We start from the raw sequence: 1,153,433 nt of genomic DNA, 5'->3' as shown, positions 1-1,153,433 counted from the left end.
TACGGCTAACCCATGTACATTTGATTGAGGTGCAAGCAGCTGCTACTCCTTCCTTGTGTGCTACAATTGGACAGACATCCAAAGTCAGTGAACCAGTGGCTGAAAAAGTATAATAGTTACTCTACCAACATTACCCAGAAGGAAGAGGAGACCGGTATCAATTTAGCCAATCCAAATGTCCAATCCTTTACATTCAACCATTAATAGTATAGCACACACTGCAGGGTATGCCACAGTCAGAATACTCTAGAAAAGAAAATCAACTAGGCCAAGCACAAATCAGCAAGCAGTAAATACTGTGATGGTTGAGAATGAGTGAGGATTTAATGTGAACTCTGTAACACCACCATTTCCACAATTAACACCTGTCTCGGAAAATGCCGAAAACCATGTTGATCAAAGCACCAGACTCTACATTATTACAATCAGAAAGTGAAACGTTTGTTAGAGACCAATTGATTGAAAATTAACAACGGTCTAGGGTCAAAGCAACTATCAATAAAAATCAAGATTCAACGTGCCAAAATGGATGGGTCGAATTTTGACGTGCAGAACGAGCATACACAAGGCAGCGTATATCTGGATAACATTAACACTGATCACGTTTTTCAATTAGGCTGGCAGTGGAGGTTTTTCTGCAGGCATGTCATAAGCTTTGGTCGGGTTGACTCAAATGTTTTGTATCCTCTTATTGGTTTTCCATCTAATTGCAGCATTTAATTTTAGAAAACAAGTACACTAGGGAAATGGAAACCACATAATTTGGTGCCACCTAGTACTGTTACTTTGTTAGCTGCATCACAAACAAATGGTTTCAGGCCTACTTTTAATTATGTAACATGACCACAGGGTCTAAAATCCATGGACAAAAAGCAGGTAAGATGTCCTTTCTTTAGTTTCACTGGTGGACCTCGTCCTCCAACTGCCTCCCTTAAAACTTATGAATCCATTGACCTCAGAAGGTTCTTTAGCCATGACGTAGGTAAGTGCAGTACTGAAGAACACTATACATCATCTCTTATTAACAAACTAAGTACAACTCATCACTTCATAAACTAAAAAATTTAAAGAACATATAACCAGCTGATAAATAATAAAAAGGACACATAAAATAAGCTTGACATTTGCCAAATATGAATGATCCACTGCGAGTCAGTCTTTCAAATATTGTTTTTTTATGTGCTTGCCTTTTTCCATAGTGCTATTATTGACCCTACTGAAGAAGCTAATTAAGATACAAATCATTTGGAATAACAGCTATATTTGCAATAATTAATGTAAGAACTTTAAGATGAAATGACCCTCATTTAAATGTGATAACTGCACTATGCAGACATAGTTATTAGTATAGGCCACAGAAACGCATCAATGTAAGTTTTCAAATAGAAGTGAACTCAATGGAATTTAAAAGCTTGACTTTAATGTGACATGCTTAGAAATATTTGTCATAACTGCAGAATGTTCCAGTTTAACAAATGTATTAAATTTTGCTAACAAACATATTCTTGTAATAATTATACTTCCTATTTTCCCCATATTTCACATAATGCTTGAATAGAATAGTTGTACATTTTAAAACAGTATTACATGTTCGTGTTAATAAATGTATTACTAAGCTGTCTTTTTGCAAATTGATGTATCGCTTCCTTAGCATAGTTCATTGTTTACACAATGAAACATTTAACATAAGAAGGTTAAACTGTGCTTGATGCCTATGGGAATGGAGGCTTATGAATCGAGAAGCTACATATGTAAGATGTCTGTAACAAACTTTGTGATAAACCTTTGCAAGCTGCATGTTATTTCGTGGGGAAAGGAAGAGCTGAACTCACTTTCAAACGAATGCTGCTGCCTAACTGGATCCAAAGAAGGAAAGGCTGATACAATGTCTACAACATATTTTTGCCTTTTTATAGTGCGTGTTCCCAGTTAGATGAGATTGGATTATTAGGCTTGAAGTTGAGATATAGACCCATTTGTTCTTGTCCTTTTATGACAGTTGTGGCCACAGCTGCTTCTGTTCATCCCTTGCCTTGTTATTGATCCTCATTATTTACAGATCGCTACTGCAACTTTGTTTCATAGCTTGAATTACTGAGACTTGACTTAGTTTCATGAACTACTCTTAATGGGAAGTTTGGCTGAGATGTTGTGCTTTATGCTTTATCTCACTCTTTTCCCTTTGAACTTAAACTCGTCGTGAGTTCTATTAACTCTAAATTCTGGTCTTTTTAGTTAGAATAGGGTATTTGTCCTTTATGGAACTCGCTTGATGCATTAGTTGATGATTTGATATAAACATACCTTTGAGATTTCTGTAAATTTACTTACTTTTATTGACTAATCTGAATAAAAAAAAGCTTACTAATATCTTAATGAGAAATGAACTTTTAAAACTAATTCAAACTCTCGTCATTGACTGAACTTAGAACTGTAATTGTGATTAAGAATAAAATACCCAATGCCGAGAGCTTGAAGAACTGACTAGGTGTGATGGCGAATGCAGTTGCTGTTTTGGAGTTGTGAGTATTAATAGAGTGGTGCGTCATCTATTGTAGTTGTGTTTACTGGTGTATTTTTTAGATGAGAGTAAATGGTTTCATGAATGTTTATTGTTCATACGTAAAAAGATTTAAGTTTCAGACTGGACGCAGCCTGAGATCCTGGGATATTGAGACCAGTGTAGAAAAAACATAAGTAGCCATTTTTTTTTCTTTCTTCTTTTTTGTAGGTTTTTGTGGTCTATAGTGTGAGGTCTAGTGTCAAAAAATATTTTGGACACTATAATTCACACAGAGCCCTGTCTCTCTGGTATGAGGGGCCTCTCATAACAATGTAATGGTATAGTGTGAGGTACCATCACCTACACAATTGAGACAGGCACACTAATGAATTGTTGTGATTGTTCTAATATTGATTGATGTTAGCTGAACCTGATTGAGCAAAGGGTGAAGCTGCATTAATTAGGGTGATTTCACGCTTGTCGAGATTTCGCTTGCAAATGTGAAATTCCTTTTGGTGGTAAAAGTTGGAAGGTGTAAAAACCTTAATGTTGTGCAAGTACAAGAGAAATTGTAAAGGAGGATGAGTTGCTGCAGGGAGTGAGCTCATACGTCATAGTGTTTCGCACTGAGATTGGTTGGTGACGTCAGGGTGCTGCGCTGTGATAGGTCAGTGGTTGTGTGAATATCACATTGGTATTTGTTAAAAGGATTTTGATAAATAAAAACTGTGATAGGATTGGAGTAAAAAATCTGACGTTTACAAAACAGAATCAAAATATTGAATTGTGGTGTTTTAACTTATTATTTTGCGAGAATCATGAAATGCTTTAAAGAATTCAAGAGTTTTGTAAAGGGTGGTGTTACAGTTCCGACACTGGAAGGTGAGGTATGCCTGCAGATTACTTGATAACTGAATTAGGATTACATATATGTTTATGGCTTTGTAAATTGTGCAGTATTACTGAGAAGGAAAGTTCATTACAATTTCCTAAATACTGTACTTTTGAGACTAGAATTATTGAGAAATTGAAAGAGAAATTGTACTAATTAAAACCGCTTCTAGACCCACACAATATGAAGCTTTAAATACATGGGAGAAAGTTGCACTAGATCATGAAAGGGAAAATATCAGAAAAAGACAAAGAGCAATGCGTAATTATGCAGATGCTCATTGGTATAAAGAGTAGAAGAGATTGATGAAAGCCATGGTTAAAAGGACTAGGCTGTATCCAGTTATTTCCAGAGAAAGGAAAGAAGACAAAGACACGGGGGGAATAAGAAAAAGAAAATGATACAGATAGTGATTCACAGGATGATATTTTAGAGGAAATGTTAGCTGCACGACCCCTGCCTTATGCATCTCTGTTAGCACTAGAAATTATGGCACTACATGCAGTACAATAGCTACTGCCCCTGTAGATACTAGCATAGTGAAGGTTGGGAGACCCCGTCAAATACTTCAGATTGCACCATCATATGTTGCGCAACCACAGACTTTAATTCCACCTGTGATAACTACACCTTTTACCAATAGTCTGATGCAAAAACTGCAACCAGCAACTGTGCAGACAGTGCCTAGTCCAGTTGCAAATGCCCCAATAAATGTTATCCTGACTCCAGAGGCCCAAGAAGCTGTAGGAAGTTTACCTACATCAGGATTTATTCAGACTTCACAGATTGTTGATTGGTCCAAGCATTAAGAGATCGGGAAAGGATTGTTTTTACAACATTAATAGAACTGGGGGAAACACATTTGTTTGAAGAATGAATTTTTCCGCCATGGTTTGTAGAAGCTGCAGGGATTAAAAAAGACAAAACACACAACACTGTGCAAAGTGAAAAATAGAGACCAATAAATATTTCTAAGTTGAACTAGAATAAATTATTAGGGGATGTTTAGATTTAGAAAATTTGAATCGAGAGAAAGAATCGATTTACCTGTGTAAAGAAATTACTAGACAAGCAGCAATTACACATGATAAATCGACTGAGTTGTTCGGAAATATGAGGCTCATCTTTCTAAAAGTTATCCTTTGCAGAGGAGGTACAGGGTTCAATTAGATGATGAATCCATTAAAACAATGCGTTCTTCAGAAATGCAGTTGCACATTAAAAAATTAATAAAATGTATTTGTAAATGGAGCGATTTCAAATAATTAGAGAACAAATTGACAAAGCATGAAAAGAAAAAAACCAACCTGAGTTAGCAGGGGGCAATAATGAACAGGATGAGGGAGGAGCTTCAGCTTGTCCACGGAGAGAAATAGTGGGAGGAGTGTATGATTATGTACCTTGGAGTAGAGGTGATCTTGCAGCTTTTACAAACAATTTTCCAAAATTAACAGACAAGCCTGTGCAATGGTACACACATGTTGAGCAATCTTATTTAAAAAAAAAAAATTGTGTGAAGATTTCAAAGGTGTTGTGGATTGATTTTAATATGTTCTTTGATACTGTGGTGGCAAGTGATTTGTGGTCTGTATTTAAGACTGCTGAATAATGGCAACATGAAGAGCCAACAAGAGTGGTAAGCACTAATGTACCATTTCCTGTAGTTATGGAGAAATATGAAGCAGTAATTACTTTCTTGAAAGGCAAAGTGCCTCTGAATTATTTTGATTAGATGAAAATCATAGGAACTACACGAGAGTCAAAGGAATCAGTACAGGAGTACTGTAAGCGGTGTTGCAGGTGTTTCAGCAGCACAGTGGAAGAGAAAATCCTGATGAGTGACATGAGTGGGATTTTTGTATCTCAGTTTGTTATATGGGTGAGACCAGATATCAGTGCACTTATATAACAATGTCTAATCTGCTGGGAGAATAAATCACTTGAGGAGATCCAGAGGTATCCTAAATATTGCAGTGATGAACAAGAGATGAAGCAGAAAAAGATTAAAGAGAAATTCATGTTGCCTCAAACAAAGTTTTCTCAGAACCGTTGTCCGAATTCTTCTTTTGCAGGAAACCAAGGAGGTTTGCAAAGTGTTGTTCCACAAGCAGGATTTCAGGGTAATCCAGGAGGTGTTGGTGTTTTACAATGTAGTGGCAGAGGTGTTCCAATTGATCCATGTTCAGGTATGGATGTTGCAATGCTGAAGAAGATGACCCTTTGTCATATTTGTCAGAGGATCGGGCATTAGAAGAGTGTAGGCTTAATCCTGATGCCATAAATGGGAATGTAGAAATGCAGAGGGGAGTGCAGATGCAAAACATGCTTGTGCAACAGATGTAGATGCCATAACAAAACAAGTTTCATTGATGCCGGATGCCACCAGCCCAAATGATACCACAACACCACAAAATATGGGAAACCAAAGATTTAATTTGAACCAGATGCCAAAAGCAAACTTGAACCTTTTCCAAAATCAAAATACATTCCAGCAATTGCCTGTTTTTGACAATGACTGTTCAGGCTCCAACGTTTCTCAGTGAGGGTGCCTAAGGGAGGAGGAAGATTGCGTGCTTAATGCAGTTTTAGAGGTAGACCAGAGAGGTTCATTCGTAGAAGGTGAGGTAAATGAGGTAAATGGCCACCCTGTATCATTTTTTATTGATACAGGTGCTACCAGATCCGCTCTTAGAACTGTGGAAGTCCCAGACCTACCCCTCTTGGAAAAGTAGATCCAAGTTATAGGAGTTTCAAATAAACAAGTCACAAATCAAGTTACAGAAAAACGTCGGTAAAAATAGGCTAATCTGAGTCAAATCATCCGTTTGTTGTGTGTGATACAAGCCTTTTAAACGTGTTGGGGGAGATGTATTGTGCAAGCTAAATTGCACAATCTATTGTACACTGGATGCTGTTGAATTCCAGACCCAGACTCGTGATGAAGGTGTAGAGTTTAAAATGTCTCAACAAAAGACAGCTGTAGGACTGTTTACATTAATGACAATTGAAGAATTACCCTCTAATTTGAGAAAAACTGTGAATCCAGAAGTGTGGGATCTCAAAGAAAAATATATTGGACTGATTAAAGGTGTACAACCAGTCTGAGTTACCTTAAAGGCAAATGCAGTTTACCCAAGAACACCATTGTACCATCTGACCCCAATGACAATTGCAGGAATAACATCTGCAATAAAAGACATGGGTTAATGTAACTCTCCGATTATGGGTTTGCAGAAACCCAATGGAAAATATAGAATAGTGTAGGACCTTAGGAAAATCAGTGACATTTTCTTCCATTTGTTCTGTGGTATTGAATCAGGCCACAATACTATTCTAAATTGCATGTACTGCAGAATGGATTACTGTCATTGATCTTTGCCAGGCTTTCTTCTCAGTGCCATCGCACGAGGATAGTCAGTTCCTTTTTTCTGTCGTGTTTCAGTAGAGAGTTTTGGCATGGTGCCGAGTCCCACAAGGGTATGCAGAGAGTCTGTCCATTTTCAACCAGATCTTGAAAATGAATCTGAAGTCATTACAGATGCCCTACATATTAGTACTCGTGCAATATATTGATGACCTACTTTTACCATCAGAGACACGTGAAGCATGTAATCAAGATACCATTGTGCTACTGAATCACCTGGCTGAGAACGAACATAAAGGTGCCGATTCCGATACGGTAAAAAAAAATACCGTACGATTCGTATCCGTATATTTTTACGTACGAGTCGTACAAGTACCGTACAAACGGCCAAGTACGATCCGTACGTGAAAAATATCTGCGAATAACGTCGGGAAAAGTCTACGAGAGTGCGCCGGAAATTTTTTACGTCCGAATATCGTCGGGAAAAGTGTACGAGAGTGAGCTGGACATTTGTACGTGCAAATCGTAAAACACAAGTCCGAACGCGCAAGTACGATCCCGACCGTCCGTCCGAATACACAATCGCACGGAAAAAGGCCCGTACGGAGCTAATGCAGTAGCACACATGTACACGGGTAAACCTATGCCCGTGTACGAGCCGTACAGCCCCCCCACCCCCAATTGTGTCAGCACCGTAAACCACCCTGTCCGCACTGTACCCCAGCCCCACAACTGTACGCGCCTTCCCCCCCTGTGCGCGCATCACCCCCGCATGTACGCACCGTACCCCCTGCCCCCACCGCATGCACGCACCGTACCCCAGCACCGCATGTACGCACCGAACCACCTGCCCCCCCAACGCATGTACGCACCATACCCCCTGCCCCTCACCGCATGTACGCACCGTACCCCAGCACCACATGTACGGACCGTACACCAGCACCGCATGTACGCACCGAAGCCCCGCCCTCCCACCGCATGTATGCACCGTACCCCCTGCCCCCCCACCGCATGTATGCACCGTACCCTCTGCCCCTCACCGCATGTACACACCCTACCGCAGCACCGCATGTACACACCGTACCCCAGCACCGCATGTACGCACCGAACCCCCTGCCCCCCACCGCATGTACGCACCGTACCCCCTGCCCCTGACCGCATGTACGCACCGTACCCCAGCACTGCATGTACGCACCGTACCCCAGCACTGCATGTACGCACCGTACCCCAGCATCGCATGTACGGACCGTACACCAGCACCGCATGTACGCACCGAACCCCCGCCCTCCCACCGCATGTACGCACCGTACCCCCTACCCCCCACCGCATGTACGCACCGGACCCGAGCACCGGCTGTACGCACCTTACCCCCTGCCTCCCCCACCGCATGTACGCACCGTACCCCCTGCCCCCCACCGCATGTACGCACCGCACCCCCAATGTACGCACCATCCCCCCTGTACGCGCAGTACCTCTGCATGCACGCGCCATAGCCCAGGTCCGCCCGTGTACGCACCGTACCCCCACCGCATGTACGCGCCGCACTCCAACACCGTACCCCAGCACCCACACCCAGCATCGCGTATGTACGGATCGCACCTACGTGAAAAAGTCTCATACAGAACCAGGACACTGTAAAACAGCACAAGGAGGGTCAATTTGACTCGCACAACACCACCAAACACATCCACACGACAAAATACATCTCAATGACTGACCTGGCACAGCCAAACAGAGGCCCCAAATCACAACCACCTCTTATAACACACCCACCAAAATTCAAACACAGCCACACCCAAAAATGGACCAATAAAAAGGGCCCACACACACAACCCATGAGCCTTTGCAACAGACCCACTGCTGCCAGACCCCACACACAAACAACTCCACATCACTCATACCTTCACTACACCTTCACTCACACACCTTGACACAACCTCCACCACAAACATCCCCCTCTTCACATTCACACACACACACACACACACACACACACACACACACACACACACCCACAACCATCCACACCCACACCCACACCCACACCCCACACCATGCCCACAGACAAGAATCCAAAGTTCACTACGGCGGAGCTGGAGCTCCTTGTCAACGAAGTCATCAGAGTGGAGCCACAGCTGTTTGCAACATTGGTCAGACAGACCAGCATATCTGCAAAATCTGCCATGTGGCAGATGATTGTCGACAAGGTGAATGCTGTTGCGCCCGTCCGAAGGACCAGGCATGAATGCCAAGCCAGGTGGTACGATCTGCGCCGGGCGGTCAAGAGGAAAATGAATGAAGAATATGCCCAGACTAACATCACTGGAGGTGGGCCGCCCCGCAGACCCATACACTACCAACCCTGGGAGGAGAAGGTGATGGCCCTGCTACCGCCGGTGAGAGTACACGGAGTGGAAGGAGTCGCAGAGCCTGGTGAGTACACAAACAACTTACGCAACATGGGGGCAATGGGGTCCACACAACATTTACACCAAATGCACGCAACTTCCCCCAAGCACTCACCACACACAACCACACTCACAAACCACGCTCATGCCACTAACGTCTCCATGCACCCTTCACAAATCAAGGCAAGGCCATGTCCAAGGCTACAACAACCACAAACACAAGACTGGATGTCGGGAGGCTGGGAGGGTGGGCCCCACACAACACATTGTGGAAATGAGACGCAGACAACCATGCCCTCAGCCCATATGGCATATGTACATACCCATGCACAATGCACAGGGACTGGCAAACTACTGACACTGGGCCCTGCTGTATGCAGCACAAGGTCCGCCTGGGACCACTGTACACTCAAACTCCAACTCCACAAGCACAGGTATCTAGCACAGGAACTCACACTCACTGTCATGCCAGCATGCACCATGAGGGGACAGACACATCACCTGGGAGACCCAATGACAACTCACACTACACACGACAGCACGCCCGGTCACACACCCCCCCCCCTAACACAAGCACACACCTCCGGGGCAGGCAATGGATTTACACACTCCCACAATGGACATGTGACACAACTACACCAATCCAGAGCCAAATAAGCATCAGAGCCACCAATCTACAAGTCAAACACTCAGGAGAACATCCCAATATGTCCCCCGCAACATACCCATACCCAAGTGGACATTGAGAGGAATGCTAGGGACAATCAACTACCTGGAGGAACTGTGTCAACTTGAATATGTATGAAACATAGATGTGGCAGGAAACACCATTGACATTGTCTCTCTCTCACACACAGGGCAACGTCGTCGATCTCCCCCCAACACTGGGGGGGAAGAATCACTGTCCCAGGCTCCACGTGAAGACGATCCCACCGGCAGCGACAACTCTCATCACTCCGTGGATGACCCCGACCAACCTGGCCCCTCTGGTGTCCAAGCACCTGCAGCACTTGCGTCAGGTACATCTGTGCCAACCACCACCCCCATTCTTGCCACATCCCAGGACACACCCAGGAGCCCTGCTCGCACTGAACAACAGAGCCAGTCTGACCAGGAGGGACAAGGTTCTCCGGGCACCCAGGAGGAGGCAGGCAACCCTGCAAATGCCATCCCTCAGGGGTCCCGTAGACCCGATGTGCCCACAAGGGCAGGCCAGGCTCAAGTGGGCAGGGGTGGTGGGAGTGGAGGCAGGCGGAGGCGCGAACCTGACCAGCCAGCTCAGGACCCCGGTATGTCACACATACGCAACATCCTGGACTCATACCGGCGTGACACCAGAGGCATCGACCAGGTCGTGTCCAGACTTTCCGGGATGCAGGGGACCCTCGATGAGATTAAGAACCTGCAGGTCGAGCATCATGCCAGTCATCAACAACACCAAGGACGGATGGAGGCAAGACTGGCTGAGCTCCTGGCGGTGCAGAGGGACGTGAGCCAATCACTCCGTCAGATCGCCCAAAGCCTGGCAAACCCTCCCTGTACCACCAGGCGTAGACCTGCACCAGACACAGGGAGGGACGAGGAGGAGGAGGAGGAGGATTCATCTGACGGAGCATCCCTAACATCATCAAGGCCTGCATCTGAGGGTCCCCGGAGGAAGGTGGGTCGTCCACGTAAAAGACCGTGAGAGTCAGCGGACCATCCCCATCTCCCAGGTCACCTGGCCTGGCACCTGGCCCTCTGGCGCAACAGCAGCACCTCACCCAATGACTTTCTCTGCCACATGGACTTGCTGGTCACAGTCTGACCAATGATGACCAACACTGTGGTCTGGACTCTGATGACTCCAACTGACAAGGATGCCATCTCCCCCTGTGAACTTTGGATTCTATTCCCCTGGTAGAGCACCTTAGCACATCTACCAAAAGACTCATCCCAACAAAAATAAAATCTTATTTTTCTGCACATGAGATGTTGCTGTCATTTGGCATTATTCAACAACATATGTGTGTGGAAATGTCTAACTATGCCTGAGTGTTGAACCAACTCCAGCCATCCATACCCTGGGATCAGAGTCTGGTACAGGACACACATGGGTCACAAGGTATCATACAATGTAGGGATGGAGCACAACATTCACCTGTGATGGCCTCTGGCTGCTGAGGGGGTGCTTGCTAAACTGTGCGGAGAGACCTATTTGGGAGATTATCATCAAGGCGTAGGGGTCATGGCTCATGTGGAGGTACCCGGGGAGGGAGTCCCAGGTATGTGTGGCCAGGTGGGAGAACAATGTCCTGTATGCTGGAGTATGGTGGATGTGAAGAACGGTGCCCAGGGCAAGGTTGGATGCACGGAGATGGCACAACGGGATCTAGGATGACAGACGTACAAGGTTGGTGTGGGGTAGGGTTTGTGGACTGCCTCCTGAGTGTGGGTGGAGAGTGTGGAGGTCATCCTGTAGCAGACAGTGATCCATTGCAGCTATCTATGCTGGACGGTGAGGTGGCTGGGGCGCAGGGTGTTGAAGCTGAGGTGTGCAGATGCCCCCTGGAAGTGGACCAGTTTCCTGGGAGTTTGGATGTACTTGCTCCGTAGAGGGCAGGGCAGTATTTGACACGGATGTTGCCATGGACCTTGGGGATGGTCTGTCTTTACTTGGAGTGGATCCATCTGTGGATCAAGTGCATAATGCAGAGGGCGTTGCAGCAAGAGGTACAGATGCTGTGGACTAGCATGGCATATGTGAGCCAGCCAAACATGATGCACACCATCTTGTGTGTGTGGCCACTGGGTGCTTGTGCAGGGCCCGCAGCAGCAGGCGCCATCTCCCTTCAATATGCCACATTTTGCACACAAAGACTAGGATGTCAGAAGAACAACTGCAACAGGCGCGGGTGTAAAGTAAGGATTGTCCAGTGTCACATGGCACACCCAGCGACAATGCATGCACAATCACCAAAGAGCCATTACACCGGATCAGGAAACTGAAGGCCGACCTGCGCACAGGAGACACACCCTCAGCAGCTGTTGATGGCCCATTGTGTGGTCGACCTAGCAAAAAAACATACACGACCATGTACTACATGCCCAATCGGGAGCCTAATCCATGAGCAACTGCATGCATGTCGCTAAACTACACATGGACTCCTATGCATTATCTACAACAAGTATGCCAGATATGCCGCATGCTAAGTGGCAAGAGACCTGCATTGACAGAGATAAGGCACCTTGGAGTGTTACGAACACCTTTATTACTCAGCCTCACACTAATGGAAATGCAACCATTGGAACAGACTCACAGGTCATTTGGCTGAACATGTGTGACCTACACTGGACACCCCCTTCAACACACAGATGTGGTAAATCCTACAGAGATGGCACACACGTGAAGGGGTTGAGCCGAACACCCCTTGCTGCACACGGAGGCTGTCATGGGGATGTCCCACACCATGTCCACCATTAGCATCCCGTATGTTCCTGAGGGACGTTATACACACATTTATGCCTTCATCAGAATCCACAATCCATGACAGATGACTGTCAGGAAGGGTGACTATCAATTCATGGGAGCCATGCAACACGTCATGTGGCCCATGGGGAGTCGACATGTATGCATGGTAACACAACATGCACAGGAGCAGTCCCCACAAATCACAAACACGTACCACCCACAAAACGCCTTGCTGTACTCCTTACCACAAATGAATGTTCACCATGTCTGTGCATGTCACTCTGATCCAGCACACGTTGCAATACTCATGAGGAATAGCAGGACGGCAATGATGACATGAGCAGACGACAGCCGCAGGAACCTGGGGAGGACAGACACACAACAAGTCAGCTAAGAGCTAGTAATCCGCAGACATGTACATGTACTCTACAGGAATGATGCCGTCACCATGCTATTAATGATTTTTGTGTTCCCGCAAAAATGTGTGGATTGACATCATCACTTGAATGACACATCAGAACACACCTCCAAGTCACTCAGCACACAGTCAGCTCGACACACACATTGCAACACATGCCACACAAGGCTCTAAGCGTGCACACTCAGACACAGGGACTCCCCATCATGAGAAGAAGTTGCGGATAAGCTGACTCCGGATGTCCTCATCCTCATCCTCACTTGCCCCGTGCCCAAGCCCTTCATCCTCCACGGGTGGATGATCCTGCTCATCGGGATCCAGGATGAGTGGCACGGCCTTCTCCACTGCCATGTTGTGCAGCATGCAGCACACAAGGAAGATTTTGCAGACCTTCACCGGGGCATATGGGAGGGCGCCGCCGGTTTTGTGGAGGCACCGGAATCTGCTCTTCAGGAGGCCAAACGTCCTCTCAATAACGCGCCTCGTCTGCCCATGGGTGTCGTTGTACCGGTGTTCTGCGGCAGTTCTGGGGTTGCGGAGAGGCGTCATCAGCCATGGCATGTTGGGATAGCCAGAGTCCCCTACATGGAAACATCATGGGCAGAAGTGGGTCAGGAGAAGCAGTAAGATATTGAGATACCCCAAAACACTGGACTAACAGAGTATACTCACCAACAAGACATGCACGTTCGTTGCGCAGCTGCAGCATCATTTCAGGCACCCTGCTACGCCTCATGATGTAGGCATTGTGTGCTGATCCTGGAAAACGGGCACAGACATGGGATATCAGCATGTTAGCAAGACATACCACAAGGGCCTTGATGGAGTGGTAATGCTTGCGGTTACGAACGGCTACCTCCTGTGCCTGTGGTGGTACCAAAGCCACATGTGTCCCATCAATGGCCCCAATGACATGGGGCATCCCTCCCAGGGCATAGAACTCACCCTTGACACCTGTCAACTGCTCACGAGTTGGAAAATGTATCAATTCATCCAGGTGTAACAACATGGCCTCTAACACATCATGCAGGACACAGCTGAACAGGGTCTGGGACATGCCACCTACATCAGCTATGGTCAATTGAAACGTACCCGTGGCAAAGAAATGTAGGGCTGCCATCACCTTCATCTTGGGTGTCAGTGCAGTAGGATACCTGTGTAGCGGTTGGAGGTGTGGTGCCAGCCTTGCGGTCAAGTTGTCAATCAACGGTTGTGAGACGCGGTAGCAGCGTATACAGTCACGTTCCCTCATGGCAGCCAAGTCTGGCATTGGTCGGGGGAGAGGCGGTGCCCTGCAGAAATTTGGAAGGAATAACGAAGATTGAGTACATCACTACACAAATGTCAATGAACAGAGCACATGTCCAACAGCTAATACACATATGCTACATACAGAGTCTGTTCTGTGCAATGCATCCAGGCCACGTATGGCAGCCAGGTGATACTCCTACCAAGAGTCAGCTACACACGTGGGTGCTCAAGGTCAACACGACATGCCATGAAACTAGCTGTGGGCCAGTGTAAGTGAAAAGCCAGACGCATTACAGGAGTGACAGACATCCACATATCAGCATTTGAAGGATGTCATCTCATACAGACAGCTGGCGGGAGTCTAGACGCACAGGTCACATGTAATCTTGAAAAGGACAGACAACACACATTACCATGAAGAGGTACATGTCAAAAGCTGATGAGAGAATGCAGATATTGCCTCATGTCAGGGAGTCATCTTCGAACCATCATGACACATGTAACGTGTGAGTCCACATGTGGCATGGTGTGCGTATATGTGTGTCATGCACATATGCACACAGCCACATGTCGGATGCTGCAACAGCAGATGGATTTGACGGAACACCAACGGAAAGCTCATGGGAACACATGACACACACTTGACATAGTCACATCGTGGAACGCTGGGAGTCACATGTGAGGTGTAATTATCCGTGTACCTGGCATCAGGGGACAGTTGCGGGTGTTGCTGACTGTGCCATACCAGTGATGCAGTGCTTGACACGTGTGTCCTACATGCACACATGTGCAAAGTGTGAATGGGAAGTGTGCCACGTAGTGCCCCATCACACATGACATGTGTAAACAGCTCATCACACATCTATTGTGCCACAACATGAGGAGACATGTGCCACATCACTGCCTGACACACCTAGGCCCTGCACATGAAGGACTGCACTGACAATGACTTGATGTACAGCCTTGTGCGAGTCTGACGCCTCCATTCCTTTCGTGTGCGCCTCCTATCACCAGTGTAAGCTGTGAAAGGCAGTACACACGCTCTGAGGGCGTGTGTAGGGCCCGTACTCACACGTGTACGGGCCGTACCTGTGTGGGGAGTTAAGAATTACAATGGGGACACATGAGGGACAAGTATTAGGGCCTAAATGCATGCAGGTTGTCATGGATACTGAGTTTCACGTTCAAAATTGAACATCATGTGGTCTGGAAAAATCAGTTGGCCACATTTAACAATGTTGCAAAGTGGTTGTTGACTTGACATCATGCTGCAAAGTCGAAAGATGCAAAGGCTGTCTGTCACTGGTGTCTGTTTAAAGGGATTGGAGGAAACGTAGGATGCAAATGAGTCTGACCAATCACTCTGTCCTCCTGTAAATGAAACAGGCCAGCAAGGCAGATATAAGGCAGCCAGAACCCAGGAGAGGGCACTTGCCTGCACAACATGTCAGTCAATACCACTGCTGCTGTATTGTCTCCCTCTGGCACCATGTCAAGGACTGTGGAGAGGGCCCAGCCTTTCACCCAGGAGGAGAACGAGGCCCTGCTGGATGTGATCCTCCCACAGTACCCCATGCTGTATGGTCGACCAGGGGAGCAGGTGAGTGCTGACTCCTGTGCACCTTTCTTGTGTCTGTCACTTCTGGCATTGTGGCCAGGTGTGACAGACATGCAATGTTGGTTGGAGTGGGTCCCAGGGAGGGGGGGGGGGGGCTTATGTCTCTCATGCAGGGCTTGATGTAGTTCATGTGTGCACTCCTCACTTGCATTGTGCTTACTGTGACATTCACTGCATAGTGCATGGCACATTCCACCAGCCTAATCCTCTTGGGCATTCTTGTTCTATTGTCCTGCGGTGATTCAGTGGTCACCCCGGTGTGACAGGTGACTGCACCCACAGATGTGTGTGAGAGTTGAGTGGAGCTATGGTGAGAGTGGTGAGAGTGTCCAAATGATGTGTACGCCCCGTGGACATTGATGTGTGTGAATGTTCCTTGTCATGTGGGTGAGTGTCCATGTGGAGTGTTGCACCACAGCTGAATGGAGGAGGCAACTGCTCAATCCATATGATGTGTGAAGTAAGCCCCGCTGTGTGTCTGACTTGCTGAGGTAGCCCCACACCTGTGACCCCCCCCCCCCCTGGCAAGTGGCACATGTGCAGAGTGAGGTGTGCATCCGCAGTTGGCAATGGCAGGTGATTGATGTGTGCCCGTGTCTGTCTGTGTACTCTGCTGAGGTTTTGTCAGTGGCCTGGGGCATGTGACTGATTTTCGGTGCTGTCCATCAGCCTTCTGTTGCTTGGGATGCACAGTGTGTGCCATGATCAGGGATTGTTTCACACCCCTCATGCCACCTGTGCACTTACTATGCCATGTTGTGCATTGGTGCGCCCACAGTGGAAAAAGTCCCTATGACTAAGGTGCTATTACTTACCAGCATACTATGCCCTGTTCAACAGATCAAAGATGTTCAAATGTGTGTCTCTGTGACATGGTGCAGGTGTAGTGATGTTGTCCCACTTTGTCATCCACACAGGTATCCACCTACCACAAGGGGAAGATCTGGAAGGATGCCGTCAAGGCCGTGCAATCGGTGGAGGGATGGCAGGACATCCGGTGCTGGACCCGGAGGATCGCCCGGGTCATGCTGAAGGAGGAGGAGCCTCGCAAGCATGGCGGGCGCCGGCGCCTGACCCACCAGATGCGGCGTGTCCTGGCGGTGGTCTTCCCTGACCTGGATAGGCGGATACGGGAGTTACAGCAGCAGGAAGGGGGTAGGTACATGTGTGTTTGTTGTGTGTCGCCAGCTTTTTGATCTGATCAGTCGCCTGGATACACTGCCAGGCTATATATGTGCAGTGCATATCCAGTTCCCCAAAGTCAACCTGTGCTGTTCTTCCTCCCTTCCCCTCCTTGACATGTGTTACCTGGTCTGTGTGCCATCACTATTGCACATGGTCATCTAGGCTGCCAGTTTATCAAGGTGCACACTGCTTTCAGCATCATGTGTGGGGGTGGTCTGCCTGTGCCCTGTCCTGTTTAGTCATTTGGGGGTGCTTAAATGTTGGCACTGATGCTGAGTCTCAACATAGGAGTGTGAGGGTTCAAATGAACAGACTTGCAGCATGCATTACCAATGTTGTGGCCTCAGACATGAGGGGGACATATGCTTAGTGCCGGGACGGTTGCTCCTGCGACAGTCAGCTCATTCCAGGACCATGGAGCAGTGTGCACGCTACAGTCCCCTGACACAGCCTGCCCTCCTACTCATGTGTGTCATCCAACACTGTGCACATTCACTGTGGGTATATCATGGCTCTGCCTCTGTGGCATTGTTCCCTGGCCTAGGGTGTATTTTTCACATGTGTGATACATTTGTCCACTGGACAGGGATACACCAGTTTGCTTGTGCATACTCACACTGGGCAGTGCCTGTGTGGCTATTCACAACAATCTGTTGATGTTTGTTTCAGACCAATATGTTTTGCCAGCCCTACAAGGTGATGTCGTGTTAATGAAGCTAGTTTTCAAGCACAGTTATTGTAACCCTGAATAAGAGGTGTCACTTCTTGATCGGTATCAGTCACATTGACTCAGGTATGGGTGGGTGTGTGCGGGAGGGGTGTACATGTTCAACCCTGATGTTTCATTGCCAGTTCTGACTTGTGTGTGATGAGTCGTAGTACACACAGTCATCGTGCAGTGTCCCCGTGATGTTGACCAGTGCTTCATGTTCGTGCGTCATTGCCAGTGTCAGTGTTTGACAATCATGTATCCTGGTTGTACATTTTTGCCACCTGTGTGTGGTTCAGATGCTACACAGTTGTGACTTTGTGTGCTGACATCTGTGGGTACATTCTGGCTTGCCATGAGGGGGAACCCACAGTACAGCTAGGCTTTTTTGCTACACAATTGCAGGCCCATTAGCTTATGCATTGTCCTGGGTGTGGACCTGTGTGCCACTCCAGATGACAGTCAGTAGGTCATATGTGTAGCCAACTGTGTGATCAGGTGACGGATAGCCATGTGACAAATGACATGATTCAAGTTGTTACACAGAGAAAATGTCCATTGGCACTCACTACACCTGTCAACATGTCTCAATGTTTCATATGCGTGACCTTGTTGTTTTGTTGTGAAGGACAATGATGTGCCTGCATGCCAGATGTCTCCCAAGGAAGTGCACAAGACACCACCTTTACACTTTCCAGGGACACGCTGGCACATTTTACAGTAAGGCACAGTTTGAGCAAAACTTGTTTGGAGTTCATACATATACATCTTCCAACAGTGTGCTAGCAATTGGGTTCGTCCTTGGTTGTTGCTGATACCAACTTACGAGTGTCAAGTCATCCAGACCACCCTGGTGCCATGTATATGTACTTACTGATACGCCATTTCTGCCTCACAGTGGCTGTTTTGAATGAGTCTGGCAGCTCCGACAATGACTGTGTACATGTAGTTTGGTGTGCACCACCTTGTGTGACTTCTGCTATACAGACACATGTGTGTTGTGTTCACAGAGTGCCACATTCACACATGCTAGACATGTCCATTATGTAAAGGGTTGTGACTCTCCAGGAGTCACAATGTATTGCTTTGGGGTGTCAAAAGTACTCACAGGTCTCTGAGTGTGGGGACACCTTCTGCATTGGCATGTGGTCTTTGGCCTTCGTTGCAACAATACTGTTTGTTTTACAGTGAACAAGAGGTGGCATGCCTTCATAGTCTCGCTGTGCTCAACTGATCCCAGACACTAGCTTCTCATGATCTTGTGATTTCAAGTTATTTGCTGTTGTGTCCTAATTTTATTTTTATCCAAGTGGCATGGTGGGTCAACCAACCGGGGAGTGGAGGGCTTACATATGTGGGGAGTATCCTAGATGTTACTCATGATGCCTTTCCTGATATGCAGTGTTGCCTATTTTGTTTGGACTCATGTGTCAGATGTATACAGGTGACTGATTTTTTCCTGTCTCTTCACCTTGCCCACAGCATCATCTGAGGACACCGAGGGAGACACCGGCACGGACATCGAGGAGGGATCGAGCAGTGGTGCCACCACTGCTGAGGAGTCGGTGGAATCCAGTGGCACGGAGGGCGAGGGGAGTGAGGCAGAGGACCTGCCCAGTACCAACACAGACTACGAGGCAGTCGGGTCCGAGGCTGAGCTCCCAGAGGGGGCGGAGGCTGCTCCCACAGCTGAAAGCAGCAGTACATCTCTCGCCGCCCCCTCCATTCCCATCACCGCTCTCCCACTTTCTCGGGTCCCTTCTGTCCGTGCTAGGCACCGCACCCCCTACCCCTGTCCCCCCTACTGCCCTCGCTGCCGAGTCTGTGGACATTCAGCGGCAGTTGCAAGTTGGGCAGACATCGATCCTGACTGTCCTCCATGGCCACACCAGACTGCTGACACAGATGGTGTCGTACATGGAGGGCATGTCATCAGCGATGTCTGACCAACGGAGGTTGCTGAGGTCCATGGACTCAACACTGACGGCAGTAGCAAATCACCTGCAGCGCTGCGTCCCCCCCCACCCCTGCCCCATCCACAAGTCCCACAACCATGCCTGTCCCAGTCACACCAAGACATCCACACACACGCACCCCACCAGACAGTAGCAGCACACCACCACATAAGGGCAAGCGCACACCTCCTAACACGCACACTCAGGGGGAAGCAGGCACATCCACTGGGTCTGGGGCACACAGGCAGGCACGCAGCCACAGTCCTCGTCCACATGACTCACTCCCCAGTCCCTCCGATGTCACTCCCCTTGGCTCCCCTGCCCCAGATTCGGAGAAGGAGGCCTACTTTGCTGGGCTGGGCCTCAGCCCCACTAGTTCACCTGGGCGGAAACGGTCAAGGCACTCCACGGGTAGGGGAGTTAAGTCCCCCAGCCTGTCCACCACCTCCCCCAGTAGCGCTGCAACCCATCCCTCCGACCCCCCCCCCCCTCCTTGGGGCCTGTTGTTTCTCCGGGTGCAGGGGAGACGCTTGAAGAACTGGCAGAAGTGTGCAGCGCCGAGCTCGCCTCCACCTTTGGCGCTGCCCCACCCCCTGTGGTGGAGTCGTCCGTCCCTGCACCCACCACACCTACCCTTCCCCCTCCTGTCCCTGCGGTGCCTGGTCCTTCCCCACATGATGCCCCCCCCCCCAGTCGACGACACAGTCTTGTGATGTGCAGGCAAGCTAGGGGAGACGCATGGCCATGAGGCCCCCCCCAAGGACTGATGTAATGGACTGGCCATTGGCCTTTGTGAATAGTCTCGTTTACACATTATTATTTTGCTGCTGAATAAAGCCTTTCCTTTTTTGTTTGGAAAGTCTTGCATTTCAGGTATTGATGTTGATGCTGATGCTACAGGAGTTGGGGTTGTGGGCATTTGTTATGTTTCAGGGACATGTTGTACTCTGCTGCTCATGGGGTGGAACCTGGTATCTGCGTGCCATCACAAGGTCTCTGCAAAGATTCTTTGTCGTGTCTGCTCTTTGTGTTTGGAGACATTGTCCCAAGGAGTGTTCTTTCCTCTGTGTCACCTGGCCTCTCCCCTGCAGAGAGTTGCACAATTGTTGTGTTGCCCTGTGTCTACATATCCTTGGCTGGTGATGGATCCCTTCAACTCTGGCCATGCCTGCTCAGCAATGTGTCCGGCTGCATAGTATGTGCCATCCTTGGTACTCACTGTACTCATGTATAGAGTGTTTTGCCATGCCTTCACGGAGACATTGTCCCTTTTCCGCACAATGCATGTGTGTAATCCCAGCCTAGTACACATATGGTACTTGTCCTGCTGGGTATTTGAACACCTGACTCACAATTGTGGCCTTTGTATCTGTGGGAACTCCACCCGATTCCTTCCCTGACAGACAACATCTTGGTGGCTAGGCCAGCACCTGAACATTCCTATCAGTCCTGGGATGTGCGTGTCAGTGTGTGTTCTCTTTGGCTCTCTTAGTTTATTAGGCAGTGGCATGACTATACAGTCTTGTGGCATGATCTCAGTGTGTGTATTGTGCTGCATCTGCCAGGGGTGGTTATGCATGTGTTATTTGTCCTCACACCCACATGTGGTGTGTCATGCAGTGGGGGAATGACATCCATCCTCCTGGGAGTGGGACACTGCTGTCAGTGATGTGTTGCTATGGCACTATCATCATTGTCCTAAGTTATGGATACGTACATTGACCCATGGAGCTGTGGTCATCTGATAATGATGTACACCCCCCCATATCTCTGTCCACTGCTGGGAGTCCTCTGCACCCACCCCCATGGCTCTGTCCACTGCTGGGAGTCCTCTGCACCCACCCCTCATATGTCTGGGCACTGCTGGGAGTGATAGGCACCCACCCCTCATATGTCTGGGCACTGCTGGGAGTGATAGGCACCCACCCCTCATATGTCTGGGCACTGCTGGGAGTCATAGCCACCCACCCCTCATATGTCTGGGCACTGCTGGGAGTGATAGGCACCCACCCCTCATATGTCTGGACACTGCTGGGAGTGATATGCACCCACCCCTCATATGTCTGGGCACTGCTGGGAGTGATAGGCACCCACCCCTCATATGTCTGGGCACTGCTGGGAGTCATAGGCACCCACCCCTCATATGTCTGGGCACTGCTGGGAGTGATAGGCACCCACCCCTCATATGTCTGGGCACTGCTGGGAGTGATATGCACCCACCCCTCATATGTCTGGGCACTGCTGGGAGTCATAGGCACCCACCCCTCATATGTCTGGGCACTGCTGGGAGTGATAGGCACCCACCCCTCATATGTCTGGGCACTGCTGGGAGTGATAGGCACCCACCACTCATATGTTTGGGCACTGCTGGGAGTCATAGCCACCCACCCCTCGTATGTCTGGGCACTGCTGGGAGTGATAGGCACCCACCCCTCATATGTCTGGGCACTGCTGGGAGTGATAGGCACCCAGCCCTCATATGTCTGGGCACTGCTGGGAGTCATAGCCACCCACCCCTCATATGTCTGGGCACTGCTGGGAGAGATAGGCACCCACCCCTCATATGTCTGGGCACTGCTGGGAGTGATAGGCACCCACCCCTCATATGTCTGGGTACTGCTGGGAGTCATAGCCACCCACCCCTCATATGTCTGGGCACTGCTGGGAGTGATAGGCACCCACCCCTCATATGTCTGGGCGCTGCTGGGAGTGCTATGCACCCACCCCTCATATGTCTGGGCACTGCTGGGAGTCCTCTGCACCCACCCCTCATATGTCTGGGCACTGCTGGGAGTGATAGGCACCCACCCCTCATACATCTGGGCACTGCTGGGAGTGATAGGCACCCACCCACTTGCGCCCTTGCTGTGGTACACTGCTGTCCTGGCCATACACCACCCCCAATTTACAGCTGATGTGCTGCACCAAGCCGTACGCCTGCATCCGTGGCGTGTTACGCCTTGTGTCCATCATGTAATGGGGCTGTAGGGGTACGTGTGTACGGACCGTACCCACGCTCTGGGGGCGTGGGTACGGTCCATACACGCGTACCCCTACATCACCACTACTATGGTGGTACGGACCGTACCCACGCTCTGGGGGCATGGGCACGTGCCGTACCACCATTGTAGTGGTGATGTAGTGGTACGCGTGTACGGACCGTACCCACGCTCTGGGGGCGTGGGTATGTCCCGTAACACCATTATGGTGGTGACGGGTACGCGTCCACGTCCACTTCCGTTGTGGCGGGACGTGGGATTGGTGGACACGTCCCCCGAAGTGACCAGGCCATGGAGATAATTATTGTGCAGGTTGTATTTGTATTTTGTGGGGTGTGGGTTATGTTTCCTGCCCCTTGCACCCCCCCCCTTTGCCACTGGGGGTTGTTCTGACCTTCTGCGGCGTCTGCGGCGGTTTCTGTACACGAGGTGGTAGGCTATGAGGGCCGGGATGACGCGTAGGTTGGGGTCCATCGCTGTCTGTCGCGTACCGGTGCTCCTTGTTCGCGTTGTCCTCAATTTCCCAGCAGTTTTTGGCTCCCGTAAAAAATGCTACGTGCGGAGTGACGTAGGCACAAATCGTACTTGCTGGTCCGTAAAACGCTGCCTGACTCCATCCGGACGTCGCGTCTGCGCCGTCCAGACTCAGATTTGTATGTATTTTTTTGCCGGTCGGTGTTTTTTACGACTCGTACGGAAATGGTGTTTCTGTACGAATCGTACTTGCGAGTTTGTAAGGTGTTTTTCCCGGGTACGAGTCGGACGGCGAAAACGCTCCGTACGACCATTTGTACCCGGGTTTTACCGGATCGGAATCGGCACCAAAGTGTCTCCAGGCAAAATGCAGTACTGTCAAAGAGAAGTTCAATATCTGGGACACATAATCGAGAAAGGTGCTAGAAAGGTGTCGCGAGAGAGTAGAAGCAATTCTTCAGATTAATCCACCTCATACTCAGAAGGAAGTCAGAATCTTTTGGGGAATGGTTGGCTACTGTAGATAGTGGATACCAAACTTTTCCCTAGTGGCAAAACCTTTACTGAGGCTGACACACAGGTATGTGTCTGATCAGTGCCGGCTTTAGCGCTGGTGGAACCTAGTGCAACAATCATTTGTGGCGCCTCCACACCCCATTACCACATCCTCGGATTTGCTCATACCACCAGGCAAAAGTGCCCCTCCTCTCTCCAATCATAAGTTTTTACTCATAACAGCGCCCCCACTGAGGTCCGTGCCCCCCTCCACAGGTCAGCGCTAAGTGCAGCCGCACCAGTCGTACTGCCCTAAATCCAGCCCTGTGTCTGATCCACTTCTTTGGGACAACAATTACTTGAAAGCCTTCCTAGAGCTGAAAGAAAATCTTTGTTGTGCCTCAGCACTAGGAATACCAGATTACAGTAAAGAGTTTACATAGTTTTGCAGTGAGAGGGAGGACGAGGGTGAAGTACTGGGTATTTTAGTCCCAGCGGTGCAGGGGCACACACCCTATGACTTCTGGGGTCACCCTGTTCCAGACCTACAGAAACACAGAGTCTTCTGGGTGAAGTCAAAGATTCATTTATTGGCTGCAGACCAATTACAGGTATCCTAGAAGTACAACAGCGTGTATGTTCTCAGGAGACTGCTGAAAATCATAGGAATGGACTTCATCTTAAATACCCTTTTTCTTGCCTCAAGCATACATTCCTAGGTTTATGATATGGCCATTACAAGTATACATTACAAACGAAAAAGCAGAGTCATGATGACCATCCCACATTCCAGTTCGGCCAGCCCACAATGATTTACACAGTAAGGTTCAGATCCCACATTTGATATCAATAGACCCCCCAATAAACATGAGCATTTCCTGTTTCGGGAAACAAGTCATAAAGCAGGAACAAGCAGGTGTGAAAGAGATTAGCCGGAGGCTTGTGTAGAATGAAAGGGTTTTATGATGGGTCAAGCCCTGATGCTAATCACAGGTGGACGGAGGAAGGGGAGCTCGTGAGACCGGTTTGACCTGGGGCAGCAGAGCCAGCTGCCCAGGTCACAGAGAAGTCAGAGGAGAAGCCCATGTACTGTGAGGCCCGTATTTACTCCATTATAGCCTATGTGAGGGCAATGACAAGATGGCCACTGCTCCCAAAATGGAACCCGCGTAGTGAAGCAGAATAACGTGTACACAGTGCATTCATAGCTAGAACGATATATAAAGCACTTGTACATGCCGCATTTACCATTTGCGGTTTGCTAATACCAAGATAGACAGGGGTAGGGCCCTGTTCCCTACGCGGTAACAAAGATTAAAGTACGACAGACCCTCCTTTTGCCCTTACATAGGCAATCACTATACTCATCTTAATCCGAGTCCAGGTCAATGTTCACGAAGTCATGGAGATGTTGCTGTAGCATCATCCTATTACTTAGTTCATCCCTCGATACAGGTTTCCTTACACTTAAGGTAGCACAGAGGCTACATATCGTAGGAGCACACTGTATACACAGACAGAACAGGAAAAGAATGGCTAAGATCATTCCAATGACCATCAGAACTTTCCAACCCCAGGCAGATATCAATTCCCAGAACCACCCCACCAGTGACCAGTCTCCCTTATCCACGTGTATGGATTCAGATATTTTATGGAGTTTGGAGATGGCTTGATACACTGTTGGAGCATTATCTGGTATGAAAATGCAGCAACTGGATTGGATGACCTTGCATACCCCACCGCGGTCTGCAAGAATAACGTCTAGAACCATGCGGTTCTGTAAAGTCATAAGGCGATCCGCTTGGAGCTCAGCTGTCAGATTACCAAGGGCACCAGCCGTTACATTGACAGTGGATTCAACCACACGAGTCAGCTGTCTCAGGTTCCTACTATTCACCATAGGTCCCCAAAACGGCAGGAAACCCAAAAAGAAGTCTCCCGCTTCCTGACCGGCAGTATCCTCCTTACTAATCACACCTCTCACAACTCTGGTCTTGTGATAGTCAGAGGCAGCAGTAAATGTAGGCGGTAGCAAGTTCGCAATATAACATGTGCCCGAGAAATCAGGGGGCAGCCATGTATATGCTCGGTCATTACAGATGAAATATGTGCCCTTGGCAGCCAAAAACGCAGGGGAAAACTGTGACGGGAAGGTGTACGTTTCAGTACAGTCACTTCTTCCCAGTTGAGCTCTAGGATTCTGACCATTACCATGTAAGCAGAACCGACCCATGTGGGGTACGACCCAGATTGGGGATGAGATTTTTCGCTGTCTTTCTCCCAGACTAATACTATACCCCGTCGCGTTCCATCCTACATAATGTCTCAGCTCTTCTTTGGGAATGGATGAGTATGCATCAATATCCCTACTCATATCGGCAACTCCTTTTATCAAAGCCTTATTATTGGTGATAGGTCTGATGGAACGCGGTTGGCGAGGGGAGTACGTATCTAGAGCATAGAGAAACATGGTCTGGAATGCCCATGACGATCCATTGTAACTATACGGCAGCACCAAATAAGGAATACCCTTGTTAATGGTATGTGGCATTAACCCGCACACCCAGCAATTGGTCGTATTCATTACCAGTTGGTGCTGGTGCAGAAGCTGGATAAACGAGTTATTTACGAACTCCGATCGTCTGGTCTGTTCGTGTTCAGGCAAAGGGTGAAAAGAGTGAGAGGAGGCGGTAGAAAGAGGTATAGGCTGTTCAGTGGGTGTAATGGGCTTTTGAGCGGAGAAAAACACAAATCCTACGATGAACATCATTATGCTACACAGTGTAAAAAGGCACAAAAATACAAAACATTTACTTTTTACAATTCTACACATCCTTGCTTTAAAGTTCATTTCCTCAATCGGTCTCTCCATCTTAAAAAACTCCATCCTCTACTCGGGCCGCTCGCGGCGGATGAGTTTCTTCTGCTAAGGAGTACGCCTGTCAGTCCAGGGAAACGCCCTAGACCAACCAGGACCGTTGACCTAACGTCTTCGGCCTGTACCCCAAAGTCTTGGCACCGCGACCCTGCGGCAGAACCCGGATGGTGGTTCGTAAAACAAAAATCAAGAAAGTCCTTCAGATGGGAGAGCAAAAATGTCAAAAAGGAAATAGTAAGGAAATCTTTATTTGTCCATGGGCCTTGGTCTCAAATTATAACGGAGACGGCCAGGTGCTGTTTGGTCTTGAAACAAAAGTTCAGGCTCAGTGGTGTCCAGTCGATTTGATGGTGGCACAGCTTCCTGCAGAATATTGTCACTCTCTTGGTCTGAAACTGTGCCTCTTAGGCGTGCGTCACTGAATGGTACAAAACGAGGTACAGTGTCTGTCTCAGAGTCGGCGATACCCTCCTTGACCCACTGGTCATATGGCAGAGGCAAGGGGACTACTTTGCAGTGGGTACCATGGATCCAGTGCTTCTTCCCTTTTACTCGCACCGCTGACCTTGTCGACAGGAGTACAAGGTGAGGGCCGATCCAGCGAGGCTCGTCGTTGCTCTTACGCTGGAAATTTCGGATCAGGACCCACGAGCCAGGGTTGATAGGGTGTCCAGGAGGTTCAGAAGCTTGGGGAAGAATATCATGTACCTGTTGGTGCAAAATACGCAGTTTAACAGTCAAATCATACAGGTAATCGAGTAGTACTGGATGCTCAATCTCACTAAACTTTGTAGGCCTCGGTACACCCCATACGTTGGCCGGGCGGCCAAAAACGACCTCGTAAGGGCTAAGTCCCACTCGTGAGTGTATGGTCATTCTGGTGGACAGGAGTGCTAAAGGCAGAGCGTCAGGCCATTTAAGACCGGTGCTCGCCTGAATTTTGGCCAGCTTGAGCTTTAAGGCTCCTTTGTAGCGTTCTACTAATCCAGCTGATTGGGGGTGATTTGCAGCATGGAACTTCTGCTTTATCCCTAGCCCTTCACATACATTCTTCATCACTTTACCCACAAACTCACTTCCATTATCACACCACACCATTCTTGGCATCCCAAACCTAGGGAAAAATTCCTTCACAAGGGCTTTGGCTGTGGATAGGGCAGTGTTATCTTTCAGAGGATAAGCCTCTATCCATTTTGAGAAAGCACAAACAACCACCAGTACATATTTCAGGTTGTTGCATCTTTCCATGTGAATAAAGTCCAGCTGCAAAACTTCGAATGGACATGATGGGGGTGCAAAGTGACCAGCTGGAGTTGGGGTTCCCCTACCAGGGTTGTACTTCAAGCATACCATGCAATTTTTGACCACATTCTCTGCACACTTGGGAATCCCAGCATTCTGCCATACTGGAGCCAACAACTTGCATATACCTTTCGTACGGATATGTGCCATTCCATGTGCCATAGTAACCACTGGAAGCACATATGCATCAGGCAATAACCATCGCTTATGTTCTGTCAGATCAATCCAACAACCATTCTCATCCAACTTACCCATACTTTCTCTCCACTTGCTTAACTCTTTCTCTGTGGCTTCAGCTTGAAGCGACTTCACACTCTCTATTGTGTTTTCACACATTCCCACATCATTAACCCATCTTGCGGGGCCTGCAACATACATTCTAGTCTTCACATTCTGTGCTGTTTCTTTCGCCGTCTCATCAGCAAACGCATTCCCACGTCCAACATCATCTGTGACTTTCCTGTGCGCACTGCATTTCATGATCGCAACTTGCAACGGTAGGGTCAGTGACTCAAGGAGATCATTCACCAACTTGCCATTCTGAATTTTAGCCCCATGCGACGTCAGGAACCCGCGCTCCTTCCACAGTCGCCCAAAATTATGAGCCACGCCAAAGGCGTACTGGCTGTCTGTGTATATATTTACTCTCATTCCTTCAGACAACACGCATGCTCTCGTGAGGGCGATTAATTCTGCTGCTTGGGCCGAATTATGTGGCACTCGTGCAGTTTCCATGACCGTGTGTAAAGTCGTGATAGCATATGCAGCAGTCGTGTCACCATTAGGGAATTTGAAACACGAACCATCCACCCATAAAGTGCCATCACACTCAGTCAGGGGAGTATCTTTTAGATCTACTCTCCCTTTCGTCTCTTCTTCTGTTCTGAACAGACAGTCATGTTGCTCAATCTCATCTGAGTCTGCTGGAATTGGCAACAATGTAGCTGGATTCAGCGTATTGCATCTCTTTATGTGTATGTGATTTGCTAACAGTGTAAGCTCATAACCTGATAATCGCGCACTAGTCAAGTGTTGTGTCTTAGTCCTATTTAATAATGTGTCTACAGCGTGTGGAACCATAACAATCAATGGATTGTCCATTACCAAACCAGCAGATTGTCGGATAGACATTGCTGCAGCAGCTGTCGCTCTCAGACAGCTTGGCAATGCCCTCGCTACAGGGTCCAAGGTTGATGAAAAATATGCGCATGGGCGCGGTCTGTCGCCAAAAGGCTGTGTTAACACTGACAACGCACATCCATCTTTCTCGTGAACATACAATGTAAAAGGTTTGCTGTAGTCAGGAGTGCCCAACACAGGTGCTGAACATAATGCATTACGCAATTCCACAAAACTTTTCTGGCACTCTTCAGACCATGGGATAGGATTCGGTGTGTCTTTGCATGTTAAGGCTACTAAGGGTTTTGCCAGCAAGGAAAAACTTGGTATCCAATGCCTACAGTATGAAGTGATACCCAAGAAAGCACGTACTTCTCTCTGTGTTCTTGGCACACTCAACTGTGCAATGGCTTGAATTCTTTCTGGGGTCAGTTTCCTTCCCTCCTTCGATAAGAGATGACCTAAGTAGGTCACTTCTTGTCGACAATATTGCAGCTTGGAGAGAGACACTTTATGATGGAAAGCAGATAAATGGCGCAACAATGACAATGTGGCTTCTTTACAAATCTTCTCAGTATCCGCGGCAATTAGTAAATCGTCCACGTACTGAATCAGGATAGCGCCACTAGGTAAAACAAGTGCATCAAGCTGCGCTTTCAAAGCTTGACTGTATATGGATGGACTCTCACAGTAGCCCTGGGGAGCGCGTTTGAAGCGGAAGCTTCGGCCTCCCAGACTAAAACCAAAAATGTCTCTGCTCTCTTCTGCAATTGGGATGCTAAAGAAAGCATTCTTTAAATCAATCACTGAAAACCATGCAGCAGAGGCTGGAATCATTGTTAACAAGGCAGTTATATCAGGGACAACCGGAAACTGTGGCACAACAATCTTATTAACCTCTCTAAGATCAATCACAAATCTGTAAACAGGTGGCTGTGAAGGGTCCGTTCGTTTTAAGACAGGTAAAATCGGACTATTGCAAACGTTGCCTCTTGTCTCCTCAATCACACCCTTATTAATCAAGTCGCTGACAATGTCTAACAATGCTTTCTGGCCTTCATTAGAGATTTTGTACTGGGGAATACGTGGCAGTCTGACATTAGCCTTTAAAGTTACCACGTATGGCGGTATCTCCAAGAGGCCCACATCATTGGGACCAGTAGCCCAAAGGGCATCCGGAAGGGATGATAATTCAGGTGGCATTGTATTTTTAGACAAGTACATTGGGGAAATCACTTCCCTACCTAATGTAAGTTGTACTCCTGAAGGAGAACAATACAGTGTAGCATGCAATCTTTTCAACAAATCTAATCCCAGTAAATTCTCACCACAACCTGTTGTTAGGATCAGGGGTGCTTTCAGTTCGCAAGGTCCAACAGAAAGTGACATGGGACTAGAAATCGGGTTCCTAACTGGGGCGCCAGAAAAACCTACTGAAACATTTATATCGCCAGACAAAGGTGCGCCAGGGAGTTTTGAATGCATGATTGAACTCTTTGCAGCACGAGTGTCTAGCAGAAAAGGCTCTGTTACATTTGCTGTAGTTACCTCAACATACGGTCCACTCTGATCCACTGGCACTGAAACAACTCCCTCTCTCTGTCTATGGCTGTCCTAGTAATCATTATTTTCTGCATCGCCGTCCTCTACATAATAATCATTATTATAATACTGGGCCGTATTACTAGTCGCGTTAGCTTGCTGATCAAAGCTATTGATGGTACTTTGAGGCGGCAGAGGACGCGCGTTCTGGGGAGCATTTCCACGCCCTCTGCCTCTAGGAGCTTGCTGACCACCCCTACCTCTTGCTCCATACGCATTACCGTTCCGCTGCATTAATTTAGGGCAACTATATTTATAATGACCTTCCTCTTTGCAGTATGAACATTGGTTGGGACCTACAGGGACACGTGGTTGATAATACCCGTTCATTTGCTGATTGTTCTGAAACTGTTGGGGTTGGTGATAGACACCTTGGGGTTGTCTATAATTATTCTGACCTCCACGTGGCGGATAGGCCTGCTGTAAAAGGACCTTTGTCTTTAATTCCTTCGTTTTCTTTTCTGTTCTATCTTTCTCGTCTTTATCTCTATTTTCATAATACTGTGCAGTGGCCAGTATTTGCGCTGAAGAAGAAACAGCCCAAGAACTTTCTGAATCTTTTAACTTTTTACACAGGTCAGGAAGTAGATTCTGCACAAACTTATCCACAAATAACCGTTGGCCACCCTCAGTACTCATATCCTGCCCACTGTGATCAATAAACGTTTCTTCAAACCTAGTAAAGAAGTCTGACACTGTCTCATCTTTCTTCTGCTTACATGCAGATAACTTGTCCCAATTTACGCGCATCGCAGGCATTATTGTCTTCATATACGTGATGATTCTACCAGGCAGTTCAGCTACTAAAGGTTCTGGTTTCGCGCCACCAGTTTGTCTAGCATCAGCAGCAATAATGTTAGCCCATGTATCCCCTAGTTCTGCATCGTGATCTACATTACGAATTGATCCCCATAGAGGCTGTGGAACAACATTACCAAACAACATGTCTATGTCGGCCAGATTCATAACGCATGACCCTGCCGTCTGTGACAACTCTTTATAATAACCTGCTGGGTTTTTACGGGGATCAGGCAATGACTGCTTAAGCGCTAACACCTCAGATCTTTTCCATGGAACATGCACCCAAACACGCTGGAAATGCGCTGGCACAGCGGCGATACCGGCGTTAGCATCAGCTGCAACTGCTTCCTTCCATACCGGGGGAACTTCTCTCATGGGGTATTGTCGCGCTTTTACCTTTTTCCCCACAAGGACATCTTGTTCAAACAATGACTGTTGACAATCATCATTCCTGAAGGACAATACAACCGCAACTGCTTTATCTACTTCGCGGTCCACAATTATACCAGTTCCAAAATCAAACCTCACTCTACACAATTCCTGCGGGCTCGGATTTTTACCACTATCCTCCAATTCTTCACAGAGAATTTCGCACATTTTCTCAAACACATATCTCTGTTTTGGGGCATCCCATTGATGGAAAACGTTGACAACTGATTCCACATCATACAGTGAAGGGAAAACAATCCATCTACGCGCCATGCTATCTATTACCTTTTTCTCATCGGGGTTAGGCAATTGACTGCGCAGTTGCTTACGCTGTAAACCAGGAGTCGCACCAGATGACTCAAAGAGAGGAGACATTAATGTAGTAACCACATTAGCTAAGCGCTGTCGCGCTGAAGGAGAAGCTGAGGCGAAAACAGGGGGATAAACAGAGGGGAGAAAAGAGGATGTAGAAACAGGTACTGGAGTGGTGCAAGGAAGAGTGTCAGAAGAGGCAGCTGCTGTATTAGGCAAAGTCGCAGGAAGTGCGGGGGCAGTTGGAAGCACAACTGGCGGCCCTTGAGAGGGCTGCGCTACATGGATAAGAGCCGGCTGCAAAGCAGCTGGCGGTTGCGGCAAGGCTTGCAGTATATTCACTGGAGGTGGCATATTCACAAGCTGGGGAGGTGCCGTGGCATTTTGAGCATACGGGGGTGGCGAACTCAACAAATGTGACATCAGGGGATCTTTCTCCTTTTCTTCTAACTCATTCTGCTTAGAATGTGGTAAAGCTGGGTAACATTTGTCAATCCCTAACTTGCGCTGCCTGTGCAATTGCTCACTCATCTGCTCCTCCTCATTGTCTTTGAATTGCACAGCTGCTTGCATTACTGTCATACCTCTCTCTCTTTTATTCTTTTTCGCTAGCTTAATTTCCTTTTGTTTGGCTTCCTTTCGCCATAAGCGGAAAGAGTCAAACATCGCCGGCCGGGCTTTCTTCTTAAACAATTTAATTTCCAAATTATCTAAAATATCGGTATCGAAACTACCATTTTGGGGCCATTTTAAAACACCGTCTTTCCTGGTGTAGTGGATCCATACTTCGTTATATGCAATGGGGCCTACGCCATGTTTTACATAGAGCTCATAAGTTGGAGTTCCAACCGGAGGGACCGGGCATGATTCCTCCAGCTGGAAATCTTTTCCACAACCCAAACAGAATAATCTACCAAATATTCCAGAACCAGGCATCTTTGCTCACTAGTCTAGATCCAAACGTCAAAGGATTATCAATTACGATATTCTCGTGAATACACGAGTCCTCTGGCTTTGGCGTTTGCAAACTCCAAATTACCAAATTACCAAATCAAACGATCCCGAAGGATACCAAAACAAATGGGAGACGCTCCACTTATACTTAACTGAATATTGCTGATCGATGGCGTCACCAGAAGACTCTCTCAATTGTTTCGCTCTCTCAAAACTCGTCAAGGGTCCAAAACAGGTCGATTAATCAGGGCAGCAGTCCTTCGTAGCCGTCGGGACGCGGAGAACCTCGCAGAAAAGACTTTCGGACCACGTCGACATGCAGGGGTCGATGAAGTGGCGGCCTTCCTCCGGAATTTCCACACGAAGCTCCTCACGAACCTCTGGCTTGGACTGGTACCGCTGAAATCGTCCCGAGTTGGGCGCCAAACTGAAGTACTGGGTATTTTAGTCCCAGCGGTGCAGGGGCACACACCCTATGACTTCTGGGTTCACCCTGTTCCAGACCTACAGAAACACAGAGTCTTCTGGGTGAAGTCAAAGATTCATTTATTGGCTGCAGACCAATTACAGGTATCCTAGAAGTACAACAGCGTGTATGTTCTCAGGAGACTGCTGAAAATCATAGGAATGGACTTCATCTTAAATACCCTTTTTCTTGCCTCAAGCATACATTCCTAGGTTTATGATATGGCCATTACAAGTATACATTACAAACGAAAAAGCAGAGTCATGATGACCATCCCACATTCCAGTTCGGCCAGCCCACAATGATTTACACAGTAAGGTTCAGATCCCACATTTGATATCAATAGACCCCCCAATAAACATGAGCATCTCCTGTTTCGGGAAACAAGTCATAAAGCAGGAACAAGCAGGTGTGAAAGAGATTAGCCGGAGGCTTGTGTAGAATGAAAGGGTTTTATGATGGGTCAAGCCCTGATGCTAATCACAGGTGGACGGAGGAAGGGGAGCTCGTGAGACCGGTTTGACCTGGGGCAGCAGAGCCAGCTGCCCAGGTCACAGAGAAGTCAGAGGAGAAGCCCATGTACTGTGAGGCCCGTATTTACTCCATTATAGCCTATGTGAGGGCAATGACAAGATGGCCACTGCTCCCAAAATGGAACCCGCGTAGTGAAGCAGAATAACGTGTACACAGTGCATTCATAGCTAGAACGATATATAAAGCACTTGTACATGCCGCATTTGCCGTTTGCGGTTTGCTAATACCAAGATAGACAGGGGTAGGGCCCTGTTCCCTACGCGGTAACAAAGATTAAAGTACGACAAGGGCTGTGCTCTCTCAGTGCTTACTCAGATGCACAGTGATGCACGAAAACCTGTGGCATACTTCTCAACCACCCATGACCCTGTTGCTGTAGGACGTCCCGGCCGCCTCAAACCGGTTGCCGCAGCGAGCACTAGTCTAGCAAAGCGTGAGTGCTTAGTGATATGATACTCTTTAACTGCAGTTGATCCGCAGGTAATGAGGCAGAATATTGAGACGAAAAATTGGAACTACATGAATATCAAATTGGAAATATCGTGGAGTGGAAATATCGAGTGCAAGAATAGCGTTGTCAGGAATATCGATTTGAAGGTAAGTAATATCGATTTAAAAAATATAGCAGTCATTAATATCATTTGCAAAAACATAGTTGTTTACAATATCGATTTAAAAAACAAAAATTAGTTTTATGTATTTTAGTATATATTTTAAATGCATGTCTTGTAATTTTTTAATACAAGTATTGTTTGTTTTTTAATATATGTGTTAAATTTCTAGTAGTTATTACATTTAAAGTAATTACATTTTGCATCTTTTAGTTCCATAGCGGGTTGTGGATTTATAGGGGAATAGGGTGGGAAATAATTTAATTGTAATAAATTAATGATTATTTTTTATTGAATTATATTTATTTAATTGATATTTATCAGTGTTAATTGTGCTTTTAATTTTTGGGGGTACATTTTATGTGTGGGTTGTGGGGTTTATAGGGGTAAAAGGTGGGAAGTCATTTATTTTTCGATAATAATTAGTTGTTAAAATTAATTGATTATGTTAATTGTGTAATTCTTTAGGTGCGGGTTGTGGGATTAATAGGGGCAAAGGGTGGGAAGTAATTTATTTTTAATTAATTAACTAGTTGATAATTCATAATTAATTCATTGATAATTATGTTAATTGTTTAATTACTTTTGTTGGGGTGTGGGTTTTGGGTTTATAGGAGTCAAGGGTGGGGAGGAAATTAATTTTACTTTATAATCAGTTGTTAAAAACTATTAGTTATTTAATTGAAAATTCATTTTAATTGTGTAATTCATGTTTTTAAAGTTCAATTTTAGGTGCAGGTTGTGGGGATTATAGAGGTAAAGGGTGGGAAGTTAATTTTTATGAATTATAATTTGGTTTTTAATTAATATTTGTTTAATTGATCATTAATTATGTTAATTGTGCAAATACATTTATTTGTTTAACATTTTAGATGGGGGTTCTGGGTTTTGTAGGGGGATGGGGTGGGAAGTAAATCAATTTTAATTTTTTTATTAAAATTAATATTAATTACTAATTTAATAATTAAGTGTGTGGGGGAATATTGTGGGAAGTACATTGATTATATTTAATTAATATTTAATGAAAATTCATTTGTTTGAATATTAATAGTGTAAATACTTTTTTAGGTGCAAGTTGTGAGTTTTGTGGTATTATAGGGTTGGAAGTAACTAAACTAAATGTATGTAATAATGTTTTTATTAATACATTTCTAAATAAAAATTTATTTGTATGAAAATCATATTTGTATTTTATTTATAATATTTGTAGGTATTTGTGTTATGTATTTAACATTATAATATGTTTTTACTTTTTAAAATTTTTATATATATTTTTTCAACTTATTTATATATTTTTTATTTACTTAGTTTCTGAAATATTTTTATTATGTTGAAGATATTTTGTTTGTTTTTTATGTTGAACTGACTGGAGTGGGAATAGTAAATTTTACCACTCCGCTATCCAACACCTTCCCTACTGTTTCATTTACTGGAGGGGGAATAGTAAATTTTACCCCTCCGCAATCCAGCGCTTTCCCGACTGCTGACCTGACTGGAGTGGTAATAGTAAATTTTATCCCTCCGCACTCCAACGCTTTCCCTATTGTTGTACTCACTGGAGTGGGAATAGTGATTTTTTTACCCCTCAGCTATCCATCATTTTCCCTACTGTTGCACTCACTGGAGTGAGAATAGTAAATTTTACCCTTCCACAATCCAACTCTTTCCCTACTGTTGTAGTGACTTGAGTGGGAATAGGAAATTTTAGCCCTCCGCAATCCAACACTTTCTCTACTGTTGCACTGACTGGAGTGGGGATGGTAAATTATACCTCTCCGCAATCCAACACTTTCCCTACTATTGCACGGACTGGCGTTGGAATTGCTTTTTTTTCGTTAAATTTTATTGCTGTGTTAAGTGTGGTGGAAAAGTAAATTGTAGTATTTTGTAATGTTATATTTTTTGTAATTTTATATTTATTGTAGTTAGAATAGTAAATCTTATTTTTGTGTGGTGTAAAATACATTGCTACGGTTTTGTTTTAGGTGGGAGTAAATATGTTTGTTTAGTTGAAAAATGTTTTCTTTTTGTAATTTGTAATAATTTCTTTAATGTTGCAATTTATATAATTATGTGTTTGATTTATTTGTTCAAATATACATTTAATTATATTTTTTTATAAATTAAAAAAAGTTAGTATTTAACTATATGTTTATTTTAATATTTTAAATTATATATATTTTAAATTCAATATTTAATACAACCTAAAGCCTGATTATGAAGGCGGACGGACAGAAGTCTGTCCGCCATCACCCCGGGGATGGGGACCGCCTGCCTATAAGGCGGTGGTCCGACATATGCAATTACAATGCGGCCGGCGGCTGCAAAAGGGATTTTTTCCATTGCGGCAGGTGCTGCTGGCTGCAGCACCCGCCACAAAGGATTAAAAGCAGGTTTTGCTTTTCACTGCACTACGTGACAGGTACCGTGCGGTGCCTGCCACATGGTGCAGGGAAATGTTGGGGGACACCATAAGTGCCCCCAAGTGCCTCTGCACAAGGGGGGGCCCCAGAGGCCATCCCCTGCCATCCTTTCCATGGCGGGTGAACTGCCATGGAAAGGCTGTTGGGGAGCCAGCATCGCAATCTGACCGGCGGTGCCCGCTAGGCATCGCCAGCCTGCATTACATGCTGAGGGCCTCTGCAGCACTGGCGGGCTCAAGGAGCTCATCGGATACGTGGCGGTCGGTGTTTCTGACCACCGCCAGGGTACCACCCGCCATCATAATATGCGGACGGAAAATGGCCTCACAATGGTTATGAACCCGCCACCGACAGCCTGTCGGTGGTGAGTTCAAAGCCATCATAATGATCCTCCTATATTATTTTAAACTATATTTTTGTTTCAATATTTTTGTACTTACATGTTTAAGTACAGGGAGTCGATATTTTTGCATTCTATATTTTTACCTCGTTTTTTTTAACATCTATATTTTTGTGGTCGATATTCTGTCAGTGAACCGGTACCACATCCTGTTGAACTTTTATTGACACGAAGAAAGACCCGATACATGACCCATAATAGGCTTACAAAGCACAAGCAGAAGATTTTGTCTGCACAAAATATTGTGTTAAAAAGATATCCCGTTTTGAATCCATAAATACTGTTACCGATGAATGACTCTGTGATGAAGTTGACCATGATTCCTTAGATGTCACACATTTATGCACAAAGCCTGGACCTGATATTAAGGCTCAACTCCTGAATGAGTCAGATGATGTAATTCTTATGGACAGCTCATGTCTGAGAATCAATGAGGACACCCTGAGAGCAGCTTACACTGTGTGTACGATAAATGATGTAATTGAAGCTTCATGACTTCAAGTGGTTACCTCAACACAAGTTGCAGAATGGATTGCCTTGCTAAAGCATGCAGTTTAACTGCTCAAATGAAAGTGCCTATATTTACAGATAGTCAGTACAACTTTGGCGTTGCCATGATTTTGGGCAATTACGGTCACAAAGAGGTTTCATGACCTCTTCAGAAACCCCATGGGACACAAGTAAGAATTTTGGTGAAGCTCTCCAGTTGCCTGCAGAAATTGCAGTTGTTAAATGTGCGGCCCATCAAAGTGCTAATGGCTACCTTGCCATGGGAAATAGATATGGTGATTCAGTTGCACTGTATTGTGCCCTGCTGGCCTGCACATTTAATGGAACTTTCGCATGTGAGTCTGAGGAGGACACTTCATTTTCTATGTTAATGACCATTACAAATAATTGGGATGAAGCAAGAGAGTACAAGAAAATGTTTCAGAAGCAGGAGATGGATCAGAGCATGTTGTGAGAAAAACACAAATGACATATGGATGTCAGTTGTGGAAGACCAGTGTTACCTGATAGTTTGCTGTTTCCAATAACACAATACTTCCACGGACACACACATTTAGGGAGATATGGCAGGACACGTCTCTTTAGACAAAATTGGTTTAATCCCAGGTTCAGGATGCTTGCAAAAGAAGTATGTCATCGATGTGTGACATATCAACAAATAAATGCTGGGAAAAGGATACATGTTACACTGATTCAGGTAGAAAGATCAGGTGCTCTTTTCAACAGAATGAGATGGACTTCATCAAGATGCTTGTCTGCAAAGGAATGAGATATGACCTGGTCATAGTATGCAGCCGTCTTCTTAAGATACCCAACCAGAAGAAATGACAGTCTCACTGTAGCCAAACTGTTTTTGCGAGAATTGATCCCAAGGTACAGAATGCTGGCTTCTCTAGAATGAGATAGAGGGACCTACTTTATCAATGAGATCCTGAAGATGAGTGCACTGCAGCTATCGACCTGAGGCTTCGTGTATAGCCAAGCAACTCAATGGGTCTATCAAGTCTCTATTAGCTAAAAGTTGTGCTTTAATATCCCTGAAATGGCCAAATGCTTTACTTTTGGTGCTGATGAGTATTTGAAATATCGCTGATAGTAAAACTGGTCTATCATCTCATAAAAGTCTAGTGGGCTGTGCAATGAGGCTACCTGCTGAACCTGAAAATGCACTTGTGAACATCACAGATGATATGATACTCGATTACTGCAAAGGACTGGCTGATGTGGGATGTTCTGTTGCTATTGCCACTAAAGCTCCACATAAAGAACAGTGCCACAGGGGGGCGTGGCCTAGCGGCGAAGCAAAATGGCCGCGTGTTAAAAACTGTCCGACACTCACCCTCTCCCCCCGTATAATTCCGCTCCACTAATCCGCAATCCGGTGTCAGACATGACTACCGACGGCCAAGCGCAACCAAACGAGCCCTCTACCGGCGGAATGAGACCTGCAGAACCGGAGATACGGGCGCGCCGAGTGGCGGCCTGCAGCGGGAGGAGAGCCGGGACCTGGAGTGCTCGGGTACCCCGGGTGGGTGCTTCACTGGGCGGGCCACGGCCGGCGACGGCTCCGGGGAAACATCCGAGGACACGTTCTGGCGCACTGAAGATGCGGCCCACCTAGAGTACCGGGGCCCCCCCCCTTCACCTGCCCCCCCCTTCTGGTGCATTCGGGGTGTTTGGCCTCCGGACTTGATATCGGCAGGAGGATTCAGAGGCCCCCAGGGGAAACCAGAGACAGCAACTAGACTCACCTAGAGCCATCAATAGAGAAGAGGTGAGCCCTGCACGTGCGCAATCTGCTGGGAGTGGATGTGGCTGATTTGGCGCCCCGAGCGCCCGGGAGAATGTCGGCCCGTGTGGAGTCGCCGGAGATCCAGGGGAGGCAGGCGCAGCATGAGCAACGCGGCGGGCTCAACTGGCGCTGTGCGCTTAGGGCGGGGTAGTGCAAGGAAGCGCAGTCGGAAGGAGCGCAACCCCAGGGAGCCCCAAAAGACTACTCATAAGGAGCAATAGCGCAGGCCCACTGGTGACAGCGGTGGATCAACCGGGGGGCAGCAGAGCAGCAGATGAAGGGCAGAGAGCGGAAACCCTGACCAAGAACATGCGCCCTTCGGTGCGAGGGCCCCCCCCCCCGGTGTGGGCAATATCCTGTGACCTCCTGTACGGGTGGCATCTGGGGAACACCGACAGAGAGGTACTATCCTAGGCCAAGAATCCATCGAACAGCTGCTGCCGGACTACCGCACAAACCAATACGCTGCTCCCAGGCACCCTAAGGGAGCCTAGAGAAAAAACGCCAACTGAAAGACCTCAAGACACAGCGGTGGGGGCACCAAAGACCCGAAAAGGAATGTGCAAGCGGGCCTATCAATGCCAGGGATTCGACATACACCTCCCCTACACTCGGGGGCAGCTACCCGCCTGATAGCTATGTCAGGCTCAAGGGGCCCAAAGACCACCCAGAGTAATACATTGGACAAATACACCTGCCCCAGGTCGGCCATGGCCGCGCATCAACCGCCTAAAGCTGGAGAGGACCCGGAAGCAGGAACTACGGAACACACCTTAAAGGATGTGCTGGACGCCATCGGAGGGATCCGAACGTCGCTGAAGCAGAGAATGGACGCGATCTCCTCAGAAGTCATGCTAATCAGGGCAGATTTTGCCACGAACAGGGAGAAAGTCCAGCAATTGGACATCACCACGGCAAGCCTTGTAGATGACACCAACCAGCTTTAGATAGCGATACGTGAACTCCAAACATTTCGGAAATTTGCAGAAGGAAAGCTGGATGACTATGAAGGCCGCACTAGGTGCAACGATGTGCGCATCCTTGGTGTTCCTGAAAGGGCGGAGGGACAAGCGACAGACCTCTTTGTTGAAAGTCTAATCACCAAGCACCTCCAACCCAAAGGCCTGTCTAACATCTTCGTTGTTGAGAGAGCCCATCAGGTGCCGGGGGGGGACCGAGGCCGGGGGTCCCCCGCCCCATATTGGCCAGACTTCTGAACTATAGGGACAAGGACCTAATATTGCAAACAACCAGAGTAGCACCACCAATACGACTGGAAAACTCGGAAATCAGCTTCTTTCCTAACATTACTCAAGTGGTTCAAAAACAGCGTAGATCATTCCTGGGGGTCAAAAACATCTGAGAGACAAAGGCCTCAAGTACGCCATGTTGTTCCCGGCGCGGCTTAGGGTGGAGGCCGGGGGAAAGACCAGGTTCTTCGAGACTCCGGAGGACGCTGTTGAGTGGCTGGATGAATGGAGAAACCCAACAGACCACAGCTCCCAACGAGAATAGGAGGTACCGAGGTTCTACCAACTGACTTTGGGGTTTTCCGGATGCTGGTTGATCCCCCAATTCAGGTTATATCTCAGATATGTTGTACACGAGATATGGGACATACTGTAATACTAGGTAGCCGATTGTCACGGGGTGTTTCTTTTACAATCATTACTGGGAGGGAGGGGAGAGACGGAGGAGAGTGTACCCCCAATTTTCTTCATTTAGTCTAATTTAACGGGCGACAGGCACTCTGCATAGTTGTAATCATGGGCAGTTCTGGGCCCAGAGTGCAGAGGAGCAGGGAGAGGGGAAGTTGGCAGGGGTTTATGTTTAGTTTTATGTTTCCCAGGAATTGTCAAGACATCATGATCCGGCGACACAGACACATAGGTGATACATGAATGTCAATTAATATGCAATGGGATAAAGGGTTCAAATTGATGAGCTGGAAAGTTAATGGTCTGGGGGACAAAGTTAAGAGGACTGTGGTGCTACAGTATATTAAAAAACACGCCCCCGACGTGATACTCCTACAGGAGACGCATCTGGTGGGGAATTCCTGCAAAGCCCTTAACAGGTGGGGATACAGTCTGGTAGCACACTCTGGCTTTACCTCGGGATCGAGAGGAACAGGAATACTACTGAGCAACTCCTTTCCCCTAACAATCAAATCTACGTGGGTAGATGCCGGGGGAGATACGTGGGTTTCACTGACCAATGGGAAGGGAAAGTACTGACTTTCATGTCGGTTTATGTACCGCCAGCCCTCCAGGGACCAGCCTTTAAGGACCTGGCATCTGTCCTGATGACGATCCCAGAGGGACTAAATAGTGGGAGGGGACCTGAATGCAGTAGTAGATGGTACATGCGACAGAAGCCCGCTAAGACAACTTCGCCCATCCAACAGCTGGTTACCAAATTTTCTGGGGGCTTTGGGGTTGCAGGATACATGGCGCTCATTTCACCCAGACACCTCCCAATACACCTTCTATTCGGGTTCCCCACAACACCCAATCCAGAATAGACTACATACTAGTCCCTCCCGACCAATTGCAATACGTAAGAGAGGTCAGGCACATGGCGAGAGTTTTATCTGATCATTCCCCGTTGTGGATGCACCTAGTGGTGAGCCATCACAGAGTGGGAAGGGTGGCCCCCGTCAACCCCTGGTACAGCCGCAACCTGGTAGTCCACAAAGCAGTTCATGCCACCATTGAGCACTACTTTCTAGAAAATGAGAGATCGGTGAGCTCACACCAGACACTGTGGGAAGCCTTTAAGACAGTGGTTAGGGGCCAAGCCCTCTCCCAAATAGTGGGGGTGAGAAAAGAATAGTACAAAAGGGGGTGGTGATGGACGGAGCATCAGAACCAATCAAACACTCACTCCCAGTCAACAGATCTGGGTTTAATCCATCACCGTTCTTTAGCCCACTCTGCCACCCCAGTTCAGACATGGCCATATGCAAATCAGTCTGACCCTGTGCCTCATGGGAACAGTGCAGCCCGAACTGCCAAGCCATGCCTTCCCTGGACCGGAAACAAGCTTCCTAGGACCGGTTTCTGGCATTTCAGCCGTCTTCAGCCAGGCTTGCTTGAATCCAGTGGCAAAGTGAGCAAGGGACTCACGTCTGAGCATACCCTGCCAACTTATGGCGAACAAAGCAGTACAAAAGGGGGTGGTGATGGACGGAGCATCAGAACCAATCAAACACTCACTCCCAGTCAACAGATCTGGGTTTAATCCATCACCGTTCTTTAGCCCACTCTGCCACCCCAGTTCAGACATGGCCATATGCAAATCAGTCTGACCCTGTGCCTCATGGGAACAGTGCAGCCCGAACTGCCAAGCCATGCCTTCCCTGGACCGGAAACAAGCTTCCTAGGACCGGTTTCTGGCATTTCAGCCGTCTTCAGCCAGGCTTGCTTGAATCCAGTGGCAAAGTGAGCAAGGGACTCACGTCTGAGCATACCCTGCCAACTTATGGCGAACAAAGCAGTACAAAAGGGGGTGGTGATGGACGGAGCATCAGAACCAATCAAACACTCACTCCCAGTCAACAGATCTGGGTTTAATCCATCACCGTTCTTTAGCCCACTCTGCCACCCCAGTTCAGACATGGCCATATGCAAATCAGTCTGACCCTGTGCCTCATGGGAACAGTGCAGCCCGAACTGCCAAGCCATGCCTTCCCTGGACCGGAAACAAGCTTCCTAGGACCGGTTTCTGGCATTTCAGCCGTCTTCAGCCAGGCTTGCTTGAATCCAGTGGCAAAGTGAGCAAGGGACTCACGTCTGAGCATACCCTGCCAACTTATGGCGAACAGATCTCTGTACTGGGGTGAATGTATGACATTGTTCTGCATTCTGTCCATCAATTGTTGTTTTTGCATTTGTCACCCCGAGTGGGAAGGGTATGCTCAGACGTGAGTCCCTTGCTCTCCATGCCACTGGAATCAAGCTATCCTGGCTGACGAGGGCTGAAAGCCCGAAACCGGTCCTAGGATGCTTGTTTCCAGTCCAGCGAGGACCTGGCTTGGCAGTTCGGGCTGGACTGTTCCCATGGGGCACAGGGTCAAGACTGATTTGCATATGGCTGGGTTCAAACTGGAATGGCATGATGAGCAAAAAAAACGATGGATTTAGGCCCAGATCTCTGTACTGGGGTGAATGTATGACATTGTTCTGCATTCTGTCCATCAATTGTTGTTTTTGAGAAAAGAATAGTCAAGTAGGAGGAAGCACTAGAGATGGATATCTTCCGTCCAGAAGAGGAGATGGTGGAGCGACCTAACCCAGACACCCGACACGCTTTACAGTTAAAACAAGATAACTATACGGCCCTAGTGACAGATAGGGCCAAAGAACTGGGAAGGGAAACGCTAGGTAGAATCTATGATCAAGGGTATAAAGCTGGGAAGTTAATCGCATGGCTAGACAAACAAAAACTAGCAAATAGATTGGTACCGGAACTAATCGATAAAGACGCTCACATAATCGCAGACCCCCAGAACATCGCAAACGCATTTGCCCTCCACTTCCAGCAGATCTATGCCTCCCACAATCCATACACGACACAAGACTCTATTGACCTCCTAAGTGACATAACACTGCCTAAACTTTCAAAGTCAGAGCTTGAGTATCTGGAGGGGCACTCACACCAGATGAGGTGGCACTGGCAGTCAGAGGACTCAACTCTGGGAAGGCATCGGGACCCAACGGTCTACCGATAGAACTTTATAAACTAGGGACAGACATTCTTGCCCCCCACCTGTGTAACATGTTCAAGGAAAGCAGCCCCCCACCTGTGTAACATGTTCAAGGAAAGCAGGGAGATCGGGGAGCTACCGCAGGACCAAAGAATCACGACCTTAGTGATGATCCACAAAGAAGGTAAAAGCCTGACAGATTGCTCCTCCTATAGACCGATCTCCCTATTGAACGCTGAGCCAAAGATCTTAGCCAAACTTCTTGCTAATCGGCTAATCAAGGTCATCAATAACCTTGCACATCCAGATCAATCTGGCTTCATGCCTCAGGGGAACACAGCGCTAAATCTGCGCAGAATACATGGAGTGATGGGGAGGGCGACCACAATCCAGGAGGAGGCGGTCTTGGCATCTCTGGACACCTCTATGGCGTTTGACATGCTTGAATGGCAATACGTATTTGCAGAAAATGGGTTTTGGGCCCCAATTCATATGGTGGGTGCGACTCTTCTACTCGAAGCCATTAGCCCAGATAGTGGTAAACAATAAAAAATCTGAAGTGTTTGAGCTGGGTAGAGGTACGAGGCAGGGATGCTCACTCTCCCCCCTCCTATTCACCTTGGCTCTGGAACCCCTGGCATCTTGGATAAGGAAGGATCCGGTGATCCGTGGTTTTAGGTGGGCTGAATCCTGGGAGGACCGCATCTCACTGTATGCGGACAACATATTGTTGTTCCTCGCTTCCCCGAAAGACATCTTCGTTAGATACTCGAAGTATACCATAAATTGGCTCAAATCAGTATTGTATCTCCTCAAGGGACCCCTCACAGGCCTCCCTTGGGGCTGCCCGATACAGATCACCGCACAGGGCTTCAAATACCTCGGCATCTATATAACCACTAACTCTGCAGAGAGATTCGCTCAAAACCTGCTCCCACCCTTGCAGAGATTGAAGAGAGACTCCGAGCGCTGGATGAAACTCCCGCTCTCGCTGCTGGGCAGAGCCTCCATATTTAAGATGATGTCCCTACTCCGGTTCCTATATGTCCTCCAAAATTCGTTAGATCTAGTTCCTTCTATTTATTTATTTATTTATAGAGTTTTATATAGCGCGGACTTGACCCTTGGGTATCAGAGCGCTTCACAGTTACATGTGGAACATTTATAATACAGTGCGTATAACAGAATTCATATATATAATATTCCTGTACATGATTTTTATCAAATTCTTTTACAAGGTGTAGTAGTATTTCTATACACATGGTTCTGATGACCTTTCCGAAAGTTCTCCATCAGATACTTGCCCTGTCGACGTTTGGGTGTTAGGTACGATGCTAAGGTGAACAGTCTAGCCTATGGAAGGAACTTGCTCATTAGGAAGATCTTCGCTTCCTTCTTGAATGTTGCTATGTTTGGAATTTTTCTAATGTTTGGGGGGAGTGAGTTCCAGATTCTGGGGGCTGCTCCGCAGAAAGCTCTGTCATACGTTTTCTTCTTCCGAAAGATGGGTGGTTTTAGCAGCAATTCTTTGGCACTCCTACCTGGTCTGCTTCCACCCGAAAGCTCTATTTTCTGCGCTAAGTACATCGGAGATTTGTAGTGGAGCGCTTTGCGTGTGGTACATGCCAGTTTGAATTGAATTCTGGCTTCGTATGGTAACCAGTTTAATGCTTTTAGGTGAGGGGAGATATGATCGAATTTTCTGGATCCAGTAATGAGTCTTGCTGCCGCATTTAGACATGCTTTTAGTGGAGCTGTGGAGATTTTTGAAAGACCTGTTAAAGTTGTACATCCATATTCAATCCTTGAAATAACCAAGGATTGGACTGCCAGTTTGAGGTCCGTTGTGGAGATGAGAGGTTTCATTTTTCTAATATAGTTCAGGTGAAACCGGGCACTTTTTGTCATTGATTTAATGTGGGCTTTCATGTCTAGGTTCTCGTCAAGCGTGATTCCCAGTGATTTTGCAGAATCAACTAGTGTAGGTGTGCAGTTTAATGCTGTGATCAGTTTGGTGCATATCTTCACTTCTGTGGGTTTCTTCAGTGATGATATTAATAGGAATTCAGTTTTTTGTGCATTTAGTTTCAAATGGTTGCTAGATAACCAGTGTAATGATATTTTTAAGGCCTCATTCATTTTCTTTATGTCTTCCAGTGATGTTATCTTGATGTAGATCTGAGTGTCATCTGCGTACATGTGATAAGATATGCATGCGTCTCGGAGGATTTCTGTGAGGGGTTCGACATAAAGGTTGAATAATGATGGGGATAGTGTTGATCCTTGAGGGACTCCAATCGAATTTGGGCATGATGGGGAGAGCGTTTGGTTGACTAGGAATATTTGAGTTCTTTTCTGAAGGAAGGATTCAAACCATTTCAGAACAGTTCCAGGTAGTCCCATCCTGTCTTGAAGCCTGGTTAGCAGTTTTGCGTGGTCTACCGTGTCAAAGGCAGACGACAGGTCAAGAAGTAGTAGGCATGTTTGATTGTGATCTAGGGCCTTCAGCGCATCATCCACTATATGTAAGATTGCTGTTTCCGTACTGTGGCCTGGTCTGAATCCGGATTGGCAGTCGTCCAGCAACTTGAATTTGGCGATGTGGCTGCTCAGTTGATTTTGTACAGATTTCTCAATCAGTTTGGCGAGGATTGGGATATTGGTTACTGGGCGAAAATTATTTGGCTCTGCTGGGTTCGCTGTCGATTTTTTGATGATGGGAGTTACTTGACCTGCTTTGAGGCATTCCGGTAAGATCCCTTGAGATAGTGAGGCATTTATTATCTTTGTCCATACAGGGACGACAATATGATTGATTCTTTTTAAGCATTTAGAGGGGAGGGGGTCATTGTAGTGGTTGTTTGGTTTGATATCCGAGAGAGTTTTGTCAATGGTATTTTGGTCATATAGCTTGAAGGTTGCCCAATGTGCATTGCTTTTCAGTCGATCACAGTCGTTTGTTTTGGTATCATTATTTTGTGTTGGTAATTGACTAGGAAGATTGTCGACTGCCAGCCTGAGCTCTCTTTCTAGCGTGTTGGCCTTGTCAGTGAAGAATGTAGAGAATTCTTCGCAGCTCAGTTGAGTTTTAATGGTTTTGTGTGCAGATTTGGCCAGCTTATTAGATTGTTGTTTTAATATCTCGAATAGTTCCTTGGTCTGTTTTTGGCGCTGTCAAGTTCCGATCTAAAGTATTCCTTCTTGGAGTTGAGTACTTTTTTGTTGTACTCGTTTCTGATCTTTCTGAGTGTTTTAAGCTGGGGGGATGATGGGTGCTGTCTCCATTTCCTTTCAGCAGTCCTCAATTTACGCCTATCTTCATTCAATGTCTCATTAAACCATGGATTTTTATCCTTCTCAGAAATTCTTTTTAGTTTTAGTGGCATGGTGGCGTTGACTTTATTCGTCATTGATTTGGTGTACTGTTCAGTGAGTTCGTTAATGTTCAGCAAGTTGTTATGCAGATCTATTCCCTTCTCACATCTTGCTATTAATAGCTCCATATTAGGGTCTTTGGTGTCCCGGGACCACTTTTTCAGTTTGACAGGCTGCGCAGTCCTGCTCTTTTTTATTGTGGGTATCAGGAAGGTTATGGCATGGTGGTCTGACCAATCACAAGGAGCGATTGATTGGATTGTGATATCTTTCCTCTTTGAGATTACCCAGTCTAAAGTTGCCCCTTTCGAATGGGTTGGTTGATTGCATGCTTGAATAAGGTTTAGATCTGTGAAAAAGTCTTTAAGAGTGTCGATCTGTTTGTCATTTTTGTCATCCCATTGTAAGTTGAAGTCGCCTATGAATAAGTTATTAGTGTGATTGTTGGAGTTAGCTGTGATGATCTCCATTAATTGTTCAATGAACATAGCATTATTGCCTGGTGGGTGGTAAAACGCATGCAGGTTGCATCTTTGATTATCTGCTGCTCTTACCTTGATGCCTAGGTATTCACATGATTCGAGAGGGTCGGACTGAATTTGGTTGATCTCTATGTCTGAGCGGTGTATGCAGGCTATACCACCGCCTGTCTTATTTAGTCTGTCTAAACTCACTATGTTATAGCGAGGGGGCACCAGAACATCCATAAACGGGGAAGAGGATTCCGTAAGCCATGTTTCTGTTAGAATAGTTACATCAATTTCCTGGCTAACTATGAGGGCAGCGATGTCTGAAGCATGTTTTGCTGCGGACCGACAGTTGAGCAGGAGGCATAGTAGTGGTTTCCCTGTATTGTTCATTTCTCGAGTATTGGCAGTTAGCTGGACTTGTTGTAGATTGTTGAGGTTGGGTTTCCTATTCTTAGGCCAGGATTTTCTATTAGCATCAATCGGTACTGATTTAATTTCCTAGCTATTTCAAAGAGATTGAGACCCTACAACGCCGCCTACTATGGAATGGGAAACCACGTATAGTGCTGTTCAAACTGAACCTCACCTGGTATGACGGGGGGATCACTCTCCCTGATCTCAAAAAATATTATTGGGCAGCTTATTTGACAGCCATTAACCATGGCACCTATAGGCAGGCAGGCGACCCGGGCTATGCGATGGATCGATGGTTACTGCCTGGCGGGAACTACAACTGAGCGCTCTATTCGAACACCGGGAGACGCCAACTGGCCAGGCCAACCAAACAATCGGTGCAGGTCGGGAAGGCAACCACCAGAAGCATGGGGTGGGAACATAAGATAACCCTGGCTACGCCACTATGGGATTCGGAACGACTTGGGAACCTCTGGTCCACTAACGGTTTCGACAAATGGGACCTCATAGGCATTTCAAAAGTAGGCGACCTGTGGGTAAAGGGCGAGGTCAAGTCATTCTCCACCCTACAACAAGAATTTGATCTTGCTTCTAAAGAGTACTTCAGATACCTACAAGTCCTCCACGCCTTATACTCCTGTCTCCAAAAGGGGGAGACCCCCCCCTGAAGCCACAGCCCTTGAAGACAGACTCCTAGATGGCTATTTACCAGCAAAGGCCATCTTGCTCACATTCTGGAGACCGTCTGATGAGATTGCGAGAGAAGTGGGAAGGGGATGGCATAATACTAGATGACGAGGACTGGGTGGCAGCGGTGTCTTCGCCACGGTAAGTAGCCATTGCAGCGAAGTTGAGGCTAATACAACTCAAAATCTTGCACCGGGTCTATATCACGGGACCTGGGATGGTACAAATGGGTAGAGCACCTGATGGCAAATGTAGAAGGGGCTGTGGAAACGAAGGCACCTTCCTTCACATACTATGGGAATGCCCACTTGTCCAAAGGTACTGGAAGAAAGTACATGAGGTTTTGGGCAAAGTGTTAAACCATACTCTCCCCTTGGAGGCTAAGAGATGTCTACTGAATGTGTGGGAGGCCACGGACCTGAACAACACACGCATAACCTGGGTTACATTGGGGCTGATGACAGCGAAACGCACTATAGCTCAGAAATGGGGGTCGTCGCAGGCACCAGCAGTGTGTGCATGGAAGAAAGACATGGACTGGTGCATGTTTCGGGAAAAGTATGTTTATGTAGCCAGGGGATGTCCTAAAAAGTGGTCCCGCATTTGGAATGATTGGAATGAGTAGAGAGGAAATCTTTGCACCCCGCCACTGTTACCAGCTCAAGATAAATCACTGTAGACATTGCACGAATCACCAGTAACCAACATATTGTGTATTTTAAAATGTATGAGAACCATGTCAAGATAAGAAATGTGACTATATTGTATTTTTGCCTTGTGATCTTGATTCCCACTGTTAATAAAAAGAATTATAAAATAAAAAAAAAGAACAGTGCCACAAACTCAATCCTGGTAATTGGGTTGCACCCAAGTGCATGGTGGAAGCTCCATCGGAAAAGTTGTTTGAAACCGAGATGGAAAGGCCCCTCACAGATTATGTTAGTAACCAACACTGCTGTTAAATGTGCTGGAGTTCCAAATTGGGTGCATACTTGGGAAACCAAGAAAGTGAGAAATTCTGAAGAAGAAATTGTGCTTTTTGAACCGGAACGAAGGGCATTGGTGATAGCACCATCACCAGCTGAAAGACTACAAAGAGCAGCGATACTGAGATCATGACAGCAGCAACGAAAAAAAAGGGTGAAGATTTGCAGACTGCAAAACCAATCCAAGTGCCCGTTGTTTCACAAAGTGGCTTTGAAGTCTGTAACAAAAGAGAAACAGAGACTGAGCCTCCACTTGGAAACGGTACCCGAAGAGTACAATGGCCACAGAACTGTAATCCAGGAAGAGTGAGAAAGAGCAGATCAATTGATCAGATTCCATCAACTATCCCTGAGGAGACAGAGTGATGAAAGTGATACAGAAAGAGATCAATAAAAACTGAGAAGATTGAGAAGAGCAAGAGCCAGATAGTTGCACCACAAACAAGTCTGAGATGATTGGCCCCAAAAAAACTCGCTTGGCCAAAGGCTTGCGTTCCCCAGAAATACAACAAAGTTAGATACCACATGTAGATAGGCACACTCAACCAATCAGAACACAACCGGCACACCACACATAGTGATCACGCGGTCCGCATGCCAGGCATCTGGACAAATACACACCCCGAGGTCGAGAGCCATCTGTGTCCTTATCAGATGTCCGTGTTTGTTGATTTACAACTTAAATGCTTTTTTGGAATGTAGAAAATTGTTTTATTGTACCTCATGAACTGTATAAATTGCTGGCCAAAATGCTTGTACATCGAGAGATTCTGAGCAGACGCACTCTGCCCAGGCTCTCCCGGCTGCAGCGTTTAATTAAACTAACCTGTTCCTCTTTTGCCAAATGCCTCTTGTCTTTTCATTTATTTAAGGTAAATTCATATCCGAGCAACAACATCACCTGCAACATTGGGAGGTTGTTTGGAAGAATGATAATATTTTTTGACTTGACAGTTGATGTGGTACTGTGCAAGGAGAAACTCTACTCAAATCCCATATGCGGCTGCCACTAGTTTTTATAGCATTATTGAATTTCTCTACTACTTTTTGGGGTTCTGTGTATTTGGACCAAGGCATAACCCAAACAGGTGCCCAGATCCTGACCCAATCCTCTACATTCAAACTGGCCCTACACACTCTTTTCCTTTCATCAAAACTGGTTTTCCTGCCATCCATTTTCTGCAACTGCTGTTCCCTCCAAGCATCTTGTACGTGCACACACGCACGCACGCACGCACACACACACACACACACACACACACACACACACACACACCCCACCCCCCTCCTTTGCTTCAGGTTGTCCAACTGGCCAATAGCCTAGAAAGTAGCCTCCACCCACCAAATACCTCAAATGGTGTCTTATCAGCAGTGGAGTGGAAGTCTGTAAAAGACTTAACACTCTTGAAGGACACACTTCCAAACCAATTAGTTTTCTGTAGCCTGTGGATGCTCTCTTTGAGACAAGGATTGACACGTTCCACCATGTCATTGGTCACAATATTGTAAATAGAACATTTCCTTTGTATAATATGACGGCCTGCCAAAAAAAGTTCCACTTCCCAAGAATAAAATTGAACACCATTATCCGATAGGATACAGTGCAGGAAAACGTCTCCCCCCCTCCCCCCACAAAAAAACAACCCTTTAATAGTCTTATGTCTGAAGAAGATGTGATATAAACCACACATGAAACTTGTGGCCATCTAGAAAACATATCTACAGTCACTATCAAATACGGAGTGCATCCTTCACTTTTCAAAAGTCCGGCTATGTTAACCACAATATTCCTCCAGAAGCCATTGAGCAATTTCCTACACTCTATTGGAGAAAGGCATGTTTTACACACCTTACCACTCTTTTCACACTCAACACACCTCCTGATGGATCTCTCAAACTCCAAGTCAAGATCAGGCCACCCAAAAACTTCACAGTGACGCTCCTGTGTTTTTACGACTCCCCAATGTCCTTCATGGGCAATATCAATCATGCACTATTTTAAACTTTCTGGCACTACCAGTTTTGTGCCATGAATAATAGCCTTTTTTACAAGCTAGTGTAGTGTAGTTCCTATATCCCTGATAGGCTCTGCGCATTGGAATAATATACACTATAGTTTTGACATAGGACTAAGGTCAGTATGTCTCTATCGAGTACATTAAACTTAATTACTTGTGTGTGCCAGCTAACTCAGAGGTCACTAGAAACTTCTTGAATATACAAGAAGGGATTAGTTTCTGGCAACCGCATAAACATGACAACTTTGTTTCCCTTAGAGTCGGAACAATCTCAGAACCGTGGAAACAATAGATAACAGTTTCACTCGTTCAGTCGTGCATGCTTCGTTTCTACAGAGTTACACAGAAATAGATAGACTGGCGTGTCAATAAAAGGGGTTTATTGAACAGTCTTATTTCTCGTGCAAGAGATATGAACTGCTACAATCATAAGACAGAATGCGAAGTAAAATATGTACAGCGTTAGCAGTAAGATAAAATAATACTGCAATAGCATGGTTTGTAGCTATGACAGATATTCATAAAAATACATACATACATAACACAGGCTAAAATGTTAATACTCATCTGATGCTTCTACCTAGTTCTACCCCAGTGTACCTGACCTAAGTGTAGTACGAGGTAAGAAGTAGGTGCTGTTTGTCTATAGTCTAGTTTAGCTATAGTTGCCAAGATGTGCCAAAAGTCCCTCTAGGTTCTAGTCCGCTCCATACCTTAGAATGAGTGAGGTTGGAATCTCTTTCCGAGTTTCGATCTCTAACACCCCGCAAGGGGAGTCAGAAAACACTGGAGCTGGATTCTCTGTGAGGAGGATGACAGCGTCTGGTCAGTGCATCAGGCGGGGAGTTGACTTCCTTCCGAATTTGCCGTGGTGAGCCGCGTCGTGCAAGTAGGCAGCCGAACCGTGGTTTGCCGTGGTAAGTGAAGGTATATTTATACCTTGAAGGTGTTTAGGAATGCCAGTATTGACGTAAAAGTCGGGCAGAAGAACATCATGAATGAACCCCTAAGGAATAGATGTTCATGCATAATAAATGAGTTCTTGGAGAAATCAATATCCAAGCAAGGGGAAGTCCTAAAGGCTTAAGAGTCTGGTTTTCCAAGAACTCGTTGTGACGTAGATGAACGGATGTAGGTGGCCATGCCTGTATTTGGTTAGCATGGATAATGCCTAAATAAGGGTATTATTTCTATGCCTAAATATGGGCAATGCGAATTGTGCCTATATAAGGACATAAATCGGGAAACCTATATACGGTATCTAAATCGACACACAACAACCCCTCCACTTTCGTATGAACGACATTACTAAATCCTAAACATGCTAAACATATCTAAAATATAGCTATATATGGATGGCTAAGAACAGGTCTAAAATACATTTGTAAAATGCATAAAAACTGTTGCCATGCATACAAATGCACTAGTGCTGTACATATTAAAGCAATGTTTAATTCTAAGCATATATTTACATTGAATGCTAAATGAATGAACATACATATATATACACATTATGAAATGGCTCGTAAATACAGAGGAAAAAAGGCCGAAACCATTTCATGCTAAGTTACATAAATCAATTGGCATTGCCAAGGTGACATAGTGTCTCTGAAAGTGTATCAAAGAATTCTGTTCTCTATGAATAGTTCTACTATAACAGATTACTGTGCCATAAAAAGAAAAAAATCAAATATGGAAGAGAAAAAATTAATCATAGGAAAATGTTCCAAGTTTAGTCTTTGTTTTGAAAAATGAAGGGCAAATTCAGAGCCTTCCCGGTACACTGTGTGCTGAATCAAAAGGCAGTGTATGGGGATGGAGAAAACATGACATCTTCTAATCCTGTAGAAAAAAAGTCATCTACCATTGTAGATGAAAGTTGGAATACCTCGTTTAGAAGACTAACCGCACATAGATGAGAAGCATCGCCTTCAGCATTGGTCACATCAGCAATGTTCGTATCGGATGTTACCTGCGTGCCTGTTGTTTCCTCTCGTACCTCAGCAGTAGCAATTTGCATCTGTGAGATCTCAATGAATGCCGTCTTCAGGATTGGTAGCCGCTGGGGACAACACACAGCATGGGCAGTTACCGGGTCCAGCAGAGAATCGATATCCGTAGGCATGACTGATGGGAGTGTTAGACAGATGTCTAGCACGCATTCTTCACCGCAAAGCAGGCAGCGTAGAACAGGTAAGATGCAATCTTGCCAGATTGGTCTGAATGACAGAAACCATGTGGAATTTAATTCTCGTAGACGAGGTAAACCTAAAATTTGGACGATGCGCTCACAACACTTCATTTCCAATAGAGCTCTCTCTATGGTGCTCGGAGTGACGCTGATGACTTGGCTTGCCATATCGGAGCAGTAGGAGCAAAAATAGGATCCCTGCAATGAGTCCCAAAAGTAGCGGCAGTCCGCCAAACACAGAGTGCACGGAGTTGGGAATTATTCCGAGGACTGCTTAAAAAGGTGCTAACAGTCCTGAACACACGGTCTTAAATACATGTACAATACCACTCGTATCAGACATGTTTAAGATACGTTCCAACATTTCTGAGAAATGTATAGGGCAGTTCGTATTCAAAAGGGCTTGTATGTCAGCAGAAGTCCTAGCGACTTGTAGATCATAGGTTTCTTTGGCCAAGATCAGTGGCACAGTTTGTTATAAAAGAATGGCTTTCATTCTGCTTACCGTGAATGGTAATTTTTCCAGTTTTTCAATGCTCAGCACTGTATAGTCTGCTTCCCTTTGTGCCAGTCTGATCTGTTTATCAGTGAGATTGAATTCTGAAAACAGTGATGTACTGTTGATTAAACGCCAAGGCACATAGCCTGAACGCAAGTTTTAGAGCATCCAGTCTAATAGCATTATAGAACGCAATTGAGACTGACCATGTTGCAGCATGATCAAGTCTTGTTCCATGATGTCTATGGCAAAAGACACAATGCTGTCCAATGAATATATCCTGGACGACAGAGTCTACTACAGAGAGAGATTTCTCTAAATTAATAGGATCAATTTCTCGTATTCGTTCTGCAGTCTCTGCTTTGGTAATCTTCCATATTTCATTATAAGCAGCGTAGATACCGGCATATATGAAACGTTTTTGACGCGGTTTTCTTGGACCTAGCAAGAATTCCCTAAGGTCTGCGTCATCTTTAAGTAAAGAGAAGTGTTGTTTTACAACCTGCAGTGTAGCTTTCTGTAGCCAATCAAGGCAGAGTTACCCTGCACTGTATGTTGTTAATACCCCTGGATGCTGTCTTTGAACATAGTGTGGGTCTGGCCTATTGATAGTGAAACCCTGTGTTTTGTTCAGGAATCGATCTTGACAGTTGTTTGTGTCTGTGGGCCAGAGCAACCATTTTTTCCATTCCGGATCTGATCTGTTGTGATGCAAAATATTATGTACGTCGACCTCCCCCCCCGTGTAGTGCTATTACTTGCAGGTATAGGTATGGTCGGTGTGTTCATGTCTTTCATCTTGGCTAACCCAAGGCAAGACGTTTGTTGGACAGTGTCATTCAAAAACATAATTTGCTCAGGGATGATACAGGCTCTAATCAAGGCTTCTACCCCCTGCACTTGCCAATCTTTTGTATCCCAGACAGATTTGGTCTCAATGTTGTCTTTCCAAAAGTCGAAACCCTGTCTAGACAGTTGGGCAATAAAGGCTGCAGAATAAATCTGTTTCGTATTGGTTAACATATTTTTCGTTTCTATCTTGTTCTGGATTTGATAAGTTGAACCCTGAAAAATAAGGAAATTTAATTGCAAACGTTTTTGATCTACCCTTTGGAGGTGTAGGACAATGTTCATATTGGTTATACATAAATACATTTCTAGGTGATGCAGTTTTATGCAAGAAATGATCACCATAGTGGTTATAACAATACATTTGTTCATAGTCTGATGAACCCTCTAAATATTCATGATTTGTGAATACTGCAGACATCTCTAGATCAGACATCATGTTATTAACAGTCTCGAAGTCCCAATCATCAGAAAAGGTACTAGAGGTAATAAAGTCACTTAATGAAATTTTAAATAAGTGTGGAATCTTCAAATGTTCCGACGGGCCAAAACTGTCATATTCAGTTTTGTCCCTAACTATACCATCAGGTATAGGAACAGCTGTGATGTTCACTGCTCACAAGTCTCTTGCTTCACGATGGGATTATTTGTGTGGCTGGAGAAGTAAGTTCACTCTTTTACTTGCTGTGTCCATTTGAATATATCTTCCATTTCTAGAGCTAACCAAAGTAGAAAGAAGAATATTCCCAAAACAATCCATAGTTCAATCCGCGGTGAAACCAGATAAGTCTTTTTCAGTTCTTTGTGCTGGCGTCGTTTCAGGTTCGCTGGGATCCTCAGAAAACGTATCAAAGTTAATGAAATAGCCAGAGGCAGTTCTGTCAATGGTTGGATTGCATCAGGATTCGTTGAAATCGCTGGAACCAGTTGATCACTTGTTACTTCGTTGTAGACAGGTGTATCAGGACGAACCGTTATTTGGGTCTCAAGAGGGACGAGTTCCATAGCTTTGTTGCTTAGTCCTTTATTTCTCACTGTAGAATCTTCAAAGGTGATGAGTCTCTCAGTTTGAACCTCTTGGATTGTAGCTAGCGGAGTGCACCTGCTACATTGTTGGAGTCCACTTGGCCTACTGCTTAGTATCGTCCACATAGTGTGGTTTGATCAGGTCGATGGACACAAATCTTTTCTCCTTTTTACTAGCAAGGGGCGGCAGTAGTACTATTCTCGATCCATGGATTGCTAGGACAGGTGCTGGTTGTCGGTAAGAAGTCCCAATTTCCTTCTTGTCCGCGATCTTTTCTCTGACTAGATCACCAAGCTTTGGGATCCAGACAGGCCTTGCTAGGACGGTTGGTTTTTCCCCAGTGGTGGTTGGCTTCAGGAACACGTTGCTTTGTTTCGATCGTAGTTCATTTAAGTCCTGTAAAACAGCCAAACGATCTTTGATATCAAACTTTTTATTTTCTACCACTGTGCCTTTCATGTCAAGGTCTGGAATCAACATTCTAGTTCCAAATAGGACTTTATATGGAGTGACACCCCCTAGAGAACTTCTTAGCAAATTGTTTAATGAGCGTTGGACCCCATAAAGATGTTTGACCCACCCATCACCCAAACCTAATACCCTAGCTGTTATAGACTGCTTTATGTCCCGGTTTTTTCTTTCCACAACAGAATTTCCCACAGGATGAAATGGAGAAGAATACCGCAATGCTACGCCCAAACTGGCCATGGCTTCTTTGTAAGCTCGAGAGCTAAACGCAGGACCCTGGTCAGAATGTAGTGTGCCAATTGCGTATGTGCCGATAAAGACTCGCAAATCTTTTATAACAGTTCGAGCGTCAGCCGAGCGCTGAGGCCACATCCAAAGAAACCTTGAACACGAATCCACTGCGACCATGATATATTTATAGTTACCATCCCTTTGTAAGGGACTGCAGTGGGCCAGGTAAACACATGCTAATGGTTTATCTGAAATTAACAGGGGCGTCTGCGCAGGACGTTTCACAGTAGAGACTTTCACCTTCTGGCATATTTCGCAGTTCAAAACATAATTCCTGGTCTGTTTCCTAATGCCTGGCCACTAGTATCTCTGTTTTAATAACGATACTGTGGCGGAAACACCTGCATGGGCAGAGGCGATCCCTTCATGTGCTGCTAAAATTAGTCCTAATCTATGTTCCATGTTTGGTATTACCCTATCCCCCACTCCAGGGATTCGAGCAAACGGAACATTGTTCGCATCAATTATATAGGAGTATTTGAGTGGAAACCTTTTAGGTAACGCTGCACCGCTTACTTTGCTTGAAGCATTGACAGCCAGTATTATTTTACTGTCTATTTTCGTTTTTGAACGAGTGATTGCAGCTACGGAAGCTGTTTGCACAGCCCCTTTCGCGGCTTCATCAGCTAATGAATTACCTTCAACTTGAACGCCATCACGTTAATGACTCAGCGTGTGTATCACGTGAATGTTTTGTAATTCGTTTCGCAACTGAACTACTTGTTCCCAAAGCGTTTTATGCTTGATTGTGCCACCTTTTGCATCTTTGAAACCATTTTGAAGCCAATTCTGTAAATATTTATTGTATGATTGAACACAATAAAAAGAATCGCACACTATGAGTGTGGGGAATTCGCGATCCGTATTTTCAAGTGCCATTTTAAATGCTTGTAGTTCAGCTCGCTGAGCTGTACAATCTACTAGAGATTGCGTTTTTGTGACTATTTTTCTAAATTTGCCATCGAGCATACGACCTTTAACGATCGCGCATGCTGCACTATAAGCTTGCTTATCCTCCATAGCGGGTTGTGCAGATCCGTCAGTATAAATGATAAATTCGTACTGTTTAAGAGGGAGAGTTTCAGTAGGCAGAGGAAATTCGTGTTCGTATTGCAGGAATGCTTGTGTTTTTAAATAAGGATAAAAAACATATTCAACATCGGTTGCAGCAAGAGAATTAACGCACTGTATCCATCTTGGATGTAAAGCTTTTGCATTCGGAATACTCGCTTTTGTAACTGCCTCTAAGGCTGGTACAGGGGTTCTGACCATAATGCATTTCCCCTGTGCTAGGGCTCTTTCTTTTGCTACAGCGGTTTGAACTGCTGTCAGAATTTTTTCTGTCGATGTAAATTTCATTTCTGCTTGCGTATACAATGTGAATTGTATACAGTTGGTACTTTTTCACCTTCGTTAAAAGTTAAGTAGGTGAATCCGCATTGACCCGGAATGATTCGGATCACTAAGTTGCATACGTTTACACGTGTTTGTGTTTTGTTGCTAACATGTCAGCTTGAAGTGAACGCAGGATATCTGTGTGTTCCTGTGTCCAATGTGTGACTTTAAAATCAGGTTTGATTAATTCGTAGAGAGGTTTAACCCTTTCTGCATAGTTTAGAATGTATGTTCTTCCAAAATTTAGGAAACCTAGAATCAACTGTAAGTTTTTCATTGTTTTTGGAGTTTGGAGCAGCGCACACTTTTCTAAAAAGTTGGCTGCCAGGCTTTTTCCTTCACTTGATAGTTCATATCCTAGGAAAAGTACATTGAGATGGGCAATTCTCGATTTTTTTTAAATTTTAAATTTTTAACCCTCAGAGGTGAAGCCCAGTATAATGGTATTCACCCTGTTCAAGTGCCTGTTCCGGTCATCGTTTGTCAGATTGATAGCATCGACATATAACAATGCCTTGTCATCATGAATTTGTAGTAACTCTGTTACCCTTGCTGAGAATAACCCTGGACTATTTTTGAATCCCTGAGGGAGACGACAGAATTGACGCTGGGTCCCCATTATTGAGAAAGTTGTCAAATACCTACTTTCAGGTGCTATCTTTTGACAAAAGAAACTGTTAGAAATATCTAATGTAGTTTTATGTTTTTTACGCACAATGTTATTCATTAATGCTGTACTATGTGCATTTTGCACTGCAAATGTTTTACAACAAGAGTTTAGGTGTTTGTAATCCAAAACTAGATGATATGTATTGTCTGGTTTGGAAACAGGAAACACATGATTGTTTGATGAGGTGCATGTTTCAATCACCCCTTGGTATTCAAGTTGATCTAAGATCTCCCTAACCTGTTTTTTAGCTTGTTGCTTAATTGGATACAGCCTTTGTGCAGTTGGTTGATTTTTTAACTGGATCTTATGGTGAGGTGAATCCTCATCCCATCCTACATGATTTTTGTATAATGCTGGGGCTTGGGCCACTGCCCATTTCCTGGCATAGTGATGTCTTCGCCATGAGGGCACTCTCTGACAAATTCTGGTGGCCAGTCCCGTTCTGCTAGAAGTATATCATAACCCTTTGAAAGTCGCTCCCGAAAGAGTGCTTTCACATTTCTTGGTATGTCTCCCTCCATCCAAAGTGTTACTTCATATAACCTTTGTGGCGAACAAACCCTGGTGTCTGCAGTTTCAACTCGAATGTCTTCATTCAGGTCCACTGTCTCCAGAAGTCCCTTCAGGTTCTGGCGAGCTATTGATACTTCTGCTGCGCTGCCCAACATTGTCTGAGCCCATTCTCCATTCTTGAGTTGTGTTCTCAGAATCCTCGGCATGTCTGATCTTCAGACCTGCTAATTTCTTCTTGGAGAATTGAGGTTTTGGTTTGTTTTTCTGAACGTGTTGATCGTCTTTGCACTTCATGCGTTCTTCTTTTTGATCTGACCGTCCTCTTCTTTCGGATGTCTGTGACAATATCTGAAAGGTACGAGAGGAACGTGTATCAGTATCTTGATACCTGTCAGGCTTTCTCAAATTATCCCTATTCCTGAGGTTATACCTCCTTTCAGAGGGCTCCTTTTGAGGAGACCTACCTCGGGATTGAGAATCTTTCTCTTTTGAATGTTGTTTGTTATTTTCCCACTTCTTTTTAGAAGAGGTAGGATTGTTTTTAGTAAAGGCCTTTTCAGGACTTTCAGACAGTTGTGGTTTAACTGTGTAATTCTATTAAATTTTGTATCTGATTAAGTAATTCTACGTCTGACATTGCTTCAATGTCCGGATGAGGTGTGTAGCCGGCTAAAATCGGCCATGTTGCTCCTGGTCTACCTAGTGGACCGAGCCTGGTAATGTGATTGTAATGTTTTTGGGCGCCTTTAAACTAGAGATCATGCTCCTGGTATGTGAGTGGAATTTCAATATCCTCAAAAGGAATATATTCCTCAGGTGGTCCATCTTCTTTGTAGAAGTGAAACATTTTAGTTACTGGATTTGATTCTGGGAATACTATCCATGAATAGAATACCTCTGTCTGGTGAGATTCATGTGCCTCTATCACAAAAACTTCTCTACCACCTCTTGGTGTTAGGCCATGTTTTATAAGTTTTAGAGTGATGGCTCTCCTTAAATTTTGAGCGATGATTTTCACATTTTCATCGGTTTCATTAAAACCTGTATAATCAAAAGCTGCTGCGACATCGTTGAGTACAGCTCCCACCGGTTCCGCTGTTATTATCCTCGTTTAGGGACATTTGTTTCATGAAAATTGCAGAGCAAGTTTCAAGGGAACAAAGATAAGGTGCACAATATTTTGGAACACTGTATCCTTCAACGTTGAACAAACCAAACAGCTAATACATAGGATTTTTGTCCTACTCAGCTATGGTGGATATTATCCCTACCCACTCCAGACGTCTTATGGAGTATTATGAGTAGGAGTCTCTGAGAAAAGCACGACTGAGTTACTTCAGTATCTAGTGTTAAATTAGTGTCTTACCAAACCGTTGGGTGCCATGTAGTGTAGTTCCTATATCCCTGATAGGCTCTGCGCATTGGAATAATATACACTATAGTTTTGACATGGGACTGAGGCCAGTATGTCTCTATTGGTTACATTAAACTTAATTACTTGTGTGTGCCAGCTAACTCAGAGGTCACTAGAAAACTTCTCAAATGATCAAGAAGGGATTAGTTTCTGACAACCGCATAAACATGACAACTTTGTTTCCCTTAGAATCTGGAAGAATCTCAGAATCGTGGAAACAATAGATAACAGTTTCACTCAGTCAATCATGCATGCTTCGTTTCTACAGAGTTTCACAGAAATAGATTGCCGGCGTTTCAATGAAAGGGGTTTATTGAACAGTCTTATTTCTCGTGCAAGAGATATGAACTGCTACAATCGTAAGACAGAATGCGAAGTAAAATATGTACAGCGTTAGCAGTAAGGTAAAATAATACTGCAATAGCATGATTTGTAGCTATGACAGCTATTCATAAAAATACATACATAAATAACACAGGCTAAAATGTTAAAACTCATCTGATGCGTCTAGCTAGTTCTATCCCAGTGTACCTAACCTAAGTGTACTATGAGGTAAGAAGTAGGTTCTGTTTGTCTATAGTCTAGTTTAGCTATAGTTGCCAAGATTTGCCAAAAGTCCCTCTAGGTTCTAGTCTGCTCCATACCTTAGAATGAGTGAGGTAGGAATCTCTTTCCGAGTCTCGATCTCTAACACCCCGCAAGGGGAGTCAGAAAACACTGGAGCTGGATTCTCTGCGAGGAGGATGACAGCGTCTGGTCAGTGCATCAGGCGAGGACTTGACTTCCTTCCGAAATTGCCGTGGCGAGCCGCGTCGTGCAAGTAGGCAGCCGAACCGTGGTTTGCCATGGTAAGTGAAGGTATATTTATACCTTGAAGGTGTTTAGGAATGCCAGTATTGACGTAAAAGTCGGGCAGAAGAATGTCATGAATGAACCCCTAAGGACTAGATGTTCATGCACAATAAATAAGTTCTTGGAGAAATCAATATCCAAGCAAGGGGAAGTCCTAAAGGCTTAAGAGTCTGATTTTCCAAGAACTCGTTGTGACGTAGATGAACGGATGTAGGTGGCCATGCCTGTATTTGGTTAGCATGGATAATGCCTAAATAAGGGTAGGATTTCCATGCCTAAATATGGGCAATGCGAATTGTGCCTATATAAGGACATAAATCGGGAAACCTATATACGGTATCTAAATCGACACACAACACTAGTTCATCTTTGACTTTATAGTAAGAATATAGCGATGGTGAGAGTATCCCCTTGTTGGGTTATCCTTTTTTGTGACCTCCAAAAATCATTGGAGGGTTTTATTACTACTCACCTTTTCCCTACATTCTTCCCCAAATACCAATCTCCTGAATCCACATTTCATCTTCAAGCTTACTCTCATTACAAGATTATTCTGCTACTTTAGCAACAAGTCAGGACAATCAGCAGTACAATTAGTAGAATTCAGCAATACATGTGTTCACCTGAAGCACCACAACCCAATTTTTAAATATGGTATGACAATTAATCTAATTCTTTCTTGCAAAATAGTTTCTTCAATGGTTTATGAAGTGATATATAGGTAAATGACAAACCCCACAGAAGACTTCTAAATTACTTTGCAGCCCAACTCACAGCTAGGGCTTACTTCTTTATAACCAAATAAATAAATTTAGCTCCTCTGAGAATTCTGGAAGACCATGCAATGAGCTGTTCACTATCATCAACATTTTGCAGTACGATTGTCTCAGCCCTTTGCCACTGGCATCAGTAACCACTATTGTCTCCCTTCTGGGCACAAAAACATACACATCAGGTACCTTTTTAAACGCACAAACTCATGATCATACTGTCAGGCCTGCCTGGGGCTCTCTTTTGTGTGCAGCATTGGGCGGTGCGCATGCTCCATTTAAGTCGTGCTTCGCGGCAGGAAGCTGCTTGTTGTTCTTGTTGCTTTGGCTAGTAGTTTCCTTCTGTCGCTTCACGATCCTGCTCATCCCGGTTTCTTCTCGTGTCTTTCGGCATACTGTCGGCTGTTCCCTTGTCGGGTTCTCACGTTCCTGGACTCAGCTTGTCGCATCCTTAGGGGATGTCCATCTTTCAGCAGCACTTCTGCGCCAAAGCACCTGCAACTTCAAAGAAACAAGGGATTTGTATTAAGTCACGTTCTGTTATGGTAAGGAGCTAGTCTTGTGCTTTACATTTTCAGTACTTACCTTAATGAGACTTATTTGATTCATTCTGGACTGCTTCTCTGCTTCTATTCTCATGGTTTATACATGTGGGGGGGCTACAACAGCATCAGTAATTCATGTTTATGATTAATATTGGGGTTACAGTATATCTTAAATTGCTATGTACCTTTGAAGGCTATTCATCTTGATCGTTTTTCCTTTTTGACTAATCTGAGGTGGCATATGACAATGTGCATAAAGTAATCCATTTTTATGTCGCATGGTGTTACCACTTTCTCTTTTACCAACCCTTAGTACTAGCCTTATATCAAGATGCTGTAATAAATGTTATAGGTATGTATTACAAATGCATATTTTCTTAAGGGGGTGCAGTAACTTTCCTTGAATGCCCAATACATGTATTCTTCTCTCTCACCTTAGATACATATGATTTCCCAGTTGACCCAAAACACACTATTTGCAGACAGGAGGTAGACACATACAGGTATTAGGACATTAGGTATTGCATGTAGTTATGTATGAGAAAGAAACACACTCAGAGTAGGATTTCCACTGATGCTTTGTTAATTCTTCCAAACAGGGAGAATCTTAGACGAGTCACGACATTCATGCCTCCACCTGTGCAGTCAGCTGTGGATGTTTGTTTCTTTCCCTCTGCTTGGATCTGACTCTGTTGGGTCATTCTAGGCTGTAGGGTAGTTGGGACCTTGCATCTCGGTCAAATCTCGCTCCCGTGGAAAATCCAGGTGAGAATTCTGACAGAACAGCAAGCCGAAGCAGAGAGGCTGCCTGAACGAGATGGAGAGATGAGATATCACTTTATGCTTGGCAACCTGCAAAAAGAAACAGAAACACTGACACAAAGAGTAGATGAGTTACGTGGGATTGGAGCTGCTGGGCATAGGGGATCAGCTACAGGACAAGCCACAAAAGACAGGGGTGGTACCTTTTCTACTTCCTCTGCTCCTGAACCAGTTAGGGTACAGGTGCCCCCATTATTCAAGTAACTACCCCTTCTACTATTCCATTAGCATCTCCAGAACACTTAAATGAAGACCCCTTAAAGTTACCTGCATTTCTCAATCAGTAGCAATTGCATTTCCTGTGCAAGACCTCTTCCTTTCCCAATGAACAATCAAAGCTAGCTTTTGTGTTATCATATCTATGGGGTACCGAAGCTATATGGTCCATTCCACTAGTGGAATGCAATTATATTTTCACCTTTAATCGGTAAATTGTGAAAGCAAATTGGCCTGATAACAAACGCAATTCCCTGTTTTACCAACGACTGAAAGATTAACTTTAGGACCTATTGGCTCAGGTGGTGGATCCTCCCGACTCCTGTAGTGAGCTGATAGACTTGGTAGTTAAACAAGACCATAATCTATCAAAAACACGACAAGATATAGGACATACTGATGCTAAGATGTACACATATCGGGAAAGAAAACCTGAACTTGGCAAACCCTCAGATGACCCGGAACCTATGCAGATCGGTAGTCTGAAACGACCCTTGAGTGATGAATAACGTCAGAGACGTCGTTATATGAAGCTATATCTATACTGTGGGGAAAAAAGGTATTTTCCAATGTGGTTGTAATCTGAAACCAAAAAGAAGAGGGGAGTCAGGAAACTAAAGGCCCAAAGACCTGTTGACATGAGTACATCATGTTCTTTGTTCATGTTCGCTTGATTTGGGTAGGTTATTCCAAGTGCTAACATGCCTTAATAGATTCAGGGGCCACGGGGAACTTCATGGATATTGATTTGGCGGCCCATTATGGCATACCCAATGTAGTAAAGGATCTGGCTGATGAGTTTAAGACTATAGACGGAAGCGCCTTAAAGTCAGGACCCATAACACGTTCCACAATGGATCTACTGATGCAGATACAAGAGACACATAAAGAGGAGGTGTAATTTGATTTGATTCAGGCCCCTCAATCTCAGCCTATCTTTGGTATCCACTGGTTGGAGAAGCGCAACCCTGATATTAACTGGGCTAAGCATACTCTGTCTTTTTGGTCTAACTTTTGCATTGAGCATTGTTTATCCCCTGCATCTCTGTCTGATTCTTATAGTCAGATAGTTGTGACTACTTCAGATGACACACCCATTTTGCATTGGCTGCCGGCATTATTGGCAGGTGGCACGGCAGGCGGGGGCCACAAGTGGGGGGAACGGTAAAAAAATAAAAATAAAAGCAAAACTTACCTTGCCGCGCCAGTCCCGTATCTCTGCTCCTGCTGTCCTCGTCAGACCGAGGCACAGGAAGGACAGAAAAGGCTCCCCTGACTAATCGCAATGCTGCAATGCAGCATTGTGATTGACTTTGAGCGTCCTGGTTGGACGCTCAACCAGGGAATGAGAGCCTGGACTTGTTCTCCATGGAGGCTGTAATGCAGCCTGCATGGAGAACGGGGAAAGTGTGCATACTGGTTTGAGTGGCCCGAGAGGGCTGACCAAACACTCATTGTGCACATAGGGGTGGGCAAACAACTCCTCCCCTACCGTGCTCCAAGAGCAGAGCAGACCCGCCCACCTGCCCTCCACAAAGGAAACATAAAATGATAATAACTTAAAGTTATTAGCATTTTATCTTTCCTTTACTTCACTGCTCAAAACCAGTGGGGCGACACACCTCTGCCATGGTGGAGGAACTGCCCCACACATTTTGTCTTCCTGTTACCATGATCTCGCTGATGTGTCTGATAAAGATGAAGCCTTTGTCCTTCCACCCTACCAGCCATATGAGTGTCAAATCAACCTACTTTCTTGAGCACAGATCCCCTGCAGTAGGATATATGCCTTTACAAAGAAGGAAAATATACATCTCCGAGAATATCTGGACAAAAGTCTGTGGATAGGTTTTATAAGGTCTTCTCGCTCTCATACCTCTTCTCCATTGTTCTTTGTGCCAAAACAGGTTGGGGAGCTTTGGCCCTGCATAGACTAAAGCATTCTTAATAACGTAAATATTAAGAATCAATATCCCTTGCCTTTGATACAGTCACCACTGGATCAAGTGAAACATGCAAACATATTCATCAAACTGGATTTGAGGGGTGTGCACAATTTGGTACGCATCGGAAAAGGAGACGAATAGAAATCTTGCTTTCATACAAAGGTTTGTTTGCACGAATATTTGGTTATGCCCTTTGGCCCCTGCAGTGCCCCAGCTGCATTTACATTTTTCATTAATGAGACTTTACAAGACTACTTGGATATATGTGCTGTGGCATATATCAACCTGTAACTAGGGTAGTTAGGCCCAGTGGGCCAGGTTCTGGCTGGGCTGTTTATATATGTACCAGGGGAATGGGCCAGGACCTGTTTCGTTTTTGCGCCTTAAATTAGCGCTAGACCAAACTATTTCTTTTATTTAATCTGGTTCTTTATTTATACCTTTGTCTTCAGCTTTTTAAAAAAAAATCTTTGTTGCATATTTGGAACAGAAAAAGACAATAATGTCTATATACAGAAAATACTTGTGTACATATAGTTAACAAAACATTAAACAACAAAATTGTGTTTTAAATACACAATCTAAATGAACATTAATGTGAAAAAATCATAAACCAACATTCCTAATGTCTTAGAAGTCTTATATCAAAATTCTATTTCATATATAGATATTATTTCATGAATTTTCAACACATGTTGTGTGTATCAACGTTTCAATTAAGGGAACATGACAAAGTAAGCAAACACGGGGAAAACATTAGTGTCAAATACATAGGATTTTTTTTCTCTATGTCCTGGCCAATACTTGGATTTTTCTTCCATGCGAAGAGTGGTTTGGGAAACGGGCATTCTAGGTTTTCTAATAGATGCCAATTCTTCAAGATGGTTTGTCTGAATCTGTTAGTGTCAGGGCCAAACGTTGATACACACACTAATCTTTTCCAGGGTCTTTTTCTCTTTTACTTGGAGTAGGCATTCTCTGGGCATGAATCGGGCTCTTTTGGTTGAGTGTTTAAGCAGTCTTTTAGAATAACCTCTCTTTTGCATTACTTTACAAAAGAGCGCAGCATGTTCTTCAAATTCTGACATCATGGAGCAATTCCTCCTAATTCTAAGTAGTTGCCCGTAAGGGAGGTTCTCCTTTAGACTCTTCGGGTGTGCACTTTTGAAGTGTAAAATTGTGTTTATTATCTGTCTCCTTTTTATATAGAGTTGTCCTTAATACCCCTTCCACAGGTGTAACCTCTACATCCAAAAAGGTTAAGTTGGTGGTACTGGATTGCACAGAAACTTTTATATCTGCATGTCTTGCGTTTATCCAATCATGGAAGGACGTCAATTCAGTCTGGCTGCCTTGCCACAGGCACCAGACGTCGTCAATGTACCGTAGCCATTGTGTTATGTTCTTTTTATAGGGGTTGTTGTTGTCAATTAACTTTTCTTCATATTGAGCCATGAAGAGGACCGCCATCTCTGGAGCAAAAGGACATCCCATGGCGGTTCCCGTCACCTGTACATAAAATTGATCCTCAAATTTAAAATAGTTTTTCTTTAATGCCAACTCTGCTAGTTGTACAATGAATGTTGTTGGGACCCTATGGGGTCTCATTCTCTTCTCCAGGTACAGTTGGATCACTTCCAGAGCTTCTTCTTGGGGTAACTGGGTATAGATAGAGGTGACATTGAATGGTACCATTATCTGGGTTTTTTCATTAAATGAGGCTCCTTCAATTTTTGTGATCAAATCTGTCATATCACGTAGATATGGCGGGACTTCAATCAAAAATGGCTTCAGGAAATAATCAACGTATTTTGCAATTGGCTCAAATATTGAATCGCAACCAGAGACTATCGGTCTCTCTGGTGGATTTTTTAGATTTTTGGCACAAAATACAATATTGGAGTCCTTGGAAATATTTTCATCAGGAAGTCATGCTCTTTAGGGCCAAGGTAGCCTTCTTCTAGGCCTGGTTGGACTATTTCTGTGATCTTTGATTTTATGGAAGGCATTGGGTCTTCTTCTAGCGGTCGATACCATGCGGTATTACTTACTTGGTTCATTCCTTCTGCTAGGTACATCTCTCTGGGCCAGAAGACCACCGCGCCCCCCTTATTAACCTTTTACTTTCAGCTCATTTAAAAAGCTTCTGTGAGCTGTAAACACGAAGGTTTCACAGCGTTAAGTAGAAGCTACAGAGTTCAGGTATGCTAAAAGCTTTTTTAATTATACCCATTAGCGAAAAATTGCAGGCTCTATTTGACTAATGGCCTGTCACTCTCTACACAGAGCCTGCTTACGAAATAATATAAAGGCAGAGAAGCCCTGAGTTAAAGCATTCCCGGTTGAGAGAAAAGGTAGGCTTTAAAATTGGCACGGTGCAACCTTGTATTAAATTTTATAAACAAGTTTATGGCAGCAAGGAAATACTCTAAAATATGGCTCCTTCTTTTATACAGATAAAGAAGATTAAACAGATAAAAACACACTAGTGCCCAGGTTTACTAATTGGTGTATATACTTAAAGAGAAAGTAAAGATTTAAGAATACAAAAAAAAGGGAGCTCCTGTGATTTCGGTTTTTTTAAAACATGTTTTCATTCATCCTAATTTCAGAAACCCTCATTGCTGTCAAAAATCAAGAGCCCTGATGAGAGTCCTCATATTCATTATCAGAGACTTGAAACGCGTTGGCTTTTATTATGATTCGTGATATGATATGAACATGGAGGAATTGTGAATTTATTTTTTGTCAGGACATAGAGAAAAAAAACCCCATGTATTTGACACTAATGTTTTCCCCGTGTTTGCTTATTTTGTCATGTTTCCTTAATTGAAACGTTGATACACACAACATTTGTTGAAAATTTATGAAATAATATCCATATATGAAATGGGATTTTGATATAAGACTTCTAAGACATAAGGATGGTTGGTTTATGATTTTTTCACACTAATGTTAATTTAGATTGTGTATTTAAAACACAATTTTGTTGTTTAATGTTTTGTTAACTATATGTACACAAGTATTTTCTGTATATAGACATTATTGTCTTTTTCTGTTCCAAATATGCAACAAAGATTTTTTTTTTTTTAAAGCTGAAGACAAAGGTATAAATAAAGTACCAGATCAAATAAAAGAAATAGTTTGGTCTAGCGCTAATTTAAGACGCAAACACGAAACAGGTCCTGGCCCATTCCCCTGTGGCATATATCAACAACATCCTGATATAGTCTTCCCCAGTACCAGAGCATGAGAAACATGTTGGGGTTATTTTACAGAAATTAAGAGAACACAGCCTGTTTTCAAATTTGTGAAATGTGAATTCCATGTAGCCAAGGTGTCAAGGAGTGGAGACACTATTTGTTGGGTTCGTTACATACCGACACAGTCCTCACAGACCACCGAAATCAAAACTTGCATAAAATAAATTTCTGGTCGCCTACTCTTACTGCTGACACCAAAGAATACATACATAAATGTAGTGTCTGCGCTCAGAGTAAAAGCTCCCTTCAAGCATCCACAGGGCTTTTAAACCTCTGTGGTGCAATCATTGGTCCTTACCAAACAAGACTATGGTAATGCCATTCTCACAGGGATGCCGAAATCTCACATTGCCCCCCCTTAGATCAGTTCTTAACCTGGCAGCCCGGCTCATTTCAGATGTCAAACGATTTGAACACATCATTTTTGCCCTCAAGAGCCTAAACTGGCTTCCCATCGAAGGAAGATGTACTTACAAGACTGCCTGCATCATCCATAGAGCACTTCACTCACACATTCCCAACTACCTTGAAAACAAGCTAATGAAAGCTGGGTCTACCAGATCTTTGAGACGCTCCAACGCTCTTTTACTCATACCTCCCAATCTAAACAAATCAGTAACCAAGTCTCGCTCTTTTCCCGGAAATGCTCCGAGCATTTGGAACTGTTTACCTCGTAACCTTCGATGCAACCTCTCCTTCCCTAACTTCAAAAGAAATCTGAAACAACTCCTCATCAACAAATACCTTAACTCCTAGATTATTGACCTTGATTAATTATCATGTGTACAGATCTAGCCCCGACGACCATAGGCTGTTTATCTGTTCTATGCTGTCTATTAGATCCTCTCAAATTGCTTCTCTTGTTTTTGGTACTGCTTTCATTTTCTTTGTTGTTTAATATTTTCTATTTTGAATTCTCCCCTCATCTGTGTTCACATGTCTGTTTTACTGTATTTTCTGGTCACGATTTTGAAAAGCACTCTGATACCTTTGGGTCTAGCAAGCGCTATATAAAACTTATAAATAAATAAATAAACCCCTTACCCACTCCTCCTGCTCCCTGGCATACCATTCCTTTGGATTTCATTGAAGAACTGCCCGAAACGGTACATGGATAAACTACTATTCTTGTGATTGTGGATCTCCTAACTGAAATGGCCCATTTTGTTCCTATAAAGGGTTTGCCCGCTTCCAATGGTCTTGTTGAAGCAGTTCTACTACATTTAGTCGGCCATCATGGTCTTCCATCTGTTGTTATTTCAGACCAGTTTGTCTCTATATTTTGGAGGGCGTTAGGTGACACTCTTCAAATTTACATCCGTTTGTCCTCTAGCCATCATCCCCAGATAGAAGGTCGAACAGAAAGAGTGAACCAATGTGTGTAATAATACTTAGTGTCAACTATTGCAAGTATTGCATGATGTCTCTGATTGGGATGGGCGGCAGAATTTGTGTATAATAATGTCTTGCACACATTAAGCAACTATACCCCTCTCTTTTGGAATTATGGTTTTCCATCCCGTTTTCTATTGCTTCCTTCCTCCCTCACACCTGGGGTACCTGCTGTTCAAGACTTTGTTGATCAACTTCATGATATACAGCAGGCAGCCCAACAGAATTTGAACCAGGCTAAGGAAGCACACTAGCAACATGCTGACCAGCATCATCGGCCCATGTCTGACTATAAGGTTGGAGACAGTGTATGATTGTCCACTCACTTCATTGCATTGAAAGGGTCTTGCAAATTCAAATCACGCTTCATAGAACCCTATGAGATTGTGAAGAAGGTGAACGCGGTAGCAATGAAGCTCGAATTGCCGGATACATTAAGGATACATCCTGTCTTTTATGTGTTGTTGTTGAAATCAGTCACGGTACTCAGTGGCCTCCTAGACCCTCTGCTGTGTTGATTAATGATGAGTCTGAATTCGAGGTTGAGGCTATTCTGGACTCCAAGAGGATTCGTCGGAAGATGCTTCACCTCATCTAGTGGAAGGGATATGGTCCTGAGGACCAGACTTGGGAACCTGTTAGGCATGTGCACTCCCCTCGTTTGGTGAGGTTGTTCCACTGTGGGTATTCTGACAAGCCTAAACCTTTTGGGGATGCCCTTGGAGGGCTGTACTGTAAGGCCTGCCTGGGGCTGTCCTTCACACTTTACATTTTAAGTACTTACCTTGATGAGACTTATTTGATTCATTCTGACTGCCTTTCTGCTTCTGTTCTCATGGTTTATACCTGTGGGAGTCACAACCGCATCAGTAATTGATATGTTTATGATTAATACTGGGGTTACAGACTTTATGAAATTGCTATGACCTTTGAAGGCTATTCATTTATCTCTTTTTTCCTTTTTGACTAATCTGAGGTGGTACATTTCAGTGTGCATGAAGTAATGCATTTTATGTCATATGGTGTTATCATTTTCTCTTTTACAGTTCCTCAGGACTAGCCTTTTGTTAAGATGCTGCTATAAATGCTGAAGGTATGCTATATTACAAATGCTTATTTGCTTAAGGAGGTTAAGTAACTTTCCTTGAATTTCCAATACATGTATTCTTTTCTCTCATCTTAGATACATAAGATTTCCCAGTTGACCCGACACACACACACATTGCAGATGGAAAAGGGGACATGTACAGGTATTAGGACATTAAGTATTGCATATAGTTATTTATGAGCTAGGAATGCACTCAGAGGAGAATTTCTACTGGTGCTTTGTTAATTCTTCCATACAGGGATAACCTCAGATGAGTCACGACATTCTCAACTCCTCTGTGCAGTCAGCTGTGGACGTTTGTCTCTTCTCTCCCCCTCTTCCCCTCTGTTTGGAACTGGATTTGACTATACTGGTTCATTCTAGACAGTAGGGAAGTTGGGACCTTGCATCTTGGGCGCCTCTGGCTCCCGTGGAAAATCCTGACTAAAGATTCTGACACATACTCATCACTCCAATTAAACTCTGCAACCTTTTCACTGAGCAGTCTCAAATGGCCTGTTTTAGTAGATATGTTAAGAATAAATCTACTAGAAATTCCTAGAAAATATAGAACTTCATCCTTACCCTGTGGGTTTTCAAGTTTTGCTATAGTTTCCAGAAATTCCTTTTTTTGGTCTGACTTCCTTACATGAAATGTTGTGACCCAGGCAAGTAAATTGTTCCTATCCAAACCTGCATTCTTCTTTCATAAGAGTAAAACCTGCTCTCTTCAACCTTTCCAACATTCAGTGTACCCTGATGTTATGTTTATTCAAGCTCCTTCCATAAATTAAGACATCACCCTGGAAACACTTCACTACTTCAATATCTCACACAATATTTAGCTTCAACCTTTAAAATACAGAGAATGCGGTAACAAGAACAATCAGCATCATTACAAAAAATAACATCTAATCGAAGTGTTGAATACAGTGAGGTCTTCTGACCTTTCATGCAGTATAATCTGAAGATACCCAGATGCTAAATCTAAAGTTGTTAAGAACTTACCATCTGCTACCACTGACATCTCCACCAAGTTGAGAAACAAGAATGTGTGCACAATTAATTCTCAATTTAGTCCACTGCGATTGACACACTGCCTAATATACCCACCTGCCCTGCGAGCTAACATAACTGGGGCTAGTCATTCCTGGTACAATTATTCCCTCTTTACACAGTCTTTTCAAATCCATTTTGACTGCTTCTCGCACATTCAAAGGGATATCCATGACTTTAGAAACAACAGGGCACACATCTTGCTTTAATTTAATCTTGTGAGAGTAATTAATCAGACAGTCAAATTTCTCATAAAAAAACAGAAAAATGTTTCATAAACATTAAAGCACCTGGATACCTTTGCAGGTGTTTAGCCACGCTCTATAAATCCTGTTTGATTGATTGATACAAGTTTTCACACCCACTTTCCACCTGATGTATACATATGTGGATACCAGCATTAGGATCTAGGAAAATACCAAAATCTTCCTGATGAGACCAGTCTATAATTTTATCTCCTTTAACAGAAACATATTTTGCTTTCCATCAAACGTCCTCTAAATTCAGAGAGGGCTGCAAAATATCCCAGCATTCTGATTACTTGCCTCCCATATCTTCCAGGTTCGATATCCATCTTCTTCAAGTTGACTGTCCCTTCAAATTGTTTTTGTACACCAATAAAGAAATTAAGTGTAATTTTGAGTATGAATCACATATCATTGACCACAAGAAAACTCTCAGTCTGAAGCACATCTGCCCGTTTTTCACAATTCTTCCCACCAGCTTGCAACACTACCCCCTCACGCACTTCTTTCACATTTTTCTTCATCTTCCCACTATTTTGACAACATTTTGAGAATGGTCTGTCCTTCCACATTTGTTGAAGATTACTTTGACTGCTGAACAGTCTTTCCAATTAGCATAATGTCCAGTTAATCCAAAATGAAAACAACTACCCCTAAATTGGGGACCCGGTTTGATACTAGGTTTGGACCCCACTATGTTCACTCCTACCTTTTCAACTCCACCTCTCAGTTCCTCAACACACCTTAACATATGTTTAGCATACTTGGCTGTGCTTATAACATAACTTAATGTTGGCTCATCTTTCATCAAACGTTCCTCTCTGACCTTGTCCAATTTGCTATGCAAAAAAAATGGATCCCTAATATTCTTTTCCTGAGAGCAGTCATGTATTCCTCAACTGTCTTGTTTTCATTTTGAATGTGCCTCCCAAAATGGAATCTATTTAAAATTGTGCTGACCTTTGTAAGGTAGTGTACATCAACGTTTTTTAGGACTATTTCAAATTCATTAAGACCATAACTCTCCTCTTGCTGTAGTTCAGGTAAATTATCTAATGTTTCCTGCCCGCAGCTTCTAAACAATGTTTCAAGAGTGCTAGCTTCCTTTCTCCACTTAGAACTTAGAATTGCACTAAACACTTATGTATAGTTTAAAAATGTGTTTTTACACGTGTTCCATCGCAGAGTTTGTATCCCTGGATGTGATAAAATAAGGGGTGAGGCGATAAATTTTGCATGGCTGATTCCAGTTTAAACTTGAATGTAAGTAGTACAGAAACCTTCAATACGACAAAAAAGGATACATAGGCATGGGAGCTCACCTTCTACCTCATGCTCATCAATGCAATAGATCTTATTACAAACTAATCCACCAGACAGGAATGGAAACACTGTCCCATAATTAGCAACATTTTCCAGACATCGATTGGGTGTAATTATAGGTAGGAAGGTTTCTTCAATGTCTTTTTTTTTTTTTAAAGGAAGTTTATTTGGTATAAACATAAGATATAATGCAATAAACAAAGATTTACACATGTGCATAGAATGTCATTGTAAAAAAAAAAGGAACGGAAAAGAGAAAGAGGTAAAGAAAGAAAAAAACAGAGGGAGAGAAAGGTAGAAAATAAGAGGGAAACGGGGGGACAGCCATTTTATGCTTGATATACCAAAAAAGCAACAATTATGTATAAAAATTCCTACAAACATTGATATATTCTATGACCATAAAATACATTTTAATTAAAACAGCAATAAGAGTAAATTCAAGGGGGTTTGGGTACTTCTTCAGTGCAGGGATTATGTGGTGGCAGTTTTTTAGCTGAAGTATTTAAGAATTCAGTAACAGGCATCCAAAGAGCCTCTCTTTTACTGGCAAACAAGATTGGGTGTACATAAGCTTTGTCTAATCTATGAACATAGCAAACGCCATACCACCATGCTTGAAAAGATACTGCAGAGGCATCTTTCAATGATTTAGTGATCTGCTGAAACGCGACAGCTATGAGCAAGTCAATATTATGAAAAGAAGGGGACCAAACTTCAGAGACACTACCTAGGAAAATATGTGAAAAAGAAAAAGGAATATGGGAATGACAAATGACGTTAATCTGCCGCCAGACTTGGGTCCAAAAAGTATGGATTGCTGGACAGTCAAAAAGCATATGTTTGAGGTCCGCTGACGGAGCATTACATGACCAACAGGAAGAGGAAGTTTTAGGGTCGATCCTATGTAGTTTAGCTGGAGTGATGAGGAGTCTGTTGTAAATAAAGAATAAAGTTTGAGTACTATTAGCTGCTCTAGAAGATTTCCTTACTTTAGCCAAGATTTTATTCCACAGTTGAATAGGGTAAGATGCACCCAAATCAGATTCCCAACTACACTCAACATCAGATTTATTACAAGAAACCGGAATATCCATTAATTTTTTGTATATTAGGGAAGCTGAAGGAGAATTACTTAAAAATTATGCAGTAATAGGAGTTAAGGGAATAGGAGTATGAGAAGTGGAGAAAGAATTATAAGAGGCCTGAGCAACTGCAGCTAAAGATATATATTTAGAATGAAATGAAGAGGGAAGAGAAAAGTGAGATTGCAATACCGAAAATGGTATACAAATGCCATCTTGAAAAAGCTGGTAAGTCCATTTGAGACCATAGGATAACCATTCTTTCCTAAAAATATATTTATTGTTGAGTTTAATATGCTTACTGTACCAGATTGATGAATTCATAAATTGTGCACGTTCATCTAAAACAGATGAGAAAAGTGGTTGGAACAATTGCCGAGCATTTTTAAGAATAGGGAGAGAAAATGATAAAGGTACATGAGAAAGAAAAATAAATTCTTCGGAGGAGAAAGGATGAAAAAAGGCTCTCTCGATGTCAACCCACAATGGGGAAAGGCGAGAATCAGTCTCACTCTCAGACAATAAGAAGGAGGAATTTCTAAGAAAAGATGAGGAGTGGTAAGAGTAAAAATCCGGAAAGTTAACCCCACCCATGTGTTTAGGTTTTTTAAGCTTACTAAGAGATATCCTAGGAGGTTTATTATGCCACAAAAAGTTTGAAAGAATGTTATATATAGTTTTGTAAAAAGACTTAGGAATATTAATGGGTATATTTGATAGGTAGAACAATATCAGAACAATATCACTGGAAATAGCATCATTTTTATAGAATCTAATCTACCCCACCAGGATAAAAATAAGGGGTGCCAATGAGAAGTAGAAGAACATAAAGTATGTTTGTAATTCTTTCAAGTTTAACCCCTTCAGTGCCCATGACGAGATAGTCTCGTCATGGAGCGCGGTTGCGCTGTGCCCATGACGAGACTATCTCGTCATGAACCCCACTCACTAATGAAACGCCCGGCACAGGGCGTGGAAAGGGCGGGGCACAGAAGGGGTTAAAGCAACAGTATCTTTAATAGAGGAAGTAAACCACATTCCAAGATATTTTATTTTAACTGGGTTCCAATAAAAAGAAGAAGATAAGAAGTCAGCGTGAAAACAAAGTTTGTTCAGAGGATCTCACATTTGTCATCATTGAGTTTGTAATCTGAAACAAGGGCAAAGTCAGTTACTTCTGATACGTAAGCTGGTAAAGAGGATTGTGGACTTGAAATGAATAATAAAATGTCATCTGCTTATGCTGAGAGTTTTAACTGATTAACTCCGTAAGAGAAACCAGTAATGTTCATGTTCGACCTAATTTTTTATTAAAAAAGGCTCTAGGGAAAGGATAAATAAAAGTGGCGATAAAGGACATCCTTGCCAAACTCCTCGAAGAAGGCGGAAAGAAGAAGATACAAGTCCATTAGCAAAAATAAAGGACCTGGGAGAGAAATAAAGTAAAGAGACATAATTAATGAATTTTTGTCCGAAACCAAACCAAGCAAGGGTAGAAAAAATAAAGGACCAACTGACCCTATCAAAGGCTTTTTCAGCATCTAATAGGATTGCTGCTAAGGATTTTTGATACGATTTAGATTTACTTAGAACATTAAAAAGCAATCTAGTATTATCCAATAAATAACGTCCTCTAATGAAACCACATTGTTCTTTTCCAATCAACTGAGGCAAAAAAGAATCTAAACGAAGGGCAAGGATTTTTGCAACGATTTGTAGTCTAAATTAATTAAAGAAATGGGTCTGTAATTCTTACAGAGTGTGTGATCTTTGTTTTCTTTTGGGAGCAGGCAGATCAACGCTTCTTGAAAAGATCCTTCCGATTTTTGAATAGAAATACAAATATGTGAATAACTGATGTAATTTGGGAAGAAAGAAAGGAGAGAAGTGCGAATAGAATTCAATGGTAAACCCATCCGGGCCAGGAGCTTTTCCTTTCTTAATAGCTTGAATAGCAGTAAGAATATCAGTAGTTTGAATATCTTCCTCCAAAGAGGAAAAATCTACATTAACGGATGAAGGTGGAGGAATAGAGGATAGATAATGAGTAATATCAGCTTGCTGAGAAGGAGATTCAGGGGTATAAAGCTTTTGATAAAAATTGGAAAATTCTAAAAGAATATCTTTGTTTTTGTGGACTGTAGTGTTGGTTGAAGTTAAAATAGGTTCAATCTTGTTGCGCTCTTTTTTGATTTTGAGATAATTGGAAAGAAGATTGCCAGCTTTATTTTGCACGCTATAATATTTAGCACTAGACTTAAGTAAGTATAAATTGGCAGATTCAGTAGAGAGTTTGTTAAACTTGGCTTAGATAAGTCCAGTCAAGTCAGAGGGGGCTTTTGTGGAGTAATAAGAGTGCTCTAGTTGTTTAATACGTGAAGTAAGCGAATTCATGACTTGGGCGGATGCTTTCCTCTTCTGGGCTACAAATGAAATAATGAAATCTCTAGACGCAGCTTTGAATGTGTCCCAGATGAGAGGGGGAGAGGTAAGAGGAGATTCATTTTCTAAAAAGAAAATGTCTGCAAATTTCTGGAAAGAAGGAGTAAAGTTAGGATTTAATAGAAGTAAATCTAAGGGAGAGGGAGTAAATCTAAATCTAAGGTTATAGGAGCATGATCTGAAATTAATATAGATGCTATGTCAGAGTGAGAAATATGTTGAGTAAGGGCTTTTGAGATAAATAGATAATCTATACGAGATTGTGAGGAATGAGTATTCTTGGAGAGTGGGGTGACATAGTCTCCAAGAATCAACTCGGGATCTTTGAGATACAGTAGAGGTAAATTGAGTGTGCATGGGAGAGCATCTATCTAGGAAGGGGTCCACAACCATATTACAATCTCCTCTTAATAGTAAGTAATCATCAGTACATAACATCAATTTAGTTAAAATCTGAGGCCAGAAGAGTTTATCTGGGGTGGTGGGTGCATATACATTAAAAATAGTTAGAGGGATTTTATTAACAAGTAACGAAACTGAAACCCATCTGCTTTCAGAATCAGCATCCTAATGCAAAAGTTGAATATCTAAAAGCTTATGACAAAGGATAGCCACACCATTCCGTTTGCCTCAACCAGGTGATGCATTAACGTGACCCACCCATTGACGTTGAAGGTTGGAAATTTCTTTGCTTGTTACGTGAATTTCTTGTAGTAAAACTATATCACCTTTTAATCCAGCAATATGCGATAAAACCCGTTGACGTTTGATGGGAGAACCCGAACCTTTAACATTCCAGGATATAACTTTCAACGACATTTATACAAGCAAAAACTTTGAATAAAACTTAATATGAAATGCAAATAGTAAAATATCATAACACATCATAAATACGTGCCCAATAACAAGAATCCAAGAAGAAAAGTACTATGCAGAGGAGGGATACAAAGTAGGAAGGAATATCATAGTGAAACAAAAAATGAGTAATGATGTAAAGAGAAGGAGAAGACTAGCAAATAAAATGGTGAGAAAGGAACGGATGAGAGGGAGAATGTTGAAACTGTGTGAAAAGAGATGAGAACAAAAGATAGAGAAGTAAGGAGAAAGGAAGAACATAACAGTAGGAAAAAGAACCAGGAGATGAATATATAGTCAAAAAGAAAGACCAAAAGAGGATAGGAGGAAGAAAAAAGAAAAATAAAATAAAAGGACACACCACGAACATACAATGAGAAATGGGGGTGGTGGAGCCACATAAGGAAGACGGTACAGCCACTCGAAAAACTCCAGGACGAGGACGGGGAAAGGAGGTGGACAACTAGACTGGAGAACGGTCACAAAATCAGGGGACCATGGAATCTTACCTAGTGATAAAAAGAAAAAGAATACATTATTATAACCATAAATATACAAAACATATAACAGCTAGATGGAAACGAAGGTCAACAGGTTAAAACAGAACAATCAGATCCAAGGAAAAAGAACTAGTAAAACATCATGTCACATCATCTACAAACAAGTAGACTAGAAAGATTTGAAAGTAGGGGAGAAAAATAGAAAACGACAATATTTAGGCAACAACATTCAAGTCAACGAAGAGCGAGGAATGTCCATATCTTCTTCCCTACAGGTATCCAAAAAGCGCTGTAGTAGAGCAGGATCCTCATAGTTAGTAGTTTTGTTTTTATAAGTCACCTTAAAGAGGCAAGGATGAAACAACCATATCTGACATTCAAATTTCGAAGTGCAGGCCTCATATCTAGAAACTTCTTCCGACGATCTGCTGTTGCTTCTGCATAATCCTGAGAAAAAAACAGGTTAGAACCTTGCCAAGACATTTTATCTTTAAGTTTGGCTGCCTGTAACACCCTAATTAAATCAGTATATTCCAAAAAGTACAAAATAATGTCTCTTGGTTTAGATGATGAGGAAGAGTTTTGCGGGACGCGACCCAGACGGTGTGCTCTTTGGATATTCAAAGGTGGAGAATCGGAAATGTTTAGAAGATTTGGAAGAAAAGACTGAAAGAAGACAAGAGGGTCAGAGCCCTCAAGACCTTCCACAAGGCCATAAATGTGTAGGTTGTTACGCCTGTTTCTATTTTCCAAGTTGCCCACTTGTTTTAGACGTAAGATTTCCTAATGCATGGAAGGTACTTGGTTGACAATCCCTTGAACAGAATCTACTCTATTCTCCAAATGGATAACTTTTTGATTGGTATAGGACCAATTGTCTTCGATACTTTGGAGACAAGCATTGTTTCTGTCATATAAGGTTTGAGAGAACAAATTTCATGCAGAAGTAGTTCCATAGATATAGATGTTGGAGAGCTGGAAGGGAAGGGGGATCTTTATTGACCCGTTTCCCTGTTGCCAATGATGATGCAGAAGGTAGCTTAGAGACTGGTTAAGGCGCAAGGCGCAACTCGCGTAGTAACAGGAGTAGCTCCACTTATGGCAGAGGAAACGGAGTTGGAATCAGTCTCTTCCATGTTATCTTGTAGAATATTGAAAGGATTATAATCAACCAAAGTAGCAGGATCGAGGGAAGAGGTTGCACCACGGGCAACTCGTGCCTTCACCATAAAAAACATACACCAATAATGCTAACACCCTCGTAAAAATGTTGATTTATATCGTTGAGCTGCTTGAAAAAGAGTTGGATGATGCCAAAAAGGGAGAAGTAACTTTTGGATAAAAGTTAAACAAAACAGCGAAAGTCCCAAGACATCAAATTAGGCGGACTAGCTTCATACACTACACAAGCATTGAGCAGAAAACAGCATTCAAAGAAAAGAGTCTCATTTAAAAAGATGGAGCAGTTTCATAAACTATTCACAGTGTAACATCCCAAATTTGCCATATATGGGAATGTCAGCCTGAAAAATAAGGGCACTCTTCCTCAAGAAAAATATCATAAAGTCCAATATTGCTAGTAGAACTCATCACCTTTATGGTAAGACACATGAAGTTACACACTTGAGGCAAAGTTATTATTTCCAGGACTCCAGAAACATAGTCAATGTAGCAAAAATGCCAAAGCAGCCAAAAGAGAGCCAGAAATAAGAAAACGGCAAGGAGGAGCAGTAGCCAGTCATTAAACAAGGGGAGCGCACATTCTTCAGTATTAATGCAACCATCAGGTTTAAAACCAAAAGTCGAGTGATAACTGCGCTCAAACTGCATTCGGCAATGAGTTGAGCTGACTAAAACGAAGTCAGCGTGAAAAGGAAGGCAAAACGCTCAACCCCGATAAACTGGAGCGCCGGAATGAAGACAGGACAGCTTCATTTCAATTTGCTGTCATTGTGGCAGCAAAACATCAAGCTGCGATGTCATAAAATCGCCTGCATTAACAGCACCGCCATGGAGCCTCATGGAGCGGCGTCCATCTTCTCAGGCGCCGAAGCCGCGCCCCGGCCGTTTCTTCAATGTCTAAACCGTACAATTACATTGTATCCATTTGTATTGTGAATGTAACAGCAAGAGCAATTTCAGTTGACAAACTAAACCAGCGAGTGTCACTTCCCTCAATGTATGCTGCAACCCATGTCTATTTGAACCAAAAGGCAGCCCTGCTGGGTGCACGTAACCTAAACTAGGCCAGTGGCTTGTTGCACAAATGACATTAAGTGAAATGTGATGCAAACACTCTCTGTGCTGCGGAAAGGCACGAATCAGCAACTGCCTCTGATGCAGGCAAAGAGTGATATGAAATGAGGCACAACCACTGCTTCTGCTGAAGTGGAGCACCAATCACCAGCTACTGCAACCGCACATAGATGCAGCATATGATCACAATTGTATTGTCTTGTGTATTATAGAGTGCAGGACCCTCATGGTCCCTAACAGAATTGTAGTCTACTGACGTCGGTGATGGGTGTGGTTAATAACATTCTTAATGCAGTATGTTTCAGTTACTGGTTACACTCAGAGAAGTAAAGACGTGTAATACCGAGCTCCGTGTGTGGCACAATTCATTTACATGCTACCTGGCTGAGCAGCATGCAACAACTGGCAAGTAGCTAGTGGATATATAAACCCTGCAACCCGAAGAGTTGAGGGTGTTCTCCCAGAGTGTTTGCCTAGGTCGAGCAAACTGCTCATGCATGCCATGTGTGCTTCAATCGAAGTGAAGAATAAACTGTTGACATTTGTGGAGTCATCTACTTACCAAACATCTAGAGTAAGGACAGCCATCCGACTTCAGCGCCAGGCACAGCAACCCAGGTGCAGGCACGAGGGCTGTGCTTGTGAGGCTTTTGAAACTTGCCAAGCACGAGGGCTGTGCTTGTGAGGCTTTTGAAACTTGCCAAGCCAACAAAAGAGGTCATGAATGGCAGTCAGAATAGTGCAATTTTTCAGCTCTTCCATGGCTGCCGAAGATGGCACCCAATACGGTGCTGCCACCTTGCTAAAATCACCATCCGTTTTTGATGTTGCCAATAAGCAGATTATTGGCGCTAGATGGACTGTCTGGATCGAAGCTTTCAATGATTTCATTGATATGCTGGAAGAAGCTGATGACAAAAAAATCATCAAAAATCTCTCAAATTTAGCAGATGATGGAGTGAAGGAAGTGATAAAGAAAATACCAAGAGGCGAAGAAATTTCATACTGTCAAATTAAAGAAGTGCTGAACATCAAATTCAATCTGATACAGAACATCAACTATAAAAGGTACGTCTTCTATCAAGAGAGACAGAGAGCGGGTGAAAAGATGTAAGATTTTGTTGAAAATCTTGAAATGCTCATCAAACACTGTAAGTTCAATCAGCTCAATGATGAAGAAGCCATTTATTTCAGAGTAATAGATGGTTACCTGTCTGATTCCTTCAGGCGCCCGAATGCTGAGATAAATACTCAGTCTGAAGTATGTGCTCATGGCAGCCAGATCTGGAGAACATGCCGACAAACATGCCACTGACATGGAGGCTGGAGGAGTCCAGAGTGAATCGGTGTTGAGTATGAAAACAAGAAAAATCACAAGGTAGAAGGCCGCAAAGTGATGTCTCGCAAGAATAAGCAGCTGTGTTTTTTTATGTAGATTTTCCTTTCCATATTAAGGTACACGTCTTGTCATTGGGTATATATGTAAAGGCTAAAGGCTGTGGGAAGGAGAACCGTTTTGTAACAGTTTGCAGAGCGAAGGAAAGAGCAAATGAATCACGTCACGAAAACAAAATGGATGCCAGAAGGGTCCAGGAGCATTCCAGTCACGTCCACAGAAGTAACTGACAACATCGGTTAAAGCAAGTAGAAACTGAAAGAGGCCGATTGGCATCTACGTCTTTGTTGAGAGGTTCTTCGACATCACTGTCGAGAAACAGTGAGGAAGATGGGTGAACAATGTCAATGCTGGCCACTGAAAGGCGTGCGCATGTAGACTTGGCTTCATGCAAGGAAGAATACAAGTCGAAAAAGCATCGACAAGTGAAATTATGAAATTCCTTTGGACACTGTCCCAAAATCAAACTGAAGATCAATGGTTGCTACATACCGTTCATTATAGACAGTGGTGCATGGATAAAAATCATGCCAGCCGAAAAGTATAATGAACTGTTTTCGGTGCCCCATCTCACTCCATCGAAAACCAAAGTATATATGTGGGCAGCCTTGACATCACTGCAAAGTCAAGGCTCATTTATGGCGACTATGAGACATAAAAAGACGAAGGTACAATTCCCAATTCATATCTTTCAGGGCACTTCATCGATTGCCTGCCCACTCAGTTTCAGCACTGCTGCTAACGGGACTAATTTCTGTGAATTAGAATAACAATGCTCATCACAACATAGTGAATCAGTTTCCGTCATTGTTTCATGGATTAGGAAAACTTAAGACAATGAAAATGTAGCGCCACATTAATGAGATCATTCATCCTGTTGCTCAACAACATCGTCAAATTGCATTATATCTACAAGAGCCTGTTAAAGAAGAAATTGAGACTTTGCTAAAGCAAGAAATCATTGAGTGCTCTACTGGCCCAACGCCATGGGTGTTGCCAATAGTGGTGGTACCGAAAAAAGACAGTGGAGGGTCTGTGTGAATTTGTGTTGACATGCGTTAAGCAAGCAAGGCAATTGAAAGAAAAGGACACCCAGGTCCGCACATTGCCGTATGATTATCTAATTGGATAGTGCAAAAGTCTTTTTTGCGCCTTGGTCTGAAAAAAGGATATCATCAGCTCGAATTGAAAGAAAATTTCAGGTACATTTCTACCTTTTCAACTCATGCTGGTTTGTTCAGATGCAAAAGATTGAGCTGCCAAACTTTTCCAAGATGTCATTAATCGCATTTTACAGCCTGCCATGCATGCTTTCAATTTTAGTGATGATATATTCATATGTGAGGCCACACGAAAGGAACATCATAGAGCCCTTACATAAGTGTGCCAAATACTTGCTGACGCAGGTCTTACGTTGAATGCTGAAAAGTGTGAGTTTCACAAAACAAGAATAACATTCTTTAGGGTAATTTTCTCGGATGGAGGAATGACACCAGATCCATCCAAGGTTCAGGCTTTGTCATCTACTTCCCCCACCAAAAGATGTAACCATGCTGCTTCTTTTTCTTGGTATGGCCAGGTTCTGTTCCAGGTACATCTGTGACTTTGCCACTATGAGTGCCCCATTGAGAAAGTTAATGAAACTGAATGTTTCATTTCAGTGGTCATTGGAGTGTGATCAAACTTTCAAGACGATTAAGCATGAAATTGAAAATGCTACTGAAATGGCTTACTTTGATCTGAAATTACATACATAGATTGTTGTGGATGACAGCCTAGAGGGATCTGGGTGCAATTCTTGCCCAACATAGTGGACATGCAAATGCATGAAGGCGTAAAAGTAATGCAGCTTAAGCTAGCCGTAGTTTGTCACAGACTGAACAAGCTTACTCACAATCGGAGAAAGAAAGCCTAGCTGTTGTGTGGGCTTGCGAACACTTTCATGTGTGTCTGTATGGGAAACATTTTACGCTAGTTACTGCTAGCCAAGCACTGCATGCTATTTTTCGCAATCCAAATGCCAAAATGTCCCATCACATTGAGAGGTGGGGGCTGCGACTGCAAGAGTATGACTACACCATTATGCACCAGCCAGGAAAAGATCAAAACACTTCCGACTACTTTTCTTGAGTGCACATACAGTGTCAGGGTAATCCGTCTAAAGTGGCCTAGGCCTACGTTAACTTCATTGTGAGATCCATCACTCCTGCAGCTGTGTCTGTGAAGAAAATAAGTGATGCTACCAATGCAGATAGGAATATGCTCATCCTCAAATACATTATTATGCATCAATCATGGAGAACACATGCTCAACCTCTTCATAACGACAGTAAATATCAGCAATTCAAGAATGTGCATGATGAACTATCAGTTACACAAGAAGGGATTGTCTTGTGAGGGTCGAGAATTGTTATTACTGAAAGTTTATGTCAGCAAGTCATTGAAGTGATACATGAGGGACATCATGGAATTGTTGCCACAAACCAAGCCCTCTGGGATCATGTTTCGTTCCCTCATCTTGAGGAACAAGTTGCGAGGGAGCTCCAGGCTTGTTATTTGTGTAATTGTCTATCTCCCAAAACAACACCACATCACTCCACCAACATGTTGGATCTTCCAAAACATGTCTGGGTGAAAATTGCAGTTGACTTCTTTGGACCCCTTGAAAATGGCCACTACCTTATGGTAATCATAGGTGAGTACTTGTGGTTTCCTCTGGTGGAAAACCTTTCGTCAATCAGTCATGATCGAGTCATTGAAAGACTAGAAGGCATATTTGGAACCTGGGGTGTTCTGTCCTTTCTGAACTCTGACAACGGGCACCATTAAAAAAAACTATTGGCATTGTGGAACGTTTTATGAGCAATCTTAAGAAGGTGCTTGAGAGACTTGAGCTCGAGTCAGTTCTTCATTCTACTCTTCGTGCCTATAGGTCTACCCCCATTCTACAAATGGCTACAGCCCGGCCACCCCGATGTTCAAGAGAGCCATGAGTACCAAGCTGCCCCAGTGGACCACTGAAAGAACAATTGATGCCAAGAAAGTTCAACTCACTGATTCGTCTCCCAAGCTCAAAATGAAGACTTATACAGACACTTGTCGATGTGCTCAGGACTTTACGTTTCAGAAAGGGGATCGTGTTCTTGTCAGTCAGAGGCGAAAATGCAAATCTGGTGCTCCATTCGATACCGATCCATTGCAAGTTGTGACTAGTAAGGGACACATGGTGACTGCTTACTGTCCTGGAAAGTCCATTATGAAGGATTCTACAAATTTAAGGCACATGCCTCGAAGTTTGTCGGTTCCAGACATCTGGAGTTAGACTCTGTCATTAGAAGGCCAGGAGAGTCCCTGGACTGTCTCAGTGACCATCTCACCAGTTCCTGCTGCAGTTGTTTCTCCTGTGTCTCCTCAGTCTCACACCACGAGATCTGGAAGTGTGGTTCGAGCGCCTCGACGACTCAATGAGGAACTATAATGTATAAATATTTTTAATATATTTTTTATTTAACAAAGGGCGAGATGTCGTTTCTTGTGTATTATAGAGCATTTGGGACCCCTACAGTCCCTAACGGACTCCGTGGTCTAGCGCCGTAAGTGATTGGGTGTGGTTGATAAAATTCATGACAGAGTATGTTTCAGTTACCAGTTACACTCTGAGAAATAAAGACATGTAATAGGGAGCTCCGTGTGCCATGTAATTCATTTACATGCTTTCTGTCTTAGGGAGGATGCTACAACAACATGCAGGATATATCACAATTCCAGCATGCTTTTCTGTTTTGATGGAACGTACACTATGCTTTTCATGATGTGGCGTCAGATACCTCCACACTCAGCGAGCCTGCGTGAACACGAGGTCTGTTCTTTCGTTGGCCTCATAGCAGGGCATGCGCATAGGCAGCAGTGTACATACGATTCAATACTACTACAAAATAAATAATGAACGCTAGCCAAACTGACTCTTGTGGGCGGACACTTATCTCAATTCTTTATCTCAGCATATCACTAAATCCCAAAGAGGACAGCATATGACCAAAATGATGATCCACTCTCAGAGGTCAGAATGATACTTTCTCTGATTGATTGTCGTGTTGAGGGTACAATTTGACTGCAAAAGCTTGTTGCCAGTGTAAAATCCATGATCACCACACAAGTAGGATGTAAGTTGTCCTTTATTCAGCCTCACCCATGGACACCATTCTCAACTGTCTATCTTAGAACTCAGGGCTCATATGACCTAAGCAAATTGTTTAGCTATCATGTGGATGAATACAGTCAAATTAACAGCAATACCTCTGCAACATGGTGTCTGTTGGGGAGACGTGACCTTCCAGATTTTGGGACCAGCAGACACTGTACAAGGTACCATTATTTAATTTTCATCCTGAAGTAGATTATATATTATCACAAGGACCTCTTGTTGGTGACTAAGATAAAAATACCATGTTATTGGCCACAGTACGCCTGAGTAGTTTAGGCTTCGTAAGAAGTAAAGCCTAACAACAGAGAAAGGCGGAAGTAAAAACAGAGGTAATGTGTCAGTTGGGTTAATCAGACATATATTTGGAACAGGTTAGCAGAGGGATTACACGGAAGTAGTGGTACAAGAATCAATTCGAATAAAAGTAGGTATTAAGGAAAGTGGCATTTAGGAAGTGAGCAGCTTATTTACAAATTCCTTGCACCATCGATACGTCACTTTTAATACGGAAAAAAGTGACATACCAGTGGAGCAAGTGGCTTGTCAATAAGCCCCTAAGTGTCAAACAGATGATCTTTAAAAGACCATTGTATTGAGGTGCAAGTAAGGTGTGGTGGTGGGTAGGTATGTAGCTAAGGTTTCTAATGTACTGTCTGTGTTGTCAAACAGAGTTACTGATACTGATAGGTCCAAATAGAATAGATGCCTCTGGAAGATGTCCTTTACCTTTATGCCCTTCACCTGACATGCTAGGGGATGTTATCTCCAGCTGTATGGAGAGCTTGCCAGATCCTAGATCTACTTCTTTTCTCCCCGAGATTCCCATCATCATGACCACAGTTGCAGAAAGACCAAAGCAGGCACGGGGGAACTCAGAAAAAAACACATTTCTTTGACCCTTCTCGGGCCATTGCCTCTATTTGAAGCTCCTACAGCTCCAGGGAGCACAGTCCCAATTCTATTTTTCCTGAGCATCTTCATCCCACGCTGTTCCACTAGCTTGGTTAGACACCTTCCCAGTGGCAGCAGAAATGTGCCAGGAGTCTCCCACTCTGGAATCCTTTGGAACAGGTCTTGTAGGACTTGAAATCCCATCTTGCAAGAGAATACAGCGAGATTTTGATTTCCCATGACTTTCTAGGAAAGCAGAAAGCCATGTTGGGTCAAAATGTATTTAAATGTTGTCAGACTCTCATTGAACGTGAGATGAGAACTCCTCAGAATCAGGGTGATGCTTAAAGATGTCCACCTCTTGACATCCCCAACTCTAATTAGAAGACCACAGAGAATGAGGGCGATCAAGCGAGGGAAGGGAATTAGGAAAGGAACAGCTGAGAACAGGAAACCTGTAACACAAGAAAGGACACAATGAGAATACGGATAACACATTTCTACTCTCATATAATCTCACTAAGAACAGAGCTATACCTCAGTAAGCAGTTATCTCTTCACACCTTGCCTTTAACTCAAAGAAATAAAGCTGCCATGCCTCCTGGAAAAAACACATATGAAGACAAACACAAGATTAAATGTAATCTTCTTATCTCTTTTCAGACCGTAGACTCTTTTCAGCTTCAGGCTGTCTCTGTGCAACTGCCCTACACCACTTTTTTTTCCAGACAACTGGTGTTCAGAGCAAATGGCCGCAGCTTTTGCCAAATGCCATGATTACTTTTCATGGTGGGCAATCCATCCCCCTCCCAACATTCTTTCTTCTGCCTCACCCCTCAAAAGAGGTGGAGAGACTCCTTCGGATGACCCCAAGTTTTCACATCAATTGCACCAGGGACCATTGGATGGACTATCAGCTTTTTGTGGGGTTCTCTGAGGCAAAGCAGAAAAGAAACTCAAGAAAATCAAGGTGGATAATCCTCTTCATTAACATCCGCCACGCATTGGCCAAGAAGCAGTCTCCGGAAGGACTGAGCACTCATTCCACCAGGGCCAAGGCTGCTACCACTGCGTTGACAGGCAGACTGCTTGTTCTAGACATCTGTCAGGCTGCTACATTGGCATCCATGCATACATTCACAGGGCACTCCTACTATAGATTTTGCTATCTTTATCCTGCAGGACTCTTTTGTTGGCGCCATTCCAGAGACCCTCCTCCAAGCGAGGTACTACTTTGTTATCTATTCTAAAGGAAAGGAATCTGAGGTTAGAAGTATCCATCAGAAGAACAAGTAACATACATTCGGTAGTGCTCTTTCTGGTGGACTCTATCGAACTACTGGTTCCTCATTGCTCTCCCACCTCCCCTTTTCCGTGGAGTTCTCTTTTTCCCCACCCTAAAAGGTCCCAAACCAGGAATCTGCCCAATTGGTCTCTGCGTCTGAGGGCGATCAAGAAATCAAGAAAGAAACTGACTTTGGCGCAAGGAGTAGAGATTATATGTGGCTCCATTCGTCACTCCTGGGCAGAACAAAGTCAACACGAAGTCGCACAATGCCACCTACCAGTGTGCGGGTGCAATGCTGTTTAAGTCTTCTCGATACAGACTGGTGCATTGGGATTTTCTAAAGGCGAAGAATCTACTGTTGGATGGAGTATCCACCAGAAAGACTGTTACCAAAGGTAGATTACGTGTCCATTAGTGCTTTCAAGCACAAAAGAATATTACATTTCATTCTGACCAAGGAAACTTTGTTAACTATTTAGCAAACAATCTGCTGCTGTGAAATTAAGGACAACAGAAGCATCTTGTGCTTTAGTTAGTTAGCTTAGGGATGATACCGAACATTACTGTGGAGCAACAGAGAAAACATGAAACGCTGAAGGTTACTATGAAGGAACAGAGGAAAAAATAATCAGCTATCCTTTTCCCAAAAACGGTGAAAAAGACAAATCTCAAGAGCCAAGGGGCATATTAACAAGGAACAGGGAAAATTAATGCTAAGGGCGCTTAGCGTTAATTTTTTTAACGCCCGCTTTCGCTGGATAATATCGCCTGGTTATCGCGTTATTAACAACGCTAACCGTCTAGGCGATAAAAAATCCAGCGATAGCGGCATTTTGGGAGGTTATCGCTGGTAGTGCAGAGATAAAACTACAAGGATAGGGATATCCTTGTTGATAGCCCATGGTGGATTTAGCCATGTAATCCACCTCCCATTGGATTACATGGCTAAATCTGAAAATTAGCAGACGTAAAAAAGCAGCGTTAACCGTGGTTAGCGCTGCTTTTTTTGTCTCTAACAGGGTTAGCGTGAAGCTTGATAATAGGAGAAATGTCGCTTAGCGACATTTTTCCTATTATTTTGCTCTGGAACGCCCACTTTGCATCTCATTAGAGATGCAAAGGGAAGCGTAGTGAAAAAGGGTGCTAACATGCGATTTTGCATGTTAGCACCCTGTTGTTGATAGGGTGATATTTTTATCTCCGCTTCTTTGTCTTTTAAAGCCAAAAAAGCGGAGATAAAGCCCTTGTTAATATGCCCCCAAGTCTTAACAATGATTGCTGTGTTGTAAATAGTTCATGGCATCTCAGAACAAGTGCATTCTACTGGAATACAAAAAGGTAAAGGGAGTACAGAGGTCGGAATTAAAATATTGTAACTTGTACACCATTTATTGCAAAGTAGCAATTATTCCTCAATGTGTTATAGGGTCTCTAAAGACAAATCATATCCAGTAGATGAATTAAGGGCCAAGATTGATGTTCATCCAACCTGTATGTGGTCCTTCTCCTCCCCTCCCCCTTTCACTTGCATCACCTTCAGCACATGGCACAGCTTTGAACTATAGAGGTGCTGTCAAGGAGTGGGGCTGGTGGAGTCCATGTCGGCTCTGCAGCAATGACTGGCCCAGGTGTACAGGTCAGTGGTTCTTGATGGGGGGAGTTTGAGTAAGGAGGGTAGTAGGCAGGCGTGATCATGTGACCTAGAGTTTTCTGATTGGAGGTGGCAACTTAGTGGGTGGATCAGGGCATTTTGGTTTAAGCTCAGGGACCCTCCATCTCAGTCTCAGGTAGGGTATCCTGAGCTGGAAGCAGGGGTGGAGAAGCCATCTCAATTAAAATATTGGAGGAAGGCCTTAGAGAGAAGAGATATGCAGAGACGTCGTCTTTGTGACCTTGACTCTTAATTGCACCACTGTGCAGTTATAGTGTAAACTGTTTGGCTGGCTCACAGACCTGTAAGAGAACAGCCTTGTGGACATTGTTACTTTTGGGGGGGAAATGTTTCAGGCCACTTCTTCGCTGCATTTGTTTGCTAGCTTGTTTTGCCTGGAAAGTATAGAGCGATGGGATGCCATTTTTACTCCTCTTCAGAGGCGTACCTAGGTCGCCCTCTTGGAATGACGGTCTAGTTACCGCTCACTTCTTACCAATTTAATGGAGACAGCTGTGTGACTGTGAAAACTAAAGTTCCCATCCAAATGAGTGCTATTCCTGATCCTACATTTATATGACTTTTCATTATTGTGCTTTTAACTTGCGCTGCTGCATCTCTTGAACGTTTCTTGGGGGGGGGGGGGGGGGCAGTTTCGGGACACTTCTTAGCTGCATTTCCTTGCTGGGCCGTTTTGCCTGGATAGTATATTTTTCCTGGCAAAATGCCATATTTGCTCCTATAGAGATAGGGACAGAGCTGGAGGTCTCTGGTCCCACCACTTCTAATCAGGCTGTGATTCTAGACCAGTGGGCACCCATGTCAGCAACAGAGTTTTCCACCATCTCAGTGACACTGAAATCTGAATTCCCCCTAGATCCCTTGCCCCTGTCTCAGGGACACTCTAGGCCCCAGTTGAGGAAGGTAAGTAATAGATTGCTGGCCTCCGGGCTGGACCCTGATGCTTGGGAAATGGCCTTAATTGTCCCTTTATTTAAAAAAAACGCTAATGCTGATCATTTGGTTCGCTCCAAGTACAGTCCTATATTGTTACCTCCATTTGTGGTTAAGATCTTAGAAAAGTACTTGAATGGATTGTTAATGGGGAGACTGGTGCAGAGTTAGATGCTGGACATTGTCCAGTCAGGCTTTTGCCTCTACACAGCATGGAAACAGCTGTGCTGGCCGTGGTGGATGGCCTTTGAATGCTGTCGGACCAGGCTGGACCATCTGCTCAGGTTCTCTAAGATCTGTCGGCAGCATTTGATACGGTCTGCCATTGCTTTTTGTTGGACAAGTTACAGGAAGCCTGGATTAAAGAAACTGCCATTGACTGGTGTAGATCCTATGGGACGGGTAGGACATAAGCAGCCTATTTGCCTCATTTCCTCTCTGACTTTAAGGTCTTGCATCAAGGGATGTGTGGTAACCAGGGCTGACACCAGCTCATTTAGAATGTGGGCTTGTCATGCAATAGAATTTTCATGGGACATTCAATATTGAATGTTATTATTTGAAGTGATGAACCAGTGGCCTGCCCTGAGGGTGATGGATGAAATGTCTTTCCTGTACTGAATAACGTAATAAATCTTTCACCTCCATTTCCGGGACTCTTGATCCATGATTTAGCGGTGCAGTTGGTGTCCAGGGAGATGGAGAGTTTTCTTCAAGGGTGTAGAATTAGACACAAAAAAAGTGCCCTCTTTCATACCGAATTCAATGTGATAGTGGAGAGGTTTAATCTAGTGTTAAAAGAATAATCTCATTCACTAAAAACAATCAGCTTAATTGAAAAGATGAAGTATCCAAGAGAGTAGGCGTATACCGATTCATGCCTTACACTACCACAGGTGAATCACTGTTTGTTTTGTTTCGTGGAAGGCGCCCTGCTACTGTGTTAGAACCATCTGGAGTGACCAGGTTCCTGAGAGATGGAAGGAGGAGTGTTTCATCTGAGGAGTGGAAGATGAAGGAGGACAAGAAGATGATAGACAGCAAAACCTGCTTTGATAAGAAACACTCAGTCGAACTGACAGCTGTAGGTGATTGGGTCATGATTAAGAGGCTGGTACGGAAGGAAGTTGGGGGTAAGTTGTCGAAGTCTATGAGGCTTTTAAAAGTGTTCACCAGCGCCATCAGGACTGAAGACCACCGTGTTTGGAATCTCAAGAGAGTGGTGGTATATAAGGGGAAGAATTGGGAGAGTGCTGAGAGGTGCTCTCAGAGGGGTAGGCATGAAAAAAGTAAATGTGTAGACTCTAGTGGCGAATCCAGTGGCAAAGGTGAAAGTAATGGAACATTTTCTATGTCAAGGAAGTCTGGCAGGAAAGTAAGAAGTCCTGCAAATTTGGATGATTATGTTGTTTAATTGTGTACATTCTCACATATATTTTACTTGGAAGTCTGGCAGGAAAGTAAGAAGTCCTGCATATTTGGATGATTATGTTGCTTAATTGTGTACATTCTCACATATATTTTACTTTGTAGTATGATGTGATCTGTTCTGTGTGTATAAGTATAGTCATTTTATGAAACATCTGCTATGTGGGGGTGTACCTTGTTCCTGTGTTGTTTTGTTCCATGTTATTATATGAGAGGGTGGTGTGTGGTAACTAGGGCTGGCACCAGCTCGTTTAGAATATGGGCTTGTCATACCATAGATTTGTAATAGGGGCATTCGATTTGGAATGTTAGTGTTTCAAGTCATGAACAGTTGCCTGCCCTGAGGAGGATGGCTGGGATGGCTTTCCTGTACTGAATAAAGTAATAAACCTTCAACCTCCATTATTGGCTCCTGACCCAAGGTTGAGTGTCAGATCGATAACTTTAACAGAATGCCAAAGGGCTCTGGGCTTAGCCCTACTCTGTTTAATTATGCATCTGCTGTCTTCTGAATCGTATTAATCTTTCGGAGTATAATGCATGAATTATTCCACTCAGAGTATCATCACTGCAGATATGGCTAGCAATGATCCTTTTGATCTTTTCTCACGGATGTATGACGGTGGTCTCTAGTTGGTTGCATCAGACTGCCTTAAACTTTAACTCTGAAAAACAGAGGCTCTGTGGCTACAACATCAGCAGACCCCAAGTATGTCACAGCTCGATATCTGCCCCCCCCCCCTCCTGGATGGTACACCCTGCTCCTTTAAAGGCTGTAAAAAATCAAGGCATCTCTTAATGATGATTTTTTTTTGTCATAGGCATACAAGGGTCATGCGTGTATGCTATGACATAGGTCTGTTTTACGGATTGTGGTCTTGTTAGATCCGGGGGGGGAGGAGGTGGGGTGGTGAGGGGGGTGCACAAAGTGCTGCCATCATACTTGTGGAAGGCTACTGTCTTCACCAGGAGTTAAGCATGGCACAAGCACTGTGGTGGCAGCATACTGTGTAGTGATCAGCAGGAGTGAACAGGTCCTTTTTAATCTGTGTCACTGTAGTGAGGCCTACCAGCCAACTCACCTTTTTAGGTCGAGGGACCGTCCGGTCTGCCGAAGGCAGAACCGGAAGTCCGGAGATCTTATGATTCTTAGAGTGGCTATTTAGCCCGCCTCTCTTTTTGCCTCTCCTCCATTGGCTGGCTTCCTAAACGGAGGCCAGCCATTGGAGGAGAGAGCCGTCCCTCCAAATAGGCTCTGTTTTTTTCAGATTCGGGGGCGTGTTCCGTGCTGTTCTTTCCACTTTTTAACCACGCCCCTTTTTAGGCGTGTTTTTCTCTCCTCCAGCCAATGGCAAGAGGAGAGAAAGAAAAACACGCCCCCGAATCCGAAAACGCCGCTGCGTTTCTCCGAGGCATTCTGCTTGACCTCGGAGAAAGGCGGTGGTTTTCATGGCGACTCCCTCCCCCTGCTGCCTCTCTCTGCTTAGTTCAGTTTCCAGCTGAGTCCTGAGCTAGAGAAAACTGGTCTCTGATTTTGCCCTCGTGCATTAAAAGGTTTCCCCTTGTGCTCCTAAAGCCGCAGTTTTACATTCTTTTGGAACGATCTTGTAACTTTGCAGATGGGACTCTGCGCTACCAATCTTTAGGACTAGCCAGGAGTTTTGCTGCCGTAATGCTTGTACTTGGCCGTAGTATTTTCAATGTCGTCGTTTCCTGGTGGGTAACAGTGGACGACTTTAAGATTCGTTCATTGTACAACCGTTTTCAGAGTTGTGGGTCGGATCGGCAGACAGGCGGAAGTCTGCTTTATAGATTTTATTTTGGGGGTTCTGGCGGGGGTTGGGGGTTAGCGAGAGACTTCATGCAATCATGTTCACAGTCACTTTGCCATTGCAAAACGTCCTTACCAAGCAGCTGAGCGCTTTAACTTCATAAACATAGAAGACAGACCTTCCTCTTAGTTTCTAGTTACAACCAACCAAGGGCGGAAGCTGGGTGACGTTTCTCGGCTTCTTCCGGGTACTGTATGCATGCTTCCCCCAATCACAGGCTGTGCATGTGGTGACGCCGTCCGTACGAAGGGCACTGCGTGTCCGTGAGCAACGGCCTCGGATTATCAGCGCGCGGATTGCAGTCGAGCCGCCACCATGTTCCACTGTAGGACCCTACAAAGGCTGCTTGTCCCAGCTCTGCGCGCTCGAAGTCAGTGCCCCAGACACAGGCACCGCACAGGTGAGAGTAAGGCACATTAATGCTAAGTAGCCTCCGCAAATTGGAATTAGATTTAGGTGACCCTCTATGAATTCATTGCAGGTCCTGCAGACACATTGTTACAAGGACCCTGCACTTCATAAGGTTAATATAGCCGGCTGCAGTACAGGGCCCAAAGAGGTGTCGCGAGAAGCTATTGGTTAGAAGGAGCTTGCAGGTGACACTGGAAGTAGGGGTGCGGGAGGTGCACCCCCCCAAAAAGCCTTATAGGAATGCAGAAGGAGAATGAGCAATAAAAGGTATTGCACAAACTTGTCCCATTTGCTGAGTTCAAGACAGAGACGGAGTTTCATACAATGGATTCTGACAAACTATTTAAGATGGGGATTGGTATCTACTTTTCCTAAATTGCAGAGGGAAAGAAAATTAAGCCCACTTTCAGCCAGCTATAACAGTGGGGGCAAAGTTAAAGCTAGGGTAAAATAAAATCCTATATATTTTGTAACATATCATGCGATGGTATGATATTTGGCATACATAACCACTGCATGTTTAGTTTACCCGTACTGTGTGGAATTTCATGCAACAGGGGGGCAAAAAAATTGAATTTGCTAATATTTTGCTTACCTGGTACATACTGCCAATTCCCGCTGTGCACAGCCTTCAGACATGCACTGTGCTTCCAAGTACCATGCACCATGGGTTAAACTAACGCTTTTTAGTGCTGGTGTCCGCCTCACCGCACTTATGTGCATTAGTCATGCATATTGAGCTCCTAAAACGCTGTCTGTCGGGATCATAAGGCACTTCAAAAGCTTCAGGGGACCGCGTATCCCTAAACTTATCTAAATGTGATTCCAACCCCCATTGTACGTTTTGGCTAAAGCCTGCATAATAGGCAGTGCTGGAAATAAAAAAATTATATTCCGGGAAACCATAAATTGGGGATCAGTTCCTGGCAGCGAAACGGTGGTGGGGTTACAAGGGTTACTCTGTGTGTGTGGCTCTGTGTGTGTGGGTGGCTTTGTGTGTGTGGCTCTGTATGCGGGTGCAAATGCAATAGGTCTCGCATTTGAGAGTGATTAAGCTATTGACATTGTAAATAACAATGCCGTTTCTTTAAATGTTTTAAAAACATAAACAAAAATGTCATGAGCAATGTCAATAGCTCTAACTTTAATAATGCCGAGACCATTGCATTGTAAATGCTTGTTTAATTTGCGCTGCTGTGTGCTTAACTCAACTTTGGCCTACATCAGTTAGATGTAAAGTGCTGCGCAGGAGTGGTGACTCAGGTTGAAGGCTGAGGTCAATCATGTGGTTCCAACTTTTAATTTTGTACTTAAGGTTTTGAAGAAGATCCTTGTCTTCCTTCCTAGGCAGGTCCATCAGGTGGTGAACCAGGCGACTATTCTTAGCTGCTTGTATTACTGTAATTCCCTCTATTTGGAGGCACACAAGGGACTTCTAAGGAAACTGCAAGATATTCAGAATGTGCAGCCAAGATGATATTGGGCCTTCTTCGTTCGTCATCCTCTTCTGAGCCCCTAAAACATCTGCACTGGCTTCCAGTTGAAGAGCAAGTGAAGTTTAAGTCACCATGCCTTGTATAGAAAGAGCTCATGGGACATGCCCGGTCTATCTGTTGTGTTCCTCTGACACACATCTGCTGGTTCTACCACTGGTCACTTGATGCACTGCTGGAGGCAAGGCTTACTCCAGTTACACATCAAAACTGTGGAATGAGTTTCCTTGTCATCTGCTGAAAATTATCTCTCTATTCCAATTCAAGAAAGCTCTGAAAACGTGGCTCTTCGGCATCTAAGGGTCTACATTATACATTTTTTGAGAATAAATATCTCTGTTGTGACAGTAACTTTTAGTCGCTCCACGTTCTGCCTGGAGCCATGTCTTTGTTGGGGGTCTTTTATTTTAGCATCAGCACACCCCTTGAGGTATTGGTCGCACTCTATTAAATAAATAGCATAACAGTGTCATAGGTTGGGCTATTTTAAGCCTCCAACCAAAAATGGTGACACTTGGTGATGCTTAGTGCAGAATCACATGGTGTAAAGATAACAACTGAATTACACAATCAGTTGGGCATGCAAACCACACCTGCCGGACGCCCAGACAATCAGTAGCACAGTAAAGATGCCGTGGGCCCTGGTGTAAGCAAAGAAAATTGGCCCTTTCACTGCTGTAGGAGTGGTAACATACAGCAAATATCAGGGTTCAAGGGCCCCGGTGCCAAGTCTCCTGCTGCACCAATGGTAGCTACGCCCCTGCTGCCAAGAGTATTCCAGGTGAGGTGAGTCTAAGCAGGTGGAATCTGTACAGGCTGCCTCAGGGGAAGACATTGGCCGCCTGCCTCTGGTGCTTTATACAATCAAAATTGTGGAAACTGCTCTGGCATGGTTCTGAACTTAAGAGTTGACGTTTCTGGTAGCTTGGAATTGATGCAGTGGCCGATTTTATGTTTTATAACCCTGACTAATTGTCAGAACCCCGGGGCACGCAGGGGTAACGGGCCCAACTCTGGGGGTTGAGGCCTTTTACTCTAGACCCAACCTACTTGGTCCTGAGCACCTGGACCAAGTATCCCTTCTGCACTTGGCTCTCTGCGTTTGCTATGGTTGAGTAGTCCAAGGCTCCCTCCGGGGGAAATATGAACACAGGTTAGTGACCATGACTAATAACTCAAAGAGCACGCAGCAGTGCCGATAAAATGATGTCCAGTCAAATACTTATTTTTACATTAAAAAGAAGTATTTTATCTCTCACTCTATGCACTCAAAGCACTATTATGACATACATGAACAATAAGACATTCTTCTTGAGGTCAGGGCTCTAGTGTTACACTGACAAATCCCTGTTCCAACCGCTCTTTGTAATGTGGTAGGGGTCATTCCCCATTCACTGGTGCAGCATCCAGGGAATGCTCACTAGTAAGCCTTAAATCAAAGGCCCACTCAGACTTTTAGCAAAGTAGTCAAAAGTATCTTTTGGCACCGCAGCGTTGTTAAGAGTGAGTCCACCCAGGCCCTGTAGGCTTGTAACCAGTCTTACCTGCTCCAGCAGTGAGAAAGCTTGCAGTGTCTCAGCCAGTGCCCCGACAGAGGCTGTTGTGGTCCTGGTGGAGGAGTCGGTAGTATGCAGGAGGCGTAGCAGCACCCTGCACCGGGCTCTCTCTTGAGCATGATGTGGTGATACACTCTCAGCATCCTCCCCAGGTTAAAGGGGCACAATCCTCGAGGCCCGCTGGTGACCCGTGTGTCACAGGAATCACAGTTCTCAGGCGATGGCCCGCTCATCAGTGGCAGCCCATCCTTGCATACGGCATTGCTGTACTCCTACCCTCCAAAGTGCTGGGCCTCACTACACAGTAGTCCGTACCACAGCAGCCCCTCCTGGCATATGAGGTCATCACAACAGGCGCCATGCAGGTATTACTCACCCTGCACAGAAGTCCGCTCACTGCTATCTTCACAGCGTCCCTCTCCTGGCATACGGGGGTCGCCGACTAGAATCTGCACATGGGTGTAGCATCCTCTCCAGGCTGGTACTCATCAATAACTACACCACACACAGAGCTTAGTATTACGTATCGTTATTCTTCTGCGTGTAACTGCAAACCCAACATTCTAAATCAGCCGTAATTGCATTCCTCTCTAACACTTACGTCACACCTCTACAGAGTCCATCAGGAGCCAAAAGGGTTCCGTAATTTCCAACTCGCAAGACACTACATCGCCCCATATATATATATATATACATCCCTTTAATCAATCATTTTTGTGCTTTAATTATTCATCCTGCTCTTATTCTTGGAAACTGGGAACTGTCACCATCAATATCCAGAATCTGCGTTGATGGTGGAGAGGCAACAGCAATCACTGGTGCCAGTATCTCCTTCAACATGTAGATCTGATGAATTGTCAAGAATTCCTGTCATGCGAGGGGAGGAAAACGGTAACCAGCGAAAACGGACTACATCTCCCAGGATGCTTAGCGGTTGAGAGGTTATGTAAACAGGAGAGCTGTTACATAACTCAAGGAAAACACGCCCTTATGTAAACAGGAGAGCTGTTACATAACTCAAGGAAAACACGCCCTTATGTAAACAGGAGAGCTGTTACATAACTCAAGGAAAACACGCCCTATAAAGGGAGGAACCGGGAGGTACAACGCTGTCGGATATTGTGTTTACACCGACGTACCTGCTTAGTGAAGAGCAGTGTTCCGGAGTGGTGCTCCAGTAAGGCAAGAACGGAGGTAGGTCGAGTCGTTACTCCCTGGGCCGTGTCTTGCCCCATCGTCACCTGTGAAGGACCCGGAAGCTCTACCGGATAACCATTGAGCTTCGCTTTTTGACTCGGCTGAGTCAAAGCGCAGTGGCGCTTTTGCTGGTTGGAGTCGTAACTCCCAGCCCGACCAGAGATACAGGGACTGCCAGCTGTAACGCACACCAGGAGGTGTTTGCCGCGTTACAGACTCGGAAGTCCACAGGATCGATCGAGCGGCTGCTCTCGGTTCAGTCTTCTTTGCTTGTGATTGGGGTATCGGTGACGCATCACCAGGAGGTGACTCCGCGTCTCGGTGCAGTCTGAGGAAGAGGTTGAGCGGCTGCTCCCTTCAGGTAGAGACCCCGGCTGGGTGTTTCCCTGACTCCTCGATTCTCCCCAACACTCTTCGTGCCCCTCACAGCCTACCGATTGGCATTGTCGGCCATTTCATTTCTGCCCTCTGTTGGCATATGCCGGGATCGGCGTATATGCAGAGGACGGCTAGGACCATCCGTGCTGTGGGCTGGTAACGTACTTAGCCTGGAGGATTCCAGTGACTATAACCTTTGTTTATTCCTTGTATTATTTTTGCCTTCATTAAAATAACTAAACCTTCACAAGTGGTTGCGTTCTCTTTATCGTGTCTGTTAAACGATCCTGAGACGTTCAGGGCGTTACAAAATATCCGACCGTAATAACACTAACTGTCTCCCGGTCGATAACAGACATGGCAACACTTGATGATGTGCTGGCTGCTTTAGCGACCGTGCAAATTGAATTGGCTGCCTCCAGGCAAGAAACAGCCGATGTAAAAGCCAGACTGGATGCTATCCAATTGGACCCGCTCACGCCCAGCACCTCCCTCACGAACCAGACCCCTGCGGTAGTAGTGGAAATGGCGGTAGCCGTCCCCTTGGCAACACCAGAGAGGTACAGTGGGGATCCTAACACAGTGCAGGTATTCCTCACACAAGTGGCGCTACATTTATCGTGCAAACCAAGGGCGTTCCCCACGAGTCAGGCTCGTGTGGCTTTCCTTATATCCTATTTGGCTGGAAACGCGGCACAATGGGCCGTACCTCTGGTGAGCAGGGACGACCCCATCTTATGTGATTGGGGTGCTTTTCGCGAGGAATTCCTGAAAGTCTTCGACAGAAGGGCTGACTCGTACACGGCGGACCGTGAAATGCTTGAGTTGAGACAGGGATCCAACGACCTGGTGCAGTATCTCAACGCGTTCCGAAGGCTGGTTGCGGAAACCAAGTGGCCTGTTGCTAAACAGACGGCGCTCTTCCATCACGGGCTGTGCGATGAGCTCAAGGACGCCGTGGCTCATATTGACCCACAACCCAAGACATGTGAGGGCCTTATCAACCTGGTATTACGGCTGGAACATAGGCTAAGTGAAAGAAAGGGGGATCATGGGAGAAAAGGAAACTCCCTTCCATCCTATGTGACAGTGGGAAGTCCTGAAACTTCCACCGCATCCAAGGGAGAACCCATGGACATCGGCGCAATACGAGCGAGCCTCACAGCTACGGAGAAAGAGTCACGCCGTAAACAAGGATTGTGCCTATATTGTGGCAAAAAAGGCCACTACGTACGTGAATGCCCTGCCAAACCGAAGACGTCACGTTATCGGGCCAACCGGTCGGTAACAGCCGTGGTGGACGTACCGGCGGAAAACTAGAGGACTCCCAGACCAAAGAAGGGGCATCTCGGAGTCACTCATCCATCCCTTCACTTTCCAACTCGGTCACTAAGGGACAACGACACCTGTTTCTCACGGTGCACGTGGGAGTGCATGACCAGTGGATACCCGTTGTGGCCATGGTGGATTCAGGGGCCACTGGCATGTTTATGGACCACAACGAGGCATGCAGGCTAGGGCTAGTGCTTCTTCCCAAAGCTGTACCCGAAGACGTCTATGCTGTAGACGGAAGGCGATTGGTGACGGGGCCCATCGGGCAGCACACGGGGGTCCTTCCGATGAGATGTGGGAGGAACCATTTGGAACAAATCGATTTTAACATCATCCGAGCGCCCCAATATGGCGTCATATTGGGATTGCCGTGGCTACAGAAACACAACCCCTCTGTGGATTGGCCAACACATCGCATCGAACTGACGTCACCGTATTGCATCCTGCATTGTGGAATAAGAACGGAATCCCTTGACGCAGATGAGAGCGGGAGTCAGACGGTGGCTACAGCGGCAGAAAAAGATGTGGCTCTCCCCCAGGCTTATCACAGTTTTGAGGATGTATTTGATGAGGTGAAGGCGGAAGTGCTACCACCACATAGACAGTTTGACTGCCAGATCGACCTGGTGCCAGGGGCCAGCGTTCCCAGCGGCAGGCTGTATGCCCTGACGGAGCCTGAAAACGTGCATCTCCGGGGGTACCTGGATAAACTCCTCAAGCTAGGATTCATCCGCCCGTCCAAGTCTCCGGCCGCCTCGCCACTCTTCTTCATCCCGAAGGCTAATGGGGAGCTGAGAGCCTGTGTGGACTTTAGGGCATTGAATGCGATAACCGTAAAGAATCGGTACCCCTTGCCTCTCATCAGTGTACTTCTGGAACAGGTCAAGAAAGCTCGTATCTACTCCAAGTTGGATTTGAAAGGGGCATACCATCTGGTGCGCATGAGGGACGGAGACGAGTGGAAGACCGCCTTTAAGACCAGGTTCGGCCTTTTTGAGTACCTCGTCATGCCGTTCGGTCTGTGCAACGCCCCGGCAGCTTTTCAGTACTTTTTGAATGAGGTATTCAGAGAGGAGATGGATATCTACGTGGTCGTATATATCGACGACATCCTCATCTATTCGTCCAGTGTGGAGGAGCAGGTACACCACGTCAAAGCTGTGCTCCAAAAGCTGAGGGAAAACATGCTGTTTTGTAAACTCAGCAAGTGTGACTTCCACGTCACATCCGTGGAATTCCTCGGAGTGATGCTGAGTCCAGAGGGACAGGAGATGGCAGAACGAAAGATCAAGGCGGTGAAAGAATGGCCGGTGCCCCAAAGCGTGAAGGACGTCCAAAGTTTCATTGGCTTCGCCAACTTTTACAGGCGGTTTATAGATGGATTTTCAGGATTGGTGGTCCCAATCACACAGCTACTGAGGAAGTCCAAGGAGTTTGTCTGGTCCCCTGAAGCGAACAAAGCCTTTGAGGCCCTGAAAAGCGCCTTTGGTAAGGCGCCGGTGTTGGCTCACCCCGATCCGGATCTCCCCTACGTGGTGGAAGCGGACGCATCGGATGTGGCGCTGGGGGCTATCTTGTCCCAACGCAACCACGACACAGGGGTGCTTCATCCCGTTGCGTACATGTCCCGCAAACTCAACGACGCCGAACGCAACTACCATATTGCGGAGAAGGAGCTTCTCGCAATCAAGGACGCCTTCACCGAATGGAGGCATTGGTTGATGGGGGCAAGACATGTGGTATCGGTGTACACGGACCATCGGAACCTACAGTTCATGACGGCCACAAGACACCTTTCTCCCAGACAGCTGCGGTGGATGATCTTCTTTGCGGGGTTCAACTTCCGCATCACATATCGGCCGGGGACGGAAAACCGGAAGGCGGACGCCCTGTCCCGTCAATCTGCAGTTAAGGAACCATTGCCTGCGACCGAGCATTCCATCATTTCCCCGAGGATGGTATTGGGGGTTATCCAACCGGATACTTTCCTGAGGGGAATAAAGAGAGGGATCAGGTCATTCGCATGGCGGAGGTGGCTCCTCAGTCACAGAGAATGGCAGCTGAAGGACGGGATACCCCTGAAGGGCAGGTGCCTATTGATACCCACGCCTAGGCTAAGGAAACAAGCATTCATCTGGTGCCATGACTCTCCATGCGCAGGTCATTTGGGCTTTGAAAAAACGGTGGCTAGCATGGGACGGCATTTCTGGTGGCCAACCATGAGAGTGGATGTCAGGAGGTGGGGACAGGAGTGTCCTACGTGTGCTACCATGAAGGCCGACCATGGCCGAACCCAAGGGCTCTTACATCCACTTCCGACCCCGGATAGACCATGGGATAGCATATCACTGGACTTCGTGGTGGGCCTACCGGTAGACCAGGGGATGACGGCAATACTGGTGGTGGTGGATTACTTGACGAAAATGGGGCACTTCATCCCCTGCAAGAGAGTCCCTACGGCCGGGGAATTGGCGTCACTACTCCTAAAGAATGTGGTACGACTGCATGGATTACCTGGGGTGATCGTGTCGGACCGGGGGTCGCAGTTTACTGCGCAATTCTGGAAGACTTGGTGCACTGCGCTGCATGTTAAGACCGCCCTGTCCACCAGCTACCACCCTCAAACGGACGGCCAAACCGAGCGCCTGAACCAAACGCTCAAACAGTATCTGCGATGTTTTGTGGACCAGGGCAGGGAAGAATGGGTCGACTTGCTATGGGTTGCGGAGATAGCCTATAACAACGCCACTCACAGCTCCACACAGGCATCTCCGTTCTATAGCAACTATGGCCAACATCCCAGGTTCTTGCCATTTCTACATCCGTTCAGAGAGGACAGGATTCCCACCACAGCGGACAGGGTGGCACACATAAAAAACACGTTGATGCGCTCAAGGGCTGTCCTAATAGAGGCCAAGAAAAGATACAAGGCTGCGGCAGACAGGAAGAGAAGGCCCGGGCCACTGTACCGCACTGGAGACTACGTCTGGATATCCACAAGAAACATGAGGTTTCGAAAGAACAGTGTGTTCCATCCCAAGTACATGGGCCCCTATCGAATTACCAAGTGTATGGGTCCCGTGAACGTGAAGGTGTGCTTGCCCCAGTCATTGCGGATACACCCTGTCTTTCATGTATCATTGCTCAAACCAGCGCCCTCCAAGCCGTCTGGGACACCTAGGCCGGTATGCGTGGAGTCGGAGGTGGAGTATGAAGTGTCGGGCATACGGGCGTCCAAATGGCGCAGGGGGAAGCTGTGGTACCTGGTTGCATGGAAAGGCTATGGCCCGGAGGAGCAGTCATGGGAACCGGTTGAAGGGGTTCATGCTCCGCGCTTGGTCTCCTTGTTCCATCGGCGTTTTCCTGCCAGCGCTGGACCCGTGGGGAGCCGCTGAGAGGGAGGATGTACTGTCAAGAATTCCTGTCATGCGAGGGGAGGAAAACGGTAACCAGCGAAAACGGACTACATCTCCCAGGATGCTTAGCGGTTGAGAGGTTATGTAAACAGGAGAGCTGTTACATAACTCAAGGAAAACACGCCCTTATGTAAACAGGAGAGCTGTTACATAACTCAAGGAAAACACGCCATTATGTAAACAGGAGAGCTGTTACATAACTCAAGGAAAACACGCCCTATAAAGGGAGGAACCGGGAGGTACAACGCTGTCGGATATTGTGTTTACACCGACGTACCTGCTTAGTGAAGAGCAGTGTTCCGAAGTGGTGCTCCAGTAAGGCAAGAACGGAGGTAGGTCGAGTCGTTACTCCCTGGGCCGTGTCTTGCCCCTTCGTCACCTGTGAAGGACCCGGAAGCTCTACCGGATAACCATTGAGCTTCGCTTTTTGACTCGGCTGAGTCAAAGCGCAGTGGCGCTTTTGCTGGTTGGAGTCGTAACTCCCAGCCCGACCAGAGATACAGGGACTGCCAGCTGTAACGCACACCAGGAGGTGTTTGCCGCGTTACAGACTCGGAAGTCCACAGGATCGATCGAGCGGCTGCTCTCGGTTCAGTCTTCTTTGCTTGTGATTGGGGTATCGGTGACGCATCACCAGGAGGTGACTCCGCGTCCCGGTGCAGTCTGAGGAAGAGGTTGAGCGGCTGCTCCCTTCAGGTAGAGACCCCGGCTGGGTGTTTCCCTGACTCCTCGATTCTCCCCAACACTCTTCGTGCCCCTCACAGCCTACCGATTGGCATTGTCGGCCATTTCATTTCTGCCCTCTGTTGGCATATGCCGGGATCGGCGTATATGCAGAGGACGGCTAGGACCATCCGTGCTGTGGGCTGGTAACGTACTTAGCCTGGAGGATTCCAGTGACTATAACCTTTGTTTATTCCTTGTATTATTTTTGCCTTCATTAAAATAACTAAACCTTCACAAGTGGTTGCGTTCTCATTATCGTGTCTGTTAAACGATCCTGAGACGTTCAGGGCGTTACATGAATGATGATTTAACCACAGAAAGAAGGGTGCTGGGCAGTCACCTGCGTCCCTTGGTAGACACCACTTGAAAAGGTTCTGCATCAAATGGAGCATCAGATTTTCTTTTCCGCATCTAACAGGAGAGAACTCGATCTCCTTCGCATGTCGTCTTTTGTCAGCATATGCTTTCATCTTTTGTTTATAAATCAAGGGGCATATGTATGAAAGGAAAAATTAGTCGCAAACGCTGCGAATCGCTAAAAACTGCGTTTTTCGCAATTCCATATGTATGACACACTTCCACACAAAAAACTAAGAAATCGCTAAATTAGCGATTTCTTAGGCTGCGAAACATTCAAACTGTGATTTTCCTTGCGAATACTTAATTTGCGATTTCTTAGCTTAGCGAAAATCGCAAACAAGAAATCGCAAACTAAGAAATCGCAATGTAAGAAAAAATCGCAAATTGCGATTTCACAAAATTCGCAATTTAAGAAATCGCAATTAACACCAATTGCTTGCAGGTGGTAAACTGGTGCAAGGTACATAAACCACCCCACAATGCAACAGACCCACCCACAATGGCAGCAATGTTCGTGATAGCCAGGAGGCTGCGTATTTGGGCCCTTGCTCAGAGGAGAATGAGACAGGAACGTATATTCAGGCTGCGCATCACTCTGTTCCAGCACACTGAAGAGGACATCTAGGACAAGTACAGACTGCACCCACAGACCATAATGGACCTGATTGAGGAGCTGAAACCCTACTTGGAGCACCCTACACGCAGGACACAAACAATTCCCACACATGTGCAGGTCCTGTGCTCCCTGCACCTCCTGGCGTCAGGGAGGTTTCAACGGGTAATAGCGGAGGTTGGTGAGGTGTCACAGAGTGCACTGTCGCGTTTCTTCCATGCCTTCCTAGATTCAATGCTGCAGAGGCTCTCACATCACATTTACTTCCCCGACACCAATCAGCAGTGGCGGCTGGTGACATTTGAAAGTGGTGAGCCGAAAAATGATTGCCGGACTGCACTATGGCAAGCGAGCGTAGCGAGTAATTCTGAACAACTTAAGGAGGGTTCGGGAGGGTTGAGGCACAGACTCAGCAGCATTCAAAGAAAGATTCACAGGCTGAACAAGTCACAGAATCAGGGCTAGCTGGGTTTATCACTCACAAATGTCAAATCCACCAGTACGATGTCTGTTGTAGTAAACATGCGACTTAGGGTGCGATAAAGGGAGTTTCAGGGGAGTTACGGACAGTACTGGTTACGGATCCTTGCACTAGGTGCTCTCTTGTGCACACGCCGGCAGAGATTGAGAGACTCAAAGACGAGGTGTGAGTGGTGTGTTTTTCATACAAAGGCCTGCGCTAGGCACTCTTCTGCTCACACTCAGGCAGAGATTTAAAACCTTTAACACGTGTTTAGTCTGTTTTTTCAATATCATATTTAATAGGCACGCAATTTTTGGCTACAACTATAGTAGTGTACAATGTGATGCCCTACGCAGCACAGTAGCCACAGCCTTTGATTAATACTCCAGAGTCCTGCCTTGTGTGCCAGAGGCCATCCTGGGCACGATACATGCTATATTTGAACGTACGCCTCTTTGAATGACACGTTTAAACAGAAGTGACACACTAGTATGCAGTGCCTCCTGAAGTGTCGATTCCTTTTCCACTAAATACATCAGCTAAGCCATATCCAAAAGAGCTCTCTGCCTCCCGAAAAAAACTGATGTGGTGTCCCGTCTTTCTGGAGACATTAAATAACAGGCTGCCCTCAAACTACTGCACGGGATCTGCCCAGCAGCCACCTTTTCCTGCTGCTTATGGTGCAATAGAAAAATGAGGACATGCGATAAATAAAAGTTGCCAGACTGTAAAGGTTGACATTTTTTTTTTTTTTTTTGAAAAACCTTTATTACAGTTTCAGAGACATACAAGTATGGGCCTACAACCAACAGGCCGGCCGCTAATGCACACTATAAGCCTAGACACAGCTGAACAACCACATCGATGAAGCAATAAGAGAGCTACTGGAGTGCTAATCAACTCAGCCGGCCGCAGCCGCAGTCCATAGACAAGCAAAGAAAGGTTTCATATTTTTGAAGAAAACGAAAAACATCACACACCCAAGGCAGAGGAGGTTAATGGCAGTAACATGTGCTCCCCGTATCGAAGGGGTAAACAAACCCAGGGAGACAGAGGGGGGGGGGGGCAGGCAGAAGAAACCAAATGCGCATGTCGCAGGAGCATATAGGAATGCGCGGGCTAGGGAGACAGAGCAGCATCCATCTCACGCGTCTGGGGCGGGGCGCAAATACCTCCACGATAGGAGTTCCAGGGACCCCACACCTTAATCCACTTCCCAGGCTTGCCTCTCGCCACATACACCGTTTTCTCTCTGAACATACACCAGTCCATGTGTTCCTTCCACGCTGAGACCGTTGGTGGCCTCTGGGAGCCCCACAATTGTGCAATGTCACGCTTCGCAACCATATAGCCCAGAGTCACCCACTGCGTCTGCATCACATTGTAATCAGTCGGCTCCCAGACATTCAGCAAACATCTCCGTGCCTCCGGCAACAAGGCAACATGCGTGACTTCTTCTAACACGCATGCACTCTACACCAAAACCGTGTCACCTCCGGACACTCCCACAGGATATGGAGGAAAGTCCCCAGTAGTCCACAGCCTCGCTTACACAGACCATCCACCGAATACCCCATACGCATCAAACCAGGCCCTGTGACGTACACTCTATGAAGTATCTTAAGCTGGACGAAACGCAAGCGGGCCGGGATAGCCACCTCTTTCGGGGAGGCCACCGCTGACACCCAATCCTCGTCGTCAAGTTCCAAACCGTCGGCAATCCATGTCTCCCGCAATGAGGTCAGCAAACCCATTCGATCATTGATAAGCTTCTTATAAATCAGCGAAATGGTGCTATCCGGCACATAGCCGTCCAATACTCTGTCTTCGAACGGGGAGGACTCTGGAATAGCCGCCACGTCCGGGAACACGGAACACAAGGCATGATGAACCTGAGCATACCGAAAGTATTCCCTATCGTTCAACTGATATTCAGTTTTCAGCATGTCGAACGTCTTAAATTTCCCTTTCGTCCAGAGATCCCCTACCTTGCTGATACCAATCATATCCCATTTCTCAAAGCCTTTCGTAGTACACAGATAACCCAAACACTGGGAAGCGTACAATGGCGTTGCCCGAGTCAAGCGATCCCTCCACCCCATCGCCGCATTTGCTGCATGCCACACCTGCACCGCGACCCGCGTCGGGCCTGTCAATCGCGCATCAAGGGACCCCGAGTATAGTGCTCGATTATAATCCCCGCTTGGCAATAACAATTTGTCCATCTCAAAAGCCGGGTTCAAAGCAGGCCCATACATCCCGTGGTTGACAGCAGCCAACTGGGAGGCCCAATAATATCGTTTAATGTCAGGGAGAGCGACCCCCCCATCATACCACGGTAGGGTTAGTTTGACAAGAGCAATCCGCGGCCGCCCATCCCAAAACAATCGACGCTGAAGACACTCCACCTCCCGAAAATAGCGGGCCGGCACTACGTCCATAGTGTTCTGTAGGGCGTACAAAAAGCGTGGCAGCGACATCATTTTGAACAACGCCGCCCGGCCGAGCGGCGAGAGCGGCAGCCGCCGCCAACCCGCCACATCCGCCCTTAGGCGCTGAAGGGGGGGGAGAAGATTCCGTTCATACCGGGCCACCGGGTCCAGGGTTATAAAGATTCCCAAATACTTGAACCCCGACTGCGCAACCTGGATAGGGCACCCCCGCGGAAGGGGGGGGCCTCCCCGGAGAGAACGTACACACAAGACTTAGCCCAGTTAATGACCAATCCGGAGTTGCGACCAAAGGAGCTCAACACATCCACCAATACAATGAGCGATTTGCGCGGAGATGCAAGATACAAGAGGATATCGTCCGCATATAGGGAGACACGATCCTCGTATTCCGGCGTCCATCTAAGGCCACGCATCGAGGGGTGCCACCGCAGCCACTCCGCAAGGGGCTCCAAACAAAGCGCAAAGAGAAAAGGCGACAATGGACATCCCTGTCGCGTGCCCCTACCCAAAACAAAGGGAGTCGACACCCGTCCGTTGACCACCACCTGTGCCAGTGGGTTATCATAAAGCAATTTCACCCAACCGATAAACCCCGGGCCAAACCCAAACTTCGCCAATGCTGCCCAAATATACGGCCATTCCAAGGTGTCAAACGCCATGGTAGCGTCCAGGGACGCCAAAATGGCTGGCTCACGGATGAATGGCGCTCTGGCAAGGACGCCATGCAGTCGCCGCAGGTTCAAAGCGGTATTGCGATGGGGTATAAAACCGGATTGATCCTGATGAATCAGGTCGCCCACGACCCGGATCAGGCGATTGGCCAGTACCTTGGCAAGGATTTTGGGCTCCGAGTTCAACAAAGAGATAGGCCTGTAAGAAGTACACCGATCCCGCGGCTTCCCTTCCTTATGGATAACAACAATAGTAGCAAGACGTTGGTCAGGGGGGAGGGAGCCCGCCGCCTGTGCCTCAAGGAACATGTCCCGGAGATACGGCGCAATCTATCAATCCCAGGGTATCCAGAAAGCCCCCCAGCCAGTTCTGGGCCCGAGGGAGGTCCCTAGGGGGGTGTCGATCCTCAACTCCGGAAACCACTGCATTAAAATCCCCCCCCAAGACAAAACCCCCCCCCGGAAGCCCAAGTAGCAGGCGCCCCAAATCAGCAAAGGTGGCCGTCTGCAGGCCCGGCGGCACGTAGACAGTAACCAGCGAAATCAACTTACCCTCCCATCTCCCCACCAGCGCAGTGTAGCGCCCTCTGTCGTCGTGGAGCACCTCATCCACCTCCAACGGGAGAGAGGTCCTAACTAAAATGCCCACTCCCCTCGAACCAGAGGTGAAACCAGAATGGGCCAGAAGGCGATATCCTCGCCTGTTCATGGCATGGAAAGAGTTCCCTATGAGGTGCGTTTCCTGCAGAAACACAATGTCAGGCGAAATACGTTTCAAGAACTGCAGGACCACCCCCCGCTTTATCCTGTCCCCCAGCCCATTCACATTCCATGAAAGAAGTCTCAACCCCTTACCCCCCATCCCTCCCAGCACAAACTATCCCCCTCCCGGAGAGCACAATCATAATAGCACAACAGAAAACATTACCCTGCCTTGTGAAGCAAACAAACAAACCCCAACCCCACCCCATCAACCCCAACGAAACTCCCCCCTCCCTGCACCCCTGCGTGAGCCCAAACAGCCCCCCCAACGTGCAGTGTGCCTGTCGCCCCAATATGAAACTTACTACAAAAAGGACAAGAAAAACCCCAGAAGGAGGAAAGGGCCCCAGCAAGCCCCCCGCAACCTCCAAATTCCAAAGGGCAAAGTGTTACAAACTGGAGTCCAGTGCAGCCACAGGTGCAAAACGTTATCAGTCCGGTCCATAGCCAGGATCCCAGTTCCATTCCTACTCCGTCAAACATTCTCCGCTCTCCGCCATTCGACCTTCCCGACCTCGACCCCTAGGTAGGGCATCCAGCCACTCTCCCACCGCCTCCGGCCGGTCAAAGAAATGTGAGCGACCCTCTAACTCAACCCGCAACCTAGCCGGGAATAGCATCGCATATTTCAGCTCCATGTCTCTCAAGCGCCGTTTGATGGCCAAAAATCCCAACCGTTGCTTTTGAACCGCTTGCGTGAAATCTGGGTAAAAGCTAACATTAGAGTTCTCAAACTTTAATGGCCCAGTCACCCTCGATGCCTGAAGGATAGCATCTCTATCCCGAAAATTAAAAAGTCGGGCAATGATAGGCCGCGGGGGAGCACCCACCTTAGGCGCACCACCTGTAATCCTGTGGGCCCGTTCCACAGCGAAGAACTTGCTCAGCCCCTTGGGTGCTAGATGAGTCACCACTAGATCCTCCACAAAAAGATCCGCAGCAGACTCCTCCGATCGTTCGGGCACCCCGATAATACGGACATTATTCCGCCTGGCCCTGCTTTCGGAATCCTCAAGGCGACGATCAGTCAGGTCACTGGCGAGCTGCAACCTCCGCACCTCCGTCTGCAAAGCGGCCACATCTACAGTTAGGCTCGACGCCGCTTGAGTCAATGAGTCGACCCGGTCATTTGTTTTGGACAGGTCCGCTCTGACCAAAGTCACATCAATCAACACCGAGTCCAATTTATTAGCCAAGGTATCAAATTGCTGGTTCACAGTCGCCTTCATCTCCTCAATGGCCCCCATGACATCCAGCAGAGTCAATTTGGATGATGCGCCCGAGGCCTCCTTGGGCGGCTCAGGCGATTTATGTGATCCACTAGGGGATCCCTTTGGCTGCGCATAGCGGTCCATGTTGTTGGCCTGGGAATAAGCTCCCCTCCGGGTAGACTTGGGTTTCAGCTTGTCGCCGTCCACTCTCGCCGCCATCATCCGCGACCACCAAGGTCAGCACCCTCCAGCACCCGGAGGAAGGCCAGACGACAAGTGCAGGAGATCCGGGCCACCAACTGAAATAGGCCCGTTTACAGTTCGAGAGTCAGGCTATGCACTCCGTCCTCGGCACTACTCACCCAAAGTCCCGACGTCAGTTTCCGCAGATCAACTCGAAACCGAAAGTGAAAGCACGGGGTCCGGGGCAGGCCCAGACTGGCATGCCGCTGTTGTTCACTTCGCACCCGGGCACCTCACCAACTCGAGTTCGGGACCAAGGTCGGAGAAGGCCGCAAACTTCAGACCGCCACCAGTCCGGTTCCCGGAGTCCGATTTCGATTTGGAAAACGAGTGGCACCTTAGCGCAAGATCATAGACAAAAGCCCGTCTAAAAAACCAGGATTATGACAGGATAGACGTGGGAGGTTGCGGAGGCCCTCGGGAGCCACAAGCCTACGCGGCCATCTTGGTTGCACGCTAGGCTCCTCCCCCCAAGGTTGACATTTTTAAACACAGACGAGCAGAGCCTCGAAGACTGTCAATGCTCTAGTGATGACACAGGGGTGGGAGCGATGCTCCCCACAACACGATGTTTATGCTCTCGACCAAAAGGAAGTAAATCAGCCTGACAAAAATGTGTGGTTCTGGGGTTTGACTCAACTAGCCTTCCAGTTGAGATTTATACATCCTCTTCAAACCTGAGTGATCATGCCCGGATGCCGACGGCCCGACACCACAATGAGACAAACAACCATCGCTCCACTGAGCACTTCACCCCCATCATGCCTGTGCTTCGACAGGGCATAAAACTGTTCAACCCCTTCCTTGCTGCGAGGCGCCAAAAATACATCGCAACTCCCCTTGAGAGCGATACTGTACTGTACAAGCTTGAACCTTCCCTCCACGCCTTTCCTTCTATCAATTATTTAACAAGTACAGCGCGCGCTGAGTTACATTAAAGAACACGTTTCTTCTCATGCACTTGGATTTTAAACCTCTTCGCGCAAATGGAGCCTCTTAAGAATGCAAACAGTGCCGTCGCCTGTGGGAGGCTGCACCCACCGAGGGACGGCTCCTTGAGGTAAATTAAACAGACTGGATAAAGTATGCGCACTTGCAGGGGACACGGGGCACAACAACGCTGTAAACAGATGGAGCCTCCTATTAGCAAAGATATTTATGTGAGCGCTGCGAGAGTTCACCTTTTCTTACCAGGCGTCGGTCTGTTTTGAGGGAGGCACGCCTACGTGAACGCGAGGCTGCGGGCATTTTGGGACATCCGGGCCTTCTTAAATCCGGCCGAAATTTTATCTATGCAGACCACAAAATTCATGTATTTCGCGTGACACGCAGATTTCATGACATTTTTTTTTCAATTTGCATTTTGTGAACCCAAATATCAAACACTCGCACACAAGGGACGTCAGTTCCCTTTCGAAACATCTACAGCCACCACATAAGACGCATATATATGTTAATCCAACGAACAGCCTCAACCAGCACCAGTGTATTCACCGTGGACCCCACAAACGACCAGTCTCTGGAGCACGGCTGATTTGCAGCGGGAGACTGCACTATAGAGTAACCGCCTTTCTGGCGGGATACCGCGGCAGTCGCGAGGGGAGAAGAGGGGGTGTTGCGCGGGGGAGGGAGTTTTAAAATAATTCAAATCAATCCTACCTGACCAGGTCTGCGCCGCCGGCCTCGGGTCCGTCCTGGCGCCAACAGTGGAACAGCCGCATCACTGCTGGGAACTAAGTAGCAATTCAAACCCTTCTAAGCCAATCAGAGCAGGCGTAGGGCAATGTTACGCTTTGCCCGCCTGCCCATTAGGAGACCGAGGTTCGCTCTCCTAATGGGCATGCGCCAGCCTGAGCAGGCACCAGTGCGCATGACTGGGCACGGTGCAAAAATTCGCCACCATCCCCACTCATGCGCACTTGTGCTTGTGCTTGCCTGCTGCCTGCCCCTGACAATCATGACTGTCAGTCAACATGACGCCAGACCGGAGACCGCCCACCCCCTTCAGACTCTGAAGGAGGTGGGCGGTCCGACGTCTGACTCATGCTGACTGACAGTCATGATTGTCAATGTCAGTTCTCCCTCGGAGCCGCTGCGGGCTGCGGCTGAACTTCAATAAGAGTTACGGTGCGGGTGCAGGTGCAGGTGCGGGCGCGGGCAGGGGGGCAACGCCCCAACGCCCACAATGGACGCACCGCCACTGCCCAACAGGCATTACAGCAAACAAAACTGGACTTCTACCAGATTGCACGTTTCCCCCACGTCATTGGCTGCATTGACGGGACCCATGTGGCCATCACACCCCCAGCAGCAACTGAATATGTCTACAGGAATTGGAAATGCTACCATTCCCTCAATATACAGATTGTGTGCAACGGTTCAGTGACTAAATATCGAGGGACAAAATATAGACTATACAAAAAATCGACACTAAAATATCGAGGGACAGAATATCGACTCCCTATCTACAAACAGGTAAGTACTAAAATATCGATTCCCAAATATAGACTGTCAAAATATAGTTAGCCAAAATATCGAATTTTTTAAATGTATTAAAAATAATATAAAATTAATTAAATATTAAAAACAATTAAATAAAACATATATAATATAATATAAAATAGCTTAAAATGTAAACATAATATAAGTAATTTAAAAAAAGTCGAGATTTTGTTGGATACTGAGAGTGTAAAAATTACTATTCCCACTCCAGTGAGCGCAACAGTAGGGAAAGCGTTGGATAGCGTAGGGGTAAAAATTACTATTCCCACTCCAGTGAGTGCAACAGTAGGGAAAACGTTGGATAGCGTAGGGGTAAAAATTACTATTCCCACTCCAGAGAGTGCAACAGTAGGGAAAGCGTTGGATAGCGTAGAGGTAAAAATTACTATTCCCACTCCAGTGAGTGCAACAGTAGGGAAAACGTTGGATAGCGTAGGGGTAAAAATTACTATTCTCACTCCAGAGAGTGCAACAGTAGGGAAAGCGTTGGATAGCGTAGGGGTAAAAATTACTATTCCCACTCCAGTGAGTGCAACAGTAGGGAAAACGTTGGATAGCGTAGGGGTAAAAATTACTATTCCCACTCCAGAGAGTGCAACAGTAGGGAAAGCGTTGGATAGCGTAGGGGTAGAAATTACTATTCCCACTCCAGTGAGTGCAACAGTAGGGAAAACGTTGGATAGCGTAGGGGTAAAAATGACTATTCCCACTCCAGAGAGTGCAACAGTAGGGAAAGCGTTGGATAGCGTAGAGGTAAAAATTACTATTCCCACTCCAGTGAGTGCAACAGTAGGAAAAACGTTGGATAGTGTAGGGGTAAAAATTACTATTCCAACTCCAGAGAGTGCAACAGTAGGGAAAGCGTTGGATAGCGTAGAGTTAAAAATTACTATTCCCACTCCAGTGAGTGCAACAGTAGGGAAAGCGTTGGATAGCGTAGAGGTAAAAATTACTATTCCCACTCCAGAGAGTGAAAAAGTAGGGAAAGTAATGATTTAAATTAAATATAAAATGACATTAATTATCAATACTGATAAAAAGTTAATTAAAAATAATTACCAATTAATAACAATTAATTACCATTTAAAAATATTAATTATCAATTGATAAAAATTTAATACCAATTAATAATAATTAATTACCAATTACAAATTAATTATCAATTATCAATACACATAAATAAAAAAATAATTATTTACTTTATTACAATTAATTTACTTCCCACCCAATTCCCCTACAAACCCACAACCCGCTCCTATTAATAACAAATACAATTAACATAATTATCAATTAATCAATTAATATAAATTAATTACCAATTAATAAAAAAAAATTACCAATTAATAATTAATTATCAATTAATGAATTATCAAAACATATAAATATAATTAACATTTAATTAACCATAATTAAATTACTTCCCACCCTATTCCCCTACAAACCCACAACCCGCTCCTATTAATAACAAATACAATTAACATAATTATCAATTAATCAATTAATATAAATTAATTACCAATTAATAAAAATAAATTACCAATTAATAATTAATTATCAAGTAATTAATTATCAAAACATATAAATATAATTAACATTTAATTAACCATAATTAAATTACTTCCCACCCTATTCCCCTATAAACCCACAACCCGCTACGGAATTAAATTACGCAATAATTAAATTACATTACATTCATTTGTTTAAATAAATTAAACATACATTACAACAATAATACATCATTTTAACACATATACTACCATACATAACACAAAAAAAAATCGATATTATGGTAATCTATATTTTAAAATTCGATATTATGGTATTCGATATTTTTAAGGTCTATATTTTGGTAATCTATATTTTTAAGGTCTATATTTTGGTAATCGATATTTTGTACCCCAATTTCGATATTCTGACCTATCTATATTTTGTAGAGTCGATATTCTGTCCACTCTATATTTTAACTTCGATATTCTGGGCAGTAGATATTTTGGAATCGATATTTTGGGTGTTTACCGTGTGCAACGCTAAGTATCTCATCACAGACGTCGTACCCAAATACCCCGGCAGTACACATGACTCTTTCATCTTCAGACACAGTGGAATACACAGACGTCTGAGTGCTGGAGAGTTTGGGGAGGGGTACCTGCTAGGTAAATACATGGCACACATCAATACATCCACTACATCACTTGAGGGGGGGGGACATTGACTTACCTATTGTGTTTGTCCATGCAGGTGACAGTGCCTATGCAGTGAGCGACTTCATCCTGACCCCATATCTGGATCCTGCAAATGCAAGTGAGAGGAGCTACAACAGGGCACACAGATCTACACGCTGAGTCATTGAGCGAACCTTTGGAATCCTGAAGAGCCGCTGCAGGTGCCTGCATAAAAGTGGAGGCACACTGCAATACAGCCCTGAGACCTGCTGTAAAACCATGGCAAGCTGTGCAATGCTACATAACATGGCAATGAGGAAAGGCACCACAATTGACGTGACCGATACAGACACATCGGATGACGAGCGCCCTGCTCCCCCTGCCAGACCTGCAGCAGGAGTTGGGGCAGCTGCTGGGCGCCAGAGACGGACAGAGATCACACAAAACTACTTCTAGGTGAGTAAGGATGAAATGAGACAACAAAGCCTGATGATGTGTCAAGTGTTTAATCACACTTCAGATGAAAGAAACAGTAGCTGTCCCCAGCACATGTTGTGCACACAGTGCAGGTAAGGCACAAGTAATTGTGCAAACAGCATTTTCGGGTTAATGTGCTGGAGCAGTATGATGGTTGAGATTATTGTCTTGATCTGATAGATTGCTTGTATATAGGTTTTTTTTTTTGGATTCATTGATTTATTGATTGATGTTGGTATATGTACTAATACTATATGTTGAGGTCGTCGTATTGAGTTCTATGTAGTGTGTACGGCTTCTGGAACGTGGGGAGCTGGTGACGGTTCCGTAGTAGGGCAGAGGGAAGTGAGTGCTGCTCTCGGGAAAGACGGGATTGTTGGCCCTGTACGTATGCGGGGAAAAACGTGTGACAATTGAAGTTGCGCGTCACATTGTCTGGGTTCAGAATCAGTGACATCGTCGTGTGTTACTATTAGAGACATATTTTCAGTATAAAAGGAGTGTGTATGGTAGCGAAGGATATCTGTGAAACTCTGGTCTTAAGTCCCAGGGATCCGTAAGGTTTGCCGTTAAAGCTTATCGCTGGAGTAGTAATAGGTATTCTCTGAGCTTGTCTGAAGGACTGGGCAGAGGTAAGCGCTGCTTGGTTAACGCGTGTTATAATTCTGTAGTGGGACAGACTGTTCGCTGTTCTCGGGAAAAGCAGGATTCTGTGTGCATGTGCTACATTTTCTGGTGTGAAAGTGCGTGAATGTATGAGCATTTAGTTGATTGTGAGACTCTTTGGAGCAGTCCTAGAGGAAACAGTTAATGGATGCATGTTTGAAGGGCAGAGTAGAGGGATGTGCTACTGTGTCAACGAAAGTAATTATTCCGTGGTAGAGCAGAGGCAAGCGCTGTTCTAGAGAAAAGCGGGATTTCTGTGAAAAAGAATTTTCTTTACTATTCTGTGGTTAGCGAAGCAGACAATGGAGATGTTTATATGTTGTAACTAATAGATTTTGTAGAATCTGAAACGAAGTCTACTGAGAAGGCTTTGTAAAGGAGGGGTAGACGAGTGACAGGAGACAGAGCAGAAGCGTCTGCTGCGACTACTGACGTCATACAGACCGCGCTGTGATTGGGCAGTGGACTAAAACAGTGCTCGCGCTAGGATTGGTGCGTTGGTGTGAGCCGCGCAGGGATTGGAAGGAGTACAGGGTGACGTAGACGCTCCAGGATTGGTACGTTAGTGTGAGTCGCGCTGTTATTGGACAAAAGATCGTACAGTTGCGGAAAGGACTAGAGGGTTGTAGTGAACGCAAAAATTTATTATCAACCGGAGGAAAAGAAAAAGAAATCCTTGTTCGGTAAAATTAAAAGATGGTTCGACAAGGATAAGAATATAATAACTAGAGAAGGTGAATTGCTACCTCCGACAAGAACTCCTGCATCCTTCATGGTTGCGAAATATGGGTATCATACCTGTATATGGTTAGACAACTGGGCTAAGTACACTAAGGATGATGGTGTTTTAGCGTTCCCGGAACATGGTTCATTTAATTTGGCCGTGTTAAGAAATTTACGGGAAAAAATGATGTGTCTAGAGCCTAGACCAAGGCCGACACAGTTCGAGGCGTTGGTGGAATGGGAAGATGAGGTGCATGAGCGAGAAAAGCAGAGGAGTGGAGGCAATTATAGGTATATGTTCGGGAGAAAATATGATCGTGAAACTCATCATGATCGAATGAGGAGATGGCGAGATGCTAGTATGTCAGAGGGATTATATCCTATGAGAACTGTTGAAGAAGCGGAAGGGAGGAAAGGTGCAGAAAAGGTGCCTGATACAGAAGTGAGAAGGTATGGGGCTAATGATTATGAGGATGAGGTCTTGGATGACATGATTTACAAGAGACCACCTCCATATAGACCAGAACCGGAAGAGAGCACGCCAGTTGCTACTCCCATAAGAGATACTTTACGAATTGTTAAAACTGAGGTTGTGACACCTGATCTGAAAAGTGGTAGCTCTTTCACGGAAAGGGAGAGAGAGAGAGAGCGAGAGAGAGAGAATCGAATTGGTGACGAGAAAACAAGAGAATTAGCCAGAACGACATCTGAGCTGACTGAGAAAATTAGAGAGCTGACGAAAAATCTAGAAGCTGTTACAGTGCCTGTAACCATAGGTCCGTTTGTGCCTATTTTTGATAAACAAAGAATGGGTGAAAATGGTTTGACAGTTCCCTATGTAGGAAATGGTTTGGTTGGTTCTTGCACTTTGGAGGAATCAGGAATGAGAACGGGAAAAAATAATTTGAGACAGTCGAGACATGACACATGTAGTGGAGGATCAGAAGTACAGCCTAGTTCAGGATTGAATACTGGTTGTTTGGGAGGAACGATTTTGGAACCACAGAGGATGGCAGAACAAGTGGGTGCAGTGAAAAAGTCTACTGAAATAACAGCTGAAGATTTGAATGATTGGTTGAAAGTTCTTCAAAAGAAGGATAAAGATTCACAGGCAATTGATGTAGCCAGGTTGCGCATAGAATTGGAGGAGCTTATTGCAGGAACAATTCCTACAGAAATATTGAAAAACCATCATGATGGAGAGTTGTTATTTATGTGCAAGAGTATCACCTGGAGGGCTAAGAGTACACATGACAGATTAAAAGCAATAGCGAGTGAACAAGGAGTTGACATGGATAAGGTAAAAGCTTTGCAGAAGCCTTACAGGGTGGATTTCACCGACAAGGACATTGAGAATCTAAATGGTGTTGGCAGAACAGGGCAGATTAAGGAAATGATTGCCTTATTGCGAAAATGGGGTGATGTGGAAAAATGGAAGGATAGGTGGTACAAGAAAAGGGAAGATTCGGTGGACAGGACTTACTCAACTTTTCCCATGAGAGAAAAGGAGAAAACAGTGGATGCTTATCCTATGAGAGAGATTCCTGGAGGAGGATATGTACATGTCCCATGGACTAGACAGGATATTTTGTCATTTACGAATGATTTCCCTCGACTGAGAGAAAAGCCCGTCGAGTGGTATAGGCAGGTAAACAGGTTTGTGAAATTGTCAAAAGTGCTGTGGATTGACCTGAATAGTCTGTTTGATATAATTGTTCCAGCAGACTTGTGGGCAGAGTGTAAAATAGTTGTAGATTGGCCTGCTAAGGAGTATCCAAGAGATCCGAAAACAGGAGCACCAGATCCAGAGGTGATGAAAAAATATGACCAGGTAATTGTGTTCCTGAAAAATAAGGTACCCCCAAAAGAGACAGACTGGGTTAAGATAGATCGAACACATCAGGAAGCAAAAGAATCAGTTCATGCTTTTTACGAAAGGCTGATACTGGCTTTTAAACAGTTTAGTGGAGATGAACACCTGGGTGACAAGGATTTGAGTCATTTTGTATACAGATTTGTATATGGCTTGAGACCTGAAATTAGTGAAAGAATACGTGAGCACACAGTTGATTGGCAGAGTAAAAAGATTGATGAAATCTTGAGACATGCAAAGTACTTCAGTGATGAGATTGAGGCAAAACAGAGAAAGCTGAAAGAAAAAGCAATGTGGGCACAGGTGAAGGTTGCTGAAAGACAAGAAGCACAGATGGTGGAACAAGCAAATAATCCAGGAAATAGACCCAGATATGCAGGAAAAGGGAAGGGGAATCTAGAAGAGGCAAAGAAAAAGTTCCCTTGTCACAACTGTGGACAATTGGGGCATTGGAGATCCGAGTGTACCAATCCACCATTAGTGAGTAATGAGAATAAACCCTTGAATCAACAGGTGCAGAACGAGGGGTGTAATCATCAGCAGCAACAGCAGAAGGTTGTCAGACAGCAGAGCCAAGAGCCAAACCGCCCTTGCCGCAGAATAGAGGGTCCCAAAAGTATAACCAGGACTCAGGATTCTACAATGATGAGCAGGTAAACAAACCGAGACGTTCTAACCTGGTACAGCAGTACTGGTTAAAGAATGAGGGGAGTGAGTCTGAAGGGGACTATTGACGGTGCTGAAGAGAGGAGGAAGAGTGCATACTTGGTGCAACTCTAGAAATAGACCAGGCAGGACCATTTGTAGATGGGAAAATAAATGGGGAAAGTGTTACTTTTTTGGTAGACACAGGAGCGACGAGATCAACTGTCAGGTCAGCAGATATTAGAAATCTTCCTCTCTCGGACGAAGCAATCCAAGTGGTTGGTGTAGCCAATACACAGATTAAGACTCGTCTTACCGAACCAGTAAGGGTAAGAATAGGGACATTTTCAGACATGCACAGGTTTGTAGTCTGTGACACTAGTCCAGTGAACTTGTTAGGTAGGGACCTATTGTGTAAGATGAATTGTACAATTTTGTGTACTCCGGATGGAAGAGCTTTTGAGACACCAGATGAGGATGTTTTGTACAGGATGACTCTGGATAATAGAGAGAGTGAGATTGTTGGAACATATGCTGTGTTTAATCCAGATGATTTGCCTCAGGAGTTGAGACACACAGTAAAAACAGCAGTTTGGGATTTTACAGGAGAAGATGTGGGATTGATGAATAACGTAGATCCAGTGAAGATTTCAGTGAAAGAGGGGATTGTTTATCCTAATATCCCACAGTACAGATTGACACCAGAGATAATTGAGGGAATAACCCCTATAATTGACAAGATGATTCAACAGGGTGTTTTGAGAGAGTTACTGAGTAGCCCGTGTAATTCACCGATAATGGGGCTAAAGAAACCTAATGGAAAGTTCAGGATTGTACAAGATTTGAGAAAAGTTAACAAAATTGTGGTGGCATGTTGTCCCATTGTGCCAAATCCTTCAGTGATTTTGTATCAGATTCCTCATGATGCTGAATGGTACACGGTGATTGATTTGTGTCATGCTTTCTTTTCAATTCCATTGCATCATGACAGCCAGCCGATTTTTGCATTTCGGTTCGGACAGCGTATTTTGGCATGGTGTCGTATCCCACAGGGGTATACAGAGAGTCCTTCGATATTCAATCAGTTGTTGAAAAAATCATTGGAGAGTTTGATCATGCCTGAAAGCTCAGTACTAGTGCAGTACATCGATGACCTACTTGTGGCATCAAAGACACGTGAAGCTTGTGAAGTAGATACCATAGCTTTACTGAATCATCTGGCAGATGGAGGGTTAAAGGTATCTCCAGCCAAATTGCAATTTTGCAAGAAAGAGGTGCATTATCTTGGACATAATATTGAAAAGGGTCTGAGAAAGGTGACCGATGACAGGATCAAAATAATCAGAGGAATGAGAGCCCCAATGACCCAGAGAGAAGTGAGGATGTTTCTGGGGATGGTGGGTTATTGTCGTCTGTGGATAAGTAATTTCTCCCTGATAGCAAAGCCACTGATTAAATTGACTAAGAGTGAGGTGAGAGACCCATTGGAATTGGATGCAGAACAAATGGCAGTTGAAGAGCAGAATGTGTGAAGCCCCTGCTTTGGGAATGCCAGACTATGAGAAAGAGTTTGAGTTGTATTGTAGTGAGAGAAATGGATGTGCACTTTCAGTGTTAATTCAGAAACATGGACAACTGAGAAGGCCAATTGCGTACTTCTCATCAACACTTGATCCCGTAGCTGTGGGTTTGCCAGGTTGCCTGAAAGCAGTAGCTGCTACATGCAGAAGCTTGGAACAGAGTGAGGGCATAATAATGGGATATCCTGTACGGGTATTCGTACCTCATGATGTGGCAATTCTTTTGACGAGAAGCAGAACTCAATATATGTCACATAGTCGGCTGACTAAATATGAGAAAATCATTCTGGGAGCATCAAATGTGACTCTTGAGAGATGTGTGAATGTGAATTCAGCAACTCTGTTGCCAGATGCTGACAATGTGAATGTGGGAGATGATGTTGATCATGATTGTTTGGATGTGCTTGACTACTGCACAAAACCTAGACCAGACATAAGAGATCTGCCATTACCTGAGAGTGATCATGTGCTGTTTGTGGATGGATCATGTCTGAGAACTGATGATGGTGTGCTGAGTGCAGCATATGCGGTGTGCAAGGTTTCAGAAGTTATGGAAGCTTCGTCTTTGAAAGGAGTAAGATCTTCTCAAGTGGCTGAATTGGTGGCATTGACGAAAGCTTGCAAGATTGGGAAGAATCTGAGAGTGACTGTGATGACTGATAGTCAATATGGATTTGGAGTGGTTCATGATTTTGGCCAACTTTGGCTTCAGAGAGGTTTCTTGACGTCGAGTGGGACTCCAATAAAGAATGCTGAAGTGATTGGAAAGTTGCTTGAGGCGATACAGCTGCCTAGAGAATTAGCAGTTGTGAAGTGTGCAGCTCATGGACAAGGAGATGATTTTGTTACTCTTGGTAATCGTTTTGCCAATGACATAGCACAGTATTGTGCAAAGAACAATAATTCGATTAATCGAGGACGAGAAAGGGAGATGTCTTTTTGTTCTGTGATGTTTACTAATGTCCTAGAAACGTGGGATGAAGTGAAACAGTTGCAGGATGAAGCAGGAGATGAGGAAATGAGAGATTGGATTAAGGCAGGTTGTGCCCCAAGAGAGACAGATCATGTTTGGATCTATAGAGATGGAAGACCAGTCATGCCAAATAGCATGTTGTCAACAATGGCAAGAATGTATCATGGTCAGGGACATCTGGGGAGGGACGCAATGATTAGGTCCTTCAAACAAACCTGGTACAATGCAAAGTTCAGGCTAATTGCAGAGAGCATCTGTCAAAGATGTTTGATTTGTCAGCAGTTCAATACTGGAAAGAAGACAGTGGTGAGTCTAGGAACAATTGGCAGAGAAGGAGGTCCTTTTACCAGAATGCAGATAGATTTCATTGAAATGCCCCAAGTGAACAGATTGAGGTATGTTCTAGTGGTAGTCTGTTTGTTCTCAAGATGGGTGGAGGTCTATCCGACTAGAAGAAATGATGGAATAACAGTTGCAAAGTTACTGTTAAGAGAGCTGATTCCTAGGTACGGGGGGTTCCCAGTGACAATTGAGTCAGACAGAGGTGGACACTTCTACAATGAGCTCATGGGTTTAATTTGTGAAGCATTGAGCATACAGCAGAAGCTACATTGTGCATACAGACCAGAGGCTTCTGGTGTGGTTGAACAGATGAACGGCACAATCAAAAACCGAATTGGTAAGATGTGTTTAGCCACTGGAATGAAATGGCCTGATGTCTTGCCTCTAGTGCTTATGACTATTAGGTCTACTCCAGATAGAACCACAGGGTTGAGTCCACATGAAATATTGATGGGACGTGCAATGAGACATGCATTCGTGCCTGTCAACAAGTTGATGACAATAACTGATGACATGATTTTGGATTACTGTACAGGCCTGGCTGACGCAGTTCATTCTGTGTTTCACCAGGTTGGAGAAGACGCTACTACACTTGAGAAGAAGCAAGCCCATGATCTGAGTCCAGGGGACTGGGTGAGGATTAAGGTGCACAGAAGAAGAAATTGCTTGGTTCCAAGGTGGGGAAGGCCAAGACAAGTCATTCTGACTACGACAACTGCAGTGAAGTGTGCTGGTGTGAAAAACTGGGTTCATGCGAGTCATACTTTGAGAGTTCCAAATCCAAAGGATGGGACTGGTAAAGAGTATTTTGAAGAGTCAGATTCCAGTGATGATGCAGAAACTGAACCAGTGAGAAGAAAAAAGAATCCTGAAAGGGGGGGAAGGAGAAAGAGAGTCAGGTGATTCTTTTTCCTTTCCAAGAGAGGCTTCAAGAGAAACATTGAGAGTCTCAGAGGAGAGATCAGATTCTGTAAGAGTGCCTGAAGTTCCAACAAGCAGTGGAGAAGAAAGAAGAGAAAAGAGCAATTCCACAGGGACTACACCTGAATCAGATGAAGAGGTTGAAAATCCACCTGAGATTACTTCTGAAGAAGCAGGGTCAGTAGAAGATAGAGAGGGACAGATTTCGGAAGACCCCCGAGGAGGTGTAGGGAACATTCCTGATGAGCTAGGTAAAGGGACAAGTAGACAGCAAGAAGATTGCGTGTCGGAGACCCGAGGAGGGACAGTAGCAGGGAAATCTCAATCGGTGGGAAAGAAGTCTGTGGAGCAAAAGAGAATTGTTGAAGAACAAGAGGCAAATGAGACAGAATCAGATGAAAGTGAGAATGAGAAATCAGAGGGTCGAGTTCTGAGAAAGAGAACTTGGATCGGAGAAAGAAATAATAAAGAAGTAAGACCAAAGAGAAGTGTAAGAGGAGATCTTTGGCCTAACAGAATAAAGAGGCTAAGGTACAGACTGACACGAGCAAGTGCAAGTTCAAGTTCATCGAAAGCAGAAAAGGTGAACGAGGTGTCCGGTCAGAATCAAGTGAAAGGTAAAAAACAAAAGGTCTCAAAGGAGCCAGAGGAGATCAAGAGAATTAGAAAACCTAACCAGAAGTATAGGTCACCGGAATGGACGTATGTGGCACTATCTGAAGGTGAAGAGACAGAAAGACAAGGAAATCCAGAGGGGACCGTACGAGAAGTGGTTGAGGAGAAAACTGTTGGAATCCTGAAAGTTATCCTGACTGACATTGGAGAAGAGTCGGATGCTCAGGATGTTGTTGAAGATCTGATACAATTTGATGTTGCTGAAGAAGAAGTGAAAAATGATGAAAATCCAAACTGAGTGAACAAAAAAAAGAGTCACTTGGAGAAGAGTGAAAAGAAGAAAATCTGAAAATAGCTGTTTGAAATAATCTAGTGTCCTAGTGTTTCAGTAGTGGAGTAGAAGAGGCTAAGCCAAAAGACACTGCCAAAGTAGTAAAATGGCTAACACAGAAAATAATCAAAGTAGATGTGCCTTCTTGAAAAGATGGTGTAGAATGTGCTGCTGCTGTACAGGATTATTAATGCTACTATGGGGTGTACTAGCTTTATTAGTTACCTTTAGGGTTACAATAGACACTTTTGGAATACATACTGAAAATGTGACTAACATAGAGAAGAATTCACAGAAAGTAGTTCCAACTAGAATTAGTAACATTCACATACATAAAGATAGGTCAATTAATGATTTTTCTAGCAATGTTTTTTCAAAGTTGTTGTACGAATACGTAAAGACAATGGAAGTTAGGGATTGCTACGTCTGTATGCAATTGCCTGCATCTGTTTCAGAAGGTGTTACTTATCACCATTTACCAGCTACGTATGTAGTGTTTTTTATTTGTTGGGGAAAATAGATTATGAGATGTCTAACAAAGATAAAAAATTTTGGCAATTACCTATGGATAAGAAGCTGAATCCAGCTAAAGAAGCTAACATTTTTGGTGAGATTTTTATTGAAGCAGAAGAATTAACATGAGATTACATTTTTAGAAACAATTTAACTTGCAGTTTGAAAGAAGAGGAAAAGGCTTTCCTAGACTTGGTAGAGAAAAGGAGAGTGAGCATGAATGAAAAGGCAGGGAAATTTGAAGTGAGTGAGACAATAAGGGATATTGAGATGGGAAAAGAGTTGAGGAATGGGGCCAGTCCAACTTTGGCTTTAGATGCACCACAGAAGGGTAAACTATGCATTACCAGAAAGAAATCCCAATATGATAATTATTTTGTTGGGACTAGTGAGTGTCATGATACATACTTTATTGCAACAGGATGGGGTTTTAAAGGTGGAGAAGATCCAGTTTTCCCGGGAGTGTATTATATTTGTGGGAATAAGGCTTATTACAGGTTGCCTGACCATTGGTATGGCACGTGTTATGTTGGCCTGGTCTTTCCAAATATTTTTCATATAGATAAGATAGAAGATGTAGAACACATTAATATACTAACACGTTTTAGGAGAGAAACTTGGTCAGAAATTGTAGGTGATATTTTTGGAGCTTTAATTCCAGCAGTGGCAATTTCATTAAATGCATATGGAATTCGGAAACTGTCAACAGTGGTGGATCGCTTATCGACAAGTACCGCTGGAGGGTTTCTTTTGGTAAATACGGAGATGATTGCCGTACGTGCCATGTCTATGCAAAATCGACTTGCCCTTGATATTCTATTGGCCAAGGAGGGTGGAGTCTGTGGAATGCTGAAAGTTCAACATTGTTGCACTTACATTCCTGACGAAAGCAGAGATCTAAAGGTTATATCAAAAATATTACTGATTTGCATGAAGAATTAGTACCACTGGAAGCTGAAAGTATCTGGACTAAAATGGCTAATAAGCTACTTGCTGTTAAGAGTTTTATTGCTAAGATAGGTAGTACCATTATTGGTAAGATATTATTTCCTTTGACATGTGTAATTGTTGCTTTATTGTTGCTTAGATTAGGGTGTTTGTGTTGTAAAAACAGGGGAGGGAAAAAGAGAATAATTAGAGGAAATACTGCAAAGAAACAAAAGAGGTCAAAGAGAGACCCACAAGAAATAGAATTAGAAGAATTGAGGGAGAGTGTTTACTTGGAGTCGAAGAGGGATGATGAAAGAGAATCTGGTGTTTAATGTTGTGTCATAAAAGACATTTCAATTTCTCCTAAAAATGGGGACTACATTTTTTTTTGGGTTGGTTTTTGTGGTGATATATACCACCAAAGGGGGGATTGCTGGAGCAGGGTTTTCTATTGAAAATTTATTGAGATTTAAACTCCAGTTTACGTTATATGTCATGATTAAAATTACTGATTTATAATCATTAATTACTAACTTTGTTAGAAGTCTTGACTAATCAACATTACTAATGAGAGAAATTACACGCGGGAATGCATATATGTTGCTTTATTAACACGTGAACTAAATTGGTGAGCAAATTAATTAAATGGGTGTTGCAAAAGTGCTATTTGTTTCGTGTTTGCGCTTTTAAATAACGTGCTCTAATGCTTCTTTGTGTTGCAGACGGCTAGGTAATTACATACACATAAGGGTATTAGTGGGGATTAACACTGTATAATCATTACGATGTGGTAACGTTGTTTTATGTTTCTTTTAATTAAGATGGTCCGTTTTGGCCTAAACCAAGATGGCCGCTATTTGCAGCCTGTACTCGAGTAATTGAAATGTGACGAGAGGCCTTGCTGAACATGGTTGGAAGTCACCTGACCACAGCCTCTGTCTGGATTAAAAGTTTCCGTGAGGACAGCAGCTCCAGGCTTGCTGCCAATTGCCCTTGGAGAAGAATAAAGCCACAATGAACTCTGATAAACTTACGGTGGCTTCACTATGGTTCCGAGGAAAAGCATTCATGAATGTATCGTTTTCCTAGCTTGAGTTTCCTTCTTCCGTGTTTTTATTTTTGTGATTTTTCTGAGCGGAGGTTTTCTAAAAATGTTGCCAGTCAACATCCTTTCCTGCTCGCTCTGCTCAGCAGCTCAACGGACGTTTAGAGTTTATTTGTTACTTTCAAATTGTTATTTTGCCTATAAATAATATTAGACTAGAGAGGGTCTAAGGCCACTTCTTCCTGAACCTATGCTCGTGAGGATCGACGCTGATTGTGAGGACGGCGACTCGGGAGACTTTACTCAGAGACCTGTCCTGACCCAAATGACACCTAGCTAGAATAGGTAACTATGAGAATAATGATTTTGCTATTGATTGACTTTCTTTGAACTAATTTAGATAAAAGATGACTTTTGTTCGAATTCCAGTGTCGGGTGGTTATTTCTTTGTCATTTATTGAGTTTCGAATGTATTTCCCTATGTTTTAAATCATGACTCAGGACAATTTCTTTAAGGTCGCATTGACCTCGCTTTAGATGCAGATTGGTTTAGAATATCCCCTATATATTCAGTGTGGATAGAGTAATAGAATGAATGTTAGTGTGATGGGCCCTAGCGTATGATGAGTGTATGTGCGTGTGACCGTGGATTTACTCTGTCCGTGGAAGTAGGGAGAATTTATATGCTCTGATCTGCAGCAAATGCACCCGTGTTGCAGTGAGTGTCCCCGCAGATGTTCACCTCCTTCGGTGACGTCCAGGCTGAGTGCCCCCCATGGTGTTCCCTTGGCCTGCACCCTGTCTGCCACTGCGGCGTCTTTCCCCTGGCAAGGTGGGAGTGAGGCTGCTGCGACTTGAGGTGTCCTCACTCTCGGCAGAGGCCATTAGTGCGCTGCCACCAGCATTGGCTGTCTGCAGCTGCTCCACAGCAGTGGTTACCTGTGCAAGCCCTCGGGCAATATCCTGGCAACAATGTGCCATGTCGACCTGCATTGTTACGCTTCTGCGTGTGAGGGTGCTGGTGGTGGTGCAGAGGCGGTTCACGGCCTTTGTGTGAGTGTGTAGGCGTGCATTGGCACGTCGGCCAGCCCTGTCAATGGCAGCTTGGGTGTGCCTCAAAGTGGCACAGAGCTCATGGATTGCCCCTGCCATGTTCTTCTGGTCCTTGTGTATGCGGCATAGCTGCCGATTAATTGACCGCAGTGCTTTGCTTTGCAGGCGCTGTTCATGAAGCATGCTCTGTTCCAGGCCTGAGAACACGGACCCTTCTGCTTCAGTCGCAGTGCTGCTCCTGGGCCTTGATCTGGATGTCTCCTGTGGTCTTATCCTTGCCGTTTGTGTGTCATGACTGGGCGTATGTGACACACCCTGACTCCCCTCTCTCCTGTCGGTGTCATCCCCTGTGGCAGGGAATTCGTCCTCAAATGGAGGCAGTGGGGGCACATGTGTGCGCTTCCTGCGCTGGATTGGCTGCTGCTCTGTGTCATCGCTGGAGTCCGCAGGGTCTGCAGGCTCCTCTCCCTCTGCGCTGTCTTCTTGTGCCATGCCATGTGCTGTGGATGTAAAGGGGACTACATCAATTTGTGTTATTGTCTGCATGTGGCAATCAATAAAGTTACAACTTTTTTTGGCTAACCTCTGACACTGTATCATTCACTTATCCCCAACCCACATGTTGCATTTAATTTCGTTAGTGTCATGGACACACAGTCAGACACAGTACTACGAGTCCCATGATGCATTGCTGGGTGTGCTGTAAGACCTGGCCTGGATTGACATTTTGGGAGTTTACTATGCGCATTTGGGGAAGTGTGCAAGGGATGGGGAGGAGTACAGATTGATTTTGCATGCATCTTACCTTGACTGCTGGATGCAGGGTTGGAGCTGTCTATGTCAGCCACACCACCAACGCTCTCAGGCAGGAGAGTAGACTCCACGAGCTCCTCATGGGGGGTTGGCTGCTCTGCAGTGGATGGTCCTCCTCCAGTCTGATTGGCGTCCTTCAGTCTGGCTGCCACCCTCTCCTTGGACCTCTGGCGCATGTCGTACCACCGCTTGCGCAGCTCTTCGATGGTACGTGTGGTGACTCCCACTGCATCCACCCTACTCTGTATTTCTAGCCAGATTTTCCTCTTACTGGCCTCTGGGACACGCAGTGCCTTCTTGCCGAAGAGGAGCTCATGGCTGCAGACCATCTCCTCAATAAGGACCTCCTGCTCCTTTTCAGAAAACTTATGTTTTCTCTTCCTTTTCTCTGCATCCTTGCCCTGCTGTTGTTTGGTGGAATCCATTGCTGGTTGCACTCTCCTGGGATGCCTCCTCACACTCCCCAAGCAGCCTCTGGGTGTGGCTCAGGTGAGCAGGTGCAGGAAATCACTCCAGTTTCCTGTTTGTGATGTCATCAGGCTGCACCTGGCTTGCAGATTCCCGTTTTTGCGATTTCTTAATTTGCGAATTTCGCTATTAAGAAATCGCAATGCGGGTGTCTGAGAATTATTTGCGATTTTAAGGAATCGCAAATGATTAGCTATTAATTTTTTACATCCCGTTTAGCGAATCTGAATTTGCGAATCGCAAAATATCGCAAATTAGGATTCGCTAAACGGGAGTTTGATACATATGCCCCCAAGTCCTTTACACAAGCTGCGTTCTCGTTTTTCTCTGTCTGATTGGTCCATTGAGGTAACTTGGTTGTCATTGCTCTCCCAAACATCAATGTCGCAGTGCTTTCACCTGTGGTCGAGTGTGGAATGATAAGCTCATAAGGTAGAATTTAGCACAGTTTTTAAATCGAGATTTTCAAGAGTAGCACGCTGCACTGCTTTCTTTACATACTCAAAGCACTCAACAAGTCAGTTGGCCTGTGACCACAGAGGTGTGCTCTTCAAATGTTTTATATTCAGATGTTAGATTTCAATATGGCTGGAACCCTCCATGTCGCAAAGATGTCATCTTGTGGATCAATGGCTTGGTCTTGAGCGGTAGATGAGCTTAATGGAAAACATGAGTATTTGTTCACAATCACCATCAGGTGATGTCCATTGTCAAGTGTACCGAAAAAGTCAATAGCTACTCTCTCTCAGGCATGCTTCAGGAATTCTGACATGTTTTAGGTGTGTTGCATAACGTTTGTAGAAAGGCAGTTGCATAGATGATGGACTTTTAATTCCTTTACAACCCGCTCATCAAGAAATGGAAACCAGATTTTTTGTGGCAATGATTTCACGATGTCCTTCGCGGATCACTTCAATCATTTTCTGCCGCAGATTCGCCAGAATCAGGACTCTCAACACTCGCAGTATAACTCCTTACTGAGTTGTGGACAGTTAATCTTTGACATTTTAGTATTTTTTATATTCACCATCACTTGTGAGAGGTCAAGGGTGTTGGTTCCATGACTGATGTGGAATTATATCTTTCAACTTTAGCATATCACTGTCCTGGCTCATGGCAGTGATAATCTGGGCTAGCAAAATGTCAGCTAGTGTGTTTGATTTTACATCTTGGATGGCGTACCATGACCTTGTGTAGGCACTCTGGAAAAGTAGTCAGCAGGGTTCTGATCTTTCCTTGAATGATGCACAATGTTATAATTGTACTCTTGTAATCGTAGTCCCCATCGTTCAATGCGAGGAGGCATCTTAGTTAGTTAAGCTTGATGATCAGTTACCAGTGTAAAAGGCTTTCCATACAGGAATACATTGAATTATTCACAAGCCGATACCACGGCTAAACTTTCTTTTTCAGGTTGCGAATAAGGACGTTCTGTTTTGGACAAACTTCTACTTGCATATGCCACAATATGCCTTCGAGCATTCGGGTGTCTGCTGTGCTGTGCAAGAATAGTGCCTAACCCGACCGGGCTAATGTCGACAACAACCTCTTTATGGAGCTTCAGATTGAAATATTCAATTTCAGTAGAATTCTCAATGTATGTTTGATTTTCTTAAAACTTTTCTCCCATCATGTGACCAATTAAATGAAATGTTCTTTCTTGTCATTTCTCTCAATGGAGCACTTACAGTAGCAAAGTCTATATATCTGCAAGGAGTGGAAATACCAGGAAATGAGCGCACCATAGAAACATCTTGTGGGGGGGATGAGCACTTTGACAGCGCTTGTAATTTAGCGGAATAGCAATGATATGGCCAAAGAATTTTAGTTTTCTATTGAGGAACTCACATTTATCTGCATTCAAAGTCAAACCTGCATCAGCAAGTAAATGACATACATATGTGAGAGCTTTATCCTGCTCTTTTTGTGTAGCTATGAAAACCAATATGACATTGTTATTATTGAATGCATTCATGACAGGCTGTATGATACGTCAAATGACGTCTTTTGTATCGAAACAGACCAACATGTGTAGAAAAGGTAGTAATGTACCTGTAATTCTCTTCGAGGTCCAACTGATAATAACCTTTATTCAAATCAAGGCGAGAGAAGACCTCTGCACCATTTAATTGCATCATGTCAGCAATGTGTGGACCTGGGTATCGTTCTCGTTCAATAGCCTTGTTTGCTTTACGCATGTCAAAGCATATGTGTACAGCTCCTTCTCTGTCCTTTTTGGGCACGACCACTAGGGTCAAACCCATGGAGTGGGGCCAGTAGGGCACTTAATGATATCATACTTAAGTAACGATTCAAGGTCTTTTTTTAACAGCATCTTGTAAATGAAAAGCAATCTTTCTTTTTCTTTGAGCAACAGGATGGACGTTCTCATTATATGCAGCTTTACTTTCATAGTCTTAAGCTTTCCTAAACTATGAAACAGTGAAGAGAATTGATTTACTATTTTGTGGTGAGCATTCATGTTGTAGTTTACGGAAATCAGTTCCATATGAGCAGCTGTGTTGGAACTGAGTACATAGGCACTTGACGTGATACCTTGAAACAAATGGATGGGTGCTTGCACCTTTGTTTTCTTGTGTTTCATCGTCGCTACAAATGAACCTTGACTTTTTAAGCATGTATACACTTTTGTTTTTGATGGCGTATGTTGCGGTAATGTAGACAATTCATTATTTTTCTTCTCAGGCATGATGTTTATTGCAGCACTACTGTTGATAATGAAAGGTACCGAACAACCATTTACTTTCAGTGTAATCTTCGGACAATGTTTGAATGACTTTGGTGATTTGGCATGTCGACTTATCTTTGACTGACATTTTTCTTCCCATGCAGCCAGTCCCACAGGAGGTAAATATCAACATGACACTGCCATCTTCTTCACTTGACACTGATACAGAAGATCTGTTTGACAATGATTTAGATGAAAATCGACTTTGTTCAGTGAAGATTTCTCTAAACTGATGTCGCTGTTTGGTTTTGTGGTTGCACGTCGAACATTGCTTATGGAACATTCCGGTCAGCCATTTTGTCTTTGCGCTTTGACGCACTTGCTTTTTCCTTTGCTTTGCAAACTGTCACAAAAATATTCTCCTTCCCACAGCTTTTTCATATCTGTCAAATGGTGGGACATTTACCTTTGTGTGGAAACGAACATCCACATCTAAAACACAACTTCTTTTTACGTGTAGACATCACTTTGTATCCTTCAGTCTTTTGCCTAGACTTACTTTTCACAACGCATGACTGATTGATACTGGGCACCTAAGGTCTCCATGTTGGACTTGGCCCTTTTGACAGGTTCACCCCTGCACTTTTTGCATTTATCCTAGCCTTTGTCCCTATGTAGTGTCAGTGGTTTTAGGCCTCTAGGCACTTTAGCACTGTGTCCCAGTGTAAAGTGCGTGCGCTCTGTGTTACCTTTAGTGAGACTGGCCTGCCCTCCCATAGGAATGCATGGGGGATATGTGTGTCCATGGTAATTCCTGATGTGAGAGGAGTGCAGGGTCAAGTTTAGTATGTGAGAACTCGTAAGAATAAATGCTGCGCAATGATGTGCACAGATTTATTATAACTATAGAAGTGCCACTTCTAGAAGTTGGCATTTCTGTGTGCTGTGTGTCTGCCTGCCTGATGTGGAGTGCATGTCTGGCTTGTGATTGACAGGTACTGGATGGTGTGGGGAATTCCAGGAGCCAGGGTGAGTCAGCCCAGTGATGAATAGAGAGATCTGCATGCAGATGGGAGGGAGGAGTTGCACCTGGGACCTGAATAGGACTGTGCCTTCCCTCCACAATGCTGGCCCCGCCCCCTGTGGTGCGTCTGAGCACCTAGCCTCCACCTGACAATGGAGAGAGGATCTGAGCACAACAAAGTGCTCCAAAGCTCCCCCAAACCAGTTGCATCTGGTTTTCCCCCAGCCCTGTGCTGTGTGAACAAAGGAAAATGTGTATAAAAGAAGGGACTGTGACCCCATGAAAGTGTGCTCTGCTGTGCTGGTCCTGACGCTAGGGGCTGCTGCTGCTGGGCTCCAGGAGGAACCGCCACAAGGGACTGCCTCCCTGCTGGAGGGCCCTGTGTGCTGGCCTGCCTGAGCCCAGCCTTGTGCCCCCGAACCTTGCCTTATTGGGAGGAGCGCCTTGTCTTCCATTGCCAAGCAGCGCTTTATTTTTATTTGCTGAAGAGCGCTTGACTGTCCTGAGGAGCGCCTTCATTTTGGGCATCAGCGCTGAGCTGCGATCATTTCCGAGAGAATCCCGATGTAGGGATTCCCCCACTTTTTGCTTTTATAGCGGGAGCCCACCCCGCATTTGTGCCTCTCGAGTGGGTGGCCACCCTACACTTATGCATACTTTGCAGTGGGTGCCCACCCCACTGCTCGTGTGTTTCTATGGGAGCCCACCCCGCATTGCCGCATCAAGAGGAAGTTGCCGGGCCGCTGCCAGCGCGACCCAGAAGTAAGGCGGCTTTGCCTGGTACTGGGCGGAGTTACGGCCGGTATTGGACGCGGAGCTCCCCGCTGTTAGGGAGAGCCTGGCAAGCACAACAGCCATCTGGAAGTGAGGCGGAGGGGGCCCGAGGCACATTGTTGGTGCCTGCCCCCGCCGCATGACAGCCCCGCAGTCCGCAACAAGGAGAAGGCGGAGTCCCGCAGTGCTCCCGGTGAGTGGGGCTCCCAGGCACCGTTGTGCCCATTCTCCTGGTGACTTCACAGCGGCGCCGCAGCGGTGGGCCGCTGCAACGGGGGGGGTATCTTTTAGTAGTAGAGCCCCAGTGGGGGTTCAGAAAGCACCGCAGTACAAGCCCCACATTTGCTCACAGTTGTGCCGCCGTTGCGGGCAACTGCATCACGGGGGCATTTTTCTTTGAGTGATAAAGTCCCAGAGTGGGACTCCCGGGGGCACGCTGAGTGCACGCCCTCATTGCTTGTGGCGCATTGTTTTGGGCGCCAAAGGCACACAGAGTGCCAGGACAGTTTGTTTCGCCCCAGCTGCGCAGCAGTGGGCAGCTGGAACGTTTGGCCCCATTGTTCTCAGAGCCCCAGTAGGGTTCAGTAGGCACAGTGGTGCCAGCCCTATTCTTTTCCTCGGGGGCATTTTCATTTAGAGTCCCAGACAGGGGCTCAAGGGGCACGCTGGTGCCCATGCTCATTGTCACAGCTGCCCAGCACTTAATGGGCAGCTGCAACGTTTAGGTTGTGCCCCTGCGCGCTTTGCTTTCGCTTCTTTGGCAGCCAGCCCTGACACTGCTGCACATAGGGCGTTGGAGCCCTGTGAGAGGCCAGTTGGTCTGGGGACAGTTTTTCATGTGTTGTGCCCCCGCTTGGGGCAACCTGTGTTTATGCTGGTAATTACCTAATGTAATTGAGGATAGGTTTTAAACCTAATGCTACTGTGATAATGCTTAGGTCATTATTGCGCCAGTAATTACTGGTTGTGCCCTACATCTATAATTTGTGCTACAGTTACTATTTGTGCTACATCTACTATTTCTACTAAGTAATAATTCGGACAGTGGTCCATGTGGCCCTGTCAGGTGTATATAATACCCTGTAAATATTGCCCAGTGCCAGTTGGCACAGTGTACATTATGTGATTATCATCTAATGTGTGTATTATAATACAAAGGCTATTTTTATATATAACCTTGTGTGGAGTTCCTTTTGTGGTATACCAGGGGTGTTGTTGCTGTGTGCGTGCGCAAATGCTTTACACATCGCCTCCGGGATAAGCCTGACTGCTCGTGCCAAGCTACCAAGGGGGTGAGCAGGGGTTATCTTTGGCGTGTACCTTCCTTGCCCTGACTAGAGTGGTGGTCTCTGCCTGGCTTTGGCGCAAGCCTTACCCAACCAGATATCTCATTTCTAACACTCCATCTCAGCAGCTTGTTTGTCTGCTCACACTTCAGCTCTGGCATCCATTAACACGCGCTCCAAACTAAGAGTCTCTCTCAGCATTCGTCGTCTGAATGAATCTGACAAGCATCTATCAATAACAATAAGACATATAGCTTCTTCATGATTGAATTCATTGAACTTGCATTGTTTGAGTGTGTCGAGTCTCTCCACAAATTCAGCAATAGTTTCACCAACTTTCTGTTGTTCTTGACTGAAAATGTATCTTTCATAATCAACATTGGGCATTGGATTGAACTTGAGATTCAAAGCTTCTTTAATCTGATGATATGTGACTCCTCTGTCAGTTTGTGGCATTTTCCCTATGACTTCTTTTACACCATCACCAGCAAGATTTTTTAGGTATTTGATAATCTTTTTGTTACCAGCCTCTTCAAGTGCATCAATGAAATCGTCAAATATCTCTATCCACACAATCCATCTATCGCCAATATTTTGATTTTTGGCGGTATCAAAAGGTGGGGGTGGTTTTAGAAATGCAGCAGCATTGTAGAACAGACTAGAACTTACTTTGGTAGGAAGTAGCATTCTTTCTGACGCTATGTGAGGATCGCCGTGGACTTGTTTGTGTAAACTCTGTCTGAGGCCTTGGGACATGCTGGCTTCTGGATCGTCATTGACAATGACTGGAAACATGGCTTCCCATTTAGCTGCCAGATCAAAATTTCACTATTCCGAGAGTCGCTCTCGGCTTTTTATTCCTCAAAGAACTGTGAAGTTGTTCTGAGCCCCACTCAGAAGTTTTGGTGGTTTGATACTTCGAGTATGTACACCTCTGTAAGCACAATCTTCGGCACGTCTCCTTGAGCCGCTTCACAGAGTGCAGCGGTATGATGACTCTCTTTAATGGGTTTGGTAAGTCAATTATTTCTTTTTTTGTAAATGTCGCAATTGATCTCTACCTTGTAGTGCTTCTGTTTTCAGCGTTATTTTGCAATTTCCAATTAGCAATGACTGCTCTTTGAAAACCGGGTTGTATCTGCCTTCAGTGTTAACACTTCGTATAACGTATGACTTGATCTTGCACGGCAGCGCTGTACCTTTATGTATGGCCTGACCAGCAGGTTCTCGGGCAACGATGTGTAGATTCTCTGCAATGCTTTGCTTATCTTCAACTGCTTCACCACGGCTGGAGCTGTGCTTTGACTCCACATGCATTAGCGTCAATTCCGTACTACGACGACGGTGCATGTGGCATGCACAAGCAGTTTACTTGGACCACAACAAACTCCCTGAGAGAGCACTGTTGATCTTTGGGTTACTTATCTCCTATCTCGTCACCATTTGTAGCGTCTTCCCAAGCCTAGGTACCCGCCAATGACTATGCCACACACTGTGCTAAGTATTACATGTCTTTATTCTTCTGCATGTAACTGCGGACCATACATTCTAAATCAGCCTACATTTCATTCCACTCTAACACTAACGTCCCATCTCTACGGAGTCCATCACGAGCCAAAAGGGTTCCGTCATTTCTAACTCACAAGACACTGCAATGGACAACCACTTGATCCATGTAGTAGCCACCTCTTCACACCTCGCACCCGAAGTCCACTTGGTCCGGCTCCTCACTGGACCTCGCTCCTGCCAACGCTCTCCTCGCCCTCACAGGGCACACTGGTCTTGGCAAGCAGGCAGGTGCTGGTCCTCCAGGTTCCAGAGCAGGTGGTCTTGGTTTCCCTAGATGAAGTCCCCCGACCCAGCGGGGATACTAGCAGGACTTGACCCCCAGTCCTGGTCACATGCACAAGTTTTGCAGAGCTTCCCCATCTCAGATAGCCTGTCTGACTGCTTGGCAGATTACACATTTTTGTGGGCTCAACCTCCCCTTCTTATAGTCCATTTCCAGACACCAAATGTGATTTAGAGTCTTTTAAGCTTTATGTCGGGTCCGCTCCTTTTTGAAGTACACCCTTCACTTCTCGTTCTTTCTTATGAAAGGTTGTCTGTCACAGCAAGAAAGACTACAAAGCGGATGGTCCCACAACACAGGCCATGGGACTGCCTAGAGTTCACACCTGAATGTCAGCCACAGTAATAAATGCATCAAAAGGTTATTCCTGTGCTCCCAGTCCTGCACTTTATGATTCCCTTATCAGCCCTAGCTTCCTGAGATCTGTCCATGCCCCTTCCTTCTGATCTCTTTCTGAATCAAAGAGAAACATTTGAAGTGTACAGGAGGAGTCTGTCTCTCCCTTTTCCAGTTCCCCCACTCAGCTCGCAGGAATGCAACAATACACAAATCTGCCTTGGGGGATTCCTCTACTCCTCATGTCTTCACCATGCAGGCCTAGGCTTCCCAAAATGGAACCCATTGTCCTCGATTTAATGCACCATTGCAGGCACACTGATACTCAGTCAACATACACATCACACACAAACCAGTACTGTTACTTCCATGTATTGTGCCACTCCAAGTACACACACAATCTGCATAATCATTCACTCTGCATGCACTACTCAGTATTGTGGCCTTCCTGTATTGTGTCATGGTGTGCTGCTTGCAAACACACATACTGCTAGCACACACATTCACCATGCGTGCGCTGCACAACACTTCACCGTTCCTGTATTGTACTTTTCGCAAGTACACATACACCCAGCACATGCCTTCACTATGCATGCACTGCTCAGCACTATATCTTTCATGTAATGTATTGCATTGTATTGTAATTGCATTTATATAGCGCTTAATGCCCATGGCGAGGCGTTGAAGCACTTTTTCAGCGAGTAGCACTCTACTCTAGAACCCATAATGGATTAATGTTGAATTAGTATAATGAAATATGAAAGTAATTTGAGTGGTGGATGGGTTAGTCAGTTATTTGGATTCAGAAGGATAGCGGAGGGATAGAAGAGGGAAAAAGGTTTGCATTTATATAGCGCTTGTTACCCCTGATGGGGTGTTGAAGCGCTTTTTCTGGCGAGTAGCACGCTACTCTGGAACCCATAAATGTATTTCTTGCTGTTATACATACACCCAGTACACGCACTCACCATGCATGCACTGCAAAAAACACTGGTCAATCCCTGTATTGTACCCTTCCCAGCCACACATACATCCAGCACAGAATCACCACTCCTGCGCAGCACTTTACATCTAACTGATGTAGGCCAAAGTTGAGTTAAGCACACAGCAGCACACTTTTAAAAAGGTGAGTTGGCTGGTAGGCCTCACTACAGTGACACAGATTAAAAAGGACCTGTTCACTCCTGCTGATCACTACACAGTATGCTGCCACCACAGTGCTTGGGTCATGCTTAACTCCTGGTGAAGATAGTAGCCTTTCACAAGTATGATGGCAGCACTTTTTTGTGCCCCCCCCGCCACCCCACCCCCTCCCACCGGATCCAACAAGACCACAATCCGTAAAACAGACCTATGTCATGGCATACACGCATGATCAGTGTTTGCCTATGACAACACAAACAAGCATTTACAATGCAATAGGTCTTACACTGACATTATTTTGAGCTATTGACATTGTAAATGACATTGTGTTTTTCTTTTTTTTTTCTTTTGTAAAACATAAATAAAATGCATTGTAATTTAATATGGCAATTGCTAAAAAAAAGTTTAAATGCAAAACCTATTGCATTTACACTAGTGTACTCACAGTGCTGTGTCTGCCATAACCCCGGTGCATCTCTTTTCTTGGGAGGCGAAATAGATCAAATGTCAGTCGAGTCTTCTGACAAACTATTCTTTTGACATGGAGACTGATTTTTGCGTTCTTCTGTTACTGCAAAGTGCAGTGCTTTAAATGGGCATTTACTGTCCGGGACTAAGTGCTTGCACTTCTTTAATTTAAAAGGGAGAGTACCTGCACTTCTTAGCACTGCTGCAATGCATTTAATAGGAGAGTACCAGTAATTTTTAATAGCAAACAGATATTTTAAACAGTGAGCACCTGGACTTCTATTGGAGATGAGGGAGGGTAGATGAGAAGTGAGGGGGAGAGGGAAAAAGAAGTGGGTGTGGAGAGGTAGAGACGAGGATGAGAAGGAAGAGGCAGTGGAGAGTGAAGAGGATCAGGGTTGGAACGTCAGGAGAGAGATTGGAAAGGAAAGGGGAGGTTTGGGTTTGACGGGATGTGAAGGGGAGACAGAAAGAGGAGCAGGGATATGTTAAAAGATGAGGGAGAGAAAGGATGGGGTGTGGAAATCATGGAGAAAAAGAAGAGGGAATCAAAGGAGAGTGAGGAGCTGGGAAGAGTGGGAAATGGAGAGAGGGTGTGAGGCTTGAAGAGAGGGTGGAGGATGGGGAGATGAGGAGAGACCTGGGTGGGGAGGCTGGATGGAGACAATGGTGGGAGAACGAGGGAAGCACGTGCAAGCATGGCGAGGCGGCTAGTCTGGGTGGAGAGAGGGAAGGATGAGGAGATGAAAAGAGGCAATGAGGTGGGAGGTGGGAAGAGGAGGATGTAGAAGAAGGAGGGAGAGGAAAAAGGAAGGGAGAGTTGAGGAGAGATGGGGACACTGGGAGAAAATGATGGAGGGATTAACAGACCAGTGGGTGGATAGAAAGAGGAAAAGGCACGGCAAGGAAGACGGATGAGAGAGAAGCACCTCTGCGGGCCCAGAGAATGGGCGACGGATGGTGTGGGGTAAGAGAGGAGTGTAAAACAGGAGAGTGGGGAGGTCAGAGGTTGCAAGAGAGCGAGGGCCCAGAAATGTGCTGGGAATATGAAAGAGAAGACATGGGCAAGAGAGAGTTTGAAAGAATGAGAGGAGAAGAGGAGAAGAGGAGAAAGACAGACCTGCAACAAGAGAGGGAAAAGAGAGAGGCGAGGGGGAGAGAAAGAGGGGTAGAAAGAGAAAGGAGGTAGAGAGAGGCGAGGGGAAGAGAGGGAGGAGGAGAGGAATAAGGAAGAACTGCAACAAGAGAGGGAAGAGAGAGAGTTGAAGGGAAGATAGAGAGAGGGGGAGGTAGAGAGAGAGGAGGTAGAGAGAGAGAGAGCGAGGGAAAGAGAGAAAGGAGGAGAGGAGAAAGGGAGGACTGCAACAAGAGAGGGAAGAGAGAGGCAAAGGGAAGAGAGAGAGAGAGAAGAGAGAGGTAGAACGAGAGAGAGAAGGGGAGAGGGGGTGCTGGGAGATGGACGGTAGGACCATAAGACCGAGACCGTCAGTGGGGTGGTGGAAGGGTGTGAGAGGAATGATGGTGCGTGAATCAGAGTTCCTGGAAGCCTTCAGGTTGGCCTGCGCCTTCCCCCACCCACCTCCCCCCCACCGTAGGCATATTCAAAGGCCTGCATCATCTATCCAGCCGTCTCCTGTGACTCCAGGAATGCCCACGCGCCTTGGAGGTGGCTGCTCGCAGCGCTCCGATGATCTAGAGCAAGTCGGGTCCCCTCTTGTGTCCAATACAAACTAGGTCTGTAAAAGTGGAGAAATTGCTCCGCCACACGTAAGAACCTATCGAGGAGTCACACTCCAAGTTCCAGGCAGGTAGAGACCTCTCGTCGCTCACACCCACCCAGACACCATCTCCGATGCCCGGGTTGTCTCCTCCCACCCTCCTCTCTAGTCAGGTACTCACCTGCGGCCACCAGGACACATGCGCTCGGAGAGGACTATAGGTTCACAAGTTGAGCGGTTAGCTCCTTCGTAGCAGCAACAACAAATGCCACTTGCGAGTTCGAGGATTACACATATCCAAACTTCCGGCATCTCGCATCAGAGTGCGCGTCACAGTGCCACGTTACTTGCCTCGCCCAGCCATCTCATTGACAGCCGGAGCTGTGCTGCCTGTTGTGTGCACAGTATTTTATTATTTTATTTTTTATTTTATTTAATGCGTTTATATATATAGCGCGAACATTACCCGAAGGTGTCAGAGCGCTTTATAAAAGAACCAGTTGCGTTACATAAGGACTTTGGATTGCATGAGTTACATAAGAGATACAAACAGAAAAAATTGCAAATGTACAAGTTGTAAAGTCATTCAAGGAAGGGATACAAACAGAAGAAAATTGCAAATGTACAAGTTGTAAAGTCACTCAAGGAAGAGATACAAATGGAAAAACTCAAAATCATATAGGAATGGTAGTAAGTAATAAGGTCTACTACATATACTAGTGGTTAGAGATCTATATATACAAATAGTAAATTCACTCAGGATTACATTTTAACAGTGATAAGGCTTGGACAATTATATATTACATATTTACATATATATATATTTATGAGTTACAGAAGCATGGCTCAGGCATAGGGAAAAAGCAGACAAGGGGAGAGAAATTCAGGGGAGAGAGGAAAGGAATAGGGGAGGTAGAAAGAGAGTGAGGGAGGGATGAGGTAGGGGAGGGGTGATGAGTGATGGGATCAGGGGCATCAGCATTATTCACAAATGATGAGTAGGTCGCCCAGCTAGAGACCGGCTGGACCGGAGGTACGGACCAAGGTCGCTAAGATGGTGGATAGGACATGAGTGTCTTTAGGAGATGGTCCCAAAATGGCGGGGTGCATATGAGTCCTAGTCCAAAAGTTGCACTCAAGGGTGAAAGCGGTGGGTGCCATGTTTAAGGATTATCTCTCCCCTCCCCAGGGTTGCCACGGGTATTTCTGGTAATCCTGGCTCCCCCTTCACTCACCGTTGTGAAGTGCCTCCGGAACACCCCTCACCGCCAAAGCGGCTCCCGAGGGCCACCTGCAGCGTTGCCAATAGTCACGCTCTCAGCTCTCTTTCGATCCCACTGAAAGGACAGTCTGCCTCCAGTCGCCTCGGTTTCCCCGTGGGTTACACTGGAGGCATGCAGCAGATTACAGCTCTCATCCGGCGACCTCGAGAGCCCGCAGCGCCATCTTGAGGAAACTCTGCCGCTCTCAGGTCCCGTCATCCCAAGCCGGAGTTTCCCACAGACGGATGTCCGATTTTGTCCCAATCAGCTGTCAAAGGTGTCAGGACCAGACTGCGGCTCACAGCAGCCACTCCTGTCCGCAGGATAGAGCGGGGGTCAGCAGCATCCCGGTGCACAGTATCGGGAAGCTAAACGGAGAGAGGGGCGTTCTTATCAAACACTCCTGTGCATTCCTTTCCAAACAAGCGAACACTGTAGCCCCAACTTTTTAAGAAAAAAAAGTAGGATGCACATCATTCTCAGACTAAAAACATAGGCTTCTTTGCTCATGTTGAAAGGGCTACGAACTGCTACTTGAATTCTTTGATATGATCTCTCAATTCATTTTCAATAAGGTTTTTCTGCCTCTGTGTCTTTATTATTCCCTTGTTTTGCTATAAAGTAAAAGCGCGCCATGCGCGTTGTGCCTGCCTGCAGCCCTGCCTCCTTTTGGTATGGCCCAGCCGGACTGGATCACAGCTTGTTTATATAACACGCCTCGTGAAGATAAGAAAGTGCTTCACGGCAGCCGTAAACCAAGCCATCCAGTCCGGAGGAGCCGTCCCAAAAGGTGAAAGGGCGGCAACCAAAAAAGCTCATTCCAATGGCAGGCCACCATTTAGCATAAACGGTGACGCCAGCCAATGGAAATGAGGGGCGGGGCTTCAAGCCCCCTTCAGAAAGTCCTCATCCACAATATCTCTTGCCGGCGAGCAGCGCATGCGCGCTGCAATGCCAGGCGAGACCTAAAAATCATCATTAGGGATCCAGACAAGAGTACAGTGGGACACTCAGGACAGGGGTGCACATCCACAACCATGCAGGCAACTTTTCCGTCTAAACACTAATCATATGTAATTCCATGTGCTAATGTGTGGCTTTGCACGTATACAGAAGCCACATTGCGGATAACCAAAGTATAATCATTAGTTTATAGTATATTCAGGTTTAACCAAATGTGCTTCCTTTAAATTGACTTAACTGTGAGTAGGTCTCAACGGTTCAATAAGCTTTCACTGATAAACTTAATGATGATTTTGAAATGTTCTTTTCACATTCTCCTTCTCATTGCAGAAGCAAAATAACGAGCTTAGTTAGAAGAGTAGCTCATTGTTTGCTTTCAGAGAAGGATAGAGCAGATAGCATTAATTGACAATTACCTGTGATTTACACTGTGGGGGCCTGAGAAGCTGCCTCCTGTACCATGCAATCCGCACTGACGATACATCCAAGGTCATGCAGCTGTGTGAGCCTTTGTTTGATGATTGGAACAAGGGGAGTTTACCTGTTCCAAGAAGACCGCACAACTTGATTGGCACCATCCCTGGGGAGTTGGTGGGAAGAAGTTCACAGTGAAACTAAAGCTATTTAATTGTGTGTCTTAGAATAGTTGTTAGAAGATTATGTCCTGAGTTTGCTAAGGAAAGAGCTTTCCCTAACTTTGCTGAGATTTCATATTTCTGGTCCTTGAGTTAGACTCTTGAATGGTTATGCCTTTCTTTGAGCTGAACCTTTATTTGGTTGGCTTTATAGTGACACCTTCTGTTTAGGATTTCCCCACCCTTAGATCCTTTTATTTAGTTTAGGTGAATTTCTTTAAGGAACTGTTACTTTCTCTGCTTTGCATCTTGTACTATCTAAATGATTTATGCTACACTTACATGATTATACACTGTTGGATTGATAAAGCTTTACCGAACTACGCTTAATCTGACAGATGATTAACTGAATGAAAAAAGCCTGTACGTTTGTCCTTTCAAGTTGGCACATCCGACAATGGCAGACTTACTAAAAAGCCAATCCGACAATGTGTAATGCAAAGTATGCTTCAAATTTCAAGTAAAATTTTTAAATTCCTGTATTACAGCTGGGACACCTTGGATGATGCCTGCAACATAGATCTATGTATAAACCCTCAGGTCAGTATTTCGATTTCTAGTACATTATTTCTCTGGTTCATTATAGAGAGATCCGTGTGCACTCAGCTTGGAAACCTTGCAAGACTAACTCTTCCTTTTCTCTTTCCATGGTCAAAGCTACATTTAGGATTTTAGTGTTTTGGGTTATTTAGCAGTAGCGGCTGGCAGGGAATAAGGGTGGAGAGGTGGGGACAAAATTACATTAAAAAAAATACCACTTACCTCTTCAGCTGGCCGAGTCTCTCCTACATTTCTTGGCGAGTCCCGGAACCAGGAAGCACCCAGGCTCCCTATAGCCAATCACAATGCTGCAATGCAGTGTTGTGATTGGTCTGAGCATCGCCATCGTGAATCAGCGCTCAGATGGGGACTGGGGGCCTGGGCATTTTCCCCACCAGGCTATGTAATGCAGCCTGGTGGGGAACATGCAAAGTGCGCATGAATGTTTGGCCAGGCCAAGACGGCCGGTCAAGTAGTCATGCCGACTTGGAGTGTGCGAACTGTGCCTCCCCCTGTGCCTCCAGCCCTGCCCCGCCCTAACCCAGCCCCAAACCTGCACAAAAATGTTTATAATTACTACGGTATTATAATTTAGATTTTCCTGCTCAAAGATTAGTGGGGCGATGCTTCTCCACCTTAGCGGAGGAGCCGTCCCTGGTATTTAGCCTGATCCACTCAAATTCAAATACATTTTTCCTGCTGTACCCCGCATAAAACAGCAGAATACAATGAGTGTTGCTGTGTAATTTATTGTGTGAGGTCAACTTCTGGGAGCTACAACTCAATGGCACTTAGACAATCTTTGTAACAAATATTGCCGCAGTCCTTAGCTATGCAGAAACGACATACAAAGCCAGCTTGCTGAAATGCCAAGGGCCTCCTTTTCAGTCTTTCACTCTCCAGGATTAGCATGATAAACCATCTAGGCTTACTTTTTTTTAAGGACTATTGTATTATTTTAAGAAGTTATAAATATATATTTGGTAACTTCTATGATATGCAGGGGTTGGGTTGTATGAGAAATCGGGGTTGAGATTTATGATTTTACAAGAGTGTGAGGATCGCTAGGGAAGTCCAATCTCTTTACAGCGCTTGGGTCCTGCGGGGTCTGAAAAGGCGGTGAGACTTTATGCACCTTCAGAGTTGCAGAGGAGGCCAGGTGGTGTCAGTTGTCCTGTGGTGGTGCAAGGGGCTGTGATGGGGGGACACAGTTGTGAGTTGCAGCTATAGATGGAAAGTTGCACTGGCCTCAATGATGGGTGCAAACTTACAGGGGAAACAGCTTCTTTTGTGCAGCTTGTGGTCATAGTTTTGTTGATGCTGGATTTTAGATACGGCTTGTTTTGGGTTCTAAGGAGCTCACAAGGCTGATGGGGTACCAAACGGTATGCAAGCTTCTGAGTCAGACACTAGCTCACATTTGCAGGGAAGCATGACCTCGCGGGGTGCCTCTCGCACAATCACAAACTGACCATGCATTAGCGGAGTGTCTGGTCTCGTGATGGGGGTAGCCCAATTTACTGGTGCCTCTAGAAGGATCATACACCAGTTTCTCTAAGTAGAGTGCAGCATCTCACAAAGATTATGGTCACCCCACATGGTGCTTCTCATCAGCTTCCCACCTGCAGTACCTTGATGGACGGATTGCTCAGATTTTCAACTTGGTCGGGCTAGGCTGTCGTCATTCTCAGCCGGACTTAAAAGTAATAAGCAGAGGATGGCAGTACAGGCTGTTGGTGCAAGGCTGAATCTAAGCCCACTAGGTAGTTTGCCCCCTTGTCAGCAAGGTTGACCAGCTTGGCTCTTCTCTGCCCATTTTGGATTTTGTTCTAACCATCCACAGGAATACAACCATGGATTCTGTGGCTGGCCAAGTCCTTTCTCTATATGAGTGTGCAGAACTTAAACAAGTCTAAAGGCAAATGCTAGATAGGTGGAATGGCCTTGCTTGTATTCAGATCAGTAGACAACTGTAATTTCCCAGTGTTCAATTGTGTTCAAAGATCACCCGAAGCTTTTTAGTGGAAGCAATTCTAGCAGACTGCATTATTCTGCATGGTGGCCACACCTCCTTGGCAACTATTTGGTTTTGAAGCTGCTATTTTGGCAATTTTGTGTTCCAGGTGGGATGCACAGCGGGACTAGCCGTAGCATGCATCCGGCAATCCCTGGGTGAGATGATGACCTGGAGGCTGTTTTTTAAATGCCTGGGGCACCGCTGCTTCTCTCTCTAACTCAAAAACATAAATACCAGGACCCTTGTCATGATGCCACTGCGCTACCCATTGCCCCTGCCATCACTGCCACCGAAGGTACCAGCACAACTACATCAGACTCCTACACGTGTGACAGTATTCCACCCCCCCAAAGCTATAAGAATGGATTGGGCAGTGGGTATTGGTAAAATTTTAATGTATATTGAATTAATAAAATGTTGTTGTGCTCATCTCTAAGTTAGACAAACAACACCACGATGTGGCAGACAGTCATAAGTGCAGGTGTTGACAATGAAGTGCTGGTGCTTGTGCTGAGCCCCGGAGACCACCGGCTCAATTTAAACACTGCCTTGATCTTCCTTTTTCCCCAATAGACCTCCTGTCTGAAGCTGTACGCAGAAGTGAAAAAACAGAAACTGCTCGCGTCACATTTTATGTATGAAGTAGCCCTGGCAATTGCTGGAAGCAGGACATCCCAGGAACTCTTGCCTGCCCTGTACTCACCTTCACTGTTCTCCTCACAACTGAACAATATATTTCCTTTTGGGCCATTTTGGACGGCAAACATCATTTCAAGCCTCGCTTTCATTCACTGAGATGAAAAGCGAGAAGTTTAACATGCGCTTTTATTGCCCTGCAGAAGAAATTAAATAACACATAATTAGAAAGAATTCCAAAAACCTCAATAGCAAAAGTATCCCCTCTCCAACACACGGCTCAAAACACCTGTGAGGCAGAGATGACAAACTAATAGGCACTTTTCAAGGCAATATATACGGGCCACTATTCCACCTACCAGCTATAAAAACACACAATGAACGTGCAGATACGTTTACAGTTTGGCCTACCTAAACAAAAACATGTTAGGAAAGGTGCAATTATTAAGCTCTAAATAACACATTAGGTAACCTCATATGGTTGGAAGCACAGAATAGCAGGGCAGACTATCTGTGGCAACAGTCTGTAAAGTCGGTTGTGTCATTGTTACAACTCTTGAAACCTGGGAGTCTCTGTCTGCGACTGCGGATTCCAGAGACTGGCTCAATAAATCTATGAATGTATTATCTATTGATCAAGACAAGAACGATCTTGAAAAAAAACATACATGGTCAGTGATAGTTTCCTATTATCAAAAAGCCCCTCAACCATATCTGAGTATTAATTTTTCGCTACATTTAAAAATGAATGTGATATTATATAGATTAGTATGTTTTTACACCAAGGACTTATTTACACAATGGAAAATGGTTGGCCTACTCAAAGCTGCAGACTGCAGCTATAAGTCTGAGACAATTTTGAGCATCTTTGTGCGTGCCCTCCCTTGGTTATCTCCGAAGGCATCTGCTGAGACCACATGTTATAGCCTTACACATTAGAACTTGCAGACAAGCCCTGATCCAATGTTCGAATGGAGAACACACACAATTGAACTGTAAATTTGACAAATTGATGGAACATGCTGATCTTATGATGCTAAAATACTGTACCGCAACTTCATTTTTTTTGTAAACAAATTTTATTCAGTTACATCAAATCGAGTAGGATCAATACAAAGGGATACAAGAGTCTCATCACGCTGCTGATATTAGTCATCGACAGTCATATTAATGAATATACGTTGCCATTCACGGCTTCTCGCCAGATGTGTCCTTCTTCTCAAAGGGCAACTGTATTCATCCATCTTATCAGAATTCTCAGGAGAACCGTGCTCTATATCCCTATTCCGAGGAATCAACTTCTCAAGTGTCCGTACCAGTCCTCACTCATATCTACCACAACAACCAATGAAATAACAAAGTTCCCCCCCTCCCCCTCCCCCCCTGGTTCTACCCCCCCCCCCCCCCCAGGCATGTCGCTCCATCATCTAGCCCTCAGTGGAGAATAGTATTTAATCATGTAGGACATCTGGCTCCATACTTCAAGTAAGAAGGTATCCACACTGTACCGCAACTTCATAATATGATTTTACTACTTGTCATTGATTAACTTGAATTTTAGTTTATTGAGGCATTTTTTTAATCAAAGTTTTCAACATGCATGTGTTTTGTAATGATTTGAATTAACTGTACAATAAAGAAATAATGTGTCACTGTTCTATATACACTTCCTCTCTCCCTCTGACTTGTCGCAGTATTCTCTCACACTCTGTGATGGAGTTCTTTACCTTTAAATTGGTGGGCCCATATTATCACTTGCTGTTGAATCGAAATTTCAACCTAGGGATAGTCAGCAAATCAATACAATTAGATAACGTGAAGCACTTTAGGCTCCACAAGGAAGACAGATAGTGGGTACGTTTCCAAACCATGAAGGTTTAATAAGGTTACAAATGTATACAATTTAAAACTCATCAGTTTAGTAACAATCAGTAATCAATAAATCAATCAAAAACGTTTTGTAGACAATCAAGTCCATTAAAGTGCCAAGTGCCATAAACAGCAATTAAAAATAGGAATCATTACATCAATATGATAGTGTTATGTTAAAAAATGATCGACAAGAAGGAACTTCACAATCATAATGGTTTAAACAATTCATGAGTCAAAAAATGGTTTAAAACTAATATTCATGTAGCATTTAAAATAGACCTTTTTCAATCGCATATAAAATAGAGCGTTTTCACCCTTAATAAGCTGGACATAGCTAGACTAGTCTGTTCGCTTATTATGATGCGGCCATATAATGTAAGCGCAGTGTTTACACACTAAAAGTAAAGTCTGCAGCAATAAAAACAAGTGTCTCAGCCAGCTGTGCCTATTGTCTCTGCAGTTATTTGTTTTGCTGCAAAGCATCTTTAGGGCCACAAGGTTACCAACAGTGCCAGACATTTTTCTGAATCCAGTTTGATTGAAAGGCAGCATGTTGTTTGTCGCTGCCCATTCTTCAAGATCTTCCAGCAGGAGCGACGCAAAGTATTTGGCCTCAACATCCAGCAGTGAGATATGTCTATAGCTGTCTGGGAGGGACACCTGGCCTTTTTTGTAAATTGGGAGTAGACTCGAACCTTGCCAGGTAGTTGCAATAGATTCTCTAATTATACAGCAGCTGAACAGATTTTCCAGTGTTCTGGAACACAGATTGACGTCATAGTTGTAAATCGAAGTTGGCATGCCATTGGGGCCTGGGGCACCGTCAGCTCGGCTTTTCTAGATTAATGTTGCTATCCTCGTAGCCTTAAAAGTTGTCGTGTATTGGCAAAGTTTTGCATCTATTTCCGCAGAATTCTGTTGTTATCAATAAATGAGTGTATTAAGTACCTATAAAGTTCAAATCAATCTTATTCAGATGCTAAAGGACAAAATGTGTGTAATGTTGCCTCAAACGAATAATTAAGCAAATCGGTTCCGTCATAAACGGTGCACCCTAAATCACCTACTCTTCTCTGCTCAGTCTAAATCAGGGGAAAGGACTGGAAGGTTATGCTGCTTTTTCTGCTACAAAACACGAGCTTAAATCACACATTTCTAACATTGCTACGCCTACACATGGTTCCCCAAAAAAGCCCCAATCAGGTTAAGGCACACAAAATAAGCTAAGCTCATTATTTTTCCAGGATCATTCACAATGAGGCTTACCAGACATTGGAAACACAACCAGGGGCCTAGGGTGCAGAGATGGAAGCATGAATTTCTTAAATGGGCAGCAAGTGAAAGTGTGATTAAGCTACGGCTGGCGCATAGGTTGCAGAAGGAAACGATGTTGGAAACGGCGCGCGCCTGGAAGGCGCTGGTTGAGGCGTTGCGCAGGCCCGATCGAGACCTGGAGGATGAACCGGACCCTCCTTTAGACAGCTGATTATTGGAGACCGTGGGGGGGACATGGGAATTGGAGGGGCTATAGGAGTGGAGAGTAGCTGACAACATAAGGATGGAGGTCGTCCCATAGCGGCTGCATATCCTAGACATAATACCTATAGATCAGACTATATTGGGAAGTGTACACTGCAGCGGAGCACACCGGAGGGTGGGATAGGGGTGGGGAAGGGAAGTAGCTATGTTGTTGAGGTAGAATGAACAGCATGAGTATTATTATGCAGTAATTGTTGATATGCCACGAGAAACTGTAAATGGCTGTCCAGAGTATACTATATGGCACTATGTTTGGAATAGCCGACAACTCTGCAATTATTAGACAGCGGGCAGACATTGACTATGTAATGTATGTCAAAATATGAGGATGTTGTGAGAAAGATGAATGCAAATAAAAAATGTTTAAATTAAAAAAATCATTCACAATGAGGCTTCTGTAAAAGTCCTCCAAACGTACAGTTATCTGCAACATAACAACGTATATTGGAAAGCCTGCACTCTACGGGTGCACCTGTTAAAATTAATCTTGGTCAATGCTTCCCCTGATTTCTTTACCAATTACAAAATTACACATATGAGAGCCCTAGCTCCATATTCAGACAGGTAAACTCCATGATCTGCAGCTTCCTATGGAACATGGTCACCTCCTCATAGCTCTGGCAAAGTCTACATACTTAGGTGGGATTGCGATGGCTGATGTCGAACCATACAACAAAGCATCACACTTACTGATTATTAACGAACGGTGGAATGACATGCAAGGAGAATCAGTATATGAGGCAGAAAAAGAGGCCCTTCAGGGACTCCTGTTTAATTTCTTACTGTATATGGGAGGGAAAGACCTGACACTCCCACCAGCGACTATGTTAGTGGTAAAGGCATGGAACTCTGCCTTGTAACATATGGGCTAGGGCGGTAGACTTATGGCAACTACGGGGCAGAGACCTGCTGCAACAGGTGGTAGCGCCAGAAGGTTTTCTGACAATGGGATCTAGTAGGGATCACAACTCTGGGGAAGGGTTACACTAGAGATTGCCACACTGAAGACAGTCCAAACGCTACATGCTGGATTCAGCCCCCATTGCAGTCAATTTTATCGATATCTGCAATTCCTTCATGCACTGACACCATATATCTCAAGGTTGGAGGATCTCCCTGAGTTCAACCCACTGGAAGGCAAATTGCTTATATGGGGACATGAGAGCGCACAAAGTTACTAAAGTATATTAATCACTGATCCATAATCAACCTGACACCTTCCAAGAACTACGATCAGCCTGGGAAATGGACTTGGGCAAGTTGACAGACGAGAAATGGGATATAGCCAGAGCCTCCCCTCGAGGTGCGGGCATAGCAGCCAGACTCCGCCTCATGAAACTAAAATACCTTCACAGGGTATATCTCACAAGATGCAAGTTGTGGAGAATGGGGAGGATATGGTGGTCGCCTCCCCCTCTGCCATGTGAAAGAAGGAGACCTGCTACATGCAGTGTGGGGCTGCAGTAAATTGAAACCAAACTGGGCAGGAGGAGTCATGACCCGCTTAAGCACTGTCCTGGCTGGGGTGGAGGATCCCACTGGAAACGAAACTTGTAGTTTTGCATACAAGCAACAATCTGGATAGTGACAGATAGAAAATGGCCCTACTCTACCTGGGGTTAACACTAGCTAAAAGAGGCATGGCATGCAGAAGGAAAGACACTGACTCCCCGCCCCCCAGTGGTTAATGAATGCAAAAAGGGACTATACAATTGTATGGGCTTGGAGAAACCTGTGTCTATAGCCTGGGGTTGCACTAGAAAATATACAACAGTTTGGCAGGCATGTGTAGATTACAAGGGTGAATGTTTCGAACCGATAGACTCAACAACTAGAAGGGCAGATGAAGAGATCAGGAGCTTCGGAGGTCACAACCTCTGACCCAGAGGGCTGTCATGTTGATACGATTAGAAGAGAAATGCTAATATGGGGCGTGACTGGAGGGGGGTGTAATCGGGAACAAATTTGATAAACTAATGTTCTCTGGGGCATATTATCAAGGACGGCATTAAAATTATCGCCGGTTTAGCGGCAGAAAACTGCCGCTAAAGTGGCGATAATGGGCTTGATAATATGCCCTTGTGAATTCCCATAAAAGCCCATGTTGACACCAGAACATGGACTTCTATTGGAATTCTCAATGGCATATTATCAAGCCCATTATCGCCGCTTTAGCGGCAGTTTTCTGCCGCTAAACTGGCGATAATTTTTAACGCCATCCTTGATAATATGCTCCCCAGGACCGGCGATAATTATCGCTAAGCGCACTTAGCGCTAGGATAATTATCGCCGGCTAACGTGGATTTTAATCGCTGAGATAGCGTGCTATTAGCAACGCTTATCTCAAAAGCGATAAAAATCCTAGCGCTAACTGCCAAACGTGAGATTATCCCTGGAAACCCAGCGATAATCTCACAAAGATTGGCGTTAGCTTTATGATAGGGCAAGGCAAACTTAGCCATGATATCCACTTTCCATAGGATATCATGGCTAAGTCAGTCCGGAAGCAGGCGAAAGGAAAGTAGCGATAACAGGGGTTATCGCTACTTTTCTTGCCGCTATGCTTCATAGCGTGGGGCTTGATGATAGGAGAAATGTCGCTAAGCGACATTTCTCCAGTCAGGGCAGGGCAGGAACGCCCACTTTGCATCTCATTAGAGATGCAAAGCTGGGCGTTCAGAATTCAGGCGCAAATGCAAGGTTTCACCCAATAGCGTGACCTTGCTGATTAGGCGATAAAATTATCGCCGCTTTTCGGCCAAAAACGGATGCAAAAGTGGCGATAACTTTTTATCGCCTCATTGCTGATATGTCCTTTGGTTTCTTCTTCTTCCTCCTCGAATCAGTCGAGCAGGTTCTTGTCTTTCCTTTCCATCTCTCTCCTGCTCCCTCCTCTGTTTATAACTAGAGTTCTGATAAGTTCATGCACACACTACTGTGTACCAGGGTTCTGTTTTGGGGATTACAATAATGAACGGGTCCGAAAATAGCCGTAAGACTGTCCTGCTATAACCAGGCACAAGGATGAGCCCACAGGTCTGAGGACAGCAGGTGCTTTGGATTAGGTCTGGCTGTCTAGGGAAGACGAATGGTGTCTTCGAATGAGGGAAAGATAAGGTGGTGAGGGTGTCAATGGAGGCTCAGATCAGCAGGTGATGTGTCAGTGGAGGCGCACACAGCAGGTGATGGTGTCAGTGGGGGCTCAGATCAGCAGGTGATGGTGTCAGTGGAGGCGCACACAGCAGGTGATGGTGTCAGTGGAGGCTCAGATGAGCAGGTGATGGTGTCAGTGGAGGCGCACACAGCAGGTGATGGTGTCAGTGGAGGCGCAGATCAGCAGGAGATGGTGTCAGTGGAGGCGCAGATCAGCAGGTGATGGTGTCAGTGGAGGCGCAGATCAGCAGGTGATGGTGTCAGTGGAGGCGCACACAGTACGCGATGTCAGTGGAGGGTCAGATCAGCAGGTGATGGTGTCAGTGGAGGCGCACACAGCAGGTGATGGCGTCAGTGTAGGCTCAGATCAGCAGGTGATGGTGTCAGTGGAGGCGCACACAGCAGGTGATGGTGTCAGTGGAGGCGCAGATCAGCAGGTGATGTGTCAGTGGAGGCGCAGATCAGCAGGAGATGGTGTCAGTGGAGGCGCAGATCAGCAGGTGATGGTGTCAGTGGAGGCACAGATCAGCAGGTGATGGTGTCGATGGAGGCTCAGATCAGCAGGTGATGGTGTCAGTGGAGGCTCGGGTCAGCAGGTGATGGTGTCAGTGGAGACTCAGGTCATGGAGGTGACAGTGTCACAAGGCGCTTATCTCTGAGGGTGATGGTGTCAGTGAAGACTCAGATTTGGGTGATAGTGTTATGGACTGAGTACCAAAGATCTGACAGTCCATGACGTACTCTGACCTTTGCGGAGCTAGAAGGCACACAATATAGTTTGCACACAGACCCCACAGTCAGTGGTTAGCTTGTTTATAGGTGCATTTAATTACTTGCCATGTGCATGGTGTGAACGAATAAGGCCTGAGTACTCTACGTATGTTTAATGAGTGGTTAGGGGACCTGATGTCTGTTAATGTTACCCATGATGATGTGCCAATTACTTTTTTTTTTTTTTAAACAAATTTTATTAGTTCATTGAACAAAATGCAATCAATCCCCGTCCCCCATAGTCCGCCCCCCAGCCAAATCAGGACATCTTGCAAGAACCATCCCAGCACATAAGCTACATCTGTACAGCATTCACCCCAATAATGTCCGTTCTACTAGGTAGTGCATCCACAGGAGTAATCCACCATGAGTGTGCGAGATAGCCAAAATACCCCCCCCCCCATCCCCCAACATCCCCCCAACGAGCCCCTCCTCCCTACCCACCCACCCAAGCATGTCGCCAGTACCTATCAGAAGTACATGTACATCAAAATCGCAGTCATCACCCGTCGAGTCCGCCTCTCGGGAATCCCAACAGAGAGTACCTCAAGAGCAGAGGGGGGAAGCCCTGCAGAGGGCGCTCAAGGAACCGGGGCCCCGTCATCCCCCACCGGATCTCCCCCATCTCCCACAACCGAACATTTGAACAAGTCCAGGAGAGCCATCCATGCCCGGGCCCATTCATGCGATCTTTCATTGTCACTGCGTCGAGCCAAACATAATCTATAAGTCCCCTCACTTCCCGCCCATTTCTCCATTTCCCTAGCCCACCGTAAAAAATTAGGGCCCTGCCGCGCCTTCCAATGAGAAGTAATCTCCCGCTTGGCCAGGACCAGCCCTAGATCAAGAAACCTACTGGTGACCTTAGTCTTTGCTGTATGCGGAAATCCATGTAGCAAGCATACCCCCGGGCCTACCTCCAAGTCCCTCTCAGTCACCGTCAGTAGTACCGTCGCCACTTCCTCCCAAAACCCAGTCACCTGCGGGCAATCCCAGAGCATGTGTAGAAAAGTCGCCCCACTATAACCACATCGGGGGCAAGCATCTGGCCCACCAAAGTACTCAGCTATCTTGTGAGGGGTAAGGTATGCCCTATGAAAGATATAAAACTGGATAAGCTGGAAGCGTGCATTTCGTGTACACTTCCAAGGACGCTCCATGATTTCCTCCCAGCTTTTGTCCGTAAGAGGTGCTCCCAGATCCGCCTCCCACTTAACGCGCAGGGCAGCCAGGGGACGCCGCAGATCGCCAGTAATCCGCCCATAGAGGCAAGTCACCGCCTTATAGACACCCGTCCCCATCACTACATACTGACAGGTAAGTGATGTGTCCGGCTCCATCATCCCCTTCCGCCAGTGCTTCCTGACGGCCGCAGTCAAGGCTGCATGGAATAGGAAGTCCCCCCGCGGGAGATCATGCCGCTCCCTAAAGTCGTCAAAAGGTAACAGGTTACCGTCCTCATACAAGTCTCCCAATGCCATAACTCCCGCCTCCTCCCAGGCCAATAACCGGTTCCAATGATGATGTGCCAATTACATGGCTGGTTACAAGTTTGTCTCACTATGTGAAAGTGGCAGGGTGCCAAGGAATACATTTTTAGGACCCCAGTACCAATGCTAAACCTGAGTCTGAGGGAGTCTGCCCGGATGGTGTCAAGGATTTGGGATGAAGGACACTCATTCTGATGATATGACCAGTCCATGGATTCAGGAGAATGATAGAGAAAGGTTAGCAAGTCAATGTTGTGCTTGGTTCTGGGAGCGTGTCCCAGCTGACAAGGGATTGAGATACAAGACCCTAGCAGTAGTGGCAACCCTGGTTTTGGGTGCCTGCAGGTAGGTGGCGCGAGCTTGGGTTTATAGAATGGATTTTGGCATGTCTAGCGCTAAATGCATCTTGCTCAATAGTTGAGGATGTGCTAAAAGGAACAGGCGATATGGCAGCCCTGAAAATAGTGACGCCTTTGTAGGACACCATAAAAGACTCTTGGCTCACTCCCCCATGTCTAATTCTCGGTGTGACTAGTGATGGTGTGATGATGAAGAAAATGTTGTCTTCCTCTCTCCCACTAAAACCCATCCCCTTGTCTCGGGCTGGTATTCCTATGATTCCTCTGGCTCAAAGTAACTTAACACCATTAGGGAGGTCTAATACTCTGGATCAGAAGGGTCATTTTGAGATGCTCTTCAGTGAGGGAAGTAGCTTCAGGGGAGTTACACCCCACTTATAAATGTATTTTGTAGTAAATAGTTGAGTTCAAGTGCTCTCAGTCGGGTATGGTGAGGTGTCTCTTGGATTTTACGGGGGATTTTTTCGGACACATGCAGACAAAGATACACTCTCTCTCTGAGTTCGGAAGGTCTTTATAATGTTGGTTATTTGGCAAAATATGCACTCCTCTCCCTTTCCACAGCTGCGTTCATGAGCTCAGCCCCCTTCATGCCCTGCTGGCGATATAATGTGTTTGAACATAATAGGATAGTGTGATTGTTGGAACATCTGAAGTTCAACCCCCTCCCCCCAATCTTATTGACCAAGATACACCCCTGCCTTCAGTCTTATTCTCGAAACTGGAGCTCTGGGGAGCATCTGGTGCTAGAGCACATCTGGATGCCCTCATTCTCTCTCACGGGTATGAAGATGTGAATCTGAGCTCAAACATTAAAAGGTTGCTCCAAATCACACACCGGCTGCCTCTTCATTCTCACTGGACTTAATAGCTCTAGGTAGAGTGGCTGCTGACATGCTAACATTTGCCATTGATGCTTTTGGCCCCCAGTCTGGTTCTGGTGGGCAATTCCCGTTTCAGCAAAAAGTACATGATGTGGGGGGAGGCTCCAGCCCAGTATTTTCAATTAAGCGTGCACCATTTGAACAACACAGCAGGCTAATGTCTTTGGGCCCTATCCACAAAGCTACTTACGTGTAGTAAAGCTACGAGTGCGGAATCTCCGCACTGTGCACTGCAGAGAGCGCGCTTTGTGGAGATTCCGCCCCAAGTGCGGAGATTCCACACTCGTAGCTTTACTACACATACAAAGCATTGTGAATCGGGCCCAAAATCTTTGTGTTGGTCTCTCTCAGGTCATACCTTGACCTCTTGGAACTAGTTCCCACCAGAGCTTGTTGGCAATGTGTACTGCAAGCCAGATAGCACACTTGGCTTCATGGTGAACACAAGAGGGAAGGGGGAAAATACATGAGGAGTGTGAAGGAACATGCATAAAGGTGTGACAGCTGTTTCTGATTACCTCTAACCTTAAGGATCCCTCTACAACCTCAAGGCCTGCATACATACAGGAGGCCCTTCAACTTTGGTATCCAAACTCACCTGTAGCCAAATACTCACAAGCACATGCAACACATACATTGGAAATTATGGGGTCCAGTGATGACCTCTTAAATGGATTACCAGGGAATAGCAGTAGGCGCTCTCCATAGCAGACCTCAGGTTGAAATCCCTGCACTGCGCTACTAGAACCAGCTGCCACCAATTGTCCATTGGTCTGTTGTGTCATTCACATTTTACTTCTGCTCAGTCCAGCATTCAGCAAGAGGCAATGGGCCTTCCTGAGCCACTAGCTAACTTCAATTTGAGGGACTGCATGTATCCCTTTCATAAGGAGCACATCTGCGCACAAGGTAGTACCTTTCAGTGCCCGTATTTTTGTTTTTACTTTATTGTTACTTTATTATTGCTTTTGTTTAATAGAGCCTGGTGTGATAGCAGGATGCTTTCTATCAGATGTCAGGACAGGGCACATTCCAGCTTTATCAGCTCCTGTCTCCTGCCAATGCTGTTGTAAATTCCTTTTGAAATGACCTTTGTTTATCTGGCTGCTGCTTTTTCAAACCTTACCAGAAGCTCACGTGAACTCTGAATGAAAGCTCATGAGCATACTCTATCTTTGCAACAATGTCAGCCATTCCTCTTTTCTTTCCTTCCTATTTTCTTCTTTCTTTCTTTCTTTCTTTCTTTCTTTCTTTCTTTCTTTCTTTCTTTCTTTCTTTCTTTCTTTCTTTCTTTCTTTCTTTCTTTCCTTCCTTCTTTCCTTTCTTTGCCTTTCTTTCTTTCTTTCTTTCCATTCTTTCTTTCCTACCTTCTTTACCTTGTTCCTTCCTTCTTTCGTTCCTTCTTTCTCTTTTCTTTCTTCCTTGCATTCCTCTCTTCTCTTTGCTTCTCTTTCTTTCTTTTTTGATTCTTTGTTTCCTTCTCTCCTCTTTCATTATAGCATTCCTTTCTTTCTAGTCTTTTTCTTTCTTTCTTGCCTTCCTGTTTCTTGGTTGCTTTCTTTCTGCTTTAATTTTTGCTTCCATCTCTCATTCTTCGCTTCTTCTTTCTTTCTTGCCTTCCTTGTTCTTTCTCTTGTGCCGTCCTACTTTTTTCTTTCTTTTTTTCTTTTTGTTTTTCCTGCTTCTTTTTTTTTCTCCAAGGCTAGATGCTTGCAGCCAATGCCAGACCAGTTACCGTTTTTAAGTCTGTGTTAGTCAAGATATTTTGATTTTACTAGAATTATGTGTATATTATAGTTACTTACAGTGGTTTTAGTCAGACTTTATCCAGTAGTCTGTGGTTGTGTCATTCATATTTTTCTTCCACACACTCGTGCATGCATCAAGGTGCAATATTTCAGCTCACTTTAGCTGTAGGCTGGCTTCACTATGATTACTGCTTGCTGCCTTTTCAAAAGATCCACACAAAGTAGCTCCCTTTGGTGCCGGGGAGTATTATGGCAATGAGTGCTTTTTTGAGCCTAAAATAATATTTTGGTGCCGATTACGATCCGGTAAAAACCGGGTACGAACCGTCGGACGGAGCATATTCTCCGTCCGACGCGTACCCGGTCGTCAAAATTTACAAACAAGGAATTACAATTCGCACGGGAACACCATTTCCGTACGAATCGTAAAAAAGCCCGACCGAACAAAATAAACCTACAAATGCGATCCGGGAAAGCGCCGACCTGACGTCGGGACGCTCGCAGCCTGCCATTCACGAACCAGGAATTACGATTCGCACCGACGTCATCCCGCACGGTGAATATTTTCCGGCTGCCAAAAACTGCCGGGAAATCAGGACGACGCGAACAAGGACCACCAGTACGCGACGGACAGACAGGACGACGCGAACAAGGAGGACCAGTACGCGACAGGATGACGCGATCAAGGAGTACCAGTACGCGACGGACAGACAGGACGACGCGATCAAGGAGGACCAGTACGCGACGGACAGACAGGACGACGCGAACAAGGAGGACCCGTACGCGACGGACAGACATGGACCCGAACCTACGTGTCATCCCGGCCCTCATAGCAGTCGGCCTCCTCTACAGGTTCGGACGCAGACGCCGCAGAAGGTCAGAATAACTAAGGGAGGGGGGAAAGTTGGGTGGGGTGGGGGTGGCAGGACCAGGGCAGGCCACAAAACCCCCACCAAAGTCACACAGCACACATGCCCAGGACATACCTGACTCCCATGCCCTGGTCACTACGAGGGGGTGGGGGCGTGTCCAGCTAAGCCAGCGACCGCCACAACGGAAGTCCGTCACCACGCGAACCGGCAACACAACCAGACCGGTACGTCCCGTACCCACGCCTGAAGAGCGTGGGTACGAGACGTACCACGCCCACACCCACGTCACCCCAACAATGGCGGGACGGATCGTACCCACGTGCCAAAGGCCTGGGTACGGCCCGCACAAGCATCACATAGCGTGGGGACGGATATGTATGGACCCTACCCCCACCCGCGTACGTATGGAGCGTACCCCCACCCCACCAGTGTAAGTACGACTCGTACCCTCACCCCGTATGCATGGAGCGTACCCCCACCCCAACAGTGTAAGTACGACTCGTACCCTCACCCCGTATGCATGGAGCGTACCCCCACCCCACCAGTGTAAGTACGACACGTACAGGGGTGGGGTTACGACTCGAACGTACTGGGGTGTACTTAGACGGTGGTACGACACGTACAGGGGTGGGGGTACGACTCGAACGTACTGCGGTGTACATACACGGGTGGGGGTTCGACACGTACACGGGTGTACATACGGGGGTGTACATTAACGGGGAGTACGACTCGAACGTAAGGGTGCTGGGGGGAGTGTTTGGCGCGTATGCGGGCACATATCTCCATGGTTGCATTGGGAGTTCGGTGCGGACGGTGTTTTTTCCATACGGTTGTAACATCGGACGCACGGGATGGATCATGATTCCTCGGTCGGACTTGACTTTTCACATTTGTACGGTAAATCGTCCGAGGACGTGTCTGACACATTTTCCGACCCGAGGACGTGTGGGGAATCATTCCCAATGCGGTTCGTATGGACTTTTTACCATGCGAATCGTGATTGCCAGTTCGTACGGCACTTGTACGATTCGTACGGTAAAAAGTCCGGATACGAGTCGCACGGGGAATTTTTTTACCGGATCGTAATCGGCACCTTTCTCTCAAGTCAATGTTTTCAGATTGATGAGGGCCAGAAAGCTTCCTGACCAATAATACTTTGCAAAAATCATAAAAAGACCCAAAAAATTGCCAAAAAGATGGCAGCCAACGCCAGACCGAATTAGCTTTGCCAATGCTTGCTCCACATGTTTGTAAGTACACTACAGCTTGCCTGCAGCCTATTTCCCTCCTACCCAGAAAAAGGTTCTTATTTGGCAACATTTGGGACCAGAGAAATGAGAGATTTAGAAAAACAATTGAAGGAATTTAATTACCACCTTTGAATCGCCTTCAAGTGGAGGATATTTTAAGTAGGAAAAACCTAATATGGCTTAAAAAGGGAACCTCATGCCTCAATCCATTTTGGCCTAAAACAAGAATATCCTGCCTCCATCTGGAGTGTTGTCATGTATGCCGACTAGCTAATGAATACCTCCACTTTCTTTTCCCCCTGACAACAAAGCTATTTGATACTGTGTTGTACAACTCCAAGTAGCTGGTCACAAGATATTTGTTTTAAAAATGCAACCTTACTTTTCTTTTCAGACAGTGACTTAAAGACCATAAGGTCTAACTCCATTTTGAACAGGCCAAGATTCCATGGTCCTCTGTCCTTTTCTTTCACAGAGCCTGTGAAAGTGTCAAGTGACATTGATTAAACACCTGATGCAAACATCAGTCTGGTACAAGTGCCTTGTTGTCTCTATTTCAAGGTCAAACAAGAACAATAGCCAAAACATAGTCTGAATTGTCATATATTCTTAACCTTATTTGTGTATGAGAATGTGTCTTAGACTGGTATCGTGATGCAGTTTGGTTATGCTGACATCCCTACGGTGATGTTGGAAAATCCCATCCTAGATAACATACAGTATAAAAGGCGGTGAGCAGTCTAAATATCGAGTTTTAAATTTCGACCTACAAGTATATCGAGTTGTAAATATCGTAGGTAAAGAATATCGAAGTCAAGAATATCGATGGACAGAATATCGACCCCAAGGTAAGTATTATCGAAGTTAATAATATCGAAGTCATTAATATAGATGTAAGTAATATCGTAATCAAAAATTTCGATGTCAAGAATATCGATATTTTATTAGTGTAATGTATTTTAATATGTATTTTATTTGTATGTTAAAGATTATTGTAATGTATTTTAATACATTTAAAAATAAATGTTTAGAGATTAATAATTATTTAAAATATAATTTAGCGTTTTAGTATTAGAGCGGGTTGTGGGTTTATAGGGGAATAGGGTGGGAAGTAATTTAATTATAATTAATTAATTAATATGTATTGTTTAATTGGTATTTATTATTAATTAATTGTTAATTAATTACTAATTGGTAATTAAATATATTAATTGATCAATTAATTGTTAATTAATTATTAATTGTAAATTAATTTTATTAATTGGTTAATTATATAAGTTATAATTAGTTTAATATTAATATTTATTTATTGGTATTGTTAATTAATTAATTGTTAATTACTAATTAATTGGTGACTTAATTTTATTAAGTGATTAATTGATGATTAAATTAATTATGTGAATTTTTATGTGTAGTGGGTTGTGGGTTTATAGGGGAATAGGGTGGGATGTAATTAAATTCAAATAATTACTGATAATTTGTATTTATTTGTAATTAATACTAATTAATTGTTAATTAATTATTAATTGGTAATTAATTGTTATTAGTACGTTAAATATAGTAAATAGAAATATTTTATTATTTCATGTTATTTGTTGTTATTGCTAATTAATGTATTGTTAATTAATAATTAATTTGTGAATAATTGTAATTTGGTAGTTAATATGTATAAATTTGTAAATAATACGTATATTAATTATAAAGAATGTATTATTAATTGTAAATAATAGATAAACTGATATTTAAATGTATTGTGTATTTTGTATGTGTAGTGTGTTGTGTGTTAAAGGGGGAATAGTGTGGGATGTAATTTAAAGTTATTTATATAAATATTTATTTTAAATAATTGGTATTTAATAATACATATTTTGTAAATTAATTCTTAATATGCTATTTTTTATAACTAATTATTTAATTGGTTATTATGTTTATAGAATCCCTATGCTATCCAGTGCTTTCTCAACTGTTTTACTATCTGGAGTTGGAATAGTAATTTTTAACCCTACGCTATCCAGCGCTTTCCTTACTGTTTCACTTACTGGAGTGGGAATAGTAATTTGTACCCCTACGCTATCCAACGCTTTCCCCACTGTTGCACTCTCTGGAGTTGGAATAGTAATTTTTACCCCTACGCTATCCAGCGCTTTTCCTACTGTTGCACTCTCTGGAGTTGGAATAGTAATTTTTACCCCTACTCTATCCAGCGCTTTCCCTACTGTTTCACTTACTGGAGTGGGAATAGTAATTTTTAACCCTACGCTATCCAGCGCTTTTCCTACTGTTTCTGTCAAGAATTCCTGTCATACGAGGGGAGGAAAACGGTAACCAGCGAAAACGGACTACATCTCCCAGGATGCTTAGCGGTTGAGAGGTTATGTAAACAGGAGAGCTGTTACATAACTCAAGGAAAACACGCCCTTATGTAAACAGGAGAGCTGTTACATAACTCAAGGGAAACACGCCCTTATGTAAACAGGAGAGCTGTTACATAACTCAAGGAAAACACGCCCTTATGTAAACAGGAGAGCTGTTACATAACTCAAGGGAAACACGCCCTTATGTAAACAGGAGAGCTGTTACATAACTCAAGGAAACACGCCCTTATGTAAACAGGAGAGCTGTTACATAACTCAAGGAAAACACGCCCTATAAAGGGAGGAACCGGGAGGTACAACGCTGTCGGATATTGTGTTCACACCGACGTACCTGCTTCGTGAAGAGCAGTGTTCCGGAGTGGTGCTCCAGTAAGGCAAGAACGGAGGTAGGTCGAGCCGTTACTCCCTGGGCCGTGTCTTGCCCCATCGTCACCTGTGAAGGACCCGGAAGCTCTACCGGTCAACCATTGAGCTTCGCTTTTTGACTCGGCTGAGTCCAAGCGCAGTGGCGCTTTTGCTGGTTGGAGTCGTAACTCCCAGCCCGACCAGAGACACAGGGACTGCCAGCTGTAACAGACTCGGAAGTCCACAGGATCGATCGAGCGGCTGCTCTCGGTTCAGTCTTCTTGCTTGTGATTGGGGTATCGGTGACGCATCACCAGGAGGTGACTCCGCGTCCCGGTGCAGTCTGAGGAAGAGGTTGAGCGGCTGCTCCCTTCAGGTAGAGACCCCGGCTGGGTGTTTCCCTGACTCCTCGATTCTCCCCAACACTCTTCGTGCCCCTCACAGCCTACCGATTGGCATTGTCGGCCATTTCATTTCTGCCCTCTGTTGGCATACGCCGGGACCGGCGTATATGCAGAGGACGGTTAGGACCATCCGTGCTGTGGGCTGGTAACGTACTTAGCCTGGAGGATTCCAGTGACTATAACTTTTGTTTATTCTTTGTATTATATTTGCCTTCATTAAAACAACTAACCCTTCACTAGTGGTTGCGTCCTCATTGTCGTGTCTGTTAAACGATCCTGAGACGTTCAGGGCGTTACAGTTTCACTTACTGGAGTGGGAATAGTAATTTGTACCCCTACGCTATCCAGCGTTTTCACTACTGTTGCACTCTCTGGAGTGGGAATAGTAATTTTTACCCCTACACTATCCAACGCTTTCCCTACTGTTGGACTCACTGGAGTGGGAATAGTAATTTTTACTCCTACGCTATCCAACGTTTTCCCTACTATTGCACTCTCTGGAGTTGGAATAGTAATTCTTTTCCCTACGCTATCCAACACTTTCCCTACTGTTGCACTCTCTGGAGTGGGAATAGTAATTTTTACCCTTACGCTATCCAACGCTTTCCCTACTATTGCACTCTCTGGAGTTGGAATAGTAATTTTTACTCCTACGCTATCCAACGCTTTCCCTACTGTTGCACTCTTTGGAGTTGGAATAGTAATTTTTACCCCTACGCTATCCAGCGCTTTCCCTACTGTTTCACTTACTGGAGTGGGAATAGTAATTTGTACCCCTACGCTATCCAACGCTTTCCCTACTGTTGCACTCTCTGGAGTTGGAATAGTAATTTTTACCCCTACGCTATCCAGCGCTTTTCCTACTGTTGCACTCTCTGGAGTTGGAATAGTAATTTTTACCTTTACGCTATCCAACGCTTTCCCTACTATTGCACTCTCTGGAGTTGGAATAGTAATTTTAACCCTACGCTATCCAACGCTTTCCCTACTGTTGCACTCTTTGGAGTTGGAATAGTAATTTTTACCCCTACGCTATCCAACGCTTTCCCTACTGTTGCACTCTTTGGAGTTGGAATAGTAATTTTTACCCCTACGCTATCCAGCGCTTTACCTACTGTTTCACTTAGTGGAGTGGGAATAGTAATTTGTACCCCTACGCTATCCAACGCTTTCCCTACTGTTGCACTCTCTGGAGTTGGAATAGTAATTTTTACCCCTACGCTATCCAGCGCTTTTCCTACTGTTGCACTCTCTGGAGTTGGAATAGTAATTTTTACCTTTACGCTATCCAACGCTTTCCCTACTATTGCACTCTCTGGAGTTGGAATAGTAATTTTAACCCTACGCTATCCAACGCTTTCCCTACTGTTGCACTCTTTGGAGTTGGAATAGTAATTTTTACCCCTACGGTATCCAACATTTTCCTTACTGTTGTTTTTGTTGGAGTTGGACTAGTAGTTTTATTGTGTCTGATATTTCATATGTTTTGTATTATTTTTGCTATTGTAATATATCATTAATAATAAAAATTATTCACATTAAAAATATTGATTATTATTTGCTATATGTAATTATTAAATATTTATTCATGTTATTATTTTATGTGTATAGATGTATTGGTAATTTTTAAAAACATTTAATAATTTATACGTTACAGAAATTATTAGTAAAATTAATTATTAAGTAAATATATATATTATATATTATATGTATATGTTTAATTAAAGTTTTATTAAATTATATATATTAATTATACATTTTAAATATTATACAATATATTTAATTATGTTTATTTAATTTCTAAGTATAATTTGGTTTATTTTACATATATTTTTAAAGTAAAAGAAAAACGATATTTTTAATAACGATATTTTTGACATCGATATTTAATTTTCGATATTTTTGTACTTACCATGTTGTAGATAGGATGTCGATATTCTTGACATCGATATTTTTGTTGCGATATATTTGTAGGTCGATTTTCTGTCTGTCGAAATTATGTCATACAACCATAAAAGGCCTGTCACGACCATTTGTCAGGAGAGGTCCTTTGCCCTAGATTATCGCGTATGATACTGCCAGCACGATCTTGACTGCCAAAGATGGTGCTGCATCACACTTTCTACTGAAAGCTGATATTAAGCCCAAGTCCAGAAGGAGAGGAGCTGATGCAACTATTGAGAAGAACGAAACATGTTTGTTTCCAATCACCACCGTTCCTGGATCACATATTAGGGATTGTTTGTAACCCAAAAGCATTGACGCCCCTTCAACTATGTATTGGGTGGGGTTCTGCGGGGCTACAATAACCTGTCTTTCACATTTAGGCATTGGTGAATTGAACTAAGTTCACTTGTGTCACCCATGGGTGTGAAAACAAACTTTGTAGCGCTGAGTCAAAGACTCAGTTTATGCAACAATAGAAGGTAAGCAACAGCCTCCAGCACTGTCAAGTTTCCCAGGTCCATGTGCGATGTGCTGCTCCACTCTTCGTTTTTTCTATTTGAATTCTGAGACCTCTAGTCCTGATTTATAATGGAGTAAACGAGACCGCAAGTCCCAGAATTCAATAAAAAACCATGGACTAGAGCCAAGATTGTAAAAGATTGTCACTCAATCATGCTGCATGTTTTTTGCATATCTCCAGCTCAGTGCAATTTCTTCTGATTTTGAGGAACTGTCCCACTAGAAGGTTGTTATGAAGTGCATGTGGTTGAAAACTTATAGGATAGTAGAGAATTATGGGCCATTGTTTACTTGTACAGTTCTGAAAAATGCCACCTTCTTTTGGGTATAGCAGCGGGTCTGGAAAAGGAAGCACATCCTTGCTGTATTCACAGGTGAATTTGAGATTGTTGTTTCTGGCGTTTAGCCACTCTGAAAAGGCCTTTAGCGTCATCAGATCACTCTCCCAGATGACCAGGATTTCATCTATGTATCTCTTCTATAATTTGAGGTTCATTTGGAAGGTGTTGTCATCTAGGTAAATGTGGGTGGTCTCAAAACTGTAAGTGTAGAGATTTGGCCTACTTGGAGAAAAAGTACTAACAGTTGAAGTCCCAGTGGACCCCATGATTGAAACACTGTGGGCCATTTTCTGTATCTTTGAGTGTACAATACACTTTAATGTTTGATTAATTAAATCATTACAATCCACATAGAAGAGACAAAGCTTAAAAACATTATTCAAATGGTTTTCACTGGGCTCCTCCCATCATTCTCAATAAAAGTAAGACAGTAAAATTATTAATATAAAGGTTTTCTTCTAGGACAGGGTAACCTTCGCTTAAGTACAACCACATGGTGGCATAGTATGAATGAATACAGTACGATTAAGACACTGGGGGCCATTTTCTGTATCATCTGGCTTACTTTCATGAGTCTGGTATAAAGGTTTTTATAAGTGGTATTCACAGTGTGACTGTAGTTTTTGGTCTGGCGACTGCCCCATGACCTCTGTTGGGGTCCTTATAGGGCAGAAACACGTGCATGCCGATACACCACTTGCCCGTGTACTCTGGGGAACCGGATACGGGATGGGAAGGGACTCTACTGACAGGACTATACAAGTCACTATTCTACCCAGCATACCAATCCCCTAGACATAGGAACGAGACACTGTGAGAATAAACATGATATACTCGTGGGAATCCCCCAAATGGACACATGAAACTAAAAGTCCAACCATATTGAATGTAAAGCCCTGACAAAGTCTGCTGTGACTGGAACAGATAAAGACAAAACATGTGTTGACGAATGGGCGTGTCTGTGTGCTTGGAGACTTTTCTTTTTGTATAGGGCAGAAACATATTGACCTTTACCTTACAGGGAGTATTCTTTCCAAACTCCCTGTCATTCTTCTTTTTTTAATCCTGTCCGCCAGGAGACAGTTTTATTTACACTACCAGCCGCGGTCGGTAGTAGGAGTAACTGCAGGGCGGTGACGTGGGGATGGGGAGGGGCAGGGTGGGGGGTAGTAAACTATGGATTACGGAGGTTTACAGGTAAGTTAACATATAAATTAATAAAACGAATTTCGTTGCATGCACTGCATCCCCAAATGCGATGCAGTGCACGCAACGAAATTCGTTTTATTAATTTATATGTTAACTTACCTGTAAACCTCCGTAATCCATAGTTTACTACCCCCCACCCTGCCCCTCCCCCTCCCCACGTCACCGCCCTGCAGTTACTCCTACTACCGACCGCGGCTGTACACTACCCCTTTCCATTTTTCGTTAAAACGAGATAGCATTCTGCACCTCACTCAAATACCTCTGTTCATCAAATCCAAAACACCTCTGCTCCTCTCCATTGGGAGTCATAGACCACACCAGGCACCTTGCGGTGCAGGTGTGAAGAGGGAACACTGTGATGAAGCATGTTAGCCTTGGGTGAGTCAGGGTTCCAGTACTAAGAAAAGCATTCTCCAACAGACAACAATCCCTGGAGAGGTATTTCTTCCCTGACATGTACCAGATTTACTTCTGTGTGTTTATAATTATTTATTATGAACAGCATATGTAAAAAGCAATTGGCTTTTAAGGATGAATTGTTCTTACACTTTGTTAAAGTCTGCAGATAGGTATTTTGTTAGATGAAACCACAGAGATTAACTTAGAAGGTAAAGGTGTTGATGTTCATTAGCCCCTTTCACAAATCCTGGAGTAGAATATATGCATTGTTATACAGCTTGCTTGACCCTCCTAGGAGGGTGTGATAGGTTTGGATTCCTGCCAGACTCTTGTAAATAATAAAAATAAAAATATGTACATAGATATACATACAGAAGGGTTTGGGGACACACCTTTTTTGTCCCTGGTCTGTCAGTGTGTTTCTTACTCTGGTTTTGTCCTTGTCAGCATACAGCATGGCACAATGGGTCAGACCATTTCAGCCATTTGTTTTTCTTTTTCTACTTTTATTCTTTTAATTTATGTTTCATATGCTTATTGAGTTTGTGTGTTGTGTGTATCTTTTATTGTGGATGGATTAGTTGATGAATTCAAGAATGAATAACTGGGTGGATTATTAGATGCACGAATGCAAAGATGAGTGTGGAGATGTCATAGGTGACTTTAGAATCCTTCCATGAAAGAATGTTGGGGATAGCAGTTCCTGGAAAATGGTGAGGGGAACAACGTTTTTCCCAATGCTGGAGATGTAACATAGGGAATAAAACAAAGGTGGTAGGAAACTTGGAAGAGACTTCACTTATTTCATGGCAACAAGTTCCTGTGAAGGGGGCAGGTACAAGCATCTCCACCCATGAAATATTAAGGCATCAGTATTTTCAGATTGTACTCGTAGGAATTAACAAAAAGGAGTGCCTAAACTTGAACCTTGGAATTGAGACTTTCACTGTGAGTAAACCTTTTTTTTACTGTTTAAAAGGATGACTTTTCCTGCATATTTATTTTATTTTTAAACTTACGAGTGCGACGATTTTTCTGCTGTTGGCGTTGGTAAGCAAATTGTCTTGGAACCACATGCTGGACTCGCGCATATGTTTCATGTGCTGACACTCGCGCAGCTGCTCAACTCATTGCAAATGCACGCGCTGGACTTGTGCGCGTTTAAAATCGTGAGTCCATTCAACACATCCAGAGATCACGTGCGCTGGGCTCACGCTGGACTCGCGCTTGAGGGTGGAGGGAAATAAAGATAGCGCATTCACACATACCACGCGTTGAGGATTGAGAAAAGGAAAAACAAAAAGGAAAAATTGAAAGAAAAGAAAATTGTATTTTTGGAGGGCACTCCTTGTGGAGGTGTTAGCTTTTATCCACCATTGAAGTTAAGCACTGTTAAATATAGCACGTACTTACTCTTCTTCTCAGTCTTCGGATTGGAAACACAACACAGGAAACAGGAAGTACTTGCTGTGTTAACATAGAAAATAGACTATGCTTACTATCAAACCAACATAGAAGAGAATAAGGAAGTGAAAGGCTAGTCTGCCAGCTTCAGTGATTGGCCAGTGGGTTTTTCACGGTGTAGGGCTCCGGTTAACAGTTTTATTTAACTCTTGATTGAGGTTGTAATGCTTCATTGTACTTTGATATTCATTTTCTCTCTCTCTCTTTTGTCTCAAAACAAGAACCCAGCTGTTAGTGAAAATAACCACAATGACATAGAGGACTTGGTTGAGGAGCTTAACCTCACCCCTTACCTTCACTTGTCTTTCAAGTAGTAAAGGTCCCTATGTTAAAATCAAAAACATAGCTATGGGGTCCCATCCCACCAAACTAAAGCTCCAGGAGCTGTTGGCTGGGTATGCTAAGGACCACCCATCTGAAAATGGTGAAGACCAGTCAGATGAGGAAGGAGCGGAAGGGGATGACCTGGTAGCTAAACCCCCTCCACTTCCTAGGGAGAAAAGGCTCCAAGTACCCTTGACTCCAAGAAACAACCTCTCAGTACCTAGATCCCACACAGGTGGATCAGGTACCACTGACAACATTGAGGACTGCCTCAATGAGGAGGACAACCTTTTAGTAAGGCTGACCAAAAGACTGGACTTAGAGACCAGGTTGCTGGCTCTAGAAAGAGAGAGAGCAGAGATGGGCCTAGCACCCATCAATGGTGGCAGCAATTTACTTAATACAGATAAAGAGCAATCTTATGATCCTAAAATCCCCAAAGGGATTGTCCCTAAATATGAAGAAAGTGATGATATCACAAAATGGAGAGGGCTTGTGAAATGAGAAAAGTGAAGATGTAACACTGGGGGGGGGCACTCCTTTGGGAACTGTTCTCTGGTAACTGCAAATACAGACTCCTGACCCTTACAGGAGCAGATGCTGGGTCATATGACCTCATGAAGAGAACTCTGATTGAGGGATTTGGACTCACAACTGAGGAATATAGAATTAGATTCAGGGGGGCTCACAAATCCCAAAGCCAATCCTGGATTTACTTTGTAGACTACTCAGTTAAAAGAATAGATGGTTGGTTAACTGGACACAATGTGCATGATTTCAATGGACTTCACAATCTGTTTATGAAAGAACATATTTTAAGTATTTGCACTAATGAAAAGTTACATCAGCATTTGGTAGCCCTAGGTCTAATTTCTCCGCAAGAATTGGGAAAGAAGGCAGACCACTGGGTCAAGACAAGGGTGACAAAAATAACCACTGGGGGTGACCAAAAGAAAGGGGTTACAAAACCTCCCCAGGGGAAAGGTGGTGAGAATCCCCAAGATAAAAAGCCTGAGTCTGAGGAACTTTGATCCTTTAAAGGCCTGGTGTAACAACTGTAAGAAGTTGGCACACTTAACTGGAGATGCTGCTTGCCCAAACAAGAAGGCCCCTAGTGCTACTACAGCTACTCCTGGGATAGCAAGTCTCCAGATGGGATCAACAGTGTGCCATGAGCAAATCAGGTTGCATACTGAAGCAGTTCTAGTTTCAGAAGGGGAAGTTGAGTTTGCCACTGTAGCTGTATGGCCAATCAACGTAAAAAAGTACTTACAATACCCTTGGGTTAACGGAACTAGGATAGAAGCTATGAGGAATACAGGTGCCAGTGTCATTATGGTGAGAGACACACTGGTTTCCCCTGAGCAATACTTGATTGGTAGAACGTACCCAGTCACCAATGCTGACAGTGTTACCACTAACCATGCAATGGCTATGGTGACATTAGACTGGGGGTGGGGGGGGGTTTACTGGCCTGAAACAGGTAGTGGTCTCTCCAAAGCTACCTACTGCATGTCTGCTTGGCAATGACCTGGAAACCTCAGCATGGGCTGAGGTTGAACTGAAAACCCATGCAGCAATGTGGGATATCCCTGATTTGGCGTGTGTAAAAACAAGAGAACAGAGCAAGAGACAAGGTGAAACAGAAGTGTTGGATCCTGAAAATATGGACCAACCTACCAAGAGAAAAGGTAAGAAGACTGGGGAACAAGCTTCTGTACAGCAAAAAAGGATCAGGACCCCTCTCCTCAGAGAGAGGACTTGGACACCCTAGAGGGAACTGAGCCCATGGAGCTTGACCCTTACTAGTTTGAACTGTTAGGCCCCGGGGGACCCTCTAGGGAAGAGCTGTGACTTGGACAGCAGGACTGTCCAACTCTTGAAAGCCTGAGGCAGCAAGCTGCTGCACAGGAAAAGGGAGATGTCAGTGGTACCCACAGAGTTTATTGGGAAGAGGGACAACTGTACAGTAAGGCCAGAGACCCCAAACCCGGAGCCACTAGGTGAGTGGTAGTGTCTTAGAAGTACAGGGAGCTTCTCCGAACTTTAGCGCATTACATCCCCCTAGCTGGACATCTGGGCCAAACCAAGACTTGGGAGAGGGTAGTTAGCCACTTTCACTGGCCCCAGATGCACCAAACAGTAAAGAAGTTGGTCAGCTCCTGTGTCACCTGTCAGGCCAGTGGCAAGACGGGTGGCCCCTCAAAGGCCCCCTGATACCACTACCTGTGGTGGGGGTTCCCTTCTAAAGGGTAGGTGTGGACATAGTGGGTCCACTTGAACCTCCCACAGCATCAGGGAAGAAATTATTTCTAGTGGTAGTGGATCATGCCACTAGGTACCCTGATGCAAAAACAACCGTTGATGGACAGAATGCAGAACAATGTCATACATTCACCCCAGTACAGAGATCTGGGCCTAAATCCATAATTTTTTTGCTCACCATGCCATTCCAGTTTGAACCCAGCCATATGCAAATCAGTCTTGACCCTGTGCCTCATGGGAACAGTCCAGCCCGAACTGCCAAGCCAGGTCCTCCCTGGACTGGAAACAAGCATCCTAGGACCGGTTTTGGGGTTTCACCCCTCTTCAGCCAGGATAGCTTGTTTCCAGTGGCATGGAGAGCACGGGACCCACGTCTGGGCATATCCCCGTCCCACTCAATTGTGTGTCTTTTACTATGTACCCTGAGGCAATTCCCCTTAGGACTACTACAGCTCCTGCAGTAGCCAAGGCCCTCATTGGTGTCTTCACCAGGGTAGGGTTTCCTAAGGAGGTGGTTTCAGACAGAGGTTCCAACTTCATGCCTGCTTACCTAAAACATATGTGGAAAGAGTGTGGAGTGCAGTCCATGTTTACTACACCCTATCACCCCAAACCAATGGCCTTGTTGAGAGATTCAACAAGACATTGAAAGGCATGATTATGGGGCTCCCTGAAAAACTCAAAAGGAGATAGGATGTCCTCTTACCATGCCTGCTTCTCGCTTACAGAGAGGTGCCACAGAAGGGAGTAGGGTTTTCCCCTATGAACTTCTGTTTGGCCATCCTGTGAGGAAACCACTCTGTCTTGTAAAAGAGGGTTGGGAGAATCCTCTCAAAGAACCCAAACAAGATATTGTGGACTATCTGCTTGGCCTAAGGTCCAGAATGGCTGAGTACATGGAAAAAGCATCCAACAATCTTGAGGCCAGCCAGGAGCTTCAGAAGCAATGTTATGACCATAAAGCTGCACTGGTTGAATTCCAACTTGGGCAAAAGGTGTGGGTTTTAGAGCCAGTGGCAATAAAGGACACTCCAGGACAGATGGAATGGCCCTTACCCTATCTTAGAAAAAAGAGTGAGGTAACCTACCAGGTTGACCTGGGCACAAGCAGGACACCCAAAAGAGATATCCATGTGAACCGCCTGAAGCTCTTTCAAGACAGGGCTGACATCACCATGCTGATAGTGACTGATGAGGATCAGGAGACAGAGAGTGAACCTCTCCCTGACCTCCTCTCATTCAGTCCAAAATATGGGTCAGTGGATAGAGTTGTCTTTTCAGACACCCTCTCTGCCCAACAGCAGACTGATTGCAAGCAAGTCTTGCAGCAGTATGCAAAGATCTTTTCCTTGACCATTGGTCAGACAAACTGGTGTACCCATGATGTGGACACTGGTGACAGTTCACCTGTCAAAAACAAAATATATTGACAGTCTGATCAAGTCAAGGAAATCATCAGAGCTGAAGATGATGGAGTTAGGGGTTATTGAGCCCCTGAGAGCCCCTGGGCCAGCCCAGTGGTTCTAGTCTCCAAGCCTCATCCACAGGGTGGAAAGAGAGAAATGAGGTTCTGTGTGGACTATAGAGGGCTCACCTCTGTCACAAATACAGATGCTCATCCTATCCCAAGAGCAGATGAGTTGATAGACAAATTGGGTACAGCCAAATTTCTAAGTACCCTTGACTTAACTGCAGGGTACTGGCAAAATGGCATGGCCCCAGGAGCAAATGAAAAGACAGCATTGTCCACACCTGACGGGCATTATCAGTTTACAGTTTTGTGAAGAGATATGAGTCCATTGTGGCTCCCTTCTGAGGAAATATGAATTTTGTGATCAGTTATGTCCCCTATCGTAGACCCCAACGGCTCCATGTGCATGCTATAAGTACATGTATGTTCCCTCCAGTTCCAGTTTTGAAGACGCAAATACATGTGCGTCCACCGTCAACATGTCCTCTTTCAGATCCGCCATGAATGGGTCAAATATTCCATTCCTAAGTATGAAAGGCCACCGACTTTATGTGGTTCACTTTCCACATTTTACAGATTCAGGCGAGTAGGCCCTGAATTCTGTCATCAAGCCTTTTCCTGCCTTCTGCCTCTGAAAGCTCCAGTCTGAGCCTGCATCTGTATCCATGAACTTTGCCCTACTCCCTGCGCGGCTAACGGTGCCTGATCCAGCCTGTTGCCTGCCAAAAACTGTATTTCACCTTCAAGATTATCTGCTTCGCTCCTCGTCCGATGCATTCCTGTCTAGTAGTTTAGGTAAACACTCCTCCAGCTACCGTGCAAAGGGCCAGGCCTCGCTGTCCTCATGCAAGTAATTCATAGCCCTGTTACCATGGAATATTCCTACCCCCTCGCATCTCATGTAGACACTTAGACGCTTGTATACGCACTAACAGTCAGTATAGAATAGATTCTATCCTAGAGACCTTTCCTTTTGGATAACACAGTTCTTTAAACATAGGATATTAGATATGATTTGGGATTAGGTTGACATGACCCCCCAGACTTCTGTCTCCACATGTAGAGCTAAATGTCAAGTCCCCTTCACCCTCTAGTTGCACGTCAATCACACGTCATGCGGCTGCGCGCGCATCTCTGCCAAATATTTCTGCTGACATTGCAGGATTCTTTTATGGATCCACCCACTTGTGACATCATGTATAATGACGTTTATTAAATTACGCCCATAAGACCGCCTCTATTAGTTACGTATGCACAGTTTATCTGTATTATCAGCTGTTACGCCTCTTGCATCTGTTTCACTGTAATGCATTTTCTATAAAACTGCTTATCTGTCAATAATGTATGCCCTTCCTTCCTGAACTTTCGTAGTGATGGAATAGAAGCCTGCAATTCGAATTGTATTCCTTTGTATAGGAATAAAGCCTTTTTAGAACCTCTAATACCACGGATTCTGCCTCTTATATTTACTGAGTTATTCTTACTAGACTTTACCGCATAAAAAATAGTACCGGTAATGAAATATTTACCACATAAATTGGCGCCCGAACAGGGACACTTTCTCATCTCACGCGCCGGAGGTGCGTTGCAGGCCTGGTCTCCTGCCACAGCTGAACGGACAAAAACGCGTACCTGCAGGATTTCCTGTATCTCCCTCCGGCCAAGCGGGGGCGACTGAGGCTGCGATCAACACCCAGACGAGGCGGTGAGAAGTGCGAAGTATCCCGACCAGAGCCTAGCTGAGAGAGCAAGATCCGAGGTATACAGAGGCCCACCAGGTTCCGAAGTTCCGAGTCCAATCAAGTCGAGTCCAGTCCGGTCCAGTTTCAGTTCCGTTCCGAGGCCTTCCGTTCCGAGCTACCCGGTGAGCACCATTACCGGGGAGGCATTTAACGTGCACATAGTCTGTGCCGGTCAAGACGGGTTTGGGTACACAAATCCGGTCTGCACTGTTTTAGCAGTGTATCTGTACTGTTTAGCAGTATATATAGTATGTCTTGCATATAAATAAGTATTATCTAATGTCAGTATTATGTCAGTAACTAGTTTTCTATTAGTTATCATCGTTCGTTAAACTGTTAAGTGTTAAATGTTTTAACACGTTCTATATATTGTGGTGTGAATGACTGTTCATTATTGTGTTCCTTGTATAAAGTGTGTTCTAGTAATATAGGTCTAAAAATGCCGCTCTTTTCGAAACTAAGACAGATCAAAACTAGAAAAGGTGTACTCGAAGAAGCTGTTCCCATCCCACCTAGGGACACTCCAGGATATTTTATGTATCATAAGCATGGCCTAGATGCCGTATTATTTCTTGATTTATGGGTGGACTACACCAAGGATTTGCCAGAAAATCAGAGATGGCCCGCAGCGGGGACCTGGGATGCAGATTGCATCATGAGAGTAGAAGAAGAATTATGGAAAAAGAAAGCCAGACAATCACAGAAAGATGCCATTGAATTATGGCGTAAAGAATCATATAGACGTACAGAAAAAGCGCTCAGATAGGAAGAGAAAGGTAGAGAGAATTCAAATAAAACTCGAGAAAATCTATTACTTGAGGAAGGTACCCGAGTAAACTCAGAACAAGTAGATAGACAAAGAAACACTCTTATGAATGGTATGTATCCTCTTCTGGCCGAAGGGTTACCTAAGGCTACCCCGGAAATACCAAAAGACTTAACTCCTCCATTGCTCCCGATAAAAGCACATCCCAAAACACATCCCAAAACAGCAAAGGACGTTTTCCTTTCCTCCTATTTAGATGACGTAGCTCCCGAGTATGCTAATGCCATGCCACACACACCGCTTGCCGATGGTGTTCAACACCAAGAGCATCCGTCTGTATCCCCGCAACTACAAACTCCTACACAAGTTCCCACAGGTCCGTCCGTGTCTACAGTTTTTCCCGCATCTACAATCTCTATCCTACGTCCAACGAATCCTTTCTTGCCCAGCACCTCAGATGGTGCTACAGGAGGTACGACAGACATGTTTGCCACACCGCCGCGAAATAAACAGACCCTTAGAGATTTAGCACTCCAACGTACACCCCAAATAGCGACATCCGACATGTTTAAAGAACAGCTGGTGGATTGTAGATACGATCCCGTGCCAGGTGGACAGGACAAATTGCTCATATCATCACTACGTATACGACGAGCCACATTATATTTAATGACGATACCAGGAATGGGTGAACACCTAGACGAAATATATCGCTTTGTCCAAACAGGGCGAGGTCCAGAAAGTATTAACGAAGCCATGGAATACCAGAAAGTGGATGTACAAAGACAACTACTACGTTTTTTCATAAATTGCGTGATTAGGAATCAAGACAGGCCTGGGGCAGATCACGATACCATGCAAAAACTTGCCAAATGGGGTCAGAACATATCAGAAGAGAAACATGATAGACAGGCGTGTATAATCGCCATGTGTCGAAAGATCCGCAAGGAAGTAGAACGAATACATAAAGAAAGACGAGAAGCAGACAGAGTAGAATCAGAAGAAGAGGAGGAGCAAGACTCAGAACAATTAGAAACGATAGCTTACGTAGGTAGAGGAAGACCCCATAATAATACTAGAGGCTTTAATGACCCGATACGTCCAATACGTCCAGAATATAATAGACATTTTCCAAACCCTATGTTAAATACAAGATCCCCTGAACACCTATTCCAAGCCGCTGATAAATTACTCCGAGATCGAAGGGGGTACCATATGCTCGATTCCATGGACGAACAAGAATTAGCCAGGTCAGCAGTACAATGGGCTGACAGTCCCAGCGAATACAATGATGATGCACTAGCACACACGTTTCTGAATCTTGACCCCTACGAACAGCGTTTAGCTAGTATATACATGATTCAACACCTCCTTATATTATATAAAAGCCAACACTCCGATCCAGGACCCTTACCTGACATATTGACAGAACTACTCACGAATAAATGGAGAGGGTCAGGTACTGATTTAATTAATGAAATTCTAGAATCCCGAAACCAATATTTAGCTTTCGTATGCCCAGAACACGTTCCAGTTCCCATCATGGGAAGAAAAATGTATCACATAGATAGACAGAACCCGTTACGCGAAGTTCACCCAATCAGAGGTGACGGTAATAACTTTACACGCGTGTTTGTGTACACGCCTATAACTAAACTGGAATTATTAGAAATGAAGAAAGTAGTACCCAGCCATGACAAGGACCCAGCAGGTTTCCACCGTGAAATAAAAGACATGTTACTCATGGGAGAGTATACCTACCCCGACATTATGAAAATATTAAAAGTCCTATTACCCGCCGGTGTTTACGAGAAACTCAAAGAAAAGGAATGGGAGGTGGGAGACCAAAAGATAGATTGGACAGCATTAGAAAACGAAGAAAGGGCCCGAGCTGCAGGAGCAGGGCTTGGGGAAAAGACTACAGCACTAGCAGGGCTACTAGTGCAGGTACTGCCACGTTTATTAACTACGAAAAAGGAAGACTGGGGTGCAATCTCAGCCTGTAAACAAAAGCCAGATGAAGACACTAGTGATTTCTATTCCCGATTTGAAAAATGTTTTGGTATAAATAGTGGCATAAAAGCAAGTAGCGAGTCATATCCACATCTGTTTGTGACAAAATTAGTTGAAAATTCTCTGCTACAAGTCAAGAATAGAGTATTGAAATTCGAAAGTACTTGGCAAGGTAATACCCCATCACAAATGTTACAGATGTTACAATATCACCACAATAGAATTAGAGAAGAACAAGAACACGAACAAAGACGTATGAAGGATACAAAAATGAAAATGCTTGTTGCACAGTCAGTTCCAGCTGATGGTCATCAAAGGGGTGATTCCGCAGGTCCTACGAAAGGGACATGCAACTATTGTAAACAACAAGGTCATTATATACACGATTGTCCAGTCCTGAAACATAATATTGCTACAGGTAGAACCCAGGAGAGACCACGTCCACCTAGACAGGATCAGAATCAACAACAAATCCCTCAGCATGCACAACCTAGGTTAGCTCCGCAACAACTAGCTCCGCAACAGGGAGCTCCACAACAGACCGTAGCACCACCACAAGCGCAGCCTATTGCTGCAACACAAGCAACAACACAACAGATGTATCAGTATGCACAAGCAGACTATCCCGATTATCAGCGATATACATGAAATAGCCTAGAGAGGGAAGTTGGCTTACCCCTTATTGAGGTTCCCGTAGACCAAGAGGGACCTTATGTACATAGTGAACTATTAGGGGAAGATAGAAAGTTTTTACTTGATACAGGGGCAAGCAGAACAACTATAAGACGCAGTGAAGTTCCAGGGGCACCCCTCTCAGGCTCACAGAATATTTCCCTTGGATTCTCAGGAAAACCTATAATTAATGACGTAACACAACCTCTTCCACTCACGGTTGGTCCATTGACACGTACTACAGATTTATTGCTTACTAAATCATGTCCAGAAAACTTGTTAGGTATAAAAACATTGAAAGCTCTAGGAGCTATAATATGTTGTTCTCCGGAAGGAGTACGATTATTGTTGCGTGACTTTAAAGGTCACTACGTGTCTAGAGACATGGATCACCGGCTGCAGAATTTACCTACACATTTATGGGCACAAGGTCCCACTGATGTTGGTTGCATGAACATTACACCATATCGTGTCACACTAAAAACAGGAGTAGTACTACCACGAATGCGACAATACAAGTTACCACCAGATGCTGTTGTGGCTTTACTGCAAATAATTGACGAGCTCATTGCACAAGGAGTGGTTGTCGAAACCGACTCCAATGTATGTAATTCCCCGATAATTCCGATTCTTAAAAGAACGGATCCAAAAGCACCACCAGTATATCGATTAGTTATTGATCTGCGCGAATTAAACAAATGTATTGTACCACAATACCCTGTGGTCCCAGATATCTCTTCATTACTAACAGCTATTGACTCAGAAGCAACGTTCTTCACTGTAATTGATCTCAAGAATGCTTTCTTTAGCGTCCCAATAGATCCGGAAAGTCAATATCTGTTCGGATTCAGTTTAAATGGACGAAGTTTTAAATTCACACGCGCACCTCAAGGATTTACAGAAAGCCCCAGCATCTATAGCCAAGCACTGAAACGAGAACTTGACAGTATCCACATGCCAGTTAACACTGCCTTGCTTCAATATGTCGATGATCTGTTGATCACCGCCCGAAGCGAACCTGAATGTGAAACAGCGTCACTGACGGTTTTGAAATTTCTGGCCGACAAGGGGCACAAGGTGTCCCCTTCTAAGCTGCAATTCTGTGTCCAGCGAGTTGTTTACCTTGGGCACTCGCTGTCCAAGGAGGGAAGGCAGCTTACATCCGACCGCATCCAGTTAATTGCTAACATGTCACCACCCAAGACGCAAAAGGAGGTGCGGGCTTTTATAGGTCTCACTTCATACTGTAGGCAGTGGATCCCTCAATATGCATTCCTAGCAAAGCCACTCATCCAGTTGACAACACAGGAGGCAGCCACATCGACTGTCCTCCCTTGGACTCAAGAACATACACACGCCTTTGAAAGCTTAAAGAAAGCTTTATGCCAAGCACCTGTCCTAGCAACACCATGTTACAGTAAACAGTTTACACTCTTTGTTACAGAACGCGAAGGTACTGCCTTGTCAGTACTCACTCAGGAACAAGCAGGATCACACAAACCATGCGCTTATTTCTCTAGTACATTAGATCCAGTAGCTCAGGCTCTTCCTGCGTGCCTGAAATCGGTGGCAGCAACAGCTTTAGCAATCAGACAAAGCGATGCCATAGTGTTAGGACACCAATTGACAGTACAAGTACCACACGCAGTAGAGGTTCTTTTGAACCGCACACAAACGCAACACTTGACTATAGCGAGACTCACTGGTTACGAATTAACATTGTTTCAGCCACACATAGAAATCAGACGTTGTAATACGTTAAATCCTGCCACACTGTTACCAGTAGGCGGAACAGATCCATTGGCACATGATTGTGTCGAAGTCATTACTATCACGACGAAACCCAGACAAGACTTGACAGATATCCCTTTGTCAGATCCAGACTTGACATTGTATGTAGATGGGTCATGTATGAGAACAAGTACAGGAGAGTTAGTGGCCGCTTACGCAGTCACAACAGACACTGAAGTCATTGAAACAAATTGTATTAACACTTTGTCAGCTCAAGCAGCAGAGCTCATCGCTCTGACACAAGCCTGTATTCAAGCCAAGAATAAGAAAGTCAACATATACACAGATTCACGTTATGCATTCGGAGTTGTCCATGACTTCGGCGTACTGTGGCGAGAGAGAGGTTATTTAACTTCTCACGGTGCCCACATCCAACACGGACCCCTCATTCAAGCCCTATTAGACGCGATTCATCTACCTACTGCAATATCGATTATGAAATGCAAAGCCCATACCAAAGTTACCGATATCATTTCTCAGGGTAATGACCTAGCTGACAGAACAGCTAAACAGACTGCTCAGAATCAGACTCACACAACTGACATGACAAAGACAATAGTTCCGACACCAACACATTGCATGACAGTTAAGGATCCCGCCCTTGATGTAATTGACATACAGACACATGCTACACCAGAAGAAATAAAGAAATGGACTGAATTAGGAGGGATCCAAACGGATCAAGGATGGATGACGAAGGAAAAATCTATATGGTTTCTTCCCGACTCCATGGTTCAAGTCATCATTAATACGATACATGGTCCAGCGCACCTAGGAGAAAAAGCTATGCTAGACAGCATTCAACACATTTGGTTCAACAAACACTTGCGAGCAGCAGCTAAACAAAAAGTTCGTACCTGTATGATATGTTGTCAGTTTAATCCAGGTAAAAGCATCCCCGTAGAGCAGGGTGGATTTCAATCTCCCGATCATGCTTTTGAAGTCCTCCAGATGGATTATATCCAGATGGAACGATGTTGAGGATTCAAATATGTTCTCGTAGTTGTCTGTGCTCTTTCCCGTTGGACAGAAGCCTACCCGGTTTCAGATTACACTGCCCCGACTACTGCCAAACAGTTAGTTCGAGAATTCTTCCCACGGTACGGTTTACCACGTGTTGTCTACTCAGATAACGGCCAGCCGTTCTCATCCGAACTAATGAAACACGTTTCCCTTTTGTTAGGCTACCAATGGAAATTTCACTGTGTCCGACATCCCGAGGCAGCAGGTCTCGTGGAACGCCATAACCAAACTCTGAAAATTAGATTGTCCAAAATATGTAGAGAAAAAGGTGTCGATTGGATAGTAGCCTTACCAGTTGCGCTCTTTTACATGAGAATGGTAGCACATTCTCGAACAGGGCTATCCCCGTACGAGGTGATCTTCGGTAGACCACCAAATATGTGGGGGACGCCTATACCTCGCAAAATCACTGATGTTGACTGTAATATGCTGACAGATTACCTGGCTTCCTTGATGTCTGCACTACAATCTTGTCGTTCACAGGTAGCCGCAGCTTTTCCCGATAATACTGAGGTGAAGCCCCATGACGTGGTTCCTGGCGACCTGGTTTTGGTCAGGAATTTTGACCGAAAGACCCAACTGGAGCCTAGATGGACATCGCCAAAATTGGTTCTACTAACTACAAGGACAGCCGTGAAGATTGAGGGACGCAAAGGGTGGTTGCACTCGAGTCATATCAAGAAATTTTATGGACTACCATCTAGTGTGAACGCTCAGCCCTGCATCCCCTCACAGACAGACTCAAAGCTCCCCTTGGCTGAATTAACAAACACGGAACTTTATAAACTAAAATTAAGGTCTAGTAAGTCAGACAATTTGATTGTTTAAGTCCTCTCCAAGGTGAATCGGTTGAATTTGTCTCTGACATGTATCCTCTAGACCGGAATAGAGAAAGAAATCAACAGATGCAGCTTAAAAAGCATGCGTATTGTAAATCACTTCGTAGTCACTGCATAGTAACATTATTAATTTTGTTTTTTCTAAGTCTTCTGATCATCATTGTCAGCATACTATTGCACATGTATTACCCTATTCTTAAGCGTGTTTACAATGTAACTGCAGAACATTCTTTTAGCGAATTACCTCTGCATGAGTTGTCCTATAGATTTGCGCTGCGCAATAACACATTCATTAGTATGTTACATCATTCCCATCAGACCAGCAATGCCACAAATTGTTGGATATGTGGCCGACTCCTCCCTATCAGAACTATAAGGGAGTTTTGCCCCTCTTTCCCTATCCGTTCACACACAATGGCTCCTGTGGAGCATGGTTTAGTTTGATTAATTCCCTAGATTCAAATTCCGCAGTTTATCAAGACAACTGGGTATGGGGAAACCTGAACCTAGTTTTGCTTAAAGTCTGCTACCCTAACAAGGAGGGACTTCCCAAAAGAACAGGAACTGATCTAGAAAATGAAGTATATGGATTAGGTAATTTTACACTTAACCTCATGATCCTGAACGTTGAATCTGAAGCTACACCAATCTTGCCCGCCATGTCAGTATTCCCAGTAAAAGGGGAATTATGTGTAAGAAAGAATGGTTCCATACACATGGGCCATAGTAAATGCACCACTGTAATAAAATTCAGTGATCAAGGCAAGTCTACATTTAGAGCTTCCCGTCATTCCTACTTCATATGTGGCCAGACCGCATATATACGTCTACCTCTAGACTGGGATGGTACCTGTTACATAGCATTCCTTCTACCACCTGTTTTCCTAGCTCCTCCTGATTATCATAGAAATACCCATTTAGTACACAATAGACTGCAGAGAGATCTCCCAATTGTCGATTACACTGAAACAGCATGGGAAAAATACACAGATTTCAATAAAGGTTTCTTTCCCTATATAGGTACAGTCACTAATAGTAAGCTGATACGTAGATTAACCAGAACCCTTGAAGCAGTAGTGAACGAAACTATTTCCGCCTTAGGCAATTTAACAGAAGAGCAGTCTGCTATGCGGATTGTTGTGCTTCAAAATCGTCTTGTCCTTGACGTCATCCTGGCCGATAGGGGCGGAGCTTGTAGGGTCATCGGATCAAGTTGCTGCATTTTCATACCAGAAAATTCGCCGTCAGTATATAAAGCCATAACCCGCCTTCATAAGATTATAAGCCAGATACACCAGAGTCCAGGCACCTGGACTTGGTCCGGTTGGTTCTGGGGCGTGTTGTCAGCCTGGGGATGGAGAATCCTATCCTTCCTAGGTATTGGCTTTCTCCTACTATTCAGTTGCTGCTTATGTCTACAATGTGGGCCAGCGATTTGTGGTCTGTGTGCCACATCGTGTATCCCACATCCAAGTTTTCGTTCAAGATCCCGGAAGAAGAAAGAAGAACAAATGATGCTATATGAACAGATCGATGGATTGATGAAGATCGATATCTCCTGAGGGTCCGTAGGGGACAAGGAGGGAATGAGGAAATATGAATTTTGTGATCAGTTATGTCCCCTATCGTAGACCCCAACGGCTCCATGTGCATGCTATAAGTACATGTATGTTCCCTCCAGTTCCAGTTTTGAAGACGCAAATACATGTGCGTCCACCGTCAACATGTCCTCTTTCAGATCCGCCATGAATGGGTCAAATATTCCATTCCTAAGTATGAAAGGCCACCGACTTTATGTGGTTCACTTTCCACGTTTTACAGATTCAGGCGAGTAGGCCCTGAATTCTGTCATCAAGCCTTTTCCTGCCTTCTGCCTCTGAAAGCTCCAGTCTGAGCCTGCATCTGTATCCATGAACTTTGCCCTACTCCCTGCGCGGCTAACGGTGCCTGATCCAGCCTGTTGCCTGCCAAAAACTGTATTTCACCTTCAAGATTATCTGCTTCGCTCCTCGTCCGATGCATTCCTGTCTAGTAGTTTAGGTAAACACTCCTCCAGCTACCGTGCAAAGGGCCAGGCCTCGCTGTCCTCATGCAAGTAATTCATAGCCCTGTTACCATGGAATATTCCTACCCCCTCGCATCTCATGTAGACACTTAGACGCTTGTACACGCACTAACAGTCAGTATAGAATAGATTCTATCCTAGAGACCTTTCCTTTTGGATAACACAGTTCTTTAAACATAGGATATTAGATATGATTTGGGATTAGGTTGACATGACCCCCCAGACTTCTGTCTCCACATGTAGAGCTAAATGTCAAGTCCCCTTCACCCTCTAGTTGCACGTCAATCACACGTCATGCGGCTGCGCGCGCATCTCTGCCAAATATTTCTGCTGACATTGCAGGATTCTTTTATGGATCCACCCACTTGTGACATCATGTATAATGACGTTTATTAAATTACGCCCATAAGACCGCCTCTATTAGTTACGTATGCACAGTTTATCTGTATTATCAGCTGTTACGCCTCTTGCATCTGTTTCACTGTAATGCATTTTCTATAAAACTGCTTATCTGTCAATAATGTATGCCCTTCCTTCCTGAACTTTCGTAGTGATGGAATAGAAGCCTGCAATTCGAATTGTATTCCTTTGTATAGGAATAAAGCCTTTTTAGAACCTCTAATACCACGGATTCTGCCTCTTATATTTACTGAGTTATTCTTACTAGACTTTACCGCATAAAAAATAGTACCGGTAATGAAATATTTACCACACTTCACAGAACTCACCTCCAAGAAGATGCCCAAAAAGGTAAACTAGACAGTTAGTTGTCAAAAGGCTTTTGACTCCCTGAAAAAGGCTATGTGCTCAGCACCAATTCTCAAAGCTCCAGACTATGCTAAGCAGTTCATTGTGCAGACTGATGTCTCTGAGCTAGGGATAGGAGCGGTCCTATCCCAGACCAATGATTAAGGCCAAGACCAACCTGTGGCTTTTATAATGCCCCAGGGAGCAGCGTTGGAGTGATATTGAGAGGGAGGCCTTTGCTGTGGTTTGGTCCCTGAAGAAGCTGAGTCCATACTTGTTTGGTACTCACTTCCTAGTTCAAACTGAGCACAGACCTCTCAGATGGGTAATGCAAATGAAAGGTGAAAATCCTAAGCTGTTGAGGTGGTCTATCTCCCTACAGGGGATGGACTTTGTAGTGGAACACAGACCCGGGACTGCCCATGCCAATGCAGATGGACTTTCCAGGTTCTTCCACTTAGAAAATGAAGACTCTCTACGGAAAGGTTAGTCTCATCCTCCTCCGTTTGGGAGGGGGGGTATGTGTGAGAAAGTGCATTCTTTCTGCATGGTTGCCCCCACTTTTTGCTGAACTGCTGACGTACTTTGACTGAGTGTACCCTGGTCTCCTGCTAATCAGGTACCCAGGGCCTATGTTCTTTCCCTAAAACTGCATTGAAGCCTAAACCCAATTGGCATCTTTGGCTACAGGTCAGCCCACGTTAAATGGTACCACAGGTACCCAGGGCACTGTGACCAGAGAAGGCCTCTTTTGTGCCACCCTTAGAGTGTCTGTACCATTCCACTCACACACTGCCTTTGAAGGCTGCGTGTTTTGGTGCAGAACAAAGCGAAGAGTTGACATGGCACGCATCTCTGTGTGCCATGCCTGCAACCCACTGTCCTGGCATAGGTCAGTCATCCCTCTAGCTGGGTACACAATACCAGTGGTGAGGGTGCAGGTGCATGAGCCCTGTACTACTACAGTGTCTAAGTCCATTCTTATACATAGTAAGTGCAGTGCTGCCATTAAGAGTATATGATGCTGCACAATAATGGCTACACTGAAAACTGAGAAGTTTGGTATCAAACTTCTCAGCACATTAAACCCACATTGATACCAGTGTGGGATCTAATGAAAAATGCACAAAGAGGAAGAGGGCATCTTAGAGATGCCCCCTGAAAACTAACCTACCACTAGTGTCCAGGCTGTGTGGCTGCTTTCAGCTGCCACCACCAGACATGTTTCTGGACCCCTGGGTCGAGAGACTGCCGCTCTCTGGGGCCTGAAACAATGCACATCCTGGGACGAGGTGCCAAGCCTCCTCCCCCAGGATGGGCAGGGTTCACGAAGGGGAAGCCTCAAAGGCTTGCCCCCTTTGTGAGCTTTCCCAGGCCACCTGCTGCTCTCAGCAACTAGTCCCCACTGGTTCTAACTCCCACTTTGGGCGGGAGAACCGGCAGGAAAAACAAGTGAGGAAGAGAGGTGTGCCCACCTCTGCCAACTCCACCTCTCAGGTGGGGAGGCGAGGTGAAGCACAACTCTCAGTCCACACCATCTTGAAGATGGGGGGACTCAGCCAACCAAGGACAGGCTCATCCCCCCCTCCCACTGGAGGGTGGCATAATAGAGGGTGTACCCACCCCAGGGAAGGGACCCATTGGTCCCTGCCTTTTACCTACCTGTAACACCCCAAAATCTAGTATTTAGGGGCACCCCTGAACCTTGCTTCATCAGACAAGAAGAAACTACAAGAAGAAGAAGAAGACGGACCGAACAGCAGTGCAGGGGCTAACAAGAGGAAGACGCCCAATGACTGAGCCCCAGCCCTACCGGCCTGTCTCCCCCTCAAACCTGCTCCTGCGAAATCCCGGTGTGTCCTGCAGTCAGCAACCTTGAAAACCCCGGAAGACCTGCCTGTCTTCAACTACAAAGACTTTGTCTCCCGTGAGCTAGAGTGGGCAAACACCACAAGGAGGTCACCCCAGCGATCCTGACCCTAGATCCGGCGACCCGTGACCTGCCTCAAGCCTCCAGCTGACGCCTGCAGCCTAAATCCAGAAGGTCCCCCCAACCGCGACCAGGAGCTGGTAAAAAGATGCAACCCCAAAAGGCACCCCTGTACCCGACGCCCCACGGCCTTGTGTGCCCAAACCGACTGTGCCTAACCAACCCCTAACTTCCCAACTTACCTCTCGAAGTGGTGGTCGCACCCAGAAGACCTTCGGCCCCAAGCCTGTAGTGCCTTTGCAAACCGGAGGTTCCCCATTGAAAACAACAGGGCACCCGACGTCGAAACAGCACCCTGCACCCGGCCGCCCTAGTGCCGCTGAGGGTGCACCTTTGGTGCTACTTTGTTTCCCCATTTGCTCTGAGCTAAAGTCCAGGAGCTTTGCTCCCACAACCAAGTAGCCTGCTTGCCAGCAACCACCAACCAGAGGCCCCCTATCCCCCATTGGATAACATTGGGCCTCAGCACTCTGCACCAGGCCGCCCTAGTGCCGCTGAGGGTGTAACTAGAGTGCACCCTTGACCCTGGGGAACTCCTGAGTCTACCCCCAGAACCTTAACTCCCACTACCAAATACTTCCCTCAAAACCGATAACACTATTTTCCTCCATAGGATAACATTGACTGTTTTTCTTGGAAAAGTTTCAAAGTGTGGAGTTTGAAAACCTTAAGAAATTCTTTAAAATTGAACTAACTAACAAAAACAATTTTACTTACCTGTTTGCAGGAAATGTCCCAGAGTAGTATCCATGTATACTACTCTGAGTAAGAAAAGTAATCTCAAAAGTAACTTACCTGTACTTTTACTGAAAAGCCCATTCGAGTCTATGTACTGTATTTCCCAAGTACTGTAATTGTATTGTAATTGCATTTGTGTAGCGCTTACTACCCCTGACGAGGCATTAAAGCGCTTTTTTCGGCGAGTAGCACGCTACTCTGGGAGCCATAGAGGATTAGTGATGAATTAGTATAGTGAAACATGCAAGTACATTTTAAGTGGTGGATAGGTTAGTCAGTTATTTGGATTCAGAAGGACAGCAGAAGGATAAAAGAGGAAAAAAGGTTTGTATTTATATAGCGCTTGTTACCCCTGATGGGATTGTTGAAGCACGTTACTCCGGAAACCTATAAAGGATTAGTGGTGAATTAGTATGGTGAAATATGAAAGTAATTTGAGTGGTGGATATTAGTCAGTTATTTGGAGTGAGAAGGATAGTGGAGGGATAGAATGAGAAGAAAGGTTTGCATTCAATTCATATAGCACCTGTTACCCCTGATGGGTGTTGAAGCGCTGTTCTGGCAAGTAGCACGCTACGTCGGAACCCATAAAGGATTAGTGTTGAATATTAGTATAGTGAAAGCTGAAGTAATTTGAGTGGTGGATATGTTATTCAGTTATTTGGATAGAGAAGGGTAGGTGACGGGATAGAAGACGGAAAGAGGTTTGTATTTATATAGCGCTTGCTACCCCTGATGGGGTTTTGAAGCGCTTTTGTGGCGAGTAGCACGCTACTCTGGAACCCATAAGGATTAGTGTTGAATTAGTATGGTGAAACATGAAATAAATTTGAGTGGTGGATGTGTTAGTCAGTTATTTGGATTGAGAAGGGTTGGGGAGGGGGAGAAAAGGGAAAAAGGTTTGCATTTTTATAGCACTTGTAACCCTAATGGGGTGTTGAAACGCTTTATAGGCGAGTAGCACGCTACTCTGGAACCCATAAAGGATTAGTAGTGAGTTAGTATAGTGGAATATGGAATTTGAGAAGTGAACATGTTAGTCTGTTATTTTGATTGAAAAGGATAGTGGAGGGATAGAAGAGTGAAGGATTTTTTTTTAATTTCTTTTTTTTAGGTCAACGCAGTAAGAGGAGGCTTTTGGATGAGTAAAAAAGGTTTTTGGAGGGGAAGAGTCAGAGGGAAGAGTTTAGAGAGGTTTGTTTTGGGGGATCGTTATAGTAAAAGAGCTGTCAGATGATACAAGGAGGGGTAGAGTAGGAGAGAGTCTAGAAAGGGTTATTTTGGGGATCATAGTAGTGGTATGGGAAAGTATTGCATTTCTCTAAAACCATACTGTAAGTCAAAACAAAGTGCATATACAATTTCAATTCAAACTGTTTACAAACTGCATTACTATTGTAAAGTATTTATTGCTTACCTGTCCCAGGCTTGGTTGGTTCTAGAAAATATAATAACTAAAAGAATATTTTTCATACAAAAATAATTGTTCTGAAGTTCAGTCTTTGAGTGTGTGAATTCATTTGCTGAGTGTGTACAACAAATGCTTAACACTGTCCTCTGATACTGCCTTACTGCTCGACCACACTACCACAAATAGAGAGTGAGGTGCTATCTAACTTTACCTCTGCCTACCTTTGGGGTTCCACTGGACACTGTGCACACTATACCTTATTTTAGTATAGTATATACAGAGCCAGCTTCCTACATGGTTCAGTTTCTCTCCCTTATCCATTCAATAGTTCTTTGTTCAACCACTCTTAAATAATCACTTAATTTGTTGTCCCAGTCCTCCTTGTGCCAGCTACACTAACACTTAAGCATGTACACATTTAATGTAAGAAAGGTGTTGGTGGTAGTGATGGAGCAAGGACTCGTTTATGTGAGACTTGTTCAAATTCAATTCACTCATTTAACTTATTAACATGAAATTATTAATTGTGTGTTATGATTAATCCTTGCACAATACAGTTACATAATTAAGACAGTGAAGGTTGCCTATGTGTTTACTAACCATTAATACGGATAGCAGACTAAAAGTGCAGCTCTAACAGGGAAAACTTTACTGTGCATGCGTCAATTGCATTTACGTAATATGACGTCTAACAGCTTTGGAGGGAAATTCTCGCGCATGAGCAGAATGCACTAACATGGCGTCTTCAAGACCCACATGCCTTGCACCTGCTTTGCTATTTAGAAAACGCTTTATTTACCAAGAGCTAATGCAGGGAAAGTATTAAAGAATAAAGGGGAATAGAGTAGATGTTGGTGGTGTACAGTGAAATCATTTATTTCTTGAATTAATATTATCTCTTTTGACTTTTATTAGTTCGTATCTTGGGCCTTCTTTCCACAAACCGAGTATTTGAATGAAAGCTGTCTGCGCATGTGTGACCTCTACTTCCCCTGACAGAATGATCCCATGATTGGACCACATCCAAGGCCATCGACCGCATAACCCTGGGAAACACGATTGTCAAGAGTGCAGTGGCTGAAGTCATATGAACATTATTGATAGAAATATTTTGATTGTGAATAAACTCGGGTGGGAATAAAATAAAATGAATATTAATAATGGGGTGGGTTTGGGAACAAAGAAAGTGCTATACCATCATGGTGTGATGACCAAACACCCCTTGCCTGTCCAATCAGAAATCGTAATTTTGCGATATTGCAACTTTAGGGGGTGGTACATGAATCCCAAAAGGTATAACTAAGGTAGTTTAGTTAGTTGCGGTGTGCGTAATCCTGAGAGAATGCTGAGAGGGGAGATGCTGTCGGAGTTATTGATGATGCTGAAGCTGTGAGATGCTGAAGAAGATTCGAATAGAGAATTACTTATCTTAAGCAAATAATTAGAAGAAGATCGCAGAAGAATCTCAAGGAGGAAGAGAGTTTCAGAGAGGGGTGCGGCGAGTCGTCGATTCTAGAGAGGTCCACAATCCTGTCCTAATTCCTGTCCTGAAGCCTTTGTCGCCTGATCTTTCCCAAGGGACCCTTACCAGCCCTTTGGCCAGGGGGTTGGTCTTCACACCATCTGTGGTAACAATATGATTCATATATTTCCTGATGTACTACTGTCTCTTTTCTGAGCAACGTCGATCTTTTGAGTTTGTGAGAATAATTGAATTGACTGATTCTTCCTTCCTAATGATTGATGATGTCCGTGGTGTTTGAATGGTTCACTCACATTTAACTTAGATAAAGGTTTTGAAAACTTCCAGAGTCTGTGTTTATTAATGAATTATTTGCAAGAAAGGTTATGTGCATCATCACCATCAACTAGTTCCAACTAATTTGGTTCGTCGACCAAATGGAAAGAACTTATTGATCAGTGATAAACAACAAACCCCAGCGGTTAACCAAGGGAATTTGAGTGTAGGAGTTATTGATGGGCCCAGGTGAATATGTGGTATTGGAGTATCTGTTATTGGTGCGCCGCTCGATCAGTTTTCTGGTAGCAGAGTTATGATTATTATTGACTAGTTTGGTGATGAGTATTGATTATTGATTTATGTTTTAACAAATCCGTTTGCGTCGCATTTTATGTTGTCTGGAAACATGGGTACAGTGACACCTGGAACTCCCGGGAAGGAATAGTGGGTGGTGGAAGTAGCCACACTGCTCTGAGGTTACTCGTATGTTGGAATAGCACTGAAAAGCTATGCAGGGCTGACAATGTTAAAATAGGGACTATTCCGTGTAAAAGGGAGAGTGATTGAAAGCAGAGAGTTCGCTGGTGAAACTTTGGTGTTATATCACCTAGAAAGGGTAACACTGAAGGAGTAGCAGGTTCTTCCGAGCTAGAGTGACAGCTAAAGAGTTCACTGGTGAAACTTTGGTCGTACATAACCTGGAAAGGGCAATAACACCGAAGGAGTAGCAGGTTCTTCTGAGCATGAGTGAAGAGTAAAACGGAAAACTTTACTCACTGAAGAGTGAGCGGAAAGTTTTTACTCGCAGTGTATGAAGGGTAAACAGAAGACTTTACTCTGTGAAGAGTGAGCGGAATGGTTTACTCACAGTGAACAGAAAACTATCCTTTCTTTAGTTTAACAGGCAGAGTAGCGAATGTTTTAATGTTGTTACTAACGAAGAATTTAATGAAAAGAATTGAGGAAAGTCATTGTATTACCTTGTGAAGGGAGGGTCAGTTAGACTGACGTCACAGTGTGCTGCACTGGGATTGGTGGAAACAGCGGGCGTGTATGACAAACGCAGATTGTAAAGGAGGGGTCAGTAGTAAGGACTGATACTGACGTCACATAAGGACGCACTGGGATTGGTCAAACCACAAGTGTGAGCCTGAATTTGATTGATTTGGAAAATAAAAGCTACTTTAGGATTGGACAAAGAAAAATGATATGCAAAATTGGGAAAAGGCTATTGTAGGTGATCGCCCAGATAGGAGATTTTTAGGATTTGCAGAATACAACTTTATACATCGATACTTACCCAAAATGTGTGGGGAGGAGAGAAAAATGTCATTGTTAAAAAGAATCAAGAATTTCTTTAAGAAAGACAAGCCCGTATTGACTAGAGAAGGGATCCTTATTCCCCCGCCAAAAATACCTGCTTCATTCATGATGATGTAGAGAGGTTATCATACCTGTGTATGGTTAGAGAATTGGGTAAATTACACTAAAGGTGATGGAGTCTTAGCTTTCCCAGAATATGGTACATTTAATGGGAGAGTTCTTCAGAATTTTAGAGTGAGATTGAATGGTTTAGAACCAAGACCGAGCTTTAGAGGAATGGGAGACTGGGTCATATGAGAGAGAGAAGAACGGAAGAGGGAGAATGAAGGGATTTTTTCCCAGATATATGAATGGATCACAAGAAGATCAGATGAAACAATGGAGAAGAGCAATGGTATCAGAAGGGTTATATCCACTATTGACAGCTGAAGAACAGACAGGAAGTAAGTGTAGAGAGAAAACAAAGCACATGAATGTGACAGGGTATGGTGAGTCAGAAGATGAACTCTTAGAAGATATCTTAACTAAAAATCCTCCGCTATATCAAGAAGGACTAAATAGAGTAGTCACCCCAAGTGCCCAAGTATTAGGAACTCCTTTAGTTCCGCAAATTTTGCATGATAACTCGACAAATAGAGTACTCCAAGAAAAGGAAATTGAGACTCTGAACAAAAATAGAGAAAAATTGATACAGAAAATAAAACAATTGAATTTGCCCGCATAAACTCTGTCCGTACCTGTAACTATAGGTCCTGTTATACCATTATTCGGGAATAAAGTGAATGTTCAACATTCTCAAACTGTACCTGCCCCAGTGAACAACACCAGAAATGAAATAATAATTGCGGAAGAGCAATCCAGTGAGTGCAGTTCAGTCATTTCATTATTGGATCTCCCTATAGGAGAGCCAGTAATTGGAACGCCAAAAAGAAGTTTACCTGAACATGGGAGGGAAAAAGTGACATTAGCACCTCCAATCACTAAAAGAACAACAGCAGTCACTCCAGAAGATTTGGAAAGGTGGTCACAGGGAATAGAAAGACGTAGTTCAGTCCCAAAGATTTTAGATATTTATACATTGAAAGTGGAGTTAGAAGAAATGATTGCTGGAAATGTGGCATTAGGAAGATTGATTGAAGAATTTTTGTTTGTATGTAGGAGTATTACGCGAAATGCAAAGGTGTATTATGAGAAATTGGTGGAATTGGCTGCAGAAATCGGAATAGACATAAGGAAATCTAAAGCGTTTCAAAAGCCCTATTGAGTGGAATTCACAGACAAGGATTTGGAGAACATGAATGTGTCTGGTAGAAAATTACAAGTAAAAGAATTCATGAACGTTTTGCAGAAGTGGGGAGATATGGATAAATGGAAAACTAGGTGGACAAAAAAGAAAGAGGAAGCAAAGGCTAAGGAAGCGTCAACATCTGATTTCTTAATGAAAGATACAGAAAAAGTAGAGAGTTTGTGTCCCATGAGAGAAGTACCTGGTGGTGGATATGTTCATGTCCCATGGAGCAGACAGGATATTTTGTCATTTACAAATGATTTCCCGAAATTGAGAGAAAAACCCCTAGAGTGGTATAAACAGGTTGAGAGGTTCGTGAAGATGTTAAAGGTTTTGTTGAAGGATCTGGATGGTTTGTTTGACATTGTGGTACCTGCAGATTTGTGGACAGAATGTAAAATTACAGTTGATTGGCCAAGTGAGGAGTATCCAAGAGATGCTAAAACAGGAGCACCCTCAGATGATGTAATGAAAAAGTATCACCAAGTGATTACTTTCTTAAAAGGCGAAATTCCCCCAAAAGAGACAGATTGGGTAAAGATATGCAGGACAACTCAAGAATTTAATGAGTCCGTACATGCCTATTACGAGAAGCTGTTACAGGTTTTCAAGCAGTACAGCGGTTTTGAGGATATTGGTGATAAGGATATGGGACATTTTGTGTATCGGTTTGTGTATGGCTTGAAACCCGGATTAGTCAGATGATTCAACAGCATATGCTTTGCTGGCAGAGCAAAAGAATAGATGATATTTTAAAGTACGCCAAATATTGTGGCGACGATATTGAAGCCAGACATAAAAAGTTAAAAGAGAATATGATGTGGGCACAAGTGAAATTAGCAGAACAGCAGGAATTAAAATTAAATGCAGAAACTGACAAAGGGTTGAACCAGAGTGATCAAGGAATGAATGGTGGTAAATTGAAAGGGCGAATGAATAGAGAGGATGCGAAAAAGAAGTTTCCATGTCACGGTTGCGGAAAGCTTGGACATTGGAGAAATGAGTGTCCGAATATTCAGAATAATAATAGGCCAAATCAAAATTTAAACCCACAGACACGGACTGAAGGGGTTGTGAATCAGCCACCGCAGTTTGTTAATCCACAGTATCAGTTGCCTCCAGCTCCTATGCCAAACTTTGTGAACCATCAAAAGCACAGCACGGACACCGTGGTGTTTTCCAGGAAAAAGTGGTAGGAAAAATTCTGGGATTTCACAATATGTTTAGAAAAAGTTTGACGGTGACTCAGATGATTGACGGTGCCTGAGAGGGGAGGAAGAGGAGTGCGTACTTGGCGCATCCTTGCCGGTAGATCAGTCAGGTTCATTTATTGATGGGAAAGTGGAAGGTAACGATATCACTTTTCTATTAGACACTGGTGCTATCCGTTCCACTGTGAGAACAGCAGACATCTCAAACCTACCCCTCTCGGGAGATAGTATCCAAGTCGTTGGTGTTTCAAACCAACAAATTAAAACCCCACTTACAAGGCCAATGAAGGTGCATATTGGTAACGTCAAAGATATGCATCGATTTGTTGTTTGTGACACTAGTCCTGTAAATTTATTAGGTAGAGACCTGCTGTGCATAATGAACTGCACAATATATTGCACACCGGATGGTGTTGCTTTCAAAACTCCTGATGAAGATAATGTCTCTAAGATAATGTTAGCGAAGCAAGGTACTGAAGTGAATGAGATATTTTCTCTGATGACCTCAAATGATTTACCAGAAGAGTTAAAAACTGCTGTGAACCCAGAGGTGTGGGACTTTACAGGAAAAGAAATTGGATTGATGGCAAATGTAGATCCTGTGAAAGTAACAGTGAAAGAAGGTGCAGTCTATTCAAACACCCGACAATACAAGATGAGTCCAGAAGTCAAAGCAGAAGTTGCTATAGAAATAGAACAAATGATTAAACAAGGCATTTTAAAAGAAAAAATGAGCAGCCCTTGTAATTCGCCCATAATAGGAATTAAAAAGCCTAATGGAAAGTACAGAGTAGTACAGGATTTGCGGAAAATAAATAAAATAGTGGTGTCTTGCTGTCCAGTAGTACCAAACCCTGCAGTGATTTTATATCAGATACCCTGGAATGCAGGCTGATTTACAGTAATTGATTTATGTCATGCCTTTTTCTCTATTCCTTTGCACCCAGATAGTCAGTATCTGTTTGCCTTCAAGTTCGATGACCATATCTTGGCGTGGTGCCGAGTTCCTCAAGGGTATACTGAGATCTTGAAAAAAAGTTTGGAAATATTAGTCATGCCCCGAAAGTCAGTCCTGGTGCAGTATATTGATGACCTACTGGTCGCATCAAGGACTCAAGAGGACTGTGTTACTGGCTCAATTGCATTATTAAATCATTTGGCAGAAGGAGGACACAAAGTATCTCCTGAAAAATTGCAATTTTGTAAACAAGGAGTAAAATACCTACTTCACACCTTAGAAAGGGGAGTCAGAAAAGTAACCACAGAGAAAATAAAAATAATAAAGCAAATGTCCCTACCTCACACTCAAAGAGAAATGAGAATGTTTTTGGGAGTAGTTGGATATTGTAGACAATGGATTATGGGGTTTTCCTTGTCGGTAAAACCATTAATCCAAATGACCCGAAAATGCGCAAATGATCCAATTGTTTGGACTGATGAATGTGTTGAAGCTTTTATGCGATTACAAGACTGTCTGTGTGAGGCCCCTGCTTTAGGCATGCCTGACTATACAAAAGAATATTGCCCTGTTCTGTTGTGAAAGAGAAAATTGTGCACTTTCAGGTTTGACCCAAAGACATGGATCGAGCAGACGTCCAGTAGCCTATTTTTCTGCTACTTTAGACCCTGTAGCTTCAGCTCTAGCTGGCTGCTTAAAGGCAGTTGCTGCTACTTGTATGAGCTTAGAACAAAGTGAACCTATTGTGATGGGACATGCAGTTAAAGTTTTCGTCCCACATTCAGTTGAGATCCTTTTAACCAGAACTCAAACTCAGCACCTTACTCCCAGTCAGATGACTAAGTATGAAAGAGTGATTCTTGGAGCAGAAAAAGTGACAGTAGTGAGATGTACAGCATTAAACCCCGCACCCCTATTTCCAGATCCCACTTGTGAAGAGGTGATGGATGAGATAGATCATGATTGCTTGGATGTGACAGAGCTGTGTACAAAGCCCCGACCTGACATTAGAGAAGAACCCCTGAAAGACCCAGATCACGAGCTATCTGTAGGTGGCTCGTGCTTGAGAATTGAGGGAGGATGACTTAATGCGCCCTATGCAGTTTTTAAAATTTAAGGTGTAATTGAAGCATCCCATTTACCAGGAGTAAAGTCCGCACAAGTAGCTGAATTGATGGCTTTCACTAAAGCATGCACATTTGGGAAAAAGTGGAGGATAACCATATTCACTGACAGTCAATATGGTTTTGGAATTGTGCACGACTATGGCTAGATTTGGCTGCAGAGGGGATTTCTGACTTCTTCAGGATCTCCAATACGGAATGGGAAAATTGTGAAAGAGCAATTTGAAGCAATTCAGTTGCCAAAAAAAGTAGCAGTGGTCAAGTGTGCAGCTCACCAGTCACGAAATTACTATGTGACAACTGGTAACAGATATGCTGACCAAATTGCTAAATATTGTGCAAAAACTAATATCCCACTGAATCGAACAATTGAAACAAGTGAAAACAGATGCCAACTTATATTTTTCTCAGCTCCAGAAACATAAGAAGAGGTAAGGCAGTTACAGGATGAGTTTGAGGTGAGCAAGAAGGAAATCTGGTTAAGGGCAGGTTGCACCAGAAGAGCAGAAGATGAAGTGTGGGTGTACCCTGACGGTAGACCAGTTATGCCGGACTGCTTACTTTCTCCGATGGCCCGATTGTATCATGGTGACACACATATAGGCAGGGATGCCATGATTAGACTTTTCAGACAAAATTGGTATAATCCAAATTTCAGGGTGGTCGCTGAGAGCCTTTGCCAGAGATGCTTCATTTGTCAACAGCAAAACCCAGGCAGAAAAACAGTAGTCAGTTGGGGAAAAATTGGAAAAGCCGAAGGTCCATTTGTGAGACTACAATTAGACTTCATTGAGTTGCCTCCATGCAGAGGATTTAAGTATGTCCTTGTTATAGTGTGCTTGTTTTCATGATGGGTGGAAGCATATCCCACTAGGAGGAATGACAAACTCACAGTCGCTAAGCTACTATTGAGGGAACTTATCCCACATTCCGGTTTCCCAGTAACTTTGGAATCAGATAGAGGAACTCATTTTAACAATGAGGTAATTCGATTAATATGTGAAGCATTCAAAATTGATCAGAAACTGCACTGTGCATATCGCCCAGAGGCTTCTGGAGTGGTTGAACAGATGAATGGTACAATAAAATCAAGAATGGGTAAAGTGTGTGCATCCACATCATTGTCATGGCTAGATGCATTGCCTCTTGTGTTGATGGGACTCCGAAGTATTCCTGATAAGAAAACTGGATTAAGTCCCCATGAAATCATTATGGGAAGGGCAATGTGACAAGCATGGAAATAAATTGATGAGTATAAATGATGATTTGGTATTGGACTATTGCAAATGATTGGCTGACCTAGTGCGTTCTGTCTCTCACCAGGTTGAAGAAGACGCATTTGCCAGGCAGCCAACGCAAGCGCATGATTTGAATCCTGGAGACTGGGTGGTAGTGAAGAAACATGCCAGGAAAACGTGCTTAGCACCGAGGTGGGTTGATCCTCATCAAGTCGTACTGGTTACTAACACTGCAGTAAAGTGTGCAGGATTACCCAACTGGATTCATGCCAGTCCTAACAAACGGGTACCAGCTCCTCCTGAGACTGAACAACTGACTGAGACAGTTGAAGTAGCTGAAGGTTGTGAAGTCGAATAATCTAGGGAATTGGATTCTGCAATAGTAGACTTGGAACAACCAAGCACAAGTCAGGAGGGATGGATACCAGAAATTGATATACCTGAAGTCATTGTCCAAACAAGAAGCAGAACAAAATTAGACAGACAGGACGATAGTAAGGACCAGACAGGTGAAGAAAAACACGCTCAGGAAAAAGAGAACGAAGCAAATCCAGAAACTGAGCAGGAACAGTCAGGGTAAGAAGAACACACTCAGGTAAATGAAACAGAAATTATTTCCAATCCTGAGGAGGGACAGATAGAAGGAGAAGAACACGATTGGGCAGCAACCAAGCAAATTGCAATAAGACCTGATCAGGGCCAGTTAGGAAAAGAACAACACGTTTGGGAAGAAGAAGGACAAGCTGAAAACAGTCCCAATCAGGTCCAGCTAGAAGAAGAAGAAGATGTTCAGGCGGATGAGAAAATAAAACAGAAGACATGAACAGGAACAGATGGAAAGTGAATCAACTGAGACCGAACAAATTGTGCCAAACCTTTGTAATAATAAAAGAACACTGAATAAAGACCAAGAGGGTGAAAGTGCAGTACAAATAAAAAGAGCCAGAAAAGGTGACAACTGGCCAGGAGGAGTGAAAAGACTGTTCTGAGAAGGATAATTGAAAAGCCAGAAAAAGTGAATGAGATCTCAAGTCAGACCCGGACAAGACAAAAGAAAGAGAGAAACTTACGAAGAAGTCCGAGATTGAGAACTCTGAACAATAAGTATCAAGGCCCTGAATGGACCTACATTATATTGGAAGAATTTGAGAATCTGGACATAAGTGAGGAAACTGAAAATCAGAATCCTACACCAGTAAAAGAAAAAGAGTGAGATTTCATTAACTTAAATTTGGAAACATTTTAGGTGCTAAAGTAAGAGGAGAAATTATCCTCTTGGATTAAAATGGCAAGAAACAGAGATGCTGAGCAACCAAAACGAAATTGTGTACAGGGATGTTGTAAAGCATTCATATGTAGTACTATAATAGTGGTACTAATATGGTTATTTTTAACAATAGCGGTTCCATTACTTATGATAACAAACAATAAAAATGACACAAGTACTAATAAGAATACAGCTACATACAAAAGGGATGTGACGGGGCAGGGGACAGGTCAGAAACTGGTACACCTGCAAGTCATTATTGGTCACACGACACTTCTATACCCCCTTGTGTTATCACACAGGCACCCGAGGAACAGCCCCGACTGGACGAATGGGCTCCTTACAATCCCCAGGACTGGAAGCCAGAAATAGGACAACGTGCCTTTAAGACGGAGTTCCCATGGACCAAAACTCCTCCCCCCCCTGGATGACGTCTCAGTCGGCGGGACTTCAAAGAAGAGCGAGACCCGGAAGACGGCGGACGGCGTTTCCCCGGAGGCAGAGAGCGAACTGGAGTGGAGGAGAAAAGCGGAGCGAGAACAGGAGTGGAGGAGAGCGGAGGTGAGCGAACTGGAGTGGAGGCGAAAGGCGGATCGAGAGGAGTGGACGGAAGGAGTACGAATGAACCCCGACGAGACAGCTCCGGGAGCGGAGGACAACAAGCCAGGAGGCCAACGTCTCCGCGAAGCGCCCTGCCACGTTCCCAGGGGAGGAGCGTGGCTGGAGCAGGTACGGGGTAAAGTCGCGGGTTGGGTGGGGAAGGGGAAACCCCAAGAGCTGTGACACCACGAGCCCTGATAGCCTCTGTACTTAGTCGGCACCCCCCGTGTTACAGTAATCAACCCCCCCCTGAGCACCTAGGCACGTCTCGAATATCCAATTTCACGGAGTCCCTCACTCCCGGTCTTTCTTCCCTCGTTGCAGGGCAACCCTCCTAATTACTGGTTTCCTTTATCTTTTTGGGGCATAACGGACGGAGATACCTGGCCGGACCGTCAATACCAGAGACCGCCCTGACAGAAGAGATTAAGCTGAGGTGGCCGTCCAGACAACTCGGACATTACAACTTTTGACGTTTACCTGGCGGAATGTCATAACTGTCCAGACAATTGTGTAATAAAGCCCTCCTAAGATTTACGAGCCTGGTACTGCGTCTCTGTCACCCCGAACCCACTACAGTAGAATTACAAGCAGCAGATGAGACAGATTTCCATCACACAGTGACAGATAATGACACATCATTAAATGTCTTCACAAAGTTATTAATAGAATATGTTGACACAGTGGAAGTTAGTGATTGCTATTTTTGTATGAAATTACCAGCGTCAGTATCAGAGGGGTCACATACCATCACATTCCTTCGACATATGGTATATTATGTAGTGTATTAGCAGGTCTGTTTTATGCAACTGGGAAATTACACTATTATTATTCAAACTTAGATGTAGTATTTTTAGAGCTCCCTATCCGAGGGAACATGAATCCAGTAATTAGTGCCCAGAATGCACAGTTCATGGATGAATTCTTCCTGACGATGAAGTCTATAGATTTACTTGAAGCACATAAACACAATTTAACATGTATATTACGTGAAGAAGAAAAGGTATTTTTGAATTTAGTTGAGAGAATGAAGGCAGTGCTTCCAAAAGAAAGCTGTTGAACAGAAAACTCATGTTCCATCATGGGCTGAAAGGGAGGGAATTTATACCGCTGGCAAGGCTCATGCTGCGATGTCCCTAGACTTTGTAAAGTAAGGGAAGATCTGCATTCATAGATTAAAGACAGATTACAATAACATATTTATTGGTTCCAGTGAATGTGAACATAACTTCCTAATCTTGAGAGGTTGGGGACTAAAAGGGAAAACTGATTCAGTATTTCTGGGAATTGACTATGTGTGTGGTAATAAAGCTTATTATAAGCTACCCGCACAGTGGTATGGAAGCTGTTACCTGGGGATTGTATTTCCGAAAATATATCATATAAAAAGAATCACTGGAAGCAATGAAAACTCTAATGTACTAACACGAACAAAGAGAGCTAGTTTTTCAGAAATTGTAGGTGATATATTTAGTGCAATAATACCTTTAGTGGGAGTCATACTAAATTCACATACAATTTGTCAGTTATCAACAGTAGTTGATTGTCTATCGACTGATACTGCTGGAGGTTTCTTGATGATCAATACAGAAATGGTTGCAATCAGATCAATGGTTTTACAAAATCGTCTTGCACTTGACATTTTATTAGCAAAAGAGGGTGGAGTCTGTGGAATGTTGAAAGTTCAACATTGTTGCACTCACATTCCTGACAAAAGTAAGGAAATTAAAGGGCAGATAAAGGATATTACAAAATTTCATGAAATTTTGAAACCACTGGAGATTGACAGCATGTGGGAGAGACAAACAAAAGGTATAACTTCAATAGGGACTTGGTTTACTAATATAGGGAAAGGTCTATTAGGTCAAAAACTTTTTCCCCTAGTAAGCGTGACAATAATAGCATTAACAATAATGATTTGGTGCAAATGTTGTAGAAGAAGTAGAAAATATGAAGTAAATATGAAAAAGGAAGGAAAAGAAAGAGGGAAATTGATGAGATAGAAATGGAAGAAATGAAAGGCAAATTTTATAAAGACATGAAATATTTTGAAACAATGAGAAAGAAGGGAAAGTGGAAACGGAACTGAAGCTTAGAGAATACTGAAAGTTGGTATCTGTTTTAGGGTGGGTAGTTTATGATGGCATAAGATGGCATCAGAGAAGGGATTGATGGAGCAAGGACTCGTTTATGTGAGACTTGCTCGAATTCAATTCACTTGGTTAACTTATTAACTTATTAACATACAAGTATTAATAGTGTCTTGTGATTAATCCTGCACAATACAGTTACATCATTAAGACCGTGAAGCTTGCCTATGTGTTTACTAACCATTAATACGGATAGCAGACTAAAAGTACAGCTCAAACAGGGAAATCTTTACTGCGCATGCGTCAATTGCATCTACGTAATATGACGTCTAACAGCTTTGGAGGGAAATTCTCGCGCATGAGCAGAATGCACTAACATGGCGTCTTGCACCTGCTTTGCTATTTAGAAAACGCTTTATTTACCAAGAGCTAATGCAGGGAAAGTATTAAAGAATAAAGGGGAATAGAGTAGATGTTGGTGGTGTACAGTGAAATCATTTATTTCTTGAATGAATATTATCTCTTTTGACTTTTATTAGTTCGTATCTTGGGCCTTCTTGCCACAAACCGAGTATTTGAGTGAAAGCTGTCTTCGCATGTGTGACCTCTACTTCCCCTGAAAGAATGATCCCATGATTGGACCACATCCAAGGCCATCGACCGCTTAACCCTGGGAAACACGATTGTCAAGAGTGCAGTGGCTGAAGTCATATGAACATTATTGATAGAAATGTTTCGATTGTGAATAAACTCGGGTGGTAATAAAATAAAATGAATATTAATAATGGGGTGGGTTTGGGAACAAAGAAAGTGCTATACCATCATGGTGTGATGACCAAACTCCCCTTGCCTGTCCAATCAGAAATCGTAATTTTGCGAAATTGCAACTTTAGGGGGTGGTACATGAATCCCAAAAGGTATAACTAAGGTAGTTTAGTTAGTTGGGGTGTGCGTGATCCTGAGAGAATGCTGAGAGGGGAGATGCTGTTGGAGTTATTGATGCCGCTGAAGCTGTGAGATGCTGAAGAGGATTCAAATAGAGAATTACTTATCTTAAGCAAATAATTAGAAGAAGATCACAGAAGAATCTCGTGGAGGAAGAGAGTGTCACAGAGGGGTGCGGCGAGTCGTTGATTCTAGAGAGGTCCACAATCCTGTCCTAATTCCTGTCCTGAAGCCTTTATCGACTGATCTTTCCCAGCAGACCCTTACCAGCCCTTTGGCCAGGAGGTTGGTCTTCACACCATCTGTGGTAACTATATGATTCATATATTTCCTGATGTACTGCTGTCTCTATTCTCTCCTTTACTGAGCAACGTCAATCTTTTGAGTTAGTGAGAATAAATGAATTGATTGATTCTTCCTTCCTAATGATTGATGGTGTCCGTGGTGTATTTGAATGGTTCACTCACATTTAACTTAGATAAAGGTTTTGAAAACTTCCAGATTCTGTGTTTATTAATGAATTATTTGCAAGAAAGGTTATGTGCATCATCACCATCAATTAGTTCCAACTAATTTGGTTAATCGACCAAATGGAAACAATTTATTGATCAGTGATAAACAACAAACCCAGCGGTTAACCAAGGGAATTTGAGTGTAGGAGTTATTGATGGGCCCAGGTAAATATTTGGTATAGGAGTATCTGTTATTGGTGCGCCGCTGGATCAGTAGGGTTGCCACCTGACCAGTGATCAACTAATACCACTGGTATTTTAATGTCCCGGACAGTACAAAAATAAGCGAAATCACCAAAAAGCCAATATTGTTAGCCTTTATCTGCACATACTTCAAATAGCAAATATAAATAGAAGTCATTCTTAACTGTGTTGTAGAGCTGCATTAATGGTCCATCACTAATAATTAAAGTAAACAAAGACCAAACTCTTTCCATCCTTTATCCTTTTCATTCAACCAACAGGCTCTCCGAGTTCTCCCAAACCTCTTTTAATATGAACTCTAAAATAATCCTCTCTAAACTTGTCCCTCCTTTATCCATCCTCTATACTATTCATCAAACTAACAGACTCACATATCTACTACTCCCACCACTCCTGAAAACAATTAATATATTTCCCCTACTAATCAACACTAATCAAACATTGGGTTCCGTAGTAGCATGCTACTCGCCAAAAGGCACTTCATGGCCATGTCAGGGGTAGTAAACTCTATATCAATACAGTTACAAATCCATGACTAATAATTAAAGTAATCCAAGACAAAAAAGTCATGTCACAAAAGAATAAGTATGATTTTGTTTACAGACCTACTTTGAATCAAGTCTAGGCCTTTGCAGACTTTTCAAAGAACAATAAATGGCTGGTATTTTCCTCTTGGAAATGTAGCAACCCTAATTGGTGGATGCATAGTCATACAATGCCGGAAAGGTGTTGGTGAAGTGGAAAATGTGAGGGGTGCAAACTTCCAAAATAACTCATATTGGTAAAGTGGGGGAGGCAATCATATCTCCCCTTCCCTTTCCTAAAAGTCCGTAGTAAGGAAACGGTATTACCTGGTGGATAGTCTACAGCTTCTTAGGTTTTAAGAACTGGGAAAGTTAGGGTGACCAGACGTTTCCCCGGACGGTCACGGTTTTTAGAGCAGTGTCCCAGTGTCCCGACACTTTGCTCCAAATTAAAGAAATGGCCCGGTTTTTGTGCAGTGCCCGGGTTAAACAGAGAAATGTCCCATTTTTTAAGTAGTATCTCGGTGCGCATGCTTACTTCGCGCAGGTGCTGAGACGGTTCTCTATTGGGCTCTTCATCTTTGGCCTCCGGGGTAAAAAAAAGAAATCTTACCGCTACACTGCATTGCCTTCAAAGAGACCCGTTGTAGTTCCTTCACAGTCTCATCATTCCAAAACTGAAGCATTTTCAATGTTATGTACAACTAAGCCAAAGTTATTGCTTATTTAGCTTATGCAGCTAACAACAATTGACAAAGCTAATAGTTCTGGCTTGTTGTATGTGTAATATTACTTGTTGTATTATTAGTCTGGATACAATGACAGAAGCAGCAATTTTCTTTCATGCGGGACACCATGCTAAGCATAAATGTTTTAGCTTATGTGTATTAAGCCATGCCCTTGATTACATCTGCCACACCCCTTTGAGAGACCCCCCCAGTTTTTTCATTCCAATTAAAGCCTGGGTACTTCTGTCATATCACCTGGTCTTTGTACAGTGCTGTATGAGACTTCAATGAGCTCTTTTGTTTGGGGACACTGGGAGGGAAGCGGGTGCATGAATGTTTGAAGGAAGTGTGGGGGGAAGCATTGGGTGTTGTGCATAAGTGGTGATGTGGTCAAGTTATTGCAGCCTCCAAGCCTGCTCAGGTAGTATTTCTACTACATCTGAAGGCCCTGAGTGACGTAGAAGTGGTGAGACGTCTGGGGGTGCAGTTGTCACATGGCTGGGTGAGATACACAGGGTCAAAGGCGAGCTGTGCTTGCTGTGACCTACAACATGTCCGTGCTATAGTACCCTTCTCTGCACTACTCATACTGCCTACCTGGGAGGAAGCTGGGCGCTGGACGGTTCTACCAGATGGCCAGAAATGCTGGCTTGTAATTGGACAGTATCGGCCCCCTGAAAAAAAGGCACTCCCACTGAGAAATCTATCTACGAATCCACGGGATGCCCTAATAAATGGACTTGAGTATGAGGTCAGTGGAACTCTTATAGAGGGGAGATTTGTGCACCGCAACAGACCAGAGAGGACGCTAGTGTTGGTCTGGAGGGTGTATAAAGGGACTATTGTATTGCTGTTGTACTAGGTGCTCTGGGAGGGGTTAAAGCCTGACCACTGTATGAACCACCTTGATTGCAATTGTGTTCTTTATGTAACATGCCTTTTACTTTCAATAAAAATAAAAAAATAAGAAGAAAGAAAAAAGGCACTCCCCAAAATGCACTCGGGAAAAGGTTTTTGAGCACTATGATGTCATGGATTTTATCACAGAAAGGAATGGATGCATACACAGTGCCTAGAGGTGTTTTTAAAGCTGCTCAACATGAGACACTTATGTACGACAGCAGTGTGCACAGAAAGGACATCACTAGTAACATACTGCATCAATTTTAGGGTTATCCTTGTACCTGAGAAATGCCACAGTCCCCCCTCATCTCAGAGGCACAGACAGGCCTATAGTTACAGCCCATCCCACACCTCAGAGGCACAGACAGGCCTTCTCTCATCCCTCCCCTCATCTCTGAGGCACAGATAGGTCTTCTCTCATCCCTCCCCTCATCTCAGAGACACAGACAGACCTACCTCCTCAGCCCTTCCTGCATCATAGTGCCTTTTGTCTCCCTTTCTCTTCCTTCTTCCTCTTCCCCTTCTCAGCTTCTGGCATGGGGCAAGCTTTTTAGTCTTTTTTGAAAGTTAGTAATTTTGAGGCAGTTCTTGGCATTCTTAAAGCAAAAACACCACATCCTAAAATGGACAGGCTGTTAGTTAAAAAATCAATTTCTGTCTCTGTCGCACATCTGAATTGTCGTTTGTAATTCTTCATCTGTGTCTGTGGTGGTGGCTGTCATTTGAGTCCTTTTTCTATGTCTATGACAGCTGTCAAATAGTCCTACTTTTATGCCGACGATTACTGAAAACTGTAGTCCCACTTCTATGTCTATGACCTGTCCCAGTTTTTTGGGGGGAGACTCTGGTCTCCCTAGGGAAAGTAAACACAAGGAGATGATGGAGGAACGCTGAAACTTTTCAGACACTCACCCCCAGTCACAGATCTGGGTTGTATCCATCATAGTTCTTTAGCTCACTTTGCCACCCTAGTTCAGACACAGCTATATGCAAATCAGTCTTGACTCTGTGCCTCATGTGATCAGTCCCGCCTGAACTGCCAAGCCATGTTTTTCCTGGACTGTAAACATGACTGATTTGCAAATAACTGGATCTGAACTGGGGTGACATAGTGAACTAAAGAACATGATGGATTCAACCCAGATCTGGGTGAGTTTCTGAAAAGTTTCAGCGCTCCTCCATCATCTGCTTGGGTTTGCCTGCCACCCTAGCCCTTTATGATGTTGGGAATGTTTGTCACACCAAGAAGTTAAGGCAAACTAAGAGAGGGAAATAAGACTACATGTAGTTTGGGATAAAGATTGATAAAGGGCCAAAAGGAGGCCAAGCGTGGAGCACAACTTTCTCTCTTTAATGCAACTCGGAGGGTACGATACTGATAACGCCAGATTCTTATCTTATCTTTTATCTTATGTCACCGTTCCTAAGTATCCTCGACCAACTGGACCTTTTTATCTGCTAGGAAGTGTAAAGAAGAGAACCCAATGTCCTTTTCACAAATCAATTCGCATCAATCAACTTAGACATGGAAGAAACACTGACTCCAATTTACCATTTAGAAATGCTATTACAAAGCCAAAAATAACTGAACAGAGAAGCACCTCATCACGAGGTTGAAAAGATACATGGGTACTAATACAAAAAGCATTCTATGTACTAGCCTAAATCGATGTAGCATAAAAAGGATCAATAATTCTAGAAAAATTAAACAAACCACAACTGCTCCAATGTCGAAGTCAGTCTTCATCTGTTACATCAAAAGGAAAGAAATCAGTTAGTTCTATCTCTACTCTAACACTAGGGTGACATCCCTGCTTAGCATTTCCCAACCCTGATCAAGAAAAGCTGTCAGCTCGTGAAGACTTCCTAAGAAGTACACTCACGTTGCATAAGTCAATGGTCAAAGCTAAATCTCTCTTCTTAGAATTGATCCCTCTCTTTTCTTCCTAACCGCTCTCTGCTCACATCTGCTCTTCTTTGCCACTCCTCCCTCGGGGCTATGTCTCTAATACAAAATGAACAATCAATAGAACACACCCACAGAACACCTCCTTTGGCTGAACACCTCCGAAAGGTAGTTTTCCAGAAACTTGCACTCCGTCCAATAACGATTGGTACGACCTTGGGTCCCAGGCTTCTTCAGCGAGCTTACAATTATCAGCTTTCCGTGAAACTCTGTAACAAGTCTCCTCCATACCTAACTCCTAAAACAAAGAGCATCAGTCTAACTAACGAAGACGATGTCCTTGCACCTGCAACAGAAAGCATGTGATTCGAAATAACCTTGTTCGTACATGGAAACTGCTGACTGTCTTCTACCGAGAGCGCTCCCAGGGACACACATTTCGAGCCTACATAATTCAGGTAACATAAGAAATGATTAGGCCTTTTGCTGCAAAATGTGAACATCCATTTAGGCCGTACACATCAAAGAGTACACATTTTAAACATTGCATTATTAAGCATTGCATTTCTCCACATTCAGCACAATTAGTCACTTCTACACGTGCAGACTCTATAATGCATGTTTAAATCTAATACATTTTAATTACATGTGAATCAATACACTAGGCATTCTGCAATAAATTACTGCATTTATATGTTGTTTACCATTTTCAACTAACACAAACTAAATTTCTAACATGACATTCACATTATTCATTATTATATTCACATTTCTAATGATTATCGGTTAATATGACTCAGGCGTACATGTGGGTGCGGACTGTCAGTGAATATGATGCACCCCTACAGTTTTCAGAACATCTTAGCGCTCTATCAATACTGATTGGTGTCCTTAGTAGACCTTTCCACGTTCTAAAACGGCCATTAAGTCAACGTATATTCAAACATTAATTACTGATGCTGTGTAAAGTAAAATCCCTGGTAAACAAAGTAGATATTCAACGTTGAAACACCATAATGCAGTATACAAGAAATGTCTTGTTTTGGTCTTTTCACTCCAGCAACTGCTCTCAATGTTCTAGAAGAAAGAAATCTAGAAAACAGGAGTAGCATGCTGATGGAATGGAAGGGACCTTTCAAAAGTAAACACAATATAAGAGTTACACAATATATACAGTAAATATAGTCTATACAGTAAAACAGTTATACACACAAATAAAAGAAATGGTAACATATAATGGCCTTCTGGTGTGTAGAGAGCCATCCGGGCTCTCTCTTACAATGTTGCACTAAAACATGCATACCTACACCCCTCCGGGCGGGCTCGTCCCAAGGGTACAAATAAAGGAGGTCGAAGACCGCTCGGGGTCTTCCGGCCACGAGGAGTAACTGGTGGTCCTGTGTCCATTTATTAGCGCTGCTATTGTTAACTGCGACACAGGCCCCGCTGCGCTACATTGGCGACGAGGCCGGTCGCAACCCACGCGTGCCTTCTGGTTCCTGTGGCCACCTCTGGAGAGCGTGCGGAGCCCACCCGCATTGCCTGCTCCCCCGCTGCTCACCTGATTTTATCGTGGGAGCTTGCGGAGCCCACCCGCATCGCTCCAGCCTGGCCGCCTGTGCTGTGCATCGGACCTGCTTCTGTCTCCGATCGCTTCTGACCCTGAGTAAGTGCGGTGACCTCACCGGCGCTGCAGCGGCCCTACGCTTGAGGCCTCAGCTCCTGCCCTGCCTAGCACCGGCTCCCCCCACCTGCATCGGCCCGTGTGCTGTGAGGCCCTGGGACGGGCTGCCCCCTCTGCTGCCTGAGTACAATAAACGAAAAAACAACAGGAAAAGGGGGAGGTGACTCTTCACTTAAACAAGCATTGGCAGCATCAAAGAGACACTGCAAGTAAACAAGCACTGGCAGCACCAGTCCAAGGGGCAGTGTGGCCTATTCGAGGGCAGCAGGCATGGCCTGCAGGACTACGCCACGTGGGCATCTCTGACCAGGAGAAAGGACAGTGCACCAACCGAAGGGGGCTGTGGTATTTAGGCCCTGCTGCCGCACACTTTCCCCCACGCGCAGAACTGCGCCGCAAAGTCAGCCGCGCCCCTACCTGCAGTCACACGGACCCCGGCACAGTCAGCTAAACAAGGACACAGGCTATAGCACACGCCCCAGAGCTGCACGTTGACACGCAAGCCACGCCCTTGTGCCTACACGCCCCTGCCTGGCCGCAATGAGCAACGCACCAGCCGCAGGCGCGGCCGCCCAGCAAGATGGATGGCGAACTCCAGTCGTTGGTGCCAACCCACCACCACCAATGTTCACCCACACCGCAGTCGCACCGCTAACCCCGTTCAGCGAGGTTTCGGATCCCGCCACTGCTGCGCCAAGATGGAAGGCTTGGGTCGGACGGCTAAATCATTACTTTAAGGGGACCCGGGAAACTGATGGAACTATAAAGCGATCACTCCTTATCTACTACAGAGGAGCAGAGATCTATGACCTGTTCGAGACGCTCCCCAACACAGGGAATGATGACGACTACGAGGCTCAATAGACACTTCGACCCCCAGCTCAACCCCGACTTCGAGAAATTCAAGTTCCGGAGGGCGTGGCAGACCGATACCGAATCGGTCGACATGTTCTACGCGCGGCTACGCCGGCTGGCTAGCACGTGCCCCTTCACAGACCAGCGGGAGGAAATCCGAGATCAGATCATCTTAGGCTGCCGCTCAAAGCTCCCGCGAAAGCTAATTCTCAGACAACCAGGAATCTCGCTGGACGAGATCCTAGTCCTAGCTCGCTCTCATGAACTATCTGACGCCCGGGCAGAAGAGATGGAGGCTGCCTTACACACACCGGTTGCCACTGCGTCGGTGCCTAGGACCCCGCACATCAAAGAAGAAAAGGTGGAGGCCATCCAGAGACGCCCCACATTACCTCACCAGGCACCCAAACCGCCACCAGGTGGGTCGTGTGGATACTGCGGCGAAGACCACCCGGCAACGTCGGTCTGCGGGGCGAAAGGGAAAACGTGCTCCCGCTGCGGAAGGCTAAACCACTATGCCAGAGTGTGCCGCGGCGGGCGCTTCCGGCAACCATCGTCAAGACCCAGAAGCGTGCTGCAGCGGGTTCGCCAGATCTCCCTCGACGACCCACCGCCAGTGCCAGATGACCAGCCACAGGCAGGACGCCCGATATACAAGGACGAAGACGGTGACGTGTTCGTAGTGTCGTGTGTCATCCGGACAGGTTCCCGTCAAAGACCACCTCCCATGTGCTCAGTCTCAGTCGAAGGCACGGAGGTACAAGCCCTCATTGACACCGGTGCATCTGTCAATGTAATGGATTCTGACCAATACGACCGTCTGTCACCGCGACCCCCTCTTGCACCGTCCACGGCGCGAATATACACGCATGGAGGCACTGATCCTCTCCCTCTCCGTGGCGTCATTCAGGCCACCATTGCCAGCGGGAGCTATGCCACCGAGGCACGGTTCCACATCACAGAGGGTAAGAAAGGAACTCTACTCAGCTGCCATACAGCAGAGGACCTAGAACTTGTCTTCTTCGCCAATCAGATCCATGACTCCCATGCGGAGGCAATGCTGAAGGAATTCCCAGCGCTCTTCACCGGCCTTGGGAAGCTCATGGGCAAGAGGTTCAAGCTCCACATCGACCCCTTGGTACGGCCGGTGGCTCTCAGGCACCGGCTGGTGCCCTTCAACTTACGCCCGCAGGTGGAGGAGGAGCTGCGAAAGCTCAAAGAACTAGACGTAATCGAGAAGGTCTCGAGCCCTACTCCCTGGGTGTCCCCGCTGGTCATGTGGTCGTGGCACCCAAGCCCAAACAACCGGGGGCCATCCGACTCTGTGTCGACATGCGACTGCCCAACACCGCAGTAAAGAGGGAACGTCACATCACCCCCACGATGGACGACATCGTGGCGGACCTTAATGGGGCAAAGTGGTTCTCTCAGCTGGACCTGAACGCCGGCTACCACCAGCTGGAACTGGAACCAGAAAGCCGGTATATTACCACCTTTTCAACACATGTTGGCCTCCGGAGGTACAAAAGGCTCAGCTTCGGAGTATCGTCAGCCGCTGAGGTCTTCCAAAATGCCATCCGGGAAGCACTGTCAGGGCTGCAAGGGGTGATCAACCTCAGTGACGATATCCTTGTGTTCTCCACTACGCTCGAGGAACATCACTCTCACCTCCGGGCCACGCTCAAGAGGCTGGTAGACTGTGGGCTGACTCTCCACAAATCCAAGTGCTCATTTTATCAAGAGAGCGTAGAATTCTTTGGGTACACTTTCACCCGCGAGGGACTCCTGGTAGACCCGAAGAAGGCCGAAGCTATCAGGGCGGCAAGCACACCTTGAAGCCCCACCGAAGTGAGGAGTTTCCTCGGCATGGCCACATACTGTGGACGGTTCATCCCCAATCTTGCAGCCATGTCTGAGCCGTTGCGTGCCCTCACGCGCCACGATCACAAGTGGGAGTGGACGGCAGCTGCCAACAAAGCGTTCCAAAACATCAAAACAGGGCTGCTAGACAAGACGGTCATGGCCTACTTCCACCCCAGATGGCGAACCGAACTAGTTGTTGACGCCAGCCCGGTGGGCCTAGGAGCAGTCCTCCTGCAAGAGCACGGCCCGGAAGTATGGAAGCCCGTCGCATATGCCAGCAAAGCTCTCACGGATGCCGAGACCAGGTACGCCCAAATCGAGAGGGAGGCGTTGGCCATCAAATGGGCATGCAAACATTTCTACCTGTATCTGTGCGGACAAGAATTCCATGTTGTGACTGACCACAAACCGTTGCTTCCACTGTTTTCTGGCTCATCTAGGCTAGCACCCCCGAGGATCGAACGTTGGGCGGTGCAGTTACAAGCCTACCATTTATAAGTAATCTACAGTCCCGGGGCCCACAACCCCGCGGATTATCTGTCCCGTCACCCGGAGTCCACGGTGCTATCCGACCCGTCGGTGGATACCTGCAGCACCGAAGCATTCGTCAACATGGTGTCGCAAGGGGCGTGTCCCAAGGCCATGACGCTGGAAGAGATTGGTCGAGCAACTCGAGAGGACACCACTCTCTCTCGAGTTCGAAGAGCACTGGGGAACAATGGATGGGCCCATTTCTACGATGGCGCCCGCGCCCTACGGCAGGAGGTCAGCCATGCTCGCCAACAATTGTGGCACGTCCGAAGCGAACTCAGTGTGGGGGAGGAAGGTGTTGTCTTGAGGGGACACCTGATAGTGGTTCCGGAAAGTCTACAGAAAAGAATCCTTGCGCTGGCACATGTAGGCCATCAAGGAATGACAAAGACCAAAGCCAGGCTGAGCGACAAAGTCTGGTTCCCGGCGATGGACTCCAAGGTAGAGGAGATGGTAAGGCAATGCCATGCCTGTACAATCACCGGAGTGGACCCAGCGCCAGCCCCAGTATCACGAAGAACCAAGTGAGACTCCGTGGGCGCATCTCAGCGTGGATTTTGGGAGTTTTCCAGACAGCCGTCACATGCTGGTCATGGTCGACTCGTTCTCGAAATTCCTATTGTTGAAGTGGTAGCGTCGACAGCGTTCACGCATGTGAAGAGGGTCCTGGACCGAGTTTTCGCAATGATGGGGTTGCCGGAAGAGGTCAAGTCGGACAATGGACTCCACTTCCAGGGGCGAGAGTTCCAGGAATACCTCGAAAGTCTAGCGGTACGCCAAAGGAAGATCACCCCCCTATGGCCCCAAGCAAACGGAGAAGTGGAACGACTAATGAGAACGATTAACCGAGCGCTGCGCATCGCTGTGGAGAACGGAGAAGACGCTGAAGCAGCTCTTGACCAGTTCCTGGGTGCGTACCGCCAGACTCCTCATAGCACCACCAAGTGTGCTCCGGCTCACCTTCTGTTCAAGCGGGCCCCACGGGACAGCATTCCGTCAGATCCGATGTGGGTACCCGTTGAGCGGGATGACGCAGCCATCCAGGCGAGGAGGGAAACAACCAATCGGAATGCCAGCGAGGCCCGAAGGGCCCAAGAGCCGCAGCTGAGAGTGGGAGACCGGGTGGTGATCAAAGACCGACACCCCGGGTGGAAGTTCCGGACCCCCTATGAGCCTGAGGTGTGGACTGTGGTCGCTGTTCAAGAGACCATGGTCACGGCTAAAAGGGGACAACAATCCATCACGAGGAACGTATCTAGCTTCAAGAAGATCTCGGAGGCGGATACGAATCGAGATGTGTCCGGCTATCAAGAACCACCTCTGAACCTCTCTACCCCTGCGTCGCCCAGCGAGAGGGTCACCCAACCGATCACCCCTTCGCAAATCAGTCAGGGACGTGCTGACAATGTCCGGCCAACCAGCCAGAACACCGCCATCGAGTTGGCCGGGAGTGCCCCGTTGGGCACATCCGCGGAGCCCGGTGTCCGGAGGCAGAAGTATGGTCTTCGACCGAATCCAGTCCCGAGTCAGAGGCTGAAGGATTTTGTATATACATCTCCATGAACGGGGAGAACTTGATAGTCCTGAACTGAAAGAAAGGAGGGATGTAGAGAGCCATCCGGGCTCTCTCTTACAATGTTGCACTAAAACACGCATACCTACATCCCTCGGGCGGCTGGTCCCAAGGGTATAAATAAAGGAGGTTCGAAGACGGCTCGGGGTCTTCCGGCCACGAGGAGTAACTATTGGTCCAGTGTCCATTTATTAGCGCTGCTATTGTTAACTGCGACACAGGCCCCGCCACGCTACATGGTGAGTTAGCGCGAACTCGACCCGAAGGTATTGGAGCGCTTTACATGAGCACGTGTAGTGGTGAAGGTACAGGTCACGAAGCATCAGATCTCACAGTTTGGCATTATGAATCGTGTGCTTTATTTTCATTTAACAATTATTGCAAGGAGAGCGCTGGGGAACGTCTGACTCGTTCACAGGCTCGGCGCTTACTATCGGCCTACAAAATGGCCGCCGCGCATCTACGTCATCACGCAAGTGAAGACTAGAGCGCAACTCTACATATCCCCCCTTTTTACGGATAACACAAACAAGAATACTTTTACTTGCGTGCATACTCCCGTCCGTCTTCCATCTCAAAGTCTCTAAACCTCGAAGGTCTCACCACCGTCCTTCCGGTCCGAGTGCATCTCACCGGGGTGCACGTGGCGTGATTGGTACTCTCTTGGGAGATTCTCGCCTCTCCCCCTTCGGTACTTGGGGGAACACCCTTGTTGGGAGATCCACTGTAGTTTTCCAAGAGTTCTGAGGTACCCAGTTCACTACCTTCATGTACTTCTGCATCTCCTCCCATTTCTCTCGGGCTGCCTGTGGTAGTGTTCACCGGGATGGTTTCAGTCCCTTGTGTCCGGGACGGTATCAACTGTACTCTTTCCCCTCCATTCCATTGCATGATCTTGTTGCACTTGGACATACGGTCCTGTGACCACACCTTCCCGTCACTAAGTAGGGCTGACCGGTTATAAACTTCTTCCACCTGCAACAGTGCACTGAATTTACTGTCTCCTTTTTTCCGTAACTTGGCCAGTTTGACTTGAACCCACTCTCCTCGCTCTAGCTCCGTCTCTTTGACATTTTTCCTTTTGTTGTAGTGTTCCGCATATATCCTCTGTGCTTTCTCTAGATTGTGGCGTACTACGGCAGGGGACCACTTGCTCGTGATGGTGCGCTCCTTCCAGGCTACAATATCTTTCGTGAAGGGGTCTCTACCCCTTAGGATCTGGAAGGGGCTGTACCCCGTGCTGGTAGGTGTGATACTATACGCCCATAACATGCTCTTCAGTTCCTTTTCCCAGTCTTTTCCACTAGCAATCGCCGCCTGTACAGACCCCATAATGACTCGGTTAAATCTTTCGGCCAGACCATTTCCTGCAGGGTGGTATATAGACATGTGTTTAATCCTAATGCCATTCCTTACCATGTAGGTGTTCCATTTTTCTGATACAAATTGGGGCCCATTGTCACTTAGGAGAGAGCGTGGAATACCTTCTCTAAGGAAGACAGCCGTTAGGAACTTTAATATTTTGTCCTTATCCATGTCTTCTTGTACATCCTCCTCCGGCCACTTGGAGTACCTATCAACAAGTACCAACACATATTTTTGGATGCCCTGATTGTCCAATATCGGGCCTAGGATGTCTATGGCTAGGTCCTCCCATGGGTTCTCAAATTTCCCTAGGGGTGGTTGCATCAGGCTCAAGGACTTGTCCGCTTTTTGGCATTGGCTACACTCCTGCACATGCCTCTCTATCTGGTTGTCCATCACCGGCCACCAGTACATCTGCTTCGCTCTCATTTTAGTCTTTACGATGCCAAGGTGGCCCTCGTTGATGAAAGTTACAAGGTGAGGGATCAACTTGTTAGGGGGAACTACTTTCTCTCCTCTCCTCAGGAAAATCCCTTGGTCACAAACAGACAACTCTTCTCTTACTTCGAAGAATTTCCTGAGTGTTGCCTCCATGTGCCTCTTTTCCGGCCATCCTCTTATAATACATTGCTTGACTGCTTCTACGTCTGTGTCTGTCTCGTATGCTTCCCTCCACTCTTGCTCGCTTATCACTTGTTCGTGATCTTCCATGAACGCCACCTTAATGTCCTCGGTGCTTCCTCCATGGCTGACGCTCGACTAAGGTAGTCGGCTACTTTGTTCCTTTGTCCTGGGATGTGCTCCACATCATATCGGTAGTCTAACAATTTCAACGTCATCTTCGCGATGCGGGGCGTCGCTGTGGCATGTCCTGATGATGTGAGGACTTTGACCAGGGGCTTGTGGTCCGTCCTCAGCTTGAATCTCGTGCCCCATTGGAACTGACTGAACTTGTCCATGGCCCAGACTACTGCCAGCATTTCTTTTTCTATGACGCTGTACTTTTGCTCTGTGGGAGACAGCGATCTGGATGCGAAGCTGAGGGTAGACAGTTCTCCTCCTTCCGATTCCTGCATAAGGACTGCTCCCAGGCCCCGCTCGCTGGCGTTTGTCGTCAGTACTGATCCGGCTCGTATCCCCTCAGCGGGACAGCTGTACTGATGTCCGTTTTTATCCTCTGGAACTCCTCTTGTGTTTCCTTAGTCCACTCGAATTTGGTCTTGTCCCGTATAAGTTGTCGCAAGTGGTGTGTCTTCGTAGCGAAGTGCTGTACGAATTCGCTATAAAACTCAGCCATGCCTAGGAACGACCTTACTTCCTCCTGGGACTTGGGCGGTGGAGCATCGCATGTCGCCTTGACGTTGGACTGTTTGGGGGTGATGCCTTGGTCACTGATCACATGCCCCAAGTATGTGACTAACGTCATCCCAAACCGGCACTTCTCCCATTCTGCCATGAGTCCGTTGCGTTCCAGCACTTGTAGGACTGTGGACAACTTGGCGTCATGGTCTGCTTTGTCCCGGCCCATTATCAGGATGTCATCTTGAAAATATTGCACTACTTCTACCTTGCGAAATAGTCTGTGCATTAACTTCTGAAATATGGCTGCCGCCGAGGCCAGTCCGAATGGCCTTCTGCGGAACTGGTAGCAACCAAGGGAGTTATGAAGGATGTTAGCTTCCTGAAAGTACGGTGTAGTGCGATCTGGTGGTAGGCGGACGTGAGATCAATTGTGGAGAACCACTTCACTCCTTTGGTTTTTGCTAGCATCTCGTCTATCCTTGGCAAGGGAAACCGTTCTACGATTATACTTTTGTTCAGCTCCCTCAGGTCCACACATAGACGTATTTTCCCATTTAGTTTCATGGTGACCACCAATGGAGCCAACCACTCGGCGCTCGTTATCGGTTCTATGATGCCGTTTTCTTCCAGCCTATGAAGTTCTTGTTGCACCTGTTCTCTGATAGCCAGTGGGATGTTCCTCACCTTGTGACACACTGGTTTGGCATCCATTTTGAGATCGATCCTATGCGTGAATTTTGTTAGTTTTCCCACTTTGCCCCCGAACATGTTGGGAAACTCTGTCTTCAGCATTCCTGCCTCTGGTCGTTGTTCGTCTCCGGTCATTAAGACTTGTGTGATACCACTTGGATTCAACTGTATACCTAAATCTCCTTGGTCTACCCATCCTAGGACCGATGGACCTTTTTTTGCCACATATAATTTGCAACTGGCGTGTCGTTCCTTGAATTCAAACTTCAGGCGGCGGTATCCTACCATCGGGATGGGGTCTCCTGTAAAGGTGACCGGGCGGATGTCTGGAGGCTCCAGATGGCCACCAATGTGGTTCTTTAACTGTTCCTCCCACACGTTGCGTTGTATTATGGTATAGGGGGATCCTGAATCCGCTACCATCTGTATTGGTACTCCTTCAATCACCAGGTCACATTGTGGTTTCTTTGATCGGTTGCAATTTATTCCCAGTACGTGTTCGTCTATGCATAGCACGCTGTCGTCATCATCCTCATTTTCCATTTCTTCCTCCTCCTGTGCGATATATTTGACGGCTATTTTCTTCTGCTTGCGGCGACATACTTTCTCATAATGCCCTATTATTCCGCAAAACATGCATTTGGCTTTGAAGGCCGGGCATCGCTTGTAATACGCTGGGTGTGACAGACGGCCGCACCTGTAGCACATGTTCTTGCCCTCGATGCCTGGTTTCCTCGCCGGAGACGGCCTGGGCGTCCACTTGGTCTGTGTCCTTGTGTCCCCCGCTGCTCCTTTTCCTCTCTCCGGCGGATCTGCTTCCGTGACTTTGTTCACCATGGGCCTCGGGGTAGCCTCCTTTTTCGCTGCTTCTGCGCATCTCTTTGATAACTCCGCCTTTTTCACCATGGCTATCACCTCCTTTAATGTCGCATCGCCGTTGACCCACAACTTGTCCTGTATCGTCGAGTTGGTGGTGTGCATGACTATTTGGTCTTTGATGAACTCATCATGCAAAGTGCCAAATTTACATGTGATGGCTAATTTCCTCAATGCCGCCACGTATTCGTCTATGGACTCTCCTTCTGCCTGCTTTCTTTGTTGGAAGTTATATCTATCAATGGACGTGCATACCGCTGGTCTGTAGTGCTTGTTTAAATCATCTATCGCGTGCTGGAACATGTCATCATCTGCTGCCTGCCTCGGCGTGGGGATCATATTCTAAAATACTCTGATTCCTTCCGGTCCCAGATTGTGCAGTAAAATCCTTTTGCTGGGGAATGCTTCTCCTGCCTCGTCTTCCAGGGCTTCTACATAATTCATGAAGTATTCTCTCCAGTCCTCCCATTTCATCTACGGTTCTCCCGGTTTGGGTAGGAAGGGGATCGGTGTCGTGAGTGAGGATGGTTGGGCGCACATTTCCGCTCTTCCCCTCGGTGACTCGTCTTCTCCCCTTGGACTGCCTGGCGCACTTTGTCTCTGCCGGCGTGGGGGGCTCTGGTGTGCCGCCGCTCTGCCGCCACTACTTTGCTCTGCCTGCTCCGCCAGGGCCTCCCTCTTCCTTTTTTTTCGGCTGGTGCCTAGAGGGTCGCTATTAATCGTGCGCCCCCCCCCCCGTGCCCGTGTCCTGAACAGCCTGTCGCTCCTCGTTTCAGTGGCCTGAGAGGATCCAGCCCTCCCCCGCACTGCCTGCTACGTGGTGTGCTGCCTTGGTTGGTTATGGCTGATGTGTCGCTCCCCCCTTTTTTCTCTGCCATGTGGCTTGGACTCTTGCTGGTGGCTCTGGGTTCGCCCTGTGCGATCATGACGTGTAAGCACCCATTAAGTGGTGCTCAAGGCCCGTGCGTCCCCTCTGTCGCGCTCTCCCTCCTGAGTACCTGTGTGGTCTATTGGGCTGCTTCCCTGGTTCCTGGTGTAACGCCCTGAACGTCTCAGGATCGTTTAACAGACACGATAATGAGAACGCAACCACTTGTGAAGGTTTAGTTATTTTAATGAAGGCAAAAATAATACAAGGAATAAACAAAGGTTATAGTCACTGGAATCCTCCAGGCTAAGTACGTTACCAGCCCACAGCACGGATGGTCCTAGCCGTCCTCTGCATATACGCCGATCCCGGCGTATGCCAACAGAGGGCAGAAATGAAATGGCCGACAATGCCAATCGGTAGGCTGTGAGGGGCACGAAGAGTGTTGGGGAGAATCGAGGAGTCAGGGAAACACCCAGCCGGGGTCTCTACCTGAAGGGAGCAGCCGCTCAACCTCTTCCTCAGACTGCACCGGGACGCGGAGTCACCTCCTGGTGATGGGTCACCGATACCCCAATCACAAGCAAAGAAGACTGAACCGAGAGCAGCCGCTCGATCGATCCTGTGGACTTCCGAGTCTGTAACGCGGCAAACACCTCCTGGTGTGCGTTACAGCTGGCAGTCCCTGTATCTCTGGTCGGGCTGGGAGTTACGACTCCAACCAGCAAAAGCGCCACTGCGCTTTGACTCAGCCGAGTCAAAAAGCGAAGCTCAATGGTTATCCGGTAGAGCTTCCGGGTCCTTCACAGGTGACGATGGGGCAAGACACGGCCCAGGGAGTAACGACTCGACCTACCTCCGTTCTTGCCTTACTGGAGCACCACTCCGGAACACTGCTCTTCACTAAGCAGGTACGTCGGTGTAAACACAATATCCGGCAGCGTTGTACCTCCCGGTTCCTCCCTTTATAGGGCGTGTTTTCCTTGAGTTATGTAACAGCTCTCCTGTTTACATAAGGGCGTGTTTTCCTTGAGTTATGTAATAGCTCTCCTGTTTACATAAGGGCGTGTTTTCCTTGAGTTATGTAACAGCTCTCCTGTTTACATAACCTCTCAACCGCTAAGCATCCTGGGAGATGTAGTCCGTTTTCGCTGGTTACCGTTTTCCTCCCCTCGCATGACAGGAATTCTTGACAGTACATCCTCCCTCTCAGCGGCTCCCCACGGGTCCAGCGCTGGCAGGAAAACGCCGATGGAACAAGGAGACCAAGCGCGGAGCATGAACCCCTTCAGCTGGTTCCCATGACTGCTCCTCCGGGCCATAGCCTTTCCATGCAACCAGGTACCACAGCTTCCCCCTGCGCCATTTGGACGCCCGTATGCCCGACACTTCATACTCCACCTCCGACTCCACGCATACCGGCCTAGGTGTCCCAGACGGCTTGGAGGGCGCTGGTTTGAGCAATGATACATGAAAGACAGGGTGTATCCGCAATGACTGGGGCAAGCACACCTTCACGTTCACGGGACCCATACACTTGGTAATTCGATAGGGGCCCATGTACTTGGGATGGAACACACTGTTCTTTCGAAACCTCATGTTTCTTGTGGATATCCAGACGTAGTCTCCAGTGCGGTACAGTGGCCTGGGCCTTCTCTTCCTGTCTGCCGCAGCCTTGTATCTTCTCTTGGCCTCTATTAGGACAGCCCTTGAGCGCATCAACGTGTCTTTTATGTGTGCCACCCTGTCCGCTGTGGCGGGAATCCTGTCCTCTCTGAACGGATGTAGAAATGGCAAGAACCTGGGATGTTGGCCATAGTTGCTATAGAACGGAGATGCCTGTGTGGAGCTGTGAGTGGCGTTGTTATAGGCTATCTCTGCAACCCATAGCAAGTCGACCCATTCTTCCCTGCCCTGGTCCACAAAACATCGCAGATACTGTTTGAGCGTTTGGTTCAGGCGCTCGGTTTGGCCGTCCGTTTGAGGGTGGTAGCTGGTGGACAGGGCGGTCTTAACATGCAGCGCAGTGCACCAAGTCTTCCAGAATTGCGCAGTAAACTGGGACCCCCGGTCCGACACGATCACCCCAGGTAATCCATGCAGTCGTACCACATTCTTTAGGAGTAGTGACGCCAATTCCCCGGCCGTAGGGACTCTCTTGCAGGGGATGAAGTGCCCCATTTTCGTCAAGTAATCCACCACCACCAGTATTGCTGTCATCCCCTGGTCTACCGGTAGGCCCACCACGAAGTCCAGTGATATGCTATCCCATGGTCTATCCGGGGTCGGAAGTGGATGTAAGAGCCCTTGGGTTCGGCCATGGTCGGCCTTCATGGTAGCACACGTAGGACACTCCTGTCCCCACCTCCTGACATCCACTCTCATGGTTGGCCACCAGAAATGCCGTCCCATGCTAGCCACCGTTTTTTCAAAGCCCAAATGACCTGCGCATGGAGAGTCATGGCACCAGATGAATGCTTGTTTCCTTAGCCTGCATGCCTCGTTGTGGTCCATAAACATGCCAGTGGCCCCTGAATCCACCATGGCCACAACGGGTATCCACTGGTCATGCACTCCCACGTGCACCGTGAGAAACAGGTGTCGTTGTCCCTTAGTGACCGAGTTGGAAAGTGAAGGGATGGATGAGTGACTCCGAGATGCCCCTTCTTTGGTCTGGGAGTCCTCTAGTTTTCCGCCGGTACGTCCACCACGGCTGTTACCGACCGGTTGGCCCGATAACGTGACGTCTTCGGTTTGGCAGGGCATTCACGTACGTAGTGGCCTTTTTTGCCACAATATAGGCACAATCCTTGTTTACGGCGTGACTCTTTCTCCGTGGCTGTGAGGCTCGCTCGTATTGCGCCGATGTCCATGGGTTCTCCCTTGGATGCGGTGGAAGTTTCAGGACTTCCCACTGTCACATAGGATGGAAGGGAGTTTCCTTTTCTCCCATGATCCCCCTTTCTTTCACTTAGCCTATGTTCCAGCCGTAATACCAGGTTGATAAGGCCCTCACATGTCTTGGGTTGTGGGTCAATATGAGCCACGGCGTCCTTGAGCTCATCGCACAGCCCGTGATGGAAGAGCGCCGTCTGTTTAGTAACAGGCCACTTGGTTTCCGCAACCAGCCTTCGGAACGCGTTGAGATACTGCACCAGGTCGTTGGATCCCTGTCTCAACTCAAGCATTTCACGGTCCGCTGTGTACGAGTCAGCCCTTCTGTCGAAGACTTTCAGGAATTCCTCGCGAAAAGCACCCCAATCACATAAGATGGGGTCGTCCCTGCTCACCAGAGGTACGGCCCATTGTGCCGCGTTTCCAGCCAAATAGGATATAAGGAAAGCCACACGAGCCTGACTCGTGGGGAACGCCCTTGGTTTGCACGATAAATGTAGCGCCACTTGTGTGAGGAATACCTGCACTGTGTTAGGATCCCCACTGTACCTCTCTGGTGTTGCCAAGGGGACGGCTACCAGCATTTCCACTACTACCGCAGGGGTCTGGTTCGTGAGGGAGGTGCTGGGCGTGAGCGGGTCCAATTGGATAGCATCCAGTCTGGCTTTTACATCGGCTGTTTCTTGCCTGGAGGCAGCCAATTCAATTTGCACGGTCGCTAAAGCAGCCAGCACATCATCAAGTGTTGCCATGTCTGTTATCGACCGGGAGACAGTTAGTGTTATTAAGGTCGGATATTTTGTAACGCCCTGAACGTCTCAGGATCGTTTAACAGACACGATAATGAGAACGCAACCACTTGTGAAGGTTTAGTTATTTTAATGAAGGCAAAAATAATACAAGGAATAAACAAAGGTTATAGTCACTGGAATCCTCCAGGCTAAGTACGTTACCAGCCCACAGCACGGATGGTCCTAGCCGTCCTCTGCATATACGCCGATCCCGGCGTATGCCAACAGAGGGCAGAAATGAAATGGCCGACAATGCCAATCGGTAGGCTGTGAGGGGCACGAAGAGTGTTGGGGAGAATCGAGGAGTCAGGGAAACACCCAGCCGGGGTCTCTACCTGAAGGGAGCAGCCGCTCAACCTCTTCCTCAGACTGCACCGGGACGCGGAGTCACCTCCTGGTGATGCGTCACCGATACCCCAATCACAAGCAAAGAAGACTGAACCGAGAGCAGCCGCTCGATCGATCCTGTGGACTTCCGAGTCTGTAACGCGGCAAACACCTCCTGGTGTGCGTTACAGCTGGCAGTCCCTGTATCTCTGGTCGGGCTGGGAGTTACGACTCCAACCAGCAAAAGCGCCACTGCGCTTTGACTCAGCCGAGTCAAAAAGCGAAGCTCAATGGTTATCCGGTAGAGCTTCCGGGTCCTTCACAGGTGACGATGGGGCAAGACACGGCCCAGGGAGTAACGACTCGACCTACCTCCGTTCTTGCCTTACTGGAGCACCACTCCGGAACACTGCTCTTCACTAAGCAGGTACGTCGGTGTAAACACAATATCCGACAGCGTTGTACCTCCCGGTTCCTCCCTTTATAGGGCGTGTTTTCCTTGAGTTATGTAACAGCTCTCCTGTTTACATAAGGGCGTGTTTTCCTTGAGTTATGTAACAGCTCTCCTGTTTACATAAGGGCGTGTTTTCCTTGAGTTATGTAACAGCTCTCCTGTTTACATAAGGGCGTGTTTTCCTTGAGTTATGTAATAGCTCTCCTGTTTACATAAGGGCGTGTTTTCCTTGAGTTATGTAACAGCTCTCCTGTTTACATAACCTCTCAACCGCTAAGCATCCTGGGAGAGGTAGTCCGTTTTCGCTGGTTACCGTTTTCCTCCCCTCGCATGACAGGAATTCTTGACACCTGGACACGTGTTCTCAGTGTTCAGGCACTCTTCGGTCTTCCCTGTTTTTTTCGATCCCAGTCCTCGTCGCCATTTGTAGTGGTGAAGGTACAGGGCAGGAAGCATCAGATCTCACGGTTTGGCATTATGAATCGTGTGCTTTATTTCCATTTAACAATTATTATTGCAGGGTGAGTGTCGGGGAACGTCTGACTCGTTCGCAGGCTCGGCGCTTACTATCGGCCTACAAAATGGCCGCCGCGCGTCTACGTCATCACGCAAGTGAAGACTAGAGCGCAACTCTACAGCACGGTATTTACATTACACATTCAGGCACAGGGAGATTAAGTGATTTGCCCAGAATCACAGGATGTGGACGCGACCGAGGCTCGAACTCTGGTTTCAAGCACCAAAGTCTGCAGCGTAGCCGACGGACCACATCCTCTCCCCTAGTTGGTGCTAGCAACGCTCCAAAACGGTCCGCTGTATTTAAATGTGTTTTGAATGTACACAATTTGTTCTTAAATCCGCTGAAAAAAAATAATCACAACATTAAAGTATTTTCATTTCTTTTATACATTGGAATTATTGCAGAAGAAAATATGCAACGTTGTGTAAAATGTAAATCTAATCGATTTTCCGGTACAGTTACATTTTCTCTAGTAAATTGTCTAGCATATCTTGTGCAATGTTAGGAACTTAGCTTCTTTTAGTCTGAGCTTCCTTTCATGAAGAACTACACCATGTCTGACACGTTCTTCGATATTTTTTAAAGCGTGTCTTTCTTTCCTTTCCATTCCCTGATTCCGCCAATCGTAAACAAGCTTCTCGGTTGCCATGGAGCGGTGTGGGCCTCGCGAGGCTGTCATTCAGTCGCGCGGGCCGGAAGTTTTGGTTGTCACGGCTGAGAGCACAGAGTTCTATTAAAGAACTCGTGGAAGAGCTACAGCGAGGTGGATAGGGGGTTTTCTGTGCCGCCGTGGCGGGCCGGGTCCGGCTTCCGGAAGTTAGAAGCATGGACTGCGCGTGACGGGCCGGACCCGGCACGGGACGCGTTCTCAGTAACCGATAGGGGCAATGGGGGCACTGGGTAGCCGAATGCGGCCTCCCCGGGCCCAGGAACAGGAGGCTACTTGTCGGTGTAGGAAGAGAAAGCGGGGTCTGGAGCGACAGTGCCCGTGCGAGAGTGATAGCGAGGACGACGGGGAGCTGCTTGACACCCCGCGGAGGTAAGACCACCTTAGCGTGTTAGCGTCTCCTATATTTTCCGTGCCTTCAGTTACATTTAAACCACTAGTCAACAAGGGATGGGGCCATTATTTTCTCGAAGGATCAGAACTCTGCCAGCCACGACCTCACATCCTCACAGTTCACCGCCTTCCGGAGGTAATACCTGCTGCATACCCACTCCATCCGCTTTTTTCGGAAGGACAAGACACAGTCGCCATGTGATAGTGCTTCCTTGAGGTCAGAATCCCAAACACGACCCCTTACAAGTACATAACACTTCAAACATTAGAATAATGTTCCTAGACCCCCAGGAAACTCCACTGAAGACTTCTAAATTATACATATTAGCGCCCATAAACCCTCTGTCTCTCAATGGTTTGATGTAAACATTTCGATTAATGAAGATATTGACCTGTAGTAAGTGAATGGAGGGCAGTTTGTTCTCGGATATAGATTGACTCCAACAGGCAGTAACAACATACAGTAACATCCCATGACAAGATGTGCCGTCACCCAAGTTGCTTAAGTAATGTCAAGAAAGACACAACATTCTCATTTCCTTTACTAAAAAGTGAACATATTGCAAGTACACAAAGAAGCAGGCCCAGCTCTAAGATTATGGCGGTGGGAGGGCAATTAAGAATCGTGGGCAGCAAATTAAGGTTGATAGGGAACTGGCAAAAAAATCATCAAAGGTTTTTGGAAAAAAAATGTAAACCTCTTTTTGTAGATATCATAAATACACTGTCTTAGTAAGTCTTTACAGACACAGGTATGGCCTGCAATTCCGATTGCTGTGCATGCAGTAACACAGTAGTGTAGAGGTTCTTGATGTATAAACAAACAACTAAGAATTAACACCAAAGATAACACGTATAGACTCATGTTTTCATTATTAACTTAAAGGCTTGACAATAGAGTGATGGGTTTAGCGAGAAATATGTGAACTAGTACTAGAGCTAGCATTCATGGGTGTGTCTAGCTATTGGTAACCATACTGATTTGGGTAGGGGATCTGTAATGAAGCGAGTGAGTCAGTAGTATATAAAAATAAAGTTATTTAAGTGCCTTGCAATGACCCACAAGTGCACAGGAAAACGACGTCCAACTCCAACCGCATCTCCTTAATTCTAAGACCATCACAATTACATCAGTACATTCTATAGGGCATCGATGCATTCCAAATTACATCATAGCAACCATGGAAATAGTAATACAGTTCCATAACTAAACATTGCATGAAACTAAGCTTTATTAACAAAGGGAAGTGCACAAATTACTACATGTCGTTTTTTGTTTTTTTAAAACTAAACCACTAGATGAAAAGATGATTAAAAGTAACTTATTCCAAAATATAATCTTCCAACTTTTTGGGTATCTTGGCAATCCTTTTTTTTGTAAAAATGAATTACCCTCAACAGAAACCCCTTCTTTGACAGACTCGCCCAATAGATCTCCCCCTGGTTCTAAACAGTCAGCATCCAAAATGCTTCCACTGAAGTTTTCACCTTCCAAAGGACTTGCAGTGAAACTTACAGAAAGATCCCATTTTTCACCATTCTCATCAAACCACACACCACCATTCTCCAACCTTTCCTGCTCAAACCAACAACTCCTGCCCAGGCTTGAGAACTATTATAACACTTTTGTTCCACCAGCCTTTGTCTTTTAGTGGGACAGCAGAATCAGTAACTCTTTCCACCATGAACGGCACAGAAAATTTAGAAGAACCTTTGCACTGTAAGGTAGGTTTGATAACACGGTCCCAATCACCAATTTCAACCACCTTACGTTTGACTCTGTGACATGTATCATGGTAAGAATTACCAGTGACACCAGACAAACTTATGTTATCTCTAGCTTTAGCAATGCAACACTCCAAAGTATCACATTCCACGTTTTTTCCAAAGGCAGGTGTCGCAAGCGTCTTACTTTGCCTGCCTTTCCTCAAAAAGTATGGAGACACTCCAGTACTTGTAAGTGGAGCAACATGATCACTCCAAATCTTTTCCCTCAAAAATTAAAATGCGTCCAGTTTGCTCTCCAATGCTGATTGAATCATTTCTTTTATGAATCTATTGGCCCTCTCTACTTGACCATTTGCTTTTCAGAACGGACTCCAAATCTTTTAAGAAAACTTAAAATCCTGGAAGAAACAAATTGCACCCCATTGTCAGACATAAGGACACTGGGTGCTCTTTCAATTTGTAAAATCTTCTCTAAAAACATATAACTTCATCTGTGTTGGGATGTTCAACAAAGGTATAATACATCCACTTGGAAAAATTATTAATAACAACTATCAAAAATCTACTCTCCCTACCCAAACAATCATGGGGTCCTGAAAAATCAATGGAAATTCTCTTCCAAGGTCCCAGAGATACTTCTTAAACAGCTAAAGGCTTAGTAGAAACTTCCCAATGTTTATCAGATCTAACACATTCTTTACAGTTATCCACATACCGTTCAACAACAGCATCCATTCCAGGTCACCAATAATGTAGTTTGAGTAATTTGTCCGAACCGGACATCCCAGGATGCTCAGAATGAGCTAACTCAAGTAGCTTGTTCTTAATAACCTCAGGAGGGACAACTAAACCATGTCTCAACAAAATGTAATTTTCAATGCTAAGCTCAATAAAAACCTCGGCAAAACTCTGTAAAGAATGGTCTGAATTCCTGCTGGGTGGCCAACCACTTAACCACAAACTGTTCGACTTTGGCCAAAACGCTATCCTTGCACTCAAATTCATTCCATTCACTTTCTAAAATGACCGAATTACAAGAACTCAATGCATCCACCATTGCTACAATACATTCATGCTGATCAGTGATCTCCCTCTCTGGCCCTTCATCCGGAGGAAGTCTAGACAAACAATCCGCTGAAAAGTTTTTTCCTCCAGGAATGTGTTTAATTTCAAAATTAAATTCCTGTAACCTCGCAATGAGTCTCACTAACCTAGAAGAAGCATTACCTGATCTTACACCATCCATCATATACATGTAATGTTTTTCTGTTCCACTAATACCTCTAGATGAATGATATAAATCTTTCCTTTCCAAACACCATTTGAGTAAATATCGCCCGAAAACCACTGGCACCGGCATTGACTGTAACATAAGATTTACCATTAGGATCAAATGTATTCAGTCCAGGAGCCCTTGCAATGAGTCTTTTAACCTGAACAAAAGCCTCATCATTTTCTGAGTCCAAACAAATGCTGCTCCCTTTTTAAGAAGTTTCCTTAAAGGTTCTACTAAACCTTTGGACTGCAATAGGTCTCACATTTGCGAGAGTTGGAGCTATTGGCTTTGTAAATGACAGTGCCTTTTACCCATGTGCTTTGGTTTGGAGTAGATGTATGTGGAGTTGGATTTGAATTGTTGCGGAATTGTGTGGGGTGGATGTGTGTAGTGGAATTATGTGACTAGTCACTATGTGGTTTTAAGTGTACCGGAATTATGTGGACTAGGATTGTGTGTTGGGAAGACTGGAATGGCTGGGGCAGTGTTAGTGAAATAGCAAACCCTACGCGACGTACAACTCACTGCTCCTGTAAAAGGCAAAAAGTATGGTACCTTTTTAGTGAAAGTAAAAAACCTCCATGTTACTGCATTGGTTATATTAGAATGGCTGGTACAGTGTCAGTGGCATGGAAAGACCTGCTTGAAGTGCATGACATGTGAAGTTTACATGTATGCAAACAATCTTTCAACCTGTACCGAAAGCTTTAATGTAACTGTTAAACAACTAATTTAGTGAGAGTACGGAAGGTGAAGATACTGCGTGATTGAATGTTCTGTGGAAACACCACTCTACTCAACTTATGTACACCAATGTACTCCACTCTAATATGTGCCCCTACGCTCTACGCAACTTTGTTCCAATGACTTTAGCAAAAGTGTTTTTTGTAATGCCATTTAGTGCTCTCCACAAAGGGTTAATTTTGATCCCTATCTTGACTCACTGATCAGAACTTATAACACAGTTTTTGTTTGATTCCTTGTAGCAATTAATGGATGTCCATCAACCTAAAAAAACTATCAGCTGTTAATTTTGTCAAACGATTATACTTCTGTAGTCCTTTTCTCTCTAATGGAATGGCCAATCCTTCATGACAATGGGTAAATATAATTGAAAAATTCTCTCATTCACCTGTTGCGGAGAACTGTGACAGTTCATTAGTTTTTGGTGACTAATGGGTTTTATAGCCTGCTGCATACATGTAGAAGTTTGTTAGTATGAAAATGAGCAGCATGAAGCATAATCTGAACAGACGTTGGGAACACACTCCAAGAAGCTCATAAAAAAAAAAAAAAAAAAAAAGTATATATTTTTAATGAGCTTCTTGTATATATTGAACTCTGGCTTCACCCATGATAGCTGGGGATTTCACTGCCAGAACATGACCAAACATGGACAGTGGGAGTCTTCTCTAGAGCAAGAAAGTAGCATGTGAATTTTTTAAAAAAAAGAACTGATCTTGGTTCAGTTACTTTCTTTCACAAGAGTGAGCACCTGTCCAGAATTTCCTTGGGACTTGTATTATGGGACTTCAGCTTGTCATTTTTTCTTTAAGGGGCGCCTTTTTGTCCTGAAATTATTACAAGCAGGACCTGCTTTTATGGCACCTCATGCTTCCAACCAGAGGGGTACCGTGAAAGCTAATCCATTAGTGGTGGAAAAGTGTGGGAATATGGATTTGTTGGAGGAAACTTGTTATTGTATTAGTTAAGAAAAGGTCGTTAGTTGCTTGGTGAAGCCCCAACAGCAAAGATGGTGACTCTGGTTACAGTACTACCTGGTCCTCTGTTGTAGCTGCAAGATGCCGGTGACCTGCATAAGTTGATTTGATACTAGGGCGGCCAGGGTTTGCTGGGGCTATGTTCTGACACTGTTTTTTTCGGCACCGGGATAGATGTGCAAGCATCAAAACGTATTTTCAGCATTTGGAAGCTTTGTGTTGCCGGTGCTTTTTGCGCTGCTGTGCTGTGTCCTGTCTGGCTTCCTAAATCTTCTCTTTCCACCAAGTTTTCCACAGCTGCTTCTAGTGCAAATAAATGCCTTCGGTTATGTTTGGTAGCAGACCTTCCCTTCCTGCTGTCTCGGTTTGCACAGCTGTTTATGAACCTTTTGAGACCTACTGAGCTGCACACAGAGAAGGGAAGGAAGTGGGGCACAGGGAGGCTGAACAACACGATTCCTTTGAGTGTGGTTTTATTTTTTTAGTTTGCGTTGTTGCATGCTTTTCTGCTAAGTTGATCTGCGCTCTCTACTTTAGCCCCCATTGTTTGTTCTTAAGTGGCAATTCCATCTGCATCACTAGACTTCTGCTGCTTTGAGTTGGGCTTCTACGGCCCGCCTGCCTTTTCAAGATCTGCAGGAATTTGTTGTTGCACCTTCAAGACATTCACTGTTGTCTTGGACAGTTCAGTGAGTGAGGGAAACTTGTGATGCAGTTACCTGCGCTGTACTGGTCGTAAATGAGTGAAGCCTGCTCTGCACCGGTCTGCCTGTTAACTGTTTTATGTGTGGAGACACTGCTGCTGCCTATATGGCTCCTATTGTTGGTACAAGGAAAGTTTGCCTGACTGATGCTCAAATAGCACTTGTATAGGGCTTCTTACTGAAGCAAGACTTCTCACTAAACAAAAGCCGAAACCAATAGTATCTCCAATACTCCGGTTAAATATATTCCTCAATATTCTTGAGGGAAGAGTGGCCATCGAGAAGACCATATACAACGATCAGAACTTTGCCTTTCCCTAAAGTATATGAAAAGTTAAAAGAATTGTGAAAATGGTATTGCATGACCACAGTTGATCAACTTTGGGACTAAAGTGCTAGTTGGAAGTTTGATCTGAATTCTTTGTTAGGCAGAAATTTGGCCAATCAAGTTATTCTAAGCCTTTATCTTTCTTTTTTTTCAGAAAAAAATTGAAAAGCACGTCCAAATACATTTATCAGACTCTATTTTTGAATGGAGAAAATAGCGATATCAAGATCCATGCTCTGGGGCAGGAGTGGAGCCTGCACAAGATCTATCTATGCCAGGTGAGCCTCTAAGCTAGTTTGTGCTTTCTGATTTTTTTTTTTTTTTTTTTTTTTTTCACCAACCTTCAAGTGAAGAAACATGCTTGTGCTGTGTGCAGAAGTGGCTGAAAATAGCAGCTCTTTAACACACTGGTATGTGTTGATCTTTGCGCACAGACAGTGAAAGAGCGGCCACAGGCTCCATTATACAGAATTGGGGAGATCGCCTTGACTGGCTGGAGTGTTTACAGGCTGGTATTCTAGGAATAAATCAGTTGGGCTTGTAATTACTGGCCACAAATAAGACCAAGATGTCACTCCCTCCGACTCCTCTCTACAAACCTGGCTTCTGACAAGCCTAACATGTAAATTACTTGCATGCTCTCATTCACCACTGGCTTTCAGGTAAAAGGACTGACTGAAACCTCCCAAAGCAACCAAGTCTGCATCATCTTCAGGCTTCCCCAAACTTATTCCCAAGCTGCATAGTTTTTACACGGATATCTTCAGGCCCGATTAAGTGGCTGATTTAGTTTTGTTACAAGTGTTTAAAAGAGGTAAGATATTCTCTCTCCTTGGGTGTCAAATGTATGGTTAGTGGACACCCACAAAGAGTTGTGCCTCATGGTGACAGGCCTGAAATAGGACATTTGGTCTGATTTTGGAGGGTGCTTGTAGGAGCATTAAAGAATGCGGATGAAAGACGAGATTTGCTTGAATACCACCGAGACTTCCTGCTGAAACCTGTGGTGCAAAGGATTGGTGGGAAGTTGGCAGATTGCTGAGGGTGCGTTTTTTTTTTATGGCCTGCATTGGGAGATTGAATACTGACTTTCCAAATCGGCAATTATTCATTTGCTAGCTTGACCGCTATCCTCCAGAGAAATGCCTCCCAGTGATACTTTGGATTTCTTTATACTGAAGCAATTTTCTAGGGTGGAAGACAAAGGTGTACAGCAGGAGTCAATTGTGATCTGGCTGTGGAGGTAGACCAAACCTGGTAAATTGAGGAAGTTTGTAGCATTGCAGGATTTACAAAACATACAATAACATATTGTAGAGAAGATATCCTCAATCAGCACAGCACTGAGTTAGTTCTAAACAGAGGTAGGCATGTATAGCCTTACCAGAAGTGAAGGTCCAAAGTTCTTTGCAGTATTGTGCCAGTGCCATCACGAATCTATGTCAAGTGCCATGTTGAATTTCTGCAAGACCGATGTGCAAGCTGCAAATAGTTTACTCTTTCTGGGGGTTAGGATGGTGCTAACTATACGGCCTCAGAGACCCTTACAGTGATGATACAAAGTTTCCTAAAGAGGGAGTTTTTCCCAGTTGACTCCTCCCCTGCAAAGCATTCAGGCTAAAGATCAAAAGTATGCAAGAGGGCCACGGAATATAAAGGCACAATCGTAGCAGTGGTAAACATTCAATCTGTGTGAGAAAAATCATACAGGAGGATTATTTCCAGTGTGTGGCATCGGTTTGTGCAAACATGTATTTATTTTATCGTTCTACTGCTGTTCCATGCAGACTAGGAGGTAAGAACCTCACCTACTTTTAAAAAGGACTTTATTGGATGAGAGCAAGGTACAATGTTGTTAATTCCTGGAAAACTTTTGGATTCACCATGAGGGATGTCGGCATGTGTTTAAATAAGTTGAAGTGATATGAACCTTCCTTAAAACACTGTGCAAAGTCTTGGAGCTAGAACAGTGGTGGGTTGGGGCTGGTAGGGTGTGAATCAACTGTTTAGCATAAAGGAAAAGCTCCTTTTGTAGCCACATGTGAAAGTAGCAATTGGGTGAAGGCGACAACTAATTTGAAACTCTGGTGTTTTTTTTTTTTTCTTCTTTCTTTTGTTTTTTGTTTTTTATATTCTTTCCCCTTCCATTACTCTGCTCCACCCGCCCCAAAGTTTCTCTCAGGATGATTTAGAGAACTTTACCCGAGATAGATGTAAAATTATATGGGCGATATCATATTAGTTTTCCGCAAGAGCAGTGTGATTTTCGAGATGTTTGATAAAATAAAAATGAATCAAAATGATTGAAACCTTAGATAGGTAAAGTTACGTTAACATCCTGTAGTAGGAATATGCACTAATAGTTTATCTTCTTTTATTCACTCCTTGTTCTTTGCATTGTGCTATTAAAGCAAGTAAGGATTTACAGAGGCCTCTTGTCAAAGTAAATGTTCAGGTTTATGTTTAACCTTTAGTTCTGTGTTTCATCTCCTTTCTGAAATCACTGAATTTAGGCAAAAATGTGAGTTTAAGACTGAGGGAGATGAAGTGGTTTGTTTGTCTTCCAGTTTAGGCACAAAGGTTAATAGAAATTATTACTGTGGTCTGTTGATTTTTACAGTAAAAAAAAAAATCATATCCAGCAGAAAACGATATAACTTCTTTCAGTCGGGCCTATTCCAGGCTGTGATTTTTTTTTTCCAATTGCTTGACATAAGGTGGAATCATGTTCTTTTTTTATTTCTTCCTTCCCCAGTTGTGTAATATAGCACAATCCAATACCCCTAATCATTTGTTGCAGATAGGAGGGAAGGTTCAGTATTTGACTTACTGTGACCAGTGGAATTTACACCTCCTTCACACCAATGATTCGAACCCTATGCGTTTTATAGAAATTTGCAGCATTGTGCTTAGTTGGACAAATGGTGCCAGCAGAACTCTTATGAATAGGTATGCTGTTCTTGCGCCACATCCCATCATATATATATATATATATATATATATATATATATTCTTTTCAGCTGATAAAACATTGGTTGCCTTCCCCAATCTTGACTCATGCGCATAAGTGGACTGTTAGAAATGGGGGCCTCCAGTTGGCAGCGGCTGGCGCCGGTCTCAAATAGTGACCCTTCTTCCTAAGTCAGAGTAAGGGGGCTACACCCTTTGATAACCCCTGCCCAACCCTGTGATAACGTGGCACGAGCAGACAGGCCTATCTCAGAGGCAGTGTGTGAAGCATTTATGACCATACACAATAACGCTGGAAAGACGCTACAAAACGGACACCACAAGCAAGTATAGAAAAATAGTTATCTTCATATAGGTTAAGCATGAAACGGAGAAATGCTCAAAGAACCACAATGCACATGATTAAAGATTCATTCAGCGCGATGGAAGCACTCGTGCGTGCGGGTGGAACGGGCTTAGTTCGAGATCGGGGCCTAGGCGGCCTGGTTATGCACAATGTACCTGGGATATAAAAGGGGGGCACAGCGCACAGCTTCACGGGGAAGGTGCGGGATGACAATTAGACTCTCAGCGGCCACAACTCCTCGGCTGTAGCAGTCCGCGGCGTGCACTCACGCTAATCCTAGGACGGGGTTAGAAGGCGGCGCCCAGTGGCACACACAGAAGATGGCAAGGTTCGTGACGTAGGGGCTAGCGTGGGCGCTCAGCAGCACAGCTCTTCAGCTGCAGAGGCCCGCGATAGTAATAGCGATGGTTTCTGTAGCAAAACAAGGGTGGGCACTCAGCGGCACAGCTCCTCAGCAGCGGCGGCACAAAATAGCGATAGTGCTGATTCTCGTAGTATCCTCGTGGTAGGACAAATGCGGGCACTCGGCGGCACAACTCTGCAGCAGCCCACGCTAGCGACAGCAATAGTTTTCGTGGCAAGGCCAAGGCAGGCACTCAGCGGCACAGCTTCTCAACTGCAGCGGCCCACAATGGCGATATCAATGGTTTTCGTAGCAAGTCAGATGCGGGGACTCAGCGGCACAGCTCCTCAGCTGCAGCGGCCCACAACGGCAACAACAGTGGATTTTGTAGCAAGGCAAAGGCGGGCACTCAGCGGCACAGCTCTTCTGCTGTAGTGGCCCACAATGGCGATAGCAATAGTTTCCGTAACAAGTCAAATGCGGGCACTCAGCAGCACAGCCTCTCAGCTGTAGCGGCCCACAATGGCGATAGCCATAGTTTTCGTAGCAAGTCAAATGCGGGCACTCAGCGGCACAGCCTCTCAGCTGTAGCGGCCCACAATGGCGATAGCCATAGTTTTCGTAGCAAGTCAAATGTGGGCACTCAGCGGCACAGCTCCTCAGCTGCAGCGGCCCACAATGGCGATAGCAATAGTTTCTGTAGCAAGTCAAATGCGGCGTTCCCCACAGTAGGACTAGAGACCCTGGATTTCTCGACAGAGGCCTCACCTGCAAGTAGGATTCCCTTCGGAGGAATCTGAGCTTCTGACGAATTAAGTCTAATGTCCCTGACACTTCGGCAGGAGGCAAGCTCAAATCAGGCCCTTGGGTAGTTGCTTCAGTTGATGGATGAAAGTTTCAAAGTTCTTTTCCTCTTGTTACGCGGACAGAGGTTCGTCTTCGCATCCCGAAGTTACACACCTCTGAGGGGTTTCAGCTCAGATCTTTATACCCCAAAAGTCTTTGTTCTTGAGAAAGTCACAAATCACTCGACCCGGCCAGAACCAGTTTGGTGTCGACTTGGGTCACTTTATTTATGAGGCGGCATCCTCTCTTTCAGGGAGAGGGGGCCCACCATCAGACGCCCAGTGGGAGGTGGAGCCATCATTCACCTTGCCAGGCACAGCCCTGTTCAGATCAAAGGGGTTACCCCTCTCCATACTTCAACGGCAGATTCCTCCACTCGACCCAGGTCGGCCTCAGCCTGTCCTGGCCCTCTAAACCAGACGGGCAATACACATACCAAGAAAACAAACAAAGGTTTAGACAAAAAGATACCCACTTTCCAAAAGCGGTAGTTGCACACTCAGAATATAAAGACAATTACCACTACTAGAAGCACGTTAATATTTGAAGCTCAAGCATACCAAATTCGACTTTCCTAACATGTTCCTTGGCACTACTAAGACTATACTGGTTCATACAGTTTATTTATAATGAGCATTCGCGCTGTAACACTGAATGGCAGTGGCACAGCGCCCAGAGCGTCTTAACGCCAGCAACCACGAAGGAGACAAAAAGTGACAAAAACAGAAGGGAGACGTACGCCAATGGTGCCAGGTCTAACACGCATCCCCTCCAGCTGAAATGTGGGGAGAATTACCCCGCCCCTGGGAGTTCTCATCACTGAGGCGGAAAAATCTGGACAGACGGCCTGCATTGGAGTGTTCTGTACCAGGGCGGTGTTCCACCATAAAGTCCATACCCTGTAGAGAAATGGACCACCGCAACAACTTGGGATTCTCCCCCCTCATCTGCATCAACCACCTGAGGGGCCTATGGTCTGTCTGAACCCGGAAGTGAGTCCCAAACAGGTATGGTCTCGGCTTCTTCAGTGCCCAGACCACAGCAAATGCCTCACGCTCAATTGCACTCCACCTTTGTTCCCGTGGGAGCAACCTTCTGCTAATGAAAGCCACAGGTTGGTCTAGGCCTTCTTCATTGACCTGTGACAGAACTGCCCCCACACCATGCACAGAAGCGTCTGTCTGGACAGCAAATTCCCTTGAAAAGTTGGGCGCCCGAAGTACGGGTGCGGTGCACATAGCAGTCTTCAGGGCATCAAAAGCTTTCTGACAGGTGTCAGTCCAGTTCACAATCTTTGGCTGCTTTTTAGAAGTCCGCTCAGTCAAGGGTGCAACAATGTTGCCATACCCCATGATAAACCTCCTGTAATAACCTGAGAGTCCTAAAAAGGCTCTCACCTGTATCTGGGTCCTTGGGGGCTCCCAAGCCAGGATGGTTTCAATCTTGGGTTGTAGGGCCGCCACCTGGCCGCTCCCCACCTGGTGTCCTAAGTGCACCACAAAACCCTGCCCAATCTGGCACTTGCTTGCCTTGATTGTGAGGCCTGCCTTTCGCAGTGCCATCAACGCTTCCCAGAGGTGGCGCAGGTGGTCCTCCCATGAGGAACTAAACACTGCGATGTCATCCAGGTAGGCGGCACTGAAATCTTCCAGCCCAACCAACACTCTGTTGACCAACCTCTGAAAGGTGGCAGGGGCATTCTACATCCCAAAGGGCATCACCCGGAACTGGTAGTGCCCGTCAGGTGTGGAGAAAGCTCACCTCTCCTTTGCCCACCTCTCCTTTGCCCCATCGGTCAAGGCGATCTGCCAGAACCCAGACGTCAAATAAAACGTGCTGAGGTACCGTGCAGCCCCTAGCCGATCTATGAGCTCATCGGCTCTGGGGATGGGGTGCGCGTCAGTCTTTGTGACTGAATTGAGACCTCGGTAGTCCACGCAGAACCGAAGTTCTGGGGTGGCACCAGGTGCCGCAGCCTTTGGTACCAGGACCACGGGGCTGGACCAAGGGCTGCTAGATGACTCAATGACCCCTAAAGCAAACATTTTGGAGACCTCCTCCTTGATGTACGCTCTGACCCGGTCAGTCACTCGGTAAGCCTTGTGCTTCACAGGAGGACTGTCCCCAGTGTCTACGTCGTGGACGCACCAGTCAGTGACACTAGGCACCAGGGAGAACAGATCACTGAATTGCCCCAATAGTTGGCGACAATCGCTCTGCTGCTCAGGGGTCAGTGTGGTGGAGAGGACCACACCCTCCACTGACCCATCTTTCTCCTCTGTCCACAGGAAGTCCGGAAGAGGCTCACTCTCCTCTTCCGTTCCAGCATCTGTAGCCAGAAGCATGCCCACTTCAGACCTCTCAGAGTGGAGCTTCAGGCGGTTGACATGCAGGACCCGCAGGGGGTTCCTGGGAGACTGCAAGTCCACCATTTAGGTAACAGGACTCTTGCACTCTACCATCTCGAAGGGGCCGGTCCACTTATCCTGGAGCGCACCGGGCTCCACTGGGGCCATGACCCAAATCTTTTGACCAGGCTGAAACTCAATCAGTGGCATTCTGATCGTGCCAGCGTTTCATCTCTTCCTGGCTGGATTCCAGATTTGCTCCAGCAAGTTTTCTGAAACGCTGAGTCTGGTTCCTGAAGGCCAGCATGTAGCTAAATACATCCTGGGGAGGTTTCCTGGGAGATTGCTTGACCAGACTCAGAGGCCCTCTTACCGGGTGACCATAGAGCAGTTCAAAGGGACTGAACTCTTAGGACTTCTGTGGCACCTCACGGTAACCAAACCGCAAGCATGGCATGAGGACGTCCCACTTACTCCTCATGGGCTCCTCTAGGCCCATAATCCTGCCCTTAAGGGTCTGGTTGAATCTCTCAACCAGCCCATTACCTTGGGGGTGGTAAGGAGTTGTGAACTTGTAAGTTACCTCCCACTCCTCCCACAGAGACTTCATATATTTGGAAATGAACTTAGTACCCCTATCGGACACCACCTCTCTGGGGAATCCCACACGGGAGAAAATCCTCATCGGTGCACGTCCCACCACGGGGGCCTTCACTGTCCTGAGGGGGATGGTTTCAGGGTACCGGGTGGCATGGTCCACCAAGACCAGGATGAACCTGTTGCCCATGGCTGTCTTGGGGTCCAGAGGCCCCACAATGTCAATGCTCACTCGTTCGAATGGGTTACTGACAACCGGGAAGGGCTGGAGTGGGGACTTGATCTTCCCCCGCTCTTTCCACTTGCCTGGCAAGTCTCACATGTCCTGCAGTGAGCATCCGAGCTCCTGCGCATCTGGGGCCAATAAAAGTGGGTGACCAGCCTCTCAAAGGTCTTGGTCTGCCCCAGATGTCCGGCCAATGGCACGTCGTGAGCCAACCCCAGTAGGAAGGCTCTGAAACTCTGGGGTACCACCAGCACACGGGCTGACCCAGGCTCAGCAACCTTAGGCTCGCTATAAAGAAGTTCATTCTCCCAATAGATCAGGTGTGACCCTGACTGATCACCTGCTGCCTGGGCTGTGGGCTGTCGCCGCAGTCCCACAAGAGAAAGGCACGTTCTCTGCTGTTCACAAAATTCCTCCCTGGTGGGCCCTCCTTCTTGCTGCCATTTGGTCAGCTCAGGCAGGTCCCCCAGTTCAGCTACTTGTTCCCCTGTAGGTTCCAGGGCATCCCTCTCAAGGTCTGCTCCTTCCTGGACTGTGAGAACCATGGGGGCCGGTTTCCCGCGCCCCCTACCCCTTCTCTTCAAGGCAGGGTCCTGGGCCGTACTTTCAGGCTCCAGGTCCTTCTGAACATCCTTACTGGCTGCCATGGACCGAGTGGTCGCGCATGCCCACTCAGGCAGGCCCAACATTTCCAAATGAGACTTCCTCTCCACCGCAGCTCACGGGAGTTCTCTAAACCGTTGCCCAACAGGCAGTCTACCGGCATGGCGGGCCTCACAGCTACTTGAAGAGTTCCTGAGACACCCCCCCCCTCCCACTCGAAGGGAACTTGAGCCACCTCACACTGGCTCTCCGAGTTGTCTGCTGACACTACTGGGCAGAATGCATGGGGGATAATCTGCTCTTTGGACACCAACCGGGAGCTGACAGCAGTCACCCTAGCTCCTGTGTCCCTCAGAGCCTCCACCCTATGGCCATTGATGGTCACCCACTGCCTGTACTTCTTAGTGTTAGCAGGCAGTGCAGGGTTAGGGACCTTTTCGAAGTCACCTAGCGAGACAAGGGTCAATTCTACGGGCTCCCACCCACTTTGGACGCCCACCTCCTCCCCTCCCAGGGCTACACTGGCAATCTGGCGGGAGGGCGGGGTGAGTGCACGGGGTGGTACATTGGTATCCCTCAGGGGACACTGGGGATCATTATACCGGTGGCCCACTTGACCACACTTAAAGCAAGTAAGAGGCCCCCTTTGAACAGGCCTACCTGTCGGGGGCACCGGCTTATTCTCTGGGGGAGGCTGGGACACCACTCCTTGGTTCCACGGGGAGTTACTTTGGGGCCCTCTCTGGAACTCTCTCTACCTCTATCCCCCCACTTCTCTGCTGGGGACCCTGCCCACCTTTTGGCGAAGTCTCCCACAGGACCCTTGCGAACCCGGGTGCTCACCCAGCGGTCTGCCTCCTCAGCAAGCTTCCTAGGGTTAGTGAGCTTGCTATCAACAAGGTGCTGGCGTAGCTCTGGAAAACAGTTACTAGATAAATGCTCCCATGCAAACAAATCATACAGTTGCTCAAAAGTTTCCCCTTTCCTACCCTTTACCCAGCGATCCATTGCTCTGCAAAAAAAAGACACATATTCAACCCAAGTGGTACCCTCTAACTTCTTACAGGTTCTAAATTTCTGCCTGTACATTTCTGGGGATAACCATAACGCGTCATCAAAGCCTCTTTCATATGGGCATACACCATCCTGCTCTGTTCAGGCAGATCCAACAGGGTATCCCTCCCATCACTCACAAAGAATCCCCACAACCCCGCTCTCCAGTCCTTCTCAGGGACCTGGTGGTACACCATGGCTATCTCATATGAGGCAAACCATTGCCTGATATCCTCACTCTTATGGAAATCCTTGATGACATCTTTGGGTATGTACACTCTACTCTCGGTAGGTACTAAAGGTATGCTGCCACCAGAGGGGGAGATCTCCAAACTCTTAGCCTTGATCTCCAACTCGCTCAATACTCTCTGATGCTCGAGTTTCATTTTTTCAAGTTCAAATGCCAACCTGTTCTTCTCAATATCCAACTTTTTACTCTCTAGGTCCTTCTGACCTTCCAATTTGGCCATCTCCAAACAATGCCTCCTATCTCTCTCTCTGTCCTCCATCTCTTCGGGAGACAGACCCTTTGAGGACACACTAGTACCTGGGTTGGAAAGTGCTTTACCTCCACTAAACCCACTTCCTCATCTTGCTGCCCTCCCGCATCCTCTTACTCATTCCCGGCGGACTCCCTTGCCTCCATCCAGGCCTTAAGGGCCATCTGATATTCCTCCTTCCTAGAGAGACCCGCAACAGGGACGGTGAATCGCTTGCAAAAAGACTTTAGCTGTTTGCCAGTGTAGGTTTCTAACCTGTCTTCCTCAAAGAGGAGATCCTCTGAAGCATTGGATGTCGGCCCTACCTCGTGTAGACATGAGTGGCAATCACAGTCAACAATCTAATTGAACCGAAAAACACGTGCTGGCAATCACAGTCAGCAATAGAACAAAATCAAACCGTACGCGGTTTACTCTTGCCAGTGCACACCTGGCTGGCAATCACAGTCCACAATCTAATAGAACCGAAAAACACCTGGCTGGCAATCACAGTCGGCGATAGAACCGTACCCGGTTTACTCTCGCCAGTAGCACACCTGGCTGGCAATCGCAGTCAGCTACAAAACAAAATCAAACCGCACGCGGTTAACTCTCGCTAGTAGCGTACACAGGTTATTGTATGTGGATCACAAATGTAAGTCCTGATCCCACCGCTGCCACCAATGTTAGAAATGTGGGCCTCCAGTTGGCAGCGGCTGGCGCCGGTGTCAATTAGTGACCCTTCTTCCTAAGTCAGAGTAAGGGGGCTACACCCTTTGATAACCCCTGCTCAACCCTGTGGTAACGTAGCACGAGCAGACAGGCCTATATCCGAGGCAGTGTGTGAAGCATTTATGACCATACACAATAACGCTGGAAAGACGCTACAAAACGGACACCACAAGCAAGTATTGAAATTTTTTTATCTTTATATAGGTTAAGCATGAAACGGAGAAATGCTCAAAGAACCACAATGCACATGATTAGATTCATTCAGGGCGATGGAAGCACTCGTGCGTGCGGGTGGAACAGGCTTAGTTCGAGATCGGGGCCTAGGCGGCCCGGTTATGCACAATGTACCTGGGATATAAAATGGGGGCACAGCGCACAGCTTCACGGGGGAAGGTGCGGGATGACAGGCGGTCTCTCAGCGGCCACAACTCCTCAGCTGTAGCAGTCCGCGGCGTGCGCTCACGCTAATCCTAGGACGGGGTTAGAAGGCGGCACCCAGCGGCACACACAGAAGATGGCAAGGTTAGTGATGTTGGGGCTAGCGTGGGTGCTCAGCGGCACAGCTCTTCAGCTGCAGCGGCCCGCGATAGCGATGGTTTCTGTAGTAAAACAAGGGTGGGCACTCAGCGGCGCAGCTCCTCAGCAGCAGCGGCCCAAAATAGCGATAGTACTGATTCTCGTAGTATCCTCGTGGTAGGACCAATGCGGGCACTCGGCGGCACGACTCCGCAGCGGCCCACACTAGCAACAGCAATAGTTTTCGTGGCAAGGCCAAGGTAGGAACTCAGCGGCACAGCTTCTCAACTGCAGCGGCCCACAATGGCTATAGCAATAGTTTGTGTAGCAAGTCAAATGCGGGCACTCAGCGGGACAGCTCCTCAGCGGCAGTGGGCCACAATGGCGATAGCAATAGTTTGTGCAGCAAGTCAAATGCGGGCACTCAGCGGCACAGCTCCTCCGCTGCAGCGGCCCACAATGGCGATAGCAATAGTTTCTGTAGCAAGTCAAATGCGGCATTCCCCACAGTAGGACTAGAGACCCTGGATTTCTCGACAGAGGCCTCACCTGCAAGTAGGATTCCCTTCAGAGGAATCCGAGCTTCTGACAAATTAGTCTAATGTCCCTCAGACTTCGGTAGGAGGCAAGCTCAAATCAGGCCCTTGGGTAGTTGCTTCAGTAGATGGATGAAAGTTTCAAAGTTCTTTTCCTCTTGTTACGTGGACAGAGGTTCGTCTTCGCATCCCGAAGTTACACACCTCGGAGTGGTTTCAGCTCAGATCTTTATACCCCAAAAGTCTTTGTTCTTGAGAAAGTCACAAATCACTCGACCCGGCCAGAACCAGTTTGGTGTCGACTTGGGTCACTTTATTTATGAGGCGGCATCCTCCCTTTCAGGGAGAGGGGTCCACCATCAGATGCCCAGTGGGAGGTGGAGCCATCATTCACCTTGCCAGGCACAGCCCTGCTCAGATCAAAGGGGTTACCCCTACCCATACTTCAACGGCGGATTCCTCCATTTGACCCAGGTCGGCCTCAGCCTGCCCTGGCCCTCTAAACCAGACGGCCAATACACATACCAAGAAAACACACAGGAAGGTTTAGACAAAAAGATACCCACTTTCCAAAAGCGGTAGTTGCACACTCAGAATATAAAGACAATCACCACTACTAGATGTACCTTCATATTTGAAGCTCAAGCATACCAAATTCGACTTTCCTAACCTGTTCCTTGGCACTACTAAGACTATACTATTTCATACAGTTAATTTATAATAAGGAGCTTTCGTGCTGTGACACTGAATGGCAGTGGCACAGCGACCAGAGCGTCTAACGCCAGCAACCACAAAGGAGTCAAAAAGTGACAAATTGAAGGGAGACCTACGCCAATGGTGCCAGGTCTAACATGGACATTGCACTCAATATTGAATATTGGCTAAGATGCTGCTGCCCTTTGTGTTTTGGGTCCATTCAAACATTGTTGCTGGTCAAAAGTGAATGTCTTCCTGAATAATTGGCAGTGACTGAATCTCATTCTCGTGTTCTATCCACAACCTGTTGTTTTTCTTAGTGTGTTGTCCTAATTGACAAAATGACTACTGTGCTAAAAAGAGGATTTAAGATGTGCCTCACTAATGACATAAGGAAGGCTGTTAGACCTGACATCTTTGTGTTTTCCCCCTGTAGTTTTTGCTTCTTATCTCATGTTTTTGTCTGTGTGCTGCATTTCGGTTTTCATGGTTTTCAAACGCTTGGCACTTTCCCACTGCTGATTGGTGCTAAAGTGCAAGTGCCCCCTGTGTAAATTGTGATTATGATTGGTTATCCATGATTGGCATAGTTGATTTACTGGTAAATCCACGGTAAAGTGTACTGCGTGTGCACAGGGCCTCTAAAGCAAATGTTTTTAGTGGGCCTGCAGCACTGATTGTGCCACCTACGCGAGGCAACCCTGTCTCAGACCAACCACTGCAGTGTCAGTGTGTGTGTAGTTTATAGCGGCCATGTCTACCTGGCAAGTGCACCCACTTGCCAGGACCAAACCTTCCGTTTTATTACATGTAAGGCACCCCTAAGTTAGGCCCAAGGTAGCCCATGGTCAGAGTGCAATGTATGTGAAAGGTAGGACATGTACTGGTGAGTTTTACATGCCTTGAAAGTGAAATACTGCCAATTTCGTTTTTCACTATTGCAAGGACTATCACTCCCATAGGTTATCATTGGAGCTGCCTTGTAACCTCTTACAACTTTTAAATAGGAAGGGATAGAAATTGGGACTTTGGAGTCCCTGAACTCACAATTTAAAAAATACATCTTTTAGTGAAGTTTGTTTTTTAATTACGTGTTTGAAAATGCCACTTTAAAAAAAGCGGACATTTTCTTGCTTTTCCATTCTGTGCCTCTGCCTGCCTGTGGAATACATGTCTCGTTTAGACTGTCAGTTGGGCTGCTTGTGCTTTCACTGTAGACAGTCACATTAGAGTGGTGGGAGGAGTTGTCACTGACACCTGAATTGGACTGTGTCTGTCCTCACACAAAGCTGTCTCCACCCCTTTTGTAGTGTGTCTGGAGCCAGGTCAGGGAACGGCAGGGTCTTGTGCACTACAAGGACTTTCCTTTGAAGTTTGCCTTCTCCAAAGGCAGAAACTGGTATACCGTACTCTAGCTGTGATACCCTAACTTCAGAACACTTCTGAACTAAGAGGAGATTCTGCCAAGACGAGGTGGAGAAGCAGTTAGGAGGGGAACTGCCACTATGCTTATTGCTGTGTTGGGTGACCTGCTGCTTGCTGTTTGTTTCTTGGGCAGTGAAAGGACTGGACTTTGTTTCTGTATCCTGCACGCACTGACGTGAGCTCTGCTGTTCTCGAGGGCGTTTGCTGACGCAATGAGGAGGGGCCGGTGCAGCAGGTTGCGGCCGCTTCGTCCGGCCGCTCTGAGCTCTCTCAAGTTCTTCCCAAAATCGAGTCCGCCCCCTCCACGACTGCTCCAGGCTGCGGGGAGACTCCAACGCCGTGTGTCGAGTGCCCTGAAAAGGAGAGTGGAAATCCCAGCACTGACAAAGCACTGGTGCGTGCTAGAGGTGCAAGTGTGCTAATGCGGCCGCTGTCAGACAGCCGCCGTGGAGAGCGAGCCTCAGGGGGCGCGTGGAGGCAGCCCGGTTCGTCCCGGGTGCAGCAGGCACCTACCCTGTATTACCCTACTTTCCCCACTTGCTAGGAACCCTGCCAGTAATTCAGCTTTTGCTTCAGTGTGGGCCATCACCTCCTGCCACGCGGCCTTGCTAGCAGTTCCCGGAGCCCCAGTAGCAGACTTAGGAATCCCAGCAGCCAAAACATGCCCCTATGAAGGAGGGGGTAGAGTGGATACCTGCCCGCTAGCATTAGCCCTCTAGCCTCCTAGCTCAGGCCCTCAGGTCTTCCACCTGGCCCAACGTCCAACAGCCTTTACATTTCCCTAGCGGGGGCATCTTTTGGGGGACATGGGGGGCCAAGCCCAGCAGCGGGTACTCAGAGGGGAGTCCTCTGATAAGGGTTGAACGTGGCTGAAGAATTTACCCTGCATCTCCCACCGGTAGTTCGAAAGCAGCTGCGCCGGCACCTGTAATACAGAAACCCTGGCCAAAAGACCTACAAGGCCAGGGAAAACATCTGGGGGGGAAAAGGGGGACCCTTATTGGCATCGGGTATTAGCAGCCAAGACTAAGACCAAATACCAAACAACAAGGATGGTCAAAGAGATGTCCGGGCAGAAGCATGGCCAGGAAGGGGCAAACAGACCACGCGAGTGAGTGCCCAGGTACAGCCGAAGGGGGGCAAGAAAGCCCCTCACCTGACCCTCCGGGTACCAGTTATGCATACTTGCACATTCAACCAACAATGAAAATTACAACGGGGCCCAAAATGGAAACTGATAATCATCTAAAGAAGAGTCCATCCAAGACCGGTCCGCCAGTCACGCCCCGTGCCCTCCTCCACGGGGCAAAATCCAAAGCTTTTTCCAAAGAATCATTCACCTTTCACACGCCACCATTAATCTCAAACGCAACCGTACCCTTGAGAAAGGTACGAAGGAATCCACCAGATGCTCCCAACCTTCAAATAGGGCAGCCTCATTGAGCCCAGAGCCGGCCCAGCTTAAACGAGGTGACCTAAGGAGATCAAATTCCCACCTTACACTTCATGAAGTCTGCGTGCCAAACAGACCGGGGCGAGGGAAATACGCACACCATAATAACGCAAGTCCACGCAGGACCTTCAGCAGAGGGACCGGTTACTCAAAGTCCGCCAGTCTCTCCAGTGACACAAGCCTTACAAGGTGAGCAGAATCAACGGAATACACCAGAACTCGCCCAGGGGGCCCTATCACAGGAATTTTTAACAACTTTAGAAGCCCAAATAGATGCACAAATGGAACCCTCTCTATCCCAAACACCAGGGCCAGTCACCACGCATGTTACAACCACTAATTATCACTCGCCGCTCCATCTGTATGAAGAGAGCAATGACCAAGTCAGCTTGGAAAGCCCAGCAGGTCACAACCGGGAAGATTGTTCCTTTTATAGACAAGACACAATAGCCAAACTCTACTCTGGCAGTTACAGAAAATGGAGCTCCAGTTCGGCCGCATTCAGTCGATAGCAACCAGCTAAGTGGTCTTAGGGAACAGGCTAACTATGATCGAACCCAAACTTGATCCGACGGAAGTTGGACAACCTTGTTCTTGCACTCAGCTAATGGAGAAACTGATCTCGCTACCGGAAATTCTGTGAGCCTTTTTAGACCATGTCAAGAAGAATTGTCTACTTGCTAACACTCAAAGGGATAACGGAGAGGCAGCAACTAGTACCCCAATGCCTACAGGGGAACCAGCACACCAGCCTGCATCATTTTGCTGTAACGAATGCACAGACGCAAATGCCCACTCCAACATAACCTTAAGCTCCTACACAAAATCATACTCCTCTGCGAGCTACATCCAGCTTGCTCCTAATGCCCACGTGCCAGTAGAGCCCCCACGATGGTCGAATCTATGAAGGATGATCAACAGGCACAGCAAAACCGACTGAGGGGACTTCAACACTTTGGACCTTACAAGAAATCCTAGTACATCCCAACACATGAAACCAACTGCGGAAAAAAAGTTCACAGGGGAGCACAGCCGCAGCACCCCACTTTAAAAACACGGGAGGACCAGCCATAATCATGTGCCCAAGGCCCCAGCGTTAAGGTACTATAAGGAAGCAGGCCAATCTAGAATGTGAAAGCTTAGCATCCCAAATTCTGCCATCAGGAGAACCTTCACATTGCGGTATTAAAGGGGACGGGCAAACGAAGGCAGAAAACTCCTCAGTCAACCTAATATTCATCCCTCACTACGCCTCTATTGGGCCTGCAGACATTTTGTACAGTGGTAACTTGTTAAAATTATTTCAACACATTCCATCCCTCAAGCATCTAACCACAGCGGAACTGCACTCAATAAAATTTGTCCATGTACCTGGGACAAGGGCTCCTGAATCCACAAGCGCAAACTGGGATTATATAGCCACTAGAGCCGCTATTCTCAAAGAGGCCTCCACTTTCCACAAATGGGGCATAAAACTAGAGCCCACTCGGCCAAGGAAATTTCCACATATCCTAATTGAGGACCCCCAGCTCTCCTCCCAGAGGATGTATACTGAAGGAAGCTTGGGATGCTACCCATGATTTGCTAGTAAGTACATCAGCAGGCCCACAAAGTCCAAGCCTTAGTCATTGATGGCCTAAAAAGCGGCCAGGTGACTTTCTTTCTGATCCTCATAAATTGCTACTTGAACCCCCGGAAAACTTCATAAGCGTACGCCATGGGAATCCTGTGTTCGAACATCAAGACAATCATCAAATCTCATCCTACACATGAAATTGTATTGGTAGGCGTCTTGAAAACTAAATTCTTGGGTCATCGTCACAGTGTCGGACGGAGGAATAGTGAACACGACCAATTAAAAAATCTACTTACCATATTTGGTCTAAAATCGGCAGACTGGACCCCGATGGATGCCAGCCCCACGTTTAAGAAAATTTCCACAATTTATTACATCTTTATGTCCAGCGGCTTAATTAATCATCTTCAGAGTTTCAACATCGTAAATCACACAGAAAGCGATCGCAATCCGCTGGCAATAAATCTGATTTTGAACCACCAGATAGCTGACACAGGCCAGGAGCTAGGCTGCCCCATATAAGATGAACCAATGAACGTGGGAAAGTGAATCAAGTGGCAACCTTACCACTCGCCCCTAGTGGCTAAATGGCTTGATGACGTACATTCTCGACTACAGCATCATCCAGGGGATCTTCTATTAAACTGGGATCTGAGGACCAGATAGTTGGAGCATTTCTCCAGGGCCACGGGGGTCTCTCAAAGCGATTTCAACAACTCCCAAGATACATAAACACACCTTTGCCAGAACAGAGCATTAACCTCACCCGGAAGAACTTGAGAAAGAGAACCCTCATGCTCAAACTTAACCCAATATACAAGCATGGAATGCTCACAAAAAAACCATCTGGTCCCTGTAACGTGCTTAGCAAGAGGAGGAATGGAAAAGGATCTTCTTGTGGAGAAGTGTGGCTCAATGGTTAGAGCGGCAGACCCTGATGCAGAGGTCTGGCCCAGAACCAGGGTTCAATTCCCCGCCCCGGCGGGTCTTGGGCTCAAAAATTCCACGGACCTGATAATTCTCGCCTCGTGCCTATTCCAATCATGGAGTCCCACTCTGCAACTCTGGGCAATAGCTTGCTTAATCTCCACAACGGCCCCCACAACGCTAAAGGATGCCTGGCCTCCACCTTGGGGGTGCCCAGGAGTGGACGCCTCACAGGGAAAGCCAGGATGGGTTCCCCAGCGGTATTCGTACAAGCGCCTTGAGACCCTTGCGGGTGAGTAGCGCGCTATACAAGTATCAATTTACAATTTACATTTTAATGCTCAAAGAAGTATCCTTAGCTCGATTCTGGCAGTATGTGAACACCTTAAAATCTCTCGGACCTCCGAGATCAAACGCGGTCCCGGCACCTGTGTGGGAGAAACATGTGAGAACCCAGTTCCTGGCACAGAATCTCTCCGCTATCATGACCACAGTCTCATTGAATGGAGAAGAACACCAAACCCCTATTCAACCGAAGGAAATTGTAAAACTAATAAAATCTATAAAGTCCTGTAGGGCGCCGGGCCCAAATGGGTTTCCTGCTGGGATTTTCCAATCTGCTCCAGACAGCTGGGCAGCGCTACTTACCCCACTAGTCAACATTTCATACACCCTTGGTAAAACACCTGAAGATTGGAAGGACTAAATACTTTGCACTAATCACAAAAAAGGAGACCGTTTAAATCCAAGCAATTATCGTCTAATAGCCCTGTTAGATCTGGAAGCCAAAGCATATGGACCTATCCTTCTGGAAAATTGGGCAGAACAAAATGAGTTGCTCATTTTCTTCCAAACAGGCTTCCGAGGCGGAGCCGCTACAACCAACAACATAATCGCTTTATTTGCCCTCTGTCACCAAGCCACCCAGGTGGACCCACCGCCACTCTTTTGCTGCTTTGTCGACCTAACAGCAGCCTTTGACAAGGTCGACAGACAACTGCTGTGAAAGAAACTAGCAAATTGGGGCATTCCCTCTTCACTCCTAACCGCCATAATGTCCCTCTACTCGGAAACCTTGGTACAGGTGAAAACAGGCCCCACATCTCTCTAAGCTAAAATCTGTAGGACCGGAGGTCTGAAACAAGGTTGTGTACTTGCTCCTCTCCTTTACAGTCTGAACCCGGCTGACCTGGAAAAAGCTCTCGTCAACAGATGCTTGGCCCGCCCGACTTGTCAATCGATCTCTACATATTCTTCAGTATGCAGATGACCAAGTCATCATGGATCACACCAAAGTGGGCCTACATCGAGCTCTGACCAGCTTACATGAATATAGCACATCTAATTACCTTACCATCAACTCAGTAAAGACCAAGATTATAATAATAGGCAGGAGAAGCGCAAAAAAACTTATTAAATGTACCATAGGCTTCAGGATTATTAATCCAGTGCAGAAATACAAGTACTTGTGGGTCTGGTTCACAGAAACAGAAAAACATCAAATATGTAAGAGCACCCTAGCACACATTAATACAGAATATACATTTATGCCGGAGTGCATAAAGTCCATGACATTTCGATCCCTGTAACTTAATGCTGGCATCATCTTCAGGACAGAGCAAAAGGGTGCCTGAGGCAATTGCCTGTCAAACGAGGTTCTGGGACTCAGTTCTGAGTCAGAAAGGAATGCTAGGTCCAGGTTGATTTAAGAACTAGTGTGATTAAATCGTGTGATGAAGCGTGGGATAGCCCTGCGCAGGTGAATGCAGCCAACTGCAGATTAGTGCAGCCACGGAAAGGTTCTGTGGCAAGGGAGATTATCCTGGGTTAATTTCCAGGAACCAAATCAGCCTGGTGCTGGTGATGGGGTATGAGGATGAACTACGCGATAGGGTCCAGATTTCTGAATGAGAGGGAGGCGGTGTGGCGTACTGAAGGAACCACAGCACCTCCCCGTGTGACCCGCAAGTGTTGCCGAGAACTGCGATGCCTGAAGCCCCCCCCTGAATGGCGATACTGTGAAAGACCTGACACCCTGCACTCAACAGCGTACCTCTATGTGGGGCTGGAGAAATCTGAGGCTGCATTGCGAAATGCTCCAGCAGTATCTAGAGATAGGAACCTAATGGTGGGCAGCACGAGAGGTGCTATCCGGGGTCAGTACTTACCGAAAGCTCACACCATGACGCCGAGAGACCTCAGCGAGCCCGGGACGATACAACCCTATGCACCCCCAGCAGTTGAGGTGGGACACGAAGACAACCGTCGGCTTAACCTGATGGGTGGTGATTGCGGGGGCCATGACTGGACAAGCTGAGTGGTACGGCGACGACAGGGGATTGCTGAAGCTGGGCTTCCCACTTTTCCCCCATTATGCATCTGCTAGACCTTGCGGGGACCCCTTACCCTCAAGGGGCTCTCCTACAACTGAGCAGTTGGCATTGGTGGGTTGAGTCCTGGAGCGTGTGGGCTCAGGAGAACTGCCCCCAAGAGATGCTTACCTATGTGCCTGTAGTGAAACGTAAGAAGCAGACTCCGTGAAACAATGGCAGCCCATTGGGTCAAAAAAGATACCACGCTGAAAGAAATACCCACTAATAGAGATAGGAATACAGAACTGCAACTCCATCTGGAAGATCTTGAGAACAGGTCCCGCAGGTAGAATAGAAGAATCAAGGGAATCTGGCTCCTTGCGGTCTCTGGGAATTTAGAAGACTTTGTGATTTGTCTTTTCCATTATATCTTACCAGAACCTCTGAGAAAGACATTGTACTTGAGCGTCACATCTGACAGGCCATCTGTCTAAAACCTCAGGAATGCCTCGACCTACTGACCTGTCTCCACCAACATTGCCAAAAGGAAGGCATGTCTGTGATGCAGGACTGTAGCTCCATCACTTTTGAGTGAAGGAAGATATGGTTATAACAAGACCCCTCTGCCACCACACTGCAGCGCTGCCAAGCACTTAAGTTGGCCACCACGTTTCTCAGGAAGAAAGGCATCAGATATAAACAGGGGCATCCATTCCGACTAATCTTTGGCTGGAACAATGATACGTACATGATCCGTACCTTGAAGGAGGCCTGATAAATCCTGGGCCTGATATCCCACCAGACGTAGGGAAGTCCACCCCCTGACTCAGACACTAGCAGACAGCAACACCACACTTCATAGAAGAAAACAAACAAACCCACAGCTGCCGAAAACGACAGTGAACGATTGGCCTTGTGAAAGCAGCTTCACCAGCAGGGACCCTCCTCAGACTGAGATTCTCCTTAGTGCGCTGAGACAATCCTGACCACATAGATGATGGCAGCGTGTGTGGTGCTCCCACTGTCTATGATGTTCCTCTCTTGGGATGACTGGGACTCTGCCGCATCCGCTTGCTTGCTCGTTAGCTCAGCGGCACCACGGTAGTGGGGTTCTGCTACCCCATCTCACAACCACTTGTACTTCCAGCCAGTAACATGAATCCCGAATACACACATTTATTGGGCTCCTGAGAGCAGAGCGATTGTTCTCCCCAGTTCAGTCCCCTTTCCACCTGACCACTGCTCAACGGTTTCGCTGGTGCTCCACTGCATCTACAACGAGCTAGACTGCCTGACCTCTGTACAGTGGGCCACTAACAGTTACTACCATCCCCTCTCTCTTGACCCGCCGCTGCCGTCGTGGCCTTGATTAGAGAACCTGACCCTGGAAGTGCATTGCTAACACAGATGGACCAGCTGGGTAGACTTCTCTCCCTGAGACTCTTGGTACATGCAAACAGTTTCATGGTCGCCACCATCTATGCCCCTAATGACTGCCAAGAGGAATTCATATTGAGCGCTGTTTGGCATGTACTGACCACCACAGATGCAGACCTACTTATAGGAAGAGACTTCAACCTGGTCCACGATACATTTTGGGACCGTTCTGCTCGCTGATCAGGGAAAACAGGAACTTATTAATCATCCAGCTTATAGTGGCTGCAGGGTATAAGCCTGGTGGATGTGTGTTGCACCCTGAATTCAGCTGCATAAGACTTCACTCACTCCTCAGCTGTGCATCAAACCAATGCCATCATTGATTACTTTCTGGCGTCCTCCCGCTTGGCAGCGACCACCGCTCACACAGACATTGGTGCAGCGGCGCTCTCAGGCCACTCCCCAATCTCAATCACCCTACGCTCTCCTTGCCCGCAACTGCCACACCGTACTTGGCTTCGTAACCCCAAATTGCTCTTATATAACTCCACTCTCAGAAAAATTTGGGAAACTCTACACGCTTTCCTTAGCATAAATGACATTGCTGATACCTCCATTTTGTTGCTCTGGGACTCTCTTGAAGCTGCCCTAAGAGGCACCTTCATAGCTATCCCTGCAAGATTTGCTAGGTACAGAACGGACAAACGTGCTACCTTAGAGTCGGGTGAAGGAGCTTGAAGACTCACACAAGCGATCGGGCTCCCATAAGATGAGGAGGCATTTAACATTCGCTAGAAAGTAACTCCGAGTGCTAGACGGTGCCAAAGCAGAATACGCTCTCTTTCATGCCAAACTACTATGCTGGAGGCAATAAGACTGAGTGACTGCTTGGCCATCACTTAAGGGCTCGTACACAAAGGCAGAGAATCGCTGAGGTTCAAGGACCACAAGGCAATAGAGTCCACCATGACGCTGACATAGCGCAGGCATTTGAATGCTACTATCCTGATCTCTATTCAGTGGAGCAGCTAAATTACTGATCAGCTGCTACTTATGGGGCTCGTGTGCCCACTGCATTTTTACCCGCTGAAGTCGTTCAGCAGCTGGAACAGGACATAAAAGATTAGGTCCTCATAGTAATAGTACGGCTTCATCTAGATAAAGGGCCCAGGCAAGACTGGTTCCCTTCCCATTTTTAAAAAGTGTTTGCAAAGCAGCTGGTCCCTACCCTTACTTGCCGCTACAAATTCTTTAGCAAACACGGCACCCTTCCAGACCTGATGAGGGCAGCTCCTATCACACTGATCCTTAAGCCTGAGAAAGATCCCACCCTGTGTTTGTCCTACAGGCCCATCTCTCTCTCTCCTTTATGTCAATGCAAAGGTTTTTACGGCTATTCTCGCCGCCCATTTGGGTCCTTACATGCAGGTGTTAGTTAGTCCTAGTTGACAACACTAAACGGGTCCTGCATCTTATAGATAAGGCGAACTGTTCCCAAGCTTCTGCCCTCCTACTGTCAATTGACGCAGAGAAGGAATTCAATTCTGCCCTCCTACTGTCAATTGACGCAGAGAAGGAATTCAATCCTGTCTTCTGGCCCTTTCTTCAGCTGGTACTTGCAAAGGCAGGAATTTGTTACTCGCTTTCAGAAATGGATATGGTGCTGTTATAAACAACCCACAGCGAGGGTCAATGTCCTAACGTCCTGCCCCTTTAATATAGTGAGGGAAACAAGGCAGAGATGCCCCTTACGCCTTTTCTTATTTCCTTTATATATTGAGCCCTTGGCGGAATGAATCCTCACAAACCCCTCAATCACGGGTATTACTATGGGTTGCAAGGAACATAAAATCGCACTATATGTGGATTAGGTCATGATTACACTAACCAGGCCCCTCATCTCCTTGCCTCCACTCCTGCAGGAGCTTGAGACCTTTGGTAGTGTCTCAGGTTTCAAAGTTAACATGCAGAAGTCGCAAGCTCTTAACTTCGCTATCCCCCTGTGTGATGGAATTGAACAGAAATGCCTCTTCCCATTTCCATGGGCGACTCCATGGGTAAAGTACTTGGGCCTCCAAATCCACTCCACCATTGGGAAAATGGCAGAGCGTAATTGTGGTACTCTCTGGCATCTGCCCGCTCTGACTTACAGTCCTGGAAGGGTAGTCCCATCTCTTGGCTGAGTAGGATAGTAGTAGTCAAGTGACCCTTCTTCTAAGGATTCTTTACTTCATGCAAACCCTTCCCTTACAACCACCCCTTCAGGTACTCGCAAATTTGCAACTCCTTATTGATAGTTGTATATGGGATAGTGCGAGGGCATGCATGACCAGGAAACAAGCCTATTTGTCCATAGCTGAGGGAGGTCTAGGTATTCCTCACTTAATGCACTACTATCAAGCAGCACAGTTGTGGTACATGGTAGAGTGCACTGAAAAGCATTGGTGCTTTACAGATCAAGCGATTTGCCGGGATACATATCTGTAAGATCTCATGGTTACCCAAAAAAACACCGTCCACCAGGGATCTGTATCTCTCCTGTTGTGCAAGCCACCATTGGGATGCTGACTGGCAAAATAAACTATGAGACCTTATACGCATGGAAAAGCTGATGGCGTTTCTGGAGCACAAACTCCCACAACTTGATAAAACATAGGGATCCTGTATACCATTTCTTGCACAGAACCTCAGATAATTGACCTGCCCAGCATACATGCTAGTTATTTGCCTTACAGCTCTGAAGAGTGACTCTGCTCAACGAGGTAGTACACACCCTGAACTCCGCTGCCCTTCCTGAGACATTCACAGTGCTGTTGGAGACTGATGCTGCAAGAATCACCAAGCATTTACCCTCCCCCTTTTTTCCTGTTATTCCCCCAGTCTCCAGCGTGTTACTCCTTGAGAACTGGACTTGCACTATTCGGTCCCTGTCACGGAAGTCTTCCCCCCCCCCCTTCACCACCCATCCGTTTCTTCCTTTTTCCTCCTTTCCCACTTTATTTGCCTCTCCATTCCTTATTTACCTCACCGGCCAGTGGATGTTGATAGGCATATGGTTCTGTGCCCTGTTTTTCTTTTCTGAAAACCAGTTAAACAGATTTAAACTTAAACAGGAGATTGGCAGTCATGGCAGAAGACAAGAGCCAATGAGTGATTAACCTGGAATGGTTTAAGACTAAGAATAACACCACAGACAAGAGACTGGGAACCAAGAGTGCATGACATGTATCACAATATGAATTTTAGAGCCCTGAACACAATTTGAAAACTGTTCAAAATCTTCTAATATGTAGATCATGGTCATCAAAAGAAACACCCTGAAAAATAATATCAACAAATATTTTTACCATGAGCTAATAAAGAGAAGTAGAACATTTAGAGCTAGTGTAAGGAAGGGAAGAAAATGTGGTTTTGTCATTTTGCCAGAGCTAATGGTAGCTATAAGAATTAGTAAGCAAATCCTGAAGATTTACATTAGATATAACCACACAGTGAATGCAAAAAATTGCAAATAATGCATAACACAATCCAAAATAATGCTCATTAGAAGTTTTGGAAAAAATAGTTGGGTAAAGACGATGGAAACGAATGAGTGAAAGCATCTATGTGGGCGACTTATATAGCACATTTTTACGAATGTCAAAGAAACCATGAGGGTGGTAAATCGAACTATGAAGGAGAACTGGAACTGCAGTTCAGAGGAAGAAACTTGAGCAGTTCATATAACACTGGCCTTCAGTTACGGCTAAGCAGTCATTTAAAGGCAGCCTCACCCTGGTGGGCACAGTTACTCATAAGTGTGCTGGAAGTCAGAAACATACCTTACCAATAGAAAAGTTGGTGGCACTATGTAACCAGCATTTGCAATGCAATTGGTCTTGCAATTGCGAGAATTTGAGATATCGGTATTGTAAATGACAATGCTAATTATTTATGTTTTGAAAAAAACCTACAATAATAAAAGGCATTGTCATTTACAATACTAATAGGTGAAAGTTTTTAAAATGCAAGAACTATTGCATTGCAAATTAATTCAAACAATTACACCAGTCGAATGGCCCTGTATGTTGTGTTCGGTTGTTGCTGAAATTACAGTAGTTCTGCTACAGCAACAAATTATCTGTTTGTAGGGATAGATGAATGGTTTTTTGCTGCTGTTGCGCTGCCACCACGTTAAGCACTTGTGAACACCTGTGGCTGTGAGTCGATCCTCCAAGGTAACACTAAGCACTGGCAAGTTTTTAACTACCAGAAAACAAAGGTACTAAACTAGAACTGGCATAGGAAAAGAGGTGAGTACCATAGGTATACAACAGTGAAACTTTCAAATTTATGAGAAACCCCAAATTCAGCGAGAGGTCCGCGTGAGATGATAGCAATGACAATGATAGCACCTATAGAAAGAACGTAAAAGCTGCAATGCATAAACTAACTGGCATCATCTACTGCAGAAACAGAATTCTCAAACTCATTGTGGCACATTGATTCATTCAACATGCCTAATCAATAACCACACTACGTTAAATTGTTGCAATGGATCTATCCTGTGTAGACCAAGGAAGGGTATACTTTTCCATCAGCAGTTCAAAAGAATGGACACCCAATAACAATATTTCAGATTGACTGTGTGCAAGTGCCGAGATCATCCCCTCTGCAAGACTAGTTATGGTTGAGTACCTTTGCAGGAAACAGTGAGATCATATGGTAGTGAAATGATGCAAGCAAGGAGATACGGGATTCGGGCAATATTGATGCCATAAATTCCAAAATCTCTTGGATGGGGCGGTTCAGCTGTGTCCGTCTCGTGAAAACTATTATTTTCCTAATTGCCATGTGAAAGTCATTATACAAGAAGCAAACTACGAGTACAAAAACGTTAAGGATAACTGGATTGAAGGGCTTCTCCGGTGCCCTGGTAAACTTCACACCTTTTACTTTAAGGGAGTACCCCTGCTCCACCCATTTCCACATGACACATACCTCTTGTCCTCTGCACACCAAAACATTTCTCTGAGGCCTGGTTTGCCACCATTTTCCTTCCCCTCATCTAATCGGAGCCTAAGTAACATGACGTGCGCAGGGCACTGATTAATAAAAAACCCCCAAAAACTGCATACTATAAATGTCTAGATACAACTCTGAGCCAAAACACACTGTTGCCCAAAAGGAGTCCGTAGCTGTATGTAAACCGAAAGCGCGCCGTGCATAGACCAATAAAAGCGGGTGGCATCTAGCTTTAGTATAGTGAAAAAGTGCTGTGCCGCACACTGGCGTTAAATTAAACAAGTAGTCCCCCCTCCCCCCCCGCCCCCAATTAACAAATAGCACTTACTAGTGTAAGGGAACTGTAATTGGCCAGTGCTCCTCGCGAATAACAGAAATTATGTATCGGAGCGCTAACGAATAAGAACCAAGGAAACAAAAAAATGACGCACAAATTGACCAATTGCAAAAAGCATGCCAGAATGCGAGATTACACTCCATAGAGTACTGACTGCAGGTCTTGCAGACAGCTCATGCGCGCTCATGCTGGACCTAAAAATGGGCCCTAACAATTATCTGCTGTTGTATGTTACTTCGACAGGCAAAATGCTTGTGATTATGCTGCTGAATGAGTTCAATGAATCGTCAACCAACAATAGTATAGTTTCTTTTCAAACCGGATTTAAGAAAGGACATTTCACAGTGCATAGTACTTTCAATAATGCATAATTCAATGTCTTTAGGACTAATAGCCAGCGGAGCATTTAGTCGAGGAACAGCATCCTGCACTGTCATTATGGACTTTGCCAAGGGGTTTAATCATGCAATTAGACCCAGATTACGGATGAATTTGTCAAATATGGGCTCAACCAAAAATCTAGTATACCTTCTGATTCAGTTGCACACCAGCACTTGGGCAAATATCAAACCAATATCACCCAGTGAGAATATAGACAAACTATATTGCCACTCCGGAGTAAGGCATAGTTCCGTCTTACCACCATATTTATTCAACTTCTTCCTAAAAGATTTTCTTAGTATGCGAAACGTCAAAATCCAGGCTTTTTTTTTTTTAGGCAGATTACCTCCTAATTATGGTAGTGGGGCTACAGAGATCAGAAACTGCTTTAGCGTAGTATGTTTAGAGTAACTATCTGACAATCTGTGCCAAATAATAAATAAATGGCCAAACTCTTACATTCGGAAAAACAAAGTTAAAAGATCAGGGTATTGTGATTTAAAACTGTAAAGAGTGCAAGATTACAAATATCTCAGTCTAATTTGTGACAATTATTTTATAGGGAGGCCACTAATTAGGCAAAAAATAAAATCTATCAGTAATGAAAAGATGTGATTGAATATATGGTGGAAGAGAATGAATGCTGTTGGCCAGAGTGTAAAAGCTAAAATGACTCGAATTATACTAGAATGACACCCTTTATATTTTTCTGCATCACTAAAAATGATAAAAGTTTGAAGTCGCATCATAGTGCTAGATTTTGGCCCTTAATAAAGGTATTCTGATGGAGACAATACGCTTTAAAGTTTAAAATTATGGCAACAGAGAGCAGCGAGTAGGCTTAAACTGGCATGTGGACTTTTCATGTTCTATAAGAATCTTCATATCCAAATTGATTTCAGAAGAACTAGCGAAAAATAGATCAGCTGTGTATCACAGTTAAAAAAGGGAATGCGAACAATGGATCGATAAGCTGGCCCTGGGTATGTAGAGCAGACATAAAAACACTTATCCCTATCTAAATTCAATGCAAAAAAACTCAATTATGATTAAAAAAAAAAAAAAAAGCAAGAAGAATGAGATGGTGTTTTGTTTATGATTGATAAAAAAACGGCGTCCATGTATAGGAGTTGTGAAGTTTCTAACAGATTTTTACACTTTGGTTAATTAACTGATTATTCAGGTTAAATGGTTTGTTTTAAATTGAAGATAACCCATTTAAAACACAAAATTCTGCAGTTTGCTCACACAGCCATCAACCGTGATGAAGTTCTTTATCAGTGCTATCTTTTAACGGATTTTTCTGATGTTAAAATTCAGGCCGCAGCTAGTTGTGCAGAGTTCTGAGGCTGCAGAACATTGATTCCCTGTCAGTTCGCTCTCGTTTTTTTCCTTGTTTGCAATGATATCATGCAGCCAGTTAATGGCGCGAAACAACTTTATATAGCTGCTTTATTGTCCGCAGAAGATCCGGTACATCACGCCTGCAGAGCCTTAGAGCCTTAAAAGATCAATAAATAGTGAATGTAGCAAACCTCTGCAGACTGTAAAACATTTCTCTCTTTTGGTTGGCATGAACCATCGCCCAAAATAACGGACACTACACATGTACTTCGATAGCAGAAAAGGCCACTTTATTGGACGAGGTAACTCACATTACTTCAGGCAACTTAATTCCCTAGAACAATTTCACAATTTGGGCCAAAACCATTTTATTATCACTATGCTTAACCAACTGTACATTTTCAAAGCAAAACCAATGTTTACTTTTGCATTTGCGTATTTTGTTTTCAAACCTTTTTCTTCACTTTTCTTTAACGACTTAGCAATAAACGAGGGTTGGGTAAAATCCGCTCCAAATTTACCCTCCCCATCTTGCCTACACAACTATACGCACCTGAGTGAGTACCTGTCCAACTGTGGCGAGACACACCTCCCCAATCCAACCCTCATGATCCCTTCATGTAACTATACCTATTTTTTTTTTTTTTTTTTTTTTTGGGTGGGAGGGTGGGAGAAAACAAACGTCCCCCACCTAACTGCTTCCTAAACGCGCTGCGCCACTCTAGGCTCGCGCCCCTGCCTCCTTAATCAACCTACGCCTCGCGCGCGCGCTAACGCCTACGCCGCCTACGTCACCCTTCGTCCGTATTATTCGGGCGAATGACCCCGGGGGGAGACCGCTCCGCTCTGCTCCCCCCGAGGCCCCCATCGCCCAAAATAACGGACACTACACATGTACTTCGATAGCAGAAAAGGCCACTTTATTGGACGAGGTAACTCACATTACTTCAGGCAACTTAATTCCCTAGAACAATTTCACAATTTGGGCCAAAACCATTTTATTATCACTATGCTTAACCAACTGTACATTTTCAAAGCAAAACCAATGTTTACTTTTGCATTTGCGTATTTTGTTTTCAAACCTTTTTCTTCACTTTTCTTTAACGACTTAGCAATAAACGAGGGTTGGGTAAAATCCGCTCCAAATTTACCCTCCCCATCTTGCCACCCCAGGAAAACCAAAGAGTTTTCCTGGACCCCACCTTCCCAGGAAAACAGACCCCACTTTTTTTTTTTTTTTTTTTAAACATTTCCCCATAAATCCACTGCTAACTCCGTGGCCAAACAATCCCTTACTTCAAGTAAATAATACGCGAGGCCCAATTGTGATAGGTGTACCCCGTCCGAACGAAACAAATGGCCATCCTTGCCTATAATGTCTGAGTGGCCAACATACTTTATGTCCATAGCACTGCAGAATGTTTTCATTGCACGATTCACCTTTTTCCGGGCTTTGTCCACTGCACCCTCGTTTCTTGCATTCCTCCAATGCCGCCTGTAAATAAACTCAGTCCATGCAATTTGTGTACCAAGCCAATTGTTCTTCAAAACAGTTAAATCGAGCTGCATACGCTTTATTAATGACAACCCAGAGAGCGATACAAGGTCATTTTCCCCAAGGTGCAATATTAAGAACGCTGGAGACCCTCTAACACATTTCATGCGTGTAAGAGTAGGAAACAATTCATCCCACCTCATGCCTCCGCGTCCTTTCCATACCAGCTCGTGCCCCTTGCTGGGTATTCCAAGGTTCCTGCCGTAAAGCTGTTGCTCCGCAAATATAGCAGCCCATTTTATAAAGGAGTGGCCTACCAACCACACTTGCTGCTTGCCTGACAGGCCTCGAACATCACCTATATGGAAAAACATAATGAGCAAACAGCCTACACATGCACATCATTTACGAACATAACTGGTGCAGCAACTTGATCTCCACCTGCCTATACGTTTGATGACATCCCAACCCAATCCCAAACGGGCTGCTTCAGTTGCCGCCCCTATTCGAAACGAATGTGTCCCATACTCCCCGGGATTTTCCCCTACCCACAAAAGTGCCTTCCTCAACACAGCCAATACCTGTGATGCCAACAATCTCTTCCCCGTCAAGTGTATGAAAATAAAACCCTTTCTCACCTGTACACAGGTTTGGAAAACTACCCATTCCTGTACTGGGCAACAATTACTGCTGCCACTGCCATGAAGGAAAATCCACACTCCCTTCCCCAACTGGTCGGTTTTCGATTTCCGTAGCCAAATTCTCACTCGATCACCCTCATAGACCACTTCATCCCACCTCAAACCTCCCTGACCTTCCAAACCCAACAATTCGGATACACGGAAAGCCCCAAAAAAGAGCCATATCATACAAATGCGGAATAAAGCCACTTCTTGTTGGCTATAACAACATGCTGGGAGTGCCATCAAAATCTTTTTCAACAACAAAAATGTAATAGGGGCTCGGCCACTCCTCACTCCCACCGACAACCTCCCCAACCCCTTTAACATGCGCTTGACTAAAATACCGGCCACTGGGTCAAAACCCCAATATAACTGGCCAAAAAACGAAATGCCTGCTAACTTTCCCCCAATGGTGGATGGAGACAAACCTTTGTCCACTAAATCCAAAACAAAATCCAACACTACAGATACATTCACCTCATGTAACTGATTTCTAGAAACCAACCGTACATAACTGGCAAAATCCGCCCATGCTCTTCTGTATGCGTTCCTTGTGGATGGTGCCACTGAGCTTTCAATCAGCTGAACTATTCTCCCACGCCTAGCTCCCAAATCCTGCCCGGAATAGGCGTTTTGCTGTCTGCTGCTCCCGGCGCCAATGTTCGAAAACGCTGCCAATCGAACCGGGACAATGCATCAGCAATCACATTATTTGTACCAGGTATATATTTTGCCCTAAACACTATATTTTGCCTTAGGCAAAGCAACATGAATGCACGCAGTAACGTCAACACTCGCACATCCCTGGCCTTTTGGTAGTTGATGAGATTAACCACTGCCATGTTATCTACATTAAAAAGGACAGACCGATTCCGAAACTCCTGCCCCCAAAGTGTTAAGGCCACCAGTAAAGGGAAAAACTCCAAGAAAGTGATACTTCTTCCTTCACTCAACCACTGCGCGGGCCAAGGTTCTGAACACCAACGCCCATCCCAAAAAATGCCAAAACCTTTCGATCCAGCCGCATCTGAATAGATCTGAATCTGCCACTGGTATTGATCATCAATGAACTGCAGGGGGACACCATTGAAGTCATCCAAAAATGACAGCCAAATCTGTAAATCCTTTTTAACCAATCTGGACAACCTCACTCTATGGTGGGGCAGCCATGCGCCCGACAAAGCCATACCTAGAGCCCTAGAAAAAGTCCTGCCCGCCCGCACCACTCTACAAGCAAAGTTCAGGTATCCTAGCAACCTCTGGATTTGCCGGAGCTCGAGCTTATTATGCTCCAGGGCACTGGCCACGCAAGCGCGTATCTCACCCAACTTATCCGCTGGCAATCTAGCCATCATGTCCATTGTGTCAATCTCTATGCCCAAAAAAGTAAGCCTGGTCACTGGCCCTACGGTCTTTTCCTGTGCTAAGGGCACTCCAAAATGATCCGCCATACTCTGAAATCTGTCTAGTGTTTGCTGACATTCCTGCGTACCAGCACGTCCCATAAACAAAAAATCGTCTAAATAATGACATGCCACACCTCTTACCCCACTTGAAGAAAGTACCCAATGCAGAAATGTACTAAACTGTTCAAAAAGTGCACACGACACCGCACATCCCATAGGGAGTACTTTGTCCACATAATAGCATCCGTCAAAACACATCCCAAATAGCTCAAAATCTGTTGGATGGATTGGCAAAAGTCTGAAAGCGGACTTAATGTCACACTTTGCTAGTTCTGTCCTTTCCCCCAGGGAATGAATCGTGTAATGCCTCGTCAACCGACGTGTATGAGACCGCAGTATCCTGTGTCGCAATGTAATCATTGATAGATTGTCCTTCTGGCCAGGATAAGTGCTGTATCATACGATATTCCCCTTTTGCCTTCTTGGGAATGATACCTAAAGGTGAAACAATGAGGTTCTCCAAAGGACAGCATTCAAACGGGCCCGCTACTCTGCCCAGCTCCACTTCCTCTGCCAACTTCTGACCCAAAATGTCATGAAACTCTTCTGCTGATCTTAAGTTATCTGCCCAACGCCGACTACGTGGCCCTTGGTAGCTGATCTTAAAGCCTTCCAAAAAACCCCAATAAAGTTTTGCAGCCGCCCTTCGATCTGGATATTCATTTAACCATGGCACTAAATGTTCCAAACTAATTGGGGTATGCGCCTTTCGGAACCAATGGGACAATTGCCCCCCTACCTCTAGCTGACCCCCCGTGCTCCTGCCCTCTCTGTCCCCCGGAGCCCACCGCCGTACTGAAACACTGGGCGACTGTATGTTTTCCCCCACATTGTGAACATTCGTGGCGAAACCTGCACAGTTGCCTGGAACAAAAGCCTCTATTAAAGTTCCAACAAGCCCCGAACCCTGCTGCCTGCCCTCTACCGACCATTCCCGCCCCTTGAAGGGCGGGACGCCCAAGAAAAGGCCGATAAGCCACAGGTAACCCACTTGCAGTATGTGTCATTGCGGGAGGATTAGCAGATGACATCCATTGGAGCCATAATTCCGAATCTATTTCACCCCAAGGTTTATCCACGCAAACGCTCATCCGGGCTCTAAACTCCTCATCATAATTCAACCATGAGTATCCTCCAAAATTCATCTGCGCTTTACGCACTATGTCCATACATTTTAACAACGATGCCGCCCTCTCAGGATAACGCTCCACATAAATGCTTGCAAAAATAAGGAACGCTGATGTCCAATTATCCACATTACGTGGTACTCTGGGACGCCTGGACAACTCCAATTCCTCCTCCTTAGATCCTTCCGGGGCCTGCACTTCCCTATGCAATAGGCGAAATACATCCACAAAATCGTGGTTCCATATTTTTTGTTTTGTCTTACCAGCTAAATGAGACCCAAGGGGCATCGCTAAACCCATATAAGGAAGCCGCGTCTGCTTAGCCACACTTACTTCTTTCCCTGCGGCACCCAAGCTCTCTTCGTTCTTTTTCCCCCACCCCGGGACTCCCTGAGAGACCCCCACTACACCTTCACATGGACAAGCCCTATTGGGAAAGCCTTCCTGTCGTGACATTTCCATATTCTCCTGTCCTCCTACCCCCTCCACCCCCAAACCCGGCTGAGCCCTTTTTCTCCCCCAAACATCCCACCATTTCACCCTACCTTTAGGCAGCTGTGCCTCTCTATCCCGCAGATCCGCTGGCATACTATGGTGATGAGTCTTCTTTCGCTGTTTCTCCGTCGCCTGCAAATCCGCTCTAGACTGCTGCAACGAGGAAACAGAACATGTTGCCCCCCCTTGTCCCCCCCGTGCCCTTTTTGATCCAAATCCATCCTGGGCCATGTCTTTGACCGCATAGTCCACCAATGAACCCATATCTCCTATACTCCTAAATTCCTCCCTATCCTCTTCCCTCTCATTTTGCTCAACTTGTGCACTACCACTAGGGCGCGCACCATCCCCAACCCCACCATCATAACATCTCCAGTCAACAGGCGGCCCCCGCTCTAAGGGACAACTGCCAACGCCAAAGTCCGCAATTGACTCGCTCCTCATGTCAACATGCTTACCGGAAGCCACTCTAGCTCCCTTCGCCGATGCCAACTGCACCCTCGACGCAGCCGTAGGCCTGGTTCTTCCACTAAACGACGTCTCCTCCGATCTGGATTGCCCCCAGACAGCTGTGCGAAATCTCACCATTGGATGATCTTCCACAGCTGCCTCCCGCTTCTTTTGCACCGGCATCTGTGAATGCGGCACCCACACCCATTGACCGTCATCCGAAACCTCCCCAACTTTATCCTTGCCTTGTAATATACCCGGCCTCTGCCTTGCCTTAGGAAAAATATACTGCATGTCATAACGGCTCATGTGGTCCTGGCCCTTTTGGCGCACTGCCAAAACCGGCGAGTCACCAACCTGGCTAAATGATTCACCATCTTCATCGATATCGCCCTCACCGCCATCCTCCTCCAGCTCTAAGGCCACTCCATCTAGTGGGTCCCTTACAACCTGGCGGTCAACCTCCATAACCGGGCACTCTGCCGGATTGTGGCCTGCCGCCTGCCCACGCCAGGCTATCACTACCGGCTCCCTTGTCTCTTCAAAAACACTCTGCCGGCCCGTAACGCCCCCTGTCCCATCGTGCTCCTCATCCTCCTCGCTGTCAGATGAATAAGCCACCAGACCCACACAATCCCCTGGTCCTAGTATCGGGGGAGCCGGCTGGCACTCCACATATGCTTGCTGGACAAAACGGGGGGGGGCCCGCTCGGTCAGTGTTTCCACCCCCCCAAAAGCCCTCCGTCCTTGCTCCTCCCCGAACTGTGCAGCCCTTGTGACGGCCCCTGCCCACTGCCTTGTGCCAACACACCTGTCGTGCCTGGAAGAAGTCCTGCCCGTTGCAGACTTAGCTCTAGGCAGTGCCCGCCCCCTCCCTATGGCGCTGGGGGGCCTCTCCACAGCTGCTACATAAGGGGCCTCCGAACGCACACTCAAACTTCTCGGACGCCTGCCCCTCCTCCCGCCCATTGTCGCAGGTCGCCTTCCAGCTGACCTGCCCACCCGGCGAACTGGCTCACCTAAACATGCATCCACCGCCGACTTCACCCCCAATGACGCCTTCCGTGGTGTTCCCCTCGGCGCTGTCGACGCAGTGCTCCCAGTGGCCGGGGCTGAACTAGACAGCCAGTCCTCCTTCCCTGCCTCACGCAGCATCTGGAGCGCTGCCTTTAAATCCTCCTCAGAAACCATGAGAAATTATGACGGAAGAAAACGGCAAAACGGGAGCTCTTCTCTGACTAACACCTGAGAAAACAAACGTCCCCCACCTAACTGCTTCCTAAACGCGCTGCGCCACTCTAGGCTCGCGCCCCTGCCTCCTTAATCAACCTACGCCTCGCGCGCGCGCTAACGCCTACGCCGCCTACGTCACCCTTCGTCCGTATTATTCGGGCGAATGACCCCGGGGGGAGACCGCTCCGCTCTGCTCCCCCCGAGGCCCCCATTGTGCTCGTAGTCCCTATGCATTAAAGCTTTGCTCAAAATTGAGATATATTTTAATGAAATCTCATCCACCCAAAATAGACTAATATTCCAATTTTGTTCCACATCAAATGTGGTTTTTGAAAAGTTAGCATTTCTGGTCTTCATTCTATATTTTGGAATTCATTTAGTTTTGTGTGGAGTTGTATCTTAAAACCACTACCATGAGTATTGTGTTGAGATTACACGAGTGGGACCTGACCTAGCCCAGAAAGTTAATGAATTATTCCCTGTTTATCCTCTATAAACTGGGCATGTTTTGCTGTGCATCTTGATTTAGTAGACCTTGCTTGCGGGGAAATTTTATGGCCAGTAAGTTTTGACAACATTCAACATGGTGTTTACCCACCTTGATACATGCCATTGCAAGTCGGAATGAGGTGGGAGTCTGCCTTCATGCCGCTCCACCTTCGGATTGGCAAGTGTTTGCAAAGGGGTCTGAGGGATTGCAAATTGCATGTTTTCTGACTGCAAACCACTTTTGCACATTATCAATCAATGGGGAGGTTGGGGACAGCATCATGTTGACGTTTTAGCAAGCCATCATGTATCCATGTGCCTTAATTATTCTCTTTTTTACCTGCCAACACATTTTGTGTATGTGGATAAGTAGGAGAGGTTGGTTTATCATTTGTTTTTAGTTTCGAAACAGAACCAATTAAACCTTAAAAAAATCTATTCCTTCAACAAATGAACTCGCTGCTTTCATGTGAACAAACACACAAATAAAGGGAAAGAAATAAAAACAGCTAGGCAGCAGCTGTGAAGCTGAAATTGGACAGTGCTCTTTGAGTCAATCAGCTTCTGTATCAAGGTATGCCTTGTACTGGCAGCTACTTCACTTTTTTTCACTGGCTCCCCCTTATTCAACTTTTGATATATATGTAACAGGTTTTCTTCAACAGTCTGAATCTTTCAAGTGCTGGAATATGTAAGCATATATTCAGACCCAAAGCTTTGATTTGAAGTCGGTTTTCAATAACTTGTATCGAAACCATGTCATCCCTGTAGCGTAGTCTAGATAGCAGAGAAAGGCAGAGAAACACCTTTGTTCTTTATGCATTGTCCGCCTCTCAATCACATTCTGTGAAAGAATGCTGTTTTTGTTAGCAAACGTCTAGCCATAAGCTTAGCTTTTAACAAAAGTTCCTTAACCACAAAACCAATAGTTTTTCGGAGGGCATGAAAGCCATTTCTTCATGAATGATGGATAAGTACCTCCAGCTAAACGCTGGAAAGACTGAGATATATGCTCTTTGGTAATGCCAATATACTCTGGTCTGCAGATTGGTGGCCGGCGGATTTGGGCACTGTCACTATCCCTAAGACGGTGTTTAAAAACTTAGGTGTGTATTTAGATCGGACCCTGTCTATGAAGGACCAAGCTGTGGTACCTCTGGGACCTGCTTTCAAATGATGTCTTTTGCATAGAGTATTCCCCTCCTTCCATTACCTGTACGTAAAACCTTGGTTCAGGCACTGGTCATCAGTCGTCTGGACTTCTGCAACGCTCTTTTAGTCGCTGCTAATGAATCATTATTGAATAAACTACAAGTACTACAGAATACGGTGGCGCAGCTTGCTAATAATATGCCTCCTAGAACAGCCTCCCTCCCCCTCCTGCAACAACTACATTGGCTGCCCATTCGCCAGAGAATTAAAGTCAAAATTTGCTGCATTGTACATAAAACCTTAAATGGCAAAGGACCCAGTTACTTAGTTGAGAAATGTATCCCCTACCAGCCGTGCAGGGTCTTATGCTTTGTAAAGAAATGTCTCCTTAACATTTCTCATTGTAAGAAATCCTGCACAGGAGGCAACGCCTTTTCCTATGTTGCCCCTTTGTTATGGAATCAACTGCCCCTTACACTTCGAAGATGTGATCTTTTGATCTTTAGGAAAACTCCTTAAAACTGAACTTTTTGCTGTTTAACTGGCTGCTGGCTCTGCTCTTGTACTGCTCTAGTGCGGAGGTACCCCTTTGGGGTGATTCGGGTGCTTTATATGTTATTAAGTTAACACCAAAAGGAAATCCGCATGATAAGATGAGCAGAGAAGTGGAGTGTTCAAGAGTGGCCAGAGAAAATAATTCTGCTGGTGTAGAGGGACCAGCAGAGCTCTGGGGTGGTCAGGGTGTCTGACCAAAGATCCCCCTGTTGTTCACGAGCAGGCGGAGTCCGATGTTTGGTCTACAGGGATTCAAATCATGGGATACCTTTGGTATCTCCAGGCTGGGAGATGCCCTCTCAGGTATAGTGCTAACATCTTTTGTGGCCTACAGGGAAAGTAACCTACATTGCAGTCACATTTTCAGGTATCTTTAGCTTTGGCATGACCTAGAAGAGCTATTGAACATCCCTATGGCGGCCAAGGTCTGGTTCAACAAGTTGACTGTCCACAACATATCACAAATCTATTGTTTTCAAGCAGTCCGCTCAAGAAGCCTGGGCCACCAGATGGACATTGACTGGAGAGAAACTGTGATTGCTTCACAGTTTAGAATGATCCAACTGCAATATTTGCAGAGAGTATACCACACATGAGAGGTTATGGAAAATGGGGGGTGATATCCTCACCAAGCTGTCTGAGATGTGCTGTTCAAGGTTGGAGGTAGAGCCCATGCCCACTGTTTGGGCATGTGAAAGGTTGTTTCCCTTTTGGGTTTCGGTGCTTACGGGTTTCATACGGGTGTTGGGAGGGTGACTCCCCAGGGGCCCAAAATTCATATTTCTTCACTATACAACTAGCACTGATAGTTACAGAATTCATGCACCTTGATGTGGTTGCAATTGGTGGTGGGCAAGCAAAATGTTTATTGGTTTGAAAAGCATAGAACCCGGCTGTCTTTGGAAGGGTGGAAGAAAATACTGGACCACTGTATGAGTCTAGACTAACTTATTTATGCATCTGGGAATGCCAGCAGACACAAAATAAAATATAGTCTGAGTTGTGTCAATACAAGGGTAGCTATACAGGGATTAACCTAAAACTCTGGATGATAAAATGAGGGCATATAGCTCAGTCTGTATCCACTTGAGAGTCTAGGGGGAAGGAGCTTGAGCAATAACAGCAGAGGTTTAGGGTGCCATTATGTGACAACTAGGTTGTTCTTTTCTGTGGGGCGCAAACTGTTTCATTATCAGATCCAATTATATGTTTGTTGCATTGTTGGTAACGGATGTGTGTGTTATAAAATTGATAAAATGTTTTATTAAAAAATAGAGTGAACATGCTACATTGTCTACTGTGACCAAAAACTGATATTCCCACCATTCACTGCAGTATTCACCATCAAAAGCACTTTATATGTCATGTCAGATCTTCTCAGAGGGGCATTTAACATTTCCATGCGACTGATTTGCATATGACTGGGTCTAATCTGAGGTGGCATGGTGGGCAAAAAAACGATGGGTTTAAGTGCTACCCCAGATGATTGCCAGCGGTTAGACTTATTGCAAGCATCCTCCCAACTCTTTGTGCACTTTACATCAAGACTCTCAACGTCAACACTTGTGTTGAGAAGCATCTCATTCTGTTTTGGCCAATTGTCAATTAAGTCTCCCTTCGGTTGACTAAATTTCTGCCTAAGAGCCTCGCGCCTCAGAAAAATCTCTTCAGGAAGATCTGACAGTCACACTCGTTAGATTTTCACCAAGACAAAGGTCTGTATCTCGTCCATGGAGACGTTTTGCACCAGTCTCAGACAGGTAGATATACAATACTCTCAGCTCTCTACATCCTTACATTAGCCAAAGGTCCATGTAAGACCACTTTTGCTGGTGGGTTTTGGGTTCGGTTTTGGGAGCACTAGAAATGAGGTTCAGCATGCTGCTATTTGGAGTTTGGGTTTAAACCATTTACAAAAAGATGGAGCACTAACCAGGTTTGTTCTGTTAGTATTCAGAATGGAAAGGACGATAATGAAAGGAAAAAAACAATTTTATAATACCCAAACAAAATACATGTTCATCTGGCTTATGCGGACAAGAAAGTGTGCAAGTGGCCATTGAATTATGTACTGCAGTGTTTTCTTCCAAGTGAATTTCAATGTATCAGTTAACATCTGTAGCATTGTAGAGTGTTGAAAGTGGGTAATTACTAATCACAGCAGATGAAAATCAACTGATGTCATGAAAAGTGTAGTTAATCAGAAAACAAAGTCAGAAATACTTTGACAGATCTGTTCACGTGGCAACAGGGCAGACTAGGCTCCTTGGCCCCAATCATGGTGGTTGAGATAGTTTGATTGTGGTGTTCTGGGGTCTGTCCTACTGGTTCTGCAACTGGGCCAAATATAGCTGTTTAAGCACTAGGCTCAGGATATCAAGGCTAATCAGTTGCTAGCTTCTCAGGGTGGTTGGGTGGGAGGTAAAAGCACAGAACTCAACCATGAACCCACAGAAAAAATGAATGAGGTAATATCTGGCCCAGTACTTATATTTATGAAAGGAAAAGCGCATCAATTTTCATAGGTAAGCAACATGCTGCACATTTTAATAGATGTAATCTTCATGGGTGAGAAGTCTACATTCTATCATTGAGGTGCTAGAACCTATTGCCTTCGTGTTCATAGTCTTCCTTCTTGCTAGGGATATGATTGCTGCTTTAACTGTCTCCAACCTTTTCTGCTTTTAGTCAGGATTAGGGTCAGGTGCAGTTAGCTCAAATGTTTTCATGGTTTTAAGTATGCAGCTCAGTTCAGCAATTTAGTTTATCATTCCTTTAGCGATAAACAGCAGTCACTACCAGGCACAGCAGTCACTACCAGGCACAACAGATGATCCAATTTCCCTTCATATCTCTCGTCCCCTGGTTCAGGCTAAGCCCTGCGATTTACCTGCAAGTTGCTCTAGATAAGCCCCAGGGTATGGCGGTTAAAGTTGCACCCTCCTACCCTCACAGAGTTGGTCTCTATGTTGCAGGCCTTTGAAAGTATCATTTCTGTATGGTGTTACAAAACGGATTCCTCAAAGCTGGTTTTCACAGCAGCACTCTACTCCACAGCAGTAGCCCTCTTGGTTGTATGCGAACAGGTGCTCAGCAGAGGTAGTTGCAGGCTTCAGGTTGAATCAGTTTGCATCTATCTCTCCGGGCAGTTGGGCACCTTGACATTGGCGGTGATGCAGTTCTTCACTTCTTGTCTGTGGCAGCAGCATCAGGTGATAAAACCCATAGGCAGCTGCTGGGTGACATGTTTCTAGCACAAACTTGGTAAATGAACTTTGCAGAGAGGTCAGGGAGACCTTTTCACAGTGCGGGTCTCTTAGCACAGTTTTCTTGGGTCATCCGCTTCGTTGCTGGAAAGACACAGGTCTTTCCTCCTGGACAGCCTGCCCTCCTGCATGCTAGGAAACCCAGTGGCTCCTTCAGCAGAAATGTGGAATTCAGGTGATGTCCTCGAAATACTCGGAGACTGGCTGTCAGGCAGACACCTGTCCTGGTTACACAGCAGTTCTTCGTGTATTCTGTGGAGACTGCCTTCCTTAACCAAATCTCTTTGGACAAGAACTAAGTGGGGTGGTTTCCATACCGCTTCTATACACATTTTCCGGAGAGGAAATATGGTCCCATCGGGTCAAGATTTGGGTTGGTGCTCTTTTATGAGTTCTTCTCAGGCTGGTCTCCAGACAATACTTTTTTGTAAGGTAATCCTTTTCACAGCTGGTGGCACTGGAGCTTGCTCCAAGTATGATCAGTCTCAACATGGGCATAATGAAGTCTTGAGTTCTCAGCACCCGGTTCTCATCTGCCTTCCGGAAGTAGTAATCAAAGACAGATGAATGGGCAGCCCTGGTCTAGAAAATTCCTCACCTTGAAAGAACAGAAACTGTAGTCCCAACCCTCACCCCTACCATCTATTAAATGGCATTGTTTGTGAAAAACAAATCGGCATTCCTTTGCTAACAGTCTTCATGAAATAGCTAAAGGTAGCTGTGGCTCCATCCTCTTCAACTAAGTGCCTGGATCTCCACCCTCTAACCTCATGAATGCTAGCAGTACACTTGAACTGTTTGGGAAAACTATCCTCACTTTCCACCTTGTTCAATGCCATAGTTGGGGCATCCAAAATGGATCCAACTGGCTTCATCATTTTGACCCACGTTCATTGTACTTGCACATGCGCATTTCATGCCCCAAGCATATCAGCGCAAGGTGTTTGGTTTGACATAACAGCTTAACTTTACACAGCAGGGGTCAGGTAGGCCACACTCACTCACACAGATAAAAAGGTCTGGCCGCAATAAAGATTCACAAAACATGGCATGCTGCCAGCACTGCTTTATGTGCTGCACCTAGAACAAGAACTATACAAAACAGTGATGGATGGAATGCTTGAAATAAACTCAGCCACTGGTAATCACTTGGTCCGCATCCCAATTTATTTTGCAAACCTACAACGCCTGCTAAATGAACTTTCCTTTTTGTGTACTGTACTTTTGCTGATCTTGTGTATTGCCTCTCATCAGCTTTCTCTTCTATATTTATTTGTGTTTGTGTGGCAGCTGGCCATTTGAGGTGGGCAACACAAGTGCAAATTTCTCTTGTGACTAGCCTAGATAGCGCAGTTGCCATTTACCCTGCTGCCTTTTGCCATTGTCAAGGACATGCCTAGGTCTCTGCACCCACGTTATATTAGAGTGACACCAGGGCCAAAAATAAGTTAGGAAACCTGTTTCACAGGCAGTAAGGCAATTGAAGCAGGGCAACACACCCATTTACCATTAGGGGATAGTGCCACCCCAACGTACTTAGTTGTACGGTATTTTATCAGACCAAATATGCCACCTTGTGGAGTTTTGATGCGACAGATAATGCGTATGTGACGCTAGCCAGCTCTTCAGTTGTCGGCTCTCGACAGCAATTCAAGAATAGTACCAGTGTTTAAGTGTGTAGTCGATGTGCAGGGAGGGCATCGCGACTAAAAGCTGATCGGAATAATAAGAAACATCTGACATGAAGAAAGGACCGCTTAGTTGAGTTCTTGCACATATATCCCTGTTCAGGGAGGTTTGAGTTGACGTGAGAAGGACTCCAAATTTTGTGATTAAATCATGCATGCACAAATGTGAAAATGTGTAACTGTAAATTCCTGCAATTAAAATAGTCGTGCACTCAATCACAATATAAGCAGTAGACAAAGTGTAGTAAACAATAAGACAGGATCAGAAGAGCTTACCTCCTGAACAAAGTAATAAGTGACAGTATCAGCCCGAGTCCCAGAATATCATGGTTCCAATTAAAATTGGGTTCACAGATTATAGCTGGAAACCGAGCAGAGACTACACCGGAAAAGGTTGCCATGAACCTGTCACGAACTGTGGGATACCTCGGAGCTGGTCTGTGTCCTGTTGCTGCTACGCCGACTGGAGGGGAAGTCGCGCTGCCTGCGGAGAGGCCGTTGCGGAGCTTCAGAGGCCGGGACTGCGAGGACCAGGGTGCTCTCTGACAAACTTACTCGGCACACCTGGTGACTCTTCCCGGCCCCGCCCCTTTATCGACCCCTCCCCCTAGTATAAGCCTATCCCCCGAACGCGCCAGCGGAACGCGCCCGGAGCGAAGACCGGGCTAAGAGCGGGCCGTTTGAGGCCGTTCGAGTACGGACGAGGGAGGGCGAGGGAGGGCGTGGGGCACCTCAGCCTGTCTGCATTCCACTACATCCCAGGTGCTGTCGGTGACATTATGACGATGAGAGAAACCAGGAGCAAGAGTGCTATGGCGATGGGAAGGCCAACAGGTACACTGGATACGTACTTTGCTAAAGCTGGGTCCCTTCTTGTGGATGAGATTTCCATTCTTGAAAGACGCATCTCCCAAGAAATAGACTGGGTGAGGAGATCCTCCCTGGGACCCATCGCACACGTTACCACCCCCGTCAAGCCACCAAATCCCATAACCCATCCGGTAGGGGGGGTAGTTGGGCTGCCTGTTCTCCCAGACTCATCTGTTATTAACTGCTCCATTACCTCCTCCACTGACTGTGATAATTCTGAGCATGCAGAGCTTAGTTTACTACCTCTTCCAAACTGCAAGGGCCCCACAGTATACACCACTGCTGAGGTAGTTGCCACTGAGCTGACCACAAGCAATACCAAGGACCTGACCCAGCCCACACAGCGGGAGAAGGAGGGAGCAATCCCGAAAATGGACAAAAGGGCCTATAAAACCAGGGGGGGAAATTCTAAAGCTACTAAAGCCAACTCTAGGGCTAGGGGAACTAAACAGGACATAGCTAGCAAAGGGCCGGTTCCATCCCGTAAACACGAAGCCCTGCACCAACACACCCCGGCAAAAAATCCATCTAGCCAACAAATTGCTGCCGGGATGTATGATAGTATGTTCACTGGTTTACGCACTCTACTGAGGGAATTGCTTAATCCCCTAGAAGACCGTTTGGCCAATATAGAAATCTGCCTAATAGATTTGCGCAGGGGATTACTAGGCTTAGTCTCAGACCAAAGAGCAGGTACGCACGCAGTAGTTGGGCACTCCACAGGGACTCCTAATTTACCTAACCTACCTTTAAATTCTATCACCTCGTCCCCTGCACCTCTGACAGTCACCTCATTGGAAAATGTGCAGCCAGTTTCTTTGTCAAAATCCGTTCCCGCACTACCCAGTAACCACCAATCCGTCACAGGATCTACCAGTAGGCCGAACTCATCCGGTCCGGCCTCTGGTTCTGATCAGGAAAAATCTTTAAACGACGCAAGGAACCCTACAGACAGGCAAGACAGCCAACAAAATTGGCGCAAAGTGATAAATTTGCCTCCTGAGGCTGCTGCCTATTCCGCTGTCTTAAAGGGAGTACCCTCGCTCGAGGGAACCGTGGTGGAACCTTATGACTCTTTACACAACAAGGTCACTAGCTGGCTTAATACTCACAGGCCACTACCACCTAATACTAAGGGAGAAATTCTCATGGTTAGAAGAGTCCCATGGATCGGTCATACCGATAAGAAATGTGTTGGTGACTGCATAATTGTAAACTTTAGGAACCCCAAAATCGTGCCCTATATTTGCAATTGGACTGGGAACACAGGGTCTACATCTATTGAAGTGGTCCACCTGTCATATTTTTATCCTAATATTTATAAGCCAATTTTGAACAATGACATTGGTTGGACCCGGGTTGGACCTGCTGCTGATGGCCGCAGAGCCAGGCCCACCCGTAATGCTCCCAGTACCAACTTTGGTAACTTTTTGCATCCTAATAGATACAGCTGCCTTGAACAGATAGATTGACTTTTTAAGGGTCAGGGGCATGGCGGATGCGAAATAGACATCGCCATTCAAGAATATGGTGCCCCTCGAGGGGAGAATTTGACATCTATTAACCCCCACGGTGAAGAAACCGATCCATCCAAAATCATAACTATCTTGGGCGGCACTAATAACAAGTTAAAATTGCCAGTCCCAACACATCAAAAAGCAGACCCGATGGAACCATCTACTTTGGAAATATCTTTGCCCAGGCTTATGATTCCACCAATGGATGCTGCCCCGCTTAAAAGTGGTGGAAGTGATCCAGACCCGCTTGACGATTCCTTAAAGGTTCTCTCCTGGAATGTCGCTGGCATTGCCAATAAACTTGACACGAGCGACTGGGACTCCCTGATAGCCAATAGCGACATCTGCCTCTTTCAAGAGACATGGGCAAGGGAACCATTATCTAGAGTGGGGTATGCTGTGTTTGAAATAAACGCGATCTGGTCAGGTAGAGGGAGGCCCTCCGGAGTATTGGCGATCTGGGTAGCTAGTCACATTGGGTGTGATGCGGAGAGTTTACCGACGCATTCGCAGGATATTCAGTGTGTCCTACTCAGGTGGCCTAATGCTTCGAGTTTAGCAATAATTAATGTATACTCCCGTCCCACCAAGCTGGCCATGGAATCTCCCACACTTGATGATCTTACTTGCTTTCTGGCCACCCTCCCTAATGACTTTAAGATAGTCTTGGGAGGCGACTTGAACTGCCACTTTGAGCCCTTAGAAGGCCTTAAGGAAGGAGCCCTCGTAGCTGAAGATGACCTCTGGGGTGTTCCGCGTTGCCAATCCCCATATGTTAAAATCTGGTCTCCCTTAGTAGTACAAATTCTGTCCTTAACGCTAAACTTCTCCTTAAGGGCATGCAATGGTCGCAGTACCTCAGATACCCCCTCTGCATGTACTTTTAATAGGGTGAACCACGAATCTAGGTTAGATTATATTTTTGTAGACATTAGTCTCTGGCCCATGATCCAGGACTTCAGAATAATAGCAAGAACGGACAGTGATCATAATGCTCTTGTAATGTATATGGCGCACCCTAAAGGTGCTGCTCGATCACTTGCCGTTGAGCCCAGTACAGATCCTGGGAACTTGCTAATTAGTTCCAATAGACGTAGGATCAAATGGGGGAAACTGGCGAGCTCAGAAGAGTCCCTAAGTAAAATTTTTCGGCTAGCACTCCCGAAGCTAATAGAAACGGACAATCTAATCTCGCAGCCAAGAAACTTGGAATTCAACAAGAAACTAGCCCACATACATGAAGAATTGGTGGCCCTTTTAGGCGAGGTCTTTTACCCAGTGTTACCCTCAAGGAAAAATACAACTCGAACTCCAACCTGGTATAATGCATCTTGTAAAAAGGCTAAGTCCGAACTTTTGAAGTGTGTTAAAAAAGGATCGGACAAGCGCAAACTTGTTGAGCTTAGACGGATTTACAAGAAAACCATGGCAGTGGCGCGAGCTGACTGGGACTGGAACAAATGGCAGGATTTAACATCAGCACTGGAAGCGAAAGATCTGAGGAAATTTTGGTCCCTGGTGAACACTGGTATGCCAGATCCCAAAGCTGCAATAGAGCCAAATATTGCAGCATCCGTTTGGGAGGCCCATTTTGGCCAACTATACCAGGAACCACCTCAAATTGACGGTGGAAGGGACACGGTTTTTACTGTTGTTCCTGCCCCAGTAGCAGCCCTGGAATTTACTCTTTCTGAGGTGGTCAGTGTTATTCTAGCCCTGTCGAGGGGAAAGGCCCCTGGTCTTGATAGGTTGCCTGGCGATCTTTTTCGTTCATACGCAGACATATGGGGTCCTTATCTTCTCACACTCTTTAACGCCATTCTGGGTGGGATGGAGATTCCTTGTACTTGGCTGGGGGCTGAGATAGTACCCATTTTTAAAAAGGGTTCTCCTCTACTCCCAGCCAACTACAGGCCGATAAGTCTCATAGACGTCCCCCAGAAAATTTACTCGCGCCTACTCCTAAACCACCTCACGGAGTGGATGGAGGAAAATAAAATTCTCAGCCCCTTACAAGCTGGCTTCAGGAAAAACACGTCCACCATGGATCAGATCTTCCGCCTCGTACTCCTATATTGGAAAACTGTGATCATTGAGAGGGGAAGGCTGTACATGGTGTTCGTGGACTTGAGGTCCGCTTTCGACCTGGTCCCCAGGAAGAAACTATGGGAGACATTAATGGGGCTGGGAGTTCCACTTCATCTATTAAATGCCATTATTAGGCTCCATGAAAACAATTTTGCACAGGTCAGGTATGGAAGGACGGGTGCGCTGACATCTAAATTTCCAGTTCATAGAGGGGTCAGACAGGGTTGTGTTCTTGCCCCGACCCTGTTCTGCCTCTACGTTAACAACGTAATAGCATATCTTGACAACGTTCATGATAATGATGCCCCGTCTCTGGCCGGCAGGAGGGTACCGGCCATTATGTTCGCGGATGATACCCTCCTGCTGTCCAAATCTCCGATGGGGATCCAACGGATTTTAGATGGTTTTGGCCTTTTCTGTAGCCAACATGGCCTGGAAATAAACACAGGGAAGACCAAGTTTATGATATTCAACCCTACAGCCAAAACTAGACCAAACCCATCCTTGAGTTCAGTAACACTGGAGAGAGTAAAAACCTTTCAGTATCTAGGGGTAACGCTGCATGAGAACCTATCATGGGAACCTCACGTAGCAATCAGTCGCTTGAAACTTGCACAACTGTCGGGGGGAATTCTGAAGGTGGCAAATTCTTCCACCTACAAACCAATCAGCCCGGCAGTCGTAATGTACAAGTCGCAAGCCAAAGCAGCCGCATCCTATGGTGGAGAACTCTGGGGATACACGGCGGGCACAGGAATTATTAATGTAGAAAACAATTTTTTAAGGCGTCTCCTGGCCCTCCCCCGAGGCACACCCCTTCTTCCCCTAAGAATGGACATGGGTCTACCCTCTATAAAAGAGGACCTGGAACTTATGCCATTAAGGTTCTGGCATAGGCTCTGGTCTACTGTTGAGCTTTCACATTATAGGCAAGAGCTTGTACATGTTATGAATCTGAATTCCTGCGATAAAATTACCTGGCTAGCCTCCATAAAGAAAGAACTCTATCGGCTGGGACTCCCCGAATTATGGGAATCGCCCGAGCAAGGCTGTCTTGGGGTCTCTCGCAAACGCCTTGTGGGTATATACAGGGAGCAACGTTATGCCTCCCTGGTCTCTGCATCTAACAAAGGGACCTTGACTGATCGATTTTTGACTTTCAAGGACTATTACCAGTTTGAGGGATTTATGGACATTATTTTTCCCATTTTATCTAGAAAACTGTTTATACAATGGAGGCTAGGGACTCTCCCTATTAAAATTTTTACCCGCAACTGGACAAAAAAGAATGATAAAATCTGTCCAGGCTGCTGCATTCATGATGAGGAAGAAACCCACATTGTGTTCTTTTGCCCAGCTTATAATAGACCAAGAAGATACTGGCTAGCCCCGCTATGCAGAAATCTGGGCATTAGGAGACATCTGCAGGTGTACAGAATACTGAAAACGAACACTGATCCGCACATAGTCTTTGCAGTTGCAAAATTTTTAACGGCTATGTGGCATATAAGGTCTAATTTAAATAAGAACTGCTCTGTTTAATGAATTCCATTGCCTAGATGTCCGTAACCTTTTGTATACTGATTTTACTGATTTTATTAATTGCTTGTATTTTTACTGATTGTTTTAAATGTATTGTGTGATTGCATCTTTTATGGCCTAATTGGCCGAAATAAAGAAAATTTGGATTGGATTATAGCTGTGCCCCCAAATCCCATCCTCGTTGCCAAATTGTAAAATAGTACTTACAGGAGTCCCAGGAGTTTAACTTAGTAGATTTATAGAGATACAACTTCAAGATCCTTCCCTCAATTCTACCAGAAGGTAACTGTTGTCTTATGATTTCAATCAGCTTTCCTATCCTGCTGGGTTCTCCGATTGCCTAATATCGTAGAATACTTCTCAGGTACCAGAACACACCAAAACGTTCTACATTTGTGCTTGAAAGGCTCTGTATAGATTGGTACAGTGCTGCACCTGTAGAAATTCTTTATTCTTATCGGGCTTTTTACGTTCCACAGGTTTATAGATATCAAAAAAAGAGAGGAGCCTCAAACCAGCTTTTCAGCAAAAGTTCTTCTGAAATCTCAGAAATAGAAGAAAGTAGATGAGTAAAGACTGTAAGTAGAGGAGACTTTGCTTGGTGGAATATTCGAGCAGAGCTACGGATTATGAGATTTCACAAGGAGTAAGGTAGTAGAAAATGGATTCAAAGGCCAAAGGAAGAAGAAAGTAGTGGTGTATGGAAGAGTTGGAAAAGCATGGGAGAAAGGGTATGCCTGCTCCGTTCGCCTTAATGGAAACCTGTACCTGCAAATATCAGGGCTGAAGAGCGAATTCAAGGGAGGGCGACTAGGTGATCTGGCTGTTGCACACGCTTTTATTTATTTTTTAGGTCGTTGCTTACCAGACAATGCAGCTGTTTGGTTTGCTAATGACCGCTTGAGGACATTCGTAAAGCTTCCCTAGGAATCCATTCAGCTCATTGTTTACCATTGGCTTTGTGGTTTGTAACTCACATTTGCTTGCTTTCTATTTGCTGGCTCTATTTGTTTTAGGTTGTCCAGCTTAAGTTCGTCCCATCCCATGTCCAAACCACCAGTACTGGATTCTGTAAACAGGCCTTTAAATCTTGTTCTTATCTTGTTACATTTGCTGTGCATTCATAGACCGTGGTCAAATGTCAGTCTTGGTCTTTTAGGATGCTTGGTGTTTACATTTTTTTCTGACTTCAAAGTGAGCAGATTTATGTGACAATCATGCTGGCGGTGGGGGTTCTTGCGGAAGACTGTACAATGTTATCATTTTTCTAACACAACAAAATCTTAATATTGTAAATGAACTGTGACGATGTTTCAGAATATTACAGATCTAGAAAAGCACAAATGAAGCATGCCTTTTGGTAATTCTGAAGTGTGGAGGAAATCAATATTTTAGTATGATGAAAACAAATCAATACATTAGCTTATGACATTTCCAAACATTGTTTGTTGGCTGTATACCTTTATCAGTAAAACTGTATGTCTGTGCAAATGTAAAGGTCATTTGGATTGAAAATGTGTTGTCTGTAATGGCAGTGTGCTACCACACCTTGCATATTCCACTCTACGCCACTCCACTTTATCTGCACCACTCCACACTACGCCACTTCACGCCACATTGCTCCAGTGCACTCTACTCTGCACCACTCCACGCCTCTCTACTCTATGCCAATTCACTGTACCTCACACCACTCTACTACGTACCCCTGCACTCTTTACCACTGCACTCTACATTACTCCACTCCGCGCCACTCTACTCTCTTCTACTGCACTTTGTCAATGCACTTTACGTCAGTGCACTCTACTCTGTACCACTCCACTCTACGCCAGTGTACTCTATACCAATCTACTCTGCCACTGTACTTTACCATGCACCACTCCACTGTACTCTGAAACAATCTACTCTATGCCACTGTACTCAGTGCCAGTGCACTGTTGAACACCACTCTGCTCTACGCCAATTCAATCTAAACCACTACTCAAAACCAATTTACTCTGGACCACTGCACTCTATTCCACTCTGTAATACTCTATGCCCCTGCACGCTAAGCCTCTCTAGTCTACTCTGTGCCACTGCTCTCTTCACCACTGCGCCACTTTAATCTGCGCCAATTCACTGTACTACACTTTACTCTGCAAGACTGCACACTAAGTCACTGCACTCTAAGCCTCTGCATGCCACGCCACTCTACACCACTCTACACATTGTGCTTTGTCACTTCACTCTATGCCACTCTATTCAACTCTTCACCACTGCACTGTACACCACTGACCTCTGCACAACTCTGTGCCACTCTACGCCACTGTAGTCTGTGCCACTCTCCTCCGCAAGACTGCACTCTGTCACTGGTCTTGCCACGCCATGCTATACCACTCTACACCATTGTGCTCTAAGTCACTGCACGCTATGCCACTCCACTCTATGCCATTCCATTCTACTCTGCACCACTGTACTCCAGGCCATTAAACTCTGCACCACTCTGCACTGCTGCACTCTACTCTACATCGCTCAACTCTAATCCACTCTACTGCACTCTGCGCCAATGCACTCAATGTTGCTACACTTTGTATCACACCACCCAACTATAATCTATTCTGTACTCCACACCACTGCACTCTACACCATTCTACTCTGAGCCACTGCACTCTACGCCACTCTACACCTCTGCCCTCTACCATGCACCTTTCCTCTCTACCCTGAGCCACTCCACCGTACTCCACTAAACTCTGAAACAATTCTCTCCATATCACTACAATCTACTCTACGCCACTCTGCTCTACGTCACTGCACTCAACGCTAATCCACTCTACACCTCTTTACTCAAATCCAATATACTCTATGCCACTGCACTGTACGCCAATTTTCTCTGCACCACAGTTTTTTACGCCACTTCACTCTAGGCCACTCGACTTCAATCTACGATACTCCACTCTATGATGTTCTACTCCATTAAACTCTACTCTGACACTCTACTCCACTCTGTCACTTTGCAACCCTCCTCCACTCTACAACCGTTCCACTCTTGCACTACTCCACTCTATGCCACTCCACTCTAAGAGAATCCACCACGCACAACACCACTCTACACAACACCACTCTACACAACACCACTCTACACAACACCACTCTACACAACACCCTCTACACAACAGCCTCTACGCCATGCTGCTCTACACCACTTTTCTGATGGATACATCTGCCAGTGGATTCCTCACCTTGTGAATGTCCCCTGCGCCAGCAACATTCAGAAACTTTTGTAGCTCTCCACGCCGACGAGGACGACGTCACAGAAGCATGGCTCCACTTGTGGCTCCCCTGACGTCCCTGGATTCATAAGAGGACCTCGTCGGCGTGATGACGTTAGTTCCCTTTTTTCCGTGCCGTCGATGCTAAAGTTTTTCTGTGACTCTCCGAAGCTTTGGCTAGTTACTTTGTGTTTCTGCTGGTGATTCTCTTTCTTCTTGCTTCTTGTTCAAGGATGTTGACGAAGAAGTCTGGATTCAAGCTGTGTAGGGAGTGCGGTAAGCACATGTCCATCACGGATCCACACGAGGACTGTGTCTGGTGCCTGTCGTCGGATCACGACGTCGAGGGATGCTATTGCTGCCGCAAGATGAATCTTAAGGCCTTGAAAGAAAGAGAAGCTAAGTTGTTTATAGCGAGGATGAAAAAAGAGAAGAGAGGTCGAAGATGCTCCAGATCTAGGTCAAGGTCGGGGTCGAAGTCGACGTCTGGTCATCCTTCTAAGTCCCAGAAGCATAAAAAGAAGAAGAGGCATGGCTCTCGACGCCGTTCGGATAAGGAGGCGGCTCCAAGATCGACTTTGCCTACTCGACGTCGTAAGGACTGTTTCTCCCTCTCCTGTCTCAAATCCTGCTTCTCCTGTTTGCCTGACCTCGCCTGCGGCTTCACCGAAGCACTCTCCGGCTCTGGCTCAACCATCAACGCATTCTCCGGCTCCGGTTGAAGAAGCTCCGGCTCCTGATGAGTCTTCGACTCTGCTAGCTCCACTGTCTGCGCCGATTGGCCCGAGTCCGGTAATGCCTCCATCTGAACCTTATCCCCCCCAAGACCCATCGCATTATTTAATGCAATGTATGGTGTGTTCACAAGAGCGATGTACCCCTCTGGAGCACCTTTGGGTCCCATGGGTCCAATAGCTTTTAATCTGGGGGTTCCTCAAGCCTATGCTCAGGCTCCATTTATGCCATTTTTCCCAGCGACGCCGTCTTGGCATTTCCCGGCGCCGAGGACATCGACGCCGCTTCCATCGACGCCGCTTCCATCTTCTCTGGCTCCGGCTCGACCTCGTTCGACTCCGGCTGCTCCTCCGGATCCGTGGGTGACGCCGGCTCCGTCGGAGTCGGTTGCGGCACCGCCAACACCGGTCCTGAGGATTAGGTCCAGGCAAGAAGCACAAAGGGTTCTGGAGGAGCAAAGGTACCAGGTTGAAGAGATGAAAGAGGGTGAGCTTATGGAGTCAGATGACTTGTTTGAGGAATTAAAGGAGGCCAGTGGCCTTGATTTGTCACCAGAATGGGAGATTACTCCTCCAACTGATACTCCCTCTAACGATGTGGCTCCTTACCACACGGTCATTAGGAAAGCAGCGAAGCTTTTGGATCTACTTCTACCAACTGCTGAATTTAAACCTAACATCCTTACTGAGGTTCTGCATTCTCTCTCCACCGTGACAGAGCCTTTACTTCCATTTAATGAGGCCATCACTGAACCAGTCATGGAGGTATGGCGTAAGCCCTTTCCAGCTCCTGCAGTTTCTAAGACTGTAGCTAGAAGGTACCTGGTACCTGGAGCCGCCCTGTACCTACTAGCTGCAGGGCGGCTCCAGGTGATCCAGACTTTCTTACTTCCCATCCTTCTCCGGAATGTCTGGTGGTTCAGGCTGCCTGCTCTTCTGGGGCCTTTCCACAGGTTCCGAGTGACAGAGACTCTAAAAAGCTCGACGAGTCGGCCAAGAAAGTTTTCTCCTCGGCGAGTATGGCCTTAAAGTCTACAAATGCCACCTGTCTCTTGGGCCGTTATATCCACGCTCTCATGGATTCTGCTAAACAGCTGGCTCCTAAGTTATCTGAGGAGGACAGGCAGAACTTTAATGAAGTGTTGTCAGACACTCAGGCGGCTGCGCGTCAGGTTATCCAGAGTGGCCTGGACACTGCGGACTCTGTCGCCAGGATTATGGGCTCCTCAGTCGCCACAAGGAGGAGTGCATGGCTGAAATCTTCTGAGTTCTCCCCTGATGTGCAGGCAACGCTTCTGGACCTGCCTTTTGACGGCTCTGGGCTGTTTGATAAAAAGGCTGTTGCGGCCTTGGAAAGGTTCAAGGACAGCAAAGCCACGGCCAAATCTCTGGGTCTGCAGACACAGTCTAGAGGTTCTTCTTATAGGAGATACAGAAGTTTTGGGAGGTCGTCCTTTCGGACCTACAGGCAGCCCGAGCAGCAACAGCAGCAGCAAAATACCCTGTATAAAAGCTACGGGGGCAGGGTCAGAGGTCGTGCTCTAGGTCGGCAGCCCTCCTCCTCCTCTTCCTCTTCCTCTTCCTCCCACCCACCACTGCAAAGCAGCCCTAGATGCACCATTCAGGATCATGTTGGTCCTGTGGGGGGCCGGCTTACCCATTTTCTACAAGATTGGGAATCGGTCACTGCAGACCTTTGGGTTCTAGATCTTGTAGAAAATAGGTATGCTCTTCCCTTTTGGGAATTCCCTCAGAATTACCCTCCTTGCCAAGGTGCTTGCTCGGAGGACCACGTTCTTCTCCTGCAGGACGAAGTCCTTACGTTACTAAAAAAAAGGTGAGATAGATGTGGTTCCAGAGCAGGAGAGGGGTCGGGGATGCTACTCCCGGTATTTCCTGATTCCGAAAAAGGATGGCAGGCTACGTCCAATCCTGGACCTCAGGATCTTGAACCTTTTTCTAAAGCAGGAGAAGTTCAAGATGCTCACGCTTGCGCAGGTTCTTCAAGCACTGCAACAGGAGGACAGGATGGTGTCGATCGACTTGCAGGATGCGTATTTTCACATCCCCATCCTGAAGTCGCACAGGAAGTATCTCCATTTTCAGTAGGGTCGCAACATTATCAGTTTGCGGTCCTTCCGTTTGGTCTTTCATCCTGCAGCTCGAGTCTTCACCAAGGTGATGGCAGTGGTGGCAGCCCATCTCCGAAGATCGGGGATTCCAGTTTTCCCCTATCTGGACGACTGGCTAATCAAAGCGAAGTCGCCGGAGAAGGTGCTTCATCATCTGCAGGTTACAACCCAGCTGTTGTACAAATTGGGTTTCTCGATAAACGTGCCCAAATCTCACCTGGTGCCCTCTTGGCGCAACCTGCTCTTAGGGGCAGTACTGGACACTACTGTATGTCGGGCATTCCCTCCTCCTCAAAAGATTCTTGACATACAGGAAATTATTCCCTTGTTTTACAATGGAGCGGTCGTTCCAGTCCTGAAGGTCCTTCCTCTGCTCGGTCTGTTTGCTTGCTGCATTCTGTTGGTCAACCATGCACGCTGGCACATGAGGGCGCTCCAGTGGTGCCTCCGCAGGCAGTGGTATCAGCACAACGGAAATCTCAGGGAGTCAGTCAGGATCTCCAGAGAAGCTGCAGCGGATCTGTCTTGGTCGAGCGTGGAGGGCAATCTGTCTCAAGGAAAGCCCTTCCATCTACCTCCATCGGTCACCACAGTAATAACTGATGCATCCTCTTTAGGGTGGGGTGCGCATCTGGGGGATCTGGAGATCAAGGGTCTTTGGTCTCCAGAGGAAAGGTTGCTTCACATCAACCTTTTGGAGTTGCGGGCGATACGTTTGGCACTCAAGGCCTTCCTCCCTTCCCATCGCGGTCAGTCGGTTCAAGTCCTGACGGACAATACTACCGCGATGTGGTATGTCAACAAGCAGGGAGGAGTGGGGTCGCATTGTCTCTGCAGAGAGGCTCTGCGTCTCTGGTCCTGGGTTCAGGATCATCAGATTTGTCTGATGGCAAATCATCTGGCCGGGGTTCTGAACGTGCGTGCAGACAGTCTCAGTCGGCAGTTCTCTGCAGACCATGAGTGGAGGCTCCATCCGGAGGTGGTTCGTTACGTCTTCCGGACGTGGGGAACTCCTCGTGTGGACCGGTTTGCCACTCACGAGAATGCTCACTGCCCGTCATTCTGCAGTCTCCAGTATCCGATGCAGGGAGCGTTGGGGGACGCGATTCAGTTGAGATGGGTCCCACATCTCCTTTACGCGTTTCTTCCCATACCCTTGATCCCTCAGGTTCTGAGGAAGGTTTGCCAAGATCGGGCCCAAGTCATATCGATCGCCCCCAAGTCATATCGATCGCCCCGGATTGGCCAAGAAGGGTGTGGTATACAGATCTTCTCCACCTCTCCTCATGCCCTCCGCTCTGTCTCCCTCGGAGGGCAGACCTCCTCTCGCAGTCGGAGGGGCAGGTTCTACACCCCCACATCCAGAGATTACACCTTTATGCCTGAAGATTGAACAGGGCAACCTGAATTCTTTTTCTCTCCCGTCTGACGTGGTAGATGTAATATTGTCTGCCAGACGTCATTCCACCAAATCTATCTATTCTTATAGGTGGTCTAAATTTGTTCTTTGTTGCGGAGAGAAGTCTATTGACCCTTTGAGGGCTCGTTTATCCAACATCCTTCAGTTTGCTGTTTCTGTTGCTCAGCAGGGCTTTGCTGTAGCTACTGTTAAGGGATTTTTATCTGCTTTGTCGGCATTCCTTTGCTTGCCGGATCAGCCGTCCTGGTTTAAGTCACCTATTGTATTGCGGTTCCTTAAGGGCCTTACCAACACATTTCCGCCTACTCCCTTTATTGTGCCTCAATGGGACTTCAATCTTGTCTTAACTTACCTGATGGGTTCTCCCTTCGAGCCCTTGCACAAGTGTCCCTTAAGGCTGTTGTCTTTCAAAACCGTTTTCTCATTGTCGTTACCTTGGCAAGGAGGGTAAGTGAGTTTCAAGCTCTGAGTTCGAAACCCCAGTTCTTGTCCATTCATGCTGAAAGAATGGTACTCAGGACCAGGGCTGCTTTTCTGCCAAAGGTGGTAACTCCTTTTCATCTGGGGCAGTCAGTTACCCTTCCTACCTTCTATCCTCCCCCTCACCCTTCCAAGGAGGAGGAGCGGCTTCACCGTTTGGACCCTAAGAGGGCGGTGAGCTTTTACCTCGATAGGACTAAAGACTTTCGAGTGGATGACCAGCTCTTCGTGGGCTTTGTTGGCTGCAGGAAAGGCAGAGCGGTGTACAAGCGCACCCTTTCCAGATGGATTATCTTGTGCATCAAGATATGTTACTCTTTGGCTGGTAAGGAACCTCCAGAGGGTATAAGGGCTCATTCTACCAGGGCAAAGTCTTCTACATCTGCCTTATCTACAGGTGTTTCTGCGGAGGACATTTGTAGGGCGGCAACTTGGGCCTCCCTCCACACTTTCGCGAAGTATTACTGCTTGGATTCCGAGGTGAGAAGGGACGGACACTTTGCTCGTTCCGTCCTTCAGGACTTTTTGGTATAGAAGGGTGGACACCCTCCTCCGGGAGTGGGACTGCTGTGGGAATCATTTCACAAGGTGAGGAATCCACTGGCAGATGTATCCATCAGAAGAAGAAGTTACTTACCTTAGGTAACGCTTTTTCTGGTGGATACAGTATCTGCCTGTGGATTCCTCACTGATCCACCCGCCTCCCCGTTGTCCACCCTTGTTTACCTACAATAGTGATGATGTTTCAGAATTTATTTATTGCTGTCAAAGGAAGTGTTATCTCTTTTGCCTTCCTGCTTTGTTCTTCACACTGTGTGTTGGTTTGTATATTATGTACTGTGTATACTGTATATATATTGCTGTCAGTCCGTCCGTGTGCCACGAAGGCACGGAAAAAAGGGCAGAACTGACGTCATCACGCCGATGAGGTCCTCTTATGGTTCCAGTGACGTCAGCAGAGCCGCGAGCAGAGACGTGCTTCTGTGATGTCGTCCTCGTCGACGTGGAGAGCTACAAAAGTTTCCTAATGTTGCTGGCGCAGGGGATATTCACGAGGTGAGGAATCCACAGGCAGATACTGTATCCACCAGAAAAAGCGTTACCGAAGGTAAGTAACTTGTTCAACTACACTTTATGCCAAGCCACTCTAAAATACTCTCACTCCCTGACACTCAAATCTACACCACTCCATGTTACTCCATAATACTCCACTCTACTTCACACCACGCCACTACTTCGTCCCATTAACTTTTAGCCATGCTGACCAGCAGCCACGCTGGTGTACAACATTGCTAAAACCTATTGGATTTGCCAGTGCTTGTTTTCCAAGTGCTCTGATCTTGGTGGAGAACAGAAACAGGAGGACTTGAGAGAGAGAGAGAGAGAGAGAGAGAGAGAGAGAGAAGCCAACTCTACTTTGCTAGTGATGAACCATGTCACTCTTCTAACCCTGGCTGACTAGCCTGTATTCTTAAGAATGACACTTGGGGCCTGATTAAGAGTGAGTCTGTGTATTCCAACCCGTGTGTAAACACCTGTTTGCGCACAGTTAGAATTGCGATTTGTGAGTTTTAACGTATCCAATAATGATCAAATGTATTTAATACCTCACTCTAAGTTAAATTTCAACAGATCAAACCTGCCGAAATTGAACAGGTGAGATGTGTATGGTATTTAATGCACTAAGCGGATTTTGGGGCATTGAGCACCAAAATCTGCATGTTATTAACTGAACTCGTAATGGGTGCAATTTGTCACACCCAATAAATAACTTATTCCGGGGTATCGTTATTTATTAGGTGTGATAAATAGCACACTCTCTCCTAATCCGGCCCTAGACTACGCTCCAAGCAACAGTGCTCTCTAGCATTTGAAAATACAATGATTCAGTAATGTGCACAAATATTCCATTAGTGCAGGGGCAGAGCAAATCGCCTGTGAACAAGCACATACTTGATATTGCTCGTGTTGATTTACGCGTTCCCCCTGTTATCAATTCAGGCATTTTTGTGTTTTTCAAGCAACAGAATTTAGTACTGAGAAAGAGATGTAAAAGTTTCCTTTTATACCTTCAGTGTGCATACATACAACGACTTGCATATTATTTCAGTAAGGGCTGTGAGTGTATTGGGGAAAAAGGAGTTTCAGTGGGGATTAAAAAGTCTCGAGGTTAACATTTTTGGATGACCTAATGGACGCATTTTTTTTAAACAAAAAAAGCCCTGACACAAGAGTGCACAAACTCCATAACCGTAAAAAGTGACCAGAACATTGTTAATTGGACCCTCGACTTGGTAATGGAAGAGACTAGGAGAGCTATGAGCACTAGGGATACTGTTGGCGTCTTCATGTTTTACCCATTTCTGATCCCGATTCGTTCTTCTTGTCTTTGTTTTTTTTAGTCTGGCTACTTTTCTAGCATGTTCAGTGGCTCGTGGAAAGAGACAAACATGGACGTGATTGAGCTGGAGATTCCGGATCATAATATTGATACAGAAGGTAACACAAAATATGTTACAATGATGTTCCCTTATCCACCTCAAATTCGGCAGACTGATTTTGGGTTCCATTCTTGATGTTCTCTTTTCTCAAACTCTCCCCTCTGTTGTATAATTGAGGGTGCATAATTGTTGGTGAAGATCTAAAAACATTGGCCTTTGATGCTTTTTTACATTTTATTTTCATTGTGTATTTCCTTTTTCTGTGTGCTTGTTTAGACCCCATTGTGGCCTGTTTAGCTTCCTCTCTTAAGCAATTTTGCCTACATCACCAGATAAATAGTCAAGCACATTTAATCTGTTTCAGCGGTGACCATGTACTGAGATGTATGGGCAGTGACGGCTGGTGACATTTAAAAGTGGTGAGGCGTAGAGGTTACGGGGTGAGTGTTACATCTCGAGCAAGCCTGATTGACATAAAGGGCTGTTAGGGGGCAGGAGGGTTCTTTCCAAAGAGAAAAGTTTGAAAAAAGAGTGGGCAAATGGAGCATTTTAATTGTTCCAGGGCCACTGCAGACTCCATGGGAGTCCAGATTGATAGACCTGATGCAGTTAGTTACCATCAGCATCCTCCGGCCCAAAATTAAATATGCGTATGAAGGAAGAAGGCGGGGCTGGATGAAGGGCAGGTATAAATGAACTTTTGACACCCAACAGATAGGCTACCATTGGCAGGGGCATTGTATAGATTTTTACAGTTTAAAATGTACAGATCATTTCAATATTCTGTTTTCATATGTGTGTGTGTATATATAGAAAAAGAAAATAATTATTGGCAATCAAAGTAAACGAGAATTTTTCACTGCAGTTCCAAGCTATTCAGTCTGTATGCAAATAAAACTGTGCACACACTGCACAATCGAGTTATGATGCACTGTAGTCAGACTGTCATCCACCTCACGGCCAACCAAGAAGAGATCACTGCATCAAAATAAACACTATAGACCCGCATGTAAAACCACAAGAAGCAGAATGCAAAAGGTGCACCTGGAAATGGATGCGCTGGCATGGAATGACTTGAAATCACTGACACTTTACAGCCACTTCATGGACATATGAAACTGTGCAGCAGCTATCAGTAGTTTACTCGTTTTGCAGTTTATAAATGTGAAAGTGACAGAATATTGCACTGTGTTGAATATTTACTCACTCACCCTAAATCATTTCCCTCACACCTTGAAAGCTATCTACACAGTCAAACACGTTGGTTTAAACGTGGCTGGTTGCCTACCACGCACAGTCTACACCCCCGTCACAGCACAGAGGTACCGGTTCTTGTTTGCAGGGTTAATGGCGCACTTCATTATTCAAATTCAGCTGGCGCACTCATGGTTGTGGTAACAAAATATGAAGCGATGCTTTCCATAATGCAAACAAAAAGGCAAAATGTGCTGTCGCACCCAACACACGGTATAAAATGCCTCATAATTAGGCAACCAAAGATTAGCAACCCTAGCCCCCTCCCCGTGCAGGACGCAGCTGTAGCGTAGCATTTGCTAAAGTCTGACAGAGCTTTTGAACAGACAGTGGTCTGTTGGAGAAAATATAGGATTGAGGTGCAACACCTTTAGGACTAAAAATAAGAGTGCTTTGAAAAACGCTCCATGAAGTACCATGCCTTTTCAGTGTTTCACTGTGAAAATGCTTTTAAAAAGCACCACACACACAGAACCATTTTTAGGTCTCGCCTAGCGATGCAGTGCATGCGCTGCTCGCCTTGCTGAGACCTATAGTCGTCGGTTTGGTGGCCAAAGTGGGACAGGGATGTGCACGCTCACGGCGCCTGGACAGGCCATGTGCACGCTCATGCTTCTCTTAACTTTCGAGCGCTCCCACCGTGGACAGCACAATGGCACGTGCACAGCATCTCTTCACTTTCGAATGCTCCCACCGCGGACAGCACATGGAGGAATTTGAAGAGTTGTTTTCCTGGCTGGGCTGCGAGGCTGTTGAAATACTGATCTTAATACTCTGTGGGAATTTCAGTGTAATCTCGCTTTTCTGTGCTTGCTTTTTGAACTCTTCACTTCACAGTATGTCGGTGTATATTTTCCCTGTGTGTTTTTTCTTCAAGTATGTGAATTGTTATATAGTTCCTAAAATAAGCTGAATTGTGACTAGTGATAACTGCGCGTTGATAACAGGTCGGAGACTGAATACTGGTCCTCTGTGTTGCATTAGTGAAGGGGTAATCGCCAAGTAGGGGTTGTGGTCATGCTCTTATTACGTTAGTGAGGGTCTTGCCGTGTGTATGATTCCCTTCCGCGCTTGAAACCCACATACAAGTCTTCCGCAGCAGCAGAGCTGCCGACTTTGGAGCTGGAGAACCAGGTTCGAGTCTCAGGTCAACATCCCTTAATTTCCCCGTGCCTTCCAAAAAATGAATGTATCCTCCAGTATTGGTACTCATGCGAAGCGCTGCAATACTAAGGAAAAAAGCCGACATAGATCTAAGGAGACCTGGGAGGGCCTTTTAGCGTGGGCTGTAGACTCTCTACATCCAGGTATATGTATCACCGCTCGACACTGCCAGAAGTTCCAGAATCAGAAGTGGTTGCAATGCGCGTGTGAACTGAATCACAAAAGAAGCCTAGCAAGACGGTCCAACAGCTGTTCACTGCACGAGCCGGCAGAGTCCCTTAGTAACAGGATCCAGTGTGGGAGCTGTAATATTGATGTAACTCTCTGTTCTTACCAATTACCACTGTCTAATGGATGTCCAGATACGAATCATTCTGGGTGACAGGAATACATGGTCTCGCCATTGAAGGTCTATTATAGGTCTACTTGTTTTATAAGGGTCTCTTAGCTTCTCAAGGGAGAGACTCCAACATGTACCCAATGGGGCGATGAAGGGACAGAGCCATCTTCAGACCTAGATGGAGGAATCGCATCCCCCTGACTTTTCTCAGCTTGCTTGTTGGAATGTTCAGTACACTTACAATATTTACCTTAGTTTATATAGCGGTTTAAGTTAGACACATTGACTCTGGTGCCCCATGTGCAAACATCTCAGTCTTTTGGATTATTATCTTTAACTCCATTAAGCTTCAAAACAGTATGAGCTACAGTGCTGATATAAAAATAGGCTTGAAATTGTTTTTTCTGTGGGGGGGGGGGGTAATTATGCATGTACCAGGTAACAGTCGCTACTGCCCTTCAGGCACCAGCTATAGTGGTTATGTTATGCCTGGTTCACTAACTCGTTTTAGGTATTTTATTGTCTGCCTCAGCGGTTCACTGCTGTAGCCCAGGATGGGTCACAAAAGCTGAACAAAACTTTGGTATCATACATGACTATGCCTTTTATTATTGCCGTTTTTTTAAACCCAAAAATATAAGGCATTGCTCAAAATCTCACAACTGCGAGACCTATTGCATTTCAAATGCTTGTTGACTACTGTCACTCCAGTGGAACACGCACACGCTTAGGCCCTTACCCCTCAATCACGCTGTGTCTGTGGTGTCAGACCTAGCCAAGGAGTTTTGTAAATTTGACCAGGAGCGGCCACAAAAGCAGCAGATTGGTCAATAATGAATCTGCCTCAAAGGCAGGCAAGCCTGATTTATGGACAAGCGTCAGACACTTTTTGGCAGCCAGTTGTGTATTTGTGTATGTACGTTTTCAAGTTTGTGTGTGTGCATACAGGGGAGTGAATGAGTGTGTGAAGCCTCCTGTGGGCAGATGTGTAGGCATTAAAGAGCACCCATGACTTTAAGTGTGCAGGTTCTGTTCGCACCCAGACTCGCCAGTAATTAAACTGTCTGTGAAATGGGTCCCTACTGGGCCCTGTAAAACTGTCCTTAACTTCATAGACAAAAACACTTGTCAATTTCTTAATGATGACTAAAAAACCCCATAACCTTATGTAATTTATGTTGGCGATGCAGCCCTATTTACGTTGCTCATGCTTTATAATTCAACTTGTTTTTACTTTTTCCAAATGTTGCCACCGCATCAAGACTGGAGGTGCTTGATTAAAAACTGCTCGGCTCTCATGCCGCAGCTTAACTATAGGAACCAGCCTGCTCCGGGGGCACTCCACCCATTGTAGCCACCTCGCCAGGAGGCGCTTGATTTGTATAGTTTTTTCATGCAACTTTGAGTCGTGTATAACCATCCTTTCAACTTGTCCGCCTTTCTGTGTGGCTTCTGCTGCCTTTGTGTTGACTCTCAACTAAGGCAAGCATTTGTAACGTACCTGGCAGGAATTAAGTGGCGTAACGCAAATATGTGCCTGTCACCTAGATCAAATGTAGCACAAACCCAGTCCCAGTGCATGCTGAGTGCGCTAGTGCACGAAAATACGCAAAGAAATAAAGACTAAAGAGGTTTCTGTTGCCCAACTTAATGGAACTTATATCTTCCTCCAACATGGGTCACCGGTCACCTGCTAACTTATTTGTTTATTTATTTAAATGTGTTTTCCAGTAATAAGTGGAAGCTTCAGGGTTCGCAGTCACAGGACTCTGGAGGATTTTACCAACAACCAGGGCTTTAAGTGGGATGAAAAAACAGGGGGGGGGGTGTCTCTCAAAGGGGCGTGGTCAATGTAATTAGGGGCATGGCTTAAAATACCGAAGCTAAAAATCTGTTTTTGTGGTTTCTGTAATTGCATCCGGATATATAATACAACAACTAACATCCTACCTACAACAAGTCAGACTATTGGCTTTGTCAATAGTTGTTAGTTGCATAAAATAAATAAGCAGCAACTATGGCTTGTATATAATATTAAAAAAGCTTCCACTTAAAGCCTTGCTGTCACTGCAGTCTGGAAAAAGTGGGCCGCCTGTGCCAGGGCACAAAACCGAGCCCGATCGAGACGTGTTTCGAGGCCCCCTTTAAAAAACTGACGGTGCTCAGCACCGGTGAGACCCGGCCCACACAAAACCCTGCCAACAACCAATCCACCCCTTTTGTGTGGGCTCGTAAAGTCCAGCGGGGAGATAGAGATAGAGGGAGAGCGGGAGACCGACCCACGACCGCGCTGCCTCAGGACACGTACGCATTGCAGTAACCTCTAGTAGGAACACCGCCGGGTCTCTGTAATCCAATCCTGATGCTGCTCCTGCTTGTTGTTGCAGGAATGGCTGAGGCAGGGAACCTCACCGCCAGGACACAAGTACTAAAAAACAGAAGTGGGGGGACTAACCTAGTTAATCAGTATGCAAGTGGCATCGCAGCGCGTGGCATCGCAGCGCGTGTCATCGAGGCGCGTGCCATCACAGGGATTGGCATCACAGCAGCCTGTGTAAACTGGTGCTAACACCTCTTCCGACAGATATAGGTTTCCCTATATCTGAAGTCATTACACTTAGAACCTAGAAGTCACCCCTAAATCAGGTCTTTCAATCCTGAAGGCAGGGTGCTGGTTCCTAAGGGTGAGGATGCCCCTTCATGAGCAGGGCACCCCTACAAACTTCAGAGTTCATTCTCTCAGGTTGTAAGTGCATCAGCCATTAAGACATATAGAGTGACCAAGTGTCATTACGCGAAGACCACCACGATTCTGCCCTCCTTCTGCTGATCCAAGCTCGAGCAGGGGAAGGCAGAATGCTAGGTTTCCTGTCACATTTGGTGCCTTCCTTGTATAGTCCAGATCAAACCAGTTCAGGGAGCTGTTGGCTCCCACTCCGGCGTGGAACTGGACAAAGGACATGTGAGTATTCTCCCCACTGTCCAGCCCTTCCTCTGGGAGGGACCCCTGAATTGTCCCAACCCTTTCCTGAGGGTACTTAAGGGCTTACCTGAAAGTGGGCCCCTAGATTCATCGTGGGATTCGATTCAGAAACCAACTTTGCGTCATCTTCAACTGTGTGGACTTTCTGACCGCGTCAGACTGACCACGTCCGACTAAACACATCCTTTGCTTTAGGAACCGAGACTGTTACCGGAAAGACTCGATCTGCTCCGGGTCTCATTGTCCTGCAAGTCCAATGCACCGTCAGTGTCCGTGCTCCATACAGGTCCCACACAGGGCCTGTGGACATCAAAGACATCCGAAGGAATTTCCTTTGGACTGAAGGAGTAAGTCACCTGCATCTGCTGTCACTGCATCATAGCTGACTGGTTTGCTGATCATGGGCTCCTATGGACTCCGGCAGGCTCAGTAACACAGGTGGCTGTTCTGCAACTCCCTCGAGGCCTGCGCTGTCTTCAGACCGAGTCTGATGCCAGTATCCCTCGTCAGCACCGCTGTTACTGAGCCCCTGTGCACCACGTCGGCTGGCTGTTGCTTAGGCTGGAAGACTCTTCTCCATTTTGAGGGTCTCCTTTAATTCCAGTGGGCTCCCCTGATTGCTCGGGCCTGCTCTGACTTACCTAGTCATTGTGAGTCACTTGGACCTTGCTGGCCCTGACACTGCACTTTCTTTTGTTTTCTATGCCTGTTGCCAAGGCATGTTGGTGCCCCTGCCGGACACTGACCCCGTGGCTCTCGACATCCTACATGGGACAGCTTGTGAACGGCTCCTGGTCTTCGACACAGTTGCCTGGTCCGCACAGCTTCAACTTCAAGGGCACCGTCAATCATCCTGCATCTGTCGACATCGGTGTGCATTCGTCTTCTGTGCCTCCAGGTCACTCCTGAGTGGCATGGACTCTGTCCCCTCTGCTTGCAGATTCTTCACATTTTGAATCTGCTGCTGGGTTCCACCGGACTCCTTCGTCTTCGTCTCCAGCGGCCTCTTTCCTGAAGTCCTCCATTGTGGTCTACGGCGGTTTTCGATGTCACTGGACACCTATGCACCCGGCTTCCCTGGTGTAGGTATCCTGGTTCCTGGTGTATCCACGGGTGGGCTGACTCTCCAACCTTCCATTTTCCACAGGGTGTCTTCAGGGTCCCCTGTGAAGGGTCTTTCCTGAAGTCCTCAATTGAATTCGACTGCGGTTTCAGACGCCACTTCGCTCCTAGGCACCCGGCTTCCCTGGTGTAGGTAACCTGGTTCCTAGGGTATCCATGGGTTGGCATGGTTCTCCAACCTTCTGTCTTTCACAGGGTTCCTTCAGGGTCCACTGTGAAGGGTCCATCTTCTTTAAAATTTCAACCGTGACGTACCCGTTGGATTGAACACACGTCTTGTTCTCACACTGCACACTACCTCCGTGGGGTTCCTAGATATTCACCTTGGGTGGTTCCATGGGTCACCGGCTCTTCTACGTCCTCTGGGTTCAGTCTCGACTTGAGTCGTGGTTGGCATACCACTATTTTAGTATATGGTTTGGTCTCAACCGGGAGACCACTGTGTATTTGTGCTACTTACTGTTCTACTTCCTAAGTATTTGTGTGTATTGTATGTATGTCTCCGGGGAGGAGATATTGCAATGTGCTAGTGAGTGGTTGTAATTGAAGACATATTTGTAGAATTACACTGTGTGATTCTTTTTCACTTAACCTATACCATAAGCTTAAATACTGGTAAAACAAGCTGCTTACACTCCTTCTGGACGAAACCTGGAGGCTGCTCACCACAGCTACCACTTAGAGAGCTTTCTAAGGATGTCCAAGACCACTAAAATCACCAAAAAGGGGGTATGGATTAGTGCAAGGTGCCCACTTAAATAAGTGTGCATCATGTACTAGGAGAGCATCTCCCATCCAGATTCTCTGGTAAGCCAAAGAAACACAAGAGGTCAAAGCACAGCTCACCTTCATCTTGCTACTGCCATCATGACTCGTCTTGCGACGTTCTGAGTACCTCCAAGCTGTGACCTCTGTCTCTGTCCTCAGATCTGGCTTGGGCTCTCAGCTTGATGTCCCATGGCTTCTCTGGGCCATCGGCGGTGCTGCAACAACTCTGCAAATCTAGGAGGACATGGACAGAATATTTGGTCCCAGACTAGATCCCTTTGGTCCTCATGGATTTGAGGTGGCCTCAAAATGCTCACCCTGGCTCAAGTTTTGTCTGCCCTTGAGCGTCACATAGATCCCGAGACATCGGAAGCCATCAGGCTCAATCTGTATTGGGCAACTCGGCGGTATCGCAGGCGGGTCACCTGTTAGTACATATATTACTGACTTGGACCAATTAACAGTTAAACCCGAGTATCTACCAAAAATAGCTAGTACATCCAAGAGACAGGTCAGGGATGCCCCGGGAGCAGGGACATGGAGTAGGATATAATCTGCATACAGGGAGATCTTGTCCTCCCAGTCATGAGTCCACCTCATTCCTCGGATAGATCGGTCTTGCCTAATCCAGGCTGCCAGCGGTTCGAGATCCAGCGCAAAAAGAAGCGGTGACAGGGGGCAACCCTGGCGAGTGCTCCTGCTCAGCTGGAAGTCCCTGGATTTCTGGTTGTTCACTACTACTCGGGCCATCGGGTCGGAGTATAGGAGACGGATCCAACTCAGGAATTCTGGACCAAGCCCAAATTTGCCAAGCACCGCAAACAAATAGGGCCACTCAACCATGTCAAATGCCATGGTAGCATCTAAGAAAAGCAGAGCTGCCGGTTCCAGTATGGTAGGTGTTCTACTCAGTACTCCATGCAGGCGGCGCAGGTTGAGGGCTGTGTTGCGATGTGGCATAAAGCCCGACTGGTATGGGTGGACAAGCGTATTTATTACTTTAATCAGTCACGTGGCTAGCAGTTTTGCAAGGATTTTGGGCTCCACATTTAGTAGCGATATTGGCCTTTTCGATGTGTAGCTCGTTCTGGGTTTGCCTTCTTTATGTATGACGACTATGTTGGCCACCCGTTGGTCATATGAAAGCATTCCTCTCTCTCCACTCTCCACCAGCATAGCACGGATGTGAGGGGCGAGTTTATTAGGTTTCAGCTTATACAATTCTACGGGAATACCGTTGGGTCCCGTGGCTTTCCCGGAACTCACTCCTCTGATCGCCTGCGCCACCTCCTCGTCTATCAGTGGGGACTCCACGGAGGCCCTATTTTCGTCTGAGAGTGTGGGAAGTCTTATGTCTTTGATCATCTCGCTATTTGCTTCTTCTGTGTAGCTGCCGGATGTACTATATACCGAGTGGTAATAATCTGCAAATTTGTCTGCGATGGCCTGCAGCTCGGTAATAGGAGTCAAGCCGTCTCCCTGTATCTCGAGTACCAGTCGCGACGTCCACTCTCTTCTGTCTAACCACGCTATCAGCTTTCCTGCTTTGTCCCCCATTTCATACACTCTGCTCTGGACCTCTCTACTCTGCGCCTTTGCTCTATCCTTGGCAATGCTATTAAACTCGTCTTGCCTCAACTTCAACAGGTGAAGGCTTTCAGGGGTCACCCCCTGGGCTATCTCCTCCTCTGACTTCAACACGTCCTCCTCCGCTCTCGCCAAATCCGCCTCTCTGTCCCTCTTTTTCCCGGCTATCAAGGAGACAACTTCTCCCCTAATGACTGTTTTGTACGCCACCCACAGGGTCTGTGCAGAGTCAACCGTGCCCCCATTTTCCTGAAAGTAGTTACCAGAGGCCTTGCTAGTGTTCTTACGGATGTTCGGATCTCTCAGGTACCATGGGTTTATTGGGGCTACCCTGCCTACAGTTGTGCGATCCTTTTCCATTCGAAGCCACACAGGGGAGTGATCGGAGATACCCCGTCCCAGGAGATACCCCGTCCCAGGTGACGAATCTCTTGGATAGTATGGGCCTGCGATGCTGGGACAAGGATGTAGTCCATGTGCGACTGTGGTGTGCGCTCGATACATTTGTGTATTGTGCCCTGTCAGGGTTGTTAGTCCGCCACCCATCCACCATCCCCACCGTTTCTAGAAAGCCTAACCGCCACCTCTGGGCGGGTCGAAGTTCACGCGGCAGGGGTCTGTCTATCTCTCCGGCCACCACCGCGTTGAAATCCCCCCCCCCATTACCAGGATACCCAGCGGAAATGTTAAAAAGATTGAGCCCAGGTCCTTGAAGCTGTCTGTTTGTAAACCGGGCGGAACATATATAGAGATGAATGTAGCTGTCTTCCCCTCCCATTGGCCCGAAACCCCAACATACCTGCCTCGTACATCAGTCCACGAGGCCTGTATTGTGAAAGGGAATGAGTTCTTAACTAGTATGCCCACCCCTCGGGACCCAGATGTGGATCCCGCGTGTGCCACCAGTTTGTACCCTCCCCTATGTAAGGCCATGCATTTATTCCCGACTAGATGTGTTTCCTGTAAGAGGACCACATCCGGGGTGTGCCTCCTAACGAATTGGCTGACCATCCCCCCCCGCTTAAGTTTATCTCCCAGCCCGTTTACGTTCCAACTGAGGACTCTGACCCCTGAACCCCGTTCACTGTTCATTGTCATGTCTTTGCGGAAGTCGCTCTCACTCTGCTGACCAATTTGACGGCGTAGAAAAACACAGTGCAATAACAAACTCAACTGTAAAATAAATTCCACATCCCCCCCCAACTCCCCACCACCCTGCACCCCTGCTAATTGGGTCCACCCATAACTAACTGGCAGAGTGCCTGTCGCCCTATACCCTAACCCTAAGGAATAACTAGATGTAGTAACAAGGAGGTGGCCCACCCTCCGTCCCCCCCACCCCCAGGACCCCTATCTCTAAAGTTAACTGTCCCCTGAATGTCTCTCAGCATGCTTCTTCCTCGCTTCTGTTGCGCCCTCCAGATCCGTGGGCGTGTCTACCATCCATCCAGCCAGTTCGCCGCCATTTCGGGGTTGTCAAAAAACCACGCTCTCCCCTCGGTCTCCACTTGCAAATGCGCCGGGAACATCATGGCGTATTTAATCCCTTTGTCCCTGAGCTTTTTCTTGACTGCGAGGAAGGTCCTGCGTTGTTTCTGCACCAGCTGAGTGAAGTCCAGGAAGAAGAAGAGGGCGGCATTCTCGTAGCGTAAAGGGGATGTCGTTCGGGTAGACAGCAGGATAGCGTCTCTATCCCTGAAATTGAGGACTCGTGCAATCAGTGAGCGCAGGGGCGCTCTGGGTTTGGGTCGCCCACCCGGGACCCTGTGCGCCCGCTATATGGTGAAGAATTTTCTGAGGCCATTAGGCTTGAGGTGATTCAGGATCAGGTCTTCCACAAAGAGGTCAGACGCGGGCCCTTCTGATTTTTCGGGCACTCCCAAATGCGGACGTTATTCTGTCTAGACCTCCCTTCATAATCGTCCAACTTGCGTTCAGCCATTTCGCAGAAACCCTTAAGATCACGGACTTCCTGCTGGAATTGCGACACGTCGTCTGTCAGGCTGGCCGTCCTAATATCCAAAGACTTGACTCTCATTTACCTTGGTGAGATCTGTTTACTTCTATGGAGACGGTGTCCAGCTTGTGTTCCAAGGATTCCAGCTTATGCTCCAGGAAGGACTTGACCCCGTCTATGGCGGCCATTACATCCTGCAGGGTCAGCTCCGAAGAGGGGCTCATGGTGTCCCTCCCGGCTTTCAGTGTATGTCGCTGATCCGTTGGCGAGTCTTTAAGCAGCGTGTAGCGGTCTAAATTATTGGTCTGGACCTGCCTGTTTCCCTTATTAACTCTAGGCTGGGACTTCTCGGCCTCTGCCCTACTCGCCATTTCTCCAACGGGCCTCTGGATTTAACAGCTGGTGCTGGTTTCTGCTTTCCCGTGGCCGGAGGATCTGTTTCTGCGCGGGTCTGTTTCACTCTACATATGCATTCCCCCAGAGTTGCGGAGGCAAATATTGCAGCTTCGTCTTTCGGGTAGTGTCCCTGGCCGAGTGAAGGCACCTCCTATATGCCCTTTCTGTGTCACGCTGACAGCTGCGGCCGCTCGGTATCAATACTGGTTCCAGTGCACACCCTCGCGCATGGGGGAGAGAGGAGCCGAAGTAGCCCGCGCGCCTCTGGCGGGTCTCACCGCCGCCCAATGTCTGCTGTGTTCCGCCGCTGTTCACCGGCACTTCAGCTCTATGTCCCTGAGGCAGCCGCTGCCCAGAGGAGCGAGGGGGAGGAGCACAGGCGCCCCCCACCACTACTATTATTTTCCTGCGTCCCCTTTGCTGTTGGCGCTTCTCCGACCGGCGACTTCCGGTCCGAGTCTCTGGCTCTGCCCCACGCCTCAGTCATGTTCCCGGCACACCGGTCCCCGGCGCGAGCCTCGTAGGCAGGCTTGTGCAACCTTATTATTTGCACGAGGAGTTCACCTGGTACCCCTTGATCTTTTAATGAATTCCATGGTAAATTTCGGTTGATGAGGTCAAATGCGGCCTTCAGGTCGACAAAGGCAATATACAGGTGGGCTTTTTAAAAAATTGTATATTTCCATCTCGCACAAAGAAATCTAAAAACCTGGTCGATTGTACTAGTTCTCTTTCCAGCCTGAAATTTTGAGAGGATGCAGTTGTCCTCAATCCGGTCATTTAATTTTGTTAAAATCTGCCTAGCAATTTTTTTTTGTAAAATATCAATTGGACTGATCGGTCGATAATTTGAAAGGTCATGACTATTACCTTTTTTAAAAATAGTGATTTCTGCCCCTTTCCATGATTTGGGGATCGGTGCACCCGCTGCTCTTGAATTACAAAGAAAGTTAATGTAAGGACCCCAAACAGGTTTATCATACCTCAGTAAATCTCCTGGTATCTTGTTGGCCTCTGGCGCTTTCCCCGGTTTTACTGCATCAATTGCTGCCAGTGTATTTTCCAAACTAAAGTGCAGATGGGTTGTACTAGGGATGGATACAGAGTCTTGCTGATTATGTATTGTTTCAATTGTAGATGCAGAGTAGAGACGGGAAAAGTGATTGACCCATGTATTAGCATCTAAAAAAAGGTCTTTACTACATCTTCCTGTTTTGTTACCTTTTTGCTATTAATCGCCAAAAGCCAGGGTGATCTCTAATTTTTGCTGCACTTATTAATTCCAAGCAGATGTTGTCATCCCAGTTTTTCTTCGTTTGTACCCGTAGTCTCTTGTATTTAGTCCTTTTCTCTCTTAAGGCCGTAACATTGTTATTTTTTGTTGCCAATATAAGCTCTTTTTTTGCCTCACGGCACTCCTTATTGTACCAGGGATTTACTAAGCTACTTGTTCCAGTTTTCCCTGCTCTCTCTTTGGGGATTCTGCTCAAAATAGGTTTTAGTGCTTCTTCCAATACTTGGTTTACAGTCAATATTGGGAATTCCGCAGCAGGCGATCGATATGTGGAGCAATGACGTCTGTAAAGGTGTCATAAATTTGCGTCATAGCCTCATTATTCCCCACTGTAAGTGGCCATTTTAACGCTCTACGGTTAGTATCTTCCTTGCTCCCCAGAGTTATTTTAAATAGATACGCTGCTAGTGTCAGGTGTAGGGGGTAATGGTCACTATCAATTCTAGCATCCACTACTAAATCTTGTACATATGGCCAGAACCAAATGGATGTTAAAATGTAGTCCATGTTACTCTTACAATTACCCCTGTTAAATGTGGTGACATTTGGACTATCTGAAGGTAATCGACCATTGCAAGCTCTAAGTCCATGCCCTTACACCAGTCTCATAATTTGGGCAACTGCAACTGAACAGGGCACTATTGGATCACTTTCTAAAGTGGGGATATTATGTGCCGTATCTTGATCTTCGAAGATTTTTTCCAGGCCCACCACTAGCTCAAATTTACAATTTAGATCACCCCCCCCCCCCCCCCCCCACAATGACCATTGCCCTCCAGTCAATTGAGCCTAAAAATTGATCAAGCTGATCTATCACTAAAGATTCCTTGCTAGATGGGCTTGGTCTATTAAAAATATTTATTAAATATATTTCAGTTTTATCCCATGTAATAATCGTCACACCAATTATGTCCTGTGATGAGAAGTCCAACTGGGTTATATCAATACCAAGGGTGACTTTTACTCCTATAACAAGGCCACCCGAGGGCCTACCTCCAACTGAGGGGGTAGCATTGACACTGTATGTTCTATACCCAACCTTGTGGGGGGTTTCTAGAGCCCAGGTCTCTTGAAAGAGGCATATATCACATTGTTCTATATAGTCCTGCCATTCTGTATCCCTTAAATTCCTTTTCAGCCCTGTGATATTCCATGATGTAAGTCGTATTTCCAGTTACTCTTGTTCCCTTATTCCCAAATTCGCTACAATGTCCAACTCATTTCGGGACTCATGAACTACATGGGGTTCAATGACCAAGTTGGGGGGGGGCTTTTGTATTTTTATATAAAACCGGACATAATTCAGATGTGACCACTTGTTTGCTGAGCCCGGGCACCAATGGTATATTTGAGATCTCTTTAGACCTGGCTATGTCCTGTGATCCTTCTGAGCTCTCACTCAAAAATACTTGCGTCTGTGCGTGCCTTAGTTTTATATATGACTAACAGATCATCTGGTATATTAATAGCGGAGAGGGATATGGGAACTCGAGAGTTATCAGAAGAGTGTAATTGGTGTTCTGCTGAAATTGATTGTCAGTCCAGGGCATCTAAGTCCGATAGTGGTATAGAATCTTTATTGCTCAGTTAATTAAAACCATTGCAATTATTGACATATAAAAACCATAAGTTAAATACAATTGGTGATTAAAAGAGAAAATGACAAATATATATTTACAACAAGATTAGCTTTGAATAAAAAAAATTTAAAAAGTGTAATTATGATGATTACAGTGAAAAGGAAAGTCAGTTTATTTTGCGCCTGAGTGTTGACCAAGCTATGGTGTTTATTGCTGGGCCTGTTGGATCATGGGACTCCCCTGCAGTGTTATTGTGTCCTGTTTTTACCATTCGGATATCGGCCATTACCCATATCAAGTCAAATGTTTCCTTATCAATTTTGGGTTTCACTTTGTTAGTATGCATCGGCCTGTTTTCGCCCTCTGTCATTCTTGTTTCTTTACTGCTTTGTCCAAGAATTTGACGACGTGGCTTGCTAATTGAATGTTCGTTCCGTCCAAGGAGGCCTTTACTGCCTGCCGGCGTGTTCTTATGCCCAGCCTGTTGAAATGCTTTTTTAGGAGGGATCTACGCTCTGCGTCCAGACCTTTACAGGTGCATAGTAGATGCAGGATGTCTTCCTTTGAGTTCCCACAAAATCGGCAGTTGATAGTTTCTTTAGGTCTTAACCATGGGGGAAGATGGTTTTGCACTGGAAGTTGGCCCAGCCGTAGACGTAGGAACTTCTCCTTTGTACGCCTAGTAAACCCGACTCCTAGGTAGCTTTGGCAGTGGCTGGTTGTGTAGCTTTGAATGACTGTCCAGCCATGGGCCCGGGTTGCTAGGCTTGCTTTGTCCTCGATTAACGACAAGGATCTAACTGATTTGTTAACCAATTGTTTAAAGATGTTATGAGATTCGCTGCTCATCCAGGCTTCTTGAATACACAAAGAATTTAAGGAGTGGTTAAGATGTAGCGCGGCCGCGCTCTTTCTCTTGCTTTCCATCTCTTTCCATAGGTGGTGATTTAGGGTTGTAGGTTCCCCTCTCTTTATTTTGTGCCAACTTTTGGCATAGGCATCCATTCGCTCTAGAGTTTGGTTTCTCAGGCCAAATTCCAGCCTAATTTGTGCCTGGGAGGTGTAGTTGGGCAGACTGAAGATTATTCTCATTGCCTTCGCTATTGTGCTATTCAATTGCTGGGCGTCCCCTCCTCGGAGGCATTCGCTACCGTAGGTCAGGGCCGATGTTAGTTTTGCCTGTAGCACTTGAAGCAGAGGTGTAAAGCTTCGGCCAGCTGCTTTTGTTTTGAGGTTCCTTAGTGCAATCCCTACGCTAGTGCCCCTCCGTTTTATTGCTTCCTTTTGCAGGTTGAATGAGCCCTTTCTATCAAAGATTACCCCCAGGTACCTATACTCCTCTACAGTCTCCAGTATGGATCCTCCCATGTGCCAGTGAAATCCTGCTGATGGCCTTATTGCGTTAATCCTCATTGTTCTGGTTTTTGAAAGATTGATGGTGAGGTTATTGTCTATCGAGTACTTAAACGTAGTGCTGAACAGATGTTGTAGCCCTATCGGTGTTCTGCTTATTAGGGCAATGTCGTCAGCATACATTAAGTTGGAAATAGTGAGGCCTCCTAGGCTAGGGGCAAGAGAGTTAGTTTCGTCCAGCAGGTTTGCCAGGTCGGACATAAAAATGTTGAAAAGTGTTGGAGCTAGGACACAGCCTTGTTTTAAGCCTTTCGTGGTCGTTATTTTTCTTGAAAGGAAATCTCCTGGACCTAGCTTGACTTGGACCCATGTGTCCGTATGAAGTAGGATCAGCTGTGTAAGAAGGCCTGATGGGATGTTCTTTTTTTCCAGTTTTGCCCATAGTAGGTTTCTGTTGACAGTGTCAAACGCTGAGGTGAAGTCAATGAAGCATACATACAGGGGGAGGTTAGCTGCCTTTGTAGCGTCAATGAGGAGCGAGAGAGCTAACATGTTTGATGATGTGCCCATTTGTTTACGGAATCCTGTCTGGGTTATAGGAATAACTGCATTTTCTTCTGTCCAGTCCTGAAGCTCTTCTAATAGGAGACCGGCGTAATATTTGGCTTCGTTGTCAATTAGGGCTATTAATCTATAGTTTTTTGGATCCTTTACATTGCCCTTCTTGTGTATTGGTGCGATTATCGAGCCTTTCCATGACGCTGGGATAGTTGCAGTGTCTGTTATCTGCTTGAAGAGTGGCACTAGGGCTGCTGCCGAATAGTCCGGATTTTGTTTGTACAATATTGGGGGAATCCCATTGGGGCCTGGCGCCCCCTCCACTTTCCCCATCGCAATCCTGCTTATTATTTGTTTTTCCGTAGGGTCAAATGCATTCCTGCCCAATTGTAACGTCCATATTGGACTATTTTTGATCTTATCCGTTCGCCTGGTAGTTGGGGGCTGTGACGCTGTGTTGAAATGTGCCTGGAGATGATTGGCCCAGGCTTCCTCGGATACATAAGAGTCAATGGTCGGAGTCCTGGAATTCTGGAGTGAATTAACTGTTTTCCAGAATCTTCCGCTTGTGTTGGTTCCTTTAGCATCGTGTAGAAGTCTTGCCCACATTTCTTCCTCTTCTTCCCTTTTACCCTGCCAAATAATTCTCTTTTTTTCCTGTTTTAAGTTTTGCATCTCCAATTGGATTATTGGGTCCGGTCCGTCGCGATGTAGTTTACGCAGCAGTTTATTGATGTTACTTTTCAGGAGCTTTATCTTGATGTTTTGATTTAAGGCCTTGTCGCGCTTGCCAGTTAAGTCAGTTCTCTCTCCTTGACTTTTATAGCTATGATGCCGTGTCTTAGATTTCCTTGTGTGGGCCTGTCCCAGGCTCCTCGTGAAATGTTCCCAAGCGTTGAGGTACTCAGTGTTATTTGTGATGCACTTTTCCCACCGGCTTTTTGCGTCAGTTGTAAGGCCTTCCAGATTTGACGTTTTGCATTTAATTCTTTTTTGTACCACCTGCAGTGAACAATCCATGTTTATCACTGGTCTGACTTGCACCACCCCCTGGAAGTTGAGGCCAAATTCTTGGGGCTGATGGTCGCTAGCTGACATTGTGCCAATTCGGAAATCCGTGATTTTTGCGAAGAGATGCAAGGATACAAATGTGAAGTCTATAGAGGAGCTGACTGTTGAATTATGAAAAGTAGCTGACGGGGGGCTATCCTTTGCTAAGCGGCCATTTAGTGCTGCCAGATTTAGGTGTTCTAAGTCCTTGGTGCTTGAGCTTGACAACCGGTTTTGGTTACCCTATTTGCTTGTTGCTTGTTGCTTGTTATGGGATTTCCCATGCAAGGAACAGTTCTTCTAACGATGTGTCCCTTGTTTGAGGCCCTCCCAGAAACATATTAAAGTCCCCTGTAACTATGAGGCTTGTATTCGCTATCTCTATCAATGTTTTTGAGATCTCTTCTACCAGGATGGACATTCCTGTTTTTTTTCCCCGGGGATGTAGATATACATTAGTCAACCTTAGATTTTGTTTTGAACCTTTTCCCCTCACTTCTAGTTCTCTTGTGAGGATGCAGTTGTTACCTGTCTGTTTCGCATTTGTGTACTTTGATTCGTTAAAGGTCTTTATTGCGGTGTATATTGTAAGACCGCCCTTTGGATGGCTGTATTTCGTGATTCTAATCGCTGGGAGGTGATGTGTTAAAGCCTTGGATGTGAAATGGTTGTTCTAGCCAGGTCTCCTGTAAGGCTATTACATCAAATGTTTGAAGATAAGAAAGTAACTGGAGGTCGTCTCTTTTATTTCCTAAGCCATTAATATTCCAAGAACATATTCTTAGTTGTTGCTGTATGACTGGATTTTGTTGAGTGTTTTGTCAAGACTTTCCGGACCTTGTGTTTATTGTCCTTGCTATCCAGTTCCAGTCGGTTTGGTAAATTGGGCATTGCTCTTGCCTGTTTGTCCTGGACGGTGAGTGGCTTCTAGCCCCCTTTAGGACGCTTTCAGTTTTTCCTTGTAGTAGCTTGCTTGTTGGTTCGTGGATTTGTCTCTCTTTATGTACCTGGCATAGTGGTTCCGGGTAACCTGTTATTCCCATTCTTTTTAAGCGAATCCCCCAAGTTAGAAAGGTTGACTCAAATTCCATAATTCTCTTCACTATTTCATTCCTTAGCCATGTTGTTTTTGTAATCTCCAAGTTTGACAAGTGGTAACTATGGATGAATTCCACTGCCGCTAGGTCTTTTGTGCTGATGTCAGTCAGGTTGCTAATAGTAGATAATAAGAGTAAGATGTTGCCTCGGTTGAGGATGTCCCCGCTCCCTCTTGAGTTGTAATCTGGAATGAACAGTATTGTGCTACTATCGGTTTCCGCCTGGATGGACTCCCGTTGATTGTCGTCTTTTGGGCCCTTATCCCTATATGGGATTTCGTTTATTATGACAGGTTTTAGGTCCTCCCTCTGCCCTTCCCGGATTGTCATGTTGGCCTTGACTCTGGTGTCTTCTTTTGGGGGCGGGCTTTTACTTTTGTCTGCCATTGGTCCCTCCCTTAAGATTGTGAGGGTGTGGTTTTTAATTTGTGGAGGCTCTTCCGCCTTCCTAGCCGGTGGGATTGTTGTGATTGTGGACGAGTTTGCTGTGTCTTCTACTGCTTCTTCTTCTGGGACTTCTGCTGCTGCAGCTTCCGGGAAGGTGGTTGCCCTGTGGAAAAAAGTTTGTATGTTAAACGTCTTCTTTCTTCCTTTCCTTTTTTGTTTTCGTAATCTTTTGTTTACTGCCTTGGGTTCTTCCTTACTTGCCTTTCCCATAGCGTCATTGAGGGCAGTTGTCGCTGTGTCAGGATGAGGCCCTTGCGTGTGTTCGAGTTGTGTATCTGTTTGTGGCAGGGCTTTGCTCCTTTGGATGGCAGGTAACTGCCTTAAGGTTTTCCCTAGGGTCTCCGCATAGGTATCGTTGGTCGGTTTATTAAATTCTAGGCCGGTTCGACTATTTGGCTCAGTTTGTCCTTTTTGGCTATTTTGTGTAGTTGATAAGTTCTGTGTGTTTGTGGTAACTGGGTGTTCTCTGGGTAGTATTAATTGTTGAATTTGACTTTCTTTCCCAGATCCTGGGTTGTTGTAGGGTGTATTTTTCGTTTTTTGTTTTAGGTCTGCTAGGATGTCTTCCAGGAGTTGAAGGAGGGTAGTGAGTTTGTCTACTATTGTGTAGCATGCGCAGCTCGGCTGCTCTATTTTTGTTTCCGTTTGGACCCCCTTAATCATGCAGTTCATGTCTGCCAGCTTGTTATCAATTTTGGCTACGTGAATAGCCAAAAAGTTCAGGAGGGATAGTTGGATGTCCATTTTTTCCGAGTGATACTGCATTGCCTTTATGGATAATTGGAGTGTGTTTAGCAAGGATGACCATAGTACATCTGCGCTTTTTGGGAGGTCTTCTGTTGGCGGCGTCCTCTCGGAGTCATCAGTTGGTCGGATCTTCTCGGGGTCTTGCTTTCTTTCTGGATTGCTGACGTCGAGCTGTATGGCAGATGGTGAATATGATGCTACCAGCCTCCCCCATTCTTCTGTTGTTAGCTGAGCATACTCTTCCATGTTAGAGGATGCAGATTGGGTAAGGACCTGGCTTGTGTCAGAGCTTCTGTTTTTTTCCAAAAGATCGATTGCTTCTAATGGCTCCCTTGCCTGTGTTTTCCCTGGTTTGCTTGCCCATCCCGCCCCATTGGTTAAAATTTTTACCGTGTCCTCGTTTGCTGCAGTTTCTACACCTTCCAGCTTTGGTTCTGTCTCTCTGTCCCGCCCCATGTCGGTATAATCTCTATCTGACTGAGTCACCAGAATGTAGTGCTGATCCCGAAGTGGGACCTGTACAGTCCTCATAGTACAGCTGATGCTCCCTGTGTTGGGTTCTGCTTTGTTTTTTGTCAGACTTATTAGGGGGCTCTGGAGGTAGCTCTGGGGATGGCTCAGTTAGAGTTTTCTGCTCGGTGGGTCCTAATGAATCTATTTTTCTTGTGGGGTTTTGCTCGTCACAGCTGTTCGCTATCCCTGTTGCTGGATCTTGGAACTGTGCTGTCACCTGGGTTACGATGTTTGGCTCCAGGGGAAGACCCCTTTTGGTGGTGGGATCTGTGATTGTGGTATTGTGCCCACTGTTATAGTGGTTATTTGTGTTTTCAATTTGTGGGCTCCTGTCCTCTGGTATGTAAGAAACCCACATTTTTGTGCCGTACTTCTCTTTGATACCTTCACGGTGGTTGGTTTGCGTGCCCCCTTGTGGTACCATTGGCGAGGGCAGCCCCTTCAGGTTTTTTGTGGAGCTTAGATAAGAGCCGGGCTCTTTCAGAAATGAGAAAAAGGAGTAAATTTTAGGTTGAGCGCTCTTTCTCTCCGTTTTGTTGTTGTTGAAGGCTGCTCTTTCTGTGATTTCTGTAATTTCTGGCGTTAGATCTAAAAACACGGCATTTTCTTGTTCTGTCAATGGAGTGACTGTGTCTGTATTGGTGTTACATTTCCGCTTGTTGGCCCTGCGTCGTTTGGCAGGAACGTTGTCATTTTCAGTTGCTTTCCTAATTTTGCCTGACCTCATTGTGTGCTTGGTCTGGCACAAATTCCTGAAGGTCTTTTTTTTTTTTTTTTTTTTTTTTTTTTTTGGGGCTTCTATGTGCCGCCAACTAATTCAGGATTCTTGTGTTCCTTTGATATAGAGGATTGTTGGTGGATTGGCGGGAGTTTTGTATCTTATCAAGGATTCCTTTATCTAGCTTTTATTGTTTTTTTTATTTGTTGGTTGTATTGCTGTTATTTTCTATGACTCACTATGACTCGCTAACCAGGAGGGTTTTATTTTAGTCGGTGAGTACTTGAGTTGTGAAAGGTTTTTTCTTTTTTTTTTTTTTTGAGAACGAAGCTGTGAGAAAAACTGAAGTAGTACTATTTGGATTACTCAGTACAGTTCCCAGGGGTAGACGTTCAAGTGCGTCTCTTTGCTTTGTATTATGGTCCTGAAACATTCCCTGGGTATTCCCTCTCCGATCCTTAATTTCAATATAGGGTTCGGTATAGGGGGATCTTTTGCTTTACAACTTGTACAACACAAATTATCAGATAAATTCACACTTACTGATGCTGGTGCTAAAGAACCCCCCCCCCCCAACAACATTAGCGTGTGAATTTACAATACTGCCGCTTAAATTGTCTGTAACAATGTTCACCTGTTCCAATTCTTTAATGTGAGCCAACACAGTTCCCAAAGTTGACTCTATAGTTGAGATGAGGGTATAGTCCCCAATGCACTCTTGTCTTGGGGATGAAAAAGAGAACAAGTCTGCATCTGTCTGTGTTCTAACGGAGTTAGTCAACGGAACTGCTGAGTCAACTGCATGAACTATTACTTGATCAACGGGTTTAGTTCCTTTTGTGTTCTTGTTCTTTTGAGGGCCAGTGCCACGCTTTTGTTTGACTTGAAGTTGTCTCTCCTTGGTCTCCTCTGGTGGCTTAGATACCAGTGTTCTTGTAACTATGCTTGGCCCATGTGACCCATTTGACACTGTTATTGGTGGTATATCCAAAGGTGGCACAGGAGAATTCATGGGTGTGTTTTGCAGTGTAATAGACAGTGGTGGATGTGATAAATCCCCCAAATTTGGGATTCCTAGTGATGAGCGTCTCTGTAGTATTGATGGATCTAATGAAAGTCGCCGCTCTGTCATTTGTTTCATGAGTCAAGAGCGATTCTGCTCTGACTGTAAATGCATCTAAAGTGCCTGCTACTCTTTTGCGCTTGGTCATGGTCTTGCTCATATTAAATTGGGGGCCGTGGATAGCTCGATGGCCTCCGCACAATCATGCAATGCAGCACAGATAGCTATTTCCCAAATAATAAAACGTATATGCAATAGTACCTGTAGTCTGGATAGCGTAATCTAGAGCCGATACCCACTTGTCAAGAGGGTGGCCCAGCCCGGCCGCTGATGGGCGCAGACGGGCCTGCCCTTGGCCGGGGCGTGCCCACGCGCGTCCCGCGTCGCGGGAGCCCTGTGACCCTTTTATGCGCCTCCTGGCATTGCTTCTGGCGTGGGCGGTGTGCGCACCACTAAGGCAATGCTCCCCGTGCGACTGTGGTGGTGGTGGCGGCAAACACAAGGCAGGAATCCGGTAAGTTGAGTTGGAGGTTAATTTAACATCGGGTTTAGCGCAAACGTCATTAAAAAACAGCAAAATGAGTTCACAACTTAGCAAACTTAAACCCATCATACTCTTATTGCCTAAACAGAGGGCATCGCTGTAGACGATATCCATTTCAGACTCCAATTTTGCAGTAGGTTTTATCTGGGCCTCCTGATTTGTTTAATCCAATGGATTCAAAAAGCTCTGAACACAGTTGTCTCCTTTGAAGCAGGCTAAACTGCTTCCACGAAGACACTTGAACCAGCCCACGAAAAAATTGGATTCAAGCTTAGATGTGTTTTATATAAATGAACCAAGAAATTGGCTCCTGAAATTCCTGTTGAGCTCTGTTCAACGGAGGTGAAGCACAGGGGAAATAATAAGTACTGGGCTACAATGGTAGCGGTCTGGGTCGTTTGCTTGTGGTGTCCTGGGGTTTATTCTACTATAATTCTGCAAACTGGGCAAAGAAACCTTTTCTGCAGTTGATTTTCAGGGTATCAAGGGCGAGCAGTCGGAGGCCTTTCAGGGAGGTAGTTTATAGAGTAGACACTCCAAACTGAACAGGTACAGTAATTCATTGTCCAGCCCAGTGCTTTTTGTTACGTAACAAGTGAAGTATTTTAACATTTCTTGTGTCTCGCGTCTTGTTTTGGTTTGAAAAATCACCACAAGTTGGTATATTACAGGTGCTGTGAGGGCTATCTGCACAGAAATCAGTAGACTAGATTAAAGGGCAGGTGCAGGACAGGCTTTGGGTGCAGTTGAGCAGTTTCCTTTGATTCTGTGACCCTCAGACAAGTCTGTATTTACTTTACTGTACAGTGCTCTCTGAGCAGGGTTATTGTTAAAGCATCAAGCCCACAGAAATCTGTAGCAAAGTTCAGACTGCTCGTTTCAGACAATGGTTTTACCTGAGATGTAGTGCACTTGTTAGACTTGAGTGCGCACCAAAGCTACACAGATGAGCAGAAGCACTCATGGGCGTAGCGACTTGGCCAGGCAACCCTTCCTCCTTCCCTTTGTGCAGGATCTGGTTCAGGAGCTAGCACTCCTGTGGACATCTGCTTCAGTGGGGTGGATCACATCACTCCTAGAGATTGCCTTTTCCCCCCCTCATCCATGATGCGGGTCCCTGATCTCGGTGCATAGAAGGTAGTCAGCACAAGTTTGTTGTCCTCCTCTGCTGGTGATTGTTGGAGCAGGCACACTAAGGAGGAAGGGGGTGGCTGAGCTGGTATGGCTCATTTTGCTTAGATGTAGAAACACTGGCGGGGACTGAGAGACCTTCGTACAGACTTGAGTCAACTCTGGTTAGTCTCTCACAAATGGTCAACTCTTCTGGGGACCCCTTTTCCAGACTCAGTAGGTAGGCTTTTCCTTCCTCCTGCAGTCAGCTCTTGTGGGTCAAGTTCAACTTATCCCTCTTTTCAGCAGGTCATGCAGGCCCTTTGGTCACAGGAAGACTCAGTTCCTCAAGTAAGATGCGCAGACTTTTGTTGTCTCCTCTGCGAGATTGCTGTCCGAAAGGCATCAGGCCTATATCTCGGAAATTCTTTGTGTACTTTGCACATCTCTCTTTTTCTTGCTCTTAATGAACTTTAAACAGTATCCAAGCCTGGTAACATTGGTTACACTTTTATGCACACTTCTCAGACATGGGATGTTGATCCCACCATCATTAGTCAGGAACAGGTTTGAGGTGGTTCCTTTTCATGAGGTTTAGGCACGGTCTGTGTAAACAATGAGTAACCGCAGGTACATAATGGTGGCTGCAGGCAGGAGTACCCCAAACATGATCAGTTATGTGTGAAGTTTTTGCTTCTGGTTGTCATCAATATTCCTTTGTTTTAAAAAATAAATTTGTTTATTGGTATTTTGACAAGTTACAATAACCACACGCTTTAATGTGCCAACTGGGTTACATAGTTTGGCATTCGTGCATATATCTCTTTTTAATTAGGACCAATCAACGAGAAAAAAACAATCAAAACCGGTCAGTATGTCAGTATCCATGAAATCTAGGCAAACAATACGACACCATACATGTTGCAGTATTACTTGGCTATAGGGAGGACCACTCAACATATTAAGCCATAGCGCAGGATTACCCTACCTGTGAATAATGACATACTGTAGGAAGCTGGCTCTGTATATACTATACCAAAGTGTGGTATAGTGTGTGCAGAGTCCAGTGGAACCCCATAGGTAGGCAGAGGTAATGTTAGATAGCACCACACTCTCTATTTGTGGTAGTGTGGTCGAGCAGTAAGGCAGTATCAGAGGACAGTGTTAAGCATTTGTTGTACACACTCAGTCAGCAAATGAATTCACACACTCAGACTGAACTTCAGACCAATTGTTTTGTATAAAAATATTCTTTTAGTTATTTTATTTCCTAGAACCAAGCAAGCCTGGGACAGGTAAGTGATAAGTAAATATACAGATTGTAACACAGTTTGGATTGCAATTGTAAATGTTCTTTAATTTGATTACAGTAGTGTTACTGATAATGCAATGCTTTTCAGAATACAGTAAATATACTTTGAATGGGATTTTCAGTAAGATTACAGGTATGTTACTTTTGGATTACTTTTCTTACTCAGAGTAGTATACCTGGATACTACTCTGGGACGTAAGTAAGTAGGTAAGTAAAATCGTTTTTTTTTTTTTTTTACACAGTACAATTTTAAAGAATTTCTTCAGGTTTTCAAACTCCACACTTAGAAACTTTTCACAGAAAAACAGTCTGTTATCCTATGGAGGAAAGTAGTGTTATCGGTTTTGAGGTAAGTATTTGGTAGTGGGAGTTGAGGTTCAGGGGTCCCCCAGGGTCAAGGATGCACTCTAGTTACACCCTCAGCGGCACTAGGGCGGCCGGGTGCAGAGTGCTGAGGCCCAAATGTTATCCAACGGGTAATAGGGGGCCTCCGGTTGGTGGCTGCTGGCAAGCAAGCCACTTGGTTGTGGGAGCAAAGCTCCTTGACTTTATCTCAGGGCAAATGGGGAAACCGTGTAGCACCAAAGGTGCACCCTCAGCTGCACTAGGGCGGCCGGGTACAGGGTGCTGTTTCCACGTATGGCGCCCAGTTGTTTTCAATGGGGAACCTCCAGTTTGCAAAGGCACTGTAGGCTTGGGGACTAAGGTCTTCTGGGTGTGACCACCACTTCGAGAGGTAGGTTGGGAAGTTAGGGGGTTGGTTAGGTATCGTCTGTTTGGCCACCCAAGGCCGTGGGGCGTCTGGTGCAGGGGTGGCTTTTGGGGTCAGATCTTCTTACCAGCTCCTGGTTGCGGTTGGGGAGGACCTTTCAGATTTAGGCTGCAGGCGTCAGCTGGAGGCTTGAGGCAGGTCAGGGGTCGCCGGATCTCGGGTCAGGATAGCCGGGGTGACCCCCCCCCATGGTGTTTACCCACTCGAGCTCGGGCCGTGGATCGCGGGTGCAGCGTGGGGCAGATTTGCGGTGTCCGGCCAGGGCCTGAGGTTGCAGATGAACAAACCCGGTGTTCATGGGAGACAAAGACTTTGGTGTTGAAATCAGGCAGGTCCTCTGGGGTTTTCGAGGTTGCTGGCTGCAGGACACACCAGGATTTCGCAGGAGGAGGTTCGAGGTGGAGACAAGCCGGTAGGGCTGGGGCCAAGTCAGTGGGCGTCTTCCTCTTGTTAGCTGCTGCACACTTCTCCTTTCTCCTCCCTTCTTCTCCTTTCTCCTCCCTTCTTCTCCTTTCTCCTCCCTTCTTCTCCTTTCTCCTCCGGAAGCAAGGTTCAGTGGTGCCCCTATATACTAGATTTAGGGGCGTTACAGATAGTTAAAAGGCAGGAACCAATGGGTTCCCTCCCTGGGGTGGGTACACCCCTATTATGCCACCCTCCAGTGAGAGGGGGGCATGAGCCTGTCCCTGGTTGGATGAGTTCCCCCCCCCCCCCCCCATCTGCAAGATGGCTGGGACAGAGTTGTGCTTCACCTCGCCTCCCCCACCGGAGGGGTGGAGTTGGCAGAGGTGGGCACATCTCTCTTCCTCACTTGGTTTTCCCACCAGTTCTCCCACCCAAAGTGGGGGTCGGAGCCAGTGGCGACCAGTTGCTGAGAGCAGCAAGTGGCCTGGGGATGCTCACAAAGGCAGCAATCTTTTGAAGCTTCCCCTTCGTGAACCCTGCCCTTCCTGGGGGAGGAGGCTTGGCACCCGTTCCCAGGATGCGCATTGTTTCAGGCCCCAGAGAGCAGCAGGCTCTCGACCCAGGGGTCCAGAAACCAGTGTGGTTGTGGCAGCTGAAAGCAGCCACTCAGCCTGAACACTAGGGGTAGGTTAGGTTTCAGGGGGCATCGCTAAGATGCCCTCTGTGTGCATTTTTCACATAGGCATCAGTGTGGGTTTTATGTGCTGAGACGTTTGATACCAAATTTATCAGTTTTCAGTGTAGCCATTATGGTGCTGTGGAGTTCGTAATGACAAGCTCCCAGCACTAAGCCTTGGCAAAGCACTATGCTACGCTCGCGTAGTTTGCGAAGTTTGCGCGACTTCGCACTACGCGAATTGCACGTAGCACAGTGCAAATACGCGTAGCGTAGAGTTGCGTAGTGCAGCGGTCATTTTTGCTTGCTCGCGGTCCTCAACGTCAAGTTGGCGACCGCGAGCAAGCAAAATGACATCCCGGCGAGACTTTTTCCTCTTTCGCGATCAGCAAATGTAGTTGAGCTTATATAGCGCACAGCTACCCGCTGTGGGTTTCCCGGCGCTTGCTTAGGGAACCCGTCCTGGTATTCCCCTGTGAGATAGCAGGGTATCCACAAGGTGAAAGTCAGGCATCCCGCCGCGAGGGGCCGTTGTGGAGATTAAGCAAGCTATTGCCCAGAGTCGCAGAGTGTGAACCCGTGAGTCGAGGAGGCACCGGGACGAGAATTATCAAGTCCGTGGAATTTTTAGCCCAAGGCCCGCCGAGGCGGGGAATTGAACCCTGGTCCAGGACCGATCTCAGCTTCCGGGTCTGCCGCCTCTAACCCCTGAGCCACACAACATCAAGTTGGCGATCGCGAGCGTGGAAAATAAACCTCCTGGCGAGATTCTCAACGCAGGGATGTCAGGTTTCTCATTGCGAGTGGTCGCGTATGCTCGCGACCGCTCGCGATGAGAAACTACCAGTTTGCGTTGAGAAAGCTGCCGCTCGAGTAAAAATCTACTCGAGCGGCAGAAAACTACTGCTCGCACTGTGCAAGATGCCGTTTTCAATGATTGCACAGTGCCGGATGCTTGGCCGCACTGTGCTATCATTGAAAACGGCATCTGGCACAGTGCGAACAGAAGTGCACTTTGCGTAGCTACGCGTAGCTCTACTTTGCGAACTACGCCCAGGGTTACCCAGCAACATATACTCTTAACGGCAGCACTGCGCTTATAATGTCTAAGAATGGGGGGGAGGGGGGAGGGGGGATGTGTGTGTGTGTGTGTGTGTGTGTGTGTGTGTGTCCGTGTGTCCGTGTGTGTGTGTGTCCGCCCCTCCATCCCTCCCTGGGTGGCACAATAAGTGCTGCAGCCCTTAGAGGTCTTCCCTGGGTACCCATGGTACCATTTACCGTGGCCAGAGATGCCAATTGGGTTCGTTTTGGGGAAAGAACACAGGCCCTGGGAACCTGATTGGCAGGGACCCAGGGCACATAAAGTGAAAGTGCATCAGTAGTTTGGCAAAAAGTGGGGGGATTACTGCAACAGAAACCCGCTTTCCTATATATACCCTTCAAGACAACCCATGCACCACAGTTTTCTAAAAAAAAAAAGTCTACCTGCCTTCCCCCATTCAGTCCATCGAGCCCTTACTGTTCCCGGCGAGCCCCACGCAACGGCGTCTGCTCTTCATACTGCTCTGTCAGTTGTGATTATCAAGGCCAGTGTGTTGTCAATTTACGCTATAGCAGAACAGGTGATTGCACCACCCCGGCTTATATGCCAGGTTTCTGAGTGTTAAACCTCCCCCTCTTGGTGGAGTTACTGTTTGATGGTAGTGAGCGCAGCCAGGTTAAGACTGATTCCCAAATGTCCTTTTGTCTGAATTGTGTTTACATCAGTTCCCAGTATGTTGACAATTGGTTTTGACAGAAACTGATATCCTGTATCCATGCCTTGCTTGAGGGTGCATGTTTATCCCACCAATGTATTGCAACTCTACGCTTAGCTAATAATAATAACAGAGCATGTAATTTTCTCGATAGGTGTACCCTGAACGTATCCCACAATACCCATTGTAGGTACGAGCATTATGCGAGTTTCTAATATGGTATCTATCTTACTGAAAATGTCTGTCCAGTGTCTATATATGCGGGGCAGTACCATGCCATATGCAGGAATGTAGTTGAATCCACTCCGCACCTCCAGCATTTGTCGTCAGGCCAGAGCCCCATTCTACGTAGTTGGGTTGGCGTTCTGTAATATCTATGTAAGAATTTAAAGTGGATTAGGCACAATTTATAGTTGGGGGATAGTAGGTGCAATTACCCACAGCAGAAGTTCCATTGCTCCTCTGTAATTTGTGGACTTATTTCAGAATTCCAGTCTATTATCGCTTTTGGCTTGATAATTGGTGCATGCGTCTGCATTGTATTGTATAGTCTAGTTATCAGCTTTCTCGCTTATGGAGTAGTAGTTATGTGTTTCAATCCTTGTAATGTAGGTGGTGGACTAGGAAACTTGCTGTGTAATTGTCTGCATGCTGCTCTAATCCTGTGGTATGTGAACATTATGTTGAAACGTCCACTCTGACCTTATGGGGCGGTTGGTGGGGCTCTAAATCTGTCCTTTGAGTATAAATCCGCAAATGTATTAATATCTATCTGTCGCAGTGTCTCAATCAGCCCCTTTTCCGCTAGTATGGGCATCTGAGGGTTTTGGGTCAAGGGCATAGGAGCGACCGCTACGCCCGCTGTGTCAATCTCCCCCCACGCCCAATGTAATGTTTCATTGGTGTTTATTTCCTCTATGGGGCATTTGTAGGGTGAGTATAGGGCCACTGAGATGGGCGTGGGTGCCGCTCTGTCCATCTCCACTGCCACATGTGGCTGAAATGAGGTGGGGTGGAGCCAAAAATGAGCAAACAGCCTGAGTGCAGTAGGCATGGAGTGCTGTATCAGGAGCACCCAGTCCTCCCCTGTTCCTGTGACAACATCAAAAGTTCCCATGACATGCAAGGCTGTTTCCCAGCCCAGATCAGGGATACCATTAGTGATCTCATTTTCTTAAAAAAATGCTTGTGTAAGTGACATTGGGATATTGATGAACAGGTAGAGCAATTTTGGTAATATTATTATCTTTGCTATTGCAATATTACCTGCAAGTGAAATCGGGAGGTGGGACCTGCTTCCTATCTTACCCTCTAACCATTCTACTGCCCTCCCGTAATTCATAATGTCTTGTAACTTGCAGCTCAACCAAATCCTTGGGTATCGTACTGGCCCATCTGCCTACTTCAGCGGAAACTCAACAATGAATCGTGTTGTGGCCTCTGTTAGAGGGAATAGGGCCCAATTTGCCCACTTTAAATGGACCCTGGACAACCCCCCCCAAAGGTCAAAATCTCCCGTAATACGGGGCGTAGGTTCTGGCATGGGTTATTTATATAGAGGGTTAGGTCGTCTGCATAGAGTGAAATTATTAGGTCTCTAGAGGGGAAACCTATGCCGCTGGCTACGTGATGTTGTCTAATCCTGGCAGCAATAGGTTCCATTGCAACAGCAAAAAGCAGGGGCGACAGAGGGCAGCCCTGTCTAATTCTGAACGTGGGGGAAATTTGTCCATTCATTCTCAATCTTGCTGTTGGTTCAGAGTATAGGACTTGTATATATTTAATACATTTTGGACCGAGTCCCAATCTAGTTAGTACTGTGAATAAATAAGACCATTCAAGCAAATCAAAAGCTTAGTTTGCGTCTAAGAACACTGCCAAAGCTTCGGTTTGTGGATTTAAATAGAGCAGGACAGCAAAGAATGTTCTCGGGTTGTGTGCGGTCGATCTACCAGGAATAAATTCAGACTGATCTGGACATGCAATAATAGGTAGTAGAGGTTGTAACCTGTTGGCTAATAGTTTTGCATATATTTTTGCATCTAAATTTATAAGCGAGAGCGGTCTGTGTGAATCTTTCATTGGGTGGCTTGTTTGGCTTAATACAGATAATATGAATGCCTCTCTCATAGTTGGAGGTAGCGATCCAGTTTCCAACACCTCGCTGTATACCTCTAGTAGTCATGGAGCCAATATGTCTGCATAGCATTTATAGAAAGCAGCTGTCAGGCCATCAGAGCCTGGAGCCTTGTCTGCTGGTAATCAGTTTATGACCTGTACTATGTCTGCTACAGTAAAGGGTAGGTCCAAATATTCTCTATGGGCTTTTCCCAGACACAATAGTTCCAGAGAATCAAGATAAGGAAGGAGGCCCTCTCCGGTCTCTTGTGGATGTGTAGTGGAATCTAACTTGGAGTAAAACTTTATAAATGCATCTGTTATATTTTGCGAGCCTCTTATTGGTTCGCGCCCTTGTTATAGGATTTCAGTGGTATAAGTGTTATATTGTGGAGCTCTGAGTGTATTAGCTAATGTTTTCCCTGGCCTGTCCCTCTCCCCATATCTTCTGGCCTGTGTGCACTTGCCCAGAAATGTTACCTCCCTCTGAGCCTCCTCTTCATTTTCTGAGATTTTTTCTCCCAAGTGTGGTTGTAGGGCCTCGCTCTCATAGACATAAAACCTCTGTTCCAGGTCTACTATTTCATTTTCGAACTTTACCAGGGAGTTCCTTATTGATTTAAAAACCCTTGCCTGTTTGGCTATGCATTTCCCTCTATTTACTAATTTAAACTCCTCCCATAGTGTCGCATAAGATGAGACTGTGTCTTGGTTAATTTCAAAGTAGTCTTCAATATCTTTCCTCATCTCTTTGCAAAACACTGCGTCTAGCAGCATGTTAGGGGGCAACGTCCACGTAAACATTGGCTTGTTTCCACCTGGTGTTTCTAAATGCAAACAGCAAGGGGTGTGATCAGACTACGTGCGAGGGAGGTGTTCAATGTCTTTCGTCCAGGTGGCAATTTCTTTCGCAACCAACCAGAAATCCAGCCTGGACCACGCTCTGTGATATGTGGTGATACATGTACCTTCCAGTTTATCGGGATGTCTACTGTGCCATATATCTAACAGTTGTCCATCTGCGATAATACTTTTCAGAGCGGATCCAGCTTTGGGGTGTAGCCTGCGTGTCGTCCCCATCCTGTCCATATCGTCCCCATCCTGTCCATATCGTCATTAAGGATGGCACTGAAATCTCCCCCCCACCCCCATCACCGTATTGCCTCCCATCCTAGCAATTTTAACCCAGATGGTATGAAAAAATTCAGGACAATCTACCTGTGGGCCATATATTTCTGCCATGGTTATGCGTGTTTGTCCTAGTGTACCCGCCAGTATTATAAATCTGCATCTGTGTGAATCTGATAGTGTCCAACCTAGGCCTTTTTTATCAACACTGCAACCTCCGGGCATACTTGGAGTATATGGAAGAATATATGTCTCCGCTTCTTTTATGCTGGAGTTTCAGCGTAGAGGTGCCATTGATGTGTGTTTCCCGGGAGGAAGCATAGGTCTGTTGTGCCTGGTTAAATAAGCCTGTACTAATTTAGTTTTTCTATGGTCATTTAATCTGCAGATTTTCCATGTAAAAAATGTATAGGTGTGGGAGGACCGCATATCCTTATATGCTGATGATATTTTACTCTACATGGCGTCTCCTGCCTGGTCACAAAATTGTCTCCTAGACATCTGTGCGGCCTATGGTAGAGCCTCAGGCTACACCATTAACTGGTCAAAATCACTGCTGTATGTCTTACACGGCCCTCCCCCAAAATTACCGCCCAATTGTGATATCCAGATAGCAAGGGAGGGTTTTAGGTACCTTGGCATATATATTACCCCCCCATACTGCACAATTCACAGACTAAAACCTAATGAAGCCCCTAGTTCGCTTCCGCCGTGACGTGAAGCATTGTCGATCTCTCCCACTCACACTACTCGGCAGAGCAGCCCTTTTTAAAATGATGGCGCTGCCCAGATTTTTATATATCCTACAAAATACCCCCTTTTACATTCCCCCCCCCCTCCTTTTTTAGTCTGATCAATGCTGTGGTGAACAAACTCCTTTGCGACGGTGGGACACCTCGCATCGCTTCGAATAAACTAGTTAAGAGGTGGTACGATGGCAGCATAGCTCTCCGGCAGATACAAACTTACTATTGGGCATCACAACTCACTGCAGTAAACCAGTGTCTCTATGCACTGCAGGACAAGCCCGCGTTCCGGATGGATCGCCATCTCCTTGACGCTTGACCAAAAAGGCATACTACACGGTACACACACTGCAAATCTGGCATGAGGCGCAGAGAGCGATGGGATGTGAGGGGAAGTTAACTCAGGCAACGCCTCTATCGGACCTCAAACAACTTGGTAGACTGAGAAACACCAAGGGCTTCCACCAGTGGGACCTCATAAGGATCTCCAGGGTGGGGGACCTATGGCAGAGAGGGGAGATGGTGTCATTCACCCAGCTGCAGGACACATATAAGCTTGAGATGACCGAAGCCTATCGATATGCTCAGATACGACACGCTTTGCAGGTGGTGATTCCAGCGGGCACACAGCTACCTGACTCTTCACCGCTAGAAGACAGACTACTCACTGACCACCTCCACACGAAAGCCATATCCCTGACCTATCGGAAAATAATAAACAATCAACAGGATCCAACATTGACCCTAAAAGGGAGTTGGGAGGCAGAGATGGGTGACCTCGATGAGGAGGAGTGGCAAACGGCCCTAATGACCCCATGTGAGGTGGCGATACCCTCCACCCGTAGGCTACTCCAATTAAAAGTCCTACACCGCATCTTTTACACAAGAACTCTACTGCACAATATAGGTAGTGCAGACACTCCGTTTTGTCTCCGGCGGTGTGATGCTGAGGGTACTTTCTGGCACACACTCTGGCAGTGCCCACAATTTGCACCCTTCCTGTCCTGCGCACAATGTCCCAAGTCACTAATGTCACTGTACAGCTCGCCCCAAAATGCTGCCTTCTGAACATTTGGGACCCCACAGATCTGACCCATGCAGACCAAGCCTGGGTCACTTTGGGACTGACATAGGCCAAAAGAAACATAGCTCAGTGTTGGGGTTCCGAACAGTCCCTGACATCACAACAATGGTGTCGCGACATGGACTGTACAATGGTAAAAAGCTGTCTTCATACACAGAGGCTGTCCCAAGAATTGGACTCCAACATGGGGCAAGTGGAATCCTCGAGGGGACATATGCGAGCCCCCCCCCCTTGAACAGATATCGGACGATAGCGACTGAGCACCGCAGCTTGATGGGTCGGGGCCTGCCACACGGAATCACGACTAAGGGGTATACTGGGCTAAACGCAATGGTTTCTCTCAAACTGTGCCATGATTTCTTTGTACAAACTTTTATTTACTGATGAGTGCCTCTAACCGATCTGTATTTTATTTTGTGTTTGTTGATATTTGCCAATCGTTAATAAAAACATTATTAAAAAAGAAAAATGTATAGGTGGTTATTGTCATGTTTGTTGCATAAGGTGCCTCTTGCATTCGCGATCCAGGAGTCGAGGCCCTGTCATATCATGAATGGTGGTTGCACGTGTCGTCTAAATACATGTCCTGTGGTCTTCTGGTGAGTGTAACCCCAGCCTTTGTTCGTGTTTGGTATCTTCTAACTTCCGTACATAGTGCTGCAATCTGACCGTACTTAACATAACATAAACTACAAAAACCCGTGTTCCCCCCCCCTCCACCCACACCAACCCCCCAATCAGGTTGTGGTCTGTCCCCCCCCCCCCCCCCCCCCATTCTCTAAACTTGATAAAGTACACAAACAACTAGCCTGTATCTTAGGCTTGGGAGATCTCCCAAGGGCGTGGTAGGGTCGGCATTCTGCCCCGCTCACAGGCAGGGTGGCCGTGTAGTCAATGGGGAGTTCCGCGCCCAAGCTCCAGACTTTTTAAACTCAACACTAATAGTGAGTTCACTTTTAGTGTTTGGTTTTATAATATTTTTGAATTCAAGCATTGAAGCGTCAAATTTACAAATATAAATTTTGGTTTTGATATTATAAAATTGCATTATCATATATTCATAGAAAATCTCATTTATAACATTTATGATTAGGTAGCCATATCTAAATAATTAAAAAATTGATAAATTGCATAATTTGCAAAAAAAATTTTTTTCTTGTGTTTACATCTTTGCGTAATTTGCACATTTGAAATTTTTGTATATATATGTAATTTTTTCCATTTATTTACAAATGAAAATGATATTATGAATTTTAATCTGTAATATTTGCACTGTATTGCGTAATTTGCACAGACTTTTTAATATGGTTACCAACATGATAGAGATTATTGATAAATAATTATGGACAGATTGCATTTTATGCAGCAAAAAATAATTAATATGGTTTTGGATTTTAACCTGTTATTTATTTATTATATGCATTGCGGTTTATAATGAAAATGTTTGGAAAACAGACTATGTAATTCTGGGTAGTGTGTCTTCACTTTCTGAATGTCACATGGTGTCAAAAAATGGTGAAAAAAATGTAACCAATTGAAAACCTCAAGGTATTTAATGGACTTAATTTATCAAACTGACTGTCTGTGAGCAAGGGCGGATGCCCGAAACGCGTCAGATTGGTGAAACTCGGCTTTTAAATAAAGCAATAACAACTGTGCCTTACTTGGATCTGCGTGGTTTCCTTATTTCGTGGATACGGATTCTTTGGAGACTACAAGTGTGAGATATATATTCGTGCCGGCTCCCGTTTCATTCCCCGAACTATTCTTTAATATTGCCACAGCTTAATCACTCCCTACCGCAGTCTGTAGGCAAAGTCAGTGCTCTTAGCTTCAGTCATTGTCGCTCAACCCGGCCTCCGGTGACCCAGCTCCCTTTGTTATTGGCAAGCGATTCTTATTCCCTATGTGTTTGGCATATTTGTGAGCCGATTTGGCATCTGTAAAATGATGTGATGTTCCTTTGTGAGATATTTTCAGCTTTGCTGGGTAAAGTAGGGCATAAGAGATATTTGTTTTGGAGGTGGAATTTCTTAGCTGGTAAGAACTCTAGTCTAGCAGCCTGGACCACCGGGATAGCACGATAGTTTGTTGCCTTTGTGGGTGATGGTGTTACGTTCTCTAGCTCGTCACAATATAATGGCTCTATCGCGATAGTTCAGTATAAGAGCTAGTATAGGTCTGGGCTTCAAGCCCACTGGTGGTCTAGGGCCCAGGGTGCGGTGGGCTCTCTCCACCACAAACATGGCCGACAGATCTGGTCCGAAGAGTTCCTGGAGTAGCTCTTTCACATATGTCTCCATTTTCATGATGGCGGTGGTCTCCGGTATGCCCATAATGCGGATATTATTGCGGCGGGACTTTGCCTCACGGACATCGTTCTTGGCACTGATGATGGTCAACACTGTGTCCAATTGCAGTAGCTGCTCTTCGGTTTCCACCTCAGTCGTGTGCATCTGACGTGCGATTTTCCAGCTGGTCCAGTCTTCTTTCCTGGATATTGACTTTTTTCTTGATTTCATCCAATTGTGTTGATAGTTTTTCAAGTTTATACATGCAAAAGGGTTCAGCACTATTTAGAAAGAGTCCATAATGTTTAAAGGAATTTCCAAGAAGTCACATTGATTTTCAAAACAATTCTTTTCTTTATTTGATCTTTTCACAGGCATGGAATGTCACAGCCTTGATAGCACAAGAAAGCCATAGCCGACGCGTTTCGTCTCCTGCAAGGAGACTTCTTCAGGGCAAACAAGAGATCTATTGCATGGAGTTTCATCAATTTAAGAAAATGTTTATATAGAGACCTTCAGTCAGTATAGGACAATACCCAAAAGATATATGTATCTCTAACTGTGTTATCGGTGACACTCGTGAATTAGTAAAATACTAAGTCTTCCACTCCACTCAGTACCCGAGCGGCATGGTAGCCCGTACTCTTCTTACAACAGTCTCGAACGATAATCGTTCGAGACCATTGTGGGACCTGCCCTAACCTGTCCTCTATCAGTAGTCAATGGACAGCCTTTACTTCCGGCGGCAAACAGAAACAGTTTAAAAGATTAGCCATTGGCTACAAAAACAGTCCTGGTGTCTTTGCCACGCGTGTAGTCTCTCTGTTGGATAGCATTGACCCTGATGCGTACTTGTACGTTGATGATATCTATCTCACAGATGATGAATTGACCGCATCATTGTTATGTTTCTGCACTTCGGTTACAAATGTAACTTTGCAAAATCACACATTGCAGAGTACACAGTGTTGTTTTTGGGCTATGAACTCAACAACGAAGGTCGAGGTCTGGCACCTCACTTCCTGGAGAAATGTGCATGTTTGCGCGCTCCAACAACTCTGAAAAAACTACAATCTTTGCTGGGTTTTTTAAATTTCAGGCGTATTTACATTCCCGATTATGCCCGGCTTATCAAGCCGCTATATGCCTTGGTACAACCTACTTTTTCCAAATCAAGCTGGCTGCCAGAACATTCAGCTATCCTGCAATCTTTGCAGGCTGATCTTCTTCTTGCTTCTAAATACTTACTAACGCGTGATAACCACACAAACCTGGTAATAAGAATTGTGCCTGGCGCGGTGGGTTCACGTACTTAACGTTCAATGAGGGCGACACAGTCCCCATTGCTTACAAGTCACACTTGTACACTTTGGCTGAAATGCGCTTTTCCACGGTCGAAAAAGTCTTGACTGCAGTGCAGATGGCGATTCTGAAAGAGAGAGCGCTGTCGCAAGGGAAACGCATGTTGGTTGTCACACCGTATCCTGCCCTAGAGGCAGTGACGAAAGCCAGTGTACCGAATTCAAAAGCTTTGCATCCGCGTTTGATACAATGGGCCACTTCTTTGACTTCTCCGGATGTCACTTTCATCTTTGATGCCTCATTGCAGACTCAGGAGTATTTACAGTATGAATTTGTTCATCCAGCTCCACTGTCTTTGCGCCCGCTTGAGGATTACCATTGTATCATTTACACTGATGGTTCTGCGCAACCGGCGACGGGATCTAAGCATGCTTATTCAGCGGCCTGCGCAATAGTGGTTGGTACTTTCGTGAATGTAGAATTCAAGTCTGATGTCGTGCACACGCAGACATTGGGTGATTGTGCCGCTCAGTTGGCAGAGCTACGTGCTCTGGTGCTTGCACTGGAGTTTGCTGATCCTCGAGTGACTACTCTTATAGTGAGTGACTCTTTTTACTGTGTTCAGTCTTTCAACGACAATTTATTCTTTTGGTCTCAAAATGAGTATTGTGATTCCAAAGGTAGCACAATCAAGCAGAAAATGCTTTGGGTTCGTGTCGCAGAACTTAAACAACGGCTGCCGCTCGTGAATGTAATTCATACTCTTTGGCACCAACGTGTAGGTGTCCACGCTGTTGGCAACAGTTTAGCTGACGAAGCAGCGAAAACAGCAGTGGCAACATATCTAGTAGCAGCAGTTACAAGATCCAAAAGTAAGATTGATGATGACATCTTGGCAGCAATTGCTGCGACAGAGAAGGGTGATAATTACCCTCGGGGTTTCCCTTCTAAATACTCTTATCATTTAAGTCCTGATAAAGTTCCCTATGTGAGAATTAACTACGTTGGTGACAGGTTGATTCCCAACGCGGACTGCAGACTTTACTTGATAATAGCCGCTCACGAAGGTATGGCTTCTGCCCATGCCGGCGTTTCAGCGACTGTTACTATCTTACAACAACTTTACTGGTGGCGCGGATTGTATAAACAGACTCGTGCTTATGTCCTTGATTGTGACATTTGTCCAGCAGATTAAACCTTCGACTGCTGCGCTTCCACCTCAAACACAGTTGTACATATATAATAAACCTCTGGGGTGTGTTTATTTAGATCACTGCATTCCTTTCTCCTCTGATACTGCGTATAAGTACATATTAGTTGCAGTGGATGTGTGCACTCGTTTTCTATGGGTCTGGCCACAACGGAGTGTTGATGCTCGAACTGTCATCAGGGATTTGCGTGTCTTTGTAGGAATTTTTGTATGTGGTACCCTCCATTCGGACCAGGGACCAGCGTTCGCCTCTAAGGCGTACAAGGATGCTAAGAGATCTTTGGGGTCCAAGTAAAATTTTTGTCTCCATACCGGCCTGAGGGCAATAGTGTTGTGGAGCGAATGAACCGCGACTTAAAGCAATCCCTGACAGCTAGGGTTTTAGGTACTGGCAGGAACTGGTTGGCCCATTTGTGTAGCGTTCAACGTGCACTTAATAATCTCCCTAGAAGGTCTCTGGGTGGGCGGACCCCATACGAAATGCTCTTTGGCATAAAGATGTTTGTCCCGGACCTTGATGGTCTAGACATGGCGGCGTCGGCCGCACCCTTTGACGTAGATAATCATTCTGCTGTATTACAGAATCTACAAGAGACCCGAGACAGTCTTGCAAAGGAACACTTGCCCTCCACAACTGATGCTGCACTTCAGATTCCGGTCGTTGGCTGGCTACCTAGAGTTAGTGATCTGGTCAGTGAGAAGGTGGAGAACAAGGAGGAGTTTGGCCCCTTTATCGTGCACCGGTTCCAGTGCTTGGCGTGCAGGGTACAAGAACAGTCATTTTACCTCCACTTCCTGGTCGCAAGGATAACAGGTACATCTCCATTGACAATGTCAAACTACGAGTGGCCGATTCTTCTTAGTATGACTCCAGCGGTCTCTTGTCCAGCAATGCTGAGAAATTCTGTTTTGGCTCCGGCAAATACCAACAGGCCTGACATTGCCATCGAGATGCATACAGTTACTAATCCTTTGACTCTACCGACTGGTGGTCCCGTTGAAAAAAATGAGTATACCTATCCCACAAATGTGTCGTTGCCTGGTGTGCAATCAAGTGCAGTTGACCAGTCACGTTTTTCATTTGACACGAACTCTACAACATCGAATGCCCCATCGAAAATTTCTAGTTTTGCAGTTTGGTTTAAAAGACATTTTTTAATTCCCCCTTGGATTTGCATTTGGCTAGTGCTCATATCTATTTTTTTGTTTGTCGATTGGATTTGTGGTGGTATTTTTTTTTGTCTAGTAAGTTGACACTAACCGAAAGATCTGGAGTTAGATTAATTGATGGAACTTTGGCACCCCACTCCTCGTCACACGTCATGAAGAGAGACCAGACTTTTGTTAATATTACTGCCTGGCCTGTGATAGATGGGATTGTGTGGGAAGCTGTAAAATTTCAAATTCATGGTCCCACAGAGGTGTTTAATGTCCCCAATGTACTTCGTGTTTCTGTGGGGGATGTTGTCGAAACAAAACATACGCTCTGATGATTGGGATGTCCAAGGCGTAGAGACTCTATTTTCTGATTTGAAATATTATGCTGCTTTTGATGCTGAAGATTTGTATTTAGACTCAGCAAATTATGGAGAGTTGTTTTGCTACCAACACTATGGCAATCATTTCCTGCATAAAGCAAATACATTTAGGAATATTGTTAATTTTACACAATGGGAACATTGTCCTGCTCCCATTGAAGGCAGCTCCAAAACTCATATTTTCCTGATTTCAGTGTATCTAAACCTGAAGCCTTTTATTTCAAAATGGCTGCTGAGCTAGCTTCCAAAATTAGACTGACCCATAATAAATTGTTCTATTCCAAGTTCTTTATGGATGAATTAGCTGTAGGGGGCTATGAGCTGTGGAAAGATACCATTGATCTTAAATCAGTTTGGGGTTCTAAAACTTGGCAGGTGCAAGGTTCTGAGGCTTTGCATCGTGCATGCCTTATCCCGAACCACATGTTGTTTTTGAACTGTACCATTTTTCGGACCACCTGCTTTGGATTGGCTACTTCTAAAAGGATGAATTCCCCTACTATTCCTGATCTGGGTGCTTATCCAACCTGGGATAATCACACAGATCTATCCCTTGATGCTTTGCAGTCATTCATTACTAATACATCCTTCAAAATTTCCAACTTAGATCCTGAAGGATGGTTAATATGGCTGAAAAGTTCAGATTACTGTCAACATCGTTTTCTGGGTCTGCTCCCCGGTTATACACATGTTAGGGTGGACCCCTGATTTGAATCTTCCCATACTGTTACTATCTATTCTGTATGAAAGTTATGTCAAACCTGGCTGCAACATTCCACCTTGGCGTCTGTTAAACTTCATTTATCCAAATTAAATGACAACGTAGATTTGAATGATTTTGTTAAGGGCCCTGTGGGTGGCAAGTCCAAATGATGGGTGTATGCTGTTTACAACGAAGTTTGGAAATTATCTCAAATTGAAGCTGCTTCTAGATTAAGAGCTATTGATCAAGCAAATTTGGAAAAAGTGCTTGCTGTCATTGATAATAGCATTAACACCCTTTCTTCCAGAATTTACACATTAGATAATATTGTTTCATCTGTTGTGGATATTGTACAGGATGATATGTCTGTTTTATACCATGGTCAAAATCAATTGCTTTCTATAATGCACTTTGCATGGATTTTACAAACATTGAAGGCTGGGAAAGTTTCCAGGGACTACATGAACACATCATCTTTATTCCTGCCTTTTAATCTGACTGATAAACAACAGTTCATGTCCAGGAAGGATGCGACATACTCATTATTGCATATTGAAAAGTTGGAACCTTTACCATTCTCTGTGGCCAAATCAAACTCAGCTGTGTGGCTTATCCACGGGTTAATCACTTTACCTTTTCCATTGTTATAGTTCAGTTCATGTATGAAGCACTATGCCCTAGGCAGATATGAACCATTGGGTACCGCTTTCCTGCATGAAGTTTGGTCACTCCCATTTACATACAGGTGCCTGAGAGAGGGTAAAGAGGTTTATTTAAAAGGGGAGGAATGCACTTCCACACCTGATCACTCAGTAGTCTGTAGGAACATCCAATTGCATGCCACATGCAACGTTCATGCACCGAATTTAGCTTGCATTCTGAAGGGAAATCCTGTACCAGTGATTACACCCACTTTCACATTATTAGCTAATGGTAGTTATTTGCTTTTAAATAATGAAGCGTGCTGCAGGAGGCTGGTATGGATTCCGTACATTGTAACTGTCTCACAACCCTTAATCTGTTGCAAGAATGTCCTTTTCCCACCCCTGCATAGGGGACTGGATGTATCCATCTGGCCTTCCATACCAACCTTGAAAGCAGAGTTCAACAAGATGAGCAGAATAAGGGCTCTATTGTCTCAAAAAGAAGTTGCTCTGACTTCCTCCCGTGAAACTTTTGTCCTTCACGTAGCACACCCGCACCGAGGTGCATGCACTGTTAAATACTGATCTCCCCCTTCATTTCGGTGCTCTGATTCACACTATATTCAATGCCTCGTCAACCACTGGCTTGGTGCATTTTTTTAAAGTTGTGGGCTCCGGCCTTGTGACCTCCTTCCAAACAATATTTGGTGTGATAACGGCATTTTTCATTCTATTTTTTCCAGCGTCTTCGGCGGGCTTCTGTTAATTCTCGCCTTGACTGCAGGTGTGCTGCTGTTGGTTTGCTTGCTGCGCAATGGCTGCACGATCTGTACCTCACGACAGCCTGCCCCGGCTGCTTCAACTGCGCAACCGGATGCTTGAATACTATGGAACACTACCACTGGCTACTTTGAGCGTAGCCTATGGATTCTCCTTCCGGTTATTATACTTTACTTGCGTGCAACCTGTTTTCCATTGCCTAGATTGTCCATTCGAATGTGCTCTGGATTTGTGCCTGTCGAACACGGCGTTACCTGCCCCGGATTATGATCGACTGATGAGTCCCTTAGTGGCTCATGAGTTGGACTGTTCTGGTATCCGGATTATGGCCTGTGGAGCGGCGCACGGAGTCCTAGGGAATTGGGATATATATGGGGTAGCATATGACTTCCTGACGCAAAGGTATCTTGAAGAACACGCAAGTTGTCCTCTGATGGTGCTAGAGGCTCCGGTTATCGAAGAACATGTATGTTCCTTTACTTGACTGGATGGCTGACTCTTTTACTGAACATTATAATTACTTCCTCTTGGAGGCAGTTGCAACTTATTGTGCCTACACGTTGATGGATTAATTTGGCAGTTATCCATCTTCCACGGGTCCTAATCCAGATTTTTTTTTTATTTTTTATTTTTTTACTCCACATTGGGCTGTATACCGCCCGTGAGAGATGTTTTAATTTTTTACTTTTCCCAACAAATTTTTCGAACTTTCATTACCAATTATGCGGCTTGCCAATATATGAACTTGGTTCTGTCTCACTCGAGCTTGAACTCGGCGTTCTTACATTGCTTCCCTATTCTGTTCGTGGTCCGATCAAGGGAGGATGTAGTGGAGACAGGGTTTTGCGTGCACACATTGCTATGTTAGCATAAGCGCTTTAGAAGTTAAACGCCATCTTGCCACTTTGCTGCTTTTGCACATGACACTACAGGTAGCTGTTATTACAAGTAAAACTGCTTGCTTGTTTGTTCTTCACATGAGAACGGTCTGTTGTTCACATCCCTAGACGTGTCCCGTGACCTTAGTCTGAACACTGTGTGCAGAAGCTGTCCAGGTCAAATAACAATGTATGCTGTTGAATTCAGGTTGATCGGCCCACACTTTAGACACAACACGTACACAGCTGCGAATATCAAACTCAGGTGCCTTTAATATTGCATTTGCATGCATGATTCAGACACTTGGAGAAAACCTTTCCAGACACAGAAAGCAGAGCTGATCCTGTGATGTGATCCACCTAAGCTGATCTTTGAGGTATGGGGTTCCCCATTCAAACCTAGAGACCTTCTATTAGTTTATAAAACTAGTTTACTAGCCAAGGGAGGATGGTTCACAAAGTATTATAGGACTTGTTTTCCAATATCATTTTTAGGTCTCGCCTAGCGCTGCAGCGTGAAAGAGCTGCCATCGCTTTGCGAGGCATGCTGTATACACTATAGTGGGGGAAGCTCGGTTTGAGCTCCGCCCACTCTCAGCCCATCTTTTGGATTGGCTTAGATTGTAAATGCTGCCTTCTGATTGGTTTTTAGCTGGTTAGTCCCTCCTCCTGACGGCCATGTTCTGATTTGTATCCTTCTATGGCTATCAGCCCCTTTACTGTAAAAACAATTTTGTTGCTGTGCCTCGCCCCCTTCCATTTCGCAGTCCATGACTTCTGGGGCCAACCCCACCCACCCCCGCACTACCGTTCATGCCTTTTTGCCCGCCCGCACTCCCGTTTTAAATGCAATAGGACTCGCGTAAATGTGAGTTCTATGCATTGCAAATGCTTGTTTTTAAATAGTCCCCTCCAAATGTCCGCAGCAGTTGCCTGGTTGTGGGCGGCAGCGCGCATCACTTCTGCCTCGCTCGAGCCTCCCTGGAGCCCACACCTTCCTTTAAATATACATTTTACAGCAGCTGCCTGGCAGCATTGAAAGCGAAAGCGCGCGCTCACTAGGAAGTGACGTTTCGCTACCTGTTGTGCCGTTGCTAAGGGTTTTTTCTCTAAACGGCGGAAGGAATTATTTATCAACCAAATGTCACGCAGAGCCTGAAAGCGGGTTTTCTAAAGCTAGAGAGGCGAAGAACCCAGTCACCCTAGAGCACTGGAAGCGCAGATTATAACTCAAGTAGGTTTGTTTATTGATTAATCAGTCTAGATAACCTCAAAAGACATCCAGCTATCCCACTCTTTTCGATGCCAGGCAGAGCCATAGCTTTCTAGTTCTCAAGCAGCACAGCATACAAAACATGGCTCTGTTCTCCTAGTTCTATGAGTATTCACAGTTCTGTAACTCTTAACAACTGTCACCCCCGAACGCACACCGCTGCGAGTCTCTGGCCCTCTACGCTATTGCCATACATCGTCTGGAGTCCTCTACACCTATTGCCAAATAGAGCACAAACATTATTCTCACTAGAGTTCAGTTCTGCTCCAGTGTCCGGTTTGGCACGCACATTTCCAGGCACCACCTTCAAGGTGCCGACAGCCTTCCCAAATAGAAAGCGAGGACTATAAGTGCAGTCTACCTGCAATTCTGCTCCAAATACCTTCATCATCAATGGCAGAATTATGAGTTAACACGTGACTGAACATTGCAAATAGTGGCTCTGCTGGTTATAAAAAATAATCTACGTCCAGGCGGCAACTGTATTAACCACTTTTATGCATCTTTTATGCTGTGGACGTTGATGATGTAATTTCTCAGAGGATGGTCTGAGAAGGGGGTTGCGGGAGCTTCCCCCTTGCATTTAAGAAGGTGGAAGGATGCACATTGAGTAAAGAAGTGGGAAAATGCTGCCTTTAAATAGAGAAACTCGATAACGTTGCTCATGGGGGTAATGCACTTTCTGGGGACGTTCGGAGTTGCAGACAGGGGTTCTTCTGAGGCTGGCTTCATATTGTCTACCAGCTCAGGTGTTTCTCACCAGCAAAGCTTGTTGCTCAGGCTCTCTTAGGCTCCCTGTGATCTCCCACTGTGCACTCTATGAGGGAGCAGGACTGCAACTTCTTCTAGCTGACTGGACAGCTTAGCAGGTTCACGCCCCTCATGGGCAGATCTTTGCACAATGCGCTACTTCCTATCTTGTATGACTGCATTACCTGTTGATCCTTCTGAAGTCGATAACATGATATCCTTTGAGACCGCTGTTTCACGCGGTTATATTACTCTGCAAGACTCATGAACAAGTGAGGTAAAAGACCGTGACATATGCCTATTCAACCTCCCCACACTTCGAGAAGCTGAGTTTTTAGGTCTCCGCTCGAAGGCTGCGCTTGCGCAGTCTCGCTCCGAGATTTAATGGCTTGGAGAAGAGGGGCTTGAACCCGCCCCTCTTCTCCCCTCTTTTCCATTGGCTGGCCTCTTGAATGCTGGCCAGCCATTGGAGAAGAGCTTTGTCACTCCGAACAGGCCCCGTCCTTTTCGTATTCGGGGGCGGGTTTTTTTCAACTTTTCTGATTATCTCCTCCAGCCAATGGCAAGAGGAGAGAAAAGCAAAACACGCCCCCGAATCCGGAAACGCCGCTGCCTTTCTCCGAGGCAGTTCTGGCTGACCTCGGAGAAAGGCGGTGGTGTCCAGCATCATGTTCGTGCAGCTCGCATGTATCCCACTCGGTCTTCTTTCCCCATGTATTTTATCCTTATTTTTATCACGGTGGCCGGGGTCTAGGTGCAGGGGTCGGTAGAGACAGCATGGAGGGGTTTACTCCACACGTCCTTCTCAGCTGTGTTATCTCTCGCCTCACTTTTTCGGCCCTTCCCTCCTCCCTCCTCCCTCCCCTCCCTACTCCCGCTTCTAACTCGGCCCCAATGCCTGCTCCTCCCAGCTCCATTCACCGCTCCTATGATTCGTCTCCTTTCTCAGGTAGTAACTCCTGCGTTACATAGCGCTTCATAAAGCGCCACTGCCGTATCTAAGCGCATTAAATAAGAGATGGTACTATCCTACAGCGTGCGCTACTCTCCTGAAAACTTGGTCACAACTCGGGGGTTTCTTTCCTGCTGCTTGTTACGGGGTCCTCCAGCCTGGGGTTCAGTTCAGGCCCCTGTGGTGTGTGGGCCGGCTCCCACGATCACACACTGGGGCAGCGCTTGCACTGCCGCTGGCACCGAGGGTGGTGCACTGACTGCAGTGGGCCTGGGCCAGGTCAGAAAATAGCCGAGATTGAATTGTGCACTACCCTCAAATTCATCCGGTGTTTTGGAAATGTTCTTTGAATCCTCCTGGCATGTGGCTTCCGGTGTTCGACGGGGAGGAAGCGCGAACAATGGTGGCTGCGGTGCTGGGCCCACTGGCTCTTACCTCACTTCCGCTTAAAGATGGGGGCTCGGCTTTATCTCGTGGGCTGGGTGGAAAGTCTTTCCATGAGAAGGCTCCGAGGCCAGGCCTCTCAGACACACACTGGCTGGTGGCGGTGGAGTGACTCTATGGTGACTGAGTGCTCCAGCGAGAGAGAGTGCTGCAGCAGTGATTGAGTGCTACAGTGAGAGAGAGTGATGCAGCACTGTGAGTGCTCTAGTGAGAGAGAGTGCTGCAGCATTGACTGAGTGCTCCAGCGAGAGAGTGCTACAGCAGTGACTGAGTGCTACAGTGAGAGAGAGTGATGCAGCGCTGTGAGTGCTCTAGTGAGAGAGAGTGCTGCAGCAGTGACTGAGTGCTCCAGTGAGAGAGTGCTGCAGCAGTGACTAAGTGCTATAGAGAGAGAGAGAGTGCTGCAGCAGTGATTGAGTGCTACAGTGAGAGAGAGTGATTCGGCACTGTGAGTGCTCTAGTGAGAGAGAGTGCTGCAGCAGTGACTGAGTGCTCCAGTGAGAGAGAGTGCTGCAGCAGTGACTGAGTGCTCCAGTGAGAGAGAGTGCTGCATCAGTTACTGAGTGCGCTAGTGCTTTCCCCTTCTTCCTCTCCTTACCCTTGAGCTCACCAAATATTTTATCATTTATTTTCGTCTTTTTATCCTCTTCCTCCAGGTTCTTCCTTTCTCACAAACGGAATGTTTTTCACTCTCTCTCAGTCCTCGTGTTTTGAGTTTCTCTATAGCTCTGTTGGCCCTCTCAGTTTTGCTGTAGTTTTCTCTTCCTGCCAGTTACACGGCGGCGAAAGGACATCGTATTTGAGAATAACATTTTTAAGAATTCGAAAAGTCCATGTTGTTTAACTTACCTGATTGTCAGGGCGTTGAGATGAAGTCTACCTCCTCAAGCATTCCTGCTCCCCTTCACCCCTCCCATCCCCACCACTACTGGCACGGCCATGCAGTCCGTGTATCCTTTCCTCATCTTGGCACCTTGGCTCTTCTTATAACTAAATTTACTTCACTAGCCACTGATACAGATGCTGTCCTTGCCACTAGTGCTGCCAAAGGGTGGTAACAGACATTACCGCTGTAAACGTAATGTCTTGTGCCCTTTTCAGATTTTCAGAAGTATCCTTTTGATGCCTGCTTATTTTTTCTTTTGCTCGTATACAGCCTAACCGTTTCAGGAAGACGTAGTTTACATCTAACGGGACTAAATTTAATGAAATACCACAATCAACAACGAATAGTACGATATGTTGTATAATATACTGAACATTGCTCGCAGAGAGATTGAAGTATTGCTGACCAAAGCTTATATGTTCGGATCGAGACAGATACTACCTACAGGCCAGCTCATCAGGCAGGGTTTCACAAAGGGAGGGGAGCAAGAGGGTGCTGGAGGGGTGAGTGTTGTGGAGAAAGAGACAAGAGATCACACATGGTGTTTGACAACCATACAGCTCAAGATGAAACTCCTATGGTGTATTTGTCAAACAAAAAGAACTACCCCATAGTAGTTGGAATTGGAAGTAGACTATGTTGGACGTGAAATTCACTTTTGTCACGAAAGTAATGTTCTTTATTGCAGCTTGTGCTTTTTAATACCATAAATTTGGAATGGGGCGTGCACCCATGCTAGGAAATTGTAAAAGTACATAGGTTTCATTTTGTTAGAAACAGCTTATGGACATTGACTATAAGATAAATAATTTTTAATTGCACAATTAATTAAAACCATTGCAATGAAATCACAAATAAATATACAATATACATTTTTTTCCCTTATTGTACAAGATAAAAAGACAGGTTGTTTCAATCAATTAAGTAAAAGTTAAGAAAATGGAGACGTTGTTTTGGTTACTATAGACATAAAAAACCTTAAAAGGAGTACATAACATGGCCCAGCTTTACAAGTTAAAGTTCTATACGATGGGGAGTTCAGAGAAGCCTTTATTGCCATCAAATATTTCAGAAACCGGGCTGTCAGCTGCGCTGATTCACCTTTCATGCACTCAACTAAGGTGGCGTGACATGTTCGTATATTTAAAATACACCATGATGCCAGCTTTAATTGTAACAAGCATTTACAATGCAACGGTCTCGGCATTGTTAAAGTTAGAGCTATTGGCATTGCTCATGACAATGCCGTTTCTTTAAATGTTTTAAAAACAAAAACATAAACAAAAATAATGTCATGAGCAATGCCAATAGCTCTAACTTTACCAATGCCGAGACCATTGCATTGTAAATTCTTGTTGTAAGTGAAAGAGGCTTCCCTGCTTGGGAGATGTGAACACAGACATGGCTGCAAGACCCAATGCTGGATGGACGTGGAGCGTGCACAACTGGTAAAGGGTCTTGTGTCATACATCACGCCTTTGGCCTGTTCTCGATTTGCACCCGGCAGCCAGAGTCGGATTGGGACAAAAAAAAAAACCTAGGTACCAAAATTAAAATAGCCCCATTAGCAAATCAGGAAGCTGAAAGAAAGATGGACCACATTTGCAAATACAGGCACGATGTATAGATGTTTTGCAAAGTATCAGACTGAATGCATTTGTGCTTGCTGTAGACAGTTTGTGTTCATTTCGGAGAATGAACAGTAAAAACCACCCACCATACCCCAACAAGGCCCACAAACAAGAAATAAGCATTGGCAAAGCCAATAGGTTTTGCCTATACTAGATGGATTGGCTTTGTCAATATTTTTTGGACATGCTGCACAGCAGCACGGGCTACTGTGTAACATGGATTAAGTTAAAAATAAAAAGTGCTATTACGGTGCCAGTGCTGCCTGTCTCATAGCATTATTTTCTTTACTTTCAGTCATGATGCACAGCCGTCCGTGCTGCTGTGCAAAATGTCTACAAACATTGACAAATCCAATACATCTTGCATAGGCGAAACCTATTGGCTTTGGCAGTGGCTGTCGTTTATTATCACATATGACAGCCCCTGTAAAAATATAAGTTCAGGATGTGCGCTCTACAAAAACCTCATTATTTGATTTAAACGTTTATAATGTGGCTCCATCTACAAGAACCTAGGCCACATAGAGGGTACACATGACAACTACCTTGCCTTTTAGTTCAATAATAGTATCGTTATCAGGGCTGAGGCAGGAATGTCTCCTGTTTAAAATACTTGACTTTTAATAAATATGGTCAGTGCAATGATTAATCTCATGTACTAAGGTGGAAAACTTCAGTGTTTTGAAGAAATACACTTTATACCGTTTTGAATACACTTTGTATGTTGTTTGTTGCATGATTAATATGCCAAGTATTTCCATAGCTCGGATCGTAATCGGGCTGTTAAAGCCAAGCCAGACTCTTGGTTTGGCTCGGGCTCAGCTCTCCCTGTTAATTTGTTAGCTATCCCACTTCTAACTGTCACTACCTAACTGACCTCCTGGAATACACGCTGTTGATAAGATTCAGGGATATATCATGAGTTTCATGGGCCTTAATGCACGCATGGATGTCACTTAAGGGACGTTGCTGCAACCCCTGGTTTGCCCTTTGCTACCCCTGGCTTGCCCTTTGCAACCCCAAACACTGCCTTTGCGACCCCTGACCTCAGCGGTGGCAAAGTCTGTGCCAGGAGTACAAGGAGCAGCTGGGCCTTATGGAGGTTGGTTGGGGCACCACTTTCATTGTTTTCAGACAGATTTTTCTTTTATTACACTAGTAGTGAATAATATGATGTTATTAACTATTAGTGTAATAAAAAACATTGAGTACAGTTTGCTGGAATATGGCCTTATCTGGCCGCTGAAGTAGGTTAAAATGCTTTTATATGTTGTATGCATGCTTGCAGATGAGTGGGCTTATGTCTGGCACTGTTGCGGCTATATCCCAGTTTATGTATTTAGCTATGCAGCACATTAGCGTGGGTGCTGAATAACTTTCGCACCAGAAGTCAGGGTAATTGCGTATCAATAAGGAAGGTGCTTTTTGAGGCAGCAGAAGCCCTCCGCTGACATCAGCTAAAATGAAAGGTGTCTCCACTTCATATGGGTTAGCAGTTATTAAACGCAGTGGCTTCAGGGCTTTGGAGGTATATTGGGGCGGGGGAGTCACGGTACTGTTATGAATGTGCACACCCTGTAGGGGGGGTGTTCGGCCTGCCCTGTACCCATAGTGTCCTTTACGCATCTGTGTGCTGCATTCATCAGCGCTCTCCGGAGGGTCCATTTGTCTCACAGCCACCTTTATTTAATGAAATCTGGACTGTCGGCCTCAGAGTCTGTTAATTGCAGTCTGGCACTGCGCCATTCACCTGATTTCTTGACCTTGTTCTTCAAAGAATTCAATTTCTTTACAACAGATTCCTCGGCCCCCTCCTGTGCCACTGCAATCGATCTCTTCCAATAACGTGCCAACTTTATATCTGAAAATTCATAGAGGATTTCTTTAGGGTCTCCTAGATTTATAGTGTGGGCTGCTAACCACAGGTGTGGAATATCCGAAAAACGGGCTGCCACATTTCAGAAACCTTCAGGCCTCTGTTAGAGCAAACTGGGCTTTTAAAGGGACATAAATATAATGCTTCTTAACTTCTCTATCAAACACATTCTCATGCACACATTTTCTATCAAACGCATGCACCCAATTTATACTAACACACACATTTTACTTGCACATGCTTTGACACCCCTCCCTTCTCTCACACATTTACAATCTCACAGACACACACTCTCGCTAAAGCTCCCTCACGCACACACTCAGCTTGCCCTATCTGATACATTCCATCACCGGTGACCCTCAACATTTTGAACAGGTGGAAAAAAACAATACCTTTTTCCATTCTTCATTCTCCCCTTACATATGTTGCTTTAGGCAACCCCCAACTTTGGGAAGAATTCCATGTTAAATAACAGTAGATGTTGCACTGCCCAGTATAATGTGCTGCATGGCTAGACCGATTGCATTACAAATGCTTGTTAATATGATTTCTCCCTTCATTTTCTATGGAATTGTAACACTGCTGAGGGTTTTATTTTTAATTATTTGTCTGCTTATGTTAGCCAAAGTACTGCATCTTAGAGCACGTAGTTAAAAATAAACATTTTAAACTTTTCCATGTCTCTGATTACTCTTGTTGTGGACTGATATAAAAATAATAACGAAAAGTTGTTTCTGATTCCCACCAATCCTGAGAGTATTCTAAGTCAAGGTTTTTCGGGGTTGTCTAATTATTGGTAGCTTCGAGATGATACGGAGAACGAATGAGACACTGATGCTAGTCGGATAGGCGTTCTGGGTACTGAGGTGAGTTTTTTGGTACACTACTATTCACCGAGGTCCTAGTTTCCTGTGCATAGTTCTGTGCATGAGCAGAATCCCCGCAACACTATGTTCCATGTAGGTTGAGAAGGGTCTACTATTTGTGATTTGTGATGAAAAATCTTGGACAGTTAATGTCTAAACCCCTTTACTACGGGGCCGCACAAAATCATGTACTGCATGATCTGTGCATTTGCCGGGTTCTACCTTTCTGGCTAACATCTCCTTCTACCAATAGTCCTGCCCCCACACAACATGACTCTTCAGCACTGTCCGGATGATGCTGCCTCTTTCCAACTATGTTGCCCTTCCTGCCCAATTGGCTCATAACTTGGTGTCCCCCTAATTAGTCCTTAGGATCTGTTGTATCTTTGAGACCTGATACTGCTGCCTTTTATCTGCTTTGGTTCCTCACGCATGAATCTGTGTGTTCCAGGGATCGCAGCCACAGGCTTTGTCCCTCTAGGTCGGCATGCTATTACTTACTTGACCTTTCCCCTTCATCCCTGCAGCTTGCTTACTAGAACTGGTGACAAATTGAGGTTAAGCATTCTTGAGGTCCCATGATTTGCGAGAAACCGTGGCAGTGTGCTTTCTCCCTCATCCATGCCCAATTGTTCTTCTGCAGTGAACCAGGTTCTCTCACTCGTATCTCAGGCTGTTGGGCATCATCTTGCTTTACGTAATGCAGGCTCCACTAATTCTGCGAGCTCTGGGTGTGAAGATGGAATCTCATCTTATGCGTCTCCACATCTGTGTCTTGTGTCTTTTGCCTACTCTCTTGCTTTTGCTTGTCAACCCCACCTCTTTTCGGAGCCCTGTAAACTGTGCTACATCTATTTCTCCTTACTCTGTATAGTCACCCATAGTATGTAGTCTGTCTGTCTTTTCCAGACTTTAATGTCACGTCTGATCCCACAGGAGCTAGGCGAGTGATGAAGCATGCCACATGTGGATGAGGGCTCGACACCTTTTTGAAAATGATACACCACTCTGGCCACTCAATTTAACAAAAACATTAAAAGGGACTTAAGATATTAGAGGCCAGATGTACTGTTGTTCAGGTTGCTAAAAGCAGGTAATGTTTAGGTCCAGAATTTCATTTTGTGTCACGACCCACGTATTATTAAGTCTGTTTGCAAAGTAAAGAATAAGAATGGGCCGCAGCCTGAACAACCTAATTAATATTATTTAGGTAAATTGCACCTCACGCAGATTGACCAAAAAGACACGAATGGTGGCCTGCTTGGCACAGCAGACCCCACTATTCCTGGGCTTGCTTTAATTTTTTTAGCAACCCAATTTCCTTCAGCCAAACTGGCTGCTTTTAAACAAAATTTATTTTTCTATTTTAAGAAGTTTGAGTTTGCAGTGGTCCCCGGGACCACTGTCTATCCCTTAAAAGTTGTACTCCAGTTTGCAAAGGGGGAGGCCTCCAAAGGGGACCCCTTCCAGTTTGTGAATGTTACCCCCCTCAACATACATATCAACAGGAATCTCAGTCTGGAAGAGATGCCCTTAACATGCCCCTTCCAAATTGCGATCAATATATATTTACAAACCTATTTTAGGAGCCTGGAAAATGTTACCTACTGCTTAAATGGGTTTGGTACATGGGCGCAAATTGTTTTACTGTCGCAAACTCCAAATCAGAGTGTTTGCAACCAGAATTCTATTTTCGTACAGATTTGACTTTGTTTTGCAACGGCATGATTCAAGGAAATAACACTGGTTTGAGATGCATGTTGTTCTAGGAGAATGATCTATATTCTCCATAAAATTCCCTCTCTCGGTCCCATGCATTTGATGCACTGCTACAAGGTAAGTAACTTCCACTCTTTCTTGCTGTGAACATTTGCTTGCCAGTTTAGACCTTGAGAATCGAATAACAACCATTGAAACTGTCTAAGCACTACTTCTTTTCCAGCTCTGCAGGTGGCGTTTGGATCACTCTATAGAGATGATGTCTTGATAAAACCCAGCCAAGTAATTTCCATTCTGGCAGCCGCCAGCATGCTGCAGCTGGTAAGTCTTACACTCACTGGCAGTGACGCAAGCTCTTTATCAGATTTTATCATATTACCAATGACATGCTCATCTGTCACTTTATTATCTGTAATTAAAAGCCGTTAAGAAATATATCTTGGATAAATCATGCGGTTGGAGTGACACTCTTGCCTAAAAATGTATCCCTCTGTTCCTCAAAGGAATCTTGAATATTCAGCTTTGAGCTTTTCAGTGCCAAGTTGGACAGCTGTCATTTTTTGGCATGGTGATGATCTGTAATCACAAGCCACGCTGCCAGAAGTTTCTCAAAGTCTGTAAACTAACCCATCACCCATCTTGAGGAACCTACTTCAACTGCTGATCCAGGAAAGTACAAAATAGTAATAAATCTGCATGGCTATCCCTAAATGTTTTGAATAACCAAGTATGTCAACATGGATAACATAGTCTCTATTCTCCTGGTGTTGCAGAAAGGTCAGTATAAAGAAAATGGTGTCATGTTTTTAGCCCTGCTTGAGCTCTTCTGATGGAACAGAATCCCTATGGAATTAAGACTATTACTGTTAAATCCTGTAACAATCAGGAAGCTTATCGCTGCAGAACTCGGTCTTGGCTGTCTTATGTCACCTATTAGTGTAATTTTACATTGGGTCATCTTTGTCGTGAGCACTTGGATTACCTTTTTAGACTAACCCAGTATATTACCCAAATAAAAATAAATATATATTGATACTTTGAGCTGTGGACACAAGTGCTCCACCTGAAATTTCAAAGTCCTTGAAAGCTTCCTTGAAATGCTTATGTGGATAGTTTTTTTTCTTACTTTATTGTCTATTGTGGTGCCTCCATGACCCAAATTTTGATCCTGTATTTAGGGGGTTTCGCCCATGCTCCTGCATCTCTCTCATGAGCATCTTTTTTGTTTCCCTTCCTGCATCTGGCTTATTGTGATGTGTAATCCCGTAGTGCGTTGCAGGCCGGGAAATGCCCTGCAACACTGTCTGCAAATCATAGCCACCAATTATGCATTTAAATCACTTCGCAACCCACTCCAGTTTGGTCGTCTGTTGCAGGGCGATTATTATATTGTTATTAACTATATTGCACCCCAGCCCAAACTTAGGTCTTGCTCACCACTCTAAAACATTGTGGGCTTAGCAAACACCAAGGTTTTGCTGCATAATCATACTCTTTGGAGTTCCTGAAACAGGTGAAAAACTTTCTGATCTGAAAGATTTTCAAGGTATTTCGTTGCACTCTAAACCCAATTCGAGGTGCCCTGAACTTGATCTGTGCCAAATCGGCTGTTTGCTTTACCACAGGCTACCTCTGTTCAGTTAGCTTAAGTTCTACCTTTCAAATCTTGGACTGAATATTCAGTACATCTAATCAAGGATTCCACTTCACTGAATTGTTCCTCCTTACTCCTCTGAGACGCTATACTGTATGCTGCATATGAAAGAGCCTAGATTATTTGTTAAGAATGGCACTCGCCGTTCTTGTGTTGCTGCCTCCTCATCAATTTCGACCATTCTGTTGGTTTAATTTCATTGTGGTACGCTGAGCTGAAAATCTATTGCAAGGTAGTTTTTCGTCAGTTGGAGCAATTAAAAAACAATTTGCCTACAATAGGCAATGTTTGCAGTTTTTTCTTTTTAAATTCAGCAAGCTTTCCTCATGTCATTTTACCTGCTCGGTCACTGAAGGGTGAAGCTGATGTTTTCTTCTCCTGCATTTCCAGCGAATTAAATTCTGCACCTTCATTGTTGGAGATGAATGTTGTATATTCCTGTGTTCAAGATCTGGTAACACTTAAATCCATACAAACAATGTAAAAGTAATAGAGGTGAGATCTGCTATAATTTTCAAATGGAGTAGCACGCTCCATAGCCAAAGTGAGCTACTTTTTCTGTAAACCTTATTTTGAGCAGATAATAGGGCATTGCAGTGCTACTACCGCAAACCATTGCACAGAGGAGGGATAAAGATAAAGCCAAAAAAGGTAGCTTGATGGGTATATAGGACATAAGAGAAACTGGAAACAACATGCATGGTCACTTTCAGGAGCCAGCAGCTTCTACTTCACGAAATGCCTAGCACTGGCAGTTGCCGAACCACCTTGGTTGTTTTCCCAGTTCATGCTGGAAGGATCACATAACTTTTTGGGGGGTTTACCACCTCTTCAACCTTTGATTCGTTTTTCTAAGCCAGTGATGGTCCAGAAACATATCTGTCTCTCGCTCATCACAAAGATTCTTATCCCTAAACTATCTTCTGGCATCAAGATTTTCCATTTTAGACCATTTTGGAGATTCCTTTGCCTGCTACCCTACAAGCAGAACATCCATAGGAAGTTTTTAACTCAGAGGCACTAGAGAAAGAAGTCTTCTACACCTCTTACTGATGATCCATCAGTGTCCAAAACAGGTGCAGCTATGTTGTGGACACCAGATTTACTGACCTAATCCCTAACACGGTCATCACCAATAGAAGACGTAACCACCTTCCAAGACTTACTAGTCCAGGAGCAACAAAGCCTAATATTCCTTTGTAAATCCCAAGTTAAGCAGTGTTGGTGACCTTGGATACATTATAGCCATGAATCTCACATAGATGTTGATTTCCATTGGCACCATTTTTGGCAGAGCTTGTAGAGACGATTCTCACTTCAGCAGCCACCAAGACTGCTCCTTTGCACCGCCTAAACAAATGGATCAGGATCTCATATACAGAGTATTTCATAATTTCAGTTTGTATTTGTTCTGAATTCAGGAGGATTTTTTTCTCATTGATTTTCCAATGTTTTCAAAAATTGAAAAAAAACCAATTGCTTATCAATGATTATCAGTGTTTACTCTACTTCGCACCATATCCCTCGGGTTGGTGTTTGTCCAGTGCCTGCAAACAATTTGCTTTTTTATCTCCCTTCCCTCATTCTTTTCGGTTTTCAATTCTTCCTTCCATTTTTCATACTCCTAATTATTTTCATTAGTAATATTTAAATATTTTCATCAACCCCATGCCTGTCCCTGTTGCTAACACTCAACCAATGTTTCCACCAGGCCAATCCCACCCCAGGTCTAGTATGTGTACAGATTGCGATGTTTTTACAGCTCATTGTCATTTTGTTGCAGACGATTAATCATGAGCATTCAAACATCCTTCCTGCTGCCCTGTTCTTCAGGCAAATGTACTGTAGATTTTGAATCAGAATATGAGGTACATATTATAAGGTGATCTGTGCTTTGTTCTTGCATGACAGTACCACACTGCCTGTTTCTTTGTCTCGAAATACCAAGAAAGGACTTGGCAATAAATGGGGTTTCACTGCATGATCTGACCTAACCTATTCATCCACTACATGGTCAAATGGGAGAAGTCTGATAAGGAATTAATATGCGTACTGTTGGTATATGGTCTTTGGCGATTGAAAACTGCTGCTGTATAAGGAAGCAGCTTAGTTAGTAAAGAAACTTCGTGATATGCACAATACCTCGGGTTTTTGACTGTGTAATTTACACTGTGAATGAAGTTTATCTTGACATTACAGGACACGCCTGTAGCAAAGTAGGATCTGCTCTTATGGTTACCCCCTCTTTTTGCCTGATGCTATGCTGTTTCTGACTAGTCTGACTGGGATCCTGCTAATCAGGACCCCAGTCTCTGTGCTATCTCCCTTAAATGTGTATGATATGTACTTGGTACATCCCAGATTGGACACTGGTGTACCCTTCTAAGTACCTAGTATATGGTACTGAGGTACCCAGGGCATAGGTACACCATGGGTCCCCCATGGGCTGAAACATGTATTATGCTACCCATGGTAGACCACTCTAATTGTAACTACAGGCCTGCCATTGCAGCCTATGTAAGCTAGTCCTAGCACCACTTACAAAAGATATAGGTATATCTAAGGTCACTGCTCTTAAAACTTATAAGTCACCCCTAAAGCAGGCATTTCAATCCTGAAGGCAGGGTGCTCGGTTCTAAGTGTGAGGGTGCCCCTGCATGAGCAGGACACCCCTACAACCCTTCGGAGTCCATTCTCTGCGTAAGTGCATCAGCTATTACGATAGAGTGGCCATGTGTCATTACGCGATGACCATCTATAAGTTGTCTGTAACAAACCTGCTCATGTTTGGTATCATGTTGAGGCCCTCAGTGCTCCTGGTACAAGTCTTCAAGACATGGACAGCCCAACATGGCTGCTGCTGACCAGAGACCCGATTCTGCCCTCCTGCTGCTGAGCCAAGCTTGTGCAGGGGAAGGCAGAACAATAGGTATCCTGTCACAGGGAGGTGTGACCACCTCCCAGACGAGTTTTAGTGTATTGGGCCGGGTAGGAGCGCTTGCCAGCACCAAGCGGTCTGCTTGAATGGCATATTTGGTTCCCTCCTTGCATAGTCCAGTTCAATCCAGCTAAGGGAGCTGTTGGCTCCTGCTCTGGCGCGAAACAGGACAAAGGACCTGGGAGTATCCTCCCCACTCTCCAATCTCTCCCCTGGGAGGGAACCATGAATCATCCCAACCCTTTCCTTAGGGTACTTAAGGGCTTACCTGTAGGTTGGTCCCTAGATTCGTCGTGGGATTCGATTCAGAGCAAGCTCCGTGTCTTTTTCAACCGTCTGGACATCCATCTCTTCCTGATCTCTTCTTTCTGCAAGCCGGCTGCACCACCAGTGTCTGTGCTCCATACAGGCCCTTTCCAGGTCCTGTGGACATCCAAGGACACCAGAAGTGATCTCCTTCATCCGCAGGCACTGCAGCACGAATGACGATAGCTGATCCTGGTCTTCCACCTGGCCAGTAACACAGGTGACGGTCCTACAGCTTCCTCGAGGCCTGCACTGTCTTCAGACCGAGTCTGCGGCCGGTAACCCTCGTTGAAACGACAGGAACCCCATTCTTGTGCACCGCGTCGGCTGGCTGTTGCTAAGGCCGGGCGACTCTAGTCTCCAGAGATCTTCGGGCCCTGTCAAAGGGTCTTCTTCAACTCCAGTGGGCTCCCCTGCTTGTTCGGTGCCTACTCTGATTCACTTGCACTTAGTGAGTCTCCTGGACCTTGCTAGTCCCGAAACTGTATACCTTGTCATCTTCTGCCATGCGTTGCTGTTGCCAAAGCCTGTTGGTGCTCCCACTTGGACACTGACCCTCTTGATATCGACATCCGACGTGGGACAGGTCGTTCATTGTTTATGGTAGTCCTCTGTGTTGCCTGATCCACGCAGCTGCAAAAGCAAGGGCACCGTCAAGTTCCCTGCAACAGCTGACCTTGATGGGCACCAGACTCCTGTGCCCCTGGTCGTTCTGAGTCACCTAGACTCTGTCCCCTCTGCTTGCAGGTTTTACTCTTCCCGAATCCAGACTTGGGTTCAACCAGACACTTACACCTTCTCCAGCAGCGGCATCTTCCTGAAGTCTCCCATTGAGTTTGGCAGCAGTTTCCGATGCATCTTCACACCTATGTACCCAGCTTCCCTGGTTTAGTTATCCTGGTTCCTAGGGTATCCACAGGTGTGGTGGCTCTCCAACCTTCTGTCTTCCACAGGGTTTCTTCAGGGTCCACTGGGAAGAGTCCTTCTTCTTTAAAATTGCAACCGCAAACTACCCGTTGACTTGTATTGAGAACATGGTCGTGTTCCCCACACTACATATGACCTCCGTTGGGTTCCTAAAATTCACCTTGGGTGTTTCCTTGGGTCCCTGGTGTGGAAATGTAAAATCTCTCGTTTTTTTAATTAAACGGTGCCTCATCCACCTGCCCTGTTTTCAGCCTGGCTCTATCCTTGACACCGCACCTGCATAAACATTGGTAAAGAATCTAGATTGGGACATTGTAGGCTGCGTAAACTTGCAAAGTCAGCACAAAGAACAGCTGATGGCTGCACTGGGTTTTTTAAACAATGTTAAAGCCTTAGATAAAGTTTGTTCAGATAGCCTATCTTGTTGTGCAGCTTCAGGACGCGACAGTTACACAAGACACCAAGGTTGTTGATTGTTACCGATTGTCTCATTTGTGTGTTCTTCCCAAAGATCTATTTACCTATGGGCGTCCCTTGTCTGTGATCTTTGCTATAAAAACCCATGTAACCATCGTTCAGTGTGCTCTCTCCTTGAGTATCTCTATGGTGCATGTCGGACGGAGCACCATTCATAAATGCTTAATAAATGACCTATGGTATAAACTTTGCTCCAGTGTCGATTCCTTCCTACTTGTTACGAACCCGTGGACGAAGTGGTGACCCTGCACCAGTGGATTATTAATAATCCACTCCACACTGGCACTTACACATCTCCTGGGTACAGTTTTGACTTGAGTCGTGGCTCGCATACCACTATTTTAGTATATGGTTTGGTTTCCCCCTGGTGACCACTGTGTATTCGTGCTACTTACCTGTTTCTATTGCAAATAATTGTGTGTATTGTAGGTATCTCCGATTAGGAGATATCTGTAGTGTTAGTGAGTGTCTTATAATAAATACATATTTTTATAAATACACTGTGTGGTTCTTTTTCACTTAATCTATACCAATAAGATTATGTTCTGGTAAAAGAAGCTCCTTTACACTCCTTCTGGACTAAGCCTGAAAGTTGCTCTCCTCGGCTACCACTTAGAGAGCTTTCTAAGGGTGTCTAAGGCCACTAAATGCACCATAGGGTTGTCTAGGTTAGTGCAGGGTGCCCACTTACATAAGTGTGCACCATATACTAAGCCAGCTTTTCACATTGGAGTGCAGCGGTTGGGATTCAAGCCTGCATTGTTTTACCAGCTAATCTTGGTGTGGATTAATTAAAAAACCATCACTGATATTTTTTTTTAATTATTTTATTTTTCAACTAACCAGCAGTTACAGATCATTCAATGCACTTCAAACCACATTGTTCAGTAGTACATTCACATTGTAAACACAACTTGCATCTTGCACATGGGTATTTCCATCAAAGTGGCCGTAGCAATATGGCAGTGGCTCGTCTTGCATGTGCCTCTGCATGACCATTGTACTCTACTCTACTTGTTACTTACAGTCTCCCTTACATGTGTGCGACCCCTGGCATGTAGTAGGACAAGCAGAGTACTTCATGTGTCAGGTCGTGATTCAGGCTCTGAATTTGCCTGTAAATACTGGACAAGTGGTTCCCAAAAGTCCCTTGGCTTTGAAGCTTGTGGGATGTCTTCTGCATAGGTCTCCAGCGTGGTTTTACAATATGTCATGTCCATGATCCAGTCTTTGAATCTGGGGGGTCTCTTGCTACCCCATCTCGTCGCTATGCGCCTCTTTGCCAGCAATAATGCCACCGACAAGAATTTCCTGCGCCTAGCGTGCTTAAGCTTCTCGATACCCAGAATACACACCAGCGGCGTGTTTGGAATCCGTTCTGCCAGCATTGTGGACAGCGTGGAGGTGACCTCAACCCAATATGCCTGTAGCTGTGGGCATGACCATGCAGTATGTAAGAAGTCAGCGCCCGGTGCATTGCATCTCCGGCAGTTATCCTAGCCTAGCCTATGTAACTTAGCCGGCGTGTAGTATATTTGGTGTAAGAATCTGTAATGGATGATGCGCAAGTTACAGTTCGATGTAAGGAGTGCAAGTTGTGTGCAGCTGTAATGCCAATCTTTTTCGTCTATTGACTCGCCCAGAACGGTCTCCCACCTGCTCAGCGCTGCAACAGGCCTCGCAGCCTGTTCTTCTTGGGCTGCATTGTATAAGCGTGTTACCAGATATTTCCGCTTGGGGGCCGTTAACAATATTTGTAGGGTATTCAACTGTGGGGGTTCATCTGGGAATGTGGTATATAAGGAGCGAACGGCCGCCCTTAGTCGTGTATATGCAAATTGTTTTAGGGGAAGTCTGTGAGAACAGAGGGAGGGGTCTGTCCACTGAATGAAGGAGCCATGGGGGTATAATTGTCCCATAGTAGTCCGTCCCATCTCCATCAGGAGTGTGTGCATTTTATTTTCTTGTGTTACGGTAAATTTAGGGTGTCTCACCGTAGGAAGCGCCCGAGCATATACCGGTAGTTTACGTGCCCTGTGTGCTAATGCATACCACGCCCTTGAGGTGCACTGGGCAGTGTGGATTCTAGCCCTCGGTGTGTAACTTAACGGGTCGGCTATAAGCGCAGTCAATGGTAGGGGAGCGACACTGTCTTACTCCACCGCGATATGTGGTATGAATGCATGCGGTTTTGTCCAGTAGTGGGCATGTTGTCCCTGTGTGCAGAGGTAGTGTAAATGGAAATCCGGTGCCCCAAAGCCTCCCAGGTGATCTGGTTGAGTTAGGACCTTCCAGCTCGTTCTGGCCTGCTTACCCGCCCATATGAGTTTCTGCAAAATTGAGCGGAGTCTAGCAAAGAAGGCTGCATTCAACCATACAGGTATATTCCCCAAAAAATATAAGAATCTGGGTAATATAATCATTTTCTGTAAGGCAATCCTGTCCGCCATTGAAAGAGGCATTTTTATTCATTTATCTACTTGCATCTCTAAGCGCACCAGTGCCGTACCATAGTTCTCCCTAGTGACCAGCTCTGGGTCACGATGGATCCAAACCCCTAAGTATTTTATAGGGTCCGTCTGCCATTTTAAAGGGAAGTCTAGCTGGGGTGTTACTGTTGCCGCAGTCAGTGGTATCACGACTAATTTGTCCCAGTTGATCCGGAGTCCAGCATATCGCTCATATCTAATATAGTCCCTAATGAGTGGGTTTAAATTCCTGTCTGGGTGTGTGGTGTAGAGAACCATGTCCTCTGCGTATAGCGATATTACAATGGGGCGCAAACAGATTTGCAGCGCCGAGGCCGAGTGTTTCTGCCGAATCCTGCAGGCCAATGGCTCTTGGAGTATTGCGAAGAGCATTGGTGACAGCGGGCAGCCCTGCCTGGTACCACGTGTCACCTCTATTGGGCTTGACGTGTAACCGTTTATCCTGACCCGAGCTCTAGGCGATTCATACAGTAGTGATATTCATTTCAGGAATGGTTCTGGGAACCCCATTTTCCGAAGTGTAGTGAACATGAAGTTCCACTCCACTGAGTCAAATGCCTTAGCGGCGTCCAGCAATGCCACTGCCGCTGGTATATCTGGGTCTAATTGGTGGTATAGCTCAAAGATGGTGCGAAGATTGTGAGTGGTGGAGCGTGTCGTCATGAAACCTGTCTGGTCTGGTAGCACTAAGTTGCATATAAGCGGTTGTAGTCTGTTCGCTATTATTTTGGCTATTGACTTAGCGTCTACATTTATCAGGATAGAGGCCTGTATGATTCGCATTCGGTGGGATCCTTACCGGGTTTCAGGAGTGCTATGAGGAGTGCCTCACGGAGTGAGGTCGGGAGTGCGCCCTCATCATAAGCTTCTTCCAGCATTTCTGCAAAGTGTGGAATCAGCAGATCTCTGTATTCTTTATAAAACCCACCCAGGAGTCCGTCTAATCCTGGTGCTTTATTGTTGGGAAGGGAATCAATGGCTTCCACTATTTCCTCAAGGGTGATATGGTGACATAAGTATTCGCGGTGAGTGTCCTATAACCATGCCAGTGCCACTTCATTCAGGTAGTCATGTATTTCCGTCGTGGAGGACTCCGCTTGGGCAGTGTATAATTTAAAGTAGTATTTGGTGAAGCACTCTAGCATGGCTGGTGTGTCATAGACTGTTTGGCTTTGCTCATCCTGGAGCTGTGTAATGTACGTTGAAGTGTAAGTGGGTCTAATTTTGTATGATAGTGCTTTACCCAGTCTACCTCCCTTTCCATAGTTCCTGGCTTTGAATTTGCGCGAGATATACTTTGCCTCGTCATCTGCATATTCATTGTATTTATCGATCTGAGTTCTAATGCTGGCCAAGAGCGTGCCGTCGCCTGTCTCTTCGAATACGCGTTTAGTAATTTCTGCCTCTGTTTTTTCCAATTGTCCCTGTATATCTTTTAGTATGCCAGCATGCTTGCTAATACAATGGCCCCTTATAGTGACCTTACAGGCCTCCCATAGTGTTCTGGTGCTCTGCACTGATCCTGAGTTGAGAGTGAAGTAATCTATAATGGGTTGGCGAAGTTCTTCCCTATAAACCTGGTCCTGTAGTGTCGTTGGTCTCCGTCTCCACGTGAATTGCCTTGGGGTGTGTGTCGGGATTTGTAGTGTGATACGAACTGGTGCATGATCCAAGAGTGTTTTAGGTAAGTGCACGATGTCAGTGGTCCACGTGCTTGCATCTCTAGAGATCAGCCAGTAATCGAGTCTGGACCACGTCAGGTGGGTTGAGGAGAAGCACGTGCCCTCTCTGCGGTCCGGGTGTCTGTGTCGCCATATGCCTACCATGTCCCAGTCTACCATGCCATCTCGCAGTATTTTGGCCGACTGTTTACCATGTCTGTCAGTTCCAGTTGACCTATCTGGTGTAGGCAGGTGTTAAAGTCTCCCCCGCCATAGGATAGCGCTTGGTTGGAATTCCCGCAGTCTTGTCCAAATTTGTGTATAAAAGGATGGATCATCAGTATTCGGACCATAAACGTTTACAATGGTTAACACTGTGCCCCCGAAGCACCCCTGCACCATGGCATAGCGCCCTTGGTCGTCAGTCACAGATTTGATGAGCGTGAAAGGTGTAGTGCGTTTAATCCAGATCAGTACACCCCTCGCATTGGAGGAGTAGGACGATGACAATCTGTATAATGCCCACTTAGCCCCTATTTGCGAATCCCTTACAACCGTTAAATGAGTTTCCTGCAAGCAGGCTGCATCCACTTTGTGTCTATCCAAATATGCCAGTACCTTGCGAATTTTCCGTGGGTTGTGCAGCCCCCTAACATTCCACGTCAGGAGTGTCAAAGATCTGTGCTGCTGTAAGGTATTAGCCATCCGCCGAGTTTCCTCTTTCTAACTGATGCAAGTGTCTGGTATGTTATGTTAGCCGGATTTATAAAGCGCAACAGCTGCCTCGGCTAAGAGGCGTCCCGGCGTTAAGCAACGGCAGAGCGAAACAAGGAAAAGAAATAAAGAGGGCCTACAGGGAGGGGAACAAAAAGGACTTAATAGCTTTCCTAAACTGGAGGAAGTTGGTGAGCTCCCGAATGTGAACCGGCAGAGAGTTCCACAACAGGGCCGCTCTATGCCGGAAGGAGCGTCCACCGGCGCGAACTTTCCTGATCCGAGGAACCGTGACTAGACATTGTCCCATAGAGCGAAGAGGTCGCCTAGGGATATACGGTGAAAGAAGATCAGATAAAATGCAAGGGGAGGCCAGCTTCAGAATTTTAAAGGCAAAGCAAAGTGCCTTGAACTCAATACGCCTGGCCACCGGCAGCCAATGAAGCCGTCGAGTGGCACTAGTCACTGAGCAGGGTCTACGTAAGCCCAGGATGGATCTGACAGCCGCATTCTGGACTCTCTGAAGCCGCTGTATCTCAGACTTATTAACTCCTAAATACAGCGAGCAGGCGTAGTCAAGCCTCGACAAAATCAAGGCCTGGACGACGGTCTGCCTGGTAGAAGCATCAAAAAAGGCCAGGATGGGCGTCAGACCACGAAGAAGGCCAAAACAAGTGCCAGCCACCTTCTTCGTCTGAACCGCATAGTTGAGTGTGCTGTCCATCCAAACCCCCAAGTTCTTTACTACCGGCTTAGGGGTAGGTGCCACACCCAAACTAGCAGGCCACCACCGGTCGCTCCAGTACTCATGGTTCCCCCCCCACCAACAACACCTCCGACTTGTTAGAGTTTAGCTGTAAACAGTTGGCAGTCATCCACTCGGCAACGGCAGAGAGGTCTCCCTGAAATTTTCTGGCGTCCTCCTCGTGGTCGCTCGAGAGGGCCACCACCAACTGCGTGTCATCGGCGTAGGAAGCCATGGTCAACCCCCTACTCCTTGCCACCTCCGCCAGAGGTTGTACGTAAAGATTGAAGAGCAGGGGGTCAGGGACGAGCCCTGTGGGACCCCCTGACCAATAGGGAAGATGCCAGAGGCAAAAGGGGGGGCGACTACCTGAAAGGTCCTATCAGCCAAGAAGGAGGCTAGCCAACCAAGAGCTGTCCCAGAGATCCCGGCCTCAGAGAGGCGCTTCAACAGGATTGCATGAGATACAGTATCGAACGCGGCACTGAGATCCAGCAAGATCAGTGCTGACATCTGCCCTGCATCCAAAGCTGCCCAGAGATGTTCAGTGACAGCCAGAAGAGCAGACTCCGTACTGTGGCCGGGTCGGAAGCCATTTTGGGACACATCAAACCTCTGATGAGCTGTAAAAAAATCTGTGAGGAGAGAGGTAATGTATGCCTCTGTGATTTTAGCAGCCCAGGGAAGCAAAGAGATGGGACGGAAGCTGTCGGGCTTCCGAGGGTCTAAAGAGGGTTTTTTGAGTAAAGGGAGGACCTTGGCCTGTTTCCAGGCCATAGGCACAACTGCCTCACGCAAAGGTCCATTGATTACTTCTTCTAGAGGATAAATGATAGAAGGTAGTATTCTTTTAAATTGATCAGGCTTCAAGGGATCAGCCGGAGATCCTGATTTGACCTTATCGCAGATTGTCAGAAGCACTTCTCGGGTGATAGAAGGAAAAAATTCAAAAGACCCGTGATTGGAGTTGCTAGAGGGCTCAGAGAGGCCTAGAGGGACCGTAGGAAAGTTATGGTAGATAGCCTTAACTTTCTCAATGAAAAAATTAGCCAAATCTTCACACTGTAAATTGGAAGAGATCCCTGCGCCTACATCATTCTTCTGAGTCTTGAGCCCTGTCACTATTGAGAAGATGGTCTTAGCTGGGTTAGGGCTGGCCCGAATCTGTTCGGAAAAAAAGGCCGCACGCTCTGCATGAAGGGCCCTATGATAGCGCTTTATAGCTGTGCGATACAGTGCCTTAGAGGCTGGGTCATAATCCCGACGCCAGGCTCTCTCCAACATCTTACCCTGCTTGCGCAGGCCAGCCAGCTTAGCATTATACCAAGGATTGGGCTTCTTAACCCGATTCCTCGTGGGCCTAGCGGGTATAAGAGCGTTCAGAGTTTGCAGGATCCAATCCGAGAAGATGGAGTAAGCCTCATGCGGATCAGCCGGAAGGACCGGCGAGGTTGCTACAAGATGATCTTGAAAGTGCTCCCAGCTCAATTGATGCCAAGGACGCTTGATAAAGGAGGTATTTACTGGTGTACATATAGGCCGGATATCGCAAATCACCATAGTGACTAGAAAATGGTCTGACCAGTCCATAGGGTCTGGGACAAGAACCTCAGACGATAAAATGTTTGTGAAAATGGGATCAAGTAGGTGTCCAGCCACATGGGTGGGGCCGGGAACCCGTTGCACAAGCTGACAGGCCATAAGGTCTGCCAGGAACGATGCTATAGTTGGGTCAAGAACATTTTCTAGATGTAAATTAAGGTCGCCTATAATAGAGAAATTAGGGGCATTAACTGCTAAGGTGCTAAGTAAGTCAGGTAGAGTAGCGCGGAACTCTGTAGAAGGACCTGGGGGCGATAAATCAATAATCCAGACATCGTATAATTACAGTTAAAAGCTCATTTAAAAGAAGCGCACTCACAGTCGGCGACAGTCTGTTCAATAAAAGTGCAGGAGAACTTAGATTTAAAAATAACTGCAATGCCACCTCCTCTCCTGGGTCTGTTAAGTGCATGCATCGCGTAGCCTACCGGGAGAGCAAGTACCCGCTCCGTCACTGTATCCTCCGAGAGCCCAGTCTCAGTAAGGAACAGAACGTCAGGTGACCTGTCCTCCAGGAGACAATAAACATCAGTGAAGTGTTTAACTAGCGAACGACAGTTCAACAAACAGACCCGCACCGAGGAACGGGGCGTGGAGTTGCTAGATTTGCCCAGAGCTACGGGTGAAAAGCCACAGTACGTGCATCTAAGATACCCTCAGGGTCAACCGGCCGAGGCTGGAGGCCCCTTACCACCTGCTTCCCCATAGCACACAGCTCAGACCGGGAGTATACATACCTTGGTCTTAGCGGACTATCAACAAGATCTATGACCGGGACGGGCGTAGACGGGCTTGCCTTTGGCGCGCCCGCTGCGCGGCCGGATACCTATCATGCTTTTGAAGATAGCCCCCAGGAAGCGGAAGTGCGGTGGGTGGGAGGATGTAGTGGATTAAAGTGATTCTCTTATGCCTGTCCTGCATAATATCGCTGGTCAGAGTTTTCTGTGTAACCCCTATCCTCCCCCCCCCCCCCCCACCCCCACCCCCACCCACTCCACCTTCCCCTGACTAGTGGAGACATTCCCAACAAATACAAATAACATATTCCCTAAATTTAAGGAAATCTAGAGGAAAAGAAGACAATCTAACAAATTGTGTGGTACACACGTAGGGGTCGGAGCTGCCCTCCCGTTTCTTGTGGCTGAGCCACATGGGTGACGCCTTTTGCGAAAACTAACATTAGTCTCAACACTGTATAATGGTACTTAGCATGGCTGTGTGATAGTCCGCCTCAGTAAAGGCCCTTGTATTCGCCCTGCATTGGAACGTGGGGGGAGTACCAACAAACGGTGGTGTAAACTTTAAATGCAGAGAATCAACTTATCTGGACCACCAGGTCGTTGGACTCCCACAGTCTAGCAGCTACTGTCCAGTGCACGGTGTGAGAGATCCCATCCCGTTTACAGCTAGTCCACCTCCCCAGCAGCTGCACAGGTACCAGTTGATGTTCATTCCACATCAGACGTGGTGGATTGTTCCCCGTGTTTTCCCCGTGGTGATCTTCTCCGCGCTCCCTGTGGGCCCCTTTGTTGTATAAACTTCATGACCTCCGACGGTTCAGCGAAGATCCGTGTCCTGCCCTCCACAGTGATTTTGAGTCTGGCCGGGTATAACATGGCATACGGAACATTTGAGTCTCTCAGTTTCTGTTTTGCTGCTGTGGATTTTTTCAGCGCCTCCTGCACTGAGGACGTGAAGTCCGGGTATATGGAAATCTCCATTCCTTCGTGCGACAGCTTACCGAGTTCTCTAGCCTTTCGGAGCGCCGCGTCTTAATCTCTGTAATTTAGGAGTTTAGCGATAATCGGTCTCGGTCGGGCTCCTGTGGGAGGCTTTGGCGCCAGTGATCTGTGGGCCCTCTCCACTATGAAGAGCTCCGAAAATGTTTCACGACCCAGCATGGCTATGAGCAGGCGCTCCACATATTGTTCCATCCGGCCCGTGTCCGTTGTTTACGCCACCCCCATTAAGCGGATGTTGCTTCTGCGGGACCTAGCCTCCAAATCCTCAGGCTTTGCTGCCATGGCCGCCAGTTGCTTCTCCATATCCGCTTGTTTCATGACCAATTGCGCTTGACCATCTTCGGCGTCAGATATTCTGCGTTTCGCCGTATCCAACCGTTCTGTATGCTCGTCCATGCGCTCCAACATCCTATCAACTCTGTATGTCAGAGAGTCGATTTTCCCATCTATATTGGATAGCGCGGTCTGTATGGTGGCAAACATAGATTGGACGTCCGTGTTTGACACTCCTCCCGCAGCACCTGACGATGTTGGCGCCGGCGAATGGTCTTCTACGCTAGGATCCTGGGGTTTCTTAGCTTGGTCAAAGGTGATTTTCGGTTGATTACGGTCAGATTTACCCATTGTTCACGCAAGGGGCTGTCTATCTATGCAACGGCAGTCACAACGACTCCAGTGCAGTGGCCACCTGGTGTTCACCACCCCCGTCCTGCACGTGGCTGGGTGATCGTTTATACCGTGGGAAGCATGCAGGTCCGAGCCACGTGTTTGGACTCAGTAGTGTGCCAGGGAGTAGCTTCTGTGCCCAGGTACGTTCACTGGATGCGTTTATTCCACATGCGCTGTGGTGTCACCACCAACCCCTGTCCAGCCGCCGGAACACTGGATGCCGCTGGTGCTGTATCCTGAGTGGCGAAGGTGCACCTGCCCTATGATCACAGCAGGCGTGACACCTCCTGCGCCTCCGATCACCCACCTCTGGCCTCCCGCTGATGAAATCCTCTATATTTGGTCACCAGGTCAGCAGCAAGGGGGGGGGGGGGGCCCACCGACCGTGGCGCTGGATAATTGGCATAGCGCGAACCGGCAGCCCTCTATTAATGATTAGGCACTGTATTACAGTGGCAGCATGGGGGCACAATCTTCACCGCCTCTCAGGCCCTTATTCACTCTAAAGTCACTCACAGCCCCATTGGAATATTGCTCTGCTGATCCTCTCCCGTCCACTGTAGGTCTGCACCGCCAGGGTCTGCCTGCCCGCGCTCGTGGTGTCAGCGGGGAAGATAGCGCCGGAGATACCCGCAATCCTCTCCTGTCCCCGTGAAGGCGTGCTGGGCCGGCACGAGCGCGCCCGAGGCACGGACACAACTCGAGCGGAAACGCAGCAGTGCACACCTGTTTCGCCACCACAGCGGGTCCTCCGGCGGCCCTCCGCCGCGCTCCTCGTTCCGTGTGGCCGCGTCCGGTCCCAGCCCGCGCAGCCTCACCGACTCCAGCCCTCACTTCAGCGGAGACGCGGACACGGCGGGCCTCACCACTGTTTGCTGCCGCTTTGCGTGCTCTGCGTTGCAGCGCGTCTGCACGCCAGGATCCCGGCTCCACTTTCGCTTTCGCGGACAGTGCCCAGAGAGTGCCGACCTCCGATCCAAGGCCTGCCAGCGTCGTTTGGGACCAAAATCAGTCCCACAGCAGTCCCGTTGCAGCAGTTCACGTTTACCGTAAGTTATGTGTGTTGAAGACCCTTGCTAGCGGAAGGACTGTTGAAAGGATAGATAGGCGTCGCGAGGAGCTCGCTCACCAAGCAGCCGTCTCGCTTCAGCGTCTGCTCCGCCCCCTCAAACCATCACTAATATTAGGCACTTATAATGCAGCTTAGTATAAGTAAGTTCCACTGAACTTATGGTTGGGTAGTTAAGGGTCTTGCACAATCCTTTCTGCAACCTTAAGAGATTTTAGTTCGCACTAGGTTAGGTAGGTTCAACACCAATTAACACCTAGTAACCGTGTCTTTAGTTTGGGATGCTACTGTACCTCAGTCTTCTAGAAACAGTTGGCTCAAGTTCCAGGAACTAAGGACCCTGTGTGCTGCTAGAATGTTGAAGACCGGTAGCAATCCAACCACTAAGCATCTCTTAAGGCTGCTTATCGATCTCCAGAACCCTGACGGGTTGGGGGATAAGGACAAAGTATTGGGGAGTGTTGGAAACAGCCCACTCCCACTCCGCAGGGTGGTGGTGGACCTTCCCGACACAATGGGGTAGCTTGGCTCGAGTGGTCAGGAAACAGGCACAGTGCTAAGCATACAATATACCCATACAATAACCATGCGTGCATCCGTTCCAAAAACGACTCTACACCGTAAAAATTATGAAAATATTCTTTCTTTATCTTTTTCTCTTAGTTGCTGATTGGAAAAATAAATAGGTCAATCACAATATACAGATTCTTAAATAGAGCAGGTCAAATAAATATTGGCTGTTTGATGAAATAAATAGGGGTGATCATAAATAACAGGGCATAAATACAAGTGCAATATATACAGACAATTAAATACTTTGAGGTAATAAATACTGTACCAATAAATACTGTACCAATAAATACTGTACACCAACAAGTCCTGTGGACCTATAAATATAGTGCAGCAATAAATAGATAAGAACTTAATAAATACAGTATCCCCAATAAGTAATTAGAAGTATACGGCCACACTCATGAATCAGATGACACTTCAATTCTTAAGGGCTGATTTGGCCCAGGCACAGCTTGTAGGGTGTGGAAGGCTTGGGGGGGTTCTACTCCCTGGCTGAGGCAAAGGCTGAGGCCTAAACTGAGGTAGATCAAAGGGGGGAATTCCAATGCCCTGGCTTCCCTTCTCCACACAACCTCTCTAGGTTAGTCCCAGTTCACCCCAGGCACAGTCAGGTGGGTTTCAGCACCTCCCTAGCCCCTTAGAGTAGTCTCTCAGGTCTCCACAGGGCCTTAGGCGCCCTCTACTCCACTTACTGCCCTTTTCTGATGTTCCGACGCCGCTGGAGTCGTGTCGACGCCGTGAGGCGGTTCCGGTTCGGTCTCGGCGGCCTCGGCACAATGTCAGTTCTTTGACGACGCCGGTAGGCGGTTCCGGTCCGATGTCGGTGGCCTCGGTTCGAACTCGACCTCCGATTCGACGGCGTCGGGCAGTCTCCTCACGATGTCGACTTCGGGCGGCTCCGGTCCGATGGCGCACTCTGCTCCGATGACGTCGGCCGGCCTGGCCTCGCTGTCGACTTCCGGCGACTCCGGGGTGCGATCCTCACCCCCGACCTCCGGTGCTCCTCCTCACAGGTTCCGGGCGACTCCGGAGTGCGATCCTCACTCCCGACCTCCGGTGCTCCTCTACCTCGGTCTCCGACGACTCCGGAGGGCGGACTTCACCCTTCCGATGACGCCGCTCACTCGACCTCGGTTCACTTCCTTCTCGACCCTTGGTATTCCTCTCGACCTCCGTCGGCGCCCTCTTACGACCTCAGGCGGCTCCGGGTACGACGTCTGCTACCTCAGTCAGCGCCGCTTCTCCACCTCGGGCTCCAGGTCTTCGGCTACTCGACGCCAGACTCCAGGGAAACCAGTTCTCAGGTCAGAATCTTGCTGCTTTATTGGTTCCAAGGCCTGTTCCTGCTGTCCAGGTCCTTAGGATGGTTTTCTGCTGTCTTCTTCCCCCACAGGGCTATAGGCTGGGATCCATCAGTAGGGACAAGTATCAAGGGTGGGTTTATGGACCCCACTCCAGGCACAAGTTTCCACCCCTGCTGCTTCACTCCTTCCTCCTTCACTCTTGTGCTCCTCTCTCTTCACCAGTCAGGTGCCAACTGCCAGCTCCAACTGCCAACTGCCTCTCTTATCCTCCCAACATTCTAAACGGTTTCCAACTGTCACACAGTTCTGGAATCTCCTGGAATGTTCTGGAAGGTGCTGGTAGGTTCCAGTGGATGCTGGTGATGTCACAGGTGGCCACCATTTTGTGCTCCAGGCCCTCAGACAGAAGTTTCAGGGGTAGCTAAAATGGTTCCCTGAATCTGTAGCAACACGAAAAAGTCTGGTGGTTCCCAAAAAGGAAAAATTCAAACAGGGTTTGAGGCAAAAGTGGGACAAAATAAATAATGATGAGGAGGGACCACCCAAAGGGCTGACAGGTCTAACACGCGTCCCCCCCAGCTGAAAGTGGGGAGAGCTACCCAACCCCTTGGGAGTTCTCATCACTAAGGCGGAAATACCTTGAGAGACCGTCTGCATTGGCGTGGTCCACTCCAGGCCGATGTTCCACCTGAAAGTCCATTCCCTGTAGGGAAATAGACCACCTCAACAACTTGGGATTCTCCCCCTTCATTTGCATCAGCCAACGAAGGGGTCTGTGGTCGGTCTGAACAAGGAAGTGCGAGCCAAACAGGTATGGCCGCAGCTTCTTCAGAGCCCATACCACTGCAAAGGCTTCACGCTCTATTGCACTCCACTTCTGTTCCCTGGGAAGTAGTCTCCTGGATAGGAAGACCACGGGTTGATCCAGACCCTCTTCGTTGAGTTGCGATAACACTGCCCCAATGCCATGTTCTGATGCATCTGTCTGGACAATGAACTTCCTGGAAAAGTCTGGGGCCCTTAAGACCGGGGCCTCGCACATGGCTTTCTTCAATTTCTCAAAGGCTTGCTGACAAGCCTCCGTCCAGACTACCCGTCGAGGTTGTTTCTTGGACGTGAGCTCCGTGAGAGGGGCTACGATGGTACCGTACCCCTTCACGAAGCGGCGATAGTATCCCGTGAGGCCCAAAAATGCTCGGACCTCAGTCTGTGTCTTGGGGGGTTCCCAGGCCATGATGGCCTCGATCTTCGCCTGGAGGGGTTGCACCGTTCCCCTACCCACCAAGTGTCCAAGGTACACTACCGACCCCTGCCCGATCTGGCACTTGCTGGCCTTGATCGTCAATCCAGCTTGTCTCAGGGCCTGGAGAACAGCTTGCAGGTGACGCAAGTGATCCTCCCAGCTGCTACTGAAGACGGCTATGTCATCCAGATAAGCAGCAGAGAAACTCTCCATCCCGGTGAGGATCTGGTTTACCAGGCGCTGAAACGTGGCAGGTGCGTTCTTGAGCCCAAAGGGCATCACACAGAACTGGTAGTGGCCATTGGGCGTGGAGAAGGCTGACCTTTCCCTTGCTCCATCAGTCAAAGAGATCTGCCAGTACCCAGAGGTAAGGTCAAAGGTACTTAGATATTGGGCAGCTCCCAGCCGGTCAATCAATTCATCCGCCCTAGGGATCGGATGAGCATCAGTTTTTGTCACTGAATTCAGTCCCCGGTAGTCCACACAGAACCTCAGTTCTGGTTGGGCACCCGGTGGTGCAGCTTTCGGTACTAACACCACCGGACTAGACCAGGGGCTGCTAGAAGGTTCAATCACTCCTAGCTCCAGCATCTTAGTGACTTCACTATGAATGCTGGCCTTCACCTTGTCTGACATCCGGTAGATCTTGGACTTCACAGGTGGGCTGTCTCCTGTGTCCACGTCATGGACGCACAGGTGAGTCCTACCCGGGACAAGGGAGAACAACGCAGAGTACTGCCCCAGGGCCTGGCGACAGTCCTCCTGCTGTTCAGGAGTTAGAGATGGGGAGAGAATCACTCCCTCCACCGACCCATCCTTTTCCTGAGACGCAAACAGATCAGGGAGAGGCTCGGTTTCCACGTCCTCTCCTCCGTCAGTCACCATCATCAAGATGACTTCGGGCCTCTCGTGGTGGGGTTTGAGGCGGTTGGCATGCAGCACCCGCAGGGGCTGACGAGGGGTCTTCAGGTCCACCAAGTAGGTAGCCTTACCCTTCTTCTCCAACACCTCAAAGGGTCCTGACCAGCGATCCTGGAGGGCACTAAGCTCTCCTGGTTCGATCACCCACACCTTCTGGCCAGGCTCCAACTCCACCGGGTGAGCGTTGTGGTCATACCACGCCTTCATCACTGCTTGGCTGGCTTCCAAGTTGTCAGAAGCTTGCTTCCACAACTTAGCCATTTGGCTCCGGAAGGCCAGCATGTAGCTCACCACATCCTGGGGGAGATTTCTGGGAGTTCTTTCCCAGCCGTCTCTCACCAGGTTAAGAGGTCCGCGTACAGGGTGCCCATACAGAAGCTCGAAGGGGCTGAAGCCCACTCCCTTCTGTGGCACTTCCCTGTAGGAAAAGAGTAAACAGGGTAGGAGGACGTCCCATTTCCTCCGCAGGCTTTCAGGCAGACTTCTGATCATGCCCTTCAAGGTTTTGTTAAACCTCTCCACCAGACCATTGGTCTGGGGGTGGTAAGGAGTGGTGAACCGGTATGTCACTCCACACTCCTTCCACATTGCCCGCATATACGCTGACATGAAGTTGGTCCCCCTGTCGGACACAACTTCCTTGGGAAAACCCACTCGGGTAAAGATTCCCATCAGGGCCCTAGCCACAACAGGTGCTGTTATGGTCCTCAGAGGTATTGCCTCTGGGTACCGTGTGGCATGATCCACCAGGACCAGGATAAACCTGTGACCAGCTGATGTTGGTGGATCTAACGGACCCACAATGTCGATGCCCACCCTTTCAAAGGGGGTGCTAACGACAGGAAGTGGTTCCAGGGGAGCTTTCAGCTTCACCCCTGTTTTCCCACTGGCTTGGCAAGACACACATGTCCGGCAGTAGGTATCGGACGACACTTTCATCTGAGGCCAATAAAAGTGTGGGACAAGACGGGCGAAGGTCTTGTCTTGCCCCAGGTGTCCTGCCAAGGGGATCTCGTGAGCCAACTCTAAAAGGAAGGCTCGATAACGTTGAGGAACTACCAAGGCTCTTGACGATCCATGTAGGGGTGCCTTGGGTTCACTGTAGAGGAGGCCATCCTCCCAGTAAACACTGTAGTTCCCTTCAACGTTCCCTGCTGCCTGGGCTTCGGCCTGTCGCCTCAGCCCCTCAAGGGTAGGGCACTCCCTCTGGCCCTGGCAGAATTCCTCCCTGGACGGGCCTCCCTCCACGTGCCACTCGGCCGGGATGGGTAAGTCCTCCAGATTGGTAACGTCCCCCTCCGCAGACTCCTGGTCCACCACCTCCGGTGGCCTATCCGTCCTACGGGGTGGAGACGCCGAGGCAGGCTCCTCCTGTCCTCGGTTCTTCCCTTGACTGGCAGCTGGCTGGGCCTTTGTTCCAGGCTCCAGCCGGAATGAACTCCCTCTTCGGGTAGTCTCGGACCTTGTGCTAACACAGGCCCAGTCAGGTGTACCCAGCATCTCGGTATGAGTCCGGTATTCCACCTCCTTCCAAGCGTTGTGCTCCATATCATTGCCCAGCAGACAATCGACTGGCACGGCAGGGCTTACGGCAACTCGAAGTGAACCTGCAACCCCCCCCCATTCAAAGGGAACCTCGGCCACTGGATAGTGACCTGTTCTGCCGTCAGCCATCGCGGCTGGGTGGAGTACATCGGGAATTACCTGCTCTGGAGACACCAGCTGGCTACGCACCATAGTCATACTGGCTCCTGTGTCTCTCAGAGCCTCCCCTCTTTGGCCGTTGATGGTGATCCACTGCCCATACTTTGCGGTATTTGCGGGCACCTGGATCTTAGGAACCATCTCCCGTTCTCCCAGGGACACTAGAGTGACACCTGCCCACTCCCTTCCCTTAGTTAAGGGCATCTCCTCCCCGAGCACTACACTAGCTACTCCGGGGGGCTTTCCTCCAGTGGGAGGGGGTGATCGTTTCTGACACTTCGGATCTCCTTTATAGTGTCCAACGCCACCGCACTCGTAGCAATGGACAACCCTTGGCTGCTGACTCTGGCCAGGATTAGGGTTTCTGGGTGGGTTAGCCTTAGAGGTGAATCCTGTTCCCTTCCCTTGGAAGTTATTTTGGGGGCCTTTGGAGAACTCCTTTTTCTTTTCCCCTCCCTCTTTCTTCTGGGGGGCGCCCTGTCCGGCCTTTTGAGTATCCCCTCCAGTCCCCCTTGTGGACACCCGGGTACTAGCCCAAATGTCCGCCTCCTCAGCAAGCTTCCGGGGGCTGGTCAGCTTGCTATCCACCAGGTGTTGCCGCAGTTCAGGGAAACATTTCTCGAGTAGGTGTTCCTTCAATACTAGGTCAAACAGCTCCTCGTAGTTCCTTACTTCACTGCCCTGAATCCAACCTTCCAATGCCTTCTTTGCATAGTCCAGGAAGTCCACCCAATTCTGTGTGCCCAGTTTGTGACTACCCCTGAACTTCTGTCTGTACTTTTCCGGGGTTAGTCCAAACTTCCTGATGAGCGCCAGTTTCATGGTGGGGTAGTGGGTTTGCTCCTCCTCTTCGAGGGCCAATAAAGCATCCCTACCAGCTGGAGGCATGTATTTGTACAATCCCCCTCCCCAATACTTCACTGGAACCCCATGGGCCCTCAATGAGACCTCATAGGCTGCGAGCCACTTGGCGATGTCGTCACCCGCCCCATAGCTAGCTACTATGTCCTTTGGCAGGTAAGGTTTGGGTTCCCTGGTGGACTCTTGGATTTGGCTGCCACCATTAGGAACAGGTTGTGCCCCAATTCTTAGGATCTGAAGCTCTATCTCCTTCAGTCTTATCTCATGAGCCATCCTCTCTTTCTCCGTCTCATGAGCCAACCTCTGTTCCTCCTTCTCCTTCTCCAGCTTTGCTAAATCCCATGTGAGCTGTCTTTTCTCTCTCCGATCTGCTAACTCCACGCTGGATAAGCCCCCACTAGAGGCACGGCTGCCCCCCCTAGAAAGTGTCCTGGGCCCTGCTGACAGGTTCCCCACCTCAGGTTGGTACATCTCAGCCCCCTCGGGGTCAGGCTCTCCATCCCTGTCTTCCTCCTCAGCCTTGCTTTCCCTGCGTGCCTCCCCCCAAGCCCTTAAGCTGGTTTGAAGTGCACCCTTCTTTGCTCCTGGGGGACAGTACACCCCCTCTCGCTGGCAAAACTCCCTGAGTTGGGCCACAGTGTACGTTTCTAAATCTTCCAGTACAAACTCCATCTTGCCCACTCAGGTTAGAGGACAGGTGTTGTGCAGTAACAATGCAGGGGGGTACCTTTAGTAATACCTCCTCCCACCACCAGAGTAAATTTGGAAAAAAGCAAAAACCCACAATTAGGAAGGCCGCTGTGAGAAAACTCCCGGTGTAGGCCTATGGACTACCCACAGTTATTGTTGAGTATATGTAGGCACAGCTCTATCCCACCACTGAACACCAATTTATGTTGGAAACAGCCCACTCCCACTCCGCAGGGTGGTGGTGGACCTTCCCGACACAATGGGGTAGCTTGGCTCGAGTGGTCAGGAAACAGGCACAGTGCTAAGCATACAATATACCCATACAATAACCATGCGTGCATCCGTTCCAAAAACGACTCTACACCGTAAAAATTATGAAAATATTCTTTCTTTATCTTTTTCTCTTAGTTGCTGATTGGAAAAATAAATAGGTCAATCACAATATACAGATTCTTAAATAGAGCAGGTCAAATAAATATTGGCTGTTTGATGAAATAAATAGGGGTGATCATAAATAACAGGGCATAAATACAAGTGCAATATATACAGACAATTAAATACTTTGAGGTAATAAATACTGTACCAATAAATACTGTACCAATAAATACTGTACACCAACAAGTCCTGTGGACCTATAAATATAGTGCAGCAATAAATAGATAAGAACTTAATAAATACAGTATCCCCAATAAGTAATTAGAAGTATACGGCCACACTCATGAATCAGATGACACTTCAATTCTTAAGGGCTGATTTGGCCCAGGCACAGCTTGTAGGGTGTGGAAGGCTTGGGGGGGTTCTACTCCCTGGCTGAGGCAAAGGCTGAGGCCTAAACTGAGGTAGATCAAAGGGGGGAATTCCAATGCCCTGGCTTCCCTTCTCCACACAACCTCTCTAGGTTAGTCCCAGTTCACCCCAGGCACAGTCAGGTGGGTTTCAGCACCTCCCTAGCCCCTTAGAGTAGTCTCTCAGGTCTCCACAGGGCCTTAGGCGCCCTCTACTCCACTTACTGCCCTTTTCTGATGTTCCGACGCCGCTGGAGTCGTGTCGACGCCGTGAGGCGGTTCCGGTTCGGTCTCGGCGGCCTCGGCACAATGTCAGTTCTTTGACGACGCCGGTAGGCGGTTCCGGTCCGATGTCGGTGGCCTCGGTTCGAACTCGACCTCCGATTCGACGGCGTCGGGCAGTCTCCTCACGATGTCGACTTCGGGCGGCTCCGGTCCGATGGCGCACTCTGCTCCGATGACGTCGGCCGGCCTGGCCTCGCTGTCGACTTCCGGCGACTCCGGGGTGCGATCCTCACCCCCGACCTCCGGTGCTCCTCCTCACAGGTTCCGGGCGACTCCGGAGTGCGATCCTCACTCCCGACCTCCGGTGCTCCTCTACCTCGGTCTCCGACGACTCCGGAGGGCGGACTTCACCCTTCCGATGACGCCGCTCACTCGACCTCGGTTCACTTCCTTCTCGACCCTTGGTATTCCTCTCGACCTCCGTCGGCGCCCTCTTACGACCTCAGGCGGCTCCGGGTACGACGTCTGCTACCTCAGTCAGCGCCGCTTCTCCACCTCGGGCTCCAGGTCTTCGGCTACTCGACGCCAGACTCCAGGGAAACCAGTTCTCAGGTCAGAATCTTGCTGCTTTATTGGTTCCAAGGCCTGTTCCTGCTGTCCAGGTCCTTAGGATGGTTTTCTGCTGTCTTCTTCCCCCACAGGGCTATAGGCTGGGATCCATCAGTAGGGACAAGTATCAAGGGTGGGTTTATGGACCCCACTCCAGGCACAAGTTTCCACCCCTGCTGCTTCACTCCTTCCTCCTTCACTCTTGTGCTCCTCTCTCTTCACCAGTCAGGTGCCAACTGCCAGCTCCAACTGCCAACTGCCTCTCTTATCCTCCCAACATTCTAAACGGTTTCCAACTGTCACAAAGTTCTGGAATCTCCTGGAATGTTCTGGAAGGTGCTGGTAGGTTCCAGTGGATGCTGGTGATGTCACAGGTGGCCACCATTTTGTGCTCCAGGCCCTCAGACAGAAGTTTCAGGGGTAGCTAAAATGGTTCCCTGAATCTGTAGCAACACGAAAAAGTCTGGTGGTTCCCAAAAAGGAAAAATTCAAACAGGGTTTGAGGCAAAAGTGGGACAAAATAAATAATGATGAGGAGGGACCACCCAAAGGGCTGACAGGTCTAACAGGGAGGCTCCAGAAAATGGGACAGGAGGGGTAACCCCCCCTGGCCCGAATTCTAAGCATGATCATGATGAGTCTGAAGACTCATCTATGATTAACTCTGATCCAGGGAATAGTGCAGATGGTACAGAGGGTGTCCCTAGAAGTACTAGAAGAAGAATACTTTATTGTTTGATTAATAAAAATCATTACAATGATGAATATGCTACCATAGTGAGAACGTGTATCAAGAATAGATATTAAAATATTTACATTTATACCATCACAATAAGTAAATATACGTCATAAAATAATTTAAAAACTCCTAGAGGCCTGTTTTTTATAGTGATAAAAAGTATTTAACTCATCTAAACGGTGCAACCCCCTTTTTTTAAAAAGAGAAAGTGATTTAAAAAAACAGTTAAGGGCCATAATCCTCCGTTCAGATTTTTTCGTCTATTAGGGCCGCAAACGGACATTGATTTTTAAAAGGCGATAATCAATAACACTGTAATTAAGTCAGATTTTGTGGTAAAGACCCTAGTGGTGCGAGTCCATTTATATTGTAGGGTCCCTGCGTACAATATTTGAGGGTTCCAAGATTACACAGGAAAACAAGATGGTCCGTACGCAACAGGCCATGTTCTGCTGCAATGTCCCTAGAAGTAGATCCAGTTTATTCCTCCTGGGAGGGTTCAAAGCAGACCAAGGAGATCTAGGTCTCGCTCTGCTGAGTCCAATGCTTCAGGACGTTCCATAGGGACCTCAATCTCCAGCCAGAGAGAGGGCTCCTTGGAGAGGGAACACCACCTTATCAAGCTTGAAAAGGTTAGACTCCAACTCAGGCGAGTCCAGTTGGCCCTTGACAGGAGGGCCCTGGAAATACAAAAAGCTAGGAGAAAGCAAGGACTAGAGTCTCATGGTGGCAGCCCTGGAGTCAGGGAAAACTCTTGCTACTAGGAACCTGAGTAGGATAGTGCCTCCTTACCAGGAGTGGGATGACATTCAGAAATGGATCAATGCATTGGATAGGGCCTGCAAAGTTCAGAGGGTCCCTCAAGGGCAATGGGCAGCTATCCTATGGCTCTCCTCTGCTAACAAGGGTAGAGATAAGCTCTGCACTGTTGGAGAAGAGGATGCTGACAAATATTCAGTTCTGAAGAGTGCACTCATTGATGGGTTTGGCTTAACCACTGAACAGTATAGGATTAAGTTCAGAGACACCCAGAAGACACACACCGAGGACTGGGTAGATTTCATGAACAATGCTATAAAGGCTTTGGAAGGTTGGCTTTGTGGAAGCAAGGTACATGACTATGATGGATTGTACAATTTGATAATGAGGGAGCACATCCTTAATAACTGTCAGAAACAACTTTTGCACCAGTACCTGGTAGATTCTGATCTGACCTCTCCCCAAGAATTGGGAAAGAAGGCCGACAAATGGGTCCGCACCAGGGTTAAGCAGCAAAACCATGGTTATAGAAGTGACCAGAAAAGGTAACATTCTTCTAAATCCCAGGATAAAGGTGGGCACAAGGGTAAATATAAAAAAGACTCTTCACAGCGGTCCCAAGAACCTGCATCTGGGGTGAGTCCCAAAATTCCAAGAAAGAAAAAAGGAACCTTGGTGCTATGTTTGTAAGGTAAAGACCCATTGTACAAGGGATGCTGATTGTCCAAAGGCCAAGGAAATTCCTACTACCTCCCCTGAGGTACCTGCTCCCCATAGCACAAGTACAAGTGGTAGTACAGCAACCAAGGGATTAGTGGGGCTATCCTTGGGTTCTGAGATGGGTACCGACTTAGTCAGAACTCCAGCTCAGGTTGTTCTAGTCTGTGATGGAGGCATAGACTTTGCCACCTTACTGAAAAGTCCCACTAACTTGGGCAAGTACAGACAAAAGCCTTTGATAAATGGGAAAGAAGCAATGGCTTACAGGGGCCAGTGTCACTATAGTGACATAGAAACTTGTGTGCCCTGGTCAGATCATACTTGGACAAATGTACCAAGTCACCAACGCTAGCAATGTCAGGCCTGACCATTCCTTGGCAGTTGTGAACCTCAGCTGGGGAGGGGTAACTGGACCTAAAAAGGTTGTGGTAATCAGACCTACCTTTAGATTGTTGGAAAATGTTCTAGAAACTTCAGCTTGGGATCAAGTCATCTCCAGTCATCTCTGCATGAGTCGGGACTCATGCAGAGATGATGGGCATCTCTGCCAGTGTGTTTGCTGTCACCAGGGCTCAGGCCAAACAGCTCTGCACTGAAAAGGCACTGGATCCTGGACAGATGGACCAGGTGCCTCCCAAGAGTAGGAGCAGGAAAGGTAAGGAATTGCCATCCTCACAATCTCCTAGTGAAGATCAACCTCCTGAGGGAGATGATCTCAGCCCCTGTGAAGGGACTGTCCCAGAGGAACTTGGGCCTGACCAGGCAGAGTTCTTGGGGGAAGAGGGCCCTTCAAGGACATACTTGAGTTTGGAGCAGCAGACCTGCCCCTCTCTTGTACCCCTCAGATAGCAAACTGCTGCTGAGGAAGCTGGGAATATCAGTAGGTCCCATAGGATCTATTGGGAAGATGGATTTCTGTACTCTGAAGGTAGAGACCCCAAGCCTGGTGCCACCACGAGATTGGTTAAACCCCAGACGTTCAAAGGTTTCCTACTGTCCCTGGCACACAATATTCATCTTGCAGGACACTTGGGGCAAAGCAAGACTTGGGACAGGCTTGTCCCTCGCTTTCACTGGCCCCATATGTCTGAAAAAACAAAGGTGTTTTGTCGCTCCTGTGCCACTTGCCAAGTCAGTGGTAAGTCAGATGGCACCACAAAGGCCCGTTTAATTCCACTTCCAGTGGTTGGGGTCCCTTTTGAAAGGATAGGGATTGACATTGTTGGTCCCTTGCACCCTCCATCTGCATCTGGGCACAGTTATATACTAGTAGTTGTGGACCATTTCACTAGATACCCAGAAGCCATTCCTCTTAGAACCACTACAGCTCCTGTAGTGGCCAGGGCCCTCCTGGGAATCTTTTCCAGAGTGGACTTCTCTAAGGACATCTTAACAGACAAAGGTAAAAACTTCATGTCTAGTTATATTACCGCCATGTGTAAAGAGTGTGAAGTGAACTAGAAGTTTATAATACCCTACCATCCACAGGGCAATGGGCTTGTTAAAAGGTTCAACAAGACCCTACAGGATATGATGGTGGGACTCCCAGAAAAGCTTAGGCGAAAATGGGATATCTTACTACCCTGCCTTCTCTTTGCCTCCAGAGTGGTTCCTCAGAAGGGGGTTGGCTACAGCCCATTTGAGCTTCTGTTTGGACATCCAGTTAGGGGTCCATTGTGTCTAGTGAAGGAAGTTTGGAGCAACCTCTCAAGCCTCCCAAACAGGACATTGTGGACTATGTCCTTGGCCTGCGTTCACGCACAGCTGAGTACATGAAGAAGGCCAGCAAAAACCTGGAGGCCAGCCAAGAACTTCAAAAAGCTTAGCATGACCAAAAGGCTGTCTTGGCTGTTTACCAGCCAGGTCAGAAAGTGTGGGTGTTCGAGCCCTTGGCCCCAGCAGATCTCCAAAACAAGTGGATTGACCCCCACACTATACTTGAACAAAAAAGGTGAGGTCACCTATTTAGTTGATCTAGGCACTCCCAGAAGTCCCCATAGGGTGCTTCATGTGAACCGCCTGAAAACTTTTGTGGACATGGCTGACATGGGCTTGCTCATGGCAACTGATGAGGGACAGGAGGAAAAGAGTGATCCTCGCTTGATCTCCTCTCTCAGAACCCTGATGATAGGTCAGTGGTGGAGTAGCCTTGGCAGGCATCCACACTGACCAGCAGCAAGCTGAATGTAGGCAGATCCTCAATCAGTACACACATATGTTCTCCCTGACACCCAGTCAGACCACCTGGTGTATCCATGAAGTAGACAATGGTGACAGCCTGCCTGTTGGGAGTAAAATCTTCAGACAGCATGATCATGTCAGGGATTGCATCAGGACAGTGATCCAGAGGATGCGGAATTGTGGGTAATTTAGCCTTCAGATAGCCCTTGTGCTAGTCCAGTCGTCCTTGTGGCAAAATCTCACACCAATGGTGGAAAAAGAGAGATGAGTGTTTGTTTGGCCTAAAGAGGCCTCAATGCAGTCACAAGGACTGCTGCCCATCTTATTTCAAGGGCAGATTAACTTATAGATACTTTGGCCTCAGCCACGTTTCTGAGTACATTTGACCTGGCTTCTGGCAAATCAGACTAGCTGAGGATGCCAAGCCAAAAACAGCATTTCAACCCCTAGTGGGCATTACTAATTTATTTTACTGCCCTTTGGTTTGAAGAATGCACCTGCCACATTTCAGAGGCCGGTGAACAGTGTCCTAACAGGTCTGGAAGCCTATAGTGCAGCCTATCTAGCTGATATAGCTATCCATATAGCTATCCTTAGCTCCAACTCCATTCTTTCTCTCTTCTCAAAATTGAAAATCATGTGGGTCTTTGTGCTCTTCAAAAATCGGAGACTCTTCGTGGATCTCGTGCATGAAAAAAAAAAATATATAGTACCATTGCACACTCTCTCTCTGGGTTTCATTGCCTGGTTCCATCTAACAAATTGACATATACTTCTGAATCTGCTTTCAGGAGACATTTAAAAGAACTTCACATTGCGAAGCATCCTCTGACAAGGATTCACACTGTAGCCTTTTCCATTCAACTACACAGTTGTGGACTCTGTTGGTGCTTCCCTGCTTCATGTATTACACTGACCGTCATCTCTGTTCTTATCATCTAGATGAACTCTAGCTTGTAAATATTTGATATACACCACTCTGTAACATGTTGTTAGAAAATGTGTTCCTCTTTCTGTATTATTTTACATTATCTATTTTCTCTCTGGAATCTTGGTTCCTGTCTTTAATTTGTAACTTAAGCTCACTATGCAAATTGTTTACTTTATATTGTTATCACTGATGGGGACATTAGGAGAACTGTTAATTCTCTGCATACTTGAGGGGAATTTGTATTAGCTTTCTGTATTACTTTACATTTTGCATTGTTATATCCTAAGAATCTGGTTTACCGGTTTAAAAAAAAACTTTATTATGTAATCCACTAGTTTCAATGCTCATATTTTCTTATCACTGTATGGAGTGCTGTGGTGCCCCTGACTTTGTTCATGGTATACAAAACATAGCATAAATAGATAAGTGGTGGAAAACTAGGATTTCAAGTAAGTAATCTTTACCTTCACTTCCTCTGTGCAGTTGGGTGGCCTCACTCTCCCGAATTCAGGTAATCAAGTTTAATCTGTTAGCAAAGTATAACTCTAACCACTCCCCAAACAGAACAATCCGTCAAATAAGTTGTGTGCTAAGAAGCAATTTAAAGAAGGGTGATTGCGCCTTTGCTTTCAGGCGGCCCGGTTCATGTGGCCTAATTTCTAGAGGCATATTTTCCATTGCCTTTGTGCCAAAAGTGATGAGAATGCATTTGGCCATGACCAGGTTATATTCCGAAGTTAAGGTGGAATGTGATGGGGCAGGTTTAGTCAATGGAAACCTTTTACCTTTGATGCCCTACTCTGTATCTTTTTCCAGGATGGTTTAATTCAACAATGTGGGGAGGCTATGAAGGAAACTATAAGTGTGAAAACAGTCTGCAGCTACCACACTGCCGCTGGGACCTATGGCTTGGACACTGTGAAGAAAAAGTAAGAGATGACCGTTCACCTGTTAGTTAATTTGTGAAGCTTTTGGTTACTGCGTTCACCTTACCACTATTTAATGCTTATTTCCCTACCACTAGCTTATTCACAGTCAACCAAGTTATCAGCCCATTATTATTTTTTAGTTCTTGCATTTACTGTATCTATCTTTTACCCTATCGCCACAGATCTGTCTTATGCACCTCACCACTACCCCCGCAAATTATTGCCTCATTGCTGTTTTACATAGACAGTTGTGTAAGTTCTTTTTCTAGAAAAATGTTACCGCACCACTTTCTTTCTGGATTCTTGCTGGTGTATATGGTTTATGGTGGATTCTGAATTCAATCCAACAGGGTACCTTGAAGTGGCAGTGCACAGATTCAGAAAGCAGCATTTGTTATCTGCATTCTGGAAGCTGGAGCAAGCCATATTGCATTCTTGTAATTTCATATACAAGCCTCTTCACTTTTGTAATTGGCATCAGTTCTACTGTTGTGAGGTGTCTTGATGTCCGAGGATATTAATAAAGGGCTTTCCCAGATCCTAAAATGAGTATTGCAACTTACACAAAGTACCACCAAAAGTATATTGTGATCCTTTGAGTAGGCATATTTGCCTATGTAGGTTTTGTTTCATGGAAAAATAATATTTTTAGTGTTCTGATCATCTGATCACGCGGTATGAGTTTTGAGTTCAGTTGGGTGAAGGATAACTATTTAAATTCATTTAATGCCTATTAAATAATGGTTATATTTATGATCATGCTTAGTTTAAGACTAATTATATTATTTTAAATTTAAACAGAGGTGAGGGTAAGCCTTAGAGGTTGGTTAAGAATAATTATAAAATTTAAATAAAGGGTCGGGAGTTAATACTAAGATAATGTCAAGGACAAGGAGTTAGGTTAAAAATAATTATTTTAATTTAAATAAGTGATGGTTGGATTGACGAAAGTTGTTTATTTATCTGTAGAGCCCGGACACATGGGTTGAAGAAGTTATTAAATGCATTTCAAATTTAACTTAACAATACAGTTGCAGTCAATGTATTGACAACGTAGTTGTACCTTTTACATAGTGTATTTCGAGGTAGCATCATGCAACCCTTAAAAGCACCTGGTGCCACTTTATTTCACCAGTCTTATAGTAAAATATTACATACAGTAGAAACTGACCGGTCACCAAACATACACTTGGAGAAAGGACACTACTGTTGCCTACAATGTGTTATGCGTGCAACTAATACATCTGCTCTTATTTCCACTCTAAAATTACTTCTTGAAAGCATGCTTTTGTCTCTTCGCTTCTTCTGAAGGCTGTTTACCCTTTAAAGTTATTGTCCTGGCAATAATGTGTTTTTACTTCTCCGCTATTGGCCTCTTTATGATTTCCTGTTACAGTGCTGAATTTAGAAGTACATGCTGTTAACTCGTCCACTAAAGACAATCGCATCATGTTTCCGGTCGCATTGTGTGCAAATAATTTAGTTGTGGAAACTTTTGAAGAGATTTGCAGAGGAAAGGGAATGATGTGAAAGCCAAGCTGGATGCACCTGTAATATATCTTTGTTCTTTATGAAATGGATCTTTATTAGTAGTCATAAACCCCTAAATATTGGTACGTGTGTTGTGGATGCAGCTGCACTTAAAGCTCATATAACTGAGAAGTGCTAAGTGTACATCTTCCATTATAAAATTATATAAAGTTCCTTTAACATATGGAAGAATACATTTTCTGAAAGTCTGAAGTGTTGGGACTCCTAAAGGGAAACCGCAGTGTAATACTCCAACAAAAACCTTAACTTGCTTAAGGAATCATAAAAAACAGACGAAAATGATTACAAATGCAACACAAAAGGCATTCTGGTAAACTAGATTGAAAATGCTCACTGTTCCCTTAAGGTAACAGTCGTTTCTAAATCCCATCATGCCAAAGGTTAAAGTAACGTTATAGTTGGCTGAATAACTCAGTGGCCACATTAAAGTTTTGAACTAAAAAAAAAAAAAAAAAAAGAGAGATTCAGAAGTTATAGTGGGCAGCGCTAACAATAACTTGTTACCCTGCCTGGCACTGCTTATGACCTCACATGGCATTACTGATGACCTGTTCTGTGCCCTAATTTATGACATCACTGATGTCATCTCAAATGACATAATTGATGACACCATCCAATGAGTGTGCAAGTTTCTTTTGCAGTTTGCTTAATGTCTGGTAACTACCATTCTCCTTTTCTATGTCATTTTGGTTCCAGCTAATTAATGTAAATGTTTACCAAACGCATGTGTTCCTAATGCACTATAGCTGTAAACGGGTATTGAAGATGTTATGAATGTTTACATTCAGTAGTAACTCTGTGTGCAACTGACAGTTGACTTGTATTCTTTCTGTTCCACACAACGTTTTAGGTGTGTAGAATACTTTTTCAACAGGAGAAAAATTCTATGTAGTAGATACTAACTTTTTTAAGGAAGATTAAATTGTTGGAGAGAATCTTGTCACTTGATAATTTATACTTAAAATAGAAGACTGTGTGCACTAGGTACTAAGATATGCACGTGTCCTGGTTTTGCCAGAGAACATGAGCGATCTGTAAAGTATTGACCACAGTATGAAGGGTGCAGGTAGTATATTCTGTAGCACGGTCAGACTGGTGTTTTATTTTTTTAGCGAATATTATTTTGACAACTGTTGCACCGAGTGTACACTGTTCTCAGTATATTTGTTTTAATCCTCTGTAGTGAATTTATCATGAGATTTTCTGTGTTTGTAAACAGTGTGGTATAGAATGAACTCTCTCGATAGAGTAAACACTGTTTATAGGTTCAGTGAGTGTCACAGGTATAATACAGATTAAAACCTCTATGTAGTAGGCTATTTTTTTTTTTAACTGGCATTCAGTATTGTTGGTTTTCTGTCAACAATTGTTTCGAGATTGAAGATTTTAGCGATTTACGGTTTTACTTATGTTTTATTAGAACTTTCTACCTCTATAGGGCAGAATGGTCTAACAAATAAAACAAAAGCCTCACGGAGGCTGAGGAGATTGAAATCCCTTCGGACTTTGTGAGGCCTGTCGTCCTGGGTGTAGGAAGTATGGGGGATGTGGGGGGGACTTAAACCCCCCCTAATTGTGGAGTGGAGGGGACACAGGAGACAAGTGTTGGGGGGGACGCAGAGGACAAAAAAACTCCAGCGCACTTCCACTGTTCTCAGGGCCATACTTTAAAGTTTTAAAACATTACCTATGACTGCCCTGCTTTCGACCTGCTAATCTTTCTTCATTCTGGGTCGGAATTAAAAGGTGGGTTAATTCGCCGGTGCCCGAGGACAAATTCCTGTGGCCCGATGTTAGTAATTGTTATCAGATTTGGGGCAGGTTCCCTACTTAGCACAAACTGTTGGCCAGCCATTGACTGATCAGCCAGAGCAGGCACAGCATGTGGTGTGTCTCCTTCTATCCTGGGCTAAGGACACAACAGAGAGGCCTCAGCCTCTGCTTCTGAGTAGGAGAGTTTACACGCCCCTGGCAAAGGGAGGTGCTGGGGGCTATAGAAGGAGTTCTTTGATCAGGTAATGCATCTTCGTTTTGCAACCCACCTCAAATACAGAAATATAGGGGAAAGCAAACCTGTTCCTTACCTGTTTATTGCAGATTGCATTGCCAACAGACAGGAGCGCAACTAGACCCTAACTTCGAGGGGGGCCTAAGACTCCCAGCCAAGGCATGCTGTAGCACTGGTGGCGGCCGTTCTGATAGTCTTTTTTTTGGTCTCTCTCCTCCTCCATAACCTCCTTCTCCACCATGAATTCTCTGACTACTACTCTCCAACAGTGCCCCTAATGTCTGCATAGCCTTTGTCTGACGTGCACTTAATTTTATTTATAGTGCTACTCATAGTTCAATCACATTCAGTTCTGTGATCTGCATGGTACACGTTCTTTGCTGCAGGCACATTAACCCCTCTACGCTACTTTACCAGGCCTCGAAAAATCACAAAAACTTTTACTAGACCTGCAGGTCTAGTGACGTAAATAATCTACTTGACCTATTTGTAATGCTCTTGACCCACAAACTGGTTTCAAGTGATGTGATCGTGGGCAAATACTTTAATTCAGTGAGCCGCCATTTTCTTCATTATCACATATGGGGGAGAGGAGTTGGCCTAACGGCTAGGGCGCTCGACCTCGGACCTGGCGAACTGGGTTCGAGTCTCGGTAATGAAGCTGAACATCCTATGATTCTGGGCAAATCACTTAATCTCCCCGTGCCTAACAAAAAATGAATGTGTGTCCTCATGTAACGTAACTGGTGCTATGTAAAGCGCTCTGATACCTGATTGGATTCGGGTCAAGTTTGCGCTATATAAAACTCTGCAAAAAAAAAAACCCACATATATGAGAGCACCTTCAAATGTGCGAGTTCAGCATGTCTGCTGTACAAAAACTCTTTTGTTTGATTTAATAGACTAAACTTTCTTTCCATATATAATACAAATCTAGCCACATATAGGATACACATGACCCCTTACTTGCCTCTTAGTCCATTAACAGCAATTTCATCAGGGCGGGGGCAGGAACGTTTCCGAAATCATGTTTCAAAACTGTCACTTTTAATAAATACATAAATAAAGCATAACGTGGTAGCACACCTTCATTTGTAATCAGCAGATTTTACATTGAAATGGCCACAGACCTTCCCACTGACATGCATTTTTTTCTGATAAAACTATATAGTGCACAAAGAATGTTTGGAAATAGTTTCTGCAAATATGTGTCACTTGCACATCACCAAGTAAAGTGTTCTGGTTTGTTTTGCTCCTATTTAATTCTGTTTGCATCACACTTCTTAATTACAACTAATGTACTTTTGTAGTTCCTGACTTATTTTGAAATATTAGTAATATAAATTTTCAGGCTATTTATTCAATTGTTGTGTTTGAGAAAAATAACTGACATCTTCAGACTGCTCACATGACAAGAACCTCCAACTCTACTAAGAGAGAAAAATAAACCTCATTTTCCAAGCAGCAATTAGTTAAAAGACAACTGACATTTGACCTCTTTCCTTGAAGAGACAGCAAATATGTCAAGATAAAAAAAAAATTAATGGCATCTTTATTGCTCATTCACTTTCTGCATGAACAGAACACCTGTTCCTTTCCAGCCTTAGTTTGCTCACCAGATGGGACTTGTAGGTGCTGAAAATAGCTCGACCTTTACTCATGAATTTATGAGCCAAAACTGCCACTAAACAAAATTTCAAACTCACCAATAGGAACATTTTTCACCAGAGTTATCTTGACATTTTTATTATTGCCTGATGCACATGAAAGTACATGTGCTTTTAAACCAAAAGGTGTATATACATTTATTTTTTTAATTTTTGTTTATTGATGATAATTATCAACACAACACATTACACACTTCTGTTACTGGGAGCACATTTTGATCCACAGTTACATTATTGGGTTTTCGGGTGTTACAGATGGTGAGTAATTTATTCATTACAGTTAACAATTTGTTGCGATCCATCCGGGGAGGGGGAGGAAGGGGAGTTAGGGCACAGATATTTCCCTTATAGGTATTTTACTTTCCCCAGATCTGCATCCACTTTTACTTTTTCGGGCACCCCCTAGAGATCTATACAGTTTTTTTTATCTCAACATGCACCACTCATGTATGCTTTCCACGCCCTCACCCCCAAAGTCTTGCTATGTTTCGTTTGGCAACCATCTGGCCCAGTGTTGCCCATGTTTTCTCCTTACTATTTAAATCAGTTGGCTCCCAAATATTTAACAGACATCTTTTGGCTTCTAGGGCCAGACTCAGTCCCAAGGCCTCTCCCATACAATGCAGGACTTTTTCCCAATACTTGTGAATGTTGGCATACTCCCAGAGTAGGTGTAGAAATGTACTGTCACGTCTGCATTGTCTCCTACAGCGTGGGTCCACCCCGTATCCCATCTTTACTATTGCTGGTCCCGACAAATATACTCTATGTAATATTTTCAATTGCACTAACTTCAATCTAGACGAGATTACGACTTCTTTTGGTGAAGCTAGCGCCTCTAACTAGTCTTCCTCTTCTAATGCTACCAAATCAGTTTCCCATTTTCTACAAAGTTGTGCGAGAGGGTCAGGGGTGTGATTGATTAGAGATATCTCCTTCTTGGGCATGTATTAATCAAGTAGCCTATCCTTCAATGGCGATGTGAAACCTTAAAATCTGAATCTCTTGTTTTCTGATTCAGCTGTGCTTCATTCATACTCCCCTTTGATCTGTTTTCAGCCTGATTCTTTCCCTGACGCTACCTGCATAATCATTAGGTCACGAAGCTAAAGTTGAGACATTGTAGGCTGCGTAAACATGCAGAGTCAGCTTGCTCGAAGGTTTTCAGGCAATAGTTAATCCTTAAGTAAAGTCTACTCAGAACAGCACATTTTGTTGTTCAGCCTTAAAACGTAGAAATTGCACAAGACACCGAGGCTATCAGAGTCTTGCCTTAGCTCATATGTGTGTTCTTTTCAAAGTTCTATTTACCTCTGGGCGTTCCTTGTTTGTGATCTTCCCTATAAAAACCCATGTAGCCATTGTACAAGTGTGCTCCTTTCCTTGAGTAACCCCATGGTGCTCGTTGGATGGAGACCCATTCTGAATGCTTAATAAATTACCTATGGTTTGTACTTCGCTCCACTGTTGATTCCTCCTTACTTGATAAGAACCCATGGCGAAGTGGTGATCCCTGCACCAGCAGGTTATTAATTAATCTGCTCCACAAATTGGCGCTCAAACGTGGGTCCCCCTCAAGTGCTTGCAGTCGGACCAGGGCAGGAGATCAGGTCGGTAAGACTAACTTCGCTGAGGAAGCGCCCCACCTGATGAGATTAGTGTTAGTGGTCCAAGGTGATTTTTCTTCTCTCCAACTCTGATCTTCCTGGCGGCTATTAGCCTTGACTGGGGCCTTCGGTTGGTGATTTTCTTTGGATCAGGGAGGATCGACAGGTGGGAGGCGAAGACTACGCATGAGGTAAATCTGTATTGAACCGGTTCATTTGTTCATTTGGTTAGGATTTGTTTGGTATTTGCTTGACTTGATTTCGTCTTGACTTGGTATTTGTTTGGTAATCCGTTCGGAATTGGTACTCTGTTCGGAATCTGTTTGGAATTTGGAAACCTAGGATCTGTTTGGTATTTTGAAACTTGGACTCTGTTTTGGAACTTGCTATTTGTTTTTGCTAACATTTTTTCTTACAGGTAATGTGAGAATATTTTTTATTTCTCTCTGTTTATAAGTTTAAAAAAAATCTTATATAACATGCCTGTGATTAGCACTCTGTGGAAGTTTTGTTGCTGCTGCGATAAGCAGAGCATTTTGAAAGCAAGTTAGCCGGCGCCACCAGAAGGTATGCCAAATTTTGAGATGTACATCAAAATATGGTATTTGTTCCATCATGTATAAATGCATTTTGGAACAAATATACAAAAGGGGATCCCCAGTTATAATGGCCATTATAGGGAACCATGGACCCTCACAAACTCGAGTATTTAGAGAATCAATTGTTTTTGAAGAAAATTAGGCTGGCTATGTTTGACAGTATTGCGTATGTGGAGAAAAGAAGTGAGGGAGCGGCAGCTCAAGGCAGAGGAGGTACAAAGGAAACGGGAAAGGAAAACAGAGTATCAGAAGTATAAGGAATTGAAGGATAATGAAGTTCAGGAGAAAAAGTAATGTTTAGATAGTGAGCATAGATTATTAATATCTAAGGAATATATAGTTCGACCAACTGTAGTAGTTCAGGTACACCAAGAAGATGTGGATTCAGATATTGATAGGTTGTTGATAGAATGACCCCCACATGTACCTTTAACACCTCTTCCCCATGCACCATTGAATGTTGTTCCCCCGGTTCCACTCCTTTATCTGCGGTTGTTCAGCCCCTTATTTTTCAACCAGTACCGGTACACTCTTTACCCTCTCCAACTCAGGCCACTGCACTTCAAATGTCTAATGATTCTGTACTTTCTGCATCTGTTCTAACCCCTTGAGTTCTTCGCTCTACTGTACCTCAGTTTCGTCAGGATGCGATAAGATTGATGGTATTAAATTGGTTGAGTGAATTAGAAATAAAAGTAGAAGACATGATAAACCAGATTCAGGATTTTTCTGAAGGTGAGCTTATTTGTCTTATAAATAAGCTCTCTCATCAACTTATGGTTCAATGGGAGATGACTACAGGGCGAAATGGCCCGGATGATGTTAGAGCAATTAATAGACCGTGTCAGATAGAGGCCTTCCCTGTAGATAGAATTAATAATGCTACTGCAATGATAATTGGATAATTTAATGAACTCTTTTCCTCTCCTTGAATAAAGACCTATGAGGGAAGCTGCGCCACAGTTCATTCCCTGAAGAGCGAATGCAGATAATGATGACCCAAATAGTCCTAATGCTAGAGCCCATTTTTTATACAATTGGATATATACGCCCTGGAAAAGGATGGATGTACTTACTTTAAAAGCCTCCTTACCAGACATAAGGAAAAATCCTAGGGGATTTTATGATCATGTATAGGCAGCCATTGATTCCTGTATCATGACTTTAGCGGATATAGATATTTTTATTTTGGTATGATCCTGCCACCAGATATGTGGCGACTTACCTGGAAACAGGATCATGCGGTTGATTTGGGAGGAGATTGGACTGCCATTGTAGCAGCTGATAGAGATAGGAAAATTGGTCAGAAATCTAGTCAGCCCATTCTGGATCTACCATGGTAACATACTTACTTATATAAAAACGATGGTTCCAGCCAGGAAAATAGACTGGGAACTCCTTACTGCTTGTAAACAGAAACAGGGAGAGGCCGTCCCTGATTTCTTTACTCGCTTTGATGAAGTTTCCTCTAATGTATGTAATAGCCCTATTCTTCCTGTCCTTAAAAGGGGGGATGAAATACAGGATAAAAGTTTATCATTTTGTGAAAAAAGTAACAAGATAGTAGTCCCTCAATATCCTGTTGTTTCTCAGGTAAAGTTAATACACCTATGGGATTTTCTGACATCCCCGTTCAAAGCCCTATTTCACAAAAACTGAATGTTAGTAGAAGGTTCTCCATCATTTTCTGTGACAAAAGTTACTAGTAATGTTAAATGAGCACCCCATCCAAGAGTATCAGCAGTGATCACATTGTTGCATTAGGCAGGGTTTTCAGCAGTAATGGGGAAAAAAAAGCAAGGCTTTGACAATTTAAACTGAAGAGCTGCATGTGTAGTGCATGCAAACCATAGCTACAATACCCCTTTCACCAAGGTATAAAAATGAGTAATAAACATCTCCCAACTGAAATAGTTTTAAACACATTTTTAAAATGTTGCCTAATTTCTTTGTAGACATCCGTTTATGAGTTGTGAAAATATAAAAGATGTTGTTTTGAATGCCTGAGTTTTATTTTTTTTAAATACAGGTTGGACCGTACACTGGTAAGCTACTCGTTGGAGACATAGCAATACAGCAGAAGGTTTGAAACAAGTTACAGTGAAATTATTGCATCACTTAGTATCCTTGGGACATAAAGTAGCTCTTTTTCAATAACAGTATTATCAACAGAAGATTACCTATTAAGGTCCCCTCCTACCAAAGGGGGCACGGTGGGACGATACCCCAACATAGGATATAATTGGTGCAGAACTTGCAGAAACCACGGACTCCATCTAATATCTGTGTTTATTACCAAATTTTTAATAAATTGCAAACCCCCTGCTTGCCTTAACATTAAAGCACGTATGCATGCAGTTTTCTTTGGACTAATCAGTGTGAGGCTGTCTTTTTGCAACTTAGAAATGCTTTATGTAATGCTCCTGCTTTAGGCAAAACTTGATTATTACAAATCTTTGCATGTAAAATATGGTTGCAACTTGGCACGGTCCCATGTAAGAAGGAATAGGTCATGTGCATATTTCTCCTCCACATTGGACCCCACTGCGATAAAGCAATCTGAAATGTATATTTAAGGTCACAATTTGACAGTTATAGTACCACATTTAGTGGATATCTAAAAAAATTATTCAGACCCAGCACCTGACCAGTGCGATATTAACAGTGTATGAGTTGATACTTTTTGCTCCAAAACATCATTCTGAAACGCTGTAACATTTTGAATCCACCCACTGTACTACCCCTCTTGGAGTCCCAACAAGATGAGGATTGCATATTTTATTACTGAAAAGGAGACTAAGGGACGTGTAGACCTGACAGATACCCCTATATCTGATCCACCAGGGGAACTGTTTGTGGATGGTGCATGTTACAAACTACCTGATGGCTCTAGTACAGAGGCTTATATAGTTAATCCCTTGAAATCTGTGGTTGAGTTATGTAAAATACAACAAATATCAACGCAATCTGTGAAGCTGACAGCTTTGACTAGAGCTTGTGAATTAAGTAAAGATTTTACTGTAAATATCAATATATATACCTTTGGAGATGCCCCCTCATTCGGATGACTTTGAAAAAAAAAAAAGAGGTTTTATTTTATTTTGCATGGTGATAAGATACAGTATGGGGAATGAATAGTAAAGATACTGGATACCTTGATGTTACCAAAAAGAGCTGCTATTGTTAAATATTTTGTCCACGAGAAAATTATAGATGAGGGTAATACAGGGAAATACTTTTGCCAATGAAACAGCTAAACGATCAGCCTATTTAGAGTATAGTTTAATGTATATTGTAGGGACAGTTAGATGGACACCAGAAGTGACTATGTTTAATCAAACTCTAGAAGAAGCTACGGGGGAACAGAAGGAACAATGCCTAGGATGCAACAGGATGTTGGATAGATCGGTCAGGAAAGCAAAGATGAATGCTTTCAAATTATTATGTGAATGTTATTGTTACCATGGCCCACAGTTCAGCCCATATCAGTGCTAAAGGAATAGTGGCCATGTCAGATCATGTATGGTTCAATAATCTGATACCCAGGGTGGCAGAGTTCTATGTCAAGAAGTGCATGATGTGCCATACTTATAGCACAGGAAAAGGTACCCCATTTCAACAGGATATTTTGCACCCCCAGATCTGCCCTTTGAAGGTCTTGCAACCAGTTGAGGTGGCTATGGGGAGGCCAGCGAATGTATAGGGTGTACCAAGATCAAGGACAATCTGACATTGAATTTACCATTCTTGTTGACTAAAGATCTGCATTTGATCCATTTACAGGTGAAGGCCAGTCTCTCTCCCAGTCTTAAAGGTCCAGGTCACAAGCTGAGGCCTAGAGACGGTGTCTTTACCAACAGTTTCAGAGGCCAGTGCATGTTTACTTCGCCACCCAGACTGCTGTTAAGCGCACAGGACACAGACACCAGCTTCATGCCAGTGATATGGAGAAAGTAAGCGCCACTCCTTTTGCCATATGATCAGTGGATAACCAGAAGAATACCTGAATATGATCAGATCTCTCAGCAAGTGCCTTTTGGAGATGCTGATCTTTTAAAACATGGTGAAGTAATGTCATTGGAATAATAACTTGCTGCCATCATGCCTGACCCAGATGAACAGATTCTGTTTGAACATCCTGAAATTGTTCAGCCCTGATGCAAAGTGGGGCCGAAAAGAACTATAGCCTTTGGTTGAAGAAACTATCTCTGGAGAGATGGCAACCCATGCCGGTGGTCAAGACCGCCAACGTCCGGACCAGTACATAAGCTTGCAAGTGAGGCTTTGAAGCAAAAGACATTTGGGACTTAATCACTCTCTGAAAGTGTAGTGAGGAAATTTTAAGAGAATTGAGACTACATTGCTCTGTTTCTGGCTGATCATTACGCTACTCTTTGTTACCTTGGCAATCAATCAATCAAACAACAAATACTACAGTAAGAGGAAGGAAGGTTAAGAAACATACAGGTTGGATATAAAAGATCAGTATAGTGAATAGTGAATAGTGTTAGATGTTCTTCTCAAATAGGTATTTGTATATAGATTACGTTGAAATAGGTAGTTGTCGGTCATTAAGGCCCTTTAGGAAGGTGTTTTTGACCTATTAGGAGGAATAGAAGTACTTGCCCCGAATGCACCCGCTAAAAGCTGACGGTTTTGGATTGGAAAGAGAAAAATAGGGATATTTGTATGTTTTCTATTGTAAGTATTGGGATTTTTCTTTGGGTCTATTTTTGAGGCTTAAAACATATTACTCTGTTCATAGCCTAGTGCCCCGTACTTCTACTGCATCTGAACATTATCACTTCACCTCTCTTAAGAATTCACACTGTCAAATACATTAAACACCCTTAATGTTAATTGAGACACACAAAAGCTTCATCAAATAACTGCAGAATTACACCAGGAAAAAGGAGCATGTATTTGGTCAGAATGGTTTTGAGGTATAGTTTCTGCTTGGGGCTAGACATAATTAAAGGGAATAATGATTATAGGAGCCATCTTTCTCACTTGCTGTTGCTGCATTCAGCATGCCCCTGTGACATGTACAGCTTATATAGCTACCTGTAACAGTATCAAGCCTTCCCCAATTAATGTTCATGAATTAAGTAGAGAAATGATGGTACAACTTGAAATTGATGAAATAATGAAAATTGATATATGTACCTTCTTTATGGATTCAGCACAGCTGAAAAGGAAAGCCTGTGAAACCTTAAAATCGGAATATCTCGTTTTCTGATTCAGCTGTGCTTCATTCATACTCACCATTGATCTGTTTTCAGCATGATTGTGTCCCTGACGCTACCTGCATAAACATTGGGTCACGAAGCTAAAGTTGAGACATTGTAGGCTGCGTAAACATGCAGTCAGCTTGCTCGAAGGTTTTCAGGCAATAATTAATACTTAAGTAAAGTCTACTCAGAATAGCACATTTTGTTGTTCAGCCTTAAAACGTAGAAATTGCACAAGACACAGAGGGTGTCAGATTCTTGCCTTAGCTCATTTGTGTGTTCTTTCCAAAGTTCTATTTACCTCTGGGCGTTCCTTGTTTGTTTGTGTTCTTCCCTATAAAAACCCATGTAGCCATTGTACAAGTGTGCTCCTTTCCTTGAGTAACTCCATGGTGCTCGTTGGATGGAGACCCATTCTGAATGCGTAATAAATTACCTATGGTTTGTACTTCGCTCCACTGTTGATTCCTCCTTACTTGATAAGAACCCGTGGCGAAGTGGTGATCCCTGCCCCAGCAGGTTATTAATTAATCTGCTCCACAGCGATGCCTCGGGTAGTGCTTCTCCCATTGGGATGTTAGCTTGTAGTGCATGCCGCACCTGCAAGTATCTGAAGCGTTCTATGTCTGCCAGCTTGTATTCTTGTTGTAGTTGCAAAAAAGCCATCACATCCCCTCCCTTCCATAAGTCCCCCACCCAAGGCGGACCTATGATGTCCCATTCATCAAATCCCTTGGTCTTCCTCAGGGCACCTAATTGCACAACGGGGTGACCTGTGTGATTTTCTTGGCCCATCCCAAGCTCCTATGTACCGTATGCCATATCTGGGCTGAGTGTGCTGTGGGTCCAGTTACTTGCAGTTTTACGGGATTGAAATAGAGTGCCCTGGTGTAGGATCCTCCTGGTAGCAACCACCTTTCCATTTGATACCCCGGGTTATCTTGGGGCCGATACATACATTGATTAATGGCCGCCAGTTGAGCCGCCCAGTAATATTTACTAACATCCGGGAGTCCTATTCCTCCATCATACCACCCCCTGACCAATTTTGCTAACGCTATCCGGGGGTGCCCTGTTACCCACAGACAGCAGTGACCGTTGTGCAGTCTCCACGGCCGCAAACTATGTCGATAGAACAGGATTAGGTGAATTATGTAGGACAAGGAGAAAGTGGAGTAGGGACATCATTTTAAAGAGCACTGCTCTGCCTAATAGGGATAACGGGAGAGCCTTCCAGTGTTCTACACAGTCCTTCCATCTCTGCAAGGGTGGGAGAAGATTATGGGTGTAAAATGAGTCAGGATCTTTGGTAATGTAAATTCCCAGGTACTTAAAGCCTTTCTTTGCTTCTGCCATCCTTTAGGTAAGGGTCGAATCCTCCCCCTTAGTACGAAGATCAGTGATTTGGCCCAATTGATTGTGTATCCTGAATAGTTGCCAAAATTGGTGAATATATTAAGGACCCTGTGTATCAAAGTATGGGGCGATGCCAAATATAATAATACATCATCGGCATAGAGTGAAATGCGGTCTTCCCTTCCTGCTGACCACCCAAGCCCCTAATAATGGGGTCTTTGCGGATCCATGTTGCCAGGGGCTCCAATTTTGGCACAAAGAGCAATGGAGACAGGGGACATCCCTGTCTCGTCCCCCTTCGCTGGGTGAAGGTCTCCGACTATTTATTATTTACCACTACTTGCACCATTGGCTCAGTATATAATAGTTTTACCCATCCGATGAAATTGGGGGCGAATCCCAACTTTCTCAGGACGGCGAATAGATAGGGCCATTAGATTGTATCAAACACCATGGTGGCATCCAAGAACACCACCACAGGGTCTTCCCTGATGGTGTCTGTCCGTCCCATCACTCCGTGCAGTCTTCGGAGGTTGATGGAGGTGTTTTTTGGAGGCATGAAGCCAGACTGTTTGGGGTGGACTAATTTGGAGATAACTCCTACCAGACACGTGGTTAACAATTTTGCCAATATCTTGGCTTCTGAATTCAGTAAGGAGATGAGTCTGTATGAGGAACATTTCTTTCGGGGTTTACCTTCCTTATGTATCACCACCAACGTGGCGAGTCTTTGGTCACGGGGAAGTCTGCCCATTTCCCGTCTCTCCTCATGCATACCTTAAGGTATGGAGTGATCCTATCTGGTTTTAATTTGTAGAGGTCTATCGGGAGGCCGTTGGGACCCAATGCCTTTCCTGATTGCAACCCCCTGATGGCATGCGCAACCTCGTCATTTGTAAGATCGCTCTCTAATAGGGTATTATCTTCTTCTTTCAATGTTGGCAGTGTCCTGTCTGACAACAATGCTGCCGATTCTTCCTCTGGAAGGGTTACATGTGAGGCATATATTTGCTTATAATAGTTGGCAAACTCGTGTGCTATTAATTGTGTATCGGAAAGCACCCCGCCTACATCTGTCAGCAGTTCTACAACAAATTGATTTGCGTGATCCCTCCTACCTAACCACCGTTTAGCCCTTTTGCCTTTTCTGTCGCCACATCTTTATATTCTTCAATTTTAATTTGAGTATGTGCATTTTTTCATTGTCTCCACTATTTATTAGTTCTCCTAGTTTCAGGAGTTCTGTTTCTAGTTTAATCATTTCTGTGTTGATTTCTTTGCCCCCGCTATTTGTGATATTGAGTGCCAACGAATCACGATCTTAAATGCGTCAGAGTGTCTGCGCCGAATCCACCGACCCCCTCTTCTCCTGGAAGCAAGACTCTATTTCGCATGTAACCTTTGCTTTGATGGTTGGCACGGGTGTGGAATTTCATAAAATATCTGCTTGTCCGTGGGGCAGTTTGTTTAATAAATCTACTTGTCCTGGAAAAAAATTCACTTTTCCATTTATTGCCATATAGTGCGGCAACAAATTAGGACAGCAATCTCATTATATAAGAGCTCTGATAAAGCCTTTCTTATTATTCCAGAGCTCATACCATAGTATTGTTTGAATACTTGCAATCCCCTTATGTTGCCATGTTTCCGCAGATTTACATACTGGGGCTGAAGGTAGTTGTAAGCAATAGTTCCAGGGTTAGAATGCCCTTTTGAGTCTGTGCAAACCTACTAACTTGCATGTTTTAAGGGTTTTCAACAACACTTCTCTAATCCTTTCCCATACTGAGAAATGTTAGAAACTTGGCAGACGTAAACCTTCTCGAGTTGGGGGAAAAAGTGGTTAGAGGGAAAGTGAACTTGCAAACACTCAGAATTTGGAATTAGCAAATCTACACATGCAAAGTTGCTAAAATGAATCCACAAATATTTTCTAGGAGTACTAGTTCTTGTCCTACTTTAGCAAATTCTTGAAAATTCATGAAAGCTGTATAGATGCACTTAGTGCAAGGACATATGCAATGGAGGCACTTTTGAGACTTTCTTTAATAATTGAGCTCCATATTTGGTTTGGCGTTGACCATGACCTTTTACGTTAATTAAAATTCTCTCTCTCTCCCTCTCCCTCTCCCTCTCCTGTGAGTGACCGCATTCTGCTCTTTCAAAAGGAGCATATCAGCAAACAAATTATTTCTGTTCAGTGGCAGTGTTTTGGTTTTTGAGACCAAAAACAATGTTTACCTTTGCCAATGTTTGTTATAATGGTGACAAAAACCATGCCATGCCAAAACAAGTCACAGATTGACAAAACTAAAAAGTTGAACACCAATTTCAGACCTACTGGCTTTGCCAATGCTGGTTTTTGCTTCCCATAATCTTATTAAAACTGGTTACTCTGATTTTCCATTATGAATATTTTTGGGAAATACTAGCATGCATCAACACCTGTTGCTAAATGATGCTGCAAGGAAATGATACCTGAAATTTGACAGTAGTTTAACGAAATGTATGTTTTCCTGCTTTTTAATTTTTTCATGCACATTTTATTTACAAAGCAAATCAGCAATCTTGCTTTCAAGCTTCTGCAAATATTTGCATCAAATTAGAGAGCATTCTGGGAGCATTATACATAACCTCATATTGCTAAACTTTGAAAACGTGTGTACACGTTTTATACCGGAACCACTGTCAGTAGTGCAGTCAGAACCTACAACATTTACTTAGAGAGCTCATCCTAATAATAAAGGCTTTCAATTAATGAACCATAAATACAAGTTTGAACAGCACTAACATAAAAGTTGGGGGGGGGTGACTTTCCCTCCCCAGACCCTGCCAGTCAGTATGTACTTTGCCCCCCCCCCCTTTCATGCCATTATCTCAAATAACATTAATAATGTCACTTGGTGTTTCATCTCTGGGTGTTGATCCGACGTTCCCATGCTGTTGATATGGCTGCCAACTTTATCTTCATCCCCCCGATTCCTCTCCACCGGCCAGTCTTGTTGCTCCGTCCTTTGGAGATGGCTTCTTTTCTGGGAGCCAGTCTTTCCCTCTCCGGGAGTTATGTTCTTTTGCCAGCCTCCATCCTTCCAGCCATTCCAGCGTTGACTCAGGAGTGTCCAACAACCATGCCCTGCCCTCCGCCTCAACTCGGAGTCTCGCCGGGATAGAGTATCGGATACCTCTTTCTTTGAGCTGTTTGTTGGTCTCCAGGAAGGTACGCCTCGGTCTCTGCACTGCCATTGTAAAATCCTGAAAGAAGGACAACTCGCTATTCTCATATTTGACTGGGGAAGATATACGAGTAGATTGCAATATTATGTCACAGTCTCTGAAATAAAAAAATCTTGCCAGGATTGGACGCGGGGGCCTCCCGGTTTAGGCCTACCTCCTGGAACTCTATGTGCTCTCTCCACCATAAAAAAAATTGGATAGATTATTTGGCTGTAGGTGATTAATAATTAGGTTATCTACAAGGAGATCTGTCGCCGGGACCTCTGCTTTTTCGGGCACTCCAATTATTCTGACCTTGTTACGTCTCGAGCAACCCTCATAATCTTTGAGTTTGGCCTCCATCAATTTGCTAGTCGTTTGGAGTTATTTGATATCTTGTCACATTTGTTTGGTCGTTTCACCCAGTTCGGTTGTGGCCGTTTCTATGGCCTTAACCTTCTGACCCATCTTTTGTAGATCCGCTCTCACTAGTGTCATCTCAACAGTAATTGAGTCTATTCTGTGCTCCACAGACGTACGCAATCCTGCAATAGCATCCATAATGTCTTGTAACGTCGGGTTGCCTTTATGTAATTCGGCTGCTTTGGCTGCATTTCCCTTTTGCGATGGATCTAGGTCCACCGATTTTTGCGCTGTTGAATGTGTCCCATTTGGTTTGGAGTGTAGTTTTGGGTCCTTTTGCGCCTGACATGGCCGTCTGAAAGCTGGTCTTTAGCAAGAGTCGCTGCAAACGCAATCTGCCTCTTGCACTCGGGTTGATATCTCTGTTTGGCCTGTCGGGGTCTTCTTAGCTGGCACTTGTGTCTCCTCTATCTCGGGCGCCCGGGCCACTGGGTCGCCATTCCCTTTGCAGGCTGGCGAGTTTGCGATGCCCCCCACTCCTCAAAATGGAGCGATCTCTGCAGCTCGGTTTTCATCTTTGAGGGTGGTTATACTGTATTTACTGCCACTTAGTCTCTCCTGATTTGGATGCACCTTTGTTGGGTACCTGGTTTAATTGCCAGACAGTTAGCCGGTACTCTGGGCTCAGGGACGCTTCTAGGCCTTATGTCGTCTTCCACCACTGAGAGAGCGGGCCATCTCGTCACATTCCGGGCCCTCTGGGTCTTGCACACTTTTGCAGCAATGCACTATAGCCTCTCTCCATGAGGCGCCATTATGTGCGGCGTGCCGTCTGCCCCCGCTGGTTAGCTATTATTCCCAGCCTCGTGTGCCTGCACTTTAGCTTCTCGGTGGGACGGCCCTACTGCAGGAGCCGGCCGCAGTACCTCTTTCACTCCCCATATGTCAATGGCCACCCCACACCTTGTTATGCACACACTGGGACTCAAGGTGACATGGCCCAACTCCAGCGCTTATTTGGCCATCAAGGTCACCTGTCCAGGGCACTTAGTGGGAGGACCGGGCAGCGACACCACTCAGGCCGTCATGCTAGCCTCCGGCAGGTGCTTACGTGCTGCTCCTGTCACGAGGTCGGCCTCCGCTGGAGATACTGCACAGCATATTCCATCACTCAAAACCGAGGCTTTCCTCTTTTGTTAGGCCGCAGCACGGCTCCTCCGGTGGATGCTGTTTGTTTGGTCACCGCGGTACAGATTGTCTGTCACGCGCAATCTTGGGACTGTTACGTTGTTTGAGGGGCTATGCATGGATATTTTGACGTATATAGGGCTGGCGGGGCCTGGGGTTTCTCAGAGCCTCACCGATGTTTGGCCATTTTGTTCGGCGTCTTAGCCACTCCCTCCAAAAAGTATTTTTGAATATAGTGCCTCTCACCAAAGTCAACGCCAGGTTCAGCTGCACTAGTCGCACCACCCTAAAGCCAGTCATGCTCCCAGCAATGGGGCAGGGCAAGCATTTCCACAAATGGGTCAGAGATAACCTCATAGCCATTATAGGAGGAAAAAGATCTATGTAAGAGGTGGGATATGCTACTCCCCTCCCCCTCTCCCCCCCCCCCCACCCCCCCCCCCTCAATTTCCAGTAAGCTAAACAAGTTAACAGGTTGCTTGTAGATAATTTAAGGGAGAGTAGACTCCTCCCCTGAGAATTTTTTGAAACTTTTGGTGTCAAATTTGCTAAAATGCCGCAGACCCTTATAGGGCATTCATTAAATATTCCAGTATTTTCATGGGAAGTCTCATCTTTCATAGAGGTCGATCTTGTTTTTTTTTTTTCAAATGTCATAAATCAGAAATGACTTCCACTATATCTAGATCATAATGTTTTAATTGCTGAGCCCCTTATGCCAAGGAGTACATTCAATATGACCGTGCCAGAAAATTATCATGGATACTTTAGCCAAAGTCATTGATGGGTACCTATAAAAAAAAAAATAATAAATCCCTCCGGTATACAAGGGGTTAATATTTTGCCATTTACACCCCATAAAAAATCAGTAAAGGAAACTCTTGTCATAAGATTATCTCAAATATCAGTTCCAACATTTTGCTATGGGTCCAACCCATATTCTAAGAATCAAGTGTATCATATAGGGTATTCGGTCAGGTGTGGTGGTGCGTGTTGTGTGTCCCTGTCGCTAGGTATGTCTGGGCTAGTGTCTTTCCCATTAAACAGTTTGAGTTTCCACGACCAATGATGGTGTCAGAATAGAAGCATGTCAGGGTCTGCAGTTTGCCATAGCTAACACCTCCCATCCATATGCTATTAGTGCCCTTGTCCATAAGTAAGAATAACCTCCAGTATACCAGACCAGCAGCACACTTGCTCGCATAACACACATACACTCACACATTCTTTCACACACACTCACACATTCTTTCACACACACTCACACATTCTTTCACACACACTCACACATTCTTTCACACACACTCGCACATTCTTTCACACACACTTGCACATTCTTTCACACACACTCGCACATTCTTTCACACACACATTCGCTCTTCTGCTTTACCTGCCTTGCCTTTTAGTGAAGCTGAATAAAAACATATTCTCTGTACGCTACTAAAAATATATATATGTATATATATTGCCTTGTTAATGTTTGTTACAAGTATGATGTGAATGAAAAGTGCACTTCCTTAAAATAGTTGTACATGGGGAATATTTTTAATTTGTAATTTTTTTTTTATTTTGTCTTTAATGGCATTTTTATAATAAGTATCAAAGAATGCAGTTTCAATTAGTAGCAGACGTTAATATAGTCTGTGTTATAATTTTGAACGAGAGAGCGAGAGAGAGAGAGAGAAGGGAAAAAAAAAAAAAAAGAGGGGGGCAGACAGTGAAGCTGGGAGGATAATAGAAGTGGCGTTCCCATGCTGCATGAGAGTTGAGTACAATAATCAGGGCTATACAACCAGAGCAGAGAAGTAGGCATCAGTGGGCATCTTCCGCCATTAGGGGACGTTAATTGCCATTGCGTGAGCAGACCTGCAGATACTCGCTTGTATATGATTGTGAGAGGTGTTCCGTGAGTCAGTGTGAACACGTTCAGAAAGGAGCCGTCAGATCAGGTTCTAGTGTCTGGGCACTTGGGGGAGAGTTCTTTAAGTGTGGTTGTCTAAGGGAAGGTTCCTGTGTGCGTAAATACAGTAGTAGTGGTTCCCAAATGTCTTGAGGGCAGGGTGTTCATGGCATCTGCTCCCAGTAGTTAGCCAGTTGTTCTTGGCAGTAAGTCGCATCTTGTAGCCAGGATTTGGGCTTTGGTGCCGGCTTCCGTCCCCAGTGTATGGCGACACGACATTTCGCCAATAAGAGGAGCATAACTGTTAAGCAACTGGTCTCTTGTCGGAGGTCTTTAACAAAGCCCAGAAGAGGTCTCTGTGGGGTTAGAGGAACTGCATGCTCCACGATCTGCCCCAGAAAATGGAGTACACTCTACCTATTTAGATTTATAAGGGGGCATATCCATGTGAGGTGTATAAAAGTAGCTTATGGAGCCATGCATCTCCTGCAGCGCGAATCAGTTGCAAGCCCCATTTGTAACAATTGCATCGGCATGCGATAAAGCTGATGTAGAAATTTAACATGAAGCAGTCGCAGTCTGTAAATCGGAGAGCGGCAGCTACTTGTGTGCAGCAATATTTCCATTGTTCTTCTGTAATGGGGAGTCTATATCGTGCTCCCATAGTTTGCGGGCACTGGGGGCGGTATTGGGCTTGTATTTGGTTTCACATGTGGCTCAAGCAGTTATAGCATTGTAAATGAACTAATCCACATTGTAGCATATAATATCCCAGTATCCAACTGATCTGATAAAATGCTTACCTTCTTCGGCAAACCTTGATTTTATCCAGTAACACTTTGCATTTATGTGTTTCTGAGACCCAACTTACAATGTAAAAAAAGAAAAAAGAAAATGCCATGTCTCCGAATGAAGCATTGTGTTGAATGGAAAGCCAGGAATGACTGAAGGTGTCACATGATCCTGAATCCAGCACCATACCCCAAAGTCTCAACTCTAGTCTCCCTAATTGTGCCATCCCACATTTACATTCCACTCTCCCCTCTTGCACCAGCTCCATTGTTGCAGATAGAATTGAGTAGGCATCTAGTACTACATAAAGTGCAGTTATTCTGTGGGTGCCTTTTGTAGAAATATGTGTATTTATTCATGATAGTTGTGTAATTTTTATATGTGCAGAGTAAGAGGTGTGCTCATGTATATGATGGTGAATAGTGTGAGTGAGTGCAGCGTGACTGGTGCGTGGGTAGGGTGAAAAATGTGCCGATGTGAGTTGCAGGTCAGAAGAATGTGTGAAGAGCGAGTGCAGTGTGTTGTAGGAGGTGTAAATGCTGTGTCTGTGTGGTGCAGGATGAGCGGTGAGAGTGAAGGCTGATCTATTAGTGACTGATGAGTGCATGGTTAGAGGAGTTATTGCAGAGTGAGTGATGTGTCCCTATGAGTTCCGGCAAACTATTGTCTCTGTGTGCAGGCAAAATTAACAGAGTGCATGTATGAATTCAGGGTGAGAGGGGGAAGTGCAGGGTGAGTGGTGTGACTCCAGGGTGAGTGCTGTGCTTGTTTGTGTTGTGGGAGTGCAAGGGGAGTGCTGTGCCCTTGTAAGTAAAGGATGAGCTGTGTGAGTGACTGGAGTACCTATGTGAGTGCACAGTGAGCTGTGTGAGTGACGGGAGTGCACTGTGAGAGTAGGGTTAGTGGAGTGACTACAGGGTCAGTGATGGGACATATGAGCTTGGGTGCTGGTGAATGTGCAGAGTAAGAGGAATTAATGAATGAATGCATGGTGAGTGCGCTTGTTTGAGTGAGAATGCAGACTGAGCAGTTCGTGACAGGTGAGTGAACTGTCACCAGTGTAGGGTGAGTAGTGTGCTTGTGTAAGTGCAGGGTGAAATGCGTGAATGCATGGAGAGTGGTGAGTGCAGTGTGATCACTGTGAGTGCAGGGTGAGTGGTGTGCTTATGTGACTGCAGGGTAAGTGGAGGGCTATTGAGAGCGGTGTCCTCGTGTGCGCGCAGGGTATGAGGATGATGAATGGCGTGAGGGCACGGTAATCGCGTGAATGCAGTGTGATCTTTTTGAGAGTAGGATTAGTAATGAAAGGGACAAGTGAGTGGAGTATCCTGTGCGTGTAGAGTGGTGTGCTCTTGTCAGTGCAGGGTGAGCGGTTTGCTCTTGTGAGTGAAGGGTAGGAGACTGGTGGTTGATGAGTGCATTGTGAGCCGTGCGAGTGCAGTGTCATCACTGAGTGCAGGTTAAGCGTAAAAGTGAAGGGTGAGCAGTGAGAATGAGGAGTGAGTTGACTGAATGCATGATGTAGTCCCAGACACCTGGAGTAACTCATCATTGTATTGACGGCTGACGTAGTGTTTCAGATGTAAGCGAAACTATTGTTATTATGGCATCAATCGGGGATAAAGGAAATAAATAATGTGCTGATCCTGCAGCTGATAGGATTTCAATAACCACCGTATTTTGATGTTCCAGTGGTACAAAAAAAAGTAAAATCACCTAAAGCCGGTATTCCTGGTCTCTGTACTAATGGGATGCCTGGAACCAGAGAAAATATGAGGGGGAGGGAGGGAGGGAGGTGGAGGGAGAGTGAGGGAGAGGGAGGGGATTGGAGCTGGATGGCAGAAAAGTGTGTGGCACAGTTGAAATGGCTCTCTAGCTGCAAGAATATTACCACTGTTAAGCCTTTAAAAGATTTTCTTGCTTATGACTTACATCACTGAAGAATGATTCTCAGCAAGCAATTTGGAATCGTCCTTACACAACTACAGTCCTCTTTGGACCGCATACTAATGATGAAATGCAGTAGATGAAAAAGTTAGCCCGAGACCAGGAAGGCAGTTTGTCAACGAAATTCCAAGAAGTTCTTCAAATCAAAGTAGACCAAGGAATAGAATGTTCCAATAAAAGCAATCGTCACTGGTCTTACCGTGTGGGTTCAACCATAATATCTCCATCAGCACCATATTGTTTAGCAGAGATGATTATAAACAAATAGAGGCTCTCCGCAACAGTCCATTTCAGCTGGTATGTCTGTCTTGCTCAAAACAATGGCTTTGCAACTTCTCACCAATTTACCACCATATGTATGACACTCTGGTGAGGTGTATGTAGGAGATGGGGTTAAGTAAGCGTAGTAGAGTCTGAGAGTAGCAAAGGATAACCAGTGGCATATTGGTGCTAGATATTGTGAATAACGTTTGTGCTCGTCCTTTCAGGTCACTTTTTATTCCCACAAAAGCCATACCCAAATGCTGAATCAACCAACTTTGAATAGAAATGGATCTACTCCTGGAGAAAAAGGCTATAGAACCACTCCCTCCTGTTTTGAAGAGAAAAGGGATTTACTCCAGATAATTTCTAGCCCCCAGTAATGGTACAGAGGAAAGTGTTTAGCCAACAACTGGATCAAGAGGGAGAAATTCAGCATGCTATCAATACATCAGATATTCTCGTAGTCCAAACTGAATGTGTGTGGTGGATCTCCATGGTGCATAATTCCTGAGGTTTGTGGCGTGAAAGTCACACTACCTGTATACAGTGCTGAAGTGTGCACCACAGATCATCTCCAAGTGTTAGGCAGTGGCTGGAGCGTATATAAGTAAACTGAAAATATTCATATAGCTTTGTCTAGACAAGTGCCTTTTTTAAGACTAACGATCTATAAAAGGTTTTGCAACGTGTTTGCAAATTAAACTTTCTTCTAAACAAACTAGGTTTTCATATAAATCGAACAAATCCACATCAGAGATGGTCCAGATACCATTCTATCTAGCCCTATCTCCCACCAGCCTTAGTGTCCAGCTTTAGACTCTTAAGTCTCAATTTAGTATCCTTGCTTGTATGCTTAACCTCTGCTCTCGCCCCTCTTCAAGGCTGTTTCTTCTCCAGTTATACTGTCTCCAGTTATACTGTTATCCTGTTCCACTCTCAAATTCCTTGATTGTCCGACTCCACTCCAAGTTAGACTCCTGAATCTTCAGTATCTTGAATATCTCCTGTTTCCAAGGCGAAAGGTCTGTCGCCTACTTTCTCTAGGATTGGGGGTGGTTTGGATTTACACTAGGTAAAATGGATAGTATAGATCCAGCAAAATTACCTTAGGGGTTCCAACACAAAAACTGGAAGCAAGGTTCCTTTACTAGCAATTTTGGCCAGGGTCTTCGGACTAAGTGGGCTATTTAGAGGTTGGTAGACAGGTTACTTTGGTACAAATATCCTCTTTGCCAATCTGACTGTCCGCCTGCTCTATCTAGAGTTGGGTGAACTGTCCTATTTCTCCCAGCTGAGCGCCTAAAGGCTCAGCCAGTGAAAACCTTTGGATTTTGTTGTAACTTGTTTTGGTTACTCTGCATCCTCCCCGGTGTTCCAAATCCTTCCTGCTCAGCCAGTCATTAGAATGTTGGATGTGTTTGTGCTTAGATTATTGTCAGTTGATGGAATGGGCTGAGCAGCAAGTATGCTGCTCCTGGTGGGGAGTTATCTGTAACTTGGAACAAGCTTAATAAACCTTAATGTTTAATCCATACTAGTTGGATACGCACCATCTTTTATTCATTATAACACTGGGACGAGCGGGAATGATCCAAGCGTCAAGGGAAGTCTAATGCAGTAACAGAAGAGATTCAGAGAAATTAAAAAGTAAGTAGAGAAAATGCACAAGAAACTAAGAAGATTGCCAAGGAATAGAGATTGAAGGAAACGTGTACATGGCAGCCCTACTGGTGTCTATTTACACCAGAGAGCTTGCGGTCCAGGTCAGAGTAAACTGTGCAGCAGACTTGGATGGTGCCTATTTTACATTGGTGAGGAATGAACCGGTGAGGCAATGTGCATTTGAACTGTGTGGGGCCTGTATCTGCACATAGTGTTGGAGTTGGGACACTTGGAAAGCCGCTGCTGGGATTAACTTTTAATGCGTGAAGTAGCCTTCACCTCAGTTGACTTGGTGAGGGGGCGTGAGTAATTGGATGTCATTGAACTTACCCACGGCTGTTAGACCCTATTGAGAGAGCAGACAGCACGTTGTCTAGGAGGCATGCATTGGTGGCATTTGTGACACTTTTTTTATATTAAACCGGTGATGAGTAACTGAAAAAGGTAAGATTATTTTTGAGAGTGTTGTTACTTTGGACTGTGAGACGAACTGCCCAGGAGATCCAGTGTGCTTTAGAAATACTAATTGTGGTGAGTTGCCTATTTTGGCTGTTGCGGCTTGAGAGGACTGGGTTCTCCGTGAGGCAGTGCAAGCCAGAGTGGTCACAAGCAGAGGAAGCCAGCACTCGGAGTAGGAGCTTCTTTTGAACTGCTTGTTGTTGTGGAGCCATGAGCAAAAGGCAGCACAAGTCGTTCTCTGGCGTGCTTTGTCTTCCTCAGTGAGTGCGTGCAGGAGCATGCACAATTGATTACTTGAAGCAGTGATGTCACGTGCATAGCGACATTTTGGATGTGTGTCACTGGGAAAGCAGCTAGAAGCTAGAACACGGACTGTCAGCGGTGTAGGGGACACTGGAAAGATAGTGAGTAGATTGTAGCGTGTTGAAGGCTTGATGTTCTTGTTGGACAGACGTGGTGATTGGCCTCCTAGTGCGCGCACCAGACGTTCGAGAGGAAGTGGTAAAAGACTTGTAACCTGGCAACGCAGCTCTTGAGGAACGGTTGCACAATTGCAAAGGGTGCCCTATTCATCAATGCAATGCTGACGGAGCGTGTTTTCTGAGAGATCATCAGCAAAAGGAGGATTGACACAAGCGCTGATGCACACAGCTCATGGTAGGATTTTCTAGGCGTGTGATGGAAGCAGTGAGCCGCGGAACTGCGCACATCAGTGTATCACTGATGTGCACAGTTCAAGAGTGGGGTGTCATTCTTTTACTAAGAGGAGTTTCTGGTAAGAGGTCGCTTACCAGTGATCTGGAGTGTTACTATTTGCTGCCATGATGAATTTACTTCCCAGTCTTGTCGAGTGTGTAGAAGGGAGAGTGAGTTGAATAACAGGTTAGTCCTGAAGTGTGACCATGTTTTGTTGAGTGATATGTTGATCCCGTGTAGGGGTTGCAAGATACCATGGCGAAATGCCGGTGTGTGCCATTGTGTAAGGGTTGAAAGATCCACATTGTGAAGATGCCCTGAGTATGAGGTGAGGTGGGTTGTGAGAGGCCGATTGTGTAAGGGTTGAAAGATATCTGTTGTGAAGATGCCCAGTGTGTGAGGCGAGCTGGGTTGAGAAGCACCCATTGTGTAAGGGTTGATGGATACTTCGTTGTGAAGATGCCCTGAGTGTGAGGCGATGAGGGTTGAGAGACACCCATTGTGTAAAGGTTGAAAAATACCAATTATGACTGATCGAATTGCATCACCTTTTTTTTTTTTAATGATTTGATGTATGTTGAGAAGGTATATTTATGGGACCCAGTGATTGTTTTATTTATATTTTCTCTTGTTTCTTTAAAGAGAGGGAGATATGTTGTAAATCATCTTGGTTAGTATGTATCCTCCCCAGTGTTCAAGTCCTTTCTGCTCAGCCAGCATGTGGGGTTATTAGAATGTGTTTGTGCTTGGATGAGAGTCAATTGATGGAATGAGCTGAGCAGCAAGGATGCTGTCCCTGCTGGGGCGTTATCTGTAACTTGGAACGAGCTTAATAAACCTTCATCTTTAATACATACTACTTTTATTAATTTTAACCAATATCAGTACCTTAGATCATCTGTTGTATTTAGGACTTGCATTCTTACATACTCCTGTTCGTGTTCGGGATTGCCATGAAAAGCCTTGTGATCCCAAGCAGAAAAAGATGAGAAATGACTCCTTTGAAGGGACCAAGATCTTTGGTTGGTCTGTGAGGCGCTCTAAATTTGGTGGGTAGTAATCTTCTCATGTGGTGAAAGTTATGATCTCTTCCACCCTGGTGGAGGATAGCCACAACATTAAATCCTTTTAATTACCATATCAGCCAGAGCTGTCCTTGGGTGTATCCCAAATTTTGTACTCCAATCCAGTATATGAATTGAGTCAATTCAGGTTTATAACTTTGATTTCTACTTGCAGCCTAATATCCAGGTAGTGGTAGACCGTTCCAACCAGTCAGTGTTTTTTCACTGGAAGCAATCCCAGAGCACGCCAGTTGAAAAATGTCAGCAATTAATCAGTCTGTTTGAACAAGGGGGTTTTCTAAATGCACCTACACCTAGTCATTCACAACACAAGATGTTTGTAGAAGCAGATACCTTTTGATGTTTTTCCCAGAAGTAAAGACTAGCTTGGTGCAAAACTGCTGAAAATGTGGGTTTAGTCTTCAGTTTCCATTCCATGATATTTATTTAAATGCTTTTATAAACTTGTAGAATTAGTGAGTTTTAGTCTTTTTTAAACATAAAGTTTGCATACAGTTTTAATAATTGGATGTACATCTCACATTAATTACAGTTGACCCGTGTACATATAAATGGGGTCTACGGTTTCCTGATCTACTGTTTAGTTTCAAAAGGATCTGGCCATTAACAAACTCCAGATTAGCTTCATTTAGTTATTACTATAATAGGATGCATGTGTTAAACGGACCATTTGTTTTGCACAATACTGGAGATGTATATTCAACCAATACATTTCCTTCTACTTGTGAATATCTTGATATTTATATTTAAAAACAGCTGTTACTACATTTTAGGCTTATCTGTTTATTATCATGATACAGTCTCATAACACTATAAGCGATTTGTATTTATTTTCTCAGTGTTTTCGAGGATTACTTTGAAATTCATGACACTAGTTGTTACATGTATGTGGCATTTGCTGCACTTGTGTGAGTACGTGTTGTTTACTGGACCAGGAGCATGGAGTGGATGTAGACTAAGCAGGATTGCAGAATGAAACAACATTTGCAATGCAGTAGGTCTCACATTACTGAAAGTTTGAACTGTTGGCGTTGCATTATTGTTTGTAATGCCAATAGCTTACACAGGCACAAATATGGTAACAATCGCAGAGATGCAGCGAGACCTACTGCATTGCAAATGCTTGTTTAGAAATCTTTTTATTACTGAAGGCTGGTGAGACACCTAAAGATATCTCTGGGCCAGACCAAAAAACGAATCTACTCCACAGAGCTCGAGTGCATGCCCACATATCGTAAGTGCTCATGATAATTATGGTATGCGAAAAGTACTGTTAAGAAAAGGCCATCAGCACACCGTTAAATATGAGCTGTCCTAATCAGTGTCCCACTTTCTGATCACCTCCATATTTACAGAAACCAAAATCGTATTCATATTGACCTAAAGTTAGTATTATAAATGTTTTCATGACAATAATATGCTATAACGATATTCCTCATTAACTTGTCTAACTTACATTAAAGCATACAGATTTCATCATCGCCTTAGTTTTTACAGAAAATAAAACATGTTAATTTATATATAGGTTTTTAGTGCACAATACCATCAAATTTCTCATTGCACTTTAATTACTGTTGCTTTGTATTTGGCAACAGTAAGCTATGAACCTTCTCTTTGAATTTATCAGCTTGAAATGTGCAATTAAGTATTAATAGAATACATCACTAATGATATATGTACATCTAAACGTGTGCGGCGTTGTGATTTTTACTTTTAGTAATATTTGAGCAACAGCAATGTATCTGTTGTCTTTACCGTAGAAAATGATGATCCATAGATAATGATTTGCCATCCTGCCACTGCGCACAATTCTTCTGATTACTATACATGAACCATTTACATCCGCTATTTGAAACAATATTCCTCGCGTTTCTTAGAAGAGGACGAGTCCAGAGAATTTGGCCACTTGATATATGTTCCAGGTTCATTGTCTGCCTTGCTTTACATCAATTCATTTATTCCAGGAGCCTTCTGTTCCACAACATGCTAAATGAATTGTGTGTGGTGTGCATTTGTTTGTGGTCAGATCTGGTGAAAGCCAAGACCTTTTGATTTCACTAAAATTATATTATTATTATTATTATTAAATTTATAAGGCGCACAGTCCGGGAGGTTTCCCGGGGCACAGGACAGATTGCAGACAAACGGACAAGCTTTTTACTGGTTGAAAAGCCAGGTCTTCAGGCATTTGCAGAGGCTTTTATGGCTAATTTCGTGGCGAAGTGGGGAAGGTAGTGAGTTCCTCAACATTGGGGCCAGGTACGAGAAGGAGCGTCCGCCCATACGTGAAAGTTTGAATCTAGGGTCTATGAAGTTAGCTTGGGATGCGGAGCGAAGTAGACGGGGCGGAAGATATGTCTGGGCTAGGTGCTGTACCTAGCTTAATCTTATGCATATAGCATATATGTATAATATACTTACTTTTATGGCCTGTTATTGTGTCATTAACATTTTTCTTCGACCCAGTACATACTATATTACAGCATAGGGTAATTGCTTGGCCCACTGCTGCCACTAGCTACCTTTTAAGGAGTGACAGCACTCTGCCCTTTCACAAGGAGCGCATCCACTCACAAAGTAGTTTGCTTTAATGTCTGGGACTACTATGTCAAAATGTGGTTTTTGAGACCAAAATATTTTTGCTTTTAAGCTGTCTATTTTTAGATTGAGTTCCCAGCAGCTTCCCCAACAATAACGTTTTGCTAAAACCATGACCAAATAAAGCAAGCATTGACAAAGCCAAAAGCCTGGCAGCCAACGCCAGACCTACTGGCTCTGCTAAGGCTGGTGTCAGACACCACATCTTAAATCTGTGCTCACACTAGTAACAGCTGTATTTATGCAACAGCACTTTCTAAAGAGCATATTTTTAATCCAGAATTTCTTTGAGGTAGTGGTGTGTCGTGCCCGCCCCCATATATCAGACGAGGCGTTTGACTATTGCGTATGCTGTTTATTATTCTCACAGGTACGTGATCGGGGTTGCAGGGCAAGGGGGGAAGAAGAGGCTCTTGGTGGTGTTTATAGTGTCTCTGGAAGTGTCCGGTTTCTTTCCCTCTTGGACGTCGTCGTCACCTCTCTCTCCGCGGGCGTGGTCCTGCCGGTCGTCCCCTCGGAAGAGAAACAAAAATGAGGCGGTTAATACCCTTCTCTTTTCTGCGCTATTCCCCTCCCTTCTCCTGGTGTCGTTGCAACTTCCCTCTCTTTTTCCCGGGGTTTCTTTCAGCACCCGACCCCTTTTACCAGATAACCTGGGCCTCTCTACCGTCCCCGGGTCCTTTTAGTCAGGGTAGTCTGGCGCTGAAAAGTGGCAGGGGCTCCATGCAGGCCGTAGGGGAGGACCCGGAAGTGATATAAGCCAGAGGGGGTGGCGAAGGCTGTTTTCTCCTGAGCACTGGGTGTGAGTGCTATCTGCCAGTACCCCTTGGTCAGGTTCAGTGTGGTGATGTATCGGGCGGTCCCTAGTTTATCTATCATTTCGTCGACACGGGGCATGGGGTACGAGTCAAAACGGGACACGCTGTTTAGGCACCTAAAGTCCACGCAAAAGCGTACGGTGCCGTTGGGTTTCGGGACCAATACAATAGGGGAACACCAGGGACTGTTGGAAGGCTCAATAATCCCGTTCTCCAGCATGTCAGCCACCTCCTTCTCCACTATTTGTCGTCTTGCTTCGGGGATCCTATATGGCCTTTGTCTGACGGAGCTAGCCCCGTCTGTTAGTATGTTGTGTTGAACAAGGGGGGTTTTCCCAGTCATGGCTGAAAACACATCACGGTAGGGACCGAGGAGGGTCTGAAGGTCGGTCCTTTGTTCTGGGGTTAAGCAGGAGCCCCTGGGGACGTCTCTGATACCCTTGGTGCCACCCACCTGTGGGAAGGGGCTCTCCAAGGGTTTGCTGTCCGTGATAAACCGGTTTGTGGGGGTTTGTGACGTGTTATCGGGGTCGTCGGTCCATCTTTTCAAAAGGTTGACATGGTATATCTGTCCCTTTCTTCCCGAGTGGAGTACGGCTATCCTGTAGGTGACTGGCGTGACTTGTGCGAGCACGACATAAGGGCCCTGCCAGTGGGCCAGGAGCTTGTTGTCGGAAGAGGGAAGGAGGAGTAAGACTGTCTCCTACCGTGAACCGTCTGAGAATGGTCTGTCGGTCGTATGTTTTCTTCTGTTTTCGTTGGGCTGCTTCTAGATTGTGCCTTACCCTATCCCAGAGAGTGGAAAGCCTGTCCCTTAGGTGTGTTGCGTATTCTAGCAGTGTCCTGCTTTCGTCCTCCTCTTCTTCCCACCTCCCGGCTGCCATGTCTACTAATGTCCGGGGCTTCCTCCCAAACACCAATTCAAAGGGACTAAACCCGGTAGAGGACTGGGTATGTGTTCTAATGGCAAATAACGTCCGGGGTAGCTGTCTATCCCAGTCCCTCCTGGTCTCTGAAACGGTTTTCTTCAGTATTGTTTTTATGGTCTGGTTGTACCTTTCTACAAGGCCGTCTGTTTGGGGATGGTAGACAGAGATGCGAATCTGACGCACCCCTAACAGGGAACAGATCCGGGCCATAAGTTTCGACATAAACGGGGTCCCTTGGTCAGTGAGCAGCTCTTTAGGGAATCCCACCCTACTAAAAAATGTTAGCATGGCCTGGGCAACGCTGTTTGTGGACAGGCTGGTGAGGGGGATGGCCTCCGGGTAATGGGTCGCGTAGTCGACCAGGACCAAGATATACTGATAGCCCCGAGCCGAGGTGACAAGGGGACCAACCAGGTCCATTCCCACCCTGGAGAAAGGGAACCTCGATTACTGGAAGAGGGTACAAAGGCGCTTTGGGAGTATGGGGTGGGTTGGTCAGTTGGCACCTTGCGCAAACGGCGCAGTACCTCCTTATGTCGGAGAAGACCCCCGGCCAGTAAAACCGCCGTAGAAGGTATTCTTCTGTTTTTTTTCTCTTCCATAATGGCCCCCTCCTGCCTGGTTATGTGCTAGATAGAGGTCCTGCTTACGAAACGGTAGGGGGACTAGGAGTTGTCAGAGGGTCTCGTCTGGCTTTATCTTTCTGTATAGTAACCCCTTGGATATGACAAAACAGGGGCCTATCTGGTCATCGTCGTCGGCTACGGCTCGAGCCCATGCGTGTCCCACCGCTGGATCCTCTTTCTGTTCGGCCCTAAAGCGGTCTGTGGGTCCTGGTTCTCCGTCTGTACCTGAGGGGGTAGAAGGAGCGTTAGCTTGGCCATTCAGCACTACTATCCTGTTTTGTTCTCTCTTCTCTCTGCGTGTTTTGCTTTTTTTTTTTTTTATACGCACCCGTTTTTTTTTCTATGGTCGACAGCGGGGCCTCCGTCAGCCATCGCTGGGTCTCCCTTTCCTCTATCGCCCTAGACAGCAGAGCAGAGAACCTGCCGTAGTCTGTGCCTATGATCATGTCCTCGACTAGGCGTGGGATGACTCCAACTCGGATCAGAGCAGTTTGTTCCCCGATCCCTAGGGCCACTATGGCTACGGGGTAGCGTTTTTGGTCCCCATGAACACAAGTAATGGACACTCCCTCTCCCTCTTGCCACTGGTGTGCCTGTACCCGTTCCTGTGTGATTACAGAATGGCGGCACCCTGAGTCAATGAGGACCCGGGTAGCGGTGTTGTTCACCCTGAGGGTCAGATGGTATGCTTCCTTGCCCTCCCCGGCTCATAGGACTCTGCCTCTAGTGTACCCCACTTCCATGGGTTCAACAGACGCGGGTTTTTGTGGCAGTTGCGGGAGATGTAGCCCCATTTGGCATAGTTAAAACATTGGGGCCCCTGACTGCCTTCTTTTCCTCCTGGTCGAGGTAAGAGCCTGAGATCAATAAGAGGATGTGGGGGTGGGGGTAGGGGTACAGGGCCAGGAACAGTCGTTTTCCAGCGGTGGATGACGGAGGTGGGGATTCTGGGCATGAAGGGCCGGGCCGCCGGAGTCCGTTGGTGGGCACAGGCCAGTTCTATGGCATGGGGTATGGTTAAGTTGGGATGTTGTTTTACCCAGGCCCGGGTTGTCGCGTGGAGACCCTCGATATATTGTTCCAAAAGGACTTTTTCGACTATCTCGTCCTTGCTACAAGTATGGGTCTGAAGCCATCGTGTTCCTAAGTCCTGAATCCGATAGAAGAACGCTCGGGGATTGTCCTGTGGCTGCCATTTCTCCTTTCTGAACCTGTTGCGGTACTGCTCTTGGTCACACCCAAGGCGTTCCAAGATGTTTTTTTTATGGTTTCGTAGGGCGTGGTACCAGACGGTTTAGCGGCTTGATAAGCTGTTTGCAGCTCACCTGACAACAACGGGGCGATGTACTGGCCCCACCCTTCCACAGGCCATTGGGCCGTGCTCGCCACCCGTTCGAAATTCGTAAAGAAGTCCGGGGTCTTTGCCTGTTCGGTACTTTTGTAGCACCGAGCTGGGAACGTTCGGGTGTACCTTGGTGCTGGCAATCGTATCGGTCAGTTTTTGGATAGCCGTGTCTTGGACCACCTGGTTTTGTGCCATGAGACCCGCCTGGGCTTGCGCCATGAGACCCGCCTGGGGTTGCAGGGCCTCTTGTAAATTCTGTCCTTTTTTGCTTCTGTGGACTGGGCCTCTACGACCAGCTGCAGATGGCGCTGTCCCTCGGCCAGTTGCGCCAGCATCTTGTTCAGGCCTATGGGCTGTGACATTGCGTCCAGTGGGTTCGTTTCGGGTCCCAAAAGGAGAATGATTGTTCGTATGTGGGCATGGTGGTTCGGGGACTAATCCCACTTCTGACACCACTGTCACGCACCGCCCCCACAGATAAGACGAGGCGTTTTGACTATTGCGTATGGTGTTTATTATTCTAACAGGTACGTGATCGGGGTTGCAAGGCAAGGGGGGAAGAAGAGGCTCTTGGTGGTGTTTATAGTGTCTGGAAGTGTCCGGTTTCTTTCCCTCTTGGACGTCGTTGTCACCTCTCTCTCCGCGGGCGTGGTCCTGCCGGTCGTCCCCTCGGAAGAGAAACAAAAACGAGGTGGTTAATACCCTTCTCTTGTCTCCGCTATTCCCCTCCCTTCTCCCTTCTCCCTTCTCCTGGTGTCGTTGCAACTTCCCTCCCTTTTGCCCGGGGTTTCTTTAAGCACCCGGCCCCTTTTCCCAGATACCCTGGGCCTCTCTACCGTCCCCGGGTCCTTTTAGTCAGGGTAGTCCCGTTGGAGGTGGTTTCCAGCCCGCCCGTTCCCCAGCGTGTCCCCTTGCTCCCAGGCTACGTGTGTGGTTTCCTACAGGCCCGAGAAGGCCGACTGGGCGTGCCACCAGCCCACCAGAGTCCGTCCGGATTTCCTAACCACTTGCCTGAAGCCGGGGCCCGGTAAAGGGGTCCTGGCTGCCTCGTCCTCTGGTCCTTCCTCGGGGCACGTCCCTGTGCTGTTTCGGGTTTCTGCGGGGCCGTCCCGTTCCTTCTCCGGTTCCGCCTCTGTGTCCCGTTCTCTCGTGCCTTCTCTTCCTCGCTCGGCTCCTCGCTCTATCGGCGTATCGCACCCTCTGCATCCATTTCCGGCCTTTTCGGGCCGACCATGCTCCGCCCCTCGGCTGTCAGTAGGGTCAGCACAGGCTGTGACGGCCTGGTGCCCCCGGGGTCCTCCTGGTCCTCCTTGTCACATGGTGCAAACATTATATATTGGAAATCGCTGGTTACTTTTGCCGTGCTGTGCTGCCTGCAGCACAAGCACTAATTGAGAGAAATGTCTTTAATTTGCAATTGCATAAAAATAGAAGCACAGCGTGATGACAGATGTCCATGATCGGGTCACCTCTGTCAGGTTTGGGCTGCACATTTATAAATATATATGAACTTTTTACTTCAGACTCTGATGCAGTCAGGTACTAGCCCTTATATTTCAGAGTTAGTCACTCTTGCAGATCGTCCACCTTTAGCCCCTGGTTAAAAGGCTGCTGTATGATTTTGCAGCACCCACCGATCAAAGAGTATTGGAGGGGAAACCAGGGGATCTATGTTCATCAACAAAACATGGCGTAGCTGAGGGTCTATGAGTGTTCTCCATAGTTTTGGGGGTTTTGTTTCCAAGGTGCTTTCCAAAGCACAGCAAAATCTTCCCAAGAAACAACATTATTTAAGAATAAAAAGTGTTTTTAAGTAATAAAAAAAGATCGGTCACTTATGTGAAACTCCTCTGCTATGATTTAAACTCCCTCCCCCCGCCTCGAGATCACTGCCATCCAGATCTTTTCCAAGGTAAAGAATATCCACTGCTCTATAGCTACTGCTAGCTTTCTATAAGGAAGTTGGAACAATACCATCTATGTAAAGAGACTCTGCTGCCTGCTATCTACGGAACAAAGAAAATGGTGCAAAAGAACTGAAGCACGTAGTCAGTAGCAGCTTGTCGGGAGCTGCCGTGCCTCTTACAAAAATAAAACACATGTTTATTTATTGGCCAATTGTTGCACAAACATGTAATCACACAACTAGTATTCCAAGCCACTGCTCTACTTTCTTTAAATTGGTGGCTACAATACTATCTATTTGAAAATACAGCTGCCGCTTGCTATCTAGATAACAAATGAACGCAATCTTAAGTAAGCACCCAGTCAGTAAGCAGTCGGGGGTTGTTGGGCCTCACGCCAAAAAACAAATACATCGGCAAAGGCAAAAAGTTTGAAAAAAACTAAAAATGACTGCTAATCGGGCACAAGCGATGCCTAGGCTAGACCGAAAAATAAGTAACCGAAAGGCAACTGAAACAATACAACTTAGTGGGTTAAGGCATGGTGAAGGTATTTAAGAGTCCCACAAACTATGCTTAATTTGAGCTGGTGGTTCAAGGGGGTGTGTAATGTCACTCTTTTTTTGGCGGCCGGGATTTATTTTTCACCATCTGTCAGAACGTTTTGTACATTGTTACATTGACCAAGAGAGAAAAGGGAGAATGAAAGAGGAAAAGAAAGCTAGGAAAACAGTGGCAAAGGGAGAAAACCGGGATGATAAAACATTCAAGAGTGAGGTACAGAGAGGGCAAGTTGGAAAAAAGAGGCATGGAGTGAAATAAAACTATGCAGCTCCTAAAAGAAACTGAGAACCAGGGTGAATCACACCTTGCACCACCCACTCTCCTTCCCTTGGGTAATTCTTGGGAAATTATAAACACTTTTGCAGCAGTAAAAAAAGTTAGTCTGTCGCGAATCTGTCTATGCATTCCTGACAGGCACAAATGACAATGTCACGCATAAACATACACTTTAGTGAAGTAACATAAAATGTAACACTAAACAGCCTATATATGCACTTTCGTTTCATGGTGGTAATTTTCTGGAGTAGTGCAGTGAGCAGGAGGTGATGGGTCAGTGAGGGCTTTATTTTACCATCACCAATAGTTACCAAGTGCCGTCACCCTTTGTAGGCACCTCCCATGCCACAGTCTGCGCCTGACCTGTGTGGGCCGTCTGTTCACTAGGTCTTGCGCTCCTGTCCCAGCTGCAGAGCAGCCACTGAATCACCCGCCTCAACTGAGCCTTGCTAATGACACCTTGCAGCAATTTCGCTCAGCGTGAGCACTTCTGATAAACGGCAATGCAGTCCGTCTTCACCGAACAGGGATCTGTTTGTCTCCTCACTCAGATTACATCTCCTGCTCTGCTCGCCTGGCTGCAAGATGTGTTTTGCTGCAAACCGAATTGGCTTAACTCATTCCATGCTGGGGCCTGCTTAGGCTGCATGGTTGTGAATGCAGAAGCTGTGCTTGGGAAAAGTGTGCTTAATTTGTGCCTGTGAGCTGTACTCGTTCTTGGGACTGAGGGAAAGGCAAAAATAGTTTACAAAAACTAAAAATGACTATTCAGCGGACTCTGAATGAGTCGGAGCTTTTTCCACCCAGTCTGCCCTCGACGTACATTAAGTATCTGTAAAGTGTGGTGCACTGGGGTGGGACCGGGTGAATGGCTGCAAGCCACTGGCTTCATTATTGACCGTGTGGATTCATTTGGGCGAGCTGCACATAACAAAAGAAATGCAGGGCCGTCATTCTGAAACCTGAAGTGTGCCTCACGCTTGAAAAATAGCACAAAGCACGTCTTTAAATGACGGTGCTTTAAAGAAAATATATTATGGCGTTAGCAGCGTTAATAGCTTGGCCGCCATTCTTTAATCAAAAAACATAAGTTAAATCGCAGCTGTGCTGCTTAGAAAAAAGCGGTTGAAGTAAAGCATTTTGTGCATGCAATAGTAGAAAGTAATTTAACAAAATAGTCCTCAAGACTGTAAATACAACATACCGAGTAACAACACATGTAAGAGGGCCAGTCCTCATGGGAGGTCACAACAGAAAAGGCACTACTAAGGAGTGGCTACTAAGCCTATTGACCAATGAAAAGCCACCATTTACAAAGGACCTTAACAGAAGCCAATTAAAAAGATGAGCAAAAAGTGGGCAGAGCTTAATGCCCATATCCTGAATACAACATGTCTCGAAGAGCCAATGCAAGCGCTGCCTATGCGAGACCTACAAAGGAATTTTCTTTACATCCTTTCATTACAATACAAGGGGTGTTATGGCAGAAACCGTTTTGATAACTTATTTTTGGTGGCCCCAGTTAGTGTGCAGTGCAATCACGGGCAGTCCTTCAGTACATGAGAGTTCCACAGGTCCCCCTCTCCTCCTCGAGGCCTCAGTTCACATGACCACATCAGTGGGCCTCCGTTCGGCGATATAACCCAGATACTGTCATCACAGTTAACCCTCCACATACAAGGGCTGTCTCCCCTGTTCAGGTCTTGGTAGTGCACGACCGGGCTCCTCCAGGGTCACCGCACCTGCGCCGCACCCCTGCCGGTCTCACTGCAGTGTCTCCTCTCACTAGATTCTCTAGTCTTGTCGGCTGGCGGCTCAACTCCTTCTGTGAGCCCAGACCGTCGAGGACCCTCAGCCTGTGGTCTGGCAGCACCATGGGGTCTACTATCCCTCTGTGGCTGCCGTGAAATCCCTAGATCTTGGGCAGCTGCAGTTTTCAGTCCCAAAGCGCTGCAGGAAAAGTCCCCCACACAGCACAGAGTGATTCTAAGTCAGATTGCGTGATTAAAACAGGATATTTACTGGGCCAGAAGAGAGCTCTTGCAGCACGTCTGATGTGGCTGACATCTTGGCCACACCCCCATTCTAGAGAGCATGTTATATTTGGCAAAACTCCCCAACGTGTTTGCATAAAGGTTCTGTATTTTTTTTTTTAGCTTTCTTCGGAGTACTTGAATTCCATGATTTCCACTCCTTTATTGGATATTAGCTATCTTTATTCGGTGATTCTGAACAATAATAAAATGCTGTGATGAATATCATGACGTTTTTATAATTCTTGTTCACTAATGTGGGTTCCTCCAGAGGAAACTATTCAAGAACCTACTTTAGGATTTCTCCAAAGAAATCTGAGGTGTTTAATTGATATTGCAACACATAAGTGTTGGGAAGATAATGTGACCTAACGACTCAGGCAGTCGACAACGGAGCCGGGAACCGGGTTCGAGTCTCAGCAGGGACGCTCGGCATTCTCTGATTCTGAGCAAATCACTTAATCTTCCTGTGCCTAACAGAAATGAATGTGTCCGTCTGTAACGTAACTAGTGTTCATGTAAAGCGCTCTGATACCTTCAAGTCTAGTTTGCGCTATATAAAACTCCACAAAAAAACATAGGTCCCCTGTTGCCCTAAAGAAGGAGTGTTTTTTTTAATTGGTTTAGGTTTCTTGACTGTCTGTTTTTTCTATATTAATGTTCCTCTTAAATAATGCTAATTATGAAATATCAAACTTTTCCAGCTACAATTGTCAAAATATATTGAAATTAATGGTTTGCTTTTATTGTCAAAGTTTGTTTAGAACTATTGAATACAATTGTCTGAGAGGTGCACTCATGCCAATTTTCTCAATGCTCATCAATATAGTTAAGTGACTCCTTTCTCAAGTTCGTACATAAATGAACATGCACTGTTAATGTATCCTTCAGTGTCCTAGCTGACTTCAATAAAAGGATTGCTCCCTAGAGCGTTTTAATCTATGAAAATGAACCACACCTTGAGAAATAAATTTGTGGTAAATCAACTTTATTCTTACTCTTTTATAGGGAGAACATGACCTTTTTAAGAGAGAATCCTCACTTACTGCTTTCCTGGTCTTCCTTTAGGTGTCTGGAGTGGCTTTTGTACAACCTGATGACTCATCAAAATGTGGATCTTTTCAGAGAGCTCAGGTATTTTTTTTTTTTTTGTTGCAGCTCACCACAAACTGAAGGAGTTTGATTATTGTCTTACAACAAACTGTATTTTATGTTATGTTAAATGAATGTGTATACTATGCAGAAGTGTATCCCAATGACCAATTCAAGCTGCAAGGATTTAGTCAAATGTCCAACACAATGTGCAGTTAATAGGGAATGGCTTGCTCTTTGTGTCTGATACAGGGTCCACCTGGATACATGAGTGAGTGAACAACAGGTGTTTGTGCATTCTGTGTGTTCCACTTTATCCCCAGATGAATACCAACCTGTACTATGTGTGTCTTTCTACATGCATCCATCAGGTGCTAACTAGTTCCATGTGTGTTAAAGTGTGCAAGGTGGCTGCTGCCCCTGTGATTTGAGATGTGGTAGGTGCCTAACAGCTTTGTGTATTTGTGCACAATAAATGCCATTCAACTATGTTTCATGTTCTTTTGCCAGGTGGCTACATATGTGCCAGTTTTGTTTGTGGTGCGATTTGCATGTGTACACACTGACTTTTTTAAGTGCTGATTGTGTGAATGTGTGTGCACCAAGGGATAACCCATTAATGGGTTGTGTGAGTTTGCATGAACTCGCAGAACTGAAGAGTGATGAGAAAGTCTGGGCAGTATTTGTAGCACTTGACACATAAGTATATATGTGAGTATGAATCTATAAGTTGTGATTAGGGAATTGGTCTTAAGTTTTCTTTAACTCAACTTGTTTGTATGATTTCTTGTTATATTGTATTGTCCTGTTAGTCCTAGTTGGTATGCCTAGCAGGAATGTTGGTATTTGGATTTGTGTTGCTTGATCTTTTTTTTTTTTTTGCTTCTAGCCATCTGAAACTATATTTGAGATTCATGATAGTATAAGTAGATTGAGATTCCAGAGTGATGTCACTTCTCTGGCGTAATGGCTCCTAATAATGAATCACTGTAGTATGGGTAGTGTACAATAAAATGTAGGATGTTGCTTAAGTAATGTGAGACACAGACAAGTTTACTTTTGCTAGTATATAGAAGATTAATGGTTTAGCAGTTTGCCTCCTCGTTGACTAGTTCCTTATGGCATCAAGTCCTACAGCTTCCTAAGCGGTAAGTGTAACGTGTTACTGTTAGAGCTCAAGGCATGTGCTTACAATTTTTGTTCCCTGTTGTAGTTGGTGCGAGAGTGAAGGGGTCCGCCACCCACTGCCCAAACCTGCCTCCAGTGGTTATGAATGTTTCCGGAAAACATTAGAGATCAGTATGCACACCATTCCAACGCCTCTGATATATATGTGCAATCTTGGACAAAGAGTATGACCAAATATATTCCTTCTTGAGCGGCACAGACCCTTATCACAATAGTTTATATTTTCTAGAACTTTTTTCTATTGTATGCTTCCTTGAGAACTAGCTGGCTTGAATATATTGGTGGAACCAGAGGTCAGGACAACAACAAACTGTACTAGGAAACTCTTCCTAAGCTGCTTCGATATGTGCAAGAAAGCAGGCAACCACTGTTCTAGTCCTTTCCCATTTTAAGGTGACAACCAGATACGAAGAATTTCGTGAGAATTCTACTGTGGTTCTTGATCCATTTGTTGTCTGTGAGCTGATTTTAAAACTCCTACTAAAATGTCTGCTCTCCCTTTTTCCCAACTGATTGGAAATTGTACTGCAGACACGACCATATGAGAGATGTCTTTTTCCCTTTTTTGTTTAAACAATTTCGAATTTTATTAGAGGAATGCAATACACAGATAACATAAGTACAATACCAATGACTCCTAGTGGAAGGCACACATTTACTTTTTGGAGCAGCATGATGTAAAACTAATCTGTGTATCTAATAACAAAGTGCACAATGGCATGCATCCATAGCCAATAGTTGAAAGCTGGTAAAACTCAAAGCCAGATGCCCATCACCTGGTGTAGTCCCAAGGTATCCTGTGTAGAGGATAAAAGTTGATGTGTGGTAGATATACATATAGCTATGTATAATTGCATCCCACAGGTTCTGGTTCATCCCTATTAATGGCTCCCTTGACAAACTCACTAATTGGTATAGAGTCACAATACATAGCAATGCATAGGAAAGGTTGGGACAACTGGTGCCCATTATTCAATAGTGTCCAGGTTGGAAAGGAATGTCATTGCAACCATATCCAACACAAGTCAACAAAAACATATGGTATCCTAGCCAACCCAATCTCAGATATGATCATTTACAGAGGATGGGTGCATGCACATACCAAGGCCAGCACTCTGCTTTCTGAAAACTAACCCTTCAAAAGAGAGCAATATGTGGGTGTGCAGTGAAGCAGTGATTACTCAAGGAAGGTCATAAGTGTCTTCAGAGCCAGTGACTCCTATAGGAACATGCTGTAAATCTGATCGCACGTGGGCAACTGGTTTTTTACTGTATGGACGACTTTTTCACAAGATGTTGTATGGGGCTTGTTCATTAGCCAGTCCTACAGCATCACTATAGTCGCCCAGTGACATAAAATGCACATTTGTGCAAGCACTAGAGCTGTTGCTAATACAAAGATGAAGATCTGGTGATCCTTGCAGCCCTCTGTTTCTGATTTCACAGATGTTTGCCGCTGGATTCCTGTTTTACAAATATTAATGATACAGGGCTTCTGTGAATCCTTGCAAAGGGTTTTTTCACTCTAATAGATTAAGTCCTAAGGCAAAGCAGAAAGAAATTGCCTATTTGCATCACAGATGCTATTTGAATACATCTATGATTCGGCCAGGCAATTGGGCCCTGGAAAGAGTGTGGGCTGCCAAAATGTCTTTGGTCTTTAAATAGAGAGTGATGAGCCCCTTTATATTAGACTGTGGCTGTTCAGCATAATCAGGTTTGCACTGACACTTTTTCCCTGAGGTGCTTCTCAGTAACACACTCATTTATTAAACCACTGCCATGGACTACTGCATACAGACTTTGGGATTGCTGTTTGTTGTATCTTATCAGAGAAGCAGTCATTAGGCATATCTAGAAGTAATTTTGATTTAAGTTAGTCATCCTGTATGAGAGAAAATGTTATGCTTTATGTTGTGAACTAGCTTGGGATATCCTACCATGAGTGGAGCCAGCATTCAGAAAGGGTTTTAATACCTTCAAAGATACAGGTGTAGCCAAATGTTAAACAATTTGCAACTTGTTAAAATACAGTGGCAGATGTTTGTCATTGATACTTCTACCTGCAGATTTCTCACCTATCGAACCTCCTCAAGGTGCCAGTCTGGACCCAGAAAAGTTGGAAAAGCCCTCCTGTGCCAAAGGAGCTCTCTCAAATTCCCCGGATCCTCCCCGAATAGGACATCAAAGAGTCCTATATGGCCCGCCAAAGGGTTCTGACATCTGTTACCCTTCGACATTGAATCAATCTTCCTCTCCTCAGAGAGGTTTTCTCAAAACATTTTTTTTTTTGCAAGGTGTTGGATTTCCCCCACCCCGAAGGTTTAAGGGTTTAAACTGTGTCGCTCTTTCCCCCAAACAGATGTCTCTGGTGCTTTGTGCCCAAACAGAACTTGAGGTCAAATGAAAAACATCCTCAAGCTTGCTAATGCCATTGTGGAGCAAAAAGCTCTTAATAGCACAAGGCCCACTATGACCCAGACTTTTTCCCCCGCTTCAGGTCCCACTCCAGATCTCGCTCTGGCTCACCTTTAAAAGGTAGATCTTTTAGGCAGGCTGTCAATAAGGACAAGTCGTCCTGCAAGAAGCACAAGAATCACTTCAAGAGTGGTTCCTCAGTTTCTCCATGTCACTCCCACATGTGAAGGGGTCTTCCAGTTGGTGTCCTCTTATTCCAGTTTTAATATTCAACTTGGAGCTGGGCACTGGTCCAAAGCCCCCTTCGCTTTTTCCATGATTGCATCTGGTGCTGATCTTGCTCAGATCGTGGCTTTTACTCAGGCTACACAGGCCATCTACCACTCTGTTCTGGCTCCCTCTTTTGTGCCTTTGTGCCCTGTAAATCCTATGAAGCCTCTGATTGTTTTTCTTCTGTTTGCTCCATCCGTGGCACTAGTTGATCATGCTCTTCCTCCTTCTGATGCCCTTCTTTTTCGTGGAGTGAATAAGTAAATCTTTTAGTTCCTTTCTCTGTGATGGTTCATGCGAGAAGCTGGCTTGGTATATGGTGTACACTAATGTAAGTGGGCACCTTGCACCAATCTAGACAAGACTTATGGTGATTTTAGTGGTCTTAGACAACCTTAGAAAGCTCTCTAAGTGGGAGCTCTGGAGAGCAGCCTTCAGGCTTAGTCATTAAGAAGTGAAAAGCATCTTGTTTTACCAGAACTTAATCTTATAGGTATAGATTAAGTGAAAAAGAACCGCCCAGTGTATTTATAAAAATATGTATTTAATATAAGACACTCTAACACGCAGATATCTCCTAAGCGGAGATATACACAATACACACAGTTCTTTTCAATTGAAACGGGTAAGTAGCACGAAATATACTGTGGTCACCAGGGGGTGACCAAACTATATACTAAAATAGTGGTATGCGAACCACGACTCGAGTCAAGACTATACCCAGAAGACGTAGAAGTGCCGGGGGTCCAAGGAACCACCCAAGGTAAGTAACCAGGAGTCCCACTGAGGCAGTGTGCAGAGTGGGAACACGACCGCGGGACCAATGCAAGTCAATAGGTAAGTCGCAGCTGCAATTTTGAAGAAGGACCCTTCCCAGTGGACGCTGAAGAAACCTCGTGGAAGACAGAAGTTTAGTGAGCCACCCCACCCGTGGATACCCTAGGAACCAGGATACCCACACCAGGGAATCCGGGTGCATAGGTGTGAAGTGGCGTCGGAAACCGCCGTCTAACCCAATGGAGGACTTCAGGAAGATGCCACTGCTGGAGAAAGTGAAAGTGTCTGGTGGAACCCAAAGGTGGATTCAGGAAGAGAAGTACTTGCAAGCAGAGGGGAGAGAGTCTATGCAACTCAGGAGTGACCAGGCCCCCAATGTAGTGTGTTGCAGGGAAGCTGACGGTTACCTTAAAACTGCAGCTGTGCAGACTAGGCAACGCTGTGGACGGCCAGGAGCTGGATATGAGCTATCCAACGTCGGATGTCGAGAGTTGAGGGCTCTGTGTCTGTCGGGAGCAGCAACAGGCCTTGGCAACTGCACACAGCGTGGAAGCCGAAGAAGGTACAATGTCGGGGCAAGCAAGGTCAAGCAGACTCATCAACAGGGGAGTCAGGGCAGGCCTCAAGCAATCTGGGGAGCAAACAGAATTCAAATATGACCCTCCAGAGGACCCACAGGTTGGAGGCACTGGAGTCACAAGAGCACCTTGAGCAGCTCATCAAAGATGCAGGCCCATGATGCAAGTGATGTTGTAAGGACTAAGATCTTGGACTCAGAAAATGCTTTAGGTTGGGGCTACTTGGAGCCTGAAGATCTTGGTGGAAGGAAGCCAACAAGCCTTTGCAACTGCAAGTCGACGTGGTGCACAGGGGTTCGGTTCCTGCAGCTCAGACGAGGGATACTGGCTTCAAACTTCGTGAGAGGTCAGGGCAGGCCTCGAGGGACGTGAAGAACCACCACCTGTGTTGCTGAGCCTTTTAGAGTCTGTGGGAGCCCAGGATCAGCAGACCGGTCAGCTTAGTTGCGGTGCCTGCAGATGCAGGGTAGTGACTCCTTCACTTCAAGGGAGATTCCTTCAGGTGTCTTGGATGCCCACAGGCCTTGGAAGGTTCCTGTATGGTGAACAGGCACGGACTTTGAAGCAGACGGCAACAAGATCAGGAGCAGCAGGTGTCTTCCCAGTTGCAACCTAGATGCCCAGAACAAAGTCCAGCCAAGTCCAGAGTGTCCAAACAGTTGAAGAAGAAGAAGTGGTGTCTGAAATTAATCTTGTCCCATGACTAATCTAGTGACCCACCCTCTGCTAAGTCCTTAGATACCCTAAGGAAAGGGTTGAGACAATTCAGGGTTCCCTCCCAGGAGAGGGGTCAGACGTGGGGAGGATAGTCTCATGTCCTTTGTCCAGTTTTGCGTCCGAGCAGGAGCTCCTTGAGCTGGTTTGTACTGGACTATGCAAGGTGGGCAAAAAGTGTGCCCCTCAAGCAGACTAAGTGGCGCTTGCAAGTGCTCCCACCCGACTTCAATATACTAAACCCGGTCTGGGAGGTGGTCACACTTCCCTGGGACAGGATACCTATTGTTCTGCCTTTCCCTGCTCGAGCTTGGCTCAGCAGCAGGAGGGCAGAATCGTGTCTCTGGTTGGCAGCAGCCATGTTATGCCGTCCGGGTACAGAAGTCTGGTACCGGGAGCACTGAGGGCCTCCTGGAGGAGCTTTGCAGTGCATGGAATCATACCTCCCACACCATTTATGGTGTGGGAGGTATGATTCCAACATGTTTGATACCAAGCATGATAGGATTTGTTATAGCCAGTTTCAAGATCGTCATCACATAATGATGCGGTGCCCCTCTATATGTTGAATCGCTGTCTCACTTATATCCCGGGAGAATGGACTCCGTAGGCTGTAGGGTTGTCCTGCTCATGCAGGGGCACCCTCACACTTAGAACCGAGCACCCTGCCTTCAGGATTGAAAGGCCTGCCTTATAGGTGACTTGTAGGCTTTAAGTGCAGTGACCTTAGATATAGGGAAACCCATTTCTTTTGTAAGTGGTGCTAGCACCACCTTACACAGGCTGCAATGACAGGCATGTAGTTGGAAATTAAATGGTCTCCCATGGGTGGCATAATACATGCTTCAGCCCATGGGGGAACCCTGGTGTACCTATGCCCTGGGTACCTTAGTACCATATACTAGGAATCCAGCAGCTACCGACCAATCTCCAGACTACCGTTCCCGGCAAAGGTATTGCAAAAAGTGCTAAATTTACAACTCTCAGCTTTTATCTGGTCCGTGGAACTTTTAGACCCTTCTCAATATGGCTTCCGGGAGAGGCATAGCACTGAGACAGCCTTGGTCATGGCGGCCGAAGAGCTTGGAGCAATCATGCACACTGGAGGCAAGGCTGCCATGATTTTATTAAATTTATTGGCGGCTTTCGAAAACAGTGAACCATGATATATTGATCAATATGCTTTCAGATAGAAGGTTAAGAGAGACCGCTCTCAAATTGATTAAATCATATTTATGGGGATGCAATTTGTACAGATGGGAGCTTTCTCTTCTGAGCAATTCATGCTCCCCTGTGGGGTGCCTCAGGGCTCTTCTCTGAGCCCTACACTGTTCAACCTTTGTTAACCCCCTGGATAAAATTATCAGGCAGGTTTGCTTCTCAGTTGTCTCGTACGCAGATGATACCCAGTTAGTGGTATCTATCTCAAGTAATGCGGATGAGACTGCAGATCAATTCTACTGCTGTACGACCCAGGTGAACCAGTGGATAAGCTCCAACTGCTTAAAGTTGAGTGGCGGAAATACTAAGGTCCTCCTGCTAATTACTGACACCTCCTTTTAGTCACCTAGTTGGTGGCCTGCTAGTCTGGGAGCTCTTCCAGTCCCAGATAAGAAGGTGCAGAATCTAGGTTTCATATTTGATGACAATCTGACCTTTAAACACAAGATCGGTAATCTCACCTCTACAACGTTCTTCATCTTATCAGGAAAGTTTGTCCTTTTATACCGCCGAGCACCTTGAAAAAACTCATGACAGCCTTAGCCCTGGCCAGACTGGACTATGGTAATGCCCTTTATGTGGGAATTCAAATGCAGGACTTGCTTAAGCTGCAGCGTCTTCAAAATGCGGCGGCCAGACTACTACTGGATATTCTTAAATTGCAACCAGTTTCCCACTGAATGAGAATGCTGCACTGGCTCCCAGTTGGAAAAAGGATAACATGTAAATCTCAGTGCTTAGCATTCAAGGCATTGCACGATGTTGGTCCCCAGTACCTGAAGCAACACCTGACCTGGTATGTACCCTCCCGAAATTAAAGATCGTCACAGAGCAAACTCTTACAGACCCCTAGCTTTAAGAAAGCTCACTGGCGTGGAAGAAGTTTCATCCAGGGACTGGCAAAACATAGCACTCACTATCGGCTGATATAAAAAACAGCCCACCACTGCTATCTTTCAGAAAATGACTAAATACATGGCTCTTTGCCAACTAAAACTATGCTTTTACTCTTTCATAGGCAACCTTCCTGGGATGCTTCGGCACCCTCGCCTAGACGCACTTGGGCATTAGTTCGCTTTATAAATCTCCAAATCAATCAAATCCTAAGTGTACACCAGTGTTCAATGTGAGATGTACCAAAGTACTTACCATACCAATTTAGGGGAGAAAGCACAGAGACTGGGGTCCTGATTAGCAGGATCTCAGTCACACAAGTCAGAAACAGTATTACATCAAGCAAAAAGTGGGGGTAACCATAAAAGCAGATCCTACTTTCCTACAGTAAACTTTCACACTGGTCACCGGGTCCTGCCTATTCTCCTTACCTGATTTCTCACATTAACCTGATTTGTATCTATTAACATTTTCTACAGACCATTTTGCGCCTTCCAATTACTGTAAGTACCTTTCCTGCTTTCCAATGAACCCTATTTCTTTCTTCAGCGCTATTTTATTAATTCTGGTGCCTGCTTTTCTGTTTTTTTTTCAGAAGCCATGCTCTCACTTTCCTAAAATCATTTCTATCCAAATGGACCCTCATTTCCCTGGGTTGAAATGCCATCAATACTTCCAACCACTGAAAACGAGTCCTACTATTGGAAATTAAATAATTGTATTTACTAAAAAGGCTACTAATATATTTGATTGTTGCTTTCTTGTTTTACCTACTGTATTTCATAATTTGTTTTCCACATGTGATCACGTGAGCACCTAGCGCTTACATTCATTTTTTAAACTATTTAATGGGCCCATTGTTTTGCTTATTACTGGATTTTGTCCGCCTGAGCCGTTTGTCTCACAATCATCGATTGATATTTTAACTATCAACATTATCATGTTGCTCTGCTTGGAACCCCTGTGGCATACCTCTAATTCCAGGTGCTGTTTGGGCTGCCCCTGTTTATAATTACTTCCTTCACTGGCAGCACGGATTGCATTGCTGAACGCCTTGCCTGATTGTCCTCCACTAACATCAGTGCCAGATCTATCTCTGCCGCCTCCTGCGCCCATTTCAATTCTGTTACAGAAAGGGGTTTGTGTCAGGTCTGTGCTGAAGGCTGAGCAGTTCCTGCAGTCGTACTGATGATATCTGCATTGCTTATAATTCCATATGCTGCACCCACTATCATTTTGCAGTATTCCCATTTCGGCTATCATCAGCCCTTCATGTATTCATGAAAGTCATGACAGTGTTTTTGGCTCATTTCTGCAAGTCTGGGATTTCGGTGTTCCCCATCTTGGTGATTGGTTGCTGAAGTCTATCTTGCTGTAGTTGGTGTCAGACCATTTTGAGACTACAATGTCAATTCTTATGTACCAGGGGCTTCAAATCCACCTCTGAAAGTCTCACTCCTGGACTACTCGGTGTCACCCCTTTATTGAGACAGAGCCGGTTGCGCACTCAAAGTCTTTTCCGCTTGCCAGTCAAGTTAAGGAGATTCAAGGTATGATTAACCCACAAAATAGGAGAGACGAGGGACAACAATGTCTCTGACTCCCTCAATCAGACTTAATCACACTCAACAGAGACAGAGGAAAACAGAAAAAAGCAAATCTTGCAATCAAGGATGCAGAAAGTGGGAAAATCAATAGATTTTATAATACTGCCCTCACACACCCGAGAGTGTCATGCTTCATCATTGGGCCGCTTCATACACCAAGGTGCAGACCAACACCTTTGGTGGAGCGCAATTTTTTTGGAGAGTGAATGATGAAGAAAATGGTGGTGAGGGTAAAGTATAAAGGACAGAAAAGGTAGAATAAACACACTTTCGTGCTATTCAAAAAGAAAGACAACAGATAGTCTCTCAAAATCAAGGGACCAAGGGAAGCAGAAAGAAATTAAAACTGTCTAGGGGTTGACTTTGGTACTTTATTCGTGTCAACCTCTGGCAGGGTTAAAATGAAACGTATGGGGTCTCTAGGGCAGGTAACGACCCTATAATCCCCCTGCTAAAACCAACATGTTTCTGCCAGTTACTCGTGTGCCCAGAAAGGTCACTCTGGCATTCGTCAGGGTGTTGGTCCCTATGTAGTACCCCTTGTCGAGTACTTATTACCTTGGGTGTTTTGGACAATATGCCCGTCTCGCTCTTTTAGGAAATTCCAAGAGGAGGAACATATCTAGGAGGAAGAGGAAAACAATGGATAGTCATTCCCTCCAAACTTCATAATAAAAATACAACATCGTGCTATGTCCCACGCATCCATCATATGTGAACCATGTTATCACACTATAGCCCATTAACCAGCGCACCCAGTGAAAAACACTCGCACACAGACACCCCCACACACCACAGTTTGGTGGGTATACCGAGTCATTCTTTTGTCTATGTGTCCTGTTCTTGATCAGGACCCCACTCAAACGGTATTGCTAAAATCGTGCTTTGTATAGTACTACAAATTGTGTGACCCCCCAATTGTTCGGGAGAGGCAGGGGGAGACAGAGAGCACAGAGAACACAGAGGGTGCAGTGGGACGACTTGAATCAGAGGATCACACGCAGCATGGCCCGGGAAGGAGAACCGAGCACGAGCAGGGAATAGATCTGGTCATGAATTTGAGCAAATTAACTCTTACACCAACACAGGAGAGAGTACTAGCGAAAGGATTGGGTTTTGTACCCACTAATCAACCCGATAACTTCAAACTCAAATGTGAATTAGCGGGTTTCTTTAGAAACATCCGACTAAAAATCTTTTTCGAGGGAAAAGAGACAACGGAAAGTGGTGGCGATACAGAATTTAGAAACAAGTCAACCTTTGTCCCCACTCTCAATCAGTTGCCACCGGAAGTAGGGGTATTTGAACAAGCAGTTTTGAGAGAGGTAGATCGATTGGACGAAGAAGGAGCGAAAAGACCATTTTTCAATCTTTCCAAAATGGAAAACAAGGCCCTACAAGAACTCAAGAATGAGAAATCAATAGTGATAAAACCAGCGGATAAGGGCGGGGCGATAATTATTCAAGACTTGGATACTTATAACGCACAATGTCTCCTCCTCCTTAATGACAGGAGGAACTATACCATACTTGAGAGGGATCCGACAGAAAATCTGAGGATTAAAATTGCATCCACTTTGGAAGAAGCGCTATCTAATGATTGGATAAGCCAAAATGAGGCAGCATTTTTAAGTAAGGATCAACCAACAGTACCTTACTTTTACACCTTGCCCAAGGTCCATAAACCAACACGACCGCCCCCGGGGAGACCAATCGTATCAGGGGTTAACTCAATTCTGGAACCCTTGTCCAAGTTCTGTGACTTCTATCTTCGCCCAATTGTTCAAAAGATGCCAGCCTACTTGAAAGATACTAGAGAAGTACTCAACCTCATAAAAGACCTTGAGTTTGATGTAGAAAAGGATCTGTTGATAGGGTTGGATATAGATGGGGGATTATAGGGTCGTTACCTGCCCTAGAGACCCCATACGTTTCATTTTAACCCTGCCAGAGGTTGACACGAATAAAGTACCAAAGTCAACCCCTAGACAGTTTTAATTTCTTTCTGCTTCCCTTGGTCCCTTGATTTTGAGAGACTATCTGTTGTCTTTCTTTTTGAATAGCACGAAAGTGTGTTTATTCTACCTTTTCTGTCCTTTATACTTTACCCTCACCACCATTTTCTTCATCATTCACTCTCCAAAAAAATTGCGCTCCACCAAAGGTGTTGGTCTGCACCTTGGTGTATGAAGCGGCCCAATGATGAAGCATGACACTCTCGGGTGTGTGAGGGCAGTATTATAAAATCTATTGATTTTCCCACTTTCTGCATCCTTGATTGCAAGATTTGCTTTTTTCTGTTTTCCTCTGTCTCTGTTGAGTGTGATTAAGATTCAAGGTATGATCCTGATATTTTGGGGAAACTCATTTCCTGGCCCTGACTGTCCTGTGCCTTTTGGGTTTGTTGGCTTCTTCCGTTTTGCTGGTTTCCGATGCTCAGTGGCATATGCCAGCGCTTCAGTGGTGCCTCTGTTTTCAGGGGATCAACACTGAGGGTTATGAGTTGGGGGGGAGAAGCGGGTTGTGACAGACAACATTCTGATCTGTTCAGAGGCGGCACAGGACCAGTGGTGACTGGTGTTCATGGAGTCCCTCACATGCGAGAAACTCCTCTGCTGGCAGTGAGCACTGTGATGAATCACCTTCTCCCTCTGCTTTGGCAGTTATCTTGCTGTCATGGAAACTAGGAGATCATGGGCTTGTGGTCCCTTATGGAGCCAGAGTCCCACTTCAATCTGCCGGAGCTTTAGATGAACCCTAGCTCTCAATGAATTCCTGCCCTCCATCTCCAGTCTGTCAGTTCAGATTCTGACAGACAACACTGACACTGCCCCTATATGCCATCAAACTTTGTGAAATGGGGTCACTCTCCTGTTTCTGGAGGCTGTACGCTTAGTCATAGTCTTATGTTACTGGATGGTTGTATATCATCTAGCAGTCTCCCTGAATATACAGGTAGATGATCTCAGTCGGTGTCCTGTTGCTGATTAGGAACCGACATGGGTCACCTCTATGGTGAATAGATTTGTCACTCACCTAAACACTCTCTTCCCTTTGTTCTGCGCTTTCCAATTTCTGCTGAGAAGTACCCTAATAGATGTGTTCTGTCTGAAATGGGACTTGTAGCTTCACTATGCTTCCTCCTTATAACGCTGATTCCTCTGGTTCTAAGAAAGATGCAACAGGACCTTGTGCCGGTGATCTTGATTACATTGGACAGATCACGGAGGGTGTGGTAATCTGATTTGCTCTACCTATCACTGTCATCCTCTTCTGCTCAAGGTGGCCTCCTCTTTCTGATGGATACATCTGCCAGTGGATTCCTCACCTTGTGAATATCCCCTGCGCCAGCAACATTTGGAAACTTTTGTAGCAGTCCACGCCGATGGGGTCGAAGACAACGTCACAGAGACACGGCTCCACTCGCGACTCCGCTGACGTCACCAGCTCCATAAGAAGACCTCGTCGGCGTGATGACGTCAGTTCCCTTTTTTCCGCGCCGACTACGCCAACGGATTTCGGGAATCGTTACTAGTAGCTTTATCTGTTACTTTGTGTATTTTCTGAAAATGTTCTGTCTTTCTTCGAAGATGTCGACAAGGAAGTCTGGTTTCAAGCCCTGTCGAGAATGTGGCAAGCACATGTCTATTACCGACCCACACGAGGACTGTGTTTGGTGCCTTTCATCCGACCACGATGTGGGTGGTGGTTCCAGCTGCCGCAAGATGAGCTCGAAGGCTCTCAAGGAAAGAGAAGCGAAGCTCTTTATCGCTCGGATGAAGAAGAAGGAAAAAAGAGGAAGGAGGAGGTCTGGATCCAGGTCGAGGTCGGCGTCCAAGTCGACTTCGGGGCATGCTTCGAAAAGTAAGAAGCATAAGAAAAAGAGGAGGCATTCTTCACATCATCACTCCGACAAAGGTTCGGCTCCGAAGTCGAAGTCGCCTACTCGACGTCGGAGAGAGTCAGTGTCTCCTTCTCCGGTTCCGGCTTCACCTCCAGCTCCTTCTTCTCCGGTGACATCGCCGGCTCCGGCTGAATCTCCGGTGCCGGTATCATCCCCGACGCCGGTTCCATCTCCGGCTCCAGCTGATTCTCCGGCTCCGTCCCCGGGTGAGGATCTTCAGGCTCCGGGTGAGACTGTGACGCCGCTTGTACCACCGTCGGCGCCGCCAGGCCCGAGTCCGGTGCTTCCTGACCAGTATCCTGCATTCCCCGGTCCAGGTCAGGACCCCTCGCATTATCTTAATGCCATGTACGGGGTGTTTTCAAGGGCCATGTATACCTCTGGTGCACCTGTGGGTCCGATGGCTTTCAATTTGGGAGTGCCGCAGGTCTACCCTCAAGCTCCGTTCATGCCATTCTTTCCGGCGACGCCGTCTTGGCAGCTACCGGCGCCGAGAACATCGACGCCGCTTCCCTCTTCACCGGCGCCGACTCAACTTCGTTCGACGCTGGCTGCTCCAGCAGATCCGCGTTCGATGCCGCTGCCGGCGCCGTCGGATTCGAACACGGCGCCGCCGACGCCGCTGGTGCGGATTTGTTCCAGAAGGGAAGCACAGAGAGTGGTGGATGAGAGACGCTTTCTGTTGGAAGAGGCTGAAGAGGGAGAGTTAGTCGAATCTGATGAGGTGTTTGAAGAACTGAAGGAGGCAAGTGGACTGGATTTGTCTCCAGAGTGGAAAATCACTCCACCATCAGATGAGCCCTCTAAAGATGCAGCGCCGTATCATGCGGTCATCAGAAAAGCTGCAGAGTTGTTGGACCTACAGTTACCATCTATGGAGTTCAGGTCTAATATACTTACTGAGGTGCTGCATTCACCTACAGCGGTCTCGGAGCCTTTGTTACCCTTTAATGAGGCTAATATGGAACCTGTGCTGGAGGTATGGCGCAAGCCTTTTTCAGCTCCTGCGGTCTCCAGGGCAGTCGCAAGGAGATATAGAGTGGCTCCAGGGGATCCTGAATTTCTGACTTTGCACCCTTCGCCTGAGAGCTTGGTGGTCCAGGTGGCTTGTTCGGGAAGGTCAAAGGGGGCCTTTCCTCAGGTTCCAGGAGACAGAGAGGCCAAAAAGGTGGACCAATCGGCTAAAAAGGTCTTTTCATCAGCCAGCATGGCTCTCAAGTCCACGAATGCGACGTGTTTATTGGGGCGCTATATCCATGCGCTAATGGATTCGGCAAAGAAGATTGCACCAAAGCTGTCGGAGGAGGATAGGGCTGGCTTCAATGAAGTTCAGACTGATGCCCAGGCGGCTGCTCGACAAGTCATTCAGAGTGGACTGGACACGGCAGACTCAGTTGCCAGAGTCATGGGGTCTTCTGTTGCCACCAGGATGGGTGCATGGCTAAAGTCCTCTGAATTCTCCTCGGATGTGCAGTCGACCTTATTAGACTTGCCTTTTGATGGGTCTGGCTTGTTCGGGAAGAAGGCGGATGCTGCTCTCGAACGCTTCAAGGAGAGTAAGGCTACGGCTAGATCGTTGGGCCTTCAATCCCAGCCGAGAGGTTCTTTTAAAAGGTATAGGGGCTTTGGAAAGGCGACTTTTCGCTCCTATAGACCGACCCAGCAGCAGCAGCAAGGTTCCTCGTCGAGAGGTTACAGAGGAAGAATTAGGGGTCGCACACGTGGCCGTCAGCTCTCCTCCTCTTCCTCCTCCTCTGCCCCTCCCACCACTGCAAAGCAGCCCTAGATTCGACATTCCGGATCATGCTGGTCCTGTGGGGGGTCGGCTTACCCATTTTCTACAAGATTGGGAATCTGTAACTACAGATCTCTGGGTTCTAGATCTTGTAGAAAATGGGTACGCCCTTCCCTTTCGGGAATTCCCTCCAAATGACCCTGCTTGCCAAGGGGCTTGCTCGGAGGACCACCGTCTTCTCCTGCAGGAGGAAGTCCTGAAGTTGTTTCAGAAAGGTGTGATAGAGGTGGTTCCAGAGCTGGAAAGGGGTCAGGGATGCTACTCCCGGTATTTCCTGATTCCGAAAAAGGACGGCAGGTTGTGTCCGATATTGGACCTATAAATTCTGAACTTTTACCTGAAACAGGAGAAGTTCAAGATGCTCCCCCTTTGCGCAGGTTCTTCAGGCGCTGAATCAGGAGTACTGGATGGTGTCGCTCGACTTGCAGGATGCGTATTTTCACATCCCCATTCTGAAGTCGCACAGAAAGTATCTCCGTTTCACGGTAGGGTCGCAACATTATCAGTTTGCGGTCCTACAGTTTGGTCTTACTTCAGCACCTCGAGTCTTCACGAAGGTGATGGCAGTGGTGGCAGCCCATCTCAGAAGGACGGGGATTTCAGTTTTCCCTTATTTGGACGACTGGCTGATAAAAGCGGAGTCGCCAGAGAAGGTGCTGCGTCACCTGCAGGATACAACTCGGCTGTTGTACAAATTGGGTTTTTCGATAAACGTACCCAAATCTCACCTGGTGCCCTCTCAGCGCAACCTGTTCATAGGTGCGGTACTGGACACTACTGTGTGTCGAGCATTCCCTCCTCCTCAAAGGATTCTCGACATACAGGAAATGATTCCTTTATTTTACAGCGGAGCGGTCGTTCCAGTTCTGAAGGTCCTTCGCCTGCTCGGTCTGTTCGCTTCCTGCATCCTGTTGGTCAACCATGCACGCTGGCACATGAGGGCGCTCCAGTGGTGCCTCCGCAAGCAGTGGTATCAGCACAAAGGGGATCTCAGGGAGCCTGTGAGGATCTCCAGAGAAGCTGCAGCGGATCTATCTTGGTGGAGCGTGGAGGGCAATCTGTCCCAAGGGAAGCCCTTCCATCTACCTCCATCGGTGACTACTGTGATATCGGATGCCTCCACCTTAGGGTGGGGTGCTCATCTGGGGGATCTGGAGATCAAGGGTCTTTGGTCTCCAGAAGAAAGGTTGCTTCATATCAACCTTCTGGAATTGCGGGCGATACGTTTGGCACTCAAGGCCTTCCTCCCTTCGCGGTCGGTCTGTTCAAGTCCTGACGGACAATACGACCGCGATGTGGTATATAAACAAACAGGGAGGAGTGGGGTCTCTTTGTCTCTGCAGAGAGGCCCTGCGTCTATGGTCCTGGGCTCAGGTCCATCAAATTTGTCTAATGGCAAATCATCTGGCCGGGGTTCTGAACGTTCGTGCAGACAGTCTCAGTCGGCAGTTCTCCGCCGACCACGAGTGGAGGCTTCATCCAGAGGTAGTTCGTCACGTCTTTCGGACGTGGGGGACTCCTCGGGTGGACCTATTCGCCACTCGAGAATGCTCACTGCCCGTCTTTCTGCAGTCTCCAGTATCCGATGCAGGGAGCGTTGGGGGACGCGTTTCAGTTGAGGTGGGGTTCACGACTCCTTTATGCGTTTCCTCCCATACCCTTGATTCCACGGGTTCTGAGGAAGATTCGCCAAGACCGGGCCCAAGTTATATTGGTCGCCCCGGATTGGCCAAGAAGGGTGTGGTACACAGATCTTCTCCACCTCTCCTCGTGCCCTCCGCTCCGTCTCCCGCTGAGGGCAGACCTCCTCTCGCAGTCGGAGGGGCAGAGTTCTACAACCCCACCTCCAGAGCTTACACCTTCATGCCTGGAGATTGAACGGGGCAACCTGAATTCTTTCTCTCTCCCACCAGATGTGGTGGATGTTATTTTATCGGCCAGGCGACACTCCACCAAATCTATATACTCATATAGGTGGTCTAAATTTGTGCTTTGGTGCGGAGAGAGGTCCATTGATCCCTTGAAGGCTCGTCTGTCTAACATTCTACAGTTTGCCCTTTCTCTGGCTCTGCAAGGCTTTGCTGTGGCTACTGTGAAAGGATATTTATCGGCTTTGTCGGCTTTCCTTTGTTTGCCGGATCAGCCGTCCTTATTCAAATCCCCTATTGTTCTTCGTTTTATAAAGGGCCTTACAAACCAGTTTCCTCCGTCTCCTTTTATTATGCCTCAATGGGACTTAAACCTTGTATTAACTTATCTTATGGGTTCTCCCTTCGAGCCCTTACACAAGTGTCCTTTGAGGCTGTTGTCCTTTAAGACGGTATTCCTCATTGCAATCACCTCGGCAAGGAGGGTAAGTGAGCTTCAAGCTCTAAGTTCAAAACCCCCATTCTTGACTGTGCATGCTGAACGAATGGTACTTAGGAGCAGGGCTGCGTTTTTGCCTAAGGTGGTAACTCCCTTCCATCTGGGGCAGTCCATTACACTTCCTTCTTTCTATCCTCCCCCTCACCCTTCCAAGGAGGAGGAGCGGCTTCACCGCTTGGACCCTAAGAGGGCGGTGAGCTTCTACCTGGACAGTACAAAGGACATCAGAGTTGATGACCGGCTCTTCGTGGGCTTTGCTGGCTGCAGGAAAGGTCGAGCGGTGCACAAGCGCACCCTTTCCAGGTGGATTGTCTTGTGCATCAAGATTTGCTACTCCCTGGCTGGTAAGGAACCACCGGAGGGTTTGAGGGCTCATTCCACTAGAGCAAAGTCTTCCACGTCTGCTTTGTCTAGGGGTGTTCCTGTGGAGGACATTTGTAGGGCGGCAACTTGGGCCTCCCTCCTCACCTTCGCAAAACATTATTGCTTAGACACTGAGGTTAGGAGGGACGGACATTTTGCCCGATCCGTCCTTCAGGACTTTCTGGTATAGAAGGGTGGACACCCTCCTCCGGGAGTGGGGACTGCTGTAGAATCTATTCACAAGGTGAGGAATCCACTGGCAGATGTATCCATCAGAAGAACAAGTTACTTACCTTCGGTAACGCTTTTTCTGGTGGATACAGTATCTGCCTGTGGATTCCTCACTGACCAACCCGCCTCCCCGTTGTCCATCCTTCTATACCTGTAGTTCTATGCCTGTAATTCTATTGATGGTGTTTCAAATGTGTTTATTACTGTCAAAGGCATTTTGTTATTTCCACACTGGGTGTGTTGATATGCATATTGTGTACTGTGTATACTGTGTATATATATTGCTGTCAGTCTGTCCGTGTGCCTCGAAGGCACGGAAAAAAGGGGCGGAACTGACGTCATCACGCCGACTAGGTCTTCTTATGGAGCCGGTGACGTCAGCGGAGTCGCGAGCGGAGCCGTGTCTCTGTGACGTCGTCTTCGACCCCATCGGCGTGGACTGCTACAAAAGTTTCCGAATGTTGCTGGCGCAGGGGATATTCACAAGGTGAGGAATCCACAGGCAGATACTGTATCCACCAGAAAAAGCGTTGCCGAAGGTAAGTAACTTGTTCCTCTGAAACTCCGGAGTCTGTATTCAACTTCATGCCTGAAGATTTATTGGGGCAACCTGAGTTTTTTGAGCTGCCTACAGAAGTGCTGGGCATGATCTTGTCAGCTAGTTACCCCTTGGCTTAGACTGTTCTATTTATTCTAGATATTGGATAGGCATTTATTCTTGGTGCACGGAGTATGAGGTTGATCACCTCACTGCATATTTGTTGTTTGTGTTGTGTTTTGCGGTGTCCACCATCCGGCAAACTTTGCTCTGGCTGCTGTTGCATATTATTTGTTGGCTATTTTGGCTTTTCATGGGTGTGCAAGATCCTTTGTTTTTATTCAGGTCTCTTATAGTCATGCATTTTTTTATTAATGGGTTTGACCCATTTGGCTTTCCCTACACCGTTGTCATGCTACAGCGGGACTCTAACAGAATGCTTGCTTTTCTGATGGGTTCAAATTTCGAGCCCATTTACAGTTGCCTCTTGAGGCTGTTAGCTGAAAACTGTTTTTCTGATCAGGTCCGCATCTTTGTGAGTTGCAGGCTGTGGCTGTTCACCCTCCTTTCTCTTAATTTGTTACAAACAAGCTGGTGCTGTGGATTAAGAGTTCCTTCCTAAAGTGGTAACTCCATTTCATGTGGACCAATAAATCAGCTACTGATCTGTCTGCCGCCTTGTCCCTCCAAGTATGATGAGTAAATGCATCCTCTGGATCTTCTGATAGTGGTTCTTACTTTCTGCATTGACAAGACCCATGATTTTCAGGTTGATGACCAACGTTTCCAGAACTATACTTGCTCCCAGGAGAACAGGGCAATTCAGAAGCAGATGATTTCATGATGGATCACTTTAAGCATCAAGATCTTCTACATCCTCGACAAGAAGGACCACCCTAGGATCATCGGGTCCATTGCATCTGTACCAAGGCTGCTTCTTTGACAATGTCGGAGTGCGTTTCTGTTTTTGATATTTGTTGAGCTTCAACATGGGCTTCAGTTCACACCTTCACCACGTATCACTGTCTCAACCCATAAGTCAGTAAGGATGGCCATTTTACTAAATCTGTGTTATGCGATTTCCTAGTTTAACCATCTCCTCAGACCCAGGAGCTTGGAGCTACTGCTTGGGTATTGATTCAAGGTGATGAATAATTCGCAGATAGACGTATCCATCAGATAAACAAGTCACTTACATTTTGGAATGATTTCCAAATCTGTCTGCCACCTCAGTCGGAGGAGTAATCTTACAATTTTTAATAAGGTCCCTAATGAGTTCTTGCATTCTGCCTTTTCTGTGAATCTGGTCTGCTTCACTTCCGCCCCAGAGGGTGTTGAAAAGAGGAGGGAGCTGAAGTCAGCGTTTTTGGATAGTACCATATGCAGCTCTGTGACTTTTTTCCCGGTCCAGTCTGCTGCCTCGAGGTGGTTCAAGAAGTGAGGAACGCTACGGATAGATAGAGTACTCACCAGAAATATACTTACCAAAGTTAAGTAGCATGTGCTTTGCTCCTGTGCATTTTAAGTGGGGAAACTCTGAGACTAATGATGTTGTTCTTCTGGAAGTGCAGTCAGACCTCTGCCTAAAAAATGTTGTATTTAGGTACATGCTTCTCAGCGGGTTAAGAGGTTTTGGATAAGTGGCCAGCAAACTGTGGCACACAGTTTCTTATCAGTCAAGCACATCCACACAGATTGTCAGTGTTTATTTCTCTTCTGTTTCAGAAGAAAGCTTGGTGCTTTTTCCGGACCAGAACAGCCAGCATTATATAGTTTGGCATGTGAACTGTTAAGATGTTTTGATTGGGAGATGTTTGCGGAAGTAGAAAGCATCATGGTGGGTGCTACTTCTGCATGCCATGAGATTGTTACGTTTTTACTGTTAGCATGGTCAACAAAATGTAGATCCATTGTCGACCACAATCTGTTGTTTTGGCGATGGCACTCTAACTTTCACCTGAAGAGTTGCAAGTGCAAGTGAGTTCGCCCCTTGTCTATTTTATTAGAAAACAAGATTAACCTTTCTTGTTTGACATGATCTCTTTCTGAAGGGCCTGGTTAACCAATGTCCTCAAGCACAGTATTTTACTGCTCAGTGGTATTTGAATGATTACTATTTTTAATGATTGCTCAACCGGAACTATTAGGTTCTTAAAACTGTGCATTCTGATGGCAAATGTCAGTCCGCATGATGTGCGAGTTACAGTCTCTGCCGGTGAACTTGCCTGCGCTGTTTTCCTTAAAGGTAAAGCATTTATTTATTGTGAAACCCATTTTCCTGGCGGTGATGATAAGTTTTATATTAAACGAATCTGTAGATTTGCTTGATTTCTCTTTTTCTGAGATTGTTAAAGTTACACCGGTTGGATACTAAGAGAGCAGTTTGTTTACTGTAGTTTAAGATCAGTTGAGGAATGAATGAACAGGTATTTACTAGTATCTTATTTGGAGTTTTTCCACAGAAGTTAACTTTGATAAAAACAGAATATAACTTGTTGGATTTTACTTGTATCTCGGAAAACCTGGAAGTAGGCAAGAAGGCTTCATATGTTGTTTGCGCACACTATTAAGGTCTGAGAACCTCTACTGTTTTGCTGAGATTTGTACTTTTACAGAACGTTGGCAAGGCCTTATTTGCAGGTTTTTGAAAAACAGTGTTGTCTTGATTCAGATGCTTGTGCAGCAACACTGTTTGGCAGATTGATGGCTCAATATATGTTGCAAAAAAATATTTTTATTTGTGATAAGTGTCACTCCATAAAAATCATTTAGTTCGGTGATTCTTAACCTGTGCTCCAAGGACCCCTTGAGGTCAACGACGCCTACTCAGGGGCCCATGACTGTGACGGATTAATAAAGTATTTGTACATAAAATATGGTCAATTTAAATTGTTTAAACACCCTGTAAATGTAAAGGAATTCGACATTGGAGGTTTATTATTAAGATGATATCTTAGTTTGATTTCTGGGAGCAGCACAAATACAGCAATAGGATCTAGTATGGATGGTGGGGGATCTTAGTTGAAGCACTGGATTAATGAGACTAAAAGAGAGCGTTTATTTGGAGCAAAAAAGACTAAATGATGTGCTAGCGTCATGCATATCACTTTGCCTTTAAGAAATAAACTTATGTTTTGAAACGCTCCAACCTTCTGATTCAAATTTAGATTTTTGTTTACGAATTAAATATAATATTTCATAATTTGTGTATTTGTTTGATGTGCACTTGTTTCTGTATTTCTGTCGTAAGATTTGAGGATCAAATCAATGAAATTGCCCAAGTGGTGGTCCCTGGCTTCCACTAATTATTCAGTTGAGGTCCACAGAAGACAACATTTTAAGAACCGCTGGTTTCGATATTGTTGGGGATTCTTTTGATAATAAATAATAATCATGGCGGAAGGTGCGTATGAGAAGAAATGCTATGCATCTTGGGTAAAGATAGCGACAGTGGATAATGTGTTCCCTCTGCAGATTCTTTGTCTCCTCCCCCTGATCTCTTGAGACTATATTTGACTCTATTTGTCTGGAGCAATTGGTGTTGTGCTCCGCCTAAATGTGTGGCAGCATGAAAAAGCTTCTGGAACCTTCACCGGGGACTGATTGTTTCTGAAATAAAGAACGTGAAGAGGGAACACTTAGTATCAATCTAAACCATTGTTCCCAAAGGTACATAAATAACATTTTCTGCAGAAAACGTTCCGGCCACCCAGGAAGACTTTTCTGTCGGTGGAGAGTCATTCTTAATAAGTCTGCAGTTGAAAAGATCTCCCACATTCATAAGCGATCTTAGATCCTATGCTTTAAATCTCACCAATTCTACCGCGTGCTGCAAGGAACTCTTGCAGTTTTGTGATTCAGATCTTGCATTGCTCAGGATCTTCAGATCTGGTGAGCGTATTTGAGTTGCAAGGCTTAGTCTGGAACGTTTGTGTTTAGTGTGTGCAGTTAAAGAATAATTAAAGGGTATCATTCAGTTGCTTCTCAACAATAATAACTTTGTTTCCTCCTCTATTGCAGCATCAGCATGATGACCCAGCTTATCAGCTCACACGACCTGTTTGTAATGCAAGTGGAAATGGACGTATACACCGCGCTGAAAAAGGTATGCTGCTTGCAAACTTCCTTGCTGCTTGTACCACTGGGTGTTTGACTCTAAAGCGTGATATCCTTCTTGCTTTCTTTTAATCAAAGAAAAAATAATCTTCCTTTGGGCTCCGAATTTCTACTTAGAATTTTGCTTCATACAGTCAGTCCTGCCATGTGTGTCACATTTGATAGTAATAAGTAATGAAATAGATTCTGGCAATAAAATGTCTACTTTTGCTCTCTTCATGCCTGTGGGTTGTTTAGGGGAAAAGTATTTCTCAAACACCACTTCCCTATCTTCAAACTAAGAGTTGAAGTTTTGCGGGTTTCCATTTATTTTGCACATTTCAGATGAAATGTGGTATGTTTTATGTTTTCATAAGTAATGGAGAAAAATCAATTTGTGTCAAAATAGCCTTTTTCCTTTATAAAAGGCCTTCTTTACCACTTGACATGTTGCCCACTACTTAATTCCACCTACATGATCTAGACTTTTAATTCCTTCTCCAGATGTGCCACTCTAAGGAAGTGTTCTGTTGAAAGTGTTTTCACTGTGATCTACAGAGCCCACTACCCTCGCATGGAAGTGATATTCGGACAGAATGCATATGTGTCTAAAATTACTCATCTAGTGGTCAAAATACAACACACCCAACAGATTTTAAACTCCCCTTTTCTGTAATATTTATTCTCAAGTTTACCCAACTACTTGGATGGTTACTACTTGGGTGGTTATGAAATGGCAAAAATGCTTTTTTAAATGTACAAAAACCAGATCATGATTTGGTAATTTGTTACCCAACCACAGTTTGGGTTTGCAACAAAATAACGATTCTGGATTTGGAAGGGTCATCGCTTACAAATTGTGAATCGTAGTGGTATGTATTAATGTTTTGGACCAAAATGCAGTCGCAAAACATTAATATTTTACCAACACCTCAGAGGACGTGGTAACCAGTTTGCAAATGGGAAGGGGTACTTTGAATGTTAAAAAGTATAAATTGCACTTTTAATTTTTTAGTATAAATGGGTTACATTTAAAGAAAAAATAATGCTTTATTTAAAAGCAATGACAGACATGATGGCCTGCCGAGCTCAACAGGACACCATCCATGTGATGGCTACGAGCCCTAGTGTGTCACAATTTGCGACCTACCTCATTAATATTCATGCGGCAGGTTGAATTGCGACCCACTACAAATTGGTAATTTGCAAAACAACCTATTAATACAAAGGTCGTCTAGCAAATTACCATGCCGGTCAAAAAAATACTGGTCGCAAATTGCAACCAGTATTTTGCGACCAGTTCTATGTACATCCGGCCCCAAATTTGTTACAGAATATAGTGGGGAGGCAGATTGCGCAATTGCTTAGTGCAGGTTTATGGAAAATGGTGCTGTGCAAATTATGTGTGTGCCCAATGTTCGAAATACCTGGTACTGCTTCATCATAAGGTACCGACTACGAAGTCACATTTACTGGGGGCTTGTATAATTTACAATGATCTATTTCAGCTATTAGCATTGTTTGCAATGTTGCAAATAACATAAAACGAAACTAGTGATGTGATTGGAATGATTTATTTTTTAGTCTTTGCGAAGCACAGTTTTTCCCGTGAAGAAAAACTGTGCACCGTACAAAACCCCCCAAAAAAACTTGACACTAAAATATAAAGTCATTTACAAAGTGAAAGTACAGTTTTTTTTAAATTGAGAAAAAGGAATATGCACTATGTTTAGCCAACAAAAGTAACATGAAGTTGGAAAGTTTGCTGCCATAGGTTGTTGATGCTGATTACTTTTGGCCAGCGACTTTGGATGATTTTCCTCAAACAGGTGTTGATGAAGGTCTAGACTTTGTTGGTGGTGTTCACTGTTGTCTTCCAAGTATCTGCTCCATACATTATGTTTTACTTGAAAAGCCTTGCAGCGTTATGTCCTTGGGAGCTCCAGATCTTCATTAGCTGAATGAAGGGAGATCTTACTTTGCAGATTCTTGCCTTGATGTCCGCGTCAGTGCCACATTGCTTGTCTATGACACTGCCCAGGTAGGTGATGGCCTCAATCTCATCCACTGCATCGCCTGCAAGAGTGACCTCAGTTGTGCTGGCCATGTTGGCTTTTAGGATCTTGGTTTTTCCCTTGTGAATGTTGGGACCAAGTTGTGCTGACGTGGCCGCCACAAAGTTGGTCTTCTCTTGCATTTGCAGATGGGTATATGTTCATAGGACAGGTCATCTACAAAGTCCAGATCATCGAGCTGCGTCCAAGGTGACCACTGGATCGCATTTCTTCTCCTTGCTGTGGATGTCTTCAAGATCCAGTCTATGGCCAGCAGGAAGAGAAACTGAGACCAAAAACAAATCTGGCGGACTCCTGTCCTCACTTGGAAGTCTTCTGTGAGTTATCCTCCATGGACTATCTTGCTGGTTATTCCCTCGTAAGAGTTCCTGACGGTTCTTACAAGTTATCTGGCACACCATAGTGACAGAGGAGTTTCCAAAGGGCCTCTGTCCATGCCGTTGAATCCCTTATCAAAGTCGAAGTTGACCTAGAGGGGGGAGTTCCATTCCATCGACTGGTCAGTGATGATTTACAGTGTTGCAATCTGGTCTGTGCAGGATCTATCTTTGCCGAAGCCAGCTTTCTGGTCTCTCAACTGAACGAAGACTTGTGCCTTAATTCTGTTTGCTATGACTCTGTTGAATACTTTGCCTAGGGTTGATATAAAAGGCATCCCTTTGTAGTTTGCACAGATACTCAGGCCACCTTTCCTGGGGATCTTGCTTAGATATCCCTCCTTCAAGTCAGATGGCACCTTTTCATGTTCCCAGACCCTCCCAAATATGGGGTAGAGCATACCTACTGATGTTTCAATGTGTGCCTTAAGTGCCTCTGCAGGAATGTTGTGAGGTCCTCCTGCCTTTCCATTTCTCAGATGTACGATGGCGTGCCAAATTTCTTTCTTGGTTGGTCTGCTGCAGTTGATTGGCAAGTCCTTGTCAGCTGGCTATATGTCTGGTGGAGTCTGCGGTACGGGTGGTTCAGCAGTTCTTCAAAGTGCTCTATCCATTTTCGTTGTTGGCCTTCATTACCCATGATTGTCTTTAACAGGTCTTTCTGGCTTTCTTTATCTGCCAGAGAGTTTCCTTGTTATGTTCCTTGTTGTGCTTCCTGAGCTTCTGTTGCAAGACCATCGATGAATCTTTGCTTGTCTTCTCTTTGCTTCCTTGTTGGTTTTGGTGTATTTGCCTTGAGCTTTTGCTTTTTTTGCTCTTGTTCATATGCTGTTGGCTGCAGCTTTCTTTTCCTTTCTCTCTTTAATTTTGCAGAGAGTCTATGTGGAGATTCATGCTTTATGCTGGTGTTTCTTGGGACCCAGTAATTCCTGGCAGGTTGATATCTGTTTCTTTGATCTTCTCCCACTGACTTTCTACTGAGTCTCACCGTCCTCTCGTTCTTGCAGGACTTGAAAATTGTTACTGAGGGTGACTGAGCATTCACTGTTTTTGTGCATCTTTGAGGGGGGTGGTGTTATATCGCTGGCATTGGTTAGTTGGTTCCATCCATGCTTTCTTCAGCATTAGCCTGGCTACGACAAGGTGTTGGTCTGATGCCACATCCACTCCTCTCTCACATGCTACAGGGACCTCTGGAACTACTTGTCTATTCAGACCTGGTCGATCTGATTCTCTGAGTGGTCTGGTGACACTCACATTACCATGTGTATTCTTTTGTGTGATTTTTCAGGGCACAGAGATATGCGAGCCTTCCCCCATTCTCGTACATGCCTCCAAAGCTATGGTTGCCAATGTCTTTTTTCGAACCCACTGTTGTTGCTCCAATCTTGGCTTTGAAGTCTCCAATGAGTATGGTGATGTCGCTCTTGAGGCATTTCTCCAGGATGGACTGGAGTCTGTTGTAAAACTGTTCTCTCTCCTCTTCATTGCTATCATAGCTCTGGATAACATTCATGTTGATCCTCTTTTTCTTTGTGTGGAAGGTCGCTGTGATGATTCTGGGACTGTGGACTACCTATCTATTCAGAACTCTGTTGGCTTCTGGCATTAGTATCAGTTCTGCTCCCTAAGTATGTGGGGTATTCTCTTCCTCATGTCCAGAGTACAGCAGCATTCCTCCAGGAGTCAGTCCTTTATGTATGGACTGTGTCCATCTGGTCTAGCTGATGAAACGCAGGGCAAGGTTGTATTTTTCATCTCTGCTGCCACTTGGGCTGTCTTGTGCACGGTCCTCACGTTCTGTGTCCTGAAGCTGATGGTCATGGTGTAATGCAGGTAGATTGGCATTTCTGGCTTCCAGGGATCTCTGGCTTTCGCAACAAAGTCATAGCTCTCCGTGAAGGAGATCCCTCTCTCCCCAAGGATGCAAAGTCTTTTGGTTGATTTTTCTGTAGCTAGGATTTTTTTTACATTATGGGGTAGCTAGACCTAAGCATAACTGTCCTCCTTTCGCAGCTGGCTTTTCACCGGCCATAGCGGTGTCATTTGGGGCACTCCAGGAATAAACTACTGAAGAAGCAAATCGTTCAACCTTATTCAAGGAAGTGTGACTTGCAGGAGGCTCATAGAAAGAACTCTCGTTCCGGAGTATCAGAAAAACATCAGCTTCCAGAAGGTCCAAGACAGGAGCCTCCATCGGATGGGCGTGGTCAGAGACATGTGCCTCTTCCTCATGATGACCCCAGAGAGGCTGAATCCAACATGAGTATCTCCTCCACTAGGAGTCCAGACTCTCCTTTGGCTCGCATCTCTCTCTACTGATATTATTGTCACTTTCTGTAAGTGACAAAGTAGCAGCAAGGAAGCTCAACATTAAGATGAATGAAGCTTCTTTGCACAAAGCGTCAGTGGTCCTTCAAACTTAAATGCCGAGGCCTCAGACCAGACCAGACATGGTCATGAAGTTGCTGGAACCCATTGTGCATACCTTCCTCATACCATTTTCTGTCAAGCCAGTAGCAAGGTGAATGCAGAAGAAGCATAAGGCACCTGAGTTAAACCCTTTCTTCATCTGTAATGCCGCTTTGAGTTTCTATAGTGATCTCGTCTGCTAATTAAACAAAATGTCTTCTAATGTGCCACCCTAAAAAGAAAGCATAAAAGGGAAGAACGTGTGCTTAACATCTGTACATCAATGAGACCAGCTGATTTGGGCAGATACATTAGATCCCTTTGGAATGCCAACAAGAGATTTGTGGAGATCCACCTAAGGAAAAGGGAGACTTTATGAAGGTCATGAAAAAGAGTGCTAATTTTAGACCAATTTATCAGTACTTCTGAAGAAACGACTGATACAGTGGCTTGCATGTGTTAGCATGGCTCTATTAGGTACTTTTCCTGGCTAACGCTGGCATCGCCGAACCCTCAGCTACATGGAAAGTGAGATTGGAGTATGAAAAATTACCATTCAGTGCTTGAGTTGCTAGAGCTGTAGAAAAGAAAAGACTTCCTGAAGATAATTTATTCTAAACGGTATGCCATAAGTCAACACGCTTCCCCAATTCCTCATTTGAAAAAGGAGTTGGAGCAACCGAGGCTTCCTTTTGAGGAAGAAAATAGGTGCCAGAGGATAGGGCTCTTAAAAGATTCAGCAGTTGCATGAAAGGCTCCACCTCTAAAGGGTTACCTTGTTCTGTCATTACCGATGAGAATTATATTAGAACTAAGAATGTCCAACTTTTTCTTTGCATGACATTAGATAACAAAAAATAGTTGGGTATTTGATATTGTAATGAATGGATTCGAGATCAGGAGGTTATGTTGTTCTCGACCAAGCATACCACCAAGAGTGTTTAAAAATCAGCTTACTTGGACAGGCAGGTACATGAGGTCCAATTGCGTACTAAACAATTCAGTGGAAGTGGTTCTTAGACTTTATTAGGATCAAAGAAGACTACTTGTCCATTCCTGGTCATCAAAAAAGGATGCAAGCTGCAATATTTTCGAATATTGATAAGAAATGCAGAGAAGATTTCAGGTTGTTGGGCCTACATTAATTTACGCATGTTCACCAACAAGATTGCATAGGTTTAATAGGAATGCAAGAAGCATAGTTTTGTATTGCTATAATTGTGCAACACAGAGAAGTCCTAATATTCGCAACTGGAGGCTGCCACAATCAGTACTTTCTGACCCTGTATGTGGGGCTGCAGGACAGACGCTGGGCATCTAGGCCTCAAACGTGTTAGTTGGTGTGATTTATTATTGGTGTCCTCGGGTACTTCTTGCTGTAGTTCTGCAAACTGGGCCATATACAAACTTTCTGTACTTGACTGTAAGGGCAAACAGTCGCAGGCCTCTCAGAGGGCTAGTGTAGGAAGTAAAAGCTCAAAACTCAACAATGAGCCAACAGACACAAAGTATTACCCAGTCCAGTGCTAGTTTTAAGTAAAATAAAGTAACGTAATCACACAGTGTTACTAAATATTACATGACTACGGCTAAACCGATTACAGGAATTTACACCCCTTATTGAATCGAATTAGATGCAGCTATTACTATGGAGTCCTCTTCCTCCTACCTTCTCCCTCTTGTGTGCCTCAGGCAAAGATAAAGGTACAGGCAAAACCTATGCTGTTAGCTGCTTGTTCTGCTCTCAACTCAGTAACTGCTCTGTTTTTGCTGCCTATTCTATTTGCCCCCGCTCTGTTTAACTGCTCCTTTTTGTGTCTGGTATCCCTCTTAACTGTCCCTTATTGTTTCTTTTTCTCCTCTTACTGCTCTGTTTTGTATCTTGTTCTCTTCTGTCAGTTTTTGCCCTTGTTCTGACATGCTCCGCCAATTGCTTTTTCCCACCTTGCTGCTCCCGCTGGACTTTCCCGCTTTCCCTGCCAGACTTTCCCACCCTCCGTACCGGACCTTCCCGCCCTCCCTGCCAGACTTTCCTGCTCTGCTGAGCCCACCAACCACCTACGCACTCCTCCCAGTTTCAAAGGCCCGACATAATGAAAGCCCCAGCACTGCCATGCCTTCAGTCAGGTAAAAAAAAATATTTATTATATAGTTAGTTAAAACCATTACAATATTCCAATACATAAAATCCATTTTCTCTGCATGTTTTAAAAAAAAAAATACTCCTAGGAAGAGTAGATATAGACAACTGGTACCACATTTAAAATTAGATTCATTATTTCGGATTACAACTGTATAACTCTTAAAAGATGGGCAGGAGCAACTGAATAATGTTTGTAACCTGTATCATTGTTACTTTTTCAGTTCTCAAAACAGGTTAGAAATGTTATCAGATGACCGATTAATTGCGGGTCCTTTGAGCCCAGACTTTTTAAAACTGCAGATCTGCTGGTGCGGCTACCTCTTTCATTAAACTGTCTCCTCAGCAAATAACGGCGGTGGTGCCCTAACACTGGGCAGATGCATATTAGATGTATGATGGCAGCATATGGGAAGGTTATTGCTTTGGTAGATGATGATCTAACCTTTCGGGTTGGTTCCTTTTTTAAAGCGGCGGTGCACACTCGTAACTCTGTGCCCCCGCTGAACCATGCTTATTTCATCTTGTTCTTAACCTCTAACTTTTATTTTTGTTATATAAATATTCCGATGATTTTCTTCTTCTTTTTATCTTTTTGTGTATTGCACTACTGGAGGACCAGTTTTAATTGGAATTTTTTAAATGACCCCTTTGCCGCTGGATAATTTTTATTGTACATGTTGTTGTTTGTCTGTACTTTTATGGATATGTATTTGTATCCGAATAAAGATACTATTGATTGATTGATTAGATGTATGAAGTCCTGTATTGGTGACCCACATAGGCTGAAAGCTTTTGAGCCATGGGACTTACAATTAGGGAGATCAGCATTGGAAGGCAGTTTCCCCATGCGCAGTTCCAAGAACTTGGTTTTTAGATAAGGGGGAAAAAGCAAGGCCCAGGTATGTAGCTTGCTCAAGCTTGGTGTATGAGTGTAATACCATCCATGCGTGCGCACGTCGACTTAACGTTGCTTTGTCTTCCATTAGTGAGTGCGTTTTTGCTGCCTTTTTCACAATTACCTGAAATTAAGTCAAAGGTACTTTCCGATGGCAGAGGTCTACCATCCTGGTTATTTTCAAAGAGGCATTTAGGTACTTCCCATAGTGTGATTTTGGATCGTTTTGCAAGGTTTCCCAAAGTGCTGAGTTGATCTCAAGACCTCGATTAAGCCATATTTTGTACCAGATTTTAATTGTCTCGTACCTTCTATGCAGTTGTTGCTGTAGTCCAAACTCTAGACGTACCTGAGCTGGTGAGGAGTCACGAGGCAGGCGAAATACTCTTTTGTACACTCACGTTAGGATGTTGTCTAGAATTGTTACGCTGTTTCCATGATGGACCACGCTTCCGTAAGCAGTGGTTGGAAGTAATTTTGCTTTGATGACTACGAGAAGTGGAGTGAACAATGGGCCTTTTAACGATTTAGATATCCTGCAAAATGCAAACAGTAGAGCTTTCCCTTTTTTTGTATGGTTTTGTAATTCGTGGTGAACTAAAACCTTCGGTCCACGTATATCCCAAGGTATTTGTAGCTATCGACTACTTCTAACTTAGTGTTGTCAATTGTAAATCTAGTCTGTTTGGATAGGCTGTGGGTTATGATCATTACAACAAACAAATGATGGACGGAATGCTGACAATGCAGACATTCTCCCCCAGTCAAGAGATCTGGGTTAAATCCATCGTTCTTTTGCCCACTACACCACCCCAGTTTAGACATGACCATATGCAAATCAGTCTTGACCCTGTGCCTCATGGGAACAGTCCAGCCCGAACTGCCAAGCCATGTCTTCCCTGGACCGGAATCAAGCATCCTAGGACCGGTTTCTGGCTATCAGCCGTCATCAGCCAGGATAGCTTGACTCCAGTGGTGTAGTGAGCAAGGGTCCCACGTCTGGGAATACCCATCCCACTTAGGGCGAAAAGCGTTACAACAAACAAATGTTGGACGGAATGCTGACAATGCAGACATTCTCCCCCAGTCAAGAGATCTGGGTTAAATCCATCGTTCTTTTGCCCACTACACCACCCCAGTTTAGACATGGCCATATGCAAATCAGTCTTGACCCTGTGCCTCATGGGAACAGTCCAGCCCGAACTGCCAAGCCATGTCTTCCCTGGACCGGAATCAAGCATCCTAGGACCGGTTTCTGGCTATCAGCCGTCATCAGCCAGGATAGCTTGACTCCAGTGGTGTAGTGAGCAAGGGTCCCACGTCTGGGAATACCCATCCCACTTAGGGCGAAAAGCGTTACAAAAAACAAATGATGGACGGAATGCTGACAATGCAGACATTCTCCCCCAGTCAAGAGATCTGGGTTAAATCCATCGTTCTTTTGCCCACTACACCACCCCAGTTTAGACATGGCCATATGCAAATCAGTCTTGACCCTGTGCCTCATGGGAACAGTCCAGCCCGAACTGCCAAGCCATGTCTTCCCTGGACCGGAATCAAGCATCCTAGGACCGGTTTCTGGCTATCAGCCGTCATCAGCCAGGATAGCTGGACTCCAGTGGTGTAGTGAGCAAGGGTCCCACGTCTGGGAATACCAGTGGGTTATGATCATGACCTTTTTGTTTTTTAAATATTTATTTCCATCAGGTTTGTTTTAGCAAAGTCAGTGAATTTATCGTTGCAAACTGATTCTCGTCTGGCTTAGGAGGACAACGTCGTCTGCATAGGACAGATGTGTTAGTGGCAGTGTGCCCAGTCGTGGCGGATGTGAATTGACCCCGTCTAGCCTTGATGTTAGATCGGCCATAAATAGATTGAACAGGTGCGGGGCCAAGACACATCCTTGCTTTAGTCCCTCGTTGGTGCAAGTCTTCCTTGTGAGCCTCTGGCCGTCGGCGATTTTAACCTGCATCCAGGTGTCGGTGTAGAGATCCATAATCTGATTAAAAATTTAGTCTGGTAGACCCTGGTGCTTCAGTTTTGCCCACAATGTGCATCTGACACGGTCAAAAGCCACCTTAAAATCCACGAAGCATAGATGGAGTGCTTGTCCCTACCGTAGACTTTTGTCCGCGATTAGCCCTATTGCTAGTGTGTTTGTAATTGTACCCATTCTCCGTCGAAAGCCCAACTGATTTAAAGGGATTTTATTATTCTTGTCGGACCAATTTATCAGATCAGTTAAGATAAAGGATGCGTAATATTTGGCCTCTGCGTCTATTAACGCGATCAGACGATAGTTTGCCAGGTCTGTGCGCTCCCCTCCCTTGTTAATCGGATTAATTATTGCACCTCTCCAGCTCTCTGGGATACCACTGGTTGTGCCGATCATCTGGAACAGAATATGGATCTTGCTTGCCCAGTAGTTGGGATCTTGTTTGTAAATTGCCTGTGGTACACCGTTCGGGCCCGGTGCACTATCATGCCGACTTTTTCTTATGATTTGTAAAATTTCTACTTCAGAATGGGGGAAAGTCGATTGTGGTGTGTTCTCATTCTGCGATGAGCCGATTCCTGCTACTTTGGTGATTATAATAGAATTATCTTTCTTGGTACTATAATTGGCTAAGGGCATTACTGATTTTTGCTTTTCCTTTGTGGTATTTGCAACAAAGTTCGACTGGTCCAAATTTTTAATCGAAAATGTGGAGATTAAATGCTGTACCCAGGCAGGCTCGGCGACACAAGTCATGTTTATGATTTTTGAAGTTATGTTCATGGAATTCACCTGATCCCAAAAAGCTCTAGCGTCAGATTTTTTTGCATTGTGTAATAGCTTTGTCCAAAAGTTGTTTTCTTGAATTTGTTTGTCGATCCAGATTTGTATTTTGTATTTTTTCTTTAGTAGACGTACCTCCTCCCATGCTTTTGACAATGGACTTTGATGTTGGCCATCCTAAGTGCCATTCTCAGTTGCTTCCTTAAGCTTCGTGATGTTTGACTGAGATGACTGTTGTTATCTGTGCACTTTTTATTTTTCTGTTTAGTGGATGCTTGAGGTAAACTTGCCAGGAAGATAGTCAATGTTTCTATTGTCATGTTGTTTTGTGACTCGAGGGTTGTCATTAGATTTTTAGCCTGTGAGGCTATGTGCGGTAATGTGGTGCTTGTCCACCTCCGATGCTTCAGATTAATTGTTGATGTACTCCCCTCTACTACTGGAGCTTCTGTGTGTTTATAAAATGTCATTTTAAGTTCAATGTGCTGAGCGGAGTGATCGCTATCGGTGGAGCATTTGATTTGAAAACTTTTTATTTGCCCTAGGTGAAGGAGGGTTACTATTGTGTAATCCAGAACTGAGCTTGAGCAAGGGCCATTATACATACAAGTGGCAGGTCTGTCCTGTTTAATTCTCCAATTTAATGTACGTATACCTAGGTGTTCGAGGTCCCTTAATGAGTCGCTGTCCTACTTTATCATTACGTTTTAGGACGGGAAACAATTGCGTTTCAACAGCCCAAATGGCATTTGCTGGGGTGATGTTATCTTCCTCTTCTTGGGTGTACAGTAGATTTGTATTGAAATCTCCTGTGATAATTATCTCCCAAGTTGGTCATTCAAAGGGGAATTGTACAATGGCATCAATAAGTTTTTTGAAAAGATCTTTTTTTATCTCTGTCTTTGGATGTGCATAGATGTTGATTAAGATAATGATGCTTGCCCCTAAATGTGGGCCCAGCTCAATTTTTTTTATTTCCATAGCTGATGTTGTTATTGACAGCTGAATTGAGGAGATTTTTAATGCTGTAGAGATGTAAACGGCAAGGCCCCCTGGCTCTTCCATAGTGCCATGTTCGTGTTGCATTCACGTGAACTATCCTGCCTGGGACCTCTACCGTGGCTGTTAACCAGGTTTCTTGAAGTGCAATTATTTCATAGCTATCCCAGTTCTCTGTAATTCTTTTATCATGTAGGGCACCTTTGACAAAATTTTGCCTTTAGTGTTCTCAGCTGGTGCACCAAAGGCAAGTCCGTCTGCTCCTATCCATGCCTACACCGTGTTCCGCATCAGGAACACTGGTCACATACCTCCCTCAGCTACACTCCTGTCAAACTCCACCAGCTCAACCCTGGATGCCACCACAAATGTTGCCTCTGAGCCACTTTGCCTGCTCACATTGCCCCTTCACATGCCTACACACACCAGCTCACAGACAGACAGACAGACAGACCCACACACACCTCGTCACCAATTCAGAACTCAATACCCACATTTACATAGCACCACACAACAACACTCTTGCACATGCATGCTCCACAAAACACACTCATGTGGCAAGCACTCCACCGAGTATTTGGGACCTCATCGACTCCAATGCACCGGACCTCCTCTCACCGAAGCCTGGATCAACTCCACATCGGTGTCAGATGTTGCTGCAGCCATCCCTACTGGATACAAAATCCTTCACCAAGACCCACCCCCATAAACCAGAATGAGGACTCGCCATCATCCACAGAGTCACCATCAGTGTACCTTTTACACTGACCCAGAAGACACTTTTATGGAACACATGCACTTCAAGCTTCAGCAGTCCGTAAAACCACTATCAAAAGCACCCTCGCCCAGCCTGCTAACCTCATCAACCAAAGACTACCAACTGACAGCCTTAAACCTTCTATCCATCGAGGGCACTGCAGCAATAATGAAGACAGTCCACTCATGGAACTCTCCTTTGAGACCCCCAGTCTGCCTCTACCCCTCCGTCACCCACACATCCCCTTCCACCTCCAAGAGGGGTAAGAGACAGGGCGACAAATCCACTTAAACCAGGTTTCCAACAATACCACCCCTCCACCGTCACGTCCACACATACCTCAAAAGCTACAGTCTCCTCAATCTCTTCCTCAATTAGTCCAAACTGTCCACACTGACCCTTAAGGCCTATACCACCTGGGGTCCCGTACTATGTCTTAAGCACCTGGGGAGATGATCCCTGAGAAGACTACAGCATTGACTGTCCCCATGATTCAGATAATCCAAACTCAAACCCATGCCCCTTTAGAGACAGGTTGTGGCCCTCTGAATCCTACAAGAAATTTAAAACAGCTCCAGGTGACCCGGTATACATTGTCCACCTGCCGAAAAATGAGCTTGATCATAAGCGATCAGGGATGCACCACCTACGGAGAAAAGGAGCAAATATATAGATGCAGCAGGTAAGCGTTTGGTGGTCGGGGCACCACACTATGGAAGATTGTTACCTTTGTCTGGTTGCTCTCCCAATATGATATGAAGCATGACACAAAATGTGGGTGAGGGTGCTTTTTTCTAAAATAACAGATTCTTTTTCGTTTTAGACCCAAAATGTGGTTTCCAGTAGAGTTCACTAGATTTGTTTTGTGATATAGTTAGGATGGATGTCATAGTTGACTACTGTTTCCTCTCGTTCCTTATGGTGTCTGGGGCTAATGTTATAAAACCATCAAAACCTATGCAGTCGGGTTTAGATTTTGCATTCTTCACTCCATGAGGTGTAGCTAAATTGTTGTCAGTGCAAAGCACTCAAGGTCGAGGCCTTAAGATTTCCTACTGACCGTGCAATACTAAATTAGAAATTTGGTGATAATTTCGTTGACATGTTCGGTACATTTGAAGCATCCGAACTGACAGCAAGACTTTGGGGGTTTTAGCCATTCAATATCCTATGTAGACAGAACATCAGTTTTGGTCAATACTGCCAGCAATGACCCCCCACCCGGAGGTGTCGGAAGCAAAATTTGGGAAAAGTCCTAAACAACTTTAGGCTAGATGCGGAGAGATGGAGAGACCTCCCCCCTTACCCTGCTTGGTTGGGCGGCTATTTTTAAAATGATCACCCTTCCCCAACTCCTATACGCGCTTCAAAACACGCACCGTCCTCTACCCAGAATTACTTTCACGGAAATACAGAGATGTAAGTGCTCTGCCTATGTTCCTGGTACGCTGGAGGAGTTTGGTATCGCTGTGGTATGGGTTTTATAATTGATATACCCCATAATTCAAATCACTCTTTAACACTATACATTTGATTGATTATTTCCTCTGACGTTAGGGTTACCTCCGAGTGGTCGTTGTATTCATTAGGCAAAAACCTTACTGATAGGTCTATCTATTTAATATGTCGTAATGTTCATATTTCTGCTAATAGTCTCAGGATGTTTCCTCTGTTTAGTATATCCTGCTGGCCTTTTGACTTGTATTGGGGTATTAGGGAGATTGGCCACAAGTCGCTATCTTTAGCTGGCAGAGATGAACAGAGTCTGGATGGTTCATGCAATGTTTCCCTTGGATAATCCTGCATTTGCCTTCTATTTTTCATTCGATCTACATTATTCCCATTGTCTCTTCTTAATTCGTTGTCATCAGCGGGAGCAGGGACAATGTCACTTTCACCGTATTGCTTGTTCATTGAATTGTTTCCTGATAAGGGGCATGTGATCATGATGGTCCAGTCTTGCCGCGATGTTATTATACGTTCATGTTTTTTTGTTACAGTTTGTGGCAACCATTGGTGCTGTTAAAACGGGTACTGAGTTGTTACTGATGGGTATGACCCTTTCCAGGTTGTTCCATTCTGAGCGGTTTCTAGAAGGTGTATTTGGTGTGTTGAGTCGTTTAATTTGATCTAGTTCTTCTATTTTCCTTGGTGAAGATTAGTTTTCTTAATCTTGTTAGTCAGATGTTGATGTCTCCAATTGTAGGTTTTCTGTCGGATCCCGTGTGGTACATTTTTTGGGTTTGATTTCTTCGAGAATGGAGTTTGTTTAGATATAGTTTGCCTGCTTATATCTTTCTGGATTATCTTCACCTTGTCTGATATATCTATACTTTTGGCCACGTTGGGTAGTACCTGCACTACTCCATCCATGCGAACAGGGGTATCCAGTAAACCTTAAAATATTTGTTCACATGGAACTCATTCAAAAGAAAATGTATAAATCTCACAGATATATCTGTGTGGACTGAATCAAAGACGCATCAATGCAAGGTTAAAAACCATTCGAAAGAGCAATGCTAACTCTGCCAGTATGTAACATTGTTCAGCCGAACAGTTTTTTCAGAAGCAAACATAAATTGAACAATAAATAAAGTAGTGTTTAGTGAGATAATAGAAGCAACAGACCCCAGGTGTGTGATTGAACCAAAACCAAGAAAAATAAGAGAAGTGAAGTTTAGAATCGGCAAAACAAGGTGATTGGGGGATACAAATATGAGGTAGTGGTTTCAGATACAAACAATCATAGATACATAATTTCAATAATTGTATCTGCAAAAGGTGAAAAATTCTGTCTGTCTCTATACATGTGTCGACGGCATTTCGACCCTCTCAGGATAATGGTGTCTCAAAAGGACTAGCGATGGCAGAAGTCTAAGGAAACAAAGGGCTCAATATTAAAAGAATGTTCAGTGATCTATTGTGACTTGTTCTGCATAACTAATGTTGTAATTGTAAAAGAAATTAAGTACACACACTCCCCATAGGCAGTTCACCACCAACACTGAAGGCCGCCACGGTATCAGCTCACATGCTGTCCGTAAAATGTTCACCTCTTTGATTAACCACTACCCCAGGGTTACTGTGAGGCATGCTGGAATCTCCCTACTTGGTTTATACTCTACATGTTCATGGTTTTGGTTTGATCACACACCTGGGGTCTGTTGCTTCTATTCTATCACTAAACAGTTATCATTGCTCCTTTTAATTGTTTTAACCTTGCATTGACGTGTCTTGGATTCATTTTGCACAGAAAGATCTGTGGTGGCTAGACCAAGACTGTGCAGAGCTGCCCGTACATAATGACTTCTACATTCTGGCCCTAAGGCAGTCATCATGGTTTAGCCTCATCCCCCTTTTTTCCAATACAAAGATGCAGATACAAAATCTCATATTCCTGCCTAATGCACTCTTTAGGTTTCAAGCAGATTGGGAAAAAAATAAGAAAGCTAAGGCTTTTGAAATGAGTTGAGTTGTAGAAGAGAACAGTTTAGTAGGGTTCACCTCAAGTGGTATAGGAAAAGGTTCTTCCAGGAGTGGCTGCACACATCCTCCTGGCAGAAACAGATACACCAGTGGTTGATTTTCTGCTAACATAGCAGGTACAGTGCAACCGTGGGGAGAGAAAACCAGCAACCTCTAACAGTGCTGGAAAGCTTGCCAGCAATTCCCGGACACAGGCTGCCTGACTTTGCTTCCACAGCTCAGCTTCCTGCTGGGAGGGAGAATATCCAACTGCTTTCTCCATAGTGGTACACAACACCAGGCAAAAGAACTCTAGATATTCTGGTGGAGAGCTGCAAACTTTTATTGTGGACTGCTCACTCAACATTCTGCTCTGCGCATCAAGACCTTTAATTCTGAATGAGATGATGCAAAAAATACAGTGTTTATTACAGAAAAGGGTGATCAAAAGCTTTGTGAAACAGCAGGAGTGTTGGGGGATATATTCCCAATATTTTTGGACAAAGACTGTCTTAATTGGGTTTTTCATTTGTCTGTGGTAAGTACACAAAAAGTGCAGCATGCAACATAATACAAAAAAAAAGACATCGGCCACAGCAGGGCTTTAACTGCTAACATGAGGAATGTAAACCCCCTGTACATGTGCTGAAAATAATGTTCTACTGTCGACAAGTTCTCATTGTTGAAAGTCAAATTAACTGTGATTGGATTTCGGTGAATTAATAGGACTAAGGCACTCACAGGAAGACAACACATAGTCGCCTATGAAATGGTTTTTCGTCCGCCATGTTATTAAACGAGGAAGATTCACCCACTTCCCCCAACCAAGGATTGACAAAGAAATTATAGAACTTTAAGGCACACTCTAAAAATCCACGTAATAGTACAATATGGAGTCACAAAACAAAATTGTCTTTTTCTTATTTGATTATTTATTTTCAGCCGTTTTGCCTCTTCTTTTCAAACTTCATTCATGCTTTAGCCAACACTTGTTGTCTTAGGGTATTACCTACGACTTCATCACGCTGTCTCGCCTAGAATCTCTTGATGGCCATTCCTCAGCTTCTGGTTACATGCAGCAGCTGGAGCACGCTCAGTGCCGTTTGAATAATATTGAAGTAGGACTCTCACGATCTCAATACGTTTTGGAAGGTCCGACTGTATAGATTGTAAAGAAGACCAAGTGTGGCACATTATTGATGTACGTACAGACATGCAACATTGTATTAAACAGTAAATTGCGCAGCAGATAGTACAGGACAGAATTACAATTGGCTTTAAATTGTTAAAGTTGATAAACGTGTGTGCATGTTTTTTTTTATACTGGAACCACTTTCAGTAGTGCAGTGCAAGCTTACAGTATTTCCTTAGAACACTCACCGTAATAATAAAGGCTTTGCATTAATAAACCATTTATACAACTTCAAGCAGCATTAACATATGGATACAAATATTACCATAACTGCAGACAGTGCCCTTCACTGATCTATAATGTGGCACTGTAAACTGGTAGCCAAATGGTTTGTTCTACTTGTCTCATGGGCAAAATAAACATGAAAACTTGCTGTCCTTGACCCTAGACAATATGTTCTGGGCATCTGGCTATAGGAATTCCTCACCCCTGCATTGTTACTCTCTTGATATTTTCTTGGTCTAACAAAAGGTTGGTGCCTCAGGCCTCCTGTTTCAGACATCTGTCCTCTTAAAACCAGATTTTATTGGGTTTTCAAACAGTCATAGCATACATGAATCTCATTAACATTATGCATGTACAGTTAGGCATATATCCTCTGGTACATTTAATCTAGATACTAACAAACTCTCCCCCTCCTCCCTCCCTTGAGTTGCAGTCAGTTTCTAACAAATGTTTTGTTAGGCATTGCATACACACTCTGGGTCTTGCATTGATTCTAGGTGTTAAGGGGCACATCTCTGTTATGGCATCTCTAATCAGCCTTCCCCTGGTCTGCATCTTAGCTTCCTCCCTCTTCTCGGTCTTGTACTACTGGCTGCGGGGACTCTTCTCCACTCTACTGGATCCATGCTCATTAGCTGCTTCACCCACTAGGCGCTCCCATGCTCTCGCCCGGTCCATGTTGCATATTCCCCGCCTCGCTTCTTTAAGTAAGAGTCTTCCTTCTGCCCCCTCCCATTTTCCTAATTCCTTCTTCAATGTACCCAACCACGGTCCTCCTGGAGTTTTCCAACGCCTGGCTGTCTCCCGCTTGGCTAGAACATATGCGAGGTCTTGAAATTTCACAATCATTTTGTTTTTGGCTGTGTGTGGGAACCATCATAGCAGGTAGTGGTCTGGGGTCTGTGGTAGCTCCTTGTCTATGATGTCACCTATTGTGCGTAGTATATCCTCCCAGAATGTATGCAAGATAGGGCGGTCCCAAAACATGTGCAGTATGTGGGCTTCTCTCACCCCACACCTAGGGCATGCTGTTGGGTGTACTCCGAAGTACTGCCTTATTCGGGATGGGGTAAGATATGCTCTGTTGAGCACATAGAAGTTTATTAGTTTGAACTGCGCATTTCTGGACAGCTTCGGGGTTCTTTCCACTATCATATCCCAGTTTTTCTCCGGGATCTGTCTTCCCAAGTTCTCGTCCCATTGCACTCGCAAGCGGTCCAGCAGTCTTTGCATGTCCTGCTTGATCGCCTTGTAAAGACACGAGACCATTTTGATCCTTCCTGCCGAGAGTGCGACGTATCGGCATCTCACAAGTGCACGGGTCTCTGCGCTGCCCGTGTCCCAGTGCATCCTAATTCTTCGCGTGAGTGCTCTATGCTTCAGGAACTGGCCCCCGGGCAAGTCATATTCTGTTTGGAGCTTTTCGAAAGGAAGCAGTTCCGAGTCCCTGTAGAGGTCTCCCATCCCTTTCAGACTTGCCTCTTTCCAATCCTCCAGCCCTGCCCAGTGCTCCCCCTGTGAGAGACAGTGAAGCATAGCTATTGGTAGGTCCGGGGAATATGGTATTCTGGCACCCACTCGCCTCCGATATAGAGTCCAGCAACGTGCCACCACCCTTGTTTCTGCTGTGTCTCCTGACGAGTTCCTCTGCACCCTCAGTTGTATTTTCGTAAGTGTTGGGGCGGCCGGCGCGGAGGGGCACCGCTCTCTATCTGGGTTCGTTCCGGTCGCTAGCCACTGGACCAGCCTGTACAGCTGAGCTGCTATATAGTATCCTTCGAAGTCTCTGACTGCTAAGCCTCCCTCAGCCATGGGGTGCTGCAACGTGGCCAGCGCTACTCTCCTGCGTCCTGTCCCCCTGAGGAAGGATACTATTGTTGTGTCAAGGTCACTAAATGTTGCTTGCGGTATCCACACCAGGAGGGTTCCGAAGAAGTACAGCATCCATGGGTATGCCACCATCTTCAGGACCGCTATATATCCGGCCACCGAGAGCAGTAAGGTCCTCCAGAAATCTATAGAGGACTGGATATAGCGTATCGCTCTTCCCACATTGCCCTCCAGCAGCTCAGCTGGGCCATGGTATATTTTAACTCCTAAGTAAGGCAGACAGCTTGGCTCCCACTTCAGTTTCCCTAGATCAGGCGGCAAGGGTCTGTTGGGCGCCATCGGGTACAGTTCTGATTTCTGCCAGTTGACCTTAAGACCGGATAGACTCCCAAATTGAGGCAGCATGGACCGCGCTCCTGTCAGCTCCGTTGATGTATTGCGAAGAAACAACAGTCACGTCTCCAATCCCCAACCCACTGTAGCCTTGCCGACTCCTCGCTCTGCAAGCCAGGTGCTTCATGGCAAGGGCGAACAGCAGTGGGGAGAGGGGGCACCCCTGCCTCGTGCCTCTTTCCACCCCCTGTCTAGAGAAAATAATTTTCCCTGTACGCACTCCGGCTGCGGGGCTTGCGTAAAGCGGTTTTATGCACAACAGAAAGCCTCCCCCCAGCCCCATTGCGGACAGGACCTCGTACAGGAAGGGCCTCTCCAGGCTGTTAAAGGCCTTCTCGATGTCTACCGCGAACACCGCTATCTTTAGTTTGTCGTACTCTTTGAAATCCATTACAGCCAGGAGTTGCCGTATGTTAATAGCAGTGTTCCGCACTAGGATGAACCCAGCCTGGTCCACGTGGACCAAGGTCTACATGTGCGGCAAGAGTCTGGTTGCCAAAATCATGCTTAATATTTAGTAATCCATGTTCAATATGCCTGTAGGCTGTAAAGTTGTGTGCCGGTTTCCCAGGTTTCGGCACTGGGACAATGAGGGCCTCTCTGGTAATATTCCGCCTGCTGGTATAATGAGACCAATCTGGGGGCCAGCTCCTACGCCGCATAAAATTCGGCTGGCAATCCGTCGGTGCCCAGGGTCTTGTTGGCAGCCATACACTTGATGGCAGCCCTCGCTTCCTGTAGCTCAATATCAGTTCCCAGGCTCTGTCTTTACTGGGTCCAGGCTGCTCACCTGCAGGCCCTCTAGGTATTCCCGGATCGCCTCCCTGTCGTAATGTGTTGATCTCTTTTATAACCCAACGTAATATTGAGTGAAGACCTCATTAATCTTTGCCTGCGTATAATGTCTGATGCTCTCTTCATCTCCTATTTCCACCAGCGGGGAGCCTCTACCCACTGGATTCACCAGCCACGCTAGGAGGGATCCCGACTTGTCCTTTTCTACGTGAGTGCGCTCAAGATCCTGTTTTTAGTCGAAGCACCTGAGTTTCTCAGTCTGCTTCGCCACCTCCCTCTTTAGCCTCGAGCACTGCCTGCTGGAGCCCTGGGTGGTCTAGTCTTCTACGCCCCAGTTCTCTGAGAATCACTTCTGCCTCCTCAACCTCCCTTAGGAGGGTGCACCTGAACCCCATGGTGTGTGCTATGCACTGGCCCCTTAATACTACTTTGAAGGCATCCCAGTCCACGTGCGGCGAGGAGGCAGTCTCTGCATTTGTCAGTGAAGTATTGTGTGATTTTGCCTCTGATCTCTTCCCAGAAGACCTGGTCTTCCAGGACATCCGGGCAAAGCCTCCAAGTGGGAATCGCCAGTACAGGGCATGTCCATCCCAGTGATCGCCCCGCTGGGTTATGATCTGATATTGTGCGCGTGAGATATTCCGCATTGAGGACTTGGCTCTGTATATCTGCCTTACATAGGAAGGCGTCCAGTTGCGCGTGCACTTCGTGCACTGCAGAGAAATAGGAGTAGTCTGCATCTCGGGGATGTAAGGTTCTCCAGGCATCCAGCAATCCCCAACTTCGTCGCCACGTACCAAATGCTTGTGAGGTACGCGCAGCCTGGGAGCCTCGCAGTGGAGGGTGGTATTTGTCCATGTGCGTATCGTCTACGGAAGTGGTTCCCAAACTTTTTTGACCCGCGGCTTCCTTGACCCATTGGCCATTGCCCGTGGTTCCCCACTGTTACTTTTTTTTTTTTTTGAAGGATGGGGTGGATGTAACCTCGACCTCTGGAGTACTTGCATTTTTCTCCCTGAAAATAATTGGGATGAAGCTGATGAAGGTATTATAATCATATACGCAGGGTGTTTCGTATTACTAATGCAGCGCCTCTAAAAAAAATATTCCTAATTACACTTCTTTGCCCATGCCTTTTTTAGAGTACCGTCTCAAACTTTTGTATCCCGCTTACAGTGCTAGATAGAACCCCTATGCATGTAGGCCACATTGCCAAAGTGTTTGTGCGCTTGAAGAATATTTGCATGCACTTCCATTTCTACCTATATCATATGTGCCAACATACCTGTCTAAGTAGGGTGACTCACAATTTTTTAAACACACACAGCTTTATTTTTGCTGTCTCGTCTCTAAAATTGTCTCCAAATCAATGCAAGTAAAATAAATTCCTCTAATTTTCTTTTTTTTTTTTTAAACATCCCTCTTTCCTACTTCCAAATGTGGGCATTATGCTGGATATGGTGTTTTACTTCCCTGTGCTCAAGGAGCAAATGTGTTTACTGAAAGAAATGTGTACTGGAAGTGCCTATGATTCAAGTACAAATGTCAATACTTAATGTGTTTAATAGACTGGACAACTGTACTTTCCTGATAACTTGTATTGGTGGAAAATGCATTTGGGAAAAAAACAACCTATTAACGAGTGTAACGAAATAAATCGTGAATCTTCCGCTTACTTTGGGAGTGTTGGAACATCTGGATCCATTGAAATATGGAGGTCATCTCCCTCGACATGCCATCAATTAAGCACTAAGTTTATAGCTTTAAGCAGGTCACTTACAAAGCATTGACATCTTGCGTTTAAGTCTAATTAGTTTAACTGAAGCCAACAGACCCTTTAACATTTAATACATCAAAGTGCTTGGTGCGCGGCTCCCCACGCTAGGTTTCACGGCTCCACTGGTCTACGCTATTAAAGTCTCCCCCCATTAAAGTCTCTCCCCCCCCCCCCCCCCATTATGGTAGTGGCAGTCAAGTATGGTGCCAAGCAGTGATTCAGTTGGGCAAAGAAGGTTGTCTGCTCCGTGTTGGGGCATAAACATTCTCTATATTTATCTTGTGATCCTCTAATCGTCCCCAAATTGGTACATAATGGCCCTCCGGGTCTACCAGTGAGTCTACAAGTTGGAATGGGAACCCTGCTTGTATCCATATGAATACGTCCCTTATGGTGTAATAGGTTTGGCCCCTCCAGCACCTTTTCAATGCGGTCCCCTCCTTTTGTGTGAGGTGTGTCTCCTTCAGTAGGGCTTCCCGGCTGCCACCCAGCTCTGGAACCCCAGGAGACCCCTGCAGTGTCCTCCCCACTGGAACCCCAATACCTTAACGTTGGGTCAGGTGCTTCATGTGTCTCTTTAAGTACCTTTTAGGCTACTGCTGCCCATTCAGTTCTAGATACTGTCGTCTGCTGTCTGCGGTGTTACGTCTGGGAGTACCCCACTCACTGCTTCCGTCTCTCTAGACCCCTGCTCAGAGTTGGATTCTGCCGCTGCATCTCTGTCCTCAGGGGGCACGAGGTCCTGCTCCTTCTCGCTCATCAACGCCACCACCTTCGCGTTCTGTCTTTCCAGTTGCATTTCCTCTTGCTTTGGGACCAAGGCCTCGCTTATAACCCATTGGTTGTGAAAACCTCTCTCCTGCCGTAGTCGTTGCCCAGGGTCTCGCTGTGATTCTGCTTCCTCTTGCCTCTCCAGCCATTCCCAGGCCTCCTGCGGGGCCCAAAAGAATTCCGTTCCACCTGGTGTGGACACCCGCAGTCGAGCAGGGTATAGCATTGTGTATTTGTAGCTTAATTGGTATAGCTTTTGCTTCACGCTCTGGAAGGAGATCCTTTGCTTCTGCACTTCTCTGGAGAATTCCGGGAAAACTTGTACTGTGGTGTTGTTCACTTTCATGTCTCCCTTTTGGCATGCTTGGCTTAATATGTGGTCCCTGTCTTCGCTATTACCACCCGGAGCAGAGCTCCTGGTATGGGTGGCCTCGCTGGTACGCGGTGGGCTCTCTAGCGCGTAGAACCCAGACAGGCCCTCTGATGCAACTTCAGTATGTAGCCATTTTTCGAGATAGTCCACCATACTTGGGTCTTTTACTTTTTTGGGCAGACCTACTATGCAGATGTTATTCCTGCGCAAACTGTTTTCAGAATCCTCTGCTCGAAATTCCAGTGTGCGCACTTTAATTTCAAGGGCTGCCAGTTATTTATTTTTATTGTCACTATGTTCGGCGTGGCCTCTGACAGCTGGTGTTCGTTCGCTGATTCTCGCTCCGTTTTTATGCTTGTGGTCTTCTCTAAGGATGCCTAGGTCTGTACCCAGAGAATCTATTTTGGCTTCCAGCCGCTCACTTGAAGAAGTCGATGGACTGTAGTATGTCTTTGAGCGTCTGGTCTGCTGGGTGTTCTGTTTGAGGTTGGGATTTTTCCCTCCCCTCCGTCGCTTTCTCCGCTGGGACCTCTTCTCTGTCTTTCTTTTTCAGTTTCCCATCGTTCCCTCCAGATCCGCTCCGCCCCTCGTTCGCCTTGAACACATGCGTTGTCGCTCCCGGGTATTGGATTCTCAGAGCCCTGGCGTCACCTGTTCGTGCCACTTGGTCGGTTGTTCCAGTATCCATTCCCTGCGGGTCTCACAGGCCCAGACAAGTCCGTGCCTGCACTATCCTCATGCTCCCGGGGCCAGGTCCCGACACCGGAGCCCGCATTTGAAGTCCGGGGCCTCATTCTAGTCCCCCCCCCCCCCCCCCCAGCATTCCGTAAGCAGTCCACACACTTTCAGGCACTTGTTCCCGTGTACCTCAGGTCTCCTTGCCCCTTCTATCCCCTCCGGCAATGATCTGCCGATCAGGGGCTTGCTGGCAGGGGGCAGAGAGGTATTGCCGCTCTTCTTGTGCCTTGCAGATTAGTACCACCTAAGTGTATGCTCTTGGGGGCCTCTTCAGTAGCGGGGTTCAGTCTCTGGATTAGTGCTTGCTGCGCTTTCTCCTTTCAGTTTTTTTCTCCAACTCCCAGGTTTGGGTGCGTACTCAGTCCATACCTTGCCTGTGGTAATTCCTGCCGTGTTTATCCCCGCACAGTTGGCTTCTTTACTTTACTTTTGGTGGGACTCGGTCTCCTCAGTCAGCCCAGTCACCCCGTTGCATGCCAGGTCCATCCACCACAGACCCGAGGCTCGAAAGTCTCTGTCTCTGCGCCTGGTCTTTGCTGCCACGTCTAGGCCATACAAACCCCAGGTGTCCCACTTCATCCCGCCAGGTTTTCCAGGCCGCGTTGTGGCAACTACGGAGGTCCCCCTCTATCTCCACTCACCCGCTAGTTCCAGGGACCCCCGTGGCCTTAGTGCCTCCTTCGTGCTCTTCTGCGCATCAGCAACGCGCGTGTATGCTCTGTCTGGCCTGGTTCTTGCTCTCAGGCTGCCCTCCTTGCGTTTCCTCTTTTTAACAGGCCAGGGCCCAAGGGTCCGTTTTTCTTTTTAACTCCGCCGCTCTCCCTCACTGTAGGCCCCAACCGCAGCGGTTCTCACCTCCCCATTGGCCTCATGGCCTGTGCCAAGATGAGTCCTTAAAGTCTCCTCGTAGGCCCCCTGCAGCTCCTGCTGTTTTGTTGCAGCTGCACTCTGTTAGGGAGGATGATGTCGCTGCTCTGAGGGTAGCCTGTCTGCGCAGCATGACGTGTCTTGAGGGCTCTCCACCCCAGGCCTCAGTTGTGCCCCTCTGCAGGGTCGTAACTGCTGCAGCACGACCCGCTCCCGGAGCAACCCTGTTATCGATATTGTAGACCCCAGGCTTCTCCAAATGTAGGAATCCTCCACTTACCAGCACTCTTCCACAGGAAGGGGGGCTCAATGCATGGCCCACAATAGTGGGCGCTTTTTCTTTATGCTAAGCGACTCGCCGCTGCCCTCGCTCTCACCGGCTGGACCGCTGTGCTGCTCCTATCATTGCTCAGCGGACGCTGCCATTTTGGGAAGCCTTGCAGTCGCGTCCTTGATCCCGCCACGTATGCCGATGTTGAAGCATGACACAGTTGTGTGTTTGAGGCTTCCTCTTCCTTAAGGAAGACCTTTACTTCCCTTTGCTTGAGCACAGGAATTCTGTGGGTTTCCTAGTTAGAAGCTCAATCTACCCTATTTTTGGGTGAGGAATACAGCACCAGATATTCCTCCTTGAGCTGCCGCACTTATTTGTGTTAGTTGTATTTTCCTAGGAAGGTGTGCAGTAGTGTACCTTCTTCTCTCCCTTGTGTGTTATGAGTTGCATAGATAGATAGCATTGCATGGATAGAGTCTTGCATAGATGCATAGGCAGACAGACGGTTGCAAAGATAGAGATGGTTGCATAGATAGAGACGGCTGTATGCATAGATAAGGTGGCATTGATAGTGAGGGTTGCATACATAGAGTTGCAAAGATAGATAGGTAGATAGACGGTTAAATATGTAGATAGACGGACAGATAGGTAGGTAGACAGACAGATCAATGGCTAGGACAGCAAATTGGAATACATAGCACAGCTTTAACTAGTATAATATTTAAATGTCTATAAAAGCATAGCACAGAAGAGCACTGAAAGCAAACTAGACATTCATACAAGCAGGACATACAGACTAAATTGGTTAACAAGTATAACAGTAGTCCTCAATTAGAATAGACACCAGCATGACATTTGGGGGTGCAATTATAAATGCACTTCATGGATTATATACTAAAAAGAGGATAACTTTATAAAGAACAGTTTTAAATGGCACAGCCCTGGTATCCTATGTAATAGCATCAGTCACAGAAGCAAGGGTCACTCCAAAAGTACTTTGCAACAGTATTAGCAGGAGACAGGAACTGATAATGCTCAAATGTGCCCTGTGCTCACATAAAGAGCTGGAAGAATGTGTCCTGCTATCACAAAGGAAATGCTAAAATAATAGTAAACTTTAAAAAAAAGAATCACTAAAATAATTTACCGTAGTTTAACTTGCAGCATTATGATGCACTGCTTATGACTTCATATGACATCAATGATGACATCTGAACTCTATGGAAGTACAAGTTTTACATAGGTCAGTTACGTATAACTGGTGAATTTCAGTGTTTTGTTTGTTATGAAGCTTTAGTTTATTTTTTTATTATAATAAGACCGACATACATATCTCCACTTTAACCTTTTGGTTTATCATTGAATTTCTAAGTTTGTTTTAACATGTTATAATCTTACTACCTTACTTACTTTATAACTCTACTTCAAACTTTGCTCTTTTTCAGTGAAAATATATGTTGTGTGTGGGCGTATGCTGTGTGAGTGTGCACGGTGTGTCGACAAAGGTCCCCTATTGGGTTGGAAATGTTGGATTCCACTTGTGAACTAAAGTGGATCTCATAATTGTGGGGTTTGTATGCATTGCATTTCCTTTCCAACATTTGATCTTCCAGATGTAAATACTTCTTTAAGACGAATAAGGCTAAGAAAATCACCAAAGTTTGAGAAACACAGCTACTGCTCAATGTTTTCTGGCTAATCATCAGCACATCTATTCTGCTTTGTAATCCATAACTGTTCACCTATAAATGTCTCTACCCTGATCGCAAACCTCTTCATGACAGTTTCCAAGAATGTTTTCATTTGTGCATGTTGGTAGGGAGCGGGAGATGCATATGCAGGAGTTATTGCAAATTGAATCTTCCGTAGCCTTCTATATTCGACAAACGATTTCTCCATTATCTGTGATGATCTGTAACCCATCTGTTGCTGGAGAACAGTTCAGCCCAGCACGGAAATTAATATAAAGTATCAGTATTTGAAAATCACTGGTCAAGGGCCAACCCTAAGGCAAACTTGATGTGGATGGTGAAATACTAGGAATAATTCAAATGTTTTAGGAGCAGATAAACATGTTTTTGTTTTGCATTTGTAATTGTGTTGTTTATTATATTTATATGTTGAAATCTATTTTAGAAATATATACAACCCAGCATTTAAGCTTTATCTTAGACCGATCTTATGGTGTATGGAGTGTGGCAGTCTAAAACACATGCACCAACCTGACTTTCCTTTTTCTTTGAGATTTTTGCTCAGTGAACGTCTTCAAGTGCTAGTTACGTTATCTGCCCTGACCAGTATGATCTTGCCCTTTGACAATTAGGGCACCATGTTTAAATGATCTGGATCAGTATTGTCATCAGTAAATGCTTTGGAATATACCCAACCCATTCAATAGTATATTTAATTCTCAACATAGGATTGTCCTTTTTTTTTTTTTTTTTACAGTGGATGTTCCTTCAGCTAGTGCCTTCTTGGAATGGGTCACTGAAGCAGCTATTACCGGAAGCAGATGCCTGGTTTTCAAAGCGCATGAAAGGTATTTTCTGTGCTTTATATTAAAATACCTGCAGCTATCACCAGAGTGCTGCTTTTCTTATTCATGAAATATAAATGCAATAAGACTTCTTTGGTTCTGACTTTTTTTTACCCTTTATAATTGTTGTAATTTTCATGTTGTGAACTGCTTGCTATTTCCATGGCTTTTGGTGTTGTTCGTGTCAGTTGCCTGGTGATACATTGCTCACTGGAAGTAGATCTTTTTAGTTGACGAGGGAGGCCACCTAAACTCATTGTGTTAAACTCTGGAAGTGTTTTAGCCCTATTTACCATGTGTTTTTCCTTCATTAACACTTTACTGATGCTCATAAATACTGAATTGCACTGCCTAGATTTGGTAATCTGGAAACACTGGTCATGGTAACATGTTGTTTCTTTAAAAGCCTAGGGGACAACCACTAGCAGGTTGGCCTCCAGAAACAGCATTAGAGCTGTTACAGAGGACTGTTTTTCAGTAGGTTTCCTCGCTCCAGAGGGAAGCAAGGGAAAACTAATCCATGTGTATCTTGAAATGGATAAGGGATATAAACGATTCTGTAATCCTAAAAAAACTGTCTTGAACTATGATAAAGTATGTCTCTGGGCCTAAATAGATCTTTTATCTTGCAGTTTTTATCTTGCAGACTGTAAAAAAAATGCCTAACTGAAATTGCTATTCATGCTGTAAGACTATAGTTTCTATAAACTTTAAAGTGTCAGTGGCAGAATTCATAAACTCAAAGGTCAAGGGGCGCACAATGTCTACTTATTCAACCAGGTGTTCTCAATGTCTTGGGAAACATAATGGAATGAAGCATCTGCACCAGAAATTCTGTGCCGCTAGAGTTTTGGCTTCGAGGGTCTCTAATATCACACCCTCCTATGTCAAAAGAACATATTAATGTATCCAATGATCGGAAATTTCTTCTAACATCTTCCTTTGTAAATAAGGCAAAAGGTGATAGAAAGGTTTGCAGAGGATCAGGAAGTACATAATCACTTAAGAATATCAGCTGATTTAGTAGATTTTGCTACCACTGTTATTTAATTCCCTAGCCTAACTTGGTTGATGACTGAGACACATAATATTCTGTTTTTGACGTTCTGGGGTGGCATGTTTGGTGCACATGCACACTCATAATGAACACAACACAGCAGTGAGCCACTCCTGCTGTTGCCCCTTCCCCCTTGTCTTAGTTTATCCAGACTTGTAATTTTATTGAAAGGACCTACCCAAGCACCTGCTGCTTTGAAGGTGCGACCAGACGGTCAGACACACATGGTGATGCACCAGTGTTGAATCACAATATATCCTCAGTTCTTCTGCTGACATCCGTATCAGCAGGGTAGCCTAATAGGCCTCCATCTCAGACACCTTAATTGTGTTCCACACCACCAATATTACGTGGTGCAACCCCGCACATCTCGCCAGTGATGTCAGCAGGAGAATAGAGGATATATTGTGATTAAGGGATCAAATCTATATTGGGTGAATGAAGATCCTACATGACAGATGTACTACTTCAGTTGCCCTGATGAAGTTCTCATGTGGTGACAAAATGTGTTGGCTGTTTGTTCCATATCATCAAAGAAAATTCAAAATAAAGACGCTTTGGACTATATTATTCTGTGATTGGACTCCAATATAAAAGAACTCCAAATCTAGCAGTGCATAACCATTTGTGCGTTGGGACAGACACACAAGTTTAACAGGTTGGAGTTTATTTAAGTCATAGGGTGTAGTACAAATTAATGGATTCGCACACATCTTCCCATAGATGTGCTTGAAAGAATCCTTATTTTCGAAGAGTAAATAGTAGCTATAGGAATGGGGCCAGTGTAAGTAAGGTCCTGGCAGAATGAAGACTCAGAACTTTGAAATAGCAAAAAGAGGTTTACACATTTTCAGAAGATTTTCACTTGCCTATCTAAGATTGTGAGTTTCTTTATAGTGTGATAAATTGTCAGAGGTGTTTTGGGGCCAGTTTTGTTAGTTGATTTTCATACTAATATTAATTGTTTGTCTAGCGTCCTGTTTTTGGCAGTGAATCCTTGAGGTGGTGTTGTGCCTATTAAGGCTAAGGTGGGAATGTGCCTTGGTCAGATGAAAAGAATCCATGTATCAATGTTCAGAACCTGCCAAACAGTAAAAAGAACCATTATTTGCATGTGGAATAGTGGTATATTAGGTACTTTTGATAGGTCCTAGATTAATTAGACGAACAGCTGCAGTATGGACTGCAAATCAGTTAAGGTGTTGGCAGCATAAAGTAATGGCTGGACACCTATAAAGGGGGATATCAAGAGCATTAGTCTACGTTTGGCAGAAGCAGTAACCTCCTAATCAAAGCATCACCAGAGAATATACGTGGTAAATAAAGCAAACATCTAATGCCAACCGAAAAGCAGGTTCTGTAAATGCTGGATCTGATGTATTCTTATGTTTACCCTTAAAGTTTGTCCCACACAGTATTAATATCTAAAGAAAATTGGGATCAATCTGAATGCCCCTGGTTTTGCGTTGTGCAGGGTAGTAGTGAGGATATCTTCAGATGGTGCAAGGGTATTGCCTGCATTCCTGTATCTAGAAGGAGGAGACCCATATACTGAAGCTAGGAGGGATGGAGTGGGCTATCTTTACAAATTCCATGAGTCTTTTTGTTTGACCAGGAGATGCAAATTCAACTTTCTGAGCGCTGCCATTTGGTAGATGGCAGAGGTGATGTGTGCAAATGCAATTTCGGTTTTCGAAGGAAATAAGGTTTGTAAGTCAGGCTTGTCCTTTGACTATCCGTGGCTGCTGCATCAGGAAGGATTCCAAAACATGGTGCTAAGATTTGAAACATCATTGTGACCATGTTCTGGGTGCTCTAGCTTTAAGCCAGCCTCAGTACTTCCTTCTGTGAGAAACATCACTTTTCACAAAGGCTGTGTCTCGAGGGCATGTGGCACTAACCTTGATCAAAGGGTAACCATGTTCAAATACTGTAAACAATAGTATGTCTTTCAATTCCGGGACAGGCCTGAAACTAAGGCCTCCAAGTAAAAGTCAAGTAAGTATTCTGAAGTTGGTTTCCCCAATGCAGAAAGCAACGCCCAGGCACGGGTGTTCGCTTGGCGCCACAGAGTTTACTGCAATGTGCGCTGCTCACAATGTGTGAAGCAGCTTGCCTGTCCCGTCTAGTCAATGATGTTCGGTGAGTGAAAGCAGATGGAATAACAAGAGAAACAGCCTCTTAACCTCTAACAAACAAAAAACCAGCCTCACTTGCATGGGACTGCCTTCTCTGGCAATATCCCAATGACTAACACAAAATGGACTTCTATAAGCACTCTCACTCTTCCTCCTAGGCTGCCCGTAATAGCGAGAGTTAGAAGTGATAGGGCGTAATGATGCCTGCTCGTTTAAAGAAGCATTTATGCAGGACCTGAGGGGAATGTCAGAACTGACCACCACCTCAATAAACACAGGAGGAACCAGCCCTTAACAAACAGCAGGTGAACAAACCCTGCAATTCATAAATTCAAGCCACCCCTACTGTGAGAAACTGGGTTGTTGGTTGAGGGGAGTGGAACCCTATCCAAGCAATAGCCACAATCCTTGTCAGGGTGAACCACAAAAAGTCACTAAATTAACCTCTGGTAGCTTGTCACAAAAGAGGTCAGGCTTAACTTAGAGGCAATATGTAAAGTATTTGTGCACCAATTAAGCAGTAATAAAGAGAAGACACAACTCATGAAAAAATCCCACACCAATTTAGGAAAGTACAGTAAATTTGTATAAATTGTTTGACAGCAAGAAAGGCAAAAATCCAATTAGTAGAACCAGATATATGCAATTTTAAAACAGGAAGTGCCATCAGGGGAAATTTGGTTGCACCAGACCAGGCCAAACTCACAAGTTCAGGTCAACAGCTATGGAGAGCGAGCTGGATACAGAGGCGAGATTAGACCGCTTACAATTGTACCTTATGTCGGTGGTTCCCAAACCTTTTCGATTCGCTGCTCCCTTTACCCATTGGCCACTGGTCCCCATAATGTTACTTTTTTGGGAGGGTTGGGCGGATGTTAGCCCATCCTTATGAGTACTTCCATATTTGGCCCTGAAAATAATTGGGAGGAAACTGATGAAAGTATTATAATCTTAGAGTTAATCCTATCCTATCCACTGCAGAGCCCCGTGCAGTGTTAACGACTGATTGAAGGAACACGGGGTTCTCGTAGAGGTGAACTGTTACTGCATTGTGATATAATGCTCTTTAAAGAGGTGTGTCTTTAGCTATCTTTTGAGCAGGGTTTATGACGCCCTGATATATACACGAGGAATGTTGTTTCAGTTCCTAGGTGTATTGATAGACGTTTTAAGTCTACCATCTAGTGTTTTTTCTTTTTTGCACAATATTGCTTCCAGTCTGATGGTACTAGGTAACCCTCATCTGGGTTATTCTCTTTTAACTCTGTCCTCTTTGAGTGTGTTTTGTGTACATCTCCTGTCTCCTTCTTCCTAACTCCAGACTTTGCATTCTCATGCATGCTGTCTACCTCCTGCCTCCTGTCTGTGTGTTCTTCCTTGCAGGACGGGCGTGCTGCGACCTACGACTACGTGTGAGCACTGGTTAGGAAAAACAATACTATGTGTGGTGTAGGAGAGTGAGTGGAAGGGTCAGAAGTGGATGAATGGTAAAAAAATACCTGGCTCAGTGGAAAAAATAAATTTTAATGTTCCTTTGAGCTGGTATAGTTAAAAGTGGGGAATGAGATGGGGATACTTTGCTTTAATGAACAGTGTCTCCTGTGTCGACATGTTTTGAAGCCCTCCCCTGGCTTCTCATCAGGACCTAGAAGAGATCCCCTCTACACTCTAATCAAAACAACTGTGTATTTACATATAATCCTAACTAAGTGGTGCACATAAATTTAACATGCACAGTATACTATACCCCAGTAGGTATATTGCTGAATGGGTTCCCAGTAGGTAAATTGCTGAATGGGAGCCGCGGCGAGGCAGTGTCCTGGTGAGGAGGTAACCTTGATATTTGTGTGACTATAGGTACCCCTTCCCTCCCATTTTGAAGGCTCATGGGGCATTATCTGGGCAATATAACAAACTCATTCTGCAATATACCTACTGGGAACCCATTTAGGCAATATACCTACAGGACTATAGTATACTGTGCATGTTAAATTTATGTGCATAAATGTTGTTGGGCCCTTGGACCTCAAAACTACCCTGGGCAACAGGTTTATCCTAGCTTTGGTGGACCATGCCACTAGATTTCCAGAGGTCGATAACTGCAGTGGCCAGAGCCAGGATGGGGATTTCAATCCGAGTGGGGTCCCTTAAGGAAGTGGTTTCTGATAGGGGCACCAACTTAATGTCAGCCTTCATGAAGTCCATGTGGGAGGAGCGTTGACCTATAACTTACAAGTTCTCAACACCCTGTCATCCTTAAATCAATGGGATTGTTGAAAGATTCAACAACACCATGAAGGGCATGATTATGGGCCTACCTGAATCCATGATGAGCAAGTAGGATGTCCTCCTACCATGACTGATTTTTTTTACCTACAGAGAGGTGTCACAGAAGGGAGTTGGGGTTTAGCCTATTTTAAGTCCTATATGGACACCATGTTAGGGGACCTCTCAGTCTGGTAAAGGAGGGCTGAAAGAAAGCTCAGAAGAAGCTCCCCCAAAATATGGTTAGCTGTATGCAAGCCTTCAAAAGCCATATGCAAAAATTCTGGAAAGAAGCTTTTACAAATGTAGGGCCTAATTACGATCTCGGCAGACAGATTACTCTGTCACAATGGTGACTGATATCCCGTCTGCCGAAATCTAAATTCCATAGTATAATAATGTTTTTGAATTTTGGCGGACCGTATATCCGTCACCGTTGTGACGGAGTAACCCCTCCGCGGAGATCATATTCAGGCCCTTAGAAGTCAGCCAGGAGATCATGAAACTGTAGTATGACAAGAAGTCCAATCTGGTAGAGTTTCAGCCTGGCCAGAAAATGCAAGTGATGGAGTCAGTGGAGTACAGGGCCTTCAACGGCCATTGTACAGGGCCCTATGCAGTGAAGGCGAGAATGGGGAAACCAACTCCTTGGTGGACCTCAAGACCCCCAGAAGCCCCTTAAGGTTACTTCATGTGAACCACCTCTGACCACACTATGAGAGGTCTGAGGTCACTATGCTTCTGTGACAGATGATGAAGTGGAGGAGAAGAGTGAGCCTCTCCCTGACTTCCTACCCTCAAAAGAGAAAGATGGGTAACTGGAAGGTTTCAAACTCTTTCCTATCCTGACCCTTGAGCAGCAGAGGGGCTGTTGTCAATTATTGTGACCGGTTGCCTCCCTCTTCCCCCTCACTCCAGGATTTACACACATTTCTAAAATAGACAATTCTGGCCTGGGAACCCCCAAAAAGAAGTAAGGGTCTTCCTGGGCTTCTCTGGGAAATCTGATTTTACCATAACAGAAGATTTAAAATTACAATTCCTCAGACACCAAAACCTGAGTTTCCTACCTGCTCCCTATCAAAAGTTAGCACTTATTAAATGTAATAAGGCAATCCAATGTTATTCCATGGAAAGGTAGGTCTTACAGTATTGAAAAATTAATTTGTGAGTTTTTCACTACTAGGTCATGTCCATTTTAATTACAATGCACACTGCTCTGTGGGCTGTCTGGAGCCTACTTTAGGGGTGTCTTGTATGTATTAAAAATAAGTTTTAGGTCTGACAAAGGGGCCATTTTGCCAAATCAAATTAGAAATTTAAAACTGAATAAAGACTCTGATGGCAGCCATGGAACATGTTTAAGGGGCTGAATGGGGGTTGGGAGCACACTGCCTCACATCCCAGGACAGTTTGCCCCTTTGCATCCTGATAAATGCAGTACACAGTTCATGCTTACCTAAAAATTAGCTGGAGGTTTTCTTATGAAGTAAGAATGAACTGTGTACTGCATTTACCAGGATGCAAAGGGGCGAACTGTGCAGGGATGTGAGGCAGTGTGTTCCCAACCCCCATTATGTTGAAGGGGGCTACTAAAGTGGGTGGCACAATAAATGCTGCAGGCCCACTAGTACCATGTAATTTACTTGCCCTGAGTATATTGTATACCACGTTACTAGGGACTTATAAGTTAATTACTTATGCAAACAGGTTTAAGTTAGTTATACAATGTTCTAGGGAGTGAGCACAAGCACTGTAGCACTGGTTAGCAATGATAAAGTGCACAGTATGAGTCCTAAGGCCAGCAAAAACGAATTTAGAATAATAGGAGGGGTGAAGGCAAAAAGGCTGGGGGAAGACAATCCTAAGGCTGACAGGTCTAACACATATCCGTGCATTGTGTGAGCCCTTCCTCACGTTGGTGAATGGAGAACAAGGGCCATGTGTGGATACTGAAGAGCCACAGGTTTTATTGCCGCTTTTAAGTGGAGTAGTACAAGCTTTATCACTGCTTTCTAGTGGAGTCGGGCCCCTTACATTTCATAGTCCTATCCTTAGGCCATACATTGGCCCCGCGGGTCTTTTTTGGAGATAATGTCGGTGAGAGCAGACCATCTTCACAGGTCTGTTATTCATGTATTCCCGTACCTTAATGGTTGGGTATTGAAGACAGGCTTACCTCAGCTAATCTGACCTCCTTCAGACAACATCGCTTACCACTGTCTACTTTGGGATTTTTCATCACAAAGCTCAAGTCCCATTTTAAAATGTAACAGAGGATTCTATTTATTGGTAAAGTATGCTGCATTTGCCATGAGTGTTGCCACTTCCTCAGAGTCCTGAACATTTGGGCTCTGGTCCCAGCATTGATTCTTCTGAGATTGTTTGGTCTTTCAGCATTTTTCATCGTCTTGGTACCCCATACTTGCTGACATATGCCAGACATTCAGTTGAACCTTCACCTGCAGTAGACCTAGCATTGGGGGATGCCTCACAGAAAGGATTACAATTTGTGACAGGGAGGCCAAGGGCATTCAGTGGTGGATGCAAACCGGACATGTGGCCGGTCCTTCTTATTTCCTCTGGAGGCATTGTGGTGACAGATGCATCCACTTTAGGCTGATGCAGTCATCTGGAGGATTGGAGATCAGAGTCGGCGCCATAACATCAATCTGTCGATCGACCTCACAACCACCATTTTGTACTGCAAAACACAGGGGTGAGAAGGCTCACTTACCCTCTGTGTGGAGGCTGTGGCTGGACCATCACAAGTTCTCCATGATAATGAGTTACGGGCAGGGTCCCTCAGTCAGTGTGGACAATCTGAGCACGTATCATCTTACATATCATCTTACAGATCACAAGTGGCGTCTGCATGCAGAGGTGGCACAAGGTACCTTCAGATAGTGTTGTGTCTACGTGGGTCTTGAGGCTGTTGCCAAAAGCATGCAGTGCCCCACCCCCTTTTGATTTCTAGTGAAGGTCTCTAGGTGATGTTTTCCACCTTCAATTGGATTCTGTTGTCCTAAATGCATTTCTGCCTCTGCCACTGATCTCACAGGCCCCGAAGTTAGTCATGCCAGGGCTTAGCACAGCTGGCTCTGGTGGCCCTGGATTAGGCCAAGAGGGTCTGGTATGCAGAACTGCTGACCCTCAACATTTGTCCTCCTCTTGGGCTGCCTCTTCTGGAGAATCTTCTGTCCTGGCAGCGGGGCAGAGTATTGCATCCAAACCTCCACAATCTGTACCTCTGTATATGGAGAGTAAGAAGAATCAGCAGAGAGGTTTTGTTCTTCCGTTGGAGGTGGTCGATGTCATCCTGTCTGCTCACTGCCCTTCACATAGTCTGTTTACTCAGGCCATTGGTCCAAGTTTGTCACTTTGTACGAAGAAAAGCAGGTTGCTCCTCTGTAGACTAAGTTGACTGATGTCCCTAGCCTTGGCCTGGAAAGCTTTGCTGTGGGCCCTGCTAAACTTTACTTATCAGCCTTTTCAGTCTTTCTTTATTTGCCATATCAACTCTCCTTATTGAAATCAACTGTTGTGATATGTTTTTAAAAGGGGTTTTCACACTGTTTCCCCCGCCCCTTCTTTATGCTGCAGTTAGACCTGAATTGAAGCCTCACTTTTCTGATGTTTGCACCTTTTTAGCCTCTGTAAAGTTGTACTTTGAGGCTTCTAACTCTTAAGACTGTCTTCTCATTGCAATCACTTCTGCATGTTGCTACAGTGAGCTTCAGGCTTCATCAGTCAAGCATCCGTACACTACATTATTTCCTACAAGCTGGAACTTGGGCTTATGTATTCTTCCTTCCAGAGTGGTGTCAACCTTTCACATGGGGCTGTTAATCACTAAATTCTCAGTCACTTTTCTCCCACGTTCATCCACTGAGGAGGAAAAACTACATTGGATGGATCCACTGGAGGACCTTAGATTCTAAATTGATAGGAGGATGGAGTAATCATTGATAGGACTCGGATGTATTTGGTGGGATATGAGCTCTGTGTTGGATTTGCAGACGCATAGAATGTAGAGGTGATTCAGAAATAGGCCTTTTCACAATGGGTTGTCCTTTGCATCAAACTCTGTTATGCCTGTTATGATGGCCCAAAAAAGGATTCTCCTGAAGGCCTTGGGGATAATTCCACTTGGGCAATGGCAGCAACTACAGTCAGATAGCCCCATAAGCAATCATCCATACTCTCACTAGCACTACTGTATCAATTCCCATGTCCTAAGGGAGTGTGACTTTGCCCTCGTGTCCAGCAGAACTTACTGGTGTAAAGGCAGCTCCTGTGAGCAGGCCTCAGTGGAGGGTGCATTGTTTTGGTATCCATTCAGAATCAGAGGACATTGTGGTTAGGGTTAGAAGTATACATCCTAAGGCTAAGTTACTTAACTTTTGTAAATCTCATTTCGTTCCATACCCTACTTGCAGATGACATACTTCATGCAGTCCTTGCCGTTCTGTGATGTTAGGAGTTAGCAAAGTTCCAGGTTAGATTTTACACCCTGTCTAGCTGTCATGCTCTACTTATGAGGACTTGGGAAAGATGAATAAGTAAACTAACTTGTAAGGCCGGTACCTGTATACAGGTCCTTGTTGTCATGGTTAGAGTTGTGACGGAGGTCGATAAAGCTGCCTGTGGCTCACAGATTTCCAATTTCATTCTGGTGTATGGGGGATGAAAAATCTTTTGTAAAATAGAGTATCCACCAGTGAACGCTCACACGTATATTCACACACAAACGCAAACAAAGGTTAAACTGACATTATGGTTAGGTTTTGTATTAAGCTAAGATTTAATGTTAAAATTCCCAAAACCACTGAAATATGCCAGTTATAAGGTACTCAATTAACTATAACTACAACTCTCGCCCCATCATGCTCTGCCTATGACCTCACATTTGAACTTGGTGACCATGTTGCTTATTAATAATTTGAACAAAATTATTAAATAATAATCTATTTGCTGAGTCATCAATGAAGTCATTAAACATGACATGAGTGCCATAATAGTTGAGGTCATAAGCAACGCTTGATGCGGGTGCACATTTTAGCTCTTTGAGCTATAACTGCCGTATATCAGTGTTTTTGGGGCTTTTAATGGTTCTTGGTTCATTTCAATATCTAATTATCACATTGATTTAACTTTTTTTCTGGTGAATATCAGGGTTTGGTGATCATATTCTAAATTGGCTAAGTGCCCAACACTCTGTGGTCACCCACCCGCACTGCACAAGGCCTTAGACAATGCACAGCAGAGGTTGGTCACAAGGCATTGTGCTAAACTGCGCCCAACTCTAGACAGAGTTGCACACACTCTCTGGTCATGCTCAGGAGGGGTTGGCTACTGGGCCAGCTTCCAATTCTCTGTGGGCGTCTCTCTGCAGGTGCCAAAAGTGCATAGCAAGCGCCCGCAGGACTTCGCTTGGCGGTCAGGTCCTGTGGTCAACCCTGTGCGGGAAGTCATCCACTGCTGTGCACAAAACATGTTCTCCAAAATATTTACTATTTTAAAATGAGGGAAACTTATAAGTGATTGAGAAGATGGGTAAAGTGAAAATACAAAATGTGGAAAAGGATGCTGCATTTATACAGACATTAACCTCTTGAAAATTACATTATTTCTCAAATTAATGAAAATCCATAGTTACCCTCACGTTTTGAACACCGCAAAACTCATGTGCTTCAGCCTGCTCCTCAGGACAGTCTTTTAAATTCAAAAAAGTATATTCTAACAAAATGGCTTTGTCTTGAATACATAATGTTAGCACTCTAGTTGTTCGTTAGACCTCGTTGGACCTCTGTGGTGAAGCTGCAGTTGGTCACTAGGGAGTTATCTGACATTAAAATGTATTTTTTCCACTGAGCTGGTGGTGGTGGGAGTACATGATTCACTCTGCATATCAGAATGGTTTACTGGCATGGTCGAGAAAGATATTTGAGAACTCAGAGAAAATATGTCCTCATTTTAGCATTTCTGAGTACTCATCATAATTTCTATAGCAAACAGAAAACCATTATTTTGTTCATTTTCTGGGATATTACCTGTAGGAAATTCTTTCAGTTTTAAAAAATCACGTTTGCATAAATACAGAATGTTAACACTCTTGTTAATTAGAACACTATGGTGAAGCTGCAGTAAAACACTGGGGAATCAACTGACATGCTGCTGCTGTTAAAAGGCCCTGGCTTACCTTTGATAACCTCTATGAGAAAATCATAAATGAAAACTTTTTTCTCTCAAACATGCACATCAGGCAGAGGATCAGCATTTTTCACAGGGTAAAATCAGCTTAGAACACATCACAATTCCTAAAATTCATTCTGTCCCACCAACAAACTATTTATATCATGACTAAAATCTGTTGTCATCCTTCATATGTGTTCTTTTTTGTGACCCTCAAAAACAGGTTTTCACTGCAATGCATTTCAACAGGCACTATATCACGAGTCCTGTATTGGCTACCACAAAGTGTGGTCCTTAGGGTCCCTCACCGCCCCACCCAACCCTCCATGTGGACCTAAGGGGGCCAGAGTGTGCTCACCCTCCCCTTAGTATTTTCTAATTCATTTTCAGGACATGGGTATGTCCTAGAGTCCTGTAATAGCTGTCACAACATGTTGTACCAGATTGATCAGAGCATATCTGGACATCAACGGTCCAGATACCAGTATCTTTTTCTGGTGGTTATTGTCTTAATGCCAACCCGAGCACCTTTTTAAATACAAATTTCTCGAAAATGAATGAACAGAGTTAAACCAAATAATGAAAAGCAAGCTTTTTCCAGAAGAGGTGAAAAGGATTGTGTGCAATGTGTACAAAGATTGCTGACTTAGTTTGTATGCCAGCACTCCCTTCAGTTTGCTGCACGGGGACAGCCTGCAACTGTTGAAACGTCTGTATTTATATAGATCTATGTAATATATAAATACTTATATATATTTCAGAATTTCTATTGGAAGAGGGTTTTTTGTTTTGCTAATAACTTTGTATAGTTTGTCGACTCTTCACTAAACTTTAACCCAGTCGCTGCTAGGCCTTTTCTCCCCCACTGTGCTTGGCCTTTTTTGGGTTATATGGGGTAGTTCGTGCTTAGGCCTCTGTAACGTTTTGACCACATAAGGTATCAGCGCCAAGTTTGCGTCCTTTTCTTCCAACATCATGAGGATTCTAAAGGGTTTGTGGAATCCCCTGGAGGGTACCCATAAATTAGCCAAAATACAGCTATTTGTTTTTGGAGAGAAATGGAAAACAAGTGCTGCAAATGAAAGAGTCTGTTGTTTTCCCCTGCAAATGGTATCAACAAAGGGTTTATGGGGCTGAAATCACCATTTTCCCAGCTTTCAGGGACTGGCAGACTTTTGTCATAAAACCTACATTTTGTTACAGTTTTGGCATTTTACTGGGACATAGCCTATTTTTGCTATTTTTTGTGCTTTCAACCTTCTTCCAGTTAATGGTAGAAATGGGTATAAAAGCAAGAATGGATCCTAGTAAGCTATACATTTTAGAAAAGTAGACCAAATTCTAAATTCAACAAGGGGTCATTTGTGTAGCTCCTTCAAGGTTTCTTTATGGAAACTAACAGTTGAAAATAGGAAAAATTGAAAATGGGATGAAAAAAACAGCTATTTGTGCCAAAATTTTCACCTGTAACTTCTTCTAATTATGACAGATGCTTGAAAGCAATATACTGTTACATCCGCTGGAGCTATCTGGTTGTGGAGCTATATAGGACTTGTAGGTTCACCAAGAGCCCGACGAACCCAGAGCCAATAACTGAGCAGCGTCTTGCAATGGTTTTTTATTATGTACCGGGTATATAGCAATTAATTAGGGAAAATATATACAGTGAAAAATCGGGATGAAAGACTCCTATGTATTTCTGAAATTGGAACAAAATAGAGTTTAGAAACAGTAGCTATTTTGTACACATTGTCTTTCATTTGGAAGGCAGAAATGCATCGAAAGTCAATAGGTAATAACAGTTGCTCTACAACCCTGTGTTACCCTAAGTCTCCCGATAAAAATGGTAGCTCACTTGTGGGGGTAGGCCTAGTGCCCACGACAGGAAACGGACCAAAACGCAACATGGACACACAACATTTTCACAGTGAAAACTGACCCTTTTTTTGCAAGGTGCCTAGCTGTAGACTTTAAACCCTAGCTCTGCCGGCACCTAGGGAAACCTAGCAAACCTATACATTTTTGAAAAGTAGACACCCAGGGGAATCCAGGATGGGGTGACTTGTCTGGCTCTCACCAGGTTCTGTTACCCAGAATACCTTGCCAACCTCAAACTTTGTTAAAAAAAAAAACACATTTTCCTCACATTTCTGTGGTGGAAAGTTCTGGAATCTGCGTGGATCCACAAAATTCCACCCACCCCGCATTTCCCAAAGTCTTCCGAGAAAAATGATACCTCACTTGTTTGGATGGGCCTAGTGGCCGTGATAGGAAACGGGCCAAAATGCAACATGGACTCACTTTTCACAGTAAAAACTGACCCTTTTTTTGCAAAGTGCCTAGCTGTAGATTTTGAACCCTAGCACACCTGTACATTTTTGAAAAGTAGACACCCGGTGGAGTCCAGCGAGTTATGGCTTGCATGGGTTACCCAACGTTTTCCTACCCAGAATCCCCTGCAAACCTCAAATTTAGCTGGAAAAAATACATTTTCCCATATTTATGTGTGGGAAAGTTCTGGAATCTGCATGGATACACACATTTCGTACCACCCAGTGTTCCCCCAGGTCTCCCGATACAAATGGTATCTCACTCGCGTGGGTGGGTCAAGTACCCGCGACAGGCAAGGGCCCAAAACTTATTGAGGAGACATCAAAATGACGTATCACAAAACAACCTGATTTCGCAAGAGGGGTCACCTGGGTTTTTGGCCCTGGGCTCAGCAAACATCTTAGGAAACTATCAAACCCACACATTTCTGAAAACTAGACAACCGGGGGAGTCCAGCGAGGCATGGCTTCTGTGGATCCCCAACGTTTTCCTACCCAGAATCCCCTGCAAACCTCAAATTTAGCTGATAACCACATTCTCCACATATTTTTATGTGGAATCACTGTGCCGGCACAAATGACCTACCCCACAGCGATCACATAATCAACTTTTCTAACTTCTTTCTTCATACATGCGTGGTTAGGGAAAACACAGGTTTCCATTACTTTGATTTTTCTCAGACATTGTGTATTGCTGCTGATACTTTGCAGCAGTAACACTGTAGCCAGACCTCAAAACAGGTCTGCTTGGTAACCACTGCGCCTCCCTGGATTCAATTCCTCGTTGATGCTCACATTCAGCCCCCAAGTCCATCCATGTTGGCCATAAGAATGGGCTCACTGCCTAGGGAGGGGGAGTCCATCCAAACACCTCAGATGAATGAAGACTGGTTGGTGGTCAAAGGCAGTTCCAGCATGCCTCTATCAAAGAAGCGCTTTGTATACTTCTCTCCTCACCAGGTGCCATCTAGTCACTGCCACAACCTTTAATGATGAATCACTCTACACTCAGTTTTTCCAGTAGCCTCAAGTCAAGTCAGCCACATAAGTTCGTTCTATTGGTTACCATCTTTTTTTTATTCTTCCCCTTATGAAATAAAACCCAGTGAACACCCCCATCAGCTAAAAAAGGAGAGCAATATCTTGATCTTGGAAAGAAGTGGTCATCATCTACATCGGACTACCGGACTCACTGCTGGGCAAACTCCAGGTGGTAATGAATGATGCCGCCAGGCTAATTTTCAAGCTACCTAGGCGCACTCAGGCATCACCCCTACTGCAACAACTGCACTGGCTGCCCATCAGGCAGAGGGCCAAATTCAAAGGCCTCTGCATTACACACAAGGCCCTATATGGACAGGCACCCAATTACAGCAAGGAATGCCTGGAGAAATACGCCCCCTGCCGCTCACTAAGGTCCTCCAGGGAGGACCTTCTAAAATGCCCACGATTCAACTACACCACTAAAGGCGGTCGAGCCTTCTTGGTCCTTATGCCGCAACTTTGGAACAGGCTGCCTGGTCAGCTTCGCTCTGAAAGCTGCCTCCTTACATTCAGGAAGAATCTTAAGGCCCTATATTTACAGAAGCCTGGGCATAACACTCCCCTCTGTGATACAACTCTCTCGTGAAACTTTTGTGGATCTTCTTGAAGCGCCTAAAGACCTGCAGGTATTACGCACACTACAAGTCAAAATTAACATAACATCATACACGCCATCAGGCTGCTCGGGGATCAAGGTTCCAGACTCTACCCTTTCATCTGTGCCTCTCACCGGGTCTATGGATGCCCTCAGTGAAGGTGGGGGAGAGGCGGTGGGAATTTCATTGGATGCGCGGAGCACTGCTTAACTGCTGCTGGTGCCTGCAACATCCATTGCGCGGATGTCATTGATGGGAACAGGAGGTGACGGAGCTGACACATATGAGATTCCACATTGGCCCTTGAGATTTCTGTAGCAGAGGAAGCCTTCGGTGCTTACCAGCACTGTAAGTTCTCCCAAGTATACCCAGGAGGTGAGATGTTTATATCCTCTACATGTAGTTGTAGTGCGAAGGATGTGAATGTCATCAGCTGCATTTAATTGTTGAAGTGTTGCATTTCTTAGTATATACACTTGTACACTGAAATGAAGGTGTCTGCATATCTGAAAATATGAAGTTTCAACTTTCAAGTCTCCATTGTCTACAAATATTATTTGTCAATATTGTATCCAACATAGTTAAAGATCCTGTTAGGTGCTATATTTTCCCCCAATGTTCCAAGGGTTTATGTTTTCCGTGCAGTATCAATTGAAACATAAATACGGTTTAACATGTTCTTTGTGTTTCTCTCTTGATATAGAGTCTGATCAAAGTCAAGTGTCGTTTCTGGAATCTCAGCAAGGGTGCATTTTTTTGCCTGTGTTCAAACACCTGCGCTTGCAGTACATTATCAGTGACCTAGTGTCTGCACGGATTATTGAGCTAGATGGTGTCATTCCTAAAGGTGAGAAATTAGTCGGAAGCTGAACCTTAACACTTCCACCTATCACCTCCCTCCCCACTCTTCTATCTCACCCCGTGAAAAAGTGACTTAAACATCCAGTTTTGTATATCTCAACTGTCTCCTTTCTCACTTATTTATTCCTAACACTCTCTTTGCAGTTTTTTTCTTAATTTTATTTCATAGTGCATGTGATTTCTGAAAAATATTTCATTTGGTTTCTTAGAACCCATTGCTAGATTCAGGAGACTGCCATAACAGGCATGTTCAGATAGTGACATGAATTTTGGACCTGGTGATTTGCTGATGGATTATTCAGTGCAACAGTGAATTATCTGTTCTAGAGACTCCCAGTGGTTTATTAGAAGACAATTCCTCTTTTATACATATAAAGTTGACATAACAGGGTGTGTGTTCAAGTTTTTACATATCCGCACTTAGGACAAGGGACTCTTAAACCGCCTATTCCTCTGCAATTAAATCTAAGAAATATATTTTTTATACGAGTGAACTGGTTGACAAAAGATAATGTACCAACGTGGTATTCCTACTCCTTTTTATTTTTTTTAATTTTTTTTTTTACTTAGCCAAGGTCAATTTATATTCTTCCTCTACCATAGTTTACTCTGATATAATGATTAAGGATTTTTAGAAGTTCTAAAAAGTATATCCCTACAAATTAAATGTAGTCCTTTCCAAATTAATGTGCTTTCTGTTGGAACCCAGGAAAAAACCACAGGAGATAACCCATAAAACCAGTTGAGACCTGGATAGTTATTGTGTAACAAACGACAACGTCTCAACAGGTAATATTTGTAGGCAGGTATGAAAAGTGTAAATAACAATCACAGCAGAAAGGAGACCAGGAGATATCAATAATTTATTAAAGTTATAGAGCAGTCTATATTTAGCAAATTTTGAATACAGTTGGTGTATCAGCACTATTTACATTATATGTAGGTGTAACCCAAGCATTTGTGTGCAGAAAGTGAACGGCGCAAGTGACACGTGAAAAAAGTGTAAGGAACAGCAAAAACGGCACAAAAAGCATGATTCTAAAAATGGTTGCAAAACATAAAAAATTATGAAAACAGAGAGTTAACAACAAGTTTAAGAACCAATGAACACCAGAAATTGCGCTGAGTGGTCAACCAGTATACCGTTCAAGTCATCATCAGGACCTGGTTACAGAGAAATCTGTTGGTGCTGTGGTGGAGTCAGGTAAATGTCCACGGTAATTGGCACATCTAGGGTTGCACCCAGTCACTGGTGTGCAAAAAATCCAAGAGCATTGGTCCGGTTCACGGTCAATCAATTATCGGAAGGGAGGTTTAGTTCCCACAGTCACTGAGAAAAATCCAGCATGCGTCTGGGATTGACGAGAGCCTTTTAATGAATGACAGCATCATTCGGATTATTAACAGAGTGGCATCAATGTGCGATGGAGTTCGATTTCTTTCAGTGCACACCAGACCTTGGGTACAAACCAATTCTCTTGGATTTTTTGCACAACAGTGTTTGGGTGCAACCCTAGATGAAGGAAAATATAACTTTTTCTGTTGGACCATGTTGATGTACATGTGGCTAAAGGATTTTTACAAAATGGTATGAATGGGGATGGGTTTGGTATGAATGTTTTTGATTTTTAAAGACTGGGATGGCTGTGTGTAATATGAGGAGACAGGGATGGAATAACATGTATTTTGCATTTTGTGATTTGTACTATAAAGAATAAGTATAATTGAAACAAGAAGAATTGTATTTTGATAATGGAATAGTATCTTAATAAATGAAAATATGTTTATATAGTAGGAAATAATGACAATACATAAATGCTTAAATATTTTGTGAGGTGGGGTTTCTTTGGTTCTCCTTGGTTATTCCCCTGTCCCGCTACCTATAATTTATTCAAGGGCACTTTGTTTCTGGAAGCCACTCACCAGAGTACATTCAGCATTTCTGACACAGGTTTTTTAGGGTGTGGAATTTGAACTTCTTTGATTTGGATTTCACATGTGACATGGCAAATTGACGATCTGATAAAAAAAATAGTGATGCCAGTATACAAACACATTTACAGTTTATCAACCACATCAATATTTTTTTATACTATCACAGTGCCATTCAATTTAAGGAGATGTGTACATATATAGACAATACAACACACCCAGACAAGCTGTCCATCTTATAAGCATGGCGCTAAGAGCGATTGTGTCCAAAAAGAATATCTGATGCCACCTGGCTCTCAAGGGCCCCCCCAAAGCTCCCACAACAATGCCTCTGTACTCCTGCCAGTCTGTCCAGATCTTGGTGTGTTTGGTAGGGCAACGTTTGGACTTTTATATCAGCAACTCAACAGTCATACAGTGATCCAGGCTCCTGATGCACCTCTCCAATGAATGACATAAGGTGTTTCCCCAATCTCTGGCACTTTCTCTCTTCGAAATAACCAACCCCAATTGAAGAAGAGCCATCTTGTACCTGTTGCAATCAATGTCTTCTGTGATGAGAAGCAGGTTGAGTCTAGACTCCAGACTCTAAGACCAACCCAGCACTGCATCCAGTGTCTTCATCACCCACTCCACAATCGTAACACTGGCCAAGACCAAATGGTGTGAAAAAAATTGCCCTCACCTCACCCACACCAAAGACTTTGAAGGAAAAAGGTTCACCTAAAATGCCACAATTTCAAACAAGTGATGTAGACCTTTTGTAGTCTGTATTCCCAAAATGTAACTATTGACGAGCACTGCTGTACCATTGCAGTGGTGGTCGACTGATCGAGGGGATCCATCTTCTTATGCTTTAATATTCATGCATATTGTCCTTTGGTTTCCTACCCTGTGGAGGAGTCCCCTGACTCGCTTGCTTCCTAACCACATACAAGCATAGTGCAAATATACAAAGATTCTATAAAATATGTTTACAGAAAATAGTGATGTAAACCCTTTGTAGGACCTGCACATAAATTAGCCGAAATTGCATAGCTAAAGCTGTTACCCTGGGGTCGATCCTGGCATTGGTTCAGTTCTCGCCAGACAGGGATACCACATCTCCTCTCTCTCCCTCATGCTGCCCCTAGTAAGTCAAAAGTGTCTGGTGAATTAATCAATTTATTGTGGTAAATCAGGTATATCTGCTTCTGTCTGATCTCACCCATCAATAACCTAGCTTTCAGCAGGCTGTACTCTGGGATTCCAGTCTAGCCTGAAACGTATGGATGTAAGGCATGCCAGAGCTGAAAAATAAAGGAAGAAGTGTCAACTAAGCAGGTTAAAGGAGGACTGCAGTTTTATAAAGGAGACCAAGTGTGTGCCTTCCATTAAGTCTCCCAGTGTAGATATGCCAATCTAGTCCCAGCCTATAAAACCTTCAAGCATTGCAGTGTCTCGAAGATTGACACCCACCCCAGATCCCCAAGGTTCTCTGTCCAGCTCTCATGAACTTGCTTTGTTGTTGAAGAAACAAATAGTGGAAAGCATCTCCAGCATAAGTAGTGGAAGAAACGGGTGCCTTCCATGGCCCATCTCTGTGGTAAAGGCACAATCCCATTACAGAGCATGTAACCACTGATTGGTCACTGCGAGATGTGCCCCTCTATAGTAGGATCTAACCTCGCCTGCTCTGACACTCATGTGTAACATTTACTCGTAGCAATCTTAGGTACCCTCCCATTCCATAAAAAAGCTTCAAATTGTTTGTTATACATTTAACAAATGAATCAGGGGTCTTGATCAAATAGTGTTGTGGTTAGTTATAGAATCGCAGAATAATACCATCTTAAAAATAGATACCCTGCCTATAAGTGAGAGGGGGTGAGGGGACCAGAATGCAAGATTGGGATGTAACCTGTTGACTTGTGCTGAGATTTTGCGATTCCAGGTTCTACGTTAATCATGCAATATATTTAAAACTATCTGTTGCTAGTGTCAATGAAGGCACCCACTCCAGTTATTTAGGGCCCACTCTTCTAGGGAACACCATCAACTTTGTTTCCATATTTTTATTAGGCTTTGCAAAACAATATTGTGGAAGCTGTATACATCAGCATTCATAAGCATCTCCCATACATCCCACATTCAAGTATAAGGAAGCAGTCTAACCTTTTCCATAATACAGATGAGAACAACTGGCACCAAAGGTATAGTTGAAGCATGTAATAGATCAACAATACAGCTAGGTTTTCCTAGCGGTTGGGCTGATAAGCTCAGCTCCTGAATGATATAATCCATCTAGCTATGGTTTAAGGCCCATTCCATTATTGCAGCAGGCATGAACCTGCCCTATAAGCCCACTGGGTCTTGTTGCATGAGATATTCTCTGAGCGGATCCATCTGTCCTTGGGCCTGGCTTGTAGAATATGCCTGGCAGCAATTTCCGTGGCCATTTCCCCCCATCATATGCAGCATCCTTGAGTCAGTCTGCAGTCTTAGCGGCCGGGTCTTGTATCCACGTTTTCAGGAGACAGTGCTATGCAAACATGTGCAGGATAGCCAAATGTGTACACTCCACCCTTGGTAAATCCTTGAAATAACTCAGTAGCAATACCCTTAGGGATGCAGTCAACTGCAAAGCCAAAAATGTCACCAATAACATGCGCTGTCTCTCCCCATTACAGCGCTATTTGTGGGCATTCCCATGCCAGGGGGATAAAAATCTGCAGGCTCGGCTTTGCATCTTGTGCAAGAGGAGGGTCTATTTGGGTCTATTCAATGAAGCAGGGCAGTGAATCAGTGCAATCTGTTTAGACATTTAAAGTGGAGGAGCTTGTGATGGTAGTTAATGGAAACCTCTTTTTTAGAAATGCAACAGTACTTCAAGACTAACGGGCGGATATTTTCCCCTATATCTATTTCCCAGGGACTAGATTATGTACAACATGTTGGCTGGGGACAATCAGCTGATACAACCTAGCCACCCATCTTCCACCCCCAGAATCTCTTATCAGCTGTGTGAGCGGTGTGTACACATCTAGTTCATCAGGTCACCACTGCCATTTTGAATTGACAGCATGTCTAATTCTAAGATAGTCAAATCTATCCACAGCAATCAGCATCTGAACCTCTCTAAATAGTTTGTAGGACAGGAAATTTCAGACCCCAGATAGCTGCGCCACTGTCCGCAGCCATGCTTTTGCAAGCCTAGTTTGAATCTTTTTCCATCGTAGTGGGATATACCTGGATTATCCGAAAGGGGGAAATGAGGATCGTGTACTGCTACTGCACAATCCTCCTCAGCCATGGTCTATATCAACCTATTTTTACAGTGAACTAGTGCATAGGTGTCCAATTGTTTGATCTTTTTCTGTAGGCAAGTAGGGTGAATTACTCTGCGAGTTGAACCAATACACCCAATAATTGGACTGGGCTGCATGGTAGCTGCTTTCCAGGTCTGTGACATAAAATCTCCCCTGTCATATGGAAGCGTCAGAGCCTACCATTATATTTGTAATATCTGAAGGGTTCTTCCACTGGACTCTTGAGGGCCACTTATGAACACTCAAAGATTCTCTGAGATCTCCAGTGACCAGGAGATCTTGGGTCGAGCATAAATGCGAAGCCATGGCGCAAAAGGCTTAATGTCCAAAGCAAAGAGAAGGGATGAGAGGGAACAGCCCGGCCTTGTCTGCCTCTTGATAAGAATTTTCACCAAGACCCCTGACCCAGTTTGAAATCTTGTAAAAAGGTCAGTATGTAGAAGACGAGTATAACTGATGATGGTATCCATAATATGGGCCTAATAAAGGATCCCAAACAGTTAGTCCCAGGCTACTGAGACTAAGTCCTTCTTAAAGTTGACCATGAGGAGAGTCAAGTTCAACCCAGACCAGGGCATTGTGGAGTCTGTGGATGTTATGTGTAATGGCTCACCTCGGCATACACCCAACATTGGTCCCTAGGGGAACTGAGAATCATTCACCAACGAAAGTCTAGTCTCTATCACCTTGGAAAGCAGCTTCGCCTCAACATTGAGTGAAATGGGATGGTACGACCTGCACAGGTTGGGCGGGGAGGGTCTGGCTTGGGGATCATGACTATCGGCTATGTGAAGTTCATGTTGCGAAATCTCAAACTCCAGCACTTTGTCGATCCTTACTTTAAACAACGGAATGGAGTGGGAGGCCATGAATCTAAAGAACTCTGCAGAAAATCCGTTATGATCAGGCTATTTCCCAGACAGAAGTTGTGACAGCCTACGTCATCTATGCCTCTGTAATCCTGCCTCTTGGCTCCCGGCTTCATGGATTGTAGCTATATGTCTAGGGATTTTCCTTTCTTGGCATAGCCAATGCAGCAATTTCCAAACTTTGTTACCCAATTTGTAAACCCAGGCCTGGGTAGACAACCAAGCAGATCATGCTAACCCCCATGAGTAACTGATTAATTCTGAGGTGATCATGTCTGATCATGTTGCTCTGGATGGCTGGGTCAGGCTGCTACTGGTTCTCCATTACCAAAAGTGTAAATCCTGGTTCACTATTCTTCAAAGTATGCTGCACATGACGACCCAGCAGATAGCTAACACATCGATCATGTGCTTGTGCCTTGTAAATCTTCCAAAGTGTGTCCAGAGGTGCCACAGAGCTTGTGTTTTGTGGAAAGTGTCCATCTGACTTGTTACAGAGATGTTTTTGAAACTTTGCGTTCGATAACCACCATGCAGATAATAACCACCGGCCTCCTCCAAATCTCGCTGGCTCCCGCAGTGTTAGCCTAACCTGGGCATAGTCTGAGAGGCCATGGGTGAAGATGAGAACAGCCGGAATGTTTTGTGTCTGGCTCAGGCAACATGAGATAATTCAGTCTGGAGCATGTGCCATATGGGCTAAAATAAAAGGTATAAGGTGTATCCTTCATCCTGGGGGTGAGCCTGCGCCAGGCATCGCACAACCCCATTGCCCCACGAAACATGCCAGAGAAGGGAGGGTCCCATTGGCTGTCTGCTATGCAAATGGAACATATCAAGTGTCAAATTCACACCCACCACCAGGTGGCGCTGTGTAAACTGTGAAATCATACAACTAAGATTTTAGAGCAGGTGTGTGAGACAGAGGTGGAGGGCCATACACATCGACCACCGACAGTGGAAGTCCCCTTTATATCCTAGTGATGGCTATATGGCCTTGAGTATCCTTCTTTGTTTGAGTAATTGGTAGCCTTCCCTGTAGGAAGATTGCAACCCCACTGGAGCCCCTAACAAAGCCAGCATAATATGACTGGTCATCGTAGCTGTTAAAAAAAGGGCACTTGATACCCATGTGAAGTGCCCATGAGATGTATCTCTTGGAGGAGGTGTATTTCTGCCTCATAACACTTGGCTGTTTCTATGGCTGCAAGCCATTTAATTTTTCCTAGTAAGCCATTTGTTTCAGGGGAGAACATGGAAACAGGAGGGAGCACCAGTAAAAGATTTATCAGTTGCCATCTGTATAATATGGGAGAATATGCATTATGTGTGGCTCTCGTGGCAGATCAAAAGAGAATCAAGGAAACAATCAATAAAACTCAACAACTAACTTAAACAGGCAACCTCTTCCCACCTTATACCTCCAAAACCAGTTCCTGTTGAGCACCTCAAATGGGAATGCACCCAGAAAGTCCCAAAAACATTCTTGTATAAGAAAAGAAAAAAAAACTCCCAAAACTGAAGCCGGAAAAGTGGTGGGACGTGGACGCTCCTGGCTTGACACTACAAGACCATAGTCCTTACTTCTGTCATAGAAAAAGCACACCCCCACACCAATCACCCAAATTTCATGATTAATCCTAACATATCTTTCCACTGCACGAGACGCCCCCAGCACAGGAGGCACAACTGTTCGAAAGCAGCAAGCTTCCCTGGGTCAAACACAAAGACTCAAGGTAACATAAGGAGTAAAGGCATCAGCCTCAAACATATACCGCCTTCCAAGACAATCATACAGCATCCAAAGAGTCCCTGATAGCCAGCAGGGCAGTTGGTGTCAGTTCAAATTCTACTTTGGAGTCCAAGACCAGTCCACCTCCAGACTTTTCAGGCTTGGAGCACCAGGCTCGCCGTCTCCGCAGTTCCTTTTGTCCTGACCACCGAGGGGTATTATGGATTTTATTGTGTTCAGCTCCCAAATTTCAAGTTGCCTTGGTAGTTTCAAAGAAGAGTCTTAGATTGCCAGATTACCCTTAATTTGGTTGACTGAGGCATGTGGTACTCTTATTGTCTTATTGTATTGCTTGTAACTTATTTTAGTCTCCCTGAAGTGACTGTCGCTTCTGCTGGACCATCCTAGTGTATTCTGGGAAGATCTTGATTTTGCATGACTCATGCAAGAGTTGATCTTTTTTCTTGCCTTTTGGAGGATGATGTCCTGCTCTTTGAAATTTAGGATCCTAGCAATAATCCACTCCGATGGAACTAATGTTCCAAACCACTTGTAGAGGAACTGCTCCGGATGCTGGTTCTCAACTCCCTTCGGTAAACCCACCTACCGAAGGTGTGTTTGTGGGACCTATTTACGGAATTCTCATATCTGACGAGGAGAACCTGGTTTGAGGTCGAAAGCTTCTTTGAACTCCCCTACCCTGCCGTGCCCTCGTGTGACCCGGTCTACAGAGTTCTCCAGGTCCTCTCTTAAGAACAGCATTCAACCCCACTCCCCCTAGTCTGGTTTTGAGGGACTGCATGTTATTAGTGATTTTCAGCAGGATTGCTAGATGTCAGGAGTAGTGGCTTAATCTCTGGGTCGCACCTCTTAGGTGAATTGACCGATTTTTGGATTAGGAGTGGCCAAGTGCAGCCTGTCCTGCACCATAGTGTCACCAAGGAGTACCTCTAACCTCCAGACAACATGCCAGCAGATTAAGTGGAGATAAGGGGCCTCAGGATTAGTTGTTCGGGGAGAAAGTCCTTTATCAGTCCATGTGAAGGACTACTCAAAAATGCCACAGACCTGGATTACCATGCTGGTCAATCCAGGAGGAACAATAGATGAAATATACCAAGTTCAGCAATGGGTGAGGGCACACACTCATGGCAGCAGCTTCCCTCCACCAGGCAAGGCAGCCCTCTCAGCAAGATAGCTCCTGGGACCACCAAATACCCAGGCAGCCTGTGCAGCCTCCAGTCGCAAGGGAAATCGAGCTGCTGTTCATTGCAATACACCTAAGAATTCAGGGCTCGTTTAATTTTCTATCAGCATTGGCATCTAGCACCACACCTTCCAGATGCCGCACCCCTAGAGTCACGAGCAAGGGGGACCAAGAATAAGTGAGAATGATCCCCAAATAGGCAAGGCACTTAGATTGTCAGCATAAACTTAGTCCATTTGCCTCCAGGTAGGAGGGCCCTGCTCCCCTCGCCAGAATCTGGGCCTCGAGTGAGATGCAGAACTTGCTTCTTGCTCCTGACTGGGTTGGGAGTTGCTAGGCTGCCACAGCACACCGAGGAACTCTCCCATTTGCTATGGCACTGACCATCTACAGTTGGTGTAGGTTGCACGCCACCATCCACCTCCATCATCGCTGCACTGCACTGCACATAATAACCTGTTGCACACCTTTGCAGTTGGCGCCACCTAACAACACTGGATCCTGACAGGACTCTCCCTCCAAGTCCTAGGGTGGACCACAGATGACACCACTAACACTGATCAAGCTGCATTGAAATCTGTTAAATTTTTGACTATTTGCCAAATCGGGTGGGGTCTGCCAGAGACCATGGTGCGTTGGGCAGTTGTGTCGCCAATGACCGTTTATTGCTGCTGCACTAGGGGTGTGGAGGGGGCTCCCAACATGCCTGCACTCTGGTTACTCCTGCGGTGAGCAGGCCCTCGGAATCCTGGCCACGACGCACCACTACCACTCTGGATATTGATGATCTGGGGGGGAAAAAGTAGTGTTCCTGAGGAGCTTTTCCACTAGACAGAAAAGCAGGGTAATAAAGTGGGAGCCATAATTTTGAGATTAAAATTTAGAGCAAGATATCTTTATATAACTCTTAGTGAAGTGGCTGACCCACGTTAATAATTGTATATCTTTGCGAGATAGATATACATAAAGTAACAAGAGGGTGCTAATTCATAGTCAGCCATCATTCTCTTAAAAAGAAATGATCAGGTGTGTTATCCAGAAAAGGTTTATCTAGCTCTTTATGTTCACTGCACATTCAGAAGGCAACAGAGTCTTTGACTTAATTCCAGAGAAGCACTGGGACCATTTGAAATCTTTAGGGTCGGAATGGTCGGTTATACCATTAATGGACTGGTGGCTGAAGGTGTAGTGCAAGGAGTGTATCCCTCTATTATTGGAGGCAAACCTTAATGTCTGCTACGATTAAGAAAGCATTTCTGGCACTGTCTGGCCATTATGTGGCTGGGCACAGATGAGCTTGATTTGGATCAGCTCTACGTAAGGTATGCTTAGCCTAAACAGGTTGTAGTTGCAGCACCTGAATCCCATAAAATGAGAGATTAGCATTGTTCTAGCAATTGCGACACCCTTCAGCAAAACAAAAAGCCATTTCAGAAAAGGAAACACACCTGAGCTCGGATATTTCTACCACACTATGCAAGTTCCTTTACTTGGGTAATTATATGAGAAGGAAAAAAATAACTGACTACAAGGAAAAGGAGAAAGATTAAATCAACAAAAGAAATATAGTTAGTGCACTGCGCTTTAAGAGATAAAACAATGAACTGGACTCCGGGGCAAGACATCCTTAAATGTACAAGGAGCAGAAAAATGATGAAAATGGTTTAATAAAGTAACAAGGCTCATAGTGCACTGAATGCTGATGTAGCACCTAACCTCAGATAGATGTCTTGTAAAGGGAAGCAGCAGTCAGGTATGTGTGACATAAATAATTACACTTTTATGTTTACAACCAGGCTTTAAAATATACTCTTCAGGCATTCTTCAGTAGCGAGATCTTTCCCTCCTCCCAAATATACATTGTCCACTTCTCCTGAAGAGAAGTTCACTCTGAACGCACAATGCAAGACTGTGATTGATAAGTAAGGCCAATGTTCCACATCCTAGCTCCACAAGGAATTAAAATGCTTCATAAGACTTGGGTTCTTGCTCTCCTAGCTGTTTGAATAACACAGCCATAGGCTAGTAAATTAAATGGAGAAATGTATAATTCCTCAAATTCGAGTCCTTACTCACCATCAGACTGATCAGGTAATCCTTGCTAAACAAACATATTCAACACCAACTGGCAATATTGGCTATTTCAAGTGGATGTAAAGGTAGAGGGCATACAACCTTTTTAACATGATTATAAATTGAGATGGTGTGTATTAACACCAGAGTTCTGTAAGATCATTCATATATGGCGACTTGGACTTCTTTATAGAGCTAAGCCTAAGGACAGTTCTTCAATATTTGTTATTACATAGATTGACATGTTTGAATCCTTCACGAGCCGGGAGACCGGCGGTAATCATGGAGAGCAGTAAAATGTTAAACATGGACATTAATGCGTGAACATAGTACCAGGACCTATCTTCAGCAAATCGGCATACAATATACTCTTCAGATCTCTCGCTAGGACACCATAGCTCAGATTTCTATCACCTTTTTAGGCCATGTTGATCCTGCGGCAGGAAAAGGCTTCGCTCGAAAGACCCTCAGAAGCACTGCATATATTGTGTATATACCAACCACAAGGCAGAAGATTGCAAAATACGTTACACCTCTTCTAGAAAAAACCTCAAAGAACTGAGAGGGTAGACTTTTATTGTGGTTCCAGAAAACTCACACTTCTGAGAAGGAATATGAGGCTCTTCAAAAACCTCGGGCACAGAGGAAAAGAAGAGTTAATTCAAACTCTGAGCACTCTTCAAAATCACCATAAGAAAGGAAATTCTCAACATCTTAGGAACCTCTAGAGAAAGTGAACAAAAGACTTGTGAGGGAAACTGAGGTCACTCCTGAAGTAGTTATACTGACTGAAAAAATTCCTTTAAAGACCGCTTATAAGCCATCTAGTGATCTACCAACATCAAAGAAGATAATATCTAAGAAGTCCTCCTCAAAAGAAAAAAATGTCAACATCTTTGCAGTTGACATCTCCGTCAGACCTCATTGCCGAAGAAGTCTGAAGTCCAGTTGTCAGCTATGACTACTTAAAATCTAGGCAACAACAATACTAATGACAGTCACACGGGCAAAATTCACTTCAGCCCCATCAATGATGAGACTGTCGATGACAAGACCATCAAAACAACAAAAACACTGTCAATAACAGCACCATCAACTAAACCAATCCTATAGAAAACATCAAAATCATTAAGACGCTCCTTTATTTTGAAAAAGGGCTTTCCAATGGCACTTAAGCCGTTGCAAACCTCTCCAAGCATAGTATCACCATATCTGCCACAATGACTCCTGCATACAGGGGAATCTGAGGATTATGATGACATTGCATTCAGATCTGCATGTAGTGAATTGCAATTAAAAGCAAAGAAATGTTGCTCGAATGTGAATTTACATTGGAAAAATGAAAGCCAAGAGGTGTTTGGCAAAACAGGAACAGTTGGTTTAATTCAATGCAGCGGCCAGAACAGGCAGTAGAATGGGTATCTGAAGGCTGTCTCGAAGCACATTGGTTTCGGCCATCATTTTCTACATTACAGGAAGCATCATAAAACGATTTGTATATTAATTTGGAGACAGATATCTGGGCCTAGTCACAGGTCCATAAATCTGGTTGTATGGTAAGAAGAGCAGGTCTCAACTTGCGTGGACACAATGCAGGGCCAATGGTTTATATCCGCATGTCCAGCCTTGGGAGCACGGGATCACTGCGTGTAGTGTGCATGCTGCGTTCTTATTAGTTGTGTGTTCCTAACTTAGTGTGGCATCTGACTCTGATGTTTTTGGGAACACGTGCCCCTCCAGGCCAAACCGGTTTTACTGGGGCCAATCTCCTGAGACCATAGGTATGGTGCTGCCTACCTGTGGGATCGCTCTGGGGTTTCCTGTTTGTGCGCTTGTCTAAGGGTTACTTGTCCCCCCACCCCCTGTGAACTGTCAATCAGTTGCTTGAGGCCTTGGTCACAGGACCTGCCTGAACACGTATTTCTGACCCTGGGTTGAGAGGGAGGTCATATTGGGTAAATTCAATAAAGGAGATGCAAGTTCTTTATCATAGGTACATATATCATGATGTACATCATATTTATCACTATTAAAAGTATCTAGACCCAGACGAGTAAAGGGAAATGGAAGGCAGTTTTCATACAGATCAATTAAAAACCTCCAAAACCAGAGGCACCTATCAATCCTTTAAAGAGCACTTTGATCCCAACAATGATGTTTGTTAGTGTGCATATGATCCTTTTGATCTGACTAGCCAAACAATGCAGGAGTCAATGATTCAGGTTCATATAGCTCTGAAAGCATATCTATGATTTATGCTCACAGATTATTATAAACTCTTCCCTGAATCAGCAACATCCAATCCGACAGAGCAGCCTTCACGATCAGTGACTCCATCTCAATCAAGGTGTCGTACAAGACCAACAACCCCACGCACTCCTATATGTGTGCCTTTAATGCAAGGTCTTTCGACTCCCTGTGCAGCAACAATCTCCAATAGCTACTCCATCTATACCAGCAACGAGGGACGATGACCCATACTCTTATGAGAAGAAGGTCAGCTGCTGCCAATCTCGCCATAGTCTAATGATCCGGAATAGGACGATTATGCAATGCCCATTAAAGAGGACGTCGCTCCTCCTGCGTTAGACTTTCCTCCAGATGGCATTGGAGACTTTTACTACCTTAATGACAGTGCATCTTAGAAACCTCTCTTTATGATTTTAAAGAACCAGCATGAAATCGGTAAAGACCATACCAATAATCAACCTTATTTGTTTAAAAGACCTAAAAGTGATGGATCACAGGCTTGACAAAAAGTATAATGTGCCTAGAAATACTCTTGCTTGTCTTGTTGGTGACTCCTGTACAAATTCAGTAGTGATGCAAGAGCTCAACAAAGATAGAGAAACCCGACCTCTCCATGTGTTTCGCCACCAATATAGAGTACTGAAGACTAGAAAACATTGGTATCTATTATAGAAATCTAGCCACAGATTCCTTACCTTAGAATTCTCCCCAGGTGCCAGATTGGATCCGGAAGTTTTTCACAGCATTACCTCTGAGCTTCAGTAGAGGGCGTAGATTGACTCTATAGTGACGTCGACCACCGGATGTGACGTGGACGGAGTTCATATAATCCCTCCCCTGAAGTGCTGATGTCAGTTTCTTCTTTTCCGTGCTGCAACGTAGCTCTGGTAGCGGTACCTCTGGATGTTTTTAAGCTTACTTCAACTTCTCATCGACGGAACAGTGTGTCTTTTCTACCTATATGTGTTCAGTCTTTTAGCCTTGTGGGTCCTGTGGTCGGCACTTGTCGGACACAGACCCTCACTCTATTTGTATGAGGTGCCTGGGAGTACACTACAATGCAGGCGAATGTGACTCCTGCCTTCAACTTTGTCCAAAGGCACTGAGGGAATGTCAGATGAAGCTCTTAGCGACACGACTGTCCAAGCCTTCCAAGTCCTCCTGTCGTTCTCGTTTTCTTCTTGCGCACGCCCCACTCGTGGACCCGTTTCTGGAGGTGTTCCCTTGGACGTTATTCTCCATCGACATCCTGAGGTAAGTCGGAGCCCCGGCGGTCGAAGTTGTGGCCTCTTCTGATTTATCCTCCTGAGGCCTCTTCTCCCACTCTGGCTGTGGAGTCGTCACTCGAGTCTACCCCGCACTCCCTACTTTCCCTGGAGCTGGGGCGACTATGACCCAAGTGCAGGAATATTATCATACGCTTCATCTTCTCTTTTGGTTTAAATCTGTTTATTGATTTCAAACAAACATTGAAAACAACACCCTCAACTCCAGAGGCACAATACCAATGAGGCAACTAGGTTGCCTAGCATGTCTTTACTAAGGGCAATAAACGTGGAGCGAGTCCAAAAAGTTAAAGGAAAGGAGAAACACATAATAAAATCATACAAACCCCAACAGTACCTCCTTTTTCATAAGGGGTCAGTAGACGCTGCGCCTGAGGTCTAACATGCGGGTGGAGTGCCCAATGTCTGACTTGCAAATAGGGCAATCGCTCTGATTCCGGAAGGCCATAGTGTTCCTTGAGCTGCGGAAATGTGATTATGCCATTGAAGTCGAAAAGATGACCCAAGGATCTGCAAGAGGAGGAGCGCCAGGCGCGAAAGGCCTGGGCGTCCGCGCCAGGATGAATCTCTGGATTATCAAATATTGGAGTGAGAGGTGACGGGAAGGAAGTCAATTGGTGGGCAATGTTAGTGCGATCCCAGGATTCCATTACAGTGCTTGTGATATAGGAAGCATAAAGATTGGGAGGTCTATGCTGTTTACTAAGGAAGGGAATGCCTTGCAGCAGCCTGGCTGCCACCGCTTCGTCTTGAAACAGCCAGTGCTTCTCCGATTCCAGTTGGTGCCATTCCACTAAATACCTAAGCTGAGAAGCATGGAAGTAAAGTTGAAGGCCGGTCACCCCTACCCCACCCCTTTCCGGTGGGAGAGCCGCTAGCGCATGTCGGAATCGGGGTTTGCGGCCGTGCCAGATAAAGCGCGCTAGGTCCGCCTGAGTCTGTTGGATCCAACCTGACGGGGGCGAAGGGGAAGGGTTTGAAAGAGGTATAAGATCTGTGGAAGGACCGTCATCTTGGTGGCCGCAATTCTGCCCAGCCAGGAGATTGTGTAAGTTTTCCATCTATTCAATTCTTTACGTATGTGGGAGCGAAGATTAGAGTAATTAATGTCCGCAGTGGCTTGAATGGTTGAGGCTAGGTGGATTCCTAAATAGGGGATCGAGGCAGATGCCCAGCTCAGAGTGTGCTCTTCCTGGATGTGGGCCAGCGTGTGCGGGGAGAGTGAGATGTTAAGCGCAATGGATTTTTCCAGATTGATTTTGAACCACGACCCCCGCGCAAAGCCATACAGCTCGATGAAGAGCGCGCGCAAAGCCGGTATGGGATCGGATAGGGAGAGCAGGATATCATCCGCGTAGAGACTAATGGTGTGAATGTCTCCTCCAAATTTAATCCCGGTGATGAGAGGATGTCGTCGGACTCGAAGAGCCAAAGGCTCCATGTAGAGTGCGAATAGGAGGGGCGACAGGGGGCACCCCTGCCTAGTGCCCCTCCCTATGGGGAATCGGGAGGAGGTATAGCCATTAACTCAAACTGTCGCCATGGGGGAACGATAACAATTTAAGGTCCTGGTACATAGCTTCTCCCCAGACCCAGCGCTCACCAGAACCATCTCCAGATACGGCCAGTGCACTCTGTCGAAGGCCTTCTCCGCATCGATGGCCAGGAGCATGTATTCCCCTTGGGTACGGGATGCCTTCTCAATCAGATGTAAAATGCGCTTAGTACGGTCACTGGTTTGCCTCTGTGGAATAAAGCCCGCCTGATCAGGTTCCACCAGGTGGGCCATATGCGGCGCCAATCGAGCCGCTATAATGCTAGTGTATAATTTAATGTCTATGTTCAACAGAGAAATGGGCCTGTATGCACTGCAAGCTGTCCTGTCCTTCCCTGGCTTTGGGATAACCCCTATCGCGGCCTCTAGCATTTCTCCCGGGATAGATCCCACTTGGTCAAAGGTGTTGAACAGACTCGTCAGAAGTGGGGCCACTTGGTTGCAAAATGTCTTATAAAAAGCAGCTGTGTAGCTGTCTGGGCCCGGCGATTTACCCGGCTTGAGGCGTGAGATTGCAGAGGTAACTTCCTCTGTCTGAATAGCCCTGTCCAAGTAGTCTGCTTGCAAAGGGGTTAAGGAGGGCATATGGGCTGCAGCTATGTAATCAGCGCTAACCTGTGTTACCAGGGGGTCCCTGGTATAGAGGTCTGCATAAAAGTCTCGGAATGCTTCCGCTATAGCTACGTCGTCAGTTACAGACCCCCCCCCCCTCCCCCCCAGGGGTCCGGATCATGCGGACCCCCTGCTTCTGTCTGGTCTCCCGCAGTTTGTTTGCCAGCTGGCGGCCGCACCTATCTCCTCCTGTTTAGTATGCGTGTCGGAGCCTGAGGGCTGCAAACTCTGCCCTGTCCTGGTCCAAGGCTGCAAGCTGCTTTCTCTCTATGCAGAGCTGCCGCCAGGACCGGGAGGCGCCAGTTCTCTGATGCATTTGTTAAAGCTCTGAGACGCGCCGGGAGAGTTCCGCCCGCTTACGGCTTCGCTCGCGATTGTGGGCAGAGGTTATAGCTATAAATTCCCCCCTCAGGACTGCCTTCAGCGCCAACCACTGCGTAGCTAGAGTCGTGTCTGGATTAGCATTGAGAGTGAGGAAGTTCGTGATGGCTTTCTGGAGCTGTTCGATGACAGAGGGGTGATGTAGCAGTGTATCGCTCAGGCGCCAATGTCGAAGGGGCTGCAAAGTTGGTGGGAGTTGGAAGGAGGCCAGAACCGGGGAATGATCTGAGAGGGAGGCCGTTAAGATATCGGTGCTCAATGCGTGGGCTTGAAGTGATGGGGAGCTAAGGAAATAATCTAAGCGTGCATATGTTTTGTGCGCCCCCGAATAAAAGGTGTAACCTCGACTGTTCATCTTCTCTTTAGGGCTTCACCTTCCCCTGGAGAGTCTGTAGGCCCAAAGGAGGTGAGGAGTGCCTTGACTGTATCCTCGTCAGCAAGTTTGCCCTCTGCTTCAGTTAGGCCTTCTGATTTGATTATCAAATCTGTTCCGGCATCGGTGTACAGCCCTTCAGGGTTAAATCCTTCGGCACCTTTGCCCAATCATCTTACACGAATGACGCAGTCAGCGATGCCAGTCGACGCCACACTACTTTCTTCTCTAAAAAACGCTTCAGCGCCGCTCCTAGTCTGACATGGTGTCTGTAATGCAGTCTAACTTGGACACCCTCCCTCCGCTCTCTTCAGTGCCCCCTCCAGTTTTTCCATCTGAGGTATGTGGTATGGGAGATGACGGTGCACAGTTGGGGTTCATGCACCCCATGGCTGACACTATCCAGCCTCCCCTGCAGGACAGCTGGCTTTTTCTGTTGGGTGAAGCCAGTGGCTTAGAGTTTTACCTGACCACTGGCCTCCTTTTCCCCCTGGCCTTGCCTCGGAGGTGAGCTCCTCAGCGGACATGCTCAAGTGTGTTTCTTTTTGTTTTTTTTGTTTTATTGAGAGGCAAGAGCTTGTCGCATTAATTACAGTACCATGAAAAAAAAACTAACATAGGAAAATATAGACATAAATAGATACATGCAGGAGTACCGTTAGGGAATGAAAGCATCAAACACAATTAACTAATATTTATACAGTTTCTTAGACCAGAGAAAATAAGGAATAAAGTAAGAGATCAACCAAGAAGTGGAAAAATTTGGCGTAATATTATTTATCAGTAGTAGGATATCATTGCTTTGACCATTCCTCTAAGGGGCGCCAGATCTTACTAGCGACCTCCCTCCTCCTTCCCCTTAATAAGGTTACTGCTGACTCCAAATTGAACAGAGCCAGAATCCTGGCTCTCCAATTAAAGAACGTGGGGGCTTCAGGGCTTAGCCATTGAGAAGTAATGCACAACCGAATCAAAGACATGGCTACAAACAAAAATGCAGAGACATAAGTCGTTCTTTCAGATAGCTCAATGTCTACACACCCCATTATTACCAACTCTTGAGAAATAATGACTGGGATATTGAGCACCGAATTTAAAAAACACTCGACATCATGGAGAAATTCCCTCAAATTCGGACAGGAATGGAACATATGTATAGCATCTGCAGCCTGAAGGCCACACCTAGAACAGGAGTCACCCTTCCGTGCCCCCCACTTTGCAATTTTTGCTGGTGTGTAATATAGGTCAAAGATTGCCATAAAGCTTTGAGTCCGTAAGCTGCCAGAAACCAAGACATAGCTTGCAAGATCTAATGCTGACCTTATGTCCACCCCGGTCTTGCGGAGTTTAATCTCCCACTTAGAATTTTGAAAATCAATGTCATCTGGTAAACCAGATAACATATGTTGATATATTATCCCGATTCTAGCCCTTCTTTGAATTAGCTCAAATATAATGACCCTTTCAAACACTGCAGGTGTTTCATGTAAGCGTTTATCAATAAAGCTTCTGATCTGGAGGTATTTGAAAAAGTCATGAGTATTCAGATGAAACTTGTCCTTTAAGAAAGAAAAAGAGGCCATTTGCCCTCCAGAACTTAGATCACCTATACAGTTCATGCCTAGTAACTGCTATCTAAAAATAGCCTGATCCTGAAAAATAGAGGGAAGAAGCCGGGCAGCTTTAAAAGGCGTATAAAAATGTATATTCAAAATTGACCATTTATGGCGAATTTTCCGCCAAACTCAGAACATGGTAACTATAACTTTAAACCTAGTTCTCTTAAAATAACTTGGCTCCAAAATACAAGTTAGTATACCCTTAGCGGCCACACCCAAACCTATCTCATAGATTGTCGGTCTATTAGAGAGCGGAACCTCTGCCCTATCTCCCAGCAGCGGTAAACCTAGATGTTGGAGCATAGCAGACCAATAGTATAATAAGAGATTAGGGACCACCCACCCTGCACGATCCCTAGGAAGACACATCCACTTGGCTGCCCTTCGTGAGCGACGATGCCCCCAGAGAAACCTATAGCAGATCCTCTCGGCCTTCGCGATACTCTTTTGCGAGAGCTCTAGGGGGATAGTTCTAAAGAGATAGAGAAATTTTGGTAGGACCAACATCTTGAGTACGTTGCAACGACCGTATAAAGAAAGGTGCAGATGGTCTAACCTTTCGAGCTTAGTGTTGACCGACTCTATCACTGGAAGAATATTCAGGTCGGGGATGTTATCAACAGAAGCTGTAATTTTGACCCCTAAATATATTGCTTCTGAAACCACAGGAACAGCATAGCGGTTGATTGGACTACCTGCGTTTTTAAAACGTTCAACTTGTAACCTGATAAATGGCCAAATTGTTCGGCAAGAGTTTTTAAAGCTAGAAAAGCCGAGCTAACATCACTAGTTAAGACAACTATGTCGTCAGCATAGGCTAATGTCTTGTATTCAGTAGTTTCGATCTTAATCGGCCAATTATTTGGATCCCTTTCGATTTTACTGAGAAAAGGGTCGATATACAAAGCAAAGAGCAGGGGTGAACAAGGACACCCCTGCCTTGTACCCCTACTAATATAAAAAGACCCTGATTGCTGACCAGAGATGCGAAGTATAACAGCTGGAGAAATATACAATGACTTGACAGCCTGAATAAATTCGATACTGAAGCCTTTCCAGCGAAGCACTGCCCATAAAAACCCCCAGGAGACCCTGTCAAACGCCTTCTCGGCGTCTAACAGGATCACCCCGAGGGGAGCACAGGTGGCCTTGGCCGAATCCAATAGGGCAATGACTCTGCGAACGTGATCAACCGTATCCCTGCCCTGGATGAACCCATGCTGGCGTATAGAGACTAGCGGGGTAATAACCACCGCCAGTTTGGAAGATAACATTTTTGAATAGATTTTACTATCAGTATTGATCAAAGAAATAGGTCGATAAGATGAAGGGTTTAGTTGAGGATTGTCTTTTTTCTGAAAAAGGACAATAGTGGTTTGGGACCAAGAATTAGGGATGGGCCCTGTTGGAAACAGCCCACTCCCACTCCGCAGGGTGGTGGTGGACTCCCCGAACACACTGTGGTAGCTTGGCTCGAGTGGTCAGGAAACAGGCGCAGTGCTAAGCATACAATATACCCATACAATAACCATGCGTGCATCCGTTCCAAAAACGACTCTACACCGTAAAAATTATGAAAATATTCTTCTTTATCTTTTTCTCTTAGTTGCTGATTGGAAAAATAAATAAGACAATCACAATATACAAATTTAAATAGTGCAGGTCAAATAAATACTGGCGGTTTGATGAAATAAATAGGGGTGATCATAAATAACAGGGCATAAATACAAGTGCAATATATACAGACAATTAAATACTTTGAGGCAATAAATACTGTACCAATAAATATTGTACACCAACAAGTCCTGTGGACCTATAAATATAGTGCAGCAATAAATAGGTAAAAACTCAATAAATACAGTATCCCCAATAAATAATTAAAAGTATACCGCAACCCTCATATAATCAGATGACACTTCAATTCTTAAGGGCTGATTTGGCCCAGGCACAGCTTGTAGGGTTGTGGAAGGCTTGAGGGGGGCTACTCCCTGGCTGGGACAAGGCTGAGGCCTAAGCTGAGGTAGATCAAAGGGGGGAATACCAGTGCCCTGGCTTTCTCTCTCCACACAACCTCTCTAGGTTAGTCCCAGTTCACCCCTTGCACAGTCAGGTTGGTTTCAGCACCTCCCTAGCCCCTTAGAGCAGTCTCTCAGGTCTCCACAGGGCCTTAGGCGCCCTCTACTCCACTTACTGCCCTTTCTCTGATGTTCCGACGCCGCTGGAGTCGTGTCGACGCCGTGAGGCGGTTCCGGTTCGGTCTCGGCGGCCTCGGCACAATGTCAGTTCTTTGACGACGCCGGTAGGCGGTTCCGGTCCGATGTCGGTGGCCTCGGTTCGAACTCGACCTCCGATTCGACGGCGTCGGGCAGTCTCTTCACGATGTCGACTTCGGGCGGCTCCGGTCCGATGGCGCTCTCGGCTCCGATGACGTCGGCCGGCCTGGCCTCGATGTCGACTTCCGGCGACTCCGGGGTGCGATCCTCACCCCCGACCTCCGGTGCTCCTCCTCACAGGCTCCGGGCGACTCCGGAGTGCGATCCTCACTCCCGACCTCCGGTTCACCTCTACCTCGGTCTCCGACGACTCCGGAGGGCGGACTTCACTCCTCCGATGACGCCGCTCGCTCGACCTCGGTTCACTCCCTCCTCGACCTCTGGTATTCCTCACGACCTCCGTCGGCGCCCTCTCACGACCTCAGGCGGCTCCGGGTACGACGTCTGCTACTTCAGTCAGCGCCGCTTCTCCACCTCGGGCTCCAGGTCTCAGGCTACTCGACGCCGGACTCCAGGGAAACCAGTTCTCAGGTCAGGATCTTGCTGCTTTCTGCTTCTAAGGCCTGTTCCTGCTGTTCAGGTCCTTAGGATGAGTTTTTTCTGTCTTCTTCCCACACAGGGCTATAGGCTGGGATCCATCAGTAGGGACAAGTATCAAGGGTGGGTTTATGGACCCCACTCCAGGCACAAGTTTCCACCCCTGCTGCTTCACTCCTTCCTCCTTCACTGTTGTGCTCCTCTCTCTTCACCAGTCAGGTGCCAACTGCCAGCTCCAACTGCCAACTGCCTCTCTTATCCTCCCAACATTCTAAACGGTCTCCAACTGTCACAGAGTTCTGGAATCTCCTGGAATGTTCTGGAAGGTGCTGGTAGGTTCCAGTGGATGCTGGTGATGTCACAGGTGGCCACCATTTTGTGCTCCAGGCCCTCAGACAGAAGTTTCAGGGGTAGCTAAAATGGCTCCCTGAATCTGTAGCAACACGAAAAAGTCTGGTGGTTCCCAAAAAGGAAAAATTCAAACAGGGTTTGAGGCAAAAGTGGGACAAAATAAATAATGATGAGGAGGGATCACCCAAAGGGCTGACAGGTCTAACACGCGTCCCCCCCAGCTGAAAGTGGGGAGAGCTACCCAACCCCTTGGGAGTTCTCATCACTAAGGCGGAAATACCTTGAGAGACCGTCTGCATTGGCGTGGTCCACTCCAGGCCGATGTTCCACCTGAAAGTCCATCCCCTGTAGGGAAATAGACCACCTCAACAACTTGGGATTCTCCCCCTTCATCTGCATCAGCCAGCGAAGGGGTCTGTGGTCGGTCTGAACCAGGAAGTGCGAGCCAAACAGGTATGGCCGCAACTTCTTCAGAGCCCATACCACTGCAAAGGCTTCACGCTCTATTGCACTCCACTTCTGTTCCCTGGGAAGTAGTCTCCGGGATAGGAAGACCACGGGTTGATCCAGACCCTCTTCGTTGAGTTGCGATAACACTGCCCCAATGCCATGTTCTGATGCATCTGTCTGGACAATGAACTTCCTGGAAAAGTCTGGGGCCCTTAAGACCGGGGCCTCGCACATGGCTTTCTTCAATCTCTCAAAGGCTTGCTGACAAGCCTCTGTCCAGACTACCCGTCGAGGTTGTTTCTTGGACGTGAGCTCCGTGAGGGGGGCTACGATGGTACCGTACCCCTTCACGAAGCGGCGATAATATCCCGTGAGGCCCAAAAATGCTCGGACCTCAGTCTGTGTCTTGGGGGGTTCCCAGGCCATGATGGCCTCGATCTTCGCCTGGAGGGGTTGCACCGCTCCCCTACCCACCAAGTGTCCAAGGTACACTACCGACCCCTGCCCGATCTGGCACTTGCTGGCCTTGATCGTCAATCCAGCTTGTCTCAGGGCCTGGAGAACAGCTTGCAGGTGACGCAAGTGATCCTCCCAGCTGTTACTGAAGACGGCTATGTCATCCAGATAAGCAGCAGAGAAACTCTCCATTCCGGTGAGGATCTGGTTTACCAGGCGCTGAAACGTGGCAGGTGCGTTCTTGAGCCCAAAGGGCATCACACAGAACTGGTAGTGGCCATTGGGCGTGGAGAAGGCTGACCTTTCCCTTGCTCCATCAGTCAAAGAGATCTGCCAGTACCCCGAAGTAAGGTCAAAGGTACTTAGATATTGGGCAGCTCCCAGCCGGTCAATCAATTCATCCGCCCTAGGGATCGGATGAGCATCAGTTTTTGTCACTGAATTCAGTCCCCGGTAGTCCACACAGAACCTCAGTTCTGGTTGGGCACCCGGTGGTGCAGCTTTTGGTACTAACACCACCGGACTGGACCAGGGGCTGCTAGAAGGTTCAATCACTCCTAGCTCCAGCATCTTAGTGACCTCACTATGAATGCTGGCCTTCACCTTGTCTGACATCCGGTAGATCTTGGACTTCACAGGTGGGCTGTCTCCTGTGTCCACGTCATGGACGCACAGGTGAGTCCTACCCGGGACAAGGGAGAACAACGAAGAGTACTGCCCCAGGACCTGGCGACAGTCCTCCTGCTGTTCAGGAGTTAGAGATGGGGAGAGAATCACTCCCTCCACCGACCCATCCTTTTCTTGAGACGCAAACAGATCAGGGAGAGGCTCGCTTTCCACGTCCTCTCCTCCGTCAGTCACCATCATCAAGATGACTTCGGGCCTCTCGTGGTGGGGTTTGAGGCGGTTGGCATGCAGCACCCGCAGGGGCTGACGAGGGGTCTTCAGGTCCACCAAGTAGGTAGCCTTACCCTTCTTCTCCAACACCTCAAAGGGTCCTGACCAGCGATCCTGAAGGGCACTAAGCTCTCCTGGTTCGATCACCCACACCTTCTGGCCAGGCTCCAACTCCACCGGGTGAGCGTTGTGGTCATACCACGCCTTCATCACTGCTTGGCTGGCTTCCAAGTTGTCAGAAGCTTGCTTCCACAACTTAGCCATTTGGCTCCGGAAGGCCAGCATGTAGCTCACCACATCCTGGGGAAGCTTTCTGGGAGTTCTTTCCCATCCGTCTCTCACCAGGTTGAGAGGTCCACGTACAGGGTGCCCATACAGAAGCTCGAAGGGGCTGAAGCCCACTCCCTTCTGTGGCACTTCCCTGTAGGAAAAAAGTAAACAGGGTAAGAGGACGTCCCATTTCCTCCGCAGGCTTTCAGGCAGACTTCTGATCATGCCCTTCAAGGTTTTATTAAACCTCTCCACCAGACCATTGGTCTGGGGGTGGTAAGGAGTTGTGAACCGGTAGGTCACTCCACACTCCTTCCACATTGCCCGCATATATGCTGACATGAAGTTGGTCCCCCTGTCGGACACAACTTCCTTGGGAAAACCCACTCGGGTAAAGATTCCCATCAGGGCCCTAGCCACAACAGGTGCTGTTATGGTCCTCAGAGGTATTGCCTCTGGGTACCGTGTGGCATGATCCACCAGAACCAGGATAAACCTGTGACCAGCTGTAGTTGGTGGATCTAATGGACCCACAATGTCGATGCCCACCCTTTCAAAGGGGGTGCTAACGACAGGGAGTGGTTCCAGGGGAGCTTTCAGCTTCACCCCTGTTTTCCCACTGGCTTGGCAAGACACACATGTCCGGCAGTAGGTATCGGACGACACTTTCATCTGAGGCCAATAAAAGTGTGGGACAAGACGGGCGAAGGTCTTGTCTTGCCCTAGGTGTCCTGCCAATGGTATCTCGTGAGCCAACTCTAAAAGGAAGGCTCGATAACGTTGAGGAACTACCAAGGCTCGTGACGATCCATGTAGGGGTGCCTTGGGTTCACTGTAGAGGAGGCCATCCTCCCAGTAAACACTGTAGTTCCCTTCAACGTTCCCTGCTGCCTGGGCTTCGGCCTGTCGCCTCAGCCCCTCAAGGGTAGGGCACTCCCTCTGGCCCTGGCAGAATTCCTCCCTGGACAGGCCTCCCTCCACGTGCCACTCGGCCGGGATGGGTAGGTCCTCCAGGTTGGTAACGTCCCCCTCCGCAGACTCCTGGTCCACCACCTCCGGTGGCCTATCCGTCCTACGGGGTGGAGACGCCGAGGCAGGCTCCTCCTGTCCTCGGTTCTTCCCTTGACTGGCAGCTGGCTGGGCCTTTGTTCCAGGCTCCAGCCGGAATGAACTCCCTCTTCGGGTAGTCTCGGACCTTGTGCTAACACAGGCCCAGTCAGGTGTACCCAGCATCTCGGTGTGAGTCCGGTATTCCACCTCCTTCCAAGCGTTGTGCTCCATGTCATTGCCCAGCAGACAATCGACTGGCACGGCAGGGCTTACGGCAACTCGAAGTGAACCTGCAACCCCCCCCCATTCAAAGGGAACCTCGGCCACGGGATAGTGACCTGTTCTGCCGTCAGCCATCGCGGCTGGGTGGAGTACATCGGGAATTACCTGCTCTGGAGACACCAGCTGGCTACGCACCATAGTCATACTGGCTCCTGTGTCTCTCAGAGCCTCCCCTCTTTGGCCGTTGATGGTGATCCACTGCCCATACTTTGCGGTATTTGCGGGCACCTGGATCTTAGGAACCATCTCCCGTTCTCCCAGGGACACTAAGGTGACACCCGCCCACTCCCTTCCCTTAGTTAAGGGCATCTCCTCCCCGAGCACTACACTAGCTACTCCGGGGGGCTTTCCTCCAGTGGGAGGGGGTGATCGTTTCTGACACTTCGGATCTCCTTTATAGTGTCCAACGCCACCGCACTCGTAGCAATGGACAACCCTTGGCTGCTGACTCTGGCCAGGATTAGGGTTTCTGGGTGGGTTAGCCTTAGAGGTGAATCCTGTTCCCTTCCCTTGGAAGTTATTTTGGGGGCCTTTGGAGAACTCCTTTTTCTTTTCCCCTCCCTCTTTCTTCTGGGGGGCGCCCTGTCCGGCCTTTTGAGTATCCCCTCCAGTCCCCCTTGTGGACACCCGGGTACTGGCCCAAATGTCCGCCTCCTCAGCAAGCTTCCGGGGGCTGGTCAGCTTGCTATCCACCAGGTGTTGCCGCAGTTCAGGGAAACATTTCTCGAGTAGGTGTTCCTTCAGTACTAGGCCAAACAGCTCCTCGTAGTTCCTTACTTCACTGCCCTGAATCCAACCTTCCAGTGCCTTCTTCGCATAGTCCAGGAAGTCCACCCAATTCTGCGTGCCCAGTTTGTGACTACCCCTGAACTTCTGTCTGTACTTTTCAGGTGTTAGTCCAAACTTTCTGATGAGCGCCAGTTTCATGGCGGGGTAGTGGGTCTGCTCATCCTCCTCGAGGGCCAATAAAGCATCCCTACCAGCTGGAGGCATGTACTTGTACAATCCCCCTCCCCAGTACTTCTCCGGAACCCCATGGGCCCTCAGTGAGACCTCATAGGCCGCTAGCCACTTGGCGATATCGTCGCCCACTCCATAGCTAGCCACTATGTCCTTTGGCAGGTAAGGTTTGGGTTCCCTGGTGGACTCTTGGATTTGGCTGCCACCATTAGGAACAGTTGGTGCTCCAATTCTTAGGATCTGAAGCTCTATCTCTTTCAGTCTTATCTCATGAGCCATCCTCTCTTTCTCCGTCTCATGAGCCAACCTCTGTTCCTCCTTCTCCTTCTCCAGCTTTGCTAAATCCCATGTGAGCTGTCTTTTCTCTCTCCGATCTGCTAACTCCACGCTGGATAAGCCCCCGCTAGAGACAGTGCTGCCCTTCCTAGAAAGTGTCCTGGGCCCTGCTGACAGGTTCCCCACCTCAGGTTGGTACATCTCAGCCCCCTCGGGGTCAGGCTCTCCATCCCTGTCTTCCTCCTCAGCCTTGCTTTCTCGGCGTGCCTCCCCCCAAGCCCTTAAGCTGGTTTGGAGTGCACCCTTCTTTGCTCCTGGGGGACAGTACACCCCCTCCCGCTGGCAAAACTCCCTGAGTTGGGCAACAGTGTACGTTTCTAGATTCTCTAGTACAAACTCCATCTTGCCCACTCAGGTTAGAGGACAGGTTTTGTGCAGTAGCAATGTAGGGGGGTACCTTTAGTAATACCTCCTCCCACCACCAGAGTAAATTTGGAAAAAACAAAAACCCACAATTAGGAAGGCCGCTGTGAGAAAACTCCCGGTGTAGGCCTATGGACTACCCACAGTTATTGTTGAGTATATGTAGGCACAGCTCTATCCCACCACTGAACACCAATTTATGTTGGAAACAGCCCACTCCCACTCCGCAGGGTGGTGGTGGACTCCCCGAACACACTGTGGTAGCTTGGCTCGAGTGGTCAGGAAACAGGCGCAGTGCTAAGCATACAATATACCCATACAATAACCATGCGTGCATCCGTTCCAAAAACGACTCTACACCGTAAAAATTATGAAAATATTCTTCTTTATCTTTTTCTCTTAGTTGCTGATTGGAAAAATAAATAAGACAATCACAATATACAAATTTAAATAGTGCAGGTCAAATAAATACTGGCGGTTTGATGAAATAAATAGGGGTGATCATAAATAACAGGGCATAAATACAAGTGCAATATATACAGACAATTAAATACTTTGAGGCAATAAATACTGTACCAATAAATATTGTACACCAACAAGTCCTGTGGACCTATAAATATAGTGCAGCAATAAATAGGTAAAAACTCAATAAATACAGTATCCCCAATAAATAATTAAAAGTATACCGCAACCCTCATATAATCAGATGACACTTCAATTCTTAAGGGCTGATTTGGCCCAGGCACAGCTTGTAGGGTTGTGGAAGGCTTGAGGGGGGCTACTCCCTGGCTGGGACAAGGCTGAGGCCTAAGCTGAGGTAGATCAAAGGGGGGAATACCAGTGCCCTGGCTTTCTCTCTCCACACAACCTCTCTAGGTTAGTCCCAGTTCACCCCTTGCACAGTCAGGTTGGTTTCAGCACCTCCCTAGCCCCTTAGAGCAGTCTCTCAGGTCTCCACAGGGCCTTAGGCGCCCTCTACTCCACTTACTGCCCTTTCTCTGATGTTCCGACGCCGCTGGAGTCGTGTCGACGCCGTGAGGCGGTTCCGGTTCGGTCTCGGCGGCCTCGGCACAATGTCAGTTCTTTGACGACGCCGGTAGGCGGTTCCGGTCCGATGTCGGTGGCCTCGGTTCGAACTCGACCTCCGATTCGACGGCGTCGGGCAGTCTCTTCACGATGTCGACTTCGGGCGGCTCCGGTCCGATGGCGCTCTCGGCTCCGATGACGTCGGCCGGCCTGGCCTCGATGTCGACTTCCGGCGACTCCGGGGTGCGATCCTCACCCCCGACCTCCGGTGCTCCTCCTCACAGGCTCCGGGCGACTCCGGAGTGCGATCCTCACTCCCGACCTCCGGTTCACCTCTACCTCGGTCTCCGACGACTCCGGAGGGCGGACTTCACTCCTCCGATGACGCCGCTCGCTCGACCTCGGTTCACTCCCTCCTCGACCTCTGGTATTCCTCACGACCTCCGTCGGCGCCCTCTCACGACCTCAGGCGGCTCCGGGTACGACGTCTGCTACTTCAGTCAGCGCCGCTTCTCCACCTCGGGCTCCAGGTCTCAGGCTACTCGACGCCGGACTCCAGGGAAACCAGTTCTCAGGTCAGGATCTTGCTGCTTTCTGCTTCTAAGGCCTGTTCCTGCTGTTCAGGTCCTTAGGATGAGTTTTTTCTGTCTTCTTCCCACACAGGGCTATAGGCTGGGATCCATCAGTAGGGACAAGTATCAAGGGTGGGTTTATGGACCCCACTCCAGGCACAAGTTTCCACCCCTGCTGCTTCACTCCTTCCTCCTTCACTGTTGTGCTCCTCTCTCTTCACCAGTCAGGTGCCAACTGCCAGCTCCAACTGCCAACTGCCTCTCTTATCCTCCCAACATTCTAAACGGTCTCCAACTGTCACAGAGTTCTGGAATCTCCTGGAATGTTCTGGAAGGTGCTGGTAGGTTCCAGTGGATGCTGGTGATGTCACAGGTGGCCACCATTTTGTGCTCCAGGCCCTCAGACAGAAGTTTCAGGGGTAGCTAAAATGGCTCCCTGAATCTGTAGCAACACGAAAAAGTCTGGTGGTTCCCAAAAAGGAAAAATTCAAACAGGGTTTGAGGCAAAAGTGGGACAAAATAAATAATGATGAGGAGGGATCACCCAAAGGGCTGACAGGTCTAACAGGCCCCATCTGTGCTCCCCTAAAAATTGACAAAATGTCCTGGGCGATCTTGGCGCTAAATACCCTGTAAAATTATAAAGGGATAGCGTCGGGGCCGGCGGCCCATTAGCCAAAGATTTTATTGCCAGCTCGACCTCCTCCCAGGTGATTGGGGCGGAAAGAACCTCATTTTGTCCCATTGTAACTTTTAAGGTGTCAATATTCTGAAAAAAGCCTTCAAACAAAGATTGAGTTGGAGAATTGACCTTATCGTCCGTATAAAGCGAGGTATAGAACTTATGGAACACATCAATGACAGCCTCTTGGGTGTCCTGAATATTTCCCTGTGGATCCTGGATTCTACTGATACGATTTGACACGCTTTTCTGTTGGAGCCTTTTGGCAAGAATTCTGCCCGAATTTTCACCAAACTCGTACATCGTTGCCTGATATTGAGCAAACTTAGCAGCCAGGTCCTGCCCAAAGAACTCCAAGAGTTTAGCCTTGATTATAGCAACCTTCTGCTGACTTTGCTCTATGTTGCAGCCTTCAATGATATTACGTATTAGTTCCATCTCTGCCGAACTAAGCTCCTCTACACGTCTCTTAATCCGCTCCTGGGTGATCTTACGTTGGAAAACTCTTGGTCTCGCCACGCACTGCAGCCTTAAGTGTATCCCACACTATACAATCGGAGGCCGTACTTCGATTAATGTTTAAAAATTCAGGTAACCACTTTATCATGTGTTCCAAGTAAGCCTGGTTCAATAATAATTTTCTTTCAAATGTCCACGCCCTGGGGGGTCTGGCCAAGCAAGGCAGCGGATATATTGCAATGAGTGGGTTATGATCAGATAAAGTTCTTGGATAAACATAGATCGAGGATGCCTCTACCACCTGATCGGACATGAAGAAATAGTCTAACCAGACCACTTTATTGTGGGGAGCAGAGAAATATGTATACCCGTCTTCATCTTTATTATGCCTATACCAGACATCAATCAGTCCATGTTCTTGAACTAGAATGTGAAGTGGAAGGAGAGAGTCCCCCCTCCCCCACCCCTCATTGAGTCCCCCACTGTCATGTCCTCAAAGGGGTCTCGTCTGTGCTGGAACACAGAGCACTCACCTTTTAATGCTTTCCCGTGGTGACCGTTATGAACTACAGAGTTCTGTCGGGTGCCACAATTATTCACCATAAATTGTGGACAATGTTGACCACTCAATATTAGTGCCAAAGGGTCATGAAATGATCCCTTTGAGGAAAGATAATACTTTACTTCCTTTTGTTTTTTAATATTAAGCTGCCCATAACAAATAAAATACATACAGAAAATCACAAAAACATATACACACTGAAAATGAAATAATCCTAGTGTTTACAAACAGAAAACTTGACACAGTGAAAACATAGTCTCTGATGGCCAAAGTTTACAGTTCAGGTTATCCTTATCTCTTCGTTTTGTATCACAGGATAGCTGACGTGGGACATAAATCTATGCCGTCAATGTTTCGACCCTATGATCATTGTTAGTAACTACGCATCATAACGGGTCTTCCTCAGGACTAAAATGCTAACAAACCAAAAGACGACCTTCAAAGGATGTTGTAAGGTACATACAACTTGTGTCCTGTCTAGTATTAACATCAATATTAGTTTCTAACACCTAAGGACCCCAGCTGGGGTACAATTGGTGTGTAGGGGGTAGGCATCGCCCACTAAATCATCCCGAAAAGTTCCTTTTGGATGAAAACTTCAATTGGATTTGTGACTCCGGACAAGAAAAAAGGATTCCGCTACTGGCTTACTCCCGTCTCCTCTAACGTCAGTGCCTATCTCCATGTTCCCGAGACATAGGGGAGCTGTTGATGAGTTTGAGCCTGCCAGGCAATCCATGCCTCTCGGCCTGGGCAATGCTTGCGGAATGGGTTCGACACGTCAGCCTGTCCTCCATCCAATATAGGGGTCTCCAATCCACTCAGAGGGCACAATTCGAGCCGCGTCGTCTCTGACAGCTCCGCTATGGAGACAGGAGTAAGTCAGTGGTGGAATCCTTTGTATGAAGAGTCACAAATCCGATTGACGTTTTTATCCAAAAGGATATTTACAAGATGATTTAGCAGGACTCCAATCTACTCAGATGGCACAATCGGAGCCAAGTCGCCTTGGACCCTATGCTTGTGAGGGCCAGTAAAATGTGCTTTGCTGGCTCTCAGACAACGAGGAGGGCCTTCAACCGCAGGGACCAGCGTGGCAGTGGGCCTACCTCTGGTCTAAAGTACATCCAAGAAGCTGAGCAGAGGGCCACGTCACAAGCCTCAAGGCGCTGCGGCCCAAAGCCAACGAAGTAGGCTCCCCCTCTGGCACACCTAACAGGGACCCATGGAAGGGCTGCGGGCCGCTCCCACAATGCACTCTGTCAGCCTGGGTCCAGAGACAAGCCCAGAACTCCTCTCCCACAGCCGGCAGACTCTATGGCCGTCTTCCAACTGGCCCACTGGCCAGGATTGCCTATCTTGTAGTTGATGTGCCGGTCCAGGAATATTTCTCCTTAATGGGCCAACGCAATCCTCCAGTTATGCTGTCTCTTGAATTTTCAAGTCTTACTACATACATTGCAAGAGTATTAGGCTCATCAGAAACTTTATGCACATTGCACAAGAACAAGGACAACTTAAGTGGCATTCCAAAGACAATTTGCCACTGGACACATATGAAGAGCAGCAACTTGAGTCATTCATGCCTTCTGCAATCATACTGTCTGGGTGCATCTTTGAGAAAAAAAAAATTGGGGCTAGTAAGTGCAGCACAACTTAATTGCTTGAAGCCTAGTGAGGCAAATGCAGGATTTTCTCCTTTTCCAGTCTGATGAGCTGTAAAAACCAAGAATGAACCTGCTAGGAAGGAGGGAGAGCATGATGACTGACAAAGGAGAAATACACTTTATGATGAGTCTGGTTTTCTTAGTTATTTCCCCTCCTTCACTACACTTACCTAATCATCCATTCATTACAAACTTGCAAGTCAGAAAAAAACATGTAGAACCTGAAGTTGATGGCTGATGTGGAATAGGTAAGAGTTGAAACATGCTAAGGGATGCTTGTGTCTAGAGGGCTCCAAACTTCTTTAAAACTTTATTATTCTTTCATTTCAAAGCATTTTCCAGTCTGATGTACCTATGCAAGTATTTTCCAATTAATTGCCTAGCAGAAAAATCACGATAAAGGTAGGTTTCCGGTTGCCTCTGTTACCTACTTTGTTAATGTAGTATTGTAAACTCTTCAGTTTCCACAAATAGAAGTTGTGATTTTGAAACGTCTGTTCTAATTATAACCAGGTAAGGACATTCAACTGTATTTCAATTTCTTGTAGAGTGGCTTTCTTCTGTTTACAAACGTCAGTGGTTCATCATGCTCAGGGCAGAGCAGGACAATGACACTGGGTGAGTATATATTTTGTGTTTATCGCCATCATTTTTGTTCTTTTTTTAAAGGATGAAACTGTTAAACAGCCATCTGCTATGTCGTATGTGCTTCATCTTCTCTATTTTAATAGTGCAAAGTGTTTTGATTGCTCTGTGGACTTGGGCGGCCAGTTTCCTCATCAACTAATTGTCACATTTCATACAGAAATAACCTACCTACCAAATGAAATTTGATTTGCTTTTTGAGTGTGGATTTTATTCAAGCATTCATTACTTTTGGAAATTGTCCCTAGAATTAAAAGAAGTACCCAAGAGCGGTAAATATTTTTCTGTAGGTTTTGAATGTGAACAAGGTGAAAAAAAACATTCTTAGCATAGGATCTGTTTGACAAAAAAGATCTGCTTTGCCGCAGGGCAGATTTAATCAAAGTAACAGCAATTTAAATAAAATAATAATTTAATGGAGAAGTAATTTGACAGGAAAGCATCATAATTATTAGGAGCAGGGGAGAAACCTTTTATAACACTTATGAACATTAGGAAGATGCACATACTCTGGAAGTTATTAAAATTACACTTTTGGGATCGATTAGTACAATTTCATGTGCATCTGATGACAGTGTTTCAAATGTTCTGCAACAAATACTGTCACTGTTTAAACAAAACAAAAGTTGCCAAGTGAAAAGTTTGAGAGAGCAAATATTCACTGAAGCAGATACACTCCCTTCATCTCTCACTATCACCATGCTTAATGCACAAACATATGGACAACCCGCAGCAGAATGATCCTTATTGTGCTGGTTGGCAAGGCATCTATGGTTACTGAAGCTGTTCTACCATCCCTCATGTTCTCCTATACTACTGACCTGTAAAGAACAGCCAGGATTTGCATTATGTTGCTGCATCTTTGAGCATAGCTGCATGATTACTGAAGGATTTGTTTGGTCCCTTAAGTCTCTTTTCAAAATACATGCACATCAGCTAATATCCAGGGATGCATCAATCAGCCTATTACAGAAAAAGGTAGAATTAATTTTCATTAGGATGTTAAAATGTGCTGCCTTCAGTTTTGCCACCTAATTACATCTTGCTTTACTTTCAAGAACTGGCCTGACCATCCTCCAGTCCTGTTGCACTCCGAATAGGAGTTCCTTTTTGCCTGCCCCTTTGTAGCTTCTAATGAGTCTTTGGGCTGTCACTTTTGTCTAAACCGTCCCAATTTCAAACGAATAACAGGAGTGACATAACCAAAGCTTCAAGTTACTGTTGAGATTGATAAATGCGATAGCAGTGTACACCCTGATGTATGTGCACATAGCAGCAGCAGTTCCAATAAATGTAGTATCGATGTACGCTGCAATCTACGCATGCCCAATGATGTCAATACCAGTAAATGCAATGCTAATGTACCCTGTAACCTATGCTCACACAGTGGTATCCATACAAGTAAATCCAATGTCGATGTACACCGTAACTTATGCCCACATAATGACGTCAATCTCAGTGAATGCAATATTGATGTACGATTTAACACCTGTACGTGTAATCATGACAATATCCGTAGATATGATATCAATGACCACCATGTTACATGCGCTCACACTCACAAACTCTTATCATTGCTGTCCTATTTATCCAAGATGACCTCTACATCAACCACAAGTCAAAGATACGTGGTCAGACAGGCTCTGCGACCCAAACCTAAGCCTACCGATTGACAGGTTAGAGGTGGGGTAAAACTTAGCCATATACAAACGCGCACCCAGGGAAAACCCTGATCGATCCCACAGGTAGGTAGTCACACCACAAACAGACCACAGGACATTGGCTTCAATAAAACACGTTTGGCCAAAGGCACGCATTCCTAAAATGCCACAAAAGTTAGATGCCACATGTAGTTAGGAACACTCAGCCAATTGGGACATGTCATGCACAGCGCACGAGGTGATCACGCGTTCACCACACCGGACATCTGGATACGCACACACTGGCCCACACTAGCTCTCCCCAGCGTGGAGAGCCATCTGATGGTTTTTCTTGTTATTTATGACTATGGTGCTTTTCAAAATATGGCAAAGTGTTTTATAATACCCACAAAAAGTATATATGTTCATTCAAAACTTCTGTAATTTGAGACTGTCTTCAGACTCACCTCTGTCGATACTCTCCCAGCCGCCGCGTTTAATTAAACCAACTTGCTCCTGTTTTGACAAATGCCTCTTGTCTTTTCATTTATTTAAGGTAAATTCATATTCTAACAGTACAATGAAAAGGCTCCCTGTCCATCTCCTTGCTGTTGTGTCCCAGAATGCTGGCATTTATGAAGACTCATGGCATCAAGCTTTTCTACAGGTTACATATGCTCCCAGGTTCTGAATTTAAACCACAGTTGTGACTGCTGCTTCTTCCCAAAGATTCCTCACTTTATCAGTAATCCTAGGTGCCAGTCTGGAGTCAGAACCGCTTTTCCTCACCAATAGATCTCCAGTCTATCGAAGAGGTACCATGCGACTCCAGTAGCCTCTCCACCTTCCCAAGAGGTGACACCTCTGGAGTACTTCCAGATCTGCCAGCTGTGCTGGCATTAGTTCTTGTTTTTCTTCTTCTTCCAAATATGAACCTAAAGTTCTTATTTGGTGTTTGCCTAATTTCTAAACATTTAATCGATCTCTAATTCATAAACATTTAATCAGTATCTAACCAGGTCAAATGCCATCGCTTGAGTTCTCATGGCTTAAACCCTGTCTACAATGTAAACATAAATGCCTCTGTCAGATAACTAAGACATCTGACTGTCTTTGCCTGACCTGGAGTTTTTGGACTGTGACTTCTGTACCACCATGCAACCCAAAGGCCATCAGTGAGTGAGAAGGAAATCTATTTTTGTCTCAGTCCTACAAGGACACCCCCTAACAGTCCTTTGCCCTCTTCAGGCAAGAATCTTTACAGAGTGCATTCATCCAAATGGTCCACCCGCAAACAGCATAAGAAATGCTACAGGAAGGAAAATTTCTCTTCTTCGAGGAAAATATATTACACCTGGGACCATACAGGGAGTCTGTGGTGCTATTCAGAGATGCAGGTCTCTTCCTTGTTCCCTACAGTGCTGATCATGGTTCTTAGGAAAGTTAAACTGGAGTTCTCTGCTCCATCTGCTGATTCGTCTCATGTGGAGAGTTTTCAATATACCACCCGTCCTATCTTAAAGGCATCCCCTTATCCCTCTGGGCTAGTACCCTAGGGTGGGCTGAATCCTGTATGCTTAGCGAGATCAGTTGGTCTGACCCAGCTCCATGTGACCACAGGCTGGCCTTTATACCACTTTCACATATATCCAAGTGTTGTCAAAGGCACTGGTTTGATTGCCTCTGAAGCTGATTTAGACATTGGTACCAGTGGCTAGAGGATAGGTAAGAGCTTCATTTAAGGGCAAGTCTCTTGCTGGACCCTCCTTCGAGAGGAACCAAGAGGTTTGCAAATTTGGAAGAACTTTTCAGTTTTGATTCAGATGCTCTGGATTTGTCCAACCTGCCTTTTAGGCTTACGGCAGCAGATAATTTGGAGGCTGCCAACCTCTAAACTCACATAAATGTTTAGCTTTACTTGGATATTCAAAATCCTTGTGGCTTTGATGCCTCTCCTGAAGGTGTTATAGAGGTGGTGCTCTTGGAGGTAAGGAGCACAGGATTTTATTCTGGTGCCCCCTTCCTTTACAGTGGGATTCCCTTTTATTCACAAAGTGGTTACAGCCCTACTAATTCGCTGAACTACCTTTAGGTCTTACACCTGGGTATGTACAAAATTGCACCTGGGCTACTTTTAAGACACCTAGGAGTGAACAGAATGTGTCACACAACATGAAAAAATGTTTGTATACAAAAAGAAAATGTGATTTGTGTGCGAGACTCTGTGCTCAGAATTCCACGCTGCCCTAGAATAGCCGATGAGGATCGTTTAAATTTTTTTTGCATCCTAGTCAAAGATAAGCGGTTGAAGTCGTGGCATTCTCGGACTTCACCATGTGGAGACTCCGTCTCCCGTGGCTCCTCGCGCTCGAGGGTTGAGGGGGCCGTATGCGACTCCATGCTGCGTCTCCCCGTGTTTCCGGGACCCGGGGCGTCAATGGCTCAGATGAGGGAATATTATAATTCCTTGCACATCATCTTTGGGACCCAAACTCCTTCTGGAGCACCTTTAGGTCCCAAGGAGGTGAGTGGGGCGCAGTCGGATGGTTTGTCCTCGGTGATGGTTGAGCAGTTGGAGTTGATGGGTTGACGCCGGTTGGCGTCTGTTGGTGCCGCTTTGGTGCAGGTTTACAGTTCCTTGGAATCTCGGCCTATGCTGCCTGACTTCGATCATCCAACTCCGACACGGACGTCAGCGACGTCAGTCGAAGTTGCTTCTCCTCCTCCGTGTAGGCATTGTAAAACGTCTGATGTGGAGTAGACTATTGAAACTGGGGGGAATGTGCAGGTTTTGTTTCCTTCTCAGGAAGAGGTTGTGGAAAGACAGCCTGTGTCGATTCAGGCAGGGCTCTTTCAGCCTGTTCACAACATTAATGTGCCTCAGTGGGAAGAGAGCTGGTTGTCTGCTCTGGGAGAGGCTAGTGGCCTGGATTCTTCACCAGCCTCAGGGTTGCTTTCTCCCCCGGTCCTTGGTACAGAGGAGAGTTTCTCCTTTGCAGACATGCTAAGGATTGTGGCTACAGTTTTAAGCTTGTCACTTCCTCCAGTGCAAAGGCCCACAGACCCTTTGATTGAGGTCCTTTTTCAGGGACAGACAGGGGAAGAGCCCTTTCCTCCATTTGGGGAGGCCCTGTTTGATGTTTTGTTAGTTACTTGGGGCAAGCCTGAGTCAGGGACCTCATTGGACCGGGATATTGCATGTAGACATCTGCCAGCGACTGAAGACCCAGTTTGTCTTCATAGACATCCTTCTACTCGTAGCTTGGTGACTCAGGTTGTGACTTCTTCACAGGATGTAGATTCTATACCTAAGACTCCAGTGGGTAAATAGTCTAGGAGTGATGATCTGTGTGGAAAACGCATCTTTCCTTCTGCTAGCTCAGCCTTGAGATCCACAAACACATCTTGTGTGCTGGGGCAATATTCCCATGCTTTATGGGATTCATTACAGAATATGTTGCCATTTCTTCTAGATAACCTCCATTCTTAGATTGGTGATTTGATTAGAAATGGGCAGCAGCTCAGTATGGTATAATATGCATGGTTTCCACTTTTTTGTTATCTCTCATTGGGACGTGTTAGTATGCCAGTGGTGAGTCTGGTATATAGGGACACTCTGGTCTTTATTCTTTAGCGTAATCAGTGTAGTATGTCCTCATTACTCTAGTGGTGTGCATATTTATTATGGCGCTGATGGATTAGGAGCCTATGCTTTGTTTTTTTAATACATGCTTCTGTGGTTCATTCTTCATTAAAGTCCTTTTGGTTTTGCGTTATATGGCGCAGGTCATTTTCTTTTTCTAAGCGGACTACATATTTATTATAAGTGCCTCAATTTTTGAAGAGCAGTGCCAGTAAAATTCAGTGTTGGTAGTTTATTCTTTGGAGTACATGAGTTAGTGGCCTTCTCCGTTGTGGGAGGGAATAGGTATTTCCTTTGTTCAACTTTGGAACATGACTGTGTGAACTCTGTATCTTACACTGTGTGAAAGGCTGTGTCTGAAACAATCAGAAACCTCTAGCTGCAATTCCTTACCTGTTATCGGTCATACTTTTCATGGTAGGAGTTTTTAGGCTTTATAGGAAGCTCTTCTTACTATTCTCCTACAATGAGTTTTGCATCTGTCTGGAGGTTAGATATTGCTTGTCCAATTTGGGTATGGATCTATTTTCTCTGTGCCATACAGTCCTTGAGAAATCGTGGCTATTGCTTCTTGAGGTGGGCTTGCGATCAAATTTTGTTTCGTATCACAGGTGTTGTCACATGTGCTTGTTGCTAACATCATTCATTTTGTATATGATTTCCTTATAATGTTTTGATTGTTCCTTATGGTATATTTTGGTACCGCACTAATAGGTGTGTTCCCTTTTTCAATTATTTGGTCTTCATATAAAAATAATTTTAAAAAATGGAAAAGAAAGAGTTTTTAACGTGAGATGTGGTTGATTCTCTTTTCTCTCTTGCCTTGGTACTTAGAGCAGGCCCACGGCTCGAAGTCATTTGGAGATTGTTTGACCATGACACTGAAAGTCATGCAGGGGCAAGCTTTGTAGATTCTTGCGGTCCGGTAGTAAATATTGGCCAGTGAAATTTTGTTAGTTGTTGGGTCACTTGGAGTTTATTGTGACACTTTGTAATATATATTATGTATATGTTCATATAATACATCCTTGTGGGAAAATTTTGTACAGCTGGCATAATTGCTGGATATCTATATTAGATTCTAATCTATTTGCTGTCATTGTAGTTCAGTGCATTTTGCAACCTTCGAGTGGTCATTTTGGTGTTTATTTGTCTTGGTACAATGGAATGAGTTCTGAAAGTCCTTCAGGACAGTTTTTTCTCTGATACCTCTTTATTGTCGTGAAGAATGAAGATTACATGACTTTTGACTCGCACTCTGCACTTTTTGGTCATTGGGTTCTGTTTCCCCTTGGGGGATCGAGGATGATGTCTAATAACTAACAGATGGATCAGATAGAGACATCTAGCCGCAGATTCCTTACCTTTCAACTTCCAGGTATCAGGCAGGATCCGGAAGATTTTTGATGGCAGTACCCCTGCACGCCGGTAGGTGGCGTCAGTGGACTCTGCTTGAAGTCGTGGGCGTCGTGTTCATAGTCATCCGCATCGTCAATATAATCGCCACTCCAGTGCACTGACGTCAGTTCTTTTCTTTCTGCGCCAGCCAGACCGATCCTTTGAAGAGAGCTACCCCGGTCACTTGTTGACAGTTTTTTCAACCTTTTGTCGTCTCCTTTTGGTGTGTTAGGATGTCCAGTAGGAAGCCTTCGGGGTTCTAGTTGTGCGGCGCCTGTCACCGTGCCATGTCTGTAACGGACCCCAACCTCGTGGGTCTCTGGTGCTTGGAGTGCAACCAATTCAAAGTTAAGGAATCTGCGACTAGATGTCTCTATGATGTTAAAGTTACTTACCTTCGTTAGCGTAATATCTGGTAGAGACACAGTCTGGCCGCAGATTCATTAACTCCTTGCCCATCCTCCCCACTCTGCGAATGACCTAATAGGTAAGGGTTATTATACCCTTTTTCAATAATGGTTTTGTATACTGGTATAACTATCTCAACCTAGGTTGAGAATCAACAGACCACTTGTTCTGACCACATAGTTTTGTTTAGATGCTGCCATACCATCCATTTCCAAATGTGTGTGGTCTGTAGGGTAGAAGGTGTTTTTTCTTTCACACTGGATTAGGCACCAGTGGGTAGTATTGGTTTATTTGTCCTTTCTTTGAAAATCTTTGTTTGGTATCATCATACCTTGCATTAGCACTATCAATATGTTACGTAATAGTGTGATTCAACAAACCGCTTGGTGTTGTTTGTATTGGTTGTGTTTTACTGTTACCATGCCGTTCATTACCATTGTTAGATGGTCTACCGAGTGTAAGGTTTTCTTCCCTTACATGATGGTTATTCACCTGGGCGCAGGGTTTGACGCAGTCCTATCCTTCGTTGATTCTTTGAGGTTTTCTCTAAAATCCATGTCTGGTATTAACTTGCAATTTGATGTTTCTTCTTTATTAATATTTCAAAGATTACACTGTTTCCAAAACTAGTTTCTATAATGGCTCCGCATTCTGGCGCGGAAGGTTTCACAAAAGAAACTGACGTCTGTGCACCGGAGGAGACTTGTATGACTACACTGACGTCATGGCCTGAGTAAACGTCATCGCGGAGCCGTACGACGCTGTCCCCCAGCATGCAGAGGTACAGCTGAAAAAGTTCCGGATCCAAACTGGCGCAATGGGAGAAATTAAAAGTTAATGAATCTGCAGCTAGACTGTTTCTTTACCAGAAATTAGGTTACTGAAGGTAAGTAACTTTTACTTTAAGTGTATCCTGCTATTTGCACAGTGACAGATTTACTACACCCGGGGTTTCCAAATAAAAGAAACACAGGTGTTTCATCTGCTTGCCCTAGATGTGGGGAAGGGAGTATTGGTTGTACATGATCTGGACATGTAAAGTATTACAAATGTACTAGAAAATGGAGCTAGCAGTTATTTACAGTTGTCTACCCGATTTAAACCCACTGGATGCATTGGAAGTTTCATTGTATGGCTCAAGTCATCTAGGGTTATCCCCTAAGTGGGCAAGAATGGCCTGGTTTATTGCTAATTTGAACGGTAGCTCCATTATCACAACCCACTTTCGATCAACTTTATCCCCCGACCTTCAACCAATGGAAAGACAAATAGGGCATTGTCTATAGAGAAGGGAAACCCTACACTAAACATGTTGGCTCACTTAACAAGTTTAGTTATGCAAAACTGGTTGCAGAGGAGGCTGCCTAGCTCATACGTCTGAAACTGTCAACGCCCCTCTGTACTGAATGTTTGGAGTCCCCCTCCATTCTACCCTATTTAAGAACAGGGGGGTATCGGCTTTCCTTTTTTAACTCAGGGTTTTTCTTTTTCTTTGTGCTTTAAACATGTAATATGAAATTGCCCATGCCATGATTGTATTTATATTTTGCATTCAGGGTTCTTTTTGCACTTTGATGATAAAGTAAGATGAAATTGTCAATGCCATGATTGTGAATAAATTGGTACTTTGTATTTTGTATCTCTGAACCATCAAAAATAATCAAAAACCTTTTTTTTAAAGTCCACAAACTGCTATTACTGCTTGGTCCAAAATCGTTCTTAGGCATTTTTAGTCACCAATGTGCTTTTAAATATGACCTAGAAAGCCACAAGAACCTATAACCATTCGTTAGAAATTCTGTCCCATCTGGGGAATTAATATAGTGTAAGTTAGGTCTGTTGATTCCCTTGTCTGAAAGAAACAATGAATAAGTCTGACCTGCAACACTTTTCATGCAAGGTACATTTTCTAAAATAAAATTCAAGCTCCATCCTCACAAGCTATACACAGTAATCCTCCCAAAGGTTATTTTGGAATGTAATATAATTGGATCAATTTCTTACCTTTTGTCTTAGACAATAAGAGTTTTGAAGTATTACCTTGATAAAAGGTGCACACAAATTAAAGCAGTTATTTGTAAATAAGCCAACAGACCTTTTCTGAGTAAATCAAAATCTTGTATCAGGCTACAAGAGCAGCCCTTAAACACATGGGAACCTGGATATAAATAAATATCAGGCAACTATGCTTCAAATTCGCATAATTTGCAGAATAATTAAATAATCAATAGACTAAATAGTCTTATATAAGTAATAGCAGAAATAATGAGTTTCTAAATTAGGACACAAACCACCTCTGGTAAAAGGAGAAGAATTGTTTTATCTATGTTTGTTCACACTTAATCCATTGGAACCAATGAAACTGAAAAGTCTTGAAACCACCACAAAAGCCCAAGAAGGTTTCCTCTCCCAGAAAGAATCTGAATTCCTTTTACACAAAACACCCCAGAACACCTGTCCTATACACACTCCCTAAGGTGCACAACATCAGGATGTGGCTCCATTTTAGAGGCTTTGGTTGAGTGCGTTAGTATATTCATTAAAAACATCAACACTGAAAACATGTACGGGATAGAAGTGTAGCATCGCTTTCACAGATTGATACTCATGGTAAGTCCCCAATGCTTGGGGCCTTTTAACTTCATTGCGCCTCACCCTTGGAACCCAATTCATTATGGTCCTTACTACTTTCCAGGCTATTCTCGGAGTAAGGTCTTCCTATATATTTTTACCACTAGGTGAGCATGCACTATTGAACTGCATGCGACACAAGCGCTTTTATAATCTGAAGCCATCCATACCTCCAGGTACCTCCATTATTTTAGAACACCACAATAGTATACACCACCACCTTCCTTAAACGTTTTCTCATTATCTCTTACCATTCTTCTTTCTCGTTTAGGATGTCTCTGCTTCCCCATAGTCCTGATGAGACCCCATTAATCTAACCAGGGGTTGAAACGTCGATGACATGCTAGTGTAACAGACAAACAGGAAATGTCTGTTTCACCTGTTTGAAATGAATTTGTAGCACCTTTTTACAGTTGTATGTTTCTGTGATAAAAGCTTTTGTGTATGTTTGAATTGTAGTAACACAAACACTTTGGCTTTGACACTGGGGACACATTTCACTGAGCTAATTATTGTTGCTCTGATTGTATTTTATTTTTTTGCTGATATTTTGGGGCGATTAGTTTCATGTTTGAACAAACCTAGATAAAACAATTATTTTCCTTTTACCAGAGGGCGTTTGTCGGGTCCTAATTTACAAACTCATTATTTCTGCTATTAATTATATAAGATTATTTAGTCCATTGACTATTTAATTATTCTGTAAATGATACCAATATTAACCTTGAATTTGTAAATCGCACAGCTACCTCCGAAGTGGTTTCCCGGTGCTGGGGGCCCTCTGGAAGATTAAGCGAGCTATTGCCCAGAGTCACATGGTGCTGGGCTGACCTGCCGCTGGAGCCGGGGATCGAACCGTGAACCCCGTGGTCTGGAGTCAGACACCCTGGCCGCTGTGCCACACCTCTTCCACCAATATGAACCATTCTCGTTTTAGAAGATGCAAATCAACAGTGATCCCCTCTTGGGAAATCTCGACCGGTTTACAATTTCCTAAACAATGCCTAAGTCTATTACCTTCTGCTACCAAAAAGCGCAGAAACCCTTTTTGGTTAAGTGGCAAAGCAGCAGCCCTCATGAAAAATATTCCATTCTTTTTTTTCACATTGGCCACCAGGAGATCACTCCACATTTTTTCCCAACTTTAGTGAAATGACATCTTAAGAGCTGGCACCTTGCTAGGTCAGGCCTATCTGCGCAATCTCCTGCTTGATTAGAATTTCACCTTTGTGTTCGTCCAGAGAAGAGGGGCTAAATGGCTGTATTGGTTTAATGTTAAAGAATATGAAAGACGATCCCATGGGGAAGAAGTTAATGTTACTTAATTGTGAGGGGCGTGGCCAAGCCGCCGAACGACATGGCCATGCGGGCTTGAAGCTCCATCTTTGATCCCCTTAGCTGAGCGCGTCATGGCGGCAGGGATTACGATTAGACATCCCTTGACACCGCTCTAGGTGTGGGAAGCGTTGCTGGTCCCGATGCCGCCTGAATAGGCCCGATGGTGTCCCGCATTGTGGAGCGGCACCGAATTGCCCTGTGCTGCGGTGACCGGGCCTTCCGCAACCATTGAAGCCGGGACCTCGAGTGCAGGCCATCCGGAGACTGTGGGCAGAGTCTTGGCCTTCTGAGGAACTGCGCACAACATTTGTGCAACTTCTGGTGAGTGGTCGCTGTGGAGGTTTTGGGCAACATTCACAGCTCCGTGGGGCACAGGCATTCCCAGAAGTCCTGCGGTGACAGGGGCCGCAGGCAGGCTTGGGAGCCGGACGTGCGTTGGGTTACCGTTAATGCCCTCCCCTCGCAGCCCCGAAACGCTTCCTTTGGCTGCCTTCTCCTGCATTTGAGCCGACAATGAGGCACGGGGGGCATCCTGGCACAAGCAGAGAAGCGCTGGATGGCGGAAACGAGAGGGACAGTAATGATGCAGATATTTAGGCCCACAGCGAGGGCTTAACTATATAGTTTGCACACCACCTGTGTCCTGATTTACACTATTGGAGATGCCTTTGACCACGGTTGGACACTGCTGTCATATATCAGAGGAGTGCAAACGTGGATTGCTCGTGGTCCCTGTGTGAGCATTATTGTCCCTGCCTCATTGGTTCTGTAACTGGGCTAGTTTCTGTTTGGTCCCTAGTGCTACGGGGAAAGACTTGATTACTGCTCCACTTTGGCCCTGCACTATTGGAAGCCTCCCCCCTGCTAAAACATTGGTGACGTGGCTTGACATTGCGCAGGTAGGTGGCGCAGTTCCATTGACTTTCCGGAACCTTTCGCCGCTGTACCCATTGCCTTCTGTCTGGGAGGTTCACCGCTCTCATAACTACACTTGGGTGCAAAAGGGAGGCCTGGGGCGCAAGGACCCTCGTCAAAGAACGCTTCCCTTTCACACAACCGGCTCTAGTTCCACAGGGCAACAGCCCAATATGGCGGAGGGAAGTGATGCTCTGGCTCCCGGGATGGTACAAAAGGGGGTGGTGATGGACGGAGCACCAGAATCAATCAAACACTCACACCCAGTCAACAGATCTGGGTTCGATCCATCACCGTTCTTTAGCCCACTCTGCCACCCCAGTTCAGACATGGCCATATGCAAATCAGTCTGACCCTGTGCCTCATGGGAACAGTCCAGCCCGAACTGCCCTGGACCAGAAACAAGCTTCCTAGGACCGGTTTTGGGCATTTCAGCCGTCTCCAGCCAGGCTTGCTTGAATCCAGTGGCAAAGTGAGCAAGGGACTCAACGTCTGAGCATACCCTGCTAACTTATGGCGAACAAAGTGGTCCTAGGAAGCTTGTTTCCGGTCCAGGGAAGATATGGCTTGGCAGTTCGGGCTGGACTGTTCCCATGAGGCACAGGCTCAGACTGATTTGCATATGGCCATGTCTGAACTGGGGTGGCAGAGTGGGCTAAAGAACGGTGATGGATCAAACCCAGATCTGTTGACTGGGTGTGAGTGTTTGATTGATTCTGATGCTCCGTCCATCACCACCCCCTTTTGTACCGGCTGCCGGGATAGCGGGCCCCGAGAATCTTCTGGCGGAGCTTAGGGAGGGTTTTAAAGCCCTAGACTCCAGGTTTGATGCCCTGGACAGACGGCTGGACTCCATGGGAGCCCGAATTGATCTACATGAAGGTCACCTCACAGTAGCGGAGGGCAGAATCTCTGACTTGAAGGATGGCGCGGCCCAGACAGCGAAGAAATATGAGCGACTGGAGAAGATTCTAAAGTCGGTCGCCATCAAGAACGTAGACTGGGTGGCATAGAAACAACATTCGCATCACGGGTGTGCCGGAGTCCACCAATACAGGGCACCTTGACTGGTTCGTAGAGTCACCTCTTACAGATATGTTTGGGAGCGAGTCCTCTACCAACACTTTTGTCGTGGATCATGCACATCGTATCCTGGGTCCTCGTCCTAATCCAGGGTGTCCGCCAAGACTGATCATAGCCCATCTCTTGAATTTCAGGGACAGAGACACTGCCCTAAGGCTAGCACGAGAAAAGGGTCAGCTCGACTGGCAAGGTTCCAACATCTCCTTGTATCCAGACTTTACTGCAACGGTCCAGGACACGTAGTAAATTCGCAGGGGTGAAGGCGGCCCTACGAAAGATGGTACAACGATATGGGATGCTGTACCTGGCACGGCTGAAGGTTGACATTGATGGTCAGTCTTGTGTTTTCGACTCCCCACCCCCCGCCCCGCCCCCCTCCCCCCCACGACGCTCAAGTTTTGCCAAAGTTACTCCGCTTATCTCGTATTGCGGTATCTTTCATAGATTCACATGCTTAGAATCATCCCTGCCGACGAGGTGGGTGTCTCGCGGTACAGCAAGATATACACATAATAGTCATAAAAACATTATACAATAGGCTACTATGGACAGTAAAGTCATTACATTAGCCTATCTTAGTCCTTTTGTAAAAAGAACCAAATTTGGCACACAGCCAAGCAGGCTGCAGCACCCTCTTAGAACCCTCCTCAGAGAGGCAAACCCTAGGATTTTCTACCGCACATTGTGTGACAGGGAGTCTCCCTGAGCTCTGCTCAGTTTTCTTCACCTTTGGTTGACCTTTGTGAGTAGCTATGTCTGATTCTTCAAAGAAAAGCTTGTTTTTGCCTTGTTCTTCATGTCGGAAGAAGAGACTACATTTTGATGATCCCCACAAGGAAAATATTTATTGTCTTTACCCAGCTCACAAGGTCAAAGACTGCAGGATTTGTAAAACCTTCCCTGCCAAGACTTTGAAGGACAGAGAAGGAAGATTGCTGGTTTGGCTGGAGAAATTGAAGGCTACATATGATGTCGTTTCAGGAGATGATGGCAGCGTTAGTCCTCAGGCGTCCACCTCTCTGGCCAAAAAGAGGGATAGAGCTGATGATCCCCCTGTGCGACAGAGTAAGACCTTGAAGAAACCTCACTCTGAGACTGGTAGCTCTTCCTCTAGAAAAGAGAAGCTTTCATTCTCTTCAGAGGTGAAATCTGGTGAAAAAATGAAGATTTCAGTGAAAACTGCCTCAAAACAGCAGAAAACTCATTCTGAGTCTGTCAGGATCCCGTCGACATTGAAAAAAGCACCGTCCACGATGAAGTCTCCTCAGATGGTGAGGGATTCCTCATCGTTGACTAAGAACAACCCGTCGTCGGCGATCGCTTCGCTGACGGCACCGTCGACGATTATATCATCGCCGACGATGCCAATCTCGTCGACACAGACCTCGTCGTCGAGGAGGCATATGCCGTCGCTGCTTTCGACGTATATGATGGTTCAACTCCCGTCGACGGGTCCACCGTCTGACGATACAACTCCCGTCGACGGGTCCACCGTCGACGACGATACTGCTCCTGTCGACGAGTCCACGGTCTACGCCAATACTACTCCCGTCGACGAGTCCACCAGTGACGACAGCAGCGGCTTCGACAACATCGTCGACTATGGTTTTTCCGTCGATGATTACAAAGTCGACGGTAGCTTCTGTTATGGCTATCTCGGCTGATACTGGCTCACCATCTATGTACATCTCGTCGGCGCTGAAGTCGTAAAAGGCCTACATCTTTACAGATGATGCCATTTTTGACATAAAAATTTATCATCGTCATTCCCATCTTCAAGAAACTATTACCAGGACGTTTCTCATTTTTCACCCTTGCCTATCACTATCTGGAGGAGTCAGATGATAATGGACATTTTAGCCCAGCACGTAACCCTTCTCAACTCCGGATTAAATATCAGGATGAAGACGATGAGGAAGAGTACTATGACCCTTGTGAGTCTCTGAGAGGTCCTCAAGAGACTTCATTTCAGCAGGAACCTATGGTGCAAATGCCTATGGCCTTGGTACAGGATCTGACTGCGATGTTGAGGGATTATCATGCACGTTTTCCACCAGCAGCGCCTGTTCCAACACAACCTACTACGCCTACGGTTTTGCAGATTGCAGGTCCTTCTGCCCCTATCAATGTACCTCAGGAGATTTTACCTGCGCAACATTTAGTCCAAGATGATGATGGCGATACTGTGGCTGAAGATGGAGAATTACCAAACTCACCCACAACTGCGGATGAATGGGATGAATACTTGATTCCTACGCCATCCTCACCAGTTCCTTGGGCAGTAGATTCCCCCCCTGAAGATATTGGAGGTTTTCACACAATTATGGAGAGGGCAGCAACCCGGTTTCATCTTCCTGTATCTGTGAAGCAAACAGATTGTTTCCTTTACTATTTTAAGGACCAGAGTAGGAAGTCCGTATGTTCTATCCCTATAATAGATCCTATCTTGGAAAAGGAACTAAAATAATAAACTCAATTTTCAGTGCCTAGGATTCTCCCTAGAATCGATAAAAAGTACAAAGCACCAGATAATGCTCCTGCTTGCCTGTCCGGACATCCTAGACCAGATTCTGTTATTTCACAGGCGGCTCAGCGTAAGTCTCGGAATCCATCCTGTGACAGCACTGCCGGATAAGGATGGGAGGCACCTTGATAACATTGGTAAGCGTTTCACCACCATGGCGGGTGCTTCAGTTCGTGGTACAAATTCTTTGGCGATTCTAGGGAGATATGACCACCAACTATGGTCGGACATTAATCCATACCTCGATTACCTACCTGATGACAAGAAGCAGGAGGCAAAATTCTTCTTGAAGGAGAAAGCGCTGCATCAGAAATTATTGATATTTCTATGGACCTAGCCACCTTGGGCTTTCGTCAACTTGCCGCAGTAGCAGTCCTTAGACGTCTGGGATGGTTTAAATCTACCACCTTTCGCCCTGAGGTCCAAACGAAAATTTTGGACATGCCATATGATGGTGATATGTTATTCGGGAAACCATATAGATGAGGCTTTGCAAGGCATCAAAAAAGATACTGACACTGCCAGGGCCCTTGGCACCTTACAATATCGGAAGACTCCTTTTCGGGGAGCTAGAGGCAGAGGATCGTATTCCTTTTGTGGTGGCTATCAAAGATACCAAAACCAAGGCAATCGGGGAAGATATAATTATCAACAGCAGCAACAGCAGCAGTCCTACAGAAACCCTCCAGCTGCAGCTTATAGACAGCAGAATAGAAGACGTCAGCCTCAAGGCAGGGATTCTGCTAGAAAGCAGTGACTACTTCTTAGCACCTGCAGCAGATCTGCCACACCTTATTTACAGGATTCCGAATGTATCCCAACATCTCAACAATTGGAAAAGATTAACCACAGACAAGTGGGTCTTGGATATTCTCAAATTTAGGCATACCCTGGAATTTGTCAGTACACCCCTCCTCATCTACCTTTAAAGACACCTCCTCCACATCTTGCTCTTCTCAGGAAGGAAGCAAAAACCATGCTCTCGAAAGGAGCAATAGAAAGAGTGCCTCGTTCTCAGGTGGGGAAAGGGTTTTATTCCCGACTTTTTCTAATAAAGAAAAAGTCAGGGGATTGGAGACCTAGCCTGGATTTAAGAAAGCTGAACAAATCTCTTCAAAAGAAATCCTTTCGCATGGTCACGCATCAAGAAATCCTTCAGCTTCTGGACCATGCAGATTTCATGACAACATTGGATCTCCAGGATGCATACTTCCACATCCCCATCCACCCCAAACATTGGAAATTCCTTCGTTTCACTGTGGCAGATGCCAATTTCCAATTCAAGGTCCTCCTCCTCTGTCTACGCTCAGCCCAAGAGTATTTACAAAATTCCTGTCCCCGGTGGCGGCTCACCTCAGACTTCAAGGCATAAAATGATTCCCTTATCTGGACGATTGGCTAATATAGGCTCCTTCCTTTCGGTAGGCTTCTCGAGCAACGTCCACATGCCTTCAACTGTTTCAATCCCTGGGACTGTCCCTGAACATTCAAAAATCAGTTCTTTGTCCTTCTCAAAGAATTCAATTTCTAGGGGCAGTGTTGGATACTATCAGGGACAAGGCATTCTTGTCCAAAGAAAGGCAATCACGTCCGATTTCTCTGGCATCAAAACTCCTAAGAAGAAGGTTCGCTTCTGTGAAAATCATCAAATCATTCCTGGGAATACTATCATCAGCAATTCTGTTAGTACCTCACACCCGTCTAAGGATGCGGCCGATCCAAGAGGAATAAGACAGTCAGTGGCTGCAGATCTCGGAGTCGTTCGATCTAGTGGCAATAACTCCAGTTATGCGAGAAGCGCTGTTCTGGTGGCTGCGCTCCAAGAATGTCTCAATCGGGCTCACTTTTCTTCCTTCCTTGCTGGAGTTCATCCTCACTACAGATGCCTCCCTAGAAGGGTGTGGTGCACACCTTCAAGATCTTTGCATAAGAGGAAAGTGGTCCGCTGCTATGGCTTAAATGCATATCAATTTCTTGGAGCTTCGAGCCATTTGCTTGGCATTGTAGTCCTTTTTCCCAAGGCTTCAATGGTCAACAGTTCTTATTAGAACCGACTACACCACTTGCATGCACTATTTAAACAAACAAGGAGGTACCCGTTCACACATTCTGTCTCAAGAAGCTCAAAGCATTTGGGTATGGCTGCTGTCTCACAATATCACAATCCAGGTGGATCATTTTCCGGGGATTCACAACACTTTAGCGAACACTCTGAGCAGGACCTCGAAGTCCTGTCACGAATGGGAGTTGGATCAATCAGTCGTGGAACACATATTTCGGATGTGGGGCAAAACAAATCTGGATCTCTTTGCCTCCAAGAACAATCGGAAGTGCCCATTCTTTGCCAGTTGGGAACCGGAGAAGGGCTCTTCGGGGAACGCCTTCATGATGAGATGGACAGGGATCTTTGCTTATGAATTTCCCCACTTTCCGTTGATCCCAAGACTTCTACGCAAGCTCAGGATGGAACCATGTTGCATGATTCTCATTCCTCCGCGGTGGCCGCGTCAGCATTGGTTTATGGAGCTTCTTCTACTGTCCAAAGGCAGACCATACCGCTTTCCTGCAGTTCCGACCCTGTTCTCAATGAGCAAGGGCCATATTCTTCATCCTCGTCCAGTCCAATTGCATCTTCATGAATGGTTTCCGCATTCACAGAATTCAAGGAGATGGATCCACCTCAGGATTGTAGAGATATTCTTGCTAGGGCAAGAGCTCCTTCTACCTTAAAGACTTATGCCTAGTGCTCTGACAGGGATATACATCCTGTACGATGTTCTCCAGATAAAGTTCTGTCTTATCTCCTTTTGTTATCTAAGTCTGGTCTTATGTTTACTTCTGTCAAGTTACATTTAGCAGCCATCTCGACCTACAGACGTTTTGCAGGAGCTGCATCCCTTTGCTCTAATCGCTTGATCAAACAATTTCTAAAAGGGCTGTTCAGAACTTTTCCACCCGTCAAAGCCCCTCCTCCAGAATGGAGGCTTAATCTGGTGTTACAACAACTCATGAAGCATCCTTTTGAGGCTGTTCACAAGGCTGACCTCAAATACCTCTCTTGGAAAACGGCACTTTTAGTGGCACTCACCTCTGCTCGGAGAGTCAGCGAAATCCAGACCTTCACTGTCAAACAACCTTATTTTAAATTCACCAACGATTATGTCCTCCTCAGAACTAATCCAACGTTTATTCCGAAGGTTCCCTCTACATTCCATCTTAAGGAGCCTGTTATACTGCGTTCTTTCTTTCCCAATCCGTCTTCCTCTGCTGAAAAGACTTTGCATACCTTGGATGTTAAAAGATGTCTGAATTTTATATTTCACGTACTATGTCCATCAGAAGGTCGGATCAATTGTTTATTTCTTATGGTGGTCAAAAGCCAGGAACAGCAGTTACGAAATCCACTATTGCGAAGTGGATTGCATCTACTATCCAATTCTGCTATAATATAGCTGGACATACTTTCTGTGAAACCCAAGGCACATTTCACAAGGGAAGTTTCCTCATCTACTGCTCTTTTGGCGGAGTGCCTATAGAGAAGATTTGCCATGTTGCGACCTGGAAAACTGTGCACACTTTTACACGGCATTAGTGTCTGGATCTGGCGACAGAGGCTGAATCGGCTGTGGTTCAAGCAATGTTGCGAAACCTTTTTAAATAAGGTAAGCCTCTGTAAGGAGGTGATTATATCATTACATGTTCACATATACATGGTGTATTGTTTATTCTGTTTTTCATACTATGGTTCATATATATATTTTTATATATGTGTAGATATATATATATATATTTATATTTTTGCATGTGTTATAATGCTTCCCCTTATTTCGGTTAGAATGTTATATTGCATTGCTGTATTGGTGTTACGAGGTATCTATTGTTTATCTTATGATACCCACCATCCACTATACGACGAAGGATTTTTTACTGCTAACTATTCTGATTTTAAGCATGTGAATCTATGAAAGATACCCCAATACTGGATAAAAAAACGAGTTACTTACCTGTAACTTTAGTTATCCAGTATTGGTATCTTTCATAGATTCACATGCGACCCACCCTCCTCCCCGGAGAGGCTTACCTTATTTACCTGTACATATTATTGTCACTTGTGCTAGGAAAATCTGAGGGTTTGCCTCTCTGTGGAGGGTTCTAAGAGGGTGCTGCAGCCTGATTAACTGTGTTCCAAATGTGGTTCTTTTTACAAAAGAACTAAGATAAGCTAATGTAGTGACTTTACTGTCCATAGTAGCCTATTGTATAATGTTTTTAACACTATTATGAATATATTTTATTGTCCCGCTTGACTCCCACCTCGTCGGCGGGGATGATTCTAAGCATGTGAATCTATGAAAGATACCAATACTCGATAACTAAAGTTACAGGTAAGTAATTAGTTTTCTGATGTAAAAAAGGGCTCAGCTTCTCCGCAGTACACCCAGGATGTGCCGAGCTCAGGTGCGAGTGCAGACCTCTTCTCCACCTCACAGGGTCCTGGTCCCAACTTCCTCATTGTTTCCACACTATGAAACTACATTGGCTTACCTAATCTGCAGTGACTAACTTATGTCTGGGACATACTAGCAGGCTGCCATAGATGCATAACGTGTTAATATGCAGGCACTTGGTGCCAATAGTGGGGGCAGAGGCGGGGTGTTGCCACCCCCTAGTGCAAGTGCACATGTATCAAACTGTACAGATTCATAGGAAAGTTAGTTTCTGTTTGTATGACTTCATCATTAATGTTCAGGATGGGGTCTTCCCCACCCCCCCCGTGTTGGTTGAGGGGGATGGGTGGTTGGAGGGAGGGGTTTTGAAAGGTTGTTTTTTGTTTATTTATCACGCACTTGCTATATTTACTCATAGTGGCAGAAATGCAGCAATCACAGGGACCAGAGTTGGCTCTTCCATTGTATTGGGTTCATGGCGATGGGGGGGGGGGGGGCGGGGGGGGTGGGGTGTAACTTAGTTTTTCATTTCAGATTAGTGTTGAGCACATGGAATGTTAGGGGATTAAATAACGTAAAGAAGTGCAGACAAGCTCTTAACTATCTGCGGCGCCATCAGACAGATGTGGCGTTCCTGCAGGAAACTCACCTACCTAAGGCGACATCGACACAATTTGCTAGGTCCTGGGGTCCTCACAGATACTTTACAAGTTACAGTACATATGCCAGAGGCACGGACATTTTAATACACTTGCGCATGCTCTTTCAGCTCCTCCGGTCCCATGCAGATGGCGAGGGCAGATATACGGTGGTGGAGGGGAATCTCATGGGTCGGAAGACAGCATTTGTCTGTATTTACGCGCCCAATATTGACGACCCAAAATTTTTCCATGACTTGCATATACAATTGCTGAGGTTGGAGGCGGATTACATATTCATGGGTGGGGATTTTAACCTGTTACTAGAGCCCGCACAGGATAGTACATCAACTTCCCCGGCTACGAAACCTCATGCCAGATGGCTTCTATTGACCTTATGCGAGAAGTTAGGTCTGGTAGATGTGCGGAGACATTGTAGACCGACAGACTGCGCATACACACATTACTCGGCACAACATAATGCATTGACGAGATTGGATTTTTGACTTGTATCTCCCAACCTGATTGCATGGTATGAGGATACTCAACACTTGCCCAGAACCTATCATGACACCCGCGCCCGGAGTGTTGTGAAAGGCAATGGTGCTTCCCCAACCAAACATTACAGGACGAGGTCTTTCGAGCGGAACGGCAAGAAGCAATAGATGAATATTTTGTATTGAATGTCAGTTCAGTCCAAACATGGTCCACACTCCAGGAGGCCTTTAAGGGGTTTGCATTTCTAAACATGCTGGGGTGTTAAGAGACCTTAGGCGTACGCTTAACACCATGGAACAACAGTTAATTGCCCTTGACAAAAAACAGGCCAGTAACCCGGTCCAAACCACAGATGCCCGCCGACTGGCTCTATTAGCAGAGTTTAAAGAGTACGCGACTCGTGAGGCCCATTATTTGAGTAAATGTGCCGTGGTACGGCACTATGGTGAAGATGACAGACCGGGGGCACGCTGGCGCGGCTCCTGAAGCCTCCCGCATGGCATGAATATATCACCAGACTTAGTACAGAGCAGAGCAACATAGTCAATGGAACCTCTGATATCCGTATCTTATTTCTAGATTATCATATGAATCTATACTCATCAAGGACAGGGCACAACACTGAGGCTCAAACTGCATATTTAGATGAAATAGCTTTAGTGTGGTTGGACAAACCCTACCAGCTGTTTCTTGTGGAGCCCTTCTCCACAGAAGGAAAAAGTAAGTGCCATTGATGCGGTTAATGGGTCAATTGCTCCAGGCCTAGACGGATTCACTGGCACTTTTTACAAGGCCTATAAAGAAACCCTCGCCCACCCCATATACTGGAAGTGTACAACGAGGCCCTGGAACGGCAGCAATTGCTGCCCACGTTGGGTGAAGCCGTAATCCTACTGCTCCCTAAACCCGGTAAAGATCCACTTCCATGTGGTTCATATAGACCACTCTCTTTGTTAAACTTCGACTATAAGATCCTGGCGAAAATTATAGCTTTAAGATTGGCCCTTCTATTGGACAAGATCATCTCCCCCACTCAATCGGGATTCGACCCCCCCCCCACCGATCCACGGCATTAGATTTACGCACACTATTCTCAGTCTTACACAGGATAGATCCTGGCGTTCCGGCAGCAGCCATATTGCTTGATGCCAAAAGGATTTTTAAGTCTCATAGCACTTCTATGCACCTCACTGACAGCCAGGCTCCGAATAAATGGTACCCTATCTATACAGTTTCGACTCTCACGTGGCACCAGGCAGGGCTGTCCCTTGTCCCCACTTCTCTTCATCATTGCTTTGCATCCATTGGTTCGACATTTACAGGAAAAACATCTACACACAGGGCTTCAATTCAACACTGGCCTGGTGCTTATTTCCCTATATGCTGATGACGTTGTTTTGTATATATGTCACCCTCTGGAGAATCTTGAGCCGCTAATTTGGGCGGTTATCCGTTTCGGGGGCTTTTCGGGACTGGGAATCAACTGGGGCAAATCGGAAATATTTCCATGGACACCAGCTACTACTAGGTGGGAATGCCCCTTTCCCTAGGCATGGTGTGAGGACTCCACCAAATATCTGGGTATACAGATACACAGAGACATAGACCAGATCATTTTGTTGGCTTATGGCCCGCGCTTAACACTCTAGAACAACAGGTTGAGCGTTGGATAAAATTGCCCTTCTCACTAGCCAGTAGAGGGCTCTCGTTAAAATGGTGATACTTCCCAAATGTTTGTATTTATTTCACAATATTCCCATCCCACTCCCCAACTGTTTTTTTCGCACAATATGGTCCCATCTGATAAGACTGGTATAGGGGAATGCAGAGCTAGGATAAGTTGGGATACTTTAACCCTCCCATATGAGCTGGTTGGTATGGGAGTTCCTAATTTCCACATTTATTATTTGGTAGCACAGTGCAGTTTTGCACACTCCTGTTACCATCCGGATGCCAGAATACCCTATTTCAGACCGGAAGTGGGTTTGGTACTCCCTGCTCCACTCAAAATGATTCTCCCAACAGGATTTCCCAGAGACCCCCGTGACATACAGACAGTCTCCACCACTAGCTGGGCATGGTTGAAATTGGCTAAGATTACCGGTCATCGCACATTATATGCCTCCAATCTCCCAGCAATTAATAGTCATTGGCTACCCATCACAGCAGAGAAGCTAGTACAATAGACATTAAATGCATACTCGTTAGTAACGACTGGGGACTTGTTCCCGGGAGGCCATGTCTTCTCAAGCACGGAAGAGGATCATTTTAGTGAAGCTTCCTTCGTGGATCACTTTGTCCTCAGGAGAATACGAAGCACTCTTAGGGCACAGATCCCAGAATTTCCACTTGAACCACACCCCTTTCCACCATTGTCCCTATTGATTGCCGATCCAGATGGCGCTCATCTCGTATCCAAATTGTATAGAGCCACAATAGCACTGATCCCGAGCAGGGATTCTAAAATACGCGAGTCCTGGGAACACGACTTAGATCACAAAATAGATGACGATCACTGGTCCTTTTGTTGCACCCAGACTAAAGAAGTATCCATGAACAGTAAACACAAACTCTTACATTTTGAATTTCTATGGCGGGTATACATGTCACCTGCTAAGATCCATGGCACTGATCTCACACGACCGCACACATGTCCGAAATGTTAAACACACCATGCAGACTTGGCACACATGACCTGGACGTGTGTTAAACTGGGCGATTATTGGAAGCCAGTGCATGCAATATTGTCAAAAATGGTTGCCCTCGAGCTTGTCCCTAGGCCTGAGGTGGCACTAATGGGTTATGACCAAAGGATATATGGGGTCCATTGGGAAATTATTTGCTTGAAAAGATCCAATCTGCTTCCCTACAACCACATGATGGGATAGTCCCTGCCGGAGTGGGTTGAACTATTACGGTATTACATTATGCATTCAGTGATGGGTGAAGATTGTTCAATTCATGGAACTTTATACCATGTCAGTTCTTTTGTCTAAATGTTTTTTGGTCACTCGGTCTTTACAGACTTACTCTCACAGAATGTTGTATGAACGAAACGCTGTCACTCCTTGTAATTATTATTTTGCTGCACTGAGTGACTATTATACAGGTTTGTTAACAATATTTTAATATGGTAAATAAAGTTAAAACATTTTTTTAAAATTTAATTGCAACCCTGGTTATTCGTTATGGGTATCCTGATGATATTCAGTTTTCACCTATTTAGATTGTTGCAATGACATTTTGAAATGTTTTATTTCTGGTGAGATGACCAGTTACTCCGGGAGCTTAGTTCCATTTATTTGCCTTATTCATTGTATAGTACTTCTACACCTCGAAGGCTTACCTTATGCTGAAATTTACAACAAATGGGCAGTATTGAGATGAACAATGATAATGACCACTGTCCATAAATTAGCTTTTAAAATAACTTCTATATTCAAAGACCTCACTCTCCCCTTGCTAACATCAACCCATAGTTCTCAAGTCATCAGACAGCAACTGCCTATGGCAACTGAAATGGATACTACAATATGTAATAGAGGGGACAATGATTATTGCAAAGAATGCACAACCATGCTTTGTACCAGCCCTGCTAATGATTAAATGAAAGATGCAAAAAGGCCCTCTTAGCCAGGAGCATTTGGTTGAGTTCGTCCCTGGGGATTGACCGTTTGTGTCAGTGGCTTCTACTAGGCAGAGACCAAGGCTGCAGGAAATCATGCTTTGATGAAGTGACTTCACTACTGAACAAAGTAGATTGTGTGATTTTTTTAAAAAATTTTTTATTTAGAAACATGACTAGCCCAGTGATTTCTAACCACAGTTGATCAACAGCAGATGCGACCAAAACACCCATTCTTTTTTGATTTCAGTCCTCAGGAAATCAATAAAGAAGAAATGGAATTGAATAGCATGCGTTGTGGCAGGAAACTCTCTAAGGATGGTGATGTAAGTGTCAAATTTGAGCTTATTGCTTCAATTGTATAATGCAGAATTAGCTTTGTTGCTAATTTTCAGCAATTTGGATTAATGCATGTCGTCAATTCTTCCCAAAAATAAAATAAGAACTGCAGAGGGCGAATGAGCTGTAGGTGGGCTCCCTTCAGCCATTGTCTTTCGTGTGTTCTACATGGTTTGCATTGGTTTGGACTGGCTGTCAGTCAAAGATACGGATTTTCGTGAATGCTTATGTTGTCCCATTTGTGCTCTTTTGGTGATGCAGCATTAAGTAGCCCTTTTGTTAGACTACAGAAGTTTTGCAATGACATTTTAATTGATAATTTATTTATATAGTTTTAGGGAGTGTACTCTTTAGTTTTCTTATCCTTTCATAGAACCACCAAGCAATTAATGTATTGGTCATGTGTGTTTGTTTTACTTTGTTGTCATAATAGCATCATGTTGGATTTACAACTATTTTTGTTCCCGGAGTTTAGACCCGTGGATACATAGGTTGTCTTAAAGATGCAAAAAATGCTTGCCCTCTGTTAAAAGTATCGGTCTACAATATTGAATTATGAATTGAAGGTCGCCGCTTACAATGCAAACTTCATCTTGTGACTTCTTTTGAGTTTGAAGTTAACTTGGCTGATTAAGTATTGTGAGCTAAGGAGGCCTTAATCCCAGTTAGCATATTATTGTAACCTGATTTGCCAATACTTGTTTTAATTTTGCATATGAGAGTGTGATCTCGTCTGGCACTAACACCAATTTGCTTATAACAAGCATGTTCTTAGAACATAACTCACTTGTTAAATTTGTTTTGGGCATAAGTCATCTGTCATCATTTATTACTGGCAGGTAGAAAGATCACATTGTTCCCATCGTTAGCCCCACACAAAGCTTCCACCTACTGTCAGTCATTAACTAAACATACAGTGAGGGGCAGGCATCTTTTGGGGGCCTCTTTTGTTTTTGTCCCAGATTGAAGAACCTGAATGAATGCTCAAACAATGAATGCTGCTGACATATATGACACAGATGGTGTCCAAGATGGCCCTGTATCGGTGAGATTTGCAAGGGATCCTTAAGACAGTAAACTATGTCTACTACACAATCAAGCATTTATCTGTATAGTGCAAATTCATGTTGTTTTTTTCTTTAATGTTTTAGTGTAAAAGTCTGTAGTATCAAGTGCCACTTTCAGCAAACATGCTGCCACAATCTTATGGTGGAAAAGTCTTATGCATCATATTTTTCAAATTAGGTAAAGATTCTTTGCATTACTCCCCTCCACCTTTGTGTACATACCTTTCACAACAAACTTCCTGCAGAGCATAAGTTCCAAAAAGCATTTGTTTGTCTAGCAAAACCTGCTTTTTGTGTGTGTACTGCACGGACAACCTTCACTTCAATTTCCATTCAGTGACGAGATTCATGTTTGGGCTCTGAGGAACATCTTCATTTGTTGGCCAAGATGGGACCAGTGCTAAGAAGAACCTGGACTTCAAGGCGCAACTGAAACCACGACATGGGTTTAAATGATATTTTTTTCTGGGTTCTGTTGAAACCTATCAGTTCTAATCCGAGGATCACCTCCCCTCTTTTCTCTTGCCCATTTAGAAAGGAGCTCCTCATGCGCACGGAACTTGCAGGTACCATTTTTGGGCAAGCAATGGCTCAAATGACTACGGTCCTGTGCTCCATTATACTTTTTAAGCTTGCTCAGATATAACGTTGCCACAGGAGTTCTCCTGCCCCTGAATTTTGCCAAAAAGAAAAATCCCATCCATGGATACATCAAGCTCATAGAGTGGAATTCTTGAAAGAGGATGATAGTCCACTGAATAAGTCATTCATTTCAGACATTGAGCTTCTACCCCAGACATGTTCCAGTACAAGTCCGTCTGCACTGATGTTACCTGAGATTAGTGTCAATATATGAAGTCCCCCGTTTGCTGGGGTTGCACCTTAAGGGTTAGTGAGAGAGGATTTTTTAAAGTAAAATATGTACCTTTTTTGGTACCAAAATCTATTTGAGAGATTTCTTCTAAGAGCCACGAATAGGATAACTCTTAGAAATAATTCATAAATTAGCACCAGTTTCAGAACTAGTGATCTCACACTTGAGGGCCAATATTGCCACTATAATTCTATTGGTATTGATACTAGAGGTTGTTTCTCTGCTCTCGTTACTTCTTATCTCGTAGTCTATAAACCTTTTGGTACTTCAGTTTTCTTCTCTGTTCAAAAGTCCTTATTATTTGGACCGCACCCCCTCCAATATCCTATATCAAATTATAATTGTGGTGCACGTTTTTGAATGGGAAAATCAGATACCAACTTGTTGGCTAGTATAGATCCTTACTTTCTATTTTCATCATGATTTCCCCTCTTGTCATCAACAGGACTTGTTCCCAATTTTGCTGGCAGCCAAGTATACGCCACCATGTTGTTCAGTTTATTTGTCAAATTGTAACAAACAAGCATTTACCAAGCCAATTGGTCTCGCCTATGCAAGAGCTATTTGCTTTGCCAATGTGTCTTAGCCATTTTAGACACCAGCGTGGCTGGTGTTAAGCATGGCTAAAAGTGTTGTAGAGTGGAGGGTTGTGGAGTAGAGAGTTGTAGAGTGGCATGCAGTGGAGTGGCGTAGAGTGGCCTATTGTGGAGTAGAGTTGCCTAGAGTTAAATGGTGTGGTGTGTCATAGAAATTAGTGAGGTGGAGTGGCGTAGAGTGGCATATTGTAGATTGGAATGGCGTAGAGGAGTGTAGCATAGAGTGGAGTAAAATGTCAGAGTGGAGTATCTTAGAGTTGAGTGTTGTGGAGTGGCATACAGTGTTGTAGAGTGGAGTGGCATAGTGTCGTGGGGTGGCATAGAGTGGAGTGTCGTTGAGTGGAGTAACATAGAATGTCGTGGAGGGGCATAGTGTGGTGTAGAGTGGAGTACCCATGGTGTGGTAGTGCACTGCCTGTACAGACCACACATTTTTTTTATTAAAATGACCATCACATTTGCACAGACAGTTTTACTGATGAAACTATACAGCGCACAAGCAATATTGTGTGTAAATGCTATCACCAAATGTATTGATTTTTTTTATTTTTAATCTTATTAAAATATTTGTTTCCATTACGCTGTAGAATTGCAAAAAAAGTGCTTCATTTGTGCTTTCCTAATTCTGATACATTTACATTTTGTTGTGTGCTAGCAAAAGCCTTTACTTTCACACCCCCAGATTGTTACATAAATCCTCTCACTCTGAAGTTAGAGAAAGAAAAGTAAATACCAAGCTCCCTCGTAAGACAGAGCTTTACATTTGACTTCTGCCTTAGACTGCGCAGCAAATGTGACGAGATAAGAACAACATTTAATGGCCTGTTTCCAGAAAGTGAGCACTTGTTGAAGAATACAAGGAGCGAGTTAGAGAGGTAGTGAACAGGCTATGTTCCACAGGAGGGACATAGGCATGCTGGACTGTCTAAGTCAAGTAAAGCCATGAATAGAAAGCAAGTAAATGTGAGTTACAAATCACAAAGCCAATAGTAATCAATGGGTGGAATGTATTCCTAGGTCAGCTTTCAGAATGTCCCCAAGAAGTATTTAGCAACCATTCAGCTGTGATTGGACCTAAAAGTGAGTAAATTGCTGCAAAAATATTAAATCATGTTTCCTATCCAATATGAAGGACGAAAGCATAGCTTATATGGACATTCAGATTACCAAAAGAAAAGAAAACGTTTTCCACACAAGCCTGTCACCCGATAAACATATGACTGTTGTTTCCCAATGCGTCGCTCTAAGCCAAAACGTCAAGGCCTTCATTATTAATACTGACAATTGATTCAGATTTTATCTAATTTTCAATGACACGCCCTTTTTTGCATTAAACACTGCTCTTTCATCAGGGAACTAGTCTGCAAAAAGAAAAGGCATAAATAAGCTGTACAAAACCAACTGGCAAAAACTGTGGAATACACTTCTACTGTACACACTAATGCTATTATCAGAAGCGATGTAGAATAATTTTCTTCTCTATAGTGACAGTGTTACTGGTGTAAACTCTTATCTACATGGACACCTACATTCCTCACCTCAAGAATTGCTGACACTGGACTGGATCTGGGAAAGTTGAAATTGCTCTCTTGCGCCTGCAGCTGATGTCAAGCTTCAATTCCACACCAGTGCCTCCTTATATTTGATGTTAAAGATCCATATATGAGATCCTTATATGGTGCCTCCCCAGAGCTCCGGCTGCAGTTCTGACGCCTAGAAGAGGAGACCGAATTGATGAAAGTGATAGGAATGCAGGGCACAATTTACCTGTAATCTTATTAAAAATGCAATAATGCTCATCACTCATTAATAAAATGGAGGGAGGTGAATTAGTGTGGAACATGCTGGTAGAATATCCACCAGAGAAATCCTTCCTGAAGGTAAGGAACTAATTTATCTGATGGATTCTTCTACCTGCAAATTCTTCACTACTTCACCTCATGAATCCATGTCGGTTCGGTTTGAAAACTTTATTTCGGTGACATGACCATAAAAGTACAATAAAATATATAGAGGTACAAGAATAAGATCATAAATACAAAGATAGTTTTTTTTTTTTTTTTAAAGAATTATTAAACAAGGAGTTATCATGAATATTTGGTAAGGGAAAGAGATAAAAGCTCAAAAAGCCATTACTTTAAATTAATAAAACTCATCCTTCTCCGCCACATACCATATAAAAATTGGGAAACTGCATAAACAATAAGAGGATCAGTGTCATAGGTTAAGACTCTGCAGGCTTGTACACATTGTCTGAGGCCCAAATCTTTGCACAAAGGAATAAGCCAACATTTTCGAGTCGCACTATATGCTGGACAAAAGAACAAAATATGCACAATATCTTCATTACAAATTTTGCAAGCTGGACAATTGCCCTCCATCAATTTTTCCCATCTAGATGTAAGCGCCCCAATTGGGAGAGAGCCACGTCTCAGCTGAGTATATAATTTTCTTGCCAGTGGAGGCTGTACTAAGTCCAAGAATACCTCCAGCTTAGATTCAGTTTTCACCATTAAGATCTCAGAGGTCAGCCTGCCCAGGGAAGTTGAACAGCATAGTATTTTAAAGTTATAAGATCTAACAGCTGCCAATATCTCAGACCTTTGGGTCCTCACACAACTAATTTCCAGAGTATCCCAGAGTTGGGGCAGACCGACTTGATAGAGAGAAGTCTTTATATGGAGTAGCCAATGTATTCTCTTGTACTTTAACTGCCCCCAGATTGCAATAAATTCTGCTCTAAAAAATGCAAGCTCAGGGACAGACCAAAGCCTTCTCCAATAAAGTAATGGTCGTGCTGCTGCCAATTCATTAACGGGTTCCAGATCCATATCCAGCCGCAGTGGTATAAGAGGTGTGCTCTGGGGAAGGCCAACCAGACCACACATAAAGGCTTGTTCTACCTTCCGTAGATTGGATGTATTTGTATGGCCCCAAAGTTCCGCAGCATACAAGGCTGCTGACCTCACCTGTGTTTTATAGATCTCTAATACAGGAGTGACAGGTTCTATGGAATCTACCGACTCCCCCCGTTATCTGAGATAGCCTCAGGGAAGATTTTGCTACTTGAGCATCCCATACAAAGTGCTCAGTCTTCGTGACCCCCAAATATATAAAGGTCTTAACTCGTTCTAGGGGAACACCACCCAGTACGGGGTTCGGGCGTGTGTGCCTCGGAGGATTGAAGATCATGAACTTCGTTTTCCCCAGGTTGATCTCCAATCCCCGCGAGGCACAAAAGATCATAAACCCATCCAGGACCCACTGGATGCCTGATGATGTCCGCGACAACAACAGTGTGTCGTCCGCGAACATCAGAGCGGGCACCCGACCAGAGGCCAATCGCGGGGCATCATTATCCCTGAGACTATTTAATTCATCAATCAGTCCATTAACTTATAGGCTGAACAACGTAGGGGCCAGTACACAGCCCTGGCGTACCCCCCCTAGTTACAGGGAAGCGAGCCGATAGTTCCCCATTCTTCCCACACCTCACCTGTGCAAAGTTCCCTGTATGAAGACGAATCAACACATCAAGTAAATAAGTTGGGAGATCAAGTTCCTTCAACACCATCCATAGTTTCTCCCTAGGAACCAGATCAAATGCGGCCCGCAGGTCCACAAAAACAAGGTAGAGGCTGCTACCCTCCACTCTTGCAGTTTTCCAGTACAGGACCTGGAGCCGAAAGATCTGGTCCAAGGTAGAAACACCCGTTTGTAAGGGAGTCAATATTTTGTTCACCTCCATCCAGTCTAACAATCTGTTCAATAGAATTCGGCCCAACAGTTTTTGAGTAGTATCCAGCAAACTGTTGGGTCTATAATTGAATGGGGCTAATGGGCAGCCCTTCTTAAAAATCGGTACAATCTCTGCTCTAAGCCATGTGTCCGGCAATGCGGAGCCTTGCAGAACCGCATTGAACAGAACGACCAGGTATGGAGCCCAGATTTTAGGTTGAGAACGGAAAAGGTCCCCCGGGAGCTTATCAAGTCCTGGTGCTTTATTTAGGGGCAGTCCCTCAATTACAGATTCCACTTCCTTAAAAGAAATTAAGTCTGGGTAGTTAACCTCGAACCTATCCTGAGGGTCCTGTATGCTTATCCCTATCCGAGTCCCTAAAATTCCCGGCTTACTATATTCGAGGGGGGAGTCTAGGGACACACAAGTCCCATGCGATAGTGTGTTCACCTGTTCCTGGCACACAAAAGCCCTCAACTCAGGACTTGTATAAAGTTCTTTAAAATGCTCCTCCCACACTAGGGGAGCAATATTTGAGACCCCTTCCTCTCGCTCCCCACTCAATATTGAGGTGGCAATAGCCCAAAAGGTCTTAGAGTCCTTAGAGAGGAGTGCTTGTCTCAGATCATTCCATCTGGATTCCTCCCACTCTCTCTTGGCCCTGGTCAATTCCTTCTTGTGCAGCGTTCTAGATGCTCTGATTTTAAGAGTGTCTTTAGATTTAATTGCTGCAAGCAAATCTCTCTTTGCAATTTTACAAGCATGGTCATACCAGGGGTGTGTGGTAAATATTTCTCCTTTACCGGGACTGAATTTGATACAGGAACATTATAAAGTAGCTCAGTAAAATGAGAGGCAGAATCCGTGATATTAGAGTTTCAGAATGGGCTTTATTCCAATAAGCGATTATAATCGGATGCTTCAAGTTCCATCACCACGGGAGTTCAGGAAGTGAAGTACATACTTTATTGACAAGCAGTAACTTTTATAATACATACATCATAATGAAGTGAATACAGTAGGCGTAACAATTGATAAGGACATTGACGTTTGGTTTTACGTAACCGAAAATGGGTGTAATAATGAGAAAAAAGGAACATGATTGGCTATGATGTAATACATAGGTGGATCTATAAGATAATACTTGGCATTGATGCGCGCGCAGCAGTCTGACGTGTAATTGACGTGTAACTAGGGGGTGACGGGGACTTGACATTTAGCTCTACGTGTGGAGACAAGAAGTCTGGGGGGTCAAGTCAACCTAATCCCAAATCATATCTATCATCCTATGTTTAAAGAACTATGTTATCCACAAAAGAAGGACTCTCGGACAGAATCTATTCTATACTGACTGTGCGTGCGTGTACAAGCGTCTAGGTGTCTACACTGAATGCGAGGGGGTAGGAATATTCCATGGTAACAGGGCTATGAATTATTTGCATGAGGACAGAGAAGATGGGCCCTCTTGCTTGGTAACTGGAAGAATGTTTACTTAAGCTACTAGGCAGGAATGCATCGGCTGAGGGGGAAGCAGATAATTCGAAGGTGAAATACAGTTCTTGGCAGAGAATAGGCTGATGTCAGGCTTCGTGAGCCGCGCAGAGAATGAGACAAAGTTCATGGTCACAGATGCAGGCTTGAACTGGAGCTTTCAGAGGCAGAAGGCAAGAGGAGTTCGATGACAGAATCAGGGCCTACTTGCCTGGACTGTAAAATGGCATAAGTGAACCATATAAAGCCGGTGGCCTTTCATATTTAGGAATGGAATATCCAGCCCATTTATGGCGGATCTGACAGAGGACATGTTGACGGTGGACGCACATGTGTTTGCGTCATCATTACTGGAACTGGAGGGAGCATACATGTACTTGTGACATGCACATAGAACCGTTGGGGTCCAAGATAGGGGACATAACTGACCAGAAAAATCCATATTTCCACATTCCCTCCTTGTCCCCTTCTTGCCCTTCAAGAGATATCAATCTTCATCAATCCATTGATCTGTTCATATAGCATCATTTGTTCTTCTTTCTTCTTCCGGGATCTTGAATGAAAATCTTGATGTGGGATGCACGATGTGGCACATAGACCACAAATTGCTGGTCCACATTGTAGACATAGACAGCAACTGAATAGTATGAGAAGGCCAATACCTAGGAAGGATAGAACTCTCCATCCCCAGGCTGATACCGTATTCCAAAACCAACTGGACCAAGTCCAAGTGCCTGGGTTCTGGTGTATCTGGCTTACTATCTTATGAAGGCGAGTGATGGCTTTATATACGGATGGCGAATTTTCTGGTATGAATACGCAGCAGCTTGATCCGATGACCCTACAAGCTCCGCCTCTATCAGCCAGGATGACGTCAAGGACAAGACGATTTTGAAGCACAACAATCCGCATAGCAGACTGTTCTTCTGTTAAATTGCCTAAGGCGGAAATAGTTTCATTCACTACTGCTTCAAGGGTTCTAGTTAATCTACGTATTAGCTTACTATTAGTAACAGTACCTATATAGGGAAAGATGCCTTTATTAAAATCTACATACTTGTCCCATGCCGTCTCAGTGTAATCGACAATGGGGAGATCTCTCCGTTCTCTGTTGTGTACTAAATGAATATTTCTGTAATAATCAGGAGGAGCTAGGAAAACAGGTGGCAAAAGGAATGCTATGTAGCAGGTACCATCCCAATCTAGAGGTAGACGCATATATGCAGTCTGACCACATATAAAGTAGGAGTGGCGAGAAGCTCTGAATGAAGATTTGCCTTGATCACTGAATTCTACTGTAGTAGTGCATTTACTATGGCCCATATGCATAGAACCAACCTTTCTTACACACAATTCACCTTTCGCTGGGAATACTGACATGGTGGGTAAGACTAGCTCAACTTCGGATACGACATTTAGAATCATGAGATTAGGTGTAAAATTACCTAATCCATATACTTCATTTTCTAGATCAGTTCCTGTTCTTTTGGGGCGACCCTCCTTGTCAGGGTGGCAGATTTTGAGTAAAACTAGGTTCAGGTTTCCCCATACCCAATGATCTTGGTAAACTGCTGTGTTTGAGTCTATGGAATTAATTAAACTAAACCATGCTCCACAGGAGCCATTATGTGTAAATGGATGCGGAAAGAAAGGCAGGACTCCTTCATAATTCTGATAGGGAGGGAGTCGGCCACACACCCAACAATTGGTGGCGTTACTAGTCTGATGGGAATGATGTAACATACTAATGAAAGTGTTATTGCGCAGCGCAAGTCTGTAAGACAATTCATGCGGAGGTAAGTCACTAAAAGAATGTTCAGCAGCAACATTATAAACATGTCTAGAAATAGGGTAATATATGTGCAACAACATACTTGTAATAATTATTAAAAGACTCAATAAAAACAAAATTAATAATGTCACTATGCAGTGGCTACGCAGTGATTTACAATACGCCTGTCGTTTCAACATTTTCCCGGTATTTCCTCTACTTAGGTCCAGGGGATACATGTCAGAGACAATTCAACCGCTTCACCTTGGAGAGGACTTAAACAATCAAATTGCTCGACTTGGTGGGCCTAAGCTTTAGTTTGTAATTTTCAGATTTGTTAGGTTCAACAAAAGGGAGTTTTGTATCAGTCCGGGAGGGAGTGCAGGGCACAGTGTCTATATCCGAAGGTAGTCCATGACATTTTTTTATGTGACTTGAATGAATCCAGCCCTTGCGGCCCTCGATCTTCACGGCTGTTCTTGTGGTCAACAGGACCAACTTGGGTGCTTTCCACCTGGGCTCCAGTTGAGTTTTCCTGTCGAAATTTCTCACAAAGACAAGATTACCCGGAACAACGTCATGGGGTTTCACCTCAGTGTGGTCGGGAAAGGCTGCAGCTACCTGTGAACGAGAAGATTGTAGTGCAGACATCAAGGAAGCCAAGTAATCTGTCAGCATATTACAGTCAATATCAGTTATTTTGCGTGGTATGGGCGTCCCCCACATATTCGGTGGTCTACCGAAGATCACCTCATACGGGGATAGCCCTGTTCTAGAGTGTGCTACCATTCTCATGTAAAAGAGTGCAACTGGTAATGCTACTATCCAGTCGACCCCTTTCTCTCTGCATATTTTGGACAGTCTGATTTTCAGTATCTGGTTATGTCTTTCTACGAGACCTGCTGCCTCGGGATGTCGGACACAGTGGAATTTCCACTGATAACCTAACAGAAGTGAAACGTGTTTCATTAATTCGGATGAGAACGGCTGGCCGTTATCTGAGTAGACAACACGTGGTAAACCGTATCGTGGGAAGAATTCTCGAACCAACTGTTTGGCAGTAGTCGGGGCAGTGTAATCTGAAACCGGGTACGCCTCTGTCCAACGGGACAGAGCGCAGACAACTACGAGAACATATTTGAATCCTCGACATCGTTCCATCTGGATATAATCCATCTGTAGGACTTCAAAAGGGTGATCAGGAGGCTGAAATCCACCCTGTTCTACGGGAACACTTTTTCCTGGGTTGAACTGGCAACAGATCATACAGGTACGGACCTTTTGTTTGGCTGCTGCTCGTAAATGTTTATTGAACCAAATGTGTTGAATGCTGTCTAGCATAGCTTTCTCTCCTAGATGTGCTGGACTATGTATAGTGTTAATTATGACTTGGACCATTGAATCAGGAAGGAACCATACAGACCTTTCCTTCATCATCCATCCTTGGTCCGTTTGGATCCCTCCTAATTCAGTCCATTTCTTTATTTCGTCCGGTGTAGCATGTGTCTGTATGTCAATTATGTCAAGAGTAGGATCTTTAACTGTCATACAATGTGTCGGTGTCGGGACTATTGTCTTTGTCATATCGGGGGTTTGAGTTTGAGCAGTCAGTTTAGCTGTTCTGTCGGCTAGATCATTGCCTTGGGAAATGGTATCAGTAACCTTTGTATGGGCTTTACATTTCATAATTGATATTGCAGTGGGTAGATGTATTGCATCTAATAATGCATGAATGAGGGGTCCGTGCTGAATGTGGGCACCGTGAGAAGTTAAATAGCCTCTCTCTCGCCACAGCACGCCGAAGTCATGTACAACTCCGAATGCATAACGTGAATCAGTGTATATGTTGACTTTTTTATTCGTGGCTTGAATACAGGCTTGTGTCAGAGCGATGAGCTCTGCGGCTTGAGCTGACAAAGTATTTATACGATTAGTTTCAATGACTTCAGTATCTGTTGTGACTGCATAAGCGGCTACTAACTCTCCTGTACTTGTTCTCATGCATGAACCATCGACATAAAATGTCAGGTCTGGATCTGACAATGGAACATCGGTCAAGTCTTGTCTGGGTTTTGTCGTTACAGTAATAACTTCAATACAGTCATGGGCTAGTGGGTCTGTTCCGATTACTGGCAAAAGTGTGGCAGGATTCAATGTGTTACAGCGTCTTATTTCTATATGTGGCTGAAACAATGTAAGTTCATACCCTGTAAGTCGTGCTACGGTCAAGTGTTGTGTTTGTGTTCTATTTACAAGAACCTCTACTGCGTGTGGTACTTGAACTGTTAATGGATGTCCTAACACTATGGCATCGCTTTGTCTGATTGCTAAGGCTGTTGCTGCCACTGATTTCAGACATGCAGGCAAAGCCTGAGCTACGGGATCTAATGTACTAGAAAAATAAGCACATGGTTTGTGTGCTCCTGCTTGTTCCTGTGTGAGTACTGACAAAGCAGTACCTTCGCGTTCTGTAACAAAGAGTGTAAACTGTTTTCTGTAACATGGTGTTGCTAAAACTGGTGCTTGACATAAAGCTTTCTTTAGTTTTTCAAAAGCTTGTGTGTGTTCCTGAGTCCAAGGGAGAACAGTCGATGTGGCTGCCTCCTGGGTTGTCAACTGAATGAGTGGTTTTGCTAGGAATGCATATTGCGGGATCCACTGTCTACAATATGAAGTGAGGCCTATGAAAGCCCGCACCTCTTTTTGTGTCTTGGGTATTGGCATGTTAGCTATTAACTGAATGCGGTCGGGTGTAAGCTGCCTTCCCTCCTTGTCCAGCGAGTGTCCAAGATAAACAACTCGCTGGACACAGAATTGCAGCTTAGAAGGGGACACCTTGTGCCCTTTTTCGGCTAGAAATTGTAAAACTGTCAGTGATGCTTTCTCACATTCAGGTTCACTTCTTGCGGTGATCAGCAGATCATCGACGTATTGAAACAGAGCCGTGTTAACTGGCATGTGGATACTGTCAAGTTCTCGTTTCAATGCTTGGCTATAGATGCTGGGGCTTTCTGTAAATCCTTGAGGTGCGCGTGAGAATTTAAAGCTATGTCCATTTAAACTAAATCCGAACAAATATTGGCTTTCCGGATCTATTGGGACACTGAAGAAGGCATTCTTGAGATCGATTACAGTGAAGAATGTCGCTTCGGAATCAATAGCTGTCAGTAATGACGAGATATCTGGGACCACAGGGAATTGTGGCACAATGCATTTGTTTAACTCGCGCAGATCAATAACCAATCGATATACTGGCGGGGCCTTCGGATCTGTTCGTTTAAGAATCGGTATTATCGGTGAATTACATATATTGGAGTCTGTTTCCACGACTACTCCTTGGGCAATGAGCTCGTCAATGATTTGTAGTAAAGCCACTACAGCATCTGGTGGTAACTTGTATTGTCGCATTCGTGGTAGCACCACTCCTGCCTTTAGCGTGACTCGATATGGTGTAATATTCATGCAACCAACATCAGTAGGGCCTTGTGCCCATAGATGTGTAGGTAAAGTCTGCAGTCGGGGATCCATGTCTCTAGATACATAGTGACCTTTAAAATCACGTAAAAACAATCTTACTCCTTCCGGAGAACAACATATTATGGCTCCTAGAGCTTTTAACGTTTTTATTCCTAATAAATTTTCTGGACATGATTTAGTAAGCAGTAAATCTGTAGTTCGGGTCAGAGGTCCTATCGTGAGTGGAAGGGGCTGTGACACTTCATTAACAATAGGTTTGCCTGAAAAACCAAGGGAAATATTCTGTGAGCCTGAGAGGGGTGCCCCTGGAACTTCACTACGTTTTATTGTTGTTCGACTTGCCCCTGTATCGAGTAAAAATTTTCTATCTTGACCTAATAATTTACTATGTACATAAGGTCCTTCTTGATCTACAGGAATCTCGATAAGGGGTAAGTCAACTTCCCTCTCTAGGCTAGTTCATGCGTAACGCTGATACTCGGGATATTCATACTGTGCGGTCTGATACATTTGTCGTGTTGTTGTCTGTGTGGCAGCAACAGGCAATGGGGGTGCAGCTGGCACAAACTGTATTGGCTGTTGTGCGGCTGGCATTGCCTGGGCATTCGGTATAGCTCCTTGTTCACTCTGGTCTTGTCTGAGTGGCCGTGATCTTTCTTGTGTTTTACCTATGGCGATATTATGTTTTAAAACTGAACAATCGTGTACGTAATGGCCTGGCTTTTTACAATAATTGCATGTCCCTTTTACAGGTCCTGCTGAATCGGAATGTGTCATACCCTTTTTATGTCCTTCAGCTGGAACTGTCTGGGAAACTAGCATTTTCATTTTTGTGTCTTTCATGCGTCTGTGTTCATGTTCTTGTTCCTCTTTAATTCTATTGTGGTGGTACTGTAACATTTGTAACATTTGTGTTGGAGTGTTACCTTGCCAGGTACTTTCGAATTTTAATACTCTATTCTTTACTGGAGGCAGAGCATTTTCTACTAATTTAGTTACAAACAGATGTGGATAGGATTCGCTACTTGCTTTTATGCCACTATTTATACCAAAACATTTTTCAAAACGGGCATAGTAATCACTAGTGTCTTCATCTTGCTTCTGTTTACAGGCTGAAATTGTACCCCAATCTTCCTTTTTCGTGGTTAATAAACGTGGCAGTACCTGTACTAGCAGTCCTGGTAATGCCTTAGTTTTGTCCCCAAGCCCCGAACCTGGACCTCGGGCTCTTTCTTCTGCTTCTAATGCTGACCATTCTATCTTTTGATCACCTACCTCCCACTCTTTTTCTTTGAGTTTCTCATAAATGCCAGCAGGCATCAACACCTTTAATATTGTCATAATGTCGGGGTAGGTATACTCTCCCATGAGTAACATGTCTTTAATTTCTCGGTGGAACCCCGCTGGGTCCTTGTCATGACTGGGTACTACTTTCTTCATTTCTAATAATTCTATTTTCGATATAGGCGTATATACAAATACGCGTTTAAACTCATTGTCCTCACCCTTTATTGGGTGCACTTCTCGTAAGGGATTCTGTCTATCTATGTGATACGTAGTTCTTTCCTTGACGGACAATGGAACATGTTCTGAACATACGAAAAGAATATACTGCTTTCTTGATTCTAGAATTTCTTTAATTATTTCAGTACCTGGACCTCTCCATTTATTCATAAGTAATTCAGTCAGTATGTCAGGCAAGGGACCAGGGTCCGAATGCTGACTCCGATATAGTATAATGAGTTGTTGGACCATATAAATCCCAGCTAACCTTTGTTCATCTGGGGTAAGATTCAAAAATGTGCGTACTACTGTATCATCACTATATTTTCCGGGACTGTCCACCCAATGAACAGCTGCCCTGGCTAAATCTTGTTCATCCATAGAATCGAGGAAATGATAACCCCTTCGTTCTCGGAGTAGTTTGTCGGCGGTTTGGAACGAATGCTCGTTAGACCTTATATTAATTATAGGTATTTGAAAATTCCTGTTATTGTCTGGACACGTCGGATGTATTGAGTCAGTATGATATCTAGTCTGATTCCTATTACAAGATCTTCCTCTACCTACATAGGCTATGGTGTCTGACTGTCCTGTGGGCAGTCCTGGCCCTTCTTCCTCGTTTTGTTCGAACTCGTCTGTCTCTAATCTCTCTTCGTGTAGGCGTTCTATTTCTTTACGGATCTTTCGGCACATGGCTATTATACAATTTTGTTTATCATGTCTCCCTTCTGATATATTCTGGCTCCATCTTGTAAGAATTCTCATGGCTTCCGGGTCTACCCCCGGTCGGTCTTGATTTCTGATCACACAGTTTATGAGGAAACGTAACAGTTCCCCCTGTATCTCTACTTTCTGGTATTCCATAGCTCTGTAAATACATTCTGGATCTCGCCCTGTTTGGACAAAATGATATATATTATCTAGATGCGCAGTCATTCCTGGTAACTTCGCTAAATACACTGCGGCTCGTCTGATACGTAATGATGCTAGGGTCATTTCGTCCTCTTTTCCAGGCACCGGGTCATATCTACAATCTATAAGAAGTTCCTTAAGCGTACGGGTACTAAGGAGTTTGGGTGTACGTGAATGCGCTGACTCTTGAAAAGTAAGCTTATTTATTCTGGGTGGCGTAGAAAAGACATTGGTAGCTCCTCCCGCGGCCCCATCTGTGGCGTCGGGTGTAAAAGGATTCGTTGAACGTGACACAGCAACTACAGGTGTGGACACAGCCATAGAAGTAGCTGTAGGAGCAGATACAGAAACAGATGTGCTTGCCGGAACTTGTGACTCGATTTGTTGCTGTAGGGATACGGGTACTGGATCTTGGCGTTGAACCTCCCTGGTATGCGGTCTATGTGGGGCGGAATTGGCATACTCGGGAGCTGCGTCATCTAAATATGAGGAAAGAAAAACATCTTCTGCGGTTCTAGGATGCCCCTTAGGATGTACCTTTATGGGGAACAATGGGGTTGGCAAGTCTTTTGGCGTTTCCGGAGTAGCCTTAGGTAATCCTTCGGCCAGAAGGGGATACATACCATTCATAAGGGCATTTCTTTGTCTGTCTACTTGTTCTGATTTCACTCGGATACCTTCCTCAGTTAATAGATTCTCTCGAACTTTATTGGAACTCTCTTTACTCTTCTCCTCCTGTCTACGTGCTTTTTCTGTTCGTCTATGTGATTCTTTACGCCATAATTCAACGGCGTCTTTCTGTGACTGTCTGACTTTCCTTTTCCATAACTCTTCCTCGACTTTCATGATGCACTCTGCATCCCAGGTCCCCGCTGTGGGCCACCTCTGACTTTCTGGTAATCCCTTGGTATAGTCTACCCATAAGTCAAGAAATAATATAGCGTCTAGGCCATGTTTGTGATACATAAAATGCCCTGGAGTGTCCCTAGGAGGAATAGGGACGGCTTCTTCGAGAACCCCTTTTCTGGTAGTGATCTGTCTTAATTTCGAAAAGAACGGCATATTGCGAACTGACCTTATACTTGATTTTGACCTGATACTTGAATTTGAACAGACTTAATACAATAAACACGATAATGAACAGTCATGCATACCACGATATACTTAAACACTTCAAACATTAAACATTAACCCTTTAACTGAAACAACAATGATGATCGTCTGCATAACTAATCACCAAGCTTAATTCTCGACAATAACTAGATAAATAACTAGACACTTCGGAATACTTCGGAATACTTGATATACTGCTAAACAGTACAGATACACTGCTAAAACAGTGCAGACCGGATTTGTGTACCCAAACCCGTCTTGACCGGCACAACCTATGTGCACGTCAGAAATGCCTCCCCAGCAATGGTACTCACCGGGTAGCTTCGGAAACGGAAGGCCTCAGTAACTTGAACTTGACTCGGATTGGACTGGACTCGACTCGACTCGTCGGACACTGGGCTTGACGTCGGACTGGTGGGTCTCTGTATACCTCGGATCTTGCTCTCTCAGCTAGGCTCTGGTCGGGATACTTCGCACTTCTCACCGCCTCGTCTGGGTGTTGATTGCAGTCTCAGTCGCCCCCGCTTGACCGGAGGGAGATACAGGAAATCCTGCTGGTACGCGTTATTGTCCGTCCAGCTGTGGCAGGAGACCGGGCCTGCAACGCACCGCCGGCGCGTGAGATGAGAAAGTGTCCCTGTTCGGGCGCCATCATGTGGTAAATATTTCTCCTTTACCGGGACTGAATTTGATACAGGAACATTATAAAGTAGCTCAGTAAAATGAGAGGCAGAATCCGTGATATTAGAGTTTCAGAATGGGCTTTATTCCAATAAGCGATTATAATCGGATGCTTCAAGTTCCATCACCACGGGAGTTCAGGAAGTGAAGTACATACTTTATTGACAAGCAGTAACTTTTATAATACATACATCATAATGAAGTGAATACAGTAGGCGTAACAATTGATAAGGACATTGACGTTTGGTTTTACGTAACCGAAAATGGGTGTAATAATGAGAAAAAAGGAACATGATTGGCTATGATGTAATACATAGGTGGATCTATAAGATAATACTTGGCATTGATGCGCGCGCAGCAGTCTGACGTGTAATTGACGTGTAACTAGGGGGTGACGGGGACTTGACATTTAGCTCTACGTGTGGAGACAAGAAGTCTGGGGGGTCAAGTCAACCTAATCCCAAATCATATCTATCATCCTATGTTTAAAGAACTATGTTATCCACAAAAGAAGGACTCTCGGACAGAATCTATTCTATACTGACTGTGCGTGCGTGTACAAGCGTCTAGGTGTCTACACTGAATGCGAGGGGGTAGGAATATTCCATGGTAACAGGGCTATGAATTATTTGCATGAGGACAGAGAAGATGGGCCCTCTTGCTTGGTAACTGGAAGAATGTTTACTTAAGCTACTAGGCAGGAATGCATCGGCTGAGGGGGAAGCAGATAATTCGAAGGTGAAATACAGTTCTTGGCAGAGAATAGGCTGATGTCAGGCTTCGTGAGCCGCGCAGAGAATGAGACAAAGTTCATGGTCACAGATGCAGGCTTGAACTGGAGCTTTCAGAGGCAGAAGGCAAGAGGAGTTCGATGACAGAATCAGGGCCTACTTGCCTGGACTGTAAAATGGCATAAGTGAACCATATAAAGCCGGTGGCCTTTCATATTTAGGAATGGAATATCCAGCCCATTTATGGCGGATCTGACAGAGGACATGTTGACGGTGGACGCACATGTGTTTGCGTCATCATTACTGGAACTGGAGGGAGCATACATGTACTTGTGACATGCACATAGAACCGTTGGGGTCCAAGATAGGGGACATAACTGACCAGAAAAATCCATATTTCCACAGGTGTGTTCTGGCCCTTGACTGCCTAGTCCCGGTAACTGGGTAGAATATCTCCCCTAGGCTCGTAGTCAGCTTCCTGTGTATCTCTATAGCCTGCCCAAAGGAGATGGGACCCCCCATTTCACTTATGAGCGGAATAGCAATCTGATAAATTTCTGCAAGACGAGTCGGTGATTCCACACATGTTGGCCATTTAACCCTTCTCCTATTATTGGATATAATGAAAGGTGGTGCAGCCAAGTTTGCGCTCGATTCTGGTTTGGTTAAGCCAAATGCACCAGGCTTAAGCGTCAGGACCAAAGCATTATGGTCACTGTCCTGTCTTAATACAACCCTAAAATCTTTGAGCTTATCCCAGTGCTTAGCTTCCAATAGAATATAATCTATAATGGAAGTACTATTAAACCTGTTAGATGTGGGTAGACCAGAGTTAGCATTATCAAACCTTCCATTGCACGCCCATAAGGACGTTGCAAGTGTGAAGGATTTAATTTGCAATACCAGCTTGGTCCAAACCCTTACTGGGGTAATCGAGGGGGCCGGAATGCACCAAAGCGAGTCGACTTCATCTTGATTGCCCTGCTCAGGATTGCTCAAAGGTTCAAACTGGCAGTTCAAATCGCCACCCACAATTATCGGTGTTGAGGGATCAAGTGACTGAATGAAAAGGTCAAGTGCAATAATAGTACTTGATTCGTTTCCATTCATAGTAGGCCTAGAATATATATTTATGATGGCCACTCGTGATTTATCAGGTAAGGTTAATATAACACATTGACTATCTGGGGAATTTGTATCGAGCTGAATAGCCCGTTTACCGAAGTGTGTTCCTACCCAGATGGATAACCCACCCGAAGGGCGACCCTTGCCCCTAAAAACTGCTGGAGTATCAAAGGTGGCAAAACAGAGACATACACTCCCTTCCAGGGCCCAAGTCTCTTGCATCGTACAAATATCATACTTTGCCATAAAAGCGAACCACTCCGGAACAAGTAATTTATTCTTTAGTCCCGCTATATTCCATGAAAGAATCTTTATACACCCTTCCATCGATTTTTTTAGAGCCTTGCTCAAGCCCCTGTTCTTTTAGGGGGCCCTGGTCTTGGATACCTTCAACTCTCTTATCCACCCTCCTAATGTCAGTAGGGTGAGTATCATCGCCAGTGGTTAGGGACAAAATATTCTCCGCTAATCCAGGACCATCCGTGCGTTCACTGTTACTCAATTCTGGGATAGGAATTTTAATCTGAATCAGTCAGTCAACCTCCTCCAGAACACTAAACCTATTCCAATGGGCATACGAATGAAAAGGCGGGATAGGGTCTAGAGGGCACTCCACAGGTGGCTTCCAGTGTCGAATCCCAATACGTGGCAAATGGTGGTTCCTATCATATTGGGGCCTCTGGATACAATTCAAATTATAATTGGGGGTAGGATAAAAATAAGACCGATTCAGTGGAAATATCTGAGAATTCCGCCAAAGAGGGGTTCTACAGATATGGTCCACTGCGGAAGGGTCCCTAAAATGTATTGTTATGACCTCTCCTGCCACTGTTTTGGGACCCCTTCCGATCCAATCTATTCTTCTCACCGCCAGAATTTCACCTGAAATGTTAGGAGGGAGAGGTCGATTTATGCTCAACCACTGGATACATTTGTTTTTGAGATCAGTCTCATATTCTTTTTTCCCCTCACTGAGAGCCGGGACACCTACTGAAACTACCACACAAGGTTGGGCTTCTGGAGGCAGGTTTATTGAAGGCAACTAGCTAGAAACTGCCCTAGACTGGGCAGATCTCGTTGGCAATAGTGTACCAGTTTTTTGCAGGATTTCACCCTCCTTAGAATGTAGTCTAGAATTACCAACTGGAACCCTTGTAGACTGGGAGGTATGACCCGATACATTTAAAGTAGAAGGGGGTAGTGGCACAGAGCTTATAGGGTTAGGGATAGTTGTTGTAATCCCTAAGTTTGTGTTCTGTGCTACTGGGATATCTACTGTAACTACTCCCGAACTACCAGATGCAGAGGATGCTAACTTATCATGGGGAATTATTGACTTCGTTGTTCCCACCACCTTATTATTTAAAATGGAGACAATTCAATCCAATTTAGAAACTAAAGGTTTGATATGGGTGACAATGGTTTGTTCCAAGCATGCCTGAAGATCAGCCACCATATTGGTGACCCAACACGGCACCCCTAGTTGGGGATGCAAAGTGCTATCAGATGGGGTCACCAAATTGTGGTTGGTCAGCGTTTTTTTGCCCAGTTTTCTTGTTTTTTTGGGGAGATTATTTTTTCTCGTCTTAGGTCCCGCCTTCCCAGGTTTCGCAATTAGTGCAGGGGAGGAAGGAGACAGGGTAATGTGTGGGTCTTCAACATTACTAGGAAACTCCTCTAGAGCCTGCCCCAGTTCCTCATCTCTTAAAGTTTCAGAAGGCATCTGTGAGCAAGGCAGCTCAACATAAGTGGGTACAAGGTAAGAATCAGAGACCATAGGATCAATGGTAATTACTGAGCAATCCCCTCCATAATCTTGTAGACATACTGTCCGAGTAAGGGATAATCTCCTTTCAGTATTTTCGATTGCATTGGCCACAACTCCAATTGTCTGTTGTAACATTTTATCAATGGCCGTAAGCGTTGGTAAAGGCTGAGGTAATGCTGCATGTAATCTAGTGTTTGGGCACGGCAAGCTTTGATATCTTGCCCAATTTACTCATTTTCTTTTAACAATGGTGTATTAGCTACGATTAATCGGATAAAGTAGCGATATCAGAGAAAAATCCTGGACAGTCAAATGTAACACAAGGTATCTAAATAAGACTATATCAGTCCACTAGTAATAGCAACGGCTTTAAATATCTCATGTAAAGTACCTTAATATGTTCTGGCCAATCATGGCCAATCCCAGGGTTTTCAAGGCAGTTTGTTGGAGAGGTGGCCCAGCCCGGCCTCCACCGGCCCCCGACGGCCACAGACGGCCTGCCCTTTGCCCGGGCTAAGCCCGGCGACGCCCGCGACGCGGGGGCCGAGTCTGTAGTTATAGCGCCGCCAGGCGCGAGGAAGTCACCGCCGGCTTCCGGGTCCCGGTGCGGGGATGGCTGGGAATTGAAGTCCCCTCCCCTCCACTAGGCGGCCACACTGAGCGAAAATGCGGCTGCGGGAGGCAGCGGGAACTTGCGGGAAGCAGCGGGAGGCAGGGAGACTGGTCACAGGTAGGGAATCTCTCTGGCAAGGTCTCCACGATTTGTTAGGCATCCATGTCAAATCAGTATATTTAGGAAGCTGACCTAAGGAAATAACTCAATAAAAATCTTCCCACACTGACCCCGTAAGATTATCATTATGACAAGCTCAAGGTGGCGAATGTCAAGTAAGGAGTAAAACTGAATGACTTGATAGTCTAGCCCATGTTTCTACTTGAAACCCTCCTGGGAAGTCCCAAAGAAATGGCTTCGCCCAGACAAAGTGGGTCCAACATTCCAGTAACATTGATCATTTGTGTGCTTATTTGTTTTTTATCTATTTAGTTTTGTTATTTTTTGGGGGGTGGGGGGGATGAAGCAAATAGACTGCAGTCGGTTCCTGGGCGCCTAGGGGCCCAAAACATCCGACAGATTGACTAGCTAGGAATTTGCCAAAATCAACAATTTGAAGAAAAAAAAAATGCAAGAAGAAACTGATGGATTAATTCCCCCTTATTCTTCATTGGTAGGATACAGAAACTGTAAGGAAGAAGAATCTTGTAATGCTCACATTATCTCCACCACTATCACAACTTGAACACTTAAACTTTTCAAACAGTCAAGAAGATCATATACACTGACATGAATGGAAACCGTTCTAAAAAAACCATACATCGTCTGGAAGCGTGAACCCATCAGTAGCCAGGACCAAATAGGGATCCTATACCATAAACTATAAACATTTACGAGGCAAAAAAAAAACTCTAGAAACCTTGACAACACAAATGCGACCTAAGTGCACCAAAACGAGTAGATTTTGGCTTGGAGAAATAAAGCCTTCATCACATCACAGTAACAAAGTGCATGCTGTCACTATCATATACAGTAATCACAGAGAAAAAGCATACAGTCAAAATAACAATCAGTCCCTTGAAGGAAAATCAGATTTGATCATTTTACTCTCCTTAGCTCTCACCACCAAACAACCAGGGATTAGGATGTGTAAGAAGACTCTAACCCTCTCAAACAGGAGGGATCACCATAAATGAATTGGAATTGAAAAACAACACAAGAGCAATGCAAGTGCATTCCACACTTTCTCTTTAAACCCTAAAGCAGGGACAGGGGAAAGCCATGCAAATGGAATCAATGTTTCTCCAAAAAGGAGAACATCTTTGAAGGACTCCACAAACCAACAGAATGTCAGTACAACTCAGAATGGTGTCACGAAAGATGAGACTATCACCATAAGCGAGTTCAACTAAAGTCCAGAACAATCTTCCACTGTAGCAGGGTACAATGCAGCAACAAGGCAACTCAATTCAAATCATATGACCCCCCCTCAGTCCTCCACTGGAGAGACAATAAGCAGCCAAGAAGGCCTTTCAATCATATCCATGACACCAAAGTTTCAAGGATCATTGCACTGGACACCCGTCAGACGCCTGTTCACCAAAAGTTGGAGGCACTATGTAAAACGTTTGCCCTTGTGGTGAAAGTAAGAACCTGAAGAAGCTCAACAGGCCCTTCTGAAGACGACATGCTGGCTGGAGTCGAACGCTAACATATTAAGCAGATGAGGAAAAACCCCAACAAATAGAAAGCGTGCTCAGAGGAATGCAAGTCTGCTGTGGCCATGGCGCTGCCAATATCAACATCTTGAAACATGGAAAATATTTTATCCTCAAGCCACCAAAATGCACTATCGCTGTCTACATGAACTATGTGAGGATAGAAAGTGCAGATGCTTTGCCAAATGTTAAAAAAAATCAGTCAAGCTTCAATAGAACCCAAAACTGTTCAAGAGTCTACCGGACAGAAGAATTAAATGTACATTCGGTAAGGCAAGGAACAGACCCCAAACCAAAAGCTAAGGTCCTGTGCCAGTAATCACATAAAAGTCTCACTAACAAAAGAAAAATACTCTCTCATAACACTTACTTTGATCAACTGCTCCATCTCCTAGAATGAACAGAACAATCCGACAATTTGTGAAGCACATGAACTACTGAAAGGGAGAATGAATCTCAACAATAATGTGAAGACTTTAATGTGCCTGTAAGGATTGACATAAGTCCTAAAAATAAACTCTTCTTCATCAGGCATATATGCTTTTATGCAGATGCCTAAAAATGGCCTGGCAGGGTAGGCAAGCGACGAGGAAGAAGAAAACGATCACTTTTGGTCCCGATACTCATCGAAGGCAATAACCCCACTCATAGCCATGGAAGCGCATAGACTTCTGTCTATGAAGTCAGGAAGGCAGGAGTTCCCTGTAAGGATGCAGTGTTATGAAGCATTTGAATCTTGCATTCCCCTAATGGGTCATTCATGAATAAGAATGACATTTTTCTAGCTGTCATAACGGAAAGTTTCAGTTTTATTAAGGACACAGAGGCAAGGATTATGCTCTTCTTTCTTCACTTTATTTGTAAGCAGCAGCCATTACCAAACATCAATAAACTACATTTTCCATGAACCATTGGGAAGAAAACAGAAACACTAGACCATCCAATCAGCCTGCCAGGTCTTTCCTTATAGCCTTTATCTGACAGAGACAGTTAGTTGTAGATTCCTTAGCTCATAATTACCCCAGGAGTCAGACTGGATCCGGAGATTTTTTTCTTAGCAGTACCCATGCGCATCGGTAGATGGCGTCGGTCGACTCCGCTTCCGTCGTTGATGTCGTGGTCACCGGGATGATGTTGCGGTGCCTACTTAGACGCCGCCCATGCGCTGACGTCAGTTTTTTCTTTTTCCGCATCAGCCTCGCACAGATCCGGAGAGATCTACCCCAGTCATTTTTTTACTAACCTTTTTCGACGTTTTGTCGACTTCTTTTTTGAGTCTGTCGACTCCTCGTGCGTATGGGGTGGCCCAACGCCAGACCGGGTTCTAGCCTTGCGACTCCTATCACAAGCTGATGTCTGTGATGGATCCACACCTCGTGTGTCTTTGGTGTCCGGAGCGCGACCACGACCTGAAGTCTAGCTCAGACTGTCGGGCCAGGAATTCATAGTCTTTGTGGGAGCGGTCCCAAAAGTTATTGGAGCCCCCACAATCAGTCGCACTCAAAGTCTTAAAGGTCTTCGGGTAAATCCAAGAAGAAGGCGGTGAGGAAGCACCGGTGCTCTTCGCCTTCTCCCCGTCGGTCGGCTGATGCAACGGGGGACTCGGAGCATCTTCGCTCTAAGGCTATGTCTTGTGCCTACTTAAGGATGACTCCGTGCCTCCCCCCGTTTCCAGGAGCCAGAGTGTCCACTGCTAAACTCTACAAGTTCTACGAGGCCCTCCACTTTAGCTTTGTGCAGCCCGACTCCACCGGCATGCTTTTGGGCACCCTGGAGTCGGTTGGCAGCCCTGGGCCTTCGATGCCGGCAGCTCCGGACCCGCTGCTGGAGGGCTCCCTAGGATCCAGGCCTGAATCTGGATCGATGCCGGTCGGTCTCACTCGAAACCCGGAGCAGGACCGACGTCTGATCGGACGCCAAAGGGGGCTTTTGTTCCCCTGTTCATCCCTGGTGTTCCCTACCGCCATCATTCCCCTATCAACGACTGGCTGTTAAAGGCGGGCTCGCCCTAGACTGTCATCTACCACCTCCAGACTACAGCAGACCTCCTGCACTCGCTGGGGTTCACTATTAACGTTCACTATTAACGTACCAAAGTCACACCTGGCTCCCTCTCAGACGCTCCCTTTCATCGAAGCTGCTCTGGACACAGTGCAGTTTCGGCCTATCCTCCGGAGCAGCAAGTCCAGGATATTCGGGCTACGATACCGATGTTTCAGCCTCTATCCCGGATTTCGGTGAGAAGGACCCTGAGGCTGCTGGGCCCCCTGACCTCCTGCATCCTGCTGGTGAATCATTCCAGATGGCATATGCGGGCTCTGCAGTGGGACCTGAAGTTCCAGTGGGCGCAGCATCAGGGGAAATTTTCTGACTTTGTCCAGATCTTGGAGAGAACTGCACAACAATTGCAGTAGTGGCTAACGAACCAAGCTTGGGTCTGAGGCAGATCCCTCTCCCTTCCCCAACCAGATGCGTCACTCCTGCGATGGGGCGGCCATCTGGGAGAGGGGGACACCAGAGGCGTCTGGTCTCCAGCAGAGTCCGGTCTCCATATTAACCTGCTGGAGCTCCGGGTGATCCGCCTTGCACTGAAAGCATTCCTTCCCTTTCTCGAAGGGAAAGTGGTGCAGGTGAACACCGACAACACCACCGCCATGTGGTACGGCAACAAACAGTGGGGGTGGTTGTGGACCCTGTGTCAAGAAGCTCTATGCCTGTGGACATGCCTGGAACATTAGGGCATGACCCTGGTGGTTCAACACCTGGCAGGTTCTCAACGCCAGGGCGGACATACTCAGCCATCGGTGCCTGGTAGAGCACGAATGGCATCTTCACTCGGAAGTGGTGCAAGGTGAGAGACTTGGTTAGATCTGTTCGCCACCAAAGAGAATGAACAGTGTCAGCAGTTCTGCACGTTGGAGATTCCAAAGGCGGCACTCGCTCGGCGACACTTTTCATCGCGAGTGGATTTGTGGCCTCCTGTACGCCTTACCGCATGTACCACTTCTGCCCCGAGTGCTAAAGAAGAGCAAGCGTGACCGGGCCCAAGTTATACTTGTGGCTCTGGACTGGGCACGAAGATTATGGTACCCCAAGCTCTTGAGCATGGCCCTCAATCCTCCAATCAGACTGCCCCTCCGGGAGGATCTTCTGTCGCAGCAGCAGGGGAGGGTTTTTCACCCAAATCTGTGGAGCCTCCACCTCCTTGCGGGAGATTGAGCGGCAATAGTTGACAGCTTTTGACCTTCCACCCAAAGTCTGTAATGTCATCTTGACAGCCAGGCGTCCCTCCACTAAAACGTTATACGCCTGTAGATGGAACAAGTTTGTGGCATGGTGCACAGCAAAGGCTGTGGATCCCCTTTCTGCCCCTCTTTCAGCGGGTCTCTTGTATATACTTTCTTTGGCCCAGCAGGACTCTGCTCAGGACACTCTTAAATGTTATCTTGCAGCTATCTCGTGCTTTCCTTCGGCTGCCAGATCAACCCTCTTTATTCAAGTCCCCTGTTGAAAATAGATTCTTTAAGGGCATTGCTCATCTCTTTCCCCATCTCCTTTCATAATGCCCCAGTGAGACTTGAATCTTGTTCTAACCTATCTTATTTGTGCTCGCTTCGAGCCTCTTCACAACTGTCCTGTAAGGCTCCGCACTCTGAAAACTGCCTTCCTTGTTGCCATCACCTCTGCTCGCAGGGTGAGTGAGCTTCAATCTCTCTTTTCTAATCCCCCTTTCTTCTCTGTGCATTCGGACAAAGTGGTGCTTAGGACGAGGCCCTCGTTCCTTCCTAAAGTGGTTACACCATTTTACATAAAACAAACTATCTCTTTGCTCACCTTTTTCCCACCTCTGCACCCTTCCAAGTAGGAGGAGAGACTCCACTGTCTGGACCCTAAATGTGCGTTATCCTCCTAACTCCACTCACAAAAGGTTTCTGGGTGGATGATTAACTCTTTGGTGGCTATGTAGGTGCCAAGAAAGGTCGGGCTGTGTCAAGAATTCCTGTCATGCGAGGGGAGGAAAACGGTAACCAGCGAAAACGGACTACATCTCCCAGGATGCTTAGCGGTTGAGAGGTTATGTAAACAGGAGAGCTGTTACATACCTGCTTAGTGAAGAGCAGTGTTCCGGAGTGGTGCTCCAGTAAGGCAAGAACGGAGGTAGGTCGAGTCGTTACTCCCTGGGCCGTGTCTTGCCCCATAGTCACCTGTGAAGGACCCGGAAGCTCTACCGGATAACCATTGAGCTTCGCTTTTTGACTCGGCTGAGTCAAAGCGCAGTGGCGCTTTTGCTGGTTGGAGTCGTAACTCCCAGCCCGACCAGAGATACAGGGACTGCCAGCTGTAACGCACACCAGGAGGTGTTTGCCGCGTTACAGACTCGGAAGTCCACGGGATCGATCGAGCGGCTGCTCTCGGTTCAGTCTTCTTTGCTTGTGATTGGGGTATCGGTGACGCATCACCAGGAGGTGACTCCGCGTCCCGGTGCAGTCTGAGGAAGAGGTTGAGCGGCTGCTCCCTTCAGGTAGAGACCCCGGCTGGGTGTTTCCCTGACTCCTCGATTCTCCCCAACACTCTTCGTGCCCCTCACAGCCTACCGATTGGCATTGTCGGCCATTTCATTTCTGCCCTCTGTTGGCATACGCCGGGATCGGCGTATATGCAGAGGACGGTTAGGACCATCCGTGCTGTGGGCTGGTAACGTACTTAGCCTGGAGGATTCCAGTGACTATAACCTTTGTTTATTCCTTGTATTATTTTTGCCTTCATTAAAACAACTAAACCTTCACAAGTGGTTGCGTTCTCATTATCGTGTCTGTTAAACGATCCTGAGACGTTCAGGGCGTTACAAAATATCCGACCTTAATAACACTAACTGTCTCCCGGTCGATAACAGACATGGCAACACTTGATGATGTGCTGGCTGCTTTAGCGACCGTGCAAATTGAATTGGCTGCCTCCAGGCAAGAAACAGCCGATGTAAAAGCCAGACTGGATGCTATCCAATTGGACCCGCTCACGCCCAGCACCTCCCTCACGAACCAGACCCCTGCGGTAGTAGTGGAAATGCCGGGAGCCGTCCCCTTGGCAACACCAGAGAGGTACAGTGGGGATCCTAACACAGTGCAGGTATTCCTCACACAAGTGGCGCTACATTTATCGTGCAAACCAAGGGCGTTCCCCACGAGTCAGGCTCGTGTGGCTTTCCTTATATCCTATTTGGCTGGAAACGCGGCACAATGGGCCGTACCTCTGGTGAGCAGGGACGACCCCATCTTATGTGATTGGGGTGCTTTTCGCGAGGAATTCCTGAAGGTCTTCGACAGAAGGGCTGACTCGTACACGGCGGACCGTGAAATGCTTGAGTTGAGACAGGGATCCAACGACCTGGTGCAGTATCTCAACGCGTTCCGAAGGCTGGTTGCGGAAACCAAGTGGCCTGTTGCTAAACAGACGGCGCTCTTCCATCACGGGCTGTGCGATGAGCTCAAGGACGCCGTGGCTCATATTGACCCACAACCCAAGACATGTGAGGGCCTTATCAACCTGGTATTACGGCTGGAACATAGGCTAAGTGAAAGAAAGGGGGATCATGGGAGAAAAGGAAAATCCCTTCCATCCTATGTGACAGTGGGAAGTCCTGAAACTGCCACCGCATCCAAGGGAGAACCCATGGACATCGGCGCAATACGAGCGAGCCTCACAGCCACGGAGAAAGAGTCACGCCGTAAACAAGGATTGTGCCTATATTGTGGCAAAAAAGGCCACTACGTACGTGAATGCCCTGCCAAACCGAAGACGTCACGTTATCGGGCCAACCGGTCGGTAACAGCCGTGGTGGACGTACCGGCGGAAAACTAGAGGACTCCCAGACCAAAGAAGGGGCATCTCGGAGTCACTCATCCATCCCTTCACTTTCCAACTCGGTCACTAAGGGACAACGACACCTGTTTCTCACGGTGCACGTGGGAGTGCATGACCAGTGGATACCCGTAGTGGCCATGGTGGATTCAGGGGCCACTGGCATGTTTATGGACCACAACGAGGCATGCAGGCTAGGGCTAGTGCTTCTTCCCAAAGCTGTACCCGAAGACGTCTATGCTGTAGACGGAAGGTGATTGGTGACGGGGCCCATCGGGCAGCACACGGGGGTCCTTCCGATGAGATGTGGGAGGAACCATTTGGAACAAATCGATTTTAACATCATCCGAGCGCCCCAATATGGCGTCATATTGGGATTGCCGTGGCTACAGAAACACAACCCCTCTGTGGATTGGCCAACACATCGCATCGAACTGACGTCACCGTATTGCATCCTGCATTGTGGAATAAGAACGGAATCCCTTGACGCAGATGAGAGCGGGAGTCAGACGGTGGCTACAGCGGCAGAAAAAGATGTGGCTCTCCCCCAGGCTTATCACAGTTTTGAGGATGTATTTGATGAGGTGAAGGCGGAAGTGCTACCACCACATAGACAGTTTGACTGCCAGATCGACCTGGTGCCAGGGGCCAGCGTTCCCAGCAGCAGGCTGTATGCCCTGACGGAGCCTGAAAACTTGCATCTCCGGGGGTACCTGGATAAACTCCTCAAGCTAGGATTCATCCGCCCGTCCAAGTCTCCGGCCGCCTCGCCACTCTTCTTCATCCCGAAGGCTAATGGGGAGCTGAGAGCCTGTGTGGACTTTAGGGCATTGAATGCGATAACCGTAAAGAATCGGTACCCCTTGCCTCTCATCAGTGTACTTCTGGAACAGGTCAAGAAAGCTCGTATCTACACCAAGTTGGATTTGAAAGGGGCATACCATCTGGTGCGCATGAGGGACGGAGACGAGTGGAAGACCGCCTTTAAGACCAGGTTCGGCCTTTTTGAGTACCTCGTCATGCCGTTCGGTCTGTGCAACGCCCCGGCAGCCTTTCAGTACTTTTTGAATGAGGTATTCAGAGAGGAGTTGGATATCTACGTGGTCGTATATATCGACGACATCCTCATCTATTCGTCCAGTGTGGAGGAGCACGTACACCACGTCAAAGCTGTGCTCCAAAAGCTGAGAGAAAACATGCTGTTTTGTAAACTCAGCAAGTGTGACTTCCACGTCACATCCGTGGAATTCCTCGGAGTGATGCGGAGTCCAGAGGGACAGGAGATGGCAGAACGAAAGATCAAGGCGGTGAAAGAATGGCCGGTGCCCCAAAGCGTGAAGGACGTCCAAAGTTTCATTGGCTTCGCCAACTTTTACAGGCGGTTTATAGATGGATTTTCAGGATTGGTGGCCCCAATCACACAGCTACTGAGGAAGTCCAAGGAGTTTGTCTGGTCCCCTGAAGCGAACACAGCCTTTGAGGCCCTGAAAAGCGCCTTTGGTAAGGCGCCGGTGTTGGCTCACCCCGATCCGGATCTCCCCTACGTGGTGAAAGCGGACGCATCGGATGTGGCGCTGGGGGCTATCTTGTCCCAACGCAACCACGACACAGGGGTGCTTCATCCCGTTGCGTACATGTCCCGCAAACTCAACGACGCCGAACGCAACTACCATATTGCGGAGAAGGAGCTTCTCGCAATCAAGGACGCCTTCACCGAATGGAGGCATTGGTTGATGGGGGCAAGACATGTGGTATCGGTGTACACGGACCATCGGAACCTACAGTTCATGACGGCCACAAGACACCTTTCTCCCAGACAGCTGCGGTGGATGATCTTCTTTGCGGGGTTCAACTTCCGCATCACATATCGGCCGGGGACGGAAAACCGGAAGGCGGACGCCCTGTCCCGTCAATCTGCAGTTAAGGAACCATTGCCTGCGACCGAGCATTCCATCATTTCCCCGAGGATGGTATTAGGGGTTATCCAACCGGATACTTTCCTGAGGGGAATAAAGAGAGGGATCAGGTCATTCGCATGGCGGAGGTGGCTCCTCAGTCACAGAGAATGGCAGCTGAAGGACGGGATACCCCTGAAGGGCAGGTGCCTATTGATACCCACGCCTAGGCTAAGGAAACAATCATTCATCTGGTGCCATGACTCTCCATGCGCAGGTCATTTGGGCTTTGAAAAAACGGTGGCTAGCATGGGACGGCATTTCTGGTGGCCAACCATGAGAGTGGATGTCAGGAGGTGGGGACAGGAGTGTCCTACGTGTGCTACCATGAAGGCCGACCATGGCCGAACCCAAGGGCTCTTACATCCACTTCCGACCCCGGATAGACCATGGGATAGCATATCACTGGACTTCGTGGTGGGCCTACCGGTAGACCAGGGGATGACGGCAATACTGGTGGTGGTGGATTACTTGACGAAAATGGGGCACTTCATCCCCTGCAAGAGAGTCCCTACGGCCGGGGAATTGGCGTCACTACTCCTAAAGAATGTGGTACGACTGCATGGATTACCTGGGGTGATCGTGTCGGACCGGGGGTCGCAGTTTACTGCGCAATTCTGGAAGACTTGGTGCACTGCGCTGCATGTTAAGACCGCCCTGTCCACCAGCTACCACCCTCAAACGGACGGCCAAACCGAGCACCTGAACCAAACGCTCAAACAGTACCTGCGATGTTTTGTGGACCAGGGCAGGGAAGAATGGGTCGACTTGCTATGGGTTGCAGAGATAGCCTATAACAACGCCACTCACAGCTCCACACAGTCATCTCCGTTCTATAGCAACTATGGCCAACATCCCAGGTTCTTGCCATTTCTACATCCGTTCAGAGAGGACAGGATTCCCGCCACAGCGGACAGGGTGGCACACATAAAAGACACGTTGATGCGCTCAAGGGCTGTCCTAATAGAGGCCAAGAGAAGATACAAGGCTGCGGCAGACAGGAAGAGAAGGCCCGGGCCACTGTACCGCACTGGAGACTACGTCTGGATATCCACAAGAAACATGAGGTTTCGAAAGAACAGTGTGTTCCATCCCAAGTACATGGGCCCCTATCGAATTACCAAGTGTATGGGTCCCGTGAACGTGAAGGTGTGCTTGCCCCAGTCATTGCGGATACACCCTGTCTTTCATGTATCATTGCTCAAACCAGCACCCTCCAAGCCGTCTGGGACACCTAGGCCGGTATTCGTGGAGTCGGAGGTGGAGTATGAAGTGTCGGGCATACGGGCGTCCAAATGGCGCAGGGGGAAGCTGTGGTACCTGGTTGCGTGGAAAGGCTATGGCCCGGAGGAGCAGTCATGGGAACCGGCTGAAGGGGTTCATGCTCCGCGCTTGGTCTCCTTGTTCCATCGGCGTTTTCCTGCCAGCGCTGGACCCGTGGGGAGCCGCTGAGAGGGAGGATGTACTGTCAAGAATTCCTGTCATGCGAGGGGAGGAAAACGGTAACCAGCGAAAACGGACTACATCTCCCAGGATGCTTAGCGGTTGAGAGGTTATGTAAACAGGAGAGCTGTTACATAACTCAAGGAAAACACGCCCTTGTGGCGCTTTTGCTGGTTGGAGTCGTAACTCCCAGCCCGACCAGAGATACAGGGACTGCCAGCTGTAACGCACACCAGGAGGTGTTTGCCGCGTTACAGACTCGGAAGTCCACGGGATCGATCGAGCGGCTGCTCTCGGTTCAGTCTTCTTTGCTTGTGATTGGGGTATCGGTGACGCATCACCAGGAGGTGACTCCGCGTCCCGGTGCAGTCTGAGGAAGAGGTTGAGCGGCTGCTCCCTTCAGGTAGAGACCCCGGCTGGGTGTTTCCCTGACTCCTCGATTCTCCCCAACACTCTTCGTGCCCCTCACAGCCTACCGATTGGCATTGTCGGCCATTTCATTTCTGCCCTCTGTTGGCATACGCCGGGATCGGCGTATATGCAGAGGACGGTTAGGACCATCCGTGCTGTGGGCTGGTAACGTACTTAGCCTGGAGGATTCCAGTGACTATAACCTTTGTTTATTCCTTGTATTATTTTTGCCTTCATTAAAACAACTAAACCTTCACAAGTGGTTGCGTTCTCATTATCGTGTCTGTTAAACGATCCTGAGACGTTCAGGGCGTTACAGGCTGTTCAAAAGCGTACCACCTCTCGATGGGTTGTCCTTTGTATTAAAGTCTGTTACGCTTTAATGAAAAAGGAAAAAGGAACTTCCAGTGGGGCTGCATGTTCATTTCACTGGGGCAACAGCAGCAACCAACGCATTGGCACGTAGTGTCCCACTTCTTTACATCTGCCAGGCAGCCACGTGGGCATCCTTGCACATGTTCACCAGACATTACTGCCTGGACAGCCAAGTCTGGAGAGATGGCTATTTGGCCCGTTCCATCCTCCAGCACTTTCTGGTGTGAACTTAGTTCGCATACCCTCCACCGGGAATGGTATTGCTGGGGTATCTATTCTAAGGTAAGGAATTTACAACTAACTCTCTCTTTCAGATGAACAAGTTACTTACCTTCGGTAACAATGTATCTGTAAAAAACCTAGGTTAGTTGTAGATTCCATACCGCCCCACCCATCCTCCCCGCTCTGCGAACTGACTTCTAAGGATAGGGACTCCTTTACTGGCCCTAGTTGTAGCGCACCAGTGGTCAGTGTCTTTCATGGCTCTGGGCTTCTGGTGTGGAAAGTGGTGTCAGAACTGACATCAGTGCGCAGGTGCAGCGTTTAAGTAGGCACCGTGATGTCATGCCGGCGACCACGACGATGGACGCGGAATGGACCGACGCAGCCTACCGACGAGCAGGGGTACTGCTAAGAAAAAATTCTCTGGATCCAGTTTGACGCCTGGGGGTAATTCTAATGTAAGGAATCTACATCTAACCTATGCCTCTTACAGACACATCGTTACTGAAGGTAAGTAACTTGTTTGTTAACTCTCCTGCCCCCTCTTTCTTCATGTGACAGAAGCTGGTAATATTCCTTCTTATTCCTGTAAAGATTAATCTGCACCTATGGGAAAAGGGTAAAGTTGTTATCAGGACTTGCCCTGAATACCGGTGTAGAAATAACAATGACCATTTGGCAATCATTACGTTTACGAGTCAACCAATATAAGTCAGCATAACATTGCACCACATAAATACATAGAATTGAAAATGGGATACCTACTGACAAGGCGCTGAATGTCACTCACCAAAGTGTGGGGCAACTAATAATAAACGTGTTTATCTGGCAGTGGACCTGGCCGTGAGGGGAATGGCCTCCTTTCTCCTCCATACACCAGCCGTGAGAGGAACGGCTCACCAGCATAACAATCCCGCCGTGAGGGGAACGGCTTGACTGCACAATTATCTCGCCGTGAGGGGAACGGCTCCCGGGCAATACATTTCCCAGCAGGCACGAGCAGACGCCTGCTGACGACGTCACCAGCAGCGCCCGGAGACGCAATAAGGAGCTTGCTGGGCTCCCGGCGGGCCCGTCAGTGGTCGGAAGAGGCCGGGCTGGGCACCCGTCTAAGCCTTCTAAGGGGAGATCGACCGATCCTTGGAGCGTAGACGCATCAAAAGCCACTATTAAGGTCAGTGACTCTAGACCCTAGGTGCAGAACACTATTGGGTATCTATCTGATCCTCTTGTAAATATGGGGAGACGAGCAGGGGTCGGGAAACCCAATGCGGTGGCAGTGCATCCGGCCTCTTCTGTCCAACAAACATCAATAGACCGGATGCTACAGAGAGCCATTGGGGTAGTGGAAACAGAAATTGAGCTAACAGAAAGACGATTGTCACTCACACCGGACTTAATCCCTCCCCTCAGTCCCCTCGACATAAAAGAATCCCCCTGTCCATTGATCAGGAACATACAACCACCCTTACAAGTAGTCACGCAGCCAGTAGAGGGGATGAACTATACCCAGGAGGTGCCCGGCCCAAAAAAAGGGAAGTCTAAAACCGCTGTACCAAAGGGGCCCAAACACAAAGCTTCGACCCTGGAGACACCTAGCGTCGCAAGGGTGGATGGATTAAGACCATCACCCAAAGGAGATGCAGAACAGCCAGCTTGGGTCACGGACATGGTGGTGGACATGCAGGTCCAAGTAAGGACAATTGTGAGGGACAAACTAAAAAATCTATGGGAGCGGGTTGATAAGCTTGCCAAATTGGATGACCGATGGGTGGACACGACTGAGGTGATTCTGAGGGTTAAAGGAATGGGCCAACCGGATGATTCCTATAAGACACAGCCCTGAGCCCTTAAAGTTGAACACGCTCCACCCCCCCCCCCTCCCTCCCCCCCCCCCCCCCCCCCCAGCAAGGTAACACATCCCAACCAGGAGAACGAGGGCACGCGACCTAGTAGCCCTAAGGGGTTGGGAAAAGGAAATCGTACTCATGGCCAGGAGCCCAAACAGGGGGCCCAGTTGGGAAAAGTCGATGGCCCTGGGGTAGTGAGGCCCCTTGCGAATAACCCTTCTGGAGAGATGGCCAGGCAGAAGAGTGCGCCACAGGAGGGACACCACGACGCAGGGACAGCCCTCCCATGTATCAACCTCCCCCCGGCTTCAACCCCTTAAGTAGTCATTCTAGCACGAGTCCCGGAACTAAAAGAAGGGGCCAGGGAATCCTATTTTGACCTAAGGAATAAATGCCTACATTGGCTAGCCAACCACAAACAATTTCCCCACAGAGACATAAAAGAAATTCTCATGATTCGCAGGGTGGGCTGGGTGGGATGGAGACAGAAAGATATCACTGGCGACTGTGTTGTGATTAATTTTAGGAAGATGGATATTGCAGATTCCCTCCTAAATCGCCATTACCACAGGATTAGGGAGTCCATTAGCTCACTGCCATTAGCTTATTTCTACCCCCCAGGCCTGATACCGCAAGATCTTAGAAAATACAATTACACGAGGAGGGAATGGCAACAGAACAATCAATTTATCCCCCTTAATAGCCCCGTAAATAATAGGTTTAGCAGTGGATTGACTCCCGAAGCCAGAGCCCCTAATAGAAGACCAAATTCAATACAGTGCGCTCACCCCTCAGCTAAGGGAGATTGATCAAAGGAGAGACCCCCTGATACAGTCGGTGGCCTTGGTCCAGGCCAACGAAGCAGGAAAATATAGATAATCTGAGGGCAAACCGAAATTGCACTCTATGGGTACATCGAACACTGACACACCTCAAAAGGCCATCCAAACAATTAAACCAACATCGTGTGAAGTAGTTTCTCCACCAGCAGTCAAAGGCTCGCATACCTTGAACCCCAGTTTAAGTCCCCCTGAGCCAAAGGAGTGCACTTTAGTAAGCAACATCATTGAACCCCCCTCACATGCAAATCTAGTGCACCTCCCAAGTATAAAAATACTTTCTTGGAGTAGCATCCAAACTGGACAGTCCGGATTGGGGACTCTTCAGTGAACATCATGAGATCTGTATGTTCCAAGAAACATGGAACAGGGATGAACCAATTAGACCGGGTTATGCGTCTTTTAGTATCCCGGCCATCAATGCGGGGAGATGCCGACCATCTGGGGGGCTGTCTACTTGGGTAGGAGTTCATTTGGGGTGCGAGGCAAAACAAATTGAGAGCTCCTCCCTTGACATCCTCTGTGTCCTTTTAACTTTTCAAAGAAAATCAAGTATCCTCCTAATAAACCTATATTCGCGACCAACATCCCGCGGCCACGAGTCCACCACTCTTGACCAACTAAGTACTCTTCTCACAACCATTCCACCAAACTGTGGGGTATTTATTGGCGGCGATTTTAATTGCCAATTCGAACCCCTGAACGGACTGGTCACAGGTACAATGGATGAGGAGGACCGCCACTGGTCCATGCCAGAGCCTAATATTCCCCCCGCTAGTGCCTGAACACCGCTAGCACTTCAGATATGCACTTTAACATTTAAATTCTCATTGAGAGCATGTAATGGACGCACCACATCTGATAGCCCAGAGAAACACACTTTTAATAGACCGGGACACACTTCAATCATTGATTACATTATGTTAGATACTAAGTCATGGCATAGGGTAATAGACTTTAAAATCAGTCCTCGCCATGATGGCGACCACAACGCTCTCATCCTAGAGCTAGCACTGCCTTGTGCCAGGAAGGTGCTGGATAAGTTGCCAGCACCAGTCCAGAGCCTGACCCAGACAAACCGAGTATGTAAAGTCTGCTGGAGTGAAATTTCCCAATTGGAAGATAAACTGGCCAAGCTTTACCATCAAGTTATTCCATACTTCTTGGTCACAATCCAAGCAGTAGAAAGCAAAGGACTCCCCAATCCCCCCCTAAGGATCTCTAAAAATCACCAAGACCTGGTTGCTTCTCTGGCTGCCTTTTTTTTACCAAAACAAAAAGCCCAGGGTGCCTAACAAACCTAATCTGCAATGGTTTAATGCCAGTTGCCGAGCTGCCAAATCTGACCTCCTCGCCGCCATTAGAAGCAGTGATAAGGCAACGATCAGAGAAGCAAGGGCTTTATACAAGGGCTCCATGGCCAAAGCTAAAAAAAAGTTGGGAAGCCCAAAAATGGGAGGAGGCCAGAAATGCACTCAATTCACACGACCTGAGGTCCTTCTGGAATATCATAAATACTGGTTCCCAGGTTGGTAGATTGGCCATTGAACGCAATATAGACGAAGGAGTATGGAAGACGCTAACGGTCCACAGCTGCTCCGTAGGATCCGGGCGAAGCACAAAGGGGTCCCCCTCCAGACGTCCCCAACTCTGTTTTATACCCACACAGAGTAATAGGGCAATCGGGTGAGGGAAAGGAATTAGGAAGGGAGCAGCTGGGAAGAGGATACCTGTAACAAAAGAATACACGGCTACCACACATATATATATCTCAAGACTGCTACTCTCATAAGGTCTCACTACACACGCCTATTTACCTTCAGCCCTCTCTTTGTGTGTTCGGGGTTCTTGCGTGTCAACAAGAGATACTTCTCTCCAGTGGTGCCACTGCGCACCTAATACAATAAAACACAAAACAAACACATCAAGCCTTCACAGCATTCCCCTTTTAGACTGGAATCAATCACACATGCCCAGTCATACATACCCTGTTCCCCCCTTTAGCTGCAGAAGAAATTCCCAGCAGTTTAACAGGTCCGTGAACCTCATGTGTCTTGCTCTGCACTGGACTGTTTGATGTGCTAAGGAATTGCGGCCTTTAATCCAATGAACTCCTCCCCCCTAACTCAGGAAAATAAAGCACCAAAACAAAAAAGTTCCAGGAAGCACTGTCTCTCTCGTGTTCCTGAGTTCTGACTCAACAAATTAACACCACAGTAATTGTTCGTTAGTCTTCTGTAGTGCTTCTGCACCACCACAACCCAAACCTGGTTAGTGCTGGCGGCCCGGAGTCCTTATCCCTCAGGATCCTGTTCCTCTTCTCCTTCCGCGGTTACCAACAGTTCAAGCTGACAGCGCTTACATCAGCGCCATCTGGATCCGCCACGCTTCCTCCTTGGTAGTGTCCCTGTACACCGGTGTACCAATCGGCATCCCCCGCGTCCCTGTTGGGGCGAGAATGGAGCAGGGCACAGTACGGCAACGCTTGCCTCACCGCCCCGTAGGAAATGTTAGGTTCTTCCGTAATCTCGACCAGACGCCGAGCAAGACTCGGCGGCGCTTACGTCAGCGCCCCGAGGGAAATGGAAACAGCCTCGCTAGCAGCCCCCATCTGATGGGATGAAGACGTGAGGCAAAATGGTCCGTTAGCCAAGAGCCCTCCCAGCTCTAATCTCATAGTCAGAATTACGCGCACCGGCTCGGGCGCGTCCATTGTTTATGAAGCCGTGGCTCCTCCCATTCGGCCGCCGGACTTCTGGTAAATGTAGTCTTCTCTTGCATGTTCCTGGTAGGCGCCCAGGCTTAGCGCCTGACAGTACGCCCCCCTCCCATGCGCCTCCTAGGGCCAGGCTTATCCGGACAGCGCGCGTGGAACGAGCGCACAGCCGCAGGAGCATGGACATTCGCCGATGGTTCCCACAAGTCATCCTCAGCAGTGTAGCCCTTCCACGAAATGAGATACCACAGACGGCCCTGCCGGCACTTGGAATCCAACACCTTCCGGACCTCGTATTCCAGTTGCCCTTCACGGCACGCAGGCAGAACCGTCTCTCTTCGGTCCCCGACCGCTGGCTTCAATAAACTGCAGTGAAACACAGGATGGATGTGCAGAGAAGCAGGTAGCTTCAGTCTATATGCGACAGGACCGATCCTGCGTACAACGATATAAGGACCGATGAACCTGGGATGAAACACGCTGTGCAGTTTAAAGCGGATGTACTTAGTAGACAACCATACCCTGTCTCCCGGATGATACACGGGTCCTTCCTGCTGACGGCCATCAGCCCAGGTTTTGTAGAGTCGTTTAGCCTTGTCCAGATTCTTCCGTACTTTCTCATGCATCGCCTGAAGGACCTTCATCTGCAGGGAAACGGTAGGTTGGTTCCTCGTCTCGCAGGGTATGGACAACGGAAGGACCTTGGCGTGATACCCATGATTGGCCCGAAAGGGCGTTTCCTTTATGGAGCTGTGCCAAGCGTTGTTATAGGCCAGTTCCGCCAACCACAACAGAGATACCCATGAGGTGGGTGCTGGCTTCCTTCGAGTAACTCTAGATAAGTTTTGAGAGTCTGATTCAGCCGCTCGGTTTGGCCATCCGTCTGCGGGTGGAAGCTAGTGGACGTGGCCGCCTCTATCCGTAAGGCCTAGCACCAGGTTTTCCAGAAACGGGCGATGAATTGCGGCCCTCTGTCATTCACGATCACTTCCAGGAGGCCATGCAACTTCACTACTTGAGAGAGCAACAACTGAGCGGTTGGCTAGCTGTGGGTAAATTTTTACACGGAATGAAATGTCCCATTTTAGTGAGGCTGTCCACCACTACTAAGATCGCATTACAACACTGGTCTAGTGGTAGTCCTACCTCGAAATCCATGCTTATGTTTTGCCAGGGCCTAGAAGGAGTAGGCATAATGACCAGTTTGCCTTTTGCTTTGGAATGGTCTCCCTTGGCACGGGCACAGGTGTTACAGTTTTTAACCCAGTGATGGACGTCCTTGCCCATGTGCTCCCACCAGAGCTGTCTCTGCAGTAGTCGTAGGGTCTTTGTACAACCCAGATGACCGGCCAACATGGAGTCATGACACCACAAGAACGCCTTGCTGCTGAGAACCGAAGAAGGCAAGAACAGTCTATTCCCAAAGAAGGGTAACCCATGTTTGACCCGTCGATGCGGCTCTTGTTCCACCCACCTCTGCCAGTGTGCTAGCGTGTGATGGGTTTTTATATCATACAGGAAAGTGTCCACTGTGATTAAACCCACCACTTTCTCCGGAGAAATGATGGCTTCGACAACGCGTTGCCTGGAGTCATTGTCTTCTTCTTGTCGGGATAGCGCATCGGCCTTTCTATTTTCCGAACCTGGGCGAAAGGTAACCACAAAGTCGAAGTCTGCAAAAAACAACATCCAACGCATTTGCCGTTGTGTGAGTTGCCTGGCCGCTTTCATATACTGTAGGTTCCTGTGGTCGGTATACACCGTGACTGGATGTTTAGCCCCCCACAGATAATGTCTCCACTCCTGGAACGCCTTTTTGATAGACAACAACTCCTTTTCCGCTATCGTGTAATTCAGTTTGGCCGGCGTCACTTTTTTTGACAGGAAGGCTATAGGATGCAGTTGTCCCGATAGATGTTCGCGTTGTGACAACACTGCTCCTACTGCTATGTCTGAGGCATCTGCTTCCACAATGTATGGTGCTTCCGGCTGAGGGTGCTGCAGAATAGGGGCTGTGGTGAATGCCCCCTTTAAATAGACAAATGCTTCCATGGTCTCTGGGGTTCAACAAATGGTGCTTCCCTTTCGTAACAAACGAGTGAGAGGAGAGACAATGTGTGAGAAGTGTGAAATGAATCTCCGATAATAGTTGGAGAAACCCAGGAAACACTGCACAGCTCTCATATTCTTAGGAACAGGCCATTTCTGCACCGCCATCACCTTTCTCTCTGCCATGCACAAGCCCAAGGGACTGAGTACCACCCCAGGAATTCGACCTTTCCCACGTGGAATTCACATTTGCTCAACTTGCAAAACAAACTATGGTCCCTTAGCCTGCACAAAATCTGTGACATGTGTTTGATGTGTGCATCCTGATCGTTGGAATAAATCAAAATACTTCGATGTAGACGACCGCAAACTTATCTATGAACTCCTTCAGGACATTCTTCTCTTGCGTGTTCCTGGTAGGCGCCCAGGCTCAGCGCATGACACACATTTTGAAGCCCTCTATTCAAAGGCCGAGAATGGGGAAGCTAACGTGGTAGGAGAGCCATTGTACCCGGGTTTAATTCCTGACGATGTCCTCCCAATTTCTGTGAAAGAAGTCTCTGATGCTTTAGAAAAGATAAGACCAGCTAAAGCGGCATGTTTAGACAAGATCCCTGGCGACCTCTTTCGCTCCGAACCCACTATCTGGGCCCCGTACCTAGCCATTCTGTTCAACGCTATACTACAAGGCATGGCAATCCCCACCACTTGGGTGGGGTCAGCAATAATACCAATCTATAAAAAGGATTGCCCGCTCTTGCCTGCTAACTGCCGCTCCATTAGCCTCCTAGATGTTGGCCAGAAAATATTTGCCCGAGTGCTATTGGGGCGACTTCAGGCCTGGATGGAGGAACATAATATTCTTACTCCCCTACAAGCTGGGTTCAGAACCAGAACATCAACGATTGATCAAATCTTTAGGCTACAGCTGTTACTTTGGAAATCCGTCTACATTGAGGGTGGCAGCCTCTATCTCATTTTTGTAGATTTTAAATCTGCTTTTGACCTGGTACCGAGGGATACACTGTGGACAATCTTGTCAGATATAGGAGTACCAGAGTACCTGTGCCAGCAGCTAAAATGTCTACATAAGGGTAATTTTGCTCGGATTAGATATGTAAAAAAATGGCAAACTCTCAGCCCCACTGCCTGTAGAGAGGTGTCCGCCTGGGCTGCGTCCTCGCACCGACCCTTTTCTCCCTTTTCATTAATGGTCTAATAGACTCATTGACAGATGGGAAGAACATCGATGCACCCAGGCTGGCGAAGTGCAAAATCCCAGCCCTGATGTTTGCAGATGATACTTCAGTGCCTTCTGCAAACAACGGGGACTGGAGATCAACCTTCCAAAAACAAAGTATATGGCCTTTAACGCAGGTAATCCCACCCGCCCCAATCCTTGCCTGGATGGTAGACCCCTGGAAAGGGTAACCATCTTTGAGTATCTGGGAATGACGCTGTCAGAAAGAATGGACTGGGATGCCCAAATTAAGAAAACAGGGCTGAAACTAACCCAAACAACGGATATCTTAAAACTATATAGGAGTTGGACTGTAACATTGGTCAGCCCAGTGGTGGAAATCTATATACGTCCAGGCTAGGAGTGCTGCTCTCTATGGAGCAGAACTATGGAGACATTGTGCATCGGGCTCATTAGTCCATACTGAGAACTCATTTATTAGACACCTTATGGGTCTCCCCACTAGTACACCTCTAACACCGCTCTGCTTGGATCTTGGGGTCAGACCCATTGCGGATGTGGTTTTTCTCAGACCCCTTCTCTATTGCCGCCGTCTTTGGGGCACCCCAGAACTAGCTGCATATAGGGACAAACTGATCGATGTTATGGGTCTATGAGGTTCAGGGAAGATACCATGGCTGGTCTACATCAAGAGTATCTGTGAGGGTCTGGGTAGGGGAACCCTATGGAGCAAAGAAAGTAGAACCTTTTAAAAGTCTAATCTGAGTCCAGTCCGCTGCATTGAGGATATCCTCTAGGCATGCCTCAAGGGCAGAAGCCTTGGGCACCATAGAGCCCCTGGTAGAATGTGCCCCAGACACTTCTGTGTCAATACCAACCTCCTGCAAGCATTTCTCACCCACCTTGCAGTTGTAGGGGCTGATACCGCCTTGTGTGGTTTTTTGATTGCAGTGAGTAGCTGTTGTTCCCCAGTCAGATGGACATCTTCTGTGATGGCTTAATGTGACTTAAAACAGCAAACTTCGCATAGTTTGGGGGGATTCCGTGAAATCTGGGTATGAAACCATACTAGAATTACACTTGGTCCATCTAGATATATAGAAGGTAACACTGTCCAGGGTGAAGACTCTACCCGGTATATCCATAGCCCTTCCATCCGCAGCTCACCTTCAGGTTACCAGGCATAACCCTGTAGCTAACTTTACTTGTATCTCCTTCCTGGAAAGGTATTAGGTGCTGTGCAAAGATGGAAACAAGTTCAGAACCTTATTTACACCCCAGAGGACTGAATACCTTGGTTCCGGAAGAGACTAGTAAAACCTAATGCCTCTAAGCAGTTGGCTGATGTTCCCCTACCTGCTAGTCACCAACATGGGAAAACCCCACTGATGTAGCCAAGTGGAAGATATTGACATATCTATAAGCCATGCCATCCGAGGCTAGGGAAGCCAGGAAGTTCAGGATATTGACAACGCCTGTCCCCACGGGATCCAGATGTCTCTGCTGACACCAACCCCTCCAAAGATACCAGGCCGACCGGTATTGTTTGATCGTGCTATCAGCCCATGCTCTGGGGAGGAGATCCGCATCTTCTCGCGAACAACCCGAGACCTTCCACCATTCCCTGTCATTCTCCACACCATAAGTTGTAGAGTGCCTCCCTGAACCAGATGGTGAGTATTCCTGGAAGGATCCCTGAGGAGATCCATGTAGACTGATTGGAGAATCGCAGGAACGTTCCATACTTGAGATATCCAGATCCTCGTCACCACCACCAGATCTCCTTGTTGCTTTTGAGTTTGAGCCGAGCGCCTCATTATCATTGAGAAGGGAGGGGACTTACAACCTTCCTTTGCTGTCAATTCCTGCAGAAAGTCATTGGTTGACATTACATTGGGGTCCGGTCTCCAGCTGATGTACCTGGAGAGCGGTGGTCCAAGCAAGACGTAAACAGATCCACCATGAACGGGCCCCATCTAGTCGAGATGGCATGGAACACAGCTGGATCCCGTTTCCAGTGGCTTGCATCTCGCAGGTAATGTGTTTGCCATTCCGCCACTTGGTTGGCGGTCTCCCGGAGGTATTCCACTCTCACCGAGATGCGATTCTTGAGACAGTAACCACAGAAGCTTTGAGTCAGATCCGAGAGGGCCCTGGATTTCGTTCTGCCCAGGTGGTTGATGGACCAGACCGCTGAAACGTTGCCCATTTTTAAAAGGCCACAGCAATATGCTCTGTCTTTGGTCCAGCATTTCACTGCCAAATTGTAGGCCAGTAACTCGATACTGTTGATATATAAGGTTTGTTCTAAAGCGGACCATCTGCCACTGATGAAAAATTCCCCACATCGAGCCCCCCAGCCAGTGCCGCTGGCATTTGACTCGATCACTAAGTTTGGTTTGGATCCAAAAATAGCGCACCCTTTCCAGGCTTCCGTGTGTGGGCCACCAGCGTAGCTCATTCTTGCCGTTGTCCAAGTGGGAGACCCTTTGAGAGTACCAGAACACCCTGCATATGTGAGAAGCCTACAGGTGCTAGAGATCCCGATAGTGCAGGGGACCTGGGAATATGGCCTGGATCATAGAAGAGAGAAGTCTTACTATCCTCGCGATCTGTTTGAGGGATGTGGTCGGTTTGTCCAGGGTTCTCTGTAGTTTGTCTGATTTTGAAGATTTTCTGGAGGGAAGACTCAAAGTAGTTTTCATCGAGTACACTATGAACCCCAAGAATGTGAGGGTGTGAGTCGGGGTATGGATGGATTTTGCCCCCTTAGTAATGAACCCTAGGGACTCCAGGAGGTCGACGGTCCTCTTCAGAAGTGCTGACAATGTTCTCAGGCATTGGTATGGAGGATGTTGTCAAGATATACAATTAGGCGTATACCCCTGGCCCTGAGATGTTCCACCACCGGTTGCAGAACCTTGGTGAAGCACCAGGGTGCTGAGGATAGTCTGAAAGGGAACTTTGTGAATTAGAAGTTCCAGAGTCTCCATTGGAACTGCAAGAATCGACAATGTGGCGGGTAGAATGGGATTGTGAGGTAAGCATCCTTGAGATCCAGACACATACCAACCAGTCGTTGGACCTCAGGAGGTCCTGTAGGAGGTGAATCTCCTCCATTTTGAAGTGATGGAAAACTAACCTCCTGTTGAACTCTCTGAGATTGATGACAGTGCATTGACCCCCATCCCGTTTCTCCACCAAGATTAGGTTGCTGAGGAAACCAATGGAGAGCAGGTGTCCTCCTCAATCAGGGCGGCTACCGCATCTAGGAAGAGTAGGTGGGGGGGAAAGGAAGGGTTGAACCGGAAATCTTTAGAACTCTATGTGGAACCCTTGAACTTTTTGAAGGACACATGAGTCTGCTGTTACCACCAGTCAGTTGTGGGTGAAGTTTGCTAGTCTGTCCCCAGCTTTTTGTTGGAAAAAGGGTGAACGGATTCTTGGATGGCACCTCCTCTGAAGCCACCTCTGGAGCCTCAGTGACGACTATAGCCTCTGGTGGGATAGAAATCCCGAACCTGGAGGGATCTTGCTATTGGCCCGGCTTGGAGCCCTGACCTTTTGGAGGGGTCCTGGTATTTCAGGCACCTGGCCGAGCACCTCCTGCCACGGCCAGCCTCTGTGAAAACCTGGGGTGTACGATTTTTTTGATGAGAAATAGGGCTTTATCTAATGAGTTACAGGTGGACATGGATTTACTTAGCTTCTTTATAAATGGATTGCCAAAAAAAACCCTTGTGCAATTTGGCCCACCTCCAAGGTCACCCAGCTTCGGACCGATCTTTATTAGGAGGGACCTGAGCTGCTCAGTAGAGATGTCACAATTGGCGTATCCCAGGAAAATTATGGCATGTTGGGCCCGCCCTGAAAGGTTCTCCGGGGATATAAGAGATCCTGTTGCCTTTGCGTCTTTGGTCATGTCAAGTTTCTTCGTCAGAGGGTTCGCTATGTTGAGAAATTCACCTTGACACGACTGCCAGGAGCTGTCTATCCCTTTTTTAGGGTCTTTGACATATTTGGCCAAGAAAGTGGCCTTCCTGGGTTTGATCTCAAGTGTAAGTGCCACTCTGCCATCCAGAGACGGACAGGGGCACTCTACCCGCAGGCAAGTTGCAGACCTCTTTGTACAGTGGTTTTCTCATCCACTTTGCCTTGTAGGTGGCTACTTTTTCCACTTAGACCCATTCGTAGGAGTGAGGAGGTAAGATATCTTACGGGTCCAGCATATCCAACTCTTTGTCGCAATGGATAGGGTCTCCACTGAGCTGGTCTGCGGGTGGGTGTCATCGACTGTTGGGCTCAACATCCTAGTCGGACCCTGCTGAGGAGTTAGCACCATCTGTAGGTGGGTTTGGTGGGGGCGATCAGCCCCCTCTGAAGCAGACAGAATTGGGGCCCCCCCAAAGCTGGGGCGGCAGGCTCCAACAGGAAGATCCTGGCCCATGATCGCATTTTAAAACTGTCAAAAGCGTCTATATCAACCCCAGGGTTGTGCGCGTGTTTTCATTTGTTCCCAGGGGATCGGGCTGCAGGCTACGCTAGAGGTTGGGGAACCATTGGTCTAGGAAGGTTTTCCCTTTGGAAGTTTGGTTGAAAGTATTTTTCTGCCTTCTGCAGAAGTGTCTGCTCTAAGGGCGCTACCGCCTCCAAGACCTCTCTATGAATGGAGGCATCCATCGCCTTGCAAAACTCATCAGTAATAGGGAAGTAGAGGATGGACTCCTCTTCCAATTATTACTCCTCAAACTATTGCACTTTATGAGGGTGAATGAAAAAACTGGGGGGTGGGGGGGTACCCAGGGAAGTATCTCTGGCCCAGAGGGCGTATCAGGGTTTGGGCCTGGGAGCGCCACACTACTTGTAAATTATATGGGCTCAACTTTGTCTGACTTGGTCAGTGTCCATACAGGTAATAAGGGAGGTGCTATTGGCGGGCAGAGTGGGTTGACTGATGTTTGTTTTCTTTCCAATGGTTCTTGGGAAACGTAGTTTATTGATGTTTAGTAATGGCTGCTGTTTACCAATATAGTGAAGAAAGAAGAGAGTAATCCTAGCCTCCGGTCCTGACATAGATTCCTAGATCAGAGAGTGGTGCAACTTCATGTAGTTCCTTAAAAGGCTAAGGAAGCTTTTGGACAAAGGTGGAAACTTCCTTATCTAACAGTCACGCTAAGACATCTCCAGCATGATCAGTGAAATGCAAGCAAGCTTGTGTCTGAAGAGTCGCAGAAGAATCCATGGACATAGTTACAAACCACTGTGTCAAAACTGCATCCAAGAAGTTCTGGGGGGGGAAGGAGGGATGGGGCCAAAAAAATTATCACAAACTACATCTGCAAACCACATACTTAACATGATGTAGAAGAGCTGAATTAAAAAGCAGCCAGGGTTCTCATCTGAAAAGAACCAGGCTGGAGGATTTCCATAAGAATGTTTAACACTGAGCGGCAACCAGAGGCATCATCACTAAAAGCATTTAAGTCACTGCAGTTTAGGGACCCTTCAAAAGAACCCAAATAAGAATGAGGGGTATCCAACTCACTTCTGATTTCTGGACATAGATGCCCTTAACTGACACCTGAATGAGACTCACAGGAAGCACAAGGGTATCCTTCTCTGTGTGTTATACCATGTTAAAAACCTCTGTGTCCTATATAAATCAGAACAAGGAACCAGACCCGAGGCCATCTGCATTGGCGCGGATAGCAAAATATTCAGGGGCTGGTGGCATCGTGATGATTTCAAGAACATCAATGTGGTTGACCGGCACCAGAATAGAGACCACCAGCGGAGGCATGGTTGGAGGTCCTGCAGGCACCTCTGTAGCTAAAACCGTACTAGAGGGAGTCGTAGTGTACCCAATATAGTCAGCAAGGCCTGAGTGAAAACTGCCAGGCAAGTGGGGTCAGCAGCAGGAGCTATAAGACCTAGAAGTGGAACTGGCAACACCAAACATGGATTTTGAACAGAGCTGGGTACCTTATCTACTTCTGGCACTATACCCTCAAAATAAAATACAGTTTCAAAGATGATGTTGAGGTCACAGATGTGAAGTGGGCCTGCCAGTTAGAACACATCTCTTAACCAGAAGGAATGTCCAGAAGAAGAATTGTCCTCTGTTATACACGTCTTATACTTGGAAAGAGAAAGGATCAAAGCTGTCTACATGTATCTTTCCTGAGAATGTTATATGAAGAGATGTAGACTTCATTGATCTTCATGAACACTAGATGCTAATCAAGTTTCTTCCCAGTCCTCTACAACTGTTGGGTGTGAGAAGCTACGACTATAACAAATCCTGAAGGCATACACAGGATCCAAACTGCATGGACAGGTGTCATGTGAAACTGAAGAGCATCCTTGCGAAAGGATGGGATCCTGATCTTTTCAAGGCACTGCACTGTACCTTTTTTAATGGAAATTTCAGCTGATAACCCCTCCAAATTCACTTTCAAGAGCACAGAAAGTAGGGAACTAATGCCAGAGTGCAGGGACAGGGCCATAAGTGTGTTCTCGATGGCATATCTGGGGTGTGGTGTTATGGAACCAAATTTGAGCCGTGGCATCAGTTAGCGGTTCAAGTGTGCTATTTATTGTGACTTTACTGACTCCAGTGTGGTACCTTTAAAGAGGTTCAGGATTCTTCAATTAGAAGCATCCATTGGAAGTGATGCATCTCTTCATTGCCCACAGATACAAATGACATTTCCACATTTGATTCTGTTAATTGTATATCCTCACTAAAATGCATGTGGCAATATTCACAAGATTAAAAAGCTTAACACAGTAAGGCCCCAAAGGGTATACTGAAAGAATGGAAATGTGTGTTCGAGGCATATGAGCTGCAGATCGTACACTCTGCATTAGATCGCCATCTGGTGCTGGGCTTGGATGCTTGCACCTTGTTGCTGTCTTGGAAGAAGTCTTTTGTAGTGACGAGATAGGTGACTCCTCCCTTGCACGATAGTGCGCATGGGCATCGACTCCATCCTCAGATTGTCTTTTTCCGCCATTGAGTTTGGATGTAACTTTTGTGCTCCGGTTCGAGAACTTTGTTTTTCAAACTTTTTCGACGCGCAAACTCTCTAGAACTCTCCGGTATGGTTTTCGATCGCGTGATCTTCGCGCATCTCAACTACTCGATTCCGATCGTCTACGCGGGCCGCTGGGCCTATTGACGCCGTTCGGGCCTACAGCTCATGGAAAGGACTCCATTCAAAAAATGCCCCCAGCGTGGAGCGAAATTCCCACACAGTGACCATTACAAGGTCTGTAACCTGTGTCTCTCGCCAGAACACAACGAGAGCAATTGCCAGGCCTGCGCCTCCTTTCGAACGAAAAAGACCATCCGTGATCGCCGGGCTCGGCGACACATCATGGCGCAGAGAATAGTTCCGGCACCAGCGGACATCTTCGACGAAGGCCCAGATGTCCCAGAGGAAGATTCTGAAGATCTGGAAATCGTGTTCAAAGCAGACGACTCGGACTCAGACAACCACATCACTCCTGGTCAACGAGTGAGTACAACTGCCCCCACCCCCACTCCACCCGAAAAAAAGAAGGCCCTGTTCAAGACTTCGCCTGCTGGCCCCAGTCGCAACCGAACACTGACTTCAGAAGCCCCGCCCTCAAGCTCGGCTCCGAAGATAAAGGACAAGCCTTCCGGTAGCTCGGGACCGAGCAAACGCATATTCCCGTTCCCAAAGCGCCTTTGGCACCGAAGCCAGGAGAGCAGCCTACTCCCAAAAAGAAATCGGCTCCGACCACTTCGACGCTGAAAGAAAAACCTTCGAACCCGAAACCAAACCCTTCAGAACCGAGAAAGATTTCAGTCTCCATGGCCAAGCCAAAGGACTCTAAAACACCCCCTAAGGACTCGTAACACAAATCTCGACCCCGTCCGGACCCCAAAAAGTCGGCGCCGAAAGCGGTTATCGAGGAGGAAGAACTTTTTCGACCGGATCCTGTCGATCCCAAACAGAAAAAACTCCAAATTGACCCCAAAACAGGACGTGTGAACGCTGTGCCACACAAAAAGAGGAAGCTGGACACAACAGACACTCCTGTAGTGTCTCTGAAGTAAAAAGACTGTGCCACTTCACCTATAAGACCCTCTTCTCCTGTTCTCCCAACTCCTGTTCTTCCTCCTATACCTCTCGCACCTCCACAGCCTTTAACACTTCCACCACATACACCACCACCACAAGATGAAGAAGATGATGTAGGGGGAGGGGAGGCAACAATGACCCTTTCACTGAAACTGACAACGATACGGACACATCACAGGATGATTGGGACGATTATAATAACCCAATAGATCCCACAGACCTCCCAGATCCCCAGCCATATCCAACAAAACCATCTCCCCCAGATGACAATATTGGATTTGGGCAGCTTGTTAATAGAGCTGCTACTTACCATGACGTTCACATGCATTCAGACCCTGCAGATGAGGATTTCCTCCTAGACACCTTTGAACAGTCGCAGAAATCTGTCCAAATACTGCCAATGCTCAAAGGAGTCATTAAACATACCCCAGACATATTCAAAGACTCAGTGAGAGCTAGAATTCTCAATCCTAGGATTGATAAGAAATACAAACCTGCCTCCGATGATCCCGCCTACATCAAAGGGCAGCTACCCCTAGACTCACTAGTAGTGTCTAACGCTTGAAAACGCGCCACTTCCCAAACTTCCAGTGACGCACCACCTCCGGATAAGGAATCTAAGTTGCTAGATGACTCTGGCAAGAGGGTTGCTGCCCAAGCAGCCAATCACTGGCGCATAGCTAACACCCAAGCATTACTTGCTAGGTATGAAAGGGCTCATTATGACAGACTAGAAACCCTATTGCAACATTTACCTGATCAGTACAAGACGCAGGCAAATGACCTAATTCCGGAAGGCAAATTAATATCCAACGCCTCAATCAAGTGTGCCCTTGATGCAGCCGACACAACCTCTAGGTCCATTAACACTAGTGTGCTACTCAGACGACATGCCTGGCTACACATTTCAGACTTTAAACAGGAGGTACAAAACACCATCGTCAACCAGCCGTTCAATCGGGAACAGCTTTTTGGACCGGCTGTAGACACCACTCTGGAGAAAATGAAAAAGGACACGGAGACCGCTAAATCCATGGGTGCCTTACAGTCTCCATCTACCCGTGGTTCTTTTCGTCACTCCTTTTATAGAGGAGCATCCAAAAACATGGGAACAGACACTGCCTCCTCTTCTTTCAAAAACACAACACAAACATCCCCCAACAGAGGTTATTTTAAAGGAGGATACAGGGGGAATAACAACAAAGGGAGAGGCCGAGGTAACAATAACTCTCGCACCTCCCCCGCTAATAAACAGTGACTTCCCTCATCTCCCCCCAGACCATTCCACTCCAGTCGGGGGAAGGCGTTCAGAGTTCCTGCCTGTCTGGAACTCCATCACAACAGACAAGTGGGTAAGACAGATTATCCAGTATGGTTACTGCCTGGAGCTTACAGCAACCCCACCCACCAAACCTCCCAAACAACGTCCAATGTCCACAGAACATCTCACGGTTTTAAAGCAGGAAGTTCTCTCACTGCTTCAAAGGCAGGCAATAGAACCTGTTCCCTTACAGCATCAAGGAACAGTGGTTTACTCGTTGTATTTCCTAATCCCCCAAAAAGACGGCACCCTCAGGCCAATACTCAACCTCAGACTTCTCAATCTTTACATACAGTCAGATCATTTCCACATGATCACTCTTCAACAGGTCCTTCCACTACTTCAACAAGGCGACTTCCTTGCCACACTAGATCTTAAAGACGCCTACTTTCATATTCCCATTCACCCCGCTCACAGAAAATACCTAAGATTCATGGTGGACGGACAACACTACCAGTTCACAGTCCTGCCATTCGGGGTGACCACCGCGCCCAGGGTGTTCACAAAGTGTCTGGTGATAGTAGCAGCCCACTTGAGAAGACAACAAATCCATGTCTTCCCATACCTCGACGACTAGCTGATAAAAGCCAAGTCTCACAGTGTGTTAATCACACTCATCAAACCATCCAGCTACTACACAACTTGGGATTCACAGTAAACTACACCAAGTCACAGCTTCAGCCCTCCCACAAACATCAGTATCTAGGGGCCACAATAGACTTATCCAGGGCTCTGGCATATCCCACTCCAGCTAGGATAGCCAGTATGCAAGCCCTAATCACCAAATTTCAACAGCAGCACTCCCTCCCAACAAGGGTATTCATGCAGCTCATAGGAATGATGGCCTCTTGCATCTTTATCGTACCTCATGCAAGACTTCAAATGCGCCCCTTACAGGAATGCCTAGCACCTCAGTGGAACCAGGCCCAAGGACAACTTAGGGATCTGGTGTTGGTGGACAGCCGCACACATCGCTCTCTGCAGTGGTGGAACACACAAAACCTGTCCAGAGGGCGGCCGTTCCTAGAGCCGGTTCCACAGATAGTGGTAACAGCAGACTCATCACTCGCCTATTGGGGAGCCCATCTCCTAAAACATACAATTCAAGGCAAATGGACCACTCAACAAAAAGTGCTCCATATCAATCACCTGGAATTACAAGCAATATTCCTAGCACTAAAATCATTCCAAGTACATCTATAGCACAAGACTGTCCTAGTCCGGACGGACAACATGACAGCCATGTATTAAATACAAAAACAGGGGGGGCACGCATTCTTTGCAGCTGTCCCAGCTCTCACAAAGCATTTGGAGATGGGCCATTCCACAAAACATATACCTGCTTGCAGAACATCTTCCTGGAGTTCACAATACGATTGCGGATCTGCTAAGTCGGCAGACCCAGCAGATACACAAATGGTAACTCCATCCCCAAGTTCTTCAACCCTTTTTTCAAATGTGGGGCCAACCAGAAATAGATCTGTTTGCCACACACGCAAACGCAAAATACCCAACCTTCGCCGCCAGGTTTCCTCATCCGTTCTACAAAAGCAATGCGATATGGATGAATTGGTCCGGCAGATGTGCGTACACCTTTCCGCCACTCCCACTAATTCCCCTTGTGGCACGCAAGCTCAGACAACAGTCTCTCAAGATGATCCTGGTGGCTCCCACTTGGGCACGCCAACTGTGGTTCACAACACTACTGGAACTCTCAGTAGTTCCACACCAAAAACTATGCCTCTCCTCAACATTGCTAATGCAGAACCGTGGAGAGATACGACACCCCGACCCAGGTCAGCTGAATCTAGCAATCTGGCTCCTGTAGTCCTAGAGTTCGGTTACCTTAACCATCCGCCAGACTGTATGAATATCATTAAAGAAGCCAGACGTCCTACTACTTGAGCTTGCTATGCAGCAAAATGGAAAAGATTTCTCATCTACTGCAACAACAGTCATATTAATCCACTGGATGCTTCCATCCAGGACATCATTTGCTACTTGCTACACTTGCAAAAATGTAATTTGGCATACTCATCCATAAGATTACATCGAACAGCACTCGCTGCTTATTTACAAAATAGACAACACTTGTCACTATTTAGAGTGCCTGCAATGAAATCCTTTATGGAGGGCCTTAAAAGAATAATTCCTCCAAGATTACCACCCTCTCCGCTGTTGAATTTAAATATTGTTCTTACAAGGCTCATGGGTCCCCCATTTGAACCTCTACATAAATGTGAACTTCAGTTCCTCACATGGAAAGTAGCTTTCCTTGTCGCAATTACCTCTCTCAGAAGAGTAAGTGAGATCCATGCTTTAACCATACAAGAACCATTCTTACAAATACATCACAACAAAGCGGTTCTTAGAACAAATCCAAAATTCCTTCCCAAGGTCATCTCAGCTTTTCATCTTAACCAATCAGTTGAGTTACCGGTGTTTTTCCAAAACCCTGACTCAGTAGCGGAGAGCGTCCTTCACACACTAGACGTTAAAAGGGCACTACTTTATTATACCGACAGGACTAAACCCTTTTGAAAAACAAAGCAACTGTTTGTGGCCTTCTCCCCACCTCATAAGGGTAACCCCATCTCCAAAGCTGGGATTGCCAGGTGGATAGTAAAATGCATTCAAATCTGCTACCAAAAGGCTAAACGCACATTAACAATTCCCCCTAGAGCTCATTCAACGCGCAAACTAGGGGTTTCCATGGCATTCTTAGGGAACATCCCCTTAGATGACATATGTAAAGCAGCCACATGGTCTACAACACATACCTTCACCAAACACTATTGTGTTGACGTGCAGGCTAAGCAACAAGATTCCGTACGCCAAGCTGTTCTTAAAACACTCTTTCAAACTACTGCAGCGAATACAGGTGACCACCGCTAGGGGAGACACTGCTGTACAGTCTATGCACAGTGTACGATCTGCAGCTCATATGCCTCGAACGGAAAATGCTACTTACCAGTATGCATCTGTTCTTGGCATGTAGAGCTGCAGATCCGTACACGCCCACCCGCCTCCCCGGGACCTGTATCCGTTCCAGTATTATCTTAATTAGATACATTCACATGGACATCTCTTCTACTTCTTACTCCCATCATGGCGAAAAAAATCTGAGGATGGAGTCGATGCCCATGCGCACTATCATTCAAGGGAGGAGTCTCCTATCTTATCACTATAAAAGACTTCTTCCAAGACAACAACAAGGTGCAAGCATCCGAGCCCAACACCAGATGGCGATCTAATGCACAGTGTACGGATCTGCAGCTCTACATGCCAAGAACAGATGCATACTGGTAAGTAGCATTTTCCTTCACCAACAGCACCAATTATACAATCATCATGGCAGGGAAAATAGACGTGCATCCCTGTGAAGAGGTTTATGTACCATGCATTCGTAGAATTAGAGAAAGATCTACAGATTCATCAGAGGAGACAATGTATGACTAAAACCATAATTCTGTAAGAGGCACATAGACACATGAGTCTTGTTCAAATCCAGCATGAAAAAAGTGTGCACACCAGAGAAGTAGCAGTTGATTGCATGACAAGCTGCAGTTAATACACAGTTTGGAGCAGCAGACCAAGAGTAATGAACCCTTAACTGAATTTCAGAGATGTAAAATACATAGTTTCAGTGGTGCTAATGGGCTATTACCTTATAGGGACATATTTAATAAACTGACTAGAGGCTATAAAATGTGTGTTTTTATGTTTTTTCTTTTAGGTTTACATGTGTATTGGTTCATATAGTGAACCCCCTGACGAAGTGTTATTCAGAAATGCATAGGGCATCAGGAACATTTTTTAAACAACGTACTTCCTTTAATGTTAGGGAAGGTTAATTCATAGAAATGGATTGATAATTAATAGTCAGAAAAAAGAAAATAAAGAAATGTACTCCATTAGCGTGAAAGTACTCAATGCTATTCTTGTATTTACATTTGGAATTAAATATAAAGAAACTCTATAGTGGAATTTCGACATGGGCGTTCTCAGAAAGCCATGTTTCAGGACTATACCACTACACCACAAATGCTATCCGTTTGCCAGAGTAGGGTACTCAATTATGTTGGCCATTTTTGTCTTTACGGGTTAGACTTGTTCCCCCATTGGGATTACTCAGTTAAAGGTCTGTTTGCAATATTTGCCAAGAGCCTTTTGTTTAGTTTTCAATGCTCTAGTCATCTGGGACTTTCCATTAGCCAGTAAAGTCTTTCGTCGATTAATAGACTCTTCCAAGAGTCTCAGTATGGATTCTCTTTCTTGTAATGTGCTATTCTGCTTTTTTTTCTTGTAATCATTCTGCAGTGTTGGCATGACTGTTTCAGAGAATCGTAGGGCTAATAATCTCTTGCATAAATGTTCTGCACTCATGAATGAAGATTCTGCAAGATCAATCACTGTGAACTTGGTTCTGCCCCTAGATTCTCGGTCAAAGGAGAATGTAATCACCAGGTTGTGCATCGGTGGACTTATGGGTCCAATTTTCTATTTTCAATACCTTATCATGGGAGAAATACAATAAACTATCCATCTTGATAGTATCCAAGAATGGAACTCTGTTTAAATACAGTACTTGATCTAGCGTCCTCAGAAACAGCCTTCACTGTGCGACTAAGCTGAGAAGTAGGAGGGTATGGATAATTATAACCCACTTTTTTAAATGACACTACCATCCCACCTAATAAACCTTTATGATCTCCCTTATCTGAGAACGACAGCCTCCTTTCAAAGCGCAGTAACAGAACCAGATGCTTTTACTGCATTGAAGACTGATTAATGTTCCCTCACTGGAATGTCCACCGCACTGCGAGCACCAGCCGTCCAGATTGTTCACTTTTTTTGTCGTCTCTGTGTCACTCTTTATTTTAACCACCGAAGCCACCATTGAAATGGAGAACTCTGCATTTTCTTGAAGTATATGTAATCCTCACAATACTATTCTGAGGGACATGTCAGCTTTTCTAGTATTTCCATTTCTAATAAACCTCTTGTGTTTTCTTAATGCTTGGAAGTCATGAGCAGGCATAGTGGGGAGTCGCTAGGGTTACTGTGTTAATAGTAAAGAAATTATCTTATCCGAAGACTTCTGTGGGGCCTCGGTTTTGCATTATTTTTTCCACAGTTTTTTCTTTTAGTAAGGACGCATTCTTTTAAAGAGCTAAACGAGTTTGTAGATTCTTACTATGTTGTTAGGCATCCAAGTTCCAAATCTAAAATCACCTCTCAAAGTAATCCTGGACTGCCTGATCTAGCTATGCGTTTTAAATCAATTATACCTGAGGCAATAGGACTTCTTGTGAAACTGTTGTAGTGATTTTCCCTCCTCCTGCAATCTAAAGCAATACTGACGGAGTGGTGTTAATCCCTTGTGGAATTTTGTTGCTCCACAACTGGACTTGAGCAACATGGAAATGAAATATCTATAAACGTTTCCGTGTGAAATGTAAAGCAAATTAGCCTTCACAATAAAGACTGACAATATTATAAATGAAAACAATGAAGGTTTATTAAAAGTTTAAAAGACATCGCAGCAAGCAAAATCCGTGGATCCCAGCAAATCATATTACAGAAAGAACAATACAGTTTAAAATCACTTTTGTCAGCACTGGCACACTAGCTTGTGCTATACATTCACCTTCCCTGGTGCTCCTGAGACACTTTATGGTTAGTACAAATTCTGATACATGTCAAGGTTACGTTCTCATGAGAAATTAAATTACGGTCCCAATAGGTGTGAAGCCTTGAGAAAGCATTCGCTTCACTACCATAGCATGAAAATGAAGCTTGAGAAGGAAACCTCGTTGTGCATAGAGAATTACATCTTTTTCAAAATATTGTTTCTGTTGCATGCTGAATGCATGGTGTGGAGAGACAGGATGAGTGCGTGCAAAGGAAAATGGTGACCGGCAGTAACACCATTTTGAAATCTGGATCTACATTATTAATGTTAATATAAAACCAGTTTCAAAGTAAAATATTTAGAATGTATTATTTTAATCACATTGTGTTAATACAACTATGCGTTTTCATTAAACGCCATCACCAACACCTCTCTAATGATTTTTTAAGAAATCATTACACACAACTTTACTATTTACATCTACATTTACATTTTTTTCTGTTTAGTTTTTTACGTCTGGCTTCTTCCAGTTCCTTCACCTCGTCAAAGAGTTTATTTCAGAACTCGCTCATCTCAAAATCATGACACTTTCTTGTTCTTCCACTCAATTCTGACATCTTTTCAGTACTCCCACAGTTCACCGATCCTTTCCTTATAAGACATCTGACTCCTAACATACAAATTAAAATTATTATAGGGTTAGTAGCCAACTTAATATACCTTGGCCTACATTACTAAAGCATTCAAAAATCTATTTCCAACCTCGCCAAACCTCGAACCAACTGTGTTTCAGGCACCCTTTTCTTCTGAAACCTTTAACTCATGCGTGATGTTAGCAATTTTAGTAGCATAACTGTCAATCTGATTTCTATTCTCATGCACATACGTGCAGCATTGCTGTACCTTCAACATGTGCTATTTGCTAATAAAATATCTAAAGCTAGACTGTTTTGCATACACATAGCTCTTAGACCCATCAGCTCTTCAAAAGTGCTTGTGAAAATGCCTGCTGTGTTAGTATTCAATCTGTCCACCAATGTGGACATTTTTCTAATCTTTATCATTTAAAGCTATGCCAACTGTAGGAATCATGGTACCAAATATATCTTCTGTCACTTGCCCAACTCTACGTCTCTTTCTCCTTACAATTTTATAATTCTTTTTAGTCATATCATCCGTGTGATAGAAAAAAGGAAAAACTAAGCCTAAGAAGCAGCTGCCCACCGTGTTATGCGAGAATTTAAAATGGGCATTTCACTCACACACATGATAGATCCCTATAATGGGCTCTTGTCCAATCAGAATCTAGTGATTTGCCATATAATATTCTTCACATTTACTCCAACCTACTACTTTTGAAGTTTAATTTTTTCTCTTTTCCCGTACCATGCACATTTTCCCTTCTTCGCCTAATTAAGACTTGGCCTTGGAAGCAGCTTCGAACTTTCATCCTCCTCTGCTTCATTTTCTCACTTAACTCTTTTCTCTTCCTCATCATTTTCACAATCTCACCTTCTGCTCATTGACCTTTTCTGCAAATTCCTTCTATACATAGTCCCCACATTTTCGCTTTAGTCGTAAGTATATGAAGACCTAACTAAAGGAACAGTTTCTAGAGAAAAATAAGTTTGTAAGATTCAGTTAAAGAAAATCCTGTCAATTAGTACACATTTATAAGCACAGAACATGATAAAGGATAGATAAGAGGGATGTGAGGGTATGTTACTGCCTCAGAAACAGACGCAGGTAAAAAGACACAGGCTAAAAGACACAGGCATAGCAGTCTTTGGCTTCCATAAGTTTTTAATATTCATCTAATACTCTAAAGTATATATTTTCATATAGTTTCTTGCAGAGATATATCTATGCAGTAGCTTAATATCTAATTCCATTCTATAATCTCTTAGTTGGTTAGTTTTAATTTGGGTGAAGCCTATCCGACACGAGTGCTATATTCCACAAGTAAATCAACTATGAATATCAGTATCTTAATCTCTAAAGTAAATAGTAAAATGTTGCAGCAGATTTCATTGTTGTTTGCCATGTTTCTTCTACAAAAATACTAAGAGAAATCTAACCACTGAATTTGTACGGGGAAAATCCAAAAAATCAAAGTCCAAATAACAGCTTGAGCTCATACTTTTTTTTGTTAAACATTTTATGAATTTTACAAATTCCAATGAGAATGCAACATATTAAGCACAGTACCAGTGCAAAATATTAGAATACATTGCACTACAAAAAGCAGGTAGGAAAGACATCACAATAAATACGACTACTGAACTACAGACCACCTGACAGTAGGGTCGGACCAAATCATTCCATTTGTACTTTGATATTGCCACCTCACATAATCTCACTTTGTTCATATACTTAATGGAAATTCAGGAAAGGAACCTATTATCTGTGATTGCATAACTAAAAGAGAAATCCTTAAACCTTCAGCTGGTTGCTTAAGACGCTTAATATATTTGACTGTAGGAACTAAAGATAGACTTTTAAAATATCAGTTTGACTCTCGGTTCAATATTTTATCAGCAATTATTCACAAATAATTATCGCAGCTCTTAACCAGTTCATATTCATGGAGGCTCTTCAAAAATTAATCTACAGTTTGCCAAATCAGTGACTTCTGCATTAAGTTGTTTGGCTTATCAGACATCAAGTATATATGACGTTTCAGGACATGCAAACTTTCTGTTAGACACATTCAGACTCTTTCTTCTTTTGACTTTTGGTTGTTCATCATCACTTCACTCTTCTTGCTCTATTTCTCCTTCTTCAATTCCTCATCTCTTTGCACTTCTTACAGTTCTTTTTCTTTGTCCTGCACCATTTGGCCAACACTCTTCATGATACATTCCTTCACTTAAAGTGCTTACGACTGGCTGTGAATCACAGCGCTCACTTCTACTTTCAAATCTGTTTTCAGTCACTACTGGGGACCTTACTTTGGATGTCACAGGCTGAGGGCCTTTTTCAACACCCCTTGCATCAATCCAAGATTCACCAGGAACTCAAAAAAATGTGGAACTTCAGTTTTGATCTTTGTCTCCTTCCCTGGATATGGCACTCTTGAGTATCTTCACCTTGATCTTTCCCCCTGTAGCTATAGGGCTGTGTCATACTGGGTCTGCGAAAACCCATCTTGCAGAAATTCAACTGCAGAGTCTTCTCCTTCAGGATACACACATCTGATTGGTATCTGACTTGGAGAATTCAGGGCTGTTGTTACCACTTCTTTCTCAGCTTGTCTCACCATCTTTGTGTGCGACAAATAAATCCACTGCGATAATCTGGTGCAATTCACGTCCGTATCGACCTGACGAAAGAAACAATGCATCCCGTCAGCCAGACAGCTGCAATACTCAAGAACAATGTCATTTGTAATGTTTACAAGTGCCGTTGCGGCTACAGATTGGATTCTCATGGCACTCTCCACACTTCATTAGGGGAGAATCCTGTTCTATTGTTTGGTGTACATCTGAGACTCATCAAGGCAAGTGGCCATTTGAGCAAGTTGGATGCCTGTTGACCAGTTCTGCCACTCCTGATGTTTCAGTCTATTACAGCAATGGGATTTCAGGTCAATCCCAGGTGCTAGGCAGGAACATTCCATGACATTTTTTAAAAGGACACCGCGATCTGATTCAAAAGAAACAGGCAGCCTAATACGAGGGATCGATTAGCTTATCAGTAATTTGGCAATTGTCAGTGTCACAATTTCTAGTTGGGTATGCCTCAGCCCAGCAGGAGAAAAGGCAGACTACAACCAGTATGTACCCCAGGCCATAGCAAACCAACATTTAGCCAAAATCAACCTGAATATGAATAAAAGGACCATCGGACTTTCAGACGTGGATCCAGTACTTTTAAGAGGTACAGATCATACTAACCCTTCCAATATGAGTTGGGTCATGGAAGTGTTGCACCATGAATGTCAGTGGAAATCTGGAAACACTGGCCTCCCGCCTCCCATCACTTGAAGCCCAGAAATCTCTTTCATCCCTTTGATATCCGGCTTTAACCCATCTTGCCTTCACTGTTGCATGCATCTTGTTGAGTGTCTCTGAGCTAGTTGAGGGTATGAACAGTAGCCAATACCATGTTTGTTACACTGTCCCTCTTAATTTTACAAGGCTCTTCTACTTTGGATAAGTTGGACTCAAGCACAGTATTTGCCACCTGTTATGCATATCTTTTTCTGGATGTGATCGCGGCATCGCCGCTCTTCTGTGCATCACATTTTACAACAGCTGCTTCTTTGAAATGAAATGAATCAAGAAAATTAAATATGTGGTTTCCACAGGGGATCTGGAGAATGTCATAAAACCTCTTTCTGACAAACTGTCCAGCATTATAATTATGGACCTTGCTAAACCCATACTGGGTGTCTGTGTAAATGGTAAAACTCAATTTGTCAGCCACTGAACATACTCTTGACACAATTATTTCAGCTGCTTGAATGAAAGCTACATTTCTCAATTAGAATGCTTCCACAATACCAGACTTGGTGCAGACTGCACATGCTACTCCCAAAGTTACTTAAGAGGGTCTCAAACAAGAGCCAGCCACAAATAAGCCCATTTTGGCCAACTCAAACGGTACAGCTAGTATGTCTGGTCTCATCATCTGAATCTGAAATTGGCAAGTATATTGCAGGGTTCAGGATGTTACATCTGCAAATAGTAATGTTTTTAGCCTTTGCTTCAACCGGGCTAATCGGCTGTTTGTCATGTGCTGAGTTTGAGTTAGCAAAAGTTTAACTCAATGAGGGGCCATCACAGTAAGAGTCTAACATGTAGACATCTCCCCTAACTCTGCTGTATGCCAGCACTCACCCCTGCAACGGATCTTCGGCATCCAGGAAGTGCCACTGTCATAGGATCCAATTTGACTGAAAAGTAAGCCACTGGCAGCTTCACTTCTCTGTGAATATGTGCCAAAGTTACTCCTCATGTTCATGACCTAAGAGGAAACATCCTGGCATTCCTAGGCTGGTGCACTACAGAGATTTGCTTCTGAGCTCGAGGAAGGCACTCATGCATTCTTCTGTCCAGGGTACCGGTTCACTCCCATCATTGTGAGTAAGCTTCTGTAGTGTCATTGCCACTACTGAAAAGTTTGGAATCCACTGACTACATTAGGTAACTATTACCGGGAGCACTTGACTGTCTTTTTTTACACAACACCAATAGGTCATCTATATTTTGGATGAGCGCTAAATTTCAGGGCAACTGTAAGGTCTCCAGATTTTTCCTCAGTATTTGATTAAATATTGAAGGGCTCTCAGTCCGCTGTGGGATCCTACACCAAATAAGGGTTTTAATAGAAAAATTGAATGCAAAAGTAAACTAACTACCCTCATGTAGGGGAATGGAAAAGAAAGCTTGGCACAATCTATGACTGAAAATGATTCTGTATTCAATAGGATCTCAAAAAGGATTTTTGCAAGATTCAGTACCACAGGACAGCCTGAAATTTCAATTTGATAACCCTTTCTCAGGTCCTGCACTGTTCTCCATTTCTTGTTCCCTTTTTGAAGCTTCTTAATAAGCGAGTTACAAGTTACTGCCTAGTACAACTTTTAAAATGCCTTGGTCTACCATCTGCTCAATTATGGGAGTTATCACTGTAACTACCTCTGGAGTAAGTTTGTAATGGGACTTTGGGGATACACAGCATCAGGTTTTATATTTTTCTTCATGGGCTCTACTCCATCTATTAGTCTAATGTCCTGGCGTATAAAATACAAAACGTAGTCCTTGGCTGTGCGTTTTAAATCAGGAGGTACGTTTTTTTTTGTCAAAATGATGAATAAACAAACTTCTGACTGAGGTTTAATTTTAAAGTCTGTGTCTTCATCATAGGTCTAAATTTCTACTCCCCCTAGAGTACATAATATTGTGCCGTTCATTTCTACAGTACAGGTTTCTTCCGAGTATATTTACAGGACACTTATCTCATTATGAACCTGTGTGTGTCCTTAGTAAGACCAATTGTTACAAGGACATTTGCTGAGACATGATTTCTGTTGTGAATGTCGGAAAGGCCTACAACTAAGATTTCTTTCCCAGAGGGGTAGATTTGGCACCTTAGTTGGATGAACCATGCAGCTGGTAACCTTGGTATCTATCACAAATTATACTGGGTGGGCATTCTCCTCACCTTCTACTTTTAGGCAATTCTGATCTACTGCCAAGATTGCATTAAAATGCAATCTCCCCACCCTCCCTTCAGGCACGGTCATTGTGATTGATTAGGGCAGAATCCAGGAACTGTCCTGACTGCTGCACCCTGAATCCGAGGGAGATTCTGGAGACTAAGCTCCTGGCGGACTGACATCAGACGACTCTGCACCGCTTCAGGTCTCGGTCTCGGGAAAGGTCCTAGGCCCAATCTCAGTCATTTGTCTATCGTCATCGCGGTCAAAGTTGTCATCGGGTAAGTCACGCAAACACAAGAAGTCAAAGCACTCTTCAACTTGACCGTTCTGGGCCAAGTCTACGAACAAGTCGAGGAAACGATGCCACAAGTTGAGACCCTGTTTCCACACTCCATCTGCTGAGAACCGAGGCTGGGTCCGCTCCATGCCTCTCTGAAATTCTTGGAGCCTGAGCGACCCCTGCCCAACTCGTGGAGTTATTTGAGTCAATGCACCTCATATTTGGGCATGCAGACTCTTCTGGAATGCCTTCAGGACTCACGGGTCATAGATCTGCCAAGTCCGCCACCCCCCAAGTAGCCTTCAAACTCCTTTAGTATACTTCCATAACAACACGCGTGCCATCTGGAAGGCAGGATCAGGCACCTACCTACCTGCCTCAATGACCAGTCATAACTTCAGAAAATTGGATGCTCCAAATTTTACGACGGGGTTACGACATCCAATTTGTCATTCTGAGATTTACAACTACATTAGCTCAGAATACTAGACCTTCCTAAGCACCCTGTCCCAGCATCACAACACAAACAATGTGTTTGGTTTTGAACACTTAATCTGCAGGTGTAGTTTTCTTTATTTCTTATATTTCGCAATGCTAGTTTGCTGTCTAATCACCTGAGATGGTATCATCCAGATATATCCAGTTGGCCCTGATAAAATGCCCTTAACTTCTTCATCACACTCAATGCTGTTGTTAAATTAGTTAATCTGTTAGCAACCGTATTTCTAAATCAATTGTTAGAATTGAGTCTGCCCTGATTGTTCTCTGGACGATCATTTTAAGTTTTCAACATTCCTTGCAAGATAGTTTGCATAAACATCATAGCGCAATAAAAGAAAGAGGACTATCCAAACATAATTCGGACTATTTTGAAGACTTCCAAGCAAGTAAGCAGCTTGAGAAAGTGAATGTCTGTTCTTACTTTTGATGTAAAGATGGTGCACGCTGTCTCTTCCCCTTTTATATCCATGGTTCCAATTCAAAGCTATAATTTCTGATGGATACATCTGCCAGTGGATTCCTCACCTTGTGAATATCCCCTGCGCCAGCAACATTCGGAAACTTTTGTAGCAGTCCACGCCAATGAGGTCGAAGACGACGTCACAGAGACACGGCTCCGCTGATGTCACCGGCTCCATAAGAAGACCTAGTCGACGTGATGACGTCAGTTCCCTTTTTTCCGCGCCGTCGACGCCAACGGATTTCGGGAATCTCTATCTCTATCTGTAGCTTCACTGTTACTTTGTTTTTCTACTGCTTTTCTTTGTCTTCTTCTGTGAAAATGTTGACAAAGTCAGGATTCATGCCCTTTCGTGAATGTGGGAAGCATATGTCCATCACGGATCCACATGACGACTGCGTATGGTGCCTATCATCGGACCATGATGTAGAGGGATGTTCTTGCTGCCGCAAGATGAGTTCTAAGGCTCTCAAGGAGAGAGAAGCGAAGCTGTTCATCGCGAGGATGAAGAAAGAGAAGAGAGGCCGGAGAAAATCTAGGACAAGATCGAGATCGAGGTCGGCATCGAAGTCTACTTCGGGGCATGCTTCAAAATCCAAGAAGCACAAGAAGAAGAGGAGGCGTTCCTCTCGGCGTCACTCGGACAAGAGTACGGCTCCGAGGTCGAAACCACCCTCTCGACGCCGTAAGGACTTTGTCTCCCTCGCCCGTTCCGGATTCACCTGTTGGCCTTTCTTCTTCAGTGGCTTCACCGATTCATTCTCCGTCTCCGGCTCCATCTCCGACGCCGGTTCCATATCCGATGCCGGTTCCATCACCGGCTCCGGCTTCGTCCCCGGCTCCAGTCGAGGAGCTTCCAGTTCCGGGTGAGCCTTCGGCCCCGCAGATTCCACCGTCGGCGCCTGTTGGCCCGAGTCCGGTGGTGCCCGATCAGTATCCTGCGTTCCCTGGACCAGGTCAGGACGCCACGCATTATCTAAATGCAATGTACGGGGTATTTTCAAGAGCCATGTACTCCGCTGGTGCACCTTCGGGTCCTTTGGCCTTCAGTTTGGGGGTGCCTCAAGCCTATCCTCAGGCCCCCTTCAAGAAATGTTTTCCGGCGACGCCGTCTTGGCATCTACCGGCGCCGAGGACGTCGACACCGCTCCCTTCTTCACCGGTGCCGACTCAACCTCATTCGACGCCGGCTGCTCCTGTGGATCCACGTTCGGCACCGGCGCCGTCGGATTCGATCACGGCACCGCCGACGCCGGTTGTAAGAATCCGGTCTAGGAGGGAGGCTCAAAGAGTGCTGGATGAACAAAGGTACCTAATGGAGGAGGTGGAAGAAGGGGAGCTTATGGAGTCAGATGTTTTTGAAGAGCTAAAAGAGGCTAGTGGCCTGGACTTGTTTCCTGAATGGGAGATTACTCCTCCTTCTGATGAACCCTCAAAGGATGTGGCACCATACCATGCGTTCATAAGAAAAGCAGCTGAACTTTTAGATCTGCAGTTGTCTTCTACTGAATTCAAGTCGAACATTTTGACAGAGGTGCTGCCCTCTCCCACTACGGTTTCTGAGCCCTTGCTGCCCTTTAACGAAGCCATCATAGAGCCAGTGATGGAGGTGTGGCGTAAGCCCTTTTCTGTTCCGGCAGTTTTGAAAATCATTGCCAGAAGGTATAGGGCTACTCCGGGGGACCCAGAGTTTTTAATTCTCACCCGTCTCCTGAGAGCCTGGTGGTTCAGGCAGCATGTTCAGGGAGATCTAAAGGTTCATTTCCCCTGGTCCCGAGTGACAGGGATGCTAAGAAGCTGGATCAGTCGGCCATAAAGGTATTTTCTTTGGCCAGCATGGCTCTTAAGTCTACAAATGTCACTTGCCTTCTGGGGACGCTATATACATGCGCTCATGGATTCAGCGAAGCAACTAGCCCCAAAACTATCAGAGGAGGATAGGGTTGGTTTTAATGAGGTCCTGGCGGATGCCCAGGCTGCAGCGCGTCAGGTGATTCAGAGTGGATTGGACACAGCTGACTCGGTAGCAAGAGTCATGGGGTCTTCTGTTGCCACTAGGAGGAGCGCGTGGCTTAAGTCATCGGAGTTTTCCCCTGATGTTCAATCAACGCTGTTGGACTTGCCTTTTGATGGTTTCGGACTCTTTGGCTAGAAGGCGGATGCTGCACTTGAACGTTTTAAAGAAAGTAAGGCTACGGCTAAATCTTTGGGCCTTCAATCCCAGTCGAGGGGTTCCTTCAAGAGGTACAGGGGTTTCGGAAGGGCAACCTTTCGTTCTTAAAGGCAGCTCCAGCAGCAACAGCTGCAACAGCAAAGCACTCTGTATAAGGGGTACAGAGGCAGAATCAGGGGTCGCACACGTGCCCGACAGCTCTCCTCCTCCTCCTCTTCCTCAGCCCCTCCCACCACCGCAAAGCAGCCCTAGATCCACCATTCTGGATCATGTTGGTCCTGTGGGGGGTCGGCTTACCCATTTTCTACAAGATTGGGAATCGGTTACTACAGATCTTTGGGTTCTAGATCTTGTAGAAAATGGGTGCGCCCTTCCCTTTCGGGAATTCCCTCCATATTACCCTCCTTGTCAAGGGGTTTGCTCAGAGAACCACCGGCTTCTCATGGAGGAGGAAGTCCTGAAGTTACTAGAGAAAGGTGCGATAGAGCTGGCTCCAGAGCAGGAGTGGGGTCAGGGATGCTACTTCCGGTATTTTCTGATTCCGAAAAAGGATGGCAGATTGCGTCCGATATTGGACCTCAGGATCTTGAATCTTTATCTGAAGCAAGAAAAGTTCAAGATGCTCACCCTTGCGCAGGTTCTTCAGGCGCTGAATCAGGACTGGATGGTGTCGATCGACTTGCAGGATGCGTATTTCCATATCCCCATCCTGAAGTCCCACAGGAAGTATCTCCGATTTACGGTAGGGTCGCAACATTATCAGTTTGCGGTTCTTCCGTTTGGTCTTACTACTGCACCCCAAGTCTTCACGAAGGTGATGGCAGTGGTGGCAGCCCATCTCCAGAAAGTCGGGGATTTCAGTCTTCCCCTATCTGGGCGACTGGCTGATCAAAGCAGAGTCGCCAGAGAAGGTGCTTCATCATCTGCAGGTTACGACTCAACTGTTGTACAACTTGGGTTTTTCGATAAACCTACCCAAATCTCACCTGGTGCCCTCTCAGCGCAACCTGTTCATAGGGGCGGTACTGGACACTACTGTGTGTCGAGCATTCCCACCCCCTCAAAGGATTCTCGACATACAGGAAATTATTCCTTTGTTTTACTATGGAGCAGTCGTTCCAGTCCTGAAGGTCCTTCGCCTGCTCGGTCTGTTTGCTTCCTGCATTCTGTTGGTCAACCATGCACGCTGGCACATGAGGGCCCTCCAGTGGTGCCTCCGCAGGTAGTGGTATCAGCACAAAGGAGATCTCAGGGAGTCTGTGAGGATCTCCAGAGAAGCTGCGGCGGATCTGTCTTGGTGGAGCGTGGAGGGCAATCTGTCTCAAGGAAAGCCCTTCCATCTTCCTCCATCAGTGGCTACAGTAATAACGGATGCATCCACTTTAGGGTGGGGTGCTCATCTGGGGGATCTGGAGATCAAGGGTCTTTGGTCTCCAGAAGAAAGGTTGCTTCACATCAACCTTCTGGAATTGCAGGCGATACGTTTGGCGCTCAAGGCCTTCCTCCCTTCCCGGTCTGTCGGTTCAAGTCTTGACGGACAACACTACCGCAATGTGGTATGTCAACAAGCAGGGAGGAGTGGGGTCGCATTGTCTCTGCAGAGAGGCTCTGCATCTCTGGTCCTGGGCTCAGGATCATCAGATTTGTCTGATGGCAAATCATCTGGCCGGGGTTCTGAACGTACTTGCAGACAGTCTCAGTCGGCAGTTCTCCACCGACCACGAGTGGAGGCTTCATCCGGAGGTGGTTCGTCACGTCTTTCGGATGTGGGGAACTCCTCGGGTGGACCGGTTTGCCACTCACGAGAACGCTCACTGCCTGTCATTCTGCAGTCTCCAGTATCCGATGCAGGGAGCTTTGGGGGACGCGTTTCAGTTGAGATGGGACTCACATCTACTTTACGCGTTTCCTCCCATACCGTTGATTCCTCGGGTTCTGAGGAAGATTCGCCAAGACCGGGCCCAAGTCATTTTGATTGGCCCGGATTGGCCAAGAAGGTTGTGGTATACAGATCTTCTCCACCTCTCCTCGTGCCCTCCGCTCTGTCTCCCTCTCAGGGCAGACCTCCTCTCGCAGCCGCAGGGGCAGGTTCCACACCCCCACCTCCAGAGCTTACACCTTCATGCCTGGAGATTTGAACGGGGCAACCTGAATTATTTTTCTCTCCCGCCAGATGTGGTAGATGTAATTTTGTCTGCCAGACGTCATTCCACTAAATCTATCTATTCCTATAGGTGGTCTAAATTTGTACTCTGGTGTGGAGAGAAGTCAATTGATCCTTTGAGGGCTCGTTTATCTGACATTCTGCAGTTTGCCCTTTCTCTTGCTCAGCAAGGCTTTGCTGTGGCCACTGTAAAGGGATATTTATCGGCTTTGTCGGCTTTCCTTTGTTTGCCGGATCAGCCGTCTTTGTTCAAATCGCCTATTGTTTTGCGATTTCTGAAAGGCCTTACAAAGGAGTTTCCTCCTACTCCTTTTATTGTGCCTCAATGGGACCTAAACCTGGTCTTAACTTATATTATGGGTTCTCCCTTCGAGCCCTTGCATAAGTGTCCCTTGAGATTGTTGTCTTTCAAGACGGTTTTTCTCGTTGCAATCACCTCGGCAAGGAGGGTAAGTGAGCTTCAAGCTCTGAGTTCAAAACCCCCGTTTTTGACCATTCATGCTGAAAGAATGGTACTCAGGACCAGGGCTGCTTTTCTGCCAAAGGTGGTAACTCCTTTCCATCTGGGGCAGTCCATTACCCTTCCTACCTTCTATCCTCCCCCCTCACCCTTCCAAGGAGGAGGAGAGACTTCACCGCTTGGACCCTAAGAGGGCGGTGAGCTTCTACCTTGACAGGACAAAAGACTTTTGGGTTGATGACCAGCTCTTCGTGGGCTTTGTTGGCTGCAGGAAAGGCAGAGCGGTGCACAAGCGCACCCTTTCCAGATGGATTGTCTTGTGCATCAAGATATGCTACTCTTTGGCTGGTAAGGAACCTCCAGAGGGTTGAAGGGCTCATTCCACTACAGCCAAGTCTTCCACTTCTGCTTTGTGTAGAGGTGTTCCTGTGTAGGACGTTTGTAGGGCGGCAACTTGGGCCTCCCTCCACACTTTCGCAAAACATTATTGCTTAGACACCGAGGTGAGGAGGGACGGACACTTTGCTCGTTCCGTCCTTCAGGACTTTCTGATATAGAAGGGTGGACACCCTCCTCCTGGAGTGGGACTGCTGTGGGAATCTATTCACAAGGTGTGAATCCACTGGCAGATGTATCAATCAGAAGAACAAGTTACTTACCTTCTGTAACGCTTTTTCTGGTGGATACAGTATCTGCCTGTGGATTCCTCACTGACCCACCCGCCTCCCCGTTGTCCACCCTTGTATACCTTCAGTATATGATGGTGTTTCAGGATGTATTTATTCCTGTCAAAGGCATTGTGTTGTTTCTTTTGCCTTTCTATTTGATCTCCACACTGTGTGTGTTGATTTGTATATTATGTACTGTGTATACTGTGTATATATATTGTTTGTCAGTCCGTCCGTGTGCACGGAAAAAAAGGGCGGAACTGACGTCATCACGCCGACGAGGTCTTCTTATGGAGCCGGTGACGTCAGCAGAGTCGCGAGCGGAGCCGTGTCTCTGTGACGTCGTCTTCGACCTCATCGGTGTGAACTGCTACAAAAGTTTCCGAATGTTGCTGGCGCAGGGGATATTCACAAGGTGAGGAATCCACAGGCAGATACTGTATCCACCAGAAAAAGCGTTACCGAAGGTAAGTAACTTGTTCTTTAGAAAATGTTATACACCAACAAAAGTAATTAGAATGTGGCTTAGATTGAACTTTTAAAGGGCCAGCTGCTACAGTAGAAATACTAAAAATAAAGTGCTTACAATCAGATTATTTTGTGTTTGTACCTATATCATTAACAGGGGCTCTTTCCATAGTTTTTAGAGTGAGAAAACAAATGAACAAAAAGTGTGATGATATGCAAGAGAATGTAGAGCAGATCAGAGACAGGGAAGCAGAGCAAAGAGTTTGAAAGGGAGTATTTAGACACATAAAAGAACATAAATAAGCTAGGGCCATACAGTTGATATCTTTAAAAATAAGACAAAGAAAATGAAATGTCAAGGAGTAAAGCCAGTAAAAATTAGCACGTTTAAATGCATGTGATACAGAAGAAAAAATGGGAGAGGAAGACGCTTTTTAATGATTTGAAGTGGACCAATGGCGTATTTAGGGAGAGATGTATAAGAGGGAAGAATAGTAATTAAGGAGAGAGAGAAGTATTGTAGATTGTTTGGTAGTACATAGACTATGGGCCTGATTCACATTTCGAAGGACGGCCCGCATGCGCCAGGGCGAAGAAGTAAATTTACTCTGTAACTTTGATGGAGGTACTGCCTGCCGAATTATTAAATATCTGCTGGCCCATCGAATATTTCATGCATCACGGTAGTTCCCAGCAATGCATTGTAACTTTGCTAGACAGCTTTGTCGAACATGACAAAAGTCAGTTACATTTTACTTTTTTTAGACATAAAATGCCAAAGTGGGATTTTCTTTTTAAAAATAAATAAAAGCAAGCATTTGCAATGCAATAGGTCTCGCATTTGCGAGAGATTAAGCTATTAGCATTTGTGTTTTAAAAACAAACACATCAATAAAAGGAATTGTCATATACATTGCCAATAGCTGAAACTCTCACAAATGCAAGACCTATTGCATTCCAAATGTCACACACACAAGCAGAACAGAGACACACACACCACACACACACACACACACACACACACACCACACACACACACACACACACACACACACACACACACACACACACTCCCCCTCCCCCTCTCGTAATAAACATGCCCATGTTAAATAGAAAGGCAAGAAACTTGGTTTCTAGTCGCATGCAGGAAAGTGAGTTTGTAAACTGTGTGAATGCCTTAAGTTTCAGTAACGGGCGAGGGTACTCTTAACAGCCATATAACAAAGGTATGCTGAGCGTAGAGCCCACCAGCTGCTTAACGCTGGTTGTCTGCCTCTGTGTTAAAACAAAAAGCATGTTGGGTACTGTGTTGAAAAACAACACATGTAGGAAAGTAGGATCTGCTTTTATGGGTACCCCCACTTTTTGCCTGGTGTTATGCTGTTTTTGACTAGTCTGGCTGGGATCCTGCTAACCAGAACCCCAGCCTCTGTGCTTTCTCCCCTAAATTGAACATAGTGAGTACTCGTGTACACTCCAGATTGGCTACCAGTGTACCCTTCTAAGTCCCTAGTAAATGGTACTAAGCTACCCAGGGCATAAGTACACCAGGGGTCTCCCATGGGCTAAAGCTTGTATTAGGTCACCCATGAGAGACCATTCAAATTGGGACTACAGGTCTGCCATTGCAGCCTGTGTAAGATGGTGCTAGCACCTCTTACGACAGATATACGTTTTCTTATATCTGAGGTCACTGCACCTAAACCCTATAAGACACCCCTAAGGCAGGCCTTTCAGTCCTGTAGGCAGGGTGCTCCGTTCTAAGTGTGAGGGTTCCCCTGCATGAGCGGGACACCCTTACAACCATCGGAGTCCATTCTCCTGGGTTGTAAATGCATCAGCCATTGCGATACATAGTGACCTTGTCTTATTACTCAATGACCATCTCCTCCTTGCATACTCCAGTTCAAACCATCTCAGGGAGACGTTGGCGCAAAACCAGACAACGGACTTGGGAGTATCCTCCCCACTATCCCGACCCCTCCTTTGGGAGGGACCCCTGAATCATCCCAACTTTTTCCTTAGAGTTCTTAAAGGCTTACCTGTGGGTGGGTCCCTAGATTCGTCTTGGGACAAGATTCAGTTCCGAAACCACTTCATCTTCGAACGTCTGGGCCCTATGGACTTCACCTTGGACACAGAGACTGCAACTGGGAAGACTCCTGCTGCTCCTGGTCTCATCGTCCTGCAAGTCTGCTGCAACGTCCCTGCCCGTGCTCCATATAGGTTCCTCCCAAGGCTTGTAGCCATCCAAGACACCTGAAGGTATCTCCCTTGAAGTGAAGGAGTCACTTCCCTGCATCTGCAGGCACTGCAACACAGCTGAGCGGTCTGCTGAGCCTGGGCTCTCATGGACTCCTAAAGGGTCAGCAACACAGGTGGTGGTTCTATAACTCCCTCAAGGCCTGGACTGTCTTCTCACCAAGTGTGAGGCCCATATCTCTCGTCGGAACTGCTGGAACCAAACCACTGTGCACCGTGTCGACTTGCCTTTACCAAGGCTTGTTGTCTCTTTTCACCAGAGATCTTCGGGCTCCAAGAAGCTCCAGTCTTAAGCATCTCCTGCAGCCAAGATCTTCCTCCTTACAGCATACTTTGCACCATGGGCCTGCATCATTGGTGAGCTGCTTGAGGTCCTCTTTTGACTGCTGTGCCTCTGGCCTGTGGGTATTCTTCAGGGTCTTCCTTGACTCCAGTGATTGCTCGGGCCTTCTCCGACTTCTCTTCTCGTGGTGAGACCCTTGGACCTTACTGGTCCCGACACTGCACCTTTTTTGCTTGCCACGTTGTTTGCGGTCAAGGCTTGTTGGTGCTCCCGATGGACACCAGCCCCATAGCTCTCGACATCCGGCGTGGCACAGCTCGTGAACGGCTCCTGGTCTTCCTCAGCAGCGCCTGGTCCACACAGCTGCAGCTCCAAGGTCATCGTCAACTCTCCTGCACCTCCTGTCATCGGTGGGCATTTGTCGTCCTTGCCTCCTGGTCACTCCTGAGTGGCATAGACTCAGTCCCCTCTGCTTGCAGGTACTTATCAACTTGAATCCACCTTTGGGTTCCACCGGACACTTTCACCTTCTTCTTCAGCGGCATCTTCCTGAAGTCCTCCATTGGGTTTGACGGCTGTTTGCAACGTCACCTCGCACCTATGCACCCAGCTTCTCTGGTGTAGGTATCCTGGTTCCTAGGGTCTCCACGGGTGAGGTAACTCTCAAACCTTTGGTCTTCCACAGGGTTTCTTCAAGGCCCATTGGGAAGGGTCCTTCTTTAAAATTGCAACGCGACTTACCCATTCACTTGAATTGAGAACGTGGTTGTGTTTCCACTCTGCACACTGCCTCCATAGAGTTCCTGGATACTTACCTCGTGTGGTTCCTTGGGTCCACAGTCTTGACTTGAGTCGTGATTTGCATCCCTGTATATTAGTATATGGTTCGGTCTCCCCCTGGCGACCACTGTGTATTCGTGCTACTTACCTATTTTATTTGCAAAGTATTATGTGCATTGTGTTATATCTCCGGGTAGGAGATATGGTTATGTGTTAGCGAGTGTCTTATAATAAATACATATTTGTAGAACTACCCTGTGTGGTTCTTTTTCACCTATACCAATAAGATTAAGTTCTTGTAAAACAAGCTGCTTTACACTCCTTCTCAGGGGCGTAACACAGGCCCCCACAGCCTCCGTGGTGCGGGGGCCCCTAGCTGCAGGGGGCCCCCTCAGCACAGCACTCAGCCCTGAGAGCTCCGGATTAAATCCAGAGGGGGGGCCCCTCTGTGTACCTTGTAGGGGCGACTCCCCTCAGCTTTCATTACGCCACTGCTCCTTCTGGTCTAAGCCTGTAGACTGCTATCCACAGCTACCACTGAGAGAGCTTTCTAAAGTTGTCTAAGACCCCTAAAATAACCATAAGGGTTGTCTGGATTAGTGCATGGTGCTACATTTACGTAAGTGAGCACCATATAGTAAGCCAGCCTCCTACAACACATAATAGCATGGCAGCCGGCTGCCATGTTAAAAGCGCATTGGGCGCTGTGTTGAAAAATAATACATAAGAGCAGCGCAGGCGCCTTGTTGAAACGTGTCAAGAGCCTTGTTTGAAAACAATTGCTACAAAAGTAAATAATTCTTAAAAAAAAAAAAAAAAAAGGCAGGCGGGCGTTGCATTTTTTTTCTTCAAATGTACTTTTGTAGAAATTGCATAACGCCATGCTTTAGATGTTAATAGCTAAAGCGTGGCGTACTGAGATTGCTACAAAAGTAAATCAATGGAAAAGAAATGCAGCGTCAGTCCCCTTTTTTTCCTATTTATTTACTTTTGTAGCAATTGCTCACGACCTGCTTTAGATTTAAACCTCTGAAGCTCAAGCGTGGCGTTATGCAAATGCTAATGAAGCAAATAAATACAAAAAAAGGTGGGGGGCCGACGTTAATGCTACTAATAAAGTAAATAAATACTGGAAAGAAAATGTTTTAGTTTGTTTGTGCTGGTTGAAGGAAAGCACATCGTAGGTGGAATAGGGGGAAAATAGTGCTCACAGACTGTAGCTAAGACAGACCTTGTAACAACACAAGTATAAAGTCCAGTCCTCATGGGAGGTTACAAATGCAGACAAGGCAGTGCTAAGAAGGGACTGCTAAGCCTATTCACAAATCAAAAGCAATGATTCAGAAATGACAGTAACAGGAGCCAATTGAAATAATGGGCAGAGCTTCAAGTCCATACCTGAATACAGCATGCCTCAAAGAGCAGCACATGCTCTGCCCGAGTCTACTCCCATGGCGAGGGGGACATTAAGCACTTTCCGATGCCTCTTACCACCAGGTGTTTTTTTGGTGGTGACCGGCATTGAAAAACTGCTACATATCCTCCCATCTAAATTAGGAGAGCAGACATATAGCCAAACTGCTGTCAGAGGGGAGTTTGACCATGGCTGAGACTGAGTTGTCTCTGCCGTCGTCAAAAGATGGTCTGCTAAATTTAGATCGGGCTGGGAGACCATAGTCTTAGCATGGAGGGAACTCCATTGCCGTTGCAACAGAGTTCCCTTTCTTCCAAGATATAAATCAGGCCCCATATTTTCAGAGTTAAAAACCAGACAGGACCCTTGTTTAGCTTCTTACATGTACCTAATTTATTTATCTCACATATATATATAGCCCTGCTCTACCTAGTTGGGTGTCCGTGTGTTTCGCAGAAGTAACAGCGAGTAGAGCTATGCACCTCTTTACTTAACAGTAGAGATTTGGAACCGTTTTCAGCAAAGTGAGGCAAGGAACTTCGACCTATCCTAACTTCAGTGTCAGGAAAGGGTTTCAAACACCCAGCAAGGCAGGGTAAAGAAGAGATAAGGAAAAATCAAGTGTGGAAGGAGGATACGTTTGAAAGTGTGAAAGAACAGAGAAGATTGGAGAAATGGAGGGTGACAAGTGGGAGGTGACAAAAGAAGTGGGTGCAAAGCCATGGAAGAAAGGAAGAGTGAGTCGATGAGAGAAAGGAAGAGATGGAAGCTGGAGAAGGGGTAAGTAGATGAGTGTAGGAGACAGTAGAAGTTGTAGGTCAGTTTAGGGTCTAAATAGGTGGATTTGAGATCTTTTTATCAAGTTGTAGGAGGGCTTCTAGTTTTCATAGGTTTTCAGGTAGAGAGTTCCAGATTGAGAGACTATAGCTGAGAAGGACTGGAAGGCAGCTAAGAATTTTCTGATCTTTCAAGACAAAAAAAGGTCTTTCCTCGCTCCAGAGGCTTTTACTCACCCTGGACATGTTTGAGCCAGTTGAGAGGAAAGATTGGATTTTTCTTCTTTTTGGCTGTTTGAAGTTCTGGGAGAGTTTGGCGCGGAAATACGGAGTGCTTTTTTGGGACCTTAATAAAGATAATTATAAAAGATATGATACTGAACAAATGAGAAATGGACATGTACTGGGGGGGGGGGGGGGGGGGGGAGTGTGTGTGTGTGTGTGTGTGTGTGTGTGTGTGTGTGTGTGTGTGTGTGTGTGTGTGTGGTGTCACATGTGAACTACAAACTAAAAAAGCGTGAAGACAGACTTGTAGTTCTCTCATTAATGCGAAAGCATACTAGTAAATATATTTGTAATTCATTCAATAATTGATGGGTAATCATGTAAATAGTATTTATACGGCGATGAAGCTACAAAGTTAATCTTAAATGTCACGAATATAATTAAAACCTCAAATGGGTTGAGGTTTTAATTATATTCGTGACATTTTAAGATTAACTTTGTATCTTTATCGCCGTATAAATACTATTTACATGATTACCAATCAATTTTTGAATGAATTACAAATATATTTACTAGTTTGCTTTCGTATTAATGAGAAAACTACAAGTCTGTCTTCACGCTTTTTTAGTTTGTAGTTCACATGTGACACGATTGTATACACATTTAAAAATGGCGGAAAAACTTAATTTAATTGTTAGTGAGCAAGCCTGCTGGACAGGCGAAACACGTCTAACATTACCAGCTGACATTAAAGAATCTTTCGTCAAGACACGGCGTCGACTTTCCAGTTTGGAAGTGTGGTGAATTTAATTGGACCGTGTTTGGAAGGTCCGTAAAGCAGACGCGCCCTCTGTTCTGGAGGTGGTGGGTGTTCTCAAAAAAATGTGGACCGCGTGCACAGACCACCGCCCCCCCCCTCCCCCCCCCCATCCGACGATTCAGGAGAGCGGGACTGTAACCTAGAAAGTCACGAGAGACTGCCTGAAAGCACAACGACGCATCTTGCCGAGTCGGAGGACCCGAGGAGTGCCCTGTAACTGCTGAGTTAAGCGCTTGCTTACATAGATCAGGGAAGAGGGAAAGCCAGGGGACTTACAATCAAACCACAATCATTTTGAAACTGTGGACACTGGCGGTTCTTTACGTGTAGAGTTGCCTACGATTAAATTTGTTGTAAACTATGTCAGCTGCAGAAGTCAGGGAGCGGAAGGAAGCAGCACTGTCGATATTCACTGACAGTATGCCGGCAAATAAAAGAGCAGTCACTGCAGGCATCAGTACCAACGTGGTGGATGTAACAGTAAGACTCAAGAGACTGGAAAAATTAAACCGTTTGGAACTGTCTAAATCGTGGGAAGCTAAATCTCTGCAACGGTATTTGGAGGTAAAAAGAATCCCAAGAGGACTCCGAATACTAGTAGCTCCCACCTTCGAGGATCCAAATCCCAATATCCTCAGGGAATGGGCAAACAATCAGGAATCCTCCAGTAAAATGCTGGCAATTCTCAATAAATACGCAGAAATCGATCTCACGAAGATTCTGTAAGAGATTGACCAGATTATGGACATGTTGGGCAAAGCGGCAGATTAGGAGGCTATTACCAAATTCATGGCAGAGATGAAAGAACGACTGATGAAATTAGAAACATCTATCAAGGAGAGAAAGGCTCAGAAATTCAGGCGAGATAAGATTGACTACGATCAAGGCTAAATATTTACATTTGCCAAAAAGTTTGAAAATCTCTGAAGGCAACGGATGAATGCTGTAGGCAAAATGGGGCAACAACAGCAATCGGAGCAAAGTAGTGTTCAAAGTTCTGAACTTGATACCGATCTGGAAGAGGGGCCAAGTAATCCAAGAGGTACACCAATACCATCAGTTATTGACGAATTTGATTTTTTAAGGGACGAAAGACGTTTCTATCTCCGCCCTCGGCCTCCAGTAGACTCCAGACCAGCAAGAGGCAGAGGAGGAAGAGGCGCAAAGGCGCAAAACAGTGCAACCATTGGCGAGCAGTCCAAGCAGAAAATCCAGCTGATAGATGGAAACAATGAAGCTGCAATTGTTAACCTCACAGACATTAAGCTGTCTGACAAAGAGAAAAGCATTTTGAAGCTAGGACTCTCATACTGTCCTAAAATCGATATGGACTGTGTTAAGACGAAAGTGGATATTTTCAATTTCGTCAGAACTTTGAAGTTTTTTTTTTTTTTTTTTTTGCAGTAGCACATAAACGACCAGATAAGCCAGCCCAAGACACAGCACAGGGAGAACGAAATAATTTTGCATTGGATGGCATGAACTTAATGTTCGAAATGAGGGAACTGCAAGACGAACTGAGTGGAGGCATCAATATAATCCAAGGTCTGCCCAGTACGATTGAACGCGCAGTAAAATTGGCGCATGCTGAAGGCATCAATATCGGCAGCGATGCACTCACAGTTCAAACCCACTTCTAAATTCACCCCTATGAAAGCTAGGACTCTGTGGATGTGTTTAATGACTTGGTGGTGAATGAAATTAAAAATGTCTGTAAAACAATAAATGTAAAGAAAAAACCTGTCTCACAACAGGCTAAAGACTATTATACTCTGGTTGAAAAACTAGCATCTAATGAAAATTGTATTGTTCGTAATGTTGATAAAGGTGGCAATGTGGTTCTCTGGGGCAGGCAACAATATCTCAGTGAAGCGTATAAACAGCTTAACAATAGAGGGAACTATGCAAGGGTAAAGGAAGATGTAATGATTAAGAGTCGCCACACATACAATGATTCACGTCTGAAATGGTACAGGCAAGGACTAATTAGTAAGGAAGAAATGTCCTTTTTAAAATCCGTAATCCCACTACTCCAGTACTATACCTGATTCCAAAAATTCATAAAGATATAGTGAATCCTTCTGGCCGACCCATTATCTCGGCCATCGGTAATGCCCTAGAGAATACTTCAAAGTATGTCGATTCATTTCTTTGTCCATTGGTCAGTAAACTTCAATCGTTTATCCAAGATACTGGGGCTTTTTTACGTATGGTTTATGATGTGCCGGGGGAGACAGACTTTTTATTGATGACTATTGATGCCACAACTTTATATACGAGCATTCGACATAAGGATGGTTTGAATGCCATAAAACACTATCTAGGCAGCCGTCCTGTGAAACTATGGCACCACACACAAATGCTGTTAACCATGATTACTACTTGCCTTGAGAATAATTTTTTCTTGTTTAATGGAGAACTGTTCCACCAGTGTGCGGGACAGCGATGGGCACCTGCTTCGGCCCCAGCTACGCTAATTTGCATATGGGCTGGTGGGAGGTGCAGGTGGTCCAGTCGCTGTGGCACAGGAAATGGCGGGATAGTGTTATTCTTTGGAGTCGTTACATCGACAATTTATTCGTCGTGTGGAAAGGCACTGAAAAAAGTGCAAAGGACTTTGTAAAAAAGCTTCAGACTAATGATTTGAATTTGAAATTCACAAGTGCGATCAGTTCGACTGAAGTACATTTTCCTGATTTAACAGTGTTTGTACAAAATGGCAAATTAGAGACCAAACTCTATCGTAAGCCCACGGATGGAAACACGTTGCTACACGCAACTAGTTTTCATCCTAACAACTTGTTAAGCATCCTCTATGGGGAATGTCTTCGGGCCATGAGGAGCTGTAGCAATAGCAAAGATCTGGAGGCAGAACTTTTATGCTTAAGAAAACGATTTGCTACAAGAGAATGCTTACAGACATGCATAAATGAAGCAATCTGGAACGCCCGAAAAAAATCTAGGGAACAAATACTCTTTACCACCAGAAAAAAGAAAGAGCAACTAAAGAGAGTAATAACCAATGTAGAATGATTACAACCTACAATAACCAGCATGGTGGACTAAGGAACATCTTACAAAAACACTAGCAGGTCATTCACAATGATCCCATCTTGGGAAAATGTGTCCAATGTAGGCCGCAGATTACTTTCAGATGGGTAAGGTCCCTTAAGCAAACACTTGTTAGTAACATGCTACCCACTGTTGTGTAAAACATCCTCTACAACATGGTTAAGTAGAAAGGACGGTTTTATAAAATGCACCAAGTGCAAAGCTTACACTCATAGGAAGAACACTTCCAGCTATGCTCTTGGTCTGTTTAACAACGAGCAAAACACCAAAGGACAATTTTCCTGTAAGACGGATTTTGCTGTCTACGTACTTCAGTGCCCTTGTGGCCTGAGGTACGTGGGTAGCACTATTCTCCCAGTCCATAAACGTGTCTTGCAGCATTTGAGAGCTATTAAAAATGGGGATAAAACTTACCCTGTAGCCATACATTTTGAGCAACACCATGGTAAGGATGTCAAGGGCCTCTCATATTTTGTAATTGATGCTGTCCCACTCAGTTTAAGAGGGGGTGATCGTGAAAAGAAACTGAGAAGGCTTGAATCAAACTATATTATCAAGCTCAATACCAAGATTCCCGAGGGGCTTAATATGGAGGAAGATTTTCATACACAACTGTAACTGTGGTTTAAAATGCTGCTTTCCTACTTCCCTTTTCCTGTTTGTTTTGTACTATTTAAATTATAGCACGTGCACTTTATAGCCAGACAGTTTCTCTATGAATTATCAATATTGAACTAAATGTTTCTAATATTAATGTGAACACAAAAGTTGAATATAAGGTCTTCATCTGATAATATTGGGCAAGCCCACTTGGGCAGGATTAGCTTTGTTTTATCGTGTTTATCGGCGTTCAAGGTTTCTCCACATAATAATTTGTAGGATGTCACTATTTATTTAGTCATTAGTGATGGAGTTTCATTAGATGCTAGTTTTTCAACCAGAGTATAATAGTCTTTAGCCTGTTGTGAGAGGTTTTTTCCTTACATTTATTGTTTTACAGGTATTTTTAATTTTATTCACCACCAAGTCATTAAACACATCCACAGAGTCTCTAGCTGTCATAGGGGTGAATTTGGAAGTGGGTTTGAACTGTGTGAGTGCATCGCTGCTGATATTGTACTGGGCAGACCTTGTGTTATATTGATGCCTCCACTACGTTTGTCTTGCAGTTCCCTCATCTCCAACATTAAGTTCATGTCATCCAATGCAAAATTACTTCGTACTCCCTGTGCTGTGTCTTGGGCTGGTTTATCTGGTCGTTTATGTGCTGCTGTAAAAAAAAATGTTAACTTCAAAGTTCTGACTAACTTGAAAATATCCACTCTCGTCTTAACATAGTCCCTATCGATTTTAGGACAGTATGAGAGTCCTAGCTTCAAAATGCTATTCTCTTTGTCAGACAGCTTAATGTCTGTGAGGTTAACAATTGCGGCTTCATTGTTATCATCTATTGAGTTGTCACCTGCTTGTTCAAATAACATATCGATTCGAAACTTGGAGGAGTTTCGAATCGATATGTTATTGAACAAGCAGGTGACAACTCAGTTGTGACGCTAAAAATGAGGTAGCCCACCGGGGCAGGACTCCTTTTTCACTTCTATTTTCACTTTTGTGCCTTTGGTCCTTGTTTATTGCACTGTGACCATAAAACTACAACTATTTGAGGTCGTAATTATATTTGTGACATCTTAAGATTAACTTTGTATCTTTATCGCCATATAAATACTATTTACATGATTAGCCATCAATTATTGAATGAATTACAAATATATTTACTAGTATGCTTTCTCATTAATGAGAAAACTACAAGTCTGTCTTCATGCTTTTTTAGTTTGTAGTTCACATGTGACACGATTGTATACACAGTTAAAAATGACGGAAAAACTTTATTGAATTGTTAGTGAGCAAGACTGCTGGGCAGGCGAAACACGTCTAACATTACCAGCTGACATTAAAGAATCTTTCGCGTCGACTTTCCTGTTTGGAAGTGTGGTGAATTTAATAGGACTGTGTTTGGGAGGTCGGTAACGCCGACACGCCCTTCTGGAGGTGGTGGGTGTTCTCAAACATGCGTGGAATATATATATATATATATATATATATATATATATATATATATATATAAGCTTCTTTTGTGATTTCTAAAAAGAAATCGACATGGAAGAATGTAGGTTTCATGTGTGATAAAATCTAATCACAAATGGTAATAGAAAACAGCTATCTCTTGATGGACTAAAATCACTTGTGAATTATATTATAGATTGTGAATTAGGATATGTTTATTTAAAACTTGTATGTGTAAAATAAAGACACAATCACTAATTGTTGATGTAGGAGAGTAGGGTCTGCTTTCTATGTTCACCCCCACTTTTTGCTTTTGCTTTACTGGTTTTCGACTTAGATGTGGCTGTGGGCCTGCTAATCAGACCCACAGCCCTGCTGTTCTCTCTCTAAATTGATACTATGTACTTTAGGTGCATAACCCATTTGGATAGGATCACCTTATTGGCCCCTGTACAGTGTACCTTAGGTATCCAGGGCATAGGTATACCCTAGGCCTACCAGGGGCTGCAGCATGTATTATGCCACCCCTGGCCTGGCCTTCCATTATGACACAACTGGCTGATCACTCAGCTGGGGCAAGGTCGTGTAATCACTCCTTGCTTAGGTGTAGTATTCCTATACCTAACTTACATATAGACACATGTGTACCTGTCAGCCACTCCTATGGCAGGCCTTGACAATCCTGGAGGCAGAGTGCTTGGTAACATGTGAGATGGTGCTCTAGCATGAGCTGGGCCTGTCTGCAGCTTTCGGAACCATGTCCTTATAGCTGTTCTATGATATAGCCTACCATATACTCTTAAAGTGCCTTATAATCTTAAACGGTTATGGTAACTATGGTTGGGCTTTATCAAAACATGTCGTGTAAGATGTCTAACACTTTGGAATAATACCCCCATCCCATTTCTGGGGATGAGGATATTATCCCTCCCTTCTAGAGGGAGAAAACATGTTGTAACCTGCTTACCCGGTTAAAGTTAACCAGAGCCTCAGCATCACAAAATGGATGCTGCTGCCACAACACAAGTCTGACCTCCTGCTGCTGGGAGTGATCCCGGCAAGGGAGGCTTGGACAATAGGTTTTCTGCCTTGGGAGGTGCGAGCACCACACCAGACAGGCCTTAGTGTATTGGGGCAGGGAGGGATGAATGAAACGAGACACTGCCTGGGGCACACAAGGTGCTCCATGCATAGTCCAGTTCAAACCGGTGCTAGGGCACTCCAGCCCCAGTCCTGGCGCGAAACTGGACGAAGGGAAGGGGGTGTAACCACCCCCCTCCCAGGTCCCACCCATAAGGCGTGACCTAGCAGGCAACCCAGCCCCCCAGATTAGTATAAGAGTGGTAGCTGGGCCCCAGGAGATTAGATTATCCTGAACTTGCAACTTGAACAGAAACTCTGGACCTTCGACATTCGACGAAAGAAGAAGACTGAAGAATCTCCCTTGTGGCCAAGGAGTGGCTACCCTGTGCAAACAGGCACCATCAAGAGGCTACCCTTTGCTTTGCTGAAGTTCTACGAGGGACCGACTGCAGAGCCCGACCAGAGCCTTGACTTCCAGACTTCTCCGACCCTGATCCACATCCACAGCCGAGCTGAGATCTGTGGAGGCGACGAGAGACGTGGGACCGGCTACCTGGGAAAAGTGGCTAGTATCTTCCAGCGCAGCTTCTGAGGCACCCTCGAAGTTGTGCACCGGGGATTGAGAAGCCCCAACCCCAAGCACCATCTGCACCGAAGATCAGCTCCCCACACTCCACGAGTCCTGCGTGGGGCCCTTCTGCATTTTCCTGCTTGCCGCGTCTGTCCGGTTGCTTGCCCGTTGGCTAGCAGCCTTTGTGACGACACACCTTGAAATCTTCACTGCTGGTTTGGCTCCTCCAGACTAGCACCCGCTTCTTTGCAAAAGAGAAGCACCCCAGACGTTCATGGTCTGCACCAGAAGCAAGTCCTCCGTTCTTCGTGGGTTCCGCTTGCCAAGGCTTGGTGAGTCCTAGTTCGACTTCGACGCCGCCGACAGCAAGAGCCTTCGTGGGACAGCTCGCCTCCTGGTCCTGGTCATCCTCGACGTCTCCTGGTACCCAGGGCTGCAGCGACAAGCTTCACCCTTCACCTGCAATCTTCACGACATCGCCTGGTTCCTTCCTGGTTCCACGTGGTCACTGGCTAGTGACCTTGACTCTGTCCCTTCTGCTTGCAGGTACCCTTCCTTCTTGATCCCGGCCTTGGGATCCACCGGACACTCTTCACTGACTGCCGGTCAGCAACTTTCCTTCAGGAATCCATAGAAGTCCACGACGAAACCCGACGCAAGTTCACACCTATGCACCCGCAGCCGGTGGGCTAGGTAACTTGGGTACTTCGGTGCTCACAAGGGTAGTGACTATCCTAGGGTCTAGTTTCCGAGTCTCGCCCCTCTAGCTGCTTCAGAAGTGTCCTTAAACTGTTAATTTCTAACTGCTAGTAATTCTATCGACTTTTACGTATTACGCGTGAGTGTTTCCACTCTGCACCTGAATCCCGTGGGCCTCCCACTTCCTAACTGTTGCTAGTGTAGTGTAGCCCCAGCGATTCCCTAGGCCTATCCTATTTCCGTGACAGTGGTCCTTATACCACTTCTTTAGTATATGGTTTGCGTGGCCCCTAGGGCCTAACTGTATTACTTACCTGTGTGACTTAATGTATGCTTGAATAAGACTGTGTTGTACTTACCTCTAATCTCAGAGTGCTGAGGGTTTGACTAGAATAAATGCACTTTATTTTATATATATATCTGTTGTGGTGTCCTTTCATTTGGTATTCAAGGGATTATATATGGTATCACAGCTGGCTTCACATGCCATTCAGAGTTTAGCCTAAGACTGCTCTTGTCCATGCTACCACTAGGATAGCTGGTCTATAAGGTTGACTTTACAACCAATCACCATAAGGGTTGTTTGGACTGATATAAGGTGTACACTAAAACTAGTGACATCATACATCAGGCCAACTTCTCACATTGGTGGCAGCGGTGGGATCTGAGCTTGCTGTTGTAATACCATTGTAATCTTGAGATACTAAATTGAAAGATCACACAGATATTTTTAGGTACATATAACATAGATTATAATACTTAAGTCCTACTGGACTTAGTGGTTGTAGGTTGAAGGGAGTAACACACCCTGACTACAACTACTAGAGAGGTTTAGTAGAAACAACTAGTGTAGGTAGGTGCACACACCACACCCTCACCAAATCATGTCTCTGGGAGGAGATCAAGGAGATGCTCTCTCAGGAGGGGCAGGTCTGAAGAAGACCCCCTCTAGATAGGATACCCTAACTTTTCAGGAGATGAGACAATTGTGTACCTCCAGAAAGTTAAAACAGGGTGCAAACCCTACCCTCCTTCAGCTAGTACAACTCCTAGAGGAGTATGATACTCTTAGGGCCTCACAGGCCAGTACCCTAGGTACAAAGGAGGGTCTACCCACCACAGATGAGTCAGAGGGGACTTCAGATGAAGAGGTAGACAGCCAGGGCCAAGTAGGAAGACTTAGCCAGGCTAACCTAAGCTTACATGGGAGTTTGCATGGGGTCCCCCCCTACAGACCCCCAAGTGGGCTTAACCAGAGAAGCAGGAGAGACCGATCCCCTTCAAGGGAATCCATCCACTCCCATGTCTCTAGCATCTCTAATGCCTCTTCTCACAGGGGAATGACTTCCCCTGAGAGAAAGGAGCATGAAGCCAGAATGAGGGAAGCTAATCTGAGGATTCAGAGGGAAGAACTTGCCCTTGCCAAAGAGAAGCTTGCTCTGGCTAGAGAGCAAAAGTTAAGTGGGTCAGAACCCACTGGTGGCAGCAATATCCCTAAGGAGAGAGACAGGTACTATGATAATAGAAACCTGAGCAAGATTGTCCCTCCCTACAAGTGTGGGGATGACATCCACAAATGGATAACTGCTTTGGAGAGAGCTTGCAAAGTACAGCAGGTACCCCAAAGTCAGTGGGCAGCTATCTTGTGGCTCTCCTTCTCTGAGAAGGGTAGAGACAAGCTCCTCACAGTTAGTGATGAGGATGCAGACAATTACACTGTCCTGAAGAGTGCTCTAGTTGATGGGTTTGGCCTAACCACTGAACAATACAGGTTGTTGTTCAGGGATACCCAGAAGACACAGACTCAGGACTGGACTGACTTTGTAGATTGTGCCACTAAGGCTCTGGAAGGCTGGCTAGTGGGAAGTAAGGTTAAGGACTATACAGGATTGTATAATTTGATCATGAGAGAACAAATACTTAACAACTGTCAAAACCAGCTACTGCATCAACACCTGATTGATTCTGATCTGACTTCTCCCCAAGAATTGGGAAAGAAGGCAGATAGATGGGTCAGGACTAGAGTTAAGCAGAAAAACCAGAACCAGGGCGGTGATCAGAAAAAGGCAGACCAGAAGGGTAATGATCAGAAACAAAAAGACCAGAAGTCTTCACCAGGCCCCCAAAAGGCTCAGGGGGAGGGTGGTCCCAAAAAGGATAAAAAGAAAGATGGCCAAAAGAAACCATGGTGCAACTATTGTAAGTCCAACTCACATTGGTTTAGTGAGTGCACCAAAAAGGCCACCATTGCCCCTAAGGCAATGTACCCCCTAGTCCAGCTGTAAGTGGTGGTTCCCAGCAAAAGGGTGTAGTAGGGTTAACCCTGGGAACTGAGGAGGATTCTGGCCTAGTCAGAATACCTACTCAGGCTGTTCTGATCTGTGATGGGGACTTAGCTTTGTCCTCTACTGTAGGCCCCAGTAACCTGGGCAAGTACAGACAGACTCCTTTTATCAACCAAAGAATGGCTCAGGCCTACAGGGACACTGGGGCTAGTGTCACAATGGTGACACCTGCCTTTGTGGACCCTGGACAGATCATACTAGGTGAGAATTACCTAGTGACCAACGCTAGCAATGCCACTACCTCCCATAGTGTGGCTATTAACTTCTCCTGGGGAGGGGTAACTGGCCTCAAGAAAGTTGTTGTTAGTTCAGACCTTCCTGTATAGTGTTTACTGGGCAATGATCTTGAAACTTCAGTTTGGTCTGAAGTGGAGTATAGGACCCATGCAGAAATGCTAGGGATAGATGCACATGTCCTTGCTGTGACCAGGTCACAGGCCAAAAAGTGCACCACTGAACAAGTGCTGGATCCTGAAACTATGGACCAGTCACAACCCAAGAGAAAGAGCAGTAGGGTTAAGGCTGTGCCTTCCCCCCTGCCTCAGGTGGTGGATCAGCCCTCCCAGGAGGATGATTCTGAGAGCCCTGAAGGAACTGTCCTAGAAGAACTTGAACCTGATCAGGTTGAGTTTCTTGGGACAGGGGGACCTTCAAGGGCAGATCTGAGGCAGGCTCAATTAGACTGCCCCTCTCTTGAACCCCTCAGACAGCAGGCTGCTGCTGAGGCTGCAGGGAATGCTCAAGGTACCCATAGAGTGTATTGGGATGAAGGGCTACTGTATTCAGAGGCTAGAGACCCCAAGCCTGGTGCATCCAGGAGGTTGGTGTCAAGAATTCCTGTCATGCGAGGGGAGGAAAACGGTAACCAGTGAAAACGGACTACATCTCCCAGGAGGCTTAGCGGTTGAGAGGTTATGTAAACAGGAGAGCTGTTACATAACTCAAGGAAAACACGCCCTTATGTAAACAGGAGAGCTGTTACATAACTCAAGGAAAACACGCTCTTATGTAAACAGGAGAGCTGTTACATAACTCAAGGAAAACACGCCCTATAAAGGGAGGAACCGGGAGGTACAACGCTGTCGGATATTGTGTTTACACCGACGTACCTGCTTAGTGAAGAGCAGTGTTCCGGAGTGGTGCTCCAGTAAGGCAAGAACGGAGGTAGGTCGAGTCGTTACTCCCTGGGCCGTGTCTTGCCCCATCGTCACCTGTGAAGGACCCGGAAGCTCTACCGGATAACCATTGAGCTTCGCTTTTTGACTCGGCTGAGTCAAAGCGCAGTGGCGCTTTTGCTGGTTGGAATCGTAACTCCCAGCCCGACCAGAGATACAGGGACTGCCAGCTGTAACGCACACCAGGAGGTGTTTGCCGCGTTACAGACTCGGAAGTCCACGGGATCGATCGAGCGGCTGCTCTCGGTTCAGTCTTCTTTGCTTGTGATTGGGGTATCGGTGACGCATCACCAGGAGGTGACTCCGCGTCCCGGTGCAGTCTGAGGAAGAGGTTGAGCGGCTGCTCCCTTCAGGTAGAGACCCCGGCTGGGTGTTTCCCTGACTCCTCGATTCTCCCCAACACTCTTCGTGCCCCTCACAGCCTACCGATTGGCATTGTCGGCCATTTCATTTCTGCCCTCTGTTGGCATACGCCGGGATCGGCGTATATGCAGAGGACGGTTAGGACCATCCGTGCTGTGGGCTGGTAACGTACTTAGCCTGGAGGATTCCAGTGACTATAACCTTTGTTTATTCCTTGTATTATTTTTGCCTTCATTAAAATAACTAAACCTTCACAAGAGGTTGCGTTCTCATTATCGTGTCTGTTAAACGATCCTGAGACGTTCAGGGCGTTACAGTTGGTCATACCACTGAAGTTCAGAGGCTTCCTTCTTACCTTGGCCCATGATATTCCCCTTGCAGGACACTTAGGCCAGAACAAGACTTGGGACAGGCTTGTCCCTCACTTTCACTGGCCCCATATGTCAGAAGATACCAAGGAGTTTTGTCGCTCCTGTGTCACCTGCCAAGCCAGTGGCAAATCAGGTGGCACCACAAAGGCCCCCCTCATACCACTACCTGTGGTGGGGGTTCCCTTTGAAAGAGTGGGCATAGATATTGTAGGACCAATGGACCCACAAACAGCATCTGGGCACAGATTTATACTGGTGATAGTGGACCATGCCACCAGGTATCCAGAAGCTATTCCCCTGAGGACCACAACAGCTCCTGTTGTGGCAAGGGCCCTGCTTGGAGTATTCTCCACAGTGGGCTTTCCAAAGGAGGTCATTTCTGACAGAGGTGCCAACTTCATGTAAGGATACTTGACTGCAATGTGGAAGGAGTGTGGTGTGAACTACAAGTTCACCACACCCTATCACCCACAGTGCAATGGGCTTGTTGAGAGATTCAACAAGACCCTAAAGGGAATGATAAAATGTTTACCAGACAAGCTTAGGCGAAGATGGGACATCCTTTTACCCTGCCTTCTGTTTGCTTACAGAGAGGTCCCACAAAAGGGGGTTGGCTACAGCCCTTTTGAGCTTTTGTTTGGGCATCCTGTAAGAGGACCCCTATGTTTAGTAAGGGAAGGATGGGAGAGACCTCTCAGACAACCCAAACTTGATATAGTGGATTATGTACTTGGTCTCCGCTCCAGGATGGCAGAGTATATGAAGAAGGCTTCTAAAAACCTTGAGGCAAGCCAAGAACTCCAAAAAGCTTGGCATGACCACATGGCTGTGCTGACTGTTTACCAGCCAGGACAGAAAGTGTGGGTGTTGGAGCCAGTGGCCCCAGCAGCACTCCAAGACAAATGATCTGGACCCCACACTATTGTTGAGAAAAAGGGAGAAGTCACCTACTTGGTGGACCTTGGGACTCCCAGAAGCCCCCACAGGGTGCTTCATGTCAACAGATTAAAGGCATATGTTGACAGGGCAGACATGGGCTTACTCATGGCTACAGATGAGGGGCAGGAGGAAGAGAGTGACCCTCTCCCAGACCTGTTGACTCAGAACCCTGATGATGGCTCAGTTGATGGTGTGGTCTTTTCTGACAGCCTCACGGTCCATCAGCAACAGGACTGCAGACAGGTTCTGCAATCCTACAGACATATGTTCTCTCTGACCCCAAGTCAGACAAACTGGTGCACCCGTGAGGTGGACACTGGTGACAGTCTGCCTGTGAAGAGTAAAATCTACAGGCAACCTGACCATGTCAGGGACTGCATAAAAGTTGAGGTACAAAAGATGTTGGAGCTGGGAGTCATTGAACCTTCAGAGAGCCCTTGGGCTAGTCCTGTAGTCCTTGTGCCAATACCTCACACCCAAGATGGTAAGAGAGAGATGAGGTTTTGCGTGGATTACAGAGGTCTCAATGCTGTCACTAGGATAGATGCCCACCCAATACCTAGGGCAGATGAGCTCATTGACAGACTGGCAGCTGCTAAGTTTTTGAGCACATTTGACCTGACAGCAGGCTACTGGCAAATCAGACTAGCTGAGAATGCAAAGGCCAAAACTGCTTTCTCGACCCCAGGAGGACATTATCAATTTGTGGTAATGCCCTTTGGTTTGAAGAATGCACCTGCCACTTTTCTTAAGGTTGGTGAATCATGTCCTTACTGGGTGGTTGGATGATTACTGTGCAGCTTATCTTGATGATGTTGCTGTCTTTAGCTCCACCTGGGAGGATCACCTGGTCCACCTGAGGAATGTTTTAGAGGCCCTGCAAAAGGCAGGCCTCACTATCAAGGCCACTAAGTGCCAGATAGGGCAGAGCAAGGTTGTATACCTGGGCCACCTAGTTGGTGGGGGTCTGGTTCAACCACTGGAGAGCAAGATAAAGACCATAAAGGACTGGACTCCTCCAACTACCCAGACTCAGGTCAGAGTTTTCTTGGGCCTGACTGGGTACTACAGAAAGTTTGTTAAGAACTATGGGTCCATTGTGACACCACTTAATGACTTGACCTCCAAGAAAATGCCAAAGAAAGTTCAGTGGACAGTAAGCTGTGAAAAAGCATTTGATGACCTGAAGCAGGCCATGTGCAGTGCACCTATTCTGAAAAGTCCAGACTACTCCAAAGAGTTCATTGTCCAGACAGATGCTTCTGAGTTAGGTGTGAGAGCTGTTCTTTCACAACTTAATATAGATGGTCAAGACCAGCCCATTGCTTTTATAAGTAGAAGGCTGACCCCTAGAGAGAAACGTTGGTCAGCTATTGAGAGGGAGGCCTTTGCTGTGGTTTGGGCCCTGAAGAAGCTGAGGCCATACTTGTTTGGCACTCACTTCAAGATTCAGACAGACCATAAGCCCCTCTTGTGGCTAAATCAGATGAAGGGTGAAAATCCCAAACTTCTTAGGTGGTCCATTTCCCTACAGGGGATGGACTTCACAGTGGAACATAGACCTGGGACTGACCATGCCAATGCAGATGGCATATTTCCACTTAGAATATGAAGACTCAACTGGTCAAGGTTAGTTTAATGTCCCTAAGTTTTTTGGGGGGGGGGGTTGTGTAGGAGAGTAGGGTCTGCTTTCTATGTTCACCCCCACATTTTGCTTTTGCTTTACTGGTTTTCGACTTAGATGTGGCTGTGGGCCTGCTAATCAGACCCACAGCCCTGCTGTTCTCTCTCTAAATTGATACTATGTACTTTAGGTGCATAACCCATTTGGATAGGATCACCTTATTGGCCCCTGTACAGTGTACCTTAGGTACCCAGGGCATAGGTGTACTCTAGGCCTACCAGGGGCTGCAGCATGGATTATGCCACCCCTGGCCTGGCCTTCCATTATGACACAACTGGCTGATCACTCAGCTGGGGCAAGGTTGTGTAATCACTCCTTGCTTAGGTGTAGTATTCCTATACCTAACTTACATATAGCCACATGTGTACCTATCAGCCACTCCTATGGCAGGCCTTGACAATCCTGGAGGCAGAGTGCTTGGTAACATGTGAGATGGTGCTCTAGCATGAGCTGAGCCTGTCTGCAGCTTTCGGAACCATGTCCTTATAGCTGTTATATGATATAGCCTACCATATACTCTTAAAGTGCCTTATAATCTTAAACGGTTATGGTAACTATGGTTGGGCTTTATCAAAACATGTCGTGTAAGATGTCTAACACTTTGGAATAATACCCCCATCCCATCTCTGGGGATGAGGATATTATCCCTCCCTTCTAGAGGGAGAAAACATGTTGTAACCTGCTTACCCGGTTAAAGTTAACCAGAGCCCCAGCATCACAAAATGGATCCTGCTGCCACAACACAAGTCTGACCTCCTGCTGCTGGGAGTGATCCCGGCAAGGGAGGCTTGGACAATAGGTTTCCTGCCTTGGGAGGTGCGAGCACCACCCCAGACAGGCCTTAGTGTATTGGGGCAGGGAGGGATGAATGAAACGAGACACTGCCTGGGACACACAAGGTGCTCCATGCATAGTCCAGTTCAAACCGGTGCTGGGGCACTCCAGCCCCAGTCCTGGCGCGACTGGACAAAGGGAAGGGGGTGTAACCACCCCCCTCCCAGGTCCCACCCATAAGGCGTGACCTAGCAGGCAACCCAGCCCCCCAGATTAGTATAAGAGTGGTAGCTGGGCCCCAGGAGATTAGATTATCCTGAACCTGCAACTTGAACAGAAACTCTGGACCTTCGACATTCGACGAAAGAAGAAGACTGAAGAATCTCCCTTGTGGCCAAGGAGTGGCTACCCTGTGCAAACAGGCACCATCAAGAGACTACCCTTTGCTTTGCTGAAGTTCTACGAGGGACCGACTGCAGAGCCCGACCAGAGCCTTGACTTCCAGACTTCTCCGACCCTGATCCACATCCACAGCCGAGCTGAGATCCGTGGAGGCGACGAGAGATGTGGGACCGGCTACCTGGGAAAAGTGGCTAGTATCTTCCAGCGCAGCTTCTGAGGCACCCTCGAAGTTGTGCACCGGGGATTGAGAAGCCCCAACCCCAAGCACCATCTGCACCGAAGATCAGCCCCCCACACTCCACGAGTCCTGCGTGGGGCCCTTCTGCATTTTCCTGCTTGCCGCGTCTGTCCAGTTGCTTGCCCGTTGGCTAGCGGCCTTTGTGACGACACACCTTGAAATCTTCACTGCTGGTTTGGCTCCTCCAGACTAGCACCCGCTTCTTTGCAAAAGAGAAGCACCCCAGACCTTCCTGGTCTGCACCAGAAGCAAGTCCTCCGTTCTTTGTGGGTTCCGCTTGCCAAGGCTTGGTGAGTCCTAGTTCGACTTAGACGCCGCCGACAGCAAGAGCCTTCGTGGGACAGCTCGCCTCCTGGTCCTGGTCGTCCTCGACGTCTCCTGGTACCCGGGGTTGCAGCGACAAGCCTCACCCTTCACCTGCAATCTTCACAACATCGCCTGGTTCCTTCCTGGTTCCACGTGGTCACTGGCTAGTGACCTTGACTCTGTCCCTTCTGCTTGCAGGTCTCCTCTCTTCTTGATCCCAGCCTTGGGATCCACCGGACACTCTTCACTGACTGCCTGGCAGCAACTTTCCTTCAGGCATCCAAAGAAGTCCACGACGAAACCCGACGCAAGTTCACACCTATGCACCCGCAGCCCGTGGGCTAGGTAACTTGGGTACTTCGGTGCTCACAAGGGTAGTGACTATCCTAGGGTCTAGTTTCCGAGTCTCGACCCTCTAGCTGCTTCAGAAGTGTCCTTAAACTTAATTTCTAACTGCTAGTAATTCTATTGACTTTAACGCATTACGCGTGAGTGTTTCCACTCTGCACCTGAATCCCGTGGGCCTCCCACTTCCTAACTGTTGCTAGTGTAGTGTAGCCCCAGCGATTCCCTAGGCCTAGGCCTATCCTATTTCCGTGACAGTGGTCCTTATACCACTTCTTTAGTATATGGTTTGCGCACTAGGGCCTAACTGTATTACTTACCTGTGTGACTTAATGTATGCTTAAATAAGACTGTGTTGTACTTACCTCGAATCTCATAAAGAGTGCTGAGGGTTTGACTAGAATAAATACACTTTATTTTATATATATATCTGTTGTGGTGTCCTTTCATTTGGTATTCAAGGGATTATATATGGTATCACAGCTGGCTTCACATGCCATTCAGAGTTTAGCCTAAGACTGCTCTTGTCCATGCTACCACTAGGATAGCTGGTCTATAAGGTTGACTTTACAACCAATCACCATAAGGGTTGTTTGGACTGATATAAGGTGTACACTAGAACTAGTGACATCATACATCAGGCCAAGTTCTCACAGTTGATATCAGTTTTTCTTGCGTATAAAATGTCAAAAAATATGTTTATTTAATTTGATTTCGGAGATTTATATTTACATCTCCCCAAAATATAGTAATAAAATGTTTGTTTCTTTAGGTTAATGATTTTGAATGTCACAAAATCATGCTTAAATGGAATTCTGGTTTCAAGCTGGATCCAATGTAAATCTCATAGATAGGGGTGACCTGGTTGATGTTCTTTGCCCTGGAAACTAGGCTAGTGGCTGATTTCATTAGGGTTTTGATGGGTGCCAGGGTGTTTTCTGGGTTCCTGCCAAAAGTGGAAATACCGTAGTCAAATAATAAGGGTCTTGATGGCCAGGTAAGTCTTTGGGTTTTAGCAATGGTCCTCGTATCCTCAATAAGAGGTGAGGTTTGTTTGATACGCAAAGACATGGAGTGGGGGCCGTTCTGCTCTTGTATTTGGGTTGCACGTCCTTACTCCTGGATCCCAAGTAGTCTTCCTGTGTCTCTCTGATTGGGGGGTTTTCTGCAAATTTCCTTTGACTTGCTCTTGCACTCTACTCAGCGCAGATGCAAACTGTCAGAGTTTGGGCCTGGACAAGCCTTACCATGGCGAGAAAGTTAATATTTGAACTCCTTTGGGGTTAGTTTTGATCTATGGGCCAAAGAGTGGAATAAACACTCTGTTGTCTGCTGTGGTGGGCAGACAAGCAATCTGGTACCCTGGATAGAACCCCAGGGCAAGAGGGGCTGACAACGAACACCATTCCTTCTTTGGACACCAGTCCCTGGTGTCAATTCTACATTCTGCTCCAAGGAGCTAGAAGGAGAAGATAGAAGGTGAGCCTTCTGGTCTTCTCCATGAGGGGGTGAGAAAGACTGCCTGGTGAATGACAGTAGGGGCTGCAGTGTAGTGTTGAGATGTGTAACCACACACCCTATTCTGTTTCTCACATATTTTCCTAGGTTGTCTGGTTCGGGTATCTGAAAGAGACAATTGGTTATGGATTCGTCACCTTAGAATTACCCCCAGGCGTCCAGAGAAGTTTTTCCTCAGCAGTACCTCTGTGCGTCGATAGGTGGCGTTGATCGACTCCTCATTCGTCGTTGGTGTCGTGGTCTCCAGAATGACGTTGCGGTATCTACTTAGATGCCGCCCTCGCGTGCTGACGTCCGTTCTTTCTTTTTCCGCCCGCGGAGCCTTTTGGGTCGACTCTGGCCTTCCTTCCCTTTCCGGAAGCTGGAGCGACCCCAGCCCATCTTCGAAGCTTTTAGGAAGCCTTGCATTCCATCTTAGGGCAGCCCGACTCTGCCGACGCGCCCTTGGGCCCTGCGGACTCGGTTGGGGGCTCTAGGCCTTTGATGTCGACAGCTTCGGGTCCGGTACCGCAGAGCCCCCAAGGATCCAGACCTGGATCCAGGTTGGCGCCGGTCGACCTTGTGACACCTCCAGCGCCGAATCTAGTGACGACACCCCCACCGCATCCGACGCCAGTTGTGTTCCCAGACGGCGTCGGCCCCCGCCTCCCCCTCGATGAGGACACAGAGCTGGACCGATGTCGCCTGACGTCGGGACTGGCGCCAACCGGAACTTTTGTACCCCTGTTCACTCCTGATGTTTCCTACCGCTCTGAGTGGCTACCAGGAGAGGGTGAGGAGGACTGGGAAGGGTCTGTGGACCCTCTTGCAGACCAGTTAGAGGAACCAGACTGGAGAGAGGAGTTGGGTGACGCCAGTGGTCTGGACACCTCTCCAGACCTTGGCATGCTTTCTCCCCCTACCGTGGGTAAGGAGGTGGGTGCATCTTAGGTAGTGGTGTTGCGTAGGGCGGTCGAGGCCCTAAACCTCGTGCTTCCTACAGTGGCATTCTGATGGATACATCTGACAGTGGATTCCTCACCTTGTGAATATCCCCTGCGCCAGCAACATTCGGAAACTTTTGTAGCACTCCACGCCGATGAGGCCGAAGACGACGTCACAGAGGCACGGCTCCACTCGCGACTCCGCTGACGTCACTGGATCCATAAGAAGACCTCACCGGCGTGATGACGTCAGTTCTCTTTTTTCCACGCCGTCGACGCTAACGGTTTTCGGGGACTCTCTCTGTAGCTTTGTCTGGTTACTTTGTTTTTCTGCTGATATCTCTTTCTTCTTGTTTGCAGTTGGAAAATGTCGACTAAGAAGTCCGGGTTCAAGCCTTGCAGGGAGTGCGGTAAACACATGTCGATTACGGATCCGCATGAGGTCTGTGTCTGGTGCCTTTCATCAGATCATGATGTCGAGGGATGTTCTTGCTGTCGCAAGATGAGCACAAAGGCTCTGAAGGAAAGAGAGGCCAAGTTATTCATTGCCAGAGGTCGAAGAAGATCAAGATCGAGGTCGGTGTCGAAGTCTACGTCGGGGCACGCTTCAAAGTCCAAGAAGCACAAGAAAAAGAAGAGGAATGGTTCGCGACATCGTTCGGACAGGGATGCGGTTCCGAGATCAACCTCGCCTTCTCGACGTCGTAAGGACTTTGTGTCTCCTTCTCCTGTCTCTGTTCCTGCTTCTCCTGTTGGCCTGACCTCACCTGCGGCATCACCGGAGAATTCTCCGGCTCCAGCTCCATCTCCGGCTCCGGCTCTGGCTCCATCTCCGGCTCCAGTTGAGGAAGTTCCGGCTCCGGACGAGTCTTCGACTCCGCTGGCTCCACCGTCGGCACCGATCGGCCCGAGTCCAGTGATGCCTCAGCCTGAACCATATCCTCCCTTTCCAGGCCCGGGTCAAGATCCAATACATTATTTAAATGCGATGTATTGGGTCTTTACTAGAGATTTGTACCCCTCTGGAGCGCCTTCGGGCCCCATGGGTCCAATGGCTTTCAACTTGGGAGTTCCTCAAGCTTACCTTCAAGCTCCTTTTATGCCATTTTTCCCGGCGACACCGTCTTGGCATTTCCCGGCGCCGAAGACATCGACGCCGCTTCCATCTTCACCGGCTCCGGCTCAACCTCATTCGACTCCGGCTGCTCCTCTGGATCCGGGTTCGACGCCGGCTCCGGCGCCGTCTGATTCGGTTACGGCGCCGCCGACTCCTGTTGTGAGAATCAGATCCAGGAGAGAAGCTGAAAGGGTACTAGAAGAACAGAGGTACCAGGTGGAGGAGATGGAAGAAGGTGAGCTCATGGAGTCTGATGATCTGTTTGAGGAGTTGAAATAGGCTAGTGGCCTGGACTTGTCACCTGAGTGGGAGATTACTCCTCCGGCTGATACTCCTTCAAAAGATGTGGCTCCCTACCACTCAGTTATTAAAACAGCGGCTGAGCTTTTGGATCTGCAGTTACCATCTGCTGAGTTTAAGCTGAACATCCTCACAGAGGTTTTACATTCTCCCTCCTCTGTATCGGAACCCTTGCTTCCATTTAATGACGCCATTATTGAACCGGTCATGGAAGTATGGTGTAAGCCTTTCTCTGCTCCTGCGGTCTCTAAGACTGTTGCAAGAAGATATAGGGCGGCTCCAGGGGACCCAGATTCTCTGACTTCCCATCCTTCTCCGGAGAGTCTGGTGGTTCAGGCTGCTTGTTCTAAAAGATCTTCAGGTGCCTTTCCCCAAGTCCCTAGTGACAGGGATGCTAAAAAACTAGACCAGTCAGCCATGGAAAGTCTTCCCTTCTGCCAGTATGGCTTTAAAATCGACAAATGCCACCTGTCTTTTGGGCCGATATATCCATGCTCTAATGGATTCAGCGAAACAACTGGCCCCTAAATTGTCAAAGGAGGATAGACAGAACTTTAATGAGGTGCTATCAGACACTCGGGCGGCTGCTCGTCCAGTAATCCAGAGCGGCCTGGATACTGCGGACTGTCGCTAGAATCATGGGCTCCTCGGTTGCCACAAGGAGGAGTGCGTGGCTGAAGTCTTCAGAGTTTTCCCGTGATGTGCAGGCAACTCTTCTAGTCTTGCCTTTTGACGGCTCTGGGCTTTCTGGAAAAAAGACTGATGCTGTACTGGAAAGATTTAAAGAAAGCAAAGCCACGGCCAAATCTCTAGGTCTGCAGACTCAACCTAGGGGTTCGTTTAGGCGGTACAGGGGCTTTGGAAGATCGTCCTTTTGTACTTACAGGCAGCCCCAGCAGCAGCAGCAGCAGCAACAGCAACAGCAACAGAACACCCTGTATAAGAGCTACAGGGGCAGAATCAGAGGTCATGCTCGAGGTCGGCAGCTCTCCTCCTCCTCTTCCTCCGTCCCTCCCACCACCGCAAAGCAGCCCTAGATCCACCATTCTGTATCATGCTGGTCCTGTGGGGGGCCGGCTTACCCATTTTCTACAAGATTGGGAATCGGTTACTACAGACCTTTGGGTTCTAGATCTTGTAGAAAATGGGTATGCCCTTCCCTTTCGGGAATTTCCTCCAAATTACCCTCCTTGCCAAGGTGCTTGCTCGGAGGACCATCTTCTTCTCCTCCAAGAGGAGGTCCTAACGTTGCTAAAAAAAGGTGCGAAAGAGGTGGTTCTAGAGCAGGAAAGGGGTCAGGGTTGCTACTCCCGGTATTTCCTGATTCAAAGAAGGATGGCAGGCTGCGTCCAATCCTGGACCTCAGGATCTTGAATCTTTTTCTGAAGCAAGAGAAGTTCAAGATGCTCACCCTTGCGCAGGTTCTTCAAGCGCTGCAACTGGAGGACTGGATGGTGTCCTTAGACTTGCAGGATGCGTATTTCCACATCCCCATCCTGAAGTCGCACAGGAAGTATCTCTGTTTTACAGTAGGGTCGCAACATTATCAGTTTGCGGTCCTTCCGTTTGGTCTTACTACTGCCCCTCGAGTCTTCACCAAGGTGATGGCAGTGGTGGCAGCCCATCTCAGAAGGTTGGGGATTCCAGTTTTCCCCTATCTGGACGACTGGCTGATCAAAGCGGAGTCTCAGTGAAGGTGCTTCATCATCTGCAAGTTACAACCCAGCTGTTGTACAAATTGGGTTTCTCGATAAACATGCCCAAGTCTCACCTGGTGCCCTCTCAGCGCAACCTGTTCATAGGGGCAGTACTGGACACTACTGTGTGTCGAGCAGTCACACCTCCACAAAGGATTCTCAACATACAGGAAATGATTTCCTTGTTTTACAATGGAGCGGTCGTTCCAGTCCTGAAGGTCCTTCTTCTGCTCGGTCTGTTTGCTTCCTGCATTCTGTTGGTCAACCATGCACGCTGGCATATGAGGGCCCTCCAGTGGTCCCTCCGCAGGCAGTGATATCAACACAAGGGAGATCTCAGGGAGTCTGTGAAGATCTCAAGAGAAGCTGCTGCGGATCTGTCTTTGGGGGGGCATCTATCTCAGGGAAAGCCCTTTCATCTACCTCCATCGGTGGCCACGTGGATAGCGGATGCATCCACTTTAGGGTGGGGTGCGCATCTGGGGGATCTGGAGATCAAGGGTCTTTGATCTCCAGAGGAGAGGTTGCTTCACATCAACCTTCTGGAATTGCGGGCGATACGTTTGGCGCTCAAGGCCTTCCTCCCTTCTCTTCGCGGTCTGTCGGTTCAAGTCCTGACGGACAACACTACCGCGATGTGGTATGTCAACAAGCAGGGAGGAGTGGGGTCGCATTGTCTCTGCAGAGAGGCTCTGCGTCTCTGGTCCTGGACTAAGGATCATCAGATTTGTCTGATGGCAAATCATCTGGCCGGAGTTCTGAACGTGCGTGCAGACAGTCTCAGTCGGCAGTTCTCCGCCGACCACGAGTGGAGGCTCCATCTGGAGGTGGTTCATCACATCTTTCGGACGTGGGGAACTCCTCGGGTGGACCGGTTTGCCACTCACGAGAACGCTCACTGCCCGTCATTCTGCAGTATCCGATGCAGGGATCTGTGGGAGACACTTTTCAGTTTAGTTGGAGCTCACAACTCCTTTACGCGTTTCCTCCCATACCCTTGATTCCTCGGGTTCTGAGGAAGATTCGCCAAGACCGGGCCCAAGTCATATTGATCGCCCCGGGTTGTCCAAGAAGGGTGTGGTATACAGATCTTCTCCACCTCTCCTCGTGCCCTCCGCTCCGTCTCCCTCTCAGGGCAGACCTCCTCACGCAGTCAGGGGGGCAGGTTCTACACCCCCACCTCCAGAGCTTACACCTTCATGCCTGGAGATTGAACGGGGCAACCTGAATTATTTTTCTCTCCCGCCTGATGTGGTAGATGTAATATTGTCTGACAGACGTCATTCCACCAAATCTATCTATTCCTATAGGTGGTCTAAAATTGTTTTTTGGTGCAGAGAGAAATCTATTGATCTTTTGAGGGCTCGTTTATCTAACATTCTTCAGTTTGCTCTTTCTCTTGCTCAGCAAGGCTTTGCTGTAGCCACTGTGAAGGGATATCTATCGGCTTTGTCAGCTTTCCTTTGCTTGCCGGATCAGCCGTCATTGTTTAAATCACCTATTGTTTTACGATTTCTTAAGGGCCTTACCAATAAGTTTCCGCCTTCTCCTTTTATTGTGCCTCAATGGGACTTAAATCTTGTCTTAACTTACCTGATGGGTTCTCCTTTCGAGCCCTTGCACAAGTGTCCCTTAAGGCTGTTATCTTTTAAAATGGTCTTTCTCGTTGCCATTACCTCGGCAAGGAGGGTAAGTGAGCTTCAAAACCCCAGTTCTTGACCATTCATGCTGAAAGAATGGTACTCAGGACCAGGGCTGCTTTTCTGCCTAAGGTGGTAACTCCTTTCCATCTGGGGCAATCCATTACCCTTCCTACCTTCTATCCTCCCCCTCGCCCTTCCAAGGAGGAGAAGCGGCTTTACTGCTTGGACCCTAAGAGGGCGGTGAGCTTCTACCTCGATAGGACTAAGGACTTTAGAGTGGACGACCAGCTCTTCGTGGGCTTTGTTGGCTGCAGGAAAGGCAGAGTGGTGCACAAGCGCACCCTTTCCAGATGGATTATCTTGTGCATCAAGATATGTTACTCTTTGGCCGGTAAGGAACCTGTTCATAGGGGCAGTACTGGACACTACTGTGTGTAGAGCATTCACACCTCCACAAAGGATTCTCGACATGCAGGAAATGATTTTGTAGGGCGGCAACTTGGGCCTCCCTCCACACTTTCGCAAAGCATTACTGCTTGGATTCCGAAGTGAGGAGGGAAGGACACTTTGCTCGTTTCGTCCTTCAGGACTTTCTGGTATAGAAGGGTGGACACCCTCCTCGGGGTGTGGGACTGCTGTGGAAATCTTTTCACAAGGTGAGGAATCCACTGGTAGATGTATCCATCGGAAGAACAAGTTACTTACCTTCGGTGTGAGAAGTTGGCCTGGCGTATGCTGGTCACTAGTTATAGTGGCCACCTTGCACCAGTCCAATTCGACTCTTATGGTAGATAGGTTTAAGACAACCTTTTAAAGAAAGCTATCCTAGTGGTAGTTGTGGAGAGCAGCCTTCAGGCTAAGTCTCAGAGGAATGTAAAGCAGCTTGTTTTACCTTATAGTCTCCTGAATTACCAAATGAAAGGACACCACACAGGTATATATATCAAATATATATGTATTTATTACTAGACACACTCTACTAATCTCTTTATGAGATTAGAAGTCAGGAACATATGCAAATATCAACGTTTCACAATAAGTTAAGCACAATTATGGCTGGGGCCCTAGGGGCATACGAGACCATATACTTAAAAAGAGGTTTAGGAATGTCGACTTGCAAGGGGACAAGACCTAGGGCCTGTAGAATCGCTGGGACCTCACTAATCCACCCAAGGCAGGTAAGTAAAGGACCCACGGGAGACGCGTGCAGTGTGAGATCGCAGCCGCGGGTTCCCTATTGATTTCAATGGAGCAAGTCGCGGTTGGAATTTAAAAGTTTTAGGGTACTTCTAGAGAGTCTACAAGCAAGCCACTTACAAGGTAAGTAGGTCGAGGGCCAACACCCACAGGAGCACCGGAGTGCACGAGTTACCTCACCCAGGGAAGCCGGGTGCATAGGTGTCTTTTAGTGTCGGGTCGCGTCGTCGTTTTCAGTGGAAGCCGAAGAAGTTTTTCTGCTTGTGAAGACTGGAGAAGTATCCAGTGGAATCCAAGGCTGGATTCAGGATGAAGAAGACCTGACAGCAGAAGGGACAGTGTTCACAGTCACTTGCCAGTGACCCGGGGCCAGGATGATGGATGCCCACGGAAGTCGGGTGATTTCAGGTGATCAAGGGTGTTTTGACTCTTCAGCCATGAGGTCCAGGAGGCGTCGACGACGACCAGGAGCTGGATTCGGAGTGTCCCACGAAGTCTGCAGCCTACTGAGGTGTCGGCAACCGGATTGGAGCCAACAAGCCTTGCCAACAGCAAGCCTCGTGGAATGTGAAGAAAGTCAGCGGTGCAGACCAGCAAGGTCTGAGGGACTCACCCAGCAAGGGTAAGTCAGGGCAGGCCTGGAGCAATCAGGGGAGCCCTTGGGTTCGATGAGAAAGTCTTCAGGGGACCCACAAGCCAGCCGGCAAGGGATCACGAAGACGCCTCGGGAGGATTCACTTCACAGGAGCCCACGGTCATTTGGGACGAGATAGGCCTCTGATTTTCGAGGGAAATCCTGCTGGAGGCTTGGACCACACGTGGTCCAGTGCCCAAGTTCGTAGAACGTCGTAAAGGGGTTGCACTCGACAATAGTGCACGGTACTTGGGTACTGCTGTTCCTCGTCACTCGTGGGGTCCACTCGCCTCAGCTTTGCTGGGGACTCACAATGGCCGTCGAGAAGTCAGGAAATCCACTTCCGGGGCTGCAGGGACTTCGGACTCGAGCTGGAAAGTTTGCGACTGTTGATTCAAGTTTTTGGTGCCTGCCAAGCAGGGGAGTCACTCCTGGATTCCAAGGGAGATTCTTCAGTCTTCCAAAGGTAGTGGAACGTCGAAGGGCTAGGATTCTTCTTGTAGAGCGTCGTCCAGGGATATCTGATTTGCAATGGCAAGGTTTCCCTATCTTATACTAGAGGAAAGGGAGGGACTAGCTCTAGGACCTCTCCTATGGGAGGGGTCAGGGGAGTGGGTGGTTACACCCACTTCCCTTTGTCCATTTTCGCGCCAGAGCAGAGGCAAGTAGCCCCTGAACCGGTTTGAGCTGGCATATGCACAGAGGAGCCTACTGCTCCCCCAGTGCAGGACTTCAAAGCACTCTAGGAGTGCACCCACCCAGCCCCAATATACTAAATCCTGTCTGGAAGGTAGTTACACCTCCCTGTGACAGGATGCCTATTGCTGGGCCTCCTCCACTGCGAGTTTCATTCAGCAGCAGGAGGGCAGCCCCGTGTCTGTGCTGGTGGCATCCATTTTGTGATGCCATGGCTCTTAAAGATTTCTACCGTGTTTCCACAGTAGGTACATGTCTTCCCCTCTAGAAGGGTGGGATCATACTCCCACACCAGTTACTGGTGTGGGGGTATGATTCCAAGTTGTTTGACACCAAACAAGACATGTTTAGATGCAGTCATTCCAAAGTTAGCATTTACCGCTAGGTTATAATGCACTTAAGAGTATATGGTTTAACTGCATCCACAAACAGCCACAGAGAATAGACTCTGCCAGCTGCAGAGGGGCCCTGCTCAGGCAGAGGCACCCCCTCACATGTAAACTAAGCACCCTGCCCTCAGGATTGATAGGCCCTGCCTTAGGGGTGACTGATAGGGTTATATGTGTGTGTGTAAGGTGAGATATGGGGAACCTATACCTCAGTGAGGAGTGCTAACACTACCTAACCCAGGCTGCAGTAGCAGGCCTGTGGTATCAGATTTAGTCTGCTTCCCAGGGGTGGCATAATACATGCTTAAGCCCGTGGTATGCCTGTAAAGTTCCTATGCCCTTGGTACCTAAGGTACCATATACCAGGGGCTCATAAGGTACCACAGTATCCAATCACTAGTGCATCTAATATGCATTCCAAGTTGTTTAGAGAGAACAGAGAGACTGGGGTCCTGATTAGCAGGGACCCAGCCAGACTATAGCCAGAAACCAGTGTTCACATCAGAAAAAATGTGGGTGCAACATAAGTGCAGATCCCACTCTCCTACATTCAGTAACGCTTTTTCTGGTGGATACAGTATCTGCCTGTGGATTCCTCACTGACCCACCCGCCTCCCCGTTGTCCACCCTTGTATACCTACAATTCTGATGATGGTGTTTCAAAATGTATTTGTTACTGTCAAAGGCAGTGTGTTATTCTTCCTATATTATCTTCACACTGTGTGTGTTGCTTTGTATATTATGTACTGTGTATTCTGTATACATATTGCTGTCAGTCTGTCTGAAGGCACGGAAAAAAGGGCGAAACTGGCGTCATCACGCCGACGAGGTCTTCTTATGGATCCAGTGACGTCAGCGGAGTCGCAAGTGGAGCCGTGCCTCTGTGACGTCATCTTCGACCTCATCGGCGTGGAGTGCTACAAAAGTTTCCGAATGTTGCTGGCGCAGGGGATATTCACAAGGTGAGGAATCCACAGGCAGATACTTTATCCACCAGAAAAAGCGTTACCGAAGGTAAGTAACTTGTTCGTCAGGACTAACCTCTTGACCGAGGTGCTTGAGCCGGCAGCGGCCTCTTTGGAGCCCTTGTTGCCGTGCAATGAGGCCGTTAGGGACATCTTTGTGGGCACTTGGTCCAAGCCTAACACAGGGGCTCCTGTAGACAGGATGATTGCACCAACTGATCGGGAATCCAAGAAGCTGGACCACCTTGGCAAGAAGATGTTTTCTTCCTCCAGCTTGGGACTGCGGTCGGTGAACACCGCATGTCTATTGGACCGTTACTGCCACTTGGTGTGGGACACAGTTGCACAGGTGCTGCCACAGTGCCCAAAGGAGGCTCAGGCCGTGCTCTCCCGTGCTGTTGCTGAAGGGAGAGACGCAGCGAAGTTCGCCATCCGGTGTGGGCTGAACACTGCCGACTCACTGGGCAGGACGATTTCCATGTCAGTAGCACTGAGATACTATGCCTGGTTGAGGTCCACTGGCTTCTTGTGTGATGTCCAAGCAACGCTTTTGGACATGCCCTTTGATGGCCGTCGCCTGTTTGGTGACAAGGCAGACAACGTGCTCAGGCGCTTTAAGGATTCCAGGGCTACGGCGAGATCCTTAGGCCTCGTTTCCACTTCCCGTCCAGCGCAGTCTGCCTTAGCCCTGTCGTTGCATCGGAAGGGGTACCCCGCCATGTTCCGAACAGGCCTGCGCAAGGTGTCCAGCCTCTGCACGGCCGGGGACGTGGATACCACCCCGTGGGTCGGGGGGCCAGCGGGTTTGCCAATCCACCAGTGCCCCCTCTGCAGCAGCCTCCAAGCCTTCCTAGTCCGACCTTTCATGCCCATCAATAGCCAGTGGGCGGCACGGTTCGCCATCACCACCCCCACTAGCTCAACGTCACGGTGGACAGGTGGGTTTTGCAGATAGTCCGAAGAGGCTACGCCCTCCCCTTCGAGACTTCCCCTCCATCCTACCACCTCTATTTCATCGCATGTTAGAGTATCACCTCGCCCTTCTCCAACAGGAAGTTACGTCTCTCTTGGCCAAGGGAGCCATTGAGCGCATTTGTGCGCCAGAAGTAGGTCTTGGTTGTTATTCCCACTACTTTCTGGTGCCTAAGAAGGACAAGGGCCTGCATCCTATCTTGGATATCAGGAAAGTCAACCGCTTCCTCTGGAAGGCGTTCAAGATGTTGACACTGGCTCAGGCCCTGTCTGCTCTCGACCCTGGAGACTGGACGGTAACGTTGGACTTGTAGGACGCCTATTTTTTTTACCCACGTCCTTCCGGATCACCGGCGTCACCTGCGGTTCACGGTAGGCCACGAGCACTTTCAGTTTACGGTGCTCCCCCTTGGCAGTTCGGGCTGGACTGTTCCCATGAGGCACAGGGTCAGACTGATTTGCATATGGCCATGTCCGAACTGAGGTGGTGGAGTGTGCTAAAGAATGATGATGGATTAAACCCAGATCGGTTGACTGGGGGTGAGTGTTTGATTTGCTCAAACGTTCCGTCCATCATCCCCTTTGGTACCCCTTTGGCCTTAACAGCGCCCCTCGGATGTTCATGAAAGTGATGGCAGTGGTCGCAGCTCATCTGCGCAGATCAGTGGTTCCAGTCTTCCCCCTATCTTGACGACTGGCTGGTGAAGGTGGGCTCGTCCCAGGCTGTCGTCTTCCACCTCCAGACTACGGCCAACCTCCTGCATTCGCTGGGGTTCACCATCAATGTGCCAAAGTCACACCTGATTCCCTCTCAGAAGCTCCTTTTCATCGGAGCGGTTCTGGACACAGTGCAGTTTCGGGCTTATCCTCTCAAGCAGCAAGTCAGGGATATTCGGTTTATGTTTCCGATCTTTCAGCCTTTATCCTGGGTTTCGGTCAGAATGTCCCTGAGGCTACTGGGCCTCATGGACTCCTGCATGCTGCTGGTGGACTATGCCAGGTGGCATATGCGGGCTCGACAGTGGGACCTGAAGTTCCAGTAGACACAGCATCAGGAGAATCTTTCCGATTGCGTCCAGATCTCTGAGGGCACTACATGCCAATTGCAGTGGTGGCTAACGAACCAAGATTGGGTCAACGGCAGAGCCCTCTCCCTTCCCCAACCAGAGTTCACAGTGGTGACGGATGCATCACTGCTGGGGTGGGGCGCTGGCTCTCTGGTCTCCAGCGGAGTCTGGGCTCCACATCATCCTTCTGGAGCTTTGGACGATTCGTCTTGCACTAAAGGCATTCCTTCCCTCTGTCCAGGGAAGAGAAGTGCAGGTGTTCACAGACAACACCACCGCCATGTGGTACTGCAACTAACAGGGCAGGGTGGGGTCGTGGACCCTATGTCAAGAGGCTCTCTGCCTTTGCACATGGCTGGAACATCAGGGCATATCCCTGGTGGTTCAACACCTGGCAGGTTCTCTGAACGCCAGAGCGGAGTGCATGATGGATCACAATTGGCATCTTCACTCTGAGGTGGTGCAAGGTCTCATTCAGCAGTTGGGAGAGCCTTGGTTAGATCTATTCGCCACCAAAGAGAACATGCAATGTCAGCAGTTCTGCGTGTTGGAATTTCCAAGGCGGCACTCGCTAGGCGACGCTTTTCACCTTTCCACCTATACCACTTCTGCCCAGAGTGCTGAAGAAGATCAAGCACGACCGGGCCCAAGTCATCCTTGTGGCTCCGGATTGGGCACGAAGAGTTTGGTATCCTGAGCTCTTGCAAATGGCCATCGATCCTCCGATCAGACTGCCTCTTGGGGAGGATCTTCTGTCGCAGCAGCAGGGGACGGTCCTCCACCGGACCTGTCCAGTTTCCACCTCCTTGCGTGGAGATTGAGCAGCTCCAGTTGGCAGCTTTCGACCTTCCTCTCAAAGTCTGTAATATTATCCTGGCGGCCAGGCGGCCCTCCACCAAAACGGTATACGCCTATAGATGGAACAAATTTGTGGCATGGTGCCAAGCAAAGGCTATGGATCCCCTTTCTGCACCTCTTTCAGAGGTTCTCCTCTTCATTTTTCTTTGGCCCAGCAGGGCTCTGCTCTGGGCACTCTCAAAGGCTATTTTTTGCCCATTTCGGCCTTCCTTCGGCTGCCTGACCAGGCCTTCTCTTTTCAAGTCCCCCTATTATAAATCGCTTCCTTAAGGGCAATACTCATTTATTTCCTCCAACTCCTTTGTGATGCCCCAGTGGGACTTTAACCTGGTTCTTACTTATCTGATGTGCGCTCCTTTCGAGCCCACCTTCTTTACGCCTCCGACCCTTCTAAAGAGGAAGAGAGGCTCCATCATCTGGATCTAAAACGTGCGCTTTCATTCTATCTGGATCGCACAAAACATTTCCGGGTGGATGACCAGCTCTTTGTTGGTTATGTGGGCGCCAAGAAAGGTTGAGCCGTGCAAAAACTAACCAACTCCCGATGGGTCGTTCTTTGCATCAAAATCTGGTATTCCTTAGCGAAAAAGGAACCTCCAGTGGGGTTGCGTGCCCATTCCACCAGGGCGACTGCAGCCACTAATGCTTTGGCACGTGGAGTCCCCCTTCTTGACATCTGCCAGGCAGCTACTTGGGCTTCACTGCACACGTTTACCAAACACTTCTGCCTCGACAGCCAAGTCCGGAGAGACGGCTTCTTTGGACGTTCGATTCTCCAGGACTTTCTGGTGTTAACTTGGTTTGCAGACCCACCACCCGGGTTGGTATTGCTGGGGTAACTATTCTAAGGTGAGAAATCCATAACTAAATGTCTCTTTCAGATGAACAACTTACTTACCTTCAGTAACGATATATCTGTAAGAGACAGATTAGTTATGGATTCCTCACCACCCCACCCATCCTCCCCGTTATGCGAACTGACTTCTAGGGTAAGGGACTCCCTTTTAGGGCCCTAGTTTTCATGCACCAGTGGTCAGTGTCTAAGTAGATATCGTGACATCATTCTGACGACCACGACGCCAACGACAAATGCGGAGTTCACCGATGCCACCTATCGACTCGCAGACGTACTGCTGAGGAAAAAATTATCTGGATGTGCCCACCTAGGGAGTCTGGATGCCATCCCCAGACTACCATGGAAACAAGTGAAAAAATTGTTGTGGTTTGAACATCAAAGTATGGGCCAGAAAGCAATATTTTTTCCCTTATTTATGTGACCGAAACATTGAGCACTTCCAGCATGTGTCCAAAGCACTTTGTCCCCCCCACCACATTTCTTGAGTACCATTTTTATCAGGAGAACTTTGAATGCTGGGTGATAGGGCTTTTGGCAATGCCCACAAAAAATAACACTGGACTCCACCAGGTATTACGTTTTCAGAAATGTCTAGGTTTGGTAGGTTTCCCTGGGCGCCAGCCAACCCTGGGCCCAATTACCATATCTAGCCGCATCACCAGAAAAATGATTGGCATTGCAAGCAAAAATCTTAAAGTCTCTAGGTTTTGTTTTAGAGCCTTTCATGCCACGGGTTACAGACGCACCCATACAAGTGGGTTCTTTCAATAGAAGTATAGGAACATGGAATAGTAGAACATGAGTTATTATTTATTACATGTTTCTTTTTTTCTGTCTTCCAACAGTTACCCCATGTGCAAGAAAAACATATTTTTCAAATTGCCCTCTGAATTGTATATTGTGTGTAACCACAAATTTCGAGTCACACTAATCACCACAATTTTTAAACTCAGATTCTTGGACACATTTCAAAAATGTTGTCATGAATTGATACATGGTCGGTCCATAATGGGAAAATCATTATAAGCTGCAGCTTCATTGATGGCTGTGGGTATTGTGTGTTTTTGGGCTGCCAACAACAACTCTGTAGCCCTGAGACCAAGTCTGCCGGATGTAAAATTTTCTAACTTTGTACATCAGTCATTATGGCACAAAGATGAAACCTGTCTCCTCTTTCTATTTTCTTTATTTGTTTTTTAAATTTCTTTGAGAAAACCATGGCCGATATACATCTATGACCTGAAGGGACGGGCGATGGCCTCAGTTGCCCTCAGCCGCCTTACTGTACACTTATCTGAGGTGTGGGAAGACCCAGAATATATGCCACAAAATCTAGGCACCTAGATTAAGTCACTGTATTGGGACTTTATGCTCTCGGACGTCTAGTGGGAACCTCGCTTGGAGAATCTGAGTGACAAGTTTCAGCACACGTGTCTACCCAAATATGAAACATTAATTGATAGGAGCATTCTCCATACTGTTAAAACCCTGTATTTTCGTTTTAGAATTGGTTCATTCCCCTTAAACTTGCTGACCGCCAAATGGATGAAGAGAGAAGGTGATGAAGGGAAATGTCCCTGCTGCCCGGCGACCAGAGAAACTGTGTCACATTTCATATTTTTCTGCCCAATGTATACTTTACCACTCTTTATGTAGATTATTCCAATCTGTCGCCAGCTAGGTGTTGGCCAAAAGACACATGAACTGATTGTCTTGGAGACTTAAAGATTCCTAAAGTGGGCATGGTCCTTAAGGGCTAGAAGTCTTAAACTGACTGCCCTCTCTAACCCTACCCTAGCAGCTGGTCGCAACACATTTGAGACATAATTGTATCAGACATAACTGTCATCTTAACGTCTGTTCCCACACAGACTGACTTTCCCCACTCCTTATAGCCCGTCCTAATTATGAGGGTTTCATGCTTTCATGGTTCTCTAATTAAACTTTCTCACAACGAAAAAGTACATGTCACTCTTGTACATGGTTACTATTACGAACGAGCTATCCTAGGGGTTTTAGTAAACTGGATTATTTTTTACGGTAATTCTGAGAGCATATATTAACATGTGGGCTTTCTTGACATTGTAACTGATGTATATTTTACTTTATGCCATTTTAAATCGACTGTCTGTTTTTACGCAACGTTGATTCCCTTTTGGAGTACTTGATTCCCTAGAGCCCTAGCAGCTCAAGGTAACCCTCTGTAGCCCAGATCAGGCCAAGCTCTGTTCTCTTAACTCTGATGATATTTGTACGTTCTGCACTTACCAACACATTTTGTTCATGAAAACTGCTGAGGATTTGACCCAAGCAAGTTCCTAAAGGCGAGGGTTTTTTTTTTTGTCACATGCCCCAACGTACTCCTCTTCTTAGGTTTAAGCACAAGTTACTCTTTTAGGATTTTTTCAACTATTGGCATGAAACCTCATGTATTAGTGGCATTCCACTTTCTAAATGTCTTATTCTTATATGGATATTTCTGTTGTTCTAATCAGTACGTGTCTAGTGTCTCTAATTCCTATTGCCTGCTGTCTGTGCTGATGATAATAATTTTTATGGTACTATTTAGTTTTGACTGTTCTTATATGAAATTCTTGTTTTATTGTATTTTTAAAAAACGTACTTTTATAGTTATATTTCTGTAACCGAATAAAGTCACTACTACTATTACTAATACTACATATCTATGACCATTTTGTGAATTCAGAACTTTGTCTACTTTTCTCAGTGTAAAGCTTTCTAGGTTCACCCCTTGGTTGGTTCTCATCCAGTCGGTGACCTGGTCATTGAGTTGCGGAAGTTTGTTCTGGTGGGGTCTTTGGTCAGCAAGAGGATGAGTTGGGCATCGTCTTTGTAGGATATGATGTTGAGTCAGTGAGGTCTGATGATTTCTCCGAGACAGTCATGTAGTTGATGAACAGGGTGGGGCTGAGGGACGACCCATAGGCTCTGAAACCCATTACCTCTTCAGTGCTGGAATACACTTCTTTGACGGGGCCGATCCACTTGGTGGATCCAGCCTCTACTTCATTACAGTCAGACTGAAATCACTCCTAGGTCTTGATTAACCCCAAACAGAATTTTTTGATTGGCGCTTCACTTTTTCTGGGTGTTTTGCTCTTAAATTTTGAAAATTCTTATCTCCTATGCTCTTTAACCTATTTTATCGTCAAGTCTCTTTATTACTATTGAAGAAAACAAACACTCACCTCAGTACAAGGCATAGAACAGGTAAATGCTGATAGTAGACTGCACAGTCGTATACAGTGGAATCAGCAAGAGCAACTGGCAAGTGATACACATGTCTAGCATTTCAAGGTCTGAGCTTAGAAACATAAGCATTTTAGAAAATAATATCCGTGGCGATAAGAACAAACAAACACACTTCGCTCAACTTAATATAGTAACTGAGCAAGGGGAGGGGAGTTGGACTGCAGTGAGGGGGACCCAGGTGGGCTACCCCGGGGCTAGGGAGCGGAAAACTAATACAAAAAAGGTGAGAAAGTAAAGGAAAGGCTGAACAAGAGGAAGGATGTCGGTGGAGAGAGGGAAGGGACAGAAGTGAGGGGGATGTAGGGAAAGTGGGAAGGAGAGTGAGGAGCAGGGCTTTCCTGGGAGGGTCTGTCAAGGTCTCAAGCATGAGCTAAGGGGAGGATAGTACGTCACTCATCTGGTAATGTTCGCCACTTCGCGATAAAGTTTCAGTATCGCGGGTCAAGAGGTAATCTTCGAAGAGCTGGAGGGCGTGGAGTAGGGGATGAGTGAAACAGGAGTATTCCAGTTTAGAGAAGTGATCAATCAATGGTTGGCAAGTGTGAGTGAATGAAACTTTGCCTGGCTGTAGTGCTGGTAAGTTTCAATTCTATTAAGGACACGGTGGCGAGGATTATGCCTTCTTCCTTTCCTTTTTTTTTTCACAGCAGCACATTTTTAAACACAATAACCAACTACATTTCCCATGAACAATAGGGAAAGCAAAAGTCTCAACAGGAGTCCTTCCTCGCTGTCCGCACTCCAACCAGCCAGCATAGTCCTTCACTCTGTTTCCTCTTCCTCTTTCTTCGCGTGAACCATTTCCTGTCGGATTTCATGCTTCTTGTTTGGAACCATCATTTCCTGCACAATAGGCAGTGTCAGAGGACTAAGCTGGAACCAATTGCAGTAAAACACCAGCAAACAACAACACATGAGTAACGTCATCAACTCATTACCACCTTTCTAAAGACCCATGAATGGTTCACTTACATTAGAACGGGGAGGGTCCACATCTTCAGTGGTCATTGGGCAGGATAATCCTCACCTCCGTATCCTTAATAGAATTGAAATTTACCAGCACTACAGCTAGGCAAATTTTCATTCTATGTCAGGACCAGAGACTCAGATTATGCCAGTTCAAAGCCTGTCGACTACTAGCCTTGCCACCTCCAGTACTGGTTTGAAATAAAACCTCTTAATGGTGAAGTCAGAGGACCAATATGCTGCGCACGTCAAATATTCCAAACACGTACCTAGGGAAAAAGCATTAGAGGCCATCGCTCCTCTCGCCGAGTGAGTACGAAACTGCTTAGAATCAGTCCCTGCTCCTTCATCACCTAACGCACCCATCTTGCGATGGTCGGGGAGGAGACTGCTCTGTACATGAGCAGCTGCTTCTCACCCGGAGGGCGAGTTTCCTCAGTCAATTCCTTATAAGCACGGAGGCACTGCACTACACACAGTTTGGGGGAGTCCAGAAACGCTGGGTACGAAATGACCCTGATATTACTCTTGGTCCTTCTACTTACCGTGAACGATACCTCTTACGGGGAAAACACTCTGGCTAATATATCCATAGCCATCACGTCTGAGACACGTCTGCAGGACACCAGACATAGCAACATTGCCAATTTGGCAGTTACTTTCTTACGAGATAGAAACCTATTTGGTTGCCAGGAAAGAAAAAGGTTCAACACCTGGTTCACGTCCCAAAAGACGGATTACCGAGGCTCCGGAGGGAGAGAGAGGCGAATCCCTCCGAGAAGCCGACAAACCAAAGGGTGTTTACCCACCGGAGAGCCCTGCACCATAATGTGACCGGCCGAAATCGCGGAAGGTATTAATTGACCTATAAGCCAGTCCATCCTCCGCCAGAAAATTAAGAATGTGGACTACATCTGCCCCCACGGGATCGACACTCCCTCGCACACACCAACACCATCTGTGCCAGGTTGACCGGTGCCTTGGTGAGCAAGTCCTCAGCCTTTCCCGAAAGGCCTGGGTGCGACCAGCGACGCCGGAGATCCGCCAGGCCATCATCCTCAACATTCCTTCCGCTACCAGCCGATGGGGAACGAGATCAGGATTGAGGAGAATGTGAGGAAAGTGGGGGAGTCGGATTGGAAAATCCCAAGAAAGTTCCAGTAGAACTGGAAACCAGACTTGAGACCTCCACAAGGGTGTGATCAACACCACCTCCGCCTGCTGGCGACGAAGCAACGCGGACTCTAGCTTGATCATAGAGAACGGAGGGAAGGCATAGTTGTGCTCCTTCTGCCAGTCTGGCCGTCAACTGAAATATCTCGGTAACTGATGATCTAGCCGTGAGGCAAAAAGGTCAACCGAGAAGGGGCCCCATTTCTCTGACAACTGAGCAAAGACCTGAGGGTCCAGCTTCCACACATTGGCATCCAGGAGGTGACGAGAGTGCCAGTCGGCCACTACATTCTCCCGCCCCGGAAGGTATTCCGCCGTTACTGAGATCTGATTGTCTAGGCAGAAGTGGCAAAAATCCCTGACCAGTGTCTCCAACATCTTGGACCTGGTGCCACCTAGATGGTTGATGTACCGGACCACATAGATGTTGTCCATCCTGAGAAGGACGCACGATTGTACCCTGTCTTTTGTCTAGCACTACACCACGAATGACCCTGTCAGCAGCTCCAGGCAGTTCATGTGCAATGACTGTTCGTGTGTGGACCAGGCTCCACCTATGGAGAACTCTCCGCACCTTGCTCCCCAGCCGGAGCGACTGGCATCTGACTCGATGACGATATCCGCAGCGGTACAGAATATCGCTCTACCATTCCACGCCTCCATGTGGGTGAGCCACCATTCCATCTTGTCTCTCACATCGTCCGTCAGAGGTATCGACTGGGAATAAGTTAAACCCTTCCTGAGGCTCGATAAAGCAAAGGTCTGGGAAAAATGGCGTGTATGGAGGAGAGAAGCCATACGAGACGTGCCAGCTGGCGCAAGAAAATTTGCGTCTTCGCCAAGGTCTGGCGCAGTTCATGCCTGATCTTTGCCATCTTCCTGGCGGGGAGACTCAGGGTGGAAGACACAAAGTCTACATTGAAGCCTAAAAAGGATGCACATTGGACCGGAGCCAACAGGAACTTCTTCTCGTTGATGACAAACCCCAGTCCCTGGAGGAGGTCGATGGCAGTCCTCAACTGGCTGGACATCCTCCTGGGGCACTGATACAGAAAGAGCATGTCGAGTAAGTTGACGATCAAACGAACACCCTTCGCTCGCAGGTACTCCAACTCTGGTCTGAGAACCTTTGTGAAGCACCACCGATCGGAGAATAGCCGAAAAGGGAGTGTGGTGAGTTCGAAAACCTGCCCTTCCCACCTGAATTGCAGAAAACGCAGATGAGGGGATAAGATAGGACCGTCAGGTATGTGTCCTTCAGGTCGAGCCGGACCATCCAGTCGAGCAGTCTCAGCACATCCCTGAGGAAGTGGATACCCTCCATTTTGAAGTGGCGGTAAACCACCCACTCATTTAAACTTTTCAAGTTGATGATCCGCCGCCGTTGACTTTGTCGACTAACAAAAGGTTGCTGAGGAAACCACCAGGTTGCTCCACCGCCCAGCAAATTGCCCCTTTTTGGAGGAGGGTGGAGACCCCTTTGCGTACCAACTCAGTATCTCGCTGCGAGAAGGAGATGGGGCGGGCGGCTTAGCTGATGTGGACAGCCATGAAATTCCAACTGAAAGCCCTGGACCGTCTGCAGCACCCAAGCATCGCTAGTGAGGGAAACCCAAGCCGGGAAAAACTGCACCAAGCGCCCTCCCACCTGCAAGCTCGACAAGGGTATTACACTCACCTTTTCCAGCACTGGGCATTGTCCTGATATTGCCCTCACCCGGAGCCTTGCCCCCTGTCAGAGTTGGAGAAGCGGACGGTTGTGTGGCCCCTGCCACAACCGGCTCCTTGGAAAACCCAGGGAGTAAAGAGCTTCCTGATTTTCGCCTGGGCTCTGTCGAGTGAGGTGAAAGTCACCACAAACTTTCCTAGCTCTTAGACGAACGGGTCGCCAAATAAGACCCCCTGAGCTAGGGCGCCTGCCTCCCGCCTTCCAAGAGCCAGGTCACCTTACTTGGGGTCCACCTTAATCAGGAGCAACCGCCTTCTCTCCGTGGAGAACACGCAATTCGCGTTCCCAATAAACACGATTGCGCGTTGCGCCCAGCTCGAGAGTACTTCCTGGGAGATTAGGGCACCGGACACCTTGACCTCTTCGCTCATGTCAAGAATTTTAGTGACAGGCCCCACTGCATCCAGCAGTTTGTTCTGGCATGTGCGCCAGGAGTGATCAGTACCCTTTTTAGGGTCACTTACGAACTTTGCCAGGAAGGTTGCCATCTTAGGATCTATCTCGGGTGTTAGGGCAATCTTCCCCTCCAAACTGGGCCGGGGGCACTCCGCCCGAAGGCGATTGCGAGCATCCTTGTCCATTGGCTTATGCAGACGACTTGCCACTTTTTGGGCCATTTTATCCCCGGGAACCCAATCCGTAGACATAGGGTGAACAATGTCGTCCGGATCCAACATGTCTGAGAAGCCCCCCCTGGGGCAGGAGTGGCCGTTGAGAGCCAAGACCTAGAGGAGCCCGCTTCCTCTTCAGTGTCCCGGGGGGAATCACTATTATCAAAGGGATCTGGGGAAGCGGTGTGCGGAGGCGTTTGGGTGCAGTCCACGGGGGCGCAGGGTCAGGCTGCGGGGGCAACTGCGTCAAAGCCTGCTTCAAACGGGCGAAAAGAAAGCCTGTTTCAGACGGGCGAAAGCATCTACATCCACACCTTGAGGGCATGGTTTCTCAGCAGGGGGAGAGCCAGTAGGGTGAGGCACAGGAGGGGACTTAGGGGTAGCTGGTGCGGGAGCAGCCCACTTGGCGCACTCTTTCGCTATCTGCGCTGACAGGTGTTGCTCCAAAGGCTCCATTGCATGGTTGACAGCCCTGTAGATGGAGTCATCCACCACCTGATAAAAATCATCGTCCCAGGGGAGGTATGCCAAGGGATCCTCCTCCTGGCACTGATCTTGCTCCAACTGCATGGTCTTAGGTCTGAGTATATCGCCGTAAGGCACTCAGGAGCACAGGCAGCTTGGTGCTGAAAGAACAATTTTAAAGGCACTACAGGTGCTCTTATAACAGGCTGGGAGGAAGCCCAGATAAATGAGGGTGGCCAAGGGCATACGATTAACGGGCAGAGCCCAAGGAACACACCAGCCGTCACGTAAGGTATGTTTAAAAACGTCCTGTGACTGAAAGGGAATCTGTGCAAACAGAAAATATACAAAGCGCTAGCAAACGCCACCAGAATTAGCCAAATAACACCCCATAACAGGAGAATAAAGAAAAACTACTTATCTGCTGCTGAGCAGCGAAGAAAGAGGAAGAGGAAACAGAGTGAAGGGACTGTGCTGGCTGGCTGGCTGGAGTGCGGACAGCGGGGAAGGACTCCTGTTATGGCTTTTGCTTTCCCCATTGTTCATGGGAAATGTAGTTGGTTATTGTGTTTGAAAATGTGCTGCTGTGAAAATAAAGCAAAGGTATAATCTGAGCCTCTGGTCCTGACATAGAATTTGGGTTCTGCTTGTGTAATCCAGCAAGTTAAGCGCTCCATTGTCATGACATGCCAGAGGCATGTGAAACACCGGGAAATGGATGGGGTAGAGGGCTTCTTCCAGTGCAGAGCAATTACTTGTTGGGCTGCCTCCAGCATGTGCTTGATGAGGCCCCAATCGGAGTGGGTCATGGCAGTGAGCTATTGGGGTCGGATACCCAGGAGGGTGGCTGTGGGTGAGCTTGGTATATGGAATCCTACAGTGTCTTTGATGTGGCTCAAGACTTCCTTCCAGAATATCGTGAGTAGTGGGCAGGACCATCAAATAGGAATGAGATAGCCCGTCGCTGATTGGCAACGCAAGCGGAGAGGGGATGTGGTGGGGAACATTTTCTGTAAACGAGTTGGGGTGTAATGCCAGCGGGTCATGAGTTCATAAGTGGTTTCACATTGGGAGATGCTCCTGTATATCCTAGGGATGTCGCGCCATTGTTGTTCCCAGTGTTTCTGGCAGATTTCCTCTGTGGAGTCTGTGGGCCACTGCATTCTGTAAGTATGAGGATGAATGGAGGAAGAATGCTGTAACACCTGGTATGTGCGGGAGATCAAGCACCGTGTGCCGTCGAAATTGCGCACAGTGTGCGTGGCCTTTGTTGCCCTTTGCACATATGTTGGTGTGCCTAACCAGTGCCGAAGTTTGTAATACTGCAGTCTGGACGTACCTGTAAGGTGAAAATCTCTCTTGCATTGGTCAAATGTTTTGAGGGCATCCCCCTAAAAAAGATCTTGGATCGTGCAGAATCCGCCCTCCCCCCCTGTCTGAAAATGATTACGGCTGCAAGACTGGAGGGAAGCTAGGATTAAGAGCTAGTGGGGTGTTAGGTGAAGGGAAGGAGGTGAAACCCCTAGGGATGGCGATCTTGTCCCAGATGTCGAGAAACGTTTTCGTTGGAATGGCTATGTATGCACTTCGGGGCCGGGGATGTCTCGAGAGCCAGGCCAGGTCCCAAAGGGGGTCTACAAGCCACAGCGCAATCCATGTGAAACCAGTATTTTTCACTTTCACGGACAACCCATCCCGATATGTAGTGGAGGTGTGATGCCCAGTAGTACTCCAAATTGTTAGGACAGGCTTATCCCCTCCTGTCCCTGGACAGCATGAGCAGTTTGTGGGGGAATCTCGGGCGTCCCCTCCCCCATATTCTTTAACCTCTTTTGATGATCTTCTTGTCTTATTTTTTTTCCTCATTATATCTCTCTATTTTATTATGTGTTCATTACTTCAAAATTGTTGTTGCAGCTTGAATGTAAAACGCACTTCTCTGAGGATTGATTCAGTTGTACTGTAGCCACCAGGGTTTGAACAGAGCCACATTCCTCAGAAGTATATTTGGACCTAACTAAAGTAGGTTTAATGAATTGGCAGGTTTATCCCTCCCTTCCCCTCAAAGTAATAACCCCATTCCTATCTGTGAACTCTTTAGATGTGCATTGTTTTTGAGAGTGATAAATGATGGTAATAAAATATGGTTTCTGTAATGGAAGAGTTCCAAACCCCCTTCATAAATTCAAAGGAGTGAAAGGCTTTTTTCCTTCTTCTTTTTAACAGATGAAGATTCAGTAGCTTAGAGCAACACCTCCTCTAGGACTGTACCCTGGTGGAATGAGAATGTTGATATTTGTTTGTGAGTTGTTGTTCAGTCAGGATTTATTGAGGAATATCAAGGCCAAGTTGAAATTTATTATAGTGTTGGAGGCAGACACGCAGTGAGTTATTTCAATCCTCAATTTCCGGGAGGCATTTATCAATATTGTATTGTTTGCTCTGTCTGTGAGGGCTTTTCACGTTTGATAAGCGAGGTTTTCAAAGTTGGAGGGGTGACTGGATTTGAATACGTTTTTAGGCTTCAAATGTATAGCAATACTTTGATTTAATTGGACGTAGATTTTCCAGCATCGAGGTGAAGTTTGGCTTTGGAATTCAGTAGAACTGTGGATAACATAATGTTTAGATGTGTTGCAGGAGTAGTGATGATCTCCAGTGAAAATTAATGTTGTCAGGAGGATTAAAGATGGGTATTTATATATATATTACCCTCAGTTATCCTAGGTTTAAGAGGTAGAACTTACAAGATGGTCACTAATGAGAGAAAGATTAACTGGCAAACTACATTTGTACTTTAAATCACTATACACTGTGCAGAAGATATTCATTTGGAGCAAATAAGACAACACCTGGACCATGAGACATTCCCCTGGATAAGAGGAGTGGTGAGAGCAGTGCTGCCTCTCTGACCGTGTGAGAGAATGAGATACCTATTAAGCACTGTGCTTGCAATAAGGCTCTGCAGCCTGATGGGCTGACCAGTGAATATTATGAGGTATAAGAAAAAACTTACTAGCTCTACAACTGTTACTTGTATATAAGGAAGGTATGGATATGTGGAGGTTGCCTAAATTGCTGTGGAATATGCTTATTATCCTACATCTAAAGTCAGGTAAGCTCACTGATGGTTGCAGCTCATACAGACCTCTATCGCTCATAATCCTGCCAAAGGTATGTGCAAGCAGATTGCTTCTGCTTGTGTCACTACTACTAATATTACCGGATAAGAAAGGCTTTATGACTCACAGATCACTCTCACATAACCTTGAATAGGTGATTGCTATCATACGTCAAGTGTGTGTGAAATGAAGGTATTGCTGGATACAAGCAATGCCAGGTTGGCCTTTAACTCAGTGTAATAGGTGTTCCTCATCCACATGCTGTGAAGCGTCTGAGTGAGTAAAGGGTTCATTTCACTATTCAAACTGAATTAATCTGATGGCATTGCACGTACACTTATGAAGCTGTGTATGTTGGGGCCTTTTTGCAGACTAAAGTTATTGAGTGGTACCTCCTGTCCCCTTTACTCTTTTCTATGACTGTGGAGATCATAAGCTTCAATGCTGTGTGGATGACACATGGCTAAGGGTATACACTTCCATGTGCTCTCGAACTTGCTGTACATAAATGTGAATGATCTACTGCTCATCTAGGATCCCTAGATGAATGCTTGTGAGAATCTCCAACCACTTGTGAAATAAGGTAATGAAGCTACAGAGATTTTCAAGGCAGCAAATCATTTGGAACAAATCAGAATTGTACCCACTGATTGCTATCATTCAGTGTGTGATATGTGGTTCCAAAGGAATTTGGGATTCTTTAATGTAGTTGAGATTGACATTATACTGGACAAATAAGTACTAATGAAACTTTTATCTGACGAGTCAGTTAACTTCCACTCTAGATTATCGGGCAAATATCCCTATTGAAAATAATTATATCTGAAAGAAACACGTTAGTTAGATTCCTCACCTTAGAATATCCCCAGGCATCAGGTTGGATCCGGAAAGATTTTTCGTCAGCAATACCCTTGCGCGTTGCTAGGCGTCGTCTGCGGCTCCGTGTCCATCGTCGGCGTCGTGATCGCCGGGATGATGTCGTCGGTGTACTTAGACGCCGCCCTCGCGCGCTGACGTCAGTTCTTCTTTTTTCCGCACCAGTAAGCGCCAATCCGGGAAGAGCATACCCTTTTAGTCACTTTTTGACTAAAACTTTTTGAACTCTTTTGGTTCTATTCTCGTCAACATCGACTCTGGTGCCGGTAGGGATGCCTGGCTTCAAGGCTTGTGACTCCTGTCACCGACTAATGTCGGTCACGGACCACCACGGCCGGTGCCTCTATTGCTTGGGGGCTGACCACGATGCCGAGTCGTGCCTCGAGTGCCGGGCCTTGACTTCGAAAGCTAGGCGGGAGCGGTCCCGCAAACTACTCTAGTTCCGGCAGTCGGCTCCGTGCCGTTCAAGGTCCCGGTCGAGGAGGAGGTTGAGGGACCGGTCGCGGAGCCGCAGCCACCACCGCTCGTCGGGGTCCAAGTCTTCGAGTTCCGGTAAGTCGAAGCACAGCAAGAAGTCGAAGAAGCGACATCGCTCTTCTGGCTCCCCTCGCCGGTCGCACGACTCGGCTGAGGGTTTGTGTGGCACCACCTGCGCGGCTCCGTCGGAGCCGCAGGGGTCCCGTCCGTCCCCATACCCTCCGGTGCCTGGGACTGACGTGGCTCCGGCGGAGGTCAGTGCCTTCCTCATGGCCATGAGGAACCTGTCTCCCCCGTCGACGCCTGCCAGCACGCCTTCGGGCCCCGCAGGCTCGACTGGGAGGCCTAGCGAGCCGGCAGCTCCGGCGCTGTCGACTCAGGTCCGGACGCCGCAGGTCCCCGAGGGATCCAGGCCTGGATCCCAGTCGGCGCCGGTCGACCTCATGATCCCTCCGCCGGCGCAGACTCCTCCGGTGCCGCCCCCGGCGCCGCCCTCGGACGATGCCGTTCTCCGGTTTAGTCCCGGTCCGGGCACGGCGTCAGAGCGGCGCCGCACCCGACGCCGATGGGTGGCAATTTCATCTTCTGCCCGGCTCCGATAATTCCACCTGTATATCAGGAATCGGATGATGGTGACGACTGGGAGGGGTCTGAGGACCCTCTGGCCCGGCAGGGCCATTTATCTCAGGACTGGTCAGACGAACTGGGGGATGCCAGTGGTCTTGACACCTCCCCTGACACTGGCTTCATCTCTCCTCCGACCGTGGCTTCGGACGAAGATGCTGCATTTTCTGTGGTGCTGCGCAAGTCAGCCGAAGCCCTTGGCTTAGAGCTGCCTGCTGTGGCCGTGAGGACGAACCTCCTCACCGAAGTGCTTCAACCGTCACAAAGCTCCTTGGAGCCTCTGCTGCAGTTCAATGAAGCACTCATTGACGTTCTGAAAGGCACCTGGTCCAAGCCCTCCACAGTTCCTCCTGTGGACCGGAACGTGGCCCGGCGCCACCGCCCTGCACCGGGCGACCCCAGTTTTCTGTCCCTCCACCCCACGCCTGAGAGCCTGGTTATCCAGGCCTCTACTTCCCAGACCTCCTTCCCGTCCGCACCCCCGGATCGGGAATCCAAGAAGCTAGAACAGTTTGGGAAGAAACTGTTCTCCTCCCTTAGTTTGGGGTTGCGGTCTATATACACCGCGTGCCTTTTGGACCGTTACTCCCAATCCCTGTGGGATACGGTGGAGGACGTGCTGCCCCAGTGTCCGGAGGAGGCCCAAACATGGCTCGCCCAGGCTCTTGCTGAGGGGCGGGATGCGGCACGGCATGCAATCCGATGTGGACTGGACACAACGGACACACGGGGCAGGGCAATGTCGACCACGGTGGCGCTTCGTCGCCACGTCTGGCTGCGGACCACGAGTTTTTCCGGGGATGTCCAGAGCACCCTCATGGACATGCCCTCCGATGGCAGTCGCCTTTTTGGCGACAAAGCGGATAGTGCGCTGGAGCGCTGTAAGGACTCCAGGGCTACGGCCAAGTCCTTGGGCCATTCAGCCCGCGCCCGCCGACTTCCGCTTTTCGCCCCTTTCGTGGCCAGGGAAGGGGCGCCCCCTCACGTCTGCCTAGCCACAAGCCGCAGAACCAACCTCCACGCGGTCGCAGACGTGGTTTCCGCCAAGGCGGTACAGGGGGACAACGTGCCGTTTCGTCCACATCTACCCCAGCAGAATCCACCTCAAAACCCTCCTAGTCCGAGCTTTCAGGCCCATTCCACGCCAGTGGGAGGCAGAGTTCGCCATCACCTGTTCCATTGGCGTACCATCACATCGGACAGGTGGGTGCTGCAAATCGTCCGAAGGGGCTACTCCCTCTCCTTCGAGGCGACCCCTCCAGCCATGCCATCGCAGTGCCACCATATTTCAGGGGATCACTTGCAACTTCTGCAGGAGGAAGTCAAGGCCCTCTTGGCCAAGGGGGCCATCGAACACGTTCCTGGTCCAGAAGTAGGTCGTGGTTGTTATTCCCACTACTTTCTGGTTCCCATGAAGGGCAAAGGGGGCCTACGCCCTATCTTGGACCTCAGGAGCGTCAACGCCTTCCTCCGGAAGAAGTTCAAGATGCTCACCATAGCTCAGGTTCTGGCTGCCCTAGACCCTGGAGATTGGATGGTAGCGTTGGACTTGCAGGACGCTTATTTCCACATCCCCGTCCTGCCGGCCCACCGGCGTTACCTGCGGTTCACGGTGGGCCAAGAGTATTTTCAGTTTACCGTACTCCCCTTCGGCCTCACCAGTGCCCCTCGGGTGTTCACGAAAGTGATGGCGGTGGTCGCTGCTCATCTACGCAGATTGGGGGTTCCTGTCTTCCCCTATCTCGACGACTGGTTGTTGAAGGCGGGCTCGCCCCAGGCAGTCGTCTCCCACCTCCAGACTATGGCCGACCTCTTGCATTTGCTGGTATGCTCCATCAATGTGCAGAAGTCGCATCTGAGTCCCTCCCAGAAGCTCCTCTTTATCGGAACGGTTCTGGACTCGGCGCAGTTCCGGGCCTATCCTCCGGAACAGCGGGTCCGGGATATTCAGGCCCTGATTCCCATCTTTCGGCCTCTATCCTGGGTTTCGGTCAGGTTGGTGCTGCGGCTTCTGGGTCTGATGGCATCCTGCATCCTGTTAGTGCATCACGCCAGGTGGCGAATGCGGGCTCTGCAGTGGGACCTGAAGTTTCAGTGGGCCCAGCATCGGGGCAACCTGTCCGACCACATCCTGATCTCGGAGGGCACTGCGAGACAGTTGCAGTGGTGGCTCACGGACCGCGATTGGGTCAGTGGCAGATCCCTCTCCCTACCCCAACCGGAGCACGTAGTGGTGACGGATGCGTCCCTCCTGGGATGGGGGGGCCACATGGGAGAGGTGGAGATCAGAGGCCTCTGGTCTCCGGCGGAGTCCCGGCTCCATATCAACCTTCTGGAGCGGAGAGCGATCCGACTTGAACTGAAGGCATTCCTTCCCTCTGTCCAGGGAAGCGTAGTGCAGGTGTTCACGGACAACACCACCGCCATGTGGTATTGCAACAAACAAGGCGGGGTGGGGTCGTGGACCCTTTGTCAGGAGGCTCTGCGCCTCTGGACATGGCTGGAAGATCAGGGCATCACCCTAGTTGTTCAACATCTGGCGGGCTCTCTGAACGCCAGAGCGGACGAACTCAGCCGCCGGTGCATGATGGATCACGAATGGCATCTAAACTCGGACGTGGCGCAAGGCCTCTTTCGGCAGTGGGGAGAGCCTTGGTTAGATCTATTCGCCACTGAAGAGAACGCGCAATGTCAGCAGTTCTGCGCTTTGGAGTTTCCAAGCCAGCACTCGCTCTGTGATGCCTTTCGTCGCGAGTGGAGTTGTGGTCTGTTGTACGCCTTTCCGCCTATACAAATTCTGCCCAGAGTGCTGAAGATCAGGCGCGACCGGCCCCAAGTCATCCTGGTGGCTCCGGATTGGGCGCGCAGATACTGGTATCCTGAGCTACTCAGTTTGTCTATCGATCCCCCGATTCGACTGCCTCTTCAGGAGGACCTTCTGTCGCAGCAGCAGGGGACGGTCCTCCACCCGAACCTGTCCAGCCTCCACCTCCATGCGTGGAGATTGAGCGGCGGCAGTTGATGCCATTTGACTTGCCTCCTGAAGTCTGTAATGTTATTCTGGCAGCCAGGCTTCCCTCCACAAAATCGGTATACGCCTGCAGGTGGAAAAAATGTGTGGCATGGTGCACAGCAAAGGCTGTGGATCCCCTTTCCGCCCCTCTTTGTGAGGTTCTCTTTCTTCTTTCCTTGGCCCAGCAGGGCTCTGCTATGAGCACCCTTAAAGGATATCTTTCAGCTATTTCTGCTTTCTTACGGCTTCCTGATCAGCCTTCTCTTTTCAAATCCCCTGTTTCTCGATTCTTTAAGGGCATTACTCACATGTTTACTCCTGTCCCTTTCGTAATGCCTCAGTGGGATTTGATTCTTGTATTGACCTTTCTGATGTGTGCTCCCTTTGAGCCACTTCATAATTGTCCCCTTCGTTTGCTCACTCTTAAGACTGCTTTCCTGGTTGCCATCACCTCTGCTAGACGGGTGGGTGAGCTCCAGGCCCTCTCTTCTAAGCCTCCTTTCCTTTCTGTCCATCCGGACAAAGTTGTTCTCAGGACTCGTCCTTCCTTTCTTCCTAAGGTGGTAACTGCCTTTCACATCGGGCAGTCTGTTATTCTGCCCACCTTTTTTCCGCCTCCACATCCCTCGAAAGAGGAAGAGACTCCACCGTCTGGACCCAAAGCGGCGCTGTCTTTCTATCTGGACCGCACCAAACAGTTCCGGGTGGACGACCAACTCTTTGTTGGCTACGTGGGCGCTAAAAAGGGGCGGGCGGTGCACAAACGAAGCATCTCTCGGTTGGTCATTTTGTGTATCAAGGTCTGTTACTCCTTAGCTAAAAAGGAACCTCCTGTAGGGATGAGGGCCCAATCCACTCGGGCCACAGCGGCGACCACTGCCCTGGGCCGGGGAGTCCCCTTGCAGGACATCTGTCAGGCAGCAACGTGGGCTTCGCTGCACACATTTGCCAAACACTATTGCCGGGACAGCCAAGTCCGGAGACCCGGCTTCTTTGGCCGTTCTGTTCTCCAGGACTTTCTGGTGTGATCTTGATTCGCAGGCCCACCACCGGGGTTGGTATTGCTGGGGTATCTATTCTAAGGTGAGGAATCTAACTAACGTGTTTCTTTCAGATGAACAAGTTACTTACCTTTGGTAACGACATATCTGTAAGAAACATTAGTTAGTTAGATTCCTCACCGCCCCACCCATCCTCCCCGTTCTGCGAACCGATATCTAGGGTTGAGGTCATCCCTTTCAGGGCCCTAGACTTTTTTGGCACCAGTGTCGGTCTCTTGCATGGCTCTGCGTTCCTGGCGCGGAAAGCTATGTACAAGAGCTGACGTCAGCGCGTGAGGGCGGCGTCTAAGTATTCCGACAACGTCATCCCGGCGATCACGATGACGGACGCGGAGTCGCAGACGACGCCTAGCGACGCGCAAGGGTATTGCTGACGAAAAATCTTTCCGGATCCAGCCTGACGCCTGGGGATATTCTAAGGTGAGGAATCTAACTAACTAATGTTTCTTACAGATATATCGTTACCGAAGGTAAGTAACTTGTTCTTTAATGCTCATCATAAATATATATATTGATTTTATTCTGCCACGGTTTGTGGCACAACCCCTAACACTAGAGACTGTAGACAAAGGCCATTGGCATGCAAGAAGAATGGAAATAAAGGCCATTCTCTATAAAACTATGCCACGGGCCATGGTGGATAGCGCCGCAAACAGTATGATGTGTTGGGATGCGGAAGCAAACATTCCTCTGATATTTGATCAATGGGTTTCACGTAACAACAAACTAAATAATAGCCAATCGGGTCCGAGATTGTGGAAAGGTGAACAGAGTGGGTTATTATTGGTCCATGACCAGTGGCTGGTGGATGTTGTCCTAAGACAACGAGTTTCGTCTTTCATGAATTGAAGTAAGTATTGTTGCTTCTTCTTTAAGAGAGAATGACTCATTTGCAAGCAGCAACATTGCTGCATGCCTTTAAAATCAAAATACAACTTCTAGTAGATTTGTTCTGCTCATTTTGAGTAACTAAAATGATTATTAATGATTTAGGATGCTAAAAAACGTCTTCCCTTTCTAATACTTCGTGCATGTGTTTTTTAGTACTGCTGGCGATGGACGGGGTTCAATTTTGGATTTGATCTTCTTATCACATACACCAACCGTTACATCATCTTCAAGCGCAATACATTGAACCAGCCTTGCTGTGGTTGTGTGAGTCTGCAGTCACGGAGAAACATTGCCTTCAGGTGAGTTTAGTTCCTCAGAATTAGATTTGCATTAACTTTACCATTTGAATCCTATCTGAACATATATTTTGCCCCTCACTACTTTTGAAAAAACAATTGCTTCTCACATAGCCCTGCAGGTACTTTTTTTTTAGAATTGTGTAAATGAGATCTGCTGCACAAGCAGCCCCTAATGTATGTGCAACACCTGATGTTTTTTGGGTTGTGGTATTCATCTCTGTGCTTGTTATTTTTTCTTTCCTGAATCTTGAAGTATGTTATGCATTGTTCTGTGGTCCACCTTTTATAACTAATTGGCAAAATGCAAATGCCAAATACACAAATTGCCAGAGTGATTCAGATAACAGCCAGATAGATGCAAAGCATTTTGAAACAATTTACAGCTTGATTTAGGCATCTATCTTGTTGGATGTGCTATCTGTCAACGTGGAGAAAATATAATCTTTGTCACAGTGGTGGTAAAATGTCCATCGCCCTTAAGCTTGTTGCCACGTTGGTGGCTGGTTTTCCGAAAGTGACTCCCTTCACTATAGAAGGAGATGTTTACGGATTCATCACTTCTCCCATATTTAGGTGCCAAGAAAGAACCCCCAAAGAGGGGGCACGTTGTGAGTAGCCATATTTTAAGCACCCCTGTCAATTAGAAATCAACCCTAGATTAAGTTAAGCAAAAATTTAAGGTAGCCATTTTATTATTTCTATTTAAAGAGAAAGCTTGAATTAAAGATGACAGGCTGCTCCTGAGTGCCTTAATGCATTGCTGTGTTAGTTAATATTGGTTTTATTTTCTGCTCAATGTTTTCGCTTTAAAAAATGTCGATTTTAAAAGTGTCTGGAATGTTTTCTTTTTTTTCTGCCATCTTCCCCTGTTATACTTTTAGTTAATATGCCGGCTCTTGTTTGTTTAAAAAATAGTAAGTCTGTTTGAGTGTGACATTTGTCATAAGTTGTATATCTGATAGAGACTTCTAGCTGCAGATTCCTTCCATATTCTCCAAGCATCAGACTGGATCTGTAAACTTTTGATAAGCAGTACCCCTGCGCGCCGATAGATGGTATCGTTTGGCTACGCATGATGTTTCCGCACTGGAAATGATGTGTGCATATCTAGGCGCCACCCCAGCACGCTGATGTCAGATTTTTAATTTCTACGCCACTCAGCACAGATCTGGAGAGAGCTATCCCCCAGTCACTTTTTGTCTGACATTTTTTCAACCTTTTGCTGGATATTTTTTCGAGACTTTATCTCTTTGTGTGAGGATGTCCACCAAAAAGGCAGGCTTCAAACCATGAAGTACTTGTCACCGCCAGATGTCGGTGACGGACCTGCATTTAGTTTGCCTTAGGTGTTTAGTGCTCGATCACAATGCTAAGACGCGCGGGGATTGCAGCGCCATGCATTCAGTGGCACTGAGGGAGTGGTCCATTAAGCTCCCTTACTTTGACCGACCCCGTGACATTCCAGATCTCCGTCTCAAGGAAGGTCCCGAGATCGTTCGTGACAATTGAAATTCGCTCCAAGTTGTCAGGAAACTCAAGCAAGCCCCACAGAAAAAGCGGCCATGCACCCTATCTATGGGCAGCTCGACCCTTCTGGAGTGCCATCGGGGCCCACTGATCTGGTCACGTCCCCTACTGATTGTTCACTGACAGCCTTGCCCTTGACTCCGGTCAGCTCCCAGGGATCCAGTGACGGATCCAAGCAACGCTGGTCAAGCGACCTCGACCTTCCTCAGCGCCCACTCAAGTGCCGACACCACCAGCGCCCAGTGGTTGCACCACCCCATCATCATTCCCAACTCGATGACACGGAGGCGACTGGGGACAGACTCCCAATGTCGGGCCAGTGCCTTATGATAGGCCTGGATTGGGTGATGATAGGGAGGCATCTGCAGACCCTTATGGTTACTAGCCCTTAGAAGATCCTGAGGACACCTGGTATGAGGATCTGGAGAATGCCAGTGGCCTGGATACCTCCCCAGACATTGGCCTGGTCTTTCCTCCTACTGTGGGTACGGAGGAAGGTAACTTGTTCACTATGGTGGTGAGTAGGGCAGCTGAGGTGGACCGTGCTCTCAGTGGCAGTCAAGACGAATGTCTTGAGGGAGGTGCATCAACTGGGAGTTACCCTGTCCAAACCGCTCTTCCCTTCAATGAAGCCCTCACTAACGTACTGATCGGGGCCTGGTCTAACTGCTGCACAGAAGCTCCTGGGCACAGGACTAGTACCCACCTCCATCTCCCCACCCCAGGGGACCCCAGTTTCCGCACCCAGCACCCCGTCCTGGAGACCTTGGTGGCCCTGGCATCCACCTCCAAAATCAACCCTGACGTGTTGTCTGCCAATTCACTGCATAGGGAATCCAAGAAGCTGGATACTTTTGGGAAGAGGATGCCCGCCTGTGGTCAGTGAACACCGCATTCCTCTTGGGCTGATACCCCTATACGATCTAGGACTCAATTGTGCAAGTGTTGTCTGGTTTTGGAGGAGGTCCGAGCCATAGTCTCTCAAGCAATTGCTAGGAGAAGAGGTGCAGCCAAGTTCGCTATACGATGTGGGCTGGACATGACTGACTCTCTGGGCAGAGTGATTTCTTCGTCTGTGGCCCTTTGGCGCCATGCCTGGTTGAGAAACACTGGCTCGCTCATGGACAGGCCTTTTGATGTCTCTCTTCTGTTTGGAGAGCAGGCTGACTCAATGCTGGAGAGCTTTAAGGACAGCAAGGCCCTTATGTGGCCACGGTAGGGGCTTTCAACCGCGTCTCTACTTTCCCAGCCACCACAGCCAGCAAGTTTCCCAATATTTCCGTGGCCGAGAATGCAGTTCCTACAGACCACGAGAGACAGGTAGCAAGAAGTCAGGCCAGTCCACCCCCACCCTCAACAGTCCAAGTCTTCAAACCCCTTTAACTTGCCTTCTGATCAATTTGGGCATCCAGTGTGGGGCAGTATGCGCCCTCAGGATGACCACTAGAGGCCCGTGACATCAGACTGTTTGCTTTTACAGCTTGTCCAAAGGGGTTACGCCCTCCCCTTTGTGACCACCCCTGTACCCATGCCACCCACTTACAATAGGCTGATGAAGAACAACCTCTCCTTGCTCAGTAAGTAAGTGCTGGCTCTCTTGACCAATGGATCCATATAGAGGGTGCTGACAACAGAAGTAGATCATGGTTGCTATTTCTACTACTTTCGGGTGCTCAATAAGGATGGAGGCCATAGTCCTATCCTAGACCTTCACCTTCTCAAATTCGTCTTGAAAAAGGAGAAATTCGAAATGCTCACGCAAGTCCTGTTTGCCCAGGAGACAGGACAGTGGCATTGGACTTGCAGGATACATATTTACACATCTCCGTCCTGCCTGGCCACAGACTTTACCTGCAGTTCACAGTGGGCCAAGAACACTTTCAGTTTGCTGTGCTCCTCTTTGCCCTAACCAGCACCGTGTTCCAGAAAGTGATGGCGGTGGTTGCAGGTCATATGCGGAGGTCAGGGGTTCCAGTCTTTCCCTACCTCAAAGATTGGCTGTTGCCCCAGGCAGTCGTCTCCCACCTCCAGATTACAGCAAACCTCCACTTGCTGGGGTTTACTTTCAACATACTAAAGTGACTCCTGGCTCCCTTTCAGATGCTCCCCTTCATTGGAACTATTCTAAATACAGCGTAGCTTTTGGCCTGTCCTCCCAAGCAGCGAGTCCATCATATTCAGGCTATGATACCGATGTTTCAGCCTCTATCCTGGAATTTGGTTTGACTGACTCTGAGGCTGTCTGGCCTCATGGCCTCCTGCATCTTGCTTGTTACTCATGCCCATTGTCATATGCAGGGTCTGCAGTGGACCTGAAGGCCCAGTGGGTGCAGCATCAGGTTCGACATGGTCCAGATCTCAGAGGGAACTGCGAAAGATCTGCAGTGGTGGCTGACAAAATATGATTCGGTCAATGGCTGACCCCTCTCCCTTCCCCAACTGAAGCTAACTGTAATGTCAAATGCATCACTCCTGAGCTGAGGCAGCCACCTGGGAGAGGTGGTGATCTGAGGACTCTGGTCTCCAGTGGAATCTCGGCTTCACATCCACCTGTTGGAGTTTCGGGTGATCCATTTGGCCTTGAAAGCCTTTCTTCCTTCAATCAAGGGAAAGCTGGTACAAGTGTTAACAGACAACACCACTGCCATGTGGTATTTCAACAAAGAGGGCGGGTTGGGGTCGCGGACTCTTTGTCAAGAAGCATTGAATCTCTGAACATTGCTGGAACACAAGGGCGTATCCCTAGTGGTTCAACACCTGGTACACTCTCTAAACAGGGCAGACAAACTCAGCCATCGATGGCTAACAGATCACAATGCATGACATTGTTTTGCATTCTGTCCATCAACTGTTCTTTTTGCATTTGTCACCCGAGTGGGATGGGTATGCCCAGACGTGGGCCCTGTGCTCCCCATGCCACTGGAGTTGAGCTTTCCGGGCTGATGAGGGGTGAAACCCCAAAACCTGTCCCAGGATGCTTGTTTACAGTCCAGAGAGAACCTGGCCTGGCAGTTCGGGCTGGACTGTTCCTATTGGGTGCAGGGTCAAGACTGATTTGTATATGGCTGGTTTCAAGCTGGAATGGCATGGGAAGCAAAAAATCAATGGATTTAGGCCCAGATCTCTGTACTGAGGTGAATGTGTGACATTGTTCTTCTTTCTGTCCATCAACTGTTCTTTTTTGCATTTAGCAGATCACAAATGGCATCTCCATCCGGAGGTGGCGCAAGGCCTCTTTCAAGAGTGGGGAGAGCCTTGGTTGGATCTGGTCGCCACTGCTGAGAGCGCGCAATGTCAGGAGTATTTTGAGCTGATGTTTTCAAGACCATCCTCACTCTGAGGTGGTTTTCATCTTGAGTGGATCTCTGGCCTCAGGTACATTTTTCCGCCAATACCACTCCTGCCCAGTGCTCTCAAGAAGATCAGGAATGACCGGGGCCAAATCATTCTTGTGGCTCTGGATTGAGCACGGAGTGTCTGGCATCCTGAGCTGTTGAGCATGAGCATCGTTCCCCCGATCAGGTGCCTTTTCGGGAGGATCTTCTGTTGCAGCAAATGGGCAGGGTTGTGCACCCAAACTTATCCACTCTCCACCTTCATGCTTGGTCATTGAGCTGCAACAGTTGAAGGTGTTTGATCTCCTTCCTGAAGTATGTGTTGTCCTTCTGGCAGCCAGATGTCTACCAAAACCATCCACGCCTGCCGCTGGGACAAGTTTGTGGCGTGTTATACATCTAAATAAGTTGATTCTCTGTATCCACCCTTATCTGATATCATCTTTTTCATTTTATCCCTGGCCAACAAGGCTTTGCTCTGGACACAGTGAAAGGATATCTGTGGCTATTTACACTTTTCTATGGCTGCCCGATCAACCTTCCCTGTTTAAGTCACCTGTTGTGATTAGATTCCTTTAAAGGTTTGAAGCATGTTTCTTCCCAAGCCCTTCATTATGCCTCAGTGGGACTTGAGTTTAGTTCTTACTTGAATATTCTTCGCCTTCATGTATGGAGATTGAGTGGTGACAGTTGATAACTTTCGACCTTCCGTCCAAAGTCTACAATGTTAATTTGGCGCCACGTGTTCCTCAACTAAGACGGTATACACCTGCTGTTGGAGCAAGTTTGTGGCATGGTTACAGACCAACTCGTTGATCCTCTTTCTGCACCCCTTCCCCAACTACTCCTGATTATTCATTCCTTGGCCCACCAGGAGTCTGCTTTGGGCATGTTGAAAGGTTCTCTTTCTGCCATCTCAGCATTTCTGCAGTTGCCAAACCATCCGTTCCTTTTTGAATCTCTTTGGTACATAATTTCTTGAATGGTCTTCCACATATGTTTCCACCAGCACCTTTTAATATGCCCCAGTGGGACTTGAATTTGTTTCTCGCGTTTCTGATGCGCGCTCCCTTTGAGCCACTCTACAACTGTCTACTCAGACTACTAACCATCAAAACGGCCTTTCTAGTGGCAGTATCTGCTTGGAGGTGTCAGAGTTACAGGCCCTGTCTGCAAATCCCCCGTACCTTACCATCTGTCCAGAAAAGCTGGTCCTTCAGACTTGAGCATTCTTTTTACCAAAGGTGGTAACTCCTTTCCACATAGGCCAGTCTATCACTCTGCTTGCCTTCTACGCTCCACCTCCACCTTCTTTAGAGAAAGAAGAGGAGAGACTCCACCGGCTGGACCCAAAAACAACATTGTGGTTCTACCTTGACCGCACAAAAGAGTTACGGATGACGATGAAATCTTCCTGGTGTATGTTGTAGCCAAGAAAGGGATGGTGGTGCAGAAACAGGCAATCTTGCAATGGGTACTCTGGATCAAAATCTGCTACGTATTGGCCAAAAAGCAACCCCCTGCGGGCTCGCATGCTCACTCTTCCAGAGCCAAGGCTGCATTAGCTCATAAAGTTCCTGTCCTGGATATATGTCAGGCAAAAATGTGGGCTTCTTTGCATACGTTTGTGAACCACTACTACCTGGACAGTCAGGTCTGGCATGATTCTCACTTTGCCCATTTGGTCCTACAGGACTTTTTTTAGTCTAATCTGTATTGCAGCCCCACCTCCGGAGAGGTATTGCTTGTGTTTCTATTCTGAGGTAAGAAATCTGCAGCTAGAAGTCTCTATCAAATGAACAAGTTATTTCCCTTCGGTGCCGCCTTCTCTGGTAGAAACTTTATCTATCCGCAGATTCCTTACTGACCCACCCATCCTTCCCGCTCTGCGAACAGGTTATAGCGTAAAGGGTTCATCCCTTCTAAAGGCCCTTGCTTTGTACACCAGTGGTCAGTGTTCCTTGTGGCTCTACGCTTCTGGTGTGTAAAGACGTGAAAAGAAACTGACATCAGCATGCTGGGGTGGCGCATATATAGGCACCGCTCACGTCCTTTCCGATGCAGACGATGCCAACGACTCCACGCAGGCGCGCAGGGGTACTGCTTATCAAATGTTTCCAGATCCAGTCTGATGCCTTGGGAATATTCTAAGGTAAGGAGTCTGCGGCTAGATAGTCTCTACCAGAGAATGCAGTAAACAAAGGTAAGTAAGTTGTTCTATACACAGACTGAAGGATTGACTTGTGTCTTGTCTTTTGGTCCCTCCCCATTATAATGGTGACCAAGGGATGTGGACTAGTTCCATCTTAGACTTTGCGATGATTCCTCCTGACATCTACTGAGGTATCTTGGACCCAGTTACCATCATCTTGGCTACTCCCGTTCTCGATGTCGAAAGGCTTACTAGCGATTTGCAGTCAGCAAGGCATCTTTCACCACTGATGTCTCTTCCAGTTTCAAAGGTTTTGCCTTCTAGGTCCATGTCATGGGGAGTCTTGAGATCAAGAGCCTTGAAGGATTGTTTTACTGTTGAGACTGTGAGTGGACCCTTTTTGAAGTTGACAAGCCAAAGCTCCAAAATAAGCGTAAGGGTACACACAATACACTGCTGCAAATGCCAGTCCAGTAATTCCCCCCCCCCCTCCTCTTGTAGTCCCAAAACATGCATGCCATCAATGCGGGAAGCAATTCATACTTCAGGAAAAGCACAAAACTTTAAGCCTTTTAAATTAGAGAGATCTCCCTCTTGCAGAGTGGTACAGTACATCAGAGTGTTGTCATTACTTTGGCAGTGATAATGATCCCCTTTGGTGTCTTGGATATGGAGAAGTCATTTGATTATTAATTTATGTTAGGCACTCCATTTACTTCGTAGCTCATCAAGGCTGTTGCCTGACTATTCTGATTAACTGCACCTAGAGCTGTATTTGTCAAACAATTATACTGTATGTTGACAATGGTGGAGAGAGCTGTTGCAGAGTGAGGTGAGATGGAGGACTGTAATAGAGAAACTATTTTAATCTTTCCAAACAAAATTGCATTACCGTCCATTAGTGTCCTTTTTACAGTATGTTTCAGGCCTTTTGGTAATTTGTAACCACCATGAGTTGATGCTGTCCTTCACCTTATAGAAGCGCTAGTATGTCAAAGGAGTCTTTCATACCTATTTATAGCCACCGGACCATGGACAGATTGGAAAGGGTAGGTTCATTCCATAGCCCAAATGTCAATCGATCCACTACATGAAGATTCCTATAATGTCCTACAAGAATATATTTTTGATAATAGAGGAGGCACCTTATCAGTCATATGGCGGCATGCTTCATCATGTGTGCTTCCTCTCATTCGGGTAAGTGAATACCATCCGAATGGGCTCAACCAAATTCTAGGACATTTTTTGGGAGCTGGTAATAAATAATTTTTCTTGGCTGTCTTACTCGTGTGGTATAATGTGAAAGACGGGGAGTGTGTGAGAAGCCCATTAATCATTTCTCTCATTCTCCTTGTGTGTGAAAGTAGGTCTATTCCATTCCAAGAGAGTAGTATGGGCTGTATGTTTCAAAAACTTCCAATTCTAATAGGGACTTCTTTCCATAGAATCCCCAACTCTTGAATATTCATCCAGGAGTCAGACTAGATCCGGAAACTTTTCCATAGTACCTGTGCCCATCAATAGGTGACGCCGTGCGGCTCCGCACTGACACTGTTCCCCTTGGAAATGACATCCAGAGATTATATAGGTGCTCCTCCTGACCGCTGACGTTGGTGCCTTCCTTTCCGTGCCACCAGCCGCAGATCTGGAGCTATCTTGTCTTCTTGAGACCCTTAGCTCGATCAAAAAAAGAAATATTTTTCAGTATACATTGAACTTGGCACCTTCCAAAACTACAGGTTTTAAGCCCTGAAAGGACTGTCCCAAACAAATGTCTGTGACTGATCATCTTCAGATTTGCATGTGGTTCCTAGGGTTGATCCAACACTCTAAGGCCAGCAGTGACTGCTGTGCGTTGATGAACCCTAAAGCCAAGTTGAAAGTCCGGTCCCATCCTCTTTCGAGATACAGTAGTCGTAGTAGTCATTCAAGAAGTCGGTCTTCATCTCAATCGAAGTCCTTGAGTAAGTTGAAGAAGAAACGTAAGAATTCTAAATTGGACTTGACTGCTTCCGGTCACTCACACTCCCCAGCAAATGCATAGGCTCAGGGGTATATGGATGCCCCCAATGGTTGACGATAGGCAGCAATCCTGAAGGGATAGAGGGCCATATGTAGGTACAACGTGTTTTGCGATTCTCTAATTGCAATTTTTAGGGAATCGCAATTAGAGAATTGCAAAACGGAATGTAGGTAGGATTAGCAAGATATTTGCGAATCCCAAATTGAGATTCGCAAATAAGGATACCTTGCCATTCATTCCTATGGGCTAGAAGACCCATAGGAATGAATAGGAAGACATTCTCAATTTGCGATTCTCAATTAGAGAATCGCAAATTGAGAATGCAATTTCAAGGTTGCAAGGGTGTCAATAGGACACCCTTTTGCACCCCTGAAATAAACATGTGTGCACATGTGGCGCACATACATGCGCTAAGGGCATGTATGTGTGCCACATGGCACTTTGAATAATGCAAAAAAGTGCATTTTTCAAGGAAATCGCATATTACCACCAACCTGAGGTTGGTGGTAATATGCGATTCCTTAAGCCAAAATTGCACAACTTGGGTGCTTCCTACATTGCATTTAAGGAATCGCAATTTGGGATTCCTTAAATACATTAGCAAAATAAGGAATCGCAAATTTTGCGATACCTTATTTTGCATGTGGGTTTTTGTGTGCTACATAGCACACTGCCCAAATTGTGATCGCAAACGCCGAAATTCGACTTTTTAGTTACAGATGTGAGCAAATGAGAAGGAGAGGTGGGAGAGTGCATGGTAGAAGTATGAGAACAAGAGAGAAATTTTGTTGTGAAGTGCAATTGAAGGAGATGGATGTAATATGAGTACATAGATGTAGTTAAGAGGCAAAGAGGATGAAGGAGGAAAACTGGGAATGACAGAAGTGAGAGTTATAAAGGAAGAGGATAGCTGTGAAGGCGAGAGGGGCTTAAATGTGTTGGTGAGAGCAGAAGTGGTGAAAGAATAAGAAAATTAGTGATATGGGAGGAGCAGGTGATGGAGGAATGTCTTGCTTCGCCTTTCAGATTATACAGAGTTCCACAAATTCCTCTCCCACACAGTGGCTAAAACACGGCGAAACAGGAGACATAAAACACAACACCACCTAGAAAAGGGTTTCCCTTTACAAAATGCAAAGACTCTCTTTTTAGAATAAGGCTTGGGGTTTTATTTATGCAATGCTCTCTAACTGAAAGGCTTTCCCAGATGTCAAATGAACCACATTCAAATGTATATAGAGATATATATTTATATGCAAGCAATAATAACACACTTGGTGAATGCAACTGTTAAATGTATGGATAATAATATGAAATACAAGCAGCAAATAATATGAGATAAAACTCATGGAAATAATACTGGGAGTCCTGCAGAAAGATATATACACTAAATACATCAAATGATTACTTTGGATGTGCACTCTGAGTCACTCACACAGCACAAAGAGAACACCTCAAATGACCGCAGCCACTGGAACCACGCATCACAATGGCACTAGTCAGAAACAAATCACCTCATCTGATCGTTCACTCGACATCCTTGCCAACTCAAGCTGGAGGAGCCCATAACAGTAAGGCAATGGACTCTCGATCAGGACTCCAATTCAGATTGTTGTGGCAGTACGTCTACTCCACAACTGAATTCCCAAGCTGGCTGTCAACAACCCTCAGCTTTATAGTCTCAAAAAACACTAAAAGGTTCCAGAGTCTTCCCCTCTGCACCAAGGAAACTTACTGGAACTGACCAGTTTCCAGGCAAACATTCCACGGTCAAGAAGGAGTTCCCACGTTCCCTCTACATTCTCACATGTTCCAGCCTTTATCTTGACGAAGCTTCCGAAAGCCTTCCAGGGTACATTAAACAATCTCTCACAAAACAAACCTTGAACGTAATTAACCCAAGCAACTTGCAAACACTCTGTGGGCCCGTCTGTGCGTGCAGAAAAGCTCAAGCAAGGCATTGTCACAATTCAGGATGACACGAGGCCATGTCAAAGCCAATAGTAAGAACTTAATAATACTTGCCAATGTACAACACAATGCACGTTTGTGCACCACTTCCTATAGCATCACATACTTGATCTCTCAATGTACAACACAGTGCACATTTGTGCACCACTGCTTATAGCATCATATACTTCATCTCTCAATGTACAACAAAGTGCACATTTGTGTGCCACTACTCATAACACTGCACTTCGAGACCAAAAAGCACATTCCACACCTCTCTCTCTCTCACTCTCTCTCTCTCTCTCATGCTTTCAAATGCACATCCCACACGTTCTGTTCTTGGCAAGGATGTTCTACTCTATAACAGCTCCCACTGTAAGACTGCAAGATTACAAGAAAGAAACCTTTAAGAGAAACAAGGCATATGCAAGACGTCATACGTTCAGGCTAGGGTAAAGTAAACACCAAAGTCAATTAAAATGTTGGTAGTCAAAGGTCATCAGGTGGTGTCAGACCATAAGAGTGCCTCTAGCAGAAAGAGAGCAAGAGATGCAGACCTAAAGAGGAGGAGTAGACTTGTGGAAAGTAACTGTGACAGATAGAAAGGACCGTTCTCAAGGTGTACTGCTGCACTGCAAATGTACCTGTCATCAACAAATGCAGTAGTTTGTGCTTACTGTCACCTTTGATATGCTTACAGCTCTATGCCTGTGCCCTGAGATCTTTAGGTATCACCTCGTATTCTTACTTTTCAAGTACTTGCAAGCATGTGCTTCACTATTTAGCCTGGTTTCCTCATCAGTATGGTATACTAAACATAGTTTAACTTTAGAAGGCACCCCTTTACCTCTCCAAAGAGACATGCTTTTTGAAAGTTTACATGTAAATGAAAGCATAAGTTTATATAGTAGTTGTTTGTATCACTTTGTAGCTTTTTGGGGGTTTGCCTGCAAGCTATTCATATGTGTTTCTCTGCACCAGTTTTTATCCTGTTGTGCACCAAGTGTCAAACCCGAGAGTTTGAGTAGACTCCTTGCCACCGGCAGGTGGCGCAGTTCGTCTTTACGTTGAGTCAGCAATGCCAGAAGTGACCTCCATGGTGCCTGATAGAAATGAGGGTCTCCAGTTGGCAGAGGTAGATACCTTTGTCCAAATATGGACCCTTGCTTCTAGTCCGGGTAAGGGGAATGCACACTTTAGATAAACCCTGCTCATCCCTTGGGTAGCTTCTCACGAGCAGACAGACTTATCCCAAAGGCAATGTGTAAAGTATTTGTACTCAAAACACACAGTAATACAGTGATAACACAACAAATGGATACCACACCAGTTTAGAAAAATAAAGTATCTTTATCTAAACTCAACAAGACCAAAACGACAAAAATCCAACATACATGTAATAGTAATATGACTTTAAAAAGGTTTCAAACAACTTGACCTATAGAAAACTATGGATGCATGATTTCTCTCAAAAGACCTGTAGTTGCGACAAAGTCCACAAGGCCAAACAGTCGCAGAGATGGGGAGCGGCGAAAAACAGAGATGCGTCAGTTCCTGAGACCATGGGGAGGCGATGCGACAGTTCTGCTGCACTGCAGGAGAAGTGATGCGTCGAATCCGGTCTGTAGGGGGAAGTGATGCATGGAAATCCGTGCTGCATCGGCGATCGATGCGGCAGCAGCGCTGCGTTGGTTTCGTCAGCCGCGATCCCTTGATGCGTCTGTTTTTGCAGCGGCGGAAGGCACTGGGTCTGTTTGGGCAGCGGCGCTGCGGTGCGTGGAAATTCTTTTCGTACATCGGTGCTGCAGCAGAAAAACAGCTGCAAAAATAGCAATGCGTCGATTTTCTTGTATTTGCATTGCTTTTCCAGCTCTCAACAGCAGGAACAACCTGCAGAGGCTCCACACAGTCACAGGAACCTCTTGACAGGTCAGAACTCCCAGCAGGGAAGTTCAGGGGAGCTGGGGGTGAAGTCTTTGTGTCCCTGAAACTTCAGAGCAGGAGGCAAGCTCTACTAAAGCCCTTGGAGATCTTCCTCAAGCAGGGGGACACAGCACACAGCAAAGTCCTTGTCCTTTCCTTGGCTAAAACAGCTACTGCATGCCAACCCCCAGACAGCAAAGGGGCAGTACTCCTCCTCCAGTTTCTCCAGCTCTTCTCCTTGGCAAAGGTTCCTCTTGATTCCAGAAGTAGTCTAAATATCTGGGGTTTTTGGTCTAATACTTATACCCCAAAATGTCTTTGTTCTCTTTGTGTGAGGGTCTCTGAACCTAGTCCAAACCAGCTCTGTCCTCACTGGTGCAGTATGACCACATGGGGTGGAGACAGCATTGTTCAAGGGAGACGGGCCTTATTCAAGTGCAAGGAAATCTCTTCCCACTACTCTAAATTAATCCAAGGTCTATTCAGATCAGCTTTGAGTCATCTAGAAAGGGCCAAGCACACCTCAACACCCCCCCCCCCCCCCCCATTGGCTGTCTACACTGAATGCACATCCCCAGCCCCTCTCACTTCAAAACCAGACAGTCAATACGCAAACAGGCAGAGGGCACACAGAATGGTTAAACAAGAAAATGCCTACTTTCTAACAGTGACATTTTCAAACACACAATTTAATAACCATCATTACTAAAAGATGCGTTATTAACTTCTGAGTTCAGAGAGTCTAAACTTTATTTCTTTATCTTGTCCCAATGGAAAGTTATACTTGTAAGATGTTACAAAGCATTTCCCATTCTATCCTATGGTGCAAGATAGCCTTTCATTAGAGAAAAACGAAATTGGCAGTATTTCACTATCAGGACATGTCACACACAAAAGTACATGTCCTACCTTTCTCATACACAGCATCCTGCCCAGAGGGGGGGTACCTCGGGCCTACCATAGAGGTGCCTTACATGTAAGAAAAGGGAAGGTTAGGGCCTGGCAAGTGGGTGCACTTGCCAAGTCGACATGGCTGTTAATAACTGCGCACAGACACTGCAGTGGTAGGTCTGAGTTACCTTTTCAGAGCTACTCATGTGGGTGGCACAATCAGTGCTGCAGGCCCACTAGTAGGATTTGATTCACAGGCCCTGGCACACTTCAGTGCACTTTTACTAGGGACTTACCAGTAAATCAAATATGCCAATCAGGGAGAACCAATTGTAACAACAATTTACACTGGGAGTACATGCACTTTGACACTGATCAGCAGTGGCAAAGTGCCCAAAGCACCTAAGCCAGCAATAATGAAATCCAGCACAGCATCAAAAATACAGGCGGTAGAGGCAAAAAGTCAGGGGAAACCACGCCAAAGATGCCAAGTCTAACAGTGCCTATTTATGTGCCACCCCAGCATGCTGCCTATATAGGCTCCGCCCAAGCATGCTGATTTCAGTCCTTTCTTTTCCACTCCATCAGCGCAGATCCTTACGAGCTCCCCTCAGACGTTATTTGACTGAGTTTTTTGTTTGTTTGTGGATTTCGACCAGTGTGCCTTTTTTCCAGTGTTTTTGGAGTAGGTTCCCAAGAAACCAACCGATTTGTAACCTTGTAATGCCTGTCACAGACAAATGTTTGTGACAGACCTCCACTTGGTGTGTCTGTGGTGCCTGCATTGGGAACTCTACTCTAAGGCCTGGCTGATTGCAGAACTATGAAACCGAAGGCCATTGCATCGGGCCATGAAACTTCCACAAGAAGAAGTCAAAGAAATGAAAGTGCTTTTCATCCTTTCCGTGCTGGTCCCCCTCATTGTACGAGGCACAGGAATGACTCCACAAGTCCAGGAATGTATGTTGTTAAAACGCATGCGATACATCGCATGCCATTACAACGCAGTTGTTACAACAACGCGTTGTTACATCGCATACCAGTACATCGCAAGTCGTTACAACGACTTGCTGGAGGGGGCGCGCTGGACTTAGGAATAGTATAATTTACTATTCTCTTCCAGGGGATCCTCATCAATAGTCATAAGCACTAGAATATTCCCGCCCATGCGCGGGACCCCGGAAACATAATCATATATGTGATAAACATATATGCATCTCCACATATATATACATATATATATATATATAAATAATAAAAACGCAAATGCAGCCTTTCATAACCAGAGCTGAATAATGCTGTAAGGACTCCCCTTTATATTATAATTAATATATCTAATATAAACAATATGTCATAAAAACAGGGAAGAAACAACAGCAAAGCATGTTTGATAACGGTTTTAATGCTTAGCATTTAGCCCAAAACCTCAGATAGGACTGAAAGCATTGACAGCGCACAGGCTGCATTGCAGAAAACTACAGCCTAGAGAGGCTAGAAAGCTAACTCATAGCAACATAGAAAAAACTGGCACCGTGCCTTTAAGGCAGCCATGACCCCTAGCTTCCCATCATGCCTCAGGGGTGACAGTTGGGTCAGTTGTTCTTTCCGGCTCCTTCAGTCAGGACCCTGGTTACACAGCTCCACTCTTTTCTGTTTTTATTCAGAAATAATCTAACATTTTTCAGGAAAATTTATCTTACTTCGACGTTTTACATCTAGTCAAGTAAGGTGTTTACTTTTTCTGACTAATTTTGGCATTTTTTTCCCACTCAAAATGCCATCCCTTTTTGATCCCTGCCCTTCTTGTGGAAAAAACAAGGCCAGGTCAGACTCTCACTCAGTCTGTATTCTCTGCCTGCCTAAAGATCATGTTTCCAAGACTTGTCCTCATTGCCAGTCTCTCTCAAAAAGAACTTTGAAAGACACGGAGCTTATACGTCTGTATGGGCTGGCAGAAAAGGCTTCCAGAGGCAGGTCTCGGGTGAGAAAGGGCTCTAAGAGGCCCAGATCCACTTCTAGGAGTAGGAATCCATCAGCTTCGGGCTCGGCGCTGAGAACACAACCACCGGAGGGACATGTATCCAAAAAACGCCCTTCGACGGCGGGCTCGCCGTTGAGAGAACACAGGCATGCAGGTACGTCCCTACATTCGACGTCGAGGATTCGTGAGCCTCCGCCATCGTCAACCCGGCGACGATCGGCATCGAGGATCAGCAGACCTGCGTCGGTTCGGCGTTGATGGCTGGTAATCCTCCGTCGTTGTCATTCCAACGACGATCGACGTCGAGACGAGAGAGTCCTCCGCCATCGCCAACCAAGCGACGATCGGCGTCGAGGACCAGAAGCCCTCCGCCGACGTCAATCCAACGACGATCGGCGTCGAGAACCAGAAGCCCTCCGCCGCCGTCATCCTACCGACGATCGGCGTCGAGTGGAAGGAGTCCTTCGGCGTCGTCGATCCCACAAAGCTCGACGCCGAGACAAAGAAGTATCTTGACGTCGTCGATGTGACATTCGCCGTCGAGACATTCAACGTCGAAACAAGTGGAGTCAACGCCGAGATCGCTTCCAGAACCTGGTCGAAGTTAGACGGCTAGAAGACGATCTAGATCGACGTCGAGAAGGGCTCCGTCGGAGCGGGCTATATGCTCAACGTCGAGACCCACTTCAGTTATATCTGGAGAGGCTTCAGTGGTTTTGGTGACTCAGCGTCGAGACACTCATCCTCTCATTCCTCGAGACGTCCGTCGACGCATTCTCCATCTGCGTCCCCAGAACATCATTCGAGGAGGTCACGGCAAAGGTCCCCATCACATCAGAGGAGGGCCTCTCCTTCTGTTCACCTATCCCCAAGATGGCTTTTACCAGTCCATCACTGGAGTAAGGCTCCGGCGGGAGCATCAAGAAGGGAGGAAGACTATACTAGCCCTATCCACAGATCTCCTCTACAAAGATTGGTACAAGAGGTGGATAGATCGCCTTCACCAGTACGTCAGCACCGTGCAGAAAGATCTCGAACACAGGTCTGCTACGTCCCATCACCGAAGGAGGTCTCCTTCATGGTCATCTTCCTCCACCCACTCCTCTAAAAGGGACTATTCCCCTACTCTCTCGGACAGCCCTCAGTCGAGAGTGTCTCCAATAGATGACAATAACACATATCATGATGTGCTACAGACAGGGGCCCAGAAGCTGAACATCGAAATGTCCACTCCTCAGGTCGCAACAACAGTGATCTTTGAGACGCTGCACCAAAGATCTGCTTCTCGACCGTTACTACCTCTGGTTCCTGGGCTTCTGGAACCAGTGATGGACATTTTTCTAACCCCCTCCGCGAATAAGGCTACACCTGCCAGAATACAAAAGAAATACAAAGCTGCTGATACAGACCCGGTGTTTTTGAAAACGGATCCGCCTGCAGATTCAGTTATCGTCGCAGTGGCACGTAAAACGCACGCAGTCTCTGCTCATGCGTTGGTCCCCCCGGATAAAGAGAGTAAGTCCCAGGATTCATGGGGACGAAAGGTTTGTGGGTCTGCAGCGTCATCACTGAAAGTCTCCAGCGCAGCAGCCTTATTAGGTCGTTACGACCGAGCCTTATGGGACTCTTTGGATCGTTTCAAAGAGAAGCTACCAAAGGAGGATCAAAAGGACTTTGAGGAAGTCATTACAGAAGGATCCCTGGTAGCTAATCAAATGATTAGCACTGCAGCGGATTGTGCCACACTATCAGCACATTCGTATGCGCATGGTATTTGCGCAAGGAGGTCTGCCTGGTTAAGGCTTACAGCTCTCAAACCGGTTGCTCAACAGAGGATCCTTAACCTGCCTTTTCCTGGTTCTTCACTGTTTGGCACCCACACAGAGGAAGAGATGGCTCGAATGAAAGCCGAATTAGACACTTTGAAGGCGGTGGGGTTAGAAAAGAAAAAAGAATCCAGGCGGAGATACAGGCCCAACCAGCGCAAGGGATACCAACAGAGGGTGCAAACCCCTCAGTGGTCCCAAAGCAAAAACCAAGGAAGATCACAGTTGCAGAGTCGAAAGTTGAACAGAGGTAGAGGAGGTAATCAACAGCAGTCCTCTTCCACAGCTAGATCAGCAAGGAAGCAATGAGCCAGAGCTTCCTCTGCCGCCGTTGCCCACTACAGTGGTAGGAAGTGTTTCACATCATCTGAAAGAGTGGTACAACATAACAAAAGATCGTTGGGTGCTCAGTATACTGCGCAGTGGATACGCACTACGTTTCCGTGTGTCTCCAAACGACATTCCTCCAAAAAGATCTCGTCCTCACCAGCTAAAGTTGCTACGTCAAGAAGTGGTAACCCTTCTGCAAAAAAAGGCTATGGAGAAGGTTCCTCCCGCTCAGCGGGGAAGGGAGTGTACTCCAGGTACTTTTTGTACCAAAAAGAGATCAGGAGCACACATTCAGACCTATCCTGGACCTTCGAGCGCTGAACAAAACCATCTTGAAAGAGAAATTTCGCATGCTGGCGCTTCATCAAATATGTCCACATCTGCAGGCAGACGACTGGATGTGTTCAGTGGATCTCCAGGATGCATATTTCCACATTCCTACAATTCCCCGTCATCGCAAATATTTACGATTCGTTGTGGGCAACAATCGCTACCAGTTCAAGGTGTTGCCCTTCGGTCTAAAATCTGCCCCTCGAGTCTTTACCAAGTGCATGGCGGTGGTAGCGGCGGCTCTACACAGAAGAGGTCTGTTCGTATATCCGTACTTGGACGATTGGCTCCTGAAAGGTCCATCTTCTCAGCAAGTACAGAACAGCTTCCGAATGTGTTTTTCTCTACTCCGCAGGCTAGGTCTGCACGTGAATATGGAGAAATCGGTTCCCCGGCCTACTCGGGTGATCCATTATCTAGGCTCCACTCTGGATACAAGCCTAGGAAGAGCGTTTCCTTTGGAACAGAGACTTTCATCAATTCAACAGTAGTGCAAAGTTCTTCTCCAGACAAATAGTCCAACGGTCCGGCAAGTGGCGTCTCTGCTGGGATCGATGGCGTCTTGCATATTCCTCAGGCCCAACACCAGGCTCAGAATGAGTCCTTTACAGCAGGACCTGGAGGACAAGTGGGACCAAGCATCGGGTCACTGGGAAGACCGCATTGTACTTTCGCAAGCAGCAAAATCGTCTATTCTATGGTGGACTCGTCCACAGAACCTCTTAGTGGGAGTCCCCTTCCATCAACCTGTTCCGACCCATTCCCTGGTAACGGATGCATCTCTACAGGGATGGGGAGCACACATGGATTGCCTGCAGATGCAGGGGCGGTGGTCCGTCAAGGAACAATCCTACCACATAAACATGTTCGAACTGCGAGCAGTCCATCTAGCTCTGAAACTTTTCAGCCCTCGATCATGTCCAATTCAATCCTCATCCAAACAGACAACACGACCACCATGTATTACCTCAACAAACAGTGTGGTACGCGTTCTCGCCCTCTCTCCCTGGAAGCTCAAAAGATATGGCATTGGCTTCTAGCCCGAGGCCTCTCCGTCACAGCGGTGCACCTTCCAGGGGAACGAAACGTGCAAGCAGAAGCACTCAGTCGGCACTTCGAAGATCAGCCAGACTAGGTGCTAAACGACGAGGTAGTGGCAGAAGTTTTCCATAAGTGTGGGCAACCTTCCATAGATTTGTTTGCAGACTATCAAAACAAAAAATGCCACGCCTTCGCCTCCAGGTTCCACCGTCCAGGGACAAGGGGGAATGCTCTTTTGATGGATTGGTTCGGAATATTTGCATACGCCTTTCCTCCCCTGCCTCTGATTCCGAAGGTGGTATCCAAACTCATCTGGTACAACATGTCAATGATTCTGATAGCCCCGGACTGGCCTCGGCAGTGGTTGTACCCGGCCCTATTACAGCTGTCGGTGCACCCCCCAGGAGGCTTCCTTGCAGATCGGACCTACTGACCAAGATGGACGGGAAGATTCTACATCCCAACCTTCCCTCACTGAACTTGGCAGCATGGCACCTGAGGTCCTGCAATATGGACATTTGAATTTACCACAGGACTGTATGCATATACTAAAGGAAGCAAAGAGACCTTCCACAAGGGCGTCATACTCCTTTAAGTGGAAAAGGTTCTACTTGTGGTGCACTCGTAATCATTTTAATCCTACCACAGGTCAGGAGAAGGTTATTCTTCCTTACCTCCTGTACCTGGCTAAATCAGGGTTAAAATATTCATCGATCAGAGTTCATTTAGCGTCCATTACGGCCTACAGAAAGTCTCCAAACCAGCCTTCCTTTTTTCAACTACAGGTGGTCAAGGATTTCCTACAGGGGTTGAAGAAAGTGTATCCCCCTGTTCGGCCTCCTTCTCCTCCTTGGGAGTTGAATCTAGTCCTCTCTAGATTGATGGGTCCTCCTTTTGAGCCCATCCATAAAGCCAAGCTGCAGCATTTGACATGGAAGACCGCTTTATTAGTCGCGATTACATCGGCGCGCAGAGTAAGCGAAATCCAAGCGCTGTCTTCCAAAGAACAATATACTATCTTCCACCACAACAGAGTAGCATTAAGGACTCACTCTGCTTTTCTACCGAAAATTGTATCTGATTTTGATGTTAATCAGTCAATTTCCTTACTGTCCTTTTTCCCCAATCCCGCTACTCCTGCGGAAAGGTCACTCCACTCCTTAGACCTTAAGAGAGTGCTTAAGTTCTATCTGGAGGGAACGAAGGACATAAGAAAATCAGAGCAATTGTTTTTAAATTATGGTTCCATGAGGACAGGCTTTCCAGCTTCCAAAAGATCCATTTCGAGATGGATAGTGTCCTGTATAAAAGTGGCCTACCAGCTGGCAAATAAACCCCTTTTGTTGTCAACTAAAGTACACTCCAATAGGGGGAAAGCAGCTACAATAGCTTTCTTGCATGACGTTCCGATGGCAGAAATTTGCAAGGCAGCAACCTGGAGATCGGTGCATACTTTCACAAGGCATTATTGTCTTGAATCCGACTCCAGGGCGGATACTCAAGTAGGCCAGGCCTCCTTGAGAAATCTTTCAGATAAGAGAAATATCTGGGTTTTCAAGTTTAGTTGTCTGAGCTTGATTGTTAATTATTATTTTCCTTTGCCCGCAGTGGATGAGGTGAGGCTCGCTATTCTATTCTAGTGCTTATGACTATTGATGAGGATCCCCTGGAAGAGAAGGATTAGTTACTTACCTGTAATCCTAGTTCTCTTCCAGGGGTATCCTCATCAAAGTCATAAGCAACCCTCCTGCCTCCCCTGGCAAAGGAGCCTTGTTCTTAAGGAATTGTCAACTCTTTGTGTCATGGCTTTGTGTCACCGCAAAGAACAACTGACCTAACTGTCACCCCTGAGGCATGATGGGAAGCAAGGGTTCATGGCTGCCTTAAAGGCATGGTGCCAGTTTTTTCTATGTTGCTATGAGTTGGCTTTCTAGCTTTTCTAGGCTGTAGTTTTCTGCAATGCAGCCTATGAGCTGTCAATGCTTTCAGCCCTATCTGAGGTTTTGGGCTAAATGCTAAGCATTAAAACAGTTTTCAAACATGCTTTGCTGTTGTTTCTTCCCTGTTTTTATGATATATTGTTTATATTAGATATATTATTTATAATATAAAGGGGAGTCCTTACAGTATTTTTCAGCTCTGGTTATGAAAGGCTGCATTTGCTTTTTTATTATATATATATCTCTATATATCTCTCTCTATATATATATATATATATATATATATATATATATATATATATATATATATATATATATATATATATATATATATAGATATATATATAATAAAAAAGCAAATGCAGCCTTTCATATATATATATATATATATATATATATATATATATATATATATATATATATATATATATATATATATATATATATATTACCTTCTGGCGGTCGCCAGTAGGTAGTTATAGTTAGGACCACGTTTCCATAGGAAATCCGCAACATTCTATTTTGAATAACTTTGGCGCCGGTCGACGAATCCTCGCGAATTTTTCAAAATAGGTGGGGCGCTACGCTACGCTCCTACCCTGAAAGTCTCGGGGGGATTCGTCAAGTGGGGGCTGAGATAAAAGGGGGGTCCCAAAACGCGTTTTTCCCATGCATTTTTCCATAGGACCTTTAGACAGGGCTACAGCCCGAACGGCTGAACAGAATTACTAGAAATTTGGCAGAGAGGTAGTCCTCAGGTCAAGGAAGTGCCTTTTGTAGGTTTGGTGTAAATCTGTTCAGTAGATTCTGAGAAAATAGCCTTTAAATCAATATATATATCTGAGCCAGCTTACGGTACGCTTACCGTACGCGTACGGTGGCGTGCGCGAGCGCGATTCTGATTGGCTCTTAGATCTTAGTAAACATTCGAATCGGCCGAAACCAGGAAGCGGCGGCCGCCATTTTCTCTCTCGCACTGAGAGTGATGTTTAAAATATAAAGCACAAAAACATGTAAAGGGGCTGTTTAGACAGCTCCCACACACATAGCCATGTTGAGGGAGTCCCCAAAGATCCCCCAAGGCCAAAAACGGAATTTTTATTTTTTCGCTAATTTCGCCGATTACGCTTACCGTACGCATACGGTAAAAAATTATAAAAAAAAAAAAAATTATCCACACTCTCCCCACCCCGTGAGCAATTGGTGCCTGAAGGGCACCAATTGTGCATGGCTTATTACAGATGAGCTAAACTAAAATATTTAAAAAAAAAATAATAAAAAAAAAAATTATCCACACTCTCTCCACCCCGTGTGCAAATGGTGCCTGAAGGGCAACATTTGTGCATGGCTTATAACATATACGAAAAATTAAAATATTACCTTTCAAAACGAAGTGCATCATATGTCCTCTATGTGCGCACGGTGCGCGAAGCGCATCGTGCGTACATGGCCCATCCAGCGTAACGTGGGCACGCGGTGCGCGTAGCGCACCGCGTGCCCACCGTGCGTGCACGGCACTAACTGCGTAAAGTGGGCGCGCGGTGCGCGAAGCGCACCGCATGCTCACTGTGCGCGCACGGTGCGCGAAGCGCACCGTGCGCGCACGGAACGAACTGCGTTAAGTGGGCGCGCACGCCACTAATGGCGTAAAGTAACTTAGCATTTAAAAAAACGTACAAATTCACTGAAAAAACCATAGGTTTCACACACGTTATAGTTAGGAATTAGCATTTAAAAAACCTTGCAAATTCACTGAAAAAACCATAGGTTTCACACATGTTATAGTTAGCGGAAATTTTACTGTTAAAAAACCAATGAAATTCCCCCGTTATAGTTAGTTCAGGCAACTATAACTCACGCGACCGCAATCTTCTGCTGATGACATATGTGTCTTTATGAAAAAAAAATATTTGTAATATATGTATAGCTAAAAATGTATGGAAGAAGACATGGGCAAATAAGTGTCTAAATACAGTATTAGCATCAGCAGAGGATTGCGGTCGCGTGAGTTATAGTTGCCTGAACTAACTATAACGGGGGAATTTCATTGGTTTTTTAACAGTAAAATTTCCGCTAACTATAACATGTGTGAAACCTATGGTTTTTTCAGTGAATATATATATATATATATATATATATATATATATATATATATATATATATATATATATATATATATATATATATATATATATATATATATATATATTCAATCACCAAATTGCCCCAAAGCATTCAGGAGGGCACACAACAGAGTCCCAACCATCCGGTTTTCTCCTAGACTCGCACTTCGTGTCACGCTGCAGTTACTTCTTGCCCAACGCGTTTAAAGGAATGGCTCCTCTTCGTCAGAGGCTTGCTTTGTGAAATTAAGAGGAAAGGCCAGTCCTTCTTTTATGTTCCTGGCACTGCATGTCATTTCCTATACTAGTACTGCTTGGTGCAGAACGGCATGCTGGGACATGTAGTCCTATTTTACCCTAAGTGGGTGCAGTTCCTCTTGACCTAGTTTAACATTTCACAAAGCAAGCCCCTGACGAAGAGGAGCCATTCCTTGAAACGCGTTGGGCAAGAAGTAACTGCAGCGTGACACGAAGGGCGAGTCCAGGAGAAAACCAGATGGTTGGTATTCTGTTGTGTGCCCTCCTGAATGCTTTGGGGCAATTTGGCGGATCTTGATTAGGGTGCCGACGCGTTTCGAGGCAGATCGCCTCTTCTTCTTGGGCAGTTTCAGGTGAGTGCACAGAGGGCTCCGCATGCTTTATATGTCCCCGCCCATTCGGGCGTTGCTTAGTGCTTCATTATTGTTCAAGGGCATGCTGGGAAAGGTAGTCCTTTCTTAAGAGCTAGTAGTACCCTGAGTGGGTTCTGTGACATTCAGTTTGCGTCCTGAAAGCTTGTGGCAATTGTTTGAAAAAATTACTACGCGGATGCCCTTCCGCGCAGGACGGCAACATCTCATAAAATTGGAGAGGCTGCGGCGAGAACTGTTCAGCGCCGAATATGCAGCACAGCTGATTTGGCAGAATTCAACCAGCGCGATTTCTGGACTCCTACTATAGTATAACACTTTGTTGCAGGGTACTACTAGCTCTTAAGAAAGGACTACCTTTCCCAGCATGCCCTTGAACAATAATGAAGCACTAAGCAACACCCGAATGGGCGGGGACATATAAAGCATGCGGAGCCCTCTGTGCACTCACCTGAAACTGCCCAAGAAGAAGAGGCGATCTGCCTCGAAACGCGTCGGCACCCTAATCAAGATCCGAATGAAGCTGCTGGTTGTTGCATTGAATAAACCGGAGTGTTCAAACCAGCTGGGAGTGCGTCCTGAAAGCTTGTGGCAATTGTTTGAAAAAAAAATATATATATGTGTGTATATGTGTATATATGTGTATATATATATATGTATATATGTGTGGAGATGCATATATGTTTATCACATATATGATTGTTTCCGGGTTCCCGCGCATGGGCAGGAATATTTAGTGCTTATGACTTTGATGAGGATACCCCTGGAAGAGAACTAGGATTACAGGTAAGTAACTAATCCTTTCCACTCCAGTTTGTGCAACAGCAGGGAAGGTGTTGGATTGTAAATCCAACACCTTCTGCCCCCTACAGCAAGTCGTTTTAACGACTTGCGATGTAATGGTTTGCGATGTAACAACGCGGTCGTTGTAACAACCACGTTGTAATGGCATGCGATGTTTCGCAAGCGAACTAAACAATGTCTCCCCAAGTCCAGGCACCTCTCCCAGGCTGTACCTGTGTCGCCCGCACCTGACACTGGGTCCTCTCTGTGCTTCCCTGAGGTTGCAAGAGCGACCACCGCCCAACTTTGAGAATTTTATGACCTGAGTCTCATTTTTGGAGGGGCGGACCCCTCTGGAGCGCCTTCGAGCACCAGTAGTTCGGGAGGGTCTCTGACTGGACCTGCGCAAGTGAGGCACTCAGTATCTCCCACCATGCACACATCGCCCGAATTGGAGACAGTCCTATTTCCATGAAGGGCCCTCTGAGGAGCACAAATGGAGATCTGAGGATCGCAATGGGAACTTCGACCCCCTAGCGGAGTTCATGGTCGACAACACCTGGTATGAGGATCAGGCTGACGCTAGTGGTCTGGACTCCTCACCAGACACTGCTCTCCTTTCTCCACCCACAGTTGCTACGGAGGAAGGGGCTATCTTTGCAATGGTTATCTGGTTGACCAATGTCTTGACAGAGGTGCTTTAGCCCGGGGTGTCCCCATCTGAACCACTACTGTCCCTCAACAAATCCCTCACTGGTATCCTCATCTGGGCTTTTGCAGAGCCTGTGGACACGGCTTATCAGACCCAGCATCCCACCCTTGAGAGACTGGTGGTCCAGAACCCAACCTCCAAGGTAAATCTTGGTGCATTCCCTACCACACCATCGAATAGGGAATCCAAGAGGCTGGATACCTTTGGAAACAGGATTTATTTTTCCACCAGCCTGGCTCTACCGTCTATGAACACCACATGCTTATTGCCCTGTTATTCCCATACCGTATGAGATACAGTTGTGCAAGTGATGCCTATGGTCTTGAAGGAGCCCGAGCCATATTCTCCCAAGCTATTGCTGAGGGGAGAGATGCAGCAAAGTTCGCAATCAGATGCGTATTGTATACGACCGACTCGCTGGGCAAAGCCATTGCTTCCACGGTGGAGCTCCGTCATGCCTGGCTGAGGAGAACTGGCTTTTAGTATAACGTATGGACATGCCCTCGATGGGACTCGCCTTTCTAGCAACAAGGCAGATTCACCTCTCAAGCGCTTTAGGGTCTTCAGGGCTCACAGTGGCCCTATGACAGTTGTGTTCTGCTCCTTCCTTAGCTATGGTGAGTGCTGTAAGCAGCATCCCTTCCACACTACCCTAGCAACCAAGGCCACCGTGCACCTCAGTCTTTTCGTGGCTGCAGATAAGGCTCCCACAAGCCTTGTGGGAACCAGTGCCAGAGGTCGACCCAATCCGTCACCCCCCACCGCACCTCCGCGTCAGCTTCAAAGTCTCTTTAATATGCCCTCATACCATCATAGAGATACTATAACAAACAGGGGATAACCTTATTGCCCAAACCTGGGGTAAGAAAACTTAATTAGAGCTACAGTAATCAATCAATCAAACCACTTTATTTGGTTAATAAAAACCATAAAAGTACCATACATAAATCACAATATAATACATAGATCACAGTACAATGTACATTAAAACATCAGAACCGAATCATCAAAAATATGGGCGACATAAAAAGATAAGGGAAGATATAAACCAGAATTCATTGAGTTGCATAAACATCCTGACTGTCATTAAAACAAATAAAACAATGCATCACTGCAATAAAAATAGTTCATAGGTAAAAAGGCAAGTATTAATAGAATAATAAAAAAACTTAGCGATTACTCTTAAGATAGCATACGGTGCCGTATTTCCCGAAGTCTAAAGGCTGCGACTAAAAAAACTTGCAATGTTAAAAATTTCCCATGGGTCATTAAGTAACTGAAGATACAGTAAAGCGGGTTTGAACTGTATAAAAACCTTTTCACTTTAAGATTGGAACTAAGAACCTCCTGCGGCTAGCACTGTAGTGGTCACAAAACATAAAGTGCATTGTGTTCTGAGTCGAAGTTTTCACAGGTACAAGGGCCTAACTCACACATCCTACTCCAGCCTTGCGAATTACCCTGAAAGAAATTAATTTGGTTAAAACGGAATCTGGTTAAAAGCAGGCGATGTAACGGCTTCGTGACAATCCTCAAGTAAGGTTCAATCTCGGGGGAGGTTTTTAACAGGAGATGGGCTTTAACTAACGGTTTCATTATTCAATCTCCTCCCGCTCTACCGACATCAGGTTCATAAATTGTATTTTTACCCAGGCCACGTCATCTTTTCTTATTTTGTCAGGGAAATCCAATAGTTGTGGACATCCATGCTTGGTAAAGTTTTCTTAACATAATATAGCCACGGAATGTTATTTACCCGCTCCAGGGTGACACTGTCCCTAATAGGGATTGAGCCAAGTTTTAAGCCAGCAAACCACCATCGGGCCCGCCTCAACCGGTCTGCCACATAACCAACACCTAATTCCTGATGTATTACAAAAGTAGGAGTGGATTGGGGTACCGACAAGAGGGTACATAAAAACGTATTTTCAGCTGTCTGAATCCCCTCCATTGGCTTGTAGCCCCAGATGGCCGAACCATATAGTGCGATGGCTATGCATTTAGACATATAAATATTGAGTATGGCGTCTATTGATTTGGCTCCCAGTCGCTGGACAAATCCATTCACAGCGGCCTTTGACCTTGCCATCGCATTTACTTTTGCTTTCTGTTGTGTAACCCATAGACCCCTCTCATCAAAAAGTACCCATAAATAATTAAAGGAGGTCACCCTGGTCAATTCTGCACCTTCGCAGTAAAATGTTTTAGATTTGTTTTTTGTTTCCGACCCATTGTCATGTGTGATTTGGCTATGTTGACCACTAAATCCAGAGATTTCATGTAGGTCCCAAAAGAATCTAAAAGCCTCTGGAGCCCTACAGCTGGAAGGCATCATCCGCGGATAGGAGCACAGGAATAGACCTGTCCCCTACTTGCGGTATGGCCACACTAGCCAAACCTAAAAACTTGCCTAAATTATTAATATATAAAGTAAAAAGTAATGGTGCTAAAATACTGCCTTGGCGGACGCCTCTACCAGATGTAAAGTGCTTTGTGCATTTTCTGTCTTGATTGACCCTCACCCTTGCGGTGAGATCCCTGTGTAAGTCAGCCAGGAAGTGGACTAAACTTAGATCGATGCCCATATCTAGCAGGATAAGCCAAAGCTTGGATCTATTTACCAAGTCGAAAGCCGACGAAAGATCCATAAATGCCAGCTGTAATGTCCCCGCTTTAGCTATAGTATATTTTCCTGCCAATAAATGTAGATTAGACACTGATCCAAAGTGCCCATCCAGCCAATCCATTAGCTTAGTTAAAATCACTCTCCCTAAAACTTTAACTGTGGAATCAATTAGTGATATCGGCCTATAGCAGCTCTGTCCCTTTTTAAAAACCAGAATAATAATGGATGATGCCCATGATGACGGGAAACCCTGGCTATTTGACGCGTTAAAAACATTAGTCAGGATTTTGGCCCAGAAGGATGGGTTTTGTTTATATAAATCCGCCGGGACACCATCAGGGCCGGGGGCCTTATTACTAGTCATTTGCATAATTGGCGATTCCACGTCACTTTCGTTAAACATTATTATGGGAGAAGCCCTCCTTCGTTCACAACTAGCTGATACTTCCAAGCTGTCAGTGGCCTCATATATTACTGCAAAATGAGAAAGCCATTGATCTTCTGTAATATTACATTCGACTGGGGCATTCCCTATCCCAGTAAAAAAAGGGTTTGTTAACAATGGCCCAGAATCTAGAGCTGTCTTTTATGACCTCTACTGATAATAAAGCATTCCAAGCTTCTTCTTTAATTTCCTTTTTCCGTGTGGATAGGGCAAGCTTGTACTCCTTTCTTAACCTGGCTATATAGTCTCATTCTGTTGGATACATCTGCCAGTGGATTCCTCACCTTGTGAATATCCCCTGCGCCAGCATTCCACAGAACTTTTTTCCCCAGCTCTCTACGCCGCCGTGGACGTCATAATGCTTCGGCTCCGCTCGCGACTCTGTATGACGTCACCGGAGCCATAAGAGAGCCACGTCAGCGTGATGACGTCAGTTCCCTTTTTTCCGCGCCGTCGACGCGTAACGGTTTTCCAGCACTCTCTTGCTACTTTGTAGTCTTGTAGTGGTTATTGTTTCTGGATTCACCATGTCTTCGACGAGGAAGTCTGGTTTCAAACCTTGTAGGGAATGTGGGGGCCACATGTCAATGACTGACCCCCATGAGGATTGTTTGTGGTGTCTTTCTTCTGACCACGACGTGAAGGACTGTTCCAGCTGCAGAAGAATGAACCCCAAGGCCCTGAAGGAGAGAGAGGCCAAACTCTTCATGGCCAAAGCAAAGAAGGAAAGAAGAGGTAGGAAGAAGCAGAATTCGAGGCCGGAGTCGACGACTTCGCAGTCTTCGAAGTCGAAGAAACACAAGAAGAGGAAGCATAGCTCTCGGCGCTGGTCTTCGAGGAGTAAGACTTCGAGATCGCCGTTGCCTCGACGTCGAAGTAAGGATGTTGGATCTCCTTCTCCATCTCCTAGGAGGTCTCCAGAGAGGTCACCTTCGCCGAAGTGGACTCCGGTGCGGTCCCAGGCGCAGTCTCCAGCGCCAGTGGAGTCTTCTACTTCTGACACGGAGCAGGAACAAGAGAAAGAGCTTTCTCCAGGACCAGCTGATCCTGCGGTGCCTGGTGAGGACACTTCGGCTCCGGTTCCGGGTACTCCTCGACCAGATTCGGAATCAATCCCTTATGTGCAGTTTCCGGCGCCGGGTGCGGATTCAACACATTTCCTTAATGAGATGTATGGGATTTTTCATCGGGCTGCCTTCCCATCCGGCGCACCATCTGGTCCCGTGGGTCCTATGGCATACACCTTGGGAGTGCCGCAGCATTATGCTCAGGCCCCGTTTATGCCCTTTTTGCCAATGGCTCCTTCGTGGCAGTTTCCAGCTCCGTCTGGTGATCCATCTCGACTAAGGCTGGAGCGGCCTTCTTCGGAGCCTTCCTCGACGCCGTTGCCGACTCCTTCGGCTCCGCGCCCAGCCCCACCGACTCCGGTGCCGCCGACTCCACGTTCAGTTCCACCGACTCCGCGTATGGCGCCGCCGACGCCGGTTCCTCGGATCCGTTCAATGAGAGAGGCCCAGAGAGTCTTGGAAGAGGAGCGTTATAGGGAGGAAGTGGAAGAAGGTGAGGTGGACACATCTTCTGATGACTTTGAAGGCATTCAGGATGCTAGTGGCCTTGATACCACTCCGGAGTGGGAGCATTCTTCGACCAGGTCTTCGCCACCACAAGTATTGGCCCCCTATCATTCAGTTATCAAGAAGGCTGCAGAGTTGCTGGACTTGCAGTTACCCTCTGCTGAATATAAGCCAAACCTCCTGACCGAAGTCCTACATTCACCGACTTCGAATGTTGAACCCTTGTTGCCTTTTAATGAGGCTATCTTAGAGCCTGTAATGGATGTTTGGCGTAAGCCACTCTCTTCGCCTGCAGTCTCCAGACAGGTGGCAAGGAGGTATAGGGTAGCTCCGGGAGAGCCAAGCTTTCTTTCTTCCCACCCTTCTCCAGAAAGCCTTGTGGTGCAAGCTTCATGTTCGAAGCATTCTTCAGGCGCCTTCCCTCAGACTCCTGCGGATAGGGATTAAAAAAAAACTGATCAAGCTGCCAGAAAGGTCTTTTCTTCAGGGAGCATGGTGCTTAAATCGACTAATGCCACTTGTTTACTAGGGTGCTATGTTCATGCACTGATGGACTCTATGAAATTATTAGCCCCAAAGCTGCCAGAAGGAGAGAAAGCTTCTTTTATGGAGGTGGTCACTGACACTCAGGCTGCTGCAAGGCAGGTAATTCAGTCGGGACTGGACACGGCTGATTCTGTAGCAAGGATAATGGGGTCTTCGATAGCCACTAGGAGGCAAGCGTGGCTTCGTTCTTCTGGCTTCTGATGTTCAAGCCACTTTGGTAGACTTGCCTTTTGATGGTGAAAAACTTTTTGGCGAGAAGGCTGATTCTGCCTTGCAAAGATTTAAAGATAGCAGGGATGCGGCAAAATCTTTGTGGCTACAGACTCCTGCTAAGGGATTTGGTCTTAGGAAATTTAGAGGCTTTGGGAGATCCTCTTTCCATTCCTTCCGGCAACCTCAGCAGCAGCAGCAACAGCAGCAGCAGAATCCCCTCTATAGGTCGTATAGAGGAAGGCAAAGGGGACGAAGAGGTTCTGGCCGAAACCCATCTTCATCTTCTGCCCCTTCTGCACGCAATGAAGCTTCAGGGAAGCAGCTCTGGATCCCCCATCCTAGATCATGTGAGACCTGTGGGGGGTCGGGTGTCCCACTTTCTGCGAGGTTGGAAATCTGTTATGATCGACCTTTGGGTTTTAAACCTCGTGGAGACTGGCTACGCCCTTCCCTTTCGGGAGTTTCCTCCTCCTTACCCTCCTTGCCAGGGTTTTTGCTCGGAAGACCATCTGCTTCTTCTGCAGAAGGAGGTTCTAACTTTGTTGCAAAAAGGTGCGATAGAGGTGGTTCTGGAGCAGGAAAGGGGTCAGGGATGCTACTCCCGGTATTTCCTGATTTCCAGGAAGGACGGCAGATTGCGTCCAATCCTGGACCTCAGAGTATTGAATTTTTACCTGAAACAGGAAAAATTCAAGATGCTGACCCTTGCGCAGGTTCTTCAAGCGTTGCAGCAAGGAGACTGGATGGTGTCGATCGACTTGCAGGATGCGTATTTCTACATCCCAATCCTGAAGTCGCACAGGAAGTATCTCCGTTTTACCGTTGGGTCGAAACACTACCAGTTTGCGGTCCTCCCGTTTGGTCTTACTACCGCACCCCGACTCTTTACGAAGGTGATGGCAGTGGTGGCTGCTCATCTCAGAAGGTTGGGGATTCCAGTTTTTCCATACCTGGACGACTGGCTTCTGAAAACGAAGTCCCCGGAGATGGTGCAGAATCATCTGCAGGTAACATCTCAGCTGTTATTTGACTTGGGTTTTTCAGTCAATGTGCCCAAATCTCACCTGGTGCCCTCTCAACGCAACCTGTTCATAGGGGCGGTACTGGACACTACTGTGTGTCGAGCATTTCCTCCTCCTCAAAGAATTCTCAACATTCAGGAAATGATCCCTTTATTCCAAAATGGAGCGTTGTTCCAGTTCTGAAGGTCCTTCGTCTGCTCGGTCTGTTCGCCTCTTGCATTCTGTTGGTCAACCATGCACGCTGGCACATGAGGGCGCTCCAGTGGTGCCTCCGCAGGCAGTGGTATCAGCACAAAGGAGATCTCAGGGAGTCGATCAGGATCTCCAGAGAAACTGCAGTGGATCTATCTTGGTGGAGCGCGGAGGGCAATCTGTCTCAAGGAAAGCCCTTTCATCTACCTCCATCGGTGGCCACAGTGATAAGGGACGCATCCACTTTAGGGTGGGGTGCGCATCTGGAGGATCTGGAAATCAAAGGTCTTTGGTCTCCAGAGGAAAGGTTGCTTCACATCAACCTTCTGGAATTGCGGGCGATTCGTTTGGCGCTCAAGGCCTTCTTCCCTTCCCTTCGCTGTCAGTCGGTTCAAGTCCTGACGGACAACACTACCGCGATGTGGTATGTCAACAAGCAGGGAGGAGTAGGGTCGTTTCGTCTCTACAGGGAGGCGTTACGGCTTTGGTCCTGGGTTTATTTATTTTATTTATTTATTTATGGGCTTGTAACGCGCCGGCATCACACCCGAAGGTGTATCTCTGCGCGGTGCTGTGAAGAAACAGGTAGGGCAGCGCTCCAACTAGAACAGGGTTGTCTTTAGGCGTTTCCTGAAAGCTAGATAGCTCGGGCAATCTCTGAGGGAAAGGGGAAGACTGTTCCACAGACGCGGGCCCATAATGGAAAGGGCACAACCTCCCTGTCTGGTCTTGTTATGTCTAGGAACCTGGAGTAATAGCTGATTGCTGGACCTAAGAATGCGGGAAGGGCGGTGGTATACAAATTTCTCGGCCAGGTAGTGTGGACCGAGGTTGTGAAGACTTCTGTGCACCACACAGCAAATCTTGAATTCCACCCGTTTCCGGATGGGAAGCCAATGGAGGGCCTTGAGGAGGGGCAAGGATGGAGTTCTAGGGGGGGCATTGGTCACCAGGCGGGCCGCAGTGTTCTGAACCACCTGAAGTTTATTAAGCACTCCTTCATTGGCTGCTAAGAATAGGCCATTGCAATAGTCCAGGCGGCTCAAAACGAGGGCCTGGACCAAGGTCTTTCTTGTATAGTCTGGTAGAAGGGGGAACATCTTCCGAAGGAGGCTAATGATGTGGAAGCAGGATCCCGCCGTGGTGCTGGCATGATGGGCAAGGGTGAGATCATGATCTAGACGGACCCCCAGGTTTTTCACCACCTGTTTAGGGGAAGGGGCCTGACCCAGACTGGAGGGCCACCAGTCAGGGGCCACAGGATTTTTGCCTCTCCGAATAGCATGACCTCAGACTTTCCCACATTACACTGGAGAAAGTTCTGGGCCATCCAGCTGGCGATCGCAGTCATGCCGTTGGAGAAAGCTTGTCTTATCTCCGGGGTAAAGTTTTTAAAAGTGAACAGCAGCTGCGTATCGTCAGCGTAAGAGATGGGCATAAACCCGAAAGACCTCATAATGTTAGCCAAAGAGGAGACATATACGTTAAACAACGTAGGGCTGAGACAGGAGCCCTGCGGGACTCCTCTGGTGATGCTGGCCGAGGGGGAGCTGAAGGAGCCCATATTCACCTTCTGGGTACGTTCGGAGAGAAAGCTGGTGAACCACGCCAAGGCGGATCTATCAATACCAATCTCCTTTAATCTGGTAAGGAGAATGGCGTGGGATATGGTGTCGAATGCTGCGGACAAGTCCAGCAGCACCAACACCACTGACATCCCTCTGTCCAGGGACAAGCGTATAGCATCCGTGACGGAAAGAAGAGCCGTCTCGGTGCTATACCTAGGCCTGAACCCCGACTGAGAGTGGTCCAGACTGCCGGTCTGCTCAATGAAGCTGGAAAGGTGGTGATTCACATGCTTCTCCATCAATTTGCTGATGAACGGCAAGAGGGAGATTGGCCTCAGATTAGTCATATCTGACCAGGGGATGGAGGTGTTTTTCCTGATAGGCTTGACCATGGCCTCTTTCCACTCCCGGGGGACCAGTCCCTCGGAGAGGGAGCGATTGATCACCGTCTGAATGGAGGGACTGAGGACACTCCCAATGAGGTGCATGACACGGGCAGGTACAGGGTCCACTGGGCTGCCTGATTTAATAGTCCCGATCAGGGAGTTGACTTGGTCCAAGCTAATCTCGGGGATAGAGGACAGCGCAGCGGAAACAGCGCCGACTATTCCGGGCTGGGGGCTAGAAGAGGGGACCATTTCCTCAATAGGTGGGCTTGCTTGGGAGATGTTTCGATAAATGGAATCAATTTTATTGGCAAAAAACCCAGCGGTATCCTCACACAGTTTTTGGGTCAGCATTTCTGGACTGTCTAGGATCATCGGATTTGCTTGATGGCAAATCATCTGGCCGCGGTGCTAAACGTTCGTGCGGACAGTCTCAGTTGGCAGTTCTCCGCCGACCACGAGTGGAGGCTTGATCCGGAGGTGGTTCGTCATGTCTTTCGGACGTGGGGAACTCCTCGGATGGACCTGTTTGCCACCTGCGAGAACGCGCTTTGCCCGTCATTCTGCAGCCTCCAGTTTCCGATGCAGGGGGCGTTTGGGGACGCGTTTCAGTTGAGTTGGGGCTCACAACTCCTTTACGCGTTTCCTCCCATACCTTTGATTCCTCGGGTTCTGAGGAAGATTCGCCAAGACCGGGCCCAAGTTATTTTGGTCGCCCCGGATTGGCCAAGAAGGGTGTGGTACACAGATCTCCACCTCTCCTCGTGCCCTCCGCTCCGTCTCCCTCTCAGGGCAGACCTCCTCTCGCAGTCAGAGGGACAGGTTCTACACCCCCACCTCCAGAGCTTACACCTTCATGCCTGGAGATTGAACGGGGCAACCTGAATTCCTTCTCTCTTCCGTCTGATGCGGTGGATGTTATTTTATCGGCCAGGCGACACTCCACCAAGTCCATTTACTCCTACAGGTGGTCTAAGTTTGTAAAATGGTGTGCGGAGAGATCCATTGACCCTTTAAAGGCCCATCTTTCCAATGTGCTTCAGTTTGCTCTTTCCTTGGCTCAGCAGGGCTGTGCTGTGGCCACGGTTAAGGGTTATCGATCGGCCTTATCGACTTTTCTGTGTCTTCCAGATCAGCCGTCTTTATTTAAATCTCCTATTGTTTTAAGATTTATCAAAGGTCTTACTAATAGGTTCCCACCTACACCTTTTGTAATGCCACAGTGGGACCTTAATCTTGTCTTAACTTTTTTAATGGGGTCCCCTTTTGAGCCCCTTCATAGTTTCCCTTTGAGGCTGTTGTCTTTTAAGACGGTCTTTCTTGTAGCCATAACCTCGGCAAGGAGGGTGAGTGAGCTTCAAGCTCTTAGTTCAAAATCCCCATTTTTATCCTTGCATGCTGAAAGGATGGTGCTCAGGACCAGGGCTGCTTTCCTACCTAAGGTAGTTACTCCCTTTCATCTGGGGCAGTCTATTACTCTCCCTGTTTTTTATCCACCTCCTCATCTCTCCAAGGAGGAGGAAAGACTTCATCGTCTGGACCCAAAAAGAGCTGTGAGTTTTTACTTGGACAGAACAAAAGACTTTCGTTTGGACGATCAGCTCTTTGTGGGCTATGTTGGACATTCTAAAGGAAAAGCTGTGCACAAGCGCACTCTGTCCAGATGGATCATCTTGACCATCAAGATCTGCTACGCCCTGGCTGGTAAGGTTCCTCCTGAGGGTATTAGAGCTCATTCATCTAGAGCGAAGTCTTTTACCTCTGCTTTGGCCAGGGGTGTTCCTGTGGCAGACATTTGTAAAGCCGCGACTTGGGCCTCTCTCCATACCTTCGCAAAGCATTATTGCTTAGACTCTGAGATGAGGAGGGAGGGCCACTTCGCGTGCTCTGTCTTGCAAGACTTTTTGGTATAGGAAGGTGGACACCCTCCTCCGGGAGTAGGACTGCTGTGGGAATCTATTCACAAGGTGAGGAATCCACTGGCAGATGTATCCATCAGAAGAACAAGTTACTTACCTTCGGTAATGCTTTTTCTGGTGGATACAGTATCTGCCTGTGGATTCCTCACTGGCCCACCCGCCTCCCCGTTGTCCACTTTTGTATACCTTAAAGAATGCCTTGTTTGACATGTTTTATCTGGTACACTTTTAGGAAATGCTTTTGTTCCTTAGCTTTCCTTTTTTATGTATGTACCATGTATATTTGTTCGAATGTTGTATACTGTGTATACTTTGAATCTGTTGTCGGTCCACCTGTTCGCCTCGAAGGCACGGAAAAAATGGGTGGAACTGACGTCATCACGCCGACGTGGCTCTCTTATGGCTCCGGTGATGTCATACGGAGTCGCGAGCGGAGCCCAAGCATTATGACGTCCACATCGGCGTAGAGAGCTGGGGAAAAAAGTTCCGTGGAATGCTGGCGCAGGGGATATTCACAAGGTGAGGAATCCACAGGCAGATATTGTATCCACCAGAAAAAGCGTTACCGAAGGTAAGTAACTTGTTTGTCTCGTAGGGCTTTTTTCAATTCTGCTATCAATTTTCGTGTGCTTCAGAGCAGTCACTGTCAAACCATCTCTCTCCTATAGTGTGCCTAGATCTTGTTGGTAAGGTGAGGTCTGACACTACCTGCGCGCAAATGCTTTTGAAGGCTAAAAGAATCCCCGGCCCCTGTTTGGAGTTATCAAGACAAGTTACAAGCTTGTCCTCAGCCTTCACACAGAGCTCCTGGAAAAAGAGGTCCGGGAGTACTCTGGCCCATTTTAGCCTCCGTCCCTGATCAGATGTTTTCAAACATGTTTCACCCCCTAACTTTTCCATTTTCCCCTTTAGGCCACAGCCTCTGTCCAACCCAAGGATAACCGGGTTATGGTCACTAAAATGAGACCATTCGGCATTGTAGGAGGTTACTTGAGGTAAAAGGGTAGGGGAGATAAATATAAAATCTATGATAGTGTCCCTCCCTTGTGCTTTAAAAGTAGGAATCCTCTCCTCAGTGTCAAAACACCTCGGTTCAAAAAGATCTACAGCAGCCAAGAGCTCCTCCAAACATTCCCCAAGCTGTGTATGCTCAAAATGTGGCATTGGGTAATTATTCACTCCTAAAAAATATTTTCCCTGACAGTTCAGATCACATGAATATTAAAATCACCCATTAACCCCTTCAGCGCGCATGACGGAACCACTCCGTCATGAGCCACGGGTGCCGTGTGCTCATGACGGAGTGGTTCCGTCATGCTGCGGCCGTTGGCCGCCGCTCCTCCCACGCTGCGCTGATTCCCCGCCTGTGCGGGCGATTAGCGCAGTGGGCGGAGTCATGACGGAACCACTCCGTCATGAGCACAGCGCCACCGCGCTGCCTCCAAACCCCCCCCCCCAGCGCTGCGGCGGAATTCCTGCCGCAGCCAAGGGGTTAACCGTCGGCCTCCATCCCGACGTGGACCCGGAGCCAGACCGGCATTGCCCGATGCCAAGTCCGGCGCCTAGAGTTTTTTTTTTGTCCCTGTTCTTTCCTGAGGTCCCTTTTCAGCCAGATTGGCACCCAGAGGAGGAGGAGGAGGACGGGGAGGGGTCTGGAGACCCTTTAGCTGATCAGGCAGAGTCTGAGCAGGACTGGAGAGAGGATCTGGGGGATGCCAATGGTCTGGACACCTCCCCTGACCTTGGCATTTTGTCTCCTCCTACCGTGGCTACGGAGGAGGGAGCTTAGTACGCAGTGATGTTGCGTAGGGCAGCCGAGGCTCTCAACATCGAACTCCCTACCGTGGCAGTCAGGACTAACCTCCTGACAGAGGTGCTTCAGCTGGCGACAAGCTCTTTGGAGCCTCTGCTTCCGTTTAACGAGGCCTTTACTGACGTACTTTTGGGCACTTGCTCCAGGCCCAACATGGGGGCTCCCGTGGACAGGATGATTGCCCGACGCCACCGCCCGGCCCTGGGCGACCCCACTTTCGTTTCCCAACACCCCTCCCCTGAGAGCTTGGTGGTCCAAGCCTCTACTTCCAAAAGCGCACTCCTTACCGCCCCACCGGAAAGGGAATCCAAGAAGCTGGATCATCTTGGGAAGAAGATTTTCTCTTCAGCCAGCTTGGGACTGCGGTCGGTAAACACTGCATGTTTTTTGGGCCGTTACTCCTACCGTTTGTGGGATTCGGTTGCGCAGGTGTCCGGAGGAGGCCCGGACAGTGCTCTCCCAGGCTGTCGCCGCCGAGAGGGATGCAGCCAAGTTTGCCATCCGTTGTGGACTGGATACTGCCGACTCTCTGGGTAGAACGATTTCTACATCGGTAGATCTTAGACGCTATGCCTGGATGAGGTCCACTGGTTTTTCTGGGAAAGTCCAGAACACCTTGATGGACATGCCCTTTGATGGCAGTCGCCTTTTTTCGACAAAGCAGTCCACACTCTAGAACGTTTCAAGGACTCACGGGCTACGGCCAAGTCGTTGGACTTCTCCCCTCGCCCTGCGCAGTCTGCTTTTCACCCCTTTCATGGCTATAGAAGGGGTGCACGGCTACGTCCCATCCAGAGCCACAGGCTGCAGCAAGTTACCCAGTCTTCACGCGGCCGGGGACGTGGGCACAACTGTCGTGGTTCCAGGGGCCCGTGAGCGGGCCAGTCCACCAACATCCCCCCTGCAGTAGCCTCCAAACCTTCCTAGTCCGACATTTCAGGCCCATCAAACGCCAGTGGGCAGCAGGAGTCGCCATCACCTCCCCCACTGGCGCACCATCACGTCAGACAGGTGGGTTTTGCAGATAGTCCTGCGTCCTATCTTGGATCTCAGGAACATCAACCGCTTCCTCTGGAAGGAGAAGTTCAAGATGTTGACGCTTGCTCAGGTCTTATCTGCCCTCGACCCGGAAGACCGGTTGGTAGCATTGGATTTGCAGGACGCTTATTTTCACATCCCCGTCCTGTCAGCCCACCGGCGTTACCTGCGGTTCACGGTAGGTCACGAGCATTTTCAGTTCACCGTGCTCCCCTTTGGCCTTACCAGTGCCCCTCGGGTGTTCACGAAAGTGATGGCGGTGGTCGCAGCTCATCTGCGCAGATCAGGGGTTTCAGTCTTGCCCCTATCTCGACGACTGGTTGTTGAAGGCGGGCTCGCCACGGGCAGTCGTCTCCCACCTCCAGACTATGGCCGACCTCCTGCATTCGCTGGGGTTCTCCATCAATGTGCCAAAGTCACACCTTTATTTGGAGCGGTTCTGGACACGACGCGGTTTCGGGTCTTTCCTCCCGAACAGCGAGTCCTGGATATTCAGGCTATGATTCCGATCTTTCAGCCTCTATCACAGGTTTCAGTCAGAATAACCCTGAGGCTGCTGGGCCTCATGGCCTCCTGTATCTTGCTGGTTCGATCATGCCAGGTGGCATATGCAGGCTCTGCAGTGGGACCTGAAGTTCCAGTGGGCGCAGCATCAGGGTAATCTGTCTCCCGCGGAGTCCGGTCTCCACATCAACCTCCTGGAGCTTCGGGCGATTTGCCTTGCACTAAAAGCATTCCTTCCCTCTGTCCGGAAAAAGAGTATTGCAGGTGTTCAAAAACAACACCACCGCTATGTGGTACTGCAACAAACAGGGCGGGGTGGGGTCGAGGACCCTTTTTCAGGAGGCTCTCCGCCTCTGGACATGGCTAGAACATCAGGGCATATCCCTGGTGGTTCAACACCTAGCAGGTTCCCTGAACGCCAGGGCAGACAAACTCAGCCGCAGGTGCATGATGGATCACGAATGGAGTCTTCACTTAGAGGTGCTGCAAGGTCTCTTTCATCAGCGGGGAGAGCCTTGGTTAGACCTATTCGCAACCGAAGAGAACACGCAATGTCAGCAATTCTGCAATTTCCAAGGCGGCACTCGCTAGGCAACGCTTTTCTTCGCAAGTGGAGTTGTGGTCTGTTGTACACCTTTCCGCCTCTACCACTTCTGCCCAGAGTGCTGAAGAAGATCAGGCGAGACCGGGCCCAAGTCATTCTTGTGGCCCTGGATCGGGCACGGAGAGTTTGGTATCCCAAGCTGCTCAACATGGCCATCGATCCTGCCTCTTCGGGAAGATCTACTGTCGCAGCAGCAGGGGACGGTCCTCCACCCGAACCTGTCCAGCCTCCACCTCCTTGCGTGGAGATTGAGCGGTAGCAATTGACGTCATTTGACCTGCCTCCTGAAGTCTGCGATGACGGTATACTCCTGTTAGTGGAACAAATTTGTGGCATGGTGCACAGCAAAGGCTGTGGATCCCCTCTCTGCCCCTCTTTCTGAGGTTCTCTTGTTCCTCCTTTCTTTGGCCCAGCAGGGCTCTGCTCTGGGACCTATCCAGGGCTATTTCTCAGCCATCTCTGCCCTCCTTCGGCTTCCAGATCAGCCTTCTCTTTTCCAGTCCCCGGTTGTAAATCGGTTTCTGAAAGGCATAACTCACCTCTTTCCTCCTATTCTTTTTGTTATGCCTCAGTGGGACTTGAATCTAGTTTTAACCTATTTAATGCGCGCTCCCTTTGAGCCGCTTCACAACTGTCCTTTTAAGGCTTCTCACGCTTAAGACTGCTTTCCTGGCTGAAGAGGGGTGAAACCCCGAAACCGGTCCTAGGATGCTTGTTTCCAGTCCAGGGAGGACCTGGCTCGGCAGTTCGGGCTGGACTGTTCCCATGAGGCACAGGGTCAAGACTGATTTGCATATGGCTGGGTTCAAACTGGAATGGCATGGTGAGCAAAAAAACGATGGATTTGGGCCCAGATCTCTGTGCTGGGGTGTATGTATGACATTGTTCTGCATTCTGTCCATCAATTGTTGTTTTTGCTTTCCTGGTTGCCATCACCTCAGCCAGGAGGGTGCGTGAGCTCCAGGCTCTTTGATCTAAGCCTCCTTTCTTGTCCATCCATCCGGACAAAGTGGTCCTCAGGACTCGTCCATCCTTCTTGCCCAAGGTTGTCACTGCTTTTCACATCGGACAGACCATCACTTTGCCCACCTTCTTTCTGCATCCTTCGAAAGAAGAGGAGAGGTTCCACCGTCAGGATCCAAAACATGCGCTTTCCTTTTTATCTGGATCGCATCAAACCGTTCTGGGTGGATGTCCAGCTCTTTGTTGGGTACGTGGGTGCAAAGAAAGGTCGACCCGTACACAAACGAACTATCTCCCGAAGGGTTGTTTTGTGTATCAAGGCCTGCTATTCTCTGGCGAACAAGGAGCCTCCAGTGGGGCTGTGTGCCCATTCTACCATGGCGACGGCAGTGTCTACTGCTCTGGGACGTGGCGTTCCTCTCAATGATTTCTGACAGGCAGCTACGTGGGCCTCGCTGCACACGTTTACAAAACACTACTGTCTTGACAGTCGGGTCCGGTGAGACTGCTTCTTTGGCCGCTCTGTTCTCCAGGACTTTCTGGTGTGAGATTGGTTCGCAGACCCACCACCGGGGTTGGTATTGCTGGGGTATCTATTCTAAGGTAAGGAATCTATTACTAACGTGTTTCTTTCAGATGAACAAGTTACTTACCTTAGGTAACGATATAGCTGTAAGAAACATTAGTTAGTTATAGATTCCTTACCGCCTCACCCATCCTCCCCGTTCTGCGGACTGATTTCTAGGGTTAAGGATATCCTTTCAGTGCCCTAGTTTTGTGCACCAGTGGTTCGTGTCTTGCATGGCTCTGCTTTTCTGGCGCGGAAAGTCGTGTACAGAACTGACGCCAGCGCGCAAGGGCGGCGTCTAAGTAGCTGCCTCAACGTCATCCCTGCGACACAATGCCTACGACGGACGCGGAGTCGACCGACGCCACCTTCCGACACGCAGCGGTACTGCTGACGAAAAAACTTTCCGGATCCAGTCTGACGCTTGGTGTGATTCTAAGGTAAGGAATCTCTAACTAACTAATGTTTCTTACAGATATATCGTTACCGAAGGTAAGTAACTTGTTCTTTATGCCTTACCCCCCACCTCTTCCTCACATGGTGTTTTTTTTTTTTTTTTAACTCTGGATTTGTATTTAATTCTCCACTTTGGATTCATCTCACAGTGGTTGATTCTGTAATACAGCCCTTTGGTTGTTTTTTATTTGGACGTCCTTGCATGATATCTCTTGCATTGTGTTATGCTCCCATTCACTGAGGCAGTAGTTTATGGTTGTGTTACCCGCTTATAATTAGCCTTTTACTTCATCTCAGATTGCTCTCTTTGGATGCTCCCTTACATATGTATCTGTCCTGACGATGACCTTAAAATAATATAGGTCGAAACGCCATTGACGCCTACCCTTGGCTTGCAGTTATAAGGAAGCATTGACTACCAGTTTCTGTTCTTATTTTTTGAACTGATTCTTGTTTAAAAATGTTGTCTCCTTTTTGCCATTGTTTTGTGTCTTGCACTGTACATTGTTATGAATTATGTTTTTGTGTTATTATGTAAGCACCATATTTTTGTAACTGTTCTTGCATATCTTGCGATTGTAGTAAAGAACATATTTTTAAAATAATTTTCATGTTGGGTACCCTTTTAAGATGTTTTTTTGTCTTAAGTTTTTGGCCTGGTTTTTTCAGATGTTTTCGTGTGATTATTGTTGATTGCAAACTCTTTTTTCTATATATATTTTTCTCGAACCACTCTATCTTTAATAATATCTTATACCATCATAGACACCCGGTTTGTGGCAAGATTCAGTGCCACCTGTCCCAATGGCAGGAGACCACTGGACAAATGGGTGATTCGTATTGTCCGGCGGGGTTATGCCCTACCATTCCAACAGACTCCGTCACCCTTTCCATTGTTTCCCCCGATCTGCTGACGGAGGACCTCCTTTCACTCTTGCAACGGGATGTACTGGCTCTTCAGGCCAAAGGAACCATCATCATCTCTGGCGAAATCTCAACTCCACATCAACCTTTTGGAACTGAGAGCTATTCACCTGGCATTAAAAACCTATCTTCCTTCCATTAAGGGAAGCCTGGTTCAGATGTTCACGGACAACACCACAGCCGCCATGTGGTATTGCAACAAGCAAGGCGGGTTTGTGAACACTGTCAAAAGGCTTTGCATCTTCGAACATGCCTGGAACATCATGGCATTTAACTGATTGTTCAACATCTATCGCTCTCCCTAAACGCCAGAGCAGACTAACTCACAAATGGCTTCTTTATTCAAAGGTGGTGTAAGGTCTCTTCAGAGATTGGGGAGAACTTTGGTTAGATCCATTTGCCTCCACCAAGAACTCTCAATGTCAGCACTTCTGCACGCTGGAGTTTCCAAGGCAGCTGTTGCTTGGAGACACATTTTGTCTTGAGTGGATCTCGGACTCCTGTACACCTTTTCGTCAATACCACTACTGACCAGGGTTCTCAAGAAGATCAGGAACAACTGGGCCAAAGTCATGCTAGTGCCTCTGGAATGGGCAAGGAGAGTCTCTTATCCTGAACTCCTGAGAATGAGCATCTGTCCTCCTATCAGGCTGCACCTTTAGGAGGATCTCCTGTTGCAGCAACAGGGCGGGGTCCTTCACCTGAACATGCACACTCTCCATCTTGAGAAAGGAGGTTGAGCGGTGACAGTTGAGGATGTTTTATCTCTCTGTATGTATGTGACTTCAGCCTAGCAGCCAGACATCTCTCCATGGAAAAAGAGTTACGCCTGCCAATGGGCCAAATTTGTGGCTTGGTGTGCTGTAAAATCAGTTGATCCTCTGTCTGACCCCTTGTCTGAAGTTTGTTTGTTTTATCCCTCGCCCAGCAGGGCCTTGCCTTGGGTACTGCCCAAGGGTAGCTTTTTGCCATTTTGGCTTTCTGAGGGTGTTGAGTCAACCCTCCTTGTTCAAGTCACCTGTTGTGACCCATTTCCTGAACGGTTTACAGCATGTTTACCCCTACACCTTTTATCATGCCCCAGTGAGGTCTGAATGTCTTACCTTTTTAATGTATACACCACTCGAGCCCATGCACAGCTGTCCTTTGAGACAGCTTACCATCAAGACAGTGTTCCTTGTGGCTGCAGCATCTGTCAGGAGGGTTAATGATGCAGGCGCTTTCCTTTGACCACCCGTACACATCCTTTTTCTTGGATAAGATGATCCTTAAGACACATGCCTCCTTCTTGCCAATGTTGGTCACACTGTTTCATATCGGGCATAACATTGCACTGCCTACTTTTTTCGCCCTACCTCATCCTACTAAAGAAGAGGAGAGACTCCACCGCTTGTACCCAAAAAGAGCATTATTGTTATACATTGATTGTACAGACTTCCGAGTGGACGATCAACTTTTTGTTGGATTTGTGGGTGATAAGAAAGGAAAGGCAGTCCAAAAGAGAGCCAGCTCCAGCAGGATTATCCTCTGCATAAAAAAATGCCAAGAAACACTACCCCTGTGGGCTTGAGAGCTCATTCCACCAGCGCTAAAGCTGCGACCACTGTGCTAGCACGAGGCGTCCCAGTTCTGTCAAGCAGCCACGTGGGCATCACTGCACATATTTGCTAAACATTACTGTTTAGACCCTCCGGTCCGGCGAGATGGGCATTTCGCTCATTCAGTCTGCCAGGACTTTTTAGTGTAACAGTCTGTAGACCCAGGTCTGGGAAGAGATTGCTTTGGTATCTCTTCTAAGTTAAGGAACCTGCGACCATAAGTCTCTATTAGACAAACAAGTAACATACCTTCTGTAGCTGGTAGAGAGACTATCTAGCTGCAGATACCTTGCCGACCATCCGTTCCTTCCTGTTCTGTGCGCTGTATTTTACACATTAGAGCTATCCTCCTGGACCTCACCTTGGCACACCAGTTACTCCACCTCAGTTTTGCTCCGTGCTAACTGTGCAGAAAAACAGTCAAGCACTGAGGTCAGCACGCTGGGGTGGCTCCTAAATATGCACCGTGCATGTCGCTTCCGGTGCGGGCAAAGCCCATTGCGCCGCGTGGACCCGAACGATGCCACCTATTGGTGCGCAAGGGGACTGCTGAAACATTTCAGGATCTAGTCCGATACCTGGGGAATATTCTAAGGTGTGGAATCTGTGGCTAAATAGTCTCTACAGATAAAACATTACCAAAACATGTTCGTTTGGCTACATTTTTTCTAAATGTTCTTGAAAAGGGAGCCATCTCTGACCCACATGTTTCATAGGAGGTTGGCTTACCTACTCATTAGGACATGGGTATGGAATTTGTGCCTCAGCTACAAGCTGAATCACCATAAGCAATCCCAATTTGGGCAGAAGAGTCAATCAAGATACTGGAAGCGGCTGTGACCATTGAATTTGGTGAATTGCTAGTGAAACCAAAGTCTCCTAGGCCCTTTAGCTATGAGGTAACGTCTCATCCCAGATAGAAACTGTTTCTTTACCAGTGGCACGTGGGCGGCACCACACAGGGTGATCTATGGTTCTATAAAAGGTCAAATATAGATTGAGGAAGGAAGGAAAATTATTTTTTTCATTTCTGCACATCCCTCTCAAAGTATGATCCTGAAGACATTTTTCTTAACTGATACCTTGATATAAGTTTTCATAAAGGTCTGTACCTAAATCTCCATTTTGTATATCAGTAACTCAAAATGTTTTTTTTGATATGCCATAATATCAACCTGATTTCAAAGAATGTTGATCTCATTGAAGCAAGTATATTAGTGAAACTTCTTTAATTTCTTTGGGGTAGATTGCAGAGCTCAAGTGCTTGAAAATGGCAGGGTGGTGATTGTACTTAAGCCCCCCCCCTCACAGTACCTTGTAGGGTTGCGTCCCCCCCCTAAGGTTTCGTTATGACACTGACAGGGGAGCACCATATATATTGATCTTGCTTCCGAAGTTTTTCAACTTCAGAGCCGATCTTGCAACTTGTTCCAGCACATCTCAAGTTTCCCGGGCCTTATGCAACTCCTAAACAGATCGAAGAGTTCTGCATGGCCAAGCTCCAACTCTTGGGATCCTTGCACACTTTCTTGGCTGTGGGCCCTGCAGTGCAAAGAGGTCCTTCGCTTGGATTACCACCAGTGGATTTGCCCTCTTTGCCAGCTGGACCCTCTGATCTCCAATGGGGTCCCCTCTGACTCCAGTCTCTACTCTGCCGCCTCTGTCCACGCCTGTTCCCGGTACGTCGACGCCAATGCTGACTCTATCAACGCCAAAAGACAAGGCCCCAGTTGACCTCTGACAGGCTGTGCCAGATCGACCATGACCCAGGCCACGCGCGTCTGCCATAATGGCCCCACTTCCTCCATTAGATCAGCCTCCACAAAGACTAACATGCACCCTGCATTCCTTGTTTGGTACTGATTCGGACAATGACTATGAAGGCGATGATGAAATTGGCCAACCATATCCTGCAGTGTAATGACCTGCAGAAGGCTAGGGACCTTCATACTTTCCCTGAGTCTGTGCTCCTTTAACCACCCTGGTTCTGGTATTGAGGGTCTGCATCTTCGCCATGGTAATGTGTGGTGCAGCTGAAGTCCTTTACCTCCAGCTTCCTGCATTGGTTTTTACCTCCAATGTTCTTACAGAAGCCCTACAGCCAGAGCAAACATCCACTATGCCCCTCTTACCTTTTAACAAGGCCTTTGCAGATACTTTGCTGGGGACATGGGCCAAACCATGTTCGGCATCCCCCCCTCCCAATAGTCTGCCATCGTGCCCTAGGGCACTCTGCGGTTTTATCTCAGTATCTCCCCCCTGCCCCCCCACTTCCCCCCTACTTGCCCCCACCCATCCTCCATAGCTTGGTGGTGCAGGCATCTGCAAGCAAGACCAACCCCAATACTTTCTGAACTACTCCCCACTGGTAGGGAGTCAAAACGGACGGAGACATTTGGGAAAATTGTATTCCAGTCTTCTAGCTTGGCGCGTCAATCAGTGAACGGCAACTGCCTGCTGGGGTGCTATTACCAGGCCCTTTGGAATTTGGTGGCTTAAGTCCTCCCAGGTGTCCCTGAAGATCTTCGACCTGTCTTCACCCAGGCCTTACAGGGCGGACATGATGCAGCCAAGTTCACAATTCTTTGAGTCTTGGACACCACCAATTCCATTGTGACAGCCATTGGCACCAGTGTTGCCATTTGCTGCCACACTTGGCTGCAGTCCACTGGTTTTAAGGTGATGTCTTGTCATCCTTCATGGACATGCCATTCAATGTGATTTGCCTGTTTGGTGACAAGGCAGACACCTCTCTCAAACTGTTCAAGGGGAGCAGGGCTACATCATGCTCTCTGGGCTTATCTGCCCTGCCTCACAAGCCACATCAGCCCTCCCGCGTCTTTAGTGACTTCGGCAGAGGTACCGCATACCACTAGCCAATACCACCCCCACAAGGTGTGTTGCAGTTTTGCGGTCAAGGCCAAGATTAACAGACTACCTAGTCAGCTACCACCACCCCCCAGCTTAACCTGTCAAACCCCTTAAACTGCCAAACCCTTTTAGCGTAGTCTTAGTTGAGCACACCTACCCGATGGGAGGTAGGATCTGAAGATTCTTGCTGGGTTGGCAGGCAATAACATCAGACAGATGGGTCCTCCAAATTGTTTGAAAGACCTATGCACTTCCCTTCCTTTTTACACCACTGTACTTTCCCCTAGTGACTGATGAAAGCCCATCTCTCTGTTTTTCTGTCAGGAAGTGCAAGTCTTTTTGGCCAAACGGGTTATCGAGAGTGTGCATTCACCTGAAGTAGGATATGTTTTTTTCCAGCTATTTTCAGGTGCCCAAGAATGACTGAGGCCTTGGTCTGATTTTAGATCTAGCCCTTCCTGGCACCTTCCTTTAAAATTTTGAATGATCACCGCTGCCCAGGTCTGGTGTGCCCTCAACTCTAGAGACTATGGTGTTATTGGACCTGCAAGATGCCTGTTTACATATGCCTGCCCTGCATGCATGTCAGCGCTACCTGGTGGGAAGCAGCATTTTCAGTATGCTCGGCATCCTTTTGGTTTTACCTGTGCCCCCTGAGTGTTCATGAAAGTTATGGCGGTGGCTGGCTGTTGAATGTGGGCTTGCCCAAGGCAGTCATCGGCCACCGCCAGACAACGGCGCATCTCCTGTCATCTTTAGAGTTCACTATCTGTGTGTCGAAATCACAGATGCTGCCTTTCATTGGAGCACCTTTGGACACCGTTCCATTTCATGCCTTTCCCTGGGGAAAAAGAGTCCAGGACATTTGGGCTATGATCTGGATCTTTAAGCCTCAGTCCTGGATTTCTCAGAGAATGTCTCTGAGGCTGCTGGGACTGGGATTCTGCATCCTGCTGGTGGAGCACACCAGGTGGCATATGGCGGCTCTGCAGTGGGATCTGGAATCTAAGTAGGCCCAACATCAAGCAGACATCTCCAACAATGTTCAGATTTTGGAGAAGACTGTAAATGATCCATAGTAATGGTTGCCGGACCGCAATTGGGTCAGCGGCAGACCCCTTTAATATGCATTTTAACATACAGACAACACCACCACCTATCTGTCTCTTAAATGGAAACTCCTAGTTTTCCAGAAAGGGTGTCTTTCCCTAGTACACAGCACACCCATCCATCTTTCCCTCACTGAATATTCACTGCATATTACAATACCGAAAAAAATAATAAAGGTGAATTGTTACATCTGATTGAGACTTCTTGCTGCAGATTCCTTACCTTTGAATTTACTAGGTGTCAGGCTGGATCCGGAAACTTTTACTGAGCAATACCCCTTGCATGCGCTGTCCGGTGGCTCCATTCGGCTCCGCGTGACGTCGGCAGCATCGGTTATGTCTCAGTACCTATATAGGCGCTACACAGGCGCGCAGACATCTGTTCTATTTTTTGTTTTATGCGCCAGTTAAGGGCCGATCCGTTAAGAGCTACTTCTGTGTCTGTTTGACAGGCATTTTGTCGACTTTTTTTTTCCCATCATGTGCGAGTATGTCTTCGAGAAAGACAGGGTTCAAGCTGTGCAGGACCTGTCCCCACACAATGTCTATTACCGATCCCCACCTCGTCTGCCTATGGTGTCTCGACCACAATCTAAGTCATTGTCGGACTGTCGGTCTATGACTATGATAACCTTGTAGCGGGCTTTGAAACTCCTTGCAGCCCGGCAGTCGACAATGTCAAGTACTCCGCGGAGGTCCCAGTCGCGATCGAAGAAGAGGAGGTCGCGGGACCGCTCATGGAGCCCACAGTCCTCTTCATCCCACTCAAGGTTTTCGGGACACTCGGGGAAGAGGCACAAGAAGAAGAAGTCCGAAAGGACTTCATCTTCACTTCAAATGTTGTCGGTCGATGAAGAAGGTAAGAAGCACTGACGCTCTAGGCACGGTTCACCGGAGTCGGGGTCGGCTTCGCGCCCCCCTCCCTTTCCGGGGGCCGTAGCGACCTCCGCTCAAATCAAAGAATTCTATGAGGCCATGCAATGCGTTTTTGAGTGGGCCGACACCTCTGGTGAGACCTTGTGGCTGGGGGGTCGGAAAGGGCCCCATCGGATTCAACGCAGTCAGCTCTGGCCATGGTGCTGGTGGGGCCTCAAAGATCCCATCACGGATCTGGGTTGACGCCGGTCGTGCCACCGCGACCCCCCCTGGCATCAGACCTGAAGTCAGTGCCACCCGGTGCCCATTAGTGGTACCAGCCCCATCTTAATGCCCAGGGGGTTTATGTTGTCGCCTGAACACTTTGACGATGTGTTAGCCTCAGGAGAGGAATGGTAGGGGTCTATGGACCCTTTGGAACACCTAGATGACTCTACAGAGCTGTTTTGACTGGTATGTGGAACTTGGGGGAAGTCTGTGGACTGGATACTTCGCCAGATACTGTCATGCTCTCTCCGCCAACTGTGGCTACGGAGGAGGGCGCATCTTATGCCATGGTGGTCAAGAGGGCAGCTGAAGTCCTTGTACTGGAGTTGCCCTCCGTGGAGGTCAAGACTAATCTCTTGACTGAAGTGCTTCAGCCTGAGGGTTCCACCTCCGAACCCTTTTTGCTCTTTAATGAAGCACTAACCGATGTCCTTCTAACCACGTGGTCTGAGTCTAGCACAGGTGATCCTGTAAATAGGACAATTGCACACTGCCATCGCCCAGGTCCAGGTGACCCAAAGTTCCTCCGCCAACACCCAACCCCACAAAGTTTGGTGGTTCAGGCCTCTACTTCACAGGGCTCTTTCCCTTCCGCCCCTCAGGATAGGGAATCCAATGGGCTGGATTAATTTGGTAAGAATGTTTTCTTCCTCCAGCCTGGCATTGCGTTCAGTGAATACTGCATGCTTATTGGGCCTTTTCTCTCTCTCCCTTTGGGAGACGGTTTTGCAAGTGCTGACACAAGTCCTGCAGGAGGCCCGGGCGGTGCTCTTTCAGGCAGTTAAGGACAGGAGAGATGCAGCACAATTCACCATAAGGTGTGGCCTTGATGCGACGGATTCGCTGGGCAGATCAATTTTCACGGCAGTTGCCTTGAGGCCCCTAGCCTGGCTTAGGATAACTGGCTTCTCAGGTGATGTCCAAGCTAATTTTATGGACATGCCCATTGATGTAACCCGCCTTTTTTGGGGGGAAAAGGCAGATTTGGCCCTACTGAGGTTCGAGAACTCGAGCTACGGCCAGATCCTTGGGCCTCTCTTCTACTCGTGGCCAGTCTACCTTTTACCATGTCAGCCATATCCCAGCCACTGTGCTGTGTAGGCTTCCCAAGCCGTGCGGGGACGTGGACGCGGTTCATTCCGGCCTAGGAATGGAAGCCAGAAGTCATCGGCCACCCTGCCCTCGGCAACCACAGCCTCCAAGCACTCCTAGTCTGACTCTGCAAGAACACACCACTGCAGTTGACAGGAGAATTCATCATCATCTCCCCTATTGGAGGTCCATAACATCGGGCAAGTGGGTCTTGCAGATCATTCAGGAGGGCTATTCTCTGCCTTTCCTTTCTTTTCCTCCTCCCATTCTGCCAAATCAGGAACGGCTGGCGGAGGGTCATTTAGAATTTCTCCGGGAGGAAGTTACAGCTCTCTTGGCCAAGAGAGGTATAGAAAGGGTCCTGGTTTTAGAAGTAGGCAGTGGCTGTTATTCCAGCTACTTTCTGATTCCAAAGAACAACTAAGGGTTGCGGCCCATTTTAGATCTTCGGACCATCAATCTCTTCCTCAAGAAGGAGAAATTCAAAATGCTCACTCTAGCTCAGGTCTTGTCTGCCCTAGACCAAGAAGACTTGATGGTAGCGTTGGACCTGTAGGATGGGTATTTTCATATCCCCATCCTGTCGGGCCACATGCGTTAACTGTGGTTCAAGGTAGGCCGTGAGCACTTTCAGTTCACCGTGCTCCCCTTCGGCCTTGCCAGTGCCCTTCGGGTGTTCACCAAGGTGATGACGGTGGTCGCAGCTCATCAGCGCAAGTTAGGGGTCAGTCTTCCCCAACCTTGACGACTGGTTATTTAAGGCGTCCTCGCCCCAGGCTGTCATTTGCTGGAGTTCTCTATAAACATGCCTAAGTCACACCTGACTCCTTCTCAGACCTTCCTTTCATGGGAGCTGTTCTGAATACTGCAGTTTTGGGCCTATCCTCCAGAGCAGTGAGTTCAGGATAATCAAGTTATGATACTGATGTTTCATCCTCTATCCTGGATTTTGGTGAGACTGACTCTGAGGCTGTTGCCTCTCATGGCCTCCTTCATCCTGTTGGTAAAGCATGCCAGGTGGTGTATGTGGGCTCTGCAGTAGGACCCGAGGTTCCAGTGGGCACAGCATTGGGGAAGTCTCACCAACGTGGTTCAGATCTCGGAAGGCACTGCAAAAGATCTGCAGTGGTGATTAACGAACCTCGATTGGGTCAACGGCAGACCCCTCTCCCTTCACCAACCAGATCTCAGTCGTGACCGATGCGTCACTTCTGGGATGGGACAGCCATCTGGAAGAGGTGGAGATCAGGGGACACTGGTCTCCGGCGTAGTCGGGGCTCCACATCAATTTGTTGGAGCTCCGAACGATTCTATTGGCATTGAAAGCATTTCTTTCCCTCTGTCAAGGTGTTCACGGATAACACCACCACCATGTGGTACTGCAACAAGCAGGGTGGGGTTGTGGACCCTTTGTCGAGAGGCATATCTGGACATGGCTGGAACAACAGGGCATAACCCTGGTGGTTCAAACCTGGCAGGTTCTCTGAACGCCAGGACAGACTAACTCAGTCATCGAGGCCGAGCGGATAATGAATTGCGTCGCCAGTCGGTGGTGGCACAAGTTCTCTTTTAGCAGTGGAGAGAACGTTTGTTATATTTATTCACTTCTGAAGAGAACGTGCAGTGTAAGCAATAATGCATGCTGGAGTTTCCAAGGTGGCTATCGCTCGGTGACGCCTTTCGTCGCGAGTGGGGCTCAGGCCTAATATACGCCTTTCTGCCCATACCACTCCTACCCATGGGCCTGAAGAAGATCAGGAGCGACTGGGCCCTAGTCATCCTTGTGGCTTGGGACTGGGCGAGGAAAGTCTGGTATCCAGAGCTTCTGAAGATAAGCATCGATCCTCTGATCAGGCTGCCCCTTCGGATGGATCTTCTGTTGCAGTAGCAGGGGAGGGTCCTCCACCTGAACCTGTCAACTCTGCGCCTCTATGCTTGGAGATTGAGCAGTAGCAGTTGATGTCTTTTGACCTTCCTCCCGAAGTATGTAACGTTATTTTGGCAGCCAGGCGGCTCTCCACTAGGACTGTATACGCCTGCCTTTGGCAGAAATTTGTTTTATACTGTACAGAAAGGTCTATTGACTCTTTTTCTGCTTCTCCTTCGACTGTTCTTCTATTCATTCTAACCCTTGCCCAACAGGGCTGTGCTTTGGAAACTCTCAAAGGTTATCTTTCTGCTCCGTCTGCTTTTTTGCGGCTGCCAGACCAGCCCTCTCTCTTTAGGTCTCCAATTGTACATAGGTTTCTAAAAGGGCTCGCTCACTTGTTTCCACCCACACCCTTTGTTATGCCGCAGTGGGACCTTCATTTGGTCCTCACCTATCTTATGTGTGCTTCCTTTGAGCCGTTGCCCACTGTCCCCTCCGGCTGCTTACCATCAAGACAGCCTTTTTAGTGGCAATTACATCTGCCCGGAGGGTGAGTGAGTTGCAGGCGTTAACTTGCACGCCTCCCTACATGATGTCTTTTCAGGACAAGATGATGCTTAATTCTTGCTAAAGGTTGTGACCCCATTCCATCTGGGTCAATCCTTCACACTGCCCACCTTCTTTGCTCCTCCGCATCCCTCTAAGGAAGAGTAGCGACTCCCCCATCTGGATCCAAAAAGAGCGTTGTTCTATCTTGACCACACAAAAGAGTTCTGGGTGGACAACCAGCTCTTTTTGGGGTACGTGGGAGCTAAGAAGGGAAGGGCAGTGCAGAAAAGGACCATCACTCACTGAGCTCTCTAATTTAAAGTGAGCTTTATGGCCTTGGTAAAGACCTTTAAAAAAGATGTCACACTTAACCAGTTGTAAAGTGTTTTTTTGCTTACGTTTGTTATTTTCAAGAAACGTACAAAATAATTTTCCTGCTTTTTTTTCAGAACAAGCAAGTCAATATTCAAATTTAAATGTAGTTGTTTTCTATGGTCTAGATAGGTGATCGTAAGTTATTCTAAGGTTATAAATCCTTTGAGGATAATCTCACGGCAGAATTATTGTTACAAGTATCCAACTTGTTCTTTACTTGAGGATGATCGAACTTTTAGTGAAGAAAGGTTCTGTGAGGGAAAATGTAAGCTTGGTGGCAATGAGGAACATAATAAGGCAATAAGAGTTAGAGTTTTCAATGTGCTCAATTTAGTTAGAATGGAAGCAGGCCTGTAATGTGGTGATTAGAATGATTTTAAAAACCGTTATTGCCAAAGAAAAGTAATTTAAATATATTTGTTTATATCATGTACTTAATTGTCATTGGTTTTACTTCTGATGAGTATAGATGGCCAGATATTTTGCCAATTCAGCCACAAGTTGAAGAAGCTGAACTTCAGATTTATAGAAGTAGTCTTGATAAGTTGATCATCTTTGTCAGGAATTCTTATGCTTTGCCATCTCTTTTCTGTAGGCTACGTCTGGCATCATTTGATAACACTGGGAAAGTTATCTGCAGTCGGACAAGTGGCTATCAAATCCTCACACTTGAGAAAGACCAGGTACTGTTAAGTTCTCTAATTTGTGTAAACATTGTTTTGTAAAAGGAGGCATGTTTACCTTTTGAAGTAGTTTTCCATGATGGTAATTTAATTAATGTTCATGATAATTAACAGCTCAATTTATATGAAGGTAAATTTATCCCACAAAAGTCTTTTTATGTTTATTTGAGGATACATTTTTCAAACCAGATAAGAAACCAACTGTAGGATACTAAAAAGCAGTTTGGCAACTTTAAGTCAGTTTTAAATTCTCTTTTTAAAAGAAATAAAGCAATTGGAAGAGCTAGACTTTTCACATCAGAATTTAAAAAAGGAAACAATGTTACCTTTAGGCTGTTAGTCTGACTATGCGTTTGACATTTAGCCGTCAGTTTAGCATCTAGATCTCCTTCTTTTGAGATCCCACTCGAGGTCATTGTGTAGAATACATATCCAATTTCTGAACTTGAATGTCCCAGTCTGTATGTGCCTTCAGAGTTTACCAAGTTTATGCCATATGGTACTCTTTCACTTTCAAATCCAGCATAGCTTGCATTTCTGGCCAGGTCGTCTTGCTGTTTTCCTGCATAAAGGTTCATCTGACTTCCTGAACGATATACTAAGTTTATCATTCACTGTCAAGTTTGAAGATTTTTTTACAGGTAGCCTGAAACACATGCAGTTGGAATTAAACTAGTTAAAGCAGCTCTTCAAATGTGCTGTGGGGCTTCATGGGGACTGGAGATACCAATTCTAGATGTTGCCATCAGAGACATGGCTCTAAAAATACACAAGCGATACCAACCTTTCTTTGAAGCCTGTTCATTTGAGATCACAATATTATTAGCACTTGGCTTTGAATTTAATTATTCTTTTGATTTCCAAACAAATCTTAATAAGTGGCCTGGCTATATATTCTGTTCTAGTTTGTAGGCTTGTAAATATCGATCCAGGGATGTGAACTGTTCTTATTGATCCCTGTTCTAGACCCTTGGCAGCTTCATTAAATACATAAACAAATCTTTCAACTTCCTGAAAATGTCAGGAGAAAGAATACCGAAAAAGTGATTAAACTAAGTATCATAAGCTATCATACTAAATTGAGCTCTAACTGTCACTTATGTGACTTTCCTAAGTTGACATAATGTATTTAATTTATTTCTAGAGTTCTTCCTATTTCTTTTTACGTCGTTCAATTTCCTTTCGAAAAAGGAGAATAAAACATAGGACTAAAAGAGCTTAGTTGTTTTTTAAGCCTTTATTTCTATAACAAGTAAAAGCAGTCTTTCAGATGTGTATGAAAAAGTGTTGAAAGCAATCTACATCTAATAAAGCCTTCAAGCAGCGGATTCCGAACCTTAGATTATTCCCAGGCATCAGACTGGATCCAGAGGTTTTTTTTTTAGCATTCCCCCTTGCGGGTCAGTAGGTGGTGGTGTTCAGTTACGCATGGAGTCTTCCGTGCTGGAAGTAACTGCGGTTAGGCACCACCCCAGCGTGCTGAACTCAGTTGCATTTTTTCCACACCATCAGCGCGGATCCATATCGAGCTCTTCTCAGTCGTTTTCTGACTTCGGCCTTTTTTCAACTACTTATGTTACAGTTTTTTACTTTTTTGACTATATCCCCGAAGAAACCCACTGGGTTCAAACCCTGTGGAGTCAGTCATCTCCAGATGTCGGTGACATACCCATACTTGATCTGTTTGTTGTGCCTTGTGAAGGCCCACAACTCTGTGTCATGTTCACAGTGCAGGATGATGAACCCAACGGTCATCCAAGAGCAGGCCGCTCATCGCTTGACTCTACGCTGCTCCAGGTCCTGTTCGCAAGGGAGGTCTCGGGACTGCTCAGTGTCACTGATGTTGGTTCTCCTATCACTCCAGCACTCCTTCTGGTAAGCTAAGTCCCACAAGAAGTTGAAGTGCTCTTCAACTCCTCTGTTTTGCTCCTATTCTTCAGACGACACGAGGGAACGGCACCACAAATCCTGATCTCGCGCACAGGTGGTCCCTGTGCAGCCAGCATTAGAAAGTGGATTTCCTTGACTCATACCTGAATTTTCTGGAGCCGAAGGGACCCCTGCCCTGCTTCAAGAATTTTATGAGGTCATGAGCCTCATTTTAGGGTGGGCGAAACCCTCTGGAACACCTTCGGGTTCAATGGGTTCAGGAGGATTTTCAACTGAAGCTTTGCTGGCAGGTTTGGCCTCTGCGCCATTCGACTCCTTAGGATCTGTTGGTGGATCCAGATCACCCTGGCCATGACTTAGCAACCTCTTCTGGAGATTGTTCCAGTGGCGCTGTTCCAGATGCCGCTAACGCCCATCGGTGGATCTGAACCCATCATGATTCCAGACTCCAATACGGAGCCCGATTTCACGAAAGGGCTCACTGAAGAACACAAATGGAGGGGATCTGAGGATCTCTAATCCTAGACTAACCCCCCTAACAGAGTCCATGGTCACTGACCAGTGGTATTATGAACTGGCTGAGGCCAGTGGTTTGAATAACTCACCAGATGCTGGCCTCCACTCTACTCCCACAGTGGCTACAAAGGAAAGCGCTTTCTTTGCAATAGAGGTGCACCAACGCGGTTCAAGTCAAAACAAACCTTTTGACACAGATGCGTAAACCCAGGGGTATCCCCATCAGAACCCTTACTACACTTCAATGAGGTCCTCACTGATGTCCTGCTCGGGACCATTCTCACCAGCATTGCCTTCCATCTGGTTGGCGCCAGAATCCCATACCATCTGCACCAATGGAGGGACATAACATCATACAAATGTTTTCTCCAGATAGTTCAGCAGGGTTACGCCCTCCTATTCCAACAAACCGTGCCTCAGATCAGCTGACAGAGGACCACTTGCACTCTTGTGATTGGAAGTACTGATGGTGCAAGCAATACTATTGAGATACCGGACACCAAGTCATGAAAACCGCACCTCATCCTTATCCCCAGTATATTCCAAAATATTCACAATTGATTGAATAAATGTGTCCATTCACCCCCCTGCATCTGCCTCCCATGGATGTGACCATATAGTAAATTATATTCAAATAACAAAACAGTGATGCACCACACAAATTGTGAGTCTCAATCAGATTCCAGAAGGCAACTTTTTAATTTCTCCTTTTATTTAATTTTCATTTGAAAAGGCATCCTAGGATTTACAGCTCAAACACAGCCAACGTGTTACATCCAAATACTGGACTTCTTCAGGGCAGACTATTGTGTATGCAATGAATATCCCATGCTAGTAGCCATCGACATTCCATCCCACGGAGCTAGAACCATATATATCTTTCCAGGTCCAGGGATAGCAAATATACAGTGTGTGACTCCAATAAATCCAAGAGTGAGGGCCAAACTGCCCCGTAACAGGTGCCGTAATAAGCACCCTGTAGCCATGTAGGTCCACCTCTCCCATCCGATCAGTATCAAAAAGGTAAAAGACTGGTGGTGCAAGGTTTCTTCCAAGCTTAGTGAGATCCTTGGTTCGATCTATTTGCCACCGCTGAGAACATGCTATGTCATTACCTTTGCGTGCTGGAGTTTCAAAGGCACTTCTCGCTTGGAGACTCATTTAGTCTCGACTTGAGCTCAGGACTCCGGTACGCCTTTCCGCTGATACCACTCCTGTCCAGAATTCTCAAGAAGATCAAGAGCTACCGGGCTGAAGTCATTTTAATTGATCTGAACGGGGCATTGAAAGTGCAGTATCCCGAACTCCTGAACCTGAGCATCTGTCCTCCAAGGGCAGGGTATTTCACCGCACCTGTCCACTCTACACCTTTATGCTTGGAGATTGATCGCCGTCAATTGAAATTGTTTGACCTCCCTCCCAAAGTATGTGACGTCGTCATGGCAGCCAGGCGTTCTTTAACCAAAACCATCTACGCCTGCAAATGGGACAAGTTCATGGCGTGGTGTACATCTAACTCAGTTGATCCTCTGTCTGCAACCTTGTCTGAGGTTCTCCTTATTGTTTTATTCCTAGCTCAACAAGGCTTTGCTCTGGGCACAGTGAAAGGATATCTGTCTGCCATTTCAGCTTTTCCACGTTAGCCCGATCAGCCTTCCTGTTAGGTCACCTGTTTGTGACTAGATTCCTTAAAGGTTTGTAGTATATGCTTCCTCCCAAGCACTTTATTGTGCTCCAATGGGACTTGAATTCAATTCTTACTTTCCGTATGTGTCACCCTTTTTAGCTGATGCATATTTGCCCTCTAGGTTCTTATCTCTCAAAACTGACTTTCTTGTGGCGATAGCATCTGCCAAGAGGGTTATTGATTTAGAAGCACTTTCCGATAACCCTCCCTACACTTCATTTTTCCCAGACAAACTGGTTCTAAGAACTCCATTATCCTTTCTACCGAAAGTGGTCACACCTTTTAAAATCGGGCAAAACATCACCCTGCCTACACCCCTCTCCTCCCTCCACCTTCATCAGAAAAGGAGAGACTCTGTTTGGATCAAAAACGAGCGTTATTATTCTATATTGATTGTATCAAAAATTTCTGGTTGGACAATCGAAGGAAATGAAAATTCAAAAGAGAACCATCTCTTGATTGATTATCCTCTATATTTAGATCTGCTACGCAATGGCCAAGAATCAGCCCCCTGAGAGCCTAATAGCTCATTCACCAGAGCTACAGCTGTGACCATTGCGTTAGCTAGAGGAATCCCTTTCTTAAACATATCAGGCAGCTACGTGGGCATCGCTGCACACGTTCGCCAAACAGTACTTCCTTGACGATCCAATTAAGCGAGATAGGCAATTTGCCCTCTGAGTCCTCCAGGACTTCTTAGTATGAAAACAATTTGCAGACCCTCCTCCAGGGAGAGATATTGCTTTTGCCTCTGTTCTAAGGTAAGGAATCTGCAGTTAGAAGTCTCTATTAGATTACAAGTTACTAATTATCAGTAATGCTTCATCTGTCCCTTTGGACCGCATTAAAGGCACACCACTCATTCTTCCCCATCTTGGCTCCGTGCTTCTGGTGCAGAAAAAGTAGTCAAGGACTGAGGTCAGCACGTTGGGACGGCACCGCACCCGTCACTTGTAGCCTGGACAACGCAATTGTACGCCACCTATCGGCTCACTAGTTGGAGTCTTCATAATATTTCCAGAACCAGTATGACGCCTGGAAGTATTGTAAGGTAAGTAATCTGCGGCTAATAAAGTCTCTACCAGATAAGGCTTTACCGAAGGTAAGTAACTTGTTGTTCTCTTCAAAAAGTGTTTTAAGAAATTACACATATGCGCTGGTGATGCCTATCATGGAGAACAAGGATTTCAAGTAAGCATTTTGTCCTTCCTCCATCATGGACTATTTGCTGTTATTCATATTTCTAAAATTATTTTTAATCCTGTGGGATGTCGGAGCACTTTAAAAGTATTATAATAAATGTCTTGCCGCCTGCTACAATCATTCATGAAAACTTTCTAGAGAATCCTTAAGAGACTGGGACAGTGCAGACTTCCATATATTATAAGTCAGGGGTCCTCTACCCAAATATCTTTCTCAAAGCCTTTAATTACCAAGACCTTCATTACAAATAAGGCTAGCCCCGCTATTTCCGAGGGTTTTCAGACATGACACGGAGGGCTGAAGCCTGTGTCTTCAATGGGTGAAGAGCTATATATGCCTACCAAAGCTTCTTTGCTTTATGTAATTTAGTGTGTGGATTTATCAAGTCATTCACAAAGACAGATAATACATGTTCAAATTTTACATATCTAGGTTCAGCCCTCTGATTTTTTTTAAGCCTGCCACTGCACCAAAAAATAGCATTTCATTTACTGACAAGATTTTTGGGACAAGCTATGCAAGTTTGCATTCTCTAGCACAGGCTCTATCATAGATTCTCATGAACTATTATTCCCTGCTGGAAATTCCTGGTAGTTTGGAAAAGCATTAAAGTGTTATTAGAATGGTAATAGGCCTAAGAGTAGTTTGGTTAGTAGCATATTCACTTCATTCAAAAACACCTAAACTTCAGCCTCTCAGGGGAAAACTGCAGCCCTCACCCCTTTAGAAACATTATAGATCTGATTTTCTACCACATATAGATTGTGAGGGAGTACCCCCAACAGAACTCTGCTCTGTCTGATACATTTACCTCAGAAAATCAGGATTTCACCTGTTCACCTTCCCGGGACGACCTCCCATACACTACTTTGACCACTATAATGAGTGTGTTTCTAGAGAATTTTTCATCTGGGTTGAGAAACCTTTGACAATGGCCACAGAGGGAGAAGAAATCTCTAAGGCCTGTACCATTCCACTCATTAGAGAAACTATTTTGACATGACCCATGTCTTAAAGGCATTTTTTACCTCCATCCCCAACATAAGGCATAAAAATGCAGTATCTTTAAGATTTCTATTCTTCAAAAACACTTTGACAGACAGTCACCTATCCTTATTCTTTCAGGAGCACAAGGCATTCCTCCAGTACCGGAGATGCACAATCTTCAGGGGATGATACTACGTGAAAGATCCCTCCAGCATCTCTGACAAAAAGTTTTTCAAGGTGTATCTCCTTCAGAAAATCAGTCCTACTCTTTTGCTGTTGATACACATCACTCTGAGTCATTGCCCCTAAAAGTGGTTGGCCCCTAAAAGTGGTGCTAAACCCAGCTACAAAAATTGTTCTGGCGCTTTTCCGATCAAAATCCATCATCTAAGATCAAGATCCTATCAGCCATCACATTGCCTTTGAAGGGCACCTTGTCATTACTGAACACCTTGTCATCTACCACCTTGTTGTCAACTGGCTCTAGTAGTCGACGGTCATCTCTTCGTTGAGGAGATCGTCTTGTTGGAAATCACCTCGTTGATGGCATTTGCTTCAACAATAGGATCTCTGTAGTTGGCATTCATACTAGGAACTCTGGATTCATTTATTTATTTATTTACTTGAGTTTTATATAGCGCTGGCTAGACCCAGAGGCATCGGAGCGCTTTACATGAGGAGAGTTGCGTAGCTTACAATTTCTACATTGTTACATCAGGTAAAACAGTTACAAGTTACATTTTAAGAAATGGCATGTAGAGGGGTAAGGGGTAAAGTAAAAGGGTGAGGGGAGGGAGAATTTAACGGAGCATAGGCAAAAGGATAGACAAAGCAAGTAGGTAGAGAGGAATTCAGGGGAGAGAGGAAGGGAAAGGGGAGGTAGCCAAAGGATGAAGGAGGGAAGCAGAGCTGGAGGGGGTAGGGCAAACAGCGTGGTGAACACGGAGAGTAACAGTGTCTGAACATCCGGTTGGGTGGGGCAGGGATCATTATTCAGTCCTCAGTTATGTGTGATTCCCAAATTCACGGTGTACTCTCTCAATGGTGTAGCTGAGACTCCATGGCATAAGATGTGGGATCTCCCCCCAACAAGGAGAGGTGAGTGCTTTGGTCACGGGCACACTCTGAGGTATGAAGGAGGGAAGAGGGCGGGAAACCCAGCAGGGACGCAGTGTCTGATGTCCGGCAGGGTAGAAGACGGTTCACAGTGGTAAGAGGATCAGTCCCAGTCCACCTTGTCACTGTGGACTCTCTCAGAGGGGTCTCTGAGACTCCAGGGCGAATGAGCTGGATCTATCCCCAACAAGGGTAGTAGGAGTGCTTTGGATAAGGGCAAAGTTGTGAGTCGGTGGAGTCGAGAGTGGAAAACATGAAGGCTGAGTCCAGATGGTGTCCGACGTCCAGCAGGGTAGAAGACGGTTCCCAGTGGTAAGGTGATCAGTCCCAGTCCACCCTTATGTGTGTCACCCTTGTCCCTGTGGACTCTCTCAGAGGGGTCTCTGAGACTCCAGGGCGAAGAAGCTGGATCTTTGCCCAACAAGGGTAGTAGGAGTGCTTTGGACAAGGCCAAAGCTGTGGGTCGGTGGAGCCGAGAGTGGAAAACATGAAGGCTGAGTCCAGATGGTGGGTGTCGGGCTGCAAATCTGGATTGAGTCGCGGGTCATCCAGGCAGGGTCCGCAGAGAGCAGAACGAGATGTCGAGTCGGGGGGGGGGGGGGGGGGAGGGGGGGGCTTGTAAGCTCAGCGTGAGGACAAAAAACCGATGTGGGAGCCAAATCAGCTATGCAGTATACACAATGAGGACACTTCAGGAAATGCAGGCGTTGCTCCCCTCAATACTCGTGCTCTTGCATAGATGCTAAAGCAGATCGAGTAAATAAATCCGATCGCTTCATCTACATTGGCTGCCATTTTAGAGACAGGCACAGCTTCGTTGGGGGTCATCACGAGTCCACAGCAAACCCCGTTGACATCACTCTTCCTCAACCGCAACCAACACTTATTACGCTTATTACGAAGCCGGAGAAAGAGGTTATGCGTGTGGCCGCCATTTTACAATCAGGCAGCACTCCCCAAGCACGCACCGCAAAAGCCCCCAAAAAGATGAGAAAAAGATGCAGGTACCTAGTCGAGTGTGTGACCGGTCATAAGCTTGCAAATCCAATGCTCGGCAAAACAATAAGGGGCTCCGGCAAGTCACTAGATCCCTCCGTTTTTAGAATGACCCACTCTGCCATATTAGGTCGTCGGATCTCGCAAACAGGGAAGCCATCGGCGTCATAATTTCTGCATTCCCCATCAGCCCATCAAACTCGATGGCACACAGAGTGTGCGGATCAAGAGGACAAATCCCGGAGGTGGGTGGAGAGCCACCCGCTCGAACTCCACAGCAGTGAGGCTTCACCGCCGAGCCAGCGGCCATGATCGCAAAGGCTCCGTGGGCGGTCCCTCTAGACACTCGAGGCTGTGTAGCAGGCCAGCTGGAGAACTCCAGGGGGAAAGGAAGGCACCGGAGTGCAGGCACAAAATCCACTGTGGATTAGGAGGTGGGAGAGGGACACGGGCAAGTGCCGGAGTCAGTTCCCAGTCGGCGGAGCTCCCGGTGGGAGCTCCTCACCCGGCGGCCATCTTGCAAACATCAAGATTGGCAGCATTGCAATCCTCAGTCGCTAGAGATGCCTGTGAATTTTGCACAATAACCTTCACCCTTTGGAGTATCTGAGTATATATATATTTCCTACTGGCGGTCGCCAGTAGGTAGGTATAGTTAGGACCTATTTTCCATAGGAAATCCGCAACATTCTATTTGGAATAATGTTGGCGCCGATTGATGAATCTTCGCGAAATTTTCCAAACTTTTGGCCAGCTCCGGTCCGCTCCTATCCTTCACGGTGATTCGTCAAGCGGGGGCCGAGGAAAAAAGGGGGGTCCCAAAACGCGTTTTCCCCATGCATTTTCCCATAGGACCTGTTGACGCAGCTACAGCCCGAACTGCTGAACGGAATTACACCAAATTTGGCAAAGAGGTAGTCCTCATTTCAGACTCGTGCCTTTTGCTTAAATGGTGTAAATCCGTTCAGTAGTTTCTGAGAAAATTGGAGTTAAAAAGATAGATATATCTATGGCCTCGGAGGATCCGCGCACCCTCCCCGCATCCAGCGCGCACCCTGCCGTGCACGAGCTGTATTCTAATTGGCTGTCAACACTCCAGATCAGTAAGTGTTGGCAGCCATCTTGTGCCTCGGTAGAACCGAGGCACAAGAAACCTAAAAAACAAACGTGAAAAACGTGACAAGGGGGCAGGGTAGAAACACCCTGACCCCCTAGGCCTGCTCAGGGGGGCCCACAAATATATATATATGTTTTTTAAACCGGCGAGATTCGCGCACCCAGCACGAATTTCGGCCGAAATTTTAAAAAAAATTCAGCGCGGACTCCCGCACTGAATTTTCTAATTTGCCCCCGGGGGCCAAATCCTGGGAGCATAATTTAAAAACAAAGTGTGGGGGGGCCCCTTGGCGCGTTTGCAGAGGGGGAACTAATTCCCCTTGAATACTGGGAGTCCCTGGGGGCCAACTAGCCCACCAGGAACCTCCAGTATGCGCCAGGGGGCTGCGTTGCAGAGAGGTGTAATGAGGCCATGCCCCTTTTTACACCTCTCTGCAACGCAGCTCTGTGGCGCTTACTGGAGGTACCTGGTGGTCTAGTTGGCCGCTAGGTGTCCTCAGGATTCAAGGGGACTTAATCCCTCAACTTAAAATGCGCCACGGGGCGCGTTTGCACCGTGGTGAAGGTAGGGGGCGGGCCTGAGGTGATAATGTGCAAACACGCCCTGTGGCGTGTTTTAAGTTGGGGAATTCATTCCTCTTCAATCGAGAGGTCCCCTAGGGGCCAACTAGCCCACCAAGTACCTCCAGTAAGCGCCACGGAGCTGCGTTGCAGAGTGTTTTAAAAAGGGGCGTGGCCTCTGAACACCTCTCTGCAACGCAGCTCCCTGGCGCATACTGGACGTACCTGGTGGGCAAGTTGGCCGACAGGGGACCTCAGGATTCAAGGGGACTTAATCCCCCAACTTAAAACACGCCACGGGGCGCGTTTGCACAGTGGTGAAGGTAGGGAATGGTGCATGAGGTGATATGTGTGCAAACACGCCCTCTGGCGCGTTTTAAGTTGGGGAATTAATTCCTCTTCAATCCAGAGGTCCCCTAGGGTCCAACTAGCCCACCAGGTACCTCCAGGAAGCGCCACGGAGATGCGCTGCAGAGTGTTGTAAAAAGGGGCGTGGCCTCTGAACACCGCTCTGCAACGCAGCTCCCGGACTCATACTGGAGGTACCTGGTGTGACTCATACTGGAGGTACCTGGTGGGCTAGTTGGCCCCCAGGGGACCGCAGGATTGAAGAGGAATTAATTCCCCAACTTAAAACACGCCACAGGGTGTGTTTGCACACGTCATCTCAGGCCCCGCCCCCTTCCTTTACCATTGTACAAATATTCCTCTAAAATCAGCCGAACTACGAATTCTGATTTACTCACCTGTTATCAGGAGAGAACCCAGTGCTGCATCTTTTAGACCAGCACTGACCCTGAAAAGTAATTCTAAGCGTACTTACCAGTAACTTGAATTTCTTTCCATAGGAATCCATTGTGTGGTTTTCAGCAGAAAAGTTTCCAAGTGTCCATTTTTTAAACCTACAAATCTTCCTCTAAAATCAGCCGAACTACGAATTACGATTTACTCACCTGTTATCAGGAGAGAACCCAGGCCTGCATCTTTTAGACCAGCACTGACTCTGAAAAATAATTCTAAGCGTACTTAACAGTAACACTACTTACCTGCTGAGTGAATTTTCTGCCATAGAATAACATTGGTGATTCTATGTGAAAATGTTTCTAAGTGTCAACTTTTAAAATACAATAACAATCCTTAAAAATCACTACTGTAACCAAAACGCTTTTACTCAACTGTTTACAGGAGATGTCCAAGGACTGAATCTAGCATCCAGTCCTGTGGTTAGAAAAGTAATCCATAAAGTAACTAATTGCATTTGACACATTGAGCTCATTGTTGCTTTGTGTTTGAAATTGTGTTGCCCATTGCAACAACTGTAACTACTGTACTTAAAAGTCTATTGCCTATTTGCAAAGTATTTAAACTAAAGTAATTAATTCTGAGAAAGTATATTTTGTATTGTAATGTATAATGTAATTAAAAAAATAAAATATCTAAAAATAAACAGTTTAAACAATGTAGTAAATCAGTATAAAACAAAATCAGTATAACAATTAATACATTAAAAATTGTCATTTACAAAACCTTTGAAATTCACTGAAAAAAACATAGGTTTCAGGCCTGATATAGTTAGCAATTAGCATTTAAAAACCTTTGAAATTCACTGAAAAAACCCATATGTTTCAGGCCTGATATAGTTAGGAATTAGCATTTAAAAACCTTAGAAATTCACTGAAAAAACAATAGGTTTTAGGGGTGTTATAGTTAGCTGGACATTTCACTCGAACAAAACCTTTGAAATTCCTCCAATATAGTAGGTTGTACTAACTACATCTCGCACGCCCGCAATCCACTGCTGATGATGTCACATATTACATCATTTATGACATGGTAGGTGTCATCACTGATGACATCTCAAGTGACATCACTGATGACATCACTGATGACATCATCCATGTGACAATCACATACACCTCATCATACACTAGTATAACCTTTCATCACTCACTGTAAAATAGAGAGTGCCAGATTTAAAACCATTGACACATCAATACAAGTTTCTAAACACCCACTCTGTGATTCCTAGATCTATACACACATCTAATCACTTACCTATAGGTTCACTCATACATGCTGTCAATGATCTATAGAACACTATCAAATATACTTATACACCTCTATCGACATTACACACCAGCACACATCCTAATCACTTATGAAGTCATCCTACTCACTTATGCAAACAATGGATCATACTTCGTTTTACTTAGCTATCCACTTATAAAAACACCACTTCATCTATTCATATAGATAATAGCTCATACTAAGTGTGTTTTAAAATCACTATTACAACTATACAGTTATCCATACAGTCACTCATACAATCACTGAGTGTTATGTATACTTATTTATATACAACAAATGACACGTACACTGGCTTTTATTTTTCTAGTTTGTTGGACATGTACCATTGAGACATATATTTGCTCATCGCCACACCCATAAAGATATTCACTCACCCAAACAACTGTTACAACATGCAGTTTTAACTTCATATACCTACTGAATCAACTATTCACACACCCCCTACCGAACCACACACACATTCACTCTCCCATACAAATACTCAGTTAACTAATCAATAAATAATATAGACTTTCACGTATCTAGTAACCAACTAGTGCAGCAGTTTACACAACAACTGACAAAGTGATACAGATATTCACACAGTTTAGTCACTATGCAATATATTTAGTGAGACACTATAAATTAGTCAAGTAAACAGTCAATCACACTGCTACTAAATCCTCCATCCAGATATTTATATTTATATATCCACTCATTCTTCAATGTAAATTGCTATATATATAATACATATTTAACTAACGAACCAAACCACATTCTCTGGATGATGTCATCAGTGATGTCATTTGAGATGTCATCAGTGATGTCACTGACCATATCGTGAATGATGTAATATGTGACATCATCAGCAGTGGATTGCGGGCGCGCGAAATGTAGTTAGTACAACTAACTATATCGGAGGAATTTAATGGTTTTGTTCGAGTGAAATGTCCAGCTAACTATAACACCCCTAAAACCTATTGTTTTTTCAGTGAATTTCTAAGGTTTTTTAAATGCTAATTCCTAACTATATCAGGCCTGAAACCTATGTTTTTTTTCAGTGAATATATATATATATATATATATATATTATCTACTGGCGGTCGCCAGTAGATAGTTATAGTTAGGACCGTGTTTCCATAGGAAATCCGCAACATTCTATTTGGAATAACTTTGGCGCCGGTTGACGAATCCTCGTGAAATTTTCCAAATAGGTGGGGCGCTCCGCTCCTACCCTGAAAGTCTCGGGGGGATTCGTCAAGCGGGGGCTGAGAAAAAAGGGGGGTCCCAAAACGCGTTTTCCCCATGCAATTTTCCATAGGGACCTTTAGTCCAAGGTACAGCCTGAACGGCTGAACAGAATAACTTTAAATTTGGCAAAGAGGTAGTCCTCAGGTCAGGGATGTGCCTTTTGCAGGTCTGGTGTCAATCTGTTCAGTAGTTCCTGAGAAAATCAAAAGTAAAATCATATATATATGTGGGCGGAGCCTAACCACACATCTCATCCTGAGATCTGATTGGCTGTCAGCACTTCATCCAAGAAGTGTTGGCAGCCATCTTCGGACCAATATACATGATAGCACCTCATTAAAAAGCCTTGCAGTTAAAAGAAGGTTTTAAGACTTTAGTTACATTATAAATCATTTGTTTATGGTACCATACTCATTTTAGGAATTGTGGTATATTCTAAGGTGATTTCACCATGTGAAAAAGCCTTCTGCTGGGATATCATGATTGAGAGAATAATATTTTCTCATGCTTTTCCCACAGAGGTTTGGAAGGTGATCTATAAGCTAAACTGAGAGCTTATTTTCTGTAAATTCACATTATCTTTCTCAGTCATGTGAGAATGAAGTCTGACATTCTCAATAAAACATGTACATCCAACAAGGGCAGAGACTGTCAGTTGATTCCTTTGTGTTCTACTGCAGCTTCCCAGAGTGTTCCAAAGAACAACTAGAGCGCTAACAGTCCTACTTATGATAAACGTATGGCACACCTGAAGCCATCTTGCTTGGATTAAAGTGGTAACTCTTAAAACATTTAATTTAAAAAGGAACAAAATGAGGGGGTTCATTTTTCCATAAAAAGTATGATTAGTGCTGCAGAAAGAAAAATTAGGGCACATTTTGAGTGACTTCTCAAATCCTCTTCTATTTCATTAAAAAATTCTGACATGCAGACTGAAACGTGCACTTTCAATACCAGCAGCAGTTTTCCCTGGTGAGCAGTAGCTTTACTACAGTGATCTAATGAGCAAAAAGAGTGCTAACATTCTGAATTTATGGCAAATGTGTGACACATCTGAATGCCTTCTTGATGGAATCAAAGTAAAAAAACAAAAGTATTTCCTACTGAGGAGACTGCAGGAAATGAGGAAATTAGGAAACTTCATAACAAATAAGTCTCCCAAGATGGCCACCAGAGACAAAAGAGCCCAAATGTAGCCCAAATATCACCCAGATGTAGCCCAAGTATAGCCCAATGACAGAATGTCCCAGAGTGTTCTTAAAAACAACTAGAGCGCTTACTGTCTTCATTATGACAAAGGTATGGCACACCTGAAGCCATCTTGATTGGAATAAACTGGTAACACTTAAAACATTTAATTTAAAAAGGAACACAATGAGGGGGTTCATTTTGCCATAGAAATTATGATTAATGCTGAAGAAAGAAAATGAGGGCACATTTTGAGTGACTTCTCAAATCCTCTTCTATTTCATTAAAAAATTCTGACATGCAGACTGAAACATGCACTTTTAATACCAGGAGCAGACTTCCATGGTGAACAGTAGTTTTACTACAGTGATCTAATGAGCAACTAGAGTGCTAACTTTCAGAATTTATGGCAAATGTGTGACATATCTGAATACCTTCATGATGGAATCAAAGTAAAAAACTGAAAGCATTTCCTACTGAGGAGACTGCAGTACATGAGGAAATTAGGAAACTTCATAACAAATAAATCTCCCAAGATGGCCACCGGAGACAAAAGAGCCCAAATGTAGCCCAAAATCACCCAGATGTAGCCCAAATATAGCTCAATGACAGAAGTGTGCAAAAAACGTATTATTTTGTGTTTTTGCAGTGTTATATAGTGCAGACTTGTCAGGTATTGGAGTGCTTTACATGAGCATTGGTTACATCACACAAGAACAAATTCATTTTGGTTGTAGACATGGGGGGGACCAAGTGATTTGACCAGAATCACAGAATGTCGAGCTGAAGCAGAAACTCCAACCTGGTTCCCCAGTTGCAAAGTCTGCAGTTCTGGAAGTAACACCACATCCTCTCCCCTAAGTGCAACATTTAATCAAGTGGTCAACTGGATTAAAAAACATAAAGATAACAAATAATTTAAAAGTGCTTTGTCGCTATTTGAAAACTCAGAAAATATGTCCTTATTTTGGTCTTTTAGAGCACTAACCATAATTTTGATGCCAATAAGACCCTCTCATATATGTAATTTCTAAAGGAAATGCTCTAGGTATTACAGTTTTGATTACATCAAGATGACGTCAGGCGTTCCACACTTTTGTAATAAATATAGAATGTTAGCAATCTAGTTGTTCATTAGGATACTTTTGAGAGGCAGAGGCCAGGGGCACGGACTCTGAAAATTGAAGGCAGGTAGGAGGGTGCAAAGGCAACAATTTAACCACACTGAGCAGGTAGGAAGGGCCGTGGCAGCACAACAGACAGTGGAAAGGGGGGCAGGGGCAACCAACCAACAATACAGGACTTGCAAGAGAGGCTGTGGCAATGTAATAGACCATTGTGGGCAGAAGGAAGAGGCAATGGTAGTACAACCATACATGCCAACAGACCCGATTCAGCCAGGAAACGTCCAATGTTTTTAAGCTCAAATGGGCTTTATTTGATCTGTATTTGATCTGTCTCCTGTCTACAATCTCCTCTTTTTCAATGTAACTCAAAGGGGAAAATCAATACCCCAGTTTTTTTTCAAAATCTCCCTCTTACCAAGCTCAAAATGTTCGCAAGTATGGTACATTGGATCATGGAAGGAAATGGGGTAGGGACATGGACTTGGATAACAGAGGACAGGAGGGACATGGAGAGGTGCACCAAACTGACCCTGCAGGGCAGGCATCAGGGTTTGCAGCAGCACAATACACCACACAGGGCATGCGGGACGGGAGTGCAGCACAATTCATAGAAAGCAAGAGGGAGGGGACAGGACCATGCACATGGACAACAGAGAACAGAGGGGCAAGAGGCAATGGTAGCTAGCTGACCATAATGGACAGACAGGAGAGAAAGCTGCAGCATAACAGACCATAAAGGGCAGGAGGGACGGATCAGGGGAATTACAATGGAACAGACAAGCCAGGAGGGAGGGAGTAGGGGTCTTCACATGTAAACAGAGGGCTGGGGGCAAGAGGGCAGGGCAGGAGCAGCAAGATAGCCATGGAGGTCAGGCAGGATGGGCACTAGAAGCAAGACACACCATGAAGAGCAACAGTGAGACTGTGATGGCATACACACAGACCATGGAGGGAAGGTGGGAGGGGGTCAGGGGCAGCTAACTGACCACACAGGGAAGGTGGGAGGGGCCATGGCAGCACAGAAGACCATGCATGGCAAGTGGGAGGGTTAGTGCGTGGCAGCACAATGGCTATGATGGGCAAGAAGGAGGGTGCAGGGGCATGCACAAAGGACGATGGAGGATAGAAGGGAGGGTCAGGACCTGTGCACAGACAAGAAAGTTCAGGGGAAGGGGCCTCACAACAGACCGCACGGGGCAAGCAGGAGGAGCAGTTGCAGCACAACAGACCAGGGAGGGCAGAGGGGTATGGCAGTACAATGGACCATGTGGACAGGAGGAAGAGGATAGGGGCATGGCATGTGGACAGGCAGGGTGGAGGTGGCAGGGACAGGTTACAGTCATCTGACAATGCTAGGCAGGTGGGAGGAGAGTGGCAGCTCAACAGAACACTCAGAGTAGATAGGAGTGGCAGGTCCATGGAACATGGTGGGCAAAAAGGATGGAGCAGGGGCATGCACAAAGACATCGGAGGGCAGGGGGAAGGAGAATAGGGGCAGCAAGCTAAGCACAGAGTTTAAGCAGGAGGTCAATGATGGGACATAGAATTGGGCAATGGAGGGCAGGAGGAGTGGACTGGTACATCATACTAAATTGAGGGCAGTGGCAGCACATCAGACCATGCATGGCAGGAGGGAGGAGGCTAGTCCATGGATTCACACAACAGAGGATAGGGAGGAGGGGGATGGGGCAGCAAGCTAACTGTTCAGAGAAGGCGGGTATTAGGAACTTTATTGTTTTTAAAACGTGTGTCTGTGCGAACTACTTAAAATATGAACAAGTATGCAGCATAATCTCACTTTTATTCAGGAAGAAGAGGGCGTTTGTGACTGTGACTCCGGGCTCACTTGGCAGAAACACCCCCTGACCCTCCACCCCCTATTGCAAAATGTAATGCCCGTGAAAAGGGTAGGTGAACACAGTGTTATATAGAACATAGTTCTGAGAGCACGATTGAAAATGAAAACTAGATATAGTGTATGGTATAAACTATGCACCAAAAAGTGTGATATAAGATAAACCGGGCGTGAAATATAATATGCAATACATTGTGCGCAATGACAGATTAATTGGAGAGCGCGAGATAGCACAGGCACTAGCGCGTGCTATGCGCTATGCGCCTTGGAGTGTAATATGCACAGGGCAGTGTTGTGTAACCTAACTAGTCTCTAAAGTTGTAATATAAAATATGTGCTGGGGAGTGTAACGTTGCATATGTACTGTGACAAAGATATGGATCCCAGATTGTAATATGTATGGCATAGCACTGTGCGTTATAACATAGGCATCGAGGAAGGCACGTTAGATGGGGCAATATAACCCGTGCGAAGACAAGTGTGGCATGACATATTCACAGGGTGGTGTTACAGTGCACATGGGCTAGAGAGTGTCCTAGCATATGCACTAGCTGGTGGAATACAACACAGAGGTGTGTGGCACTCGGCAGGCAATGGTGGGTGTAACAGCATTGGGCTCTGCCAGGAGTGCGCTGTGACTCTCAAGTGATGTTCGTCCCCTTTCCAGAGAGTAAAATAAAAAGTATTACACATCCGGCAGTGGATGTGTGTTTTATTAACCGTGAGGGGGGTTTCTTGCATCGTTTTGGTCGAATTCTTGTCGAATCCCCTTTGAATGGCTTGGTGTGCATGTGTATTAAATGTGCCCGTCAATAGCTACCCATGTTTGTATAAATAAACGACAAGGGTGTCTACCGGGATTAGGCATGGTAGGGCATCAGACATGTCAGAGCTTCACTAGTGGTGTAAATACATTCCACGTGGATTCATTGTATGCATAGTCGCCTTTTAATGAATATCACGCAAATCGTCATGGTGATAGGTACGTACGGTTTGTCCAGCATGTCCTAGGTGTGTCTATAAATATATATTTTTTAAAAATAATAAAAAACAGTGGCCGGCCCTGGGGATTGGGGTCAAAAAAATATAATTTGGAGACAGGCCCTGGGGGATGGGGTCATCAGGGCCAATAAATTAGAATAAGAAGGGGAACGACACAGCCCCCCTTCTTAAAAAATTAAAATAATTAAAAGACTGGCATCGTGCCGGAGGCCACGCCCCCTCCTTGCAGCACTCTGCAAACGCGCCCCCTGGTGAAATGTAAGTTGGGGAATTAATTCCTCTTCAATACTGAGGGTCCCTGAGGGCCAACTAGCCCAACAGGCATCTCCAGTATGCGCCAGGGAGCTGCGCTGCAGAGAGGTGTTCTGAGGGCAAGCCCCTTTTTACACCTCTCTGCAACGCAGCTCTGTGGCGCTTACTGGAGGTACCTAGTGGTCTAGTTTGACCCTAGGGACCCTTAGGATTCAAGGGGACTTAATCTCTCAACTTAGAACATCCACAGGGCGCGTTTACACAGTGGTGAAGGGAGGGGACGGGGCCTGAGGTGACGTGTGCAAACACGCACTATGGCACGTTTTAAATTGGGGATATAATTTCCCTTCAACACTGAGGGCCCCTGGGAGCTAACTAGCCCACCAAGTTCTTCCAGTAAGCGCCACTGAGCTGCATTGCAGAGAGGTGGTCCAGGCCGTGCCACTTTTTACACCTCTCTGCAACGCAGCTCTATGGCACTTACTGGAGGTACCTAGTGGGCTAGTTGGACCCTAGGGACCCTCAGGATTCAAATGAACTTAATCTCCCAACTAAAAACGGACACCGGGCGTGTTTATACAGTGGTGAAGGGAGGGGACGGGGCCTGAGTTAACGTGTGCAAAAACACCCTGTGGCCTGTTTTAAGAGGTAGTTTTAACCCCCCTGCCCTATTATATACTAGGGGCTTACAGAGGAGGTCATGCTAATCACAGGGGGACCCCAACGCATAATGTTCCCTAGTGTATGTAGGTGTTTTCACTGTATTCTAAGTGTCTTTTAACATAGCACTGGCTCTAGGACTGGTTAGTCAGAGTCAGTTACCACCAGTATCCGCCTGAAAAAGTTGAGGGTACAGGATGATTTTGTAACAAGGATTCTTTCTGCTCTTCTTTTTGTTCTTTCTGCACGTTATCCTTCTTCCTGCACTTTTCTTCGTCTTTGAGGACTTCTGTTGCTTCTTTCTGCATTTCTTTTTTTTCTTTCTGTGCGTTTTTTCTTCTTTCTTCACATGTCCTATCTCTGTAGGCATAGTTAGAAATTAGCATTTAAAAAACCTTTGAAATTCACAGAAAAAACCATAGGTTTCAGGCACGTTATAGTTAGGAATTAGCATTTAAAAAACCTCAGAAATTCACTGAAAAAACCATAGGTTTCAGGGGTGTTCTATTTAGCTGGACTTTTCACTTGTACAAAACCATTGAAATTCCCCCGTTCTAGTTAGTTCAGCTAACTATAACTCGCGCGCCCGCAATGCACTGCTGATGACGTCACATATTACATCACTCATGACATGGTCAGTGACATCACTCATGACATCACTGATGACATCTCAAATGACATCACTGATGACATCACTCATGACATCATCCTTGTGATAGAGTGGCAGACCTCCTCTCACCCTAATATAACCTTTGATACACACATTCAAAAATAGAGACTAAAATGTTCAAAACAATGGACATACCAATACCAGTTACAACAACCTCTTCAGTAATTCTAAGATCCACATACACATCCACTCATTCACCAACAGTCCTATACAGTCACTCATACATGTACTCACTCATCATATGTACTCATACACCTATACATCCTGTTACACAATGCCACTCATCCATAGTTACTCACACACACAGTCACTCATGCTAATAAAGAATCAAACATGCCTTTACTTGCATATACAGTTATACACACACCACCACACTTACTTCTACGGAAACTTACACATACTTAGTCTTTTAAACAATCACTTATAGAAACACATACTTATTCATACAGGAACTCTTTCAATCTCTCACTCTCACATATACTCACTTATATACACCAATAGTCACATATACTTGGCTAAAACATATGTAGTTACTCATAAAGACACTATTGAGACAGTCTATCACTCACTAACACACCCATACACACACTCATCCACCCATACAGTCCTGCACACATGCTGTCTTCAACACATACAAACAGTGAGTCACTCATTCATGCACCTATGCACTACGTAATACCCCCCACCGAACCATGCAGACACTCAGACTGATACTCAAAAAACCAACTAATAACCTATATAGACACCCATGTAGCTACTCACCAACCCATGCAGCCACTTATACACAAAGTGAGAGACTGATACAGATATTTACATATTTAAACATTACTCACTAAGCCATGTGTTCACTATGATACACTTAATCAGTCAGTTACACAATCAATTTTTCAAAAACAAATCATCCATTTAGACACTTATATACCCATTTATTCTTCCATCATTGTTTAGATATACATATATAAAACATATTTAATTTTCTGAAAAACAGACATTCACCGGATGATGTCATCAGTGATGTCATGAGTGGTGTCACTGACCATGTCATGAGTGATGTAATATGTGACGTCATCAGCAGTGCATTGCGGGCGCGCGAGTTATAGTTAGCTGAACTAACTATAACGGGGGAATTTCAATGGTTTTGTACAAGTGAAAAGTCCAGCTAAATATAACACCCCTGAAACCTATGGTTTTTTCAGTGAATTTCTGAGGTTTTTTTAAATGCTAATTCCTAACTATAACGTGCCTGAAACCTATGTTTTTTTTCTGTGAGAATATATATATATATATATATATATATATATATCTATCAGCGCTACCAACAAAGTCCACACTTTCGGACAAAGTACAGCACTCAGGGAATATTCCCTGAGTGCTGTACTTTGTCCGAAAGTGTGGACTTTGTTGGTAGCGCTGATTTTGAACGCGGGGCACCACCGCGTTACAGCACCCGCCTACGAGTGCCTTGGCTTCTGGTGCAACTTGGTAGCGAATATATATATATATATATATATATATATATATATATATATATATATATATATATATATATTAGTATTCCCTACCGTTCTGCTGGATAAGGAATCCAAAAAGCTGTTCGGCAAGAAACTGTTCTCATCTGCCAGCTTAGGGCTGCGGTCGGTGAACACTGTATGCCTCTTGGGCCTCTATTCCCATGCTGTGATGGACACGGTTGCGTCGGTGCTGCCTCAGTGTCCGGAGGAGGCTCGGACAGTGCTTTCTCAAGCTGTTGCTGAGGGGAAAGATGCAGCAAAGTTCGCCATTCAGTGTGGTCTGGACACCGCGGACTCACTGGGTAGGGCGATTTCCACGACGGTGGCCCTCCATCACCACGCCTGGTTGCGTTCCTCTGGTTTTTCGGGGAATGGTCAAAGTTCTCTTATGAACATGCCCTTTGATGGTACTCGCCTATTTGGCGATAAGGCAGATAGTGCGCTGGAGCGTTTTAAGGACTCCCAGGCTACGGCCAAGTCATTAGGTCTCTCCACCATGCGCCTGGCCACGTCTGCTTTTCGTTCCTTTCGTGGCCACGGAAGGGGCGCCTGACACGTTTGTTCAGCCAGAAGCCTGCGCATAACCAACCTCTGCGCGGACGTGGATCCCGTCGAGGCGGGGCAAGGGGCCAGCGTGCGGGGTCAGTCCACCTCCGCTCCTGCAGCTTCCGCCTCAAAGCCTTCCTAGTCCGAGCTTTGGGGCACACCCCATGCCGGTGGGCAGCAGGGTTCGCTATCACCTTCCTCACTGGTGTTCCGTTACCTCGGACAGGTGGGTGCTGCAAATCGTCCGAAGGGGCTACTCCCTCCCCTTCGAGACTACACCTCCAGCCATACCACCTTAGTTCCACCGCATGTCGGGGGACCATTTTGCGCTCCTCCAGCAGGAAGTCGCGGCCCTCTTGGCCAAGGGGGCCATAGAGCGCATTCCTGGGCCACATGTAGGGCGTGGTTGTTATTCCCACTAATTTCTGGTCCCCAAGAAGCAGAAAGGGGGCCTGCGTCCCATCTTGGACCCCAGGAACATCAACCGCTTCCTCCAGAAGGAGAAGTTCAAGATGTTGACTCTAGCTCAAGTCTTTGCTGCCCTCGACCCTGGAGACTGGATGGTAGCGTTGGACTTGCAGGGTGCTTATTTTCACATCCCCGTCCTGCCGGCCCACCGGCGTTACCTGCGGTTCACGGTGGGCCAAGAGCACTTTAAGTTTGCCGTGCTCCCCTTCGGCCTTACCAGTGACCCTCGGGTGTTCACGAAGGTGATGGCGGTGGTCGCAGCTCATCTGTGCAGATCAGGGGTTTCAGTCTTCCCCTATCTTGACAACTGGTTGTTGAAGGCGGGCTCGCCCCAGGCAGTCGTCTCCCACCTCCAGACTACGGCTGACCTCCTGCATTTGCTGGGGTTCTCCATCAACGTGCCGAAGTCGCACCTGAGTCCCTCTCAGAAGCTCCCCTTCATCGGAGCGGTTCTGGATTCAACGCAGTTTCGGGTTTATCCTCCCGAGCAGCGAGTTCGGGATGTTCAGGCTATGATTCCGATCTTTCAGCCTCTATCCCAGGTTTCAGTCAGGATGACCCTCCGGCTCCTGGGCCTCATGGCCTCCTGCACCCTGCTAGTGCAACATGCCAGATGGCATATACGGGCTCTGCAGTTGGATCTGAAGTTCCAGTGGGCGCAGCATCAGGGCAACCTGTCCGATCACGTCCAGATCTCGGAGGACACTGCACGCGACTTGAAGTGGTGGCTCACGAATCGCGATTGGGTCAAGGGCAGATCTCTCACCCTTCCCCCAACCGGAGCACACAGTGGTGATGGATGCGTTCCTCCTGGGATTTGGGTGGCCTCCTGGGAGAGGCAGTGATCAGGGCCACAGGTCTCCGGCAGAGTCCCGGCTCCATATCAACCTTTTGGAGCTTCAGGCGATCCGACTTGCACTGAAAGCATTCCTTCCCTCTGTCCGGGTAAGTGTAGTGCAGGTGTTCATGGACAACACCACCGCCATGTGGTATTGCAACAAACAGGGCGAGGTGGGGTCGTAGACCCTATGTCAGGCGGCTCTCCGCCTCTGGACATAGCTGGAACATCAAGGCATTACCTTCTTGGTTCAACACCTGGCAGGTTCTCTGAACGCCAGAGCGGACAAACTCAGCCGCCGGTGCATGATGGATCACAAATGACGTCTTCACTCGGAGGTGGCATAAGGTATCTTTCTGCAGTGGTTAGAGCCTTGGTTAGATCTGTTCGCCACCGAAGAGAACGTGCAATGTCATCAATTCTGCGCGTTGGAATTTCCAAGGCGGCACTCGCTCTGCGACGCTTTTCGTCACAAGTGGAGCTGCGGTCTGATGTACGCCTTTCCGCCTGTACCATTTCTGCCCAGAGTGTTGAAGAAGATTCGGCGCGACCGGGCTCAAGTCATCCTTGTGGCACCGGATTGGGCACGAAGATACTGGTATCCCGAGCTACTCAGCATGACAATCGCTTCCCCGATACGACTGCCTCTTTGGGAGGTTCTTCTGTCGCAGCAGCAGGGAACGGTCCTCCACCCGATCCTGCCCAGCCTCCACCTCCATGCCTGGAGATTGAGCAGCGACAGTTGACAGCTTTCGACCTTCCTTCCAAAGTCTGTGACATTATTCTGGCAGCCAGGCGTCCTTCCACTAAGACGGTATACGCCTGCAGGTGGAACAAATTCGTGGCATGGTGCACAGCAAAGGCTGTGGATCCCCTTGCTGCCCCTCTTTCCGAGGTCCTTCTGTTCCTTCTCTCTTTGGCCCAACAGGGCTCTGCTCTGGGCACTATCAAAGGTTATCGCTAGGCCATTTCCGCCTTTCTACGGCTTCCAGATCAGCCTTGTCTTTTTAAGTCCCCAATTGTTAATCGCTTCCTGAAAGGCATTACACACACGTTTCCTCCCGTGCCCTTTATAATGTCTCAATGCGACTTAAATCTTGTCTTGACTTATCTGATGTGTGCTCCCTTTGAGCCACTTCATAACTGTCCTTTACGTCTTCTCACTCTAAAGACGGCTTTCCTGGTAGCTATCACCTCTGCCAGAAGAGTGAGTGAGCTCCAGGCTCTTTCTTCTAAACCTCCTTTTCTCTCTGTTCATCCGGACAAAGTTGTTTTAAGGACTCGTCCTTCTTTCTTGCCAAAGGTTGTCACGCCCTTCCACATCGGGCAGACCATCACTTTGCCCACCTTCTTTCCGTCTCAGCATCCTTCAAAAGAAGAAGAGAGGCTCCATCGTCTGGACCCAAAACGTGCGCTCTCGTTCTATCTGACGCGCACACAACAGTTCCGGGTGGATGACCAACTTTTTGTTGGCTACGTGGGCGCCAAAAAAGGTTGGGCCGTGCACAAACGGACCATCTCTCTGTAAGTCGTTCTCTGCATCAAAGCCTGTTACTTGTTGGCTAAGAAGGAGCCTCCTGTGGGGCTGCGTGGCCATTCTACCAGGGCAACAGCAGCCACTACTGCTTTGGGACGCAGCGTTCCCTTGCTGGACATTTGTCAGGCAGCTACGTGGGCCTCGCTGCACACTTTTACCAAGCACTACTGCCTAGACAGCCAAGTCCGGAGAGATGGCTTCTTTGGCCATTCGGTTCTCCGGGACTTTCTGGTGTGATTTTTGTTCGCAGACCCACCCCCGGGATAGGTATTGCTGGGGTATCTATTCTAAGGTAAGGAATCTATCGCTAATGTGTCTCTTTCAGATGCACACGTTACTACTTGTGTAACGATATATCTGTAAGAGACATTAGTTAGTGATAGATTCCTTACTGCCACACCCATCCTCCCCGTTCTGCGAACTGATTTCTAAGGTTAAGGTCATCCTTTTCAGGGCCCTGGTTTCATGGCACCAGTGGTCAGTTTCTTGCATGGCTATGCTTTGCTGGCGTGGAAAGTCGTGTACAGAACTGACGTCAGCGAGCATGGGTGGCGCCTAAGTAGTCTCCGTGACGTCATCTCAGCGCTTACAACGCCAGCGACTGACGCGGAGCCGCACGACGCCACCTTCCGACACGTAGGTGTACTGCTGACGAAAACTTTCCGGATCCAGACTGACACCTGGGGATATTCTAAGGTAAGGATGCCATCACTAACTAATGTCTCTTACAGATATATCGTTACACAAGTATTAACTTGTGCTTCTTGACTGGAATGGAAAATACAACTTCAGTGCATTCTATATTAAATTGTGGAACCGAATCTTGTCTCCTGTAAGTATCCCAGCAGCTGTGAGATTGGACAATAGCCAATATCAATCTGAATGCCGAACACTTGCTGGGTCTGCCCAACAAACAAGCAGACACTCTCAGTAGGTCTTTATCAGAATGCCACAAGTCTGGTCTACACAGTGACCAGTTACAACAGCTGTTGAAACTCTGGAGTAATTGTCCGATCTGTTGGCAACCAGGGGCAGCATTAAATGGTGTCTCTTAGCCTGACAGCATTATCAGCAAGAAACTCTGGCAAAGACTTTTCGATGAGCTGGTGCACAATTTTTGCATTTGTTTTTGCACTATTTCCTCTGATCCTGAGGGTTGTCAGAAAAGTGAAGGAGCCTTGCAACTTGATACTGATCGCCACTGGGTGGCCGAGACATTATTGATACACCGCGCTCTTATGTCTCTCAAGTGCTCCGCTGATTTTGCTTAAGATCCACCTAAATCTCCTGTGCAGGCAAGGAGGTTATTTGGGGGTCAAATTCTCCACAACACCCTGAACCTCACAGGCTGGTTCCTGATGACATATAGTTTGGTCACGAGGTTGTTCCACAGCACTGCAGAAATATGTTGACACAAAATTGTGCACCATTCACTTAAAGAATGTACAGCGCAAAACAAACATTTCTGGCATGCTGGTGAAAACTTAAATCCAGTAACAGTGTGACTGTCAAATATAAGATATCACCAAATCAACTTCAAGCAAACTTTCATCAAATCTGTCTAGCTACAATTTTCAGATCCATTCGTTCTTCTGGTCCATTCGTTGTCTCTTAATGGATTATAAAAGCAATTTAAGAAAAGAGATGTTTTGAGTCTTCATCCAGTGAGATGGCCACCAATAACTCATGCCATTTCAGTTTGAACATATTTATAAAGCCAAGTTGAAATTCCTCTCTTGGAAAACTGCACTGCTTCTTGTCTTGACATCTTTGCAAAAAGTGAACAAGTTGCAAGAACTAACGGTTATGAAACCCTTCCTTCATTTCTCAGAGGGTAAGGTTGGTAGTATGCCCAAATTCTAGGTTCATGCCCAAACTACTTTCAGGCTTCCACCACATTGAGCCAGTGGTGTTCCTCTTATTTCAGATCCCTACTTTCCAGTGTTGAAAAGTGTTAGAAATTGGATTTCTGGTTGGCAAACACTTGCGCCAAAGCCAGGCAGAAACCACCACTCTAGTCCGGGCAAAGGGGTTACACGCCAAAGATAACCCCTGCTCACCCCCTTGGTAGCTTGGCACGAGCAGTCAGGCTTATCCCGGAGGCAATGTGTAAAACGTTTGCGCAACACACACACAGCAACAACATACTAGGCACACCACAAAAGGAACTCCACACAAGGTTATATATAAAAATAGCCTTTGTATTACCATAAACACATTAGAATAGTACTCACACAATATACACTGTGCCAACTGACACTTGGGAATATTTACAGGGAATTATATACACATGACAGGGCCAATTGGGCCACTGTCAGAACCATCACAAAATGAACATAGTAAGTGTAGATCATATCATAAACGTAGAACACGACCAGTCATTACTGGCAAACACGGTATTCAGCATCATCCTGCAACATAAACCATATTATGTGCAGTATCACCTCAGGCGTAAAATACATTATGCACCAACCTCATAAGCCTAAACATATTAGACCATAACCTCCTAAGCATAACTCACATTAGGCACAAATCACAGTAGAGAATAACCTCACAAGCATAAACCATAGTACGCAAATCACCTCATAAACATAAACCACATTAGAGGCATAAATCACGGTGCATAACTCACAGGACATGAATCACATTTCCTAGCACCACATAAATCACATTTGGGCCTGGTGCCCTACCAACCCAACAGTCCAACTGGCCTTCTCAGAGGGCTCAAATGCCCTATATCCAAATGTCAGGGCGGCTGCCAATGCAGCAGAATCCACGTGCGCAATTGCGCCGGGGCAGAGGAGGGTATCTTACTCCTATCTCATACAAAAATGCCCCCCAAAAGAAATGCTGGGCTAAACGTAGCAGCTGACACTAATTGCCGTACAGCTGTGAAATCAAATGTGGGCCTGGGCACTCACTGTGCCCTCTCATGTCCCACTCAGGGACTCTTATTCAAATCTGCGTAAAACGTTGCAGCTGCCCGCGGTGGTGCAGCGCAGCTGGAAATAAACAAAGGGACCCTGCTCTGGGGCTTTGCCAAACAAATCAGCCACCATCGTTGCAGCTGCCCACTGTCCGGTGGGGCAGCTGGGAAAATAGCCGAAACAAAGGGCCCGGGCACCCCAGGGCCCTCTGGACCCGCACAGGGGCCCTAAAACAATGTGGCCCACGTTGGAGCGGCCCACTGTCAGGCAGGGCCGCTCAGAAGATAGGCACCGGCACTTGTGCCTCTATCTCGCCTCCCCCCATCCATCTCCTCTCACTGGGCTGCGGGGCAGGCTCTCCTCCCGCTGTACTCTCCTCTCGGCATGCGGGGCTCTCTCCAGACATGGGAGCCCCGCCGACGATCAGGGATCAATTTGCCTGCCGTCCACCACACCAGGCCTCTCCTCGCTTCACCCGGGCCCCCTCCTGGGACCCGGGACTTCGATATGGAGCCCCGCCTCCAGTCAGGCAGTTTGGCTTGCTTCCGGGACGGCCATCCTGTTTTCCCCGGGTTGTGGCGGTGATTTTCTCTGCAAACACGGGGTGGGCACCTGCAATAGAAATAAATGCATAAGCGGGGTGGGCACCGGCAATTAGAATATCAAATAAGCGGGGTGGGCACCCGCCAAAATCACCAGAATGCAGGGTGGGCTCCCGCTTCCCCTTCCGAATTTAGGGGGAATCCCCACGCTGGGATTTCCTCTAGCCATATTGCAGCGCAGCGGAGCCCTCGTGGTCCTTCTTCTTTGGCAAAGCTGGAGCCCCCCTCTGTGGGGCACCAGCATTAAAAGTATAGCTCTCAGGGGGCGCAAAAAGTCCTTAAGGTTTCAGGGGCATAGCTGGGCCCAGGGAGGCCAGCACACAGGACCCTCCAGCAGGGAGGCATGCCCCCATGGCGGTTCCTCCTGTGCCTCAGCAGCAGCAAGCCCCCAGCACATCCAGACCAGCACATAAGCACAGAACAGCACACAAACATGGGGTCACAGCCCCTATATTTATATTACACCATCTCTTTGTCTGCAGTACAGGACATGGGGGAACCAGAGGCAACTGGTTCGGGGGGATTTGGAGCACCTTGTTTTCCGAGCTCCTCTTCCCCTTTGTCAGGTGGGGGCTAGGTGATCAGATGCACCACAGGGGGCGGAGCCAGCATTGTACAGGATGAGCACAGTCCTATTCAGGGTCAAGGGATTACTCCTCTCACTACTCCCAGCACAGATGTCCCATTCAGCCTAGTGCTGACTCACCCTGCCCCTCCTGGAGCCACACACACCTCCCAACCCCTGTCACTCACAAGCCAGACATGCAATTCACATCAGCAGGCAGACACATAGCACACAGAAATGTCAACTTCTAAAAGTGGCATTTCTCAAATAGTCATATTAAATCTGCGCACACCATTGTGCAGCATTTATTCTCAGTTTCATACATACTAAACTCGACCACGCTGCTCCTCCCAGCCTAGGAATTACTACTGACACACTTTATCAGGGAATCCCCAATGCATTCCTATGGGAGGGCAGGCCACCCTTACTAAATGTACACAGAGAGCGCACGCACATTACACTGGACCGCAGTGCTAAAGTGCCCAGAGGCCTAAAACCACCAACACCATGTCGGAAATAAGGCGGGGAGAAGGGCAAAACGTTTAGGGATGAACCTGCCAAAAAGGGCCAAGTCCAACAAAAAGTCTCTACACCTTTTTGGATCTTCACAAGTGCATCAAATCTTATCTTAATGAAACTAAAGACATACGACAAACTGACAAGCTATTTTTGTCCTTTATTCCACTTGCTATGGCCAGTCCCCTGTCTAAGAAAAGACTGTTGAGATGGCTCTCAGCTTGCATTGTTTTGTGGTACAAAAAGGGAAATAGACCTCTGAGAGGGAGAATGATGGCACACTCAACCGTCAGCAAAAACACCCTAGTATGCTGGAGTACTTATGGCAAGATGCACTCTGGAAAAACAAGCTTATATTTACTAAGTGGGTAGGATTCATGTTCAGATTCTTCGGTGGGAGATCTGCACAACCCTTTTAGGTTAGGTATCCTGTTTTCCACTTTTTAAATTACAGTCGACTGCGAACTATTTTAATTCAAGCATGTGAATCCAGAAAAGATCCTGTGCTTGAGACAAAACAAGATACTTATCTGTAACAATAGGTTCATAGCTTGTGTGGAGTAGGTACACATGCTTCGAATACCTGCCATCTAGTGTTGGGATTGAATGTTTGCAAGTTATTCTTCATCTAAGAAATCTCTCAAGTTATGAGATGTGACATAACTCCTTCTCTTGGTGTACATTGTGCATAGGCATCAACTCATGTTTGTTTTTTTCTGCCATCAACTTCCGATGTATATCGAGTGGGCTCCGAGTTTGCCTGGTCTTGAACACATTTCGTTAGACCCGTTTATTCCTTTTCAGTCTCTTTGTGCATATTTGAGCATGGTCCAGTCTTCGAGTGCCTTGTGCCAACTCTAGGCTTTCATTGCCAGAGAATGCTGCATGGAAAACCACTCCCTACAGGGGCTCAGCTCGAAAACAGCCGCTCTTTAGGATAGAGGTGCAGAAAGGGTTGTTAGCATGACAACCTCTGCTGGGAGAAATTACGACAAATGCTCCTACATGTGTAATAACAGGGATAAGGGCAAGTCCGCAGTAAAGGATCTGCACCTCTAGAGAGTGACTTGTTCCTCCTCCCCCAGATTGCATGCCACATCTCGGTGGGTGCAAACAACTCTACAGGATATCATTCATCTCCCCAACAGGGTAATTACATGAAAACACTTTATGTCAAGGACACCTAATTCCATATACCTAGCCACCCTGCCCATAAACTGTACCTTTGCTTTGTGGTAAGTAGATAATACTACAGATTCTGAGTACTTTCTTTTGGAGTCACCACTCCTGGCAAAAAGCGGAGGCTTGTCTCATTGCTCTTTGCTGTGGGACAGCAACAACTTGTTGCAAGGCAGATCTTTTGCAGATCCAGTAGTGCAGGCCATCGTTTCTACAGAAGCCTCTGTGTGGGCTGCAATCCTCAACAATATGACCATGCAGGGAATGTGGTCCCTAATTGCAGGGTTGCCAAATAAACTACCTAGAGCAGCTAGCCATTTACTTGCCTCTCAAAACCTTCCTACAATTAATTTTAGACAAAGTAGTCCACATCAAGACAGACAACATAACCATCCTGTACTTCCTAGAGGAACAGATTTGGGGACACTCCTCACAGCTGTCTGTTAGCACACAGGATTTAGCATTGGGCATTCAGTCACAAAATTCACCTTGTGGTGGAACATCTTCTGGAAGTGGACAACTTGACAGATCTGCTTAGCAGGGCACACCAAGTCCACGAGTGGGAACTCCACTTGCAAGTCCTGCACATGTACTTCTAAGGTTGGGGCACTCCACAGATAGACCTGTTCACCACACCAGAAAACACAAAATTCTCAAACTTTGCCTCCAGGTACCCACAATCCATGGGCAATGCACTGTGGATGAATTGGTCAGATATTTGTCTGCGCTTTTCCATCTCTCCCACTGCTTCATATTAGTTGTGAGGAAGTTGAGGCAAACATCACTGTTGCTCATTCTGGTTCAGATAACCCTTTACTCCACTCTCCTGGAGATGTCCATCAGCCCTTATGAGAGGGTCCAGCTCCCGATGGAACTTCTCACACAGAAGCAAATTTGAGCTAGCCATCTGCATCCCAGACAGCTCAACCTTGAGATTTGTCATCTGAGGTCTTAGAATTTGGATACCTAAATCCTCCTCACAAATTTATGTTGATGTTAAAGGAAGCCCGACAACCCACAATACTGACCTGTTACACTGGGAAATTAAGAGGTTTGTTCAGAATTGTTTTTCCAAAAACCTGGAACCTCTAAAGTCTTTCATCTACAATATTAATTGCTACCTCTTGCATGTGAAAAAAGATGGCCTTTCTTACACATCCGCTTATATTTATCTGGAGTCGCAGCCTATGTGGATCTCATTTATACCAAAACACATGAAAACATGGCATAACATCTCACTGAACAATGGCTTAACATGCAAGTAGAATTGTCTGATCGTTAACTCACAATAATTTAACTGTACAACTGTATATGAAAATTTGTTATATGTATCGCTTTTTATACAGTGCTTGTTTTGTCCTGTATGCACACTTTTTTGATCCCTTGAGCATTCTTCGCATTTTGTGTATACTCTATAGTTGTTTAGTCTGGTTTTGAACCAGGTGTTAGTTGCGCTGATGCGTGTTTCGGTGAGACACTGAGATATAGACCACCTTCTTCAGGGCCCACAACTGAGGGCAAAATTAGTAGCACAAATCAAACCAGTCAAATTCGGGGGAGGGGGGAGCTGTCTCAGAGTAAGGACAATGTCTGGAAACATGAAATAAATATAAAATTTACTAAAAAACAAGGATCGTAAAAAGAGGGGGGGAAAGTATTCTGACAATCACAAAAATAGAGTGGGGTTCACCAACAGTGTGTCCCAAGTGGCATATAGATGTAAACGTGTGGACATCCGCCCTACATTCACACTCCAGTGCCAGTTTAACCCATGTACATACGAAGAACTATGTCTATACATAGCAGCTGAAATAGTGATGACACCATGCAAAAACATTGTTCAGACAACAAACCTTCATCCGAGTGAATATATACAGCTTCAAATGGAAGAGTGCCTACTTATATTACGTACGAGGGGCCAGTGGCATTATCCCCGGACTAGTCAAATGAATAGATAATGAGCGCTTCAGCGGGAGTGCGGACGGATATTCACGGGAGCAGTCAGATTCTCTTCTATATGGAGAGGAAACAACAATATATTTAAATACTTATGCACCCAGAATACTATAGAGAAAGATGTAGGTAACCACATGGCACCACTCTACTTGCAGTACTGTCATGAAGAGGCCAATATAACGACAATGAAAGTGCAGTGGTTTTGAGTTACACTCAGATGGAATACACAGTTTCCATATTAGTTCAGACGGGGGAAAAGCCACATTTTCTCCATCCATCGCGGAGCGAAGCTGCCAGTAAACCGGCTTATCCACCATAGGTTTCCAGCCACTATTGTGAATGACGGGGAATCCTTAAGAGGGAGACAGAAAGGGAGTACATATAGGAGAAATTCTCCTGCTAGAATGCCCTACAATAAGACGTCTTACATGCAGCAGTGAAAGCGCTGATGGTTTACCGAACATCCTCTCCATTTAAAATACATAAAGGGCGAACCCACAGGGACGAATACAGCCAATGTTAAAAGTTATCTAATGGCATTAAGTGCGCTAGGAAGCGCGACTGAGGTTGCTGCATCGAACAGTAATGCTGTCTCGCAAAACGAGGCATACAGGAAGCGTCCCATAGGTACAGCGTACAGGTTTGAAAATCGCTGACATGGGGAGGGGGGTGTGATTATGCATCTAAGGCCGAAGAACATTACAGGACTTTATGGACATCCTCAGACTATCAAGATTCCGGTTATCAAAAGGAAGAGTTTGGCTCCTAGAAAGGGTGGGTTTTCCCAGGGGGGAGAGGAAGAGCCTTTGACATGAAAACATAACACTAGACTGATCAAAAGGCGGTGTAGAAAATGCCTCTATCCATCCGTGCCACGAGAAGAAACAATGGATAAAAGATGGGGAACATCTTACTTCCCTCTACAGTCTGGAGAGGGTCTGGCATCTGCCAAATTCCACTTTGCAGTCTGGCCGAAAATCACTGTGAGAGGGGAAAGCAATTGCATACGCGGGTTTCACTCCCTAAATAGGGAGTGACCTAATTGTATCCACATGCGTGGGAAACAACTATACTGAAAACGCGGTGGGTGTCTTATTGGGGCGGGATCCCTGTTAGCATCTGAACTCGATACAACAGATTGTACAGATTTGGGAACAAGTGTAGTTATAAGAAAACATGCATGGATCAGTTCAAATGGATTTTCTACAGATACTCAACATTCACTAATGGCTATGCCTTTTGATCTCTATCTAGATTTTTCAGGGAAAAGGCAGACACGGCCCTTCAAAGAGAGTAAGGCTACCACACGCTCTCTAGGTTTAGGGTCTCCATCTCAACTACTTTCTTAGCAACAGCGTCCCTTTCAAAGTTTTTGGAGGGGTGACCTACAAAGACCGAGGCAATATTTGCCTCAGTTGCAGCAGACCACCCAGTCTTTTAGAGGCAGTGGTCATCGAGCTAGAAGACGACGTTCAGCTACAGCGTTTTACCCAAAACCCAGACCCTCATTCTGCAGCTGCTTCAAAACATCACTAGATTAACCTTGTCGAGTAGGTCAAATCACCTACTTCCTTCAGGGATGGAAGAGCACTGCTTCAGACCAATAGGTGCTCCAGATCGTGGCACGGAGTTATTCTCTGCCCTTTCAGTCCTGCCCCCAGACATCCTGCGACCTCCACAACGTCTTCCAGAAGGCCGCTTGTTTGTTGGGGAAGTTCAGGCTCTCTTAGCCAAGCGAGCAATAGAGAAATTTCCAGTTTTGGAACTCTGGACTGGTTTTTTCTTCCATTATTTTCTAATTCCAAACAAGAATGGGGTCTTCATGCATCTTAGATCTTAATCCTCTGAACGTCTTCCTAAGAAAAGACAATTTCAAGACGCTCACTCTGGCCCAAGTTCTCTCTTCCCAGGATCTAGAAAACTAGATGGTTGCGTCAGATTTGTGAGATGCATAATTTCTTGTCCCCATCCCAGAGATGCCACCAGCTGTTTCAAGTGGGACAAGAACATTTCCAGTTTTCAGTGCTCCTCTTTGGACTGACCAGTGCACCTCAGAAGTTTACAAAGGTTATGGCAGTGGTTTCAGTGCATCTCCTGAGGTTGGGGATCCCAGTGTTCCCATACCTCGGCAACTGGTTATTGAAGGCATCACCTCAAACAGTCGAAATCCTACTCCAGACGACGGCGGACCTGTTAGCATTGTTGGGTTTTACCATCAACGTGCTGAAGTCACACCTGACTCCCTCGCAGAGGCTTCCTTTTGTCAGAGCCAGCCGTCCTAGAAACTGTGCTGTTTTGAGCCATTCCTCCACCTCAACAACTCCAGGACAATTGGGATATGATCCAGATGTTTCAGCCTGCAACCTGGGTCTTGGTGAGAGCGACTTTGAGGTTTCCAAGTCTTTTGACGTTCTGAATCCTGCTTATGGACTACACCAGGTGGCACATGTGGGCTCTGCAGTGGCATTTGATGTGTAAGTGGGCTCTGCACCAAGGAAATCTTTCAAATTCCATCCAGTTGTCAGAGGGGCTACATATAGACATGCAGCGGTGATTCCTCAACCGCAGTTAGACCAGTGGCAGACCCATCTCCCTACCCGATCCAGAAGTGGCTGTTTTGATGGATGGGTTATTACTGGATTTGGGAGGTCATCTGGGAGGCTCATCTCATAATCAATTTATTGGACCTCCGAGTGATTTGCTAAGCTCTGATTGTAAGTTCTGTGCTTAGAAGCTCTACTTTGAAAGTTGCTTGAGATCAAGGCTTATCTCTGATTGTACAACACCTGGCGGGATCTTTAAATGTCAGGGAGGGCAAATTAAGCAGGCACTGCATAGTGGAACACAAATTACATTTACAGTCAGAGGTGACACAGGGCATCTTCCTGCAATGGGGAGAACCCTGCCTTAGTCTATTCGCCACCGTAGACAACTCGCAGTCTCCAGAGTTTTGTGCATTGGAGTTCCCAGGGCCTTCCTCTCTAGGATACGCTTTTCGGCTACATTGGAGTCCTTGACTCCTATATGCCTATCCACCTCTACCACTCCTACCCAGAGTTGCCAAAAAGATTGAGAGACCAGGCCCAATCATCCTAGTAGCACTGGACTGGGGGAGGAGAGTGTGGTAAGCAGAACTTCAGGCCATGAGCATCGGTCCTCCAGTTCAGTTGCCTCTTCTTTAGGATCGTCTCTCTCAGCAACAGGGTCAGGTTCTGCACCCAAACCTGGGCAATTTGCACCTCCGTGCATGGAAATTGAGCGGCAGCAACTGATGGCATGTATAGTGTTCTCCTGTCATATCCAAACCATACAAGCTTCCCTTTCTGATAATCTCTTGTTCTGGTTATTATTGGCACAAAAAGGCCTTGCTATAGTCACAATTAAAGGTCATTAAGCCTCCCTTTCAGCTTTAATTCATTTGCCAGATCAACCATCTCTCTTCAGATCACCTGTTGTGTATTTTAGAAGGGCTGATCCATATGTTTCCTCCTGTTGCCTTTGTAATGCCACAGTGGGATTTGAATTTGGTTTTAACCTGCCTAATTGGCTTTCTATTTGAGCCTATACACAGTTGTTCTTTACGATTGCTGACTCTGAATACCTTATCACCATTACATCTTCTAGACGAGTGAGCGAGTTGAGGCTTCATCATCAGGAATACCTTAGGTTTTCTTCTTTCCTGATAAATTGGTCATTAGACCGAGGACTTCTACCTTTCTCAGGTAGTTATGACAGTTTATTTAAGACAATCAATGTCTTTATCTTTTTATACACCTCCTCATCCACCAAGGAGGAAGAGCGATTACATCGACAAGGTTAACAACTTTGTCGGGTTTTCTGAAGTCAAAAAAGGGGAAAGCTGTGAAAAGAGAACTCTCTCTAGATGGATTGTATTGTGTTTTAAAATCTGTTATGGGCTTGCCAGAAAACAGCCACCAGAAGGATTGCACACTCACTCCACTAGATCAGAGGTTGCTTTGACATGGATTCCGTGAGAAGCGCCACTCTTGGATATTTGCCGGGCTGCTATATGGGCATCTTTGTGGACATTCGCCAAAAGCTATTGCCTGCAAACCAAGTCAAGACTGAGGAACAATTGGTGAGGTCTGTCCTGCAAGATTTCTTAGTTGGAGTAATTCCACAGGCCCACAACCTGAAAGGGACTGCTTTAGTATCTATTCAAAAGGTGTCAAATCTGCAGTTAGAAGTCCCTATCAAAAGAACAAGTTACGTACCTTCGGTAACGTCTTTTCTGGTAGAGACTCTAACTGCAGATTCCTCACCTGCCCTCCCACCTCCCCGTTTTGGGGACTGGTCTCTATAAAATCTGTTCATAAGAGTAGACTGGTGAAATATGTACACAAAATCATTTAATGTTGGTTTTTTAAGCCACCATGTCTGTTGGCACAGATGAAGTATAGGCCCCAGCTCAAGTAGGTGATTGTGTGTGTGTGTGTGTGTGTGTGTGTGTGTGTGTGTATATATATATATATATATATATGTGTGTGTATGTATATATACGGGAACTAACACATCTTCACAAGACAGGGCAGCACGAGGAACATTAACGCCACTCAATGGCATCTGTTGATGCTGGAGGATATTGCTGTACAAACGTTTCCTGAGCAAGTCTGACGCCTGGAGGTATTCAGCCGGTGAGGAATCTGCAGTTAGATGGAGTCTCTACCAGAAAAGCCATTACTGAACATAAGTAACTTGTTCTTCAGTCCCCTTGTTACTAGCAATTCCTTGTATCTGGGATGCGGTTGGTGGTTTTTTTAGATGTAATACTTACTCTGTAGCGTGAGTATTAGGTAGGTGCCCTTTTTCGATGGCATCAGTTGTTACTTTTGGTTCAGTTTGTCTCGGTTATTGTCTCCATTTCATCTGTCAGAAGGACTGCACAATTATTTGATTTTTGTCAAGCCGTCGTTTGCAGTTGTCAACAAGGTTAGATTTTTTGTTGGGTTTCCTCTGGGGAAAACTATAGATTTTTTATAACTTTGTTTTAGCATACAGTGTTTGTATATTTTCTGTAGTGTTTTTCCTGCCTTTTAGAGTGGACCCCTGGACCCCATCGAGTTTCAGTGGCCATACAGCTCTGGTGCTCCTTGTCCCCCGTTGTGCCAAACATTCCAGGGTTGTTTATCAAATCCCCAGCACATGTAATTATTGAAATTTCTAACGTTAACGTCTGTGTGTCAAATACAGTACATAAACATCAATGAGTCATATACGAAGTCTTTTTCTTTGCTCTTTATTTCAAGAAGCTCTCAAGCGAGTACAGCGGCCCGTATTTCGAATATCTCAGAGATATTCGAAATACGGGCCGCTGTACTCGGCGTTACCGCGTCTCTGGATGTGAGGACGAGGACATGGAACACTAAATAATACGTTAGACTAGTGTTACACACACGCTACGTTGGGAACGAGTTTGTGAATATCCTTTGTACCCGTCCAGGATAAGACCCCCATGTGGTCCGGAATTTTAACCACATTAGAAAAATCTATTTGGACAGAAAATAGCCTTGAGGAAGTCGTGGGATTACTTTCCCCATACGACGAAACACGTGTTGGCTGTGACTGTGATGTTCCGCTTGAGAGCTTCTTGAAATAAAGAGCAAAGAAGAAGACTTCGTATATGACTCATTGATGTTTATGTACTGTATTTGACACACAGATGTTAACGTTAGAAATTTCAATAATTACGTGTGCTGGGGATTTGATAAACAATTACGTTGAGCTCATGCTTTCCCTTGTAGAGTTTGTGGTTTCTCTACACCTTGCAGCACCGGCATAGAAGTGAACAACAAGAAATTTATGTGGATTTTCTTTGAAGTGCCAATATACCTATGACCTATACCACACTTCTTTTGATAAACATTCCCGGGTTGGACTGCATTATTTTTGTACCCTGAAGAAGGTGACGGCTAGGGTTTCTAGCCTTTTCACCGAAACCCCCAGCTTGAAACCTAACATTACATGTATATAATCCGTGCAGCTATATAGAGATTCTGGTTTACTATTTATCCTTCAACTCTCCCCAATGTTACACTGAGTTACCTGATCCCTGACTTGGGTTCCAGCCCAATAATTTTGACATCCTCTGTGTCTTCTTGTTAATTTTCTCCTAATCCTGTTTTCTGTCGCTCTTGTTCTGCAACCTTTTTAATTGTATGATTGTGATAGAGAGTTAGAAGCATGAATGGACTTATAGTGTGCCTGATGGTTTAGATTGTGCTTGGATGAGTTGTTTTAAAGTTCCTGTGGTTTATCTTTTCCGACGGAGGAAGGTGTGTTTATTCATTGTAACTATATATCTGTATACACTTTTTGATCATTGCTTTAGTTTGAATATGTATATAGGTTTCTAGGTATTGATCATTTGTACTCCATATTCAAAAGAAAACAGAGTCCTATCCTTTTGGTATTGGACCCTACATATAAAAAAGATTTCTTGGCTTCAATAAAGTATTGTTTTCTCCTCACTTTGTACCCATTTTTGTCTGTATGCACTAAAATGTTTCATTGACCATGTTACATGTCGTGTTATTTTGTTTTCCCCAGCTGAGAGACCCATCTCAAACTATATAGAGGCGCTGTGCGCTCACATTTATTTTAGACAGGTGACACTTTGCTCCTTTCTACCCGGAAGGTTGTTGTTGTTTAGTACTTGTTGTCCTGAAGTCCCTGCCTGCATTCTTTCCCTCGGGTCTCTCTCTTTGGATTTTGTAGTTCACTACCCCAACACTTTCGCTGTTAGGGATTGTTTTTGCGTTGTTTTATTCCCTTGTCTCCAGGGATTCTCTTTCTTATTTATAGATCGTCTGGCTTTGCCTACACTTATTATTGATTCTTTACCTTATGCTTCTTACACTGTTTAGTTTTTGGGTATTCAGTTTTGCTTTACCACTTATCTATTCCGATTGGTCTTATGCTTTTAGGATTCCTTCTTGCCTAGGGGGCCTTGTACCCTCACTTCGTCTGTGCTTGTTACTTATTTTTCCATCCTTTCCCTTCTATGGAGAGTATAAAGACGTTCGGCTTCTCGGATGAGGACTTTGCCATCTATTAGGGCAACCACCTAAATGCAGGAAATTGTTCTCATTATCCAAAGGTCTTAATGACAATTGGATCAAATTACTGAATCTCAAGAAAAAAGCCAAACAAAACGAATCACATGCTAACTATATGTTGCAATATCTCAAGGCAAGCACCATCCCTATCGGTTTGAGAGTGCGTAACGTACCTGGTCTTTTCATAGAGATCATTACATTTCTTGAGAAGTGGGCCCCCATCTCAAACCGTTTTCACAATCCTAATCATCGAGACTGCCAGGGAACTTGTGTCAATTCTGCTTAAAGAGATTGAGGAGCTTGAAGATCAACTTAAACAAAGCTACCCCGTGGAAGAAGCAAAAAAGTAAATAGAAGAAGTTAACCTTGAGCTAGACTCTTTCTCAGAATACCTGCTTAAAAGAAAAACAGAAAAGCTCCGCAAGGACATCAGGTTCTTCTCACAAGAACGTGTGTATCCATTCCTGACTGAGAATTATTACTCCAAGTGGCGGAGGAGGCTCCCATGTAGAACAACAGGGCTGGACTAATAGAAAAATACTGACCTTTTCAGACACCACAGACTCACAGGGACAGGATCCGTCCTCCCATATCGATCCCTACAATAACAGGAGAGGCCAATACGATAGACCAAACACCAATAATTGTTTTTTAGGAAACCGCAGGGGGAACTTCCACCCCAGATACCGGAATCGCCAACGAGAACAATGTGTAGACCAGGAACCTCCTGAGCAATATATCCAAACAAGGAAGCAACAGTACTGGCGCAACTGAACAGCATTCCTATTTTCAACCTGTGTAGCGACAATCTTGACCCCAGCTCTAAAAACCTTCTTACTAAAGGACTTTCCTTTTTACTGGCCACAAGACTCTCCAGGTTCGAACTACGCAAAGACCTCTTTGCGTTTTTTAGGAGAGTCAGACTTAAAAAGTTTTTTCAGAACAAAAATACTCAGGAGAACAACTTATCTGGCTTCAAACTTCTCTCATCTTTCATTCCCAGTCTGGACCTCCTTGACCCAAAGGGGGAAATAATTGAAAAGCCGGTACTTGGCAAAATTGATAAGAATACCAAATTCATTCCTACCCCTATGTGTAATCTTACCAAACAAGAGAATAAGACCCTCTGTGAACTTAAGAACAAACCTAAACTGACCATCAAACCCTGTGATAAGGGGGGTGGGATTGTCCTATTAGACACCTCCACGTATAAAAACAAAATGAAAATGATGCTCTCAGCCCAGGAACACTATTGCAAAATCAGGGGTGACCCAGACGCTAAAGTCAAGAAGAAAATCTTTGACATCTGCAGTAAAGCAGAACGGGAACAGGTCATATGCGAAAAAGAGTTTACATTTCTAACTCCTGAACTGACTCGCATACCAATTATCTATGGGGTCCCCAAGACGCACAAAAACCCATTAGACCTGCTGCTTCGACCTATTGTGTCCACCAATAGGGCCGCCACTGAGCCTCTTTCTAAATATATTGACGTCTTTCTTAAACTTCTACTGAACCAGTTACCCTCCTATATCAGGGACACCAGTCATCTCATCTCTAAAATAGAGGGCATCCCCTTTAATAACAATAATGAAATACTGGTCACTATGGACATTGAGGCCTTATATACTAATGTGCCTCAAAAACAGGCTCTCCAGGTGGTCAAATCCTACCTGAGTTTGGCGGACTTGGAACATGATTCTAATTTCATCATTCAGTGCCTTAATATAGTGTCGAATGAGAACTTCTTCGAATTAGACAGTGAACTCTACAAGCGGATCAAAGGCGTCAGCATGGGGGCGGCCTGCGCCCTCAGCGTAGCGAACCTTTATAAGGGCAATTTTGAAAAACAGTTCATACACAATGAGGTAGCACCATTCTATGAAAACATACCTATCTGTCATCGATTTATCTATGACATCTTTGTGTGGCGAGGTGTAGAAGATGATCTTGACCAATTCCTAGAGTGGATTAATTTATGCGATAGCAACCTCAAATTTACCCCTCAAAAAGTAGAGACCAGGTTGAATTCCTTGATATTTGGATAGAGCACAATGACCAACAACTGTCTGTGTCTCTCTATACCAAGCCTACTGCCAGGAACACGCTACTACATTACAGCAGCTTCCATCCGTGCTGTCAAAAAGATGGGATCCCCTTTAGTCAGTTTCTACGACTTCGTAGGAACTGTACTAATGTGCTGGACTTCACAAAACATGCTGACACCCTTAAACAACTTCTAGCCCGTGGGTACCTGAAGCGACTGGTGCGAGACTCTTTCAAAAGTGCTAAATATTACGGCAGGGAAACTGTTTATCCTTAAGAGAGATACCATTGAAGATAAACTTGTCTGTTTCACACACCACTCTAACCTCAATCAGAAGATCAAACAAGCCATCTATTCAGAATGGCATCTCCTGAACATCAGGGAGTACGGCCCTAAACTACGCAGACCTACCTTCGCATTTCGACACAATAAAAATCTGCGGAACTATTTGGTGAGGGCTAAGCCCAACCCAGAAGACACTTACTTAAAGAGATCCATTGTTGGCCCTAATCCTGTTAAGGGTAACCACAGATGTGGCACATGCCAGGCATGTGGCAACGCCATTACATCTGACAGCATTGTGCTTGGAGGTAAGACCATTGAGCTAAGGTATATGACCAATTGCAGGACATCGAATTTGATCTACTGTATTCTCTGCCCATGTCATCTTTATTATGTGGGGGAGACGGGTAGAGAGATGAGAATACGTATTGGGGAGCATAAATCCAATATTCATATGAAGAGAATCACTGCCCCTCTAGTCCAACATTGGCTTGAGAGGGGACATAACGAGAGATCTCAAATGGACTATTCTAGAAAAAATCACCACCACCAGAACACAGGATGAGTGCAACTACAGCAAGATGTGAGAGGTCTTTTGGATCTTTTTTCTTGACTCTGAACGACGAGGATTGAACGAAGTTACTCCTTGGTAACAAGCCATTTCATATTCGAGCTGATCTTGTCAATTCGACACACGTACCATTACCCTTACCCTGGTGTCTTTACCCGTGATGTTAGCTGGGGTCCCTATTAGCTCCGCCTCCTCTTCTGCGTTGGCCGTCTTGATGATCCTGACTCCCTTTGAAACCCCCTTTTTATCTATTGGGCCCTCATCCCTGCATGGTTTTTTGTTATTCTTATCTTTGGGCCGGGCGGGTCTTCAGCGATTGTTTTATTTTCTTCCTTTTTTCTTCATCTGTGGCCGGTTATCAGTTATATCTGTTTGCTGGTATTTAATTCCTCCCATTTATTTTTCCCATTTTTATATTTTCGGCCTGGCCCACGCCGGAATGTCCCTATTTTTTGTTTTGGCTTCCGCTTTGAAGGTTCCCGTATTAGCGCTCTAGTTGTTACAGCGCTCTAGTCATTACTTTGGGAGGCGTGCCTTCTGACTCCACTTATTCGACTTGAGACGTATTTCCGGATTCCTACAAATCCATCTCTGTGTCTGCCAGAGCCCTGCTCACGTGAATCCTTTCGGACTCACTGCCGTCGCCAACATCATTTATTCTTTCCCAAAGAATTTACAAATTTTTCCAGAGCATACCGTCTCCAAGTTTATCCCACAATCCATGCTCGACGGAGGTTACCCCGAAGGCTATGCCATGCCCTGTGGGGGGTCTGCCCTATGCTGCCTTCGTCCTCTCGTGTCAGCCATTCTCCCGGAGAGGTGAGAACGCAGTGATACTCGTGCATGTTTGCTACGAGGGACATGCCCCTCTTTTTATCCTTCTTATCTTTATTGATTTTTCCTTTTGTTGTTGAACAAGCGCCTTGGCTTTGTGTTGTTTATTTCACCCGTGATATCTCATCTGTTCTTTGCATCCATGTGTCTCACTATATCGAAGCACTGGATGTACCTTTTTGGGAATCCTACAGTGTGTGTCCCCTTATGTTTCTCCCCCCTTTTTTCATTCTGTGTATGCTTTCTAGTTATCTGCTCTTATGCGGAGGGGGGTCTATGGTTCATGTCAGACCTTCTATCTGCTTTGCGCATTTCGACGAGAGGAAGACCTTGATATTGAGGACGCCCAGTCTGCCGGCTCTCCTCACTCCTTTCATGCTACCTTATCATTCCCCAGTTCTGACCTTACGTTAATGATACTAATGTCCACCTTTCCTCTTATTTTTATAAGGTCCTGTCTGAACGACCTGTAGGATTCCATTACATCCTTCCTCTTGGGATCCTTTTGTGACCCTACATTCAGCAGCACTACCATTTATCCATACGTTGGTCTCTCGCCGAGACTTCTCTCGTCCCTCTTTAAGGCAACATCCTGGATTTACCCCACGCACCCTACATTTTTGATGCTGACCTCCATGATTGGAGTCAGAACTATAGTGTGGGTTGCCTGCCTTTGGTTTTTGGACTATAGGTTGGTATAATTTTGATCTATCTTTATCTTTTTTTATCAGCCCTGCCTGAGTTGGATGTATTTTCAACTACCTATATCTGTACTCCATAGCTGACCGATTTACCCCCATCTGAGAGCTGTCATCCGTAAGTTTCTTCAAGTCAGCACTCGTTACCTGGTCTCATGTCTCTGTTTCTTATTTTTTCCATTGTTCATTCCACCCACCTTCAGCCGATTCTGAACAGTTTCTCTGGTATTGTTGAGCATCTATTCATAGCAGACTGGGCTCTGCTCACTGATCCTCTGCACTCAGAACTGTTCTTTCGCTCCAATTCACGTACGTTGGTGATTTATTATCTTTGCACTTTTAAGCTTAGGTGTTCATTCCATTGGAGACGTCTGTCATCTTTTTATCCGTTCCGTCCACCTTGGTTGGATTTTCCTCTGGGGAAAGCTATGGATTTTTTATAACTTTGTTGTAGCATACAGCGTTTGTATATTTTCTGTTGTGTTTTTTCTGCCTTTTAGAGTGGACCCCTGGAGTTTCAGTGACCATACAGCTCTGGTGTGCCTTGTCCCCTGTTGTACCAAACATTCCCTGTTGAACTGCATCATTTTTGGGCCCTGAAGAAGGTGACGGCTAGGGTTCTAGCCTTTTCACTGAAACGAGCGTCGGCCTTTAGCTTGACGGAAACTGTATAGTGTTATAAATGAAACAACACTCCAAAACTTATCTCCCCAACTTGAAACCTACCATATCTGAAAGAAACACGTTAGTTAGATTCCTCACCTTAGAATATCCCCAGGCGTCAGACTGGATCCGGAAGATTTTTCGTCGGCAATACCCCTTGCGCGTCGCTAGGCGTCGTCTGCGGCTCCGCGTCCGTCGTCGGCGTCGTGCGCCGGAATGACGTCGTCAGAGTACTTAGACGCCGCCCTCGCGCGCTGACGTCAGTTCTTCTTTTTTCCGCGCCAGTAAGCGCAGATCCGGGAGAGCTACCCCTTTAGTCAATTTTTGACTAACTTTTTTGATCCTTTTTGATCGTGTCTCGACACCGGTGCCGGTAGGATGCCTGGGTTTAAAGCTTGTACGGACTGTAACCGATTGATGTCGGTTACGGACCATCACCGCCGGTGCCTTTACTGCTTGGGCCTCGATCACGACACGGAGTCGTGTTCGGACTGCAAGGCCCTGACCTCGAAGGCTAGACGGGAGCGGTCCCGTAAGCTTCTCGCCACCATCGGTCGTCGGGATCCAAGTCTTCGGGTAAGTCGAAGCATTCCAAGAAGTCCAAGAGGCGACACCGCTCTTCGGACTCCCCTCGCCGGTCGCGCGACTCGGCCGAGGGTCAGGGTGGTTCCACCCCCGCGGCTCCGGCGGAGCCGCAGGCGCCGCGCACGTCCCCATACCCTCCGGTCCCTGGGACTGACGCGACGCCGGCGGAAGTCAGTGCCTTCCTCTCGGCCATGAGGAACCTGGCTCCGCCGTCGGCGCCCGCTGGTGCGCCTTCGGGCCCCGCGGACCCGACTGGGCTGCCTTGCCTGCCGGTGGCTCCGGCCCCGGCGCCGTTGACGGCTCCGGCCTCGACGCCGCAAGCGCCCGAGGGACCTGTTCTCGAGTCCCCGCCGACGCCGGTCGACCTCGTCACGCCTCCTCCGCCGGCGTCGACACCGGTACCACCCCCGACGCCGACGTCGACTCCGCTCGACGTCGTGCCCCAGTTCAGTCCCACTCCGGGCCCGGCGCCGGTACGGCGTCGATGGACGCCGAGATCGGCGCCGCTAGAGACACATTATGTCTACCGCCCGGCTCCGTTACTTTCTCCTCTATACCAGGAGTCGGATGATGGGGACAACTGGGAGGGATCCGAGGATCCTATGGCCGTTCAGGCTCAACTGTCCCAGGACTGGGCAGATGAACTGGGGGAGGCCAGTGGCCTGGATACCTCTCCAGACACTGGATTTGTCTCTCCTCCGACTGTGGCTTCGGAGGAGGGCGCTGCTTTCTCTGTGGTGCTGCGCAAGGCGGCCGCAGCCCTTGGGCTCGAGCTGCCTGCCGTGGCTGTGAGGACTAACGTCCTTACTGAGGTGCTTCAGTCTGCAGCAAGCTCCACTGAGCCTCTGCTGCAATTCAATGAGGCCCTCATTGACGTTCTGCAGGGCACCTGGTCCAAGCCCTCCACAGTTCCTCCTGTGGACAGGAACGTCGCCAGGCGCCACCGCCCTGCTCCGGGCGACCCCAGTTTTCTGTCCCAACACCCTACCCCTGAGAGCCTGGTTATCCAGGCCTCCACCTCCCAATCCTCTTTCCCGACCGCCCCGCCGGACCGGGATTCCAAGAGACTAGAAGAGTTTGGCAAGAAGCTGTTCTCCTCCCTTAGTTTGGGCCTGCGGTCTTTGAACACCGCTTGTCTCTTGGACCGTTATTCCCGCTCTCTGTGGGATGCGGTGGAGGACGCGCTGCCCCTGTGTCCGGAGGAGGTCCGGACACGACTTACCCAGGCTCTGGCCGATGGGAGGGATGCCGCACGACATGCTATACGATGTGGGCTTGACACCACGGACTCGCTGGGTAGGGCCATTTCTACCACAGTGGCGCTTAGACGTCACGCCTGGCTGCGGTCCACGTCATTTTCGGGCGATGTCCAGAGCACTCTCATGGACATGCCGTTTGATGGCACTCGCCTGTTTGGCGAGAAAGCGGACAGTGCGCTGAATCGCTTTAAGGACTCCCGGGCTACGGCCAAGTCCTTGGGCCTCTCGGCCCCGCGGTCGCAATCTTCCGCCTTTCGCCCCTTTCGTGGCCAAGGAAGGGGTGCCTCCTCACGTGCGCCTAGCCACCAGCCGCAGAACCAACCTGCGCGCGGTCGCGGACGTGGTTTCCGCCGAGGTGGTTCTGGAGGACGACGAGGTCAGCCCACATCCACCCCAGCAGCATCCGCCTCAAAGCCTTCCTAGTCCGAGCTTTCAGGCCCATTCCACGCCAGTGGGCGGCAGAGTTCGCCATCACCTGCTCCACTGGCGGTCCATCACATCGGACAGGTGGGTGCTGCAAATCGTCCGAAGGGGCTACTCCCTCCCCTTCGAGACGACCCCTCCAGCCATGCCACCGCAGCACCACTGTATCTCGGGGGATCATTTGAATCTTCTCCACGAGGAAGTTTCGGCCCTCTTGGCCAAGGGGGTCGTCGAGCGCGTTCCGAGCCCAGAAGTAGGTCGTGGTTGTTATTCCCACTACTTTCTGGTTCCCAAGAAGGGCAAAGGGGGCCTACGCCCTATCTTGGACCTCCGGAACGTCAATGCCTTCCTCCGGAAGGAAAGGTTCAAGATGCTGACTTTGGCTCAGGTTCTAGCTGCCCTAGACCCCGGAGACTGGATGGTAGCGTTGGACTTGCAGGACGCATATTTCCACATCCCCGTCCTGCCGGCCCACCGGCGTTACCTGCGGTTCACGGTGGGCCAAGAGCACTTTCAGTTTACCGTGCTCCCCTTCGGCCTCACCAGTGCCCCTCGGGTGTTCACGAAAGTGATGGCGGTGGTCGCAGCTCATCTGCGCAGATCAGGGGTTCCAGTCTTCCCCTATCTCGACGACTGGTTGTTGAAGGCGGGCTCGCCCCAGGCAGTCGTCTCCCACCTCCAGACTACGACGGATCTCCTGCATTTGCTGGGGTTTTCCATCAACGTGCCGAAGTCACACCTGAGTCCCTCTCAGAAGCTCCTCTTCATCGGAGCGGTTCTCGATTCGGCGCAGTTCCGGGTCTATCCACCGGAACAGCGGGTCCGGGATATTCAGGCCCTGATTCCCATCTTTCGGCCTCTATCCTGGGTTTCGGTCAGGCTAGTGTTGCGGCTTCTGGGGCTGATGGCTTCCTGCATCCTACTAGTGCATCACGCCAGGCGGCGCATGCGGGCTCTGCAGTGGGACCTGAAGTTTCAGTGGGCCCAGCATCACGGCAACCTGTCCGACCATGTCTTGATCTCGGAGGGCACTGCACAGCAGTTGCAGTGGTGGCTCATGGACCGCGATTGGGTCAAGGGCAAGAGCCTCTCCCTTCCCCAACCGGAGCATGTCGTAGTGACGGATGCGTCCCTCCTGGGATGGGGTGGCCATATGGGAGAGGCGGAGATCAGAGGCCTCTGGTCTCCGGCGGAGTCTCGTCTCCACATCAACCTGTTGGAGTTGAGAGCGATCCGACTTGCACTGAAAGCCTTCCTTCCCTCTGTCAGGGGAAGTGTCGTGCAGGTGTTCACGGACAACACCACCGCCATGTGGTATTGCAACAAACAGGGCGGGGTGGGGTCGTGGACCCTTTGTCAGGAGGCCCTGCGCCTCTGGACGTGGCTGGAACACCAGGGCGTCACCCTAGTGGTTCAACATCTGGCGGGCTCTCTGAACGCCAGAGCAGACGAACTCAGCCGCCGGTGCATGATGGATCACGAATGGCGTCTGAACTCCGAAGTGGCGCAAGGTCTCTTTCAGCAGTGGGGAGAGCCTTGGTTAGATCTATACGCCACCGAAGAGAACGCGCAATGTCAGCAGTTCTGCGCGTTGGAATTTCCAAGGCGGCACTCGCTCGGCGACGCTTTTCGTCACGAGTGGAGTTGCTGTCTGTTGTACGCCTTTCCGCCTATACCACTTCTGCCCAGAGTGCTGAAGAAGATCAGGCACGACCGGGCCCAAGTCATCTTGGTGGCTCCGGATTGGGCACGAAGGTACTGGTATCCCGAGCTACTCAGTATGTTGACCGATCCTCCGATACGTCTGCCCCTTCGGGAGGATCTTCTGTCGCAGCAGCAGGGGACGGTCCTCCACCCGAACCTGTCCAGCCTCCACCTCCATGCATGGAGATTGAGCGGCGACAGTTGATGCCATTTGACTTGCCTCCTGAAGTCTGTGATATCATTCTGGCAGCCAGGCGTCCCTCCACAAAGTCGGTATACGCCTGCCGGTGGAACAAATTTGTGGCATGGTGCACAGCAAAGGCTGTGGATCCCCTTTCCGCCCCTCTTTCTGAGGTTCTCCTCTTTCTTCTTTCTTTGGCCTGGCAGGGCTCTGCCGTGGGCACCCTGAAAGGTTATCTTGCTGCCATCTCTGCCTTCTTGCGGCTTCCTGATCAGCCTTCTCTTTTCAAGTCCCCTGTGGTTACACGCTTTCTAAAAGGCATTACTCACACGTTCCCTCCTGTCCCTTTTGTAATGCCTCAGTGGGACTTGAATCTTGTTCTCACATTTCTAATGTGTGCTTCCTTTGAGCCTCTTCATAATTGTCCTCTTCGTCTGCTGACGCTTAAGACTGCTTTTCTGGTAGCCATCACCTCGGCTAGACGGGTGAGTGAGCTTCAGGCTTTATCTTCAAAGCCTCCTTTTCTATCTGTTCATCCGGACAAGGTTGTCCTTCGGCCTCGTCCCTCCTTTCTTCCGAAAGTAGTGACTCCATTTCATCTTGGGCAGTCTGTCACCTTGCCCACCTTCTTTCCGCCTCCGCATCCTTCCAAAGAGGAAGAGAGGCTCCACCGTCTGGACCCAAAACGTGCGCTCTCCTTTTATTTGGACCGCACAAAGCAGTTCCGGGTGGACGACCAACTTTTCGTTGGATACGTGGGTGCTAAGAAGGGGAAAGCTGTGCACAAACGGACCATCTCTCGGTGGGTCGTTTTGTGCATCAAAATTTTTTACTCCTTGGCAAAAAAAGGACCCTCCTGTTGGGCTGCGCGCCCATTCTACTCGGGCCACAGCGGCTACTACTGCTTTGGGACGGGGTGTCCCTTTGCAGGACATCTGTCAGGCGGCGACGTGGGCTTCGCTACACACGTTTGCCAGGCATTACTGCCTTGACAGCCAAGTCCGGAGGGATGGCTTCTTTGGCCGTTCTGTCCTCCAGGACTTTCTGGTGTGATCTTGGTTCGCAGACCCACCACCGGGGATGGTATTGCTTGGGTATCTATTCTAAGGTGAGGAATCTAACTAACGTGTTTCTTTCAGATGAACAAGTTACTTACCTTTGGTAACGATGTATCTGTAAGAAACATTAGTTAGTTAGATTCCTCACCGACCCACCCATCCTCCCCGTTCTGCGAACTGACATCTAGGGTTAAGGTTATCCTTTTCAGGCCCCTAGATTTTATTTTTGGCACCAGTGTCGGTCTTTGCATGGCTCTGCGTTCCTGGCGCGGAAGGCTGTGTACAAGAACTGACGTCAGCGCGCGAGGGCGGCGTCTAAGTACTCCGACGACGTCATTCCGGCACACGACGCCGACGACGGACGCGGAGCCGCAGACGACGCCTAGCGACGCGCAAGGGGTATTGCTGACGAAAAATCTTCCGGATCCAGTCTGACGCCTGGGGATATTCTAAGGTGAGGAATCTAACTAACTAATGTTTCTTACAGATACATCGTTACCGAAGGTAAATAACTTGTTCTACATGTATATAATCCGTGCAGCTATATAGAGATTCTGGTTTACTAGTTATCCTTCAACTCTCCCCAATGTTACACTGAGTTACCTGGGTTCCAGCCCAATAATTTTGACACCCCTCGGTATCTTCTTGTTAACTTTCTCCTAATCCTGTTTTCCGCCACTCTTGTTCTGTGACCTTTTTAATTGTATGATTGCGATAGGGAGTTAGAAGCATGGATGGACTTAGTGTGCCTGATGGTTTAGATTGTGCTTGGATGAAAGTTGTTTTAAAGTTCCTGTGTTTTATCTTTTCCGACGGGGGAAGGTGTGTTTATTCATTGTAACTATATATCTGTATACTTTTTGATAATTGCTTTAGTTTGAATATGTATATATGTTTCCAGGTATTGTTAATTTGTACTCCATATTCAAAAGAAAACAGAGTCCTATACTTTTGGTATTGGACCCCACATAATAAAAAAGAGTTCTTGGCTTCAATAAAGTATTGTTTACTGCCCACTATGTACCCATTTTTGTCTGTATGCACTAAAATGTTTCATTGACCATGTTGCTCACATTTATTATAGGCAGGTGACACTGTGCTCCTTTCTACCCAGAAGGTTGTTGTTGTTTAGTCTGTTTTTTTCTGCTTATGTCTGAAGCTGGACTTTGCTAACTCTTTGTCTTTGTTTCCTTGGCTTTTACTTTTTTTTTTTTTTGATTGGCATGTGCCAACCTACTGGCTTACGGAACTATTGATGTGTTTTTTGCAGTTGCTCAGAAGCCGTTTCGTTTAGGTCATCAATCATTGTTTGTAATGTGAACAGTAGTGATTGTTATTTTCACACAGCCGATGAACGGAGGAACCCTGGCGTCCAGGCTTAAAAAGCTGTGCTTAAGTGATTTATAGAGTTCAGTATGGCGGCATAATTGTTGTCTCACTCGATGGTTACCAATGCCATGGCTTGTAGTAGTCAACATGGACTTCGTTTTTATGAGCATTTTGGGTTAAATCAGCAAGGATGAGGTAGAAGGACTGAGCAACTCTGCTACTGAAGCAGTTAGCTCTGGGAAGCTGGGATGGAATGCGATGGAATGCAGGACACTCTTTGCCTCGCTCAGCGGATGTTTCTGAGCCACAAAGGATATTTGAGTGCTCCTGTCAACTGGCCTGTTGGTAGGGATTCTGGGACTCACCCTATGTGATGGTCGTGAGGGGAGCAGCAAAACTTGTGATGGTTGAACAGAGTCGAAGCTTACAGTTGATAGATTGATTGCTGGAGTAGACACTTTTACTGAGCGTATGGTTTGCTTGATTCCTGTCAGATGATGATTGAGATTGCAGGGGCTGAGAGTAGAAGACAAGTTACATTTACCTAATGCTACCATCCAAGCCATCTCTGCAGTCCTTCTAGGTTCATGCTTATGGATAATGGCCTTCAGAGTTATCATTCCAGAGTACTTTTTACGTTTTGGGCACAAAATTGAATTCACCACATATTTTTAGGTCTCGCCTGAGCCAGCACATGCGTCGCTCTTGCGAGATATTTAGTGAGTGGGCTTCAGAAATCCGACCACAAGCTTTTGCTTGTGGCCTAAAGCTTGCGGTTACGCACGGGCACGCGCGCAGCCGCCATCTGCGTTTCCTATCTCTTCCTCATTAAGCGAATTGCTCAAGCGCATCGCTCGCAGACTTCAAGCCTCAAGGCCTGTTTTCTTTCGGTGTTTTGCTTCTTTTGATTTAAGCTGGTTTATCATCCAACCTTTATCAGTGCATGTTTTCACTTTGTTGCTTATTTCCACTCACACCAACACAGTTGTTTATAGCGGGTACTCGGCACGAAGGTATTAGTGCGCTTTACATGAGCACCAGTTACACTATTCAATTACATTACACAAGCTATTCATTTTTGGATTTTTAGGCACGATAATGTGATTTGCCCAGAGTCACAGCATGTTGAGTTGACACCGAGACTCAAAAGCAGTTCCTCAGATCCAAAGGCGGCTGCTCTGGCCGTTACGCCACACCCTCTCCCCTTCTCCAGGGTGCTGCTTTTCGAATCCCCTCCCGCCCAGCATTTCTCCGTGTTGGGGACCCCGTTTCCCCCATCTTTCATTGTTTATCTGAGCAGTTCAGTACATTTTTTGAGAGCATACGACTCCCGGCAAGCGCCCAGACAAGCACCCTCAGAAATCGAGGCGCTAGAGTTTCTTTACATGTCAGCAAATAATTCTGCTGCACTCTGCTTGATATAGATCTAATGGCCCGCCTAGGAGGGGTGATTGCTACATAATTTGAATAGTGGTCTGTCCTGTGATTTACATGAAATATAGCAGCAGTGGAAATACCTCTGGCAATCGCAAAGCTGAGCACAACTTTTGACATCAGAGTAAAGCGCACTTGGAGAGGACTATGAGAATTCCATGGCATGGGTATTTAATCAAAAATTCTGTCCACCGTCAATTTTATCTAGCACTTTCTTACATTTTCATGTTGATAAATATGCCATTCGTACTTTCGGATGTCTGAGATGCAAAATATTTTATAACTTGAGGCTGGAAAAATATTTCTGTCATTGTCTGGTATCTCATTATCTAATGTGCGCGGGAACCTGACACCAAGAAACAAATATGATTTTTTGCATGAGTTGCTATTGGTGTGCTCATAACGTATGGTGGCCTTTTGTACATAAACAACATGCTTTCTGACTTTGAGGTGCCATATGCTTGTGTCCTCCAGTTACTTACAGCTGATGAGGCCTATTCGTCTCGTCAGAGCACCTCATACCTGTGATGAATTACTCTACCGTTAGCTATAAAAGTGCGGTCTTAAAGCATGTGGCTGTCTTCACTCAGGATCACTCAGCACCACCACAGCATCACTCAGTGCCACCACAGCATCAGTCAGTGCCACCACAGCGTCACTCAGCACCACCACAGCATCGCTCAGCATCAGTCAGCACCACCACAGCATCAGTCAGCACCACCACAGCGTCACTCAGCACCACCACAGCGTCACTCAGCACCACCACAGCGTCACTCAGCACCACCACAGCGTCACTCAGCACCACCACAGCGTCACTCAGCACCACCACAGCGTCACTCAGCACCACCACAGCGTCACTCAGCACCACCACAGCATCACTCAGGGCCACCACAGCATCACTCACCTTCAACACAACAACACTCAGCACCACCACAGCATCACTCATGAACACCACAGCATCACTCAGGAACACCACAACATCACTCGGGAATACCACAGCATCACTCAGGGCCACCACAGCATCACCCAGGGCCACCACAGCATCACTCACCTTCACCACAACAACACTCAGCACCACCACAGCATCACTCAGGAACACCACAGCATCACTCAGGAACACCACAGCATCACTCAGGAAAACCACAGCATCACTCAGGAAAACCACAGCATCACTCAGGAAAACCACAGCATCACTCAGGAAGACCACAGCATCACTCAGGAAGACCACAGCATCACTCAGGAAGACCACAGCATCACTCAGGAAGACCACAGCATCACTCAGGAAGACCACAGCATCACTCGGGGCCACCACAGCATCAGTCGGGGCCACCACAGCATCAGTCGGGGCCACCACAGCATCAGTCGGGACCACCACAGCATCACTCGGGACCACCACCGCATCACTCGGGACCACCACTCGGGGCCACCACCGCATCACTCGGGGCCACCACCGCATCACTCGGGGCCACCACCGCATCACTCGGGGCCACCACCGCATCACTCGGGGCCAGCACCGCATCACTCGGGGCCAGCACCGCATCACTCGGGGCCAGCACCGCATCACTCGGGGCCAGCACCGCATCACTCGGGGCCAGCACCGCATCACTCGGGGCCAGCACCGCATCACTCGGGGCCAGCACCGCATCACTCGGGGCCAGCACCGCATCACTCGGGGCCAGCACCGCATCACTCGGGGCCAGCACCGCATCACTCGGGGCCAGCACCGCATCACTCGGGGCCAGCACCGCATCACTCGGGGCCAGCACCGCATCACTCGGGGCCAGCACCGCATCACTCGGGGCCAGCACCGCATCACTCGGGGCCAGCACCGCATCACTCGGGGCCAGCACCGCATCACTCGGGGCCAGCACCGCATCACTCGGGGCCAGCACCGCATCACTCGGGGCCAGCACCGCATCACTCGGGGCCAGCACCGCATCACTCGGGGCCAGCACCGCATCACTCGGGGCCAGCACCGCATCACTCGGGGCCAGCACCGCATCACTCGGGGCCAGCACCGCATCACTCGGGGCCAGCACCGCATCACTCGGGGCCAGCACCGCATCACTCGGGGCCAGCACCGCATCACTCGGGGCCAGCACCGCATCACTCGGGGCCAGCACCGCATCACTCGGGGCCAGCACCGCATCACTCGGGGCCAGCACCGCATCACTCGGGGCCAGCACCGCATCACTCGGGGCCAGCACCGCATCACTCGGGGCCAGCACCGCATCACTCGGGGCCAGCACCGCATCACTCGGGGCCAGCACCGCATCACTCGGGGCCAGCACCGCATCACTCGGGGCCAGCACCGCATCACTCGGGGCCAGCACCGCATCACTCGGGGCCAGCACCGCATCACTCGGGGCCAGCACCGCATCACTCGGGGCCAGCACCGCATCACTCGGGGCCAGCACCGCATCACTCGGGGCCAGCACCGCATCACTCGGGGCCAGCACCGCATCACTCGGGGCCAGCACCGCATCACTCGGGGCCAGCACCGCATCACTCGGGGCCAGCACCGCATCACTCGGGGCCAGCACCGCATCACTCGGGGCCAGCACCGCATCACTCGGGGCCAGCACCGCATCACTCGGGGCCAGCACCGCATCACTCGGGGCCAGCACCGCATCACTCGGGGCCAGCACCGCATCACTCGGGGCCAGCACCGCATCACTCGGGGCCAGCACCGCATCACTCGGGGCCAGCACCGCATCACTCGGGGCCAGCACCGCATCACTCGGGGCCAGCACCGCATCACTCGGGGCCAGCACCGCATCACTCGGGGCCAGCACCGCATCACTCGGGGCCAGCACCGCATCACTCGGGGCCAGCACCGCATCACTCGGGGCCAGCACCGCATCACTCGGGGCCAGCACCGCATCACTCGGGGCCAGCACCGCATCACTCGGGGCCAGCACCGCATCACTCGGGGCCAGCACCGCATCACTCGGGGCCAGCACCGCATCACTCGGGGCCAGCACCGCATCACTCGGGGCCAGCACCGCATCACTCGGGGCCAGCACCGCATCACTCGGGGCCAGCACCGCATCACTCGGGGCCAGCACCGCATCACTCGGGGCCAGCACCGCATCACTCGGGGCCAGCACCGCATCACTCGGGGCCAGCACCGCATCACTCGGGGCCAGCACCGCATCACTCGGGGCCAGCACCGCATCACTCGGGGCCAGCACCGCATCACTCGGGGCCAGCACCGCATCACTCGGGGCCAGCACCGCATCACTCGGGGCCAGCACCGCATCACTCGGGGCCAGCACCGCATCACTCGGGGCCAGCACCGCATCACTCGGGGCCAGCACCGCATCACTCGGGGCCAGCACCGCATCACTCGGGGCCAGCACCGCATCACTCGGGGCCAGCACCGCATCACTCGGGGCCAGCACCGCATCACTCGGGGCCAGCACCGCATCACTCGGGGCCAGCACCGCATCACTCGGGGCCAGCACCGCATCACTCGGGGCCAGCACCGCATCACTCGGGGCCAGCACCGCATCACTCGGGGCCAGCACCGCATCACTCGGGGCCAGCACCGCATCACTCGGGGCCAGCACCGCATCACTCGGGGCCAGCACCGCATCACTCGGGGCCAGCACCGCATCACTCGGGGCCAGCACCGCATCACTCGGGGCCAGCACCGCATCACTCGGGGCCAGCACCGCATCACTCGGGGCCAGCACCGCATCACTCAGTGCTTCTTACACTTTTTAATTACAACTTCTCACCATGCTGCACAGCAGCTACACTTCTCTACTGCACAGCTTAGAAACATTGGCAAAGTCAATAGCTCTACCTAAACACTTATAAGGCCCCCCCAATGCATAGACGATAGGTCTCGCCTTTGTGATATTATGTGTGTTTAGTTATCCAGCACAATATCCTTGATTAAACAACATCAAGTGTTGCATGGCTAAACACTTATGAGGTCCCAAAAGCGAGACCTATTGACTATGCCAATGCTGGTTTGGTTTTTGCCATCTTACGCTGAGGAGGGCTCTGGGAGGGTATACACTAAGATGGAGTCTGAGCACACTGAGCGAAACCTGGTTTGGTGAGTATGTCTTGGGTGAAGCAATTATTTTATTTGTTGCTATGTTGTTTGTAGGTTGGCTTAATCTTTGGGGCATGGACGAATGTGCCCTCAAGGCTCTTGCACATTTTATGACTAGAGTCGTGTATTTTATTCAAAGGGACCATGTGGGCCCGAAAAGATCCTTCACTTCTGTGGTGTCAGTCTAATGACTAACCTGGTGACTGATCAGTAGTTTTGACTGCCTGCTCATTTTTCAGCACGAGGTCCTTGTTGGGTTCCTCACACCCTTCAGTGCCAGCAAGTCCAAGCCAAGAAAAGGGATAGTGGGTTTAAAGGATGTTTATCCTAGTCCTGCCACCACGCTAGGGAGCTGATGGTTGGAATATGAAGCTGTTACTGAATTGAGGAAGTATGTAACATAGATGTCACAGACGGGCTATCTAATCCTGTGGGTAATTGAGGCAAAGTACCAGTCACCAATTTCCGTTTGCCTGTGCCTCTGCCAAATGCAATCAGAGCAGCAAGGTTCAGTAACCACCTTCACCAGGACCCTTCCACTTTACCTTCCTGGGATGATCTGTGCCTGAACATAATTCCTCCCACTCACTGCCCCAGCTTCCTGGGACTGTTGTGAGGGAACAAGTGGATGCAGGTGGAAGAATACCCGGTACAGGGCAATAGTGGCGCCCTTCCTCGTAAAACAAGTGCACCCAGCGCTTCTGCTGCAACTTGTTCGTTGTCACACTGCTTGTTTCTCCTGGCGCAAGGCGAGGTAAAGTGTGTGAGGCAGAAATAGGCAAAGTAAACCAAGTGAGGCGAAATAAGACAAATGCAAGTTGAAACAAAGGGAGATTGTTGATAATGGTATTGTCTGTTTTCCCTCCCAATGGAGCAGCAGGCTGCCAAGAAGCACCAATAGTGCTATGCAGTCCGTCTGGGCTTTGTTTCAACAGTCCCCTCAACTCTCCGCACTCACTAGCCCACCTCAGCTGTGGATATATTCAAGATTCACATGATGTATGACTGCCATTGGATGGTGTAAATCTATACAACTAACTAAAAGACTGGCACTGTAAAGTGTTTACTTAGAAATTGTCTGACCTGCCTGTTGAATGTGTTGCCCCATTTCTCACTCATTTAAACTGAAATAATCACTGTACTTGAACATTGAAACATTTTGTTTGGGAGTATTTTCGGACTAGCCATTAAATTTTCAGGGTTTAGAATTCTGAACCTATTTTGCGTCTTTAAACGTGTAATATGTCAGGTATTGCTATATTAACTCACCTCTAATTTTATTCTATTAAAATGCTTGAAAATACTAAGCGTGTTACTGTGGTTAATTCAGTGTCATGCAGTTGCCTGTAAATGTGTCATCATTCCTGTTTGTTTGCATTCTTTTTTCGCTACTTCTCATTAATTTATCCAAGGCATTAATGTTGTGCACCATCCAGAATCAAATGATCTTAGGTCTCAAGTGTATTTTAATCAACAGATATATTTTCTGCATTCTTGGGCACTAAGGCGAGATTCCCTTGTTAAGGACAGACATCCAGTCATGCTTGAAATGACCTATGTAAAATGGTTACAAAGAACAGCTCATCTTATATGTTAAGCTGTTTTCTGTCTTCACACTATTTTCAATGCCTCATCTAAGCTGTCCTCAAGGCTGTATCAGGGACTGCTTTGATCACTAGTTAAAGCTGGATTTGACATTGTTAATATTTGATTTGCGGATTAAAACTGTACGAATGGTTTCTTTTTGTTTTTCCGGTTTCAATATTGCATTTTACATTAAGCCTTAAAATTGTAATTGGATTTTTATGGTGCAGCAGTTTGTACCTAAAAGAATGTCAAGGATCCTGTGAAAATGAACAGTTTGGAAGGTAGAGTTCACTTAACTTTTAAAGTGTACACTTATATAGATTACAGAAAGGTTGTATAATTTCACAAAAAAATGGCCATAGGTCTGTAAATGTAGAAAAAAAGCAAGTAGCTAATTTATTATTTTGTGGTCTTTACATGCTAGCATCTATATCTATGGAATAAAATAGAAAATTAATTGAAACATTTCTTGGTTAAAGGCGATAGCAAGCACTCCATCGAGTGGCTACTTGGACTAAGAATGCCCACCCACCTGTCCAAATGGGGTTATCTATTCTTCACAAGAATCCATCTAGCAACAAGTGATATTTCAAGAGAATGCATGAAAAGATGGATCTAATGGGTAAACGTTTCAGAGAACCAAGCTCTCTTGTGCATTTTGTACAACTCAACCAACGGAGTTGTGAATTGTATGCACCGCAAAGGATAAAATGTCAAGAGTTGAATGCTGCTGCTTAGAGGAATGTGGTTTTTAATATTGAACATATGACTTTGGGCTCCATGTTGGCACTGTAAATTGTACATTGAAGCACATTGATGGAGCGTATGCAGATCAGTCATGTGTGTGATGTGCTTGCAAACAGCCCCACTAGTAGTCAAATAGTTGCTATCTCTTTGCCATCCTCAGCAGACATTGATATACTTAACCACACTCCGGTGTTATTCCCTTACCACTGCACTTGGATTCTATGGATCTCTAGCAATATAAAGCTGCCAGCCAACAATTTTTAAAAAGTGCTGTTCTAACATTCTGCTTCCCGTCATTGGCATCTCAGAACAAACTTTGCCATCTACAGTGCCTTTCATACAATATCTCTATAAATAGAATAGTTATTTCTGAATGCAGGATTGCTTCGGAAGTGTAAGGATATTCAAACTGTAAAGCCAGAATGTCACAATAGATATGAGCAACTTTAATGGCCTATCCAAAAGAACTTTTTTTCTGAGAACACTTGGCATCTGCTAACTCTATTTTCTGTTGAAAGGCAAAACTTTAGGAAACGGGCCTACTATTCTCAGCATTTTCCAGCTATCTTACTTTTACATTCCATGTAGTGCAGAGGTGCCTCTTTTTCTGATGACCATCAATAGGTTTTGGGAGATCTCTTGTTCAGCCAGGGTAGGAGGGTGACTCTCACGGTATTCTAATCCTTGGAATAAAAAGGAAATCAAGTCACATTCAGTATTTACGAACACTAAATCGATTCAAGGACCTACTTTAACCAGAGGCATGGGTAGCAGAAATGAGAGCATGCAGTCTTTGACCCCGAATGACATCATAAGGCTGACTCCTAGTCACGCTGTATGTCCTCAGCAACTTCCTATTTGCTGCTCAAGAGCAAGGTGTTGAAAAAGTAAACTAAGCTCACAGTCTTGTTTACTTCCTGTTCCTGACTGCCTTCATGACTCCTGAGACCAAGGGTAGCATGGGCTTCTGGCTATTTCCACCCCTATCGAAGACTGAATGTCATCTGGCAGAACCTATTATGCTCAATAAACTCTTCTGCTGTAGGTACGGATTGTTTTAGTTCGACTTCTAAAGTTAGAGAGTATAAAATATCTAGGAATTCATGTTGACAACAAGTTGTTTTAGAACCACATTTTGCTTCTTAAAAGAACTAACTAAGCACGAGTGAAGGTTGTGGTGTCTCCATCATTCAATATACATATCCAGTTGACAGTGAGGGCAATCTGGATTGGTCACTATGGACAACATCGGAGAATGGTCTGAAGTAGTCGTTCCAAACCTGAAAGTTTAGTTCCAGTAATCAGACGGGTGATGTTAGGATGGAAGGGTTAGTCCTCCTGTGTCTATTACATATCCATAACATGAAATTTAGAAGAATAAGCCAGTTCACCTGTCACCCAGGGTTTAGTATAAGGCATTTTCAACCAGTCTAAAGTTGGTTGTAGCTCAGCAGCCTGGACATATCTTTGTACACTAGGTAGTTCCAGTCCTTTTCTGGAATGTTTTGTAAAGTGTTCCACTCAAGGGGACATTTTATTCCAGACGATCGGTTATTTGGGAATGTCGGTGCCCTTAGGGATAGTAATGGGTGGAGTATGGACAGTATAGAGTGATCTGGGACACAATTTTATAAATGCCATCCTGCAGAACCAAGATATTTCAAACCAGATCTTTATTCAAAACTACTAACAATCGTGGAATGTTTGTGGTGCTAATTGTTTTGGTTCTATGAAAATATTCAATCTAAGCATTTGAATGGACTAAATATTTGAGTGGACCTTCTGCCTGCAGACCCATAGACTTGTCAAAATTAATTTTAAAAACCAGAAAATATTGGAGAACTCTCAGAATTCCAGTTGGATAGATGGAAGTGAGTGTTCATTGTCAGCCAAGTATCCTGGGATATCCTCTGCAAATAAGTGTATCTTGTAATATTGCTGACCTACATTAATGCCTTTAATGTCTGGGTTTGTTTTTATGTGTTGTATTAGGCAATGTGAGTGAGAAAATAGTAAAGGAAAGTGGCAGCCGTGTCCCTCCCTCTCCTAGATGTAATTTATAATATTGGCTCCAAATGTAGTTTTTTTGTAGGAATTGTCAAGTATTGTTTTTCAAACCAATAGATTTCCTTCTCTGCTAAGAGAAGCATAATTTCCATCCTACATTTGGCTATCTCTAGGAGCTTTTATCCCAAGTATGTCTGTTTTCGTTAAACCCTGTTTTCTGGATAGATATACATTGAAACCAAAAATCTGTTAATCTTGTGATTACAATGTTTTAACATCAAGTAATAGCACTACGGATCTTCATATTAGCTGCTGTAAGAAATTGGGTTATTGGTTGAGGAAAGTGAAACCATACTCAAGCAGCAACCACAAACCTTGTCGGGGGTGAAGCCACAAGCAAACCCCAAATTAACTTGTGCTCAAGCCTCTGGTAGCTTGGCACAGAGTAGTCAGGCTTAACTTGAAGGCAATGTGTACAGTATTTATGCAGCAAGTCAAACAGTAATAAAGTGAAACATAATACAAGAAAAAAATCACATACTAATTTAGAAAATTAGAGTAGAATTTAATAAAGCATTTAAGACCAAAATGGCAACAAAATCCAATCGGTAGAATCGGAGAAATACAATTAAGATTTAAGTGAAAAATAATGCCTAAAACCACAAAGCACCAACTGTGGTTTTCTGGTTGCGCCATATCGGGACAAAGTCACAAGTTCAGGCCGACCGTGTTAGAGCGTAGGGCAGCTATAAAGACTAAGTTAGGCCCGCTGAACTAAAGTACTTAAAATCCTGGTTGCGTAGCTTTGATATCCAGCATGGAGGAGTGCTGCACAGCCGAGGCAATGCGAAGTCCTGGTGTGGAGATGCGTTGTGCAGCGACGGTTCTGGGAAACTGCAATGCGAGGTCCAGGACCGTCTTCGAGGATGCCATTGGTGATAGATCGCGGTGCGCAGTCCTGCTTCGGGAATGCATCGTGCAGCGGTTCCCATGTGGAATTCTGGAAGGCGATGCATCGTGCTGCGTCAGTCCTGCTGGGACCACAGCTCTGCTGACAGAGCAACTTCAGGCCCACTTCCAACAGTCCAGGACTGAGATGGCACCACTTGGAAGGGCATGAATTACAGCTGTGGGAGTCCAGGTGCTGGGTTCAAGGTTGTTGGAGCCTGTTCTGTCCCTGAGGCTCTGATGAGGATGCCAGGCAACTAGCCCTTGAAGTCACTCTAGTGGTCCCTGCTTGAAGATGCAGGTCCAGTCCTTCTCACTCAAGCAGGAGGGCAGCACAGCAGAGTGGCAATCCTTCTTGCAGCAAAGCAGCACAGCAGTTCTTCTTCTGAGTGTTCCACAGGTCCAGATGTTTACTGAAGAGTTTAGTCCAATGTCCAATATTTATAGCTGGTGCCCTCTTTGAAGGGGGAGAAAGTTCTGGAGGTTTCGACCCCCAAAGGTGTGTGGAATTTCCTGCCTCTCTTTCCTGGCCACAGATTGTCTGTGGTCACAATAGACTAGTGTTCAACCCTTTTAGAGTGTGTTCTGGCAGGACCTTTGTGATGTGCAAGTGAGGCAGGTGACAGCTCCCCCCCCCGTTAAGTCAGAGTGCCCCCTCCTGCCAACACCTATATTCCCTTTGTTTCACTGTCTAGAAGCAATACACAATGACCAGCTGCCAGTTACACCTAGGCATGTAACCCAGGAAGAGGCTGCAGGCACCAAATTGTTAGGACTATAAACTACTTTATAAAAGTGGCATTTTCAGAATTGTGGCTTAAAATCCAACTTTTCCATTAAAGAGGGCTTTCAGTTACAATTCTTTAGACACCAAACTCAATCTGTCCACCTGCCTCCAATTGAAAGTTATCACTTATTAAATATAATAAGGAAACCCAATGTTATATGGGAGAGGTAGGCCTTGGAGTAGTGAAAAACATGTTTTAAGAGTTTTTCACTACCCCTGACATGTAACATTTAAAAGTACATATTCAACTTTTTAAATACACTGCACCATTCCCTCTGAGATGTTTAGGGCCATCGCTAGGGGTGACTTATATGAATTAAAGAGGAAGGTTTGGGCCTAGCAAATGGTTTATTTTGCCAGATTGAAATGGCAGTTTAAAACTGCTCACACAGGCTGTAATGTCAGGCCTGGGACGTGTTTTACAGGCCTACTTAATTGGGTGGTGTTCCAGGCCCACTAGTAGGATTTATTTAACAGGCCCTGTGTACATGGAGTACCTCTTTACTAGAGACTTACAAGTAATTTAAATGTGCCAATTGGGAACAAGCCAATTTTACCTTTTTTAGGTAACAGAGCACAAGCACTCTATGTAGGAGAGTAGGATCTGCACTTATGTTGCCCCCACTTTTTTTCTGATGTTTACACTGGTTTCTGGCTATAGTCTGGCTGGGTCCCTGCTAATCAGGGCCCCAGCCTCTCTGTTCTCTCTAAACAACTTGGAGTGCATATTAGATGCACTAGTGATTGGATACTGTGGTACCTTATGAGCCCCTAGTATATAGTACCTTGGGTACAAAGGGCATAGGTACTTCACAGGCCTACCAGGGGCTGAAGCATATATTATGCCACCCGTGGGAAGCAGACTAAATCTGACACCACAGGCCTTCTACTGCAGCCTGGGTGAGGTAGTGTTGATTCCTCACTGAGGTATAGGTTCCTAAATCTCACCTTACACACACACACATAAACCTATCAGTCACCCCTAAGGCAGGCCCTATCAATCCTGAGGGCATGGTGCTTGGTCTACAGGTGAGGAGGTGCCTCTGTCTGAGCAGGGCCCCTCTGCAGCCCTCAGAGTCTATTCTCTGTGGCTGTTTGTGGATGCGGTTAAACAATATACTCTTAAGTGCATTATAACCTCGCGGTAAATGCTAACTCTGGGATGGCTGTATCAAAACATGTTGTGTTTGGTGTCAAACGCTTTGAAATCATACCCCCACACCAGTAACTGGTGTGGGAGTATGATCTCACCCTTATAGAGGGATAGACATGTACCTACTGTGGAAACACGGTAGAATCCTGAAGAGCCCTGGCATCACAAAATGGATGCCACCAGCACAGAAACTGGGCTGCCCTCCTGCTGCTGACCGAAACTCGCAGTGGAGGAGGCCCAACAATAGGCATCCTGTCACAGGGAGGTGTAACCACCTTCCAGACAGGATTTAGTGTATTTGGCCTGGGTGGGTGCACTCCTAGAGTGCTTTGAAGTCCTGCACTGGGGGAGCAGTAGGCTCCTCTGTGCATATGCCAGCTCAAACCGGTTCAGGGGCTGCCTGCCCCTGCTCTGGTGCAAAACTGGACAAAGGGAAGTGGGTGTAACCACCCACTCCCCTGACCCTCCCAGAGAAGTGGTCATAGAGCTAGTCCCTCCCTTTCTTTTAGTATAAGATAGGGATCCCTTGCCATTGCAAACTAGATATCCCTGGACGACGCTCTACAAGAAGAATCCTGGACCTTCGACGTTCCACTACCTTTGAAAGATAGAAGAATCTCCCTTGGAGTCGAGGAGTGACTCCCCTGCTTGGCAGGCACCAAAACTTTGCATCAACGGTCGCAAACTTTCCCACTCCCGCCGGAGTCCGAAGTCTCTGCAGCCCCAGAAGTGGATTTCCTGACTTCTCGACGGCCATTGTGAGTCCCCAGCAAACCTGAGGTGAGTGGACCCCACGAGTGACGAGGAACAGCAGTACCCGGGTACCGTGCACTATTGCAGAGTGCAACCCCTTCACGACGTTCTACGAACTTGTGCATTGGACCACGTGTGGTCCAAGCCTCCAGCAGGATTTCCCTCGAAAATCAGAGGCCTACCTCGTCCCGAGTGACCGTGGGCACCTGTGAAGTGAATCCTCACGAGGCGTCTTCGCGATCCCTTGCCGGTTGGCTTGTAGGTCCCCTGAAGACTTTTTCATCGAACCAAAGGGCTCCCCTGGTTGCTCCAGGCCTGCCCTGACTTACTCTTGCTGGGTGAGTCCCTCAGACCTTGCTGGTCTGCACCGCTGACTTTCTTCACATTCCACGAGACTTGCTGTTGCCAAGGCTTGTTGGCTCCAATCCGGTTGCCGACACCTAAGTAAGCTGCAGACTTCGTGGGACACTCCGAATCCAGCTCCTGGTCGTCGTCGATGCCTCCTAGACCTCGTGGCTGAAGAGTCAAGACACCTGTGATCACCTGAAATCACCCGACGACTGTGGGCATCCATCTTCCTGGCCCCGGGTCACTGGCAAGTGACTTTGAACACTGCCCCTTCTGCTTTCAGGTCTTCTTTCTTCAGAATGCAGCCTTGGATTCCACCGGACACTTCTCCTGTCTTCACAAGCAGCAAGTCTTCTTTGGCTCCCATTGAAAACGACGCCGTGACCCGACACCAAAAGACACCTATGCACCCGGCTTCTCTGGGTGAGGTAACTCGTGCACTCCGGTGCCCCTGTGTGTGTTGGCCCTCGAACTACTTACCCTGTAAGTGACTTGCTTGTAGACTCTCCCGAAGTACCCTAAAACTTTAAAATTCCAACCGCGACTTGCTCCATTGAAGTCTTTTGGGATCAGCGGCTGTGTTCTCACACTGCATGCGTCTCCCGTGGGTCCTTTACTTACCTGCCTTGGGTGGATTAGTGAGGCCTCAGCGCTTCTGAAGACCATAGGCCTTCTCCCTTCTCAAGTCGTTCTTCTTATACCTCTTTTTTAGTATATGTCTGGTACGCCCCTAGGACCCCAGCCATACAAGTGCTTAATTTATTGTGAAACATTGATTTGTGCATATGTTCCTGACTTCTAATCTCATAAAGAGATTAGTAGAGTGTGTCTAGAAATAAATACATATATATTTGATATATATACCTGTGTGGTGTCCTTTCATTTGGTAATTCAAGAGACTATAAGGTAAAACAAGCTGCTTTACATTCCTCAGAGACTTAGCCTGAAGGCTGCTCTCCACAGCTACCGCTAGGATAGCTTTCTTTAAAAGGTTGTCTTAAACCTATCTACCATAAGAGTCGAATTGGACTGGTGCAAGGTGGCCACTTTAACTAGTGACCAGCATATGCCAGGCCAACTTCTTACACTTTACCATTGGTTAGCTGTGATAAAGTGCACTGAGTCCTAAGACCAACAAAAAGGAGATCAGCAAAAATAAGAGGGGGGAGGCAAGAGGTTTGGGCCAAGACCACCCTAAGGCTGACAGGTCTGACAGTTACAGTGTGGAGTCCATCTCAGGTTTTAGGAGTGATGTGTTTGTGGATTCTATCATTGAGTCGGATACTGTTTTAGATATAAGAAAATAGTTAAACGCTTTGATAATACATTAACCAGAAGGTCCTGATAAGCTTTGGGAAATAAAGGCTTGAAGCTGCCAGGTATAGGTGCATTATTTTAAAGATTGTATTGTCCATTTGTCTTAAACCACAAAGATTGGCTCCTTCGTGGCCTTATGTCTCTGGCTCAGTGGAGGGGAACCAAAGCTGCCAAGGTACTGAAAAAAAACATCTTAGCTGTACTTTAAAGCTAGGCGTAATGAGCGTAGAAATTTGATATAATATTACTAATGTTGGTATGAGAGTTACTACCATCATCTACAATGCTCTGGATCTGTTTGTGGGTTGTCTTTATTTTAATTCTGGAAGTCGGAAGGCAGTCCACTTTTTCACCCCTCTCATTAGAGTTGATTAGTGATTTAGCATTTTTTTTTCAATTCCCCTACCAACAATTCACAGTTCACCTTCAAGCATGAGCAATTCTTTATAAATCACCCTTGAACAGTAAATCTTGTTCTGCTATTCCAACTGAGCAACTTTGCTCTAAATCAGGGTTCTTGTCCCTCTAAAATTTCAGGAATCTTGCTGTGTGTGCTAATATTTCAGCCGTATCAATGCTTCAGCAGCATCCCAGGTCCCATTCCAAGTTTCATCACCAGATTCATTAAAGTAAAGTTCCAGTGCTTTCCTAATAAATGCCTCAAGAAGGTTGTCAAGAATCGCTATCTCATTTTCTTTGCCAGGCTTCTTGGGGGTTTCCCTGATGAGGTCTTTGATTTCCATTAAGACCTTGGAGTGGTTAAACCTAACCTGTGGTTCAGTAATTGACAACACTGAAGATCTATGGCAAAGGATTTAAATGTATGTTAGGAGCAAACATAATGTGTGCAAAATGCCTATATATATACTACCATGAAAGATCACTAATGAAAGAGCCACAACTCCAAGGAGGCACATTAATGAACGAACACCCAAGAGCCTGCTAGGCACAATCACTGATAATGCGACACTGGTAAAGACTAAGCTCAGCACAACACCAAAACATGGTCATACCTCATTTGACGATACCCTATAGAGTTCCTTTTCTTTTCTCTTCCTCAGACACGTAGCGCTGGCTGTTCACTGCTTGTTCTCTGTATGTATGTATGTATATATATATATATATTCACTGAAAAAACCATAGGTTTCACACACGTTATAGTTAGGAATTATCATTTACAAAACCTTGCAAATTCACTTAAAAAAACCATAGGTTTCACACATGTTATAGTTAGCTGTACATTTCACTCGTAAAAAACCAATGAAATTCCACGTTATAGTTAGATCAGGTAACTATAACTTGCGCGCCCACAATAAACTGCTGATGACATCTGAAATGACACATTGTGGATTGCGGTCGCGCAAGTTATAGTTACCTGATCTAACAGTGAATTTGTACGGTTTTTTAAATGCTAAGTTATGTATTTATTTTTTATTTTTTTTCTGGTTTTTCACTGTGCGCACACCCTGCGCGCACGGTGCGCTTCACGCACCGTGCGCGCGCTGTGGGTGCTCGGTGCACTTCGCGCACCAAGCGCCCACGTTGCGCAGTCCATGCCGTGCACGCCTCGCCTTTTTTTACACAGTAACATTTGTTTTTTTCTCCCTTGTGGATCCTTTAATTTATTTAATAAATGTGATTGTTACTTCTTTATTTATTTTTTTTATTTTTTTTTCCCGTGCGCGTACGGTAAGCTTACCGTACGCGCACTCCGCGATTTTTTTTTTAAAATTATTAAATGTATTTTTCGTACTTTTGGGTCCTTCTTGGACCCCCTGACAAACACTAGGGGGTCTGCAACTCTCTTCGTTGCCCCCTTTTCACGTTCCCCACCTTTGTTTCTCAGTGCGAGAGACAGAAAATGGCGGCCGACACTTCCTGATTTCGACCGATTCGAATGTTTACAGTCATGTAACCACCAATCAGAATTGAGCTCGCGCACGGCACCGTACGCGTACGGTAAGCTTACGGTAAGCGCACGGAGCGCGCTTACAGATATATATATTGATTTAAATGCTATTTTCTCAGGACCTGCTGAACAGATTTACACCAGACCTACAAAAGGCACATCCTTGACCTGAGGACTACCTCTCTGCCAAATTTCAAGTAATTCTGTTCAGCCGTTCGGGCTGTAGCTCGGACTAAAGGTCCTATGGGAAAATGCATGGGGAAAACGCGTTTTGGGACCCCCTTTTTTCTCAGCCCCCGCTTGAGGAATCCCCCCGAGACTTTCAGGGTAGGAGCGGAGCGTAGGGCCCCATTAGTTTTGAAATTTTCGCAAGGATTCGTCGACCGGCGCCAAAGTTATTCCAAATAGAATGTTGCGGATTTCCTATGGAAACACGGTCCTAACTATAACTATCTACTGGCGACCGCCAGTAGATAATATGTGATCTTTCCATAGTGCAAATGTAGTCAAAAGTCAGCAGAGCGCTGTACATGGTCAAAGACCAGCATAAAGGCAATGACTAAGAGCAGAGGAAGCCTGGCTGTGTATGTTCAATGCATTGTGATGTGTTCTTTACACTGAAGTAGCTTTAGGGTGGCACTGATGTATAAGGGAATGTTGTTCTGCATCTTGGGTGCATAAATGGAAAAGGCCTGCAGTCCTGTTGTTTTTTTAAATAATTAATTTGCAGTGTGCTCGTGTCCTGCCTACAGATGTGCCGAGATCCAACAGACATCATGAGCTTGTCTGCAATATAAGCGGGGGGGTACTGGTCATAATGGCTTTTAAATTATGCAGCTGGCTTTGAATACATCGTTGGCCAGCAAGGGGAGACAGTGGAGTTCCTTCAGCATGAGTTGATGTGATCCTATTTCCTAAGGCCCTGGGTGAGATATGCCGCAGCATGAAGGATGCCCCTAAGGGGTGCCAATGTGGTGTCTGCGAGGCCATGTATAAGGGCATTTCTGCCATCTAGTTGAATGAGGGCTTGAGCAGCAATTCTGAATCTGCTTTCTGTAAATAATGGTTTGACTTTTGTGTTTTGGCAATCTGTTCCTTGAGGGTAATGTTGGTGTCCAGGGTAAATCCAAGTGACTTGACATTCAGTCTAAGATTGGGTACAGAAGTCAGGAGAAGGGGTGGGAGCACACCGCTTCACCTACCAGCAAGGTTCCCCCCTGGCATTATGATAAATGCAGTCTCATGTTACTTGCTTTGCTGAAATATTTACAAGTGTTTCACCAGAGTTGGTGCAAATGGTGCTGATCTCTAGGCACGTGTTTCTGGTTCATTAACCGTCATCAGTAGAGATTACAGGCTTCAAATTTGGGTTTTGCTGAGTAGGCTGCCAAACATCACATGGGTACAGAAGTCATTGAGCCAGGTTTGTGATGTACCTTGTTTATTATTCTTGACAAATACCAGGAATTCTGTCTTTGGTTGGGTTGATCTTCAGGTAGGCAGTGAACATCCACATCTAGGTGTTGGATGTCTGAAGCATAGGAGACTTTGTAGTAGAGTTGAGTATAATTGGCATCTGATAAAGACATCTAGTCGCAGATTCCTTACCTTTGAATTCCCCAAGTGTCAGACTGGAACCGGAATATTTCTCTTTGAGCTGCACCCCTGCACAATGGTAGGTGACGTTGGTCGCCTCCGTGTGGTGTCATCCGTGACAAAAGTGACATCTGCGTCACGTACATAGAAGCCACCTCATTGCACTGATGTCAGTTCTTTTCTTTCTGCGTCAGTTAGCGCTGATCTGGAGAAAGAGATTTTTGTCAGATATATTTTGGCGTTTTGTGGAATTCTTTTTTGAGGACATTTTCCTCCTGGTGTACCGTGGTAATGTGTTTGAGGAAGACTGGTTTTAAACCATGTGGCACCTGTCATGATGCCATGTCGGTTTTGGACCCATGTCTAGTGTGTCTGGTGTCTCGAGAGCGGCCACGACTGCTCGGACTGCAAGCCCATGGTACCGAAGGCTTTGAGGGAGCGGTCCCTGAAGCTGCAAGCAGGCGACGCCCCGTGGCTCCTAGGAGGTCACGATCGAGAGGGAGCTTGCGGAACCGCTCCAGGAACCCCAAGTCTTCTCCCTCCCACTCCAGGTCATCAGAACACTCTGGGAAGAAGCACAATAAGCACAATTCCTCGCATCCGTCAGCTGATGCGACGAAGGAGCATAGTCATTCGAGGCACGGTTCCTCTGAATCATTGATAGGGCTGACTCCTAGCCTCCCACCCTTTCTAGGAGCCGGAGCAACCCCCACACAAATGAAAGAATTTTATGAGGCCATGCACCACGCATTTGAGCGGACTGACTTCTCCGGTGCACCTTTGGGCCCTGCAGGGCCAGTGGGGGCCCTATTGGGTTCCAGGCAAACAGCTCCGGCCTCTGCTCCGATGGGACCTCGTGGATCTGTGATAACGAATCTGGACTTGTGCCGTTCATGCCACAGTGATCTCCTTCGACGCCAACCCTGACGACTATTTTCCAACGCTCCCGGTGCCAGCCCCATATACATTCACAAATCTGACACTGAGCCAGAACACCTCTTTCGATGCTAGAGGACCCATGGGTCCTAGGTCGGTGCCTGAGCCCTATTCTGAATGGCTGGACTTTGGGGATGTATGGGCGAGGTCACTGGACCCTTTAGAATACCAGTTGGGATCCAGAAAATGGAACTCAAGGACGCCAGTGGTCTAGACACATCACCAGACACTGGTATGCTTTCTCCCCCTACCAAGGCTACAGAGGAGGAAGTGTCTTATTCCATGGTGGTAAAGAGGTAAGCTGAGGTCCTGGATCTCAAGTTGCCCTCAGACTAACATCTTCATAGAAGTGCTGCAGCCGGGAGCTTCCTCTTCGGAACCCTTGCTCCTTTTCATGAAGCACTGACTGATGTCCTACTGAGAACCTAGTCCTAAAGTGTTCCTGTAAACAGGACAGTTGCCAGTCACCACTGCCTGCACCTGGCGATCCTTACTTAACCCCCCAGCCCTGAGACCTTGTTAGTCCAAGCCTCTACGTCCCATAGCACGTTCCCTGCCGCACCTCTGAACAGGGAATCCAAGAGGCTGGACAGCATGAGGAAGATGTTTTCTTCAGCCAGCCTTGCTTTGCGGTTGATCAACAATGCATGATTGTTGGGCTGCTACACCCACACTCTATGGGACACAGTTGTGCAAGTGCTGCCACAAGTCCCAGAGGAGGCCCGGCCATACACCCCAAGCTGTGATAGATGGGAGAGATGCGGCAAAGTTCACCATCAAGTATGGTTTGGATACGATCGACTCACGGGGCAGATCGTTTTTGACGACGGTGGCGCTTAGACGCCATGCCTGGCTGAGAACTTCTGGCTTTTCAGAGGATGTCCTGGCTTTCCTCTTGTACATGCCCTTTGATGGCAACAATCTCTTTGGATAGAAGGCAGACTTGGTGCTGGAGCACTTTACAGACTCGTGGGCTACAGCGAAGTCCTTGAGCCTCTCACTTGTTCTCTGTCAACCCCAGTCTGCCTATCGCCCCTTTTGTGGCTACAGAAAGGGTTTTAACTGCGCCAACCCTACTCCAACCACCCCCCCACGCCACCTTCCCAGGCTGTGCGGGGGCAAGGTCGCAATTCGTACTGATCCAGCTTATTGGGTGGCCAGAGGTCTTCCACAACCACTTCTCCCCCGCAGCATCTAATGCCTCCTAAGCTTGCCCTACAAGACAATGGGCGGCCAGTTGGTGACAGAATAAGCCTTCATCTCCACCACTGGCATTCCAAAACATAGGACAGGTAGGTTTTACAGATTATTTGAAGGGGCTACCCCTTTCCCTTCTAATCCTCCCCTCCCCCTTTGCCTCTGTCTCACAAAACAGCTGGAGGAGGATCATTTGTCCTTTCTCATCAAGGAAGTCATGGCTCTCTTGGCCAAGGGAGCCATAGAGAGGGTTCCAGTGTAAGAAGTAGGCTGTGGTTGCTATTCCCGCTATTTTCTGATTCCCAAAAAGAACAAGGGGCTTTGCCCAGTCTTTGATCTGAGAACCCGCAACCTCTTCCTCAGAAAGGAAAAGTTCAAAATGCTCCCTTTGGCTAAGGTATTGTCTGCCCAGGAGACTAGATGGTAGCGTTGGACTTGCCTATTTTCATATTTCCGCCCTGCCTGCCCATCGGCGTTACCTGCGGTTTACAGTCAGCCATGAGCATTGCCAGTTTTCGTGCTCCCCTTTAGCCTTACCAGCTCCCCTCGGGTGTTCACTAAGGCGATGGCAGTGGTCGGAGCTCATCTGCGCAGATCAGTGGTGCCAGTCTTTCCCTATCTTGATGACTCGCTGCTGAAGGCGGGGTTGCCCCAGGCTGTCGTCTTACCAAGCAACGAAGGAGTAGGCAGTTCCTATGGGGCAGGAAGAAAAAGAAAGACGAAGGAGGCTAGGTTGGTCAACACCCCTATTCATAAGTAGAGTTTGGGTGTTTCCGAATATGGGAACTGGGGCCCTCGCACACCCAGTTGGGTGTCCTGCTTCATCATAGGGCTTGCTCCCCATCAGGCCGGCGCTGCAATGTCTGGCAGGTACCCTATGAGGGGCTGTTTGTTGGAGATCTTTTTCCCAAGCCATATGAGTGAAGTGCGAGTGAGGGGCCTAGTGGTGTAGATGTGAAAAGATGTGTGTGAAAATGAAATGAGGTGAGATGGTGCTCCAAAATTAGTTTAATCTGCGAGCCCACTCGTCTCTTTTAAAAACAGGGAAGTCACTGCCAATTATAGTGATCAGAGGTGTCTAGGTATGCTTAGTCGCGGTCAACATGTTTCCCGCCTTGTGTAAATAATCACTTGGCAATTCTTCTATAGTAATGCACTATCTACACAGTGGTTGGTTATAAAAATGAACCAATCACTCAGTCGACCTAACAATGAGGTACCTTAGGTAATCAAAGAGTAGGACCAATTTAATGAGATGAAAAACAAAATCTGAAAGAAACACGTTAGTTAGATTCCTTACCTTAGAATATCCCCAGGCGTCAGGCTGGATCCGGAAAGACTTTTCGTCAGCAGTACCCTTGCGCGTCGTTTGGCGTCGTCTGCGACTCCGCATCCGTCGTCGGCGTCGTGATCGCCGGGATGATGTTGTCGGAGTACTTAGACGCCGCCCTCGCGCGCTGACGTCAGTTCTTCTTTTTTCCGTGCCAGTAAGCGCAGATCCGGGAAGAGCATACCCTTTAGTCACTTTTTGACTAACTTTTTGGACTTTTTTGGTCTATTCTTTCGAGTTGACCTCGACTCCTGGTGCCGGTAGGGATGCACGGGTTCAAGTCGTGTGACGCCTGTCACCGACTGATGTCGGTTACCGACCCCCACCGTCGGTGTTTCTACTGCATTGGGGCCGACCATAATGACAAGTCATGCCCCGACTGCCGGGTCTTGACCTCGAAGGCTAGGCGGGAGGGGTCCCGCAAGCTCCTCGAGATCCGGCAGTCGGCTCCACGCCGCTCGAGGTCCCGGGCGAGGATGAGGTTGAGGGACCGGTTGCGGAGCCGAAGTCATCACCGCTCGTCAGGTTCGAAGTCCTCGCATTCAGGTAAGTCGAGGCACTGTAAGAAGAAGTCAAAGAAGCGACACCGCTCTTCTGACCCCCCCCCCCCCTCGCCTGTCGCGCGACTCGGCTGAGGGTTCAGGTGGCACCACCCGCGCGGCTCCGTCGGAGCCGCAGGAGTCGCGTCCAGCCCCATACCCTCCGTTCCCTGGGCCAAATGCGACTCCGGGCGAGATTCGGGACTTCCTCGTGGCCATGAGGAGTCTCGCTCCGCCGGCGTGCCTTCGGGCCCCGCAGGTCCGACTGGGAGGCCTAGCGAGCCGGCGGCTTCGGCCCCGGTGTTGACTTCGGTCCCGACGCCGCAGGTCCCCGTGGAATCCAGGTCTGGATCCCGGTCGACGCCGGTTGACCTTACGACCCATCCGCTGGCGCCGACCCCTATGGTGCCGCCCCCGGCGCAGTCTTCGGACGATGCCGTCCCCAGTTTCAGTCCGGATCCGGCGTCGGAACTGCGCCATCCGGCGCCGATGGATGAGCATTTCATCTACCACCCGGCTCCGTCCTTTCTATCTGTATATCAGGAGACGGATGAAGGGGAGGACTGGGAGGGGTATGTGGACCCTCTGGCACAGCAGTGCCAGTTAAGTCAGGACTGGGCAGACGAGCTGTGGGATGCCAGTGGTCTCGACATTTCGCCTGACACTGGCTTCATCTCTCCTCCTTCCGTGGCTACGGAGGAGGGTGCAACTTATTCTGTGGTGCTGCGCAGGGCTGCCGAGGCCCTTCACCTGGAGCTCCCTGCAGCGGCCGTCAGGACTAACCTCCTCACTGAGGTGCTTCAACCGCCAGTAAGCTCTTCGGAGCTTCTACTGCAGTTCAATGATGCCCTCACTGACGTTCTGATGGGCACTTAGTCCAAGCCCTCCACAGTCACTCCTGTGGACCGGAACGTGGCCCGGCACCACCGCCCTGCTCTGGGTGACCCCAGCTTTCTGTCAGTGCACCCCACCCCAGAGAGTCTGGTTATCCATGCCTCTACGTCCCAGACCGCCTTCCCGTCCGCTCCTCCGGATCGGGAATCCAAAAGGTTGGAGCAGTTTGGGAAGAAACTGTTTTCCTCCCTCAGTTTGGGGTTGCGGCCCATTAATACCGCGTGCCTTTTGGACCGTTATACCCACTCCTTATGGGATACGGTGGCGGACGTGCTGCCCCAGTGTCCGGAGGAGGCCCAGACACGGCTCGCCCAGGCTCTTGCTGAGGGGCGGGATGCAGCACGGTACTCCATTCGGTCTGGGCTTGACACCATGGACTCGCTAGGTAGAGCGATTGCGACGACGGTGGCGATTCGTCACGCCTGGCTGAGGTCCACGAATTTTTCAGGAGATGTCCAGAGCACAATCATGGACATGCCCTTCGATGGCCGTCGCCTTTTTGGCGACAAAGCGGATAGTACGCTGGAGCGCTTTAAGGACTCCAGGGCTATGGCCAATCCATGGGCCTCTCAGCACCGCGCCCGCAAACTTTGCTTTTCACCCCTTTCGTGGCCAAGGAAGGGGCGCCCCCGCACGTCCGTCTAGCCACAGGCCGCAGAACCAGCCGCAACACGGTCGCGGACGTGAATTCCACCGTGGCGGAGCAGGGGGACAGAGAACCAGAGTCAGTCCACATCTGCTCCCGCAGCATCTGCCTCAAAGCCTTCCTAGTCCGCCCTTTCAGGACCATTCCACGCCAGTGGGAGGCAGAGTTCGCCATCACCTGCTCCACTGGCGTACCATCGCGTCGGACAGGTGGGTGCTGCAAATCGTCCGAAGGGGCTACTCCCTCCCCTTCGAGAGGACCCCTCCAACCATGCCACCGCAGTACCACCGCATGTCGGGGGATCAGTTGCAAATTCTGCAGGAGGAAGTTACGGCCCTCTTGGCCAAGGGGGCCATCGATCGCGTTCCTGGCCCAGAAGTAGGACAGGGTTGTTATTCCCACTACTTTCTGGTTCCCAAGAAGGGCAAATGGGCCTACGCCCTTTCTTGGACCTCAGGAGCGTCAACACCTTCCTCCGGATGGAGATGTTCAAGATGCTCACTTTAGCTCAGGTTCTGGCTGCCCTGGAACCTGGAGACTGAATGGTAGCGTTGGACTTGCAGGACGCGTATTTACACATCCCCGTCCTGCCGGCCCATCGGCGTTACCTGCGGTTCACGGTAGGCCACAAGTACTTTCAGTTTCACCAGTGCCCCTTGGGTGTTCATGAAAGTGATGGCGGTGGTCGCAACTCATCTGCGCAGATTAGGGGTTCCAGTCTTCCCTTATCTCGACGACTGGTTGTTGAAGGCGGGCTCGCCCCAGGCAGTCGTCTCCCACCTCCAGACTACAGCAGACCTCCTGCATTTGCTGGGGTTCTCTAGCAACGTGCCAAAGTTGCATCTGAGTCCCTCCCAGAAGCTCCTTTTCATCGGAGCGGTTCTGGACTCGCCGCAGTTTCGGGTCTATCCTCCCAAACCGCGCGTTCGGGATATTCAGGCTCTGATTCCGATCTTTCAGCCTTTATACCAAGTTTCGGTCAGGATGGTCCTGCGGCTGTTGGGTCTGATGGCCTTCTGCATCCTGCTGGAACATCACGCCAGGTGGCGGATGCGGGCTCTGCAGTGGGACCTGAAGTTCCAGTGGACTCAACATCAGGGCAACCTGTCTGACCACGTCCTGATCTCGGAGGGCACTGCAACACAGTTGCAATGGTGGCTCACAGACCGTGATTGGGTCTGTGGCAGATCCCTCTCCCTACCCCAACCGGAGCACGTATTGGTGACGGACGCGTCCCTCCTGGGATGGGGGGGGCCACATGGGAGAGGCGGAGATCAGAGGTCTCTGGTCTCCGGCGGAGTCCTGGCTCCATATCAGCCTATTGGAGCTGCGGGCGATCCGTCTTGCACTGAAGGCATTCCTTCCCTCTGTACGGGGAAGTGTAGTGCAGGTGTTCACAGACAACACAACCGCCATGTGGTATTGCAACAAACAGGGCGGGGTGGGGTCATGGACCCTTTGTCAGGAGACTCTGCGCCTCTGGACATGGCTGGAACATCAGGGCAGCAACCTGGTGGTTCAACACCTGGTGGGCTCTCTGAGCGCCAGGGCGGACGGACTCAGTTGCCGGTGCATGATGGATCACGAATGGCGTCTGAACTCGGACGTTCCGCAAGCCCTCTTTCGGCAATGGGGAGAGCCTTGGTTAGATCTATTCGCCACCAAAGTGAACGAGGAATGTCATCAGTTCTGCACGTTGGAGTTTCCAAGGCGGCACTCGCTCGGAGACGCTTTTCGTCGCGAGTGGAGTTGCGGTCTGTTATATGCCTTTCCGCCTATACCACTTCTGCCCAGAGTGCTGAAGATCAGGCGCGACCGGGCCCAAGTCATCCTTGAGGCTCCGGATTGGGCACGAAGATACTGATATCCTGAGCTACTCAGTCTGTCAATCGATCCCCTGATTCGACTGCCTCTTCAGGAGGACCTTCAGCAGGGGACGGTCCTCTACCCAAACCTGTCCAGCCTCCACATCCATGCGTGGAGATTGAGCGGCGACAGTTGATGCCATTTGACTTGCCTCCTGAAGTCTGTGATGTCATTCTGGCAGCCAGGCGTCCCTCCACTAAAACGGTATACGCCTGCCGGTGGAACAAATTTGTGGCATGGTGCACAGCAAAGGCTATGGATCCTCTTTCAGTCCCTCTTTCTGAGGTTCTCTTCTTTCTTCTTTCCCTGGCCCAGCAGGGCTCTGCTCTGGGCACCCCAAAGGGACATCTTTCAGCTATTTCTGCTTTCTTACGGCTTCCTGATCAGCCTTCTCTTTTCAAATCCCCTGTTGTTGCTAGATTCTTAAAAGGCATTACTCATATGTTTCCTCCTGTCCCTTTCGTAATGCCTCAGTGGGATTTGAACCTGGTGTTGACCTATCTGATGTGCGCTCCCTTTGAGCCACTTCATAATTGTCCTCTTCGTCTTCTGACTATTAAGACTGCTTTCCTGGTAGCCATCACCTCTGCTAGACGGGTGATTGAGCTCCAGGCTCTATCTTCTAAGCCTCTGGTATGTTGGAGCAAAGAAGGGTCTGGCGGTACAGAAACCATTTTGTGCTGGGTCTTTCTCTGTATAATGATCTACTATGCACTGGCCAAGTAGCCCCTTGGGGCTTAAACCTTACCGACCCACATATCGTTCCTGCTGTATGGACAAGTTTCTAGGGTTAGGGCAGATCTCATTCAGGGCCCTAGTTTGGACACACCAGTGTCAGTGCATTTCATAGCTCAGCGCTCTTGGTGTGTGGGTTGCGACGCCACACGGAGCCGACTGGCGCCACCTACTGGCACGCAGGGTTTCTGCTCAAAGAAAGACTTTCCGGATCCATTCTGATGCCTGAGGAATTCAAGTGCAAGGAATGTGCGGCTAGATCTTGTATCTGCCAGATAATGCGTTACTGAAGGTAAGTAACATGTTCATATTGGTGAATCTTGATGCTGTTTTCTGTGAGTACAGATCAAGCAACTCCATGTATAAGTTGAAGATGACAGAAGACAATATGGAGCCCTGGGGTACACCAGAGGTGATGGGGATTTTTTGTGTCCTGGATGTGCCCATGTGAATAAGCTGGTGACAGATGGAAGGGTAGGAGGAGAATCGGTGAAGGACATTGCAGGTAAATCCCATTTGAAACTCACTCAAAGGTGTGTATGAGGGTGGGACAAGCATCAGTGAGCGGTCCAGTAGTATCAGACAGCAGGGGTCATCTTTATCTGTGGTCAAGAGGACATCGTCTGCAATGTGTAAGGTCGCAGTTTCCTTGTTCAGCACAAACTAGCAACAGACTGGTAGTCATGCAGGAGATTAATTAGAATTTATATGGTCTTGCAGTTGAATATAGACTGATTTTTCAATTATTTTACCAATGAATGATAGGAGAGTGGTGGGCTGGTAGTTCTGGAGATCATTGGGGTCTACTGCTGGTTTCTTTACGAGTTGGAAGATCTAACCTGTCTTGAAGCTTCTGAGAAAATGTATGGAGTTAGCGAGGCATTAAAATGGTAAGTAGGGGTAACAGAGCATTTACAGAGAGCTTTGATGAAGGATAATGGTAAGACATCATCTTTGGAAGAACTGGGTTTGAGCGAGTTGAGTGTTAGTGAGATCTGTGAGTGATAGGGGTTGAAGGCTGATCATTGCAGAATTTACGGGAATGAGTGGGTGCACCTATTGAAGAAAGCTTGGTGTTTTGTTTGTTACATCTTCTGTATTTTTTCATGGAAAAAGAGGTTCATGGCATTGCACTTTTCTGTGAAGTGAGGAATACTTGGGTCCATCTGGGGATTGATGCAGTGCTTGATTGTCTTGAACCGTGTTCTTCTTCTGTTGGTTGCCTCATTGGTAGTGCTTTCTGCTTTTGCACTTCACAGGTTGGCCTGTTTCTTGCAGACACCTCAGCTTCTTTGTTAGGTGGAGAATCCGGGTTCATAAGAATACGTATTGCTTCCTTCAACAAAAGTGAAAGAGCAACCTTCCTTTGTAACTGATGATTTCTTACCTAAGATGTTACATAAACAGTTTGTAGTCTCTACTGTTATTTAAAGTCGACACTGCTATATCTTGAAAGATTAGGACTATGTCTCCTTTAAGTGTAATGCTATACAGCTTTCTGGCTGCTTTCATGGTATCAGTGATGGAAAAAAGTAACCTTTCTGAGCATGTGGGGCATTATTGTTTTACATGTTTGACAGGCTGAAAACCACTGCAGGCCTGAACAATTTCACAGTCGTCTGAGGGCAGAAAAACATGATGGCACAGGGACTGAATATTTCCCTCATGTTCAGCATCTGCAATCAGATATCAATTTGTTATTGCAACTTTTTCAGTTTTCTCTGTTTTCCAGTTTTCCATCATTATCATCTGCTATTTTTTGAGGTTTTGCACTCTGTGAGCTTATGTTACAAGTGATTGTTCTGCCAGACATGTTTGAATGAGATCTGTTTTAATTTATTTTATCTTTCTGTAAAGAATTATCCAGAGCCGTCATTGATTTAACAAAATACTAGCCTAGTGTTGCAATATGTTCGTCAAACTCCTGTAATGTTAATTGCATGATACAGTCAGTCAATGGTGATGGTGACAAAAGATCAAATAAAGACTGGGTGTCACGGACCATTTATTGTTCAGAAAGAGCTGTCTCCAGGTGTTCTTTTTCTTACACCCCAAGCAATTCTTTTATGGATGATGTTTTAGGAGACTTAGCCCTGCCTGAAGCCATGTTTGCTGAACTACCACTAACCGAGCATTGCGGTCAGAGATGATATTTGTCAAACGGGGCCAATGTCACTTGGAGCATTCAGGAACCATTAACAGCACCTCCTGCTGAAGAATACACATTGGAGGTTTGTAGATACAGGGGTGCTCCCAACCAGACATTGACTACTGGATCATGAAGATCCTAATCAATGACTCCAAAGTGATCATTATTGCTTTGGCTTGAGGCCTCCTCGCTTGGGTGTTGGCGCCAAGGAACTAAATCATATGCCGCCCTCTACCTATACCATGGCTGTCTGCCGATTTCAATGAGATCAACACTGAGGATCCCTTTGGTTGCTAAAGTCACTTGAGACCCCTTCACTCCTTACTGGGTCTTGCTTGAGTAGACTCCTTGAATCAGGGGGGACTTCAGTAGCCACAGTGCAGGTTTTTCAGGGAATGTTTCAAGTAGGCACTTTAACGGTAGGATCATTTCATGACTGCACACCATAGCTTCCGGGGGAGGGGGACCTTCTCTCCCAGTGTATTTTCATGGTTTACCTCTTGATCATCAACATTCCGTTTGCAGTTTTCCATCTTTACTCCTGCTCCAGTCGTTGTGGCCCTGAATCAGTTCAGTCCTCACTCATACATGCCTTGAATTACACCTTTCTGAACTCAATCGTTTTTCTTTGACTGGCCAAACTTTTTTTGGGGTTTTTTTTTTAGCTTTGCTAACCAGGAAGATGTTATACAAAAAGATGAAAAGAAATCAATGCTAAGAACAGTATGATTTGACACACCTAGTAAGAAATATCAAAAGAATCAAAATGTTGCTCCCATTGAAAAAATCATTTTTTTTTTTTTAAATATGGTCATTATTGCTAACTGAACACTAGGTTAACCAGAAACCTTTATTACCCCTGAAGGAAATTGTCATTTTGGCCGCTAAATTAGCAAGTTTCTTCACGTACATTATTCTGAAGATACACCTTTGGAAAGGAGGGGAGCACTTAAAACAAGGGTATTCCGAGTTTGCTGTTAAGTAAGGCATTTTAGGCATTTCATTGCATCCATGAAAAACATAAGAAACAGAACAAAAACCTGGGCAATGCCTGGTTTGTTTATAAGTGAAAACGAAGTTAGGAACGGTGGGCATGACGAAATCTGAAGCCTGGAGTTTGCAGAAGTCTGCTGTAATCAGAACTCTAGCATAAAGACACTGCTGGCATATTCGAAGCCTTTCCGTGATGAAAATGCTTAAACAGAGCACTTGCAGAGGTCTGACGTATATAGAGCCTTTTTATATTCATGATTTGAAAGAAAGAAACAGATAACCGGCACAATTGTACTCGTGTTCAGTCCATACCCTCACTAAGACCAATTCCATAATCAGAGGCTGGCGTTATGAGAGCTATAATATATAGCATATAGTTATTAAAATGCCCTGTCACTGCATGCCACCAAATTGGACAAGTGGATTTGAATTGTTTCACGAAACATGTAGAATTTTGTTGCTTCTAGTCCCATATATGGTTTTATGAATATTTACAAACTAGAGTTATTCAAAGATCCTCCAGTTTTTGCTTTACAAATGGAAGATAGCACGTAGAATTATTTTAATCAATGCAGAAACACCACAAAAAAGAGAATAACAGCAAACATAACCGCAGAAATTTGAAGGAACATTTGCTTATCCTTAATTGAGTTTGCCACCTGCAAACGGGCAATGGGACTGCGATTAAGAAGGGTCACGGCGTGCATGGGAGATTATGTAATTTATACAATGCAGTGCTTGTGTTGCATCTATTATGTGCCTCAAACTGCAGGTTCAATGTACGCATTAAACGTTAAAACACACCTGTAGGCAGACATAGTAACTAAAAGAACAATACACTGACACAAGTTAAATTGGAAATAGTTGGCCCTCTAGAATGGTTATCAAGACTTGGCGATCAAAACAAATTGTTAATCAGAATGAAAACTGGTGATTGTGTCAGATTGGTACATTATCACCACAATGAATGAATAAGGATCAGAGGACCCTTAGTATTTTCTCTGAAATGATTAAGCGATAACTTTACATCTTGATTAATTATATTCAAGTAATACTTGTGTAATTCAAGCATGTACATTAGAATCGTAGGGATTCTATGTAAAAGAGATCGCAAACAAAGTACACCATTGGATAATGGAAACACAATGAAAGTAATTTGTGAAAAGCTTTAACTTATTTTACACATTGTGAAAAAAAGGAATGGTCTGGTTATAAATAGCCATGTCTTTCTTGATAAACATTCTACTAATGGTAATATGGAAACAATATAATGTTTGTTCATACCCTTGGATGATAAGTGATATCTATTTAGAGTTACTTAATCACTGTTGACATATTGTAGGTGGCATTAAAAACTAAAATGGAGACAAAGCTGTTTCCTTTATATGATCTGAGAAATTATATGTACGTGCCTTTTCTTAATGAACACAAGATCATCAGGTTTAAACAAATCATCAGGTAAAGAAAGTTTTCAAAATCAAATTGTATTTCAAGTTAGGCAATACAAGCGTACCAGTGTTACTGGATGTGTAATACATTTTAATAGCTACAGTATAAGTTGTGTATATGGAAAATAGTGACTATCAAATTTGTACATTAATATCAAATAATGTCTTCTGATTGATACTTCAACCTACAGATTCCTCACCTTGAAATATCCAAGGTCCCTGTCTTGAGCCGGAAACTTCTGACATAGCTTTCTGGTGGCAGTAAGTGGCCAGAAGTGGATCCACTGTGATATTACAGGAGCAATAAAGCGTCCACTCTGGCACACTGATGTCAATTCTGTGTTTCCCACACCTTTCAGTGTGGGTCCGGAGCCTCTCTCCTAATAAAAAAATTAAAAAAAATTGTAAAACCTTTCTGGTGCACATTGGAGAACATGTCCCCACCTAAAAAGTCTGGGTTTAAGCCCTCCAGTGGGTGCGAAGGAAAAATGTCCATCGCAGAAACAAACTGTGAATGGTTATGGTGTCTCAGTTCGAGTCATAACTCGTGGATAGCAGATATTGCACTTACTCAGATCCTTGCTACCTCTGACAAAAAATATTAACATGAACCCCTCATTTCACTGAGTGTATTAACCCAGAGGGTTAACTCAGAATGGAAAGACGCAAGTCAAAATTACAAGTGTGTCAGGCCCTGGTGTTATCTGGTCTGAAAACACTTATCATGTGACCTCTGACATTGGATGAATCCTAAGACCATCAAAGATAGCAAGGCCAAACTATTCATATCCTGCATGAAGGATGACGCTCTGAGTCCTTGGAGGTCAAGGACCAGATCTCGGACCGGGCGAGGTCTAGATCACCTTCACACTCCTCCCTGACTTCCAAATCTTCAAGGGAGAAGAGAAGGTGCCATAAGAAGAAGAAGCACTCCTCTTCCCCAAGAAGATCATAGAACAGGAGTAAGTAGTCTCCTGGTGCTTCCCCCCTGGTTCGTTTATCGTTGGAACCTGAGTTAGTTCCCATTCCTCCTCTGGCATCGCAGATACCATTGGTGCCGGTACTGCTTCCACTGGTGCTGTGCCCCAAGTTACTGAGTTTGGGGGGGCGGATCCAGTAGCTTTTTTTACTGGTTAAGCTGGGTATGCTTAGGCGAGAGACAGTGCTCTCTGGTGTGCTGTCTTGTCCAGCGGGACACTTCGCGTCTCTCCATCCCTGCTGATCTTTCCCCTGGAGACACTTTCCCCATGTCGCTTGGTTTGAGCTCTATTCTGGGACAGAATAGATGTTGGATCGGGGAACTCCAGCATCTCTTCTGATGTTGACTTCAACACGCCTCTGACGTCAGCAGCTCTCTTGCCGCTGCCTCCACCTCAGGAATCCACATTGCCACGTGTACATGCAGAGATCTAGTAGTGAGGTTTAACACAGCCTGGAGCGAGGTTCTATTCAAGACAGAGGGAATCCCATAACCATCTCTATTTGGAAACAAACCGTACCTTTTTTGGACGGATGCAGATCAGTATCCCCAGGATGATTGTTGGTTGGGGTAACACTTTTGATGCCTCTTATTTGCTGGCCCAGCACAATGCCGGGGGATGAAATCCAGATATTGAAATGGATCCAGCCCCTGGCCCAGATCCAGTAGAGATCACTTTTTCCACTAAGGTTTAAAAAAAAAAAAGATGGTTGCGGTGTTGTAACTTCCTCTCCCTTTAGTGCTGTCCACACCTAAAATCCTTACAGATGTTCTGCAGACAGCTCCTACTATCATGGAACCGTGCCTACCATTCTCTAAGGCCTAGGTTCAAGCTGGGAGGGAACTGTGATTAAGGACTACAACATGCTGTGGTGAACCTAAACTTAGTATGTTGCTGTAGGATGGGCTGTTGAGACCCAGCTTTTGTTTTATGGCTTCCCCTTTCAGCATATGGACTAGGCCTCTTCTAACTCCAGGCTAAACCTAGGAGCTTTTCAGACCCACCTTACAAGCAGGACCAAAAAGCTAGAAAGAGTGGGGTAGAAAGCTTTTGTCCGCTGGAAGTTTGCCATTACGCTCCCTGAACACTGCCTGCTTGTTGGGATGTTATTCTCACACCCTATGGGATATGGTGTCAATGGCTGCCCCTAATTTACTGGATCACCTTGAGACCATTTCATCAAGGTAGTCCACGATGGTCAGGATGACTCCCACCACATCATCAAAGCGGGATTTGTACATGTGGACAGTATTGCGACAGCAATGGGTTTCTCTGTGTCTTTGAGACGGAATGTTTGGCTGTGCTTCACATGTTTCTTGGCAGATGTGCAAAATACCCTGATGAATATGCTGTTTGATGGCGAAAGACTCTTTGGCCAGAAGGATCCAAATCCCAATAATAGCAGTGTGGGCCATATAATGTTGCACAAGTATAATTTTCCATGCTCACACTTTTTGTGAACCCCCCTGTACGAAGTCAAAATTCAGACAACTAATGATAAACAGAGTGAAAAGGAGCATATAATTGTATTATGTAAGACTAGATTGTTAATACAATAAATCTCATAAATCCATCACATCCAGATATATTTCTAAGGGAGTCTTGTTTGTCTGTTTCATAGTCCACTATAGTGAAGTTTTGATAACATGCATACATCCGCCCTGCCAATGTGTTTCGTCCAGCAGGACTTCATCAGGGTTGTGTGTGTTCTGCAAAGGAGTAAAGGAACTGTCCTTTTAGTACTGAAATCAAGAGGATAAAAGGTGTCCCCCGGATGTCCTCGTTCCAAGGTTTAAAAGGTATAGGACCTTATGGAGTGATCTGTCTTACCTATTTCCAAGTCTCAAATGTCGAGCAGTCGATCTGTAAGAAACAATTTCCTAGAGCAAATTGCCCTAGACGGAGTGTGCACTACCTGGTACACTCAAAATGAGTGTGTATTAACAAATCTCCAATATCTTGTTATACAATGTGAGAACACTTTTAAACAGTGCCATCAAATTAAACGAGGATGATTGTTGATTCTTCTCAAAAGCAGACCAATAACTTTATCCGTCATTGCTGTAATGCTTCTTTTGAATTATTCCTGAAGTATAGTTCAAGATCATGTACAGTTTCAAAGTCAATTCAAGTGAACTTGAAAAACGTAGATAATATCTTTCCCAATGCATTTCGGATGTATCCAACACCCTTCGTCAGGGGATATCTACAAACAAATCATATCCATTTTAAATGAGTAATATACTGGTTTAAACATCTACATGACTCAATATTAAGACCCTTAAATCTGGGAAAAGTTTAGATACTGGGATTGGTTCCAAGGTTTAAAAGTATAGTACCTTATGGAGGGGTCTGTCTTACCTATTTCCAAGTCTCAAATGCCGAGCTGTCAATCTGTAGAATACGTGGCACTTCATTATTTAAAGAGGGCAGAGCCACCATAAGATCTCTGGAGATTCAAGTTTCCAGAGTTTTTCACCCCTTTCAGAAGACCAGGTCTTTTGGCAGACACTTCCAAACTAAACAGCTTCAGTTGGTCCTGGCTGGTCTGCAGCAGCTCCGATGTTTCTTAGTAACAATATAAAGGCAGGGTGAAAGTACACAGCCATCAGATTCACCCCTCCTCCTTCCCCTCCTCTTCTTTCCCTGCATTACCAGGGAAGCAGCAGTAGATTGGCTGTGAAGGAGCACATGTTTGCCTGTCTGAGGACAGGTGTCCTCTTTTCTACAGGCCTTGAAGCCAAAATGTTCACACCAATGGGTTCTGTATATTGTGGAAAATGGTTATACTCTACCCTTCCATGAGCAAGCCATCCCCATCTTGCTACAGCATTCCCTCCTAGCTGAAGATCATTTGCCACAGGGGGTAGCGTCCTGTTGCAGAAAGGTGCCGTGGAATTAGTGCCAAAGCATTACATTGGACAGGGGTACTACTCTTTCTAGTTCCTAGGTCCCAGTAAGGATGACCGTCTTTTCCGATCCTATACCTCAGGATCCTAAACTGGTTTCTGCGTAAAGAAAATAGTAGGATTTTGCTCCTGGCTCAGGTTTTGTTGTTGCTACATGCAGTAGACTGGATGGTATCCCTCGACCTGAAGGACTCGTATTTTCATGTACTGATATCACAGGAAGTGCCTACGATTTGGGGTGGATTCCTCTCATCACCAATTTGCAGTCTTTCTTGAATTTACTTCAGCACCTTGAGCCTTCACAGAGGTGATGGTAGTGGTTGTGGCTTATCTCAGGGAGCTAGGAATTGCAGTAGGTCCGTACTTGGACAGTGGGCTGTTCAAAGCTAGTTCGCCACAAATGGTGTCACTCCAACTCCACCTGTAGAGGACAGCAGCACTGCTAGTCAACTTGGGATTTTCGGTCAGTGTCCTCAAACCTTACCTAGAGCCATCTCTGTGCCTCTTGTTTATAGGGGCAGGTTTGCATAGGACCACATGAAAGGCTTTCCACTTCATTAAGCATGTTCTCCTTTACCCTTGATTCCTTGGGTTCCAAGGAAGATTTGCCAGATCTTGTCCAAAGTCAGTCTTGTTGCCTCAGATTGGCCCAGGAAGGTGTGGTACACAGACCTACAGTACATATCCCTGTGTTATCATCTATGTCTAGTGCTCAGAGTGTACCTATTACCCCAATCCATGGGTGCAAGTCATTTCCCCAATTTTCAGAGTCCGTTCCATCATGCATGGCGATTTAGAGGGGCCATCTTGAATTCTGTTCCACTTCCACCAGATGTGGTTGACGTGATCCTATCTCCACATCTCCATTAGACTAACATTAGTCTATGCAGGCAGATGAAACAGCTTTGTCACCTTGTGTTCAAGTAACCATATTAATCCTTTGAAGGTGACGCAGACAAATATTTTACAATTCGCTTTATCCGTGGCAGGAAGACTATGCGTTTGACCCTGTGAAAGAAAACATTGCGGCCCTGTTGGCCTTTTTATGTCTCCCAGACCGATCCTTGTTCAAACCACCAAATGTGCTCAGTTTGAGCCCCTGCATAATTTCCCTTTGAGACTTCTTACTTTTAAGACTGTATTTTTGGTTGCTATAACCTCCGCTCACCGAGATCGTGAGATTCAGACTTTGAGTGTCTGCCCTCCTTTCACATGCTTCTTCCCAGATAAGTTAGTGCGCCACACTAGGGCAGTTTTCCTATCTAAAGTGGTGTCCCCATCTATATAGGGCAGTCTTTCAACTTGCCCATCTTTTATCCACCAGCCTATCCAACAACGGAGGTGGAGTGGTTGCACAAGTTAGACCCCAGGCATGCGGTGAGTTTTTAGCTGCACAAATAGAAAGACTGACTACCAGCTCTTGGTTGTGTACACAGGCAACAAAAAGACCAAGCAGGTTCAAAACAATATGCATTCCCACTGTATTGTGCTGTGTGCTAATAACTGTTACACACTGGCAAAGAAAGATCCACCTGAAGGTACCCAAGCCTATTTCACTAGGGAACTAGAAGGTTGACAGGTGGTGGGGTACTGATTGTGCAATTTGATGTACCTGAGTGTGTTAGCACAATTAATGTATGAGCGTGCTCACAAAGGCATTGAACAACCACCCACAGTTGTTAAATGAGTGCAGACCATGTCTACACACATGACATACAAAACGAAATCAATGTCCCGAGCAATACTCCTATATTAACGCCAATAATAAATCCACACAGTGGTCTTCTTCAATGTTCTTCTTGATTTATTATGCCAGATCTTGTCAGATGAGTACTTCAGTTCTCATTTTCTTTTTCTCAACAACAGATAGCCACAAAAGCCAACACGTGTTTCGTCTTATATGGGCATTCACCCAAGACTTCCTCAGAGCACGATCACTTATCTCCAAAAGGATTGAGATTGTGATATCAGTCTCTGAAGCACTAAGAAACTTTCATCAAAGCAAAGTAATGCCCAATAGATTAGCAAACCCTAAACACTGGATTTTCAAAGGAAAATATTCTTATCGATGGGTTGAAGGTTCGTCCCAACTATTAGAAAAGACTAGATATTCAACGGAGGGTACTCCGTCTCCCAAGTCAGCGTTTGGCCGATATAAGACAAAACACGGGTTGGCTTTTGTGGCTATCTGTTGTTGAGAAAAAGAAAATTAGAACTGCGCCCTGCCTTCTGCAGTGGCCTTGACTAGAGGTGTGCCGATGTTGGACATATAAAAGGAAGCAACATAGTATTCCCTCCACACCTTCACTAAGCATTCATTTTTAGGTCTCGCGAGCCAAAGGCTCGAAGAGACATTTTATAACTGGGCTTTTCAAAGTGCTGCCATGGCCTAAAGCTACAGTGCACGTGAACGTGCACGCGCGCAGCGCCATGTGTCTTTCCTCCGTAGCGATCGTAATCACGATCACTTTCACTTTCGCAGGCTCCTCTGTTGCTGGTTTGTTGTTGTTAAACTAAGCTGTTTACACCAAAGGCTTGTTTCTCCTTTCAAGTCCCGTAAAATAAAATGGAGTAATGTCGGTGTTTTAGAAGTGGCACGTGAGCAGATTTGGGAAATATTTTATTTTACTGAGGAAACAGGGTAATTTGAAGAACTCCATTACCTTTGGCTGCATTTCTTGCCATTAAAACTTTGGCGGTTTGAGAAGTACCTTACACAGTGCTTAATTTGTAAAATATTAAGTGCCAGGGCTCTGACCAGGAGGCCACTGCAGCTTGCACCACCCATCGCCCCTATCACTGCTGCCAAAACAACTTCTAACCATCTCTTGCGCATATTAATGCGACAGTTCAGATTATTCCAGGTTCCCAAAGCTAAAGAAATGGCTGGGAAGGCAGGTATTAGTAATTTTTTTATGTACATTGTTTTCTTAAACAACTGTTATACTGCTCATCTTTAAATTACATGAGCAGCGCCACCTTGTGGCAGACTGCCCTTAATGTGGTGTTGAGAATTAGGTGCCGGTGCCGAGCACCGGAAACCAATTAAGTGCCGGTGCTCAGCACCGGAAAGCTCCGGCTCAAATTAAGCACTGACCTTACAGCTATCCAATTAGGCCATCAACACCAGGGCTGGGAACATTTTATTAACGTTATCGTAATTTGAATAATTTTGAAAATTAGGCATTCTGAAGGTTGCACAAAATTCCCGAAATGACACCATTACGCTAAACCACGTATTTATAAGTCATTCGCATTAATAATTTCCAGAGAACGCATTCTCGGTAACAAATACCACAAATGCATGCGAACAACAGAATGGGAACAGCTGCTGTTCACGTTGCTTTTGGCACTATTGTTTTAGCTCGCAATACATGCTTCCATCACAACTTGACACAAGGAGTGATTTCAAACTCAAATATAGTGCTAAATGATGGATTTCGATTTTTCACACGGAGTAAATTTTGCAGAAAATTCACATAATTAAGGCACACCACACGTTACACCCTCCTAATCAACGCCCAAATATTTTTATATTTCTACAGAATGTTGTCAGTTGTTGGTGATCATAATACTTCATCAAAGACGAAGTCCACAACATGCTTTGGCGGTCCGGCTTTGGGCATGGGCAGCTGGGCGCAGGCCGTCATTCTTCTGAGGGGCTCGAGCTGCGCGCGCGGAGCTGTGCGCATTAAGGACATGCAAACAGCAGCACCCCTCCTACATTGCACCAGCCTTGTCGGTGTCCCCTGGTTTCTCTGTCAGATTTGGCTGTTTAAAGTCGTCATTCGTTATTGTGGCGATGTTTTTAACACCCCTTCCTTGCCCTCCCTCCACCCTCTCACCCCTGCTGACAAAACACCAACAACACCCGCCTCAGCGTAAGGCTGCTAAGCTATGGGTGATTTAGGCGACCTGTGGGGGGTGCAGCGATGCTTGGGTCCAGGCCATTCACCGCCCAGCCGGGGCGCTGTCCAGTGAGCACAGAAAGGGGCCCCCTGCTGCTTCCATTTATCTACTAGCATCAGTAAGGGCGCCACCGTTCTCAATCTCTGAGCACCAGGCCTGGAGGTTCACCGGGCCTCCGTGTTCGTTAGTCAGCAGGCGCTAAAAGCACAGGCCCCTCCCTGGCCCCCTTCGTTGGCTGAACCATGACTCCCTGTGGTGGGTGTCTCCATTGGGTCGCTTTAACAAGGCACTAAAAACGGCCGATTACAAAACCTACTCGGGTTCTGTGAATGTCTGAAAGTGTCAAAAGCCGCCTTTTACACCTACTTGAAGGCTCCGCCCTTCTTTTGCGCAGCTGTACTCCAATGTCAGCTATCAGCCAACACCCGCTGCGTCAATGTCCCAGCTTAAGACGGGGGAGGGGCTCTGATTTCTAAGCACAGTTCAATCAAGCCCGACTAACTCAATTCAAGGTTTTGTTTCACGTCCAGACTCCGAGGTCATTTCTTCTTTCAATCAAATATCCAAATTGCTCATGGGGCTAGAGATATACTTATTGCATAACCAGTATAAATGGTACTGGCTTAGTGGCTCGTGAAGGATGGAAGGAGGAGTCCGATCTGCCAGGGACCCGCAGACAACTGCATATACACTCAGCAGAGAGCACGACTAACTCGCTGAGCCATTCTGCACCCACCGGGCTCCTCAGACTTCCTTGGGTTGATCTCTTTCCACTGTTTAACTCTCTTTAACCTCCTATGTGCAACTGAAGCGACATGGAGAGGGTAACACGAGAATCTACAAACAGTTCTTTTACATTCCTGCTGATGTTTTATTCCATGTGCCAAGAATCCTGCAACCAGTTAGCATACATGCCAACATTTCAGTGGAGCAAAGTGGAAGATTTAAAAAAAAACCAAGCATTTGCAATGCAATAGGTCTCGCATTTACACGAGTTTAAGCAATTGGCAATGTAAATGACAATGCCTTTTATTTATGTTAAAAAAACAAAAATAAAAGGCATTGTCATTTTCATTGCCAATAGCTCAAACTCGCGTAAATGCGAGACCTATTGCATTGCAAATGCTTGTTATATTTGGAGCTTTGGAGGGATGACCGCTTCACTTGCACTGTACTACAGGATTTTCTCTGAAATTTCTTCAGACCCTCTTTCGAGGGGAAATATTGATTGGGCATGTATTGAAAGGTGAGGAATCAGGCAGTGGAAGAATCCATCAGAAGAAAGTTGCTTGGCTTGGGTAGCTAACTATTTGTTTGGGGTACTCGATCTTCCTGTAGATTCCTCACTAACGCTTTGCTCGCCCCCCTTTCGGAAGAAAATTGTTGCATTTTAAAAAGATGGCAAGTTAGTAGTCTACTGTGCCAATACCTTGCAGTTGTTCTTAGGTCGTTAATTTATAGCTCCAGTGAAGAGTGAAGTTGCAACAGCTCCACCTCAGGCTTTGAGATTAAGCCAGTGCCCCCCACTCCACCCCCTCTCCCCCCCACGACACCGTAGAGGTATGTCCGAAATTTCCAGATTCAGACTAGCTCCTGGGATAGTCGAATGTGAGAATTATGCAAATAGAGGAGTACCCACCAGAAAGATCCTTATAGAAGGTAAGGTTTTCTTTACGTCTATAACATGCATAGAGTTATGATAATGGATACAATCAGTGCTTAAGCTTTTATGAAAAATATGCCTTCACACTGGAAAAGAAGTTTTATGAACAACTATTCAAGACATCAGTTGCAAATCTAATCTGAACATTTTGCATGCAGAAGGAAACTAAGGTAGTTCCATGTAAGTAGTCACATGGCTGGAGACTTTGGTAGAGGGCATCCGGAAATATTAGTTCTATTACTACGCAGGGAACAGAAAAGAAAGTGTGAAAAGGTTTTGAGGAATGAGTCGAGATGATAATGGATTAAACTCTATAAAAGCAAGTACCTCCTTACCCTCCCTCCCCCCAAAAAGGGGGACATTAGATTAGAACACTGAATTCCATAACAAACATATGTACGTAAGTGAATCCTAATTCCTTCATATTTATTTATTTTATTTATTTATGTAGAAACTTGTATAGCGCGCAGCTACCCCCAACGAGGGTGTCCCGGCGCTGCGAACAGCAAGCATTTGTAAGTGTCTCTATGCAACTAAGGGTTGGTAAACAGCCAGGTTTTTAAATTGCGTCGAAATAAGCATTGCGATTCTGTCGAACGGAGGGACAGTGGCAGGTTGTTCCAGGCTTGAGCCGTGATAACTGCGAATGCTCTACAACCCATTCTAGAGCGGCGAAAACAGGGAGTACGTAAAAGGAAAAGATGATTTGATCTGAGAGAGCGGGTGAACTGGGCATGCTTCAGTCTGGCTCTAAGGTAGGCCGGCCCCTGACCCTGCATTTCTCTATATGCCTGGACCAGGGTTATAAACTGAATGCGGCTAGTCACAGGCAGCCAGTGTAATTTTTTTAAGTGAGGAGAAATTGAGTGACGATATGGGATGTTACAGATCATTATTGCCGCTGCATTCTGCACGATCTGCAGATGTTTGACCAGATAGGCCGGAGCTCCAGCATATAGGCTGTTTGCGTAATCCAGATGAGTAGTTATGAGGGCGTGGATAATAGTTTGGCAGGCATCCACAGGAAGAAAAGGAAGAATTTTCCGGATCATGCGGAGTTTACCAAAACAGGCAGATGTGACCTTATTTATTTTGAGCCTTACAGGCTAGCTCATTATCAAATAAGAATCCCAGATTCCTGGCAGAAGCCACCGTAGCAGGAGGGGGATTCAATTCAGGAGGCCACCAAAGCAGGGATGGGGGAAGATCTTTTTGATTTAAAAAAAAAAACAACACCTCAGTTTTATCTGAGTTAAGCTTGAGAGTGTTGAGTGAAATCCAGGTCGAGATGTTGCTGAGACAGCGTCTGGAGTTCAGAAAACTGGCGTCAGAGTGATCTCTAAATTAAAACACTCATTGTGTGTCATCAGCGTATGAGATCACTGACCCCACAAGATTCTGCCACTGAAGCCTGTGGCGAGACATAGACATTGAAAAACAGTGGGCTCAGGACAGAGCCCTGAGGGACACCACAACTAAGAGGTTTCTTCTCCGAGATAAAAGGTTGAAGGTAGACCTGTTGGGTACGATCACTTTAGCTATTGTTCCAGGAGTACGTACTCATTATCGCTTTAGAAATGTAGATGAATAACTCATGTACATTCAACACTCATTAAGTGACTCCCTGATATTCTACGTAGATTTTGTTTTCTCGTTTGTTTGGTTATCATATAATATGCAATAAGAGTGCTCGGTAACACTAAGTATCTTTGGTTACTGTTAGACCTGGCATCATTGGTGTGGGTTTGTTTCCCCTGTATTTTTGCCTTTTCCTCCTGTGTTTTTGCTGTGTGTTGGACTTCGTTTTTCTGGTCTAGATGCTTTGGGCACTTTGCCGCTGCTTTTCAGTGCCAAAGTGCAAGTGCTCCCTTTGTAAATTGTTGTTATGGTTTGGTGTTCCCATAATTGGCTCATTTGATTTACTAGTCAGTCCCTAGTACAGTGCACTGTGTGCGCCCAGGACCTGTAAATCAAATGCTGCTAGTGGGCCTACAGCACTAGTTGTGCCACCCACATAAGCAGCCTGTAATTGTAACTTAGGCCTGCCATTGCAGTGCCTAAATGCAGTCTAGTACTTCCATGTCGACTTGGCAAGTGCACCCACTTGCCAGGCCCTAACCTCCCCTTTTATTGCAGTTAGCCACCCCTAAGGTAGGCCCAGGGTACCCCTGTGAGCAGGCTGCAGTGTATGTGAAAGGTAGGACATGCCCCAATGTGTGTGGCATGTCCTGATAGTGAAATACTGCCAATTTCATTTTTCACTATTGCAAGGCTATCTGTTCCCATAGGATAGAATGGGGAGTTTGCTTATAACATCTTATAAGCATAACTACACCTAGGAACAAGTTAGAAAAATACAACTTAGAATGCCTAAACTCAGAATGTTAAAATGCATCTTTTAGTGAGGGTGATTTTTACATTCTGTGTTTGAAAATATCACTTTTAAAAAGTAGTTATTTTCTTGCTAAGCCATCCAGTGTGCCTCTGCTAGGATGTGTATTGACTGTCTGGCTTTGGAGTGTCAGGGGCTGGGGGATGTGTAGTGGCGCCAGAGAATCTGGATGAGTCAGGGCTGGGCTGAATAGACCTGAGCTGCATTTAGAGTAGGGGGGAGGAGATTTCCGTTCACCTGAATGTGCCTTGTCTGCCTTCCACAATGCTTGGAAGCTGCACCAGGGAGCGCAGAATTGGTTTTGACTGAGCACAGGGCTTCTCTGCCACCAGAGAACAAAGGATTTTGCTGTATACATATTGGGGCCCAGAACTTTAGCTCACTTCTGGGAATCAAGAGGAACCTTTGCCAAGGAAAATTGGCTGCAGATGCTGAGGAGGAATACTGCCCCTGTGCTGTTTGCTGTCTGGGGTTGGCCTGCAGTGGTTACTTGCTGACAAGAAAAAGAGAAAGGACTTTGCTTTTGGCTGTGTCCCCTGCTCGAGGAAGATCTCCAAGGGCTTTAATTGAGTTTGCCTCCTGTTCTGAAGTCTCAAGGACACAAAGACTTCACCCAAAGTCCCCCCCTGAACGCCTCTGCTGGGAGTTCTGACCTGCTGAGAGGTGCCTGCCAGTGTTCTGGGCCTCTGGAGGTTGTTTTGGGACTGCAAACTGCAAGAACTGTGAAAATCGACGCATCGCCTGTTCCCGATGCATCGCACCAGTGCTCGCAGCTGAAGTGTCTGCCGTGCGACAAATCCTGTGCACCGAGCTACGACGTCCAAGATCACCGTACCGATTCTGATGCAGGCCCGGTTGGAGAAGAACAGACGCATCGCACCAGATTGTCACGCGTCGCATCGAAGCGCCAAGTCTGTTGCATCATTGGGGGACGCAGTAAGAAACCAACTCATCACCTCCCCACGCAGTAAGAAACGGACGCATCACCTCCTCTCCAGTAAGGAACTGACGCATCACTTCCCCTGCGCAGCAGTAGGAACCGACGCATCACCTTCCCTGCGACCCTTTTTTTTGCTTGCATTTTCGACACATCCACGGTGCTTTTCGTAAAAGTGTTGCATCTCACATTTTCTTGGAACTGAACTGTTTCTACCTTTTAAGAATCCTATTTTTAGTACTGTATTGAGGCTTTTTGTCATTTGGTCTTGTTTTGGTTTAGATAAAGATTACTTATTTTTCTAAACTGGTGTGGTGTCCATTTGTAGTGATTTCACTGTATTACTGTACGTGTTCCCAAATGCTTTACACACTGCCTCTGCCTATCTGTTCGTGCCAAGCTACCAAGGGGGTGAGCAGGGGTTATTTCAGGAGTGTTTCCCCCTAACCCTGACTAGAAGCAAGGGTCGCTGTTTGGCCAAAGGTACCTACCTCTGCCAACTAGAGACCCCCATTTCTAACAGTTACCTAAAAATTATATAAAGCCAAATGTACCGTGATTGTTTCCGAAATGCACTGGATGAAAAAAAGTAAATAATTCCCACAATTTAAAGCATGCGACACGGTATCCTCCAAGTTGATAAATTGTGCAATCTTTGTGAAATACCTTTGATCCTATTAGCTATTTGACTGGATGCATCCAAGGCTATAAAGGTATAGCTACAACTAATGTATATTTGATTTATCAGGCTTGTGCAACGTATTTTAAAGAGCTCAGTGAAACTCAGTTACAATTGTCAAACGGTAGAAAAAAAGCAGGACTGCAACGTAGGAAACAGAAAACATGTATTTGATTTTCTTCCTCCCCAAATGTATAGAATACCTTAAAGGAAGGGTTTAGAAATAGGTAAATACAGGATAGGCCAAATTGAGGTGGACAGGACTCGTGGAAAACCCAGGAGCGGCCCATGCAGGTAATAGCGGTGGGGCAGGGTTTGGGAGGGATTCGAGAGACAACCACAAGGGAAAATTAAGTAAATAATTATTTTTCCCTCCTCTTCGTCTGTCGAAATCCATCCCCCCCATAAGGAGGAGATCGCCCATTCTAATATGGTGTTTGTTCTCTGCTTTCCAGTACTCTTCAACCATTGGAGCTCTTTTTATTCTTCAGGGAGCGGTTCAGGACCGAAACTTGGGAGTGCTATGAAACAAATTCCCATAAGCCTCTAATATTTTCCTAACCATCTAGATTTCTTCATTTCCCACCTGCTCTCGGAGTATCACACCCATTTCCTTTTCCGCCTCTTCCCAGCTGTCAGTCAAAAGAGGAAAGTCATACATAATATGAATTCTATTATCAGGGCCTGGACATCAATAACATGTGTAAGGTGGAATGCAGACATTTCACATTCTGATGGTTACTTTTATAACAGCAGTGTCCTCACCTTGGAATACTCCGTAGGTGTCAGACTTGATCCAGAAATGTTCTCAGCAATGCTCCTTTCCTCCACAAAGGCCACCAAATGGCTCCTTGCTGGCTCCGTACTGCACTGGAAATGAGAGAGGAGCCATATATAAGCCTGCCGCTGTGTGCTGACATCAGATCCTTTCTTTTGACATGGATCTGGAGCTTTCTTTTCACATTCATCGGCCTATGACGATTTCTCACATTTTAAAAACCAATGTGCTGGGGAACAGTGTCCCATCCAAAAAAACAGCTTTCGAACCATGCCATGATGTCAGAAAACAAATGTCAGTCATGGACACTCATGAAGTAGGCAAAGCTTTATCCCGCCAAACATAAGTCGAAACCCTCATGCAGGTTCAGCTCCAGGTCGCGGGCGCATTTCCTCTCCTGGTGAATATCTCACAAAAGGTCTACCTCACGGCCAAAGTCCTCCACAAATGTAAAAACGTAAAGCAGGACTCCACCCCATCCTTCCCCTTTCCTTCCAAGAAGATCTGAGGTCTTCTAGATGTTAGTTGTTCTCTCCTGTAGTACCAGAGCTGATTCCACTGCTGATCCTGGTGTTTGCCAAGCCTTTAGAGACGCCACAGCAAGTTGAAGCCTTCAGTGAGGCTATGCTGTACATCTTTGGGGCCTTTCCCAATCCTCCTGGTGCACCTTTTGGGTCCCAAGGATTCAAAGGGGCCTACAGTTACATTACCATCAATGGAGCCTTCCTCAGCACCGACAGACACTTTGGAACCAGTTCCGTCTCCAGGAGTGACTCTGGGACAGATGTCTGATCTGGCTCTTGGAAATGCACCAGGCCTCCACTTGTCAACACCAGTAATAATGTCGCTGGCTCCTGAAGGAAACCCTATTCTGATACTGAAATTTGACCCCGACTGACTTCAGCCTGATCTCGATTGATGTGTTCTGAAATAACTAAAATGCATCTGGTCGTTATACATCCGGACTCTGCACCAATGCCTCCACGTGGGCGGTCGCCCCAACAACTGGCTCCATCATCTTTTTGGCTCTGATTCTGAACAGGGTACACCACCAGATGGAGATGCTGATGATCGGGTAGGGATGGTGATCTTCACCCTTATTATGATGATACCGCCTCTGATACGGGTTTGCACTCGCCACTTGGACCACCAACTGAAGAGAGTCCATCATTTGTGGTTGAAGTCCAGTGAGCAGCTGAGGTCCTGGATTTGCAGCTGCCCTTTGTTGAGACCAAGACTAATCTCCTTACGAAAATACTACACTTTGGGGCTGCAACACCTGAGCCCTTGCTCTCTTTCAACAAGCCCTCACTGAAAACTCTGATGGGCCCTCAGCAAAAGTCCTGTTCCTGCCTGCCAGTGAATAGGCAGGTGGCCAAGCATCTCAGGCTTTCACTGGAAACCCTGATTTTCTCACCAAATATCCTACTACTGTGATTGGTCAATGCAGTCTGTTTGCTGGGTGGCTATACAAATGCCCTCTGGGAGATAACCAGCGAGATCTTGCCATTGGTCCTGTAAGACCTTAGTGGCCTCTCTAGTTCAAACACATCATGATGTATAGGACACAATCAATATGTGATTTGTGCTGGCCTAGATTATACTGACTACAAGGGAAGGCTGGACGGCACCAGCATTGTGCTCTGGATATGTTCCATGGGGTTTTCTGGGAATGTTCAAACCCAGATCATTGGTATTCCCTTCAGTGCATCACTCCCGTTTGTTAAACATTCTGCCCCGAAGCGTATTAAGGGCAGTAGATTCCTTCATCAGTTTAGGAAATTCATGGGCTACTACAGCAGGCTGGTGTACAGACAGAGTCAACTGCCTCATCTGTTGTAGAACTCACCTCCTTTCTTTTGAGACCGGTGACTGTGGTCTAACCGGCATTGCAAAGGTCAGCAGGGGCACCAGTCCTCCCGGTACCTCACCCCTGTGTCAATGTTTATTTTGACTTCAGCAGTGCACACCCATACTGTGAGGGAAATCTAAATATTTCCGTGCAAGAAGCAAGCCATTATGTCAGACTTCTGGGTCACACAGATCTTTCACCATGGTTATGCTCCACCCTTTCTGTTTGCTCCACTACATCTCGCGTCCCATATTTGATTGACTTTTGTTGAAGGACCATTTCATTCTACTGCAGGAGATGTGAGTGTCGCTCACCAAAGGTGTTATAAAAAAGGGTTCCAGGCTGTCAAAGAGGAGAGGGGTGTTACGCTTGCAATTTATTTTTGTCGAAAAATGGCAGAAGCCACAGGTGTGTATTGGAACTTTGATCTCTGAGTGCCTTCTTATGGAAGGACAAATTCAAAATGCTCACAGTGGCCCAGAGCATGGCCTCTCTCGACCTAGGAGACTGGATAGTGTCCTTGACCTGCTTTTTTTTTAATATCTTTATTGCATTTTTTAAACATTCTGAGGTCGTTCAAAACCATATACAAACAATACAAAAAGGCGTCATGAAAGAGGACATGAAGCTGAGGTTCATGGCATGAGTATGTTTACAGAACATGTACGTATATGTTTCTACATTCGTAGTATTAAAACATACAATTATATACAATTACTTTGCTGTTCCGCGTCGCTTCTTTCCTTTGTATATAAATGGGAGCGTCTGTGTAATAGTCAGTCGCTTTGACATGGTTGCATTCAGTTATCGCATGAATTGTGCAATAATAAAAACTTGAAGGCTATATATATATATATATATATACATATATATATATATATATATATATATATATATATATATATATATATATATATAGACACTTCCGTAGAAAACTAATAAGTCTGCGAGATATGCCAATAAGATATATATATTTCAATCTACTGAACTAATAACTTTCTAAACAAACTGCCATCAAGAATGTATCGCAGCTGGGCCCGGATACGGACATCCTACATATTCCTATTATGGTGACTCACCAGGGTGGCACTTGGCTCATGCATGCAGTTCAGGGCCGATCCTGGACCTGCATGATGAGTATTTTCATATGCCAATTATGTAGCCACACAGGTGTTACTTGCAGTTCCAGGTCTGCCAGGAGCATTTTCAGTTTGTAATGCTCCCATTTTGCATTACCAGTGTCCCTCTGGTGATCATGAGAGTGATGGTGGTTGTCACAGCACAACTTCGGAGATTGGGCATATCGCTCTTCCCCTACCTTGACCACTGGCTGTTGAAGGTGGGTCTGCCACAGTAAGTCAGGGACCACCTTCAGAAGATAACAAACCTCTTGACATCGTTGGAGTTCACGATCAACAAATAGAAATCTTATCTGACTCCTTTACAGAGGTTGCCATTTGCTGTGGCTATCCTTGACACATTACAATTCAAGGTCTTCCCTCTGCTGCAGTATGCCTTAGATATTCTGTCTGTAATTCTGATGTTTCTGCCGTGATCCTGATTATCTTTGAGAGACATTCTGAGACTTCTTGGCCTCTTGCATCTCCATGATAGACTACGCCAGGTTGCACATGGGGGTACTGCAATGGAATTTGGTGTTCCAGTTGTCCCAGACCCAGGAAACATCATGAGTCCCATCCAGATTTCGGAAGAGAAAGCTCACGATCTGCAATGGTGGCTGTTTGAATGCAATTGGTCTTTCACTCCGAGCTAATAGTGGTGAAGCATGTGTCATTAGAGGATTAGAGGGGTGTGGTCATCTGGGGGAGGGAAAGATCACAAGACTCTGCTCTTGGGTATCAACCCTGTTCTCTATCAGTTTATTGGAGTCACCGGTCCATTTGACATGTGTTGAAGGCCTTCTGCCATCCATCAAGAGGAGGCTGGCGCAGGTTCTCATGAACAACACCACCGCCATGATGTACTGCAACAAGCAAGATGGAGTAGGTTCCTGTGCCATGAGGCACCTTTGGAATTGGCTCAAACATCTGGGTACTTTCCTTATTGTGAACCACCTAACCGAATCCATGAATGCCAGGGCTGACTAGCTCAGCCGGTGAAATCTGGCAGATCACGAGTGGAGTCCACTTACTTAGATGGTACATGGCATATTCTACCAATGGGATATCTGGCTGCATCTTTTGTCACTGCTGACAACACGTAGTGGCAAAAGTTTACCACATTGGGGTTTCTGCAAAGACACTTGCTCAGAGATGCATTCTGGCTGGAATGGAACACTGACTCCTGTTCTATTTCCCAACCCTTCCTTTCTGGCACAGAGTTCTGAAAACGATCAGGAACGACCAGGCCCAAGTCATCTTAGTGGCTCTAGATTGGGCCAGGAGAGTGTGTAACCCAGAAATTCTTAGCATGAGCATTTTTCCTTTGAACAGGTTGTCTCTTTGGGTAGGCTCTTCTGTCGCCAAAGTTGCAAGGCAGAGTTCACTCGAACCTATGCAAACTACACCTCTGTACATGGAGACTAAGCAGCAGCAGTTAATTGCATTTGATCTGCCACCTGAAGGAGTGGATGTCATCCTTGCCATCAGGCAGCCGTCCACGAAGTCCATTTATGCAGAGCACCGGACACATTTGTGGCCTTGTGTGGAATTTGCAAGCCAGCCCCTTTTATGTTCGTTGCAGTGAGACTATTAAAGGTTATGCGATGGCCCTTTCAGCTTTTCTGCTTTCGTCAAACCAACTGGCCTTGTTCAGATCACCTGTTGTGAAGAGATGTATTATGTTTGACATACATGTTCCTTCCCAAGCCTTTTATGGTGCCACTGTTGGACCTTACCTTGCTCTTGACGTTTCTCATGTGTACGCCTTTCAAACTGATGCACAGCCTCTTGTTGCTTCTTCTGACTCTTCAGGCTTGTTTCACTCACAAAGAACAGACACAACATGGCCGGCCCTGCTGCACACTTTCTTCACATGACTACAGCAGGAACAACCCGTACCAAAGCAGTGTAAGATTCTCTGTCCTTACAGCTAGAGGATGGAGAGTAGAAGGGCAGGCTTCTATCAGCCAACTGGCACAGCACACTCCATGCACTAAAAGCTTTCAGCACACATGAGTTATAATAAAGTAATAGCAGTGTGTGTGTCCGTCCCAAACACGCAAAGACAACAGGTACAGAAAAGCCAGAAACAGTGCACGGTCCCCTCATTTAAAGAACAGATACAGAATGACCTGCAGCAATGCAAGATGCCCTCACACTCATAACTAGTACCCACAAACAGAAGCAGAGCAAACGCATTTCTCTCATATATAGAACAAGATTCACAAAGGCAGCAGCAGAACAAGCTTCCTTATATACAGCCTTTTGTTGCTTCTTCTGACTCTAAAAACTGGCTTCCACATTGCAATGACTTCAGTTTTTTGGTGGCCTTCTAGTCTAAAGTTGTGACACCCATCCTAGAGTATAGAGTTCCACTAAAAGAAGTGTTACCAAACGTGTTCACATGGCCAGGGATAATGTGGTCTGGAGGTGCAACAGAATGAAGTTTTGTGATTATTTTATTTCAATTGAGATTCAAAATTAGAGCATTTACAAACTTAAGAGAAAAGTTGAAAAGAAAAAAAGAGTTTCTTAAACGTTTTTGCATTCACACAAAAAGATGTAGCTACTCCTAACTAAATATGATTTTTCAAAACATGAGAATCGTGCGTTGAGAATTGTCTGAGATTGGGGTAATACAAAAAGGTGACTTTGACCAAAGAAGTTATTTGAAGAAGTCGACAAATGAAACATCAGTTTTCTGTTCATACATATCAACACTTACTTGAGTCCTAAACGACCATCTGACAATTTCCAAACTTGAAGAAATATTTTTCTCATTGGGAAGGGTAAGCCCATAGAGTTGGGCAACCCATTTTCTCTGAGATCCCTCACCAGGCGTTAGTCTTTAGTATAGTATGGTCTTAAAACATTAAAGGAGGTTGGGTAAGCGAACTTAAGTAGGTGATGAACAATATAACATGGGTTGAGAGTGTGGCATTTGTTTTCCTTGGTGGGATCTAAGTTCAAGTGCATTGTTTTTAAAGTTGATCTTTTTGGACTTCTCAATATACCTTGATGTCACGTCTCCACAACATCGTCAAAGATATTGGTTTATTTGTATTTTGCTGAATGAGCTATTATGAGATTTCAGCACTTAAAATTAATAATGACCTAGTAAGAGACGAAGTTCCTGGATCACAAAATGGTAAACGAGGAAAGCCTTAATTTTTGTGGCTTTTGCCTCTGTCATGCAAGTAAGTGGGCCTAATTTACAACCTGGTAGTGAATTGTAAGGCAGTTTCTTGGGCTTCTGCAGATGCTTTTGTAAGTGTTTTTGCCATGAATATCTGAAAGTATAATGTTCCGTTTGGTCACACACCAAGGAAAAATCTTTTTCGTTGAATCCTCCCGGCACATGTAATGCGGTTTGCACTCCCACTTATTTTATTCAGGTTGCAATGCTGCTAAATCCCCCAAGAGTCTGCAGGAAAGGAGGCTGGGCCTAAGAGTAAAGTTCAAATTACTGTTTCGATCATAATATTCAGCCCCATTTTCTCCAGAGGCCCAGTCTGTGAACCGCACTGTCTCTATTTATTAGACACTGGGCAGGGAATGATGGGATACTTGGGGAAGAAAGCTTGTGGACAGCTTTGTGTAGGCTGGATCATGCATGCGCTTGAGCTGTACAAATGCACTTATATGCAAAAATGTGCACCTGCTTGGTTTGACTAACTGTGTATGCCATTTCCTATGTGATGTTGCATGGTTGTTATGAGGTGTGAGACACACCATTGGGATTGGGCAGTCTGTAGAGGACAGGACTTGGACATAAGATGAGAGCTAGTTAGGGTGTGTTTTATTGGTGCGGTGTTTCACGCTGCTGTTCTTAAATAAAGAAGTCTATTTTTAAGTGGCAACGGGGTTGGACACAAGATGACATTAACCTATTTGTGGTTAAAGTGATTGAGGTAAGTTTGTACCCAACACTTATCATTTGTTTAAGAAGTAGGGTTTGGAATACATCTCTGTTCCATGTAATAGCTAGCCACAGTAAGCTGCCTCCTGGTTATCCAACCTGCATAGCATGAGTGGGATAGCGACACAAAAGGATAGGATTTCAAGGACTGTCATCAGGTGTTTGTAAGAAGTATTTGAGAAAGAGTTTACCTGCTGAAATTGTCACAGGCCATGGAGTAAAGTTCATGTTGTAGAAGATGAGGGAATTCCTGGAAAGGTATGGTGTAACACAGAGGTGCATACCATTTTAGAATAAGAAAGCCAACTGGTTGATCTAAGATTCAGTTGTAAGATTAAGGATAGTTTGTTTTTTGGGGTGCAACAAGTAGGTTGTCTTGCAAAAAAGTTAATAGGGGTATGAAGATCAGTGACAGTGATGAAGGAGAGGTCGTCTACAAGTTATCTGTAACTAGATTAAGCCATGAATAGTTAGGAAGGGACAGAGATGTGAAAACTTGTGAAATCTGTCCAGAGGAGGGTTGAAATATAACTACACAGGTAGAAGAGGTATTCTGTTTGTGAAAAAGGTGGCTTAGAGAATGAATCATGTGGTCAGAGTTAAGACACCAGAAAACTGATGCAGGTGCATGTTTGATGAGTACTGGATATGTTTATGAAAAAGGGGATGGATAAACTGAGAAATGGCTCTGCACTAGTCTCACCCACAAATGTCAGTTTATCCGGCTGACAAATGTTACATGAATTTAATAGTGGATAGTGGAGAGTACAGTAGCAACATTCAGAATACAAATTATTAAAAAACAAACAAGATCATTGATCTGGTATTGTTGTATTTATGCTTCAACAAATGTACATTATAGTCATAGAAAGGTTTCACATATCAGATGATATGCTTCAGTTTAAAGCTATATCAATTTACAGAAAATCTTCATTTGAGTATAATCAATCATTAATACATTTTCAAAACCAAAGTATAATTTGAGTGATCAAGTTTAGTTGTTAAATACAACATTGAGAGTAGCCATAATGCTGAAGTAGCCAACACGTGTTTCGCAGAATATCCACTTTTTCAGGGCTCATTCAATTAATAGAACATCACACCAAATCTCCCAAGAAAAAGCAATGAAAGCATCAATGGCGAAGTAAATACACTGTACGTTGCATGTTGGGTTCATCTAATATTAATTATCATGCATATTCGCAGCCTGTCTCGTGCGTTCCTGAGTCTGACAGTAAAATTATGACTCCATAGAAAAGTTGCAGATAAGTTGATGTAATGTCTTCCACAGTAAAAGCAGTGTGTTCCCACATGAACCATCAGAGTTGATACAACGTTATGGTCCATGCGGGAAGCAAGGTGTGACCTTTGCATGTTTCCACGTGTCTGGGAATGTGGCCGAGTCAATGGAGGTGTTGCAGATGAGTGTTAGTGCTTCACTGATCAGTCGGAGGCCTTTGGTGAAAGCAAGGCTCTGATGGGGTGCCCGAGTGGATGGTCTTCAAGGTAGCAGTAATTTTGACGGTGGTGAGGGCAGGCCTGCAAGGTCAGGGTTTGGAAGTTGAGATGCAGCGGTGCCGGAGTCTGGTTGAGGATCAAAGTTGACATGTAAGGAAGTCATTTTTTTTTTTTTTTTTTTTTTTTTTTTTTGAAAAAGTTTTTATTGAACAATAATTCGGTTACAAGTATGGGCCTACAACCACCCGGGCCGGCCGCTAGGTACATAAGGAAATATACACATATCAAGGCTGCAGTTCGTTCCCAGGGCACTGCCCCGCAGTGGCTCAAGATAGTTCTCGAAGAACAGCAAGTATCAGTCCAACAAGAACAGAAACAAAAGGAAAAACAATAAAAACAAAAGGCGAGTTACGAGGGATACCAGTGCGGTTCAGGCTCCCCCCGGGAAATTCCAGTCAGAACATTTGAGCAATCCGCTAAAGAGAGGAGTACCGGGAGGCCGGGGACGGAGGGGGGGGGGGAAGGGGGTCAAGGGAGATGAACGTCCATATGTAGTTGTTACAAAAAGCGCCAGGAGCCGTCAAGGGTCAGGGGGACATGGCGATATCAGTGTCTACCAGGGGGGGCGTACAGATGCCTCCGCGATACGCATTCCATTGACCCCAAATTCTACCCCATGCCCCCGGCTTGCCACGGGCCACATACACTGTCTTCTCCCGAAACATACACCAGTCCATATTCTCCTTCCATACTGACACGGTGGGCGGCCGTTGAGCGCCCCAAAGTTGCGCTATATCCCTCTTGGCAATCATGTTCCCTAGGGCCGCCCACCGAGTCTGAGCCGCGTTGTAGTCATTGGGCTCCCACACATTCAGGACACAGCGACGCACCTCCGGCAGCAGCACAACCCCGGTGACCTGTCCCATAACCGTGTGGACCCGGCGCCAGTAGTCCGCCACCTCGCGGCACTCCCAAAGGATATGAAGAAAGGTGGCGTTGAGCCCGCAGCCTCGTTTACAGAGCCCGTCGTCGGAAAATCCCATCGCGACCAAGCGCGGACCCGTAACATACACCCGGTGGAGAATCTTGAGCTGTACCAACCGGAGACGAGCCGGAATGGCAACCTCCTTGGGGGACGACAGTGCAGACTGCCAGTCTTCGTCGTCCAATTCAACCCCATCCCCAGTCCAAGCCTCCCGAAGGCGAACCAGGAGATCCGCCCGGTGATTAATCAATTTTTTATAAATTAAAGAAATAGTACTATCAGGGACATGTCCGTCAAGTACGCGGTCCTCGAGGGGCGAGGAAACAGGGATCTTGGTCCCCTCCCCGAAGACCGAGAGCAGGGCGTGTCGAACCTGGGCGTAGCGGAAGAACTCCCTGTCGGTCAGCTCGTATTCGGCCTGGAGCACCGCGAAAGTCTTGACCGCGCCCTTGTGCCACAGGTCTCCCACTTTGCTGATACCAATCGTGTCCCACTGGTCAAACCCCTTGGTGGTCCACAAGCTGCCCAGGCGGTCGGAGGCAAACAAGGGAGTAGCACATGTCATTCGCTCACTCCAGCCCATGGCCGCAGTGGCAGCCCTCCAGGTCCGCACAGCAATCTTAGTAGGACCCGTAAGGGTCCGGTCAGCCAGGCGGGAATAAAGTGCCCTGTTGTAGTTCCCGCCGGGAAGCAGGAGCTTGTCCATCTCATACGCCGGATTCAAGCCGGGCGCATACGTGGCGTGGTTAATGGCAGATAGCTGCGAGGCCCAATAGTACCTGCGAATGTCAGGAAGCGCGATGCCCCCGTCATACCAGGGGAGAGTGAGCTTGGCAAGAGCAATACGCGCCCGGCCGTTCCACACCAGTCTCCTCTGCAGGCTCTCCACCTCCCGAAAGTAGGCCACTGGGATAACGTCGAAGGAGTTCTGGAGTGCATAGAGGAACCTGGGAAGGGACATCATTTTAAACAGCGCGGCCCGACCCAGCGGGGACAGGGGCAGCCTGCACCACCGGGCCGTGTCCTCACGCAGTCGCCGAAGTGGACGCAGAAGATTCTGCTCGTAGCGAGCCACCGGGTCCAGCGAAACGTATATCCCCAGGTACTTAAAGCCGCTCAGAGATATTTGAATCGGGAGCCGAGGCGGCAGGAGAGGAGGACCACCAGCGATGGGATAAACGCAGGATTTAGACCAATTGATCGTGAGACCCGAATTGTTCCCAAAGGAGGTCAGAACGTCAAAGAGGACGTTGAGTGACTGCCGCGGTGAGGTGAGATACAGGAGAATGTCGTCCGCATACAGCGAGACCCGATCTTCAAAGCCCGGGCCCCACCGGATCCCTCTAAGCGAGGGCTCCCAACGGAGCCAGGCAGCGAGTGGCTCCAGGGCGAGAGCAAAAAGCAACGGGGACAACGGGCACCCCTGCCTCGTGCCCCTGCCGAGGGCAAAGGGCCGAGAGACCCGCCCATTCACCACCACTTGAGCCATGGGTCCCGTGTAAAGGAGCCTCACCCAGCCAATAAATCCCTCTCCAAAGCCGAATTTATCCAAGACGGCCCAGAGGAATGGCCACTCAATAGTGTCAAATGCCATCGTGGCATCCAAAGAGACCAGCACGGCCGGTTCGGTGAGGAGCTCCGCCCTGGCGAGGACCCCGTGCAGACGCCGCAAGTTAAGAGCGGTGTTGCGGTGCGGGATAAAGCCGCATTGGTCCGGATGAATAAGGTCGCACACGACACTCAACAATCGATTGGCCAGGACTTTCGCCAGGATTTTAGGCTCCGCATTGAGCAGTGAAATAGGCCGGTAAGAGGTACAGCGGTCACGCGGCTTGCCCTCCTTGGGGAGAACGACTATAGTGGCCAAGCGCTGGTCGGCCGGGAGGGAACCCGCCGCAAGAGAGTCGCGGAACATGCGGCTGAGGAAGGGCGCAAGCTTATCAGGACGCAATTTGTATAGTTCAATGGGCAGACCATTAGGACCCATAGCCTTGCCCGAGCGAAGGGAACGAATCGCGGTCGCTATTTCATCCGACGATAAGGGGGCGTCCAGCCGCTCCCGGTCCTCAACGGACAGGCCGGGCAGAGCAATATCTCTCAGTAGGAGGCGAGAGTCATCCTCGTCCCTGTCAGTCACCGGGGAGTACACCGCCCGGAGGTGGTCAGCGAAGCATTCCACAATCTCCTCCGGCTCAGTCACACACACACCATCCGCAGCACGCAACTCGGGGACCACACGATTCACACTCTCCTTTTTGTCCAGCCATGCAATCAACTTTCCCGCCTTGTCCCCCGCGTCATACAATCGGCCCTGCTGCTCCCTATACATAGTTTTGGCCGCGTCAGTGACCAGGGACCTATATTCGAACTGTTTCAGGCTAAGGGCATGTAGCCCGTCCGGAGTAACATTCGCCTCCAAGGCCGACTCCAGCCCCGAGATGTCAGTCTCCAGCTTCACCACCGCCTCGCTCCTAACCTTCTTGGCCACCACTATCTGGGCGAGGGCGTGTCCACGTATAACAGTTTTAAAGGCTTCCCAAAGGGACAACGCAGACGACACCGACCCCTCGTTTTCACTGAAGTATTGGTCCATGGCCTTAACCAGGCTGTCACGAGTCACAGGGTCCCGCAGGTACCAGGGGTTAATGGGAGCTATCCGCCCTGCGGACCGCGACCCGGTGTCAAAGACAAGCCACAGCGGAGAATGGTCGGAGATACCACGCGCCAGGTGTCTGACCTCTCGAATCCGACCAGTCTGCGCCGCGGGCATAAGGAAGTAGTCTAACCTGGAGAGACTCCCATGCGCCCCCGAATGAAAGGTGAACTGGCACTGGGTCGGATGCATTAGTCTCCAACTATCCACCAAGCCGAAGGTCTCCAACATCCCACCCAGCCATGACTGGGCAGCGGGGAGGGTCCTCGGTGGGTGACGATCCAGTTCACCCGAAACCACAGAATTAAAGTCCCCGCCCATGAGCAGGAGGCCGTCCGGGAGGTCAAGCAGCATTCGACCCAAATCAGTAAAGGTGGAGTTCTGGAGGCCCGGGGGGACGTAGACTGAAACCAGGGTAAGGGGCTGCCCCTCCCACCTCCCAATCAGACACACATAGCGCCCTCTGTCATCCGAGACTATCCTCGTGATCTCCACCGGAAGGGAGGCTCGCAGGAGAATGCCCACCCCCCTGGAGCCAGTTGTGAAACCAGAATGGGCTACGAGGCGGTATCCCCCCCTGTTCATCGCATGGCAGACATTGCCGACCAAATGCGTCTCCTGGAGAAACACCACATCAGGGGTCAAACGACGCAAATATTGCAGTACAACACCCCGCTTAATACGGTCCCCCAACCCATTGACGTTCCACGACATAAGCCTCAACCCGTCTCCCCCCATCCCCTCCAATAGGTCAAGAGGCCCCCAGCCCGCAGCACCGCTCCCAAATATGGATAAAAATCAATACCTCGCCCTGTAAACAAGAAACACACAACTAAACAACCCCTCTTCCCCCCCAACCCCACCCCAAGTCCAACGCCCCCCACCCTGCACCCCTGCGGGCCAAAGACCCCCCCCAACTTGCAGTGTGCCTGTCGCCCCACTAACCCCATTCTACAAAAAGACCCCGGAGGAGGAAAGGGACCCGAACCCGCCCGCACCCCTCACGGGTCCTGGTAAAACACAGTATGCAAAAGAAGTAAGACCCAACTGTACAGTGCAAAACCGCAAAAGCAAGGACCAAAGGTCAGTCTAAGGGGACCCGTCACCTGCGGTGCCCCCAGAGGGCCCGGGCCGGCCACCCCCGTCCGGCAGCGAGTCCAGCCAGTCACTTGCGGCCACAGGAGTGTCAAAAAAGGCTGTCCGCTCTCCATGCTCCACTCGAAGTTTCGCCGGGTAGAGCATCGAATACTTCAGGCCTAGCTCGCGGAGACGGCGCTTCACCCCCTGGAATCCCATCCGCTGTTTCTGGACCAGTTGCGTGAAGTCCGGGTAAAAGTTGATGGTCGAGTTCTCGTAGCGGACCGGGCCACGGGTCCGTGAAGCCTGCAGAATAGCATCGCGGTCCCTGTAGTGGAACAGTTTAGCCACGATAGGCCTCGGGAGGGCCCCCGGCCGCGGCCGGCCGCCCGGAACTCGATGGGCCCGCTCCACAGCGAAGAATTTGCTTAGGCCAACCGGGGACAACTGTTGCAGGATAAGTTCCTCGACCACGAGGTCCACCGGGCGGCTGTCGGAGGACTCCGGTACCCCAATGATGCGGATATTGTTGCGTCGGGCCCGGCCCTCGAAGTCCTCAAGCCGCCGGGCCATATGGTCGTTGACCACTCTAATGTCCCCAAGCGCGGCCCGCAGATCCGACACCTCCGCACCCAGGGTGGAGGTCCGTGTATCAAGGGCCTGGACCTTCTCGTTGGTTTTAGAGAGGTCGGCCCGAATCAGGGTGACGTCGATCGCGACAGTGTCGATCTTACGGGCCAGGGCCTCGTATTGCGTCGCGATAGTTTCCCTGATGCCCTCGATGGCACCCATAATGTCCTGTAGGGAAGGTTCCGCAGCGACGGTCGTGCCTCCCCCCGCAGCATCCGGGGAAGGGCCAGCAGCGCCAGGGGACCCCCTGCCCTGGGTATAGCGGTCCATGTTGTTGCTCTGGACCGCTCCCCCGCGCAGTGAAGCCTTGGTCTTGCGCCCCTCCGGACCCCCTTTGCCCGCCATATGAGCGCAGTCACTCAATGGGACCTCCGATCAAGGGGTGCGCGGGTGCCAGCGAAAGGACCACAAACTGTCGGTGTAGGGGTCGGAGGCGTCAGACCCGCCAGTAGCAGATGGAAGCAAACCTCGGGCAGAGGCCCAGGAGGCACCTCGCCACCTCGAGCACGCACGCCAGCTGATCTCCTGAAGGCCAAAACCGAAACCGAAAGTGCTGAATCGGTAACTGGCACCGCGCTGAGGCCGCTGTTGTTCAATTGCAGCCCGGCCCCACGGGTCACCTTCACCCCGGCCACCTCCGTCGGGCGGGTCCCAAAAGTTCCGGCGACGATAGCTCAGGATTCCCAGGTCCGATTAGAGTTTTGAAAAGAGATATATAGTCAGCTGGTCTTCATCTCTCAGATTCCATACACCAAATCAGGATATTCTCAGGATTTATTCCGAGGAGCAGAAAGGGTCCGGGGAGCCCTGTGCTCACGCGACCATCTTGGATGCGCGCTAGGCTCCTCCCTCTCTAAGGAAGTCATTTTGTGCAGAAGATTACCAAGAGCTTGTTGCTAAGGTCTTGCGAGGGGGGATGTTGCTGGAGGTGGAAGAGACGCTGTGAAATCTTTGATGATAGCTTCGATTTCCTTGCTGCCGTTGTGTTGGTACCATCTCCAAGAGGGCAAATTTAAAGATGTTTTAATGTGTGGTGTTCTTCCCTGTTTTTTGTCTGTGAAGAGAGTTCATTTAGTTGGCCGATGTTGCAACATTTTGGTCCGATGCATAGAAGATTAATATGGCTCACAGTGTACATGTTCATCGTGAACTGTGATTTTGGGCTACAATCTCTCATTACCACCCACCCTACCCACTCTATAAAAGTAATTTTCACATGCTAGAGTATTTGTTCTGAAAACCAAGCTGAGGAGTAACAAGAGCTGTGGCAGCAGTAAGGGTATAAAGGAGCTTTATCACACGTTTAGAACTAACTAAACATTGTACATAAAAATAAGGAAAGCACACACGGCAAGAGCTTGATCCTAATTGCCAAAGCTTGACAATAACGGAGTTGGAAAGATCAGAGCCCAGAAGGATGCAGTCAAATGTATTTAACTCCTGGTGTTACAGATACTTCACTTGTTCCACCTGCAACTCACCCAGAGTGTAATTTTGCATTGATAAATCTTTCATAGGTCAGCAGCCGCTATCCATGCTGAATTCATTGCGGGCCTCACTTTGATGTTTTGTTCCTCAGCTGTTGGGTGATTGCCTGGATCTGCCAGGTTGTGTTCAGTAGAATTGTTTGGCAGCCGACCAACTCTTCTGTTTATTTCTGTTTCACAGGAGCAGATGGTGATGAACCTGGACAGCCGGGTGCTGATCTTCCCTCTCTACATATGCTGCAACTTCTTATACACTTCCCCTGAGCTCAGACCGGAGGGCGAAAGTCTGCCAGAGATCGTGGACAGCTGAGGAAGACCTCGGAGGGCATTCCTTGGTGCCTGCTGGCTTCTCAAAGGAGGACCAGGCCAATAAGAAGAAAAAAAACTGAAAACCCTGTGGCCTTATTTAGCCGCATGACTGTTATTTCCTCGCAATATATCCAAATACATATAGGAGAGACTGAAGTAAAGTCACTGTGAACTCAAAATATTGCCCTGGTATTTCCTTTGTCAGTGCAACTTTATTATCACCAGGGCGCATGCTGAGGACATTTTACAAGACATTTTGGGAAGAGTCTTGAGTCACTTATATCTTTTTCTACAAGTACTCGTTTCTTAATCCCAGTACTTTGTGGCCCGAGATATTTTGCAATCTGAAGGCCAGTCTTGCAGGATTTTGAGTCTTCCAGTCTGAAAGCTTGCACCATGTTATGATCTTGGGAACATGTTACAATGGTGCTTATAACTGCATGAAGGTAGTTGAAGTACCCTTCTGATATATTTTTTTGCCACCTCATGAGGTGATGTGGAGGTCACTACCATTATATATAGAAACGAATTGTCCAAGCCCTTGTGGAAATCAGATGCGGTCCCTTTGTATGCAGTGTGCCGTATTGTAAGGAATGGTAGGTGTGGTGACCCTAGCACTGTGATTGATTTGTGAGGTGTGCATCTCATTTATGGTCGATAAACAGACTTCTTCTGAAGTTGATTGTTACAGATTCTTATGGTAGGTAAAGCTTTAGCTCTACAACCCTAAAACCCCTTGTGTCACCCAGTAACTTAATTGAAACTTCTACTTTATTTCTAAAGTTTCCCATAAACTGCATCACCAGAGTCATAGACCAATGCATCACTTTTAGGACCATTATCCCAGAATTTTCAGCAACTTGCGACGTGCTGGCACATTTTCCGTTTATCCTTTTTCTCTGGTATATAATTAAATCCATCCGTCATCTGCAGGTTCTTTTGCACTAATCAACCACTTAGAACGCAAGGTGTCACACCTCGAATAGTGTCTGCGGAAATGCTGAAAAAATGTTGCTTAATTGAAACGATTCGAGATGCAGGTTTAACATTTATGTTTTAATTGGTTTTCAAACTGAGCGGGCTAGAGCAAGAACAGGGGATATGATGAATTCATTCAGTGCATGCTTTTTTTTAATTCGTACTGTTTGTTTTTTGATCTGATTGACTACTGGCTCATATGCCCACTATTATGCTCATGGATCTAACCTAAATTAGGTCCCAAATGTTTTGGTACAGTGCTACAGCCAAAATAACTTGGTTTTCCTTTCTGCCATTAAAATATCTCCGAACTTGCAAACCATAGGTTGCCCCATACAATCGTCCAGTATATTACACTTTAGAAGCAGAGATGAAATCAAGCCCCCAGTGCAGTGGGGAATGCATAAAGAATGCTGCACTGTAGCATTGATGACCTTTCTAGAGGCACTTATCTCAAGGTAATGGTCCACTAAGTTCTGCATTATGAATGAAAGGGTGATATAAAGATGTGCGAGAAAGATGGTTTCACCTGGTGAAGTAAGTGCCTTATTCCTTTGTGGTTTCTTCAAATGGCAGAGCTCCATTAAGCGCTGTGACTAATGTGAAAAAATGACACCTTGAATCAAGCCAAACCCACCTCTGTTGCCGGATGGAAACCAGCAGCAGCAGCTCTTACTGGTCAGGTTCCATTCTTCAGCTGCCACAAAAGCCAAAGCAGTTGGTATTCCTAGATAATGAAGCACCGTCAAGTCTAAATCACTGATTTATGTCAGTTTCTGCTGCCATTTTTACGCAGTAGTGGAAACACTTTTTTTCCTGCAACTTGTACTGTTCAGTTAATCAAAATAAAGATGGCCTAGTTTTTAGTAAAAAGGGGGAAATATTAATATTTAAAACGCTAACTTTCCAAAAGCTCATCTTAGTGAGATGATTTTTTTTCCAGAGACTCAACAAACATGCCACCCGAGTCTTTCATGTTTGGAAAAAATAAGTTTAGCGTTTGTAGTATTAAATATTAAAATTGTGCCCCATGAGCTTTAAGTAAAAGCAACAAATAAGGAAATCGGAGATGTGTAAATTTGGGAGTTGCAAAAAGAAGACAGACCGGAAGAGTGAAAAGATTAGCAAAATCTTATATAGACACTCTCCTTGTAAGAAAATGTATTATGCCAGTGTGTGGGGAAAAACCCAAAGTATTTAAATATTGTATTTCTGTTGAGATCACCCGACTGCAAAATTAGTTGAATGATGTTATCCCACATAATTTTGTGGATCAGCAAAATTAGATCATTTTTCTGGTTTCAGCCTTTGGAACTGAACAGCCAATCAGAAAGGGCTTTAAAAGGGATTACAGCTATGGCCATAGGACAGCTCGGGGAGCATTCTGTGGTTGAGGGGCCCCTGTCCCTCGTGTGCTGGTCGGCAGCACCCCTGCTCCACCTGCAGCTCCTTCCAAGTTTAAGGGCAGCATAGATGTAATATAGGGGAGGGGGTGGTGGTGAGCAGAACTGACTTGCCTAATTATAGTTTTAAAACCGTTTCCCCTGCTTTTTCCTTGGCAGCTCCCGTTTCAAACGGGGCTCTATGGGCTCCTCCCCTTGCTTTGCTGAGAGGGCTATAGTCCCAGTAAACCGTGTTTGTTCATTGTTTTTACTTCTCTAGGGTAGTCAGGCTTTACACTCCGCTTCATCAGAGCAACCGGAAGCAGTGTTTCAAATCAATGGCAGCTGCTGTGAAAGCGGAAGGAGAAAGCACCGCAGGAGAATGGAGATTTTTTTTTTGCATATGATTCAAATAAGCGGTCCCCCTACTCCTTCTCTGCCATCTATTCTGGGTTGGGATTATTTCTTTGTTTTCACTCTTATTGCCCTTATCTGCTGAGCAATAATGACTGTTGAATGCCCAACCTTTCTTTGTATGCGCTCTTCATGGCTCGTGTCTGTACACGTAAGGAAGGGTAATTAATAGCAGTTATTGCCCACAGGTGCTAGAAATAACACTTAGTTCACGCAGTAGTTCACAGAGTCCTGCTGCCACCCCGGCACACAATCCACCAACTGCATCACCGAATAGTTCAATATTCTTAACACTGATTATTTCTGTATATAAGTTTCATTTCCATTTTTAATACAACATTACAATTTTTACAATTTCAAATGTAGTAGCATCAAAAGCTTGAGCTCCATTTGACCCATAAGGTAAATGTTAGCAGCAGGGCAGGATGGATACTTCTCCAGGCAGGTAAGAGTAGCCATAAAGAGTGAAGGAAAAAATGCACACCTAACATTTATTTAAAAAGGTACATTTACTTTAATTACCATGTGCGCAAATACACTTTAAATGTTTCTGGTGCATTTTTCTCTAAACTCCTCTAAGTTGCATAAGGGGCCAGGTTCATGGTTCAAATAAATATGGTAAAGTTAAGTTGAAATATACAGGAAAAATGTGGATATTGTTTTTGTTTTAGTCTTTCAATTGCATTTTGTTGTATGAGCTTTTTATAAGACGTGAACATTTAGTATTTTCATTGAAATTATTGAAAGAGAAATTCTTACATCAGTGCAATATGTGTTTCGATAAATTACGTAGCATTTACATGGGTGCCACAAATGAATGGTCATGGTAGTCTCAAACTGTCTTCCAATAGGTGGTTTTTCGTTGGCTGCAGAGGATAACTGGTTGGATGGAAAATGTAGAGCCATTCTCTGTAGACCAAAGCCCTGCCCTATGCCACACTCGTTTTAGAGTCCTTGACCATTTGGAAATTCTCCCGATTTCCCAAATCAGGCTGCTGTCATTCCAGTGTTGTGAATTCCAGAGATTTCCTACCATAGAGATTCAACTCACGAGTGCTTCCTCTGTCCGAAGCTGCCCTACAGTGAAATGTCATTCCTGAAGCCTCTCTAAGATCTGTTCCTTCCTGACATTGTTATTGTATTATCTTGTCTGTGAATGGTCTTTGCTGTAGGAAGAGAAGGACTGTGGGGAAGCGAAAACGTACATCTTTCTGTCTTGTTTTTTAATATTACTGAGGCAGTGTGTGGTAATCTTCTCGTTGAGTTCTCACTACATGGCAAGGTGTTGCCCTTCAGCGGGAGTTCTCACTGCATGGCAAGGTGTTGCCCTTCTGTCCGTCCACATGTATTACAGAGATGGATAGAACAACAATTTCTTCTGAACCCCCTGAATGAAAAAGATCTTCCTGGCTGCCACTTTTAGAGATAATGACAAATCAGGGATCAGTGTTCCGCTTGTGTTTTAATAGATCTTTGAATAACAAAACATCCGTTTTTAAGCCTTTGCTTACTGTTTGTCATTGACCAGATCTTTCAATGGGGTGTTTTATTTTCTTTTTGCAAGTGTGCTCGATATTGTGCCACTGTGTCTTCCTATGATCTACAGAGCAAGTAACCTCCTTTCACTCCACCTCTGGTTCCCCCTGTTCCTTCGGGGGGAGTTGTACAAGGTACCTTCTTGAGGCAAATTATTGGGGTCAGCTATATGAAACAACCGGTTCGCAGTGCATTAGATCCATACACAATGAGTTGCAGATGGTCCGGGTCATTCATATTCCTGAGACAGGATTTGACCCAGTGCAAGTGATTGAAGGGATGGTGGACGGGCAATAAACTGATCTCCATTCGTTTTTGACTCGCACCAGCATTGCAATCTAGAAGTCTCCAGTCATCCATGGAATTTGTGTGTCACGCCCTCACCCTGTCTTCATCAGCTGGCCCTCATACAGTGGAAGCTGTCCAAAATTGTTCCATCGTTCATTTTGCAAATTGAAATTTGAATTTAGTGCATTGCACGTTGGGAATTCATCTGTGCCAAGCTTGCTACTTTTGAACATGCAATCTTTGTTGTTACACCTGACTTTTACCTGGCTCTGAGGCCCACTTTCACAAAGATATGAGCACTTGATGTCTGATTCTGCTGATCCAGAACATCTTCCCTATGCTGTTTGCTGAGAGTGCCTAGTTTCAGCAGTTAAATAAGGTTATTTACAACTGCAAAGTGTCTTGACCTTGTTCATGTACAGCGAGTGCTTAATGCAAAGACCAGACATAAAACAAAAGCATATAATTTAGGGAAACGTTAAGATTGAACCGGTTGGTGTGAGACCGAGTCAGTGAGATATCCGGCTCCTGCCTTGCATGTAACTAACAATTTACCATTCCTGCCAGTTTTTCAGAATCACTGAAGTGCCAGAGCATTGTCGTTGTTTACCGCACTGGCCATTATAGAACGTTTGTAAGGGTGTCAGAGGTTTGGACTCCGCATGCATTCCTTGCAAACTATTATGGTATTGTAATGTAGTCTTATAAGCCTACTACAATTTTTGGTGAACAGTCAACCACAAAAAACACAACATTCCATCCTCCTGTATTTTATCGATTCTTCCATTGAACGCTTCAGATTTTTTAATATGACAACTACCGTTATTTTTTTTATTATATATTTTTTTATTAGAAGTAGTACAGCACCTATCATGTAGAACTGTCACACACCTGCTGAAGAGCACTTAGCATGCTTTTCATGCAAAGTTTTCTGTGGTTCTTAAGGGCATTGTTGTGACATTCGCTCCTTCTATCTCGGGTTAATTGCTTGGGATATTGCACTGAATCAGTCTGGAGATCATGTATCCTGGGAGTAATATCCGGGGTGGGATCCCAGCCGGGAGCAGAATATTACCCATGGTAACAATGCAGTACAAGTTGTATACTGAGCTTTGTATTTTTAGGTTCGCTGCCCAAGGATTCCTGTTTCTGAATAATATGTTTAAAAGCATCCCTCATGAGCAAAGTTTTTATTTTATATGTTCATTTGAAAAACTGTATGTTGGCTCACCTTATTTGTATTCCTGCTCGAATATTATGGATGATGAATAAATACAGTGCATACAGATGCTCCAAGATGAGACTTGTGCTTTTTCTCTTTCTAAATCTGTGAAGCCAGTTGAGAAATTAAGCGTGTTGTTTGATCATTGAATTGTTTTAAACTGCATACTTTGTTAGTAGGCGCTGAAGGGAATTGCAATCCATATGTTCAATATACTAGTAACGCGTAAAGTTTTGGCACATTAGAGCAAGGCAGGAGGGAGCCAGCAGGAGCGTGCAGAGAATGCTATATTGTAATGAAGTCCGTCATGCACTTTAATGCAAGTACTGAGGCAGAAAGATACTACCAAACAACCAAGACCATTAGTTGAGAGGACTACTCCACTTGACTGAGCCAAAGCACTTTGACAATGTCTCAAGTCAATGTCTTGAAAGAGGCTTTTTAAAAAAAATATTTTTATTAGAGCAGGAGAAAACAATAAAAGCAATTATTTTACACATCATTTTACATATCAAATAACCAGGCCAATAAACAATGCAAGCATGTAAAAAAAAAAAAATGGCACAGTAAAATTTCAAACAGCACTGATAAAGAATCAACCTCCCACAATCATCATCCTAGCAGAGCCAATTAGTTTAAAAGATTAGGTTAACCGCACATAGCAAATAAAGTGACAAGTGCAATATACACAAATAAAGTGCAAAGTGCCATGTGCAAATCATTTTCACTCATATTTTATATTATCAGGCTTGGAACGCCAAATAGCTCTAAATCTTACTACCGCTCCTACACGTTTGGCATAAGCCTCTTCAAATTTATAAGTCTTAGTCAGCTTGTTAAACCAATCTTCAATACTAGGTTGTATACTGGTTCTCCAATTTTGCAAAACGTGTGATCTAGCAACTGCTATAGCAATTAATATAAAATATTGCTGATATTTTGTAAAACATTTCACTTCTGCTGAGGAGCCATATAACACCAACATAGCTAACGGACAAATTTCTAGGGTTACAATCCGAGATATTTCCTCAAAAACCCTATTCCAGAAAATAGTCCACTCTTTTGTATTAAACTTGCAGCCTGTCTCTAAATGAATTTTCTGCAGCTCTTTTCTCAAGACCTCTTCTGAATTGGCTTTCTGATGAAGAATCTCATACCAGGAGCCAACTCCTGCCAATTTATTTACTATCTGCCTGACAATTGGTCTTATTGTCTCATCTAGAATTGCATAGTTCTTAAGAAAATTAGATATTTGTGCAAAACTCAGGGCCAGTGCAGTATTCGGAGTATTGGCCTACAAACAGTTTCCCATGTAATTAAGGAATCTAAATTGTAAAAATCCCCCAGCTGAAAGTATCCCTGTTCTTGCCATTTCTGACAAAGCCTACTGGAAAGTTTAAAACCTCCAAATGCTCCGTCCTGTATTGGGGTATACGCATGAAATAGAGGGATATTCCAAGATTTAAAAAATAACTGCATTCTATCTGCTAGAGTAAAAATAAGCCGGAAGTCCAATGGCCTTTTCATTTAGCATATGTATCAAGAAAAATGTGTCAAAAACAGAATTTTCCTTACCCAGTTGGGAAAACAAATCCAGTAAAGAAGCCTGATGAATGGTAGAAAAGTGTGGGAGTGCCAGTCTGGCTAAGGTTACATCAAGTTGCAGTATAGAGCCTAACCCTAGGTTGTTTATTATTCCAAACAAACCTCCTTATTAATTGATCCAGCTCCTTAAAATAGCAACTTGGGATTTTCATAGGGAGGTTAATGAATAAAAACAAGAATAATGGAAGTACCGTCATTTTAATCATTGATACTTTTCCCACCAAGGACAATTGCAGCAAAGACCAATTATCCAATAACTTTTTAACTTTAGTAAGCAAACTAGCATAGTTCATAAAAAATAGTTGTGCCTAATCATTTGTAACATAAATTCCCAAATATCTAATTGGATGCGGGGGTTTTAGATGGATGGTAGGTGGAAAATCTAGAGGAGTCATATTAAATGCCAAAAGTTCGGTTTTTGCATGATTGACTTTATATCCTCCAACTTGTGTAAAATTTAGAATTTCATCTAATAGGTTCTGTAAGTTATCTACCCCTGGCTTCAAATATAAAATAATATCGTCTGCATAAAGCTTGATTTTAGTCATACCATCTATAGGGGGGGGACGATACTTATATTCTTCCGAATCGTCTGCGCCAGGGGTTCGATAAACAGTGAGAATAAAAGAGGAGACAGCGGGCATCCCTGACGGGTGCCTCGCTTAATAGTAACTTTGACGTTTACTAAGCCGTTGCTCATAATTGTAGCTTCTGCACCTCTATATATATTAATCAACATCTTTAAAGGTTGTTGTGGAAAACCAAATTTTGATAAAATAAAAAATAACGCACTCCAATCCACCAAATCAAAAGCTTTTTCAGCATCCATCATCATAATCACCGCATCTGTCTGATTAATAGAAAAATAATCAATAGCTTGCATTAAAAAATAAGTATTTGATGCCATTAAACGTCCAGGAATAAAACCATTTTGATCACTAGGAACCAGCTGTTGTGCACAGAGAGAAATCCTTTTAGCCCAAATTTTCATAAGAAATTTATAATCTGTATTTAACAGACTGATAGGACGGTATGAAATTGGATCGGCAGGGTCCTTATCTTTTTTTTAAGAAAAACTATTACAACCGATTCCTTAAAACTCTTTGGAGTATCTATACCATCCTTAATTTCGTTAAACAATTTTACTAAAAAAGGAAGCAGTTCTACCCGAAATATCTTATAAATTTCTACAGGAATCCTGTCTGCTCCACTAGCTTTGGCATTCGCCATACTCTTTAATACTACCTGTGCTGCAGGGATTCCAATTTGCAAACATATTGTGTTGGAGAATTGCTCTGATAACAAAGGTAGCTCCAGTAAATCAAAGTATCTCTCAAGATCTACCTCATCCACTCCCTGCGTTTCTCCATAAATATGCTCAAAATGTGAACTAAACACCTCACCTATACCCTGCTTATCCTCAACTAAATGGTCAGTTACTGGATTTTTAATTTGAGAGATTAATTGTGCCGCCTTTAGTGATTTTGTGGACCAAGCCAGAAATCTACCAATCTGCTGGCCCTCCTCGTATAATTTTTGTTGGTAGGCCCTACTACCTGCAATTTCCTCTGTTTAAAAAAAAATCTTTCAGATTCTCCATTACCGTGGCTGCCTCCTTTTGCTGTGCCTTTATTACGGGTGCTGAGGAATCTGCAAGAATTACTTTTTGTCTCGCCTCTACCACGGCAGCTTGAAATGTGGCAATCTTGTATCTCCGTGAATTATTAATTCTTGCCTTATAGGAGATAGCATGCCCTCTAAACATGGCTTTAAAGGCTTCCCATACCAAAAATAATGGGGCTGTGTTTAAATTATTTTGAAAGAACTGCTCTATAAACCGTCTTTTTCTGTTAACCAGATCGTATCTTGTAAAAGAGTTGTATCAAATTGCCATCTAGGTCTGTTTTTCACACTTTTATTTAATAATAAAGAAAAAGAGACTAGAGAATGATCTGAAAAGGAATTAGTTACAATTTCCACCGGCCCCTTATCAGCTGATTTATCGAGTACAAAATAATCCAAACGTGAGGCTGATCTAAATCTGCCAGAATAGCAGGTGTATTGCAAGAGAGTAGGATTAACTAATTTCCAGGGATCGACCAAAGAAAAATCTCTTATTAGGCTGCTAATTATCTTTGCAGGTTTGGGTTTCAGTTGACACTTTGCTTTATTCGAGAGTCCAGGACTATATTCTGGATAAAATTAAAGTCACCACCCAAAACTACAAGACCTTCCATGCTAATTACTAATAGGTAAATTTGAATAAGTGCCGAAGTGTCGTCCTCAATAGGACCATAATAATTTACCAAATTCAGTAATGTTTCTTGCAGTTTAGCCTTTACCCACAACCATCTGCCTTTCCCATCTCGCTGAACTTCTTTGACTTGCCAATTGAGTATTTGCGATTAGAATCCCCACCCCTTGAACAGCTAAATTGGCAGAAGAAAAAAATGTCTTTTTTAAACCTTTTGGGAAATACTATCTTAGGGTTATCAGATCTAAAATGAGTTTCTTGTAGAAACACAATCTCAGGAGAAAGAGACGTAACCCAGTTTAAGAAGGCCGCTCTTTTACGTGGGTTCAGTAATCCATTAGCATTACAGGATACAATTTTCACAGTCTGCATTTGAGCCATGTAACTATAGATTTAAACAATCCCATTTACGATGGCCTACATCAAAAAAGAAAATTCTGTAAAATCAAATGCGCATTTTTGTTTTCCCTGCTCATTTTTCCCTTCTTTTAAACAGCCCCAACCCCCCCCCCCAGACGCCACCACTCGATCGCTTTCCTCCCCCCAAATGTGGTCTCAGCTATGCCCACCAACCACATTTCCCTTAACTCTCCCTATATGGTGTGCCTTGGACCTGCACCCTAGGTGAGCACCCCCATATCCGGAAAAGAACTGGTGAAAAAAGTGAAAAAAAGCCCTTCACACATTATGTATTATAGCTTGCATAAATTCAATCAATATCAATTCATTTCCCGGTAGAAATATCTCTCAGCAAATCCTGAGCTTCTTCCACCCGAGAGAGCATGTGAAATTTGCCTTTAACCAGTACCGTTAATTTTGATTGTTGTGCGATGGATGCCTGAGCCCCTTGTGCCTTGAATAAAAACAGAAGCTTAACAAATTCTTTACGTCTACGGACGGCTGTTGCCGACATGTCTGGGAAACACGGCATTTGGTACCCTCATCAATAGCAAATTGTCTCTGTTGAATTGCCTTATTTAGCACCTTTTCCTGTATTTTATAATCGGAAAAATGTATTAAGATAGTACGAGGATATTTAGAGTTCGGTATAGGATGCGCCGGGACCCGATGTGCCCTGGTTATTGTCAGATCTCCCGTAAAATCCGGAAGTACTTTTTGCTTAATAAATGTTTCAGCCCAGCGCAAGGTATTAGTACCATCTATCCCTTCCGGCACTCCCACAATGCGGAGATTTGAATGGCGTGAGTGATTTTCCAACTCTTCTACTTTAGTCTCTAAGGCGAATTTATCTGCTGTAACCTCGTTCATTTTCTGTATTGTGGAGGTCATCTGGTCTTCCAAATGTGCAATTCTTGATTCTGCTTCCTCAAGCCTTGCGGGAGTGCCTGAGATAGATTCCTCTATTTTTTCAATCCTAAGATGGAGACTGGCTATCTCTTGAGTCTGGGACATTTTCATTTCCCTTATTTCCTCTAATATAAGGCTAAGCAGATCTTTTACTTCCATCTGTTGTAAGTTAACCCTGGAGGGTATCAATTCCGGATTTTCTTGTGGCTTCTCTTGGTCATTTTTGTTCCCATTATTATCAGGCTGATCTAATAATGTTTGGCCACTCTCCATGGGTTCCTGTGCCTGCTGCATGCTTTCTGGCTGTTGTTCTGAGCTGATTGTTACTGGAGAATTTTGCGGTTGTACACCCCCCTTCTGTAGATTCAATCAACATGGAAGATGATGATGTATTCTCTCCTCTTATATTAGAAAAGACAGAAAATGCCGAAACCGGAGATGAAACCTCAACAGGAGGAGAGATATGCAACTTTGCGAAGGAATCAATTGTTACTACCTCATCCAGTGTTACAGGAAGGGATTCAATTGGCTCTAAAGGAGATACAATTGGGAAAGACTATAGGCTGGATGTTATTTTTTTTTACAAACAATGGAAAATCTTTACAATTTCTTATCTCAATTTTATTTGCTTGCATAAGGGGCTTGCTAGATCCCTCAAGAACTTTTTCGGGTTCTGGGGTGACTTCTTCCTCTTCATCATGTAATCCTTGTGTCTCAGTCAGTTCTTCTGTGGAGCTTTCTGAACTTGAAATTACTCCAGAGCGATTTCCGGCGCCTAGGGCCTTTGCCTGGGCTGAAACCCCCTTAGCCAGCATATTGCGTTTTTTAGCTTTTGATCCTGTTTCTGTCTCCACCCTGGCAACCGCATTTGTCAGTCTTAAATGCCTTCCCATCCTGCTTCAAAATCTTTTTACTTTGCTTGAATTTATCAACGTCTAATCCAGTTAGTTGTTATAAGGCTGCGATCTTTATTTAAGCCTCTGTTGCCTAGCTGCACACTGCCCCTATTCCCGTGCTACAGTTCTGCATATCGAGACATTATTTTTTCTTTTATTTTTTTTCCTTTCCAGATACAGAGAAAGGAGAGAAAAAAGGCCGTCTGCCTGTCCCGCTCATCCCAACTAAGGAAAAAAGAACGACCACTGTCCACGGGTCTAGTACAGATCGCAGGAGCGTGATAGTATAAGGACTAGCCGCTGCTCACCTCATTAATCACCTTCCACAATGCCGTTATCCGCTATCAGTCCTTAATCATGTCCATTGAATGCCACGCCGTGCTCTCAGCAGGTACTCCCCGCTTCGTTATGCCCCTAGGAGCTCAAATCAACAGCCTGGATAATCAAGAAGTCAGCACTCGACAGAGCAAAGCAGGGCAGCCAATAGCAGCTCCTGATTCATGCACCACAACCGCAGCCGCCGCAAAAACATCAAGGAACACAAGCCTCAGGAAGCAGCAGCCGTCAAAGTCGCGTGCCGAGCATCCGGAAAAAGGCAGCAGTTGAAGTAATTAGAGCCTCTGGTCATCTCTCCTGTTTCGCCGAGAATTACACCGGCCACGCAACGAGCGCTAGGCACGGGCACCGGCACCAAACTGACCCGGTGAACAAACGAAGACTTGAAAGTCTTGAAAGAGGCTTGTTTGCGAAAGCCAGTGGTTGAAAAGGGCGAACCCAAAGGCCTCTTTATGTACAGTGTTGGTAATAGATCTGTGTGTCAGCTGCTCTTTCTGAACCAGACTTAAAAGTATAAGGACTATAGACTTCTAATAGCTCTTTAGGTCGGTCTTATTCTGCTCACTGTCACCATTATATAAATAGATGAAAGTGAGTCAATGGCTTGATTTAAAATGTAAACATTATTTCTTTATATAGATGTGTATGCATGAATAGGAAGAGAATGTAGTGAAGCAATGTCCTGGGTAACAATGTGTGTGTCCGTCCCTGGACATGCAGGGGCTACTGGGCCTCAACCGTGGTGGTTGAAGTCATGTGCTTCTGATGTTCTTCCATGCTGAGGCTCTGCCAACTGGGCCTATAGCAACCCTTTCAGCACTTGACTCTCAGCTATAGCTATGGCAAACAGTCACAGGATTTTCTGGGAGGTAGTGTGGAGGTGCTTGAGCAAAGAGCTCCTCAATCGCACAGTGGCACAATAAATGATGGCCCAACCCTTTGCCTTCTTTTAAAAAGAAAAGTACTTTATTACACATCAAACCTAAATACTACACAATTAGTAACGTGAAGGCACACTTTCGAGAACTGGGTGCAGAGATAACTGTCTCTATCAGCTATCCTACTCCTCTCAAACCCTCTTGAGGTCTCCTTTTTTTAGGTCGGGTATTCGAGACCTGTTATATGTACTTTAGTATATACTTATTATATATGTATGTACGGGCTCTGGAAATCAGCCCTAGGACTTGTCTGCTTTTGCTTAGGGACTTTTTTTTCTGTTCAACTGCCTCTATTTAACTGTCTTAACAGAAAACGACCAGTCGAGGTCAGTAAAATACCAGAATCACTTTAGCATTGTCTAGATTCCAGTCCATAGAAATTGTCTTCCACGAGCACCCGTAGACAATAACATTTTTTTGAAATCTTGTATTTTCAGTGACCACCGAAGGCGCTGATTTTATATTAAAAACAGAGCTTGGACTATACCATTTCCTGCTGAAAGGCACTATTTCTCCATGTGTTCCCATACCTGGCGTGTCACGCAGTTTGGTGCTTACTTTCCCTCCATGTTAAAGAACGGTAGGTGTTTCAGCGCCCAGGCTAATGTGCTGCATGGCTAAATACATATAAGGCCCCGAGACCGATTTGCATTGCAAATGCTTGTCTATGGCTAAGCAGTTCTTCCCTCGTGGTAATTTCTATGGTAACATGAATAAAGGTTCAGGTACAGATTAACTCCCTCTAGTATGCTCAGTGCTCTGTTTGTCACAGTTAAAAAATAGTTTCTGAATTCTCAACATAAGGTATGTTCGGAAAGCCAATGGCTTAGGCTATCAGGTGGCAATGTGCAGACTCTGTCCATACTTCAGGTCAGATGTGGCTTCCTCCTATTGCAGTAATTATACTTTCCTGGGTGGTGCTGGAAGCCGAATCGGAGGCCTTCCTTGTCCACTTGATGGATTGCATCATGTCGCACTTCTAAAAGTTTCCAGGTGCTAGGCTTTCACTAATTCGTGGTGCAAAAGTGCAAGGTAGTCCAACCAGTCTCTTGGTCACAGTGGCATGGATTGAGATGCAATCACATTTCTTTAGCTCTCTGCAGCATAGGAGGAGCCACTGTCAAACGCCTTTGGGTCATTCTGTCACAGAATGAGCCATAGTTACACTTCTTTGGGGCACAGCAGCACAATTCCAGCTGTGGTCGCAGTTCTTAGCATAATGACGCTCAGGAACTGTGGTTCTGCGGTTCCCACCTGGAACTACAACCAGGGGAATCTGGTACCAGCTGACTTTTAAGTCAAACAGGTTGCACTCCTCCATTATCCATCCTCTAGCAGACCCAGCCAGACCACAGTCTTGTTTCTAACTGTTCCTAGGCAATCACAATTCCGACAGAATTGGCAGGCACCTTCCCTCTCTCTAAATGCAGGTTGGCTTTTAAGCACGTGAGGGTAGTTGATCTGCTTCTTTCTGTAAGGCAAGACTTCAGGTGATGTCCCCTCATGCCTGAAAAGCTAGGTGTCAGGCAGGTACCAGACCTGGTTGCACAGCGGTCCTTTGTTGACCACTCCCTTCCTTGATCATAGAGAACTTTGAACTGGAACAGCAAGTGACAGTGGGTTCCAATTCTTTTTACAGTCAAAGCAGACAGGAGATGAGGATCCTCTGCCTGCACTGTTACAACACATTTGGGGTGGTTCTCTCACTCCCTTTAAGAACTGGTTTATGGTGCATCACCTTTCGAGTGTCCTCCCAGGCTGCCGTCCGTACACTGCCTTTGTGTAGAGTAATAAAACTCACAACAGGGTGTTCTTTAGCTCTCAACACCCACAACCGAGTCAAAAAAGAGATGCGAGATGTCTGCATATTGATATAAATAGCCACACTGAGCAGTGATCATGGAAGAGACAAAGGGCTAGCTTCACCTAAAGGGGTCTATTACACTTTAACAACAGAGACTGCTGTCCCACCCTTCACTCCCACTTGTTACAAATTGCAGTGCTGCAGGATGACTAATCAGCAGCTCATCTCCGCAAAATGCCTATTTGAATTTCCAAAGGAGCCTTGACTCCTCTTCTCCACTTCACTATCTAGGTCTCCTCTTTCCAGCCTCAGAAACATGACTAATACACTTCCACTGTATGGGAAATCAACCTCTGCTCCTGCTCCTTCATCTTCTTGCCATGTCAACAACCCCGCCTTTGTGCTTCACACAAACCCTTCTGAGGGGCACTTCTTACTGCAGATTTCTCACCTTTTGAATTCCCCCAGATGCCAGTCTGGATCCAGAAACGTTTCCATCAATTGCTCCCAGGCAGTGATAAGTGGTGCCTAGTGACTCTATGGTGGCCTCCCCATGCCTCCAGATGTGATGGCACAGAGTTGTATGTAGGTGGCACTCAGCCATGCTGAAATCAGTTTGGTTTTTTTAGCGCCAATTGGGGATCCAGATCTCTTCTCCTGAACATTGTTTTTCACTGACTTTGAAAAATTATGTATTTATTTTGGGTGACAGTGTGCTGGGGATTGCTTCACCATCCTAAAGACTACAGGCCTCCTACTATGTAGCACCTGCAGGATGCAGATGTCGGTTATGGACCAGGATAAAATCTGTCTTTGGTGTCTTGAAGCACTGACCACAATAAATGAGACCTGTGTACTGTAAGTCGCCAGTCTATTCCAGCCCAAAGTCCTTTTAGCAGTCCAGATCCCCAACCTCAGGTAAGTCTAAGATGAAATCCAAGGATACATCTCAGCACAAATTCAAATCCAGGTTAAAGTCTTACTTCCATTTCTCATGTTCCCGAGAGAGACCTCATAGTATGCATTCAAAAGGCCCGATTCTGTGCTGGTGATCTGACTCAGACCCCATTCCACAACTGGATGTTTTGCACCTTGAATTTCTCTGACCATCCTCCACTCCCCAGCAGGCGTAGGTCTTCACAGAGGCAATGTTATTGGGTGTAATAAAAAGGTTGTTGATCATCTGTTCCATCTCTATCCTTTTCTTATTCTTTCAAACATGAAGGCATACATTTAGCTATTGAAATGAAGGCAAGGAGACCTGGTAAAGGGCAAGAAATAATCAGTATGAAAAACCAGTGTCTGTACAATTAAAAGAACAAGTTACTTACCTTCTGTAAGGCTCTTTCTGGTGGATACACTAATTGCATATTCCTCACCAAACCGCCATCTTCCCTATTTAGATATTAATAAAGTTTCAAGTTAAAGCTGGCACACAAAGTGTTTCTGATGCTGTACATCTCATGGCCCAGAAAGCTGTTTTATAAATGGACATCAGCACACAGGGGCAGCCTATATAAGAGTCAGCTGCATCACATCCTGAGGCAGGCTGAGGCCGCCACGGAGTCTGATGACACCACCCCTCGGTGCATGTGAGCAATTGTTGGAAAAGATTCTGGATCCAGTCAGGCCCCTGGGGGAAATCAAAAGGTGAGGAATATAGTATTAGATGAACAATACTCTACAAAGAACATTCCCACCATGTTTTGTTCTTTGTAGCTTGCATTTTCTTTTTTTTTTTTTAACGTAATCGGCGAAGGGGTGCATTGAGCATGGCAGGGGTATACCTACATTGGGTGTAACTTGTATGCAATGCAATGACTGAACCATAACTACAGAGTGCTGACTGCCACATATATATATATATATATATATATATATATATATATATATATATATATATATATATATATATATATCCTTCACTTTTTCTGGCTGGACGGCACAGAATGAAGAGGAGCGCACTCTCGGCAAGTTTCTTTACTGTTTTCTATTCTTATTTCAGCATACGAGTACAAAAATAGCGACCAAACGTGTTTCGGTCTGCCCTCAGACCTTGATCACGGGTTGTTCTGCCACCATCATTGTCAGTGCATTTATTTCCTGTCACCACCCATTTTTGCTCATTTCCTGTTATGGTAAAAGATTCTAGTTATGGTAGTCCTCTTTGAATACAACTTTTTTAAGAGCAAAAGTGCAATTCGTGCTAATGTGCAAATCATGCAATTCTAAGGTGTCTGTTATTGTGACTGTGTTAAGACTGCTTATAATTTAATATAAAAAGTTGCAAAGTTCATTAAAATTTGGGAGGAATAAATCTCATTATCTTTCAAACAATACTTTTTGTGTAATTGTGTTTGACATTTTCTATCAATAATATATCCGTTTTGAATAGGAGCATGTTCATTTGTGCCCACTGATGGGCATCTTTCATCAGTTCCAACACATCTTCTCTTGACACAAACAAATTATTTTTGGCTGTGTTCTTTGTTTAGATGTGTATGTTCCATAAATGGTTGTCATGAATATTCATAAAGTTTTTGTTGATACATTTTCATTAGCTTTTTCCTTTTTCTTTTTTCCTGATTGTTTTCATATATGCTTTCCACCAGTGGGTATGCTTTCTTGTATGTTTTTGTATTTCTCAAAATTTGTTTTATTTACTCTGATTCATTGATCTTTACTATCCAGTTGTTCCAATCATCTTTCACTGATTAGTTGTTATTCTAAGATTGTTTGATCTTCCGATTTTTTTCCTTTTTTTTCCCCTTTATTTCAAAGTTGTTTTCTCTAATTTTTAAGGTGCACATACAGTTTTTCATTTTGGTTCAGGCCTATCGGATTTACAGTTCTTAATGCCAAGATGTGTTTCGATTCTTTTTGTTTCAACAATTTCTCTCGATCACCTCCTCTCTCCAGCGTGGGGATTTGTTCAATTGCATAGTATTTTAGTTTTTCCCAATTGCTTTCATGTTGTTCTTCCATGTGTTGCCACTGCATTACTTCAATCTTTGTTGCACGTTGCCATGATATGTTCAAGAATTTGTTTGTTTAATTCACAGGTTGTGCTCCCCACATATTTCTTTTCTGCCCGGGCATTCAATTATATAAATAACAAATTTACTCTTGTAGTTTGTGTTGCTTGATTTTCCACATGGAGCCATTGGCCCTCTTTATTTGTTTCTTGTTTGTGGCTATTGTGCATGCTTTGCACTTGTTACAGCTCCAAAACCTTTCTGTGTGTAACCATGTTTTTCGATTCATTCTGAAATGACTGTGTGTCAATTTATGCCTTCGATTTGGTGCTCTTCTATACGTGATTTGAGGATGACTCCCATTATTTCAGCAGCTGTGGGATCTAGTTGTAAAATTCCCCAGTTCTTTTGTAGGATTTTCTGAAGTCTTTTTGATTCAGCACAGAAAGTTATGAGTCTGATGATGTTGGTTGACTCTTTCTTTTCCATATTGTAGAGGATTTCTGATAGTTTTCTTCCTCTCACTTTTTCAAGACTCTTTGATTATTTTTGTTGGAGATCCTCTTTTTGAATCTACTCTCTTCTTGTTGACTCTGTTCTGTAAAGTCTTGATCCATAGAACAATTTCTGCGAATTCTTAAAAATTCCCAATGGGGGGATACTCCGCTTCCGCATGCAAAATGGCATTCGTGGCTGTTTCTTTTCGATGTAGATTTGTTTGTACAGTATTATTGTATATGAATATATCAGTATCTAAAAAATGTACTTTGTTGATACTGATTTCATAGGTCAATTTGAGATTTTGAGTTGTTATTCAGTATATTGAAGTAGATTGCCAGTTCTTGTAAATTGTTTTATTGAATAAAAAGATGTTAATATTCAAACACAAGGAAATCATTTCCAAGAGCATTTTGTTGTGCTCAAAGAACTGAATATTGATTTTCCCTACAAAAATTTGGCAAGCTTTCAAGCCTACTTTATGTTTGATGCTTGTATAAAGGGATGTCACATCCATTGTTATCAATTCATACGATGACTGCCTTGGAATTCCATCAAACTTTTTAAGACTATCCGATGTATCTCTCAAGTATGAATTTAAGTCTTTCACCAAGAGGGGCAGGAAGAAATCAATGTAGTTGGAGACTGATTCCAAGATAGATCCTTTTGCTGACACTATAGGCCTTCCTGGCAGGTGTTTTTTGTTCTTATGTATTTTGTGTAAAAATTAAATTGTCGTCCTCACTGGATGTTCGGTTTGATATTTTGCTTCTTCTTCATCTTTCAAGTTAGATTCCACCCAAGTTTTCAATTTTTCTGTTAGCATTTGCCGAATTTATTTCAGTTGTTGTACTTTTAGGCAGCTATAACATTTATCATCTGTAAGTTGTCTCATGACTTCTTTAACATCTGTTTTATTCATGATTATGATATTGCCTCCTTTGTCTGCTGATTTCATTTTGATTGAATCATCTTCTTGTAGATTTTTTAAAGCTGCCTTTTCATGCATTGTTAAACTGTTTTAATGCTTTGTTTGCTCAATTTTGTATAGGTCTTGAACTATAGCATCATGAAATAAGTCAATTTTGTTCCCAGGTGGTAAAATTGGATAATATAGAGATTTTATTTTTTTGCCGGCCCCCAATGATGGAAACTCATTTTCAATCTCCCTTACATCATCATCATCCGTTAGTTCATTTTCCATTCCCATCAAGTTCACTAATGTTGGTCTGTCTTCTACCAACAGACTACTTGATGGTTTCATTTTTGATCTTATTTTGTCTTTCTTTTGCTTCAGCATATATTTTGGCTAGTTTGATTTTTCTGATATATTTATAGAGATCAATTCTTGTTTGTGGTAAATCAGTATGTATATTTGGGCAAAAGCTTAATCCTTTCTTAAGTAATACCTCTTCTTGTTCTGTTATTATCTTGTCAGATAGATTGATCACATTCAATTCCGTTGTTATTTCTGGTTCCTTCCCTGTTTGCTGCTGCCCCTTGTTTCCATTATTGTTCTTTCTTTGTCCCCTCTTACCTCTTCTTGTGCATTTTGATTTCCTCTCCTCTATGACTACGTTCCCTTCCTCTTGCATTATATATATATATATATATATATATATATATATATATATATATATATATATATATATATATTCAGTCAATGGCAGTGAAAATAAATGTGACCCAATAGCCCACTATATCCAGCAACTGTACTAATAAAAATGTATTCACACATTTATAACTACAGTGAAAAGGTAAAATTCAAGTTTATTTCCACAATCAGCAAAAATGTACGGAAGTTAAAACTAAAAAAGTATTTTTTTTTAGAAGTCAGTCTGAGAATATGCAGGACACTCCAGAAGAATTTTGTCATCTGCAGGTAGGGGATTCAAGAACCCTGCACGAGCTAAATGATCTGCATAGAGAATGTGAAGGACTATAACCCATTGAGACTCAACGAAGTACAGCAGGAGTCATGGGACTATATATTTAAAGGTGTAACAACAAACTTTAAACCATTGTCCACTTTTGTACCGAATACACCAAAAGATTTGGTTGACTGTTTTTCTGAGGCTGTAATTAAAGTTCTGATGGATACATCTGCCTGTGGATTCCTCGCCTTATGAATATATCCCCTGTGCCAGCATTCTTCGGAAAATTTTTCTCCTAACTCTCCAAGCCGACGAAGTAGTCACAATGCCATGGCTCCGCACGCGGCTTCGCGTGACGTCACTGGAGCCATAAGAGGGCCACGTCAGCGTGATGACGTCAGTTCCCTTTTTTCCGTGCTGCCGACGCTAACGGTTTCTTCTGGGACTCTCCATACTTTTGTCTGGATACATTGTAATTTTGATTGTATCTCTCTGTTTTGGCATGTCAGCCCGAGGAAGTCGGGCTTTAAGCCCTGTAAAGAATGCGGGGGTCACATTTCGATTATTGACCCTCATGAGGACTGTCTTTGGTGCTTGTCGTCTGACCACGACATCGAGGACTGTTCTTCATGCAGGAAGATTAACCCGAAGGCTCTAAAGAAACAGGAGGCCAAACTGTATATGGCTAAGGCAAGAAAAGAAAAAAGGGGTCGCAAAAGGTCGAAATCAAGATCTTTGACTTTGCATGAGGTAAAGGACTTTTTCTCTCCTTCTCCTTCAGTTTCTCCTCCGGTGACTCCAGTTCATTCTCCATCTTACAAAGGGACTCCGGAGCATTCACCGACACCGAGATTTTCACCGACTCCAGAGGGTGTGTCGAATACAGCTGATGCTGAGGTTCCTGTGGCTCCGCCTGTGACTCCGGAGGCTCCGACTCCAGAGGTGCCTCGTTCGGATCCTGAACCGGCTCAGTACTCGCAGTTTCCGGCGCCGGGTTCAGATCCATCGCATTTTTTAAATGCGATGTATGGCGTTTTCACCAGGGCCTTGTACCCCTCTGGAGCACCTTCGGGTCCCATGGGTCCTATGGCTTTTAATGTGGGTGTGCCTCATCAGAATCCTCAGGCCCCCTTTGTACCATTTATGCCGACGACGCCGTCCTGGCAATTTCCGGCTCCGAGGATGTAGACGCCGTATGGGCAATCCCCGGCTCCATCCTGTGAGTCTTCTCGGATTCGATTGGCGCCGGTTACTACAGCGGATCCTTCTTCGGCGCTCCCGGAGCCATCGACGCAGCATGTGGCGCGGCCGACGCCACAACCGAAGGTACGCTCATGAAGAGAAGCGCAAAGGTTGTTAGAGGAGAAACAGTGCCAAGCTGAGGAGATGGAGGAAGGGGATGTTTATGATACCGAAGATTTGTTTGAGGTCTTGTGTGAGGCAAATGGACTTGATACTTCCCCAGAGTGGGATTTTGCTTCTCAGAAGGCTTCCCCATCGAAAGAAGTTGCACCTTATCATATTGTGATAAGGAAGGCTGCTGAACTTTTGGAATTGCAGCTTCCTATGGCTGAAAATAAGCCTAACTTACTTACAGAGGTGCTTCATTCTCCTTCCTCTGTGGTTGAGCCTCTTTTACCTTTCAACGAAGCATTGACTGAGCCAATCCTTGATGTATGGAGGAACCCACTTTCTGCTCCTGCGGTATCAAGGTCGGTGTCCAGAAGATATAGACCTGCTCCAGGGGATCCGGTGTTCCTTTCATCCCACCCTTCTGAGAGCTTGGTGATGCAGGCTTCTTGTTCCAAGCAGCCCTCAGGTGCTTTTCTGCAGGCTCCTGCTGACAGGGATTCCAAGAAGTTGGAACAATCGGCGAAGAAGGTCTTTTCTTCAGTTGTCATGGCTCTGAAATCTACCAATGACACTTGTCTGTTGGGTAGATACATTCATATCCTTATGGACTCTGTCAAACAACTTCTTCCTAAATTGTCAGAGGAGGATAGGGGAAATCTGAGTGAGGTGCTGGCAGATTCTCAGGCTGCGGCTCGCCAAGTCATCCAGTCGGGTCTGGACACGGCGGATTCGGTTGCCGGGGTGATGGGTTCATCCATTGCAACAAGAAGACATGCATGGTTGAGGTCTTCTGGTTTCTCTCCCGATGTACAGACTGTCCTTCTTGATCTGCCTTTTGATGGCACTAGACTGTTTGGGGAGAAAGCTGATTCTGCTCTGCAAAGATTTAAGGACAGTAAGGCTACAGCAAAGTCTTTAGGTCTGCAGGCGAAAGGTTATGGCTATAGACATTACCGTGGCTTCGGCAAGTCTTCCTTTCGTGGTTACAGACAGCCACAGCAGCAGCAACTAAACCCCTTCTCCAAATCCTATAGGGGTAAGGGCAGAGGCCGCCTTCGTGGAGCCGTACATCAGCTCTATTCCTCCTCCTCCTCCTCTATCTCCCCAACCCCTCCTGGTAACGCAGGAAAGCAGCCCTAGATCCACCATCCTGGATCATGTTGATCCCCTGGGAGGTCGGCTTACCCATTTTCTGCAAGATTAGAAATTGATTACTTCGGACCTTTGGGTTCTAGATCTGGTAGAAAATGGGTACGTCCTTCCCTTCAGGGAATTCCCTCCTCACCCTCCTTGCCAAGGGTTTTGCACGGAGGATCATTTACTTCTTCAGAAGGAGGTGCTTGTCCTTTTACAAAAAGGTGCGATAGAGGTGGTTCCGGAGCAGGAAAGGGGTCAGGGATGCTACTCCCGGTATTTGCTGATCCCCAAGAAGGATGGCAGGTTACGACCCATCCATCTTGAATCTGTTTCTCAAGCAGGAGAGGTTCAAGATGCTCACCTTAGCGCAGGTTCTTCAGGCACTGCAACAGGAGGACTGGATGGTGTCCTTCGACTTGCAGGATGCGTATTTTCACATCCCAATCCTGAAGTCGCACAGGAAGTACCTCCTGTTTACGGTTGGTTCGCAACATTTCCAGTTTGCTGTGCTTCCATTTGGTCTTACTACTGCACCTCGAGTCTTCACCAAGGTGATGGCGGTGGTGGCTGCCCATCTCAGGAGGTCGGGGATCCCGGTTTTCCCCTACCTGCACGACTGGCTTCTGAAGGCAGAGTCGCTAGAGATGGTTTGTCGTCATCTGCAAGTAGCAAATCAGCTGCTGTTCAATTTGGGTTTTTCGATAAATGTGCCCAAGTCTCACCTGGTGCCCTCTCAGCGCAGCCTGTTCATAGGGGCGGTACTGGATAGCACTGTGTGTCGAGCTTTTCTTCCTCCTCAAAGGATTCTCAACATTCAGGAAATTATTCCTTTGTTCTGCAATGGAGCGGTTGTTCCAGTTCTGAAGGTCCTACGCCTGCTCGGTCTGTTCGCCTCCTGTATTCTATTGGTCAACCATGCACGCTGGCACATGAGGGCACTCCAGTGGTGCCTCCGCAGGCAGTGGTATCAGCACAACGGAGATCTCAGGGAGTTTGTCGGGATCTCCAGAGAAGCTGCAGCGGATCTGTCTTGGTGGAGTGTGGAGGGCAATCTGTCTCAAGGAAAGCCCTTTCATCTTCCTCCATCAGTGGCCACAGTGATAATGGATTCCTCTACCCTAGGGTGCGGTGCTCATCTGGAGGATCTGGAGATCAAGGGTCTTTGGTCTCCAGAGGAAAGATTGTCTCATATCAATCTTTTGGAAACGCGGGCAATACGTTTGGCGCTCAAGCCCTTTCTCCCTTACCTTTGCGGTCAGTCGGTTCAAGTCGTGACGGACAACACTGCCGTGATGTGGTATGTCAACAAGTAGGGAGGAGTAGGGTCGTACCGTCTCTGCAGGGAGGCTTTGCGACTTTGGTCCTGGGCTCAGGACCATCAGATTTGCTTGATGGCAAATCATCTGGCCGGGGTGCTGAACGTGCGTGTGGACAGTCCCAGTCGACAGTTCTCCGCCGACCACGAGTAGAGGCTTCATCCGGAGGTAGTTCGACACATCTTCTGGACGTGGGGGACTCCTCAGGTGGACCTGTTTGCCACTCTCGAACGCACACTGCCCGTCTTTCTGCAGTCTCCAATTTCCGATGCAGGGGGCATTGGGGGACGCGTTTCAGTTGAGTTGGAGCTCACAACTACTTTACGCGTTTCCTCCCATACCCTTGAGTCCTCAAGTTCTGAGGAAGATTCGCCAAGACCGGGCCCAAGTCATATTGATCACCCTGGATTACCCAAGAAGGGTGTGGTACACAGATCTACTTCACCTCTCGTCGCACCCTCCGCTCCGTCTCCCTCTCAGGGTAGACCTCCTCTTGCAGTCGCAGGGGCAGGTTCTTCACCCCCACCTCCAGAACCTGCACCTTCATGCCTGGAGATTTAACGGGGCAACCTGAGGGCCTTCTCTCTCCCGCCTGATGTGGTGGATGTTATCTTATCGGCCAGGTGACACTCCACTAAGTCCATTTAATCCTACAGGTGGTCAACCTTTGTTAAATGGTGTGGAGAGAGGTCTATTGATCCCTTAAAGGCTCATCTCTCTGATGTTCTTTGTTTTTCGCTGTATTTGTCCCAGCAGGGTTGTGCTGTGGCTACTGTTAAAGGTTATTTGTCGGCTTTATCGGCATTTCTTTGTTTGCCTGATCAGCTGTCGCTCTTCAAATCTCCTGTTTTAAGGTTTATTAAGGGCCTTACTAATGTTTCCGCCTACTCCCTTCATTATGCCCCAATGGGACTTGAATCTAGTTTTAAAATTCTTAATGGGTTCCCCTTTCGAATCTATACATAGTTGTTCTTTGAGACTGCTGTCATTCAAAACGGTCTCCCTTGTGGCTATCGCCTCGGCTAGGAGGGTAAGTGAGCTTCAGACTTTGAGTTCAAATCCTCCGTTTTTGACCATACATGCTGAAAGGATGGTACTCAGGACCAGGGCTGCTTTTCTGCCTAAGTTGGTAACTCCCTTCCATCTGGGACAGTCCATTACCCTCCCTAATTTCTATCCCCCCTCACCCTTCCAAGGAGGAGGAGAGGCTTCATCGCTTGGACCCTAAGAGGGCGATTAGTTTCTATCTGGATAGAACGAAGGTCTTGCGGCAGGACGATCAGCTCTTTTTGGGCTTACTGTGGACGCATGAAGGGCGGTGCACAAGCGTACTCTAACCAAGTGGATCATCTTGTGCATCAAGATCTGCTACGCTCTGGCCGGAATGAGGCCTCCTGAAGGCATTAGAGCTCATTCCACCAGGGCGAAGTCATCTACTTCTTCCTTGTCCAGAGGTGTTCCTGTGCTAGACATCTGTAAGGCTGCAACTTGGGCCTCCCTCCACACTTCCGCGAAGCATTACTGCTTAGATTCCGAAGGGACGAGGGACGGCCATTTTGTGCACTCTGTTTTGCAGGACTTTTTGGTATAGAAGGGTGGACACCCTCCTCCGGGAGTGGGACTGCTGTGGGATTCTATTCATAAGGTGAGGAATCCACAGGCAGATGTATCCATCAGAAGAACAAGTTGTTTACGTTCGATAACGCTTTTTCTGGTGGATACAGTATCTGCCTGTGGATTCCTTACTGACCCACCCGCCTCCCCATTGTCCACCCTTTTATACCTTAAAAGAGGTATTCGTTAATATGTTGTTTCATATTGTCATTCTGTATTGCCTCTGTTTGCCTTTCTGTAGGCTTAAAGTAAATGCTTGCTTTCTTTTGCTTTCCTTTTTTCACTTTACACTGTGTGTATTGGTGTGAATACTGTGTACTATGTATGCATTGTCTATATGGTCGGTCCGCCCGTTTCGCCTTGGTGGCACAGAAAAAATGGGTGGAACTGATGTCATCACACCGACGTGGCCCTCTTATGGCTCCAGTGACGTCAGGCGGAGCTGCGTGCGGAGCCATGGTATTGTGACGACCTCGTCGGCCTGGAGAGCTAGGAGAAAAAGTTCAGAAGAATGCTGGTGCAGGGGATATTCATAAGGTGAGGAATCCACAGGCAGATACTGTATCCACCAGAAAAAGTGTTACCGAAGGTAAGTAACTTGTTCATTTGAAAGATTTGGCATTGTCATCAAGTAATGAAAGGGAGCAGTTTTCAAGATAGAAAGTACAACCAGGTAATGGTAAAAGTTAAAAAGAATAATGACATAGTAATACGTGAATCGGACAAAGGGGGCAATGTGGTCCTTTGGCCATTGACAATGTATGATTCAGAAGCAAAAAAACAATTACGTGACAAGGAGTATAAAGGTTCCACACAGCAACCTCTTGGAGGTAAAAAAAATTCCACAAGGACCTTGCGCGCTGGAGGGGACTTGGTTTATTATCTCAAAATGAGTATTTGTATTTAAAAATTGATAAACCAGTAACACCGATTTTTTACTTAATCCTCAAGATCCATAAAAAAAAGGAAAATCCCCCGGGAAGGTCTATAATTTCCGCTATAGGAAGTCTTTTTGAAAGGACTTCCAGATACTTGGGTCATTTTCTTTAGGAATTCGTTAGAGGTATCCCAGCATATATTCAGGACACCAGAGACTTTTTAAGCAAATTCGAGAATCTAGTTTGGAAAGATACTTATTTGCTAATTACGCTCAATGTAACATCACTGTACACGAGCATAGAACATGAGGCAGGATTGAATGCTATGAGCCACTTCTTTAGCATGAGACACATCTCATTACACCAACACTCCACAATGTTAATTGAAATGGGCAGACTATGTCTGGAGAATAACTGCTTCATGTATGGTAATGACACCTACAGACAGGTCCGCGGGACAGCCATGGGCGCCTGCTTCGCCCCCAGCTATGCTAATTTGCATATGGGCTGGTGGGAGGAGCAGGTGCTCAGGGTGGAGTATGCCAGGGAATGGAAGGAAAATGTGGTGCTCTGGAAGAGGTTTATAGATTATCTTGATGTGGTCTGGGAGGGATCAGTTGAGTCTGCTGAGTGTTTCGGGAGACAACTCAACAATAATAACTTGAATATAAATTTCACGGACACAATCAGTAATTCCAAAGTAACATTCCTAGACCTTGAGGTGTATGTGAAGAACTCTGTAATCCATACACGAACTTTTAGGAAAATAACAGCAGGTAATTCAATCCTGCATGCAAATAGTCACCATCCCACAAAACTTAAAATGAGCATCCCTTACGCTGCGCATCTCCGGATGAAACGGAATTGTAGTGAAATGCCAGCATTGGAGGATGCTCAAACTAGCCTCACCAGAAGGTTTGAGGCCAGGGGCTACAAGAGCAATGTTCTACAACAAGCATTGAAAAAAGTTGGAAGCATTGAGAGAAATGAACTCCTTAAACCCAAAGAGAGGAAGGAAGAAACAAAAAAGAAAGATAGTGAGGAAATGAGACTAATCACGGGGTACAGTGTCTACCACACCAGGGTGAGAGACTGTGTGAGTAGGCACTGGCATTTGATTAGGAGTGACCCATTATTGAGTACAATTGTAAAGCGTATACCACAGGTAACGTTCAAAAAAGTGAAATCCATGAGGCAAGAACTTGTAGACAGCAGTCCGGAAATACCAAAATCTGAAGGTTGGCTGAAGTCAAACCCAGGCTTTTACAAATGTCAAAAATGTAAAGCCTGTACCATTGGTAAAAATACTAGGACTGTTCTGCCTCCTTTGATGACTATACCATGGAAAATCAGACGTTTTCTAAATTGTCGCAGTGACCATATTGTGTACATTTTGCAGTGCTCCTGCCCAAAGATATACGTAGGGAGCACTATCCACATGGTCCACGTCCGCTTTCTTCAACATATGCGGATAGTTAAAAATAATGATAACACCTATCCTGTGACCCGCCATATCAATGAGTTTCATAGAGGCAGATTGGAGGATCTAACCTTTTATGTGGTGGACCAGGTTCCAAAAAGGAGAAGAGGGGGAAACAGAAAGAAAATTGCGGCATTTAGAATCGAAATACATCATGTTATTTAATACTAGAATTCCGTCTGGATTAAATACAGACAAGGATTTACATGTACATTTAGATCAGTAAAGGTGTCCAATTTAGATGGCTTTTGTTTTTAAATTACAAGCAACCAGTGGTGTAAAAGAGAAAGAATAGTTAAAAATGTTGAATGCGTTGATCTGTACTATATATCATTGTAAATGAAAAAAAATTATTTGCAGTTTATATAGTGTTCATAAAGGGATATAGAAGTTAATTGGTTTAAATTATGATGAAAGTACTAGCACTTTATAATTCTATGTACTATATGGATCACAGGCCTATATTAGATACTTTAGAAAAAGGATAAAAAGCAGTTGCACTTTATTCCTATTTCTTAAGAATATTATATAACAAGACATTATAATTTTCTTAACAATATCCAAAAGGAATACTTGGTAAATTAAGTTTAATTTTGATATTGATATATTGAAAAAGTTTTACCTGCAGCTTTAATGTTTTGTTTTATTGTTTTAAACTTTTTAAATATATATGATGTAAATATATATTTTAAAGTTTTAAATATTGAACTATTTATGAGCATTCCGATGTATACATGTTGAATTTTAATGTGCCCATAGAATTAAGTATCAGCACTAGTTATGCAAAGATAAAATAAGTGTGAATTTAATGCTAATTTTAGTTAATAATTGGGCACTGTTTAAAAAGTTTGTGTTTAAAATACAAATGAAGCAAGGTAATGAATTTAGAATTATTCCAGATCAACACGACAATCCTGCAATAACAAACTGAATCACGTTGGTATTATAGTCTGTTTTCCACTGAGTTGGTTGTAACAGACCACGTGATCGGAAGCTTGTATTTTAATAGTTGTTAATGTGACTAACGCTTGTTTGTGTGACAAGCGTGCGGAGGCAGGCGAAACGCGTAACCAGATGAATAAAAGCACTGAAAGCTTTTAAAATTGAGTGTGGGTCCCTGTGTTGACGTCCGAGTCCTAGAAGGAATGCGGAGTCTGTGTTCATACATATATATATATGTTTTCTCCATGTTATTTTCTATAGTAAACTTTAGACACGGCTACAGCCCGAACTGCTGAACAGAATGACTCCAAATTTGTCAAAAATGTAGTGCGTGCTTTAGAAACTGCCCTTTTTTTTAAAATGGTGTAAATCCTTTGAGTAGTTGCTGAGAAAATCAAAAAATAAAAGTTTTGATATTTAGAGGCGCAGAGGATCCGCTCGGGGGATCCGCGCACCCTCCTGACCACGAGCTTTATTCTAATTGGCTGTCAACACTCCAAACCAGGAAGTGTTGGCAGCCATCTTGTGACTCGGTAGAACGGAGTCAGAAGAAAACAGGGAAACAAAGGTGAGAAAGAAGAAAAGTGGGCAGGGTAGAAACACTCTGACCAAAAAAGCATTTTTTTTTTTAAACGGCGAGATTCGCGCACCCAGTGGCCCCTGCGCTTCGTTATTATTGTGCCCCCGGGTGTGCCAAGTCCCGGTGCCATGTCATTTTGTAATTGTGGGGGCCCAGGGAGGCCCCCGCAGCCCTGGGGATCGCCATCCCCCGGGGCTTCCCTTAAATATTGTTAACGTTTTGCACAGTGGTATTTATAATAGATGATAGGCGCTTATGGTGAGTACACCTGATATCTGTAAACTTCTTAAATCCGTGACGGTGCTAGAGGGTAGGGGAGAACCACCAGCCTCCCTAAAAACTGCGGTACCCAAGCACACGTAAAATCAGGGTCAAAACAGTTTAGAATGTACATAAACAAGTAACACAAGTAGATCTTCGTCTCTTTCTTTTGAGTTTCTTCGATTTAATATTCTTTTCTCAGAATGTATTTCACAGTCTTCAAAATGGTTCCCAAGCCAACACGTGTTTCGTCGCCTTTAGTAGTTTTTTACATGCGACTTGTTCACGGCTAGGTACAAATTGATATGGTAATTACATTAGTTTATATGTTATTAGAAGATGCAAACATTTGTAAACAACGTAAACAAATGTGCTCCCAGGGTTGGTGTAAAAAACTATGGGTAGATTTATCCATAGATGGTATCACAAGGCTATAGTGTACTATCAAACACCGTGAGGTATGGTGAGCACTAGCCATATCATATCAGTTGGTGATTGTCAGATCTGACAATCACCAACTGATAAACTGTTTTGACCCTGATTTTACGTGTGCTTGGGTACCCTTATCTTGATTCCCTTAAATATTTGCAGGGGAGGCACACAACCCCCCCGCTGCCCTGGGGAACGCCACCTCCCCGGGGCTTTGCCAATGTTGGGAGGGGGGCGCACGGTCCCCCTCCAAGAGCCCTTAATGGCCCTGGGGACCACCACCCCCCAGGGCCGACTCCTGCAGTGTCACGGGGTGTCCACCCCCAGGACACTGCTGTTTGCAATGACAGGGCGGAAGCCGCGCGGCTCCCGCCCTGTCATTGCAAACTGGTTTGCTTCATTGAAGCGAGAGCAGGAAAGCCTGCTCTCGCTTCAATGATGCAAAGCAGAATTGCTTTTCCACACGAGAGCTGCATGTCAGCAGCTCCCCATGTGGAAAAGCAATGCTGGCTCCTGCAGGACACGGGGAGCCGGCGGGACCGTAGGGGCATTGGGGCTCCCCCCACGGTCCCCAACCAAGTGGTTAGGCCTCGGGGGATGGGGTCCCCAGGGCGAATATAAATTAATGGTAGGGGCTGGGTTTTTTTCCGTAGCCTTTTGAGGCGTGGCCCCCTGGTGTGAACACGAGAGGTGTGCGGTTCCCAGCGCGGCCCCCTGATTTGAACGCGAGGGGTGCACGGCTCACAGCGTGGCCCCTGGTGTGAACGCGAGGGGTGCGCGACTCTTAGTCACGCTGGGTGCGCGACACCAATCAAAAATATTTAAGATTTTTTTATTTTTAGCTTGGGTTATATGTGAAGATATTGGGTGGCTCTAAAAAGAGCCCTTGTGTTTATTGGTAGATTTTTGTAGCTACATGTAAATGCCGATGCAGAGTCTTAAGTTGTTGAGAAGGAGTCTGTTTCCCTTATCTGTGAAATGTACACCATCACTCCTGTAGATGCCATCCATATCAAAACGCAGATTGTTGTTGTATATGGAGCCCATTCTATGGTCTCTGAGATAAGCAGAAACAGCTTTATTGACATTTTTTCTAGCTTTTTCAATCTGTGGACAAAATTGATTGGACCACTTGCATTTCTGTCTTTGGCATATGTTAGAGTAGACAAAGGCAGTTTGGGGGAAAAGCAACATCAGTTCTGCAAAGGTGTCCTTTCCAGACCTACCACAGTCAATGTGCCTAGGTCATTGCCACCACAGTGCACAATCATGAGGTCAGGGGGTTGGAGATGCATAAAGGTTTTAACCAATGGCACCAATCGGTGCACTTTAATCCTCTCTGTCTAATCCATTTAATGTCTACATTTTGCAAAGCTAGGTCTTTGTTAATACCTCTGCTTTCAGCATACCTTTTGCACCAGAAAACATAGCTGTGCCCAACAATCCACACTGAAAGCATCTTGAAGGGATCTCTACAGCTAATCAGAAGAGGTCTGTCGCTGAGGTAGGCAGGTGGTAGAATGAAATCTATCTAAAATGGTGGACAACATGCTGTTTTTAAGAAAGTAGAGATTTGATTGGCTGTTTAACAACACCCTACATTCAAATATAGGGTGCATTTTACTTTGTTCAGAAAGCATGTTTTTTATTGGTTATTAACAAATGTTGGAAAGGTACAGCAGAAAGGATAATGGCATGCTTTTCAAAGCCAACCACACCTGCTGTTGTCATTTGCAACATTGTGTGGTGAATTTGTGACCTGGCAGCTAAGTTGAATGTTGCATGACCTGTTGCTATGGAACCTGACATTAAGGACAAGGGGTGAAGATGTCAGTTGAAAAGTTTTATTCTCTATGACCAATGGAAATTCGTTTTTCAATTTGAAAAACACTGGGAAGCAATGCCATTTGAGGCTTATGTGTATATGTATGGAAAAATAGAGGGAAAGTTTGCCAATACTGGTTTGACTTTGGAAATAGTGGTGTTCTACATTGACTGTGTTAAACAAAATCTTGTCTGAATGTCAGTCAGCAGATTTATTTCAAAGGTGAGTTATATATTTTTGAGGTTAATTTAAAATAGAATTGACATTTTGCTGAAACTGTGTTGTTTGAATTAAAAAATTATTAAATGTACAGATGTATATTGGGATAATTTATATTGTATTTGGAGTTTGATTAACAAACCGTATGTACAGTAATATATATATTTTTAAGTGTGTTGAAAGGTATAGTTGAATGATGCCTCTTATGTATTATTAATGGGTTAAATATGCACTAAGAATGTGTATTTTGTAAAATGTTCATGTAAGGTGTAGTTTATTAGGCATTAATATTTCTACTCTAAAAAGGTATAGTCTAATAGTGTTACATTATTATAGATAGTTTGGTAAAATGAGGTACAACTGTGCTGTTTCCAAGATGAGCATAAAAGGAGTTAATAATTACGATTGTTATTAGTTTGGGCAGTTTCACAAATCCCCATAAAAAAGGTGTTGTTTATTACTCTTCTTCATTAAGTCTGATGAGAGGTACAGTTTGATGATGTTGCATATTTCTAGATTTAATGGACAATATGTAGCTCAAAAGAAAACCGGTACATTTTAATCTTTCTGGTATGTAGTAGTTATATACTTAAGTAGATAGTATGTTATGACTCCTGTATTTGTTTAAATGGAGGACGTGGCTTGAGAGCCAATGTTGGTGGTCGCGTGAGCCCAGCGCTCCGCGCTAGCCTCGCCATTGATCCGACTGGAACCGGAGATCCGGCCCGAACCCTGGGACCAATAAGGACTGATCCCTGTGGGCACCGGCGGCTTTGTTTCCCTCCCAGCTCACCTCGCGTGATCGATGTTCGAGGGCTCTGGCTGACTATACACGTCGGCCGCAACGGCCTCAAGATGGCGGATGGAGTGGGAGCGTAGCTCCGTAGAGTGACCGCAGGACGTGCAGAGGTGCGGCGGCTGTTCCCCAGTGTGAGGCAGCGCGGCTGATTTCCAGCTAGAGCGGTGATGGTGCTGCCTCCGGTGGGAGAGAGCGCTGGCTGTCTGACGCTGTCTGCGTGGTGCCATTGGTGGAGTGCCTGCTGGGCTGCATGGGGGACGGTTTGAGTGCGGCCGGATCGGAAGACAGTGTCAGCGCGTGGCTGATAGCCGCAGACTCTAGTGCTCGTGCACCACGCTGCCTGGTATTCCTGTTGGCCGGCTGTGGACTGGAAGGGGTGCCTCCTGCGGCAATGGTGTGAGTAGTGTGGATACGCTTGGGGGCAGAATACAACGACCGAGAGTCTGGGCCTGCTGGTTCCCCCCTGGTGCCCGGGAGCAGTGGTGCAGCGCCGACGGGAGCGGCCTCGGAGACTTTCAGTGGCCGTGCGGAGCTGACTAAGTGTTGGCACCGACCAGTGTTGCGAAGGCGTTGGAGTGACCCCTGTTGGGTTTCTGCTGGGTCTGGGGCAGTCGGAACAGCCTGGTCCAACTACGGTGCCAGAGAGTCAGTGAGGGACGCTCGTCAGTGGAGGCCTGCTGGACCCTAGAGTGGTGGGTTCCGGCGACACTGGCGGAGGCGTCGTGCCTGCCCAGGGAGACGAGGAGAACCCGGTTGAGGGTGACCGACTCTGGACCCCACACCACGGGTAAACCTAAGGGCAAGCAGGCCGGACCCCCGCCAGACTTAGAGTCCCTTCTGCCGGAGACGGCTTCAAAGGAGTTGGGGAGAATCCGGTGGAGGTCCCAGTCCAGCAGCAACTGGCCAAAATCCTAGAGGCTATTGCAGACACTAAGGCGACGCTGCACCAGGACATTAGTACGGTGGCGGTGGGCCTGGGCCTGCTGCGTGCGGAGCATGCCAAAGTTGCGGACAGGGTGAAGCAATCGGAGGTGAAACTGGAGGTGCTGGCCGCCGCACGCCACAAGCTATCGGCCCAAGTTAACGAGCTAGCGAATAAGGTTTCTACCTTGGAAAAGAGAGCCGAAGATGCGGAAGGACATAATAGGCGGAACAATGTACGGGTGGTGGGCCTTCTGGAGGGCGTGGAGGGGCAGGACATGGTCACCTACCTGGAGTCCTGGCTGAGAGATGTCGTGACGCCCCAGGGCCTCTCTTCCTTTTACACCGTGGAGAGAGCCCACCGAGTGCCTGCCCGCCCACTGGCACCGGGCCGTCCCCCACATGCGTTGGTGGCTAGGCTGCTCCATTTTAGGGATCGGGATTTATTATTGAGGAAGGCCCGCTCTGATGGCCCCTTTACCGTGGAGAACAGTAAAGTCTCCCTCTTTCCTGATTATACGCAGGAGGTGCAGCGTCGGTGCTCTTCATTTTTGGAAGTAAAAAAGTCACTCCGCGAGGAAGGCATCCTGTACTCATTGTTGTTTCCTGCCCGGCTCCAGATCATGCTAGACGTAAAAACGTTCTTCTGCGAGGACCCGCAACAGGCCTGGGACTGGATTGAGTCATACAAGTCGGAAGGTGCCCCCAGGTCTCATACTGCATGGCAGATGACCAGATCGAACCGCCCGAAGAAGAGACAGTGACGCCGGAAGACTCTGAGTGTCCAAGAGGCCGAGTCCGTCTCCGTCGGAGATGGAGAGGGCGGAGGCATTGGCGGCAGTGGCGCACATGCTCCGGAGCAGGGCCTCTTCTTCGGAGAAGGACTCGGTGGCCAAGTACGTGGTAGAAGAGACTGAATCCGATGCATCGCAGGCCACAAACGGTGGTCTGCCGACGGTGACTCCGCAGACGGCAGATGACATTGTGGACTAAAGTAACTCTGGGGGGGCGGGGACCTCGGTCCCGCTTTTGTTATCCTTCTCCCTCTCCTCTGCCCTCCTTGTTATTATGCTCAGTCTTCTTTGGGTCACTGGGCTGCATTGTCTGTGATGGTGTTCCTTGTTTCTGCGGGGGGCTTTTGGGTAGAGGCGCCTGGGGGATGTCTGGTGCGGACCTTTGAGGCTGTCATAGTGGGAGAGTGGATCTCTTACATTCCCGCTTTCCTTTTGTGCACGCTGCGCCCCCTCTGTAGGTCTTTGGGCCGCTTCCCTTAGACCTTTCCGATTTGGTGTAGGGTACCACCAGGCCAGTGGTTGTTGCCAGGGTGTACAAGTTTGGGCAGCTGACCGTTGCTAGACCGCTCTCGGGTTAGGGAGTTTGTTGGTTGGGGTTGTTGAAGTCTGTCAGGGGAACCATGGCTGCTCTGAGTTTGTTGTAAGGATGGGGGGGTAGGGGAAATCATGCTCTGACTTTTTATGGCGGGACCTGATGGTCGCCTTGTGGAGTATAAGCTTATGACTTGGAATATCAGGGGGATGGGATCCCCATCTAAGAGGTACAATATATTGAATTACATTAAGCGACGAGGGGCGCATGTGGTTCTATTGCAAGAAACACACCTTCCTGGGGCAGAGGTTGCTCGCCTTAGACGTAGATGGAGGGGTCAGCTTTTTGCAACTGAATATTCAGCCTTCTCCCGGGGAGCTTTGGTGTGGGTCAGACCCGGGGGTACCCTTTCAGCTTATCTGGAAGGTGATTGACAGGGAGGGGAGATATGTGATTATTAATGGTGTTTTGAAGGGCAGGGAGGTTACGATAGGTAGTATTTATTCCCCGAACCGGGAGCAGTTATCTTTTCTATGCCAGCTCTCTGGTGTTCTGGCGAGCTTCCCCCATGAGCATCTAATTTTGGGAGGCGATTTTAATTATGTGTTTGATGTGCAGTGGGATAGATAGATCCACTCCTCCGCTGCGGAGTACCACAGCTGCCTCCTTGGCTAAGGGGTTTCGGGACTGGGCCTCTGGTTGGGGTATTCATGATGTCTGGTGCCTTCATCATGCCGATAGTAGGGAGCATTCTTATTATTCTCCTCTTTATGACCTACATACACACATAGATATGTTCTTTTGTTCACCCACTTTGTCCCCCTTGTTGTCTGGAGCCGAATATCTTGGCAGGGCCCTCTCTGATCACAGTCCCCTACTCCTTGGTTTTACCCCGACCCCTGAGAAACCCCCAATGCCAAGGTGGAGATTGGACCCTTCTTTGTTAGACTATGATGGATTCTGTCAGGTGCTTTCTGCAGCCTTCAGTGACTATTTTTTAACTAAGTAGGGTACCGCCAGTTCGCAGCTAGTGGAATGGGAGGCGTTTAAGGTGGTGGCTAGGGGACACTGTTTGGGTCAGACTGTGGGCACAGGACACTTGGTGACCCAGGAGCTGGAGGAGTTTGAATCATCCAAGGGCTGTATCGAGTGTGAGTAAATCACAAAACCTTATTCGTTAGCTTCGGGAGGGTGCCTGAAACTTCCGAGATGTGTCTCTGTCGGCCGTCCGTAGGCCGACAGACACACATCTCGTAATTTTCAGATCGCGACTTATACAGGATTGGTGATCCATTCACTACAGGCACCCTCCCGAAGCTAACGAATAACGTTTTGTGATTTACTCACACTCGCTACAGTCCTTGGATGGGACTGGACACATCCCACATAAGTAGGCTTCCAGGGCACTGTTGCCCCCTTGTTTCTTTCCTCGTGACCGGATGATTGGAATCTGCGTTTCACCTGAATTTGGTTCATACCTGTGATGCGAGGCAGGCACCAGGTTTTGGTTGCGTTACCCCGTCCTGATGAAGACTCGCAGCTGAGGTCCCCAATTGCCCTTCATGCACTAGTCGAGTCGAAACGTCGACGTACTCCACCTTAGACCTGTACCGGTTACCCCATCCTTTTCCTTCATGAACATGCATGGCTGCATAGTTGTAAATCAAAACAATTGTATTTAAAAATGTTTATTGTACGGACAGGTCTGTAAACGCTGGCCTTTGTTACCAGTGGATTGTTACAAAGAATTTCAACTGTTTACCCTTGAATCCATGATCTTTCTCATCACTACCCCACACCTGCACGCCCTGAACCCTTTTCCCCTCTTCTATGCAACCTATTGTCCCATGTGAAAAGTTTATTCTTGATAAAAATAAATGCATTACGAATGATGTATGTTTCCTGGCGCTTACACCAGTGTTGTAGCCCTTGACACAACACAGATCTAGTTTAAATGAATTGATTTCATGTACTTAAGACAGACTCGGACCATTCTTTATATTTCCACATTGTACCCAGGTCCGTTGGTGTCTATTGGGTTACCTCATTATTTATAATGGGATTTTTTTATGGGTGGTCATGGGTGGGATGCACTTGGGAGAGGACTGGCTATGGTGGGTCTTCTCTATGGGGAACCCTCTGCTAGGGTGCTCACAGGAACGACGGTATCGACGTCCTACCCTATCTACAGGGGGACCAGACAGGGTTGTCCCCTGACGCCATTGCTTTTTGCTCTGGCAATGGAGCCCCTGGCGGCGAGGATTCGGAGGGAGGGTGCAGCTATGGGGATATCCTTGGGTGGGAGAGTTTGCCACCTACTCGGGCCTGCAAATAAATGGGAGGAAAACCTTTGTGTTTCCGCTGCACCCTACCATGGACAGACCCTTGTCCTTGCCGACGACTATAGAATGTGCGCCGGTATCATTTAAATATTTGGGGATATGGATCTATCATACACAGACAGATTTATTCGAAGGGAATCTCGGGGGCGCCTTTCGGACACTTCGGGGGCACGTGGCCTTCTGGCGCACTCTTAAGTTACCAATTATGGCGAGAGTGGCGCTCTCTAAAATGGTGGTCCTGCCCCGCCTATTATATTATTTTGTCAACCTCCCTGTGCTGATTCCGCGATCATAGTTTAGAACATTTGACGGCCTCTTGAGAGACCTGGTATGGTATGGTGGCCGCAATAGGGTGTCCTTGCAGACTTTGCGACTTCCGCTTATGGCTGGGGGTTTGGGGGCCCCTGACTTTGAGGCCTACTATCTAGCGGGGCAATTGCAGTGGCTAGCCAGATGGCAGGGACCTGGTCACGCTGCTGTTTCCCACGGGGGCTGTGCGAACTCAGCTATTTCCCAGGCTTCTCAACAGGCGCTGGAAACTGCAACACATGGGCGGGTTGCTCTCAGTGGCAATGCGCTGCTGGGATATGTGTACGATGCGTTCCAGACATCGATCGCTATACACTCCTAGTCTCCCACTTGTCAGTATCCCTCAGGCAGGGATGGGCCCTCCATTAACGCGGCACCAGCTGGCAGGTTGGGAGGAAGCCGGTGTGTTGACGCTTGGGGATTGTTATAGAGATAGGGAATTGCTCCCTCTAGATGATTTTCTAGAATACCACCAACTCCCATCAGGGCAATTCTTAAATTATCACAAACTGAGAGGAGTAATACGTGAACTGTGGGGGGATAGCACGGAAGAACCTGAGACCCATCCGGCTTTAGAGGCGGTGGTGACGTTAGGTTCGGCAGGGCACTTGGTGCGCTGGCTCTATCTTGCGATACTGGAGTTGAACCCGGGTTCTTTATCGAACCTCCGGGAGCGATTGGAGGGGACCTTACATAGAAGCTTGGCCGACAAGGAATGGCAGAGGGCCCTGAAAGGCCACAAGAAAGTATCGAGGAACACAGCCTTTAAAGTCCTTCAATTCAATATCCTTCACCGCACTTATTTTACCCCGCACAGATTAAATGTGGTCTATAATAGGGTGGATGTGTCTTGTGCTAGGTGCCTACTAGAAGATGTGGACTAAGATCACATGATTTGGTCCTGCCCGCAGATCACTGCTTATTGGGTTGGCATAGTGGAAAAGGTTAATAAGGTGCTGTCCCGTACCCTTTTGTGTGCTCACGAGATCTGTATACAAAAGGACCTGTTCACAATGTGAACAATTATTTCATACATCCGTTCCGGTTGTCATACGTTTTAGACACTCTTTTAAGCTTGCGATTATTTCGTCTAAGCTATACAACGGTGTAGTTCACTCAAAAGAAGAAAGGTAGAGAGAAATGTTTTGCATACGAGGTGAGTCAAAATGACTGTCAATGTGTCTAAAACTAATGTCTCCAACACCCAAATATGGTGAAAAAAGAGTGAGGAGGAGTGTTGGTGCCTCACGGTAGCGCCACCAGGGAGGGTTAAGCAGGATGGTACTCGCCTGCTACCTCAAATTCTCATCATCAGCTACCAACACTCCAAAAGCAAGAAAATTGTGTAAGGAAAACAATGATTGACTGTACAGGTGCTAAGGTGTGTGATTAAAGAAAGAAGAACTGTGCTATAGTGTGTGCACCGTATTGAACCCCTTAGTGATATACATTAATATCAAAAATTGAGCTAGATCACACTGGCTTGCATATTTTATTCTAAGCTGCGTGATTGCTCATATGTTTAAAATGCCGACATGTTTCATTGCCACTGGACAAAACTCACGGCAACTTCTTCAGGGCGTGGGGTCTGTTCGTTTCACCCTGCACCTCTGTTTGTCAATTAAAAACAATTCTGTAGGAGACAAAAGAAAAAATACACAAACATAACAACACAGGACAGACTTGGTTGGCAACCGGTTGTCTCAGGACAGATGTTCTATGTATTGCGTTCTGAATCACACTTTGGCATATTTACCAGGATATTGCCCACCATGGGCATACCTTTACCCTTGAGTCCTTGCGGTTGTATATACGCGTTCAAGGCTCTACTTATTCCACTCCACTCGTGAGTCTGTAATATATAATGTACAGCAAGGATTGCATGACTAACAGTGTCTGATGTCTCATTGATAGTTAATGCGGGTGTATCTCCCTCCTGATTCCGGTATCTCCCCAACATCTAGGTCTTTCCTTATCAACTGCCTCGTGTTTGGCATCCTATTAAATAAATTGTTCCCCTTATAATGGCATGCCCTTTTTGAAGTTGTAACCTGACCCATCGGCGTTCGAAACTCCCGCTTCCCAACGTCCCTTCTCTTTGGCGTTTTCGAGTCAGATCCCCAAGGATAGAATCATCTATCGAGACTCACCGTGAAAGTGTTCGTGACTGGCGTTTACTCAGCCCAGCAACAGTGCGGCTGTTGTGTTACGCGGTTTAAAAACGTAATTGCCTTTACCACGTGACTAGTCTTCGCGGATCCCGTTCTAACGAGGGGCTTGGTGTGATGTAAAAGAGGCGGCCATTTTGTAGTGGGGAATGCCTAATTGTGCCTATCCCCATTAGTTTGCACAAACGTGCTACTGCGTGTATTTGCTACACCCCAGTGAAGGATGATGATAGATGTATGTAAATCAACCTATTTATGACCTTAAAAGAAACCGAAGTAAGGTGTTTCCTGGGGTATTCCTACAAATACGTGTCTCTATGTAGTTTTTCATTGGGAACTAACCAGGTTATAAGTGTGGCTGTCCTACCCTGTCCGGTAACTTCAACTTTGATAATGGATTAACACTTGATATTTTCATGTTCTCAAATTACGTTGGTGAGAGTTGTAACTCATTAATGACGCACTCTTTGAGTAGACTCGTTACCAGAGTTTGGACCTCATGTATAGACAGATCACACATTGATCATTGCTTTGGACTGAATATTAGTGAACCTCAATGATATGGAGGAAGGATTACATGAGTCATATGTTCACCTTACTCCATTCAATAAGGTCGTTTAGTCCATTTTGGTCCACACCCTCTTGGTAAATCCAACGTGCTTCCCTGCTACTCAGTCTGGATTCAATATTAAACTGGTCGCCTGTAACTTTTTCCAGCACTACCCATCGCACATCTTGAGCAGTATGTTTTTGTGTCTGAAAATGTTGTATCAGTTTAGTGCTCAATTTGCCTGCACGGAGTGTACTAAGGTGTTCTTGTATCCTTGTTTTTACCTTCCTGGTGGTAAGGCCGATGTAGTGAAGCTCGCAGGGGCATGTTAGTCTGTAAATAACATGCGAAGTGTTACAATTGCTGAATTTGTTTAAAAAACAGATTTTGTTGTTTGCAAGAGTAACGTTTTTAGTAGGCGATGTAAATGCACACACAGAGCAATTCCCACATGGATAGTGCGCCGGAGGAATGTTGGTCTCACGTGGGGTTATTTTGGGTCTGGTATGGACCAGCCGGTCCCGGATGTTCGCAGATCGTTTAAATGCAAAACGGGGGGGAGGCATTTGCATATTGGTGGTACTAAGCAAATGCCAATGCCTGCGAATAATCTGCCTGATTTTGGTGGAGAGTGGCCCAAAGGTAGTAACCACTGGAATACATTCACCTTTTTCTTTAGAGGTTTTTTCCAACAGGGCTGCACGGGGCGTGTTGTATGCTCGTTTTTTTGCCTGTCTTATGACCTTCCTGGGATATGCTCGATGTTCTAACTTGGTAGCCAATACCTTTGATTGTTCAGAATATTCCTGTATGGTAGAACAGTTTCGACGATATCTTAAAAACTGTCCCACGGGCAAGTTGTCGCGGAGGGCCCTCCTCACTCTTTTTTCACCATATTTGGGTGTTGGAGACATTAGTTTTAGACACATTGACAGTCATTTTGACTCACCTCGTATGCAAAACATTTCTCTCTACCTTTCTTCTTTTGAGTGAACTACACCGTTGTATAGCTTAGACGAAATAATCGCAAGCTTAAAAGAGTGTCTAAAACGTATGACAACCGGAACGGATGTATGAAATAATTGTTCACATTGTGAACAGGTCCTTTTGTATACAGTGCATTGAGTGGGGGATGACCTGTTCTCTGCCCCTTTAGCTCTTTATTGTAGACTGCTCACGAGATCTGCCTGTTGGGCCTTTTTCCGAGCCCTAAAGCCCATAAGCTGGGCCATAGGTTTATAAATCTGACCTTCCTCTTAGCCAAAAGGTGAATAGCGCTTGGTTGGAAGTCTGCATACCCTCCACTGGTGATATTATGGGAGGCGGATGTCTCATGCTGGGCTAGAGCAGAAGAAAGGGCCCTGATTGCAGAAGATAGGGTTACCAAAACGCGTCGACCGTACGCGACACCATCGGGAGATATTCTTCGAGCCTGGGAGACCCGGCATGTAACGGAACATACCGAAGGACATGACTCAGCGGAGTCTACAGACTAGAGTGTCCTGTGTGCATGCAACTGGGAGCTCCAACCCCCCGCTTCAGGGGGGACGCTGCTGCCCCTCCTCCCTCTTGCTCCACCCCCCCACACTTCCCCCTCTTTTCTCCCCCGTCCATGCTCGGGGCATAGATGCATAGTTCCCCTTTCCCACAGGAGCGCGTGGACCCCTGGCAGTTGTTGGGTTTTTTAGTCGTATATGTAAGTTTCCTTTTGACAGCCTTATGGTCATGATTTGTTTCTTTTTTTCGTTCTTTGGCTTTTCATTTTCTTTTTGTTATTGATTTTAATTCAGTGTTTAATATGACTTTTTTCTTTATATTGACGGACAGTACTGTGTAACTTGGCCTGTTGGAGATTAACATGTGGGCTCAGTGGTGAAGGAATTGACATGTGTGTCAGGGTATTTACACTCCCTTATATCGTACACTTGCCGAGGCACACTCAGTAGTAATCCAAGCCAGTAAAGCTGGCTTCCACTATTTGTCACGAAAAACAGCCGGAATTCACAAGTTGCTTCAAGATATTCTTTATGTAGTTCTTTATTGTTCTTTTAGAAAAATATAATGTATGTACAGGCAGCCGACACGTGGTTCGTCCCAAGGACTTTCTCAAGGCTAATATATGTCGATATATCCAATAATTACTCCATAATCGATGAAATAGTAGAAAGACCAGCTGAGACATAAGTGTCCCACGCAAAGTCTCTATTCCTGAAAAAGCACTACTCATGCAATTTCCATTCCAGCAATCAATTTGAACAGGTCATGATAAACCTTCCCATTTAACTTCGTCTCACATATGGCGAAGAGCGGCTCCCTTGTTTACCTCATTTCTCCAGTATGGTGGACTATATTGCTTCTAGGGCTGCAAGTCGTTGAATGGCCTGGGGGTACTCCTATATTCAGGACCATATACTGGTGTTTATTATGTGCCGTATTTTTAAATGTATGAAAAGTCTATAAAAAGATTTTCAACAAAAAATATATATATGTATTTGTTTAAATTGTATTTACATAGTTGTATGTATATTTACTAAATTAATGAGAGGTGCCTAACAGATTAGAGACTGCAAAGGTAGTGAATATGTGATTTTATAAGTACATGAGAAGTGTGCTTTACTGGTTCTATATTGTCCAGAGCCCCAATCACACTGTAACTTTCTGTCCACTCTTGCAATCATCTTGACAGAACCATTATCTAATCTCTGTGCCAAAACACAAGCACTTATAAACTCACCCTGCTGTCTCTCTAGCTATCCAGTAAATATGCATGCACTTGTACAATGACTCAGGCATTAAGACATGCAGTGCTACAGTCAAATGTACAGAATCTATGCAGTCCCGTGATCCCCTGCAGAGTACTGATTCACTCTTGCAATAATCCAGGTAGTATGCATGCAGTGCCCCAATCACACTGTCGCTCTCTGTCCACTCTTGCAATCATCTTGACAGAACCATGTCCTTATCTAATCTCGGTACCAAAACACAAGCACTTATAAATTCACCATTCTCTTTCGTTGCAGTACTCTAATCATCCAGTCAGTACCCATGTACTCATTGAATGACCCAGGTACTAATACATCCAGTATTACAATCAACTATCCACTATTGATGCAGTCCTCTAAACACGTAAACACTACTCAATGGATTGTGAATTTAAAACAAATCATTTAAATGGTTATGTACAACATGTTTGTTTACTAATACAATAGTATATTGTATAGAGTTATTTTAATTTTAGATATATATATGTTTTTACAGATATTGTTCATCATCATTAAGAAAAACTTACCATGACTAAAATAACAGAAAAGAGGAAACAACAAAAAAAAGGACTATTATTTGAAGAAAACACAACAGCAAGAATTAGATGAACAACAACATGTGGGAAAAAAGAAAAAGTCTTGCGTTAAGAGAACAAAAGAATGTATTAAAATACTTTCAAAGGCTTGAAACAGTGTGAATAATGTGGAAAATAGAAAGAATGCCTCAATAACAAAGAAGAATAAAAAGGAGAAATTAACGGGAAATTTTGTTCTCAAAAACCAATGTATGTTAAAAGGAGAAAGAATCAATTTGATGAAATAAGGAACAGAATGTTTTACAATAGAGTTGTCTTTAATTTGTTAAAAGATGTGAAGAAATATAAAAAAGATCAGCATTTTATAAAAAGAAGAAACAGATTGAAACTGTTGTTGAAAAGGCTTTTGAATTAAAAAGGAAATTATTCATTTTAGTTTAAACAGAATTCGACCATTAGATAAGCCAATACATTTTATGAAGGCCAGAAGTAAAAAGAAGAGTAATTAACAGAACAAACTTTTTTGATATTTTTTTGGGGTAAATGGAAACACAGTTCAAGTTCAGAGCCTTTTTTGTTAATGAAGAAAGCTATTTTCAAACCAATACTTTATTGCATGCAGTTGATACCTCTGGTCGTGCTTATGAGGTTAAAAACGGTTGTCCAATTGAAAAAGAAAAGACGGTTCCCAGAAATGTAGAAGAAGTGATAGCTGATGAAGTTCTAGGGAAACGTACTAAAGCCCCAGTGTATACTTGGGATTGTAGTAGTAAATGCAATATACGACAGGAATCTATTGGTATTTTATGGAATTTCTTACGAGAGTATAGTAAAAAAAAAAAGTGTTAAACAAAAGATTAAGATGTTGCAAGGACTAGATCCTGGAAGAGTGAGGAAAAAATACTGGTTTGCAAGGACATTCTCTGGCTTGTTTTTCTAGAAAAGTATGTTAGTGTTTTTCATCATTTTAGAATGTTAGCAGTACATCTTTCTCAAATGCGGAAGATTGTATTACGCAAAAAGTCCAGTAATATTTTTACATGATTTAAACAGTGCTCTTTTGCATAGGTCAGTATCAGATGTAAAATAAGTAAGTGATTAAATAGTTTAGTTACTTTGGTCCTGAAGAAGAGAGTAGACAAAGTGAGACATTGATAGAAGTAGGTGTTGAAGAAAATGTGGAGAATAGTAGTACAGAGAAGTTTGATGAAGTAATTACAAAGTTTAAGGTAATTTCGTGTGAAAGGCCAAATTACACTTGTATTTGTTGTCGACAAACTCACTATAAAAATCAGACTAGGAATGTTGATCTGTATTTAAAAAGTGAAAGAGAAAATAATAAGTGGAAGAAATTTGCAACTTATTTGTTGGTAGAGGATTGCTTTGATTTGGGTACTGCTCAGCGTATTTGTAAATATTGGTATAACAAATTAGAGGATAATAAAATGCCTGCTAGAGCTGTCCATAATAATCTAGCGTTGGAAGCTATTCCTCCAGAATTGATAGATTTAAACACGTATGAGTCTGTTCTGATTCAATCTGTGCACCCGTTTCTGGCTATTGTTCGTATGGAGCCTAAAACCAGTGCTTAATTTGTGCCGGCGCTTTCCGGTGCTAAGCGCCGGCACCTATTTTTCAGGGCCGGGTCTATAGCATTGAGAGCCATGGGTATGCTCCAGAGCCTGAGAAGTGTTGCAGGTGCTGACTTTTTTATGGTGAAGTTTCGAGTCGGTCAGTTGCAGAGCAAGGAGTGAGGGGGGCTGTGGTTGGATGCATCTTCAAGGCTCTGCAGGGATAGGCAGGCCTTGACAAGAAGGGAACAGGCAAGCTTTGGCGCGACTCAATTAATTTCCGGGGCACTCCTGGCAGGGTGAGAGGCTGAGAGCTGGTTGGTTGTCCCCATCCAGGCCCCTGGCCGCAAAGGATTCTTCCGGAATAGGGAAGCAGGAGCAGTTGAGTTCGACGAGAGGACACGGAGCAAGCAGAGGAAGTGGCAGAGGAAAGAAACCGTTGTGAATCCCGTAAAACCTCCTGGCAAGAGAGCGATGGGTAAAAGGTCAGTGCAGTTGGTGAGATGGGTCCATGTTAAAATTATATACATTTTCAGTTTTCCGCCCCGAGGTGACACATTGAAACTTCTTTGCTAACAAACATGCAGATTACTGTGTGCTGGGGCTTATTTACGATAGGGAGATAAACGACCGTGATTAGCACAGACACAAATGCCATATTTTGTTAACGCATTAGGAATAAATGGTGCAAAGAAGAGGCAGTGATGGAGAAGGTTGCAATGAGCTAGTGGAGCATGTTTACTTGAGCAAAAGGAAAATAAAAGGTCATCTTGCCAGATCTTTACAAATACAGAATTAGTCTCTTTCAAGAGCCTGGTGTTCCCTCTAAAGATCAGTTTCTTAATATTTTAAAAGGAAAAAGGTGCACACAGGCCAGTCCAAGCCCAGCGTTTCTAACTGCAACCCCCAGCTGGTCATTCCGATCATTCTCCGAAGGGGCAGTTTGCCTTCAGGCCCCATGTGGTGCGGGCTCTGTCAGAGGTGGTGCTTGGTGCTGGCGGAGGCAAATGTTGCATGACGAGGACTCCAGGCTATCTTTCACTATCACTTATACTATGTGCACAAGGGGGCAGTGCAGGACCCGCGCTTCACAGAACAATGCCATGAGTGCAGGGATAGTCATTCACGCTGCAATGATGAGCATTACTAACATGCCACCGTGGCCACCACAGGAACGTGCATCCCACAAAGAGCAGCGTCACACTCTGGAACAAGCTCCGCACAGGCATAGCTCTCCCCCTCCAATCACACTCTTAACTCCCAGGTCCTGTGACTCCTCAGCGAGGAGCTGGCATGGAGTTATTATGTTGTGCTGATAGAGAGGGATGTATGTGTCTCTGTTTTGTCAAGGGACCTAACAAAGTATTTATTTAGGATTTTACTAGCAGGGGCTGGTCTTATGACTACTCTTCTTGGTTTCAAATTAACCAGGAGCATAGTTTCCACTGATGCAGTGGCACCGAGGCTCATTCAGTTGGACTACTGCTATTGTTTACATTCCAAACAGCATCTAGGAGTGGGGTGTGGGTAGGAGCGTTTTCTGCTTTGCACTAGGGCCCATGACACACTGGCTATGCTATTGGAACAAAATGTTCTAAAATCAAATCTTGGCTTCCCATTCCAAAAAGATATTACCCTGATCAAGCTACACAACCTCCATGTCCCACTTATGTTTGCCATGGTCAGGATTCATACACCTTGTTCTCTTGCTGTACCATTTTGTACCGCCATTTGCACTTCTGCCTGATATGCAAAAACAGCTAATTACTGAGTGATATGTGAAAAATGAAGTTTGCAATGGTTAACAGGTTCAAAGGTATTGATTACACGGTGGGCAATCTATAGAAATGTGAGTGGAAATCTCTATTGCATCAGTACCAAACTGCATCATTTGGACCCAGTAGGTCTTCAAAACAGCATACATTCTGATTTTAGCGCTATATAACCAACGTTCTTTTACAAAACAAGCAAGAACAGAGGAATGACCAATCATGGCAAGAGAAAGAAAGTTCAACTCACAGACGTTGATTATTTTGAAACCTTACCAGCTATGTTCCTTTAAAAAATACACAATGCATTGGCAAAAGAAAGTGAAAAGGACAGAGTACAGTTTGTGCGTATTAGGCAAAAACTAAGTTGACATTCTAGCCACGTCAATAAATAAACACTCAGGTGTGACTTCACACCGGGCTTGACACACAAAATCATAATCACAAGCTTTTTGTAATCACTGAGACCGCAACTCAGCACTTTCAACAATATATTTTAAAAAATTAAACATAGAAGTTAATATTTCATCAATGAAAGCATTGTCGCCATATTTTGGTGTTAATATTTGCTAAGGGTTAGAGTGTTTCAAGAAAAAAACACACCAGGTTTTGTGTTTACATCCTGGCAGCTGCGCCAGCCTACATCACCGCTGAAGACTCCTCGGCGGTAGGTTGGTGATAACTTATGCATCAAGCAATCTTCCCACACAACTTGACCTTTGATTATACAGAGAACCAGGCGCACCGGAGCCTCGTTCCCATATATAATATTATGTTATATTGATTTGTATAGTGCACTAATCACTCAAGAGGGTATTGAGGCGCTTGGACAGGTGTGTAGGTGTGAGGCCCCTAAGTGCTTATGTGAAGAGCCAGGGCTTCAGCTTCTTACCGAATTCAAGAAGTGAGGAAGCGGCTCTGATGTGTTGAGGCTTATGGGTGTGGATGGAGCTAATAAATGAAGTAGGTGGAGCCACTGGGGGAAGCGGGCGGAGCCGGGGAAGTAGGTGTGGCCTCCTAAAAAAAATGAGAGCACCTGCACTTAATATTTTACAAATTAAGCACTGCCTAAAACAGGTAAATTGCCTCCCACAAATTTACAGAGAGGATTAAAAGGAAGAGTTGTATATTTACTTCTAGATTTAAAGGAAAATATTGAAACTATTGGTGTAGAGAAAGAAGAAAGTGAACCACTATTTATTCTAGTTAATGGTGTTCCTACTAAGAGTAAGAAAATCTGGCAGGAATTAGTGGATGTCAGGAAAGTGCCAAAGGCAACATTGTATCTTATAAAAAACAATGATTACTACAAAAATGTGTATGTGGAAGAAGAAGAAATACTTTTAGGAGATGATAGTGAAATGTCAAGTGGTCAAATTGAGAAAGTGGAGATGTCCAAAACTGAAGAAATTTATGAACATTACAGTGTACATCCTTTTTATTCGAAAGAAGTGATGGGGAATACTATTGAATTATTCCAAATGAAGAAAACAAAGGGGACTCCCATGAGTGTATGGGAAAAAAGTTTGGAAGCTCGTTGTTTTCCCCAGCTGTTCCCAACTAGAAAAGGTGGACGATATGATGAACGATCAGTACAGATTCCTGCATCAGAATATCGGACAACAAGATTGTATGCAGAAGATACAAGATTTCGACAATGTATCCCATATATATTTAATCTTTTGTTTGAGAGTGACTTGTCTGGACTTTCATATGCAGTTAACCACATATTAAAAACAGGAGTACATCTTCAAAATGTTTCTGCAAAGGAATTTATGGATAAAGTACATCAGAGAGATGATCATTTAGAATCTCAACTGATTAATTTGATGGCATGTCAGCGTGGTACTAATGAGTATTGGTATCGTCGTCATGGAGATCTTAAATGCATGCTAAGGAACTTAGGAACTCCTATGTGGTTTGTTACCCTAAGCTGTGCTGAATACGCATGGGATGATTTACTTGCATTTCTTCGAGAAGCAAATTCAAATATTAAAAACATTGAATTCAAGACTCCTGGAGAATTGTGTTCTTTGGATCCTGTAAATGTATGCAGATATTTCAATCATAGTTTTGAAGCTATGATGTCTTTTATATGCAATAAAAAGAATCCTCCTCTTGGAGAAGTAATTGATTTATTTTGGAGAAAGGAGTATCAAGCTAGAGGTGCTCCTCATATACATATGCTTTTATGGATCAAGGATGCACCCAAATTTTGGAAGTGATTCGAATGAGACTGTTTTATCTTTTATTGAAGAGTATGTTACATGTACTATACCAAAAACAAGGGAAGAAAACACCTTAAGACAACAAGTGTTACGGTTTTAAACTCATCGATGTGGCAAATACTGTTGACGGAAATACAAGTCAAAGGAAAAGTTGTATACCAAATGTCGTTTTGGATTTCCACGTCCAGTAATATCCAAAGGAAGAGTAAACCGTTTCATGTCAGCAGTGAGACATACCATCACTAGAAAATCTCCCAAAAATACTTTCAATTTGAAAAGAAGTGAAGAATCAAAGTATATTAATGATTATAATCCAGGTATTCTCTCAATGTGGAATGCTAATATGGATATCAGTATGTTGCGGATAATTCCATTGCTGTTGCTCGGTATGTAACATCATACATAACAAAATCAGAAAAGACGGAGTTGAAAGAAAAGTGGGAAGAAATTTCCCACGAGAAGAGTCTTAGTAAGAAATTGTACAGCTTTAGTTTGAAGATGCTGTCCCATCGAGAGATTGGAGCGTACGAATGCTCAGATCGGTTGTCCTCTGCAGGTTTATATTCAAAGTCAAGAGGAATTATTTAGGTTAGTCTAGGTCTTGCTGCAACGTGAAATCGAGTACTTAAATCTATACAAGAAATCGAATATTTAGCATTAAATGAACCGGAAAGCAGAGCAATTGTTAAAACAAACATGTTGGATACATACTATCCAAATAGAACTCCTCATCTTGAGAACATATGTCTCTATGAAGTGCTGCAATATTACAGTTTTAAGAGAAATACTACAGAGAATATAAATGAAGAAAAATAGGCAGTGATTGGTTCAGAAGGATGTTTGGTGAAACATAGTAAAGGAAATCTGATTAATCACAGGAAACTGAGTTGTGATACTCCTGGTAAAAGAGAATTTTACTATTTAGCACTTTGCAACTCTTCAAGCCTTGGCGTACGGAACTGGAATTACTTGGAGATTTTCAGTGCTTTGAAGATTCTTTCAGTGCATGTAAAGATAGCATTGAATGCACAGTTTTTGCAAATTATCTCAAAATGTTGAATGAAGAAATTGATCAAAAAGCTACTATTGCAGCTGAGATTGCTAGAGACAGTTCTCAAGACAGTCAACGTTCTGCTTCACTGAGTCAAGATCCACTAGGACAACCAATTCTTGAAAATGAAGCAGCAATTGCTCTGACTGAAGTGGAAACAGCAATGCATCAAGCTCAAGCAGACATTATGGACTTAGGAAAATTGAAAGAACAACTGAATATTGAACAGAAAGAAATATATCAGCAAGTGAAACAGCAGATAGACCATGGTTTTCTTCATGAAACAAAAGAATGCACATGCACATCATTTCAACCTATCCATATGTATGTCAGTGGTCAAGCTGGTACAGGAAAACATTTCTTAATTAAAGTTTTGACCAGTTACCTACAGAAAACAACTGACTCACATTTGTCTTGTGTTGTGACTGCTCCAACTGGGTTGGCAGCACACAACATTAAAGGAATTGCATTACATTGTTTACTAATGCTACCTGTAGAGCATGAACATAAATTGGAATATCACAAGCTATCTGGAGAAGCTTGTGATGAAGTTTCAAGAGTGCTAAAGAAAATGAAACTTCTGATTATTGATGAGGTGATCATGGTCTCAAACTTAATGCTTACCTTTTTGCATTTAAGAATGCAGCAAATTTTAAAAACAGATTATGATGTCTTATTTGGAGGAAAACATTTGATAGTTTTTGGTGATCTACTGCAACTTACTCCTGTAAAAGGGCAACCAGTATTTAAAACGCTTGTGCATGAAGACACCAGAAAGTCTTTGGGAAGTGTTGGAAACATTAACATTTGGTCATATTTTGAATACCAAGAACTTATTAAAAATATGCAACATGCAAGTGATGAAGATTATGGAACCATTCTTCAAGATATAAGAATTGGAGTATTGACAGAACATGGCAAACAAGCTTTGCAAAGTCGGCTACTTACAAACTTGTTTCCAAATGAAAATATAGTTCCTGAAAAAAGATACAAAAAGATTGCAGAAAATAAATCTATAATCTGCCTAATGCCAACACTGCAAGAGTGTTCTACATTCAATGAACAACTTTCAAAGCTTGAAACTAAACAAATAATAAAAAATGGAAGGCATTGATAAGATAGAGCATGAAGTAATTACTATTATTTTGACAGAAAAATTAAGAACAAAATTAGATTCTTTGCAAAAATCTATATCTAAAACTGCTGGTTTAGAAAATAATTTATATTTATGTTTAAACTGTCGGGTTATTTTATGGCTTAATTTGGATGTGGAAAAAGGTTTAGTAAATGGAGCAATGGGAAAAATTGTTGATTTTGTTTCTTATCAAAAAAGAGATGGAATTGAATTTTTTAAAATCAAATTTGATCAGATTGATGAAGTAAAACAAATTGCTCGTTGTTCTGTTCGTTTTTTGCTTGTTAAAGATTTGTATGTTCGTAGAAAACAGTTACCTATTTATTTGGCATATGCGGTGACTATTCATAATTCCCAAGGTTTAAGTGTAGACAGAGCTTTGGTAAACATTGGAAGTACTGTATTTAAAGAGGGTATGGCATAAGTTGCTTTGTCCAGAGTCAGAACTTTATCTGGATTGCCTTTGATTGATTTTGATGAGGGAAATATTAGTGCAGATGCAAATTGTGTAAGAGAGTATAATCAGTTAAGAAGACAGTATGCTCCCAATTTAGGTGAATATCCTGTATATGAAAAGCGTGTAGTGGGTCGAAAACGAAAATATGAGAATATCTGTTGTGAAGTTGAAAATAAGAAAAAAAACAAGCTTATGTTGAGATTCCAAACAAAAAGAAAAAGGACACTATTGAAGAGATTGTAGGATATCAGTTAGAAAATAGTTCAGGTATCAACTGCTATGCTAATGTAGTGGTGAATGTTGTATTTTTTCTAGAAAATCTCCAACAGCAACTTATGGAGAATCGAAAGGTTTTGTTTGTTGTTGCATTCTATTTTTGAAAAATTGTCAACTGATAAAAGTAAAATGCAAAGTGTTTCTGATATTCGGAATTTTCTGGATATATGTTCTGGTTCTTCACAATTTACACAGAATGTGCAACAAGATGCTCAGGAATTTCTAATGTATATGCTTGCAGTATTGGAAGATGAAGGAATAGAAATTGAAAATCTGTTTGGACTTTGTTATAGATGGGAACATGAATGTGAAAATTGTACATTTACTTCTACCACTAACATAGACACTGAAAGATTCATATATTTGACAATACCAGATTGTAAAACAGTGTCTTTCAACAAATTAGTTAAATCAGCTAATCAAAACATGTAGTGTAGCCAATGCAAATCGGAAATGTTATCAACATTATTTATACAAAGATTTGGACAATAAATAATTTTAATGATACATCGTTGTAGAGCAGATGGAAGAACATTGGAAACTTTAATTAGAAAATGTATAGCAAGTCAACTATCAATATCAGGAAGAATTTTTGTAGCAGTAGCAATTATTTTCCATGATGGACCTTCTACAACATCTGGACATTACACTGTCGATTTTAAAATGCAATAAAGGATAGACATATTGTAATTATGTTCATTTGGTTTTTAGATATAGTTTGCCTAACGAATTACCAAATTCATACCTAATATTTTTAAAGCCAAAGTTCTAAGAACATAATTCGGCCTATTGAGAATATGTTAATAGGTATTAATGAGATTACTTTGGACAATTTCATTATAAAGGATTTCAGGAATATCATTTGGCCTAGAGGAAAGATATTGTTATGAATTAAGCAGTTTTTCAGGGATATTCTGACACCTAGGGCCTCATGTAGGTAAATAAATTTTACCGGTTCTTAAATACCGAGCCGTACCGAATCGGTAAATTAGAATAGGTAAGTTATATGTAGGTAAAAATTCGGTAACAGTTACCGATTCGGTAACATTCGGTAATCACGAATCGGAATTCACCGAATCGGTAAATACCGAGGTGGTATTTACCGAATCGGTAAATACCGAGGTGGTATTTACCGAATCGGTAAACACCGAGGTGGTATTTAGCGAATCGGAAAATACCGAGGATACTACCACCTTCCCTTAACCAAGTAGCCAATATCATAATCATGTTATAATAGAAGGTCTCTCAGGCTTGAATAGGGGACCCCATACCTCAAAAATCAGCTCAGTGAAATCACATCACAGGAGCATCAGGAGCCGTCTCGCAGGAAGGCACGTCTTCGGTCTGAACAATAAACATGATGTCTGTGATATGAAAAGCACCAACTTTCAGGTAATTGCAGCTGCGCGTGTGTCATGGCTAAATAGTGGGTCGAACAACCTAGAGTGGAAAACATGCATCGTGTAAAATTCCAGACTGTGTGTCACAGCATGTACAGACCAAGGTCGCTGCGCAGAGCTTGGGATGGGAACAACAGAATGCACTCGTCTGAAGGAAGTCTCGAGTCAGCAGTTTATTCAAGAAAGAACATGTAAACGCAGTGTCGTGTGCAAAGACAAAAAGATGGCTACATAATATTCAACGTGGTTATGCTAACTGAACAATGTATGTACGTATTCAGGGAGAACTCACTACACGCCCCCTTGAGCGAAGCAACATGTAATAGGCAAGAAAAGAGAGAACGCAGAGTTCAGTTTCGTCAGAGCAGAACAAGGCGTAACCAATGCAGCGCCAAAGTCCTAAAGTCCAATTCATTGCAGCATAAAATTCCACAAAACACAATGCAAGTATAGTAAAAAACTCAAGCCGACCATCAGGAAGAGAAAAACGAGAAATAAGAGAAATAAATGTTGCGCCAGGGTGCTGTCCAGTAGCACAGGCGCAATGGACGACAATCCAGTTAATCCATGAATGTATAGGCAGCATATGTGGCCACGGCTTCCAACAAAAAATCGTTTGCAGGGCCACTAAAAGTCTCAGCCATCCAATTAAGTAAAGAAAAGGAACATACGTGTTCTCCAACCAACGGAGCCTCTAGCACAATCAGAGGGCACCCGGAATGTTCCTCCAAATAGCTCATGGACAAGAAGTCGTAGGCTGCCGCTGAGATGTCCCAATTACCCAGGATACCATGCGCCGCACCACACGCCATGATCCGGACACCAGAACAGGACAACTCGTGAGACACTAAGGGCCTCATCAGTCGATCGAAATCCGGCACCGGAGACACCATGTTGGTCAAGCACAAATCCAGAGGCCATTCAAAGGGACAATCCAGGCAGTGTAATACAGGTTGTACGCAGGTGAAGTAGGAATACCTGAAGGATAATCCATAAGCCAGGCTCACAGTCGCCAATGGCAGAGTACCATAGAAGTCAAGCATCCTATCACGAAGAAGATGCAGACGGGATAGGTGCTCGTGTGGCACAGAAGGAGCAGCCATTCCGGAGTACGAAAAGGTAAAGCAGCACACCTGCCACTAGCGCCAGAAGCAGCGGAACACCTCCAAAGATGCTCGAGAAAAGTGAATGAACAAATGCCGGAATTACACCAAAAATAGTTAGGAAAGAGGTCACGGGGCCCTGAGCCCACATGTAAAAAAAAATGAGCCAGGCTGGTCGTGGACGAGGCATTGATAATAGTTTGGATCAAAGAGCTGAAATGCAGGGGGAGGTCAGTGTTCAGAGGCGCCTGTACCTCAGTGCGCGTATTAGCAACGTGAAGGACAAATGTTTCACGAGAGGAAGTCAAAGGCACCTCTTTGTGGGACAATGGCGCTCTATTCTGCTCAACTTGTTGAACTCTGCTTTCAAGGTTGGAATCGAAGGCCAGATGGAAACATCCCGCCGCACATGCGGGGGTGGAAAAAGAACAGTATTGCAGCAGACAACTTTATGCGAGACAGTTATGTACGGGATTCCCACTCACATCCCGCAGCAAGCTTCATTAATCAAAATGAAATAAATACCGTTTGCAAGCAGAGTGAAAGAAGGTGTAATCACAGGCACTGGGATACCTCGTAGGACGCACGCCAAAATCGGGGCTTGTACATTGCATGCGCCGTGTACTTGCATGTGCCTATTGTCTCATGTATGAATCCTAGAAGTGAGAGTGCTAAAGCTAGTATCTATGACGGCAAAAGCCTTCTCCATGTTTGCTTGGTCAATAGCTCTCAATCTGGAAGCCGCCTCACTGTGCGACAACTTGCAGACTTCGTTGTAAGTAGCATACGCCCACCTTTGGGTTCTGCCACCCACAGGACCATTCCCAAAATCATTCAATTCGGTATGCACATTGATGGAGTGGGTGGACTTCCTGATCCTGTAGATGTGCTCTGTGTCAGCTGGTGGACAGATTGGGATGTGTGTACCATCAATGCAGCCAATGAAATGGGGGAACTGTGCCATGTGAGAAATGTCTGTTTTTGTTTACTGCAGTGCAGCCTGTGTGTTGTGGAAGCTGATGTAGTGGTGCATTCTCTGCATCATGGCATCCAGGAAATTCCTGAGGGAACGGGACGGGCAACTCTGGGATACACCACCCACCGCAGCTGTCACCACCTGATAACTGCCGGATGCCAACAGATGTGGGCTGCAGAGCACCTGCACATGTGGGGGTATGGCGTGCGCCCTTCTTATTGGCTGGTCCAGGAGTGGGTGCAGGTCCCTGATTGAGTCCATGATGGTTTCGGGGTGTAGCCTGTACCTCTCATGTATCACTGCATCAGTCAGCTGGACTAGTGTGATGCGCTGTCTGTAGATGCGTTCCTCCCGTCGCCAAACCCTCAGTCCTGCTGCCTGTAGATGTAGGCGCCTTGCAATGACGTACATAGCGGGCATGTTGTCCACGCTGTTGCATTTTGGGATTGCTTATCTGCACTGTTGATGGTTACCACCTGCTTTCAATCCGTGTTAATTACCGACTCTAATTTACCGATTTTCTTGGATTTCTTAATTACCGAGTGCTCCTACATGTCATTTTCATTTTTACCACTTCATATTTACCACTTCATATTTACCGATTCGTTAATTATGTATTCGGTAACTCTGAATCGGTATTTTGGAATTCGGTAAATATGAATCGGTATTTACCGCCTCATATTTACCGAAAAGTCGTTTTTGGACTCCTACATCTCACTTGTCTGAATACCGGTCGGTAACGGCATATTTACCGAAAATCGGCCGTTACCGACCGGTATTTGGCTACCTACATGAGGCCCCAAATGTTTTAACGAACATCATTTAGAGTATATCCAAGTTAAGAAGAATAGCTGATTGAATTATTGTTTCTGTTCTTTTATATTATAGTGACAAAATTCTCTTACAACGAAGCACTTTATATATTTGACACTTGTATTATATGCAATGTTATTGAGGATATTTTTTTACGCAATGTGTAGAGATACTTGACTATGTTGAAAATATTTTTGACACAGATTTTTTTTTTTTTAAACAATCTTATTTATTTATTTTTTTGCCCGCTGTTATGTGATGAGTAACGTTGAAATCACTACCTATAGTGAAATTCAATATATTCTGAGAATAGCAAAAAAGGCAAACTAAATAATGTATATAATGCTAAAATTATGTTGTGTTCTTAAAATTATAACATTATATATTATAACTGTATTTTTTCTTCTCTTTTACAGACCCTAATTCTAAAGTTTGAAAGTTTTTAAAATTAAAAATATAAAAAATAACTGCAACAAATGTTTACTAAATTTTGATATCTACTACTGTAAAGGTAAGATTAAGTAATCAAAACACTGTCCATCCACTACTACATTCACCTGTGCACTACCCATACACACCTTTAACCACGTACTCAGTGCTCATTAATGTCTTAAATACCTCCGGTACTAACCATACAGTCCACCAATCACTCTGTTACTCATAATGCACTTTTTCAGTCATCTATTAGTAGCATGTACTAATTCAATACCTCTGTCAATACCCAAGCAGTTACAAATTTCCTCAGGTAGTCTCCTTGCAATAGTCTAATTATTAAGCCAGTGCCATGTCCTTATCTAATAGCTGTGCTGAAACACATGCACTTATAAACCCACCCTGCTGTCAACTACCAGCACTCTAAGTATTCAGTCACTATCCATGCACTTGTACATTGACTTAGGGATTAGGATACGCAGTGCTACAGTCAAATGTGCACAATCTATGCAGTCCCCTAACCCCCTGAAGGCCACTGATTCAGTCCTGCAAAAACCCAGGTAGTAGCTATGCAGTGCCCCAATCTCACTGTCACTCTCTGTCCACTCTTGCAATCATCCTGACAGAACCATGTTCTTATCTAATCACTGTGACAAAACACAAGCACTTATAAACTCACCCTGCACTCTGTTTGCAGCACCTTAAGCATTCCAATTACTAGTCATATACTTATAGAATGGCCTAGCCACTAACACAAATACACCTACAATATTCTGTGCACAATGCATGCAGACCTCTAACCAGCTACATAATATTGGTACACTCCTGTAAATACTCTGGTAGTACCCATGCAGCCTAGGAATCCTCCTGTCAGTACCATGCACTTCTCCAATCACTTATTCACCACTATCTACTTATCATATCACTCCACCAATTTCTAAGCATTTATAATTTCACCAGGCACTCTGTTTGCAGCACTGTAATCATTATAGTTGCTAGTCATGTTCTTATGGGATGGCCTAGCCACTAACACAAGTACACCTACAATATTCTGTGCACAATGTATGCAGAGCTCTAACCAGATACATACTATTGGTACACTCCTGTAAATACCCAGGTAGTACCCATGTAGCCTAGGAATCCTCCTGTCAGTCCCATGCACCTCTCCAATCACTTATCCACCACTATCTACTTATCCTATCACTCCACCAATTTCTAAGCACTTAAAATTTCACCAGGCACTCTGTTTGCAGCACTGTAATCTTTCTAGTTACTAGTCATGTACTTATGGAATGGCCTAGCCATTGACAGAAGTATACCTACAATATTCTGTGCACAATGCATGCAGATCTCTAACCATAAACATACTATTGGTATACTCCTATAAATACCCTGTTAGTACCCTTGCAGTCTAGGTATTCCCCTGTCAGTCACATGCACTTCTCCAATCACCCATCCAACACTATCTACTTATCCAATCACTCCGCCAATACCAGAGCACTTATACATTCAACATGCACTCTGTTTGCAGCACTGTAAGCATTCCAATTACTAGTCATGTACTTATAGAATGGCCTAGCCACTTATACAAGTATACCTACAATATTCTGTGCACAATGCATATAGACCTCTAACCAGGTACATACTATTAATACACTTTTGTAAGTGCCCAGTTAGTACTTGTGCAGTCTAGGAATCCTCTTGTTTGTTCCATGTACTTCTATCACCAATCCAGCACTGTCTACTTATCCTATTACTCCACCAATACCTTAGCAATTACAGACTCAACCTGCTCTGAACTTGCAGCACTCTAAGTATCCACTCACGATCTATGTACTTTATGTAACTTTATGTAACACATGCAGTACTACATTCAAAGGTCCACAATGTATGCTGTCGCCTAACCCCCTCCACACTACTGATTTACTTCTGCAATTACCCAAGTACTAGCCATGCAGTTCAAAAATTGACCTGTCGCTCTCTGTCCATTCCTTCAATCATCCTGACAGAACCATGTCCTTATCTAATTACTGTGCCAAAACACAAACACTTATAAACTCACCCTGCTCTCAACTTGCAGCACTAAGTATCCAGTCACTATCCATGTATTTGTACAACCACTCAAACACTAAGACATGCAGTGCTACAATCAAATGTGCGCCATGTATGCAGTCCCCTAAGCACCTCCAATCTAATATCCTCAGCATACATTAGAAATTCTCTTGTGCAATCATGCAGGCACTAGTGAAGCATTCATATAATCACCATTCACTACTAATGCATTCTTTCACTCAATCATGCTCTACAGATCTACTCAAGCAAACTTTCAAACATTACCATGCAATTATTTTTCTTTTTTTAACCAGATAAGGTAGTTCTGAGAAGAACTGTTATTTCTTCTTTTTTCTTTTATATTTTTTGTTTTTTGAACAATTTTGAGTTTTTTTAAAAACGGACTAAAAAAGGAACGAAGTAAACAGTCAACTTTTAGAATTAATTAACATTCCAACAAAAAAACCAAAAAAAATAACAATGGTTGTCTCTCTGGGCAGCACAAACAGCATCCACCGACTGCTCTCCATAACAGATGACCTTTTTGCACTTAATGCAGTGCTGTTCCAGGAACGCAAATACAGGCCTAATGTTCAAAGGAGGCACAGATGACGATGTTCCTGAGGTACTTGCAACACCCGGTGCTGGATTTTCTGCTGCTTGCCTAAGTTCTTCCCGAGCAAGATTGCGGTGCTGTATAGAGCGCAGATGCTTGTTCATGCTAGCTGTGCCACAGGAATATTTCTGATCGCTGCCTCTTGACAGCACCCTGTCACAGCTTGCATGTCACTTTTCTTGCGTTTACTGTCTTTTCTCCTGCAGGAAAAGTAAAGAACTTCCATACAACTGACTCCGGTCTCTTCTTTGGTGGTGCCTCCTCCAACACTTCTTCATCTGAAGAAAGGTAAACTTCTTGCTGCTGAGATGCCATTGCAACTGTTCAGTTTTAAACCAACACCAAAATCAAATAAGTTCTGGCAGGAGAAGTGATGTTTCTCTTAAGCTGCTCCAACAAGAATGATTAAAATGTGAGGGGTCCTTCAACTGTTACAGTGGGAAATATTAGGAACCAATCAAATCTCTTTTTTTAAGGTCACCTGGGAGTCGCGCACCCAGCACGCACGGAGAACGCACCCGATGTGACTCCGCAAAAATATATTTAAGAATAATATAAGTTTATTACAAGTAGAAATATAATAGTTTTATGAATAATTTAGATAATCTCTTGTCCTGATATTTACATTAAAGTTACATACATATAGTTTTACAATATAAAAAGTTTTACGGGAGTCGCGCACCCAGCGCGTCCCAGTACGTATATGTCACGCGGGTCCCGCTACCGCACAGATGTCACGTACCGTAATGCACACATTATGCGCATACGCAGGAGCAGGAGTCGCGTACCTGTCGCATACCTATCGCGGATCTTTCACGACTTCCAGTATGGCGGCAGGAATGCGTGCACCCACCGAGTTTGGTGCACGTTGGGTGTGCGACTCCAAAAAAAAAAATTGATTTTTTTTTTTTAAAAGACAAAGGACATTACATGATTACATTAAAATAAAAAAATAAAACAAAATAATTATAGAATAATACAGTTTCAAATTTATTTATTTTTAAAAAATTGCAATTGTCAGAAAAGTGTATAATGTTTAAATATTACGTTTAGAAATTAATAATTTAAAAAACTCAAGAAATTCAGTAAAAATACATACGTATAAGGACCATTATACTTAAAAATTTGCATTTAAAAAACCTTTGAAATTCACTGAAAAAACCATAGGTTTCAGAGACGTTCTATTTAGGAATTAGCATTTAAAAAACCTTTGAAATTCACTGAAAAAACCATTGGTTTTAGGCCCGTTATAGTTAGAAATTAGCATTTAAAAAACCTTAGAAATTCACTGAAAAAAACATAGGTTTCAGGTACGTTATAGTTAGTTGGACATTTCACTCATACAAAACCATAGAAATTACCTCTTTATAGTTAGTTGAACTAACTATAACTCGCGCCTCCGCCATGCACTGCTGATGATGTCACATATTACATCATTCATGACATGGTCAGTAACATCACTGGTGTGTGGTTCCTCTGGAGGGCATATTCAGTCAATGGCAGTAAAAATAAATGTGACCCAATAGCCCACAATAGCCCACTATATCCAGCAACTGTACTAATAAAAATGTATTCACACATTTATAACTACAGTGAAAAGGTAAAATTCAAGCTTATTTCCACAATACAGCAAAAATGACAAGCAAAATGTTTTTATACTGCCTCACAGATTGCATGTAACAATTACTCTACACAAGAACAACTCTCCTAATACATATTGTGTGTGTGTGTTTTTTTTTTACTTTCTGCTCAAATCTAAGCCCTTGAATATTGTTTTTGGTTAAATATGTGAATCCCTTTCCTTAGAATTATCCCCTGTCATCAGCCTGGATCTGGAAACTTTTTGAGCAGTACCTCAGTGCACTGTTAGGTGGTTTTATTTGGCTCTGCATAGTTTCACCCCAGAAGTGACTTGCGCCTTACCCATATAGGCGGCACCCAAGCACGCTGACATCAGTTCTTTTTTTTCCGCAACAGTCAGTGCAAATGTAGAAAGAGCTACCTCCAGTCATTTTTTGACAGATCTTTTTCTGTTTGGTCGAGACTCTTTTCAAGACTTGTCTCCCAGTGTGTCAGGGATGTTCCCCAAGAAATCAAAGGGTTTTAAGCCCTGTCGTTCCTGCCACAGACAGATGCTCATGACAGACCCCCATCTGATTTATCTGTTTGCTTGAAGCCGGACCATGACTCCAGGATTTATGAGTACTGCCATGCTATCAATCCCAAGGAGTTTAAAGAGTGCTCCTTGATGCTCCTAGTCGCCTGTTGCCAGTCGACTCCACGGTTCTCCCGGTCCCAATCGCAAGGAATGTCCCGACCCATTCGCTGAGTCGTTCCAAGCACTCGTCATTGCACTCAAAGTGGTCAGGTAATTCCCATAAGAAGTTCAAGAAATCAAATAAGTTGCATGAACATTGTCAATCAGGACCCCACTCCCACTTGGAGCCTATACTCAGAGTCTCCCTGAGTTTCCCAGAGCCGGAGTGACCCTAGTCTAACTCAGTGAGTTCTAGGAGGCCGTGCACTTCATTTTAGGGTGCAGTGAGACCCTAACAGGTGATTATCTGCACCTTAAAAGAACCCTGATTGATTGATTGGTTGACCCCTCTGGAGCACCTTCGGGCCCCATGGGTTTGGCGGGCACCGCCACTGGATTTGTGCTTGCACGTTCAACCTCAGCACCATTCAGACCCCTGGACCCGGTACTGGATCTGGAACAGCTCCAACTGCGAGACCGTGTCCTTCCCCAGAGCCTGTTCCAACAACGTAGTTACCGGCACTGCCACTGAACCCATCATCATGCCCGACTCTAATAATGAGCCGGACTTGTGTCGATTGATGCCAAATGCGGTGCCACTCGGGACTCAACCTTCCAAGTCATAACCAGGCCTCTTTTTTCGACAGGCCTGGAGAGGAGTATCTTTGGGTAGGATCCTTATGGGCACTCACTGATGTCCTGCTCGGGGCTTGGGCCAAACTCTGCAAAGGGGCGCCTGTCCACAGGATAGTTGCCCGCCACTCTCGCTTGCTCCTGTGGACTTATCTTTTTCGTCACCCAGCACCGCACTCTGTAGATTCTACTTGTCCAGGCCTCCAACTCTAAAGTCAACCCTGGTGCATTCCCTACCTCACCACTGGATAGGGAATCCAAGAGGCTGGACACCTTTGGCAACAGGGACAACCAGCCAGAGGTCAACCCAATCCACCACCCACCTGCAGCCGTAGCCTCCAAACCACTTTACTTTGGCCTCGTACCATCACAGGCACGCAGTTGGTGGCAGGATTTAATATCACCTGTCCCACTGGCAGTCCATAACATCAGGCAAGTGCGTTTTTCAGATGGTTCAGTGGGGTTACTTCATCCCTTTGCTATAAACCTCGATGCACATGCCACCATCTTTAGACCGGCTGAAGGAGGACCACCTGTCCCTGCTCTGTCAGGAAGATCAGGCTTTTGTTGGTTAAAAGAGCCATTGATAGGGTGATGGCATTAGAAGTAGGTCATGGTTGCTATCCCCGCATCTTTCTGGTGCCCAGACTGGACGGAGGCTTTTGCCCTATTTAGACTTGCTCTCTCTCAATTACTTCATGAAGGAGGATAAATTCAAGATGCTCAGGTTCTGTCTGCTCTAGACCCTAGAGGCAGAATGGTTGCGCAGGACTTGCAGGACGCCAACTTCCATAATGTTGTCCTGCCTGCCCACAGGTGCTACCTGCAGTCCTTGGGAGCCACGAGCATAATCAGCTCGCTGTGCTCCCTTTTGGGCTTACTAGTGCCCCTCTTGTGTTCACCAAAGTGATGGTGGTGGTTGCAGCACATTTGGGGAGGTGAGGGGTTACAGTCATCCCTTACCTCGACGACTGCCTGTTGAAGGCATCCTCACCCAGGTAGTTGTCTCCCATCTCCAGACTACAGCAGATCTCCTGCATTTCACCGGGTTTGCTATAAACGTGCTGAAGTCATACCTGATTCCCTCTCAGATGCTCCCTTTCATTGGAGCTGGTCTGGATACAGTGCAGTTTTGGACATATCCTCCAGAAGGCTTGTCCAGGATATTCAGCCTTTGATTCTGATGTTTCAGGCTCTATACTGGATTTCAATGAGACTCACTCTGAGGCTGCTGGGCCTCATGGCCTCCTCCATTCCGCTGGTAACACATGCCATTGGCATATGCAGGCTCTGCATTGGGACCTGAAGTCCCAGTTGGCTCCGCACAAGAGGAATCTCTCCAACCTTGTCCAGATATCCGAGAGAACTGCAAAAGACTTGCAGTGATGGCTAACAAACTGTAATTAGGTCAGCAGGCAGGCTTCATGAACTTCCCAAAGCAGAGCTGATTGTAGTTACAGAGTTGTCAGTCCTGGGCAAGGTGGCCATCTGGTGGAGGTGGAGGTCAGAGAATACTGGTCTCCGGGGAGTCTCGTCTCCAAATCAACTTGCTGACTAGCATTGAAAGTCTTTCTTCCTTCTATCAAGGGAAGGCTATTTCAGATGTTCCTGGACAACACCACAGCCATGCAATATTGCAAGAAACCGGGCAAGGTGGGGTTGTGGACCCTCTGTCAAAAGGCTGTGCGTCTCTGGACGTGGCTAGAAATCAGGGCATTTCACTGGTGTTCAGCATCTGGCCACCTCAGCGGACAAACTCAGCCATCGATTCCCAACGGATCATGAATGGTGTCTCCATCTGGAGGTGGCACGCTGTCTCTTCAGAGATTGGCGAGAACCTTGGTTGGTTCTATTTGCCACCATCAAGAACACGCATTGCCAGCACTTTCAAGGTTCCCACTCACACACTTATACTCTCAAGGATCCATACAGTCACACAGCCACTCACATGATGTATGTTAAAAGTAGTATCACCCATTAGTAGTACACCCAGTACACTACTTTAAGTTTTGTGGTACCTTGGTATATATGTTTAGCAATCGTAAACAAAATACTTGCACTCACTGGATGGTGCCATCAGTGATGTCATTTGAGATGTCATCAGTGATGTAATATGTGAGGTCATAAGCAGTGCATTGCAGGGGCGTAAGTTATAGTTAGCTCAGCTAACTATAACTGTTGAATTTCTCTGGTTTTGTACAAATTAAATCTGACCCTAACTATAACGTTCCTGTGACTTTTGTTTTTTTCAGTTAATTTCGAAGGATATTTTAAAAGCCAATTCCTAATAACGTACCTGTAACGTTTGTTTGTTTCAGTGAATTTCTATGGTTTTTAAACTATCAATCGCATTTGCAGAGCGGTGGAGAAAGTGGGCTGGGCCTCCTACCAGATCTCAGGAGTCCTGCTGAGTAGGACTTGCAGGAGGACTTCATCCCCCAACCAGTAGTGCACCACGAGGCAAGCCGCGTTTACAGAGTAGTGGAGAAAGGGGGATTGGGCTCCAAAGACCTCTTGGCAATCCCGCCATGTGGGACTTACTGGAGTGAACAGGAGGAGTAGTTTGCCCTCCAGGAAATCCTCGGGGGCCCACTACACCTCCTGTTACCTCCAGTAAGTCCCACACAGTGGGTTTGCTGAGAGATGTTCGGTGGCCATGCACCCCTTCTCCACCACTGTGCAAATGCGCCTCCTGATGCACTACTGCCTGGGGAAAGTAGTCTGCTTTAGTCCTAAGGTCCTCAGGAGTAAAGTGGAACTCATTCCACAACCAGAAGCGTGCCAGGAGGCACGTTTCCAGAGTGATAGAGAAAGGACGTTTGGCCTTCAAGTCCTCTCAGCAATCGCTGTTGGGATTTACTGGAGGTAACAAGATGGCTTGTTGGCCCCCCGAAACCCTTAGCATTCAAGGGGATTTTATTCCCCAACCACCACTGCGCCAGGAGGCGCGTTTGCAGAGTGGTGGTGAAGGGGGCATGGCCTTCAGCGACTTGCCAGAGTTTTTTTTGTTGACATTTTTCCCCCCTCCATTGTTAATTAAGCCCCCGGGAGGTGGTGGTCCCCGGGGCTGCTGTGGCCACGGGCCACCGTATGTAATTGAATATAGAGTTGCCCCAGGGAGGCAGAAGTCCCCAGGGTTGCATGGCACCCCCACATTTGTGTGAGTTAGCCCTGGGGAGGTTGTGTTCCCCAGGGCTTTGTAAGGGGGCTTAAGCCCCCCACACATTTTTTAATATAGCCCCGGGGAGGTGGCTGTCCCCAGGACTGTGGGGGGTCATGTTGCTCCCCTGCGTTTGTGTGAGTTAGCCCCATGGAGGTGACGGTCCCTGGGGCTGCATGGGGGGCTGGATCCCTCCACGCATTATTTTTTAATATAGCCCTGAAAAGGTGGCATTGCCGGGGCTGACAGGGGGGGTTGTGTGTCCTCCCGCATTTCCTTTGTCTTCAGCCCCAGGGTGGTTCACAGGGCTGCGGGGGGCCTCCATCATTATTTGTAACTGCTCCCGGGACCTGGCCCACCCGGGGCCTAAATTAAATGAAGCGCGGGAGGCCAACCTTTGTTTTTATTTGTTTTTCAGTGGTTGTAGCGAATCCAACGCGACTCCCACTGAAAATTAAAAAATATATTTTTGGATCCCTGTGGCCTAGGGGTCAGGTGTTTCCCAACCCCCTTTTCTTTTTTGTAAATCTTTTTACTTGTGCCTCGGTTCAACCGCAACACAAGATGGCTGCCAGCACTTCCTGGTTTGAAGTGTTAGCAGCCAATCAGATCTCAGGCACCAGATTGGGAGGGGTCGCGGATCCACCGTGGCCACAGTTGTATATCTGAGAAATCTTTACATTTCTCAGCAACTACTAAACAGTTTGACACCATTTAACAAAAAGAGTGCTTTCTGGACAAAGAGCTACCTTTTTGTCAAATTTGGTGTAATTCCATTCAGCAGTGCGTGCTGTAGCCCTGTCTGAAGTCCCCTTAAAAAAAAATTAACATGGAGGAAAAGCATTTTGGGACCCCTCCCCATTTTTGTCCGCCCAAGCTTAACGGATCACCCTGAAATTTTCAAGACAGCAGCTGAAGTGAGTGTTAAGCTAGTTCTGAAAAAAATCGCGAAGATTCGTCAAACGGCGCCAAAGTTATTGGCAAATGAAAAAACACTTCCTATGGAAGTTACATCCTAGCTAGAACTACCTAGTGGCGACTGCCAGTACGTAATATATTCACTGAACAAAACAAAACTTAAAGTAAAGTTATAGTTTGGTGAATATTTCAGTGATGTTATTCATGTTTTGAACTAAAAAGAAAGAAAACACAGAAATTCACCAGTTATAGTTAGCAGAGCTAACTATAAGTTGGGCCCCTGCCATGCACTGTTTTATGACCTCACATATTACATCACTCATGACATGTTTTATGACATAATTCATGACATCACCGATGACATCTCAAATTTAATCACTGATGTCTTCATGCAATGAGTGTGTTAGTTTGTTTTATAGTTTACATAGTGGCAGGTAACTACCTAATTTTGTACCATCTTTGTCCAGCTAATTGGTATAAGTGTTTATAAAACGCATGTGCTCCTAATACACCATAAGTGTGTAGAGGTATTGAACACATTATAAATCTTTTTATTGAAGAGTAACTCTGTATGCAGGTGACAGTTGACAACTTGTGTACATTATGTTCCACCCCAAATATTTGGTACTGCAGAAAAAGTTTCCAGCAAGGCAAAGATTCTACATACTAAGTATTGTATGCAGCCTTAAGTTATTGGACAAAATTGTCTCAGCATGACAATTTTTTACTTAACGTAGAACACTGTGTGAACCAGGTACTAACCTATGCACATGTGCTTGTTTTGCTTCAGAAGAAAGACTATCTGTAAAGTTTTCACCACAGTATAAAGGTGGAAAGCGTCAGCACAAGCGCAATCAATCGATGGAAGAGTTACCCGACTGAGCTAGCACCAGACGAAGAATAAAGTGAGTGTCCGATTGCACAGTTCGTATTTGCTTATCTGTAAATAATCATAAGTATGCGGTTTATGCTAAAGCTCCATGAACGGTAACCAGCACGAATGAAACATTTACGCGTTCGGCACTCTCGAAGAACGCGATGCAACAATGTTGCGACATTTTCGCCTAGAAAGAAGATTCGTAATTAACACAAGCAATACACTTTAACAAGGAACCAAAAGCTTTAAACAAGGTGATGTCTGCCTTTTAGGAAGCCGCGAACAGCATATGCGCGCTGCTTATTCCACAGAAGACAGTAAAACAACGTTCCTTCTTTGATTTTTCAGAAATTGAATAAAAAAATATAACGTACGTACACGGGCGCTGGGCGCCTTACATCTTATCCAAAGAAAAGCGCACGCCTATCTAGCTAAGACAACCCAGAGCGAAAATGGCGACTATTCACGTAAGCATATTCATTATACAACCGGGAGGCCTTAACAATTACATAAGTATTTGGTGTCAATTCAAGCAACTAAAACCCGAACGTGCTCGCTGTTTCAGGCTCAAAGAGACCACTCTATGACCCCTCCGTTACAGAAACAAAAGCATGGGCGGTTACAACTTTTAATTCGACAGCGCTTCACAACTTTTGGAGATAATAATTGGGAACAGTCTAGCTTACAAGCAAGCGAATTTAGCACACAAGAGATTTCAATGGATCTGAAAGTAGAGAATGTAAAATTAGATAACGTTCATTAATTATTCCTATCACTTAGGTCAGAATACCAGAAACACGGAGGCTGCTCTGAAGAATCGGCTAGGCAAATAGTGACCACACCGTCATCCGCTCCACTCAACACGCATGCACAGACGTCACCCATAGATTACACTGACACTTTCATTGTGGGTGAAGAACTGCTGCAGGTTTATTTCATACAACATAAGTATGACGATAAGTGGGTTATCTTACGGGCGATCCAGGGCAAGCAGCCCCTCGCTGCTCCGCCCGCCTGTCGAGCCAGCACGCACGGTGGGTCGATGCCCTGCAGTGCGGCACATATTTTCAGATCATCCTTTGGATCACGTGATCTGTCGCATACTCCCGCCCCTTTTGACGGGGGCGGAGCGTGTTGTGGCACACCCCCGGTTGGTCAGGCCCCCCAACCGCCCGAAGGACTAACGGGGCGCCGTCGCGGTCTTCGCAGAACCTCCTTTGGCTCCCGGACCCTGGCTCGGGCACCCTTACTGTGCCGGACAGGGGTACCCTTACTGTACCGCCTGTCGCAGAGGTACCCTTACTGTACCCTTCTGCCTCCAGATCGCCCTGTAACTCCGCCTGCAACGCAAGAAAAAACATTAAAACATTCCAAAAGCGCGCTACCTCCGCTGCGCAGGGTAAGAGGAAAGGGTGGGAATGCGCGCGGCCAGGAGGAGCGGCACAGGAAGCAGAGGAAGATCAGAGGGGGTGAGGCGCCTAAAAGGGGGGGCTAGCCTCGCCCACCCTGGAGGCACGCCTCCCCCAGCCAGTCCCATTGGGTGCCTCCCCTCCCCGAGGTGCGGCCTCACGCGAGGCGGAGCAAGGGGGGGGGGGGGAGAGGCTCCGACGGGCGGCCACTAGAAAGCTGCCCTGCTGATGTCCCCCTGCGCGGGACGCGGGCAGCGGCATAGACTTTACACCATCATCTGAAAGCACAGGTACCCCATATAACCCCCCCAATACGGCTATAACATCATAGAAGAGAAGGCCAATATTGGTGCTAAATATTGTTTTTTATTTTTTATTTTCACAGATTACACCGTGGTTCAGCCCTGCCGATAATTCCTAAAATTATATGGGTATTGTAAACGCGTCAGCATTTTCTTTTTTCCTATGAGGGATAGTAGTTATATAGGACTGTGGAGAGGGTTTGTGAGCACAAATATATCCTCACAGAGACTCTAATCCAGGGGTACTCACAAACTTTCTCTCGGCGGCCAAATTTACAGTGTGGTTTGTGGCCGAGGGCCGCACTGGTGGGGGCGGGTCAGTGGGGGAGGGGGCGGGGCTAGAGCAAAAAAAAAAACGGTGACCATGAGGTTGAACACAGGCCCCTGCAGCAGACGCCTTCGTCCACTGAGCCACCAGACCCGGCATTCACACATCTCTATCTATCTATCTATCTATCTATCTATCTATCTATCTATGTCTCCCTCCCTCTATCACTCTCCCTCTATCACTCTCTCCCTGTCTCTCTTCCTCTATCTCTCTCTCTTCCTCTATCTCTCTCTCTTCCTCTATCTCTCTCTCTTCCTCTATCTCTCTCTTTCTCCCTCTGCCTCACTCACTGCGTTTGTCTACCTCCCTCTCTGTCTCCCTCCCTGTCTCCCTCCCTCCCCCTGTCTCCCTCCTTCCCTCTCTCTCTCTCCCTCCCTCTCTCTCTCTCCCTCCCTCCCTCTCCCTCCCTCTCCCTCCCTCCCTCTCTCTCCATCCCTCTCTCTCTCCCTGTCTCCCTCCCTCTCTCTCCTTCCCGCTCTCTCTCCCTGTCTCCCTCCCTCTCTCTATCTCTCTCCCTCTCTCTCAATCAGTTCCTCATTCCTATCTGTGGCTCTCCCCTGTGCTCTGCAGCTCACTCATTCTGCTCAAGCTGTACTATACCCCTACCTTACCTCTTTTGTGTATATTTAAGATGAAGAATATTGGAGAAATTTTTGCTCATGGAATTGCCTACTATCAAGGCACACAATGTTTTCGTAGAAACAAATTCACCCCAAAACTCCTGATGTAAATCCCGGATACTTTACCGCTGAGGCACACCTGCTCCCAGAGGCGCTCTTGACTATCCCTATTTTCCGCTTAAAGTTAGCAGACATATGGTCTTTTGATATTTTTTGTTTTTCTTGTGCTCAGGGAATCCTGGGAACACCACAACTGCCCTAATCCAATGGAAGCACAAGTTTTCTCGCAGAGCTGCATGTCGAGAGGCAAAAAGATGTTGGCACAATTTTCTGACATACAAAAAAGGAAACCATTATGTGCAGAATAAAACAACCAAACCATTCTGGAGTCTGATCACTTACAATAGCTTCCTTTACACTGCGAATGAAACGTGAAGCAGCTGTCCTTAGGGTGGATTAAATAACATACATTCATGAACATTTGAAGATGAACGTGGATGCCAGCAAGTCGTTAAAAGGAATGAAATATATATGTTTGGGTTACGTTAAGATTTGTCTATGAACAGTATTCGGAAGATTTCATTTATTATGACAATAATTCTGTTACTGATATTATTCAATTAATTTATCCATAAAGGAGGCCTAGAAACATTGTACAATTTATTAACAAAGATAGATTTTGCTTGAGGAAACTTTACAACCTCTGCAATGGCTCGGAAAGCGGTGGTTTGTCACTACGGAATATGTGCACTGATTATAATGCACGGGCTACTTCCTGGTGACGATGGAAGTTTGCAATATTCAATGTCAAACACGTGCCTTGAAACAGAGATAGGAGACGCACCTCACCCCGCGCGGAGTCAGCTTCCCTGGAACGCACACAGCCGCCGCACCCAAGTACTTCACAGGTCTTTTAAAGACCATTCACTTGTTAATGAGGCTTTGTTGTATTTCATCTCTTCTTAGCGCCCCTGCATCTCCACTCATTCAGACGGGAGATGCAGGCGCGCTAAGAAGAGGTGAAATACAACAAAGCCTTATTAACAAGTGAATGGCTTTTAAAAGAATCACCCGGCCCGGCCCCCATAGCTCCACGCTGCTGCAACCGGCGGTGCTTGCACAGGTACGATGTCTGCAAGGTCCGCGGGCCGCCAAGGAAGGCTTGCCGGGCCGCTGGTGGCCCGCGGGCCGTACTCTGAGGACCCCTGCTCTAATCTCTTTTCTTCCCCACAGTTAGCTTGTCTCTAAATAGAAGCCAAGTACAAGGCCTTTTTGAGAGAGCTTATGTTCAACCAACGTAGACTGGTGCAATTTTATGGATGCAATTTTCACATTTTTCGTTTGACTTTTGCATTATTGTTCACTTATGTTTCAAATTTTGTCTGTAAAATGAGGATTGTATTGTTTGAATGCCCCATTGAATATTGAAATGGTTGTATAATATGTCATAAACAATACAAAGTAGTGAAGTAAGGTACAGTGACTAAATGCATTGTTCCTTAGTCTGCTGAAATAAATAGCAGCCTTGAAAACTGGTGGCCAGGTATCCTATTTTTTCATAAACTTTATCACGTCCCACCAGGCCCCCGAGACAGACGTAACCCCCTTATATTACATTTAAAATAAAGGGGCGGGGTCAACGCAGCTCCCTCCCCGAGCCTTGTTAGGCCCTGAGCACCCCTTCCCCATTTTCTTAAAATTAAAGGGGAATGGGGCCGCATAGTTCTCCTACCCGAGCCTTGTTAGGCCTTGAGGACCCCATCCTCGAGGGCTTTTTTTCTTTCTTTAATGAATTAAAGATGAGGGAGGCTGTAAGGCCTCTCCCTCCCGAAGCCTTTTATCCCCTGGAGAGCCCATCTCCCAGGGCATTTTTATTTAATAAAATAAGAGGGGGTTGTTCATAGCCTCCCTCCTCAAGCCTTGTTAGGCCCTGGAGACGCAATCCCCCAGGGCTGTTTTTTTTTATAGTTAACCCCTTCAATGCCCCGCCCTTTCCCCCTGCTGTGCCGGGCCTTTCATTAGCGGGCCCATGACGAGATAGTCTCGTCATGGGCACAGCGCAACCGTGCTCCATGACTAGACTATTTCGTCATGGGCATAGAAGAGGTTAAAGGGGAGGAGGGCCGTTAGGCCCCCTTCACCAAGCCTTATAAGGGCCTGAGAATTCCACCCACCAGTGCATTTTTTTTATGAACGGGGAGGAGAAGTCGAAGTGGCCCCCCTCCCTAGCCATTTTTGACCCCATCCCCAGGGCCATTTTTTAAAATTAAAGGGATGAGTGAGCCACGTAGCCCCCCTTCTGAGCCTTATTAGGCCCTGGAGACCCCATCCCCCAGGGCCGTATTTTAAAATTAAAGTGAAGGGGGCACGTTTCCCCCCTCCTGAGCCATATTAGGCCCTGGGGACTCCATCCCTCAGGGTCTCTACTTAATATAAATGGATGGTTGGGCTGCACAGTCTCCCCTACCGAGCCTTGTTAGGCCCTGGGGATCCCATCCCCCAGGGCCCTTTTTAAAAAAATTAAAGTGGAGAGTGGGTCACACGCCCCCCTCCCCAAGCCTTTTTTAGACCCCGGGGACCCCATTTGACAGGGCCTTATTTTTTTTAATTAAAGGGCAAGTGGCTGTGTGGCCTCTCTGCCCGAGCCTTCTCATACCCTGAGGACCCCATCCCCAGGGCTTTTTTAAATGAAAGGAGAAGAGGGCCATGTGACCCCCCTCCTTCTCGAGCCTTGTTAGGCCCTGGGGAACCAACCCATCCCCAAGGGAGCTTTTTTTTTTTTAAAGTTAAAGTGGGGGTGGGTGCATGGCCCCTTCACAGAGCCTTGTTAGGCCCTGGGGACTCCCATCACTCATGGCTATTTGTCTTTTAATTAAAGGGGAGGGTTTCATGTGGCCCACTCCCCAAGCCTTAATAGGCCCCCAACCCTTTTTTAAATGAAAGGGGAGTGGCCCAAGTGGCCCCCTCCCCGAGCCTTATTAGGCCCTTGGGACTCCAACTGCCATGGCTTTTTTTAATGACAGGGAGTGCCGCAGGCGCCCTTCTCTGAGCTTTGTTAGACTCTGGGGACCCCAGGGCCCTTTTTTGTAATTAAAGGGGAGGGGGCCATGTGGCGCCCGTCCATGAGCATTGTTAGGTTTTGGGGACCCCATACCCCAGGGCTGGTTTTATTTTTAAAGGGGAGGGGGAACAGCGTGCCCCCCCCCTTCCCTGAGCTTTGTTAGGCTCTAGGGACACAATGCCACAGGGCCCTTTTTTAAATTAAAGGGGAAGGGGGCCGCATGGCCCCTCCCCAAGCCTTGTTAGGCCCTTTGGACCCCATCCACCAGGGCCGTTTTTTTGTAAATAACGCAGAGGAGAGCCATGTGCCCCCCCCTCACCAAGCCTTGTTAGGCCCTGGGCCCTTCTTATTATTCCCATTGACCCCATCCCCCAGGGCTTTTTTTTAATGAAAGGGGAGAGGTGACAGCGTGGCCCCCCTCACCGAGCTTTGTTAGGCTCTGGAGACCCCATCCACCAGGGCCATTTGTTTTTTAATTAAAAGGGAAGGAGGGCACGTGGCCCCCCTAACCGAGCCTCGTTAGGCCCTTTGGACCCCATCCACCAGGGCAGTTAAAATAAATAAATAACGGGGAGGAGAGCCGTTGGACCCCATCCTGGGGTAGGTGGGGCATGTGGCTACCCACACCAAGCCTTGTTAGGCCCTGGGGCCCCAACTCCAAGGCCACTGCTAAAATGAAAGGTGAGGGTGGTCTCGCGGCCCCCTCCTTGAGCCTCTTCCGACCCGTGGTACCCCATTGACTGGGCCTCCCATTATCAAAGGTGTTCGCCCTGGTGCCCACCCAGGGCACCCACTATGTATGCGTTGGGGCTCCCCAGTAACCCCAGTCAGCTCCCCGCATGCAGTGGGAGCCGACATGCTCCCACCCGAAGAGAGCAGCTACTAATGCTGCGCCCTGCATGCTGGAGCAATATTTTGATCTGTTTCTCTGCCCGCATCAATGCAGGAAGGTAGACTGAACAAGACTCTGCTCCCAGCTGGAGGGAACATTTTTAAAGCGCCCGTCCACTGGGAGCAGACTCTGCGTTTTGCACCCCTCCCCATTTTCATTAATTGTGGCCCTGGAGATGGGCTCCACAGGGCCTTTAGAGGCTAGGGAGGGGGGTTGCGTGGCCCCCCTAGCCATTTTTAAACATTTTGTTCTGGGATGGGCTACCCAGGGCCTGTTGTGGCTTGGGGAGTGTGGCTGGGTGGCCACCCTCACCTTCATTATTGAAATCGGCCCCAGGGCTTCTGGAGGCTCAGGGAAGGGAACCACAGGGCCCTCCTTCCCTTATATGCAGATTTCAGCCCTGAGGCTGGGTTTCCTGGGGCCTTTATTGGCCCAGGGAGGGGGGCACAGAGCCCCCTCCCTTATTGAATGCAGCCCCGTGTGTGTGCTCCACAAGGCCTAAATTTAAGGAATGCGGCCCGGGCCACCCATTTGTATTCTGATCCTGCAGCAGTCCAGAAAAATTGCGGCAATATTTGATGATTAAGTTTCCGTGTCTTGTAATGGCTGCCAGCAACATTTTTGTGTTGTTGCTGAAAACCAATCAGAGCACTCGCTCCCACTGGAGTCTGACTCCAGTGGGAGCAAGATGGCCCCAGGGTAAAAAAGCTCCCTGGCCCAATCAGAATGCTCTATTTTTAAATTGGCGCTTCCGCGAAAGTCTCTTGAGCCTCTCGTGGACCCAACGGTCTAGATACACAATTCTTTTTTAACCTTAAATTCTCAAAAATTAATGTAGTTATTTACACCAAAACACCAAATCACAAAAAGCACAATCTGTGGACCAAGCTCTAGTTTCCTGCCAAATTTGGTGTAATTTCTTTCAGCAGTTTCTGCTGTAGCTTTGTCCAAAGAGGTCTATGGGAAATGCATGGGGATTTTGCAATTTGGGACCCCCCTTTTTTCTTGGCCCACTGCTTGACAGATCACCCTGAAACTTTCCATGTACAAACTAATCAAAAAGTATCATCTTTTTCGAAAGTTTCGTAGAGATTCATCAAACGGTGCTTAAGTTATTAGCAACACAAAAATACTTTTCCTTTGGACCAGCTGACCTAACTATAACTACCCAGCGGTGACCACAACTTTCATTGGCTTATGTCTTTGTCCTTCGTAAATACTGGCCTTGGATTCCTTAATAGGCTTGTTAGTCCCTGCTTAGTATCACCTTGTCTTAATTTGTACCCTCCAATGGTCTACTGGCTCCTTTACCTCAGTTCTTACACGGTACGTGTTATTTTAGTGTTGTAAGCACTATTTTCTTTATTGAGTTTGTCCTACTTCAGGCATGACTACGTGCTTGGTTTACATTCAGTGCGATGTGCGAGCTTTCACTTTCGAAGCTGCCAGGACAATCGCGGCCGGGACAATCACGACCGCTTGTTTTATTTACGTCGCAGATGCAGGTATTCGCCCTTATGTTCCTCTCAAAGCTCCCATCTCCTCTCTGCCCACAGCACAGGGTGCACCAGGGATCTCCTGTCACAGGGAGTGTGCTCAGGAAGTCGTCTCTTCCCTCGGGGGTGACTCATCCCTACTCACCTGATGTAAAAATACATCTATTGACTCGTGTTTGTGGTGAGAAGCTCCGGGAGGTGACGGTACCAAGGACACAGTATAATCTTGGACCCTCTCTGAGGGCACACGGGGCAGTGCTCGGGGTTTGTAGGCGCTGCACGCATTATTTGCCAATGTGAATATTGGTCAGATAATCAAGGCGCCTGCGCTGCGTAGGGCTGAAAACTTTTACTGGAGAATCAAGGCTCCTGATAAGGCTGGAACATACTGTTATCGTGTACTAGATCCTTCGTGCTCGTTGTACCGACCTTAGAGAAATGAAAGCCTCTACCGTCTCCTTTGGGATGAAAACATGTGACCCCCGAGAGAGAGAGAAAAACTATACTTGAATTTTCATCAAAATGTCAGCAATATTTTAGGAATGCCTCCACTGTATTTCTTAACCTTACCCTTACACCAACTCTAGCTTCGAATTTAGCACTTAACCAAACCATAATGCCTTGTCCTGCCCTTAGAAACTCTGGCCCTTTTCACATCCTCACTACTACTCTGCAGATTTTAATAAAAGAATAAACTGTTTCTCAGGCAAACGGATCAAAAGTTATTTAACACATGGCGACAGTGTTCCTGTGCATTGGAAGGCCCTTTGCAAAGGTTGACTAGTCATTTCGTTGCTTTTTGCAGTATTTGGTGTTAAATTGGTACTAACAATGAGAAATCTTTCCCTAGACAGAGTTACCAGGTGAAAAAATGATAAAATAATGAAGTAATTCTATCACAAAATGTGGCAGCATTATGTTGCTTAATTTCCTTTTCTTGCCGCATAATTTCATAATTTAGTCAACCTTGCTGCATTATTTGACCCTCCTCTGCCACATAATTCCAGTGGCCCTGGCTATATCAAGAACTTACAGTGGACCCAGAGCCCATCCATTGTTCTCGTATCCCTCATTTCTTTACTTCTTTTTATGGCTTTTCTTCCATTTATTGTTTCTGCCCCTCCCATGGACCTTGGCCTCTCTGCCATCCTCTCGATTGGATGACTTTTATCCTTCCACTGCTCACTGTTAGGAAACAATTTTTTTCTTTTTCACTAAGCACTCCAGGGGAGTACCTTTGGTTTCTAAATCTATCCGTGTGCTTCCTACCCCTCCCCCCAATCAACTAGCCAGCCTGTGCTCCGTGTTGCTCTTTCCCTTGTGTGCTGTTTTCTTATGTGCTTTTCTTTCCTCACCCCATGTTGCTCTCTCCTTTGTATGTGCCATCCCATCCTTTATCTCTTCTACCCTAACCAGATATATTTTTATTTTATCCACCACCCACTTCCTGTTGCTTCCCCATGCCCACTCTTCTGTTGCTCCCCCATCTTTCTCGAGCATTGACATTTTTTCTTCTAACTTTAATTTTTGGAAGGCCTGACAGCTCCATTTATTGCCAGCCTCTCTGGTACAAGAAAAACACTTGTGTACAATTAAACATTTTTATATATTTTTTTACCGATCTGAGTTGTGTTCCCACATTTTGGATCTGTCAATCAAAAAGAGAAAATTGCCTGGGTCATTCTGTAGACACATACATGCACGGTGACTCATTCATGCGCGATGGCGTCAATCGAGACCAAGTCTTTGCATTTTTTTAATTTTTTTTAAGCATTGCCATAGTGAATAGGTGTATTAGGCGAGACCTATCGACTTTGGCAATGTTTGTTGTTATATTAGGTTCACCTAAAAGTTAATATGATCGTGTTTTTTCATAGTGTTTCTTCCTTAATTACTTTTCTCAATAAAAGGTTCACTTCAGTGACCTAATCCTCACTCAGCTAGTTTTTGTAGCTTTCTTAATGTCATGTGATTCTGTAGGCAATGGATGCCCCTGGATACCTGTTTTTAGGTCGAGCCTGGGCAGCGCATGCGCTGCAAGCCATGCTGTCTTAGTGTTTGCACTTGAAGCTCTGCCCTCTCTCTGCCCTTATTTTCCATTGGCTTGTGTCATTGTCCTTCGCAAATACTGGCTTCTGATTCATTAATAGGCATATCTGAAAGAAACACATAGTGATAGATTCCTTACCTTCGAATTACCCCCAGGCATCAGACTGGATCCGGAAAGTTTTCGTCAGCAGTACCCCTGCGCATCTGTAGGTGGCGTCGTGCGACTCCTCATCCGTCGTTGGCATCGTGGTTGCCGAGATAACGTTGCGGGTGCTACTTAGACGCCGCCCATGTGCGCTGACGTCAGAAATTTATTTTTCCGCGCCAGCAAGCGCAGATCCGGGAAGAGCAGGAACCCCCAGTCAATTTTTGACTCACTTTTTGAGGCCTTTTTGTCTCTATTTTTTCATCGAGTCTAACACTCCTGGTGCATTTAGGATGCCCAGTTTTAAGTCCTGCGAGGACTGTCACCGTATGATGTTGGTGACGGACCCACAGCATGTGTGTCTTTTCTGCCTGGGGCGCGACCATGACCCCAAGTCATGCCCCGACTGCCAGGCCATGGTGCCGAAGTCCTTGTGGGAGCGGTCCCGAAAGCTGCTGGAGGCCCGGCAGTCGGATCCACGCCGTTCGAGGTCCTGGTCCCGTGGGAGGTTGAAGGACCATGCGCGGAGTCATCAACATCAGTCTTTGGGATCAAAGTCTTTGCACTCTGGGTCAGGTAAGGCGAAGCACAAGAAGTCAAAGAAACGTCATAGTTCTCCGACTTCCCCTTGCCGGTCACGCGACGTGGCTGAGGGTGCAGGTGGTGCCTCCCCCGTGGCTCTGGCAGAGCCTACGGTGTCGCCGCCGGCCTACCCACCCTTCCCGGGTCCGTTGGCGACTCCAGCCCAAATACAGGAATTCCTGTCGGCCATGGCCCGCCTCTTTGGGCCGTCGGGTCCCACTGGTGCGCCTTCGGGCCCCGCAGTCCTGAAAGGGGGTCCTCTCAATTCATCGCCGTTGCCCTCGGCGTCGCTGTCAGCTCCGGCCTCAGCCCAGCAGGACCCCCCTGGATCCAGGCCTGGATCCCAGTCGACGCCGGTTGACCTTATAACACCTCCACTGACGTCGACCCCACCGGCACCACTTTCGACGTCGCCCGCTCCTCGGGACGACGTCGACCCCTGTTTTAGCCCCCACGTGGACGCGGCGTTGGGCCAGCGTCGATCAATGCCATTCTCAATGTTGCTCGGGGATTTCTATCCCCATATCTCTGCTCCTTATTTTAGGCCTGTTGAACAGCATGAGGAGGAAGGAGAGGACTGGGAGGGGTCTGAGGACCCTCTTGCAGCTGATTGCGAGTATGAACAGGAATGGGCAGAGGTGTTGGGGGAAGCCAGTGGTCTGGATACCTCACCAGACCTTGGCATGCTGTCTCCTCCTACCATGGCTATGGAGTAGGGTGCTAGTTTTGCTGTGGTGTTGCGTAGGGCGGCCGAGGCCCTCTACCTCGTGCTCCCTACTGTGGCCGTCAGGGCTAACCTCCTGACAGAAGTGCTTCAGCCAGCAGCTACTTTTGCGTAGCCGCTGCTTCCCTTCAATGAAGCCCTTTCTGACGTTCGTTTGAGCACCTGGTCCAGGCCCACCACAGGGGCACCTGTGGATAGGAACGTGGCCCAATGCCATCGCCTGGCTCCGGGTCACCCCATTTTCCACTCCCAACACCCCACCCCTGAGAGCTTGGTTGTCCAAATCTCTGCTTCCCGACCGCCTTTCCTTCCACCTCACCGGAATCCAAGAAACTGGATCAGTTGGGGAAGAAGATTTTTCTTCGCACAGTTCTGCGCTGCGGTCAATGAACACCGCATGCATCTTGGGCCGTTATTCCCACTCTCTGTGGGATACGGTGGCACAAGTGCTGCCTCAGTGTCCGGAGGAGGCCCGGACAGCTCTCTCCCAGGCTGTTGCAGAGGGGAGAGTCGCAGCTAAGTTCATGATTCGTTGTGGCCTAGACACCCCCGACTCACTGGGCAGATCGATTGCAATGATGGTGGCGATCTGACGCCATGCCTGGTTGAGGACAACTGGATTTTGGGGGATGTTCAAAGCACACTTATGGACATGCCTTTTGATGGCCGTCACCTCTTCGGTGACGAAGCAGACAGCGCATTGGAGCGGTTTAAGGACTCACGAGCTACGGCCATGTCCTTGGGACTCTGCAGTCTGCCCTTCTCTGCCTTGACCTTTTTGCTCCTTTCTTGGCACCGGAAGGGGCGCCCCGCAGCATTCACAACTGAGCCACAAGCCTGCGCAGCAACAATCCCAGCGTGGATGCGGATTCCGCCATGGTGGACCAAGGGGCCAGCGGGTGGGTCAGTCCACCTCCACCCCGGCCACCACTGCCTCCAAACCTTCCCAGTCCAAACTTTCAGGCCCATCAAACACCAGTGGGCGGCAGGCTTCGCCATCACCTCCCCCACTGGCGCACCATCCCATCGGACAGGTGGGTTTTAGAGATAGTCCGAAGGGGCTACTCCCTCCCCTTCGAGACTGCCCATCCAGCCATTCCACCCCATTACCACCGCATGTCGGGGGATCACTTGGTGCTTCTTCAGCAGGAAGTTGCAGTTCTCTTGGCCAAGGAGGTAATCGAGCGCGTTCCGACACCAGAAGTAGGTTGTGGTTGCTATTCCCACTACTTTCTGGTACCCAAGAAGAACAAGAGCCTGCGGCCTATCTTAGACCTCCGGAACGCCAGCCGCTTCCTCCGCAAAGAGAAGTTCAAGATGCTCACTCTGGCTCAGGTCTTGTATGCTCTCGATCCACAAGACTGGATGGTAGCGCTAGACTTGCAGGATGCCTATTTCCACATCCCAGTGCTGCGGGCCCATCGGCGTTACCTGCGGTTCACGGTAGGCCACGAGCACTTTCAATTCACCGTGCTCCCTTTTGGCCTCACCAGCGTCCCTCGGGTGTTCACGAAAGTGATGGCGGTGGTCGCAGCTCATCTGCGCAGATCAGGGGTTTCAATCTTCCCCTATCTCGACAACTGGTTGTTGAAGGTGGGCTTGCCCCAGACAGTCGTCTCCCACCTCCAGACTACGGCCTACCTCCTGCATTTGCTGGGGTTCTTTATCAACGTGCTGAAGTCGCAGCTGATTCCCTCTCAGAAGCGGTTCTGGACACGACGCAGTTTCGGGTCTATCCTCCCGAACAGCGAGTCTGGGATATTTGGGCTCTGATTCCGATCTTTCAGCCCTTGTCCTGGGTTTCGGTCAGAGTGACCCTGAGGCTGCTGGGCTTCATGGCCTCCTGCATCCTGCTGATCGATCATGCCAGATGGCATTTGCGGGCTCTGCAGTGGGACCTGAAGTTCCAGTGGGCACAGCATCAGGGCAACCTGTCCGATCACGTCCAGATCTCGGAGGGCACTGCATGACAGTTGCAGTGGTGGCTCACGAACTAGCATTGGGTCGGCGGCAGATCCCTCTCCCTTCCCCAACCGGAGTTTACAGTGGTGACAGATGCATCCCTCCTGGGATGGGGCGGCCACATGGGAGAGGCGGAGATCAGAGGCCTCTGGTCTCCGACGGAGTCCAAGCTCCATATCAACCTTCTGGAGCTTCGGGAGATCTGACTTGTACTGAAGGTATTCCTTCCCTCTGTCAAGGGGAGAGTAGTGCAGGTTTTAACAGACAACACCACCGCCGTGTGGTACTGCAACAAGCAAGGCGGGGTGGGGTCGTGGACCCTCTGTCAGGAGGCTCTGCGCCTCTGGACATGGCTGGAACATCAGGGCGTTTTCCTGGTGGTTCAACACCTGGCAGGTTCTCTGAATGCCAGGGCGGACAAACTCAGTCGCAGGTGCTTGATGGATCACGAATGCCGTCTTCACTCGGAGGTGGTGCAAGGTCTCTTTCAGCAGTGGGGAGAGCCTTGGTTAGATCTATTTACCACCGAAGAGAACGCGCAATGTCATCAGTTCTGCGTGTTGGAATTTCCAAGGCGGCGCTCGGCGATGCTTTTTGTCGCGAGTGGAGTTGTGGTCTGTTGTACGCCTTTCCACCTATACCACTTCTGTCCAGAGTGCTGAAGAAGATCAGGCGCAACCGGGCACAAGTCATCCTTGTGGCCCCGGACTGGGCTCGAAGAGTATGGCATCCCGAGCTACTCAGTATGAGCATCGATCCTCCGATCAGACAGCCTCTTCGGGAGAATCTTCTGTCACAGCAGCAGGGGACGGCCCTCCACCCGAACCTGTCCGGCCTCCACCTCTTTGCGTGGAGGTTGAGCGGGGCAGTTGCTCCCTTTCGACTTGCCTCCTGAAGTTTGTGATGTCATTCTGGCAGCCAGGCGTCCCTCCACTAAAGTGGTATACGCCTGCAGGTGGAACAAGTTTGTGGCATGGTGCACAGCAAAGGCTGTGGATCCCCGTTCTGCCTGAGGTTCTGTAGCGATCCGAACCCGTAAATTCGGTATCATAGTACTGACACGATTTTGGTACCAATGAACCGCAAACGATCCATTGTATACGTGACAGTGTTTTCGCTGAGCAACTAGCACGAATTCACTGGAAACTAGGGCATTCTCTCTAAAAGTCACGGCATCCATTTTAGTTACGGCATCCATCTTGTTTCTTGCCCTCACATAGTCAATGAACGGACGATGACCCCGGCAGAGTCACCTTGTTAAGGACACGTAAGCTCGAGCCCCGAGAAAGGCTGACGCTACATGACTAGGCAGAATCAAGCTGCCTCCCTTGCCTGAGGTCAGTCCTGCTATACTGGGTCTCGTGTCTGTTGTCCTGACTGAAAGGCCGAAGACGATTGCCCTGCCCGTTTATGATCCATAAACACCTCTTATCCTACATTTCAATCCTTTGCACCTGGCTCTGCTCCTTTCTTTCTGGGCTTTTACAATGGGGAGGTTACGATTTTTATGATGGGGAGGATCAAGTAGAGAATGAAAAACTGTCGAGAGGACCTGATTGAATACCGAAAACCCACAACTAATCATTGTTTGATATTTATTTATTGTCTGTTTGGGATACCGGGTTAGGCATGAGAAATATTCTTGTAATGTTGCCCCAAGACATTTTTCTTGTATTTAAGAAGCAACCCACTTAATGCAATTTGAACAGTCTCGTAGATTCTGCCTCTGTGTGGTTCCTATGATTTCTGTATCCCTGCAGTAAATAAACCTTGGTCTTTGACGCCGCCATCGAGAAACCCGTGTCTCTGTTATTTGTGCACCGAGACAGGAGGAACTCAGGGGTCTTCGGGTGTTGTTTCTCTGACACCTCTGGACTCTTAAAAGTCCAGAACCTCATGCCCCTCTTTCAGAAGTCCTTTTGTTCCTTCTTTCTTTGGCCCAGCAGGGCTCTGCTCTGGGCACTATCAAGGGCTACCTTTCTGCTATTTCGGCCTTTCTCAGGCTCCCTGATCAGCCCTCTCTTTTTAGGTCCCCTGTTGTAAATAGATTTCTCAAAGGCGCACTACACACCTTTTTCCTCCTATTCCTTTCGTGATGCCACAGTGGGATTTGAATCTGGTTCTGACATACTTGATGTGTGCTCCCTTTGAGCCCCTTCACAACTGTCCTCTTTGTCTCTTGACCTTGAAGACTGCCTTCCTGGTGGCCATCACCTCCGCTAGGCGAGTGAGTGAGCCCCAGGCTCTTTCTTGTAAGCCTCCTTTTCTATCGGTCCATCAGGCCCCGTCCTTCCTTTTTGCCAAAAGTTGTTATGGCCTTTCACATTGGGCAGACTATTACCTTGCCCACCTTTTTTCCGTCTCCTTCCAGAGAGGAAGAGAGGCTCCTCCGTCTGGACCCAAAACGTGCGCTCTCATTTTATCTCAACCGCACACAACAGTTCTAGGTGGATGACCAACTCTTTGTTGGCTACGTTGGCACCAAGAAAAGTCGGGCGGTACACAAGAGGACTATCGCCCGCTGGGTCATCTTGTGTATCAAAGCCTGTTACTCCTTGGCTAAAAAGAACCTCCGGTGGGACTGCGTGCTCATTCCACTAGAGCTACTGCAGCCACTACTCCAGTGGGACGTGGTGTCCCTGTGCAAGACATCTGTCAGGCAGCCACGTGGGCCTCGGTGCACGCGTTTACTAATATTATTGCCTGGACAGCCAAGTCCGGAGAGACGGCTTCTTTGGCCGTTATGTTCTCCAGGACTTCCTGGTGTAATTTTGGTTTGCAGACCCACCACCGGGTTTGGTATTGCTGGAGTATCTATTCTAAGGCAAGGAATCTATCACTATGTTTTTCTTTCAAGTTACTTACCTAAGGTAACGATGTATCTGTAAGAAACATTAGTAGTGATAGATTCCTTACTGCCCCACTCATCCTCCCCGTTCTGCAAACTGATTTCTAGGGTTAAGGTCATCTCTTTCAGGGCCCTAGTTTCAATGCACCAGTAACGTGCTTTCCTGCAACATTCAACGCACCATGCGCGCTTTCACTTTTATTTACTACATATGATTTGTTGATTGATTAATGCCTACATTGTTCACCTTAGCAAGATCTGCGATTTTTCCGCAATTTTTCTTTAAAAAAGGTGGTTGAACGCTTTTAAGCTATCAGCATTGAAAATGACAATGTCTTTAATTTATGTTTTAAAAAACAACACATAAATAAAAGGAATTGTCATTTCCAATGCCAATAGCTCAAACTCGCATGAATGCGAAGCCATGTGCATTGCAAATGCTTGTTCTACATGGCTAATGATGCACAGTTTCATAGTCATTAATTAAGGGGGTGCAAAGAAAATGGGATTTCCAAAATATGTTTTTCCACCAATGCATTTTCCATTGACTTTTTAGTCTGACGTAGCGGGAAAGTGGCTGGACAGATTTTGTTTAAATTTTACAGGAATGTAGATTATAGGGTGCAAAGTGTCTTTTTTGGTAGTATATGTAAATTGTTTCTGTAGTTTTAAAATTATAGGAAGAAGTGAGGCACTTTACAAAAGTGTGAATAGTTAAGGAAACGTATTTTTATTCTTACAAATATTTTTTTTTAAAAGATAAGAGTACTCTAGTACTCTCTAAGAAGTGCCACGGTGCCTTTTAAAATAAAAGGGTTTATGACAAACAATAAAATAAATAATAAAAAAAACATTGTTGGGCCGGAGCTGGGATGGCTAACGTGGTGGTCGCTCTTTTGTGAACTCCTTATTGGCTCTTTGCCCGCATTGACTGGCAGCGGTGCTGATGTGCACTCTTCCCGCAGAGGGCCCTCCCCAAATGCCTTGGACTGGGAGAGAAGTGCAGGTGAGGCGGGTTGATCCTGTGCTGGCGCTGGGGACAGTTGATAAGAACCTCGAGGACGTCGGCCTGCCTGAAGCTTTCAGCTGCATGACTAGCGCTATCTGCGTGACAGAACCTCCCACATTGCTGCGGCACCTCAGCCTATGTGGAGGAGCTGCCACCAGGGGAGACATTGTTTGAAGGGCTGGCTACCATGCCACTGGCCGCGATCCAGGCACTACGTTGCAGCCTGCGTAGCGGCCCCCTCACCTACTGACATGCTGACTGGCCCCCAGGGGTGTGCAAGAGAGCTTGCTGAGAACTGAAGGTTGAACCGAGAAGTGATTCTGGTCCTGATGGGGGGGCATGATTGTGGTGGGGACTCCTTACTTATGTTGCCACTGATGGACCCCTGGGGGCTTTCACATGTGTCCACAGAGAACTGGGGAGGAGGCCAGGTGGGTTTGAGGTCCCAACAGTGGCCTGATTGCAGTGGGGCACATGGACAACGGCCCTGGGGCCCATCTGGGACCTAGATTACTAAGGCATGAGCCCTTGGGGTGAAACAGTAGCCCATCCAGTGAGGGTAAGATGATGGATGGATCTCACTTGTGCGACCTGTGAGGTAGCACCCCACACATGATCCGAGGCTGCACAAGCCGCCCGTGACCAGGAAGGAGCAGGTCAAGCATCCTAAACCCTACCTTACTCAGGACCTCTTACCTGTGGCGATTGCCAGGGACCACCTAGCAGATACCAGAGAGAGTCCTCCAACATTATGGAACTCGACAAGCCCCCTTCGGCCCTGGCCCAATCCAAAATAGACAGATTCACAGCAGGGGCCCTAAGTGACTCAGGGTGCGAAAGTCCAGCTTCCCACACATCAAGGGGAGAGACATAATGGTTATTCTCCAGGCAATCCAAGACTCCTGCACTGCCCTTGAATCAAAAATAGGCAAAGCAAAGTTTGCATGGTTGTGGTTCTATTATGCCAAGACCTCTGCAATACTACGGTAAGGGTCAGAGGCAGAGGGGAACATCTCTGAGTTGGGAGGACGTGGCCTGGGACCTGAAGACAGAGGTTACCCGTTTGACCTCAACGTCCTGTGGACAAACCCTCAGCAGGTGGCTAACCGCACTTCGCCTTTAGCATGCAGAGCATAGGATTGGTCTTCAGACCCCTGGGAGCCCCATCCCATGGGGCCAAAAATAATATGTTAAGGGGAAGGGGGCATGCACCTCCTGTCCTTAATTGGTCCAGGAACCCCATCCCCCATGGATAGTTTCAATAAAAAGGGATGTGGGGCTGTGTGGCCCCCATTCTGAAGCCTTGAAAGTCCCCAGGGACCCTATCCAATAAGCAGGAAAGGAGAGTGGGCAGCCCTCCTCCCTGAGCCTTAATAGGCCCCCGGGACCACATCCCCAGGGCCAAATACAATAAAAAAGGGGAGAGGGGCTGCCTGGCCCACTACCCAAGCCTTCCTGGGCCCCGGAGACCCCTTCACCAGGGCTTTTTTTTGTTTAAAAGGTGAAGTGGGCTGCATGACCCCCCCCCCCCCCCCCGAGCCAGATCGGGCCACGGGGACCCCAACCCCGCAGCCAAATTTTGTGAAAAGAGGGGACCGAGCCTTATTAAGCCCCATGGACCCCATTCTCCCAGTGCCAACTTGAATAAAAAACGAGGAAGGAGGCTTGCAGATCCCCTTCCCTGAGCCTTATTAGGCCCGGGGGACCCCATTCTCCGGGGCTGTATTTTAGGGGATGTGGTCCCACCCTTCCCAGGCCTTTATAGCTGCCAGGGATCCCATCTCCCAGGCTGTGCCTTATTTAAAAGGAGAGGCCATGTGGCCTTCCTCCGGGAGCCTTGTTAAGCTCCAGGGAACCCATCCCCTGGGGCCAAATATAATAAAAAAGGGGAGGGAGCCGCACGGCCCCCATTCCCGAGCCTATTTTGGCCCAAAGGATTCCCATCCCCTGGGTCTCCATTATTTTAAAGGTGGGTGCCTTAGTGCCCTTTTGAGGCACCCACCAAGCATAATGCTGGGGGCCGTGGGAGGAGCACTAGGGCCGTTGTGGCCCCAGCCGGCTTTCCGCATGGGAAGAAGCAATTTGTATTTCTGTGTGCCTGCCCGCATCAGTGCGGACAGGGACACAGAACACAAGTCTGCTCCCAGCCGGTAGGAGCATTTTTAAAGCTCCCACCTGCTGAGAGCAGAGTTTGGGCCTGATTTATATCTTGGCAGTAATGGTCCCGCCGTCACTTTTTTGACTGATCCAAAGCCGGCCTTCTTGGTGGTCTGCCAGCTCGATTTAGATGTTGGTGGGTCCATGGACGAAAGACCGCCAGAGTCCCATTGACTCTGCCAGGAATTCTCACCTGCGCAACGGCGTCAAAAGCAGAAGCGACTGTCGGAGGGAATCCACCCAAGACTACCACCAAGCTAATGACGATTTTCCTTTCCGTCGAGACAACTGTGGTGGGGACACCTCCTTTGAGTTGGTGGAATCTAAGGAAATAAGATAAGAACGTACCTTTTTAACTGTTTTCCACTTCCATTTCCATCTTTAACCCCATTGTCCAGGTTCCTTCTTTGCTGCTACGAATCCACCTCAACGCCAAACGACTGTTGTCGCCGGGATCTAAGGCAACTTTTACAACTGTCGTACTGTGCATCGTGTGTTGACAATTGCTGTAGCCTTGTGCTTCCCAGAACACAGTAAGTGAGCCTGCCCCAGGGAATGAGGTCGCTGGGGCCAATAAAGGCTCAAGGAGAGGGGCCATGTGGCACCCCTCTCTTTTTCTGAAGAGACGGCTCTGGGAAAATGTGTCCCCAGGGCCTTTGTAAGGCTTGGGGAGGGGGGGGGTCTCATGACACAACTTGCCTTTTTAAATACATTGGGCCCCGGAAACCGAACATGGCTTGAAGGGGGGCCTGCAGCCCCCTCCCCATAATTTAATTGGGCCCGGGTGGATCGGTTCCCACGAGGCTGAAAACACTTGTAGAGGGGAACCGTGCACTCCCTCCCCTTAATGAATAGTTTGGGCCCCATGGGATGGGGTCCCCAGGGCCCTTTTGAGGCTTGGCGAGGGGGGCCATACAGACCCCCTCCCTTTTTTTGAAGTGATGGCCCTGGGGGATGGGGTCGCCAGGGCCTTTTTAAGGCTCCGCTTAATGAATAGATTGGACCCTAGGGAATGTGCCCCCCCTTCCCTTACAAATAGCTGCCTTTTTAAATAGATGGGCCCTGGGGGATGGAGTCCCAAGGGCCTTTTTAAGGCTCGGGGAGGGGGCCACATGGCCCCACCTCTGCCCTGGGGGATGGGGTCCCCAGGGCCTTTTAGGACTTGAGGAGGGGGTCTCACGCCTCCTCCTCTTAATTAATGGTTTGGGCCCTTGGGGACAGGGTTCCTGGGGCCGAAAAACGCTCAGGGAGGGGGCTGCGTGCCCTCTCTCATTACATATACCCAGCCTTGGGGATGGGGTCATGGGACGCTAGATGGGCTGAGTAGGGGGCTCTACTGACACCCCCTCACCTCAGATATACTTTAAATAATGGTGGTCGCTTTTGTTTTTGCTGCGATCCTACAGGACTCATGCGTCACTGATTTTATTTGGCCAGGGGGGTGTCCCTCTGGGTCATCCCATGGGGCCCAGGGGAGCATGGTATCCCTACCCTGACCCCTTATATTAATGTCTGTCAGTAACATTTTTCTCATGTTGCTGGCTGCCAGTCAGAGCGCTCGCTCCACAGGGACTCTGACTCACGCAGAAGCAAATTGGCCCAAGGAAAAAAGCTCCTTGTGCCAAACAGAATGCTCTATTTTTAAATTGTCTCTCCTGCGAGCCTCTCGTGGACCAATGGTCCAGATATACAATTATTTTTAAAACTTAATTTTTCAAAAACTACTGAACAGATTTACTCGAACTGTGGTAAATATTTCATTACCGGTACTATTTTTTATGCGGTAAAGTCAAGTAAGAATAACTCAGTAAATATAAGAGGCAGAATCCGTGGTATTAGAGGTTTTAAAAGGCTTTATTCCAATACAAAGGAATACAATTCGAATTGTAGGCTTTCTATTCCATCACCACGAAAGTTCAGGAAGGAAGGGCATATATTATTGACAGATAAGCAGTTTTATAGAAAATGCATTACAGTGAAACAGATGCAAGAGGCGTAACAGCTGATAGTACAGATAAAAGGTGCATACGTAACTAATAGAGGCGGATATATGGGTGTAATTTAATAAACGTCATCATACATGATGTCACAAGTGGGTGGATCCATAAAAGAATCCTGCAATGTCAGCAGAAATATTTGGCAGAGATGCGCGCGCAGCCGCATGACGTGTGATTGACGTGCAACTAGAGGGTGAAGGGGACTTGACATTTAGCTCTACATGTGGAGACAGAAGTCTGGGGGTTATGTCAACCTAATCCCAAATCATATCTAATATCCTATGTTTAAAGAACTGTGTTATCCAAAAGGAAAGGTCTCTAGGATAGAATCTATTCTATACTGACTGTTAGTACGTGTACAAGCGTCTAAGTGTCTACATGAGATGCGAGGGGGTAGGAATATTCCATGGTAACAGGGCCATGAATTACTTGCATGAGGACAGCGAGGCCTGGCCCTTTGCACGGTAGCTAGAGGAATGTTTACCTAAACTACTAGACAGGAATGCATCGGATGAGGAGCGGAGTAGATAATCTTGAAGGTGAAATACAGTTTTTTGGCAGGGAACAGGCTGGATCAGGCACCGTTAGCCGCGCAAGGAGTAGGACAAAGTTCATGGATACAGATGCAGGCTCGGGCTGGAGCTTTCAGAGGCAGAAGGCAGGAAAAGGCTTGATGACAGAATTCTGGGCCTACTCGCCTGAATCTGTAAAATGTGGAAAGTGAACCACATAAAGTCGGTGGCCTTTCATACTTAGGAATGGAATATCTGACCCATTCATGGCGGATCTGAAAGAGGACATGTTGACGGTGGACGCACATGTATTTGCGTCTTCAAAACTGGAACTGGAGGGAACATACATGTACTTATAGCATGCACATGGAGCCGTTGGGGTCTACGATAGGGGACATAACTGATCACAAAAATTCATATTTCCTCATTCCCTCCTTGTCCCCTACGGACCCTCAGGAGATATCGATCTTCATCAATCCATCGATCTGTTCATATAGCATCATTTGTTCTTCTTTCTTCTTCCGGGATCTTGAACGAAAACGTGGATGTGGGATACACGATGTGGCACACAGACCACAAATCGCTGGCCCACATTGTAGACATAAGCAGCAACTGAATAGTATGAGAAAGCCAATACCTAGGAAGGATAGGATTCTCCATCCCCAGGCTGACAACACGCCCCAGAACCAACCGGACCAAGTCCAGGTGCCTGGACTCTGGTGTATCTGGCTTATAATCTTATGAAGGCGGGTTATGGCTTTATATACTGACGGCGAATTTTCTGGTATGAAAATGCAGCAACTTGATCCGATGACCCTACAAGCTCCGCCCCTATCGGCCAGGATGACGTCAAGGACAAGACGATTTTGAAGCACAACAATCCGCATAGCAGACTGCTCTTCTGTTAAATTGCCTAAGGCGGAAATAGTCTCGTTCACTACTGCTTCAAGGGTTCTGGTTAATCTAAGTATCAGCTTACTATTAGTGACTGTACCTATATATGGAAAGAAACCTTTATTGAAATCTGTGTATTTTTCCCATGCTGTTTCAGTGTAATCGACAATTGGAAGATCTCTCTGTTGTCTATTGTGTACTAAGTGGGTATTTCTGTGATAGTCAGGAGGAGCTAGGAAAACAGGTGGCAGAAGGAATGCTATGTAACAGGTACCATCCCAATCTAAAGGTAGACATATATATGCGGTCTGGCCACATATGAAGTAGGAATGATGGGAAGCTCTAAATGTAGACTTGCCTTGATCACTGAATTTTATTACAGTGTTGCATTTACTATGGCCCATGTGTATGGAACCATTCTTTCTTACACATAATTCCCCTTTTACTGGGAATACTGACATGGCAGGCAAGATTGGTGTAGCTTCAGATTCAACGTTCAGGATCATGAGGTTAAGTGTAAAATTACCTAATCCATATACTTCATTTTCTAGATCAGTTCCTGTTCTTTTGGGGAGTCCCTCCTTGTTAGGGTAGCAGACTTTAAGCAAAACTAGGTTCAAGTTTCCCCATACCCAGTTGTCTTGATAAACTGCGGAATTTGAATCTAGGGTATTAATCAAACTAAACCATGCTCCACAGGAGCCATTGTGTGTAAACGGATAGGGAAAGAGGGGCAAAACTCCCTTATAGTTTTGATAGGGAGGGAGTCGGCCTCATATCCAACAATTGGTAGCATTGCTGGTCTGATGGGAATGATGTAACATACTAATGAATGTGTTGTTGCGCAGCGCAAATCTATAGGACAATTCATGCGGAGGTAATTCGCTAAAAGAATGTTCTGCAGTTACATTGTAAACACGCTTAAGAATAGGGTAATACATATGCAATAGTATGCTGAAAACGATGATCAGAAGACTTAGAAAAAACAAAATTAATAGTGTTACTGTGCAGTGACTACGAAGTGATTTACAATACGCATGCTTTTTAAGCTGTATCTGCTGATTTCTTTCTCTATTCCGGTCTAGAGGATACATGTCAGAGACAAATTCAACCGATTCACCTTGGAGAGGACTTAAACAATCAAATTGTCTGACTTGTTAGACCTCAATTTTAGTTTGTACAGTTCTTGTTTTGACTTCTCAACCAAGGGGAGCTTTGAGTCTGTCTGTGAGGGAATACAAGGTTGAGTATTCACACTGGATGGTAGTCCATAAAATTTCTTGATATGACTCGAGTGCAACCACCCTTTGCGACCCTCAATCTTCACGGCTGTCCTTGTAGTGAGTAGAACCAACTTAGGCGACTTCCACCTAGGCTCCAGTTGGGTCTTCCGGTCGAAATTCCTGACCAAAACCAGGTCACCAGGAACCACGTCATGGGGCTTCCCCTCAGTTTTATCGGGAAAAGCTGCGGTTACCTGTGAACGACAAGATTGTAGTGCAGACATCAAGGAAGCCAGGTAATCTGTCAGCATATTACAGTCAACATCAGTGATTTTGCGAGGTATAGGCGTCCCCCACATATTTGGTGGTCTACCGAAGATCACCTCATACGGGGATAGCCCTGTTCGAGAATGTGCTACCATTCTCATGTAAAAGAGCGCAACTGGTAAGGCTACTATCCAATCGACACCTTTTTCTCTACATATTTTGGACAATCTAATTTTCAGAGTTTGATTATGACGTTCCACGAGACCTGCTGCCTCGGGATGTCGGACACAGTGGAATTTCCATTGGTAGCCTAACAAAAGGGAAACGTGTTTCATTAGTTCGGATGAGAACGGCTGGCCGTTATCTGAGTAGACAACACGTGGTAAACCGTATCGTGGGAAAAATTCTCGAACTAACTGTTTGGCAGTAGTCGGGGCGGTGTAATCTGAAACCGGGTATGCTTCTGTCCAACGGGAAAGAGCACAGACAACTACGAGAACATATTTGAATCCTCGACATCGTTCCATCTGGATATAATCCATCTGGAGGACTTCAAAAGCATGATCGGGAGGTTGAAATCCACCCTGCTCTACGGGGATGCTTTTTCCTGGATTAAACTGACAACATATCATACAGGTACGAACTTTTTGTTTAGCTGCTGCTCGCAAGTGTTTGTTGAACCAAATGTGTTGAATGCTGTCTAGCATAGCTTTCTCTCCTAGGTGCGCTGGACTATGTATTGTATTAATGATGACTTGAACCATGGAGTCGGGAAGAAACCATATAGATTTTTCCTTCGTCATCCATCCTTGATCCGTTTGGATCCCTCCTAATTCAGTCCATTTCTTTATTTCTTCTGGTGTAGCATGTGTCTGTATGTCAATTACATCAAGGGCGGGATCCTTAACTGTCATGCAATGTTTTGGTGTCAGAACTGTTGTCTTTGTCATGTCAGTTGCGTGAGTCTGATTCTGAGCCGTCTGTTTAGCTGTTCTGTCAGCTAGGTCATTACCCTGAGAAATGGTATTGGTAATTTTTGTATGGGCTTTACATTTCATAATTGATATTGCAGTGGGTAGATGAATCGCGTCTAATAGAGTTTGAATGAGGGGTCCGTGTTGGATGTGGGCACCGTGAGAAGTTAAATAACCTCTCTCTTGCCATAGTATGCCGAAGTCATGGACGACTCCGAATGCATAACGTGAATCTGTGTATATGTTGACTTTCTTATTTTTGGCTTGAATACAGGCTTGTGTCAGAGCGATGAGCTCTGCTGCTTGAGCTGACAAAGTGTTAATACAATTTGTTTCAATGACTTCAGTGTCTGTTGTGACTGCGTAAGCGGCCACTAACTCTCCTGTACTTGTTCTCATACATGACCCATCTACATACAATGTCAAGTCTGGATCTGACAAAGGGATATCTGTCAAGTCTTGTCTGGGTTTCGTCGTGATAGTAATGACTTCGACACAATCATGTGCCAATGGATCTGTTCCGCCCACTGGTAACAGTGTGGCAGGATTTAACGTATTACAACGTCTGATTTCTATGTGTGGCTGAAATAATGTCAATTCGTAACCGGTAAGTCTCGCTATAGTCAAGTGTTGTGTTTGTGTGCGGTTCAAGAGAACCTCTACTGCGTGTGGTACTTGTACTGTCAGTTGGTGTCCTAACACTATGGCATCGCTTTGTCTGATTGCTGAAGCTGTTGCTGCCACCGATTTCAGGCACGCAGGAAGAGCCTGAGCTACTGGATCTAATGTACTAGAGAAATAAGCACATGGTTTGTGTGATCCTGCTTGTTCCTGCGTGAGTACTGACAAGGCAGTACCTTCGCGTTCTGTAACAAAGAGTGTAAACTGTTTACTGTAACATGGTGTTGCTAAGACAGGTGCTTGGCATAAAGCTTTCTTTAAGTTTTCAAAGGCGTGTGTATGTTCTGGAGTCCAAGGGAGGACAGTCGATGTGGCTGCCTCCTGTGTTGTCAACTGGATGAGTGGTTTTGCTAGAAATGCATATTGAGGGATCCACTGCCTACAGTATGAAGTGAGGCCTATAAAAGCCCGCACCTCCTTTTGTGTCTTGGGTGGTGGCATGTTAGCGATTAACTGGATGCGGTCGGGTGTAAGCTGCCTTCCCTCCTTGGACAGCGAGTGCCCAAGGTAAACAACTCGCTGGACACAGAATTGCAGCTTAGAAGGGGACACCTTGTGTCCCTTGTCAGCCAGAAATTTTAAAACCGTCAGTGACGCATTTTCACAGTCAGGTTCGCTTCGGGCGGTGATCAGCAGATCATCGACATATTGAAGCAAGGCAGTGTTAACTGGCATGTGGAGACTGTCAAGTTCTCGTTTCAATGCCTGGCTATAGATGCTAGGGCTTTCTGTAAATCCTTGAGGTGCGCGTGTGAATTTAAAGCTTCGTCCATTTAAACTGAATCCGAACAGATATTGACTTTCCGGATCTATTGGGACGCTAAAGAAAGCATTCTTGAGATCAATTACAGTGAAGAACGTTGCTTCTGAATCAATAGCTGTTAGTAATGACGAGATATCTGGGACCACAGGGTATTGTGGTACAATACATTTATTTAATTCGCGCAGGTCAATAACTAATCGATATACTGGTGGTGCTTTTGGATCCGTTCTTTTAAGAATCGGAATTATCGGGGAATTACATACATTGGAGTCGGTTTCGACAACCACTCCTTGTGCAATGAGCTCGTCAATGATTTGCAGCAAAGCCACAACAGCATCGGGTGGTAACTTGTATTGTCGCATTCGTGGTAGTATTACTCCTGTTTTTAGTGTGACACGATATGGTGTAATATTCATGCAGCCAACATCGGTGGGGCCTTGTGCCCATAAATGTGTAGGTAAATTCTGCAGTCGGTGATCCATGTCTCTGGACACGTAGTGACCTTTGAAGTCACGTAGAAATAGTCGTACTCCTTCCGGAGAACAACATATTATAGCTCCTAGAGCTTTCAATGTTTTTATACCTAACAAGTTTTCTGGACATGATTTAGTAAGCAATAAATCTGTAGTACGTGTCAATGGACCGATCGTAAGTGGGAGAGGTTGTGTTACGTCATTTATTATAGGTTTTCCTGAGAATCCAAGGGAAATATTTTGTGAGCCAGAGAGGGGTGCCCCTGGAACTTCACTACGTCTTATAGTTGTTCTGCTTGCCCCTGTATCAAGTAAAAACTTTCTGTCTTCCCCTAATAGTTCACTATGTACATAAGGTCCCTCTTGGTCTACCGGAACCTCAATAAGGGGTAAGACAACTTCCCTCTCTAGGCTATGTCATGTATATCGCTGATAATCGGGATAATCTGCTTGTGCATACTGATACATTTGTTGGGTTGTTGCTTGTGTTGCAGCAATGGGCTGCGCTTGTGGTGGTGCTACGGTCTGTTGTGGAGCTCCTTGTTGCGGAGCTAATTGTTGCGGAGCTAACCTAGGTTGTGCATGCTGAGGGATTGGTTGTTGATTCTGATCCTGTCTAGGTGGACGTGGTCTCTCCTGGGTTCTACCTGTAGCAATATTATGTTTCAGGACTGGACAATCGTGTATATAATGACCTGGTTGTTTACAATAGTTGCATGTCCCTTTCGTAGGACCCGCGGAATCACCCTTTTGATGACCATTAGCTGGGACTGACTGAGCAACAAGCATTTTCATTTTTGTATCTTTCATACGTCTTTGTTCGTGTTCTTGTTCTTCTCTAATTCTATTGTGGTGATATTGTAACATCTGTAACATCTGTGATGGGGTATTACCTTGCCAGGTACTTTCGAATTTCAATACTCTATTCTTGACTTGCAGCAGGGAATTTTCAACTAATTTTGTCACAAACAGATGTGGATATGACTCACTACTGGCTTTTATGCCACTATTTATACCAAAACATTTTTCAAATCGGGAATAGAAATCACTAGTGTCTTCATCTGGTTTTTGTTTACAGGCTGAGATTGCACCCCAGTCTTCCTTTTTCGTAGTTAATAAACGTGGCAGTACCTGCACTAGTAGTCCTGCTAGTGCTGTAGTCTTTTCCCCAAGTCCTGCTCCTGCAGCTCGGGCCCTTTCTTCGTTTTCTAATGCTGTCCAATCTATCTTTTGGTCTCCCACCTCCCATTCCTTTTCTTTAAGTTTCTCATAAACACCAGCTGGTAATAGGATTTTTAATATTTTCATAATGTCGGGGTAGGTATACTCTCCCATGAGTAACATGTCCTTTATTTCACGGTGGAAACCTGCTGGATCCTTGTCATGGCTGGGTACTACTTTCTTCATTTCTAATAATTCTAGTTTAGTTATAGGCGTGTACACAAACACGCGTGTAAAGTTATTACCGTCACCTCTTATTGGGTGTACTTCGCGTAACGGGTTCTGTCTATCTATGTGATACATTTTTCTTCCTATGATGGGAACTGGAACGTGTTCTGGGCATACGAAAGTTAAATATTGGTTTCGGAATTCTAGAATTTCTTTAATCAAATCAGTACCTGACCCTTTCCATATATTCGTGAGTAGTTCTGTCAATATGTCAGGTAAGGGTCCTGGATCGGAGTGTTGGCTTTTATATAATATAAGGAGGTGTTGAATCATGTATATACTAGCTAAACGCTGTTCGTATGGGTCAAGATTCAGAAACGTGTGTGCAAGTACATCATCATTGTAGTCGCTGGGACTGTCAGCCCATTGTACTGCTGACCTGGCTAATTCTTGTTCGTCCATGGAATCGAGCATATGGTACCCCCTTCGATCTCGGAGTAATTTATCAACGGCTTGGAATAGGTGTTCAGGGGATTTTGTATTTAACATAGGATTTGGAAAATGCCTATTATATTCTGGACGTATTGGACGTATCTGATCATTAAAGCCTCTAGTATTATTATGGGGTCTTCCTCTACCTACGTAAGCTATCGTCTCCACTTGTTCTGAATCTTGCTCCTCCTCTTCTTCTGATTCTACTCTGTCTGTTTCTCGTCTTTCTTTATGTATACGTTCTACTTCCTTGCGGATTTTTCGACACATGGCGATTATACATGCCTGTCTATCATGTTTCTCTTCTGATATGTTCTGACCCCATTTGACAAGTTTTTGCATGGTATCATGATCTGCCCCGGGCCTGTCTTGATTCCTAATTACACAATTTATGAAAAAACGTAGTAGTTGTCTTTGTACATCCACTTTCTGGTATTCCATAGCTTCGTTAATACTTTCTGAACCTCGCCCTGTTTGGACAAAGCGATATATATTGTCTAGGTGTTCAACCATTCCTGGTATCGTCATTAAATATAATGTAGCTCGTCGTATACGTAGTGATGATATGAGCAATTTGTCCTGTCTACCTGGTACTGGATCGTATCTATAATCCACAAGCTGTTCTTTAAACATGTCAGATGTCGCTAATTGGGGTGTACGTTGGAGTGCTAAATCTCTAAGGGTCTGTTTATTTCGCGGCGGGGTGGCAAACATGTCTGTCGTACCTCCTGTAGCACCATCTGAGGCGCTAGGCACGAAAGGATTCGTTGGACGTAGGATAGAGATTGTGGATGTGGGAAAGACTGTAGAAACGGACGGACCTGTGGGAACTTGTGTAGGAGTTTGTAGTTGCGGGGATACAGACGGATGCTCTTGGTGTTGAACACCATCGGCAAGCGGTGTGGGTGGTATGGCATTAGCATACTCGGGAGCTACGTCATCTAAATAGGAGGAAAGGAAAACGTCCTTTGCTGTTTTGGGATGTGTTTTGGGATGTGCTTTTATCGGGAGCAATGGAGGAGTTAAATCTTTTGGTATTTCCCGGATTGCCTTAGGTAATCCTTCGGCCAGAAGAGGATACATACCATTCATAAGAGTGTTTCTTTGTCTATCTACTTGTTCTGAGTTTACTCGGGTACCTTCCTCAAGTAATAGATTTTCTCGGGTTTTATTTGAATTTTCTCTACCTTTCTCTTCCTGTCTGAGCGCTTTTTCTGTACGTCTATATGATTCTTTACGCCATAATTCAATGGCATCTTTCTGTGACTGTCTGGCTTTCCTTTTCCATAATTCTTCTTCTACTCTCATGATGCAATCTGCATCCCAGGTCCCCGCTGCGGGCCATCTCTGACTTTCTGGTAATTCTTTGGTGTAGTCCACCCATAAATCAAGAAATAATACGGCGTCTAGGCCATGCTTATGATACATAAAGTATCCTGGAGTGTCCCTAGGTGGAATGGGAACAGCTTCTTCGAGTACACCTTTTCTAGTTTTGATCTGTCTTAGTTTCGAAAAGAGCGGCATTTTCTTTTAGATCTGGTTACTTAATCTTAAACACACTTAATACAAATAAACGCAATAATGAACAGTCATTCACACCACAATATATAGAACGTATTAAAACATTTAACGCTTAACATTTTTAACGAACGATGATAACTAATAGAAAACTAGTTACTGACATAATACTGACACTAGATAATACTTATTTATATGCAAGACATACTATATATACTGCTAAACAGTACAGATACACTGCTGAAACAGTGCAGACCGGATTTGTGTACCCAAACCCGTCTTGACCGGCACAGACTATGTGCACGTTAAGTGCCTCCCCGGTAATGGTACTCACCGGGTAGCTCGGAACGGAAGGCCTCGGAACGGAACTGAAACTGGACCGGACTGGACTCGACTTGACTGGACTCGGAACTTCGGAACCTGGTGGGCCTCTGTATACCTCGGATCTTGCTCTCTCAGCTAGGCTCTGGTCGGGATACTTCGCACTTCTCACCGCCTCGTCTGGGTGTTGATCGCAGCCTCAGTCACCCCCGCTTGGCCGGAGGGAGATACAGGAAATCCTGCAGGTACGCGTTTTTGTCCGTTCAGCTGTGGCAGGAGACCGGGCCTGCAACGCACCTCCGGCGCGTGAGATGAGAAAGTGTCCCTGTTCGGGCGCCAATTTATGTGGTAAATATTTCATTACCGGTACTATTTTTTATGCGGTAAAGTCAAGTAAGAATAACTCAGTAAATATAAGAGGCAGAATCCGTGGTATTAGAGGTTTTAAAAGGCTTTATTCCAATACAAAGGAATACAATTCGAATTGTAGGCTTTCTATTCCATCACCACGAAAGTTCAGGAAGGAAGGGCATATATTATTGACAGATAAGCAGTTTTATAGAAAATGCATTACAGTGAAACAGATGCAAGAGGCGTAACAGCTGATAGTACAGATAAAAGGTGCATACGTAACTAATAGAGGCGGATATATGGGTGTAATTTAATAAACGTCATCATACATGATGTCACAAGTGGGTGGATCCATAAAAGAATCCTGCAATGTCAGCAGAAATATTTGGCAGAGATGCGCGCGCAGCCGCATGACGTGTGATTGACGTGCAACTAGAGGGTGAAGGGGACTTGACATTTAGCTCTACATGTGGAGACAGAAGTCTGGGGGTTATGTCAACCTAATCCCAAATCATATCTAATATCCTATGTTTAAAGAACTGTGTTATCCAAAAGGAAAGGTCTCTAGGATAGAATCTATTCTATACTGACTGTTAGTACGTGTACAAGCGTCTAAGTGTCTACATGAGATGCGAGGGGGTAGGAATATTCCATGGTAACAGGGCCATGAATTACTTGCATGAGGACAGCGAGGCCTGGCCCTTTGCACGGTAGCTAGAGGAATGTTTACCTAAACTACTAGACAGGAATGCATCGGATGAGGAGCGGAGTAGATAATCTTGAAGGTGAAATACAGTTTTTTGGCAGGGAACAGGCTGGATCAGGCACCGTTAGCCACGCAAGGAGTAGGACAAAGTTCATGGATACAGATGCAGGCTCGGGCTGGAGCTTTCAGAGGCAGAAGGCAGGAAAAGGCTTGATGACAGAATTCTGGGCCTACTCGCCTGAATCTGTAAAATGTGGAAAGTGAACCACATAAAGTCGGTGGCCTTTCATACTTAGGAATGGAATATCTGACCCATTCATGGCGGATCTGAAAGAGGACATGTTGACGGTGGACGCACATGTATTTGCGTCTTCAAAACTGGAACTGGAGGGAACATACATGTACTTATAGCATGCACATGGAGCCGTTGGGGTCTACGATAGGGGACATAACTGATCACAAAAATTCATATTTCCTCAGAACTCACAAGAAGCACAATCTGCGGACCAAGATCTAGCTTCCTGACAAATTTGGTTTGATTACATTCCGCATTTTTTTCTTTAGGTCTGCCTGACGATGTCATTTGAGATGTCATCAGTAATGTCATGAATTATGTAATATGTGAGGTCATAAGCAGTGCATGGTGGGTGTGAAAGTTATAGTTAGTGCTGCTAAGCATAACTGGTAAATTTCTGTGTTTCTTTTAGTTCAAAACGTTAATGTTGTTACTGACATATTCACCTAACTATAACGTTATTAACCTTTGTTTTTTCATAGAATTTCTAAGTTGTTTTTTTTAAACTGATCTTTATATCACACTTAACTATAATGTTACTTTAACATTTGTTTTTTTCAGTGGCTATATATTTATATTTATATTCAATGAAAAAATCTAAGATTAAAGCTGATAGTTAGGAAAACCTATTTTCCCTATAAAAACCAATTTTAAAACTTTAAAAATTCTTTAGTTATAACTTTAGTTATAATTTTCTTTTACAATTTATCCTCCACCCCTAAATTATTGTAAATAGTGCACCTCGTTGCACACGCTTTTCAGTTTGATAACCGGACAGCACTAACTAGAACTCCCCACTCTACCACGTACTGTATTGTGACAAATAATGTCATTTGGGAAGTTATAAATGTTGTTATGCACGCTATGATTTCACATGCACTAAGTGATGCATGTAAGGGCATAAACAGTGCATGGAAAAAGCATGAGTTGTAGTTAATGTAGTGTGGCTAGTGAGATGACAAGACTGTTCGGAGGTGCATGATTCATAGCAATTTGAAGGTGGTGCGTAAATTTGTTATAATTATAACTTCTGATGGATACATCTGCCTGTGGATTCCTCACCTTTTGAATACCCCCAGCGCCAGCATTCCGCGGAAATTCTTTTCCTAGCTCTCCCACGTCGACAAGGACGTCCTAATAGCACGGCTTCGCTCGCGACTCCGTATGACGCCATAGGAGCCATAAGAAGACCTCGTCAGCGTGCTGACGTCCATTCCCTTTTTTCCGTGCCGTCGCCGCGTAACGGTTTTTTCTGGGACTCTCCATTTTCTTACTGATTACTTTGTTTCTTCGAGTATTTTGAGAAATGGCTACTTCCAAGAAGTCTGGATTCAAGCCCTGCAGGGAGTGTGACGGTCATATGTCGATGACTGATCCCCACAATGATTGCCTTCCGACCATGACGTCGAAAGGTGTTTGTGCTGCAGGAAAATGAATCCGAAAGCTCTAAAAGAATGTGAGGCAAAGCTCTTCATGGCAAAAGCTAAAAAAGGAGAAGAGGGGTCGAAGACGCTTGAAGTCGTCGATTTCGTATACTTCAAAATCCAAGAAGTCGAAGAAAAGGCATGGCTCTCGACGTTGCTCCTTAAAGGGCAAGGCTTCGAGATCGCCTTCACCACATCAGCGGCGTCGGAGAAAAGACTTTGTTTCTCCATCACCTTCTTCTTCTCCTCAAGCAACTCCGGTTAACTCACTGGCTTCGAGGTGGCCGGCGTCGAGGGGCTCTTCGGACGCCTAAAGATACTGCGACGCCCAGGAGGTCTCCAACGCCATGGGAGTCTTCTCCTATTCCTGTGGCTTCGCTCGTGCGGGCTCCGTCTCCACCGACTCCGCTGCGTCCAGTTTGGCCTCAGGCGGATCCTGTTCAGGATGGAACAGATTCTTATCCTCCTTTTCTGGGCCCCAGAACGTATCTTGACGCATTTTTAAAATGCGATGTTTGCCAGGGCCTCCCATCCTACCGGTGCGCCTTTGGACCCCGTGGGTCCATTGGCCTTTAATGTGGGTGTTCCACATCAATACGCCCAGGTGCCTTTCGTGCCTTTCATGCCTACAGCTCCGGCTTGGCATTTTCCGGCACCGAGGTCTTCCACTCCAAATCCTCAGATTCGATTGGCACCGATGCTTGATCCGGAAGGTCCTCCTTTGACGCCGGTGAAGTCGTCATCAGCGCCGCGTCTGGTGCCACCGACACCGATCCTAAAGCAGCCCTCTAGGAGGGATGCGCATAGACTGCTTGAAGAGGAAGAATATAGGCAAGAACAGGAGGAGGAAGAGATTGTAGACTCTGTTGACGAATTTGAAGGCCTACAAGAGGCCAGTGGGTTGGATACTTCCCCAGAAGGGGAACTCTCCTCACCAAAGGCTGGGATTTCACAGGATGTTGCTCCTTATCATGTAGTCGTAAGGAAAGCCGCTGAGTTGCTTGACCTGCAATTACCCTCAACTGAAATTAAATCTAATCTTTTGACTGAGGTTCTCAATGCATCTTCAGTAACTGAGCCTCTTCTACCCTCCAATGAGGCTCTGACAGAACCTATTTTGGAAGTTTGGCAAAGGCCCTTGACGGCTCCGGCCGTTTCCAGGTCTATTGCAAGGAGGTCTACTCACCCATCACTTGAAAGGGTGGTGGTCCAAGATTCTTGCTCCATAAAGTGATCTGGTTCCTTCCCTACCATCCCAGGGGATAGGGATTCTAAAAAGATGGAGCAGGCAGCTAAAAAAGTCTTTTCCTCTGCAAGTATGGCATTGAAATCTACTAATGCTACCTGCTTACTTGGAAGATATATCCATGCTCTTATGGACTCTGTTAAACAGCTAGCTCCAAAGCTACCCGAGGACAAACAGGTTAATTTCCTTGAGGCACTTTCTGACTCTCAGGCTGCAGCCTGTCAAGTTATACAGTCAGGTTTAGATACGGCTGACTCGGTGGCCCGAGTAATGGGATCTTCTGTGGCAACAAGGAGGCTAGCTTGGCTAAGATCTGGATTTTCTCTTGGTGTTCAGGCAACCCTGTTGGATTTGCCCTTTGACGGTACGAGGCTGTTTGGCACTAAGGCTGACTCTGCTTTACAACGCTTTAAAGATAGCAGAGCGACTGCAAGATCTCTGGGCCTTCAAACTCATTGTAGATGGTACGGCTACAAGCAGTATCGAGGATTTGGAAGAGCAGCTTCCTTTCGTGGCCGCCAGCAACCTCAGCAGAGTCAACAGCAGCGGAACCCTTTGTACAAATCGTACAGGGGTAAAAATAGAGGCCGTCTTCGAGGAGCCGCTCGGCAGCAGTCCTCCTCCTCCTCTGCTCCTCCCCCCACTGTTGGTGCCACAGAAAAGCAGCTCTAGATCCCCCATTTTAGAGCATTTTGACCCTGTAGGGGTTCGGGTGTCCTACTTTCTACAGGATTGGAATTCGATTACTTCAGATCGTTGGGTTTTGAATCTTGTAGAAAATGGGTACACTCTCCCTTTTTTAGACTTACCTCCTCCTTAGCCTCCTCGCCAGGATTGGAGTTCAGAGGACCACTTGCTGCTTTTGCAGCAGGAGGTTCTTGCCTTGCTTCAGAAAGGTGCGATAGATGTGGTTCCAGAGCAGGAAAGGGGTCAGGGGTGCTACTCCCGGTGTTTCCGGATACCCAAAAAGTACGATCGGTTGAAACCGATCCTGGACCTCAGGATTTTGAATCGTTACCTCAGACAGGAAAAGTTCAAAATGTTGACCTTGACTCAGGTTCTTCTCGCGCTGCAACAGGAAGACTGGATGGTGTCCATCGATTTGCAGGATGCGTATTTTCTTCTTCCCTTCCTGAAGTCGCATCGGAAGTATCTCCAGTTCACAGTAGGATCGCAACACTACCAGTTTGCAGTCCTCCCGTTCGGTCTTTCTTCCGCAACTCGAGTCTTTACAAAGGTGATGGCGGTGGTAGCGGCACATCTCAGAAGGTATGGGGTTCCTGTTTTCCCCTATCTGGACGACTTGCTGTTGAAAGCAGAGTCTCCGGAGTTGGTGTTGCACCACTTGCAAGCAACAACGCACTGTTGTTCAACTTGGGTTTCTCAATAAATGTACCCAAATCTGACCTGGTGCCTTCTCTGTGCAGCCTGTTCATAGGGGCAATACTGGACACTAGTGTGTTTTAGGCATTCCCACCTCAGCAGAGGATTCTCAACATTCAGGAGATGATTCCTTTACTTCACGATGGAGTGGTTGTTCCAGTCCTGAAGGTTCTATGTCTGCTCAGTCTGTTCGCTTCCTGCATACTGTTGGTCAGTCATGGCACATGAGGGCACTCCAGTGGTGCCTCCGCAGGCAGTGGTATCAACACAACGGAGATCTCTTGGAGATGGTCAGGATCTCCAGAGACGCTGCAGCAGAGCTGACTTGGTGGGGTGTGCAGGGCAACCTGTCTCAACGAAAGCCCATTCTTCCTCCGCCAGTTGTCACAGTGATCACGGATGCCTCCACTCTAGGATGGGGAGCTCATCTGGGGGATCTGGCGGTCAAAGGTCTTTGGTCTCTAGAGGAAAGGACAACACTACCGCAATGTGGTACATCAACAAACAGGGAGGTGTAGGGTTTATCGTCTGTCGAGAGGCTCTGTCACTCTGGTCCTGGGCTCAGGCACAAATCGGATTTGTGTGTTTGCAAATCATCTAGTCAGTGTGTTGAATGTTCGTGCGGACAGTCTCAGTCGGCGTTGTTCAGCCGATCACGAGTGGCGGCTTCATCCGGAGGTGGTCCATCACATCTTCAAGATATGGGGGTCTCCTCGGTTGGACCTGTTTGCCACTCACGAGAACGCGCACTTCCCGTTGTTCAGCAGTCTCCAGTATCCAATGCAGGGAGCGCTAGGGGATGCATTTCAATTAGATTGAAGCTCGCAACTCTGTTACGCGTTTCCTCTCATACCCTTGATTCCTCGAGTTCTGAGGAAGATTTGCCAAGACCGGACCCAAGTTATATTGATCGCTCCAGATTGGCCAAGATAGGTGCGGTGTACAGATCTACTTCCCCTCTCATCGCACCCTCTGCTCCGTCTCCCTCTCAGGGCAGACCTTCTCTCGCAATCGCAGGGGCAGGTTCCACACCCCCACCTCCAGAGACTGCACCTTCATGCCTGGAGATTGAACGGGGCACCCTGAGTTCGTTCTCTCTCCCTCCGGATGTGGTAGGTGTCATTTTATCATCCAGGAGGCACTCCAATAAATCTGTGTATTCTTACTGATGCTTTTACTAACCAAAGGAGAGAGTTAGGACAGTATGTAGGCCGTCCTTGTCCCTGTGTAATGATGAATTAAACAACTTAGACGGTCCACCAGAAAGTGTCTTAGTCAACACCGTAGTATCTGGCACCACAATGTTTTTTAAAAGAACACTCACACACCAAGCTGGTTGGTGTCATGCTTCATCATAGGGTTCCCAGCTGAGTAGCCGAATGCTGCCCAGCTGTGCTGCGACACCTGATTACAGTGGAACTGTTTTTTTTTGTTGTGATGGTACTGGAGGTGATGTGAGTTAAAAATACCTTTGGAAACTCACTAACAGATACTTTATTCCCAGTGGCCCAGTGTATATTTAAAAACAAATAAGATGGATAATGTTTCAAAACTATTATTTGTGTCTGATTTATCCTTTGGTTTACATGTTTCAGCTCTCAACAAAAACTTAAACGGAGCTTTCTTCAGAACCTCTCTATAATTACTAAGGTGAAAAGTGAAAAAGGTGATTGGTAAAAATTATAACCACGTGTTAATGCATTTTTGCACATGCACTAAGGTGTGCTTTTCATGCTGAGTGGACTGACCGTGACTTCGGGTCCACTGTTAGTGTACCTGTGAAGAAAAATTTGACAAGACGATACAACATATAGAAATCAGTGGTTCATTTGTATGTTATTACCAATTTCATTCAGTTAATATCCATATGGTTACAGAAACATTCGGTGGCATGCATGCGTGCATTGCCACTCATACATATGTAAAATATTCAGCGATTGTCATGCTTGATTGCGACTTGGTGAGCATGCCTGGGTTTTTATATTATTATAGGTGCGCGCTGCACAGCGTGTCAACTATCGCTGTAGGTGATTGATAGTGACTGTTCTTTGATCTGCATGCTTATTGCCGATTTGGTGAGCATGCCTGTATATCATATTTATAATACGCGCTGCGCGAAGTGTCAACTATCACTATAACTCAGTGATAGTGACTGATAGTGGCGGTCCACGTACCGCGTGAGATTAACTGGCAAGCGCAATGCTCATGCTGTGTTTTTTATAACAATACCGGCGATGGGCTTTCAGTTGTGATACTCAAAAATTGGATCACTAGTAGGTATTCACATAAATCACGATATTTTCATAGCCCTTTGGTTCCAGGGAGGGAGAGCCCCAATTTTCACACACTAGAGGAGGATTAAAAAATAGATGAGGATTCTGCAATCCTACGGAGTTCCATGGTGGCAGTTTAAAAACAGCAGAGTTAGCTTGTACATAGAAAGGTCTTACTTTGTCTCAGTGCTCGCCCGCTTCTCAACCTATTCCGGCATCCTCTGGAACTGGATGTGTCCCGGGACCGGTATCCAGTGAGTATTTTATGTTGTTGTGCAAGTTCACTTCCTGAAAGACGGCGTCACGTGCTGTTGTGTGATCACATGTTTTGCAAACCAGACCACTCACCCACAGTACGCGACATGCATGTGGCGGCTAGGTGAGTGCGATGTAACGTTGGGTTCTGCCTTACAGTAGTCCGCATACGTACATGCGAGATTTCTTGCAAGTTAAAAGCACGCGTATTCATGAGACGATGTTCGAATAGGAACTTTTGGTTCTCAATCGAAAGACTGTTCTGACTCGGAGTTAGTGCATAGACTACGTTTACTGAAATCAACATGACACACTTTTAAAATGATTAACCCCTTCAGCGCGGCGTGGCTTTCCGCGCTGTGCTGAAGGTTCTGTGCGTGGGCGGGGCCATGACGGAGCGGTTCCGTCATGTGCACAGCGCAACCGACGCGCATGACGGAACTGCTCCGGCATGCGCATTGAAGGGGTTAAAGGCACAGATGTTCAGTGGGGTACTGATGTTTCTTTGTTGTATACAAGATTCTCATAGTGGAGCGTTTAATGCACAGTGCGTTGACTTTCGTCTCTCCCCTCCTGTTCTGTGCTCATCACCATAAAGGTGGGAGAGAGTTCAGTGGGTCACTGATACTTTTGTTGTTGTAAATATATATCCAAAGGGTATTACAGTATGGTTATTCATGGAGGGAATGGTAGAAGTTCTGGTGATAAACATTAAGATTTACCATTCAGATAAATGACAGTAAAGACTACACTGGTGTTAGTGTCTCTATTTGCTTAAACTGTTCCACTGTATGTTATCGTTCAGCCCCACAGTATGAGTGGACAGGCGATAAATCCATTGTTGCTCCTTTTCTAACAATTGTTTTTGAACATTGCTGCTCGCAGTTTCTAAATGTTCGACACCACCCACTCCCCCGGCTAGTCATACGTATATACCTGAGCCCGCATGGACAGGTAATAATGTAAATGGCGTTGTCTGTGTTACAGTTCATATGTTTTCGAATTTCCCATACTTTTCCTATTTCAAGGTTGAGGGTCTTTGTTGGCCTTGTTAGGTGGCACACACTGCAGTTTCTGCAAGGGTAATGGCCAGTGACCCTCGGGAGACCCCATGCATTATGTATAGTGTTCATTTGTTTTGTAAGTTGCTGTGGTCTTGTGTGTACTAGACTGTCCTTGAGACTTCTACCCTTTCTATATGAGAAAATTGGGTTTTCCCATTGTTGGTTTCCAGTGTTTAGTATTTTCCAGTGCTTTTGGATGATTTTTGCCACTTGGCTTGAAACAGGATTATATGTGGTCACACAAGTCAGAGGGATTGGAGATTTCCCTTTTGGTTTCTGTTCTAGTAAACTCTCTCTGTTTTGATTGCGAGCCCTCTTCTTCGCCTTGTTGGTAATTCTGTCTGGGTATCCTCGTAGTTGTACTTTAGTAGTTAACCCCTGAGCCTGTTGTTTGAAATCTGATGGATTGCTGCAATTTCTGCGCAGATGCAAGTATTGCCCGTAGGGTAAGTTCTCTCTGTGTCCGAGGGTGGAAGCTCGTGTAGTGGAGTAATGAATTCTTAGCTGTTCCTTTGAAGTGAGTTTTAGTCTCCAATTTTCCATAGGCATGAGTGATATCAAGTTCCAGGAACGTGATGCTCTTTCTGCTAATTGTATGGTTAAATTTCAGATTCGTGTCACGTCCATTTATTCATGTCAGGAAATCTCCCAAAGATTTTTCCGATCCTTGCCAGATTAGGAAGACATCGTCGATGTATCTTTTGTAAAAACAAATGTGCGAGGTCAGTGGAGTGCAGGGGTTGAACAGATAGGTTTTTCAAAATTAAAAACATACAGTCCTGCCACACTTGGGTCGAAAGTGCTGCCCATTGAAGTACCACTCACCTTTTTCACTTTTCACCTTAGTAAATATAGAGAGGTCCTGAAGAAAGCTCCATTTAAGTTTTTGTTGAGAGCTGAAACATGTAGACCAAAGGATAAATCAGACACAAATAATAGTTCTGAAACATTATCCATCTAATTTGTTTTCAAATATACCCTGGGCCACTGGGAATTAAGTATCTGTTAGTGAGTTTCCCAGAGGTATTTTTAACTCACATCACCTCCAGCACCATCACATAAAAACCAGCTCCACTGTAATCAGGTGACTCAGCACAGCTGGGTAGCATTCAGCTACTCAACTGGAAACCCTATGATGAAGCATGATACCAACCAGGTTGGTGTGTGAGTGTTCTTTTAAAAAACATTGTGGTGCCAGATACTACGGTGTTTATTAAGCCACTTTCCGGTGGACCGTCTAAGTTGTTTAATTCATTATTCTTCCAGATGGTCCAAATTTGCGAAATGGTGTGGAGAGAGGTCCATTGATCCTTTGAAGGCCCGTTTGTCTGATGTGTTACGTTTTTCCCTTTCCTTGGCCCGGCAGGGTGGTGCTGTGGCTACAGTTAAAGGTTATTTGTCTGCTTTTATTTGTTTGCTCGATCAGCCATCTTTATTCAAATCTCCTGTTGTTATGAGGTTCATTAAGGGCCATACAAATAAGTTTCTTTCCCACTCCTTTCATTATGCCTCAGTGGGATTTAAATCTTGTTCTTACCTTTTTAATGGGTTCTCCATTTGAGCCTCTTCATAGTTGTCCTTTGAGGCTTCTCTTTTTTAAAACGGTTTTCTTGATTGCCATTACCTCGGTCAGGAGGGTAAGTGAGCTTCAGGCTCTTAGTTCTAATCCTCCGTTCTTGACCATTCATGCAGATAAGTTGGTTCTTAGGACCAGGCCTGCTTTCCTTCCTAAGGTGGTTACTCCTTTCAATTTGGGACAGTCCATTACCTTACCTACCTTCTATCCTCCCCCCTCACCCTTCCAAGGAGGAGGAGAGACTTCATCATTTGAATCCTAAGAGGGCTGTCAGTTTCTATTTGGACAGAACCAAGGATCTGAGGCTGGACGATCAGCTGTTTCTGGGCTACATTGGGCGAATGAAAGGCAAGGCTGTGCACAAGCGGACACTCTCCAGGTGGATAATCTTGTGCATCAAGATCTGCTACGCCTTGGCCAAGAAGGACCCGCCTGAAGGTATCAGAGCTCACTCTACCAGAGCTAAGTCATCTTCTGCTTTGGCTAGAGGTGTTCCTGTTGTTGATATTTGTAAGGCAGCAACTTGGGCCTCCCTCCATACGTTTGCGAAGCATTACTGCTTGGATTTGGAGGTTAGGAGGGACAACCATTTTGCACGTTCTGTTCTGCAAGATTTTTTGGTCTAGTCAGGTGGACACCTCCTCTGGGAGAAGCACTGCTATCGGAATCTATTCAAAAGGTGAGGAATCCACAGGTAGATGTATCCATCAGAAGAACAAGTTACTTACCTTCGGTAACGCTTTTTCTGGTGGATACAATATCTGCCTGCGGACTCCTCACTGTCCCACCCGCCTCCCCGTTGTCCACCTGTTTCTACCAAAAATGCTATAAACTGTTTGACATGAATGTTTTTAATATGTATTTTTCTTGCTTACGATTTGATACTGGAAAATGTTTGGTTTGTTGCCCTTTTTAGGTCTCGGCTCCAAGGCTGCGCTTGCGCAGTCTCGATCCGAGATTTAATGACTTGGAGAAGAGGGGCTTGAACCCGCCCCTCTTCTCCCCTGTTCTCCATTGGCTGGCCTCTTGAATGCTGGCCAGCCATTGGAGAAGAGGTCCGTCACTCCGAACAGGCCCCGTCCTTTTCGGATTCAGGAGCGTGTTTTTTTCAAGAAGTCTAATTATCTCCTCCAGCCAATGGCAAGAGGAGAACACGCCCCCGAATCCGAAATCGCCGCTGCCTTTCTCCGAGGCATTTCTGCTTTGCCTCGGAGAAAGGCGGCGGTGTTCATGGCGTCCTCTCCCCCTGCTCTTGGCTCCCGTGTTGGCTGCTGCTCTGGTGTCCTCCTGGACGCGGAGCAAGGAAAATATGTTTTTGGTATGTCTGCTTTTATAATTTTCCTTTTTTCCTTATTTCGCCTTTCTGGTGCTTCACTGTGCGCTGCCACTCTTTCTGTGGGAAGCATATAAGGTGCGTGTAGTTGCCTCTGCATTTCCTTACCTGCGAGTGCCGGGTAGTGCTCAGATTGTGCGCGGCACTTCAGGTCTGGGCATATGTGCGTGCATGCAAGGAAGCTGATCCCGGACCCAGTCTGCTAAATTGCTCTACCTCGAGACTGCGATGTTAGCAAAAAGTCGACTCACTTCTGAGCATTCATATTTGCAGTGCGAGTGTTGCTTCTGGGTGCTCTGCAGACTGCAGACTGTGTGAGGCGTGGGGTGCTGGTGGGTGAAGCTGGGGTTGAGGGGTGGTGGTTGTGGTGTGTGGGAGTCACTTTCCACTATTTGGGGTGCTCCGGAGTGTGGTGGTGGTGGGTGGGGGAGGGGCGAGGGCAGCACACACTGTCTGGGTTCAGTGAGAAGACACTCAAAGGCACCCGGCTTCCCACCTTGCATCCAATGGGTTTGGGATGAAGCCAGAGGTCTGACCCACGCCCTGCCACGCATTGACCCAGGCCCTGCCACGCATTTACCCACGCTCTGCCCCACGCCCTGCCACTCACAGCGCCGCAGCCTGAATACTCCGTTGCTTAAGCAGAAGCAGTGATGCACCATTTGCGGTTCAGGTAGTCAGCGTCCTTAATTCTGCTGAAGCAGTTTCCTCCCACGGCCAGACTTCCTGACATATAACAGAACAATGTAGTAAACAGGGTTGCAAAAATACACTGGAGCCGCGCCTCACCCAAGATGAATAAAGACGTGTGTTCTCTGTGAGCAGGGTGCTTTGCTGCTGACGGCCTGGCTCTCTCTGCTTTACCTCCTTTTTCAGCATGACAACAAAATACCCTTTACCCCCCGAGTGGTCGGTGTTTCCACGGCACAGTGTAGATACTGAATGAAAAGCAGCAATGGAGTGGTGATTTTTGTCATAAAGGCAAACATTGCAAGACATTTGACAAACATGTCTGTTTATATTTGACAAATGTGGCTGTGTAGTGTCTGTGATCAGACGCCAATGATTCAATTAACAGTCACTTAAGTACAGACTGCTCCAAAGTGTTCATATAAAAACTGGGACATTTTTCATATGCTGTATTCTCTAACTGAAGCGAATGCCATTTTAGGAGGGGGGTCAGGGGGCGCTTACTGATTTTAAAATTATTTTACCTCATATTACATTTCTTGTGAGACCTAGTGAAGGCCTTTACGGGCTCCACCAAGTGCAAACTGGACGTGCGTCTGTATATTTTATACAACGCACTTTCTACTTTTAAAATTTGGGAATGAAGGGATGAGGCGCCCCCTGAAACTTTTCAAAGCCACAACACTCCGTCTGGTTAGGTTAAAAGTGCTTAGGTTGTGTGATTACTAATTGCCCGTGCTTTGCCTTCAACCCCGTGTCCGTGCGTGCCTCGTCGCGCGCTGCTCATCGCCGCTCATGGAGCCTTATTTTTTAAGAGTTTTTGTTCAGTTTGTTCGGCTTTATAACAATCGAATATAGAGGTTTATATCGGTGATCGCTGCTCTGGGGATGAATGGATACAGGATAAAAGCAGTAGTTTTAGTGGTAGATAGGAGTATGCTTTAGGGAAGACAGGAAAAGAAAATTGCACTATACATATATGTGTGTAATGCATACATATATGTGTGTAATGCATACATATATGTGTGTATAGCATACATACATACATATATATATCCCCCTGCTCTTGGCTCCCGTGTTGGCTGCTGCTCTGGTGTCCTCCTGGGAGGTTGCCCGTGGCAGGACTTCGAGATCAGTATGGATAGAAATCACGTCTGCACGTGCATTTGAAATGCGTTTCAAAATGTAGGTATTTGATTATGTAACGAGTTAGATGTTGCTATGTGAAATTCCAAAAACGCCTCGTTATTTTTTTAAATACCATAACACGATGCAGTAGTTTAATTAGAAAAAAATATTCCGATCTGAAATGGCTGCCGCGCTTGCGTAGAGCCGGTATCGGTTCCTCGGCAGCTTATAAGGGTGTCCCTCTTCTCTATCTATGTAGTCCAATTCCATCTTCTCCCGGCCGCAGAGGAGGACGAAAGGAGGGGAAAAAGTGGCATTGACCCGCCTACATTTCCTACTCTTGACGCCTTGCGCTAAGGCAGGATCAACCCTTTTAGCCACCCCATTGGGCGATTCCAATCTTATCCCCTACTAATCTCCCCACCCTGTTCAACCCTACTGATAACCGATTGGGTATACGGAACGGAAATCCTTTTAAGATTGGGCCCCGCTTTGCGCTGCCCATTCATGTAGTTTGGTTGCGTGCTGGTGTATTTTACTGTTAGCAATAAAGGTCTTTTAACATCTCTTCTGAAATATCTGCTGCAAAGTGGGATTTGCTGCACGGCTGCGCAATTTAGCAAGGGCTTCATATCATGGAAGCGCCCTGAAGCAACCAGCACTTTGGGCAAATGTTGCATTGAAGATGCAGTGCTCACCGGGTGAGAGTGGGTGAAGAAGCGGGTTCTGGGAGAAATATTTTCAAAGTAGTCGCTCACTGCTGGTTTTCGTGCATTTTGGAGTAGTAAACATAAAAGTAATATCACCAATAAGTGAGCGCCCTTGTTTTACAGATGTGCCATAAATGTTCTGTTAATCGGGCGAGAAGTGTTGTGCTTAAAAATAGTAACAAGCATTTACAATGCAACGGTCTCGGCATTGTTAAAGTTAGAGCTATTGGCATCGCTCATGACAATGCTGTTTCTTTAAATGTTTTAAAAACAAAAACAAAAATAATGTCATGAGCAATGCCAATAGCTCTAACTTTACCAATGCCGAGACCATTGCATTGTAAATGCTTGTTCCATGTTTTTTTTGGTTAGGCTATGTGGACTTCAATTTGTATATATATATATTTTGTAACTGTGTGAAAATATTGTCGGTCCGCCCGTTTGCCTCGAGGGCATGGAGAAAATGGGTGGAACTGATGTCAGCACGCCGACAAGGTCTTCTTATGGCTCCGATGACATCATACGGAGTCGCAAGCGGAGCCGTGTTATTATGACGTCCTCGTCGACGTGGGAGAGCTAGACAAAGAATTTCTGCAGAATGCTGGCGCAGGGGGTATGCAAAAGGTGAGGAATCCACAGGCAGATATTGTATCCACCAGAAAAAGTGTTACCGAAGGTAAGTAACTTGTTCTTTACAGCTTTTAATGTTTGTGTATTTTAAGTTGGGTTTGCATAGCAAGAAAACATAACTATAAATTATCCTTAACCTTAGTTGTTTTCATTGTATGTTAATGGTTTTTGCTTTAAAAAAAATGTGTTTCAGATCGCAGTGTGGAGTGTTGTAAAGTAGAGTGTAGTACAATGAAGGAGAGTGGAGCATTGTAGAGTGGAATAGAGTACAGGGGAGTGACATAGCATTAAGAGGAGTAAAGTGTAATAGAGTGGACTGGCGTGTCATTTCTTGGAGTGTTGTAGAGTCTCATAGAGTGTTGCAGAGTGTTGTAGAGTGTGGTGGCATAATGAAGTTTAGTGGAGTGTTGTATAGTTTGAGTGTAGTGTCATGCAGTGAAGTGGCTGTGAGTCTTGTACAGTATAGTGTTGTGGAGTATAATTATTTGTGAGAGAACAGTGCGTGGTAGAGTAGCGAGTTACAGTTAGTTGTTTCCAGTTAGCAAGCTGAAAATAGTGTGTAACGAGGTCCGCTACTTATAATAATTTGAAGCTGTTGGATAAATTGTAAATGAAAGTTATAACTATAACTTTAGCATTTTTAGTTTGTGTAGTTTAAACTTGGTTTGTATTGGGAAAATAGGATTTCCTAACTATAAATAAGCTTTAACCTTTGTCATTGAATTTCAAATGGTTTTTTAGAATTTTTATTAAAAATGTGTTTAAACCATAGAGTCCAGTATTGCAAGTGGAGAGTTATTTGTAGTGTTGTACAGTACATTGGAGAAGAGTGTTGTAAAGTCTATTGTCAAGAGTCTTACTTGAAGTTTCCCAGGTAGTTCACAGGAGCAGAACGACGAACGATCCCAATGCCTCCCCGAGTCTCCCTACACACTCCCTAGGAATTATTCTGGAAGTATGAAGGAATTCCCTGAGGAAAGGGGTATGGGACAGAGAAGAGACAGCTTGGTCTTCTTAGTCTGATGTCCTGTACAGCTGCTTCTAACTTGCTTCTGGTGCTGTATACACTGTAACACAAAGATTACTAGAGTCTAACTTGGTTTTAACCCATAACAATATTTAAATGTGCACTCTCTTTCTTTACTTCTATGCTACCTCCACAAAGGAGACCAAGCTATTGACTCTCTTCTAAAGGATATTTTGTAGCGATAGTTTTAGATACACCACTATTAGACTGGTGATTATGTTCCAATATCCTGTAAAGAAAACCAACAATTATTTCCTTCTTGTCTAATTATTCTCTCTCTTCCATTACTTATTATTCCTATTGAATTATTAACCTTTCTTTCTTTTTCTTGTGATTCTACAGGTTTTTGATGGAAGCAAAGAACACCATCAGGAACAAGTGATTCAGGTAAGGTTGGTTATCTATGAAGTACTGATTCTCTCTGTAATTTCTATGAGGCTGCTAAATATATTTACAAACTGTGACTGCTCCGAGGAACATGTAAACTATGAACAAAACTAAATTGTCTTTTCTTTTCTTTTTCCAAAAAGGGTACTTGTGTGACTGTAAACTTCTCGTCACAGACGCTGTGCAGAAGACCTCGTGACCGGTAAGCTCCTTCTTATTCACAAACTGACTCAAGTTATTTTTAAAAGTGTTCTTTTACTGCTGTAGACCGACGCGTATATAACTAACTACCGCAAGAGTTTTTTGCTCGATTACACTTTCACTGACTGAAGGAAATTCGAACACTTCTGACTGCCTTAATGTTTTTGTTGAAGTGCGCGGTACCTAGAGCCAGCGCGTGCCTCAGCTGTGCTGTAGGTCTTGCGCAAACCACCTAGAGACTGTAGCGCCAACCTCGCGCTAGATGGCCATCTTGGGGGACTGTCTTTTGATTAAAGTGGTCCAGGATAGATCACTATGTCTCCTGAGGGCACCGGAAGCATTACTGTGCCTTTTGAGCAAGGGGACAGAGATCGTCCCCACGGACTGGCCTACTTGTGCGCCTAGGTTCCTGACATCTATTCTCATAGACTGGAATATTGTAGATTGGAATTGAGTGTAGTACAGTGTAGTAGCATATCGTACAGTGTAGTAAAGTGTTAAATATAGTGTTATGGCATGGTGTCTCAGTGTTAAATATACTGTATTGGAGTACCAAGTAGTACAGTAGAGTGTGGTGGGGTGTCGCACAGTACTGGAAAGTGATGTAGACTACAGTAGAGTAAAGTGGCATACAGTCTAGTTGAGTTTTGTAGGGTGGAATGGTGTACAGTACAGTATTGTAGAGTGGATCAACATACAGTGTTATAGAGTGCAAGCAATGCCATTGATTGGCATAGATTGGAGTGGCATACAGTGGAGTAGAGTGAAGTATTGTATTGGAGTGGAGTAGAGTAAAGTGGGGGTGTAGTGGCATACAAAGAGCTGCTTACAGTGTTGTATAGTGGACTAGAGTATCGTAGAGTGTTGTACAGTGGCATACAGTATGGTACAGTGGTACAAAAAACACATGAGATCGATTGTGGCCTAGAATCGCCCGCACACTGTTTGTCCTACTACTTTTGGTAGTGCTCACCCTAAGAGTCAACCGTTGTGAATACCCCAGACTTGACTACACAAATACAAAGTTAGAGTATTACACATGCCTAAATATTTTGCCCAGAAGAAGTCCCATGCAACAGGGACGAAACGCGTACACTGTGTTCTAGTTGTGTCAAGTCTTTTGTACTACGTTGTTGTGACGCATGAATAAAAAGGAAAAAGAAAAAAGAACATGGAGAGCTTTTCCCCCTCTTTTTGAGAAAAGAATGTTCATGTTGTCTCGCATGCAATATTGACTTTGAATATAAATGCATAATATATGAAGTGGGGACTCTCTGCTAATAGTTTTTGTTGTAGCTAAAAATGTGTAACTTTAGGTCAATGTGCTCCTCTAACTTTGTATTTGAGTATAGTACAGCGGAGTGAAAGAGAATAGACCGGAGTAAAGTGTCGGAGAGTGACATACTGTGTAGTAGAGTGGAGTTGCATTGAGTACAATAATATGTGAAATAGTGGAACTACATAGAGTGGATTGTCGTAAAGTAGCGAAGAGTGAGGTAGAGTCTCGTACAGTGGAGTAGAGAGGAGGGGTGTAACATAGTGTGCAATAAAGTACAATAGGGTGCATTGGTGTGTCATAGAGTAGATTGGCATAGAGTGGAGTGCACTGGCGTAGCAAAGGTAGTAAACTGTTATAAATTGTATGGGGATCTTGTACAGTACAGTGAAGTGTTGGGTCGTATAGAAAAGTGTAGTCTAGTGGAATAGAGTGTTGTACATTGGAGTGTATGGGCATAATCAATTAATCAGTAGATTTGTAGAACACTTCTTGTCACCTGTGAGAGTATCCAGGCACGGGCAGGATCCAGTTGATAAGCCAGGTCTTCGGGGACTTTTGGAATTCCTGAAGATATGGGGAGGTCCGCTGATGAAAGGGTAGCTTGTATCATGTCTTTGCTGCTAGGTGAAAGAAGAATCTACCTCTGCATCTGCTACATCGGATGTAGGGAGTGAGGGTTAGAGAAAGGGACACAGAACAGTGGTATATGGTAGGCTGATGGAAATTCAGGCTATGGTTCAAGTAGGCGGGTCCGCAGGTGTCTAGGGCCTTGTATGCATGGGTCAGGAACTTGAACGGGCATCTTTTCTGTACAGGGAGCCAGTGGAGTTTCCTGAGGTGGAGGGTAATGTGAGTTCACCTAGCGAGGTCCAGGATGAGTCTGACTGCGGCATTCTGTATGGTCTGTAGTCGGAGAAGGTGAGCTGTGATCCCTGCATAGAGAGCGTTGCCGTAGTCTAGTCGGCTGGAGATGAGGGCCTGGGTGATGGTGCGTCTTAAACTTTGAGGTAAGCATTTGAATATCTTACGATGCATGTGGAGGATGAAGAGGCAGAAGGAGGAGACTGAGTTACCCTGAGTCGTAATGATTAGCTTGTTGTCCAGAATGATGCCTAGGTTCCTAGCGTGGTCAGTAGGGGTAGGAGTAGGTCCGAGTTCTGTGGTCCACCACAATGCATCCCATGGGAAGCTTTTGTTTCTGAAAATCAGTCCCTTTGTCTTGACATGTTGCGCTTCAGACAGTTCTCCTTCATCCAGTTGGCGATGTCTGTCATGCAGTTGTGGAAGTTGGTCTTGGTGGTGTCTTCGAAGATGGAGAGGATGAGTTGTGTGTCATCGGCATAGGAAATTATGCTGAGCCTGGAATTTTGGTGATGCTGGCCACAGGTGTCATATAAGTGTTGAAGAGCTTGGGGCAGAGCGGCGATCCTCGGGGTACTCCAAAGATGATTTCCTTTGGTTCTGAGGTGAAGGTGGTCTTTTTGCATTTTCTGGTGAGGAAAGATGCGATCCATTTAAGAGCAGCTTCTTGAAAGCCTATGTTGTGCAGCCTGTGATGACTGTGTGGTGGGAGACTGTATCAAAGGCTGCCGAGAGGTCTAGGAGGATCAGAGTCGCAGTCTCTCACTGGTTGAGTGTGACTCGGACATGTGGGTAGCCATGATGAGGGTTTTCTCGGGCTGTAGTTGCTGCGGAATCCGGATTGGGAGGAGTCCAGTCATAGGATTTATTCTAGATGTAAGGAAATTTGTTGGTTGATGGCTTTTATCTGTAACTTAGGCCATGAACAAGAGCAGGGAGAATGGTAGGTGGTTGTTGAATTCACTGGGGTCTGCCGATTGCTTCTTTAATAGGGTGTTGACTTGCATGTTCCCAGTCCTCCGGGAAGGTGACCGTGCAATTGAGGTGTTGAACAAGGTGGTGAGTATGTGGCTGACTCTGGCTTCACCCATGTTGAAGATGTGATGAAGCCATGTGTTGGGTGGGAGTCCCTGAGTGGACCGAGTTCATGATGGAGGCGGTGTCCTGTGGGGCAAGCTGGCTTCATTCGATTAGTCAGATATCTGATATTGGCGATCTTGTCATGGAAGAAGTTTGCAAGGTTGTCGCAGAGTTCCTGTGAGGGGGTAATGTTGTTTGTTGCTGCTGAGGGGTTGGAGAATTCTTTGACAATGTTGGAGTTCTTTGCTGTTGTTGGAGCATGATTCGACGTGTGAGGCCAAGGCCTTTTTCTTTGGTTCTCTCAACTGTTTGTGGTAGAGGTGGAAAGCTGTTTTGAAGGCAGTCTTGTTAGTTGTGTCCTTGCTGGTATGTCATCTACTTTCCAGTTGTTTACAGTGTCGTTTAGTGGTTCTGAGGTCTTAAGTGTTCCAGCTAGCCTGCTTGGTGGACCTTCTTGTGGGTGTTGTTGCAGATGGGCGTGACACTGTCAGCGCAGTTGGTCATCCAATTGTTAAAGTTTCTGGCATTCTGGTCTAGGTTGTTGGAGGAGCAGGGGTGGGTGGCGTTGAGGGCATTGATCCATGTGTTCTTTGAGACTTTGCTCCAGCTGCAGCGGGGGGTGGTACAGTGTAATTTTGACTCGATCTTTACACATCACAAATCCATAACTTTAACATCTACCTATCACATCTTTTCTGTGCGACCCAATGACATTGATAATAAAAGATGTTGCACTTGACCTCATTATTGAAGTACGTTCACTGTAGAATTAGAGAATTTATACTTAGCACTGTGTGCTTCAACTGTATCAAATGAGATATTGTTGGGAGACTAGATGAATAATCCATCTTCACATATTTAGAATGTGTTTACTCTAGAAATTATGATAAATGTATGTAATGTGTGCTCTAATGTTTCTCATATATTTCATATAAAATGCAGTTCTTAGCCATACTTACAAATGTGTTTTAAAGATTTACTTTATGCCACATGCAATATGAATTTAATGTACTAACAAAAGTTATATTTATTTGTGTTTACACGTGCTCACGCATATTAAATGTGCACTATTGATTTAATAATCTAAATTTGCCCTTACTAGGCCTTTTTTCCATTCTGCATAAAATACAGTTTTCCATTTCTGCTAACATGACATTTCCCTTACAGGTGCGTTTACACACATTGTTAGTTTGAGAATAGATGGAACACTGTATTAGCAATAGAGAGAGAGCCTGAGAAGAAGACCTTGTCAAAGGAACATGAAGAGCCAGTGCGTTAACTAAAGAGTCCTATTCAGCAATGTTGCAGCAAAGCTTGGTTGAGTAAGGACGATGTCATTCCCATGTCCAGTGTGGGACATTTTGCAAATGTTGTAGCTCACAACGTGAGAATGGAAAAGGACAATAGAACCCCTGATGATGCGAACAGAGGGGTGAATAACTGGAGTGTACACTGTGTGAGCCACCTTTCCTTGGACATTGAGAGGTTTAGATGTCTATGCTTATTCCCTTTGATTTTTGCTGAGTATGGGTTAGGCTAATACTCAAAATTCTCAAGACGACTCTTGACTGAGCTGCTGCAATGCCGACACCTATTTTCTGCAGTCCCACAAATTGGGAATTTAACCTAGATGATTCTAGATTTCACTCATGTATAGAAAAGAGGGCCAGAAACTCTTCTCTGAGCACCAGATTTTATTGTTGATCTTTTATATTGCTGTGACTGAACTTCTTGTTTGCCATTTACTCGCATGCCTAAACTTCTTAAGGATATTGGGTTTCCCAGTTATTATTCTGTATCTTTATAGTATGGTGCTGAGATTCGTGTACATTAACTTGATTGTTAATTTGTAATAAACCTTCTTAACTCTAGTCACTGATTCCTGGTCCATATTTTGAAGCCAAATGAATTACACTGTTTATTGAAATTGATTGACGAAATGTTAACTCCTGTTAAGGAGGAAATTAAACACAAAGAAATCTCGCTACAGCAGACACCAGTAGAGAGCATTGCAGAACTATACATGGTTAAATTACAGTTCAGGCCTAAGCTTCACGGTGATACAAAATAGGTGAGAGTTCACTAGAAATTATAATGCACGATCAGCAAGTTTCAGTTAAATGGAAACAAGTGTTTGAACAAGCCTTGAAGTGTTAATGATCACATGTATCTCATTCTCCTAGTTAATGGGAATGTGACCTGGAAAATATGAGGGAAAGGTAACTTGAGTTACAAGTACACAGAGTCAAACAAGAAGTCTTGGGAGCAAAGTGATAAACATGCACAGGTGTTCGTGGAAGTTACTATTTCATCAAAGCTTATTATGTTTACGATAAGAGAATGTAGAGGAAAGGTTACGAGTTTAAAAGACACAGGTGATGTGATGTTTATGTAAACATTTATGATTTTCTAATGTATTCTTTGACCTGGTATTGGCTTTTTAGATAATTGTGGTTAGGTCACTACTTTTTAAACCGTATACACACCCTCCTGCGAGCAGCAAATTGAGTTCAGCTGTTTACCTGTGCGAGGGCAACTGTTCTTCCAGGCATAGATGAATATTCCTACTTTTGCTTTGCCAAGCAAAGTCTTGTCTTTCTCAGTTTCAGTATTCCCTTAACAGTTGATGAACCGAGCCAGGAGCTCTATTTGTCCTCAACCGACTGCTGCCACCAGAATACCGCCTACCCACGCTGCGTAGACAATTGCATAGTTTTGACAAGGTAAGAAGACACCGTGTTGCATAAAGTTCTTCCTATTCATGGGGGCGGATAGGCCCCGGAGTTGCTGTCTTTAAGGTGAGGATAAAGCGGACACTGTTCCATGTTTGTATATTAAATGACTTGTTTCTTTGGCAATGGTAAATGTGGATTCAATGTAAATAAGGTTATTGCATGCAAGATTGTGTATGAACAGTGAACAACGTTAGGTTAAGGCGTTACATAGTCAGTAGAGAGTTTTTCCCAATATAAAGTTGGAAATGGTCAAGTGTGGGTGATTTGAAGTTGGGAGTCCAATATGTGTTCCAAAACTTTGAAGTAGAGGGACGGCTGAAAGGCCGATGTCACTAATCTTTACCTCCAGTAAGAACTGGACACTCAAATCACTGTCCCACACCTAATGTCTGGAAGTCATTCCATGGCCTATGAAGCACATGGTTTGAGGTTATCCTCTCTTGAGCACAGAGGGAAGTGACCAGTGGATACTGACTAAATATATAGGTTACTGTAAGGAACAGTGATTGATTTAAGAAATATCTAAACTGTTTCTATGTTAAATATGTTGATGATAAATGTATGTATGTACATGTAAGTAGAAATTAGGCCACAGAGTAATGTTGTTGTATAATGTTGCAACGCATTACTTATGACTAAAGGACAAATTGACGGATTCTTTATTTTGTGAGAAAAAGTGTATAAATCTAAGAAAATACATTTTTGAGTGGACAGATAAAAAGTTAGACTATAAAAATTTGCTAGAAATATGGTAAGCTAAGGAGACTCCTTTAGAACATATGCAAAAACCTTTTGAGGTGATTAGAAAAAGTTACAGAAACATTGTAAAGAGTGGTGTAAAGCTACTCAGAGACAAATGTACCCCTGGCCAAAAGAAGGGACATTTGATGACAAGATATTAGAACATACTGCCACACACTTTAAAATTAAAAACACAGGAGTCAAGTTGCAGAAGCGAGAAGCCACCTTGGCCTTGGGGCGAGTCTTTTTTAAAAGTCTAAAGACTCTTTAAATACCGGCACATCTTGTACCCCGTCTGCTCTCACACCTCAACATGACTCCACAAATATGTCTCCCAAGGTACCCGGCATCTATTCACTAGCGGAGTTACAGTAAGCCGCAGTGTGATTCGAGAATCTAGAGGTTGATACCCCTTAACTATCTCCAAAGGGATACCCTAGGGTTGCCCTACAGACACCAAAGCCGAAACACATGAGTACTCCAGACAGCAAACAAGGGTGGAAGCACAGTTCACACTACATTTAGATCAAGTCTCTTTCCCCAAGAGGATGGAGACAAAGGGCCAGGTCTAAGGGGCAGTAATGACAAGTCGCTTGTTTCATCAGCAATGTCACACCTGTTAAAAAAAAAAAAAAAAGATCTAACAAGAAGGGTGGTCAAAGAACGGCTTTCAACCTCACAACGGAGTGATGCAGATGATGCAAGGTGGAATGATTATGTACATAGGGCTGTTGGTATGGCCCGATGGCCAGTACTCCAAAAATTGATGAGGACTTTAAAAAGACTGAGGATAAATTGCCATTGTGGCAAAAGGAGAAGGAAGAGTTATAGTTATGCCAGAGAATATTTAGAAATGCTTGTCACGAAGTGAAGATAGAAAAGATGTGAAAGATGCAGGAAGAGAAGGACATCGCAGTAATAACGTTTTGGGAGGATGGCAGACAGAATAGAAGCGATACATTGGCATGTAGATAACATGGGTCAAATACTTCAGCCTCCGGAAGCTCGATGCCCTACTTATAACAATAATATCTGAAATAGTGTCTTAACAGGTATTAGTACAAACATATTTCCACATTTAATTAATAAGAACACCAAAGGAAGTACCAAATATATTACTGAGTTTATATAAATGTCTCAAAGCACAAAGTATTGAAAAACACCATCAACAATAGATGCAGTGAATATTACAAACTTAACACTTAGTGCGCATTAACCAGTGCTCGTGAACAGTGCATGTGAAACACATTAAAAAAGAAAGAAAAAGGAGCACATATATAAAGATTTTAAAGAAGTTTTAGTACATGAGGATACAAAATGTATATAATCATGTGGTAAGTCAAGAGAAACAAATGTTCTCTGCCTCAAGTGTCGACGGTGTTATGACCCCAATATCTGAGGTTCATCATCAAGACAATAATTTTTGTAGATAATGTAGTGCTGATCAATAAATCAAAATTGAAGAAACAAAGGTTTTCGGCCATTGAAGCGACAGCTAAAACCAATCTTTGGGCAACCGTCATCTAGGGTGGCTCTGAATGATAGCACACAAGTTCTAATTCTTCGAATAGCACGAACGTAAGGTCCCAATCCAATTGGTAGCTTAATATTTACTGGCAAGAAAGATCAAAAGTTGGAGACACAATAAAGCGGTTCCTGTAAATTAGTGACCGATATCTCCGTTTATGTAGTAAACCCGGAGGCCAAAGGAATCCAAAAGTAAACCATGCAATCAGCGTAAAGAAGTCACCAACTCTGAAGCAGCACACGAAGGAATCGTATTGACTTGCCAGTAGCATTTCAAGAGAATCACCACAAGCGGCTGCCTCCGCCATTATACTCCAACAATACTCAGGGTCCACCGATGTTCAAAAATTGAGGTGACCTAATCCGCTCTCAAACCTGTGGGTAACACCTCAACCACAGAGCTGCAAAAGCAAGCGTGGTCAAACACTTCGGCATTTGGCAAGAGACTCTCAGGTTTGAGAGCGGATTTTATCTCCTCAATTTTTAAACATTGGTGGACTCTGACTATTGTTGGACCATCCCTATTCCTGCTAGGTTTACCTTTGCAAGGCTGGTATTTTTCTATTTTGATATCTTTAGCAGAGTGACTTACTATCTGGGTCCTGACGAATGCCTTAGAATCCCTTTTGGGGCCGACAATTGGCAGAAACATGCTGACCACACCAAGAAGCTATGTTTGTTTAGAATCCCCAATTTTGACTTATTTTTAACCCTATCCCGAAGGACATCTGAATAAACTCATTCCAGCCCTGCTAGAGATAGCTTTATCTCTATTTCTTCCTGCACTCGTCCCGTTACACTCTGTCGACATCGGGTCATCATTTTTTAAAACACCTCAGCTCCTCCCCATCGGGGAGTTGTAGCCCACACCAGGTACCTTGCGGTCCTGGTGTGAGGAGGGGAACCTGTAGGTGAGTGAGGGTTTTCGTCCTTAAAGAAGCACTGTTCCCTGGAGACACTTACTTTCCCTGCTATATAGTCTCCTTTTCCACTTTAGAGACCAGACTATTTTGCCCTCGCCTCTTGCTGTGTACAGTGCGAGTCTGAGGGCAGGGGACGGGGCTGTATCCTGTGATTGCAGGATGACTGCTGCCCCTTTCAGTGTGTATGTCGGATCGGCTGGTTGTCTTGCAACAGCCAGCCTGACATGTGCACTGTAGACCCAGCAATCCAAGGGCTGTGAAACAGCCGATGGATTGTGGGCACAGGCCGTAGCCTCAAAATGAGCACTGGGTTACCCTGCTCCAACCAGTCCTGAAGCTGCTCTCATGCTGAAAAAAGCATGCGAGAAGCTGCAGGATTGGTTGGATTCCCGTTCCACTGGGCAAGAAGGAAGTCCTTCCATTCCTGCTCTTGGATGCCAGGGGAAATGTGCCACACTGGGCAGGAGCCACATTTATGGTGAGTTTGGCGCTATCGCGCCCTACCATATTTTAGCACTGCTAGCTGCCACTGGTTTTGGCGACTCCTGATTAAACTAAAGAGTTTTACCTTTTTTTGTCACTGTAATGGTCAAGTGATGACACAAATATCCTTTAGAATACAAATCCATTGCATACTTCAGTGGTCTGTTGCACTCAGCAATCAAATGACATTACCCCAGCGAGCAAGCTCTTGCTACTACAGCCTTTGTGGTACAGAAAAGCACCCCCATTGTCATGGTGGCACCTCTGACGTTCTATGCAGAACATGCACTATTTGCTTTCATTCAGAAGGCTAAGACTTCCTTAACTAAGAGAGAGTGTGTCAGAATACGTGGCAATACTAACACTCTCCTCTTTGAAGGTTGTAAAGTGTCATACGGTGAACTCCGCAACATTTTTGTCTCATCCTATATTGAACTCTGAGGATGATGCACATGATTGTGCAAGGTATGTCCCTAGTGAATCAAGCCAAGCAACAGAGAATCCTTTTCCCTGCAGCATTGTATATTTTGTTGATGGTTCCTCTACCATTGGCCAGAACACAGGAGTAAGACACGCAGGTGCAACAGTGGTCAGAGCACAGCAGCACGATTCCTCAGACACACTTCATAAAGTTGAGCAGCTAACACTGCTAGCATATTATTCTGCGCCAGCAGCAGCATTGATAGCGGCTTTCAAGCAAGGAATAGGAAAATTTATCTTGATCTATTTGGATTCAACTTGCCTAACTCCTACAGTATATTCATGCATCATGAGATGGAGCAGAAGAGAATTCCTCTAATAAGACAGGAGTCCTGTCATGCATAGGAATCTATTAGAAGCTTTAAAAGAGGCACTTGCCTTACCACAAACACAAAGATTACTAGAGTCTAACTTGGTTTTAACCCATAACAATATTTAAATGTGCACTCTCTTTCTTTACTTCTATGCTACCTCCACAAAGGAGACCAAGCTATTGACTCTCTTCTAAAGGATATTTTGTAGCGATAGTTTTAGATACACCACTATTAGAACGGTGATTATGTTCCAATATCCTGTAAAGAAAACCAACAATTATTTCCTTCTTGTCTAATTATTCTCTCTCTTCCATTACTTATTATTCCTATTGAATTATTAACCTTTCTTTCTTTTTCTTGTGATTCTACAGGTTTTTGATGGAAGCAAAGAACACCATCAGGAACAAGTGATTCAGGTAAGGTTGGTTATCTATGAAGTACTGATTCTCTCTGTAATTTCTATGAGGCTGCTAAATATATTTACAAACTGTGACTGCTCCGAGGAACATGTAAACTATGAACAAAACTAAATTGTCTTTTCTTTTCTTTTTCCAAAAAGGGTACTTGTGTGACTGTAAACTTCTCGTCACAGACGCTGTGCAGAAGACCTCGTGACCGGTAAGCTCCTTCTTATTCACAAACTGACTCAAGTTATTTTTAAAAGTGTTCTTTTACTGCTGTAGACCGACGCGTATATAACTAACTACCGCAAGAGTTTTTTGCTCGATTACACTTTCACTGACTGAAGGAAATTCGAACACTTCTGACTGCCTTAATGTTTTTGTTGAAGTGCGCGGTACCTAGAGCCAGCGCGTGCCTCAGCTGTGCTGTAGGTCTTGCGCAAACCACCTAGAGACTGTAGCGCCAACCTCGCGCTAGATGGCCATCTTGGGGGACTGTCTTTTGATTAAAGTGGTCCAGGATAGATCACTATGTCTCCTGAGGGCACCGGAAGCATTACTGTGCCTTTTGAGCAAGGGGACAGAGATCGTCCCCACGGACTGGCCTACTTGTGCGCCTAGGTTCCTGACATCTATTCTCATAGACTGGAATATTGTAGATTGGAATTGAGTGTAGTACAGTGTAGTAGCATATCGTACAGTGTAGTAAAGTGTTAAATATAGTGTTATGGCATGGTGTCTCAGTGTTAAATATACTGTATTGGAGTACCAAGTAGTACAGTAGAGTGTGGTGGGGTGTCGCACAGTACTGGAAAGTGATGTAGACTACAGTAGAGTAAAGTGGCATACAGTCTAGTTGAGTTTTGTAGGGTGGAATGGTGTACAGTACAGTATTGTAGAGTGGATCAACATACAGTGTTATAGAGTGCAAGCAATGCCATTGATTGGCATAGATTGGAGTGGCATACAGTGGAGTAGAGTGAAGTATTGTATTGGAGTGGAGTAGAGTAAAGTGGGGGTGTAGTGGCATACAAAGAGCTGCTTACAGTGTTGTATAGTGGACTAGAGTATCATAGAGTATCGTAGAGTGTTGTACAGTGGCATACAGTATGGTACAGTGGTACAAAAAACACATGAGATCGATTGTGGCCTAGAATCGCCCGCACACTGTTTGTCCTACTACTTTTGGTAGTGCTCACCCTAAGAGTCAACCGTTGTGAATACCCCAGACTTGACTACACAAATACAAAGTTAGAGTATTACACATGCCTAAATATTTTGCCCAGAAGAAGTCCCATGCAACAGGGACGAAACGCGTACACTGTGTTCTAGTTGTGTCAAGTCTTTTGTACTACGTTGTTGTGACGCATGAATAAAAAGGAAAAAGAAAAAAGAACATGGAGAGCTTTTCCCCCTCTTTTTGAGAAAAGAATGTTCATGTTGTCTCGCATGCAATATTGACTTTGAATATAAATGCATAATATATGAAGTGGGGACTCTCTGCTAATAGTTTTTGTTGTAGCTAAAAATGTGTAACTTTAGGTCAATGTGCTCCTCTAACTTTGTATTTGAGTATAGTACAGCGGAGTGAAAGAGAATAGACCGGAGTAAAGTGTCGGAGAGTGACATACTGTGTAGTAGAGTGGAGTTGCATTGAGTACAATAATATGTGAAATAGTGGAACTACATAGAGTGGATTGTCGTAAAGTAGCGAAGAGTGAGGTAGAGTCTCGTACAGTGGAGTAGAGAGGAGGGGTGTAACATAGTGTGCAATAAAGTACAATAGGGTGCATTGGTGTGTCATAGAGTAGATTGGCATAGAGTGGAGTGCACTGGCGTAGCAAAGGTAGTAAACTGTTATAAATTGTATTGGGATCTTGTACAGTACAGTGAAGTGTTGGGTCGTATAGAAAAGTGTAGTCTAGTGGAATAGAGTGTTGTACATTGGAGTGTATGGGCATAATCAATTAATCAGTAGATTTGTAGAACACTTCTTGTCACCTGTGAGAGTATCCAGGCACGGGCAGGGTCCAGTTGATAAGCCAGGTCTTCGGGGACTTTTGGAATTCCTGAAGATATGGGGAGGTCCGCTGATGAAAGGGTAGCTTGTATCATGTCTTTGCTGCTAGGTGAAAGAAGAATCTACCTCTGCATCTGCTACATCGGATGTAGGGAGTGAGGGTTAGAGAAAGGGACACAGAACAGTGGTATATGGTAGGCTGATGGAAATTCAGGCTATGGTTCAAGTAGGCGGGTCCGCAGGTGTCTAGGGCCTTGTATGCATGGGTCAGGAACTTGAACGGGCATCTTTTCTGTACAGGGAGCCAGTGGAGTTTCCTGAGGTGGAGGGTAATGTGAGTTCACCTAGCGAGGTCCAGGATGAGTCTGACTGCGGCATTCTGTATGGTCTGTAGTCGGAGAAGGTGAGCTGTGATCCCTGCATAGAGAGCGTTGCCGTAGTCTAGTCGGCTGGAGATGAGGGCCTGGGTGATGGTGCGTCTTAAACTTTGAGGTAAGCATTTGAATATCTTACGATGCATGTGGAGGATGAAGAGGCAGAAGGAGGAGACTGAGTTACCCTGAGTCGTAATGATTAGCTTGTTGTCCAGAATGATGCCTAGGTTCCTAGCGTGGTCAGTAGGGGTAGGAGTAGGTCCGAGTTCTGTGGTCCACCACAATGCATCCCATGGGAAGCTTTTGTTTCTGAAAATCAGTCCCTTTGTCTTGTCATGTTGCGCTTCAGACAGTTCTCCTTCATCCAGTTGGCGATGTCTGTCATGCAGTTGTGGAAGTTGGTCTTGGTGGTGTCTTCGAAGATGGAGAGGATGAGTTGTGTGTCATCGGCATAGGAAATGATGCTGAGCCTGGAATTTTGGTGATGCTGGCCACAGGTGTCATATAAGTGTTGAAGAGCTTGGGGCAGAGCGGCGATCCTCGGGGTACTCCAAAGATGATTTCCTTTGGTTCTGAGGTGAAGGTGGTCTTTTTGCATTTTTTGGTGAGGAAAGATGCGATCCATTTAAGAGCAGCTTCTTGAAAGCCTATGTTGTGCAGCCTGTGATGACTGTGTGGTGGGAGACTGTATCAAAGGCTGCCGAGAGGTCTAGGAGGATCAGAGTCGCTGTCTCTCACTGGTTGAGTGTGACTCGGACATGTGGGTAGCCATGATGAGGGTTTTCTCGGGCTGTAGTTGCTGCGGAATCCGGATTGGGAGGAGTCCAGTCATAGGATTTATTCTAGATGTAAGGAAATTTGTTGGTTGATGGCTTTTATCTGTAACTTAGGCCATGAACAAGAGCAGGGAGAATGGTAGGTGGTTGTTGAATTCACTGGGGTCTGCCGATTGCTTCTTTAATAGGGTGTTGACTTGCATGTTCCCAGTCCTCCGGGAAGGTGACCGTGCAATTGAGGTGTTGAACAAGGTGGTGAGTATGTGGCTGACTCTGGCTTCACCCATGTTGAAGATGTGATGAAGCCATGTGTTGGGTGGGAGTCCCTGAGTGGACCGAGTTCATGATGGAGGCGGTGTCCTGTGGGGCAAGCTGGCTTCATTCGATTAGTCAGATATCTGATATTGGCGATCTTGTCATGGAAGAAGTTTGCAAGGTTGTCGCAGAGTTCCTGTGAGGGGGTAATGTTGTTTGTTGCTGCTGAGGGGTTGGAGAATTCTTTGACAATGTTGGAGTTCTTTGCTGTTGTTGGAGCATGATTCGACGTGTGAGGCCAAGGCCTTTTTCTTTGGTTCTCTCAACTGTTTGTGGTAGAGGTGGAAAGCTGTTTTGAAGGCAGTCTTGTTAGTTGTGTCCTTGCTGGTATGTCATCTACTTTCCAGTTGTTTACAGTGTCGTTTAGTGGTTCTGAGGTCTTAAGTGTTCCAGCTAGCCTGCTTGGTGGACCTTCTTGTGGGTGTTGTTGCAGATGGGCGTGACACTGTCAGCGCAGTTGGTCATCCAATTGTTAAAGTTTCTGGCATTCTGGTCTAGGTTGTTGGAGGAGCAGGGGTGGGTGGCGTTGAGGGCATTGATCCATGTGTTCTTTGAGACTTTGCTCCAGCTGCAGCGGGGGGTGGTACAGTGTAATTTTGACTCGATCTTTACACATCACAAATCCATAACTTTAACATGTACCTATCACATCTTTTCTGTGCTACCCAATGACATTGATAATAAAAGATGTTGCACTTGACCTCATTATTGAAGTACGTTCACTGTAGAATTAGAGAATTTATACTTAGCACTGTGTGCTTCAACTGTATCAAATGAGATATTGTTGGGAGACTAGATGAATAATCCATCTTCACATATTTAGAATGTGTTTACTCTAGAAATTATGATAAATGTATGTAGTGTGTGCTCTAATGTTTCTCATATATTTCATATAAAATGCAGTTCTTAGCCATACTTACAAATGTGTTTTAAAGATTTACTTTATGCCACATGCAATATGAATTTAATGTACTAACAAAAGTTATATTTATTTGTGTTTACACGTGCTCACGCATATTAAATGTGCACTATTGATTTAATAATCTAAATTTGCCCTTACTAGGCCTTTTTTCCATTCTGCATAAAATACAGTTTTCCATTTCTGCTAACATGACATTTCCCTTACAGGTGCGTTTACACACATTGTTAGTTTGAGAATAGATGGAACACTGTATTAGCAATAGAGAGAGAGCCTGAGAAGAAGACCTTGTCAAAGGAACATGAAGAGCCAGTGCGTTAACTAAAGAGTCCTATTCAGCAATGTTGCAGCAAAGCTTGGTTGAGTAAGGACGATGTCATTCCCATGTCCAGTGTGGGACATTTTGCAAATGTTGTAGCTCACAACGTGAGAATGGAAAAGGACAATAGAACCCCTGATGATGCGAACAGAGGGGTGAATAACTGGAGTGTACACTGTGTGAGCCACCTTTCCTTGGACATTGAGAGGTTTAGATGTCTATGCTTATTCCCTTTGATTTTTGCTGAGTATGGGTTAGGCTAATACTCAAAATTCTCAAGACGACTCTTGACTGAGCTGCTGCAATGCCGACACCTATTTTCTGCAGTCCCACAAATTGGGAATTTAACCTAGATGATTCTAGATTTCACTCATGTATATAAAAGAGGGCCAGAAACTCTTCTCTGAGCACCAGATTTTATTGTTGATCTTTTATATTGCTGTGACTGAACTTCTTGTTTGCCATTTACTCGCATGCCTAAACTTCTTAAGGATATTGGGTTTCCCAGTTATTATTCTGTATCTTTATAGTATGGTGCTGAGATTCGTGTACATTAACTTGATTGTTAATTTGTAATAAACCTTCTTAACTCTAGTCACTGATTCCTGGTCCATATTTTGAAGCCAAATGAATTACACTGTTTATTGAAATTGATTGACGAAATGTTAACTCCTGTTAAGGAGGAAATTAAACACAAAGAACAGACACCAGTAGAGAGCATTGCAGAACTATACATGGTTAAATTACAGTTCAGGCCTAAGCTTCACGGTGATACAAAATAGGTGAAAGTTCACTAGAAATTATAATGCACGATCAGCAAGTTTCAGTTAAATGGAAACAAGTGTTTGAACAAGCCTTGAAGTGTTAATGATCACATGTATCTCATTCTCCTAGTTAATGGGAATGTGACCTGGAAAATATGAGGGAAAGGTAACTTGAGTTACAAGTACACAGAGTCAAACAAGAAGTCTTGGGAGCAAAGTGATAAACATGCACAGGTGTTCGTGGAAGTTACTATTTCATCAAAGCTTATTATGTTTACGATAAGAGAATGTAGAGGAAAGGTTACGAGTTTAAAAGACACAGGTGATGTGATGTTTATGTAAACATTTATGATTTTCTTATGTATTCTTTGACCTGGTATTGGCTTTTTAGATAATTGTGGTTAGGTCACTACTTTTTAAACCGTATACACACCCTCCTGCGAGCAGCAAATTGAGTTCAGCTGTTTACCTGTGCGAGGGCAACTGTTCTTCCAGGCATAGATGAATATTCCTACTTTTGCTTTGCCAAGCAAAGTCTTGTCTTTCTCAGTTTCAGTATTCCCTTAACAGTTGATGAACCGAGCCAGGAGCTCTATTTGTCCTCAACCGACTGCTGCCACCAGAATACCGCCTACCCACGCTGCGTAGACAATTGCATAGTTTTGACAAGGTAAGAAGACACCGTGTTGCATAAAGTTCTTCCTATTCATGGGGGCGGATAGGCCCCGGAGTTGCTGTCTTTAAGGTGAGGATAAAGCGGACACTGTTCCATGTTTGTATATTAAATGACTTGTTTCTTTGGCAATGGTAAATGTGGATTCAATGTAAATAAGGTTATTGCATGCAAGATTGTGTATGAACAGTGAACAACGTTAGGTTAAGGCGTTACATAGTCAGTAGAGAGTTTTTCCCAATATAAAGTTGGAAATGGTCAAGTGTGGGTGATTTGAAGTTGGGAGTCCAATATGTGTTCCAAAACTTTGAAGTAGAGGGACGGCTGAAAGGCCGATGTCACTAATCTTTACCTCCAGTAAGAACTGGACACTCAAATCACTGTCCCACACCTAATGTCTGGAAGTCATTCCATGGCCTATGAAGCACATGGTTTGAGGTTATCCTCTCTTGAGCACAGAGGGAAGTGACCAGTGGATACTGACTAAATATATAGGTTACTGTAAGGAACAGTGATTGATTTAAGAAATATCTAAACTGTTTCTATGTTAAATATGTTGATGATAAATGTATGTATGTACATGTAAGTAGAAATTAGGCCACAGAGTAATGTTGTTGTATAATGTTGCAACGCATTACTTATGACTAAAGGACAAATTGACGGATTCTTTATTTTGTGAGAAAAAGTGTATAAATCTAAGAAAATACATTTTTGAGTGGACAGATAAAAAGTTAGACTATAAAAATTTGCTAGAAATATGGTAAGCTAAGGAGACTCCTTTAGAACATATGCAAAAACCTTTTGAGGTGATTAGAAAAAGTTACAGAAACATTGTAAAGAGTGGTGTAAAGCTACTCAGAGACAAATGTACCCCTGGCCAAAAGAAGGGACATTTGATGACAAGATATTAGAACATACTGCCACACACTTTAAAATTAAAAACACAGGAGTCAAGTTGCAGAAGCGAGAAGCCACCTTGGCCTTGGGGCGAGTCTTTTTTAAAAGTCTAAAGACTCTTTAAATACCGGCACATCTTGTACCCCGTCTGCTCTCACACCTCAACATGACTCCACAAATATGTCTCCCAAGGTACCCGGCATCTATTCACTAGCGGAGTTACAGTAAGCCGCAGTGTGATTCGAGAATCTAGAGGTTGATACCCCTTAACTATCTCCAAAGGGATACCCTAGGGTTGCCCTACAGACACCAAAGCCGAAACACATGAGTACTCCAGACAGCAAACAAGGGTGGAAGCACAGTTCACACTACATTTAGATCAAGTCTCTTTCCCCAAGAGGATGGAGACAAAGGGCCAGGTCTAAGGGGCAGTAATGACAAGTCGCTTGTTTCATCAGCAATGTCACACCTGTTAAAAAAAAAAAAAAAAAGATCTAACAAGAAGGGTGGTCAAAGAACGGCTTTCAACCTCACAACGGAGTGATGCAGATGATGCAAGGTGGAATGATTATGTACATAGGGCTGTTGGTATGGCCCGATGGCCAGTACTCCAAAAATTGATGAGGACTTTAAAAAGACTGAGGATAAATTGCCATTGTGGCAAAAGGAGAAGGAAGAGTTATAGTTATGCCAGAGAATATTTAGAAATGCTTGTCACGAAGTGAAGATAGAAAAGATGTGAAAGATGCAGGAAGAGAAGGACATCGCAGTAATAACGTTTTGGGAGGATGGCAGACAGAATAGAAGCGATACATTGGCATGTAGATAACATGGGTCAAATACTTCAGCCTCCGGAAGCTCGATGCCCTACTTATAACAATAATATCTGAAATAGTGTCTTAACAGGTATTAGTACAAACATATTTCCACATTTAATTAATAAGAACACCAAAGGAAGTACCAAATATATTACTGAGTTTATATAAATGTCTCAAAGCACAAAGTATTGAAAAACACCATCAACAATAGATGCAGTGAATATTACAAACTTAACACTTAGTGCGCATTAACCAGTGCTCGTGAACAGTGCATGTGAAACACATTAAAAAAGAAAGAAAAAGGAGCACATATATAAAGATTTTAAAGAAGTTTTAGTACATGAGGATACAAAATGTATATAATCATGTGGTAAGTCAAGAGAAACAAATGTTCTCTGCCTCAAGTGTCGACGGTGTTATGACCCCAATATCTGAGGTTCATCATCAAGACAATAATTTTTGTAGATAATATAGTGCTGATCAATAAATCAAAATTGAAGAAACAAAGGTTTTCGGCCATTGAAGCGACAGCTAAAACCAATCTTTGGGCAACCGTCATCTAGGGTGGCTCTGAATGATAGCACACAAGTTCTAATTCTTCGAATAGCACGAACGTAAGGTCCCAATCCAATTGGTAGCTTAATATTTACTGGCAAGAAAGATCAAAAGTTGGAGACACAATAAAGCGGTTCCTGTAAATTAGTGACCGATATCTCCGTTTATGTAGTAAACCCGGAGGCCAAAGGAATCCAAAAGTAAACCATGCAATCAGCGTAAAGAAGTCACCAACTCTGAAGCAGCACACGAAGGAATCGTATTGACTTGCCAGTAGCATTTCAAGAGAATCACCACAAGCGGCTGCCTCCGCCATTATACTCCAACAATACTCAGGGTCCACCGATGTTCAAAAATTGAGGTGACCTAATCCGCTCTCAAACCTGTGGGTAACACCTCAACCACAGAGCTGCAAAAGCAAGCGTGGTCAAACACTTCGGCATTTGGCAAGAGACTCTCAGGTTTGAGAGCGGATTTTATCTCCTCAATTTTTAAACATTGGTGGACTCTGACTATTGTTGGACCATCCCTATTCCTGCCAGGTTTACCTTTGCAAGGCTGGTATTTTTCTATTTTGATATCTTTAGCAGAGTGACTTACTATCTGGGTCCTGACGAATGCCTTAGAATCCCTTTTGGGGCCGACAATTGGCAGAAACATGCTGACCACACCAAGAAGCTATGTTTGTTTAGAATCCCCAATTTTGACTTATTTTTAACCCTATCCCGAAGGACATCTGAATAAACTCATTCCAGCCCTGCTAGAGATAGCTTTATCTCTATTTCTTCCTGCACTCGTCCCGTTACACTCTGTCGACATCGGGTCATCATTTTTTAAAACACCTCAGCTCCTCCCCATCGGGGAGTTGTAGCCCACACCAGGTACCTTGCGGTCCTGGTGTGAGGAGGGGAACCTGTAGGTGAGTGAGGGTTTTCGTCCTTAAAGAAGCACTGTTCCCTGGAGACACTTACTTTCCCTGCTATATAGTCTCCTTTTCCACTTTAGAGACCAGACTATTTTGCCCTCGCCTCTTGCTGTGTACAGTGCGAGTCTGAGGGCAGGGGACGGGGCTGTATCCTGTGATTGCAGGATGACTGCTGCCCCTTTCAGTGTGTATGTCGGATCGGCTGGTTGTCTTGCAACAGCCAGCCTGACATGTGCACTGTAGACCCAGCAATCCAAGGGCTGTGAAACAGCCGATGGATTGTGGGCACAGGCCGTAGCCTCAAAATGAGCACTGGGTTACCCTGCTCCAACCAGTCCTGAAGCTGCTCTCATGCTGAAAAAAGCATGCGAGAAGCTGCAGGATTGGTTGGATTCCCGTTCCACTGGGCAAGAAGGAAGTCCTTCCATTCCTGCTCTTGGATGCCAGGGGAAATGTGCCACACTGGGCAGGAGCCACATTTATGGTGAGTTTGGCGCTATCGCGCCCTACCATATTTTAGCACTGCTAGCTGCCACTGGTTTTGGCGACTCCTGATTAAACTAAAGAGTTTTACCTTTTTTTGTCACTGTAATGGTCAAGTGATGACACAAATATCCTTTAGAATACAAATCCATTGCATACTTCAGTGGTCTGTTGCACTCAGCAATCAAATGACATTACCCCAGCGAGCAAGCTCTTGCTACTACAGCCTTTGTGGTACAGAAAAGCACCCCCATTGTCATGGTGGCACCTCTGACGTTCTATGCAGAACATGCACTATTTGCTTTCATTCAGAAGGCTAAGACTTCCTTAACTAAGAGAGAGTGTGTCAGAATACGTGGCAATACTAACACTCTCCTCTTTGAAGGTTGTAAAGTGTCATACGGTGAACTCCGCAACATTTTTGTCTCATCCTATATTGAACTCTGAGGATGATGCACATGATTGTGCAAGGTATGTCCCTAGTGAATCAAGCCAAGCAACAGAGAATCCTTTTCCCTGCAGCATTGTATATTTTGTTGATGGTTCCTCTACCATTGGCCAGAACACAGGAGTAAGACACGCAGGTGCAACAGTGGTCAGAGCACAGCAGCACGATTCCTCAGACACACTTCATAAAGTTGAGCAGCTAACACTGCTAGCATATTATTCTGCGCCAGCAGCAGCATTGATAGCGGCTTTCAAGCAAGGAATAGGAAAATTTATCTTGATCTATTTGGATTCAACTTGCCTAACTCCTACAGTATATTCATGCATCATGAGATGGAGCAGAAGAGAATTCCTCTAATAAGACAGGAGTCCTGTCATGCATAGGAATCTATTAGAAGCTTTAAAAGAGGCACTTGCCTTACCACAAGCAGTGGAAGTTGTGAAGTGTGCAGCACATACAAATGGACAGGATTTTGTATCACAGGGAAATGCATTAGCAGATTTGGCGGCTAAAGACTCAGCCGTCTGTGCCAGCAGGTTCACAATATATCCCAGTCTTAGTGAACCAGGCTGCGTCGCTGCATGAGCCTGAGTCAAATACGACCACAGATACTATTACACCTCATTATGCTGAGACAGCACATTTACATCTGCTACTCCATTGCATGAGAAACAATTATGAGAGATTAGACTGTGCTCATAGTGAGGGGACGATTTGACATATAGGCAAATATCTACAAGTAAACCAGTGATACCTGAAGCTTTACTCATGATAGCTCTTGATCAATTGCATTTACCAGCTCGCCTCTCGAAAGATCATTTGTCTATTCAAATACAACAAGATTGGCTAGTTCCTAACTAGCATGATATACTTACTATGTACATTCATAATGTACTATTTGCCAACAATTCTCTCCAGGTCCTTATAAAGCTCTTCACATTGATTTTATCACCATGATCGACTGATGCAATACTTATTGGTACCTCATAGTTGTGGTTTGCCCTTTTTTCCGATGGAGTGAAGCAGGACCTTGTGCCCACTGTGATGCTAAGTCAGCTGCTACTTTTCTGATTCGTGAGTTGATTCCCCGCTGGAGAATTCCAAAAGTGATAAGATCTGATAATGGCACACTTTGTTAATGCTGCTTTTTACTCATCTCACAACAATGCCGGGCATAAAACATAAATTATCTTCTGTTTACCGCCCCCAGAGTAATAGCGTAGTGAGCACCTTAATGGCTTGCTGAAAAATAAGATCAGCAAGCTATACGCCACCGTGCACAAAAAATGGTTGTATTCTTTACCTTAGCACTATTCTCCCTTAGGAACACTACTAGTTCCTATCACCACGTAACTCCCCATCAGATAAGGACAGGAAGACTCATGAATGTGCAAATACCTGCCTCTAGATGTAAGGTGCAAGGAGAAAGTACAGCTGAAATTCTGAATGATGTAATACATGTCTGTCTCTCTGAACTAACAAAGGCTGTGAAGTTCATTTCCGAACAGGCAACCAGAGAAAAGGAGAAGCGCACCACCGCCAAGGTCGACCTCTCGGCTATGCAAATAGAGATGACATTTTTGCCAGGAACTTTGTTCAGAAATGGAAAGACCCCAAGTTTGATGAGCACCTCTACTGCCATCAAAGTCAACAGCAGGAAGCCATGGATCCACCTATCAGATGTTCGAATGAATCCCGCTTCACGCCAAACACCATCAGCGATATAAATGGGAAAAGAGGTGGGAAGAATATTGAGACTGTAAAGATATCCCTCTCCACCTCTGTTTTGGGACAGTTTTTCAATTTCACAAATGGAAAGTTCGAATTTGTTTTTTCTTCTGTTTTTGTCTTTTGAAACTACTATTTCTGTTGTTTTTTCTATAGTGATGCATGTTTAAGCTCTACTTACTATATTACACACGTGCAGAGAAAACTGTCTACTCATACCAATGGGTCTTATAATATTCATGCCATTCTGCTAGATAACATGCGGTATCAACAGATGTTAGAAATAGGATTAGAAAGCACCAATGAATCATGTTTTGTTTGCTCATTGATACCTCAGGCCACAGGATCAGATAGATTACACTAAACTAAAGAAGTACCCCCAAGAATAGCTTTGTCTCTTACACCTCCATCTCTGTAGAATTAAGGCCTGAATGCAGTCAACACATGTTAGGGTATCCCATTTTTATTTAATACCACAAAATACGACTCCTTACGTATCCTTACAGATAGGCAGGACATTAAGGATAAGATAGCACAAATGCATAAAACAGGTCATTCCAAAACTGCAGAATGGATAGAAATGTTTCTAGATTTGGGCTTTTTAGGAGTGACACACCCACCCACTGAGTTTAATAGTTACTTATTAAACCTATTGCCTCTGGATTGTGTTCATGGGCCAGGACCCAGAAATACTGGATCAGTTTATTCCCATGACCAATGCCATTCTGATATTGAGTTTTCCTCATGGGTCATATCCCTATGGAATGGTACTGATATTAGTCAGGATGCAGTAGGAAAGTGTACATGTGATGATAATATTACTCGATACTCTTGGATGGATAGTACTGTGAGTTCTCAGACAGTCACAAGACTAATGTCTGTTTCTTTGTATTTCAGAGGAAATGACACCATCAATTTAGGAAAAAATATCAAATGCAAAACCACGATAAATAACGCCGACATGCAGGGGGCACCTTCAGTCACATGGGATATTATTTGCAGTGTGGAGAACTGCTACACATCCAGTTGCCACCTAACTGGAATGGTCTCTGTTCTTTAGTTACCTTGCACACACCAGTCTTGGTCATTCCAGGAATTAATATGTCTTGACTCCATGTTCACCCATGAGCCGTCCAATGACTTTGTTACATCATCAACGAAGGAGAAGAGCTGCAGAATATAATGGTACTACCACTTGGGAAGATGTACCCCAACAACACAGGCTGTTGAATGATGCTCAGTTGTTCTTTTGAGGTGTTATACTGTTTATTCAAGCAAATGCAACTGCTCAATGGTTACAGATAGCTAGATGGGAACTCCTGAAGGCAATTAATGCTACAAAAATTGGTTTAATGCCCTAAAGCTAGAGCTGAGTGACATGAGAATGATGACCATGCAGCACTGTTACATGCTTGATCTTATGGCAGCCATGGAAGGAGGAGTAAGTGCCAAGATAGACATTTCTAGTTGTACATACATCCCAGAAAACAAGATGGACAATGGAACATTTTTAGAAGCCATACAAACTTTGCACAATCTACAAAGAAAAACGCTTGCTGAAGGAGGTGCCCCAGATAAAAGGTTCAAAGGGTGGTTTAATTGGCTACCACCCTGGATTTCGTGACTTCTTAAGGGTTTATTGCCCTTTCTGTGCTATTGCTTTTGATATGTTGTCAATCAATCAATCAGCATTTGTTGTGGTATTCAATTAGTTATAGCTTATTGTGAGAATATGAATACAAAGGTGGGAGGGGTGCTCACAGTTAGGCCACCTACACAAGTAGTAGATGCTCAGGGCAATACATATCATTTGATACCAAGTGCAGATTCAGGATTAGGGAAAGTGGTTGAAATGCCACCTAGGGGGGAATGTTAAGGAGAAAATTAAATACGAGGCAATCTCGCTACACCTCACCTCTCAGTCAGGAAAGAAAGGTCCATTGAAGGACGAATGTTGAGAGGGTTGGCCAGAAGCCCTGCATCAGGGACGTCGGACAGACTGGCAGCAGAGGTCCGGGAGTTGGTGGTGTTGAAGTGGACGATGGAGGGGTTGGTCCAGGTGAGATTCATGGTGTGGCTGAACTTGATGCGGTCGCTGGAAGTGAAGATGCGGTCTAGCGTGTGGCCTGCGGTGTGTGTCGGGTCGTGGACCAGTTAGGTGAGTCTGATGTTGTTCAAGCTGTCGAGGAGGTTGGTAGTGTTAATGTCATTGTGGTCATCCAGATGGAAGTTGAGATCACTGAGGTAAATATTGTTTTGGGAATCTATGGTGAGGGTGTGATGAAGTTGCAGAAGGCTTACATGGTCCAAGAGGACGATAGGCAAGGGTTCCCCATGATGGTGGTTTTGCTGGCTGTTTGGAGTCGAAAGTGGAGGCGTTACATGGCTGGGGTGTTGTCATCATTTGTGGTAGTGCTTTGGATGGATTCCTTATGTATGATGGCAATCCCTCCGCCAGGCTTGTTGATGCGGTTGCGGTGGGTGATCCTGTATCCTTTGGATATTACAGTGGTGATGTCGGGTGCGGAAGTTGGGTTGGGTTGGGCCAGGTCTCTGAGGAAGTGGGGTCAGTGGAGCAGGTAGAGATGACATCCCAAATCTCTTTGGTGTAACTGCATCTGTTGAGAAGGGTGCATGTGAGTAGGTGTTATTGTTCAGGTGGTGTCTGTGGTGTGTTCGCGGTGGGACTGGTCAGAGGGGCTGGTGTGTGTGCTGTGGCAGGTGAAGTGGCAGTGGGTACAGGTGAAAGATCCTACCATGGAGCTTGGGTCAGCGTAGTGGCAGTGTTTGTTGCAGCGTCTGGCTCAAGCCTGTAGAGCTCTGTGACGGTGTATCTGCAGGGGGCAGGAGGGGCAGGGGTTTGTGGCGCTGGGCGTGGTCCAGAAATGGATGGGTGCAGATCGGCTTGCGCTTGGCATGCCCATTGCACGAGTCTGCTGCACAGTCGCGCTGTGGCCTGACTTTAGTAGGTCCGGGGTGGGCGGGGCTTCTGTTGGCGGTAAGAACAGTGAGCGAGGAAACCCAGGCTGTGGCAGTGTCATTGGATTAGGTTGGAACAAGCCGGAACTGGAGGCCACAGTCAAGTGGCTGGCTAGGTGCCCAGGTGCCTACATATATATAGTAGAGTATAGAGTTGGACTGTGGAGTGTATGGGGATAGAGTGGAGTAGAATCTTGTAGAGTGCCATGAAGTGAGGTAGACTTTTATAAAGTGGAGTTATATAGGGTGGGGGAGAGGGTGATACAACTGAGCGGTGTGGAGTGGCAAGCACTGTAGTGGCATAGAATGGATTAATGTAAAGTGGAGTGGCATAAAGTGGTATACTGTACAGTGGAGTGTTGAATGTTGAAGTGGCAAAGAGTGGAATAACGTAGAGTGGAGTGGTATACAGTGGAGTGGTGTAGAGTGGAGTGTGGTACAGTGGATTATCATAGAGTGGGGTGGCATACTTAGAAGTGGTGCAGCATAGAGTTGTGGAAACTGTTATAAATTAGAGTGCCATCTCATACTGTAGAGTACAGTATTAGAAAATGTAGAGTGTTGTATAATAGAGTGTACAGGCATAGAGTTGAGTGCAAATTTGGACAGTGGAGTGTACGAGCACAGAGTGGAGTAGAGTCTTGTCGAGTGGCATAGAGTGTAGTAGAATTTTGTAGAGGAGTTATGTAGACTGGAGAAGAGTACACTGGAGTGGAATAGCACACAGAGGCATAAAGTGGAATAGCATAGAGTAGAGGAGCGTAGACTGGATTGGTGTATGGCGGAGTGGTTTAAAGTGTAATAGCGTATAGTGTAGTAGCATACAGTGGTGTGATGTACAGTGAAGGGGTTTAGACTGGAGGGGTGTGTTGTGGGTAGGGTAGAGTGTAATAGCACACAGTGGAGTGGTGTACTGTGGAGTGGGGTAGAATAGAGTGGAGTATCATACAGTAGAGGGGCTTAGATTGAAGTTGCGTTCAGTGTAATAGCATAGAGTGTAGTGGCGTACAGTGGACTAGCATTGAGTGGAGTACAGTGGAGTGGGTAGAGTAGAATAGTGTAGTGGCATAGACCAGGGGTGGCTCCTCCGCTAAGGTGGGGGAGTGTCGCCCCACTGCCCTCTGAGCTGGAAAAATAAAATTACAATGATGTAGTTATTATCATTTTATTTTTCGCAGGTTCAGGGCTGCGTTAGCACAGTACAGGGCAGGGCTGGAGGCACAGGGGGAGGAGTGGTTTGCATGCTCTAAGTGTGCATGACTGCTTGGCCGGCCAAACAGTCATGTGCACTTTGCATGTTCCACACCAGGCTGCATTACACACTGGTGGGGAACAAGCCCAGTTCCCCCAGCCCCCATCTGCGCACTGATCCACGGCGTTCAGACCAATCAAAAAGCTACATTGCAGCATTGTGATTGGCTTAGGTGAGCCAATCACAACGCTGCAGCGTTGTGATTGGCTATGGAGAGCCTGGGTGCTTCCTGGTTCTGGGACTCCTGGAGAAGCGGAGGACGGACCCGGCCGGCGAAGAGGTAAATGTTTTAATTTTAAATTATTTTGTTCTCCCTGCTACTACCCCTCCCCCGTCCCTCCACCCTCATTCCCTGCCAGCCACTACTAATGTAGACTGGTGTGGTGTACAGTAGAGTGGGGTAGAGTGAAATAGCATATAGTAGAGTAGCATAGAGTGGAGTGGTGTCCAATGGGCTATCATAAATGGAGAGTCATGGAGTGAAGTAGCGTATAGTGGAGTGGCATACAGTGGAATAGCAAAGAGCTGTGTAGTGTACAGTAAAGTGGCGTAGACAGGAATAGCGTACAGTGGCATAGACTGGAGTGGCATACACTGGAATGGGGTAGTGTGTAATAGCATACACTGGAGTGGCGTTCAATGGAATAGCATAAATGGAGTGGGGTAGAGTGGCGTGGCATACACTGGAGTGGTGTAGAGTGGAGTGGCATACAGTGGAATAGCATAGAGTGGAGTGGCATACAGTGGAATAGCATATACTGGAGTAGCGAATAGCAGAGTGTCATACACTGAATATGTGTAGACTGGAGTTTCATACAGTGAAATAGCAGAGGGTCTCCATGTCCAGCGACAGTCAAAAACAGCCATACCACAGACCTCACCTTGACCAACCACTCCATCGTCCACTTCACCATCGCAGGATCACCGTACACCATCACTAGCCCCCCAACACCTCCTTCCACAGCTGAAACTAAGTGACATGGACCCAATGGACAGATGCCCTCAACACCACCCAGCCTGACCCTGCAACGAGCCTGGAATAAGCTGTCCTGAACTTCACCACCTAGATCACGAATGCCGCCAACGGAGTCGCCCCCATCAAATCAGCCAAGACCCATAGATCATCAAACATGCCAGCTGGTGACACCAGAACTCAGGACGATGAAACACAGCTGCAAACAACTGGAGAGAAGATGGTGAACCAGCAGACTACAGACTGAGCTTCCTTCAATTCAGCCATCAACCAATACCACCAATGACTCAGACGCAAAAAGGATGCCCTTGCAGACCTCTTTGAGGCAAGTGCCAACCACACCAAGGAACTCTTCAGCATCATCTTAGTTCTCCTGCCCAATGGCCACTGAGAACACAATCTTTCCTTCTCAGGAACTCTGTGACGCTCTAGTAAACCATTTCTACAACAAGATATCCCCCATCTACAGGAACTTCTAGCCTCAGCCCACCGACCTCCTCAGCCTCCTCACTCCAACGAACGCTATCCCCCGACTATCCACTCACCTGATGGAAACATCTCACCTCATAAAACACCACAGCCATCATGAACTCCATCCACTCATTAGCACCCATGGACTCCTACCCCCACCGCCTCTTCAACCTAGGAAGTAAGGATATCAGCCACCAACTCACCACCATCCTTAATGTATCCATTGCCACAGACACCTTTACTGATGCTTGGAAACACGTGGAAGTCAGACGCGTCCTCAAGAAACCCTCCGCTGACCTGAGTGCACTCCAGAACTACTTCCCCATCTCGCTGCTCCATTTCCCCGCCAAAGTCCTGGTGACGGCCATCAACCGGAAGCTCACTGAACACCTGGAGAGAAACAACCTGCTAGACTCCTCCCAATCTGGTTTCTGTGCCAAACACAGCACCAAAACTGCCCTGATCGCCACCACTGACAACACCCACACCCGACAGGGTAGAATCGGCAGCCCTGATCCTCCTTGACCTATCTGCAGCATTCAATTCCATATCCCACCACACACTCATCAGGAGACTACACCAGATTGGTTCCAGGGAGACGCTGTAGTATGGATGGTGGGTTCATTGTCGACATTGCTAAGTTAGCATGAGCTTTGATGCCATGAGGCTGCTTTTGCGCGACGCTACATGCTTTTATTTTGCAAGACGTTGTTTGTGCCCTTTTCACATGAGAACTGTCTGCTTTTCGTGTTCTCTGCTGTGCTCTGAGGTTTAGTCTGCACACGATGTACAAGGTCGATCAACAATGCCCCTTGTTATAACATGACACACACAGCTGCACTAGTGAAAATCGTATGCTTTAATATTGCAAGCAAAGCATGTTGTTCACGCACTTCGAGAGAGTCCTTTCCAGAGAGAAGAGCTGTGCTTGTCCTGAGATGTAAACCTTTCATCTAGGCCTTGAGGTATGGGGTCTGCTGACAAAGCCCAGAGGTCTTCTTTTTTTATAATAAACTATATCTTAGCACGAAAGGGTGGTTAGGCACTGTAGCCCTTTTCCACTTATAAAATTAGATCCCTGTTTGTATTCTATGGAATTGTGACCATGCTGACAATATTGCTTTTATTCATTTTGCTGCTGGTAAGGGCATGTGTACTGTACCAGAGTGCCTTAGTTAAAATAAACATTTCAAACTATATCGTGACTGAATACTCTTATTGTGGACAAGTTTGAGCGAGTGAGCGAATGAGTTGTCTTGCTCCCGCGATTCCTGAGAGTCGGGAGTGTCATGTTCTGGGTTGTCTAATCATTGGTAGCTTCGCTGTTAGTCGGAGAACGAATGAGACACTATTGCTAGTCGTTTTTTGGGATTTAGAGCACTGAGGTGATAGGTTGGTACACCACTGTCTACCGAGGTCCTGGTTTCCTGCGCATAGTTCTGTATATGTGCAGAATCCCCGCAACATGGCACCGCCAATGTTTGGTCCTGTTCTTACCTGTGAGACGCTTGAATAGTGCTTGTGCTTGTCCACAATATCCCCACATCTATGTCCGGAGACAGTTGTGATGGTGTAACTTCCTATATAGATGTTTTTATGGGTTCTTTCAAGCTTGAAATTAAAAAAAAAAAGTTTTCTCTCTATATTCTTAACCCTTTATTGCGCTGCTGCCTTTTTAGGTTGTTACTCTTTGTTTTCCACAATGACGGTTGATGTTCTGCCTCACAGCCGCGCAGCCCTACAGGGTGCCTAATGAGAGTACGGAGCTCATATTCGTGGTAGAAGTGAACCCAGCCTACCACTTCGAGGTGTACTATTCTTGGGTCACCTTTCAGGCGGTGGAAGGAACGGATGGTCTGTTTCATACACACTGCCATAGCCCTGCCTCATAATTATCAGCCTTATAGGGCTCTTGAAGTTCCGCTTACAGCTTGGCAACACCACATTTGGTTTAATGGCGCCCTTCACCCAGTATCACCGGTGCCTTTAGGTCCTTTATCAATTGATGGGGCCACTTGGCCCGTTTTGGCTGGGTACACCCCACACCCACGTTATTTAACTCTTCAAATTGCAGACCTTTGCGTTTACATATGTCTTTGATACGCCTGCATAGAGCTGTTATACAGTTCGTGATGCGCAATGTCCAGGTGGGACCACCTGGCACTGCAGTGCACCCAGCGGGACCTGGTGGTGTGACTATCAGTCCTGTTATGGTAAATTCGGTTATGGACAAGCGGCCCACAAATAAGGATGAATTGCCTTATTGGCTTGCTGAAAGATTTGGGCAGCAAGAAGCTGTTTTTCCTAATACCTCTCCTGTGGAGAAACACAGAATATTGACTATTAGTTTGCCTAAAGACTTACTTCCTGAGTTGGCTGATTGTAACACCTGGGGTAAAGAGTTCGCAGTGGTATATTCAAAGTGCTTCGGCACTCCCTTCATGACTGTACTCCCCTCTGTGATTAAACGTGTTCAAGATGAACACGGAGCCGAGGCGGCTGTAGAGCTGGGGATGAGACTGGTGGGGGTGTTCGACGTGGTTGCTGATATGATCCTTGCCAATGTCAAGGGCGATGCAGTAAGCTTTCAAGTGGAGAACCGCTTGGAGGCTGTCCCTGAGGCAGACAAACCACGCGAATTACCAAAGATTATTGCAAAGGCTTATAAGACCATAGGCCGCAAAAGTTTGGGAGTTAAGCCTTTTATTCAAACACAATCTGAAACACAACAAAATGCTCAGTCTTATAAAAACGGGCGTCCAGTCTTTCTTAAAAAGAACTGAAAAAATAAAAAACCAGGGCAGCAACGACAGAAGCAGGGTTTGCGTGCTGGTTCACGACACATAACACTTCTGAGCGTACTTATGACTTGCGCGACCACGCGAAAATTAAGACTCCTGATAGATTTCAAGTCCCTGATCAGCGTTCTCCTCGTTCTTCACAGGACACATCTGGTTCTCAAGTCGGTGGTGGGGATCGCCAGGATCGTGGCAAGAGTCATCCTGCGCCACAGGGACATGAACAACCTCGTCAGTTTGACGGTAAAGGCAAACAGGAGTATCTAACTCGCTTTCGACCTCCTTTTCAAAAGAAAAAAGTTGCTGCTGTAACAGCGAGATATGCCTCAGACAGTGAGAACACAACTACTGGATTGGACTTGGGCGGTGACTTTGCTCGACAGCGCAGCGGAAGTTACCATAGTGCGTGAGGCACTGCGTGCTTGTCTGGAGGCGACAGCAACTGAGACTTTCATTACTATAGAGACAGCTGACACCCCAGTAGCCCCCCCTGATAGACTGTATAATATAGTTTTTCAAATTGAAGGTGACATTGAGCGTGTCATCGCAGGGATTTTTGGGAGAATCAGACCTCTTCTTACGACATTTTGTTGGCGGAGGCGGATTGGCCCCCACCGTTTGTTCTGGCCGCAGCCAGAGGAGAGGACGTGATACTTCTGAGCTTTTCGCGTTATGTCCCCAAGGAGCATGCAGAGGCTTTTGCAGCTGAGTGGGCTCTGGCCCTTGCGCCAGCAGTGTACCACAATCAAGTGGGCTGGGATAAAGATTCTCCGCCACATGAGATTCCATTGCGGTCTATGCCACAAGCTCAACCCTAACCGAGTTGGAGTATCAAGGTGTGATTGAGACGTGTGTGTCACTGATGAATAATCCTCTTTTTACAGTATCCAAACCTGATGGGTCTAATTGCATAGTTTTACATTACCGGCATTTGAACTCTCGCACTGGCACAGGAGAAACGCATTTTGATGGTTACTCCTTACCCTGCCTTTGAAGCAGTGACAAAGGTGAGTGTACCAAACTCTAAAGCATTACATCCCCATTGGATACAATGGGCTACTTCATTGATGTCTCCTGATGTCATGTTATCTTTGACCCTTCTCTTCAGACACAGGAGTTCTTGCAGTATGACCACGTTCATCCACCTCCTCTGTCTTTGCTCCCTTTGGAGGAGTACACATGTATTCTTTACACCGATGGCTCGGTGCAACCGGCCATCGGCTCTTAACATGCTCATTCAGCAGCTTGTGCTATTGCGGCTGGTACAACAGTGAATGGAGAATTCAAGTCTAATATAGTGCATACACAGGCGCTAGGAGACTGTACCGCCCAATTGGCCGAGCTGCGCACTCTGGTTTTTCCACTCGAGTTTGCAGATCCAAATGTGTGTACTCTCATTGTGTGTGATTCTTATTACTGTGTTCAGTCTTTCAATGACAACTTTGATCTCAAAACTATTATCAAGATTCTAAAGGCAGCACAATTAAGCATAAAACGCTTTGGGTTAGAGAGGCAGATCTTAAACAACGTCTGCCCCTCACACATGTTATACATACTCTTGGCCATCAGCGTGTGGGAGAACATGCTCTTGGTAATTCTTTGGCTGATGAAGCAGCCAAATCTGCAGTAGCCATGTATTCGGTAGCAGCCGTTACAAGGTCCATGACTAAGATTGATAATGAGATTTTGGCAGCTATAGCTGCTACTACTAAGGGCACTAATTAACCACAGGGTTTCTCTTCCAAGTATTCTTATCAGTTAACTCCCGAACAAGTTCATTTTGCAAGAATACCGGACGGTGGTGCTCGGCTGATTCCCAACGCGGACTGCAGATGCTCTTTGGTCAAAGCCGCACACGATGGCTTGGCTTTGGCCCATGCTGGCGTGTCTGCAATAGTTTCTATCTTGAAGCAACGTTATTGGTGGCGTGGTTTATATAAACAGACCTGTAATTATGTACTTTCTTATGACATCTGTCAGCAAATTTTAGGAATAAATTTACATACTTCACTGATTTTGATAGGTCATCACCAGAGTCCTAATATTTTAAATTAAATGTTCCTTCAACTCCCAAAGTCATGTTGAACCATACAAAATTAATGAATTTAAATTCTTTCAGACATGATCAGTCAGTCAGGGGTTATGATCACTGGAAGGCCACCATTGATTTGAAATCGATCTGGTGTTCTAAGACCTGGCAGGTGCGAGGCACTGAAGCCTTACATCATGCCTGCCTCACCCCAGCACAAATTTTGTTTTTAAATGAGACAGTGTACCAGACAACTTGCTTTGGTTTGGCAACTGCAAAAACGTTAAACGACCCTGCCATTCCCTCATTAGGTGAATATAAATATTGGCACTCATACACAAATTATACCATTGATGCCTTACCAGCTTTATTCCAAAATAACACGATTAATTTATCTGAAATGGATCCTTTGGGTTGGTTAGTTTGGCAGATGAATTGCAATGCCTGCCAACTCCGTTTATATAACACCACTTCAGGTTATGTGCAAGACAGACCCGACCCAAGATTTCCAGATACACATACAGTAACGACCTATTCGGTTGGAAAATTATGTCAATAGTGGTTGCAGCACTCTACACTATCGTCCATTAAACAACATTTATCGTTGTTGTCCAATAACATTAATTTGGCCGACTTTGTTTTGGGACCTAGGGTTCCGAGAACAAAGAGATTCATTTACAGAGCTTACAATGAAATATGAAAACTTTATTAGATTGAAGCAGCGTTCCGTCTGTGGGAAATTGACCAAGCGAACTTAGAAAAGGTTCTTGCTGTTGTTGACAATAGTATTAACACACTTACTTCCCGCATTTACACATTGGATAATATTGTTTCTTCTGTTATTGATATTGTGCAAGAAGATGTGTCTTTGTTATATTATATCATGGTCAGAATCAATTGCATTCTGTGATGCAATTTGCATGGACTTTGCAAACTCTAAAAATAGGAAAAGTATCATGGGATTATTTAAATGTGTCTGCTTTGTTTTTGCTAAGGGGGGGCGGAGTTTTACGTAGTCGCGCTAGGCAAATGATCGCGAAAGTGTTAAAAATCTCCGCGCGCACGCAGAACTTTCTTGAAGAAGCGGAATTGCTTGTCCCGCCCATTTTGCGTGCTCACGGGGAAATATATTGCTAACTTGCCCATGCAATCTCTAATGGGTGCGGCCATCTTGTTTTTTTCACTTGTCCCGCCCGCTCCCGATGCTTATTTCCTCTTCTGGGTCACGTATTCAATCAATCAATCAAAGCATTTGTATAGCGCACTACTCACCCGGAGGGTATTAAGTGCTCCTGCCCGTTCGCGATGAGTATTCCCTGTTCGGGAACGTGTATTACGTGTTAGTGACGCTTTGTGTGTGCTCGCGGGGGAAATATCGCGCAAACTTGCCCATGCGGTCGCAATGGGTGCGGCCATCTTGTTTTTCACTCTTTTGCTATGGTTCTGGGTCTGCTTTTCAATCCTCCCTTTATCTTTTCAATCCTTTGTTTCTGGAAACTTTTTTTAAAATCTTTTTTATTTATTATCTATCTCTCTATTTTCCTGATTCTATATTTTGAGTTTTTTAAAACTTTTTGTGTGTTTTTCATAACTTGTGCACTCTTTTTCTATTACCTGCTTTTTAAATTACTTTTACTTACTTTTTTAATTCTTACCTTTTCTTTTCCGCCCCGCCTACCCAGAACCATGGCAAAGGGCCACAGGGCTCGTAGCCAGTGCCGCGACCCCCACGAGGGGTGCAGGCACGGGCCTTATTTGGTGTGGCGGAGGTGGCAGCACTGGTTTTTTGTGTGCAGTGCCACCTCCCCTTAACCCTGGCAGCAGGCGGCAGGCCTGAGTCCGGGCTCCGGGAGCATCGGCAGCGGTGGGGAAAGGTGCGCCAGGCAGTGTTTCGCTGCTCTGGTGTCCGGCGCACCAATAACCATCTGACGCACCGGTGGTCCGATATTCTGGACCGGGAGCAGGACCTGCTGGACCTGCTAGGAGTGGATGTCCCGGGGCTTGGTGAGTAGCTATTTCATATTACTACATTGTGTTCTTCTGCTCTGTGTTATATATCGCAAATATATATTTTTTCCGACGAGCAAGAATGCTGCTGCTTACATTGCAGGTAAATTACGTTTAAAAATCTTCTGTGATTGTTATGACACAGGTGCTCAGTGCTACTAATCTTACTTGTTTGCGACTTTGCGCTCGCTTGGCCTTATTATGTAAGAGTTTACTTTAGAGAACTTAAGTTAGGTAGTGCTAGAGAGACTCTAGTCCTTCCTTTGTCCTCCTGCCACGAAGAAGAGATAGTGGTGGATTGATAGGTTTAGTTACTTATTAGTATTAATTGGTAAAGTGGTCTGCATGCTGCATCCTCTGTCACGTCACGTGCTGCTGAGTGCTGCTTACCCCAGTCCTTAGTAGAACCTTCTGTAGTTTGTTTAGTGAGTGTTAATAGGCTTATCATCACTAGCAGAACATCAGCAGCAACCAACCAACAATTTGGTGTATGCAAAAATGTATGCATGTGTCCTCCATCTATGCATTTTTGAGGACTAAAATAAATGGAAATGCAGACTTAGTGAACAATTGGCCCATCTGAAATAGGTGGGCTAGGTCAGCTGGCACTTAGGCTTACTAGACGGTCCGTGAATCTCGCCATACTACTAGTCGATCAGATTAGATAGGTCAATTTTATTGTTATTGTTCCCATTAATGTTTTTTGAGCGTATTTTAAAATATTTTATTTGTTTCACACCAATCATTAATGTTTGTCTCTTTCTTTATTAAATCTTACATGATCAGTACCCAGGGGCAAGAAGACTGGGTCGGAGTCAGTGGGACAACAACATGCCTCCCAGGGACAGTCACAGGATCACTCCTCTACCGAGGGCTCTGCTGCTGGGCCCAGTAAGTCCTCCAGTGGTTAATATTAATAATTATATTTCCCTAACTTTTACTGCACCTTATTTTTTCCGAACTATTATTTCGGTTTCCTAATTCTATTTTTTACAAATTCTTCTTCAAACTAGAATATCTATTTCTAAATTCTTGTTATCCCTGCCTCTAACTGCCTCTTCTATGACTCCTTGTACTACTACTACTATTAGTCTGTCTGTAGATAAGCTTGCCCAGTTGGCCACTCTTTATTTAAAAGGTTTTAAATAAAACTCAGATTCACCAATAGCTCTAGCCATTAAGTCCAGTCCTTTGGGTTGTCCTCTTCTACTACTTCTAATCTTCTTAATCTTGAGGCTTTTCGACAATTCTCACCAACAAAATGCCCAACCAGATTTTACTATTTTTGATAGGACAGGACATACTACTACTGTTGTAGGGATTCTGCACATACAGAACTTTGCACAAGAAAATAGGATGTTGGTGACGGGAGGTTGGACCTTCCTCACGCCTCAATCAGAACCCACCAAAATCCCCTGACCGACTAGTTATAGTTTCTCATTAGCTCTCCGAACCCCCCAAGATACCCGATGAGTAGACAACCCAAAACATAACACACCCGACCTCTCAGTCGCTGAAGCAATGCACACCCTTTCGCTCACTTACTCGTGTAAGTCCACACCAAATACCACCGAGTCTATGCAAGTTCAAAAGGTTTATTTTCAACTGACAAGCTCTGTACTTTGTTCTATAATGCAGCACCAACAGCAAAATGCATAAGATTAAAACAATAAACATTGTTACACTTAGTTACACTTACAACTACAAGTCCATAGAAGACAAAAGGCGAAATCATGATAACTGAACAGTGGTGGAAGAACCACCCTTCCCTTGGTAGGAATATAGTTTATATACAATTATAAATGAAGATCTCTGAGCGAATTCTGGGGACCCCTCACCTTAGAAGAACCTAGTACTGGTTACATCATAAGGTCTGCAAAGCTCTGGTTCGTATAAGGGAATCTTCCATCTATTATAAGAAAAATGGTTTGCGTTGGTATATTGCAAGCATTTCTCAGTCGTGCCAAAAAGTATAGCATTTTTATGGATAAGCAATATGGACTAACACCAGAACTCCATAACAAAGTGGCTTGTTTTTCGACCTTGTATGCAGCGCTCAGACAGTAGCAGTATGAGCTCATGTGGGCTCAAAGGCGTCTTACACAACAAGCTGTGAGGTAACGTGCGCAAAAATAAAAGTCACAAAACTAAAATGGTCGCATGGCTCAGGCTAACTTAGCATAGACTAGAACAACCCTAGGGACCATATAAGACTACTAGTGTCTACTCTACTACCTGATTTGTACTAGTGATGTATGTTGTATATGTATGTATTCACTTTTTTTTCAATCTTGCTAGTGACAAAGAATAACTAGGGGGAGGTATATATGGCATCTAAAAAATGTGTAATGTTTTTTCCAGGCATACTACTGGCCACCAGTGTCGGGGCCAGCGGCGATGGCGAAACGGCCATGAGGGTGCAGGAGGAGGAGATGCGGCAGTTGCAGGAGGAGCTGCAGGGGGTGAGCTAGCAGCAGTGGCGGGCGGTGGTAAGTTATAATCCTAATACGTATTTATTGACATTACACTCGCTGCAAGGGTGTATTGTATACTGTACTGTTGAGACTTAAGTAAGAATTTGTTGTGAACGGTTGAAGAAGACACCCTTTACTTCGCAATAGCATTAGCGGCAGGAGTGTTGAGTAACCAATGGCCTCTTCTATCTGACTTCAACTCAGCTGTGAAAGTTTTATGGAGAAGACTAAAAGTCAGATCAGATGACCTTGATGGATGGGATGAACGAAAAGGGAAAGAAGGGTGGAAGAAGAAAGTACGGGCGAGATTTAATATTTAATATGCATAGGTGGCTGATAGGAATCAGATGCATGGGTGGTTGAATGCCTGAAACTCCCACAAATGTTAGAGGCTGAGGAAGTGGGAGGTTAGATACATACCACAAATGTTATGCACTGTGCTTGCTAGTGCTACTGTGCCACTATGTGTAGAATTAATTTGTCTTTGCTAAGAGTATATTTTACAATAGTCTTGTTTTTTCTTCTTTATATAGCTACTCCTTCTAAACCAGACAGGAAGGAGTTGGCAGCCATGGCTTGGCGCCGGAAGATGGAGGCCATAAGAAATGAATACTGGCGGCTGGTGGTTCTAGCAGAGGAGGAGGAGGAGGAGGAGGCGACAGCAGTAGCTGCAGCGTCCAGCCAATGCCCCGGGCCCCAGCCACCCCTCCAGTGTTACGGCACCGCCGTCTGGCAGCTGCCCACTGCCACACTTCATTTAGTAGCACTGCTGCCCCCCCATGGATGCAATTGCCGCGCATTGAAGCGCCGTGTGGCCTGCCTAGAGGAGCGTATCCGTGTCCTGGAGAGGCGAGCCCGCCAATGAGCAGACCCTGTTGATTGCCCCTTTTTTATTGCTTCTTTTGGTGGGTGGGACTCAGGCGTTGGGGTTTTCACTTTAGTTATGGACATGGACAATTGGACATTTAATTTGTTGGACTTTTTCATTTCGACATTGGTTGGGCTTAGGGAGAGGGGTGGGTCAGGTGTTGTGGGATTTTTTTACATCGCTTATTTTTGTTAGGGGATTAAATTAGATATTTATACTTTACATACAATGTTGTTAATGTTTTGTGGGTGGGGTTACTGTTTTACATCACACTGTTTCCTTGCTGCTGCAGGGCCACAGCCAGTGTTTGATTTAAATACTTGGCTGACTTTGTAAGACACAAACAGATAGATGCGGCACCCCTCACTGAGTGACTTGTCCTACTAGTACTGTCAGTCTCTCCTCCTAGTCCATTATTATACCTCCCCCAAACATCTTTTCTTACCTGTGATTGATGTTTAAGTTAGGCACAGCGATGGCTGCATGACGATGAAGGTTTGATTTCCGAAGAGAATGGAGATGCCATGGTTGTGGTGGTGGTAGTAGACACTGTCAGTAGCATTTACAAAAAAAGAAAAGGAGACAGTCAGTCGCCTGAGAGAGACTATGGGAGGAGTGGTAGAGCGAAGTAAATAAAACATAATGGTGGCAGGGATAGCCTAGTACAACAAGTTACAAACTGTAGTTGTGTCGAGTCACTCAACTAGGCCTACACTCGACACATGCGTAACCTTTAGTGCTGTGTGTAATAGGATGCCAAAACCAATCGATGCCGGCAATTAATGATGATGGATTATGTTGCTTTGGTAAAAAAGTTACCACGCAAATATACTGATCATGGGTGGGCAAGCAGAAGAAGATCCTCGCCCTGCCTTGAAATTGAATTAGTGTTGCTTTCGCCACATCCGCCCCAGCAAGCGTGTGATCAATTATTGAGTACCTTTAATTTAGTCACACCTCAATAAATCACACAGCCCGGGAGAAGAGGGTTAGGGTTTGATGAATGGTTGGGAAGGGGTATTTGGGGAAAGTTTTGGCAAAGAAAAACAGTACGCATGGACAAACAACAAAACACAATCTTACCATATCCATAAATCTGTTAAGGGAGAAAAAGGAAATGCATGCATGATGATGATAACTTGATGGTTAATGATATAAGTAGTACTTACTAACTACTACTAGACAATTAGACAGTACAGGGCAGCTGTATATTAATATTATGCAATTTGCCTTGCCTGTCTGCCCTCGGAGAGACCCAGATTACATACGGTTTGTGTTCTGTTGTACCGGACTTACTTTTAAAGATAGCAAAGAAAATTTAAAAATAGCAGTTGGGATGAATTATAAGCAGAGAGCAAACATAATAATAACAGCAACATACAGTAGTAATGATTGAAGACAAAAAATGAATCAAATTATTTAAAAGATGATGAAAGTTGATACTGTTACTGTGTTATTTATCCTGGTCAAAATGGGGTGTTGCATCTCGGCATTCCTTTTGTTCCTCCCTTCCATGAATGCTTCGTCCATCAATCTTGGGTGACACCACTGCCTACCTAGCAGATGTAGATTCATTGGTAAGGTAAGTGTGCATTGTTTTTCCAAGTATAGCACAGGGTAAGGGCCAGCCTGTAATTGTAGATGGAAAAACAAAAGGTATATTGAAAAACCAAGTGGAAAATAAAATGCATAAATTATGGTGCAGTGTAACAAGAACACTTTCGTAGGCAGCATGGATACATCATGTCTACTTTAGTCTGTTTCCAGCATTAACGTACAACAACAACAGGACAGAGCAGGCCCACAGTGACGGCACCCTTTGCACATCCTCCATTTAGTGTACATTTTTTGACGGAGTCTGACAAAGCATATATCCAGCAACATGGCATTTTACAAATTAAGTGATTAAATCAATGCGCCGCTGTCAATCATACCACTACACTCGATTCCACCCCTACACAGACATGTAGGTCTGCTGTGGTTGTTGTTGACTTGTTTACCTTTTATGCCAGTCATGAAATGCCCTGACTTCTTCCATCAATCATCTCCGATCCTACTGAGTGACTGCGAAGATATTATGTCACTGTGGTCATCATCATCATCATGGTGTTGTCCAACTCAGTGTGCAGTGTACAGATTGAGTGCCCTTTCTATATTCAAAATGCAGTGGATCAGCCTGCAGTAGAAGTACAAATTTGTTATTAAAATATAAGAAGAGAAAAATCGCCTTGAGTTACTTTTAGTGTGTAGATTAGATAATAGTGCACAATGAATTAACTTCATGCACAACAAATAACACAAATCACTCAGTCAGCGTCCAATGCATGGCATCATTCATTACCTGTTCCTTCTCGTCTTCAGTTAATGGGCAGTCTCTCTTGGCTCAGAAAGGAGGATAGCTATAGTAGTCATCATCATGTTCCACTTCTTTTGAAGGGACTCAACGAAGCAAGATTTTCTTTTTTCTTCAATTATGCTTCATCCAATCATCATCTGGCTTGAGGGCAATGGATTTAGGGTGATTCAGGAGGATGGAGGAGCATGACTCAGAGGAGTGGACTGAAATGCAGACAGCTGAAATGCATATGGCAATAAAAAGACTAGAAGACTGTGGTGATGGATTTGTTGTGATTCGAAGTTTCAAACCAGAAAGACAGACACACAAATAAAAGTAAAGAAGGGAGGAAGACAGTAAGAAGTTCAAGCCTAATTGTCGGGGAAGTATAGCTCATCCTCAAACTCTGGGGGTTCAACCAGAAGTAGGTAATCATTATCTAACACACTACTTCTGTCACCTGAGCCGATGTCCCCATCTTCCTGCGTTGATTCATGTAATGTGTAATTCTGTGGTATAAAGTGCTGATTCATTTTGATCATGGTTAACCTCTCCACGTTTATGGGCGAGAGACTGGTCCTTCTCACTGGTACAATGGAACCAGCAGCACTGAAAACACGTTCAGAAGCGACACTTGCGACAGGGCAAGCCAGATAGTTTATCGCCAGCCTGCTGAGCAGTGGCCATTGGCCCCTTTTCCCATACCAATACCGTAGTGGGTTTGATCAATGTACACCTCTGTTGGGTCATCCAGATAGGCCTGGACCATCCGCTCAATGTCCAGGGGTGCTACACTGTATTGGGCCTCTCTTGTCTTTGCATCAGCACTGGACCTAGCCAGTCCTGGCTGTAAATTCTGGGGCTGATGATCCGGTTCTTGCTGTTGTTGATAGTGTTGTTGACTGTTCTGAGCCAAAAGCACTGCCCTCAGGCTCCGAAGTTGAACTTGACGCCGGATGCCCTGCTGCAGTACGTGTTGTTGGTTTATGTAGCGGGCTTTTAATTACCAGCCGTTCATTTTCCAAATTAATGGCTGCCTCAGCTATCCATGTTTTCTACCTGGCAACATCCACTTCTGAAAAAGGAATTAATGTTTTACTGTAAAGTGCTGATTTGGACTGTGGATCCAGAATTGTTGCACAAATGTAATGTTCTTGTGACAATCTTAGTTTGCACCCTTGTATTGTCAGCTAAGTGATGGATAAGCTCTCCGCCAACTCATATGCTTCATTTTTTCCCTCTACACCTTTGTATGCTTCAGACACCTCCTTCAGATGTTGCTCTAGCATGCGCAACAATGGGATAGCTTGGCCCATAGTACAGTCCTCCTTGCTGACTTCACGTGTGAAGACCTCGAAAGGAAGAAGCATCTCTGTCAGGCATTCAACTAGGCACCATTGGTCCATCTGAAGGGTCATGCCTTTCACAATAAAATCCCCTCTTCGCATGACATATTCATTGATTGGTCTGTACTGCTCAAACAGACGGTCAAGCAAGTAATAAGTTGAGTTCCAATGTGTTGCCACCTCCTGGACGAGTGCTTTGACTGTCATTCTATAGTCACGTTGAATGATCTTCAGCTGCTTCCGAGCTTTCAAAGAATGGCTGAAATGAGTGCATATTCTTCGGCAGGTGGTCCGCAAGTTATGACTATGGATTCTTTTTTCAGAAAGTCTTGAACTATAATGTTAATGCAGTGCGCCAAACACGGGACCCTGAAATAGCGACCAAGCTCCATGGCCTTAAGTATATTACTGCTGTTATCTGTGGCAACAAAACCAATCTTAAGCCCTCTTGGGCGTAGCCATTCATAGACCTTGCTTTGAAACTCTTTCAAAATGTTTACAGCAGTATGAGATTTTTCCATGGTGAACATGGCTACAGTTGCATGTTTGCGAGTAGCATTAAAAATCTCAGCTGTGTCAACAGCACCTACTTCAGATAGCTTATCTCTAACCCCCACAAAAGAGACCTAGTGTGCCATGATGCACATGTAATCAGTGACTTGGCAACTGGTCCACATGACTGTTGTCAGGTGGATATTGTGAACAGCACTCTACTTGTCCAACCAATTCCAGCACATTGTGATGTAGTGCTGGAACAGCAACTCTGGCGAAATAGGACCGGCTGGAAACCTTGCATTTAGGGTAGATAGCTGACACAAATTCCAGGAAACCCACCCCTTCCACAAATGAAAAAGGAGAAGGTTTAGCGCTAACATTTTAGCCAGCTTTACATTGTACAACCGTGCCGTTGGGTGGTTGCGTTGGTACTACCCCTCCGACCTAAGCATGCTCTCAATGGTAGGCTGGATTATTTTCCTTTGTGGTGCAGCTGTTTTCTTGAAACCAGTTAGGCTCAACGACGCACTTCTTTTCATTGCAGTACTCGGTTGCCTTAGTGTCTCAGTCTGACTCTGAGTATGACTCTTACTGCGGTGCCACAGAGATGTTGCTGAGGATGTGGGCGGTACCACTACACTTCTGGGGACAGGGCTAGAAATGTCTCCCCCTTGTTCACCTTCCACGCCTGATCATATCTTCCCCTAATTCTTCATCCCCAACAACAGCAATGGGTTCAGTTTTACTTTTTTCTAAGCGAAGTAGGTGAGCCTCCCACTGGATACTGTGGTGTATTTTGAGATGACTTGTTTGGCCTCCGGTACCATAGTTTGTACCAAGCTTACCCCGCCTAACAGGGTGTCGACAAATTGAGCATATAGGAATGTTCTCCTCCTTACTGCTAAGCGAAAAGAAGCCCCAAACTGGGGAGGCGAACATTCTGGCACTGCTGGATGTGACACTTTCAATACCAGATGAACTGGAGGGTGGGCCTGGACTTTGACTCTGTGCAGTTACACTACCACTACCTACTTAGGTGGTGGTTGAGCTGGATGTAGGTCCCTGTCAGACCTTTGCAAATATGGAAGCGAGAGGTCGTGTTGGTGTTACCTGTGTTGGTGGTATCCGTGCTACATCCCTCGCAGCGATTTTGGATAGGGTAATAATGTTGGTCTTCATCTCCTTTGGGCCGGGAGAGATGTTCGTGATGACTGGCTCGTCATCATCATCATCCCCCTCTTGTACATCTACCTCCATAACTCTAAGGCTTTCTGGAACCTTCCTTTTCACTAGCCTTGTCTTGTGGCGTGCATCACTCAGACTGAGCTGGTGGCTTCCAAGTGGCATCTCGATCATCAGAAGCGGGGCTTGAAGAAGATGATGATGGACTAACCCTCCTTTTCCTTGCTGGAGGTCTGGAAGACAATAGATCTTCTGAAACAGTGGCTTGCTCCACTTTGTCTGTAGGAAGCTCAATTTCCTGAAATGCCCCAACTTCAGGAGGAACAACTACTATTGTGGGCTGTTGTTGTGGCTGTTCTTGCTGCTGCGGCTGTTCTTGCTGCTGCGGCTGTTCTTGCAGCTGTTGCTGTACTTGCAGCTGCTGCTAATTTTGCGGCTGCGTTTATTGTGTACTACTTTGCGATAATGACATTTCAGCATCACTACTCGTTAGTAGACTGGCTACGTCTGCGACACGCATGGGCTTGGGCCTAGGTTGGTGGGGCTGGCCCGCTGATGCGGAGGCGCTGCTCCCAGCTTGGTCCCCGGACAACGCTGCTTCAGGCGCAATTTTTTGTTTCCCAAAAAACATCTGATCTGAGGCGGCACACCAGTCTTGGGAAGTGCCTCTTCCTTTTTCTGTTCCTTCTTCTCACTGACAACTTTCTTGGTTCTGGAGGACCCGTTACCTTTCTTTGGGCCCATCTTCTTCAGATGTCAGCAGGACGCAGGTGCACAAGTTGCAGCGATGTCTGTGGTCACACGTGGATGTGACGTGGTGTGCAGCAGGTCTTCTGTCTGGCAGTACAACGGGTGATGATGACACCTCCTCCTCTGACATTTTGTGCAACTAAAAGCAAAGAAGCCAGGAGAAAAACATCAGTGAAATGTTGCATTTGTTGTTGTGGTTCAATTACTACTAGTACAAACAAACAAATAAAACATATGACTTAGTTTAGCCATTTGTAAGACTTCGTCAACAAGGGCTTTCATGAAATACTGTGTACACTCTCAGGAAGGACAGGAAAGAAGAAGAACAACAACAAAAATACAAATGTAATGGAAGTGGATCCTGTTTGGCATTATATTATTTGCTCATCACATCATTCAGGGAGCTGCTGCTGGCAAAGGGGATGGATGGAAGCAGTAAGTCAAGAGGAAAACCATGCAGGCCTATATGGCAAAAGTCGCACACTTATATAACTCCAACCAGAAATGGCCACCAGCCACATGGACACTCACAGATCACAAGCAGGAGGCCTGGAAAACACTGTACTGACAAAAGGCCTATAATAGACAGGCAAAGGATGCATGCTAAAGCACACTGCTTTGCCTTTAATGCAATAAAATGCAAAAACGAAAATCCACAGGGCTCAACGAGGTCTGTAAGGTACACAACAACACACCACATACAATAAAGGCGTTTATTTAACACACACCGAAAAAGAACAGAAATACCCCCGAAAATACACATTTTGCAATTCAATCCAATGCCATCCATGTCCTAAATGATGTTTAAATTCAACAAAACACACATAAACAGTTGTTTCATGCACCAGTGACTACCTCTGAGCCTACTGGATGAAAGGCCTGTTGGCAGACTAGGCCACAAGCTTGCAGGCCTATGTCAAAAACACTCTACCGGGCTTCAAAATGGCCACCAGCCACATGGCCAGGCCCACACAACTACAAGAAACTGAAGACAGATAATGCAGGCCTATTGCAAAAAGTACACGGCCTGGCTTCAAAATGGCCGTCAGCCTCATAGCCAGGCCCACAACAACAAGAAGCCTAGGCCACAAAGGAAACACATGCAGGCCTATATGGCAAAAGCAGCACACTTATAACTCCCACCAGAAATGGCCACCAGCCACATGGACACTCACGGCTCACAAGCAACAAGCAGGAGGCCTGGAATACAATTTACTGACAAAAGGCCTATAATTGCCAGGCAAAGGATGCATGCTAAACCACACTGCTTTGCCTTTGATGCAATAAAATGTAAAAACGAAAATCCACAGGGCTAAACAAAGTCTGCAAGGTACACAACAACACACCACACACAACAAAGGCGTTTATTTAACACACACCCAAAAAGAACAGAAATACCCCCAAAAATACACATTTTGCAATTCAATGCCATCCATGCCCTAAATGATGTTTGAAATACATTCTACACACACCAAAGGAACAGTTGCTTCATCATGCACCCACCCATGACTAGCTCTGGGCCTACTGGCTACCCACAACAATTTTAAAAAAAATAATGAAAAGTACCAAACTTTTTGTTGCAGCAACTGCAATGCCCCCAATCAAACAAACAATAACACCAACTTACTTGTAAAATCTCAATCCAAAGGTCCTCAAATCCAATGATAATGATGCAGCAGACACAAAGAGTGATCCTTCCAGCTCAAAATCCAAAGGAAGAATGAACAGGAGATGGACAAAGCACTGAGAGGAGCATGCTGGACAGGAACAGGAAGTTGGAGACACTGTGGCACTTCCTCCCTCTCCCCCAAAAACGTTTTTTTTTTTTTAAAGGACTCCTTGCACAAAAAAGGACAGCCAAATGTCAATCTGATCAGTTTTTTACGTACAAATTATCATTTACAGAAGGTTTTAAGCTGCTCGAGATATTCTTCTTCTCCAGATTGAAAATGTTGCGTGTTCGAGATCGCAAATTTCACCAAACCTCCGCCGGATGTCTGATGGCGCGTCCAAATGACGTGTTCGCGATCGCACGCTCTCTCGCGGTCTCGATGGTGCGACGAATGACACGTTCGCACACTCTCGCGCTGTCTGATGGCGCGGCGAATAACGTGTTCGCGATCGCAAACTCTCGCGGGATAGCGCGACCGGCTACCAACATCTCGTGGCGCACGCAATCGGATAGGAAAACTCATCTGCGAACTCAGGGATCCCGGTAATTCGCTTCTGCGCGCGCAAGAACGCATTTTTAAAGCGCGAACATCAAAATACTTCTGTTACGCAGCGGATCACGGAAGTTTCGACATTTCCGCATTCTCCGTGGAACGCAAAAATGTCCAAATTTCGCAAATTTCTCGAGCGGAACGAAATGTACCGCCCAGGCTCAGTTTTTGCCAATTAACCTGACACTCAAACGGCAGTTTATGTCCATGAAAAATGCAATTTACACTCTTTTACACATAGGAAAAATAGACCCTTTGCCTTTCTCTTTGTTTCAATTCAGCTCTTGTATGAAACATTACCCGCTAGACTGCTTTGAACCCCTGGGTAGTGCTTTTCTGAATGAATTGTGGTCTTTGCCTTTCACATACAGATGTTTACGGGATGAGAAGGAGGTATACGAAACAGGGGAAGACTGTGATTCTACAGTAGGCCGTTCCCTGGTTTGTAAAAACATAAAGTTGCACTGGGCTTGTAATGTGTCCGCTCCAAACCTTGCTTGTGTTTTAAAAGTTAATCTTGTTCCCGCAATAACACCCACATTCAAAGTCCTCCCCCTCCTCCCCTTCCAAGCTAAAAAGGTACTGGTCCAATCACTTATAATTTCCAGACTGGACTATGGTAACGCCCTATACCTGGGTGCCCCCACCACAGTAGTTGCCAATCTACAGTCTGTTCAAAACAGCGCAGCCAGAATTTTGACTGGAGCCTCCAATAGACAATTGGCGAAACCGGCACTCCACTCCCTTCATTGGCTCCCGGTGCAGGAACGGATTAGATTCAAGGCCCTTTGCCTAGTGCAGAAATCCATGCAGGGGAATGGGCATCCTATTAATTCGGCCATGATCCATCCCTACAAGGCTAATAGGAAACTTCAGTCAGATGAGTTGCATCTGGCTGAGGTCCCTAGGATCAAGAAGGCCAGAAGCGGTGGACGGCTCTTCTCTCTTATAATGCTTCCAAACTGTGGAACTCCTTGCCATTGTATCTTCGCATGGTTCCCAATCATCTTGCCTTTCGTAAACAACTGAAGACATTTGTTTCCTTAGTTCTTTCTGCCTCCCCATGTCAGACCTGGCGCTGGGATGCTCCCGGGTAGCCATGCGCTTTATAAATGTTTTTCATTTCATTCAGCTTACTGAATTGGATGGCATCCCATTTTTCTACCAACGACAATGATGTCCCTTTGGAGGGTGTTGCATTATTTTGCTCATGTACTCTGATGGATTAGCCTCTCCAATGCAATCTCGCAGGTTCTTACATTTCTGATGCTTGTCTTCAAAAAAATGTTTTCCTCCATAAACGTTACCCCCCCTTCTTTTTGCTTTTCCTTATATGTTTTCTTTTACAAATGAAGGTGCTTTTGAACTCTGCTCGCACGTTTGAACTCTGTTTTCGTCTTATGTCTACATACTATGAACTTACCAGGAGGAGGGTGAAGTATGAATGGTGGGTTCATTGTCGACATTGCTAAGTTAGCATGAGCTTCGCTGCCATGAGGCTGCTTTTGTGCACGACACTACATGCCTTTATTTTGCAGGACTTTATTTGTGCCCTTTTCACATGTCTGCTTTTCGGGTTCACTGATGTGCTGAGGTTTAGTCTGCACACGATGTACAAGGTTAATCAACAATGCCCCTTGTTATTCTGTTCAGGTAAGTCCCTTACCTAGACATAACATGACACATAGCTGCACTACTGAAAATCGTACGCTTTAATATTGCAAGCAAAGCATGTTGTTCACGCACTTCGAGAGAGTCTTTTTCAGTGAGAAGAGCTGTATTTGTCCTGAGATGTAAACCTTTCATCTAGGCCTTGAGGTATGGGGTCTGCTGACAGAGCCCAGAGGTCATCTTTTTTTTTATAATAAACTATATCTTAGCACGGGGAGGGTGGTTAGGTACTGTAGCCCTTTTCCACTGTCTTTATAAAATGATATCCCCGTTTGTATTCTATGGAATTGTGACAATGCTGATAATATTGTTTTATGCATTTTGCTGCTAGTAATGGCACGTGTACTGTAGCATAGAGCGTGTTAGTTAAAGTAAACATGTTAATCTATATCGTGACTCTGAATACTCTTATTGTGAACAAGTATGAGTGAGTGAGAGAAAGAGTTGTCTTGCTCCCGCGATTCCTGAGAGAGTCGGGAGTGTAGTGTTCTGGGTTGTCTAATCATTGGTAGCTTCGCTATTAGTCGGAGAACGAATAAGACACTATTGCTAGTAGGTTTTGGGGCTTTTGGGCACTGAGGTGATGGGTTGGTCCACCACTATCTACCGAGTTCCTGGTTCCCTGCGCACAGTTCTGTATATGTGCAGAATCCCCGCAACAACGTACTCTCAGGAGACAAATGCAGAGAATCCCCTACCCCCTTCCCTTCGGAACCCAAGAGTACCATCTGCGGTGTCCCTCAAGATTCATCCCTCAGCCCTACCCTCTTCAACACCTACATGACACCCTGTACTGCTTGATTTTTCCGGCCTTATTGTGTTGTAGGGTGATTAATGTGACTTCAGCCTCTTTCCATTCAAGCCTAAAGGGTTAGAGTAGGGTATAGAGCCTAGTTACCCGGCACTTCGACATGATCCTGTGCCCTTCCCCATAGATTAGGGCTTGCACATATAGCCTAGGGGATAGATCCGTTAGTATTAGGGATAATCTGTCCTCTAGTGAGGGTATTTCATGGAGCCGTGCTGAATTCAGGCCTGGTAGGCCTTAAACGGGAGAGACTCCATCTTTCCTCCTGCTCTGGCAGCTTGAGATGCTTCTAGGTCAAAGGCAGTGTTTTAGTTAGGAGGTGTTATTCGCTTGGAGAGAACTGGTTCAGGCCGGCCCTTATCGAAGGATTGTATTTTTCTTCATGCCGAAGACCCTACATCAGGCCGGCCGGCTGGGAACGTGTCCTTGGCACGGGGAGGTACAAGAATTTGGTGGGCGGCAGGTTACTGGCTGGAATTTTCCATGAGAGAATGCACATCTATATTAGTGAAAGTCTGAGGCAGATACTGGCACTTGCTTCTAGTTCGTAGACGGCACCTGGCCGTGAGCGATACAGCCAATACTTATTCCAGGGAAGACAGATGACAAACTTGGAGGTGAAGAGATTCCAGAGAGAGAGAGTAGCCGATGAGGAAGAGGTCCCAGTGACTCGGAGAGGGAGAAGGGAGTAGACCCGTGATTGTGGAGGGGTGACTTCCAGGCGAGCTGAGGCACAGACGAGAAGGGAACCTAGATGACCACGGAGTGCAGGCTACATATTACCAAGGTGATGTCGACCCTTTCTTATTAAAGTGTACAACTTAACCTTTCACTTTTCTTTGTAGGTCGTGTGCTATGATGCAATGTTATGTGACTGCATATGTAATGACTAATAAAGTGTCCCGATTGTAATGAACCAACATGTGCTGCGTGTTCTTGTATGAGAGGATGGCCTATTCTTCTGGTCAGTTGTAGTTTGATCTGTACAGAGGACGATCCTGGACAGGTAAGTGGTAACTGAACAAGGGAGAAGGGAGCTCCTCAAACTGGAGAACAGGTTGTGCTCAACTAACAGTCCTTGTGTGATCTGATACATAGTGGTACCGATTCCCCTGTTGCATGTCGTGGTAACCATAGGATGAGCTCGTGTGAGGCTGCTGTCTAGGCAGGAGTACCTGGGTCCGTCTGGGACCGCGAGGACTTTGTAGCTGCCGCCGAGGTAGGAGTATCTGGGTCCGTCTGGGACCGCGAGAACTTTGCAGGCTGCCGTCGAGGTAGGAGTATCTGGGTCCGTCTGGGACCGCGAGGACTTTGTAGCTGCCGCCGAGGTAGGAGTATCTGGGTCCGTCTGGGACCGCGAGAGCTTTGCCGGCTGCCGCCTGGGTAGGAGTATCTGGGTCCGTCTGGGACCGCGAGAACTTTGTAGCTGCCGCTGAGGTAGGAGTATCTGGGTCCGTCTGGGACCGCGAGAACTTTGCAGGCTGCCGCATGGGTAGGAGTATCTGGGTCCGTCTGGGACCGCGAGAACTTTGCAGGCTGCCGTCTGGGCAGGAGTACCTGGGTCCGTCTGGGACCGCGAGGCCGCCACTAGTATAGATATATATATATATATAGGAATTCCCTGTCCTTAGGTGGTACATATACGTGGTTATTTAGGTGAGAACAGGCCCTAGGGAGGGGGTAACGTTCTGATTTGGGTTAGTGAGGCTCTGTTGAGCGGGTTCCATCTGATCCAAAGACCCAAGCAGAACATTTGGCGTCACGAACCGTTTACGTCACCTGTGTGCATTGTGTTGTATTGTGTTTGCTTTCGGCGTGTGCGTGATTTTGTCGGTATATTATTTGTGTTATTATTGTGCATATAGTTTTTTTTCTCTCTCTTTCTTCTTCTATTTTCTTTTCCTTTCTTTTCTTCTTTCTTTTTCGCTATGTTTCCTAGGCGTTCTAAATCTACTTTTAAGTTGCCCGTTGATATTCCCGGGTGGGATTCGACGCCTTATGAAGCGTTGGCCCGTGAGTGGGCTGACTCTACTGGTTTGAGTGAGAATTGGAATTCTTCTTTGGAGCTGGCGGAGCCGGCTAATGTGATTGCTTGTTTGCAGAAGGCACCCGTATCGAAGGGTGAGGAGATTCCCGTTTTGGGGCGCAGAGGTTGGATTGTTCTGTCTGCGTATCGGATTCTCCATGAGAGATTGTTGAAATTACAGATCTCCCTTAAAGATGTGGAGGCGCACTATGTTGAGATTCAAAATTCTCATACTTTGTTGCGGTGTCAAAATAAGTTGCTTGCTGATAAGCTGGAGACTTACCAAGCGATTGCCGAAAGGGCGGCTGTGCGGATTGCTCGTTATAAATACAAGAACAGGCGCGGTCGTGTTTCGACGCGAAAGGTGCGTCTAGTCGTGGCGAAAGCCGGACTGGATTGGGATCCTGATGAGTGGGATGGTAATATCTGGAATTCGACTGATTCTTGTTCCTCGGGTGAGGAGTCTGCCAAGCGCGAGTCTTCTCGTTCCCGTCCGGTGTGTAAGTCTACTTCTCGCACCTCGGATGGTGCATCCTGTGATTGCGTTCGTTCTTCGGGTAGGATTCATGCCCCTTCCACTGATTGTCCCTCTACGAGTACTGATCGGGCTCCTTGTGATGCTCGTCCCGCGGTCTCTGCGCATCCTGTTTTTCGTCGGAAGTTACAGCAGTCTCCCAATGCTCCGCAGGGTGTTTCTTTGGACTGTTTGGAAGATTTTACGCAACAGGAAATTAGTGATATTTTGCAGCGGTTTAGACAGCGGTCTGGTGAGGCTTTGCTCACATGGATGGTGCGCCTTTATGAACTGGGCGCTGCTGGTATTATGCTAGATACTGGCGATTGTTTAAAGTTCTGTTCCTTGAGTTTGGATTCGACTGTGCAGGATCATTTTCGTAATTATCATGGTGGTGGTCAGATTTCTTTACTCCACTTGGCGACTGAGGGTTGTAATCTGAAGTATCCTTCTGAATCTGACTGGCCTGTCAATGACAAGCCGTGGTATACTTTGCGCGATGCTGCTCAACGCCTCAAAGAAGAGGTGATGAAAACAGCGATTTTTCTGGGCACTGCTGACAGGTTGCTTGATGGATTGTTGACATCTTCTGTGCGGAACCGTATTATTCGATCTTCCCCGGTTGCCTATAAGCAGGTTATGATGACTCTATTGATTAACCAGACTGGTAACACGTTAGCTGTAGTGCTGGAATCAGTGCGCCAGCTCGGTGAGTTGGGTGAATGGTTTAAGCCTGAACGTCAGTCCCGGACTGACACCCGTACTCCTGGTGAAAATAAACTTACTAGACGTGACATCTTTTCCGGTCTTCTGGCTGATGGTGTGCGTAGGGAGGACATTGACGGTGAGACTACGGCTCGTTTGTGGGAATTGTTTCGCAAACGTGGTTTGGATCGGAAGGAGGGTGCCCGGCGTGTTCGGACGACTGAGTGTGATCGTGGTGGTTCTGATGGTAGCGGTGATGACAACCACCGTGGGCGCTCTGCTCGTCGTGATGATCGGCGTTATGTACGTGATATGTCCCCCCGTCGTGAGAGAGACGGAGAGAGAGAGGGGGAAAGAGAAAGGGGGAGGAATGATTATGTTTACAACAGACGTAGAGAGGATAGGGATCAATCCCCTGAGTTAAGAAGGAGAGAGGATCGTCACAGTTTGGTTGATCGTACCCCGCAGTACAATGCTGAAAACTTGAATCCGTTCCGTACTGGGAATGGATATGAACAGGAGGTACCGATACCTAAGAAACGTGAGAGTCTTTATCCTGATTTGTCCTGGTACACACAATGCAGTAAGAATGACTAGGAAACAGGTCAAGCTCCGGTACGCAGATGGGCTCACAGAGATAATAGACCCTATGTAGATATTGATATTTATTGGAGACATCGTAATATCCAAAGGGCCCGAGCATTGGTAGATACAGGAGCGGAGGCCACTCTCATTCATGGAAAATCAAAGAAGTTTAAAGGTCAGCCTTTTACAATTACCGGATTAGGTGGAAAGGAAACTCCTGCAGTTCAAACTTTGCTTGAAATGAGAATAGGTAGAATTCCTAGAAGAGAATACTCTGTATTAGTGGTGCCACTCTTAGAGTTTGTAATTGGAATTGATATTTTGAAAGGAATGACTTTACACTTAGACGATGGATGTTACCAATTTGGAACTAGACATTATATTTCACCCAGACCTATACGGGTTGGCCGTTTAAGAATGCCCCCCATAAAAGTTCCCCAGGCGACAAAAGTGGTTTGTCAGAAGCAGTATCGTATTCCAGGTGGTCATGAAGAGATTAATACCACTATTCAGGAGTTGGTGAATGCAGGTGTTATAACTCCAGTTACTTCTGCTTGGAATAATCCTGTTTGGCCGGTGCGTAAGAGTGACAATTCTTGGCGCATGACGGTTGATTATCGAGAATTGAACAAACACACGCCCCCCTTGACTGTTGCAGTACCGGATGTTATTACCCTAATTGAAAGAATACAAAAGCATCCAGGTACATGGTATGCGTCCATTGATATTGCTAATGCTTTCTTTTCTATCCCAATTGCCCCTGAATGTCAGGAACAGTTCAGTTTTACGTGGAACGGGCGTCAGATGACGTTTAGAAGTCTCCCTCAGGGCTATGTGCATAGCCCTACGATATGTCACCGGCTGGTGGCAGAGCATTTGGCTGAGGTACCAGTTCATCCCCAAATTCAGATATGTCACTACATCGATGATGTTTTGATTCAAGGTGAAACACAAGAGGAAGTTCAGACACAATTGGACAGGGTCATTGAGTGTCTACGTGAGAAAGGTTGGGAAATCAATCCGGATAAATTGCAAGGCCCGTCCCGTGCTGTAAAATTTTTGGGTATTAATTGGCACGAAGGGCACCGTGAAGTGATCCCTCAAGTTAAACGGAAGATTCTTGATTTTGCAGTTCCGAGGAATAGGAAGGAAGCCCAGAGCTTCATTGGTCTGTTTGGTTTTTGGCGCCAGCATATTCCTCATTTGAGTCAAATATTGGCCCCCTTGTACCGGGTTACACGCAAAAAGAATGCATTTGAATGGGATAAACCACAGCAAGATGCGTTTAGTTTGGCAAAAGAGGCAATTCAGCATGCCCTGGACTTATGGCCTGTACGTGATGGTGATGTGGATTTGAATGTGTCTGTACAGGGTCCTTATGCGAATTGGAGTTTGTGGCAGAAACAAGGCAGGAGCAAAGTACCGTTAGGTTTTTGGACAAAAAAGTTACCTGATGCTGGCGAACGTTACACACCCTTTGAGAAACAGTTGCTTGCTTGTTATTGGGCTCTGGTGGATACCGAGCAATTGACTTTGGGCCACGATATAGTTTTGCGTCCTGAAATTCCTATCATGCAGTGGGTTCTGAGTTCACCGAAGACTCACCGAATTGGACACGCTCAAGAGGTGAGCGTGATTAAATGGAAATGGTACATACAAGACCGGGCGCGTGTGGGCCCGAAAGGAGTTGCTTCTTTACATGAACAGGTGGCGCGAGCACCATCGACTGAGACTGAGAGTGAGTGTTCCATACCTTTGACGCTGGAGTCTCCTGTTACATGGGGTAAGCCCTTTGATGATTTGTCTGCAGCGGAAAGAAACCATGTTTGGTTCACAGATGGTTCAGCGAGGTTTATAGGGACGACGCGGCACTGGAAAGCGGTGTCCTACAATCCGATCACACAAAAATTGCTGAGCACAACTGGTGAAGGTAAAAGCAGCCAGTTCGCTGAACTGTACGCTGTTTACCAAGTTTTGAAACAGGAGTTACCTGGCACATGCCACATTTTTACTGATTCTTGGTCCACTGCCAATGGACTGGCTGTTTGGTTGCCGACTTGGCATTCCCATAATTGGAAGTTACATTCTAAAGAACTGTGGGGAAAAGAGTTATGGCAAGAGATTTGGGAGATGCTCCCGCAGAGTACTGTTACAATCTTCCATGTGGATGCTCACACTCCGATAGACTCCCTTGACAAATTCTTTCATAACATTGCAGATGGGGAATCTAAAATTGCTGAGGCAGTGGTGGACAGGCAAGATTCTGATATTGCGGGATTGGCGAAATGGGCACACCAGAAGGCAGGACATTTTGGAGAGAAGGCCACTAGCAGGTGGGCTGCTGATCGAGGAATCTATATTCCCCTGGACTTCATTAAAAATGTTATTTTACACTGTCCCGTTTGTCAGCATACCAGACAGCGTAAGGTGCCCCAAATTGTTAAAGGTCATTTACATCGTGGAAAACTGCCCGCTCAAATTTGGCAGATTGACTACGTCGGCCCTCTTCCTATGAGTAGGAATTGTCAATATGTTTGCACAATTGTCGATACATACAGTGGCTTGCTGGTAGCCCTTCCATGTAAGCAAGCTACCCAATCGAATACCATTAAAACATTAGAATTGATTATGATGTATTATGGTGTACCATTCCAAATTCAATCTGATAATGCATCCCATTTCCGTGGAAGATTGGTACAGGAATTCTGTGCAGAAAATAATATTGACTGGGTATTCCATATACCCTACTACCCACAGGCCTCGGGCCTGGTGGAGAGACTGAATGGCCTGTTGAAGAGCCAGTTGCGTAGGTTAACAGATGACAAGTATAAAAATTGGCGAGACTTTCTACCCCAAGCACTATTGATTTTGAATAATCGTCCTTTTCTGAATGCTGAATCTCCACTTATGCGTTTGTTTCCCCCAACTGTTGAGACAATGCCTAATGAAATAAGAGAAACTGTGATGTATTGGGAAATTACTCCTGGAGCTCTAGCTCCATGCAGAGCGACCCCAGGGTCGGCAGGTTTAGACCTGCATGCCATGGATGACACCGTCATAAAAAGTAAGGATCGGGTCATCATTGAAACTGGTGTTGGTGTCCATATACCAACTGGGAATTTCGGACTAATCGCCCCTAGATCGGGGCTGGCTGTAAAAGGCATTCAGGTACTTGGAGGGGTGATTGACAGCGACTATCAGGGAGAGATTAAGGTGCTCCTGCTGAATAGCAGTGAGGTTGACTTACTGATACATCAAACTGACCGAGTGGCTCAATTGTTAATAATGCCTGTTTTCAGTGGTGAGATCGCAAAAGGCACTGCCCCAACGTTGCTAACTGTACGAGGCCAGAAAGGTTTTGGCTCAACGGATAACCCTGGAGCCAGAGTTTGGGTGCAGTCGCCTAAGAATCCCCCTGAACAAGCAGAGGTCATTGCCACTGGTCAGGACAATACCATTTTGGTTATGAGACCAGGGAAAGATAGCTGGGAAGTAGTCCCAGCTGACAAGTGTTATTTACGAGAATGATTAATGCCTGTATTTGATTCCTTTTCAGATCATTCTTTGGACTGTTGCTGCAGGATGTGTCGGCGCTGGACTCCCTTTGGAGCGATCCGACGAGAGGAAAGGGATCCCGTCTGTCCGGGATGAACTGAAAGCGCGAGTGTTGCGTTCTTTCGATGCGTGGGATTCGTCATCGAACTTTTGGACTTTGCTAGCTAAGAGGGTGACTGATGCCCCTCACTTCTGTTTGACACCGATGAGATCTGTCCATGACATCCTAGCGACATGCCTAGTCGCTGTCCCCGCCTCATTGGAAACTTTAGCTCATATTTTTAATGTTTCCAAGGCTCGTCCCAATATTCTCCTGGGTGATTTTGCTACTCATGCGTATTGCCCCTTATGTACTGAGCTGCCGAATGGGCAATCCCCCATCCAATCCCAAATAGTTACTTATAATATCACACAAGGTGACCTATGCTTCTTTCTTACATGTAATCCTAGTGCAATCTCTGAATGTCTACGCCTAAAACTAAAAGGCGCCACTTCATTTACCGCTCATGAACAGACTTTGTGCTTTCAAAGGACACCGACCACATGTGTTTCAGTTCAGAACAATATGACCTGCAATAGTTTGGTAGTTACCCCCAGTCACTATCGCACGATGTTACTACCTGCCGGATGGCTTTTCTCATGTGGTAATACTTCCTGGCCGTATGTCCCTGCAAACATTTCTGGAGGCCCTTGTGCCATTACGAGACTCAGTTTATTGATGTTTTCATCACATCCGAATGCCAACTCTCGCGTTCTCCGAGATACTGTGATGTTACAGGAGGATTGTGACTCATCTTTGCATTTATATTCCAAGTCTGAATACCTTAGCCTAGCTGTTTCAATTATTGGTGTTCCTGCTTTGGCAGTTTATAATGCCAAATCCATCGGAAAGATGGCGTGCTGGATGGCAAAATCCATAAATCACACTTCTATAGTATTGTCTGACATGCTATTAGACGCCCAGGGTGAACGTAGGGCCATTTTACAAAATAGAGCAGCCATTGATTATCTTTTGCTTAAACACGGTCATGGCTGTTCTGATTTTGAAGGCCTTTGCTGCTTTAACTTATCTGATCATACACAATCTATTCGTACACATATTGACAGGTTACACGACTTGGCGGAAACAATCAGACAACATATAGACCAGGGCTGGTTCGACTGGCTCTTTAACTGGTTACCAGATATACACATACTACGCCAAATATTGGGTGGTATTATAATCACTGTTACTATTTTGATTTCTATCTGTTGCTTTATTCAGTGTATCCCTTCACTATTTCAATTCTGCACACTTGGTACTAGACATAGAGCAGTTAGTTTTGTTTCATATTATTCTTCCACTGATGTTAGTTCTGTTTAATGAATGTATAATAGACTGAAGTCAAGGGTGAAATGTACTGCTTGATTTTTCCGGCCTTATTGTGTTGTAGGGTGATTAATGTGACTTCAGCCTCTTTCCATTCAAGCCTAAAGGGTTAGAGTAGGGTATAGAGCCTAGTTACCCGGCACTTCGACATGATCCTGTGCCCTTCCCCATAGATTAGGGCTTGCACATATAGCCTAGGGGATAGATCCGTTAGTATTAGGGATAATCTGTCCTCTAGTGAGGGTATTTCATGGAGCCGTGCTGAATTCAGGCCTGGTAGGCCTTAAACGGGAGAGACTCCATCTTTCCTCCTGCTCTGGCAGCTTGAGATGCTTCTAGGTCAAAGGCAGTGTTTTAGTTAGGAGGTGTTATTCGCTTGGAGAGAACTGGTTCAGGCCGGCCCTTATCGAAGGATTGTATTTTTCTTCATGCCGAAGACACTACATCAGGCCGGCCGGCTGGGAACGTGTCCTTGGCACGGGGAGGTACAAGAATTTGGTGGGCGGCAGGTTACTGGCTGGAATTTTCCATGAGAGAATGCACATCTATATTAGTGAAAGTCTGAGGCAGATACTGGCACTTGCTTCTAGTTCGTAGACGGCACCTGGCCGTGAGCGATACAGCCAATACTTATTCCAGGGAAGACAGATGACAAACTTGGAGGTGAAGAGATTCCAGAGAGAGAGAGTAGCCGATGAGGAAGAGGTCCCAGTGACTCGGAGAGGGAGAAGGGAGTAGACCCGTGATTGTGGAGGGGTGACTTCCAGGCGAGCTGAGGCACAGACGAGAAGGGAACCTAGATGACCACGGAGTGCAGGCTACATATTACCAAGGTGATGTCGACCCTTTCTTATTAAAGTGTACAACTTAACCTTTCACTTTTCTTTGTAGGTCGTGTGCTATGATGCAATGTTATGTGACTGCGTATGTAATGACTAATAAAGTGTCCCGATTGTAATGAACCAACATGTGCTGCGTGTTCTTGTATGAGAGGATGGCCTATTCTTCTGGTCAGTTGTAGTTTGATCTGTACAGAGGACGATCCTGGACAGGTAAGTGGTAACTGAACAAGGGAGAAGGGAGCTCCTCAAACTGGAGAACAGGTTGTGCTCAACTAACAGTCCTTGTGTGATCTGATACATAGTGGTACCGATTCCCCTGTTGCATGTCGTGGTAACCATAGGATGAGCTCGTGTGAGGCTGCTGTCTAGGCAGGAGTACCTGGGTCCGTCTGGGACCGCGAGGACTTTGTAGCTGCCGCCGAGGTAGGAGTATCTGGGTCCGTCTGGGACCGCGAGAACTTTGCAGGCTGCCGCCGAGGTAGGAGTATCTGGGTCCGTCTGGGACCGCGAGGACTTTGTAGCTGCCGCCGAGGTAGGAGTATCTGGGTCCGTCTGGGACCGCGAGAGCTTTGCCGGCTGCCGCCTGGGTAGGAGTATCTGGGTCCGTCTGGGACCGCGAGAACTTTGTAGCTGCCGCTGAGGTAGGAGTATCTGGGTCCGTCTGGGACCGCGAGAACTTTGCAGGCTGCCGCATGGGTAGGAGTATCTGGGTCCGTCTGGGACCGCGAGAACTTTGCAGGCTGCCGTCTGGGCAGGAGTACCTGGGTCCGTCTGGGACCGCGAGGCCGCCACTAGTATAGATATATATATATATATAGGAATTCCCTGTCCTTAGGTGGTACATATACGTGGTTATTTAGGTGAGAACAGGCCCTAGGGAGGGGGTAACGTTCTGATTTGGGTTAGTGAGGCTCTGTTGAGCGGGTTCCATCTGATCCAAAGACCCAAGCAGAACACACCCCTAGCCGACATTGTCAGAACCCATGATCTCAACATCATATTCTGCACCGATTATACCTAGCTCATCCTCTCGCTCTCAGCAGACCACACCACGACAAAGACCAACTTCTACAACTGCATGAAGAATGATGCTGACTGGATGAAGGCCAACCGTATAAAACTCAACACTGACAAGACCAAATTGCTGATCTTTGGCAGAAACGCCTCTCTATGGAACGAAACCTGGTGGCCCGCCGAATTTGGACCCACTCCCACACCGACAGACCATGCCTACAACCTCTACATCATCCTGGACAGCAAAATCACCTGGAAACAACAGACCGACCCAGTCTCTTACTCCTGCTACCACAGTCTCCGCATGCTCTAAAAATCTTCAACTGGCTCCCCATCGGCATGAAAAAGTCTGTCACACAAGCCCTAATCACCAGCCGGCTGGACTACGGCAACGCACTGTACGCAGGCACCACCACAGAACTCCTGAGAAGACTCCAGACAACACAGAACTCAGAGGCCAGACTTATCCTCAACCTTCCCAAACTGACCCACATCAACGTACACCTTAGGAACCTCCAATGACTTCCCCATCCAGAAGAGTTGCTAAATCAAGATACTGATACGCCTACAAAGCCCTCCATGACCAAGGACCAGCAAACATGAACCACTGCCTGAATTTCCACCAACCATCCAGAGACCTTCACTCCACCTCCCTCTTGCTCGCACAGATGCTGCACATCCGCCGAAGCCACAGTTGAGGCTGTTCCTTCTCCTACCTCACTGCCAAGTCCGCGAACCGCCTTCCCCTCCACCTCTTAACAGTGCCATCACTGGCCGACTTCAGGAAGAGACTCCAGACCTGACTTTAAAACTGAGCCCAGAAACTTGCACCTGGATATCCTCATGGGTGATAAGCTGTGCTTCACAAATACTAATTGATTGATTGATGGAGTGGACAGGGGTACAGTGGAGTTGTGTACAGTGTAATAGTGCCGAATGGAGTGGCATAGAGCGGTGTGTTGGACAGTGGAGTGGCATAGAGTGTAATAGTGTATAGTGTAGTAATGTACAGTTGAGTGAAGTGTAAATGAGTGGTGTAGACTGGAGTTGCGTGCAGTGACATGGGGTAAAGTGTAATATCAGACAGTGGAGTGGGGTTGAATCAAATAGCATAGAATGAAGTGGCGTAGAGTGGAGTGCCATATACTGGAATGGAGTAGAGTGGAGTATCGTACAGTGGAGAGGCGTAGAGTGGAGTGGCATAGAGTGGAATAGAGTGTTGTGGAGTGGCTACAGTGGTGTGGCATACAGTGACATAGCGCTCATTAGAGTGTTATAGAGTGGAGTGGCATACAGTGGAATAGATTAGAGTGGAGTAGCGTACTGTATAATGGATTAGAGTGGAATAGCGCATAGTAGAGTGGTGTACAGTGGAGTGACGTAGACTGGAGTGGTATAGTGTGAAGGTGCAGACTGTTTAGGATCGTAGAGTGTAGTGGTGTTGCGTACAGTGTAATAGCGTAGAGTGGGGTCTTGGACTGTGGAGCGGCATAGAGTGGAGTGGCATGAAGTGGAATAGCGTGTCGTGGAGTGGCTACAGTTGTGTGGCATACATATGAATGTGAAATTTAGTAGCAATGTAGATTATGGTGTGCAGAGTAATGCAAAACAGTGAACTGTACTGCCTTGCGCTTCTTCAGATTTACATAACAATGCAGGGCCATGCATAGTGCCCTTGCATTCCTTTGTAAATCTGAAAAAACTATTGCATTGCCCATGTGGCACCATGAGCAACGCAAGGGTACCACAATCCAATAATACAGCTAGGTCTTAGTTATATTTTGGACCATGGTATACCATGATAACTATGCAATATACAGTGGTACATGGCGATGACAAGCTAGTATAGAATTGGGTAATGTGTGTTTTTAAAGAACAAAAGGCAGCCATATTTGTACTACAATTTGGCTGTGTTAAGTGATAGGGCCTTAGATATTGGTGACTATATGAAAGTGGTAATAGGTAGACAAATAGATTTATTTTTCAAAATATATTTTTAAATAAGTTTATGGCCATGTACCATGGTAGTTCCAATAAGTTTTGTGAAATTCTGCAAAAGTACCGCAGTGACAGATATCACTAAGTATAAATGCTTTATAACTTTAAAAATGCTTACCCTACATAACTGCAATACCCAATAAGCATTTGCAATGCAATAGGTCTCGCATTTGCGCTTGTTTGAGCTATTGGCATTGTAAATGACAATGCCTTTTATTTATGTTTTGGTTTTTAAAACATATGTAAAAGGCATTGTCATTTACAATGCCAAAAGCTTAAACTTGCGTAAATGTGAGACCTATTGCATTGCAAATGCTTGTTTGGGAAGTCTAGTCAAGCGAACGGAGCTCCCAGGAAATATACTGTGACTACCTTTTGTGCACTCCAGGATCATGATGTACTGTAAGGTGTCTGAAAGGTGACATGTTGGCACTATACATAGGAGAGGACTTCTAATCGCCAAAGAATAATACAAAAGAAATTCTCTTTACCTTAAAGGCTAGCACAGGCACCTTCTAAAATATGAAGCGCGGTGCCCACATTGTTAAAAGTTAAAGTTTAGCCCGGGTGCGGGACAGCAATGAGGAGCAAATAGTGGAAAAGCGGGCCCCATGTTGTGAAAATAAAAGCGGAGATGTTGATGGAGTTGGGCGAGCCGTGTGGCCACCATCCTTTGCTTAGTTCTCTCTCGGTCAGCCGTAATTATGTTACTTACTGTTAAAAAAAAATGCAAAGTAATACTGACAAGAAAACAAGTGGGCACCTGCTAAACTATTAAGCATGGCGCCGTGGCCTGCTTTGATGTCGTGAGTGTATTAGGGAAAGATCATTAAAGAAAATAATGCTCACTGACCATATAAAGCACACCCTATAACGCCACAAGTAAAAGGTTCAGACCTTGTGGGAGGTTACAAATGCAGACATGGCGGCACCAAGGAGGGACTAGTAAGCCTATTTACCAATGAAAAGCAACGATTTAGGAAGGACGGTAACAGGAGCCATTTGAAAAGATGGGGTGGGAAATGGGCAGAGATGGAATTCCATACTAAATACAGCATGCCTCGCAGAAGCGAGCAGCGCATGCCCGCTGCTGCTGGGATCGACCTAAAAAGCATCATCTTTGCACTATAATGTATAATCCTGCTAAATTTCATGTCAATCCATTAATCCGTTTTTGCCCTCCTTCAAATACAATAGTCTATGGAAAATGCGCTTTGGGGCCCTTTTTCAGGTTGAGCGTACATGTGCGACGTTTTGTATACTTTAGTATACTTCCCTTGTGGGATTAAAGCCATCCCCCCCACTTTTGATTTGTTTGTTTCAGTGTCCTTTAAAAGTCCTTGCTTGCTAGTGGTCAGTCCTGCCTCTTTGTCCCTCCTTTTCACTTCCACTCCTCCCAGGAAAGCAGGGACAAAGCACTGTCTCATTCCACTATGGGTTTTTTATTGGTCCTTTGGGAGACTATTTTTTTCTTGGTTTCCTTCTCTGTTACTGTTTGCCTGTGTTCATCTTTGGCGCCATAGCTGTCTATATGTAAATATAGCATTTCTCCATTCCACCTCCTCTTAATGTCACAGTTGTGTTAGTGTTGCCTCCCGTGCCGTACCTCGGCTCCGTTGCTTGTATTTTTTTTTTGCCTTTTTGTACTTTCTGATGATCACTGTCACTTGGGCTTTTTTGGTAGAATATTTGTTTGGTTTTGGACTTCCTTTTAAGGGGGATTGGGCATGTTAAAGTCTTATTTATTATTGTTGTTCCATCCATGTGGTTATTTAGTTGACGCATGGAAGCCTTTCGACACATATCATTCTCAGCATGTTTTGGAGCCAGCGGTTTTCGCAGGTGATGATATGCCTAACAGGTAAACAACCTACAGAAACGGACTGCCAAGACAAGATAGGGCAAACAAAAATCTGTCTGTGCTGGCTGCTCCACACAGCCCCTCTCATCTTACAAAAAAAGCGCCTACTAACCCAAACAGGCCGGGTGTGATGTGCACAGTCTGTGGCATCTGCCCAAAAAGCCAATAGCTGGCTGCTCCATCCTGCTTGATTGATACTGTGTGTGCTCATTTTGGGTTGCCAGGTTTTACATTCTTGACCTTTAGAGCATTTGTCAGCAGCGAGCGTACAGTTCATTCAGCCATCCTGTTAGTGCTTGCAGAGTCCTCAGCAGACCCCTTATAGAAAGGGTGGCATTCAGCCATTCCTGATTGTACAGTACTAAGCATGCGGGGTTGCAGTTCTACTTTTGCCATTATAAATATGGGCCTAAAAGTCTCTAACTGCTTGGTGCTGTTATCTGCAAAACCTGGGCTTGGGGACATTCACTACCAACACATGGGGGTGCGTGACACCCGTGCATGGGCTCCTAGGAGCCAGACTGCACCTCGCTGTTGGCTAAAAAGCCAGAAGTGGGTGGAACGGTCAAACATGATTTTGGATATTTTTAAAGCTATGGGCAGAATTTACATGCTTCCTAATTCTTTTAAAAATCAAAACTCCTTTTTATTCTCAGAGCCCTCAGGTGCATGCATTTCCTTAAATATGTTATTAGTGCAAGAAAAATAAGTAGCAGACTACATGGTAAATGCATAACTTGGTCTATTAATTGCAAACAACGTGTCAGCTAATTACTTGAGGACTATTAGACGTTTGGTTAAATCTTCGAATCAGAGGTTATTTTCCTAGTTTATTTTCCCATGGGCATTCCCATTGCTTATTTATTTATTTTAGTTGTATTTTTAGAAGCTTATAAAGCGCAGGACTCACCCTAGGGGGTATCTCCGCGCTGCAAACAAGCAGTGCTAGGGTTACATACACTTAAGCCTACGAAGAATACAGTTTTCAGGAGTTTCCTAAAGCACAAGTGATATTCACTGCCGCGCAAAGTAAGGGGTAAGGAGTTCCACAGCCAAGGAGCCCTATAAGAGAAATCTTTGCCACCAGAACGCGATTTCTTCACACGGGGAATAGTGAGAAGATTTTTCATACCTGAGCGCTATACTCTGCTGGGCTGGTAAGGAATACGTTTCTGAGCTAAATAGCTGGGTCCTTTGCGATTTAAGGCTTTGTGGACCGTACAGCATACTTTGAATATAATTCTCTGCCAGTTGGGAGACAGTGGAGTTGCTGTAGGAGGGGAAGAGAGGCTGTTCTAGGAGGCATATTAGTAACCAAACGTGCCGCCGTGTTTTGTACAACCTGTAGTCTATTTAGCAAAGATTTGTTGGCAGCATCCAAAAGCGCATTGCAATAGTCTAGGTGACTCATCACCAGTGCCTGGACTAAGGTTTTGTGTACCGCCAGCGGGAGGAGGGAGAAGGCTCTGTCTAGCAAGCATACCATATAGAAGCAAGTCCTGAAGGTCGCCCCCACTTGGTCCTAAATAGACAGTGTCTGATCTAAGTAAACATCAAAGCTTTTTACCACCGTCTTAGGGGGCAGTCCCCAAGTCCACTGGCCACCAATCCGTGGACCAAAATCTCTTGGCAAAACCGGATAACATAATCACCGTCTTATCAGCATTTAGCTGGAGGTAGTTGTCCGTCATCCACATGGAGATAGCTTTGATGCCCTTTGAGAAACAGGATATTGTGGTTGGAGAATTATTATTGAAGGATAACAGCAGTTGGGTATCATCCGCATATGAAAAGGGGATGAAAACAAACTCCCTAACAATCTTAGCAAACGGGAGCCACATGTATATTAAACAACGTGGGGCTTAAGCAGGAGCCTTGGGGTACTCCCTTAGAAATGTCCATAACATGGGACCGGAAGGAGCCTACATTGATGACCTGCGTGTGGTCTGTCAAAAAGCTTGTAAACCATTGCAGAGCACAGCCACAAATTCCAATCTCTTCCAATCTTTGCAATAAGATGTGGTGAGACACAGTGTCAAAAGCTGCAGATAAATCCAATAGCACTAATAACACAGCTTGATTGTTGTCCAGTGGCCATCTGATGTAATCAGATACTGCAATCAGGGCCGACTGTCCTATGCATAGGTCTAAAACCTGATTGCAAGGATCTAGACAACCAATGGACTCTTTGTGTTCAGTGAGAGTTTTATTCATGTATCTTTCCAATAATTTACTCCTCAGAGGAAGAAGAAAGATGGGGCGATAGTTCGATAGAACCGATGCAGATATGTTCGCCTTTTTGCAAATCGGAATCCCCTGCGCTGCCTTCCACTCCTGGGGAAGTAAGCTTTCACTCATCGAGAGATTAAATAATGTACAAATGGCTGGAGCAAGCTGCGCAGATAGAAGGGCAGCAACCCTTGCTGGTAAAATGTCCGTAGGGGAACCAGACTTGGCTGATTTTAGCATTTTCTCCACCGTGTGAACTTGTAAGGGAGTGAAGCTAAAAGGGGCATTGTTAGACCTGGCACCTTGGCGTGAGTCTCCCTTCCTCTTTTTGTCACTGTGCCTCATGTGTTTTTATTGTGTTGGCCGCTCAGCGCGCTGTGCCACTGCCAACCAGTGTCGCGGTGCGAGTGCTCCCTATGTAAATTGTATATGTTGGTTGGATTCCATGATTGGATTGTTTGATTTACTGTCAGACCCCAGTAAAGTGCGCCAGGGGCGCCAGGGCATGTAAATGCGAACACCGCTGGTGGGCTTGCAGCACTGGTTGTGCCACCCACAGAAGCGGCCGGTAAAATATGTCTAAGGTCTGCCATCGCAGAACCTGCGTGCAGTCTGGTACTGACATGCTGACCGGCAAGTGCCCACACTTGCCAGTCCCTAAACCCTTCCCTTAGCTGCATGTTAGTCACCCCTCTGGTAGGCCCACGGGCAGGGTGCATTGTACGCCTAAGGTAGGACAAGCCTGGATGCGTGGCATGTCCTAGTAGTGAATTACCGCCATCTTGTTGTTCACTACTGCAAGGCTACCCTGTTCCCATAGGCCAGTATGGGCGGCCTGGATTATTACACCCTATGATCCTAACCGACCCAGGGAACATGGTAGGAGATCGAGTTTAGTATGCCTGAACTCGGAATAATAGGGTACATCTTTTCGCAAGGTTTATTTTAATATTCCGGGTTTGCAAATGCCGCTTTTAGAAAGTTGGCCTTTGCTTGCCTAAACCCTTCAGCCGCCTCTGCGTGTTGTGTATCTGATGTCTGGCTGGTGTGAGTGACAGGGCTGGGGGAACCCAGATGGGCAGGGCTAGGTAGCCTGGTATGAATAGGACGATCGACAGGTAGATGGGTGGGAGGAGTGCTCCTAGGTTCTGAATAGGACAGTGCTCCGCTACCTCGATGCCGGCTCCACCCCCTGTGGAGCGTCTGATGACTCTGCCCTGCACTCTGAAAGGAGAAGCCTGCATCACGTAAACAAAGTGCTCAGAAACCGGACTGAACTAGGCAAGGGCCCCCCTGGCCTGGGAGAACAAAAGATTTGCTGTATAAATGGAGGAGCCCTGCTCCTGAGAAACTAGATCCGCTTTTGACCAAGAAGAATCTCTGCCTGAGGAGGAGGCACCGGGAAAGCTGTAGGAGGAAGACTGTCCCTATCCTGGGGGATTGGCCTGCAGTGGTGACCTTGCTGCCAAAGGAGAGAAGAGAAACTGTTGCTGAAGCCTTTTACTTTACTTTTACTTTCAAGACTTGTGATTTTCCAAAACGATCTCCAAGGGCTTGGAACTGAGCTTGCCCCCTGAACTGAGCCCCAGGACCATTGGGCTCTACCTGATCTTCACTCGCCTGCTGCTGGACTGTGGTGTCCTTTCCCTCGCCGGAGCTGTGACCCTCGTGCCCAGTCCCTCCCTGAGCCGTGACCAGGACTGCTTAGCCGCCCCCGCCTTGGGAAGAGCCTCGCTCGATCGGAGCCGCTCCCCCTACGCTGTGCTGGGCTGCCCCTGTCACCTCGCTCGCTGGAGGCTCGCTGCGCACCTTCACCCTCCCGCCGGAATCGGCGTTTGTGAGCATCTCCAATCCTCGGACGGCCCGGGCGCATCTGCGTACCCGGCTGCCCCGCTTTGTTCACCCGCCACCTACAACACCCCACTCTTGTCGTGAGCCTGAAGATCAGACACCCTCGTGAAGTGTGGGAGCCCCGGACGCCGCCTCGCTCTTCTGTCGAAGAGCCGCTGAAATCCCGCACCCGCCTTTGCGTCAAGAAACAAGGTACTGTACTTACGAACTCGACCGCGAGCTCGCATCGGATCCAGGGTCCGCAACGTTCTTATTTCCCTGTCATCTGCTGTGTGCTCCCTGGGCGCTGCCTCAGCACGAAGTGCGCTGAGGCCTACAGTTACCTTGTGCCCGCCTAAAGAACTTTCCGTAAAACCAAGAGAACTTGACCGCATTTCCAAGAATTGTGGCCCCATCAGTTCAACGTTACTGGGCCTTGTATTTGAATCTGCTGAAACTACATAAAAGCTTATTTTTATATACTTCCTGATTGGTGTCCGTTTGTGGTGCATGCAAGGGGTTTACTGTATGTGTAATTGCATTTGCTTAACCGTGTACGCCTGAGACTTAGCCTAGACTGCTCGCGCCACGCACCTAGAGGGTGAGCAGGGGTTATTCTGGGGAGTCATCCTTCGCCCTGACAAGAAGTAAAGGGTCCCTGCTTGTTGTGGGTTCACACCTGCATCAACCAGAGCCCCCTCATTTCTAACATTGGTGGCAGCGGTGAGGATTTACGGATTTGCATTTGCGGTTTGCGTATAGTGAACCACTGATCACCACGTAGTGAGAGCAGACCAGTAACACAGCCACAAGGCTAGCATTTGTTTTTGTTTTGCCAAGAGTCTCCGTTGTTAGAGCCATGCCTGGTTCACTTTCCGCCGGAAGGGCGGCTTCCATAATCTCTGGATTTGAAGACGTAGATTGGGAAGAAGACGCACTTCTGAATCGTACCAATGAAGACTTGAAAGGTCTTTGCTCCAAGTTCAGGATTGCCCAAACTGGATTGAAAAAGAAGGAACAATTTGTGAAGGCGCTGAGGGCCTGGTATGAGTCAAAGGCACCAGAGAATCAGGTGGAAGTGGTTCCACCGGAAAGTGTCCATGAGTTTGGCAGATGCCTGTCGCCAGAAGAGTTGGCGGACAGGGCAGCAACCCGGGCACACGAGGTGGAAATGGCAAAACTTCATGGGCAGATGGATATGGAAAAACAAAGATTAGCCATGGAAGAAAAGAAACTACAATTAGAGCATGACATGAAGCTGAGGGAGCTGGAGCTGAAAGCAAAAAGTTTGGAGCTTAATCCCTCTGGTGGCAGCACACCGCCAGTACCGGCGGAACCAAGAGTTTATATTCCCAAGGATGTAGTGAAGGAGTTCTTCAGGAATGACGACATCGGGCAGTGGTTCAGAGCCTACGAGGTAGCCATGTCTTCCCACCGGGTCCCTGAGAAAGATTGGGGAGCGGGGTTGTGGGGAAGGTTCCTGAGTGAAGGGCGGGACACACTGTTAGATTTACCTGTTGATGTTCGTAATTCTTATGCCCATATGAAGGAAGCATTGATGGCTAGGTATGGGTTGACCCCTGAGTTATATAGACAGAGGTTCAGGGGTTGCACTAAGATTCCCAATAGTACGTATGTGGAGTATGTGACTTTCTTTTGCAGAGCGCTGGATGGTTGGGTAAAGGGTAGTAAGGTGAATGATTATCAAGGGCTTCTTGATCTAATGGCATGGGAGCACTTGTCCAGTAATTGTTTTCCTGAGCTACGCCAGCACCTGATAGATAGTAAGCTGACTAACCCGAGGAAGCTTGCTGAGGAGGCGGACCGCTGGGTCAGTACCAGGGTCCACAAGGGTACCGTGGGAGACTCCGCCAAAGGTGGGCAGGGTCCCCAGCAGAAGAGTGGGGGGGACAGGGGTAAACAGAAGCAGTTCCAAAAAGGGCCCTAAAATAGTCCCCAAGGGAACCAAGGGAAGGGTTCTCAGCCTCCCCCACCTCAGAAACCGACCGGGGCCCCGACAGGTCCTCCTGTTCAAAAGGGGCCCGTAAGATGTTACAGGTGTAACAATTTGGGGCATTTTGCCTCTGATGTAAAATGTCCATTGTTTGGTAAACCAGCACCCACTGGTGCTCCATCCCGGCAGGTGACTAGTGTAGCCTTGGGGGAGGAGAGGGATGTCCAAGGTGGGTGGGGTCCCGCAGAGATGTCCCTGGTCTCGCTAGGAGACCGTGAAGTGGTCCCTCCAACCCAGCTGCCTGAGAACACTAAGAAGTACAGGCAGTGGGTGACCATAAATGGCCATAGGGTGGAAGCTCTTAGAGATACAGGAGCCAGTGTGACGGCTGTCAGGTGTCACCTGGTGTCTCAGGAGCAGGTGGTCCCCAATGCATTCTATCCCGTTGTTGCCGCTGACAACACAGAGAGACACTGCAAGGTGGCTCAGGTTCCCTTTGAGTGGGGGGGGGTCTCTGGTACTCTTCAGGTAGCTGTGAGGCCCGCCATGCCTGTAGACTGTTTGTTAGGGAACGATTTGGAGAGCTCACCTTGGGCTAAGGTGGAGCGGAGTGCTCACCTGGAGATGTTGGGTATGCCGGATTGGGCGTGTGTCACCACACGGTCCATGACAGCCAGTAGAGGTACTCAAGAGGTCCTGGAGCCTGAGAGGGAGGCCCAGGAACCGGCCTCAGAGAGAAGGAGCAAGGGGCGCGGGAAGCCGGCCCCTGAAGTTCCCACGGTCCAGGAGGAAGCAGACCTTGAGGGGGATGCCCTGGAGCCTACAGGGGAGCAGATAGCTGAACTGGGAGACCTGCCGGAGCTGACCCATTGGCAGCAGGAAGGGGGTCCCACCAGGGAGGACTTTTGCAAGGCACAGAAGGAGTGCCCTTCTCTCGTGGGTATGCGGCAGCAGGCTGCAGACCAGGCCGCAGGTGATCAGTCAGGATCACATTTCGTTTACTGGGAGAACGACCTCCTATATACAGAGCCTAAGGTTGCTGAGCCTGGGTCAGCCCGTGCGCTGGTGGTACCCCAGGACTTCAGAGCCTTCCTACTGGGGCTGGCTCACGATGTGCCATTGGCAGGGCATTTGGGGCAGGACAAGACCTTTGAAAGGCTTGTCACCCACTTTTATTGGCCTCAAATGCGCAGGAGTTCAGATACTCACTGCAGGACATGCCAGACTTGCCAGGCAAGTGGAAAGAGTGGAAGGAAGCAGAAGGCTCCACTCCAGCCATTCCCTGTGGTCGGTACCCCGTTCCAGCGAGTGGGGATTGACATTGTAGGGCCACTGGACCCCAGGACAGCGATGGGCAATAGGTTCATCCTGGTCCTGGTGGACCATGCCACCCGGTACCCGGAAGCCATTCCTCTAAGGACAGTGACGGCCCCCGTGGTGGGACGGGCACTGATGGGAATTTTCTCCCGAGTGGGATTCCCTCTAGAAGTGGTGTCTGACCGAGGTACCAATTTCATGTCCAAGTACATGAAATCTCTTTGGCAAGAGTGTGGTGTAACCTACAAGTTCACCACGCCTTACCACCCCCAAGGAAACGGGTTGGTTGAGAGATTCAACCGAACCCTCAAAGGCATGATAATGGGCCTAGAAGGAGCCATGAGGCGTAAGTGGGACGTCCTCTTACCATGCCTTCTCTTCGCTTACCGTGAGGTGCCACAGAAGTCTCTGGGGTTCAGTCCCTTTGAGCTTCTGTATGGTCACCCAGTCAGAGGACCTCTAAGTCTGGTCAAAGAAGGCTGGGAGCAATCTCCCAGGAAGCCTCCCCAGAATGTATATAGTTACACGCTGGCCTTCAGGAATCAGACTAGGCGATTCAGGCAACTTGCTGAGGCAAATCTGGAAGCCAGCCAGGAGGAGATGAAGCGGTGGTACGACCAGAATGCCACTCTGGTAGAGCTTCAGCCTGGACAGAAAGTATGGGTCTTGGCCCCCGTGGAGCCGTGTGCGCTCCAGGATAAGTGGACCGGTCCCTTTGAGGTGGTGGAGCGCAAGAGTCCTGTTACCTACGTGGTGGACCTGAAGTCTCCTAGGAACCCCTTAAGGGTCCTACATGTCAACCGCCTCAAGCCCCACTTGGAGAGGTCCCAAGTGGGCATGCTCTTGGCAACAGATGCTGGAATGGAAGAGGAGACAGAACCTCTTCCTGACCTCCTGTCAGCCAAGGAGCAAGATGGGTCAGTAGATGGTGTCATCCTCTCTTCCACCCTGACCCCTGAGCAACAGAATGATTGTCGCCAGTTGCTGGGACAGTTTTCTGACCTGTTTTCCCTGGTCCCGGGTGTCACTGATTGGTGCGTCCATGATGTGGACACTGGGGATAGTCCACCTGTGCGGCACAAGGCCTACAGGGTGACTGACAGGGTGAGGACATGCATCAAGGAGGAGGTCTCCAAGATGTTTGCACTCGGGGTAATTGAGTCTTCTAGCAGTCCTTGGGCCAGCCCCGTGGTCTTGGTCCCAAAGGCTGCAGCGCCGGGAGCCACACCCGAACTCCGGTTCTGCGTGGACTACAGAGGACTCAATTCGGTCACTAGGACCGACGCACACCCCATCCCCAGAGCTGATGAGCTCATCGATCGGCTAGGGGCTGCCAACTACCTCAGCACGTTTGATCTAACGTCTGGGTATTGGCAGATCGCCTTGACCGAGGGGGCCAAAGAGAGGTCAGCATTTTCCACCCCAGATGGGCACTACCAGTTCCGGGTTATGCCATTTGGGATGAAGAATGCCCCTGCCACCTTCCAGAGATTGGTCAACCAGGTGTTGGCTGGGCTGGATTCGTTCAGTGCAGCCTACCTGGATGACATCGCCGTGTTCAGCTCCACTTGGGAGGAACACTTGCGTCACCTCTGGGAAGTGTTGATGGCGCTGCGCAAGGCAGGCCTCACGGTCAAGGCGAGTAAGTGCCAGATCGGGCAGGGTTCCGTGGTGTACTTGGGACACCAAGTTGGGAGTGGCCAGGTGGCACCCCTTCAGCCCAAGATAGAAACCATCCTGAATTGGGAGGCGCCCAAAACCCAGACGGAGGTGAGAGCCTTCCTAGGTCTCACCGGGTACTACAGGAGGTTTGTCAAGGGGTATGGCAACATGGTTGCCCCCTTGACAGCGCTGACTTCGAAGAAGCAGCCCAGGAAAGTGATTTGGACTGACACCTGTCAGAAAGCTTTTGAGGCCTTGAAAACTGCTATGTGCACGGCGCCCGTGCTCTTGGCTCCCAACTTCTCCAAAGAGTTTATCGTTCAGACAGACGCTTCAGAGCATGGTGTGGGGGCTGTTCTTTCACAGATTAATGAGGAGGGCCTAGATCAACCCGTAGCCTTTCTTAGCAGGAGGTTACTTCCACGGGAACAAAGGTGGAGTGCTATTGAGCGTGAGGCATTTGCTGTGGTCTGGGCGCTGAAGAAGCTAAGACCCTACTTGTTTGGGTCTCACTTCCGGGTTCAGACGGACCACAGGCCCCTCAGATGGTTGATGCATATGAGGGGTGAGAATCCAAAGCTGTTGAGGTGGTCCATTTCCCTACAGGGTATGGATTTCACGGTGGAACATCGCCCTGGTACAGATCACGCCAATGCTGACGGTCTGTCCAGATTTTTCCGCCTTAGTGATGAGGAACTCCCTGGGGTAGGGTAGTTCTCCCCACTTTTCAGCTGGAGGGGACACGTGTTAGACCTGGCACCTTGGCGTGAGTCTCCCTTCCTCTTTTTGTCACTGTGCCTCATGTGTTTTTATTGTGTTGGCCGCTCAGCGCGCTGTGCCACTGCCAACCAGTGTCGCGGTGCGAGTGCTCCCTATGTAAATTGTATATGTTGGTTGGATTCCATGATTGGATTGTTTGATTTACTGTCAGACCCCAGTAAAGTGCGCCAGGGGCGCCAGGGCATGTAAATGCGAACACCGCTGGTGGGCTTGCAGCACTGGTTGTGCCACCCACAGAAGCGGCCGGTAAAATATGTCTAAGGTCTGCCATCGCAGAACCTGCGTGCAGTCTGGTACTGACATGCTGACCGGCAAGTGCCCACACTTGCCAGTCCCTAAACCCTTCCCTTAGCTGCATGTTAGTCACCCCTCTGGTAGGCCCACGGGCAGGGTGCATTGTACGCCTAAGGTAGGACAAGCCTGGATGCGTGGCATGTCCTAGTAGTGAATTACCGCCATCTTGTTGTTCACTACTGCAAGGCTACCCTGTTCCCATAGGCCAGTATGGGCGGCCTGGATTATTACACCCTATGATCCTAACCGACCCAGGGAACATGGTAGGAGATCGAGTTTAGTATGCCTGAACTCGGAATAATAGGGTACATCTTTTCGCAAGGTTTATTTTAATATTCCGGGTTTGCAAATGCCGCTTTTAGAAAGTTGGCCTTTGCTTGCCTAAACCCTTCAGCCGCCTCTGCGTGTTGTGTATCTGATGTCTGGCTGGTGTGAGTGACAGGGCTGGGGGAACCCAGATGGGCAGGGCTAGGTAGCCTGGTATGAATAGGACGATCGACAGGTAGATGGGTGGGAGGAGTGCTCCTAGGTTCTGAATAGGACAGTGCTCCGCTACCTCGATGCCGGCTCCACCCCCTGTGGAGCGTCTGATGACTCTGCCCTGCACTCTGAAAGGAGAAGCCTGCATCACGTAAACAAAGTGCTCAGAAACCGGACTGAACTAGGCAAGGGCCCCCCTGGCCTGGGAGAACAAAAGATTTGCTGTATAAATGGAGGAGCCCTGCTCCTGAGAAACTAGATCCGCTTTTGACCAAGAAGAATCTCTGCCTGAGGAGGAGGCACCGGGAAAGCTGTAGGAGGAAGACTGTCCCTATCCTGGGGGATTGGCCTGCAGTGGTGACCTTGCTGCCAAAGGAGAGAAGAGAAACTGTTGCTGAAGCCTTTTACTTTACTTTTACTTTCAAGACTTGTGATTTTCCAAAACGATCTCCAAGGGCTTGGAACTGAGCTTGCCCCCTGAACTGAGCCCCAGGACCATTGGGCTCTACCTGATCTTCACTCGCCTGCTGCTGGACTGTGGTGTCCTTTCCCTCGCCGGAGCTGTGACCCTCGTGCCCAGTCCCTCCCTGAGCCGTGACCAGGACTGCTTAGCCGCCCCCGCCTTGGGAAGAGCCTCGCTCGATCGGAGCCGCTCCCCCTACGCTGTGCTGGGCTGCCCCTGTCACCTCGCTCGCTGGAGGCTCGCTGCGCACCTTCACCCTCCCGCCGGAATCGGCGTTTGTGAGCATCTCCAATCCTCGGACGGCCCGGGCGCATCTGCGTACCCGGCTGCCCCGCTTTGTTCACCCGCCACCTACAACACCCCGCTCTTGTCGTGAGCCTGAAGATCAGACACCCTCGTGAAGTGTGGGAGCCCCGGACGCCGCCTCGCTCTTCTGTCGAAGAGCCGCTGAAATCCCGCACCCGCCTTTGCGTCAAGAAACAAGGTACTGTACTTACGAACTCGACCGCGAGCTCGCATCGGATCCAGGGTCCGCAACGTTCTTATTTCCCTGTCATCTGCTGTGTGCTCCCTGGGCGCTGCCTCAGCACGAAGTGCGCTGAGGCCTACAGTTACCTTGTGCCCGCCTAAAGAACTTTCCGTAAAACCAAGAGAACTTGACCGCATTTCCAAGAATTGTGGCCCCATCAGTTCAACGTTACTGGGCCTTGTATTTGAATCTGCTGAAACTACATAAAAGCTTATTTTTATATACTTCCTGATTGGTGTCCGTTTGTGGTGCATGCAAGGGGTTTACTGTATGTGTAATTGCATTTGCTTAACCGTGTACGCCTGAGACTTAGCCTAGACTGCTCGCGCCACGCACCTAGAGGGTGAGCAGGGGTTATTCTGGGGAGTCATCCTTCGCCCTGACAAGAAGTAAAGGGTCCCTGCTTGTTGTGGGTTCACACCTGCATCAACCAGAGCCCCCTCATTTCTAACAGGCATTGTGTTAGTTATTATGGGGGGGGCGAGAGAGAGATTCCATAGTGCTATCAGTGCTAGTAGAAAATGAGGCATAGATTGAACTTATTTTAACTTCCAAGTGGTTAGCGATGTCGTTGCACAATCCTTGAGAAGGAGAATTGTGTCCTTAGCTACCATGGGATTTGTAAAGGATTTTAGAATTTTGTACAACTCATGGGAGGAATTTCCGGCTTGTCTAAGTTATAAAGCAATATGTGTTGGACACGCTTTTTTTTTTTTAGATTTTCATGATATAGTGAGAGGGCTTCTTTATAGATTTCTCTCTCCCTTTGATTCTGAGATGGACGCCAGTGTCTTTCCAGCCGTTTACATGCTGATTTCTCTTTGCCTAACTCCAGGGAGTACCAGGGTCTCATTTGTTTCTGAGTGGGGTTATACTTTGTTAAAGGGGCAATATAATTAACAGCAGTTTTTAGAGCTCTGTGATAATGCTCCAAACTTGAATTCATGTCTCCTTGCTCCACCCTCAATGGTGCCTGAAACCTTTCCTTGAAGGCCTCTGGTGTCATTTTATTCCATTGTCTACTAAAGCTGTGAAGAGTAGTATTTTTGGGAGAGTCCAGCTGGGTTCTAGAAATCTGGAAATCAATTATGGCGTGATCAGACCACACTACCTGGCGAGGAGCCATAGACTGTAGCTTAGCAGAAATTGTTAGGATTAAATCTAGCGTATGACGAGTGCGTAGGGCCTACATTGGTGGTTTCTAGACCTAAGCAGGCCAGATCACACAAAAACTGAGCCGCTTCCCCCTTTGCGCTGTTTTCACTGTCTATTTTGAAGTCCCCTAGAAGAATAAAGTGTTTTGAGGAAATCACAAGGATAGCAATTAAGTCCAGCAGTTTAAGGGTAAAATCTTGAAGTGGTCCTGGAGGACAGTATTCCAGCATTCCTGTAGTGACAATCCAATTTTGAAGATACAGATTTCTATTTTGTCCTCAGTGCGGGCTTCAATCATAGATACTTTTAATGACTCTTTGTAAATTATAGCAATACCTCCACCCATCCTATGGTCTGATGGCGGATGTGGAGGTTGGTTTTAACCATGTCTCCGTGAGGAAGCCCAAATCAGGCGTTTCTGAGGATAATATGTCCCATATTGCCATAGTATGTTTCGGCAGGGATCTAACATTGCAGAGGAAGCACTTCCATTCTGGAGTGAGTGTCGTGGGTGATGTAGAAGCTAACTGCGCTGGTGTTTCTAAAACAGAGATAGACTCAGTCTTGTAGGGAGTTATCGATAAACTCACCTCCAGGTCCTAAGAGAGGCTTTGGTAGCGACAATAGGGAAAGGAAAATGAGTCCCCTAGAGAGGACAATTTCCAGCACCTACAATCAGCCCCGGGATTCCTTAGTATGGCGAGACATTATGTGTGAATTTTATTGTATTTCTGTATTGTTTTTGTATTTTCTACTTTGTTCATAGTTAAGATGGTGGCTGATAACACCTCAGGTGTGTGTGTTCCTCCCATGCCCCTGATTATGTTTAATATACTATGCCCCCCTATCTGGTCTCCAGCTTTGCCCTTAACCCTGTTTTGACTCCAGTCTTACTCTTGCACTATCTGCCTTACTCGAGCTTCAGGCTTGCTGCACACAGCCTGCCTAATCCCCAGGTTCACATTTACATCTCAGACTGCATTTAGTCTTCAGCATAAGTCTTGCACATCAGAACTTACCTTCCTTTGAATTTTACTTTGTTTATTCTACTGACATGGTGTCTGCCTCGATGATCCATATCACAAACACATTTTCAGCTTTAATATTGGATGGCAGGCCTTATGTGGTCCCCAGAATTTCCCTTACTTTCACACTGCTGTTACTTATTTGTTCACATGATGTTATCTCTGCTCTAACATTTAAAAAAAGGAACAATATCACTTTTTTCCGAGGTATTGGAAGACCTTTAATCAGATCATCAACACAGCATAATGTGCTCTACGGACCGGTGCTGGAGGACCCCCATAATGCATTTTGCCATACACTTTATTCAGTTTATAGTTATGAGAATTTTGACCAAGGAAACAAATTATTTACATTTTCATTCTTGCTCTTTAAGCTTGCATCAATAATATAAGATTGCTTTGTGGGCTGAGCGGACTATAGGCATGCAGGTTTCCGGTACGAGGCCTGCAGGGCCATGCGTGCCCTTAATCTTTCTGACGTTGATGAAAGGTGTACTGCTGAGATGGATATCAGCGTCATTTAATATTTAAGGTCCTACAGACAAAGCAATTTATAGTGTGTGCTCAGTTGCTGCGTTCTGGTCATAAGAAATGAGTAAACACAAGGAGATGATGGAAGGAGCACTGAAACTTTGCAGACACTCACCCCCGGTCACAGATCTGGGTTGAATCCATCATTGTTATTTAGCTCACTTCTCCACCCCAGTTCAGACCCAGCCATATGCAAATCAGTCTTGACCCTGTGCCTCGTGGTAACAGTCTAGCCTGAACTGCCAAGCCAGGTCTTCCCTCGAGCAGAAACAAGCATCCTGGGTCCGATTTCGTGTAACACCCCTCATCATCCAGGCTAAGAAATGAGTGTCAGACAGTCCTGTTTTTGTATACATTGACACTTTGGGGGTCTATTATGATGCAAGGCGGATCACCACTGCCATGCGGGTGATGGCGATCTGCCGTACATCATAACCCACCCGCCACCCCTTTCCTCCGCCATATTATTATGGCGGGTGGGACCCCGGCGGATGGAAAGACCGTCCGCCGGTTTTCCGCCGGTCACACAGGTGACCGGGCGGAAAAGGAGCCTGATATGGTGGTGGTGTCTGCTAGACACCACCATCCATATTAGAATGGCAGTGGGAAGCAGCCTTTCAGTGGCGGCATTGCCGCCACGGAAAAGCATGCAGTTGCCTCAGTTGGGGGCCCGTTGCAGGCCCCCAGATGTTGGCGGGTGGGGGGCACATGGAGGTACCATTGGCTCGGACAAGGTGGCAGGCACCGCGCGGTGACGGTCACCTTGTGCATGCCAATGCACACAGTGCATTCCCAGCATTGTGGTGGGCGGTGCTGTGATCACCGCCTGCCACAATGCTGGGAATAGAGGATGCCACCGCAGCATCCTAATCGCCAGTGCGGGACCGCCGCACCACTGGCAGACTGTGCCAGCCCCGCTAGGGTGGCGGGCGGACATCCTAATAGGCCCCTGTGTGTGCTGGAAAGTGTAGGAGCATACTTAAAGTGAAACTACCCGGCCCAGAACCCATAGCGCTGTGTGCTAAAAGACAGGATGAGTCATTAAGGGCCAGTTACAAACGATGATATGTCTATACCAGTGTACGGAGTAACCTCTAGGCGCTGCTTCTTGCTTGGACTTATCTGTGACTGGACTGGAGACATGCCATGAAGGCTTTTAGTCCTTGTTATCCAGTCCATAGTTTGACTTGTAGTGACAGCCTGTGGTACTGCACACTCACAACACTGCCTGTTTTAATGTGGACTATCCCTTTGCCGTCTACTCCCAACCCCCTGCACAACACGATTGCCCGCCCTCGCTACATTGAATTTTTATGTTATTTTACATTAAATGCTTTTAGTTATCTAGCGCATCTAGCCGTGGACTCGTGGGAAATTAAACAATCAGTGCATTATCACAGGATTTTGAGCCGAAAGCAAACTCTAAGCTGGATCGGCAGCTCACCAGTCGGCACCCCTCACTGCTGCACCATATCCTTTGCCTAGCCATTTTGCAGGGTTCAATATGTGGCCAAAATAGGTCCCAAGGGTCCTACTGGCAGTCTATGGTGCTGCACCCTCACAACACTGCTTGTTTGAACATGGAGTCGGAACTGCCATTTTCACTCCCAGAGCTAGGACGCCGTTGCAGGTGTACAACATAAAAAAAGAACACAATTGGGTTCTTTATTTCATTAAGGTGGCGAGGGCATATCTATTGCATAGGTAAAAAAACATGGCTTTTATAATACCAGTAGCTGGAACACTCCAACAGGAACGCCTATTGCATTTCCAATGCTTGTCATCTTTGCGCACCCATAAAGATTCACCACAAAAATGAACATCTTCTCAAAATGTAGAAAATTCTAAAGGTCTGGAAAGGTTTGTGGTGATTCATCAAATGGGTAGAAAGTTATTAGGGAACTAATATCCGAAGAATTCCTTTCTTTGGGAATACTAACTATAACTACAGAGTGGCATTCAGAATTAATGTGATTTTTTTCTTTTAATCTATTGTGCTTATGTATTTGTTTATTGGTTTACATAGTCATGTAATAACTCTGAAAGTTTACATATGCATTCTAGTTTATGTGTTGGGCTTCCTTGTTACATTTAGTAGGATTGTGCTGCATATGAAGGCCAATGTGGATGATAGTCAATCATTGTTATAACAATAATGATAATTTTTTCCCTAATGACCGGTTATCATTTCCTCCATATAGTGGTTTCTGTAGCTCACTGCTAGGTCACTTTTCCATTTTGTTACCCAGAAGTACATGAGGAAGATGGATTTGGCTTGACTTGTTAGGCACACTTTTCTTTTGTGAGCCAGAGAGCATGCAAAGAAAACTCATGTAGAATTCAGTATTCTATTTGTTATGTATATGTTTATAGGTTACCATTAGCATGTGACCATAAATGGGCCTTTCATTTGTTCATGTAGAAAATCTGACACTTTACATATGCATTCTAGTTTATTCTTTGGACTTCCTTGCTACTTTTAGTAGAATTGTTCTACATATGAAGGCCAAAGTAAACTGAATGAAAGGCAGTTATTGTTATAAAAGTGGAGATTAGCGTTTTTTTCCTAGTGGCCAATTATCATGTCCTCCAAATAGTAGTTTGTTTGGCTGACTGCTAGGTCAATTTTTCATATTGTTGCACAGGTGTGCATAAGAAATAGTTTTGTTTGACTTGTTGGCCAGTTTTATTTTGTAAGCCAGAGACCATCCAAAGAAAACGTATGTAGATTAAATTATATTCTATTTGTTATGTATTTGTTTATAGGTTTCCATTAGCATGGGACAATAAATGGGTCTTTCAGTTGTTCATGTAGTAAATCTGAAACTTTACATATGCATTCTAGTTTATTCTGTGCGCTTCCTTGCTAGTTTTAGTAGTATTGTGCTACAACACATCACTAAGTTGTTGGCACTTCATAACCACTTCATAACATCACTTGCAATAGCAAAACGAATCATCTACATTGTCTAATGTACATTGCTGTGAAATTACATTACAATCCGTTCAGCTGTTTTGCTGCTACGTGAAATACAAACGTCTATGTAAAATGCATTGAATTACAAGCGTGACTTGGGACCCCCCCTTTTTTCTCAGTTCCCCTTGACTAAACACCGTAAAAAATGTAATCGTCTAAAAATGTAATGGGAGCAACAGGGCTGCAGAACTTTGTGGAGATTCACCAAACGGATGCAAAGTTATTAAGGGACAAAAATCCAAGAAATCCCTATCTCTGGTAACTCTAATTATAATTACAGAGTGGATATGTACAAAAAACAAAACTGTGAGGTACTCCGAACATAGATTTTACCGCTAACAATAATGAACACATGAAAGTGAGGTCTGCTCTAAACAGACATTGGCATCTCAAAAAGAATGAGTCCATCATTCGGCATGAAGTATCTAGATGCCCATTAATGAGTTTTAGATGGGCTCAATCAATGAGGGATAATTTAGTTAGAAGTGACATTAGGACAGAAATACAGACATGGCTTACTCCAACTGAAAAATCTGTAAATCTGCTAACTTGTAACAGCAGATTTATAGTCCACATTCTGCAATTCCCCTGCCCGAATGTATATGTAGGCAGCCCTACATTACCAGTGTACAAACTAATCCTACAACACATCAGGGTGATTAAAATACACAATTGGAGCTACTCAGTTGCTAGACATTTTGAAACATATCGCAAAGGGGATGAGGCCTTGGTAAGCTATAGCGGCATAGCACAAATATTCAAGGATGTGGGAGGAGTAAATGGAGAGAACTGAGGAGACTTGACATCCGGTCTATCTTGGAAAGGGATAGCAAAGAACCCCATGGCCTAAACGTGGATGAAGAATCATATACTTGTTTAGGCTAATTGACATCAAGTGTCCAGCAACACAGTTGTTACCATTAGATGAAGGTTTTATTTATAAATATACTGATGTTCAATGGATTAACAGTGCCCAATATATCATGTAGTTGTACAATTGTTCACTGATAACATGTTGAATGATTGCATAATTTGTTTTATTTTAGATCACCTCTTCATGGAATATTCTGAATATGGCCCACTTGGGCAGAAGGATTTGAGTAAATCAGGCGTGCACAGCCAATCTACGAATTTTGTTAACGTAATTCGGTATAATCAAGAGTTTTTCCTTTTAAATTTTGTTTATGTAATCATATGTAGATATGTGTATGTATTTTGGTCTGACAGTGCAAAGATGAACATACGTTGGGGTGACATATTGCACTTTAGAATCGTAGTTACAGTCATGTATGATTAAGCACACCAGCCGATGGGTTGATTAATTTTCATTGGATATGAAATGGAAATCGTAAAAGCAATATAGTTTATGTTTGAGTTTGAAATTTGGATACTTTATGACTCAGAGAAGTATTTGAATGTCACTAATTTTATACTGAATATGGACATACTTTTTGATTTGTGTTTTGTGTGAAGCAGATGTACTGTAGACAGTGATATATTCATATGTCATAAGATGGTGGCAAATGTACGCACTGTTTTCGTCCTTTGTTTCTGTCACTTACTAAAGCATAGTATTTAAGAAAAGTATTAATAATGGCGTAAATATTGTGATCAAGGTTGCGGTGGGAAACCGAAATGCAATGATTTGCTTCCCCCGAAAAATGTATAATTTGGGAGAAAGGTAGATGTTTTGCAGATTGTGCTTTTTTGTTATTCGGTGCAAATCCCTTTAGTAGTTTTTGTGAAATGAAATCTGAACAATATAGGATATCTCTGGCCATGGATATTTCGCAGCGGTATCACAGTGTCTGCCGTAGTTAAATCATGACGTGTTCGAGGTAAATCACGAAATCGCGTACCGCGGAGAATGCTCAGATTGCCTGGAAACAACCTGAACAGAAAGTTGCAGTGGTTGCGGGGTGTATTTGTGGGTACATCGTGACATGTTTTGAGGTAAATCGTAAAAGTGCACCAGCGAGAATACTCTGATTGGCTGATCGCAACCTGAACAGAAAGTCGAGGCTGCCATTTTATCGCCTGAGAGCGGTTCCCACTGCTGAAACTTTGTGTCAAACCAAAGCAAAGGGGTCAGGGTGGAGATAGACTGACACCATGTTTGAGAAATGGGGTATTACAGTTATTTGTCCAAAATGTATTTTTTTAATCCCACGCGCAAGACACCACGATTGCCAGCGCAGCACCCCGTATTCCATCGCGGGGACATCGTGAATATTACAGTGATACCATAAATATTGGTGAAAATATTTTTAAAAATATAGTATAAAATATATAGAAAACATGCACAATCACTGTATAATGTCATCAGTGATGTCATGAGTGATGTAATATATGAGATCATAGCAGTGCATTATATTTAACTCAGGTAACTAAAGCTGCTGAATTTCTCTGGTTTTGTACAAGTGAAATGGAAGCCTAACTATATCGTCCCTGTAATCTTTGTTTTTTCCAGTGAATATACAATATGTCTGTGTGTATATGTATATATGTATATTACACAGTGGCTGTCGCCACTGGGTAGTTATAGTTCAGTCACAGTTTCCATAGGAAGAACAAACCAAAACTTTCCAAAAATAGTTAATTTTCCTCCGCCGCTTCCTGGACCATTTTGTGGTGATCTGTCAATTGGGGGCCACGAAAAAAAAGTGAAGGGTCTCAAACTGTTGATTTCCTATGTTATTACGGATAGGAGACTTTTGCTGCAGCTACAGAAAAAACAGCTTAACTGAGTTACACCAAATTTGGTTGAAGTTGGAACTTTGCTCAGAAGGCGTGCTTTTTATGATTTGGCGTAAATCTGTTCAGCAATTATCATAAAAGTTGCATTTAAAGAGGTGCTCAGGTAGTCATGAAGGATTAAAATAAATAGGTATATCTGAACTGTTGGTGTACACACTTGAGCTGATTGGCCACTTTAAAGGGGACCAGTCAATCTTGATTGGCTTGTCAGAACCTGAACAATATTTTGTGGCAACCATTACAGGACCTAAGGGCATGGTCCCTCCGTCCTGAAAATTATTAAAAAAAATATCTGTAAGGCGGCCTGGTGAGCACACCTCCACCCCAAAAGGCATGCGTGTGGTTTCCAAAGGAACCCACCTCCCCTTGAATGATTCACCGCAATATGTGAGGGTCTCAATGATTTTTTGGTGGTACTATATTATTTTTAGGAATTGTGGTGTGTTCTGAGGTGATTTTACTCTGAGAGAAAAGCTGATCCTCTGCTGGGATTTGATCAACGATGTTTGTGAGAAACCCCGTTTCTCTCATGATTTTTTCACAGAGGTCATAGAAGGTGCTCCAGAAGCTAAAATGAATGCACATTTTCTATAAATTCACACTGTCTTCCTCAGCCATGTGCGAATAAAATCTGATAGTCTGAGTAGAACATGTACTGCCAACAGGAGCAGCAGCGTGTCAGTTGATTCCTCGGTGTTCTGCTGCAGCTTCCCATAGAGTTTCAATGAAGAAGTACAATGCTAACATTCTGTATTAATGACAAAACTGTGGCATACCTGAAGCCATCTTAATGGAATCAAAGATGTAACATTTAAAGCATTTCTTTTAGTATTGAACACAATCAGGGGGTTCTTAGTGCTCTAGAAAGCTAAAATGAGGACACATTTTCTATGATTTCTCAAATATCTTTCTTATCTATTTCAGTAAAACATTCTTACATGCACACTGAAGCATCTACTTTTAACACCATCAACAGCCTGTGAGTTAAATCCCTAGTGATAAACTACGGATTTACCACAAAGTTCTAATGAACAACTTGAGTGATAACATTTTGAAACAGACAAAAGTGTGGCACACCTGAACGCCTTCTTGATTAAATCAAAGTAGTAAAACTTGAAACATTTCCTGCAGAGGATACTGCAGTATATGACAAAATGAGGGGTTTCTTTTTGTCATAGAAATTTTGGGCAGTGCTCTAGAAACCTATAGTTAAGTCACTTTTTCGATGAGTTTGCAACTATCTTTCTCATCCATTTTAGTAAAACATTCTGATATGCAGATGTCAGGAGTCCGTTGACCTGCGGTGTCAGCATGATGTTCACTTGGGTCCTCTTCCTGGCACCACCAATTCAGTCTTACCATAATGGCATTATGACGAGTGGAGGGGTTTTGAGATGGGGACAGCAAGGAGGGAGACATGGAAGAGAGGAGAATGCCTGTTATTCTTTGTCTTATTCCCCTTATTCTCCCAGCTAGATTGAGGGACAAACTATTAGTCAGTTACAGTGATTATCTGTAAATGATAAGTTTGTCTATTGCAAGTAAGTATCAAGATCTCTCCCAGATATCAATTCATACAGGAAGACAGTTCTTGTTATCACATTCCATTTCTTTTGAGGAATAATTGCATCAACATATTAGTAAACCATTATCACATACCCAGAGAGATTGGTCCCATTTGTCACTAGATCTTGCAAGGCTAGGATTTCTTCCATTAGACGAAATGAGAAATATTGTGGTGATTAGGATGGCGGGCGGACTTAAGTTCGCCCGTCACCCCCGCGGTGTTGGGACCGGCTGCCAGACATGCGGCGGTCCCGCACTGCGTATAAGGATGGTCGCATTCCGCAGTTTAACAATGCCAAATTGCCATGTTGGCAGGCACGTCGCTGTGCCTGCCACCTTGTGAATGGAAATGGAGGGGGGTACCATGGATACCCCCAAGTGCACCCCCATTCCTCCGGGGGCCCGCAACGGGCCCCCTAAAATAATCCCTGCCAGCCTTTCCAGATGCTGCCATGGAAAGGCCTTACACCACACACATCCTAATATGGATGGTGGTGCCTGCTAGGCACCGCACCATATTAGTGGCCCAAGTCCGCCCAGCCGGCAATCAGAATGATTGTCGACCAGCGGAAAAGCGGCAGACAGACTTTCCATCCGCCGCGGTACTCACTGCTATTGTAATCTGGCGGTGGATAAATCAGGTTATGATGGCGGGCGGATCGATCCACCCGCCAAGGTAATCAGCCAATATGATTTTATTTTTATTCATTATTTATAAGTCTTTGTTTTAGTCCAGCATTTCTTCATGTGCAACTAAGATTTTGCTCATCCCAGTCTCAGTAAGCAACTATTCTTTTGTTCAAAATCATTAATGCCATTTGAGTTATGATTCAGTTTTTTTAGTGTTCTCCTTTACCTTTGGGTATTTTCCTTGTAATGTGTTGAAAGGATCAACTAAGTGCACTTTACTCCCCGTGATCTTTCCTTCTTGGCCTTTGTGAAACTATTTCAAGGATAGTTACAGAATCCCAGTTGTTTTTTATAATAATTTAGTCTTTCAGGGTAAAAACTTGACCAGTACAACCCTTTGGCAGTTTTTTCTTTGAGTAAACATAAATCTCACATTGCGTTCCAAATTGCTGTGTGAAAGAGCTGCTATCCTTTTTAGTACTCAAAGAAAACAAGGTCGGAATGTTGTCTTCAAATACACATGAATCTAAATAAGCTTCCAAATCACCATGTATGAAATACCTTCTATTTGTTTTTAATCTTTTAAGGAAAATAAGGTCAGAATATTGGCACAGGTGCACCCTTACCTGAAACAATCAGGTTTTGACCTTTAATCTCAAGATGCTGCAACTGGAAGTGCTTGGTCTGGACCGCTGCTCTTCTCAAACAGGTTCTTCCAAAATATCTTGAGGCAGGGCCACCATTTATAGAAGGAACACACCCAAGATGGCTGCCTGCAGGAATCATGGGATATGTAGTCTCTTTCCTAATACTTGGTGATAAGGCCTCCAGAAGATATCTTATGGTGATGGCAAACCCACCACTACTTGCATTACCCAGCATGTGCTTTGCCACAGCGTGTTTTTGGTGTCATGTGTTCAAGGCCTACAGCCTTTCTGTTTCTGCCATAAGGGGTGTTCCTGCCACCAGGTGGTTTGGCATCAAACATGTTTGCTCTCCCAGTAGCACTCACTGGAAAGGCCCTGGAGGCAAGGATGGGACAACTTCTGACAGCGTCAAACATACTTCCTACATCAGCAGCAGATTTTAATACATTGTATATTATTGATTGAAGTAGAATGTATTAGTTTCCCACTTAGAGGGGGTATATCTCATACTGGTATTGTAAGAATAGCTCTAAGATTGTATGCGATTATGTTTATCACAGGGATGTGTTTAGTGTATTTTACTAAACAATGGAGAGTTGTCTATAGGGCTTGACAGAAGGGGTATTTAAGGTGGCAAATTTATACCTGTCAATCCGCTTGACTTAAAATGACAGGTTACGTGAAGTCTTTAAGAGGATAATCCCATTAAAATGACTAGTACATTGTCCACAGGTGTAGAGTGTTGAATTTCTTAAAGCCTACAAATCCTACAGGATAGTGTCAAAATGACTCTTTTGTCATCAGTGATGTCATTTAAGATGTCATCAGTGATGTCATCAATGATGTTATTTAACTTGTCATGTATGATGCAATATGTGAGTTCATAAGCAGTGCTGTTATGAGGCCAACTGCCCTCACTATGGCATAGCACATGGAGTATGGCTTGACATGTTTGACCCTCTAAAAACTGTAAAAAAAAAATAAAAAAAATTATCCTGGGTATCATTATGCATGCAGAATTGCACAATTCACAGTATTTTAGTGTATTTACTTTGTATTTATAGGAAGCATTCTTTATTCTTTTCCTTTTCTTGTAATGATACAAATTGGATGCTTGGCAGTCATGGAAATACTACAGGTGCTTCCAAACACGTGACACTAACTCAGAAGCGTGTTTGGAAGTACACGAGGCTTGTCACCAACACGAGTCAACTGCCGTCCGTTCAGCTGCAAAGCGTGCTTCAAAACACGTGTGCAGTGAACTATAAAAGAGGCAACATACAGAGAAGCAATGCTTGGCCTCCGAGGAGATCGTCCACTTACCTGTGCTCCGGCATCCCAGTGGCAAAGTCTTCGGACGTCTTCTTTTTCGGCTGCAGCGGGTCTAGTCTTCGTTTTCCGTCTCCCCAGCTCCAGGCGTCCTGCTGGTTCTGGTCACTGCCTGTCTGCCGGAGGAGTTTTCTCTTCCAATCTCTACACTCCCAGCTTCAGGTTCCTAAAAAAGAATAGAAAGAAGAAACCTGTGACTTATTTAAACTTGCATTATCAGCTTCAGCAATCAGGATATATTTATTATTTATAAAAGACTACGCTCTGTGTATAATCCCTTGGAACATATGATATGTGTTTTACTTATTTAAAGTACATGGTTTGTTTTGGATAATTCGGTCAACAAGGAAGGAAGTCAAATATTGATCTTGAACTCATTAGAGATAAGATGTGATGTTAAAGCTCAACAGACTATTTCCAGCTCAAAGAACTTTATTTTGAACGAAACATTGTTTGAATACAATTACGACAAGCATTTGCAATGCAGTAGGTCTCGCATTTGCGAGAGTTAGAGCTGTTGACATTGTAAATGGCAATGCCTTTTATCTATGTGTTTTGGTTTGGAGTGGATTGGATGCATGTGGTTTGGAGTGGAATTATGTGTGTTGTATTGTTAGTTGTGGAATTTGGGGTGAATTGTGTGGTATGCAGTGTATTTGTATGAAAATTATGTGTCATAGTGTGCAGTGGAATTATGTGAATAGTAATTATGTGGTTGTGGGTGTACTGGAATTATGTGGAGTGGGATTGTGTCATGAAGTGTAATTATGTGATATGGTTGGGTTGTGGAGTGGTATGTAGTGTAGTTTATTTATGTGGCGTGCTTTTGAATTTTGTGGCATGATGTGGAAATGTGTGTTGTGGATTGAATTTATGTGGTGTCTTACGTATTTGTAATTAATGGTGGCCCTGTCTGCCTCCTTTCAGTAGAACACATGCTGTATTATACCACCGACTCTTGCTGGTGTGGAAAAACTCACATTAGTAAAAAATTATTTGTTGTATTTGCTATAGCAAGACAATTCAAAAAGAAAGAAGGGAAAAATGCATTTTTAGATAGTGAGGTTTTTGGGGAAAAAGAAACGGGATCAGAAACCGTAATTGGCACACCTATCTTCTAAACACTACGAAGATGGGTGGAGCAGGCAAAAGCTATAAATAAGTGCCACGATGCTTCGGGAGATTTTTAGTGCACGTTTAATTTTACTGGTGCAGTCTCAATGTACCAAAACGCTGAAATAGACAGCCCAAAGGAGGACACGTATAAATAATTTACAGACTGTGTAAAAAATGTCTTGAAAACAATATGCAATAACTTACGTTTTGAAGTTATCCAAGGGGGGCTGGTAAAGGTGGACTTTTGTCACAGCCGGGATCCACAAGTCAGCATGAGGCTATACTTTTTTTTTTTTTTGAAACCGTTTATTACAAAATTAAAAAAATATACAAAGATGGGCCTACAACCTTCAGGCCGGCCGCTAGCAAGCAAGAGGAGCATGTGATACAAACAATAGCGCGCATGTCGCGGCAAAGGGAAATGCACAGGAGTTAGAAGCGGTGGTAGCCACACCATCCGGACCCCACATAACGGTTTCATTTTAATACAAATAACAACAAAAAACAAATCCACAAGGCAACCCACAATCGGAAACAGCAGCATGTGCTCCCCTAGAGGGGGGACCCAACCAATCCATAGGAGTATCAAGGGGGGGAAAAGGTCAAGACGGGGATTAGGTGGACTCAGTGCCCGGAACTGGGGAGATAAACTGGCTAAGGGGACGGGGCCGGTGACGGATCGGGCAATAACGGCGGGGTACAGATTCCCCCGTGGTAGGCGTTCCAGGGGCCCCATACTTTCACCCATGTCCCAGGCTTGCCTCTCGCAACATACACCACCTTTTCCCGAAACATGCACCAATCCATGTTATCCTTCCATGCCGAGACAGTCGGCGACCTCTGGGAACCCCACAGTTGAGCAATGTCGCGTTTGGCCACCATATATCCCAGAGTCACCCACCGCGTCTGCGGCACCGAGTAGTCGGTTGGCTCCCACACATTCAGAAGGCATCTCCTCGCTTCGGGCAGCAGCGACACACGCGTAACTACCCGCAGGACCTCATGCACACCACGCCAGAATCGCTCCACCTCCGGGCATTCCCACAAAATATGGAGAAAGGTCCCCAAAGAACCACACCCACGCTTACACAACCCGTCCACAGCATAGCCCATACGCAGTAGCCTTGGCCCCGTAACATAGACCCTATGGAGTATCTTGAGCTGGACGAAGCGAAGGCGGGCCAGTATGGCCACCTCTTTCGGGGAGGCCACCGCAGATACCCAGTCCTCGTCATCCAGCTCCAATCCATCGGCCACCCATGCCTCACGAAGGTTAGTCAGCAGTCCCGAGCGGTCATTGATAAGTTTTTTATAGATTAATGAAATCGTGCTGTCCGGTACATGTCCATCTAGCACTCTATCCTCTAGAGGGGAACACTCCGGGATGGAGGCAACGTCCGGGAATACGGAGCATAGCGCGTGACGGATCTGCATATACCGAAAGTACTCCCTTTCCTGCAACTGGAATTCTGTCTGCAGCATCTCGAACGTTTTGAATCCCCCCCTCGTCCAGAGATCACCCACCCTGCTGATGCCTATCATGTCCCACTTCTCAAAGCCCTTCGAGGTCCACAGGGAGCCCAACTGCTCAGATGCGTATAGTGGCGACGCCCGGGTCAAACGATCTTTCCACCCCATCGCCACATTAGCCGCGTGCCACACTCGTACCATGACACGCGTGGGGCCCGTCAGACGTGCGTCAAGCGAGCTGGAGTAAAGCGCTCGGTTATAATCCCAACCCGGCAGTAACATCTTATCCATTTCAAAGGCCGGGTTTAGAGCGGGCCCGTACAGGCCGTGATTAATCGCAGCCAGCTGGGAGGCCCAATAATACCGTTTGATATCCGGGAGGGCAATCCCCCCGTCATACCACGGGAGCGTCAGCTTCGCCAGGGCGATACGCGGTCTACCTTCCCAGAACAGTCGGCGCTGCAAACTCTCCACCTCGCGAAAGTAGCGCGCCGGGACGACGTCCATTGTGTTCTGCAGAGCGTACAGGAAACGCGGCAGCGACATCATCTTAAACAATGCCGCCCGGCCGAGCGGCGAGAGCGGCAAGCGCCTCCAACGCGCGACATCCTCCTTCAGGCGCTGGAGGGGGGGAAGCAAGTTCTGACTATATCGGGCCTCCGCGTCCAGGGTAATGAAGACATCCAGGTACCAAAATCCCCGCGGGGCGATCTGGATAGGACAGCCCCGCGGAAGGATAGGATCCTCCCGGGAGAGAACATAGACGCACGATTTAGCCCAGTTGATGACAAGGCCGGAGTTAAGACCAAATGAGTGCAATACATCAACCAGTACTATCAGTGATTTACGTGGGGATGCCAGGTACAGGAGAATATCGTCAGCGTATAGAGATACGCGGTCCTCATACTCGGGGGTCCAGCGGAGACCACGAATAGAAGGTTCCCACCGCAGCCACTCCGCCAGGGGCTCCAAGGCGAGCGCGAAAAGGAGCGGCGATAACGGGCAGCCCTGCCGCGTGCCCCTGCCCAGCTCGAACGGAGCCGACACTCTACCGTTCACAACCACCTGCGCCAGCGGGCCAGAGTACAACAATTTTACCCAGCCGATGAATCCTGGGCCAAACCCAAACTTCGCGAGCGTCGCCCAAATATATGGCCATTCAAGTGTGTCAAACGCCATAGTGGCGTCAAAATGGCCGGCTCCCGTATGAACGGGACACGTGCGAGCACCCCATGCAAACGGCGCAGGTTAAGCGCTGTGTTGCGATGAGGGATAAAGCCGGACTGATCCTGGTGAATCAAGTCACACACTACGCCGACCAGCCGATTGGCCAACACCTTGGCGAGAATTTTGGGCTCCGCATTCAATAGCGAAATAGGCCGATAGGATGTGACCCGGTCCCGTGGCCTCCCCTCCTTATGGATAACCACGATAGTAGCTAGACGCTGGTCTAGCGGGAGGGAACCCGCCGAGTGGGCCGCGAGGAACATAGCACGGAGATGCGGCGCCAGCGTATCCGGTCGCAGTTTATACAACTCGATGGGAAGACCATTAGGACCCATGGCCTTGCCGGAAGCGACCGAACGTATGGCGAGGGCAATTTCTTCGGAGGTTGGAGCGGCGTCCAACGACACTCTGTCCTCCTCCGAAAGGGAAGGCAGCGCGATATCCCTGAGCAGGGCATGGGAATCCTCTTCAGAGTGGGAGGACACCGGGGAATACAGCCCACGGAAATAGTCTGCAAAGCAGGAGACAATTTCTTCTGGTTCAGTGACACACACACCATTCTGTTTCTCAATCAACGGGACAACTCGACTCGCTCTCTCCTTTTTGTCCAGCCACGCAATCAATTTACCAGCCTTATCACCCACATCATACAGTCTCCCCTGTTGCTCTCTACTGAGGCCCCTGGCCGCCTCCGTGACGAGGGCCTTATAGGCCGCTTGCTTGAGTCGGAGAACATGTCATTTGTCATCCGTCACCCCACATTCTAGATCACCCTCCAACTCGGTTATCTCAGCTTCAACACGGGTCACCTCCTCCTGCTCGCGCCTCCGGGAATGAGAAATAAGGGACAAGGCCTCTCCCCGGAGTACCGTCTTGAACGCCTCCCACAGTGAGACCGCCGATGACACAGACCCCACATTCTCGTCAAAGTAGCGCTTAAGGGATTTAACCAGCTCTGCGCGAATGGTGGGGTCACGCAGGTACCAGGGATTAATCGGGACCACCCTACCCTCTCCCCTCGGAAGAATATCAAAGTGCAACAAGAGCGGGGAGTGGTCCGAAATACCCCGTGCCAAATGGCGCACCTCCACTATCCTCCCCACATGCGCCGTCGGAACCAGGACATAATCTAGCCGTGAGAGACTACCATGAGCCCCTGAATGGAAGGTGTACTGTAGCTGCGTGGGATGTTTCAAACGCCAACAATCCACCAGCCCCAAGGTATCCAAGAGGCCAGACAACCACGCCTGGGCACGGGGGAGATCCCTAGGGGGGTGACGATCCACAGTTCCGGAAACCACAGCATTAAAATCCCCCCCCCACCACTAGAATCCCCTCCGGAAGGCCAAGGAGGAGGCGCCCCAGATCCGCAAAGGTGGTCGTCTGCAGCCCCGGCGGGACATAAACAGACACGAAAACGACCACTCTGCCCTCCATTCTACCCACCAAAACCGTGTAACGTCCCCTGTCGTCATGGAGCACCTCATCAATCTCCAACGGGAGCGAGTTCTTAACCATAATACCCACACCCCTTGAACCAGACGTGAAGCCCGAATGGGCCACAAGGCGGTAGCCCCGTCGATTCATAGCACAAAAGGAGTTGCCAATGAGGTGTGTCTCCTGCAGAAAAACTATATCGGGCGAAATTTGCTTCAAGAACTGCAGGACCACACCTCGTTTTATCCTGTCCCCCAATCCATTAACATTCCAGGACAACAGACTCAGTCCCCTACCCCCCATCATAAACAGAAGCCATCACTCGTCCCCCAGAGAGCACATTAGAAATAACACAACGATACTTTTGCCTTGTGGTGTAAACGAACAACACCCCACTCCAACCCACCCGCCCCAACAAAACTCCCCCCTCCCTGCACCCCTGCATGAGCCCAGACAGCCCCCCCAACTTGCAGTGTGCCTGTCGCCCCTATATAATGAAACTAGCTAGACCCCCTGGAGGAGGAAAGAGTACCCCTTCTAGACCCCACACAACCTCCAAGGGAGGTGAAAGAACTAAGACAGAAACTTGGTCGAAAGTGGCATCATAGTCGTCCAGAGTGAGGCCCAATATCAACCCCTCAGTCCCGATCCAGTGGGCCGTCTCCTCCCGCCGCCCCCCCCCCACCATCTCGATCACTACCCCCAGACAGAGTGTCCAGCCAGTCTCCGGCCGCTTCGGGACGATCAAAAAAGTGCGTGCGACCATCCACCTCTACCCGCAGCTTGGCCGGGAAGAGCATGGCGTATTTTAAGTTCATGTTCCGGAGCCGGCGCTTGACGCCCAGGAAACTCAGTCTCTGCTTCTGGACCGCTTGGGTAAAATCAGGATAAAAATTCACCTCCATATTTTCCAGCTTAATCGGCCCTTGCAGTCTGGAGGCTTGCAAGATCGCGTCCCTGTCCCGAAAGTTAAAAATCCGGGCAATGAGAGGCCGCGGAGGGGCTCCGACCTTCGGTCTTCCCCCGGGAACCCTGTGGGCCCTCTCCACGGCAAAGAATTTACTCAGTCCCCGAGGCTGGAGATGGGTAGCGATCAGGTCCTCTACAAAAAGATCCGTCGCCGCCTACTCCCGTCCCTCGGGTACTCCGATGATGCGGATGTTATTCCTCCGGGCCCGACTCTCGGAATCCTCCAGGCGCCGATCCGTAAGCGCACTCGCCTGACGAAGTCGGTGCACCTCCGTTTGGAGGGCCGCCACCTCAGTCGTGAGGCCCGACGCGGTTCGGGCCAAAGAATCAACGCGGTCGTTGGTCTTGGAGAGATCAGCCCTCACCAGGCCGACATCCACGAGGACCGCGTCGATCTTATGCGCCAAGGTGTCGAACCGCTGGCCCACCGAGGCCTTCATCTCAGCAATGGCGCCCATGACGTCTTGCAGAGTCAGATCCGTGGGCAAATCCGGGGCATCAGGGGGGCCCTCAGAGGACTTGTGCGGTCCGCCGGGAGATCCCTTCTGGAGGGTATAGCGGTCCATGATGTTGGCCTGATGTACGGCGCCACGCCGGGTCAACTTGGTCTTCGACCGATCTCCGTCTTGTTTCGTGGCCATCGCCACGGGTCTCACACCCGCACCAGCTACGCCGTAGAGGGCAAGCAATCAAGGCCACGAGCTCCGGGGGGCCACCCCAGGTCGGCGGGGTGGGTCACAGCCGGCAGGCAGGCAGGGTCTCCCAGCGAGGCCACACCAACACAAAGAGCTCCGCGATCTCACTTGCAGAGACGGCAAGGGGGTGCGAAAGCGAAAGCGTGGGGTACGCGACTCGCCATGCCCATCCCGCCGTTGTTGTTCACTTTGCCACTGGGTCACCCCCAGCGCAAATCCGGGGTCCGGCGAGAAGTGGGCCGCAAACTTCAATCGGTGCTCACTCCGGTACCCGAAGTCCGATTCGAGAACGGGGAACGGGTACCACCTCGGCTCAGGCTCACCGACACAGTCCCCTCAACCGAGGCAGGATGAAGACAGGATAAACGTAGGAGGTCGCAGAGGTCCTCGGGAGCCTCGCACCTACGCGGCCATCTTGGTTGCGCGCTAGGCTCCTCCCCCCATGAGGCTATACTTAATTACGATTTAGCAGGTCAAACCCGTCCAAAAGGGCAGGAAAAGAATGCAGCTCAAAAACAGAGCAATGAAAAATGCTTCCAACCTAAAACAGGGAGCTCGCGATTCATAATATAAAGATGGAATGTAGAGGGTAGCTTAGAAAGTGTGACGGAGCGACTCACTGAAGGCGCTATATTTGAAATGACAAAACCTAAATAAATCCGTATGCTGTATAATAATTAAAAAAATATATAGTTTTTTGTTGCTCCAGCTGTACAAGGAAGCTCAGGTGCTTCTTGATTACATGCAAGAAAGTAACAGAATCTGCATAGCTAAAGAGACTTCAAACTAAAAAATCTTTGCACTGCAATTTAGCACATATTAAAAGGTGACAGGTGAACAAGCAATGAGATGTATAAAATAGGTAGCTTAGAAAGTGAATTCTCAAAAATATATAGGAGGGCGAAGGGTCAAACCATATATATAAGAAGTCGGATATTGGCAGCGGTGAGCCAAAAGCGTGACATGAAATCCTGAAGTGCATGGTGATTACTTTGCACTTTGAAAAATAAGTAGCTTAGAAAGTGAATTCACAAAAATATATAGGAGGGCGAAGGGTCAAACCATATATATAAGAAGTCGGATATTGGCAGCGGTGAGCCAAAAGCGTGACATGAAATCCTGAAGTGCATGGCGATTAACTTTGGATGGGACACTGTTAGACGGACCGGGAGGGTCGGCCGAGGACAAGGGGAGAGGTCTCCGGGGAGAGCCGTCTCCAGTGATCGTACAGACGAGTAACTTCCCCCCCACAGATGTACACCACACAAAGATAAGGTTTCGACGTTCTTTATAAGCAATCTTTAGGTACGATAGAATGGTACAAGGAGGTCAGGACTCAGGGGTCCCCTCGATTCTAGTCTCTTGGTTGGGAAAGGGGGTAGCGGGACAGTCTTGTTACCAATCTGGTAGCTGAGATGGTATGATGGATAGCTCACAATCCTCGAGCTCGGCTTTCTAGATGGACGGGCCGCGGCGGCGCCAGCAGGTCCCGGTGAAGGTGGTAGTTACAACGGTCCGCGGCAGCGCCAGCAGGTCCCAGTGAAGGTGGTAAGTACAACGGTCCGCGGCAGCGCCAGCAGGTCCCAGTGAAGGTGGTAGTTACAACGGTCCGCGGCAGCGCCAGCAGGTCCCAGTGAAGGTGGTAGTTACAACGGTCCGCGGCAGCGCCAGCAGGTCCCAGTGAAGGTGGTAGTTACAACGGTCCGCGGCAGCGCCAGCAGGTCCCAACGAGGATGGAGGATGCAGAAGGCCGCGGCAGCGCCAGCAGGCAGGACGATAGTTCGCAAGGCAGGGCTACGGCAGCGCCAGTAGTCCGTCAGGGATGAGTTCTTCACGGTGTCTCTCGACTCCAGGATACAACTGCCTTCCTGCTCTGGAGCTGCCCCAGTTATAGGTCTGGCGCCCTTTGATGTCCGGACCCTCGCACTTGGAGGTCGGGAGGTCCGGGATGAGGGAGTCCAGACACCCAGCAGGGGGGTGGAGCCAGCGCCCGGGGGAGCTGGGGGGCGATCGGCACCTGGCGGGGGAGAGCCATCGACACTTCTTTCTCCCATCGACCTGCCAAGTGGTCCGTTCACCTCCTGGGTGGATGGTGGTGCCGGGATGTCGGGGCCTGGCCAGGCCCAGGGTTAGGGTCGAGCTGAGGCCACGCGGCCTCGTGGTGCAGTGTCCAAGATGGCGGCCGGGCCGGGCGAGGGAGCCGGTAGGGGTTCGGCCCCATGATACAGAGAGGTCCGGGGGCAGGAGTCCCATCTGGGGACGGGGTGTGGGTTGTTTCTGTGGGTAACACCTGGAGGGCCGGGGCTCGGGCCCTGTCATGCGGCCTGTCCAACATGCGTCCCCCCCAGCTGAAGGCGGGGAGAGTCACCCATCCTCTTGGGGACTCTCCTCGTCGAGGCGGAAAAAGCGTGACAGGCCATCTGCGTTGGCGTGGTCTTGGCCCGGTCGATGTTCCACAGTGAAGTCCATCCCCTGCAGGGAGATGGACCAACGCAATAGTTTGGGGTTTTCCCCCCGCATCTGCATTAGCCACTGCAGGGGTCGATGATCTGTTTGCACCCGGAAGTGGGTACCGAAGAGATAGGGCCGGAGCTTTTTGAGGGCCCACACCACTGCGAAGGCCTCCCTCTCGATGGTGCTCCAGCGCTGTTCTCGGGCCAGGAGGCGTCTGCTGATGAAGGCCACCGGTTGGTCAAGTCCCTCGGAGTTCAGCTGGGAGAGGACTGCCCCGATGCCATGGTCGGAGGCATCTGTTTGTACGATGAATTCCCGACTGTAGTCGGGGGCCTGGAGCACAGGGGCAGTGCACATGGCGGCTTTCAGCTTCTCGAAGGCCGCTTGACAGTCTGGGGTCCAGTTGACCTTCTTCGGGTGGTTTTTGGATGTGAGTCCCGTGAGGGGCCCCACAATGCTGCCATAGTCCCTCACGAACCGCCGGTAGTAGCCGGTGAGCCCCAAGAAGGCTCGGACCTCGGTCTGCGTGACGGGAGGCTGCCAGGACTGGATGGCAGCGATTTTGAGTTGCAGAGGGGCCACCAGACCGCTTCCCACCTGGTGTCCGAGATAGGTCACGGACCCCTGACCAATTTGGCACTTGCTGGCCTTGATTGTGAGGCCGGCCCGTTGGAGGGCCTGCAGGACCTCTCGGAGGTGGTGGAGGTGGTCGGACCAGTGGCGGCTGTACACAGCGATATCGTCCAGGTAGGTGGCGCTGAACTCCTCGAGCCCCGCCAAGACCTGGTTCACCAGTCGCTGAAAGGTAGCTGGGGCATTCTTCATGCCGAAGGGCATGACTTTGAAGTGGTAGTGGCCATCGGGGGTAGAAAAGGCGGATCGTTCTTGGGCCCGGGGTGTGAGACTGATCTGCCAGTAGCCCGCTGTCAGGTCGAAGATGCTGAGGTAGCGGGCAGCCCCCATGCGGTTGATCAGTTCATCCGCTCGGGGGATGGGATGAGCGTTGGTTCTGGTGACAGCATTCAAGCCCCGATAGTCGACGCAGAATCGGAGCTCAGGAGTGGTGCCGGGGGCAGCAGCTTTGGGGACCAGCACGACCGGGCTGGCCCAGGGGCTGTCCGAGGGCTCGATGACCCCGAGCGTGAGCATCTTTGATACCTCCTCTTGGATGCAGGCCCGCACCCGATCTGGTACGCGGTATGCCCGGTGTCTGATAGGGGGACTGTCCCCAGTGTCCACGTCGTGCAAGCACCAGGGGGTGACCCCTGGGGTGAGGGAAAACAAGGTAGCAAACTGCAGCAGGAGGTCCCGGCAGCCTTGGCGCTGTTCCGGGGTGAGGGCATCGGAGAGCCGGACCCCGTCTACGGAACCATCTTCCTCACGAGTCTTCAGAAGATCAGGGAGAGGCTCGGAGTCTTCTTCCGCTCCACTGTCTGTAGCCATCAGGAGGCTGAGCTCCGAGCGCACAAAGTGGGGTTTGAGTCTGTTGGTGTGGAGGACCCGGAGGGGGTTCCGTGGAGATTCCATATCGATGAGATAGGTGACGGGGCTCTTGCGTTCGACCACTTTGAAGGGCCCCGTCCACTTGTCCTGCAAGGCACATGGTTCGGTGGGGGACATCACCCACACTTGTTGGCCAGGTTCGAATTCGATGGAGGAGGCATTTTGATCGTACCATTTTTTCATGTCCTCCTGACTGGCCTCAAGGTTCGCTTTCGCCATTTCTCTGAATCGCCTGGTCTGATTGCGTAGGGTCAGGAGGTACTTGAAGACGTCTGGAGGGGTCTTTAGGGGGGCCATCTCCCAACCTTCTTTGACTAGGCTGAGGGGCCCTCGCACAGGGTGGCCGTACAAGAGTTCGAAAGGGCTAAAGCCGAGGGACTTCTGGGGAACTTCTCGATAGGCGAAGAGGAGGCACGGAAGTAGTACATCCCATTGGCGACGGAGGGGCTCTTCCAATCCCCCAATCATTCCCTTGAGCGTGCGGTTGAACCGCTCGACTAGTCCGTTTCCTTGAGGGTGATAGGGGGTCGTGAATCGGTAGGTGACCCCGCACTGTTGCCAGAGGGATTTCATATACTTCGAAATAAAGTTTGTGCCTCTGTCGCTGACGACTTCTCGGGGGAAGCCCACCCGGGAGAAGATCCCCATTAAGGCCCGGCCGACCACCGGGGCTGTTACAGTTCGCAGGGGCACAGCCTCGGGGTAGCGGGTGGCGTGGTCCACCAGTACCAGGATGAACCGATGTCCTTGTGCTGTACGGGGGTCCAGGAGCCCCACAATGTCTATTCCCACCCTCTCGAACGGGGTGGTGACAACTGGGAAGGGTTGCAGAGGTGCTTTGAGTTTGCGGCCGCTCTTCCCGCTGGCCTGGCACGTGGGGCAGGACCGGCAGTGGTTGAGGACGTCGTTTCTCATCTTTGGCCAGAAAAAGTGGGTCACCAGGCGACTGTAGGTTTTGTCCTTGCCCAGGTGTCCAGCCAGAGGGACCTCGTGGGCCAAATTTAACAGGAAGTCTCTAAAACGGAGGGGCACCACCAGCACTCGACTGGCCCCTAACTCCGCGATTCTCTGTTCACTGTACAATAGGTCGTTGTCCCAATAGATCCAATGGGCTCCGGTGGTGTCCCCTGCGCTCTGGGCGAGGGCTTGCTGGCGGAGTCCCTCGAGGGAGGGACAGGTCTTCTGTTCTTGACGGAACTGTTCCTGGGTGGGCCCCCCTTCTTGACGCCACTGAGCCAGGTTGGGAAGGTCCTGGGGCTGAGCGAGCCCTTCGGGGGTTTGCTCTGGGGGGTCGGTATGGTCGGTGTCCTCTACTGGGGCGATCGGGGGAGGAGGTGCTGGCCATTCTGGTTCTTCTGGTCGGGGGATGGCACGGGCGGCCATGGACCAGGTGGTTACGCACGCCCAGTCCGGGAGGCCCAACATCCCCAGGTGCTCTCTTCTTTCTACGGCGGCCCACGGGGAACTCTCAAGATCATTCCCCAGGAGACAGTCCACGGGGGCATCATCTCGGACCGTCACCTTCAACATGCCGGAGACTCCTCCCCATTCGAAGGGGACGCAGGCCATCCGACATAGACTCTCCGAATTGTCGGCTGAACGGACGGGGCAGAGAATGTTCGGCAGGATCTGCTCTGGTTTTACCAGGTGACAGCGGACGGCCGTCATACTGGCCCCCGTGTCACGTAGTGCTTCGGCCCGACGTCCATTAATGTTCACCCACTGACTATATTTTCTGGTGTTGGCGGGTAGGGGAGCCCGCGGGACCATGTCTCTTCCCCCTAGGCACGCTAGAACCATGGCGGCCGGTTCCCACTCTTGTTGTTCCTGCTCGTATTCTTCCTGTTCTTCGGAGATTTGTTCTCCCCCCAGGGCGGCGGCAGCTACCTGGCGGGGTCTCGGAGTTTGGTTCTGTGGACAGTTCGGGTCATTGGCGTAGTGGCCGACTCGCTGGCATCGGTGACACGTGACATTGGCTCGGAACCCCGGGCGCATCGGGGGGTTGCCCCGGCTGGCCGGGGGCGGGGTGCTGGCAGCGGGAGCGGCCGGGACGGTGTCTCTTCCTCGTCCCTGGCCTCCTCCTCCTCCTCGGGGACGGTGCTGACCTTGGTTATTCCGGTTCTGTTCGTGCGGCCCTCTCCGGCCCACTCGGGTGCTTTCCCACCGGTCAGCTTCGGCGGCGAGTTGCCGTGGGTCAGTCAATTTACTGTCGAGGAGGTGCTGCCTGAGCTCGACGAAGCAGTTGTTAGAGAGGTGCTCCCACACCATGAGATTAAAAAGGTGCTCGTAGGTTGTTACCTGATCCAACCCTCGAAGGCTCGGCTGAAATAGTTGACATATTCCACCCAAGTTGTACCCGGGATCCGGGTGCAGTCTCGGAACCTCTGGCGGTACATTTCGGGTGTGAGCCCATATCGGGTGAGGAGGGCAGCCTTCATGTGGTCATAGGATGACATCAGATGGTCTGGGAGCTGTAACAGGGCATCGCGGCCTTCATTGACGAACCTCCCCCATAGTCCGGCTCCCCAGTCACTTCGATCGATCCGGTGGGAGGTCATGGCGATCTCGTAGGCCTTGAACCACTGTTGTATGTCGTCCTCTCGGACATACTCTCGAACGACATCCTTGGGGATGTGGACTTTCTTTTCTGTCGCTCCCGGGGTGCGCGGTCGCTCGGGCACCTCCAGTTCTTTGTTCTGCTTCCGTAGGTCTATTTCTGCCAGTTTGCGCTCGTGTTCGTACGCTAATCTCTTTTCTTCGAGCTCTCTCTGCCTCTGTTTTTCTTCCCGTTCTTCTCGGAGCCGCAGATGTTCTAGGTTCAGTTTTTGTTCGGCTAATTTTAGTTCACCGTCCATTTTGAGCCGTGCCATTTCTAGCTCATGTAGTCTGCTTTTTTCTCTCTCGTGGATCTCTTCCTGCGAGAGACCCGTTCTTCGCTCCTCGGGAGCCGTGGTGTTCCTCTCTGATGCTGCAATGTTTTGGTCCGGGGATCTGGCGGCCCCGGTTTCTGCCCACGACTCAATGGCGTGCTTGAAATCGTCTTTGGTACTCAGGCCGGTGGTAGCAATGCCTAGTTCAATGCAGAATTGTTTCAATTCACGATGGCTGTACTCTTCCAATTTCTCCATCTGGAATTTCTCGGTGGATCCGCTCTCTTTGGTTGACATTGTGGTTTCGCCGTGGGGTGAGCTACTCTCTGTACGATTATGCGTTGATTCGGATCGCGCCGCTGGCCACCAATGTTAGACGGACCGGGAGGGTCGGCCGAGGACAAGGGGAGAGGTCTCCGGGGAGAGCCGTCTCCAGTGATCGTACAGACGAGTAACTTCCCCCCCACAGATGTACACCACACAAAGATAAGGTTTCGACGTTCTTTATAAGCAATCTTTAGGTACGATAGAATGGTACAAGGAGGTCAGGACTCAGGGGTCCCCTCGATTCTAGTCTCTTGGTTGGGAAAGGGGGTAGCGGGACAGTCTTGTTACCAATCTGGTAGCTGAGATGGTATGATGGATAGCTCACAATCCTCGAGCTCGGCTTTCTAGATGGACGGGCCGCGGCGGCGCCAGCAGGTCCCGGTGAAGGTGGTAGTTACAACGGTCCGCGGCAGCGCCAGCAGGTCCCAGTGAAGGTGGTAAGTACAACGGTCCGCGGCAGCGGCAGCAGGTCCCAGTGAAGGTGGTAGTTACAACGGTCCGCGGCAGCGCCAGCAGGTCCCAGTGAAGGTGGTAGTTACATCGGTCCGCGGCAGCGCCAGCAGGTCCCAACGAGGATGGAGGATGCAGAAGGCCGCGGCAGCGCCAGCAGGCAGGACGATAGTTCGCAAGGCAGGGCTACGGCAGCGCCAGTAGTCCGTCAGGGATGAGTTCTTCACGGTGTCTCTCGACTCCAAGATACAACTGCCTTCCTGCTCTGGAGCTGCCCCAGTTATAGGTCTGGCGCCCTTTGATGTCCGGACCCTCGCACTTGGAGGTCGGGAGGTCCGGGATGAGGGAGTCCAGACACCCAGCAGGGGGGTGGAGCCAGCGCCCGGGGGAGCTGGGGGGCGATCGGCACCTGGCGGGGGAGAGCCATCGACACTTCTTTCTCCCATCGACCTGCCAAGTGGTCCGTTCACCTCCTGGGTGGATGGTGGTGCCGGGATGTCGGGGCCTGGCCAGGCCCAGGGTTAGGGTCGAGCTGAGGCCACGCGGCCTCGTGGTGCAGTGTCCAAGATGGTGGCCGGGCCGGGCGAGGGAGCCGGTAGGGGTTCGGCCCCATGATACAGAGAGGTCCGGGGGCAGGAGTCCCGTCTGGGGACGGGGTGCGGGTTGTTTCTGTGGGTAACACCTGGAGGGCCGGGGCACGGGCCCTGTCATGCGGGGAGGGAGCAAGCCCTTCACGTGGCCTGTCCAACAGACACGTTCACAGGTGTGAGAGGGCTGCCTTAATCGCCCCTTATACAAAGATTGCAGAATGTTTTGTGTGAAGGAGTCTGCAGCAGCTCGCAGTGTTTTTACTCTGTGCTCAGCCTCGTGGGCAGCCAGCCCCTTCGCGGTCTGCAGGCTTGTCAATGAGCTCTGCTCTTCATCATGTCTGTCGCTGCCTGCCCGCGAGGTCACTGCCAGCAGCCAGAAGCAAACGCACACAAACATATACACAGACACATGCACACATATCCACTGAGTGGCGCGCGGTGCAGAAGAAATGCAAGGCGTGGCCGCCATATTTAAAGAATAACCGCAGCGTGCCATGGTGTAACAATTAGGGGAGACGAGCAGGAGAGGTGCACAATAGTTATTTAGAAGAGCTGGGGGTCAGAAAGGCATTGAAGGACTGCATGCTCAGTCACCCTGGGAACCGGGCCTGGCAGCAAAGACGAGCAGGACACTAGATGTTGCCGGGCTCCCATTCAGGACCACCCCACTCTCAATGCATGGCAGTGTGAGCAAAGCTCACGTCCTGCTGTATCCACTGTATAGCGAGCCATTTAAAAGTAAAGCAAGGAGCGGCCTCCCTATTTTAAGAATAAAGCGCGGCTTGCAGCGGTGCAGCAATTACAACAAGCAGCATGAGCTGCCCGCCCCTAGCGCACACCAGCACTGGTGAACAGCGGTGGAAAAGTAGTCCCGACATGAATAGATAAGGCCGAGCAGCGGAACAAAACTGTAGTTGGTCGGTGCTGCTTCCTGCAAAACGGAAGCAAAACGAAAGTGACGCATCGGATCGCAAGCCAACGATAAGCCCGCTAACAAAATTAATGCCAGAGTAAACGAATGGCAAGTGGCAGGAGAAACTACCGGCAATAGGCGGAGTTTCACCCAACACATACAGATTACTTGATGCCTTGTAGAGGCAGTGCATGCGCTGCCTATGCGAAACCTAAAAAGGAATTAATAAAAGACTATAGCAAAACTTAATGGTGAATATAAAACAAACACAAAGGGTCGTGTGTCACCCAAGTGTGCAATGTTGCAAACATTCATTTTGTAATACTCTAATTTCCTTTTTACAGATTGCAATATGATTGCTCAAATGTTTAATATCAAGAAAAAGGGCGATAGCTAGACAACCTGGCGAATGGTCTTTTGGCATAAAAAGATCAAAGAAGCATTTCGTGGTATGCCTTTCTGTAGTAACTGATGTAAGTCTTACTCATTGCCAGAGTCAGTTATACTCCTTGTGTTCAGAGCAATTAGTGATTATCATTGTTTTCCTTTAGGATATGTTCCCAGTCACCATTGAAAGTCACATCCAGGTACCATTCCTCAGCATCATCCCCTTAAGCAGCACCCTCTAGAAATTGTGCAGGAATAATCACTACGAACAAGTGACTTCCAGTGCTCCAGTATCTTTTTTTTTTTCTCATCCCAAATCCCCTTTCCCCTGGTGTCACTCTTGGCTCAGTGTATTATTCCAACATTGTAGCTGGGAAAGATTCCAGGAGGAGTCGGGTCCAGTCGTCTCTCGAAGGGAGGACTTAGAGTTACAGGTGAGTGGACTTGACAAGTGCATGGCGGGTGCAGAAGTTATAGTTATCGCAGTAAACTGGTGAATTTCTGAGTCTTGTTTTGTTTTTAAGCCTCCGTTTTGACCTTATTTCAACCCTTAACTATATCATCACTTTAACCTTTGTTTTTTCAGTGTTCATATACACACACAAACACAGATGAAAAAGAGGTTACAGTAAAAAAATTAATAAAGTCAATAATAAAATTAACAAATAACATTTTAAAAAATATTTGGGGGCGAAGTAAAAAACAAATTGGTATGTTAGATCATATAGTATTCTAATAGTGCCAGTAGGTGGCATCAAGTTACTCCATGTTGACGTTGTCCACGTCGGAAGTGACGTGTGGTGCCCATGTAGAAGCCACCCTAGCCAGACTGACATCAGTTCCGTTCTGCAGATCCAGAAAGCTAGGTCAGTTGTTTTTTTAGCACATTTTTCAGTGTTTTTGTTGATTCTTTTTGATCTTTGCTCCCAGTCTGCAAAAGGTATTTTTCTCCCAACATGCCCAGGGGGTTTACAACCTATGAGGAATATCTTAGACAGATTTCTGTATATGATCTCCACTTGATTTGGTTGTGGTGCCTGATGCCGACCCACCACTCCAAGGTCTGCGTTGACTGCAAGTTGATACATCGCAAGGTGATTCGCAAGCGAGCGATGATACTTCTGGGGGCACTGCAGAAGAAGGCTCTGCACCATTCTCGATCTAGAGGCAGATCTCTGCTCCTTTCTCAGAGACTATCTTTATCTCACTTCAGGTAGTCATCGTTAAAGTTAGGTAAGTTGAAGAAGCACAAGGAGAAATTGAAGCTTTGTAAGGCTCCTCTAGCAAGCACCATGCTTCTAGGCCCCGCTCTCGCACTCCATCGGGGATTTTCCTGGAGCTGGAGCTGGAGCGACCCCTGTCCAGCTCAAGGTGGATTACGATGCCATGCACTCCATCTTTATGCCAACAGCTCCCTCTGGCATTCCTTTGGTCCCCGCAGAGCGAAGAGGTGTCCCTGCTGGCTTACCGCCAAAGGGCACTCTAGATCTGCTTCTGGATCTGGACTGACAATGCACTACACCAGTTTCAGGTCCATCTGCCCAGTTTCCAGTGCCACTGATACCAATCCTTTCCGACTCTGAGACGGCACCAGCACCTGGACCTGCCACCCTTTGGCAGACCCATCCTGTCGGAGGGGCGTGATGATTAAGAGGGCTATGGCTTCCTGGAGGATGAACCCTACCAGGAGGAGAACTCATGTAAGGAGCTGGGCAATGCTAGTGGTCTGTACAGATCTCTGCAGTCTGGCTTGGTTTCTCCTCCAGACCTCACCATTATGGAAGGAGCATATTTTGCTATGATGCTGCGAGGGGCAGTGGAGGTACTCGACCAGCAGCTCCCATATGTCGAGGTCAAGACCAGTTTATTTCCCGAGGTGCTTTAAGCTGGGGGTAAGCTCTGCGTAGCACCTACTTCCCTTTAATGAGGGGCTCCTGTGCATAGGATGATTGCCCACTGCCACTGTGTGCCCCCAGAGACCTGGCCTTCCCCTTCCTACATCCCTCTCCCGAGAGCCTAGTGGTGCAGACCTCGACAGCCAAATTAAACTAGAGCACATTCCTTAGCACCCCTCTGGATAGGGAGTCGAAGAGACTGGACACCTTTGCGAAGAGGATCTTTTCTTCCACCAGCCCGGCATTGTGGTTGGTGAACACCACGTGCCTCTTGGGCTGATACACTCATGCCTTGTGGAACTCAGCTACGCAAATGCTGCTCCCAGAAGTGTGTAGGCCATCCTGAGCCAGGCATTACTAGATGGTCGAGACGCAGCGAGGTTCACAATTAGGTGTAGAATGGACACCACAGACTCGCTAGCCATGGTCTCAGTGGTGACCCTTTGCCACCATTCCTGACTGGGTTTTCAGGGAATGTTCAATCTTCTCTGATAGACATGGCCCTCCAATGGCTCCAGTCTAGTCAGTGATAAGGCTAACATGGCACTTGAATGCTTTAAGGTGAGTCCGGTCACTGCCAGGTCCCTAGACCTCTCCTTGGGTTCCCAACAACAGCACTCCTACTTTTGCCCCTCAAATGGCCAGGGCTACCAAGCGTGCTTGCAATTCCAACCTTACCTCCAAGGCCAGAAGGTCTCCAAGTAATTTTGTGCCCAGGAACTGCGGACCCCACAGAGGACGTGGAAGCCACATCCAGGCCACTGCCCATTCCCCAGCTCCTCTAGGTGCTACAGCCTCCAAATCTCTTTAATGGATACTCAACGTCCACACCCATCCCTTTGGTGGCTGGATCAGGCACTACCTGCTCCAATGGCAAGCAATAACCTCCAACAAGGAGGTTGGTACTCCAAATTGTACAGCAGGGTTATGCCCTTCCATTTTTGAAAACCCCACCTCCCTTGCCACCATCCTCAGTACAGCTGACAGAGGACCATCTTTCCTCGTTACGTTGGGAAGTACAGTGCCTGTTGGCTAAAGGGGCCAGCGAGAGGGTGCCAGATCAGAAGTAGAGCATGATTTTTATTCCTTCTACTTTTTGGTGGCAAAAGAGGATGGAGGAGTCCATCTGCTCCTAGATTTTCACACTCTCAATGCCTCCTCACCACATTGGCTCAGGTCCTGTCTGCCTTGGATACTGAATGGTAGCATTGGACCCTTAGGACGCATATTTCCACATTTCCTTCCTGCAGGCCCACAGGCGTTACCTACGGTTCACGGGGGCAGGAGCATTTCCAGTTGGATGTGCTCCCCTTTGACCTCACCAGTGCCCCTCGGGTGTTCACAAAAGTGATGGTGGTGGTTGCAGCACATCTGCGGAGAATGGATTTACATTCATCCCTTACCTTGATGGCTGGCTGTTGAAGGTGGGCTCGCCCCAGGCAGTTATCATCCACCCCTAGACTTCAGCGAACCTTCTGCATTTGCTGGGGTTTACTACCAACATGCTGAAGTCACATCCACTCCTTCTCAGATGCTCCTTTCCATCAAAGCCATTCTAGGCAAGCCATTCTGCACTTACCCTCCGGAGCTGGGAGTCCAGATCATTCGGGCCATGATCCTGATGTTTCAGCCTCAGTCTCGGATCTCAGCGAGAATGATTCTGTGGTTGGTAGGTCTGATGGCCTCCTGCATTATGCTGGTGAAACACACCAGATGGTACATGCGGGATCTGCAGTGGGACCTGAACTCACAGTGAGGACTGCACCAGGGGAATCTCTACAACCAGCTCCAGATCTTCGGGGAGAATATGAAAGATCTGCAGTGAATCAGCAGCAGACCCCTCTCTCTTCCCCACCCAAAGCTGAGTTGGGGAGGCCACCTTGGAGAGGTGGAGATCAGAGGGTTCTGTTCTCCTAGGGAATCTCCGCTCCATATCAGCCTTGTAGAGAGGAAAGTTATCCACTTGGCATTGAAAACTTTTCTCCCATCCATCAGAGAAAGGCTGGTTCAGGTGTTCACGGTCAACATTACACCCTTTGTGGTATTGCAACAAACAGGGTGAAGTGAGGTCTTTGGCCCTGTGTCAGGAGGTTCTGCACCTCTGGACATGGCTGGATATTCAAGACATTTTCCTGGTCGCAAAACACCTGGGGGGGATCTCTGGGGTCCGGTGTACGAGGGTAGAAGCAGGTACCCAGCGGGTGCCTGGCAACGATGGCGGTGTGCCATATTTGCCACCCCCCCCCTCCCGAGACCCATGGTGTGATAATTTATTACACCTCATGTGCAATCTGGTCTCTCTAATAGAGCAACCACTGGCAATTTTAGACTGCATTTTTTTCACATTTTTCACATTTCACGCCCACTGGTTAGGGTGGGCCTTAGCGTGAATGCCTGGTAAACAGCACCATTAAGGCAGAAACATGTCGACCCCACACAATGGAATATAGCTGAACAATCTATTCAGTCTTTCCATCCCACACCCTGTTTTTAGTGTGTCTGATTGGCCATCTAATAAATAGTTTTTTGGACACAATCTAGACATTTTTAATCACCACACTCTCACTTGTCACCCAATCAAATAATCCTGCTCCGCAGTAATTCTGGCGTTGAAGCACACCGGGGAGGCACTCTGCCTCTCCTGGTGGGGCCCGATGATGAAGCATGTCACCAACTAGATTGGTGAGCGAGGGCTTTCTAAAGAATCTAGTAAGATTCTTCATGCTTGCTCTTCTCGTAAGAAGGCACACTCTTTTGTTGTTTTCATTACCTTGACCGGGGGACCAAGATAGTCCCTTAAATAATTTTCTCTCTCTCTCTTGTTGATATTAGGGGATCTCTGAACACCAGGGCAGAAGAACTCAGCCATCTATGCCTCGTGGACCATGAATGGCATCTGCATGCAGAGTTGGCACAAGGCTCTCCCAAAAATGGGGAGAACCTTGGCTCGATCTCTTTGGAAGCTAAGAACGTGTTATGTTATGTTATGTTACAGCGTTCTTTTATAGCGCACGGCTACTCGAAAAGAGTGTCCCGGCGCTTTCCACCTGCATCTCAGAATAAAAATAACACAACACAGCAAAAGAATGAGAAAAAGAACTGAAACTGAAGCAATAAGAACAGCCTAAAGATTAAAAAGCCAGGTCTTCAGGCTCTTCCTGAACTGGACCAAATTGACAGTGCTGCGCAGCGAAAGAGGAAGCGAGTTCCACAGCTGTGGGGCTTTGCAGCTGAAAGAGCGCCCTCCCGTGCGGGCCTTCCTCACCCGAGGGACCACCGCTTTGTAAAGGGATTCCGAGCGCAAGGAGCGGACTGGTCGATAGAAGGCTAGTCTCCGCCGCAGGTATCCAGCCCCTGATCCAAACAGGGCTTTGTGCATCAGAGTCAGGGATTTAAACTGGATCCGCTTCCGGACAGGCAGCCAATGTAGCGCCTGAAGCAGCCCGGAAGCTCGGGCTCGTCTACGCAGGCCAAAGATAGCCCGGGCGGCAGAGTTCTGTACCACCTGTAGGCGCTGAACTAGGTAATCAGGGAGGCCAAGGAAGAGGGCATTAGCATAATCAAGCCTCGAACCGACGAGAGCCTGCACAGTAATACGCCTGTGCTCCTCAGACAGCAGGGGCAGGAATTTACGGAGCATTTTCAAAATTCCATAACAGGTGCCAGCCAGACCCAGAATGTGTGTTCGCAGCGATAGCTGGTTGTCCAGCTTGACACCCAGGTTTTTAGCCACCAAGGAAGACTGTGCAGGAGGGCTCATGTCGGACGGCCACCAATGCTGCCACTCCGGATCGACACCGCAACCAAAAAACAGAACCTCGGACTTGCTCGAGTTGGCCCTTAGACTGTTCCGTTGGAACCAGTCAAAGACCAATGTAAGACAGTCCCGAATTCTCCCTCCATCAAACTCCTGGTCTTTCCCGCATGTGAAGAGGAGTTGCGTGTCGTCGGCGTAAGAGATGATCTGGGCCCCATATGCTTCCACCAAGGCCGCCAAAGGGGACATAAAGATGTTAAACAACGTGGGGCTCAACACAGATCCCTGTGGAACCCCAACTCCCAATGGCGGCATCTCGGCAGAGCTCTGGGAAACCCAGACCGTCTGGCGGCGGCCTTCAAGGAAGGATGTAAACCACCTGAGCGCCGTCCCCCTAAGGCCGATGTCATAAAGCCTCGCTAAGAGCGCCCTGTGGGGGACGGTGTCGAAGGCCGCCGATAGATCTAACATGACCAGCATCGCCCTCCCGCCGACATCAAGAGTCTCCCTGATGATCTCAGTGACCTCTAGCAATGCCGTTTCCGTACTAAAATTAGGACGGAAACCGGATTGAGATGGATGGAGCAGATTGTTAGCTTCCAGAAAGCGCGACAGGACACCGTGGACGTGTTTTTCCGTGATCTTCGTGAGGGCTGGAAGAAGTGAAATTGGCCTATAATTGGCCAGAACCTCGACGTCGAGACCCGGTTTCTTTAGGAGGGGGATCACCATCGCTCTCTTCCAAGAGCTGGGGACCCTCCCCTCCCTCAGCGAGGCGTTGAGGATGGGATTAACCAGCGGATTCACCACCTCCGCCATCCCAGCCAAAAATTTGGCGGGGCAGGGGTCAAGTGGCGAGCCAGATTTCAAATTGGCCAACAGCTGCCTGGACACATCGCTGGAAACAGCAGGAAAATCAGACAGCACTGCCGTCGGTGTGTGCGGAAATCCGCACCCAGCCCCGGTGACGCCGCTTCCATCCTCCGGTCCTTCCACAAAGGAGGCCTGAATCGCCTTGATCTTATTAGTGAAGAAGCCGGCCAGATCACCTGCCCACGTATCTGAAGAAACTAGAGGGGGCGATTGGGAACTAGGGGTCGTGAACTCCTTCACAATGGTGAAGATCTCCTTACAGGAGTTCGCGGATGCCTCGATCCTCCTAGCCAAATAGTCCCTCTTAGCTCCCAGAATGTCCCGATGGTAGGCCTTCACCACCGCCTTGTAGGCGAGTTTAGCCTCCCCATCATACAAACGTCGCCAGGCCCTCTCGGCCACCTTACATTGGCTGCGAGCCACACGAAGAGCCTCCGTAAACCATGGTGCAGATTGCCGTGCCACCATGGATCGGAGGGCTACCTTGGGGGCCAGATCGTCCAGCCTATCAATGAGCCACCGCTGCAGAGCCTCAGTGTCGCTATCCAGATCGCCCGAAAGATGGCATGGGTGATCCAGAAGCGCCTGTTCCAGCATGTCAGGTGTCACTCTGTGCAGCGCTCTCGAGGTCGGTCTAGACAAGACTGAGGCACTGTTATCCGGCCGCGCACTCTCCAGCACCGAAAATCTGATCAGCCTGTGATCGGACCAGAGCACCGGCAGGGTGTCAACCTCCGTAAGAGGGACAGATGAAAACACCTGATCCAGGGTATGCCCCTTCTCATGGGTTGGCCCCGACACGAACGGTAACAATCCCAGTGGAGATGTAATATCCAACAGTTTGACCGCATCCGAGTCATCCGCTACGTCAAGGTGGAGGTTGAAATCACCAGCCATGACGCAGTGCTGTGAGGTCAGCACCAACTCAGAGACAGCTGTCTGCAGATCTTCCAGGAAGGAACCCAAAGGGCCTGGTGGCCTGTAGACCAACAACCCCTTCAGGGCCTGGCCCGGGGACAGTCTGAGCGTGAAGGCGAGCGACTCAGCGCTCCCGATGGAATTAAGAGGAAGAACTGAGCAGGAAACGCTCTTTTTCACCACTACCGCCACTCCCCCGCCTCTACCCTTCACTCTATCCTGCCGGAAGATATTGTACGCCGGAGGAATGGCTGAGAAGACATCCGGATTGGAAGCCTCTCCCAACCAGGTTTCGGTAAGTAGCAGGCAAAGGGGATTTTCCCTAACAAGGAGATCGTAAATATGCAGGGCATGGCAGCCTACCGACCTTGTATTCAGCAGCAAACAAAGATGCTGTGCGCCAGCCGTTGCAGGGCGAGGAACATTAACATGGGTCCAGAAAGGCGTCCAGCCACAACACGGACAACGGCGTTTACCCTTAAATCGCCCCGGGAAAACGGAACGGCAGGAGCTAGAGAGGCCCCGCAAATCCCGCAACATCACAGAGGTATAACAGATCATCTCAGCCAGTGTGTCACCGGACCAGCTTCCCCCGCCGCCCCGTCGCCTCCGGGACGCTGACGGGCGCAGACGGGCAGGACTCCGGCACGACTCAGGCTAAGCGAAGGCGTCCACCTGCGCGTCACGCTGCGCGTGAGGGAGCGACTTTAAATAGGCTCTCCAATCAGCCCTGAGCGTGCGAGTCCGCTCCAAGATGGCGGCCGCCGCTGGCTGAGGTGTCCCAAACAAAGATGGCGCCCAAAATGACCCCCAGGACCCGGACCCACCGAAATGGTGGTGCTTGGCAGGCAGAAAAAGCCGTTTTTTAAATGCAGGTAAGGGGAGAGAGGGGCGCAGGCTACAGGCAAGCAGGCTAAAAGCAGGGAAAAATCAAACAGAAAAACGAACCTAAATACAAAAACCAGGCAGCATTAAAATACTCTGTGCTAGTATCAGCGCGAGTGCAGCGACACTGCAGTGTCAGCAGTGTTGCGCACTGGAGTTTCCAAATCTGCTTTCGCTAGAAGACGCGTTCCGATTAGGCTGGAATTCAGGACTCCTGTATGCCTTTCCACTGATACCACTCTTGCCAGAGTTCTCAAAAATATTGGGACCCACCAGGCCCAAGTCATTCTGGTGGCTCCGGACTGGGTATGAAGAGTTTGGTATCTGGAACTCTTGAGCATGAGCATTCATCCACAGATCAGGCTGCCCCTTTGGGAGGATCTCCTGTTACAGCAGTAAGGCAGGGTCTTGTACCTGAACCTGCTCAATCTCTCCACCTTCATTCCTGGAGATTGAGTGGCAAAAGTTAAATGCTTTTAATCTTTCTCCTGCAATGTATGATGTTATTTTTGCAGCCAGTCATCCCTTAACAAAGACAGTTTGTCTGTCGTTGAGACATGTTAGTGGCTTGGTGTTCCACTCAGAAAGTGGGCCCACTTGCTGACTTCGTGTTGGAGGTGCTGTGGTATGTATTCTCTTTAGCTGAGCTAGGCCTTGCCCCAGGCACTGTTAAAGCTAACCTGTCTGCGATTCCAGCCTTTTTGTAGTTGCCGGATCAGCCCTCTTTATTCCAGTCATCATTTATGACACGTTTTCTCAAGAGCTTACTGCGTTTTTTTCCCCACCTACCCCTTTTGTTATACCCCAGTGAGACCTAATTTGGCTTTACTTTTTCTTATGTGTTCCACTTTTGAATCCATGCACGGCCCTGTGAGGCTCCTGATGCTTTTGTGAGCATGTAAGCGAACTTCAAGCTTTTTCTGTTAATCCTCCTTGCGCCAGCTTCTACCCAAACACATTGGTTCTTTGGACCCGGGCTGCTTCCAAAAATGGTGACCCCATTCCATATTGAACAGAACTTGTACTGCAGAATATTTTTCAGCTCATCCCTCTAAGGAGGAGGAGAATCTCCATCATCTGGACCATTAAATAGCCCTTTCCTTGTATATTGATCTACCAAAGAACACCAGGTAGATCAGCTATTCATTGTGTTCGCTGGAGTGAAAAAAGGCAATGCAGTGCAGAAATGGACCATCCCCTGTTGGATTATGCTCTGCATAAAAATCTGCTACCCATTGGCCAAGAAGCAGCCTCCTGAGGGCTTGTTGGCTCATTCTACCATCACTGCATTAGCTCATTCAGTGGCTGTCCTGGTTATCTAGCGGGCCGCTACTTAGGCGACACTCCACACGTTCATGAAACACTACTGCTTGGACAGCCAGGTCTATCAAGTTTGGCATTTTGCCTGGTTGGTCCTCTAGGACTTTTTGGTTTAAGCTGGTTCGCAGACCCTCCTCCTGGAAGGTATTGATTGGTTATCTATTCTAAAGTTGAGGAATCTGCATTTAGTAGTCGCTATCAGAAGAACAAGTTACTTACCTTCGGTAATGCTTTTTTTTGGTGGAGACTGTCTAACTGCAGATTCTTCACGGACACTCCCATCCTCTCCGCTCTGTGAAATTGGCTCTTCACCCAAAAAGTCTTGTTAATTTCCGCACACTGGCAACATCAATCAGTTGTGGCTCCATGTTTTTGTCATGGAAATAGTCACAAAAGAAACTGATGTCAGTGTGTATGGGTGGCACTGATATGGCCACCGTGCACATCACTCCTGACGTGGACTACATTGATGCAGAGCCACTCAACGCCACCTTCTGACATGCAGACGTACTACTCGAGAATTTCCAGATCCAGACTGACAACTAGGGAATATTCTAAGGTAAGGAATCTGCAGTTAGAGTCTCTACCAGAAAAAAAACATTAACAAAGGTAATTAACTTGTTTGTTACAGTCATGGTCCACAGTTTGGCCCGTTACTCGTGGCCATGAAGGAGCACATCTTCTTATATACTATTTATGCCATGGAAATAAAATTGTATGTGGCCTAATGACACATTTTTATTAGAGCACCTACCCAAAATAACACAATTTATTACTACAGTGCAAATTCCATGTTATTGCCATAGTACAGAGAAACTGACATGAAAAGAACACCTATACTGCCTTCCAAATTCCATGTTAATATTACTTCACACATGGAAATAGCTCTAGTATTCACAAGGCCTCTTCATTGTGATTTTAATTTACTGGACAAATTTAACGCAGTTCATTCTAGTTTAACTTTTGGCCAAATGTTTTTTGTAAACAAATGGGCATGATAAACAACCATGACATAGACATATATGCAGATGTGCAGAGTATAATTTGATAATTATTGCCATTGTTGAGGGAGGGGAGTAGCATTATGACAAAACGGTTACAGTGAAAAAATTATAGAATATGATTCAAATTAACAAAAAAAATGTAAAAAGGACTGAGATCATATAGCAGTCACTGCCGTAGTCCACATTTCTGCTCAGCACTTGTGGCCATGAAAGAGCACAAACTGTGGAACAGAGCCACATGCACCCTGGCTGAGGTGAAATGTGGACTATTATGGTAGCTCCGCTCTATGATTTAACCTCCTCGAAGAAGAGCACAGGTGACTCAAGCTGCATTGGCTTCAGAGTTAAATGAAGTATCGAAAAATGTGTGCTTAGGTCAAGCTGAAATATCACATGAAAAATGTAAGAGAATGGCAAGAGAAGTTATGCAATAAAGCAAAAGAGAAAATACTTTTTGTCATATACAAACGTATACCAAAGTTATTAAGAAAATGCAAGTGATTAAAAGCTGTAGGGCAACTTGCAAGGGGCAGTTCACTTATTCTTTTCATAGACCCTAGCACCGATGATGGAGGAGGTTTGCTTAGTATATGGTGCTCACTTATGTAAGTGGAGCACCCTGCACTAATCCAGACAACCCTTTTTTATTTTTTTTTATTTAAAGTTTTCTTTATTGCGGTTTTAAGGTACACTCCACATGTTTAAACAGTTATATCTCATAGACAATTCTTAACCATGAGCGTTACAGTCCCCATTCAGCAGCAATTTATCCAATTTAGGTTGCCTCTTAAGTGTTTACCGAACCGACCATTAGTATGAGCATTTTCATTATCAATCATATAAACTTGTAACTGAACACCCCCCCTCCCAACCCCACCTCCCCTACCGGGCCCACCCACCTAGAGGTCCGTCTAACAGCAGCTCAATCAGGGGTATCCTCTTGTCTCTTCCCTTGTCTGGGGGATTCATTTCCCACGTGACTATCACCATTCGACAATGTCTGTGTAGAATTAATCCAGACAACCCTTATGGTGATTTTAGTGGTCTTAGACAACCTTAGAAAGCTCTCTAAGTGGTAGCTGTGGAGAACAGTCTTCAGGCTTAGTCCAGGAGTGTGAAGCAGGTTGTTTTACCAGTACTAATCACATAGTGTATGTTAAGTGAAAAAGAACCACACAGGATGGTTATAAAAATATGTATTTATTATAAACCCTCACTAACACATTGCAATATCCCCTCGCCGGAGATATGATCACAATACACACAATACTTCCTAATGAGCAAATTCCTCCAATAATGCTCCTTTGTTGCCCATACCTCATTTTTCTTGGCTTGTTTCTGTATATAATCTCCTGTATTGCCTGCACATCTCTGTGTACCAACTCTCACCCCTACCATTGTTCTGCCAGCACTCTCGGACTTTAAATATCATTGTCCCCTCTTATACAATCGCTGGTTTTATCTTCCTATCGCTTGCTGAGTTTGGAACTGTACTGTTTATTTTATATATTGCTGGCCTTTGTCCTACTGTAGTCATGTCCCTCGCTGATTTTGGAACTGTATTGATTATTGTATATATCTCTGGCTCTTGTCCTTCTGTTGTCAATGCTCACCCCCATCCTTGTATTTTGCCTATGCCATCCTGAACGTAACGTGTTTATCCCTGTAAAGCTCTCTGATACCCTAACGGGTCATGTTTGCGCTATATAAAACATCACATAAATAAATACTTGAGTAATAGAACACGTAAGTAGCACAAATATACAGTGTGTCCAGAGGAGAGGGAGACCCAACCATATACTAAGAAAGTGGATTGTGATCCACGACCTATGTTGAGACTTGACCCAGAAGACTTAGAATTGCCAGGGACCCAAGGAATCACCCAAGGTAAGTACCCAGGAACCCCATGGAGGCCGTGTGCAGAGTGGAAACACGACTGCCTACTCAATACAAGTCAATGGGGAAGTCGCATTGCATTTAACAAGAAGAAGGACCCTTCCCAGAGGACCCTGAAGAAACCCCATGGAAGATGGAAGGTTAGAGAGTCACCCCACCCATGGATACCCCAGGATCCAGTATACCTGCACCAGGGAAGCTGGGTGCATAGGTGCGAAGTGTCGTAGGAGACCGCGGTAGACCACAATGGAGGACTTCAGTAAAGATGCCGCCCGAACTGTCAAGCCATGTCTTCCCTGGACCGGAAACAAGCATCCTGGGACCGGTTTCTGGCTAATCAGGTTCATCAGCCAGGCTATCTTGAATCCAGTGGCAAAGTGAGCAAGGGACCCACATCTGGGCTGGCTGATGACGGCTGATTAGCCAGAAACCAGTCCCAGGATGCTTGTTTCCGGTCCAGGGAAGACATGGCTTGGCAGTTCAGTTGGACTGTTCCCATGAGGCACAGGGTCAGACTGATTTGCATATGGCCATGTCTGACCTGGAGTGGCGGAGTGAGCTAAAGAATGATGATGGATTAAACCCAGATCAGTTGACTGGGGGTGAGTGCTTGCAATGTTCAAAACTCCATCCATCAACCCCTTTGGTTTTGCTTTGTTCGGCCTAAGTTGGCAGGGTATGCCCAGACGTGGGTCCCTTGCTCACTTTGCCACTGGATTAAAGCTAGCCTGTCTGATGATGGCTGATTATCCAGAAACCGGACCCAGGATGCTTGTTTCCGGTCCAGGGAAGACATGGCTTGGCAGTTCGGGCTGGACTGTTCCCATGAGGCACAGGGTCAGACTGATTTGCATATGGCCATGTCTGAACTGGGGTGGCGGAGTGAGCTAAAGAATGATGATGGATTAAACCCAGATCATTTGAATGAGGGTGAGTGCTTGCAATGTTCAACATCCGTCTATCACCCCCTTTGGTTTTGCACTTACAAAGAAAGCCTAGAGAATGGACTCCAGCATTTGTAGGGGTGTCCTGCTCATGCAGGGGCACCCTCACACTTAGACCCAAGCACCTTGCCTTCACGATTGAAAGGCCTGCTTTAGGGCTGACTTATAGGTTTTAAGTGTAGTGACCTCAGATATAAGAAAACATATCAGCACCAGCTTTCACAGGCTGCAATGGAAGGCCTGTAGTCACACTTTGAGTGGTCTCCCATGGGTGGCATAATACATGCTTCAGCCCATGGGTGATCTCTGGTGTATCTATGCCCTGGGTACCATAGTACCATATACTAGGGACTTACAAGTGTACACCAGTAGCCAATCCAGAGTGTACCTAAGTACTCACCATGGTCCAATTTAGGGAGGAAGCCCAGAGACTGCGGTCCTGATTAGCAGGATCCCAGTCAGACTAGTCAGAAAACAGAATGACACCAGCAAAAAGGGGGGATAACCATGAAATCATATCCTACTTTCCTACAGATGGCTCTAGGTACTAAACAGTAGTCACGCAACAAAAAATATGTGAAAGTAGTAAAGAATGTTTTTGAAGTGCCAACATAATCAGAAGATAATGGCGTGCAGAATAAGGGAGTGTTTGCTTTTGATGTTGTAGACCTCCTGTACTCTCAGTAATAGCGCTGCCTTTCTTCTCAGCGTAATTGAATTGCTAGGCATCTAATAGCAGCCATCGATTTTGCAGCATTTTGTGTCATCAGTGTGAAGACATCTGTGCATTGTAATTTTATTAGCAATTTATTAATGTGAGTAGGCCTATAAATGATCCATGGCGCAGTGCATAATTTTCAGCTATAATTTCTTCGTGAACGTACTAGTTTGGGTTGCAGGTTTTTCTGCACATTTAATAACGGGCTCGAAGACATCATAGCTCACGTTTGAATGATGTCACCCGTGATGTATGTCATTGATAGAGGATGCCATGTATGATGTCCCATGTGAGGTCATGGCAAGTGTACTGTAGGGAGTTGCTTAGGTCCCATATTTGATTTGTAGGTTCAGGACCGTAATCACATCAAAATGTTATTTTGTCTACCCCTTCATGTCCATTAATGGTTTGTGTATAGTCACTCTCTACCCTGACCTTTTAGACTGTGTGTGGATGATACACCGTAGATATCCCACACCACCACCACGCCTCCACCTCTAAAGACAACGCATTCAAACTTAAATCTAAAATGAGTCATACCAGAATATCCGGGTGCTCAATATCCCATGTTTAATAAATGCTGTAAGGACAGATAAAACATTTCAAATAATTAATTTGTGATGTGCATAAATTACTGGTACATGAAAGCTATCCGGGTCCAATTAGTTTACCCCTTACTGTGCTGCTGTAAAAGGTACAATCCAGCCTCTGACATGAAATGGATTAGCGGATAACTAATTTACCCCTCACTGTGCACATGCAACATGCACTGCTGGAGTCTCAGAATTTGACAAGTGAGGGGGGAGGCCTGTTTCATAACCCGGGTTCTCCTGTGAAACCTGTTTGCCACAGTGTCTTTGAAATGTTATAGAAGAAACCAGAGTGGTTCACTTTGTGTTGTATAGGAACACATTCATGATAATGAGTCTGCACCATCTACCTGCACGCATGGTCCGTGATTCACTCAAAATATACAAGCAAAATAACAGAGTTCAATAACCAACACCTATCTAACACCTTTTTGGATTAAATCCAGGCTTGTGGCACTAAGAATGGGGGGAGTGGAATTTTCTGAACCACCTTCCGGCTTGGCACCGCCCTGCTAACCAAGACACAAGCTGCCGCCTATGTGGACTAGCAAAAGAAACACTAATCCACGTTCTGTGCACTTGTCCTCCGCTTTTACCTCAAAGGAAACTGTTACTCTGCTCTAACTATATCAGCTCAGGTGTTGGCACATGCCGGCAGGCAATCATTGCCAGACTGAACCCACAGAACTGTCAACTTAACATAAAAACAATTACATTCCTTTAATTAACAACCGGTCTAGGCACAGCAGGAACAACAAGCAGTACGTGTAACACGTATCCGGACTTAAAGTGTTCGGAACACTGCCAGGCTGGAGGGACACAAAACTACCGACTGCTGGCTCACCGCAGACTCTTTCTGCCGTCCGCGTCCCACAGCTGAAGCACAGCAGACCAGCACAACGCAACCAGCATTAACTGAATTTCCAGGGATGACCCAAGCAATAACATGGGGTATCCAGCACGCCAACTCTCTCTCTGCATCTAGCCTGCTCGAAATAATTTACCTGACGGCCGGACTGCGCTATGCATCCTGTACTGGCTGCAAGGCGCCAGCACCGCAAGCGCTGCAAATGAGGCTGACCATCCAGAGCCTCACTGTGGATTAAATATAACATCGTAGTATGTCTAGTATTTTTAACATGGACCTGTCTTGGAAAGATTTTAACATTTCCGAGCATTTTAAACATTTCTTTTTCTAAAGGTTTGTATTAACTGCACAATAAAACAGGACTCTGAGTTTTTTTTTGGTTTTTTTGCGTATTTATATAGCGCGAACTCGACCCGAAGGTATTGGAGCGCTTTACATAGCACCGTATTTACATTACACAGTCAGGCACGGGGAGATTAAGTGATTTGCCCAGAATCACAGGATGTGGACGAGACCTCGAGGCTCGAACCCTGGTTTCCTGCACCAGAGGCGGGAGCGCAGCCGACGGACCACATCTCTGAGTCATGGTAAAGTAGGTGGTGGTGCTTGATTACCACAGCAATTAGTGTTCATGTAAACCTCCATCAATATCTTCGGAACTCTTCTTAGTCTGAGAATGAAGTTCCAGTTAATTTTATATTATAGTCTAACCTGTGATGTGTATAATTGACCTACCTTTCATCATTTGTTGTCTCCCCACACTGCCAGTTTTTCTGCACCCTTGCCTAAGTGCTAGGTTGTTCCCCTTAAGCTTGGCCAACAGTGGCTATTTCATCTCTTGAACCACCTTTGCCTCCCCCACTTTGGCCAGGGGCAGAGGTGGTGAATGTTATCTCCCCTTAATAGAGCAGGAAGGATTTTTATGCCTTTCCTAAACCAAGAGCATGGGTGGTGACCTTCTCTTGCATCCCTCATGTGTGCCTATGGCAGGGGGATAGGTATATGGCCTATTCTTTTATACCTCGTCCAAGGATCGGGCCATCATTTTTAACCCTTCCCCACATTGCCAAGGGTGTTTGTCCCCCACCACCTATGCCAAGAGTGGGGTAGCCATTAGTTTACCCATTCTCACTTTTGAGAAGAGCGGGTGCTGCGTGTGTATTCCCTCTCACCATGTAAGGAGTGAGTGTGTATTCCTTCCTTCCACCTTGCCCAAGAACGGGCATACATCACTTTTACCTGCCCGCCCTAGTTTCGTCAAGGGCGGAGGATCTATTTCCCCCCTGCTTTGCCTAAGGGCCGAGGTGTAAGTTATTCAGCCTCCTCAACCTCTTGCTGCCTTGCATAAGGGCAAGAGGTGTGTAGAATGCATTTTTACATCTCTTATAATGCTTCATACAATCAAGAGGTACTCAAAAATATGTGCCAAGCTCTAACACATTTGACGAATTGCAATTTTATTATGAAAGCATAACGTTTTAAACGACATTGAAATGCAGGTGGCATTCAACGTAAGAAGACAGGGATTTATTTGTTACCCCCTTGTCCTGACAAGGCTAAGGGGGGCAAGTAGGTGGGGGACTTCAGCCTTGTTTTTAACTCTTGCCTAACTAGCGCAGGCGCTGCCTTGCAAGACATGCTGTATCTACTGTATGGGCTTTCAGCAAGCCCGTCCATTTTCATTTGTTCCTTTTTGTGCCTTTCGAAATTCCTTTGTTTCCGTTGGTGAATAGTTTACAATTGTCCCTCCTTTTGCTGTTTTGATCCTGCTCTGGAGACTGGCCCCATTACATGGATCACTTCACTATCGGATATATGTTAGTTTTGTTGCACTCTTTTGCCTTGGCTTGTTTGGCTTTCCGAAAGCGCTCAGCTGAGGGCTGCAAATCATGTCCTTATCTTGTTTTCCACTGTGTTTGGCTTCATGAGCACTTTTTCAGTCAGTTGTTTTTCATCCTATAACATTTTTTGTTTCATTAGCTCAAATGGCCAAACCTTAAATAATATACTTACTTATTGGAAGTGTTGTTTAAGAAGAGGGCCGACAGTAGGACCAACCTATTTACTTTGTGCTTTTGACAGAGTGATTATTTGGATCTGATTCAAGAGTTGAACATGCTGTTATTGCTCTGTTTTATGAAAATGGAAGCAGCTTTAAGTTGCATACTTTCAACTTTTGATGCTTTCTTGTAGGATTCAAGCATTGGTGAAATAAAGAACAATATCAAGGCAAGCCTCCTCATGCTATCCAAATGCGGCATGTAATATAAGGTTACTTAACAATCTATCCTGCAAGTAGACAATGCAATACCACCACCTCAGCATCAGTGCAGCACCACTTCAGCACCAGTCAGCGTCACAGCACCACCAGAGCATCACTCAGCACCAAAAACAAGATGAGGGATGGAGTGCTGAAACTTTTCAACCACTCACCCCATTCAATAGACCTGGGTTTAATCCACTGTTCGTTTGCTCACTATGCCACTCCAGTTTGGACCCAGCCATATGCAAATCAGCCTTGACCCTGCTCCTCATGGGTACAGCCCGAACTGGCAGGCCAGGTCCACCGTGGACCAGAAACAAGCATCCTGGGACCAGTTTTGGGGCATCGCCCCTTATCAGCCAGGCTAGCTTGAATCCAGTGATACAGCGAACAAGGGACCCACGTCTGGCCATACACTTAGGCTGAACATAGCAAATACAACAAGATGATGGATGAAGTGCTGAAACTTTTCAAATGCTCAACCCCAGTCAAGAGATCTGGGTTCATTCCAGCGTTCATTTGCTCACTATGCCACCCCAGTTTGGACCCAGCCATATGCAAATCAGTCTTGACCCTGCTCCTCATGAGAACAGTCCAGCCCGAACTTCCAGGCCAGGTCCTCCTTGGACCAGAAAAAAGCATCCTAGAACTAGCTTTGGGGAATCACCCCTCATCAGCTAGGCTAGCTTGAATCCAGTTGCACAGCGAGGAAGGGACCCACGTCTGGGCATACCCTTGGCCACTTAGGGCGAACAGCGCAAACACAACTAGATAATGGAGGAAGTGCTGAAACTTTTCAACCACTCAACCCCAGTCAAAAGATCTTGGTTTAATCCATCATTCTATTGCTCACAATGCCACCCTAGTTTGGACCCAGTCATATGCAAATCAGTCTTGACACTGCTCCTCAAGGGAATAGTCCAGCCCGAACTGCTAGGCCAGGTCCTCCCTGGACCAGAAACAAGCATCCTGGGACTGGTTTCGGGGTATCACCCCTCATCCGCCAGGCAATCTTGAATCCATTGGCACAGCAAGGAAGGAACCCATGTCTGGGCATACCCTCGACCACTTAGGGCGTACACAGCAAACACAACAAACAGATGGATGAAATTGCTGAAACTTTGCAACCACTCACTCCCAGTCAAGCATCACTCAGCAGCACCTGAGCACCACACAGCACAGCAACATCTCAACATCACCTAGCCCCAGCGCAGCACCACCTCTGCACCAGCATAGCAGCACAGCCTCACTACCAAAGCAGAACTACCTCGGCATCAGTGCAGCACCACCACCTCAGCATCAGCAGAGCATCTATCAGCACCACCGCAGCATCTCTTCAACGTCACTCAACACCACCACAGCAGCTTCAGCACAGCACCACCTCTGTGCACCACCACCAGCACTGCACCAACTCAGCACCAGCGCAACCTCACAACAGCATGAGTGCAGTGCCACCTCAGTACCAGACAAGCACAGCACCACCTCAGCAGCAACTCAGCACCGACACAGCACCATATCAGAATTAGCACCGCACCAGTGCAGCATCACCTCAGCACCAACTTAGAATCACTCAGCACCACCTGAGCACCAGCATGGTATCACCTGAACACCGCCAAAGCATTAATCAGCATCACATCAGCATCACCTCAGCATCACTCATCCCCAACTGAGCACCACCTCCGCTAAAGCACACCGCCGCCTCAGCACCAGCACAGCATCAGCACAGCACCACCTCAACATCAGCACAGCACCATCTCAGCACAATGTCCACATCCATGCACCATCACCAGTGCAGCCCCACCTCAGCAGCAACTCAGCACAAATGCAGCACCATTCAAGCTTCGGTGCAACACCACCTCAGGATCAGCACAGCATCACCTCAGTACAGCACCAACTCAGCACCACCACAGCATTACTCAGCACCAGCGCAGCCCCACCACTGAATCAGCACCCCACCACCTCTGCACTTGCACAGCACCACTCAGCAGCAACTCAGCACCAATGCAGCACCACTTCAGCATTAGCGCAGCATCACCTCAGCATCAGTGCAGAACCACCTCGGCACCAGTGCAGCACCAGCTGATCACCATCAAAGAATCACTCAACACCACCTGAGCATCGCCACTTCACAAGAAAATCACCACCTCAGTATCACTCAGCACCAGCACAGCATCAGCGCAGCACAACCTGTGTAGAACCACCTAAGCATCAGCACAGCGCTATCTCAGCATCAGCACAGCACCACTTCCTCATCAGTGCACCACCATCATTTCAGCATCAGCGCAGCACCACATCAGCACAGCACCATCTCAACATCAGCGCACCTCTGCATCAGAGAACTACCAGCAGCGCAACCCCACCTCAGCAGCAATTCAGTACCACTTCAGCATCAGCACAGCACCACCTCCGCATCAGTGCAGCGCCACCTCAACAGAGCATCACCTCAGCACAGCACCAACTCAGCATCACTCAGCACCACCTGAGCACTAGTGCAGAGCCACAAACTTAGAAAGACTCAGCACCACCTCAGCATCACTCAGCACCACCTCAGTATCACTCAGCATCACCTGAGCACAGCACCAACTCAGCATCACTCAGCACCACCTGAGCACCAATACAGCACCAGCACCTCAGCATGACTCTGCACTACCTCAGCAGCACCACCTCAGCACAGCACCATCTCAGCATCAGCACAGCACCACCTCCTCATCAGTGCACCACCACCAGCGGAGCACCACCTCAGCACCAGCGCAGCCCCACCCCAACATCAGCACAGCCCCACCTCAACATCAGCACAGCACCATCTCAACGTCGGCACAGCACTACCTCAACATCAGTGCACTATCACCAGCCCCACTTCAGCAGCAACTCAGCATCTATGGAGCACCACTTCAGATTCAGTGCAGCAGCACCTCAGCACTACCTGAGAGCCAGCACAGCACCACCTGAGCACCAGCGCACCACCACCTCAGCATGACTGAGCTCCAGCACAGCATCACTCAGCACCAGCACAGCATCACTCAGCGCCACCACAGCATCACTCAGCATCTCCTCAGCATCACTCAACACCACCACCTCAGTATCAGCACAGCACCACCTCCACATCAGTGCACCACTACTAGCACAGCTCCAACACAGTATCAGCGCAGCACCACCTCAGCACCACTGCAGCACCAACACAGCACCACCTGAGCACCACAAAAGCATCACACAGCACCACCTCAGCATAACTCATCATCATCTCAGTATCACCCAGAACCATCTGAGCACCACTTCTGCACAAGTACACCACCACCTCAGTATCACTCAGTTCCATCTCAACACCACCTGAGCATCTGCAGAGCACCTGCTCAGCATTTACAGCGCACCACCTCAGCATCAGTGCAGAACCAACTCAGCATCAGCACACCACCTCAGTACAACCACAGCAACACCTCATCACAACCGCAGCACCACCTCGGCATCAGCACAGCACCATCTGAGCATCAGCACAGCACCACCACCTCATCAGTGCACCACCACCTCAGCACAAACCCAGCTCCGCACCAGTGTAAACCCACCTCAACAGCAACTCAGCACCAGTAAAACATCACCACCTCAGCACCACCTCAACATTAGCACAGCACCATCTCAGCATCACCATCTCAGCATCACCTCCGTATCAGTGCAATACCACTGGAGCAGCCCCACATCAGCACCGGCAAAGCCCTACCTCATCAGTAGTTAAGCACCAATGCAGCACCACTTCAGCATCAGCACAGCATCAATTCAATGACACTCAGCACCACTTGAGCACCACCCCAGCACCAGTGCAGCGCCACCACCTTAGTTTGACTCAGCACCACAGTATCACTCAGCACCACCTCAGAACCACCTCACTATCGCTCAGCATCATCTGAACATCACCTCTGCAGCAGCACAACACCACCTCAGCATCACTCAGCACCACCTCAGTATGCCCTCAGAAGCTGGCATCTGTTGATTCTCCTCTAGTGTCCACGTGCCTTTCCTGTTGTAATTCAGGTACTGTTTCCCAAACTCTACCCTCCCGTTGTTTATGACCACCCCATAACGTTGTGTAGTTCCTATAAACCTATATAGGATCTGCACGGTTAGACAACATAAAACATAGGACTGGTGTCAGACTAATTCTAGACACCCCTACCGGGTATGTTACCCTTTATACCAGCTAGCTCACAGTGCCAATAGAAACCCCTCTTACAGAGGAGAGAATAGTTCTTGGCAACTATCGAACATGACAAGCCTGTCCCATCAGGGATCACTTGTGCTCACTTCGTCTCAGAGAAATACACAGAATAAATGGCGGGGACGTTTTTCAATAAGCATTTATTGAACCAGCATCATTCTAGTGTAAAATAGGTGCTGAAACAACCATTAGACAGTAACAGATATAAATGATTATAAGCACTAACAGAGTAAAAGGATGGTAGATGTCTACCATTGTGCTAAAACAATTAATACAGGCAAGTATATAAAATACATGACAGTAGAATGCATACTCTTATGATGCGACCCTAACTAGATGTACCTAAGTGTACCTAGCATGTATGTAGGTGTAAAAGCCAAGAGACCCTCTAGGATAAAGTCAACCCCATTACCTGAAGTGAGAGACTGTGGGACCCCATCTTGGTCTCGAGATGGACACCCCGCAAGGGATGTCAGACCACTGCAATCTGAAGTGTCTGCGTGCAGGAACCTCAGCGTCTCGCGCTAGTGTGTCGGTATGGACGTCCTTGTCTCCTCTGACTACCTCAGCAAGATATGGTGTATATATACCTAATGTTGTACCCCCTGGGGATATACCTTGCTGTGTCATGACGGACTAGGATGACAGTAGGAATGACCCTGAAACATAGTAAGTATGCAGGAGATGGTAGGCCTGCTGTGATTCCAAAAATCCTCATGCATAATGAATGAGGCTTAAGCTTTTCTGAGAAAACCCCATGTCATCTTTGGACATTACCGTAACTAGGTGAAAGGTCAGTACTAAAAACTGTTATGTAGTGTAATGGTAGGGGAGAATATAGGTGGAAGGTTAGGCGACTACCTGAGCCTATATTGGGGTACCTATATGGAACATAGCAGTAACAAACAAAAGCCATAAAAAAACAAGCATTAGAACAGGCAGGAAGACATTGCCAGCATTGCATGGACAAAAAAACTGGAAGACATTTTTTATGTTAATTATTTTTTTAATTGGGTCGTTCAGTTGTACATAATGTCTTCTTGGTTATATATAAGGTAACAAAAATGCTTATAACACTTTTTTATGTTATTATAACTTTTCAACATGCTGCACAGCAGCTACAATGCTTTACTACATAGGCAAAGCCAATACCTCTGGCTAAACACTTATAAGGTCCCAAAGGCAAGATCTATTGGCTAAGCCAATGCTTGTTTATATTTGCGGACTCTCGGCAGACTCTATGCTAGTCTGAGGAGAGATCTGTAAAAGTTTGCCAGTGTATTCACCCACTTACGCATTGTGCAGTTTCAGCTCTTCTGGTGTGCTGTTTATAGGTTTGGCATTGGCCTAGATTTTTTGAGGTTACTAGCATTACATGTATGCCATACTTACTTATAGCGGCTTTCAACAAGCCCTGCCCCTCCATTGATCTGTTAATGTGTCATTCACATTTTTATTCCACCCACTAAATTATACAGCATGGAGGAATTGGTCAGCCTACTACAGCTATTGTTAGACATTGTGAGTGATAACATTATTTCCTTTCACAATCCGCACATCCACACAAAAAGTAGTCTCGTACCCGGGGACTACTATCTCAATATGTGCTATATGCAACACAAACGTATTTTTGCTTTTAGCCAATATATATATTTTTTTAAAGTTTGGGACACCAGCAACTTCTGCAACAATAACGTTTTGTAAAAACATGACAAAACAAGCAGTGGGGGGCAACACAAAACCTATTTCCTTTACCAATGCATGTGCTTAATTTTCCAACTAGTGTTAACTTATATTGTGAGTTTGAGGTTCTTTAATGATTTAGTGCACATGTGTGTAACCTGGTGAAAGCATATTTTTGTATATTTCCCCAAGTTTGCGATCATTTATCTCTATTTTCCAAAGATCGGAAATATTCAAGTATGTATATAATATGGAAGTTTGTGCACTGGCATATCACATTCTTGCTTACGCATCAGACTCCTGACTCACAAGTTGATCTTCACAAGAAATGAGCAGGTCATTTTGTACCTGGTGCTCAGTAAGTCAAGGACTTTTGGGGCCCTGCAGAACACAACTTCAAAACACACGGGCGTATGTGTAGTTCATGTTCACTCAGGGCGGATAGCTGCACCCACAGAATTCAAGGACCATTAACAAATGCATCTCAATTGTAAAATCAGTTTAAGTTCATGTACTCCCATCATCTTGTTAGCTTCACAAGTTTTTTAACGGTAATCTGTATTCTTTAAACGAATGAAGCATTATGTTTGCGTACACCCCACCTACATGCGGGTTTCAGACACCAAACGAGTACTTCCTCAGGGTATTACAGGTGGCAACAAACTAGGTGCCCCCCCACAAAACAAAATATCATCACAATCACAAGCATCCTAACAATAATAGATTTAGAACACATTTCAGTAATTTCATCATTAGATGAAGTAACAATGTTGATAAAAATTACTTTAGCTAAAGAGCCTGGCATTTCTAGTAGGAAAGCAGGTTATGCATTTTTAAACCCCATTCGCAATTTGCACTTATACAAGTCCACTTTAAATTGATAATGCTTTTGAAACCACAGTAATGCAGTAGTGTAAAAGAATGCTACAGTAAAAAAAAAATATTATAAAAGAGCCACAAAAATACAATTAAGTTGTCTCTGGGAGAATGTCTGGTATTAAACTCTAACATAATTAAAGCTGCTGCTAAGGAGAGAAATATTGCGAAATTAGATGGGCAAGAATATTTTCATTAAGTCTACCTCAATTACAAAATGAAACGCCCTACAGAAAACTTCCTTCTGATCTCCTCATCGTTACACTTAATGCTTCTACAAAGAAAGACAAACGTTTGTTTTGGAAAAAAGATTTACCAGGAGAAAAAATAGTTTTATAGGGAACCCACTAAGTTCCCTTTACTTTCTGCCTAAAATCCACAAGATAATTTACCCCCAACCGAAAGTCCCTTCATTTTGGGTAACTACAGTTTGGCAGAAATACAGCTGCCTATGTTTGCTGCTTGGTTGAATTTGAAGAGAGGGAGGCCTTGAATGGGAAACTCATGTACTTGAGGTGTATGTGGGAGTTGGTCATTAACAGCCAGTGTATTGGATGTTGCTTTGAGGTGGTTTTATCCCAAGATCTTAAACCAGCCACTGATCTATCAGTGGCATTCAGGACTAGACTGAAAGAGATGCGGGTAACCCAATCGGCACCAGTTGTGTTCCTTGAGCAGGTAGAGACCGGGTTCTTAGGGACAGGTTTACTATGTTTGTCGAATCTTTTGCTTCATCAGGAAGCTTCATGCACTGGCACAGAGACTGGTGGAGTACTGATAAGAAATTACACATATAAACACTTTTCTGAGATATCTCTAACAACCACACAGGACCGTCCCTTAATGTGTGGTTTTCCTGGGACAGGGCTCTCAACATGCACCATCACCATTGCTGGTTTCTTCTTATCGTTGTTCTTGCAGTTTTGCTTTTCTTTATAATTCGAAATGTAGAACTACAGCATGAAGACTGGTGGTGGAGTAGTGTGGAAGCCAAAACTTTCCCTGTTGCGATTTGGGGTCGAACATTTGGCACATTTTTGAAAGGGAGAAATTAGCAACCTTGATACTGGATAGAATGGCCCCATTTTGAGAAAATCTAGTGACCATTCAAGACTTATGTGATGGGCGAATATGGTGGGATTCCCCGTCATATCTCGGAGGTAGAAATGAGGGTGGGTCCACACCTTTTGGAGTGAGTTGATATTATAGTCTTTTATTTTTGGCATAGCAGGGCCCAGCATTTAAGATGGTGAACCTGTGAGAAGATGCTTCTATGGATAATCCTCAAGTAAAATACCAATGCCAATTGCTTAGTGTGGCTTGTGAATACACTACAGTTCCCGTTTGAACACATCCTAAAGCTGTTATTATGTTTGTTAATCTCCCAGGCCTGAACAATTGTTCATGTTGTAACAGAGTGTAATTTTAAACCTGCAAAAATAAAGTTGTTGTAAAAAAAATGCAGGGCTACAAGTTTCAGAACGCAAAGAAATGAAAACAGGACAGGATGAGCCACTTAAATCTAACATGGGACAACTTGGGACTCCTGCTGGCGCATGTTGAGGTCCCAGGTGACTGTGGGTCATAGAGGCATCTTCTCACAGGTTCCACTCTGCTGAAATGTATTTTGTTTGTAGATTTCTTTAGCATGACTAATTTAGGGGGCTGTCACACTGCTTTACATTGTGTGGCAACTATTCATACATACAAAGTTTTGATTCAGCGGGGGTGTTTAACAAATATTTTTTTTTCTTAAGTATCACCCTGTAAATGTTGAACTTTACAGGGTGTACTATTTACATATTTACAGTTAGTATATAGCACAGTCCCTGAGCAGTAATGAGAGAAAACAAAAAGTCAAAGGAAATGCTAAAATTTAGCGGCCCTTTCAGTGCAGACTGTGCGGTCTGTAAAGCACTACCACAACATGCTTTAGTAATATATGTGAGATTGTGTGCTCCAAAGTGCACCACCGGCTATTAACACAACCTTACCACACTTCAGCTGATTGGGCGTGCCTCATTTGGTAAACTTGTTTTAGTGTCACACTTGAAGTTTTCACAATCCCCATGACTTCAGTTACATTACATTGATGGCAGCACCCCCACTCTGAAAGTTGTTCAAGCACCACTGCTATGTAAGTTATTTAAGTTGCAGTTTCCGCCTCAGGCCATCAACCGGTCTCTTCACTTAAAGCCTTTATGTAAAGCCAGGAGTACTTTCTCATTTATATTTGAAGGTAAAAGAATATAGTGCTTTCATGATAAATGATAGTTTCTCCGCTCTACTGGCTCAGCATTTTCTCGTTTATTTCAATATATGCCTCTTTCTGCTTTATAGCCTGCTGTCTGCTTTTGTTAACCACCCACCAGCATCACTCATTTTAGAAAATAAAGCCGTTCTCTCCTCACGGGCCCATCCTCCTGCCCTCCCTGCTGCTCCGCATCCCTGATTGCGGCGGGTGGCAAAGGAAGCTGCAGCTCGGAGCCAGAATTATCTGTTATTCATTTAGATGCAAGATTAAAGGAGCATTTAAGCAGTGCCAGCTGTTGGGCGAAATGGGGCACATTACGGACCACTGACTCCGTGTTTGTGTGGAAAAGGCCGCTTTATTGAAACAGGTGCGTATCACATATACATCCTCTGCCTAAGGCTTTACAGAACTAAAACCTGACTATACAGTCCACCACTTAAATTCCTTACCTCCCTCCCCTAGTCCCACCTCCTTATATACACCCTTCAAACTTTGACATTGGCGTGGGTTTGTTGAGAGCCTCCCATGTCTCAAGCAACAACCAATACGAAAATTGTCCCTACGCATCTGCTGCAACTAGCCTGCCCTATTCGTGACCATCAAAAACTAACCTACTCTTTCCCCTGACCAATATCACAAAGATAGGGGGGAGGGAGTAAAATTGATTATGCTGCAATGGGATACCACTGTGTGCATCTGCCAACAAAATGGTGGGTGGCCGTCCAAAATGGCGCAATATATATCCCTTGGGCTACATCCTTTACCAGATGTAGCCCAACAAGCCCGGTCCTCTACACTGTGCCCGATTCCCCCAATACCCCCTTTACCCCCCCTTTTTGCCTAACCCCATTATCTGTTCCCCAGAGCACACTCTCCTAACGGCCTCTGTCGCTGCACCAATCCAGAAAGAAAGATTGCCAAATTTTTTAGCCACTAACCCTTACTTCCTGACTGCCAGCAATTGAAAACAAGTGACCCGATCCCCTTGTTGGTGTTTGAAAACCACCTCATCCAGTCTCCCCGCTTGTGCCATGAGCTTATTGCCCATCGCACCGAGCAAGCCCCTTCCTCTTGAAACTTCAAATTTCTGCTGCTCCCTTTGACTGCTGGCCAGTCTCTGACCTTAGCAGGCAGATTTCAATACCATTCTGCTTAAAACTAACATCTTACCATTTAAAACCCTGTTCATCCTCACCTCCCAATAGCCCTCATACCATAAAACCCCCCAAAAATCCATGTTATTAATGTGAAGAAAAGAAGAATTTCAACTTGGGAATAACATACCTCTGGTAAACTAGGAATTACCCTGCAAAACAACTGCCAAGAAAGAGGTCTCCTACTGTGACTCACCCTTCTTTGTTCCATAGCATAACCCCACAAGAATTTTCCCATGAAGGCGATGCCTGCCAACTTCCCTACGGTTGTTACTCTGGATAAACCTTTTTCCATTAACCTTAAAATGAACTGCACCACGTCCTCAACTCTGTCCTTTTCACCCCAGCAGTCACTGTCAGATTCAGATTGGTTAACAGCAGACAAGCCACTAACCTTCAGGAACAGGTCAAGCAGGGGCGATGTACATTTCCCAATTCCCCCTAGCACCATTCCCCAAGGGAGTATATAACACCCTACTTTGCACTGAAGTACGCAGGGGAAATGGGAAATGGATAGAATACCAAAAGGCAGCAGTCCACCACCAGATGTCAGGACTGCAGAGCGCGAGCAGCTGTCGAACGACAGCAATGACCGACTCGCGCCCTGCACATGCGCGAGAGCCGGCCGCAGTGCTTTTAAGCAAGCCGCTCTCGTGCAAGAACGCTTTGCGTTCTAGTTTCTGGATTACAGACTTTGCTTCCGGAATTACTCACCTGACTTTTGGATCACGTCGCTCTCTCCCATCTGGTTCTCCTCCATCGCGGCATCCTCGCTGCGTCTTCCTGCCATTTCTCTGATCCTGACGGACATTGCTTCTTCGTTCCCTCATCGTGGCGTCCTCGCGGCGTTCACCCTATTGAATTCCTCATTTTCTGCAATTTACCGGCTTCTGTTCGATGCCTCCTCCTTGCGGTAGGCTTCAGGTTCTCGTCCACCACCTCCTAAAGAAAACATAAGAAAGAAAAGCTGAAAACTCCCATAAGGGATTAAGTTGGAATACAGTCCTCCGTTGTAATATTTAATGTTACTGATGTTACTTATCTGAATTGGGCTCCAAGTTGATGAAGATTGGATTTTTTCTTAACTTCTTAGTTCATTCTTGATTCCTGAAAATAATGAAAGGATGAATTACCGATAAGAATGAATTACCTGCAGTCAAGGGAATTTAAGTTATGTAGTGAACCAAGAAATATATGGAGCAGTTCCTATAAAACCATTTGGTGGGTTCCATTTCTACAATCATTTAATTCCAGACACATAAATTATACTTGTTCATTACATATGTTTCTTGTGTTTATTTTCTTTATCCAGGTTTTTTCAATGTTCCATACTCATCTATGTTCTACACTTACCTCAGCTATTAGAGAACACAGAAGAAGGGAACTATCCAGGTCTATGCATAATTCGATATACATACTAGACTAGACAATAGATATATTCATAGGGTATACACTAAGTTTATACTTACCAAATTTTCTATTATTTTTTCAGTGATCCTATCTCAGACTTGGGGCGCCAGGAAGAGCCTTTGTGTGTTTTTCCTTGTTTTCTTCCCTTCTTTCCCGGGTTATTTGCACTTTGACCCAGTTGGGTGCATTTGATGACCAGGTGAAGTTGGGGATTCTTCATAATTTGCGTCACGTTCCTGCGGAAATGTAAGTAGCCTGACACCAGAGGCCTCTTCGGTCCTCTCCTCACACGAGAAATCCTTCTTTCTCGATATGCACTGAAGTACTATGGCTCCCTGTATACAAGAGAAAACACAGCTATTAATACCTCTAGACACCCCACTCACTAATGTCACTATGAATGGGAGCGGTGTATAACTCCCCACCTCTAAGACACACTCAAATGCATTAAATACTGGGATGAGTAGAGCCACTACTTGCAGTCACCGCATAAAGTAAACACCAAGGGTTGGACTTGCCTGTCAAAGTCCAGGAGGATGCTGACAAGCCACATGATCTCCAGTAGAACAAATATAGAAATATTTGCGATACAGCAAACTATGAATGACATCCAAGAATGCAGCTACCAGTTACTTCAGGAAAAGACTCAAATAATGATAACAAAAAGAAAGGCTGAGCGAGATACTTGCTCTTGGCCTGAGTGCGCGCGCTGATTCTGTAAATGTGCCTTGATTTCAGGAAAGTTATGCGTGAGATTGTCAAAGCTCTTAAAAGGAAAAAACGAAATGTCATTCAACAAGAGAGCGTTGGTTACCATGCTCAATGAAAGACTCCAACACTGCTGAGTGAAAACATGCACACAAGGCATAGCAGGGAGTTAGCAAACCATGATTATCTGTTTTGACAACAAGCGTTCGGGAACTGAACAAGCAGACTTAGCTCTGACTCCTCGGAGCAGCTGATGCCGGAAATCCTTGGCAGTGGGATCCGACTCAGAGGAGCATCAGCAATGGAATCCACAAAGAAGCGGTGAAGCGCGCTCCGAATCAGAGGAGCAGTGTCCGCTTTCAGATATGCCGACGAGAGCTCCGACACCACGGACCTACCTTGACATGGCACCAATGGAATCCACAGAAAACATAGGAGGTCCTCGAACAACAAGCCATGGTTCACCAGCACGCCCAGTTCCACTCCTCTTCCCCACATGCCCATCTGTGCTCAGCGTTAACTCCTCCCCATATCCAGCCTGCAACTGCCTCTTTAAGGGCAGCACTATATCCTCCTCGCTTTCAAGGGCCTGTTCCTGAGTTAAATCAATGCCCCGCCTGACCTTCCTATATCCCTCCCTTTGATGGGCCTGCTGACTTATGCACGCTGCTCACTGCCTGCCCCTCCCACCTGTGCTTCACTGGCGGCCTTCGGCTTAGGGCCTTGACCCTGTGGGCCTTTACCAGCCCTCGGTTTGCAGCTCTTGCACAGCCTCCCCCCGCCCCTGGGGATCTCTAACAATGCCATATGGCCGGGGACTACCGAACTTCCCCCTCCCCCGCCTTGTGTATAAACTACATCTATTAATGATGAACATGAGAGGGGAGTTTCTTTGGAGGCGGGGGTCGTACAATCCCCGGCCGTATTTATTAAAACATGAGAATAAAATAAAATTGAATTAAACAATATTTACACAATTTATGCAGAAACGTAGCATGACATTTGATTACAATTCATATGTACAGATATCAGATGGCTAACCTTAACATATTTCTAATACAGAGTATTTCCTATACGAATCTAACATCTGGATCATAATCATATATTAATTACTTTATGCGTATCCTATTTGGGCCTATGGCAAGGTCGCTAACCGGTGTCAGATCGTTATCAATTAGCCACGCCCTCCCGTAGGAGTGCGCATGAACAGAGGGTCCGTTTACCGAGAGGGTACTTCCCCCCCCCCCCCCCCGGTTACCCCCATGCGCTCCCTGAACTCCATTACAAATGGGGGCTCTTGCACTCTGCGCCATTTAGTGATGTCATCATGCCAGTGCGGGGTGGCCAACCAGCCTAAAGAAAGCGTGACTCCCTCCTTCCCCGCACCCATTCAGCCAACCGGATGTACCGCCCCTGGAGTTATAGGAGAGACCCCTTGTCCCTCCCCCTGGGCGACCCCATCCAAGAATGGCGCCGCCCCCTAAGGACCTTAAATTTACTGCTCACCAGTCATGACCTTCCCGCCACAGGCCAGCGTAGTTGCCCGACTATCTGGCCCCCCTCTCCTCTTGCCCTACAAGGTCATGCCCAGCCCTTAAACTCCCTAGCCAAGCTATGATATTTTCTAACATCATCTCATTACCTAACATAGGTGGACCCCGTCTTTTAAGAAGCACGATTCTCCCCTGACACACCCATGTGCAATGTTTTGCAACTGAGGGGACCTGAACAATTTCCCTTTTTTATTGTTGATTCTCCTTACTGAGTGATTCAACGCTTTCACGGAATTCCCCCCCCCCCTCCATTTGAATCTGGGTATCATCTGTGACCAAACTATGGTGCAGCCCTGGCACGCCTTAGCTAACCAGCCTTCTTCGGAGATTATGTCCTCCATCAAGACCCTTCTCCCCAGTTTTACCAGGTCATTCCCCCCTAAATGCAGGATAACTATTGTGGGCGGAGGGCTGTGTCTACTCAAAAGATCTGTCACATAACCCCTAAACTGATTGAGGCAGAGACCCCCTTTCCCATGGAAAGAAACTTTGAAACCATCCTGCTCAGCTCTTTGTCTGTAATTACCTGAAAGGAAAACAGATTTCATACGCCGTATATAAGAATGACCAATGACCCACACATACTGTGCTCCCTTGTCCCGTGGTTGTGGCCGCCGTTGTGAAGAATCTTGCTGTTGTGCCGACGGCAGTTTCCCCCCTGCGTGACAGGTTTGAGAAACAAAGTAAACAAACAAAACAGGACAGGCATCAGTCCACAATTGTATGGTACCCTCACAACATGTGCAGCCGCACATAGCGCTTGTAACTATTAGAAGTCCATCGTCCAATCCTCTTTACACTGCTGCTATGCAACCCCCTAGCTGTTGCCTCTGTGGCAGCCCCTATTCTGAATGAATGAGTCCCAAAGTCCTTTGGATTCAAACGTGTCCTGCCGATCGCCATCGCCAATACCCTTTTAAATTGGAACATGGTAAGTGCGGTACTGTCCGCATGTATCAACAATGTCCCACCTACCGCACTATTCCTCTGTCGCAGGTAAGCTTCTAGGTGCATCACTGGGCAGCATGGATTGCTTTGTGCCCGGTGAAGTACCATCCCTCTGCCCCAGGCTTCCTGATCGGTTTTAGATTTTTTAATGGTTATTAGCAAAGCGTCTCCCTGTATCTTCACATGCTCCAGTGGGAGCCCACCTTGTACATCCTGCTTGTTGCATGCCACCAGTTTCCCCACCCTAAATGCCCCATAGAAAGCTAGGGCAAAGGCAGCTCTGAATAGTAATGCCTCCCCTATTGAACTGCAAATGGCACCCAAGGCTGTTAGCAGTGCAGTCAGCCGCTCCAAACCAATCGGCTGCCTGGTGTCAGGAGCAGCCCCCTGGAGGCGCCGCCACCCCTTCAATGCCTTTCTTACAATTAAAGTATTTGTGCGGTCTTTTGTGTCCTTGATCTGTGCAAAGAAAGAAACCGCTGCTACATGTCGCCTGGCTGTCGCCGCGGAGCGCCCCTTTTTATTGAAATTGTCTAAATACATGAGGAATGCCCCCGTCTTATGCCAGCTATCCGCCCATTCCTGCCCCAAAAACATGCAGTAGGACCAAAACGCCCCTTCATAAGCTTTCCTGGTCCTGAGTGCTAGGCTAGCTGCCACGAGGTTCTGTAGCTGGGGGCACCAATCTGCCAGAGTATTTCCTTGAAGTGTGTCGGTGTTGCCTCTGCAGATGGCAGGTGTTCACTGAAAACCTGCATCTTGAAGCGAGAGAGTGCATCAGCAGCATTATTCAGCACACCCAGGACATGTTTAGCCTTAAACTGTATGTTCAGTTTCATACACAACAGCACTATCTCTTTCAACAGGCGGAGAATCATTTTGCACCGTGCAGCCTGTTGGTTGATGCATTCCACCACTGTCATGTTGTCTGACCAAAAAACTCACTGATTGATTTCGCAGATGATGAAGCCAAACACTCAATGCCACCCAAATGGGAAAAAGCTCCAGGAAACCTATGTTGGCTGTCAGACCACTCCCAACCCACCAAACCGGCCAATATTGCGCCACTCACTCGTTCCCGAGTATGGCACCAAATCCCACACTGCCCGCAGCATCAGTCCATAAACCTAACTCCGCGGAAGTAGTGGGGGGACCGGGCCACACTACCCTGCCGTTGAAACCCTCCAGAAATGCGATCCAAATCTGCATGTCCTGGCGAACCTCAGACGACAGTCTTGTGTGATGATGTTTTTCTTGCAGGCCTGTCATGGCCTGTGAGATAGAACGGGAGAATGGCCGTGCCATAGGTATTACCCGTAGCGCAAAGTTCAACTGGCCCACTGCCTGTTGTAGCTGGTGTAGTACTGCTCTAAATTTCACTATTTTTTCTTTAGGTAACCTAAAACATCCCTGTACAGAGTCCAATTCAATGCCTACAAATTCAATTGTGGTTGCTGGACCCACTGTCTTCCCTGGTGCCAGAGGGACCCCGAAAGCAGGCATGAGCACGCAAAATTCCTGCAATGCCACTGCGCATTCCCGGGAGCCCGCCGACCCCAGCAAGAGAAAGTCATCCAGATAATGCATGACATATTGGTGCCCCGTTGCCTGCCTGAAAACCCATTCCAAAAATGAACTGAATTTTTCAAAGTAAGCGCAAGAAACAGAACAACCCATGGGAATGCACATATCCATGTAGAATTTCCCCTGAAATGAAAAGCCTAACAGGTGGTGATCTAAAGGATGAACCGGCAGCAGCCGGAAGGCGGATTCAACATCTGATTTGGCTAGCAAGGCCCCTGGTCCCAGAACCCTTAGCATATCCACTGCCTGGTCAAAAGAAGCATATCTAACGCTACAGATTTCTTCATTGATGGCGTCATTTAATGAATTGCCTCTTGGGCTGATAGATTATGAATCAACCTGAACTCCCCCTCATCTTTCTTTGGGACCAGGGGCGAGCAGACAAAGTTGGGCATGGGGATGTGGTCAAATAGACCCGCTATTCTACCCAGGCGCAGTTCTTTTGCAATTTTTATTGCTGCTACCCCTGGGTTGGACCTCACCGACAGCTGATTTTTACACTCTGGTGTCCCTGTATAGTCAACAACTGGAATCCTAAAGCCATACAAAAACCCTTCCTGTAACATCCTAGCCGTGGCATGATCTGGGTAACTATTTAACCAAGGAGTCATAGCCATTACATCAATGGGTGAATGCGTTACCATTTTTCCCTTTTCCCTATTCTTTTTTCTTCCTCCCTCTATTTCCTGAGAATGCATTCCCTTTCTTGAGGCATTTTGATTCTGGGTGAGAGGGGTGATTACATATGGAGAATGCGTGTCTAAATTTACAAGTGCCTTGGGCTCTGGTGCATGTCTTCCTATTAAAATCCCAGCTTTTTGACCCCCCCCCGTTTCCTGCACCCGGGGCCATGCCCCCGGTTTGTGGTGGCCGAAAGGGCTGTGGTGCTTGAGAAGTGTGACCCTTGTTCCAATTTTGCCCTGCATTGCCCGGCTGCCCTGGGCCAAACTGATCAAACCATGAAATTGAGTCAACCCGGTCCCATGTAAGTGATGGGTCAAATTCCTTAGCCTTCCTGAAATTCATGTCATATTCTTTCCAACCTACCCCCCATATTTATCATGAGTCATAGTAACCCTGCTCTGGTAACACGCCATTTCTGCTTGCAGATTGGGCGACCGCTCAGCTATTATGGCCATAAACACTGAGAAAGCCCTTATCCAATTGGTCAAGGTCTCCTCCACTCTGAATCTCGACATTTCAACCCGCCATTGACTGGGAAGCATCCAATCCTTTTGCTTCTTTGCATACTCCATTTCCCTGTTATCCACAAGTAAGGAAAATATATTGACATAAGCACCAGACCATATCAATTCCTTCACCTCCTGTGTTACATGCCTTGCTAAATGTTCCCTCCTAGAGGGTAGCACACCGCGCCCAGCAATGGTAATGCCACCTCCTTACCTATTGCTCCAACTCCAGGTGGCTCCCCCATCTTGTCTTTTCCAATGTCGCTCTCTTGTTGCGCTGGTTGGGGTTGACTGGCATTACTCGGCCCTGAGCTCGACCCCCCTCTTGGGGCAGCCATAATCCTCGCCACCATCCTCTGCGCCTCTGCTAATGGGTCTTCCCCAACTTCTTTTGCGCCCAAGGAAGGTGGCAACATTCCCCCCTTTACTAACCAAGGGAGGACTGCCGCTATCTGCGCTGCTAACTCCGGCGGGACCTGACCCACTTCTGCTGGCGCTAAAACCGGGGTGGGGGGCACTGGAATCAGGACCGGAACCCTTGGGCATGGTGTGGGCACCACTGGAATTGTCATTGGTACCACCGGGGTAGCTGCTGGACGCACCAAACTTGGTGAAGGCAGGGAAGGCACAGGATTCAATGGGACACTTGGCGCTAAGTCTGTTATCGCTATAGTGCTCTCTGGTGTGACTGGCAGACCATAAGGACCCACCCCAGAAGGAATCTCCCTAAGCGGTTGCCCTTGTGTGGGGTCTTGATTCTTCCCCTTCCTGTTTCTAACCCACTTGGGGAGTGATTCTAAGTCCCCTCTGGGTTTTGGAGGCACTATTGTTCGCTTGGGCCTGCTTGATGGGCCACTCTGGTCATCTACTTTCTGCCTGAGCTCCGCCAGGCTATGCCCCATTTGTTCTACCTTTCCCCATCTCCTATCCATTGTCGCCATCCTGCGCATCATAGATTCCAACATATGTTCCATGCGGGAACGCTTTGTACCCCGTTTACTAGCCATTGCCAGGTAACCCACACACTGATCATCAATTACACCTGCGAGCACAATGCTATTTGTCACCTAAATGGGACCTATCCAGGTCCTTACCTGTACGTTGGGGGTACACAGACTGGCCGTAAGCACCATGCAACTGGGACCGCGCCACACCAGCTAGTCTGGGCGGTAGGCGAGCGAACTCTAGACTGGCGGCCCACAGAAACAGTGAAGTGCAGGCCGTCTATGGTCCCTTACAGCGATGCCCTCTGTCTCGCCTCCTTCCGTTCTAGTACGAAGAGCACCCCCCTATGTACTCCTACGATTAAAAAACCAGTTTAGCATATGCAATGGATAAACTATAATAATCTTGGATCCAACGCACTACACACTCTTGTTATATGATGCCATTAGCAACACCCCTCGCTCAGATAATTTCCCTGAATCACCACAGATTGCCTATGTCGCAAGGAAATACGATACCCACATTGAATTGGCCTTGCACCCCTGTTTCAGTTAATGTTGCAAACAATGTTTATTATATAAATTACCTGTCTCCTCGGAGACTATAAAATAATTTTCAATCGCAAGGTCTCACTGAGCGATGATCGCGCCTATGCAGACCTCAGTAAGTATAATATTGCCACTGCACAAAGCTCCTTTTAAAACAATTGGTATATATCCTTTGCCCGTCAGAGATAACCTTGCCTCCCCTGACGGGGATTGAACCCTTGCCTTTTTTAAGGCACCTACAACACCAAAAGGCTGCTGACAATGCCTCTGAGTTATTTTTAGCCCTGCTAGAGAATCGAAGTCTGGACCTGCTGCATAGCAAAATCGAAGCTCTGCCCACTATCCAAAGCCCGCCCCACTTGAAAATATTTCCCAACCTTACTGAAGGAAATACCAATGTCTACACTTTAGACTGAGCACCCAGTGACATTGAAAGCCCAGGGATTGAACACCCAATCTTCAGAGTAAGAGTCTAAGAGCTTAGCCATTAGGCCAGAGCAACTCTTATTATTAATAATCTGAGGATGTTTGAGGCTCCCACCCGGCTCGAACCTCGCTCCCCGGCTTCAAGGGCGGCTGCTCTCCGTCACCAATGACGACCCTAACCACTGCTTTCCCCGTACCTTGGAGGCGCGTGCGCGCCTTACTTTAAATCCCCCATGGTGCCGCACGACTTCCCTGTAAAATGCCGGCTCCGTCCTCGCTCGTTCCTGTCGGCTCCCGCTCTCCTTTCGGTAGGCCAACTCCTCTCCCGCTTCAAAACCGGCGACTTCCCAGCTTCCCGACTCCAACGGCCTCGATATGGGGGGAATGACGACAGGAACAGCAACAGGACAGGAACCGCCGGCCACGCGTCCTCAAAACCTGCACAGGAGAGAAAAAACAAAAAGGTTGATAGCCTCCTAGAGGCTGGGTGCGGCAGACCTGGAAGCGCGGGACAAAGAGACTGAATCCCGCGCTCCCCGGCCTTTTATCATGGGTTACTGGGCAGGCCGGTTCTAACCAGCCTGCCCCCTGCTCCCCCTTGCCCCGGAAGCGCCTCAATCACTTCCGGGTCAAGGTGGAGCCACCACTAGCCAATCCCCGCTGCGGCGCACCCACCACGTCATAATGACGCGGTGGAGCGCGCCACACCAGGGAGAGCAGGCGAGGGGGGAGGGGGTCGGTGCCCCGCCATACTTGCGGCAGGGTCGATGTCGGCCCGCCTTTTTCCTCATCACCCACAGCCCTCCCTCGCATGTTGTTGGGGCTGCTCCGCCTGCTCGGGTGCAGCCCGAACACTCACATGGGCCACCACAGAGCCCCTAGGCAGGGAGCATGCCAATATGGCAGCCGCCACCCCACTGGAAGCACTCCTCACCATTCGTGCAGACTGCGCGGCTGTACTCCAGTCTGGCAGGAGATCTAAGCGCCTGGTCTCTGTCAGCAGCCCGAGCGCTTCCTGCACCTTCTTGTCCTAGATCCTATCACACCAGAAAAGCAGTGATAAAAGCTGTGAGATATTCTTTCATGCTAAAACACTAGTCCTACTGTACATCACCCTAATCTCAATCCTAAAGAATAGAAAAATGTACTATGCTGTTAGGTCTGTCACCGTGTGTACCTATCAACAAAATGATGGGTGGCAGCCAAAATGACCCAATATATATCCCTTGGCCTACATCCTTTACCGAATGTAGCCCAACAAGCCCAGTCATCCAGACTGTGCCTGATTCTCCCAATACCCCCGCAGGACAGACCTCCCTTTAGTTGGCTGTCTCCCAAAGCCCTATTCTGTGTAGGCACCAGGAAGAAAACTCCAGGTCTGACCCTCATGAACATTGGCACCCAGTTTGTTTGGAAGAAATAAAATTTTGAAACAAACCAACTCCCATGACAGCAACTGCTGTGATCATTACAGAGGAACCGACTGCTTCTTCGAATTGTGGTGCTAACGAGCACCTTCTCTGAGTTCTTCCGTACCATGCAGGACCGAATTTAGTGCTGGTGGCAACCTGTGCAACAATCTTTTTAGGTCGCTCCATCTCACCATTACCTCCTCCTCCACAGACTTCCCCACTCCCAACCTCCTCTGTACCCCTCATCTCTCCATAGCCCCTCTATCACATGCATTTAATTTGTTTTATAGCATTACTCCAAAGGTCAGATACTGCCCTGGGCGAAACAAAATTGGCGCCCTCGTTGTTGCATGTGAATAAAATGAAGGCGCATGGAGCCCATTTTGTGTTGACAAATCAATTACTGGGTGAAAACATCACTCCAGTGTCTGGGCTCTGAACACTATATTTCAGCACTGCCCCTAACTCATTTGGTTCACTCACAGCTTATCTCCATCACCTGTGGTGCCAAGTTGTTGGCAGGGCTGCTGGGGTTTTGATACTGTGCAGCATGGAATGCAAGGGAGATGGGAGTGGAAGAAAGGATGTTAATGGGCTTTTAAAAATGTCACCTGAAGTTAATAAAAAAATATTAAAACAGTTTATTCAAAATATTTGGGGCCAAATGCGAGGGACTCTGCTGTTGACATGACTTTAATGCAGACAGTTTCCAGTGCCCCTTTGAATGTTGGCGGCCTGGGCCCAGCTCGGACATGCCAAAAGCTGGCCCTACACTACTCATACAAGCGATGGGCATCAGAGCACTTTACATCGCACACCTACTATACAGGGACAATGAATCATAAGTGTGTAAATGAGTCTATAGGAAATGTTATATAAGATAATGAGGATTACAAGGTATAGGAATCACTTAATTCATACAGGGAGGCATTTATTTGTACTTTTTTGGTCTGTAGAAGCACAAACTCTGGATTTAAAATGTACTACAATGGTTAGGGTTGGATTTACTAATAAGAATGTATTTCTGCCACACTAACTCTTTTAAGCAACATTAGGATAATGAAAGATTGGGATAAAACATAAGGATCCGACCACATGACTTATAGTTTGCATGCAGCTCTTTCATGACAGTTCATAGGTAAATATATTAGGATTGTAAAGGATCTCTGTGACAAAGGGCAGTAACCCACTGAGCTATCCACATAAAATACAGTTCTTTGATCTGCATGGTACATGTTCTTTCTAGCTGGCATATTAACCCCCAAGTGTTACTTTAAGATGAGACAGAACTGTCACTAGGCAAAACTTGATCTCTCTCCAGCCGGAACATTAATCGCTTAAGTTATCTTGACATTTTTATTGCTGCCTGAAAACTGTCTGACACACAAGGAACTCTGCAGCGGATGCTTTTAGATCCATGATCATTTCTAAACACATAAACAGCAGCCCCCCGCCCAGCACTCTATGCCGGGTGTGGCTGCACCGCGCTATAGCTGGGACTTGTACTTTGGATCTAAAGGGAGGTGTGCAGTGTACTGCTTAGCTACCTGAGCTGCTCTAACATCGGTTTGGAGATCATTTATGAACTTGCCATTTTACCTACTAAAACTTTTACCCTCAGTGTTAGGATGAAAATGCGAACAGGCATATGGCCCTGCCCTGAGTGCCTGACTGCATGTGAAACTGGTTTCCTGACTTTTTGTTTGGTGCTGGCATCACCCTACTCTATTGTGTGCACAGAAGCTTAGACCTGTCCCCCGAGATGCAAGGACAGAACGTAATCTGTGACATGATGGGGTGCACAAAGTGTGGCCCATTGAGTGCTTAGGACTGATGTTTGTATCTCAGGTAAGTCAAATAAAGTGGCGGTGGCTTTGCCCCGAGTTTTTGTGAATCAGCACACTGACTCAACCTTATTGTCTGCGTCAGAGAATAGGAAGTCTACAGACCCCTCTGTTGTAAACTTTTCCAGTTAGGTGAACACCATATCCTTGTTCTGACATGCCTAGTGTGTCTATCTGAAGAGTGTTGCACATTTATTGTGTGGTGAATGCTTCACTACTGGGAGCAGTCAGACCCATTGCAGATTTTTCTCAAGTCGGCATGGTACAAGACAGAGGGTGGATACAGCTTCCCCAGACAGTAGAGGTGTATTGGCTGCATTCCTGTGGCTGGATGGTGGAGACCCAGACAGTGAGGTGAAGGAGGGTGGAAATAGGGCTCCGCTAAAACATTCAATGAGGTCCTTTTTGGCAAAGGGCTGCAAATTAGTTCTTCTTGAGAATTGCCATTTGGTAGAAGGTAGGTGTGGTGGGTGGAACCGCAGTTTCTGTTGTTCAAGGAGAGGACATTTCTAGACCGGACCTGCCATTTTGACCTGATGATTTAGCGGCATATTTCATTTCCAAAGTGGAAAGGATTTATAAACAATTTCCCGCGTCAATACAATCTACTGATTCGGTAGAGGCAACGGCCTGCTCATTGGATAAGTTCCCGCTGATCGTGCATGCCCAGCTGGAGGCACTCTGTTTTAAAATAAAATCTGGTTCTCCCCTTGATCCGCTTAGGCCAGGTCATTTTCTTAAGCTTCTTCCTACAATTCAGGGCCCTCTGTGTGACATCTTAAATGCTTCATTGACCACAGGAATTGTGCCCACTGCTTGGAAGATAGCCAAAGTCCTGCCTCTAATAAAGAAACCCAACTTAGATCCAGATCGTCCTGAGAACTATAGGCCTATCTCCCGCCTACCTTGGGCATCGCAGATTCTGGAGACATATGTCAATGCCACGCTCTCCAACTTCCTGTCCTCTAATAACATTTTGTATCCCTTGCAAAATGGCTTTCGCCCCGGTCACAGCACGGAGTCAGCACTGTTGGCCGTGACAGAACATCTTTGGGCATCTTTGGATAATGGGCACACTGCGGCATTAATCCTGCTAGACTTGAGTGCCGCATTTCACACCGTGTCCCATGCTATTTTGCTGAGACGATTAGAGGAGGTTGGGATCAATGGCTTGGCCTTACGCTGGCTGGCATCCTTCCTAGAGGATAGGACTTTCGAAGTTTCTGTGCCCCCGTTTTCCTCAGGGACTTTCAAGGTGAGACAAGGTGTACCTCAGGGCTCATCTTTGAGCCCTTTGCTTTTTAATATCTACGTGCTGCCACTGGCTCTTCTCGCAAAGAGCCGTGGTTTGACCCTTGTCTCTTATGCTGACGATACACAGTTGGTGGTAGCCCTGTCTAGCAATACCGTTAGGGGTAATAGCCTAGACGCCGCCCGCTTCTGCACCAATTTGGCAGCAGTGGCGGACTGGCTTACCATCAACTGTTTGCAGCTAAACGCTGAGAAAACGGAAATTCTGCTGACGGGGAAAGACCAGGGTCTTTGGAGTAATGATTGGTGGCCCCAGAGCCTTGGACATGCACCCCCTCCAAAGACGGTGGTGAAAAACCTCGGTGTTTGGGTAGATAGCAATCTTAACTACCAAACCCAGACGAAGAAGGTGGCTGGCACATGTTTTGGGCTGCTTAGGAGCTTTAAGTCTATTTTTAAGTTCTTTGATGCCCCTACTAGACAGCTGATTATCCAAGCCACAATCCTGTCACGGCTGGACTATGCTTCGACTCTCTATTTGGGGGCCAATAAGGTTGAGGTCCACAGGTTACAGAGAGTCCAGACCGCTGCGGCTAGAATGTTGCTAGGTCTACATAGATCTAGCTCTGCCTCGGATGCAATTCGAAGACTACACTGGTTGCCTATGGAAAGACGTATAGAGTTCAAGGCACTTTGTGTGGTCTTCAAGGCATGGAAGCTGGCTTCTCCACAGATATTAACAGACCTAATCCAGCCTTATGAGCCCACGCGCCAACTTCGATCTAGCCAAAACCTGTTGAAGGTGCCACGGGTTAAGAAAACCAGGGCAGGTGGTAGATCTTTTAGGTATAAGGCAGCCAGGCTGTGGAATTCTCTCCCAGCATTTATTCATGGTCTAAGGGATTATCTGCCTTTCAGGAAGGCCCTTAAGACCTATCTCTTCCCCAAAGTCTAATCTGTGTTGGAAGGTGTCTTGAGGGCTTAGTCCTTGTCAGGAGCGCCGGGACGCGCCTTTGTTGGGGCAGCTGTTGCGCTATATAAATTGTTATAACATAACATAACATTTTGTCTGTCCTTGATTATTACTTCTGAAGGGCTGATGACAACAGGTGCGGAGATTCCATACTTAATTGTGCCATTGTTTTGGCTAATTCCTGTTTAGAGACAACTTCGTTGCTACCTAGCATCTTGCAAAAAGGCAGAATCTGGGGAGAGGTCAGAAAATTACATTTGAAAGAAGCAACCCAACCCAACCCATATAGGTAAAACTTAAGACAGTGGATCCACATTCCATGCCTGAAAATTTTGTATACAAGTGGGACCCAATCTATGGCACTTTGTTCCAGTTTCTTCATGAAAAAGGAATAGAGTGTGCCGCAGAGTACTTGAAGACATGTTGTGGTGCCCGTGCTGATGTCTGCAAGAAAGCCTTTCTCCTAGAGAAGAGGCGATGTCACCTGAAGTCTGCAATTTCTTCTGGAGGATCCTAGTGTCTGACCACGACTTCCAGACTCTAGTCACTTTCTTGCGACCATGAGAGTTGAGCCATGTGTACAATTGTTTGCTACTAATATGTTCAACCTGCTACCCTTGTTGATCGTATGTGTGGCAGCATAGTAAATACACATTTTGTACCCGATTAAAAGGAATCTGTACTCACGTTAAGATGCCAGAGAATAATACAAGTAATAACGATGCCAGAGACTAATACAAGTTATAACGCCAGAGATATTACAAGGCATGTTGGTTTATGGGATGCAAAACAAGCTGGTGATATTTAACAATGATCAAGGCCATATGACAAATCACGATGTGCATGCTTGGTTTCCTTTTGTTTGGTTATTGACAGAGGTACTTTTTTAGTTTTCAGTATTTTCAGCCTCATGGGAATGCCCACATCGTGGACGCCATCTTGTTTGCTGCTCCTATGGCCAGCCGCCGAGCAAGGATTGATGAGCGTTGGAGATAGTCACCTCAACATGCAGTCTAGCAGCTTCTGAGTCGGCCTTGGAGAACGCAGTAGGCGGCCCGCTGTAGAGCGCATCAGCACTCAGGTAGGAGGACTTTTGTCCAGCTTCTATGTATCACGCATGGCGTTACATCTGAGCTACCTTTTGGAGTGCAAAGAGACAGCTCTTAATTCTGTGCATATGGTACATATTTGCAATGGCGCTTTGAACAAATGATGCAAGGTCAATACTATAATCATTAATGAGCCCTTTGAATAAACAGAGAGTTTTGAGCATTGGGTTTAATTTGTGGAGAACTTTACTGAAGACTGTTCTTTTTTTAATAAATCTTTATGTTACAATAAAGAACACATGAGAGTTCTGGTCATTTCCTTCCCCATGTAGTATTGCGTGATACAGTGCAGCAATTATAAGGTCGTTTACATTTCTCTTATAATTTCAATTATTTATCACCTTACACTGTCTCTTGAGGCGTAATTTTCCCAAGATTGCACTTAGTCCTCTTCAAACTGGGCAGTTCGGCTAACAGGCTGGCACAGCATTCCCCTACTTTCATTCCAACTCCCCCAGATCCTCGTCCATTTATTTGGGCAACCTCTACCTCCATATATCACCCTTTCTGCTTGCATGCACCAATCCATATTTGCCTTCCAATCCCTTAAGGTAGGCCCCGAGACTGCTCCCCAAACCCTTGATATGTTATGTTTCATCACCACGAGGCCCAGTGTGACTCATAATCCTTCCCCTGTTGGTAAGTCTGTTGCCTCCCAAATATTCAATAGGCACAATCGAGGGGAGGCCTCTATATTATCTTTCTACAATGCCATCATGCAGGACATCACTGCCCTCTAATACTCCTGAATCACCAGGCAGTCCCACCGCATGTGGAAGAATGTGTCCTTATAGTCGCAGCCTTTGGGACATTTTGGGGAGTCACCCATTTTGACCTGTGTCGTGTAGGCATAATACGTCCTGTGAAGAATCTTTAGTTGGACCAGTCAAAAACGGGAACATATGGCCACCTCTCTCAGTGACGTAATCGCCTCCTGCCACTCATCATCCTCCAATTACCCCAGGTCCTCAGTCCACTTGTCCAGTACCCTTGCTACAGTGTTTGGGGAGTTTTACAGTATTTTCCGGTACATTAGGGATATTGCTTTTCTTGGCATAAACTCATCAAGGAGTCTGTATTCTAACGAAGAGGATTCAAGGGAGGTCTACCATTCCAAAATGACCCTTTTTGGCGTGCTTCATATTTGGAGGTAGCGAAAGGTCTCCACAGGTGCCAACTCATATTCTTTCTGGAGATCAATAAAGGATTTCACTTTCACATTAGCCCAAAGGTCTCCAACCCGTGTGATGCCTAAAAGGTCCCATTTGTCAAACCCCAGTTGTTTTGCTAGGTGGCCCGGTTTTGCTGTTTCCCACAGCGGTGTGGCTTGAGTAATTTTATCGCACCATCCCAATGCTGCCGCATGCTAAATTTTGAAGGTCACTGAAGATGGGGCAATTGATGGTGTGTCTTGTTTCCCCCTATAGATGGCTCAGAGGTAGACCATTGATAGCATATTATGCCTATCCTTTCTATAGGCCAGTTTGTCGTGGAGCATATGGGCCCAGGGATTAATTACAGTGAGTTTGGTTGCCCAGTAAAAGTACTGAAGTGCAGAGGGTGCAACCCCCCCCCTTCATATCATCCCCTAGTCAGTTTTTGTAGAGCTATCCTCGGGGTCCCCCCATCCTAAAGGAGTGTACGCACCGCTGCTTCTATCGCTCAGAAATATGTAGGTGGGAAGAGGTACGGTGTGTATGGAGGACAACAAAAACCAACGTAATGGCAACTTCTTGTAGAGGGATGCCTTTCCCAATAAAGACAGGGGCAGAGTCCTGCACTGTTGCACATCTTCTGGGAGACATCACGGGGGGTTATAAATTGTGGTCCTGGGAAAACACTGGGTCCCTGATGATGTATATACCCAGTTATTGAATTCCCTTGGTCACCACCCTTGCTGTACATGACCTAGGGAGACGTGGCTCTTCACCATGTAGGACATTGTCCAGATATTTATCCCAATTTATGGTATAACCTGAACACTGTACAGGGCAAAGCTATGGAGTATTCTGTGCAACGTGGGATAAGGGTTTGCCACATAGAGGAGGATGCCATCCACATATTGGGAGATCCTATCTTCCTAATCCTCACACCATTTAAGCCCCCTGATTAGTGGGTCTCCCAATATCCATACCACCAGGGGTTCCAGAACTACGAGCGAAGATCAGTGGGGAAAGGGGCAACCCTGTCTGGTGCCCCTTTTTAATTTAAAGATCACCCATTTTCCTTCATTTACCATCACTTGTGCTAGGGGATCTGTGTATAAGAGATTTATCAATGCTAAAAACTTTGGCCCGAACCCCTGTCTCGCCAGGATCTCAAACAGAAATGGCCATTCCAGCATGTCAAATGCCATACTGGCGTCCAGTGACACCACAACAACACTTTCCAGAACATACTTCGCCCTTCCCAACACCCCTTGTAGACGTCGCAGATTGAGTGCGGTGTTCCTGCCAAGAATGAAGCCCAACTGGTCGAGGCGAATGAAGGTGCTGATCACTTGGGCCAAGTGAGTAGCTAATAACTTGACCAAAATCTTGAACTCAGCATTTAATAGGGAAATTGGCTTGTAGGACATACAGCAGTCCGATTGTTTTCCTGCTTTATCTATCACCACAATGTAAGCAAGCCTCTGATCTTCTGGAAGCCTCCCAACCTCCAGACTCTCATTAAACATCTTGACAAGATAAGGGGCTATCTTGGAGGCTGTTAGTAATTACAATTCAATAGGGAGACTGTTAGGGCCCATTGCTTTCAAAGAATTTAGGGACTAAATGCCTTGGGTCACTTCATTCTACGTGAGGTTCGCTTCTAGTGTATCCCTATCAGCCACAGTCAGTAATGGCATTTTGAGGGTGTACAATAGGTCCTGTGCTTCATCCACGATAGTTTCTGTGGCTGGGGTATATAGTTGTGTGTAGTATGCCTCAAAAGCGTCAGCAATACCTTGCCTGTCTCTTACTGGCATTCTTCCCTCCATGAGAACCTTAAACACCTACCTCAATGCTGCTTCCTTTGTATCTAACCACACCATGAGTTTGCCCACTCTATCTCCCACCTCGTATAATCGGTGTAAGGTCACTTAATATCTAGTTCTGGCTGCGCCCTCTGCAATATCTCTATTCTCTTTATGTTTGATGTTTAGTCTATGTTGCACCTCCGTGAGGTCTGTCGAGAGCATTTCAGCCTCCAGACACTGGATCTCAATCTGTAACTACTCTAACTATGCCTTCTTCTCCTTTTTGTGAACAGCAATTAGCGAGACACCCTGTCCTCTTATCACTGCATGAAAGGCCTCCTAACACACTGTACCATCCTGCTCATTAAAGTACTGGTCAGTGGCCTTTTGCATTTCAGCTTGGATATGAAGCACCATAAAGAACCAGGGGTTTAGCAGCACCACACGCCCCCCAGAATCGGTCCATCTACCATAAATAGCGGAGATTGGGGAGTGGTACGAGATCCCCCTTGGGAGGTGGTGCACTTCGCCAAAGGCTGGGAGCTGCCCCTCTAAGCCAAATATATAGTCTATGCACGATAAGCTACCATGTTGCCCAGAATGGAAAGTGAATTTACAGGCCATTGGATTGTGCACAAGCCACACATCTACCAGGACTATAGAAGACAAAATATCTGCCAGGACCAGCGGTCTTTGTCTCCGTTGATGGCTGCATTGCAGTCACCGCCTATAATCAGCTTCCCTTGCAGTAGTCGTATAACAAGCACACCCATGTTGGGTAGTGCTGCAGTGTGAAGCCTCAGGGGAATATAGAGGGAGATGAGGTTAAAGAGGCGGCCCTCCCAGCGTCCAGAGAGTGCCACAAAGTGTCCGTATGGATCATGCGTGATTTGCTGTATTGTGAAAGGAAAAGTGTTTCCGCACAGGATACCTACCCTCCTAGAGCCCCTAGTTTAGCCCGCATGTGCCACTAATTTGTAACCCCGCCTATTTAATGCACCATAGATTGTGCCCTGCAGATGCGTTTCTTGGATGAGGACTATGTCGAGTGAGTGCCACTTTAAGTGATGTAGCATCACTTCTCGTTTAGATTTGTCCCTCTGTGGTAAATAATTTAATTACCGGGACTTAATTTGATACAGAAACATAATAAAATAGCTCAGTAAATAAGAGGCAGAATCCGTGGTATTAGAGGTTCGGAATGGGCTTTATTCCAATGGTCGATTATAATCGGTTGCTCCAAGTTCCATCACCACGAAGGTTCAGGAAGTGAAGTACATACGTTATTGACAATCAATTACTTTTATACAATAGGCATTACAGTGAAGCAAATACAAGAGGCGTAACAATTGATAGTGTGGATAAAATATTCGTGCATAGCAAAAATAGGCGTAACTAGGTGTGATTTAAAGAACGTCATCAGATGTGATGTCATAAGAGGGTGGTTACATGAAAGAATTTCGCAATGTCAGCAGAAATACTTGGCAGAAATGCGCGCGCAGCAGCATGACGTGTGATTGACGTGCAACTAGGGGGTGAAGGGGACTTGACATTTAGCTCTACATGTGGCGACAGAAGTCTGGAGGGTCAAGTCAACCTAATCCCAAATCATATCTAACATCCTATGTTTAAAGAACTAAGTTATCCAAAAGAGAGGTCTCTTCGCGTAGAATCTTATTCTATACTGACTATACTGACTGTTAGTGCGTGTACAAGCGTCTAAGTGTCTACACTAGATGCGAGGGCGGAAATCTTTTATAGCAATAGGGCTATGAATTACTTGCATAAAGACAGAGAAGCCGAGCCTTTGCTCGGTAGCTGGAAGAATGTTTACTTAAACTGCTAGACAGGAATGCATTGGGCAGGGAACGGAGCAGATAATTTCGAAGGTGAAATACAGTTTTTGGCAGGCAGCAGGCTGATGTCAGGCTTCGTGAGCCGCGCAGGGAATGAGACAAAGTTCATGGTCACAGATGCAGGCTCAGACTGGAGCTTTCAGAGGCAGAAGGCAAGAAGAGTTTGATGACAGAATCAGGGCCTACTTGCCTGGACTGTAAAATGGCATAAGTGAACCATATAAAGCCGGTGGCCTTTCATACTTAGGAATGGAATATCCGGCCTATTCATGGCGGATCTGACAGAGGACATGTTGACGGTGGACGCACATGTGTTTGCGTCTTCATAACTGGAACTGGAGGGAACATACATGTACTTATGATTCATACATGAAACCGTTGGGGTCCAAGATAGGGGACATAACTGATCAAAAAAATCCATATTTCCACATTCCCTCCTTGTCCCCTCTTGCCCGTTAAGAGATATCAATCTTCATCAATCAATTGATCTGTTCATATAACATCATTTGTTCTTCTTTCTTCTTCTGTGACGAATGAAATCTTGGTGGTGGAATACACGATGTGGCACACAGACCACAGATCGCTGGTCCACATTGTAGACATAGACAGCAACTGAATAGTATGAGAAAGCCAATACCTAGGAAAGATAGGACCTTCCATCCAAAGGTAGATAATACACTCCAAAACCAACCGGACCAAGTCCAGGTGCCTGGGTTCTGATGTATCTGGCTTACAATCTTATGAAGGCGAGTTATGGCTTTATATACAGATGGCGAATTTTCTGGTATGAAAATGCAACAGCTTGATCCGATGACCCTACAAGCTCCGCCCCTATCGGCCAGGATGACGTCAAGGACAAGACGATTTTGAAGCACAACAATCCGCATAGCAGACTGCTCTTCTGTTAAATTGCCTAAGGCGGAAATAGTTTCGTTCACTACTGTTTCAAGGGTTCTAGTTAATCTACGTATCAGCTTACTATTAGTAACGGTACCTATATAGGGAAAGAGACCTTTATTGAAATCTGTGTATTTTTCCCATGCTGTTTCAGTGTAATCGACTATTGGGAGATCTCTCCTTACTCTATTATTTACTAAATGAGTGTTTCTGTGATAATCAGGAGGAGCTAGGAAAACAGGTGGCAAAAGGAATCCAATGTAGCAAGTACCATCCCAATCTAGAGGCAAACGTACATATGCCGTCTGACCACATATGAAATAAGAATGGCGGGAAGCTCTAAATGTAGACTTGCCTTGATCACTAAATTCTACTACAGTGGTGCATCTACTATGGCCCATATGTATGGAACCATTCTTTCTTACACATAGTTCACCTTTTACTGGAAATATTGACATAGCGGGCAAAATTGGAGTAGCTTCTGATTCGACATTTAGGATCATAAGATTAAGCGTAAAATTACCTAATCCATACACTTCATTTTCTAGATCAGTTCCTGTTCTCTGGGGAAGTCCCTCCTTGTTAGGATAGCAGACTTTAAGCAAAACTAAGTTCAAATTTCCCCATACCCAGTTATCTTGATAAACTGCAGAATTCGAATCTAGGGAATTAATTAAACTAAACCATGCTCCACAGGAGCCGTTGTGTGTGAACGGGTATGGAAAGAGAGGTAGAATTCCTTTATAATTCTGATAGGGAGGGAGTCGGCCACATATCCAACAATTTGTAGCATTGCTAACTTGATGGGAATGATGTAACATACTAATAAACGTGTTATTGCGCAGCGCAAATCTATAAGACAACTCAAGCGGAGGTAATTCACTAAAAGAATGTTCAGCAGTAATATTATAAACATGTCTAGAAATAGGATAATATATGTGCAACAATATACTTGCAGTAATTATTAAAAGACTTAAGAAAAACAAAATTAATAACGTCACTATGCAATGACTACGCAGTGATTTACAGTACGCCTGTCGTTTCAACATTTTTCGGGTGTTATCTCTATTCAGGTCCAAGGGATACATGTCAGAGACAATTCAACCGCTTCACCTTGGAGAGGACTTAAACAATCAAATTGCTTGACTGATTGGACCTGAGCTTTAGTTTATAATGTTCGGAATTACTCTTTTCAACAAAAGGAAGTTTTGAGTCAATGGGTGAAGACACACGAGGTGTGGTATTCACATCTGATTGTAGTCAATGAAATTTCTTGATATGACTTGAATGAATCCAGCCTTTTCTGCCCTCGATCTTCACGGCTGTCCTCGTGGTGAGCAAAACCAGCTGAGGCGACTTCCACCTAGGTTCCAGCTGAGTCTTTCGATCAAAGTTCCTCACTAAGACCAGGTCCCCCGGGACTACGTCATGGGGCTTCACCTCAGTGTTGTCAGGAAAAGCTGCAGCTACCTGTGAACGACAAGATTGTAGTGCAGACATCAAGGAAGCCAAGTAATCTGTCAGCATATTACAGTCAATATCAGTTATTTTGCGTGGTATAGGCGTCCCCCACATATTTGGTGGTCTGCCGAAGATCACTTCATACGGGGATAGCCCTGTTCGAGAGTGTGCTACCATTCTTGTGTAAAAGAGTGCAACTGGTAATGCTACTACCCAGTCGACACCTTTCTCTCTGCATATTTTGGACAATCTAATTTTCAGAGTCTGATTATGTCTTTCTACGAGACCTGCTGCCTCGGGGTGTCGGACACAGTGGAATTTCCACTGATAGCCTAACAAAAGTGAAACGTGTTTCATTAATTCGGATGAGAACGGCTGGCCGTTATCTGAGTGAACAACACGTGGTAAACCGTATCGTGGGAAGAATTCTCGAACCAACTGTTTGGCAGTAGTCGGGGCAGTGTAATCTGAAACCGGGTATGCCTCCGTCCAACGGGAAAGAGCACAAACAACTACGAGAACATATTTGAATCCTCTACATCGTTCCATCTGGATATAATCCATCTGGAGGACTTCAAAAGGGTGATCAGGAGGCTGAAATCCACCCTGTTCTACGGGAACACTTTTTCCTGGGTTGAACTGGCAACAGATCATACAGGTACGAACTTTTTGTTTGGCTGCTGCTCGTAAATGTTTATTGAACCAAATGTGTTGAATGCTATCTAGCATAGCTTTTTCTCCTAGATGTGCGGGACTATGTACAGTGTTAATTATAACTTGGACCATTGAATCAGGAAGGAACCACACAGACTTTTCCTTCATCATCCATCCTTGATCCGTTTGGATCCCTCCTAATTCAGTCCATTTCTTTATTTCGTCTGGTGTAGCATGTGTCTGTATGTCAATTACATCAAGAGTAGGATCTTTAACCGTCATACAATGTGTTGGCGTCGGGACTATTGTCTTTGTCATGTCGGATGTTTGAGTTTGAGCAGTCTGTTTAGCTGTTCTGTCCGCTAGATCATTGCCTTGAGAAATGATATCAGTAACTTTCGTATGAGCTTTACATTTCATAATTGATATTGCAGTTGGTAGATGTATTGCATCTAATAAGGCATGAATGAGGGGTCCGTGCTGAATGTGGGTACCGTGAGAAGTTAAATAACCTCTCTCTCGCCACAGCACGCCGAAGTCATGTACAACTCCGAATGCATAACGTGAATCAGTGTATATGTTGACTTTTTTATTTGTGGCTTGAATACAGGCTTGTGTCAGAGCGATGAGCTCTGCGGCTTGAGCTGACAAGGTATTTATGCGATTTGTTTCAATGACTTCAGTATCTGTTGTGACTGCGTAAGCAGCCACTAAGTCTCCTGTACTTGTTCTCATACATGAACCATCTACATACAACGTCAGGTCTGGGTCTGACAATGGGACATCGGTTAAGTCTTGTCTGGGTTTCGTCGTGATTGTAATAACTTCAATACAGTCATGGGCTAGTGGGTCTGTTCCGATCACAGGTAAAAGTGTGGCAGGATTCAATGTGTTACAACGTCTGATTTCTATATGTGGCTGAAACAATGTTAATTCGTACCCAGTGAGTCGCGCTATAGTCAAGTGTTGTGTTTGCGTTCTATTTACAAGAACCTCTACTGCATGTGGTACTTGAACTGTCAATGGATGTCCTAACACTATGGCATCGCTTTGTCTGATTGCTAAAGCTGTTGCTGCCACTGATTTTAGACACGCAGGCAAAGCCTGAGCTACGGGATCTAATGTACTAGAAAAATAAGCACATGGTTTGTGTGATCCTGCTTGTTCCTGTGTGAGTACTGACAAGGCAGTACCTTCGCGTTCTGTAACAAAAAGTGTAAACTGTTTACTGTAACATGGCGTTGCTAAGACAGGTGCTTGACATAAAGCTTTCTTTAAGCTTTCAAAAGCTTGTGTATGTTCCTGAGTCCAAGGGAGAACAGTCGATGTGGCTGCCTCCTGTGTTGTCAACTGAATGAGTGGTTTTGCTAGAAATGCATACTGAGGGATCCACTGCCTACAATATGAAGTGAGGCCTATGAAAGCCCGTACCTCCTTTTGTGTCTTGGGTATTGGCATGTTAGCTATTAACTGAATGCGGTCGGGTGTAAGCTGCCTTCCCTCCTTGGACAGCGAGTGTCCAAGATAAACAACTCGCTGGACACAGAATTGCAGCTTAGAAGGGGACACCTTGTGCCCCTTTGCGGCTAGAAATTGTAAAACTGTCAGTGATGCTTTCTCACATTCGGGTTCGCTTCTAGCGGTGATCAGCAGATCATCGACATATTGAAGCAGAGCAGTGTTAACTGGCATGTGGATACTGTCGAGTTCTCGTTTCAGTGCTTGGCTATAGATGCTGGGGCTTTCTGTAAATCCTTGAGGTGCGCGGGAGAATTTAAAGCTACGTCCATTTAAACTAAATCCGAACAAATATTGGCTTTCCGGATCTATTGGGACGCTGAAAAAGGCATTCTTGAGATCAATTACAGTTTAGAATGTTGCTTCGGAATCAATAGCTGTCAGTAATGACGAGATATCTGGGACCACAGGGAATTGTGGCACAATGCACTTGTTTAATTCGCGCAGATCAATAACCAATCGATATACTGGCGGGGCCTTCGGATCTGTTCGTTTAAGAATCGGAATTATCGGTGAATTACATACATTGGAGTCTGTTTCCACAACCACTCCTTGGGCAATGAGCTCGTCAATGATTTGCAGTAAAGCCACTACAGCATCTGGTGGTAACTTGTATTGTCGCATTCGTGGTAGTACCACTCCTGCCTTTAGTGTGACTCGATATGGTGTAATATTCATGCAACCAACATCAGTAGGGCCTTGTGCCCATAGATGTGTAGGTAAAGTCTGTAATCGGGGATCCATGTCTCTAGACACATAATGACCTTTGAAATCACGTAAAAACAATCTTACTCCTTCCGGAGAACAACATATTATAGCTCCTAGAGCTTTCAGTGTTTTTATACCTAACAAGTTTTCTGGACATGATTTAGTAAGCAATAAATCTGTAGTTCGGGTCAAAGGTCCTATCGTAAGTGGAAGAGGCTGTGACACTTCATTAACAATAGGTTTTCCTGAAAAACCAAGGGAAATATTCTGTGAGCCTGAGAGGGGTGCCCCTGGAACTTCACTACGTTTTATAGTTGTTCGACTTGCCCCTGTATCGAGTAAAAATTTTCTGTCTTGGCCTAATAATTCACTATGTACATAAGGTCCCTCTTGGTCTACAGGGACCTCGATAAGGGGTAAGTCAACTTCCCTCTCTAGGCTGGTTCATGCGTATCGCTGATAATCAGGATAGTCATACTGTGCGGTCTGGTACAGTTGTCTTGTCGTCGTTTGTGTGGCAGCAACAGGCAGCGCTGGTGCAGCTGGCACAAACTGTATAGACTGTGATGGAGCTGGCATGGACTGCGCATGCTGCGGGGCTCCTTGTTCATTCTGATCCTGTCTGGGTGGCCGTGGTCTTTCTTTTGTATTACCTATGGCGATATTATGTTTCAAAACTGGACAGTCGTGTACGTAATGACCTGGCTTTTTACAGTAATTGCATGTCCCTTTTACAGGTCCTGTTGAAGCACCGGAATGTGCCGTACCCTTTTTATGTCCTTCAGCTGGAACTGTCTGGGAGACTAGCATTTTCATTTTCGTGTCTTTCATGCGTCTGTGTTCATGTTCTTGTTCCTCTCTAATTCTATTGTGATGGTACTGTAACATTTGTAACATTTGTGATGGAGTGTTACCTTGCCAGGTACTCTCGAATTTTAATACTCTGTTCTTTACTTGAGGCAAGGCATTTTCTACTAATTTTGTCACAAACAGATGTGGGTATGATTCGCTACTTGCTTTTATGCCACTATTTATACCAAAACATTTTTCAAATCTGGCATAGAAATCACTAGTGTCTTCATCTTGCTTCTGTTTACAGGCTGAAATTGTACCCCAATCTTCCTTTTTCGTAGTCAATAAACGTGGCAGTACCTGTACTAGTAAACCTGGTAGTGCCTTAGTTTTATCCCCGAGCCCTGCTCCTGCAGTTCGGGCTTTTTCTTCTGCTTCTAATGCTGACCATTCTATCTTTTGGTCTCCTACCTCCCACTCCTTTTCCCTGAGTTTTTCATAAATGCCAGCAGGCATTAATACCTTTAATATTGTCATAATGTCGGGATAGGTATACTCTCCCATGAGTAACATGTCTTTAATTTCTCGGTGAAAACCTGCTGGGTCTTTGTCATGACTGGGTACCACTTTCTTCATTTCTAACAATTCTATTTTCGATATGGGCGTATATACAAACACGCGTTTAAACTCATTGTCCTCGCCTTTTATTGGGTGTACTTCTCGTAAGGGATTCTGTCTGTCCATGTAATACGTGGTTCTTTCCTTAATGGGCAGTGAGACATGTTCTGAGCATACAAAAAGAATGTACTGTTTTCTTGATTCTAGTATTTCTTTAATTAATTTAGTACCTGAACCTCTCCATCTATTCATGAGCAATTCAGTCAATATATCAGGTAAGGGACCAGGATCCGAATGCTGACTCTGATATAGTATAAGGAGTTGTTGAATCATATAAATCCCAGCTAAACGCTGTTCATCTGGGGTGAGATTCAAAAATGTGCGTGCTACTGTATCATCACTATACTTTCCGGGACTGTCAACCCAATGGACAGCTGACCTAGCTAATTCTTGTTCATCCATAGAATCGAGAAAATGATAACCCCTTCGTTCTCGGAGTAATTTGTCAGCTGCTTGGAATGAATGCTCGTTAGACCTTATATTAATTATAGGTGTTTGGAAATTCCTGTTATTATCTGGACATATCGGACGTATCGGGTCAATAAGACATCTATTACTATTACAAGATCTTCCTCTACCTACATAAGCTATGGTGTCTGACTGTCCTGTGGGCAGTCCTGATCCTTCCTCCTCGCTTTGTTCGAACTGGTCTACCGCTAATCTTTCTTCGTGTAGGCGTTCTATTTCTTTACGGATCTTTCGGCACATGGCTATTATACAATTTTGCTTATCATGTCTCCCTTCTGATATATTCTGGCTCCATCTGGTAAGAATTTGCATTGCTTCCGGGTCTACCCCCGGTCGGTCTTGATTTCTGATCACACAATTTATGAGGAAACGTAACAGTTCCCCCTGTATCTCCACTTTCTGGTATTCCATAGCTCTGTTAATACATTCTGAATCTCGCCCTGTTTGGACAAAATGGTATATATTATCTAGATGCGCAGTCATTCCTGGTAACTTCCCTAAATACACTGCGGCTCGTCTGATACGTAATGATGCCATGATCATTTCGTCCTCTTTGCCGGGCACAGGGTCATATCTACAATCTACAAGAAGTTCCTTAAGCGTACGGGCATTTATGAGTTTGGGGGTACGTGAATGTGCTGACTCTTGAAAGGTAAGTTTATTTATTCTGGGTGGCGTAGAAAAAATATTGGTAGCACCTCCGGTAGCCCCGTCTGGGGTATCGGGTGTGAAAGGGTTCGTTGAACGTGATACAGCAACTATAGGTGTAGACACAGCTATAGAAGTAGCTGTAGGAACAGATGTAGAAACAGATGTGCTTGCCGGAACTTGTGTCAGGACTTGTTGCTGTAGAGATACGGGTACTGGATCTTGGCGTTGAACCTCCCTGGGAGGCGGTCTATGTGGGGCGGGATTAGCATACTCGGGAGCTGCGTCATCTAAATATGAGGAAAGAAAAACATCTTCTGCGGTTCTAGGATGCCCCTTAGGATGTACCTTTATTGGAAATAATGGGGGTGGCAAGTCTTTTGGTATTTCCGGAGTAGCCTTAGGTAATCCTTCGGCCAGAAGGGGATACATACCATTCATAAGGGCATTTCTTTGTCTGTCTACTTGTTCTGATTTCACTCGGGTACCTTCTTCAATTAATAGATTTTCTCGGACTTTATTTGAACTCTCTTTATTCTTCTCTTCCTGTCGGAGTGCTTTTTCTGTACGTCTATGTGATTCTTTACGCCATAACTCAATGGCGTCTTTCTGTGACTGTCTGACTTTCCTTTTCCATAACTCTTCCTCTACTTTCATGATGCACTCTGCATCCCAGGTCCCAGCTGCGGGCCACCTCTGACTTTCTGGTAATTCCTTGGTGTAGTCTACCCATAAATCTAGAAATAATATAGCGTCTAAGCCATGTTTATGATACATGAAGTACCCTGGAGTGTCCCTAGGAGGAATAGGAACGGCTTCTTCGAGTACCCCTTTTCTTGTTGTGATCTGTCTTAATTTCGAAAAGAGCGGCATATTGAAAACTGATCTGATACTTGATTTTGAACAAACTTAATACAGTAAACACAATAAGGAACAGTCATTCATACCACAATATGCAGAACGTTTTTAAAACATTTAACATTTAACATTTAACTGAGCAACGATGATGATGACGATCTAAGGAAAACTTAATCACTAAACATAATACTCGACATTAACTGAATTATTCTGAATTTATATACTTGATATACTAGATATACTGCTAAACAGTACAGATACACTGCTGAAACAGTGCAGACCGGATTTGTGTACCCAAATCCGTCTTGACCGGCACAACCTATGTGCACGTCAGAACGCCTCCCCAGTAATGGTACTCACCGGGTAGCTCGGAAACGGAAGGCCTCGGAAACTGAACTGAACTTCAACCAGACTGGACTCGACTCGAACACTTCGGAAACTGGACTCGACTCGGGACTTCGGAAACTGGTGGGCCTCTGTATACCTCGGATCTTGCTCTCTCAGCTAGGCTCTGGTCGGGATACTTCGCACTTCTCACCGCCTCGTCTGGGTGTTGATCGCAGCCTCAGTCGCCCCCGCTTGACCGGAGGGAGATACAGGAAATCCTGCTGGTACGCGTTATTGTCCGTCCAGCTGTGGCAGGAGACCGGGCCTGCAACGCACCGCCGGCGCGTGAGATGAGAAAGTGTCCCTGTTCGGGCGCCATTCTTGTGGTAAATAATTTAATTACCGGGACTTAATTTGATACAGAAACATAATAAAATAGCTCAGTAAATAAGAGGCAGAATCCGTGGTATTAGAGGTTCGGAATGGGCTTTATTCCAATGGTCGATTATAATCGGTTGCTCCAAGTTCCATCACCACGAAGGTTCAGGAAGTGAAGTACATACGTTATTGACAATCAATTACTTTTATACAATAGGCATTACAGTGAAGCAAATACAAGAGGCGTAACAATTGATAGTGTGGATAAAATATTCGTGCGTAGCAAAAATAGGCGTAACTAGGTGTGATTTAAAGAACGTCATCAGATGTGATGTCATAAGAGGGTGGTTACATGAAAGAATTTCGCAATGTCAGCAGAAATACTTGGCAGAAATGCGCGCGCAGCAGCATGACGTGTGATTGACGTGCAACTAGGGGGTGAAGGGGACTTGACATTTAGCTCTACATGTGGCGACAGAAGTCTGGAGGGTCAAGTCAACCTAATCCCAAATCATATCTAACATCCTATGTTTAAAGAACTAAGTTATCCAAAAGAGAGGTCTCTTCGCGTAGAATCTTATTCTATACTGACTATACTGACTGTTAGTGCGTGTACAAGCGTCTAAGTGTCTACACTAGATGCGAGGGCGGAAATCTTCCATAGCAATAGGGCTATGAATTACTTGCATAAAGACAGAGAAGCCGAGCCTTTGCTCGGTAGCTGGAAGAATGTTTACTTAAACTGCTAGACAGGAATGCATTGGGCAGGGAACGGAGCAGATAATTTCGAAGGTGAAATACAGTTTTTGGCAGGCAGCAGGCTGATGTCAGGCTTCGTGAGCCGCGCAGGGAATGAGACAAAGTTCATGGTCACAGATGCAGGCTCAGACTGGAGCTTTCAGAGGCAGAAGGCAAGAAGAGTTTGATGACAGAATCAGGGCCTACTTGCCTGGACTGTAAAATGGCATAAGTGAACCATATAAAGCCGGTGGCCTTTCATACTTAGGAATGGAATATCCGGCCTATTCATGGTGGATCTGACAGAGGACATGTTGACGGTGGACGCACATGTGTTTGCGTCTTCATAACTGGAACTGGAGGGAACATACATGTACTTATGATTCATACATGAAACCGTTGGGGTCCAAGATAGGGGACATAACTGATCAAAAAAATCCATATTTCCACACCTCAACCCATTTACATTCCAGGAAAGGATTTTAAAACTGAAAGGTGTGTTAGTAGTATTTATTAGGTCCTATATTGAGTATCTCGATGTCTTGATTGGGTGTTCAGCTGCACTGGTGAAGTCACTATCATGTTTTTGAGGGCTCTGAAGAATTTGGTTTAAGTGTCCACCCTTGTTCATCATGTCTGAGTGAGGTCTGCACTAATAAGTGTTGCCTAACCGCATGGGATTGATGTTGTAGGTTGCCGTCACTGTCATACCAGTAGAAAGAGTATAGAAATATTTGCGATACAGCAAACTATGAATGACATCCAAGAATGCAGCTACCAGCTACTTCAGGAAAAGACTCAAATAATGATAACAAAAAGAAAGGCTGAGCGAGATACTTGCTCTTGGCCGTAGTGCGCGCGCTGATTCTGTAAATGTGCCTTGATTTCAGGAAAGTTATACGTGAGATTGTCAAAGCTCTTAAAAGGAAAAAACGAAATGTCATTCAACAAGAGAGCGTTGGTTTCCATGCTCAATGGAAGACTCCAACACTGCTGAGTGAAAACATGCACACAAGGCACAGCAGGGAGTTAGCAAAGCGTGATTATCTGTTTTGACAACAAGCGTTCGGGAACTGAACAAGCAGACTTAGCTCTGACTCCTCGGAGCAGCTGATGCAGGAAATCCTTGGCAGCGGGATCCAACTCAGAGGAGCATCAGCAAAGGAATCCACAAAGAAGCGGTGAAGCGCGCTCCGAATCAGAGGAGCAGTGGCCGCTTACAGATATGCAGACGAGAGCTCCGACACCACAGACCTGCCTTGACATGACAACCATGGAATCCACAGAAAACATAGGAGGTCCTCGAACAACAAGCCATGGTCCACCAGCTCGCACAATGATTAATAAGCACTGGTTCTTCCCAGGGGAGGGGCTTATATAGGCAGTTCCAACCCCTGGATAGACATAAAGGCAGCACTAATGCCTTCTGGGAGTTGTGGTTCTTCCCAGTTGTCATACAAAAAACAGTCACACAGCACTAAATGGTGATGCTTTTCCTCCTCTATTATCTACTTTTACGGAGGATCATGACAGAAACTCACCCTAAGCCTGGTTCTATGCCTTATACCTAGATGCCGCCAGGGACTCCACTACCAGCTGACACATCCTCTGTCTCCCACTGTCCATTGCTCTGGTGGCATCCAAGTTCTGTCTCTCTATGCCTCCATGGCAGCCCATGGAACTTCTCCCACTGCGAACGAGACAAAGCATCCACAATATCATTGTCCACACCTGATAAATACCTGTCTTTGAACTGAATGTCCTTTCATACTAATTCAAGCACAAAACCCCTCAACAACTTGAGCACATGACTGTCTCTTGCTGACTGCCTGTTAACTACCTGAACCACAGCCATGTTGTTTATTCTAAAGAGTACCTTCTTGTGCTGCAACCATGTTCCCTACAGTGTGACAGCTACACCAATGAAAAAAACTCAAGAAATGTTATGCTTTGTCCCCCTTGTTTACAGCAGTACAGCCATTCCTCCGCACAGCAGTGTCCCTGCCAATACAGTCCAAAGCTTATGCCACCTGATGCACCTGAGTAAATCTGAACGTCCCAGTCAAAATCCAGTTGCGCTGTAATCGGAATGCCATGGAAGGAGTCCAGTAAGCACCACCAATACAGTCCAAAGCTTATGCCACCTGATGCATCTGAGTAAATCTGAACGTCCCAGTCAAAATCCAGTTGCGCTGTAATCGGAATGCCATGGAAGGAGTCCAGTAAGCACCACCACATCCACAGATCTGCCTTCATCCCCTAAGATAACCTAACATATTGGTATTGTAGGGAAAGTCCTGAGAGCGCCAATTCCAACCTCCTGTAGAATGTCCTCCCTGGCCCCCACCACCCTACAAGCAAAATTGAAGTGTCCTAACAGCACCTGTACCTCTCGAACTGTGACTTTATTTTCTCTCAGCATTGTGTCTAGCAGTACCTGCACACTCAAATTCTTTTAAAATGGAAGGTGCACTATCATAGCTACCGAATCCAACTCGATTACAAGAAAGGAGATTGTGGTCGCCGGACCCACCCTTTTTTCGAAGGCCAATGCAATTCCCGTGCCATCCATGACCTCCTGAAAACTTACCAGCAAATATTGTCAGTCCGCGTAACCGGAGTCCGAGACCATAAAAAAGTTATTGAGATAGTGTGTCACCTTTTCATGACTCGCTTGCATGAAATCCACTGCAGGAAACTGCTGAAGCACTCAAATAGCATGCATTAAATTGAGCATCCCATTGGGAGTGCTTTGTCAACATGCCATGACCAATCAAATTGAATACCCAGTAATTGAAAGTCATCCGGCTGCATGGGGAGTAACCAAATGTGTCAACCCCCATTGACACATTTTGCTGTATAAGCTCCTGGACCTGCCTGTTCCACCATGGCCACAGCCAAATCCTCAGAGGAATAAGACACCAACACGAGATCTTCCCTAATGAAGTAATTGAAAGATTGGCCATCCGGCCATGACAGATGTTGAATGAGCCTAAATTGCCCTGCCTCCTTCTTGGGCACCATCCCTATGGGGAAAACAATCAAATCTTCCAGCGGCCACTCGTCAAAAGACCCTGCCATCCTTCCTTCCTGCACCTCTTTTCTTTACTTATACCACACCACTTGTGGATGCGTTTTAACTGACCTCAAATTCTCCACCCAATGCCTTACTCTCAGGCCTATGTATCCCAACCTGAACCCCCAAGTAAAACATTCCAGCAAAATACATGCATCTTCCTTGTTCAGAGAGGGTCCCAACCAAGATGTGATTCTATCTAACTTAACCGACGTATAAGTTTTCCCCTGAGTGCCTTGTGTTCCTCACTTCCCCGATAACCTCCTGTGTTAGCCACTCCTGCTCTTCCTGAACCCTGTTGCCATTGTGAATTATGACGTCCTTGCTGGGACACTGACGTCCCCCTGCATTCCGATAGCAGTTGACAAGGGGGTGCCTCCCTTAGCACTTGGAGGATTTGTTCCTGAATCTACAATACTCCCTCATACACAGTCCCTTGTTGAAATCCCAACAAGCACATTGCATGCCTCCCTGGCTCTTACTAAATTTCCCACCCCTCCCCGGGTGGGATAGGCCTAAAAAGGCCAATATACCATGGGGAAACCACTTGCTGTGCAGATGGTCTTACCAACTTTGGCTGATCCCATTGTTTGCTGCCATAGGTCCATATCCCCTTCTGTGCCCATGACGAGATGGTCTCGTCATGGAGCACAGTCGCGCTGTGCCCCTGACGAGACCATCTCGTCATGGGACCCACCCTTGGGGGAAGCGCTGGCGCTCCCCCGTGATTCCTCGATCTTTTTTTTTTTTGCTGGGGAGGCAGGGGAAGACCTTCCCCTGCCTCCCCCCGCCCCCCGCCCGCGTCATCAATGACGTCAGCGCGCGAGCCGCGCTGACGTCACCGGAGGCTTCCCCTTTGCTCTCCGAGGCGCAGGAAGCCATTTGCTTCCTGCGCGTCGGAGAGTAAAGGTCAGTTTTGGGGCTGGGGAGGGGGTATTAGTGCATCGGTGGGGTAGGTAGGGTGGGGGCACAATGTTGGGGGGGGGTGGAAATGTTTTTTTGTACACTCTGCTTTGTTCCTGCGCTTGGATCGTCCAAGCGCAGGTGATTTTATGTGTAATTGCAAAAAAAAAAAAACGCTAGTTTTCGTTTCTTTGTCGTTTTCTGGGTTAGGGGTGCTGCTAGCGTGGGATGGGGGTGGGGGGCGAAATAAAGTAAGCATTAGGGGTTGAAAAGTGGCCAGATTGATTTTATGTGCATCCAAATACACCAGAATCATTTAGTTTTCCAGTGTAGTGCTAATTTCGTTTTCTGGTCTTCCTTTGAACAGCATTGTTGTTCCCCGGGGGCAAAATAAAGTTAGACAGAGGGATTGCAAAGTGGCCAGATTTATTTATTTTACATCTTGTGATCGGTGGGTGCTGGCAGGGGGGTGGGGGGTGAAACAAAATAAGTCAGAGGGGTTGCAAAGTGCCCTGTTTTTTTTTTTTAGTATGCAAATACACCAGCATCACAGAGTTTGCCAGTGAAGTGCTACTTTAGTTTACTCGTGTAACGTTGAAGAGCATTGTTGTTCCCAGGGGGGTGAAATAAAGTGAGACAGAGGGGTTGCAAAGTGGCCAGATTGATTTTATTTGCTTCCAAGTACACCAGCATCAGAGTTTGCCAGTGAAGTGCTACTTTCGTTTACTCGTCTAACTTTGAACAGCATTGTTGTTCCCGGGGGGGGCGAAATAAAGTAAGACAGAGGGGTTGCAAAGTGGCCAGATTGATTTTATTTGCTTCCAAGTACACCAGCATCAGAGTTTGCCAGTGAAGTGCTACTTTAGTTTTCTCGTCTTCCTTTGAACAGTATTGTTGTTCCCAGGGGGGGGCTAAATAAAGTAAGACAGAGGGGTTGCAAAGTGGCCAGATTGATTTCATTTGCATCCAAGTACACCAGCATCAGAGTTTGCCAGTGCAGTGCGACTTTCGTTTTCTCGTCTAACTTTGAGCAGCATTGTTGTTCCCAGGGGGGGGCGAAATAAAGTAAGACAGAGGGGTTGCAAAGTGGCCAGATTGATTTTATTTGCATCCAAGTACACCAGCATCAGAGTTTGCCAGTGAAGTGCTTCTTTCGTTTTCTTGTCTTCCTTTGAACAGTATTGTTGTTCCCAGGGGGGGCGAAATAAAGTAAGACAGAGGGGTTGCAAAGTGGCCAGATTGATTTTATTAGCATCCAAGTACACCAGCATCAGAGTTTGCCAGTGAAGTGCTACTTTCGTTTACTCGTCTAACTTTGAACAGCATTGTTGTTCCCAGGGGGGGGCGAAATAAAGTAAGACAGAGGGGTTGCAAAGTGGCCAGATTGATTTTATTTGCTTCCAAGTACACCAGCATCAGAGTTTGCCAGTGAAGTGCTACTTTAGTTTTCTCGTCTTCCTTTGAACAGTATTGTTGTTCCCAGGGGGGGGGCTAAATAAAGTAAGACAGAGGGGTTGCAAAGTGGCCAGATTGATTTCATTTGCATCCAAGTACACCAGCATCAGAGTTTGCCAGTGCAGTGCGACTTTCGTTTTCTCGTCTAACTTTGAGCAGCATTGTTGTTCCCAGGGGGGGGCGAAATAAAGTAAGACAGAGGGGTTGCAAAGTGGCCAGATTGATTTTATTTGCATCCAAGTACACCAGCATCAGAGTTTGCCAGTGAAGTGCTTCTTTCGTTTTCTTGTCTTCCTTTGAACAGTATTGTTGTTCCCAGGGGGGGTGAAATAAAGTAAGACAGAGGGGTTGCAAAGTGGGCAGATTGATTTTATTAGCATCCAAGTACACCAGCATCAGAGTTTGCCAGTGAAGTTCTACTTTCTTTTTCTCGTCTTCCTTTGAACAGTATTGTTGTTCCCAGGGGGGGCGAAATAAAGTAAGACAGAGGGGTTGCCAAGTGGCCAGATTGTTTTTATTTGCATCCAAGTACACCAGCATCAGAGTTTGCCAGTGAAGTGCTTCTTTCGTTTTCTCATCTAACTTTGAACAGCATTGTTGTTCCCAGGGGGGGCGAAATAAAGTAAGACAGAGGGGTTGCAAAGTGGCCAGATTGATTTCATTTGCATCCAAGTACACCAGCATCAGAGTTTGCCAGTGTATTGCTACTTTTGTTTTCTCGTCTTCCTTTGAACAGCATTGTTGTTTCCAGGGTGGGAGAGTGTACTATTTCTGGAGGTACTGCAATACCTGGTTGATGGGTGAATTGGAAAACACAATGTGCACCATGGTTCTGTGTTTATGGATGTGGTCTACCATACTGCTTATGTTTTGTAAGGATGTAAGCAATGGACAGTGAAACGGTTCCCTTCAGGGCCCTCTAGTCATGTCCATAACTTTTCCGGTGAAACCACTCGCTGATTTCTGAATAGTTAGTGAGAGATCGTTTAGGTAACCATGTTGTTTCTGCTTACATTTCACATGCTTTGCATTCCCTAGGAGTGTTTTTTTTTTTTTTAGGCAGCGTATTACTCTTATCAAGTGCATAATTTGAATTGAGCCACATCCAAGTGTTTATAGCGGGCACAATTAGGTTATAGCTGAAGGCAGTGCGAGTTTCTCTCAGTGGGCAAGTATGGCGTTCAGTGGGGATGTGGCACTATTGCCGGAGCTGTTGAATTTGGAAATGGGGAACCGGGTTCAGCATTCATGACCAGTCCACCACACCACTGTACTGAGGGAGCACATTCCCATGCTACACCGTAGAAGGCCCCACTAGACCTTAGAAGGCTTGATGTCTTAGCACAAGCAGGTGTACTGTAGTGGTGTCAACTTACAAAAGAGTACAAGTAGAGGTATAAAAGTACAATAAATGGCAGACACGCAAAACACAGGAACACACTGGGTAGGCACTTCTACGGGCATGGAGAACAGAATTTCCTATAATGTAAAGACTTCCTTCAGACAATAGAGAGGGTGTGAATTAAGTTTGGAAGTGTCTTTGCAGGAGGAGAACTTTGAGGTTAGTTTTGAAGGACTGGGAAGAGGGAGGGGGCGGTCCGGAGCTGAGGCTCAGTTCCAGATTCTCGCCGCGTTGCTTGTAAAGGATTGGGCCATCGATCTTTCCTTTTTGAAAGTGGGAGGGTCTTGCAATACATTTTGCGCAGTACGTGATGGTCTAGAGCATTATATGCATATGTTACAATAAAGTTTTTTTTCTTCTTTTTATTCTAGTCTAAAGCTTTTCGACGGTGGCTGTTCTGCAGTTTTGTGTAGTTGCATTGTGTTGGTAAGAAATTTTTTGTTGTTGTATTTACACCAAATGAGTAATAATATAATGTCTGAATGAATTTTTTTGTAAGTGATGTCATAATGGCGGCATATTTAGTTAGTGGTTTGAGCATGAAATTCTTTGTGATGTGTTTTGCATAGTCTTATGTGTAATTTCTTTTCTCTTTCTTTTTTAGTGGGATATTGTTGATCCATACTGTGTCTGTACAGAGTTGGTGGTGGTGAGTAGTTTAGCTGCCTCTGGCAAGTGAGTGGTATAGTTTTGGAGTATATTTGAGTTTTTGATAAAGGTGCTTTTTGTTTATTAATTATTTTACAAAGAGTTTGTTGTTGTTGACTTGTTTGACAAGTTACCTTTATTAGTAAGCAATATGGCTAGCCGTAGAATGACTGCTCAACAGGTGGTCGGTATGCTTCTTGAATCTTCCTCTGAGCATGATTATGAGACTGACAGTGCGTCTGAGGGAGAGGAGGGAGGGGAAGATTCTGGCAGTGAGTTTTCTCTCAACATGGAATCATCGGATGATGAAGGTACTCTCAGTGCAGATGAAGGTACTCTTGGTGTGGATGAAGCAACTCTCAGTGCGGATGAAATGCCTGTCTTAGAGGAGGAAACTGCTGTGCCGATGGTGCAAGAGGCATCTGGATTGCAGTCTGAGGCTGCTAGGCTTCCTACTGGAAGTGCTGGACTTTGGGTTGATCCAAACATGGTGCAGCCGGTGTTGCCTGCCTTTAGCGGTGATGCAAGGTGTACAGTCAATTGTGAATTTTTTTTGCCTATACAGTTATTTCAGTTGTTTATGGATGATGTATTTTTGGGTGAGATTGTTGAGCAGACAAATTTGTATGCTGAACAGTTTTTGAGGAACAACAGCGACAAACTTAGGCCCCAGTCTAGAGCTACCCGGTGGACTCCCACATATCTGGAAGAGATGAAGAAGTTTTTGGGTTTGACTTTATTGATGGGTGTGGTAAGGAAGCCAACCTTGGCTTCATATTGGTCTACTAGCCCCTTGTTGGCAACTGCCATATTTCCTGCAGTTATGACTCGTAATCGGTATTTACTTTTGCTACGTATGCTGCATTTTGTTGATAATTCTATGGCGTTGCCACGAGATCACCCTGACTGTGACCGTCTTTTTAAGATTCGGCCCGTTCTTGATCACTTAGTGGATCGATTTTCTGAGATCTATACTCCAGGGAAAGAAATATCTATTGATGAGTCTTTGGTCTTGTTCAAGGGCCGTTTGGTTTTTAGGCAGTACATACAAAACGTAGTGAGGCGACATCAACATTGCCCATCTCAAATGTCGCATCACTATGTTTTGGGCCCTTGCCTGTCGCGGGTACTTGGGCCTCCCACACAAGTGAGGCACCATTTTTACCGGGAGACCCAGGGGAACGCTGGGAGGTGTGAAATTTGAGTGAGCCCGGTGATGCCACAACTTTCCCACACAAAAAAGTGTGAAAAAAGTGATTTTTTCAGCTAAAATTGAGGTTTGCAGGGGATTCTGGGTAAGGAAACGTTGGGGGATCCGCGCAAGCCATACCTCCCTGGAAGCCCCCGGGTGTCTAGTTTTCAGAAATGTATGGGTTTGGTAGGTTTCCCTAGATGGCCGCCGTGCCCCGGGCCAAAAACCCAAGAGACCCCCCTTGCAAAACCAGGTGGTTTTGAGATAGGCAATGTTGATGTCGCATCACTACGTTTTGGGCCCTTGCCTGTCGCGGGTACTTGGGCCTCCCACACAAGTGAGGCACCATTTTTACCGGGAGACCCAGGGGAACGCTGGGAGGTGGGAAATTTGAGTGAGCCCGGTGATGCCACAACTTTCCCACACAAAAAAGTGTGGAAAAAGTGATTTTTTCAGCTAAAATTGAGGTTTGCGGGGGATTCTGGGTAAGGAAACGTTGGGGGATCCGCGCAAGCCATACCTCCCTGGAAGCCCCCGGGTGTCTAGTTTTCAGAAATGTATGGGTTTGGTAGGTTTCCCTAGATGGCCGCCGTGCCCCGGGCCAAAAAGCCAAGAGACCCCCCTTGCAAAACCAGGTGGTTTTGAGATAGGCAATGTTGATGTCGCATCACTACGTTTTGGGCCCTTGTCTGTCGCGGGTACTTGGGCCTCCCACACAAGTGAGGCACCATTTTTACCGGGAGACCCAGGGGAACGCTGGGAGGTGGGAAATTTGAGTGAGCCCGGTGATGCCACAAGTTTCCCACACAAAAAAGTGTGAAAAAAGAGATTTTTTTCAGCTAAAATTGAGGTTTGCGGGGGATTCTTGGTAAGGAAACGTTGGGGGATCCGCGCAAGCCATACCTCCCTGGAAGCCCCCGGGTGTCTAGTTTTCAGAAATGTATGGGTTTGGTAGGTTTCCCTAGATGGCCGCCGTGCCCCGGGCCAAAAACCCAAGAGACCCCCCTTGCAAAACCAGGTGGTTTTGAGATAGGCAATGTTGATGTCGCATCACTACGTTTTGGGCCCTTGCCTGTCGCGGGTACTTGGGCCTCCCACACAAGTGAGGCACCATTTTTACCGGGAGACCCAGGGGAACGCTGGGAGGTGTGAAATTTGAGTGAGCCCGGTGATGCCACAACTTTCCCACACAAAAAAGTGTGGATAAAGTGATTTTTTCAGCTAAAATTGAGGTTTGCGGGGGATTCTGGGTAAGGAAACGTTGGGGGATCCGCGCAAGCCATACCTCCCTGGAAGCCCCCGGGTGTCTAGTTTTCAGAAATGTATGGGTTTGGTAGGTTTCCCTAGATGGCCGCCGTGCCCCGGGCCAAAAACCCAAGAGACCCCCCTTGCAAAACCAGGTGGTTTTGAGATAGGCAATGTTGATGTCGCATCACTACGTTTTGGGCCCTTGCCTGTCGCGGGTACTTGGGCCTCCCACACAAGTGAGGCACCAATTTTACCGGGAGACCCAGGGGAACGCTGGGAGGTGTGAAATTTGAGTGAGCCAGGTGATGCCACAAGTTTCCCACACAAAAAAGTGTGAAAAAAGTGATTTTTTCAGCTAAAATTGAGGTTTGCGGGGGATTCTGGGTAAGGAAACGTTGGGGGATCCGCGCAAGCCATACCTCCCTGGAAGCCCCCGGGTGTCTAGTTTTCAGAAATGTATGGGTTTGGTAGGTTTCCCTAGATGGCCGCCGTGCCCCGGGCCAAAAACCCAAGAGACCCCCTTGCAAAACCAGGTGGTTTTGAGATAGGCAATGTTGATGTCGCATCACTACGTTTTGGGCCCTTGCCTGTCGCGGGTACTTGGGCCTCCCACACAAGTGAGGCACCATTTTTACCGGGAGACCCAGGGGAACGCTGGGAGGTGGGAAATTTGAGTGAGCCCGGTGATGCCACAACTTTCCCACACAAAAAAGTGTGGAAAAAGTGATTCTTTCAGCTAAAATTGAGGTTTGCGGGGGATTCTGGGTAAGGAAACGTTGGGGGATCCACGCAAGCTATACCTCCCTGGAAGCCCCCGGGTGTCTAGTTTTCAGAAATGTATGGGTTTGGTAGGTTTCCCTAGATGGCCGCCGTGCACCGGGCCAAAAACCCAAGAGACCCCCCTTGCAAAACCAGGTGGTTTTGAGATAGGCAATTTTGATGTAACCTCACTATGTTTTGCGCCGTTTCCTGTCGCGGGCAATAGGCCAACCCACACAAGTGAGGTACCGTTTTTCTCGTAAGACTTTGGGGAACGCGGGGTGGGTGGAAAATTGTGGATCCACGCAGATTCCGGAACTTTCCACGACAGAAATGTGGGGAAAATGTGTTTTTTTTGACAATTTTTTTGGTTTGCAAGGGATTCTGGGTAACAGACCCTGGTGGGAGGCAGTCAAGTCACCCCATCCTGGATTCCCCTGGGTGTCTAGTTTTCAAAAATGTATAGGTTTGCTAGGTTTCCCAAGGTGCCCGCAGAGCTAGGGTTCAAAAACTACAGCTAGTCATTTTTCCAAAAAAGGGTCATTTTTCACTGCGAAATTGAGGTGTGACCAGGTTGCGTTTTGCGCCGTTTCCTGTCGCGGGCACTAGGCCGACCCACACAAGTGAGGTACCATTTTTCTCGAAAGACTTTGGGGAACGCGGGGTGGGTGGAAATTTGTGGATCTACGCAGATTCCGGTACTTTCCACGACAGAAATGTGGGGAAAATTTGTTTTTTTTGACAATTTTTTAGGTTTGCAAGGGATTCTGGGTAACAGACCCTGGTGGGAGGCAGTCAAGTCACCCCATCCTGGATTCCCCTGGGTGTCTAGTTTTCAAAAATGTATAGGTTTGCTAGGTTTCCCAAGGTGCCCGCAGAGCTAGGGTTCAAAAACTACAGCTAGTAATTTTTCCAAAAAAGGGTCATTTTTCACTGCGAAATTGAGGTGTGACCAGGTTGCGTTTTGCGCCGTTTCCTGTCGCGGGCACTAGGCCAATCCACACAAGTGAGGTACCATTTTTCTCGAAAGACTTTGGGGAACGCGGGGTGGGTGGAAATTTGTGGATCCACACAGATTCCGGAACTTTCCACGACAGAAATGTGTGGAAAATGTGTTTTTTATGACAATTTATTAGGTTTGCAAGGGATTCTGGGTAACAGACCCTGGTGGGAGGCAGTCAAGTCACCCCATCCTGGATTCCCCTGGGTGTCAGTTTTCAAAAATGTATAGGTTTGCTAGGTTTCCCAAGGTGCCCGCAGAGCTAGGGTTCAAAAACTACAGCTAGTCATTTTTCCAAAAAAGGGTCATTTTTCACTGCGAAATTGAGGTGTGACCAGGTTGCGTTTTGTGCCATTTCCTGTCGCGGGCACTAGGCCGATCCACACAAGTGAGGTACCGTTTTTCTCGTAAGACTTTGGGGAACGCGGGGTGGGTGGAAATTTGTGGATCCACGCAGATTCCGGAACTTTCCACGACAGAAATGTGGGGAAAATGTGGTTTTTTTGCCAATTTTTTAGGTTTGCAAGGGATTCTGGGTAACAGACCCTGGTGGGAGGCAGTCAAGTCAGCCCATCCTGGATTCCCCTGGGTGTCTAGTTTTCAAAAATGTATAGGTTTGCTAGGTTACCCAAGGTGCCCGCAGAGCTAGGGTTCAAAAACTACGGCTAGTCATTTTTCCAAAAAAGGGTCATTTTTCACTGCGAAATTGAGGTGTGACCACGTTGCGTTTTGCGCCGTTTCCTGTCACGGACACTAGGCCGACCCACACAAGTGAGGTACCGTTTTTCTCAAAAGACTTTGGGGAACGCGGGGTGGGTGGAAATTTGTGGAACCACACAGATTCCAGAACTTTCCACGACTTTCCACGACAGAAATGTGGGGAAAATGTGTTTTTTTTAACAATTTTTTAGGTATGCAAGGGATTCTGGGTAACAGACCCTGGTGGGAGGCAGTCAAGTCACCCCATCCTTGATTCCCCTGGGTGTCTAGTTTTCAAAAATGTATAGGTTTGCTAGGTTTCCCAAGGTGCCCGCAGAGCTAGGGTTCAAAAACTACAGCTAGTCATTTTTCCAAAAAGGGGTCCTTTTTCACTGCGAAATTGAGGTGTGACCAGGTTGCGTGTTGCGCCGTTTCCTGTCGCGGGCACTAGGCCGATCCACATAAGTGAGGTACCGTTTTTCTCGTAAGACTTTGGGGAACGCGGGGTGGGTGGAAATTTGTGGATCTACGCAGATTCCGGAACTTTCCACGACAGAAATGTGGGGAAAATGTGTATTTTTTGCCAATTTTTTAGGTTTGCAAGGGATTCTGGGTAACAGACCCTGGTGGGAGGCCCTCAAGTCACCCCATCCTGGATTCCCCTGGGTGTCTACTTTTCAAAAATGTATAGGTTTGCTAGGTTTCCCAAGGTGCCCGCAGAGCTAGGGTTCAAAATCTACAGCTAGTCATTTTTCCAAAAAAGGGACATTTTTCACTGCGAAATTGAGGTGTGACCAGGTTGCGTTTTGCGTCATTTCCTGTCGCGGGCACTAGGCCGACCCACACAAGTGAGGTACCGTTTTTCTCGTAAGACTTTGGGGAACGCGGGGTGGGTGGAAATTTGTGGAACCACACAGATTCCAGAACTTTCCACGACTTTCCACGACAGAAATGTGGGGAAAATGTGTTTTTTTAAACAATTTTTTAGGTATGCAAGGGATTCTGGGTAACAGACCCTGGTGGGAGGCAGTCAAGTCACCCCATCCTTGATTCCCCTGGGTGTCTAGTTTTCAAAAATGTATAGGTTTGCTAGGTTTCCCAAGGTGCCCGCAGAGCTAGGGTTCAAAAACTACAGCTAGTCATTTTTCCAAAAAGGGGTCCTTTTTCACTGCGAAATTGAGGTGTGACCAGGTTGCGTGTTGCGCCGTTTCCTGTCGCGGGCACTAGGCCGATCCACATAAGTGAGGTACCGTTTTTCTCGTAAGACTTTGGGGAACGCGGGGTGGGTGGAAATTTGTGGATCTACGCAGATTCCGGAACTTTCCACGACAGAAATGTGGGGAAAATGTGTATTTTTTGCCAATGTTTTAGGTTTGCAAGGGATTCTGGGTAACAGACCCTGGTGGGAGGCCCTCAAGTCACCCCATCCTGGATTCCCCTGGGTGTCTACTTTTCAAAAATGTATAGGTTTGCTAGGTTTCCCAAGGTGCCCGCAGAGCTAGGGTTCAAAATCTACAGCTAGTCATTTTTCCAAAAAAGGGACATTTTTCACTGCGAAATTGAGGTGTGACCAGGTTGCGTTTTGCGTCATTTCCTGTCGCGGGCACTAGGCCGACCCACACAAGTGAGGTACCGTTTTTCTCGTAAGACTTTGGGGAACGCGGGGTGGGTGGAAAATTGTGGATCCACGCAGATTCCGGAACTTTCCACGACAGAAATGTGTGGAAAATGTGTTTTTTTGGACAATTTTTTAGGTTTGCAAGGGATTCTGGGTAACAGACCCTGGTGGGAGGCAGTCAAGTCACCCCATCCTGGATTCCCCTGGGTGTCTAGTTTTCAAAAATGTATAGGTTTGCTAGGTTTCCCAAGGTGCCCGCAGAGCTAGGGTTCAAAAACTACAGCTAGTCATTTTTCCAAAAACGGTCATTTTTCACTGCGAAATTGAGGTGTGACCAGGTTGCGTTTTGCGCCGTTTCCTGTCACGGGCACTAGGTCGATCCACACAAGTGAGGTACCGTTTTTCTCGTAAGACTTTGGGGAACGCGGGGTGGGTGGAAATTTGTGGATCCACGCAGATTCCGGAACTTTCCACGACAGAAATGTGTGGAAAATGTGTTTTTTTTGCCAATTTTTTAGGTTTGCAAGAGATTCCTGGTAACAGACCCCGGTGGGAGGCAGTCAAGTCACCCCATCCTGGATTCCCCTGGGTGTCTAGTTTTCAAAAATGTATAGGTTTGTTAGGTTTCCCAAGGTGCCCGCTGAGCTAGGGTTAAAAAACTACAGCTAGTCATTTTTCCAAAAAAGGGTCATTTTTCACTGCGAAATTGAGGTGTGACCAGGTTGCGTTTTGCGCCGTTTCCTGTCAAGGGCACTAGGCCGACCCACACAAGTGAGGTACCGTTTTTCTCGTAAGACTTTGGGGAACACGGGGTGGGTGGAAATTTGTGGATCCACGCAGATTCCGGAACTTTCCACGACAGAAATGTGTGGAAAATGTGTTTTTTTTGACAATTTTTTAGGTTTGCAAGGGATTCTGGGTAACAGACCCTGGTGGGAGGCAGTCAAGTCACCCCATCCTGGATTCCCCTGTGTGTCTAGTTTTCAAAAATGTATAGGTTTGCTAGGTTTCCTAAGGTGCCCGCAGAGCTAGGGTTCAAAAACTACAGCTAGTCATTTTTCCAAAAAAGGGTCATTTTTCACTGTGAAATTGAGGTGTGACCAGGTTGCGTTTTGCGCAGTTTCCTGCCGCGGGCACTAGGCCGACCCACACAAGTGAGGTACCGTTTTTCTCGTAAGACTTTGGGGAACGCGGGGTGGGTAGAAATTTGTGGATCCACGCAGATTCCGGAACTTTCCACGACAGAAATGTGGGGAAAATGTGTTTTTTTTGACAATTTTTTAGGTTTGCAAGGGATTCTGGGTAACAGACCCTGGTGGGAGGCCCTCAAGTCACCCCATCCTGGATTCCCCTGGGTGTCTACTTTTCAAAAATGTATAGGTTTGCTAGGTTTCCCAAGGTGCCCGCAGAGCTAGGGTTCAAAATCTACAGCTAGTCATTTTTCCAAAAAAGGGACATTTTTCACTGCGAAATTGAGGTGTGACCAGGTTGCGTTTTGCGTCATTTCCTGTCGCGGGCACTAGGCCGACCCACACAAGTGAGGTACCGTTTTTCTCGTAAGACTTTGGGGAACACGGGGTGGGTGGAAATTTGTGGATCCACGCAGATTCCGGAACTTTCCACGACAGAAATGTGTGGAAAATGTGTTTTTTTTGACAATTGTTTAGGTTTGCAAGGGATTCTGGGTAACAGACCCTGGTGGGAGGCAGTCAAGTCACCCCATCCTGGATTCCCCTGGGTGTCTAGTTTTCAAAAATGTATAGGTTTGCTAGGTTTCCCAAGGTGCCCGCAGAGCTAGGGTTCAAAAACTACAGCTAGTCATTTTTCCAAAAAAGGGTCATTTTTCACTGCGAAATTGAGGTGTGACCAGGTTGCGTTTTGCGCAGTTTCCTGCCGCGGGCACTAGGCCGACCCACACAAGTGAGTTACCGTTTTTCTCGTAAGACTTTGGGGAACGCGGGGTGGGTAGAAATTTGTGGATCCACGTAGATTCCGGAACTTTCCACGACAGAAATGTGGGGAAAATGTGTTTTTTTTGACAATTTTTTAGGTTTGCAAGGGATTCTGGGTAACAGACCCTGGTGGGAGGCAGTCAAGTCACCCCATCCTGGATTCCCCTGGGTGTCTAGTTTTCAAAAATGTATAGGTTTGCTAGGTTTCCCAAGGTGCCCGCAGAGCTAGGGTTCAAAAACTCCAGCTAGTCATTTTTCCAAAAAAGGGTCATTTTTCACTGCGAAATTGAGGTGTGACTAAGTTGCGTTTTGCGCCGTTTCCTGTCGCGGGCACGAGGCCGACCCACACAAGTGAGGTACCGTTTTTCTCGTAAGACTTTGGGGAACGCGGGGTGGGTGGAAATTTGTGGATCCACGCAGATTCCGGAACTTTCCACGACAGAAATGTGTGGAAAATGTGTTGTTTTTTGACAATGTTTTAGGTTTGCAAGGGATTCTGGGTAACAGACCCTGGTGGGAGGCAGTCAAGTCACCCCATCCTGGATTCTCCTGGGTGTCTAGTTTTCAAAAATGTATAGGTTTGCTAGGTTTCCCAAGGTGCCCGCAGAGCTAGGGTTCAAAAACTACAGCTAGTCATTTTTCCAAAAAAGGGTCATTTTTCACTGCGAAATTGAGGTGTGACTAAGTTGCGTTTTGCGCCGTTTCCTGTCGCGGGCACTAGGCCGACCCACACAAGTGAGGTACCGTTTTTCTCGTAAGACTTTGGGGAACGCGGGGTGGGTGGAAATTTGTGGATCCACGCAGATTCCGGAACTTTCCACGACAGAAATGTGTGGAAAATGTGTTTTTTTGGACAATGTTTTAGGTTTGCAAGGGATTCTGGGTAACAGACCCTGGTGGTAGGCAGTCAAGTCACCCCATCCTGGATTCCCCTGGGTGTCTAGTTTTCAAAAATGTATAGGTTTGCTAGGTTTCCCAAGGTGCCCGCAGAGCTAGGGTTCAAAAACTACAGCTAGTCATTTTTCCAAAAAAGGGTCATTTTTCACTGCGAAATTGAGGTGAGACCAGGTTGCGTTTTGCGCCGTTTCCTGTCGCGGGCACTAGGCCGACCCACACATATGAGGTACCGTTTTTCTCGTAAGACTTTGGGGAACGCGGGGTGGGTGGAAATTTGTGGTTCCACGCAGATTCCGGAACTTTCCACGACAGAAATGTGTGGAAAATTTGTTTTTTTGACAATTTTTTAGGTTTGCAAGGGATTCTGGGTAACAGACCCTGGTGGGAGGCAGTCAAGTCACCCCATCCTGGATTCCCCTGGTTGTCTAGTTTTCAAAAATGTATAGATTTGCTAGGTTTCCCAAGGTGCCGGCAGAGCTAGGGTTCCAAAACTAGAGCTAGGCACTTTGCAAAAAAAGGGTAATTTTGCATTGTGAAAATGTGGTGTGACCACGTTGCGTTTTGCGCCGTTTCCTGTCGTGGGCACTATGCCTACCCACACAAGTGAGGTACCATTTTTATCGGGAGACTTAGGGTAATTCAGATTTGTAAAGGAACTGTTATTATCTATTGACTTTCCATGCATTTCTGCTTTCCAAATGAAAGATATTGTGTAAAAAAGAAGTCATTCTAAAAAATGACTGATAATTCTCATGCTAGTATGAGTATTCCCAATTTCAGAAATGTGCAAATATCTACTGTTTCTAAACTCTATATTTTGTTCCCATTTCAGAAATACATAGGTGTCTTTCATACCGATTTTTCCATGTACACTTTTTTACAGAATAATTACTATATACCCGGTACATAATAAAAAACCATTGCAAGTTACTACTCAGTTTTTGGCTCTGGGTTCGTCGGGTTCTTGGTGAACCTACAAGTCCTATATATCCCCACAACCAGTAATGTCCAGCGGATGCAACGGTATATTGCTTTCAAAGAGCTGTCATAATTAGAAGAAGTTACAGGGGAAAACGTTGACACAAAAGGCAGTTTTTTTCAACTAAATTTCAATTTATCCTACATTTAACTGTTTGTTTCTATAAAAAAACCTTGATGGATCTACACAAATGACCCCTTGCTGAATTCAGAATGTTGTCTTCTTTTCGAAAATGTATAGCTTTCCAGGATCCACTATTGCTTTTGTACCCATTTCAGCCACTAACTGGAAGGAGGTCAAAAGCACAAAAAATTGCAAAAATAGGCTATGTCCCAGAAAAATGCCAAAACTGTGTAAAAAATGTTGGGTTTCTGACAAAAGTCAAGTATCCCCAAAAAGCTGGAAAAATGGTGATTTCAACCCCACAAACCCTTTTTTGATAACATTTGCAGGGAAAAACCCAGATTCTTTCATTTGCAGCCCGTTTTTCCAATTTTTCCAAAAAAACCCAAAATTTTGCTGTATTTTGGCTCTTTTCTGTGACCCCTCCAGGGGAATCCACAAACCCTGAGTACCTTTAGAATCCCCATGATGTTGGAAGAAAAGGACGCAAATTTGGCGTGGCTACCTAATGCGGTCAAAAAGTTACAGGGGCCTAAGCACGCACTACCCCAAATAGCCAAAAAAAGGCTTGGCACAGGAGGGGGAAAAGGCCTGGCAGCGAAGGGGATATGCAACTCCCCCAATCTAGCGTCATGGTCAGATGCCATGCACGCCCGAAACTCTTCGTCATACTGGGCCCAAGCATTACTTCCAAAGGAGATTTGTGCCTTACATATAACATCCATATACTTAAATAAAGCTACACTACTCTCCAAGAATTTCTCACAGTAGGTGCTGTGGTATATAAGAAACACCAACGTCCAATTCTCAATGGTCATGGGTACACTTGGGTGCTTTACCAGCTCATATTCTTCCTCGTTGGAGTCTTCTTTTGCCCTGAGTTCTCTATGCAGGAGTTTAGACATCTCTACATACTCACCTTGCCAAATTCTTTCCTTAGTAGACAACATCATATGAGACCCCAGTGGCTTTGTAACCCCTATGTATGGGATTTTCTGTATCTTGAGCTTCTTACTCTCTTTCCCTTCTGCATCATCAGCCTTCCTCTGTCTTCTTTCCCTATGCTGGTTGCTGTATCCTTAGCCTTCGCTACACTTGTGGGCGTTCCTTTATCTTTCTGTCCTCCTTCCCTGCCAACACCCAGCTTTTTCAGAGCCGCTGCCCCTTCGCGCTCCCTTACCTACACCAGTGCCCTTGACGTACCTATCCTTCTGCATTCATGCCTCCCATTCCCACTCATGCGGCTCCCATGTAATAGATGCCAGCTCCTGCATTCACCATGGCGAGGCCTCACAAGACCTTCTTGTGGCACATGCTGCTGGGTCCCACAACGCAGTCCTGCTGACCGTTCTGGGCCATGCCTTCTCTTCTCCCTGGGGTTGTTGAGCCACACTGTGCTCTGCCAGGTCCAGTACCTGGTGAAGTCTGGACACCTGCAATGAAGAAGATAGGCCCGGTGTGCAGTATCCTGAGAAACCTACTGGTTTATCCTGTTCCTTGCTGTCCCTGAAACGCTGTACTGGCCTCTCATACCGCCACCCTTTCTGACCCCCTTTAGCCTGCCTAGCATAAACCTTGTTTGGTTTTCATGAAGTGAGCCCCCACTCAAGCTCTGTCTCCTCCCCATTACTCCACTCGAGCATGGCTGCAACAATCTCAGATGCCTTGCCGTGTTGCGCCACCTGTGTGGCGTTACCCTCCAGTAATGTCCTCTGTTGGTCACTTTGCCCGCCTGTTCACTTGTCCTCTGTGTCATTAGAAGCCAATGGTCACCATCTCCAAATCTCCTCTTTGGGGCCTGTGTTACCCAATCTCACCCCAACTGCATTCCCTGCCTGGGGACCCCCGTTATCTTCCTCATCTTCCAACTCCAGGTCACGCCCAGTTCCACTCCTCTTCCCCACATGCCCATCTGTGCTCAGCGTTAACTCCTCCCCATATCCAGCCTGCAACTGCCTCTTTAAGGGCAGCACTATATCCTCCTCGCTTTCAAGGACCTGTTCCTGAGTTAAATCAATGCCCCGCCTGACCTTCCTTTATCCCTCCCTTTGATGGGCCTGCTGACTTATGCACGCTGCTCACTGCCTGCCCCTCCCACCTGTGCTTCACTGGGGGCCTTCGGCTTAAGGCCGTGACCCTGCGGGCCTTTGCCAGCCCTCAGTTTGCAGCTCTTGCACAGCCTCCCCCCGCCCCTGGGGATCTCTAACAATGCCACTCATCACCCACAGCCCTCCCTCGCATGTTGTTGGGGCTGCTCCGCCTGCTCGGGTGCAGCCCGAACACTCACATGGGCCACCACAGAGCCCCTAGGCAGGGAGCATGCCAATATGGCAGCCGCCACCCCACTGGAAGCACTCCTCACCATTCGCGCAGACTGCGCGGCTGTACTCCAGTCTGGCAGGAGATCTAAGCGCCTGGTCTCTGTCAGCAGCCCGAGCGCTTCCTGCACCTTCTTGTCCTAGATCCTATCACACCAGAAAAGCAGCGATAAAGACTCTGAGATATTCTCTCATGCTAAGACACTAGTCCTACTGTACACCACCCTAATCTCAATCCTAAAGAATAGAAAAATGTACTATGCTGTTAGGTCTGTCACCGTGTGCACCTATCAACGAAATGATGGGTGGCAGCCAAAATGACCCAATGTATATCCCTTGGCCCACATCCTTTACCGAATGTAGCCCAACAAGCCCAGTCATCCAGACTGTGCCTGATTCTCCCAATACCCCCGCAGGACAGACCTCCCTTTAGTTGGCTGTCTCCCAAAGCCCTATTCTGTGCAGGCACCAGGAACAAAACTCCAGGTCTGACCCTCACGAACATTGGCACCCAGTTTGTTTGGAAGAAATAAAATGTTGAAACAAACCAACTCCCATGACAGCAGCTGCAGTGATCATTACAGAGGAACCGACTGCTTCTTCGAATTGTGGTGCTAACGAGCACCTTCTCTGAGTTCTTCCGTACCATGCAGGACCGAATTTAGTGCTGGTGGCAACCTGTGCAACAATCTTTTTTTGCCTCCCCATCTCACCATTACCTCCCCCTCCACAGACTTTCCCACTACCAACCTCCAACTATACCCCTCATCTCTCCTTAGCCCCTCTCTCACAAACATTTCATTTGTTTTATAGCATTACTCCAAAGGTCAGATACTGCCCTGGGCGAAAAAAATTGTCGCCCTCGCTATTGCATGTGAATAAAATGAAGGCGCATGCAGCCCATTTAGTATTGACAAGTCAATCACTGGGTGAGTACATCACAGCAGTGTCTGGGCTCTGAACACTACATTTCGGCACTGCCCCTAACTCACTTGGTTCACTCAGAGCTTATCTCCATCACCTGTGGTGCCAAGTTGTAGGTGGGGCTGTTGTGGCTTTTGGACCTTTGCAGCATGGAATGCAAGGGAGATGGGAGTGGAAGAAAGGATGTTAATGGGCTTTAAAAATGTCACCTGAAGTTAATAAAAAAATATTAAAACAGTTTATTCAAAATATTTGGGGCCAAATGCGAGGTACTCTGCTGTTGACATGACTTTAATACAGACAGTTTCCAGTGCCCCTTTGAATGTTGGCGCCCTGGGCCTGGGCCCAGCTCGGACATGCCAAAAGCTGGCCCTACACTACTCATACAAGTGTTGGGCATCAGAGCACTTTACATCGCACACCTACTATACAGGGACAATGAATCATAAGTGTGTAAATGAGTCTATAGGCAATGTTATGTAAGATAATGAGGATTACAAGGTATAGGAATCACTTAATCCATACTAGTAGGCAGTATAGTTTACATTTTTGGTCTGTAGAAGCACAAATTCTGGATTTAAAATGTACTACAGTGGTTGGGGTTGGCTTTACTAATAAGAATGTATTTCTGCAACACGAACTCTTTTTAGCAACATTAGGCTAATGAAAGACTGGGGAAAAATGTAAGGTTCCAACCACATGACTTGAAGTTTGCATGCAGCTCTTTCATGACAGTTCATAGGTAAATGTGCTATATTAGGATTGTAAAGGATCTCTGTGACAAAGGGCAGTAACCCACTGAGCTATCCACATAAAATACAGTTCTTTGATCTGCATGGTACATGTTCTTTCGAGCTGGCATATTAACCCCCAAGTGTTACTTTAAGATGAGACAGAACTGTCACTAGGCAAAACTTGATCTCTCTCCAGCCGGAACATTAATCGCTAAAGTTATCTTGACATTTTTATTGCTGCCTGAAAACTGTCTGACACACAAGGAACTCTGCAGCGGATGCTTTTAGATCCATGATCATTTCTAAACACATAAACAGCAGCCCCCCGCCCAGCACTCTATGCCGGGTGTGGCTGCACCGCGCTATAGCTGGGACTTGTACTTTGGATCTAAAGGGAGGTGTGTAGTGTACTGCTTAGCTACCTGAGCTGCTCTAACATCGGTTTGGAGATCATTTATGAACTTGCCATTTTACCTACTAAAACTTTTACCCTCAGTGTTAGGATGAAAATGCGAACAGGCATATGGCCCTGCCCTGAGTGCCTGACTGCATGTGAAACTGGTTTCCTGACTTTTTGTTTGGTGCTGGCATCACCCTACTCTATTGTGTGCACAGAAGCTTAGACCTGTCCCCCGAGATGCAAGGACAGAACGTAATCTGTGACATGATGGGGTGCACAAAGTGTGGCCCATTGAGTGCTTAGGACTGATGTTTGTATCTCAGGTAAGTCAAATAAAGTGGCGGTGGCTTTGCCCAGAGTTTTTGTGAATCAGCACACTGACTCAACCTTATTGTCTGCGTCAGAGAATAGGAAGTCTACAGACCCCTCTGTTGTAAACTTTTCCAGTTAGGTGAACACCATATCCGTGTTCTGACATGCCTAGTGTGTCTAAAGAGTGTTGCACATTTATTTTGTGGTGAATGCTTCACTACTGGGAGCAGTCAGACCCATTGTAGATTTTTCTCAAGTCAGCATGGTACAAGACAGAGGGTGGATACAGCTTCCCCAGACAGTAGAGGTGTAATTGGCTGCATAACTGTGACTGGTTGGTGGAGACCTGGACAGTGAGGTTAAGGAGGATGGAAATAGGGCTCCGCTAAAACAATAAATGAGGTCCTTTTTAGCAAAGGGCTGCAAATTAGTTCTTCTTGAGAATTGCCATTTGGTAGAAGGTAGGTGTGGTGGGTGGAACAGCAGTTTCTGTTGTTCAAGGAGAGGACATTTCTAGACAGGACCTGCCATTTTGTCTGTCCTGGATTATTTCTTCTGAAGGGCTGATGACAACAGGTGCGGAGATTTCATACCTAATTGTGCCATTGTTTTGACTAATTCCTGTTTAGAGACAACTTTGTTGCTACCTAGCACCTTGCAAAAAGGCAGTATCTGGGGAGAAGTCAGAAAATTACATTTGAAAGAAGCAACCCAACCCATATAGGTAATACCTAAGTCAGTGGATCCACATTCCATGCCTGAAAAATTTGTATAAAAGTGGAATCCAATCTATGGCACTTTGTTCCAGTTTCTTCATGAACAAGGAATGGAGTGTGCCGCAGAGTACTTGAAGACATGTTGTGGTGCCCATGCTGATGTCTGCAAGACAGCCTTTCTCCTAGAGAAGAGGCGATGTCACCTGAAGTCTGTAATTTCTTCTGGAGGACCTGAGTGTCTGACCACGACTTCCAGACTCTAGTCACTTTCTTTCGACCATGAGAGTTGAGCCATGTGTACAATAGTTTGCTACTAATATGTTCTACCTACTACCCTTGTTGATTGTATGTATGGCAGCATAGTAACTTTACATTTTGTACCCTATGAAAAGGAATCTGTACTCATGTTAAGATGCCAGAGAATAATACAAGTTATAACGATGCCAGAGACTAATACAAGTTATAACGCCAGAGATATTACAAGGCATGTTGGTTTATGGGATGCAAAACAAGCTGGTGATATTCAACAATGAACAAGTCCATATGACAAATCATGATGTGCATGCTTAGTTTCCTTTTGTTTGGTTATTGACAGAGGTACTTTTTTTAGTTTTCAGTATTTTCAGCCTCATGGGAATGCCCACATTGTGGACGCCATCTTGCTTGCTGCTCCTATGGCCAGCCGCCGAGCAAGGATTGATGAGCGTTGGAGATAGTCACCTCAACATGCAGTCTAGCAGCTTCTGAGTCGGCCTTGGAGAACGCAGTAGGCTGCCCGCTGTAGAGCGCATCAGCACTCAGGTAGGAGGACTTTTGTCCAGCTTCTATGTATCACGCATGACGTTACATCTGAGCTACCTTTTGGAGTGTAAAGAGACAGCTCTTAATTCTGTGCATATGGTACATTTTTGCAATGGCGCTTTGAACAAATGATGCAAGGTCAATACTATAATCATGAATGAGCCTTTTGACTAAACAGAGAGTTTTGAACATTGGGCATAATTTGTGGAGAACTTTACTGAAGACTATTCTTTTTTTAATAAATCTTTTTGTTACAATAAAGAACACATGAGAGTTCTGGTCATTACCTTCCCCATGTGGTATTGCATGATACAGCGTAGCAATTATAAGGTCGTTTAAATTTCTCTTATATTTTCAATTATTTATCACCTTACACTGCCTCTTGAGGCGTAATTTTCCCAAGATTGCACTTAGTCCTCTTCAAACTGGGCAGTTCTGCTAACAGGCTGGCACAGCATTCCCCTACTTTAATTCCAACTGCCCCAGATCCTCGTCCATTTATTTTGGGCAACCTCTACCTCCATATATCACCCTTTCTGCTTGCATGCACCAATCCATATTTGCCTTCCAATCCCTTAAGGTAGGCCCCAAGACCGCTCCCCAAACCCTTGATATGTTATGTTTCACCACCACGAGGCCCAGTGTGACTCATAATCCTTCCCCTGTTGGTAAGTCTGTTGCCTCCCAAATATTCAATAGGCACAATCGAGGGGAGGCCTCTATATTATCTTTCTACAATGCCATCATGCAGGACATCACTGCCCTCTAATACTCCTGAATCACCAGGCAGTCCCACCGCATGTGGAAGAATGTGTCCTTATAGTCGCAGCCTTTGGGACATTTTGGCGAGTCACCTATTTTGACCAGTGTCGTGTAGGCATAATACGTCCCGTGAAGAATCTTTAGTTGGACCAGTCAAAAACGGGAACATATGGCCACCTCTCTCAGTGGCGTAATCGCCTCCTGCCACTCATCATCCTCCAATTACCTCAGGTCCTCAGTCCACTAGTCCAGTACCCTCGCTAGAGTGTTTGGGGAGTTATACAGTATTTTCTGGTGCATTAGGGATATTGCTTTTCTTGGCATAAACTCATCAAGGAGTCTGTATTCTAATGAGGAGTATTCAAGGGAGGTCTACCATTCCAAAATGACCCTTTTTGGCGTTTCATATTTGGTGGTAGCGGAAGGTCTCCGCGGGTGCCAACTCATATTCTTTCTGGAGATCTATAAAGGATTTCACTTCCCCATTAGCCCATAGGTCTCCAACCCGTGAGATGCCTATAAGGTCCCATTTGTCAAACCCCAGGTGTTTTGCTAGGAGGCCCGGTTTTGCTGTTTCCCACAGCGGTGTGGCTTGAGTAATTTTATCACACCATCCCAATGCTGCCGCATGCTAAATTTTGAAGGTCACTATAGATGGGGCAATTGATGGTGTGCCTTGTTTTCTCCCATAGATGGCTCCGAGGTAGCCCATTGATAGCATATTATGCCTATCCTTTCTATAGGCCAGTTCGTCGTGGGGCATATGGGCCCAGGGATTAATTACAGTGAGTTTGGCTGCCCAGTAATAGTACTGAAGTGCAGAGGGTGCAATCCCACCTTCATATCATCCCCTAGTCAGTTTTTGTAGAGCTATACTCGGGGTCCCTCCATCCTAAAGGAGTGTCCACACTGCTGCTTTTATCGCTCAGAAATATGTAGGTGGGAAGAGTGTACGGTGTGTATGGAGGACGACAAAAAATGACGTAATGGCAACTTCTTGTAAAGGGATGCCTTTCCCAATACGCCTCCAATGCGTGGGTGAGCTCTTGCTTGTACAAGTAGAAGTGCCCAGTGGGCAATGAGCAGTACAGGACTCCAGCCTCGCCACAGGAGCTTTCAGGGCGACAGGGACATCTCCGAATCGCAGTCAGGATCTCAGGTTGTGGCAATGGTCGAACCTGTCTTCTCCTTCCCAGAGGTGGAGCCCTTCGGGCTTCACTACTTGCTGGGAGCAGAGCGTCTATAAGGGTGAAACCCCCACTTGTAGCCCCTCTGTGGGTGGCACCACTAGGCCGATGGGGTCGCATCATATTTACGGCCACTGGAAGGCCAAGTGTGACTTCCGGGCAGGACCAGTCTCTGGGCTCACCTCAGTGATCCACACTGGGGGAGCGCAGTGCAGATTTCACTGGGATCTTCCACGCCTAGCAGGGGGCCACCCACCTCAGGTCTATTCTTTCTTCAGATCCCTAGACTCTGGCTCATTCAATCTCCTTCCCTAATGGGCCTCTCAGTTACAGGGCCTCACCTGGATTCTGGCCCATGCGATGCTGAATGTATCCCCGGCCTTACTTTTGCGGTTGTGCCTCAACTCCACCGCCACATTACTACGGTGCTTAATTCAGGTGTCTGGAACCCTGCTCTCACCATCGTTGTTAGGTAGTGGCAACTCTTCACTGCAAGTGAGCCAACTCCGCAGCACCTGCTGGCCCGCTGATTCTCCCAGGTCCTGCGGTGCGCAGTGTGTCCCTTCCTAATAGCGATGAATGATTGTTTTACAACTGGAATGTGGTCGCAAAACAATTGCTGTTTACCGCCTACTTCAAGTAGGTGGTAAGCCACTCGCAAACACTTCCTCTTAGTGAATGGCAGCAAAAACGTTTTTCAAGAGCAGGCAGTAGTCCCACGGACCATTGCCTATTCTTAAAAAATAGAACTGAAACATTTCATTTTTGTTTTTGAAATGCATCCAGTTTTCCTTCGAAGAAAATGGGTTGCAGTTAAAAAAAAAAAAAAGTTGCTTTAGTTAAAAAGCAAACAGACATGGGGGTCTGCTTTCCTCAGCATGCCGCCATCCTTGTGTTATTGCTCATTCCCAAAGGGTCGCAAATTGCGACCTACCTCATGAATATGATGAGGCAGGTCATTTGCAACCCCATTGGGAATCACAAAATGTGTCTGAGACACATTAGTACATTTCCTTTTGCGACTCACAAATTGCAAGTCACTAAAATTCGCAAATTGCAAGTCGCAAAAGGAAATGGTCATACATGTGGCCCGATATGGCATATTGCCCTTATATAAAGAGACAAGCAACATGACCAGAAGTCATTGGCGATTCAAGTTATAAGAGAACAGTATCTTTCTTCCCCAGGAAACGACAGTATCTTGTGCATCTCATATCTACAATAGAGTTGCATGTATAGAGAGGACGCCTATAAGGTACCTGTTAGTAAAGGCTTGAACGTTATGTTCCAGATCTCCCTCCCTGCAGTACCCTCCCTAATTCCCTTCCCCACATCTGGCCACTCTGAACCGCTGGTGTGTGCAAACTGAGTTGGAGTTGCCAGAAGGGTACTGCTTCTTAGGAACCCACGAACCTTCACACTGCTTAGAACCTAGAAGGCTGCCTACATGCTGAGCCAAGGAAGGAGTGTGTCTGGCCCTACAGGAGGAGAAACTGTTCAGGAGGAGAAGCCTTGTGCCTTCCTGGTGTGGGGAAAAGACAGAGACCGTGAGTTATTGCAAGGGGGCACAGCCAAGTGTGACCTGTGTGTGCAAGGGGGTCCTTCGTTTCCCTAAACAGTTCTTGGTCTAGTTGTGAAATCCAGCAAGATTTCTCCAAAAACCAAGGCCAATATTCACAAGGGTAAATTTATGAGTGTAAATATACATCTAAGTGTGGATTTACATGTCTGCCTAAAGTTAATTCTAGTAGCTTTTTGCACAGAGGTGGAGATCTCCTTGTGGTAAAGTGTATAGAAAATGAATGAAGTATATACATTTTTAAAAACATATTTTATTGTAAATTAAAATAATGGTTATTCCTTTAGAATGAATAATATAAAATGTTGCAGCACATTACCTCATCAAATAAATGTTCATTAAATAATATATTAATGAATACAGATGAATTTATTTTTTAAATATTATTGTTCAAACAGAATTTAAAAAATCTAACAGTAGCAATTTAATAATTTGATAATGTTTATTAAAGTTAAGTAAAAGTTATACTCTTAGCTTAAATAATTAAAAAAATGTAAGTTTCAAAGATTTTTAAATACGTTTTTTTATGATAAATTATTTACATTTAAATGTAATCTAATTTTTTAACACAAATAAACAATTATATATATATATATATAAACATATATACATATAGAGTCCAAATCCCCACTCAAAGTGAAAGAAGGGTCCGACACCGCCAGGATACATTTGGGAGGATTTATTTCAGGGTAAGTTCACAGCGCAAACTGGGTAACAATACGGCAGACGCGTTTCAGCTTTCCTCAGTGCCTGTTACAATAGGAGAGCCTCGCACCTGGTGACCATTTAGGTGTTCACTTGACCACTCCCATTAGAGTCTTAATTGAGGCTCCTCCTTTGCCTTAAAGAAATATTACAATTCGCGCTGTTGAAACAGGCTGCTGCATGCTGGTATTTGCAGTCCATATGCGGATCCCCCTTAAGTAAGTGGCAAATCCGAAACACCAGGTGGCATCCCATCAATGTGGCCTCCGGACTACACCCAACCGCAGCTTTCTGTTTAATAAAATGTCCTCACTGAGACCCCTCGATGCTCCCTGCAGTCAATGCTGCTCCTCTCTCCCCACGCATATATAAAGTTGAAATTATTTTAATATTTTTTCTCGTGGGGTGTGATTTTTAAGTCGCTGCCTCCATTATATTCAATGGGAATGGGTTGCAGTACCTGTGACTGCCCATGTGTGGTGCTTGACTTACTCCAATTCTGGATTTGAGCACATTTATGACAGTTTTGGAATCTTTTTCACTGTAGTAATATTGGAAGTGTAGTTTTTGAAAAGGACTTGGATCCCAAAGGTACGTGGGTGTTTTTGTATTTGTATGTCTCTCCCTAAACCCCTCCCATTTAGGGATAAGTATTCCCCATTTTCCAGCCACTTCCCACCACAATTACTACTGAAATGGACCTTAAGTTCACAGAGATTTTGTCATTTGTAACAGTGATCTCTGCATAAAAAAGATAGGAGAAGCAGAGATATTCGTTCATAGGTTTGTGAATTGTGTTTTGTAGTATGTGAGTAATGCTACTTTAGTACTAGTAAACATACTGCAAAATGCAGTTTGGGAATAGGCCCACTAGTGTCAAGTGTTATTGACAGTCTGCTGTGAGAGACTGGTGTTTCTGCTACTGACATCCGAGTCCTAATGCTGGAGGCCCACCTACTGTCCCAATGTCCCACCTGTACCTTAGCTGGGGAAGGCTGGAAATGCTGAAGATGAGAATTGCTGTGCGGGCCACTGTGCTAACACCTTAAAAGTTGTCAAATTCCAAGTGAGGCTGCCACTGTGATCCCAACCTGCTGCTGCAGGAATACTTCATGACTCTAACCCACACCTGCCCAAACTGTAACTCCAAGGTGCAGGCAACCACATACCTAGAGAACTATGAGAGAACAAAAGACTCAGTAGCTGACAGGTCTTCAGAATGGACTGGGACTTTTTGCAAGTAACCACCAATAGGTGAAAAGTGAACTGCACTTGTGTCTAATCAGTACCCTATCCCAAATGTATATGCACAGGATTTCAGACACTGGAGTATTCTGTTAAATGGTTCTTGAAGAAAGGCACTTTCATCTCTTTGTAGATGAGGTATCAATACTATTTTCTTTCCACTGTGCAGTCATATAAATCGAAAATGAATCGCCATGTGTTACCTGCCTCAGCACCTTCTCTGATCCCCAAGACTTTCAATATTTTTCGGTGTTATGTACCTTCAATATCAGCCTGCTTCCACTGACTATCCCAGACCATGGTTTCTTGTACCTCAATGTGGGCATCAACCTTGACATTGTTGTCTCAGTTGTGGATATTCACTTCTCAACTTCCATCTGCTAAGCAATTTCAGAACCGTGGGCTATGCTTTCACACAATTAACTTTAACCTCTTAGTGATGGTAATGACAATGTGTTTCTTCTTGATGAGCATGTATTAGTCTGAAGATAGCTGTGGGAGTAAGTTCAACATATTTTTCAACATCCTCCAAGTTGGTGATTATGCTTCCTGAATAGCAACTCTGATCTGACGGGTTGTTAAGGAATAAAAGACATCAACTTCGGATAGTTTGGGTTTGCCTACCATTGATTGTCGGTCTACCTCTCCTGTTTTCAGGTACAGACGGACCATTTTGGATGCAATCTTTATCAAACTTTACTTTTTGGCTCACTCTCCTTTCTCTTTTAATCCTGTATCCTAATGTTTAAAGTCAAAGAAGAGAGTGCGGCCCTTCCTCTCTCCAGAAGCTTTATGATTAAAGACAAAAGCTGTCTTTTGCCATACCCTTTAAGCAATTTAAATCCAGTTTGTTATTCACCATTTCCATTATCGGTTTCCCTGTACCCATTATGAAGACCTACTTGTCCAAATGTTTTCTCCCTCCTACACTACCTCTAATTTGACTGTCATGGGAAATCTGATAGTTTGTTTCTACTTTCACTTCCCAATCGCCTGCACTAAGCACCCTTCCTTCTTCCTCCTTCTGCCTGTAACAATCTTTGCTTGTGCTTGGTCCACCATCTCCAGCGTTCCAATGTGATGAAGAGGATCTGAATGTCCTCTTGCCTTTCACTTCTCCAGTCACACGTTGCTCTAGGATTTCCTGTGCCGACGTTGTCAACAACATTTTAGGATCTTTGGGTCTCCATCTCTAGTGCCAGCCTGCATACTAGTGTAAGGCCTTAAAAGTGGCACTCGCAGGCATCACATCTGCTGAAACCTTGCCTAGTAAGCATTGAAAGAGCTCTGAAACCGGCCACTGCATTCTGCAGCATGGATTTTCCTTTTACCACTTCCTTCGTAATGCCCAGTTGTCTCTCCAGCTCCGGTCCCTGTGCTTTGCTACTACCAGAACCGTATCTGACAGAGCCTACAGCTGTCATCATCACAAAACAAGATCGGAGCTGTCCTCAAGATAAAAACTACACACCTTATACCAGTAAATTGATGGTCCATCCTGCACACATTGTCAGCCATTTAGCCAGTGGTTGGGTGAGAGAGAAGAGTCTCTCAGCAGTCTGCAAATTTTCTCTTGTCACCACTCACATTGGGCCTAAGTCACAAACTGCACTTTGTAGTACATAAAGTAGTACTACAATGGTACTTCCGAAATAGGGGAGTGTGATAATTACCGATAGTTACCGCTGTTTGCTGACACTGGGGACTCGGTGTCCCAGAACCAAGTTGGCCCACAGGAGGAGCATACAGATCTCGCCGCTCGTGCTCTGAAGTGCTGCTGGACTCCTGCGACGCGGGAGTGTGATAATTACAGCTGGTTACCGCTGTTTGCTGACACTGGGGACTCGGTGTTCCAGAACCACATTGGGCCACAGAAGGAGCCTACAGACCTTGTTGCTCGCGTTCTTAAGTGCTGCTGGACTCCCGCGGCGCGGGCCGTGCCGAAGCCGCACCTGGACCAAGGGGGGGCCCGTTTGTGCCTGTAAGAGCCTGGAGGAGGCTGGGCTGTGCCTCCTTTTTGGATCTGCTTTCAGGTGGCCCTCTCCTCCATCTCTACCAGTATACATTTAGGAGCAGCCGTGATGAATAGGAGTAAGCTGCAAGAAAGGTTGGTTTCCATTGGGACCTGAGTTTCACAGACTGTCTTGTTATAGGGTAAGCCCTACGGTGGCACCAGTGTCACTTCTATCAGCATGGTTCCTTGACAGCCTTGGGTATCTTTTAGGGGTGGAGGGGCAGAGGATTAAAGAGGTCTCTGGTATTTCCCCCTTGAACATTAAGCACGCCAGTGCAAATGTTACGCAAATTGAATCCACTACTTTTTTTATTCTTGCTCGTAGACTCCTAACCCGAGGGGTTCTTATAGTGGTGCCACGCTGTTCTATCGTTATTACAAGTATCTTTTTTACATAACTGGGCATTATGGGGAAATGCAAGACACCTGCCATAATCCATGCAGCTCCAGCTATAACGACTATGGAACACAGGTGGGGGCTCTAGATTCTATCAGACCAGAGGCCTGTTGTCGGAGTGACTTGACCCTTGGGTCAGGGCCCAGAGACAGGGAAGTTTCCACACGTACGACCAGTGGACCGGGATTACTGCTTCAGGGCCCAAACATCATCATTCATCTTCCACCAGAAGCAACACCATATGTTGTGGGTCTGGGTAATGTACTAGTGCTAAAGCCAGGCGTCACTGAGGATTTCCACCAGTTAAAAAATAAAGTACTTCATTGGCTTAATATTAACACAACCTTGGGATTTAGAGTGGAGAGGAACATTATCATGGTACGGAGGGTGTCATGGATAGGAGGATCTAAAAAGAGTAGCTGCGGTGACTGCGTAATCATCAACTTCAACCAGCCAAACCTGGCAGAGAAAAATCTTCATGCAGCCAGCCGTCGCAATAGCACTGCCCTGTTACCTCCATTATGGCCCTACCTTTGGGGTACTTCGCAATTGTTGCACGGCATTCAAAGCTCTACTTCTGAAGTACCCGACTGTTTTGGGGGCATTTTTTAACAAGTGAATTCTACTATTAAAGACTCCAACTAGCTGGTGGAGGTCTTTAACTATTTGAGCCATTGTTCCACACTAAGACTCCTACCGGATGGTGGATGTCTTCAATCCTTTGGACCCAAGCCAACTATTTTAATTATTACCTAGCAATTGTATACCTTTATTGGATCCCTACCATTTCCTGAATTATAGCAGGAACTTCTGATTTCCAACCCCTGGTGGAATCTCCATTGAGGATCTCAGCATCCTTTGAATCCATTGATCGGTTTCTCTGTTTATGTGGCTGTCCACCTCGTCTTTTACAGTCCTGAAGAAGACCCGCCTTGACGCATGACAATCTGCGCTGTTTTCACGGTCAAAACGTCAATGTTATTGTCATTCATGTCCAAACAGTCTCATTGACCCTAACTTTAAATCGCCACTGGGTCTTGTATTCGTGTTATAATTTCAGAGATAGGACAGAAATTTTGAATCAAATTTATTTATGTCACTTATCTATGTCATGTATATAGCCCACCGCTGACTTCACTTGTCACCTTATTTCACTTATTCTCACAACAGTCACCTTTTTGTTTCACTGCAATTTAATTGTGTTTGTGACAGCCATATTCAACTTTCTTATGAATAACAAAAGAGTAAAAAAACTCTGCTTTTTCCAAATCATGTTCTCTTGGTGTGTTCGTATCATGTGTTTTTCTTTTTAAAGTTTCGTTTGTTGAAATAAATTTGAGATATATCCCTGTTGGATTCGGTTGTTAATGTGGTCAGACTGCTCTGGCTGGGCAAGTTATCCTCTTGGGCTCTAGACAATAATATCCTGTCAGATGCCCAATATGGTTTCCGTTCCGGCCGCTCCATGATAGATCAATGCTTCAACCTTTTTATGTTATTGAATAAGTATACGGTAGCCCGCTCTGGTACCATCTTCCTAGCCTTTATGGATCTTTCTTTTGCCTATGACTGTGTGAACAGAGGAAAGCTGTGGCTGATCCTTGTTTCCCTGGGGGTGGACAGGGACATAGTATTCTTTTTACAGACCTCCATTGAGACCCTAAGGCGGTTGTGCGATATTCGGCTGGCTTGAATGTATCACGTTCATTTCCCGTCAAGGGTGGAGTCCATCAGGGTTGTATCTTGGCCCCTTTTTTATTTATTCTTTATATCAACAACTTGTAGAAAACCCTTTTGGAAACCAAGGCCGACTTACTTTGGGCGGGACGGCGCGGTCTCCCGGTCCTGTTATACGTGGATGATGCTGTTTTGATGGCCAGGACCGAATGGGGCCTGTAAATGCTCATAAACTCCTTTGCCCAGTTTATGGGGCCCTGGACTTGAGGGTTAACAACTCTAAGTCATTTATCATGCAAGTAGGGGCTCGGCCCAGTAGGCCATATTCTATTAGGGTTGGTCTTACCCCGAGCCTAAAGTCAAGTGTGTTCTCTTATCTGGGGGTATTATTAGATGATAAAATGAATTGGAGGCCCCAACTCACCTGGAAGAAAAACTACATCACCCGGGAGTCTGCAGCCATTTTTAACTTTGCCTCTAGGTTGGTGAAAAGACCGGAGGGGGCGCTCTTAAAGCTTTACAGGGCCAAATGCATGTCAAAGGCCCTCTATGGTAGTGACATTTGGGGGTACTCCTCTATAGATGATCTTCATTTTGAGGAAAAAACATTTTTGAGAAGGCTTTTATCTGTCCCTCACGGCACTCCCTCTTTTACTGCTCATGTGGAGCTAGACATGTCCTCTGTCTCCGATCAAATAGCATTTCATCCTGTGTCTCTCTGGCTAAAAACTTGGGTTGAGAAGGGGACCTCTTTAAAGAAAACGATCCTAAAAGATTGTCAGGGTCTCGATAATGCATTGAGAGTACCGTGGCTCAGATATGTTGAAAAGAGCCTCATTAGCATGGGAGGAGGAGATCTCTTTTCCAATCCCGATGCGACGAATAAGACTGATCTGCCAATTATTAAGATGGCCTTCTTTGAGCACCAGTCCATGGTAAGGGAGGAGAACGAGCTATTGAAGCTCAGTGTACGTTGCTTCATCATCTTAAAGACCACCCAGATGTTGGAGCCGTACCTACTGGGGCTCATGAACTCATATGACCGTTTTCTTTTGACTAGGTTCCGGTTTGACCTTTTTCACCTCCTCCTTGCCCACCCCAGGGTCAAAATTGGGGCAAATCTTGTCAACCTGTGGCTGCGATTGAAAATCTCCACAGGACATGGTTCATTTTATGATGTTTTGCCCATTTTATGATACCCCAAGAAAATCTTTTTAAATTCCCATTCTGAAACGGGCCAATTTTAGGCAAGTATGACCTGCTTTTATCTTTTTACAAATGTTGACTGGTAACACTGTCTTTTGTGTGCTTCACTTTTTAAAATCCACGTTCAGGCTTAGGGTGAGCTGTGACTAAATAGCCTGCTCCCCGATATTATTACCCCTAGCATTATGCATTTTATCTTGCTCCACTCGCCTGTATAACTAACAACTTGATCTTGTGCATGGTCCTATTGTATCATCTAGAATGATTTGTCCACCAGGTACCATCGATGCGTTTGATGAACCTTGTTAACAGCAAATTTTTTAATTTGCATATATTATGGTTAAACCAGGTATGTCCTTGCGTGCATTGTATCTCTCATATTTTTTTTATCCTGGCTTTTGTGGTGGTTTTATTAACGGAATTGAATTGAATTACTTCTCACATGCTACTATTCTTAACCGTACTGCCAGAGACCGCTTCCTCTGCCTCTCCCAGTTTTTTTTGTTCTGAGGTGTCCGCCACATGTGCAGAGATCTCAGCACATGTAGATATACCTTTTTTTCAGTAAATGTTGGAGTCACAGGGGAGTGACTTGAATATTGGGTATAATTACTACTAAATGAGAAGGGTTTCGGGAGGAAATGATCCTCTGAAGTTACTACTTCCCTAAAAGTGTCATAATAGGTGTAAGTGTACTCCAGCCCAGCCTTGGAATTAGTCAAGCACCACACATGGCCAACCACTGGTACTACAGCACACTTCCAAAGAAATCAATGGAGGCAGGGAATTAAAATAACACCCTATGGAGACTAATAAAAAAAAATATATACCTATATTTATTGTGAGGGGTGGAGCGAAGATGCAAGATGAGCTTACTGAGGGAAAATGCAGAAAATGCAAAAGTTCAGTGTCGGACACCTCAAGAAGACGCTCACTCAGAGATCATGTGCAAGAAAGTGAAGTGATTTTCCATGTGATCTCAGAGTTAGCGTCTTCTTGAGGTGTCTGACACTGAACTATCTATCTATCTATCTATCTATCTATCTATCTATCTATCTATCTATCTATCTATCTATCTATCTATCTATCTATCTATCTATCTATCTATCTATCTATCTATCTATCTATCTATCTATCTATCTATCTATCTATCTATCTATCTATCTATCTATCTATCTATCTCTCTATCTCTCTATCTCTCTATCTCTCTCTCTCTATATATATATATATTTTATCTACTGGCATCCGGGAGAAAGGTTGTGGTCCAGAAAGCACGCATTTGTTTAAATGGGGTAAATCCGTTCAGTAGTTTTTGAGAAATATCATATTGTACAGATATCGATATTTGAGATTTCTGACATCTGATTGGTTGAGGTGTTACAAGCAGGAGCTTGCGGCTCATTGGCTGCGAACTGTTGAGACTAAAGTGTTGGCAGCCATTTTGTGATTCAGTCCGTCAGCTTGTATCTCTCTGTAGTTCTACCTCTGCGAGGCAATACTGAAAATATACTGCAGCTCTGTCTGCGCGAGATTCACGTTTCACGCTCCCTCTCCCCCTCCCCACATCACCACTTTGCAGCTATGCCTTTAGAAGCCAGTCAGTCGACTCGCAGCTTTGCGAGCTAGTACGCTGCTGTGCCTCTACCTCTGCGAGCTAGTACACTGCTGTTCTAATGGAAGCGGACGGCCCGTAGTTCTCCCTCTGCGAGTCGAGCCCATGGGCCTTAGCTGTCCCTCTGCAAGCCTGGGTGTGAAATGTTGATAGGTCACACTATATGAGCATTGAAAAGCCATTTGTGATTCAGTCTGTCAGCTCGCATCTGTCCGAGGCAACTCTGAAAACATACCGGAGCTCTGTCTGTGCGCGATACCCCTTTCACGCTGCCTCTCCCAACATCAGCAGGTAACGCACCCTCTTCCCACATCACCAGCATACCTCCAATAACCTTCTTGGGCCCGCAAGTCTCCCTCTGCGAACCACCGGTCGGCTCGCAGCTCTTCGGGTGCAACTTCTCGGGCCCACAGTTGTATCTGTGAAGCCAAGACTGGAAATCTACTGCAGGTCTCTCTCTGCGAGATACCCCCTTCACGCTTCCTCT

At 46.1% G+C, this 1,153,433-nt stretch overlaps 1 protein-coding gene across 2 annotated transcripts; it reads left to right on the top strand.

Moving 5' to 3' along the window:
- The first annotated feature begins 228,017 nt into the window (after positions 1–228,017).
- Positions 228,018–843,278, top strand: GMCL1 (germ cell-less 1, spermatogenesis associated). 2 transcript variants are annotated; one of them, XM_085636262.1, is made up of 14 exons: positions 228,018–228,382; positions 234,315–234,438; positions 293,117–293,213; positions 346,765–346,862; positions 378,596–378,708; positions 418,458–418,523; positions 441,367–441,451; positions 469,027–469,117; positions 485,443–485,586; positions 518,539–518,608; positions 543,675–543,750; positions 670,467–670,612; positions 724,672–724,759; positions 837,257–843,278. In XM_085636262.1, exons 1-14 carry the CDS (start codon positions 228,231–228,233, stop codon positions 837,383–837,385), a joined length of 1,479 nt encoding a protein of 492 aa, XP_085492388.1. In that variant the 5' UTR covers positions 228,018–228,230; the 3' UTR covers positions 837,386–843,278. The 2 variants fall into 2 exon arrangements, with proteins under 2 accessions (XP_085492388.1, XP_085492387.1); XM_085636261.1 differs by having other exon boundaries at positions 418,398–418,523; positions 837,257–837,563.
- The last annotated feature ends 310,155 nt before the right edge of the window (positions 843,279–1,153,433 follow it).

This window comes from Triturus cristatus, chromosome 11 (assembly GCF_964204655.1).
Source record: "Triturus cristatus chromosome 11, aTriCri1.1, whole genome shotgun sequence".
NCBI classification, from domain to species: Eukaryota; Metazoa; Chordata; class Amphibia; order Caudata; family Salamandridae; genus Triturus; species Triturus cristatus.
Note: the sequence above shows the minus strand (reverse complement) of the source record. Positions and strands in the feature narration are given on the sequence as shown.

Bases quoted from the DNA above. Each gene is read 5' to 3' on its own strand.
- GMCL1 (XM_085636261.1), top strand. From the start codon at position 228,231: ATGGGGGCACTGGGTAGCCGAATGCGGCCTCCCCGGGCCCAGGAACAG. The intron at 485,587-518,538 runs GTGAGAAATTAG...AATTTCTTGTAG, and splicing joins AGATGGTGTCATTCCTAAAG to AGTGGCTTTCTTCTGTTTAC. The intron at 518,609-543,674 runs GTGAGTATATAT...TTTTGATTTCAG, and splicing joins GAGCAGGACAATGACACTGG to TCCTCAGGAAATCAATAAAG.